A 1057756-nucleotide genomic window follows, 5' to 3' on the forward strand; every position below is an offset into this window, starting at 1 on the left:
GGTAATGGTATTCGGGGAAGTGTTATAGGACCAGGGAACCACTATGGCCATAACTGTTACACTTTTCCTAGGTCATTCCTATCCACCTCGAACAAATTTGTAAAAAAATGATCAAATTTGAGTTTCACACTCGATGCTTCCATGAGCCAATGCGATGGTCCGAATCATGGAGTTTGTAGTAAATCTATTATAGCACCGTATTGGGTAAATAACTACAAAGGCACTTCCATGAATCATTTTGGAATGTGAGGATTCTATAACCACTGACGAACAGACGGTACACTCGAATTATTTGCATCTTTCAGCAAAATTGTGCACGATTCTAATATTTTTTATGGTTGGCCGACTGGCCTGTCGTAGCGTTCGTATCGCTTTTGCGCACTACTGTCACCTGATTCTCGGTTTGCCAAAAACAGCATTTTTAGCATTGGACAGTAACATTTACGAGACAGAGTTTCAAATGGGTAATTGTTCTAACTATTACGTCTGTTTTTCTATGCCATAACATTAACGCGAATATGAGCAGCTTGAATACCACTAGCAGCAATATTAGGTGAAAAAAAACAGTATATGTTTCGCAGAAGAATCAATTTCAACTGGCTCTTTAGTGGCTCGTGGCGCCAAACATATTCAAGCTGATAAGTTCAGAAAGAATAGCCGAAGATTAAAAGAAGGAAAAATCACTGATAATGTATTAGATATTTTTTTCCAAAGAATAGACTATGTCCATCATTCGGGCTAATGTTACTTTCGAGCAAGTGTCTTTCGGGCTAGTGACGTAGAATTAAACGATATAAGAATGCGAAAATGACAACTTTGACAAAGAAAGCTCTCAGGTAATCATGGTGGAAATGCTCCATTAAACTCTAAGCTGAGAAGAAGACTGTCTCAGTGGGGGCGTAGTGCCAAGATGAAAAATATTGGCTAGATTTATCGAAAATTTAGCGAAAGGCTAAGGCTGAAACAGTCGACAATAAATAAAAGAAATAGAAACTGGCGACGGATATTTCACCTAACATCAACCTGGTGTGGGAAGATATTTCTCGGTTATAGTGGCTAATACCTACATACTTATAAAATGAAAAACAAAAAAACACCGTTTTTTTTCAAAAGTAATTCTAAGTCCGTTTAGAGATTTTGAAACCATTGATATGAATAGGAACTTAAACAGCTCAGTCTAATTATCGTTTGGAAGCTCAAGTAAGCATTTTAAAATCGTTTTTGAACGATTCCGCCTTTTTAGATTATGCCTTATGTTATTTTCCGCCTTTTGTTACACGTCTAAGTTAGTCTGCCTTTTGAGTTTCCGCCTTTCGTGTTTCCGCCTTTCGTTAGGGTCCCGTGCGTATGTGCCCCTTGAGGTAGGCAAATTTCAAGTCATAGACTTTTTCCGGAATCGGTTATAATGTGGCCACTACATGACGGAATTTTAAGAAAATTGCATCAGTGTAAAACTTTTGAGAAACGATTGAATTGGATAACTATGAGTATTGCATTTGATTTATCCTACAAATGACCATTTTTGGGTCCTGAGACGCCTCAAACTTACGATAAAGTGGCCAATTTGTATCTGAACATCTGTGACAAGCTTATGGGAATGCAATTTAGTGCACAATTATGTTTGATTTCTTATTTTCGAGAATTGAAACGAATTAGTATCCAACAAATCTATAGCCGGTTCTCCCAGGCATTACGTCCGAATGATCACATCCGGTATATTTTAAACGGTGCAAAACTCTTCATTTATAATGTTGAATGTCAATTCTGTAGTATTATAGAGTAAGTTAAAAAAAATATGTATACGAATACCAAATCATAATTTAGTTTATAAATAAAACAAAAAAAAAACCTTTTCGTGATGTAATCGCTAGAAGATTTCCATCAGTGTAATCGTAATTTCTAAACGAAGGTTCGCTTCAAGTGAAAATGACCGAATAGAACACGAGAAGGCAAGCAGACAATGCACACGAATACGAAGGCAGAATGGTTATGCTGAATGGACGCTCTTCAGCGTCGTTTGAATCGTGGCGACAGGTAGCGACTAATGGTGAATGAAACGAAACGAGATGAAAGAGGAAAAGAGAGAGAGCGTTTTCGGGAGTGCTTCAGTGGTCGGAGTCGGTGCGCATCATCGTCAGTCCAATAACGATTTTTGACGCGGACGGTTTGTGTTTATACATGTTGAGAAAATAGAAAAAAAAAACAGCTGGTGTTGCCATTGAAAAAAAAATAGTTTATTTATTTTGAAAGAATACGACAAATTCTTAATGATTTATGCAAATGAAAATGATTGTCATTGCAAATAAATAAAGGTAACTTTGCATGTCCCAAAAAATAGCCCTTTTTACCCGACTTGACCCAGTGACCCACTGGAATAACTCCGGTCACAGGAATATTTCCGAGTTCCTCAGGCCACTTCTAGAAACTAGATATTTGTAAACAATTGTGTTTATACATGTTGAGAAAATAGAAAAAAAAAAAAAAACAGCTGGTGTTGCCATTGAAAAAAAAAATAGTTTATTTATTTTGAAAGAATACGACATGGCACAGTCGGTAGTTCCGTAATCAATAATATTACTATGTGAAGTGTGATTAAAACAATGTATTAAACCAGTGATAGTGAGAAATAAGTGGCCTTTTGTTTCACTCGGATCGCGTCGTAAATTTGCGGTAAGAGGTATGGTGTTGAACAGCAACATGAAAGGTAGGTCGCTGTGATCTAATATTCGTGCTTCGGATGCTTTTTGGTGTTAGCCAGTTTTGATTTGATGCTTCTGATGCTTTTTTGGTTTTAGCTAGTTTTGATTGCAGTCACCATAAGAGTGGGACCTTTGAGAAATAAATTTATTATCCTCAAGCTAATCTTCCATCAAGATGTGTGTCGGATAAAAAAAAAAGGAAATTTTGATGGGTATGTTGTTTTACTGCTATGGCACATATATTATTTCAATTAATTTCTTTCGTCAGCAAACAAGTGAAAGAGAGGAGTGACAGAAAGCACCTAACAAAATTTAAATAATTAATTTTTCATGTAGAGTTGCTGGAAGTTGGGAAAATGCGTTGATGTTGCTGGTGAGTAGATCAATTATGAAATGAAACAGAACATAATTGTTGTATTTTGAATTGGCTTTATTCCGACATTTGATGAGCTAAGTGAGTTTTATTGCATGGACATTATAAACATGAAGGGAATTGATATCATACGTTTGAAAACTTATTTTAGATGCATCTATTGCGGCGCTTTTATTAAATCCACATTCAGCGTAGGCGGTTACGTGCAGACAAAATACCCGCAATTCAAACGCATAATCATGATTCAAGTAGGCTATAGTAGGATCTATTTGTTTTTTTTAGGACGCGTATATTACGAATTCTCTAAGTTTGGAGAATTTGATCATTTTGTTATGACTGCGACAGTTGTGAGGATTTTTCTTGCAGAGCACAATATTTGACGCAATTTTGTTCGATTGAAGTGTAGATCCAGCAGAAATCAAGACGAGCCCCGACAATAAAAATTGCTAGCAAAACAAACTTGTGTGTGATGCTAGAAGAAAACGAAACATGATTTAATTATGAAGTTATAAATAAATAGGGGTTCGAACAACCATATCGATAGGCGAGCAGCTTTTAAGGGATACCATGCTCCACGGGCTTATAATATATTCGTACTCGCCACATGCTTATAAAATACACATGCTGTTTGGAAGCTGTTTGTATTAATTATTCATTATTAATTGACTAACTGTGGAAATGCTCATAAAAACAATAAGCTGAGTAGCAGTTTATGTCCGAGTTTGGACGATATGCTGGGAGGAAGAAATCAAAATGAATAATTAGTAAGAAAATCGAGCAAGAGATCTACTTCTAGCAATGCAAAAAAGCAAATCTAAAAAAGGCTTATTAAAAAATGAAAGGAATTCAGTAATCAGAAATAAAGCAGAGCGTGTGGGCTACTGCTATCAATGTTTAAGAAAATGAAATGGAAAACATAGTTACCAGAAACAATAAAAAAAAGCAGAGCGAGTGGGCTACTGCTGACAACGCAGATGAGCGGATTCCTGCATTATGATAAAAGAAAGAGATAATTAAAAGACATAACGCAAAGGCAAAGCAGAGCGAGTGGGCTACTGCTAGCAATGAAGATATGTGGATTTCTGCATATGATGAGAAAAGAGAAAGTTTCAAGAGAAAAAAAAAGTAGAGCTAGTGGGCTACTGCTAGTAATAGATTCCTGGATGAAGTAAAATAAAACTGAGTAGAAATACTCATAAAGCAGAGCGAGTGGGCTACTGCTGGAAAGGTACATAAGCCGATTTTGCATATGCTAGAAGCAGAGAAGTTAGAGTTGAGGTAAATAATCGAAATACAGAGCAAGTGGGCTACTGTTGCAAATACAGATGATAAGATCAGCTACTTTTGCTTACTGACAGGTAGAAACTGAAATGTAGCTTTTGTTGACTGATACATTTTATTGGAAATTTTCTGATTTTGTTACCTGACGGATTTTTCAGGAACCTGGTGAGCTCAATCCAAGGAAAGTAATGGAAATCAGCAACTACTGCTTATTGACAGGCAGAAAATGTAGCTTCTGTTGATTGAGACATTTTATTGGAATTTTCTGGTTTTGTTACTTGAAGGATTTTTTCAGGAGCCTGGTCAGCTCCATCCAAGAAAGTAATGGATATCAAACTATTGCTTATTGACAGGTAGAAGATGTAGCAACTGTTGATTGAGACATTTGATTGGATTTTTTTCTGGTTTTGTTACTTGAAGGATTTTTTCAGGAGCCTGGTCAGCTCCATCCAAGAAAAGTAATGGAAATCAGCAACTACAGTTGTTGACTGGTAGAAAATGTAGCTTCTGTTGATTGATACATTTTATTGGAATTTTTCTGATTTTGTTACTTAAAGGATTTTTTCAGGAGCCTGGTCAGCTCCCTCCAAGAAATATAATGGAAATCAGCAACTACTGCTTACAGGTAGAAAATGTAGCTTCTGTTTATTGAGACATTTGATTGAAATTTTCTGATTTTGTTACTTGAAGGATTTTTTCAGGAGCCTGGTCAGCTCCATCCAAGAAAAGTAATGGAAATCAGCAACTATTGATTATTGACAGGTAGAAGATGTAGCTTCTGTTGATTGAGACATTTGATTGAAATTTTTCTGATTTTATTACTTAAAGGATTTTTTTCAGGAGCCTGGTCAGCTCCATCCAAGAAAAGTAATGGAAATTAGCAACTACTGCTTAATGACAGGTAGAAAATGTAGCTTCTGTTGATTGAGACATTTGATTGGAATTTTTGTGATTTTGTAACTTGAAGAATTTTTTAGGAGCCTAGTCAACTCCATCGAAGAAAGTAATGGAAATCAGCAACTACTGCTTATTGACAGGTATAAAATGTAGCTTCTGTTGATTGAGACATTTGATTGGATTTTTTCTGGTTTTGTAACTTAAAGGATTTTTCAGGAGCCTGGTCAGCTCCCTCCAAGAAAAGTAATGGATATCAGCAACTATTGCTTAATGACAGGTAGAAAATGTAGCTTCTGTTGATTGATACATTTGATTGGAATTTTCTGGTTTTGTTACTTGAAGAAATTTTTCAGGAGCCTGGTCAGCTCCATCTAAGAAAAGTAATGGAAATCAGCAACTACTGCTAATTGTCAGGTAGAAAATGTAGCTAGTGTTGATTGAGACATTTAATTGGAATTTTCTGGTTTCGTTACTTGAAGGATTTTTTTCAGGAGCCTGGTCAGCTCCATCCAAGAAAAGTAATGGAAAACAGCAACTATTGCATAATGACAGGTAGAAAATGTAGCTTCTGTTGATTTAGACATTTTATTGGAATTTTTCTGGTTTTTGTTACTTCAAGGATTTTTTTTCAGGAGCCTGGTCAGCTCCATCCAAGAAAGTAATGGAAATCAGCAACTACTGCTAATTGTCAGGTAGAAAATGTAGCTTCTGTTGTTTGAGACATTTAATTAGATTTTTTTTCTGGTTTCGTTACTTGAAGGATTTTTTCCAGGAGCCTGGTCAGCTCCATCCAAGAAAAGTAATGGAAATCAGCAACTATTGATTATTGACAGGTAGAAGATGTAGCTTCTGTTGATTGAGACATTTGATTGGAATTTTTCTGATTTTATTACTTAAAGGATTTTTTTCAGGAGCCTGGTCAGCTCCATCCAAGAAAAGTAATGGAAATCAGCAACTACTGCTTAATGACAGGTAGAAAATGTAGCTTCTGTTGATTGAGACATTTGATTGGAATTTTTGTGAATTTTGTAACTTGAAGAATTTTTTAGGAGCCTAGTCAACTCCATCGAAGAAAGTAATGGAAATCAGCAACTACTGCTTATTGACAGGTATAAAATGTAGCTTCTGTTGATTGAGACATTTGATTGGATTTTTTCTGGTTTTGTAACTTAAAGGATTTTTCAGGAGCCTGGTCAGCTCCCTCCAAGAAAAGTAATGGATATCAGCAACTATTGCTTAATGACAGGTAGAAAATGTAGCTTCTGTTGATTGATACATTTGATTGGAATTTTCTGGTTTTGTTACTTGAAGAAATTTTTCAGGAGCCTGGTCAGCTCCATCCAAGAAAAGTAATGGAAAACAGCAACTATTGCATAATGACAGGTAGAAAATGTAGCTTCTGTTGATTTAGACATTTTATTGGAATTTTTCTGGTTTTTGTTACTTGAAGGATTTTTTTTCAGGAGCCTGGTCAGCTCCATCCAAGAAAGTAATGGAAATCAGCAACTACTGCTAATTGTCAGGGGTGGTAAATGACTGGACAATGCGTACCATTGGTACTTCGCGTACCTGCTGGTATAAAATAGACCCCATTTGTGGTCCTTAGCCTCTTGTCCAGTAACTCCTATCCCTACCTCCCCGTGGTGCCGCCTGGGATACGAGTAACCGTAGGGAAGATCGGGTAACCAACCCTGGTGGAACCTTGGTCGTATGCTGACAGGGAAGGGGGGCTCCTCTCTTCTGAGGGTGTAGCTTATCAGAGCGTCTGTTCTCCATGTTAGGGGCGGCTCAAAACAGCGTCTGTTCTCCATGTTAGGAGCGGCTGATCATCGTCCTAGTGCCAGCGTGGGACTCTAAACAGTGCTGTGCACGATGATCCTCCGGCGAGACAGGGGGTTGGTGCAGGCCTTACAAGCCAGCCGTAAAAATCATCAGTACAGGAAGCATACAATGTAAATTCGGACCAGAACAATCGGCATAGACCCAGGCATCGAAAACGGACTAACGATTGGAAACTCGGATCATGGAACTGTAAGTCTCTCAATTTCTTGGGAAGTACCCGCATTCTTTCCGAATTATTGAGGGTCCGCAAGTTCGACATCGTAGCGCTGCAGGAGGTTTGCTGGAAAGGGTCGACGGTACATACGTATAGGGATGGTTATACCATCTACCAGAGCTGCGGCAATAGACATGAGCTGGGCACAGCTTTTATCGTGATGGGCGAAATGCAGAGGCGCGTGATTGGGTGGTGGCCAATCGACAACAGAATGTGCAAGTTGAGGATCAAAGGCCGTTTCTTCAATATCAGCATAATCAACGTGCACAGCCCTCACCTAGCAAGTGACGATGACGATAAGGACGCTTTCTACGCGCAGCTGGAACGTGAATACGACGGCTGCCCAAGCCATGATGTCAAAATCGTTATCGGAGATCTCAATGCTCAGGTTGGCCAGGAGGAGGAATTTAGACCGATTATAGGGAAGTTCAGCGCTCACCAGCTTACGAACGAAAACGGCCTTAGACTGATTGATTTCGCCGCCTCCAAAAACATGGCCATACGTAGTACCTACTTCCAGCACAGCCTCCCGTATCGGTACACCTGGAGATCACCCCAACTGACTGAATCGCAAATCGACCACGTTTTGATTGATGGAAGGCACTTCTCGGACATTATCGACGTCAGAACCTATCGCGGCGCAAACATCGATTCGGACCACTACCTTGTGACGGTTAAAGTGCGCCAACGACTTTCCGTTGTGAACAACATTCGGTACCGACGCCCGCCCCGGTACAATCTGGAGCGACTCAAGCAACCCGAAGTCGCAACTGAATACGCGCAAAGCCTTGAGGCAGCGTTGCCGGAAGAGGGAGAGCTCACCGAAGCCCCTCTTGAGGACTGCTGGAGTAGTCTCAAAGCAGCCATAAACAACGCAGCGGAAGGTGCCATTGGGTTCGTGGAAGCAAATCGACGGAACGGTTGGTTCGACGAGGAGTGTCAGACGGTTTTGGACGAGAAGAATGCAGCGCGGGCGATGATGCTGCAGCAAGGCACCCGTCAAAACGTGGAACGATACAAACAGAAGCGAAGACAGCAAACCCATCTATTCCGGGATAAAAAGCGCCGCCTGGAAGAGTTGGAGTGCGAAGAGATGGAGCAGTTGTATCGTTCTCAAGAAACACGTAAGTTCTACAAGAAACTAAATGCATCCCGCAAAGGCTTTGTGCCGCGAGCCGAAATGTGCCGGGATAAGGATGGTGGTATCTTGACGGACGAACGTGAGGTGATTGAAAGGTGGAAGCAGCACTACGATGAACACCTAAACGGCGCAGAGGAGGAAGATCAAGACAGCAGGAGGAATGGCTTCATCAGTACGGCGGATGAGGGAGACGTGCCAACTCCCACAATAGGTGAAGTTAAGGATGCTATCAAACAGCTCAAGAACAACAAAGCAGCTGGAAAGGATGGTATTGGAGCGGAACTTATTAAAATGGGCCCGGACAGGTTGGCCACTTGTCTGCATCGATTGATAGCCAGGATCTGGGATACAGAACAGCTACCGGAGGAGTGGAAGGAGGGAATAATATACCCAATATACAAAAAGGGTGACAAGTTAGAATGTGAGAACTATCGAGCGATCACCATTCTTAATGCAGCCTATAAAGTGCTTTCCCAGATCATCTTCCGCCGTCTATCGCCACTGGCAAGCAGATTTGTTGGAAGTTATCAAGCCGGATTTGTGGACGGGCGATCGACGACAGACCAAATCTTCATGTTGCGGCAGATCCTTCAAAAGTGTCGCGAATATCAAGTCCCTACGCATCACCTATTCATCGATTTCAAAGCGGCCTATGATACCATCGACCGCGAAGAGCTATGGAAGATTATGGACGAGAACGGTTTTCCCGGGAAACTGACTAGACTGATCAAAGCTACGATGGATAGTGTACAGTGCTGTGTGAAGATATCGGGTGCTTTATCGGACCCGTTTGAAACACGCAAAGGACTTCGACAAGGCGATGGTCTTTCCTGCCTCCTGTTCAATATTGCGCTAGAAGGTGTTATGAAACGGGCGGGCTTCAACATGCGGGGCACGATCTTCAATAAATCCAGCCAGTTCATTTGTTTCGCTGACGACGTGGACATTGTCGGAAGAACGTTCCAGGTGGTTGCTGAACAGTATACCAGGCTGAAACGTGAAGCAGATCGGGTTGGATTGAAGGTAAATACGTCGAAGACGAAATATCTGCTGGCTGGGGGAACCGAGCGCGATAGAGCTCGCATAGGCAGACGCGTGACGATCGACGGGGATGAGTTCGAGGTGGTGGACGAATTCGTCTATCTCGGATCATTGATAACGTCGGATAACAACTGCAGCAGAGAAATTCGAAGACGTATCATCGCCGGAAGTCGTGCTTACTATGGACTCCACAAGACCTTGCGGTCTGGTAAACTTCACTTCCGTACTAAGTGTACCATGTACAAGACGCTAATAAGACCGGTAGTACTCTACAGGCATGAGACGTGGACAATGCTTGAAGAGGACCTGCAAGCGCTAGGAGTTTTTGAACGACGTGTGCTTAGGACGATCTTCGGCGGAGTATGTGAGAACGGCGTATGGAGGAGAAGAATGAACCACGAGCTTGCGCAACTCTACGGTGAACCCAGTATCACGAAAGTCGCCAAAGCTGGAAGGGTACGATGGGCGGGACACGTTGTGAGAATGCCGGACAACAATCCTGCAAAAATGGTGTTCAACTCAAATCCGGCCGGTACAAGACGAAGGGGAGCGCAACGAGCTAGGTGGTTTGACCAAGTGGAGCAGGATCTTGGAAGTGTGGGGCGATCGAGGAATTGGAGGTTAGCAGCCATGGACCGAGTTAGTTGGCGTAACATTGTGGCGCAGGTCATGTCTTGAAGGACGTAGCGCCAGCAAAAGTAAGTAAGTGCTAATTGTCAGGTAGAAAATGTAGCTTCTGTTGTTTGAGACATTTAATTGGATTTTTTTTTCTGGTTTCGTTACTTGAAGGATTTTTTCCAGGAGCCTGGTCAGCTCCATCCAAGAAAAGTAATGGAAATCAGCAACTACTGCTAATTGTCAGGTAGAAAATATATCTTCTGTTGATTGAGACATTTAATTGGATTTTTTTTCTGGATTTGTTACTTAAAGGATTTTTTTTCAGGAGCCTGGTCAGCTCCATCCAAGAAAAGTAATGGAGATCAGCAACTACTGCTAATTGTCAGGTAGAAAATGTAGCTTCTGTTGATTGAGACATTTAATTGGAATTTTCTGGTTTCGTTACTTGAAGGATTTTTTTCAGGAGCCTGGTCAGCACCATCCAAGAAAAGTAATGGAAATCAGCAACTTCTGCTAATTGTCAGGTAGAAAATGTAGCTTCTGTTGTTTGAGACATTTAATTGGATTTTTTTCTGGTTTCTTTACTTGAAGGATTTTTTCCAGGAGCCTGGCCAGCTCCATCCAAGAAAAGTAATGGAAATCAACAACTATTGCTTAATGACAGGTAGAAAATGTAGCTTCTGTTGATTGAGACATTTGATTGGAATTTTCCTGGTTTTGTTACTTAAAGGATTTTTCAGGAGCCTAGTCAGGTCTATCCAAGAAAGTAATGGAAATCAGCAACTACTACTTATTGACAGGTAGAAAATGTAGTTTCTGTTGAATGATACATTTGATTGGAATTTTGTGGTTTTGTTACTTAAACGATATTAATAAAACGATTTATATCCATCCAAGAAAAGTTATGAAAATCAGATATTATCGTTTACTTACAGGTAGAAAATTTAATATCTTTTGGTTGAGAAACTCGATTTGAAAATTCCCGATATTGTTACTTGAAGAAATTTCCATGAGCCAAGTCAGCTCCATCAAAGAAAGTAATGTAAATTAGCTACAATTGCTTTTGATAGGTAGAAAATCCAACATTTGTTGATTACGAAATTTATTTGGAATTTTTGTGTTTGAGTAGCCTGGTCAGCTCCATCCAAAAGAAGCGAGGAAAAACAACGTATATTAACATGGAGAAAGGGTTGCATCTGTTAGTTATGAATATTAATTGGAAATGTTCTGGTTTTATTACCTAAAAAAAAAAATAATGGTGTAGTAATGTATTCGGTTTTTATTTACTTAGATATATATTGTATACTGACTGGTAGAAAATATAACATTTGTTAAAGAAGTGGTAAGAAATAACAAATTGACGGGAGAAAAAAGTAAAATTCGAGAATTGAGATATTTGATTTGGCTAAAAAAACCTAAAAGCTAAACATTACATATAATTTGCAATTGGATTAGATGGACAAATTGATGTGAAGATTTGCGAAAAAGTTACACGTCTTCTCAGTGAGAATCGAACTCACGACTCCCCGATCTCTAGTTGGGGCGCGTTAACCACTTCGCCATGAGAGGACTCATGAACGCAGAAGTTAACCTGAATTCGATTTCAGCTCAATAATCACGTGGTCCTCTTTCGCAAAGTGCACCTCTTTCGGAAGAATTAGATGCCCATCCAAACACAACGCTTTCTATATATATCCAATGCCTAGCCCGAGAGCGCATTGTTTTTTAGATATAGGAATAGCACACTACACTAGCCAGCAACTGCGCTGGCTGAGGTTTCTATTGTGTGGGCTTCCAATGGGTCGCGACGTTCTCAAACGACCGGTTACGGAACATGAGTCCGTTGCTCGATAAATACTTGTTTTAATTATGAATCGTGGTTTACGGCCACAACCAGCCGAGTGGAAGTTTAACAACTACCGAAAAGCTAAACATTACATATAATTTGCAATTGGATTAGATGGACAAATTGATGTGAAGATTTGCGAAAAAGTTACACGTCTTCTCAGTGAGAATCGAACTCACGACTCCCCGATCTCTAGTTGGGGCGCGTTAACCACTTCGCCATGAGAGGACTCATGAACGCAGAAGTTAACCTGAATTCGATTTCAGCTCAATAATCACGTGGTCCTCTTTCGCAAAGTGCACCTCTTTCGGAAGAATTAGATGCCCATCCGCGACCCATTGGAAGCCCACACAATAGAAACCTCAGCCAGCGCAGTTGCTGGCTAGTGTAGTGTGCTATTCCTATATCTAAAAAACAATGCGCTCTCGGGCTAGGCATTGGATATATATAGAAAGCGTTGTGTTTGGATGGGCATCTAATTCTTCCGAAAGAGGTGCACTTTGCGAAAGAGGACCACGTGATTATTGAGCTGAAATCGAATTCAGGTTAACTTCTGCGTTCATGAGTCCTCTCATGGCGAAGTGGTTAACGCGCCCCAACTAGAGATCGGGGAGTCGTGAGTTCGATTCTCACTGAGAAGACGTGTAACTTTTTCGCAAATCTTCACATCAATTTGTCCATCTAATCCAATTGCAAATTATATGTAATGTTTAGCTTTTCGGTAGTTGTTAAACTTCCACTCGGCTGGTTGTGGCCGTAAACCACGATTCATAATTAAAACAAGTAAAAAAACCTGTAGAGTTCAAAATAATATGCGAATCAGCTGTTTTCGCTTATATTGTGTTGTAATATGTAAAGTTTGTAATTATAACAAATTGGTTGAAGAATTGATATTGGTTCTCTATTTGCATTTAAAGATCTTACATCAGTAATAGTTTCTCGCAATGGATATTCTGACATGCAGTTGTAACAGATTTGTAGTCACAAATATATTAAATCACTAACCCTAGGGAAATTCAGGTATATTTGACAGAGAAAAAAAAACGCGAGTTCCATTAGAAACAAACCATGTATCATATTTTACATATATTGTAAACTTTATAAAAAAAAAACGATTAGAAAGCATATACAAGATGAATGTTCACTCAAGGCTCAAGTTGAAATCTAGTATCTCATAACATAATTATTTTCTTAATATTAACATTAAGGATTTGAAATACTTAAAAAAGTGGATAATTCACATCGATATGATCGGTCACAGAAAAAAAAAGAATTTAGAACCCCTGAAGATTTTATTTCAATAGGTTAATTATTAAGATTATAGAGGAACAAGAAATAATATATTCAATCCATTCAATCTAAAGTATTTCCATTTATAGAATTCTAATATTTTCAATATAAGTAGCATCGAATCTTATTTTGATTTTTCAGTTAGATGGAAAAAAAATGATTATGATCATGATTTTATCTCTTGATAGTACTATCGCCATTGAATATGGAATAAGTGAGTAACTGAAAAACTTTTCTTAATTGTTATAATTTTTTGGATAAGTAAATTAACGGTTTTAAACGAAGATTCATGTTCGACATAATAATTATAAATATAGAACGCTTGAAAGTTGATATCACAAAAAAAAGTTTGGAATTTTTTGACATTTTTAATAACGAAACGCGAAAAATTAGTTGTATTAGCGTATAGCAGTCAGTAGCATTCTGGCATTATTAAACATATAAGATGAATCGATACGTTTATAAGGATGTTTAATTTGTTCGGTTCTGATGAAGTTTGCTCATTGAGTCTACTTAAGAATAATTTAAGACATCATAAAAAAAAGTTTCCTAAATCCTTGACAAACTTTATGTAGTGAATATCAGCAATATAGAATGAAGTTGCAAGAACAATAATTGATTCAATTTAACAATCATTTCGATGAATTTATTTCAAATTTTACACTCAGATAAAACACAAGTTAGATATTAAGTAATTATAATTATCAATATCAAATAATTTGGTGCATGTTTTTATATTGGCGTGAATTGAGTTTCGTGTAAGCATTAAAGACAAAAGTCATCCAATTATGTTTGTAGAATAATAATAATTACATGCACTGCTGTTATGAAATAAAGTTTTGCTGGTGTCTAAAAAAAAAATGAGTAGAGAAGAGAGCGAATGTAGTATTATAGAGTAAGTTAAAATAAATATGTATACGAATACCAAATCATAATTTAGTTTATAAATAAAACAAAAAAAAACCTTTTCGTGATGTAATCGCTAGAAGATTTCCATCAGTGTAATCGTAATTTCTAAACGAAGGTTCGCTTCAAGTGAAAATGACCGAATAGAACACGAGAAGGCAAGCAGACAATGCACACGAATACGAAGGCAGAATGGTTATGCTGAATGGACGCTCTTCAGCGTCGTTTGAATCGTGGCGACAGGTAGCGACTAATGGTGAATGAAACGAAACGAGATGAAAGAGGAAAAGAGAGAGAGCGTTTTCGGGAGTGCTTCAGTGGTCGGAGTCGGTGCGCATCATCATCAGTCCAATAACGATTTTTGACGCGGACGGTTTGTGTTTATACATGTTGAGAAAATAGAAAAAAAAAACAGCTGGTGTTGCCATTGAAAAAAAAAAAAATAGTTTATTTATTTTGAAAGAATACGACAAATTCTTAATGATTTATGCAAATGAAAATGATTGTCATTGCAAATAAATAAAGGTAACTTTGCATGTCCCAAAAAATAGCCCTTTTTACCCGACTTGACCCAGTGACCCACTGGAATAACTGCGGTCACAGGAATATTTCCGAGTTCCTCAGGCCACTTCTAGAAACTAGATATTTGGGCCAGTGAACTGACAAAAAATCATTTGAATCCGTTCTCTGAGCTGGGAGAGATTCAGTATTTTTGCTTCCACTCAGGCCTATACGGGTTAAAACGTTAATTCACATATTCAGTAAAATATATCAATTGTTTTCACTTACCCCATTTACCCACTTGCCCCGCGGTACCTTACCTGATTTTTTGTTTGTGCGCGTGAACGTTTTTATTAAGTGTCTTCTACATTTTATTTCAACAAATCTATGTGCTAAAGTCACCTACACAATTGACGTTTCTATGATAGAGACTTCAAATCTATTTAATTTGTTGTTTGTCATTAACTATGTTGATTTGAAGATAAATTAAAGCTTCTGTACCCCAATTTTCAGAAAAAACAAGTCTGGAGAGTTAAACAATATTCTAAGTAATCAGTCGTTGAAATTGTCAACATTAACTGTTTTGTTCTCTATATTTTTGCTATTAATAGCAATATTGAAATCAATATTGAAAAGTCAAAGTGTAACCTTGTTTTATGTCCACCATGTACAGTATAGGACAATTGTTTTCCCATACAAAATGATCGACTTCAGATAGAATTATCTCCGTCGTTTTTCAATCGATTATTTTCATTTTTACTGAGACAAATTACTTTTTGAAATATTTGTACAATTTTTTTTGAAATGTATACAGTATTTATTAAAAGTAAAGATATTTAGGGCATTGGTAGAAAGTTTTTAAGCTGGACGCAATCCTGAGGAAGCCTAACCCTTATAAACATTACGATAGAGCTACAATACAAAATCATAAAATAATAATGTTTCCAACAGCCCGGTGGTTCTATAAGGACATAAGTCTACTACACTAGAGGAGAGGCTTAAAGCATATGAAGTGTCAGAACGAAAAGTACGTTGGGCTATAAACGATGGAGAATGCGATCAAGAATCGACGAAATATTGTTGACGAGGTTTCATCAAGATGATTATGCCAAGCCAAATATGTTATTGAGCGGAACTTGGATGTCATCAATCTGGAGAAGGAGTTTCTTTCCGATTCTAGTATAGTATCGTATCGCAACCCTTTAATTGGTAAAAAGTTTTCATCTTTTTTATTCTTCGCAATACACTGCAGTTTCTCTTTCGGTTTTCAAAATCTAGCTCCGGTGAGTAGACATTTGTAATGTTCGTTTGATTGGTTTCATTCGTGCACACGGAGCTCTACAAATCCAATATGTCTTCTTCACTTCTTCGGTTTGATCAAATGATGACTATTAAATGTTTTGCTGCTTATATGCGCGTTTCGTGTAATGGGTGTATATTGACTTAGGTGTATACCTTCAAATGTGTGTTTTTTTGTGGTTTGTAAAGTGTACGTGGTGGTGATAAATGTTCGGCTGTTGTAAGGTTTTTTAGTCGATTATTATTTCTGTTTCATGTATATGTATATAGTAATATTATACTCAATGAGGCTGGCATTTTAGTGATTGTGATTTTTCTTGGTTTCGGTCGATTTTTTCGCAATTAGTCCTATTTTAGTAGCACACAAGAAAAATTTGTTTTTATAATTATTTTTAGCGTTGGCGATTTTTTCTGAACGTTTGCGTTGATGCGTTGTGTGGGCTTCTTTTGAATATGATATAGGTAAATATGGAACACAGAGTTACTGTTTCACTACAAATAGCACGTCACGTCACGTCACGCACACGCACACTCGCACAAACAGGCATAAAACGCGTTTTACAAAATACATCTTCCCTCCGAAAAAAATGGGGAAGTGGTTTTGCCGTGCTTGCTTGGCGCCACCGTCGCCGTCGAGCAGAGTTCAGTTCTTTTAAGTACTTTCTTCTTCCTCTACGATTGTTCAACTCTTCTGGTTGTGACTTTTGTTCGCTTCATTGAAGACCGATCCACCTAAAAGCTACGTATGGTATCCTAAACACATTAACGCGGGATTCTACCCAAATAATGATAATAATAATAAGCGCCTTAAGAAACATACTATCACTGCCAAGAGAGAAGGGGGATTCTGCTTTTTGCCTTTTTCCATGTTTCTAAACATTCTAAGTTAAAATAATTTAAAGAAGATAGCACACATTTCTACATAAACCTGCAGGGCAAAAAAGCGAGACAGAGCTAATTTTTTATTACTTTAGGCTGCTACTTAGTTAAATAAAAACATATGTATATGCGCGATTCAAGCTTACTAAGGTTAATAAAATTACATTTTTACATAAATTTTGGCAAATGGCGAAATGGTATTCATACATGTATTACTTTTATGTGAGTGTAAAAACTTAGTTCGTGTTTCCTTTTGAAGTATGAAATCGTCAGCGCTGCTATTACAGTTTTATTCCTATTTAAAGTCGTTTAAAGCAATCTCGTACGCTTGAGTTGGTTCCACACACCGTTTCATCGAACTTTTAGTTTTGAATTTAAAACATAGAGGGCAGCTGAAATCTTCGATTAAAAAATTGCGGAAATCTCCACACAGTCGGAGGTCAAGTTTTCGGTTGCTGTGAAAACGTTTATTATGCACAATTTCGTTGTTTACAAATAAGAGAATAACGGTTTCCACCTTATTTTTAATTTATATTTCAGAAAACTGGAGTGGCGCCACCTATGGTTTGATACATTAATTAAAAACAACATTCAAGTAGAAAATAACTGGAGCGCCCCTCCAAAAGGTGTAAAACGTTGATTGGAAATTGAAAACAAAAAGCATAATAACAAAAACAAGAAAATAACTGTAGAATAAAATTTGAACAACTAGAGAAAACCAAAAAATACAATTATTATGTCGGCTGTCGCTTGAACTCAGACAGATAAAACATATCGACAGTCGATTTTCAAAATATAAGACACATAAAACATCCGGTAAAACAAACGAAAATTTTGCTATTTAGCCTTTCTTGCAGAACATCAAATCAAAAACATGGACAAGGGAAGGGAGGACTTGAGTGGGAGATTAGTGGTTGGTAATCAGCCGAGTAGTGTTGTGAAGAGCAGTAGATGGTCGTGTTCGTTGGCTTTCCTAGAACAAACCCCGCTCCTTTTTGAGCTTCGTTTGCTTCCAGGCTGGCAGCTGATCGAACTCGGCCTTGGTGAGACCCAGCCCCTCCGGATAGTCCTGCTCGTGGAGGTACAGCTCCAGCTTGGTCGGGTCGACTCCCTCGGGTAGCGGACGTTCCAGCAGCACCGACAGGGGATACTCCTTGCGCGACAGAAGCGACAGACTGCTGGCTATTGGCTGCGGGGCAGATTTACGGCCATCCTGGAATTTGCACGTGGGGGATAAAACAGAAAGGAAAGAATGTTGAATTAGTGATCTTGCTTTCAAGATATATATATTTTTTTAAATTAGAACTTCAATAACAGGGTTGAAAAAGGTTTAGCTCAATACAAATCGCAATTTGTTAGGTGAAACGGATATGGTATCGATGACGAAAAATTAAGTATTAAAGTAATATGTATAATAGAAAACAGATGAGAAGCTAAATCAGTCTTACTAAACAATATCAATCATGTACGCAAAGATTTAATTATCGGGTGAACATTGATTCGTTAAACATGTTTCAAGTACTGACCTGCTCTATTTTTTATGAAAGTTCTCTAAATTTAAGGTGAAGATGAATCGCTGGTGGTGCCCAAATTTTCAGCGTAAACGGATTTCTGGTTCTCCAGATTTGTGCTATTGAAATTTTTAGGTTTGGCTTCGATTCATCTTTACCTTAATAAATTGAATGTTTTCATTCGGCGCCCTCAATTGAATTTCAGGGACAATTTCTCAAATAAATTAAAATTAATGGAGGACTTTCAAACGAATTCTAATTAAATTTACTCGGATGTAGATCCTCTATCGAATCTATAGATAATAGGCTTTAGAATCTGTTAGCGTAGCCAATAGGGGACGTTCATATACCACGTGGTCATTCAAGGGTGGGGGGTTTGTCTGGCAAAAAACCACGGTTTATACAAATTTTAAATATGTCACTGACCATGCACCGCCTGGTTCCTTGAATCTCTTTGCTCAAATAATGTTAGCCCTTATGCTACTGAACAACTTTGCCGTTAGACAACTTTCGGCTCAAACAATGTTAACCCTTGTGTCGAAGACAACATTTTTATAAGTGGTCAGGCTATTGAGCAATCCGCAAAACAAAAGTTCCATGCTCACTAGTACCGCCTGGTGGCAAAATCTCAAATCTTTTGGTTCAAATAGCCCTTGTGCTACTGAACAACTATGCCGGAGACGCCATCTTTCTAAGCGGTCAGGCTACTGAGCTTTCCGCAAAAAAGGTCCATGCTCACTAGCGCCTCCTGGAGGCAAAATCTGAAATCTCTTGGCTCAAATAATGATTCTTCCATGAACTTGAAGAGATTGATCGCGCCCAAACTGTTCGCTTCGGAAACTACAAGTTAAGCAACGTAGTGTGCAACGTAGAATAAATGTAGTGAAAAGTGAAATACCCCGTTCTCTTTCTTGTTGGAAGACCAACCCCTGACCATTTCCAGGCACCCAGGAGCCCCAACAGAGATTATTCAGGAGTCTGGGAGAGATTTTCCCATAATCTGGGAAAGATTTACCCACAATATAAGAGATATTCTTCCATAATTGAAGAAAGATCTAACAACATTAAATTTTCTCACAATCTGAGAAGAAATTTTCTCTCAATCTGGAACAGATTCTTCCACAAACTTGGAGAGATTATTGCAAAACATGTGACAGATTCTCCCATAATCTAGGAGACATTCTCTCATTATCTGGGAGAGATACTGCCAAAATCTGGCAGATATTCTTCTGAATTCTAGGAGAATGCCACAATGTGGGAGATTCTTTCACAATAAGGAAGAAATTCTCCCACAGTTCTTTACTAGTATAAAACCTGGGAGAGATTCTTCTATAATATGGGAGAAATGCTCCCACTATCTAAGTGATATTGTTCTGGAGGTAATCACACAATCTGAGACTCTCCCTCAACTTGAAATAGGTTGGAGAATCTCTCCCATATTATGGGAGAATTTCTCTCATAATATATGAGAATATGAACCAAATTCTGGATGGATCTATTCCATATTATGAGAGGATATCTGCCAGGTTAAGCAAGAACCTCATCCAGGTTATGCGAAAACATCTCTCATAAATTATGAAATACTAGTCAGCATTCCTTTATGGACCAAGAGTAATTGATCTGAAACATACAGTTCCACCATCTTACCTTCTACACCCGATTCTGTTTTTGCACGGGGGATGCGTACCGTGCAAAAAAAGTTTTCAGTTCAAAATTTCAAAAACCGTGCAAAAAAAGTAACACCAATTCTCGACGTTTCATGCAAAAATAAGGTTTTGGTGAAAAATTTTGTATGGAAACTTTTTTTGCACGGCCGTGTAAAAAAAATCCGTGCAAAAACAGAATCGGGTGTATACCAGCGGATACCTTAAAATTTTGCCACTCACACAAAACTAATCAACTCACCTGTACGTTAATTTCTGCAACGTCGTCTCGCTGTTCCCAGTCGGGAAACATGGCGATGAACTCCAGCGGTTCCAATCCGGCCCAAACCACGTAGCCGTTGATTTCACTCTGTGTTCTCCACTCATCCCACTGCTGCGCTTCAGCTGTTTTCGCACCATTCCCAACAACGGCATCACGGTCACCACCAGTATCATTATCACAGACATCGGTTCCGTCGCTGGCAGTACCCGTGTTGGCAGTGGATTGTCCAGTAATGTCCACCTCATCGATGGCACCGTTACCGTTCTCGTCCGGCAGATGCGCATGCTTTTCGTTTCCGTTGCAAATCTTTTTCGACGGTTCTTCGACGACCGTGCCTTTGCCAAGCTTCGCCTGTTTTGCCTTCCAGTACGCTACGGCCGTCTCCATCGCCACTCGACGTTCGCTTTGCCATCGATTCTCACCGGAGCGGTTACTGTCGAAGCTGCTGTGGTTATCGCTACCGCTATTGCTGCCACTATCGCTTCCGGCACCGTCCTCAGTTGGCCACCAGCCTTGCCAGAGCCACAGTATGTGACCGTTGTCGATCATGAATATCGTCGGTTGACGAGCTTTGTACAGATCGTCCTGTCGGAAAGGATACGGTGACGCAAGGTCTTTGCACCGCAAATTGTATTGCAACTCCGTAGCTTCAAAATTACCATTATTGATACTGGTCAGGTTGAAAATTCGCGGTGTGTAACCAAAGTCCTGATTTGAGCCAAGCAACGAGTGGTACGAGTGACGGTTTTCGCTTCCATCGACAGCTTCAAAGAATTCATGAGTTTCCTGTCCTTCTTCAAGAGTTTTCGAACTTACAGATGAGAGACTTTCATCGAACAGCTCGGTATATCTGTTCTGGATGATGGCATTCAGTACGTTCTGACCTACCTCTCTAGCGTGAGGCACAGCTTTGCACCCGTTCCAGAGAATCACGCGACCCTTTTCGCCATTGATCAGCACCATTGTAGCACGAGAGCGTAATTGGCGTTCATGGCAAATAACTTCAGTGCACACGGTTTCTTCCGGATAGTTACCAGTGATTATGTACAAGCGCCAAGCATTACGAGGAGTCTTCTTGCTCTTGTGAATGAACATTATCTTGAACAGGCGAATGAATGCAGATGACTCCTGACCTTGGGCGACGCGAACTTGAGCACCTTTCTCCTTGTCCAGCTCTACAGTAAGAAGAGCAGCCGCGCCTTTTTCATTAGCCGGAGCGTCCTTTCCGTGCCAGCAGAAATAGGCGCAACGGTCACGTCCAACAACGGTGCTTCGATTTGAGACTTTTCCGCTAAGCTCGCGCACGGTAACGCTCACTTGGTACATCCAACGAACCGTATAACTCTCGTCTGAGTAGAAATGTCCACATGAAGGTCCTTCGATAACCTTATACTCATATTCGTCAATCTCCCACTGTGTCACTGAGATCGTGAGTACGTCAAAGTGACGCATCGTATTAGTATCGTAGTAGAAGTTTCCTCGTCCCAAACTAGAATTTTCCAGCACCAAATTCGGTTCCTCGTAAGGTTGTCCTTTGAACAACATTTCTCCGTCAACAGGCTTAATCTCCAAACTAGGAGTATCTCCCAAATTAAAGCCATCATCCTTCAATTGCACGGTAATATCTGGCCAATCGATAAACTTCTGTCGGAACAGGGTCGTTTCCATGTGCTGAGTAACCTTCGCTATCAAGCACCATTCCGGGCGAATCGAACCACTCTTCGGTACTCGCCTGGCATCTCTCTGTCTATCTCCGCTTAATTCCGTGAAATTGATCGGATTTAACTGGCACATGTCATAAGTGTACTCTTGCGAGTACAACTCCTGAGCTAGCTTGATAGCAGCCCTCTTGTCTTCGCTGGAGGCATTCTTTCCATTCCAAATGTACAACTCGCTACCGAAATCGAAGATCAAGATTTTCTTGCTGTCCAGCATGGCAATCTTAGGCGCAGCACCCCAGTACTCTTCCAATGGAATCAACCCATCATCCTCGAATTCGTAAACCTTGTTCGTTTCAATCAGACAGCTCTCAATAAGCTCATCTTCATCGGCGTGACCAGCATCGCAGACTTCCGCTTTTTGATCCTCCTGACCACGTCCAAGTAGTTTCCAAAACTCTCGCAGCTGTCGTTCGCTGCAGAATTTGCCGTCATTGATCACCGTTGCAGTAGCAGCACCGCAACCCAGATCCTTATCCCGGACGATCACGTCGCATATCTCCTTGGCCCGCGATCGCTCGATCACATTTGCAAACTGACCCATGAAAGCGAACAGTCGATCGGCGGTGACCAGCACGAAGCAGTCACCTCGGTTGATCGACCGCGCAACCGGTTCCACTAACCTGGTCTGGACGTGCCGGCGGCCCTTGACATGCAACAACATCAATGGTTTGTACGGAACGAAACTTTGGTTCAGAGGCAGACTGCTAGATTTTAGTGCGACCGATTTAAAGTCCTCCACGGAAGCCAAGCCAGCAAGCGCTTCGATGGCCAGATTGCTAGTTTTGGCGACTTTAGGGATGCGTGGCGAGTTTTGCGGTGGTTGTTGGTAGCAGGTGGGGGAAAACACGCACACACACATGAAAAAAAGAAGAGAAAACAGCGCATTCGATCGCGGGAACAAGTCCCACGGGAGATAGCGCGGGGAGAAAGGGGCGTGGTTAACAAATATGCTGTTAGACATTTTTCGATTTGGATAGCAGTAAGGTCTGGGAGGGTCACGTAAGCAGTTAGCAAATCATTCTATAATGGTACAACAGTAACGTCGATGTGTAAAATCTAGAAGCAGAGTAGTCGAAAAGTACAGGCGTTTGCGTCGAGCATAACAAGGGACAACGGCTAAATTAAAACACACACTTACTTGATTCTAGTTTGAGTCTCTTCAACTCTTTATCGGCGATACCTGTTTTGATCTCGGTGTACTCGGTCTGCAGATCGTCCCGGGCGGCCAGCTTCTTGAGTGGGTTCTTCGACATGGCACCGCGACGTCTTGGTCCCTGGACAACTTTCTTCTGCGTCAAACGTTGGCTGTCCACTTTGAGCGTGTCGAAATCTCCGATGACGACCTCCGCCGACGAACTGCTGCTACTACTGGTCTTGGTGGTGGTGAACATTGTAGCTGCTACGGTTTTCTCGACTTTGGTGAAAAAGTTGCCAAAGCTTTCGTCGTCCAGCTTTGGGATTGAAACCTTTGAACCACCGGCAGCGTGGGACTTGAGATCCCCACCGGCTTCCCCGTAGACGCCGGACGAGGGCACTCCGGGAACACTAATGCTACGCTTCATCATACTGTCCATTCCTGCTCTGTGCTGACTGAGTTGACTAGATAGTTGCTGGCCGACGGCGGCCAGGGCGGCCACTGCTGATGGTGCCCCATTCTGAAGTGGTCCGCCGGGGGTGGAGGGAGAGTACAGCGTCGACGTGGTGGTCACCGAAGACACCATCATCGAGGGACTCTTGGCAAGGCCCAGCTGAGGCGGGTTCACACTGCGGAACGCGCTCATCGGTGGCGACTGCTTCGAGTCGGATTTGATGAACGGCAACTTGGGCGACCTGGCGGCGGGCATACGGCCCGCTACGGTGAAGTTGGTGGCATCCGAGAGTTCTGTTGGAGAGTGGGAAAAAGAAAAAGATTTAGATAGGTTAGTACCGTATGTCAAATTTAGCATTTTTATTAAGTTTTATCCAGGCGTTGGACGAATGTAACTCTTATGAGAGGAATGGTTTCGATAATTAAAACTATCGGAATAGCATTGTAGAATGAAGTCGTGCGGTTTGAAATAATCAGTCCTAAATTCTAGAAGTATCCCTTCTTAGGAGTCCACAGAGCTATCAAGTCGAATAAGATTTGCCGTCTGACGATGCAATCATGTCAGCGAAACCATTGATCTCTGTACATTTCTCCTGAGATTGTTCTAAAAATTTCTCTAATGATCTCTTGTACCACTTCACTGAAGGAATTGTTTTTAAGAATATTCTATTAATTCTCGAATACTCTCTTAGGAGATACATCAATAAGTTACTTCAAGAACTTCCCCTTGAAATGTATCTTGAGTTATAATCAGAATATTTTCAGGATTTCGGGAAGGCCGAAGATTATTTAGAAATCACTACAATACATCATTAAAAAACTCCTACAAATATTAATCCAGTTGCTTCTCGAGCGACTTACAGCAATTCATAAAGATGTTTCTTTCTGAAATATATTTGGTAAATAATTTATGATTATGTCAAGAATCCTCTTCTGACAACCCGTACTAGGAAATTTTTTTCAGCGCTTTTTTGAAGAGTTTCTACAGAACATTCTGAGTAATTCCTTGAACATTTTGTCTTAGAATATCTAAAGTTTTTTTTAACAAGTTTCAGTTAAGAATTAACCTTGGGCCTACAATCACTTTAATACAGTTACTAATAACCTTTCAGCAGTACCTCTATAATAGTTTTTCGAGGAATTTATAAAGAAATTGCACCAGAGAATTCCAAGAAAATTTTCAAGAATATTGATTCTTAGAATACATAAGCAAGTTTTCCTCAAGTATTTCTTTGTGGAATTGTTTTACTTATTCGTACTCCAAACAATGTAACTAGCACAGAATAGTTTACTTTTCGGAAGTCGAAAATTCATTTGGAAATATTTAAATACTTAGTGTTAAATTGGAATATTGTTAAACATGTATATTTTAATTTCTCTAAAAATTTTCATTCTTGTGTAACATTAGAGCATTGCACATTTGTCCCAAAGCCATATCTAGGAAGACAAAAATGATTGTGCCTAAACCGTCAATTTTAGATATATGGTGTCTTCGGCAAAGTTTCTCCATATTTTTCAGACATTTTTTTCAGAGATGTGATATTAGAGTGGCCCACGTGGTTTACGAGATCAGCACGTAAACTTTTTTGCTGACGCATTTAGGACTACACAATGTTCTACAATGTTTTAGAACAACCGATTTGGAGCAACTTTGCCGAAGAACCCAAATTTCTATCTCCTATGGTTCGCGAGTTATGATTTTTTTTTATCGAAAAAGTTAGGGTGGTACTGAAAAATCAGTTTTTCTTGATAGCTTTTTATACGATAATTTCTCGCAAAAACTTTGTTTCGAGCACTTTTAGAACTTTTGATTGCGCAACTTTTTGCCGAAAAAAAACTACTACTACTACTACTACTACGATTATCGAATCAAAATATCGATACCACCGATATATTGATTCAAAATATCGATATATCGGAATATCATATGATATATTTAAATGGAGAAAAATTCAAGATTAGCAATTATTATGGCCGACATTAAAATAAATGTTTTCTGTTTATATACTTCTCAGTAAAATTTGAACGGAAAATGCTTCTTTAAATACAAAACAAATAATAATATATAGAGAAAACCCTACAATTGTTTTCCATCTATGAGATATTGTAACAATCAGGCGAGTTGTTGGGAGGTGTAAATAAGTTTTCAGTCAATTATCATTTCCTATTCCTTAGCTTTCGCAAGCATGTGGCCACGACAATTTTTGACTGTCAGAAGATGTGTCAATTTCGTCTAAGAGCCAGATTTGTCCCAAATCTTTGTCTATGGTAACGGACAGGAACCCTCATACAGCCGTCTAGAACTATACCACAATTGTTTTCCATATTGCTGTTTGCATTTGAGATGAAAATCTTGACTAAACGTCCTTCAAATGCGGTTACATGAAACAATCATAGGACACCTAGCAATGATTCTATAAATCACCGCCGCCCTAGCAAGAAAAGTCTATATATGACATCGCATTTGTTGTGAAAAATCTTACCGCGTTTTCTGTTTCCGCATTTGATATTTGCATTTCAGCAATATAAACTTAGTGACATAAGTTAGTAATCAAATACTATTTTTCCATAGCCCAAGTTTGGAGATCTGTGTCTCAGCTTTTGGTAGTCCGAATTGGATAAAATTTCAATGACGAACTACAAATAATTTTAAATTTTGTACATACTGAGATCATTTAATTTCAGACCTTTTCCAAAGAGTTTCAGAGGGTTGTCTAAACATAGAAGTAACCAAGAGATTTTTCGAGTTAATCGAAAAGCGGTAAGTTGTAATTGGTTGGTGTGGTATTCTGTAAGGTTATGTAACTTTTGAAGCTGAAAAACTTTTCCAAACAATCTAACCAACTACTAAAAAATCTCTTGGTTACTTACTTTTTTCTTTGAACAACCCTCTGAAACTCTTTGGAAAATGTCTGAAATTCAATAATACCAGTATACACAAAACTTCAGGTTATTTGTAGTTCGCCATCCAAATTTTGCATAATTTGGACTACCAGAAGCTAAGATACAGATATCACCAAACTTGGGCATTTTGTATGAAAAAACAGCCTTCAGTGACTAACCACGTCCTTACGGTTATTGTGGAAAGGTAGGATTATGAGTGTGACATCCATTGTTATAGAGACAGAGATCACATATGCATTTCCATGGTTGTCACAGGAAGGAATTTGTTAGTGGGGAGGGTTTAAAAGTTACATGGTCAGGATTCACCTTGTTAAGTGATACGATCCATGCAGTCTTAGTTCAAATAATCACCTATAAATCATTAAAAACAACGTGTTTCTATAGTAAGTCTATACTTTTAGTGTCGAATTATTTTAAAAAAATCTGTGATTACAAAAATTAGGTTTAAAATTACTTATGTATTTTGGAATGCTATTCAAACATTAACAAGAGTTTTTGTAGACACTTTTAGTGACAAACCATTCATATTTTGTTGAATAAATGCATAAAAGCAAACGAAACGTGTTTATTTTTGTACTAAAAGTCGCGTAGGTCAATACGGGCCAATAGAACCAGTCCGACCACATTCTTTTTTTCGGTTCCTAGTTGGCTAATCCCATTGATTTTTATTGGTGGCCAAAATAGGAATACCATGGCCAAATTAAGAGTATCGGAGAAACCCTGGTAATCAATAAACTGAATATTGGGCCAAAATGTTGATTTTTTTTTAAAAGACACCGGCACGTTAATGCTTCTAGTGCCCTTTGAAGGAAGCACCACACTAGACAACGTGCAACGCCCAGTGGTTCAGTCGAAATACATTTCTGACGAAAAATTTTCCAGACTAAAGCGGGGATCGAACCCACACCCCTTGACCCGATACGGCTGAACGATTGGTAGCAATAACCGCATGAATTATGGCTAATATAACGCCAATGATTTATGGCTAATATAATACCAATCCCATGATTTATGGCTAATATAATGCCAATAACACTATATGAGCCATCTACAAGAGATTGGTCTCGACTATAAGCCGTAGGTTCAGAGTAGTTGAAACTACATATAAGAAAAAAAAATTGTTTCATTCCAGTTTTTGAATCAATTCAGACGAATAAATTAATATTTCCCTATCATGTAAAGGTGTTCTACTAAACATAAAAAATTTCATCACAGACAAACAAACGTAAATAGCGCTCAATTCTAATATTTCGTAGTTGGCTAACGGCTTATTTGTGGCGCTCACATCGCATTTGTTCGACTGTTCGAGTTTGTGCACTACCGCATTCGAGTATTTGCCAAGTAGTTTTAACATTGGTTGTAAATGGTCGCATGACTATGTTTCGAATTAATAATTGTTCTAGCTGTTACGTCTATTTGTCTGTGGTTTCATGCGTATTTCCTGTTTGAAATGGTGTAACCTACAATTGCTACAACCGGTGCTTCTACCCTACTGAAGAAAATTCTCGAAATAAATATTAAAATGATTCTTAGAAAAATTTTGGCAAAATTCCTGAAATAATTTCTGAAGAATCCTCGGTGTACTTTCTGAAGAAATTGAAGACGGAATGTTTGAAGATTTTAAGAAACTCATTGATGAGTTCTAAAAAGATTTTCTCATTGTAGCTTATAGGTAAATCTTTGGCAGATTTTTTGTAACAATGCCTGACGAAATTACCGTTTTGATTCATATTACGGACAGTTTCAAATTCCGGACACTCTACTTTGTATGGGGAACATTTCACGCGAAATGTTTCAATTTTTGCTGTTCAAAAGTTCTCAATTTCAAGGCTCGTTTGAAAATTTACCGTCCGGAATATGAGGCAAAAGTGAGGAAGCGTCCGGAATAAGAATCATGAAAAGGCCACACATTTTGATTTATTTAAAATTATTGAAGTTGCGGAAGCGTATTCTTCACCCACCGTTCGAAAGTAAAGGGCTTGCGACGCTCGATAGAGCTAAGGAATCATACATAATGATTTATTTTGTATGCTCTATGCTGGGTTATATTTCCCTGAGTCCTTAAGTGTACGTAATATGAATCAAAACGGTATTGTTATTTTTGAAAAAAAAAACAAGAACAAATATCGATGAATCATTAGATGCAATTCTAGAAGAGTTACAAAAAAGTACATGTAAAAATACTTGGATGAGCTAGTGGGATGTTAGTGAAATTTCTGTAGATTTCGTTGCCCTAATTTGCAAGACTCGTCCGAAAAGCTTCTAGATGAATGTGTGTCGAAAACTTTGTAATTTGTCTCGGAAATAGAGTTGAAAATTAAAACTCTTTGACATTTTCTCAAATAATTTTTGATATCTTCATATAATGCACCACTCGCATACCGCACGGAATTTAATATTTAAAACCTAGCTCCGTTACAATATTCGGTTTAGGTTGAATTCACCGAAGAGTAATGATGCACCCATGCACCATTAGCGTTGAAGTATTCGTCTCTGGTTAAAGGGTTGAAGACAGTGGTGCTTAAACCAAAGACTAAATGAAGTCCTTCACGTTCCTTGCAATTGCTCAAAATTTTATGGTACATAAGGTAATAGAGCAAAATCGCTAGAAGAAAGATCGAGGATAATAATAGAGCAAATACGCTAATAGGAGATAGAAGATAGAAGATAGAAGATAGAAGATAGAAGATCGAAGATTTGTTCATCGATTTCAAGGCGGCATACGATAGTATCGACCGCGTAGAGCTATGGAAAATTATGGACGAGAACAGCTTTCCCGGGAAGCTCACAAGATTGATCAGAGCAACGATGGACGGTGTGCAAAACTGCGTGAAGATCTCGGGCGAACACTCTAGTTCGTTCGAGGCTCGGCGGGGACTACGACAGGGCGACGGACTTTCGTGCCTGTTGTTCAATATTGCGCTTGAAGGTGTCATACGGAGAGCCGGACTTAACAGTCGAGGCACGATTTTCACGAGATCCGGACAATTTGTTTGCTTCGCGGACGACATGGATATTATTGGGAGAAAATTTGAAACGGTGGCAGATTTGTTCACCCGCCTGAAACGCGAAGCAACAAGAGTCGGGCTAATGGTGAATGCGTCGAAAACAAAGTACATGCTGGTTGGCGGAACTGAGCGCGACAGGGCCCGCCTAGGAAGCAGTGTTACGATAGACGGGGATACCTTCGAGGTGGTGGACGAGTTCGTTTACCTCGGATCCTTGTTGACGGCTGACAACAATGTTAGTCGGGAAATACGAAGGCGCATCATCAACGGAAGTCGTGCCTACTATGGGTTTCAGAAGAAACTGCGGTCAAGAAAGATTCACCCCCGCACCAAATGCACGATGTACAAAACACTCATAAGACCGGTAGTCCTCTATGGGCATGAGGCGTGGACCATGCTCGAGGAGGACTTGCAAGCTCTTGGGGTTTTCGTACGCCGAGTGCTAAGGACGATCTTTGGCGGCGTGCAGGAGAACGGCGTGTGGCCGCGAAGGATGAACCACGAGCTCGCTCAACTCTACGGCGAACCCAGTATCGTGAAGGTAGCTAAAGCTGGAAGGATACGCTGGGCAGGGCATGTTGCAAGAATGCCGGACAACAACTCTGTAAAAATGGTGTTCGCTACGAATCTGGTCGGAACAAGAAGGCGTGGGGCGCAGCGAGCTAGGTGGATTGACCAGGTGCACCAGGACCTGGAGAGCGTGGGTCACAGTCGAGGATGGAGAGAAGCGGCCATGAACCGAGTGATTTGGCGAAATGTTGTTGGCGAGGCTTTATCAAGATAATTGATGTAAATCCAAATAAGTAAGTAAGTAAGATAGAAGATAGAAGATAGAAGATAGAAGATAGAAGATAGAAGATAGAAGATAGAAGATAGATGATAGAAGATAGAAGATAGAAGATAGAAGATAGAAGATAGAAGATAGAAGATAGAAGATAGAAGATAGAAGATAGAAGATAGAAGATAGAAGATAGAAGATAGAAGATAGAAGATAGAAGATAGAAGATAGAAGATAGAAGATAGAAGATAGAAGATAGAAGATAGAAGATAGAAGATAGAAGATAGAAGATAGAAGATAGAAGATAGAAGATAGAAGATAGAAGATAGAAGATAGAAGATAGAAGATAGGAGATAGACGATAAGGTGAGGCCCATTTAGAATTGGAACATACACAAATTTGAATAATTTGGCTATAATTCAACAAAAATGAATTCTGTTTTAACTTAGTTGTTGCATTGCTTGTAAGCTTCAAAGGAAAAATAAGAAAAAAATATTCATCCCCTTTTACAAGAAATTGTCGGACGTTTCCCAGATTACGATTAATAACCGTGCGTACACAGTTCTTCCCATTTAGTTTACAGTTCGTCGATGTTTTGGCCATACTTTCATTCGCTCTTAGCTTCCGCTTCATATAGCCCAAAATCACTTAATTGGGCTGAGTTGGTGTCAATTAGGTGGGTATCACCTATCATGAAAAAATCCTTAAATTCTGTCAACACTTGATCAAACAACTTCATGATACGGAATTTGGCCACATTTCTTTAATTTTGTTCCCGATTTGGTTGTCTGCAGACATCCCAGATAACCAGAAGTCACAAAAAAGTTCACGTAATAACTCGTTTATTCTTACAAATTACATCAAACCCGCAAAACACAGTGGATAAAATCGTCAGAATGATGAGTTTCCTCGCAAAAAACGCTTTTTTCTGAGTTCCTTTGCACATTCTGTTTCATCTCGTACACTCGTACAAATTTAGTCGACTTAATCCGTAGCAGCTGTCAAATCAACATTTGTTATCATAAGTTAAGTCGCGTAAGATCATAGGTTAGTTCGGAAGAAAATTTATACACTCGCATTGTATGTTATTATTCATCACATTATATATGCACGTATATGTACGTAGAAGGCCTTTTCGCGACATCTTATAAGTGAAATTTCGCACATACAAAGCCTCCAGCTGATTTCGTTATACGTACATTTTGGTTGTCTGGGATGGTATGATCGGAGGCTTCAATCTGCGAAGTCCAATCCATTGCACGGCAGCACCGAACTTTTAGGCCGAATCGCGGTCTAAAATGTTTGGATTTGATTCAATAGTCTAGACTTTAATCCACAGCTAATGGTGCACAGTAACTGCTCGATGCTTCCTTTGTGGCTTGCGTTCTATCAAAATAGTTACTTTGTACTTATTCAGTACGAGCCACAAAAAAATACCTAACACTTTTGCCATTTCTATTCCTGATCAAGACGGTTTTTTCAAATTTTTGTGATGAATTTCTATGATGAATTTTTCAGAAGTGCGTTCGAATTAGGCTTCGAAAAAAAAATCATGTGATGTTATTATTGTTATAGAGCACAGTTCAGCTTCTAAATTGGACCACTAGAGTCGTTGTCAATGTTATTGAAAAAAAAAAATATATACCTCAAATTCTTTGTGAATGCTAGATACTACACAGTACTCAAAGCATTATTTAGTTAGTGTCCCTTGCCGAATACTTGTAGAATACCTTTGATCCTATTTTCGCTTAAATGTCAAAGAATATTTTATAAAAAAAATCATTTTTAAGTTATGAGAAAAATCCCTATTTATATAAAATAATCTTATTTTGAATTCTTAGTATTCCTAAATAGTCCGGCAATTGTTAGGTATTTGTTATTTAAGCCTTCGAAGGGCCAAAAGATGTTGAACTAGTTTGAAGTTACCCAATGTTTTTGTGAGATAATTTAGAGGTTTTCCGACCGTCCCCTCTCTTCCCCATAAATAGATTTATTGGATGGAATCCAAAAATAAATTGTGTGCCGTGTAAGAAATTTCAAACCTTCTTAAAATCTCATACAAAATTAAAGGACGACCCCTCAAGCGTGTAGAAAGAAGAAGAAGAAATTAACCCTGTCATTGAAGTAGGCAGTTCTAATATTTCAATGCTTCAATCAGTGTTTCATACAGTTTAGTTTATATTTTTTTACCGGCTCTGCGCATTTTTTTAATGAAGCAAATGTTTACGGAAGAAAGCCTTACCTAGTTAGTACGAAACATAGCAATCATACATCTTCAAGTAGCGACTGATTGTGCACAAGCATGTACCTATGTGAAAACGATCGCATTGTGCATCGATGCATACCGAGTGAGTTGTTAAAACAGCATATCGCTCGAACTTCCAGCAGCAGTACGCAAAAGGATGCATGTTTCTGTTGTCTAGTCGACAGATAGGTAGCCAGCTAGACTTGTAAAACCGCGCCAACTTGAAAGTTTGTCGTCGTCGTTCATCTATACAAAACATCATCAGCATACACGCTTCCATGAACATCATCGAACATCCCCGTGCAACTGTTCGAGTGAGAAATTACAATCGTTCGCTTTTGTAACTTTGGATCACATGCATCGGTGAGCACTGATCAATACAGTCCTACTTATTAGCGATAGGGTAGATTTACCGGTATTCACCATAGTGTCAGTATACGTTTTCCCAGATTTAATACCGTTTCACAATGCAAATAAACATTAATTGTTCAGTGTTAATTAAATCACTTTAAAATAATGTACCAACATTTATAAAAACCTTAAAATTTGCTGAGAAAATAATAGACAAATATTTTTGCTCAAAATTTTAGCTCTTTTGCACCTTATTTCGTCATGATGATCCTTAAGGTAAAGATGCATAGAAGCCAAACCTCAAGCATGTACCTATGTGAGAACGATCGCATTGTGCATCGATGCATACCGAGTGAGTTTGCAAGAGCGCAAATCTGAAGAACTAGACGGCGGTTTAAGCTGAAAACTTAATCGATTGGTCACACGCTGGTGGTGACCAATCGATTAAGTTTTCAGCATGAGTGGATATTTCGTTCTCTAGATTTGTGCTCTTGAAAATTTTAGGTTTGGCTCCGATGCATATTCACCTTAATTCAACACCTTCCATGCGAAATCAATGTAGGTGACGAAACTACTAATATGGCGAATAAAAAACAAAGTATCTGATAAGTTATTATGTGTTTCTTGCTAAACAGGGGTTGAAAGTTTTCGCTCTACATATTAACAGTAATTCAAAGTCTTCTGATCGATTTAAATAAAATCCTCAGTGTGACGAATACTGACACACCTACCCTAAATAGATTGAATGATAGTTTACTCCACTTACCGACACGGTTCTTCCAGTTTTCCGAAGACGTTTTGATTTTTCCGAGCCGGTCGGAAATGTTTCCGCCTTCGACGTCCGCTGGCCGACTGAACGGGCGCGGTGTGCTATTCTTCACCGGACTCTCGAGCGATTTGGCAACAAGGATGGCATTCTGGAAAAAAAACGGACAAAAAACAACAATAATGAGTCATAAGTAATGGTCGATGATTGGTAATCTATGATTGCAGTGTTTGTTGTTATTCCCATGAGTCAGAGGATTGAATAACGGTCGTCGATGCTCCTCGTGGAAAGCGAAAGCCCACCGCAACGAACCCGGAGCGCAAATGGTCAATCGCCTCTTGCATAGAGTGCAACCCGCCAGCAAGCGTCGACCACACGCACACGGCAGGGGAGCTCTTTCATGGATGTAGCCAGAGGGGCCAGTGTGAGGCGTTGCCGAAATCCTGCGATTCACATTACAATCCCAGGATCCACATCGAAATCCTACGATCCACAATCTCTGGATCTACACTGGAATCCCAAGATCCGCACTGAAATCCCAAATCCATACTCAGAGCTATTGAATGTCTTGAATATCACGTGACTTTGACAGTTGAATATTGCTTTTTCAATTATTACAAGATTTGACACTGATAATTGCTTTTTAAAACTTGATTTCGGACATCAGAAGCGAAAGATCAAATCATCACCGACCCGCCGAAAACCGTTAACAGAGTACGTTGTTTAGTGAATAAACCTAAGAAAATCACGATTTCCGATAGTAATTGAATGAGTTATGTTTGAATAAATAAAAATGGAATGGTGTTTGTATGTCACGAAATGGTTTGAGAACAGAACAACCGATTTGCACAATTCTTTCACAAATGTCTTCTTTGAGGGTACCGACGTGTTCGTGTGGAAGAAAAGTTTATGAAAGTTTTCAAAAATTTCGGTAAAATGAAAAAAAAAAACTAATATGTCATTAAATACGGGAGGTTTCATGACCATTTTCAACAGCCAACTTAATGGCAAGACGAAGTTTGCCGGGACCACTAGTGTTTGAATAATGTTTGAATCTGTCGAAAATCGTCATTTTTTGTGGAAAACTTGTGAATAACGCCTTTGAGGTCGGTCGTCCCTCTGATGACAACCCTGGCAACGCCCATGAGCTCTACCGAGGTGTAATACCCAGAAAAAAGTGCCAATGATGATGGTTTCGGTTTAATGAGTAATCGTAATAGTAATAATGGCACCGGACCCCACCCGTTACTTCCGCTCCGCTGGTTATTTCCCACACGTCCGAAGACGACTGGCCAATGTGACTTATGGAATCGGATAACACCCAATCGGGCGCAAAACGGAGGCGCCGGCAGTTGTTTGCGTTTGAGATTATTGCTTGCAGCTTGCAGAACGACGCGACGACCGACGATGTGAGTTGAGGAATGATTGGAAACGAGCGGGCAATTACGTGAACCACCAATCAATGCTGATTCGTCGTCGTCGTCGGAGAGCTTAAATCTTCGCGAGGCTTGTCAACGTCGTCATATGTACAATGGAATTAAATCAGGTCCATGAGTGATTCAGTGCAGGCCGAATCGATGCATCTTTAAAGTTTTTCGCAGAACATCTACTGGTGAAGATGTACGAACAGTAGGGTGTACCAGAAAAAAAAAATACATAAAAGTAACGATAAAAATGTTTTATTATGAGTATGAAACGAGCTCACCTGTTGGCAATCCTGAGTTCTGATTGACTGATCCTGATTCCGTCTCTCGCCACATAGGAGCACGCAACAGAATCAAAAGACCTCACACTACTTGGTCTTAGCTAAACAGTTTCAAATGAGATAACACAACGTAACAAAAATGACATTTTTGCGTGTCTCAAGGATCAAATTATGTGTCTAGTAATTTTGGGGTTACTGAATCTGATGTCATTCTCAGAAATGTTCCAGCACGTCACAGTGTTTTGCTACAGGTCGTCAAAGTTGTATAAAACACTGGTTTTATTGATGTTTACATTTATTTTAAAGTGTAATTTATCAAACTTTGTTGTGATTTAATCCACTAAGCATGCAAAATAGGACCTAAACTTTTAATTTGGACATAATTTGGTTGAAATTGTACGATTTTTTTAACATGCTTGCTGTCGCTATACAAAATACAATACTTCTTTAAATCATCAAAATATAACTTTTCGGTATCGAAAATATTATAAACTTTATTTACAAGTACCGTTTTGATTCATATTACGGACACTTAAGGACTCAGTGAAGTATAACCCAACATAGAGCATACAAAATAAATCATTCTGTTTGATTCCTTAGCGCTATCGAGCGTAGAAAGCCCTCATCTTTCGAATGGTGGGTAAAGAATACGCTTCCGCAACTTCAATAATTTTAAATAAATCAAAATGTGTGGCCTTTTCATGATTCTTATTGCGGACGCTTCCTCACTTTTGCCTCATATTCCGGACACTTTGAATCGAATTCCGGACAGCTCGTGATAATCATCAATGGAACAGTCAAATCATCAATTGAAATCGTCAAACCACTAAAGAGACATCTAAGGTAGTTGGGCAACATAAATTTTCGAAGATATTTATGGAAAAAGCTTACTAAATCGAGCCTTGAAATTGAGAACTTTTGAACGGCAAAAATTGAAACATTTCGTGTGAAATGTTTCTCATACAAAGTAGAGTGTCCGGAATTTGAAGCTGTCCGTAATATGAATCAAAACGGTATTGTTATACATATAAAGTTTAAATTCTGTGGCAAATTAGGCAGATGAATTGCCTTACAAGCCGGCAAACTTGTATGCAAGTTGGCTAAAATAGTAAATTTTTGTATTTTCAACAGCCATTATCTCAAAAACTAGACGTGTTATGATATTTTTGGAAACGGCAATGGATTCAGCAACCCTGAATTAAGTAAATAGAGGTATTTTGGTGCTTGAGACAAAAACGTGTTCCGCAGTGTAATCAACGAACCTAGAAGCGTTTATGGAACAAAACCATTGCTTAAATATGTTTATTGTATGTAAGGTCCGTTACGCTAATGAATATAATGAGAATAACAGTTTCATGCATCGTATTAAAACCAAAAAACGGTCAAACGATAGGCATTTTAACCCTCTAATACCCAAATTTTTATTTTCGATTTAAGTATTATTTTTCGTTATCAAAAATCGTTCTAAACACGTTTTGGGCATTTATTTATTTTTATTCGCAAATTTTTAAATTTTGGTTTTTTATTTTTATAATTTTTATTTTTGAACATCCCTAGCTTTTTTCATTTTTTCTTGAAGCCTTTTCTAGTTGTTGATTTTTGGCAATAATAAAAATTTAAATTGTTACGAAATCTTTAAAAATATTAAATTTTTAATTTTTTTTCGGAGCGTATTTTATTTTCCGTGTAACTAACGGAAAAACAGGTTTGAAATGATTTTAATACCACCAGGCTCTTCTTTTGTGATAGGTTATTCGTAGAAAAATATAAAAGGTACGATTTTTTATATTACACGTTAAATGAAGCCCAGGCATTTGTAGGTTATATAAGAATGCAATTTTTCAAACAATTTCTAAAAATACAAAAAAGTTTCAAAAGTCATAAAAAACTTTTCTTATATGTGTGTTATGAGTCAAGGTATAAGCCAAAAATAAAATCATTTTGATTTCCGAGCTACGAAAAAATACACAAAATTCCAAAGTGTACCCCGTCTAAAGGCGGGGTTGGGTATTAGAGGATTAACATAATTCTTTTTATCTTATTAAGAGAATATGCTGTTTCAAATTTGATGCTTATAGTTCGTCTGTAACGATGAATTCACGGTTCAATTCTTGTCAAACAGAGGAATTTAAAAATAAAATGATATTTTTCTCATTTACTCAAACGGTAATATCTCAATCCCCTGACAAATTCTATCGGAAAAAAGATTCAGGTTCAGGTCTAAAATATCGTATATATATTTTGAATTGAATACTTTACAAAAAAAAGCCCAAAAAATGATACTTTATTAATTCAAAAAAGTTCTGTGGAAAAGAAAATTAAATATTTTCAAAATTTAATGCACTTATAATAAATATTGAAAACATCTAGACTTTGAAACCATTCGAACAAAACGTCAAAATTGATTTTTTGTTTAATAAAATACATTTCTCGTAAATTGATCCGGCAGTGGTTTTAAAGTTGATATGTTTTACAAAAATGCTATAAATAAGCAAGTCTGGTGGCAGACTATGGTGGAGCATCCTTATTTTCATTTTTTTTTCTGATACACCCTAACGATCAGACAAGAATGGTGAATATGATTGAAGGAGAGGCTAATTGTGGTGACCTTTTTTTTTTGAACCCAGGAACAATAGAGTCAAATCGACTGTCTGGTGGGAATTTCGGGGGAAACTTATCTCGAGTGACTTGCATGTGTTTTACTACCAATGCGAATGTGGCTGGCTGAGATGTGTGCCAGGTCAACAATCGAACGTACAGGTTGGAATCAAGTGTCTGTTTGTTTGCAAAATTCGAGAGAGGTTGGTATTTATTTTCGAAGCCCGTGATTCGGTTCGAAATTGTGAGTGTGATTTGATGACTACTTGAACGGAGTCAGTTAAAGATCGGGTTCCACATAAATTAAAAATGCTAGGATGGGAATGTGTGACGCATTGCATATCTGCGTAAGTTTTGGTTCGTTTGATATGTGTCATATGTGTCACACTGAAAACAGAAATTTTAATGCATCAGAGTTAGAATGAGGGTTGATTATTTACCCGTCTATCTTTCAAGAAATTTAGCAATACAGATTGGCGAAATTTCTGATGACGTAGAAGAACAAGCTCTGTATCTGTCAATATCATAAGAAGTCCACAATGAGTTGAATAGGTTCGTAACATTTCAGTTAACTAAACATCCAATATTGCGAATTGGCTTGCATCTTTACCTTTATGCTTCATGTGAAATTATGCAGTTAATTATTTAGACAGAGTTTTCTTGCACATACAGTTTTAATATTTTTTTTCGAAAAGAAAATGATCATCTAATATCCAAACCCCCTTTCAAAGAGATACTCTTTAGAATTTAGAGTATTCTCATGTAGCTCGAAAATCAATATGATTTCATTTTTACCTAAAACTTTATAACATATAACACGTTTTTTATGGGTTTTGAAACATTTTTGTATTATTGAAAAATTGAAATCTCGCATAACTTGGGATCTCGCCCTAGAAACCATTGGTAACCGAGTGTATAGCTCGTTGTCACCGAGCAAACGAATTGATATACTGTTATTCAACAACGCTAAGTTGAAGAGATGATCCTCCTCTATCTCCCAGTGGTAAAGTTTTCATCCTGCTCCATTCGTTAGCTTAGAAACACGGAGCTACACACTCGATTACCAATGGCTTTTAGGGCGAGATCACAAGTTATTCGAGAATTATTTATGTTTTTTCTACAATCAACCTATCATCATTATTTCACTTTTTTTTGTTAAGCCACAGGAAAAAAATATGTTCCAGAAAAATAAATACTGTTTCCATAAGAACCGTAATGATTTATTGTTATTGTCAAAATCGATAACCAGAAAAAAAAGTAAAAAATAGGATAGGGATGTTCAAAAATAAAATCTAGAATAATCTTAAATCAAATTTCATATATTCGCAAAAATAAATCATTGCTCATAACGTGCTCGGATCGATTTCAGAAACGAAAAGTGATAATCAGATTAAATATAAAAATTTGGTTATGAGAGGGTAAAAAAATACGACCCGATTTCAAATGCACCTGAAAGAGGCATGAATTTGTTATGAAAACCCCAATCACTTAGTTTTCATCAATTAGAGCTAAAAGTCTAATTAGATATGAATTGATGTGTCATGCCAATAGTGATGTGATGAGCAACTGGAATTTCTATTCGGCAATCAAGCATTTGTTTGAGAATCTCATTTGGATATAGTTTTACCAATTCTTTAGAGAAATTGACATGATTTTTTTTAATTTCTTTATTAGTATCATTCCAAACATTACATTCATTATTTCTTATATCCAGGTGTTCTGTGTTATTAGACAACACTATCATCCTAATTTGGTAAAACAAATCTAAGATTTTATTAACATTTTGTTAATAACATATTACATTTCATTTGCCGTTCAGATTTTTTACAGGTGAGTTGATTTCACCTGCTTATAAGAGAAAAAAAAACGCTTTGAATATACTTAACCTAACTTAACCTAAACATATAACCCATTAATTGTAGCAATAGAAGATTGTAACGATTTTTGCCTGAAATTATTGATTATTTTATTTGACATTTGTTCCAATGTTTCAACATTGGATATTCTATGTAACTCATTGGTACTATACCAGGGAGGAAGCCTCAGAACCATTTTTAAAATTTTATTTTGAATTCTCTTCAGAGCTTTCTTCCTGGTATTACAACAGCTAGTCCATATTGGTACAGCATACAACACAAAGCTTGTTCTTAAGACAAAGTTTTGATTTTCTATTAATAAGGGGATAGAGACATTTTACATATTTGTTACATTTGGCTTGAATGCCCTCAATGTGATTTTTGAAAGTTAAATTCTTATCTAGCATGAGTCCTAGATACTTAACTTCATCTGACCAATTTATTGGAACCCCTCTCATCGTGACAACATGTCGACTTGAAGGTTTCAAATAAAGAGCTTTTGGTTTATGTGGGAATATTATTAGTTGAGTTTTGGAAGCATTAGGAGAAATCTTCCATTTTTGCAAGTATGAAGAAAAAATATCCAAACTTTTTTGCAATCGACTACAGATGACACGCAGGCTTCGTCCTTTGGCGGAGAGGCCTGTGTATGTTGGAAAATTAAAGTTTTTCAATTTTACAATCAAACCTTCATGCCAAACACTGTCGAATGCTTTTTCTATGTCTAGAAGAGCAAGACCAGTAGAATAGCCTTCAGATTTGTTGGAACGGATCAAATTTGTTACACGTAAAAGTTGATGAGTGGTCGAATGTCCATGGCGGAATCCGAACTGTTCATTGGCAAAAATTGAATTTTCGTTGATGTGGGCCATCATTCTGTTCAAAATAACATTTTCAAAAAGTTTACTGATGGAGGGAAGCAAACTGATTGGACGATAGCTAGAAGCTTCTGCAGGATTTTTGTCTGGTTTTAAAATTGGAACAACCTTAGCATTTTTCCATTTGTCAGGAAAATATGCTAATTGAAAATGACATGAAAGTTCATATCCATGACAGTATGATGATTCAATAAACCATACCGAACAAAATTATATTTAACCAATATTTCAAACATTTTTTTTCATACTAATACTCATATTGTCGCCTTCCGCTAAAGTATACAGACTAACTGGTATTGCTCGTTGTGTTTGTCGTAACAATCATAGATGAGACCAATGTTGCAGCTGCTACAAATTTGTATTCACAGCTGATATAAATTGAAAATCAAACAGACGCGCCGAAATCACGTTTGATCGCAAGAAGAGATGAAATCTGTAGTCGACTCATCGCCTATGGCGTTTCGTCCATGACCTCGGCCAAAGCTTGAAAGGAGTACTTATAATAATACTGTATTGGGTAAATCTTCTATCTATATAAATAAAAATGGAATGGTGTTTGTATGTCACGAGATGGCTTGAGAACGAGTCAACGGATACATGGAATGCCATCTAAACCATAAGCATAATCATTGATGGCCGTAAAATTCGCACCTACTACTCCGTGAGTGACCGTGATACTATTTTCAATGTACAATTTCGAGGGCTCCTAACTTAGGAATATCAATAACGTTGCCGGCCACGTCCTAACGACTAGCGGGAAGGGGAAGGAAGGTTAGTGTGACGTCCAGAAAATTTCAGGTTTGACTTCGATGCATCATCTTCACCTTAACTTTGACTTTTCAAACTTTTAATTCTAATCTAATTCTTAAATTCTAAATCTGATAATGAATGAGAAAGCATTTTAACTGCAATTTTAAACTGTAACAATTAGGCATTGGAATGAAACTTTATTTGGTTTTTCATCTACCATCCTAAAAATCGTTGTTTGAAACGGCAAAATTGCTTTGGTTAGGAAAATTTCTAACATATTTTGTAGTTTGAATAACTGAGTGAGTTTCGGTAGTGAAATATTATGTTATGCCTATATTAATGTGTTCGAATGGATTAACCAAAAGTCCAGCACTCATACAAACATTCATAATTTTGGTAAGACTTGTGAAATATTCCAAATATTGTATCACGGTACCAAATTTCGATTATTATCGAAGATTCATGTTATTCAGATATTTTTTCGAAAAGGATAAGTATCGCGACAAAATGTTTATGCCCAGAAAGTTTAAAAATATACTGTCGGGAAAAATAAGATTTCTTCAAAATGTTTGGGAAAATTTTCCACGACAGTGCATTTTGAAACTTTCAATGACAAAATCTTATTCCAAATCTTGAACGTTTTTATGAAAATATTCGAGGTACATGAAAGTTCAATAATAATTGAGATTTTTACACCGTGTGTAGAAAGACGAAATAAAGATATAGCAGCCAGGCTCAGAATTGGTGACAAGTTCGCCAGATTGCAGTAGAATTTTCACAGCATTCTAGATTTTGATCTATTACCTCATGTGCCATATAATTTTTAGCAACTGCCAGGAATATGAAGGTTTATAATTCGTCTTTGGGGTAAATAAGACTCCTAAAAACTGGGTATGTTAACCACCATAGCGTCGAAAGCTCTACCATATGGTACAGATGAATTAAAACCACCTCCTAATTTTCAAAGCACAAATATAGAGAACAAACCAGTGATAATAAATGAAAACTCTATCGGTTGCTCGCAACCAACGAGTTACTAGTTCGCAACCAACGAGTTACTAGTCGATCAAATTTTCAGCGTGGCCGGTTGTTTTGTTCTTTAAATTTGTACTCTTGAAAAATTCTAGACTTGGTTTGGTATAATTGGAACCGTACTTTAAAGCAAAACGTTTAGATATTTCAATGCATTGATACGAATTTTCCGAACTATCGCGGAACAACACCAAGTGCTCCGTGTAGCACGATATGAAAACCACTGCAATAGGACAATTTCTTCAAGGATTACTCAAAATATTTCTCTAGTGATTTCTGCAGAACTTTCTCCGAGGATTACTCCACGGATACATACAAAGATAGCCCCAAGTAGTCCGGAAATATTTCCGGGACTTCTCCACGGATCGCTTCAGGGATTCTGCCAGGAATCCCTGGAGGGATTCTATAGGGATTGTAGAACACTCACAAATTCCTCAAGAGTTTCTTCCAGGAATTCTCGCACAGTTACCACGAGGAAAGTGGCTATATAACTTATTCTAAGGATTTCTCCAGATAATCCTCCAGGGATTCCTAAGGAATTTCACCAGGGACTCGGTCTGGGCCCCCAAAAAACCCTCTGAGGATTCCTCCCAGAATTCCTGTTGAAATTCCTTCAGAAATTCTCCCATGAATTTCTGCAGGAATTTCATTAGAAATTATCCTAAGAATTACTTCAGGGATTATTTCGGGGATTTCTGTGCGGATTCCACCAACAAAATCTCTACAGTACTACCTGGGATACCTCCACAGATACTCCCGAAATTCTTCCCGGAGATGTCTCCAGGAGTCCTTCAGAGATTCCTACAGGAGTTTCTCCAGAGACTCTTCCAGGGATTTCTCTAGTATAATCTCTATTGTGATTTCTGCAGAGTTCTCTCCAGCTTCTTCGGGAGTTTCTCAAAGGATTACTTCAAAAAAATCTCTTTATGTTTTCCTCTAGAAATTATTTCAGGGATGAGCTGGTAGAGACTGCAAAAGCGTATTTAATTTAACAGGGATTCACTCAAGAATTTCTCTAGAGATATCCTCGGGAATCCCTCCATAGACTCCTGCAAGAATCTCTCCAGGGATTATTCCAGGACTTTAACCGGGGACTCTTCTATGGATTACACTAGATTTTTTTTCTATAGAGGTTCCTCTAGGGATTTCTCAGGAATTTATTCAGGGGTTTCTCAAAAAAGTTTTTCAAGAAAGGAGTTCCTAGAGGAATCTCTAAAAAAAATCGTGGAAGAAATCCTGGAAGAATTCCTATCTGTTTGATGAAATCCCAGGAGGAATTCATGTGCGAATCACTGTAGGGATTTCTAGACGAATCGATGTAGAAATCTCCGGAGGATTTTTAGAGGCCCATACCAAATCTCTGGAGAAATTTCAAAGGGAGGGGCACCCGAAAAAATCCGTAGAATAATACATGTAGCGATTTTCCTAGATGTATTCCTGGGAGAATTCCTAAAGATTATTCTTGAGGAATCCCTATAGAAATTCATAATGTTAATATTTGTAGAATCCCTGGCTGAATTTCTGGTGGAATCTTCGGGAGAATTTCCGGACTGATCCCGGAGGAAATCTCAGTAATAATTCCTAGAAGAATCTCGAGAAGACTACCAGAGGAAATTCTGGACAAATCCCTGGATAAATGTTTGCAGTAATCCTTGAAGAAATCGTCGTACTGTAACATGGAGAAAGCCTTGAAGACATCTCTGCATAAATTCATGTACAGATTTTCCTGGATGAGTCCTTATAGGAGTCCCCGACAAGACGGAAGAAACAAGATTATAACATAAAGTGTTGCTCTGTATGATTTTATTATATTACCGATTTTTGTAAAACATATACCGTTAGTAGTTAAAATAACAAAAATTCTAACAATCTTTAATCATCATGTCATATAACGCTAAAAAACGACAATCGGATCAAAAATGGATTTTTGAGAGCGACCGATGATGCATAATATTTCACTTCTATTGTAGCACCTCAGATCGCTGAAAGCTCCTTTTAGCACGAAAATGGTCGTTTTCAGAAGTTAGGAATAGCCAGAAAGATTCAGATTTCTATCTTTTTAAGCGTTAGCCTAGTTACAAAATTTCAGATTTAGAGGGGACGGACCTGGTGTAGTGGTTAGAACACACGCCTCTCACGCCGAGGACCTGGGATCGAATCCCATCCCCGAGATAGTCACTAAAATTTTCAGTGACGACTTCCTCCGGAAGGGAAGTAAAGCCGTTGGTCCCGAGATGAACTAGCCCAGGGCTAAAAATCTCGTAAATGAAGATAGAAAAACAAATTCAGATTTCTATCTCTTCTTTCTACAAGCTTACAGGTAATTTACGGTTCCGATTGGCCAAAAATGATCCCAATGCACAAGAAAGGTTAATAAGATTTTGACCATAGCTTCAAATTTCCAAAACCATTTCAGAGTTGGAACGAAAAAACGACATGATTACCTAAGTAACATTTCAGGTTTTGACTCGGATTTGTTACTGGTTCAAAACCGAAAATTGATTTGCAAAACCCAGAGCTGGTAGCGACTAAGTGTCTTGAAAACAGGAACTTTAGAGACCTCTTGCCTGAAAAAATAGTCCAAAACAAAACCGAAAAGAGACCAAAAGGGATCAAATAATTATTAAGAGAACAGAAAACAATATCCTTCAGAGATTACTCCAGGAGTTCATTTGATGATTTTTGCGGAATTCCTAAGGAATACCTCCAAGAGTTATAAATATCTTCCGGTAATTTTTCTAAGAATAACCGCAGAATTTCCATTAAGCATTCTCACAAATATTCTTTCATTTTTTTTTTCAAAGAAAGTTATCAACCCTTGAATTTGTTTTATCCAACGATTCTACCATATTTTTTTCTATGACTTCCACCAAGATTGTCGTTTAGAACATCTTCTAGATTTCAACCAGTATTTTCTTCTAAGATTTGCAACAAAGTTCTCGTACACGATTTTATTCAGACAATTACTACAGATGAAGAAAACATAAAATAATATCTAAGGAAATTTGATTGATGATTAATTGAGGATTGTTTGATGAATTACTGAGAGGGTATTCAATATATTTCCTCGAATATTCCCTGGAGGACTTTTTGAAGCCATTCCGAGAGATAAATGTGGATGAACTCTTGTTAAAAATCATATGAAAATGCCTGGAAGGATAGCTGAAAAAATAGGCCTTTGAATTCTATTAAATCTTTCTGGAAAGAGCCCTAAACGAGTTTCTGCAAAAAACTCTAAAAATAACCTTTGCGGATTCTCTTGGAAGAGCTCCTGTAGGAATCTTTGAAAGATTTTCTAAAATAACAACTGAGGAAATCGGTGGGAAAACTAGTCAAAAAAATCTAGATATCTGCTGGAATCCAAATGAGATATTAGAAAAAAAATCTTGAGGAGTACCTTGGCAGACTAATGTTGGTTTTCTTGACATTTTGCTTTAGAAAATATTTGAAGACTTTGCCTAAATTATAAGCGGATTCTCTCTAATGCTCCAAATCATGCCTGGCAATACCCTTGTTGATTTCAGTTTTTGTTTCATGATTCTTGGATATTTGTTTGCATGATTCTCGGTAAATTCTTGATACTATCTTAGAATGATGTCTCGGATTTCTTGGACTATCTTCAGTGGATATCTATAGTTATCCTAGAAGATTCCTGGGATGGTTCTCAATGGATTTTTGACATAATATTCGGTGTATGTGTATTGTCAATATTGTCGGATTTAAGGCACGTTTAATCGATAAGTTCTTGGAAATATCTTGAAGGATTACTGGTAATATCTTTGACGACAACCCTAGCAACACACATGTTATAATTTTGTATTATCAACTGATATAGAACCAAAACTAGTCATATATAAGTTGATAATACACAATTATAACATGTGTGTTACTCGGGAACTTGGAAAACTCTTTGGCAAATTATTGTTTAATTTTTATGAAATACCTGAAATGGTTGCTCCAATGATAATCACTTTTGAAAATTTCGTCAGAAGACTCCGGGTATCAAGTTTCTATTTCTTTGGGTTTTCCCGAATTAATTTAAACACAGTCGCGTCTACAATCATCGCTATCACTACACTCGCATTGTGCATGAAAAGCTTTTCACAAGATACGTGTACTACATACACAATGCGATCGGTCTTGGGTAAATTACCCCCTGAGGAGGACACAATTCCCGTGTCGAAACGTCGGGCAAATAAATAAGCCGTTGTAAAAATTAAGACTGCGTATCCGAAAAGCATAATTGATTATTATAATGTAAATAAATCCTAAACCTTCATAAATATTGTATTGAGTATTCGATAATTTTTAAAGATATATTTTTAGGGTCCGTGAGAGGCTTGTAGAATCTCTAATGGGTTCGCGATTCCAAAAATGTTGGGAATCACTGATTTAGAAGAATGCTGAATTTGGATGGTATTATCCATTTAATATCAGACATTGTTATGCAGCCAAAGTCGTCATAAATTTGATCATTTTTCAAATTACTTTTTATCTGTTTTTTTAGAAACAAAGAGATTTAAAACTAGTTCAAGCGTGTGCTAGATTAAGAGCGTAAGTAACATGATCATGTATTTTCATTTTTTCTAAACGTAGTGTAAGCTTTGGAATGAGTGCATTTGATAAGCTGTTATCAGAGTCATTTATAAATTATGTCACGCTACTGTGTCCCCACTAAGCCGGCATCTGATCCAGTGATTTGTGCATTCAATTATCGCATGAAAAAACTGTCGCGTCCACGCACCGATCAAATTACAACTCTCGAAATAGAAACCCAATCAATTACCCATCAAACAGCCCACAATCCAATAATAACCTGCTGTTGTAGATATCAATCGTATCCGATTACCTACCCGTTGGCTTTTGTTTCCATTTCGCCACCTTTTTCCACTGAAATGACCATCGCGAGAACGGCGCAATCTTCTTCCACAGAAATTGCCCATAGCATAAGTGCTGCGGTGGTGAAGACGACGAAATGTTGACACAGAGTTGGGTGCTAAGTTGACACATCGTACACAAACGTTGGCCGAACCTCTTCCTCGTCCGTGTTTTTTGGTGTGGTTTTGCTTTCGAAAGCAATAATAAATTAAACTGGCATGATATTTTTTTTTTGCTACTGGCTTCTATCTTCGGGAATGCCTTCATAGGTAATTGTTTATAGTGTGTGCTGGTTAAGAGCACAATGGTAAATCACAGCCACGTCGTAGTAACATACTACGCGCTTTTTTTCTAGATAGGATATACAGACTTATTGATAGGGAGACCACCGATCGCAATCTTCGAGGTGGCCTGATCCAAGCGACTTAGGTTTCGACTTAACGAAAATGCGACAGAAATATTTACACGTTGTGGTATGCGCTTGCGAGCGCGTTGGTAGATAAGGAATTGTTCTTTTGTTTTAGTTTCCTTTTTTGGTACGGAACGTGAGCTTCGCTTTGCGAATTTTAAATCACATTTGTGCTGTCGAGGCTGGCTAGTAGTCCTGCAGGAAAACCACTTCGTCGTCGACAAGATCCGAGATCGAGTATTGCGAGTAACAACGCGATAGGTTTTCATCGATCAGAATTTGATCGATATTATCGACGGGCTTTCGTATAATGACCCCACTGCGTCGTAGGGTGACGGGTTCGAAAGCGGTGTCTGGTTCATCATCACCGAGGAGCTCCGATAGGGAGAACGTTGAGAGCGTTTTGATACCACGACCTACGCGGTTGAAGTCCGGGGTGGTAGGGACTTCTTGAAGGTGAGGACTATCCTCGTCTAGGAACTCCGAGATCGAGTATTGTGAGAGGCGTTTAGAGAAGCGTTCCGCCTCCAGGATGTCTTCGATGCTGGATGCTAGGTCGGAATAGTCACGGTTGCTACACTCGGAAAGGCTTTGCTGAGATCGAATCTTACGACGTAGGCGGACTACTGGTGGCTCAGATGCGGCCTTAGGGATAGAGAGCGACTTGGCTCTTAGATTTTCCATGCTGGTGGTAATCAAGGGAGGAGGTCGTTGCTTTTGATTTATGATGTCTACGACTCGGTTCAACTGCCATTTAGATTCATTGGACTCGAACAAGTTCTTCATTCTGGCGACCACATTTCTTCGGTGGACGTCCTTAAAGATGGCCGAATCCTCGGACTCCACCTTGTTTTCGACCTTATCATCGTCGGTGTAATTTCTGTTACTGTCCCCGGACTGAATTTGATAGATGATTTCATTCACAATGTTACTCTTATCTTTCCTATCTAATCTGCGCGCATACTCGAACGAGGGCTGACTGCGTCGCTCTTTGTGCTGCTCGGAGGGTTTTACTTCGGGCGTTGGCTGCAGTGCAGTCCCATTTCGGTCCAAAGTTTTTGACCCTTTATTCAACGTTTTCAGCAGATCCGCTTTGATATCTTCAATTAGCCGTTCTCGTTCGCGTTCAATTGCTTCTTGAACTCGCCGCACAACCAGTCGTGCATTGTCCTTTACGTTCCTATAGAGCCGCCACATACTGTGCACTGAAATCATCACCAACAGCGGCACCAAAAGCCACTGTTGGGCCCATTCCAGCATTTCAAGCAGATCCATCATGATTTTCAACGGGAAAACAAAAACCTACTGAATCATGCTATAATGAATCACGGTAAAACTATTCTCATTCCGCGCGATCCATTCGCCAATACTTTATTCAGCTCATATTTATCACCCGCCTAGTAGTGCTATGATAGATGAAGGCTTCTTTTCACTAAACAACAATCACGGATAGCAGTTTGTCACGCTTCACTTGCTTCTCGCATCACCGACCGACCGACCGCGTTCGACTGTTCAACCGAGAGATGATGCACTTGAGATGAGACTATGGGCATCAACAGTGCCTGCCTACCGTACCGCGAACAGGATTCAACTGCTGAACGCTCAGCTCGGCGAGCTGTCTTGGAGGGCTTCCTGCTTCGGGGACTGTGGGACTCGGCGTCGGAGGGATCTCACTTTGCGCACACCGACCGTAGACCGGGTATCCTTGTGTTGGTGGAGGTGGTCGCCGAAGACGCTGCGCCGATCAATACGAGTGAGAGACCTGGAGTGCAGTGGGTAACGAACTGCGCGCGTGGATATTCAAACTCAAACTCAAGCCTGCCGTTGGTCGAATGGAAGACACGGTGTGTCTGAAACCGTTATTAACGATAAAATGACCACCAATTCTACTCCAACCACTCGAAAGGTATGGTATCCTTGCATCCTCTCTGAGAGTTTGAAAATATTTAATCAAAGGAAATAAGACTAATTGTGGTTAGAAAATATAGAAAAAAAAAAATATCTCGTGGGCTGCATCATTCACCGTTCATGAAGCAATCAAAAAGGCCTATTGCCTGTCAGTCCAACACGTTCTATTGCTGGAACTCTTGATTTCGCTGGACATAAAGTATCATAGTACCTGTCATGCGAATGTCAAACTGGCAACAGTTAATAACTGTGGAAGATTTCGTTGATGGAATCACGAATTAAAGTGGTTAGTGTATTTGATATTCATATGGCTTACATGCCGAAATTATTTCAATGCAATCTATCTAAAAAAACAAATTTATATAAAATTTGCAATCGGCATTCAAAGATATGTTATTCGAGCACCTTTTCTGATATTTAATATTGACAATATTTAATCAAATGAGGGCCAAAACTCCTTTATTCGAAATGCTGAACCTGTTTCCATTTTTTTTTTTCATTTTTTTCTAGTTGATTACAGCACTTTGCACAATATCTGATGCATAATACGTTTACGTAAAAGCTATCACAAGTTTCTTATATTTCATGGGAAATGTTTGTATTTTTACGCTTAAATGAAGAGTATATAAACCCATTTGCGTCTGAAAAACTGAATTCCAGACCTCTTTTCACTATACAGTAAAACTTAAAGAAAGTGACAGTTGTATTGGATTATAGATTTAGAACTGAATTCGTAATTTTAACCAGGGTTGTTAGGCAATAAATAATCGCCCGATAACTTAACGTTTCTCGATAATCTTCCGTTTACGATAACCAAGCGATGAATCAACTTAACACTTCAGTCGTCGCACTGTTGTACTTTCTACAACAGTGGTGAAAAAACCTCGCTTTTCGTTCCCAACAGCAGCGTGGTGGTTTTTACGGTGGTCAACCACGCGACGACTGGAAAGTTAAACATCAACGTGCTTTCGATAAATCTGCTATCTAGTTACCCTTGTGACGACATCAACAACAGTTCAATTTTAGGATAAAATTTGTGCAAGCCATCAACCTGCTATCGCCGATAAAGTTAACGACTGAAGCCTCACATAAATTACGTTAACTTTATCGGCAATCATGATAGTTTATCGATCAACAACCCTGATTTTAACCATAAGCTTCCAAAATATCTCTTACGTTTCGTTTTCAACAATACTCGGCTCCAGGTGTAGTACATGGCAGTGAAGACGACCTTACAGTTGAGGTTGAATCACGCGTATCATAATGGCTAGTAGAATTAAATGTTATAATTCTAAATTCTAAAATGCCCTATTTTTCAGTTTCATAGAAATTGAATCTAAACGTAGCAGATAAACGAGAGAGATTAAGAAAAATCCAAACTGAACTGTTTTATACGTTACGTTTGTATTGCGGGTGCCTCCTCTGCACATTATCGCCGCCGCTGAATATAAATCTGACCGCAATATAAATCTGACATTTTGAATTCCAAAATACCAAAGATTCGTTGCCATAAATGGGTTTTCAAATGTACAAAAAATTGTCAATAAATTTAAGTCTACAGCTACAAATCACTGTTTTCTAGTGCTCTGTTCACATAATATTCTGCTGGTTGCTTCCAATGTCTGTTCAATGTATTCAAGAATTTGCGCTGTTTAAACCGAAGAAAGGAAACAATAATAATTGCGGAACGTGTAATAATTGTACTTCAGTAAATGTTTTATAGACATTTGCTTTTTGTTAATACAATCTTTCGGTTCAAAGTTATGTAGATGTAGAAACGAAATTGTTTTTATTTTTATTAAGCTTTGTCAAACATCACGAATGTTCTCATCAAATATCGATTCACCTATACATGTCATGACACTTTCTTATCTCTCTAATAAAAGATTTGATTTATCAATAATCATCGAGCGCATGAGGTGCTCATTTCAGCGAGGTTTTCACAAGTTCGGAGGCCGCGGACCCCCTGTTGAGAAACGTGGATTTAGACATTAGTCGTTATTACTCAGCAAAACCAAGCTAAGGGTCGTGGGTTCGATTCCCACCGGTCGTGGACGGTTAATAACTGTGGAAGTGCTCATAAAAACACTAAGCTGAGAAGCTGGCTTAGTTACAGTTGTGGTTTTTTACGTATTTACAGGCTTAGTTACGTAATGCCAGACACAATATGTTTGACTTACAGTACTCATCAATCCACAACTTCAAACTTTGGCAGAAACTACTTTTTTTCAGATTTTAATACCATTTTGTTATATTTTTGCTTACTTTAGCGCAGGCCTGCCCAACCATTTTAAACCGCAGGACAAATTGCAGAAATAATGTTGTGTCGTGGGCCACATTTTTAAACGCACACATATTTCCATGAAGTCTGACTAAAGTCAGTAAATGAATTTCATGTAATCTGACAAAAATCAGTGAATGGAGTAAATTTCATTTGAAAAAGTCGAAAAAGAGATAATTGTTGTTAAGTATTCTGCTGGATATTGTGAGGGCTCCTTTTAAAATAATATAACAAACTAGTTTAGAATATTTTGAGGAATCTACCCTAGAAATTTTGGTTCTCACAGGAATACAATGCCCAGGATGTTTTTTAAATAGTACTCCAAACTCTGTCAGAATCCGACTTAATATGATTAGCATAATCCGGAATGGAAATAAAAGAATTTCTTCAGAACATCACTCAATAATCATTTTGAAATGCCACCTAGAAATGTTTGAAAATGCTAAAGAGTACTTCAAAAGAATCCTGCTTATAATTTTATTATAATTTCGTTTAGTGTTCTGGCAAAATGTTAAATAGCGTTATGTTGTAGTCTTGCCCAGGATTAGAAAATTATGTATTTTATTCGTTGAAAATCCTAGCTATGGAATCCTGGTGAAAATTCTGTGAAAATCTTGCCATTGTTATCCGTTAAAGTCGCGTCCAGAATTCTTAAAAAATCTTGTTCAAGATCCTGTAAAAGGCCTGTCTTTCTTAAAATCCTCTCAAGGATTCTGCGTGAATTACATCTAGGTGATGGTAAAATTTATTTCCAGAATTCTTTGAGAATATTACCTTATGATTCAGTGAAATTATGTATGAACATTTTTTTTAGCCTTTTGTCCTTAAGTTTTGTCCTGGCTGCATTTTTTGAATGTCAAAGGAAAGCATAGTAGAAACATTGTTTGAACACCCAGAATTTGATATTTAAAATTTAAATCATCCATAAAACAAATTATCTAAGAAGTTAGAAACAAAGCAATTAAAACTAAATTCAAAATTACAGTATTGGATAAAATATTTGCAACTTTTTCAATTTTCCATACAAAATGACCAACTTTGGTAAGTGATGACTCGGTTATTTATGGACCGATCTGAATGAAATTTTGGAAGAACACCAGATATAACTTGAATTTTAATATATATTTTTGAGTGATTTTTTCAATCACAAGTTCAAAAGCAGTAACGGTTTGACTAAAGTGATTTTTTTGATGATTTTGTATACATGGCATAACTAAACATATTGAAAGAATAGCTTCATGGTATCTTCAGCAAACTTGTAGATTTTTACGAGATGAACAAGTTTGTTGAAGACAGTTTTTGTGTAGGGCTATCAGATTTTGATATAAATAATTTTGAATTTTTCGTCGAAAATTACAATTTAGTCAAACTGTTATTACTTATAAACTCGTGATTGTAAAAATTATTCAAAAATATATGCTAAAAAACAAGTTATATCTGATATTCTGTGAAAATTTCATTCAAATTGGTCAATAAATAACTGAGATCTACACAGATAAAAATAATTATATTTCAATGTAGTGTAAACTGAGGCATATGGTAAAAATAAACCGAATTCATCTATTGTTACGGCATTTTGTTTAATTTTCAACTAAAGATGCTTGAATGCTATATATGGTGCCCACATAGCCGTAGCGGTAAACGCGCAGCTATTCAGCATGACCATGCTGAGGGTCGTGGGTTCGAATCCCGCTGGTCGAGGATCTTTTCGTAAAGGAAATTTTCTCGATTCCCAGGGCATAGAGTATCTTCGTACCTGCCACACGATTATACACATGCAAAAATGGTCAATCGGCAAAGAAAGCTCTCAGTTAATAACTGTGGAAGTGCTCATAAAAGAACACTAATCTGAGAAGCAGGCTTTGTCCCAGTTGGGACGTAACACCAGATAGAAGAAGATGCTTGAATGCTACATGATCGTGTAAATTTGAAGTGTATTTGATAGAAAAATAAGCGATTTGTCGTTAACATTTCAGTTTATTTTGATGCTTCAAATATGTGCATGAAAATAAACTTAAATTCACAACATATTTTAAGCTGTGTATCTTAACCCAAGTTGGTCATTATGTATGGAAAATCGAAAAAGTTGCAAATGTTTTGTCCAATACTGTATATAGGCTTAGTTTGTTCTAACTTCGGGTTGGTAGAATATTCAAAGGACCAAACATAAGAAGAATCTTTGAACTCTCCGCGGGCCGCACAAAATGAAGTCGCGGGACGGATGGGCCGTACGTTGGATAGCCCTGCTTTAGTGGTACAATTGAAAGATTTTTATTCGAGCTCGATATTCAATGTTCAAATATGTATAAATATATTCAGCCGCATTTACATCTCATAATGTTATTGCAACGTTTGTTGCTTCATTGCACAAAAACTAGTAAACAGTATTATCTTTTGCTCGCGGAGAAAGTAAATTAAGCTTAACATATTACGAAAAGTTGTTTCGCACAAATACAGCAGTTAATTGATCTTAGAAAACAGAATAGCGCAAAAAGTGCAAGGTTTTTATTGTGGATTTATCATTTGAGAGCTTTCTGAACAGCTGTTTTTAAATTTTTCGGATAAAATTTTCTTGCCGTGCGGGAAGACTGACGCCTCATAATATGGATGAAAAAACATAATTTTGAAATATTTCACTATTCGGGACAGAATTTTATTATTTTGAGGGTGTTTCTTCGAAATACTAAGTCCCAAAATAATTCCAGTATAATCTCACTGATTGAGATCGCCTACAGGTAAGTGATTAAATTTGTGTGATTTAATCAGCGTTTAAAAATGATATGGTAGTCCTGGGCGCTTGTGACCATGAAAGGTGGGGAGTGTTTAAAATTATGGATCGATTCATGAACATCAATATCGATTTGTGTTGGTTTTCTTGCAAACTTCGTGTGTGTTACACATTAAAATAATTGAATTGTGGAATTAATATTCTATGATGAAATCAATGAGCTTCGCTGTCGGTTTTTTTGTACATAATTTCCAAATTCTTCGTGATAGCTTTTTAAAGATTGTTATGTTCGTGATCGACTCCTAGCGACCTAGGGTTACGTATACAACTTGGACATGTATATAATTTGAACAGGCTAGTTGTTCTATGCTGATTTCTATTTAAATGGTGACTAATATATGTACGGCAAATCGTGTATTGCATTATTTAGACACTATCATACTAATTTAATATGACTATTTTCCTAACAAATTGGCGCAGTCCGCAGCTATAAAGCAAAGCCGTGCTGAAGGTGTCTGGCTTCGATTCCCGGTCGGTCCAGGACCTTTTCGTAAAGGAAATTTCCTTGACTTCCCTGGGCATAGAGTATCATCGTACCTGCCACACTATATACGAATGCAAAAATGGCAACTTAGGCAAAGAAAGCTCTCAGTTAATAACTGTGGAAGTGCTAATAAGAACACTAAGCTGAGAAGCAGGCTCTGTCCCAGTGAGGATGTTATGCCAAGAAGAAGAAAAAGAAGCAGAAGAAGAACAGATTAAAAATGGTAATGTGCTGAAATATGTCTAACATTGAAGCTAAGCTCATGTAAAATCTTAACATTGGTTTACTGTCCAAAAAGGCATAACAGCCCTACACGGAAAAAGTAGACATTGAGAAAATAACGCTCAAAGTTTGAAGTTTGCCTCCTTGTACAAATGTTCATAATTTTCTAGTGCATATTCACATAGCATCATCGCACAGATTACTACTATTGATCAGCAAAAACTTAAACTTGATTATAATTCAAGTTTTGCAGTTGTTGTTGGAGTACGAAGCTCATATAGAGACGATAGAGGCTTTAATTTTCAATATGGGACTACACTAACCTCATTTTTTTTTGCAACATTTTCAAACAAATGGTGTTAATTTTTATTTGCATTGGAAAGAATATATAAAAACATGAATGTTGCAGTGAAAAAAGGTGTTTGTCCGAAAATCTATATTGGACAGTTGTATGAATCATAAATCAGGTAATGTCCAAAATAGATTATGGTTTTTGTGCAGTTGATATCATTTGTATGGATATTGAAATAACGCTCCTTTCAAAATTATATTCACATGAGGGTGTCTGAAATGTATATTTGGTGTTCGAAATGCAGAAAAGATAGCTAAAAATTGTATTCTGGAAGCTAATGCTGCACTTTATAAGCTTTTTCTTTTCAGAAACCTAAAGTACAGTAAGACATAAGGCATATGAGTACCATTACGTAATAGCATATTCAAATCTTGTGTAGAAAATCAATCGCTGTTTCCAGACCTATCCTTAGCCTGTCCAAAATACATGATATACCCTAAACTGCGTTTGGACGGTAGTCATCATGCTTCCAAAAATATAGTAAAGTCTGAAGTTGAAAATTTGTGGATTCGATTTTTTTCTTTTATTAGTACATGGTGTCTGGAACAAGTAAGAAAAGTGCATTGTACGTTTTTATGAAAACAAAGCATTACTTCCAGCATGGAATATAATATATGGCTAAGGAAAAGTAGGATTTCATTTACAGATTTTCTTAGTTTTCAGCTTCGAAAAAAATGGAAAATGCTAATTCCGGTTAGCGTTAGCGTAGTTACGGTATACTTTGCAGATGGGATACTAACAATATTCATGTTTTTCATAATCTCATCTAGAATGCCTTCAAGCCTAGGGGATAAACCTTGATCCAATCATGAAAAAGAATACCAAAACCATGAATATTGCCATTCCCGACCACTTCCATCTTTACCGTAACTTGGGATGGAGGGAGAAAATGTTTAGATAGTATTTACTTAACGAGAATGGAAAATGCTAATTCCGGTCTTCCCAAAACTACACTCAATCTTCAAATCATAAATATTTTCAGGTGCAGAATTAATGGTATTTTTTGTTATTGCCAGTTTTAGACACACCGTGAAGATACCCAAACGACTCATGACTCAGCGTCGGAGTGAGCGACCGAAAGCGCGCGTGCGAGAGAACGAGTTCCGTTCGTTGGCTTGTTTTGATTCACCACCGTTTTATTATAATCGATTCGATCGCTTCAGCTTAGAGCCAAAGCCACATGCAGTGCCACAAGTGTGCCGGTCCGGTCGGGTAATAATTCCATATACTACTTCACCAATTATCTCCTCCATCGGTAAGCCAAGCTAGCCAAGCCGGCAGCAATGCAGTTCAGGTGAGCAGCAAACCGTCACTTACACGCAAGACTGGGCTTAACGAATGTAGAAACGAGTGGCACTCAACAAATCACGCATTTGTTTCTCTTCGTTGCAAAGGCTGATAAAAAGCACTGAGTGAATGTGTGCTAAAGATAAACCAACAGCTAGTAGCGGGGTGAGGATTGAAGCCATCCATCATCGTCATCATCGTCACGTTTATTGTTGTGATGGGCGCGCCTCGCACATGCCGACGTTCGTTCGTTGATGGCCGCTTGTCCAACTCCATCAATAATTAGTATGTGAGATGGATGGTGGAAACGGACTCCCGAGGCGATCTTTGGTGGCGGTAGCTCAGCGACTTTGAATAGGCCCCAAAAGGATGGATCGTTTTGGATACGCTGTATCTTCTACTTCTTGGCTATACATCCCTTTCGGTAAGAGCCTGCTGCTCATCATGGAAGCATTTTTAGATAAAGTATATCAAATCAAGGAGAAATTCCTTATTGAATCGTAGGAAATAAACTGGACAAATATCTGGATAAATTTTAGGAAGAATATCTGATGAAGTTCCTAGAGAAATCCTTGGAAAAATACTACATTTTTCTTCCTGAGAGAATCTTAGAAGATACTTAGAAAAAAACCTTTCTTTATCTTTCGGGAAATTCATGGAATAATTTCCTGATAGAATCCTCGATATACTTTCCTCATAAATTTAGTCACAAAACCTGTCAAAACCTAATCCTGTTGTTCACATCATAAAGTATTATTATACTTCTACTGGACAAACAAGAGATAATTGTTTTAGGCTTCAATCTGTTGAAATACTCAAGGAAAAACTCATCTATGAGATATGAGGTATTTGCGATTTTCCAAACACTATTTGGAAGAATACTTCAAGTGATGCTTCCAGGAGTAGACATGAAAAGCTACAAAAAATACACAAGCCTGTGATTTTCCTGGTTTTTTCAACTTCCTTCTAGATTTGTTTACATCAAGCTTCTTAATCAAGATTCTTGCGCATTTAGAAAGAAGCTTCTGTAAGGAAGTCTCATATTTCGTTGAGTGATTATACTAGCTTAGAGAATGACATGATAAGCTCCTAGAAAGAAGCTTCTCAGTAACTTATCAAATGCATTAGTTTCTGAAAGTAAACTTTGCGAACTTCAGAAAGAGAAGTCCATAAACCTCGAGAAAGAAATTCCAAAATTTACTGGTTGCAGCAACATTTTCTTGAAAAGAAATATTATAAGCTGTTGGCAATTACCTTCACAAGCTTCTAATTAAAAACTTAATCAGCTTTTTCTGGGATGCTTGAAAAATGACTTATCTAGCTGATTAACGTACATTTCTACTTTTTTTTTGTTAGTTTGTACTTACAATCAAATCAATCGACATATTTCACGCTTTACCTATAATCGGTTCATTCGTTCACCAAATTTTTGCCACAATAATCCACCCAATTTACACCTATGAAGAATTATGGATACTAAAAATGTTATGGCTTGTTCTAGGGTAGAAATATTAATGATAGCAAACATTTCCACGAGAAGCATAAAACTCAACAGTCCAAAATACTTATCTCGCCGATTATGCTTCTCTCCCGAGTACACTGAAGCCCCTTATTATGAAGAGTTAGTGCAAGAAGAGTATATGCACTAACTCTTCTGCGATGACTTACGTTTTCCATAGTATGCATGAATTTCTCTTGCAACTAAGTTGTATTAGTTCATAATGCACGATGATCACCGACAAGCACTTGACTTTTAATTACATACTAACATCGACCGTACAGTACAGACAGTGTGCAGCGAACCAAACATGTAGAGTAGATATGTTGCTGTGTATAAGTGGATGTAGTCTGCATCTGCATGGAAGCAGAGTTGTTTCCTTAAAACATCTTCGAGAAAGGGTCTTCTCGGTTTGATGCCTTTGGCGGTGCTAGTGAAATAAAGCAAACGCTCTCTTCTTGATTTGGAATAATGATTTCGTTTGTTTGTAAATATTCTCTGTTGAGGTTCTTCTTCTTGTTTTTCTTGACATTAAGCCCTACTGAAACAGAGCCTGCTTCTCAAATTAGTGTTTAACGAGCATTTCTACATTTATTAATTAAGAGCTTTCGATGCCAAACTTGTCAATTTCGCATTCGTATATCGTGCGGCAGGTACAATGATACTCTATGCCCAGAGAAGTTAAGGAAATTTCCATTTCGAAAAGATCTTGGACCGACAGGGAATCGAACCCAGGCTCCTTCAGCATAACTTTGCTTTGTAACCACGGACTCTATCTAACCACTCGCTTAAGGAAGGAACCAAAATCTTAAGGTTCTTCTGCACGCTAGAAATATTCGAATCTATTCTATCTTAGATATTCCAAAAAGGACCTGACGGTTCAATCCTCAGTCTAAAAAAAACGATAACAGTGTATGAAACCAGTTCTGGAATTCGTACATTCGAATGTTTATTTTGATTCATCCCCTTCTCTTCATGACCCCATCCTTTATCTGCACCCCGGGCCAAACTTGTTTCTGATTCTTCCCGGTACACATAAAAAAGTTCATTTCTCGCCTTACGGAGTGTTCTCCGAGTCCATACGAAAAACCGAGATTATTCAACAGCTCCAATGTTTGTTTTGGCATTTTGCCCTCAATTCTGTAGGCAGCGCAGATTGTTTCTCTTTTTGTTTACCAAGTTGAGTTCAATGCAAACGTTCATGCCCTCAGGGAGGAAGGTGCCAGTAAAATGTTTTGGGCCAGTAAGAAGCAGTTTATGGCAGAAGTTTTTTTTTTGCTGTTGCTATATATCGCGTGTGCCAGGTTGGATGCCCTTCTCGATTGACCCGGAACAGTGGTTGAGTCATCTCCATGATTTGCCAACGTCGGCGAGAATTAAACCTGTTTTCTGATAATATTGCCTCCCGTGCCTACAGGTAGCTCTGGCAGTGGTTCTCAAGTTATACATAGATGGAAATAAACAGTTTATTTCAGAATGAAATCATAAAAGATATATTTATGTCGAACAAATCTCATTAAAAGTATGAAATCGATCATTACAACGTTTAAAATATATTATAGATAATTTCGTACATCGAATAATAATTTTTATTTATTTTTGAGGTTGTGTAGGTTTAGATTCAGCATGGTAAATCTTGAGGTTGGAAAATCAGGGACGAATTTCTTGGGTAATTCTTGCCAAGAGTAATGGTTGTAGCTTCGAAAATACTTGATATGATTCATGTAGGAATCTTTCGATAATCTTTTAACAAATATCTGATGGAAATTTTTAGTGAATTTCTAGGATTTTTATGACATTTAATTTCGAAATTTGTCATATTCAAGATCACCGTTAGGAGAACTGTTGGCACCTGGTTTAGCCTTACTGAATATTTTTTAGTAGTTTTTAGTTCAAAGATTTCTTATCATCTATTTTCGTATTGCATACTTAAATCTAAAGAAAATCGACTGAATTTTGCGTAGCAATCCATGGAGAAATGTTGTTTCACCTTCTCACACGAATAGATTAGATTAGTTCAAATGAGTTAGGTTGAAAATTTTTTAAACAGTGTTAAGTCACAGAATCTTTGAACGATATCAAGCTTGAAGCTATCCTATAGAAGAATACTTTTTACAATTTTGCGCTCAAGGAAAGACAATACAGCTAAGAATTAAAGAAAACAATACGCTTAATCAAAGTATAATATTGTAACATAGACAAATAGGCGTAATCCTAATCGATATAAACTACCATTTCAAATTCTACTGGTTTCAAATCTCAAAATCAGAATCTTACGTAACGTTTCCCTTGGTGTTTGACATTTTAGGGCCCTATAATCGTAGCGGTAAACGCTCAACCATCCATAAAAAACATTCTTTTCGGTCGAATTTAGTACTATACCATTTAACATATTCATTGAATAACTGTGTAAGTTCACATAAGAACACAAAGCTGAAACGCAGATAGATCACTTTTTCGTAATTCGTTACGAGGTAAGATGGGCTGATTTGAACCCTAGTATTATCTTGTTTGTTGAGTCTTGGGTAATATGTTCTGGTAATTCATTTTAGGAATCCCCGATCAACAAACTGAGAACTCTATATTGAATTGGTTGCGACCAAATTTTATGGATATTCTCCGTCCATTGAAAATCCAAGTGATCTGGATGATGCCGTTGATACTACAACATCCTACATTATGGAAGCTTTTGAAGAAGCATGTCCTCTGCGGTCTGTAAAGACTACAAGAGGGACCCCATGGTGGAATTCCGATCTGACTAGACTCAGGAAACAATGTAGAGGTAGTTGGAACAGACGCCGTTCAGCTGGATCAGAGTCGTTCAAGTCGGCTCGCAAGGCTTACAAGAAGGCTCTTCGTTCTGCTGAACGATCCGGCTGGAAAAACCTTTGTACAAATGTTTCCAGTTTGAGTGAAGTCAGTCGGCTGAACAAAATCCTTGCAAAATCTAAGGATTTCCAAGTGAACGAAATTCGCTTACCTAATGGTGACTTTACTTCTTCCGATGAAGAAGTTTTAGAATGTTTATTCAATACACACTTCCCCGGATGTGTGGACATAGCATCTACGGATGAACCAAATGTCTTTTCATATAGGTACGAGTCTCTGGCCTCGGCTCGCAGTATCGTAACTACTGAATCGATTCAATGGGCACTTAATAGTTTTGCTCCTTTCAAATCTCCAGGAGCGGATGGGATTTATCCTGTTCTGCTCCAAAAGGGGTTTGAGTTTATCAAACATGTTTTGAAAAAGCTACTTGTAAGCAGTTTTGCTACCGGGTATATTCCCAGATCCTGGCGTGATATTACTGTAAAGTCCGTGATTTTTATTTGGCAAACATGCCTCTTCATGTGAATCAACATGCTTACCAATCTGGAAAGTCCACTGTGACTCTTTTACACAAAGTTGTATACGATATCGAGAAAGCATTCGCTCAGAAGCAATCCTGCTTGGGTGTTTTCTTGGATATTGAGGGTGCCTTTGATAACGTGTCTTTCGATGCCATATTGGAAGCAGCACGAAACCATGGGCTACCTACAATGATTACCAATTGGATTCATCAAATGCTCAAAAACCGACATCTCTTCTCGACATTGCGTCAAGCAGCGATTCGAAAATTGAGTGTTTGCGGATGCCCCCAAGGGGGAGTCTTGTCACCACTTTTGTGGAATCTCGTAGCAGATACGCTATTGAGGCAACTCAATAATTGCGGTTTTCCAGCTTATGGATTTGCCGACGACTATCTAGCTCTGATAGTTGGTATGTGCATAAGCACCCTATTCGACCTGATGCAAAGTGCTCTTCAGGTAGTCGAGAGTTGGTGTCGCCAATATGGCCTTTCGGTTAACCCGAATAAAACATCTATTGTTCTGTTTACGGAAAGACGAAACCACGATGGAATTCTACCTTTACGTCTTTTTGGCATTAAGATTAATGTGACTGATCAAGTAAAGTATGTCGGAGTCATTCTAGATTCTAAACTTTCATGGACACCTCACATTGATTTCAAAGTCAAAAAAGCTTGCATGGCCTTCGGTCAATGCCGGCCAACCTTTGGTAAAACTTGGGGCCTCAAACCCAAATATATCAAATGGATTTACACAACAGTTGTTCGACCAATATTGGCATATGGATGTCTTGTGTGGTGGCAAAAGGGCGAAGTGAGAACAATCCAATCAAAATTAGGCCATCTCCAAAGGATGTGTTTGATGGCGATGTCTGGTGCGTTCTCTACAACTCCCACAGCAGGCCATTTTCGACGTTGCGCCACTACACATATATCTTAAACAAGAAGCACTTTCTTGCTCTTACCGTTTATGGGTACTGGATCTACTGGAGAAAAATCCAGTGAATCGTAGATCTACACACACTTCGTTGTTTCCACTTTTGGTGAATTGGGACAAAATTGTCCTTGCTCCAAGTGATCTCACAATTGCTTGTAACTTTCCTTACAGGACATTTACCACACAATTCCCTTCACGGGAAGAGTGGACGTCTGGCTATTTGGAAAGAAGTATATCAAACATAAAGCGACCATATATGTCCCGCGAAACGCGGGACGCCCTGTCGGATCTCGTTCCCAATCAAACATTTTCTGTAATGGATATGTACTCTGCAATCATTTCAAGCCTGAATCATGATCTAAATGCTTATTTCAGTCAAACAAATAGATTTGACGCTTTAATATCATGTTGAAAATTGCGATGTCCCGCGAAACGCGGGACGTCTGGTCACTTTAATCAAACAATATAGTATGTTACACTGATGGCTCCCTTCTTGAAGGTAGAGCTGGTGCAGGAGTATATTCTCGTGAGCTAAGGCTGAATCAGTTTTACTCACTTGGTAGAAACTGCACCGTTTTTCAGGCGGAAATATTTGCTCTTATGTGTGGAGTGCAATCAGCACTTCAACAGCGCGTAATGGGTAAAGTCATATACTTCTGTTCAGATAGTCAAGCTGCTATAAAAGCTCTCGCTTCGGCCAACTCAAGGTCGAAGCTTGTTATCGCATGTCGAACTCAAATTGAGAAACTGAATTCAGTCAACTCTGTAAACTTTGTATGGGTACCTGGCCATTCTTCCATCGCTGGAAATGAATTGACTGATGAGCTAGCTCGCGATGGAGCATCGCATGACTTCATTGGCCCTGAGCCGGCTATTCCAATTTCGAAGTGCTGGGTGAAGCTTCAGATAAATTCTTGAGCGGCAACTCAGCACAATCAATATTGGAATAGTTTGGAGTCATGTCGTCAAACAAAATTGTACATTACTGAGCCATCTCCAAGGGTGGCGAAGTATTTAACAAATCTGTCAAAGCAGAATTGCAGTCTCTTGGTCAGAGCGTTGACAGGCCACTGCCGACTCAACTATCACATGGCAAATATTCAGCGTGCTGACTCATTTGTGTGTGATAGTTGTGACTCCGATTATGGAACTTCGTATCACCTGATATGTAACTGTCCAGTTTTTGCGCAAATGCGATTCCAATTACTTGGTAAACACTTATTAAGTGAAACTGAATTCAGAAGCCTGAATCTTCAGGACATTTTGTTATTCTTAACCCGCTGTGGTAATGAGCTATAGGCTCTCTTTACGCTCATGCGTTTTGCAGTGCCCTTTTTAGGGCGCTGTTCGAACCCATTGTGGTATGGAGCTACATGCTCTCATTTCGCTTATGCGATCTTCCCTCTTCAAGGGACCCCACTCCTATTTCCTCCCATCTTTCCCTTCCCTTTCCTCTCCCATCGGGTAGATGATGAAATAGGCTCAAATATGGCGATGGCACAAATCTCCCAACTGGTGGGGAACGTGCCTTTGGAGCAGGCCTTCTGATACCTGATACCTGATTTGAGCCCTAGTATTATCTTGTTTGTTGGGTCTTGGGTAATATGTTCTGGTAATTCATGGATTCGCGGTACAAAGTCCTTGTTACTGGCAACAGTTTCTGAAATTCGATTTGTTTTACCAAACAATACTCGGAGTTTGCCAGTCCCGAGACTACACTTGTAGGACAAACATCATGAATACTAACTCAACAAGGTTTGTATTACGTCTGTTAGTATTTGACCATAAATTATCAATTATGTACAACACAATGTTATGGATGCAATATTTTTTTAATAGGAATTTATGCAAATTTATCACATTCTTAAAACGCTTTTTTCGATTAGATTTGTATTGAACAGAAATCAAAGACCCCTAAAGCATAAAACGCTTATTATTCATTGAAAAAATCATACGGAAAATTGCAATTAATTCAAGAAAATCTTGATAAAATGGGAACTGCTGCCGACTAAGTCGATATTTCTATATAAGGTAAGATGCTCCAGGACCAAGTTGTTCTTATCCGGCAAACAGCGCACCAGTAAGTATATGAGCTCTGTTGCGATTGACGACGCAAACTGGTTTTGCCGGTTCATGAATTTTGCAGTTTAATGCAACGATGTTAAAAAATGAAAGGCTTAAACTCGTGAGAACATCAGCTTTTATAAAAAGATTCCCAAATAACCAAAGACGAAGCATGACACCATAAAACCAATCAAAGAAACACTTCTATCAGTTCAACAAACCGCCTAAATGTATGCAAACATCATGCGCATACGAGCAATAAGAGGCAAATTCAGACCTAACACTTTATAGCGATAGCTCATCGCAACCGCTGCCACTGCGAGAAATCTTCTACCCCATTTCCATATCCATCGAATTCAAACACCCAGTCGAATGAATGCCACAAACTGAATGATCGAACTTTTCGCTGGGACATGTTGACAAATATATTATTATTGCCTGCCTGACTGTCTGTCTGCTGCAATCGAAGACTCACTGGATTGTACAACAAGACATACCTCCTCCTCGCAATGAGAAATGACTCTTGACAGGCGGTCGACAGCAACAATATGGGAAAACGTTCAATTAAACACACAGTTGGGCCAGACGGAATCACGTTTACGCCCACGAATACGAATCTCTGCTCGAGGCGCCCAGCATCATCTTGCTCTGACGAAGGAACGGTAGCCGGCCTGTGAAATAGCCGTCATCGTGTGAGGAGGGCACGTCACGTGTTCCTCCCACAAATCGTACCTACCTAGGGCCATAACTAATCTCTGGGAGAGGTGGTGGTGGTGCAGTTATTGCTCGTAGTTGCATCCTGCACAGGTGTGGTTCTCGAACAGGTTTTTACTACTACGTGCCATCAGTCGATAGTCGGGCAGGGCTAGTAGCGACTGAGTGTTTTGAAAATTGGAACATTAGAGACTTTTTGCCTGAAAAAAGAGACCAACTAGGAACCAAGAAAATAAAAAGAATGCTAACACAAACCGGGAGATACAAATTGAATTCTCCAAAAAATCTGATCCGACATTTCCTATGAATCTTGATAAAACTTTTGTGTTTGGAGTTGCTCGTTACATTACAAGACTCAGGTACTAGCCATACAACTGTCATGTATCTTTCAAATATTTTCTATAGGATCCCATCAAATTTCAGATATTTTCCTAAAGTTTTTTCAAATGTTACCCTAATTTCTCCAAAAAAATTGTTTTAGTTACCTCCAAGAACTCAACCTGGAATATTATCTCAGGTTCTTCCAAAGATTATTTCAGAAGTCCCCCAGAAATTCATCTTGTGAATCTTCCATCGATTTTTCCTAAGTCTATCTCCGAAATTCCTATTTAGAACATTTTCATGAAACCAACCAGTAACTTCCCCAAAGATACCTCCAGAAATTTATCGAAACCTTTAGAAATTATCCCAGAGATTCCCAAAAAAGTCTTTATATATTAAAGCCACAATTTAGCGTGATTTCCATTGAATATAGACTCTTGAGACACTTGCATTCAAATGATGACGAAGTCTCTAAGAAGATACTTGCTACCAGCCCTGCTCGGGTTAAGTGGTAGGAGATTCGCTAGCAGAAGCACCACAGCATCGGCTTTTCAACTGAACACAAATGGAATCGAACGAATCGGTTTAGCACTAGCAGCATCAATGGCCTCTGTTCTGCATCTTCTGGCAAGTGGTTCGATTCTGAAAGATGGATTGCTCCCACGATTCCAGCGCTCCCCCATGGCGCTGCACCGAGGGGAGAATGAGCGCAATAAAAGAGCGAGACGTATATTGGCAGCAGGTAACGTGGTTTGTGATTGTGGAATTGGGCTAGAGTTGTTAGCCGATGGTTTTCATTACAATTGTGCTGGAGATTTTATAAGATATTAAAAAAAAACGAGGACACCGTCTTCAGCCATTTAGCTGCACAGACTGTAACTTAACACTAGACAACGGACAAGCATGCTCCAGTGGCACAGCCTAGAAACATTCCTGTCGAAAAGTTTCAATGGCTGAAGCGGGAATCGAACCCACACCCCATGACACGATGTGGTTAAATGCCTGACGACACTAACCGAATGGCCACAAGGCCCACCAAAAAAAATTTTCAATAAATTTATCAGACAGTTTTATCAAAATGTCCCTTAGAAATTATGTCATCGCCTAATAACTCAATCTCGAATACGCTCAAGAAACTCTTCCCAGAAAGCCAGAGGCTTATCCCAATATATGGGAAAAAATCCACCAGTTTTTATGTAGGAATTCTTGAAAAAACATCGGACGGGATCCTTGAAGAAACCTGCGTAGGAATAATCGGAGAGATTACTTGAATAATTGTTGTAGTATTTGCTGGTGTGGAAGTATTGAAGAATGTTTGACAATTTTTTTTAGAAATTTCTCGAAAAAAATATAAAACTGCATCCTTGGATGGAATGCAGAGAAATTTAATCGAAAAATTTCTAGAGAAATTTATCATGATGATCTTGGGTTAAATTTACTGATACAAGGAAGAGTTCCAAAAAGATTCCTTTGTTGAATTTTTGAAGCAATCCATATAAACAACCTTTTTTTGCTTTTTTTTACTGCAAAAAAGTTCCAAATTGTTTTTTTTAAGATTGGGACAGACATTGTTGATGGTTTTCATAGAGAAAATCCTGCTGAATCTTTGGGAGATCTGCTAGAGCATCTACTGGATAAATCAGTAGAATGATCTCCAGAGGAAATTATGGGATACCATCTGGGAAAATCTGAGTAGTCCCTGTGAACATCAGTGGAGTTAGTCGTGTTGTGTTTTCTGGGACAAATTCTGGAAAAAAAATACTCGTAACGCATACAATGCAATACAAGTATCGCATGAAAAATCTCTGAAGGAATTTCTGATTGAATTCCTTATGTCTAAACGAATTTCTTCAGGAAGTTTAGAAGAGTCCTTGAAAGTGTTCCAGATGAAACTGCTAGAGAAATCACAAGGAGTAAAATAAAAAAGTGCCATTTTTTGTTGTATCTTTCAATAAAATACAGATCCTCTGATGAAGGTCCAAATTGGGATGGAAACGTTGGATAGCGAATAATTGTTTCGCGAACCATTTATTCATACTGCTAGCCAGGAAAATACCACAATAACTAATCCCGTCAAAATCACCAAAGCTTGTTAAGAATTTTTGGGGAAATGCCTGGTAAAATCCGGGAAGATTTTTTAAAAGATATCCTTAAGCCATCTCTGATGAAACTTTAAAAGAAATTTTTATCTGTTGAGCAAGTCTTCGTGATTTATTTATAGCTAAATTGCTAATTGAAAACATAATCCACCAATGTCCTGAAAAATATCCATCAGTTTTTATGAGGGATTTTTTGGAAAAATATCGGACGGAATGCTTGAAGAAATTTGTGTAGAAAAAATCGAAATGATTACTGGAATAACTGCAGTAGTATTTGCAGGTGTGAAATTTTTGAAGATTTTATTTGAGAAATTACTTGAGGTATATAGAAACTTCATAGTTAATCCAAGGATGAGATGTCGAGGATTTTTTTTTCAAATATTTCTGAAGCATCATAATTAGGAATCTTTGGTCAAATTGATTGATATCTGGAAGAAATCTAAACAAATTTCATGAATAGCCCCTGGAAAAATTTTTGGAGAAATTCCTGACAAAAACAGTTTGAATATGAAAATATCTGGAAGAATAACTAAACAAATTGGTGTATTAACTTCATGAAGGATTTCCTGGTAAAAATCCCGTATATATTTTTAAAGCATTAATTCTTGCTGGAATATTTGGGAGGTCTGTTAGAGCAAATACTGGATAAATCGGGGGAAGAATCTCCGGAGGAAATTCTAGGATAGCATCTGGGAAAATTTGAGTAGCCCCTGTGGACATCAGTGGAGTTAGTTGTGTTGTATTTATGTGGGCAAAATCTAGAAAAGTTTGTCTAAGCATCTCATGAAAAATGTTTGGAGGAATTTATGGTCGAATAGTTGAGAGAATTGGTGGGCTATTAAAAAAAATCTAGTCCGTAAAAGTGTTTCAAAAGAAATTTCGAGAGAAGATTTCCTGAAGCTGTTCCTCGAGGGATGCCCTGGAAAATCTGTGGAATAATCGCAAAAGTGTCCTTGAAGGTTTTTCGGGAGTCTACCAGAAATAACTACAACTAGTAAAAGGAAAATTTTCTCTAAGCATCTCATGTGGAGGAATTTTTGGTCGAATTCTTGAGATAGATGTCTGGAAGTGTTCATTCAGAAGAAATTATTTGGAGAAATCAAAAGAAAAAATCCTGAAGCTTTTCTTCGAGGAATGTGAAGAGCTTGTGGAACAATCACGGAAGAGTCGCTTTTGCAAAAAAAATCCTGACCAATATTAAGAAAACATGAAGTAGAATGATTTTTGAAAATGTTTCTCCAAATGGATCTTCCCCAAATGTCATTTCGTCGAACGCCAGTTACCCGAATGAACTTTTCCCTAAAAAGTGATGTAGTTCAGAAGTGTACCAGACTAGTCTTCAGTGACATGGTAACAAACTAGAATGAACGATAAAACATAGCAAAGTGTAGCATAGACATGTAGGGGAAGATGGCCCAATACGCACTAATGGGGCAAAATGGCCCAACTCATTGGATTATTACTAGAACGTTTCAGTTTGTATAATTTTCCAAATGATGTTCAAATATGTTTACCCAAGAATGGCTGCTACAACCCTTCGACATACACTCATAGATTTTCCTTTGATGTCCCGGTGAAATTCCACATTTTTTCACTTATTTGCCGAAACATTAAGGTTTTCCGATGATTTTATTAACGAATAAGCGTTTCCATGCCACATAGCAAACTTATGGGGAAGAAAGCTGCTGACCCTTTTATCTCCATACTAAATGGCATTCTACCCCACCCATTTGGTCACTTTGAACCACCCCCATTTTTCAACCATCATCTTTTCGACACGATGTAAATCCGCAAAAGAAACTAAAATTTGGGAAATATTTTCATTGTTGTAGCTAGTAAATATTGTAAAGTTACTGTTAAGACTTCGAATGGCCATCAAATGCGGATTTTATTACAAGAAAACGACACAAATCCTTAAAGTGGCATTTCGGACCATTTGACCCTACAGATATGTCAAAGGATGCTACTCCGTGATTGATCGGAACTGATAAGAATTTCACTTCGATCGAAAGGTATAAGAGATGGAACTTTCCGCTTGCTCTCAAAGTGCTCATTTTATCGCCTCTCATATTATTGATCAATAACGGCGACAGCCAAGTCCTCACAGTCAGTTGGGATGGGGAAGAACTGTTAGTGTGGAATGATTGTTGCTTACAGAGACCGAGAATACCTCTGCATCTCCACAACCACCAGAGGAAGGGTGTTAATTAGTGCGTGAGGAAAAAGATCTGGGAGTCAACTTTGATCGGTAATGCGATCCATACGATTCTTACTTAAAACTGGTTCTGATTTTTTAACTCGCTGTGGAAATGCTAGATATTGCTAAAAGATTGAAAAAGTACGTCGACATTCATTATGTCAAACTATTCAAAGGTTTTTTTTAAGTAATGACGAAAAATGAGAGGTGTATATTCAATTATATGAAACAGGAACAAGGGTTTATGTTGACACTTGTAGTGACGAGCCATCCATTATTTGTTTGTAACTTACATAAACGTAACAATGCCAAGATGAAAAAAGTGTTACCATAAGTATGAAACGAGCTCACCAGTTGGGCGATACATTCTCGACTGAACACGAATATAATTTCGCACAACGCGAACCGAACACGATTGGCCTTGATTTCCTCGCTCACCCCACAGAAGTATGCAACGAAATCGAAAGACCACACACTACTCAAGTGACTAAATAGAATAGCTTAGCTTAGCTTAGACTGACTACACATATCAATGGTTGCTATTCCGTGATTGACCGAAGTCAGTGAAAATGCACAAAGAATCAACTAGAAGTTCAGCTGGGATTGGCCATAATCTTCTTCAGTGTGCATAATTCAGTGCCTCTATTTATACAAGGTCAATAACGGCGCCGGCCACGTCCTTGCAGTCAGGTGGGATTGGGGGAAGGAATGTTAGTGTGTAACCTTTGCTATTTGGAGACCGTGTTTGCCTCTGCATCTCCACACTACTCAAGTGACTAAATAGAATAAACGATAAACAATTAAATGAAAGATATATTTGGTAATTCTTGACTAAATAGATATAACCAAAGATGCCGTGGACGAAAAAAATCTAAAGAACCGCAAATCAAATTAAGAAGGTTGCATACCGTGATGCATCATTACCCGGACACTTAAGCAACACCAAAAGTTCAAACGCTACTTTAAATATGTTTCTGCCAGATCTAGTATAAGTGTTATTATTATTCACATAGATACACGTCTAAACTTTGAATCATGGACAAAAAATATAATTAAAAATGCAAGTTAAACACGAAAAACGTTAAATTAATGAAGCATGTCGTGTTCTTAAATCCGGACACATGCACCGAAATGCCGGACGCTTTTGAATCGAAATCCGGACAGAAGCGTTTGGGTAGACAATACATATGAAAAACTAATAAAAGACACATAACTTAAACCTACAATCTTCAATATAATAGAATTTTATGTATTCGTATGCTTAAACATACATGGAAGGCCAAAACGTTTAATAAAATTACTATTCTTTTACCTGCACTCCATGCCAACAGCCTGCATTTTGGGTTCACTGAAATGATCCTGAATATTTATACTTTTCCTGCGTAAATCTTTTGTCTGGTAATTAGTTACACTTTTTGTTCTGCAATTATACAGGTTTGTTTCAAGTCACAATAAAATGTTTTCCAAAAGCTCGATAAATATAAGGTTTTTACGAAACGTCCGGGTTTATGATCACTGGCCTATAAATCCGGACAGCATTCGAGGCAGCCTATTTTCACATCACAAATGCTTTTTTGCACAAATGTTCCCACTCTTTCGTGCACTACACATTAAAACTATCATTCAGAACACTTTTCAGACACGGACAATATTAAAATTGTATGATTAATTAGCTTCAACGTCAGTCGAGAGTAGCTGACGTTCTTGTCGAAAACTCTTCACTATTGGATTCGATGCTCTGGAGAAACGACGTTCAACTGGTGCTGCTTATTTGTTTTTATTTTTTATATTTAATTGCAAAGGATTACTAGATGGAACAATGAATTAAAATGAAGAGCAATATTGAAAGCTATGAATGTAAATTACAAGCCTACATTTATTGTTTGATTTCATATTTAATTTGATAAATACAATCAGAGTGTCCGGATATTGGTACCGTCCGGATTTTGATTCACCACGGTATCAGATGTCCGGTTCATTCACCACCCTGAAATCGATGAATTTATGAAAGTTATGAATGCCAAGTACTTTTTGGGAAAATGTATTAAACGTAGAAACAGGGTATTCGCAGAACTGGCGATTGGGGCAACGACACTCGGAGAAAAGCAGCACAATTATTTCCCGTAATTCCTGGAGAATTTTTCAATAGATTTCAGTAGTTCCTAGAAGTATTATAAAAACAAAGCACTATTTGCATGGGAAAACATTTATATTTATGAAAAATTAATTGCAATAATGCAATGCAATGAAATCAAACATCTCGCCTAATAGCGCTCTTGTTCTGTGCACAAAAAGGTGGAGAAACCTCGCTTAACATGAACAGAATCAACGAGGTAGCCCTGGAGGTGGCCAATTATGTGTCAGACTCTCGATTCAGGTTTGGCTTTCAATACATCACATAAAATGATTAAGTCCTACCGGAAGAGTCTAAACGGTTTCTAACTCTACCTATCTCTTGCCATCCTCTCGGCAGGTTGGCAATCGTTCCCTTTCCCGCGGTTTGACTAACCGACATCGAAGCATGGTCGATTGGCGTTCAATTTATCGTTCGCGCTTTTGAGAACTAGTATTCACGTTCACTCATCTCTCGCGTGACGAAAGATTTATGGCAAAAAATTAATCCGTGACGAGACCTGCCAGCACCATCGCCATCTGGTCAACTCAAATCCGCAACCAAAATCGAACCCCAATAACGGTTTATGATGTCTGAACAAGTACAGGTACTCACATTGACTAAGTTCTCCCGCCGGACATCGTCGGTGACATCCTTCTTGGCAATTCGCTTGCGCCAGTCATCTTCGCCGCTTTTCTGCAGTGCCGCCAACCGTTCGGCGATCGAGACGCTCTTCACCATCGAGTCCTGATCCGGGCGCATCTCTTCCGTCAGGCAGCGCCGCAATCCGATGAAACCGGGAGGCACCGGGTAGTGCTGCTGTTGCTGATTCGACAGATTTGCGCCGCCTTCCCCTCCTCCGATGGCGGTGGTGGTCGTGGATTGATTCAGGAAACCGGCCCTTTGGTCCTTGGAACCACCGTAGCTCAGAGGATCATTTCCGCCGACGCCGACGCCAACCGGGCCGACTCCGCTGAATGGTTTCGCCGTGTTGTGATAGATGATGGCCGACGCCGGAATGAAGGTGGTGAGCTCCGATTGGCTCTTGCTCTTCACCAGTTGCTGCTTGTAGCTGGAAATAGAACGGAAGAGGCAAACAGAAAGGGGAAATTAGTTTAACGATGTGTTACTGACTGGTTTTGGGTGCGGGGGAAATCGATTCTTTCATTTTCGCGGAGGCACATTTTCGGGAGGAATCATATAAAAAGAGATACAGTAGGGCGGATCAAAAGTTTTAAAGTCCAATCTCCCATATCTTTCTTATAATCCATACCATAAAAATAGTGTACCGTGAAATTCTGTGAAGACAATGTAGGTTTATATGGAAATTAGTACGAGTACAAACATGTTAGTACTGTAATGTATGTACAAACTTATTATCCTATAGTGAAAACTCAACCTTCAAACCATAATGAAGGAATTTGCTGCAGAGAGCTATTCGATCCGACGGAAAGGAGAAGAGATATTCATGAGCTCGTTTGCTAGCTTCATATGGGATTATAGCCCCGCAAATATCTACAAAAATCCCAAATAAAATTAGCTCAAAAGAGATTTATTCGTCAGCAACATCCTTCATTAAGGTTTGAAGAATGAGTTTTCACTATGGGAATAAAAATTCTGTACTTACATTACAGTACTAACGCGTATGGAAGATTTTTCAAAATTTCTCCATACTGCTTTCCATATAAACCGCATTCAAAATTATATGTTTTATTCCAAAGCTTTAAAACCTTTTGAAATGATTTGAAAAATATCACAGAAAATATGATTGTAACGTTAAAAATGATTGTCTTTTATGTCTACCCTAAAGAGAAGCGCCCACATTACGATTGCACCCAATGGTGTCCATAACGACGGATGAGAACATAAAGTTTTAATTAAATGATCCTGACGAATCGACCTGCAATAACGTATTCATATGTCGTTCGATACTTATCCAGGTTTCATTAGCTCCAAAAAATAATTAAACCACGATGCCCAATGCGACACAAAGTGAAAACCATACACTGATTTCCAATTGAGAGTTCCCGGTGATGTTGATTTACACTTATTCAGAAATTAAACCACGCAAGACACCCATCCCTGGCCCGGTAATTGAAATTCAAATCACGTCAATTGTCAACACGCTCGAATTGGTCGTTTCACGTTCCGGTTGTGACCCACTCCCAAGAGTTCAACGAATTGTATCTTCTGTGTGTGGACTTGTGCAGGAAAGAAAGATGGTGGGACGAAGAACATCCAAATTTACAATGAATGTTGTTTGCAATGTCCAGTCCGGATTTGGAGTGTGGCGAAATTTAAGTGAGAAGGTAGAGTAAATTTGTCTTTATATTAGCTTGCACTTTTTTGGGAAAAGTCTGGAAAAGAAAAGATACAAATATGATGTAGCGGACGTTTGAAAAGCGTGAAATGGAAACAACGTAGTCCATTTTTCTCAAATTTGTTGTTCTGAAAATGTCCTACATAACCGCTTCTCCGAGGACTCCATCATGACACTACAAGTTATTTGTTTAGTCCTTTTTTCTAGAAATATATCAAAATCTCTTTAGAAATTCGCTCAGAAATACGCCCAATGTTCTTAAAAAGATCTAGAAAAAGAATCGTAACCGAATGTCCTATCTGGAAACCAACAAGGATTTCAGTGAGAGTTTGACAACAATGTAGTAAAGACTTCTAGAGACTGAGAGGTTAAGCAGATATCCTGGGTGAAATCTGCCAAGGATATCAAGAAAATTACTTCCCATGAATCCGTATATTAGTTGTTAATAATTTTCTCCAAGATGTTTCCATTATATTTCTAAAAAAAAAGGAATTATTATTTGATGAGCTTTCTTGAGATCTCTAATAAAAAATATGTAAGTTATTTTTAAAGAAATCATTTAATGAGTTCTTGATGGTCAATTCAGAGATAATTACTATAGTTATTACCGTGAGTAAAGTTCAAGGTAATCCTGAAGCATCTCCAGAAGAAATTCTAACGAAGTCATTGTTTGAATACCTGGGTATATTCCTGGTACTAATATTGTTTTAAACTGCAAGAGATAGCCTTTCATAAAGATTGTATTTGAAATTGATGGAAGATCTTTACAATTTCTCAATAGTTCATCAATCACAAAGTTCTACGATAGTTGTGTCGTCTCTTTCGTTCCCATCAAAGCTAGTTCTCAATGTTATGCCTAGTAATTACATCATTAACCGTCTCTCTCACGTAGTACGCAACTAACATCATCGCAACAAATTTCTATCACCGCAATCGGTAGCCATCGGATGAACTAACCCATCCCGGATTCTGCTTCACCAACCTGGTAGAGATGAAAGTGAAACCACACATTGTCGCTTGCCCAGTCGTTAGTCGTAATATTGATGCGGCCATCACAGGGCATACCAGTCAGCAGGTACAGGTCCAACCATCCACTTGGCGCATTAAATCGACCCGGTAATGAAAAAGAAACGCACTCTGTTATGGGCAACAGTGCAATTTCCCAACAGCAGCGGACACACACCTTTTGCCTGGTCATATTCATTGCCATCGTCGGTCGTTTGATTTCATTGCCATTTGCGACACGTTCTTCTGTATGTTAGAGTAAGGTGGGGCAAAAGTTCGAGATGGACTTTTTTTTTAAAGATTTCTAGCTTGATTAAAAAAAATGTTTTGATTGTCATGGTATGGTTAGAATATTAATCACTTCGAATATTAGACAAATCGATTGAGATTTGGAAAAGTTACGTTTTGAAACGTGGACATTGTAATTTTTGGTCGAACTTTCATTGCAAATCAACAGGGCACAAGCTCACTTTAAAGTTTATAAGTTTTCTAAAAATATCATTAAAACTTCACATTTCACCATAGCTTGATAAAAAACTTGCTATTTTATTAATATAACAATTTATTTGGTGTGTATTTTATGCGAAAATCACTTTTTAACTAGTTAGCCTTCCAGTCGTCGCGCGGTTTGCCACTGTCAGAACCAACACGCTGCTGTTGTGAACGAAAAGCGAGGTGTTTTGACCAGTGTTGTACAAAATACAACAGCGCGACGACTGAAGTGTTAAAGTTATTCGTGTCACAAAAGTATTGATATTTTGTTTTTTCAGTCAGTGAACTTTTGTCCCACAATAGTTTCGTACTCTTGCCTCACCTGTAGGCATTGGAGTAGCCAGGATTTTTTTTTCTGGAGTGGGTCTAGAAAAATCTTGTTTTACAGAAGGGATGTCAGTCGCAATAATCACGATTTCCACAAATTGCGTAGTGTGCATCGATTTATATTGATTTTATTTGTTTGTGATATTGTCTCATGACGCTGCACATTAATAATGCTTGTAAATTACAATTTTCACTACGCAAAATATCCAATTTAATCTAGTAAAGAAATCCTTCAAAAATTCGTCCAAAGAACTCACGAGGAATATCTGAGAATTTTCATGGGGTTTTGCTATGAATTATTTCCGTACTTTTCAGTGCTTTCTCCAAGAACTCTTTTACCAGTTTTCACTGAGTTCCTCCTGGTATGCTAACGGACAATCATTCCCAGGATTGAATGTTATTATTCAGTTTCTGTAGGCTTTCTCGGAGAAAATCTATCGAATTGCTCGAAGAATCTCTATCAAATCTTGCCAGAGAGGAATTTTGCTAGAAAATGCTTTTGATGTTCGTTTAAACATTCCTCAAGGAAGGTTCATCTATGTACTCATTAATTAGAAATCCCAGTTAAGGATTCTATGGAGTTACTACGATTTTCTGCAAGAAATTCTAAGAGTCTTATCAAATAACTTCAAGAACAAGATTCTTTCCACAAATTCTTCAGAGAATTCACCAATAGTTTGTCCAACTTTGTCTTTGAAGTTTTTCTTTAAGTTTCTTTTAATATTCATTCATGAAATCTTTCAAAGTTCTCTCAAAGTTTCTTCAAGGATTACTTGAAAATTTCGCAACAATAGTTCTCCAGGACTTCCTATAAAAAAATTGAATTATTCTTCCAGATGTTATTTTAAGATTTCCTCCTAATATTCTACAAGACTGTCATAAGCAAATTAAGAGAATTCAATTGGCAAAATGTTCTTAGAGATTTCTCAGAGAAGGTCTCCGCAGATTTATCTGCCTTTATCATAAAAATCATGTTTCTTCAAATTTATCTTAAAATCAATTTAATGTATTTCATTCCTTCAAAACTATCTCGAAATTAATATTTTGAAATTTCCTCAAAAGAAATTTAAAAAAAAAACTTAAGCTGCCCTAAAAATAATCTTCAAACATTTAATCCGATATTCTTACAGATAATAGAAATCACTTACTTCATATTTTTTCCCGAAGGTTAATCCCGGATTTTTATCATAAAAAAAATACCTAGATATCTATCCATTCTTCATTTGGGGTTCACAAACTACTCCAAAAAACATTAATAGTTATTTTATGGATTTCATAACAAATTACTCCACATACTTAAATTCGGAAATCAAAATCGGTAAACTTAACGGTTTCCTCGAGAATCCAACAGATGATATCTCGGTAAATAATTTGCTGAATCTGAATCTAGGTCGATTTTTTAGCAAGATCTCAGTAAATTGAAATCTTGGAAAATTTTTTTTGTATTACTTTGAAAATTTGGAATACCTTATGGACTTTCAGAAATAAGGAGCTATACGTAAGAAAACTCTGGAATTTTGAAAACTCTTATGATTAACTTTGAATGTACCTCTGTGAGATTGATTTTTTGGAAAGATCGGCAACAACGAAAAAAAAGTAATAGGTGAAGGATCATTAGAGCCTCTCTAAAGAATCAAAACAAAACAAAAATCCCAAGAAGTTTTATCAAATTCTCCTTAAGATATTATTCTTGAAATCTTCCAGAAAGTTTCTAGGAATTCGGCCCTGGATTTGCACAAGTATTGAATCTCAGAATATGGATTCTTACAATAACTGACAAAACTATTTGTTAAATAAATATCCTTCAGTGCTATGCTAATTTTGGAAGCAAAATATTCCTGAGATTTCCAAGTAATTTCCTTTGAAGTTTGGAAGGCAAGAGACGTTTCAAAAACTCTTTTGTAGATAATTCTTTTGAATCAGAATTTGAAAAAAATAATCATGGAAGAATTTCTGACTCAATTTCTGTTTTAAAAATGTTTCCCAAGGACTTTTGATGAAATACGTGAAAGAATTTGTAATAAAATTATTGAGAAAACTATTTAAAGTTAACCACAGAGAAATTTCTAGCAGAACCTTTAGCGAAATATCTCTGTGTAAGATTTAATAGAATCAATATTTTTAGAGGAATTTCGAGGAAAAAATTTTTGCTTTTGAAAGGTTAAGTAATGTTTATTTTTTGACAGAATCAATTTGCGGATAAAAAGTAGACGTAGAAGCTATGGCTGTCCTCCAGAAGGAATTTACGTTGAAAGTATGAACCAATTCCACAACATTATTTAACTAATTTCCAAGAGATTTGTAACAAAATCGTACCATTGATAGTCTTTGAGGAATTAGATTATACTTAAAAATTTTAAGGAATATCGAAGGACGGTTTGAAAGTTTGGTACAATTTTTTTTGGAAATTGGAGTTTTTGGAGTTTCTTAAGTATTTAAAACAAAATTTGTTTTATTGGAAAATTTTGTTTATATTTTAGGCAATAAGTTTATTCATGCGAAATTACTTGAGAAAGGTTAAATTTCTACCTTCCATCAGAAGAAAACTTAGTCAAGTTGAAATTCTTTGAAAAGGTCTGCTAAGAATTAAGGTTTATTTTTCACCAAAAATTTTCGTTACATATATATAGAAATGCCCTTAGTAATTTTGTCTTTTTTTTAAATAATTTTGTCTGACATTATATGAGTTTTAGTTAATATATGGATTATTTGATGAATCTGGATTATTCTGAAAATACGAATTTTTAGAACCAAATTTCAAGGATATTCAAGCTTTTTTGAGAATTGATCATTTTGACTCAAGAATAACTTTTGAAAATGGACTATAAATTTTTGCATGCAACGTATTTGAAAAAAAAAATGAACTCCGAAACTGTTCATTTTGGAGAAAAATGTTCTATGAAGAAATTGTTGTGAATAGTTTGAAGTATAGGAAAAAAATATACACTGAAAAAATATTTTATACTAGTGGTCCCGGCAAACTTCGTCTTGCCATCAAGTAGTCTGTTGAAAAAAACTATGGATCGTTCCATACAAAATGACAGTTCCGTGCACTCTCGTTTTTTCTACTTTGCCGATGAATATCCTGGGATTTTTATGCACACAAACACGTCGGACCCCTTGACAAACAAAATGAAGAAAGAATCATTCAAATCCGTTGACCCGTTCGTAAGCCATTTCGTGACATACAAACACCATTCCATTTTTATTTATATAGATGTTTTCATAAAAAAATAAAAAAAATAAACTTGAATTCTGAATTACACAAAAACCTTATTTTTAATATTGTAAAATTTTCTTTTTCTTAATAAAAATGTTTTTCTAAGAACAACTTTTGACCGGTTTTCAAAATTTTGATTTTTTTTCAAAACTAATACGTTTGAATTATTTTTCTCTAAGATCAACAGTTTCGGAGTTTGAATTTTTTTAAGTTACATGCAAACTTTTCTAGGCCATTTTCATAAGTTATTCTCGAGTCAAAATGATCGATTTTTCTATGGAAAACACTTATTGTATCATACCAAAAACAGGTGCAAAGTTTACTGCAAATCGAAGATGGTTGAGTTCTGTGACTGACTGATTTGACATGGAATTCGTCTATTCCAATAGGGTCGAACTTTTGCCCCACCTCACTCTATGTGCCATGGGGATAAACCACACACGGACGATGGGACACTGAATGGCAGCCAGTTGGGCGACAGGTTATTACTACGATACAACGACGACCAAACACGACAACGCATCGTATAGTAAACTTAATGGCCAAAGTGAAAGAATGAAAGTGAAAACGGAAAGTGGTTCATCAGCAGTAGGTACCTCTCTTGAGGTTGCAGTTTGATAGACAGTCCAAAAGGGACACCGATCACACCAACGCGATGCGAAGAAGGTTATAATGGTTCTTTTGAGTAGGCATCAAAACGTGATCGGTTTCAAATTACGGTAGCGAAACGTGATTACATTGTTAATGCCCCAACAACTTTTCCCACTAAACCGGGATTGGGATTGTAGCAGTTTTGCTTCCGAAACATGATCCAGAGGCTGGGGATTCCATAATATTCGGTGGGTGGATTGTCTTCTTCTATCTGAGGTCGGATCTCAACTGGGAAATTGGAATGCTTGTTCTTTGTCATTATTCAGAGGACGAGCTGTTTAGTTCTTCTAAGAGCAAGACTTGTAGCATTTACTAATGAAAACTATTTCAAACCTGGATCCAAACTTTTTTGTTTAGAAAAAAAAAAGAAATCCAAACTTATTTGTTTATCGAATGATCGACTGGATGGAGCATGTGGAGGAGTAGCTATCATCTTTTGTAGGCGTATAAAACATCAACTTTTTTCGTCATTATAAACTTTTGGTGTTCAGCTTAAAACAATTCTCAAAACAATTCAAACGGCAGGATTTTATTTTATGAGCACTTCAAAATAATTCTCAATTTCCTTGATAGACCTACTTGATCCTACTGGATCCTAGACCGGTGGGATTCGAACCCACAACCCTCAGCTTGGCATTGCTTACTAGTTGCGCGTTTACAGCTAAGGCCATCTGGGCTACAATGATACTAATGAAGAAATTAAAATAATCTCCACAGTGTAGCGGTTTCTCATTGTCCAAAGCACTATTCCGACCAAGGGAGTCCAGACAGTTTACAGCATTACGCCTACAGCCAAACTCAGCTGACTTCAATGGTCTTGCTTTGGAGCTCCTGACCACGCTTAAAGTATAACCTAAGCATACCAACGAAACGGTTTCGGACCGCCATAAATCGTCTCCCAATTCCAATTAAATCGCCTAATTCCACCGTAAACGCAACTCCCTTGCATATGGATGAAGTTCAACTTCCGTCTTCACAGTCAACATAAATCATACCATAATGCAGGGTATAATCTGCATGCAAAAGGAATTTATTCATGAGCATTCAATTGTGTTGGACGCGATCCATTACAATGATGGCGTAAGGTAATTATTAGACTACCATTCAACCGCGGTAGTAAACAACTGGTAAACTCGTGGTAGTCTTGTACCGTAGACTCTGGTGCTCCCGATTAGTGCCGTAAACCGGAGGCAAATTGATCACTATTTTACATTTTTTTTTGTAATTTCACCCTTATAGTTTCAGTTATTGTCAAACTAGTTTTTAGGAAACAAGTCCTCTGTTGATCTGAGTGAATCTACAGAATTATTTTTTTATGACCATGTTGACTACACCTTCAAATCTCTGAATAATTTCATGAAGAACTAAACTTTAAAAAAAAAATAATATCTGTAATGACAATGAAACTTTTTGCCTTCTTGATGGGAATTGTAATTCTTCGCAATCGAACAGCCCCGTTGATCAATTTAACTCCGGTTTACGGTACTGACTTTCCCGGTCAACGTTTCCCGTGTCTCGGCGGGCTTACTATTATAGTTCCACCGCCGACAATTATGGGTGTCTTCTAGATTCTTGGTGTGCAATGGTGCGACTAAAAGCATTTACCTACGACGGAGGTAGTTTATGACACTTTATGGCCGCGGTTAGTGTTTTATGTGTGGGAAACCATCCGCTATTACTAGTGTAGTGTCTGGTGCTAGGTGAACTTGAGGTTCCCGTTCCGTACGTATCCCACCTTATTATGTATGATGCAAGGCACCGCGTAAATAATTATGATAATTACATAATTTATACCGGGACGTGTGTGAGCTACGGCAGTAGCCGTATTAGCTCTTGGGTGGCATCCAAACGGGTGGGCAAGATTGTGTGTTGTTTGTTCTTTCTTTTCTTAGTGAGGCTAACTGTTTAAAACAGGTGAAAAATTTGAATTATATTAATCACGGTTTCCCAATTTGTCTCATGACGTATAGTAATCTTATATTTGAAGTGTTTCCTGCATAACATGCAAACTTTTTGATTACGAAGTTTAATTTCGTGTTTATCATTATCCACATGTTTTAACTACTTTAATCTTGAAGATTTTTTCTCGCCTATAGTTCCAACCATTGCTTCCACTGTTTACAAGTATAGCTTTATATTTCGATGGCGCTCATCAGATATCATTTCATAATTGAGATATGAAAACTTAACTCGTGCTTAAATAATTTTATAAAGTCTATTAGGTACCCTTCTAGGAAAATTTAGGGAATTCATTTAAAGTATAGGTTTCTGTCAAGCGTTACCATGTTATTAAGTATGAAATTCAAAAGGATTTAGCCAGTAAAAACAAGTCATTGTTTTACAACAAATCCTTGTTAATGTTAACTTTTTTTGTGATGTTAGACGGATTGAAGCAAGGAGATGTTGCAGGGTGTCGACTCAATTTTGAAAACAAAATTCCCTGACTTTCCCTGACCTTCCAGTCGTTTTCCAGAAAAAATCCAGATAACTGAATTTGTTAAATTGAATTTAAATAAGTAGGCTCTGTACAAGAAGATACAGTATGGCCCATAAAAAAATGCGAAAATTGTTTGAACGTGAATATAGCACCCACAAGCGATATTTTCATTGATTTTGCTAGTGAATGTAATTAGAGTTTTCAAATTTCCCGGGATTTGATTTCCCGGGAAACGGGAAATAAAATTACCATTTCCCGGGAAATCCCGTGATCCCGAGAAATTCTGAAAAACGTGAAAATAAAGCAAATTTGCTGATTGAATTTTATTTTTTAAATTATTCGTATTTCGTGCAGGGTCGGTGTTCCATTAGTAGATAGTCTCCTATTGTCGCACTAGCAGTGAATATTTGTTCTTAGTCATGCGGCTTCATCGACCCTCTATATGTATTTTATACCAGTAAATTTGTTGGATATTTCTCTTCTTTGTGAGTAATTTATTCTTGTTTCTCCAAAGAAATGTTAGCTTCATTTCAAACGCTAGGCTTCAGAACAACAAAGTTTATAGCATTAAGCAAAAGTCCTCGTGGAGTTTATTCTTGATTCAACTAGAGTCTTTATATTCAAAATTGTGACTGTTACATCCATGAAAACTTTATCAGGGTGTCGACTCAATTTTGAAAATGAAATTCCCTGACTTTCCCTGACCTTCCAGTCGTTTTCCCGAAAAATTCCAGACCACTGAATTAGTTGAGAAATAAAGATATAGTAGTTGGGCTCAGAATAATCTGGTACCACATCTAGTAGTACGATTGATTCCTTGGTACTACAAAAGGTACCCAAGTTTGACATATCGCAGAACACTTCTCACGGCATTCTAAATTTTGATCAATTACTTGAAGAACCATAAAATTCTGAGCAACTGCAAAGAACAGGTCTTTATTTCGCCATTAATTTAAACGTATTATTTGCGATGGCTCCATCCCATTACCCCGAACGCCATTACCCCGAACGCCACTACCCCGAACGCCACTACCCCGAACGCCACTACCCCGAATGGGCCACTACCCCGAAAGCCATTACCCCGAATAGGTCATTACCCCGAACGCCACTACCCCGAATGAGCCATTACCCCGAATAGTATGAGATACAGTACAGTATCTTGTTTTGCGTGCAAAAATGCGTCTCTAATGAAGGCTGGTAATTAATGGTACGTAAAATTCGTCGGTAACATGTTCATCATATATTTTCCCTTCTTTTATATGCCAGCTATTCTTTCGAAATATCTTGATGGCAACTATATTCTTCTCATTCTTTCTGAGACAGTGCCTGTTTATCAGCTCAGTGGGCACCTTCGCAATTCAAGGGTTCATTCACAAATTTCATTTCGCCAAAAATTGCCATTTTTAAAACCTACCCACCCCCTCGTACTTTTTTTGTATGGAAATTCTACATATTGTGAATGGGCTGTAACATTTTGAGGACAACCACCCACAAAATTTTTTGCTCCCTTCAGCGTTACGAAATTTGTGAATGGCCTTTAATAAAATAAGCCTTTTATTGACTGAAAGGAATTCGAATCCATAACCCTCAATATGGTGTTGCTTAACAGATGCGTAATCACCGGTATTTGGACTTGTTGGTGGTGTTCATATTTCAATTTTGTTTTTGAACAAATATTTTTCTTTCTTATAGGTTATGTCATAGCATCACGTTGTTACAGTGATCATTCACGTCATAGCTGCAAACATTTCACCAAAAATTTGCCATTCTTTTTTAAATAGGCTGTTCTTTCACGAGTTTGTTGGATAAGCTAGTTACTAATATTTCCATATAGAACAGCTTTTTATAAAGGAATATATCTTGAAGGCATTCACTAAAGTGATTCCTGCTATAATTCTAATCGGAAATTTTCCCTTTCTTTTATCTTCTTGTATTAAAACAGACAGGTCTCTTAGCTTAGCTTAGCTTAGCTTAGACTGACTACACATATCAATGGTTGCTATTCCGTGATTGACCGAAGTCAGTGAAAATGCACAAAGAATCAACTAGAAGTTCAGCTGGGATTGGCCATAATCTTCTTCAGTGTGCATAATTCAGTGCCTCTATTTATACAAGGTCAATAACGGCGCCGGCCACGTCCTTGCAGTCAGGTGGGATTGGGGGAAGGAATGTTAGTGTGTAACCTTTGCTATTTGGAGACCGTGTTTGCCTCTGCATCTCCACAAAGGTTACTGGGAGGGATGTTTGTTAGTGGGGAGGATCGTTGGGTCAAAGGATTCACTTTGATAAGCGATTAGACCATGATAAACAATGATTTGTGAGATATATACATGCTTATACGTAAATATAGTTGTTCATATAATTTCTATGTAGAGGAAAATTATGCCGACACTTGAGGTGACGAACCATTCAAAGTTTGTTGAACAAATACCTAAATGTAACATTCCTACAGCTGTCAGTACGAAAGCATGTGTTATTATATTTTACTCATTTGAAAAGAAACAAAAGACTCAATTGGTTGGGACATCATAGAATACTCTTATTCTTATGCCGACACTTACAGTGGCGAACCATCCAAAGTTTGTTGAATAAAGTGAACCTTTCGCAAGTCTACACTTGTAGTGTCGAACCATTCAAAGTTTTTTTAATTACAAAAATAAAGGTATATAAGGGGTGTTCTGAAAAAAAAAAAATGTTAAACATAAATAAATCATGAATCAGAGTTTGTGTCGACACTCACAGTGACGAACCATCCATAGTTTGTTGAAACATCATATTTACATCCCACCATTGTAACGATTAAATGTGCAGTCATACATATTTTATAGATTAGAAATAGTAGCATGAAACGAGCTCACCAATTGATCCGTTATCCTTGACTGAGCAGCCACAATCCACTTTCAGCTTCACTCGTTTGCTCGGCTAGCACTCAGAAAAAAAAAAAAATAGGCGCGCGACCCGAAAAAAAAAACACGGACGACAGCTCGGGCTTTCTTGACGCACTGCCCAGGAGCAAGCGTCAAGGTCGTCGAAAGATCAAACAGAACTAACCGATCGCGGCACTTTTTAACTTACTCCAACCGAACTCCCCGATCACGCCACTTTTTCACTTACTAGACCGACGCGCGACATGTTTGATCCTGCCCTCGTCGCTCGCTCCGGCAAAAGCAAGTGTCAAGGTCGAAAGATCAAACAGAACTCACTTAAAACAGACAGGTCTCTTATGGATTTACTCACCACTTTTCTGCCATCATCATTTCTTCATTATCTTGAATCAAAAAAAAAAAATTTTTTTGTGGTTATCTCACAGAAATTCAAATTAATTATCCCACAAATCAACAAAAGTTCTTACTGTAGCGTCAATCAGAGGCCGCCGATTTTTCTAACATGTACAAGTGTACAAGTGCGATAGCGGAACGGTCGTCTATTAGGTTGGTTTTTAGGCGGGTTCCATAGAACAACACTTGCAGCGACTATCTCAGGGTGAACTTCCATTACCATCGTTTACGAAACAAAATCTTTAAGAAGATCTTTATTTTAATGCCCGACACCTATAAAAATGAGTAAAGGAAGTGGCTACCGACGTCCAATAAGAGACTTTACTACATCCTTATTTTGTGCATATTATAGCTATCCTTCTCATAATAAATTCACCCTTCTTTTCGAAATAGGCTGTTCTTCAAAGCATTACAATGTGGCTGTGAGGATCTTCCCAAAATTAGAGGACAAAACTTAGTCTGTAAAAAATATTTGCTGAACAACTAGCTGATTTTTAATCTTCTAATATTTGAAAAATACGTTTTTGACCCAAACTCGTGGAATACTCAAAAGGAATCGTACAATTATCTCCCCACTCTCTAACTAGAATATGTCTCAAAATGTTATCCATTCGGGGTAATGGCGTTCGGGGTAGTGACCCATTCGGGGTAGTGGCGTTCGGGGTAATGACCCATTCGGGGTAATGGCTTTCGGGGTAATGGCGTTCGGGGTAGTGGCATTCGGGGTAGTGGTTTTCGGGGTAGTGTCATAGAATCATTTGCGATATGTACAAGAAGATACATGTCTGACTATTTTTTCATGATGCTCATTAAAATTTATAAGCCGTATGAATGAACTGGGCTACATCTTTACTTAAAAAACACCTGTTTCATAATTTTCTGGAGCATTTTTTGAAGCAAGTGATTAAACTGAGTAGTTGTGCGTTTTCTTTTAATGTTTTATGATTAAATATTCCTATGGACAATAGTAAATCCTAAGTCATCAACTAATCATACTCCGTTAAAATCTTCAAGCGCAAAAGTTAGATACTGAACTACTTTAAAAATGATTTTGTAAATTTCAGATATAAACGAACATTTTTACACCTTCCGCTATCTGTATATACCAAATTTTATATAAGATGCAAACCATAAAGATCCACCATCCTTTTTAGTGGTAAAATTGCAGGCATTGTCAAAGAACTTTCTCGGATAATTACTTCAAAGAATTTAACAATAATTTCCCTCTTGAAATTCTTAAACGTATTTTTCCGATATTCCTCAAAGAACTCTTCTAAGATTTCCGTCATAAGCTCCTCAAAGTTTTTCTCTATACATATTTCTTTAATGCCAGAAAATAATATTTATGAACTATTCCAGGAAATCTTACATTATTACTCCATAATCTAATGCAAATATATCTTCAATCATTTCACTAATATTATATCCAGATTTGCCTCTAAAAATTGTTGAATAATACCATTAGGAATATCTTAAAAGCTTTTTTTTCTAAATTGCTTATTTTTTTACTAAAATGCATTTTTTATTTCGATTTTTTTTCCAAATGATTCTTTGAGATGCTTCGTTACAACTTATTTGTTTTAATTAATATTTTAGACTTGCGATAACTGAATAATCTTAATAAATTCATCCAGAGACTCATTATTGATCTAACTACAAGTCAGATCCTTTCTGATGCCTTTCTTTAATTTGTCGTGACTCTTACAATTCTCTGAGAAATTAATCCAAGAATTCTATAATCCATTCTTCTATGAGTATCTTTAAGAAATCTCACAAAATTTCAATGTATCGCAGAAGAAATTCCTTAAAACCAAATTCCTTGAAATTTCCTTTAGACGAATTATTAAAAAAATAATCTTGGAGAAATATCTTTAGGAAGTGTAAATCAGGAAGAAAACTAATGATGACCCAATCCATAAGAAGGTCGCAACGTCCTATAAATGCTATGGTTAACAAGTTCTGAAGGAATTGCAGAGTATATACTTGAGGAAATGATTAGAAAAATTTCATAAGAATCTCCAGAATTTCTGGAGAATTTTCTGAGTTTATTTTAATTAACCTGGACATCGTTATAAGTAAGCTTTTGATAAAAATCCTGAAGCAACGCTTGGACCCTAATTCATCACATTTTCAAAATTTGAAATTGTAAGGGTTTTTATATATAGCCAAATATAGTTCACTCTACTACGAACAGCAGCGTTTTGACGTTGGATAACGTCTTACGGCAACATACTGGGGTACAATTTCGAAAAACGAAAAATCGCTCGCGTCACGAAAAGTGGTTAGATTTTGACTGTTAATAACTTACTAACGCCCGGATAGATTTTCAAGATTCTTGTACCAATCGATTGGAAATTTTTCTACGAAACTACTCCAACAATGAAAACTATTGATTTTCATGACTAAACTGTTGAAAAATTGGGAAATATCGAGGTATGTCTTATTTTTCATAGAAAAGCACATTTTATTGCTGTTATAAGGTTTTGACGTTTTGTAGTTTCATGTACCGTAAAACGGGGTATCTTTGATAATGCGGGTAACTTTGATAGTGCGTAACCCACCACATACTAACCGAAATATCAAAATTCTGTTAATCAGTTAAGCAAAACGAATGCAAAACTAAATAATATTAGTATGACACTTCATGTAAGAGCGGTTTTCCTTTGAATATGTTATTGATTATTGGCTTTTTATACGAATATTAAAAATTGACACAATTTTAGCATTTTCGAAACGCTTACAAACAATCTGTTCTACGCTCACTATTTGATGTAGTTTTGAATAGTTGGCAACTTATCTTTGACAGCCTAGTTATCATAGAACTTGAATGCGGCCTCAAATCGCTTAGCGAAAAGCATTTTCACAAACTGGGAACATTTTTGTAATATAAGTCAGAAATTTCCATATAACGTTAAACGCCTAGAGGTATGCAATGCCCTAAAAATGTTCATTATTCATTCAATTTTGTTTGATTTATGCTCCATTATCAAAGTTACCCCAAAACAGAAAACCAACTTTCAATTATATGGAAAATTATGTATCCATTCAAAATAAATCCTTCGGTAATCTATCGACTGCAATAGAGAGCTACTTATTTAAAAAATCAGAGGGGGTTGTGTACAAGACACGACCGCATGACGTTAACTACGCCAAGTGATTTTTTGCATTTGAATTTTAGTCGTTTTTCATAGTTGCAGCCTTCTTTTAGTTCAAACTCTAACATAATATCGTGACGGTCCCAACATTTTAGATTTTTAATTGACACCCAATATATTGCCGTAAGACGTAGTTAACGTCAAAAGAAGAATGCGCGAAGAAGCAGAAATTGGTCTGCTTTTATAGTGCACTAGCCAACCCCAACCCAAAGGAATCGAGGAAGACAATATGAATGACTTTGGTTGGGTAAGAAAGGGGTCCACATTTTCCCAATTTTCGACAGTCTATCGTCAAAAATCGAAAGTTTTCTCCATTTGAGTAAAATGTTGTATAAATTTCCGACCGATTGGTAGGAAAATATTGAAAATCTACTGATAAATGGCTAGGTTATTGCCATTCACGTTGGACCTAACGTTCAACCGGAATCTTTGTTTAGGGAGCAAGATTTACCGCTCATGCTCCTTCTTCCATCGACCGATTCTATCAGTGTTGAAGTGGTAACCGAAATCTTTTATAAGTTCGTAACGATCCTAAGCCCGGAAATAGAAGAAGCAAACTTTATCCAACGTCAACTTGGCGGTCGTATCTAGGAAACAACCTCTTACTTATTTTTTCAATGGTTAACTGCTATTTTGAAAGATTAATAAAATTCCCTGACTTCCCCTGACTTTCCAGGTCAAAAATTTAATTCCCAGACATTCCCTGACTTTCCAGGTTTTTCCAGGTATTCGACACCCTGTTATTAGAATTAAGGCTTACAAAAAGTCTTACTCAAAACATATTTTTTAGCTCAACGGTGAACTTAGGTTAAATGTCATTCTTCTCCAAGATTAAGATTGCAACGTGTGAACTGAACTCTGCCGTAAACAAAACGACTAGGTGAACATTGACGTCAACTCACTGTTTCTCCGTTGTGAAAAGAAGAAGCCAAAACTTGTGGTTGTTAGAACTATAAAATAAGTTACTTAGTACGATTCGAGGGATAGAAGCAAACCGATCTTGCAGAAGGACGAATTAGTCGTAAACCGTTTTAGCTACTGTCAAAAGCTGACTACAAACGCAATACGAACCTCTTGGCAGCTATTATCGCTAGCAGAGAAGTGAAAAATTGCTTACATTAATGATATTATTCTTTCAGCGCTGACTGTTTCTTGAACTAACACTAAAGAGCGGATCTTTTGTCAATAAATGATTATTTATCCTTCTTAAAGAATAAGCTGAATAAGTTCTTTGAGTTTTAAGATGAAGATGAATCGAAGCCAAACCACTAATTTTCAAGAGCCCATATCTGGATTACCGAACATCTGTTTTAGCTGAACACCTAATCGATCGGTCTCTAGCTGGTGGTGACCAATCGGTTAAGTTTTCAGCTCAAACGGGTGTTTGGTTCTCCAGATTTGTTCTCATGAAAATTTGAAACTTGGCTTCGTTTCATCTTCACCTTTAAATTCATTACAAATGCATGATAACTGTAGTTCACTACTGTTTTCAATTTCGGACAAACGGAGTTCGGCCAAACGGCATTCGGCCAAATGACGCAGAGCCGCAGTAGAGATGGTGCCTCTGAAGTGAGAAACAACGAGATTAGGCTCAACCGTCAATTCTACCAAGATATAGTGGTTGCAGGTAGAGATCGTTGAAAGCAAAATGATGCAACAAACTGTATGAAACGATGATTCTCCCTGTGGCTTTGTATAGGCACGAAAAAGCACGGACCTGGAAAGAGACAGGGCTGAATCCCTTTGGTGTCTTCAAAAGAAAGATTCTGCGGACAACATTCAGACAACCGCAAGTTTTTGTCAGACATTACTTCAGAATTTCATTCAATAACTTTTTCAATTTTTTTACCAGGGATTCTCTTGAGAATATCTCAAGAAAACTCATCAAGAGTTCTTATAGGGCTTTTTCTGAAGATATGTTCAGAAGTTCTTCCAGCAATCAAGGATTGAAAACGAAGTAAACTGAGCTGTCTCTCGTCCTTTGCTCTCTGTAACTTGGCAGCGTATCGAAAAATACCGTTCTCATCTACAGGGGTTAACATAGCTTGATAAATCCATTCCAAGTTTACAACAAACTTAGCAGAACCCACAGCTATCGATTGTCGATTATTTTCACGATAATGAAATAAAATCTCTATCCTATTTGAAAAGCAAAGTTTTCGCACGCTACTGTAATCTATCATACTTCTCGCTAAACATTACTAAAGGACCTATGTACATATGAGAGATTCTCTCCTCTCTCGCTCTTTTTCAATTATAACAGTGGAATACTAAAGCTTTTGGGAGGTTTTTCACTATAGATCAAAAGGCAATTTCCTTGACTAGCGTTTCATACAAAAAACGCAACAGAGGAGCTTAATGTGACTCAGTTATTGATTAAAGAGAAAGTAAACAAAGAGAGCCTCTCAATGTTAGATAGGTCCTTTAGAAAAGTTGAGCGAGACTTTATAAAATTTACGTACCCTGTTGGTTATCTTCGCTTGCTTTGATCAAATGATCAAATGAAAACGAATTTGGAAATGCCTGTAAATTATTTATTCTGTGTTTTCATAGTTAATGATTTTACATGTTACAAGAGATGCTTCAATGATGTTTAGGTATTTCTCAACAAATCTACGAAGAATTTCAAGGAAATTCAATGAAACGGATTTCTGTGGCATATACATGTAGTTATTGGAGTATGTACTTTCAGAGCGAATCGTAGATCAGATACTTGGAACAATATCTGTATAAATCCACTAAAATAATTTCTTGGGGATCTCCAGCAGATATCATTAAATGAAATGCATATGTGAAAGACAGATGCACAGAAATTATCAAAAATGTTTTCCAGTAACATGTGAACAATTTCAAAAATTTGATATTTAGGGACAACGAAAGGCGCCTTTTTCAGCCTAGTGGTAACGTTCACGGCTTAAAAGCAATGACATACAGTGTTCAATTCCCGGTCGGTACAGGAAATATTCGTAATGAAAATTTCCTCGTTTTTCGTGGATTCTTTTTTCATCCTACACGACATAGGAATGATAAATTTGTCAAAGAAAACTCTCAGTTGATAACTGTTGAAGTGCTTATAAGAATAGTAGAGTAAAGTGGGCAAAAGTGGGGCAAGAGTTTTTTTTAGATTTCTAGCTCAAAAAAATCAAATGATTTTAATGTCATGGTAGTTCAAGTGCTATTCAAGCAAAAGACTTTCACTTCAAATATCATAGAAATCGAATTATATTTGGGCAAGTTATGGCCATTGGTTGTTTTTCCAACTAGATCCAAGATTTTCTGTAGTAATTTGTGCAGATTTTTTGGCATGAATCCCAGGAAGCACTCTTTACAAATCTCTTGAAGAAGTAGCATTCTGATAATTTATTTATGTTTCCTTTCGTGTAAGAAAAAAGATAAATGTGACATTGATGCTGAATCTGCTGTTGTTGCAGATGAAAAAAAACGTTGAAATTCGTAACGTTTTGGAATTTTTCTTACGAAGTTTTATCACCCAACATGCTTTGCCATGCTTAAATCAGTACTCCAAATAATTCCTAATTAAAAACTATGGTTTTCTTTTTTTTTTGTACCCATATTGAACTTTTTACACAAAGAAGATTTCTTCATACATTTTAACATTTTTCTTCTTTTCAACAACCTCTTAATAGAAATAGATGATTGTCTGATGTCTGAAGAGTTCTGACTACCCGCTCAAGGCTACAACATTCCTTCAGTTCGATTGATTCCAATAGCATTGAATTAACCACTAAGCCATCTGCTGCTGTTGTCCAGCAGACCTTTTTTTCTCTTTATGCAAACTTCATCTGGTAGGGACTCTTGTGGGGGTGCTAGACCAGCACGCTCCATTCAGGCTTAAGTGGCTATCATTATGTGCACTAAGTGAGGCAGACAAATCTGTGCAATTTTGTAGGCACCCTCCGCGGCGGTAGCATTGACCTTTTTGAGCGGTCCAACTGGAGGTAATTTTGAACTGAGTGGACCACAATTCGGCATCAGCTGCCATCGGAGGTAGACAGCGAAATTCAACCATCGAGACGCGATATACTTGAACCATAAAAAAGTGAATCAGATCATAGGAAACAACAATCGCTTATTCGCTTTGAAGTGGATGTTCGAAAACAAAAGCTAGCCATGCACTAAATCAGAGCTTCCCGAGGAGGAAAGAATAACTCGGCAATAACTTATGCATACCATATTTTGGTATCATACCCCAATTAGATATTGTTCAGTTATCAATACCTCATTTTGGTATTATAATGGTATTTGAAAAAAATAATTAAAACAATTAAAAATACTTCGTTTTGGTATTCGTTAGGTATTGAGGACTGCTGGAGGTATTGAACTATTATTGAAAAAAATCACTTTTTATATGAAAATCCATTAAGTATTATTTAGGTATTGCAATACCTGATCTAATTATCAGCTTGGTATTTGTAGAATATGCAGAAGGTATTATTTGAGGTATTTTACCTCTTATGCAGGGCTCATTCATACCTCATTCAGGTTGTAAGTATTAGAAATTATCTGGTATGGAATACCTCAATTTGGTATTCAGTAGTTATTTTCTTCTGCTCGGGTTCCCAACGTATGGTCAACGGGCCACATCCGGGCTGCAGCTTCATTTTGTGCGACTTGCAAAGAGTTTGAAGACTTTGTTTATATCAGGTCCGCCAAATCATCATGGAATCCTGTGGAGCTTCCCAGGTAACCACCAAGCATTGAAATAAGTCGTACAGTAAGCTGCTTACAGCATTTGAACTGCTGGTTGCCTTATACAAGCAATTGGTTTGCTTAGCTGTCTTGAACAAGCAGATGCCCTGCTATTTAAGATCGGGCATCTGTTAATCAGCATTTTCACTGCTTGTCCTGTTTTCAGACCGAGGAAATCTAGATGCTATTTACTTGCTACCCAAATGCTAAGAGAGAAGAGTACAAACGATATGTTACAAAATTTGGCAACATATTCCATCTCACGTACGCTTTGGTTGTTTGGGAGAGTACCAACTAGAATCTGTTTGAACTGATGTTTTCTCACTCGCACCGCTTGCTCAAATATGCGAAGAGTTGCACCAAAATTAAATGCAGGTGGGGGATACGCTTTGATAGAATCAAAACTCAACTAGGCAGACGTTTTGATTTAAAGATCATTTGATCGTATGACATTAATGACTAAATTCCGACATATCTACAATCTCTCTTGTTCCAAGAACAAATGCGTCGTATTTCACCTGAAGGATATGGTACTCGTTTATGCTACATAGGGGAATTTTCAACCTAATACTGCAATCTATGTATGAAACATTATTTAAATAGGCCATTAAATCAACGCTCGTCATCGCACCATCTGTAGCGTATTCTGGAACGCGGCACAGCACAGTCCAACTTGAGGCCATTATCCCCGGATCAGGAGATCGAATCTAATTCATGGATGGATTACCAAAAAATTAACACAACAACAAAAACTGCAAGGGTGATGACAAGGGTGAGAAAAGAAAGAGAGCGAGTGGAAGGTGAAATTTGTTTTTGTTTCGTTTTTTCAACACCAAGGCGTTACGCTTTTTTGACAGTCATTAAACTGTTTCTGAAGGTGTAGCACTTGGAGAGCCCGTTATTTCGCCAAAACCTGCATTGAAGCAGCACTACTAGCAGATATAATGCAGACGAATATAATGCAGATCAAATGCTCTTTCAAATGCCTATTGGTTACTTGGGTTCTTACAGGATACTCAGTAGCAACAATCTTTTTAAAATTCTCCTCAAAAAAAACTTTTATTTTCTAACTGACTTTTATTACATTTTATCAAAATATTTAAATTGCTGGTGCACAAAACAAAGCTGGCCCGCCGCACAAAATTGTGCCTGATATTGGTCCGCGGCTCAAGAAGTTCGGACAGGCCTGCACTACACTGAGACGGAAAAAACGGAAAGGTTTCCAGAAACTGGCGCAATCGCGATTTGTAAGTGGTCCCCCCGTCACTTAAGTGAAGCTTCGTGTAAGAGTTCTCAAGAGGTGTGCACTCTTGTTCCGAGCTTCTTTTGATTGCAGCCACCAGCAAAGGGCGCGCAAGCCGCCACACACTGTCCCGAGACTAAAAGAAACCCATTAAGAGCCGATTCTTTCAATATCCACCAAACCGAGCGCGCTGGAAGAAGATAAGGCAATCTCCACGGAAAAAGGTTTCTCGGCTTTTCTCTTTTCACCTTGTAATGTTCTTTGAAGCCATCGAACGAACAGAGCAACGTTTTAATGATGGGTGGTGAAGTTCAGTCATCTCTTCTTCTGGATGACTCACACGTTTGTGAGCTTAACCTTTTCCTTCTTTGGACTTTTTTTTAATGTTCGAGTAGCTGCGGCACGAGCACAGAGGAAGCTCACGTGGTCGTCGATGGTGATAAACTGTCATTCATAACCGTCTGCTGGTTGGTGTTCATTTCGAAGAGGAGAGCAGAGCTGAACAGTTTTGAAGAAAGCGCCGTTGCATAGTGGTCTAAAGTTGCCCAAAAGTTAAGTAATGAAGATTTTCAAATCCATCGCTGAGTATTTTTCTTGCTATTTCAAATATTGAACAGTAAATCCAGAAAATTTTAGTTTGTTTTGTGTTTATTTTGATTTTTATACCATCTTCTTCTTCTTGGCATAACGTCCTCACTGGGACAGAGCCACAGGACTGAAACGGCTGTCATCCACGAACAACTGAAGTGAAGCCAACAATTTGGTGCTGGAGAAGGTGCTGATTTGACAGCTCGTCCAAAAATACCGTTTTAGGCACTAGACACACTCGTTCTCGAATGCGACATTCATATTTTACCTAACAATCTGGTGTTGAATGCGTATTACTTTATTCAGTTTTTCTGTAATTGCTAGATAATTAGGCACATTTTATTAGGCACAACGATAAACGATTATCAATAGTATAATGTTTTTCTCATACGACATTTGTCGCTTCCGCACGGTGTTTGATGAAAGCAAAGCCTAAATTTGTTTACTCCAGCACTAGCCACTAGCGCCACACAAATGGTGGTAGGCTTCAAGAACTAGCGCTTTCTTCAGGGGGTTGGACAGAACCTGCTTCTCAGCTTAGTGTTCTTATGAGCACTTCCACAGTTATTAACTGACAGCTTAATTGACAACTGAAAGTTACCATTTTTGCATTCGTATACCGTGTAGCAGGTACGATGATACTCTATACCCAGGGAAATCAAGGAAATTTCCATTACGAAAAGATCCTGGACCGACCGGGAATCGAACCCAGACACCATCAGCATGGCTTTGCTTTGTAGCCGCGGACTCTAACCACTCGGCTAAGGAAGGCTTTGTTTGCTGTTGCTTTGTTGTTGTTTGCTCAACTGGTCTCATTCAAAAAAATATACTTTCAATTTTATTTGAAGAAGTTTCGAATAGTAGTTCTCCATGTTTGGTAATCACTGTAGAACGATTTAAGAGAAATTTTTACTTTCGACCAAAATCTGTATGGTGTGCGGCCACTGTGCGTTGAGAGGCAGTGAAGGCTGTCGCCATTATTGATCACCATCGGTGTTGGCCCTGAACTTGCTGCAGACCATGCTGAAGCTTTTGCACTGGGTGGTATTTTTTAATTGAACATTCCGTAAATGAGTCTACGGCTGCTGGATGAGATGAGATGAGCTTGTAAGTTTACTTAGACGCTCCCTCCTTATGAGTGCCCTTTTGTAGGAGCTAACAATGGACGGTCGCTATGAAAGAAATGTGCAACAATGTATGAAACAGATAAGTGGAGGTTTCAACAAGAAACGGTATTTTCCCGCGTGTGACCTTTAGTGGCAGTATTTGATGAGTGTTGCAACGCAACATGAAAGTTAATTAATACCCGTCTACATTGTAAATATGCTACTCGGTCATAAGGTCGCAACATATGATACGCAATTCAATCTCGTCAGGGGACTTCCTTAGCCTAGTGCTCGTGGTAACGAACATGTTCATTGGAGGTGTCTGGTTCGATTCCAGGATATTCTCGTAAAAAATCCTTGAATCCCTTGGCTATAGAGCATTATCGTAACCAGCGCACGATATACGAATGCGAAAATGAATATCAACTTTGACAATGAAAGTTCTCTACAAGTAAAGCAAATGAAGAAGTTGAAACAATTCTAGTGGAGGCTAGAACGGGGTGAGTAATTTTGCATAAGGATGTTTCGCATAATTTTAAACTTGGACGTTTGGCACAATAAGAATTAGCGTGACTTGTTGTACTATCGGTAGCTTTGTTCTCTTCGCCTTGGATTGTTTTCTAAAATCTATTGGGCTCGAAAATTATGGCAATAGTTTTAGCATATAAGCGTAAAACACGAGCCGCCAAACACTACGGCGATTCCCAACACAGCAAACAATAATTAAAATGTAACTTAAATTAGAAAAGAGTCGTAACAAGAATAATGTAAAATAACTTTATAACTGATTTTTTTTAAGAATTAAACTTATTATAATTCGATATGCTTTCGGAGAACTTTAGGAGTCCTCCAAAAATTCCACTTGAACTCTCCTCTGAAATTACATTCAAGTGATTACTAAAACAATTTCACAGAAATTGATGTAAGAGACCTCAATTTATTTCAGGATTTTGACAATTAATACGTTCGACGATTGGTAATTAATGTAAATGTAATTGAAGTCCCATTCACTTCGAAGATTTTCTTTGAAAAGTTTTGATGAGCAATTTAGATGAAAAGATGAGAACATTTATTCAGAATTTTCTACAGCATAGCATAGCATAGCATAGACTGACTGTACATGTCAATGGTTGCTACTCCGTGATTGTTCGGAACTGGTAAGAATTGCACTTCGATCCAAGTGAATATGAGATGGGAGTTTTCGCATACTGTCGAAGAGCAATTTTAGCAGATCTCATATTATTGATCAATAACGGCGCCGACCAAGTCCCTACAGTCAGTTAGGATGGGGAAGGAATGTTAGGGTGAATGATCGTTGCTTCCAGAGACCGAGGATACCTCTGCATCTCCACAAACACCACGGGAAGGGTTTTCATTAGCGAGGAAGGAAAAAGACCTTTGGTCGGTGATGCGATCCATGGATAATAAGGGGAAATGTGACTTATACATAAAACAATTTTTGCATTTCTTTTCTCGCGGTGAAAAGATATTTTAAGATAGAAGATTAAGAAAATACGTCGACATACAAAATGTCGAACTATTCAAAGGTTTTTTTTTAATAATGACAAGAACATAAAGCTATGCATAATAAAATTATATTTATTAAGAATAAGGGTTTATACCGACACTTAAAATGACGAACCATGCATAGTATGTTTGAAAAATATAAAAACGTAACATTGCCTCAACATAAATGTGTAATCATAAGCATGAAACGAGCTCACCAGTTGGTAATCCATCCTCGACTTAACATGGACATCCTTTCGAACACGCACAACCTGAACCGGTAACGATTGACCTTGATTCTATAGAAGCATGGAACAGAATCAAGGAATACTTAAAACAAACACGTTTGCTTGGGCTTCTCCGAAGCACTGCCCAGCAATTCGCACGCAAACGAAAAAAAAAAAAATGATCATCGAATTTGTTGAAATGATCGAATTTGTTAAATGAAAATTTGGAGGGAGTCAAAAACTTTGAAAGTTGACTTAAAAAGGGCAAGGAATTTCTTCAAAAATTGTTATAGCAATTTTTTCGGATATTCTTATAAAAATTACAACGCGTTAATGCATAACTTGCTTCCTTAACTATTGCAGGATATTTTTGGGACTTTATAAAGCTTGTATGTTAAAGGTAACTATATGAAGTTTCTAAAATTAGAGAGTATTTGTTCAGGGATGAATTAAAATTCCTTTCATTTCATGTATTACTTTGTACTGTAATACACAGCAAAAATAATTTGTCTGTTGATGTTATTGATATCGATCCCATCCCCTTTGCAAAAAAATATTCCACTTTAAACACTAACGAATTCGATCGATGAAAGCGAATGCCACCCGAAATTTTACATAATTTATTCTATTCCATATTACGTTCCATATGCTATTACATATTTTGTTCCATATTCTGATCCATGTTCTGTTCCATATTCTGTTCAATATTCTGTTCATATTTTGTTCCATATTCCGTTCCATATTCTGTTTCATATTCTGTTCCATATTTTGTTCCACATTCTGTTTCTTATCATGTTTCATATTCTGTTCAATATTCTGTTCCATATTTTGCTCCACATTTGTTGCAGTTTTTGTTCCATATTCTGTTTCATATTCTGTTCCATATTTTGTTTTATATTTTGTTCCATATGTTGTTTCATATTCCGCTTCATATTCTGTTCCATACTCTGTTCTATATTCAGTTCCATATTCTGTTTCATTTTTTTCATATTCTGTTCCACATTCTGTTCCATATTGAGTTCCATATTCTGTTCCATATTCTTTTCCAGTTTCTGTTCAATGATCTGTTACATATTCTGTTCCATATTCTGCTTAATATTCTGTTCCATATTCTGTTCTATATTCTTTTTCATATTATGTTCCATATTCTGTTCCAAATTTTGTTCCACATTCTGTTCCATATTGAGTTCCATATTCTATTCCATATTCTTTTGCAGTTTCTGTTCCATGTTCTGTTCTATATTCTGTTCCATATTCCGTTTCATATTTCGTTCATGTTCTGTTACATATTCTGTTTCATATTCTATTCCATGCTGCTTCATATTCCGCTCTATATTCTGTTCCATATGCTGTTCTACATTCCGTTCCATATTATGTTTCACATTCTTTTTCATATTTTGTTCTACATTCTGTTCCATATTATGTTTCATAGTCTGCTCTAGTTTCTGTTCCATGTTCTGTTCCATGTTCTGTTCCATAATATGTTACATATTATATACCATATTCTGTTCCATAATTTGCTCAATATCCTATTCCATACCCCGTTTCTATCTGCGTTCAGAAAAAAAAACTACTTTCTCCAATTTCCAGTTTACATTGCAAGTTCAATCAATACGAAAAGTAGTCATTAATATATTTCAACAAGCGGCACAAGTTGAAGTCATTTAAATAACTGAAACAAATAAATCAAACGGCCAAGATTCAATATGACTGAAGCCGCTGGTAATGTGGACATAAAGCGCCACTCCAACAGTCAGTCAGCCAGTCGGCTGATTCCGAAAACGATTATGCTGATGAGAAAAGCACAGATAATGATATTTCCCTCTCCGTAACTATAAGGCCGCCGTTTCACAGTTTTCCTCTTATTGTTCGCTCTGGAAGTCTTCGCGGCGCGGCGACTCAATGCCCGTCTTATTTTGCAATGACACAAATCATCTGAGCTGAATTATGAAAGGTTATAGCAGCGTGACACACTGGAAATGGTCCTGAAGCTTACGGGAAGCAGCAATAAAGGAACTGGGGAAAAACTGCTTACCCATCGCTTTCTTCTGCAATGCCGATGCAGGGATTGAAATCCCACTAGTAAAGGAGTAGTGTTGTCAAGTGAGTGGATGTTCCATGTCGAAACTTAACCCCGGACCGTTCCATTTCGGCACGGGTTTCGATGGTATCGCTGCTGCACGATCTAGGCATACACTAGGGTGCGGCTTCTTCTACAAAGCTTCCTTAAGCCCTTGAAATCGATTCCGGATCCTGAGGTCAACTACTTTCAAAAGAAACATATTGAAATTTCTGACAATATTGATGCTACACTTTTCTTATATTTAATTTTGTAGAAAATTGTGCTAAAAGATTCAAAATTAGTTGGAAAATAACTATGTTAGGTTTCATCGAGGATCATCGAGGATCATCTTATATAACTTAAAAAATCACCTTCAAATCGCTTGCAATACCTCTAAATCTCAATATTTTTAGCTCACTTTTTATGTGATTTGAATTCATAAGAGCACACGAAATTTGATTCAAGAGACTTTTGAAAACTAAGCCACACCCTAGTATACACACTACAATGCCCTCGTTCGTGAGACAATCAAGATATATGGCGAAAGAGAGGCTCAGGAATTTGGCTTCATTTGGGAGTTCCAAAGTACAAAAGGAAAAATGGAAGGTTTAGGCTCCTTCGGTTAGATCACAACAAAAGCCGATGAAGATAAAATTGATGATGATGCGACTCACTCTTTTGAGTGTGGTTTTATCTGGTGGTCGTTGTCCATGCCGGAGTCGTTACGATTGAAAATCTACCGAACCTCTAGATTCAGCTCATCACCGGCAAAAGGGTTCGATTGCTTCTGAAGGAGGACAAATGGTAACGAGTTGGGGGCCTTTGATGTGCAGCAGCACCATCCAGATTGTCCCGAGAGTGCCCATTCGTATTCGTTGCTCGTTATTCATACATTCAGATCTGCCGGAGCATAGCTGGCTCTTTCGACGGATTGTGATATGTGAATCTATGCGAGCGATAAACATGTACCTTAGCATGACATGCGAAGCAAAGATAGATGGGTGACTCAATTTGATTGACCCAGAAAATGGAGCAATAATAACGTGTAATCATGTGGAGCTTTGATATAGCGATAAGTAGGAATCCGAAGAAATGTGTCAGGGATTTACATTGCAATACAAATTGTGTCGGAATGGAACCGAAAGCATAAATAGTCAAACGGTTGATAACGTACAAAGACCTCCTCTATCAGTTCGTAGAAAAATTCAATAGCTGCCCATAAAATCGCTTGAACTACATACAGTATGTAACGTCAGGCATGTTCAAAGAAATTATCTTAATCATCCCGTTGTCACGCGGTTGTCCATCGCCAAAACTACTGCGTTGTCGAATCCTTCAGAAGGTTTTGATCGAATCTTTTATAAGGATTCTGTCGAATCCTTTGAAAGGATTCAGTTGAACCCTTTATAAGGATTCTGTCGAATTTTGTAGAAGGATTCTGTCAATTCCTGTGAAAGGATACTGCCGAATCCTTAAGAAGGACTCTGTCGAATCCTGTAGGATGATTCTTTCGAATCTTGTAGGAGGATTCTAGCAAATCCTGCAGAAGCATTCTGTCGAATCCTGTAAGGATTCTGTCGAATCCTGTAGAAGGATTCTGTCGAATCCTGTAGAAGGATATCTGTCGAATCCTGTAGAAGGATATCTGTCGAATCCTGTAGAAGGATTCTGTCGAATCCTGTAGAAGGATTCTGACGAATCATGTAGAAGGATTATGTCGAATCCTGTAGTAGGATTCTGATTTATTTTAATTTGATTTTCTTTATTATAGAGGCTTTCAGCATTAGGCGGGTTCACCTCTTAAGTTGGATTCTGTCGAATCCTGTAGTAGGATTCTGTCGAATCTTGTAGGAGAATTCTGTCGAATCCTGTAGGAGAACTCTATCGAATCCTGTAGGAGGATTCTGTCGAATCCTGTAGGAGGATTCTGTCGAATCTTGTAGGAGAATTCTGTCGTATCCTGTAGGAGGATTCTGTCGAACCCTGTAGGAGAATTCTGTCGAATCTTGTAGGAGGATTCTGTCGAACCCTGTAGGAGGATTTTGTCGAATCTTGTAGAAGAATTCTGTCGAATCTTGTAGAAGAATTCTGTCGAATCCTGTTGGAGGATTCTGTCGAATCCTATAGAAGGATTCTGTTGAATCCTTTAGAAGGATTCTGTTGAATCCTCTAGAAGGATTCTGTCGAATCCTGTAGAGGAATTCTGTCGAATCCTGTAGAGGAGTTCTGTCGAATCCTGTAGGGGAATTCTGTCGAATCCTGTAGGAGGATTCTGTCGAATCCTGTTGGAGGATTCTGTCGAATCCTGTTGGAGGATTCTGTTGAATCCTGAAGGAGGATTCTGTCGAATCTTGTAGGAGGATTCTGTCGAATCCTGTAGGAGGATTCTGTCGAGTCCTGTAGGATTCTGTCGAATCCTGTAGGAGGATTCTATCGAATCCGTCGGAAGGATTCTGTCGAATCCGTTGGAAGGATTCTGTCGAATCCGTTGGAAGGATTCTATCGAATCCTTTGGAAGGATTCTGTCGAATCCTTTGGAAGGATTCTGTCGAATCCTTTGGAAGCATTCTGTCGAATCCTTTGGAAGGATTCTGTCGAATCCTTTGGAAGGATTCTGTCGAATCCTTTGGAAGGATTCTGTCGAATCCTTTGGAAGGATTCTGTCGAATCCTTTGGAAGGATTCTGTCGAATCCTTTGGAAGAATTCTGTCGAATCCTTTGGAAGGATTCTGTCGAATCCTTTGGAAGGATTCTGTCGAATCCTTTGGAAGGATTCTGTCGAATCCTTTGGAAGGATTCTGTCGAATCCTTTGGAAGGATTCTGTCGAATCCTTTGGAAGGATGCTGTCGAATCCTCTGGAAGGATTCTGTCGAATCCTTTGGAAGGATTCTGTCGAATCCTTTGGAAGGATTCTGTCGAATCCTTTGGAAGGATGCTGTCGAATCCTCTGGAAGGATTCTGTCGAATCCTCTGGAAGGATTCTATCGAATCCTCTGGAAGGATTCTATCGAATCCTCTGGAAGGATTCTATCGAATCCTCTGGAAGGATTCTATCGAATCCTCTGGAAGGATTCTATCGAATCCTCTGGAAGGATTCTGTCGAATCCTTTGGAAGAATTCTGTCGAATCCTTTGGAAGGATTCTGTCGAATCCTTTGGAAGGATTCTGTCGAATCCTTTGGAAGGATTCTGTCGAATCCTTTGGAAGGATTCTGTCGAATCCTTTGGAAGGATTCTGTCGAATCCTTTGGAAGGATTCTGTCGAATCCTTTGGAAGGATGCTGTCGAATCCTCTGGAAGGATTCTGTCGAATCCTTTGGAAGGATTCTGTCGAATCCTTTGGAAGGATTCTGTCGAATCCTTTGGAAGGATGCTGTCGAATCCTCTGGAAGGATTCTGTCGAATCCTCTGGAAGGATTCTATCGAATCCTCTGGAAGGATTCTATCGAATCCTCTGGAAGGATTCTATCGAATCCTCTGGAAGGATTCTATCGAATCCTCTGGAAGGATTCTATCGAATCCTCTGGAAGGATTCTATCGAATCCTCTGGAAGGATTCTGTCGAATCCTGTAGTAGGATTCTGTCGAATCTTGTAGGAGAATTCTGTCGAATCCTGTAGGAGAACTCTATCGAATCCTGTAGGAGGATTCTGTCGAATCCTGTAGGAGGATTCTGTCGAATCTTGTAGGAGAATTCTGTCGTATCCTGTAGGAGGATTCTGTCGAACCCTGTAGGAGAATTCTGTCGAATCTTGTAGGAGGATTCTGTCGAACCCTGTAGGAGGATTTTGTCGAATCTTGTAGGAGGATTTTGTCGAATCTTGTAGAAGAATTCTGTCGAATCTTGTAGAAGAATTCTGTCGAATCCTGTTGGAGGATTCTGTCGAATCCTATAGAAGGATTCTGTTGAATCCTTTAGAAGGATTCTGTTGAATCCTCTAGAAGGATTCTGTCGAATCCTGTAGAGGAATTCTGTCGAATCCTGTAGAGGAGTTCTGTCGAATCCTGTAGGGGAATTCTGTCGAATCCTGTAGGAGGATTCTGTCGAATCCTGTTGGAGGATTCTGTCGAATCCTGTTGGAGGATTCTGTTGAATCCTGAAGGAGGATTCTGTCGAATCTTGTAGGAGGATTCTGTCGAATCCTGTAGGAGGATTCTGTCGAGTCCTGTAGGATTCTGTCGAATCCTGTAGGAGGATTCTATCGAATCCGTCGGAAGGATTCTGTCGAATCCGTTGGAAGGATTCTGTCGAATCCGTTGGAAGGATTCTATCGAATCCTTTGGAAGGATTCTGTCGAATCCTTTGGAAGGATTCTGTCGAATCCTTTGGAAGCATTCTGTCGAATCCTTTGGAAGGATTCTGTCGAATCCTTTGGAAGGATTCTGTCGAATCCTTTGGAAGGATTCTGTCGAATCCTTTGGAAGGATTCTGTCGAATCCTTTGGAAGAATTCTGTCGAATCCTTTGGAAGGATTCTGTCGAATCCTTTGGAAGGATTCTGTCGAATCCTTTGGAAGGATTCTGTCGAATCCTTTGGAAGGATTCTGTCGAATCCTTTGGAAGGATTCTGTCGAATCCTTTGGAAGGATTCTGTCGAATCCTTTGGAAGGATGCTGTCGAATCCTCTGGAAGGATTCTGTCGAATCCTTTGGAAGGATTCTGTCGAATCCTTTGGAAGGATTCTGTCGAATCCTTTGGAAGGATGCTGTCGAATCCTCTGGAAGGATTCTGTCGAATCCTCTGGAAGGATTCTATCGAATCCTCTGGAAGGATTCTATCGAATCCTCTGGAAGGATTCTATCGAATCCTCTGGAAGGATTCTATCGAATCCTCTGGAAGGATTCTATCGAATCCTCTGGAAGGATTCTATCGAATCCTCTGGAAGGATTCTGTCGAATCCTTTGGTAGGATTCTGTCGAATCCTTTGGAAGGATTCTGTCAAATCCTTTGGAAGGATTCTGTCAAATCCTTTGGAAGGATACTGTCAAATCCTTTGGAAGGATTCTGTCCAATCCTGTGAAGGATTCTGTCGAATTCTTTGGAAGGATTCCGTCGAATCCTTTGGAAGGATTCTGTAGAATCCTTTAGAAGTATTCTGTAGAATCCTTTGGAAGGATTGTGTAGAATCTTTTGAAGGATTCTGTCGAATCCTTTGGAAGAATTCTGTCGAATCCTTTGGAAGGATATTGTCGAATACTTTGGAAGGATTCTGTCAAATCCTTTGGAAGAATTCAGTCGAATCGTTCAGAAGGGTTATGTCGAATTCTTCAGAAATATTCTGTCAAATCCTGAAGAAAGATTGTATCGAATCCTTTATCCTTCTAAATGATTCTGTCGATCTTTAAAAAGATTCTACCGAATTCCTGTTGAAAGTGATACACAACGATACTCGTAGTAGAATCTCTGAAAAAAAAAACTTCAGGAGGAACTCTTGAAGACCTTCTTGAAGATACTTCTAGAGGAATTACTCTATTAATCTTCGGAGATGATTCCTTGGAACAGCTCTAATATTCTCCGAAAAATTTTCAGCCATAAGTCCTGGATGAATCATTGGGAAAATATTAAAAAACAACAATATTTGAAGAGATCCCCACATGAACCTGTAAGATTTAATTTTTCCGGTAGAATTGCTGGAGAGAAACGCCTGGAAGAACTCCTAATTCTAGAAACAGTCCCTTGCAGATCCTTCAGTAATTCACTGGAGATATTCCCGAAGAAATTTATGGAGGAATACCTGAGACAATTATCAAAGGAATTCATGGAGGAATATCTGACGGCTTTCCTGGAAAATTCGTGCAGGTACGCCTGGAGCATTCCTGGAGATATTAACATTTTCAATAGAAATCTCCGGAGGAGTTCTTAGCAGTAAAATTTCCAAACCAATACCTGGTGAATTCATTGCTTACATAATGATCCATTGACGAAGACTTTAGCATTTTTTTTTAGCAAACTTGGATAATTTGTTAGAATAATCCTGGAGACACTTTTCTCTTAGATTCTCTAGAAGAATTTCTTGAAGATTACGTTAACGAGTTAAATTATGTTCTTAGAATGTTCTTCACTGGGAAAACGCACGGCATCCTTACGAAATATTCGTGCAGAAATGCATTCATGATCTGAAGATATATAGTGGAGCCTTTGGAACAAATATCTAAAGAATTCTAAAAAAATATTTCAAGAGTAATTTCTGAAGATGCTCTAGAAGTAAATCAGAATTGCAGTTAGAAATCAAAGAATTTTTAGAAAATTTGTAGCAACATTTCTAGATAATCCCTCTCAGTTTTTTTAAGATCTTTGGCAAAACTTTTCGAAACCTTTGCCAGGATTCTAACGACAACTTTCTGTTGAGCACTTTGTCAGAATACTTTAGTTTTACTAAAATCTTCACATTATTTCTCCCGAAGTATCATTGGGATATTCGCCGGTATTTATTCAGTTGATCGGTTATATGGAAACCCCTTGTTGGGTATCTCTCGAGATTTATAAGGAAATCATTAGTAAACTACAATTCACAATCTAGACCTTTTTTTAGAAGTTTGTATGTTTGTATGTATTTAATTTCGAGATTCTCGGGCATTATATTGCAAGATTATTGTCAAATCTCGAACAAAACCACTATCGGGTTTCTGATGAGGCCTTTGGTATGTGACGATTTTGACGAGATCCTAGGCAAATTTGTAGTAATAACTTCAGGGATATTTTGAGGTGTTCTCTAGGATTAAGGATGTCGGAAGATTCATTTGACAACTTCTCAAAAACTTCTTTGAAACCATGCTTAAATATTGATGGATTTATTGTAGATTACTTGTCAAAATTCTTGTTAGAAAATTTATAGTTTTCGGGCAAGGTAGCCGTAGCGGTAAACGCTCAGCTATTCAGCATGACCAAGCTGAGGGTCGTGGGTTCGAAACCCACCAGTCGAGAATCTTTTCGGGTTGGAATTTTTCTCGACTTTCCAGGGCATAGAGTATCTTCGTACCTGCCACACGATATACACATGCAAAAATGGTCATTGGTATAGTAAGCTCTCAGTTAATAACTGTGGAAGTGCTCATAAGAACACTAAGCTGAGAAGCAGGCTCTGTCCCAGTGGGGACGTAACGCCAGAAAGAAGAAGAAGACTCCAACGAATCCTGATGAGATCTGAGTTTTTCATTACACAAATTTTCTATTAAGTTAATATAGGAAAATTCATTAATGTTTAAGTTGCTGACCATGGAAAGTGCAAAAATGTAAGACGCAGTAATATTACTGCAACCAATATCCTGCTTTCCTATGCACTTGCTCTTCCTAGCTTTCCAGATAACATATTCGGTACATTATTCATTCAAAAAGTGCACACATGGTGCCACACTCTTAATAGCCAGTCAGTGGCTTACCGGACAAAAGAGTAAACTACAGCCAAACACTGTAACCTTTCCATTAATCCCACTTAAGATCCTCTATGGAGCACAATTTCCAACTTTGGTCACTCGCACCTGACTCCAATCTTTAAACGGCGTAAATTTCCCTCTGAATAATGGTGTTCGCTGTCCCGCTCCCGTTAGATAACGAAACGTGTTCCCATATTTTAAAGCAGGGCTGCCCTCGGAAGAGTTTTCCATCCCTCGACAATGCACGCGAATCTTAGGTATGTTTGCGGCAATCGAGCACCGAGTTCCGTTCAATTCCCGTGGTAACTATAAATTTTCGCATGGACAGGTGGTAGCAGTCCACCACTCGGAAGTGATACATGAAACAGTGAACAATGGGCTGAATCGACAGTTTTGGAGGAAAATTGTTATTGGATTATGATCAGAGTTAGGAATGGTAATAGTAGTAGGCTTGAGTTTTTGCGAAAATCGCGTGGCTCTTCTAATACAGTAGTTCTACAGTGATTATGAATCTCATCAAGTAGCCTATGTTGAGTACATGAATTTTCTTAATCAGTAGTGTCATTGGAGGCTGCAAATGCGGGAAATAGAACATTTTTCTACAGTAGTTTTGGGTTGCCCTTAGCAACGGGTGTTTTGCTTTTCTCAAGGCATTTTGCCTACAACAGCAATGGGCGTGAGTTTCACTGGCTCCGCTGACTGGGATTTGCTGCACTTGCCTACTGTAGTGTGAATTTCAGAACTTTTCTCAACTTTGATTATGATTCCTAATCGATTCAAATATTTTGAATCGGAATGTTCGATCTTTGAATGGTAAAGAGGACGAGCTGTTAAATTTTCTAACAGCTAATAACATACATATAGCAGTTATTACTGAAATTTATTTGAAGCCTGGATCCGAACTCAAAAGAGATCCAAACTTTTTTGTTTTGATCGGCTGGATGGAGCATGTGGTGGAGTTGCTATTATCATCTATAGGCGTATAAAACGTCAACTTTTTTTGTTATTTAAAACCAAAGTATTTGAAGTTTTGAGTGTTTCTGTTGAAACACAGTTTGGTAGATATACTTTCATAGCTGGCTATTTGCGTGTTTGATGCACTGGGCAGCAAGTTAATTTGCTTCAAACTGACTTGCGAAAATTGACTCGCAATAAGTCGAAATTTTTTGTCATTGATGACTTTAATGTCAAACATCGCTCATGGAATAATTCGCAAAGTAATTCCAACGGCAAAATTTTATGTGAATAGTGCTCTTCAGGATTTAATACCCTGATAGTCCTACATGTTTTTCCTCTTCTAGAGACCCTTCTACGTTTGGCCTTAACCGACTCTTGTCACCTATGTAGTCGACTGGTTAATCACGCTAATTTTGATTCTGATCATGTCCCTGTTGCATTTCAAATATCCCATGAAGCGAGTCTCAATCATGTCAGCTCCACTTTCAATTATTCACGAGCCGACTGGAATACATTTGAAACATACATCGATAGTAATCTTGATGTTAGCATTTCTTTGCAAACAAAACTTGATAATGACAATGCTCTCGAAACTTCAACTTCCATTGCCTCTTGATTGCAATACCAAAATGTGAAGTAAAATTCGAATCATATTATCAAATTTAGCAAATTCTCTTCGAAAATTCTAATCTAAATATGCCTGTAGCTTACAAAATAATTGAGTTATAGGCATGCAGTCTTCAGCCAATTTGTAGCTTTTACTAGATCCATATCGTATATAGATCGTATAAAACATAAACCAAAGTTTTTTTCCTGTCAAAATATTGATATGGAGCATTGTTCAGTGCGCGTTACCTATCGATTGTACATTGTGCACATGAAGTCGAATGAGGTGAAGGAGTTCCCCTTGGGATAGAAAACTAGCTACTGACGGTTGGGAATGAGTATGATGCTTGTTTGGCCTAGTAGAAACTCGAAGCATAATCTTATATCTTTGTCTGAATCTCATTCAAAAATAAATTGATTTGGAAGGTAAACCTTCAGAATCAATATTTCAATTAGAGCAGTGTCAAACAGTTAAATACATTCATCCATTACTTGACACCTAAAAACTTTCAAACCCAACTCGATCCACAAAATGGCACTAATTGGTGGGTTTCAAGTCCTGCTATTACCAATTTGAAACCATCCTCGGGCAAACGATACCTTATTGAATACCACGCAAAGCACAAACTCACACAAAACAGGAAAAAGCAAAACAAAATTGCTCCACTTTTCAACTCACGCTCGCTCAGAGCCCCCTATAATGGTCATTTATTCCAATCGTTGTTGATGGTTGTTGTGGTCATTTCCGCCGTTCAATTTTCGACCCGGGCCGGTTAATAAAATTGGATAGCGGAAGAGAAGGGGTGTGGTCAAGGATTCAATCATACCGCTTCCATCCGTGGGTGTCTCTCCTCCGTTCAAGAACCTCTTGTTTTTGAAAAGTTTGAAGTGTGGGAAACTCACCTGAAACGAGAATGAAAAAGATGAAACGATAAGTTTTTTTCGTATGATTTGAGCTGCTGAAAAATAGTGATTGTGCTTTTGCAAGAAAGAAGTGCAGATAATTCAGAACCTACGTACCGTTAAGTCACCAGTCACCGTGCGGCCTCCATTCACCGTGCATATATACAAATTGCTACAGAATATTCATACAATTTTCACAAATTATTCAAATTAAGATAAAACTGATGAAATGAAGTAGTTTTTGTCACAAAGCATTTTGAAAAACCTAGTTTATGTAGTCAAAATCATGTGAATTCTGTTTGATAATGAGATTTTTCAACACTCTTAGTAGATACGCCAATAATTCACATTTTTCATTTGAGCGTTAGAGTTTGAAATTTTTCAAAATTTCAATAAGTTTTTACTGTGGATGCTATTAGTAAGATGTATTTTATCGTATGAGCAGCGAGATTTTATGCAAATTAGAATTTTTATTGTGTCTCAGTCGAAACCCAAATGCACGGTGAATGGACCCTTTTCAATATATATATGGTTCCTATTACCGTGCATTAGGGTAAAAGGCATGAAATTATTCGGTAATATTCGATTTATTCTTATGTCGTGATTAAACTACTTCATATTTAATTTTTGAGTGAATATGGAATGGTTTGGACAATACAGTCAAACCTCCTATAACGATTTTAGTGAAAAAATAATTATGAGGCCAATTTTTATACTTTTTATGGTTCTTATTGTAAATGAAGATTTGAATACTCTTAAAAATGAGTGCGCACACTACTAGCAACATAGATTCTCCATCAACAACGTTTCTTCAAGATACGAAATAAAATCATGACGAAAACTATACGCACGGTGAATGGTGCACTAGTGTGCACGGTAAATGGTGACATAGAACGGTACGAAGCGACCTTAACATGACATTTTCCAACATAATTTTTGAGTAGTTTTTTGCTATGCATCACTAGTTTTAGATTTTTCCCTGAATTAGGATATAATTGCACGTTATGTAGTGATATTCTAGTACGCTTCAAATGATTTGGAAAAGTTATATAATTTTTTGAAGCGTGATTTTTTCTAAAATGCACGGTAAATGGTAGCTTGACGGTAATCGTTGGTGGTAATTATAAGCTATGTGTTCGTTTCGTATTGATGTTTTGTTTTTCTTCTGTTTCATGAGGCTTCACATAAATTTATGGAATGAAGCACAATTTAGGTGTCAATTGTCGAATTGCAGCCATGAATTGTGTGGCTACTAATGAAAGGTTTAGCGCAGTGTAACTGCCAATCAACAATTGCGGGTAATTGTTGGTTAGCTCGTGCCTACGGCATTGTAAGTTGAAATTTGTAGATACTACGTCAAATAGCTGTTAAACCTTCTCATTGAACATGGCGCTTTCAAGATTTGCGAACACAAACTTTTTTGGATAGGTGGCCGTTCAAATTTAGTCAATTTGGATGCCAATGTTGCTGCGGGTAAACCGATAAACAACCGCGTCTTTCACTGAGCATAATCAACGCTAGACCTCGGTCCAAGCATTAACGCATTTATTCGAATAATTACAAAACAATATTCAAACGCATTTTAATAGCAAACGGATGCAAATTATCGAAGTTAATGAATCTGTTACACTTAATAATTAATATCCAAACAAATGCATGCCCAACTCGGCCGACATTGAATGTATAGCTTTCCCGATTGCTCAATTAGGCATTTAAATGTGTAACAACAAAAATTAAAACCAAAACTGAAAACACTTGTTATTGTTTGGAGGCACAACAATCCGACGACGGGCCATAAATTTCCCCTCCTGTTTCGAACGGTGGGGCTTCAAATGGCGGCCCGCAGATGGCGCTGCTGTGCGTTGCCGGCCAGGATAATTATTATTGAATTATTCATGGTTCAGTTCAGGAAATCGAGTTCAGGCGAAAGAAGTGTCTGCGTTCGGGTGCAATAATGTGTTGACCACTGACTGTGCAGAACACCATTCGTTCATCCATCCATTCATCCATCAGACGGGTAATGATCGATTAGTGGCTGCAGTGATTGAGTTCAACAGAGAGGAAAGAGTTGTTTGTACAGTTGGGCTGTTGAAACCACGCGCGGCGTGACAAAGGTTTTAAAGTGCATTTAATTCGATAGCCATTGTGCAATTCTAAAAGCTTTTGGATGTTTTCAGGGCAAGGAAATTACAAATAATTAGATTGTTTACTGTTAAAAGCTTTTATTTAGTATATATTTGCTTCGAGCGTCAGAAAAAAAAAGGTATGTATGACAAAAGGTCGAAAGATAGAAGGTCAAAAGGATGATTTTACCCCATTACCCCGAATTCCATTTCTCCGAATGTCATCATCCCGAATACGATTTCCCAGAATTTACAATTATATTGATGACATTTCCGCATGATATCGGAATTCGGGGTAATGTCATTCGGGGTGATGGATCGTACGGGGATTTGGAATTCAGGGTAATGACGTTCGGGGTAATGGGGTAGGATCGGAAGGATTATTGATTTTAACTGTTTTCTTAAATCCTTACAAATCGATACCAGATCTTTGAAGAATTGACGCGCCATTTCATCGTAATTCTGCCATTGCGAACAAAGATGTTGAATCAATTCACGTACGTGTTCCCAGCGTGTTTTACTAAACCGTGTGATAATGTCAAGCGAACACACCAATTAGTTTGAATTCCACTGCAGATTACCCACCACATGATGGGCTATGGGTGAAGTTGATTAAAATTTCACTTGCACTTCATACTTGCATTGCAGGTTTCGTAGTCTCGATAGTAACAGAACACCATGCCTGTTTATCGGATCCAGAAAGAAGGCGACGAACTCTTGATTAGGAGTTATTCTTCTGCTACAGTTTTAGTTTCTATTTATAGGAATTCGAGTTGGGAAGATTAAAATATGAAAACATCATAGGATGAATTTTACAACACAAAGTAACACACTGTCATGTTCATATTCGCATGTTTTCGCCACTCTTTCCCATTCGAATAATCGCCCTGGTGAAGCAACTGCTCGACAAGTTTAGCAGCAATTATCACGTGACTCCAGCTCGAAGCTGCCAACTTGTCCATAAAGTAAGCGCTTATCATGCAATTTACTGATCTCACTCAAAGTATAACACCACAGCACAGCAAGCACACATCGTACCGTGCCCAAGTCTGCATGCTATGCCGAGATTTGATGCGTTCCTGAACAACATAATTACAGCTTGCACTTTCGTTTAACTTTACGGGTATCCTCCTCTTTCGGATAGGTCTGCTAGATACTATAGGCCGTACAAATACTGCCTTCAATCACGTGATAGCTCGTGCTACGGGGAGGGCTTGTCGGCGCATCCAGTAGGTATAATTGTGCAGATAATTTTCACTAAGCTCTCGCAGCTCTACCAACTCTACCGGTCGGTATTTCTGCCATAAAGCATTCATACGCAGCCTACAAAACCGCAGCCAGCATCCATTGAATCACGAAACGAACGCTGAAGAGTATAACTTTACAACCGTTTAATGGTGCGTTTAAATGTTTCAACCTCCTGAGCTCTTCGCTGTGGAATATGTGGGAAGGCGGGGCACGTGCCCTCTGATTACTGCACTGCCTTCATCTGACTGCGCTTGGACTGCGGAGTTGGTTTGGCGGAGATGCAGCGGAAACTTGTTTCTGGAGATGAACATATCCAGTGCGGTAATATGTTGCATGTCAATTCCGTCAGCTGTATCGCCGCGTATCGGTGTCGTCATCTGTGCCCGGCTCAGACGGTTCCAGCAGATTCATTAAAAACCAGACGGCCTCACACCAACCGGATTCTCGCAGACCGATCAATATTTCATCGAACGATTACTATTTCAATTAAAGTCTCATTCATGTATTCATGCGAGTCGACGACGGAGATCGAGGCAATGAGGGTAATCATTTATTTCGAGGAACAACAAGAACAGCCATACAATGTTCCGACTCGAAATGAAAACAAAGAATCTCGGGGCACCGCACTTTGTGTTGTAGTTTATCGGTAGATAGAGTTACACAATACTGAAACTCCTCCCTGTGTAACTCTTCCCTACGCTAAGTTTCCTCTGGACCCAACTATTGTAATTGTTATAGGCCCTTTTCGTTCCAAAAATGCTGACAATTTCAAACTCTATTTTTCTCCGGAACCGGCATCCACTAGTTTTAGCCCCTACTTAACGCTACGACAGGGCTTTTCAGGTATTTATTCGCGAATCACTTGAGCATTCTACTAACGGTTGAGGTTCGATTAATGATTTGAAATACTTGTCATAAGTAAGGACCGTAATCCAGGGTAACATTGATAATTTTTTTGATCATTCAAATATTTCGTTGAAAATGCAAATGTTTCCAATTTTATATTTTTAAAACAAGTACTGCCACCCATAGCTCGTAGCTATATACTGTATTTTGTTTTTTGAAAGATTTAAGTATGTTTAATAAAATGTTTTGAGCGACTTTTTGATTTAACTATGTAAACAACGTTCGGTAATATTGAAAATGTCGTTACTTACTTAAATCATGATCCCTAAAGCCGAGTATGAAGTCCAAACGCTTACAAGTAATTTACTTTTTGAGTTATTTTAAAATCAAAAACATATCGAGTCACGGAACACGCCTGAAGGTAGGCAATTGCCTAAGGGAGTTCTACATTCTTAACAGTAATTCGATAATGTTTCCTAATTGAGCATACTTATGAAAGTTTTGACAATGGAATCGTTTTTGGCGATGCCACTTTTAGTGAGAACCACATTTTCCTTATTCATATCGTTTGCAGAACTTATGTGGCACATGACTCTTCGGTAGTGTCATCCTTAACAATAGAAATCATTGTTTCGAAAAGTTGACAAATTTATGCATAAGGTAAACACAATTTTTGCAAAAATCTTCTCTTGCATTAGCTCATGAATATAAGAAAGAGAAACACCATTCATGATTTGGAAATTGTACATCAATAAATGATGATAAGACATTTTTACAAGATGAGTCATTCCGATCAATGTTACCCCGCTGATCAATTATACCCCGGATTACGGGACTCAATTGAAAACTATTAAATCGCACCCAAAAAGTTCAGCATCTCTCAACAGGTAAATTTACATTGCTATACCTCGAAATCCACGTTTTTGTCCCCAAACCACCAAAATACTTGCTAGCTCCTTAATTACGGCAACATATAGTGTTTAAGCTTCAAATTATCAAAACTTTTATATTGTCAATTAGTACACTACTAAGTACTGTAACTGATAGCAAATGCATCGAATGACAAATTTCTACCGTTTGTTTGATATGAGGAACGTTTTTCAGCATAAATGTCATGCAATCCAACATTTAACATTAGAAAAAAAAATGTTTGAAAGAAGATTATTTCATTTTATTCTCTATCCACCGATAGATCCGTAGCCCTAACATTGAACTTGAAGATAAACGGCTTTTCAGTGCGCATCGTACCTTCGTGCGTACACAAATTCTCTCTGCGCTTGGAAGTTTTTTAAAAACTACCTAAAGCAATAAAATAGTACTTTTCAGTGCTACGAAAACAGTACTTTTCAGTGCTAAAACTAAACGTTACTTTTCAGTGCTACTAAAACAGTCCTTTCAGTACTATTTTTTCTACTATTGATCCCTTTACAATCCTTGTTTGGACCCGTGCCTTTGATTGTTCGTTGGACCCGTTGGCGAAAGCTAGCGCTGGTAGTCCTTTTTGGACACCGTCTTGGGAAAAAACCACTTAGGAGGTCTCATCTTCTTTCGTTTATTCACTAAACATGGTTGCAACTACAAACAAAAGGAAGGGTGAATCCCTGAATTCACAACTTCCTTCCAAAAAAGTGGTAGCCGCCTATCGTGGTCGGTTGTTCCGAATTTGCGGGATTCAGGAAGGAGATCTTAAACTCCATTAGGGGAATCAAGGTCTCTTTCCAAATCGCAATGAAAGGAGACTGTCGCGTTTTGCCGGAAACTTTTAAAGATCGTGAACTTCTTCTCAAACATCTTGAAGAGAAGATGCACAAATTTTTTACTTATGACGACAAAACTGAACGTTTGTTCAAAGTCGTCTTGAAAGGTCTCTCGAATGACTATAAGTTACCTGAAGAGATCAAAAATGGAATAAATTATTTACTTGGATTTTCCCCAGTCCAAGTAATCATTATGAAAAAGAGAACCCAATCTGGCATTGTTCGGAAAGGGCTTTCTGAAGAATATTATTTAGTTCACTTTAACAAAAAATAGCTAAATAATATTAAAGCTTTAGAAAAAGCAAAACATATGTTCGATGTCCGTGTGACATGGGAACATTTCCAGAAACCTGGAGGAAATTACCAGAACCCCACTCAGTGCCGTCGGTGCCAAAAGTGGGGTCATGGTACAAAAAATTGTCGCATGGATGCTAAATGCATGATTTACGGAGGTTTTTCTCACACTAAGGACGTCTGTCCTGTGAAGGAAGATAGCACAAAATTCATATGCTCGAATTGCGGGAACAATCATTAGTCAAATTTTTGGGCTTGCCCTTCGCGGAAGCGAGTCGTCGAGGCTCGTGCCAGGCAGATGAAAGATAATATCCGTTACGATACCGGTCGTTTCCGGAATTTGCTTGGTACAGCTAATAACGTGCATATAGCAGTTATTACATAAACAAATGTATTCAAAACCTGGATCCAAACTAAAAAAACTTTTTTGTAATGATCTACTTGATGGGGCATGTGGGGGAGTTGCAATCATCATTCATAGGCGTATAAAACATCAACTGTTTTCGTCATTCGAAACTGAAGTTTTTGATACTTTAGGTGTTTCTGTTGAAACACAGCTTGATAAATATACTTTCATAGCTGCCTATTTGCCTTTTCAATGCTCTGCACAGCAATAAATTTGCTCCAAACTGACTTGCGAAAATTGACTCGCAATAAGTCAAAAAATTTTGTCATTCTGAACATGTCCCTGTTACATTTCAAATATCCCATGAAGTGATTCTAATTCCTATCAGCTCAACTTTTAATTATTTTCGAGCCGACTGGAATATATATGAAACATATATTGACTCTAATCTTCATGTTAACATTTCTTTACAAACAAAACATGATATTGACAATGCTCCATTGTTGAAGCCAGGAGCATTGCAATTCCAAAATTTGAATCCGTAATTATAGACGATGATCTTAAACTTTTGATCCATCTTAAAAACGTGAGGAGAAGGCAATTTCAACGCACTTGCGATCCTGCTATGAAAATTATATGACAGGACTTGCAGAAAGAAATGAAGAAAAGATTTTCTCAATTAAGAAACAAAAACTTTGAAAATAAAATTTCTCAATTGGACCCTGGCTCTAAACCCTAAGCAGAAGCCAATACCGACATTGCATAAGCATAAGCATAAGCATTGATGACCGTACAATTCGTAGTTGCTACACCGTGATTGACCAGAATAATCGAAGTTTTACAAGGAACCAATAGATGTAGCTTGGGAGTAGCTTTCCATCTTCAATGTACACATTCGAGAACTTCAAATATTAAAAAGTCAATAACGGCGCCGGCCACGTCCTTACGGTCATCGGGGAAGGGAAGGAATGTTAGTGTGACATCCATTGTTACTAGAGACCGAGATCACCTCTGCATCTCCATGGTTGTCACAGGAAGGCGTTAGTGAGAAGGGATCATAGCTGCATGATCAGGATTCACCTTGGTAAGTGATGGGATTTATGCAACCTAAGCTCAAAAAATCACCTGTCAATACTCTAAACACAACGTGAACATGCAGTTAGTCAACACTTTAAGCGTCGAACCATTCAAAGATTATTTGTTTTAATGATAAAAGTCTTGTAAAAGGATAGATATAGGGTTTTTAATGCTATGTGAAACATGTACAAGAGTTTATGTCGACACTTACAGTGACGAAATGCTCATAATTTGTTGAATCAATTTATATAAGTACACAGATCGTGAAATATAAGAATATTTCCAGTTTCTATGATAAATGAACGAACGCATTAAATGCCAGAACCTATTTGTAAAGTGCACCATCCAAACTTGAAAGTCGTTCTGAAATCCAGCACACCACGCTACACGATTCACCGCACTCTGTCTTCGATGAAAATCGACACCATACGCTCCGCTAAATCTTCGAACCCCACGCAAAAACCTCCAAACCTACAAAATTCACACGAAATTATTCGAAACTAAACATGGAACAAAAACAAATCTATAATATCAATCATGAAAACACGCGAAAAGTTCCATATCTCTAAAATCACTTATATAAAAACGAAAACTCATTCGGTAAAATACGCGGATTCGAGCGAAATCATGACAGAACCAAAACAAATTATTACTAACCAATGGCGACAAAGCTCAAAAATATGCTATGCAGTTTGAAAGTGCGCACAATTTTAATTTAGGACTTACTAGTCCAATTGAAAATCAAGTTACTCAGGACTGCGAATATATTCTCAATCAAGAGAACGTATTCAAAAATAGAAAAAGAATTCGATAGTGTTCGGCATGAAGGTTTGATTGTAAAATAAAAAAAAAAACTTTAATTTTCCAACATACATTGTTAGAATAATTCAAAGTTCTCTGTCAAATCGTACACTTCAGGTTAATTATCAGAACTCCAGGTCTGAAAGATTTCCTGTAAGAGCTGGTGTTCCTCAAGACAGCATTTTGGGAACAATATTATACAATATTTTCACATCTGACTTACCGGAGTTACCTCAGGGATGTCAAAAATCCTTGTTTGCGGATGACACAGGCCTCTCCGCCAAAGGACGAAGTCTGCGTGTCATCTGTAGTCGATTGCAAAGAAGTTTGGATATTTTTTCTTCATACTTGCAAAAATGGAAGATTTCTCCTAATGCTTCCAAAACTCAACTAATAATATTCCCACATAAACCAAAAGCTCTTTATATGAAAGAATGAGAATTATAAGAATTTAACTTACAAAAATCACATTGAGGGCATTCAAGGCTAACGTAATAAATATGTAAAATGTCTATCCGCTTATTAATAGAAAATTCAAAACTTTGTCTTAAGAACAAGCTTTTGATATTCAAACAAATGTTCAGGCCAGCCATGTTGTATGCTGTACCAATATGGACTAGCTGTTGTAATACCAGAAAGAAAGTTCTGCAGAGAATTCAAAATAAAATTTTGAAAATGATTCTGAGGCTTCCTCCCTGGTATAGTACCAATGAGTTACATAGAATATCCAATGTTGAAACATTGGAACAAATGTCAAATAATATAATTAATAATTTCAGGCAAAAAACGTTAAGTTAGGTTAAATAAATTGAAAACATGTTTTTGTTTCTCTTATAAGCAGGTGAAATCAACTCACCTGTAAAAATCTGAACTGCTACGGCAAATGAAATGTAATATGTTGTTAACAAAATGTTGTCTAACACAGAACACCTAGATATAAGAAATGAATGTAATGTTTGGAATAATACTTATAAAGAACTTTAAAAAAGTCCTGGATCAATTGAATTTGAAGTGTTTCATACTTTGATTCCTGAAAAATTAAGTACAATTAAGTGAATCGGATTTCAATCACTAATATTTGAGATGAATCAGTTAGGAATCACTTAAACACGAAGTATATCATATCTAAATCACTTGAATATGAAGTGAACCAGATCTGAATTACAGTCAACTCTCTCTAACTCGATATTAAAGGGACCATCGAATTAGAGAAGTATCAAGTATCAATATAATTCGAAAAACTAATTTTAACGAGAAAAATAGTTTTTTTCACAATTTTATACACAAAACATTTTTTGTACAGTGATTCAAAAAACTAAAATCAATCACTATGAAAAGTCTTGTCAACATTCATTCGAATGGAATTAGTGAAAACATCTTGCTGAAATTGCCTACATGATCATTAATTAACTGTGCAAAAAAAAAACTCACCTGAAAACCTCAGTGCTTTTTTGAAAACTTCAATTTTCTGTCACATCAAAATCACAAGAATGAAACTAGTTTAAAGTATTTAAGAAACAACAAGTTAAAAATGCTCAGTACCTTCTTGTAGAAGTAGAATTAAATACTGTTTTTCCTTGATCTTGCTGCTGTTGTCCCTAATCTGCTGTAGAACTTTGCCGAAGACGAACTTTAGTTGAGATTTATATAAATTCTACATGAACTTCTGTCATTTATCAAATATGTGAAATTTTCAGCTTGACATGAAAACCCCTGTCGTAAAATAATGCATAAAACAATGCCCTCTCAGTCGATGGTTGATTCAAACAAACAGGAACCGGGACAGAAACGGGGGAATCCGATAAGCAGTTTGATTCTCATTGCCATTGTAATTGTAAACTTGCAGCACCAACTGATGGCGCTTGAAACATCGCACCATCGTTTTGCTATTTATGGTCTCAAAGTAGGTAGGAAGGTAGGTGAACTAATTGTCACAGTCGGTGTTCCATGTGTCAAAGTGAAACATGGCACGGAGAGCCCATTCGACCTGTCTGCTGCTGTCGGGGTCGTTAGGGTTTTGTCGTCGCCGACGATCGCTGAATAAGTTGTACAACTAACTGGTGCTCTCGTATGCACAAATAGCTCGTGTATGCCTCCCTATGTTGTGCACTATTCATTATTGTCATTAAATTAAAATAAAGTGCTAACCAGATGCCGTCCCACTCAACAATGACAGCAACAACAGTAACAGAGGGTATTCCGATGGGAAATGAATAACACAATTATAATAATCAGAGTTATTATGTCAAAAATATTATCTATCAAAATATGTTATAAAAGACAGCCAGTTAGGTGTTGAACTAACAAAAAAAAAACACTCACAATTTTAGAAATTTAGTATCGTTTGCAACTTTTTCCCGAAAATATCGAGGTAATGAGGTTAGCTTTCAAAGGAAAATAAAACGAATAGCATCGAGTTAAAGAGCATTGAGCCAAAGAGATATCGAATTACAGTGGGATCAAAGAATGCTGGATTGAAGGGACCTCTCACTTCATCGAGTTAGGGAGAGTTGTCTGTAGTTGTATCAAAATTATAACACAATTAGATATAGTAATCGAAATTACGTGTATTTTTCATGACTATAACTAATGTTGTTAATTTTCGATATAATTGTAGCGTGTCCAAATACTAATATTTTTCATTAAAAGCGTTGATATAGATGACAATCTATATAAATAAAAATGGAGTGGTGTTTGTATGTCACGAAATAACTTGAGAATGGATCAACGGATTGACGTAAGTTTTCAGTGTTGCACTTGACAAGGGATGCGACGTGTTCGTACAATGAAAAAGTTTGGGAAAGGCTCCGACACAATCGGTAAAACGGGAGAAGACTCAGGTGTAATTTTGTATGGGGTATTACATGACGTTTTGCAACAGCTTACTTGATGGCAAGACGAAGTTTGCCGGGACCACTAGTTTTTGATATATTTAATTAAGTATTACTTTTTGTTATGCCTTCTGATCGAGATGGAGCAGCGAACATCGGGTTTGTATGTTGCCATTTGGAATGGGTGTAGAATCTGTACATATTGCTCGATGCCAAGTGGTGCGATATGTTTTGGTGGCAACCATCAGTCGGTGGTTCGTTGTACAATTACAAAGTGGTGGTTGGTGAGCTCAATATCGTCGAATAGCGTCGCAGTTTTGTAGTCGAAAATGGAAACTGACACCACCGGGCTGTGTTGTGTTCGAGTAGGTCACGCTTTTATGTTCACGGGAGAGCATAGCTATGTGGCGCCAAGAAGTGAAGGCGCAGCACAGCATGATTGCGATGCGTGGTTGGAACAATATGCATAGTGATTGAAGAGTATATATGTATGGCTACTCGGTTTCAACAGGGTTCTAATAGACGTTTCATTTATTTTTGTCAAGAGCTCCTGAAATGACTTCTGGGTTTATCAATATACCATTTAGGAAATATTCAAGAATTTTGCAAGAAAGATCTCAATAAAAATATTCAAGAAGCATTCCAAAACTTCATTTAAGCGCTGCAGAAAAGAAATTGAAGAAAAAAAAAAATAATTACAGAAATGATTCACAACGGATCAGGACTTAGATACACTAAGAATCACCAAAAATTTTCAAACATCCACTACACTAATTATAACTTTGGAAAACAATCAGGATATAATCACAATATAAGAATAATTCAAGAATTGTCAATTTTAGTTTTACGTAATAATTAGATGCAGCCCTACATCTAGTCGCTCTTAACATAAGTTTAATAAGTTTTGTCAGAGAAGCGTGTCAATTTTAAATCCACAAAGCTTTCTCATAAAATATTTCAAAATCAAAATTGGCGGATGAACTTTAAAACAACTTCTTCGAACAAAAGGTGGGAGATCTATCCATTTAAAGTTTCACTTTCATCCGTCCGAAAATGGCAAATTCCGATCCAAACATCGCCAATCAATGAAAGCAAAATTGTGATTATGTGAGAACCGATCGACCAAAATTTCACATCTGATTTGCACTCTGGCATTTTTATGCTTTGCTGGATTCAAAACTCGACCAGGCACAACCAAAAGCATTCAATTCGGAAGCTTTCGTCACTGTGTGAGACGTGCCGCCATTGGGTGGTCCATCATCCGGTTTCGAGGAGCTTTTCTCAGTGTGTGTATAGATACAAGCCAAGCTTACATTAAAATCAAATTAGTTTCATCGATGAAATGAAGCCGAAAAGTGGTATCGATACCCGGGTGCGATTATTACAGCCGGATCGAACGCCGTCGTTTCCTCTGATTGAATTTTGATCCATTGTTTGCGACTGCGGATGCATTACTGATAATCCACGGAACGTTGGGGCAAAATAAGTGGAAATTGGTCATGATCCACCTTGCCTTAATTTTCGCGAGCCATTCGCTTCATGAATTTATCCCACTGTGCCATTTACATTTCGGATTAGCAATCAGCTGTGCACCGAGTGATTTCCGAATAAAAGTTTACATTCAATTTAATAGCTGAACTTATTCAAACACCTTGACTTTTCTGGGCATACAGTGTCATCGTACTTGCCATACGATATACGAATGCGAAAATGGCAAATTTAGCAAAGCAAGCTCTCAGTTAATAGTTGTGGAAATTCTCATAAAAACACTAAGCTGAGAAGCAGGCTGTCCCAGGACGTAATGCCAAGAGAAAGAGAAAAAAACGACCCTCGTTTTTAATGTAAAAATGTAATTTAAAATAAATTTAGTAGAACAAAACAATAGAAGAGATGCAAAGTGAATAAAAAAATACATTTCTTTCTATGGTTGAACTGTTGGAAACTGTGGTATTGTTACAATAAACCCTATTGTATTTCAATAATACTTTTCATGACCGTCGTCGAATACAGAGCTGCAGCAGATTATGGTGGTGTCAGGTACTCTGAATCGAATTTGTGGTTGGCCACAATGAAGATAACAGAGAAAAAAAAGTAAATTACAGTAAAAAAGAATCAATGTTTGCAAACACATCACTGCCCTGGACAACATTATGGACAGCGGTGGTTTTCAGTGTGTGGCTCTCGAAGCGTGCTCCTCGCTCAATATTCATTCACACCGGGTGTTAAAATGGTTGCGGGGTGGCCGCTCGCCGGTTAATGATAATGATTGGCGGTATCGCAGGTTTACACCGAAACGGAATCCGCGAAAATGCAGGTTTCTGAGCCAGACATCAGGTGCCAATCAAGTAATAGCCAAAGCCACACACGGTACCTAGCTCTGCTGGCAGCAGGGCGTGAATTTAATTGAGTGCCAAAAGTGAATTAATTACCAATGATGGGCTCACGAAAGGCGTTTGGGTGTGATTTCAATGGCGGATGGGACTGAATCGTGATTGCTCAATCAAGTGGTGTAAGAAGGGTGAAATTTAAAATCTTAATTTATCGATTTCTTGACACTTTGAACACACTTTTAATGCTGAATTTTTAGCTACAGGTGGCCAAAGCTGTACAAAACACTGATATTATTAATGTTAACATGAGATTCAAAGTATGATTTATCAAACTTTTTTGTAATCTAATCTACCAAGCATGGAAAATAGGACTTAAGCTTTTAATCAAGATATAATTTAGTTGAAATTGCACGATAAAATTTAGATTTAATCGATTTTTTCAAAATGCTTGCAGTTTCCATACAAAATTCTTCTTTTCACTTATATGGCAAAGTACATTACTTTTTTGAATCACCAAAAAATAACATTTTACCATTTAAAATATTATAAACTTTGTTGATTACTATTGTTTTACACATGAAGTTCGAATAATGTGGCAAATTAAGCAAATAATTTGCCGTACAAGCTGGCAAATTTGCATGCAAGTTGGTTGAAATAGTCAAATTTTTCAACAGTAAATATCTCAAAAACTAGACGTGCTACAATATTTTTGAAAATGGCAATAGATTCAGTAACCCTTAATTGAGTAAATAGTGGTATTTTGGTGCTTGAGACAAAAACGTGTTCCGCAGTGTAATGCACTAAAAAATGTCTAATTCACAAGCCGTAGCGATGGAAAAATGAAAGAGAATTTCAAGAGAATCTCTATCATTGCACAGTGGTCCAGGAATCAGTTTTACGCGGAAAGATGCATTTTGAGCTTTAGAATGAAACATTAGACAAAAACGGTCTTCTACAAAGTTGTTTGTATTAGTTAAGCCCTTTGTTTGGTGTTATTGAAAATTAGGGTGAACCACATTTTCATAGAAATTGTGTAACTAACTTTCTTATTTGTAGAAACTATATTATACATGCTTCAGCAAAGTTATAGACCATTAAATTTCAAGCAACTTTGCCAAAAAAAGTTTTTTTGTATCTCTTAAATTGACCGATTTAGAGCTTTTTTCCTGCAGTGACATAGGGTGGTCCGAACAAAACTGGTTTTCTGACTCTAGAGTTTTCAATTCAATTTTCTTATCAAAGTAGTCTATGAAACACTTTTAGAGCTTTAAAAAATGCGTAATTTGGTGAGTGAAGAAACACGCTATCTCCTTCCGTTTAGGAGTTATTGTTGTTTTTCTGATTGTGAATATCTCTGATTGGGGCAAACATAAAAAATATCTTTTGACGGCATTCAAAAGACAAAATAAAATTGTATATTATATCAAAATATTACAGATGTGTTATTTTTGTAACTCTAATAAAATGCCTTGAAAAACAAAGGATTTTAAGCAGAAAAACTTTAATAACTTTTGAACTAAAATAGATATCATCAATATTTTTGCATGAAAATTTGCGTTTTATTAAGTTCTTAAAGTCGTTCATAGACCGCTTTGACGAGAAATCTGAAATAAGAAAGATAGGGCTCTAAAACTATTTTGAAGATTTTCATAGTACATATGTATTTCTTTATTATTTTGCATTTTGAGCATGAAAATGAAATTTTAGACAAAAATGATCTTTTACAAAATTGTTTCTAAAAATGTAAGCTTTCATACTGTGTCATTTGAAACTAGCGTGGTTCACAATATCACACATATCATATAATCAACTTTTTTATTTGCAAAAATACTGGTATATGCTCTTAGGCAAAGCGGTAGAACTTGAAATTTTGATAAACTTTGCCAAAAAAAGTTTTTCTGTAGCTCAAAATTGGACCAATCTAGAGCATTTTTTCCTAATCATCGCAGAGTGGTCCAACAAAAATAAGTTTTACAACTCTAGTTTTTTTTTAATTTTATTTTCTCGTCAAAGTCGTCTATGAACGACTTTTAGAACTTAACAAAACGCAAATTTTCATGTAAAAATATTGATGATATCTATTTTAATTCACAAATTATGGGTGAAATTATGAAAAAAAATCCACGTGGATTTTTTTTCATAATTTCACCCATAATTTGTCCATCTTTACCACGCGTAATGAGTTAATTAATTTAATAACCATGCGGATTGGATTACCGAACAGCTCAATATAAGTGTCAGTTTATTATTACTTTGTTGTTTAACAACCAATTTTGCATCTTTTAGAACCATACTCATCAAAATTGATTTTACACAAGGTTTGTAGATCATTTTATTTTTTTAGAACTTTAACTATTATTAGTTAAATGTAGGTAGTTTTATCCATATCTTATTTTTGATAAATGCTTCCGACTGTGATGATTTATTTCATTCTGAAGTTTTATCAGTTCTATCAGTCTTTAAGCAGCTAAAAGGATTTTTGCTTCTACTTTTCCGACATTTCGACGTATATCTCGCCTTCTTCAAGGGTTTAGACGGTCGAAAGTCAAAGGCATTCAAATAAGTCTATTTTGAACGAATTTCGATTAATCTAGAGCGTTGCATACCTCTAGGCGTTCAACATTATCTGATATTTCTGAGCTTGATTGAACAAATGGCTCCAGTTTGTGAAAATAAATTTCGCTAAGAGATTTGAGACCGAATTCAAGTTCTAAGTTGACAGCCTTAGAACTTGAATTCAGTCTCAAATCTCTTAGTGACGTGAATAAGTGACGAACTGTTTAAAGTTTCTTCAAATAGTAGTTGTAAAACTGATTGTTTGTACGCGTTTCCAACATGCTAAAATGTCATCAATTTATAGTATTCGAAGGTTTTCGATTTCAACGAAAAAAAGCTCTGACAAGAAAATTGTATTGACTTCGTTTTTTTTGTCAAAACTACCTAAAAATATGAGTTTTCATTGATGAATTGAAAATCACATTTGCATGTTTTTTATTGCTCGAAGTATTTCAATCAAATGTTCATACATAGATGTCTCCAGAAACTATTTCAATGATAAAATTCGAGAGTATTTCTCATTCATCTTAAAAATTAACTCATGACCCCTTCAAAAATATCTCAATTGGTATAACAGCTTAAGTTCGTTCGGGAAATACTCCTGAAATTCCTCCAGACATTTTTTTTTGAAGAAAGTATTCTAAATTTGCACTAGATATAAACGTTACTCCAAATTATACTTCTGAGGTTCATGAAGCAATCCATGAATTCCACCTGAAATTTCTCATCGTGTCTCTATACTAAGATTTTTTTCAAAAGATTCTCAATTAAATGCTTTGAAGGATTTATTTCTAAATTTAAGACGAATTAACTAAGAATTAACTTCCATTTCTAGGGAAATTAGCACAATAAGCGATCGTGCAATTTTCCACTAATCGAAAATGCACTTGATTCAGCCATTTCCACACATATTACTCCATATTTACAGTAGTTTGTTTTTTTTTTATGGAAAGAAAAGCTCAGAAACGAATTTCTAAGCTTTTATTTGAAAAATTGTAATAAATACTAGAGTGTCCATCCCGGGACATCCCGGGACAAAAAATCCCGGGATTTGACAAATTTCGAGATTTCTCGTTTCCCGGGATTTTATTTCCGACATCCCGGGAATCCCTGGATTCCCGAAATGTACGTAGAATTTGAAGAAAACCACTAAATTTCAATGAAAAACAATACCATTTTTCCTCACTATCAACCTTATTTGATAAAGTAGAAAAGCATAATGAAAAAGAAAATAAACGAGTGATTATGCTCATGTCTTTTGACAAGTTGCAAGATTTTAATGCTTTTCTTTTCAACAATAACCGTTTTTATAAGCCTTTGCTGAGTTAACAAATTTGAAAGTACATTCAAACTGCCGCAAATCTCAAGTCAGTACCATCTGTAAAAAGTAGGCATTGAGAAAATTGACTGAGAAGTTCTCAATCTCGTTTTCCATACAAATATTCAAAAAAATTCAGGAGATTGGAACATGTTTCGATCTCAATGAAAATTTCATAATTTGCTTTTCACTCCGTTACCTTTCCAAGAAAAATATAAAGATGACCAAATAATGATTCATTTTTGTGTTATACTATGCGGACTGACATGCGTCTACATTCAATGGGCCAATTCGACTTGGACAAGCTGAAAGATCAGTAGAAGATATAGTGAAAGCTGATATCAACTCAATTTTGACCAAAATGCAGATGTGATTGACTTGCGATTCGCGGCAGTAAACTTCAGTCAATAATTTTCAGTAATTAACTTTTAGCATGATCTACAATACCTTCAATGATCTTTTATCGTTTCTTTTGTTGTAAAGCTTTTAAGAAAAAAACCATCCATCTGTTATTAGTCAAGCTAAGTTTTGATTTTTGGTAGGTTACTTCATCAGAATAAGAAAGTTTTATCTGGAATGTTATTTTTTTATAATTAACATATTATTTTAAAAAGTTACATTATCTGTTTATTTCATTGAAAAAAAAAAAAAAATGTATTGTTAAATTTGTACTTCCATTTCAACCCAAATGCTAGTTTTATTGACTCTAATAAATACCATTAGCGAGTGCAATTATTATTGCTGGACGAGTTGTTTTTTTTTAAGCTGAGAACCCGCTAAAAAATCAAAATTTTCATGAAACCGTTTCACTTTGACATTTTTAGAGTTTCGTATATCATCTTCAATGTATCCATTCAAACTAACAATTAACTCATACTTCGATAATAATGAAACTTCCTTCTCTGCACACATTCTTCACACAAAAAAAAATCATGCAAGGCAAAGTAAAACGAAAGATCATTTCAACTAATAACACCAATCCATTAGTCTCATGAGCATCCCGGATCTGTCTGCCTGTGGGTCTGTCTGTCCATCGGCAAGTGAGCTGTTTTAGTTCTTCTCCATTCATTGTACTACTCGACGAGTAAACACCGTACATACGTAATCACCCTTTCCCCATCATCAACACCACCGCATTGACTTCTCAGAATGGTATCAGATGTGGATCCAGGTAGATTAAGGCAACCGGATCATTTCCGTTTCAAGACTCCAACAGTTGTAATTCTAACTCGCATACTCACTACATATCTCCCAAAACGAGAAGACGAAACGAAACGTGCGCATTTGGAGAATGTGAAGATTACAAACTTCCTGTCTGGCCTCCCATAATACGGCTACAGTGCGGTTCGGGCTCTACATATTTGCTGAATAAGTGCGTTCCGGAGTTGTGTATGAGTCGTCGGATCATTCCTTCCCCCCGGAGATTCGCCCTTCTTGTTTTCAATCTCCATCACACACTGGAGATGAATTGCACCGACGACGTATACTTGTAGGGGCCTTCCATAGCCTGGTGGTAACGTCCGCGGTTACAAAGCAAAGTCATGCTGAATGTGTCTGGGTTCGATTCTCGGTCTGTCCAGAATCTTTTCGTGTTGGAAATTTCCTTGAATTCCCTGGGCATACAATATCATCGTACATGCCACTCGATATACGAATGCGAAAATGTCAACTTTGGAAAAGAAAGCTCTTAGTTAACAACTGTGGAAGTGCTCACAAGAATACTAAGCTGAGAAGCAGGCATTGTCCCAGTAAGGATGTAATGCCAAGAAGACGAAGAAAACGTCTACGTTGCTCCTCTCAACGTTAGATGACTACGGCTCTCGTTCCCTTATGGATTCAACTAGTTAGAAACGATGCCAGCGGTTGGGTGATATATGGAATGTTTTTGTAAAGTAATACTTTGTTGCAGTTTTTTCCTATATAACGGGAGTTGTCTTCGCTGCAAGTGGAAAGTGACTGTCTGTCGTAGGAAAAACTGCATCTCGTTGTCGGCGGGTGCTGGGATGTAATGAAGGAAGCAATTTATGCTTATGGTTAGACTTCAATTTTGACAAAGTGTTCATCAATCTTCTCATGTGGGAAAACCATTATGAGAATTGCAGAGGTAGGAAGTTGCTTTGCGGATTGAAACGGAGGCTAGTAATGAATTGTTTTTCGAAACCCTCAAATGACTGTTAGACCTACTCCTTAAGCTTTAAAAATACTTCTCCAATAGCTTCAAAAATAGTTTATTCAAGCACTAGAAGAGCTTTTTTAGAAGGTTTTAAATAGCTTCTCCTGAAGCTTCAAAATATCTTTCCCAGAAAATTCTCAAGAGGCTTTCAAATAGCTTCTCCAAAAGCTTTCAAATAGCTTCTCCAGAAGATATCAAAAACTTTTCCAGAAACCCTCAAATAACTTCTCCAGAAGTTTTTAAATAGTTTATTCAAAAGCATTCCAAATAGCTTCCTCAAAAGCTTTCAAAAAGCTTCTTAAGAAGCTTGGAAGAGCTCCTCGGGAAGCTTTGGAAGAGCTTCTCCGGAAGATTTGCTAGATCTTCTGTGAAAACTTTGCAAGAGATTCTCCTGAAGGTTTGCAAGAGCTTCTCCTGAAGCTTTGCACGAGCTTCTCCGGAAGCTTTGCAAGGGCTTCTCCAAAAGCTTTACAAGAGCTTCTCCGGAAGCTTTGCAAGAGCTTCTCCGGAAGCTTTGCAAGAGCTTCTCCGGAAGCTTTGCAAGAGCTTCTCCGGAAGCTTTGCAAGAGCTTCTCCGGAAGCTTTGCAAGAGCTTCTCCGGGTGTTTCGGAGAAGCTTCTCTGGATGCTTCGGAAGAGCTTCTCCAGAAGATTTGGAAGAGCTTCTCCGGAAGCTTGGGAAGAGCTTCTCCAGAAGCTTTACAAGAGCTTCTCCAGAAGCTTTGCAAGAGCTTCTCCGGAAGCTTTGCAAGAGCTTCTCCGGAAGCTTTGCAAGAGCTTCTCCGGAAGCTTTGCAAGAGCTTCTCCGGAAGCTTTGCAAGAGCTTCTCCGGAAGCTTTGCAAGAGCTTCTCCGGAAGCTTTGCAAGAGCTTCTCCGGAAGCTTTGCAAGAGCTTCTCCGGAAGCTTTGCAAGAGCTTCTCCGGAAGCTTTGCAAGAGCTTCTCCGGAAGCTTTGCAAGAGCTTCTCCGGAAGCTTTGCAAGAGCTTCTCCGGAAGCTTTGCAAGAGCTTCTCCGGAAGCTTTGCAAGAGCTTCTCCGGAAGCTTTGCAAGAGCTTCTCCGGAAGCTTTGTAAGAGCTTCTCCGGAAGCTTTGCAAGAGCTTCTCCGGAAGCTTTGCAAGAGCTTCTCCGGAAGCTTTGCCAGAGCTTCTCCGGAAGCTTTGCAAGAGCTTCTCCGGAAGCTTTGCAAGAGCTTCTCCGGAAGCTTTGCAAGAGCTTCTCCGGAAGCTTTGCAAGAGCTTCTCCGGAAGCTTTGCAAGAGCTTCTCCGGAAGCTTTGCAAGAGCTTTTCCGGAAGCTTTGCAAGAGCTTCTCCGGAAGCTTTGCAAGAGCTTCTCCGGAAGCTTTGCAAGAGCTTCTCCGGAAGCTTTGCAAGAGCTTCTCCGGAAGCTTTGCAAGAGCTTCTCCGGAAGCTTTGCAAGAGCTTCTCCGGAAGCTTTGCAAGAGCTTCTCCGGAAGCTTTGCAAGAGCTTCTCCGGAAGCTTTGCAAGAGCTTCTCCGGAAGCTTTGCAAGAGCTTCTCCGGAAGCTTTGCAAGAGCTTCTCCGGAAGCTTTGCAAGAGCTTCTCCGGAAGCTTTGCAAGAGCTTCTCCGGAAGCTTTGTAAGAGCTTCTCCGGAAGCCTTGCCAGAGCTTCTCTGGAAGCCTTGCCAGAGCTTCTCCGGAAGCCTTGTCAGAGCTTCTTTGGAAACTTTGCAAGAGCTTCTATGGAAGCTTTGCAAGAGCTTCTTCGGAATCTTTGCAAGAGCTTCTCCGGAAGCTTTGCAAGAGCTTCTCCGGAAGCTTTGCAAGAGCTTCTCCGGAAACTTTGCAAGAGCTTCTCCGGAAGCTTTGCAAGAGCTTCTCCGGAAGCTTTGCAAGAGCTTCTCCGGAAGCTTTGCAAGAGCTTCTCCGGAAGCTTTGCAAGAGCTTCTCCGGAAGCTTTGCAAGAGCTTCTCCGGAAGCTTTGCAAGAGCTTCTCCGGAAGCTTTGCCAGAGCTTCTCCGGAAGCTTTGCCAGAGCTTCTCCGGAAGCTTTGCCAGAGCTTCTCCGGAAGCTTTGCCAGAGCTTCTCCGGAAGCTTTGCCAGAGCTTCTCCGGAAGCTTTGCCAGAGCTTCTCCGGAAGCTTTGCCAGAGCTTCTCCGGAAGCTTTGCCAGAGCTTCTCCGGAAGCTTTGCCAGAGCTTCTCCGGAAGCTTTGCCAGAGCTTCTCCGGAAGCTTTGCCAGAGCTTCTCCGGAAGCTTTGCCAGAGCTTCTCCGGAAGCTTTGCCAGAGCTTTTCCGGAAGCTTTGCCAGAGCTTCTCCGGAAGCTTTGTCAGAGCTTCTCCGGAAGCTTCGGAAGAGATTCTCCGGAAGCTTCGCCAGAGCTTCTCCGAATGCTTCGGAGAAGCTTTTCCGGGTGTTTCGGAGAAGCTTCTCTGGATGCTTCGGAAGAGCTTCTCCAGAAGATTTGGAAGAGCTTCTCCGGAAGCATCGGAAGAGCTTCTCCGGAAGCTTGGGAAGAGCTTCTCCAGAAGGTTTGTAAGACCTTCTAAGGATGAATCAGAAGAGCTTCTCCGGAAGCTTTGCAAGAGTTTCTCCGGAAGCTTCGGAAGCGCGTCTCCGGAAGCTTTGCAAGAGCCTCTCTGGTAGCTTTGCAATAGCTTCTCCGGCAGCATTGCAAGGAAGCTTTGCCAGAGCTTCTCTGGAAGCTTCGCAATAGCTTCTCCGAAAGCTTTGCAAGAGCTTCTCCGGAAGCTTCTCGAAAATTTTAAAATAGTTTATCCAAGAGCTCTCAAAGTTTTCTTTGTAGCTTTTTTAAAGCCGTTTGGAAGTTGCGACACATTCTTGGAAATGCACGTTATTTTCAAGAGAATTTATCGCATAGCTTTTCAGTCTCTTAGTCAGAGCTATTAAATACTGAAAACTATCCCGGGCGTATCTCCATCCCTTTGATGTGGTCACAATGAGCTCATTTTTCCAGACGACACATCTTTCAATGCATTATTCTATTGTTTCCGCTGGCTGGAGTGCTATTCATCCGAACTCTCACCCCCAGAATACGAAATTTTCCCCCCATTTTCCACGTACAGCAAACAGAAAACTTTCATTCTGCTACAAAGAAACGCATCGAGGAGAAGAAGCAATGTCTTCGAAACTTTGTCTTTCGCTCGGTGCTAGTGTTTTCCGTTTTCTCCGTCCAAAAGAACCAAGCAGCTGCAACAACATAACTCCTTTCCATGCGATAGAGCATAGCATGGGTAGAAAAACCCATGAGTAATGATAGGGAAAATTCCCGCAGCAAGTCAGACAGATTTTCTTTGCCACCTCCGAAATTTCCTCCTCTCGCTTACTTCCCTTCCAGGAAGCACGATAGCCCGAACGATGACTTTATTCAATGGCTGAGGTGTGAGCATTACGGAAAACGCCCAAAAGCCATTAAATTTCGTTTCGATCTGGGGGGCTTTAGTCGAGTATTAACTCATTCATAAGAGAATAGACACCGTTTGGCCAAGATGATGGCACTCTACACGCCTCGACTAGCATAAATGAACAGGGAGGAGTAGCAACCTTCCTCGGAGGCAAGATAACAGCTCTTGTGCCGAAGTTTGTTTGCTCTTGAACTTTCACGTTCCGTCGGTGTTCGTCCTTTTTTTCGGGAAGTCGTTGCACCGGCCAACAATAGCAGCATCTACACCCAACCAGTGTCTTCAACATTTTAAGACAATTATGGATGAAAACCTTACAAATATTGTATAATATCGTTACCAATACAGAAAATGCAAGGTTCTGATTCAGTATTTGCATTGAAATCTTACATTTTATGTATTTGGAACGACATTATAAAATTTTAGTATTAGATTTTGTTTTGGGTGTAGCTACAGGAACCCAAATGCACCGGCAATGACCCAGACGGTTGAACCGAAGTAAACTTGCATTCTTCGGAAGCTGGAAGAAGAACGCTTCCCTCGGAACAAAGCTCCAAGAATCGCTACTTTTATCTTTGTTCGGAATTCATTCATATGCACACCGGCGAAAAGTTGGGAATGGGAATTTCCCATGATAGTAGTCGGAACCAATCGGACGGAACCGGATTATTCGTTTGTTTGTTCGCCAAACGAGCTGAGAGATGAGTGCATATGTTCTCAGAATAGTTCTATTTGTCCCGCTGATGGGTTTGTTTGCTGCTGGGGATTACTCATTGGGAGTTTCTATTCTTCGAAAGTTTGATTAATCGATTAGGAGTGGCTTGATGGACTTGCACTAGCATAATGTCGTCTTGCGTTTTGCACAATGCAGCATTTTTACTGTGTTAAGTTCAATTTTGTTCGGCTTGCGATCGGAAGTTTATATTAAAAATGCAATTGGTGAGCTCGTTCCATACTATTTTTTAATAGTATTGATTGAAAACATGATTAAACAACGTGCTCTGTTGTCACTTGTGGCACACCTCAAAAATCACATTTATTTACGAGAAAGTGTTGATTTTTATAGAAAGCTCAAACCTCCCACAGATGTGGATCAGTAGAAGAGAAGGATCCTTATTGTGGATCAATTCGACTCATATTATGGATCAGAACACTACAATAGCAAATCAGCTGCGAAATATACGAATAGATTTTTAGTGAAAGCATACGTTTAGGCGTTTCTTTCGGAATTTTCTTATCTTCGATTCATAACTGAAGTATGGATTTCAATGCCCTACAGTTATGAATCAATACTTCTATGAATATGGTTGACATTTTAGTTCAAACAGCCAGAAAAATATGCTTAAGCATATTATAATTGATTGTGATGCTGTACAGATTTATGGTTCACATTGGTGAAATGTATTCATCGTAATTGCAACTCTATTTGATTAGATATTCTCTGTTTAATCCAACTCTGATCCATATCTGTGTGCTATCCATAACTGTAGGGTGACTGTACTTACTATTGTTTGCATGCATAAGTTAACCATTGTTAGGACATACCTGGAAATAAAAAAAATTGAATGATTAGAGTTTTGACTTTATTTAATTAGTTATTTTCATAATTTAACCATGTACAGTATTGCACAAAACATTTAAAACATTTTCGATTTTTCATTCAATTTGGTCAACTATGGAGGCTTAGATCTGAATTATTTGTAAACCGATTTGAATGAAAATTTAACAGTACCTCAGACATGACTTATATTTCAATATGAATTTATGAGATTTTTATCCATTTTCGAGTTCAAAAGCGGTTTAACTGAAGTTAATTTTTGGACAATTTTTCACAACTCTGGTAATTTGAAAAGATGAAGAAATCGATTGATAGTATCTTACCTAAGTTGTTCATTTAGCCGAGATGAACAAGTTTGTCGAAGATATTAATTAATTGGTAGGTCATTTGGCATAAAGTCGTTTGGCATAATAGCCATTTGGCATAATGCGTCTTAAACCAAGAATTTCTTAAGATGATATTCATTTTTACGTTTCTATTGAATCCCTCTGACAACATCAGGCTTATTTTGGAGTCAATTGATACAAAAATGATACTTTATTCAACAATCATATGCTCTTGAATATACTAAAGCATGGGAAAGTTATTGCCAATAGTGTTTTATTGTTTATGCAGAAATTTTCCCTTCTGTCAAATATTAATTCTTCTTTTAAATTGCGCTGTAGGAATAAATTTTTGTACTGAAGTTTTTGATATATTTGGCATAAATTTACTCTTCTTTCAAACATTGAATATTCTTTCTAAATATAATGTTGCCAGGTATAAAACTGCTGATTTGAAATTTAAATAAATTTCACATTTTTTTAATACAAAGGCTGTTTTTTGGGGCTCTATTTTTTACATATTTTTTGTTTCCAACTGATATAGGGTCGGTAATCGATAACATTGATCTGCTTAAGTTATCAGCAAGAAGAGAAATCGATTACTGCGGTTACTCCGATAATTCTGAACGCAGTTTTTTATATTCTTTCGTTTTTTTTATTATGCCACAATATTTTTTGGCGTCCAATCTACTATTGTTTTAATCATAAATTTAATCATAAATGAGATCATAAAGGTGTAGAGAAAATTAATATTCCAAAAAGATCTTTCACCAGACTCCAGTTTTATTTAGTTATGCTTTCTAATAGCACAACAATTTTTTAACATCCATAGCTCAGTAAATTACTGAACGAACACCACGCTTGTTGAGTACCTACCAAAAAATTCCTATGGGCTCGTTGGTGTCGATCTCGGTAAAAGCTTCAAGAAATGCCGATATTCATTCTACATCACTCATTATGCCAAATGGCCAACCCGGGTAGAGGTGAATAACAAAATAATGATGAACTAAGAACACATGACGGATTCCATGTCAAATCGGTCAGTCACAGAACTCGACCATCTTCGATTTGGATTAAATTTTGCACATGTTTTTGGTATGGCAGAATAAGTGTTTTCCAAAGAACAATTGATCATTTTGACTCAAGTGTAACTTTTGAAAATGGCCTATAAATTATTGCATGCAACTTATTTGAAAAATTCTAATTCCGAAACTGTTGTTGATTTTAGAGAAAAATGTTTTATGAAGAAGATGTAGTGAACCGATTGGAATTTAAGAAAAAAAATATATACTGATTTTTTTTTTTATTTATTATCATAGAAAAATAAAAAATAAAAATTGAATTTTAAATAACACAAAATTCTCATTTTTAATATTTTTTAAATTTTCACCGTAAAATTTTGATAGTAAAAAGATGTTTGGGACAAAGTTTCATGATGGAGAAATTTTTAATCAAAAAGTTTTTTTTAGAACAACTTTCAGTCGATTTTCAAAATTTTGATTTTTGTCAAAATAAATATGTTCTGATGATACGGTAAGCATCTTGAAATGATTCTAAGCCATAATGAACATATGAATAATTTCTCTAGAAGTAGACATTTTCGAATTATATCGAGTTTAATACAAAAAAATTGTATGAATATAAAAATAGGCCCTTTTCATAAGTTATTCGCGTTTCTCCTTTAATAATAATACGTTTACGAGAGTAAAGACCATATTTTTTTCCACTTACTAATTTCCCTGATAGAGAATCACGAATAACTAATAAAAATGGCCTATTTTAATATTTAAACAATATTTTTTGCACTAAACTCGATATAATTCGAAAATGGCTTCGTCATGTTGGATTCAAAAAGTGCATTAGTTATGTTGGAAATCGTATGAATTTTATGAAAAACGGAGCATATCGTGTCCAACAATCCTTCCGATCATTTAAAAAACGTAGAATTTAAATTGGTACGATTGCACATTGGTCCACGGAAAGAAATTAAGTGCAATAAATTAATAACTTGAAATGCATATGAAATAGCATTTTGGTGTCTTCCAAACATTTGTTTGTCTGGTCAAGGCGCGTTCTATGCGTCAAGTGCGTTATTCATTATTTAAAAGACAAAAGACAATTTACACCGTCTTCAGCCAAAGGCTGCACATACTGAACATAACTTATATTAGACAACGGACACACGGAACAACCAGTGGACCAGTGAAGAATTTTTCGTTTGACGAAAACTTTCCTCCGACTGGGGCGGGAATCGAACCCACACTCCGTAGCGCAATACGCCTAAACGACTTTCGCCGCTAGCCGCACGGCTACGAAGCCCACAATGAATGTATTAAGAAGTATGTATCAAGAAGTTAAAAAAAAATCGTTTTTCTAAGTTAAATTAAGCAATAATACAAAACACATTTATTTGAGAAAAAAAAAAACATCACCAAAGTTTCTTGAAGTACACATTAAGATATGCTTATTGAAGTAGCGGAAAAAAATTGATTTCACTTGCAATGTTTTGAAATGTTATGCTTGGAAAAGTGGATGAGAAACCTAAAAACGCTCATATCGTTTCAAAAGAAAATTTTAGAGATATGACGTCTTCAGAGAAAATGTGTATTTTGCTCATATCGAAAACCGTTCAGAACGTAGAAGGCCTGGAAAAGTGATATTTACGTTAGTATTGAGGAAAAACGATTTCTGACCAGAAAATTCTAAAGTGACGAACTCCCAAACTATTAGATGTAGAAAAAAAATGATGTTCTAGAGAGTTTTCGTATTTTCAATAATCTACAACATTGTAGAACATTTTATTGTATCAGGTATCAGGTATCAGAAGGCCGGCTCCAAAGGCACGTTCCCCACCAGTTGGGAGATTTGTGCCATCGCCATATTTGAGCCTATTTCATCATCTACCCGATGGGAGAGGAAAGGGAAGGGAAAGATGGGAGGAAATAGGAGTGGGGTCCCTTGAAGAGGGAAGATCGCATAAGCGAAATGAGAGCATGTAGCTCCATACCACAATGGGTTCGAACAGCGCCCTAAAAAGGGCACTGCAAAACGCATGAGCGTAAAGAGAGCCTATAGCTCATTACCACAGCGGGTTAAGAATAACAGAATGTCCTGAAGATTCAGGCTTCTGAATTCAGTTTCACTTAATAAGTGTTTACCAAGTAATTGGAATCGCATTTGCGCAAAAACTGGACAGTTACATATCAGGTGATACGAAGTTCCATAATCGGAGTCACAACTATCACACACAAATGAGTCAGCACGCTGAATATTTGCCATGTGATAGTTGAGTCGGCAGTGGCCTGTCAACGCTCTGACCAAGAGACTGCAATTCTGCTTTGACAGATTTGTTAAATACTTCGCCACCTTTGGAGATGGCTCAGTAATATACAATTTTGTTTGACGACACGACTCCAAACTATTCCAATATTGCTTGTGCTGAGTTGCTGCCCAAGAGTTTATCTGAAGCTTCACCCAGCACTTCGAAATTGGAATAGCAGGCTCAGGGCCAATGAAGTCATGCGATGCTCCATCGCGAGCTAGCTCATCAGCCAATTCATTTCCAGCGATGGAAGAATGGCCAGGTACCCATACAAGGTTTACAGAGTTGACTGAATTCAGTTCCTCAATTTGAGTTCGACATGCGATAACAAGCTTCGACCTTGAGTTGGCCGAAGCGAGAGCTTTTATAGCAGCCTGACTATCTGAACAGAAGTATATGACTTTACCCATTACGCGCTGTTGAAGTGCTGATTGCACTCCACACATAAGAGCAAATATTTCCGCCTGAAAAACGGTGCAGTTTCTACCAAGTGAGTAAAACTGATTCAGCCTTAGCTCACGAGAATATACTCCTGCACCAGCTCTACCTTCAAGAAGGGAGCCATCAGTGTAACATACTATATTGTTTGATATACTTCTTTCCAAATAGCCAGACGTCCACTCTTCCCGTGAAGGGAATTGTGTGGTAAATGTCCTGTAAGGAAAGTTACAAGCAATTGTGAGATCACTTGGAGCAAGGACAATTTTGTCCCAATTCACCAAAAGTGGAAACAACGAAGTGTGTGTAGATCTACGATTCACTGGATTTTTCTCCAGTAGATCCAGTACCCATAAACGGTAAGAGCAAGAAAGTGCTTCTTGTTTAAGATATATGTGTAGTGGCGCAACGTCGAAAAGGGCCTCGAGCGCTGCTGTGGGAGTTGTAGAGAACGCACCAGACATCGCCATCAAGCACATCCTTTGGAGATGGCCCAATTTTGATTGGATTGTTCTCACTTCGCCCTTTTGCCACCACACAAGACATCCATATGCCAATATTGGTCGAACAACTGTTGTGTAAATCCATTTGATATATTTGGGTTTGAGGCCCCAAGTTTTACCAAAGGTTCGCCGGCATTGACCGAAGGCCATACAAGCTTTTTTGACTCTGAAATCAATGTGAGCTGTCCATAAAAGTTTGGAATCTAGAATGACTCCGACATACTTTACTTGATCAGTCACATTAATCTCAGTGCCAAAAAGACGTAAAGGTCGAATTCCATCGCGGTTTCGTCTTCCGTAAAAAGAACAATAGATGTTTTATTCGGGTTAACCGAAAGGCCATATTGGCGACACCAACTCTCGACTACCTGAAGAGCACTTTGCATCAGGTCGAATAGGGTGCTTATGCACATACCAACTATCAGAGCTAGATAGTCGTCGGCAAATCCATAAGTTGGAAAACCGCAATTATTGAGTTGCCTCAATAGCGTATCTGCTACGAGATTCCACAAAAGTGGTGACAAGACTCCCCCTTGGGGGCATCCGCATACACTCAATTTTCGAATCGCTGCTTGACGCAATGTCGAGAAGAGATGTCGGTTTTTGAGCATTTGATGAATCCAATTGGTAATCATTGTAGGTAGCCCATGGTTTCGTGCGGCTTCCAATATGGCATCGAAAGACACGTTATCAAAGGCACCCTCAATATCCAAGAAAACACCCAAGCACGATTGCTTCTGAGCGAATGCTTTCTCGATATCGTATACAACTTTGTGTAAAAGAGTCACAGTGGACTTTCCAGATTGGTAAGCATGTTGATTCACATGAAGAGGCATGTTTGCCAAATAAACATCACGGATGTGATGATCGATAATGCGTTCCAGACATTTCAGAAGAAAAGAGGTCAGACTGATTGGTCTAAAACTCTTCGCTTCCTCATACGACGCACGTCCTCCTTTTGGGATAAACTTTACAGTAATATCACGCCAGGATTTGGGAATGTACCCGGTAGCAAAACTGCTTACAAGTAGCTTTTTCAAAACATGTTTGATAGACTCAAATCCCTTTTGGAGCAGAACAGGATAAATCCCATCCGCTCCTGGAGATTTGAAAGGGGCAAAACTATTAAGTGCCCATTGAATCGATTCAGTAGTTACGATACTGCGAGCCGAGGCCAGAGACTCGTAACTACATGAAAAGACATTTGGTTCATCCGTAGATGCTATGTCCACACATCCGGGGAAGTGTGTATTGAATAAACATTCTAAAACTTCTTCATCGGAAGAGGTAAAGTCACCATTAGGTAAGCGAATTTCGTTCACTTGGAAATCCTTAGATTTTGCAAGAATTTTGTTCAACCGACTGACTTCACTCAAACTGGAAACATTTGTACAAAGGTTTTTCCAGCCGGATCGTTCAGCAGAACGAAGAGCCTTCTTGTAAGCCTTGCGAGCTGACTTGAACGACTCTGATCCAGCTGAACGGCGTCTGTTCCAACTCCTTCTACATTGTTTCCTGAGTCTAGTCAGATCGGAATTCCACCATGGGGTCCCTCTTGTAGTCTTTACAGACCGCAGAGGACATGCTTCTTCAAAAGCTTCCATAATGTAGGATGTTGTAGTATCAACGGCATCATCCAGATCACTTGGATTTTCAATGGACGGAGAATATCCATGAAATTTGGTCGCAACCAATTCAATGTAGAGTTCCCAGTTTGTTGACCGGGGATTCCTAAAACGCAAAGTCTGCGCAGTTACATTTGAATGTTCAAAGAAGATGTAGCGATGATCAGATAATGATTCCTCATCTGATACATGCCAATTCGTCAACTCGTGACTGATTCTATTCGAGCAGAGCGTTATGTCTAACACTTCTTCTCTATTAGAAACCATGAAGGTTGGGCGATTGCCTATGTTAAGTAATCCAAGGTCTGTACTACTTAAGTATTCCATCAGACTGGAGCCTCTCAAATTGATATCCGAGCTGCCCCAGATGATGTGATGAGCATTGGCATCACTGCCCACAATCAGCGGAAGGCCTTTTGTTACGCAGTGTACGACAACTCGTTTGAAGTCATCCGTTGGGGATGGTTCATCATGTGGTAAATATACCGAACAATAGACGTACTTCCTGTTGAGGTCACCAACAGAAACATCGATTGTGACAGCACATACATCTCTGGTAGTTAACTCAGAAATGAGTGTAGCAACGATTGCTTTATTTACGAGCACGCATGCGCGGGGCATGGAGCGCGAGTTTGCCATTTCAAGCTTGCTAAAAGTAGCAAAAACTGGGTCCACAAGGTTACCTAGATAGAAGTTCCCTCTACGAAAGTAGGGTTCTTGAACTAGCGCCACTTGGGTTGCACCATTTTGCATGAGTCTGCAAAGATTGATCGTTGCTGTTCTTTTATGCTGAAGATTGATCTGAGCTAACCTAACCGTAGCCACTACCCAAACTAGGCAGGATTAAGCTTTTTGCAATCTCAGCACGAAAAAGACCAGCAACGAAAAAACCAGATCGGTATCTATTTAAAGTCGCCAAAGGCGAAAGAGCACAGAATACACTGTGTAAAACGCATAATGCGAATCCATATAGGTGATAATTTAAATTAAATGTCAACATATTCATAATCCCACCCTTATTAAGCCTCAGGATAGAGACTGAAGAAGGGCAGCCGATTATCTCGAAGAAACACAAAGTCACCTGCACCATTGCTCCGGGTAGCACAGGAAGGACTCAATACTGTGGAGGGCGCCCTGGTACCCCACAGGCTCCGTTAGCGGTTAGGTTTTATTTAGACCCCCCTAACCATTCATGCTTAGGCACGGTACGCATCACACCATAAATTAGGGGTCACCTGTGAGATGGACTTTTACCACCGGAACAGGCAGTCCGTAGTGTTAATTCTTAGCCAGTTGAAACAACCGCTACCGACACTACGCGGCTATCTAGGCTGCTCGGGAAAAGGAGGTTAATATTGATGATTAAATCCTGACGTGCCCAAGCAGCCTTCAAAAACCTAAAAACGCTCATATCGTTTCAAAAGAAAATTTTAGAGATATGACGTCTTCAGAGAAAATGTGTATTTTGCTCATATCGAAAACCGTTCAGAACGTAGAAGGCCTGGAAAAGTGATATTTACGTTAGTATTGAGGAAAAACGATTTCTGACCAGAAAATTCTAAAGTGACGATCTCCCAAACTATTAGATGTAGAAAAAAAATGATGTTCTAGAGAGTTTTCGTATTTTCAATAATCTACAACATTGTAGAACATTTTATTGTGCTATCTTTTAAAATAAAAAAGTTTGGGAGCGTATTTCGGCGGCCATGGAATTTGGTGCTTAGGACACTTTTACAAACGTTCAGTTAAGACACCAATACGTTATCTCTAATATTTTTCAGGTTATTAATTTATTCCACCTTATTTAGTTCTTTGGACCAATGTGCATAATCCACAAAATGTTCACGATTGGTTACATTGATCAGTTCTTTGACTATTTCTTCAAAATTTAATTTGGAAATGCAAAGGTTACAAGTTTTATATTTTTAAAACAAGTGCTGGCACTCATCGCTCATGACTGGATATTGTATTATATTCTCTGAAAGTCTAAAAAAAGTTTTAAGTGACTTTTTGATTTAGCTAATATGATAAACAGTGTTCGGTAAGGTTAAAATGTCCTTACTTACTAAAATCATGATTCCTAAAGCCAAATTTAAAGGCCAAAACCTAACAAGTCATCTACTTTTTGAAATATTTTTTTTAAATTGAAAACACAATGAACCGCGGAATATGCCTTCCCAAAGAAGTTCTGCATAAATTATAGTTATTTGTTATTTTTGATTAACTCTTCAGTCGTCGCGCGGTTTGCCACCGTCAGAACCGCCACGCTGATGCTATGTACGATAAGCGAGGATTTTTACCACTCTTGTACAAAATGCAACAGCGCGACGACTGAAGTGTTAATTAAACATACTTATGAAAATGTTGACAACAAAATGCCATTTTTAGTTAAAACACCATTTTCCTTGTTAATATCATTCGCAGGACTGATGTCAGACATGAATCTTCGGTGTTGTCATCTATAATAATGGAAATCATTATTTTTAAAAGTTTCAAAATTTACGCATGAACGATACTAAACTTTCGCAAAAACCTTTACTTTCATAAGAAAAGAGAAGCACCATTCATATACAGTCGACTTTTCACAACTCTTTATTCTATAACTCGATATATTCTATAACTCGATGGATTTTTCGATCCCTTTGAATCTCCATACATCGTGCACGATATTTCTATAACTCTATATCTTCATTAATCGATATGAATTGGAAATACATACAGAAATTTGCTCCTTCGAATTTCAGATTTTCTGTTTCGTTACATTCTATAACTCGAAAATTCCTTATGTCGATGGTTCCTTGCGTATCGAGTTATGAAGAGTCGAGTGTATTGAAAATGATTCTTCGAAAAATGTTGATTCGAGCTCTTTTTGGGCCATTCCGATCAATGTAACCCCGCTGATCAATGTTACCCCTTCATTATTTAAGTTTCTTCGTGGAATTTCGTTTCAGATAGCGAGCTATGGCGCTTAAGTCTAGGATAATCAGCCCGGAAATTCCCAGTGAGATTGGGAGCAATGGAGTAAAAATTATTTTCTTTGCTGCGTTTTTTCTCACGATTTCGCATCTCTTGTGAATTTGAAACGGTTAATACGATCGTTCAAATTTCTTTTTTTTAAGATGTTATACTGTTCGGTGTAACTAAATAAATCATTTGATTACCATTACATTTTGAATCTTTTCAAAACTGATACTATGCACATCAGGTTTGGCCATTTCAATGTTTGTATCATATTACTGGTATACTGTTCATATAGGAAAGAAAAAGGGTTCACCATTTTCAAGGTTAATTTCAAGTTTTAAGTAGGCTGACTTGATTAGACTTAAATAGACTATACTAAAACTAGACAAACTTGACTTGACTAGAAATATCTGAAGGAACAAGTTGAAAACTCGTGAAAAAGTTTACTCAAAGAATCATTCAAAGAAATTCATGTATTCAAATTTTGGAGAACTTCAATTGAGAAATACTTGGACGATTCTCAGGGGAATTTAATTTATGATGAAATCTGTTTTTGTCTGGACTACCATCAAGACTATTTATCAAAATGTTCCTCATCAAAACAAATAAAATCATTAACAAATTGAAATTGTTTTTTGAAAGTTTGCATTTCATCTCTATTGACAACATTTTCGATTAACGACACAGTACCGTTAAATGAAGTGTGATTATGAAAAAACAGATGGAAAATCGAACTAATACTGTATTCCTATCATGAGAATAATCACTAATTGAATTTTCTGCTTCAACTCACCCAAATTTAATAAAGAGTGACGCTACAATTACATTTGCTTCAGGATCCCAAACCTGCAAAAGTAGCAGTCCTCACTCAACACAGCACGTTCAATATTTATGAAATAAATAAACATCAATAATTTGCACAGAAATCACGAGTCAGACAAACAAAAAAGTTTTCCATCCAACTGCTATCACAGAAAAGAGGAAAAATCGAAACAATCCATATTCCATTAAGCATCCAGTATCGGGTGGTCGTAGTCATTTAACAAAACATCCCACCACCCCGACCGCCCATCTGTGGAGCTGCAGCTCCATATGGTCATCGATCGATGGCAACTAGCACTGCAAATTGAATTCCCATTTGGTGTATTTATTCTGCAAGGACGATGGGGTGCACCTAAACTGACAGATTTTCCAAACTCCTCCTTGTATCGAAGCTCCTCTCGTTCTCTATGATGTGAAACCAGCAATCAACCAACTTCTGGTGCCATACACTAGCAAGCTAGCAGTTGGTAAACAAGTTAGAAAACGACTGAAAAAATGATCGCCCACCCCCCACTAACAAACAAACAAACAGTGGGGGGTGGTAAATTATTGATTCGTAATAAAAAGCAAAACACTTGGACTATCTATCAATTTGCGGAACATCCTCCTCTCAGACGATGCAACAGCAAACCAAGCGTCTTGCTGCAGAAGGACAAGTGCCGCAAAAGTAATAGCCACGACTTCAGCACAGTGTGTCTGAAAAAACAAAACATAAAACATTTTGAAAGGAGAAGTTGCTAGAATACTACAACTTTCGAATGATGGGTTGCAGAATTGATGTTCATAATTTTTCGTTAATAACGGTTTGAGACACACCGTGCCACGGAACGAGCTTGCACTTGTGAGTCGACGAGTGTTAGCCGGAGACGAAAACCAATTGCTTCAGAAGCAAAGGAGTTGAGTTGATTGAGTACACGACGCCCGCCCCGGCTTAATCCGGTTCGGTTTTGAAGTCTACGATATCCACCATCGTTCCATCCACCACCGCTGCCGCCGCCAAAAAGGATCTATGCTATGGATTCATGTATGCTTGTCGAGCTTTCGAAGCGGTCGTGTCGATGGTGTAAATCTTCCCAGTTACCATGTGGCCCTGACAGTTGGAAGCTATTGGTCCGGCTGGAGCCCAATATCATTAGATAGAGAGTCTAGCTCCAGCAGAAGGATGTTCTGCAACGACGGCGCTTGGTGAGAAAAATTGATAGTCCGTATCGGTATTGGACTTCGATGCACTATTTATGGCGATTTTTATGTGTTCGATTCGGATTCTGTGGATACTTGACTGTAATGTAAGGGACAAGAACATACGACAGGGTACGCTTTGAATAAAGTTATATTATGTGGTATGATTTTGTTAGGTACATGACTTATATTGGTTACTACGGGGTATCAAAAGAATTATTGTCATCTAGTCACAGGCAGTGCCGGATTTGGGTTATGAGAGGCCCGAGGCAGATATCATGAAGCTTATTATTGAAGCCTGTACAACTCAAAATATGAGTTAGATGCGTGAATGGTTAAAGAAAAAGCGCTTCTGGATGGTCCTTGAAAACGAATTCGGGTTTTCGCGTCGCCGAAGTGATTTGAGTGTATTGAGATCAAGAAGTTGAAAGTAGCATATAGCTGCTACGTCAACGACGGATGATAAATTTGGTGAGCTCGTTTCATGCCTTTATTTTAAAAGTATAATGTATAATCACAGATAACAGATGTTTATGCTAGAACAAAAATGTTCTGTAAATCTGTGTAAATATTCAAACTTGAACACGTTGAAGTCACTAGCACCCCACGCTGCATATTGCGTTGAACACTGGTGAATATCAGTATCTTGGAATATTTCATATTCACCACTGACATCTTCATGGGAAATTAGCGAGAACAGCGCCACCACAGTCGGCACTAAATGTTGCGACTTACTAAAGTTATTGAAAGTGACTTTTGTATCGCATCACTTACCAAGGTGAATCCAGATCATGTAGCTTTTGAACTTCTTCCTGTGACAACCATGGAGATGCAGAGGCGATCTCGGTCTCTAGTAACAATGAATGTCACACTAATAAGCCTACCCTTTTCCGATGTAAGGACGAGGCCGGCGCCGTTATTGACTTTATTATGTTTGGAGTTTTCGTGAGTGTACATTGAACATGGAAAGCTACTCCCAAGCTGCATTTGTTGGTTCATTGTACAGCTTCGTTTATTGTGGTCAATCAAAAGTAGGTACTACGAATTGTACGGTAGAGTGATGCAAATTTTGAAATGTTTGCTCCCCTATGATTAAACGATTTTAACTATGGTAAATAGCATCCTCCCAAAGTTTGAAGTGATTCGGAAGAAATTTGACTGTGCACATGCCATTCGAAGTTTATATGGAGATTACTATGGAAAACGCCAATCTTTTGTGTTAAGCCCTCTATCTCTTCGTCATAATATTTTATGGAAAAGTGAACAAATTCTTCTAATGTGAAATCCTCCCAGCTACAACTTTGCCGAACACCACTTTTTGATTGGACCTCAGGATAAATTGTTATTCATCATCATAAAGTTGGTTTGCATGTAGCATGCTTCTCCAACTGTTCGGCAGGCAACAGTGGTGCTCCTGGCGGGAAGAATAGATCAAAGTAATCCAGGCTACTATTTTTTTTTTCTTTACGTCCCCACTGGGACAGAGCCTGCTTCTCAGCTTAGTGTTCTTATGAGCACTTCCACAGTTATTAACTGAGAGCTTACTATGCCAATGACCATTTTTGCATGCGTATATCGTGTGGCAGGTACGAAGATACTCTATGCCCTGAGAAATCGAGAAAATTTTCAACCCGAAAAGATCCTCGACCGGTGGGATTCGAACCCACGACCCTCAGCTTGGTCTTGCTGAATAGCTGCGCGTTTACCGCTACGGCTATTTGGGCGCCAGGCTACTATGTTCTACAGCAAAAAAGCAGTGTTGCTCTGAAAGTAATTGAATGATCATCTAAGCATGATTTAGACTTTGTTATCAAAAATAACAAATTATCCTTACGTCCCATCGAAATGTGGTCTTCGGCAAAGTTGTAGCTGGGAAGTTTTCACATGAGATGAGTGTGTTCACTTTTCCATAAATTATTTTGACGAGCAGTTAGGGGACTGAACACAAAAGGTTTGCCTTTGTCATAGTAATTTCCATATAAACTTCAAATAGCGTGTGCACAATCAAATTTCTTCCGAATCACTTCAAATTTTGGGAGGATCATTTTCATCATAATTGACATCGTTTAAGCATAGGGGAACAAAAACTTCAAAATTTGCATCAGTCTATTGTACGGTCTATCTATCATGGTCAACTTAAAATATTACTGATATTCTAAAGCATTTTGTCAAAACATGTTCTGAATTGAACGCAGCATAAAACATCTCGAAAGCTGCTTAATATGGTTCAAAAATCGAGCAATCTAATATAAACAATAATTGAACAGAATCAAATTAAATGTCAGCAATTTCTGATTGGTTCCAGCCGGCGTTGAAAATGAGCTCGCACCAATCACATCCAATTCCGCTTGGTTGTTCTTGTGGCAAACACCATTACGCGTTCGTTGCATGAAAATTTGTAATTGAATTAACCCAAAACCCATACGCACCCACAGACACATATACAGTACACGCACGTCTGCTCTGGTGACAAAACCTAATTATCGTCATTACATGCCAACATCGCGTCCACAACCAAAGGTTGGTGATAGGCGGATGGTTAGACGATGGAATGTGGCAAAATGTATTAAATTTCTAGCGAAAGCTCAACCGAGCTTGAAGAGTGACTACGGTGGACGACGACGCGACGGTGCTGCAGATTCTGGTTCAATTTTCCCAACCTCCATCCAGTCAGTGACACACCGAAGAGTGATTTGGGGCAAAATGTCTTTTTCAGCACACGGGAAAAATAACCTGGCAACACTGTTTGGGTTTGACACGTTATTAAGACAGCTGTTCACAGATGTAAACTTAAACTATTACATCAAAAGTAGTATCATTGGAGTTGCATGTGGTGATTAAACTGAATTTTAGAAATAGGATCTGTTATTCTCAATATTCTTGCCGAATGCAAGAATCATATTTTAAGGAAAAGTGTATTTTTGCGTATTGTAAAACTGTTCGTGATACTGGGGATTTTTTTTTATTTCATAAGCTTTAATCGCTGAAATTTTTGAAATGTACTTTTTTTTCGTTTTTGAGTTATGGCCAATTTTGTGGAAAATGACCATATAAGCCTTTTCTTTGAAAACCCATATTTCAATCGAAGCATCGGAAAAACAAATACTTTTTATCAAAGCAATTGCAAATTTTCTAAAACATCTGATTAAAAGATATGGGATTGGTTTTAATGAAGTATTAGTCGGATTGGATAATATTTTTCATAAAAAATTACACCGCTAAGAAAAATTGAAAAAAAAAACTGTTTCTGTCTCAATTTTTCATTACACTGAAAAGGGATTCTTTCTTTTCTATGGAACAAATAAGATTATCATTATTTTTTTTTTTGTATTCAATTATTCAGTATATAACTTACATTTTCATCTTAATACAGTATCTTACCAATTTTGGCAACAAGGCGTGATTTTTATGTTGCCAAATTGGGGATGTTGTCAAAATCGGGAATTTTGAAATAATTATGTTTTTTTATCATTTTATTCTTTAAATGTATAAAAAAAATGCATATAAACTGTTACGAATGATGTGAACAATGTCTGGGAGCCTTCTTCAATTCAGTTTTTGACTCAAAAGCATAGACATCGCACGCTTGTTGTACATATTGCAAGCGTGGTATTACTTTCAGTGGTTATTTGCGACTGTTCTAGAGTGCAAATATGCAACTTAAAAGCAATACCATAGATATAAAATACAGGATCCTTTCGAGTGAATTTATTGTTGGGATTTCCTGAATATAGAGTGCAATTTTGGTTACCATACGTTTTATGCAGTGGACAAGGTTCTAAGTTGAAAAAAGTGGAAGTTCTTATAAATTATTATGCTAAAATCAATGTTATCACAGTCGAAATGTTATGTCAAGTATGAAAATAAAAAGAGAAGATGAAAAATATCCATCAAATATTTACAGTAAGGCTCGTAAAAAAAACTACACGTCTTTTTGGATCATAGCACTTTCTCAATGCTTTTTATTAGTGATCCTTTATAGAGAGATAAGCGGAAGTAAAATGGAATGATTTGGCAACAGACCAGCAGTGCTGATTTTGCTCGGCGTCGAGAAAAATATTGTAACACGGGCATGACTTTCTCATTGCTAAAAAGTGTATTTTGTTTTGTTATGAAACTTTGAGCTACATATCCAAACTAATAAACAGCCGAAAAAATCAACAACTAAAAATCGTATTGACAAAAATTTAAAAAGAAAAATATTTCATTATTTTGCTTCATGCAAAATTAATTTTACCGAAATAATTTCAAACGGATAGAATTACTCCTAAAGAAAAGTTCAAAACAAACATAACGCATGTTCGTTTGGCTCACACTTTGACAGAAATGTCAGCTTCCGCGAATCTCTCTATGAAGGATTACTACTTTTTATCGAGACCGCCAGACCCAGAAATAGAGTAATGACGAGTTCTACTTATGTATTATGTTCGTTTGCTGAGATGCGTGAAATATTTTGCTGAGAGTAGCAAAATGAAGGATCAGAGGATTGGAAGGAATTTCTTGTAAAAAAGTTAGTTAAAGAAATAATTTGTGCTGCAATTGTTGAAGCAACATGAGGAGAAATATTTGAATTAAATATTGGTGAACATTGTTGAAAGTTTTGCTGATGAAATTTTAAATTTCATTCATTTCATTGAGTATATTTTTTCCTGAGAATACCGTTTGATTTTTACGAATTCTTGGAGAAACTGATTGCGCAATCTCGTTGGCACATATTAATTTTCACAAGGATTTCATCAATTGATGCTTTTGATGGAAATACAATCGATAATTTTCGATTTTATATTTGTGGGATTTACATCAATATCCGTAAGAATTAAAACGTATGGTAGAAAAAAATAGCTTAGATTTTGCGGAATCAGTGGAAACAATTGTAATAATCAATACTTTAACTCTCTCCTTGCAGAAAAATGTGTGCAAATTAACGTTTATTTTTAATAAAATTAAAATTTTTCTGGTGAAATTTTAAATTGTAGCGGTGTTATCATATGTCTATAGTAAGCATCCACATATTCTTCTGTACCACCTTCCAGCTGTTGCAAGGATGTGTCCAGTGCTTTAAACAATCGACAGTTTCCACGACGTTCGTTTTGATGCCATGGTCAACAGTCATTTTATTTTCCTGTTATCATTCGCTTCCGTCACTTCTCACACACAGCACGAGTAAAATCGAGTAAAATAAACATCGAGAAACACAAAAAACTGTCAATTCAATGTCTTCTGACACGATGACATTTGCATAAATCATAAGCTTTGCGTATAATTCTGACATATCGGATCATAAAAAAACATGAATAGTTTGATCTTGCTTGTTATGTCGAATGTTACACACATACAGTGAAGGCAGCGCCGTGACGTTTCCTAGCGAAGCTAACATGGTCTTGGTATTCAATTGACATTTCGGTAGTTGTTATTCAATTGACATTTTTCTTCCCAACATTCGTTTGACCGTTCGTGTTGTGAATGTTTAGGGGAAGCGCTGCCGAATATCAGCGAAAACGTGTCGACTACCGTGATAGCTTACAACGCTGATGTGGTCAGAAAAACTCTTGACTGCTGAAGAAGCGTCAATCTGGTCAAGATTGCAGAAGGAAATTTCCAAATGTCTATATTGGAAAAAGCGAAGGTAAGGAGGAAACCACATAATTTTTAACAATGTTTAAAGAATTTTTAATATGGGCTCTTTTTATAAATTCTTCGAATTCTCGAACCCATTCTCAAAATTTTACTATTACCAAAATTGTCATCTAGAGTTATGAACAAAGTTTCTCAATGTTTTCCTCAACAACTGTTATTGAAATGTCGACAGAAATACATGAAACAAAACACTCACCAATTGTTCAATATTTTACAGATTAACTCATCAATGATCACGGCATAATTCGAATATATTTTCTGGCTCATCAGACCGCCACACATAATCTTATTGATATGTTTAAAACATACAACCACAATAACAACAAAACATATGCAATCAACACAGTATTACTGAGCGTCTTAACATTTGATGCTCTTATTGTCGATTACCATCGTATTCCACCAATTTATGATGCCTTTCATACTATGTAGCAATAATTTATACAACTTGCCTGCTTCATAAGACTTCTTCTAAACGTTAAACTATAACTTTAGAATATACAAGTTCTACGTTCCACATCACGTTTCTTAGCTCGCAATGGCCACCACCATTTTTATTTTGACTTATTTCCATTTTGTTTTAACTCAAAATGGTGGGTTTCAGTAATTAATAATCAATTGAAAATATTTTTCAATGTGTTGCCAAAATCGGGAAGAAATTGTTGCCAAAAACGGGTGTTGCTAAAATTGGGGGTAGCCAAAATCGGGTGTTGCCAAAATCGGGAAGGCACTGTATTGCAATTTTAAATAAAACTTTCCGTTTTACGTTTCAATGAAAAGCTACCGCAGCTGTCACATCACTGATATGCACCGGTAAATCATCAGCAGGCTTCAATGATACCTTGGATACCGTATTGATGATTGTTGTTTTTTGGTATTTTTCATAGCGCTTTCTCTTTCAAGCATACTATGATTGAATTGTTTGCTTCAATGTCAGAATGATTTCAAACCCTGCGGTAGAACTTTGACAGCTGCGGTAGAACTCGGCGGCTACCGTAAAACGGAAAATTTTCTTAATAACCGTAATACTATCTATTTTTTCAGCCGGGAAGATTGTCTTTGGTTGCTAACACCAGAAGATTTTCGTTTATTTGTATTATTAAGAACAAAGCATGCTGTATTTTCTTGGTTTTCATGTGCATCACTAGCAAAAATGCTTCGTTCGTCTTTTGGTATAAATTAATGATATTTTTTTGTTCCAGGAATTGGAACAAGGTTAGAAAATCTTTCCTGAAGAAATTTTTCAGCCTCTGAATAGTCATTTTCAGTTGCATAGATAAATTCCCATTTTTTTTTAAATTGGTCTTTCACCTTTTGCGACACAGCCCAGTCGAACAATTGTTTGGCGTTATTAATTTCTGCTGACTTTCTAATACTAGCATCTCTAGCCATTCGCTTAATGTTGCCACCGATACCATCACAAGGACCTTTTCCATGTGAGGCTGGGAAAAAGTGCCATTCAGCTTTAATTTTAAAATCATTTTCATGGTTGCATACATTTTTGAAATTTGACATTAAGCGAATGGCTAGAGATGCTAGTATAAGAAAGTCAGCAGAAATTAATAACTGAGTTTTCCGGGAAAATAGGCGACCCTAAATTTATCTCATTATTGGACCTTCCTTCCAGGTAACCACTATCCCACTTATTCTCCTTTTTGGCATAATAGGGCTATTGAACGACAAATTTAGGGCATGTCAGCTGTATAACACGTAGGGCGAATTAAAGTGATATTTAAATCTAATTGCATTGCAGCTCGCAATTGATTAAAGTGATAAAACGCAGTCCGCATAGTTCATATTGATCCGGAAAAGTATCACTATATGATGCTGATGCTGCGTATGCTGATACTTTTTCGGATGCGTCACTGCAATACCATTTGATTTTCTTTAACTCGAAATTATGACACGATTTAGCAACAATCATCAACGACGCGTATAAATTTAAATGACGGGCTACTTCGCAATAATTACTTGGGATGTTTCATCTCTTCTTCTATTCCGAACTGGTTGGCAGTACGAGTTGCTGAGCCAGTAACTAAACTATATGCCCTGTTATATTTTATGATTTACAAATAAAACTAAAAAAAATAGTACTACGATTTGAAGCAAATATATTGAGGTTCAATTTGCCTTACAAGCCAAAGCCACAGATCTACATTAATTTTAATACCAAAAGTTGGGTAGAACCTTTGCCCCATATTACGCTACGGCGGATGATATACAACTTTTGCCCTTTGGCCACCCGCCTCACCTCTTTCCCAGTAGCTAGCTGTCATCGCCGTGCGCCCGTTCGTCCTGATAACGCCCCGCCAGCAGCTTCGGAAAGTTGAGATAACTATGTGAAAACTATGACTTTTCCAATTATATCCTTCCACACTTCGGCGCTGGAGATTCGCACCGGAAAAGCGATTTTGTCGCTTGGATTCGAACGCTCGGATGAAACGGCTCGGAGAACTTATTCCAGCTCACCCGGAGGGGATTGTTTTCATCAAGTTTGCATCTGGTTCCGGGGTAAATTGAATCAAGTGTCTTCGGTTCACCAGTTTGGATCGGCTAATCGGCTCCGATTTAGTTCGTTGATCCCAATTTGGAACGGGATTTAATTTTTCCTCCTTAGGCTACGGGATTCATCAAGGACCATGAATCAGAATTTTGACCCTAGCCAAGAAAAACTATCGAGCATTTCCAGCTCAAAACGGAAATCTCTTGGACGCTACCTTTTCCAATTGAAAGAAGCTTTTCGCATCTATCAATAGCTTTCTGGTATGCCATTTCCCAAGAAACACGTTTCAAAAAAGGTACTATTTAAAACAGGTTTTTAATTATTTGAAAACTTCGAACTCAAAAACTGTAGACAGCCTTACCTTGATCAAAATGTTGATTTCTGATAAGTTTCAGGAAATAATAAAGGCTTTTAGAAAAAAAAAAACGCACCAGGGTTATTAATCCCATTATTGCGGTAAGTCTATTACTGCGGTAGCGCGTAAAACTTATGATACGATAATGTTACTCTAACAATCATGGCAAATGAACATTTGGTTGATTACATCAGTGTTGTGAAAAACTAAAATTCTCATAACTCACTCCTGATATTTTTATTGCGTGAGTTGTCAACCACGCAACTCAGCAGTCAAAAAATCATGGATGAGTTGGCTTATCTGTTTGATTCATTACCTCGTATTTCCGCTGGTTTCTCACACAAAGCCATAATTTCTTGCTAGTATAGTAGAATTATGATAATCCTATAACGTAAACAACAACATTCAGTTTTCAAGTGTTTTTGACGGGTTTTATAATTGAATCATTTTGACGGCTTGAATGTGATTGAGTGATTTTGCACGAAAATATCAAGCGTGAGATTTACAAAACAGATCTCTAATGAGTTTGCTCTCGCGGGAGAGCTTATTGATTTAGATTTGAGTGTGAGTCTATCAACACTGGATTACATGTTTGTAATTTTTTGTGGATGCTTGGCAAAAATTCGCAATAACTTAAAAACGATCTGGATTTTAATCGAATGCCACGTGTAGGAGTTCCATTTCGATTGAAAAAAGTCGATCCTCAAATGCCATTTTCATGTGCGTTTTGAACTGGAATTGCTCCATTTGGAAATGCACTTCCGAATGAAGCTTTCCAAAGAAGGAATCCTTTTGTTGGTGCCCATAAATTGCTGCTTTCACTCTGCCTCCGTTACCACGACCTAAACCCGGACCATTCTCGCAATCAGACAGTGATCTCCAATTAAGATGCGAGCAGATTGCAATTATCCTTCGGTTCGCGTTCTCCGGTGCATTGTTTCGACGATGTATGATGGGCTAGTTGCAGCTCCTTTTGTTTCGCGGATGCACCGACAGAGAAAGCGGAAATAAATTACAACGAAGTCTGAAAACGGAATAGTGACGACAATGCCGGGAGGTTTATTCCAGGGGACTGTGTGCGGAATAATGCCAAAAAATGGAATGACATTCCCGAAGAATTATTGGGAAAGTATTCGACAGCATTCCTTTTCCTTTAACAAATTCAACTTGGGTATGACTTAAGGAAAAACTTTAACGATGATTAAGATCTTTTCCGTGTCTGTCGCCATAGGGCAGGGGCCCATCAAAAGGCGATTTCCTCGTATCTTACAACAAAAACACGTTGAAGATAGTTTCTTATTTTATTTAGTGGCTTACACAATTGTTTACTCATTTACTTTTCTAGGAATCGTGTAATGTTTGAGCAATAGCACACTAAAATCAATTCCGTCATTATGCACCTTACCCAGCTTAAACCCACATTAATGAGTACTTATAAGTTAACGTGCACAATCCAAAACTGTCAGATTTCCCAAAAGTGTCAGAATCCCAAAAATGTCAAAATCATGTTGGCCACGGTTCATATATATGTGGTTGACAAGCTTAGAGGGCCCGTGCCATAGGGCAGTATCAAAAAGACAAAACCCAGAGGAAATCTTGTAATGGTCCTCGTGTGCAACAAAGGACAACTTTTCTTTGGAAGAAAAGGCCAACTAAACGTATACTTACTTTAGGGGTCACTACCGTTACTGCCACACCAAAAAAGTAATCTTCATCCCCAGAAAGGACAGAAACTTCTTGAGAGATGAATAGAACCTTGTAGCAGCTATTCACTGGGCGGGAAAGATAATTAGAAATGAGTTGAATCGTATGCGCCCTCACAAAAGCTAGTTTTCATCCTCGTGAAAAGAGGGGCGGGGCTGCAAAAAGTTAGTTTCGAGCCATTAAGCACGACTCATCGTTGCTGCTCGGAAAAGTGACTCGTGAATGTGCCTGGGAACGGAGTCACATGTCCTTCCAGCACTTAAACTGTCCATAAAGGCATAACTGTCGAATATGGAAACAGTAGGCATTAATAAAATGTCACTCAAAGTTTCCATTTTTTTTTAATTAAATACCAGCATACCATAGTATGTTTCCAAGTAGCATTGGTTGCTGTATAACAGCTTGTATAGCTAGAATGCTGATTATACAGCTTATTTCAGCTGAATAAACTGTTATGAAACTACCAATATTACTTGGGAATCTTTTTAAGTTGGTAATAAGAGGCAAAATCCCAAAAATTAATACCACTAATTTCAATGAACAAAATCAAATATTCTAATACTAAATGCATAACCAAATGTTGCACAAAGTTATCGAATAGTTCTTTGTTAACGAATTAATTTAATCAATTACAAACCAAGCTTTACAAATTTAGAAGGAGCCGTAATTCTTGTTCAAATTTTATCGTTAGGTCTTTATAACTCTAAGTATCATAACACTTTTTAATGTATTCGAATCCTCTGAGCCGAATCTCAATAGAGAAACGGAAAAAAATGTAAATTGGAGTAACAAATCTTTTAATTCCGCTCTAATTGCTTACCTTTGACACTCACGCGTATTTCGACTACCCTTTGCAGTCTTCTTCACGAGAAACTGACACTGAAGAAGGTATTATAGTTCGTTCTGGTATGTGATCGTTATAGGCTTGCTATTTTCATTTGGCCGGGATAAGCGAAACATATAAACTCGATCATAATATATGGAAAACCCATATGGGACGGTTATGCTTTTATGGGCAGTAAAGCGCGATGGTCCGCAAACACATTCATCCCATACGAGGGTGGCGTGATGACAGTGAGCTTAAGAGGTACGAGGAGGTTTGAGTTTTTATCTGCACACACCGAAGTGCTGCATGTTGCCGTCGGTGCACTCTAATGACCTATGAAAAAGAGGATTTTCCGCAGTCGAATTCGCAACACAGCGTCGAATGGTGCCCGACATTGCCTACACTGATGGTTGAAGAAATTGGGTATGGTTTAAAATTTTCGACAAATATTTTCGAAAATGAAGCGGGCAAGACTACATCAGCATTTTAGATAGTGATACCATTCTTGCGTAACTTTTCAAAAGGAGTTATCTAGCATTGACTCTTTTTGTTCACTTTCTTTTTAACCAATAACTGAGCCACATTAAGGTGATTAGGGTAAGTGTACCAGTTATCAGTTATACCAGTTATTATGTGAATGTTATCAAAATAGGAACCACTAGGTCAAACTGGTACACTTTCCCTATAGAACGAAGCCACACCTCAAATTTTTATGAACACAAGACATAAGAATCAAACAGCGCTCTGCCTTGAAAATTTATCCCATTGGTCACCACCAGCAAGCAAGTAATTTGATTGATTTTCAACGCGAACTGTTGTCAGATTCTTCAGTCTTGTGCACTTGAAAATTCGAAATTTGGTTTCGTTTTATAACTTTAACCTCTTCGGTTGCGTTTTTGGATGAAACGCTAGTCAAGGACATTGTATTTCGAACTACAAAAAAAAACTTCCAAAAAGCTTAAGTATTGCACTATTATAAGGGATGGTACACAAATTATGGCACGCTAAATTTCAACTTTTTTGACCCCCCCCCCCTTTGTCACATTTTTTGTATGAGTCCTCCGAAATTTTTGTAAGGCTTGCCACGCTTGGCTTGACCCCCTCCCCCTGTATTTCTGGTAAATTTGGGGTTGCTGAATCTAATTTCGTTTTCAGAAATGTTCCAGTACGTCACAATTTTGAGCTACAGGTCGCCAAAGTTGTATAAAACACTGGTTTTATTGATGTTTACATTAAATTGAAAGTAAGATTGATTAAACATTTCAGTGATTAGTGATTCTAATTAACTAAGCATACAAAAAAATGTAAGATATAAGGCTGATACAAATATTAATTTTCTTTTATGTCCGGAACCACTTGGAAGGTACGAGGGGGGGGATAAAAATAAATAAGGAACAAAAAAATAAAAATGAAAAATAAAGTTATTTTTTTTTAATTTTAATTTTTAACGATACTTGTTAAACTTTTTTCAATCGTCATCTGGATCATTATTTTACCTGTTTTTTATTTAAAAAATTTAAAAAACCTAACTGATGTCAAAAAAATGATGAATCTTTTTTTTTCTCCCCTTCAATATTTTCGGATTTTTGAAGGGGGGGGTGACATAAAAGAAAATTAATATTTGTATCAGCCTAATTTGATTTGAGTTTTACGATTAAATTTAGATTTAATCAACTTTTTCAACATGCTTGCAGCCTCCATACAAAATTTGTCGCTTCTCTTGAATGGCTAGATACAATATTTTGTTTTTAAAATAACTTTTTGCAATTCCGTGGTATGTTAACCTACTTTTTATGAATAAATTGAACTGAATACTGGCCTACTTTTCGTACCAATAAGAACAATGCTAAAAAGTGCTACTTTTCAGCACTAATAACGGTATCTTAACCCGGAGTTTGGTACCAAAAAACCATTTCTTCCAAAGGATGCTGAAGGTTTCGTTCCACCACAGACATTCCATGTTTTCTAGTTTATAGATGTCTAATGATGATTTTGAACTTTTTTATTTTATTAGTGTCAGTTTTGCATAGATATTCACACTTTTTGAAGGTGTAAGCAATACAGTTGGAAATGTATATTTTTAAACGTGTTTTGTTGTATGGTGATCAATTTCACCCTAGTGTGTCATTTTAATTTTTTAATATTAAAACTTAAAAAAATGATATGCTGAATATTATTTCATGAAAATTCGATTACATAAACTGATAAAGATCAATTTAGTACTGATCTTATCAATTTTTTTTATTATATTTGAATTCCGATAGACAACACAACGAAAAGTTATAAAATAGTGATCAATTTGCCTCCGGATTACGGTATCGAAAAGTAGCACTTTTCAGCACTGTTGTCAAAATAGTATATGATTAGCTCTATATGGCATTTATTTTATATCTCTGAATCTCTAAATAACTTAGTCAACTTGGTTCTGATTCTACATCCATTAGATGATTGATTCTCGAAAAACCAGGGAGTATAATTCGGCGGTTCGTGCTGGCAATTCAGCACAAAATAAAAACTTTCATAATGTATGCGAAGTCTGTGAAACTGGAATCAGCAATGGAATTGTGAAAATTTGTAACATTCATTTCACAGCCTGCCTGATTGAGGGTAACTGAGTTGATAATATAAAACTGAGCAATTCTGAACCTATTTACTTTTCAAACTTGAAAACCGGATTCGGATCGTCAACGGATACAAAGACTGAAGCAAGTTGACTGTGAGGGATTCTGACTTGGAATAGGATCGCCTGGTGGACGTAGAGGAACCAGTAGAGTATGTGATTTGACTCTCGAAAAACCAGGGAGTATAATTCGGTGGTTCGTGCTGGCAATTCAGCACAAAATAAAAACTATCATATTGTAGGAAAATTGTATGCGACGTCTTACCCGTATGAACGAAGATGTTCTCGGCTAGTGAACTACCTCAGATCTAATTTCACAAATTTCAGGCATAAACGACTATCCAACTTTCTGATTATACCTGATTAAAACTTTATTGTACAAGATGTAACACTATTACGACCATCCATTCTTTTTAGTGGAACAATGGTAACCTCAAATTTGGCCTTTTTTCCTGATAAAATTCTAGCTACCAAAGAACTTTCTTGGAGAATTGCTTCATCCCACATAGAATTTTCAGATATTTTTCCAGATTCCCTTCCCCAAGAAGCTCCTCACCTCCAAGATTATCTAAAATTGTTAGAAAATTTCTTTCAGAATAGCATTTGCAATTCCTAGAATTATTTCAGGAATACTAATAAAAAAAAATTTCAGGATCCCATAGATTTTTTCCCACAAGGTTTTCATATTTTTTTTGTAAGAACTCCTGTAATAATTCTTCAAGATGATTCGTTACAGGTTTTTTTTAAGTTGATTTTTTAAGATTCCGATATGAATTACGCCTAACTTTTCTTCCCGAGGAATATATCTGAATATTCTTAACGGAATGCATTCAGGGCTTGAATAATGCGCTTACAATAAGTTTTCCAAGTAATCTCAAAAATTGTCAATAGAGTATCAAACAGATTATTCCATATAATATTTCTGAAATTTCGGCTTTCCAATGATGTTCTTCCCAAAAATAATCAAGGAATATAGAGAAGCATCCTCGGAATTCCTGTAGAATTCTAGGTAAATTTAAAAAAGAAACTAGACAGACCTATGAGAAAACTCCTAATAAAATTCTAAAGAAAGGTGGCATTATCTGAATAAACGGTTCTCAGAATAACCTTAAAAAGGAAATATACCCTCATATCTGAAAAAATACGTATTTTTGGCAAAAAAAAAAATGGATTTACCATTTAGGTTGTCATGCTTCTCATGCTGCAATTGTATATTAAACATAGCAAGAGTGAATCTGTTCAAAACATTCAACCGAAAATACCGCAAACCATCATTTTGCAACTTATTGTATAAATAGCTATTTGAGCCTCGAAAGTCCGTATAAACTTTGTTGATACGTATTATTCAATTTTTATTTCAGAGGCAAATTAAGCAAATAAAATGCCATAAAAGCTGGTAAACTTCCATGCAAGTTGGCTAAAATCTCAAAAACTAGATGTTCTATGTTATTTTTGAAATCAGCAATGGGTTCTGCATTCCTAAATTCAGTTAACAACCGAAAAACTTGTTCCGCAGTTTAATCGAAAAAGAGCGAGAAAGGCGAGAATCTCATTGTTACATAGGTCGTTTAGTAAAGTTCAGCGAGAATTCTTGAATCTTGTATGAAATTCAAACACAAAATGCAAGTTAAGGCTGTAAACAGCAGACTAAATTTCTTTATACTACAAGGACGAAATCTTCCAGTTTCTGAATATATAAATATAAGCGAGTGGGGCCATTTCAATTTTCAATTATTTGCATAATGAGAACCATACACACCTTCACAAAATGGTAGGGGGAGATCCCCCAGTACCGGACACTTAAGCCGCTAAATTCATGATTCGTAAAATATTGGTTTTATATGCTCGTGTTACTCATTTATGATAAATATTATCATTTTTATAGTGTACAAAAATAAATTTGAAAATATAAATATGAATTATGACATTGCATTTTGATTATGTATTTTAGTACCAAATTGATCGATTTTGAAAGGTGGCACCCAATACCGGACACGATCTGGAAATGCCTCGAATTCTGTAAATTTGAACATCATTGAATGTGTTTACTATATGAATAGTATATAATTGCAAATTCAATGCATTTGCAACATTTACAAGAACAATTTGAGTATTTCTTAGTTAGCAAGATGTACATAAAAAACCCCTTTCTTATATGTTGAAAAATAGCACATTTTACGATGTGGTTCTGAATGTTCATTTTCATTATTTTTATTGCATCTTTGATACCATGATCGACGGAATCCATGAAAAATGAATGTATTTTGAGACACTGGTGCAATAATTACAAAGATATCATATAACAAATCAGGCTGTCCGAAACTGGGGGACAGGAGGTGCTTAACCAAAATTGTAATTTGTCCATATTTAGTCCAATTGGGGTACAAAATACATTCATACTATCAAAATAGGTTTATGTTCGAATATGCTTGCGTGATCCAAAGTATTTTTTCATATTCAAAATAATTACTAAATAGGCTCAAAATTAAGGCAACACGTAAATTTTTTTGAAATTTTCAAACTTTTGTACTTTTTTAAAAAGGCATGCCTATTTCAAGGATGTGTTATTCTACGCAAACATTAGTCTCCATAATAGCTTCCTTTACTACTAATACACCATCTTGATTGGACCATGATTTCTCAATGTTTCGACTTTGTCCGGTATTGGGTGCTGTCCGGTACTGGGGGATCTCCCCCTACCTGAATTTAATTTATGCGAAATGTCCATTATGGCAGACGTAATTATGCAAAATATCCTTATGTGAAACGCCTTTCTGCGAAATGAGCTACCCGAGCAGAAGCGAAGTTCTAATAATTAATACATGATATTGACTTGATTGGCATATAAGATAAAAGATCTGAAGATAATATCATTGTTTTGTTAATAAGACTTCTGAACCATAGCAAAATTGTATGTGTGCAGGTATAGCAAAATCTAAATATGTCATGTCAATATTACTTCAGGAGTAAATTTTCGATATCTTTCCCAGATTTTTTATCTCTTATATCTATCAAGTTGATATCACTTTTGGCTGCCCAAGTAACCATCTAGCATTTTAATTCGCTCTTCGTGCTAATACAGTGCTATTATAGAGCTGACATGCACTATACTGCCCATAACTGCATAACAGCCACATTCGACATTTTTGACAAATTGGAGTTAATACCATGGAGAGTCATCAACTGATAAATACTTTCGATCAACTTAATTAAATCTGTTATATTGTTCTAGAAAATTCGAAAAAAAAAATACCAAGTTGTTTTGTCACATTGGTAATTATAACCGCATAACAGTCACATTGAGATTATAAATGTGTCTCGTAATGTAATAGCTATGAGATTTCTATCAGAATTATTTTCTGACTATTCATCTAGCATGCGATATGAGTTGTACAAAATATCAGCCTCAAATAAGCACTTTTGAGTTCCTGGTAATTTTTGAAATTTTAGTTTCCTCCCATACTGCAATAAGATGCCCACTTGGTATTCCATTTACTCAATGCCTACTTTGTCGAATGTTACAAATATGCGGTTATGGGCAGTATATTAATCGTAAAATAGCTCTATAAGCCTAAAAAGGTACATTAGCGGGCAAGTGATTACTTGGGAATCCATAACAAAATGCTAATCTTTCTTCACTTGCTCGAGACCTTCGTAAAATAAGTTCAATCACATGAGCAGGATTATAAGAAATAAATGCTTCTTTATATTTTGAAAAAAACTTCTATTTTGATGTTTAATTTTAAATTTTCTCGAATGTCATTTTCTTTCACTTCCGAAAAGAAATGTAATTAACAAATATACAGCGACACTGTTCAGTAACAATGTTGTAAACTAGATAGAACGGAATGTTCCATTGCTCAACGGATGTATAAAATAATTGCTAATTAAATGAAGAAATGTGTTTATTAGACTGACACTAAATTCGAAAATGGAAAAGTAATCAAACATACAAGAGAGCACACAATAAATTAGTTCATAAACCAATCAGCAATTCAGAGAAGTTTCATTGTTGTGAAAATTTTAACGAGCTGATTTCAATGAAGGTTTTAATCAGCTCCAATTCAATGTAGCCGCATCTTCAAAGTTTTATAAATCAATTTTTAAAAAATATGCAAGCGTTTTCTGGATTCTAGAAAATTTTTCGAAGGTTTATAGCACGGCTTATGAAAACACTTCCCAATAAAATGTTCGATATTTAAAGACTTACACAATACAGAATCTCACGAAATACGCTGAACATGGTCATTTGAAACATACCTGGAAAGAAATAAATATAAAAATGTTGTTAATTTTGGTAGAAAACTTGAAAACAATCATAAAACATATTATAAATAGCGTTGAAACATTGATTTTGACCAGTCTAAGAGAAATCATATTTTTTTATATATGAGAAGTCCTAGAACTATGGTAGCCTTTGATAGATATCAGGTATGAAAAATATCGGAATTGAGCTGAAACCTTTTTATCGCATTGAAAATTGGGATGGTCAATATAGGCCAGTAAAACCAGTTTCATCCACATTTCTAACTTCAGTTCCTATATCGCTTTGATTTCTTATGAGTTGCAAAATTTGGAATACCCTGACCATATCAGGTGTGTAGCAGTAAAATTTTGAAAGAAAATCAATTGTCTACATCAGAATTTGAATAAATTCGGATAAATAAAGGATTGTAGCTAAGTCTATTTTGTGAATGTGGTCTACTAAACTAAAGATAATTTGAGCGATATGACGGAACCGATGCTTTTACCTTAATATTTATATAATTTTGGCATTCCATTTAGTACATATGAGATCAACTGCTTATGTACACTATCAGCTTCATTAGAACGATAAATCATCAGTAACTTTTATAATTTTATTAAGGTATAGAAGCGGTTTTAACCCGGTTTTAAACAGTATTGAAACCGTTATACAGTCAAAATGCTTCTAGTGGAAACTATCGAACCGTCATGTACAAAAGCGTGACTTCTCTCCATACTTATCACCATATCACAGGTCAATATCCCCGCTCGGTGTGGTTTTGCCTCTGCTGAAACTCAACTCCCGCAACAACAAAAAATGGCATCATGCACCCAGAAATGCATCCCATAATCCTCCTCCTTGCATGCACATCACATGCGCTGAACAGCGTCTATTCTATATGGAAATGCAAAAGTCCAACCGAAAAGCACAACACACCGAGAAAGGTAATCACACCTGTTCTCGACGAACGATTCGATTCCCCTTTGGCTTGTTTGGCACACATAACACATAAAGCAAAAGCCCAACGACTACCACGGGGGCACGATTCACAGGTTATGCTGCACAGTTCCCGAAGCTCCGGCGTAGCCACAGATATAAGGACGAATTTAGAACAGTTTTCATTATCATCCCTCGCTCATCTCACACAACAACAATTCCTACAGAAAGCGCTAGTGTGAAACGTCAAACACGAAGGAAAATGATATGCGCGCCTCTGGTTGTGAGTTTTGCAACGTAGGAAATTTGGAATGACCATCTAAAGTATGGTCGACGGAATATTCGTCAGTATTACGTCTGTGTTTATCTGTGGCGTAGCGGCTAACGCAGCATCATCATAGTCCTCCTGTGTGTGGTTCAGGAACATTGGGGAAATGGAAATCATAAACATTTTGCGACTCGGGTTAGAAGCTTCCCGACTAAACATTTTCAACTGGAGTTTTAATCCTTTGACAGATACGTGTATATGTCCGCGTGTTCAAATTTTTCAAATTTCAGATCGGGTTGCCATCGAATCACACTGAGCTCACGAAACAGGCTATAAGTGCATTGGAATGCGCGCCAACGACGACGACCTAGACCAACTAGATTCAACACTCATCCAATAGAGCTTTCGTTGAGGTGGGAGTCGAGATGCATCCTCCACATTTTTGGAATGCAAAAAATCTCACCATTCATAGGTTCATTTCATCCCATCGTCACCGAGAGTCAGTTCATTATAGTTGCTGCCGGGAACGAGAAGACGAGATGCAACTCTCATAAATTTCCATATCGCCAAGGAATTTATCATCTCTGGGAAAAATTCTAAACCCTCTGATGGTGAAAGGGGTTTCTGGGATACGGCATGGAATGTGCGATCTGAGTCGGTCCGCCTGTGCAGCCTTCAGCTTCAATGGGTGCTATGGATGATGTTTCTCAACCTACGTTCTTTAACAATTCTCGCAAAGAGGAAATGACTCATATCTGAACTAACTTTTCTTTTTTAAATTATGACATATTTTGAAGTAATTATCAGTAATGACAGTAAAAATTTCTGTCATTTTAAGTATTGATAACAAATTTATTACATTTTGTAAGAAAAAAAAAGCGAGAAGATCTGATGAATCGTTTCCGCAAAAAAGTTTGAGAAGCACCCTTCTATTCAGAAAGATTATCACCGTCTCGACGCTCTTATTTATGATTCCCATTCTTTCACGGATCTGAGCCATCATCGCACCGGGAAGGCTGTTGAACCGAAGTTGTCGAATGTAGCATACCATTCTGGATGCTAATTTTTCTGGGACAGAAGAAACTGAACGCGCAGTTCCCGAAAGGCATAATAGCTCTCCTAATACGAACTAATTCATCTTTTCAACCATTTTACCACGATGAAGGGGAACTTCGGTTCCCCTAAGGGAGCATGAAAGATTATAAATCATAAAATTTTGCAAGTGACTTCGAGAAGTGAGGCTGTTCGTGCTGATAACTGTCCACCCAAGTGGAAGCAGACGATATGACTCACGTCAAAGAAAAAACTTTTGGACGCCTTTCTTCCAAAAAGAAGGCCTCTCAGACCAACAAAAGCCGTATAACACTTCTGTTCGGTTTCAGAAGGTGATTTGCATATTAAAGAACCCTCTCCAAAGACAAGCGGCCAAGGAGTTTACAACGACCGCAGTCCTTCCCGGTCAAGGGATAATGCATTTTTAATTCTCGTATCCGACCGTGTTCTTCAGGACCGGAGAAACTCCAATGCGGTAGAAAGTAAATATCCTTCGGAAGCACTCTCCTCGGAACACTTGGGCCGAACTCGAGCGGAAAAGCTGTTGATTTGTGTTTCGTCGTCGGAAAACTGGAAGGAAAATCAATACTCCTCCTCAAGACCGAGTCGAAAGCCGCATAATGTAGACGGAAACGGGCCACTCCACGTCCGACTAGGAAGCAGAAGCACGTGCAGCAAAGTATCGTGTTCTGGAAACCGCATCGAATTTCGGTAATCCTCGACCAATGTGGATGAACTCGGATTTGTAAAACGAACATGACGAAGCGAATGCAGCAGACTGACTGAGCAACAGTATCGATTAGCCGTGGGCGGCTTCAGCTGTTATCGGCTTTCTATTCACGCAGAACAAAAGCCATTCTGTTCTAAGCAGCCGTCTAGCGAACAATTACAGTTTCGTTCGGTTCCGATGGGTTTGTGCTTTTCGTTGTGGTCGGAAAAACAATGCTAAATCGGGTTCGGTCGGCATGAAGGTATAATTAACTAATTTTATTGGCGAATGTAAATCGGAACCCGAAAGCCGAAGGAGTTAGGATCGGGTTTCATAATGCTGCAGCAGTAACGTGAACCATTGCTTTCTTTTATAATTGGTTTTACGGATAGTTGTCTAGCCAACGATATTGTCAGCAATCTCTGAGCATTAAATTCCTGCGTATTAAATTTCTACAGTACCCACATAGAAGCTATGCTGCAAAGCTTTCAATTACTTTTGAATGGCTACCCGAGTAGAAACGAAGGTCTGACAATCAAAATTTTATATTGACTTGATAATATCAAAGTTTCGTTTCTGAAACTTTTGAGGCACAGCAAAATTTGATATTCACATATCTAAAGAATAATTCGCATCTATTGGACAGATCTTCTTCTTCTTCTTCGTATTACGTCCCCACTGGGACGTATCTTACGAAAGCTATATAAGATATGCAAATGTTATTCCAAGAGCTAATTTCAGATATTACTTTCACATATTTTATCTCTCATAATTAGGGAACCGATTTACTTCGTCGCAAGCGCTATTATTCGTCGTATCAAACTTGAAATGTTCCACTAGGGCTGAATATCCGCCCTACTTACCTACAATATATATTCATTTTCCAAGTGTAATTTTGTGATAGGTGTTATGGTTCGTCCACTTGTACATAAAAAAACTACTACTGGATTTCGATAAATAATTTCAGATCAATTATCCACTTTACATTTTTCACCGTTATCGCATGGACGAAGACGTACCTTCGTACATCTTCACTGAAGGTTTTCATTCCAATCACACGCCGTAAAACTTCTATAATTCACGAAATTTCAGGAAAATCCCTCAACGACCATTGAATTGAGAACATAAACAAAGTATTTCATTCGTCCGGACTAAAAAAAACTTGTTCGCATCAATGTGTGCGTGATGGTGTAGAAAACGTAAAAGTAATTGTGCTCATATGTTTGGGCTGTATTTTGATGGGGCCAATGAATTTTAAGGGAAATCCGCATATTTCATCATGCTGTGGAATGGAGAGGGACGCCCCAAACAGAGATTTAAACAATCTAGTTAAACATTTTGTTATTACGATGAAGTGGTGTATTTTGACCACTCACAATATCACATGAACCGTTAGTTGTGAGACGAATAAAAACTGATTACAATCGATATGAAAATGGATACGACGAATATAGGTAACGGTAAGTAATAATTTCATTGCGTTATTTCCAATAAATGATTAGATTTTATCGAAATGGTTAGACAACGGTTTGTATCAGCATCATTCACTGCAGTACCGGTTGTGGGCTTCGTGGCCGTGCGGTTAGCGGCGTCAGTCGTTTAGGCGTATTGTGTCACGGGGTGTGGGTTCGATTCTCACTCCAGTCGGTGGAAACTTTTCGTCAAACGAAAAATTTATCACTGGGCTACTGGGTGTTATGCGTTGTCCGTGCAGCCTTTGGCTGAAGACGGTGTAAATTGTCTTTTTAAAAACTCATCAACGCTCAATACGATGGATATTAGCACATCACTCTATCAAGTCAATATCACTTTTATCCATGTCAAAATTTGGTATTCCTAAGCTCTTTTTACCTCATCGGGTATGCTACATGCGAGTTGAGTTGAAGAAATTTGATACATTGATTTGTTAAAAACGTAAATTTATGCGAGTTTCGAACACAGGTCAACCGGAGTGAAAGCCACCCTCGATCTCTCTGAGTCATCTTGGTGAATAGAAATTCTCACATGAATTACCAGGATTTTCACCAGGTATTACCGAGGGTATTTCTCCAGGTTGTTCCCCACAATACCTCATATATTCATCGAGAGTTTCCAGAATTTGCTCCAAAGATTTTGCCAAGAAGTCCTTACAAACAACTTCACAGAAGATTTCTCCACGAATTCTTCATGAGAATCCACTAGAGATTCCTCTAAAAGTACTTATAAGTAGCTTTTAATGAATCCCTCTGAATATTCCTCCAATACATATTTTTTCGGTAGAGGCATAGCTTCATAAATTCCTCCAGAAACTCGTCAACGGAATCCTCCTCATGTTTCCTCAACGGATCCCTTCAGAAAATACTAAACAGAATCATCCAGAAATTTCTGGAAAAATTCTTTAGCATAACTTAGCATATACTGACTGTACATGTCAATGGTTGCTACTCCGTGATTGATCGGGACTGGTAAGAATTGAACTTCGATCCAAATGAATAAGGGATGGGAATTTCCGCTTACTCTTAAAGTACAATTTTAGCAGAACTCATATTAGAGATCAATAACGGCGCCGGCCAAGTACCATACCAGTCAGTTGGTATGGGAAAGGAATGTTAGGATGTAATGATTGTAAAAAAATTCATCAAATTTTTTTTTTGGCGGTTTTATGCAGAAATTTCCTAAAAGATTCCACCAGAAAGTCCTTAACGAATCTCTTCAGGAATTTTCCAACGGAATTCTCCAGAAATGTTTGAACAGATAGAGAGAGATTCCAACGATTCTCTCTACTTCCCTCTCTGAACGCCGTCTAACATTTCATTAAAAATAAATTATTCGTGCATATTTTACAGGAATCATTTTGAATTTCAAGGATCGTTTCCTAGAGATTTCAGCAGACATTTTTCCAGGGAGTCCTTGAGAAATCTCTTTAGGGAATCTTTCGGGAATTACTACAGATTTCTTCAGGAATCACTTCAAGTATTTTAAAAAGTCACTCACTTCAAGTATTTTAAAAAGTGAATTAAACATAACTTCAGGATTCCCACTAGGTATTACCGAGGGTATATATATCCTGGTTGCCCTTCTCGAAACCCCAGATATTCATCGAGAGGTTCCAGAATTTGCTTCAAAGATTTCTCCAAGGAGTCCTTAGAAATAGATATTTCTTGAACTTCTGCACTGAAATCTAATGAAGATTTCGCCACGAATTCTTCATGGGAATCTATTTTGTGTTCCTCTAAGAGAACTCATACGTTTTATTAAACGAATCTCTCTAAAACTTTCTCCAAAACATCTTTCTGGGTAGAGGCACAGCTGAGTTCATTCCTCCAGGAATTCCTCAACAGATTCCTTCAGTAAATACTTATAAGATTCATCCAGAAATTCCTTAAAGGATTCATCCACAATTTTTTGCAATTCTCAACAAAAAATACTAGAAAGATTCCTCAACAGATTCCTTCAGTAAAAACTTATAAGATTCATCCAGAAATTCTTTAACGATTTTTTCAGGAATTTCTTGAACGATTCGATTCGTTCAGGAATTCGTTAACGGGTTGCTGTAATAATGCCTTAAAGGATTTCTTTAGAATTTTATTTTCCGGATTTTTCCAGAAATGTCTGAACATATCAAAAAAAATTACACCACAAATTCTTCATACAGTTTTTACAGAAATCATTTTGAAATTTCTCAAAGAACGTTTCAGATATGTCTTTAGAGATTTCAAACATTTTTACAGAGAGCACTTCAGAGAATTTTTCTAGAACCACTGTAAGGATTTTATCTATGTATTTCTTCAAGAATTTCTCCAGTGAATGCATCGAGCATTATTTTAACAAATTCTCAAACATTTGCTTAGGGGATGTATTAAAAAATCCGAGCATTATTTACCACATTCCTTCGGTACCCAGGTGTCCTTGCATGAACCTGAGTTGAAGTACATGGATTATCACAGTTATTTCTCTGCAGATCCAGAGATTTCTTTAGGAATATCCTAAATGTGTTTTCTTCAGGATTTCTCAAGAAATTAATTCTATGATTCCTTCAGTAAATCCGCCAAAAGTTACTCCGATTTTTTTTTCCATGGATTTATCAGAATTTTATCCAGTAACTTCAATGGGAATTATCTCGAGTATATCAACAGGCTGATTAGGCCACTCTCATGAGAAATCAATGCAATTGGCCAATTTAGAAACCGAAGTTAAATCTCTGGCCGAAACAGGTTCCAATGGCCATTATTGACCAACGGGATTTTCAAAGCGAAAAAGTAGTTTTAGCTCAGTTATGATATTTACACACATAATATGGATTGAAAGCTTGCATTTGACATATTTGTAGAATAAATACGGTTTTCCATTTAATTTTCATTGACAGAAAATGTAGGCTGGCCAAAACCGGTGCTTTTACCCTATAGTTTTCTCGAGATATTCCTTGAAAAAAAAACAACTGAAGATATCTTTTCAGCAATTTCTTTTGGAATTCCAATAACAATTTCTTAAGTGATTCCTCCCAGAATATTTCACCACAGATTCTTCCAAAGAATCTCCGAACAGCAATTTCTTCAATTTTTTTTTCAATGATTGTTTACCAGGGATTTTTTGCTGTATCCTCTATAATTTGCTTTAGGCATCCTTTGCAAAAAAGGCATATTTTCTTAGGTACAAACAGGAATTTTTGCAGTAATTTCTCCAAAGGATTTCTCAAATATCGTTCGCTATTACTGCATAGATTCTTTCAATGATTTCTTCGAGAAATTTGTCCAGGGATTTATTCCAAAATTTCTTCAGTAAATATTTTCAATATAACTCGACAGACACATTCAAAACTAAATCCAAGCATTATCTACGACATTGCTTCAGAGCCAAGTATCCTTCCATGAACTTGAGGTAAAGATATTCGCTGTTTTTTCGGAATATCCATCTCAAGAAATAACCTCTCAGATTTCTTCAGTACTGCCTCAAGAAATTACTCCGAATATTACTTCAAGGATTCATCAGAAATTTCTCTTGTAACTCAACTTTTCCCAGGTATCAAGTAAGCAAAATCCAATTTATTTCTGTAGGCATTCTTAGTTTTTTTTTAACGAAAAATACTCTGGGGATTCCAACAGGAATTTCGGTAGTTAATGCTCCGAGGATTCTTGAGTTTTCTCTTGGTATTGCTGTATAGTTTCCTTGAGATATTCCCAGGAAAATGTTTCCAGAATTGCTGAAAAGAGCAATTTCTTTTGGAAATCCAATAACAATTTCTGCAGTGATTTCTCCTAGAAAACTGAGAATGGCTATAGATATTTCACCAGCAATTCTTCCAGAGAATTCCAGGCAATGCGCTCTCTCCCGGCTAAAACAATCTCAGAAATTTCTCCAATGAAAATTTAAGTTAATTTTTTAAAGATTTCTTCAGATTTGTGTATGATGATTTACCGAGGATGCTATAATTATTTCCGTATCCTTCCATTATTTGCTTTGGGCGTTCTTTAAAAATAAAAACCGTGTATCTCTCCAAAAATTTCTAATAAAATGTCTTATAAAATTTCTTTGGACCTACCAACAAGATTTTTCGAAGTTATTGTCCAAAATATCTTTAGCTATTACGGTACATATTTTGCCAGGGATTCTGTGGAAAGCGCTTCGAAATGCCTATTCATATATTTCATCGAGGATTTCTAAGAATTTGTTCACGGATTTGTTAAAAAAATATACACAGTAAATAGCAACAAATTACTCAACTAGAGATGGGCAAAACGGCTCATTTTAGTGAACGGATCCGATCCGAATCACTCATTTTAGTAAACAGGATCATTTGAAAGGTTCAATGGCTCTGCGGATCGCAAAGGAAAAGCGAAATGAACTGAGCGAACTGAAAAAAGAGCGGTTCATTCCCTGTTGCGCGACATGCGTCATAACCTTTGTATCTTTCGCTCTTTCATTCTCCGTACAATATTCCTCAGAAACTCACGATATACTCGGCCGATTACCTCTACCCGAATCAAAAGGTAGAAGCAAAATTTGCTATGCCATTCAAGTGGGCACTTTTTCTCTCTTTCATCTTCCATCCTGAGAGAGAGAAGACAGCTCACTGACAGTTGGCATGTTCTCTTGCCTTCTTTGACTTCTTCCTTTAATTCTTGAGTTGTACGCAACGATCAGATTAGCTTATTTTCGTCAAAATCATATTAACTTCTTGTTGTTCACTATGGAAATGGATATGAATATCAAAAAATCAATAGCAGTTTGCTATCACACAATTATATTCATCATTTTAAAATGTGAAGTCATCGAAAAACACCTACAAATTTTATTTGCGTGCACTTGAATTTTGCCGGTTTTTCACGCTCTGCTTTTCGAATATGCGGTTTTCCAGTGAAAGTTTATTTATTGTACTACGTCTTCAGTTAAAAAAAAAGTTGGTGACAGGTTACCTCTCAGCCTTATCTACCTCTATGCGAGTGGGCGGGGCAAAAGAGTTTTTTGGCTGTGTATGCTGAGATTGCAGAGCTGCAGCAAACTGTGTTTGCACGTGTGACGTGGCACGCATAGCAAGGCACGTGTCAAACGTTATGCAGCCCACAGACAAACACTCAGACGATTTGACAAACATTGACGCCGCTCCCAAACTGATCATGTTGATGTAACCGTTTGACCGACTGTCAAAGTTCGTTGCAGCAACACTATATGTCTTCGCATGTTTTGAATGAGTCTAGTGGAGTCCAGGAGGAATCTCATGAAGAACTCCTTAGAGAAACCCCTGGAAGAAAATTGTGGGTGAAACCCCTAATAAATACCGGAAGAAATCCTTAGTAAATAGCCTGGTGAAACTCAGAATAACCTTAGAGGAAATCCTGAAAAAAAAACTTTTAGAAAAGATACTGATAAGATCCCTGACAGAACTTCTGATGAAATCCCAGAAGGGTTTCGTAATGAAATCCTCTAGAAGTATTCCTAGTGGAATCAATGGAAAAACTTCTGATGGATTCCTGCAGAAAATCCTAATGAAATCTACAGAAGAACTCCTGATGAAATCCCTAGAGATACTTCTGATGGAATACTTGGAAGAACTTCTGATGCTATCCCTAGAGCAATTCCTTATGGAATCCATAGGGAGGTTCTTGATAGAATTTCTGTAGGAACTCCAGGTAGAATCTCTGAAGAAACTCCTCATGAAGGAAACCCTGGAGGAACTCCTGATAAAATCCCTAGAAGAACTTCAGATGGAATCTATAGAGAAACTCTTGTTGTAGTCTCTAAAGAACTTCTGATGTAATCCCTGAAGGTACTTCTAATGGAGTCTCTAAAGGTACTCCTGACGGGATCCCTATAGAAACTCCTGATGAAATCTCTGGAACTTCTTATAAAATTCCATCAAGAAATCCTGAAGGAAATTCTTGAGGAACCCCTGATTTAATCTCTAGGAAAATTTCTTTAAAAATCCCTGCAGGAATTCCAGGTTCTATGCTCTAGAGAAACTTTTTATGGAACCTTATGGAATTTCTGATGTAAACATTAGAAGAACTTTTGATACAATCCCTGAAGGAATTCTTAATGGAGTCCCTATAGGAACTCCTGACAGAATCCCTTTAAGAACTCCCGGTGAATTTTCTTGAGAAACTCCTGATCTGAAGGAATTCAAGGTGGAATCTTAAAAAAAACTTCGTTCTCTACAACGACTCCTGATGGAATCCCCATAAGAACTCCTGTTGAAATTCTTGGAGGAACTCCTGGCTAAATCCCTAAGACGCGCTGTAGGTGCTCTTGATATAATCCCTACAAAAACTCCTGATGGCACCCCTGAAGGAACTCCTGGAGGAACTCCTGATGAAATTCTTGGAGGAATTTGTTAAGATATTCTTGAAGGCAGTCCTGATTGAATCATTGGAGGAACTCTTTATGACATCCTCAGAAGAACTCCTGATTGAATCCGTGGAAGAATTCTCGATACGATTCTTGTTGGAACTCCCAATAGAATCGGTAGAGGAACTCCTGATGGAATCCCTATAGGAACTCCTGATGAATCTCTGGATTCCTGATGATATGGCTGACGGAATTCCTAATAAATTCTCAAGAAGAGATCCTGATGGAATTCCTTGAGGAATTCCTAATATAATCTCTAGTAAAACTTCTTAAAGAATCCCTGAAGGAATTCCAGGTTCCATTCTCTGAAGAAACTCCTTATGGAATTACTGGAGGAACTCCTGATGTACTCCTTAGAAGAAAATCTGATATAATCCCTGGAGGAACTCCTGGTGCATTGCATTGAGAAACTCCTGATACAATCTCTGGAGGAATTCAACGTGTAATCTTAAAAAAAAAACTTTTGATGGAATCTCTAGAACAACTCTTGATGGAATTACCATAGGAACTCGCATTGAAATTCCTGGAGGAACTCCTGGCTAAATCCCCAGAACAACTCTGATGGAAGTGTACTAGAATCCCTATAGAAACTCCTGCTGGAATCTCTGTAGGAACTCCTGATGAAATTCTTGGCGGAATTCGTTTAAATATTCATGAAGGTATTCCTGAAAGAATCATTGGAGGAATTCTTTATGAAATCCTTTGAAGAACTCCTGATTGAATCCGAAGAAGGAATTCAGGATATTCAGGAAGAATTCCTGATAACAATCCCGATGGAACTCCCGATTGTATCGGTAGAGGAACCTGATGGAAATCCTAGAGTAGTTTCAGCTGGAACCTTTGAAAGAAGTTTCTCCAAGTATTCCACTAGAAGAATACTTGGAGAAACTTCTGCGGGAATTGCTAGAGGAACTCCTGATGGAATCCCTAGTGGAGTTCCAGATGAGATCCCTGAAGGAACTTCTGATAGTATCCGTGAAGGAATTCCAAGTTGATCTTCTGGAGGAACTTCCGATGGAATCCCTAGAGGAACTTCCGAGTTAATCCCTAGGAGAACTTCCGATGGAATCCCTAGAGGGACTCCTGATGGAAACCATAAAGGAACTCCTGATGGAATCCTTCGTGTGATTCATGATAGAATCTTTAGTAGTACTCATGATGGAATTTGATGATAGAATCCCTGGAGGAAATATTGATGGAGTTTCTGGTGGAATCCTTGCAGGAATTCTTGGTGAAATCCTTACAATATCTTCTATTACTTTTTTTTAAGTTCTCCTGCTAGAATTCCTGGAAGAAAACTTCTGAAGGGATCCCATGAGGAACTCCTGATAGAATTCCATGAGGAACTCCTGATAAAATCCCGTGAGGAATTCCAAGTGAATTTCTAAAGGAATCCATCCAGGAATTGCTAGTAAAATCACTTGACAGAATGATTATTAAATTTCTGGAGGAACAGAATTTTCAGAACTCATTTTCAGTTTACTTACGAATAATTCCAGGGATTCTTCAAAAAATTGCATTTGAATATACCATAGAAATACCTCCAAAAATTTCTCCGGGGATTTTAGATGTTCCTTTAGAAGTACTCTAAAGTTTTCATAATAAATTTCATCTAGCAAAATTTCAAGACACTACAGATTTGAACTGGATTTTCTTTTCCTATATTCATTCAGATTGAGGAATCTAACTTCTAATTATGTTTCTTCACTTTCAAGAAAAGGGAGTTCTGTTGGATGAAATTGTGCGCCAAATAGACAAATAGTTGAAAAACAAATAAAAAATCAGTGAAGTGTAATCAAATACTGCAGTTTCGTCCGTGCCATACACGTGTATGCAACTGACTTATTCAACAAATTCTAACAACCTGAAAAAAGTACATACCACAAATAATGCAACCATCCAGAGCAGACGAGCCGTCTGTCACTTATTGTTTAGTTTTTACCTGACCTGTCCCAGCCGTCTCTCAAGTCACAACAACACTTATCACACCGGACGTGCCTCTCTTCGTTGAACAGACGACGAGGGTCAACAAACTACCGAAAACAATCTATTTATCAAGCTCGCCACAAATGGGTCTCTGGTTCCGAGTGATGCGCTTTGTTTGAAGTCTTCACTGGAGTAGAACAGTCCGCTATGTCGGCGATTCTCAGAAATCAGCTCGCGGCGATTCTTGGAATACTGTTCACCCTACTGGGTGATGGTAGCGCTTATCCCCCTATTAGAAATCCGTTCTCATCATACGAGCTGTATGATCGCCAAATGGTCGTTTGCTTTATCTCCGCTGCCAATGTGCAGTTCAACTACGACACCATACAGCCGGGATGGTGCACTCACTACGTCCTGATTGACCTGATCGTGCTGAACAGTGAAGGAAAGCTGATGATCATCGAGCAGTCCTACCCGGGTAAGTTAACGATATAACATCCAATCTGCAATCACTTTCCACACGTATATTTCCAGCACTGGGCCTACTCACGGAGCTCAAGACGCGTCTCCGACAGATGGGTGACACCTCCAGATTCATCCTGGCCATCGGTGGCGTCAACCAGGACTCGGCACACTTTTCCCGCGCCGTCAGCGATCCGAGTCGGGTGCGCAATGTGGCCGAATCAGTAGCGGCTTTCGCGGTGAAATTCTGCTTCGACGGAGTGGACCTGGCGTGGTTCTATCCGGGGAAATTCGGCGGTTGTGAGATGGACAAATGCAATCTGGTGTCTTTGATACGGGAGATACGCGGCCGGCTGCCGGATGGGAATAGCCTGTCGGTAACGGTAGGAGTGGATCCTCGGGATATTGACCTGGCGTACAACGTATCGGCGATCAATTTGTACGTTGACTTCGTGAATGCCATGACCGGAGACTTTCATGATCCGGAGCATGCCTCACATGTAGCGGCGCTGTATCCGGAAAACCCGAAGGATCGGTATAACATTGTGAGTTTCTAGTGAAGTGTTGTAGATGGAGCAGTTTTGTAACGATTGTGCGTTTTAGTATTCTAGTATGAAAGCCTACGTCGAAGCTGGATTTCCGCCGGACAAGCTCGTTGTGTTGACTTCTACCTATGGATATCTGTACTCGCTGAAGGTGTGTCATCAGAGAGGATCGGAATCGGTCAAGAGTGTTCAAAAGCTCAATAATGTGTGTATTCGGGAAATACTCGAACAAGAAAGCTTCTATACCATGTGGGATGACGTAAGGAAGGTTCCGTACAGTACTCTGATGCGAGGTAGCAGTATGAAATGGATTACTTTCAACGATCTTGAATCCCATCGATATAAGGCAGAGTTCGTGCGGAAATATGAACTCGGTGGGATTGGCGTGTTTACGCTAGATCAGGATGTCGGCGAATGCACCGATGGAATTCCTTTCCCATTCCTGTGGACATTGGTTAAGGTCATTCGGTCCGAAAAGGCAATGCGAGTGCTACCGGGAGCAGCTTGTGGAGATGTTCCGGAAACATGTCCAACGAGGACGAGTGGCGAAGAGACGGCAATATGTCCTTTGAAGGGAACTACAGTGAATGGTGAAGATGTGATGGTGCGTTACGTGTCAGAACACATTGGAAATGGACGTTTGAAAACTAAAATCTACGAGCCTATGGATGTGTTGTTCCAATCGGTAGGAGTTACTTGTCAGCCGTTGATCACTATGCAGCCATTGACTACGACAACAGAAATGGTGACCACGACTCTTCCAGACACTACAACTACGGATGTTGTAACTACCACTGAAACTACAACTGACACTACAACTACAGAGGAAACCACGACAGAGACTACAACTACTACGGAGTCTGTCATTTCTATGGATACGCAGACTACGTCCACTACCGAAGAAATAAGCACTGCAGATACTACTGAATCACCTGTACGATAAATTCTCAATAAAATTCTGTTATCAGAAGTTAAATACGCTATCTTATGTGTTGTCGGAATTACTCAAATTTGTCAGAATTTTCAACTGAAGCCAAGTAAAAAAAATGCATAAAATAAGTTATCTCTCAATGGTCAAGCTCCTCACCCATAGATGGCGGTAGTGTTACTTGCAAATCCATTCCAAGTAAAACGTGCTAATGTCTAGAAAAAATAATCAATCGATAGCGGAAGACATCCGTGCTAAACTTCCTTTGCGTGCCGCAATGCATACCAGATAAAACAGAAAATATGCCTTGGAATAATTTGTAGCAGTTACCGAACTGCCGATTCAGTATTCGACGAATTGCGATCGCACCGCAACCATGAACAGTTCTCTTTTAGCCCTTGGGTGGATATTTCTGTTTGCTGTATATCCAGCTGCTGCTGAGAGCTGCAATGCCACCTCCTATCAAACCAAGGTCGTTTGCTTCATCTCCGCTTCGAACGCTCACTTCAGCTACGATCGACTGGGATCTAATTTGTGCACCCACTACATACTGATCGATTTGGCGATCGTCAATTGCGAAGGTAGCTTAGCACTCGTTGAGCAATCCATTCCCGGTAAGTTCCGTTGAAGAGGTCGCACAATACGGCAACTGTATTATGGTAATACTTCCAGCACTGTCTTCGTTCCTGGCATTCAAGGATCGTCTTCGTGAAATCGACGACGTAGCAAGGTTCATACTGGCAGTTGGAGGTTCCAACCAGGAGTCGAGTGATTTTACTAAAGCAATTGACGCGGAAAGAAATCTTGTTGCACTGACAGAGGACATTGTTGACTTCGTGAAACGCCATGACCTGGATGGGGTAGATATTGCATGGTTCAACCCCGGCGAGTCAGGCGAATTCAAAGCGGATAGGATTAACTTGATAAGATTTCTCCATGAACTGCACTTGGGGCTGGGAGCTGGAGCCAGTCTTTCATTGACCGCCGCGCTGAACCCGGAGTTGTTTGATATACGGAGCGTCGATGTCTACGTCGATTTTGTCAACCTTCTGACCGTGGACTTTCATGATCCTAAGAAGCCTTCACACGTAGCTCCGCTGTACTCTCAAGATCCTGAAGACCTCTCGAGTGTTGTAAGTAATGGAACAACGCATTAAGATACCTAGTTTTAAAATGTTTTTATTTCTTGAAGTTTCGCAGTGTTCAAATCTTCGTTAAGGCCGGCCTGAACCCGCAGAAAATTGTAGTTCTGACATCTACCATCGGCTATCTGTACACGTTGAAATTTTGCTTTCTTGAAAGTAAAGTAACCGTTAAAAGCATAGAGAAATTGAGTAAACATCGTGTTCAAGAAGCATTGGACAAGGAAAATTTCTACATCTCGTGGGACGACATCAGGCAGGTTCCGTACGGGTCGCTATCGCAGGGAACACTCGAAAAGAAGTGGATAACCTTCAGTGATTTGAAGTCCCATCGGCTGAAGGCTGAATTCGTGCGGAAATATCAACTCGGTGGAATTGGCGCCTATACTTTGGATCAAGAAGCTGAAGAAGCTCGCAGCTGTCAACCAGGAATCCCATTTTCATTTTTGTGGACTCTTGTCGACACCGTAAGGCCGCAGAAAGACTTTGCGAATCCTCCGTTGTTGGGGCTTAGTGAAGATTATGGCATACAGTATGTACCCAGACAACAAGCTGTTAACACACCAAGTGAAAATGGGAATGAATGTGCCTCGGAAAGTACCGTGGATATACCGTATAAAAATATAGAATAGGTGAACGCAACTTTGAGAGATGAGTAGTTTTACTTTATTATGTGATTGATTATAAGTTATGATAAACAACATTAAACTTGAATCTGTTATTATGAAAATATGTTCAATTTGCTTGTAACTATTTCATCCAAGACTGTATTTGTTTTACCTCGTTTGTCAGAATGTTTAGTAGGTTATGGTGGTGGTTGCGTAATTCTGTTCAACAACCCTCACCATGTATTTACCCACGCAGCACGTACCCTAGGCCTAAGCGTTCATAGAGCCCCCGGAACGTGATCTAGCAAGAAAACAGCCGCTTGACACTCACCCGTTCGTGACCTTTGTCGGCAGTTCTTACGCTAATCATTATAAAGCTAACCTCACTGGTGACCGCCAGGGCCATATGGACTTCAGTGTCGTACGATTGTAAACGTTTCGTAGCCATTATGGACACCAGACGGCAATGGACTACGGTTGCCCTCTGGGTACTTGTGATATTCGGTTCAGTCAACGCTGCCACAGTTCGTCGATCTGCTCCCGTAGTGTATTCGGATACATCCGTGGAGAGTGATGTCATCTATCAGAATAAGGTTGTGTGTTTCATTTCGGCTTCTAACCAGAACTACAACTACGATAGCTTAGGTCCGGGTTTATGTACCCACTTCATACTGATTGACTTGATTGGAGTGAATAGTGATGGTAAACTGTTGCTTATGCAGCGAACCAGTCGAGGTGAGTTTCTACTTTCGGAATTTCAACTCTGTGAAAATCAAAGACGAATAATTTCCAGCGTTGACCCTGTTCTTGGAGTTCAAAGAACGCCTGCAGCAAGCGGGTGACCCAGCGAGGTTCATTCTAGCCGTCGGTGGTGTGAACCAAAGATGCACGCAGTTCTCCAGGGCAGTCAACGGAACAGATCAAGTGTACGTTTTGGTGGATAATGTTGTTACTTTTGCAAACAAGCATGGTTTGGATGGTATAGATATCGCATGGTTCTACCCGGGACAGTTCGGTGGTCGATTCGTGGACCGAGCTAACTTGGTCCTGCTTCTCCAACAACTTAGCTTGCGGATGCAAGCGTGCGGAATGACGCTTTCGATGACGGTTGGCGTAGATCCCCGGGACATTGAAATTAGTTACGATGTCCCGAAGATCGATTTGTACGTTGACTTTGTGAACCTGCTGACAGGAGACTACCACGACCCTAAGAAACCGTCTCACGTTTCGCCATTGTATCCCAGTGATTCTGATGATCGACTGAACATTGTAAGTACACGGAAGCTCATGTAACAAACCGACATTCTGACCTCATTTGTTCTAGGACTACAGCGTGAGGGCGTACATCCGAGCGGGATTGAATCCTCAGAAGATTGTGGTTCTCACATCGACGTATGCTTATCTCTACACGCTGAAGCTGTGCGTCAACGGAGGACCAGCATCGGTGAAGAGCGTCCAGAAGCTTAGCAAACTAAGCGCTCAGGAGATCATAGAACGGGAGAACTTCTACACCTCGTGGGATGACGCCCGAATGGTTCCGTACGCCACCCTGACCCACGGGCTCAACAAGAAGTGGATCACTTTCAACGATATCGAATCGCACAGACGAAAAGCCGAGTACGTCCTGAAGACCCAACTGGGAGGAATCGGTGCGTTTACCATCGATCAGGACGATTACGACGGATTTGCCAGCGGCATACCGTACCCGTTCCTGTGGGCGTTGGTGAACATCGTTCGACCGGAGCTGGTCTACGAAGACTGTCCACTGTTGATTGATGATGACGTTCCAGTTCAGTACTTACCAAATGCACCGTGCAATACGTGCGGAGGGAACCGAGATACCTTTAACCAGTACTTTCAACAGTAAGACTTTTGTTGTGATCAAGTAACGGTGAGCAGTTTTTGTAATGCGGTTCTCTTTTTCAGAAATACATGTCCCCAGCAGATCCGATTCGAACAATCGCCGGATGAAGATGTGTCGTACAGGAATGCGGGCGGTGCTTGCTCAGCATGTCTAGCTTCGGCAGTGACGGCTCCACCGATTACGACGACAACGACGACGACGGTTTCCTGATTGAATGCAACCGGATTACATATAAGATGATAGAGTTATTGATGTGATAAATATATGTAGTAAGTGCCTCCTAAAAGTTTATTCTTGTTAAAATAAGCGAACTGTTTCGAGATATAATCTCAATACAAGTTTCCAGATATTGGTCAGCTGCATAAAGTAATGTAAAATATGTATACAAAGTTATTTAGTCCGTCTATAGTATTTTCATGGAAATGTAATGCACGATATTAATGTCGAATCATAGGAGAACAACTTGGGCAAATTTATGGAAGTTCTGTTGAAGAAAAAACGAATGTTTTAGTATTTCTTGGAAGATTTTCTCAGACAATTTTCGTAGAAAATCTCGAAAGATTAATTTAGAGAATGTTTCAGAATTTTGTACTGACGTATTCGACTTACTCTACTGATCAAGAACGACAATGTTTTATACAATGTTCAGAATGAGATGAGAAAAGTTCAGGTTGACGAATTTTACACGTACAAATAAATATTGGATGGAATAAATTAAGTGACAAAAGCCTAATAGAATGACTCTTTGAAAAACCTATTAGAGATACTTTAATGCTTCTTATCCACGACTGAGTTTCTGTCCTGGATGGCGATTACTCATCTAAAGTTCTACGTCATTTTTAGAAACTTATTTGAATTGAGGCAAATGTCATAACAGGCCTAATAATAGGTCGCTAAAACTCATACACAAAAAGGACATAATACGGGACGGCAATTCTCGAACTCGAACTCGAACAAAAACTCGAACAGTATCGAGAGCAACTAAACATAATCGTAATGCTTGACTTCTTTGGGTATTTTCCACATCATTAATTAGTGGTTATACTCCAAGGTTGATTTATCACCAGAACAGGCAGTTTGAAAAAAAAAACTGCTACCGACGAAACTGCACTGCTATCTACAGGGTATGTAATAAGTTCGAATACAACTTTTCGTCGTTGTGTAAGTGCGCACCATGTGCAATCTGTGTTGGTATTGGTGTCAGCTGGTGACTTGCTGTCATATGTTGTTTGTCTACCGCGCACGATGAAAGAGAACCGCGACGTCGAAGTAAAGTTCTGTGCTGTTACTTCAATAGGGCCTAGCTGACATGAGCGATTTCTGTTCATCGATCCTCTCTTTCGCTAATAATTTCGCCAAATTAGACAAATCTATAATATTTCTTGTTAATGAAACAAAATATAGTGATTCTTCATCCTACATCACAAACGTATGTTACGAAAATAGAATCAGTTTTCTGCAATAACGCAAAGAGAGCAACGATGAAGAGAAATCGATGAATGCAGATAAGCCGTTATGAAAAAACAACACAGAATTGTTCGTCTCATTATTCAAAATCAAATAAGGAGAAACTTAAAGATTAATAATATTGCCTTTGCAACATAGAATGCATTGGTCACCGTCATCCGTATTCAAATGAGTTATATGTTCCGACAAAGGGCTGATAGAATCTTCTTAACTTTTGAGTATAATGTGATACACAGCAGCCATTTATCCCGAAACAAATTTCCGCTCTAGATGAAGCATAACGGTTATTCATCCCAAGTGATGCATCCCTTGGGTAGGTCTAACAATTGATCTCGTGACTCAAACTCACAAACAGGGAATAAGTGGAACATAATATGAGACTGTTTCTCTACAATTGCAACAACAGTAACCAGAACAATTTGAGCATGATACGTGACTTTATAGAATATCTGTAATTTTCTTCTTCTTTCTGGCGTTACGTCTCAACTGGGACAAAGCCTGCTTCTCAGCTTAGTGTTCTTATGAGCACTTCCACAGTTATTAACTGAGAGCTTTCTATGCCAATTGACCATTTTTGCATGTTTATATCGTGTGGCAGGTACGAAGATACTCTATGCCCTGGGAAGTCGAGAAAATTTCCAACCCGAAAAGATCCTCGACCGGTGGGATTCGAATCCACGACCCTCAGCTTGGTCTTGCTGAATAGCTGCGCGTTTACCGCTACGGCTATCTGGGCCCCATCTGAATATCTGTAATACGATGAATAAAAAAATGGCGAAAAATGCTGCCTAACATTTCGCATTTGATTTAGAACTCTGCATCATTAGCTTCTGGTGGAATCTTTACCGGATTGTTGGACAAATTGTATTACAAAAAACTTTTTTGAATTCCTGGGTGATTCTTTAGCAAAGCTAGGCGCCGCTCACAAATTACGTAATACTCTGGAGCAGGCCTGCCCAACTTTTTTGGCTCTTTTTCGACATAAATGGTTGGTGCGTTCGCAAGAATACACTGATATGAGCAATATTAGTCTTAGGTTGGGCAGGTCTGCTCTAGAGGGAGACATTTTGAAAGAGTAGGAGAGGGTCTGAAATAGTGTATTTTAGCGTTACGCAATAATTAAACGCTGCTTTTTTTTCATAAGCCATTTTATAAGACGTTTCCAATCATATGTTTTCCGTTTGTTTATAAACTTTGAAAGTTCCTGGCGGGCCCATTTATTTCCGATTTTTCAAGCGCTACATTTGGAAGGAGCTCATTCAGCAATGGCGCTGGTTTCTATGCAACATGCTTTTTAATCTTTCCATGTAAAATTAAAATCTGCAGAAGGAAGAATTTATTGTATCTACTGGTAGCATCAACCATGGAAAACAAGTAAAAACATGCCCAGAAAAAGACGTGAACGTCATCACTAACAAAAATATGATCAGCGCCATCAAGCTAGTTTTTTGAAAAACAATAAGCGGCCCACCAGACAACGTCATTCGAACGTCTTTTAAAATGGCTTATTATAGTGACGCTTTGACAGCCTAACGCGCCGTAATTGAGGCCTTTTCAATTGTTGGTCTTGAATTCTGAGGGATTCCAAAATGTAAACAAATCAGGTTTTTTGCTGATTTTAGTGTATAAGAGCCTATTCTCACTGAAACATACATTAGTCATTCAAAAATATGCTTCAAAGATGAAAAACTTACATTTTTCTAAAAGGTCCCATCCCTCATCTGATTTTCCGCTAAACAGAATATTTATCACAAATGCGGCCTTTTTCCATAATCAAAATTGCAATATTGATAACGAAATACATTTCAAATTTACTAACTGTAAGTTATGCTGCGGAGCGACTAGGCTTTGTATTATTTTACGTCGGTTTCCTGTAGACTTATGTGTTTTGTATCATACTACCTAATAATACCTGTCTCGACCTGTCTGTACTTCACAACTTATCAACAAAACACAATTTGGTTACATTTGCATGAAAAATAGCGTTAACGTGTAATATTATTTCAATTGAACCAATATTTCCATACAACTTCTTGAAGACAAACTCGCGTAGCACATACATTATGTCCATGGATGACGAAGGATTCAGTATATTACGTATTTAATCGACCGCACGAACACTCTCTTGCTGTAGAGATTTCCATGTACCTTACTCCACCACTTAACACTCTTCTACACTTCAATTTTCATTATCATTCATCATTAATATTGATTGATTTTCAAAAGGCCTCCACACATGTAAGAGTGAACAAAGGCACAAATCAATAGGGCTCAATAAATTTTGATGACATAAAAGCCTCATTTCCTTTAAGCCGTTTTTAGTGAGATTTTTGGCAAAAATGACAGTAATGAATATTCATTGTAGAAAATTAATTTGTTCAGTGACATTCTGAACGATAAAATAACATACTTACAATGCTTATATTTATAAAATATATTTGATTTATTGTTTGACAAAACAAGATTGCGTTTTTCTCTTTGTTTACTTTTTGGAAATGAGGCCTTTTCAATTGTTGGCCTTGAATTTTCTTCTAATACTAGGGTTGCCGCACATCTATGATGATTTTCTAGCTAGAAGAAGAATAACACACAAAAAGTCTATCGACATGAAGTTTCGGAAAATGCGACCGAGTAAAACAATTGTTGCTTCAGCCTTGGAAGTCGAAAATTCTTCAGAGTCACGTTATATTATGAAATTATTATAAAAACTATTATGAATTTTTTTTTCAAATTTTGAATTTTTCGAGATACAATCAGAAATTCTTTCGAGATTTCTGACGAAACCTTCTTCTCTACTCTCTGGCGTTACGTCCCAGCTGAGACGAAATCTGCTACGAAGAGCTTAGTGTTCACAGTTTTGAAATGAGAGCATTATTTGCCCCGCAAATGCACTTTATGCCCCGGAATGAAAAATTTCTAACCGGTAGGCTTCGAACCCAGGGGCCCAGATAACCGTAGCGGTAAACGCGCAGCTATTCAACGAGACCAAGCTGAGGGTCCTGGGTTCGAATCCCACCGGTCGAGGATCTTTTCGGGTTGGAAATTTTACGCTAAAATTTGATTTTTTCAAGCAACACCCCTCTTCCCCACTTGGAGCGTGACGTAATTTGTGCATGACCCCAAAGAGGTGTTAACATTTAGTGAGAAATAGCAAAATTTGTAAGAGGGGAAACACCATATATTGAATACGGTTTGGAAGGCCTCCAATATCCGATCTCAGATAATTGATACGTCTGTTAAGACTTTCAAATACTACGAACCATTAAATGTAGTCATTATCTATCTATCTTCTATATAAATAAAAATGGAATGGTGTTTGTATGTCACGAAATGGCTTACGAACGGGTCAATAGAATAGAATGATTCTTTCTTCGCTTTGTTCGTCAAGTGTTCCGAAGTGTTTGTGTGAATAAAAATCTCAGGGTATTCACTAGGAAAATTGGATAAACGAGAGTGAACGGAACTGTCATTTTGTATGGGACGATCCATAGCGTTTTTCAACAGACTACTTGATGGCAAGACGGAGTTTGCCGGGACCACTAGTATTCAATAAAATCCATCTAATTAAAGCAATCTGCAGCCAAGCGACCTACATTCCAAACCCCCAAAAGCTTGAAACGACTAAGAATGTATCTTTTATATGACCTAATGAATGCGACGTGTCCGCAGTTCATGAACAAATTCACACCCACCTGCTCTCGCAGAATTCCCAATCAACTGTCCAATCAGAACGAAAAAAAAAATCCGCCATAATACCGACCACTAAATAACCTGTTCAGAGCATCACGAAAAGTAGACTAATGACTTTCCGAACGCTCTAAACCCCCTGTGTCCCCAACCTCGAGCTTTGATACATATTTGGCGTGCACACGATGCTTTCGGTGGGCTTCTGTACCTACCTTGTGATAACACGGAAAAAAAAATGCAGCGCTCTGATCAAGCAAAATGAGTGATGATTTTGAGAGGAACGTGTGTTTCCATGTTATAAAAATACATCATGAGCATAAATCATAAAACCAAGAAGTATTTTACCAATAGAAATATTAGTAGTAGAACGCTAGTGGCGTTGTTGTCACAAAACTGATTTTAATTATTATTACCTTAAATTATGGTTTTTATTGTTTGTTCAATACCATATCGTTGTTTTGGTTTTTATAATTAGTTTGACACTTTGATGCCCGGTACTCACGCTGTCAATTCGTGGCAAACTAGATGTTGGTAACACGAACAGCAGCGACATTAGCATTCTTAGGTTAATGCTTCTACTATTTTACCGTAACGTCTGCTGTGCGTTACGTTCTTAATTTTTAGCGATGAAAAGTGTCAATTCAAATCATGAAGCCTTTATTCTGGAATTATGAATAAAATTCATGAAAACATGAGAAACATGGATTCAAATACCTGTCATTTATTTATTTTTTTTTTTTTTTATGTTGCTAGCCGTACAGTGAATACTGTCCAAAGCTCTAAACTAGACTTTAGATAGTAAAGAGGACGTAATCCTTCTGAAGCAGTTCACCAGACGTGCACGGAAAGATGGCTTCCAAGAAGACACTGTTGCGATCTGTTTCAGAAGGTTACGGTAGAAGGTGGGAAACGTTCTTTTCACACTATCACTTCACTTGATAACTATTAGATTACTTCATAGCACTATTCACTGGTATTGATATCACCATCTTCATTATCAACAGAATTTCTACTAACAACGTCACCATTATCTATATCAATTTTGTTATTAACATCACATCTATAATCCAGCCACAACACAATACTACTGCTTCATCAAGTTTAAAGTATAAAACTTCTCATTAAAATAATCACTGTAATAAATAAATCACATCAACACTCAATATCATTATCTTCATTAAAAGAAAAGTAGGATTCTCGTTTCTTATATCACTAATATTCAAAATATCACAAACTATCATCACTCTAATAATCACAATCTTAGTAGCTTACTACCATTAACCACACAAAATTATTCGACACAAAAACGTCATCTCACTATATTATCACTATTTATCACTATTTTCTTAGTAACATGGTCAAAACCAGCAACGGAATTATTCATATATCTTCTTAAGGTGATCCCGCCGAGGGCTGAAGGCCGTATAATAATGAGAACAATGTCCTGCAACAATGAAACGCATCGCACAACAATCGCAAGTTCAGATTATACTATAATAACTTACACTTACAAAAATTCAACCTCGACGAATAAACTGTTTCTATTTTTTACCGCGCCGATAATATGTCATTACTAGGATCTGTTATAAGAAGAAATTTGTTCTTGACGTTGTTTGAAAACTCTAACCGTCACTATAAGATTATTGAAATTGTAGTAATCTCTGATAATTTAGTGTTTTAGGGTAGTGGAATATAATATGTGCTTACCTTTTCAATGTTGGGGGTGTTAGTGATTAGTTCGTACTCACTTATATCCTAGTATTTTTCTCATGAGTTATTATTCCTATTCACGTTTACGGGTACCTATAAATAGAGATAGCGATTAGTCTGACGGCATTCTTATAATATATTCGATGCTGTAATGAAAAACCTAATCCTGAAATGACGCTTGTTGACGAGAAGAGAATGATATAATTAGTAAATTAGTAAATAGTGATATTATTAGTAAAAGAAACGGGTTTAAAAAGATTCTGTTGTATCCTTGTACGGCCATGTGTGTTCCTGTTCAGCACGATTTCTTCAATGTTAGGAGGTTTTGATTAAACTGTTACCGGATGAGTGTCTGGAAGAATAAATAAAAAACGTATAGAAAAAACAAACAAGGACCGCTTCATCATAGACCACGTAAAGTATCGGTTCGCGGTGATGCTAATCAATAGTGTTCATTAGAAAACACTTTTGATTATTATCACCATTAGCACCACTAGTGTGCATCTTTCTCTTCAGAGTAAAGATACATTTAAGCCCCGAGACCTGACAGCAGTCAAGCTGATCACAAGGTTGTGCCTTTGCCCAGGGAAATACCTGTCATTTATTATTCTTATTTTTAATAGAAAAGTGTCAATTTCGGTCATGATTTCATGAAGTACGATCTGGATTCATGACTACAGCTCATGAAACAAGTTGCAGTCATAAGTTTAGATATCATTTAATTCCTTTAGAGTTTGTATCCTTTGACAGATACGCGTATTTCGGCCTTACAGTTGAGGTCGAAATACGCGTATCTGTCAAAGGATACAAACTCTAGTGGAATTAAATGGTATAGTACTAAATTCGGTTTTTTCATCTACTTATAGGTATTCTACTAAACAGCTCGAAGATTTATTATTTAGATACCTGTCATTTTTGATTCCGATTTTGCAGATGAAAAGTGTGTTTTTTTTTTCTGATACGTTGGGTCATGATATATTAGTGAATGTGTCTACTCTCTGGAATACCACCAACAATTCCATGGAAAAGTTCCGAAGAGTGTAAGTCTTCAATCCAAATAATCTACCATTTTCAGAAATCCAACTTTTTTAAACTTTTACTGGAAATCACCATTTGTCGATTACCGTTGCAGATAGAATTGTGAAACACACAGAGTTTCTTTTGTTTCGATGATTTTCGATGTTAAAATCATGATTTCATGATCAGAGTCGTGATTTCATGATTCGAAGTCATGACATCATGAAACATAAAATGACTTTTCATCTATGGTTCTGGCAACAGTTTTTCTTTCCGTGCAGAGACCACAGCAAACTCGACAAAGCCATCAATTGTGGGACGCCCGATGAGCGAGCTAATTTATGTGGACGTGAATGGCACGCAAAAACGCGAACCAACTCCGTGATAGGAATTCCACTCCACGCAACCTGACTACACGGCGGCGCACGTTGTTTACGATGTGGTTCTCGGTTCGATGTTTGATTGTCTCGTGTCAACGTTCCGTACGCGTGGAAGTCTTGTAGGTACTTTGCTAGTGGTTATAGCAAACAACCAGAGCTTCCAGCGGTCTTGAGACACAAGTGTGTGCGATATTCAACGGCTCAGCCGGTACAGTTTGATGATATTAGAATCAGTAATTACACATATATAGTGGAGATGCTAACCAATTCAATTCGTTGGCGATGGTTGTCGATTGTGCATCTGACTGGAACTGAATGCATTATTCAAATGTGCATTCGTGGCCTCTCTCAATCCATACAGTTTCCGGAACAAAGCCCGAAATGGACTGCATTTGGAGCTGCGATGCGATGAGGTTGAGTGCCATATTGCAGCCATGGGCGGCGTAGTCAGATGACCCCTTCTCTGGTGCTTTGCTATGAAGATAGATATATATTTTTTAAAGAAGATTCTCAACAATTACTAGAAAAAATACATCCATTTTTCCCTTGAATTATCTTGAGTAAGTCTAGTAAGTCTAGATCGTTTTTCTGGAAATATGCGTTGAATATTTCCATGAACTTTCCATGCAGATGATATAATGAAATTAAACCTGTGTCTAATCAAACAATTTGAAATAACTCCGAGGAAGAAGTCATTTGAAGATTCCTCCAACAAATTCATTCTTTCAGAGTTCAATGAACAATTCCATCGAGAAATGCTTTCATAAGCCTTGATCAAAACATTGAAACAGACAACAAAGCTAAAAATATCGCAATAACTTTTCTAATAACAACTCTTTAACACGTCAAAGCGTTTTGTAAAGAAGAATTATAGAAATTCCGGATGTTTCTGTTACTATCAGGAATGCTTCCAAATATTCCTACCAAAATCGATCACTGAGGTAATTTCCTGGCATTTTTTTAGGCTACATCCCTAGAAAATTGGATTTGATTTGATCCTCCTTGATGCAATACCTAGCAACGCCCATGCAGCGTGTCCCATTTTGGCCTGGCAACTTCATCTATTGAATCATTGATGGCTAGGGATGCAACAATGAATATAAGAGAGATTTAATTAAAACTTCAAACAGCCATGGCAACCGCAGCATCTGTATGAACACCGTGAAGCTGCATCCACAGCCAGACTGAGGGACTTGTGGCAGTTGTAGTTTTATGAAGTTAACAAATAACCCCCATCAGACAGACAGCGATGCGCGAACTAGTCACCCCGACTCCGCAGAGAATCGTCGAACCGTCAAAACTCCGTCTACCGCTCGGTGAAATTGATATCGTTTAAACTACCCGTTGGGGAAGTCGTGGGATGAGTCTAGACAGAATCCAGGGGGATGTGTCGGAAACAGTGTGATGCACTGCACAAAGCCAAACCCTGACAGGCCACGCTGAGGGGAATCCAGTTGTTCCGGTTGTCCAACCCGTGGCTATTATTTACAATCAAGTTCTTCTTTTCGGGAACGGTGGGAGGGACGGCAGTCCATTTTTCCGAGTCCTGAATACTTTGGGCTTGGAGGGGGGATGAATTTCAATGCCAGGACGGGGTTGTCCGAACAAATTTAATAAATCATCGCATCCAGGACTTCCGCAGGACGCTACTTTGCATCAGTTGGGCAGTTTCGTGATGTACATTATTCTTTTTGTCGGTTTTTTGAAGAGGGTCCACAACAATTCACAAATTTAATTAAGATTCACTTCGCGGTGCACTGGTCTAGCCGCGAGGGATTGGAAATGTTGTTTCTTCTTTATAAGTGAAAATTCGTTCGTGATGGGTTTAAATTACTGGCTAGGGGATAAAATGTGGGTTGAAATAGAAGCTAACTTTATGATACTGGACATGCCATAATGGAGTTTTAGCCTCAGGGTTGCATTTCTCTCTCTCTGCAGAAGACGAAAAACGAAAAATTAGGCCAACGCAAATTGGAGACGGCAGTAAACCTGTTTATTTATTTTTTTACAAGAAATCGATAGCACAATTGTCGTTTTTAAATGACGAAGTCTGATGATTTATTTTTCCAGTTTTATAAATTTCAATTCAGTAAGCCTGAACACTTTTAAAAATTAATTCTAGATTTTTTAAGGATAACTCCAGTAATTATTCTCTAGAGTCCACTATGAATTTCTTCAGGAACTAATATTAAGATTCTTACACATTCCTCAAGAAAATCATGAGGTGTATCAAGTGATTTTTCAATTGATTTCGCTAGTAGTTTATCCAAGATTTTAGTGTTTGACATTTCCAAAAATTCTGGCTATAATTTATCCAAGAATGAAACTACTGTTTTCTTAGAATTAAACAAAATTTCAAACCAGTATTTCTCAAAGGCAAGATATATGTAAGTTACTCCAGAGGTTCCTCCAATGATTTCTATACAAAGTCTAGCAAACATTCTTTTATAAATTTCCCAAGGAAGTTTAAAAATATATGTAGGGAATTTTTAAGGACAATATTGGAGGAATCCCTGAAAACATTCAGAGAATATCGCTATAACAAATCCAACAGTAATATCTGATGAAATTTCTGTAGAAAATCGTGATGAACTCTGGAAAATCCCTAACTTCTGATGAAATTTTGGAAGTTTTTCTAGATAAATTAGTATATAAGATAATGATAAGAAAAATAAATGACTCCCTGGGTAATCCTGCAACTTTAACATTTTTTAAAGAACTACCAGAATAATTCGAAGATAAAATGTTAGTAAAATTTCTAGATACATTTCTGAAGAAGCTTAATGATCAATCATTATCACTAAAATAAAATTATCACAAAATAAAAGCTCCAAATAAATTTCCTGGAATAATCGCTGGGAGAATTTCCGAGAAATTTTCGAGATAAACCATATATCACGAAGGAATTTGAATTTCAAAGGAAGCAAGAATTCGAGAAGCGATAGTTAGTCGAAAACAAAAGTTTTGACATGAGTAGAAATCTAAGTCGAACACATCCTACTGTGTTATAAAAAACTTTTGCATTCCGTAGACAAAATTTTTTTTAGCAATTTCTTTAGGATTTTTTTTTTTTGAGAAGTCTTAAATCAACTCTTTTTTGCATTCTGTTATTAAATGTTAGGCTGAGTACTGTCTGTGGAAATCTTTTTCTGAAAAAAGTCTGAAGTAATGCATAAAAAAATAAAATAAATAAAAAAATTCATATTGAATTCCTCGGGGTAACAGAAAAGAATTACAGGTCGAACTCTATTATCCGGAGTATCGATTTATTTTTTCACTCCGGATAATCGAATCACTAAGAAAAAAATTGAAATATTCGATAAAATAACCTAAATATTATCTTTTTTCGTTGTTTTATTTATATGATGCGGTGGCCTAGCCAGAAATTATTTCTAGAAACAGTAGGGGTCTTTACAAGAAAATAAAATTTTTGATCAGCATACACAGAAAGGGTTTTCGTTCAAAACTGCAAAACCATTCATATTGTATATTTCAATACCAAATTATTTCAGTTTTATACATAAAAATTGAAAAACAAGAACATCAAAAAACAAATTCTGGATAATCAAGTCTAAAATTCCGGATAATCGAATCCCGGATAATCGAGTCCGACCTGTACTGATTTGTTAATTTTAGTAATCAATAGTTTTGCCCTCAAGCTTCTTGGCTGAAACTTGAATATTTAATTTTTTTTTCACAACTTCTTTGCAAGATGCGGATGTATAATGAAACCTTTGAATGATTGCTGGAAAAATGCTGGCAAATACCTAAGATTTTGTAAAACTCTGTGAACTCCTCAAGAATTGTGTAATGACGCATTTTTCTTTTATGGAGATAAATCACGATAAAATAAAGTGTAATGTCAATATGGTGTCACAGCATCCGATTTAGATCTCTTTCATTAGGAAGAAGCAGGGTGGCCACCAAATTTCCATTTTCAAATTCCCGCCTTTCTTCCGGTTTTCCCGGTATTATTATCAAAATTTTCCCGGTTTTTAATTGTACTCACAGGACGCATCATAAATCTTTTGATTCACTTCGGCAAAGGGGGTTTTTAATTATTATTATTCTTCTTCTTCTTGGCATTACGCTTCCACCGGGGCCTACTTCTCAGCTTTGTTTTCTTATGAGCACTTCCACAGCTATTAACTGAGAGCTTTCTCTGTCTATGTGACCATTTTGCGCAATATGTTGCAGGGAAGCTAGGGAAACTTTCATTACGAAAAGATCCTGGACCGACCGGGTATCAAACCCAGAAACCTTCATCATGGCGTTGCTTTGTAGCCACGGACTTAGCCACTAGGCTAAGGAAAGCCTGGACTCATATTAATCAAAAACATATTATAACTCTTTAAGTACATCTTACTGCCGAGTTTCAGATAATTTGGTCGTCAAAAACTTCAGATGCCAAAATAAATCATCGATATGCTCAAGTAATTCTTCTTCCTAATTGAAAGTTTTTTTTATCTTTATTAACGAGATTTTTAGCCCTGGGCTAGTTCATCTCGGGACCAACGGCTTTACTTCCCTTCCGAAGGAAGTCGTCACCATAACTTTTTACGTCATAAGTGACTATGTCGGGAATGGGATTCGATCCCAGGTCCTCGGCGTGAGAGGCGTGTGTTCTAACCACTACACCAGTTCCGTCCCCATTAATTGAAAGTGTCTCGATCTCTGATCCATCTTTTTTTTCGTCATAAAAATAAAGCGTTCTCTCAAGCAAATAAATTTAAGGTGAAAATTAAAAATGAATGAAGCATCTACCTTACCTATTAAATTTGTAATCGAATAGTTAATTAATGACAAATTAGAAGCTCTTGATACCAAGAAAATACGGATTTAATGTGTTAACAATTTTCGAATTCAATATGATTGAGTGCAAAAATTTTCGACAAAATGTTGTTGAACTTCGATTCAAAATTCTGAGTCAAAAAAGTTAGAGAATAGTACAAAAAAAGTTAGCACCAAAGACGTCTCTGTTAGCACTGTCAGTAAGAGAAAAAAAATCAAACATATATTACGTAACCATTGGGAAAAGTGAAACATTTTTTAAGAAGTAGAGTATAGCAAAGTAAAAAATTAATCATCACTTGTCAATGCATTTCTAAGAAACTTGTCTGTCCAAAATCATAAATGCTTGATGACATGACAATCAAACATAACGCTTTATTTTTGGTGAATTGTAGATTTAGAGTTTGAAAATGTTCGTTCAAAACGATTTTCCGGTGAACACCTCAAATTCCCGGTTTTCCCGTCTTTTTCCCGGTAGATTCGAATTCCCGTCTTTTTCCCGCTTTTCCCGTTTTTCCCGGTTTGGTGGCCACCCTGGGAAGAAGGGATACGGCCTACCGCCAAAACAAACTTGACAATATTAAGCTTATTACAATCACAGCACAAAAAATACTAGCAGTAGAAAACCTTGATTGGGAGCCATTGGAAGGTACCAATGGCGGAAAGCACTGAATACAATGTTTTACAAGGTCTGTCTGCGGTTAGCTCTTTATTTGATCCCCTAATCATTATACGATATTACACGATAAACATTAATCTTAATCACATAATAAGGTCATCTGTGGGGGCCTTCCTTAGCCGAGTGGTTAGCGTCCGCGGCTACAAAGCAAAGCCATGCTGAAGGTGTCTGGGTTCGATTCCCGGTCGGTCCAGGATCTTTTCGTAATGGAAATTTCCTTGACTTCCCTGGGCATAGAGTATCATCGTACCTGCCACACGATATACGAATGCGAAAATGGCAATTTTGACAAAGAAAGTTCTCAGCTAATAACTGTGGAAGTGCTCTTAGAACACTGCTGAGTAGCCGGCTATGTCCCAGTGGGGACGTTAATGCCAAAAAGAAGAAGAAGAAGAGACCACATTCCTGGAAAGACCAGAAAGCGAACATACATGAATCAAATGGAGACTCAACACTAACCGTAAAATAATCCTATAAGAATACCTAAGATAATAAGACTAGAAATTTATGTGATGTCACTTATGGAATTTTCCTTGCGGATTACTTGTGACATTACGTTATGAGTAGTTTTGTTTTGACTTTCTTCGAGAATTAAGTCAGAAATCATTTCAGGCATTTTTATAAAGTTGTTGAGATATAACTTCGAAAAATACTTAGGAGACACTTAGAAGTTTTCCTTCCGAGACTTCCTCGAGATTCTCTCTAAAACTTTTATACAACTACCGAAAAGCTAAACATTACATATAGTTTGCAATTGGATCAAATGGACAAATTGATGTGAAGTTTTGCGAAAAAGTTACACGTCTTCTCAGTGAGAATCGAACTCACGACTCCCTGATCTCTAGTTAGGGCGCGTTACCCCTACGCCATGAGAGGACTCATGAACCCAGAAGTTAACCTGGATTCGATTTCAGCTCAATAATCACGTGGTCCGTTTTCGCAAAGTGCACCTCTTTCGGAAGAATTAGATGCCCATCCTAGCCTAGCCCGAGAATGCATTATTTTTTAGGTATTGAAATAGCACACTACACTAGCCAGCAACTGCGCTGCCTGAGGTTTCTATTGTGTGGGCTTCCAATGGGTCGCGACGTTCTCAAACTATATGTAATGTCTAGCTTTTCGGTAGTTGTTAAACTACCACTCGGCTGGTAAGTAGATCGTCCCTTATTTTTCGAAAATGCGAAATTATAAATTCGTCATTGTAAAGTACGCGTTTTGGTAAGAAAAAAAACAGGTAAAAATTTGAAGTCCGTACGAGGACGCTAAATGGTCCCCCAACGACCCTAAAGCTATTAGGTGTAGATGACCCCCGTGCGTAAAGTCGAGCTCGCTGCTCTAGTGTACGCAACATGACTACGAAAAGCCACTAGTAATAAATTGATAATCAGCATAGAATTTTAATTACAATAATATTGTATACTGTGGATATCGTCATAACACTGCACGCTGACATAAAATTCAGAACTATAAAGGTATCGTTCAAATATTACGAAACGCACCAGGGGTAGGGAGGGGGTCTTCCGTAGTGTTACGGTCCATACATAAATCTTAAATTTTTCATACAGAAGCTGTTACGTGGGGGAGAAAGGGTGCCTAAAATTGGCAAATTTTGCGTTACGTAATATTTGAATCATCCCAAAGAAACCTAACTTCTATGCTTATCATCAAAGCGCGCAGGGCAATTGGTTACTGGTGGCTTTTCGTACTCATCCTGCATGTACTAGAGCAGCGAGCTTGATTTTGCGCACGGGGTCATCTACGCCTAATACCTTCAGGGCCGTTGGGGGACCACTTAGCGTCCACGTACGGACTTCAAATTTTTACCTATTTTTTTTTTTTCTTACCAAAACGAGCGCTTTACAATGACAAACTTATAACATTTCGCATTTTCGAAAAATAAGGGACGACCTTCTGGTTAGCCGTAAACCACGAATCATAATTAAAAACAAGTAACTTTTGTAATTGCTTTAGGAATGCTAACAGTTCTACCTTCCTTCAGAGACTCCTTCAGACGAGAATCGTCCTGAAACTAAAAAAAAGGACATTGAGTAATATATATTCAGGAATTATTCCAGAAATTTCTCCAGTGATTCTATTGAAAATTATTCAGAAATTATCTGATGAATTCCTGAAAGAATCAACAATCCAAAAATGTTGTTAATGTTTTAAGTAATGTCTGATGAAAATCCTGGAGAAACCCTGGAAGGCAGAACTCCGACACGAGTTCTTTAGAAAGTCTTGGAAGATTCTCTAAATAAATTGATAGAAACATTATTTAGAAATTGTCAAACAAAACTATGCATTCTACACTAAGATTTTCTGGAGAAATTCATGGAAACCTCGTGCAGCATCTCTGGAGAAATTTGCATTGGAATAATCAGAGGGAACTGGATAAATTTCAGGAGCACTTCCTGGTAGAAACCCTGAAATTCCTTAAAAGAATACATAGGAAATTTATTTGACAAATTATTTGAGAAAAATTTGGAAAATTATGCTGAGGCTGTTTGGAGGAATCATTTGAGCAATCCGAAGATAAATTTATTCCGTAATCTTTGAGAAAACTCTGGCGGAAGCTATGGACCATTTCCTGTATGAATCGCTGTGGTAAATAATTAAAAATTTAGCTGAAACATGCCATGAAGAATTTCATAGAATAATTCCTGAAAAAGTTTCTGAGAGAATCTTCGTGGTGAGTTTTGAAAGAGTGTTTGTGAAAATGGCTTGACAAATTGCTGGGAAAATCTCTAAACAAATTCTGTTAAAAATATGGAAATTTTATTGTAATTTCTGAAGCCTGGAGTTAATACCAGTAATCTGTCTAAGTTGAATAGCAGTACATCCTGATCAAATCTTTGACTGCCACACAAATGATCATCTAGAGCTAAAACAAATGACTCGATAGATTCATTTATCAACTTTGTCTGTTCGTCAGATCAAACGAGATACGAATGAGTAAATGCTTCTAATTGTAATATGCTTAATCTGCGACGCAAATGACGCTCGAGCAACTCAACCGTAGAACTTCAACCTCAAACGCGAAAGCCGAAGGCAGTTGGTTGTTTACCTACTCACGCGATCAGCGATACCATATTGGGATGTGTTTTATGATTCCTCTCGACTTCAAGTCACAGTCCTCCTCAAGCACACATATCTCCAACGAAAACAATTTGAATTGAACCCCGGAGATGGATGCCCACTAGGGTGGCCCTTAAGGATCGAATTGCAAGAATCTTAAGCTACACATCCAAATTTGTTCTTTTGGACCCACATAATAGCCGTAAATCGCAAATCAGTACCATCTGCATTTTGGTCAAAATTGAGTTGAGTTTAGATTTGAACATATCTTCCAATGCTCTTTTAGCTGCACTAATGAGATAATATGATTTTTTCAGAAAAATTAGGAAAAAACAGTAGGTCAAATTGTCTCATAATGAAATGTAATCGCATATCAGTTCCACTACAGATTTTCGCACCGTGTAACACAAAAATGAATCGTGTTTGGATCATTTTATATTTTTCTAGGTAAGATATCGTAGTGAAAAGCGAATTGTGAAAGTTTCATTAAGATATGAACATGTTTCAATACTCTGGAATTTTTTGAATATTCGTACAACGAGTTTGTAAACATCACAGGCCATTTTCTCAACACCTACTTTATACAGATGGGACTTACTTCCGATTCACGGCAGAGAAGCTACTGTTAACTTTTTAGAACTTTTAGTGAACTCTAAGGAAGGAACTTGAAGTTTTATGGACAAAATCGACCATAGGGAAGACGGATCAAATTACGTTTTACAATATAGCTAAAATTATTTTTTTAAAATAATAAATTAATAAACTTGAAAATTTTACATTCTGCATGTTGCATAATGAGAAGAAATCAGATTTTAGTTTCCCTAGGTACAACTTTTTTGTTTCTTAACGAAACGACTTCCAGCTTGTTGCAATCTATTTTACATTGATTGGAGAATCATCAAACCAATAATGACAAAAATTTATTGAGCGAAAATGTAATTGGGATCGTTTTTCCGTATATTCGGTCTATTTCATCCATACAAACTATTAAGGCCGCACGGGACGTCATTATAATCATCCTATCCATTTGAAGAAGCAGATCTCAAGTACCACTCCATATATGGATGTGAAAAATTTATCACTATATTCTATATATGTGTTGCACAATCGATTAAATTTTCAGCTTCATCGGTTCACTAAAACTCGAGATTTGCTTCGGCAAAGTTTTGATGATAATTGTTAGAGTGAGACAAAAGATAGGGAAAATAACACGGTCTCCCGTGTCCCCTTAAACCGTTTATCCTCCTTAAGAGTTAAGACGGATTCCGCTCAAATTTGAAGCTTCTGTGAGTTCAAATGAACAAATTTGGGAGTTGTACCTACAGTTTGTTTCTTTTTCGTATAAAATGGGACACCCTAATACCCACAATGTTGTGATGTCGCTTCGAGGTTAACTTCATCGCGTACCACCGCGCCGCTTGTTCACAACGAGCAGGTACAAGTATGGTGAGAATTAAAACATATTTCCATACATACATAAGTGATGTTGTCGACACACTACTACTGGAAGGTTCGGAACCAGTCGACGGATCAAGGACTCCCGTCCCGATCTGAGTGGCGCCATTAGCTGTGGCGTCTCGCCATGATGGTAATAATTCCTTTTATGGTTACATAACTTCCGGGAGCCCCAAGAATAGACGCAATCAATCTCAGTCGCACTTACCTGGAAGGAAACAACAGAAAAAAGAAATATTATCAGTAAAGAAAACTCCAATTTCGGCAACAGTTTGTTTCTGGCAGTAAAAAATGATTCGACAGCCGCCAGGAGCGGGCGAAAAACGAGAAAAAATTTGCATAAAACCATTAACAGCAATCTGAAGCACCGCCGGTCACCTTTCTTCTGTGTGTTGCCATTTTCATCCGTTGCGCGTTGGATCATATTCAGCCGAGAGCTGTTGATTGTTCCGGTCATGACGACGACGACGACGACGAACGGCAGCAAGTAAAATCATAACGCCATATCGTACCTCAACGGCTGTCGGTCGAGGCAGGCGTCGTGAATTTCCCGATTCGCGGTTTGGCGCGGAACTTTAATGAACCTCTTGGAATGGAAATTCGAGCAAGAGGTTGGTAAGCTCGCACTGAACGCAATTAAAGGCGTTGAATTTAAAGGAAGTAAGTTAGCACCAGGAACCAGTGAAGTGTTTAAGATGATTACATTATTTTATACACACTGGAAACTTCATTTACCATATATTGTCCTCTTAAAAATGTTCTGAAAGGTCAATCGATACGTTTGTAGATCTTATGACATGTATTTCTCAGATAACCTTAAACATTTATAGTACTAATATCATGAATGAATTTGATTTTGTGCCCGGAACGCAATTTACCGGAAGACCATTTATCGGAAAACCAAATATTCCTTTTTGCTGATCATTCACGTATCCGTTTAACAGACTGAGACAGCTCGAGGATTCCTTCGTCGGCGAATACCAAGCTGGTTTCGTGAGGGCCGCTCAAAAACGGACCAGCTGTTTACCTTGCGAATGGTGAGTTCCGGGAGTATAAATTACAGGCCAGAAAAGTTTTTATTGATTTCAAGAAAGCGTACGATTTTTCAGTGAAAATCTGAACATGGTTTTCCGGCGAAACTAATTAGGCGGATACGTGCAATGCTGAATGGTTCGGAAGCAAGTGTTCGGATTTGAGCCCTAGGAAGTCAAGGAAATTCCCATTACGAAAAGATCCTGGACCGACCGGGAATCCAGACACCTTCAGCATGGCTTTCTTTATAGCCGCGGACTTTAACCACTCGACTAAGAAAGGCTATAAAATGCAAATAATTGAAGATAATGTATATTGAAACAATCAAGTTTGTAAAAAAATCTTAGAATCTTGTTCATAATCCTTCGAAAAAAACCTAATGAAGCTTGTACACAGCTAAAAATATGTTGTGAATCTAAGTTTATTTCCATGCACATATTTGGAGCATCAAAATAAAAAAATAAATAAATAAATAAAAAGAAAAATCAACGATAAATCGCTTATTTTTCAATCAAATGTACTTTCAATATACACGATCATGTAGCATTCAAGCATCTTTAGTTGAAAATTAATCGAAATGACGTAATCATAGATGAATTTGGTTTATTTTTACTATATGCCTCAGTTTACACTACATTTGAACTCAAAATTTGACAGATTTGTCTTTATCAGCCTGTATGGGTATTACACTTGTTCGCAGTGTTCTAAAACGTCTTTCGTGACGCTTGTAGGTCTTCCAAGTAGTTTTGGGATAACCTTCAACACGTAGTACTAAAATCTTGGTAGAACGTAATAAAATGAGTCCGTATGGGTATCGCCCATGTACATTATCCTACGAAAGTTCACCGATTGTGCTTGAAGATCTGTAGACCTACTCTAAGGAATTGTTGAATAAACTTGAATAGACGTTGAACTCAAAACATGGTAGAGGGATTCCACGGCGGCATGCAAGTCGATTCTGATCGACCATTTCAAAAATATCTGAAACTTTGCACAGTTTTTCAGTTCCATCTAAATCGTCATTTTCCGATATCAAATCTTCAAGTTGAGTCACGACTAACTTTTCAAAAGGGTGTATGTGAAAATGGTTCAAAAATATTCAAAAAGCTGCACAGCAAAAACGGTTCGTTCGATTGTTAGACAACTAAAGAAACAAAGTTAGACAACTAAATAAAGATTCCAAAAAAAATACACACAGTAAAAAAAATTTTTTTTTTGCATTAAAAAACATCATTTTTGTCACAAAAACTCAAATATCTCAAAACCCTATCGGAATACCAACGTAATTTTTTGAGGGAAAACGGTCCATTATATTAGCTATCTACCATAAAAATTTGGTGATGGTAAGCCAATAAACAAAAAAGTTATGACATTTCAAATATTTCACAAATTTGACACTTAGTGAAAAAAAATTTTTTTTTTTTTCATTGTTAATTTTTTTTATTTGTAGTTTGTTGCTGAATTTTTTGTTAAGGGTACCACATGAGGTTAACAAGTTGTTTTCATGATATTTTATTTAATTATTCATAACTATTATAGCATCTATTAGAAAGTTAGACGCGATCCAGTGTTGTGATCTAAAGTCTTGATAGTGTCATATTTTTTATTGTACGTAACTGAAGAAAAATTCTCTCAATAGTGTTGAAACCTTTTGATAAAAGAAACCTATAAGAAATCTAATATTGAAGACAAAAGCTACAAAAAAAGTTTTCTATACAGGTATACGACTAGTTTACCTGCAAAAAGTTTACCTCGTAGAGAACAAGGCGGGTCTATACCCAGGTGATCTAGTATACGTAAAGCAGGTCGGTTTTCTCGGCGCTGGTTTTCTCCATAAAGTTAAAATCTGATAACACCTGGGTATAGACCCGCCTTAGTAGAGAATAGACTTTGTTAATCATATTTGGGAGAAAGCGAGTAACTTCAACTTTCTCAACTGTTGCAGGCCGTTTGCAGAAAAAAGTGTTCGAAAGAGCTACGAAATCTCACCGAAAGCACCATAGATAAACTGAAAGCGGCTGGTTATGCTCCAATGTCTACATTGAATACAAATTTACGCATTTGTACGTCCTGCCGTTTAAACGTTGACAAACGGGCAATCTGTACATCATCGGTGGATCAGGTTGCAGGAAGTTCGAAAACAACAACAACTGAGGAATTACTAGATGCACCGACAACAACTGAGGAGTTACCAGAAGTACCAAGTGCAGATAGTCTTGCCACGGTACCATCAGCGACATCTGTTTCAACAAATCAATCAGAAGATGAGTGCATCCAGAAGGTCAACATCGAACGCTTCAACGAAGGGATAGCTGGAATAAAAGTGACTCCGATTAAATGGACGAAGATGGGTTACGTCAATTATCCCGAGAAAAAATACCGTGAAATCAACGAAGCTGTACGAAGAAACCTCTTCAAATTAGGACCTGAGGATGTGGAAAATTCAGACTACGATGAGGTAATTAAAGCAAAACTATACTCGAACTGTACTGATAATGATGCAAAAGTGTTCGATATTGTAAAAAAATTGAATAACAATAAATAATTAAATAAGTATTAATAAAATGTTTTCATGATCTCATAACGCATACCCAAATCCAAAACTTTTAAAGTTTATATATAACATTTAAAAACTCATCGATCATACTCTAAAAAAATATCCTGGTAAAAATTTTTTTATTTTCGTGTAATCTGTTAATTCATTTTAATTTATACATATATACATATACATATAATATTTATACATATACATAATATTTATACATATAATATACATAATACTAATGAATACATGAAAACGACTTGTTTAATTCACGCAAGGCCCTTAACAATAAAATCAGCAACAAACTGCGGTTCCCGTAATAATTAAACCGAAAAAAAAATTTTTTTTCTACTAAATGTGAAAATTGTGACATGTTTGAAATGTCATAACTTTTTTGTTTATTGGTTTACCATCACCAAATTTTTATGGTAGATAGCTAATATAATGGACCGTTTTCCCTCAAAAAATTACGTTGGTATTCCGATAGGGTTTTGAGATATTTTTTGTCAAAAATGATGTTTTTTAATGCAAAAAAAAATTTTTTTTTACTGTGTGTATTTTTTTTTGGAATCTTTATTTAGTTGTCTAACTTTGTTTCTTTAGTTGTCTAACAATCGAACGAACCGTTTTTGCTGTGCAGCTTTTTGAATATTTTTGAACCATTTTCACATACACCCTTTTGAAAAGTTAGTCGTGACTCAACTTGAAGATTTGATATCGGAAAATGACGATTTAGATGGAACTGGAAAACTGTGCAAAGTTTCAGCTCAATAGAAAAAAATGAATTAAAAAATTTACCAAATTTTGGTGCTGTTGCTTGGAATCACTCGGTAGAACTCAACGATATGAGGTTGTATGGATACTATCGTTGTTCGGAGTTTTCTGAAAGTATTTTCTTTACGCTTGTAGATTTGATGACATCCATTCCATTCCATTTGGATAGCATTAGATATGTTGGTAGAATTCAATTATATGTGTCCGTATTGGTATCTACAGTATCGGACATATAAAATGCACCAAAGTCGTTTCCCCATACAAAATGATCAACTTAAGAGAGCTATATCTCCGCCGCCTCTCAATCGATTTTTTCATTTTTTCTGTGACGAACTACAAATTACCTTGTTCATAATCATTCGACAAATTCCTAGTTATACTTGTAGATCTGAAGACCCGTTTCCCACGGAGTATGTGACTGTAGTAGCTGACGTTAAATTTTATTAATATATCCTTGCTTCATTACGTAAATGGAGGTTTCAGTGTAATTATTCAGATACCTGTGCGTAGGTTTTGGTTCCTTGGTGGGTCTGTTGCAATGATGATTATGCGTAAAGGTTCTTTTTTTATGGCAACGATTATCTTCCGTCGGTAGTTACCCGATGATATATTGAGCGGGTAAAAGACTTATAAAAATGTTGAGATGATTAATGAATGTATGTATTGGGCATTGCCCAGTTGTAAATGAGCTTGCAATGTAATAACAGCCTTAAAATTTATGGCCAATAAAGTAGTTTGGTTAGATAATTGAGGGACTGTAAAAGAGTACACGTCTATTAGACAAGTCAAATAAAAAATAAAACTATTATTTGTGCATCCATACCATATTTTTAAACGATTCACGTGTACCTAAACGAATGCACAAGTACCTTCTAAACTATTTCTCCTCTTACATAAATATCAAACAAAAAATATGTCAAAACCATTCATAAGGTAAAATTATATCTAAAACATTACACTTCTAAATTTCTCATGAACAATCTGTTTAACTGGTTTAGAATGTTTTCGTGTTGGACATTTTCTCGACTTTCTGGGGCAGAGATGATCTTTTTACTTGCTAAACTACATACAAATTCAAAAATTGTAAGTTGGCAAAAAAGCTCTCCGTTATTCACTGTAGAAGTGCTCTAAGAACATTAAGCTAGACTCTGTCCAAGTCGGAAAGTATTACAGTATTCCATCAGTACATTTCAAGATATATACTTATTTAGATGATTTATGAGTTTCCCGGGGAAAGTGGTGAAAATGTCTGCTAAACCGACACAAAAACAAAATACTCGCGAGCACCAGAGTGCTGATTTACTCGCATCTGACGTGCTCACGAGTAAACGAAGCTAAAGTGATTCGTGAAGGTATTCGGAGCTTTTCAAAGACAATAGGGCGATATTCAAAACTGAAAATGCAATAGATGACTCTTTTTTAGTGGTAGTCAGAACGAATTCCTGAAGCAAAGATCCTATAAACTAAACTAAACACAAAAATAAAACTATGTATTCACATTACGCTTGATTTCCAATCACTACTTTTTCGATCCAGTTTCCTGACTGTTCTCGACTACCATTCTTCCATGCGCTTGTGTGGGAAGTTTGAGAAATTTGAGAATCCAAAGTAGCGCGACCAATATGATGAATATACAATTGATTTGTCGGTCAAAACCGTTAAGAACCACACCTTGTTCGGTTATTCGCGAGTAAATGTTCGCAAACGTTATGCTATTTCTTTAAGTGTGTTCAGCAGGCGAGTTTGAATTTACTCACACCATGTTTTATGTTTGTTTTGCGTTGGTTTACACTCGCCACTTTATTGCCGTCACTGCCTAAAAGTGAGTTTTAAATCCTTAAGTATTTTCTCATTATATCGGAATACTCATACATACACTCCCGTGCAAAAGTTTGGGTTAAAACATACAAAAGTGTTCAACCCATATCTCTGTGATGACACTTTCAATGGAGACTCTTTACTACGTATGTATTTTTTCAAAAACATGTTTTGAATTTTGTATACTAAATTTTTACTTAAAGTTGTGACATTTAAAAAAATACACTGAAAATACATAACTAATTTCCTCAGCATTGGATCGACCAAAATTTTAAAACAAGGTGTCATTAGAATCGTAAACCTATATTCTTTGAAAAGCACTCACGTTTTTTTTTTGGAAAAATCCGTAAACTATTCAAAATTAATGAAACAGTCATTCAAGTCGTCGTGCAAAAGTTTGGGTTCACTCCTTAGTATGATGTATGTATCGTGCAAAAATTTGGGTTCATCTGAACTCACCTAAAACACGAAAAATCTGTGTAATTTCAAACCAATCAGTGAATTCTTGTTTCAGTTGAACCATGATAAATGATAAAGACAGCAATGATACTTTGAGTCCATTATCTTCTCAAATCAAATAGATATTCCACAATGTCGGAACGTCCCTAGTTCGAAGTCAACGATATAACGAAAAGCAATGTTCAGGGGGACAACATTTGATATCGGTTCAGTATCAGTTGCATCAATCGCGTTATCAGTGGTGAATGACGTCGTTCTATTTATGGGTTGGGGTGTGTATTTTGTTGCAAAGCAAGCTGACAGTGGCGTGCAAAATAAATCATGGATTAATGTCATCATCGCTGTTAATAGGCTTCGCTTATCATTCACGATTGTGCACTAATTCGGTAAATATTGATTTTCTGAGTAAGCTTCCGTTCGCTGATAGATGTGTGGTTAATTTGGATTGGAATCGGACTAATTATTTTCAATTTTCTCAGAATTTCATCAACTGTTCTTCACTGAGGATTAATCAGCCGCGTGTTGACAATTGCCCCAATAAAGCTAATAATAATATACTGTTTCCAGTGATATAAATTGATGGCACTCATCAACTGATAAACAAAACCTTCTCATCCATGGCCGTAGCCAGGATTTCCTTAGGAAAAGACAAACGAATTTTAAATATATTTCATGTATTCAACGCAAAAAATACTATATTTGGCCTCCTCTTTGTATGATAACCCAATTTATTAAGCATAAGCATAAACATTGATGACCTACATCGTAGTTGCTACTCCGTGATTGAGCAAACTAATCGAAGTTGCACAACAAACCAACAGATGCTGTTTTGGAATAGCTTTACGGTCATCGGGAAAAGGAAGAATTATGAGTGGGACATGCATTATAACTAGAGACCGAGATCATCTCTGCATCTCCATGGTTGTTACAGGAAGGTTTGTGGGAAGCTACATGATCAGGATTCACCATGATGTCCTACTTGAAATAATTACCTATAAGTCTGTAGAGACAACGTGTTCCTAAAGTAAGTCTACACTTTTAGTATCGAACCATTCAAAAAAAAATCTGTAATTACAAAAAAATAGTTATAAAATAAGGTATGTGTTTTGAATGCTTTTTAAAAATTACAAAAGTTTTTAAGTGTCGTCAAAAAATTGACAAACAATTCATATTTTGTTCAATAAATGCCTAAAAGCGTCTTCTATCGTTGTCATTGATATGTGTTTCATAATATAATATATAATTAAAATAAAAGCATGGAACGAGCTCACCAAATTGATCATTCATTCTTTGCTAAGCAGCCATAAGCTACTTCATCATCGGTGACGCGAAAACCAAACTCGTTTGCTTGGGTCTTCAAAATGCACTTCCCAGCAAACGAGAGGCGTTTAACAAGAAAAAAAAATCACTTCTGCCTCTTTGTGTGACAGCCCAATTTATTTTTACGAAACGTGAACCTATAAAAGCTATACATCCAACACTCTACTAAAAAAAATAAATTAAAAATTGAATTTATTGGCCGAGTAATGGTATCAGTTAGCGATTCGGACGCTTCTCGATTAAAAAGTACTGTGTCGTATTCTTACGGATTGCGACGCTATATAAAAAAAATCATAAATTCTCTAAGAGCAAGAAAATTAGTTTCTCTATCTATTTCCATGGATTTTCCGGGAAAAAGCTTTACAGATTTTTCAAGCCATTTCTGCAAAAGACTTTTGAAATTTGTTAAGAAACCCTTCCAAGAATATCATAAAAAAGCTTCTCTTGGTATTCTTCAAGAAACTCCATCAGAGATTTCGTATTAAACTTTTCTAGGAATTACACCAGCCATACATCTAGATATTATTCCAGAACCTCTGCTTAAAATGTATGAACTGTTCTTCACACTTAGATCTTTTTCACGAGTTGCTTAGCGCACGATTTACTGATACTCTGGTATTATTTCCTAAGATCCCAGGAAATTTGTTTGCCGAATATCGGGTCAAATTGACCGAGATTCGGCATTCCAAATGAGGTATGCAAATAATACATCAAAAAAATTTAAAATTCCTCCAGAAAAATTCTAGTAAAATTACTGGGCAAATTGTTTCGGACATCTTAAAAAAAAGGTTCTACAAAAGACTGAATTTTAGAAGAACTTTGGACAATTTTTTAGAACAATTCCAGAAAAAAAAAACTATTGTAGGAACGTTCAAATAATTCTTGAAAACAAAAAAATATCAATGTATGAAATTCTTCAGTGATCCATGGAGGAATTAAAAGAATTTTAACAAGAATTCATGTTCACATTTTTTAGAAAATTCCTAGGATGTTCTTGGAGGAGTTTCTATTACAAACTCTTAGGGAATTCTGAAGCTGTCCTAAGAGAAGTGCAATTTCCTGACAGAGGAACATTCATACTGATTCAGAGTTTCATTTTCTTAAGCAATTTCTGGGCATACCTTAAAGAAACCTTGGAAAATTCATTAAAAATTTGAATGATTATTTAGATGTATTCTGGGGTAATTTTTTGTTGCAAGTATTGATTCTTCTTCATGGAACAATTTATAGAAGTAAGCTTAGAGTTCAAAGAAAAGTTTGATGAATTTTTCTGGACGAATTCCTAAATACATTCTAGTAAAAGATATTACGCAAATTACTGAAAAAATCTGGATTATTTTTAAGTGTAATTCAAGCAGATAATCAAGATTTAATGCTTGATAAAATGCTTCTATATTTTGTGTGAAACTTTCAGACTAACTCATAGTGATGGCTTTAGAGGAATTACTGTTCAAATACTCTGAAGTCTGCTCAAAAATTACTTTTCGGAGAAACCATTGTAAAAACTTATATTTCTGCGACACTAGAGAAATTACTCAAATTTTGGGATTTGCTGTTGTAAGGTTTTTTTAGGTTACATGTAACACGTCGAACACGAGTCAAATGTACAAATTGAAATTGCGAAAATAAACCACGTGCACTGGTGGGCTTCGAGCCCACAACTCCCTATTCGCTAGATGGGCACTTCAACCTAAAAGCAGCACAGCCCTTTGAGAGACCTAGTCATGAACGAGGTTGACACCTCGTCTGGGATCCGAATCATCCAGCGTAGCACGTATCAGCCTAATTAGTTTCGCCAGAAAACCATGTTGAGACATTATCTGTCACAGCCCATTGCTTTTCACTGAGTCGTACGCCGCCTTGAAATCAATAAACAGATGGTGAGTCTGCAAGTTATACTCGCGGGATTTATCTGGGATGATTTGCAAGGTAAACATCTGTTTCGCTGTCGAGCGACCCTTACGAAAACCAGCTTGGCAATCTTCTATGAAAGACTACTCCAGCGGTCTCAGTCTGTTAAACACGATGCGCGACAGAACACGTGTAGATTGGGCGTTTGAGGTCATCCAGCCAGCCGGTAGGCATTTTTTCGTCCTTCTATACCTTTAGAAGTACTCGGTGGATCGACTGATAATGCTGCTCACTTCTGTGCTTGAGAAGCTCGACCGAGATCCCGTCATTCCCAGCAGCCAGGACAGCCGAACCAGCTCGCTGATAGCCTTTTTAACCTTTTCTATGGCCGGCGGGTACACAGCTTTGTCGTCATAACTCATAATCAATGTTAATCTTGTTTCTTCCTAAGTACATTTCCATTTACACCGTTCAACAATTGATAGAAGTGCTCCTTCCATCTGACATCAATCGATCATTGCATATGGCGGTCACTGAAACGGTGTTGTGCCGCACGCCATTGACCGTTGCATAAAATCTCCGCATATGTTTCCGTTTCATGCTATCTTGTACATCTTTCGGCGGTGGATTCGCTTTTCTGTGGCTCTCGCTGCCCTGTACCGCTCTCTGTTCTGTCGGGTACCGGCCGCAAGCATACGGCTTCTGGCGACATTATTCACGTATGTCACTCTCTGGCACTCCTCATCGAACCAGTAGTTTCGTCTTCGTCGTTGGTCAGTGTCAATCACTTCCCGTGCCGTTGTTGTCACAGCTTCGTGGATAGAGTCCCACACTACCGTTCTACACATACATAAGGTTTATATAGAACATGGGACAAGTAGGCGTAGTAGGGCAGCACTGGCAGTCGACATCTCCAGAAACGTTGATTCTTCCCTACCGCTCGTTTTATTTGGGAACAGGCAACGCCACTTGGGTGTCGCCAGGTGTGTTTGCGGATATTCTTACATGCAAAATAGGCACTGCTGATTGCCATCCTTTTAGCAGCAGCGAAGGTTACAAGCCGAAGGCCGTTGTTATTGGTAACAGAATGGAGAAAATGGAGTTCCGATTCAATGACGAGTCGGAAGAAGTCTTCTCTCCCGATCTGCGCATAAGTATCGCCGATGGCTATCTTGACATCTAGTTTTGGGCACTCTCCGTAGATCTTATCTAGGCTCTCATAAAGCTCATTTTTCATGTCATCGGGCTTATCGTTCGTTGACGCATATATACTGATCAGGCTGTAGTTGAAGAACTTGCTCTTCAGATTCGATTGACGCTTACCGATTTCCACCGAATAACTCGCTTCATCTGCTTCCAAATCACTATGAAGCCAACTCCACGTTTTGCTCTGTCACCACCACTGTAGTAGATGTGGTACTTGACTGAAGTGTTGGCAATGGGATCGATTGCTCGGAATTCAAGTTCTCCGATTTTCGGTCAGCGTATTTCCTGGATGGCTGCAACGTTCACGCCCACACACGAGCCAGAAGCGCATGGGTTTATTTAAAGTTTCAAGATCCAACTTTTCAATAGTTGTCCTTCATTCGTTGCCGGGTCTGTTGCCGCAAAATCAATCCCTTAGCTCTACTTTTCCGTTTCTTGGTTGGTGAAGAGTCTTCGATAGGTCACCTTACCAAGGTTGCGCTACCTACATCGTGCTAGAGAGGCTGCCTCTCCGGTGCTGACACGATCACTCATTGTACTGCTTCTGATCACCTGCAAGAATCTTTAGAGGTATTTATTCAAAAAATCTTTGAGAACCGCTTAGAGGTTTCATTTATCACTTGAAGAATTATTTGAAGTTTTGCGTAGAGTAATTCCCGGGTGAATTCAGGAAGAAATGCATGAAAATGGGAGGACCTATCCAAATAGAGGACCAGATAGCCGTAGCGGTTAACGCTCAGCTATTCAGCAAGACCAACTTGAGGGTCGTGGGTTTGGATCTCGCCGGTTGAGGATCTTTTCGTAAAGGAAATTTTATCGACTTCCCAGGGCATAGAGTATCTTCGTGCTTGCCACACGATATACACATGCAAGAATGGTCAATCGGCAAAGAAAGCTCTCAGTAAATAACTGTGGAAATGCTGATAAGAATACTAAGCTGAGAAGCAGTTGTCCCAGTTGGGACGTAACGCAATAAAGAAAAAGTTCTATAAAGGATTGCCAATTATCTGAGGAATGCATGAAAAATAGAAGGACGTGCCCAAAGAGGATTGTCTGAGGAATTTCCGCCAACTTATACTTTTTTACTGCTTCGTTTATTGATGGGATCAAGCGCCATCAAGCATTACGGAGCCGTATCACCTTTTTCAGGCATACTAGAAATCCTCAGTTGTGTTTCAAGCGATATAAGTGAGATAATAAAAAATAATTCGTAAGAGATTTATTGGAGTTTTTTTTTCAAAGAATACTAAGAAAACCACCTGAACGAATTTCTCGAGTCACTAAACAAGTCTACTGACCAGAAATAAAAATAAAACGGATGACCACTTGCTCGGCTACCCAGTTCAGTCACCGTATGAGTGCCGAGATACAAGTCTACTCCTATACGTATGAAAAGTGAAATTCGCGTAATTTATAAAATGCCGTAATGCTCTTTCCTCCCACTTCACACCCCTTCTAGCTAATGTTCATAATCGCCATCCAGTTCTGCGGCGCACTTCTGCTAATCCACATATCGCGCACCGACCAAATGCAGTGCAGTCACTCCATTTCGCGAGCTTATGGTGATGGTGATGGTGATGGTGATGGTGATGATGATGATGATGATGGCAACCGCTTTCGTACGGATGGGGTAATAGTAATAGGCACGTTAATAGAGTTTAGCAGCAAAACCGACTGTTTTGTACCCACCTGCAATTATGCTAATATATGAAAAACTACGCGCCGCTCGCGAGCCTTCAAATCTGATCCCTCAGTCGTGTGCCAATGAGCCAACCATTAGCTAAGCGCTAATTTAGTGCAGTTTTTAATTATTCAAATGCGTTGGTGTTCATTCCCGGCTACCGGAGAGGTCGCTGCGAGTCGAAAGCATGTTAAACAAAGATCCAACGTTGGAGAGGGCCCTTGGACTATTCCGCTACCGAAGCAGGTTACTCGAATATACTCTTAAAGCTGCCTACGCGGTTTGAGAAGAGAAAAAAAAACTAACCCAGTCCGGAGCGAACTGTATGGGAGAAGAGAAAAAAAAATTGAATTAATTAGAAGACGTCGAGTGGTCGGTTTTGTAACAACACACACTTGCGCTGATTCCAATTATGGTCGGAAGTCTTGGGTGTGGGTTTACATACTTCTGTACGCGATTGGTAAACACTTGACTCGAGCGGAGCGGAGAAAGAGATATTTTGCACGATTGAGGTCAATCAATCCGATTCGGGGGACTCAGGTTATTGTGGGAAAAAGTGAGCTTTGTTATTGACAATTGAATGGTAAAAACGTTGACTGTCAAATTGTACACTTCCGGTTAATTATCAGGATTCCAAGTCCGAAAACTCCCTGCAAGAGCTGGTGTTCCTCAAGGCAACACTGTGGGATCAATATTTTACAATATTTTCACATCTGATTTACCTGAGTTACCTCAGAGATGTCAAAAATCTTTGTTTGGGGATGACAGCCCTCTCCGCTAAAAGATGAAGCCTGCGTGCCATCTGTAGTAGATTGCAAATATGTTTGTACATTTTTTCTTCATATTTGCGTAAATGGAAGATATCTCCTTATGCTTCCACAATTCAACTTATAAATAATCCACATAATTAAAATTTTTTTTAAAGAGAACTTTTGAACTTCAAAAACTTCTTTGAAATAGCAAGATCCGAAAACATGTCCTAAAGCCTATTTTAAAATTTAACCATTTTAATTATAATTGTACACCAAAGTAAGAGATTAAAACGGCGTTCTTTCAAACGACAGCTTTTTCTCCTCAAACTAATCCTCTTCCTCCTATATTCGATACCACTATCTATAATCATCATTGTCACCTTATCTATTGAAATCATCTCCGGACGAGTTCCTTTCATGCAAAACCATTGCTGTCACCATCAGCACAAAGGACCATCTCTCTTCCAGTGCTCTCTGATGCGAATGATTCTAAGACCGGATCTGACCGTAATTGTTTGCATTTTGTGAGACTAAACACACACTTACTTTGGTTTAACTAACTGCTCTCTCCATCACTGGAAGCAAGGATCCAACCGAACATCACACATAGCTAAGCGTAATCCTTTCATGAATTTTCTAATAGATAGGGTAGTGACAAGTGACGTGTAAAATCTCCCCAACTCTTCACCGCCACAAAGGACCTTCATCCATCAGAAGTCCCCTCCGTCGTCATCGTCATCGTCGTCCGAACATCGACACCAAAAGGTTACGATATACCACACACCATCAGATCCAGTCCCGCATGAATATGGCAGTGTTAATTAAGATTTTATGGTTGCGGTTTTACCGGACGATTTGACTGAGGTACCGCCCGATGGCTGGCCATTTGCGGCGGTGAGAATTGGACAGTTTAAGGATTCGTCCCTCGATGTGTGTCCTTTTCCGGTCATATATCCCCCTTCCCGGGTAGCGTGGTGAAAACCGGCCCAAACATGGTCAAACAAACAAAGTTGACGCGTCTGTTGAAAGTTAACATTTCCATGTTAGGTCGGAGGTAGACCCTCCCGACTACACGATGAGACATACTTTTATTTTACGATTCGTTCTTGCTGCGACGAACGAGACGGTCGCTTCCGCGCGCCACTTTTTATATGCCATTTTTGGGCATGGCGGAAGCGTAAATTAAACTGCCTGCTCTTGCCACTGCGATTCGGTTTCGGTTCCATCTGCTGCTGCGCTCGAGAACGTCCAACGACGGCTGTTGCCCCTCAAAAATGTTCATGACCAGCCAGCTGCTCGTTCGTTTCACCCCATCTTGGAACCAATTGGCAATGGCAATGACCATTCTCCCCGGTTTAAAATTTTATGCTGATTCTCGTGCGTTCGGAAAAATATTCGTTTGTGGATCAGCGCTGTGTCTAGGGCAAAGGTTCCCAATCTTTCTAGTTGCACGACCCGCCAACAACCATCTCCCAAATAAAGTGCCCACTCACCTAAAATTTGCTACAGGTAACAGACGACGTAAGATGATCTGGGATAATACTTTGTGGGCCGCATTTAGAATGATGATCGCTCGAAAGTTCTCACAACCTAACTTGTCGCCTTTCTTGTAGATGGGGCATTATTACCCCTTCCTTCCACTCCTCCGGTAGCTGTTCTGTTTCACAGATTGTGCCTATCAGCCGGTGCAGACAAATGGCCAACCTCTCCGGGCCCATCTTTATGAGTTTAGCTCCGATACCATCCTTAGTAGCCGCTTTATGGTTCTTGAGCTGGTGAATGGCATCCTTAACCTCCCTCAAAATGGGTGCTGGTTGGTTTCCAGCGTCCGCAGTACTGACGAAGGCATTTCCTCCATTGTCCAGTATTTGCAGCGCCATTCAGGTGTTTATCGAAGTGCTGCTTCCACTGTTCGTTCAACTCGCGCTCGTCCGTCAAGATGCTCCCTTTCTTAGCCCTGCTGTCCTGTAATGGAGTAGGAGTGGTAGGAGTAGTAGGAGTGCTTCGAGCACATTGGGACCAACGTCAGTACGGCCCCAATTATGTATACTGGCAGCGCCCGACTGAGGATAAGTAACGGTATAGAGTAAGGTGGGGCAAAAGTTCGACCTTAGTGGTATAATCAAAGTTTCCAGGAGAATAATAGCAGTTGAAACAAAACAAATACGTTACAGTGAACCTTCAACATATTGTCTATAATTTTGCTTAACAAACTTGTGTCAAAATATCAACCCATTTTTAGTTATAACAGTTTAAAAATTGATTGTCTTAAGCGAACTTTTACCCCACCGGTGGGGCAAAAGTTCGAATCAAGTGTGGGGCAAAAGTTCACTGGGTAAAACACAAAATATCGATATGTCAGCCATAAACTTATGTCTGCCGAAAAATACACACTAAATTTTGTAAAATATTATATAATTTAAGCCACGATTACAGTAGTTTGCCCCACTCTGCAACGATCATCAGCCTCCCTGATGATCGCGAGATGGTCACCCATTCTCGCAGCATCCATCCAGCAGAGATACTAGCCATATCACTCAACCTATCTCTCCGGTCACCTGGAGATAGGAGAATGTAGGTAGATTATCAGTACATTGTAGGGAGTCTCAATTCAGTACGCGAGTAAACCAGTCGGCTCAATAAATACACTCTAGTTTTTTGTACCAAGTGCCAAACGGTGTTCAATTATGTGTTATATCCTGCCGGGACCGCGAATAGAGAATAGACCACTTGAAAACAGTCGTTTCAATTGTGGTTGACCAGTGCGTTAAGGTCGAAGATGGTACAAATGTTCATAAAAAATGCCCAAAACAGGGTTAATTGTATTATACCCAAAAATAGCAGTTTATCTTAGTGGGAATGTAAAATTTTGTCCCATTATGGGTCAAAAATTGTTTCCAAGCATTTATGCAAAAACTAATACACCTCAAAGCATCTTTATGATAGGTCCAAACACGCCCTTACATAAAATATTGGAAAAAACAAATTTTCTTCATTCGGTTCCATGCAACGAAAGTTTGACCAAAAATTACAATATTCACGACGAAAAACAACAAATAGTCATAACTTTTCCAAATCTCAATAAATTTTTGTGATATTTGGAGTGAAAGTCTCTGACTTGAATAGCATTCGAACCACAATGACATTTATAAGTTTTGTTTTGAATTGAGCTAGAAATCTTAAAAAGAAACTCTTACCCCACTCGAACTTTTGCCCCACTTTACTCTGAATTCAAATATGATTTCTAAACTCTTAACAATACAATATTTAGAGAAATAATGATAAATAAATTTTAAGAAGTACGCGGAAAACGCCTACATGTATGCGATTTCCTAAGGAATTTCCTGATACATAACAGAAATTCAATCATTTCAACCTAACTAGCAAATTGATACAAGTCTTAAGCATCTTCACAAACTTTCAGGTTTATACCATGTTCAAATGCTTGTTTAAAACTAGAAGTTTATGGATGTTCGTCAATAACGCACCGTACATGATTTTGAAATTTCACATTATTTTCATAGATATAAATATTCTTTAAATCAAAAACCTTCACAATTCGACAATAGTTACAACCAGCAACGTCCATTCACTGCAGGTTACATTGACATTTGTACTTCATTAGAAAGAAATAATATAGTGTGCCACGGTGATCAATTTCACCCAAATTTACGGTACCCCATACAGGACTATGTCAACCCTGCTTGCATAGATAACCATGGGATAATAAAGGCGACTATTCCAGCGGAGATGGATAGCGGCTCTTTGGGGGACCCATAAGCAGGTCTGTGCATTTTCGAAAGCATTTTGTGAAACACGAAGGCTTGGTTGTGTCGTCCCGATAGTGACGAACAACTGCGTCGCATCGATCTTCGTTCCATACTCATTCGTTCAAAAGGTGAAATTAAAGAGTAAGAATTTCGTTTCATTTTATTTCATTGAAATCCATCAAATATTTGAAATTTAATTTTACCTATTTTTGCAATAGTAATGTATGTAACATATTGGGTAATGAATTAAGATAGAAAAACTTTGCGGGCCATCACGTCGTTCATTTGATTTAATCCTAAAGTTAAGAGACTACTGATTGAAAGTCCATCTCGCTGCGGGGAGGCTCCGATTTATGAGGCGCGCTGCACAAGCAGCACGAAAGAAATGAGAGACTACGTTTGCTGTGATGAAAGGAAAGGTTTGACGGATTGAAACGAAACAGTAGAGTTTCAATTGAAAGGCAAGCTTGAGTCAGTCAGTTTGGGACTGAAAATGCTTTCAATGAAATGAAATTGTACGGCCCTGCCTATAAGAGATGATCAACTAAAACAAAAAACTAGCGGAATGTGAAGGAAAGGCTTCTGGACCCATCAGTAATCGACTAAGGTTCCAGCCAAGAAAGGATGCGACCAACATCGACTTGAGTGAGTACAGTGTGGGCAAAAGCCTAGACACTGTGACGACCGTAGGCACTGGTCGCTTCAGTGTAACATGTGAGGTGACCGATGGCCCGGGACTAATCGAGGCCATGGATCGGAATAGGGAGTACCAAAAATGCAGGTAGCTGCTGAGCATCTCAATGTTATCATCGAGCTTTTTAAGAGCAAACGCAATATCAGCAAAGACTTGAAAACAAGTCTACTGAAATTGCGACAAGCAGTCCTAGCTACAAAGCAGGACTACGAGAAAGCCAAGGCACAACTTGGCAAGGTAGAAGGGAAAAGCATAGCATGCATAGCATAGACTGACTGTACATGTCAATGGTTGCTACTCCGTGATTGATCGGAACTGGTAAGAATTGCACTATGATCCAAATGAATAAGGGATGGGAGTTTCCGCTTACTCTCGAAGTGCAATTTTAGCAGATCTAATATTATCTAATATTACAGTCAGTTGGGATGGGGAAGGAATGTTAGGGTGTAATGATTGTTGCTTCTAGAGACTGAGAATACCTCTGCATTTCCACAATCACCACGGGAAGGGTGTTTATTAGTGAGGGAGGAAAAGATCTGGGAGTCACCTCCAGTGGTGCATTTGAACGCGTTCAGTTCGCGTTCAAGTTCAATTTTTTGAACGCAGCGATCAAGTAGGCTTGAACATTGAGCTGTTCAAAAATATGAACCCGTGCGAGCCAAAAAATGAACCCAATTGACATTGACTGATACACGACAAAAATCATTGTCAAAGTTATGTTTAGATATTTAAAACAGCAAGAGCAGCATGATTTTTATGTTCATGAAAATTTAAGACGATCAATTCATTCAACTCTCACGTAAGAGCTCCGATCGAAATTGTGAACTGAACGGGCCGTTCTTGAGCAGCGTCTGGCTCTTGCTCGGAAGTTCATTGTCTAGTCACTGGTCACCTCTGGTCGATGATGCGATCCATGGACAAGGGGGAAATATACGACTTATATTTAAAGCTAGTTTTGTATTTTTGTCTCGAGAAGTTTTTGGTAGAAGCTTTAAAAAAATACGTCAACATCTATAATGTCGAACAATTCAAAAGATGGCAAGGTAGAAAGCAAAAGGGACAATAAGTCGTGTCAGACTGAAGTGTTTTCCTTCACAGGCAACGCAAATATATCTGATGATATTATTCGATACGCGATGCGAAAGAGAGGACCTACCGAGGATGAATATGTGGAGAAAAGACGTATGGTTACTAAGGGAAATCTGACCTACGTGGCCGTCCTCCAGAGCGGAAAACCCGACACGAGCCAAGCTCCGCGATCAACAGGACATGGCAACGGTAGAGAGGACAAAACCAAGCCTAAGGCCAAGAAAGCCAAGAAAAAGAAGCCACGGGATAGCCCAAACCAGGCAGTGCATCCACAGGAACCACAGGCGCAAGATAACAGTAACCTGTGGATACGAGAAAGTGGAAAAAAGAAATAAAGGAGAATATCGAATACGGAGTCCAAGGAGAGCGCTAAACCGAAAACAGCGAAACGTAGACATTTAGGCAAAGTCCTCGTTATCAAAACGGAGGAAGCGAAATACGCCGAGGTTCTGAAGGCGATGCGAAGCGGGGAGAAATTATCGCCATTGGGCACAGATGTGCGGAGCATAAGGCGGACTAGGATTGGTGAAATGATCCTAGTCTTAAAGAAGGACGGCAAGGAAAAGGGTACAGTCTATAAACCACTGGCACAAGAAGTACTTGGCAACGAGGTTGGTGAAGCGACTCTCCAGTGTAAAAATCTGGATGAGGTCACCGATTCAGCGGAGGTCTCGGCTGCCCTCAAAGAGCAGTGTGACATCGACGTACCCAGTAAGGCCATCCACCTTAGAAAGGGCCCGCAGGGCACCCAGGTGGCGGCGATCAGGCTGTCGGTTGCAGAGGCCAACAAAGCGAAGAACTTTGGCATGCTTCAAGTGTTTCGGGAAGGGCCATAAGTCGTGGAATTGCAATGGTTCCGACAGAAGTTAGATGTGCAGAAAACGCGAGCAAGCGATTGTAAGCAAATTGCTGAGTGCCTAATATATGTCGACAGAGCAGACAACGGACACTTAACGGGCGGACCCAAATGTCCGGGCACAAGCGGAGTATCAAAGCAACCAAAACGGAAGTAACACAGTTTAATTTAAACCATTGTGATGCAGCCCAGCAGCTGCTTTGGCAGTCAGTATCGGAAACAAATACCGCATACCAGCCAACAACGGAAACTGGGTGGCGAATACGTCTCAACAGCTAGCAGCTATAGGGACGACAGGACGATAACCAATCCAAGAAGTCTCTATCTACAAAGACGGTTTTGCGATAGCAAAAATCAACGGCGTGTTTTATTGCAGTTGTTACGCGCCCCCAAAGTGGTCGATTGAGTAATTTTCCCTCAGGATGATAGCCGAACTTGCTAATCGGCAGCCAGTAGTGAACGCAGTGCTGGCAGCAGTCGTGAAATAATTCGCGTCAAACAAGGCACCGGGATCCGATGGTATCCAGAATGGTGCCTTAAAAGCGGCAGTGAAGGCGGATCTGGACATGTTCAGAACCACGATCAAGGAATCTTCCCAGATGTATGGCAGCGTCAGAAATTGGTGCTACTACCAAAGGCGGGAAAACCACTAGGTGACCCGTCGGCGTATAGACCTATCTGTCTACTAAATACGACGGGCAAGTTATTGGAGAGGTTGATTCTCAACAGGCTAGTACCGTATACGGAGAGTGCAGAAGGCCTGTCCCACAACCAGGTAGGATTCAGGAAAGGTAAATCTACTCTAGACGCTATCCAGACAGCTGAGGTGGCAATCGAGCATAAAAGGAGCGGCATCCATTACTGCGCGGTTGTCGCTCTGGATGTGAAGAATGCGTTCAACAGCGCAATCTGGGAAGCAATAGCACATGCACTTCACCGCCTCAAGGTACCGGTGCAGTTCTGTAAGCTTCTAGAAAGCTATTTTGATGGTAGCATTCTACTGTATGACGCAGAGGAGGGGCAGAAAAGCGTTCGCATTACCACGGGAGTACCTCAAGGTTCAATCCTTGGCCCGCTATTATGAAATGCAATGTACTATGACGGATGTTAAGATTGTTGGCTTCGCCGACGATATCACCCTAATGGTATATGGTGAATCGATGGAGGAAGTAGAGTTGACAGCAGCGCACTCTATTTCCATAGTTGAGGAATGGATGAAGTCTAGGAAAATAGAACTGGCCCGTCACAAGACTGAGGTGGTGGTGGTCAACAACCGCAAGTCCGAGCAACGGGCGCTTATCTCAGTAGGTGATTGGGCCATAGAGTCCAAACGATCCGTTAGACATCTTGGGATAATGATTGATGACAAGCTCAGCTTCGCTTGCCATTGATGGAAGGGCATCTACGGCTATAGCAGCGCTTTCGAGAATGCTGTCTAACAGCTCTGCTGTAATTGACAGCAAAGGCAAGCTCCTGGCAAGCGTGGCGCTATCCATACTAAGGTATGGAGGACCAATCTGGTCAAAACCGCTTAGAACGAGCAGAAACCTAAAGCGGCTGGAAAGCACGTACAGCTTAAGAGTAGCAACTGCATACCGGACGGTATCTAAAAAGGCCGTGTGCATCATAACCGGAATGACATCAAGGAAGATGTTCAATGCTTCAACCAAAGAGGTACCGTGTAAAGAGGAAACGATTCTGTCCCCGTTTCATTGTTGTCGTCGCATGCTCGCAGACGTTGCTCTCAGCAGCATTGTTGATAGCTGCTTTCACTGTTCTCCAGCAGTCCTCAAGAGGGGCTTCATCCAGCTCACCCTCTTCCGGTAATGCAGCCTCGAGGTGGTGCGCGTACACATTGGCGACATCCGGTTGCTTAAGCCGCTCTAGGTCATACCGGGGCGGCCGTCGGTACTGAACGTTGACAACGACGGAGAATTTTGGGCGCAGTTTAACCATCATCAGATAGTAGCCAGCGTCAATGTGAGCGCCACTATATTTCCTCACGACGATAATTTCGGAGAAGTGCCGTCCATCATTCAGAACGTGGTCGATTTCTGTCTGCTGTGGTGATCTCCAGGTGTATCGGTATGGAAGGCTGTGCTGGAAGTAAGTGCTATTAATGGAATCGTCGGTCTGAACTCCTCCTCCTGGCCAACCTGAGCGTTTAGATCTCCTATGATGATCTTGACGTCGTGGCTTGGGCAGCTGTCGTACTCGCGTTAGAGCTGCGCGTAAAAAGCGTCTTTGTCATCATCATTGCTTCCGGAGTGAGGGCTGTGCACATCTATTATGCTGAAGTTGAAGAACCGGCCTTTAAACTCAACATAAAGGGGGGGCAACGTGGCGTAGTTGGCCACACGTTCGCTTCATAAGCGGATCGTCATGGATTTGATTCCCAACACCATGGCCGTCTGAAAGCGGACTGACAACTGACCCTCTTCTAAGTGAACATGCTCTATTTTTTTTTTTTTTTTTTTTTTTTTTTTTTTTTTTTTTTTTTTTTTTTTTTTTTATTAGACAACACTATCATCCTAATTTGGTAAAACAAATCTAAGATTTTATTAACATTTTGTTAACAACATATTACATTTCATTTGCCGTAGCAGTTCAGATTTTTTACAGGTGAGTTGATTTCACCTGCTTATAAGAGAAAAAAAAAAGTTTTTAACATACTTAACCTAACTTAACCTAAACATATAACGCATTAATCGTGGCAATAGAAGATTGTAACGATTTTTGCCTGAAATTATTGATTATTTTATTTGACATTTGTTCCAATGTTTCAACATTGGATATCCTATGTAACTCATTGGTACTATACCAGGGAGGAAGCCTCAGAATCATTTTCAAAATTTTATTTTGAATTCTCTGCAGAGCTTTCTTCCTGGTATTACAACAGCTAGTCCATATTGGTACAGCATACAACATGGCAGGCCTGAAAATTTGTTTGAATATCAAAAGCTTGTTCTTAAGACAAAGTTTTGATTTTCTATTAATAAGGGGATAGAGACATTTTACATATTTGTTACATTTGGCTTGAATGCCCTCAATGTGATTTTTGAAAGTTAAATTCTTATCTAGCATGAGTCCTAGATACTTAACTTCATCTGACCAATTTATTGGAACCCCTCTCATCGTGACAACATGTCTACTTGAAGGTTTCAAATAAAGAGCTTTTGGTTTATGTGGGAATATTATTAGTTGAGTTTTGGAAGCATTAGGAGAAATCTTCCATTTTTGCAAGTATGAAGAAAAAATATCCAAACTTTTTTGCAATCGACTACAGATGACACGCAGGCTTCGTCCTTTGGCGGAGAGGCCTGTGTCATCCGCAAACAAAGATTTTTGACATCCCTGAGGTAACTCAGGTAAGTCAGATGTGAAAATATTGTATAATATTGGTCCCAAAATGCTGCCTTGAGGAACACCAGCTCTTACAGGAAGTCTTTCAGATCTGGAGTTCTGATAATTAACCTGAAGTGTACGATTTGACAGATAACTTTGAATTATTCTAACAATGTATGTTGGAAAATTAAAATTTTTCAATTTTACAATCAAACCTTCATGCCAAACACTGTCGAATGCTTTTTCTATGTCTAGAAGAGCAAGACCAGTAGAGTAGCCTTCAGATTTGTTGGAACGGATCAAATTTGTTACACGTAAAAGTTGATGAGTGGTCGAATGTCCATGGCGGAATCCGAACTGTTCATTGGCAAAAATTGAATTCTCGTTGATGTGGGCCATCATTCTGTTCAAAATAACCTTTTCAAAAAGTTTACTGATGGAGGAAAGCAAACTGATTGGACGATAGCTAGAAGCTTCTGCAGGATTTTTGTCTGGTTTTAAAATTGGAACAACCTTAGCATTTTTCCATTTGTCAGGAAAATATGTTAATTGAAAACATTTGTTAAATATATCAACTAAAAATGATAAGCTACTTTCTGGAAGTTTCTTGATGAGGATGTAGAAAATTCCATCATCGCCAGGAGCTTTCATATTTTTGAATTTTTTAATAATAGTTCTCACTTCTTCCAAATCAGTCTCCCAGGCATTTTCGAAAACGTTCTCTTGATTGAGAATATTTTCGAACTCCTGAGTAACTTCATTTTCAATTGGACTAGTAAGTCCTAAATTAAAATTGTGCGCACTTTCAAACTGCATAGCAAGTTTTTGAGCTTTTTCGCAATTAGTTAGTAATAATTTGTTTTCCTCTTTCAATGCCGGTATAGGCTTCTGAGGTTTTTTCAAGATTTTAGATAATTTCCAAAAGGGCTTAGAGCCGGGGTCCAATTGAGAAATTTTATTTTCAAAATTTTTGTTTCTTAAATCTGCAAAACGTTTCTTGATTTCTTTCTGCAAATCCTGCCATATAATTTTCATAGCAGGATCACGAGTGCGTTGAAATTGCCTTCTCCTCACGTTTTTAAGACGGATCAAGAGTTTAAGATCATCGTCTATAATCACGGATTCAAATTTTACTTCACATTTTGGAATTGCAATGTTTCTGGCTTCAACAATGGAATTTGTTAAAGTTTCAAGAGCATTGTCAATATCAATTTTAGTTTCTAAAGAAATGTTAACATCAAGATTAGAGTCAACATACGTTTCATATATATTCCAGTCGGCTCGTAAATAATTGAAAGTGGAGCTGATAGGATTGAGAATCGCTTCATGCGATATTTGAAATGTAACAGGGACATGATCAGAATCAAAATCAGCATGAGTAACTAATTGGCTACAAAGATGACTAGAGTCGGTTAAGACCAAGTCAATCGTAGATGGATTTCTAGAAGAGGAAAAACATGTAGGGCTATCAGGGTATTGAATTGAGAAATATCCTGAAGAGCACTCATCAAATAAAATTCTGCCGTTGGAATTACTTTGAGAATTATTCCATGACCGATGTTTGGCATTAAAGTCACCAATGACAAAAAATTTTGACTTATTGCGAGTTAATTTTCGCAAGTCAGTTTGAAGCCAATTAACTTGCTGTCCTGAGCATTGAAAAGGCAAATAGGCAGCTATGAAAGTATATTTACCAAACTGTGTTTCAACAGAAACACCTAAAGTTTCAAAAACTTTAGTTTCAAATGACGAAAACAGTTGATGTTTTATACGCCTATGAATGATGATTGCAACTCCCCCACATGCCCCATCAAGTCGATCATTACGATAAACAAAAAAGTTAGGATCTTTTTTAAATTTGGATCCAGGTTTTAAATAAGTTTCGGTAATAACTGCTATATGCACGTTATTAGCTGTAAGAAAATTAAACAGCTCGTCCTCTTTACCATTCAGAGAACGAGCATTCCAATTTAAAATATTTAAATTATTATTTGGATCCATTAGAAAAACGTAATCCAATAACAATTTGATTTGTAAATTTTACACCTACTTGGACTGCTTCAGTCATAGTGGTGGCTTTGAACATTGCATCAATCATTAGATTCAATTGTTCAGTTAGAAAATTAAAATCAGAGGCAGACATATCATCTGATGATTTCCCATTGGAATTTTCGGTAGACGAAGAAGCGGGGTAGGAGTTACCTGTGGCGGTAGGGTTTTTTCCATTTGATTTGAAACAAGTAGAATGGGTACTCATGGAACGAACAGGGGAAGAGTTCAAATTACCTGCTACGATATCGGCAAAGGATTTACCGTGGGTAGATACATTCGAAATTGAAAGATTCGAACGGCTACCCGACGGATTAAAATTTGTTTGTGAATGAGCATGATTATGATCTTCCTGGTGGGTATGATTCATGATCAAGCGATCGTTAACTGAAAAATGAGCATTGTTCGATACTCTACCAGGCAAATTCCGGAAACGACCGTTATCGTAACGGATATTATCCTTCATCTGCTTGGCACGAGCCTCAACGACTCTTTTGCGTGAAATGCATTCCCAAAAGTTAGCTTTGTGAGGGCCCTTGCAATTGGCACATTGAAATTTTCTGGTATCTTCTTTCACAGGACAGTCGTCCTTAGCGTGAGAAGAACCTCCGCAAATCATGCATTTAGCATCCATGCGACAATTTTTTGTACCATGACCCCACTTTTGGCACCGACGGCACTGAGTGGGGTTCTGGTAATTTCCTCCAGGTTTCTGGAAATGTTCCCACGTCACACGGACATCGAACATAAGTTTAGCTTTTTCTAAAGCTTTAATATTATTTAGTTCTTTTTTGTTAAAGTGAACTAAATAATATTCTTGAGAAAGCCCTTTCCGAACAATGCCAGATTGGGTTCTCTTTTTCATAATGATTACTTGGACTGGGGAAAATCCAAGTAAATCATTTATTCCATTTTTGATCTCTTCAGGTGACTTATAGTCACTTGAGAGACCTTTCAAGACGACTTTGAACAAACGTTCAGTTTTGTCGTCATAAGTAAAAAATTTGTGCTTCTTCTCTTCAAGATATCTGAGAAGAAGTTCGCGATCTTTAAGAGTTTCCGGCAAAACGCGACAGTCTCCTTTCTTTGCGATTTGGAAGGAAACCTTGATTACCCTAATGGAGTTCAAGATCTCCTGCCTAAATCCCCCAAATTCGGAACAACTGACCACGATAGGCGGCACTCTTTGCTTCCTCACTTGAATCAAAGAGCCTGGGCTAGAGGCTGCTTCGATTTGGTGTTCGGAAAATTTGTCTAGAGCATCGAACTGATTGCTCATTTCAATACAATTATTCATTTCACCCTTGGAAGAAACTTCGCATTCCGGGGAAGCGTCCTTTCTTCCATTCTTGCCACGTGTAGTGACAGTTTTAAAACCCACTTTTTTGGAAGGAAGTAGTGAATTCAGAGATTCACCCTTCCTTTTGTTAGTTTTTGATACCATGTTTAGTTAATAAACGAGAAAGACGTGACCTTCGAGAGGTTTTTTCCCTAGACGGTGTCCAAGAAGGATTACCACCGCTAGCTTTCGCCAACGGGTCCAACGAAAAATCGAAGGCACGGGTCCAAACAAGGATCGTAAAGGGATCAATAGTAGAAAAAATAGTACTGAAAAGTACTGTTAAAGTAGCACTGAAAAGTACCGTTTTTAATTTTAGCACTGAAAAGTACTGTTTGTGTAGCACTGAAAAGTACTGTTTTATTGCTTTAGGTAGTTTTTAAGAAAACTTCCAAGAGCAGAGAGAATTCGTGTACGCACAGCACGAAGGTACGATGCGCACTGTGAACATGCTCTAATTTACCTGGATAACATGACGATCGACAAACGGCAAGGAATAATGGACTTCTCTCTGGACTCTCTCTGGAAAAGCAACATCACAGGTAACTTCGGATCAGATCCACAAATAGATTTAATCGATAAAGCAGAACAACTGTCAAATTTGAATTCGCTCTGGTGATGCCCAAGCTGGCGAATAAGAGCTCAATAAGTTAAATAAAATGGAGAATAAAAACTCAACATAGGTCAAAATAGGTAGGATAAGGGGTTCGTGACTCAGTGTTTGGGAAACTATGGTATAGTTGATTCACCGTTCGTGCACCAAATGCGACCAACTAGAACCCAGCCAATAAAAAATTCAAATCATGTGCGAATACTTTGGTTTTACTTGGGAATCTTTTTTTCCCCGGTGTTTGCCTTCCGATACTTTGCAATTTCATATCAGGAAGTCCAGAAACTTTTTTTCTCCGAAGAAAGCAACCTGCTGTGCTATCGCCCCGTTCTCAATAAACAAGTTGGATTAGAATGGGTGCAGAAATTTATTGCATCTACAATACAGAAAGGACCGCTGAATGATCCTGTATGGTGCAATCGTAGAGAAAAAATCCAGAATGACGAATGAAAATTGTTATTTAAACCGACTGGATGCTTGTTGTTTGGGGAAAACAGTTTTTCTATTTTCTGCTGACTGATGGCGGTGATGCAGGCAGTAAGCTAGATGGCTTCCCGAGGAAAGTAGAATAACAACCGCATAACATAGTGATAATAAGATGTACATCATGATTTCATTTTGTTATTTTTTGTTATCAATACGAAGACTCTTGTTATCAACGAATTTTGATCTGTCAGATCAAGGATGCCACCGACGGGTGAGTTACGTCAAATGTTTGTTATCATAATTCGATCTTTACAACTAATTGATAACATAATGGGTTATCAATGAGGGAAATTGGCTGGATAACAAAACTTGTTATCAATGTATTTCAATTGATAACACAATGAGATATTTATTTGTTATCTTTTTGTTACCCAATTTTGCTCGGGTTGGTAGGATGAAACAGTTTGTTTGGTTTGATCGATACTGGTCGTTATTTTAGGGAACACGCACAGCTCCAGAAGGTTGCTGGCAGAGCGAGCAACCGATGGGATTGGCAAGGACAAAACCGGTTCAACATTGATTGGGACATGGACGAACGTTTTGGGAACTTTGCATATAACCTAGAAAAACTAAGAAGGTCTTGAACGTTCAGAATTTTTGTTTATCATTTGATCTTTTGATTCCGCAGGAAATGCCCTTCATAATTGCTCACGAAAGTCCGTTAGACTCCTAACAGAAGCGGATTCAGATCAGATCGGAATTTAATTTCTTTTGAAAGTTGTTTCAGAAACTTCCAGAAATCTTTTCAAACTTTTCCGAAGATATCCTAAGAATCATTTCTTAGAAATGGCACCAAATTGTTGCGGAATTACTTTTGGAATGTAGGAATCTTTTTTATTTAGAACATTTTTGATGATCATTCTCTTTTTTGTGGTAGTCCTTCCAAAATGCATACCTTTTTAACTTAAAATAAAAGAAAATCTTAAATTTCTTTCGTATATGAAAACATTATCTATTCCAACTTCAGATAATTATTTTGAAGTCTAGAAAATCTTCAACATGTAAAAAGCCAAGAGAATTGAAAAAAAGTAGGTCTACTAATACCTTTTCATATTCCGATTCTAGTTTATCCCGAGACCTAGACTGATTTAAATTGCAACATATTCTGCATATGTAAGTAAAGTATACTGCATTTTGATGCAGAGTTAAAAAAAGAAGAATCCCTAAAAAAGGCAAACCATATTTATTTCACTTCTGTTTTGCAGATCAAACTATATCGAATCAATAAATTTGTTGAAGCATGCAATTCCGATTAATTTTTCATTCAAAATGTTTGCGATTGTGGAATGTTCAGTTTGTGCATAGCTTTTGCTGTACCGCTACCCCATCCAAATCCAGTTAAATCATATAGCAATGATAAACAGTTCAAAAGCACGTCCCGCTTGGCAATTCCAAATATATCAAAGCTAATAGCAATGGGGTGCAATATCTAACTAAATCGAAATTCCAACGCCAAATATTCGTTACACACGGGGGGAATTCAATTTTCGAGCTCCTAACGGGTGAAATCGATTTGGGTTTCGATAGTTTGTGTTCCTACATCCTGCGAGCTGCAACGCAACTGAGCAAAAAAAAGCTCACGTTGATCACCGATGTCACGCTCCCGCGTTCGGAAGTTCATATGCGCTCGAAGCAAAACTCACCTGAAAATAGAAAGAAAAAGTTGAACGGAACGTTAGTAAAAATATTCCAATCTGGCAATGCTTTTAGTATGTATGATATCAAGATTTCCTTTTGGCAGCTGAAATAACAAGTAGTTAAAGAAGGGAAACCATAAAGAAAAGGTTAATCCAATAATTATATATAACTATACAAGAACAAACACTTCTGACAATAAATAAAGAAGGCACAATATTTATTTTTTGCCGTTGAATCGATAAATAAGCAATCATAAGTTGTGAAACTGAAATTTAAAACAATCTTTAGTCCTATGAAAATTTATTAACATGCAATCAAATAATAAAAATTAGCACTAAAAAAAATGGCTCAGAAAATTTAAAAAGTTAAAAGAAAAAATATAATTAGAACTTAATAACCAAACAAATCCAAAAAGCAATTGAAACTAAGCACTTTAAAGTTCTAAAAGCGAGAATGGCTGATTGCTATTAATTATAAGATTTAAAGTGCTATATTTAGCTTGTTATTGCCAAATTTCCAATATTGGTTTGTTTCCAGTTTTTGCGATAATGTTTAATTCTTCTGATTTTCTTTTCTTATTGATATTTATTGAAATTTTTCATGCGAAACACATGTTCTTTAATGGTATGTTGTATTTTTCCTTATTTAGGGAAAGTGTACCAGTTATGGCCATAGTGGTTACCCTATATCCAATTATCACTTGTAATGAGCTATCTTAATTACCTTTTTTTTAGTGATGGTTACCTTTTTTTCTAAGGCTTGATAATATTTCCCCCGTTTTCATTCCATTACCGAAATTGAAAGCGAAAACCCGCGTCCGTTGCACGTGTTCAAACTCCTCGTAGATTATTGCCTTCGATAGATTTCCACTGTCGACATTCTAAGCATTCTCGTTTGGAATTCACAACGTAGCCTCACAGATAAATTCTTCCGCACCTTAATTCGAATCGGACCTTCAGCTATCTTTCAGCTCGCTGGAGTTATTTCGTGGAACGCACCATGGAACGAATCCATTCCAACCAACCAACCGACGAGCGGGGCTGCCAATCTCTGAATCAAAGTCTGTCAGTCAAATCGACCAATTTAGTCGGGGCTTCGAGGCCGATACGACGACTTTATCGAACCATGCGAGCCCGCTAAATTACCGCCTATAGCCACTCCTGTTGGCAGTTTACCCACCTAGGTACACACTTTTCCTTTCGAGAGACGGATTGCATGTGCATAATACGAATTTATTGGGTGAAACTTGTTTCTTGGATATGGCAGCACACAGAAAAATGGCTTTAATTATCGGTACGGTAGCAAAAGGCGCAATCGTTACGACAATCAGCGATGGAGTAAATTGAAATAAATGGAGCTGTGAATGCGTAATTATTTCGTAAAAATGAGTATAATTTCGATGATATCGAAAAAGGATATGTTGAAGGCAATCGCTGTAAGACAGGTGTCATTGTACTGCTTTTTCCAATGTTTGGGGAATCAATCTACTAATAGGCAGATTCCGATAAACTCTAAATGTCGTTCGGGATTTTAAACGCCTCTGGAGAAATTCCGTAGAATTTCACGAAGAATTTTGGAAGAATCTTTCAAAGATCATGTAAAAACAATATGAAATAACTATCATGTGATTAAACTTAAAAAATCCAACAAGCAAATCTCATGAAATGGGAAACTATATGGTCGGTGTTCAGACAGACTGGACCAGGTGTTTTTAATGGTTTCAGGAAAACATACTCCAATCGTTCGAAGTACTTAAATATTTTCTTCATTTTCTGAAATAGTAGAACTTATCTATTTGAAGATACATCTGTTTCAAAACAGCATCTGAAAAATCAGATTTGATGTATTCCTTAACGTTTCCTTAGAACGCTAAAATATTATCTAGTCTGGTCTATCTACGCACATACCATATCACGATCGGATTTCATCCAAACCATGTGTGGATATTTTCAAAGATCATACAAATCTGCAAGGATATGGAGAGGAAACTGCCAAGAATTACGTAAAGTATCTTTAGTAAATTTGTCCTATTGGAAGTAAGATCTCGTAAAAAAATGCTGCATCTTTTCCATGCACCAGCTAGATATAATAATCTACTAGAAACCCGTATAGAAGATCCGCTGGGAGCTCTCCGCTGTGACTAGAATTGTAAAAACTCAAATTCTCATAATTCTTAATTGTAATTTTACAGATGCGAGGTGCGAACTCAGCAACAAAAATTCATGGAGGAGTTGGCTCATCTGTTTGACTAATAGTTTCATGTATCCATCTCATGTATACTATATACGCGCGCAGAGCGAATATGATTTATTTTCCTTAAAGCAAGGAAGCCGATGAGTCCTCTGCACTTCCACAAGAAAACACTGGGAGTTTGAATGTGGGAAAGGTTTGATGAAGGGATTCGTTCATAAAAAAATATTTATGACCGCCTAACCGAATTATCCGATAACCGCTTTTACACTGAAGCATTGGTTGTTATTTTTAACATTAATTATGTTACATAATCTTTCAAAAGTTAAGTTTTCCCTCGAAAATCCTCCAAAAAAATCATTGATTCTGTTAAATTTAATATTGAGATATTTTACTGAAAGTTCTATTGGAAATTCTTCTGTGAATTTGTTCAAATAATTTACCAAAAAAATGTATTACGAATACTTCTGCGAAGTTCATCGAAAGTCCATAAGAAATATTAACAATATTTTTCATAAAATGCGTCAAAAATTCTACTATAATTTTTTCTCTAGAAATTTTCCTTCAAATTTTAGATTCTTCAAAAACTGGAAAGAAAATTGTTTTTAAAATGTTTTTTTTTTTGCCAAAGGTTCGAGACCATCAAAGGAAAATTGTAGAAAATCTTCAGGAAAACACTTTGAGGAACTTCGTACAATTTTTTTTCTATACTCAAAAAAAGGTAAATTATAGGAGTTATGAAAAATTTCAGAATTCTTATACGTATGGTACTTGATTCTGAGAATCCATCTGGAACTGCTCAACAAAATTTCAACGTAATGCAAAATTTCTACAGTACTACCAAATAATAGACCCTTCACAAAAGTTTTTTTTAGAATTTCTAAAGGCAGGAAAAAAAAAAGTTCTACATCAATATGTGCATCAATATGTGCAATAGTTTCAGTAAAAATTCCTTCCGTTCTAATACCATTTTTTTATGAAAGACGAGGAAAAAAGAACAAGAATTTTTGCACTAAATCCCACAAGGACCGCTTAAGCTTTTCTGTGAGGTACATTGTCAACCAGTTTCAGAAATTCTACGATTCAATTCTTGAATTTTACGACAAGAATTGAGTAAATTTTTCCGAATTGTATTTAAGTTGCATTTTAAACAAAAAAATACCAACAAAACTTCTTTTGCATGTGTTTCTTTAAAAATCTGATATGGAGTTATTAGTATAGGAATTAGAGGTTTTTGAAAGAATAGTTGAACGTATTCCGCTAGGAACTTTATAGGAATGCTAAAATTCTTCTTTTTGAAAAAATAAAAATAATATTTTCGAGAGTGTTGTGATAGAAGGCAAGATGTTGCTCCTAGATTGTAGAGAAATTTTTAAAATAATTTTCTGTGAAGCAAATACAGAAAGATCTGCGGAGACCTTCTCTGAGAAATCATGAATAACGTTTTCCCAATTTAATTGTTTTTAATTGCTCATGAAATTCTTGTGCAACATACATACAGTAACACCTGGAAGAGTCAATCATTTTTTTTGCAGTAAGTCAGTATAACTTTTGCTGCGATTTTTTCAAATAATCTTGTAGAGAAGCTTTGGGAAGAACTTCAATGTATCCTTGCCTGGTAATCTTGAAGACATGTTTGGTGAGACTTCTAGAATCACACAAGGCTACGGTGGCGCTATCTATGCTTTCCATAGCGGCCGTTTTGTTTATTTTAATTATCCATTGTTTTCCACTTATGAGAGGATGTAGAGGTATCTGCAACTGTCGTACACTCTATCAGGTAACATTCAGGTGAGTTTTCTGCTATTTAGTTCAGTCCTCTCCTATCCCTCAGCTTTCGCAAGGACATGGCCAGGACAATTCTCGAATGCTGAAGGATGCGCCAATTTTCGGTGTCCTAATTTATCCCAAATCTTTGACTATGGTAACCCGGTCAACCAGTCAGTGATTTTCGATAGCGATCGATATAGATTCGTTTTGAACCGTTAGCGTTCGCCATCGTTGGTCAAAGATCTATAAAGAATTATGAAGACTGGTTGGTCGGGAACGGACGGGAAGGAGGCAATCCTCATACAGCGATCTAGGACTGTATCACCTACGAATTTGTGCAAATTGCAAGGTGATTATAAAATGAAGCCAAACTTAGAATTTTGTAGTACACAGATCTACATAATCTGACAACGCGTTGAAAACTTCATTAGTTGCTTGCTGGTGATGAGCAATCGATCAAAATTTCAGCTCAGAGCGCTGTTTGATTTTCTAGATAAGTGCTCTTAAAAATTAGAGATTTGGTTTTATATATACCTTTAAATGCTAATGCTTAAACTCTCCAATTATTTCCATATATATATTAGTGTACGATATATCGGAAAGAAATATCGATATCACCGATATATTGAATAGGAAATATCGATACCAAAATATCGGTTATTGAAAGCAAAATATCGATATTCCGATATATCGGAAGTATCGGAACGTCCCTAGTTCGAGCTGCGCGTAAAAAGCGTCTTTGTCATCATCATTGCTTCCGGAGTGAGGGCTGTGCACATCTATTATGTTGAAGTTGAAGAACCGGCCTTCAAACTCAACATACAGGGTGCGTGGCGTAGTTGGCCATACGTTCGCTTCATAAGCGGATCGTCATGGATTTGATTCCCAGCCCCACAACAAAAAAACTCTTCGTCAGTCCGCTTGAAAACTACACGAGCTTCACCCGTCCAACACCATGGCCGTCTGAAAGCGGACCCTCTTCTGAGTGAACATGCTCTAATGTACCTGGATAACATGATCATCGACCAACGGCAAGGAATAATGGACTTTTCTCTGGACTCTCTCTGGAAAAGCAACATCACAGGTAACGTCGGATCAGATCCTTGCCTGGTAATCTTGAAGACATGTTTGGTGAGACTTCTAGAATCTTGTGTATTATTTTTTTGAAATCCTCAGTAATTCCTGAATATTTTGATTTTGTTTTAATTATATTTTAATTTCCTCCATCAACTTAAAGTACTACTAACAAAAATGAATTAAAATTTGTTATTTCTAACAAATCTTGATATAATTGTGTACATAATTGTTATAATCCACTGGTTGGGGTGTGACATGATCATAAAATTATCAGCTTAAAACGGCTCAAAACGTCTTAGAATGGGACAAAAGCTTACAATGGCTTAACACAGTTTAAAATGGCTTTAAGCGGCTTAAATGCCTTAAAACTGCCTAAACAGTTAATAATGCTTTGAACTGCATATAACGGCTTGAAAAGGCTTTGAACTGAATATAATGGCTTAAAATTGCTTAAAACGTCTTCAAATAGGTAAACACGGCATGAAATAGATTAAAATGGCTTACCATGGCTTAAAACTACAAAGAACGGCTTTCAACGGCCTATAATGGCTAAAAATGGGTTTACATGGTTCAAAACGGCTTACAATGGATTAAAACAGCTTAAAATGCCTTCAAACGACTTAAAATGGCTGAAAGTGGCTTAAAACGACTCAAGACGGCTTAAAACAGCGTAAAAATGCTTTAAACTGCAATAAATCGCTTATAACGGCTGAAAACGTCTTATTTGTTTATTTATTGCTGTGTGCGTTTGAAACGCAAATATCATTTGCGGGAACACCAAACGCGGTAAGATTTTTTACAAGGAAGGCGAAGTCAAAATTTGAATTTCTATGCTAGGTTGACGGTGATATGGATCATGGTTGCTAAGTATCCTTTGACTGCTATGTGTTACCGCATTTGAAGCCCAGTCAGCCAAGTTTTGCACGTCCAACGCAAAGAGCAATATTTATTGGTTTTAACAACAATTTTGATAGAGGGAAAATCCCAAAACTGATAACGTCGTAAAATTGATTAAAACAGCTTAAAAGAGCTTTAAACGGCTCAAGGTGATTGTAGAACGAGGCCACACCTCAAATTTTCAAGAGCACAAGACTTGAGAACCAAACAGCGCTCCGTGTTGAAAATCTATCCCATTGGTCACCACCAGCAAGCAATCAATTTGATTGGTTTTCAACGCGAACTGTTGTCAGATTCTCTCGTCTTGTGCAATTAAAAATTCAAAATTTGGCTTCGTTTTAAAAGAGCTTAAAACTTAAAACAGTTTGAAACGGCTTGAACAGCTTAAAACGTCTCCATATTGCATAGAATGGCTTAAAACGGCTTGAAAGATCTTAAAATAGCTTAATACAGCTTAAAACGGCTTAAATCGGGGTTCAATCGGCCTACAATGGCTTAAATGGTTTTAAACAACTTAAAATGGCTTAAAACAGCTCAACACGGCTTGAAATAGCATACACGACTTAAAACGGCTCAAAACGTCTTAAAATGGTTTCAAATAATTTACAATAGAACAGTTCATTACGTCTTAAAATGGTTAAACACGCCTTAAAATAGCTTGCAACGGCTTGAAATAAATTAAACCGACTTCAAACTGCATAAAATGGCTTAAAACGGCTTTAACTGCATAAAATGCTTGTTTAATTAATTATGACCGTGGTTTACGGCTAACCAGTAGAGTGGCAGTTTAACAACTACCGCGCCCTATCTGGAGAACAGGGTGTCGTTAGTTCGATTCTCACCGAGAAGACGTGTAACTTTTTATCTTAATACGGTTTAAACACGGTTTTAAACGGCATATAATGGCTAATCACGGCTTAAAAAAGGCTTTAAACGGTTCAAAAGGCTTAAAACAGCTTAAAATAGCTTTCAACGGCTTGATACTGCTTAAAACTTTAAAAAATGACTTAAACCGGATTTAACCCCTCTACCGGCGTTAGCGTTATCGTAGATTCTACCGGGAGCTTCATTTTTGTACCACAAAAACAATATTTAAACATTTTTTTTTGCGTTTGTTGATATTTTTGCTCCATTTTTCCATAAGCCTTCAAAAAACTTCTATTTTTAGAATTTGTGTTAATATTGAAAAAATCATTTAAATCGGTTGAGTATTCTCCAAGAAATCTGTAAATTACAATATGACGCATTTTGAAATTTTTGAGATCTTCATACGGCCAGATTGGTACCAGGATTGTTCATTACTCCAAAACGGTGGCACCACTCACTGATCTCGCTACGCTGGATTCTCAAATTTCTCAAGCTTCCAACACAAGCGCATGGAAGAATAGTAGTCGAGAGCTGTCAAAACGTATGGAAAATAATAAAAATCGTAAATTATTCGCAATTTGGAAACTGGATCAATATAGTGGTGATTACAAATCAAGCATAATGTGGATGCATAAGCAGTGTTGACCAGACTCATTTCCCCGAAATTCGAATTGTGAAGCCATGAACTGTTATAACTGTGCGTTGTATTCCTGAGATGGAGGAGGAGGTGGTTGGGCTTGAGTGTTGCACATGGGATCCGACAGTTTCGATCTCGGTGGGCCGCAATTCAAGTTTCGGTGAAATGATTCGCACTCACTCACTCACTCATCTCATTTCACCGAAACTTGAATTGTGGCTCTCTGGGATCAAAATTGATCGATTTTGTGTGCAGTACTCAAGCTTAACCACCTGCTTTTCTATCTTAGGAGGATAGAGCATGGTTGTAGTAGTTCGTGGCTTCGTAGTTCGGAAAATGTTATTTTCGGGGAAATGAGTCTGAACAACACTGTGCATAACTTTTTGTGTTTAGTACATTTTCCGTGGGGCTTTCTTTGCTTCATAATTTCGTTTTGACTTCCACTGGAAAAGAGCTATCTATTGCCTTTTCCGTTTTGAATTTCGCCCTATTTGCCCAACGTATTACAGCAAGGGTTGATTTCCAAATGTATATAATCACAAAACGACTGGAGACGTAGGATTTACGTTGGTAAGTAGCTATTATTATATTCCTGTAATTGTAAAGATAATGGTTACCCAGAAATTTGAATTGTTCTGGTTGACCTATTATAATGTTGCGAGGTTTTGTGCTAACACCATTACAACATTGTTGAAACAAATCGATCATGTAATGACATTACCTCAAGAAGAAAAAATCATCTAAATAGTTAAAATGAAAATGGGATAACATTTGTATAATGTTCTGCAAAAAAATACCTACAAAGACGCATTTCTGCCCGCAGAAAATCTTGTATAATCCCAAAACGCGTAAATTAGGGGTATAAAGTCTTCTGCATAGTTCTTCCTTACCTATCGACGACCTCTAAACGTTATTTCTCAGAGTTTGGAGGGTGAGCTTTAAGTCTTCAGACGAAGTGTAATTTTGGGACGCCATACTAATCATACAACATGCAAAGATTTCAGAACACACCATATATAAGAAGAATGATCATGGAACGGATCCGGATACGAACGAATGTATTTCATGATTATGTAGCTCTGCGATAACATGATCAATTATAAAACAAGATCTAGATAACCTCTTTAATCGATCTATCTAGGGGAACTTACGTATTCTCGGCAGCTTAAGCTGATGCTTCTTTTGTAATTTTCTCGGACATCAGCAGACACATTCCGTGTTTGTCTATTTACATTTATGCGTTACTCAATCCTCTATCGATTCACACCGACAGACTTGTCAAAATGCTTTTGGAAACGTTTTTACAACGCTGCGAGCATCCCTTGTCAGTGTTGTGACTATTGTCGGCAGCCTCAATCTCTTCGGCAACTTTCCCATAACAACTGCTGGTGAATCTCTTCGACAGTTCCAAATCAGTCCCATTTTGTGGCTCATTTGATTTGATGACATCTCCGGCAATATCGTTTGTTTAGTCTCGGAAATCTCGCCAGCGAAAAGTGGGCAGAGCAAAGAATCATCTGAATGTTTCCACTGATGTGTTTTGATAGAAAAATACTGTACATTTGGCGTTTGAAATTTGGTTGCCGATAATAGTCGAATGGTGCCGAAGCCGTAAGTCTCCCTTTATAAATAAAAATGGAATGGATTTTATAATGTCACGGATTGGCTTGTGAACGGGTTATCAGATTTTAAAGATTCCTTCACTATTGTGTTCCGACATATTCGTGGAAAGAAAAAGACTAGAAATGTAGTAGTCAAAAAATGGGAGAAAACTGATCTGTCATTTTGTATGGGAGATTTCATGGCATTTTTCAACAGCCTATTTGATGGCAAGACAAAGTTTAACGGGACCACTAGTAATACAGTCAATTCACCATGACTCGATATTGAAGGGACCATCTAGTTAGGGAGATATAAAGTTATAGAACAAAAAATAAGTGCAAAAGCAATGCCCTGAAAACTAACTTTTACTATGGTTCACTAACTCGATATCGAGATACATAATATCGAGTAAGGGAGAATTTACTGTAATAATAATTTCTGTGAACTTACTTGAAGTATCTATTGATCCTCTTGAAGAATCTACTATATAACACACAAAGTTTTGATTTCAATGCTCTCTGGATTGCTTAAAATTTAATGGCAAAAGCAAAAGGTTGTTTTTTAAGAGTTCTATTTTGTACAACGAGTTTTCATTATTTCACTAATATGCTCGTAGAAATGTCACTTCCGTGATTAGACGTCCCAAAATGTGACTACAAAAATAATTTTGTAAACCAGATTCATCAACAGATTCGTTCACTAAATATTAATAAAATAAGTATTACATCACACTGTTGTGATTCCGCGCAGGTTCACCTTGAAATAAATCACGATGATCATGGTCACAAAAAAGTCTACAAGCTGCGAAGAAAATAATGGCCCCGCGTCCATGGTTCGCTTGTTCAGGCTGCTCCGCGCACCTTACCCCTTACTCATTATCGCCCACCGTCGTCGTCGCGTCTTCGTTGAACGATGCAAGCTGATGATAATTATCACAACACCCTGCTGAACTTCTTCTCAGCCCGAAGCCCATTGCATTGTTGGCCAACAACAAAAAGACACGACTCGGACTCATCCGACCAACCAAGAAAGCCAAGATCCACATCTCGACAGTTCGTGGTGATTAAAATTTGAAAAGTTTATTTGCTAGTAGGAATTCACATGTGTTGGGCCGGTTGGGCAAACAAAACGTTCGTTCAGTCAGTGCACAGGTAGCGAGCGAGCGAGCGGCACCTGCGTGATTGATGAAAAAAGGTGTGAAATTCAAGGCAAAATCTCCCACAGAGGCAAACGACGGCGGTGCGAACTCGTCTCAGTGGAAGCACCAGGGTCAGGGATTGAATCCTGGGGAAATTGAGAGAATCGCTCACGTATCGCTCTCTGTAACTATCATAACATGCTGCACATTATGAGAGACTGTTTATCGTATACTGCTACAACTTTGATCAGATTGGGGGGATAGTAGTGTATGATAAAACCCCTCTAAACATGCTCCAAGCCTGGAGGACACTATTGCTATTGGAAGTTCGTGGATTGTTTATCGTGCCAGTAAAGAAAAATACCTATCCCCAACGGTAAACAAGCGAGTAAAATGGGTTTTATCATCGCTCGCTCTTTGGGGCTCTCGCTCGCTGCTTCCATTTATCAGACTTGTTACACCTTGCGATACATTGACGATCGTGGACCGCAACAGATGGGATGTTTTTCTTTGCTTGCTTTGATCGTGCTTCATACTCAAATGAGAGCGAATTCTGCAAAGCCTGACCAGGGTTCATTTCGATAATAGTTGTGTGTGAAAATGGGCTGAATGATTCATTCCGGGTGGCGCGGTAAATCTCTAGACAAATGACGGTCAGCAATCAAGATTGCAATCGGTTTGAATTACGCAAATATTAGTGCGATGAGCAGTGCGCATCATACGCTTGTGCTGTGCGCACAGAAATTCTCTCTGCTCTCGGAAGTTTTTGAAACTACCTAAAGCAATAAAACAGTAGAACTCAATGCTTCAAACATAGTACTTTTCAGTACAACAAAAACAGTACTTTCAGTACCGTGTCTGCAATGTAACTTTTTTTTTTCCAAAAAAGTGGCTTTTAAAACTGTCACTAAACGTGGTAAGAATGGAAGAAATGACATTCCTCCGGAATGCGTGTTTTCTTTCAAGGGTGAAATGGTTGATGTTGATAATTGCATCGTAATGAGCAATCAGTTCGATGCCCTAGACAAATTTTTCCGAACACTAAATCTAAGCAGCCTCTAGACCAGGCTCTTTGATTCAAGTGAGGAAGCAAAGAGTGCCGCCTATCGTGGTAAGTTGTTCCGAATTTGGGGGATTTGAGCAGGAGATCTTGAACTCCATTAGGGAAATCTCCTTCCAAATCGCAATGAAAGGAGACTGTAGCGTTTTGCCGGAAACTCTTAAAGATCGCGAACTTCTTCTCGAACATCTTGAACAGAAAAGCACATTTTTTATTTATGACAACACAACTGAACGTTTGCTTAAAGTCGTCTTAAAAGGTTTCTCAGTCAACCTGAAGAGATTAAAAATGGAATAAATGATTCACTCGGATTTTCCCCAGTCCAAGTAATCATTATGAAAAAGAGAACCCAATCTGGCATTGTTCGGAAAGGGCTTTCTCAAGAATATTATTTAGTTCACTTTAGGTGGTTAGAAAGAGCTAAACTTATGTTCGATGTCCGTGTGACATGGGAACAGGAACCTGGAGGAAATTACCAGAACTCCACTCAGTGCCGTCGGTGCCAAAAGTGGGGTCATGGTACAAAAAATTGCCGCATGGATGCTAAATGCATGATTTGAGGAGGTTCTTCTCACGCTAAGGACGTCTGTCCGGTGAAGGAAGATACCGATAAGTTCATATGCCCGAATTACGGGGGCAATCATAAGTCAAATTTTTGGGCTTGCCCTTCGCGTAGGCGAGTCGTCGAGGCTCGTGCCAGGCAGATGAACGGTAATATCCGTTACGATAACGGTCGCTTCCAGAATTTCCCTGGTAAAGTTTCGAACAATGCTCATTTTTCAGTTAACGATCGCTTGATCAAGAATCATACCCATCAGGAAGATTATAATCACGCTCGTTCACAAACTAATTTTAATCCGTCGGGTAGCCGTTCGAATCTTTTAATTTCGAATGTATCTACCCAAGGAAAATCGTTTGCCGATATCGTAGCAGGTAATTTGAACTCCTCCTCTATTCGTACTATGAGTACCCGTTCTAATTGTTTCAAATCTAATGGAAAAAACTTTGCCGCCACAGGAAATTTCTACTTGTCTACCAAAAATTCTAACGGAAAATCATCAGATAATGTACCCACTTCAAGTGATATGTCTGCCTTTGTTTTATTTTTCTAACTGAACAATTGAATCAAATGATTGATATAATGTTCAAAGCCACCACTATAACTGAAGCAGTCCAAGTTGGTGTAAAATTTACTAATCAAATAGTTATTTGATTAAGTTTCTATAATGGATCCAATAAATAATAATTTGAATATTTTAAATTGGACGTGCATATAGTAGTTGTTACTGAAACATATATAAAACCTGGATCCAAACTTAAAAAGATCCTAACTTTTTTGTTTATCGTAATGATCGACTTGATGGAGCATGTGGGGGAGTTGTAATCATCATTCATAGGCGTATAAAACAACTTTTTTCGTCATTTGAAACTGAAGTTTTCAAAAGTTTAGGTGTGTCTGTTGAAACACAACTTGCTAGACAAACTTTCATAGGTGCCTTTTTGCCTTCTTAATGCTCTGGGCAGCAAGTTGCTTTGCTCAAACTGACTTGTGAAAACTGACTCGCAATAAGAAATTTTTTTGTCATTGGTGACTTTAACGCCAAACATCGGTCATGGAATAATTCGTACGGCAATTCCAAATGGCAGAATTTTATTTGACAAGTGCTCTTCAGGATATTTCTCAATTCAATACCCTGATAGCCCTACATGTTTTTCCTCTTCTAGAAATCCATCTACGATTGACTTGGTCTTAACCGACTCTAGTCATCTTTGTAGCCAATTAGTTACTCATGATGATTTTGATTCTGATCATGTCCCTGTTACGTTTCAAATATCCCATGAACCGATTCTCAATCCTATCGACTCTACTTTCAATTATTTTCGAGCCGACTGGAATATATATATATGTATGAAACATATATTGACTCTAATCTTGATGTTAACATTTCTTTAGAAACAAAACTTGATATTACAATTATCTTGAAACTTCAACAAATTCCATTGTTGAAATCCAAAATGTGAAGTTAAATTTGAATCCGTGATTATAGACGATGATCTTAAACTCTTGATCCGCCTTAAAAACGTGAGGAGAAGGCAATTTCAACGCACTCGCGATCCTGCTTCTTCTTCTTCTTCTTCCTGGCGTTACGTCCCCATTTGAACAGAGCCTGCTTCTGAGCTTAGTGTTCTTATGAGCACTTCCACAGTTATTAACTGAGAGCTTACTATGCCAATGACCATTGTTGCATGCGTATATCGTGTGGCAGGTACGAAGATACTCTATGGCCTGGGAAGTCGAGAAAATTTCCAACCCGAAAAGATCCTTGACTGGTAAGATTAGAACACACGACCCTCAGCTTGGCCTTGCTGAATAGCTGCGCGTTTACCGCTACGGCTATCTGGGCCCCTTCTTTGAAAATTATATGGCAGCATTTGCTGAAAGAAATCAAGAAACGTTTTGCACAATTAAAAAACAAACATTATGAAAATAATATTTCGCAATTGGACCCTGGCTCTAATCCCTTTTGGAAAATTTCTAAAATTTTGAAAAAAACATCGGAAGCCAATACCGGCATTGAAAAAGGAAAACAAATTATAACTAACCAATAGCGAAAAAGCTCAAAAGCTTGCTATGCAGTTTGAAAGCGCGCAATATTTTAATTTAGGACTTCCAAGTCCAATTGAAAATCGAGTTACTCAACTTCGAAAATATTCTCAATCAAGAGAACGTTTTCGAAAATGCCTGGGAGACTGATTTGGAAGAAGTGAGAACTATTATTAAACAATTCAAAAATATGAAAGCTCCTGGCAATGATGGAATTTTCTACATCCTCATCAAGAAACTTCCAGAAACTAGCTTATCATTCTTGGTTGATATATTTACCAATTTTTTTCCGTTGGCATATTTTCCGGACAAACGAAAAAATGCTAAGGTTGTACCAATTTCAAAACCAGACAAAAATCCTGCAGAAGCTGCTAGCTATCGTCCAATAAATTTGCTTTCCTCCATCAGTAAACTTTTTGAAAAGGTCATTTTGAACAGAATGATGGCCCACATCAACGAAAATTCAATTTTATCCAATAAACGGTTCGGATTCCGCCATGGACATTCGACCACTCATCAACTTTTACGTGTAACAAATTTGATCCGTTCCAACAAATCTGAAGGCCATACTACTGGTCTTGCTCTTCTAGACATAGAAAAAGCATTCGACAGTGTTTGGCATGAAGGTTTGATCGTAAAATTAAAAAAAACTTTAATTTTACAACATACATTGTTAGAATAATTCAAAGTTCTCTCTCAAATCGTACACTTCAGGTTAATTATCAAAACTTCATATCTGAAAGACTTCCTGTAAGAGCTGGTGTTCCCCAAGGCTGCATTTTGGGACCAATTATATACAATATTTTCACATCTGACTTTCCTGAGTTACCTCAGGGATATCAAAAATCCTTGTTTGCGGATGACACAGACCTCTCCGCCAAAGGACGAAGTCTGCGTGTCATCTGTAGTCGATTGCAAGAAAGTTTGGATATTTTTTCTTCATGCTTGCAAAAATGGAAGATTTGTCCTAATGCTTCCAAAACTCAACTAATAATATTCCCACATAAACCAAAAGCTCTTTATTGGAAACCATTAAGTAGGCATGTTGTCACAATGAAAGGGATTCCAATAAATTGGTCAGATGAAGTTAAGTATCTAGGCATGAGCCCTAGCATGATTCTAGATAAGAATTTAACTTTCAAAAATTACATTGAGGGCATTCAAGCCAAATGTAATAAATATGTAAATTGTATGTATCCCCTTATTAATAGAAAATCAAAACTTTGTCTTAAGAACAAGCTTTTGACATTCAAACAAATTTTCAGGCCAGCCATGTTGTACCAATATGGACTAGCTGTTGTAATACAAGAAAGAAAGCTCTGCAGAGGATTCCAAAATAAAATTTTGAAGATGATTCTGAAGCTTCCTCCCTGGTATAGTACCTATGAGTTACATAGAATATCCAATGTAGAAACATTGTTGTTAGGTTAAGTAAATTAAAAACGTTTTTTCTCTTATAAGCAAGTGAAATCAACTCACCTGCAAAAAATCTACGGCAAATGATGTTTTAAATTTGTTTTACCAAATTAGGATGATAGTGTTGTCTAATAACACAGAACACCTAGATATAAGAAATGAATTTAATGTTTAGAATGATACTAATAAAGAAATTCAAAAAAAAATGTAATGTTTGGAATAATACTATTGAAGGAATAAAACAAAATCAAAGTTTCAGTCAAACAGTACACTTCAAGTTAATCATACCTCCAAATATAATAGACTTGTTATAAGAGTCGGTAATCTTCAAAACCTTAAGATTCGTTGAACGAATTCTGTTTTCTAAGCCAGTCACGGATGAACCCATAGAAAAAGAAAGAATCTCCCGTCGTCGCGCCGAAGTAGAAAGTCAAATAGCTCGAGGTATTTGCGTTCTCCGTTTCAAGGGTGCGAGCAAACAAACGTTCAGGAACACCAACAGTGCGAACAGTTTAGGGGACGGTTGTTTTCAGATGCAGACGAGTGTTTTGAATGGATTTTTCGAGTTTGGATCGAATGTTGCGAAGGAATGAGGCAAATCCGGCCAGACGACGACGACGTACGCACAAGTGTGTAGGCTGACTGTTGGAAGGTCGTCTAGTATTGGGGGAGCATATTTTTATCGAGAGCCATAAATTGTCTAGGATTTTTATGGATTTTATGATGCAGAGATGCGGTGTAGCTTTGGGATTAGGGATTGCAAGGGACTTAACAGTCATTAGCGCTAGAGCATCAACACAATTTGCAGATACTCTCCAGAGTCGATATATCAAATCTGAATCGTCTGTTCACGGAGGGATATTCAACTCATCCCACCTTTTTCCCATCTACAGTTAATTACCAAGCTGGTTGCATAATCAACCTCCTGTTAAAGCCGACCTGAGCACAGGTTCTGATGTTAACGAGTCACGATTCCAATACTTCAACTTCCAACAGGCAAGGTGCACACTTCGGATTCCAAAGAAAAGGGGCGCATCAGACGGGCAGCAATGCGGAAAACCCTCAACTCGCCTCCTCACGACACACGCTATATCCAAAGAGGGTTATTATGCAACATTCGTGTACCTCAGCCTGTCTCTCAGCTTAGTGTTCTTATGAGCACTTCCACAGTTATTAACTGAGAGCTTTCTTTGCCAAAGTTGCCATTTTTGCATTCGTATATCGTGTAGCAGGTACGATGATACTCTATGCCCAGGGAAGTCAAAGAAATTTCCATTACGAAAAGATCCTAGACCGACCGGGAATCGAACCCAGACACCTTCAGCATGGCTGTGCTTTGTAGCCGCGGACTCTAACCACTCGGCTAAGGAAGCCCCCCTTCTCACAAAACTACATTTTTCAAATCGGTTGACCCGTTCTCAAGCCAACTCGTGTCATACAAACACCATCCCAATTTTATTCATATTGATTGATGAAAAACAAAAAGAAGAAAAGAAAATCTGATGTACCAGAACCAGAAGTTGCATAATAACCCCTTTTGGACATAGCGTGCGACAGACAAAGCGTGTGTTGAAACCAAGTGAATGCGTCATGAACAAATTCAAGACGCGACACCTCCGTGGGGGTGTGAGCGAGGGTAACAACGAATGAATGCTTCGAATGCATACGAAACTACCCGGCAAGAATGTGCACACAAAATTGTAGAGGGAGTGTGTTGTGCATTCTTATTGAGGACTCCCCTTCACCCGCATCATCGGGATGAAAGGAAGGCATAACACGTTCGCAATGCACTTTTTTCTTTTCCAATTCAAAGACACCCAATTGGAACCCGGGTAGTCTGGTCTGGATACGGTTTCACTGTTGTTCTCCAACTAAGAAGAATGTCGGTTTGAAGCTTTTCAGAGGACTCGAACCGGACTAATTTCAACAGGGTTGATGTTGCTCTGTTGAAATAAAACAACAAGCTCGACGCGACAAGAATCGCACCCACACATATACGTAGTTGTGATTGCGAAAGTCGTCATCTTTCTTGCTCAACCCAACCCCTCTTAGGTTTTCAGTGATTTTAAGAGTTAGGGGTTTTCGTTTGAGCAAGTCGAATAAAGTTGAGGGTGACGGCAATGGAAATCAATGAGATTTGCTACCAATTTTGAATCTGGTGATGACATTTCATATATTTGTTACAAGCCTTGTCAATTACCATAAATATTTGCCGTGAACAGTTTTAAAATAAATGTGTTTTCTTCTGAACAATTATGTTCAATTTATAGCAATATCCAGCAAGTAGGTATTAGACTGGGACACGGTTATATGAAAAATTTAGATTCTCGTTCCAGCACACTTTTTGGATTACATTTAGGTCCCAAAAAAACTGTGCAAAATTTCAGCTCGATCGGAGAAACTATGTTTTAGCGCCAGCCGTTCAAAGTTTGTATGGGATTTACTATGGGAAAACTTACTTTTGCAAAAAAATCGCCAGAGGTCGCCCATTGACCTCTATAAAAATTCTGAATACAGATCTCGATAGGTATTTCTACGATGAACAACATTGCCGAAGACCGCAAAGCAATCCGATGCTTGTGAAAAAAGTTATTGAGCATAGACCATTCGGAAATTTTGCCCGATTTTGTTATTATTGTTATTCTTTTAAGTGTTAATCAATAGGTTTTCATTGAACAACTTTTTTCACAAGTGTCGGGTTGTTTCGCGGTCTTCGGCAATGTTCTTCATGGTAAAAATAGCTATAGAAGTCTATGTTCAGATTTTTTATAGAGGTCAATGGGCAACCTCTGGCGATCTTTGCAATAGTAAGTTTTCCCATAGTAAATCCCATACAAACTTTGAACGGTTGGCGCTAAAATATAGTTTCTCCGATCGAGCTGAAATTTTGCACAGTTGATATGGGACCTAAATGCAATCCAAAAAGCGGACTGGAGCGAGAATCTAAATTTTGTCCCACACTAGTAGGTATCCTATCTTACACTGGAGCTTACGGGAGGAAGCCGTCAAAAGTTTTCCTTCGTAAAAGTAACAAGCTGCGAGGATGGAAATCTTTGATTTGGATTCATGCTGTGCCATCATTTGGTTGTTTCCCCTCACTCAACGTACCGTTTTATCATCTTTCCGCTACCAGTTCGAATACCCAACTAAACCCTACGAGAAGGGTTCTATCTTCCACCATCTGTTGTTTAAAAACCAAAACAACGTGCAACCTGATGCCAGTACACGAATTGACGATTCCCAACCCCCACCACCACCACCCAGAGCAATTTTAATAAGACGACACGTGCGCGATTCAATTCGAGTAATCTCCGAAAGTCGTAACAAGGAAATTACTTCCGCTTGTTGACGATTGATTTGGCTACGAATTGATTCGCTACCTTGTAGGGCGCGCGCAGATCGCATTGAGGGCAAATTATAACAACCTCTCTATGGATGATGCACGTGACTGGAAGAAACCGAACGCTGAACAATTACTTTACGGTGGTTGAGCTTTTGCGGTTTTCCAACCGCGCATCAGCAACCCAGAGTTGCTCTGACATCACTTTGCAGGGGATTCATTTGAATGGTGGCCTAATGGATGCAGTAAACTTGACGCATGCTCTTCGAGAACTGTTAGTCCGTATGTACACGTGAGTGCACCGCACACGCACATACAGATCTAGGAAAACCACAATCTGAGCTAACGACATAGGAAAGAAGGCTTCTAGCTTGTGAAACAAGAGTACAAAAACCAGAATCCCACGTAAGTGGGTATCGTATAGATGAAATTTCATCCCGTGTGAACTTCGATCGAATCAATCGCCGAGTCACGGTTCCCTCGCGGAAGAAGGTCAAGAAGGGGTGTAATGATGGTTCTTGACTTGAGATAATTACTTTAAAGGGTTGGTTGTTCTTTGCTTGCAATCTTCGGCGGGGATATTGCTTCAATATAACGTGAACCAACGCAACACGATGAGACGTTTGATGATTACTTGGAGCTATTTTTTTTGTTGTTCGCCGACAATGACGATATCATATCGCTGTTCATAGGAAATTCAAACAAAGGAGGTAGGATTGGGGATACGAAATAAGAAAGTCGCAAACATATTAGTTTCGAACGAGAATATCGAAAGCGAAATTATATTGATTCCTGATGAACGCTATCTAAAGAGAAAAGGCATCTCTACAAGCTCTTCAGATATCTAGGAAAAAAAAACTCATATCTTAGGCACACATTTGTTAAACCTAGATAATTCTACCGCATGTCCCGGAAGAAGCCTACATATTATTTTTCCTATCAAATAAGTTCTAGCTCCTAGGGAAAATTCAAATCTTCTAAAACCTGGTATTCTGACTGGTAGCGAAGATACGGTAAAGCAGTATGTTGAGGGGAAATAGCAACGTCACAGCATGAATCGAAATCAAAGATTTCCATCCTCGGCCTCGGTGCTTGTTACTTTTATGTACGAAGGAAAACTTTCGACTGCTTCCTGTAGTTAGAACGGATATATGCTTTGTCGTTAGTTGCCGCATGTTGCTCTAAATTGAACGGAATGGTTCGAATGAAGAAAATAGTTTGATTTTAAAAGTTTCTGGAATTTTGATGAAAATTGACATGGCAAACAGTTTTAGTAAAGATTGAACTCGGAAAAAAATGCGACACTTTGTTTTGGGTGTAACTTTTTATCGCGAGGGTAAAAATTAATGAAATTTTGGGTAATATTAGTTTAGAGTGTTATGTTTATGTCTGCAATCTGTCGCGATCTGTCAAGTAGTTGCCTTTGAAACAAGAAGTGCTACGCGGCGTGGTGATCGATCAGTACTTTAGGAATAACCCAAACCTTTCCACCAGAGACGTTGCCAAAAACGTCAATTTTTCGAAGTGGTTCGTCCAGCAGTCCATGAAGCGGGCTGGGCTACGTGTTTTTAAGGACAGGAAGGCGCCAAACCGGACTGACAAGCGAAACACGGTGGACAAATTGCGTGCGCGGAAGCTGTGCCGTGAATGGCTGGTTAAGCCATGCTGTCTCGTCATGGACGACGAGACATACATCAATACTCCAAACAAATTCCCGACATCGAGTTTTTTATCGGTACGTCCCGCATGGGAAAAGTTCCGGAAGATAAAGATGGACAAAAAGAAGTACCTGTTGTGGCAGGCGATCTGTGAGTGAGAACGGTACAGCAAGCCATTCGTTACAACCGGCACCATAAATGGGCAGATTTATCGAGAGGAATGCTTGCAGAAGCGCTTGCTGCCCTTCCTCCGTTCTCATCATGGTGCCATAACGCCAAGCCTGTTATAGATTGGCACGAATCTAAGGCGTCCCGAAAGAGGCGAACTCGCCAAATACACCATAACTTCGTCGGATCGAAAAGTTTTGGGCGATAATGAAGAAGAAGTTGAAAAAAAACGGAAAAACATTCAAAACCGATGAAGGTTTGAAGATAAACTGGGAGAAATTATGTAAAAAAGATGGACAAAGCCTCGCCTAAGATCTCATGAGCAGTGTTCCGCTTGGGAGAGGAGTTTCAATAAATAAATTATGCCAAATAGACATAAAACATATTAATACATAGTTATTTAATCCCTGAAAATTTAAGAAGTATCCGATTTAAAATGAATTTTAAGTGATCATCTTTGTGTGTCTCATTTTTTCCGAGTCCAGTCTTTAGTTATCATTTAGCATCACCAGATTCACTGAGGAAATATTGAATTTCGTGTTTTGTAGGTACCGTACCGCTCTAATAAAAGTTATGCTCCTTTCATAAGGAAGTGCTCACCGTTCGGCTTCGTATTGCGTTATGAAGTCTAACGAAAATCAACTGCAGTTCGCTTAAAAATAAAATAGAAAGAACTCATAGAGAAATTTGATATTACGAATAAAATAAGAAATGTTCAATAAATTTGAGTCAGTTCATGTTTGTAAGTTCAAATTCTCAAAATATTTTACTTTTTTATACTACAGTGAAACCTCCATGGATGCTTGGAATAAATCCATGGCGGAATTACTTGCAAGTTTTCTGATGGCATTCCTGGAGATGACGTAATAACTGGGCAACATTTCTTCACCGTGGTCCGATAACTAGTGGTATTTTATGTAAAAATTTTCAAAATGGATGATGTTCGGACAGATTCTGTTGACGATTATCTATGACTAATTCGCGGATGAAATTGACGCTCGAAATTATGAAGTGATCTATAGCAACATTTTTGTTGGAGCTTCCGGTAGAGATTCTGAATTCATTTTGTGAAAAAGCTTCCATATATTCATCCCTTTATTCTTCTAACCTTTTCATAACAATATATACGATATATCTTCTGTAGCTAAAAGATATATCGTATAGGGGACGGACCTGGTGTAGTGGTTAGAACACACGCCTCTCACGCCGAGGACCTGGGATCGAATCCCATCCCCGAGATAGTCACTAAAAATTTCAGTGACGACTTCCTTCGGAAGGGAAGTAAATCCGTTAGTCCCGAGATGAACTAACCCAGGGCTAAAAATCTCGTTAATAAAGATAGAAAAAAAAGAAAGAAATATATCGTATATATTCTTTTGAAAAGATTCAGAAGAATAACGGGATTGGCAGCTACTGAAATTCACAAAACACTTTATTTGAAGGCCTTGAAAAAGTTCTTTATAATCTTAATACGAAATGATCACAAATATCATTTGTGATCACTGCATTTTTTTTATTCACGTGAAATCTTGTGTTGAAGCTCTTACAAGAGTTTATTCATTAAAGTTTTCAGAAACGTCCCAAATATCTTGCTTCGAATCTCACGCAACCTTCACATATTTTCTACGTAAATTTTCAGTTTTTTTTTAATGCTGCTTTCCAGCAGCTTTAGGAATTCTTCTACTCATACACCCAAACCAAAACACTTTAAGAAATTTTATGAATTATTTATGAAGCACTTTCTCTGAGTGCATATCGTAAAGGTTATTGATTATGGACATACCTGAAGTTATTGGTCAAGAAGCACTGGTAGAAATATTTAGACTATTTTTTCGTTGAATACCTTAACCCTCAAAGCCCCGGGACAGACCTTTCATTTTCAATTGACTGGTGCTCAGGAGCAAATAAGTTTAACGAAATGCGGTTTTCACTACGATCGATGGGATGAGTTAGACTTCCTGCCAGTGGTGTTTTCAAACTGGAAGTTCAAGTCTGGACATGTTTTTCAACCGGAAATAAGTGTTCCCTAGTCACATATTTTATAACTTTGACAACGAAACCAATGATTAACGATAAGTTTTAGCTCGTTTTTGACATTATGTAACGGACCAAGGCAAGAATACACTATTTGGTTTATTTTCTTGCATGGGACGAAAACCGGAACCTGGTTCCGGAAGTACTTTATGAGTAGGAGCCGAGGCAAAGGATCACATGTAAATTTGACCTGAAGCAACATGTGCGGCTACTTGAATGTCATGAAATCATCTCAGTAAGCCAATGCAAGACATCAACTCTCAATATTGTCAATTGTACCATATGACCAAGGCTGGAATGTAGGGTCATTTCCGGTGAACAAATATGGATGAAGCTCAAAACTAGGCATGCGACTGCTCAAACTTCATGAAATAGTCTCAGCGTTGCTGTAATAACATGCTTCTTTCCTATATGGACACTTCGACCAGATTGTCAAACGTTGTCCGGATGCTGAGGTCACTTCCGGTGAATCTGTAGACAAACATAAATAACAGGTAAAACTAGACATGTGACCGTTCAGACTTCATGAAATAACCCCAGCGTAGCTGTAAGAACATGCTTCTTGCCTGTATGGACACATCTGGCCGAAGATTAGACAATGTCCGGATTTTGAGGTCACTTCCGGTGAATCAGAAACAAACATAATTGGCAAAACTAGGCATGTAAGACTGTAACTGTAACGGAACTGTAAGACCAGACGTGCGACTCCAATCTTCATGAAGTAAACTCAGACTAGCTGCTGGAACATGCTTTATATCTTTATTGACTTTTCGTCAAGTTGAACAGGAAAAGACCGAATTCTGAGGCCACTTCCGGTGAATCAGGAAACAAACATGGATGAAGCTCTTAACTAGGCTTGCGACTGCTCAAACTTTATGAAATAACCTCAGCATTGCTGTTAAAACATGATCCTTGCCTGTAGAGACACTTCGGCCAGACGAACAGACAATGACTGGATTTTGAGGCCACTTTCGGTGAACCAGAAGACACACATGAATAAAGTATAAAAAGAGGAGCGCGGCTATCCAAACTTCATCAAATCGCCCAAGCTCTGCTTTGCTGTTTGCAATTGTCAAATACAGTCAAATACACAAGCTACAATACTTTTTTACACATTTTTTGATAAAAGAGACCTGATTTCTTTTTTCATAATTGTTTCCTGATTCAGCAGAACGGATCTTAAAATCCGGACATTTGGCTGAAGTTTTGATACATACAATAAACATGTTCTCTTGATTCACCAGAAGTGAACTCAAAATCTGAATATTGTCTGGTTATATGGCCGAAGTATCAGCACATGTAAAAAGCATGTTCATACAGCAACGCTGAGGTTGTTTTATGAAGTTTGAATAGTCGCATTTCTAGTTTTACTTTTTATTCCTGTTTGTTCCCTGAATCACCGGAAGTGACTTCAGAAACCGGCCATTGTCTAGTCATCTGGCCAAAGTGTCCATACAGGCAAAAAGCATGATCTTACAGCAATGCTGAGGTTCTTTCATGAATGTTTGGCACTCTGGCCGAAGTGTCCATATAGGCAAGAATCATGAAATAGTCTAAGCGTTGATGTAAGAATATATATTCTTACAGCAACGCTTAGACTATTTCATGACGTTCGAGCAGTCGCATGCTTAGTTTTGACTTCATTCATGTTTGTCCCCTGGTTCACCGTAGTAGTGTAGTGACCCTACAACCCAGCCTTGGCCACATGGTAAAATTGACAATATTGAGAGTTGATGTACATTGGTTTTCTGAGATGATTTCATGACGTTCAAGTAGCCGCATTGTCGCTGTGGGATGTTTCTTGACCGCGGCACCAACCCGTAACTTCCGGAACCCGGTTCCGGTTTTCGTCCCATGCAAGAAAATTAACCAAATGATGCATTCTTGCCTTGGTCCGATACATAATGTCTAAAAATAGCTAAAACCTAACGTTTGACATTTGTTTCGTTGTTAAATTTGTAAAATATGTGACTAGGGAACACTTATTTCCGGTTGAAAAACTTGTCTAGACCTGAACTTCCGGTTTGAAAACCCCACTCGCAGGAAGTCTAACTCATCCCATCGATCGTAGTGAAAACCACATTTCGTTAAACTTATTTATTTTTGAGCACCAGTCGATTGAAAATAAAAGGTCTGTCCCGGGGCTTTGAGGGTTAACCTTTTCATTAGATGTTTTTCAGAAGATCCTCAATTAAATTCATGAACTAATATCGAAGCATCGTGAGCGATTATTCCTGAGTTATTGAACTCAAATGGTTGTATATGGGATGATATTGAGAATAAATACAGAATAAATTTATGGTTGAGATTCTTGTACAACTTCTACATACAGTCATGGAAGAGTTCTTAGAAAAATCTCCTAAAGAGGTTATTTTACAACGGTTTTGAGAAATTCCTAATGTATTTTCTGGAGGGAGACATCACAGGTTCAAGTATTGATGGAATTTCTGAAGAAACACCGAAATACGAGCATTAATTTAACAGGAATGATTGGATAAAGTTTTGGAAAGCAACTGAAGTAAGTTTTGTATTTATGGATTTTCTGTAAATAATCAATCTCTATTTTAAACCCATTAATGGATAGTAGCCTGAATGTGGTGAAAAAGAATCGTTTTCGACACTCAACCAGCGTCGGGTTGCTGCAGTGATCCGTCACATAGTATTTGCGTCATGACGAATAAATAAGCTTCCTTCGACGTTCGGGAGCTCTGAGCTGACTAAAATAAATATGAATCGTGTCGTCGTCAGACGATAAGCCTTTAAAAAAAAAAAACAAAACGCGCTCGGAATCGAATAAACTATCTCTCAATCGTCAACTCCACGCGCTTACCAACAGATCTATAATAGAAACATGACGAGTGCGGATTCGATCATCAATACAATCCATTCTTTGATGGCAATGTGGTTTGGTGCGTAGCAAGCGAATATACAACAAACGCCTACTTTTTTCAGAAAGGGAAGCAAAAGGAATAAAGAAAAATTTATTCGTTGACTATTTTTGATTGAAATTAGTCGTGGATTCTTTCTTCGATGATGAGACGACGACATGATAAAAAACTTCATTATACTGGATGGCGATGATTTTATTCATTTTGTAACTAGTAAGTGACGAAAATAGAATAACCACACAACTAGTCTTATTGTAATATTTTTGAACATATTATTATCTTATTAAAAAGTAATTGTTTTCAATAGTATTAAGACTACGGCCCACGATAATTGGGCTCATCTAAATATGTGGTATCATTCAAATTCTTATAATATTACGATTCATATAAAAATGGTATCACATACAACAAAAACATTCCAAGGTTGCCGAAATAAACGTTTCATAAACAAAAATGTATGGTGATTGGTCTTTTTAAAAAAGTTACAGTTCTATTAGTTTTTTTCCAGGATGGTATGCAGTAGAGTAATCATGCCTATTTAATCTTCTTGTTCAATACATACTGAATCCGTTCAGTGCAATGCGTCCAACGTGCGATGTTTGTTTAAAGATGCTTACCTGAAAAAAAACGGAAAAACTATTAAATTTGAGAAAATTTGTCATATATTAAAAAATTGAAATGAATTATCGAATCAAAAGTTATAAATTTTTCTAATCTTATCTCTAATTATGTTAAAATTTCCCTCGAAATTTTCTCGTCTTCCCATGGTATAAAATATATTCGTGCATGTCACATGAACGCACAAAATTGATCAATTAGAAACGAAGCTCTCGGTAAAAACTTTTGGAAGTTCTCATAGAATATTGAGCTGAGAAGCAAGGCTCAGAATAATCCAGTTGAGACGTAACGCCAGAAATAACAAGAAAAAGAAAAATTGGTACAAAAAATCGAGTTTATCTCGTTAATTTCAAATTTCATGACTCAAAACTTCAAATGAATTCTGAGAAATGTGAACCGATCACATTTAATCGACTCTGTTCGCAATTCACACTTAACTCTCGAGTGTCCTCCTATTACCGGACAGCGAATCGAATTCAACAACAATGCAAAGCGAACTGAGTCATAGTCATAAAATCCCAACCTGGACGCACGATAACATTTTCGTCTGTTTTGACGCTGACTGCTTCTGCAGCTGATCAACGACGAAAACTGATATGATTCAATATTTATCTTTTCTTCTTTCTGTTTGTATGTGAGTGTATTATTACACTCTATGGTTGCTCCGGTTTTGGCGAACCCCTCAGGGAATCAACACTCACGGCCTAGAGTAAAGCCGATCAAAAAGGGAAATCGGAGACGGCCGTTTTGTTGAGATGCGTACGTAAACGATATAGCTATCACTCCAAATACAGTAGTGGACAAAACATGGATTTTGCCATACACAATGGTCAACTTTAGGGAGAAGTTTTTTATGAACCGATTTGAATGAAATTTTCACGGTTCTTCAGACATAACTTGAATTTCAACATATATTTTTCAGTACAATTTCAATTTCTTCTTCATGGTATCTTTAGTAAAGTTGTAGATTTCGACGAGATGAACGTGTTTGCTAACGACAGTTTTTGTGTAGGGCTTTCATATTTTCAGATGAATCGTTTATACTTTTCGTAAAAAAAATCATAAATCGTTATTTCTTTTGAGCTCGTAAATGTGACAAATTACTCAGAAATACAAGTTGAAATTCAAGTTATGTCAGATGTACTGCGAAAAATTCATTAAAATCGGTATGTAAAATCAACAATGTTGCAAATGTACCGTCCAACACTGTGCCTGCATTTCATGGATCATCTCAGCGCAAAGCTACGGCTTCTCGATCTCATAACAAGCCAAACAAAAGGCATTTTTCATACGGCGAGCCAATGGGGAAAACATTTTGTTTGGAAGATGCTTGTAAATTTGCTAGAGGATGGTCTATATAGTTCATCACGACGTTTACGTACCACGTGTTTCACAGTGGTCGTGATAGTTAAATGTTCAAATTTCACGCATGTCGTTCAAAATTCGAAACATTCACCTATCTGGTTGAAATTTGGGGAATTATTTTTCAAAACAAATAAAAAGAAGGAAAAATGTCAGTAAAGGAATTTGCAGCTTTGAGCCACTGTACGTGTGCTTTGGACCCAACTAAGGCTAGATGGATTCAATGAATGTGATCAAACGATGGGGTAAATGGAGCAAGAGAATGGCGGGGAGGGGAGTGGGTGCACCAGATGATTGATGATAATTAGACAAGACACAATAACAATCGCTTAGACTCGGTTTTGCGCGCGGTGTTTTGCTAAATATGTAGTACTATGCTCGGCCAGGTACTTACTACGGTATAGAATGTGATGGATGCCGCAGTTTGGAATCCGGGTATAGTTAGTGTGTTTTGCAAAATGCCGTCATCTGCAGGCGGAGGAAACTGGATGACGAATGGATATGGAAAAGTTTCAGAGGAGAACAGGGTACTACGATCACCTTGTATGCATTATTATGGAAATATTTCAAAACTAAGTGTGACTATTTGATTTGAAAGGCAACACTAAAACAAATTGCTGGCGATATTTTTGACGATTTCGTATCGAGAACGTAATTCCAAGTTCTTGACGGATTTAGCTCGAAATTCTTGATGAAGAAAATCTGGCTATATTTTTCGAAACGCGTGCTGTGCGATATTTTCTGTAGATTCCAAAAAAAAAACCCTTAGCAGATTATTTACGAAAGGCATACTTTGCGGATTCTGTGCATAATCCTCAATGTATGCTGGAGAATTTATTGACCAATTTCTTGTTAGATCGTAGGCAGATCCCTATTGAGATCCTTGGTGGACTACTTCCTTGATGCAATATTATATCATTGCAAATTTTATGGAGAGATTTCGGATGTTAGCATGACCCCACAGTTATGGATCAAATAGTGTAGAGTCCAACCTATTAAATTCAAGAGATTTTCAACTCAATGCATCTGTATTGCATGATTTGACGAAAGTTAACAATGTTTCACATATTACTGCAAAAAATAGCAGTGATGGAGCTGAAAACAAGGGTAAAATGCCCTTTTTTTTTTGGATACCGCTTTGTAGTAACTGAGACATGAACTGCTTTCGCTCCACACCAAGTTATCCATCCATTTTTGTCAGCTCAAAAACAAAATTGACAAACCTTGGTGTTTTATTAGTATTATCCTTAGTGCTATTGTCTGAAAATGTCGAATCCAATGCATAAAACGGCAGAAATCTACATTCTATGGAAGTGATCCATAACCGTGGTAAACAATCATTTCTTGGTTCATATTATGGATCACTAGTTAGAAGTGCTAATATTCGGTATTTAGAAATAAAAAATCAAGAAAAATGTTTTCCAAAGGTGAATTCATACTAAATCGAAGCGAACGAGCATGTTTTATGCTACAACATTAGTATTTTACCACCTGTGGAAGCTTATGAATGCTGGCGGCACTTCTTACAGAAATCGACCATATAATAATAGCTGTGTGGTACCAACTAAACATTTGTCAAATACACCGTTATTGTATGTTGTATGTTGTGCTTAACATTACAAATGGTAGAAGACAAATAGTATAACATAGAAAAAATATCTTTTACGTCAACGTTTATGTCTTGAGCGAGTTATCCGATGTTGAACGCCAAAGTGATCCGTCACTGTGGGTGATCCGTAACTGTGTGGGTATGGTATATTGTACCACGATTAGACAAATTGTCATTGGAGCGTTTTTGGTGTCATTTGTGATATGGCGTTTTTTCGACGACATGTTACGGTGAGATCATAAAGAGATCCTTATGATTTATTGAATTACTTTTGATAAGTCATAGATGCATTCGTATTCCTGATAAAATCCTCGTGTTAATTTCTGACAATATTTTCATTTGATCTGATCGAGATTTCTGATAAAATTCCCTATCTTTTTTTTATTCGTGCCTAGATAGTTGATAGAAGTTGGATAGGATTCCTGAAAAAAATTTTGTCGGATTGTTAGTGATGTTGGATTGTTGTCCTTGAATTTCCAGATGGATTTCTCTCGAAAACTTTCAAAATTCATGACGGACTTCTGAAGCAAGTCCAAAGATACGTTTTGTGATATATTTTTTTCTTAAGTTTCCTAGTTTAAAAAATTGTAACTTAAAATAACCACCATTTTTTGCCAGATTTACTCAGTAGGTTATTCACAGTGTCCCAGGTACAAGCTTTTAAGTTACATCTCGATCTTAGAGAAAAATGATAACAATTTCATTTTAAAATATTTTCTTAACAAACAATATACGAAAATGATTTACAACACGATTTGTCTCATCAAATTGAGCAATTATGTTGAAGTTTTATTTCAAATTGAGATTTTTGCTATAGAAGTTTGCTAAAATTTACTGAAAAGTTTATTGTTTCTGAGTAAATTCCAAGCTGTGGTCAGAATTTTTGGTCAGTTCATGCACAAAAGTCCCAAATTCAAGCTTGCCCATTCATATTGAAACACGGCGTTCAAGGAAAAATCTTCTACGGACTAATGACAAGCTCCTTTTTGAAGCATTCATGAAACGTTTGCTTTTATGTTTGATTATTTAATGGTAGATTCATCAAAAACAATGTTTTAACAATTCTATCAGGAATCCAACAATTTTCTTAGGTTACCAGAATTTTCATTTATTTAGTTAACATCTAAACAGATAACACTGAATCAACAATTCTTGGTTCGTGGCCGCATCTCTCCATCCTCGGTTCTGCCCCACAATCGCCAAATCAATACGCACGCAGGTTACCAGAATAAGGGATTCAAAAATTTTGGAAGAGATGCTTTTCCAACTCGAAATTATTCGCCAAAAACCTCTACAGGATTGAACAAAAAATTCAGACTACTGATCGCGCTACAAAAAATGATTTATCCTTGAACAAAGTAACTTTCGTTATTCTTAGATGATAGTACGAGGACTGTGAGAAGTATAATATTAAAGAGAGTATCTTCTACAATCTATGAAAAATCCGTTAATTTTCTTTCAAGAATTTTACAGAATACAAAACTTTACCAAATGTGTCAATTCTACTTCTACTTCAAATTCTTCAAAAGTTTCACTAGATTGATCCTAAAATTTCGACGGAAAAATCACAACTTTATTGTTTTTGTCAATATTGGAGAAATTCTGTTGGAAAACGTAGAATCTCATCTGAATTTCCTACATAAATAAAAAACAGAATTCTATCAATAGTTTCACTAGAAATTTCTTTATGTAGTGTAAGTGTACCAGTTATGGACATAGTGGTTCCCTATTTCGCCATACGTGATTCCTTCAATGTCTTCAAATTTTTAAAATGTTTGTATGTTGTAGTAGTAAGATTAAAGATATTTCTTGATGTTAAAGCATTCAAAAAAACTTAAAATGTGAAAGTTATCAAAATGTTACATATGGCCAAATAGGGAGCCATTATGACCATAACTGGTACACTTTCCCTATTCAGCATTTTTTTCGGTTAACTTTGATAATCAAAATAACCGAATAGCAATGATAGACGCTAAATTCTAACACAAATAATTTCCTATTTAATTTCTTGTTCAATTTTTTTTCTGAATAAATATTTTAGAATCAAGAAAAAATCACTAGCTTTACAGTAATTCGAACATACATCACGAAATTTGGCTAAAATCCAAAATAATTTGTCTCAATTAGACACACTAGTTACTACTTGATAACTCCACCAAATATGTCTACAAAAAAGCTAGTTTTAAATAAAAAACAAAATGTAACAAACTTTTTTGTTTTTTTTTTCATAAGGTTACCGAAAAGTTTGCCATATCAAATATTTAAGGTATAACTAGGGGTTTTTATGAGATGATTTCGATCAAGACATTATCGTTGCATAAATGGAAGTCGGATCCTGTTCTTGGATACTTGAATTCAGTTAAACAGTAATTTTTTTTAAGATATTGAGCCAATATATATATATGCGGCGTATAGAAGTGCTTCTAATGGCAAAATTTCAGGCGATTCGGCAGAGAAAACCCCCCATGCCAAAATGCATCATGTAAGTGCCCAAATAGCTCTGGATTAGGGCGCGGTTTATTTTTCAAAAGATGTCAAAACCAAAAAATCGTGTGCTCTTCTGAATTCAAATCACATTAAAAGCGAAACCTCAAAGTTTGAGCTAAAAATATTAAGATTTAGAGGTGGCGCAAGCGTCTTGAAGGTGAATTTTCAAGTTATAAAATATGGTCTTCAGTGAATTCTCCATAACTTCGTTCTTCTTAACCAATTTTGTAACTTTTAGCACCATTATCTTCAAAATTAAATCTATGAAAACTTTATAGAACACCAAATTTGTCTAAACTCGAAACTACTCTAGGTAACAAGAAGTGATTTTTGCAAAAAATTTCCTAATTTCATTTTTGCTTGACTATAACTTTATAAATACTCAATCGATTTAAAGTGATTTTACATGTTTTTGAAGCCATTTTAGTTATTTTTAAACTGTTCTTATAACACATTTTTCTAAAAAATGGTCTTGACTTAGTTATTCATCAAAAACTACCCAAAAACATGACTTTTTAATGAAAAAATCAAATTTCTCTGGATTATTTAATTTTATTCATCGGCAATTGCATTTTTTCTATAAAACTTAAGTTAATAAAGCATTTTGTTTCAATTACGAGTTGAAAAGTGCATATATTTTTTAACATGTGCAAAAATATTTTTGTTTTAAATTTTTTGTTTTTAAATTGTTGCTAAGTCCTTTTCAATGGTTTGACAAATGAGAAAAACCTAATTCAGCTTTAGAAATAATGTCTAACTGGCAAAAATTTGAAAAAAAAAACTGGCATATTTTGTTAAAAACACGTTTTTTGCAGTTTTTATTGAATAACTTGATCAAAATAATTTTTAAAAGGTTTGAAAACAACTAAATTTTCTTCAAAAACATGTTAAAAGATTTGAAATCAATTGAGTATTTAAAAAATTATGGTCAATCAGAGATATTTTTTTAGTAAAATGAAGAAAAAAATGGAGTAAACTTCTTTTAACTAAAACTAGTTTTGATTTTAGACAAATTTGATGTTCTACAAAGTTTTTATAAATTTAAATTTGAAGGAAATGATGCTTAAAGTTTCAAAATTGGTTGAAAAATAACAAAGTTATGCTTACTTCACTGAAGGTCATTTTTTATAACATGAACATTCAACTTTAAGTCGCTTGTGCCACCTCTAAATGGTAATATTTTGAGCACAAATTTTGAAGTTTTTCTATATATCTTTTATTATAAAACACATTTTTTTTACAAACGGTTTACCGAACTGAAAAATAAATTGCTCTTCAAAAGAGATAAACATTTTTATTAACTCACAAATCTTCTAACAAATTGCATAATCTTCTCCTCGATTGAGATTGGTCACAGAAGGTAGCGCAACATCTACATCAGATGAATATCTAAACACAACTCCCATCTTGTTCACGTCGAAAACCATGCAAAGGATCCACTCAGGTAGCCGTCCGGACCAATCTGCATCAAGTTTCCCCACAAAGAAAACCCCCAACCATCGAAAGAAAGCTTATCTCTCCACCATTGTTTATGTTACTGCCTGTCGGATCCGTTTAGAGACCAAAGAAAGGCCTTCAGAAAAATTCAACTTCAATTTAGGTTCAAACCCCTCGGCGCTACTTTTTCGTGTTGTCCACCATCAGAAAAATTCTGCGAGCGCATCATTCTTATCAACCGCACGAATCGGTCCCATTTCTGGGTGGAAAACGAAGCCCAAAAAGAGGCATTAACCGTAATTATCTGCCATTTTTTTGTGTGGAGTTATTGTGATGGTTATTGCGATGAACACTTTTTTGAAACTCGCCTTTTGAATCAATGGAATACGACACGGCAGTGCAAAACCCGAACAAACGAGCCCTAATCGAAACCTGAGGGGTAGGGTGTGACCTATTTTTTAAAAGTTCTCAAAACTCTGAGCATTACTCACATAAAAAAGGAAATTTCAAAATTTGAGCCAAAAAAATTTAGATTTAGACGTGGCGCAACGGTGAATTTTCAAGTTCAACCAATTTTTAATGAATTATCGATAGTGATCAATGATCTTTTATTAATTTCAAAACAGAAATATATGTTTAAAAACCTTACAAAGAAAATTGATTTCATATAAAAAGGTTAGTAATCAATTGAATATTTATAAAGTAATGGTAAATTTATTTTTTAATCAAAGAAAAATTTTGAGAAAATTCATTTATAACTTTCGACAACTTTGATATTCTACACACATTTTATAAATTTAATTTCAAAGAAAAAATATTTTAAATTGAATATTAAACTGGTTGAAAATTGGTTGGAACAAAGTTGTATAAACTTCACTGGAGGTCATTTTAGAAAACTTTTGAACTTCAAGTCACCTCGAACTTTATGAAATTATTTTTTTTAAGAGCAGATAATCTTTTGGTGTAGGGAACTTTCGAAAAATAAGCCTCACTACTGGGACGAAGGTTAATCGCAGCACTGGTTGTTGGCTGGCTTTTCCGGGTGCGTGTTCCATCCACCGGTCACGAGTTTACCCTTTTCCAGCAGTCAAATGTGTCTCTGTTCGGTTTGCGGTGCATTTGTTTTGGTCGATTTTTCTTTGTGATTGAGGAAGACTTTCGCCTCTGAGACTTCTCACGAAGAAGCGTGATTCGCTGCGCCCAATGAGCAACGAGGCCAGTTCTTGTCCGAGTTTTCGCGTGCTCGATGGATTATCGAGAAGTGGCACTGCTGTGTTGCTACCGATTGCTGCCGGCTGTAAGTGACTTTTAAGTTTCGAACTCAGATTCCCTTTCACTGGTTTGTTTGGCTAAACAGTAGCCGAGCACTAGTGTTTAACTTTACTTAACCTAAATACCGTCAAGCTACCATTCACCGTGCATTTAAGAAAAATTTGCACTTCAAAAAATTATATATCTTTTCCAAATAATTTGAAGCGTGCTAGAATACCACTTAAGTAGCGTGCAATTATATTGTTATTCAGGGAAAAATTTGAAACTAGTGATGCATATCAAAAAATGACTCACAAATTATGTTTGAAAATGTCATGCAAAGGTCGCCTCGTACCGTTCTATGTCACCATTTACCGTGCACACTAGTGCACCATTCACCGTGCGTATAGTTTTCGTTATGTTTTAATTTTGAATCTTGGAAAAACGCTGTTGATGGAGCAACTATGTTGCTAATAGTGTGCGCACCTAATTTTAAGAGTATTCAAATCTTAATTTACAATAAAAACCATAAAAAGTTTAAAAATTGGATACATAATTATTTTTTTCATTAAAACCGTTTTAGGAGGCTTGACTGTATTGTCCAAACCACTCCATATTGACTCATAAATGTAATATGAAGTTGATTAATCACGACATAATAATAAATATAATATCACCGAATAATTTCATGCCTTTTACACTAATGCACGGTAATAGGAACCATATATATTGAAAAGGGTCCATTCACCGTGCATTTGAGTTTCGACTGAAACACAATAAAAAATTCTAATTTGCCTAAAATCTCATTGCTCATACGATGAAATACATCTTACTAGAAGTTTCCACAATGAAACCTTGTTTAATTTTTTTTAAAAATTTCATACTCTAACGTTAAGGTGAAGATGAATCGAAGCCAAACCTCAAATTTTCAAGAGCACGGATCTGGAGAACCAAACATCCGTTTGAGCTGAAAACCTAATCGATTGGTTACCACCAGCTGGTGACCGATCGATTAAGTTTTCAGCTTAAACGGATGTTTGGTTCTCCAGATCCGTGCTCTTGAAAATTTGAGGTTTGGTTTCGATTCATCTTCACCTTAAAATGAAAAATGTGATATTTTGGCGTTTCTACTAAGAGTGTTGAAACATCTCATTATCAAAAAGAATTCACATAATTTTGACTACATAAACTAGGTTTTTAAAATACTTTGTGACAAAAACTACTTCATTTCATCGGTTTTATCTTATTTTGCTAACTAAAGAATAGTTTGTGAAAATTGTATGAATATTCTGTAGGAATTTGTATATGCGCACGGTGAATGGAGGCCGCACGGTGACTGGTGACTTAACGGTATATAGAGCATTTATCATATCGTAGCGCATTCAATTATTTTCTCAAAAATTTTTGAAAGATTTTATTTGACATTTATTTTTTCAAGTATCATTTCAAGTGAGTGATTCTTGGGAAACTTTTGTTAAAATGAACTAAGTAATATTCTTGGGAAAGCCCTTTCCGACGAATGTCAGATTGGTTGTTCTCTTTTTCATAATGATTACTTGGACCGGGAAATATCCGAGTAAATCATTCCTATCATCTGTGACTTCTTCAGGTGACTTATAGGGAAAGTATACCAGTTATGGCCATAGTGGTTCCCTATTGGGCCATAGGTAATATTTTGATAACATTCACATTTTTGGTCTTTTTGAATGCTTTAACATCAAGATATATCATAAATCTAACTACTACAACAAACACAAATTTTCAAAATTTGAAGACATTAAAGTAATTACGTATGGCGAAATAGGGAACCACTATGTCCATAACCAGTACACTTAGTCATTTAAGATACCTTCAAAACGACCTTGACAAACGTTCATTTTCGTTAAATGAAAAATTTGTGCCTCTTCTTTTCAAGATGCTTGAGCAATAGTTCTACGATTTTTAACAGTTTTTTTTTTAAAGGGACAGTCTACAATATGGAAGGACATTTTGATTCCCCTAATGGAGTTCAAGATCTCCTGCCTAAATCCTCCAAATTCATAAACTCTGATCACGATTGGCGGCACCCTTTGCTTCCTCATTTGAATCAAAGAGCCTGGGCTAGAGATTGCATCGATTTGCTGCTTAGAAACTAGCACTATTGTATTGATTTCGAGTGCGATTAAGTTACCACATTTCGACCAACTTCAGGATTCTAATTATACCAATGAAACCAGTCAATTGTTGGCATCTGTCCAAAGTTCCACTGCAAGCACGCAGAAATTCCATCAAGAAAGAGGGGCGACGACTCGGTTTCGTATCCCTGAACCTTGCCTCCGCAACTAAGCTGCTGCATCGACTTGGGAGGATGAGGTGACTAAAGCGTCTAAAAATGTGCGTGAGTTGACATAGAAAAAACAACAAACTGAACCGCCACCAAATGGCACCGAAAAGAATTGTATAATCTGAGGCCCACTGAGTCCCGCGGAGTCGGTACTGCCTACACTTGGCACCGCGCCAAGAACAGAACCGGTTTGTACCGTACGCGCCTAGACGGTGCAGGGCCTGGGCTGGTTGACCGATAGGACAAGATTAAGGACTGTGGGCGATCAAGTGACCAAAAATCGAAAAAAAAAATGTGTTCTAGTGGTTCTGTCTTCATCATTCTATAGTAAATACTTCTCTTAGGATATTCCTGGAAAATGAGAGTCATTTTCTTTGTAGTGTTGTTGATATAGTATGCCAAAGTTAGAATTTATAAGAAAAATAAATAATTCAATGTAAACACAAGGTAGGAGCCGGATCCTGTTGTTGGTACTCTTGATTCGCTTCTTTTTTAATCTCATTGTAAAGTTTCAGACAATTCGCCCGAGAAAACCTCACATACCAAAGTGAATCATGGAAGTGACAAGTAGCTCTGTATCCTATTTGTCAAAAAAATAGAGTGGGCCTTCCTTTGCCAAGATGTTAGAGTCCGTGGCTACAAAGCAAAGCCATGCTGAAGGTGTCTGGGTTCGATTCCCGGTCGGTCCAAGATCTTTTTGTAATGGAAATGTCCTTGACTCCCCTGGGCATAGAGTATAATCGTACCTGCCACACGATATATGAATGCGAAAATGGCAATTTTGGAAAATAAATCTCTCAGTTAATAACAGTGGAAGTGCTCATTGAACACTAATCTGCGAAGCCGACTTTGTCCCAGTGAGGACGAAATGCCAAGAAGAAGGAGAAAATGGTTCATATTATTAAACTGTAAGTTAATCGCACAAGTGGTCCATATAACTATAGGATATTTCAAATTTCTAAAATCGTGTCACGAAGCTCATAAATATAAGACGGCAGAAATGCTTTTGGCCATCTGATTACGTAGAAATTGCCCATAGTGTTACGATTGCCCGGTGTGGTCATATGGGTACAGAACACGAATGCCGGGGATACATTGTGGAACACAAGTGGTAGGAAGGAGGTAGATACCGACTGGGGATTGGGGCAAGGAGACTCAGTCAAGTCACCGAAAATGAACAACCCGTTCGTTTGTGAGCTAACTCGGAGGACAACCTCGAACTGCGCCGACCGAGCAGGAACCTGTTTCAGCGGCTGTCTAATTCTGGTTTTCAGCGACTTTTTTTTATTGCAATTCTTTTGGGAACAACACCATGTCGTGAAAAATAACATATTGTGTGTTGCACGAAACTACGTAGGTATACCTACTCTACACAAGTGGCATGTTAGGCAATGGTCCGTGTGACAGTCAGTAAAATTATGCGAACAACTAGTTGTTGAAGCCAAAATACAAGATCATATGAAACGGTCAGAGATCGTGGACGAAGGTGTTGGAAGGATCACGAGAACAGTGATTGTCAGCTTAACCTACACTGTGCTGTGTCATATTTCTTCGATATCACAGAAAAAGCTTAGCCTTTTTCTATCAGTTCACTATTGCAAAGCAAAGACACATAATTGTTCTAGAAAATGGCTTCCAGTTCCAAATGAGTATTCCTTTATCTTCAAGGAATCACATCCTAACAGTTATACGACCAGATTGTTACAAAGTTACTGATTTAAACATGGCTGCCTGAATTCTGGTACAAAAATTTTCTCACAAAAATATAGCATATTTCTCACAAAATCTTGGATTGATTTCGTGATCATCTTCTTCTCTCTGGCGTTACGTCACAACTGGGACAGAGCCGGCTTCTCAGCTTAGTGTTCTTATGAGCTCTTCCACAGTTATTAACTGAGAGCTTTCTTTCCAAATGACCATTTTTGCGATATACTGTGGCAGGCACGAAGATACTCTATGCCCTGGGAATCGAGAAAATTTCCTTTACGAAAAGATCCTCGATCGGCGGGATTCGAACCCACGACCCTCAGCATGGTCATGCTGAATAGCTGCGCGTTTACCGCTGCGGCTATCTGGGCCCCATTTCGTGATCATGATTATCACAAAAAAAACGAGACTCGTACAAAATAAGCAGGGTTTAAGAGACTCTTATCCAAGGTTGCTACCATATTTTTGAGCACCTTGCAACACATAATTATAGGGAGATTTTCAACATTCGAGGACAGGAAACAAAATTCTTAAATAATTGTAGAAATTCTTGAAACAAAAATTTGAGAGACGTTTCGAAAGAATATAAAATAAGTAACGATGAAACTCCTTCAGGAATACTTGATGGAATTCCTGTTCCTGTGAGTATTCTCTAGGACTTCTTCAAGGGTACAGAAGAAAGTCTTTAACCGTCTAATCCTCAACACCACCCTTAGAAATTGGTGTATTTTTTCGTAGCTTGGAAATCAAAATGATTTTATTGTTGGCTCAAACCAAAATTCATAAATTCGCGAATTAAAATTAATCGTTGCGTTTAGATTATGAAAAATAATATTAAGATAGAAAATAAAAATTTAGGTACTAGAGGGTTAGGAATTCTTGAGATAAATTGCCAATGAAACACAGGATTTTGAAGAGAAATCCCAGAAACATCCGGCGGAATCTCTAGAAAATTTAGCATGAGAATAATTGGAGGAGGTAATGAAATACATTTTATAGAAATTCTGGGACAAACCAACATGAAACTTTCCGAATAAGCCATGGAAAGTTTAGCTTAGAAATAAGTCGACACATCTTTGGGAAACAATCATTGGAGTAATCCAGGGGTTTTCAGCCTTTTCGGATCGCGGAGCACTTTTTGAAATAAAATTGTTACGCGGAGCATCTGCTGTTTACCACCATTCCGTTTAAAATCCGAATTTTTACACACTTAAATCGACCCTTTAATTCCTACGAATATCGCAAAGTAAGATTTTTGTTGATCAATCTTTAATTTATTTTTACTTCTAGCTAGTGTAACTAGTTAAAAAACTTTTATTTCTAGCTAGTTGTCTAACGTTGTATTGCAACAAAGTAAGCAATCTTATTTTCAAGCAAACAAGTCGCAATATTGCACAGTAGTCCAGGAATCAGTTTTACGCGGAAAGATGCATTTTGAGCTTTAGAATAAAACATTAGACAAAAACGGTCTTCTACAAAGTTGTTTGTATTAGTTAAGCCCTTTGTTTGGTGTTATTGAAAATTAGGGTGGACCACGTTTTCATAGAAATTGTGTAACTAACTTTCTTATTTGTAGAAATTATATCATACATGCTTCAGCAAAGTTGTAGACCATTCAATTTCAAGCAACTTTGCCAAAAAAAGTTTTTTTGTATCTCTTAAATTGACCGATTTAGAGCTTTTTTCCTACGGTGACATAGGGTGGTCCGAACAAAACTGGTTTTCTGGCTCTAGAGTTTTCAATTCAAATTTCTCATCAAAGTAGTCTATGAAACACTTTTAGAGCTTTGAAAAATGCGTAATTTGGTGAGTGAAGAAACTCGCTATCTCCTTCCGTTTAGGAGTTATTGTTGTTTTTCTCTCAAAAACATGCCTACTTTGATTGTGAATATCTCTGATTGGGGCAAACATAAAAAATATCTTTTGACGGCATTCAAAAGACAAAATAAAATTGTATATTGTATCAAAAAATTACAGATGTGTTATTTTTGTAACTCTAATAAAACGTCTTAAAAGTCAAATTTTTAGCTCTACAAGTGTTTCATAGACTACTTTGGTGAGAAATTTGAATTGAAAACTCTAGAGCCAGAAAACCAGTTTTGTTCGGACCACCCTATGTCACCGTAGGAAAAAAGCTCTAAATCGGTCAATTTAAGAGATACAAAAAAAACTTTTTTTGGCAAAGTTGCTTGAAATTGAATGGTCTACAACTTTGTTGAAGCATGTATAATATAATTTCTACAAATAAGAAAGTTAGTTACACAATTTCTATGAAAATGTGGTCCACCCTAATTTTCAAGAAAACCAAACAAAGGACTCAACTAATACAAACAACTTTGTAGAAGACCGTTTTTGTCTAATGTTTCATTCTAAAGCTCAAAATGCATCTTTCCGCGTAAAACTGATTCCTGGACCATAGTGCATTGTACGAATACAACAATGAAAGAATTTTCAAAATCTGATAACCAATTATTGAACTAATTGGTGACATATAAACACCATTTCATTTTTATTTATCTGGATCTGAAAATATATATTTCATTTAATAAAGCACTATTTATTTTAATCTGTGACAAATAGGCATCTAAAACTAAATATATTTGAGTTTTCGTTAAATATTTCAAAATTTGTGGCTTATAAACGGCTACATTGCCTAGCTGAAGATATTTTACGAATTATGCTTTTAATTATGTTTGTTTGAATGGGTAATGTTCAACCACGTTGTCAATATCTCGATTATTATAAAATTTGCTTGTATCTCAGATTTTTTTAGACGAGGATAATTATCCTGACAAAACTTTCACACCCTGAAAATTTCAATACATTCAGTCGGAGATATACAAATTAAAGAGTGAAATTTTCGCCGACAGAATATTTTGAACCTTCCAATTACAAAATCTAAACCCAAATGCTGAACGTCTTCGTAAAATTTTCCGAGTTATCTAAAAATTCGATTTTGATCGATATTTTGACACCATGTTGATTCGTTGAAACCGTGTTCTATCATCCAACCTCAAAAACATCATAAGATAAGATGAATTAAAAACAACTGTAAATTTCAAAAAGCACAAATATAGAGAACAAAACAAACAATATTTTAAAGCAAAAAGTTTAAATATTTCAAAGTATAGGTACAAATTTTCAAAACTGTCGCGGAGCACCTGCAAAGGCTTGGCGGAGCACCAAGCGGAGCACGATATGAAAACCATTGGAGTAATCCATAAAATGGTAAAAAACATATAAAAGTTTGTGCGATGGTAAATTCTTAAGAACAATTACTTGAAAAATTAGTTATAGTTCCATGAAATTTTTCTGAAACAGTTCCTAGAAGAACCAGTTGATTTTTTATAGGACCATTTTGTGAATGGCTTAAACGACTACTGGGGAAACCATAATAGCAAATTAAGGTGATATTTTTGCAGAATTTCCTGGGAAGATTTCTAAATAAATTTTTAAATACTCTGGATTTGTGATTTTTCAAGGTTTGTGCCGAAAAACTTTAACTTCAACATACGGAGAAATCGGAAAATATTTTTATAAAAGAATGTTCTTCTTCTTCTTCTTTCTGGCGTTACGTCCCAACTGGGACAAAGCCTGCTTCTCAGATTAGTGTTCTTATGAGCACTTCCACAGTTATTAACTGAGAGCTTTCTATGCCAATTGACCATTTTTGCATGTGTATATCGTGTGGCAGGTACGAAGATACTCTATGCCCTGGGAATCGAGAAAATTTCCATTACGAAAAGATCCTCGACCAGCGGGATTCGAACCCACGACCCTCAGCATGGTCATGCTGAATAGCTGCGCGTTTACCGCTACGGCTATCTGGGCCCCCCCAAGAAAAGAATGTCTGAAATAAATTTTTGGACGAATTTTAAGAGGAAATGTAGGAATTTTTGGACCAACCCTTATGGAAATTTCTAGAGAAATTAGTTAATGATTGTTGGTTTTTTTCAGCCTAAATGCAGCCCAATAAACAATGTTCAGCTATATATTATTGAATAAGCCTCTACTCAGTCACCAATGTTACTTGAGGCAGAAATTGATGGATCCCAGTGAGAATAACTGGAGGAATCTTCAGAGGAATTTCTGGAAGGATTTAAGGGGAATTCCCTGAATATATTGGGGAGCATTCTCTGAATAAATCACTGAAAATCTGTGAAAGATTTCCTAAAGGACCTCTGAATTAGAAATTATCCGCATTGATACTCCAAGGATTTCTTTCTGGCATTGGCTTTTTCAGGCACTTACATCTACTTCTTCATCTTCATGATATGTTAGTTCGAATTCTTGAAGATTGAGTCGTCGGACGATATGTTTTTCTTATAACTCCCAGAGAAGCCCTAGCAGAACCTGTGTCAGGTGCTCTGGAGTGACCTCATCAATTGCCAGCGTGTTTACTCTTCATTTATAGACTTGATCTTTCGAATTCATGAAGATTAAAATGAATCGGAGCCGTTTAAAAGAACCAAATCATTCAATTAAACCAATGATCCGCGGTTCTATTTTGGCGAGAATCGGTTCATTCGATCAGCAGACACACAATGGATCAGATAAAAAGAGACCCGTAAGAGGAACGAACGGATTCTATTGTCCTATTCTCTTTCGATCGTGTCTCGGCTTTGTTATAACGCTTGACACGTGCCTTGCTTTACGCGCCCCGCCACACATTCAAGCATAGTAAGCTAGTGTTCTCAGCGCTCTCAGCACAGACGGACAATTTTTCCCCGCCCACTGAAAAGTGACTAGCACCACCATCAACACATTTTCTAAGGTTCATTTGATGGAATCGGCCTTTAAATCCTTTCCTTCAAATCTTGTCAGAAATCCGTTAAGGATTTTTCCATTGGCGAAAATACGGGGGGGGGGCTAGGGGGGGCTTCGACCCCCCTAGAAAAGTTCAAGCCCCCCCTAGAAAATTTAAACTCTCATGCTAAGTGTGCATCTTACTTAGAGCATCTGTTTGATCGAAATGGTCAAGCCCCCTCTAGATTTAAGTTCAAGTAACGCTAATGGATTTTTCAAAAACTAACAGCGAGTGGTCTCTTAATGATGCATGTAGAATCAGAAAATCAAACTAAATTCTAATGTTATCTAATTTGATATGAATTTTGCCAGGAACCATTCAACAATTTTATTGAGGGTCCGTCAAAAATCGGAACTAAAAATCATCCAAAATTTCAATAGGAATATATCAAAAATTTCAAAAAATACACAAGGCATCCGCAACAGATTTTACCCGTCAAAGATCCACCTAACGAATGTTTATTATGAATTGAATATGATAAGCATGACAAAAAGAATATCTTCCCAGAATTCAATGAAGAATTTAACAAATTATAAAATAAAAAAATGTTAGACATGCATGATTGTGTGCGAAGACCTGAAGCAAATTGGGAAGAACATATAAAGTACTAGACAGAACAAAGTACTCATTTGCCCCTTTCATACAAAATCGTCAAGTTTGGAGCCTTAGATCTCAGAATCCAGAGATATGATTGAAGTTTTGATCGTATCTCGGTAAGTACCTGCAGTTTACTCATGAATGAAAGTAATCTGACAATTCAGCTTATTCAAACACAAACTTTAAAGTTATCGCAAATCTTCCATTTTACGAAAAAGGCAATAATTTAATTCTGAAGTGATTTGAAGACAATCAGTTTTACTGAAAAATGTTATTCTACAAACTTGTTTGTCTTACCAAATTGATCAATTTTACAAAAGGGTATGTTGCTCTAAATATGCATGTCAATTTCAAAATTTTGCCAATTTCATCAAAATTAGATTTTTGCGATAACATAAAAGCTTATTCATGAAAAGCTGTTAATTTCCTGTTGAACAAATTTAAAGTCATTTTCAAGTTGCGGTGAAAATTTAAGGTCATTCTGAGCACGAAGATGGAATGGACTTATATTTTATGCTAAAACACGATGTGACAATTAAATTGAAAAAAATTTCTTCTAGTCAGATCATAAGTTAATAAACTTAAAAAAGCCCTATTCAGTCAATCGCACTCAACTTGATGGAGTTTGTTTTGGCGTGCAGTCATTTTTTACCTGAGATAGTAATAACTAGGGAAAGTGTACCAGTTATTGCTATTGTTGTTCCCTATTTGGCCATACATATATGTTTTCTCGAAAACTTCCACATTTTGAATATTTTTGAAAATTTTAACATCAAGATTCATTTGATATCAAACTACTAAAACCTAGAACTATTCAGGTAAACTCACAATAATATTTTTATTATTATTATTTTTATAGAGGTTTTAACTAGTGTAATTCGCCTCTGGGTTAAACTCACATGATTTTTACGATAGATGAAAAATAATATAAAAAGAGCTCACTAGCTTGGCAAATGTTCAGCATTACCTAAATATTTCCTGTTCATCACTCGTTTCAGAGTGATTGAAAGTTTGCTTCTACATCCTCAAATGTCAAAATAGTAACATAACAATGATTGCAATTGAAAGCTACCGTTGATTGCCATTTACTGCACTTCGGAAACGGAAAATCAAGTACCGAAATTCGACGGATACTATAGAACCGAACCGATAGCGATATTATTCAACAGTTTGTATGTGAAAGGGAAATCCCACCTCTACATTTGAACGAAAATGCATCTCTCACGTCACGCACCTACCTCTCTTCTTTCCTGCTCAGCGGCCGACCGTAACAACGATCCCAAACACCTTTTTCCGCAACAGGCACAGTTTCGTCAGTATCAGACGCTCCTTAATATTCTACTTCTTCTTGCCTTACCGCTCAAGGTGAATACTACGATCGCAAAAAGCACAGTAACAATAACACGACACAATCCACCAAGACCCTACGGAAGAGAGGCCAGCATGCTCTTATGCAGAGGGAAGTTGTGTTGTGACTGCGGGGCTCTGCTGCAGATGTTTGCGCGCTTCTCGCTAGACTGCGCTTTCAGTTACTTTTGGGAAGTTTTCTGCCTTTCTGCTGTAAGCCGCTTCTTCGTTGCTGATGCAGCTTCAACTCTACACTATGGGATGTTTGCGCGTATGGAATACCCTTCTCTCGTAGACTGAGGCACATTTAAAACAAACAAACAATTCTTTCTTGAATCACGTTTTTCCACGCCCCAAGACACGATTCACTTGTTCATATTGCAAGCGGAGAACAGGTAGATTCCTATCTCAAGTATGACACTAACCAGAATGGTGCACCAACAGGCTCTTAGAACGGCAACGACTTCCTACGCAGCTGCTCGTTCGAATGTCTTCAAGCTCAACGACGTACCACGCACTTCACCGAGCACTTCTCTCCGCTCAATGGAGAAGGTCTTCCTCACAACACCTCGTAATTCAGCAGAACAACCGGTTGTGGACTTCGCCGCCGAATTATTCGATTCGCTCTTCTAGTCGTGACGACCAAATTCTTCAATGCCACTCGAGGCGATCTTCCCCCTTTTTCTTCTGTTCCAAAGACGGGGGATCGACTAGCAGCCACCTATATTCGAAAACCATTCACTTTTTTGACACACACAAGTCTTCCAGCTATGACCCACAGCTAGGCCAGCTTGTCCGGAGGAAACCGGTAATTTGCACGCCGTATTCGGACAGCACCATGCACCTTTCAATCAGCTTCGACAATAATAATCACTTTCCTTCTACGAGAGCCCCCTTTAGCCCTGAAACGGACTCCAAAAGTGTGATCAACGACGATGACTCGCAATGATCGAAATGTGGGTCGTCGCAATCTTCTACAGAATAGATCGTGATCTACGCTTCTAAACCACTTCAACTGACGTTCTCGCAGTGCAATGCAGCACACAACACTACACACTTCACAGTTCTTTTTTAAAATTTATCGCAGCAATAAAAAGATGCACACGAGAGAACGAACGATTCGAGAAGCCTTGTATACAAAGGGTACAGAGATAAGAGTCGAAGTCGCGCAAAATATACACGTCCACCATCGACAACAGACGGAACTTGAGTGAATGAGAATGCGACGTTGACGAACGATACGACGGACGATGGGATCGCTGGATTGAATATACAAACAACACGACGCCCGCCGCCGTTCTGTTGCGCTGTGGATGAACACGATAAACCACCCATTCAACCACCAGCCAGCAGGCAGAAACGACGGGACGGCTAGCCACAGACAACCAGACCATGCGCAAACAACGCGCAACAAGCGTCCGCCGGTCGGTGAACGAACGGGGGATATGGCGTACCATTACAAGCACTGCAAATCATGAACCAAAGCGAAGTGGTTCGAAGCCGAAGCGTAGTGCAAGACATCAGTGAAGGGGAGAACAATATTCATTCAGGCAGTGGTCCAGTGTTTCTCGAAGTAGGAGTTGCGTACCACAAATCAATGGTTGACTAGGCAAAGTTCATAAATGCATAAATCATTCTAATGATACAATTTGAGGGGGTGTATAAGCAAAAGGGTGTAAGTGACAAAAATCTGCTTTTGAGAATAAAGAGTTCGATTTTTTTTTTCAGTTATTTTTCATCCCATACAAATTTTGGAATCCAATAAATACTACCTTGTTTGTGTTATTTTTTTTGTTGGACGAAAAATCACCTACAAATTACAAATAGGGGAAGTGGTGGTAAAATGAACAGGGTGGTTAAATGAACACCGTGCCTTTTACCGAGAAAAAACAAATTTCGATTAATTTTTATCACGCACGGACGATTTAGAGCATAAATCTGGGTGTTCGAGTTGATATGGAGGTCAGTTGAAGTGAAAACATCAACAAAAACTAAGATTTTAGAAAACCACGTTTGAAAATTAGAACTGACGTAACTTTTAGCTCGGAAGACTTTTTTTTTCAGTGAGGTGAATATCGTTATGATATGATGTCAAATCTGATACCTTTAGAATTCTTTTTGAATGGGTCACAATCATTATTGGATTTATTTTTGGTGGCGCAGAAATATTTGTTTTTCACACTTTTTTTGCATGGTGTTCATTTTACCACCAACCGCTGTTTATTTTACCCACATAGTACAGGTAAAATGAACATTTGCATCGCTTTTTGATAGCGATGAAAATAAGTGAAAATTTAGCTATTTTAGTCTGAATCCATATAGCTGCTATAGATTACATCCCTATTTTTGATGTTGTGCGGTTGAACTATACAAATTCCTCGTTTTTCTATCAGAAACAAGATGGTTTTCTTAAGGTGTTCATTGTACCACCCCTTCCCCTATCACTAGGAAACACGATGAAATGTGCACATCAAAATCAATGAATTGACTGAATTTAAAATGCCAAGCACTATGATTCGAAAACTTTTAACTTAGGATTAGCTTTACTATCTACATATCAACATATTCTAGACTAGAGTCTTCGAAGCTTTAATCTTGGGTTTATTTATGAATTTCTTTAAGATATGTAAAAGATTTTTCCGGAAATTCCCATAGAAACAATTTTGGGTGAGTTGCTTGGAACATCTTACGGTTTTCAAACAATTCTTCCTGATACTTACATATCACCCAAACCGGTTGAGTGTCCACCAAGGAATGATATAATTGTATGAGGTATTTTTATGAAGTTTCTTAATCTTTTATCATACTTGCCATAAAAGCATAACTGTCCCATATTTAAAAAGTAGGCATATAGAAAACGACACTCAAAGTTTAAAATTTGTTTTGTCATACAAATGTTTATTATTTTATTTACATAAAAAATAGATAGTAAATTACTTGTAACAGTTTCTCCAACACATTTGGCTTCAGAAGCCATGAATTTATTTAATGGAGGCACTTTAAAAGCCACTTATTTTTCTTCGCTTGCTCTGATTGTCAAAACCAAATGGTATCGTATTCTGCAATGTCTGTCCATGATGCTTAATTTTCGTTTTGTTTTTGGTTTTATATCCTCTATTAGTATCATTTTAAACACCATATTCATTTCTCATAGCTATTTAGGTGTTCTGTGTTAGGCAACACTATCATCCTTATTTGGTAATACTAAAGGAGCTTGGGCAAAATTGTATGGAGTTTAGTCCCAGAATGTACACAGACGACCCATACATCATTTGAAAGATCTAAATTAAACAAGAAAAAAATGATATGGGATCAAAATATTAATCGTAGGAGAAAAAAAGTTATGTTTGCTGGAACGATGTAAGGAAGGGTTTAAGGCAGTAAAATTGCATAGAGTAAGGTGGGGCAAAAGTTCGACCTTAGTGGTATAATCAAAGTTTCCAGGAAAATAATAGCAAATAAAGCAAAATAAATACCATACAGCGAACCTTCAACATATTGGCTATAATTTTGCTGAACAAACTTGTGTCAAAATATTTACCCATTTTTAGTTATAACAGTTTTAAAATTGATTGTCTTAAACGAACTTTTGCCCCACCGGTGGGGCAAAAGTTCGAATCTAGTGTGGGGCAAAAGTTCGTCGGCTAAAACACAAAATATCAATACTTTTATGCCAGGCATACTTTATACCAGCCGTAAACTTATGTTTGCCGAAAAACACACACTAAATTTTCATCAAAAAATGCCCAAAACAGGGTTAATTGTAATACACCCAAAAAATAGCAGTTTTTCGCAAAACTAAGTGGAAATGTAAATTTTTTGTAACATTTTTCGCACGATCAGACAAATTTCGCTAAATTTGAAGATAATATGTACATTTCAGGATATTTGAAATTTTTTCCGTGGATTTATATATGGGTCGAACTTTTGCCCCGCAGATTCGAACTTTTGCCCCACTATGAACCAATAATTGATTCCAACTATTTATGCAAAAATTAATACACGTCAAAGCATCCTTATGATAGGCCTAGAAACGCCCTTACATAAAATATTGAAAAATATTTTATCTTCATTTGGTTCCATGCATCGAAAGTTTGACCAAATATTACAATATTTACGTCGAAAAACAACAAATAGCCATAACTTTTCCAAATCTCAATAGATTTTTATGATATTTGGAGTGAGAGTCTCTTACTTGAATAGCATTCGAACCACCATGACATTTCTAAGTTTTGATTTGATTTGAGCTAGAAATCTTAAAAAGAAACTCTTGCCCCACTCGAACTTTTGCCCCACTTTACTCTATATATATGTCCATATATTTATCGCAAACTATTCAGAAATATCGTTTTGAATTGCTGCAATGTTAATACTCAATCGGCTGGACAGCATGGTCAGATCGTATTTTCCTGTCCCAGTTTGCTAGCAATATGATGACAAACCGGTGGTTTACTCAGGAAGAAATTCCCATATTATACCCGTTTTAACACTACAGTGGTTACGTTGTATTCTGCACAGCATTGGTAGAAAAACCTCGCTTTTGGCAGATACTTTTGGCCCCATACCAACTTTTTCTTGTCTCATTTAGATCTTTCAAATGTTATATAAGTTTTTATAAACTCTATAGTTTGCATAGATTTTGAGTTGAGGTACTGCGAATCAAGAGGGTAACGAAAATCGTATAGTTAAGGTCCTTGACACCATAAATAGGGTGTATTTCCAGCAGCTTTGCTCTGTTTTTCATGAGTGATTACTGCTTAATTTCAGAATTTTGGTCGACAACAAGTCTTCAACACGAACCGTCCGAAAATACGTAAGTTCCCCTACCTCCAGTAAAATTATAAAGGTCGTGTATGTTTTTTGAGATTGAAAAAATATAGATTTATTGCGTATTCATTGTCCCACTAATGAGAAAGTGAAAACAATATCGTTTAAACGAAAAAAGTTAAAAAAAGCAGGTAGACTCACGATTTTTATTAATTTAAACATACACAGAAAAAAACATTCCATATAAAATTCAGCGTAAATTATGCACATAAACGGAATGCCAGAACTTACGCAAATCATCATTACGCATCGTGTAAAACCACACAAACATCATAAAATTTTATTTGAACACCTGGTTTGCTGCTGAAAACGTAATTTCTTGACCTATCTTGATGCATGGAAAATTTAGGGAAAGAATCGCTTTTCTCTGATCGCAGTACGCAGTTCAAAAGAAAATTTCTGCGAGGAATTTCTCGGGCGATTCCTTTTTAGCAGCTTATAGTAAAATTCTAAAGAATTCCTCTTTTTATTTAATAATACGAAAGAGCATGTATTGTATTTTTCCAACTCAAATAACTGCTATAATATATTTAAACTTCAATTTCAAAAATGGTTCCAAATATGAGCCTTGACATTTTTGATCATGTTTGATGTTTACTTTGTCGACTAGTTCTGTTTGATCCTTCGACCTTGACGATTGCTTCTACGGGAACGGGTGATGAGGGAGGGTCAAACATGTCGCGCGTCGGTCGGAAAAAGTAAAAAAGTGAATCGGTCCGCTAGATCTGTTTGATCCTTCGACCTTGACGCTTGCTCCTACGAGGGCGGGTGATGAGGGCAGGATCAATCCTGTTGCGCGCCGCTCGCGTGGCAAGGTGGAATAGTGTCGCGGGTCGCAGAACGCGTTAGTAGTGTTTGATCCTTTGATCTTGTCGCTTGCTCCTATGGGGTGAGTGACGAACACTTGATCGGCGTTCAGTTGCGTTTATCGAGTAATATCGCGAATCCGGTTAGGCGCATTCATTTTAAATTATATATTTATCGTAAAGTAAAACAAATCCCTCCCCCATATCCATACTCCAAGTGTTTACTTGTGGAAGTGCAGAGGACTCCTCGGCTTCCATAAAGCAAGTAACACGTCAACATTTCTTTCCCATCCCCAAATTGACCTGCATTCGAACGCAGCCGGCGCCGTTATTGTTCATTATAATGAAAGCACCAGTACTTACACATTGAGGATGCTACTGATCCCGAGTAGCGTCTGTTGGTTCCCTGTGTAAGTACAGCTGTTCTTGCAATAACGGAGTAGCATCTGCGGGCGGTCAATCATGCTCATGCTGTTTGATGTTTACTTTGTCGACAAAAATGCCACAGAAGTTTTAGTTTTAACACTGGGGTAGTTCCTATCAAAAATTTCGGAAGATACACGGAAAACAAAATATACCCAAAATTTGAGTTTAAACCAAGGGGTGGGACAAAATCTCAAAAACCGTAAAAAATGTTTTTTTGGACTTAAACCAACGAAGAATATTTATCAGCAACAATCAAGAACCGCTGATGAATGAAGACGATCTCCTCACCACATCGTGCCTGTTCAATTTGGTAGACACGAAGCACCAGTAGAATTTCTTTTCGGAGGTGTACGAGCAACGTACGAAATGCAGTCAGTCGGACATTGTCCCGTAGGTGGGCTACATCGTGCCCGAAACCGGTCGACAGAAAGGTAATTTTGAAACTTTTTGACGATAGTAAGAACTATAAGTGTTATGTCTTGTCTCGCGTGGCGTACGTCTTGAATTTCGTGTTTTTTCGGTTAGCACAAATCACACTAATTGATAGTGATAGTGTCGGTGCTTGGTATTAAATCATGGAACATTATTATTCACGCTAAGTAATATTAAAGCAAATGGCTAAAGAAACAAAATTTTTCGAGTTTATTTTGTTTGTAGTTTTTTAGGAAGTTTATTTGATTATAATTCCACATGGAGCAAATAAATTCATGAATATGGTTTGTCTCATCCGTGGGATTGAATTGCTCTCCTTCTCAACACTCTAAATCAAGGTTTCATGGTATCAAGAATGAGATTCTACTGTACTGTATTTCACTGATTTAAGACAAGTTAGGTGTTCTAATGATAAAAAAAAAATTTTTGAATCTATTCACACTATTTTCATGAAAACAATAAAGATACGTGCAATCAGTTCTCATTTTTTACTTATTTCCTTAGGCCGTTGTAACTTAGAAAACGTTATTTCAATAGCTTATAAACAGTTTTTCTTCATCTAGTATGAGAAACTCTTTAAAAAGCCTGATAAATTGGGAAATTAGGGTAAAATTACTATGATACCGATGCGTGCGATAAGTTTTAATTCACATCCTCACTTCCATAAACTGTTATCACTTGAAAAATGTTATGTCAATAGTTCATAAACGGTAATATGATAAATCATATGACAACCTTGAGGAATTGGAAAAAAATGAGAGAGATACCGATCTGTGCGATCAGTTTGAATTCTTACATTCATTGTCATTTTTCGTCGAGCTTATGTCAATAAATACATAAACATACACTATTCTCGTTTTGAAAATGAGCTAAGACTGGAAAACGATCATTGGAATAAGTTTTGTCCCCAAATTCAGATGAACTTTATAGAAGGCTGGAGAAATCCAGCTAGTGATGCATTGTTTTAGGTACGGTGACCGTCCTTTTCAACTGTGTCAAGTGTCCAAGATTCTATATATGTTAGCATAACCTATGCATATGCCAATAAATTCCTGACCCAATTCAACGAAACCAATATGATTTGGTTCCAAGTGTATACTCTAAGTGAATACCCCTAATATCTTCTCTTTCGAAATAGCATTTAGTCGGATGAGGAATATTTCATTTGATATATTTCATCGACAATATCTAATTTTACGCAAATATAAGGGGGCAGGATCCGCCATTATTTCAGAATTTTCAAAAGCGCTATTTAAATTTACATGAAAATGTGTGTATTCTATTCTCTGACCGAAACACAGTGAACACTTTTTCTTGGAATAAATTTCAATTTTGAACAGAAAAACTGCTCCTGAAGTTTAGATGATGACGATGATTATGATAATGGAGCGTTGAACGATAAGTGAATACCCCTATTTGCAGGCGTTGCAGATTTCGCTCTCATTTGAGAATGAAGCACGATCAAAGCAAGCAAAGAAAAACATCCCATCTGTTGCGGTCCACGATCGTCATTGTATCGCAAGGAGTAACAAGTCTGATAAATGGAAGCAGCGAGCGAGAGCCCCAACGAGAGAGCGATGATAACATCCATTTTTCTCGCTTGTTTACCGTTGGGGATAGGTGTTTTTCTTTACTGGCACGATAAACAATCCACGAACTTCCAATAACAACAGTGTCCCCCAGGCTGGGAGCATGTTTAGAGGGGTTTTATTATGCACTACTATCCCCCCAATCTGATCAAACTTGTAGCAGTATACGATAAACAGTCTCTCATAATGTGCAGCATGTTATGATAGTTACAGAGAGCGATACGTGAGAGATTCTCTCAATTTTCTCAGAATTCAATCCCTGCCTATTTGAAAAGATCATAAACAGTAGGGTGCGGCTTATTTTTCAAAAGTTCTCAAAACCAAAAATTCGTGTGCTCAACTGAATTTAAATCACATTAAAAGAGAAACCTCAAAATATGAGCCAAAAATATTAACATTTAGAGGTGGCGCAAGCGTCTTATAGGTGAATTCTCAGGTTATGAAAAATGACAAACATATCTTTGTTATTTTCCAACCGATTTTGAAACTTTTAGCATAAATACCTTCAAATTTAAATTTGTAAAAACTTTGTAGAACATCAAATTTGTCTAAAATCAAAACTAGTCTTAGTTAAAAATACTTTTATCCAAATTTTTCCTCATTTTACTGAAAAAAATCATTTTTGTTTGACCATAACTTCATAATTACTCAATCAATTCCGAATATTTTCCCATGTTTTTGAAGCAAATTTAGTTGTTTTTGAACTGTTCATACAACACATTTTTCTAAAAAATGGTTTTGACTTAGTTATTCAACAAAAACTACCCAAAAACATGATTTTTCAATGAAAAAATCAAATTTCTATTGATTATTTAAGTTTTTTTCGCCGGAAATTACATTTTTTCAATAAAACTTAAATTTATAAAGCATCTTGCCTTAATTACGAGTTGAATAGTGCATATATTTCTTAACATATGCAAACATATTTTTGTTTCAAAATTATTCAAAAATTGTTGCAAAGTCATTCACAAAGGTTAAACAAATTAAAAAAACAGTGTCAGCTTTAGAGATAATATTTAACTGGCAAAAGCTGGCATTTTTCATTAAAAAATCATGTTTTTTCAGTTTTTGCTAAAAAAAACTTGGTCAAGAGATTTTTTTAGTAAAATGTGATGTATGAAAGGTTTGAAAACAATTGAATCAGCTTCAAAAGCATGTAAAAAGATTTAAAATCGGTTGAGTAATCATGAAGTTATGGTCAAACAAAGTTGAAATTTTTAGAAAAATTGGGAAATTTTGGAATAAATTACTTTTAAATAAAACTATTTTTGATTTTAGATACATTTGATGTTCTACAAAGCTTTCATTAATTCAATTTCGAAAGCATTGATGCTAAAAGTTTCAAAATCGGTTGAAATTGAACAAAGTTATGTTTACTTCACTGAAGGTCATTTTTCATAACCTGAAAATTCACCTCCAAGACGCTTGCGCCACCTCTAAATGTTAATATTCATAAAGCTCATATTTTGAGGTTTCTCTTTTAATGTGATTAAAATTCAGTAGAGCACACGAATGTTTGGTTTTGAGAACTTTTGAAAAATAAGCCGCACCCTAATAAACAGTTTCCCTGCTTATAATATGGGAAATCCTATCAAAAACTTGATATTTTTGGAGTTCGGGTAAAATCAGCATAATAACGATACGTGCAGTCAGTTTTAATTTATACACTCTCTTCCTAGGACTGGCATTGCTTAAAACACGTTATTTCAACAGCTTAAACAACTGTTTCCCCTTATATAATAAGGTAAATCCTATCAAAATCCTAACAAAAATGGGGAAAATTGGTAAAATGGGCTTAATAATAATCCACATCCGGCCACTAGAACAAAGGAACTCTTGCACGATCGGTGGGGCAAATGTTCGTTTGAGACACTTAATTTTAAATCTGTTAGAACTAAGAATGGCTAAATATTTTGATACAAGCATGTTCAGCAAAATTGTAGCTAATATGATAGAGGTTTACCGTGCGGTATTCATTTTTTTTTTGCAACTGTTATAGTTTTTCTGGGTATTCTGATTTTTTCACTTAGGTCAAACTTTTGCTCAAACCTTCTCTAAGACCTCCTTATGGAATTACTGAAAATGTGTCTACAAATACTGATAAAATTTCGGACGAAACTCCTTCGAATAATTCGCTAGAGATATCTTGAAACATTCAATCAATTTTTTTTCCGAATTTATGAATAATATGAATCACATAACAAATTCCGTAATAAATCACTTGTGTCACCAATTGAAATTTATACATAAACAATTTTCAATAATTCTATTGCATATATATCGTAAATAATTATTTAACAAATTCCAAATTCCTTCATATTTTGCACTATATTCTGAAAAACTGTCAGAATTAGAAAAAAAATCAGGAAATATTGCAAGGAATGCATTTTTTTAACTGTTTTTTTTGCATTGCACACAACTTACTAAATATTTCAGGTATACAAAAGCGTCTCCCATGAATTTCTATTAAGGACCACCCAATTTTTTTTTCGATTTTTTGTTTTTAAATAAATGTTGTTGATACTCAGGAAAAAAATGTTGATTGTCAAAATAAAATGCCGAATGATTGAAAATATGCTACATTTGAGCAAGTTTCCCAACCATTTTTTAGTTAAACTGATGAAAAAATATATTGTGTTGTACAATTTTGTGGAAAAAATATAATCTGCTTCAATTTTGAAAAATATAATGAAATTTGAAGTAATTTTTTTAAAGAATCACAGTTTACTTTCGAAATAGCTTGAAGAAGAATATAAAATACTTGATTATTAACAAAAGTATAGTAATTTCGTTATGAAAGTCGTGCCTATGCTTCATAAGCATCCTACATAAATGAAAATAAAACCACCGATGGTTCGTGCAAACTTCCACTTGGAAAACACTGTCCTCCACAGACAGCTGATTCAGGCACCCCTTCAGTAGTAGTGAATGAACAATGCTTCTCTGACACCCCCGCGCGTATACTCCTCCATGGTGTAAATACTGCGAAACCAGAATGAATTCATCGCCCAATACCAGTACAAGTTGCAGCGGGCAGACGTGAAATTCACCTACACGATCTGAGCGAGACAACCGGTATTTCGATTTGTTTATGTCTGATTCGAAATGGATGAATGAACGAGCATAGAAAAACAAATTATGCTTGTAGGGGAGAATGTTGCAAAACGCATCTTTTTTTAATTCAACCTGAATTGTTAGTGTCATATTGGACAGGGTCTCATGCCAAAAAATGTTTCCTATTATAGTTATGTAGTTAGGTACTCTACTTAGTTCATTGTAGAATTCAAGCAAGACTTACAGCCAGTATTGAGACCAGCAAAGTAATAAATATTGAAAACAGACATGACAAAAGAGAAATAAAATTAAAAAAATTTAAGAGACGTTAGTAGCCAAAAAAGACCTCTTTAGGGAGTTCCCGTAGAAGTCTTTGGTGTAATTACTGATACAGCTTAATGACAGATGCGGGAAGAATTCTTGAAGAAATATAAGGAGGAATCACAGTCCAGAAGCATGTGGGGTAATCAATTCTTGAAATGCATTCAATAGTACTATAGGAGTTTCTTAAAAAATCTGAGAATAATGTTTCGGAGGGTTTTTCGATGGAAAACCTGTTGAATTCCTAAATAGATCTTCGTGATTAATCGTTCGTGAGATACCTACTCACAAAGATATACTAAAGGCATTACTTAAAGATTTGTAGCATGAGTTCAAGTAAAAATCTGTAAGAGAACGTTCCAAAAGAAATTTAGCAGAAAATCCATGAAAAATCTCTAATAACATTCTGTTGTTAAAAAAAAAGACAATTTACACCGTCTTGAGCCATAGGCTGCACAGACTGAACATAATCAACATTAGACAACGGACACACAGAACGACCAGTGAACTGCCCATAACTGCCAAACAGTCACATTCGACATTTTTGACAAAATGGGGTTAATACCATGGAGAGTCATCAAATGATAAATACTTTCGATCAACTTAATGAAATCTGTGAGATTGTTCTAGAAAATTCGAAAAAAATACCAAGTTGTTTTGTCACATTGGTAATTATAACCGCATAACAGTCACATTGAGATTATAAATGGGCCTAGTAATGTGATAGCAATGAAATTTCAATCAGAATTATTTTCTGACAATTCACCTAGTATGCGATATGAGCTGTACAAAATATCAGCCTCAAATAAGCACTTTTGAGTTCCTGGTGATTTTGAGAAATTTTAGTTTCCTCCCATACTGCCATAAAACGCATTCTTGGTATTCCATTTACTCAATGACTACTTTTGTCGAATGTTACAAATATGCAGTTATGGGCAGTGAACCAGTGAAGAATTTTTCGTTTGACGAAAAGTTTTCTCCGACTAGCGCGGGAATCGAACCCACACTCCGTAGCACAATACGCCTAAACGACTGTTGTTTATCTGATTGGACTAAATAGAATATGAAGAGCTCCTGAGAAAATTTCCAAAAATTGATGTATTTAGTATTTGTTTATTTGCATAGAAAAGTGCTTATTGTCAACCATTGCCTCTTAAAATAGCCTCTAGGTATTCCTTAGGTATAAACCAAAGCATTTTCTTAAGATATACATAATCTGCATTCATATGAACTGTGACTAATATGCATGTCAATAAAAAAACAGGTATTGCATGCACTCGTACAACTGAACCCACATGTGTATGATGGAGCAAAACGATATCTTTCCTCAACTCATCAAATCATCTGACCGAAAATTTCTGTGACCAACTGTGCAAGGTCATTCAAGGCTCGTTACCCATCAACTACCTGTAGCTGGCGCACGGTGGTGAATGACCGTTCCATCTCCCCAAGTTGAACCCCGCACTTCGTCTGAATTTCTTTGCATTTCCGCAATAGCTCTAAATTTGGTCATTTTCTCAACGCTCCAGAGCCCCAAGTCAAAAAAAAAAAAAAAAAAACTTGGTACCGAAAGATAGTCGACTGCAGACTTTACTACCGTACCTCACAACTTGTGATTGCCAATGCCGACAGCAACCCTACCGTGAAATTGCACCATCATTGAAAAGACCCACCTGTGAACAGCTTTTACCATGGGTAGGCAAGTCATAAATTTGGACAACTGAAGCCGTTGTGCGTCGGTAGACAACCAACGATGACAAGAAGTCAGCGGAAAGCTCGAAAGAAAGGCAATTCCTCAACTTTTCCCATGAGCGTCGAAACGTGTAAGCAAAGACAATGATTCACGCTTCGGTGATCTTGAATCAAATAGAATTGAATCAGAACATTTTTGTCACAGTAATAATTTCGTAATTTGGGTTGATCATTCCTGGATCCATGATAATAGATATAATTTTTACTTGTCAACCTTCAAGAGCTCATCAGAAGTCTTTCACTTACAAGAGTTCATTAATAATCTGTAAGCATAGTCATAACGAAAACTTGATCCTTAATTGTATAAACACATATTGGTATAAAACTTATTTATTTTTCTTCGAGAGATCACTGATTATACATGTTGATACAAAGTCCTGTACTCACGGAGTTCTTGGATAACCCTAGTCAGTCGTTGGGCTCACAACTTGATAGATTATGGAAGGATTTTTATATAAACGAAAAAACGACAAAGAGAATGGTTACTCACCCTTCATTCTGCCGTCGTCTTCTGGCCACAGCCGGGTTCTTCAGGATCGAGTCCACGTTGCCGCGGCCACCGCTCGAGGAGACCGAGTGCTGCTCCCCATCGCTGGTGGCACCACTTCCGGACGCGACGAGATCACTTTTCTTCAACGGAACGAACGAACTGGGCGGAACCGGCGGAAACAACGCGACCCCACCGGGCGGAACATAACCTCCGGTGGACGCGGCCGTATTCGACACGTTACGTAACATTTTCGCGAGATTCTTACCGGGCGCGACACCGTCGTCTTCGTCGGACTCGGACGAGGAACCGACACCGGCAGCCGATGGCAACGCGGCCGCATCACATTCGATGTTCGAAACGGTAGTGGATTTCTTCAGATTGCTCACCGAAGAGTGGGTAGATTTGCGCAGTCGAGATTTCAGTTCGGAGTTGAGATCGGCCGGAAACAGCCCAATGCCGCCGGACTTTGACTTGAGGATGCCCTTTTTCAGATCAGCTACAAACGGTAACGGCTGCTGACCCGAGGGCGGTAGATAGGCAAATGGAGATTTACGAGGACTAGTTATTTGATCTGCAATGAGAGAAGGGTTATGTGAGAGAGAAATGAGAGAAAGATTAGTAAAGTGATAACCGCAAGTGATAAGAAAACACAATTAAACGTGAACGTAAGCAAACCACGAAAACAAAGTGAAACAATTACGATTTTACTGAAAACAAACAATTCAAGCGAAATCAGTAAAACGAACAAATTAAAAGCGTTGATGGTTAAACTCGGTTTTGTGATTGAAAGCGTTTAGTCGTGTTCTGGTGAATATGACACGCACACCAATGAGTTTGTCGTCGAAATCTGTAAATCAAACGAATTAGCTTCTGGATACCTCTCATCCTATTCTAGAATCACTGCAGTTGAATCAATAGAACTGTAAGCCGTCACCATTAGTCGCCAATTACCGTGGATTAAACCTAACCTCCCTCGCGCTTCAAACTGTTTGTCGTTATGAAGTCACCTGCAACCGCCTATGAACGTTACACAGACGCTTACAAAACCTCACAGCGACAAACCGGCGTATTTAAGAACCTCGCACCGGGTGAAGTTTGCCCAATTAGGTATCAAAGTGAATCGAAAAACAGAAAAAAACTGAAAGAAACGTACCGTCAAGAAAGGTAAAAAAAAAACTATAACGAAATTTGTCCGCAACTGTGCGACCAATGTTCGGTTGGTGTTGTAGTTCGTCAGTCGGTAAAACAATAGAGAAAAGATGAGGATGATAGGAAAGATCCAATGGTCGTCCAGCATTCATTCGAGTCGGTGTGGGTTTGCGTGATAGTCTTAACTAGTTGTCAGCGAATCCAATGGCGGTTTGCACGGTCCTTAGCGAAATGACCTAATGCTACTCTCTGCTAGCTATGTGTGTACGACGCCGCCAGATTTGCACTACTTTGAGGAATCGAGGAATGGAGTTCTGAAAAAATGCTTGTTCTAGGATGGTGGTTTAATCTACAATGTGGTAAGAGATGCGAGAAAAAGAAAGAGAGAGGGGGAGAAAGAGAAATTTGTGATTATTTGGATCATAGAAGGGCTGAAACGGGTCCTGAGATTGGTTGATGTGAAAAGCGCTCTGATGGGGTGTACCATTAGTTATATCAGAAAAATTTTAGCGTATTACATATTAATTATGTAATCACACCCTTATTTAACAGCATGACGACATGTTCTGAGGAAAAATCCAAGTAACAATAAGAAAGCTGGAAAAAAGCTTTGTTAAATTCAAGCGTGTGCTAGAATAAGGGCGTAAGTCGCATGATCGATTTCTCTTCACCGATCCTCTCTTCTGTGAATAAAAGTGACAAGATGCAAGTTTGTCAGCATTTTTTCACCTCAGGACGCAAGATTGCAACGCTGCCTAGCGGTTTGAAGTGAAAAAATGCTGACAAACTTGCATATTGTCACTTTTATTCACAGCAGAGAGGATCGGTGAAGCGAAATCGATCATGCGACTTACGCCCTTATTCTAGCACTCGCTTGAATTGTGATATGAAGCTTACGAAGGTTCAGAAATGAAACTTACGATGATTTTGATAGGAAGAATGCTAGCAAGCTTCTGGGAAGAAGATATACAAGTTTTAGAAAAAAAAACCCTTTCAAGCTGCTAGATGAAAGTTTTTTATAATTTAGGAAGGAAGATTTCCAAGCTTCTGAAGGTCAGCTTTCCGAGCTTTTGAAATATAGTTTTCCAATCTGCTAGAAGGATGCTTTGAAACCTCATGGAAATATTTTCCTAGCTTTTGAAAGGAAGCTTTCGAAGCTTTTAAAGGAACCCATCTCAAACTTAAGAAGCTTTCTAAAAAGCTAGAAACAAGTTTCACAAACTCTTAGAATTTTTTTTGCAAATTTCAGGAAGGAAGCTTTTTGAACTTCGAAAAAAAGCTTCGTAAACCTCTGACAGTAAGCTTTTCAAGGTTCTGCAGCTTTTGATAGTAAGCTTCGAAAACTTTTGAAAATAAGATTTGCAAGCTTCAGAAAATAGCTTTTGAATCTTTCGGATTTCGTAGCTCCTGAAGGAAGGGAGCTTTTCAAGTAGCAGGAGAAAGCTTCCAAGATTTCCAGCAAGCTTATAATGGATTAGCTCAAAGCCATGAGTAAATCTTCGTTAGGAGTATTGGTGAGTGAAAGAACAAAATTTTTTGTTTTCATTCAAGTGAAATTAACAAACACGATGCATATTTGAATCTAAACGAGAGGAAGGAAGCTTCGCAATAATTTGGAAGAAAGTTTTACGATAATTTGGAATAAAGCTCCACATACTTCTGGAGGGAAGCTTTCCAAGATTCTGGAAACCATCACCTCAAGTTTCTAGAAAAGTTTTGCAAGCTTCTGGGTGTAGATTTTTCAATCTTCTCGAAATAAATTTCGCAAGCTTCTGAAACAAGCTTTTAGAAGCAAGCATTCCAAGCTTCTTGAAGGACGATTTCCAAGCTTCTAAAAAAAGTTTTCCGAAAGAAAATATTGACAGTTTTTTTTTTAAATTCACAATTATCTGATAGGAAACTAAGGAAAAACCAGGAAGGAAGGTTTGAAAACTTTGCTTTCAGAAAGCCTCTAGAAGGGAGCATCACAAGCTGCTAAAAAGGCTGGATCCTGAAAGAAAACACTTCCTGCTTGTGGAAGGAAACTTTGCAAGCTTCTAGAAGATAGTTTTTCAGTCTTCTTGAGAGAGGCTTAACAAGTTTTTGGAAGGAACATTTCCAAGATCCTGAAAGGAACTTCTGCAAGCTTGTGAAAGAAAAGCAAGCTTCTGGAAAAAAAAAGCTTTCCATGCTGCTGGAAGGCAAATTTCCAAGTTGCTGGATGTCAGCTTTCTGAGCTTTTGGAAATTTCAAGCTTTTGAAAAGATGCTGTCTAAATTTCCGGAGAAAAGTTTTGCAAGGTAGTTACGCGAAGCTCTCGAAAAAGGCTTCGTGAGCTTCTGAAAGGAAGGTCGGGAACAGACCTGGTGTAATGGTTAAAACACATGCCACATTACACCGAGGAAAATGGAAAATAAATGAAAAGAAAGTTCGCAAACTTCTGGAAAACAGCCTCGCAAGTTTCTGGCAGGAAGCTTTCCGAGCTCCTGGGAGTAAGCTTTCCAAGCTCCTGGAAGGAAGCTTTCCAAGCTCCTGGAAGGAAACTTTTCAAGCTCCTGGAAGGAAACTTTCCAAGCTCCTGGAAGGAAGCTTTCCAAGCTCCTGGAAGAAAGTTTCCCAAGCTCATGGAAGAAAGCTTTTCAAGCTCCTGGAAGGAAGCTGTCCAAGCTCATGGAAAGAAGTTTACCAAACTACTGGAAGGAAGCTTTCCATGCTCCTGGAAGGAAGCTGTCCAAGCTCCTGGAAGGAAGCTTTCCAAGCTCCTTGAAGTGAGCTTTCGAGCCTCCTGGAAGGGCTGACTAAGCTCCTGGAAGAAAGTTTCCCAAGCTCATGGAAGAAAGCTTTTCAAGCTCCTGGAAGGAAGCTTTCCAAGCTCCTGGAAGGAAGCTTTTCAAGCTCCTGGAAGAAAGCTTTTCAAGTCTCGCAAGCTCCGACAGGAAGTTTCTGGAACAAAGTTTCAATGAAGGGATGTTTTTAGCTTTTCGAAGCAAATTTTTCTAACATCTGTGAGAAAGATTTCCGCTTATTGAAGCTTAAAAAACATGTTGAGGGTAACTTGTAGAAGAAAGCTTCGCAAGATTTAGTAAAGAAGCGCCGCAAGCTTCTGCATGGAACTTTTCATAGTTTCAGGAAAGAAACTTTCTTAGATCCTGGAAATAAGCTTCGCAAGCTTTTTCAAGGAAGTTTTATAACCTTCTGTAAGAACACTTAGCAAGGTACTGGAAGAAAAGTTTCAATTTAGTACGGAAGCTCAATAGCTTGCGAAATATCAAAAGAAAAGGAAGCTTAGCAAGCATCACAAGCTTCTACAAGAGAACTTTCATAACTTCTAGAAGTCAGCCTAACAGGATCCAGAAATGAGTTTTGAATGATTTCAAGTTGAAGCTTTTCAAGTTTCTTGAAGGAAGCATCAAATCATCTGTAAGGAAGCATCGCAAGCTTCTAGAAGGAAATTTCACAAGCTTCTGAAAGGAAGCTATATAAACTGCTGAAAAGAAGCTTTTCATGTTTCTAGAAAAAAGTTAGCCAAGCTTCAGGAAGAAGATTGTAAACTTCTAGAAGCTCTCGTCACAGGCTTCTGGAAGGAAGCGTCAGGGATATCTGGTCGGAAGTTTCGCATTTATGGAATAGCCTTATAAGATTCTGGAAGAACGCTTCGCAAGCTTATATATGGAAGCTTTCCAAGCTTTTATAAGGAAGTTTTGCAAGCTTCTATAACGAAGCTTTGCACTCTTCAGGAAGGAAACTTCGTAAGCTTCAAAAGCTTCTGAAAGTAAGCTTTGGAAGCTTCTGGAAGGAAGCTTTATAACCTTCTCTAAGCACATTCAGCAAGGTAGAAAGCTTCAACAACTTTAGAAGAAAGCTTCGCAAGCTACTAAAAGATAGATATGCTAGCTTTCGAAAAGAAGTTTCTCATTTTTTGGTAGAAAGAAGGCATCAACAGCTTTTGCATGAGAGCTTTGAAATATGCTGGAGAAAAGCTTTGAAAGCTTCTGGAAATAATCAAAAAGTTTGGCTAAAACCGACTTATAAGATACACACAAAATGGTACACCACATCAGAGCACTTACCACCGTCTAAGATCTGTCTAGCTTCTGGGAAGTATGCAATACACTTTACACACAACCCCTTCTACGAAACTGCTTTCTAGCCAGACTTCAAAAAATCAACAAGACAAACCCCATTTCGTTCCGAGCCCGAGCCCTGACTCACACACCTAGGAAAATTTTGTCGAACTCGCTGTCCGCCATCGAGAGATCTTCCGCCGTAATGTTTAGCTCTTCAAAGTGCTTCAGCTGAACAATCTTGCTCGGTCCGCCACTCACTCCACTGGCGACGCAGAAGCTCACACTTGCCGCATGGTCCTTTTCCAAATCCGGATGTAGCAGTTTATCCAACTCATCCGAACTACCACCGGCCTCCCGGGGCATCGAGCGGGACCTCCGGCGCCGATTGCCGACCGACTGCGCAGGATCCAACAGCCGCTGCTGGGGTTTGACGATGGCCCGGGGTTTGTTGGACGCGGTGATGCGAGGTGATCCACATCCGGAGAAGGTTTTGTTGATGCCGAAGTACTGCGCGATGCGTTCATCTACCGGACGTTGAGGCGGTGGTGCCGGTGGATTTCCCCGTGACATGGAACGAGATCGGTGACGGGTTTTGGTGTTGATGGTAGGGGCGGAGTCATGCTGGGAGTTGTTCGGTAGAACGGCGGCTACAGGGTTTTGATTCGATTGAGATTGTAAGCCAAAGTAGTGGGCGAAACGGGTGTCGATTACTTTGGAACTGTTGCCTTTGAACGACGAACTTCGGCAAAGGACGGATGAGTTGTTCGTACTGTATTGTTTTGAGTCGCCTTCGTACGGGAGGCTACTGCAAGTGAGGTTTACCGAGTCCGGAACCTGGGAGTGCGATAACTTCTTGATAACGGACACGTCCAAAGTCATGGCGCGCATTCGGTTCCACTGTTTTGCCATGTTGGAAACCTTCCCTTTGACGACCACTTCTTCGACTTCGGCCGATGAGTTGAGCAGGATGCTCTTGTTATGAGATCTGTTTCCATTCAGTAAGTTCTTCTTCAAAGCAGATATTCCCCGCGAGTTGGGATTAGCTTCCGTTCCACTGTCGTAGTTTTCCTTCCCCGATTCAACGTTGGAGTCGCATTCTTCTTCATCGACGATGGGCGTAGACGAGTCACCCATGAACTTCCGCCGGATTCGCTCCACCTTCGAGCAGTTCAACAAATTACCACCGTCCGCTTTCCTGGCATCAGTTTCGCCATTCATCCCGATCGGTGGAGTTGTGGTGGCGTCGGCCATGGATTCTGCTGCCGGAGGAGTGTTGGTCGCAGAGTTGGAAATATTGTTGTTGTTGTCGTTCAGAAACTTTGGCATAATCAGCTTCCCGATCGTACGGAACTTGAACTTTTTCTTTGGTAACACTGCACCTAGTCCGCCGGCTCCGGTGGGCGTGGTTATCGTTGCGGTGGCCACGCCTACGCCTCCTCCTCCTGGGATCTGGTCTCCGCCACCGGAGAAGAGCTTGATTTTCTTCGATACCTGCAGTGTCGAGGGATCTGTGCGATTTGGTGCATTTTGTAAGGGAAGATGGTGCGTTTTTGGTGTGAATTTTTTTGTTGTTGAGTATAAAGTGAAAAGTGTCAGTGGTTAAGTGTAGTGAAGAAAACGTGCGGTAATTACAAGATGAATATACTTTAATGGTAAAGAAGGGTTTCTACAATACATCTGATGACTAAGTTTAAGAAGATGACACGTTTGCCCTACAATCAAAGTACATATTATTATTTCGGCAGACTATCGTGGATTTCACCTTATTGTTTCACCATTTTATGTTTCATCTATGTTTGTTAAAATATGCGTGATCTTTTCCGGATGTCTGTCAAGGGGTAATCACTGATATATCCAAATCTTCAAATTGTAACATTAAATCAGTTTACTTGGATGTGTCTACCTTTAAGGTTTGGTGTCCAAACCATCGAAGATGGCACAGAAAGCTACTGTACTCAATGCGAGACAGCTTATCAACTGTATGTGAGTAATGACTGTATGTGTTATTGATGATAGTATGTGTTACTCATTTGATCAAAATTATGTTTGAAATTTGATAACATGAAACAAAACATAAAGGAACACATTGCGTCAAATTAAAAAAATAAAACTCCACGATTCAAAAATTGCAAAAAATAGACGTTTCACAAACACATTCTCGCAAAGCTAACGTAGAAACAAATCGTATGGAATTGAAATCATCACATTTAAAAGCAAAATTATTAATTAGTTAAAACGTTATCAAAATGAAGAAAAAAATCTCATCAATCGTTAAGCGAGTATAGAATCCGAAAATCAACAGCCAAATCACTTACCAAACTCGGTGCCGGAATCATCGGAAATGTTGTTACTGTTGCTGTGGAGGTTGCTGGTGATGAGATTGCTAGTTGTGTTTGCGTTGCTGTTGTGGATGTTTCTTTCGATGTCCGTTGGGGAGATTGTTTGCGTTGCGAACTGGGTGGGAGCTGCTCCGGTTGGCATCACTGCGTGGAGGAAAGTTTAAGGACGGGGATGGAAGAAAAAGAAAAAGTTAGAAAGGTACTTTTAAAAATTTCAATACCAGATAGCAGAAGATATATGTTTTGGAATTCAAATAATTCATTTGTTACAACAACAACAAACTTCTCAGGGTTTCTGAGTCCACGGAGTTCGTCACTGAAAAAAAAACTGAGGACTGCTAAATAACAGCTTCGGGAGATTTCAAAAATAAATAACGAACGGTTTCGAAAAATAACCTTAAGAACACAACATGATTAAATTAATTTTCTGATGCAGAACTATTAACTGTCCACACTTCTATAAAAAAGCTGTGATAGCCTATGGAAAAAGGCTTTCAGACAAGTTCTGAAAGGTTTTGAAGATAAGTACTAATAGTATCTATGCTCTGAAAGTTTATAAAATGAGCTCATAGTGTTAGTAAAAAAGAACTTTGGAAAAAGCCACATCCTTTTTTTTTTCAAAGACGCCGAAATGTTGATGCTTGCCCATTGACGAATTGCCCTTTGAAGCACCATTTTAGATAACTGACTAGTATGCAACGCCATATGGCACAGCTGAAATACGTTCCTTACGAAAAGTTTTCCGGACTGAAGCAGGAAGCGAGCCCAAACTTTTTGACTCGAAGCTGCTAAATGCTTGTTAACACTAACCGTACGGCTTCGAAGCCCACAAAGCTAGCAAGCATACATGCTCATAAGCGGAATGCTCAGAGAAGTTGAAAAAAGCTCTACCATCTTAAAAAAAAAAACCTCTAATGCTTCTATGCCTCAATAAAGCTTCTGCTAATCTGCTAATATTATAATATGCTTTATACAAAAAATTCTTGGGAGTTAAATGAAGATCTGAAACTTCTTCAAAATAAGCCTACTTGAAAGCTTTCCAAATTTTTATCGAAAAGCCGACCAAACCTGTAGGGTAAGGTTTCCAAGCCTTCCACAGTTTTCCAAACTTCTGAAGCTTTACAGGCTTCTAGAGCGAAGTTTGGCAAACATTTAGAAATAAGCTTTGGAAACTTCAAGAGGAAAGCTTGTCACCTCCCCAGGGGAAAGGTCGCATGAGACGGAGACAAAGATGGTAGAAAGGAGAAGCGGAGACATTGGTTCCTAAACCCATGAACCAATCAACCTTACTACCGGGTTCGAATACAGGGAAACCCGCTGAAATCATTACGAGTCATTCCATGGCAAAATCAAAGCATAAATTTAACATAGTAAAATTAGTGATGGTTTTATTACTTACGGTTAGGGTGTGTACTTAAACCTAGGTGAAATGGGCGTCAGTGTTCTGTGTATCCCTCGGCGACCGCAGAATCAGGAGCTTGTCCGGACAAACCGTATTGCCGGTAGGACAGCAACCACTCCGCGACAAAGCCCACTATGGCCGTCTGGGATGCCCAAGCACTGAGCCATGCTGATGGTCTCCACCGCCATCGATTTAGGGGTTGAAAAGAAAGGCCTGAATAGAGGTAGTTGAAGAAGGGAGCACATAAGTTTCGGCTTAGAAGCACAATTTGGGATATGCCGTAGAACTAATTTCTTCCACGCTTACCGATCTCAAAACAACGTATACGAACTACTCCATCATGGCATGCATCGACATGCAGTTAACTTGGGTGTTCTGGGCATTTAGGCGGCTGTAGAAAACAAGCACTTCTTGTATATCACCTGCAGAACTTCATCGACGAATTTTACCTTTCCAGCCCGCACTTCTAAATTTTCTCACCACACCACAGATGCACTTAATACTCACTACAAATCACAAAAATGCCAGTCAGGCGCAATAGTAATTATGCCTAGGACTTGCCTGCTTTGGGATTAACTGGCTACTGATCGAGACACTGCGGTTCAAGACCATATATGAGCGTAGCTAGACAACAGTTCGGTTATCTGTTGGCTGTGTGGTGATAGCCAAACAAGAATCGGGCTCGGATGCTGTGCTCTCCCTTACCTCTACACAGATCAGTCAGTGGTGTTGAAGTCCAGAGGAGACGGAGATCATGATCAACTATGGTCGATTATCGCTGATCGGAAGATGTGTTGTGTTGTTCTGTTGTGAGTGTGATGAGGTTTTGAACATGATAAGATAATTTTTGCTCTCATTCATTGTGGTAGACCTTGAGTTCCATAGGTACTCACGCGACACAACAGTGACGGTCATGTGTAAGGTTACAATACCCCCACACCAGACTGCAATACAAGGATTGAATCATTGTATAGCAGTGGTCTTTTCTTACCATGAGCAAATCCACTCATACGATCGACAAATATCGACATAGTAAAGTAGTGTAAGGTGTCGTCAAGTTTTATCTGTTTTCCAACACGAAGATCATTCTTGTCTGGGCAAAATTTTCAACTCTCATATGTGAAAGGATGCTTGTTTACTAGATATATATGCTGTATATAGATATGCTTATTTTTACTGGCTCGATTTCAGCTCAACTTGTCCTTTAAGAACAGGGACTTACTTGGTCCAAGAACAGATCAACGATCATTCGCGATGAACTGCTGTGTGTACATAGAGTTTGATTACATTCCAATTAATTTTGTTTTGCACAGATAACTGAAGGTGGTTCTGGCTTAGCTGAGGAGCTTCAAACATTGGGCAAAGAAAATTATTAAGAATACAAATCGTGCAAGCAACTCTAACATTCATTGATTATAACTATCCACACATTTTCCCTATCAATACATTATAACACAACAAATTCAAACACGGTCATACAATCTAATTGAGTTTCACTCAAACATATACTCTCAGTAACATTTACGCAAATAACAGATCAACTCAAATTAACATTCCTCAAACACTATCTTAAATCTACGCGAAATCTCGTTTACGCTTACGCAAATATCTTATTGACTCAAACTCTCAAATACGAACTTTCTATGCTTAGGCTACGCGAACTCTCGGTTTATTCTACGCAAATATTCTTTCAATTCAAACTTCTACACATACACGAACTTTTTATGCTTAAACTACGCAAACTCTCGGTGATCACCAATTCCTCGAGCATCCTCTACCAATGTATCTCAATTATTCAAACGCACGCGATTTCATTTATACAAACTATTCAACAATTTCTCGGACATTACACGAACTAACATACTAATTTCAGTAAGACATACTTCTCGAACTTATTCTCATACAATCTATTCAGGAATCAAATCTTGTGCCGCAAACACACCTAAATTCCTTCCTTCCTCATCTTCTAGCTCATATGATGTTGCTCCTCTTCTAGCTATAATTTTACAAGGGACATAAACGGGGCCAAGTTTGGCTGAATAGTGATCAACAGCACTTGAAATTTTGAAATTCTTCTTGTAAACTTTTTGACCAATGGTAAAAGTGGGTGGCAGACCTTTGTGCTTGCTGTCATAGTTCTTTTTATACTTTTCAAACTGTTTTTTATTGTTTTTAACTACTTCTTCATACACGGTGCCCATAACTTCAGTCCTGCGTTGGATGAATTGATCTGATGATGGATCAGAAGTGTACCTATCCTGGAGATGGTCCCTTCCATCAACTATCGACTCATAGCCATGCACCAGGAAAAAAGGTGTGAATCCCGTCGATGAATGTTTGGTATTATTGATCGCGAATTCTATTTCAGGGATCCGAGAGTCCCAAATACGGTGATCATTTTGGCAATATGTTCGAATACACGCCAGAATGACTCTGTTTACTCGCTCAACAGGATTGTTTTGACAATGTCTCCTGCTATTTTTAAAATGATGAACATGAAACTTAGACAACAAATCTTGAAACTTATTAGCTAAAAACGTTACAGCGTTATCTGAAATTAACACTTGTGGAGCCCCAAATTTCAAAAACCAATCACACTTAATCAACCGAGTCAAACTTTCAACACTAATCTTTTTAACAGGGAACAGACGAACATATTTAGTGAACACATCCAGACAAACTAACAAATCACTATTTCCAGACTTACTACGCACAAAACCACTAATATAATCCATAGCAATCATTTGAAATGGACGCGTAGCATCCTTTTGCTCCCCCATTGGAGGAACAGTAGCAATCGTCGAATGCTTAGATTGCTTACAAATGCCACACTTAGATAAAATCCTTTTGACATCAGATTTCATCTTAGGCCAATAATATTTTAATTTTATTCGCTCAAGGGTTTTATCTGCTCCAAGATGCATTAGTTTGGCATGTTCCTCATCCACTAGTTGTGTCATTTTGTCAGGTGGCACAACCACTTTCCATTCCAGTCTGCCCATGTCAAGAGAAGATCTGGAAGTGACAAACTTGTACAAGTCGCCATTTTCAATTTTAAAATTCTGGTATTTTTCTGGTGTGTTGCTCACTTTACTTTTCAACTCATTGTACCATTTTGAAGTCGAGTCATCAAAGATGGCACAAACAGCACGACTAAGGGCATCGCAAACTACATTGTCCCGCCCCTTTCTATGCTTGATGGTCATGTCGAATTCTTGTAATTTAACTGACCATCGTGACAATCGTGAACTAGGACGCCACTTCGAATTGCAGATGAACGTCACTGCAGAGCAGTCCGTTACCAGCGTAAAGTGTGCACCCTCCACATAACTTCTGAAATGCTCGATTGCTTCGAGTGCAGCTAAACCTTCCTTGTCGGTGGGCCCATACTTCTTTTCACAAGAGCTCAGCTTCCGTGAAAAATAGGCAATAATGTGCTCTTTACCATCCAACTCCTGCGTCAGTATGCCAGCTATTGCCACATCACTGGCATCGGTTTGAATAGTAAATTCTTTTGCCCAGTCTGGGTTGACTAAGACCGGTTCCGATATCAAACATTCTTTTAGTTTGATAAATGCCTGTTCTGCTTTATCATTCCACCTAATCTTCTTGGGCTTGCCTTTTAACAAGTCAGAGATAGGGGCTGATATACCGCTAAAATTCGGGATGAAGTTGCGGTAGTATCCCGCCATCCCTAAGAATCTGCGAATCTCCTTTGGAGTTTGCGGTCGAGCAAACTTGGAGATCGCAGTAACTCTTTCAGGGTTCGGCTGGTAGCCATTCTCTGAAAGAATAAAACCTAAATATTTTATTCTTTTCAGGCAGAATTTACACTTAGCCAAATTCACAGAGAGGTTAGCTTCTCGTAAGCAATCAGCGACAATTTTTAGATATTTTATGTGATCCTTGAATGTTCTGGTTGCAATTATAATATCATCAAGATAGGAAAATATGAAAGGTTCGTAGAGCCCTTCTTTCAAAACTCTGTCAAGGATACGAGACATGGTAGCACTGCTGTTGATTAAACCAAAGGGAAGTCTTTTGTATTGAAAAAGACCCCTGCCAATTATTTTAAAGCTTGTATATTTCTTGGAGTCTTCGGCAAGCTTTACCTGAAGAAACGATTCTTTCAAGTCCAGCACCGAAAAGTAGCGATTTTTGCCTAAGTTGTTCAAGATTCTCATGGAACTTGCCAAAGGATATGCGTCTCTAACAGTTTTAGCATTTAACTTGCGAGCATCTAAACAAAGCCTCATATCACCATTTTCTTTGGTAACTGGTACAACTTGCAAGGCCCAATTTGAGTTTGAGGGTTCAATTATGTCTAAGTCCAATAATCGATTTATTTCTTCATTGACTTTCTTTTGAATCGTGGGCGACCATGGATGAGGATTCAAATGAATGGCATTATTATCTGTAAGTTCAATGCTATGCTTCATAACATTGCAAGCTTCTAGAGTGCCAGGCTCTGATATTTTGAAAGTACTTTTAACGGATTCTAGTAATTCAGTCTCTTCTGCATCAAGGAGATGAGAGGCTGGCTGAATTTCATTGTTTAATTCCACATTATAGTTAGCCAACGTACCAAACACTTCAACATCTTCGAAAGTAAGCTTAATATTAAATAATTTGAAAAAGTCCATCCCTAGAATGCATCGAGCACCAAGTTCAGGCACAACTAAACAAGGTAAAATTCTAGTGGTTTGCTTGATTGTAAATGGAACGTGAACAAATCCTTTGATCTGCATTGGTTCACCACTGGCAGTTGAGATTTTAACGTTTTTGTTCAGATCTTGAATTTGTAAAAAGTTGGTTAAATTTCCAAAGTGTTCTCCAACTAATGACACATTACTCCCACTATCCAATAATCCATGCAGCTGCAATCCTAAAACACTAAATTTCAAAAAATATCTTGCATCGTTATTTAAATTAACAAAAACTGTTTCAATTTGATGAAAATAACCAACATAATTTGTTATATCATCAGTTTCGTGTTTCTCAATGGTACAATCTGTATCCTGGAATTCTGAAACGATTTGTTGAAATGCACTTATGATTTGAGGGTTACGACTCAAATCTGGAGGAATTTCTGAGGTTGGGGAAACCACCTCCTTTAATCTCCCCTTCTCTGGTTTTTTGCCTCACAGAATGGACATTCCTCGTAATGAAATTCCGGGAGTCCACATATGCAGCAAAATACATTGCGCCTTGAGAAACATTTAGTGAAATGATGACCAAATTTTCTACAATTAAAACAAATTCTGCGATCTGGAACTTTATAGTGCCTCAGAATATTATCCAACGACAACTCCCTCCATCCACAATCTGGTTGGTATTCTTGCTGAATAATTTGATTATTGTTATAATTAGAATTGTTCCTTGGTCTATTGCCTTGCGGGTTGAAATTTTGATTTGAGTTGCTTTGGTTATTTCTACTATTATTTTGATTATGTTGTTGAACTCGTTGTTGATTGGTTTGATTACTATTGTTCGATTGTGGTCCGACAATGGAATGAAGATTAGTTCTAGGATTGCTATTAAAATTGATTTCATTAATTTTTTGATTTTCGAATGAGAGAACAAACTTATTCATGATTGATTCATTATTGTTATCAATTCTAGTGCAAAGTTGTTCAAGAGTGTGTATATCTTTCACGTCCACTAAGGCCAATCGGTCTCGGTAGATGGGCCTCATCGTGTGCCACATTATGTCGAATTTGTCTTCTTCAGACATTGGAGTGGTTCTGCACAAAAAGAACTGTTCCATGCGAACCAAAAAGTTCGAAAATAATTCTGCTTTCGCCTGAAACATTGAAAATGAACGCACTTTGATGTAGTGGTCAATGTTGCTTGGCAAAAACTGGTGTCTCAAGGCTTGGATAAAATAATCCCAGTTCTTGTTGCGTAAAATCGGCCATTTCGCAACAAACCAGTCTTGAGCAGGCCCTACTAAAAGAAAATGGGCTGATTCAAACAATTCTTCTTTTGACATCTTTTCAGATTGTGCAAAGAATTCAACTCTTCGAAGGAAAAGATTCAAACCGATTCCATTGTCATTACCTGCGTACTTGATCGGCCATTGAGAAACCGGAAGCGATTTTCTGTTTTGTGAGCTTCTATTTGGAAGGTTGAAAAATAGGGGATTGTTCGAAAAAGCTGGATTTGAAAACTGAGAAGTAATGTTGAAACCCGGTGGAAGAAATTCAACCGAATCCTTCTGGTCTTCAACTAAAATCACTTCAGGATTGAAATTCAAATCTAAATCAGGAGCACCATTTTGTTCTTGAACTACCGACGAAGTCTTCTTCTTAGTACCCGTGTACTTGTCACCTGCTATTATTGGTTCGCGAATGCTATTTAAATTTTCACCGCGCGTAACTTTTTCACGCTGCATTTCCGGTGGCGGCGGGGGAGGAACAATTTGCCTCTCATTATCCGGATTTTTCTCGCGCTCGCGTTTATCCCGTTGATTTTCCACAACCGAATCCGCAGTTTGCTTCGCTTTTTTCTCATAAACCTCGTTTAATCTGTCCTGAAATGTGGGAGAGATTGTGAGTCTACGAACTTGCCGCTGACTCATTTTATTTATATTCATCACCGGACTAGTTTCACTATCAAAATCGACTAAATTATCCGCGATATCTTCATTTCCTATGCTATGCGCCATTAGTGTCCTTTCACTTTAATTTCACTTTAATTCAATTAACGACAAAACGATTACTTTTGAGATCGGCCAATCTCTTCATTATCCTAAAAACTGAAACTGTGTTAAAATATGGAAAAATGTATGGAAATTCAATGAAACGTAAATAAAAATGGGAAAAAGTACTTATAAATTCTCCACTAAATTCAATTCAATATACTAATTCTATTCATTAATACTAATTATCTATTTACATATTTACAACTCCTTGCCAAAACTCCAAAAATGCAAGGCAAAATTCAAATTTATTTATTAATTCCTTTTAAGAAACTCAACACAAGTTCAAAAGGTTTAATTCAAAGAAAATTATTCTAAAGGTATTTACAAAAGCCATCCACCATTGCACATGAAAATTCAAAACCTGCTTTGTTATAAGCGAATGACTCCATAATTGAAAAACTTCGTCAAGAGGGTAATCCACTGTACAGTTACATTTACGTTGGGCGCCATTTGTCGCCTCCCCAGGGGAAAGGTCGCATGAGACGGAGACAAAGATGGTAGAAAGGAGAAGCGGAGACATTGGTTCCTAAACCCATGAACCAATCAACCTTACTACCGGGTTCGAATACAGGGAAACCCGCTGAAATCATTACGAGTCATTCCATGGCAAAATCAAAGCATAAATTTAACATAGTAAAATTAGTGATGGTTTTATTACTTACGGTTAGGGTGTGTACTTAAACCTAGGTGAAATGGGCGTCAGTGTTCTGTGTATCCCTCGGCGACCGCAGAATCAGGAGCTTGTCCGGACAAACCGTATTGCCGGTAGGACAGCAACCACTCCGCGACAAAGCCCACTATGGCCGTCTGGGATGCCCAAGCACTGAGCCATGCTGATGGTCTCCACCGCCATCGATTTAGGGGTTGAAAAGAAAGGCCTGAATAGAGGTAGTTGAAGAAGGGAGCACATAAGTTTCGGCTTAGAAGCACAATTTGGGATATGCCGTAGAACTAATTTCTTCCACGCTTACCGATCTCAAAACAACGTATACGAACTACTCCATCATGGCATGCATCGACATGCAGTTAACTTGGGTGTTCTGGGCATTTAGGCGGCTGTAGAAAACAAGCACTTCTTGTATATCACCTGCAGAACTTCATCGACGAATTTTACCTTTCCAGCCCGCACTTCTAAATTTTCTCACCACACCACAGATGCACTTAATACTCACTACAAATCACAAAAATGCCAGTCAGGCGCAATAGTAATTATGCCTAGGACTTGCCTGCTTTGGGATTAACTGGCTACTGATCGAGACACTGCGGTTCAAGACCATATATGAGCGTAGCTAGACAACAGTTCGGTTATCTGTTGGCTGTGTGGTGATAGCCAAACAAGAATCGGGCTCGGATGCTGTGCTCTCCCTTACCTCTACACAGATCAGTCAGTGGTGTTGAAGTCCAGAGGAGACGGAGATCATGATCAACTATGGTCGATTATCGCTGATCGGAAGATGTGTTGTGTTGTTCTGTTGTGAGTGTGATGAGGTTTTGAACATGGTAAGATAATTTTTGCTCTCATTCATTGTGGTAGACCTTGAGTTCCATAGGTACTCACGCGACACAACAGTGACGGTCATGTGTAAGGTTACAAGCTTTCAGAGAAAAGATTTTCAAACTCCTAGCGAGAAGCGTTTCCAGCTTCTGAAGAGAGGCATTGGGAGTACACAAACAAAGCTCTCAAACCTCTGAAATTTAATTTTCTATAATTTAATTTCTTGAGAGAAATTTTGTCTGGGAGAAGCTTTACAATCTGCCAAAGACAAGCATTACAAGATAGGGATGGTACACTAATTATGTCACATTTTTTGTATGAGTCATAGATTTTGTAAGATTTTGTAAGGCTTGTCACCAGGGTTGGGAAAAATCCTGAAATTCACTCTACAGTAGCCAAGCAAAGCAAATCACAGTCAGCGAAGCCAGTGAAACTCACGCTCATCGCTGCTGTAGGCAAAAGCCTTGAAAATTGCAAAACATCCGTTGCTAAGGGCAACCCAAAATTACTGTAGAAAAATGTTCTATTTCCCGCTGCATTTCCCGCATTTACAGCCTATGACACAACAGATTTAGAAAATTCACGCGCCAAAAATAGGCTACTTGATGAGATTCACAAATTTTTAGCTACTGTAGTGAGAGAGCCATGTGATTTTCTCGAAATTCAAGCCTACTACTATTACCATTCCCAGCACTGCTTGTCACGCTTGGCTTGACCCCCCCCCCCCCTTGGAGCGTGACATAATTTGTGCATGACCCCAACACACAACGACAGAAGTTTTGAAAAGTTCCAGACAAAAGCTTTGAAAGCTTCTAGAAAGAAGAAAGCTTATAAAGAGAGGATTTTCAGACTTCTAGAATGAAGATTTGCCAGCTTACAAGTAAAAAGCTATCCGAGTGTCAAGACAGTAAGCTTCTCGAGAGAATTTTTGCACGTTGTTAGATAGCAGCTTTGCAAGTGAATAGAGATAAGCTTTGCAAGTTTCTAGAGGAGAATCTCGCATGCTTGTAAAGAGAAGTTGTACAGGCTTCTGAAGAAAAACAAGCTTCTAGAGAGACACTTTCAAGTTGCTAGAGAAAAAAAGCAAACTTTAAATAAACCTCTGCAAACTTCTGAATACAAACTATTAAGCTGCTGTCCATGCATCCAGATAACAGTTTTGGAAACTATCAAAGTAAACCTTTGTAGGGTTCTTTAGGAAAAGCTCTGCGAATTACTTCTTTAGTTGCGAGCTGCTAGAGAGAAGTTGCGAGCTGCTAGAGAGAAGTTGCGAGCTGCTAGAGACAAGCTTTTAAGGATCTGGAGAATCAAACATCCGTTCAAGCTGAAAACTTAATCGATTGGTCACTGGTGGTGACCAATCGATTAGGTTTTCAACTCAAACGGGTGTTTGGTTCTTCAGATCCGTGCTCTTGAAAATTTGAACTTTGGCTTCGATTCATCTTCACCTTAACCCTCTCTTTCCCATGGTAGCTCCAGAGCTCCACTAGTTTTCGACGAACCGGAGACAAACCGAATTGGATGATTACTTAGTAATAGTTACTAGAATATTTTTATATACTCATCAGATTAATCCAAAAGTAAACTGACTGTTTCAATAATAAAACTATTGGTAAACAATCAATTTACTATTGAAAAACAACCAAATACTTTTTTACCGAATTCGAAAAATTAAGATCATTTGCAACATTGTTTGTTCAAGTACTTTTGATAAAAACGCTTTTTTCGTAAAGAAATAGTCGATCAAATTCGTGGGAAAGAGAGGGTTAATGACTCTAAATAGAAGCAGCTGTTTGAGAGCAAATTTTCATGGTTTTATAGATATGCTCTTCATCAAACTACAAAAAAAGCTTTCCATGCCTCTAAATAGAAGTCTGGGAAGAAGGAAGCTTTTTAATCTTCTACAAAACATCTGTAAGGCTTCTGAACTGTTAGAGAGCAGCTTTTCATGGTTTTATAGATATGCTCTCCATACTAGTACAAAGAAGTATTACACGCTTCTAGACATAAGTATTCTAAGCTCATATAAAAACTTCCGAAATTGTTGATTGTAATAATTGTTATAAGTTTCTAGATAAAAGGTTTTTTTTTTTTAATTTAAAAAAAGCTGGAAAATCTCAGAGAAAAAGTTTTACATGCAGCTTTTAAGCATCTGACAATTGCTATCTACTATCTGAAAACTTTAAAATCTTCTTATTAAAAGAAACAAAATTAATTCAAAAAGACTCCACAAGCATGGCAAAAAAGAAAATTCATAACCTCTGGAAACGAACGAAGCTTCACAAGCTTCTGAAAGGAAGTTTCGCAAGTCTCTGGAAGAAATGGTGGGCTTCATATCCGTGCGGTTAGTGTCACCAGGCATTTAGCCGCATCGTGCTAAGGAGTGTGGGTTCGATTCCCGCTGCAGGCCGGAAAACTTTTCGTGAGAAATGTTCTCCGACTGTACCATTGGGCGTTGCATGCTAGTCCGTTGTCTAGTGTGGTGCTTCCTTCATAGGGCAAAATGCCCACTGGAAGCATTAACGTGTGGGTGTCTTTATATAAAAAAAAAAAAAAAAAAAATAATAATAATAATAATAATAATTAAAACGCAGATTTGAATTCTTTATAAAATAAGTCTACAGGAAAGCTTTTCAAGTTTCTAAACGTAAGCTTTCCAAGATTTCAACGAAAAGTCTACCAAACCTGTAGAGTAAGGTTTCCAAGAGTTCCAAAGTTTTCCAAACTTCTTAAGAGAACCCTTGTAACTTTATAAGGAGAAGCTTTTCAGGCTTCTAAAGCGAAGCTATGCATAAGGCTTTTAGATAAAAACCTTATGAGTTTCAAGAGAGCTTTTCAAACTTCTAGAAAGTAAATTGGTAAGCTTCTAAAGAGATGCATTACCTTGTTCTGCAGAAAAGCCTTGGTTGTTTCAATAGATAAATCTTGCAAGCTGCTAGAGAGAAATTTTGAAAGCATCTGTCTAAAAGCACTGTGAGCTTTCAGAGAAAAGATTTCCTGAAGGAAAGCATATTGTATGTAGGAAAAAAATCTCAATCTCCTGGAAGGAAATTTCATTCAACTTCGGAAGAAAACTTGCTAGAGAGAAATTTTGTCTGGGAGAAGTTTTACAATCTTACAAAGAGAAGCTTTGCAAGCAACAAGAAAAAAGAAAACAGAAAGCCTATAAAAAGAGAAGAGTTTTAAACTTCTAGAGATAATTTTTGCCAGTCACAAATAAAAAGCTTTACAAGTGTCTAAAGAGTAGCTGAGAAAGCTTCTTGAGAGAAGTTTTACAAGTTTTTAGAGGGAAACTTTGAAAGTGGCTAGAGATAGGCTTTTCAAGCTTCCAGAGGAAAATCTCGTATGCTTTTAAAGAGTAGTTTTACAAACATCGGAAGAAAAGCTTGACAAGCTTTTAGAAAGTTGAAAGAGAGAAGATAGAAAACCTCTGTAAACATAGTTTAGAACTTTTCGAAATTCTTCAAAAAAATGTTATATGCTTCTAGAAGGTTTCAAATTTTTTGAAAGATAGCTGACAAATCTCTGAGAAAAAAATTTTCCAAGTTCTCATAAGTAGCTTTATATATCTAAAAATTAGCTTTTACTTGCTGAAAGCTTACGAAAAAGACCAAAATTAGTTCAAAAGATCTTCACAAGCTTTTGGACAGACACTTTGTCAAAAAGAAAGTTTATAACCACTGGAACGATGCTTCACGAGCTTCTGGACGGAAGTTTCGAAAGTATCTGCAAGAAAGTTTTACATGCCTCTGGAAAAAAAAAACTTCGCAATTTCTGAAAGAAAGCTTTCTATGGATTTAAAAGAACATGTCACAAGTTTCACCACGAAAACCTCACAGACATCTGGAAGGATACCTCGCAAGCGTTTGGAACAAAGCTTCGAAAGTTTCAAAAAGGAGTCTTCTCAAAGCGTCTGAAATAAATCTTCGCAAAAATAAGCTTTTTGAACGAAGCTTACCAAGCTGTTTGAAAAATGTTTCATATTATTTAAGGAGCAAGCTGCACGTTATTTTAGAAGATTACTTCGTATTCTTTTGGAAGAAAGCTTTCTATCTTGTTTGAACAAATTTTTCAAGCTTCTGGAAAGAAGCTTCGGATGCTCCTCGAAGGAAATTTCGCAAGCTTCTGAAAGATAGCTAAGTTTCAAAAACAAACTTTGCAAGTTTCTGGAAGCAAGGTTCACAAACGCTTGGAAGAAAGCTTCTCAAATTTATGAAAGGCAGATTTGCAAGTTTCTAGAAATAAGTGTTGAAAACTTCTAAAAGAACGCTTCGCATCTTTCGATAAAGAAGTTTAGCAAGCTTCTAGATGAAAGCTTCACAAGCGTTTGGAATAAAACTTCGAAGGCAGATGGAATAGTGGACAGAATCTTTAAAAGCTTTTGAAAGATGACTCCAGGATGTGAGAAGCGTATGCCACGGTAGTAAACTTTTGAAGCTTCTAGGAAAAAAGCTCGTAGGGAAGGAAACCATGCAAGCTAAGGGAATGAAGCTGTACAAGCCTTTGAAAGGACACTTATCAATAAGCTTCCGAGAGAAAGCATTTGGAAGAAATGTGCCTGCAATAAAAATTCCATGTCTTCTGGAAGAATGTTTCACAAGCTCTTAGAAATAAGCATCGTAAGCTACGCATCTTTTCGCAAGTTTTTGAAAGGAAGATCCTCAATTTTCTGGAAGGAAAGTTGACATGCTTCTTTCACAAGCTTCAGAAATGAAAATTACAAGCTTCTGAAATGAAGATTTGCAAGCTTTGGGAATAAGCTTCTTAAGCTTCTGTAAGGATTGTTTATAATTTTCTGGAAGAAACATTCCAAATTTCTGAAAAAAAAAAAAAAAACATCGCAAACTTCTGAGAGGAATCCTTGCTTTTCAAGCTACTTGGAAATAGATTTGCAAACTTTTAGAGCTTCGCATGTTTCTCGAAATAAATATGATTCACAAGCTACTGTGAGGAAGAAGCTTGGATAGCTTCTGTAAGTAGGCTTAGCAAGCTTCAGCAAGAATGTATCGCAAGTTTCATGAAGGTAATTTTTCGAGCTCCTGGAAGGTCGGCTCTCAACCATTTTTATAGGAGCTTACCGAACAGTTAAACTGAATTTTCGAATGGATTTAGAATGTTGTGTTTGAAAAAATAAACATAAAAGACTGCTCAATTAAAGTTTTTGAAGCCAGGCGTATGGAAGGAAGCTGAGAACAGTTTTCAATTTGTTACGAAGAAGTTTCGCACGTTTCTGGAAGGAAGTTTTGCATGTCTTTAAGAGAAATTTTTTAAAAAAATACATATATCCAATTGTATTTGGTAATTGTCTTTCGAACATCTGAGATTTTTTTTTTTTCAATTTGAGCAGTATTTGTATTTTTTTACAAAATTTTCATCATTACAGAATCATACTGTGCAAAACTACTTCCTGAATTGATCGAAGAAGTTATATTTTTCAAGTGATTCAATTTTTTCAATCTGCGTCCAGTTATTTCAGTCTTCAGGGCATTTCCCGTGATTGCTTTCCCACCTACACCCAATATTTACCTACTCAAAAAGTGTGTCAAACGATGACACCGTGATTGATTACCTACATGTGACTTGCCTTCGAAAATCATGACACTCGCGAAAACTTCCTGCTGGGACAGTTTCCCCATGAGAGATATAGTACTTCTTCTTGGTTGACTGATTGCCCTCTCGTAGGCAGCGTCGTTCAAAAAGCAAACTAGGAAAATGTCCCCCCACTTTTGTATATACAATAAAGTATTTACAGCACAGCATCGGGTGGAGTATCACGACACACTTTTCAATGTCCACGCCAGGTCCTGACTCTCGGGGGGATGACGCCTCCCCACCATTCAAAAGCAAGCAAAACCGCCTCAGCAAACACAAACGCACTCGGCACAACGCTTACCAGACTCTTTACCAGTTGTAATCACTCGTCCCGCCCGCCATAGAAGTGAAGCTTCTAGGCGGCAAAAAAAGAGTTTTCCTTTTGGGAGATTACTGTTTTAAAAATAAACCGCACTTTTCCTCTTTTGCATCGAGAGCGCAATTGAAAAACAAAAAACATCAACGACCATGCGTCTCCTCTTTACGTGAGATAGGTTTCGAGAGGGGGACGTTTTACAGTCACCACCAAAATAAAGCGCTCACTTGTTAAAATATATTTACGCTAAATAACAGCACATACTGAACATCTTTAGACCGATAATTCCTCTACACTATCACAAATCACATCCAAACGTTTCCCAAAAGTGTTAAATAGCTTTAAGAGCATGTTTTCGACGAAAACTTTGGACAAGTAAGAGTTAAATAATGTTAAATGATGGAAATGCCAGGTGGGCACTTATTTGATATAACTTTTTTGGACACATTTGATTCTATGTAAAAATCAAAATTTTATTCAAAAATAAGAACTTTTTGGTGTGTACCTACCACAGATATCATATATTAACAAAAGAATTTCCCGTTTGAACTCACGGTTTACGCAAATTTGCGTGATTACAAGCATGTGGGCACTTTATGTTGGTGGTTACTGTATCTCTCAAAAACTAAATGGAAGCATTCAATACGGAAAATAAATGGTTATCGCACTTACCTCGTCTGCCTCGCGGAAGTGCCGCCGGATTCTCGTTCTCCTTCATCCGGCTTTCCATCTGTTGGAACATATTGGCCCGCGCCCGTACGCTATTGGACCGACGTAGCCCGGACGATTGATCGTCATCCGGCTGGGAACCACTCACCGTTGTTGCCGCGTACATTCGTTCCACTTCTCGATCACTCAAATCACTAGAACTAGAACAACTGGACGAACCGGAACGTCTTCGATTTTGGGCAACTGCCGCAGCAGCAGCACTGGATGGACTCAGCAAAAGGCGCTTCTGTCCTTCAGTCTCTTCGATTATCTGCAGATGTTCTTCACCGCCGACGACGTCGTCTTCCTCCTCGTCGAGTTCGTTCAGGTCGTCGTCGATGGTTTTCTTCGATGGGGACTTGTCACTGTCACTGGTTTTCACTGAGGACACATAGTCAGCTCCGGACGTTTCTTCCGTCCCGCGGCCAAACTGTATTCCACTGTCCGAGCTGAGCGAAGCAAGGTTGAACTCACCGCTGAACGAATGCGAGTTGGATTCTGTGTGAGGGAAGGTCGGCGACAGGAGTTCCAAACTCTTGTCCTCCGAGTGGAGTTTCTCCTTACAGATCAAGGACTCCAAAGAACCACGCCGACAGAGGGGTTCTACACTATCACAAATCACGGCTTCTTCTTCGGCTTGCACCAAACTGCTAGATTCTTCTCCCGAGATCGATTCTTCCGGATTTTCAACCGATCGGTGATCAACTTGTTGCTGCTGTTGTACACTGTGGAAGGTTGTTTGATATTTTTTGTTTGTTCGAGACAAGAAAATCATAAATTAAAACCCTCTTCTAGCCAACAGACAGCTGTTGAGATGGCTATTCGCGCCGCACGGATGCTATTTTTAGCCTGCGCGTATTATATCAGTACGAACGAAAACGAGAGTCTCATCCCCTCGAGAAAATTTTTGCCATTGATCTTTTCACATTTATCTCATACTCAAACAATCATTTCACCTTTTTTTCGAATGTAACAATAGAGGGCACCTTTAGGACATGATCATTAAACTTAAATTTCACACTCGAAATAAGAATTCTTCAAATTTCACGTAGCATCAGTATCAGTCAAATGATACGAGGAATACTCCAAAATACAAGACGCGCGATAGAATCTTTATCCTCCCGAGCAAAGTTCACCTGAGTGACACGTGAAGCAAACGAGTGGAAATCACGACGGAAACTGCGCGCGCCTCTGACACTGACTTTTCCCCGTTTGCGGAAAATTCAGCGAGAATCCAATGCTCTGCACGCTTAGAGCTTCTACTGAGATTTGGTTCGCGCTTGCGCATTTGAAGCACCGCACGTTCTTCTCGAAAAGACAAATTCGAGCCAATCGATAATCGTTTGGGACCGTGATAGATGAGTGTATATCACGGTGATGCTTACGGGGGAAGAGAATTCGGAGTTGATACTATTTGAAAGAGAGAAAATTAATGAGCCAAATGGTGAGGAAACTGGAGATGGATGATCGCGGTCGCTAGATGCAAGTATTCTTGGCACGAACTTTGCATTGAGTTGATCACAAGATTAGTAGATCAACTTTCAGTTTTTCAGAGATTATTCAGGGCTGGTAGCGTCTGGAAGTTTTTAAAATAGGAACATTCGAGAACTATGGTCTGAAAAAAGAGACCAAAAAGAAAGTCCACATGCAACTACAACAAGTATTATTCCTCATAAAGTCATCTCTCCCTTGCTCGATATTTCGTATCTCGATATCGAGTTAGAAACCCATAGTAAAAGTTGATTTTCATGGCTACCTTGATGGTCCCTTGAATCGCATTTGCACTAGTTTTGTGTTTTATAACTCGATACCTCCCTAACTCGATGGTCCCTTCAATATCGAGTTATGGAGAGTTAACTATATGATTTTCTCCATAAATTTGGTTAGAAATTTATTTAGGTGTTTGCTCCCGCAATTTTTACTAGACACTAAGAATTTCTTCAGGAGCTCATTGTTTCCGGACTATCTAAGGAATTCCCAAAACAATTATGTTTGAATGCTTCTATGTAGATACCTTCAAGAATTCATACTGGAATATTCCTAAGAATAAGCACTGAAATTACCTAAAAGACTCCATCAAGTATTCCTTAAAATAATCTTTCAGTAATTTTCCAAAAAAAAGTCCTCAGTCCTCCAGGAATTTATTTAGTAATTCCTACATTAACTTCCCTTCTTCTTCTTCTTTTTCTCCTTCTTCTTTTTGGCATTACGTCCTCACTGGGACAGAGCCTTTTTCTCAGCTTAGTGTTCTTATGAGCACTTCCACAGTTATTAACTGAGAGCTTACTTTGCCAAACTTGCCATTTTCGCATTCGTATATCGTGTGGCAGGTACGATGATGCCCACGGAAGTCAAGGAAATTTCCATTACGAAATGATCCTGGACCAACCGGGAATCGAACCCAGACACCTTCAACATGGCTGTGCTTTGTAGCCGCAAACTCTAACCACTCGGCTAAGGAAAGTCCCTACACTGGGGATACTACAACTTCTAAAATCACACAAATGAACTACAGCCAGCTCTCCATAACTCGTTATTGGAGGGACCATCGAGTTAGAGATGCATCAAGTTATAGAACAGAAAACCAGTGCAAATGTGATCCAAGAAACCTAAAAACCAGCTTATATTATGGTTCTTTGACTCAATATCGAAATAACGAATATCGTGTAAGGGAGAGACTGTATGATTTTTTTTTGTCACAAAGAAAATAATGATTATCATACGATGTTACAATGAAATAATTTTCATAACACGTCTAATGAAAAATGTTTGCTCAAATAAAAAAAAAATGCTACAGTTAGCTTTCCCTTACTCGATATTCCGTATCTCGATATCGAGTTAGAGAACCATAGTAAAAGTTGGTTTTCATGGCTAACTCGATGGTTCCTTGGATCGCAGTTGCATTGGTTTTGTGTTCTGTAACTCGATACTTCCCTTACTCGATGGTCCTTCAATATCGAGTAAGGGAGAGTTGACTGTACATCGAATCGAGTGATGAACGTCGAGATCAGAGAGCACGTGTTTTACTCACACGTTTGTCGACTAACCGAAAGTCTTCCTTGTTAGAAGCCAAGGAAGATGTCCATTCTTGGCGATGATGATTAATAATAGAATCGAATTACTTTTAAAAGAGTTTTATTTAGAAGTGTCTCATAAGAACGGTCTTAGGCGACGTATCCTCAGTGTAGAATCTCCCGTTTAGAATAAGTTGCAAAATTCATCCAGTGAAATCCCCAGAGATGCATCCAGGGATTGTTTAGGGTTATCCTCAAAGTTCTCGTTCAGGATTTCTTAACGATTTCATCCAGGAATTTCTCGAACTGTACTGTAAAGGAGTATACCTCGCATAATGACATTTGTCATAATAGCCAGAAAAATCAAGAATCAATAAATCCTTTTTCGACACAGCATGTCGTTTTTTGAGGCTTTAGGCATGATAAAAAAATGTCACAGGTGTTGGGTTTGTAAAAAAATATTTATTTCTTTGAGCTTGAAAAAGCGATTTTCTATAACGATTATTTTTACCGACGCACAGTGCGTTGCTCCATAGACAAAAATCAAATTTCAAGTAATATTATCCGGCGATTATAAGTATCCACAAGTGTTTATAGATATCATTCGTTATTGAAACAAGTATTTATAAGCTTTGTATAGCACTAAAACTACTACAACAAGCGTCGAAAGTGACAGTTGTTGGTGTAGCAGAAAAACTAAATTTTGTCGCATGTTTTCAGCATTCCTTTCAACTAGCACGGAGAGTGTTGAAACCAACGTATTCAATCAAAATCTAAAAGATGGGATAAGGACATCAATTTTAGCTTTGAATATGAGTAATAGGCACGATGAGTTGGCTACGAAATCAAACTTATGAAATACTAACATTTAACTTTGATTATCGATTCAAAAAAAGTTCCACCGAGTTCCACCCTAAATCACTCACAGACATATTTCTTCGAGTGTCCTTTGAGAGATCTGAAAGATACAGCTGCAACTCCCTGCAACTCTTCGAGATTTTTGACTATTTATTGGTATACTCCTTAGTCAGCACAAGTATGAAAATGAGTTGTTTGTGGTTAAAAATCCGAAAATCTCGCAACGCTATGTGGTCTGGGCTCAAACAGACATTACACCAGAGCAAGTTAATGCTTAAAATATTATATTATAAATGTAGTTTCCAAGATTTTATTCAAACGTTATATTCAAAACCGTAAAATTAAAAAAAAAATCGATTTTTTTGCATAAAGGCGTATAGGTCACTTTTACAGCTACGAGTGAGAAGAGACGTATTTGCAAATTACTTCTTGCATCATGATGAGCAATAAAAGTACAAATTGCAAGGTTTTTCTTGAAAAATAATGAAATTGGCGCTTGGGACAGTTCTGCGATTATGCGTATATTATATGTCATTTATGCAAATTGCAGCTCTTTTGACCAGAAACAACTTTCCCTTCCATACCAAGTTGCTCAAATGGCTTGATCTTCCAGTTTTGATTTTTGTCCCGCATCTCCATACATTCAACGCACTGTGCGACGGGGTAAAACCAACCACCACGATTTTCGCAGACAATTTTGCGAAAATTTATATTAATTCCCTGTGATTCTTAAAAATAAAATATTTTATGAATTTTACATTGATTAACGTGGATGTTGAATCATTATTATGAATTGATAATTCAAAAAACTTAGGCATATACTTATCATAATCTTAAGATACCCATATTAAAAAAAAATGCGAATTTGGCTTGTAATTTTAACAAAATCGATTTCATTTTACTTGAACAGCTTGGAAAGCGTCAATACAAATAGAGAGTGTCATGCGACTTTTACATAGATGCTTCCCTCAGTGTCATCGGACGGCGAGACAATGACAGAGATTTATTTTCAAATTCTCTTTCATTCTTCCGTCGCTACGGCTTGTGACAAAATTGCAAACTTGATAATTATTAGTTCATTATCTGGTATAATTGCTATTTATATCACTGGAATTACTTAACTTATCAAACACATTTGCTTCCCGTAATTCTAAAAAATGAGATAGAAATTTCAATAACAAAACAACATTAAAATTGCTCTCGTGAAAGCCCGTCATTGCGACGTGAAATATAGCTTCGTCTAGTGACAGTGAGGAAACTCGGTTCGTCAGTGTCGCAAGTCGGCCATAATACTTAACAGCCCTGTACTTGAATAGTAATGTACAACGTGGTTACAACTTTTAAAATGGTTTAGACATTTTATTCGGTATAAATAAGGGGTGGCGGTCTTACCCCATCAACAGTGGTCGGTTTTACTCCGCTTCCGCAATTTTCACAACTAGGGCTTTCTATCAAAGCTAAATATTTACAATTCATATTTCACTTCACTGAAGCATATTTCACATTTCTGTTAGAGCATAGACGGATAATTTGTTATATTTTTACAAAAAAAATCCCTTCCGAAATCCTTAAGTTAGCATCTGTTAAATTTAGATCAAATTTAATATCGACGAGCAGAAACTTTGTTTTTGATATTTCTTATGAAAAAAATAATGTAAATTTCACCCTAAATGCTTCGAAATTTCAAAGATCTTGTGTTTATGCAAAGTGCTTGGTGAACTTTCAAGAAAACCGCAAGCTGAGGAAAATTGCGTAAGATAGGATACAGAAACTAAGTAAGCAATGGTATTTACCCTATGAAATGAACGATTTTCTAAAACATGTTCTACGATTATGACGAATATGACGAATGCAATCAATGCAAACATCATTATTTTTTGTACAACAAAGAAACAAGTTTGCATTCGTTGGTGTATTATTCGAGTCAGATGAAGAATAGAAGTATTATTTTGAGTCAAAAATCTGACGGCCATCTTGGATTTTGACGCCATTTTGGTCTTAAATAATAGAATGAGTTTTCACCTTGTTAGCACTCAACATGTTCAATTGAATGCTATCGTTACACTTACTCTTCTTCTTGTTCTTCTTTTTCCTGACGTAACGTTCCTACTGGAACAGAGCCAGCCCCTTAGCTTAAATAGCTTCAAAATCAAATTATCAAGTAGGATTTTTTAACGCTTATTTTCTACCCGAATGATTGTTCTGCATATCTTCGAGTTGAAAAATAGCATTAATTCTTACATTTATTTGGTCTATAACCATTGATAGAAGTGAACAATCAATTCTCGCGGAACATTACTAAAGGACCTATGTACAAATGAGAGATTCTCTCCTCTCTCGTTCTCTTTCGATTATAACAGTGGAATACTAAAGATTTTGGGAAGTTTTTCACTATAGATCGAAAGTCAATTTCCTTGACTAGCGTTTCATACAAAAAACGCAACAGAAGAAGTTAATGTGACTCAGTTATTAATGAAAGAGAAAGTAAACAAAGAGAGCCTCTCAATGTTAGATAGGTCCTTTAGTAATGTTCCGCGAGAATTGATCAACTGAGATAAGATAATAAAAAGTATCTGATTGTTTTTTTTTACGGAGGCCTTATAAGTCAACATGATGAGTGCTGAGATGGTAAAAATCATTCAACTACTAAAACTAACAAACTAAAGCCGCCAGATTTTATCACTCAAAATATTACTCTTATTCTTCACTCGACTCGAATAAAACACCAATGATTGAATGATTGGTTTCTTTGTTGTACGAAAAATGATGTGTGCACTCGCCATATATGTCAATCGTAGAACATGGTTTATAAAATCGTTCATTTCATAGGGTTTCATTGCCATTGCTCACCTAGTTTCTGTAGCCTATCTTACGCACTTTTTTCCACAGCTTTCTGATGGTGATCTCAGAATTCAAAACAAGCGGTGCGCTAATGGTGAAAAAACGATTTTTCTAACAAAATTCAGGATGGCGGCCAAATTCAAGATGGCCGCCAAAATTTGTGCAACTTCAAATGAAAGCTATATTCTTTCTCTATACGATGCCACTAAGTTTGCTATGTGTTGCAAGGAAATATGAGACATGTCACTTGAAGTTTAGCTAGCTGGCGTACGAGGGGTCCACCAATTTGAGGAAACCGAAAGGACCACCCTTAAGTTTTATCGAAAACTAGCGATCAGTGACATGAATGGAATTGGAATGATGAGTGCCGATGGCGGCTTGGTTTCAGCGAGAATTGCTCAGAGTTTCCCAAATATGTTTAATAGATATTTTCTCTTGGGCTGGCCAAAACCGGTGCTTCTCCCCTAAAGCAAAAAGTTGTGTCTTCTAAGGAATTTCATAAAATAAAATACTTTATGAAACTACCTGAAGTTATTATTATTATTATTATTTATTTTTACTAAAATTTTGAAAGAGGGAAAAACCCCTTTGAGTGATTTTTATTGGAAATCTTTCTCAAAGAGGCACAAAACCTCTTTATCTTTTCAATAAACGTTACAAATCAAACTTAAAACTAAAGGCTCATACGGTTACAAACCATAACAGAGCCAAAACTACCTGAAGTTCGTGGACACAAAAGTCAATTTGGACAAATCGTGATGTAAAATTGTGAAAAATAATAGAATCGTTCTGGTACACAGTTCGAACGAAACGTGTAAATTTCTGAGACATATAATGCACATGATTGGAGCGTGGAGTATCATGGATATTTTCATGATATGTCATGTAAACTTCAATTATATGTCATGTAATCCAGCAGAATCCTCTGTGATTACATGACATATAACACAGTTTTACATGATTGAAGATTTAAATTTACATGACGTCATGTTTACATCGCATAAATGATGTTTACATGACGTGTAATCTTCATTATTTTTTACTGTATAGGCTTCGATCCTATGACTCTCAATACGCTAGACTGGGCGCGTTAACCAACTACGCCACAGAACGGGTAACGATTTGGCAGCGCATTCGGCCAACCTGAAACCAAAGTCCGTCTCGACCCCATATTTTCCTTCACAACCCAACACCTCCTTCGGCTCTCTGAGATGCCGAAATGGAGTTTCTAAACGACCTTCATAAGGAAACCCTTGACGAATTTATTAAGATATTCCTGAAAGAGCTCTCAATAGTTTTCCTCGAATAACCCCTGGATGGACGTTTGGACGAATTCCTATAGGAATATCCGTGAATTAATTGAAAACAATGGAGATAACGACTCAGGAATTCATGTAGGGTTTCTTGGAAAAATCCCTAAATGAATATCTTATTATCAATTTAGATCGTGCTGGTGATGAAATTCAAGTGTTTCATGCTTCTACTTTCAATGAGTAAAATATTACATAGCTTTATCGTGAAAACGGTATGAATATTGCATTTATGTATTATTTCAAAATTCAATGCTTGGTTGGACACTCCGAGTGTTGGCGTAATATTTTTTTTTTTCATATTTAACATAATACATGTAGAATAGCCTTCAAATTTGTTGGAACGGATCAAATTTGTTACACGTAAAAGTTGATGAGTGGTCGAAAGTCCATGGCGGAATCCGAACTGTTCATTGGCAAAAAATGAATTTTCGTTGATGTGGGCCATCATTCTGTTCAAAATGACCTTTTCAAAAAGTTTACTGGTGGAGGAAAGCAAACTGATTGGACGATAGCTAGAAGCTTCTGCAAGATTTTTGTCTGATTTTAAATTGGAACAACCTTAGCGTTTTTCCATTTGTCAGGACAGGAAAATTTGCTAATCGAAAACATTTGTTAAATATATCAACTAAGAATGATAAGCTACTTTCTGGAAGTTTCTTCATGAGGATGTAGAAAATTTCATCATCGCCATGAGCTTTCATATTTTTGAACTTTTTAATAATAGTTCTCACTTCTTCCAAATCAGTTACCCAGGAATTTTCTTGATTGAGAAGGCTTCCGAAATCCTGAGTAACTTGATTTTTAATTGGACTAGTAAGTCCTAAATTAAAATTGTGCGCTTTCAAACTGCATAGCAAGTTTTTGAGCTTTTTCACAATTAGTTAGTAATAATTTGTTTCCCCTTTTAATGCCGGTATTGGTTTCTGAGGTTTTTTCAAAATTTTAGATACTTTCCAACAGGGCTTAGAGCCAGGGTCCAATTGAGAAATCAAACACTTTCTTAGTCTTGTGGTATGGACTAGCATGGAGCAGATGGGTGGTTTCATTGACACAAACATGGTTTTGAAAAAATCTACTTATAGGATTTTGTTTAGCTATTTTTTTCATTCGATACGAATATGTTATTCTGCCGAGCAGAAAAATCACCTAAAAATATCGTTAGAATGCTTGGAAAGGGTAAAAATTTAATATATTCAACTCAAAACCGACCAAAAGGTCACTCACGATATTCAAAACTGAAAGGCAATAGATGCTTCTTTTTCAGTAGTAGTATTAACAATGAAATTATGCAGCAAAGAAAGCACCAGGGCTGATGATGTAAACTCAAAAAGTTTCCAGTTTCCTAATAGCATGAAAAAGAAAAAAGTTTCCACTTTCTTTTATGATAAACGTAGCCGCATTTTTTTCAATTATACTGAAACGCAAAAAACTGACATCACTGCTTTATAACGTAATTTGAAAGCATAATAATAATTAATGTGCTTACCTAGTTTAGAACAATGAAGAGACAATTTTGAAAACAACAAAAAAAAAACAACAAATAAAACTTGAACAAAGCCAAACAGAATTTTTAATCAAACAAAACAAACTAAAACATTTTTTTTTGTAAAATCGAACGCCTTATTTATAAATGAATTGAATGATAAATGAGGGCACATTAATATGAAATATTGGATATCGTATGCTTTAATGCTTGAAAATGATGCCTGATGGTGCTTGTATGAACCACTGCACATTGGGGAAATCCGAACCCAAAGGTGGAAAAAATTGATAACTTTCACAATAGAAAGATAAAAAAATAAGTTTTATAGCTCATTCGAAAGGAAATTTTCTCAGGAATCGATTGGTGATGGTTTCATGAATGTGGAGTCACTCTGGGATAAGCTATGTTGCCCGTTTTGCCCCGATTCCGTGAAAATTTTCGATTTTCATGTTGTTTTGAGTAAAACTGTTTTATTATGGAGATTATTTCCCATGAAATCCATCATTTCTAGTCCATTCAACAATGTTTCACAGAGAACTTTATAAAAATATGGAAATTTAGGGGATTATGGGGCCGAATGTACAATGAAATATTTTTAAAGAGGGATTTTTGTTTTAATTTTTTTCAAAGTGTTTTTATATTGAAATAAATTTTAAAATAGTCAAATAATCATGAATATAGCTTGCAAAAATAAGTTGTATTAAAATTTTTAGAATATGTATGATCATTATTTATGCTCTATGCAAAATATTGTGAATAATTTACCTTCTTATATCACAAATTCCAAACATTTCCAAACGATGTGCGATAGTTGGAGTAAACGATATTGATCTAAATGATCGATTGCCGTTAGCCTCATTGATAGGAGATGGTGGGAGCATATTGTTTTTTGGCTATGTTTGCCTCAATTCCCCTAAAAACGATTTCTTTCATAATTAATTGAACAGATATCTCTGAATTAAATTTATTATGTACTAAATTGTTTATTCAGTAGTTGATACAATATTTAAATCCTAAAACATAGGAGATTATGGGGATCTTTTACACATAAATAAAAAAAAAAAACAAATAAAAACACTCAAAAATGGATCCATTAAGTAACCATCTGCAGTTTTTTTCTGATTGAAACAAATCACTCAGAATTAAATTAGTTACACAATCATACTTGAAGAAATTTCATGAGAATAAAATTGCATTTTGAGAATAAAATTGCGTGGAAGTGCTCGGCTGGGATTTGAATATGCTAGACGAGCGCTTTACCAACTAAGCTACCGAGCCCGTAAAGCGCTCGTCTAGCATACAAGAATCCTGGGTTCAAATCCCAGCCGAGCTCGTGTATTTTTTTCATATTTTCACCCATAATTTGTCCATCTTTACCACGCGTAATGAGTTAATTAATTTAAATTTCTTGCTTGAAATTCAGTCAAACAGATGTAACCATAATTACTGTTTACAATATTAACAAAGTATGGTTCATCATGAGGAACATTGATGTCAACCAACAAGTAATCTGTTAATGTAGAGGCAACATAACAAACATAGTAACTATAAATTATATAATGAAATGAATGATCGATTTATCACTGCATTATCACTTTTATGATAACTTTTTCTGTAGTGTATGATGGCAATTAGAATATTGAATACCAAATAGCCATAAAGAGACAAAATTATTTCCCGAATAATTTCTTGTAAAATGCAATTTGACTCTCACGAAATTGCTACAGTAATGATTGAGTAAATAACCTGATCCTGAGTAATTTGTTGCAATCAGAAAAAAACGGCTGATGATTTCTTGATAGATTCATTTTTGATTTTTTTTTTATTTGGTTATTTTTTTGTTTATGTGTGGATCTTTGTTTGATGATTTAAATATTGTATCAGATACAGAATAAACAATTAAGTACACAATAAATTTGATTTGGGAGAAAAAATTGAATTAATTACGAAAGAAATCGTGTTTAGGGGAATTGGGGCAAAAATAGCCGAAAAACTATATGCTCCCACTATCTCCTATCAATGAGGCTAACGGCAATCGATCATTTAGATCAATATCGTTTACCCAAACTATCGCACATCGTTTGGAAATGTTTGGAATTTGTGATATAAGAAGGTAAATTATTCACAATATGTTGCATAGAGCATACATTATTATCATACATATTCTACAAATTTTACTACAACATATTTCTGCAAGCTATATTCATGATTATTTGACTATTTTAGAATTTATTTCAATAAAAAACACGTTGAAAAAATTTAAAACAAAAATTCCTCTTCAAAAATATTTCATTGAACATTTGGCCCCATAATCCCCTAAATTTCCATATTTTTATAACGTTCTCTGTGAAACATTGTTGAATGGACTAGAAATGATGGATTTCATGAGAAATAATCTCCACAATAAAATAGTTTTACTCAAAACAACATGAAAATCGAAAATTTTCAAGGAATTGGGGCAAAACGGGCACCATAGCATATCCCAGAGTGGCCCCACATTCATGAAACCATCACCAATCGATTCCTGAGAAAATTTCCTTTCGATTGAGCTATAAAACTTATTTTTTATCTTTCTATTGTGAAATTTATCAATTTTTTCCACCTTTGTGTTCGGAATTCCCCAATGTGCACTGGCGGTACTAGAGTGCACATTGCTGTGATATTCAGTGTATGAAATTCGAATCCAACCATGTGACTATGGATTCAACTTCAGAATATATATTTATTACCAAAGCTATCAACACCAATCTTTAGTGCACGAAATGCTCTCATTGGTTGAACACAATCTTAAATCCATAGTCGTAAAATCAGAACGTCATAATCGGTTAAATGACTGAAAACATTGATGGACTTCATCTTATTTATAACGTCTATTTGTGAGAAAAGATTATTCGACTGCAGCGAGATTGTGGACACCATATTCTTCTCTCTGGAGTTACATCCCTACTGGGACAGAGCCTGCTTCTCAGCTTAGCGTTCTTATGAGCACTTCCACTAACTGAGAGCTTTCTTTGCCAAATGACCATTTTTACATTTGAACATCATGAAATTGACTGTACTGAGCGAAGTTCACATTACTCATTTCCGCAGTTTCTAAATTCAACAGCAACCAATACAAGCTTCTATCAGAAAATTCAAACCGCCTCCTAATGACACTTTCGGTCGTAGACAGGACGAGATACCTACACCACATTCACACCATCTTCCATCTTTCTGCTTCAGGAAGTCCACTGTCCTAGTTCTAGTGACCAACAGCAGTCACCACTGCTTGACAATTTTCTGACCGGCCGCCACGAGACACGCACTACGCTTATTAATAGGCCCAAAACAACCGAAATATGAACGCAATCGAGCCACAGCTAGACTTTGAGAGACGATCTACTGCTGAAAGTACGCACGCGACGCCCCAAGAAAGTTCTACTCCGGCAACGATCGAATGAAAACTGTCCGCCCATCGGTTGCAGTTGCAGCTGCTGCTGCATCCCGGTCGATGTGTTCAAAATTCAAAACCACCCACATCAAAATCGGTGTACCTACATATAAAATTTTCCGGACATTGGGGGCGACGCATCAGCCAAACCAAGACCGGGTGCCAAAACCCGAACGCAACGGCTTTGTTTTGATTTCGATCACGATCTGGCGAACACCGGCGAATATCAAAGAGGTACAGTGTTTTGATTCATCGATTTCACGATCAAAATAGAATAACTTCAAAACAATTTCTTCTAGATAGTTTATGTCTTCGAAGAAGTTTCCTAATATAAAAGAAACTTGATAACCAATCCATGTATACGTAACGTAAATGTGTTGAAAATAAGTATCAGAGAAGGAGTAATTCAAAAAATGTTTCTGTACAAGAAAAGTTTCACCAGATTTGTAAATTTTTGTTATGACATATTATTTGAGACTTCATAATTTGCCAACACTGCTTTGCTCTTGTTATAAAAACAATATAAATAAATTTTAACATGAAACTGTCAAGGCTTTGTTAAACACTACAATAAGAATTGGAAGTCATGAAAAGAATGAAGTTGTATTATTTTACTTACAATTCTACATAAGTGGCCATATCATTTTGAACAGCCTTTTTTGACACATGTCAATTACACATGATCTGTCAAGACACATTATCTGTAACTTTCTTCTTCTTCTTCTTCTTTCTGGCATGACGTCCCCACTGGGACAGAGCCTGCTTCTCAGCTTAGTGTTCTAATGAGCACTTCCACAGTTATTAACTGAGAGCTTACTATGCCAATGACCATTTTTGCATGTGTATATCGTGTGGCAGGTACGAAGATACTCTATGCCCTGGGAAGTCGAGAAAATTTCCAACCCGAAAAGATCCTCGACCGGTGGGATTCGAACCCACGACCCTCAGCTTGGTCTTGCTGAATAGCTGCGCGTTTACCGCTACGGCTATCTGGGCCCCTCGTAACTTTACTTTCTGCTATTTTTATCTCACTTTCAAGTGGATAGAACTTATCAAAATCATTATACCAAAAAACTTCTTGGAAGAAACGAAGCATATATCTAAAATCAATTCACGATCAAAAATAATAATTAAAAAAAAACTAGGTGTTTTTTTTAATTATTCTTTTTGATCGTGAAAACGATGAATTGAAACACTGTGAGAGTGAGGATCGTGCGCTTGCGTTCCACAGTTCAAACGACCTCATCATCGAAGAGCGGTTTGTTTTTCCAGCGTCTGCCTGCCTTTTTCGGCTTTTCTTTTCCGTACAGCAGACGAAACGGGATTTCGTTTTCCCTTCGGTGGTAAGAAATGGCGCTTCTGAATCGCGATCGCTTGCCGCTGACTCTCTTCTGTTCAAAGAAGGAAATGAGTGCAGCAGCAATAGAGCAAACCACTGCCACTGCCATAAGAGTCTTACGTAGGTAAGGTATACTGAACAACACGTTACAAGAAATGGGTGGATAAATTTAGCAACCGAGTAATCCGAAAATAGATTCCGTCGGATTATTGGGGTTTACTTCAGTCAGTCGTCGAATGGACGGCGGCGCACTTGTGGAGGGGTGTCTCCGCACATGTCCACGCGCGCTCACTCCGGAATGAATGTGTGATGAGTGACGACCGGCGAAGCGGTACTAGATTTTGTTGATGGGTTCGATTTCTATGTTGGCAAGAATAGCAAATATGTAGTAGGAACCTTCATAATATTTTTCTTTTTGTCAGTAAATATAGGTCTCGGAAAAAATGGGTGGTCCTAGACGCTACTTTTCAATTCTGCAAGCTAAAGTACTTTAAGAGTTTCTGGGAAAAGCTCTAGAGGCTTCTAGGAGAAGCTTATAGAAGATTTTGATCAAAGATCTCGAAAGGTTTTTAACAGAAGCTCTTTAGAAAATCTCTTTGAAGTTTCAAGCATGTGAAAGAAGCTTTCTGTAGCATCTAAAAAAAAAGTTATTTAAAGCTCATTATTATATATTATATTATATTACATATATTACATATATTACAAACTCATTTTGATTGGAAGAATGAGGCTCTTTTTAGATCCTGAGAAAGGATCTTCAAAGCCATTTAAATAAAGCTACGAGAAAATTCTAAGAAAAGCTTCCAAAAGCCTTTGAGAGAAGCACTTTGAGGCTGTTTAGAAAGGCTTTTCCATATATTTTTAAAGCTTCTGAAAAAAGCTTTTGTAAAGTTTTGAGTTGAGTTCTACGAAGCTCCTGCGAAAAACCTTTAAATAAAAGCGTTTGAGAAAGCTTCATGAAACTACTAAGATTTTATGTTATTTCTGATAGAGGCAATTTGAGTCCCTTTAGAGAAACTCTTAGATGCTCATAGGAAAGCTCTTTGAAACTTTTAAGACGAGCTTCTGAAAGCTTGTTGGATTTTCTTAAACAAGCTCTTCGAAGCTACTGATGGATGCTCCCTGAAGATTTATTGAGCAGCTTCCCTGAATTTTCTGAGAGAAGCTCATTGATGTTTCTAAAAAAGCTCCTTGGTACTTCCGTGAGAAGCTCTTTGAAGCTTCTTGTAGTTTTTGAGAAAAGCTTCTGATACAAGCTCTTTGAAGCTTCTGAGAGGCTCTTTAGAGCTCCTGAAAGAATTTCTTCAGAGCTTCTGAGAAAGCTGTATGAGCCTACTGAGACAGGCATTTTCTAGACCCTTAGATAAACTCATTATAGCTTCTCAGTGAAACTCTTTGACATTTCTAAGAAAAGCTTTCAAAATTACTATTTTACAAAATTACATTTCTAACTAAAGCTTTTAGATGCTTCTGAGATGAGCTCTTCGTAGCTTCTGAGACAAGCTCTTCGTAGCCTCTGAGAGAAGCCCTTTAAAAATTCAAAGAAAATCTCTTTGAAACTGCTTCTCAGTAAAAGCTGTTTTGAAGCTTCTGAGATAAGCTTTTGAAAACTTCTCAGAAAAGCATTCACAGGCTTCTGTGAGTAATTGTTAGATGATTCTGAAGAAAGTACTTTGTTGTGTCTGAGAAACACATCTTGAAGCCTTTGAAAGAAACTCTTTGTAGCTTATTGTTGGAAATCTTTTGTAAAAAAAATTGAAACCTCTAAGAAGCTTCTGAGAAAGCTTAGTGCAACTACATTTTATTAGGCTTATGAGGGCACTCTTTGAAGCACTCGGTATAAGTTTTGTAAAACCCCTGAGAAGAGCTCTAAAATCATAGCAGCTTCTGAGAGAAGCTCGCCGAACCTTCTAAAAAAGCTATTTAAACCCTTTGAAAGAAGTTCCTTGAACATTTATATAGATGTTTCTTGTAGCTTCTGAGAGAAGCTCTATGAAGACAACTAAACTTTTGAGATTACTTGATCAAGCCACTAAGTGACTCTCCATGAAGCTTCAAAAAGCATGGACTTCAAAAAGCCTTTCTCATATCTTGAAACAAGCTCATGGAGATCCCTGAAAAAAGTTTTTCGATACAGCTAAGGCAAACTATTGGAATCCTATTTAAGCTTCCGAAAGAAACATTAAAAGCTTCAAAGAGAAGAAAGCTTTTTGAAACTAAGAAGTTCTTTAAATATTCTGAGGAAAGCTCTTTGTAGCTTGAAGCTTTGAGAGAAGCTTTTTGATATCCTTGAAAGAAGCTTTTTAAAGCTCCTGAGAGGAAGTCTACAAAATGTATTAGAAAAGCTTTTGAAATCCCTTTCAAGCTACCGAGCAAGGCTATTATAAAGCTTCTTAGAAAAGCTTTATTAAGCTTCTTAGACAAGCTTTTTAAAGCATCTGAAAGCAGATGGTGGAAACTACTTAGAGATGCTTTTTGATGCTTCTCACAGATGCGCATAGAAGCATATGAGAAAAGCTATTTGAAGACCCTGAAAGAAGCTCATTACTTTGAAACCTCTAAGAGAAGCTCTCAAAACCACTTTAGAATGTCTATAGATTGCTTTTTGGTGCTTCTGATACAAGTTTTTTGTAACTTCTGAGAGAAGTCCTCAAAAAGCTCATTGAAACTAATGAGAGAAGTTCTTTTAGGCCTCTGAAAGGAGATATTTGAAGATTCAGAGTAAAGCTTTCAGAAGCTCTTCAGAGAAGCTCTTAGAAGCTTCTGTGAGAAGTTATTAGAAGTTTCATTGAAGTTTCTGAGAGAAAATTTTTGAAGCTTTTGAAAGAAGCTCTTCGTTACATATGCTCTTTTATCTGTGAAAAGATTAAATAGCTCTTAGAAGCTTCTGAGAAAGCTTTGTGCAACTACAATTTTACTAAGATTATGAAGGGCATTCTTTGAAACCCTTGTTGTAAGCTTCTCGAAGCCCCTGAGAAAAGCTCAAGTGAAGCTTACAAGAAATACTTGATGAAGCTTCTGAGAAAAGCTCTTTGCAGCTCAAAGCTTTAAGAGAAGCTTTTTGATACTCTTGAGAGGAGCTTTCGAAAGCCCCTGAGCGAAGCTCTTCAAAACTTGTAATAGAAGCTTTTGAAATCCCTTTCAAGCTTCCGAGCGAAACTTTTGAAAGCTTTTTAGAATGCTCTTCAAAGCTTCTGAGAGCAGATCGTGGAAACTTGAAGAAGCTTTTTGATACTTCCCAGAAAAGCTTTTAGATGCTTCTCATAGAAGCTTTTTGATGCTTCTCAGAGAAGCTTTTTGATGTTTCTCAGAGAAGCTTATATAAGCTTATGAGAAAAGCTCTCTGGATTTTTTTTAGAAAAGCTCTTTGTTTTCGATGACACATTTCCAAGCTGCTGTGCTAATATTTTCAAAGCTGATTTGGTAATATTTTCAAAGCTTCTTAGATAAACCTTCTAAGCTTCAGTGAACAGCTGTTTAAGATTTTTCCAGCTTCTGGAAGAAGCATCTGAGAAAAGCTCTTTGAAGCTTCTGAAAGAAGTTCTTTGAAGCTTCTGAGAAATCTTTATGAGCGTACTCAAAGATACTTCTGAGAGAGGCTCTTTTTCTCCTGAGGGAAAAACATAATAGCCTCTGAGAGAAGTTCTTGGGAACGTCGAAGAAATGCTTTCAAAACCATATTGAAAATTCTAAGGAAAGCTTTTTGATGCTTCAAAATTATGTGAAGCTTTTAAGAAATGTTCTTCGAAACTTCTGAGAGCAGATTGTGGAAACATCTTAAAAAAGTTTTTAGATGCTTCTCAGAGAAGCTTATGAGAAAAGTTCTCTGATTATTTTTAGATAAGCTCTTTGATACTTTTGAACTTTTAGAAAGCTTATGGGAAAAGTTTTGCTGATATGAGCTTCTGATAGAAGTTTCAAAGATGTTTTCAGAAGATTTCATGGGAAACTTTAAAAGCTTTCGAGGAAAACTTTTCGAGCTGCTGTGAAAATATTTTCAAAGCTGCTGTGAACAGCTGTTTAAAATGTTTACAGCTTCTGGGAGAAGCTCTTTGAAGTTTCTGGTACAAGCTCTTCAAAGCTTCTGAGAAAGCTTTACGAGCGTACTCAAAGAGATTTCTAAGAGAGGCTCTTCAAAGACGCTGAGATAAGAACATGATAGCCTCTGAAAAAAGTTCTTTGGAACGTCGAAGAAAAGCTTTCAAAACTCAAAACAACGCTTCTAAGAAAAGCTTTTTGATGCTTCTAACAAAGCTCTTAGAGCCTTTTGTGTAACTACAATACATTAAGCTAATAAGGTGTATGCTTTGAAGCCTTTGGTATAAGCTCTTTAAAGCCTCTGAGAAGAGCTTTGAAAATCATATGAAGCTTCCGAGAGAAAACTTTTTAAAAGTTTCTGAGGGAAGCTTTTTGAAGCTTCTGGGAGACGCTCGGCAAATCTTTTGAACCTCTTTGAACCTATTGAAAGAAGTTCCTTGCAGAATCAAATAGATGCTTCTTGAAGCTTTTTAGAAGCTACTTGTAGCTCCTGAGAGAAGCTATTTGAAGCTTCTGAGAAAAGCCGAAACTTTTGAGATTGCTTAACGAAGCAACTAAGAGACTCTCCATGAAGCTTATGAGAAACACTTTTTGATGCCCCTGAGACAAGCTCATTGAGATTTCTGAAAATGTTTTTCGGAACTTTTTAGCCAAGCTATAGGAAGCCCCTTTATGCTTCCAAAAGAAACTTTTAAAAGCTTATGAGAAATGCTTTTTGAAGCATCTGGGAAAAACTCTTTGTATCTTGAAGCTTTTAGAGAAGCACATTGATACCCTCGAAATAAACTTTTAAACAGCCCCTGAAAGCAGAACTTCAAGCTACCGAGCCATAGAAAAGCTCTTCGAAACTTCTGAAAGAAAATCGTGGAAACTTCTTAGAGAAGCCTTTGAAGCTCGTTGAAGTTTATGAAAGAAGCTCTTTGAAGCTTCTCAGTAAAGCTTTTTGATACCCTTGAGAGAAGCTTTTGAAAGCCCCTGAAAAAAGCAATTTAAAACTTATAATAAAAGCATTTAAAATCCCTTCCAAGCTACCAAGCAAACTTTGCATAGGAGGAGCTCGACGAAACTTATGAGAAAAGCTTTCTGTAGATTTTCAGAGAAGGTCATTGATGCGTTTGAGAAAAGCTTTTTGAAAGCTTCTGAAAAAAAAAATGCTTACAAGAGCTTCTATGTGAAGTTTTCAAAGGTTCTTAGGGATGGAGAAAGCTTTTCAAAGCTGCTGTGATAATATTTTCAAAGCTTCTTATATAAGTCCTATGAGCTTCTGTAAGCAGCTATTAAAAGTTTTTGTTGATAAGATTTTTGCATCTTCTGGGAGAAGCTTATAAGAGAAGCTCTTTGAAGCTTCTAAGAGAAGCTCTTTGAAGTTTCTGAGAGAAGCTCTTCGATGCTTCTGTGGGAAGCTCTTCGATGCTTCTGTGGGAAGCTCTTCGATGCTTCTGAGAGAAGCTCTACGATGCTTCTGAGAGTAGATCTTTAAAGCTTCTAAGAGAAGCCCTTTGAAGATTCTGAGAGAAGCTTTGTGAAGATTCCGAGAGAAGCTTTTTCAGATTTATGAAAACAAAGCTCTTTGATGCTTCTGATGATACTATTTAATACTTATGAGACTTTCTGAGAGAAGAGTTCTAAAACTACTGAGGGAATATGCTTGAAGATTCTGAGCGAAACTCTAAGCTCCAGAAAGCAGCTTTTGAAGAAAGTTCTTTGTAACTTGAAGCTTTGAAAGAAGCTTTTTAAAACTTCTTAACTTATAATAAAAGATTCTGATATCCCTTTCAAGCTACCAAGGAAAACTATTTAAAGCTTTTTTAGAATACCTTTTTGAAGCTTCTGGGACCAGATCATGAAAACTTATTGAAAAAGTTTTTTTATGCTTCTAAGAGAAGCTCAAAGAAGCTTATAACGAAAGTTATTTAAAGTTTCACAGAGACGTTCTTTGATACTTTTAACAAAAGCTTTTTAAAAGCATCTGGAAAAACTTCTGTTTACAGGAGCTTTTGATTTTTTTCTATTTCAAAAGGTTTGTAGAGATATTTTGCGAAGATTCTTTAGACGTTTCTGAGAAAAGCTATTCAAAGCTGCTGTGATATTTGCAAAGCTTCTTAGGTAAGCCTTCCAACCATTTGTGAGAAACTGTTAAATGTTTTTGTAGAAAGATTTTTGCAGCTTCTGAGAGAAGCTAATAAGATAAGCTATTTGAAGCTTCTAAGAGAAGCTTTTTCAGACTTCTAAAAGAAGGTTTTAGAGTACCTTCAGAGGAATAACTTCCCAGCCTGTGAAAGAAACTCTTTGAATTTCTGAAAAAAAGTTCTTCAAAGTTCTAATAAAAAAAAAACTCATTGGAGTTTATGAAAGAAGCCCTTATAAGCTTCTGGGAAACGCTCGTATGAGCTTCAGAGAAGGCCTCTAAGACGCTTCGGAAGAAAGCTCTTTGATACGTCACTGATGATACTATTTAATACTTCTGTGAGAAGCTTTTAAGAGTTCCTGAGAGAATAGTTTTGAAACTTTAGGGCTTCTGATGATACCATTCAATACTTCTGAGACAAGCTTTTTAGTATTCCTGAGAGAATGGTTTTAAAACTTGTGAGGAAAGATTCTGAGCAAAACTCTAAGCTTCAAAAGCAGCTTCTGAAGGAAGCTTTGAGATATTTTGATGTAAGCTTTAAAAAGAAGTTTGTTGAAAGCTTTCTGAAACTTCGAAGATTATTTCAGGAAAAAGTAAAAATAATTTTAAGGAAACAGAATACTAGGAGCCTAAAAACCATAAACAGACAAACAGACGTAACACGTCTGTTTGTCTGTTTATGGTTGAACGTTAAGTTTATGGGATTTATGAATGGATCATTTTGAAGCTGGATTATGCTTTTGTACAATTAAGGAATAATGTTTTGAAAGTTTCAGTATAGCTCTTTGTAGAAGATTTTGGAGCATTTGAAACAGCTTATGAGAGAAACTTATTGAAACTGCTGATAGCAGCTTGTTTATGAAGCTGAGTGATGCTTTTTGAGGTTTTTAAGAGTAGCTTGTGAAAGCCTTTAGAAGTTTCCGATAATTGTTTTAGAAGGTTTTGAAAGAGCTTAACGATGCTTCTAACAATAAGAGAAACTTCTTGAAGCTCATGGGAATAGCTATTTGGAGCTGCTGACACGCTTTTTAAAGCTAGAGAGGGGAGCTCTTTGAAGCTTCTGAGAGAAGCTGTAGTCTGAGAAACGTATTGATACTGCAGAATCAAATACTTTGAAGCTTTGAAGCTTCTGATAGAGGCTTTTTGAAGCTATTTAAAAAGCTTTTACAATTTTTAAGAGAAGCTTTCTGAAACTTCTAACAGAAGGTTTTTGAAACATTCCGAAGCTAGAGTAATTGTTTTTGAGCTTAACGAATCTTTCGTCAGCTTGTAAGGGATCTTGGAATAGTATTAGGTAATTAAGTGTTGTTAGCTTTCGCTTCTTCCGGTTGATTTAATTTCGATGCTTCTAAGGTCATCTTTTCTGTGAGATGAGTGTAATAACAAAACACTTCTTAGAAATTCGGCTGACCAACAGTGCTGTAAAACGGTGAACAGAGTCTGTTCATGTACAACAGAAAAATGCTACCGCATCGGTGGTTCATTTTGTGCGATTGAGTTCTTGCTTTCTTTTCTCACGATCGCCCGAACACATATACTGTAGAGGGCATCGCATCATTTTATTTTGACATGCAATCACGCGTCCGATTCCCTGTGATATTTCTACAATAACACCACATATCAGTCAATTTTCTCAATACTGTCGTACATGAGTTTGTAATCTATCTATTATAATCGTAATCCATCCAATTATTCACAAAAATAGCTATGAACGGAAAAAAGAACGGCTGTGAGCAGACTCTGCTCATCCAGCAATCACGCTCTTTTTTATATTTGTTTTGTTCTGGTTCTCCGATGCAAGAATCTGTGACCAAATCGGTCGATGTTGGTTCGTGATCGTGTGAGCCTGGATCCTGCTTCATATTGGTTCATTTTGCGTAAACGACATGATTGTTTCCACCACTGCTGACCAACCTATCCCACCCAATAAATGTTTCAACGGAATAATTGTGCAAACATAAACGATTGCAATTTACATTTACATCGAACACCCACTCGTAAAACGCAAAACACGAAAGAAAACACGAAAAACCTTGAAATCTTCGGCAAACGGCAAACACACTTTGTACCGGCCGAGAGCAACTCTGGAGGGCACGATCCAAGGCCACCAGCTGCTTTGAACCGAAAGCGCAATAAAACCTACTTATATTCCCCATATTGCACTCAGCCGGTAATAGTAAGGCGCAGCAAATACTCGGAGAAATGATTGTTTGTACAAGGAAACTTGTTTAGAGTAAATGATCGTGATGGCAAATGCGGATGAGACTCTCGCGTTAAAATATCAGAAAAATGCTAGGTACTCACCCGCTAATTTCAGACGACGTGACCGGTTGCGTTTTGAAGCGGAACGTCTCCCGCCTTGAGCTGGCCGTACTTCGCTTGGGTACCGCACCGGAACCGGAACCTGCTGAAGGGCTTGCTCCGCTACTGGTGCTGCTGGCACCGGCACTTCCATTTCCCGTCGGTGACGAAAGGAACTTTTCCATGTGCTTGATTCGCTCCGCAACGGAGATAATCGGTTTTTCGATGTTCTGGATTTGGGGAACGATTGGACCAGTCTGCACCGGATCTGGATGTTCCAACGAGCGGCTTCGAATCATGGCTCCGTTGGGGTCCGGATCACGATCACCGAACGAGCGCCGCTTAGCGGGGGAGTCCGTTTTCAGGATGGACCGTTTCAGTTCCTCCGAATCGGAGTGCTCTTCGCGGCTGCTCTTGCGGGAGGACTTCAGGATGGGCCGGATTTCCTCCGATTCCGATGAGTATTTCTTCTTGAGAATGGGTTTCGGCGTGGGCAGTGGTTGACTGTCGGACTTGAGGATGGGACGGATTTCGTGATCGTGTTCATGATCGAGGAGCATGTCCTGGCAGATTTCGGCGGCGGCGAGGATCACGGCTTGCGAGATCGACACGTGCTTCGGCTGTTCGTTGGGAGTGGAGGTAGAGGAGCTGTCGGTTTTCTTCTTGAGGATTCCGTGAGAGACGACGCTGTTGACGGCGGTTGAGCTTCCGCTGCCGCCACCGCCAGCGGTGGATACGTCCTCTTTGGATTCGTAGGATTTCTGCTTCAGTATACCGTGCTGGGTGCCGTCCTCGAAACTGTTTCGACGGGTATGCTTGACCAAAATGCTCCGATCATCCGGTGAGTGACTGCGACTATATCTGCTTTCGTCCAGCGAGCAGCGTTTCTTGAGGATACCTTGTCGGCGGTTCGATCGGATGGGCGTGTCTACGACACTTGGTGAAAATGTTACCGGCGAGGTATTGCTCGAAGCAGAACTGTTGGATTCAACAGTTTTGCGTTTTAGAATCGATACGATATGGTTCGATGCGGGAGATATGGACGAAGACAGATGACTTTCTTCCATGCTCTTGGCGCGAATGATGGGTGATAGGCTCTTCTTGCGCTGCGGGGAACAACTCTTGCGCTGATGAAGGTGTTCAAAGTGCTCCACGGAGCTCATCTTGACTAGCTTCTTCTCGTAAGATGGTCCCATCACAGCGCTGTTACTGCTGGCAGGTCTCGGTGGGTAGTCTTCGTCGTTGTCCCCAATCACAATGATGTCCGTTTCGTCCAGTGATTGTATAAAATGACTCTTGGGACTATTTTCGATCACGACAAACTCATCGTTGAACTTATCGTCGAATAGAATACGATTAGTTGGTCGAGGCGAGGAAGAGCGACTTCTCCTAACTTCTCTCATCAAGAACAACCTATCAGTGGCCAATTCTTCCTCTTCATCATCATCAGTATTCTGAACTCCATTGCTAGCAAGCACAATTGGACACAGTCCAGAAGGTCCTGCTTCCATGAAATCTACATCAATCTCCTCCACGTGAGCACGCACCTCATCTTCCAATTCCACATCCAAAGGCACCATCAATTCCTGACTCTGGTCCAATATCACTTCCACCACTTCTTCCTCTCGTTCCACCGTTTCTTGCTCCTCGCTCATCAATGGCACTTCTTCGAGGACTTCTTCCGACACCTCCCGTTCCAGTTCCTCTTCGACTTCATCTTGGGGCGCCTTCATGGCCAGCGGTGAAGGAACTATTGCCGGTACTCTTACCTAGGGATGAAACGATTCAAGTTAATACGAGTAAATAATGAAAATAGGTTCAATACCGATAGTGAAATTGAATCTACTTGAATCACATGAGTACAATTTCATATACAATTTTTTAATGGTCTGGTGCAATTGTATAACTTAGAGGAACACTAAAGACCTCGAGCGTGGAAAAAGAGACCGAACGGGAACCAAAGTTCTCTTTGGTTTGACTCCAAACAGGAATCAAGAAAACAAAACCAAACAGGAACCAGGAAGAAACAGTTAGATTTCTCATAGAATCATAGGCATTTCTTTTAGAATATTTTTTAGATGTTTTTTATTGAAATCCTCGTGACTGTTACCGTGTACTATTCGTATAGCTGTATGCATTTTTATAATTATCTCTGGGAATTTTACCAGAAGTTAATTCAGGCATTAGCCAACAGATTCAGATATTACTTTGAATATTTCATCAGCTTGATCTTGAGCTTGATTAGCTGACCGTGCTTGCTACTCCAGTATTGCCAGATCAACTTTACACTGAATGATGAAGTTTGAATGCTCAAATTACCTATTAATGACGTCGATCTTGCGAACATGGGCAGTGTAGGAGTCTTTGGAAGATTTCCTATACTAACAACTGGGGGAACCCGTGGAAGAATTAGTCAAAAAATATCAAAAGAAAACCCTGAAAAAGAGTCTTGGCAAACTTTCCTACTTTAAATTACAGGAAGTAGAAGCGTTGGAGTGCTCAAGGCTTTCCTGGAGCAAATTCTAAAGAAATTCCTCTAAGGTTTTTCGAACCTTCTGCCATTGGAAGAATTTCTGAGAAACTTGATGTCGGAATCACCAGAAGAATTTCTGCACGGATATCTGGAGGAGTCTTTGAAAGTGCCATCAGTGCACCCGTACCCGCTCACAAAAGATAAGTTTACACCTAAGACAAGATGTGAAAACTGGCTTCTTGTTAGCTTTCTTCTACTCTTTTATGATCTTTGTGTTGCCATGAATCTGGTGGCCATCGATGCAAATTGAAAAGGAGACTAGAGCCAAGAAGGTGCCTATGTTACCGTACAATAATCATTCTTGGTAACGCTGTTTTGCGGACCAACTAGGGGTTGGCTCGCTTTGGCCCCAAAATGAGAAACGTATTGTCAAGTCTCTGTCTCAGGTTTACACAAAGTAAATTTGAAAACTTTTATAGCCGCTATACGGTTCAAATTGACAAATTGAATCATACTGTCAACATTTTTTGTGTTATTACTCAAATTACCTTACCTTTTTAAACTCGTGAGCGGGTACTGGTACGTTGACGGTATTCAACACTCAAAATAATCCACACGTCATTGTTACGTGAAAACATACATCAAAAATCAAGCGGGCGCCATCTTAGGATTTGAGCTCAACACCGAATGTACGTACACAATGCAGATGTCAAAATGAAATTAGGCACCTACGTGAATTCCACGTAAGTGCGATAGGTAACCTCAGTAAACATTACCGAGTCACTATTTGGTGGTTATGAATGGTGTAAAGATCTTTATCTTAGTCAGTTGAAGTGGAGGTAAAATGAATTTGGAAAGATCTACGTGATTTTTAACGTAGCAATGATGTTTGGATTTTTTTGAGTGTAGAACAAATCATGGTAGAAATGACTAGAATAATTCCGGAAGCTTTTCTTCTAGGGATCTGAGAAGAAATTCCTGAAGAAAATGTAAAGTAGTCTCTGACGGTTTCTTTCGAACAAATAAAAATTGTAGCAGGATTAATTCGCACTAACGAAAGTACGGTGCTGCCATCTGCAAAAAATTTACTCTATGCGTGAAGCATCGAAAATTTTACTCGGCAAGGTATAGGAAGTGAAATTTCAAATGCTTATATAAAATTAATTACAATAGCTATTTAAAATCTTTTCAGTACATGTGATATACTTTTGATCGGCTACACTATCGGCCGTTCTACTACTACCAACCTGCTATGCCTTACGTCGTACATCACTGAGAGTATGAATGTTCGGGCCCAGACGGACGTGATTTACTTGGCTTGGAGTTACTGGTAGCCTTTTGAGATGGTTCCGCTCTTACCTCACCGATCGTCAATTAGTGGTAGCTTTAGGAGAATATCGATCACCCTGCTTTTACGCGTCATCAGGCATACCACAAGGCAGTCATCTGGGTCCGACATTCTCCCATCATATCGCTTATATTGTCGATAAAGCATCAAGAACGCTTGGCTTCGTCTTTAGAACTGCAAAGAACTTTACCGACATCTATTGCCTGAAAGCGTAGGCCCGAACACAATGTGAACGGCAAAACGGAAAGAACGGCAACGTCAAATTTCCAGCCTATGGTGCATCATATGATTGCCCACAATGAGGGCTTTACGGCAACAACGGCAGTGTACTAAAACGCACTTTTTTTCCAAAAATTTGGAAAAACGAAGAACGGCAGAACGGCAAAGCGGGAGCAAAAACATTGTAGCGCTGTCATTGAAGTCGGATGCATCATTTGAATCGAAGAAAAAAGGATACTCTTAATGAAAATTTTGAGAATTTACCGGAGGATGATTTTTTTACGTACCACTTCATTGCGATTGTGAAAAAACATCCAGCTTTATATGCCAAGAGCAGCAAGGCATACAGGAATATTGAATTGAAGGATCAAATTTGGTTGGCAGTAGCCAACGAAGTCAAGCTAACAAGTAAGTAAACAATTTTATTTGTTATTTAAAACAATAATACTTTCTTGTTTTATCATAGTAAATGAAGCAAGGAGCAAGTGGAAGAATTTGCGGGAGCGTTTCGTTAAAGAGCTGCGTAAAATTGAGAAGTCATCTGCTTCCGGTGCTGGCGTTGCAGAAGTTCATTCGCCGACATGGAAATATTATGATGAACTCTCTTTCTTGGCAAAACATTGTCAGCGTAGAAGGTATTGTAAAACCCAAAAATACAAAATACAGAAATAAAAACACATAATGTTTTGAATTACAGCACAACCAGCAACTACAAGCCAGCAAGCAATGACCCATCGAACTCGGAATCAACAGAAGAAGCATTCGCTTCCCAAGTCACTGAAGGTGAAGACGTACTAAGCAGCCAACACCATTCATTGGCTCTCCAAGATTCCGAATACGAAGAATTCGAAATCCTGGAAGATGTTGAGAACATGCCGGAATATTCAAATACCCCATCATCTTCTACGCCAGTTTCTAAACCAGGTACCAAAAGAAAACGTAAACTTAATACTTCCGATTATGCTGATGCATTGAAGAACAAAATGCATGAAGTCATGGACATAGTTGGTGATGTAGCTTCATCAATGCAGAGTCAGCAATCGAATCGACACAAGGATTATTGCAGCTACCTTGGACAACGAATGTCGATGCTTCCAATGAAGATAGCCAGGAATCTTGAAGTGGAGTTTGCAACGCGGGTAAACGAATTGATTGACATTCACAGCGATCAATAACTCATATTTGTCAGGTACAGTGAAAAGTTTCTGAATTCGACACATTTATGGATTTTTTTTTTCTAAAATTGAATGAGTATTGATAATAAACCCTCGAATATTATAAAATAATTTTTTCATAAAAAAAGAGATTTCTTCGGAGATTTATCGGAAAATCTTGTAGGGACATTTGTGGAATATGTAAGAATTCATTGGATACCTGAACATATCATTGAGATTTAAATAAAATTAAATAAATATTAACCTGAAAATCCTTTGAAGAATCTGGGAATCAAAGATTCCTTGGGGAATCTGGAGACTCCTTGGGGAGTCTGGAGATTCCATGAGAAATCTTAAAATGACTTGGTGAATCTGGAGATTCTTACGGGAATCTAGAGATTCCTTGGGGAATCTGGAGATTAGTTTCGGAAGCTGGAAATTCCTTTGGGAATCTGGAGATTGCTTGAGAAACCAGGAGATTGATTGGGGAATATGAAGATTAACAGCGGAGTCTGGAGAATATTTGGGGAATCTGGAAATTCCTTTAGAAATCTGGAGATTCCTTGGGGAATCTGAATATTCTTTGAGGAATCTGGAGATTGCTTGAAAAACCTGAAGATTAACTGGGGAGTCTGGAGATTCCTTGGGGAATCTGGAAATACCTTGGGGAACATGAATATTCCTTTGGGAATCTGTAAATTCCTTGGGGAATCTTAATGTTCCTTGGAGAATCTGGAGAATGCTTGGCAAACCTGAATAATAACTGGGGAGTCTGGAGATTCCTTGGGGAATCTGGAAATTCCTTGGGGAATCTGAATATACCTTTTGGGAATCTGGAAATTCCTTGGGGAATCTGAATATTCCTTAGGGAATCTGAATATTCCTTAGGGAATCTGAATATTCCTTAGGGAATCTGAATATTCCTTAGGGATTCTGGAAATTTCTTGGGGAATCTTAATGTTCCTTGGGGAATCTGGAGATTGCTTGGCAAACCTGAATAATAACTGGGGAATCTGGAAATTCCTTGGGGAATTTGGAAATTCCTTGGGGAATCTGAATATTCCTTGGGGAATCTGGAGATTGCTTGGAAAACCTGAAGATTAACTGGGGAGTCTGAAGATTCTTTGGGGAATCTGGAGATTCCTTGGGGAATCTGGAGATTCCTTGGGGAATCTGGAGATTCCTTGGGGAATCTGGAGATTCCTTGGGGAATCTGGAGATTCCTTGGGGAATCTGGAGATTCCTTGGGGAATCTGGAGATTCCTTGGGGAATCTGGAGATTCCTTGGGGAATCTGGAGATTCCTTGGGGAATCTGGAGATTCCTTGGGGAATCTGGAGATTCCTTGGGGAATCTGGAGATTCCTTGGGGAATCTGGAGATTCCTTGGGGAATCTGGAGATTCCTTGGGGAATCTGGAGATTCCTTGGGGAATCTGGAGATTCCTTGGGGAATCTGGAGATTCCTTGGGGAATCTGGAGATTCCTTGGGGAATCTGGAGATTCCTTGGGGAATCTGGAGATTCCTTGGGGAATCTGGAGATTCCTTGGGGAATCTGGAGATTCCTTGGGGAATCTGGAGATTCCTTGGGGAATCTGGAGATTCCTTGGGGAATCTGGAGATTCCTTGGGGAATCTGGAGATTCCTTGGGGAATCTGGAGATTCCTTGGGGAATCTGGAGATTCCTTGGGGAATCTGGAGATTCCTTGGGGAATCTGGAGATTCCTTGGGGAATCTGGAGATTCCTTGGGGAATCTGGAGATTCCTTGGGGAATCTGGAGATTCCTTGGGGAATCTGGAGATTCCTTGGGGAATCTGGAGATTCCTTGGGGAATCTGGAGATTCCTTGGGGAATCTGGAGATTCCTTGGGGAATCTGAAGATTCCTTGGGGAATCTGAAGATTACTTGGGGAATCTGAAGATTCCTTGGGGAATCTGGAGATTCATTGGGAGATTCCTTACTGCCCCCAGGAATCCCTGGATTCCCCCATGAATCCCAGAATTTTTTGTGAATTACAAGTATATACTGCTGGTGTTACTGTGCATTTGTTTATTTTTTTTCAGAAATTTAATTGGAAATTAGTTTGATATGCTTTGAAGAACAAATTTTTATTTAGAGATATCTATAGAAATTACCCCAGAGACTCTACCATGAATTTCTTCAGCATTTTTTTCCATATGTTCTTCTACAAAGTTTAAAAAAGACGATTTAATTCAGTGATACTTTAATAGATTTTGCTAAGATTTCCGTTTATGGCATTATCAGGAGCTCAAGCAATAATTTCTCTAGAGATGCCTGTATTGATTTCTTATTAATTTCGTCCAAAATTATCGCACAGGATTTTCTTAAGATTTCTATAAGGAATGTTCATCAATAAATTACTTTTGAGTTTTCTCCGAAGTTTTTTTTTCAAAATGTTGTCTAGAAATTCTTTGACAGATTTCCCAAGAAAATTCTCAATTCTTCTTCTTCTTGACATTAACGTCCCCACTGGGACAGAGCCTGCTTCTCAGCTTAGTGTTCTTATGAGCACTTCCACAGTTATTAACTGAGAGCTTTCTATGCCAAAGTTGCCATTTTCGCATTCGTAAATCGTGTGGCAGGTACGATTATACTCCATGCCCAGGGAAGTCAAGGAAATTTCCTTTACGAAAAGATCCTGGACCGACCGGGAATTGAACCCAGACACCTTCAGCATGGCTTTGCTTTGTAGCCGCGGACTCTAACCACTCGGCTAAGGAAGGCCCCGAAAAAATTCTCAATGCATTTTTGTATGATTAAAAAAAATCTGTTAGAAATTATTGAAGAATTTCCTGAAAATCCTATAGTTATCTCTGTACAAACTTCCGTACAAATTCCTGATGAACTCTTACCAGGAATAATCCCTATAGGAATTTTGAAGCATTCCCAGAGACCAACCATGAATCAATTTACAAAGGAATCCATATAATAACGGCTATACGAATAATTGAAAAATATGGCGCAGGAACATCTTAAGTAATTCTTGTAAAAATCTTTGGAAGATCTGGAAGAATTGATGAACAAATCTTTGAAGGAAACCCTGGACTAGCATTTGGAAAAATATTAGAGTAAACCCTGTTAAAATTACTGGAAGTAGTTATGTTGGAATTCCTGCAGCAAGTTCTGGAGAACTTTGTCTGAAAAATCAAAAGATTTGCAAGATAGATTTTTTCTGAAAATGGTTGTGAGAAAGAATGAATACATTTTCGTCAAAATTTTAGAGGCATTACCATAGAAACCATAGAAACTCCATGAGATATTCTTGTAGGGGTTTCTGAAAAAAAGACCTAATGAATATCTTCAAAAACTCTGAAATAAGTCCTTGAAGATTTTCTTTGAAAAACTTCTGTTGGAAACTGGAATTGGAATTTTTAGAGTATTCCCTGAGAAAATAGTGACTTTAGAGACCATTCTGGTTAAAAACAAATATACTTTATAGACCTTCCGTTGAAAATAGACCGAGTCTCTAAAAAACCAGCCCTACCCAAGGGATCTATAGAATCGTATAAAATACCCGGTTTTTTTTTCAAATGTATTTCGTTGAGAAGGATTTAATAAACATGTTCAATCTTTTTGAGGATCTTTATTGTTTAATAATCAACATTTCCACATTACTCTTTGAATTCAATGGCTCGTAAAAATCAATTGTTGCGATTCTTTCTATTTGGGTTGTCTTGCAGATATTGAGCTAGAATATTACGCGCATTGTAAGCGTCCCTTGGTGCATTATGCCCACGGGTTATCAAATCTGCAGTAATACTAGGCAACGGATCAGCCTGTGTACGCCATTCACCAGGAACCATGTTCCCTGCTTCGTCGTACCTGTCTGTGAAATCAGGTGAAGAATACTGGTGATCATTGTGTTTCTTCACGAAATTATGCAACACTACTATTGCTTTTACTACCTTTTCTGCTGACTCGGGAATCATACACAATGGGGATTTCAAAATCCTCCACCTTGAAACTGCTATACCGAAAGTATTCTCGATCGGACAACGTGCTTTGGATTGCCTCTTATTAAAATTTGCTTGCTGCTGTGGCAGGTTTTTTCCAGGGAATGGCCTCATCAAATTCGTTTTGAGAGGAAAAGCAGCGTCCCCGACAATAAAGTGGGGACACTCAACGGTGCTGTTCGGCAAAACAGTTGGCGGAGGTAATCCCAATTTACCAGCAAGCAATAGTTTTCCGAATTCGCTAGAGGCAAATACACTACCATCTGAGTTACCACCATATGCTCCTATGTCTACCGCCAAAAAATTATAATCAGCATCGCATATTGCCATCAGCACAATGGAATGTTGCTTTTTATAATTATAAAACAGCGATCCAGCGTTTGGTGGGCACTGTATTACAATATGTTTCCCATCAACCGCACCACAGCAATTTGGGAAATCCCATCGATCGTAGAATCCTCTACTGCACTGAGCCCAGGTCGCTTCTGATAACATGGGCAAATAGGTCTCAGACATAACGTCCCATATCACTTTGGTGACTTCCTGGGTGATTGTCGCACGGTCGAGACACCCATCCTAAACAATCTGGATAGGGTGAAGTGATTTGATCCATGTGCCAAATACCTGTAATTTTTGCAAATACGAATATTGATTTATTATCAAATATTTATTTACAGAAATTGAAAATACTTACATCAATGTCAGAAACAACCGACATTCCGGATTAATCGGTTTCCTTATGGAAAACTTTTCCAGATGTGGCTTCACAATTTCCAAAAGCATGGCAAAAATATCTGGAGTCATTCTCACAGATTTGACAAAAAACTCAGGGTCTCGTTGCTTCATCAAATCAAAAGCAGTTTCATAATATCCTTGAAAAGAAACATTGCTTAGGAAAAAATTGATTATATGAAACAGTGTGTAAAGAAATATTTACCTTCGGTCTCCCGGTTCTGATTGGAAGGTCTTACCCACCACCGACGCCGTGATGGTTCCGTTGAAGAAATAGCATTCTTCAACTCATTCAACTCCGCCACAACTTATACTATTTTAATAATATTCGTAATATGCTCCATTTTCGAAAATTGATGTAAAAATTAATAAAAACAATTCCACACGAAACTTAAAAAAAAACGCCTCGAAGTAAACACCAAAATCGCCAGCAGCTATGAATAACAACAAAACAGACATAATCATTGTGGGTTAGCGAACGGCAAAGCGGGAACGGCATAGTTTTAGTACATGCCGTGTTTGCCGTCGTTGCCGTTCTTTCCGTTTTGCCGTTCACATTGTGTTCAGGCCTTTATACTGTTCCCTCGTTCGAGCAATATGGGTCTGCGGTCTGGAGTCCGAACTACAACAACAGATGCGAGCGAATCGAATCAGTTCAACGGAGATTTCTTCGTTTTGCACTTCGGAGGCTACCTTGGAGAGACCCTTTACGCCTTCCTAGTTACGAGAGCCGCTGCCAACTGATCGACTTGCAACCTTTGCGAATTCGAAGAGACGTTTGTAGAGCTTTAACCGTCGTCGATACTCTAAACGGAAGAATCGATTGCGAAGCTATCCTGCAACAAATGCATCTGAACGTGCAACCTCGTCCACTGCGGAATAGTTCGATGATGAGGCTTCCATTTCGTCGCACCAATTATGGATTGAGCAATGCTGTTCATGGTCTGCAACGTGTTTTTAATCGTGTGGCGTCGATCTTCGATTTCCATCTGACACGAAATATGCTTCGTCGTAAATTTTCTAGTTTTTTCGCTGGCCGGAGGGACTGAAGACATATTTTAAGTTTGAAATGTTTTACGATCTTGACTTTTTTATATTCAATGTTTTGCCATGTTTGTTTTGTTATATAATATGTATTTTTGTTTTTATTTTTAATATCATTGGGACTATACATAGTCTGTTGATGTAAACCTAAATAAATAAATTAACTATTGACACATTATTTTGAATTTTATATTTTTTCCTCAATATTCTGCGGATTCTATAGCGTGTCATAAATCTAACCCTGTACATTTAACAGAATTTAATTAAATTATGTTATGAATTTTTTAGAAGCATTTGAAAATTGACTTCCTATGCTTTGCCATGTAAAGAAATCGGAGCTTCACGCATAGGGTCAACTGTGATAATTGCCTTCGTCATCGCGAATTGCAAGCATGAGAATGAGCATGAGCATGAATGACCGCCCGCAGTTGCCACTCCGTTTTTTTTTTGCAAGAACAGCTGTACTTACACATGGAACCAACAGATGCTACTCAGGATCAGTAGCATCATCAATGTGTAGGTACTGGTGCTCTTATTATTATAACAAACAATAACGGTGCCGGCTGCGTTCGAATTCAGGTCAATTAGTGGATATGACGAAATGGTTGACGTGATACTTGCTTTATGGAGGCTTAGGAATCCTCTGCACTTCAACAAGCAAAAACTGTGAGCTTGGATATGGAAAAGGATTCGTTTTGGTAAACGATAGAGATATAATTTGAAATTAATACGTGAGCATGTACACGGATGAATGATACCGATAGTGTGGCTACTATGCGAACCTGACACGATCCTGATTTCGTTGCTCGCTGCACAGGAGCATGCTATAGATTCAACGGATCAAGCACTACTCTGTAGCAGGAAAAAAGCGACTTTAGAGACCGTTTTGGTCATAATAGACACTTTAGAGACCATCCGTTATATAGAGACATTTAAGAGACTTGCATTAAGAGACCAAGTCTTTTAAAAAAGGCCAGGTACCAGCCCTGACCAAAAAGTACTCATATGATTCAAGTAGGTATCGATATCTTAATGGTATATTTCTTACCTCGTGCTTCTCCAAAGTGGGTGATTTCAACATTTGGCTAAATTTAGAATATTGTGACACCACGGGCAGTGGCGAATCCGGCAGTGCTTCCTCCTGCGGTTCTGCTGCGGAAATTCTGCTATCTACTCTACTATTATCTACCGTGTTGCTACTGCTGCTATCACGTGGCAAGTCCTCTCTGGCTGACAAGGTACCACTGGAGCTGGACGATTCCACCACGAAGGTTGCCAGGGATGCCGAGGGCACCGGTGACGGCGAAATTCTGGACACCGACGTTTCGAACGATAAGGCCGGTGATGGGGTTGTTGAGGAGGACGAGGCCACTGGACTTGGAGCCGTGGCTTCCGTTGTGGCTACGGACGTGATTGAGGATTGTGTCGGGATTGGCGCCAGCTCGGTCATCGCCGTTGTGGAGGAGGATGAGGAGGACGACGACGAAGAAAGCGGTGCCGTTGAGGCTTCGGGTGTGATGGATTTCTCCGCCTTCCGGACCAGTTTGCTGGGAGACGTCACGGTCCTTGCAGCCGGAACAGCCGGAAGAGTACGGGTGATGTTGGCATTGCCGTTGGCAACGATGGCCGGCGGGGAAGTTGCGATGGGCTGTTTGGAAGCAACGATTTCCGGGCTGGAGAGTGGGGTACTTCCGGATTTGCTGCGGTTGCGGTGCCGTTCCGATGACGAGTGTCCTAAAATGAGACGGAGAGGAGTTAGAAACTGGGCAATTTTACCTCAGATGGGTGGGGTAATGGTTTGCTGACGACATCTATACAAATGGGAGCAACAAAAAAGGTTAATGTGGTGGGAATGGAGTTATCGTTTGGAGGATGAGGATGAGGTTGATCGATGATTTGATTCAAGTGTAAGAACACTAGGTTTTCCTTCATGTTCTTTTATGAATATCAAAAAAATGTTTAGGTACAAATATTTTAAACCTTCAAAACTTGAAAACCTTCCTTAGCCGAGTGGACAGAGTCCGCGGCTACAAAGCAAAGCCATTCCGAAGGTGTCTGGGTTCGATTCCTGGTCCGTCCAGGATCTTTTCGTAAAGGAAATTTCCTTGACTTCCCTGGGCATAGAGTATCATCGTACCTGCCACACGATATACGAATGCGAAAACGGAACTTTGGCATAGAAAGCTCTCAGTTAATAACTGTGGAAGTGCTCATAAGAACACTAAGCTGAGAAGCAGGGTTTGTCCCAGTGAGGACGTTAATGCCAGCAAGAAGAAAACTTGGAAACTCCTTTTGAAGCATCTGAAGCAAAAGATACTGAGAGAAGCTACATTGAACTTTGCTATTTTTTTTTTTGTTTCGTGAGGAAGCATTTTGAAGATGTTTGGAAAGCTTGCCGATTGCTATCTTGAAGTTCCGATTTCGAATTTTACCTAGAAATAATATTAAAAAAAAAAAAAACTCTTCCAGTAAAGTTTTTAACCTTCGGGCTGTCGCGCTGTTGTACTTTGTATAATAGCTGTGATTTATATGATATCATTTTATAACAAAGATATATATCGACACCAAACCAAAATATATTCCTCAAGAACCTTTTTAAGAACAATACTCAACAGTTTTTGTTTACAGTATGGCCCTTTATAATACGGTAAAATCAACAAATGTACTTAGAAGTCGCATAATAATGAACGCTCCATATCGACGGGGATGAATCAGCCTCGGGCTGAATTTCCCAATAATAAAGAGTCAATCAATCAATACAGTTCGAGTAGACTAAAATTTAAAATCGATATATATCTCAAAATTGGGTCTTCAGTGAAGTTGTTCTGGACTGCTAGGTTGCTCTAGGGTGCATATAACTTTTATTTTTGTTTTGCAGATATCTCAGGAGCCTGTCCATTTAGAAAGATGGCGTTTTCGACAAAGTTGTTAAGTAGCTCAAAGTCTAACATTAATTGAGCCAAGAAACTCTGCCAGGCGGCGCCGAAGTCGGCATCCTTCTAAATTTTCAGGATCCTAAGATATCTCCAAAACAAAATTTCCATGCTCACTAGCGCCGCCTGGTGATGAAATCTCAAATTTCTTGGCTCAAATAGCCCTTTTAAGCTTTATTTTTTTAAAGCTACCGAAAAACTTTGCCGAAGAAGCCATTTTTCCAAGTGGTCAGGCTACTGGGATTTTTGCAAAATAAAACTTTCAGGCACACTAGCTCCGCCTACTGGAGAATTCCGAAACTGAATAACCACCGCATGTCAGCCCTTGATCTCCTAAACAACTTCGTCGAAGATGGCTTTTCTATATTTAATCTAGACCCGAGGTAGGTATTTCATATTGAACATGAAAAACCAAACATGTTGTACATAGTACAAAGCGCGAATACTCGCGTAACAAAAATTCGCGCGACAACTAAAATGTTAAGCTGTGAGGCAAGTGAGAATCTGGAGTAAGTGGGACGTTCCGTCATAGCTCACTTTGGAAAAGTTTTTCATGGGGGTATTTTTCTGGAATGTTGAAGATACAATGACAAGGTATGTATTAAGTACAAAAAATATTGTTATTTTTATTACCATGTGGTTCATGTAACGCGATGTTACAGTTATCAATTCAGCGCCATTTTCAACTTGCATGAAAATTGTGATACGTTTCACGTCTTGCATTGACACGCAAAAAAATAAATGTGTTCTAAATCGAATATCCATCAGTAAGCAACAATTTTAAGTATCATTACAAGCTTCTAAAGATGAACCGGTATTTTGTTATCATTTCATATGAAATTTTTGATGGTCTAACTTACCTCAGAATATCTTTATACCCGGGGTAAGTGGGACTTATCAAAACAAGCACCAGAATCAAAACTTTTCCTACACGTATCAAACATTTTCTTACAGAGTAGCATTACACATTCAAACAAATGATTATTATCAAAAAAGATCAATCTTAAATTACGTAATTGCATAAAAGGTAGAACAAATGTGTAATTCTTCTTTATTTTTAATTTAATTTTTATTTTTGAAATACGAATTCTAAATTGAACAAAGACAGAGATGAAATTTGAAATGCATCATGACAACGATTACTTTTCTATTTTAATTGAACTTCATTTGTTATTTATTCCAAATTTAGTAGTAACGGAAAACAATTCCACCACATTAAGTGGTTTTCAGCCATGCATATAAGTAATAACAGAACATATTTATAATTTCAATTATTGAATTATTGAAAGTTTATGTGCTACTTTTAATTAATAACTTATAAATCTTATATTTTGAACAAGTTTTACTCCTTCTTACGCTTATATTCAGGAATTTTCAGTTAATATTAAGTGCGATGTGATACTCTATTAAACAAACGTTTTCTTCCTAAAGCGTTACGTAATTTATGGTTGATCCCTTATGTCCATCAAAAATGTACTCAAAATTAAAAATCTACGATTTATCAATCCTATTATTGTAATGGTTGACCTACTGATATGGACTGACGCATGAAACTGGATGTGTCCCTCTTGCCCCGTTTAGCGAGGTAACGGCGTCTAATGGCTCATTCTAAAACTTTCACTATTTCGAAATTATTCGATCAAATTCATGCAAACACTAGCAAATATGTTGCCAAAATGTGATTGTGCTGTTGGATTTGAGAAATATTGATATTTGAAAATTTTATTGAACAATTTGTTTGAGCTATCGTTTTTTTATGTCCCACTTGCCCCCGAGTACCTTACTTTTTGAATTATCTGAAGCTGTTAAGCTCTTTGAAGATTCTGAGAGTATTATTTGGAAACTGCTGAGAAGCTTTTTGAAGCTTATGTGAGAAGCTCTTCGAAGCTTCTGTGAGAAGCTATTTGAGCGTCTGAGTAAAGATCTTGGAGTCTTCTGATTGAAATTCTTTGAAGCTTCTTAGGGATCTTCATCTTCATGAAGTTTTCGAAAGAATGATATTCCTGTGAGAAGATTTCAGAACTTTCTGAGAGAAGCTTATGAAATCGTGGAAGTTTTGTAGAGTGTTTTGTAGCTTTGTTGAAGTTTTTGAGAAAAGCTCTTTGAAGATTAAAAAAAAAACTCTCCAAAGCTTTTAAGACAAGTGCGTAAAGTATATTTGGTAAGCTTATTGAAGCTTTTAAGAGAACTTTTCTTGAGCTTTTGAGTTAAGCTTTCTGAAGTTTCATAGAGCACCTACATAAAGTTTTTGAGAGACTCTTGATGATGTTTTTGAGAGAAGCGCTTCAAAGCTTTTTAATGCTTACAGAAAACATTTTTACAGTTCCTGGGAAAATTTTTTTAAAAATTTTTATATAAAAAACTATTTCGAAATGGTGGGAAATCCTAGAAGTTGGTATCTCAGAAAAACTTTTGGAAGAATCTTTTTGGAAAAGCTTTCAGACACTTCTTAGTAAAGGTTCTGAGACAAGCTCTACAAAGTTTTATAAAGATTAGGTTTTTTTTATTGATGCTTCCGCGAGAAGCTCTGTTATGCCTCTGCGAAAAACTTTAATGTTTTCTGAGAAGTTATTCAGAAACTTCAGATAAAAGTTTTGCAGCTTCTGAAGCACCAGGGAAAAGCTTTCTAAAACATCTGCATAAGCTCTTTGAAACTTCTGAGAGAGGTTCCTTGAAGCTTCTAAGAAAAGCTTTTTAAGGTAAGTTTTTTTAGCTTCAAAGTGAAACATCTTGTTGTTTTTGAGATATTCTTAAAGCTTCTGAGAAATTCTTCGAAATTACCAAGGAAAAGTTCTTTGAAACTACTGAATGCTCTTTGGAGTTTTTGAGAGAAGCTTTTTGAAGCTTTCGAGAGAAGTTTTCCAAAGCTTCTGAAATTTTTTTGAAGTTTCTAGGAGAACCACTTTGAAACTTCCTAGAGAAGTGCTTTCACGTTTCTGAAAGAAGTTCGTTTCAGCTATTTAGTTCAGCTATTTGGAGCTTCTGAGAACAGTTATGTGAAACTTTGTAAAGCTTCTGAGCGAAGCTTTCTAGTAAAGCTCTTTGAAGCATCTGAGAGAAGATTTGTGAAGCTTGTGAGAGAAGCCTTTGGAAGCTACTGAGAGAAGTCTTTTGAATCGTCTAGATGAAACTTATTGAAGCTTCTGAGAGAAACTGTTTGAAAAATTGAAGGAAAATTCCTTGAAGCTTCTGAGATAGGCTCTTGGGAGTTACTAAAATATGCTCTTCGGAATTTCTAAGAGAAGCTGTTTGAGATTACTGTAGAAAGTCTTCTTTGAGAAACTCTTTGACGCTTTTAAGAGAATCCCTTTGAAGCTTCTGAGGAAAGTTTTTTGAAGCTTCTGATAGAAGCTTGTTGAAGCTTCTAAGAGAAACTCATTGAAACTTCTAAGCTAAGCTCTTTTCATGAAGATTCTGGGAGAAGTTTTCAGACACTCTTCGAAACGTCTCAGAAAAGCTGATTCTATTTCAAACTTCTAGAGAATTTATTTGGAACTTCTGAAACAAGCTTTAGGAAACTTCTGAGAGAAGCTTGCTTATGATTCTGGCAGAAGTTCTTTCAAGATTATTAGAGAAGCTTTTAAAAGCTGTACTTCAGAGGTATTTGCAGCTTACTAGAAGAGTTTGTGAGAAAATTTTTGTTGTAAATTCTAAGAGCAGCTTCCTGGAACAACAGATGCAAAACATTGTTTGAAGCTTTAGAAAAGTTTCGGTAAATGCCTTCAAATACATTCAGTTTTTAACTTTCCTGGTAGTTTTTTGAAGCACTTGGAAGAATGTTTTGAATCATAGTGGAAAATTTTTGAGCGTTTTAGGATTTCTTCTGGGATTCTAGAATTCTAGAATCATCTGGGAGAATCATAAGGACGTTTTATGACGGAACAGTTTAAGATCCGACAAACAGACGTAACACTCAAATTATTTTCATTGTACGGCACAATAGCGCGCAATTGTAATGAACGGTAGTTGGCTAACGGCTCACCCGTGGCGCTTGCATCGCATTTATTCGAGTTTGACGTTTGCGCACTACCTGGTTCTCGGTTGGCCAAATGCAGTGTTTTTAGTATTGGGTGAAAATATTCGCGGGACTATGTTTTGAATCGCTTCACTAATTTTTCTAGCTGTTACGTCTGTTTGTCTGTGGTTTAAGGCTTCTAGGACAAACTTCTTGAAACATTTAGAAGAAGATACTGCTTTGTTTATCAGTTCTAGTTAGTTTTATTCTTGGAATTTAATTGGAAAGCTGTTTTGCAAGCCCTTCAAGCTTCCTAAAAATCAAAGTGAAAGTTTACGAAGCGAAAAAATCTTCGTGCAGCAATTTGAAGTCCTCATGACAAACATGTTTAAACTTGTAGAGAAGTTTGGTGGTTCGGGGGAAAGTTTGGAGTTTCCAATGTCGAATTCGTTTTTGAACCTAGGTTGGAACTGGAACAACCCGTTCTGAATCACAGTTTCAACCCAACCCGGTTCAGGTTCGACCGAACTACAATTTGCTTGACGTTGGTTTGTTTATGTGTTGATCACCGACCCAGTTCCTAAAAACGACATAAGAGAAAGTTTTTGAAGCTTCAGAAAAAAGTTTTCTCGGAATATTAAGATGAAACAGTTTGGAATCTAACTTCTAAGATTGCACCAAAACTTCATAGGCACTAACCTCGCGAAGTATGCATTTTGCCGAAATTGCCGATCAGCTAGCAAGGAATGGATCAACCAATATGTTCATTGGTCCAGAGCCATTCCTTGGCATTTCAAACTCTGCACTAAACACGGAATTGAACAACTGGTTGTTCGGTCAAATTCAATCAAATTGGAATACAGTTTCCAATGCGAATCAGTCCAAAAGGTTCGTAACAATAAACACGACACAAACACAAAACCTTATAGGTCTCAACAAAAGGGATCTCAGAACATACATCGGTCTAATAACTGGTCACTGCCCAAGCAGATACCACTTATACAAGATCGGTGTCGTCCAAAACACAAATTGCCGTTTCTGTGACGAGACGGACGAAACCTCACAACACCTTCTCTGCTCTTGCAGTGCACACATCCATCGTAGGTTCAAAATATTTGGCAAGCACTACTTACAGCCAGCTGATATTTGGAACGCATCCCCCAGGGAGGTGGTTAGCTTTATTAGGCTGATCACGCCAGATTGGGGGAACTACAACACTGCAACCTAGGACTTCTGCCCATCAATGGCAGATGGTTCAAAGTTCAGTCAAATGCGCAAAGTATTCCGGAGGCACATTTGCTACTGGAAAACATTGTGTACATAGAGTAATAGGGTATATCACAATAGTCCTAAAAAATGGACGCAGTGATCCCACACCCGACAGAAGAAGAAAGGAATGCATTTTGTAACTATAGCTTTTGATGATTTTGAAGCGGTAGTGCTTCGTGAAGCCCAAGCAGGACAGTTCGGTTTTGCGTCGTCCGATAAATTTGGCTCACGGTTTCGCGCATGTTTTCGTCGCCGGAGATTTTTTTTTTCCTGTTTTCAAGCGTCTTGCTGGGTAGTGCTTCGTGAAGCCCAAGCAGGACAGTTCGGTTTTGCGTCGTCCGATAGATTTGGCTCACGGTTTCGCGCGTGTTTTCGGCTCCTAAGATTTTTTTTTCTGTTTTGGAGCGTCTTGCTGGGTAGGTATTTGGAAGGCACAAGCAAGACGGTTTGTTTTCGGGACGCCAAGAAGTTTTGCTGTCAGTATCAGTTTTGTGTTCAGTCGAGGATGGATTACCAACTGGTGAGTTCGTTTCATTCTTGTGATAACACATATTTTCTTGAAAGCGTAACTTTTAAGTAATTTTAAAACAAACTTTGTATGGTTCGTCACTATAAGTGTCGGCATTATGTTGTTTTCTCATACAATTTCAATATACATATATTTGTCTCTTTTATACGTTATTAAAAATTATCTTTTGAATTGTTCGACATTGTGAATGTTGACGTATTTTTTAAAACTTGTACCATATCGAGACAAAATGCACAGTAATACTCATATGTAATTTTCAAACAAACTATGTATAGTTCGTCACTACAAGTGCCGGCATTATTCCTGTTTCATATAATTTAAAATATATACATGTAATTTTCAGTTTTCGTCATTAATAAAAACATCTTTTGAATAGAGTAGTGTTTGATCCTTCGACCTTGACACTTGCTCCTGCTGGGGCGGGTGATGAGGGCAGGATCAAACATATCGCGCGTCGGTAGTGAAGCGGTGAAAAAGTGATCGGTTCGTAAGTAGTGTTTGATCCTTCGACCTTGACGCTTGCTCCTGCGGGGGCGGGCGATGGGGGCAGGATCAAACTTGTCGCGCGTCGTTCGCTCAGAGAAATGAAAAAGCGCCGCGGATCGCTAGTAGTGTTTGATCTATTGATCGCGTCGCTTGCTCTTGCGTGGGCGAGTGACGAACACTTGTTCGGCGTTTAATGCGATTATCGAATTATTTCGCGAATCCGGTTAGGCGTGATTATATCATGGCTCGCATCACCAAACATTGGTGACTCCCAGATCTTTACCTTATCCCACTAACCCAATATCCTCTCCATGACAACCGTGGAGATGCAGAGGTGATCTCGGTCTCTAGTAACAACGGTAGTCACACTAACATTCCTTCCCTTCCCCGATGACCGTAAGGACGTGGCCGGCGCCGTTATTGACTTTTAAATTTGAGCTCTCGATTTGTGCACATTGAAGAATGGTAAGCTAATCCCAAGCCCCATTCATTAATTCCCTGTGCAACTTCGATTGTTCTGGTCAATCACGGAGTAGCAACTACGAATTGTACAGTCATCTATGCTTATGCTTATGCTTATGCTTATATAGCTTTTGATGATTTTGAAGCATTTTTAAGAAATTACAATATCTTGCGTAGCATTCCTAAGCTGTTCGAAGTTCATTATTGAATCTTTGTTAATCCCTGTAACTTTCGGAATAAGCTATATGGGAGTTTTGAAAGATCCGTTCTAAAACTTTAGTAAAAAGCTTTTCGAAGCTTCTGGGAGATCCCAAAATTAGATAACGAGCAAAATTTTGGAAGCAACTCGAAGCGTTTTGAAGCCTTCGAAAGGCGTTTTCAATGCTTCAGTGAGAAACTTCTTAGAGCTTCCAAGGGGATGTCTTATACAGAAGGAGAAGTCTTATACAGAAGTAATTTGAAGCTTCAGGGGAAGCTTTTTAAAACTACCTCATATGTCCAGTGAAATTTTGAAATATTCAAGGACTAAGTTCACTGAGCAAGAGCCTTCCCTAGATTTGCTCCAGGATTATAGTAAGAAGTGATTATTGTAAAATACTCGAACACAATCTGAATCATTGTGCTCAGGAATTTTGCTATCTGCGAATAAAACTGTATTGCAATTTAATGTGTATGCGTGAAATGCAATTTATGTCGTTTTCGTTTTTAAACCTGGGTTAGTGTTAACCTGACTCCAGAATAAAAAAACGTTTTCAGGTTAATTTGTCAAACCGTGTGTTGGTGTGTGTGCCATCACGCGGAGCTGTCTTGTCAAACGTTGCTTCGCTATAATATTCTTGTTCAACCTGTGTTTGCCGTTTTTACCAAGCTAACACAAAAATACAATAAATATTATAAGTATTATATTATTATGCAGTGCGGGAATAGTTATTACGCAACTGAAACCAGTGCTGTAAAGATTCATTACGCAACGCTTTCTCATTACGCAACTGTTTTAAGTTGCGTAAAGAATCATTACAAAAGAAATTCAGAAATTGTAAAATTATGGTTTATGCATTCCGATACAATTTTTGATACCGTCAAGTGATCTTCTACGAAATTGCAAAAAATGTTGTACGTAACTCGTTGCAGAACTCGATTTTTACAGCACTCGGCAAGCCTCGTATGATAAATTTACGACGCGTGCTGTAAAAATCATCATTCTGCAACTTGTTCCGTAAACTACTATTTCGTATCCGTTTCCAAAACTGCGCAAATCTCATGACAATAATTTCAGCTGTTGCTTTTTACAGGCGGAAATTTCGTCGAAACTAGAATAAAATAATTCTGTACTCAAATTGTATACAAATGCATATACCGTAATCCGGGGGCATATTGATCACATCGCAAGGCACGTTTCACAACTTTTGTTATGCCATCCTTTGGAATCTCCATAACTCGATATCCAAGAGACCATCGGCTTAAAGAATTATTGAGTTGTAGACTATAGGGACACAATCCCAAAATTAAAGGAACAAACACAGACAAACAGACGTAACACTTAGAACAAATCCTGATCAAAATCATAGTCACGATGACATGTACGCCCAATGCTAAAATCGGTGTGTTTGGCCGATGGACCAACAGATGGCGGTAGTGTGTAAACGTCAAACGCGAACAAAAACGATGCGAGCGCTGCGAGTGGTGGATTGGCCACCTACCATACAGTATTGGACAAAACATTTGCAACTTTTTCGATTTTCCATACAAAATAATCAACTTTGGTAAGCTAGATCTCAGTTATTAATGGACCGATTCGAATGAAATTTTCAAAAGGCATCAGACATAACTTGAATTTCAACATATATTTTTGAATAATTTTTCCAATCACGAGTTTAAAAGTAATAACAATTTAACTAAAGTGAAATTTTCGTCAAAAAATTCAAAACTATTTATCTCAAAATCTATTAGCCCTACACAACAACTGTATCTAGCAAACTTGTTCATCTCGTCAACATCTACAACTTTGCTGAAGATACCATCAAGCTATCACTTCAATGTATTTAGTTAAATAAATTATAAAAAATTGTCAAAAAATTCACTTTAGTTAAACCGTTACTGCTTTTGAACTCGTGATTGGAAAAATCACTCAAAAATATATGTGGAAATTCAAGTTATGTCTGATGTTCTGTGAAAATTTCATACGAATCGGTCCATAAATAACTGAGATCTAGCTTACCAAAGTTGGTCATTTTGTATGGAAAACCGAAAAAGTTGCATATGTTTTGTCCAATACTGTATATTTGAATCGGTCGTTAAAAAGGTGGTCGATGGACATCGGTGAGAGTGTGACGTCTGTTTGTCTGTGGAACAAATTTCTGTATTTCCAATACATTAATGATCACATCCTTAAGAAGGCAATATTATTTGGTAAAAGTATTTTAAAAACTATTATTTGAAAACTTTTTTTTTGTAAAATCACGTTACTTTACTGACAATCAATAATTTTATTTGTTAATGTTTTGAACTTTTATTACAACTTACAAGGATTTATTCCTCCAAACCTTCAACCACAGACAAACAGACGTCACACTCTCACCGATGTCCATCGACCACCTTTTTAACGACCGATTCAAATATATGGTAGGTGGCCAATCCACCACTCGCAGCGCTCGCATCGTTTTTGTTCGCGTTTGACGTTTACACACTACCGCCATCTGTTGGTCCATCGGCCAAACACAGCGATTTTAGCATTGGGCGTACATGTCATCGTGACTATGATTTTGATCAGGATTTGTTCTAAGTGTTACGTCTGTTTGTCTGTGCTTCAACCTCCAAACAAGAACTAGTATTTTAAAATAAATATCGAGTTATGGAGACATTTACCTCTAACGTGACAGCGACTAGTGGAGATATCGAGTTACGGGAATATCGACCTAAGTAGAGCACTATGTAAAGAAATTCGAAGTTACCGATAAATCCATCTATTTATAGCATATATCGAGTTGTGGAGAGTCGACTGTAGTTCAAAATCATCATTAGATGTTTATAAAGTAGAAAATATGACATGTCTGTGATGTTAACGAAACATTAAACAACTAATTTGTAGACGAATTCCGGCGCGTATTTTCTTCGAAAAAAAAAATTTCTTGCTGGCGAGTAATGGAAGAAAATTACTGCTCTTCGAAGAAATTGTTCGCCGGAATTTACCTACTGATCATTCCAGTGATCAATTTGACCCCGGATTACGGTACATACTACCTTTTTATCCATACCATGTAGTTCTCCACCACGTCGTTCATAAAATTGCCCACACGCTTTCGCTTAATTATATTTTTTTTTCGAAATAACTGATAAAACCAAATCTGCACCTCACTGGCAGGAGTTTCGAGTTAAATTGATTCAGATTCTGATTCAAATAATTTTACCTCGGAAGCAGCAAGCGTAACCGCAAGCACACAATTTTGCATTTTGGATGTTTTTTTGTTGGTTTGTACTGAAGAACAGTTCTTGTTGTTACAATCTTGACAATTCGTATGAAGTTGTATTGGTGAACCCAGTCATGAAACCGTGATTTATCACAGTGCGAACCTATCAGTTTTGGGGTTGGAACTAGTGCGAAACTAGGTCCAACCTGAGCGAATAAAAAAACGTTTTGACAGCAGTTAGGTTGGAACTAGTGCGAACCTAGGTTGGAACTGAACAAAAACGAATTCGACATTAGTCTTCCATGATGGATGTAGAATGTAGTACATAAAATAACAAAATATGCTAATGTTGAAAACAATTAATAAATTTACATCTCGCCATGCAACTAAATTTAATACAAAGAAATCTACTTCAAAAACGACATCTACAACATCAACAGTACATTAAATGACACACATTTAATTAGAACTAGTTAAAAAAAAACATTGATGAAATTTAAAATGAATCGATACAAAACATCGCATTTGCAACTGAAAAGAAATCTCATCTCACAAGGGTTAGGAAATCATCATAACGCGCACAACAATGACCAGCACCTGACTCCGCATATGTTCCCATTCTCGGATGGATACTCACGTGTCTCGGTGGATTCCTCGTGCAGGGCCCGGTTCAGGTTCGACTTCCTCCTGGCCGACTTGTCCCGCTCGCCTTCCGTTCCGTTGCTCCTCCTGACCGGACTCAGCCCACCCATGTCCTTCTCGAGGCCCACCAGGGGCTTTCTCATTCCGGACTTCATGGTGGAGGTTCGCATCCTTGGGGACGGCGGAGATTCCAGACTGCTGCCGTAGGACTCGATGATGGAATTAAGTTGGGGAGGTCGTCGCTGCAGGATCGGAATCCCTTCCCCTTGGTTGGCCCCCGGTTCAGTGGTCGAAGAAGGGATTCGTTGCAAAAAAGCCTCCCCACCACTGGCCGTTTTTGATGTTATCGTCGTCGTGTGGATGGGTTCGGGATTGTTATTGGTGTTAGTGGGAGTATTCCCATTCAGCAGATCATTTCCGTTATCGGAGGCAGGGTTAGTTAGGGTGATGGGCTTTGGCGCCTTTTTGCTGTTGCGATTAATGTCGGCGTTCCCCAGTTTGAGAATGGTTTCGGTAGTCTCCTTCAGTTTCTGCTTCATACTGACGGCAGTTATTGTGGGAACGAGTCTCGGTTTCGGCACGGGATCACGTATTTTGGCCGACGTCAATGCTGCTCGGTTTCCGGTATTCATCGTTGGCGAGATGCGATTCGAAAGGCCGATGATATTGTTATTGTTCGGCGAAAGCAGTTTCCGAATCCGAACACTGGATGGCGCTGCGAACGCCGAAGCTTTCAAGCGTTGCTGCTGGTGGGCGTCTTCGCCGTTGGGTGAAACGACGCCTGTTCCGACGCCAGCTGATAAAAAGCACACGAGTATTGGTGCGCGCGCGGTATCACAGTGTGCGATGTACACAAATCGTCAGCACGCAACACGCACACAAACGTAGTCGGACACGTGGTGATGGTGTTGGTTCAATAGGCGGTACAGTGAGTGTGTGTAAGTGAGAAGGTTTTGGTGGTGGTGTTGGTAAGCGTGTTTCCCGTTGTTTATATTTTGATATCGGCACACGTTTCGACGGAGAGCGGAGAGCGAGAATAAACAGAGAGAGATCGGATGGAAAAACGAATCATGGTTAGTGCTTACTGATTGAGCGGGAGAAATTTGCAAGGGGGGGCTGTGGGTGGTGGGCACACACTCTTTCACTACTGGGGGGGATAAGAACACCATCAATATCGGTAGAAGCAACACACGCGGTACAGGATAGAATAGAGAGAGCTAGAGATAAGGGACTACCACAACCGTTAAATTACAGTCCATACAGTCAGCAAGCTATCAACAGAGAATACGGAAAATGTGGGCTATCCAGCACCAAGAACATGTAGAAGTTAAGGTTGAAACATATTTACAACAGAGGGTAAACAGCGGAAAGGAAAATTAATTATTTTGCGAGCTTCGTTCCACCGATCATAATAATTACCTATAATACTAAATATTTACATGGAAGCCATAAACACCTGTAAAGCTAATAGCATAGCAATTTAAGCCTAATTTGCCATAGGTTGAGCCAGCATCTCTTATCTTCCAGTAGAACTGCTATTTCAAGTAATCCACTTTTTGTTAGTATCAGATAAACCATATTTCCGTTCAAACTACAAAGAAACCAGCCATGGGGCGAAATGTCGAACATCAAGTTACAATTACGTACAGTGAGAGGCAAAATAAAGTGCCCACCTTACCAGTTTTCGAATTTCTCTCATTGATTTGGTTCAAATTAAAGTTAACACACCTAAATCTTTTGTGATATTTTATTTTTGATGTTCTTTTAAAGTTGCACTTACGAAATTTTGATTAAAAAAAGAATTTTACTTAAAGAAAAAGAAAATCAATTTGTATTGAAAAAAAAGTAGTGACAAAAATAAGTGCCCACTTCCTTCTTGGCCCCAGAAAAGATGATTTAAGAAAAATAAAAAGCAATTTAATAGTTAATGTGTCCTCCTTTGGCCTTAAGGACTTGCTGGAGGCTCTTCGGCATGCTTTTCACCAGGTTTTGTAGGTGTTGTGGATCTAGTTCTTCCCAGGCGCGCTCCAAGGCTTCAAAATAATTATTTTTGTTGGTAACACCAGTTTTTTCAACCCTAGCATCGAGAATCGCCCACAAATTCTCGATGGGGTTGAGGTCTGGGCTTTGTGGAGGCCATTCCAGCGGTTTAATCCGACAAGACCGGAAGAAAGACTTGGTCTTCTTTCCAGTATGCTTCGGGTCGTTGTTCTAGAGAAATATGAATTTCTCTTCAAGGCCCGTCTGGATCAGCGAAACCTCCAGATTTTCCAGCAAGATGTTAATGTAGGAATCTGCCGTCATTATTCCGTCGATTTTCACGACGCTTCCTACTCCACTCCATGAAAAACACCCCCAGACCATCACATTTCATCACATCACACTTCCATGCGTCACCGTTCCTTGGATGTGGCGCTCCTGAAGCTCGAGCTGTCTAACCGAGAGCGGCGGGCTCGTGTGTGATGCAGAGCACCACATCCAAGGAACGGTGAAGCATGGAGGAGGAAATGTGATGGTCTGGGGGTGTTTTTCATGGAGTGGAGTAGGAAACCTCGTGAAAATCGACGGAATAATGATGGCAGATTCCTACATTAACATCTTGCTGGAAAATCTGGAGGTTTCGCTGATCCAGACGGGCCTTGAAGAGAAATTCATATTTCTCTAGAACAACGACCCGAAGCATACTGGAAAGAAGACCAAGTCTTTTTTCCGGTCTTGTCGGATTAAACCGCTGGAATGGCCTCCACAAAGCCCAGACCTCAACCCCATCGAGAATTTGTGGGCGATTCTCGATGCCAGGGTTGAAAAAACTGGTGTTACCAACAAAAATAATTATTTTGAAGCCTTGGAGCGCGCCTGGGAAGAACTAGATCCCCAACACCTACAAAACCTGGTGAAAAGCATGCCGAAGAGCCTCCAGCAAGTCCTTAAGGCCAAAGGAGGACACATTAACTATTAAATTGCATTTTATTTTTCTTAAATCATCTTTTCTGGGGCCAAGAAGGAAGTGGGCACTTATTTTTGTCACTACTTTTTTTTCAATACAAATTGATTTTCTTTTTCTTTAAGTAAAATTCTTTTTTTTATCAAAATTTCGTAAGTGCAACTTTAAAAGAACATCAAAAATAAAATATCACAAAAGATTTAGGTGTGTTAACTTTAATTTGAACCAAATCAATGAGAGAAATTCGAAAACTGGTAAGGTGGGCACTTTATTTTGCCTCTCACTGTATAAAGGCTTGGGTGCTTTACTGCTCATAATCGCATATTTGTCATATTCGACATTTTTAAAAATTTCGAGTTAATACCGGGGAGAGATACTTTCGATCAACTTGCTGAAACCTTGAAATTATTATACAATAGCAGCTATGATATTTTTATCATATTTTTTTCTGATTTAAAAATATCAATCTCCATCTCAATCAATATCAATCTTGAATAAGTATTGTTGAGTTCTTGATAAATTTCAGAAACTTTGGTTTCTTCCCATACTGACAAAAATACACACTAGGTAGTCTATTTGCTCAATGACTTCTTTTGTAGAATGTAGTTAAGGCAGTTTACTTCCTAAACTAATGTTCTTTTTTAAAATCTGATGTTTTCAATGGACCCTACCTTATTTTATCGGCGGCGCCGTCAGAGCGTTTTTGAACCGTGTCCGCCACCGCCGTCAGAAAAATCTATGACGGAATTTCCATAGTAAACTATGAAAGAATTCTTGAAGAAATTGCTGTTAATATCCAAGTAGGCGTTTCTCTAGGAGTATTCACGAAAATATATTCGAAAAATCTAAGAAATGCGCTGGGAAAAATTCCTAGGTGAATTCCTGAACATACCTTTAGGAATGTCCAAAGAATTTATATAAGGAATTCTTGCAGGAACCCTGGGAGAAATACATGAATAAATGCCTTGGCTCTTGCACGATTTCTTCAATATTTACTTGTAAGAAACTTGGAAGAATAATAAAAGAACCTGAAGCGATTCCTGCAAGAATATTGGGAGGGAGTTTCATCGGAATCTTTAGAGAATTTACTGGAGATATTTTTTAAGGATCCGTAAAAAAAATCGTTCAAGAAAATTCTGCAAGAATTCCTAGTGGAATTCCTGAAAGAACCTCTCTGAAATATTAAATGGAACTCCAAAAAAAAAAAGCCTTAAAGAACTTTTAGAAAATTGTAACAGGAATATACGGATATATTCGCTTAAGACTACCTGGGAAAACTTCTAGAGAAATACCTAAAGAAAATTCAAAACAAATTTCAAACAAATTGTTACTGGTAGTATTACTGAAGGAATCTTAGGATGAACTCTAAAAGATACCTCTGAGAAGGTCTTGATAGAATTACAAGATAATGTTTCGGAAGAATCCCAAAAGGAACGCATAGAGCAATCTATTACTGGACTACTCTCTCAAGAAATGTAATGAATCATTCCAAGAAAAATCTTTCGAGAAATTATTTAAGGAATCCCTACCGCGATTCTTTGAAGAATCTGTGGAAAAATGCAGACGAAATCACGAAACTTTATCCAAAAAAATCTCTTAGAGGAATCCTTGAAGGAGCTCTTGGACCGACTTTGAAAGAAATATCTCAAGCAGTACTTTCAATCATCTTTAGAAACAAAGGCCCGTCCGCATTCAAAACCATGGGTAGGACAAACGTTGACAAAATCTTTATGTCCAAGGAAGCTCAGATTTTTTTTGGCTGTTTTCATGCCGATCATTAATACAATACTGAGAAAGCTTCAGCTCATTCATGAGATCAACAAATTATTCATAAAGATTTCATATTTTATGAAAATTTAAATTCTTTTTCAAACAGAAGCTAGAACAAACTGCGTACCGTTTTATCTCAAATTCCGAACATGACTCATATTCCGAACAATGTCGATTTTAAATAATAAACTAATATTCTCAATACTTTTCAATATGGAGGACCTGTAATGTAAAATAATCCTGTGACGAAATTTTGAAGTTTTTTTTTTCAAAAATCACTGTTTAAAGTCTAGTGATATGGTTCTATAATTTCCTTATTTAAACATCAAAATGCTATGAATCTGTCTTTTTTTCATTGTATTCTTCACAAAATTGTGAAATAAAGATTTTCGAGCAATCTTAACTGAGCTTACCGGAAAAAAAACACAGTCAACCCTCCATAACTATGGCCCATTAACGCCCATTAACGTTCGGAGAAGTTTCTTGATTTGTAAAAGCGCTATTTTTGGCACTAGCGGCCAGGTGATTAAATCACCTAAAAGTGAGATAATTATTTTTTTTTGTTTGAGATAGACGGTCGGTGTCTTCAGTAAAGTTGTAGCACATGTGAATTCAAGACACTTTGTCGAAAACACCAAATTTCTATTTTATCGCTAGATTTTGAAAGGAACAAATATATCACATAGTAGCATCATAAATAAAAGTTGCGTTATTTAGTAATAACTATTTTATCATAAGAGATAGTTAAACAATTTTGTAGAAAAAACACAAAATATGTTAGAAAAATGTTATATTGAAATTTTGATTTTTGGGGGTAATATCAAGATAAAACTACATATCTTGTAATGTATAAGAGATAGAAAGTTGGTGACTTTGACAAAGTGTCTTTAATTAACATGTGCTGTATTTTTGCTAAAGACACCAATCGCCTTTCTCAATTAGGTAAAAAATATTGTGTCATCTCACTTTTAAGTGATTTAAAGCCAAAAGAAGCGCTTTTACAAATCAAGAAACTTTTTCACTAAAATCAACGGTTTAGACGGTATTCCATTTCGATCACGAAAAGGCAAAAAAATCACTGTGCATTGGTGCAAACTGTATATCACCGATGAACTTCCGAGATAATTGTTAAATTACTTAAGAAGCTGAACATTGTTGGTAAATGAATCACTATACAGAAACTCCCTATTAGCTGGGATTTATTCAACACTTCTGCAAGCATTTTCAGTATTTCCTACAACCATTCTTTCAGAAGTTCTCTAAAATAGATTCTTCTTTTACGAATCATGGGAGTCTGATCTAGTCATTTTCTAGGAATTAATAAAGGAATATCTTACAGAAATGCTTACTACAATTCAGCAAAAAAGTTCAACAGAGTGTAAATCGGGAGTTCTGTAGGAATTGCACCACAGATTATTCCAAAAATGTCTTGGGAAAATCAGCGGTGATCGCCAGTAGTACCTCGCTTCTGCTGTGTATAACAAGCGAGCTTTGTTAAAGATGCCACCGGTTAATCCATGAAATATGCCAAATATTCTTTAGAAATTTCTTAATTGTTTCTCCATGCAGTTCCCATTAATTTGTCAAGAAATACTTTCAGGAATGCTCATGGTAATTTATCGAAGAACATCTATCTACATATGGTCGTAGAAATTCTGTAGGAATGGTTTCACTTCGTGTATGATCATGGGTAGGACACTTATTTGACTGTCCTATCCAGGTATTTTTGTGAGTAGGACATGTACTATCTGTCCTACCAACTTCCCGCACCACTTTTTGGAAGAGTTAATGCGCGGTAATTCATAAACCTTTGGCGTGCATTTGGATCAGTGTTACAATTTTACATAGCAAAGGCAATAATTTTCTAAATCATAAGGAAATAGAAGAAATCTCTGTAGAAATTGCTGCTTCAATTCCGAAAACGATTCATTCAAGAATTCAAAGTAAAATACTTAACAACCTTCTCAAAAGAGTATTTGAAGAAAATCCCGCTGAAATTCCCAACAATGGATTTGAATTGAAAAATTGCCTTGCGCTATCTCAAATTCGAAGCAGGATTCGAGGAAAAAACGCTATATGAATACTCGAAGAACTTATTGGAGAAATGCCTGAAAAAAAAATTAAGTAGGAAAAAGCGTAGTCGAAGCAGGCTTAATTTTTTTTTTTTGAAGAATCCCTCTTGTAAAAATCCCTGGAGTGCTTTCTTGAAGAGTCCATTTTCAAAATTTTGGAGAAATTGCTGTATGATCCTAGGACCTCTTTATTCACTAAAAATCCCTGAACACCGTTGGTGCACCAGGTAAAATTTGGTTGAAATAAGTAAATGAAATCCGAATTTAGTTCTAAACCACTTATAGGAATTCCACTAAACAGCTCGACAATTTATTATCATCAAAGCAGAAATATTATGAGGGATTTCTGTAGATGTTAGTTGAGGAAACTTTCAAGATACTGTACAATAAATTCATGGAAAATTTTTGGTACAATCATTGGAGGGATTCCCGAAGGAATAACTCGATGGAATGCGCGGTCCCTTTAATCTAGCATACTTTGTTCCCTCTGTAAGTCAATACCTCTCTAACTTGATGCAATCTGTTTCGGTTTCCTACGCAAATTTACCTCTCTAACTCGATATTTCCATAAACAAATTTCAAATATCCTCCAAATGTTAATACATTTTATAAATTTGATTATTATGATTATACTGATAGTAGAATAAAGGTTGACAAGCCATTTTAGGGTGATACAAAATAAATTTAAGAAGACCATTCAAAAAGCGTCGCGTAGATAAATGTGCTAAAAATTTACTATTTATAAAATTTAATTTACTATTTTAAATATACTTTGTCGGAATAATGAAAATATCAAAAATTGAAAAATATGTGTTCTGTTCTGCATTTGAAATTTAAAAAAAATCGTAGAAAGGATCCTTGATGGAATTCCTGAACAAACGCTCAGCGAAATTCTGTTATGTCTTTTATTCATGGAGATATTACTGAATAAATTCCTACAAAACCCATAAGAATCCTTAAAAAAAATCTTTGGAAAAAGTTTCAAGACGTAACTTAATGAATCACTCAAAGATTTTTTGAATAAATGCCTGGAAGAACCCTCATATTCTGAGAAGAAACCCTGCAACAATTTTTGAAGAAATGATACTAATTAAGGATTTTTAAGTGGCGATCTCGCAAAGGGCGAAAAACCACTCAAATAAAGATAAATAATAATAATTAGGGAATCAAAAAGGTAGATTTAGTTAGTCTTTGAATACTTGGTAAAATACTCATAGATATTTATTGAAAAATTCCTAAAGCAAATCAAGGAGAAATTCTTATAGATTCCTGGAACTGTTTTTGTAGGAAAATCATAGAGGAACCTTTGTAGGTATTCTAGTATGAACCTCTGGAGAAATGAATTATTAAATTAATACTGGGATAAATTGCAACAGCCTGCCTCAAAAGAATTTACGATTGAACGCATAAAGCAAATCCTGGAAAAATCTATTGACATATTCTTATGAAAATCTCTGTAGGAATTACTATGCATTCCTGGATGATTTCTGAAGCAATTCCTGTAGCTAATGCTGTAGACAGAGGCACGTCCTTATCCAACGAACCAGAAAACAAAAGCGTTGTTAAGTATGTTGTACTCAAACAAGCCAAATAATACTTCTTCGAATATTCCGCTAGCATTTCTGGGTCTGGTGAGAAATCTTCCACAGATTCTTGACGTAGTCCAATCAAGGAATTTTAAATACTTTGGCATAGAACGTCTATTGTCTTCCAAAAATGCTTCCAGAAATCTGCTGGGAGTTTTAGGTCATTACTAGTAACTTTTCAAAAGAACCCATCTAACTTCAAGAGATTCTCTCATCAGTGTAATACTAAAGCTTTTGGGAAGTTTTACACTATACACTACCCACCATAAGTATGGAATCGCATATTGCAACACACATACTGAATATTGCAGCACCTTGAAAAGTTATGCATCACCTAAAATGAATATTATCTCGTGATTCTGAAGTGCTAGATCAATGTATTTTTGAAGTCATCTTAAAAAAATACGTCTTTGAGCCCCTGCGATTTTTTAATTTTGTTGAAAAAAACTGTCATCACTGGATTTTGGGTGATGCTAAACTTAATAGTGCTGCAATACTCAGTATTGCAACGATTCCATACTTATGGTGGGTAGTGTATATCGAAAGACAATGTCCTTGGCTAGCGTTTCATACAAAAATAAAGCAACAGAGTTTAATATGGCTTATAGTTTTTGGAAAGAGAAGCAAAAAAGCAAAGAGAGCCTCTCAATTTTTGATAAGTCCTTATGAAAAGTTTGAAATAATTTGTTTCGATTACAATTTAAATTCCTTTGCGGCTATAGTAGCATTAATGTACTTAAAGTTGCACTATTGTAGCTATAGTACCACTACTAAAACAGTATTAAACTAAATAAAGATAGCATTAAGAACTTTTCTACATCAATCCAGAGCTTGTGATCTATTCTTCATAGGAATAATATAGAAGCTTTGCAAAAAATAAGATTCGAAGTTTAACTTGCGCCGTAAAGCTAATGATACTATAGGAACAGGAATTAGAAATAATGCTACTAAAGGCACATGTGTTCCTATAGTTGCTCAAGAGCTTTAGAATAGAACAATATAATTTTCCATAGTTTTACGTTTCGTTTTTCTTATAAAACCAAGAAAAATGCTTTCAGATGACTCAAAAATAACAATGCTGACTAGATTATACGATTTTACCCAAATATTCGTTCTTAGCAAATCGGCTATTGATACACCGTCTGTAGGGTCTGTACTAATACAAGCAAACACACTCACACATGCACATTGCACAACTATGGTCGAGGCACTTTGGCTGAGGATGACAGATGAGGAGGGAAAAGAATCGCGCGAATATGATTTTTCGAACGATGGCAAAGATTGGCGATCAGAAGTGAGGTTAGGTTGCCAAAGTTTTTCAAATTGAAATTAATATTTACGGCTTTCTGTGCCTCAAATTGCAAAAATCTTGTCAGATAAATGATTGTGGTGATTTTTCTTCCAAAGTTATCACTAGAAATTTTGATAAAGAAGCACTAATCTCTAGTATAGAAAAGCGCCATCTGCACATTTTAGCTTTGCGTTAGATCACCAATAATGAATTTTCGAACTTTGATGTCGGCGCCCAGTACTGTAAAGGTAAATTCTGATAATACTACACGGAGCCACAAATCAACCCAACTTTGACTTCTTTTGACGCAATTCGGCTCTTCCGTGGGATAATCCAAATTTGGGTTAACTGATATATACCTATCAGAAGGTAGTTTCCGTTTTACAACAGCAAAACAAACAACTCAGTGCAAAAAATATCTACCCAGCGTTAGGTTTCGAAGTCTCCGTAGTGGGTAAAAACGACTGAACGTTAGGTAAACTCTAAAGAACCCAAATTTGGCTTATTCCATTGAACTTCGACGATGGGTCGGTGCATCTCTCTCTGTTTTTGACAACATTGCTGTTGCGAGAGATGCAAAACAACCCAACCGTGGGTAAAAACTAAATGCAGTTTACCCAATTTTGAGTATAAAGAACTTATTATTTGGGACATTTGGTTTCTCCGTGTACATCAGTAGTGTTTCGCAACCTTACTTTTCACGTGTTCCACGATATTAAAATTAGTGATTTGGGCACTTTACAAACCTCTGGACCGAGGAAGGTAAAACCGTTTTTCAGTGAGCAAGAATCCGTAATAATGTTTTTGCTATGTATTATAAATTATAAAATATCTCAATTTTGTTCTCCGTTCGCCGGTAAAAAGTTTAGTTTGTCGTAGTTGGTATACCAGTAGAAAATATTTTTTGCAATTATATGAACAACTACGGCAGAAAGTCAAAAGTGATTCCTGGTAGAAATTTTGGCGTTATAATAGAGGAAACTAGATAGAAATTCTTGAAAGAATTGAAGAACAATATGTACGAATTATTATAGTAATATCAAAAAGATTGTTCATGATCCTCTTGAAGGTTTTCCAGAGCAGGGATCCAGAGCAGGGATTGAACCCTGAAAAAATTGAGAGAGTTTCTCACTTATCGCTCTCCGCAACAATCTTGATTTGCAGCACATCATGAGAATTTGTTTATCGTATAATGACAGCTCTGATTAGATTGGGGGGATAGCAGAGCATGATAAAACCACAATAAACAAGCTCTGAACATGGGGGACACTATTTCAATTGGATTTTCGGGGGTTGTTTATCGTGCCAGTAAAATGAAACATCTACCCCCCAATGGTAAACAAGCGAGAAAATTGATTTAATCATCGCTCTCTCTTTTGCGCTCTCGTTTGTTACTCTCATTTATCAAACTTGTTACAACTTGCGATACATTCCCGATTATGGACCGCTACAGAAGAAGTTCTATGAATTTTGGTTTGGAAAAAATGCGTAAATGATTGATTTGTTTAAGAAGAATTTCCTCGTGTAGAGACACAAGATTTTTGACATAAATACGATGCTTGAATTGGGACTTAGATTCAAACTTCAATGCGAAACGTTTTGAACACTTTTGAGAGCAGCTTCCACAATAAAATCTGCCACAAAAAATGTTTAAGATTTGATAGAAGAAAAAACTATGCGCTCTGAAGTAGAGAGTATATAACTATCCTAATTCGGACCAATTGGAATAAAGTGTTGCAATATTGAAGTTGCAAATGATTTGTTCGCTTCGAAAAATAAGATTTATACTCGTTAACTTTATCATAAAAATGGGATAATAATGCGTAAGAAACATTCAACGTTTGTGTGTAGTGATAGATTTGATTGAAAAAAAAAACTTTAAAAATAATCTCCTTTCAATAGCTTTCAGTTTTAAAATTACGTTAACTATGTAGAATATTTGAGTTCACAAGTTGCTGTGATTAACAAGTGCTGTGATTTATCTTTGTTTGATTGTGTAGCACATTTAATACGACTGGAAAGACATGTGTAAAACTGGTTTTTGTACATATTTTGTATGTCTACGTTTCAAAGCCTAATTAACCTTACATCTAACGAACAAGTTAGAATACACTAGAAGCTACAGTAACAAAGCCGCAACATATGAGTTACATTAGAACATGAGCAAGCACAAACATAAAACATAAAACAAAGCATAAAAGAAGAAATGAGAGAAATAAAGAAAATTCAATTAAAAAGATAACGGATACGGAGGAGGTGCGATGATGGTTAGAGAAAATAAGCTACCAAACCAAACTACTATAAAGTGACAAACTGCACACATCTCAACTAGGCGCATAATGCAAAATCAATAAATTCCTAAATGAATGTGACGGGGGCGATAGAAGAAGCCAAGAGATGTGGAAATAAACAGGAGAAATAAAACAGCTGGGCGCATATTAAATTCCGAAGCGCGAATGTTAGGGTGTTGCAGTAAAAAACGATGCTCTAAAAGTCATGGTGCTCATCCTTAGAAAGGAAGATGTGCTTATTTATGGCATTTTTGTAGAACATGTGGACTCAGAATCATTTTTCTATCTTCCATGATACGATCATTGATGTTAATTACCTCAAACAAGAGGAAATTATTTTTTACAAAAAATATATGATATAAAATCATATGAAGTCCACTCTAGTAAAATTTTTATAAATATGAAGTTTAAGGTTTTGGAATAAAAAATCGTACATGTAACATAGATTGAATATTTAACAAAAAATCTATTTTTATGGGTTTCGAGGATTGTTGTAGACAAAAAAATATTCAAAAACTTATACCGCACAAAATCCTACGCAAAAGCATATCTTACATTCTTGAACACCATGACTTTTCGAACATTGATTTTTTTTTCTGGGACACCCTAGCAAACATATGCATTTTTATGCTGCCGTGGAGAAAGTGGTATGTAGAAGGTGGTGGAAGGAGTGAAAGGTCGCACATCGCAAAGCACAATTGCGAATCGAAGCGGCGATCAGAGGGGGGAAATATGAATCTTACCCAGAGCAGCGGCACGAAGTCTGGAAGATCTGGTTGTTCGGATCGGTTGGGCCTGCTGTTGGGGCTGCTGAGGCAGCTTGACCTGTTGTTGCTGCGGAGGGGCAGCAACCTGTTTCTCCTCGGATTTCGCCGCACGGACGTTGCTGCGGTCCCGAGGTTTCCTAGGCTGGAGTGCTGCCTGCTGACGCTGTGGATGGTGCAATGGAGACAGTGGCAGCGAGCTGGATCCTCCAGTGGCCGTTTGGGGACGGGAATTCGCTACGGGAATGCTGCCGGCCCCGGTTGCAGCAGAAGCAGAGGTAGTAGATGTAGAGGAGGAACCGGCTGCCGTAGATCGCCATGGCCTGCTCGAGGTGGCGGAGGTCGTGGCGGGTGCTTTCGAATGGTGTAGCGTGGATGATTGAGATTTACTATGAATTGCACTTGACGAAGGAGTATTGGTTGCTGATCTAGACGTTGATCTGAGATAAAGGAGAAATATGAGAAAGGAACAACGTTTAAATTTCCGTTAGAAATTGAGATTCCGGGTCCCCGGGATCAAGTATTAGTTGTAAGTACTTAGGATTTTCAATTGGGTATATCTCAGCGATGGTACAGTCGATATTCAAAATTCTTGTTATGTGAAATGATCTAATAGTATTCAAAAGTCTTCTTGGGGCAAAGATATGAAACAGAAGAGGTTAATGTAGTTCAGTTAATGATTAACCCGATGATCATTTCAACTTGCATAAATCATTGAGTTCCGATAAACAGCATTATGAATTAATAGTTTTGAACCATTTAGAATGTACCGGATGTAGCCACTCGGACTTGATGCCCTGAAGAACCGGCTCTACATTTGTTGGATACTAATCCTTTCAATTCTTCAAAAGTAGATATCCAACATAGTAGTTCACTAAAATGCGTTCCCAAAACCTTGACACAGATGTTAAGATACACATTGAGAATCATCGGAGAAATTCCTTGTGCAAATCTCAGGACAAATTACTGGAGGAAATAACCGGATAAATTCTCTTAAAAAAACCCTAGGGAATTCCTGGAGAAAATGCCTGGAAGAAATTCATAATGAAATCCTCTGAGAAGAACTTACTGGAGGAACACTTGAGGAATTACACGAGGAGCTCTGGAGGAATTACCGGAGAACGTCCAGAGTAATTCACGGAGAAACTCTTGAGAATTTGTTTGGGGAACTCTGGAGGATTTCCCGGAGGAAATGCAGAGAATTTTTCGTAGTAACTCCAAGCGAATTCATAGTGGAACTCCGGAGGGTTTCCAAAGAACTACTAGAGGGACTCTGAAAAATTCCTGTAGAATTTCCGGAAAAAAAAAATCTAGAAGGTAATATCCAGCCTTTTACGAGAGCTAATGGCTGTCGCAAACAGGCTCGGTTTCTGGTAGGGATCGGTCGATTTGACGTTTGGCTTGGGTCCGCTTAATATAAACGACCCAAGCCAAAAGTCGAATCGACGTATCTCTACCAGAAAGCGAGCCTGTTTGCGGCAGCCATTAGCGCTTTTAAAAAGTTGGATAGAGGAAATTCGAAGAAATTCCCGATGGAGCTCCAAAAGAATTCCCGGATGAAATCTGAAGGAACTTTGGGAGGAACTTCAAATAAATTCAATGAAAAACTCCAAAGAAATTCCATGAGGAATTCTGAGGAAATATTTGGAGGCCCTCTAAAGAAATTTCTGCAGGAGCTCCGAAGCAATTGCTGGAGGAACCGCGGAATATTTTTTAGAGAAATTCCGAAGAAATTCCTAAAGGAACTATGGAGGAAATCTCGGAGACAGTCTGGAGAGTATCCTGAAGGAGAGGAATTTATGACGGAAATCAGAGGAATTTTTGAAGGAACACTGAAAGAATTCCTTGAGTATCCATGGAAAAACCTCATAGGAATTCCCGGCAAGTATTCGGAATCCGGAGGAATTTATAGGGAACTCTGAAGGAATTCCTGGAGGAACTGCGAAGAAATTCTGAAGACATCTCTGAAGTATTTCATGGTGCAAATCCCCAGAGGAATTTCTGAAGGAAATCTCCAGATAAATTCTCTGAAAAAAAATCTAGTGGGAATTTCTGGAGGAATTTCATAATGAAATCCCCGGAAAATTCCTGGATGAAATTCCTAGAGAAAGTCCTGGACAAAATCTCCGAAGGAATCGCTATTGGAGTTCCCCTGGCGGAAATCTCCGAAGGATTTCTTGGGGAGATCCCCAGATGAATCCTTGAAATCTCCGGAGGAATCACTGGAGGAAATCCTGGAGATAATTATCGGTGGAATTCCTGGACGAAATCTCAGCAGAAAAGGTTGAGGAAATCTCCGGGGGAATCCCTGGAGGAAATTTCCGGAAGAATTCCAGGACGAAATCCCCGAAAGAATTACTATTGAAAATCCCCTGAAGAATTTCTAGACGAAATCCCCGGAGAAGTTCTTGGGGAAAATCTCCGGAGGAATTTCTAGAAAAAAAACCCCGAGGGAATTCCTTGGAGAAATCCCCAGAGTAAGCAGAAAAGCAAACCGTTGGAGGAAAATAACCTTTAGAGGAGTTGTTGAGAGTGGAACTCTGGAGGATTTCCAAAGAATTACTAGAGGGACTCTGAAGAATTCCTGTAGAATTTCCGAAAAATCAAATCCAGGAGGTAATATGAGGAAATGCAAAGAAATTCCCGATTGAGCTCCAAAAGAATTCCCAGATTAAATCTGAAAGTACTCCACGAGGAACTTCAAAGAAAATCAATGAAAAACTCCGAAGAAATCCCATGAGGAGCTCTGAATAAATATTTAGAGGGCCTGCAAAAGAATTTCTGCAGGAGCTCCGAAGCAATTGCTGGAGGAACTGCGGAATATTTTTTAGAGAAATTCCGAAGAAATTCCTAAAGGAACTATGGAGGACATCCCGGAGGAACTCTGGAGAATATCCTGGAAGATCTTCAAAGGAATTCCTGGAGGAGCTCCGAGAAATTTATGACGGTAATCCGAGGAATTTTTGAAGGAGCACTGAAAGAATTCCTTGAGAACGGAGTGGATACGAGTAACTGGCACTGAAGAAGACTGCAAGTGGTAGTCGAAATACGCGTATCTGTCAAAGTTAAGCATTTAGGAGCGGAATTAAAAGGTACACGGTACCCCATCTACTTTAAAGTTTCTCTACTATAGAATACTAAGACGAACTTTGAAGGTATTTCCGATGGAGCTCCGAAGGAATTCCCGACAAGTATTCGGAATCTGGAGGAATTTATAGGGGAATTCTGAAGGAACTTCTGGAAAAACTGCGAAGCTAATCCTGGAGGAACTACGAAGAATGTCTGAAGACATCTCCGGAGTAATTCATGGTGCAAATCCCCAGAGGAATTCCTGAAGGAAATCTCCAGATAAATTCGTTGAAAAAAAAAACTTCGAGGGAATTTTTGGAGAAAATACCCAAAGGAATTTCTTAATAAAATCCCCGGAGAAATTCCTGGATGAAATTCCTGAACGAAATCCCCGGAGGAATTGCTACTGGAGTTCCCCTGAGGAATTCCTGGCGGAAATCTCCGAAGGTTTTCTTGGCGAGATCCGCGGATGAATGCTTGAAATCTCCAGAGGAATCACTGGAGGACATCTTGAAGATAATTTTCGGAGGAATTCCTGGACGAAATTTCAACAGGAAAATCTGGAGGAAATCCCCAGGGGAATCCCTGGAGGAAATCCCCGGAAGCATTCCTGGACAAAATTCCCGAAAGAATTACTTGAAAATCCTCTGAGGTGGAGTTCTCATTCTCCAGAGATATTTTTCAAAAAAATCTCCGCAGGACTTTCTGGAGAAAACCCCGGGGGAATTCCTTGGAGAAATCTCCAGAGTAAGCAGAAAAGCAAACCGCCGGAGGAAAATAACCTTGTTGGGAGAAATCCCCCGAAGCATTCCTGAAGGAAATCCCCGGATTTATTCCTGGGGACAATTCCCTTAGGAATTCCTGGTGCCAATCCTTAGAGTATCCTTAGAGAAATTTCTGGAGAAAATGCCTGAAGGAATTTTTCAATGAAATCTCCAGAGGAAACCTTTGCGAAATCCTCGGAAGAATTTCTAGACGAAATTCTTAGACAAAATCCGCGGATGAATTGGTATTGGAATTTTCCTGAGGGGTTCCTGGAGAAAATCCACAGATTAGTTCTTGGGGAATATCCTCGGAGGAATCCCTAGGGGAAATCCCCGCAGGAATTTCCTAATTGAATTCCCGGAGGAATTCCTGGTGTACATCCACGAAGGAATTAATGGTGAACATTCTCGGAAGAAATCCCTGGATTGTTTCCTAGATTAATTCTCCTGAAAATTCCGCGGAGGAAATCTTGGAAAAAAATTCCTGAAGCATCCTAGTGCAAAACCCCGGAATCCTGATGGACATCCAAGGAGGAATTCCGTGGAAATGCTTGGAAGAATTCCTGATGGAAATCCTGTTAGACACATTGGAGAAACTTTGATAGAATTCCTGGAAAAACTCCTGGAGATTTCTGTAGGAGAACTGTGTGCAAGAATTGGTTGAGTCATCGCTGAGATATAGCCAATAATCCATTTAAATGTTTTTGATCCCTGGGATACTAGTGTAACTGCTTTTCCCGATACTCACTTCTTTCTATTATCCAGTCTTTCATTTTCGTTTTCTTGGACAGTGTTCCTTAAATAAATGGGTTTGCGCCGGTCGGCTTTATATTTCGCTATCCTATCTATGTCCTTGGCGGCAACAAACATTTCAGTCGAGGCGGCGTTGATCGCCGGAGACGTGCTTTGGGCGGTCGTCGTCGTCATCGCCGGGATTACGTTCTCCTTGCGGGACTTGAGCACCCGGGTGTTACTCGCCGTCGAAGAGGAACTGGCCGAGGACGACGACGACGTCGACAGGGCGGTCGAATTCGTCGCCGGCGCCACCGAAATCTTCGACAGGACTCCATCGCCTTTGTGGCCGGCGGGTGGTCTGGGTTTACTACTGCTACTGCCGCTGCTACTGCTCATGTTCGCTCTCGCTCTTTCCGCTTCCTTCTCTTGGCATATTATATTCAACAGACGGCTAATGGGCGTGGATTCGGGACCGAAAAAGTCCGAGATGGTCTTGGAGCGGGTTTTCAGGAATGCGTCATGCCTTCTGAGGGCCGACTTCTGCTGGGATGGAGGTCTCCGCTGTAGGCCTCCACTACTGGCAACGGCAAACGCTGACGGCGTTGGTTGCTGCTGTTGCTGAACTTGGTGATGGATATAGTTGTAATGATGGGAATTGGTAATGCCAGACGAGGGCGAATAGCAGTGTCCGACGACGTTCGGAGAGGGAGGAGATCCTCCTAGCGAACGTTGAGTGACTAGAGGTTTCTTCGGATAGGATACCGGTGGATGTCGTTGAACTTTGCGGAAATTGACCGCGGCGAACTTGGGAGGTCCCGGCAGGGAGGAAGGGGATTTGTTCCGATCGAGACTGGACGATCGTGGGTGATGACCGCCGTCCCAGCGGGGAGATCGCTTTTCAAAGGCGGAAGCGTCGGATTCCTGCTCCGCGCGAAGCACCTGTAGGATACTGGCGAGGTTGGAGCTAGATGATGGCTCCTGGGGTATTGCTGGGAAAGCTAAGGAAACCTGATGATGTGGCTGATAGTGCTGGAGCGATTGATGGTGATGATCGTTCGGTTGATAGATCGCTTGTTGCACTTGATGAGGTTCCTGTACACTAGAATTATGTTGCGTTTGGCAGCTTACGTTGGCAGTGGCGGATGAAAGCTTCTTTTCCAGCTCTAGAATGGCGCTATTGACGAATGGTTTGTTATCTGGAAGAGAAATTAAAAAAGAAAAATAATTTAATTGTGTTGTTAAGATTTATAAGCAACAACTCTGAATGTTATTGGAAAATGGTTCCATATTATGGAGAATGCAACCAACTTTGACGCATCAATATCTCAGAGTATATGTTTTACCCTTCAGTACATGATGATTAGATTTTGAACAACATAATAAGGGCCTTAGTTAGCCGAGTGGTTAGAGTCCGCGGCTATTAAGCAAAGCCAAACTAAAGGTGTCAGGGTAGGGCGGTTCTAAATTTAAAAATGTTTGAAAATCCGATCTCTCATATGTTCCTCACCATCCTTACCATTAAAATAGCGTTATGTGAAATTTCCAGCTTTCTAGGTGATTAAAATCGGTGACCCAAGGACAATGTAGGTTTATATGGAAATTACTATGAAGAAATTTTGAGAAATGTTCCAAACACGCTACTACTGTAATGCAAGCACAAACTTATTATCCCATAGTAAAAAATCATTATTCGAACCATAATAGAGAAATTTGCTGAAGAGAGAAATTCAATCCGACGAATAGCAGAAGAGATATTTATTAGTTTGCTTGCTATTATTTAGCTTATATGGGATTATAGCCCTGCAAACATGTGCAAAAATCCCAAACAAAATTAGCTCAAAAAGGATTTGTTTCTACAACAACATCCTTCATTAAAATGAAGATGAATCGAAGCCAAATTTCAAATTTTCAATAGCACGGATCTGGAGAACCAAACATCCGTTTGAGCTGAAAACCTAATCGATTGGTCACCACCAGCTAGTGACCAATCGATTAAGTTTTCAGCTTAAACGGATGTATGGTTCTCCAGATCCGTGCTATTGAAAATTTGAACATTGGCTTCGATTCATCTTCACCTTAAGGTTTGAAGAATGAGTTTTTAATAAGTATATGGGAGATTGGGTTTTCAGAGTGCTTTGCGAAGTCCGAAGCAGTACGGGTTAAAAAAAATACAATGCATGCAAAAAAAATCAGCAGATTCAGTTTTTTTTATTAAAAACATAATATCTTCAAAAATACGTCAATGAATATTGGAGAAGGAGCCCTGATCAGCCGTTCGACGCAACGTAGTCGCGATGCTCTCATGAGAGCGCTGAACGGCACTGACGTTCTCCGGGTACAATTCCGGATCCTCGTGGTCAACTGCTTCGTATCCTTGGCCCGCCAATAGGGTCCTAAAACTTTTGTCAAAATCTTGTTTTTAATTAATAACACGATAGAGCTCGGTGTTTCTGCTATATCACATTCAAACATTAATTTGAAAAAGGGTTCAAATGTGAACCTTGACAATTTTGATCATGTTTGACGTTCGCTTAGTCGACAAAAATGCCTCAAGGGTTGTTCCTATCTGACATTTTGGAACGGACACGGAAAATAGAATACACCCATAATTTGAGTAATGGGATGTGACAAATTCATAAAAAGTTTTTTTTTAACTTAAACAAACGAAAAATATTTAAAAATTAAGTAAATATGTGTTTCTGACCTAAACTTAAGCATTTAGTACTAAAATTGGGACAGGGCTTTAGGGCCCTATTATATTTGTACAGTTGTACAGCACAGACGGAGCCGAAAAACATCTTCAATGGGACCGCACTGGGGCTAGTTGGTCGGATTCCTTTCTTTCGGCACGTACGGTAAAACTGTAAAACACGCTCGCGGAGTGATTGCTGTTTCGGCGCCATTTTCGATTGATCTGACAGCCACAGCACCCGAGCGAAAAGAAACATGTCTCCCATTTTTAGGGAGTCCAGAGAGCAATATGGTCCTAAAATGTTTAATGAAATCTTGTTTTTATTTAATAAGACGAAAGAACTTGTTACTGCAACTACTTTAGCAATTTTTCCCGTTCAAATAATTTGAATTTGAAAATTGGTTCCATAAATGAACCTTGACACATTTTATCATGTTTAACGTTCGCTTAGTCGCAAAAATACCACAGGGGTTTTAGATTCAATAATGCACGGAAAACCCATTTTACCTACTTTTTGAGTTGACTATACCCAAAATTAAGTGTATCGATTATTCTCTCAAACCGAAATCTCTCGGTATTCTCTCTCTTCCCCACTAATGTTGCCAAAAATAGAGAGTGCTGCACCCCATTGGGTAGGGGGTAGTTTGGCCCAAGCCAAATCTGGGTAAATGCATTATTCTCAAGCTTGGGTTGAATGAACTCAATTTTGCGTTGAATCAAACGAAATATAAGTAAATTTTTCTAATGGCTTTAAAGGCGAAGTACCTAATGGAGGCCTTGGAAATTTAGCCAAATTTAGGTTATTGGGCTCAACTACGGTTTTGCGTTGAAACAACCCAGGTTTGAGTAGATCCGCGTGTGGGGTTGTTCATATCTGACATTTTGGAAGGGACACGAAAAACAGAATATACCCAAAATTTGAGTTTAAGCCAAAAGGTGTAACAACATCTAAAAACAACATAAAAAATGTTTTTTGGACTTAAACAAACGAAAAACATTTAAAAACTGAGTAAACATGTGTTTTTAGCTCTAAAATTGGGACACGGATTTAGGAGCTTATTCACCTGGAGCGAAAAAAAAATACGCTTGTTGCGACGTACAGCAAACCCCTCGGCCGAACGGATAAAAGTGGTTACAACAGCGCCTCTGCATAGGACAGGGAATAGGTCATAACGAAACTATTGCGAACGGAGATGAAGAGAATTTGATCTGTCAAATGTAACGATTGGCAGGAATAAGACGTTGAATTATTGAGCTGCTTTCTCTATTAGATTTGGATTGTTGAAATATTTTTTTTAAAGGAGAATTATATTTTTATATTACACTGTTCGACAAAAAAAGTCGATCTGAATGCACAGAGACCGGACACCCCGGGCTTGAAAGTATAAAAATAAACAAAAATAATGGCGTTTTCAGAATTTTCGTGTCTGCCCCAGGTCATTTTTAAAATATACTTGAACTTTTTGCATTTTTTATTTAAAAATCTAATCTAATCAATAAATCGACACAGTGTTTTATATTCAGGACAGCGGAATTCATGTGCCATATAATGTTTTCAACTTTAAATACAATATGAAAAGTTATAATAAGATTTGCAGGGAGCTCTCCGCCCTTTTTTGTACTCTCCCCATTTTTAAAGTATCGCAAATGATGGAATATTTGATATACAGGGGGTTGTCAAAATAACAAACACACAGGCAAACACACAGGGACAGGCAAAAATTGGGCCAACTTTGAAATGCTGTAACTTTGACAAAGATTGACCGATTTCAATTCTTTAAGAAGTAATGGACGGGTCAACTAATCTAGTTTTGAGGTGCATTCATGGAGATGAACTATGACCACCGGATACCGGTGATAATCCGGATTTCCGGAAGCATGTCTTATGCAGTAAAATTATGAGGTGTTTTTAGCAAAGGTTACGGCTAAAAAATCAAAATTTTACTACTCATGAAGATAGAAGATCAAATTCTGAAGCGATTGGTGCACCAAGTATTAAGATCGGTCCAGAAACAACCAAGATATGGCCATTTACCCGGAATCGGTGCCGGTAGTGGATCCGAATTGGGATCAAACAATTTATTCACTCAAAATATGTCGCGCAATATTGTTTTCTCCCTAGCTTATCATAAAATACCCTACTATAAGTTAAAAATGAGTCTTGTACAGATTTGACAACTCATAGCGCCGCCAAGTGCCCCAGGGGAACCTTGCATAGGGGACATTTCGATTTTGACACCAAAGCATATCATGCGACGGCTCATTCTTCATATCTTGTCGTAAACTCAAAAAGACTCAAAATGGATAGTTGACTACAGTGACTACTTCCGAGGCCACCGGATGTCCTCGAGGGAACTTGTAATTAGGGACAATTGAAATTGAACTCCATTACATATCGTGCGACGATTCATTTTTCATGTCTCGTGCTAAATAGGGCTATTGTAGACCTAAAATGGATAATTGACTACAGTGGCCACTTTTGGAACCACCGGAATTTCCTGGAGGAACCTGTCATTGGGGACATTTCTGTTTTTACACCAAAACATATCATGCAACGGCTCTTTCTTCATGTCTTGTCGTAAATAAAGTATCTGTAGACTCATGATATGCTTTGGTGTCAAAATCGAAATGTCCCCTATGCAAGGTTCCTCCGGGGCACTTGGCGGCGCCATGAGTGGCCAAATCTGTACAAGACTCATTTTCAATTTATAATAGGGTATTTTATGATAAACTAGGGAGAAAACAATATTGCGCGACATATTTTGAGTGAATAAATTGTTTGATCCCAATTCGGATCCACTACCGGCACCGATTTCGGGTAAATTTCCATATCTTGGTTGTTTCTGGACCGATCTTAATACTTGGTGCACCAATCGCTTCAGAATTTGATCTTCTATCTTCATGTGTAGTAAAATTTTGATTTTTTAGCCGAGACCTTTGCTAAAAACACCTCATAATTTTACTGCATAAGACATGCTTCCGGAAATCCGAATTATCACCGGTATCCGGTGGTCATAGGTCATCTTCATGAATGCACCTCAAAACTAGATTAGTTGACCCGTCCTGTCCGTTGAATTGAAATCGGTCAATCTTTGTCAAAGTTACAGCATTTCAAAGTTGGCTCAATTTTTGCCTGTCCCTGTGTGTTTGCCTGTGTGTTTGTTATTTTGACAACCCCCTGTATATCAAATATTCCATCATTTGCGATACTTTAAAAATGGGGAGAGTACAAAAAAAAGGGCGGAGAGCTCCCTGCAAATCTTATTATAACTCTTCATATTGTATTTAAAGTTGAAGACATTATATGGTACATGAATTCCGCTGTCCTGAATATAAAACACTGTGTCGATTTATTGATTAGAATAGATTTTTAAATAAAAAATGCAAAAAGTTCAAGTATATTTTAAAAATGACCTGGGGCAGACACGAAAATTCTGAAAACGCCATTATTTTTGTTTATTTTTATACTTTCAAGCCCGGGGTGTCCGGTCTCTGTGCATTCAGATCGACTTTTTTTGTCGAACAGTGATTATATAAAACCACGGTAAGAAATAACATGTTTGCATCTACATATAGACTTTGCTTTGCATTATATCAGTATCAGTCGCACTGAACGATTATATTGGCGCTGTCATTTCGATCAGATTTACTGTTGATTATCTTTTCATAAAAGTACGTTGGTCCGATTGTTATTTCTCTGATATAATGCTATTATACAACTAAAAACCTACACTGGCAACAATCCACTATCGTGTTGCGCTATCCGTGTTTTGCTCTAAAGATTTCGTAATTCTCCGAACTCTCTTTACTTTAATTACAGAAAGGTCTTGAAATTATTCTAATTTTAGAAGTTGAAAACCTTAAAATTTTGATAAATATTTATTGGACTGCCCCCTCAAAATGCAAAGTATGGATTCGAAAATTTTGGAGGGGAATAGACAAAAAGTCAATGTTCAATTTGAATCGGCCAAGAAGACATTTTGAAAATTTCGAGATATGTGTTTTCAGCTCCTGAAAAATATTTATTCAGCTTTTATTCGTCTTTTCACTTCTTCGGAGAGGAGTTTCTTGAAACGTTTAAGGAAAACTTCAAGGACAGGCTGGGTGATTCTGTTGAAGCTCGCAAAAGTGGCAACTTTTACCTCATAGAAAACTTTTCTTAGAAGCTGGCTACGTCTTATTGGGATTATGATGCCAAAAAGATGAAAAAAAAACAGGTTGAAACTTTAAGATGCGTCTCGATGATTTAGGCTTTTGGAGAAAAGAATTGAAGATTTTAGAATGTTTTCATGCTTTGAAGGAAGCGATTTGCTCAACTGTGTAAACTTTTTGAAGCTTTCGAGTATGTTATTTCTAAAGTTTCAAGATGAATTGAAGTAACCACCCGAAGTAAGCCCGCTAATTCGCCTTTTTGGTCTTATATGGCTATTATACGGCTAATGGTGGGAAGGTCAGCTGTATAACGGCACTATATTAGCACGCAGGGCGAATTAAAGTGCTATTTAATTACCTGGGAAATGTTCCAAGCTTTAAGGAAATGCAAGGAAGCTTCATTAAAATTGAGCATGAGCATGAGCATGATTGGTCGCCCGCAGATGCTACTCCGTTATTGCAAGAACAGCTGTACTTACACAGGGAACCAACAGACACTACTCGAGATCAGTAGCATCCTCAATGTGTAAGTACTGGTGCTCTCATTATTATAACAAACAATAACGGCGCCGGCTGCGTCCGAATGCAGGTCAATTTAGGGATGGGAGGGAAATGTTGACGTGTTACTTGCTTTATGGAAGCCGAGGAGTCCTCTGCACTTCCACAAGTAGACACTGGGAGTTTGGATATGGGAAAGGTTTGGGTAAAGGATTCGTTTTGGTAAACGATAAATATATAATTTGAAATGAATGCGCCTAACCGGATTCGCGATATTACTCAATAAATGCATTGAACGCCGAACAAAAAAATGCAAGGAAGCTTCATTAAAATTCTAGAAAAAGCTTTTTCTAGCCTATACATAAAGGTATTTGAAGAACTTGAAGCGTCAGAAAGATTCATGGGAGAAAATTGTTCGAAGCTAAGTCGTATGGATTTCAGGAGCTTGGTTTTTTAAAAAAAGTTTTTTCAAACTACTTTTAAATTTGATGCGATTTTAAATTTGCTTGACAAAAACCTTCGATTTAAGTTGAACGAAAAAAAACCTTTGTTACAAGGTTTTACTGTCCATTTGAATCTGCTATTCAACTGATAGTTCAAATTTATATTCTTAAATATAACTACCGCCGTGCGGGGTGACATTGGTCCTAGGGGGTGACTTTGACCGCCCTTTTCGATGCATCTCTTGTTTAACATGGGAGGCAAAAAACTAATCCATGACCATCCAGTGGCTATTTATAACATATTCTTGAAGCTTGCCACATTGTTTTCATTATTCTGGTTTAGGTTTGCTGTAAAAATCTTGGCCCAAAGTCACCCTTATGGACCAATGTCACCCCGCACGACGGTATCAGAGATGGTCGCGGCTGGCAACTTGAGCTGAAAGTCTATTAAAAAAAGATAATAATAAATAATTCTCCAATAACGACCAAATTCTGCTATCTTACATCATGATTCATTCTCCGATGAGTTCTGTTCATTGACCTGCGGAGCCATAAACCAATATCATCATTTTTTTATTTACAGTTGAGGATGACATCATGTGTACCTCTCGGCTCTACGATTCTTTATTAATGTGCGCATTTGACCACCGAAATTTACGTCACCTTTTCGCATCTTTTGATATACCTGTCTGTTTCATCATTTTGCAAATTTTGTTTTGCCAATCAGTATACGTCCTCAAATGAATCTAATGGGCAAAATTTCGATCTGAATTGATTACGGGGTTTCTAGTCTGATGATTTTTGTATTTTTATTTAAGAAACTACAAAAGGAATTAATAGAACATCTGTTCGTGTTCACCTACTATTGAACTTCTTTTTTTACATTGATACAATTTATACTTATCACCATACAGTTATACACAATACAAAATTAAAAAGTTGTTGCGTAAGTATTATGCTGTATACCAATAAAGATAGCAAAAGAAAGTTAGTTATCAGAGAATATTCTTCGGTGAATTTTAGATGTAGGTTGATAGTAATTTGTTTTCTCTCTCAACGTCGGAATCGGCTTTACAGTTTTTTTTTATTTTAGATAATTTTCGAAAGTTAAAATTCATAATATTTTTCCACATGTTGTCGATATAAACTCCCAATCTATGGACATATTTTTTAAACGCTTTCATAATCGAACGATACACGCTATGTCTAAACCAGCAGATTATGCAAATCGAATGTACCTCGGATTTTTTACCGCTTGAGTTCATTTATTGGGATATATTTTCATAATCAGAAGGTTTTAAAATATTCCATCGATTAAATTTTGATTTTTTCCACTTTTTAGCTATTTTTTCATATACAGACTATGAAAATCACGTTTTTCTACACATTTCAGCCCATACAAAATGTATGGGAAAAATTACACCGATAGAATATTTTGTAACCGATTATGAAATTATAGACCAAATACCGTGATGCATCAATATCCGGACGCTTAAGAGGCATCAAATGTTCAAGCTCTTTTTTCACCACTTTATTGTCTCATCTTATTGTAGTGTGGTTTTCATACAATTACATACAATCAAATCTTCATGTAAACGACGAAAAGTTTAGCAAAAATTGCAAAAATAGCATGTAAATTGCGAAAATACTGTAGCATGTCCTGTCTTTAATCCGGACACATGAATCAATATGCCGGACACTTATGAATCAAAATCCGGAAAGCTTTAATGAAATTGGTCAAAACTATGCGAAACACATTAAATTTAACTAGAAAAAGGTGTTTCTGAAAACGACGTACATGCGTTAGCTATATAGTATATTACAAAACACAACTTTATATGTTATTTGACTTCTTACCTCAATTCCTTGCTTGCGGTTTGATTCGAAAACTATAATTGTAAAGCTACTGAAATGCATATGGCTTATATCGGTTTTTCTGCGCAGAACTATTGCCTTATCACTGATTAATTATATTTTCAGCTTAAACTTTCAATTTTCACAAATATGCTTGACAAATATTCATTTGCACTGCGGATATACCGTTTTGTCTCAAATTCCGAACAGACTCATATTCCGAACACTCGCTTTTTGTATGGCAATTTGGTTGAAATGTTTCGCTGAAATATGTCACCAAATAACAAGGAAATGGCAGTCAATTGCAATCCAATTTTAACGTCTCTAATATAATTTATACCGCGGGAGTAGTGATGATTATCTAGTTTGAGACCAGTAGAATCAGCTCAGTTAAATTTATTTGCGAAATTATTCATTTGAGCACGATTTATTCGTGCTGTTCGGAATATGAGACAGAATCAACACAGTGTTCGGCATTTGAATCAAAATGTTGTTCCATACTTTAACGTAAAAACAATATTAAAACTAATTAAATCAACATTATTATCGGTACACCCACCAACTAACAGTTGGGCTTTGCGAAGAAAATAAAATTTACACAAATATCAACTAATTTATGCCAATCAGATGCATTTGAAATCACCGCTGGCCTTAAGTGTTCGGAATATGAGTCAAAACGGTATGACAATATCATTCTATGTCCGGCTATAGAACCACTGGCTCACAAAGCCGGACAGCATCTTTTTGATCTTGAAATAATTAATTTACAAATAAATCACTTTTTTCACCTACTTAACTGTACAATTTATCACCACATTCACGATTATAACAAGTAGAAAAACTGACATTTATTCACACTTTTGCGAATGATTCATTACCGGGTAAGTCAGTCTAGAACTACACAACTAAAACTTGCACGCCGCAGGAAAATTGCCGATCTGATGTACCGAATTTGTTTTCATTTTTATTATTTTTTGCGCAGCTTACTAGATTGCATATTTCTGTTAAATGATGAAATAAGATTAAATCTAAAAATATATTAAAATATAATCAGATTATTATGGATTTTCCTCGTTAAATTCATGAATATTGATTCAGTGTCCGGATATTGGTGCCGTCCGGATTTTGATTCATCACGGTACTGATGTCTAGCAGGAAAAAATCAGAGGTACATTCGATTTGCATAATATGCTGGTTTAGACATAGCGTGCGATAGAATGAAACTTATATTTGTCGCTCTCAACGTTGATCGTCTACTGAAAGCTGAAACGACCACTTTTACAACCAATTTCCAGAAACGAAATCGATAGAAAACGACTAACTTTATCTGCGCCAATTTCCCCCCAAAACACCATTTGCAGCGATTACGCTTTCGTCTGCATTATTGTCACCCATCGTTTTGTCCATCGCTCGTCTTCTATTCCATCACCTATATTTAACACACCAGAATAGGTACCTAGCCAGCAACAATGCCGCGTCAATTAGCCAGCGATGCGATGGCACTTTCGATTTCTGTTTGTTGGACCACAAAAGCCACCCGCCGTTTGCCACATCCACTTCCGACAACACCGGGCGGCGCAGATTGCCAAGGTTGATGCAATGCTACGAATTGATTGAAATTTTCCCACGGAAATGAAGAAAACGCGCGCGACATCCATTTGGTGGCGGTCGTCGTTGGCATTGATTGTTGTTGGGTGGTTTCCCGCGAACTTCGTCGTCTAGACGTGTTTTGGAGTTGGTTTTGTTTGTTCTGTCCTAGGAGTTAGTCAACAATAATTGACTTGTTTGCCAAATATTGTTGACAAACTTCTACGGAACAAACAACACCGACTAACTTCTCGGCATTCATTATAGCTTTGAAACTTTGATAAAAATTATGAGTAGAACAAGAGAGAAACTAGATTTGTTAGCTTCAAAATAAATAATTTATTTTAGGATATTTTTTTTTTTTTTCAAATATTGCTCTACAAATTAACTCAAGCACTTTTACAAACATTTTCAAAGGATCTTTGCTTGTTTTCATCTAAGAATTCCATCTCCATAAATTTCTATACCCATTGTTCACGAAATCGCATCTGGTACTTCGTATTGGATTCTTTCGGGAAAAACACCAGGAACGAAGGAATTATATACCTCCTGGAACTTCTCCACAAATCCATGGACAAATTTATAGATATTCTTTTTCAAAAATACCAGAAAACTTCATTAGCCAAGTGGTTAGAATCCGCGGCTACAGAGCAAAGCCATGCTGAAGGTGTCTGGATTCAATTCCCGGTCGGTCTAGGATCTTTTCGTAATGAAAATTTCCTTGACTTCCCTGGGCATAAAGTATGATCGTACCTGCCACACGATATACGAATGCTAAAATAGCAGCTTTGGCGAAGAAATCTCTCAGTTAATAACTGTGGAAGAGCTCATCGGAGTATCTGGACTCCGGAGATATCTTACGGAGTATCTTGAAGGAATTGTTGAAACATCAGTGATTAGTGAAATTAAAGTTTTGTCATAGGATTCATTTCCGTTACTTGTGGTACGGTAAAACCGAGACGACCTTCTGCGGATATTTTCTTCAGTTTGATGACTCTATTTGATCATGACACACGAAACCACATATCGAGTCAATAGCTAAAACAAACCGTTCCACGTGCACTTTCCCTCCGGGGTTTGGAATTAAAAAAAAAAAGTCACATGAAATTCATATTTGTGTTCCTACTTCCCCACAGTTGACGACGTCTTACAATCGACAAACGCCATCGGCCATCGGCATTCAGCGCTAATTGATAAATAACTTATGCTTTTTTACCACTTTCGTCACTCTCACTCGACGTCGTCCAAAGCACGCATAATTACCTCATACATATCGATTATTACCCTTACCCCTGGGTGGACAGACTTGATGCAACCTGCTACTGCCAGATTAGGCCGAACAAGTTTTCGCATCAGTTCCTGGTCGCTCCGGACGTCCATAATTTTTCCTCAATTTTTTTTTTTTTGCTCTTCAAGGCCTGACGACACTCACTTGCCCATGGGCTGCTTTTCTCGCGCCATGGGTTTCACCGCAGATTCGCTTCCGATTCGCCGCGATCGAGGTGACGATCTGTCGCTGCGCCGTTGTTGCAATTATGGCATTAGTTACTGCACACTATGGAGCAGAATGTAGCATCGGTTGGCCAAAACTCTTGAGATGCGTCCTATTTAGACGTTTGCTGTTTTCGGAAACTTTTCTAGGGTTGATTGGAGCTTTACTTTGTAGTTTTTATCAGTTATGATGATATCATCGATAAAACTACAAAATTATACTGAAATTTCAAAACAAACAGTTTGAGAATGAAAAAAAACTGATGTGTGGGGTTTTAAATATTTTTTCTCGAATATTTTCACGTTAAAAACAGGTAAAAAACGGTGAAACTTCAAAACATGTAAAATAACGACATTCACAGAGATTTCCGAGCGTAAGTGTCTTCGGATATTTGTTAGAAACATTACGAAAGTTATATGTTATCTCAAATATCATCGAAGTAAAGCCCTATTTAACCTAAAATAAGTTATCGAATACACCAAGCCCCCAGCACGTTTCCCCAGAGCACTAAAGATTTTGACCAACCGGACTAGATTTCTGTCCCATAGTGCTGTATCGCCGTCCGGTGATTGCTAGTGGCTGGTGACGGCCCCAACTCGATTCCGATTGAATTAAATAATTCCTTCCGATCGCATTAGGAACCGACGCGTGATGTCTCCGGTTCGAACTAAAAGTGCCTCTTCGGGGCGATAATTAGCCGGATCGATCGAAGTGTTGCCGAGTTACGGCGACACTCTTGGAGATCCGCTTTCGTAATCGGTAGCCTAGACTAAGAAGATGGAAGGCGAGTGTCATTTTGCAACATGTAGGTAAGTTTGTTGGTGGGTAGGTGTCATCCTGTTTACTTGAGGAGAAAGCCTGTTACACTCAATCGGTGCGAAGCCGGTTCCTGGAAATGTTGGGCCCGTAGAAGGCCTTGTGCCGAGAGGTGTGGTGTCTGACCACGACAGGTGTGGTCGATATACGTAGGGGTAGAGGTAAGGTCGTTGACTCATGCGTGGGGAAATATGATGGTAGTTTGTACAATATAGAGTGCAGGTAGTTTCAATGTATTTTCAATAACATTAAGGTTAGTCAAGAAAATTCCAGAGTATGCCGATTCCCTACTCAAGAAACATAGAGGATGACAAGATGATGGTATCTTTCGACATAGCGGTTCTTTTCCCCAGCGTTCCACTGTTTTTGGATCTACTTGTCACATCGAATCATTCGTTTCAACATAAGATGGCAGCGTTTCATCACTAGGCGTGATAGAAACTCCTCTGTGATGCAAAAATGAGGCGATTATGTCGTTTTTTTTTGAGGAGTAAAAACTGAACTGAAAATTTTCAACACGGGTTCTCAAGCGATTCGAGTGAGTTTAAAAAATGCGAGGATTTTTTCTGGTACTCTCTCTTCCTTTTGTTGTAATGCTCACCTTTAGTCACGCTTCAGATGAACTCTTGAGTATCCCACCCGAACAAGACGGTCCTCAGAGAGTTGTGATGGCACTCTTTTTTGTTGTGTTTTGTGCTGCATCTTTTTCGTTCATTTTTCTTTGCCTCTCTGCATTTTTTCGCTTTCTCGCAAAGAGGCAAAGGCAGCACGCTGCTCTACAGTATGTCACCGAACTCTGATGGTGTTGAGGAGTATTATCAAGTCTGTTCATCACATGCAGACTCTACCCCTGAATGAAGGCAAAAAGACTAAGGAACTGGAATATATTTTCGAGACGGCAGGGATCAACGGATACAAGGAAACGATGATAAGAGAAAAGACAGCATATTCGCTTAGATGACAGCATGCTTAGATGACACTCATCCCTATCATAGAACCCATGAAAAGAGTCTTTATGCCATACGGCAGACATCTCAGCAATCAGCTCCGCTCAAAGCTAATGAATTTTGGAAGCGATTTAGTGTTTTCCAGCAAAGACAACCAACTTAATACTTCGTTAGGCTCTACCAAGGATCCGGTTATCACACTGAACAAGGCTGGCGTTTATAAAATCAGTTGTACGGCAAATGCTCCAATTCCTTCTACATTGTTTCACTTGGATTTCCAATTGACGGAGTGTATCCATTAAGTTTGGTCGCAACCAATTCAATATAGAGTTCTCAATTTGTTGACCGGGGAATCCTAAGACGCAAAGTCTGCGAAATTAAATTTGAATATTCAAAGATGAAGTAGCGATGATCACATACAACTCTTGCAGTTAACTTAGAAATGAGAATAGTATTATTGCCTTATTAACTAGTAAGTATGCAAGAGGTATGGCATGCGAGTTTATCACTTCATGTTTGCTGAAAATAGCAAAAACTGGGTCCACAAGGTTACTAAGATAATAGTTTCCGAAAAGAATAGATTCGAACTAGCGCCACTAGGGCTGTACCATTTTGCATGAGTCTGAAAAGATTGATCGTTGCTGTTCTTTGATGCTGAAGATTGATCTGAGATATTCTAGCCGTAACCACTGTTCAAACTACGCAGGATTAGGATTTTTGCAATCTCAGAACGAAGAAGACGAGCATAAAGGGCGTACACGAAATTTTGCACACTTTCTCATTGATGTGTATTGTTTACATGCTGTCAAACTCGAAGTCGTGTTTTTCGATTCAACGAAAATGAAGGTGAACCAACGCGAGTCGACAGAACAAATTCTTTCCAAACACCTGGAATTTCCTGACCTGTCGCACCGACAGTTGGGAAAATTTTTGAACTTTCACCATTCAACCGTCTCCAGAGTGTTGAAGCGATTCTTGGAGCGGTTGACGTTGGACCACGGCAAAGGAGCTGGAAGAAAACTGGAATCGGAGAACAAAAAGACGGAGGGAAAGGTGAAGCGGATGATTAAAGCAAATTCCAACGTCTCATGCCGTGATTTGGCTAAAAAGATCGGCATGTCGCAGAGCTACGTCCGGAATGCAAAGAAGAGAGCTGGACAACATACATCTTCTTCTTCTTTCTGGCGTTACGTCCCTACTGGGACAGAGCCTGCTTCTCAGCTTAGTGTTCTTATGAGCACTTCCACAGTTATTAACTGAAAGCTTACTATGCCAATGACCATTTTTGCATGCGTATATCGTGTGGCAGGTACGAAGATACTCTATGTCCTGGGAAGTCGAGAAAATTTCCAACCCGAAAAGACCCTCGACCGGTGGGATTCGAACCCACGACCCTCAGCTTGGTCTTGCTGAATAGCTGCGCGTTTACCGCTACGGCTATCTGGGCCCCTACAACATACATACAAAGTACAGAACTTCCCAAACCGCAATGAGCGGCAACAATTGAAGGCTAAGACTAGGGCACGGAAGCTCTACGAGAAGATGAAGTCAAAATATGGCTGCTGTGTGATGGACGACGAAACGTATATAAAAGCCGATTTTAAGCAAATTCCGGGGTTGGAGTTTTTCACCGGCAAGAGCAAGTTCGATGAGGACGAGAAATTTAAGAAGAAAATGTCGAAGTTCACCTCCAAATATCTCATTTGGCAGGCCATCTGCTCTTGCGGAAATCTGAGTGCCTTGAGAAGCGCCTTTTGCCGTTCTTGCAGCAGCACGACGAAGCACCGCTATTTTGGCCAGATCTGGCATCATGCCACTATTCCAAAAGTGTCCTGGAGTGGTATGAGGCCAATTTGTTCCAAAGGACAAACTGTCCGGAGCTGCGTCCGGTGGAGCAGTACTGGGCAATAATGAAGCGGGAACTTCGTAAGAGCAAGAAACAGTCAAAGGCGAGAAGGACATGTTAAGAAAATGAAAAATAAAAATCTGAGAAACTGGTACCGGATGACACTGTAAAGATTTTGATAGATGGCATCAAGCGAAAAGGCCTTCAATGTTACACTCTAGGCTCCATCGATTAACTTTTCTTTTGATTTTTGAAGTAAATATATGTATAAAACTATCCTAATTTTTTTGTTTGATTCTAAACATTATTAGAAAATTGGCATGACATTTTAGGTGTCGCAATAATTTCGTGATCGCCCTTTACGCGAGAAAACCAGATCGGTCTATTCAAAGTCGCCAAAGCAAAATAGCACAGAATACACTGTGTAAGACGCGTAATGCAAAACCATATAGGTGATAATTTCAATTAGATAACCACATATTCATAGTCCCACCCTTAATTAGCGATACTGAAGAATACTGAATACTGATACTGAAGAAGGGCACAAGGTCAGAAAGGGCACAATACTGTGGAGAGCACCCTGGTTCTAGACCTGAACGCCAAATTATTTTTAATTGGCGGCGGCGTCAGGGAATTTTTGCATCGGCGGCGGAGGTGTCTTCGGCGCCACGCCCAAACCAAGTTTCGGCGGAGGCGTCGGCGGCGAACAACGGCGTGGAAAAAAATAAGTATCTAGATGAAGTAGTACATTTTTTTGTAAAAGTATTCTTTAAATTATATGAAAATTAAATTTGATGTGCTACATTTATTCATATGGATATGAATGGATTTTTGTTCATAAAATGTTTGAGAATCCGTAAAATATCGTTTTAAGAATTCCTAACCCATGCTTTATGAGACCCCTGACAAAAAATTTCAGGGGAGTTAGTAGGAGCTCTTAAATTGAATTACTCGAAAAAAAAATCCGGGAAAGGCACAGAGAAAAAATCCTAGAGGAATTCCTAAAGACATTCTCTGCAAGAATATTTGTTGATGTTTTCAAAAGAATTCTTGCAGGAATTTTGTCCTGGGAGAAATTCAAAAAAGAAATAAGAAGAAATATCAACAGAAACTTGCGGAAATTTTTAGAAGAATTTTTTTGAAAATATACGATGGAACTGCTGAAGAAATACAAGTAGAAACTGTAAAAGTTCAAACCAGAATAAATGGAGAGATTAATTCCTTCGAAATTCTCTTGAAGAACCTATGAACAGGTTTTTGAAGGAATCTCTTCTAGGAAACTGTGAGCAATTCTGGAACAAAACCTGTGATGAACTCTAGATACATACCTAAAATAAACTTTTGTTTGCATTGCAAGAGAATGTTTTGAAAATATACCTGAAGAAAATCATAAAACAATTTCTTGAAGTATTTCTGATGTAATCCCTGAAAAAAATACTATGAAATACCTCAGGATAAATTTTTGGAGGAATCCCTGGAGTGGTTCTTGAATGGAAGCATGGAGAAACTATACAGAAAGAATCACTGGCAAGATTTTCAAAGAAGTCTTTTGAAAAAAGCTTTGAAGGAATTTTTGGAGAAACTTTTAAAGAATTATCTTTAAATTTTAAGTCTCTGGTAGAATAATTATGCAGTAGTTTATAATTAGTATAAGCTGTTTATAATGCATTTAAATGTAAGCCAATTTTGCAGAGAGTAGAAAAGGCGATAAGTTTGTAATGCATTTTAAATCGCAAAAAAACGCGAGAAATTACTGCATTTATCACTAGAGCAATCCTGAAAGAGTCTTGGGCGGATTTTCTTACAATAATAAAAAGTTAAATTCCTTGAAGAATCCTCGACAATTTTGTTGAAAGAATTAGTGTAAAAAATCTGTAATTCTCAGACACGAATAAATCGCTGGAAAAAAATCCGGAATGATCCCTGGAGAATTTCCTTGGAAAGTTTACTCAATGAATAGGTACTCAGGTAAGGTAAGGTTACAATCTGTGGAGAAATTTCTCGACAATCCTTTTAGAACATCCTGAAGAAACGATATAAGATTTTCCAAACAATCATTGGAAAGCTTTTGGATAAATCATTGGAGGCAACTTAACTTAGATTTCCAGAATGAATCCTTGAGAGATTATTTAGAGAAACTTTTGAAAACAACTCCTAGGTGAGATAAAGAGTGATCTCTGGAGGAATTAATAGGGTGGTTCTACATGATTTAATTTAAGCTTTTGGAAAATCAAAAGATCACTTCTAAAGGGACCGTTAAAAAATCCATGGAGTAATTTATCAAAAAATATCTGGATACAATTAAGCTGTAATCAAGGAAAAAGTATTAAAGAGATCTTGGATGGAATTCCTCGAAGAATTCATGGCGAAATTTGAAAATGCTGAAGAAATTCATAGATATATCTGTGATGCATTTCATAAAGACACCAATTGCTGGTGGAATTTCTGGAGGAACATTTGAAGACAATCTTGGAGGAACCGTTGTAGTAATTTCTCAAAGAATCTCTCAGGGAACCTGTTAAATTCCTGTAGGAATTCTTGGAGAAATCTTAAAAAAAAAAATCGTAGATAGAGTAATCTGCAGAAAAAAATCTTGTGGCAATCCCTATAACTTCTGACGGAAGTCTAAGAAGTACTTATAATAGAATTACTGAAGTAATTCCTAGAGGAATTTCAGGTGAAACCACTTGTGGTGTTCTGTTTAGAATATCTGGCTGAAGACTTAGAGATAGTAATGGAATGATCCCAGAGTAAGCAATGGAAGGAATCTGATAGAATTTCTGAAAGTATTCTTGCGACAAACAATGGAGGTGTTCATGAAGTAACCCTTGTTGGCATTTCAGGATGAACCCTGGAGAAATTATTGGAGGAATCCTTGGAGAAATTCCAGGAAACAACTTCTGAAGAATACATTTAAATGGATTAAAATAGGATGCATAGAAGATTTACATACAAGTGTTGAACAGATTGTTGAGCCTAAGGTATGTCTCCTTGTGATTATGTTATTTTCAAATAAATTTATAGCCCTCTCATATCGTTACCTAATTCTTCGAGAACAACCCACACACTTCAACCAAAACCGCAATCAACAAACGATGTATCCAATATCTACGTTTGCCATATTGCGGCAACAACTCACAAAATGATCATTCGAATTAAACTCATCAAGGCTCATTTTTACCTCACATAAAATTAAAGCAAATAGCGATTGCCAACATACTTGCATTTGCGTCTAACTAGGCACGATGTGAGAGAAATTCCGATGGGCCCCCACACGTTCGATCGCCGCAAGGTTTGCTAGCTACTTCGCGCCGTAAAAACTAAGCCCAAGCAGTGCCACCTAATCTACCAGCCTTTCCTCAGACATATATGTAGGATTGGCGGCAGGTTATAGCCTCTGGTAAGCCATCGAAATTGGAGCGATTAGTCGCGCAATTGGAATCGTTTGAAATGTCTCGTGACTGACGCGTGAGACAAATATGCAAATTACACACGGATGCTGTCGTAGATCGATGCCTGCCGGCTGTTGCCAATCTCTTAGTTTGCCAGTCGTAGTCGATGGATCCGATTTCAGCCTACATTGTTTCTTCCCTGTTGGGTACTAGATACTAGGAAATTGAAGATTAATGATTTATATTGATTGCCTATAGGCGAACCATCGCCGAGTGGGAATGGTACGGGCTGAGTTATAGTAATGGCTGAGCCGTAAAATGTACAGCTTAATTAAAATGGAATGCAAATGCGCAACCAACTGGCCTAGGATAGCGTATTGAAAAAACAGTAAAAAATGATTGGACTGCGATAGATAGCTATTGACAATTCCAACAGGTATTCTCATAGCGTACAAAGCGCACGGTAGCAGACATTAGTGGAAATTTATGTCATGAAGTCTAGCGCCAACCGGGTTTCCATCAATTGAGATTTCTTCCGATCGGTAGAACGAAGGACTTGTGGAAATGTCATGCAAGATCGTAATTGGCAATAGTTTAGATGTGACTTGATATCAACTTATTGATATCGAATAGAACAAACCAAACATATTGTAAATATTGTGAATTTTCTGGTACTTAAGTGGCCTTTGTCATTCGTTCGTGACATATGGCAAAGTCAAGTTAAAGAAAAATGGGTTCCAATCACGGTACGATTTACAACCTCTTTGAAATAGAAACTGATCTCGACAAAAGTATCACCGTATCTACACAGAAAAAAATCCGTTCTCGTATCCGTGAACAGCAAACGTGAACTCGTCAACAATCAAAAATACACCGTGAACTAGATCATGCTTATGTGAACAATGATGGTAGTTCATGGTGTATTTTTGACAGTTCACGTTTTTCAGAACTCTTTTCTGAGCGCGTACAAGGCGATAACTACTGTAATAGTTTTCAGTTACTGTAGGTACATTTAAGAGGTATTTCAAAATGCACAACTTTGTTTCCTACGCAAGATCATCGTTAACCTCTGTCGTCCCATTCTAATTCCCAGACATATCACATTAACCACCATCGCATTCATTCATCTTTTTTTTCCCTCCAGACTAATTCCATTCACACTATTGTTACAACTCTCCACCACAAACCTCCCAATAGACGCTTGGTCTGCATTGTGAATTTTTATATCCCTAACGACCGGAGTCACGGCCATCTCAACCCAAGCCCCAAAGCTCCTCAGTCAAGCTCCAGTAGTGACTCTACTACACCATCCTGTGACTGACAAAGGAAAATCAATTCCGAACCTACCCCAAGTGCATATCGGTTGAGCAAACACCAGACGCTTCTAGCTCTTTTTACCTTTCGCCACTGGTTCACTATAGGGGAGCTTTCGGTCAGACAGCGGTGGTGACGACGACATCAGACCACGTGAAAACACGAAGAAGAAGCAGGACTTCCTCCAGCATCCTGGCTGATTGCGCGACTACAGTATGACCCATAATAAATGCGAAAATCATCATACCGTGTTTTATGGTTATTTTTACATTGAAAATTGAAACAAATTAAAAATTTTATTCAGTAGGGTTTCGATCTAATTCGTCGCAAGCGCTATTATTCGTCGTATCAAACTTGATAGGTCAACAACTGCGGATATTCAAATTTAGTTACAATACAAATTTATTGTCCATGTTCAATGTTGCGAAAGCTGTTATGGTTCGTCAACTTGTACACCAAAATGCAATAAAACAACTGTATTTCGATAAATAACAGTTCAATTATCCACTTTCCACTTTTTCACCGAAATCTCATGGACGATGATCTGCCGAGAGAAATCTGATTTCGAAATTTCTTCCCGCAACTTCACTATTTACACTTATCTACACCATGGAAAACCTTCTTACATTATCACTGAAGCAAGTTCATTCCAATCACACACAGTAAAACTTCTATAATTCACGAAATTTTAATAAATTCCCTAAACGACCGCATAAAATTGAGAACGTAAACAAAGTTTTTCATTCGTCCGGACTGAGAAGAGATACTGGTACGTATCAGTGTGTGCGTGACGTTCGGCGTAGAAAACGATTCCTTTGATAGCGATTGTTTTCGCTGCACAGTGAGCCGTCATGCATTATTTCGGCTGCAATTTGATGAGGCCAATGAACTTTAAGGGAAATTCACATATTTCATCATGCTGTGGGAATGAAGAGGGATCTAATAACACATTTTATTATAACGTTGAAGTGATGTATTTTGACCACTCACTATAACACAGTAAGCCGTTTTTTATAAGACGAATCGAAACTGATTACGACCGAAATGGAAATTGATACGACGAATGTAGGCAACGGTGGTAAGTAATAATTTCATTGCATTATTGCCAATAAACAATCAAGATTTATCGTTTACTGGGATAATTGCAGGATCTCACCGGTCAAAGCTTTGCACAACACCCTAGATGATTTGTTTCATCTGTTTAAGCTCTGTTCTTCGTTTCGAACATAGTTTTTATTTGTCACTTTCCTCTTATAAAGAGAATTTGGAAGCATAACTTCTAATTTCATTATGCAGTCATGGAGTGTAATATCCTTGTGATGATTGCTGTTTTAAAACGTCAACGATGGAGTTAGATTCCCAACAGGCTTTGTCTAGATCATTCACCCATGCCAAATAATAGAAGCATGGCTGGTAGCGACTAAGTGTCTTGAAAATAGGAACTTTAGAGACTTGTTGTCTGAAAAAAAAGATCAAACCAGTGGTGGAAATGTTCGCCTCACGAAGCACCTAACGAGTGTAAAGCAATGCAAAACAAACATGATAGACTCGCAAACAGGCTTGGTGTGAGTAAGTTCGCACCCGACTGCTCAGGAGAACATACCTAAAGAGATAGCAAAAAGTTCGTGAACATATTTTCGCTAATAACCGAACAAGGTGTGATTTTTTATGGTTCAGAAAGACAAATCAATTGTACATCCATTAAACCGACAGTAAGCTACAAGTTTGTAGTCAGAAACCCTTTAAAACCAGAAATCTCGAAGGGGAATAGCTGTTTCCCAAAAGCGCAATTGGCATTGAACAGCTAAGAACACGTTCACTGGATCGAACAGGAACTAAAAATAGACCAATAGGATAAAAAAAAACAAAAAGAAACCTAACAGGAACCAAGAGGTTTGAACTATACTCCACAAAGAATCATGTGGTGAGATTCTCTAGAAATATTTTTAAGATATTTTATTGAATTCCTCATGAATTTCATTTCAGATGCCTTCAAGAATTAAACCTCTAATCTTTCTTAGAATAATCACAGCAGTTACCTTAGAGATTTCACCAGGAACTCCTTCGAAGATTCTTCCAGATTTTTTTTGTTAAAGTTAATCCCCTATGTCCTGAGGTAATTTATATACTACCATTGTTTTCTCAAGACTTTCCCCCAGATTTCCGATTGAAACATTGTAAGTAATTCAAATAGTATTTTCTCCAGGGATTTTCTAGAACTTCATACATAGCTCAGGATTTGTTTAGTACTTTAACCAGAAATATATCTAAGAATACCTTTAAAAATTATAAAAGGGATTCCTCCTAAAATTCTTCTAAGTAGGGAGACTTACGGCTTCGGCACCATTCGACTATTATCGGCAACCAAACTTCAAACGCCAAATTCACAGTATTATTCTATCCAAACACGTCAATGAAAACATTTAGATGATTCCTTGTTCTGCCCGCTTCCCACTGACGAGATTTCAGAGACTGAACAAACAATACCTCCAGAGATGTCATCAATTCAAATGAACACGCCTCAAAATGCGACTGATTTGGAGCTGCCGAAGTGATTCACCAGCAGTTCTTATGGGAAAGTTGCCGAACAGAATGAGACTGCCGACAATAGTCACACTGACAAGAGGTGTTCGCAGCGTTGTAAAAACGTTTCCAAGAGCATTTTGACAAGTCTGTCGGTGTGAATCGATAGAGGATTGAGCAACGCAATAATGTAAACAAACAAACACGGAATTTTTCTGCTGATGTCCGAGAATATTACAAAGGAAGCGCGGCATCAGCTTAGACTGCCGAGAATACGTAAGTTCCCCTATTATTCTAGAAATTTTTTGAGAAATTTCCAAGAATGTCTTCAAAGTTTTTATTTCCAGCCATTGTTCTCCAGAGATGTTTTCTGAAAAATATCAATTTGTGTTATGAAATTATTGGTGATTTTTTTTTAAACTACTGGTAGTGTTTTAGAAGGAAATTCTTACGTAACCCTTCCCTTGATGATCTCCCACAAGATTTTCTGATGGAACGTCTGGCCTTTTGAGGATGTCTTTTAGGATTTCGAAGAAGGCCTAGATAATTGAAACAAATAAAATCAATCTCTACATTATATCCTGCAGGAATTCATAGAAAACTATCGGACGGAAACTCCGAAGAAATTTGCGTAGTAATGACTGGTGGAATTACTGGAATATTTATTGTAGTGTTAGCTGGTGTGAAAAAGTCATACATATTCCACTTGAGTAAACACTCGAGAAATTGTTTTTGAAGAACTTTAGGAGTAATCCTTGGAGAAATCCCAGGTCGAATTTATGGGGGAATTCCTTAAGGACTATTGAGTATATTTCCTCGGATAATCCGTGGATGAATTTTTGGAGCAATTCGTGAGGTAAACGTGGATGAATTCTCGATGGAATTCACATGAAAATGGCAGGATAACTGGAGAAATTGGCGTAAGAATACTTGTCGGTCGTCGAGGAAAAAACCCGAAAAGTTTTTTTTTCAATCACTGTGGAATGATTCTTTGTGGACTTTCTTGGAAGAACTCTTGTAGGTGTCTTTGGAAGATCTCCATAGCAATAATTGGTAAAATAAGTAAAATAATATGTCGGAAAAAATCTGGAAGAAAAATTGAAACAGTGTCTAGAAAATTTTTCACAGCGAGGCGTTGAAGTCCTCAAAGATTTCCTGGAGCAAACTGTAAAATAAATCCTCTAAGAATTGAAATGATTGTACCCCGTTTGGAATAATAGTCGTTTGGTATAATGACCGGGCATAATGAGTGAATTAAAATGAATATCGGCCTTTTTTAAGCTTATACCGAGATCAGCACCAACAAACCCATACAAAATTTTTTGGTAGATAGTCAACAAGCGTGGTGTTCGTTCAGAGATTTGCCAAGTTATGGATAGCAAAAATTGTTGTGACTTCAGAGAGCATAGCTAAATAAAACTAGTGACAGGTCTGTTGTAAGATCTTTTCAGAATAATCATTTTCTCTACATCCCAGAACATAGAGAATCTTTGAGCTTGTTGTAAATTGGCAAAGAAAGATACTAGATAATAATAAAGGAACCGATCTAAGAACATTTTGTTGCGGAAAAGAACCAAATATATTTCGTGTGATAATCCCGTAAGGATTTTTTGGCGCAAGTCGTTGGGTAAATGAGGGTGAGTTTTTAAAGGAATTCTCATGCAAATGGAAGCATAAGCGTAGGATTTTTTGTTGATCTTTCTGAAAAAATCTCTTTTTTTTTAAGGGTATTCTCGGAAGAACTCCTATAGAAATCTTAGGAAGATCTCCTTAGTAATAACACTGCGTAACAAAAATATCATTTTTGCGTGTCTCAAGTATAAAATCATGTGTCTCTAGCTGATTTGGGGTCGCTGAATCTGAGACCGTTTTCAGAAATATTCCAGCACGTCACAATATTGGGCTACAGGTCGCCAAAGTTGTCTTAAAACGGCTTTAGGACATTTGGTCGAATGACGTTTGGTTGAAAGTACATTTGGTCGAAGGAACATTTGGTCGAATAGACATTTGATCGAATAGCTTTAGAGAATTTCGTCAAATTATATTTGTTCCTATGACGTTTGGTCGAACGGACAGGAAGATTATATATTATTATCTTTGGAAAAATGCCTTCCAATTATTTTTGTTATTATTATTTCGTTATAATTCAGTTATTAGAATATCAAGTTTAATTGAATGTTATATGTTTTCAAAATTTCATCGTTCTTAATATACAATTGTTGATCTTTATCCAATGATACTCAGTGTGACAACTGGGGAACTTTTCTGATTTTTTTGATCTTAAAGCGTATGAATAGGGACAATGGAAATTCGCGATTTCGCGGAAGCCGCGAAATCCGCGAAATTTGGCCTTTGCCGCGAAATTCAGGAAATTCCGCGAAATAAGTTAAATTTTGTGAATTTATATGGAAACAACAGTGAATTCCAGTTTTTTTGCTTGTGGAAATGGTTTATTCATCTTGAAGTGCATAAATTTTATAACCGTTTAGTTTAACTTGGACGTCATTCTGGCATATTACTATCGTTCTAAATTTTTCATTTCCACACTGATACCAAATTTATCATCTTAGTCTGTAAAATAGAAACTATATTTAATGATGAATTACGCGGAATTCACACATGTGAAGGCTATTTTCACTGAAAATGTGAATTTTTGTGTAAAATATGGCCAAAATTATGCGACCGCGACAAAGCCGCGAAAGTTTGAATTTTACCGCTTTGGTCACACGCGAACTTGGTTAAGAATTTAGGATGCAGAGACAAGACTTGGAACGGTTAGGCTGAGAACAATTAACTATTGACGACAAAATGTCACTATGTAAAATAATCTGGAAAATCCCTATTTAAATGTCCTTTCGACCAAATGTCGTATGCTTCTCAAAGCAACTAAATTCTTTTCGACCAAATGTCCATTCGATGAAACGTCCGTTCGATCAAATGTACTTTCGAATAAACGTCATTCGACCAAAGGTCTTAGATTCGTTGAAAACACTGGTTTTATTGATGCTTGCTTGAAATTCAACAATGATTTATTTATCTAATTTACCAAGCATGCCAAACAGGTCTTAAAATTTATTTTGTGATATAATTTTGTTTAAATTGCACGATTAAGTTTAGATTAAATCGAATTTTCGAACATGCTTGCAGTCTCCATACAAACCATCAAAATATAACATTAGTTTTATGAACTCTGTTGATGAATATTGTTTAACACATGAAGTTTAAGGCCGCACGGGACGTCATCATAATCACCCTATCCATTTCAAGAAGCAAATCCCAAGAACCACTCCATATACCGATGCGAAAAATGTATCACTATGATTCTATATATGTAGTGCACAACCCAATAAATTTTTAGCTTCATCGGTTCACTAAAACTCGAGATTTGCTTCTGCAAAGTTTTGATGATAATTGTTAGAGTGAGACAAAAGATAGGGAAAAAACACGGTCTCCCGTGTCACCTTAAACTCAGTGAAAAAAACAAACTAATAAAACGCCTTAAAAGTTGGTAAACTTGCATGCAAGTTGGCTATAGACTCAGCAACCCTTAATTAGGTGAATTTGTATTTAGTGGTGTTTTGTGCTTCAGACAAAAAAAAATGAAATAGTGTCTTTCAAAATTTTCACAATTATCCTTGTGGAAATTATAGGAGGTAATAGCATTGGAGTGCTTAAGGGCTTCTAGGAGTAAAATCCTACGAAATTTCTCAAAGCATGCCTTCAAACACTTAAGGAAGCAATTTTTGGAAAGGTCTCTGGAGGAGTCTCTGAACCCGAGTAGATGCGAGATTCTGATAATCAAAACGTGATATGGACTTGATTGAAAGGATCTGAACATTATGTATTAATTTTGTGTCTGAAACTTCTGAATCAGGGCAAAATTTGATATTTGCATTTCTAATGAATAGCTCGCAGCTATTAGTCAGATCTTACAAAATTTAAATGATAAGCCAATGTTATTCCAGGAGTGAAGTTTAGATATATTTTTTGAATATTTTTTCTCTTATAACTATCATATTAATATCACTTTTAGCTATCCATCCAAAATTTACTATTGCTAAGCTTTTTTCGCCTATTTGAGAAAGTATGGCAGAAGAAATCGTACAGAATCACAAGTAGAAATCCTGAAGTTTTTCCTCGAGGAATCTGATAAGAAATTCCTGAAGAAGCCTCTCTATAGATTTCTCTGGAGCCTCTAAAATTTTTCAGAAGAATTCACTGCAAGCAGAATAAGGATAAACTCATTTTGACCGAAAAAGATTTTTGTTTAGAGACTTGCATTGAAAAGGAGACCAAGTCTCTAAAAAGATACGCGCTACCAGCACTGTAAGGGATCTTATCTGGATCGCTTGAGACTTAAACATATTTTAGATTCATTTGTTTATTCTGAAGATCCGAGTTATTTAAATTTGATATGCGGTTCATTTTTGAGTATGAACATGAGCATAGACGACTGTAAAATTTGTAGTTGCTATTTCGTGATTGAAATGGGTGGCATTTGGCGTAGAGGATAACTATAGGCCACAATTTAATCTGAAATAGCTCAGCAAATATTGTAAACATTTGAACTATAAACAGCAATCACACACCGTCGTGCCCTTCCCTTCCGTTGTGAGATCGAAGAAAATTATATTTTCAACAATTAAATGCGATTTTTGAAGGTGGAGTTAATCACCAGAGTATGCAACATTCGAAAGTTTTTTATTTATCACAAGTGGTCCCGGCAAACTTCGTCTTGCCATCAAGGCTATTGAAAAACGCTTTTGATCGTCCCATATAAAATGACAGTTTCGTTCGCGCTTGTTTTTTCAACTTTCCCGGTGAATATCCTGGGATTTTTATACACACAAACACGTCGGAACCCTTGACGAACAAAACTGAGAAAGAATCATTTAGATCCGTTGACCCGTTTGTAAGCCATTTCGTGACATACAAACACCATTCCATTTTTATTTATATAGATTGTACTATCATTATCTAAATTAGTGAAAAAAAATATGACAAAAAATTTCCCAGATGGCAAAGTTATGTCATAATATACTAAAGTAAGCAGGAATAACCCTACGAAAAACCACAAAAAAAGCTTGTGTATGCCAAATTCAACTTTTTACAATTTTCGTAGTTTTTATGGATCATACTGTACATAAACTGTCGCAGAATGACGGGACACCGTTTGCGCCCTGATGATGATGCTGGCCCCAAAGAAGCTGGGGCAACGGAGCCCAAACTCGTGCTTCTGCACTCCTCCACAAACTGGGGACCCAGTTCCAACAACGGTTGACTTTATGTATCCACTGATTCTGTTTCTCTACCCCTGGTTGGTACCAAGACGACTAAGTAGACGGGATCGTTTTTCTGCTCTGCAGATAAATTATCCCAAAGTCTGGCTGCGTTTTTCCTCGTACAACTGCAGCCCCCTTCTGCAGTTTCATCTCCGTTATGGAAGGAAAAGTTTTCTCGGAGGAAAAACTGCAGCTTGAAAGGATTCAATGGAATGCACATAACTGTAACGGTGTTGTTTCTCCAATGAAGGAATTTCGATCTGAACTTTGTCTTATGTACAGGGTCTGGCTAGACGTTCCATGTGGTACATGTTCTGCTTACCAGTTGCAAACATGCTGTAACTTCTAATACGTACATATGTACACGATTGTCTTGGGTATTGCTGTTCAGTTCACCTTGGAATGCTGCAATGATATCTTCTACTGACCTTTCCCAATGGCGGATATTGTCGCGTTCTATTTAGAGGTCATGCTGCTTCAAATAGCTTAGCTTAGCTTAGCTTAGACTGACTACACATATCAATGGATGCTGTTCCGTGATTGACCGAAGTCAGTGAATATGCACAAAGAATCAACTAGAAGTTCGGCTGGGATTGGCCATAATCTTCTTCAGTGTGCATAATTCAGTGTCTCTATTTATATATGGTCAATAACGGCACCGGCCACGTCCTTGCAGTCAGGTGGGATTGAGGGTAGGAATATTAGTGTGTAACCTTTGCTATTTGGAGACCGTGTTTTCCTCTGCATTTCCACAAAGGTTACTGGGAGGGATGATTGTTAATGGGGAGGATCGTTGGGTCACAGGATTCACTTCGATAAGCGATTAGACCATGATAAACGATTTGTGAGATATAAACATACTTAGGAACATAATATTTTCAGTTGACATGAACAATTTTCAAATATGAGAAAATAATGTCGTTACTTGAAGTGACGAACCATTCAAAGTTTATTGAATAAATAACTAAAAGCAACATTCCTACAGCTGTTAGGATATTTTACTCAAATTGAAAAAAAAAATCGATTGGCTGGACCATCACATAATATTCTTATGCCGACACTTACAGTGGCGAACCATTCAAAGTCTTTGGAATAAAATGAACGTTTTGCAAGTCTACACTTCTAGCACAGACAAACAGACCGAACCATTCAAAGCTTTTTTTTATTTATAAATATAAAGGTAAGGGATTTTATACAAAAAAAAATAAAACAAAAAAGTTATAAATAAGAGTTTATGCCGACACTCTCAGTAACGAACCATTGCAAAGTTTGTTGAAAAATCATATTTATGTAACGGTTAAATGTGCGGTCATACATATTTTACAGATTAAAAAAAAAGCATGAAACGAGCTCACCAATTGATCCTTTATCCTTGATTGAGCAGCCACAATCCACTTTCAGCTTCACTCGTTTGCTCGGCCTTATAAAAGCACTCAGAAAAAAAAGGGCGCGCGACCCGAGGAAAAACAAACTAAAACTACTCGGGCTTTCTCCATGCACTCCAAAGAAAGCGCAGCACGAGAAAAAACAACTGACGACTTCTCGGGCTTTCTCGACGCACTACTGCCCGGACTTTCTCGACGCACTGCCCGGCAGAAAAGAATGCGTCACCCGAGAGGGAAAAATAATGACGACTTCTCGGGCTTTCTCGATGCACGCATTTAGAGGTCATGCTGCTTCAAATAGATGAAGAACCATGATCATGTTTTGATTGTAGGAACTTTTAGGATATTCTCGACGTTAGGACCAATTGCTGCGCAAACATGAATTCGAGCCACTATTTTGTGATAATGAAAGTGCATCTTCCGTTGTGAACAACTTTAGGTACCGACGCCCGCTTCGGTACAATCTGGAACGACTCAAGCTAGTCGAAGTCGCAATGCATTGAAAGGTGAAAGCTGCACTACGATGAACATCTGAATGGCGCAAAGGTGGAACACAAAGACAGCAAGAGGAATGATTTTATTCTCAACGCAGCCTACATATAGAATGCTTTAGTGATTTTTGTTGACGGTTTGGAGATTTCTTAGAAGTATTGCTGTGCTGTGAGGTTTTCTAAAGTCTAGATCTCTAAAATGTTATTATTTTATTGAACAACTTTGATCTATTAATTCAAAATTGGAATAAATTATAAATAAACGCTAAGTAAACCCATTTTGTGCAATCCAGCTTCGAAACAACGTTCATCGAAGTGTGTCCAAGCCACCAAAGAGCGAAAACTCCCACGATCCACACTGTCACTGCATATCAATCCCAAATGGAGCAGATACGACACGGTAGCAAGTTACATCACACAATCAACACAAAACCAACATACAAATGGATTGACTGCAGTCAGTAAATGACAACTTGCATGATACCCATAGATACCCGGCAGGGTTCTGGAGGTGTGTCGAAAGCGTAAACATAAGAGCGCACTTTTCTCTCATTCACTAGCATCGCACGAAGTTGGTCTGATATAGTGGTTTTCAACCGGGGGGATGCTCCCCTAGGAGAAATTCAGTCTTCTTTGGTGGGGAATTGTGTTCGTTCTCTATCATACTTTGTAGTCAGAATATCAAAAAATGTTACACATTTCGGAAATGTCATACTAAAAATTATAATTATGTATTGAATATTTTTTTGGGGCCTTCCTTAGCCGAGTGGTTAGAGTCCGCGGCTACAAAGCAAAGCCATGCTGAAGGAGTCTGGGTTCGATTCTCGGTCGGTCCAGGATCTTTTCGTAATGGAAATTTCCTTGACTTCCCTGGGCATATCGTATCATCGTACCTGCCACACGTTAAACGAATGCGAAAATGGCAACTAAGGCAAAGAAAGCTCTCAGTTAATAACTGTGGAAGTGCTCATAAGAACACTACGCTGAGTAGCCGGCTCTGTCCCAGTGGTGATGTTAGTGCCAAGAAGAAGAAGAAGAAGTGAATAATTTTAGTGCCTGAAGTATTTAAAATATATCATGGACCGCAAATCGAATAGAATTATAGAAATTTAAACATTTGTTCGCCAATTAAAATTAGAAAATTTGACATTTGTTAGAATCAACACGAGTTCTTAGCTATTATTAGTGAAACTAAAACAAAACAGCAAAAAAAAAAACAATGATCGAAAGTTGTATAGTGTTTTATTAGTACATAATTGTGAGTGACATTTGTTTTTTTGTTTAGGATAAAAAATGAGTTATTGAACTTATTAAAATACTCACTGTTTAAAGTCAAGAACCAGCAAGAAATCCAGAGAAATTGGAGGACAAGGGTGTAAGATTTTCATAATGAGCTAATGAACTAAAAAGATTGAAAACCACCAGGCAATATGTTAAAACAAAAGTATTGTGCGGCTGGCCAAATTATTTTTAATGTATATTATTCATCGCTTTCAAAACTGGTGGATTAACTTTTTGTCAGGTCAAGAAGTGTTATGAGTGACTACCTTTTTTGAGGAATTGGAAAATAGATATTTGCTTCTGTGATAATCTTGTCGAAGATAGTGTGAGATTTGTGCTCATTCCTGGCAGAATGTTGCCCAGGACTTCATATGAATCATTCTCAGAACACTAGCAGAAAACTATTATTTGAAAATCCTGTCCTGTGTTTTCTAAGCACGGAGATTTTGCGATAATTCAGCGCAGGATTATGTGAAAATTATCTTCAGGATTTCGTCAAAACCCCAGCCAAGACTCTTTTTAAGTCCTGTTCTATAATCTGAAGAAAATTGTCCTGCTCAGAATTCTCTAAAAAGTGTGTGATTGACCGAAGTCAGTGAATATGCACAAAGAATCAACTAGAAGTTCGGCTGGGATTGGCCATAATCTTCTTCAGTGTGCATAATTCAGTGTCTCTATTTATATATGGTCAATAACGGCACCGGCCACGTCCTTGCAGTCAGGTGGGATTGAGGGTAGGAATATTAGTGTGTAACCTTTGCTATTTGGAGACCGTGTTTTCCTCTGCATTTCCACAAAGGTTACTGGGAGGGATGATTGTTAATGGGGAGGATCGTTGGGTCACAGGATTCACTTCGATAAGCGATTAGACCATGATAAACGATTTGTGAGATATAAACATACTTAGGAACATAATATTTTCAGTTGACATGAACAATTTTCAAATATGAGAAAATAATGTCGTTACTTGAAGTGACGAACCATTCAAAGTTTATTGAATAAATAACTAAAAGCAACATTCCTACAGCTGTTAGGATATTTTACTCAAATTGAAAAAAAAAATCGATTGGCTGGACCATCACATAATATTCTTATGCCGACACTTACAGTGGCGAACCATTCAAAGTCTTTGGAATAAAATGAACGTTTTGCAAGTCTACACTTCTAGCACAGACAAACAGACCGAACCATTCAAAGCTTTTTTTTATTTATAAATATAAAGGTAAGGGATTTTATATAAAAAAAAATAAAACAAAAAAGTTATAAATAAGAGTTTATGCCGACACTCTCAGTAACGAACCATTGCAAAGTTTGTTGAAAAATCATATTTATGTAACGGTTAAATGTGCGGTCATACATATTTTACAGATTAAAAAAAAAGCATGAAACGAGCTCACCAATTGATCCTTTATCCTTGATTGAGCAGCCACAATCCACTTTCAGCTTCACTCGTTTGCTCGGCCTTATAAAAGCACTCAGAAAAAAAGGGCGCGCGACCCGAGGAAAAACAAACTAAAACTACTCGGGCTTTCTCCATGCACTCCAAAGAAAGCGCAGCACGAGAAAAAACAACTGACGACTTCTCGGGCTTTCTCGACGCACTACTGCCCGGACTTTCTCGACGCACTGCCCGGCAGAAAAGAATGCGTCACCCGAGAGGGAAAAATAATGACGACTTCTCGGGCTTTCTCGATGCACGCATTTAGAGGTCATGCTGCTTCAAATAGATGAAGAACCATGATCATGTTTTGATTGTAGGAACTTTTAGGATATTCTCGACGTTAGGACCAATTGCTGCGCAAACATGAATTCGAGCCACTATTTTGTGATAATGAAAGTGCATCTTCCGTTGTGAACAACTTTAGGTACCGACGCCCGCTTCGGTACAATCTGGAACGACTCAAGCTAGTCGAAGTCGCAATGCATTGAAAGGTGAAAGCTGCACTACGATGAACATCTGAATGGCGCAAAGGTGGAACACAAAGACAGCAAGAGGAATGATTTTATTCTCAACGCAGCCTACATATAGAATGCTTTAGTGATTTTTGTTGACGGTTTGGAGATTTCTTAGAAGTATTGCTGTGCTGTGAGGTTTTCTAAAGTCTAGATCTCTAAAATGTTATTATTTTATTGAACAACTTTGATCTATTAATTCAAAATTGGAATAAATTATAAATAAACGCTAAGTAAACCCATTTTGTGCAATCCAGCTTCGAAACAACGTTCATCGAAGTGTGTCCAAGCCACCAAAGAGCGAAAACTCCCACGATCCACACTGTCACTGCATATCAATCCCAAATGGAGCAGATACGACACGGTAGCAAGTTACATCACACAATCAACACAAAACCAACATACAAATGGATTGACTGCAGTCAGTAAATGACAACTTGCATGATACCCATAGATACCCGGCAGGGTTCTGGAGGTGTGTCGAAAGCGTAAACATAAGAGCGCACTTTTCTCTCATTCACTAGCATCGCACGAAGTTGGTCTGATATAGTGGTTTTCAACCGGGGGGATGCTCCCCTAGGAGAAATTCAGTCTTCTTTGGTGGGGAATTGTGTTCGTTCTCTATCATACTTTGTAGTCAGAATATCAAAAAATGTTACACATTTCGGAAATGTCATACTAAAAATTATAATTATGTATTGAATATTTTTTTGGGGCCTTCCTTAGCCGAGTGGTTAGAGTCCGCGGCTACAAAGCAAAGCCATGCTGAAGGAGTCTGGGTTCGATTCTCGGTCGGTCCAGGATCTTTTCGTAATGGAAATTTCCTTGACTTCCCTGGGCATATCGTATCATCGTACCTGCCACACGTTAAACGAATGCGAAAATGGCAACTAAGGCAAAGAAAGCTCTCAGTTAATAACTGTGGAAGTGCTCATAAGAACACTACGCTGAGTAGCCGGCTCTGTCCCAGTGGTGATGTTAGTGCCAAGAAGAAGAAGAAGAAGTGAATAATTTTAGTGCCTGAAGTATTTAAAATATATCATGGACCGCAAATCGAATAGAATTATAGAAATTTAAACATTTGTTCGCCAATTAAAATTAGAAAATTTGACATTTGTTAGAATCAACACGAGTTCTTAGCTATTATTAGTGAAACTAAAACAAAACAGCAAAAAAAAAACAATGATCGAAAGTTGTATAGTGTTTTATTAGTACATAATTGTGAGTGACATTTGTTTTTTTGTTTAGGATAAAAAATGAGTTATTGAACTTATTAAAATACTCACTGTTTAAAGTCAAGAACCAGCAAGAAATCCAGAGAAATTGGAGGACAAGGGTGTAAGATTTTCATAATGAGCTAATGAACTAAAAAGATTGAAAACCACTGGCCCAGTATTTGTATCTGTCCGCGGAGGATTGATCCATTTCAACAGCTTCTGCTGACTGACTGACTGCTTGACTAATGCCACCGTTGGCCATCACCATCATCAACATCATTTCATAACAATCACAATAGTGGTTCGAAGAAAAAAAGCTGCCGAGAAACAAAAACAAGTGACGTTGATTCGTTGTTGTCAGAGTGAAGCGACTGACAGGTGGGAGTTAGTCGAGTCGAGTCGAGTGCGCCTAAGCTCAACAACTATGTAATGCAATGCAGTACCCGGTGCACAGTGGTCGCACTTAGTACAAATGTTGGCCAAAAGTACAAATTTCACTCAAATGGTTAAACTATCATGATTCATTGACAAAACATTACTTTTGAAGGTAATTTTATGGAATTGATCGCAAAAAAACATAAACGATATTATCGGTATATTTGGCACATAAAACAGCGTAACAAAAATTACATTTTTGCATGTCTTGAGGATTATGTCTCTAGTAGAATTTCACGGCGCTGAATCTGATGCCGTTCTCAGGAATATTCCAGCACGTCACAATTTTCAGCTAAAGGTCGTCAAAGTTGTATGAAACACTGGTTTAATCGATGCCCACATTAAATTTGAAGTATGATTTATCAAACTTTTTTTGTAATCTACCCACCAAAAGTGCAATATAGGACTTAAACCTTCGAAATTGCACGATAAAAATTAGATTTCATCGATTTTTTTTAACATGCTTGCGGTCTTCATACAAAATTATTTGTTGTTCTTATATGGAAAAATACAATACTTTTCTAATCCATCGACAAATAACTTTTGAGTATCGATAATATTGCGAACTTTGTTGAAAAGTATTGATATACACATGAAGTTAAATTCTGTGCCAAATTAAGCAAATACAAGCTGACTAATTCGCATGTCAAATTTTGTATTTTCAACATATCAGAAACTAGACGTGCAATAATATTTTTGAAAACGGCAATAGCTTCAGAAACCCTGAATTAAGTAAATAGCGGTATTTTGATGCTTGAGACAAAAATGTGTTCCGCAGTTTAATTGGCTTAAAATTGCAAAAAAAAAAGATATTATCGGTATATTTGGCACAGAATTAGCTTAAAATTACAATTTCGGTAAATTTAACCGTTAAAAACCGCATCAACATCAAAATTGAGGGACCCAAGTATGATGAGTGTATAGTATAGATTGGTAGTGAATGAGTGTGTTGAAAAGATTTTAAAGTTCTCTTGCCTGAAAAAAGAGATCGAAAAGAGAAAAAACAGGAACCAAAATGAAACCGAGAAAAAACAAACATGAATCAAGATAACTAAATGAAATTTGACAGGAACAAGAAGATTAGAGATACCTTATAGAATTGAACCAGACATTTCCCGGAAAAAAAACTGTACTTATTTATTTTTTTGTGACATTACGACAAATAATACTGTTGGTGTTATTGTAAGCGTCATCCCATGATTATCGCTAGGAGTTCATCAGAAATCATTTAAGGAAAATTCCCAAAGATTCAGATAACATTCGGAAGATTTGTTCAGGAGTTCATTTATTGATAATTTCCCATGGAAGGAGAGTTAGCACAAAACGTACCTCGGAGATGCTTTTAAATATTTTTCAAGAAAGTCTTAAGTTTTCCAGGATTTTATCCGATGATTCTTCTATCGATTTCCGTAGGACATTCTCGAATAATCCCGTTTAGAGCATCTTCGAAAAAATCAACCAGAGACTACTCCAGAGATGCCACCAGTGATTTCTTAGAAATTCCTACAAAATCCGTCAGAATTAAACAAAAATTCAATTCTAGAATTTCTAAGATTTGTTTAGGAATTCTTCCAATAATTCTTTGAGATATTTCTCAAGAAAGGATTTTTCCAGAAGTTTTTCCAAATGTTTCTTCAGGGAAATGTCAAGGATTCTGGTTTTTTTAGAATTTAGAAAAATTAAAAAAAAAGATCGTTTGTGTTATTTTTAGAGAAAATTTTAAAGTAACTTCTGATGAAACTAGTATGATTTCCAAAGTTACCCTTGACAAGTATTTCTAAAAGAACTAATGGCCTTTTTAGGAAAGTTGAGAACAGGCCTGCCGAACCATTTGAATGGCAGGCAATATGTTAAAACAAAAGTATTGTGCGGCTGGCCAAATTATTTTTAATGTATATTATTCATCGCTTTCAAAACTGGTGGATTAACTTTTTGTCAGGTCAAGAAGTGTTATGAGTGACTACCTTTTTTGAGGAATTGGAAAATAGATATTTGCTTCTGTGATAATCTTGTCGAAGATAGTGTGAGATTTGTGCTCATTCCTGGCAGAATGTTGCCCAGGACTTCATATGAATCATTCTCAGAACACTAGCAGAAAACTATTATTTGAAAATCCTGTCCTGTGTTTTCTAAGCACGGAGATTTTGCGATAATTCAGCGCAGGATTATGTGAAAATTATCTTCAGGATTTCGTCAAAACCCCAGCCAAGACTCTTTTTAAGTCCTGTTCTATAATCTGAAGAAAATTGTCCTGCTCAGAATTCTCTAAAAAGTGTGTGCGAATCTTTCCCTGGATATTGTCTTGGATTCAGTGGCTAGAATTCTGTGAAATCATACTAAAGATTCTGTGGGAATGTTGCTCAACGTTTTGTATGAGGATCCTTAGCTAATTTTACAAGCTTTCAATATGCCTCTAGATCTGACAAATATTTATTATTATGTATAAAATTTATGCCCACTAGGAGTTTATGAGAATCCGTCTTATGATTCAGTGAAATTGCGTTTTGGCCTTTTTGTCGACAACATTTTTTTTGGAATTTGATATAAATTCAGTTATGTCTATTTGATAGTGTAGAAAGTTATTTGAGAAATTTCTTGTATACGATCCTCATATAATGATTAATGTAAATGAAAAGTTTTCAATCACCCATGGCATCAAGCAATGTAATCATAAATGAAATCAAATAATGTAGAATCTTTAAAAAATAACTTAAAATTGAAGATTTTTAAGTCTTAAGTCGTACCTCATAATGAGCCTTAGATTGTTCAAACATTAAGTTGGTAGAGCAGTAAATGGGCCACATATAAGAAGGGTTGTCAAGCTCTTCGTTGGGCAGGCTTGTTTTAGAAGATTTTCTAGATAAATTACTTTTTTTTTAAACCGTTGAATAACATCCGATAGAATCTCTTTAAAATGTGTAGGAATGATCAGAGGATTTGTTGAAAATAAAAAGCTGTAGTGTTAACTAATGTGAAACCTTAATTAAACTTTCGAAGATTCCATGAGGATTTTTGGAAGACATTCAATGAGAAATGTTTGGAGCAACTGTAGGAGTAATGCTTGAATGAAACGCAAGAGAATTCTTAGAAAAAATTCTAGAGGAATTTATTGATGAATCACTGGTCGAATTTATTGAGAAATTCTTGGAAAAGCTCTTGTTCTTGGAATTACTCTTCAAGGATATGTTCTAGCAACTCTTGGGAGTAACTGTGAATAAAATAGCGTGGATTTTTTTTAAAGATTTCTTGAACAAAAAAAATCCGTGAAAGAATTTCTTCAAAAGCTTTAGTATAAACCTTTGTGTATTTTCTTGGAAGAGTTTCTGTAAGAATTTTTTGAAGATTTCATAGAGTAATTACTGGAAAATTCAGTTGAAGGACTAGTGCAGGTCTGCCAAACCTTTTTGGAGTCACGGGCCATATCCTAGAAAGAAAATTGTTTTGCGGGCAAAACATTGTTAGAGCACAAACAATCGCTTTTTTTTGTTTTATCGGATGAAATCCATCCACCGAACTTTTAATAATAGTTGCTGCTAAGCATCCTGCACAGGGTTCCAAAAGAATCCCTATCAAGATTATGTGATAAGCATATCCTGAAGAATGTGAAAACTTTGTTGCTTCGTTATCCATCAGAAGGTAGCCCAGGACCCAGGGGCGAGCAACGGGTCAGATACGAGAAGGAGAAAATTCTAGGATAGTCTTTGGAAAAAAAATCCAAAGTAATCTCCAAAGTAGTTCTTGCTGGAATTAGTAGTGTAGAATTTCTGGAGCAAATTCTGGAGAAATTTCATTAGGCTACCTTCAAAAAACTGCAGGAAGAATTTTTGGAAGAATTGATAAAAAATGTCTAGAAGAATTGCTGCAGAGATTTTTGAAGGAATCTGTAGAGAGTTCCTGAAAGTTTTAACGGGTAATTCGAAAAGAAATTCTTGCAGAATTAGCAATAATCACGTAATAGTCAATGAAAGATTTTTAGAACTCAAAAGAAACCATTTCTATAGAGCGTGTAAAATTTTGCATAAGAATTCATTGCAATCATATTAAGCAAAAAAGAGACTACATAGACCATTTTGGAATAGAACCCTTAGGGACCTTTCATCAAAAATTCAGAGACTTGCAATAACCCTTCTACTATCATTTTCATTTTATACCACAAAAAACACCCAAATCATGATATTTTTTCTCCTTGATATTTTTGTACCATTTTTCCCAAGTTCTCAAAAATTCTTCTAGTTTTGGAATTTGTGTCCATATTGATCATAAGCCATCTGATTTTGAAGATATTCCGATGAGTGTTGGGACCGGCACTCTCAATATGAGGTTTCTGTAGCAGCCATTTTGTCTTAGGTCAATTTATCAACAACAAAAATATAATAATTTGGGTTACACAATGTCAGCCAATTTGCGTCATTTTTTTACAACAGACTCTCATTAGTTCGAAAATCGTATATGCGAACATAGTCTATAGCCTGAGATCAGTTTTGTTAGCAATAAGGTTATCCATGAGCAATTTCTGCGATAGGACTGACAGCTAATTCTGTGCATGCAAGCGAAACGGAAAGGTCAACAAAACATGCGAGTGTTATCAGAGCTTAACATTTTCCATTCTAATCGAACGATCATCCGATTGCGAAACGTCAAAATCTCATGGTAAACCAAACAAAAACAGCCGATCGTAGCTGTGCCATGGATTGTCTTAGTACGTTAGTCGATACGTTTTCATTGACATTCGACAGCCTTTGCCTTCAGCATTCACAACTCGAGCGGGCGAATGAACGTACGAAAGGAAAATGTCAATTGAATGCAGCTAGCAACGATAGCGTCGGTTTGATTTTGATTATTTCTATATTTTTTCATAAAAAACGCTGTGTTACATTTGACATAACAAGCAACATCAAACTATTCATGTTGTTTATGATCGGAAAGTCCTGAAATCTATGCAAAATTCATGATTTATGAAAATGTCATCTTGTCAGACGACATTCATCCCACAGTTTTTGTGTATCTCGATGTTCATTCTACCGTTCGTGCTGAGACAGGATGACAGCGGATGAGTACAAAAAAAATCGATTGACTGTATTGTTTGTTTGTGTATTTACGACACTTTACACCAGAAGGGTGCATTCGTGTCGATGCTGCAATGATGCTGCTGGTAGAGGGCTTAAAATAGAGAATAATTCTTTAAAAAGAGGTCTGCTACCAATCTAATATAAACAATGTAATCCAAACGATCCAAATCTGATGGTCTAATTGTTGACGCAACAACGGTCAAATTATTGCTTCATGCTATAAAACATTTGTAACTCACACATCTAGATTTACCTCGAAATTTCACGCAAGCTACATATAAAAACTGTAATTTTTTTGAAGGTTTTGTTTGCTATACACTTATTGGCAATCAGTAGAAACAATTGAGCACTTCATTTTTTGTACTATTAATCAGCTTTGAACCACTGTGCTGTGATGACGAGGTGGAAAGGGGGTGCAGCATACTGCCCGCCCGCCGAAGAAAGATCAACATAAACGAAGATATTACGGCGATATGTGGAGCGTGCAATTGTGAGCACGAGAGCACAAATCGCGATGCAGCAGCAGCAGCAACAGTCAGTCTTCGGCTGCGCGTCTGCTACTACTTATCTGTCAACGGGGATGAATGAGATGATTAAGATATCGCGGCATCGGTGTGAACTATGTGTGGTGAATGGTCGATGCAGGCATTCATGCGGTAAGTGAGGAAGGCGGAGGCGGCGGCGTTGATTACAACCAGGTGTCTGTTTTATGTTTGTCTGAACATAAAAGCAATTGGATTAATGGACCGATTTGCATCCCATTTGTTTGCGGAGCTTCGGGAGAAATTTTTCCCATAATTTCTATTGGGTGCTTTTGCGTGTAATGGCAAATAACCGTTTTGGTTTTAATATGGGTTTCAGAATGTTTTCTTTTAAAACATTTCATATAAAACCATGACAAAACGTGGAACGTAACTTGCAATCTTCATTTTTGGGTTTTAACCAATAGAATGCAAATGCAAAATGCGTTACGTAATAAATGGATGATGCCTTAAGAAACTAAGTTATCTTCAAAAGAGAACTTCGTTTACCTTGAGTAATAAGTAGATGAAAAACCGACTTTAGTACTACACCATTTAATTCCACTAGAGTTTGTATCTTTTGACAGATACGTGTATTTCGACCTCAACTGTAAGGCCGCCTTCAGTGTCGTGTACTAGACTCGACTTGAAGAAAACTATCGTAAGAACACATTATTTATTTAAACTAGGGAATTATTCCTAAACATTTATGGAGAATCTTAAAATTTAAGAGCTATTAGGTACATCCCATCCCTCTTTTGTTTAAACTTTAAATTTAACAGTTGAAATGTACATCACGGGAACGATTAGTAGGTATCAAGTTGAAAAACCATGTATTGCCGTTGCCTTGGTCTCTGTTGAGTAGCGTCGAAGGTGCCTGTTTGCAAATTTCCAGACTCTCGCCCACATCCGATTTCCAAGTAAAGTAATCCTTAGAAGAAAAACTGAAAAGGCTCTATAGGTAGCTATTGTAACCCAGGTTTTAATTATTCGACAGTTTAAATTAGCATCCTTCGCCTTAAAATCACCTAAACAAAGTAACAGTCGAAAACCATTCGTTTCAACTTCCTTCAAACAAACTCAGACAATTCGCCTCTCAAAGAGGCACCTATCAGTTCAAGAGTCATTTCTTGAAGTTCTTTGCGCCGAAAAACCATCGTTCACTTTCACCCCCACAAAAAATGAAGCGTGAAAACGTCTCACCGAGTAGACGAGAAAATCCAATCAATTAACTACCAACTCGTCGATCATGTTACGTAGCGATCGTCCAATTTGGATGAGTACAGTCAGTAAGTAAATACGTTTGCTGCAGTATCCTCTCTTCAGTCAGCCAAGTGGAGCTGACCTGCTCAACGACGAGTAGTCTCTTAAGCAGGGTTTCCCAAATGGTGATTTGCGGAGCTCTTTAGGGGCACGTCTAGAGGACCCAAGGTATCCACGAAGAACTTAAGTAAATACTGACATTATCATGGTTTCCACCGGTGTTCATAGGGAATTTAAATAATATTTTAAGCTAAATATTTGAAATATTTCTCCAGATTTCCAGAAAATTTCCATGAAAGTTCCTTGGTGGAATTTAAGGAATTTTAAATTCTTCACTGTTTCCGTACTGTTTGTTTGGTCAAATTCTTTCGAATCTTTCATAAAGATTTTTTATGAAATTTTCAACCGATATCTGTAGAATTGGTGTGAACTCTGTGGATTCCTTTCAAATCTATGAGAATAAACTTTTTTTATTCTTGTGAAAAACTATTTTATCGATTTTCAATAACAATTACATCAAACTTTTCTAAATATTTTTTAAAATTTGTAAGAGTCTAATAAGGGCCTTCCAAAAAATGATCTTACCAAAATCCACCTAAAAATCTTGTACGCCAGGTAGTTTCGAAAATTCCAGCCACATTCAGGGCTGGAATTTTCGAAACTACGTGGCGTACAAGATTTTTAGGTGGATTTTGGTAAGATCATTTTTTGGAAGGCCCTTATTAGACTCTTACATAGATGTTTGTTAGACTTTTTGGTAGTTTTTTAATTGAATCCAGAGGACCATAGCTGAATTCTCGCATTATCTTAGAATTTCGGGGCTGCTATATGATTCTGAAAACATTTATTTTTAGGTATCCTTGGGATGTTGTAGGTGGCGCCCCAGCTTGGGAACCACTGCTCTAAACAAATCGCGCGAAACAAGACGCGTGCCGCCGGCTCCGAATAAGCCGCGGCCAAGTGTGTACAAAACGTTCGCAACACTTGCTTTAGCGCCATGGATGTTGTGCAATGTTTGTTATTATTTTTGGGCATTTTCGGTTGGTGCTCTCAAAATTGAATTTATTTGTGCGCGCTAGCGCTCAGACATAGAGACTTAAAGGTATCTTTTTGTTGTTGCGATTACCGGCGTGTTTGCGCCGAAGAAAGCGCAATCGATATTGATCGAGAGCTGGTGCGAGAAACCGATTAATCCGCGTTTGGAATCGAATAGCCGCCGTCAGGGCTGGTAGCGACTGAATGTCTGAAGTATTGGAACTGCAGTCTGGCCTCTTGTGTGAAAAAAGAGACCAACAAGAGACTAAATAAGAACCAAAACGAGACCTAATAGGAATCAAGAAATAGGATAGGATTTTTTTAGAACATCATCTGAAATCCCGTTTTAGTACAACTACAAAAACAACCAGATCTCTCCAGGGATTTCTTCCTTAGGATTTTTTTTTTGATTTCTTACAAAATTGTTTCTAAGGATTTCTAAAACTGTGGAACATTAAATAAACTGTTGAAGATTCCATGTTTTTTTTTTTGTTGAGAAATTTCTTGAGAAATGCTTGTTTACTTCCAGGAATAATCGTTAGATGAAATGATGGAGAAATTGTAGATGAAGTGTAGTATGAATCTCAGGTCTAATATATTGATAATTACTAGAAGAGTTCTTGATAGTTTTCCTCAAATAATCAATCGTGGAATTTTTGGAGCAATCTCTGAGAGTAACCGTGGATGAATTCTTGGAGAATCTCTCATGGAAAGACGTAGAACTTCTTGTGTGGTTTCTTGGAAAATTCCTAAATGAATTTCTTCGAAACCACTGGAATAAACCTTCGAAGGATTTCTGTAGTAATCTTTGGAAGAACCTCCAACAATCTTGCAACAACTTTGCAACAACTGCAAACATCGGTTGAATGATTTGTGGAAAAGATATTTCTGGGAGATTGATAGAGATATCACCAGAAGAATTTCCCCATAGGAGTACCTTAAGTATTGAGAAAACACTGGGATAATACTTGAAACTTTTCCTCGAGGAGTCTGAGAAGAGTTTCTCGAAGAACCTGCGAAACAGTCACATTATAGTCTTTGAAGGTTTCTCTGAAGCCTTTTGCATCAGGATTCATTGCATACAGGATACCAGACCAAGTCCTTAAAAGGAGATCTGCTATCAGCCCTGCTCTAGGCTTGGGCTGGATTAAGATGCTTTCGGAGATGATTCAAAGGTGTGTTTTTCGGAAGGCTAAACAGCGCTCGGGAGCAACACTCGGAAAAAAAGAGCAAACACTTACCGAGCAAGGCGATGGATTGCGTATTGGGGCTTCCATTACGTGCCGATTAATGGTGGGTTTGTTTGCTATTATCTTAATCAATCGCGATGATGGGAGATGAGGCAAGTTGGATATCCGAGGTTTTCATATCGATCGATCGACCACAAATGGGATGTATTACGTTGAATAATGGTATAGTAACATGCACATAGTACTTATCCGAATGCTTCAGTAGAAAATCAACGAGGCAATGGGTGTATTTAAGCAACATTGCATGATTTAAAAAACTTTAAGCAAGAAAGTGTGCTCCATTTTGCACTACTCTGAATCTCAGGTCATAAAGCGCAGCATTCAATCCTAACAGCAATACATAATATGGGTAATCCGTCCGGAATTTCAGTTTTTTTTTTGTTTGATTGTATTCTCCTACTTGGAATAACCACCTAGTGAAAACTAGCTATGGATAGTTCGTCGACATAGTGATTAGGTTTTTTAACACTTCTCATTTATCATCGTCATCTTCTTTTTCCTATGCTCCTACTAGGACAGGGCCTGCTTCTCAATTCAGCGGTCTCATGAGCATTTCTTATTAATTGAGAGATTTTTATGCGAATTGGTCGGTGATTAGACAGACCAAGTGTTTTAATAATTTCAGAAAAACGTACGCTAGGCAATCGAAATATCAAAATATTAGCATCATTTTCTGTTATACTGGAATTTATCTATTCGATAATACATTTGTATCAAAATCGCATAGGAAAATCAGAACTTAAAGAGATCTTAGTGTTTTCAGAACATTAATATATCATATAGTCCGGTCTGCCTGAACACTGGCCTATCAACCATTATTGCTTTTAGATCCTGGTGCAAACAAGATACTTTTTTCCCAGGGAGATCTAGAAAACGACCATTACGAAAAGATTCTTGATCGGCAGCATTCGAGCCTGTCATCCTTACCCTGGTCTTGCTGCAAAGCTGCGTGTTTATCGCTACGGCTATATAGACTCTCTGTGCTCTGTTGAACGATTAATCGACTAATGACATATGTTACATAGAACAGAAATCCTATGAAAACTTGTCGAAGCTTTACAATATTCTGGTCCCATGAGTTGATTGGAGTTTCTACGTTATTGTATTTGACCACTTCTTGATATTTTAATGTTCTGAAGACACTAAGATCTCCTTAAATTCTGATTTTCCTATGCGATTTCGATACAGATGTATCATCGAATAGATAAGTTCCAGTATAACAGAAAATAATGCAAATATTTTGATATTTCGATTGGCTTGCGTACCTATTTCTGGAATTATTAAAACATTTGGTCAAGTCTGTCTGATCACCGACCAATTTGCATAGAAATCTCTCAATGAATAAGAAATGCTCATAAGACCGCTGAATTGAAATGCAGGCCCTGTCCTAGTTGGATCATAAGAAAAAGAGAACTTCTTAAGGCTAAGTAGCCCGTCATTCTTTTTGGCAGCCATGTAGTCATTCCAGTTTACAATTTCAAATAGGTAATAAAACTTAGTCTTCATAATTACAAATGATCTAGAAAAGTATCATTAGCGCTGACATGCTGAAAGAATGCTAATACTTTTCCAGATGTGTCAACTGATTTTTATTAAGTCGAAGTTGTGGCATGATTTAGCATCAATCTTCAACGACGCGTACAACTTTCAATGACGGCCTATTTCGCCTTAAGGAGGTGCTCCTGCAATCGATTCCAAATTGTCACACAGCCATTCCAAGAAAAACCGATCTAGTGGGTCATTGAATTCCGTGAAAATTTGCTATTTTGTTTCTTATCCGAAATAAGAATATACGTGTATTTGGATTTTTTGACCATTTCCGAAATAGAATGACCAAATAAATCGTAGTTGTGTTTGATCCTTCAACCTTGACGCTTGCTCCTGCGGAGGCCGGCGATGAGGGCAGGATCAAACATGTCGCGCATCGGTCGAGTAAATTGAAAAAGTGACGCGTTCGATTAGTTCTTATTGATCTTTCGACGTTGACGCTTGCTCCTGGGCAGTGCGTCAAGAAAGCCCGAGCAGTCGTCAGTTGTTTTCCCTCTCGGGTCGCGCGCCTATTTTCTCTGAGTGCTTTAAAATAGCCGAGCAAACGAGTGAAGCTGAAAGTGGATTGTTGTTGCTCAAGGATGACGGATCAATTGGTGAGCTCGTTTCATGCTACTATTTATAATCTATAAAATATGTATGACTGCACCTTTAATCGTTACAACGGTGAGACGTAAATATGATTTTTCAACAAACTATGGAAGGTTCGTCACTGTGAGTGTCGACATAAACTCTGATTCATAAATTATTTATGCCTAATTTTTTTTCAAAACGCATTTTTCCTTTAACCTTTATTTTTGCAATTAAAAAAACTTTGAATGGTTCAACACTACGAGTGTAGACTTACGAAAGGTTCACTTTATTCAACAAACTTTGAAAGGTTCGTCACGTCAAGTGTCGGCATAATTTTTCTCTACATAGATATTGTTCATATCAAATGAAAATGTTATATTTACATATAAGCATGTTTATATCTCACCAATCATTATTTATCATGGTCTAATCGCTTATCAAAGTGAATCCTGTGACCCAACGATCCTCCCAATTAACAAACTTCCCTCCCAGTAACCTTTGTGGAGATGCAGAGGCAAACACGGTCTCCAAATAGCAGAGGTTACACACTAACATTCCTTCCCCCAATCCCACCTGACTGCAAGGACGTGGCTGACGCCGTTATTGACCATGTATAAATAGAGGCACTGGATTATGCACACTGAAGAAGATTATGGCCAATCCCAGCCGATCTTCCAGTTGATTCTTTGTGCATTTTCACTGACTTCGGTCAATCACGGAATAACAACCATTGATATGTGTAGTCGAGCGTCTGTCCACCAAGGAGGTGCGGCTCAAACAGCGTCTGTTCTGGCATCCAGCGGCTGAGTATGAAATGCTGTATCACGTCAGCTACACCTAAGGTGGCAGCCCCACCATCGTGATGTAGGTATCGCGACCCTGGTAAGGTAGCATATCGAATTTCTTACCTACCACGAAAAATGGAGAAAGGAGAAATAACGAACGATATTTTCGGCAACCGACCAGGCAACGAAATAAGGACTATGATTGGAAACTCGGTACCTGGAATGTCAGGACGTTAAATGAACCCGGACGAGTGAGCCTTTTGGCTCGTGAATTGCAGAAGGTTGGAGTGAGCGTGGCTGCTATTCAGGAAGTAAGATGGCCTAGAACTGGAGAACGTGAATTCAGGGCGGTGGATCCCGTCGCCAACACAGCTTTCAAATACAACATCTACCATAGTGGCAGCGATAAGGCAGAGCATGGCGTCGGATTCATAGTGATCGGGAAGCAGATGAAGCGTGTTATGCGGTGGAAACCGATTAATGAACGAATCTGCGTATTGAGGATACGGGGCAAATTCTTCAACTACAGTCTGATCAACATCTATGCGCCGACAAACGATAAACCCGACGACACGAAGGATGCGTTTTATGATTGTCTCGACAAGACCTACGGAGAGTGCCCAAAACATGACGTAAAAGTTGTTATCGGGGATGCCAACGCTCAGGTCGGAAGAGAGGATTTTTTCCGCCCTATAATTGGTACGGAGAGCCTTCACTCCGCCACCAATGACAACGGCCTAAGGCTAATAACTTTTGCTGCAGCTAGAGGGATGGCCATCGGCAGCACCTACTTTGCACGCAAAGACATCCGAAAGCACACCTGGATGCACCCAAATGGCGAGCTCTGCAACCAAATAGACCACGTTTTGGTGGACGGTCGGCATTTCTCGGATGTCATCGATGTGAGGACCTTTAGAGGCCCAAACATCGACTCTGATCACTATCTCGTTGTTAGTAAAATTCGTGCACGGTTGTCTACCGTGGCGAACACAAGAACACAGCGACCGTTGCGTTTCAATATCCAGCGCTTATCAACAGAAGGTGTAGCAGACGAGTACCGCCGGAAGCTTGATGAGCGGATAAGGGGATACAACGTAGGCGAAAACCTCAACAATCTGTGGGAGTCTATCCAGGGTGCGATGAGCACAGCAGAGCGAGAGGTGATAGGTACTGCTCAGAGACGACCCAGAAAAGGTTGGTTTGATGAGGAGTGCCAGAATGTGACGGATGAGAAGAATGTTGCCAGAAGTCGGATGTTAGTGTCTGGTACCCGGCAGAATAGAGAGCGGTACAAGGAAGCTAGAGCAGCCGAGAAACGAATTCACCGCAGAAAGAAAAGGCAGTATGAAGAAGACATCATTACTGAGGCGCAAAACAGCATCGAACAAAACGATATGCGGAGATTTTACGAAACTGTCAATGGCGTACGGAGAAAAACTGCGCCGTCTCCCGTCATGTGCAATGACCGCGAAGGTAACTTGCTGACAGACAAAATCTTGGTGGCTGCCAGGTGGAAAGAACACTTCGAGCAATTGTTGAATGGAGAGGACACGAGCGCGTCTGAGAACAGATTAGTCATCAGCAACGATGGACAAGCTGTGGAGCCCCCGACGCTAGATGAGGTTAGAAGAGCGATTAAGGAGTTGAAGAACTGTAAGGCTGCTGGAAAAGACGAGCTCCCGGCCGAACTTTTCAAGCACGGTAGTGAGCAGCTGTACGAAATGCTGCACCGTACTCTGTTAAGGATATGGAAGGAAGAAGAATTGCCTGCTAGCTGGCTGGAGGGCCTCATCTGCCCTCTGTATAAGAAGGGCCACAGATTGGAGTGCGCCAATTACCGAGGAATAACGCTCCTCAATTCGGCGTACAAAATAATGTCACGTGTTCTGTTCAACAGATTGAGACCGCTGGAGGAGCCCTTCGTCGGCGAATACCAAGCTGGTTTTCGTGAGGGCCGATCAACGACGGATCAAATGTTTACCTTGCGACAAATCCTTGATAAGTTCCGGGAATACAACTTGCAGACACATCATCTGTTCATTGATTTCAAGGCGGCGTACGATTCAGTAAAGAGAAATGAGTTATGGCAGATAATGGTAGAACACGGTTTTCCGGCGAAACTGATTAGACTGATTCGTGCAACGTTGGATGGATCGAAATCAAGTGTGCGGGTTGCGGATGAGACTTCAACCTCCTTCGTAACCTTAGATGGATTGAAGCAAGGAGATGCGCTTTCGAATCTTTTGTTCAACATTGCTCTCGAAGGAGCTATAAGGAGAGCGGGCGTGCAAAGAAGCGGTACCATCGTCACCCGGTCGCATATGCTCCTGGGTTTTGCGGACGATATCGATATAATCGGAATTGATCGTCGAGCCGTAGAAGAGGCATTCGTGCCTTTTCAAAGGGAGACAGCGAGGATTGGACTTACCGTCAACACCAGCAAAACTAAGTACATGATCGCTGGTAGACAGCGTGGTTCCAATCGTGACGTTGGTAGTGAAGTGGTGCTAGGTGGTGAAAAATTTGAAGTAGTGGAAGAATTTGTGTATCTTGGTACTTTAGTGACTTGCGATAATGATGTTACCCGCGAGGTGAAAAGGCGTCTTGCAGCTGCGAATAGGGCTTTTTACGGGCTCCGTAACCAGCTTAAGTCCCGTAGCCTGCAGACGAAAACAAAATTCGCGCTATATAAGACTCTTATCCTTCCGGTTGCCCTATACGGCCATGAATCCTGGACGTTAAAAGAGGTCGACCGGAAAGCGTTTAGAGTTTTTGAGCGTAAAGTGCTGCGAACAATACTCGACGGTAAACAAGAAAATGGCATCTGGCGGCGTCGCATGAATCATGAGTTGTACCAAGTATATAAAGAAGTGGATATTATCAAGCTCATAAAACACGGCAGGCTGCGTTGGGCTGGTCACGTGGTACGAATGCCGGAAGAACGACAAGCAAAAATAATATTCAGTAGAGAACTCGGACGAGGCCGTCGGCTTCGTGGTAGGCCGCGCACACGTTGGCTTTTTGCAGTTGAAGAGGACTTAAGGGCACTTAACGTTCAGGGCGACTGGAAGCGATTGGCTCAGGACCGAGCCCAGTGGAGAAGAATTATCCATTCGGCGTAGATTCAACGTAGCGGATTGTAGCCCATCAAGTATCAAGTATCAAGTAAGATATGTGTAGTCAGTCTAAGCTAAGCTAATTTCCGAAATAGAATGACCAAATAAATCGCGACATTGCAAAATTCTTATTTTTTTTTTTAAATCATAACTTTTGAACCGCTTGACTGATTTTCAATTTTCTTGGACGAAATGAAAGCTAAAGACTTTTCAAGAATAATATAAAATTTCACAAAAATTGGTTTTTTACATGACATTTTTTTTCGTGTTTAAAGGTTTCGGGACAAAAGGGGCTATTTCTGTTCTCATTTTTTCTTGAAAGTTCAGAAAATTTTACGTTTACTGTTTTTTTAATTTTTGAGATTTATTTTTTTGAAAATGAAACATCAGAAATTTTTTATCTGCACACACTGTAGGTCTCAGCGCATTAGATGTATTATTTTCAAAAAATCATAATTTTTGAAAAGCTCAACCGATTTTCAATCTTTTTATGGAAAGAAAGCTTAAGATTTTAACTTTTCAGAAAAAATATAAAATTCAGAAAAAAACCATTTTTTACATGAAAAAAATATAGAAATTTCTAGTTTTTTAGTTTTTTTGGGGTTTTTTTGGTTCTGGGACCAAAGAGAGAATTACTATTTTCTTTTTTTTCTAGAAACTTCAGGAAATTCTACGTAGGGTGCCGGTACCAATGGTTGTAATGTATGATTGGACTATGGAATAAAACGAATATTTTTCTATAAAAACGACATGTGCAATTTTTGGTGGATAGATCGTCTCGTCTCTAATTTAGTCGATTTGCCAAATTTCAGCTATATATTTTATCAAGAAGCAGTTTTTAAAATAGATGTATAAAAATGAAGAAAAGCCCTAGAGATGATCTTTATGCTTTATGATTGCTGTTCCGAGGGAAAAATGTTAAACCTATGTAAAAATTTACCATTTTGTTTAAAATTCCTTCAGTCAAATTTTAAGCGACAATTGTACTGCCCATAACTTCATACTTGTAACATTCGACAAAAGTAGGCATTGAGTAAAATGAGATACCAAGTTTGCATTTTATGGCAGTATGGAAGGAATTAAAATTTGTAAAAATTACCCACAACTCAAAACTGCTTATTTGAGGCTTAATTTTTGTTCAGCTGATATCGCATATTGGGTGAATATTCAGAAAATAATTCTGATAGAAATTCCATTGCTACTACAGTACGATGCTCATGTATAATCTCAATGTGACTGTTATGCAATTACAATTTCTAATGTGACAAAACAACTTGCTATTTCTCTCGAATTTTCTAGAACAATCTCACGGATTTCAGTAAGTTGATCGAAAGTGTTTATCATTTGATGACTCTCCACGGTATTAACTCGAAATTGCAGTGTAGCAAAAATAATCTTTAAAACTGATGAACAATTTAAATATAATACAGATTTAACACAATGTACAATATACATTTAATACCATTCGTTGAACTATGCATATTCTCAGAGAATAATGGGGCTCTGCTCTGTTTTGATTTTGAATAGGATTTTGAAACTTCTGTAAATGAGCTAGCGAGTTCAGCAAATTGACTGTCAACAGTTACTGATGAACGATAAATATCGATTACCGAACGTAGCGAGTTAAAGTCGATATTGATAATTCAGTGAAAAATGGGTCAAAAATTCATCTAGCAATCTTAGTGTGCAGAGTTTCCAGAGTTTCTAGCATGTCTAGCAATGCTATCTGAAAACTGTACTGAATGAACCTTTGAAAAAATCCTTCCCTTTCATCGTCTTGGCATTACCAAAGACGAAATGAAGATCTCCATGTTCCTTGCAGTTGCATCAAATTTACTGGCACATTAGGTAATTGACCAAAATCTATAATGCCGTGAAAAGTGTACTGCGATCTGTCAAACTTGAGTATCTTTTGCAGTACCAAGGGACCAAATGCAGTAGTACAAGTGGTACCAAATCTGAGCCCTAGTGGGACGCACCTGTTAATAACCAAATGCCGCTGCAACTATTTTCTCCCCATTATGCAAGTGTCTAGCAGAGACGTAGTTTCTCAATCAAAATGTTGCGATGAACGCAAAGCAAAGGTTTATTGATAAAAAAAAAACTTACAGGTAATTACTGTAGAAGTAATATTAGCACTGATGATAATAAATCTTCGAGCTGTTTAGTGGAATGCCTACCTAGTACACGACACTGAAGACGGCCTTACAGTTGAGATCGAAATACGTCAATTTGTCAAAGGATACAAACTCTAGTGGAATTAAATGGAATAGTACTACATTCCGTTTTTCATTTACTGATATTAGCCCATTAAATTGAGTTTCAGGCTCCGTCTAACGTCTTTTAAGAACTCAAAATACCGTTTCAAAAGAGCCAACCTATTCTTCTTGTTTCATGCCAAATGCAGTCAACGGATCACCATTCAGAACTGCGTCCGCTCCAAGTCGCTGCATTGAACCCAAATTGGACCGAGGACATCTATACAATCGAAGTCTTCATTCGGAAGGAGTCCGCACCTAGTTATTCAAAATCGATGCTGTTCTCCACAGGCAAGCAAGACACCGTTGCTGGTCGATCGTCGTCAGTGATGAATAGGATGTACCCACCAAACCTGACAGGGTCGGTCCGTCTACTAATGTACAATCTCTTCATTCGCAACGGTCGGTGTGGGAGGAGTTTTTGGCATTTTCGCACGAGCAACCCGCCACTTGAGAGTTACCTACCCACCCACCCACAGTTAGTCAAGATTACGACGCTCTGCTGGACGGGCAGTCTTCTCTCTTCACCACGAAACACTGATGTTAGGGTGATTCAAATTGCAAAAACAAGTTTGGAAATTCCACCTCCCATATATTCCTTACAATAGATTTCATTAAAATTTTCAGTCATTTTTGCGATGATTTCAAAGTGGCCCAAGACGTTGAAGATTTAAATATATAAAAAAAAACAAAAATAATACTTGTAACATCGATTGTGCTACTTCTACCCGAACGTCATTCCTTAAATGCCAGTTCCTCGATTGACCCATTTCCCTAAAAAGTGATTATCAGATGACCGGTTCGTTGACACAGTTATTAACTGAGAGCTTTTTTGCCAAAGTTGCCATTTTCGCATTCGTACATCGTGTGGCAGATACGATTATACTCTATGCCCAGGAAAGTCAAGGAAATTTCCATTACGAAAAGATCCTGGACCGACCGGGAATCGAATCCAGACACCTTCAGCATGGCTTTGCTTGGTAGCCACGGACTCTAACCACTCGGCTGAGGAAGGCCCTAAAACTGAATAAATGTCTACCGGTTATATAGTTATGACAATTTGGAGTGTCAAAAACTTTTCGTGGAAATGGGACATTCGAAAAAAAAAATCAATTTTCTGGGGACTGGTGTTCAAAGAAAAGAGATTCGGGTAATTGACATTCGGGGAAACAACCTTGGGCCACTTTTTAAACATTTCAGAAAATTGTGAAGATTTCACAGAGCATTGTTTTGATCGTTGGTAATGATCGTATGTAATGAAAGATATGGGAGATTGGATTTTCAAACTATATTGCTATTTGAACCGCCCTAACCGACACCGGTCTTTTGCTTCCGAAGGTAATTTATTAAACCCTCCCCGCATTCGGAAGGTGTATTGTTTGAGTTGCAAAATTTTACTGCAAAAAACTACCAACAGTGGTGCACACAAATTTCGCCCAGTTTGCGTGATTGATTGCAGTTTACTCTCTTCTGGGGGCCGTGTTTTTGCGAAGACGACGACTCGACCGAGGCACAGTGAACTAGTTTCAACGGGCTTCTTTAGAGTCTACAGAAACAAGAGAGCCCAGCCCCCTCACATACGATTCATATGGAAATGCAATGCACACGATTCGTGGTAAGGGTTTGGAGCACGTATTAAGTGCATGGAGAGAATTTGCTACGTGTTGCATGTTTTGGGGGTTGGCTGACGGCGGAACTACGATGAGTCATTGCTTCCGATTGGATTGGATAGAATTGGATATAACGATTTCTGTTCAAAGGAAACTCAAGTGACGTGATTGATGTAGGGTAATTCCAGTGATTCGAATACTGAAAATGGCAAAATGTTTGACCGTTATCATCGGGACTTCTGGATTTTATTCCTAAGTCTTCAAAGAACCATAGCCTGAACATGACTCAAACAGTATCCCAAAATGAAATTATAAAGGTTCCCTAACGAGACTTCAACACAGTCCTGAGGAAAAAAAATTAAGTTCAAATTCTGACAATGATTTCGACCAAATCCTGAAAAAGATAGGATTCCTGCAGAACACTGAATAGGATTTTATACTGTGCAGTATTTTTCTGGCATCCTGGTCAGGATTCTTTCGGAATCCTGCTAGAATCCTTTTCAGGATTCATGTGGTATCCTTTTTAGCATTCATCTTTTTCAAGATTCATCTGCAATCATGTTCAGGATTCTTCAGGAATATTGTACAGGATTCTTCTCGAATCTTGTTCAAGATTCTTCAGGAATCCTGTTAAGGTTGTGTCAAGAATCCTGTTCAGGAATGTTTAGGAATCCTTATCAGGATTCTTCACGAATCTTGTTTAGGACTCTTCAGGAATTCTGGTCAGGATTCTTCAAGAATCCTGTTCAGGAATTTTCAGGAATCCTGTTCAGGAATATTGAGGAAGTCTGTTCAGCATTTATCAGGAATTTTGTTCATCAAAAATCCAGTTCAGGTATCTTCAGGTATGCTGTTCAGGAATTTTCTGGAATCCTGTTCAGGATTCTACTGGAATTCTGTTCAGGAATCTACTAAAATCCTGTTCAGGATTCTACTGGAATCCTGTTCAGGATTCTACTGGAAGCCTGTTCAGGATTCTACTGGAAGCCTGTTCAGGATTCTACTGGAATCCTGTTCATGATTCTACTGGAATCCTGTTAAGGATTCTACTGGAATCCTGTTCAGGATTCTACTGGAATCCTATTCAGGATTCTACTGGAATCCTATTCAGGATTCTACTGTAATCCTGTTCAAGATTCTACTGGAATCCTGTTCAGAATTCTTCAGGAATCCTGTTCAGGATCCTGATGGAATCCTGATCAGGTTTCTTCTGGAATCCTGATCAGGATTCTTCTGGAATCCTGTTAAGAAATCTAATGATAATATTTTCTGTATTCTGCCAAAATTCAGTGCAGTATTTCGTTGAAATCTAGGCAAGTAGTCTATTGGAACCGTTTCAGGTTTCTGTCGTAATACTTTTTAAAATTCAATCGAAATCAATAATGGTACTGGAATCCTGTTTGTGGTTCTGAAGTTCTGCAAAACTGACTGTCGCTTAATCGTAGTCGTAGTTTTAACTTTCGCAGGTATCTTTTAATCTGTTTCTTTGTACCTAATCGTGGGAGTAACTATCTGCAAATTCCCTTGCAGCAGTGCCACATTCATCCCTGCTCAATAATCCTCGCAAATTTACTGACAAATCGATAACCACGGCCCAGACACCAGTTCCGAGACTGGGAGCGTCAATTGACAACTTGTCCTGCTCCACCACCGACGTACCGGCGAGCAAAACTTTAATCTGATTTCGTTGACATCATCCCACGCGCGAGCAGTTTCCAGTGCCTCCGCGTAACCTTCTCGCTGTTCGCGTTACCAGTCCAGTCCAGTAAGTGAGGGAGCGTGCAAAAGTAGGTCGCTCTTCTTGCTTGGTATGGGGAACTTCGACCCCTGGGTAGCGCACAGAGGTCCTGTTTTCTTAAAATCAGGCAGAATTATAATTTTCAAGCATATTTTTAGTTGAAAAACTCGGAAAATTAATCTACAATATTAGATAGACAAGATAACATACGAAAATTTAGAAAGAAATTGGTTTTTCTTCGTCGTTTGACCGTAATTAGGGGCAACCGTCCAAAAAATCCCAAACTTGCTTTAAAACACAACTATTTCATCTTTATCTAAACCAAATTTTTCAGCATAAGTTCTACTGGTTAGTAACTCATTTCCGGATGCAAATTCTTTTTCATTATATGAATAAACAACAATTTTTGTATGTAACGTCAAATAGTAAAAAGACTGCTTATTTATATCGTACAAATTGAAATCTTGCTCAGATGTACTTTTTAACCTATGAAATTGTTTGGAGAAGAATCGTTTTGCTTAAACTATGTTGAGTATCTCTAAAAAATAATGAAAAAAAGCAATTTTAAAAATTTTTGTTCTACTAAAATAATGATGTCCAAAATTGGTTCTGCAACCCTGAACATGTTTCACAACACTTTCATGGTCTAACCTTGTAGAATATAAAGTATGCGTTATTTTTGCCATGATTGTCCAAATCTGGACCACTGTGTACCGTTTGGGTTTCGCGTCCAAAGGAACCATAGGTCGGGGATGGGAATTTAGAGCAAAAGTTTATTAAATTTAGCGGAGATGCTGCGTCTTCGTCTCGTCTCACTGACTGTGGTCCCCAAAGTGGAGCTCGGAGCACATTTTGTTCGCCTTTCTTGTGCTTTCACGGAGTTTTTCTCCTCAAAGCTGTGGGTTAGTAGATTGTTAGACTGTGCGAATGGGTCGTGTCCTTGGGGCGTCAAGGCTGCTGCCTGAAAGCAGCGTCTAGCGGAGTCGTCCTTGCTCCGTTGGTATTCGCGTCACGTGGAACAGTATTTACGGTACACGCAAAATATGTGTTTGTGTGTCCCGAGAGAGGGGTTTGAAAAAGGATCCCCCAGTTCGTCCTTGAGGAATGCCGAGAGCGGGTTTTTGATGCGGGTTCTTGCTTGTAGTTTAGGTCGTCAGCGAAAAAACGGACTGCATAAGCATCTATATATCATAGATTTTTATCAGTTCCTTAATGTCAATATAAATGAAACTTAATTTTTTTTATCCACGGAGCCAGGTTTTCTAACGAACGACGTCAATAGATCAAAAAAACATTTTACGCGAAAACGAACGAGATTATCTTATGTTTATTTGTTTTGCATGAAACGTTCAACTAAAAAGTTAAAAGCTATTTTTCCCAAATTATTCTGGATTCCTTATTAAATAGGATTACTTAAGGATTTCATCTTCCCTCTAAAATAATCAGTTTTTCATCCAGGAATGGCTACCGATTTTTTTCAGGAATACCTCAAAGAGTTTTTCCAAGTATTCTCCCATACATCTCTTAGGAATTCGTCTCAAGATTCCTATAAGGATTGATCCAAGGATTTTTTTCAGCTATTTATCTGTGAATTTTGCAATTTTCAAGGAACTCTTCCATAAATTCAATGTGTTTTATCAAATCCATCAAAAACATATTGAATGATTGATTTGAATATTTTTCGAATATATAATCGCAAAGTATTTTCCAAGGATCCTACTGATTTTTTTTTTCAGATAAGCGTTCCATGACACAACTAGGGATGTCTCAAAAGATTTCTTCAAACATTTTCTCATGAATTCTTTCGGCAATAACGCTCCCAATTCCTTTTAAGACTTTTTCGAGAATACTTCGATAGTTATTTAGAGTAAAGTGGGGCAAAAGTTCGAGTGGGGTAAGAGTTTCTTTTAAAGATTTCCAGCTCAATTCAAAACAAATCTTAAAAATGTCATGGTGGTTCGAATACTATTCAAGTAAGTGACTTTCTATCCAAATATCATAAAAATCGATTGAAATTTGGAAAAGTTATGGCTATTTGTTGTTTTTCGACGTGAATATTGTAATTTTTGGTCAAACTTTCGTTGTATGGAACCAATTGAAGATAAAATCTTTTTCAATATTTTATGTAAGGGCGTTTCTAGGCCTATCATAAGGTTGCTGTATTAGTTTTTGCATAGATGCTTGAAAACAATTTTTGGCCCATAGTGGGGCAAAAGTTCGAATCAGCGGGGCAAAAGTTCGACCCATGTATAAAATCACGGAAAAATTTGCAAATTGCCTAAAATCCACATATTATCTTAAAATTCAGTTAAATTTGTCTGATCGTGTGAAAATTGTCACCAAAATTTTACATTTCCACATAGTTTTGTGAAAAACTGCTATTTTTGAGTATATTGATGATGATGATGATGATGATTATTTAGCCACCATCAGCGCAAGGATTACCTATGGCTGCAGAATCATACCGGGATGGTATGATCTACCTGATGGTTTGTTGTAGCAGGGCTAGTTAATATCTTAGAAGACCTTTGGAAGACAACACTAAGGCTGTTTTCTCATGATAAAAGGCTGGCGACCCCACGCACTTTCATCCAGTCAACAGTTCAATTAACTCCCTTAGGCTACCCCTCCCCAATACCCAATATATAGTAATATATCATATATAGTGTTATTAAAGTATCTTACCGTAAAATTATAGAAATAAAGAAATTAAAAATTATACTCATCCATATTCATCTATTTTTGAGTATATTACAATTAAACCGGTTTTAAGCAATTTTTTGATGAAAATTTAGTGTGTATTTTTCGTCAAACTTAAGTTTACGGCTGGTGTAAAGTATGCCTATCATAAACGGATCGATATTTTGTGTTTTAGCCAGCGAAGTTCAAATCTAGCGAAAGATTTGAACTCCTGCCCCACCGGTGCACAGTGATTTATTTCATCGATTTCACGATCAAAATAGAATAACTTCAAAACTATTGGTTCTAGATGTTTGGTGTCTTCGATGAAGTTTCTTGATATTAAAAGGCGCTTCTTTTGGTATTAGGGGTAAAATGATCAATTCACCCACAAGTGAGATAAAAAATATATTTTTTCTAAAAATTAAGTTAGAGATTTCAAGTCTTCGGCAAAGTTGTAGAGTATGTAATTACAAACAACTTTGCCGAAGACGAAAAATTTCTATATATTCGCGATAATGAGATATGGAGCATTTTGTCTTCGACACCCCTTAAAACTTGTTTTTTGTACATAACTTTTCAATAAAATTTTTCACATTTTTCGAATCTTCTACAAAGTTGTTTGGATCGATAAAATACACATTTTTGCTGAACACGAAAACCTTGTATCTCTTATCGTTAAAAAGTTATAAACAAATTTATGTTAAATTTTAGTCCACTTTCACCTTAAAAATCTCCATTCTACGCAAAATGACGCAGCTAGTTTCATGGCAACTTCAAGTTCTAACTTTCTACTTTTGCATGCAGGTAATAACTTTTGGAAACAAAAGGTTTTTTGCAGTGTTTTTCACAGATGATATATCGTTAATTTTAAATTTTAAGTTTTAAACCCTCCCTGTTAACTTCAATTTTTTTGTTAAGGTACATCGGAGCAAGTAAGAATGCTGGATAATGAAGATCTTGAGACACAACTTCAGTGAAATCAAATTGTCAGATATATTTTACAAGCTTTATAAAGCTATGATCATATATTTAATACAAACATTTTTTGGTTTCAATACAATGTATAACATGTACCAGCTCTCACTGTTGTACCATTTTCATAACGCAAGGAAAATTGAAGCATTATGCGTTTGTTTGCAATACCACTTTAATTATTTTTTTAGTGAGACTTTTAGCCTTAGTAAACTAGTTGTGTAAGTTTCCGGGTCAGAAATTTGGCTGTGTGTAGTTATTAATTTAGTTTTAGATTCTCGAAAGTGAATTCTACTACCAAGATTCAAGAAATGGAATTAGGAAATTTTGAATGAAATGTTTGCAGGGCCCTCTTAGTCTATGTTAAATCCACAGCTGCAAAGCGAAGTCATACTTACGTGTCTGGGTTCGATTTCCCGCCGATCCATGATTTTTTTGTTTTAGAAATAGAGTATCACCGTTCCTGTCACATGTAGGGATGAATCGATTCTAGTAAATGCGAATAAATACTTGATACTTTTAATTCAAATAGGTATTGAATGAAATTACTTGAATCGAATGTATACTTCCTCATGTACGTTTTTGCAAAGGGTGGTGCAGCCTTTGAAAAATCTTGTTTTATTCACGAAAGTTTATCAAGAATTTTGACTCAAAAGTATGTTTATTTTATAAATAAGTCATCAATGCGATTCTTTAAAAATATCTATCGCAGTCGTTTTAGTTCTATGTTTTCTTCATAATAAAAACTACTCAAATGATTCGAGTAGGTATCGATACATTCCTTAGGTAAACTTATGACATTGTTGAAGGTGCTGATTACTTCAGGTAAATAGCAGAATTTGCGGTGGAAGCTAACCATTCAATACTATGAAAGCACAAAAAATAGTTTGACCTATCGAAAAGCCGGCTCCAAAGGCACGTTTCCCACTAATTGGTTTATTTGTGCCGTTGAGGAAATTGTGCTTATTCTGTAAATCGGGTGAGATCAGATGAATTGAATGAGGTGTCAAAGTTCAGCTTGCACCCATTTGAGATCAGTTCCTCTACTTATTAGATATTTTGTAGGTATCGATACTTTTCTATGACACTTTTTTTCATATAAAAGTATCGATGCCTTGAAGATATTATATTATCCCTAATACAAAAGCAAAAAAATAATAACTTTACCATAGAAAGCTCTTAGTTAAGAAATGTGGCAAGTGCTCTAAGAACAAGCTGAGAAATAGGCTTTGTAACAGTTTGTAAGGAAGTGACTCCAAAAAGAAGAACAATAAACATTCCCTAAATTTCAAGAAAGTGAAAGGCTCTCGGGCTAGGCATTGGATATATATAGAAAGCGTTGTGTTTGGTTGGACATCTCCCAGTAAACACACTATCGTATATAATAGGATATAAGAGTACAAATGTGGAGGCGATATACGTACATATTGCATGCAGCCTAATGGCGCATGTACGTATATCGCCTCCACATTTGAACTCTTATGCGCTATCGTATACGATTTTGTGTTTACTGGGCTAATTCTTCCGAAAGAGGTGCACTTTGCGAAAAAGGACCACGTGATTATTGAGCTGAAATCGAATTCAGGTTAACTCCTGCTTCCATGAGTCCTCTAGTGGCGTAGGGGTAACGCGCCCTAACTAGAGATCAGGGAGTCGTGAGTTCGATTCACTGAGAAGACGTGTAACTTTTTCGCAAAACTTCACATTAATTTGTCCATTTAATCCAATTGCAAAGTATATGTAATGTTTAGCTTTTCGGTAGTTGTTAAACTTCCACTCGGCTGGTATGCCGTAAACCACGATTCATAATTAAAAACAAGTAAAAACATTTTCTTAATTTTGTATACTAAATTCATACTTAAAGTTATGACCTTTTTTAAAAAAAACTTACTGAAAAAACATGGCTGATTTCCTCAGAATTGGATTGATCAAAATTTCAAATTAATGTGTCATTAGATTCGTAATCTTATATTCTTTGAAAGGCGCTTACGAAAATTTGGTGGAAAATTCTGAAAACTATTCAAATTCAATGAAAGCATCATTCAAGTCATCGTGCTAAAGTTTGGGTTCACCTGAACTTACTAAAAACACGATAGTTCTGTGAAATCTCAAGCCAACCATGAACGCGCCATTAATTTCGTTTGGAAATGTTATGAACTATTGAAATTGGTTGAAAAATGGTAGAGATATTGACAAAAATGATTTGCGTGCGGCTCAGGTGATCCCAAACTTTTGCACGATAAGCATCATACTGAGGGGTAAACCCAAACTTTCGCACGATAACTTGAATGACTGTTTCATTGATATTGAGTAGTTTTCACATTTTCCCTCCTAAATTTTTTAAGCGCTCTTCAAAGAATATAAGATTACGATTCTTAAGATACATTGATTTTTTTATTTTTATCGATCCAATTCTGAGGAAAATGGCCATGTTTTTCCAGTGTGTTTTTTTTAATGTCACAACTTTAAGTAAAAATTTAGTATACAAAATTCAGAAACTGTTTCCGGGAAAATACTTACGAAGTGAAAATAACTCATTGGCTTTCAAATGCGCTATAGAGAGTTTCAATTGGACGTGTAATCACAGAGATGTGGACAAAACAATTGTTCATGTTTTTAGAGGGTGTTCCCAAACATTTGCACGGGAGTGTATCATCTGTGAAAAACACTGCAAAAAACCTTTTGTTTCCAAAAGTTATTACCTGCATGCAAAAGTAGAAAGTTAGAACTTGAAGTTGCCATGAAACTAGCTGCGTCATTTTGCGTAGAATGGAGATTTTTAAGGTGAAAGTGGACTAAAATTTAACATAAATTTGTTTATAACTTTTTAACGATAAGAGATACAAGGTTTTCGTGTTCAGCAAAAATGTGTATTTTATCGATCCAAACAACTTTGTAGAAGATTTGAAAAATGTGAAAAATTCTATTAAAAAGTTATGTACAAAAAACAAGTTTTAAGGGGTGTCGAAGACAAAATGCTCCATATCTCATTACCGCGAATATATAGAAATTTTGCGTCTTCGGCAAAGTTGTTTGTAATTACATACTCTACAACTTTGCCGAAGACTTGAAATCTCTAACTTAATTTTTAGAAAAAATATATTTTTTATCTCACTTGTGGGTGAATTGATCATTTTACCCCTAATACCAGAAGAAGCGCCTTTTAATATCAAGAAACTTCATCGAAGACACCAAACATCTAGAACCAATAGTTTTGAAGTTATTCTATTTTGATCGTGAAATCGATGAAATAAATCACTGTGCGGTGGGGCAAAAGTTCGAATAAGACAATTAATTTTGAAACTGTTATAACTAAAAATGGGTAAATATTTTGACACAAGTTTGTTCAGCAAAATTATAGCCAATATGTTGACGGTTCACTGTATGGTATTTGTTTTGTTTTAACTGCTATTGTTTTCCTGGAAACTTTGATTATACTACTAAGGTCGAACTTTTGCCCCACCTTACTCTATGCAACAAATTGCAAAATGAAGTATTTTTTAACACGCGTCTTACATCTATCCAACGAGGCTTACGAGTTGCAAACAACATGTTTTGCAATAACAAAAAATGTTGTTATAGTTTGATCATTTCTTAGGAGCATCGATCCTATTTTCACTCAGAATTCCTCAGCTGAGTTGAATTTGGATCGCCCAACGGATGTAGAATCAGAAGCTAGTTGACTAACTCCTTGAACAATTAAGAGCAGCTCCATCAACGATTCACTCTTCGATATCTTTCCTGTGGAATTTCTAAAGAGAATCAAAGATTCAAAGATTTTTCTGAGAAAACCCAAACAACAGTTCTTTTCAAATTTTCTTCGAAAATTCTTCCGGACATATCTTCTGACAAGGGAAGGTCACGATGGTGTTACACGGGGTTTTCAACCGGACTATTTTTGTTAGATTCTACATGTCAAAATATGAAAAACCCCAAAGCCTTTCGGGTGATGGACCAGTGGTGTAGGCAGGAGGGGCTCTGAAAGGGGCAATTTTGTACGTATATTATATTATTAAGCTAATTGGCAATTTGACAAAAATATTTTTTTAGTATCTATTGTGATGCCAGAGGAAAATACATGGAAAATACATTTCAAACATACATTAATGTCAATTCTGTTCTCTGCCATCACAATAGATACTAAAAAAATATTTTTGTCAAATTTCCAATTAGCTTATTAATATAATATACGTACAAAATTGCCCCTTTCAGAGCCCCTCCTGGCTACACCACTGGTCCATCACCCGAAAGGCTTTGGGGTTTTTCTTATTTCGGCATGTAGAATCTAACAAAAATGGTCCGGTTGAAAACCCCGTGTAGCACCATCGTGACCTTCCCTTGTGAGTTTATTTCAGAATGTTGACTTAATTCGAGAATCAAATAATTGCTCTTGCAACATTATCTTACCGTAATTTTAGAAGAAATTTCAATTTGCGTACCTGGAAATAGAGAAAAGGGAAATGAGAGTTATCCAAAGAAGAACATTACCTTAAAGAAGAAGAATATCACAAAGAGAAATAAAACACTCAAATACAAATTGAAAGATTTTTACAAAAAAGAACAAGTTTCTGCTACATCACCTAATTCACACTTTTTCCTTCAGAGAAAGCAAAAACCTTAAAGCAACAGGCCTTCTCAGACATTCAAGGCCATTCGTTTTCATCGGACCGAACCGAGCGTGTCGCAAAAAGTTCTCCCAAATTAAATCAACACCAACTCTAGGCCATGGCAACAGAGCTTTCCACATCGTCCACAGACAGAACTTTTTCCCAACCGACTCACACGCCCAAAAAAGGTAGCACCCTCCCCCCAATATATAATTAACCACCCCTCAGCGGCACATTCCATCCCCTTAATTTCCGGTTTCCCCAAGAGACAGAGAGAGAGAGAGAGAGGTTGCCCTGATAAATGGGACGAAAAGTGTGTCACTCGGTCGAAACAGCTCGGCACAAATGTCCTGAACCTATGGTGCAAAAATGAAAAAAAAAAAAAAACATTTGCGACACAACAAAGGAACAGACTCTCGCCCACGTCGTGTGTCATCTCCGTCATCGTCACGATACAGTGGTCCAGATTTGAACTATCTTGGCAGAAATTCCGCATTCTCAATTATTTACTTTTTCTAGCTAAGAAAAATCCATTCATTCAAAAGAAATTGAACGAACAAATTGGCAATAATCTTGTTAAGAACTTAATAAAAGTTTTCCCAAGAATTTGAATGCTCGTTTGTTAATGGTAAAAAGGACGAGCTGTTTAAATTTCTGACAGCTTAGATACAAACAGCAATTACTACTAAAACATATTTGAAATCTGGATCTAAACTCAAAAGAGATCGAAACTTTTTTTGTTTACCATAATGATTGACTTGATGGAGCATGCGGGGGAGTTGCAATCATCGTTCATAGGCATCTACAACACAATTTTTTTCGTCATTCGAAACAGAATTTTTTGAAACTTTGGGTGTGATATGGCAGGATCTGCAGAAATAAAAAAAAACGGTTTTCTCAATTAAGAAACAAAAATTTTAGAAATAAAATATTTCAATTGGATCCCGGCTCTAAGGCCTTTTTGAAAATAATCTAAAATTTTGATAAAACCTCAGAAGAAGAGGAAAACAAATTATTACTAATTGCGAAAAAGCTCAAAAACTTGCTATGCAGTTTGAAAGAGCGCACAGTTTTAACTTAGGACTTACTAGTCCAATTGAAAATCAAGTTACACAGGACTTCGAAAATATTCTCAATCAAGAGAACGTTTTCGAAAATGCCTGTGAGACTGATTTGGAAGAAATTAAAATAAATCAAAAATATGAAAGCTCCTGGCGATAATGGAATTTTCTACATCCTCATCAAGAAACTTCCAGAAAGTAGCTTATCATTCTTAGTTGATATATTTAACACATATTTTCACTTGGGAAAATGCCAAGATTGTACCCATTTGAAAAATGGACAAAAATCCTGCCGAAACATGCTTTCCAGACATCTTAAAAACTGGACCTCTGTGCGGCTTCATCATTCCCGCTCGTCGTCTGGCCGTGATCGATCCGATATTACACTCTCCCTAGGCTGCTGGCTGCTGGAGGAGGCAAAGAACGAGGCGCGGATGATGGGATCCAATTTACGCTGCCACCCATTCGGAAGAAATTCTGCTCTGAAAAGAGGATCCAACAAACGAAAAGGACCTCCCACTCCCCGCAATCTAATGGTGAATGTGAAAGAGTTTGTGTGTGTGTGTGTGTGTGTGTGTGTGAAAAGCGATTTTCTTCCAACCCATTTGATGCCGGTGGGTTGGGAAATATGAGCCGATGGGAAAAGCTCCAGGACAAAGATACGCATCAACACCATTAGTGGGAGGTGTCGAGTTACTTTTGCGTTTTCGTTTCGATTGGATACAACGTCGAAATGGATTGTGAGCAGCTGGAAGAGGATAAAGTGACGATTCGATTAGGAAAGTTTGCTAACCGTCAGATTTGAGTGACAATACTATTAGAGTTGATCGTATTGTACGACTAGGATTAAACCAAAATCCTGAGCAGAACTCCTGAAAAATATTTCGTTCAGAATCCTGAACAGGATTGGGATGAACGAAATCCAGTTCAGGATTCTGAACGGAATCCTGTTAAGGATCCTATTTAGAATTATGAACGGAATCCTATTCAGGATTTTGAACGGAATCCTGTTCAAGGTTCTGAACGAAATCCTGTTCAAGATACTGAACGAAATCCTTATCAGTATTCTGGACGGAATCCAGTTCAGGATTCTGAACGAAATCCTGTTGATGATTCTAAACGAAATCCTGTACAGGAATCTGAACGGGATCCTGTTCAGAATTATGAACGGAATCATGTTAAGGATTCTGAACGGACTCCTTCTAAGGATTCTAAACGAAATCCAGTTCTGGATTCTGAACGGAATCCTGTTCAAGGTTCTGAACGAAATTCTGTTCAAGATACTGAACGAAATCCTTATCAGTATTCTGAACGGAATCCAGTTCAGGATTCTGAACGAAATCCTGTTGGTGATTCTAAACGGAATCCTGTACAGGAATCTGAACGGGATCCTGTTCAGAATTATGAACGGAATCCAATTCATGATTCCGAACGAAATCCAGTTCAGGATTCTGAACGGAATCCAGTTCAAAATTCTGAACGGAATCCAGTTCAGGATTCTGAATGGAATCCTGTTCACGATTCTGAACAAAATCCTGTTCAGGATTCTGAACGGAATCCTGTTCACGATTCTGAACGGAATCCTGTTCACGATTCTGAACGGAATCCTGTTCACGATTCTGACCGGAATTCTATTTAGAAATTTGAACTGAATCCTGTTCAGGATTTTAAAAGGAATCCTGTTCAGAATTCTGGAAAGACTTCTGTTCAGGATTCTGAACGGAATGTTTTTCAGGACTCCGAACGGAATCCTGTTTAGGATTTTGAACAGAATCCTATTCACGATTCTGAACGGAGTCCTGTCAAGGATTCTGCACAGAATTCTGTTCAGGATTCTGTTCATGATTCTGAAAGGAATCCTGTTTGAAATTCTGAAAGAAATCCTGTTCAGGATTCTCACCACTATCCTGTTCAGGAATCTGACCAGAATCCTGCTGAAGGTTCTAAACGGAATCCTGTTCAAGACTTTGAACGGAACTTGGTTCAGGATTCTGAACGGAATCCTGTTCAAGACACTGAACGGAATCCAGTTCACGATGCTGAACGGAATACAGTTCTAGATTCTGAACGCAATGCTGTTTTGGATTTTGAACTGAATCCTTTTCAGAATTCTGAACGGAATCCTATTAAAGATTCTGAACGGAATCTTGTTCAGAATTTTGAATAGAATCCTGTTCAGGATTCTGAACGGAATGCTGTTCAGGATTCTGAACGGAATTCTGTTCATAATTTTGAAAGGAATCTTGTTCACGATTCTGAACGCACTCCTATTGAGGATTCTGAACTCACTCCTGTTAAGGAGTCCTGTTTTTGTCCTGTTGTTCAGAATCCTGTAAAAGATCCGAATGAACGGAATCCTGTTCAAGATTCTGAACGGAATCCTGTTCTGGATTCTGAACAGAATCCTGTAAAAGATTCTGAACAGAATTCTGTTCACGATTCTGAACGGAATCCTGTTCAGGATACTGAACGGAATCCTTTTCAAAATTCTGAATGGAATCCCGTTCAGTATTCTAAACGGAATAATATTCAGGATACTATCGAAATCCTGTTCAGGATTTTGAAAACTTTTCAGGATTATGAACGGAATCTTGTTCAGGATTCTGAACGAAATCCTGTTCAGAAATTTGAACGGCATCTTTTTCAGGATATTGAATGGCATTCTATTCAGGATTCTGAACGGAATCCTGTTTCGAATTTTGAACGGAACCTTATTCATGATTCTGAACGGAATCCTGTTCATGATTCTGAAAGAAACCTGTTTAGGATTCTGAACGGAATGCTATTTAGAAATTTGAACTGAATCCTGTTCAGGATTTTGAAAGAAATCCTGTTCAGAATTGTGAAAAGAATCCTGTTCAGGACTCTGAACGGAATCCTGTTTAGGATTTTGAACAGAATCCTATTCACGATTCTGAACGGAGTCCTGTCAACGATTCTGCACAGAATCCTGTTCAGGATTCTGAAAGGAATTCTGTTCATGATTCTGAAAAAAATCCTGTTCAGGATTCTGACCAGAATCTGACGAAATCCTGTTCAGGATTCTGAACGGAATCCTGTTCAGGATTCTGAAGGGAGTCTTGTTCGGGATTGTGAATAGAATTTTGTTCATCATACTAAACGAAATCATTTTCAGGATTCTGTTCACACATTCCATAATGCTCTCCATAGTTCCAATTGCAAAGTACATTAATTGAAACAAAGTTATCGCCATTACCGCTTGGGATGCCTCTTAATTGAAAGTCACAAAGAAAAAGAAAGAAAACGCACAGCGTGAAGGACGCGAGAATGCTTAACATTTCTGTCGAGTCACACGAAACAAACATCAAAGCCACATTGGCACAAGCCAAAAAGACAGGTTTACGGTCAAGTGATGGGTGGCTTTCCTTTCCCCTTAAGTTGCCGTCGTCGCCGAAGTTGTCTGCTTTGGCATATTTTCGTTTGATTTTTCTCCCATCGAGAGCTAAGCATTCTGTTGGAACCCGTTAGATTAGGCTATCCAATGCTTACAAATGTGAGTCATTTGAAAACATTTTTATGATAGTTTGAGAAGCTTGAGAGGAGATGGAATGATGATTGTTGACACTTTGCCTGTTGATGACTGACTGGTTGGACGACTCAATTGATCTTTCTCGAGCTTCACTAATTTGTGATCATATTTTCCGTGACACCATTCGTACACCAGAAATATTCAAAAAATTCACTGTGCTGAAGCCCTTTCAGTCTCGCAAACGAGAATTCTTCCGAAGAAAGTCCTCGACTTGGTCGAAAATCCAAAAGAAACGCGCACCAAAGCTCGTGCCATCAATCATCCCATATCAAGTTTGATTAATGTGTCAAATCATTTAATTACCCCATGAAGCCAAAAAACTGCGCTTCAACCCAGGCCCAAACTCGAAGCAGCCCCGGGATGCAGATGAAGAGAGATTCCTCCCCTACGCGTTCAGAAACATTGTTGACCTGTGAAGAAAGTGAGTGAGCTTCCACGAATCAACTTGTGCTGAGAAAGTGGACAGGTGCGGTCTCTCCCATCACGACAGGCAGTCTTCACTTTCATCTGGAATTTGGAGCAGAAGCTGGTTCCATGGGTGAAGGTCAGCAGAACACTCCCCCTGAATTGAACTGCTCATCGACGCACTATCACCCTGGGGGACTAAAAAGCAAAATTCAGTAGATGGTCATCATTAGACCGGGGGGATCATTCATTAGCATGAAATTTGACATTGGTTGATTAGTCTAATGATAGCGAGCGAATCGATGGATGGATGCCTCCGGGCAAGTGACGACAATCGATCAGCAGGCTTTCGTGAGAAAATTTTGGTAAGCGAAAGCTTTGATCGAATCGCAACTCATTATCTTGACTGGTCACGGTCGCTTCGCTGCATGCATGGCCAACCCATCACTACTTCACTTTGTTGCGTGCATCCTGTACTACACCAGTGGTTCTCAAATTGCCACTGAGGTGGAACTCAATCAACTTCAAGAATATCAATCATTTTGTCGTTGTTCGATCTCAAATTCAACGAATAAGAAAATGGTAATCGTGAATACCTCTGCATTTTGGCAACTGTGATGCGTACACGTAAACTATCTTACGATATTTTCTACGGCTACTGTTTCACCACCGACATTAGATTACAGCGGTTTTGATAAATACATGATTTATTATTCTCTGCATAAGAAATAAGACATCAAAATAGATGATAATGATTTTTCACAAGATTTGAGAAAACCATACAGTTCTATCTCAAATTCCTAGCAGGGGTGATTTCATAGGTAAAAATTGATATTTTCACAACTTGCAAATGAAGAGGACTTGAATCATTGAATAATTGATCATCCTCCTGGGATTCCTACGAAATATCAATCCAATAATTTTTTCCTGTAATTTCTTAGATATTTGATCTTAACGGTTTTTTTTTCGAAGAATCTCTATCGAATATCTTAAAACAACTTCTTGAAGAATTTTGCAGGATAATGCTTTAGAAATTCTTTTAAACAGTTCTCCAGGAATTTTCTCTGAGTAATTATTAGATATAAATTCCAATTGCTAGTTTGAAATATCATCCACTTGTTTCTTAATCAGTATTTTCCGGAATTACTGAGGATTTCTCCAAGAAATAGTACAAGAAATTCTAGGAGTCTCACCAAAATTCTCTTCAAAATCATCAAGCAATGATTATTTTCACCAATTCTTCAGAGAATTCACCAACAGTTATTCCAACTTAGCCGTTGAGGTTTTTCTTAAGAGTGCTTTGCGAAGGCCCAAGCTCTTCGATTCATTTTTCGCGCGCACGAAGCGATTTTTTTTTGTTTAGTTAGCACTTTATTCACGCGCCATCGGAGTTCTTTTATATTCCTGCTTACACGTGTTGATGCTGCGGTTGTGACTGTTCAGTCGAGGATGGATTACCAGCTGGTGTGCTCGTTTCATGCTTGTAATAACAGATTTGTATCATGACATGTATTTTTTATGAATTTGTTGAACAAACCATCCATATGATTCGTCACTTTAGGTGTTGACATGAACGCTTATTTATGTTTCATAAAATTTCGAGATTCAAACCTTTGAATAGCTCGATGTTTAAGATGTCGACGCATTGATAGATAACTTTTTAAACAGAGGTTACATAAATCGCATCACTTACCAAAGTGAATCCTGATCATGTAGCTTTTGAGCCCTCCCACTAACAAAACTCCTTCCCTTGACAACCGTGAAGATGCAGAGGTATACTCAGTCTTTAGTAACAATGGATGTCACACTAACATTCGTTCCCTTCCCCAATGACCGTAAGGACGTAGCCGGCACCGTTATTGACATCACTAATTTCAGAGTCCTCGAAAATGTACATTGAATTTGGTATGCTACTCCCAAGCTACATCTGTTGGTTTCCTGTACAATTTCGATTATACTTGTCAATCACGGAGTAGCAACTACGAGTTGTACGGTCATCAATACTCATGCTCATGCTCTTAGCCGGTGAGATTTTTCTTGAATTTTCTTTTTAGATTCCTTTAACGAATCTTAAAAAAAATCTTTAAGGAACTTATTCAAGGACTGCTTGAAAAATTCTCAGCGAAAATTATCCAGGACTTCCAGCAAAAAACATCAAATGTGTCTTGTAGGTGTTATTATAGATATTTCTCCTAATATTCACCAAGATTTTCATAAGCAGTTAAACAAGATTCCATTAAGATAATGTTCTTAGCGAATTCTCAGAGAATTTCTCTGCAGATCTATGTGCTTTTCTGAAGAAATATCTTCAGTGTTTCTTCAGATTTCTTTAAAATCAATTATGTTGCCATTCCTATGACCATATGATATTTCTTCAGAACTCTCCCGAAATTATATTTTAAAATTTCTTCAAAGATGCCTGACAAGATTTGTTTTTAAATTATGCATTCTTATAAAGTTTCTGGAGGAATACGTTCAACTGTTATCTCAAAAACTCTTCCACGAAAGTATTAAAAAAATTCAAGCGATTTGTTTAGGGATTTTTTCATAGAATTATGTTTTTTGTTACCCCTGGGATATCGTTCTAGGATTCTTCCGAAAAATTCACTAGAGATTCATCCAAGTATTTTCCAGAGATTTTTTTTTTCGATAAACAGCACAATTTTTAATCAAAATTTTTGCATCAGGTATTCTTATAGGTTCTAGAAGTTTTTCTCCATGAATACCATAATAATTCTTTAAGTGATTTCCTTACAAACTACATTTCAGCTTAAACTGAATTGAAAACAAAAAAAAACTAAGTTTCGTAAAATTCAAAAAAATCAACGTAGAATTTCTGAACCTTTTTGACGAAATTACTTACGATATACCTGACAAAAAAACTTAAGTGATTTTTGTAAGTTTTACTACAAAATTCCAATCTTTTTTCCTTTGTTTTTTTTTTTGTAATGGGCAATGATTGGCGTTAAAAGAAAGGTGATTTTACTAAAGGTATTTGTATTCAAAATCTTAGATTGATGTAGAAACATTTTTTTCCATTTGCTGAAATTCCAAGCAATTTGGAGGAACTATTTTTGATTATTGTGGTAGAAACTGTAGAAAATTAACGCGAATATATTGTCGATATTTTTTGAGAACATTGCAAAGATGTCTTACGGTAAAATTCGTGATGTAAGATTTTACTAAATTTAAGTCTTATAGGATATTTTGCATTATTTTGGAATTTTGTTGAGGAATTCCTGATGGTATTTGAAGAATCAGTGAATTTATTTTTGAAATCTAGCTGATTTCTCAGAACTCTACCAGAAAGCCTCTAGGTATTCCACTCTGAAATTGAAAAAGAATTCAATCCCAAAATATAGATCCTGACAATAATTGATAATGCTTTTTCTAAAGGAATGTTTTAAGAAAGGTCCTTACAAATTTCTTTATAAATACCGTCGTTGGGGGTGACAATGGGTCAAAAAGGGATGTGTACGAATTATTTATTGAATAACTATCGCAATTTAACTCCAATAAACTTCAAATTTGGTGTGTATGTACTTTGATGGTACATTAACAACTGTTCAAAACATTAAAGAAAAATATTTATTCACAGCGGCACCACAAGTGAATGAAAAATGACCCAATCTCACCCCATAGAGGGGGTGACATTGGGTCACTGTAATTGAAATAACTTGTTTTTAATAATATGGTTGCAAAACCATTCACAGCTGAAGAATATTGATGAAATACGATGCAAACAAGATGAAAAGATATCTAAGATGTTTCACAAGTATGATAAACCCACTTAAAAGAACGATTATACCAAAAAATTGAAGAGCTATGAGAAAAAATAAGTAAACACAACATTCATCGTCAAGTTTACATAAATTTTCTATTTTTTTCCCTCGAATTGTCTTCAAAGTCTCATCCCCATTGCCATGAAGCCTATTCAGTTTCCCCAAAGGTGTACTGAAACAGTGGTTATTTTAATTCTTCCCAAATAGTTAAATTTTGGAGCGACATTCCACGATCAATACATTTCAGGCAGATGTTGACGTCATAATCACGATATTTCAGTGTTTCAACTCATTTGTACTTCCAGGAGATGTTTCTATAATATGAAAACATTGATAAATAATTAAATTAAAAAAAAACAATCCATCTGATAAAATTTAACGATGTTGCTGCGCACGAAACACAGTTGCTGGATTGAGAAGTTGTTAAAATGCGTTGCATTGTTATTCAATGTACGGAATCCTCAAGTAGACTAGTTTGATGTTTCAGAGATGCTGCATTTAGAAAGAATAAACACATCTTGATGAAAAAGAGAACTACCGGCACCGTAAAATGTCAAAAAAGTGGACTTGCAATTTCATTTACTGTCGTTCTTGCTTGACCCAATCTCACCCCCATTTTTGATGTTTTAGACACCGTGCCGAAAAAAAAATTTTTTTTGTTGAAAAATCAAATACATTGCGGAAAATACGTGTGAAGTGTAATGAAAAGACTTTAAACCTTCTACTAATATAACGGTAGAGGTTAAAGTACATGCGTGATACTTTGCACAGGAGAAATTTAATGTTGTAAATTTTATCTAATTTCAACATACAAGTTTATTGATATAGTAAACAAAAACTACTATTTCTAAAAATGTATATTGTGATGAATTATGTGTAATAATATGTTCCCTAACATATGAATTCTTAATTTTAGTAATATCACCGTTATTAGCTGAAATATTTCATAAATCATATTTTTCCGTTTTGACCCAATCTCACCCCCCAGACCCATTGTCACCCCCATCGACGGTATCTTAATTCACCCTTCCCAGTTACTTGATAAAATTTTGATAAATTTACTTTACTTAATGCCATTCAGCTGTCTGTTCAAGAACCCAAAACTGAGACCATAAACATGGGTTCCGTTTAGTTTAAAGCTTCCTAGTCTTTTCGGATCAATTGGTGAATCTTCCATACAATTTGAGCATTCGCAAGACCTTTTGATTTTAAAAAACCTGGCACAAAGCACTTTACTAACTAAAACATTTTTAAATCGGATTATTTTCACTATAGCAATACTAACAATCTTTAGGAAAGCTCTACCCTAATTTCAAACTTTCAAAAAGGTTGGTTTAAAAGGGAAATAAAAGGAAAGTTTTATTTTTTTATTCTTTTTAAAGCAATTAAACCTCATTTGTTGATAATAATATAATTTATTGATTGTGCCAGTTATGAATAGTTCAGATTAAGATAACGTTAAGTGATATATGTACATTGAAACCGGTCACAGCTATTGTGTATGTGGAGAACAAAGAACGATTTGAACAATAAATCAGTGTACAGTAGTTTCCCCCAGTAGAAAAGGAAGTCCAAACAACCACGGGACAAATATGCTTCAAATAGCAGTTACACGGTGCTCCCCTGACCGTTATTATCAGAAAAAAATCTCCATCAAATCTGTGCTCACCAGTCGTTTTCTATAGCTAAGCTGCATGTCTGGGCAAAATTTTAAAAAAATCGTAGGGCCCGTTTTTAAGTTATGCCCTTTGGATTGTTTAATTCCACAAATTCAAAGGAAATCTGAAATATTTGAACGGGTTTTCATTAGCCGTGACTACCAGAAGCAATATACCATCAAAATGTGGTAATTAGTTGCTTTATTTATTTATTTGTAACTTATGGGTGGAGTTTTGAATGAGAAAATCAACAAAACTTTGAGTTACGCCGTTATGGAGGTGTAATAATTAAAAACACTAATTTTAAATAGAATAATTAGGCATTCTAATACCATTAAGCATGTTCAAATGTTTTCAATGGCACATTGCATTTACATGCAGCAAAAGTGTTTCACCATCAACTGATTTTTCATAGGCTCAAGTGGTATAAGGCATTACGGAGCCAATTATGTACCACATACAAACAGACGTAACAACTAGAACAATTTTCAATTTAAATCATAGTCACGTGAACATTTACGTTTATGCTAACAATACTTCATTTGGCCAACCGCGAACTAGGTGGCGGTAGTGAGCAAACGTCAAACTCGACCAAAAGTGATGCGAGCGCCACGATTGGCATGTCAGCCAACTACAAAATATTTGAATTGGGCGCTATTCTGCTGTGTAATGAAAAAAATAGAGTGTTACGTATGTTTGTATGTATGAACTGCTATAGCTCAACTAGCTATCCCATCGGCTTTTCCGGCTAACTTTGTACTACCCCAGAACATAAACTTCAATTGCCGAGTAATGTAGCATTGACCAAACTATGTCACTCAAGACCACTGTCAATACTTATGTTATCATTTATAGCATTTTTTACAAATTCATTTAGATTTTTCACAAATCTACAACTTTACATATATGTGCCCCGGTCTTTTCGATTACACAAACACGTAAAAGTCCTAAATAAATACAATAGTAAAAGCCTTATTTTACTTGTCTACCTTAACAATCAAAACTCTCTTGAGATGATTCTATAACTTAATCTCAAATTTCATTTCCCCGAATATCATTAATCCAAGTGACATCACACTGAACGCACTTTTACGCTGAATGCTATTGACCGGAATATATAAATACTTTGAAATGCCCCGTGATAATGGAATTCGAAGTAATACCATTCAACGAACTGGAACCCAATATGATGGTCTTCAGGTTTATAGTGTTTGGGGTAATGGAATTCAAAGTTAAGGGGTATATTTTAAAAAATAATTAATAACATATGGTAAAAACAGAGTTCTTCATGAATTCTGCGTAAATCCCAGTTTAGGTTATCGAAAATTGTAAATTGTTCTGTGGCCCTGTTGGTTACTTGCTGGTCTACAAATCATAACATGGTTTGAATCCTACACAAACTGAAGATTTCTATGTAAAGACTCACTAGCTGCTATAACCCTGCACAAACAAAAATCATACTTTGGGCGCGACCCAAACTTTCCCAAGCTGACGAAGACAAAATAATTATAATTATGCTCTGGAAGTGCTGCGATTTTAAATTCCATTAAACAAAATGATAATGGATGCTCAAAAATTTGCATTATTTTCTTTCATTTTGTATCGCTGCTTTCTACGTTGTAAATTTTGTTCTACTACTGCTACCCATAACGCCTACTATTTGTATGAAGTATTCGGAGCCTGTTCGGATTTCGTTCCCCCACTGTACGTATACATGCGTTTCGTTACACAACATGTACCAATGATTTCCATGAAAACTAATTTAAATCGTAAGTACATGGATTCACCAAACTAGCCAGAATATTGTGCTACAAAAACTAATTTGGTTACATTGTGAAATTGGCTCCGTAATGCCTTATAGCACTTGAGCCTAAGTAAAATCAGCTAATTGTGAAACACTTTGGCGGCATATAAGCACAATGTGTCATTGAATACATTTGAACATGATTAACGATATTAGAATGCCTGATAATTCTATTTCACATTAGTGTTTTTAATGATTACACCTCCAAAAGGGCGTAACTCCAAATTTTGTGGGTTTTCTTATCCAAACTTCGCCCATAAGTTCCAAATAACTATATAAACCAACTTTGATTCAAATTATAGCAATATATTTATTCTGATAATCACGGTGAATGAAACCCCATTTAAATATTTCAGATTTCCTTTGAAATTGTGGACTTAAACAATCAAAAGGGCGTAACTTCAAAACGGGCCCTACGATTTTTTTAAAATTTTGCCCAGACATGCGGCTTAGCTATAGGAAACAACTGGTGAGCACAGATTTGATGGAGATTTTTTTCTGATAATAACGGTCAGGGGAGCACCGTGAGTTAGATTATTAGACTTAAGGCTTGAGACAACCATCATGCAAAATCTTTGAATAGTTCGTCATCAAAGGTGTCGACATATTATGTGTTCATCAGTCATTTCCAGGGATTGGATTTTGAGAGAATTGAGAGTACCTTTCACTTATCGCTCTCAGCAACAATCTTTATCTGCGACAGATCATGAGGACCTGTTTATCATCTTCTGCTACAGCTCGGATTAGATCGGGGGAAAACAGTGTATGATAAAACCCAGCAAAATAAAACACCTACCCCCAATGGTAAACAAGTGAGAAAAATGGGTTTTATCATCGCTCTCTCTTTGGGGCTCTTGTTCGCTGCTGTTGTTCATCAAGCTTGTTACAACTTGCGAAACATCGCCGAAAATGAACCGAAACAGATAGGATGTTTTCTTCTCGTGCTTTGATCGCTCTTCGAAATCAAATTCGAACGAATTCTGCAATGCCTGGTCATATCCTTTCCAGACTCCTTCAATTGAGGTATTGTTACTGGTTTTATCATGTTTGGAGTACACGGACTCCAGTAAAGTCAGATGTGTTATTTCTGGAGTAAAATAGATGCGATATTTCTGAATAACCCATAGAACCTTTGCAAATAAGCATGTCGTTTACCAAGACAAATCCTGTACTTCAACCTTTTCCCATTTTCCAAACTCCCAGTGTTTTCTTGTGAAAGTGCAGAGGACTCAACGGCTTCCGTAAAGCGAGTAACACGGCCTGCATTTGGACGCAGTTGGTGCCGGTATTATTTAGCTAGGGGGTGCGGACTCGAACATTTGCTGTTTTGTTCTTTATCCGAAATAAGGATACACGTGTTTTTGGATTTTTTTTAAATAGGGTGACCATTTCCGAAATAAAGTAACCAGAAAAATCGCGACTTTGGAAAACTTTTATTTAAAAAAAAAATCATAACTTTTGAACCACTAGACCGATTTTTTATTTTCTTGGACGAAATGAAAGCTAAAGATATTGACTTTTCAAGAAAAATATAAAACAAGAAAAATATAAACTAACAAAAAAAATGTTTTTGCATGGAAAAATCAGAAATTTCCGTTTTTTCGTGTGTTGAAAGCCCTGTGACAAAGGGGGCTATTGCTGTTCTCATTTTTCCTTGAAAGTTCAGACAATTTTACGTTTACTGTCAAATTTTCTGGGATGTATGTTTTTTAGTTTTTGAGATATAGTTTTTTGAAAATAAAAAAACAGTCATTTTTCATCGGCACACACTGTAGGTCTTAGCGCATTAGATTTTTTATTTAAAAAAAACATAACTTTTGAACAGCTCAACCGATTTTAAAAACAAATGTTCACATGAGAAAAATTAAACATTTCCTGAAAAACTAGAAATTTTCTATATATTTTCATGTAAAATTTTTTTTTCAGGTTTCTATATATATATTTTTTTTTTTGAAAAGTTAGAACCTTAAGCTTTTATTCCATAAAAAATATTGGAAATCGGTTGAGCTGTTCAAAAGTTATGATTTTTTTAAATAAAAAAAATCCACTGCACTGAGACCTACAGTGTGTGCAGATGAAAAATGACAATAACGAGATCAATACAAACGCTTACGAAATAGAGTAACAATGCTAATTAATCAAGCTTAATCTGACTATATTTCACTATTTCACACTATAATCACCTTGTTCAAATAATGACATGTGGAGAAGACTGAAAGAGATAAATTTATAATTCGGTGCTGGTATGCTTTTCAACAACACATGTGATGAGATCAACAACTATTTTGCATCTAACTTTACCGTCGAAAATTATTTTCTTCGATTATCACAACCGAACGAAAATGGCTTCAGGTTTGCTACTACTAATGAATATTAAATCGATAAAATGATCAATAATATTACCTCGGATGCTGTTGGGGGCCCAAATAGCCGTAGCGGTAAACGCGCAGCTATTCAGCAAGACCAAGCTGAGGGTCGTGGGTTCGAATCCCACCGGTCGAGGATCTTTTCGGGTTGGAAATTTTCTCGACTTCCCAGGGCATAGAGTATCTTCGTACCTGCCACACGATATACGCATGCAAAAATGGTCATTGGCATAGTAAGCTCTCAGTTAATAACTGTGGAAGTGCTCATAAGAACGCTAAACTGAGAAGCAGGCTCAGTCCCAGTGGAGACGTAACGCCAGAAAAGAAGAAGAAGATGCTGTTGGATTAGATGATGTGAATCTCAAATTCATAAAATTGATCTTACCGTTTGTGATTACACTTATTACTTATGTTTTCAATACAATGATATTGACTTGCAAGTACCCACAAGCTTGAAAAAAAACTGTAAGTATTGGTGCTCTCGATATTATAACAAACAATAAAGGCGCCGGCTGTGTCCGAATGCAGGTCAATTTGGGGATGGGAGGCAAACGATGACGTGTTATGCTTTATGTAAGCCGATGAGTCCTCTGCACTTCCACAGGAAAACACTGGAAGTTTGAATATGGGAAAGGGTTGATTAAGGCATTCGTTTTGGTAGACGATAAAGATATAGTTTGAATTGAATACGTGAACATAAACAAATATGACCAATATCGATAGTGCGGTTACTACGCGAATCAGACATGATCCTGATGTCGTTTCTCGCTCCACAGAAACAGTTTCAAATGAGCATGAGCATGAGCATGATTGACCGCTCGCAGTTGCTACTCCGTTATTGCAAGAACAGCTGTACTTACACAGGGAAACAACAGATGCCATTCAGAATCAGTAGCATCTTCAATGTGTAAGTGCTGGTGCTCTCATTATTATAACAAACAATACCGGCGTCGGCTGCGTCCGAATGCAGGTCAATTTGGGAATGGGAGGGAAATGTTGACGTGTTACTTGCTTTAGGGAAGCCGAGGAGTCCTCTGCACTTCCACAAGAAATCACTGTGAGTTTGGATATTGGAAGTATTCGTTTTGGTAAACGATAAAGATATAATTTTATATGAATACGTGAATCGATACCGATTGTGCGGTCATTATGCGAACCAGTAGCGCAATCAGGATTTGGTTCTGGAGGGGGTTTTGCAAATTATATAAGCTTTTTGAAAACACATTTTTGATAAAAAAAAAATCGAGATGAAGAATTTATGTAAGGTGGGTGTGCCAATTGTGGCCATAGTAGTTCCCTATTTCTCCATACATGGTTATCCGAATGTTTTCACATTTCGATAGGTTTTGTGTGTTTCGCAATAATATAGTGGTTATATATTGATGTTAAAACATTCGAGAAGGTTTAACATGTGAAAGTTATTATTATTTTACATATGGCCAAATAGGGAACCGATATGGCTATAACTGCTACACTTTTCCAATTTTTTATCTTTTACAAAGTTAAATAAATTGAAAAACATTACAACATTACTCTGAAGCCATTCAACCGCTGTTCTTCTGTGTTGATTCTCAAATATGTTTTAGTGTTTTGTAACAATGAAAATTAATTCTAGAATAATCTTTAAGCGCAGCAATTTGCAATAGAAATCATTGTCACTATTGTTGCAATAGGTCGAAAGTATCATAATTGCCGAAGGAAGACTAATTGTACAACAGAATTATTAATCTATAAAATCGAGTCCAAAAGTCAAAAATAAGTTCGGTATTTTTCTGCTTAAGTGTTTATTTTTATTTTGTACTATTTCTTTCTTTATCGGAATAGATAAAATCAAATGAAAGTAATATGTACAGTCAGTCTATGCTATGCTATGCTGCTATAGATAAAATCAAATGGAAGTGGTGTTTCTTTCGAAACCTTCTTCCAAAGGCATAAGCACTCATCTTTTAAACAAAATATTCAATACGAAACTTCCAGTGAGAATCAGTTCTCTTCTAAAAAATTCTGCCTTCATTGTGATTTGAATTCAATTTTATGACTTTGATCATAAGTGATGACTCATTAAATTGTTCAATACGACCATTTAACTTTGTTCTTGGATGGCTTTGTAATCCAATTGATTTACTTTTGTAGTGGGACGCTAATGCGTCCATTTTTCTTATGGACAAATCCGAGTCACATTTTTCCAATATTTTTTGAACAAAGTCCCTATTTCATGATTTACCTAAAAATAAAATGTTTTTCATGATCCACACCTACAAAATCTCAAATTTGTTGAAATTCATTATCATCGGCAGCTAAATATTTCAATAGCATTAGAAAATTTTTAGTCCATAATCTTTAAGAATCAATGAACTACTTCTTCGGAAATATGTATGCTCTGGAAGTAATTTTGATTTTATTAAACCCTTCAGGGATCTAAAAAAAAACACAACTTTGAATAAAATGAAAACTACTGAAATCAAAAGTGTTAATACGAATCACACTGTGTTACTGCTTAGAAGTTGCATGATTTGTATCGTTCAATTTCAAAAATATTCTTGGTAAGCCATATATTTTTCCGGGTCTGGGGGGGGGGGGGGGGTTTTGACCCCCAAAACCCCCCCTTGGTTGCGCCACTGATGCGAACCGAACACGATCCGAATTCCGTCGCTCGCCCTCAAAGGAGCATGAAACAGATTCAACGGATCAAAAACTACTCACTTTTAGAGAAACAGTTTCAAATATTGACAAAGTGCTTTATAGAGGTTTTATACCGCAAAGGCTATTTAGCTTTTTATTAAATATAGGCATAATAAAACCTCAATCAATAACACCTAATACCAAAAAGCATTGAAATTAACTTGGACACCTACAGTGTTCATTCAGCGATAGAGATTAGATTGCTGGAACAGTCGAATTCAATTGAGAAACACAATTTCGATTGATTTCATTACCAGTTCTATCCAAACCTTTGTCCATTCGTTTGCCACATGCCGTGTGACTCATGACAGCAGCAGTAGCCATAAGAAAGATAGACCAGCACACAGGTTAGGAACGCCTCTCTTCTGTTCAACACTCGCAGCCCCAAGGCTCTCAAGGTGAAACCGTAGGCCGGCCATCCGTATCCACCATTCTTCCTTCGCTTTCGGCGGACTCCACAGCAGCAGAAGTGTGTTTACCACCTCAATTGTCGGATTGTTTGCTAGACGTTCAACTCGGCCCGACTCGGTTCGAGTTTAAGAACCGATAATGAAATTAGCAAATCGGTCGTAATTCAATTTTGAGTTATGACTTCTCATAGGCGACCGGCGGGCTGCTGTTTGCTCACCTCACGTTTCAGAATTTTAGCAGCTCCGACAACACTTCGGTCGATATGCGACGCGGCCAACACAAACTTTCCCCTGTCGAAAATTTTTATTTCGACAGTTAGCACCGTTAAAGGTGATAAACTGCGAATTAGCATCATCCAAATTCCGCCAGGGCAATCGGGCGGTCGGTGCATTGACCAACAACTATTTGGTGACAATAAACTTTCGAACAAAAGTCCCAAAAAAAACCTCGCCCCAGTTCAAATTACCGGTGCAATCGTTCAGCAGCAGCGAAACAAAACATTGGCAGCCGCAAAACGTGATCCACATTATTAGCATAGCTAATGACATTCGGCCCCCGTCGTCGCCACCACCGCGCAGTCGTAGTCCATTCGTGGCGGGATAACATTAAAAGGTGTCGTTGGCGCTGCCGATTTTTCTATTTTTGGGCAGGAATCGACCGGTCCAGTTCGGCACCGGATGACGTCGCCCATTGGCCGAAAATTGCATCTGAAAAGGCTCTCATTCGAATGAGCTGTCACCGTTATTATGAAAAGAAGAGGGACAACTTTGCGCACTGACTGGTCCTTCTTGGACACTTGCAATATCTAGGCCTGATGGAGCGTGCGCTGTCAAAAATTTATGGCCAATCTCGATTAAATGGGTTAGTGGTTGATTTGCATTAAGAAAACTGTCGAAGCATTAATGTACCTTTTATTTAAATGTTGTTTTTTTTTCTGTTGGGTTTGGATTACTCATTTTAGCGTTTGTGTGATTGTGCGAGAAGCTTTAATCGTACCGATAAGCGATAATAATAAAATGGATATATACTGGCGTAATCTGACAAAGTGACGTAAGGGGATTTTTTTTATTATCGTACAAATTGGGCCGAAGGGTCTCAGATTTTCATGAAACTTTTTCCACAGGCAGGGCTCATGGATATATGAATAAAAAAAAATTGAGAAAAATTCAGGGTCGCCTATTTTTCCGGAAAACTCAGGTGGAAATTTTTTGTTTTCCCTTGACACTACTTACTTTGAAAAATCATAACTCAAGAACGAAGCATCGTAGAAACAAAGTTTTTATATGAAAATTTAAGCAAATTTTCTCTAAAATCCAAAAAAAAATATGAACTGGAGAAAGTTTTCCACAAAATTTTCCACCGTTGGGAAAATTCGTAAAGAAAAGCCGGAAAAACTATGCCCGAACTCGTGGAAAATTCTCAAAAAAATATTTTCGAGAAGGTAATTTTATAAGCTTTAATCACTGAAATTTTTGGAATGCACTTTTTTTCGTTTTTGAGTTATGGCCAATTTTGTGAAAAATGTCCAGATGTGCCATATAAGACTTTTCTTTGAAAAATCATAACTCAAGAACGAAGCATCGTAGAAACATAGTTTTTATATGAAAATTTAAGCAAACTTTCTCAGAAATCCAAAAAAAATATGAACTGGAAAAAGTTTTCCACAAAATTTTCCACCGTTAGGGAAATTCATAAAGAAAAGCTGGAAAATCTATGCCCGAACTCGCGGAGAATTTTTATTAAAATATTTTTGAGAAGGTAACTTTATAAACTTCAATTCTAGTAACTTTTAGGATGTACTTTTTTTTGTTCCTGAGTTATGGTCAATTTTGTGAAAAATAACCATATTAGCCTTTTCTTTGAAAACCCATATTTCAATCGAAGCATCAGAAAAACAAGGTTTTTTTTTCAAGGCAATTGCAAATTTTCTAAAAGATCTGAAAGAAACCATATGGGAATGGTTTTAATGAAGTATAAGTCGGATTGGATTATATTTTTCATGAAACATTACACCGTTAAGCAAAGCTGAAAAAACTGTTTCTTTTCCATTCTAAGGGATTCTTTCTTTTCTATGGAACAAATAAGATTCTTTTTATATTTTTCTTTAATTTTATTTATTCAATTATTCAGTACATAACTTACATTTTATCTTAAAACTATCTATTTTTTCAACCGGGAAGATTGCCTTTGGTTGCTACCACCAGTAGATTTTCGTTTCTTTGTAGTATTAAGAACAAAGCATGCTGTATTTTCTTGGTTTTCATGTGCATCTGAGAATTCACTCGCAAAAATGCTTCGTTCGTCTTTTGGAATAAATGAATGATATTTTTTGTTCCAGGAATTGGAACAAGGTTAGAAAATCTCTCCTGAAATAATTTTCCAGCCTCTGAATAGTCTTTTTCAGTTGCATAGATGAATTCTCAATCTTTTTTAAATTGGTCTTTCACCTTTTGCGACACAGCCCAGTCAAAAAAATTGTTTGGCGTTATTAATTTCCGCTGACTATCTAATACTAGCATATCTAGCCATTCGCTTAATATTGCCACCGATACCATCACATGGACCATTTTTTTTGGGAAAAAGTGCCATTCTGCTCTAATTTTAAAATCATTTTCATGGTTGCATACATTTTTGAAATTTGATTTATTTTTATACTGCTCTCCGCAACCATCAGAAAGATAAATGATTATTTCAAGCTCAGGAAATTTATTTTTCAATCTTGAAATTAGTTTTGTTTGAAAAGCATAAACTGATGTCGTGTTATGCTTTTTTATGTCAGCAATTACAACAAAATTTAAGACTTTGATCGAAGATTTATCTTTGTAATAAATTACAAATGGATGTATTGTGACTTGAGGTCGTACGTAATGGCTTTGAATGGAATCTTGTATCACGCACGAATAATTTTCCGCGAAATCCATCTGGCACATTATTTCTTTGTTTTCAACTAGTGATTCCTTTTTAGCTCTTATAAATTTATTTTGTTTATCTACTTTGAATTGATGCACAAGAAACTTCTCTGTGAGATTTTTCAAGTTTTCTATAAAATCATTTACATTTTCCTCTTTGTTGATAATTTCACAACGAGGAGAAATAATCCAAAAACAATACTTAACTTCTTCAACGTTGTTTTCATCTAAGCGATTGGCAACAAAATCTAGTTTCTTTAATTTACAATCCTCACAGGACCTCAAGTAACAATCATCTGTACTATCTGGACATATCAGTTGACTAGTCAAAAAGGTGTTAAGTTTTTTTTTCTGTAATATGAACTTCAAAGCAATTTGTTTTTTTCAATGCATCAACCATGAATTTCATATTCTCATGTATCATGCAAACACAAACATTCATGACCGATGAATCCTTTGTATAAACACATTGTTTTGGTTTAAGTTTCCAGAACGATGTGAATGAGACAGATTCCTGTTCACTCTTACAGGTTTCCAAATATTGTTTATATAAAGTATCCAAAGGGTCAAGCAAAAGGCGTTTTTGAACATTTTGGCGCACTCCATTGGATAACTTAATAGATATGGTATCTTTCAAGCCAGGAAATGGCCGACTGATATCATCCCTTAGGTAAAAATTTGAAACTATGTCTTGGACATCTGATCCATGCGAGGGTCGTCCTACTTTTGAAAGTGGTTGAATCCCTAAATTGTATTTTTTTGATTCAGTTATAACGTGTTGAGACACGTCAAAATGAGCTTTAACTTTGGCATATGACCAATTCCTAGGAAGTAATTTTAGAAGTTCAATTTGCTTGTCAGGTTCGGCTTTTGTAACAGCTGAGTTCAAATTTAATAAAACGGAATTAAAATCCTCTGTAACATCGACAATATTAGGCGGAAACCAAGTCTTTATTTTACTCAAAATTTGATTGAACATTTCGTCCATAGAAGCATTGCGATAGTTACTACTAGAAGCATCCAAACGTGAAGATTTTACTTGAAAAGAAATTTCCAAGAATTTAGCAAGCTCTTGTATTTTTTGTACATTATTTATAGAACCAACTGACTCACTCGAGGAAGGAGTTTCCTTTGGTGACGCCAACGAAGATAGTGGTGAAACTTGTTCCTCAAACGCCATTGCTTCTGGAAGATCCGTTACGAGAGCCTTCTGGTCACCGGTAATGGAGCACTTCACGCAAATTTTCATCTTTTCCGTAATCCACCGAACTCTATTCGAATGAAGCTTACTGATGAGGCCTTGGCTGATCGATCGTAGATTTGTCCTTACTGATTTGTGGCCGTCCAGTCCGAAGGGGTTACAGCATAAAGAATTGTATTCGTAATATTAAACTTTGTCCATTTCAACAGCTTCGGGAAAACTTTTTTCACTTTACAAAAAATAATAACGAGGAATATACAGCTGATAGACAACATTTGCACTTTCTCACTGCTCTTTGTTAGTTTTTGGTAAACTTATGATTCTCAAGCCATTTCAACGCTTTAAACTTGAATTGGTAAATACCTATTTGTCATATTGTCTACCCATTTATTTAACTGTCAATTTTGTAGTTACCTAACAGGAAAAAAATTGCCTACATTCTGATTGAAGAAAACTTTGTTTCTATGTAGTTTCGTTCTTAAGAAATTTTGTTTATGAACTTATAAATTTGTAAATATATGGTTCAAACAGCTCATCCTAGCAATATTTGATCATGTTTTAGTAACGAAAAATGAGCGTATTGAAAAATATTGTAGGGTTGGATCTTATTGATCGCTCTTTTCAAATATACTTTGTTTGAAAGCTGGAATAGCTAATCGGGTTTTCATTATTTGTTTTCATAAACAGTGAAAAATGTCCTGGGAAACTGATTCCATTTCAAAAATTTCATATTTTTTAGATAATTTGAATCCGGTTCGACAAGTCATGATGAGTCTTGAGTCATGATTTTTAAACGAAAAGGCTTGTATGGCAAATCTCTGCATTTTTTACAAAATTGACCATAGATCAGGAACTAAAAAAAAAGTACATCCTAAAAGTTACCAGAATTGAAGTTTATAAAGTTTCTTTCTTAAAAATATTTTATTAAAAAATTTCCGCGAGTCCGGGCATAGATTTTCCAGCTTTTCTTTATGAATTTCCCCAACGGTGGAAAATTTTGTGGAAAACTTTTTCCAGTTCATATTATTTTGGATTTCTGAGAAAATTTGCTTAAATTTTCATACAAAAGCTTTGTTTCTACAATGTTTCGTTCTTGAGCTATGATTTTTCGAAGAAAACTCTTATATGGCACATCTGAACATTTTTCACAAAATTGGCCATAACTCAAAAACGAAAAAAAAGTGCATTCCAAAAATTTCAGTGATTAAAGCTTATAAAACTACCTTCTCGAAAATATTTTTTTGAAAATTTTCCACGAGTTCGGGCATAGTTTTTCCGGCTTTTCTTTACGAATTTTCCCAACGGTGGAAAATGTTGTGGAAAACTTTTTCCAGTTCATACTTTTTTTGGATTTTAGAGAAAATTTGCTTAAATTTCCATATAAAAACTATGTTTCTACGATGCTTCGTTCTTGAGTTATGATTTTTCAAAGTAAGTAGTATCAAGGGAAAACAAAAAATTTCCACCTGAGTTTTCCGGAAAAATAGGCGACCCTGATTTTTTCTCAATTTTTTTTATTCATATATCCATGAGCCCTGCCTGTGGAAAAAGTTTCATGAAAATCTGAGACCCTTCGGCCCAAACCCGTACGGTAATAAAAAAAAATCCCCGTAAGCCACAATAATCTCGAATAGGATTTCAGAAGAATGCTGAATATGGTTTCAGAAAGATCCTGAACAGGTTTTCGGCAGAATCCTAAACATTATTCCATAATTCATGTTAATTACAGAAATATTCAAAAGAATTTCATAAAAATCATGCAGACATCCTAAAGGCATCACACGATAAAAAACCGACCAGATTCCTGCAGGAGTGAAAACACTAAAAGTAATACCAGTGAAATTAGAATTTCTGTTATGAAATTTTAAATAAATTCTGGTTAAACAACTAGGTATTTTTTTCTGAGTCCTCCATTAATTGTTTAAGGAACTAAAAATCGGCAAGAAGTGTAAAAGAAGAAACCAACCTGTGAACACACTTGTGGAAATCTACCTGAATAGGGGGAGATCCCCCAGTACCGGACAGCACCCAATACCGGACAAAGTCGAAACATTGAGAAATCATGGCCCAATCAAGATAGTGTATTAGTAGAAAAGGAAGCTATTATGGAGACTACTGTTTACGTAGAATAACACATCCTTGAAATATGAATGCCATTTTAAATAAGTACAAAAATTTGAAAATCTTAAAAAAATTGACGTATCTTCTTAGTTTTGAGCCTATTTAGTAATTATTTTGAATATGAAAAAATACTTTGGATCACGTAAGCATGTTCGAACATAATCCTAATTTGATAGTATGATTGTATTTAATAACATAATTGAACTTAATATGGACAAATTACAATTTTGGTTAAGCACCTCCTGTCCCCCAGTTTCGGACAGCTTGATTTGTTATATGATATCTTTGTAATTATTGCACCAGTGTCTCAAAATACATTTATTTTCAAACATCATTATCAAACATGCAATAAAATTAAGAAAAATGAACATTCAGAACAACACCGTAAAATGTGCTATTTTTCATCATATATGAAAGAGGTTTTTGATGGACATCTTGCAATCTAAGAAAAACTCAAATTATTCTTGTAAATATTGCAAATGCATCGAATTGGCAATTATTTACTATTCCTATGGTAAATACATTCAATGATGTCCAAATTTACAGAATTCGAGGCATTTCCAGATCACGTCCGGTATTGGGTGCCAGCTTTCAAGATCGATCAATTTAGTACTAAAATACAGCATCAAAATGCAATGTCAAAATTTATGTTTATATTTTCAAATATATTTTTGTACACTACAAAAATGATATTATTTATCATAAATGGGTAACACGAGCACATAAAACAAATATTTTAAGAATTATGAATTTAGAGGCTTAAGTATCCGGTACTGGGGGATCTCCCCCTACTATGTAGTATGATAGCCACTGGGCGTTGAGCCGAGAGCACTAGATTCATCACACCAACATCGTCCAACAAAAGCCATACCCAATTAACCACGTAAACATAATCAATCAGCTTCCATAACTAGATCCGTCCCGCTAGTGAGCATGTAGGCACGAAGTGTATCACAAAAGCTAGCTCGAAATTTCCCTATCATCCATCCTCTACTTCAGATATGCTTTCCACGCAGCAGCTCAAGTTTCTCTCGATTGGGCATCTCTAAAGCTCTGACTGCAACCTGATAGAAACAACGAGACTCCGATTTGTCCAACCATTATCTAATGATGGCTTGACTGCGTTCCCCTGTTCCGTCCCACGTTGTAGGTACATACACGAGCTTTGGATAGTTTTTCCGCAATCCGATCAGATTTGATTATCATGATACCTACCTCATGGCTTGTCTCAACTCAACTAGGTTTCCTCAGCTGGGTGTAGCATTTCACAAACGATTTATCAACGATGTCAATGGGCGCAATTATTCATCAACATCGACTGCTACTACACCACACTCATGATGCTACAAGATACAGGTTGTTGGCCGTTGTCTTCTTGTTATAGTGTAGTACTGAAGTAGGCCCCCCCGAGTAGCTATATCATCGGACTGTATCACATGCGGAATTGGACTTCTGACAGATTTGCATGGGTCGTCATCGTCGTCGTCGAGAGTGGTTGTTGTAAACAGTGGAACATCCCACTTGAAAGTCTCTGTATGACGATTGTGGGTATTATTCATGTAAGTGAGATAGCGGAAGACGACCTACAACAACAAGAGCGCAGAGGAGTGGGTCCATTAATCTTCATTTCGAAATAGCAGCAAAAAAAAGTGTTTCACCCTCTCCAGTGCTTGTCATTTTATACGGAATATGATTTTCTAGGGCCGGGCGTACCGCAGATATTGTCACTGATGGCTGGGCTGAGGTGTTGTTTTGTTCGACGTAATCCAATTATGAAGAGTTGGGTGATGTTTTCATATTTCTACCACTTAATGCGTGAAGTGTGAAGCGATCATTACGTTTCGGGATCAGTTTACACACCGTTGTCATGTTTTCTCACAATTTAGGTAACTATTCGATCGTAATGGAGTGCTAATTCAGAAGCAAGTTGAAACTTGATAGGCATTTAGGTAACTTAGTCATGGGTTGACACTACCTAAAACAATAAAACAGTACTTCTCAGTGTTTTTATTTTTCATTGGACTCATTGGACTCATTGGCGAGAAAAAATGGTGGTAATCCTTATTGGGCACCGTATAGGGGAAAAAATCTTAAACAGTCACTTCGAATATTCATTGGTATTGGTTATGGAGAAAAGGAAGGGAGCATCCCTGAATTCTCAACTTTGATTTTTAAGAAATGAGGGGGACGGGAGGAAATCGATCACATCGATCAATCGATTGTTACAGTTCCTGTTCCAAAAAGAGATCAATAAACTTAAAAAATGAGTTTAAATAATTTTCCAATATTTCATTGCGTCTATCTAAATCATAAACATTCACATCAAAATGATTTATATGATCATGAAAAGAAAGGAACACCAAACAACTTTTCGAAAGGACATTGCATCGCCTCGTGTTGCCACAATCCTCCCTTGAAAAACGTGATAAGAATAAAACATCGACACACATACAATGTGTTTCGAATTTCCCTTCGATGTCACTCAGCTTGATGTGTTTTGTACTGTTTGCTATTATATGTTGTCTGTTATTTTTCGGGAAAAGCATGACGAAGATGATTTTCCCTCAACAAACACACAACACAAAAGTGACATTCCCGAGTTGGAAACTTTTGCCCAGGAATCGCGACGTAGTATACCTTGCTGCCGCCACGCTCTTGCCATAAACGCATGAATAATGGATTTCCACATCCATTTGGTAAAGCGAAGCGCGCACTTAGTTGATGGGCTCTACCGGAAATTTGGATTGCTTCTTGCTGCTCATGGAATAGGAGCGAATTGTTACACACGTGAAGCTCGTTACTGCTACCGTTCTAGAACAACAATCGAACGCAATATTGAAACTATTGCGAAGCCATAAAAGTGAGCGGCAATAGTTGGGGCGGTGACACACTACATACAAACTGTAACGACAAAGTTTGAAACAACAACAACCTGAACCACAGTGGTTCTGTTTATTCTGCGAAGCGGCTATAACTTATAAGTCAACTTAAACAATATTTGATGGAAAATACAATCATAAATTGCAAAATCATGCCTTCTTCTTTCTGGCGTTACATCCCCACTGGGACAGAGCCTGCTTCTCAGCTTAGTGTTCTTATGAGCACTTCTACAGTTATTAACTGAGAGCTTACTATGCCAATGACCATTTTTGCATGCGTATATCGTGTGGCAGGTACGAAGATACTCTATGCCCTGGGAAGTCGAGAAAATTTCCAACCCGAAAAGATCCTCGACTGGTGGGATTCGAACCCACGACCCTCAGCTTGGTCTTGCTGAATAGCTGCGCGTTTATCGCTACGGCTATCTGGGCCCCAAATCCTGCCTGTTTTTACTATTAGAAACATTATCGACGTTACATCAAAAATTCTTCATAGGAATTCTTCATACAATGAAAAGATCATATGCGATTTTTCATATGTGGCTTTTCAAATATTCCTCTTTCCGTGTTCATAATGTACTGAATTATTGCATATATTGTTCTAAAAGACTATGAAAGAAATCGTAAATGAAATATGTTGCATTATATGTACGTTCCTACTGTATTTTTATTTATTTATTTTTTTGATAGGATCTGTAAATACTGAAACTGGGAAGTCATCAGTACTAGCTTCTACATGTTACACCAATAATTTGAAAATCGACTCGATATTTTTTTTTAAATTATTTATCGATTTTTAGCCAATTGCCGGTTCCACTATGTTGGGAGGAAAAACAGTTAAAAGCTCGCTTAAAAGCCAGTGATTAGAACCGTCAACAGTAATAGTTGCTGGTCGTTTAAACCGACCGCAAATTTGCCGTCACTTCGCCACCAGCACCATCGAAGATTGAAACAATGAAATTCGGTAGCAACTGGTGGTGCTTCAGGTTCAATCGTGGCAATAAAAGCGAATGGCAAAGTTTTGTAATTAGATTAGACAGGGCTTCAGAGAGTATGATCAGTCGGTTTCTAGGATGGTACAGTATCAGTATCTGTTTATGGATTAGAGATCTCTCATGGAATTTTAATCTGCTGAAATAGTGCTAAATAGATTCAACGAATTTTTTCCTAATTTCAGACTCTATTGAGTAACTTTATTTATGTAGAGCTTTTTCTTTTAAGAAGGTTTATTTTAGAAATCAAATCGTGTCAAAATATAGGCTGTTGTTATTTGTTGTAATTGTTGCATGGCAAATTTGGAATTTAAGAATCACAAGCTCTGCATTTCATTAATGTTCTTAAACTATATATACTTACTAGCTATGTATACAATCTCATTTATCTTGTGGGTTACAACGTACCTGAAATAAAAGACAAAAATAAAAATAATCAATATTCGTTCAAAGTAGGATCATAAGTATACACACATAAATTAATGAATCCCATTCTGTTTTGCGTGCATAGCTGAAAAAAATTTCAATTCAAAATTCAAAAAATAACATGCAAATAAAGCGTCACTATTTCTCGAAAAATCAGGCAGCTCTAGACGAAAACAACTTTTTTGAACAGCATTGTGAAAAAAAACATTCAATTTCAATTATGCGTACTGAGATCAGGATGATTCCAAATTTATGACAAATCTATGTGATTCGAAGTAGATGCGTAGAAGAGAGGTAAATTTGATGATGAGAGACAGATTAGGGTAATTCGCCAATTGTTGAACGGTTGAAATTTAAGCTAATTATTGAACACGTCATAAAGAGTGCACTGACCGTAGAAGAGGTGTTTAGCTGTTCAACATTAGGCAAATTGCCCTATATGGATCCACGCTCATTTCCAATAGCATTCTGAAATACGCATTCGTCCTAATGAGACCAAAAGAATGAAAATCTATTAAATAATTTGAAGATAAGTAAAAAGCTTCTTTAATAAAACTGCTCAAGAAAATATTAGTTTTTCTGAAAGGATACTAAATAGTAGAATACAAATGAATTCCTGGCAATAATTTCGCGGAATATTTCGCCTCTTGAGAACATGTAATCTTGTAACGTTGTTCAGAGTAGAGTGTTAACACATTCCTGAAAAAGTTTTCAACGAATTCATGACATACTTGGTGAATTATCCTCGAAAATACCTTTAGAGTACGAGATAGGCAAAAATCCGTTTTGAGTTGCTATTAATATCTTAGGATACGTAAATGGACAAATTCCTCCTTGGATTCCAGGCAACATTTTCAAACGAATATAGAAAATATTTGAAGGAATCCTAGCTCCTTAGCTAGAATCCTTAGATTCCCTACAGATTGTCCTTAAATTGACGGATTTCACGCCAACTCGACAAAGGGATTGGCAGTACCCCTTCAGAATTCAATGAAACTTTCTGGGTGTGAAGACTATGTGAAACTAAGATACTTTACAAACTTTGTTTTTTCAAAATCGATCTAGACTAACATTTGGAAAGGGTCAAAGTTTTGTTTTACTTTTTTTATAAACCCGTATAACTCGAAAACTATAAGACCTACAAAAAAGTGTTGTATGAGGGACTGTCGTGAAATTTCCTGACGTTTTAGAGAAAAAAAATGAAAAAAATAAAAACACATTTTCTACACTGAAAAAAAAAATATTCAAAACTTTAAAGTCGATTTAAAAAAAAAACGGCCATTTCAGATTTTGATCATCTTTAAGCAAAAAGTTTCGTAATTAAATTTACTAAAAGTCGTCCATACATTGTAAATTGGGCATATTTTAGGGAAAAAAGTTTTTCTAACATCGAATTTTTTAAGTCCCAAAGTTTTTTTTTTACTTTTTTTTATAAACCCGTATAACTCGAAAACGGTAAGACCTACAAAAAAGTGTTGTATGGGGGACTGTCGTGAAAGTTCCTGACGTTTTAAAGAAAAATATTGAAAAAATAAAAACACATTTTCTACACTGAAACAAAAATATTCAAAACTTTCAAGTTGATTTAAAAAAAAACGGCCATTTCAAATTTTGATCATCCTTAAGCAAAAAGTTTCGTAATTAAATTTACTAAAAGTCGTCCAAAAGTTTTTCTAACTTCAAATTTTTAAAGTCCCAAACTGAAATTTATTTTTTCAAAGATTTTGTTTTAAACAGTCAAATATGATTGTGTTTTCAAGTGATAAATCAGTTTGAATCAGAAAATAGATTGTATTTTTCACTAAGAATAGTTAAAAAACGGAATTATACTGTGGTTATGTATTTTAAATGCAGGCAATCAATGGACTTCGCCTCTGCCAATGAGAAAATAAACTCCGTCTAACAATCCGACGGATTTTTATGGTTTGAAAGGTATCACAACAGTATTGCAAACATTGAAAAGTAACAACCTTATCCATACCCCATTAAATTCTCTTCTAGAAAAAGTTTTGTGAAAAAAACTTACTAAACGTACCTGCCGTAAATGCCAGATGAATAAGAAATAATGAATATGTGTGTATTGTTATCTACCTAAAAAAAAGTTGATAAGCTCATAACTCATGATTTTATTTGCAAAGAACAGTCTGCTTTTCTACGAAACAAAAAAGACTCCTTAAAACAAGGTTGAATACTGGTAATTAGCGACTTTTTTGAAAATTATAACGCTGCTCAAGGATATCACTGGAATAATTCCCAAGCAACGATACACCAATTCTAGATTTACCATAAAAAAGATAATAAATTGGAAAATGTTAGTTTTATTATAATATCAGACCACAGTTGATAAATTTTTTTAAACAAATCAAAAGTTATTTTTAAGTCAGATGGAGCTGCAGCTCATTATAAAAAAAAATGTCAGCTTATGTAATTTTAAGAAAATACATGGATTGGAAGCAGAGTGGCACTTTTTTGCCACATCCCACGGCAAAGGCCCCTGTGACGCTATTGGTGGCACTCTCAAGCGAATGGCAAAAAGAGCAAGTCTTGCAAAATACTATGGAAACACAATCGCAACTCCGCGAGAACTATTCGACTGGGCAGTGAAACAAACTGATACATGTATCACCAAATTAAATTTCTGTTATATATCTAATGAACAATATGTTAAAATGTCAGAGGAATTGGTGGAATTGTTTGATAAGGTTAAAACTGTCCCTGGTACCCAAAAATATCATTGTTTTATGCCTATTAGTGATACACAAATTGCAGCCAAACGGTATACCAATTCAGAAGATGAACCAAAAATATTCAATTTATTCAGTAAAGCCCAAAAATAATGTAAATATTCATGTGCAGATACTACGTTTTAGGATACATAGCAATAATAAAAATAAAAACAAACCACGACTTTTTTCATAAGCATAATATTGACCCTTTCCAGACAACTGTTAAGATTGGCTTTGACCAAATAATAAATTAAATATTATTGTGATATCTTTCCAACCATAAAAAAACCCATCGGATTGTTAGACGGAGTTGATTTTCTCTTAAGCGGTTTGGTGCGAGATCAATTGAATTTAATTAAAAAAAACTCTGTTTAATTCCGTTTTATTTCTTTTAACTACTCCCAATAAAACAAATATGATCTATTTTGTGATTTAAACTCATTTATCACTTGAAAATATGATCATACTAGACTATTTAAAGCGAAATAAAAATAAAATAAAAAATTCATTTTGGACTTAAAAAAATCGATGTTAGAAAAACTTTTTTCTCTAAAATATGCCCAATTTGCAATATGGACGACTTTTAGTAAATTTAATTACGAAACTTTTAGCTTAAGGATGATCAAAATCTGAAGTGGCCGTTTTTTTTAAATCGACTTTAAAGTTTTGAATATTTTGTTTTTCAATGTTTAAAATGTTTTTTATTTTTTCAACTTTTTTTTTCTTAAACGTCAGGAAATTTCACGACAGTCCCCCATACAACATTTTTTTGTAGGTCTTACCGTTTTTGAGTTATACGGGTTTATAAAAAAAGTAAAACAAAACTGACCCTTTCCAAATGTTAGTCTAGATCGATTTAAAAAAAACAAAATATGCAAAGTATCTTAGTTACACATACTTTTGACATCCAGAAAGTTTCATTGAATTCTGAAGGGGTGCTGCCAATCCCTTTGTCGAGTTGGCGAGAAATCCGTCAATTCTGCAAGTCTCTTGGTGGAATGTTTCCTGCTCTCTATTTGTTTCGGTTAATATCAAATAAATATTCAATACACTATTGTTTTTGTTGAAAACAATAACAAAACAGAAGAATCAGTCGATACCAAAAATATAATAATATCCACATGCTTAAATACTTATAATGTCGTATTATTTAAAACAAGCATCTTTGAGGATTGTTTTTTTTATATATTTTATAGGGTGTCCCAGAAAGTATGGGCACGAATTTAGCATACTGCCATTCCGAGTCCAGTGCAGATAAAAATCTGATTTTCACACATTTTATTCTTGCACTTATCAAGAACAGATTTTGAATTTTGAACGATTTATTTGGCTACCTGTTTGTTGATGGTGTTACATTTCTGGAAGCTCTTCTTATCAATTTTGCACAAATTGCGTTATATCTTAGCGACTTTGTTGTACGAAATGTGTGCTAGGTCATAAAGTACGTACAATAAAATTCTGAAAAAATATATATTTATCACTGGCGATACGATAAATGGTTAGACTTTCACTTATTTCATGTCAATGGTTGCTACTCCGTGATTGATCCGAACTGGTAAGAATTGCACTTCGATCCAAATGAATAAGGGATGGGATTTTCCACATATTCTCAAAGTGCAATTTTAGCAGCTCTCATGTTATTGATCAATAACGGCGCCGGCCAAGTCCTTACAGTCAGTTATGAAGGGGAAGGAACGTTATTGTGTAATGATTGCGGCTTCTAGAGACCGAGAATACCTCTGCATCTCCACAATCATCACGGGAAGGCGTGGAAGGAAAAAAAGATCTGGGAGTCACCTTTGGTCGGTGATGCGATCCATGGATAAGGAGGAAAATACGACTTTTACTTAAAACTATTATTGCATTTTGTCGAGTGGTGAAAAGAGATTTTAAGATTGAAGATTAAGAAAATACGTCGACATTCAAAATTTCGAACCATTCAAATGTTAATTTTAGTAATGACGAAAACAAAAAGGTTTCTGTATTTTAAAATTGTATGAAACAGAAATATATTGTCGATACATGTAATGACGAACCATTCAAGGTATGTTTGAAATAAAAAAAAAAACGTTTTGCTGCAACGAAAAAATGGCTTACGTCGACTTTCATAATGTCGAACTATTTAAATGTTTTTTTTAACAATGACGAAAACAGAAAGGTATATTAAAATTAAATAAAACACGAACAAGTCGACACTTGTAATGACGAACCATTGAAAGCTTGTTTGAAAATAACATTAAAGTAGCTTTGCAAAGGTAAATGAATTATCATAAGCATGAAACGATCTCACCAGTAATTTATCCTCGGCTGAACACGAAGCTTTTCGCACTCGAACAACACGAACCGAACGTGCAACCGAATCAAAAGACCACACACTACTCCACTACGCATACACTCACTTTTAAGTTACCGAAATTATAAGCTCAACTATATAATATTTGAATTAAACCTAAAAATTCGATTTCAGCTGTGGTCGTTTTATAAAAGGATCAAACCAGGTCCTTGTATGTCCGTTAAAACATGTAAACATAAAAAAAAAATTTTTTTTGTTACCCATCTCAAAGTATATATGTTTGACATAAGTAAACTTGAAATGAATGATATTAATTTACATTTAAAATGCCTGAAAACTATTTCGTGAAATTATCTTATGCGGAAAGAAAAACTAGCGATTTTTTAGAATTTTACAATTTTATCAAAAGTTTCCTAGCAAAGCAAAATAAAATTTCAAACAAAGTATCTTGTGGGACATCTTGGATACAATGTTCTTGAACTCACCTCATCGAAGGATTTATATAAAAACATTCATAACAAGTTAAGTTCCAACAAATCACAAAAGCAAGGCCTGTGCTGGCTAGACAAAAATTGATTTTCTAAAATCAAAAAGTTTATTGAAAAAAATTATCCCAGGCAGCATTTAAATTGCCCCAAAGAAAAATACAAAAAATATAAAAATATTTTTTTGTTTGAAAAAATAATTGTTATTCTTGTTATCAAAGTCGTGCCCATACTTTCTGGGACACCCTAATATATTTGAACTAATTATGCTATCAATTAATCTAACCAATCTTTCTTAATAACATCGTGCAAATTAGTTGAACTGCAATGATTTCAAACAGTAATTTCGTTGAGCATTTTCATGTGTTTACATACCCATTATCAAAGTTACCCAGAATCCGAAAATCAATCAAATCGATAACAAGGATAAAAATTCATGTTTAAAAATATAAATTTAAATCCTTCAGACATAATGCAGAAATAATCAAATGTCTTATTAAAAAAATCATATCACATTTCATGGCACTACGTAGATCTACACAAAATTCGACCTCTTCCGGACCAACGCATATACTGAAAGATCTCTCCTATGCAGTCTATGAATCAAAATGTTATCGAAACAGACACAATACAAACAACAAAACAAGCGCGCTAACAATCGTTTGTCCCAACTTTTGCGGATTGGGATACAATCTTAAGAATAGTTTTAAAGTCACACAAGGGGCAACATTTTCAACTCGTATTTAATCAGTTATTTTAAACCCATATTCAATTTTGTTTGATGGTTGTTACTTAATAATGTGCCAATGTTTACAAACACGAAGCAATATCTTGAAAATTGCAATGCAAAGCCAAAACAAAATTGTAACGCATGCGGTGTGTGATCTTTGTCATATTCTACTCAAGTTGTGGTAAACTGTTGTTGTGAAATAAGATTGTTACAGCAAGAATAGGAGAGGACAATGTTTTTGTTGCTGTGTGTTGGTTGACAATTGATTCACTGCTCTTGTGTCGTCTTCTTCTTTCATTCATTCGCATCACACATTCTGTGTTTCTATGTTTTAGTGTGTTACTCTACTACTTCATCAACAACCATCACAAATATCGGCAGATAGAGATATGTTAGTCAACATTGAGTGTAATAAGGCATTGAATGTGATGGTGATAACGTCATGTAAAACAGGGGTTAAATTCTAAGAAAATTTAGTGTATCTGTCAGGGGACGGACCTGGTGTAGGGGTTAGAACACACGCCTCTCACGCCGAGGACCTGGGATCGAATCCCAACCCCGAGATAGTCACTAGAAATTTCAGTGACGACTTCCTTCGGAAGGGAAGTAAAGCCGTTGGTCCCGAGATGAACTAACCCAGGGCTAAAAATCTCGTTAATATAGCTAGAAAAAGTGTATCTCTCACTTATTGCTCTCTACACTGGTCTACAACACATCATAAGAGTATGTTTATCGTCTACTGCAACAGTTAGAATTTTATTAGGAGGGATAACCGTGCATGATAAAACCCATCTGAACAAGCCTTAAACCTGGGGGCACTATTGCTATAGGATGTTCGGGGATTGTTTATCATGTCAGTTTAGTAATATACCAACATCCAAAGCTACAAACGAGAATTGTCAGTTACTCGTATCCACTAGAAAAAGGCTGCATGTGGTAGTCGAAATACGCGTATCTGTCTACTTAATCAACTGTTTTGTTTCTCGAGAAAAATATGGTTTACCATCGCTCTCTTTAGGGCTCTCCTTCGCTACTGCTATTTATCAAGCTTGTTACAACTTGCGAAACAATGCCGATCGTGGACCGATACAGATGCGATATATTTCTTCGCTTGCTTTGATCGAGCTTCGAAATCAATCGAGAACGAATTCTGCAATGCCTGATGTTAAAAAAACCACAAATTCCATACAGTACACGGACACATTACCAATTTTACTACAGCTACGCTACGGTAGACTGCAGTACTTGGATAAAGACCATTGCACTATGGTCCAGGAATCAGTTTTACGCGGAAAGATGCATTCTGAGCTTTAGAATGAAACATTAGACAAAAACGGTCTTCTACAAAGTTGTTTGTATTAGTTGAGCCCTTTGTTTGGTTTTATTGAAAATTTGGTTGGACCACATTTTCATAGAAATGATTAAACTAACTTTCTTATTTGTAGAAATTATATTATACATGCTTCAGCAAAGTTGTAGACCATTCAATTTCAAGCAACTTGGCCAAAAAAAGTTTTTTTGTATTTCTTAAATTGACCGATTTAGAGCTTTTTTCCTACGGTGACATAGGGTGGTCCGAACAAAACTGGTTTTCTGGCTCTAGAGTTTTCAATACAAGTTTCTCATCAAAGTAGTCTATGAAACACATTTAGAGCTTTGAAAAATGCGTAATTCGGTGAGTGAAGAAACTCGCTATCTCCTGTTGTTTTTCTTCCAAAAACATGCCTACTTTGATTGTGAACTTCTCTGATTGGGGCAAACATAAAAAATATCTTTTGACGGCGTTCAAAAGACAAAATAAAATTGTATATTATATCAAAAAATTACAGATGTGTTAATTTTGTAACTCTAATAAAACGTCTTGGAAGTCAAACATTTTTTATCACAAAAACTTTAATAACTTTTGAACTAAAATAGATATTAACAATCTTTTTGCATGAAAATATGCGTTTTGTTAAGTTCTAAAAGTCGTTCATAGACAACTTTGACGAGAAAATAATATTAAAAAAACTAGAGTTAAAAAACTTATTTTTGTTGGACCACCCTGCGATGATTAGGAAAAACTGCTCTAGATTGGTCAAATTTTGAGCTACAGAAAAACTTTTTTTGGCAAAGTTGATCAAAATTTCAAGTTCTATTGCTTTGCCTAAGAGCATATACCAGTATTTTTGCAAATAAAAAAGTTGATTATATGATATGTGTGATATTGTGGACCACCCTAGTTTCAAATGACACAGTATGAAAGCTTACATTTTTAGAAACAATTTTGTAGAAGATCATTTTTATCTAAAATTCCATTTTCATGCTCAAAATGCAAAATAATAAAGAAATACATACCATGAAAATCTTCAAAATAGTTTTAGAGCCCTATCTTTCTTATTTCAGATTTCTCGTGAAAGCGGTCTATGAACGACTTTAAGAACTTAACAAAACGCAAATTTTCATGCAAAAATATTGATGATATCTATTTTAGTTCAAATGTTATTAAAGTTTTTCTGCTTAAAAACCTTTGTTTTTCAAGGCATTTTATTAGAGTTACAAAAATAACACATCTGTAATTTTTTGATATAATATACAATTTCATTTTGTCTTTTGAATACCGTCAAAAGATATTTTTTATGTTTGCCCCAATCAGAGATATTCACAATCAAAGTAGGCATGTTTTTGATAGAAAAACAACAATAACTCCTAAACGAAAGGAGATAGCGAGTTTCTTCACTCACCAAATTACGCATTTTTTAAAGCTCTAAAAGTGTTTCATAGACTACTTTGATGAGAAATTTGAATTGAAAACTCTAGAGCCAGAAAACCTGTTTTGTTCGGACCACCCTATGTCACTGAAGGAAAAAAGCTCTAAATCGGTCAATTTAAGAGATACAAAAAAACTTTTTTTGGCCAAGTTGCTTGAAATTGAATAGTCTATAACTTTGCTGAAGCATGTATAATATAATTTCTACACATAAGAAAGTTAGTTACACAATTTATATGAAAATGTGGTCCACCCTAATTTTCAATAACACCAAACAAAGGGCTTAACTAATACAAACAACTTTGTAGAAGACCGTTTTTGTCTAATGTTTCATTCTAAAGCTCAAAATGCATCCTTCCGCGTAAAACTTATTCCTGGACCACTGTGCATTGTAGCATCACAATACCACCTTTATCCCTCAACACATGCCTGCAAAAGTCATACAAAGAAGAGATCAAGTTTAAACCAAATCCCGATGCAGACTTTGCATGGTGCGTGTCAGGTTGGCTTTGGAATGGTGTCCATCTACTAGAGGACAAAGGCCGCATTGAAAACGCAAGTTTCGTCACTAAATCGCATCGGGTCGCCGCAGTCAATCGAGTCCAGTAGGTTCCATTTTAGGGCATTCGGGTGTCGGGAACTTTTCCACTGGACGTCAACGGAGACACGTTGACCTTCGTTTGAGGTGCAGGAAGCTCTGCCCGGTGCGAAATTGGGTCTGGTATGGTGGTGCCATACATGAAAGATGCATTTTCCCCGTTTCGTTGTTTCTGGTTTTGGTTCAAGTTTTTTTTTCGATATGTTTGTCTGACACGATCAACAATGTGCGTGTGATTTTAATGACTTTTGGCCGGAGGCGAACCGACAATGATGGCGGTTGCGCGATGCTGGGACTAATAATAATAATTATGATCACAATAAAAGCAATCCGAGCTATGTGCAGTCGTTAAGCGAGCATACGTGCGAGGAATTCGTTAAGGTTGTGGAAGAGATTTTTTCTTAATTTTAATGATGTGGAGAGGTAATTAAAGAGATACTGATTGAGATTTTATGTTTTTTTGCGTGTAGACTTGACACGGCGAACTTGACATTTTAAGCTGACGTTAAACTGCTCCAACAATGTTTCCACTTGCTAATGGATTGGGCTAAAGTGTTTTCAACCATCGATCGTAACACTTCATCAAACCGCAATGTGCTACGATTAGTTCGCATCCGATGCAGAGGGAAATGCATTCGTTTTACTTGTTTTTCGCCTCAGCACAATTTCGCACCTTGCACTCGTGTAGCTCCAGTAACCCAAATTGGATCGTGTAGTTACTGTGTACTTCAGAGCAAAATCAACCAGATGGATCAAAATTATTAACAACCGCTTGAAACAGGGTGCTGCCACTATTTCAGCCCCATCTCTCAGCTGCACGCGTGCTTCTGTAGCTGTTTTTGCAGATATGAATCATTAGCGGTCCAAGGGATCGATCGATCCCATACGCCGCAAATTGAGTTAACATGATTCCGGTACAGGTAAAAGGAAACCGCAAAATCTCGCGTTGCATTCGGGTTCCGATCTATATCGATTTCGTACGTTTGGGATCCAACGGAATGGTTTACGGCAAATAGAAATAGGAATAAATGTCACTCCGGAGCGAACTCTGGGAAGGGATGGAGAGGTGAATTGTGGGGTGACAACCGAAGAAGTCATGAACGTAGCCAGAGGGAATGGCGTTGCCCTCGCTTGGTTTCGACCAAATTTTGAGGATACTCTCCGTCCATTGCAAATCCAAGTGATTTGGATAATGCCGTTGATAGTACAACCTCCTACATTATGGAAGCTTTTGAACAAGCATGTCCTCTGCGATCTGTGAAGACTACAAGAGGTCCACCATGGTTTCGATCTGAATAGACTCAGAAAACAATGTAGCAGGAGTGGGAACAGACGTCGTTCAACTGATTGAGTCTGCTTGCAAAGCTTCGATCTGCTAAACGGTCTGGATGGAAAAACCTTCGTACAAATGTTTTCAGATTGAGAAAAGTCAACTGGCTGAACGAAATCCTCACAAAATTCAAGGATTTCCAAGAGCACGAAATTCGCTTACCTAATGGTGACTTTACTTCTTCAGATGAAGAAGTTTAAGAATAATTATCAAATACAAACTATCTCAGAAGTATGGATATAGCATCTACAGATGAAACAAATGTATATTCATATAGTAAAGTCTCTGGCTCTGGCACACAGTATTGTAATTTAAAAATGAAACAATTTGATGGGTACCTAATAGTTTTGCTTGTTTCAAGTCTCCAGGGCCAATCCTGTTCTGCTATAGAAGGAATTTGAGTTCATAAAACATGTTTAGAAAACGCTACCAGGTATATTCCCACATCAAGGCATAATATCATTGTGAAGTTTATCCCAAAACGAAGAGTTTTAAACCAAATAATTGGACCTCTTTTCTTGCGTTACATTTTTAAAGGGCCAATGATCAGAATGTGAACAAATTGGGTTTTGATACAATTCTATAACATCTCCCAATACCCACACAAACATAATCATAAAATATACCGTTATAAACCCGATTTTCCGACACGTGCAATAATCGCTTTTTCCAGATCACTTCAGATCAGCCCCCTGATGAAAATTTGTAACGCGAATTTTATTCTGAAATATCTGGAATGCATTACCGATCATCGCATCCATGATGCTCTTCATGTGAATCTGGAAAGTCATCTGTGACTCCTCTACACAAAGTTGTATTGACGCATTTACCCAAGAGGACATGCGGCGTTCCCCAAAGGAAAGGAACAACCACGATTTTGCTCCTTTTTCACTTATTTTTATGGAAGCTAAAATTGCGGTGTTTCATTAAATATGGCTATTCCTTTCCTGGAGCGTTTGCCGCGTAAAATTTGGGACAAATACGCATTTTTGGAATCTTTAAAACAGTTGCGTGTTGTATCTTACTCAGCAGACCAGTCAATATTATACGATATCGAAAAAACATTCGCTCAGAAACAATCATTATAGGGTTATTGGATATTGAAAATACTAATTCCAATTTCCAAGCGCTGAGGATGAGCTTTGATTCAATTGTAGGGTGACACCTTAGGTAAAGTAGTGCTGCAATAGTTTGGAGTTTTGGCCCAAAACAAAATTGTACGATCCGGCCTTTTGATAAGGTCTCTCTTTAGATATTTAATATGCAATCCACCTAGGATATCACAAGGAATCTACTGAAAAATCAGACTCTCCAAATTTGGCATAATGACTATTTGGCATAATCTGAAGAACATGTTCCCACATATCATTTTTCTTTTCTGTGGATTCGTTAATGACCAACTCGAATAAAAGGTATGTCATCTTCGACTCTAGACAGTACAATTGAATCATTTCCGAGTACCAAACGGCGCTCTTCAAGTCACGCTTGTAGCTGTTAGTATTCATTCGTATTGCTTCATCGAAGAGAGTAATATTAGGAGCATTAAATTTGTCGCTAGACGAGCTCGCTGTTTTGAAATGTCAAATGAAATGAAACTATTTTCTTTTTTAAATTAAATTATGCCTAATCGTCGTTATGCCAAATGGAGAAGAGCCGAAAAATCTCCATGAATCATCCTAGGTTTCCATCAAGGAAAGCAAGCCAAACTACTATTTATCTCAAAATAATCCTTTTGGAGATAACTCCTGATTTCTGATGATTTTTGGATGGATTTCATCAAATTACACGCAGTGATTCCTCCTTGAATTTTCCCAAAAAAAAAACATTACAAGGACATACCTTATTGTATTCTTTTGAGTACTTCAAATAACTACACGCGTAATGCTCCCTCGTTTATTTCAGGAATATTATAAAGTGTTGTTCAAAAATCACATATATTAATTGCCTAATGTATACCACCAAAATACATCTCAATTGATTTATTGGCGGGGCCCAGATAGCCGTTGCGGTAAACGCGCAGCTATTCAACAAGACCAAGCTGAGGGTCGTGGGTTCGAATTCCACCAGTCGAGGATCTTTTCGGGTTGAAAATTTTCTCGACTTCCCAGGGCATAGAGTATCTTCGTACCTGCCATGCGATATACGCATGCAAAAATGGTCATTGTGCATAGTACGCTCTCAGTTAATAAATGTGGAAGTGCTCATAAGAACACTAAGCTGAGAAGCAGGCTTTGTCCCAGTGGGGACGTAACGCCAGAAAGAAGAAGAAGAAGATGATGATGATTCATGGGTGGCCTCCAGAAACTCATCAAAATTTTCAACTTCTAGCAAATTATTAGAGATTAGCATAATCGCATCATAAATCGCATTGAACAGATTCTTCGAGGATTTTTTTTAATTCTTGCAGGTGTTCCAACTGCAATTCTTTCACAACCTAAACGAGCAACAACTCTAGGGAACATCTTCTGTCTTGACAAATCTCTACAGAATCTCTTGATCAATATCACCAAGATTTTTTGTACATCCAACCATTGGCTACAAGATTTTAATATAATTCTGCATGAAAATCTTACAAACATTGTATAATATCGTTGCAAATACAGCAATTGTAAGGTTCTAATTCAGTATTTGTAATGAAATCTTTCAGTTTCTGTACGAAAACTTAACATTTTCTGTATTTGCAACAGTATTATAGAATGATTTTTTCCAAGAATTTTTAGTGGTACCCCAATTTGTACAGCGGTTTTTCCAAGCATTCCAGGAGTTCTTTGAGGAATTATTTTAGTTTATTGAAGTATACACCCTGAGATTTATCAGACGACTTTCTGGTATTTTTGATAACACTTTTCGAATTTTCTAGGCATTCCTTCTCGGATTCCCCCAGAAATTACTTTATTTATTAACTTCGTCTTCAGCATTGCTGTACAGACTGTATTGGTCTTAATCTAATGCAATAATCTTATTCTAGCTTTGAACTTATTTCTACTCACATCAAAGTCAAAAACATCAACATTTAACAAGTTAAAACATCTTTCCATCGGGTGATTTTGTCCAAATACCGTACGATGTCTTGCGGTCCAGAACAACGAACGTGGGCGGGATCTCCGAGCCGCAACAAAAAAGTTCGCTTGTTGCAGAAGATCAGGGCAATCAATCCGATTCGTCAAGACATCGAAAGCAAACATTCTTTGGAGAAATACACGACGTGTTCGCAAAGGCTTGAGCTTGATAAGTTCACAGCGGTTCTCGTAAGGAAGCAGTCTGAGCGGATCGTTCCATGGTAGTCTCCGTAACGCAAAACGCATGAAACAACGTTGCATCACTGTCCAGAATTCTTATAGTGATACATATAGCAATCGCTCTACAAAGTCCTTAGCGATTTTATTAGAAATGATCTCAAAAATTCCTCTAAATATGCTTGCAAGAATTCTTTTAACAGTCAACAGTTCCCATTATATATTTTTACTTCTTTTCAAGGATTATTCCTAAAAGAAAGGTCTTTAGTAATTCTAACCAGCAATTTCTATTATGACAGCTCTATAAGTTTCAATGGGGTATTCTCATAAAACTATAATACAACAAGTATTTCATAAAGCATCAATGATGATAAAGATTGCTTCAGAATAACACCAGAACTAGAACAAGTTTTTTTTACAACAAAATATTTTTTAAGGAGTTCGTACAGCGATTTCATCAGAAATTTTCCTAAGGTTTGTTCAAAGATTTTTCCATTATTCTTCCTAGAGTTGTAATATCAATAATAATAATACTTAGACCATACTTTTTTTAATTATACCAGTTCTTTTAAATTTACTACGAAAATTTATTCAGCAGTACCTCTGAACTTCTATAAAAATATTTATGTGAAAATTTCGCAACAAACTGCTTTTTTTTTATTCCGCAAAACGTTAGGGTGTCGGTGCCATTAGTGGACTACTCAAGCAATAAAAAACCATAAAATAATGAAGAAAAGTCTTAACAGAGATCTTTTGGCGTCAACAGAAAGATTTAAACCTCTACTATATGGAAAAAATATGGAAAACATGATAAAATTATTTTTTGACCATAAAATCGCTTGAGCCACCATTGGTGTACATGTTCCAATAGTTGCGCTGGTGCTCCAGTAGTAGACGGGAATGATACAAGGAATTTTTCAACAAAATAGTTGATTTTTACATAGTTTCAATGTTTTTCCCTCGGAGCAGCAACAAAAATCTTCCGAATGAAGCGTAAAGATCATCTCTGAGACAGTTAATCCACTACTGGAACACGACGGCAACTTAAGTGCAAGGGAGCATTTTTTTGCGTAAGCTCAATTATGATTATGTATGACTTTTTGATGAAATTAAAAGCTGAAATTTGTAAAATCGACTAAACTAGCGGCGATCTATCCACAAAAAATAGCACAGATCGTTTTTATCGAAAACTGTACGTTTTATCCATAGTCCAATCTACTGGTACATTACAACCATTGGTACCGGCACTCTGCTTCATGAAATACTGCATCGATATCTATTTTGAAAAATCCTAAAAAATCTATCCAGTTTTTTTCAGTTTGTACCAGATTTCAATCAGCAATTTCTTTTAAGACATGTCCATAGATATCAGATTTCAGATACTTATCTACCAGAAAGAAAAAATACCGCTAAGAATACCATCAAAATGCCCTGAAAGACGTTTTGTAACAATTTCTGCAGATTTTTTTTTTATTTCAATATTAATTTATGTGTATATATTTGTCGCGTCTCGGTTGGCACATTGCTCAGTAAAAACGAATTATAACTCCAATAATTTCACTTTTTTTTGTATAACCCCAAGTAGTATCCGTTGATTCCTAGTGCAAGTATAGTTGTTCTTGTAATAAAGGAGTAGCAACTGCGACCAGTCAATCATGCTCATGCTCAATTTCTTCTATTATTATTCTCAAGATTCCTCCAAAAATGTGCCTTCAGGAATTTCTCTATGGCAGAGTTTTAAAATAGTCTCAAGATGACTGACGGTATCAATAGTGGAATTTTTTGATGATTAATTCGAATTTAATAGCCATTTTTCCAGAGGAGTTAAAGACGAAATTTTTAGAAGAGTTCTTAGTGATTTCCGTATTTCCTTGTAATTTTCTTGTAGTTAATGCCTAGAGTTTTCCCCAAAAAGCCGTTAAATAGAGAAATGCCTTGAGAGAATTTATGACACTCCAATACCACAAAGGTTGATCGATTCAGCAGTTCTGATAATCGAGGTTTAGGAAACAACCTTCAACTTCATTAACGTTTTTCAAGAAAAAGAAGGCTGTTTGACCTTTATTGTGTCACATTTCATGCAAAAAATATTAATCATACATAGAGAGCGATAAAGGTGCCTAAATGGTAATTGTGGCGTGACATAACTTTGATGGTTTTGTCACCCTTGACGGACATCCTGGCTACGTACATGGAAGAACTTGTAGGAGGATTGGCTCCAAGGCACTGCCATGCCACTTGTTAGCCTCGTTCTGTCTGAGAAATCAGCAAGAAAGAGCAATACGAATAAAAAGAAAGACAATAACCTAAGGGGATCATGAAAAGCACACGCGCGGACACGTCACAGGTCTTGGAGTGTGAAAAATAAATACCCAACTCGTGCCCAGCGCAAGAATTGTCGACCATCATCGAGTCGTTCACCGCCAGCGGCGGAAAGAGTTCACTGGAATTTCGCTGCCCATCATCATCCACCGCCTTGGGCTTTCTCCTTACTCTGTCGCATCCTACCCTATCCATGAAGATGTCGTGAAGTTTGTTTAGCCAGAAAAAGAGTGGCGTCTTCGGCGTGGTTGTCGTCTTGAAATTGGGAAGTGGACTTTAAGTACACAACCAACCATCGTTACGATTGACGACCGTTACGATTATCTTCCTAATCGGCTTGCTGTTGGATAGCGCAGCTCTTACATAAGACTGCTTGCTGGTGATGGATGGTGGTACGGTATAGAATGAAGGAGATCTTAGTGCACTAACTGGATACCGATGCCGACAGGTCACGTAATCGATTAAGACATTTTCCGGTGAAGTTCATTATTTTAAGGGGGAAAACATATGCTCCATTGGGAGAAAATTCAATTTATTGATAGGTTTGGTTGTTGTTTCTTGAACACACGTAATTAGAGAAATTTTATAACTTACACTTTGTTATACGCGGTTTTTTGAAGCGGTTTTCACACGGTTTCTTTTTAGTACTGCTTGAAACTGATTTATGTCAACAGAACGACCTAAAACCGTCGTACGTCGTGAATCCAATAAACAAATTCAAATGCATATTTTAGTTTTAAAATATGAACGGAATGTGGAAACACCCACAAAAAAAACTGACGCGTAGCGATTCTAATATCAACTAAAATTACAATTGCTTCACAATAATTACACTATTGTTAGAAAATTACCTAAGCCAACCTTTGTATTACACAGAGAATAACTAAAAGAAAGCCTCGCTTTAGAAATTTTCCCAATATTTTAATCGCATTCTTATTAATTGAAACCGTTCAAAACAATTACATGGTAGTGCACGTGCCTAAGTCCAACTGGGAGGGATTTGGGGAGCTAACTGCCGTTATTATTTGTTTATCCCTGCGCCATTATCTTGAACGTCATTCCTTCTCTTCCATAATAAATGTACAAAAAAAATTGAAGTTATCAGAACTCGGATCCAGGGATGAGTCTTACTAGTAATTGATTTGACGGCAATTTGTCTAGCACTAGTGCAATCTCTTTTCGTTTCAGCTTCCTCAACAACAATCAAAGTCCACATATCTATAACTGAAATTCCCCCACGAGGCCAATCCGTATCGCATCGGTGCTAATGAACGCCCGAAATAATCGCCAAACAAAATTTAATACACTCAATTCATAGCCTATTACATATCAGTCAGCAAATTATACTCAACTGTGTTAATTTAATTTGCGCTCACTCGTCCAAAAATAGCCTTCTACCACCGGTTCAGAAGAGGCAGAGCGGTAGAATCACCATCGAACAATAATGCACCGCCCGTATTCGCATAACTGTCCCATATTTTATTGGATATCCTATATACATGGGACAGTTCTGTGAATAGGGGCAGTACGAGAAGGTACGCCACAGAAGAATCACGTCAAAACATGGAAATACACCGCTCCGATGATCATCATCACCATCACCATATTATTTCAATTTTTATGCCCCACAAATTGGAACGCATGGGGCGGTATTTGGTTTCGTGACCCCTCACGCGTCACTGAATTCTGCCTTCGCAGTGATGCCCTCCGAAGCAGGCAGCCAGCAGTCAAAGAGTGCGAATTCAGTGATTTTTATGACAGCCGCTGCGGCAACCGCGAACCGAGATGACCCTGATATGACACGAACCTCAGCTCCAATCACCACACACCGACCGTTGGTACCGATTCCGGTTGTTGTGCGCGGTCATTGCAAAGTGAAAGATACGCCCAATTACATCATGTTCACCGCCGCACAGTGAGACCATTTTAGAAAAAGACGATCAAAACCTCCAAGAGTTTTTGAATGACATTTTAGCGCTGATGTCTTCTGGGAATATTCAGGTTCTCCTACATCTTTGTACCAAATTATTGAAGGGTTTAGCCACAAGGTAAACCTAAGCAAAACAAAAGTATATTTAAACACGTTTTAGGGATCTAGTAATTCTAGCACATTAGTAGAATATTCAATTTCAAATAACTTTGTTGAAGAAACCAATATGCCTTGACTTCGTTTTCAAGAAGAAATAGCAAAAGTTTGGTAACATAATCTCAAAATCAGATTTTTTTTACTTTTTTTTTAGTTTGTTCTACCAACTTGTTAATATTCACAAAATAGTTATTTCAACTCAATACCAGGGTGTCCATTCAAAATCATTTTTTTAATTCCCGGATTTTTCCCGGATGCTTAAAATCAGATGACAAAAGGTTTCTGCGTTTTAATATTTTCTTATTTTGATAGAAAATGGATAAATTTAGTGAAGTTTAATTAAATTATTTGGTAAATTATGTTTGATTATATTTATAAAATACTGGTAGCTCCAAACAGTTTGAGTATCGAAAGTGTTTTGGTAAAAGGTATGTATCTATATCTATACTAGCTGTCCCGGATTCAAGTAGGCTGTTGAAAGACGCTATGTACAAAGTGCCAGATAAGTTTTAAGTTGATTTTCCAGCTGTTCATGAGAGGTTTCCAAACACAAACACGTCGCAGCACTTGAAGAATACAACAGTGAAAGAGTCATGTAAGTCCATTGGCTCTTTCTTATGTCTTTCGTGTTATACAAACACCATTCCATTTTTATTTATATAGAAGATAGATAGATAGATACATTTCTATTTGTTGATCGTCCAACATATCCGAATCTAATAAGAATTTCAAGAAAATATCAACCAAGAATCTTTTCTAGAATTTACTAGAATGGTGAACTCACCTTGGGCGAAAATAAGTGAAAAGCGAAAATAACGAAGATAAATAATAATAATATAGTCCACTAGAAACTTTATTGGCAATCCTCTCATAACATGTTCAGTTATCTTTCGAAGAAATTGGTCAATTATCGCCTTTATTCCCGTTAAGATTCCGGCAAAGATCTCATAACAAAATTGTCATGAATCTAAATGGAAATCTGTCAAGCATCTTACCAAGAATCTTGACAGGAATCCCTATGTAACCCTTCTAGAGACGTTTCAAGGATCTTATTGATGTTCCATACAATCTTCTTTGATTTTTTGTTTTTCAATAATTGACCGCCAAAAATCTACACAACATTTCACAAGAAACAGGTAAAATTTTTTAGAAAAATGTACACAACAACAACCCAGGAAATCAACGATTATTTTAAAGGATTTTGGTACAGAAAACACTAGAAATCGTTGCATAATGACTAGTTGGACTGATTTGGTAGAGAAATAGACCACATCAGTCCAACTTGTCATTATGCAAAGTACCAGTTGACGGGCAGCCTTTTGAAAGCCCCCTGTCAAAATATTCTTGCATTATTTGGAATTGAAGCAAACCGGTATTTTTCCCGGTTTTCCCGGATTTCCCGGATGGATGGACACCCTGCAATACAGAAGCACTGTTTTACTAGCAAACAACAATAAAGTTTCCTAGCTGTAGACCGACTTTTAAAAAATATACTGTATTATCAGTGAAATTTTTCACTATTGGACAATTTTTTAATGAGGCTCTTAAATTTTCAATAAAATATGTTCATTATAAGACTGATATTTGTATAGATATGTCAAATTTGTTCTGATATACATCAAACAAAATATCTCATACTTCTCATACAAATCATTTCGTGTTAAAAAATGCTTAAGTAAGCTTCTCTTATTGTAAGGATATTTAACAAATCTTGCAGTGAAAGTGCCAACTTATTTTAAGATGTTGAATTCTTTTATAATTCAGTTTGGAGCTATTTCAACACGAATTTGAGCCAAAGCCAGAAATGCCTGCTGGCATACCTCTGTACAACGACCTAAAATAGAAAAATGATTAGAATTATAGAGGCAATTTCAAAAGGATTGATTTCCATTTCCAAAAGCACAACATTGAAATCTTGACTTTTCTATGTCAACATAACCATGTTTTCACTGTTCAACTTGCTTTGACCAAGCCATAAAAATATAGTGTATGCAAGATATGTCAAATAGGGGTGATACAAATATTTATGACATGCTAGCGTAAAAAGCTGGATGGGATGATAAGTTTGTACTTACATTATTGTACTAACGTATTTTTCAAAATTTCTTCATAGTAATTTATACTTTGTCTTTGGGCCACCTAATCACCTTATTAAATAAACACCAAAGGGGCTGTCCATTAATTACGTAAGGGTTTATGGGGGGTGGGGGGGGGTTTGAGATTTCTTACGCTTCATACAATTTATTTTCAATTTTCATACAAAAAATCTTACCATGGGGGGAGGGGGGGTCGAAAAACCTCGAAAATTGTCTTACGTAATTAATGGACCGCCCCAAAAAGATGAAAATTTCCCAGAACTCGATTTTTATGGTAAGGATGGCAAAAAGAATATGAGAGGTTAAATTTTCATACATTTTTAAATTTTGAATCGCCCTAGTGCCCAGTGAGTTAAATTTTCAGGACAAACGATTGTCTGGTTCTCTAGATTTATGCTTTTGAAAAATCGAGGTTTGGCTTCGAAGCATCTTCACCTTAAGGTCAGAAAATAGTTTTGGCCATGATTTACCCAAAATACTTGTGTGTGTGCCGCCTCATTCTCTCCCCCTAGCTAACAAGAGCGATATGACGCTTCGAATCAAAACATTGTCTTGACGAGTGGTCGATTGGTTTCACTTTTAACCTCCACCGTCGCGACGTCACCTTCTTCAGCGGTGGGCGTCGGAGATTGTCGTCTTCGATCTTCGACATACGCAACGCAATTGTAGGTGACCTTCTTGCTACTGCTGCCGGTGGGATCAGCCACCGTGTCAACGAGACGATTCGCGGCACTTGTTGACTCGTGTGATAAATATTTATTACGACATTTTTGTATGAACGAACCGGGCCTGTTCACATCGACCTAGAAAACTCGATAGCCACTTGGAGGAAAAACTCCTCCTCCGCTCGTCGGATCCGAGACTTTGACGTGTGCCCTTCAAAGACTACAAATACCCCAGGATCCACATGAAACCTGAACCATCATCGCGCTCCGCTGGTAATTGATTTTATCGATTCGATCCAAAAAACCGCATCGGCTGCCATCCTTGAGGGTATCAATTCGCGCAAGATGAATATTTATTCCCGATTGTTTAACGACCTGCTCCAGTTAACGATGTCCATCTAAGGAGCGCGTCTGTAACGCACCTGCAAATGTACCGGAGCAAACTCCGTCAAGGTTGCTGCTGAATGGCTTTTTAGAGATCGAAGCGCGTGTGTGACATTATCGATTCTGGATGCGGTGATGTACCTTTCACTTGTGCGCCGGAGATCCTTGGAGTTGGTCGTTGATGTCGTCCAACCGGAGATGGCTCGATCAAGGAAATTGACGGGATTCGATGTTGCGGTTTTATGTTAAGAGGTCTCCAATTTCTTATCGTTATTTATAGTTAAATCTTAAAGTTAAGTAATCCCTCAGATTCTACAAAAAAAACTTTATTATTTGGATCGTATATTCAGAGTTCAAATAAATCCTGCAATGAACACAGAACTCGTTCTTGAAGCACGACCAAAGCAAGCGAAGAAATACATCTCATCTTATTCGGTCCAGGGATGGGAAAAGTACTGTAGCAAATATTTACCGCCTCTACAATTACATGGTTGTACACGACCATCAAAATCCAAAGCAAACCATGACCGTTCAAAACAAAAAAATGTCACGGCTCTTCAAAACTGTAATCTTCTTCTTCCCAACGTTTTTTCAAACCCGAATGCGAAATGAATCGAGCACAGTGGTGACACGATTTTTCCGGTTTTCGAGGTTTTGCATTTTTGCTCGATAAAGGCAGCATGAAGTTAGAGCTAATAGATTTCAATTATTTGAAAACACAAGCGAAATATTAGCGATTGAATGATTTAACACTTTTTTTAATCATTCACCTCGGAATGGCTCCCCGAAAACGATCATAATGGAGAGACAAAAACAGTCAAGCAGTGTGCGAACCGTTGGCAGCGCAATGTCTGATGGTATTGATGCTGCTGTTGCTTTGTGTTTTGGTTGAATGGCAGAATCGATGAACTGTGGTAAATTGTGGTCACAGTTCCCAAGCCTGATTCGGTCTATGATCGACAATGTTTTGCTTTTATTTATTTCATGTCGTCAATCAGAAGTAGACCATTTTGTTACAATTTTACACTTAATATTAATAGTTGTAACAAGCTTGATAAATACCAGCAGCGAACGAGAGCACCGAAGCATGAGCAATGATAAAACTCGTTTTTCTCGCTTATTTACGATTAAGGGTAAGTGTTTTATTTGACTGACATGATAAACAATTTTCGAACAATCTACAGTCAATTGTTTATGAGTCGATATTCCATTACTCTATATCGACTCATGGAACCATATTAAAACAGAAAATAATGACTACTATGCTGCCCTCATACGCCTACTTGTCCCATGTTCTATGTAAACCTTATAGACGGCGGGACAAATATGCGTAAAACGGCGAATGATGGTCCCTTCAAATAGCTTTCTAAAGAAAAGCTGTTTTATGACTCGATATTTCCATGAGTCGATGGTCTCTTCAACAATATCGACTCATGGAGGTTTGACTTTATAATAATAATGCCCCCTAGGTTTGGATACTGTTTAGAAGGGGTTTTATCATGCACTGTGATCCCCCGGATCTAATCAGAGCTGTAGCAGAAGATAATAAACTGACTCTCATGATATGTTGCGGATCATGATCATATCATGATTACAGAGTGCGAAAAGAAACAGATATTCTCAAATTTCTCAGGACTCATGCCTTATCCTACAAGCACAATGGAAGATTATGTTTCTCAACAGCTTCTGCTGTTCTTCTAAGAAGTTTCTGTTTCTAAGAGCAGAAGAAGAATTTCTGATTTCTGACACAAGCGAAGTAATTTCGTGTGTTGAACAAATTTTCTGCTCATCAATTGAATTTTAACTGGGCCTCATAGAGAAGTGGTGGTAAAATGAATATTTTTCTGAATACATATAAAAAAAAGGTATGGTTTACACATCATGTTCCATTCGAATAAGTTTAATATAGTTCAAAGATGCACATAAAAGATAATTCACACATTTAAACTATAAATTTGAAGATGATTCATGTCCGATATCCAGTGATGGTGAAATGAACGCCTTACAACAATTCTTATGAAACAGTCAAATAATAAGTAAACATGATGACTTATTACTAATATTTCAATTTCATAACAAATTGGAGGTAAACTCATTATTAAAACAATTCAATTTTAGTCGATTTTATTTAAAAGATGCTGTTTATGCTACAACATATGAAAATTGTTTTGTAAGCCCATTTAAAAAAATTTATCTAGTTTTTTTTAGATGGATTACAATTATCAATATAGTTATTTTTCCAACAATTTGCGGCTCGCCGAGTGCTTTAAAAAACATCTCTAACTGTGATACTGAGCGATGCAACTTACGCATTTTTCGTTGTTCCATTAGAAACGCGATCAAATCCTTAGGGTGTTCATTTTATCATAACTTCCCCTTACAAGCATTCAGCTAGGATACCGCTGAAAAAAACCGTTTAAAATTTTCGGATGGGTGTTCTAAGCCCAAAGAACCCGCTAAAATTCTCACAATTCCTTTGTAATACTGAATATTTCGATGGAAATTCTCAATTACCTTGATTTACCTAACAATACCCAAATATCCTTAGGATAACACACTACCCAATGATTCAGCAAGATCCTATGAGGAATACCTGCATATCACTATGATCCAGCTGAAAGTGCTGAAGAAATTAGAAATCTACTGTTATCAATCCTTTCCTTAGAGGAATCCTAAAGGAAGTTACCCTGGGAAGAAATATTCGAAAAAACTCATGGGCAACCAATGAGTTGCTATAAGAGTATTGATAACATGAATATAACATATAACAATTTTCTGCCCAATATTGGGCATTATCAACACGATCGTAGTAGAATAGAAAGAAATACTGGCGGAATATAGAAAACTTTTAGTGAACTCCAGGGCACTTTAATCCAGCTTTTTACGATAGCTATAAAATAACAGGGGGTGATTCGATTTTGACATTTGTTGCCTATAGGTTTTATGGTCTTAGTAGGCGCTGATTTGAATTTGTTGATTGAACTGTCAACAATTTTCAACAGATTTGTTGTTCATTACTATTCATATCATTTTACATTTACCAAATTTATTTCATAAACTTCAATTCTTTTCTACGATTCTAGGTGTTCAACTTGATGAAATTATTCAATCATGAATTAAATTAGCATTTATTTTGGAAATTCACGGAATAAAAATTAACTGTTGTATGTTACCGATGAGCATCGATTTATATTCAAATCCTTCACTGTGTAGCCGTTGTTTCATGCCAGACCAATGGAGAAGATTCACTTGAGAATTGCTGTCAAAGCACCGTTAGAAGAATATTTGCTTTCTGGTTTTACTTTTACTCAATTTGCATTCAATTATGGATGTATTGACTAAGATAATGGCAGATTAGATACTATCCACCGATTGGAAAACATCCAGGGGACTGTCTATTTGACACTCATTATTCGCCTTGTGTAGGGTAAGCTACGGGGTAAGCAGCATTTAATAAGATAAATTCCACAGCCAATCAAGAGTTTGGCCAACCTGTTACCAATCCATGTGGAGTTATTACTTAGGTTTCAAACCAATTGGAATTGAACCGACATAAAAATATTACAGAAATAATGCCTGGAGAACCTGGGGTGTTTGACCTGTGATTACTTCAAATACAACATTAAGGCCGCACGGGACTTCATCATAATCACCCTATCCATTTCAAGAAGCAAATCCCAAGAACCACTCCATTTATCGATGCGAAAATGTATCACTATAATTCTATATATGTAGTGCACAACCCAATAAATTTTCAGCTTCATCGGTTATCTAAAACTCGAGATTTGCTTCCACAAAGTTTCGATGATGATTGTTAGAGTGAGACGAAAGATAGGGAAAATAACACGGTCTCCCGTGTCCCCTTAAACCAAAACCAAATATGAAATCGGATTTTGGGAACCTTTTTTACAGAGGACACTTAATAAAAGATTTATAGACACCACATTTATAGGGAACCATTCACATTTTGAGTAGGATCATGAATTTGAAAATCACAATTTGGCATAATTATTTTCTGCAACAAGCATGAGTGTTGAGCGGTGTTTGACGTGCTACTTCCAAGTGGTAGTTATTTGTTCAATATTATTCCAATCAGAAAATATCTCGGATTGATGCTACTATAATTATCTATGAGCTATTATGCAACGCAGCTTGTTCGCCTAAAAAAATAAAATATGTATTAAAAAGATGAGGAATCGTATTGTAAATTTGATTCCCTGTGATCCAAGAGTGAAAAGTTGTGACACAACTAATAATTTCAAGCGTAATTTTGAAGATCCTGAGCAGGAATCCAGTAGTATCTGAAGATTGCTAAATTCTTCTGAGTTTTTTTTTAACAGGAATTCAGATTTTTATTTATGAGATCCTCTACTTCAAATACTTATTGAACTAATTTTTGAATCAATTTCCAGAGAATTCTAAAATATATACTTGTAACAAACTATGAGAAAATCTATTTTCAATATATCTTTTAAATAATTCTTGGAAAATTGGAAAAGTTTATGTACCGTCAAACGGGGCTTCTTTTGACATTATTTCTACATTCTTCAACTTTGAGGAATTGTAATTCAAAGAATTTTGTATATATTTCGATAATTCTCACATATATTTAAGTTGTGTACACCCGATTCTGTTTTTGCACGGATTTTTTTTACACGGCCGTGCAAAAAAAGTTTCCATACATTTTTTTCCGACAAAACCTTATTTTTGCATGAAACGTCGAGAAATGTTGTTACTTTTTTTGCACGGTTTTTGAAATTTTGAACTGAAAACTTTTTTTGCACGGTACGCATCCCCCGTGCAAAAACAGAATCGGGTGTATGTGCGTAATAAATGTGCTAAATATGAGACAAATCCATCAAGAAATAAAATTATTGCTTGAATAGTGAAAAAAATGTGTCCTTTAAAACAAAAATGGGGCTTTAACACTTTCAGACATCAATACCATTTGATAATAAAATACTTCATTCTCACCATTTTTTAACAGATTCAAAAAATTATCGTCCTTATGATGTTTTAGAACATTTTTTCATCAACAAATATAATTTAAAAAAAAAGTGTAAAGCTCGAAAATATTACACTTATTTAACATTTTTCTGCAAAACATGCTCTTCACAATTTTTAGTTTGTAACTTAAAGTTTGCCTTCTTTCAATTGGAACTGTTAGTTATGTATGCTTGAAGATTCACACGAATTATGTAACTACAAAGTACTGCGATGATTGTTGAGTTTTGTACAAAAACATTCGTTCTGATTTTTAATGTTATGTGAATTATATGTAGAAGGATCTCATGAATTCCTGCAACTAAAAGTAATTTTATTTAAAGTGCTTGAAGTATAAGAATAAAGTTTCGCAAGATCATAAGCAATTCAAATTTTGCTTATGTTAGAAGCATTTTGGTTCTCAATAGTTTATAGATAGCGAAAGAATAGTATATTTGTAGCAGATGAAGTATGCAATTACTTTGTACTGCGGATTCATGTAAATTATTACCAAATATTTTTTAAACATTATTTCGTGAGTTTACTGTTTATACGTATTGAAATATATATATGTTTTATTGTTATTCACTTTTCTGAATCCTTAGTTTAATGTTGTTTGTGTTGTAAAATATACAAACCAACACTCTGAACTAAAAAAGGTCGTAAAATTAAGACCTTCGATCAATTATTTGTGTAAAACAACAATTTTCAACATTAAATTATCGAAAATTTCTGTGCAACATGTCTATTCGATAGTTTTGTGATGCTCCCAACAACTTTGCACGATACGTGAAAAATACCAAAAAAGTTTGCATAGCGAATGTTTTGTACCTTGCGATTATTGTTGATGTTGTTCCAAAAAATGTTCATGTATGGTTGTAGAGCATATATTGGTTAATAAAAGTACTGAAGACACAAAATTGCTCAGATTAATATTTATGCTGCAAATAAATCCAGAACGCGAATGTCCAAAGTAGCCCCCGGAATCAAAAGTAGCCCCGTCTGACGGTAGCCATTTTTTGAAAAATGTTTGCAAAAAAATCTGTAATAGAGGTTTAACAAACATTTCAAGAAATTCCAAGTCAAAGCTTTAGACGAATTTTGAAAGAAACCCTTGCGGTCTGCTCAATTGTATTCTAAGGTAAATCATAAACCTCAAGAGTAAATTGGCGATAATTCTGGAGCTCTGGATGATATCACTAATATAATTGCATAGATCTTCCTGGTAGAAATAGTATTTTGTTTAAACTCTGCAGATGGGAGCAATAGCTAGAGCAGTAGTCACCAAACTAGATTCTACGGGTCGCTTGCTGTATGCAATAATAGTCCGCAGTTTTTCCACGTCAAGCAATCAAATGATTATCAGGGCTCAATCAGTTCAGAAGTAGCTCAAAAGGCAGTCAATTAACTGTAGTTTTTCTTATGTTGAAATATTTTTCTTGAACCCGTAATGATGTACTAGACTGATAGTTTTTTTTTTTTTTTTTTTTTTTTTTTATTTTCTATCTTTATTAACGAGAGTTTTAGCCATGGGCTAGTTCATCTCGGGACCAACGGCTTTACTTCCCTTCCGACGGAAGTCGTCACTAAATTTTTTTAGTGACTATCTCGGGAATGGGATTCGATCCCAGGTCCTCGGCGTGAGAGGCGTGTGTTCTAACCACTACACCAGGTCCGTCCCCACTGATAGTAAATTCTCCATCAAACTCATACCTTTGTAGGGGTAAGTAATTTCAACCAGTGGATTACAACAAAATTGTATCACAATTATATCAAAATTTGCTACAAACTTTTTAGCTAGAAGCACACTGGATAGGTCCTAGAAACTATAACAAAATGAAAACACACTCAGCTATAATAACAAAGTACATGCAAAATTTATAGAGCAAACTTATAACACAGTTTGTTATAAGTAATATAAAATCGAATGAAATAACAAAATTTATATTAATTAGGATATGAGAAATAACTCAATAAGTTATATTTTTATCGACATAGTTATAATTTTGTGTGAATTATAACATATTTTTCTTTTACCTTGCATAATGTTAAATGAATTTAGTTACAATTTTTATTTTGACTACCAACCGCGCTCATGTAGCGAATTTGTGGGCCTCGTGGCCGTGCGGTTAGTGTCGTCAGGCATTTAAGCGCATCGTGTGGGGTGTGGGTTAGATTCCCACTTCAGCCATTGAAACTTTTCGTCAGAAATGTTACTCGACTCTACCATTGGAGCATGCTTGTCCGTTGAGTAGTGTTAAGTTACAGTCTGTGCATCTAAATGGGGTCCGTGTCTTTCATATAAGGAGGTACGGTTCTCACCGGAGCACGTGGTTTCTTTTGGCACGTGTTTCGTCGTGTACATGTTAACTTCAAAACGTCAAAACCTTATAACAGCAAGATTCCTTACGCGGGAGTTGCTTATAACTTGACGATTTGTTACCTTAGTAGCTCTGTGAGAAAGCAGCTATCTTGATAAAAAAAATGTAAGTATCATTTAAAGGACAATGATCGGTGATGGTAGTGTTCCCTTATATGAGAGATAAACGGAAGTAAAATGGAATTATTTGGCAACAGACCAGCAGTGCTAAGTTTGCTCGGCATCATGTATTTTGTTTCGTTATAGATCTTTGAGCTACATATCCAAACTAATAAACAACAGAAAAAAAATCAACAACTCAATATGGCATTGACGATAATTCAAAAATCAAAATATTTCATAATTCTTGCTCTATGCAAAACAACTTTTACCGAAATAATTTCAAGAGGATTACATTACTCCTCAAGAAAAGTTCAAAACAAACATAACACATGTTTGTTTGGCTCACGCTTTGACAGTTCTCGCTGCTCGATTGGCTCACACTTTGACAGAAATGTCAGCTAGTGATGGTAAATATAAATTAAAAACAATCTATCAAGATGAAGGATATGTTGCTAGAAAAGTTCTACAATTAACCTTCTTTTAGAAGAAAAACAAGTGATTCTGTAATAAAACAACAAATTTTGTTATAAACAAGTTATAGAAAAGTTAATCGTTTGTTGAATTTAGTTTTGTTTGAATTATAACTTATAATGTCTCACGTTTTTTTAATATAGTAAACACGGTTAAAATTTTCTTCAATTTACAACCAATACTTTAATAAACTACTAATTAATCAGAATTCAAATATTTTCTGTTAGAAAAAAAATAGATTTAGATCGTAATATTGATACTCAATTAAACCTAGTCTACGGATGGCCCAAGCTAGCAGAACATCGGTCCCAAGGATCGATGCTGACATTGGCGGCACGTTTCCCGGTTCCCAGGAGCTAGGAGTTAACTAGCGCAGCGATCTAGTGGGTAGATTAAGTGCACAACCATTTGTTGAACGAGATTACTTTTTTCAAATTGACGAAAATGTCGTCTGCAGCTATACGAGAACTGAGAATCAACATTAATGGAGATGTTAACAGCTTGTGAGACCCTATCCTAGAAGCTGTGACCACAACGGTGCGAGACGTGATTGGCACTGGTTAACGACAAAGACGAAAGGATTGGTTCGATAAAGAGTGCCAGAGGGTGACTGACGTGAAGGGTTCTACCAGGAACCGTATGCTATGGTACAAGGTAGCGAGAGCTGAAGAAAAGCGAAACCACCATGAATATAAAGTACTTAAGGACTACAAGCGAGCTGAAAAACTGTTGAGTTGCTGGGAATGGCTAGAACTAAGTCGAGATTCCCATGAACGGAGGTGAGTAGCTTTACCGATTGAAGAAATGGTTTGAAAACAAATGTAAACACTAACCACTAAGGTGTGGCCCACTTAGAATTGGAACAAACATCTTTGGTTCTCACAACGACTCTAGTGGTCCAATTTAGAAGCTGAACCGTCCATGTGTGGTCAAAAAAAATAATAATATCACATGGTTTTTTTCGCAGCTTGATTCGAACGCACTTCTGAGGAATTCAACATGGAAAAAGAGAGAAGGGAAAAAGAGAGAAGGGAAATTGATCAGGAATAGAAATTGCAAAAGTGTTAAGTTTTTCAATAAACACTGAATATGTACGAAGTAACTATTTTGACAGATCACAAGCCACAAATGAAGCGTCGGGCAGTTACTGTGCACCGTCAGCTGTGGATTAAAATCAGGAGCATTGATTCAAATCCAAACATTTTAGACCGCGATTTTGCTAAAACCGAAATTTTAGCCGTGCAGTACCGTACAATGGATTCGACTTCGTATATTGGAGCCTCCGATCATACCCTGTCGACAGACAACCAAATAGGGAACAAAATTAGACAAATGTGGCCAAATTCCATACCATGAAGTTGTTTGATCAAGTGTGGACGGAATTTAAGGATTTTTCCATGTTTGGTGATACCCACCTAATTGACCCCAACTCAGCCCAATTAAGAGATTTTGGGCTAGTATGAAGCGGAAGCTAAGAGCGAATCGAAGTATCGCCAAAACATCGACGAACTGTAAGCTAAATGAGATGAACTTGTCAAAAATATGGATGAAAATAGTGTGCGCAAATTAATTAACCGTATTCCTGGAAAAGTCCGACAGATTCATGTAAAAGGGGATGCTTTTTTCATCATTATTTTTCCTTTAAAGCTTACAAGCAATACAACATTTGAGTTAAATCAGAATTAATTTTTGTTGAATTATATCCAAACTATACCAATTCGTGTATGTTCCAATTCTAAATGGGCCACACCTTAGCCCTCTAATTCGCATTTTTGGCCTTATGAGGTCGTCCATTAAGGGGGGATTCAGAGGGGACGGACCTGGTGTAGTGGTTAGAACACACGCCTCTCACGCTGAGGATTTGGGATCGAATCCCATCCCCGAGATAGTCACCAAAAATTTCAGTGACGACTTCCTTCGGAAGGGAAGTAAAGCCGTTGGTCCCGAGATGAACTAGCCCAGGGCTAAAAATCTCGTTAATAAAGATAGAAAAAAAGGGGGGATTTGAGATTTCTTACCAGCCATACAAATTATTTTCAATTTTCATTCAACAAATCTGTAATGTACAGCCCCTGTAGGGCTATTATACGCTTAATAAAGGATATGTCAGCTATATGATAGCACTATGGACCGATGCACGGGTTCATTATTTGACGTTTGAGCGGTGCCGTGTTATTTACGTGACCATGGCAACGAGTGAATTCGGCACCGCTCAAAAGTCAAAATCGTGAACTCGTGCATCGGTCCATATAAGTGCAATTTAATTGCTTGGGAAGGACACGGAACTAACATAATCAGGGACGCATACGGTGTTCAGATTTGCAGACGATATCGACCTCATTGCATTGTAATGTTTTCCATCTTATTTAATTCATTACTCTGATACAAGCCTTGATAACTCTTCCAAGGTTCGATCGCTTCCGCGTTGACGTGAACAGCCGATGACGTTTATGGTCCAATAATAAGCCATACACATTATCAATTCCCCTTAAGGCCGTTCCCCGGTATAGCTAATAAACTCCTTCTCTTCCAGAAATCCATCATAATTATATCAACCCAACAGGTATTATAGAGGTTAGATTGGTGTTATAAACAAACCATCCTTCCACTGCGCTCCCTTTATCTACAGCGCTGAGGGTTCCGATATAATTTTCTCTGCACTATGCATCCCAAGGCGGGGCGGTGCAAGTTGCACTCACTCACTTCGGTTATAATTTCACTCGCACACCAAACGCGCGATGAAAAGATCGAACGACTGCTCTGCCCATAGCTGCATAACAGTCACATTCGACATTTTTGACAAATTGGAGTTAATACCATGGAGAGTCATCCAATGATAAATACTTACGATCAACTTACTGAAATCTGTGAGATTGTTCTAGAAAATTCGAAAAAAATACCAAGTTGTTTTGTCACATAGGTAATTATAACCGCATAACATTCACATTGAGATTATAAATAAGCCTCGTAATGTGATAGCAATGAAATTTATATCAAAATTATATTCACCTAGTATGCGATATGAGTTGTACAAAATATCAGCCTCAAATAAGCACTTTTGAGTGCCTGGTAATTTTTAGAAATTCTAGTATCCTTCCATACTGCCATAAAATGCACACTTGGTGTTCCATTTACTCAATGCCTACTTTTGTTGAATGTTACAAATATGCAGTTATGGGCAGTGCTGCTCTGCTCATAAAGGCATAATTCTCCCATACTGTGTGAGTTTCGCATAAGTGTCTCTGCTTACTGGTCCTCCGTTAGTTCTAGGCGCTTCAGACAGGAATATGTTCAATACAAATAACCATACAATCTTGAACAATTTGTTTTGTTAGAACAAACCACACACAATAATCGAATTTAGTACTATACCATTTACAGGGTGATTACTATTTCCTGTCAGTAAATTAAGTAATCATAGAAAAAAGATGGTTGTATGAATTTTAATTACCAGTGCATATCCAGTTTTGGACATCTATAAGATTTGTCTTCACTGTATACAGATAACATATTTATTTTTTTAACCTTAATTTTCAACCACATGCGTTGTTTCAGAAGCATTACAGTTAACACGCACGTTATTCAGAAGCATATATTTTAACCAAAATAGACATATTTTTTTCGCTAAAATTTTCCATAATCAGTCTTATGCTATTCCCTAGTAAGTCTGAAAGATTGTGGTAACGTATTGTTTCAATCAGGCAAATTTTTCAGTGGAGTTTAGTCAAAAATACATATCTGTGGAAAACGTGCGTGCCAGGTGTAATGCCTTTCAAACAACACATATGACTAAAAACTAAGGTAAATGAAAAAAAGATTTAATCTTTACTTTGTCAAAACAAACTTTATAGATGTACAAAACAGGATGTACACTGGAAATTAAAATTCATACATACATCTTATATCTACGATCAATTACTTTACTGACAGGAATTAGTAATCACCCTGTAATTCCACTAGAGTTTGTATCCTTTAACAGATACGCATATTTCGACCTCAACTGTAAGGGCGTCTTCAGTGTCGTGTACTAGACTCGACTTAAAATTGTTCCATAACGTTCTCGAACAAGTGTGGTAATTTTCATATTCCTAGTAGAGTACATACATACATACATACATACATACATCATGCATGTTGCCATGAAAAAAGATGCCAGTTCGAAAATCTATATGGGACACCCATGCTTTTATGGGCAGTGCTGCTGCACCTCTGTAGCCTTTTTGCGGTTGGGGGGTCATTACTGAACAAACAGTGAAATTGGATTTCTGAGTGTAATTTGAACTGGCGCACGGCTAAATTACGTTTTGTAATATTATTAGCGTGTGGGATCCCTCCACCTCTAGTAGAGCTTGTCTTCGTCGGTTCGTTCTGCTGATTGGTAACGATTTAGGGGGAGTGGTGGTGCTTGTGGTCTGTCAATAGAACGACGAGTGAAAAACTAGCAATAACGACATGACCCGGTTTTGCGATGAAAATGCCATCGTCCTGCTATTATTGCACTCAATTTGATTAACATTGCGTGGCAACGACCATTCCCGGAGATCCTTTATGGCGCGTCTGCTTCAGGATGGACCTATGGGTGTAGGGAGTTGACCTTTGACATCCGTCAATGAATGTTGGCATAAAAGCTCGGCCGTGTGTGGGTGGAATCCTTTGTGCTCCTGCTGGAGTTGTTGGAAACATTATTAACTTCTAAAAATAACAGTTCATCACAATCATAAAAGGCTTGCAACTATAGGAATGTCAACAGAGCCAACACGATCACGATAGAGTCCACTTTGAAACGTTTATATTTTACTTTGCCGCACCTAATCTTTGAATTTTTTTAAATATCGTTTTTTTGGTGCCCATTGTCAATGAGAATCCGAACTGTTCATCGGCAAAAATTGAATTTTTATTGATGGTGGACCATCATTCTGTTCAAAATTACCTTTTCAAAAAGTTTACTGATAGAGGAAAGCAAACTGATTGGACGATAGCTAGAAGCTACTGCAGGATTTTTGTCTAGTTTTAAAATTGGTACAATCTTAGCATTTTTCCATTTGTCAGAAAAATATGCTAATTGAAAACATTTGTTAAATATATCAACTTAGAATGATACGTTACTTTCTGGAAGTTTCTTGATGAGGATGTACAAAATTCCATCATCGCCAGGAGCTTTCATATTTTTGATTTTTTAATAGTAGTTATCACTTCTTCCATATCAGTATCCCACGAATTTTCGAAAACGTGCTCTTGATTGAGAATATTTTCGAAGTCCTGAGTAACTTGATTTTCAATTGGACTAGTAAGTCTTAAATTAAAATTGTGCGCGCTTTCAAACTGCATAGCAGTTTTTGAGCTTTTTCGCAATTAGTTAGTAATAATTTGGTTTCCTCTTTCAATGCCGGTATTAGCTTCTGAGGTTTTTTCAAAAGTTTAGATAATTTCCAAAAGGGCTTAAAGCCAGGGTCCAATTGAGAAATTTTATTTTCAAATTTTTTGTTTCTTATTTTCTTTTTGCAAATCCTGCCATATAATTTTCATAGCAGGATCGCGAGTGCGTTGAAATTGCCTTCTCCTCACGTTTTTAAGACGGATCAAGAGTTTAAGATCATCGTCTATAATCACGGATTCAAATTTTACTTCACATTTTGGAATTGCAATGCTCCTGACTTCAACAATGGAATTTATTAAAGTTTCAAGAGCATTGTCAATATTAAGTTTTGTTTGTAAAGGAATATTAACATTTAGATTAGAGTCAATAAATGTTTCATATATATTCCAGTCGGCTCGAAAATAATTGAAAGTGGAGCTAATGGGATTGAGAATCGCTTCATGGGATATTTGAAATGTAACAGGGACATGATCAGAATCAAAATCAGCATAAGTAACTAAATGGCTACAAAGATGACTAGCGTCGGTTAAGACCAAATCAATCGTAGGTGGATTTCTAGAAGAGGAAAAACATGTGGGGCTATCAGGGTATTTAATTGAGAAATATCCTGAAGAGCACTCATCAAACAAAATTCTGCCGTTGGAATTACTTTGAGAATTATTTGGCAATAAAGTCACCAATGACAAAACAATTTGACTTACTGCGAGTCAATTTTCGCAAGTTAGTTTGGAGCAAATTAACTTTCTGTACAGAGCATTGAAAAGGCAAATAGGCAGCTATGAAAGTATATTTAACAAGCTGTATTTCAATAGAAACACCTAAAGTTTCAAAAAGTGTGAAATGACGAAAACAGTTGATGTTTTATACGCCTATGAATGATGATTACAACTCCCCCACATGCCCCATCAAGACGATCATTGCGATAAACAAAAAAGTTAGGATTTTTTTTATTTTTTAACCTGGTTTCAGATATGTTTCAGTAATAACTGCTCTATGCACGTTATTGGCTGTAAGAAAATTAAACAGCACGTCCTGTTTACCATTCAAAGAATGAGCATTCCAATTTAAATTATTATTTATTGGATTGTACTTGTTTTATTCTTGGCATTACGTCCCAACACAAATTCTTAGCTTAGTGTTTTAGGAGAACTTCAACAGTTGCTAATCAAAAGTTTGCTTTGCCATAGTATCCATTTTGCATTTATATTTGTGCACGAGACACGAGCACGATTATACTTCATGGTCAAGGAAATGAAGAAAACGAAACATTTCTGGATCGACTAGGAAAAGAACTAAGATATCTTTAGCATGGCTTTGCTCTATGGTCACAGAAGTTGCGACAAAGCTAATGAAGTTCGTCTACAGCATTTGCATGCTGGTCATTTCATCAAGTTTTGTTCTAGAAATTGACCTCAAAGGATTCACAAGGGACACATTTTTGATCTTTGAAGCCCTTTATAGTTATGAAAAGAATTAGCTCATTATGTATGTATGTATGCATGTAGGTAGCCACCAATCCTTGTTTGAGTCTTGCTCTGCATGCGGCTCCACTCAACAGTAAGGTCAAATTTTAGTCAAATCTGCATTCAACATATCGCTGTGTGAAGGGCCAAAAGGGGGGTGGCGGACCCGTAAGTAGAAACACTTACGCGAAACCCGCGGGAAATAGAGAATCTCCTTCCAGCAATATGATCCAACAGATTGAGTATTAGAATTTGCAATACTTGTCGAGCTTTCCACGGAAAGGTTTGTTAGAAGAAGGGCGCGTCAAATCCTTCACAACTGTTGGAGAGAGAAGTACTAGTCGCGAACGACTAACACTTTTCCTCCTGACTCCGATTGGCACTCCACTTCATTGTCCAGTTGTAAATTCAATGATGCCCTGATGCTCCCTCCCTCCCCAAAACATGAGAAATTCAATTATAGTGATATGTTATATAGTAGATAAGATTATAATATATATAATAATATGATAATAAAATATGAAAATAAAATGAAAGTAACAATAAAATATGACGCAGTGAAACAGCATGCAGCATTATATCGGCCGACATATATTTTTCTTTTGAATGAAAAGAATTAGCTCATTATTCACATAAAAGATTTCAATTTTCATTTCATAAATTATGCCTATTGTCCATTGTTCCAACCGTCCTTAAGCCTAAAGTATTAATGCCACTCGTCCTTATACCTAACGAATTAAAGTGAAAAATGAAGTAAATTCCAATGTAAAATGGTGAAATTGTTCCAGTTGGAAAGCCTAATCGTCAATTATGTTTTTTATTGTATTCCAATGACCAACAAGAATCTATATGGAAAACAAATTTTTTTCAGATGTTAACATTCTTAGGTTTGTCAGGTACACTGAGGAAGATTTGAAGTTTAAGGTGAAACATCACGGAATCCAAAGATGGCCGCCACAATGGCCGACTTGTGCCTCTACTCACGTTTTCAAAGGCACTAAATTGGAGAAATAGTTGGCAAACTTATCTGATCTCCTTATTTTAAGCTTTCTAGAAGTGCACAAAGCCAAAATCAAAAGTGCACGGCTGGTGGATGTTTTTTTTTTCGGGAGATTTGTGCCTTTAAAGTTCTAGTACAATCTAAGAAGTTGATTCCAAACTGTTTCACCTTAAAAGTTTTGTTTAGATTTTCAAACTCCTCCGTTCTCTTTGTCTGAACCATTTTTTTTTTCTTTCGCTAAAATGTACAACACATCCTTTGTCTAACTTAATTCGAAATGGCGTTATCATCTCTGGCTTATCAGCCGGAGTACTTTTTATAAGGTTCTTTCAGAAGGCAGATTTGAAATTCCTTCTGTAGCCACAGATTACCTCATAAAATTTACTAGTGAATTGTTCAGCAGGTCTATCAGATATTGGTGCTGCCAACATTTATTCGAATATTTCGACAAGAGCCCAGCTTCCTAAGTTTTGCAGAATCTTCTCCAGAACTTTTCCCATAAAAATTTTGCATTTTCCGTTGGAATGTCTATGAAATATTTGAATTCTTCCAGAAATTTCTATCGCCAGAAATTTCTATCGTTCTTGACGTCTCAATTTCCAAATCATTCTACATTTGAATTTATACAGTGCGATTCCGTTTTTGGCAAAAAAAATCGAAATTTTCAGTTGCCAAAAACGGAACCATGCCAAAATCGGAACCCATTTTTTTAATTTCAAGAATGTCATTTGGACGTTATTACATCATCATTATGGATCCAAATGATGGCCAGCCTTTCAAATGGTCAATTTCAAAGCGGATTTCCGTAGGAGAGGGCTATGATATACATTTATAGACCTGTCATATTAATTGTGACAGACGATCCACACACTTTTAATAGTTGAAGCATCTCCAATAATGTTTTATATGCTCTATGTATACTATTTGTATACATAGGCCGTGTAAAACCAATAATTTCATAGGTGACCTTTATTCTAGAATAGGACAATTCTCGCGGAACATTACTAAAAGACCTATCTAACATTGAGAGGCTCTCTTTGTTTACTTTCTCTTTCATTAATAACTGTGTCACATTAACCTCTTCTGTTGCGTTTTTTGTATGAAACGCTAGTCAAGGAAATTGACTTTCGATCTATAGTGAAAAACTTCCCAAAATCTTTAGTATTCCACTGTTATAATCGAAAGAGAACGAGAGAGGAGAGAATCTCTCATTTGTACATAGCACTATGGGCGGTTTCCATACAGACTGGCGGCCAAAAATATTTTTTCCATCTCATGTCGTATTTATGAGTTTTATGATACAAATTTGATGTTTTATTTTCAAAAACAATTTTTCGAGACTAACTTTTGAATATGGCCTATAGCGGCCTTATACTTTGTTACTTATATGCATATAAGCCATTTATGCGATTAACGTTGTGCAAACCATTATAAATATTAAAACTTACATAGAAATGATGATATGAATGATTTAGTGAAATTCAGTTATTTTCTGAATTAGTTTTTAGCTGTTTTCAATAGAAAATGGTTAAAAATATTGGAAAAATTCAAAAAGCCTTAAATTAAAAAAGTGCAAATTTGTGCAGCTAAATTCTTCATGATCCTTTAGTTTACATCTCAAAGTACCCTTGGAACTGAATTTAAGCCTGGGACAACTTGGGACAAAAAAGTACTCAATGTGTTAACTATAAACTTATTCGATTTTTTTAACCGCTTTTTAAAAAAAACATCATAAAAGCCATTATTTTTAACCTTTTTTTCTTTTTTTATTGTTTCTAGGAAGTTTTTTTTTGTAAGCTTTCAAATGGTGTAAAAACATTTTACGTAAGTATTATAGAAAAAAAGTTATATTCATTTGAGTAAACCATAGTTTTTGTTAATAAAAACAAGTTTTTCTCCATAGGCTCAACTTCGGCACCTCATATCTGAGTGTGCAATGCAAATCATGCCCTAATATTTTGGGGATTTCTTAGCACACATGTTTACAATGAAATGGCGAACAATAATTGAAATTTGGGGCACATCACTTTTTTGATTATTGGCCACCTGATAAGCCATAGTGCATAGGTCCTTTAGTAATGTCCCGCGAGAATTCCATAAAACAGTGAAAGAATACAGAAATACAATACTTCTCATTAGAAACGTATTTACAAAAAAGTTCTAGATGTATAATAATTTTTCTAATTCAGTTTGTCTTTTAAGCCCAAGCGTCAAATTTTACAATGACGGGGTTAGAGGTCTAATGGCTATCGTTTCTGCCGCCAAATTTGACAATATTCGATCAATTGAAAATGGCTCTTCAAAGTTATGTTCTTTTCATAGTCTGGTATCTTTTTTTTTCTTTCTTTCTTTATTAACGAGATTTTTAGCCCTGGGCTAGTTCATCTCGGGACCAACGGCTTTACTTCCCTTCCGAAGGAAGTCGTCACTACTGAAATTTTTAGTGACTATCTCGGGGATGGGATTCGATCCCAGGTCCTCGGCGTGAGAGACTGGTATCTTATATAAAATGGTTTATTACAATCAATAGGGATGGAAAAAGCATAATGCTCAACATGCGGCCCACAAGTCACTTGAGCACTCCAAGATCCTTAACTGAGGCCCACAATTTCGTAGAATACACAAATAAGCTTCTCATCACTTCAATTTGAAATGAGTTTTAGAAGTTGAGCTTGCATATTATAAGTCAACCATGTGAAGGTGTCCGTTAAAAATCCACAGGAATCCGTTAACACTCTCAAGTAGCTCGTTAGAAATCGACAGGATCTTGCCTAGAAGTCCTATATGACGTCTAATTGACTACCAACAGCAATCTCCATATTCCGTTGGAAACTTATTCAGAATCCTCAAGATTTTGCTAGAAATGTTCAGAATATAACTAAAAAATCATAGTATTCCGCTAGAAACTTACAGGGTGTCTGAGGCCTTAGGAATTTACAAGGAATCGAGAGATTTTGCACAACGTCTCAAGCAACTAATTATATCTCTTAGGGATCCCGCAAGAAACTTTTAATGCCCAATAGCAATACCCAGATTTCGCTCAGTATTTTAAAGATTTCGATGAAAATTCCCAGAAGAACATAGGATCCAGTAAGAATTCTTCAGAATACAGTTAGAAAACTCCTAGACCTAGCATTAGGAACATTTTGATCCATGCTTAATTGAAATCTTGATATGGCGATCTCTAGCGTATTCATCGCACGCTTTAATTACCTTATTGAAAATAAACTGTGTTTGCATGTGTGAACAATGAAAAAAGTAATGCTAATTGCTTATCTTTTAACAGAGACGCGGATTTCGACTATCACTTGTAGAATTTTTTAGTGTCAGTTACTGAAGGTTGCCGAAATACGTGTATATGTCAAAAGATAAGCAATTAGCAATTATGAATTTCGAGAAAAAAAGGAATTGCATAAATTTAGTGAAAAACAAGAAAGAAGTTACTATGTCATTGTCACTTCAAGTTTGTTGAAGTCTGTACAATCTAGTACCTAATCAAACTTTCGCTAAACAAACAGCAATATACACGAAAAACGAGTCCTAAGCAAGTAGATAGATATCCATCGCTAAGCCCTGACCACATCCAACAAAAGAAGAGTCAAGTCTCATCTTCCCACAATCGTGCCTAGCTGCTGCAGCAGCTGTACATTCCACCAACCCAATCCATCTACCACCTCGCTTATCCAATCCACCGAGAACAGCTGCCATGAGAAGTACCTACGGAGGATAATCAATTTTTATATATACATACCATTTGAAACAGCTCCGGAATTTCAGTCGACAAACTTCTGACGTCCCCGAAGGTTATCGTTTCTCACTATTCTACGAGTTCCGAAAGTGATGATGACAAACGCAGAATCTCCTTTTATATCACTATTTAAATTGATTTTTTTACCCGAAGCTAATTTGACGTTTCGATTATTTCTAACACAGCTTCCAAATTTCGGTTTTACAAAAGAACACAAACTTTCACAACGGGCTTCTCTTCTGGTCGCTGAATCGCTGAATGGTGCACTCTCACACTGGCCGAATCATCCCAAAATTGTCACTTCTTCTTATCACCGACCACGCAATTAGGGTGATAATGCACTTTCCTTCTTTCCTTACTCTCTGCGACTCAGCTGACTTCTGATTTGATTTCGTAACAACACTTCCAACAAACTGAACCGCTGGAATTTTGCGATCCAGAGCCTACTATTGTTTCGTCACTTCCAGGCTCTTGGTTTTGGAATTGATTCTACACTACAATCCGACAACTTTTGTTGTGCTTCACCAAAGACGAATAAATTCTGCGGAAGAAAAATGTCGAAAACCAATTAGGTTACTCAGAGGCCTCTCAATTTGAGTTCTGTGATTCCAAAATTGATCGAAATTCCTTCCGAAAGTCACGAACACAACATTCACTATCTTCTACGATTCCTTTCAAACGCGCGACTATCACTTGAATTCCACTGCTCGATTTCGTTGTCGATACCGCTGAGAGATACATCAGTCACACGACTGAGAAACTAACTATCCGGAGGACTGTGAGCTGCGGCCAACAAAGGAGGAAGCAGACATAGCACCATAGCAGTAGCCAGAGGGGGTCGATGAATAAAATTAAAATAATTTGTTGTGCTATGAAGACTGATCATTTTCAATTAAGTACCACAGATTTTCCTACAGGTTTTATCGGGAAACTACCGCAGATCATGCAGTGTACCCTTTAAAAATACGTGATAAATTGTTTTAGGTTTCTGCCAAATAAATATAAATATAAATAAATCCTGTAGAAATATAAATATAAATAAATCCTGTAGAAATAACCCCTGGTGTTCTTCATGAATTCCTTCAGATTTTCATCAAGAAGTACCGATTTTGCCCAACGACAGTAATTCAACGATCGTGTACAATAATCAACAATGGTTCTGGGTATCTAACTGGTACAAATTTATCGATTGGTCAGTGGGACCAGAATCATTCGAATCTAAGAATAAAAATAAAAAAATAAATTTGAAGTTTTCCAAGCCGTTTTATGAACCCGTTGATCAACAACTCCTTCGGAACCTCCTACGCCCTTGGACGGCACCATTATACCCAGCAGAATAAACACTCTCCTACACGACGACGGACGACGACTGCTAGACGGTTTTTAGTTCAAGTTCAGTCGTCGAGATTCGTGTTGATGACGACGACGGTAAAAGAGAAAGAAGCTCCCACTATACTGAACAGAACACGTAGCTATATCTGTAGCTTTATACACTATGACCACGGGGATCCAATTTGGCGACGCGGGCGGTTGGTACATACCTCCTCTGTTCTGTCCTAAGGCCCACGATACACGCGAACCGAGAGCACGTGAATGTGGACGACGAACGGTTGTGGGTGTATTAGTCGGAATTCGAGAGAGAATTCAGGGAGAGCTCCCCGCGGGATATGTGTGCAACTTGTGTAGCTCCAAACTGACAACAACCGATACTTTGCACAGCAGGGAAGATTGTTGACGCGTGTGCAACAATGAGTTCAAGAATGGTTCAACAATGGGAAAAACGTTCTAAAAAGAGGGCAAAAGTAAGATTGTTGTGAAATTGACAGATTGATTGAACTGCTTGGAAGACCAGACCAAATCCACGGCGCTCAAATAGTCGTAGCGGTAAACGTGCAACAAGACCATGTTGAGACTTGTGAGTTCGAATCTTGTCGTTTGAGGATCATTTCGTGATGGAAATAGTCTTGAATTACTACCAGGTCCGTCACACTCGGGCTCAGATTGGGTACCACTTCTAGTACTGCATTTGGTCCCTCGGTAGAGCAAAAGGTACCCAAGTTTGACAGATCGCAGTACACTTTGAACGGCATTCTAGATTACCTTATGAGCCATAAAATTTTCGGCAATTGCAAGGGACATGGGGGTCTTTAATTTGTCTTTGTTACTACAGCATCTTCATGCTTGCCACACAATGTACAAATGTAAATTCCATTGTACCATTTTTCCATTGTGGTCCATTGTCAAAAGAAAGTTTCAGTTTATAACTGTACATAAGTGTACATAGGAATTAAAATCTGAGAAGCAGGCTTTTTCCCAGTTGGGACGTAGCGCCAATGCTAAGAAGAAGAAGATGTTGGAGAAAATTAGTGGTCTAACTTCATTTCTAAATAAATTCATGTAGCAATTGTCTATCAGCTTTTAAAAGTGGGATCGGTACATAAAATGATCAGTTTTTTTTTTTCAGATTCTGTAAAATAGTTATAAGGTTCAATAAATACTCAAAGCTTCTTGAGTTTGCATCTGAGAGTCAAGTTTAGATATAGCTATACTTTTCTTATGCGAACTATGTACAGCATCAGAAATGCGTTAATGTGGCCGAAAAATCTCAAGAAAACTATATTCAGACGAGTGAGACAGAAAAAGATCAACCAATGTTGCTAATAAAGGCTTACACGTAAGTGTTATTCGTGTATCATCGAATGCAAAAATAGCAACTTTGGCAATGAAATAGAAATGCCGTAGAAATAGAAAGAAAGAAATGACAGAGCTTGAAATAAAAACCAGTCCAAAGAACTTCTTCAATTACGTTAAGGTGAAGATAAATCGAAGCCAAACCTTAAATTTGCAATAGCACAAATCTGGAGATCCGAACACCCGTTTGAGCTGAAAACTTAATCGATTGGTCACCATAAAACGTTTCTGCTACAACTTTCATGACCCATACACAATTAAAACTTAATATGCAGGTCGGACTCGATTGTCCAGAGTATCGATTTTTTTTTCACTCCGGATAATCGAATCCTCCGGATAATCGAATCACTAAGAAAAAATATATATCTTCGATAGAAGAACCTAAATATTATCTCTTTTTGTTCTTTTATTTATGTGATGCGGTGGCGTAGCCAGAAATTATTTCTAGGAACATTAGGGGTCTTTACAAGAAACATTTTTTTTTTACCAGCATACACAAAAAACACTTTTTCAAACCCCCCTTTCCTTAAATACATTCAAAACTACAAAACCATTCATTTGTACTCAATTTCTTGGGGTTTGTGCTAACGTAAGAACCTCGACACCACTTATAAGACGCGACGTGAGACAGGACACAACACTTATTGTTCTTACAACGATTAAAAGGAGTTAAAATTACCTTTTTAGTCGACCGGTTTCGGGCTCGATGTTGCCCATCTACGGGACGATGTCCGACTTCATTTGTATATTGCAATACAAAATTATTTCAGATTTATGCATAAAATTTGAAAAACAAGAACTTCGAAAAACAAATTCCGGATAATCGAGTCTAAAATTCGGGATAATCGAATCCCGGATAATCGGGTCTCCGGATAATCGAGTCTCCGGATAATCGAGTCCAACCTGTATTGCGTATGTAAGATCAATCATGGAATACTGCAGCATTGTATGGTCTCCTTTCTCAATCACACAAGAAGATAGATTAGAATCTGTACAAAAACAATTTCTTCTATATGCTCTTCGTAAATTAGGTTGGACATCATTTCCACTTCAACCCTACAAAGCACGCTGCATGCTTATTGACATACAAACTTTGAAAGAGCGGCGTGAAATCGCAAGGGTTTCATTTGTAAATGATATCGATTCGCAACGTATTGATTCTACAGAAATATTATCAAAACTAAATTTCTACATTCCTTTTAGGCAACCACGAAATCGTAGCTTATTCTTGACAAATCATCATGTTCATATCGAACAAATTATGCCAAAAAGGGGCCTCTAAATCAAATGATGGCCATTTACAATCAACATTGCGAAACTATTGACTTTACCATGTCTCGGCAAAATCTAAAAACATACTTAAAATCCATTCGAAATCGCAACACATAAAAACAAAACAAAATGAAATATACAATACTTACACTACATATTTTTTTAAATATTTTTTTACTAATTTCGTAATTCATTCTAGCCTTAAGAAATAAATTAAAAATATGTAAATGTAAATATCTACGTCGGTTGACAAAAATAAATAAATAGATATGTGGATACGTTTCGGAAAAATTTGATTTGGTGGATTTCTTTGTTTTTTTCTTACTGAACAAATATCGTGGTATTGTTAGTGCAGCTGAATAATAAGTTGAATAAGTTGGCAATAAGTTAACAAATTGAGATCAGCTCAATATTGACGAAATTCGAAAATTCAACTCAAAATAGCGATTTATACATATATTCATACAGAGAGCGATTCTGAAATGTGTTGGCCTCAAGGGGATGAAAGTCAAAAAAGTTTGGGAAACACTTTAAAATGAACTACTTGAAGCCTTCTTATCGATAGTTTTTTTTTTGTATTTTTGATGTCTATCGTGTTTCTTGGAATTTTCTTGGTTTGAACAATAATTGTTTCAAATAACAAGAAGAATCTTCAGAAAACCCACCAACAGTTTGTTCAGAGGAATTTCATACGATTTGCTCAGGATACTTTCAAAGATTCGTCTAGATTCTTGCAACATATTTGCTAAACACTTTTTTAATTTTCGCCAAATATTAGCCAAGAAAATCAGTGAAGACTGTATTCCAAAAATGTCAAGATTTGGACCTTAGGAACAAAGATCTTAGAATCCGCAAAAAATCTCGACGGACATGCGTGAATTATCTCGCTGGGAATTAGTAACTGGTCATTCCATCAATCCTGTAGATAACATACCACTGAAATTTACTGAGGACCTCGAATGAAATTAATCATCTCACGAAGTCTCACATTGATATTGAGTAAAATTAAGCGAAGTTTATATGTTGGATCTGTGAGGCATGCCGGAAAAAGTTATTTTACATCTGTATAGATATTGCCATATCTTCACACGAATATACCAGGGATTTTATTAGGAGTTTAAAGAGAAATGTCTCAAGAAAGATATTGTCAAAATATTGATAAGAGATATGCCAGAGATTTTTTGAGGAATATTCCCGAAATATACGAAAGATATACCCAACTTGTCAAAAGTATGTAATCGCATTACTGCCCATATTTGCATAACAGTCACATGTTCTATGAGACTTCCTATATACATGGGACTGTTATGCGAATATGGGCAGTTTACCGAGTATGGCAACACCCGTTTTTAACCCGTATATGACCCAATAACCCACCGGAATAACTCCAGCCACATGAATATTCCAGAGTTCCTCTGGTCACTTCTAGAAACTAGATATGTGTGCCAGTATACTGACAAAAAATCATTTGAATCCGTTAAGAATTCGTTGAGCGGTGAGGGTTTTAGTATTTTTGCCTTTACTCAGGCCAATACGGGTTAATATTTCAACACCCTAAAGGTTTAGAATCACCGGTAAGCATAAGTGGCCTTTATAGTCATTCTAAACGTTTTGGGGGTATTGCAATATTCAAAATGAGTGTTGCAATACTCAGTGAAGCGAAAGCGCGGGCCGCACTTTGGACGCCACGGCACTAAATAATTGTTTGAGCTCTTGAAACGCTTTGCAGTCATTTGTTCGATTGGATTCAGCATTCAAAAACTTCAAACTTGATTTTTGCTACTTCGGTTCTTATTTCCGCCTGTCCTGGTTCTCCAGATTTGTGTTCTTGAAAATTTAAGGTTTGGCTCTGATTCATCTTCATCTAAAAATTGAAGTATTTTGAAGAAAACTTTAAAGTTAGTTCATCCATAGAAACGTTCAATATATAACCTGTTGATTGCATAAATGGATTTATACGTTTTAAATGAGTTAATACACGGGTAGAAATCAGAACCCAAAAACAAGATTATGACTCATGATATCATGATTCCAGCGTGTTTTCGTCTTATGAAAATACACCATGATTTGGACTCATGATATCATGAGTCAGATTGCCGTAACGCAACACACGCGTTAGGTTTTTGTAGCTGATTGCTCGGAATCATGATTCAAATTCCAAAAATGCTGAATCGCGCATCCGTTTATAATCGAGAAAAATAAAAACAAGTTAAAAATAGAATACATTGGGATTCGATCCAAGAACCTTCCGATTGTGAGTCACGTTCTCTACCACTCAACCGCTTCGTCATCTTGAAATAGGAGTGATCGATACGAATGTGATGAAGCAAAGTGCGCCGCTTAGTGTTTTCACACTGGATGTTACGCTTATGAGGAATCATGATTATGACTCCAGGAACCATGATTTGTGATCCTGATATCATGACCTAACCAATTTATGAATTTCATGATTTGTAAATCATGGTGTGGGGATCAGATTTTTATCCGTGTAGTAATGATAATAAAAACTTTTTCTAAGTTCACATTTTAATTTCAGTGATTGTACAGATTATTTGATTGTTAATATAAACTTATATCTAATTTGTTTACCGATATATCGTTCTGTTTTTTGCTCAAAGTAATACGGAGCAAGGAGAAGAAAGCAATGGAAACTAGATGGATAGGTACCGTAGGGGAACAGATAGATAAATTGGATTAGATGTTGAAGCGGGCATACCATACAGCCTGTCTTGGTAGTGTTATTCGAAAACCACGTCAAGCCGTTCCCACAGGGAACGTTAGCCAGAAAAAAGGACGTTTCAAGTAATACTGTTTCATATGGTATGCCCTCTCCAACATCTAATTCAATTTATCTCGCTGTTACTTTACGGTACCTATCCATCTATAGTTTTCATTGATTTCTTCTCCTTGCTTCCTACTAGTTTGAGGAGCATAAAACAGATCGATATGCCGGTAAACAAACTAAATATGATTATCACGGTCGATATTTTTGTATATTAATGTTAACAAACGCAACAATGCAGCATAAAAGCATCTGTAAAAAATACATAAAAATATGTTTTCCAGCGAAGATAGTGCACTATAGTAACATGTAAACCACAACAAAATACGCTTGACCTATTCAATCAAAAAATTCCACGAACAAAGTGCACATTTGATTCAAGTAGGTAACCTAAGAGGTGAACCCGCCAAAGGCTGAAAGCCTCTATAATAAAGAAAATCAAATCAAATCAAATCAAGTAGGTAACCTTAAGTTTTCTAAATGGGGGTACAATTAATCCTAGGCGAGAATCAGATGTCATAGTCCTCCCTTAATTACACCGATGATGAATGTCTAATTAAAATTATATTTTTTTATGGATTCTAAGACGGTTCAATCGACTGTGAGATCAAAAGCAACATTTTATTTTCTTACTCCAACGTTGAGGTTCGTATTCCATTTTTTTTCGTAAATGCAGTGATCGATTCCTCTAATAGATTTTCACTTTATTACTTGGCCCAATGACTCTTTACGACTACTTTCTTTATTTACTAGATAACACTCATGATGCATCTTAAAATTTTATCAAAATAAATCAATTCTTCTTTACTAGTCCGAAAAGAAAGTCAACTAAGAGATCGAGTACGGTAAGACTATCATTACATATACACCTGTTTCATACTAAACGCAGAAATATGTGTATTTTTTTCACTACTGAACTGCGAAGTGCGGCCTCATAAGTGTGAATAAAAGTTCGGGATTGCATTGAATCTTGTTGGTGTCTTCAGAGCACTTATTATTCGATTTACGAAAAATAAGTCCCCCGAAGACACCTACCCGATTTGATGCAATTGCGCACTTTTGTTAGCGTTTCCGCACTTGTAAAAACTTCTGCAATAGTCCAGTGGTGAAAGAAATGCGTAATATCACATAAAAAAACGATCAAAACCATACCTTTTCCTGCTAAATTCTGAAAAAAAAAATATCAAAGATTTTTTTGAAATATTCACTTTAAATCAGGGTTTCTCAACCGGTGGTCCGCGGACCCCTAGGGGGCCGTGAAGAGTTCTCAAGGGGTCCGCAAAGGGGTCAAAAGTGCCCACCCTCAGATCGTTGATTCAGATAAAATTCGATGTGAATATTGTTCATCACATTTTCAATTCCTATTTCTCAGTATTCGCAAATTGATCTATATGATTTCTTGCTCGTTGATTGACGATTTACTATTACTACATGTTGATAATTGATTTTATTCTGAGAACTGCCAAAAAAGTGGAAAAAATATGAGTTTAAATGCTCGGCCCATTTTTGATTTGCAAGCAGGCATTGGCCTATTTATGAATTTTGTTAACGTGCCGTGCTCCAAGGCTAGGCCCTTTTGGTTTTTAAAGAATGGGCAAGAGAGTCATTGGCCTCTCACCATGCTAAGGCCAATAATAGTTTGAGAAATTTTCCGATTGCAGGCACTCTTGGTGGAGAGAGATCCGACCATTTGCCGTTTTGAACAGAGGACCAATGAAAGGTTTGAAAAAAAGGTATTAGCTGTCTTGAAAATCGGGTTTATAACGAAAAGTTTTATGATTTTGTTGATAATGTTAGTTTAGTTTGTGGGTGTAGGGAGATACTTTCAAATTGTATCAAAGCCCGATTTGTTTATAATTTGATCATTGACAATTAAGAATTGTAACGCGAGAAATGTGAAGTACTTTTAAGCTGAAACTTATTTTGTTCCATTCAACTGTGTAAATACTAAGAAATACCATCAATGTGATCCTGTCAAGTAAGGATTGCCAGTCAACTATAATTACTCAACGCACATCCATGAAAATATAGTGTGATCTTGAAAATTAAAAACTAAAATAATTTCTGGAGGTTTCCATAGGAAATATTTGGAATATTTCCGGCTTAATCCTTATTAGATTTTGCCAGCTTACTGGCGACATCCAAGGTTTTCGGAGGTTTACAGACGATATTATCCCTACGGATTTCGAGGAACACATGAAATATGCAAATAACTCCTGAAAATTTTTTTGACGTTTTTTTTTAACGGAATTCGGAGTGTTTCGTTGTGAAGTATTGTATTGTTTGCAGTCCTGATTCACTTCGACATGTATTATTTTAGAACTCTGGGCTTATATTTGATCACAATATTCACTGTTTCCAAGCCAAGTTTCAGTCAATTCGGCCGAGAGAATTCACCCTGTCAAAGTGAATCCTGGAAGTGCCAAAGCTTTTTACTTCATTTTGAACCGTTAATAAATGCGACTTACTGTTGTGTTTTAGATAATTGGATGGTAAATAACCCCAAGGGTTTATCCTACTTGCCCTGCATGATTTGTTGAAGTTTATCAAGATCCCTTATGGAAGTTCCTTGTCATATTATTGGAAAACTACTAGGTAGATTCCTGACTCAACTCATAGTGGACTCATCCAATAAATGACAGCAGAATTCTTGCGTTGACGGTTTCTCCATTAAGATCTGTTGTGAATCATAGACATGATTTGTAGGAATGTCTTCCCAGTATTGCTGTTTTCGCTTGAGGTGCAAATCTTGCCTAACTGGGCTTCAAATGCGGTAACACAAAGTAATCAAAAGGATCCTTAGCAATCATAGTACATATCATCGCCAACCTAGCAAAGAAAATCAATCTTTGACTTCGCTTTCCTTGTGAAAAATCTTACCGCATTTGGTGCACTCGCATTTGATATTTGAATTTCAAACGTACACAGCAATACATGAGATAACACTTCAATAGTCGCATTGTGTAAATTATGCAACACAGTTGATTACACCTCACTTTTCGTTCACAGCGTTTGTGGTGCTTCTGGCAATGGTCAACCGCGTGACGACCGGCAGGGTAAATCATTGGAGAGATTCGGTATTTCCACAAACATTGATTCTAAGGACATCCATCTTTAGGGGTCCGTGAGACGTTTGTAAAACTTCAAAGGGGGTCGCGGCTTCGAAAAGGTTGAGAACCAATGCTTTAAATGTAACATTGAGGTGATAGAAAGAACTTTCTATAAAATAATCTCATGACTCTCAATTTCGAGCAACCTAAGAAGAATTCCGATAAAATTGATAGATTATTTTGGAGTTTCTATGAATGAGAATAAATGATATTTTTTAAGGGAGTTCTGCAGAAATTTTGAAGGTGCTCCATGAAACATGCTTGTAGGCTCCTCCAGGAATTCAGAAAATGTTCTTATGGACACATTTGTTTGCAAGATTTGTGCATTAAATTTTAAAATATCTCGCGTTTAGTATCATGACGGCGTAATGCGATAAAACAAATTGTTAGGCCCCTTTTGGCTAACACTCAGGGTTGGGAAAAATCTTGGAATTCACTCTACAGTAGCCAAGTAGAGCAAATCACAGTCAGAGGAGCCAGTGAAATTCACGCCCATCGCTGCAGTAGGCAAAAAGCCTTGAAAGTAGCAAGAAACCCTTTGCAAAGGGCAACCCAATATTACTGTAGAACCATTTCTCAGCACTGCTAACACTATACAATAGTTTTTAAATAGTTTTAATATTAGTAGTAAATTTATTGTATAACAGTCAATCTTAAGAAACCTTGTTCTACCCATAACTGCATAACAGTCACATTCGACATTTTTGACAAATTGGAGTTAATACCATGGAGTGTCATCAAATGATAAATACTTTCGATCAACTTACTGAAATCTGTGAGATTGTTCTAGAAAATTCAAAAAAAAACCAAGTTGTTTTGTCACACTGTTAATAATAACCGCATAACAGTCACATTGAGATTATGAATGAGCCTCGTACTGTAATAGCAATGCACTATGGTCCAGGAATCAGTTTTACGCGGAAAGATGCATTTTGAGCTTTAGAATGAAACATTAGACAAAAACGGTCTTCTACAAAGTTGTTTGTATTAGTTGAGCCCTTTTTTTGGTGTTATTGAAAATTAGGGTGGACCACATTTTCCTAGAAATTGTGTAATTAACTTTCTTATTTGTAGAAATTATATTATACATGCTTCAGCAAAGTTGTAGACCATTCAATTTCAAGCAACTTTGCCAAAAAAAAGTTTTTTTTGTATCTCTTAAATTGACCGATTTAGAGCGTTTTTCCTACGGTGACCTAGGGTGGTCCGAACAAAACTGGTTTTCTGGCTCTAGAGTTTTCAATTCAAGTTTCTCATCAAAGTAGTCTATGAAACACTTTTAGAGCTTTAAAAAATGCGTAATTTGGTGAGTGAAAAAACTCGCTATCTCCTTCCGTTTAGGAGTTATTGTTGTTTTTCTCTCAAAAACATGCCTATTTTGATTGTGAATTTCTCTGATTGGGGCAAACACAAAAAATATCTTTTGACGGCATTCAAAAGACAAAATAAAATTGTATATTATATCAAAAAATTACAGATGTGTTATTTTTGTAACTCTAATAAAACGTCTTGAAAATCAAATATTTTTTATCACAAAAACTTTAATAACTTTTGAACTAAAATAGATATCAACAATCTTTTTGCATGAAAATTTGCGTTTCGTTAAGTTCTAAAAGTCGTTCATAGACGACTTTGAAGAGAAAATAATATTAAAAAAACTAGAGTTAAAAAACTTATTTTCAGTGGCGTCTCGTCCTAAGGTGCACTTGGTGCACTGCACAGTCAAAGATTTCTAACTAACAAATTAAATATATATTATAATTCTCAATACTTCTAACATTCATAATGTGTAGTTGTTTGATTTCTTCACCTTCAATTGGTGCATCGCCCTCAGTGAACAAACCGTTTGATTCTCCCCCATGGTCTTGCTCAACCAGCAAGCGAAACTGCCATGCGCCTCCATCGTATTGCAGAGAATGTTCATTTCTGCCGTGCACTCTTTCTTGTGCACGAAAATAGCGTGTATGGACACAGCAGGAATGTGCATTTGTATTGGCATTTCTAGAGCAACAGTGGCGTTGTATAGGTAAAATCTGGTTCACTCCAATTTGTGCACCCGAGAGAGAAATTGCCCACGACGCTCGCATTGGTTTGCAAGGCCGAGGGCATAGTTACGCCGCGCGTCAAGCGATGCGCAACGCGACGCGTTTGCGTCTGAACAGTTCTGGCAGGCGTCAATGCAAAACGCATGGAGCAGCGCGTATACATGACAAAGTGAACGCGATGCGATGCGCGTACAGTCGCGTCGAACCATTCCGTGAAGTGGTTTGACGCGCGTCCGATGCTGTTTCATTTTGTTTATGATGGCGTTCGTTGCAAAAACTAAGTTTATAGTTTTTGTTAGCTAAAAAGCTTATCGTGAAGTATGTGTATATAAGCAGGACCATCGTGTATAATTTCTGGAGATAGGTTTCAGCGGAATTTGATACTATTGCAGGTCGCATGATGTAAGAATCATTGGACGCCAAGTGGCGCATCAGCTACAAGTTTTATGAGACAGACTCCCCTGTTGTTAGTTGATAGGTCATACTCGGCACTTTTTTTTTTATTTCCGTACTAAAATCTTACCATGGGATAATAGTCAAAATAGTCGTAAGTACGTGAATTATGACCGGCCTGAATTCTATTTTTATTTAGTCAAAATGTTGTTAATGATAAAAAAATGTTGAGCTAGCTTGCCAAGAAATTTATTTCTTTGATTTTTCTGGCGGATATTCGATTATGTAGCTGTGCCCCAAGCGATTCAAAACGCGTCACTATGTCATACCTCGCGTCACACAACGCCTATCTGAAAATCTTACAAAAACGCGTCACGCACTGCTTGACGCATCGCGTAACTATGCCCTCGGCCCAAGAATTGAGAAAGCGCGCGCAACTGGCGTCACGACGTCTGCTGTTGGAAGAGAAAGCGTCAACGCCATACATGCTTTGTGTGTATGTATGTTGCATGGAGCTTCCAGGTGTCGCGCGATAGTAGGCGCAATATTGATTGGAACCAAAACTAGATGTTATAAACATATTGGCCAAATTGATTATGTTTTATCTTATTAAGTACACAAAATTTATGTGGCTTTGAATTGATTCATAAACTATGTGTGAATATAGTTTTTCTTGGTCAACAGACTGACAACTGATAAATTGCGGTGGGCGTAAAGTGGGTTTCAGCGTTCAACAGTCAGTCATCATTTCACTTAAAAGCTTTGATGTATCAACAAAAGTATACAAAGAGATGTACCAGCGCTGGACAGCGCCAAAAAGCTAAGATATCGTGATACAATTGACAAGCTGTAAATAATAAGAATTATTATATAGAATAACAACGTTAGGAATAATGGAGATTCGGAATTTCGCGAAAGCCACGAAATCCAAAGAATTTATGCTTCATCGCGAAACTTGGAAAATAACGCGTAAATAGTTGAATTCTGAAGGTTTATATGATAATATCAGAAAAGTTCAGATTTTTGCTCATAAGGGGCCGTCCATTAATTACGTAAGGGTTTATTGGGGGAGGGGGGGTTTAAGATTTCTTACGCGCCATACAATTCATTTTTTATTTTCATACAAAAAGTCTTACTATGGGGGGAGGGGGGGTTGAAAAATCCCAAAAATTGTCTTACGTAATAAATGGACCGCCCCTAAGAATGGTTTATTTATTTGTAAGCCGAGTTTCATATAAAAAAATGTGCTAATCGTTTAGTTTCAAGTTAAACGTCTTTCTCCTTGCTTTAAATTTTGTATTGATAATATGATATATCATTATATGATATCAGTACGCAAAATACGAAAAATGCTTGAAATTTTCGCGTATAAAGGTCAATTTTACTGTAAATATATATTTTTATGTCAAATATTATCAAACTATGGGACCGCGATTATTACGCAAAATTTTTCTTTCATCGCCTTGGTATCAGCGAAATTTTGAGAATTTTCCTTGTCCCTAAACATTGTATATTGGAGTCATCCAAAATTCTTAAAACTTACAACTAGTGATTGAAACTAAGAAATCAAACAAAAAATACGTCCAATGAGCAACAAATATAAAAGCTTCCAGACACTTCAAGATTGCATACAGTATTGGAAATTACATTTTAAGGTGTTAATAATAAGACGGTTTGTGCGAGTCAGTGCACAGGTAATCAAATTCCTCACGGGACGCCTCTGCTTATTTTTGCTCTAGATTGGTCAAATTTTAAGCTACATAAAAACTTTTTTTGGCAAAGTTGATCAAAATTTGAAGTTTTACCGCTTTGCCTAAGAGCATATACCAGTATTTTTGCAAATAAAATAGTTGATTATATGATATGTGTGATATTTTGGACCACCCTAGTTTCAAATGACACAGTATGAAAGCTTATATTTTTAGAAACAATTTTGTAGAAGATCATTTTTGTATAAAATTTCATTTTCATGCTCAAAATGCAAAATAATAAAGAAATACATACTATGAAAATCTTCAAAATAGTTTTAGAGCCCTATCTTTCTTATTTCAGATTTCTCGTCAAAGCGGTCTATGAACGACTTTAAGAACTTAACAAAAGGCAAATTTTCATGCAAAAATATTGATGATATCTATTTTAGTTCAAAAGTTATTAAAGTTTTTCTGCTTAAAATCTTTTGTTTTTCAAGGCATTTTATTAGAGTTACAAAAATAACACATCTGTAATTTTTTGATATAATATACAATTTTATTTTGTCTTTTGAATGCCGTCAAAAGATATTTTTTATATTTGCCCCAATCAGAGATATTCACAATCAAAGTAGGCATGTTTTTGAGAGAAAAACAACAATAACTCCTAAACGGAAGGAGATAGCGAGTTTCTTCACTCACCAAATTACGCATTTTTTAAAGCTCTAAAAGTGTTTCATAGACTACTTTGATGAGAAATTTGAATTGAAAACTCTAGAGCCAGAAAACCAGTTTTGTTCGGACCACCCTATGTCACTGCGCTCTAAATCGGTCAATTTAAGAGATACAAAAAAAACTTTTTTTGGCAAAGTTGCTTGAAATTTAATGATCTATAACTTTGCTGAAGCATGTATAATATAATGTATACAAATAAGAAAGTTAGTTAGACAATTTCTATGAAAATGTGGTCCACCCTAATTTTCAATAACACCAAACAAAGGGCTTAACTAATACAAACAACTTTGTAGAAGACCGTTTTTGTCTAATGTTTCATTCTAAAGCTCAAAATGCATCTTTCCGCGTAAAACTGATTTCTGGACCACTGTGCAATGAAATATCTATCAGAATTATTTTCTGACTATTCATGTAGTATGCGATATGATTTATGCAAAATATCAGCCTCAAATAAGCATTTTTGAGTTTGTGGTAATTTTTAAAAATTTCAGTTTTCTCCCATAATGCCATAAAATGCAAACTTGGTATTCCATTTACTAAATTCCTACTTTTGTTAAATATTACAAATATGCAGTTATGGGCAAATTATACTCTGTACTAAATGTCTGTATCTGGTTGTACCTTTAAGGTACTTCCAGAATTTTCTTCTATTTTACACTTAGGTATTGGCTATTGTTAACAAGATCTTCTATTCGACCAACAGTAACTGGTCATCACATCCCACTATCCATCGAAATGTTTGCCCAGTGACAAACGAGAGGCACGCGACAGTCGCCGCCAGGTTCTTGGTAGTGGTACCGTCCTCAACGCGATATGAAAGGCAGTTTTGGCGAGCGAAATGCGCCACCAAAGAATAACAGACACGAACCCACACCAAGAAGCCAATCCCGTTTCCGTAAAGTAAAACGCACATCGTTGGAAAAATGGCTAGAACGCAACAACACATAATATAAAGTAGTGACACACCAGCGCAAAGCAATCTTCATGATGGTGTACGATGGCAAGGCTAAAGAAAACAACCAAAAACTGTGAAGAAAAATGTAGTTCTTGACTCACATTTCACAGGGGGAGGGCTTCTTTCGACTTTGGTGGAAAAGTAGTTTTCTTACTTATGTGGAACACTAGAAGAAATTAGGTTGAACTTTATCCTGGTCATGGAGAAAAACTTCCTTTCGAATTATGGAATGTTATGAAAATGTTGTCCGCTTGTTGCACAAATACCAATACTTGCTGACTCCAATGGAGTGGAGAAATCCTTTTTTCCAATTAGAATTTCGATCAATTTTGGAACGTCACTTATTCTCATTTAGGCCTATCATTTAACACAAAATCATAGCGCTGTCACTTGTATTGATAACTATCCACAACGATTTTTCGATAATACATTATAATGGCGTTCACTTTTTGAAAAACTCTTCTATTCTGGTCTTCAATTGATAATCCCAAGAGACACACACAACCGGAAGTAATCGACAAACATCCAAAGAATAGGCAATTTCTGCTTTTACATCATCACACACAGATTGCCGCTGATTATCCATCCGGTTGATGATCAAAGTTGCACTTTTCGCGAATCTTCTTGGCCCCAAAAACGGCTACCGAATGATGGGCTCTCGTTTCGCACCGATTATTTTCAATGCCACCCCAAAAGCACTTAACTAATAGAAAAGAACCCATGAATCTCAATTCCGCACAAGACCCGAGCCACTTACTCAAAAGTGTAACTTCACGATTAAAGGTAATAGACACACGTTCGACAATCGAGACAGATACCAAAAGACTGACTGCTTCGAAGTAGGATCGTCTCTTTAGCCCCCTTTCTTGCGATGCAATGAATCCACAAAGTGGAATCTCTCTATCCACGAACATCATGAAAGCGATGGTGAGCACGGAGAGAGCAAAAACCGAAAAGCTGTGTGAGTTTCTGGCGGCGTTTTGTTGTGATGCGCCCAGCATAGAAAGAAACGTCAAAATTTCCATTATCATGGGCTTGAGAAGGTTGTTGGGTGGTGTTTGGCGCGGTGATTTGCATTTGTGGTGGTTTTGGTTCGACATGGGAGCATAAAAACGAACGCTTCGATCGGGCTTTCAATGTACCTATGTTGGATTTAAAAGCTCTGAATATGCATCATAGTGAGCTTTTGCATATACGATGATGATCTCTGTTGGTGGGTTGTGAAACATAAAAAGGGAATATGTTTCCGCAACTTTTCAATTTTGTGTATAATTTCACTATTTTCCAGTAGGATGCCTGTAAGGAACATGAGCCACCCACCACGGATTTGACCAAGATGAATAGACCATTTCCGTCAGATCTAACCCCCAGTTTTAGTATTTTTCTTCGAAAGAAAATCATTTTTAATGAATATTAACGCTTTCAGATTTTGTTTGTATGCACTCCTGATTTTCTTACAAATTTTTGAAAACATTTTGAAAAATAATTCGAGATACGACACAGTTTGTTCGACCCTATGGGTATCAGCGTGGTGATTTTGCAACAGTTTTTCGATTCCACCCCTGCATTGGGATGCTTGTTTACATTTGGAAACGTCAAATCAGGTGCGCGCTCAAACTGACCGTGATCCCGATTCGTGATCAAACGTCAACATCCCACCACAAAATCGCTAGTGTTTGGAGGTGATTTTAACCTCCAACTTGCCAAATAACCTCCAAATCATCACCTCCAAGTTAGTTCTAATAGCCTCCGTTGTATGAAATATGGGGGCGCGTCGATCGTCGCAAGTTTATCGTTTAACAGTCAATCAGGGCGCCCCAAACAGGAGCACTAACGAAACTAACCTGAAATTACTCAAAAAACTTTTTGAACCAGGTTGGAACTTGCGCAACCCGTTTGAATCAACTGAATCTGAATTCAACCCCAACCCGATTTAGGTCTTTCTTTAGGAAAATATATTTTCCTCCACAGATTCAAAATTCAAAACCATCCCTTTACAACAAATTTTCTCATCCACCCAACAGTAACGGTACCGCTAGTTCTATTAGAGGCTATTCAAGCCGACAAATACCTAAATCTATCTGTTGGCTGTTGATCCGCAAGATTTCCGCTTTTAGACAGCAACAGCCGCGCAAGGAAATTTTGAGCGGCTGTTGCTGCCTCTAGGCGGGAATCTTCCGGCTTATTCAATCTTCGTCGGCACAAAACAGAGAGATCAGGCATCTGTTGACTACAATCCTTGCGTTACAGAACAGTGTAGTGTTCGCCGGGTGCGGTCATAACCGGCCGAAGCGGTGAAGGTGGTTTCCGCGGTGATTACGGAGACTTTAGGAACCGTGAAGGAGGGAGGGAGCGAAACCAGCGGAGCCCATTATGACGAATGAAAACATAAACAAAAATCATCTGGTCATGCCAGCTGATCTTAAATTCCAATCTATGACATTTGGTCGAAAGACATTTGGTCGAATGACATTTAGTCGAATGACGTTTGGTCGAAAGTACATTTGGTCGAACGGACATTTGGTCGAACGGACATTTGGTCGAAAAGGTTATGTTGCACCAGAAAGCATAGAATATTTCTCGCGGAACATTACTAAAGGACCTATGTACAAATGAGAGATTCTCTCCTCTCTCGTTCTCTTTCGATTATAACAGGGGAATACTAAAGATTTTGGGAAGTTTTTCACTATAGATCGAAAGTCACTTTCCTTGACTAGCGTTTCATACAAAAAACGTAACAGAAGAGGTTAATGTGACTCAGTTATTAATGAAAGAGAAAGTAAACAAAGAGAGCCTCTCAATGTTAGATAGGTCCTTTAGTAATGTTCCGCGAGATTTCTAGAGTAGCATTTTGGTGTTAAGGGATGGTACACAAATTATGTCACGCTAAATATCAACTTTTTCAACCCCCTCCCCCCTCCCTTTGTCACACTTTTTGTATGGATCCTTCGAAAATTTTGTAAGGCTTGTCACGCTTGGCTCGACCCCCCCCCCCCTTGGAGCGTGACGTAATTTGTGCATGACCCCTAATTCAAGAGTGATTGAATAACCGTATCGACTATTTTATCAAAAATCTCTATGCGATTAGTAACATTTTTTATTCAATTTGATGGACGCTCTCCCAACATATTGATCAAGCTCTTGGGTTTTTAATGATTCCTGTGCTATTTGTTCAGGCATGTTCTGCGATTCGAGATTAGCTGATCCTAAATGGAAGCAAGCCGACTTTTGTCTCCTCAGTCAACTCTTATTCATTTACCCGATACATAGAATTAGCCCTTTTTCTCATTTTTAATAAAACATATCTTCTACAGCAAACTCTGGTTTTTACCCGAGGTCAACAATACTGCCAGCACAGCCATATATTTACTTGAGGAAAGTTATTAAGCTGGAAGTCACAATAAGCCAATTGGCCATAAGTAGAGTTACCGACACCTAGCATTTACTTCGCCATAAAGGTTTTCCTTAAAGCATTTTTTTCCTGGCGTTTTAATCTTGATTTCCGCATTCAAAAATCTTACCTACGTCTGTAAGCTGCAAAACCCGGAACTCAAAGAAAGATCCCGAGCTCTCTCTCTTAATTATTCCATCAAATGAAGATCAATAGTTCATTATTAAGAACGTTGGCATTTCAAAAGAATAATAATGAAAACATTATGTTCACATCGTTGAGTAATAATATAAAAGCTTTTTGAGCAGTCGAAGAATGATGATATTTTCAAAGAATAATAAATTCACTAAAGCTAAATATTTCAGTCAATGTATCTAAAAACTACTTCTTAAAAGTTCAAGTTCAGTTGAATAATAAACGAAATCCTAGATTTTGGCATAATGATCAAAAGATCTTTCAATAAACCATTTAAAAATAAGCTATCAACCAAAACCGCTCAACTAAACGTCATTCGACCAAAATAAATGTTCCAAAGCAATTCGACCAAATGTCCATTCGACCAAATGTCCTTTCGACCAAATGTCATTCGACCAAACGTCATTCGACCAAATGTCATTCGACTAAATGTCTTAAAGCCCTTAAATTCACCACAACGTGGTGGTAAAACCATAGGGGAAAAAGGGGTCTGCATTTTTTTGAGGTGAAACAAATTGTTGGGGACCGAGGGGTGAACTAACATGCCACAAGTTTTTCATTGTTTTCGGATAGTTAAAGGCTCTAAAACACATCGGTTCCTTAGGAGAGTTTGTTCAGTAAATTGACAGAAAGCATATAAGCCAAAACAAAAAATTCACAGAAATGGTCTATTGATACGCGCCCCCTAGAGAAAAACTCAATTTAAACTCTGAATTCCGTCGACAACGTTACTCTAATTGTGTTTACAGGGAAGTTGCATAAATAACCTCGTAATTACTAAAAGCAGTCATTAGATTCAGGCAATCATATTTAAAAAATAAATTTAAACGAAATGAAACCATAGTCAATGATTTTCAAAACAGCCACAGGATTTGTAACAAAAACCAGCTGTTTTCCAAATTCTTATGTATGTCGCAGATACTATAGTATGCATAATGCAGTTCTAGTTCTACCCCACCCTTTGGGTTATCTAGATCTGCTGATATACTTTCAAAACTGAATTTTTATACTCCAACTCGTCACTTGCGCAATCGTTACTTGTTCACAGTAGGTCATCATCGCACGAACTACGCTAAATTTAGTCCGTTGAATCAGATGATGACTATATATAACACAGCGTAACAAAAATGACATGTTTGCGTGTCTCAAAAACCAAATTATGTGTCTCTAGTAGATTTGGGGCTGCTGAATCTGATGCCGTTCTCAGAAATGTTCCAGCACGTCACAATTTTTAGCTACAGGTCGCCAAAGTTGTACAAAACACTGCTTTTATTAATGTTTACATAAAATTTAAAGTACAATTTATCATACTTTTTTGTAATCTAATCCACCAAACATGCAAAATAGAACTTGAACTTTCATTTCAGACATAATTTGATTGAAATTGCGCGATTAAATTTCGATTAAACCGGTTTTTTCAACATACTTGCAGTCTCCATACAAAATTCTTCGTTTCTTCTATATGGCAAAATACAACAATTCTCTAAACCATCAAAAAATAACTTTTCCGTATCGAAAATAATACAAACTTTGATGATAAGTATTGTTATACACATAAAGTTTGAATTCAGTGGCAAATTGAGCCAATGTATTACCTTACAAGCTGGGAAACTTGCATGCAAGTTGGCTGAAATAGTCATTTTTTGCATTTTCAACAGTCAATATCTCAAAAACTGGACGTGCTATGATATTTCTGAAAACGGCAATGGATTCAGCAACCCTTAATTAAGTGAATAGCGGTATTTTGGTGCTGGAGACAAAAACGTGTTCCGCAGTGTAATCAGCATTGTGAAATGATTGATGTTAACATGTCTCGAACAAAACTGAAAAAATACTTTTTTGATATACAAAACAATAGTAACTGAGGAATGTATTATGAATCGAGTATACTCAACAAATTTATAGTATATAATCAAATAGATATTAAGAACACAATGTAATTTAGAATGGTCTACAAAATGCTTGACGTCAAATAAATAAAAAAAAAATAAATAAGAACTAGGCCCATTTTTCCCCAATTTTTCGACGCGATTTATAAAATAGTTCAAATTTAGAAAATTTGGAACCCGATGGCGCATTTTGAACCTAGTTCTTTTACTGTGTTTTAATGTCCACCCAAGAAACATTTGCCTATTTTATAATCATTTATTAAGCAATTTTTCACAACTACATACTGAATAGTTGCTTTATTATATTACTTTGCAGCTGCTACGCACACATTGTTCAAGCAAATCTGGCGAAATTATTAAGCTTCTTATCATTTAGTGACTGTAATCATATATTGTAATGATGTTTATTCAGGTTTCACTTAGCTTAATAAGGATTGATGATTTAACAACGCTAGTTTAACAAACTACATTATTGCAGTTCAATTCAGCATCATGTTTAACAACATTTTAATTATTTCCAAGTGAAGCCTTTGTTCAGGCGTTGTTCACACAAATTTGGAGAAGTTATAAAGCGTGTCGTTGTATATTGACTTTATTCTACAACTTCAAAATCGCTTTATAAGCATTCATCTCAGCTTTTATTCAACTGCCACAAAATTGATTGAAAACAAATAAATGACTAAAAATAGCTAACACTGTATACATCAAATGAAGTGTATACCTTTACCATGAATTAATAACCACACTTTCAATAATTACCTGAATATTGGATTCAAACTCGAGACCTTCCCATCGTCAGCGGTATACCTTGCCACCTGCGCCATCCTTGAATTCATATATTAGCCTTCCAGTGCCCAATATAAACCTCTTGTAGCTGATTATTGATCATGCTTGAGCTTCTATTCAACAATAACTAATCAACACGTGCTATGCTGATCAACAACTGAATAAGCGCATTACTTCTGCTGCTGTTTAGTACTGATGCGAGCTGAACTCAGTCGGCTATTTATAGCGCACAGTGAGAAAATTTATTTCAATGCTGGTCAAAAATAAAGTTTATTCACAAAGTAAAAACAGTATGAAATGATTACTCGAATTTCATAATAAGTTTTAACTTGTTAAAATTTTAATTGAATTGTTCATCTAACTATACTAAAATTCATTTATTAAATGTTTAATATTTCTACTAGGTTAATATTTTAATTATTTGCCGTACTTTTTCCATCTATTAAACATTATACAAATATAAAATATATTTCAATCAATAATCCTGTGTCAGAAGACTGATTCAAAATATTTTCTAAACATAATTGAATATTGTATTGAGAAAGCATCAGTTATTATTGTATCCAACATGTTTTTATATATTAGTAAATTAGTGACGATCGCCAAGGGCGAAAAGCCGCTCAAATAAAGATATATAATAATAATATTAGTAAGTTGAACATTGCAATACATTAGGAATACAACGAAACTTTTAGATATTTTGTCCATTTTTCAAAAATTTGGCTATAGTGTGGCCTCTTTTGTAAGGCTTCTTTGTTGCTGAACAATGTGTTTAGTAATCGTTATTTTGGACTTCTTTGGATGACCTGCTCGGATGATATATCTATGTTGTATTAGGATTTTATAAAATACCTATTCAGCTTTTAATCATGTTCATGTTAAACATGGAAACAGCTGAAGTGCGAAGCAACCGAAACGTTAGTTCGTCTCCTGTACATCTGTTTACACAATTATATTTGTTTGGTGGAATATTGGCTCTTGAATAGAAGGAAAAATGACTTGTTCAACTTATTAGTAAAACAATCTTGACAAGTCGGCAGAGATTCTTTGGAGAAGTTTAATATGTGTTGATTCTACTATTATTCATTCCAATGAAAAATGTTGAACATTGACTTAAATTTGGATCTAAATACCATCTTCTCAGCTCTTTGTAGGGCATTTTTTCAGCTGTCACCATTATTCAACAATAATTAACTATGTATATGTTTATTTGTGACACTGGACTGTAAGTTGGGTGACCACTTTCATGTAACTATTGTTAAATTATTATTTATACTTCGATTATCATTAAAAATGTTATGATTAGTAACTTTTTCCGATATCAATAACGTCAGATGATGATCACTACATTTGGAAAATTTAAATTTTGATATTTTTAATCCAATGTGATTCGAACTTTACCCTCGTTGATCCATTACGTCGCCATTACGTCCATTACGTTAATCCATCCATCGCATACACGTCTTGGATTTGATTTGAAAAACATTTGAAACATTTGAAAATAACATAAAAAGACATAATATGTTTTGCTTGAATAAGAGCATACTCATATACTGTTATTCACATTGTTTATAAGTTTAACTAATCATGCTGGTCAACATTTTAAGTATTAGACACTGAAACTTTTGTACGATTTGTTGTTAATCAAATGTTCAATATTCTACTAAAATGATGGATACAACCTATAGAAGCTTTTAATAAGTCAATTGTTAAACTTCTTATGTGTTGTAGAACAAAAGCTACTATATTTGCATTTTCGGAGGTTTATTCAGCTCTTATTCAAAACACAAACTGCAAGTGGAATAACAGCTTTTTTATAAGCGGAAATTAATTTTATTGAATTAATGATTCAACTAAAAATTTGTTCAGCAATGGTTGCTGCTATGCAGCTTGTATTAAGCACGTAAGTATCTTAAAAGCTACCAATTGTTCCTTGGGGCAGTCAGGCTATCAGTACACACTTTGCCAAATGTGCATATATCTTCTATATAAATAAAAATGGAATGGTGTTTGTATGTCACGAAATGGCTTGAGAACGGTAATAACGATTTGCACAATTCTTTCATTGTTGAATTCGACAAGGGATGCGATGTGTTTGTGTTAAAACAATGGTGAAAATTAACCGAGAAAAGGGGGAAAACGGGAGCAACTAAATTGACATTTTCTAAGCACTTTGGCATGGCCTACTTCACAGCCTACTACTTGGCAATACGACGTTTGCCGGGCCAACTAGTTTTGCATAAATATGCAAATACCGGGCTCAACACTGATAAAATCTTTGCGTTGTCAAACATTTGTTCGGGTCTGTATCATTCTAAGCCAAATATTTGCCATGTTTTCATTATGATCATCTAGAGCAGTGTTTCCCAAACTTTTTTTGACTTTCGCTCCCTTGAGACCATTTTTTTATACTCGTTCTGACGTACGTTTAACGTTTTTATTGAACGCTACACTGAAGTTTTGATCAATATCTCATCACAGGCTTACAGAAAATTAGTCAATTCAAAAAAAGTTATTGCACTTTAATTGTGATAAAATACTCCATCATGTGTCAAACTCGAAAATAACCCATTGTTTAATCATCGTTATATTTTTTCTCGGACAGGTATCGGAGAGAAAAGCTTACGGCCAAAGTTCTGTTAATCCCTCTACCGGTAGCTTCATTTTTCAGCGTAAAAAATATTCAGTTGACCAGAATTCGATTTCAGCTCAATAATCACGTGGTCCTCTTTCAGGTTCACTTCTGCGTTCATGAGTCCTCTCATGGCGTAGTGGTAACGCGCCCTAACTAGAGATCATGGAGTCGTGAGTTCGATTCTCACTGAAAAGACGTGTAACTTTTTCGCAAATCTTCACATCAATTTGTCCATCTAATCCAATTGCAAATTATATGTAATGTTTAACTTTTCGGAAGTTGTTAAACTTTCACTCGGCTGGTTAGCCGTAAACCACGATTCATAATTAAAAACAAGTATCATATCGTAATTTTCAGATATCTCATAGGATAACACTTAATTTTTTTGATACATTGACGTAAAACAAAATGGCCGACAGAGACATTTTATTTGGAAAATGTCAGTCTCACAAGGAACATCGAAATATCTTTAAAATCAGATCACCAATGACAGCTATCGACATGGATTATTAAACTAGAAGAGTTTTTTGAGAACATGTGAAAAAATGGTGCAAAAATATAGAGAAACCAAAAAATATCAAGTTTTGAATATTTTTATTGCGCTAAAAAATTAAGCTGCCGGTAGAGGGGTTAAGATTTAAACATGTTTAAATTTTCGGGATTTTTTTTTAATATTTGCATGGAAACTTCTCAGTCCATTTTCTCAATGCCTACTTGTTACAAATGGGTACTGACTTGTGATTAACGGCTGTATATATGCAAAACTCGTAAACTCATTAATCCATAAAAATTACTTGCATTGATTGTCTGGTATCAGCAAATCTAATCGAGATATTTCTATAAATTTAGATAACCGACTAAGCGCATGTTGAATCATTCAACGCACTACCCATTGTTCGATTCCCAACAGCGATGAATAGAATCGTCAACTGTCAGCCCGATTGTCCGACATTTCCCCGAATGATTTCTTCCCGAATGGTTTTCTCCCGAAAACCATTTTCCCGAATTAACTGTTTCCCCGATTGTACCGTTTCCCCGAAAGCTTTTTCCATAGACAGTTTTTATTTATTTAAAAAGAATATCGATGAAGGTGCCATCCACAAATTAAGTAACGCTCTGGTAAGGGAGGAGTAGGCTCAAAAGGCTCACACAAAAATTTGAAATTTTTCATACAAAAAGTGTTACGGAAGGGGGGGGGGAAGGGGGTCACAAATTTCCAATTTGGGCGTTATTTAATAAATGGACGCTGCCTAAGACTATATTCAGCAAGCTTGATAATCGCTTCAACGAATGATTCTCTTATGAATGATTAGAATCGAAAAATGAAAGATGAGATATTTGGAGTGAAAATCGATGACAATTTTTACTGGCAGCAGACCTGCCAGAAAATATGTTTAAAAAGTTAAGTTCGGTTTTCAAATTTTATTATGCTAAGAATCGTAATAAAAATACATTAAATGTTTCGAAAGAATATTCAAGAGATGAACAAATCTTACGTTTAATGTTGTTTGTTCGAACATAATTAATCTTAATGACATCTGGCTGAACGGGCAAAGACAGAATAATGAAATAAAGTTTGACTAATTGAAAACAGTTTTCAGGATTTAAAGACGTGACCCTAATGAGATTTTCACTGCATGAAACTTAGTAAGAATAAATATGTCACTAATGTCGTTTTCGTTTCAAGGAACTGGGTCAGTGATCAACCAACGTCAAGCAAATTGTAGTTCGGTCGAACCTGAATCGGGTTGGAGTTGAAACTGTGATTCAGAACTACAACTGAGAACGTAAAAGGCTTGTTTTCAATTTTATAAAAATCCCTTCTTTAGAACATAGGTACTGGTCAAATAATTATTGGCATCAAAATAGTAATCACTGTAAGGCCGTCTATAGTGTCGTGTAGGTGTCGACTCGCATCTATTTGATTAACATTAGTCGCCTCACGTCACCCGAGGTGAGAACGACTCGTCTTGACTCACACGCCGCGCAGAACAAGCATGAAGAAACTGGGACACTGGGTTATTCGGTTGACGCCTAAAAAAATATTACTGAAAAGTGTTACTTTTCAGCAACGAAAAGAGTGCTGAAAAGTCAGCACTGTTTCTTTCGGTAGGAAAAGTAGGCCGTTATGTTGATCAACTTCTCAATGAAAAGTTGATTGATTTGCAACGGAATTGCAAAAACTTTATTTTAGACGTTGATATTGTTTTATAAAAATTACCTTATGTTTTCACTTATTTCATACTTCGAAGATACTTTCAATGCTATTTGCATAGAAATATTCAGATCTACGTTATTGAAATAAACTTAAAAATCGTTTCTATTTTTTAGAAACTCATATGAGTTGCGGAATACATAACACAAACATTTTGTTTTTGACAATCATCATGTTTTGTGTATCATAACTTGAAAACGAGCTTGTACGTACTTAACCCTCTAATACCCAAATTTTTGTTTTAGATCGAAATATCAATATCAGTTATTTAAAATCGTTCTAAACACGTTTTGGGGAATGATTTATTTTTATTCACAAATCTATGAATTTCGGTTTTTGATTTTTATAATTTTTATTTTTGAACATCCCCATATCCCGGAAAATAGAATAAAATAACTTCCAAAATAAAACAGCTTTTTGACATTTGCGCCATTTTCACTTGTGTCTTAAGGTTCTTTCTCAAACACATAAATGAACGGTGCTTTGAGCATAAATAGCCATATACCGGATTATTTTTTTACTTCATAGTCATCTCGGTGCACCGCTCGCTTGCTAGACAATAGGTTGAATTGAGTATCGAATTTTGCTACTCGAATCATGTAGTCTTTTTACTATATATTAATATAGCCTACTAAAACAGATAATTTCAAGCACTGCTTATGAAACATCTTTTTTTAACATAGTAACGATAATCATTACACAGCAAAGAACAATATTAATAATGTTCGACGTAATTTGTGGCTATGTATCAAGAATCGGACGTAATTGAATTCGATTACATCCATTTCACAACAGTATTCCGCTCAAAACGTAGTTGGATTCGATCAACGGAAATGCCAAGAAACCCATTTCGAGTAGCAACTTGTATGTAGCAAAACTTGTATGTATGTTATCCATGGGACATCTGTAGAACTTTAAAGAGGGTCGCAGCTATACTAAGTTTGGGAATTCGGGGTAATTCAGCCATTGTGAAACTCAAGGTGAAATATAAAGGGTCATGCACCTCCTTTGGTTTTGAACAAATCTATGGAGATGCATGATAGCCCACTTTTGTACTCTAAATACTATTTTTTTTAGTAAATAGGCGTTCGAAAATTATGTTCATATGTTGGAACGCCTCTATAGAACATTTTCTTGATTGTTAATAACGACACAAATTGCCCAGGCGCTCGCAGCTATTCAGCAAGATCAAAGATCTCCACATCAATGAACAGATTAGTAGGCATTCCTAAAACTCTGTAATTTATTACAGCCTTGATACTCAAAAAATAAAAAATGAAAAGCTTTGTATGATGCTTTTGTGCTTTTGAAAATTTAAGCTATGGTTCCAATTCATCTTCATCTCAAGACTTTGAATTCAGCAATGTGCACTTCCTGTACATGTCTAAGAGTGTGTTTAATCATTTCGGAAAATGGACTGCCAAAATAGGGTACAACTGTCCTAGGCTCCAGGTCATTGTAGGATTGAAGGAATTGAACAAGATTTGAGCCATTTCATCAAATAAAATTGGACCTCAACCATTTTGTAGTGTATTCGACAATTTGTATTTTTTTTTAGAACTAATCAACTTATCTAACCTAATCACCTGTCCTTCTAACTTCTCTGAGCCGATACCCAGTCAACATTTTGGTTGATATAACTTTTGTTATACATCATTCTATATGAACCAATTCAATCGTATAGAATGCACGAAAAGGCTATATATTTCCCAAAGTGGGTGCTATATGCGTACTTGGCACGACCTTTTTAGACTTTCTGCGATCAGATATACGATGCCACAAAATTTGGATGAAAATTTAAAAAAGTTCCCAGCAAGCCTAGAACGCGGATTAGTAATCGGACACCTTACCACTGTACCACCAAGGCTTGCATGGCAGATTAGCGATTATTTGCTAATATTAATTCATGTTTCATGTTCAGCGACATTTGCTATGTTGTTCTTTGGGTTGTGCTACTTTTCCCCGAATGTCGGTTCCCCGAATGTCGTTTCCCCGAACGCCAGTTCTCCGAATGCCAGTTCCCAGAATATCCCGTTTCCCCGAATATCCCACTTCCCCGAAAAGTTTTTGGCACTCATATTTGTCATAACTTTATACATTTTAAGGGGGTGAACGTACTGGTTGTCTGATATGCACCCTTCTTTATTTGATTGGCGGTTCTTACTAGATTTACCGTCCTCAGCATTTTTGGCAACATGTTTCTAGCCGAAAACGACTAGGAGGTATTTTGATTGCTTATCGTTGTTTTTAATTCACTATCCTGCCACTCAAAACTATTATAGCACCTAATTGAACTGCTACACTTTTCGGGGAAACTGCTCATTCGGGGACATGGCATTCGGGGAAACGGGTCATTCGGGGAAGTGGCGTTCGGGGAACCGACATTCGGGGAAACGACATTCGGGGAAAAGTAGCACAATCTGTTCTTTGATCCCCATCGTCAGCAGATACCAAGTTGATTCTACCCCATTACCCCGAATTCCATTATACCGAATGCCATTAACCCGAACGCCATTACCCCGAATTCCAAAACCCCGAACGACTCATCACCCCGAATGACATTACCCCGAATTCCAATATGATGGGGAAATGTCATCATATCATTATGTCAAGATAATTGTATATTCGTGGAAATAGCATTCGGGGTGATGGAATTCGGGGTAATGGTACATTCGGGGTAATGGAATTCGGGGTGATGGCATTCGGGGTAATGGGGTAGAATCGTTTATACAACTTAACGCGATTCTATGCTGCAATATTTACGACATGTTTTTTTTCGTCAACACAGATTGTCGTATATGAATCGTATTGGGGATTTATATACAACTCGTGTTGACATTGATAACGCTTAATCTGGCATGTTGTGCGATTCTGATTTCGGACATACGAATATGTGATTTTGGATGCACATTCTTATACGATACGTGGTTCACTGGGTACTATTTGAAGCTAATGGGAAAATCTAAGGTCTTGAAAACAAACCCTTATATGGTGTATATGAACATTGCTTTGAAACAATGATAGCCTTTGACGCAATGCCACTTTAACTCAAGATCGGTCGGTTGCGTGTACTGTGTACATGCATCTTGAAAAAAGCTCGCTTTTCATACACACCTCGAGCGAGGTGGTGCTGGTGTAGCTGAATGCACGACCGTTCTTCATCCATTTTTTCATTCAGATAGACATATGGTGTTCAAAATAGTTTTTATATCTCACTGCTAGGTGGATTGGCGCGGTAAATGGCTGGGCATGGCGTACCATTGGTACCTCGCGTACCTGCAGGAATAAAACAGACCTCTTTGTGCGGTCCTTAGCCTCTTGCCCAGCAACTCCTATCCCTACCTCCTCGTGGTACTGGCCGGGGTACGAGTAACCTTGGTCAAGATCGGGTAACCAACCCCCGGTGGGAACTTTGGTCGTATGCTGACAGGGAAGGGGGGGTTTGCTTTTGCAAACCTGGAGCGTCTGTACTCCACGTTAGGAGCGGCTCACAACAGCGTCTGTTCCCCATGTCAGGGGCGGCTGATCATCGTCCGAGTGCCAGAGAAGGACTCTAAGCTAAACTGCGCACTATGGCCCTCCGAACATTTAGGGGGAATGGTCCTCCGGAAATCTAGGGGGTTGGTGTCAGGCCCTGCAAGCCAACCGTAAAAACACATCAGCACAGGAACGTCAAGGGGGTGGCCCATTTCGCATAAAGACGTTTCGCATAAGGACGTTCCGCATAAGGACGTTTGGCATAATGGACATTTGGCATAACGAGAATTATATGCCTTCTTTAAAATGCTATCTGTTCTTGTATGAAACTACTTTATGCGAAATGTCCATTAGGCGAAATGTCCTTATGCGAATCGTCCTTATGCGAAACGTCTTTATGCGAAATGGGTCACCCCCGAACGTCAACGAGAGAATACGGACCGGAACAATCGGCAAAGACCACAGCGACGAAAATGGACCAGCGATTGGAAACTCGGTACGTGGAACTGCAAATCTCTCAACTTCATTGGAAGTACTCGCATACTCTCCGATGTACTCAAGACCCGCGGTTTCGATATCGTAGCGCTGCAGGAGGTGTGCTGGACAGGAGCATTGGTGCGAACGTTTAGAGGTAATCATACCATCTACCAGAGCTGCGGCAACACACGCGAGCTGGGAACAGCTTTCATGGTGATGGGTGATATGCAAAGGCGCGTGATCGGGTGGTGGCCGATCAATGAACGAATGTGCAAGTTAAGAATCAAAGGCCGATTCTTTAACTTCAGCATAATCAACGTGCATAGCCCACACTCCGGAAGCACTGATGATGACAAGGACGCATTTTACGCGCAGCTCGAACGCGAGTACGACCGCTGCCCAAGCCACGACGTCAAGATCATCATAGGAGATTTGAACGCTCAGGTTGGCCAGGAGGAGGAGTTCAGACCGACGATTGGAAAGTTCAGCGCCCACCGGCTGACGAACGAGAACGGCCTACGACTAATAGATTTTGCCGCCTCCAAGAACATGGCCATTCGTAGCACCTATTTCCAGCACAGCCTCCCGTATCGGTACACCTGGAGATCACCTCAGCAGACAGAATCGCAAATCGACCACGTTTTGATCGATGGACGGCACTTCTCCGACATAACCGACGTCAGAACCTATCGTGGCGCCAACATTGACTCCGACCACTACCTGGTGATGGTGAAACTGCGCCCAAAACTATCCGTCATCAACAATGTACGGTACCGACGCCCGCCCCGGTACAATCTCGAGCGGCTGAAACAACCGGATGTCGCCAATGCGTACGCGCAGCATCTTGAGGCAGCGTTGCCGGATGAGGGCGAGCTCGATAGGGCTCCTCTTGAGGACTGCTGGAGGACAGTCAAAGCAGCCATTAACGACGCTGCCGAAAACGTTGTCGGATATGTGGAACGGAGCTCAAGAAACGATTGGTTCGACGAGGAGTGCCAGGAGATTTTAGAGGAGAAGAATGCAGCGCGGGCTGCAATGCTGCAGCATGGTACGCGGCAAAACGTGGAACGATACAGACTGAAACGGAAACAGCAAACCCGTCTATTCCGGGACAAAAAGCGCCGCCTGGAAGAGGTGGAATGCCAAGAGATGGAGTTGCTGTACCGTTCTCAAGAAACGCGGAAGTTCTATCAGAAGCTCAACACATCCCGCAAAGGCTTCGTGCCGCGAGCTGAGATGTGCCGGGACAAGGATGGGAGCATCTTGACGGACGGACGCGAGGTAATCGAAAGGTGGAAGCAGCACTACGATGAACACCTGAATGGCGCAGAGAACTCAGGCACAGAAGGTCAGGACAGCGAAGGCGATGGCTACGTCAGCACAGCGGACATCGGAAATCAACCAGCTCCCACGATGAGGGAAGTTAAGGATGCCATTCAACAGCTCAAGAACAACAAAGCCGCTGGCAAGGATGGTATCGGAGCCGAACTCATCAAGATGGGCCCGGACAGGTTGGCCGCTTGTCTGCATCGGCTGATAGTCAGCATCTGGGAAACGGAACAGCTACCGGAGGAGTGGAAGCAAGGCGTTATATGCCCTATCTACAAAAAGGGCGACAAACTGGAGTGTGAAAATTATCGTGCAATCACCATCCTAAACGCCGCCTATAAAGTGCTATCCCAGATTCTCTTCCGTCGTCTATCACCTATAGCAAACGAGTTCGTGGGAAGTTATCAAGCAGGTTTCATCGACGGCCGCTCGACAACGGACCAGATCTTTTCCGTGCGGCAAATCCTCCAGAAATGCCGTGAGTACCAGGTCCCTACGCACCATTTGTTCATCGATTTCAAGGCGGCATACGATAGTATCGACCGCATAGAGCTATGGAAAATCATGGACGAGAACAGCTTTCCCGGGAAGCTCACAAGATTGATCAGAGCAACGATGGACGGTGTGCAAAACTGCGTGAAGATCTCGGGCGAACACTCCAGTTCGTTCGAGTCTCGGCGGGGACTACGACAGGGCGACGGACTTTCGTGCCTGTTGTTCAATATTGCGCTTGAAGGTGTCATGCGGAGAGCCGGACTTAACAGTCGAGGCACGATTTTCACGAGATCCGGACAATTTGTTTGCTTCGCGGACGACATGGATATTACTGGGAGAAAATTTGAAACGATGACAGATTTGTTCACCCGCCTGAAACGCGAAGCAACAAGAGTCGGGCTAATGGTGAATGCGTCGAAAACAAAGTACATGCTGGTTGGCGGAACTGAGCGCGACAGGGCCCGCCTAGGAAGCAGTGTTACGATGGACGGGGATACCTTCGAGGTGGTGGACGAGTTCGTCTACCTCGGATCCTTGTTGACGGCTGACAACAATGTTAGTCGGGAAATACGAAGGCGCATCATCAGCGGAAGTCGTGCCTACTATGGGCTCCAGAAGAAACTGTAGTCAAGAAAGATTCACCCCCGCACCAAATGCACGATGTACAAAACGCTCATAAGACCGGTAGTCCTCTATGGGCATGAGGCGTGGACTATGCTCGAGGAGGACATGCAAGCTCTTGGGGTTTTCGAACGCCGAGTGCTAAGGACGATCTTCGGCGGCGTGCAGGAGAACAGCGTGTGGAGGCGAAGGATGAACCACGAGCTCGCTCAACTCTACTGCGAACTCAGTATCGTGAAGGTAACTAAAGCTGGAAGGATACGCTGGGCAGGGCATGTTGCAAGAATGCCGGACAACAACCCTGTAAAGATGGTGTTCGCCACGAATCCGGTCGGAACAAGAAGGCGTGGGGCGCAGCGAGCTAGGTGGATTGACCAGGTACACCAGGACCTGGAGAGCGTGGGTCACAGTCGAGGATGGAGAGAAGCGGCCATGAACCGAGGGAATTGGCGAAATATTGTTGGCGAGGCTTTATCAAGATAATTGATGTAAAGCCAAATAAGTAAGTAAGTGCTAGGTGGATTGAGCTCAAAACTTAAAAAGATGCGCCCTAATATACCAAGATACTTCTCCGAACAAACTACATCGCTTAAATCAACGGGTTGGGCGCTATTCAAAAAGCCCATGAAATCAACAAAATTTAACACAGTGCATTTTAAAAATTAATATTTTTAATTAATATAAATAATAATTCTAATATTTTGTATTAAACGTGTAATCAATTGATTAAGGTACAACAATTGTACAGTAATTGTACAAAATATGTCCAATTAATCTTTCTCATGTATTTTTGATGACAAGTGACAAGAAACATCTAGCAGTTAAGATTGAAATTGCTGTTGCAAGTTATCCTACAAGGGTAGTAAAAATGTTTTTGTTTTAATGGTTAAACGTGAAATTAACAAAATTTTTATCTAGTCCATTTATACAATATTAAAACTATAACTGATAGCAAATACCTAGAATGACATATTTCTACCGTTTGTGTGATACGAGGTACGATTTTCAGTTTTGTTTTTATATACGAATCACCTCCAGCAAACCAACCAAAATAAAAATAATACTCGAATCCTTACCGAAAGCTTCCGTTTAAGCCCTATGGTCTATTGAACGATGTAATAATATAAAGAAATTCCACTCAGTGCTACAAGAAACATCAATCCGGATACATGTAGATGTGTTGTAAGTTCTCCGTTTGACCAAAGACAAATTTTCAAAGAACATATATGCGCAACATCATTTTTTCGCGAATATTCAAGATATGTAATCATATTTATGTGTGAAAGGAGCCTCAATCCCGTGAAAATGAAGAGGGGCGTATTGTCCCGTTGGGGCGTATTACACCCAGTTACCCTAGATGTGTTGTAAGTTTCACCTCCGTTTGACGGTTTTCAAAGAAATAATCACACAGAAGTGATCAATCCAATTTTCAATAGCTACGGACATCTACAATTATTTTCAAGTTATATAACGCGAGAATTTTTACTACAACGTGTATAACAGCAGAATAAAAGTTTGTGGAAAAAAAGAATGAATTTTATTATTTTGCGAGAAAAATGCCTTGAAAACCATCCGATAAAAGTACAATGAATTATATTGTTCTATTCAAGGTTCTGTCCTGAATTCAGTAAGGAACAAATTATACTCTATCTTACATAACAATCCCTTTTTATCGTGAAAATACCATGTTCAATAAATTCCATGGAACTGAACAAAATACCTTTCAATCTGAATTGTAAAAACAACGTTTCGTTTTATCGTTAACCTGTTGGAAAATGTGGTACAAATAGCGAGACATCATATTAAATCTTCTTTCATTTTTCAATCTACACATATCTGGTTGGACAAACTAAATTTTCTGATATTTTAAAACATATCAAAGTTTGGTAACTATTTTCTGGCAGTAGAAATCTTGTCTTAAATATTGAAGTCTTTCTAACTTTAATTGAACGATCAGAGCTATACTAGCTTCGATTACCTACCGCCAGAAGTCTACGCAAGAAGTTATGTTCTGAATAACGTTAAGCAGCTTTCAGTGGTGAATTTTCATGTCATCAAAGTCTTCCGGAGCTTTCAGATCGCCATATGCGATGTGCAACGATTGGCCTCACCACATCATCGCAATTTTCTTTCCAATGGAAATATTTCAAACCAAAGCTTCGATACTCACCACACATCAAGCAACGGCAAATCATAATGAGTAAAACACCATGCGTTTCCATTTCGTTATTAGTTAATCGCTTTTTATTACGTTTAAGCAGACTTTCTATCTACGTTTTATGTGTACAACACTTTTCGTTTGAGCTGCAAACAAGGCATTAGTTTCTATTTCGATCGAAATTAGTGATTGGGGGACAAACAGGGACTCGTTTTCGGATAAAATGCAATCGAACGGCTATGGTTATGACACTACATCAAATCGTTTCGATGATTACTTTTCTATGGTTAGAACAAATCTCCTGGCGCAAACGAAGGATGACAACTTTGGATTGTTAGAAGAGCGAAGGGCGAAATCTTATCGCACATTTGGCGGTTTGGAAGCTCCTGCGAATGAAACGTGTACAATTGAGGAGAAGGTTTTGTTTGGTTAGTATTGATATTTACATCGGGTAGATTAATCGATATGGAAATAAGAGCATTTCGACAAGTGAAGATGATCGCACTAATGAAAATGTCGGGAAAAAATAACACGAAAGCAAAAATTGCACAAGGCACATTCAAATAAAGCAACAAACACAAAAAGCGACATTCCTCAAACAGCAGAAAATTTTCTTTTTTGTTCTACTTACCTAAAATAAAATGGTGGAAAATAAAAGAAAGGACCCTCAAATATTTCTCGATAGTTTATTACCAATTAACAACGAACAAAAATATAACTTTTTTCCATTTTCATCCTTAGTAAGGAAAGATTAGTTCAGATAAGGATTGTCCAACTCTTCTTGGCTGTGTTGGAGTTTATAAAAGTTAAAATTTAACAGATAAAAGTACCCAGTTTACAGCATCGGACGTGCGACAGACGCAACGCTGTTCCACTTTTTGTCGTATAAACTTCCTATCGCTACTCATGTACACTGAAACAAATATATACTTTACAACGATTACAGTAACTATGGGCTTTTTGCTTATACAACATATTTTTATGGGATTTATAAACAATTCAGATTCAAAGCGGTATTTTTTTACTTTGCTAGGCTATTTGTCATGAAGTGGCACTGTGACCGTATATTTCTATTTGTCTGTGTGTGATGAAGAGAGGGCAACAATGATCGGTAACACTTAGTAAAAATCTAGAAGTACAAAAAAAGAAAAGGGTTCCCAAAGTGGCTTTTAATGACGATTACTTAAAGTAGCGTTGTAAGTATTAGTTTTTAGTGGTAACAGTAGGTCTAAGCTCTAAAACATTAGTTATCAAAAAAGGTAAGATTATCTTCTCATTGGCACATGATGCAGTCGTCTAAGGGCTAAATTTTAATTGGTAGATTTCGCAAAAAAAAACTCGATGCGTAGGAAATACCAGAGCACTTAAGTCTATATAACGAATTTTTATCATACAAAAATTTACAATTTACAATATTACACGATTGAAAATGTCGCGGAGGCAGAATTAAGCTCTTAGATCTAATTTTGATGAAGATTTCCTGATTTGACAATGGATCCTAACCTCTCTTTTATGATCGGCCGTCAGTGAAAAAGTGAGGTTAGCACCAATTTTCACTCAAAAAACACTCGCACACTCACGCACGCACGCAGATTTGCACGGCCCTAGAGAAGACAGAAGCAAAGATTTTGGATTCCTCCGGAATCCCGATAGTCCCCGCGGGAATACTCCAGTGCCGGAGGCGAAGGCTGATTGCTGGAGCTGGATTCTGCAGTTGCTGTTGGTCGATTCACAGCAAAAGTTCGGAAGAGAATAGATATTGATACAAGTAAGGTTTGATAGGTTGAGAACAGAGAAAAGACAACGAGAACTACAAAGAACGGAAATGATCGGAAAGAACGTGCAAAACTGCGCGACGCCTACTTGTCAGAAAGGGCGCAGCCGTTTCATCTACTGATCAGAGCGAAGACAACGCATCTAGAAGGCTGTGCCGCAATGCGTTATCATCGGCTCTAGACACACATTTCTACGATATAGCACACGAACAAATTTTACTCTCTAATTGATACTAAATAAGCGAAGCTGGTCGATTGGACTCTCCTGCACGGTCCTCACCGGTTAATTAGAGATGAAATTTGTTTACTACAACACAACGACACATAAGCATAGTTTTGGGGCGTTCGCGACTACTCGTGACTTTTCATCAAGCATAACAATCAAGCGCGGGTGCAGCTGCGGATGCTAGTTGGGTTACATGAAAAAAACGTCATTTATCGTAACTTACATTCAAGCAAGTTACGTAAGCGTTTCTGGGGGTTATGTGTGCAAGAAATTTCAATCCATAAAAAGGGCTCGCCCGTTTTGGTGAACGAAGAGATCCCCTTTGCTCTAATGGCTGCGTACTTTATAAACGCCTTACAAAATCATCAGTGCGAATAATGTAATGATGGCTATGATCAAAGCAATAACGGTAATGTAGTCAAAATTACTATTGGCTAAGCCATAGGTACATGCTAGCACGACATGCTGCGGTTGAACGATGCTGCTGCCACTACGCTTTCCCTGGCTTGCGCTCGGTTTGCTCGATCCACTGGGCTGACTTCGACCGTCTTCGCTGCGATCGTCGTTGTTCGTTCGTCTTCGTAGATTCGATACGTCTTCCTTAGGAACGATCTTCTCAAACTCCTCCAATGACTCGACCTTCGGGTCTTCAACCGACTTCTCCTCCAATGCTGTCTTCGTCGACAGTTCTTCTACTACCGCTTGTTGAACTTCAACTTCTTCAACCTCGACTCCATCGCACTCATCGACGTCTTCGACGAAAATCTCCGGAATCTGTATCTCGCTTCGGAACGCGTACCCGGCATCGATCTGGATCTCGTTCACGAACGTGACGCGCCGTTCCGAAGAAAACTCGTTGCCGAAATCAGTCAGACTCACGTTCCCGGAATCAGTAGTGGTTGATTCTATCTCCGGATTCGTGAGCTGCCGATCGCCTTCGGTACCGGTGGCACCGTCCAGTTCGCAACAATCCAGCTCGAACTCGTGCAAGTCCTCTTCGATCGTGTCGAGATGGGAGCCGTGGGTAAAGCTAGCGGATCGATAGAAACTATCCAGCTCGTGATATCTAGTGTTAGCGCAAGTAGTGACAGTATTGGTGTTTGTGGTGGTGTTATTAGTGTTTTCAGTGTTGCTGTTGTTGGTAGCGGACACACCATGCTGATCGGATGCACACAACAATGATTGCTCACTACACGCATTCTCGTGATGGGTGATGTTACCTGTCGGTGTTGGACTCTTGATGCCGAAGATCATCGCCAGCTCTTCGGAAGAGTTGTACTGCGATTCGACATCCGACGGCGTACGGCGCAACGGAGGCGACGCACCAGACGCTGCCCCTACCGGAACCGGAATAACCTCCACCAATGTCGAATCAACTGCTGACACGATCGGTACCGATACGATCGAGCTGGCAGCGGACGAAGTACTGCCGTTGGACTTGAAGCAATCACTCGACGAGAGCAGATTGCAAGACGTCGCAATATCCGACGACTTTGGGAACTGTTCCGTCTCACTCGAAGATTTCGGATCCGTAGAAGTCAACGAAGACCCGCGAACATCGCTCAGCTCCAAGCTGGATTCTTTACTATACTTTCTACTCTCAACAACCTCCTCTTGATTCTCCAGAGGTACTGAATTTATCGTTATCTGCACATCGCTTTCAATTCCACACTCCTTCATAATCAAATCGATCTCCTCCTCTGTACTCTTCTTATCCGAGTCAGATTCCAACGGATTGATACTCTCCACCAGGCTCTCGTAATCCCTCTCAATAGTCGACTTCTCTCCATCTCCAACCCCTTCAAGCTCTTCCAGTTGCTCCTGGCATCGTCTGGACAATTTATCGAACGTCTCCTCACCATCCACTCTCGGCGTCAATTCCTGAATCAACCCCGACAGCACCGATTTCTCCGGTGCTTGCACAACTGGCTGCGTCACCATCATCACCCGATTGATCATTCCGTGACACAACATCGCCGCATTGGACGTGTCCTCAATCTCTTTGACTAGCTTCTCCTCATCCAACTGCTTCGGCGCTTCAACCACATTCTTCAACATCTCCCTGCAATACTTCGCCGCCTCGGCCACCTCATCGATTTCGTTCTCATCCACCTTGATCGACGACTTCCTGCTGCTTTGCGGAGCAATTGGTTTACTCTTCGGTTTCGTCTCGGGACTCGTCCCACTGGACACCGATTTCGTCTCCTTGCGCAGCTCCGCCAAATCCATTCCCAACTTCTCGCTGGTGTCCTTCGCTTCCTGAGCGATGGCATTCAAGATATCCTCAAACTCGGCTTTGTGTTTCGCTCCCACAATAACCGGGCCGTCCCCGTTGCTCTTAGGGGTTTTCTGTGTCGGAGTGCTTGGCGAACTGCTACTGTCCGACACGGTTGATGTTCCCTTTTTCGACTTCAGCGTCGACGGAAGATTGAACACCGCTCCTCCGGTGATCTTCGGAGAGCCACTTTTGGAGGTTCGGGATGTCACCGGATGATCGGCTTTTTTCACTGACTTCTTGGGCTTGGGGACAACCAGAACATCCGACGGGACGTCTTCGACTTCCGGTTTGGTCTTGGACACCTGTTCGACTCGGTAGTAGTCTTCCAGGTTTCCACCGGATGGTTTGGCGGCATCCCGCTGGATCAGATTGTAGATGTTGGAGGCCAGTGAGTTGGTCGTGGCCTTGTGACTGTTGCGTTTCTTCTTGACGTCCTCAACGATGTTGCTGTTGACGGGCTTGTCTTCGATTGTTTCTGAAGCCACGTAGCTAGGGCGATCGATGTTCTGTGGGTGGTCTTTGTCACGGCGTAGTTGTCGGAAGGCCAGATCATCCGAGACCAGATCGGGCGAGTGTTTCGGGATGAATCGCGGTTTGTGGGGTTTGGCCGGATGGGCGCTTAGGTAATCCGTATTGGGTGATGGCGGGATAGGGCCAACTGGGATTCCGAATGGTGGTTGAACTTCCAGTTTCTTGAAGGTCTCGTTGGCTCGCTTTCGGCTGCGGAAGTTGAGGTCGTCCAGTTCGATGTTGGGTTCGGAATTACGGCGATCGCCACTATCGTCCTCGTCGTCATAATCGGAAGTCGGTTTGATTGGTTGGCGGTTAAACAGGGTGGGCGTGGGAACGTCACGCAGTTCAGCGCGATCGAGGAGGTCTTCGTCGCTGAGCCGAAGGCTCTTGTAGATGGCTTCCAGTTCGTTGATGGCATCTTCCAGGTTGGCGTTCTTTTGCTTCTTGGATAGTTCTTCTTCCGAGCAGGAATTGCGCTTGGATATTCCTCGTGTAGGAGGAGGCGGAGGGTTTCTGACATGGTGCATATTGGTGGGAGTGTGAGAATCACGTTCCGCACTGAATCTCCGATAGGTTGACGTAGGAACAGGCGCTTGGGTCGAGTGAGCAATCGTCTTGGCAACGTATTCCTCGTATTTGTTCTTCGGTGGCGAACGTGATTTTTCCTTCGGGGGTTCCTGTGCCTGTCGAAGGTATAGCCGCCCGTTGATCACGTTGTGCTGATCGTCGTCAGGCTTGTCGTCGCAGATAAGATTGCTCAGTTCCTTGGACAGATCGTGATTACGACGGTTCATTACTTCCAGGGCACGGGAACTGGACACGGAGCGGGAATTGACGCCCGGGACTTGTTGCCTTCGATCGGCAGCTCGTCCCCGCCTGTGAATGGAGCTTTGATCTTCTTCGAGCTTTCGCCAAAATGTGGATGCAGACTGTTGGGGAGTTTTGGGGCTTTCCTCTTCAGGGGCTTGCTTGAGGGGCCGCGTCCGAATGTAAGCCGTCGAGCCGTAGATTGGTTGCGTGCTGGTTGGGGTAGTTTGCTGCATCTGTTGGGATGGCTCGTAGGGTTCAAAGGTGCGATCCTGTATTTGAATGGGCTTTCGCGATCGAGGCGTTACGTCCGTGACGTAACGGTACTCGGTTGGCCGTTTAGCTATCTGTTGGTGAGCTTGTGGTTGTGGCTGTTGTTGAACCTGGGGCTGCGGCTGATGGTGATGATGTTGGTGTTGGTGGTTGTGATGCAGGATTACGTAGCCCTGGTTAGGAGAGGGATTGGATTGTATCGGGTGCCGAGAGATATATCGTTTTTGGGTGGGTTCCGGCTGTACGGATGCTGGTCTTGGTGGTGTGACGGCGTGCATATTTACAAAACCTTGAGGGGTTGTCGGTTGGTGCTGAAGGGTTACGTTTGAACCCCAGAGTCGATCGTCACTGGTGCACTTGCCGTTCGGTTGCCAAATGTTTCCGTTCTGTTGAACGTTCATCTGATAGCGATCGAAGGCGTAGGAAATAGGACGAGCATCACTGGGATGCCCAATGGTTAGTCTACGCTGTGGATCCCGTGGAGGGACAGGCGGAGGACTTCGGATAGAGTCTCGTATGGAGTTGGCTTTGCTCTGAATGTAAAAGCTGTTTTCGTAAGTAGCAGAGGGATTGATCTGGAAGACTTGCTGCTGCTGAGCGTATGGATTAGGTGGGTGGAAGTGATGAGGCACATGAGTAAGACTAGAGGAGTTTCTGAGACTTGAATGCGTCCCAACTGGGTAACCTCGTTTGTGAACATTGTCAACGGACTGGATGCTTCCGTGTAGCATACTTGGCGATATTGGCTGCGTGTGCCATCGATTAACAGGACTGCCTTCTTCGTCCTTCGACATTCGCTTCAAGTATCGCTCGGTTCTTGCCGAACGTGATTTTCTGTGCGATCCACCGCTTTGGTTTCCCAAGCTATCGTCACTTCTGAATCTCGTCATAGATGACGATCTCTGCGACCCATGATCACTCTCTTCACCCTCTTTGACCTTCCCTCGGTCTGTGCGTGATGTTCTATCAATGGTTCCCATTGAAACGACGTACTTATCTATCGAATTCACGCTATCACTCTCCTTGAATCCGTAGCTATTATTGGCCTGATTCTGACTAACTACAATGTGATCGAACGTTCCTAGTTTGCTGGATCGCTTCTTGCGATTCTTCCCATTCAGTGTGCCGGACTGTGTCACGGCTTGTGTTCTGTTGCTCTTCAGCGGTATGAATCCCGCTTTGCGATCTTCCTCAGAACTTGAGTCGTACTCTAGTTCCTTCTTCTGCTGCTGCTTCCGACGGAACAGATTCCCAATGGACCACTTTTTGTCCTTGGAGTCCTTGCTGCTCTTATTCGGTACCTTGTCCATGTCGCGTTTCTGTTGCTGTTGCTGCACGTGTAAGGTTATGTCCTTTGGTAGGGGCAACTGGGGCCTCCAGGGCGATGCCGTCTGAACAGTCTGGCGGAGAAAAGAGAACGGGAAAGGGAGGAAATTAGTAAATTGATTATATGTAGATATCATGTCGCGAATGGCGACGCGAAAGGAAGACGCGCAAAACTGCAAACTGGGCCTTTAAGAGCCCTGAGGGTAGGAGGGAAATTAATTCGATTTTAATGGAATTAGTCTGCGGTCGACGACGACGACGGTGATCATGATGATGATGAAGATCGTGGTGCTTGAAAACCGCCAACGGCATCTTGTGTGTTGGACTGGTGGATTGTTGTATAATAGAGGGTGTGGAGAATAAACCGTAATTCTATTACGCAGGGTACAGCTTGGAGCTTCCCGCCAAGGGGCGGAAATTTGGAGACACTTTGAATGCGGTTCTATAAGTCTGGGTTTCTACCATATCTGCGAAATTAGCAATGATTTGATTCGTTGAGTAAAAGCTTACTGTGAATCGAGCTCATTTCGAACGATGAAAGCTACCGTTTCTTATTTCTCTGAAGGTGGAATTCCTTTGGATCCAACTTTGATACTGTATAAAAACTTTGAAATCATGAATTAAAAAAAAAACAACTTGAAAGTTGTTGTAATCCTATAGGATATATGTAAGGCAATCGATGTGCTTACTATTTTTTAGAATCGGAGATGTTTCACTTAATCATTGCTGTTTTAGAATTTTATAAGCAATTTGGCAAAATCCTCCAGAATAGTGTTCTGCACTGCTGAAAAGTGTTTACATTTGAGCAAATTAAGAAAAAAACTTGTGCTATATTGTCTGGCCAACCTCATCTGATGGAAATATACGTTTTAGTCATGTTTTCCATGGCGTGACTGGTTGTGAGATACTTGGAGAGATTTCTTATGAAATCTTGGATAAATGTTAAACTATTAGATATTGAGATATTGAGCAGATTTCAGAAAAAAATCACCAAAATATTCATGATAATCTCCAAAGTCGATACAAAGGGAGAACTTGCTCACAAAAAGAGAGAAATGTTTGGTTCATCAATTGTGTAGCATGCTTCTACGGGGGAGAGCGATGCAATCATTAAAGCCTTAAAGGGGATCTCTTTAGGGCTGGAAAGTAATCCAAAAATCAATGAAAAGATCTACCAAAAATCTTTCCAAGATGCTCCAAGGATTTTCGTGAAAAAAAAGCCGTCTAAGAAAGAGCTGATGTTGTTGTCAGGAATGTATCGAGAATCAAAAATCAAGCATTTCGACAAAAAAAGTCTGCCCACGAGCATGTCAGGGTTTATTCAAAACCATGTCTGGAATTCATCATTGTTATTGTAAGTAATCTGCTAAGAACATCGAAAGAAAAAGATCAAGGAATCTATCAAAGACCTCAACAGGAATCCGTTATCGATGAAGTATACAGTAGGACCTTCTTTGTTGTTTGAAATTCTGAAAAAGCATACATAATGTCGTTTCATTGAAAAACTATACGATTTGGATGCAATAAAATATCTGTCCAGAATTCGTCACATAAACCAAATAATGCATTTCACAATTCCTCCAGAACTTTTCGAGAAGAGCGCTCGATGTCAAAACATAAGAGAAGCTCGTTTTTTATATCTGAATACGTCATTCAAAAGCTTTTCCATTAGCGTAACTTGAACTCAAATCTAGAGGGGGCTTGACCCTTCTGATCGGAAAAATCCCTTAAGTAAAGCGTATGCTTAGCATGAGAGTAAAAATATTCTAGGGGGGGCTTGAACTTTTCTAGGGGGGTCTAAGCCCCCCCTAGCCCCCCCGTATTTACGCCAATGAGCTTTTCCTTTCTATTTTACGTAAAGAATAATCCAAGAATGACAAATTGAATATTTTCAAAAATCACTGCCTCTGTAATTGGAACATGTTCCATTAATAATGGTATTAGATAACTTCTGGTCCTATAATAGTGGTTCATATTGATTTCCCAAGAAGACTCACTATTATACCGTGCATCCCCGCTAATTTGAACACTACCTCATGTAAACCATCGGGATTCATTTTTAATTTGAACTTCTGGTAATGAATCGTACTTCTGGTTACCTCTGGCTGAAACCACACTAACACTATTATTGGACACACACTACCACTGGATCAGCCATCCTACCAGGATTTTTTTTAACCAGAGAATTTTGCAAGAATATTTTTTTAAGCTTTCTCTATGATATACAGTCGCCTCTCAATATCTCGATATCGAAGGGACCATCGAGTAAGGGAGAGATCGAGACAGAAAACAAGTTTTTAATGAATACTAGATTGAAAATCACTCCGTTACCAGAAAAGTTGAAAACAAACAGAAGTCATTTCGTCTTTGCAAATTGTTTTGAATCCCTAGAATCAAGTCTAGTAACCTATGAAAATGGGCATATCGACATACGGAGAGAAAATCGGGAATGAAAATCACATCGACATAGGGAGATATTGAGATAAGGAGGATATCGAGATATGGAGAGTGAAAATGTATGCAGAATGAAAGGACCTGAAAAATCATCGACATAGGGAGAGATATCGATATGTAGAACATCGAGATGTGGAGAGTCGACTGTAGCTTCCCAAACACGGATTTCACGACCCCTCAACGTCTCATCAGCTCGCTTTTTATTTACAACAAGCAAGCCAAAGATTTGTCTGAGGGTGGCGAAATCCAAGTTTGGGAAACGATTTTGAAATTTATAAATGCGAAATAAATTTGTATAAGAAATCTTTGACATACTTTTTGCCGAAAAATCCAAAACAATTCTAGTAATATTAAACGTTTTATATGGTCGGTGTTCAGACAGATTGAACCAAGTGTTTTAATGGTTTCAGGAAAACGTACCCCAGGCATTCGAAATAACAAAATATTTGCATTTTTTTGCTGTAATAATGGAACTTATATACCTGATGGTACATCTGTATCAAAAGAGCATAGGAAAATTTAGAAATCGATGCATTCTTATCATCTAGTCCTTTTTGTCTGAACACTGACCTGTAAAAATTCCTGCGGAAATTTCCTAAACAATTCCTGAGTTTTTCTCACAGTCATTGCTTGCCAAATATTTGCAACAAATCTTAAGAAATCTGCATGAGTATATCACTATTCGGTTAACCCAAACCAGAAGTCCATCAATGATTATGTCCGGTATCAGCCCAGGATATAAGTTTCTAAGTGCTTTTTGAAATGTGCCAAGAATCTGAGTAGAATCCGCTTGAAAAGGGCTCGTAGAGATCTCAAAATAATTCACCAAGATTTCCTAAGAAAACCGCCAAGGACCTCGCCAGCAACCTCTTGATTAATTTCAATCTACTTAGTGTCTATTATCTGCCTACGAATCTGGTTAAAATTTTAAGAAGAATCAGCCAAGAAACTTACAGAATAAAAAAAACCATATGAGGGATAACCTTATTAGGCAATTTGTAATAGATGTGTTCGTAATACCAATAAATTTACTAGGATTTTTTAAATACCGCATAAAGGACCTTCAAAGAGGAATCCACTAAGTATTTGTCTCAAAATATCATAGGAATCTATCCTAAGTTATCGTAAAACTCAATTAGAACTAGCCAAAAATCTCTAGCAGGTAGCTTTTGGTAATTCGCACATGTTTGTAGAAGGTATAGTGTTTGATCATCGTAAAGTTGCCTCCTTTCCCTTTGTTATCAAGGCCACGTTAGCTCCCTAGAAATGGATGGGGAAAATTTAGTTGGAAGAATGTTGAAAATCTGACTCCGAAATCATGCTTGACAAGCCATGAAATTCATAAATTGGTTAGGTCAGTGGTTTTTAACTTTATTGTAGCTGCAACCCCCTGTAAAGTTCTTCAAACATCCCACAGGCCTCTGAAAATGGTTGATATTGAAGTCGATAGACATTACAGACAGCCACACTCAAAACACGTAAATAATGTACTAATGTCCTTTGAAGAAATCCTCCAAGGTTCTAGTCAAGAGTCTTACTATTATATTTCGAAGTATCCGATAAGGAACATTGAGAAAGTTTCTTGCCAAAATCCTTGACAAAATCGTAAGGCAAGATCCCTTCCAAAAATCCTACCAGTAATATTTCCATCCCAAGCAACATTAGTTAACTTTACAACAGTTTATTCAGTCACAATATGTTTAGGACCTTTTTTAAATTTAATTCAGCACAAAAGTTTGTTAAGCAAAAGTTCGTAAAAGATTTCCATGGCAGTACCCATACAAAGTAACACATTAGTCATTAGTCGTTTTCCCGATTATTCCGGAGACTTACTCAAACTTTTTTTCTCGCACGATCACTCGCATCCCTTACTGAGTGCAACAGTGAAAAACTTACGTCAATCTGTTCTGTTGTTACGTTCTCAAGCCATTTCGTGACTAAATATCTTACTAAGATTCTGCCAATAAATATTACTATAGATATCCTAAGAATTATCGTTAAAAATCCAGCGATAGATTCGAGTGGATTCCGCGACTAGTTAGAGTGCAAAAAAAATGTATTGCCTATATCCTGCCAGTCATGTAGTGTGATCAAAGTAATTTGGACAGACCGTTACGTGTATATAATTTGGCCATTTACGGTAAAATCAAATGGAAGTGGCCAAATGATATACGCGTAACGCTCTGTCCAAAATACATAGAACACCCTACCTGGGTCACAAATAATTTTGAAGTAAGCCAAAAGTTTACCTATAAGCCAAGAGCGACTACACACCGAGTAATTTAACCAGGTAAGCTCTAATAAAGAAACTGATATTGAATGTATTTTATTGGTATTTGCCTTGTTGAAAGTTAAACAAAATAAGTTACACTTTTTGAATACTTGTAATAATAAAACAGCATTCTTGACAAAGTCTTTGGTGTTTAGATCTTTTCTAAAGACCTTCAATAGCTCTGCTAGAATTTTAGAGGAGTCTTTTTTTTGGATAGACCTGCCCATAATTTTACTTGGAATGGTCAAAAATTTCACAACTAAAGTGAAATTCGCTTTTTTTTACAGAAATCACCTAAAAACAAAAATACTGAGGAATACTTTGAGGCTTGCCCCAAAGATTTCAACAAAAAATCACTGAAAATCTTATTTTAGAAATCCGTTGAGGATGGCGGGAAAAAGATGTTTGAATTTCCAAAGGAATCTGCAGGAAAAAATAGAGATCTCAAGAGGACTTTGTTATAGGTCGAGAACAAATTTTGCTGAACTTTACTAAAAGAAATATGTAACAATGATAAATTCTCTCACTCTCAAGTATAGTCAAGTATATTACTGAAAAATCCTGCTGAAGACATTATCAACATCTTATAATGGATCTGTCAAATCAGCCAAATACCTTGACAGAAAAGTGTAAAATGGATTTCATAGCGTATTTTCGTAGGATCAATTATAAGAATCGTTAGATAACTACCGTAAATTCGGGTAAAATTGATCACCAATATAATTCTTACCAATAGAGCGTACATATCAATGTAACCAAAAGTGAATGACCTCTTTTTGTTTCTTGTTGAATTATGTTTTGAGAAGTTTTCCTTGTTAAAGAAATGTATAAAAAATATTGAAAAATTACAGAATCACTTTCGTTGTTTCGTTCGACATCCCTAAACTTCTAGGTCTAAGCAAGGTTTTGGACATGGTGTCAGCCCGAAAGTTTGTAAGGGTGCTTAAAATACATACTTAAAACCTGTTTTATCATCAAAAGTCTTACGAAATTACTCAGTTTTTAGAAATGATTCTCGAAAACTTATTCAAACAGCTTCAAGTCAGAAAAGTAAATAACTCACTTTATCGATCCTACCGTGTATCGCAGACGAAATTCTACACATTCCGCTTCAAACCAACCCAATCTCACTTTTTGAACGTTTAATTTCCGGATTTACAAAACGGCGTAAGTAAGATTTTCAACTTTCGCCTCCTAACCGCTACTTTCACTGCTCCGCTGTATGGAGAGACAAAATGACTTAACCACGAATAAAAACAAAACACAACTTGAGTCGATTTTACACTGGTACAAAAACGTCGTAAGGATCTAAATGAAACGGCTTATCGTTTTGCCATATTTTTTGTGGGAAATCATAGAAACTACCTAGTTATTAAACGCGAGCTGATTGTATGCAAAATTTAAGCAATGTACACGGTGAAAAAATGTTAAAAAGTAGATTAATTTTAATACAGTTTTAGAAAACAGGTAGCTAATTAATTTTCTCCAAACCGTATGGAAGTTACTTACGTCGATTTGAAAAAGTATTGAATTTCTTTTCGATGTTATGAAATTCCTTAGGAAATCGCCTACATTCAGGCGTTTTACGCGGTATTCTTGGAATTTTAATTTTCAATATTTTCATAACTATTGTATTGTTAAGATTTTAGCAAGCATATTCGGATTCAGAGAGCCCAATTAAGCATGTGAAGTTGTTTTCGAAACTAACCAATATTGCATTGACAAGTGATCAATTTCACCCTGGGATCCCTCGATTTTTTATTTTGGTGATGATTTTTACCACTGAAAACACATTTGTTAAAAAATATCTGTATATGAGCCAATAAGGTTCACCGTCGTACTTGTTTTACTGCATTCAAATGTTTGATATTGTCAACATAATAGTAAACGCACCAGAAAAACCGTGAAAAATGATCAATTTCACCCGATATTACGGTACAAATGATCCAGCATTAGCATAAAGCAACTTCCACAATTTCATAGGTAGGATAGGGTAACCAATATAATTTGGACCTCTATTTATTTTTGACCCTAAGGGCAATTTTTTAACAATTTCTCACTTTAAACCAAAAGACTAATAGGGTCCTAAAGCCCTGTTCCAATTTTAGTATCAAACGCTTAAGTTTAGGGCAAAAACACATGTTTACTCAATTTTTAAATGTTTTTCATTTGTTTAAGTCCAAAAAACATTTTTTTATGATTTTTGAGATTTTGTCTCACCCCTTGGTTTAAACTCAAATATTGGGTATATTTTGTTTTCCGTGTCCCTTTCGAAATGTCAGATAGGAACAAACCCAGTGTTAAAACTATAAGCCCTGTGGCATTTTTGTCGAAACAGTGAATGTCAAACATGATCACAAGTGTCAGGTTCATATTTGGAACCATTTTTAAAATTGAAGTTTAAAAATGTTATGACCGTTATTTGAGCTAGAAAAATGGCTAAAGTAGTTGCAAGAACATGCTCTTTCGTATTATTAAATAAAAACAAGAATTCATTAAACATTTTAGGACCCAATTCAGTTCGCATATCATTTCCCAAGTAACCAGCAAGTATTTGAAACAGCATTCATCCAGCACTATATGCGTCCGCATGGCAAAGCAATAAATACTCATTGAACGTATAGCTGCCAGTAGTGCTTCGAAAAAAAAAAACAGGTTTTGGCGAAATAACGGGCTGCTTTAGTGCAACCCCTTCGGAAATGTTGCATTTGGCTGTCAAAAAGAGTAACGCCTCCATGAAGAGGAATAGAATCCAACAATATTTTTTCTCATTCTCTCAACCTCGCCGTTGCTGTCATGAGCCTATGCATGCTATAAAACGTTTGACTTTTACTGTGCGCCCTGTTTTCAAAATGCCCGTGAGAGAGAGCGAGACAGCACCAACACACGGCGCACAGTAAAAGTCATGTGAACAAAAGAATTTATGGCACGTACAGAGGCTCATTCAATCGTTGTTGTTTATATCATGAAGTTTTTTGCTTAATTTTTCTCTGATTGCGGCTCGCAACGATGACATCCGTATTTTGGTTGGATCAGTTGATGAGACACCACGATATAGATGATTCAGTGATGATTGATCATTATATGCCCTACTTAAACTACACGGAAAAAAAACAATTTACCTAATTTTTTAGTTGACTTTACCCAAAAATAAGTATATCGATTATTCTCTCAACCCAAAATCTCTCGGTATTCTCTCTCTTCCCCACCAATGTTGTCAAAAACAGAGAGAGCTGCACCTACCCAAGGGGGGTAGTTTGGCCCAATAAGCCAAATTTGGGTAAATGCATTATTCTCAAGCTTGGGTTGAATGAACTCAATTTTGCGTTGTATCAAACCAAATTTAAGTAAATTTTTCTTATGGCTTCAAAGGCAAAGTACCTAATGGAGGCCTTGGAAAATTAGCCAAATTTGGGTTATTGGGCTCAACTACGGTTTTGCGTTGAAACAACTCAGATTTGAGTAGATCGGCGTTGCCGCGTACATTCTGTTCATCAATTATTTCCCATATATACGGAGAAATGATCAATGTTTGTGAAATAAAATATTTTCTTATGTGATTATTAGATGCTAATGCTGGTATAAGACATAACGATTCTCTCCTGGGGGACATTGTATGGGTAAGATCCGCTTGTAGTTTATCGTTTATCGAAACAAGTGATGTTGAATTGATTGATATCATGACCGGGCGAGCATTTTCATCTCATAGAGGACGCTTTGCTCTATGTTATGGCATATTCGTTGATTTGATTACGCTGTGCAATAAATTGGGACAAAAACCCAAAAATCACTTCCATAAAGGGTCCAAAATACAACCGTTACCCAATGGCACACATGTGAAGAGATAATAATTCAAAAACAAGATTATGACTCATGATATCATATTTATTATTATTATGCTTTATTAAAAACACTTTACCACATATCTGAAAGGCATTCTTATCTGTCATGATATCATGGTTCCAGTGTCTTATAAAAATGTACCATAATTTATGTCTCACCATTATATGAGTCCGCAATTAATTTATGGGTTGCCTTCTTTATGCTTGTTACCAAAACTAGAGATTCGGGACTAATCACTTAAGCGTATTTTGACAATTGATTTCCTTTAGCAAAATGTCACTTTTATTTGCGGAATACTTGAACGAAACATTTTTCTGTACAAAAAAGCGTATAGTCCGCAGCTGAAAAATAGTGTGCAAAAATATAGGACAAGAAACTGTCAAGGAATGATTTTGCTATCGAAATTCCTTGAGCAGCACGCAGCTAATAAGTAAAGCCGATTTTGTAACGTGAGTAACGCCTGCCGTGCAAATCAAATGGCGGCCTTCCGCAAGTAAAAGTGACATTTCGCTCCTTGGAGATCAGCTGTCAAAATTACTTTGGTAAAAAGCACATTTTTTTTTCCTTGAGTGTTTTTCCTATCAGCTGCGGACTACGCTAAAGTGACAGTTCCATTTGATTTGCACGGCAGGCGTTACTGACGTTACGAAATCGGCTCTACTTATCAGCTGCGGACTGCTTAAGGAATTTCGATAGCGGAATCATTTCTTGACCGTTTCTTGTCTTATCTATTTGCACACTACTTTGGTTGACACACCCTTCAACAGCTGACAACAGTTGCGGAAGCCGAAGAATGAGAAGGGATGGTTATGTCTGCTTAAGAAAACTACATCCTCTCAAAGACATCATGGAAACTGGATGTTTTTAGTGGAAATCTGAGTGCCACAGGATATGTTTGATACAAGTTAAGATTTATGTTTTCTGTAAAATGATGTAACTAGGGTTAAACTCATGACATTTTGCTCAGTACGCCCGACGTCAACCATAAATCTACAAATGGTTCTCTAGGAGATCGACAGAAACTTTCCATAGGACCATGCTGTAAGTAGAATCCTTCAACGTTTTCTACATTTCTTACTAAAGATCAGACATGATGTGTATTGAAAAATGTCAAATGCTTGCCCCAAATGAAATGGTTGATTTTGAAATGTAGTCATGTTTATTCGGCTGCGACTTCATTTTTTGTTGTTCATTTGAGAATCGAAATCAGCTTTGAGCCTATAGCTTGAAATGGAAAATGCCGTAAAAGTTAACGCCGTTTCATTCGTCTCGATTTTGTACACAGAGAAAACATTCTGAAAACAAAACGGTACAACAAATACAATAGTGTGTCGTACCGGTTTACAGTCTCGCATAAAATCTGTGAATGAAAATGCTAATTACTCATCTTTGTGTTTTGTAAAGCAAACATCGCTGGCGCATCAGCAGACTGAACCGAAGCTCACATACGTAAAAAACGCACGAGAGCGTGAAAATTCCCTTCGGACGTTTTTGTCCGACTCGGCGACAATGACAACGAGAGTCTCTGCTCAACGTTCACATCTCAATTTCAGAGATTCGAAATTCTTTCCGATCTTCTTCGTCATTTGAATGCGAGATTTATTTTCTGTCGCCGACGACAAAACATCATCTCGGTGTACGGTTTGTGTTCTTTGTTTGTCATTTGCTAACTTCCTCTTCTTTCTGACGTTACGTTCCAAGGAAAATAGAGCCTGATTCTCAGCTTAGTGTTCTTATGAGTAGCTGCCTTTAATGAAAGATCCTCGGGTGTAAATTCAAACCCTCCATCCTCAGCATAGCATTGCTGAACAGCATCGTATGTATCGGTATGGCTGCTGGAGTCTCACTTATCAACAGAGCAAGGAAGTTTGGCTTACTTGACGGAGACGAGAATAAGGGTGAATTAAAACTGTACTGAAGGTGCAACCTTGAAAACCGAAGGTAGGCATCCGTACAAAATTATGTGGGTCGCGAACTTGACTTAGGGCGGTCGTACAAAATTTTTCGCTGTGCGGCAGCACTTGTTCAAATGTCGGAGTCGATGGCACCTAGCTGCTTGTATACCTGACGCATGATTAAGTTCTTCCGCGCGGAGAAAATTCATTTCACCACTGCTGGGAAATCCATGGAGGCCAACCAGAAGACAGATGGCCAGCAATTAGCTATTTGGTAATTGATTTTGTGCGAGAGCTATAAATACCATCCGCAGTCCGAGCCGGACTGCAGGTTGTTTACTCTTCGGAAAACTTAACTTCACGCGAACAAATACCAACTGCACGGTTAGAAATAGCCGAAATAGCATTCGGACGACGGAAAAAATCAACAGATGACTCTTACACTCAAAAATATCACAGCTTGGTTGGACATTTTCGCTTATTCAGCTTCGCAGTCGCTGCCTTTCCCTACGATCTACAGTTGACCCTTCGCCTTTGCTCTTCCAGTCTGCAAACCAGCAATCAGAAAGAAAATCGCCATCAAAATCTGAAATTTTATAACCACTCAATCAGCCGAACCGAATTTAAAGCGATACGCGCACACTCTGGTGTCGGTCCCTATAACTTCACTTCAAATCGCGCTCGCGTCGTCGTTTAGTCCGTCGACCGCGCCGTGAAAAAAGAATAACCCAAACAAAAAGGCGCCTTCGGATGGGCGGATGCGAGCGCGCCTTCCGATCGGAATCCGCGTGTGAATCGTGCGATTCTTGACCGAGTACTGAGCCGAGTGGGGCTACTAAGCTTCTGAATGCCACACTCTCTCTCTGACTCGTTTTCTAGTGGATGCACGATTTAGCATCAGGAGACTGGGTGAGAATTTTCCGAACAAGTGAAAATTTCTCTAAATTGCTCGGACGTGAATTCTCTTCGGCTTAACCGGACGTCTCAGAAAGCTACTTTAGTAACACAGGTAAAAGACGTTCATCTGATCGCATAGTTTTTTATTCGGGTTTTAAGTTTGAAAAAAAACGGGATCGATCGAATTTTCAAAAATGAAATACTTGTCCGTTTGTCTATGATTGTAGTATATAGATCAGCACAGATGTCGGTCGTTGCGATGACCAAAAGCCGGCTGTGCTATAGACAGACCGTTGATCCGTTCGAGTGGATGGAGTTGCATGGTTGGCGATGGCGATTGGGATGCAGGCAGAGCTGATGTGACGTGACGCTTGGAAAATTATTTTCGGTGGTGAAACACACAGAAGCAGGAAGTGACTTTGGGAAAATGGAACCCCGTTGACGGATGTGATGGCTCAGCTGCGAGTGTGGGAAATTTATATTTTTCATTGATGGTCTTTGTGATTTGGCATCCATCTTGGGAGAAGTATCATAGTATCATGTCTATATAGAAATTGGAGTGATTTTGATCTCTAATTTATTGAATTTCTTATGATGAAATAGTTTAAACAGAATTTCAGTAACTGAATTAAGATATTTAATTTATAATAAAACAAAAATTAGGTCAACCTAGACACATTATATTCCGCGAAAAAATGAAAGAGTACCTCAAAACTATTTTTTTACTATTTTTTGTAGAACTCATTCTACATGCTTTTATTGTTTGCAATGTAGATCAATCGATTTTACTAAAAAAGTGGATTTTGGATTCCCTCCTTGACGTTTCTTGCTAATCTGGTGCTTACGTCTGCTATAAATACAAGTGAAAACATACGCCCCATTACACGCACTGACAGTGGAACATTATAATCCGAGGAGACGAAAATAGAACACCAACAACAACCCGATCGAATGACGACCGGTCGACCGATGGAAATGCCTCTGCTGGCCAAACAGTTTTTTATTTACATTAGAAGTTCATTAAAAATAGCATCCCATCCCTTTGGCATCGGGCGGTGCGAGGGTGGAAGATCGCGTCCGTTTGAGAAATTCGAAATGCGGGGGTTGGGAAAACGTTTGAGTGATCTCACACTTGAAATTTTTCTTTTTCTCGATGCAATTTTTTTGGTTTCGAGAGAGTTTTGCGTGGGAATTTTTAAACAGATGGCGCATTAGAGAATGTTGACAGAGAGGAGCGATGTTTTGAGCGGAGTTTAATCTCATTTGATGGTTGAATGGTCTGGTCTGAATGAAGATGAATGAAGCCAATGTTAATTGAGAGTTTATTTCTCACCATATGAAAAACAGAAAAGTTTAAAAATAATTTGATGGAAATTATTATGTTCTCGGCATCATGTCCCCGTTGAGACAAAGTTGGCTTCACAACAGCTTATTGTTTGATTAACACTAGCACAGTTTTTAGGGTGGAGATAAACCCAAGCCATACCTCAAATCTTAAAGGCTTCGAATCATATTCGTCTTAAGTGTTTATAATCAACTATTTCTTTACCAAAGTTTCCAATTTTATCCCTAAATCGTTTGGCAGGCACAATTATTATCGTTGAACTTTGTTACCAATCTTCCGATAACTAAACAGAATTCAGATTTACACGGAAAGATTCATATAGAGCTTTAGAATAAAACTTCAGGCGATAACTATCTATAAGATCTTTGTTTAGCTTTATTAAAAATTACTGCGATCCACAATTTTGACGAAATGATAGAGCCAACTGTCTTGTTTGTAGAAAGCATGTAGCTTCAGTAAAGCTGTAGGCTATCAAATTTCAAGCAACTTTGCCGAATAAGTTTTTTGTATCTCTTTGTATCTCCGATTTAGAGCTTTTTTTTCCTATATTGATATATGGTGGACCAATGAAAACTGATTTTATGGTGGACCAATGAAAACTGATTTTATGGCTGCAGTGTTTTTAGTTTTATTATTCCATCAAAGTAGACCACTTGTAGATCTTTAAAAACGCGTTATTTAGTGATTGAAGGAACTCTCTATCTACTTCCGTTTATGAGTTTGCTGTTTTTCTACCGAAAACCAGCTTACTTGTTAAAACCTCTGATGCATTGTGAGCATATCTGATGCTGCAAACATGAAAATATCTCTTGACGGCACTGAAAAGATAAAATGGGCTACAACTTTGCTGAAGCATTAACCGTGTTGGTTTGAATTGCCGGGCTCTTCGAAAGCCGGACGGCGTTTTCTTTAACGGTATTTTTAGACTAAATTCCGATTGGGATCGAGATTTGATATGTCTTCTACATGCTTTATTCATAAAAGTAGATGTAATAATATTTGTTATATGAATTAAAGCCAGTGTAAGGGATTCAAAGCGTTCGGGCAATTCAAATAAATACGGTATACCATAGTTTCTACAATAAGAGAGTTGACTATCTCATTTCAATGAAAATATAGACCACCCTTATTTTGAAGAACACCAAATAAAGGGCCTAACAAGTACACCCCAACCTCTTTTTACGACCGTTATCGGGGGTCGTAAAAAATTCGGTCGTAAAAAAACAGGGTTATAATTATGTTTTTGGAAAATGCAACGTCTAGATGTGAAAATACTGATTCGAGATATTCGGCAAAGTTGAAGTATGGGTTGAGAACTTTCCAAAATGGCTGTTCAAGTTTTCATATTTTGGTAATAGATGGCAACACTGCTCGATTGTTATTAAAAGAGCTAATTTTATGGGGGTGTGATATGCAAATAACGAAAAATTTCAAGAATAACGATTTCGAATGTTCACCAAAGTTGAAGGAAGTGTTGCGTGCCATACAGTCGGCCGAATCACATATGGTCTGGCAACACTGTTTAAGAAGAATAAAGAAAAGATCAAAACCATAAAACTTGAGCGGAACAGAAAAATAGAATGCTTAGCGATATGGCAATGCTCTTCAACTGTAATCCTGTTTTTTATTAAGGGTTTAAAATTTTGTCGTAGCTGGCAACACTGCTTAAGTGAAATTGCGCCACCAGACAGTACAAGTGTGCATGCAACTTTTGTTTTGCGGATATCTCAGGATCCTGACCGCTTAGAAAGATGGCGTCTTCGGCAAAGTTGTTCAGAAGCTCAAGGAGTATCATTATTTTAGCCAAGAGATTCGAGATTTTGCCAACAGGCGGCGCTAGTGAGCATAGAACTTTTGTTTTGCAGATAGCGCAGGATCCTGACCGCTTAGAAAGATGGCGTCTTCGGCAAAGTTGTTCAGTAGCTCAAGCGTTATCATTATTTTAGCCAAGAGATTCGAGATTTTGCCACTAGGCGGCGCAAGTGAGCATAGAATTTTTGTTTTGCGAATAGCTCAGGATCCTGGCCATTTAGAAAGATGGGGCCTTCGGCAAAGTTGTTCAGTAACTCAAGCGCTATCATTATAAAAGCGATGCGATTCAAAATGTTGCCACCAGGCGGCGCTATTGAGCATGAAACTTTTGTTTTGCGGATATCTCAGGATCTTGACTACATAGATATGGCGTCTTGAACAAAGTTGAGCTACTCAACAAATTTACCGAAGACGCCATCTTTCTTAGTGGTCAAGATCCTGAAACAATCACAAAACAAAAGTTTCATGCACACTAGCACCACCTAGTGGTAAAATTTTGAATCTCATGGCTTTTATAATGATAGCGCTTGAACTACTGGACAACTTTGCCCAAGACGCCATCTTTCTCAGGTCAGGATCCGGAGATATCCGCAAAACAAATGTTCTATGCTCACTAACGCCGCCTGATGGCAAAATTTGAATCCCTTGGCTAGAATAATGATAGTCCTTGAGCTTTTATAATAATAATCCTTGAGCTAATGAGCAACTTTGCAGAAGAAGCCATTATTCTATGTGGCCAGGATCCTGAGATAACCGCAAAACAAAATTTTGATGCTCACTAGCGCCGCCTGGTGGCAAAATTTTGAATCTCGTGGCTAGAATAATGATAGTCTTTGAGCTACTGAACAACTTTGCCGAAGATGCCATCTTTCTAAGCGGTCAGGATCCTGAGATATACGCAAAACAAACTATTCCTGTAATTTTTTTGTTTTAACTTTTCTTGAGCGAAACAGCATATTTAGCTGAAGAAATAAATTTTACCATTTCAAGAAATTTTGCTTTTTCAGTATCTCAAGCATATTATTGATTTATTTTGTTATTGATAAAATGTGTGTAAAGTAAGGTCTTCCATGAACTCCTCTGAATTTGGGCATATGATTCTACGTGAGTAAATGGAGATCAATTCATCATTTTTAAGTAGATGAATTGGACTCTAGAAGATTGTTTTAATTTGAAGAACCGTTAGTATTGTTAAGATCACCATTTTGGTAACTAAGTGAGTAGAACAGGTTTTCTAGTTCATCCAAAAACTTCCTGGAATAAACACCTTCAATCTACTGGTGTGATAAGCAATCTTTTGATGGTTTTTAATATGGCATCTAACTATTCATATAAGTGAGCATGGCATTGTATAGATAAGTACCGATTTCTGGGTCATCCATTGTCAATGGCATAGACTTTTAACCCTTAATATAATTAAACGGAGTATTATTTAAATTTGTATGTATGTTCTTTGTCCTCCAAGGACACCATCGAATGAAGGTCCTAGAATTTAAAGCCTTTGCACTATGGGCCAGTGACGCAATGCAATCTGACGGGATTGATAAAACAAACAACTCTCTCGAAAACGTCACGTCCACAGCCTACTGTTTTCGAATTATTGGCAAAATAAGACCAAATTAGTGAAAAAAGGGTTTTTTTTCGCCGAGCTCGACATTTGTCTTATGAACCATGTGATATGACATTTGTTGATGATAAAAATATAATAACCACAAAAAAACTTGATACGACGCATAAGAATTCAATAATGCTGCAAAAACTTGAAAAATTAGACAAGCTAAAAAATTTAGGCAACATTAAACAATACTAGATGAAACGGATACCAAAAATACACATCTCTGAAATTTTGATATCTGTTTCACCTAGAATCACATAACATAAGTGGAACTCGAGCTCAAAAAGTGGCACCCACTTCAATATTTGTATGCTGGTATAAGGACATCGGAATGTCAAAAGTGTTATACCACCAATACATCAATCGACATTGCACATTGGGCCAGTCCGCAAAATTAGGAGAAAAAAAATTTGATTATGAAGATGATTTTTTAGAACAAAACTGTCTTCGGCAAAAATGTTACATATGATGAGGACTACATTTTGACATTCAGTGACATTAGGGTGGTCCAACAAAGGGGTCATGCACAAATTACGTCACGCTCCAAGGGGGGAGGGGGTCAAGCCAAGTGTGACAATCCTTACAAAAATTTCGGTGGGCTCATACAAAAAAACGTGACAGAGGGGGGGAGGGGGTCAAAAAAGTTGAACTTTAGCGTGACATAATTTGTGTACCATCCCAAAACACGGAAATATTTTTTCCAACTTTTATGCTTTTCAAGCTAGTGCTTTGAACTGTTCTATAAAGTTGTTCTCTGTTAAATTTTGAACAACTTTGCCCAAGACGCCAACCTTGTAAGTCTACTATGGCCCTTGCTATGGCGCTTTCAATGTTGCAGGGTAGGGTTGTCCATGAAAAATTGATATTTTTCCCATAACTTTTTTACTTCAAATTCTATCAAAATTACGTCTTCTATAAAGTTTTAGAACTAGTTGAAACGCGCAAACGGTGAACGGTGAAAGAGTTAAGTGATTCTATTCATTTGTTTATGAAATATGATCAGTTTTATTAAAAGAAAATCATATTTTTCAAACGTCAATATCGACAACAACGGGGATCCAACTTGCACAGGATCTGAAAGGTATAACTTAGAGGTTTAAATGGTATATTGTATTACTGGAGAATTTTGGTGGATTTACCGTATAATTTTGATGAGAAAATGGACATATAATTTGATAAACGCATTGTATGCCGACCAAGTGTTCATCACTCGCCCACGCAAGAGCAAGCGACACGATCAATAGATCAAACACTTTTAACAATCCGCGACGGTTTTTTCATTTCACTTCTCGACCGACGCGCGATATGTTTGATCCTGCCTTCATCGCCCGCTCCCGCAGGGACAAGCGTCAAGATCGAAGGATCAAATAGATCACGACACTTTTGACCTTTTTTTAAGCGCGACATGTTTGATCCTGTCCCCATCGCCGCCCCCGCAGGGACAAGCGCCAAGGACGAAGGATCAAACAGAATTCAATTTTGATGAGAAAACGAACATATTTCACAGAAAGTTCATGATTTTAGCTGAAATATTGTTGAGTGCTGATAAAAACAAAGTCAAAACCATCGGAAATCTTCCCAATCGAATATATATGTTTATATTTTTTTTTATAAATACAAACCTTATGTAATAAAGATTGAATGCACCTTTGTATTTACGACAATTGTTTTAATGAATCAGTAATAATATGTATGAAATGTATTAAATGAAATAAGCGAAATCATCAGAGTACATATCTATGACATAACGACATACTATGAAATGGCATTTACAAGCATTTACACATGTTTTTCAATGAAGCTGAACGTTTGTTATCTGTAATGTAAACTGATCCAAGCTCAAGCACATGCTTATCAATTGCAAAGTAATTTTTTTATACAAAACCAAAAAGCATTGCAATTTTACAGTCTAATTTTTTTATTAAATTTGATCACTTTCAACCATACACAGCCTCTTCATTGGAAATGTATAACGTATCAAAACGTTTTCATTGATGATTAAAAAAGATGGATTATATTCCGAACACGCTGATTTTGTATGGCGTGGTGGTTGAAATATTTCACTGATATATGACATCCAATTCCCAGGAAGTGGAAGTCAATTGCAACTCAAATTTATTGTGTTTGAACCTATTTTATACCTTGGGAGTAGTAATGGCTTTCTAGCTCGATGTCAGATAAACCAGCTAAGATTCATATGTATGCTAAATTATTTATATGAAAAGGATTTATTCGTGATGTTCGGAATATGCGGCAGAATAATCATAGTGATTGACAATGGAAACAAAATATTATTCAATACTTTTAAGAAAAACTTACAATAAAAGGAGATATATTAATATTCTATCGCCAATTCAGGCTGATTTTTGCCTATTAGTTGCATTTCAAGTCAGCGTAAGCCGCAAGTGTTTGGAACATGAATTTAAACATTATATATATATAAGTATAATATGCTAAAAAATATTCAGTTTAAAAGTTTTCAACCAAATTATGTTTAGAACTTTACAGTAATGTTCAACACGCAGAGAATTGACAGCTATTCAAAATAATAAATATTTTTGTTGTTTTCAATAAGTTTTTTCGATTTGTTGTAGCAAAAAAAATTGTTGAAACAACAATGAGTTTTATCAGAACAATCCAGCTTTTTACGCTAGCTATAAAACAACGGGGGGTGATTTGACTTTGACATTTCTTGGCTATCAATTTTATAGTTGAGTCTTAGTAGGCGATAATTGAAGATTGTTGATTGAAATGTCGATAGTTTTCACTGGATTTGTTTTGCTGTGCATATTGCGTTTCGCGTTTCAACTAGTTCTTAATCTTTGTAGAGGACGTAATTTTGATAGAATTTAAAATAAAAAAGATATGGGCAAAATATCAATTTTTCATGGACTACCCTACCCTGCATCATTGAAAACTCCATAGGAAGCTTTCAGTAGGGATGCTACAGTAGACTTACAAAATTAGCGTCTTGGGCAAAGTTGTTCAAAATTAAACAAAGATCAACTTTATAGAAGCGTTAAATTGCAAAGCATAAAAGTTTCAAAAATATTTCCGTATTTTGTTGGACCACCCTAATGTCACTTAATGTCAAAATGTAGTCCTCATCATATGTAACATTTTTGCCTAAGTGTTCAAAAAAATCATCTTCATAATCAAATTTTTTTTTTTTTCATCTAATTTTGCGGTCTGGCCCAATGTGCCATTGTATTGAAATGAACCAAAGATAACATATATCCCGAGTGGCAACGAAGGGAATGAAAATTACTATTTATGGTACAGTTGTAGAATGAGATTTACACCACTCGTATTCGAGATAATTTAGTCAGTGTATAAGATATCTATGTTGTTGTGCTAGAATTATATTCTTTAGGTGAATGAATGGAAGGATTTTCGAAAGCAAAAGCTTTTTCACGTTATGAAACAGGAAGTTTTTTGCTAGCATATAATATTTTCGAAACGATCACATTCTGTGGTTATGAAACATGAATATTAAATAATATGGCAGAAAAAAATTACATTTTATGAAAAAATAAATATGTTTTATCTTCAGACATTGCTTTCCAACGTTGTCGACCGTCCCCCGATCTTAATGTCTGTAATCTTCGCAGAAACTGGTCTACTGTTCGAATCATATGTTTTTTGTTTACTCTTGGTAATGACAGTTCGATGTCTTCTATACTAGATATACCACTTAACAGCAGCTGGAAGTGGGTACAACTTTTCAACTCGCTTTCCCTTCGGAGTTCCACATATGTTATGTGCTAGAATTGTTCTTTGTTGCCTGAAAACTTGAGCTTGCGATTTTTTGCGCTTTCGGAGATATTGAGGTTTAAGAATTGTTCTTTTTTCAAGTTTTTTCATTATTTCTTAATTCATGATACAACGTTTAAGTATAATTAAAAATTTTACACTAAAGTTTGTGTTTTATCGGCAAAAACTTCAAGGTTCTTAAGACACATGTCAAACTCGGTGAAAAACCCGTTTTATTTCACTAATTTAGTCTTATTTTGCCAATTACTCAAAAACAGTAGGTTGTGGAATTTTGACGTCTTTGAGAGAGTTGTTTATTAGATCAAAATGAACAACTTTGCCGAACACGCCAAAAGTCTAGAACGTCACTCTAAAAAGTTAAATCGTGGCGCCACCTATGTGGACGATTTACGAGCTGTCCGTTTATGTCAGTAGATGGTCCTCGTTGTCACAAAAAACTTTGCCGAAAACACCAAATAGCGAAAATGGTTCGTTACCGAGTTATTATATGTCCCGCCAGATTGCGTGTCCCTGGCCCATAGTGCAGTGGTCTTCTGTTAGGTTGATAGAGACACTTCGCCATTTACGTAAGTAAACGAAGTATAATTTCACTTCGTACTGATGTTCTTAATCCTACAAGAACTCCATGTATTCATTGAGATCAACATATAAAACCAGTTATTAGTGAAGGATCGACTGGAACTTGATAATTGAAGGAATTTCGGCTTGCAGTCTTTAATCCTTAATTAAAACAGTGTTTTTCTACTGTCCGACGTTTCGGCAACTGTATTTTGCCTTCTTCAATGGGAAAACTGAAAATTTGTTGTTACATAATAGATAGTTTACATAGTTCTTGTCTTATGCTGTACTTACTAGTGATCTGCTTATCGTCAATAATGTCTGTCTTAACATATGTCCGTCAATCTGTCGTATTCGTATCACTGTTTTGTTAAGGAATGGTTTAAAATATGAATATAATATAACAAAATAATTATTGTACTAACGTGTCATTGAATAAATTTTACTAATTTTGGTCTATCACTGTTAGTTCTAGGTGCACTCTGTTCTGTTTACTGTGGGGTTCTGTTAGTTTTCCTATGTCAATTTTTGTGTTAAAACCAGTTATTTATTGATATTTTTTTGAATGATGGCATAGCTTAGCTTAGACTGACTACACAATGGTTACTATTCCGTGATCGACCGAAGTCAGTGAAAATACACAAAGAATCAACTAGAAGTTCGGCTGGGAATGGCCATAATCTTCTTTAGTGTGCATAATTTAGTGCCTCTATTTATACAGGGTCAATAACGGCGCCGGCCACTTCCTTGTAGTCAGGTGGGATTGGGGGAAGGAATGTTAGTGTGTAACCTTTGCTATTTGGAGACCGTTTTTGCCTCTGCATCTCCACAAAAGTTACTGGGAGGGATGTTTGTTAATGGGGAGGATCGTTGGGTCACAGGATTCACTTTGATAAGCGATTGGACCATGATAAATAATTATTTGTGAGATATTAACATGCTTATATGTAAATATAATATTTTCATTTGATATGACAAATTCTGTGTAGATGGAAATTATGCCGACACTTGAGGTGACGAACCATCCAAAGTTTGTTGAATAAAGTGAACCTTTTGCAAATCTACACTTGTAGTGTCGAACCATTCATATTTTTTTTATTACAAAAATAAAGGTAAAAAGAAAGGGGTGTTTAAAAAAAATGTTAAACATAAATAATTCATGAATCAGAGTTAATGTCGACACTCACAGTGATGAACCATTCATAGTTTGTCGAAAAATCATGTTTACGATTAAATGTGCAGTCATACATATCTTATAGATTAGAAATAGTGGTATGAAACGAGCTCACCAATTGATCCGTCATCCTTGATTGAGCAGCAACAATCTACTTTCAGCTTCATTAGTTTGCTCGGCAATATAAAAGCACTCAGAGAAAATAGGCGCGCGACTTCTAACTTTTTACTTCTAACAACCGACGCGCGACATGTTTGATCCTGCCCTCATCGCCCGCCCCCGTAGGAGCAAGCGTCAAGGTCGAAAGATCAAACACTTCTCATCTGAACTAAGCTATAAAACATAAGTTGAAAACAAATCAGATTATATCTGCGTAGCTAATTATTACAATACATTTCCAATATAATTTTTTAAACTCAATTTACGAACTTCGTAAAATAAGTAACGTAAATTGAATTTACGTTCCAAACAAAACTGTGTAAATTGAAGCTAAACGAATTTTAGAAAAAAAAAAAATACATTAAAAAAACGTTAGCTTGATGTCTCATCAAAAATTGGCAGTATCTCTAGAACAATACTCAAAGGAAGTCAGCGTGAAATTCCTTGCAAAATTTGAGTGGAAATACCCGAAGCAGGTCTTTGATAAATTTTTAAATGCTGTATTTGGATTCAATAGACAAAAATTTAGTGAAATGCTCAACCAAATTCTTTTAATTTTTTTGAAGTAGTTTGAGAACGAATCTTTGTGAAAAATCTTGGTAAATCTTACGAGTCATTCTATGTATTTTCAAAGCAACATTTTAAAGATCCAGTCCAGAATATTTTGAAGAATCTATCCCAGAAATTTCAAATCCTGTGAGAATAATACCAAGTTTTTTTTTAATCTTACTTAGAATTCTGCCAGAATCCGACCTAATATTATTAGCATGTACCGCGATTTGCTACAATCATGATCAAGCTTTTACGAAGATCTTGGTCAGAATGTCCAAGATTTTACAAGAATCGTGCCTACGATTCCTTCAGAATCTAATCCAATAATTATTTTGAAATGCCGTCTAAAAATCTTTGAAAATGCTTCTAAAAATCTTGAAAATCTTTGAACCTGCTCATAATTTTATTATTAATTTGTTTAGTGTTCTGGCAAAATGTAATTTAGCGTTATGTTGTAATCTTGCCAAGGATTCTAAAAAAATATGAATTGAATGCGTTGAAAGTCCTGGCTATGGAATCCTGGTAAAAAGTCTGTGAGAGTCTTGCAAATGTTAAGGCTGATTTGCTGCTGACAAGAAAAGTAATCGCCAATCAAAATACGTGGGAAATTACTTGCATGAAATGGTCAATAAAGTCACATTTTTTTGATCGCAGTATGAAGTCCAGAAGAAATGTAATTTCAAATTGGGCTCTGCTTCATTCAGTCAAGGAATTTCGTGTCCAGAGTTCTGTTCTGAAAGTCGTATCCAGAATTCGTTAAAAATACTGATCAAGATTTTGTAAAAGCCTGCCTTTTTTATAATCCTGTCAAGGATGAATGTCGAAGGAAGTCATGGTAAAAACATTGTTGAAACACCCAGAATTTGAGATTTAGAATTTAAATCATTCATAAAATAAAATATCTAAGAGGGTTAAAAACAAAACTATTGAAAGATTTACTAAGCCCGCGGGCCGTACCTTGGGCAGCCCTGATTTATAAGGAAAGAAGCTGATTGGTGCTACCGTTTTTTGGCAGTACGAATTTATGTGTCCAAAACTACTCTGGCGGTATAAAGATTTTAAAAACATCAAAATCCAATATTTTGCAATTTTCAGATTTATCGGAAACAAGGTTTAGGTTTTGATAACTTTGACTAAAAACAACATTTTACATGAGAAATTTCGGTCCCCTCAGAATTTCTATAAAATTCTCAAATTCAGGTGACCAGCAACCAAAACCTTTCAATAATAGTGTTTTTTCTAAGAAGTAGTGAATATGTAATCGTGATTGAAATATATATTTTTTGGTACAAAAATGATGATAACAAATTTGAAAATTTGAATATAATTCATGCTGAAAGCTTTTCCATTTAGCTTATTTTTTTCTAAAGTAATGAGTTGATCCAATCTTTTTCAAGTGCAACGAATGTAACGTTGCATACTTTAAGGCGTTTGAGCCATCTCCATCATTATCAAATTTATGAGTGATGATTATTAACGCTCTTGAAGTTTCCTAAATTTTAATACATAAACATCATGTAAAAACCTTAAGATCATAATTTTATACAGTTTTTTTACATGCTTTTAATGCCTGGATATATGTTGAGACCGAAGGGAATTGTTCACAGTAGTGTCTCCCAGTTCAGTGTTGACCCATTCTGTTATCGTGCCAAGTCAACTTCACTCGCAACGAACCACAACTAATCGCTTTCTTTCGCTTTTAGTTCCACATCAAAATTACCCCAATTATTCTGCGATGGTGGTGGTTGCTCCACCACATAAACCCCAGTTTTCAGGTAATAAACCTTGCCAACATCGAATTCGAGCGCGTAGCATTTAGCGGATCAAACTTCGACACATGTTAAACACCACTCGGCTTTGGTTTAATGAAAATTTAATCAACCACAGTGCAATGTTTCGATCGACAGGCAGTTTTGTTCGAATTTCATCCAATCAACGTGTCGGTGGTCGGATCTGTTGGACTCAATTTTTCACCGGCAGCATTGAGCCAGGGCGCGGTTTGCTACTTATTGCAAGGAAAGGAAAATGCATTCAGCTGGAACTAGACAACAGACATGAGCTTTTTCGAGGAGGGTGTAGGAGGTTGTAAAATCTATCTACTGGCATCGTGATCATCGCATCATATTGCAGCTGTGGGTGATTTCTAACGTGGAAACAAGTGTTTCTCGGTAATCAGGAACGAGCTGGGTTGAGGTAATGTTTTGGGGGTTTCTGTGAAATACACATTGAACATCGGTGTGGGCTGTTGAAGCATATTTCAAGCAAGCACATCATGGAGAAATCTTAGAAAAAGCTGTTGCATGAAGAAAAACGTTGCATGCAAAAGATCGATGACTGATAGTGGATCAGTTTTTTCCTAAATTTTCGATCAATTTATTGGTCGGTGAACTTTAATACTGACTTACTGTACGAAATCTTTTCATGGTTATTGGTCACAATCGACAATATTTTCTGATTTCGATTACTTTGCCTTGAACAATGTTTTGGTTGGATGGACCGTAAGTAACTTCTAGCCATGTTTTTTAGCTGATGCTTAGTTTCATGCTTGAATTTTGTTAATTTCGTAATGCAAATGCCACAATAGTAATTTACCTCATTTTTTCATTTTCATTTATTTAGTTAACATCTTAACAGATAACACTGAATCAACAATTTCACGCCACAAGTAATTTTCCTACATAGATCAATTTGTCCCAATTTACTATTGCAAATATGAGAACCTCCGGTATGATGTCATTATTTGAAGCTAATAAGTTGATACCTGTTAGTTTTCCATGCATAATGCTTAAGAAGCGCTAGCTTTTTGATGAAAAAGTGAAGAACATACCTGAAAAAGAAATAAAAAAGAAAACAATTAATTATTTTTCATTTTCTAATAATTGTTAACTGTAGTTTAAAAAGGTAAGCGTGAAAAATAGTCTTCTATTTTATTAAACGTATTCTGTCTGGTAGTTTTACTTTTAGACGTGGATTGCTGTACGATTGATGAAAGGGGATATATACCGCACGTACATGTATCCAATCCAATCCATACGAAATTTCGGATGAGAATAGAAGTTCCTTACAGAAGGCGTTCAACTTTCACCTAAGGCAAGCACATCCATACAAAATTGGGTTATGAGTTCAATTTCCAAAAAAGGCCTTAGCTCATCTTTTATCTCTCCCGATCCATATGTGTTGCTCGCCACCCAATCAACACCTATTCCAGGAACCATCCACGCATATCCCAAAGGTAAGACCCAATTTGATCGTGACCCGCTAATTGATCGAATCAAGATCATTCCTCAACCAACCCACCTAATAATGGTGGCTCGGTAATGATGTGCGGTATGACCATCAGTCAGTGGCAGCTGTTAACCCAGTTAACTTACCTAACTGGGAGGAGGAAGATCGGAAGCACCGTCTAATGAAATGTTTCATTACACACCCATTCACATTCTCCCTTCATTTTCGGCAAACAACCAGCGAGCGGTGGAACGATTAAAGCTTTGGAGTACCCCATCGCAGATAACCGAATAGCACGTGTCTGGCTCAGCTTTGCGCCAATAAGGCCAATCGCACGTTCATTTCTCGGCGAGCCCCACACACCCGAAATGTTCATTTTCCTTAAATCAGAGCGCAATCTAGCGAGTGTCTACGCAAGGCAAACCGTTTGCGCTCGACTATTGCCATGGGCGTGGTCAGGATTTCTATTAGGAGGTAAACGACCTCCATGCGTTGTTTTTTTTGTGAAGATAAATCGAAGCCAAACCTCAAATTTTTAAGAGCACGAATCTGGAGAACCGAACACCCGCTTGAGCTAAAAACCTAATCGATTGATCACCACCAGCTAGTGACCAATCGATTGAGTTTTCAGCTTAAACGGATGTTTGGTTTCCAGATTTGTGCTCTTGAAAATTTGAGGTTTGGCTTCGATTCATCTTCACCTTAAGAAACTGCACAAAATGTGAATTCTAGACATCTCCCACATCCTTTCAGTGTGATTAGTCTAAACTTTGTCATGACAGCTAACACTTCTTCTTCTTATATTTTTCATTACGTCCTCAACCGGACAGAACCTGCTTCTCAGCTTAGTATTCTTGTTCTACAATTCCACAATAATTAACTGAGAGCTTTCTTTGTAAAAGTTGCCATTTTTCACATTTGTATCTCGTGTGACAGGTACGATGATACTCTATGCTGAGCTCAAGGAAATTTCCATTACGAAAAGATCCTGGACCGACCAGGAAGCAAACGCAGACATATTCAGCAAGGCTTTGCTTTGTAGCCGCGGACTCTAACCACTCGGCTAAGAAAAGCTAACACTACTAAGTCTGAAAAATTGCCTCAATCTTTACCGTGTACAAAAGGTGTAATTACAGTAAGGACACGATTTTGTCAGCCCCTCGATGAATTTTAGGCTGACAAAAAGGGGGTGGTGGTTTAAATTTCCTAGAATACGTTTTTAAAAGGGCTTATCAAATAAAACAATTTTAATTTTTTGGAAATTTTAAACTCAAAAACGGTACATTTGAATGAATTTAAGGCATAAATTGAATGAAAAGCATGAACATATTGAATTCACACAAGATTATTTTTAAAGCCGAGTTGCTCTAAATTGTCTATTTTTAGGACAAAATACACTTTTTCCCATGTATAGCCCCATTTTGAACTATATTTGAGGTGTTCTAGTTTATATTGAGGTGGTAGGTCATTTGGCATAAAGTCGTTTGGCATAAAGCCATTTGGCATAACGTTGTTTGGCATAATGGTCATTTGGCATAAAGTTGTTTGGCATAACGGTCGTTTGGTATAATGGTCGTTTGGCATAATAGCCGTTTGGCATAATGAGTCTGAAACCAAGAATTTCTTAAGATGACATTCGTTTTTACGTTTCTTTTGAAACTTTCTGATTACATCAGGCTTGTTTTGGAGTCAATTGACATAAAATGACACTTTGTTCAACAATCATATGCACTTGAATAAACTAAAGTATATTAGGAAAGTTATTGCCAATAGTATTTTATTATTTATCCTGAAATTACCCTTCTTTCAAATATTAATTCTTCTTTTGACTTTCGCTATTGGAATAAATTTTTACACTGAAGATTTTGATATATTTAGCACAAATTTGCCCTTCTTTTAAACGTTCTATTTTTTTTTTCTAAATATGATGTTATCATAATTATAGCTATAGAAACTGTTGATTTAAAATTTAAATAAATTTCACCTTCTTTTATACATAGGCTGTTCTTTGGAGTTATATTTTTGAAATATTTTATTGTTCTCAACTGACAAAAGAGCGGCATTCGATAACATTGATCTGCTCAAGTTATCAGCGAAAAGAGACTTCGATTACTGCAGTTACTTCGATGGGTTGTTCTACTTTTCACCGAATGTCGGTTTCCCGAATGTCGTTTCCCCGAACGCCAATTCCCTGAATGTCCCATTTCCCCGATTAGCCAATTTCCCCGAATAGTTTTTAGCACTCATAACTGTCGAAACTTTATACATTTCAGGGTTGTAAACGAACTGGTCATCTAATATGCACCCTTCTTTATTTAATTGGCTGTTCTTTCAAATTTTACCGTCCTCCGCTTTTTTGCCACCATGTGTATAGCCGAGAATGACAGAATAACTCCTTCTTTTGATTACTTATCGTTCTTTCTCGTTCACTATCCAGCCAATGAAGATTATTATAGCACCTATTTAAACTGCACCACTTTTCGGGGGAACCGGTCATTCGAGGACTGGCATTCGGGGAACCGACGTTCGGAGAAACGACACTCGGGGAAAAGTATCACAATCACTTCGATGATTCTGAACGCAATTGTTAATGTCTTTTAATTTTATTATGTCGAAATAGTTTTCAACGTCCAATCTTCTTTTGGTTTAACCATTAATTTTGCCTTCCTTTAGAAATAGGTTGTTCTTTATATTTATACTGTTTATTTATTAAGTGAAGCTAAATTTTAACCATTTTTATATCATGCTGTTTTATCAATTCTTACAAGACGTGCTGTTATAATGATAATTACTTTAGAACCTGCCTATATTCAACTTTTTTTTGCAGGTGGATGATCTCCTTTCGAGATATGCTGGAAAAATATTATCTCAATCACACTTCCGAAATTAAAATTTATGTTGAATAGTCGAAAAGTTTTGCCACAAATATTTTCTTTTAAAAATGTGTTGTTCCTTTGAGTTATGATGTGAGAAGATTTTTTGCGTTAGAGCCTTAAACATTTTGAACCAAAAATAATCTGCTATCGTAGAGCTTTTAATATTTTGCAAATAAATTTTCCTTCTTTCATCAAGTAAATTTCATCAAGTGTTACGTCCAAACTGGGACAGAGCTTGATCTGCAGCGAAATATTAAATGAGCGTTTCCTTTAATGATAACTGCGCACTTTCTTTGCCAATTTACTATTTTCAAATATGTATATCGCAACAAGCTCAAATATACTCTATGTTCTGGGATATAGAGAAAATTATTATTCCGAAAACATCTTCCACCAGACCCGCACGAGTTTTATTTAGAAATGCTCTCCAACCATTTTTGAAAAATCTCTGGACGAATACCACGCTCGTTGAGAACCTACCAAAAGTTTTTGCTATGGGCTCGGTGGTGTTGATCTCGGTAAAAGCTTCAAAAATGTATATTCATTCTAAGTCAATCATTATACCAAACGGCCATTATGCCAAATGACCATTATGCCAAACGGTCATTATGACAAACGACCATTATGCCAAACGACTTTATGCCAAACGGCTTTATGCCAAACGGCTTTATGCCAAACGACCTTATGCCAAACGACTTTATACCAAACGGGGTACAATCTTATATTAATACATAATATTAATCTAAATCAGAGCTAAAAGTAATACCCAATATGAGGATTCTCCCATAGAGCGTGATGCATTTTAAGGAGAGAGAAACTTCAGCAAACATACGATTGAGTGGACTGTATTTAGGTGGCTTGGAGTAGCCGTTCCTTGGTATGGCTGAAGTGGACTGTTCGGCGGTTGAATCTTGGCCGTCGGCGGACCTTCTAGTGCACTTAAGAGGGTTTTCTTCGGGTTTGTCCACAAACTCAACTCATTACATTAACACTTCACAGTTTATTACAACAGCTCATTACACATTTAAACACTTTATTCAACAACAACAACATTTATTTGACTATACTACATATATTTGAGGTTTAGTGGAAATTGGTTCCTCGGCTCCGTCCGAGCCCTTTGCCGACGTATTCTTGACTGAACTTCGGAAGTTGGGTGCGCGATACGAACCGTTTCGTCATCGGCCTTCCGTTGCCTTTCATTCACCACCAGTGACGATCTATGCTGCACCGAGGGGTTTGTCGATGTGACACGACACTCGAACATCCCCGCCCGCCCTGAAATATCTGGGATTTCTGAAAAGAAAAGAAAAGAAACCTCTCGTCTCGGGGATGGGTGACTGTTGGCTCTGATTCTTTGGTTTCCTAGGTAGATTCCTTATTCTCGGCATATAATTGCTTGGATTGGCCATCAATGGAAAGTTGAGGTTGACCATCATCCTTCTCTGGTTTGAGAATCGGTGAGAATTGCAAGCTCCGTTTCATCATTTTCTGGGCTACAATCGTTTTTGGTGTACACTTTCCTTTTCGTCGCTACTTCCCAATTTTCGCTTGAATTCGTCCATTGTGATGTCCGGTTGCAGTCACCGCTGCATTCGAGTAACTTACACGTCGCTCGTTTCCTGTTCCCTTCGTTGGATACTGTGAGCCCCAGAATACTCTGCAGCGGCATATTCCTTTCGCAGATTCCGTTATGGTAGGGTTATTATGATATTCCCTTGTGGTTCGATTCCGCTGAGGATCGTCTTTCCTTCGAGAAAACTTATTTGTATAGCTCGTTCTCCTTACCTGGGTGAACCGGGTTGGTAATTCTCTAGAACTTATCGCCAGGTTACTGGTTATGTACCTACTACTAGGTTCTTCTATACGTCCGGACACTGCCAAGGTAGGCGTTCCATGGGGAATCTTCGGCCTACCTGGCGATTGGCTACTACTGCCCGCTGCAGAAGTTCGTACGGATGGCGAATCGTTGTCGCCGTCAATAGAGGATGATTGGAGGCACAAAAGAGTGTGGTGCTTGCCCTTGCAATAACGACACACGTCACGGGAGAGACATTCCATCGCTATATGTCCACGATTGAAGCAATTACGACAGAGTCGACTAATTCGTAACATTTTGTCACGTTCGGATATAGACATCCCATAGAATATCGGACACTGATGAAGTAGGTGGTCAGCGGAACACGCAATACAGCTTCGGTTTGTTGTTTGAACTGGGCTCGATCGGAAGTAAGACGGACATAATTCTGGTTGAGTTGACTCTGAATCGATATCGGATAATGTAACGGGTAGGGATTCCAGAACCTTCACTCTACGCCGTATGAATTCAATCAGTTCATTGATTTTGTCCTGCTCCTTGTTCGACGATAATTCCTCCCAACTTCTTCTCGTTACTGGGTCCAAACGAGCGCATACGATTTCCACAAGTAGCAGATCCTTGTAATCTCCATGTTGAGCTAGTTGATCTAACGTTTGGACTGTCCGTTCCAATCCCTCCAGTAGGGACTGCAACTTGGTAGCCGACTCCATAGACAACTTCGGAAGACTGAACAACGCCTGAACCTGTCGCCGCTTCAGCTGTTTGCTGTCATTGTATCGCTTCGTTAAGATGTCCCAAGCAACTTGGTAGTTGGTCCTCGTAATCGCCAACGGATCCACTAGCGCCTTGGCCTCGCCTGCCAAGCATCCCTTTAAATAGTGGAACTTTTCCACGTCCGGCAAGTCTGCTTTCACGTGAATAAGCGACGTATACAGATCGCGAAAACTCAACCACTCATTGATGTTGCCGTCAAAGGTCTGCAACTTGATCTGAGGCAAGCGCACGTGCTCGATGGTTGGTTGCTGCGACACATTCAAGTTTTGGACGGATTGGTTCATCCCAAACGGCTGTTCCAACTGTTTGATTTTGTCCAGTAGCAGGGATTTAATGTCGTAGTACTTGCTGGTGAACTCCGAACGCTTTTTAAAGTATATTTCGTCTTCTTCAACAAAGTCATCATGAGTTTCGATGTCCAGGATTGCATCGTTAACTTTATCCCACAAATCGTCTAGCTTTTCCAGCCGAACTGTCATCTGATTGACACTTTTCAACTCATCCAACCTATCCGCAAAGCCACAAATATCCTGGAACATGTTTAGGTACGATCGCAACATTGTTTTTAGAGTCCTCATGGCTGGAATCTTCTTGCCGGCGGATGCCATCGATGGCATCTTCACAATGGTATTTGCACCGATCAAATGTAAGAGGATTTGGATGTAATACTCCGTTGATTCCTAGCTTCGGCTAGACATACACTGTAGAGCAATTTTTATATTTACCTGAGAAAACAGGAAATTCCACCCTCTCTACAGGTATGCTCTTCCAGCGGGTTCGAACGGATGAAATTAATTGGCAAAACAGTATCGATAAATCCCACAAACGATCCAATTGTACCAGGAAAAGGAAAAACTTTCATGTAATATCTGTGGTGTCCAACTTCGGCAAGGCATATACCGTTCGAACTAACCTGGAAAGGCAGTTGTTGTGCGTCTAATTGTCCAAGAACAGTGTGCCGGAATATCACGGTTCACAAACTGTTTTTCCTCAATAGTGGAATCATCAATCGATTTATTGCATTTGCGGACCCCTCGATTATGCTTCCACGAAAATAATGATGAATCAACCACATCCACGGTGACGAGAGAAACAATACATGCATGTAATAATCTATCTATCCTCGCTCCGGCAAGACATATACAATTGGTGTAATAACAATAAGCACTGACCTGTGATAACAAGTAGCTCGCTGGCACCAATCGTCTCAGTCGATCCCAATCGCACACAGTGTACGATTTCGTCTCCTCCGGTGGTGGTGTTGTTTTGATCGTTCTTCGGCCGATCGTCGCGCATTGGACGTTAAATTCGAGTCAATCAGTACGGTAGAGATTCCCTTGCGGTGATCCTCGGATCGGTGACCAAAAAAATAATTCGCTGTGTGAAAAGCCGTCGGTGATGTGTTTTGCGATCCGTTCAATCGAAGCGGTTGGCAGAAACGGCAGTATCAGTTTTACTCTCGTCGGTTCGGTGGTGATTTGTTTTTCTTCTTGTTGGGTGACGTGTTTACAGACAAGAAAATCAGTGCGAATTATTTCCTTGTTCGTTCGGTGCGTTGGTGAAAAGGGGGAGCCGGTTGAAATCTCGATTAAAGTGATGAAAGTGCAACAATTCCGGTAGTGATTCTCATTCAATTAAGGTCCATTCGATGACGATCGCGGTGAATGAAAAGTGCTCCACCGTTTCACTCCGTGTTTGTTTTGGTTGCGGTGTAAGGATGTTGGTTGTTGCGCTCGATGGTAGTTGTGTTTCGAAAAGAAGAAAACTGGTGTAGGAACCGAAAATTGTCCAGCCTCGGCAAGACATATATCGTGTTTGTGTTTATTTACCTGGACGAACCAAGGCAATAAGCCTAATCGGATGTTCCTTTCGATGAACGGTTTCAGTGTTGCTGCTGTTTGCCGGGCAGCAGTTTCCAATTGGAATCGGCTGTTCTGTAGTTGGAAACTTGGAGGATGACGATTGATCTCTCGTTCGATCAATTCCAGTTGGGTAAACGGTGAGTTCACTTTGTGGTTTACGATGGCGATTTTTTGGTTGTTTCTCTCGGTGTATTGGACAAACGATCTTCATAGAGAATGTGTAATGGCGCCTTGCCTTCGCGGGATCCTTCCGATAATCCGGCTCGAAGGACCAATGTTTGGGAGCTGGTCCTTTCCTTCCGATTGAGTGGACTGTATTTAGGTGGCTTGGAGTAGCCGTTCCTTGGTATGGCTGAAGTGGACTGTTCGGCGGTTGAATCTTGGCCGTCGGCGGACCTTCTAGTGCACTTAAGAGGGTTTTCTTCGGGTTTGTCCACAAACTCAACTCATTACATTAACACTTCACAGTTTATTACAACAGCTCATTACACATTTAAACACTTTATTCAACAACAACAACATTTATTTGACTATACTACATATATTTGAGGTTTAGTGGAAATTGGTTCCTCGGCTCCGTCCGAGCCCTTTGCCGACGTATTCTTGACTGAACTTCGGAAGTTGGGTGCGCGATACGAACCGTTTCGTCATCGGCCTTCCGTTGCCTTTCATTCCCCACCAGTGACGATCTATGCTGCACCGAGGGGTTTGTCGATGTGACACGACACTCGAACATATAAGAAGTGGATAAGGGTTTTGAAAAGCCATATTTAGCGTGACGTGATTAATGGTCACTTCCTGACGTCAAACATCATCATATGGGATCAGTTTGTATATAAAACATGACGAAAAATACTCTGCACTAAATGGGCTGGAAAAATCGGGGCCAGACAAAATCGAGTCACCACTGTACTTGATTTTTGACGCATTTAAATCAGTCAAGATATTTGATTAATGGCGTTTTCATTAACTGGCTATTGGTGAGTTTGAGCCTCGAAATTGACTTGAAAAACCTCTAGGACAATTTCCAGACATCCTGTACGGAATCCTTCAAGAATCTGTCAAGAAATTGTTAGATTTTTTCGAATATTTCTGCAAAAACTTAATTTTTTTACAGAAATTTATCCTCCATTATAAATATTCCCTTTACACTAATGAATTCTCCAGTAGTTTAGGACCGATATCTTCAGGAATTTCCTCTTGAATTACTTATCTCTTTCTTATTTCTTATCTATATAGGACTTTTTCAGTGGCACTGAATTATTTTGATTCGTGGAGGCAAATAAGGAGTTATCTTTGGAAACTTTAAACTGCAGTCTAGACACTTTTTTTTCAGAAAACTTCAATTCTTCTAATAAAAAAATAATTTCATAATTTCTTCAAAGACGACTTCGGGAACTCATTCAAAATTCTAATAATGATTTCTTCACAAGGTCTTTTAGGATTTTTTTTAGCAATCATTAACATAGTTTCTTCCTGAATTACTCCAGGATTTCTTGCAGTAATTTCTGAAGTAACTTGTGATCAAGATTTTCTCTACAAATTTCCTCGTCTGTTGCTGCTCTTTCAAATTTCATAAATTTCAGGAAATGTCTTGATTGCTTTTCAAAGAAATCCTTGCTCCGAATACGAAAAGAATTCTCAATATGAGAATCTGAACAAATTTCTGGATTGCTTTTTGAAGGAACCTATGAATAAAAACCTTGGAAGGTTAACAAAATAAATTCTAAAAATTGAGAGTAATACAAAAATATCTGTTAGAATCGTTGAAAACACTATGATTTCCCTGAAAATACCTACAGTAACCAGTTAAGTAGTTCTATAATGTAAGATCTCAAGTTATTCCCAACTTAATCAAAAACGTATGACTGGACAAATTTTCAAGAAATATTCCTTTCAGTAAGTAGAAGACAATGCGGGAATAAATTCTGGAGAAATATCTAAATAATGAATTCTTTGCCAAATCGGTCAATCCCAAAAAACTCAAAAATATGAAATGTGTTCTCATGAAAATTTTAAAAATAAAACTTAAAATTTAATTTACACAAGAACCCCAATTTTTTTTTTGATTTGTTTGCTTTCGTCATAGAATCTTGAAAGGAAACAAATGTTTGGGACCAAATTTCATGATGGAGAAATTTTTAATGTAACAGCTTTTCTAATAACAACGTTTGGTCGATTTTCAAAATCTTGATCATACAATGAGAATCTTGAAATAATTTTAATTCAAAATATTTGTCATGATCTTTTAGAAAAACGTGGCCATTTTCGAATCATATCAAGTTTAATGCAAAAATTATTAGTTAAATAGGTCATTTTCATTAGTACTTCGCGATTCTCCATCAAGACAAATAAGTAAATCGAAATAAATTTGGCCTGTACTCTCAATAACGTATTGTTCTTGATAGATAATTGCGCATTACTAATGAAAATAGCCTGTTTTATTATTAAAATATTATTTTTAGAGAAGTGATCATGATAATCATTATGGTTTAGAATGATTTCAAGACTTTTAACGAGGTATTGTATCATTAGAACGCATTTATTTTGACAAAAAAAGCACAAATTAAAAAATTTGGTCGGTAGCTGTTCTTAGAAAAAAAAAATTTATTAAAAATTTCTCCAGCATTAAACATTGTTCCAAACATCTGTTTCCTATCAAGATTTATTGAAAATTTGAAAAATATTATCAAAATGGAGTTTATGGGTAATTTTAAATAAATTTAAGTTTATTTTTTTAATTTTTCATGGATAAACATAAAATATTTTTTCAGTGTAATTTTTTTCCCTTGTAGTCCAAATGGTTCACTACAACTTCTCCACAGAACATTGTTCTTTAATATCAACAGTTTTGGAGTTAGAATTTTTCAAATCAATTGCGTGCAAAAACGCATAGGCCATTTTCAAAAGTTATTCTTGAGTCAGAATGATCAAATTTCTGTCGAAAACACTAATTCTACTCTACCATATCACAAATATGTGAAACATTTACTGCAAATCGAAGATGGCTGAGTTCTGTGACTGACCGATTTGACATGGAATTTGTCTATTAATGTTTTGGAGAATTTTTCAAAGCTATCGTGTAAGTTTTTGAATGAATCTTCCAAGGTGTCGTCCACATGTCAAGAAGAATTATCTAGATTAGTGGATTAAAGGTATTCGTAGAGGGTGCTTCTCAGGAAAGGGATTCGATGAGGAATTCTTAGAGTAATTCATGACAGAATCTTAAAACAATAATCAGGAGTAATGTCTAATGATATTTGAAAGATATATCAATACAAATGCTGGAATAATTTTGTAGGATTTGAAGAAAAATTTTAGGATAGAAGTATCGGTTCTGGCCGAATCTATGACAAAAGGTCTAAGAACAAAAAAAAAGGACAAAAAGTCGAAAATCGTTTTGTTTTTAAGAAAAAAAAAACCCACCATGCAAATAATTTTCATCCATTTGTGATTTCGACGTTTTGTCGATAAGCCGCCAGTCGCAGCCATAGTATGGAATACACCGTTGTATATAGCAAAGCATTATGAATCGTTTCGAGCTTAGTAGACCACAATTAGACCAGAGCTATATTCATTTAGTATCATAACAATTTAAACTGCCATACATCTAATATGGCCAGGGTATTCCTAATACTACTTTCATTTAAAAATCAATACAATTGCCCATTTAAAAAACCAAAGTTGAATATATGACCGAAACTGATTCTGGTGGCCAATATTGAATGAATCTATGGCAAAAGGTCGAAAGGATAGAAGGTCAAAAACAAACGGTCGTAAAAACAAAAGATCAACAAACAAAAGGTCGAAAGACAAAATGTCGAAAAACAAAAGGTTGAAAGACAAAGGGTTAGAAGAAAAAGATGTCGCAGAACACAGAAGAAGGGACAGAAGGTTTAAAATCTTGATTTAAACGAAAGAAAAAAAATCCCGCCAAGTCAATAATTTTCGAACTTTTGTGCCTTCGAAGTCCTGAGATTTCATTTGACGTATTTGCAGTAGCAGTGTTTACAAGTGTGTTTTTTTCCTTGTTTGATGAAATGTTTATGATAACGTTTTCTGTAAACTAAAATTCTAAACAACAATGATCTGTCATTGATTTTGGCGATTCTTGTCAGATATCTGATTCGATTTTCGCAGAGTTCCTGTCGAAATGATTCACGAAATCTTCCAACGGTTATTAGTTGGCTCCTGAGAAGCACGCTACCAAGTTTATTAAAATATACAAAGCAGTGAGCAAAGATTTATACAGACCTAACCTATCTAAATTTTGGTAAAACCCTTAGCGACACCCAAAGAAATTTTTCAAATTACATGATTTATTGTTGGATTCTTAGAACATGCTTTTTTGAAAATACTTATCAGACTCTTATAAATATGTTTGATTAACTACAGGCTATATTTCTGAGGAAATTTAAGAGAATACCTTACAGTATCTGTTGAGAAAATCATGGAGGATTCACTAGTTGAGACAAATCACAGACAAATGCTTTGTGAACTTCCTGGAAAACTCTTGCAGAAGTTATTGAAGTAATTTATGATGTAATCTTAAGGGGCCCAGATAGCCGTAGCGGTAAACGCGCAGCTATTCAGCAAGACCAAGCTGAGGGTCGTGGGTTCGAATCCCACCGGTCGAGGATCTTTTCGGGTTGGAAATTTTCTCGACTTCCCAGGGCATAAAGTATATTCGTACCTGCCACACGATATACGCATGCAAAAATGGTCATTGGCATAGTAAGCTCTCAGTTAATAACTGTGGAAGTGCTCATAAGAACACTAAGCTGAGAAGCAGGCTCTGTCCCAGTGGGGACGTAAGGCCAGAAAGAAGAAGATGGTGTAATCTTTGCCAAAAATCCTGTGTAAACTTTGTACATTGGAACGCAAAATTTAAAAAAATGTTCCTGATAGAATGTCTTGAGGAATCCTTGGAATAATCTAGAAATAAAAACATACATTTCATAGAGGAATCTTATCCAGAGCTCTGTAGGATTCCTATAGAATTTAGCCATATAATAAGATGAAATGCTGGACGATTTTTACCTGGAGTTTTCCATAGGTTGATTTCAGAACTCTTTAGCTATCAGTTGAATCGTCACAATTTTCACCATGCGTCCAAAATGCGTCAGTTGATCGAGTTGTCTTGTTGAAAAATTATATCTAATCGCATTTTGTACTCTTCTTTGTCCACTGTTATAGAATGACTAGGGTTTAAGTTTCTGATAGTTTTATGCTTCATGCAAAACTGCACTGCGGAACACGTTTAAAATCTCATGCATCAAAATACCGCTATTTACATAATTAAGGGTTGCTCAATCCATTTCCAGTTTCAAAAATATCATAGCTCGCCTAATTTTTGAGACATTGGCTATTGAAAATGCAAAATTTGACTATTTGAGCCAACTTGCATGCAAGTTTGCCAGCTTGTATGGCAATTCATTTGCTTAATTTGCCACAGAGTTCAAACTTCAAGTGTATAACAATACTTATCAACAAAGACCAGAATATTTTCGTTACTCAAGAGTAATTTTTTATGGTTTAGAAAAGTATTGTGTTTTCCCATATAAGAGAAACGAATAATTTTGAATGAAGGCTGCAAGCATGTTGAAAAAATCGATTTAATCTAAATTTTATCGTGCAAATTTGATTGAATTTCTGCATTAAAAATTAAAGTTCTATTTTGCATGCTTGCTGGATTCGATCACAAAAAAGTTCAATAAATCATACTTTAAATTTCATGTGAAAATCAATGAAACCAATGTTTTATAAAACTTTGGCGTCCTGCAGATAAAAATTGTGACGTGCTGGGACATTTCTGAAAACGGCATCGGATTCAGCAATCCCAAATCTACTTGAGACACATAATTTGATCCTTCACACACGTAAAAATGTCATTTGTGTTAATCCAAAAAAATGTGAGTAATTCCTTTTAGGTCATTTTGCTTCCCCTAGTAGGAATCCTGCCTACGTCCATGCAAACCGTGTACGTTTGACTGTTGCTCCGTATTAGCCAATAATGCTCACACGCCGTCTAACGGACAAACAAAGTCGCGATCGTGATGCTGCTGGGTGGGTCGAGTGATCCATCTCGAAGTCTCGGGTAAAATTGCTCCCGATCTTATCAGCGCCTCAGCCTCCGCTCGAATTGTTGCAGTTCAGCAACGGGGTTCAACAAACTGCTTGTTCACATGGTTGCTCTTGGTGGCGGCGGCTTCGGCAGTGGGGAACAGCTGTTACTTCTTTTTTCGCGCAATCACCATTTCACACCTTGCCCGAGCCGCAACGGAGTGCCGGTTACGAAATACTGCTGCTGACTGCTATAGGTTTTAAATTTCCATTCCAGTCGAAGGATTGCGGTTCATTTTCGGAGTGCGTAGATGCGCCCACGGTAAAGTTTTTAAAAGCCAATAATTGGAGATCGAAACTGGAGAAGAAGATGGCAACGCAGCGCAACAATTCCTTGGTTTTAGTGAATCATCTTCCAGAAAAGTGGTTTCTAACCTTTTTGAAGATGCGACACACTTTGAAGTTCAACGAACATACCGAGGACCATAAAAATTGATGTTCTTAACTTAACTGAAAATCCAAAAGAGGTTCAAACCTTTTTGCTTATCGATTTGATCGACTGGATGGAGCATGTGGTGCAGTTGCTTCATTCATAGGCGTATAAAACATCAACTTTTTTCGCCATTTGAAACTAAAGTTTTTGCAAATTGGGTGTTTCTATTGAAACACGGCTTGGTATGTATACTTTCATAGTTGCCTATTTGCCTTTTCACTGCACTTGGCAGCAAGTTAATTTCCTTTAAACTGACTTGCGGAAATTGAAAAAAGTTACACCCAAATACAAGAAATCAATTCAATGTTGAAAATAATACTTATAAAGATATACAAAACAAAGAGCGGACCACGAATTGAGAAACACTCGTTCCAGACCATCAGTCATATTTCAATGAAATGCAAGATCCCGCCATCTGCTCTCCCAAGCAACAAATGCACATTTTGATCGATCTAATTGTGAACATGCCGGTTCGAATGTGTGTTGTTTGGGTTTCGTCGTTTCATCTTGGGCTGTGGTAGGTTCCGAGCGATGAAAATACTTTTTTCCTTCGGAGTATGGAGGGACCTGCAGCAGCAGCGACCGTGTTGAGATGCTGTTGGAATGAAATGATCGGAAAAGAAACCTATCCGAATATCTTCGCTTGGCGTCAGATGGTATGGCAATGAAAGGAAAAAATAACCGCGCAGGTGCATGAAGGGGGTGTGGGAAAATGTGAGAGATATGCATCACTGAAATGCAGCAACAACAGAAGGTGCAACGGCCGCCGCATTGAAAATGCAGCGGATGTGGTATTTTTCGTAGATTTATTGTTTACGACATGTGAGACTTTTGTGTTTTTTTAACGATCACAAAAAATATGAATTCACTTGGCAATAGTGGTCAAATTAATCTTCTCATTTCTGACAATAGATCCCAACTGGAAAAGAGCTTGCTTCTCGGCTTAGCGTTCTACCTTATGAATCAAAATCTAATTCCAATAGGATGATTTGCAAGCCATGAAATTCATATCATAGCCTAACCTATGATATCAGGACAACAAATCTTAATTTCTTGAATCATAATCATGATTCTTGACTCCCAGGGCATAGAGTATCATCATACCTGCTACACGATATACAAATGAGCGGTTCCACAGAAAATGACGACTTTTTTTCCCAAATTTCATTTTTATATTTTTTGATTTGGATGAAATTTTGCATATGCTTTCTTTATGACCAAAAATGCCTTTTTGCATCATCGGCTCGCCATTTTGACTCTAGCCTTACTTTTGAGAAGGGCCTAAAAAAATCCCTAATAATTTTCAAAAAATTATAACTTAGAAACGGTTTGTCCGATCAGTTTGGTGCCCTTCGCAAAGTTTTAGGTTATTGTTGAGACTATCTGGAAAAAATATACACTGTAAAAAAAATGTTGTAATTTTTTATATATCGAAAATAAAGCTTAAAAATCAATTTTCTCAAAAATCGTATTTTTTATTTTTTTTTTATATGTTAAAGAAGACAAAAAATGAAGTCTTTTGAACAGTGGGTCAAGATGGAGAAATCATGGACAAAAAAGTTATGATTTTTTGAAAATAGGTGAATTTTTGAAAATGGTCATAATAAACTTTTTAAATATTTTTAAACTCGATTTTATGAAAGTACGCAAAATTTACAACAAAAAAAGTACAAGGAAAAATCAGGCTAACTTTTAACGTTTTAAAGATACAGCGATTTTAATACAAAATCTATATAAATAAAAATGGAATGGTGTTTGTATGTCACGAAATGACTTACAAACGGGTCAGTGGATCTGAATGATTCTTTCTCCGTTTTGTTTGTCACGGGTTCCGACGTGTTTGTGTGTATAAAAATCCAAGGATATTCACCGGGAAAGCTGAAAAAACGAGAGTGAACGGAACTGTCATTCTGTATGGGACAAACCATATCGTTTTTCAACAGCCTACTTGATGGCAAGACGAAGTTTGCCGGGACCACTAGTTATGATATAATTTTCAATTTTCGGTCATTATAATATAACTTAGAAACGGTTTGTCCGATCAGTTTGGAGTCTTCCGCAAAGTTTTAGGTTATTGTTGGGACTATCTGGAAAAAAATACACTGTAAAAAAAATGTTGTAATTTTTTATATATAAAAAAAAAGCTTAAAAACAATTTTCTCAAAAATCGTATTTTTGATTTTTTTAATTTTTTTATATGTTAAAGTAAACAAAAAATGAAGTCTTTTGCACAGTGGGTCAAGATGGAGAAATCATGGACAAAAAAGTTATGATTTTTCAGAAAAAGGTTGATTTTTCAATATGGTCTGAATAAACTTTTTAAATGCTTTTCGACCCGATTTTATGAAAGTACGCAAAATTTTCAACAAAAAAGGTATACAGTAATACCTCGATATAACGTAACTCGATTTTTATTTTCGTTACGTTATATCGAGGTTACGTTATATCGAAGCAAAATATTTTTTTTTTTATGAATTTCGTTCATCGTGTATTGTTTGATGAGAAAATGGGTCTTACATTGATATTATAGAACTAGCAGGCATTTTCAGTTTATCTCACATATATTTCTTACATATTTTTCCGTATGTATTTTTTTTTATATTTTTCTTTTTGTTTTAGTTTTTACTTTTACCTTTTTATTGCAGTAATCCTTAATATAATGTATTCAGAAAAAAAAACTTTGGAAGAATCCTTGAAAAAGAAATTCATAAATGGGATCTTTTAGAAATCTTTAAAAATGTTAATGTTGAGCAATCCATGAACATTCCTAGCAAGCATTTATGGAACTTAAAAAAAATATGAGGAACTCGCGGTAAAACTCCTTAATTAAATCTTTTTGTAAGTTCTGGACAGAATTTTATAATGAATGTCCCAAGAATTCTTTGAAAAGGATTTTTTTTTCAGAATTCTTGAAGAAATCACTAATAAACTATCAAAAACAAGAACTATCTTGGAGTAATTTTTCATGCAAAAGTATCTGAACGAATACGTTGTGGAATTATCGGTAGTATTTTAGGAGAATTTTCTGGGGGATCTCAGGAGGAGGATGCTCAGTTTTTGAAATCCCTGAATATATTTTTGTAATAAAAAAACATCCATAGAAAAATTTCTAGACTTATCGTCTTTAAGAATTACTTGAAGAACCCAATGAAAAAGAATCATTGGAATCTTTCTTTAGAAATTCGTGATGGAATCAATGAAAGATTTCGTTTCACATAGAATCCTTGAAGAACCTGAAGTACTACTTAGAATGGTTTCTGGATAAATATTTGTAGAAAGTTCTGCAGAAAATCATAATTAAATTGGTGGAGAAGTTTCAAGAACATTGTTTTTCAGGTTTTTGAACGAATACCTGTACACTGAGAACAGCGTTGCAATTGAAAATACTATGTTAGAGGGTTAAATTAAATACACAACGCCACTTGATTTGTGCAGACTAAATTTGCATTTATTTCAAATATTTTGTGTATTCAATTTTACCATGGTACCATTTCGGCAGTAAAAATTACTATAGCATGGTTAAAAACTTGCAACAAGCCAGAATCGATCCGAGGATCTTGCGATTGTCAAGCGCGAACGCTTACCGCTCGGCTATCGATGCGGTTGGATCGAGAGGGATTGAAACGCAAATAAAAAGCGCTCTTGATAGCTCAATCGTGATTGGAATAGTAAATTTAAAAACTTGTTCATGGTTCTCATTACTTCAACGGTTGTTTCAGTGTACGGTTTTTTTTTCAAATAATTTGTAGAGTAATCCAAGAATCATAACTGAATTGTTCTCTAAAAGGGCCGCTGCAAGAATTCATGAAAAAATACTGAAATAATTTATAAATTTCTGGACTCCGGAAAAATATAAGTTATCGTATGTGGACTTTTTTGAAGAATTCATAGTTGAATCCACTTTGTAACCTGGAGAAATTACACATGAATATCAGGAGGGTTAACTTGTGGAATTTCTGGAATATCCCTGTCAGAATTATTTTAAGAATAGATTTTCAGTTTTATACATGAATACCAGAACGGTTTAAGATAAGCCCATGGAGCAGTTATTGGTGGAATCTCTTGAGGCATCTTCAGAATCCGTCGAGAAATTTCGATATCGATTTATGAGTGTATTCAGTGAAAGTAAACGCTTGAATTGTTTTGATTTAGTATTTTGAATCTTGAAAAATGTTTATAGCACTTCATAAACCATGTTTTTGATAAAAATTGAAAAAAAATGGGAGCCAAAAAAAAAGTTACGTTATATCGAGGTAAAAATTACGTTATATCGAGTTACGTTATAAAGAGGTTACGTTATATCGAGGTATGACTGTATGAGAAAATTTTGCTAATTGCTACCGAAACATTTGAAAAGTTTATTATGACCATTTTCAACAAATTCACCTTTTTTTAAAAATCATAACTTTTTTGTCCATGATTTCTCCATCTTGACCCATTGTGCAAAAGACTTAATTTTTTGTCTACTTTAACATATAAAAAAAAATCAAAAATACGATTTTTGAGGAAGCTGATTTTTAAGCTTTATTTTCGATATATAAAAAATTACAACATTTTTTTTACAGTGTATATTTTTTTCCAGATAGTCCCAACAAAAACCTTAAACTCTGTGAAAGACTCCAAACTGATCGAACAAACCGTTTCTAAGTTATATTATAATGACCGAAAATTGAAAATTATATCATAATTTTGTATTAAAATCGCTGTATCTTTAAAACGGTAAAAGTTAGCCTGATCTTTCCTTTCCTATACCTTTTTTGTTGTAAATTTTGCGTACTTTCATAAAATCGAGTTGAAAAATATTTAAAAAGTTTATTATGACCATTTTCAAAAATTCACCTATTTTCAAAAAATCATAACTTTTTTGTCCATGATTTCTCGATCTTGACCCACTGTGCAAAAGACTTTATTTTTTGTCTACTTTAACATATAAAAAAAAAATAAATCAAAAATACGACTTTTGAGAAAATTGATTTTTAAGCTTTATTTTCGATATATAAAATATTACAACATTTTATTTTTACAGTGTATATTTTTTCCAGATAGTCCCAACAATAACCTAAAACTTTGCGGAAGGCACCAAACTGATCGCACAAACCGTTTCTAAGTTATAATTTTTCGAAAATTATTAAGGATTTTTTTCCTAGGCCCTTCTCAAATGTAAGGCTAGAGTCAAAATGGCGAGCCGATGATGTAAAAAGGCATTTTTGGGCATAAAGAAAGCATGTGCAAAATTTCATCCAAATCAAAAAATACAAAAGTAAACCGACATTCGAATTCAAATGGAACCGTTCAAATGCAAAAATGGTCAAATTGGCAAAGAAAGCTCTCAGTTAATAACTGTGGAAGTGCTCATAAGAACACTTTGCGGAGAAGCAGGCTTTGTCCCAGTTGGGATGTAACGCCAGAAAGAAGAAGAAGAAGAATCATGATTCTTCATAAGCGTAACATCCAGAGTTGCATCTTAAAGCGGTGTGCATTGCTTCAACTCATTCATATCGATCTCTTACAATTCAACACGACAAATTGGTAGTGTGGTAAAGTATGCGGCTCTCAATGAGCAAGCTCTTGGCTCGAATCTCGGCCGTACCTAATTTTTTTGATTTATCCATTTGACTGACAGAACTATAAATGGATGCGCGAATCATGATTTTTGAGCATTAATGCATGATTCCGAGCAATCAGCTACAAAAACATAACGCTTGTGTTGCGTTACGACAATCTAACTCGTGTTATATGAGTCCAAATCATGGTATATATTATTAGATAAAAACACACTGGAATCACGATGTAAGACTGCATAACCATGATTTTGGGATTCTGATTCCTACCCGTGCAGAAATAAGATTAAGCTTGACTGAAAAAGATGGTAGAGAAGTACAGAAGGTTTTCGATCCACAGGAGAGGGAGACATCAAGGACAGCAACATGGGACATGGAGGAGAGCATGGTAACCCTACACTACCGAATAACTTCGCTCAAAATTGACGAAGATTTAACTCATAGCTCGTACAGGACGATACATTCAAATTTGATGCAAAAACTACATTGTATCATTTAACTAAGTATTCATTTAAACAAATCAAACAAAGCATTTATCAACCCTACAGTTTATCTAGCAAACACGAAGCCGATGACACGTTCACACTTTTTACTTTGTTTCCCAAAACGGTGCGTTATCTTTCCCGCAACACAGTCAACCCGGATTCCCGGAATGCACTCAACTCCGACACTTGGCTGGTCGCTTATCTACAAACCACCGTTTTGTGTGCCAAGCTGACCTCAAACGCGATGTCGATAGCATTTGTAAGTGCGCGTCGCAAGATAAGATAACCGCCGCCGCGTGCATTTCATCAGAAGTACTGAAACTAAACTAATCGCGATATAGACAAAAGCAGACCAAGTAATGTTTACGAAATTCCTCAAACGAATCGGACCAGGCAACTCAAGTTTACGAAACAGCGGAGAATGTTTATCTTGGAGCGAAAATGATCGTTCGGATTTCTAAGTCCGATGCGCGGGTGGCGTCGCTAATGTCTGTGATCGCCGCCAATTGGCGCGTCGGAATTGGCGAAAAGAATGCGCTTCGTGCTGTGCGTACGTGCCACTTGAAGATGATGACTTGCTTCTGGTCGACGTGCATTTGCGATAATTTCCTGGTCATCAGTATGGTTTGTTTTATTTTGTACCATAAAAGATATCCAACGAACGCAGTTGCAACTAACCAGGGATGCCACACTCACAGATTTACATGTAATGTACAGATCCTTTCACTATGCTTGCTTACGGATATCTGTGAGCACAGATCACAGAATATTGAAATAAAACGGTTTTTAAGATTTTTTTATTTAACACGATTTGACACGGTTTTTGAACATATGAAAACAGAAATGCCATTATTGGGTAGCAGTCTTTCTTTGAGTCCTTTATTGAAGTGATTTTGAAAAGAAATAAAAATGCTCAAACAAAAATGGATAAATTTCAAAATATAGCCTACTTTCCCTTTCTTGATAATTCGTATCTCGATATCGAGTAAGAGAACCATAGCAAAAGTTGGATTTCATGGCTTGATCGTCCCTTGAATCACATTTGCTTTGGTCTCTTGAATATCAAGCTACTGAGAGTTGGCTGTACGGCTAAAATAATTCAACGGGCTTTTCAGTCTTAACAAAATTAAAAAGTGCTAGTTTATTTCGTCCAACGTTTCGTTCCGTTTGAGACCTCCTTCAGGGACTCAATTGTTACAGTTCTTTAGTCCAGTATTGTTCGGTACTAGGGATGAGTAACTCTCGTTGCTTATTTGGGAGTGCACATAGCAACTCTTTGCGGTAGCTTGTTATTGTGTTGATATCTAAGGCATCAATGACAATGACAGTCAGTTTTTTTTTCTTTGATTGTAGATTGATGGAATGGACAATTGCTGTCAGAAGGACGAATCTCAGAGCTGCAAGTCCACATTCAACACTCATGCAATTGGAGCAAAAACGTTCGAGCTTTTTTTTTTTTTATTTTACAGCATTTATGTTTCCAGTTTAGAATGGATGCTATCCTTTTAGAGTACCTAATAAAGAATTTTACACGTGAGCGTGAAATTAAAAGCTTTTTTACTACCTATTTATTAATTTATTCGTTTGACTTTATTATGATTCTCTTCAGATACAAACAACTTCTTATTATTATTAGCTTTATTAGGGAGATTTTCAGCCCGTGGCTGGTTCATCTCCATATGGAAAAACAAACAACTTCTTTTTTCGGTGATAATATCGATATTTTTTCTGGAGTTCGCGAAGGCAATGTAAGGTTATTGTCAGACATTTCTCATTATGGTGGGAAATAGGATTGATGGATTTGATGATTGACGTTACTGGATTTAAGATTCAGTAACTTCATAAAGAACACCCAAATTATGATAATCACTTAAAATAATTATTGTGGTCGAGAAATTTTTAATTCGTTGGGTTAAATGCTGCTAAACAATCGATTTGTCATATTGAATATTGCGAAAACGTGATGTTGGATCCTAGCAACCGGAAATAGTTTTGAGCAAAATCTGAGCCACGCAAGCTTACTCTGTGTTTTGAACTTGTTGCTCTGAGACTGGCTGTCCCACCCCTAGGTTCGGTAGCGACTGTAACTGTCTGGAAGCTTTTTCTGTAGGAACATCGAACTTAAAGTTGCGCACCAGAATTCAATACCTGGTCCAATATCGATCACCATTGCATTTTCCGGTGGCAAAGCGAAAGTGTAAACTCTTAGCTACGGAAATACTTGATTACTAATTCATGAAATGGATATACAGTTAAACCTCCATGAGTCGATATTGAAGGGACCATCGACTCATGGAAATATCGAGTCATGGAACAGCTATTCTTTGGAAAGCTGTTTGAAGGGACCATCATAGTAACCATGAATTTATGTTTTTAGTATGGTTCCATGAGTCGATATCGAGTAATGAAACATCGACTCATGGAGGGATGACTGTAATTTATATAATATACTACTAATATTTCATAAAATAGATACAATTGCAATACTTATGCTAATCCCTACGGAAAACCGTGCAGTTTCGCCATAAGGCGAGTAGTAGTATATAAAGCACTGTTGTCGCAATTACGCCAAAAGACAAAATGTCGAATGTTAAAACATTGAAAGGATAAAACATGGAAAAGGACAAAACGTCGAAAGCAGTCATTTCAACATATTTGCGATCACGTTATAGAAGTAATATGACAGCCTGCCACAGAATTTGCAGAAAGAAATTAAAAAAAAAAATCCTCTGAATTTACATATAAAGTTTTGAGAATAAAATACTTCAATTGGACACTTACTCTAGGCTTTTTTGAAAATTGAAATTAAAAATAAATTTATTCAAGATTTTGAATGCATTCTCAATTAAGAGAACGTTTTCAACAATTCTAGGCAATGCTTTCGTAGAAGTGACAAATTTAAAACATATAAGTAACATAACCAATTAAATGCTTGGCTTCTCCCTTTTTTTCTTCTTCTTCTTATTCGTCTTCTCAGCATTATGCCACTGTTGGGACAGAGCCTGCATCTGAGTATTCTTATGCTCACCTTCATAGCTATTAACTGAGAGATTTCTTTGCCATTTTCCCATTCATGGCAACCCAGGGAAGTCAAATATTCATTACGATATGATCCTGGACCGACCGGGAATCGAACCCAGATATCTTCAGAATGATTTTGGCTTTGTTGCTGCGGACGTTACCACTAGGCTAATGAAGCTCTTCCTAACGTGTTTCTCATGAATTCCTTTTACTTGGAATAATGTTGTCTTTAAATTCTTCAGACATTCTAAAATCAATACCACCTTTAAAGGAATCTCAAGAAAAATAAATCTTCAATATATCCCTCCTAGAATTCATTCAATGTTTGCTGCAAAAATTACATTTCAAATATTTTAATAAAGCCTTCAACATGCCCTCCACAATCCCCAGTATATAATTTAAAACCAGTGTTGCTCAGACTCATTTCCCCGAAAATAACATTTTCCGAACTACGAAGCCACGAACTACTACAACCATGCTCTATCCTCCTAAGATAGAAAAGCAGATGGTTAAGCTTGAGTACTGCACACAAAATCGATCAATTTTAATCCCAGAGAGCCACAATTCAAGTTTCGGTGAAATGAAATGAGTGAGTGAGTGAGTGCGAATCATTTCACCGAAACTTGAATTGCGGCTCACCGAGATCGAAACTGTCGAATCCCATATGCCCAACCATCTCCCCCTCCATCTCAGGAATACAACGCACAGTTATAACAGTTCATGGCTTCACAATTCGAATTTCGGGGAAATGAGTCTGGTCAACACTGTTTAAAACATTTTCCAGGCGTCTCATCAGAGATGATTTTATTAATATCAAGGATTCCTTTGATAAGTTGTACACAGTTTTTCAGAAATTGTTTGGATTATCATAAGGACCTATTGATTCTTTGAAGAAATCCTTAAATACTTTAGAAACTCACGAACGGTACAGACTTTTATAGGAATTCTTCAATTTTATCCAGCCAGAAATCGTTTATAGATTTCAAGCGTGATTATATCAACAGTTTTATACATTCCTTTACAAATTACTTAATTGGTTTTTTAAGGCATATTACAAAAATATCTACAAAAGCGTATAAACTAGATGTTCGTCTGAACATTCTTTTGGGTATTTATGTTAAATTAATTTATTTCCCTGATTTTTCACAAGTGTTGCGTCCTATAATTTTGAAAATTTTTATCGGACATTCATACAATAACTTTTTGAAGGACAGTTCTCGGGCGGATTGCTACATTTTTTTTGAACGCCTTCGGAGATTCACTTAAGATTCCCAAAATTAATTATTGAACTTTACAGGCTTTGAAGCAGCTAAAAATTGCTAATTTGAAGCAACTGTGGAAGGAATTATAAAATAAAAACTTTTTAAATGAGGGGTGTTCAGTAGACTGATGCTTAAACGGTGTCGATTATGATGAAACTCTTTCTCCCAAAATTTGAAGTGATTTGGAAGAGATTTGGTTGTGCACACGCCATTTGAAGTTTATATGGAATTTACTATGGAAAAGGCATTTTTTTGTGTTAAGCCCTCTAACTACTTGTCATAATAATCTATGGAAAAGTGAAAATACTCTTCTCATGTGAAATTTTCTCAACTACAACTTTGCCGAAGACAACATTTCGATGGGACGTAAGGATAATTTGTTATTATTGATAACAAAGTCTAAATCATGCTGAGATGATCATTCCATTACTTTCAGAGCAACACTGCCTTTTTGCTGTAGAACATAGTAACCTGGATTACTTTGATTTCTTCTTCCCGCCAGAAGCTCCACTGTTGCCTGCTGAACAGTTGGTGAAGCATGTAAAATGCAAACCCACTTTATGATGTGAATAACAATTTATCCAGACGTCCAATCAAAATGTGGTCTTCGGCAAAGTTGTAGCTAAAAGGATTTCATATAAGAAGAGTTTTTTTTCACTTTTCCATAAAATATTATGATAAAGAGATAGAGGGCTGAACACAAAGTGTTGGCGTTTTCCATATTAATCTTCATGTAAACTTCAAATGGATTGTGCACAGCAAAAACTCTTACAAATCATTTCAAACTTTGGGAGAATGCTATTTATCATAAGAGAAATCGTTTTAGCATAGGGGAGCAAAAATTTAAAAATCTGCATCAGTTTTCAGGTTTTTTAAATGCAAAATTGAAAGAAATACGTCAAGATGAAATTGACCAAATTTTGACCGTATCACCCTTTACTACTCATTTCAGATGCCGAGAGTTTACCGGAAAAAAGTACAAAGACGGACATAGACAGCCATCCAAATGATCGTGGATAAACGGTCTGTCGATTCCCGAATGTGCATTGATCATGTACACCCGATTCTGTTTTTGCACGGCCGTGCAAAAAAAGTTTCCATACATTTTTTTCCGCCAAAACCTTATTTTTGCATGAAACGTCGAGAAATGGTGATACTTTTTTTGCACGGGTTTTGAAATTTTGAACTGAAATCTTTTTTTGCACGGTACGCATCCCCCGTGCAAAAACAGAATTGGGTGTACTAAAGTCCGAGAATTATACCGTAACCCGTTCAATTTGAATGGTGTGCATTTTACCCTCGCTGCATGTTATTTTTACCCCCAAGTACACTACCCGTCATAAATACGGACTCACTGAAATAAGTATTGCAACACTCAGCTGAATAATGAATCACCCCCGAAAAGTTTAGCATCACCTCAAAACAGGTTAATTCACATTGCTATATCTCGAGATCCTTACGACTTGCAAAGAAGCGATCTTCAGCAAAGTTGTTCAGGGGATCAAGGACATCCGGAAAGCGAACAGTTTAGTTCGCGATTTTGCCGCTAGATGGCGCTAGTGAGCATTTAAAATTGAGCATAAATTGAGCATTTTGAACTAGTTTTAGCTTGTGATCCATAAGAGATAGAAAGTTCGGGTTTTCGGCAAAGTTGCTCAGAAAGTCAAGGACATCCGGAAAGCGATCAGTTTAGTTCGCGATTTTGCCGTTAGATGGCGCTAGTGAGCATGTAAAATTGAGCATTTCAAACTAGTTCTAGCTTGTGATCCATAAGAGATAGAATGTTCGGGTCTTCGGCAAAGTTGCTCAGGGGTTCAAGGACATCCGGAAGACAGATAGTTTGGTTCGAGATTTTGCCGCTAGGTGGCGCTAGTGAGCATGTAAAATTGAGCATTTCAAACTAGTTCTAGCTTGTGATATATAAGAGATAGAAAGTTCGGGTCTTCGGAAAAGTTGCTCAGGGGTTCAAGGACATCCGGAAAGCGAACAGTTTAGTTCACGATTTTGCCGCTAGGTGGCGCAAGTAAGCATGTAAAATTAAGCATTTCAAACTAGTTCTAGCTTGTGATCCATAAGAGATAAAATTTTCGGGTCTTCGGCAAAGTTGCTCAGGGGATCAAGGACATCTGGAAAGCGAACAGTTTAGTTCGCGATTTTGCCGCTAGGTGGCGCTAGTGAGCATATAAAATTGAGCATTTTGAACCATTTCTAGACTGTGATCCATAAGAGATAGAAAGTTCGAGACTTCGGCGAAGTTGTTAAGAAGGCCAAGTACATCCGGGAGACAAACAGTTAGGTTGTAGATTTTGCCGCTAAGTGGCGCTAGTGGGCATGTAAAATTGAGCATTTCAAACTAGTTCTAGCTTGTGATCCACATGAGATAGAAAGTTCGAGTCTTCGGCAAAGTTGTTCAGAAAGTCAAGGACATCCGGAAGACAGATAGTTTGGTTCGAGATTTTGCCGCTAGGTGGCGCTAGTGAGCATGTAAAACTGAGCATTTTGATCTAGTTCTAGCTTGTGATCCACAAGAGATAGAAAGTTCGAGTCTTCGGTAAGTAAAGAACAGAAATAAAGTAAAGGACATCCAAATATCAAATTTTTTGGTTCCTAATTTTGGCACTAGGTTGCACTAGTACGCATATTTAATTAAATATATGAAAATATATGAAAATTCTATTTTTCGAGCCAGATGAGATAGGAAGTTTCAATCTTCGGCAAAGTTGTTCGGAAAGTCAAGGGCATCCAGGAAACAGTTTACTCTGGAGGGATGACTGTACCTTAACATTATGAATTTGAAAAGATAGAATTTCCAGAATGCTGTTCAGATATTCTTTGACATTTGGAAGTTGAAGTGATTAGGGATGGAATCATATTAAATTAAAGTGATTCAGGTCTGATCAAATGTATATTCAAGTGTATCATATCTGATTCATATGGTAGTGATTCTGGTATGACTTACTCCATGTGCGTGTGACTCAGTCAGGACTCATATTCATCACATTCAAATTATTTAAGTCAGAATCTCTTCATGGTTCAAGTTTGATTGACTTCATATCCAAGTGATTGATGTCTTATTCTCTTTATATTCATGTCTTTCGGGTTTGATTCACTCTATAGTCGACTCTCCATAACTCGATATTCAAGGGACCATCGACTTAAAGAATTATCGAGTTATAGAATATACCAACGCAAAAAATCCCAAAATCGAAGAAACAAATTTCAGTATTTCCAATACATATATGATTACTTCTGTAAGAAAGCAATAATATTTTGTTGATATTATTTTACAAACAAATGTCCCATGTTTTTCCTTACGTATTTTTTTTTATTTTAATGTTTTAAACATTTATTACAACTTGCAAGTATTTATTCACTTCCAGAATAAATCAAAGTTTCCCAGTATAAGAAGGATTTTAAAATGGATATCGAGTTATGGAGGGAAATTTTCCTCTCACGTGACATTGACTAATTGAGATATCGAGTAATAGAAATATCAACTTATGGAGAGCACGATATATGGGAATTTGAGAGGACCGAAAAATCGATCGAGTTATAGAGTATATCGAGTTATAGAATATCAAGTTGTGGAGAGTTGACTGTATATTCAAGAAATTCAGGTTTGACTTGAATATGGAGTAAACAAAAATCATGTCAAATATACTCCATGTTCAAGAGACTCAGGATTGATTCATTTTATATTCAATAGATTCACTTTATTATTAAGTTATTCAGAATTGATTCATTTCATTTTCAAGTGATTCATTTTGTTCCATATCCTAGTGATTCTTATCTGATTCACTCATATTCGACTGATTTAGGTTTGATTCATTGATGTTCAAATGATTTCAAGTGATTCACTTCATTTTCAAATGTTTCAAGTTTGATTCACTTTATGTACAAGTGATTCAGGTCTGATTGATTTCATATTCAAGAGATTTAGGATTTACAGTCGACTCTCCATAACTCGATATTAAAGGGACCATCGACTTATATAATTATCGAGTTATAGAATATACCAACACAAAAAATCACAAAATCGAAGGAACAAATTTCTGCATTTCCAATACATATATGATCACTACTGTAAGAAAACAATATTATTTTGTTGATAGTATTTTACAAACTGTTATTTGACGACTTTTTTCGAAATGCTCGAAAAATCACCTTATTTTTACTAACACTACAATTATTACAATCTGCAAGTATTTATTCACCTCCATACATGAATTAGACCTAGTTTCATCAAATAAGAATGATTTTAAAATACATATCGAGTTATGGAGAGAAAATTACCTCCCACGTGACATCGATTAGTGGAGATATCGAGTTATAGAAATATCGACTTATGGAGAGCACGATGTATGGAAATTTGAAGGGACCGAAAAATCCATCGAGTTATAGAGTATATCGAGTTATAGAATATCGAGTTGTGGAGAGTCGACTGTATTTCCAGTGATTTATGTTTGATTCGCTTCATATCCAACTGATTCATGTCGGATTCGCACCATATTCAAGTGATTCAGGTTTGATTCGCATTATATTCAAGTGCTGCAGGTCTGAAAGTGCCTAGTTTGAAATGCTCAATTTTACATGCTCACTTGCACCACCTAGCGGCAAAATCGAGAACTAAACTGTTTGCTTTCCGGATGTCCTTGAAACCCTGAGCAACTTTGCCGAAGACCCGAACTTTCTATCTCTTATGGATCACAAGCTAGAACTAGTTTGAAATACTCACTAGCGCCACCTAGCGGCAAAATCGCGAACCAAACTGATCGCTTTCCGGATGTCCTTGAATCCCTGAACAACTTTGCCGAAGACCCGAACTTTCTATCTCTTATATATCACAAGCTAGAACTAGTTTGAAATGCTTACTAGCGCCACATAGCGGCAAAATCGCGAACTAAACTGTTCGCTTTCCGGATGTCCTTGAACCCCTGAGCAACTTTGCCGAAGACCCGAACTTTCTATCTCTTATATATCACAAGCTAGAACTAGTTTGAAATGCTCAATTTTAAATGCTCACTTGCGCCACCTAGCGGCAAAATCGCGAACTAAACTGTTCGCTTTCCGGATGTCCTTGAATCCCTGAACAACTTTGCCGAAGACCCGAACTTTCTATCTCTTATGGATCACAAGCTAGAACTAGTTTGAAATGCTTACTAGCGCCACATAGCGGCAAAATCGCGAACTAAACTGTTCGCTTTCCGGATGTCCTTGAACCCCTGAGCAACTTTGCCGAAGACCCGAACTTTCTATCTCTTATGGATCACAAGCTAGAACTAGTTTGAAATACTCACTAGCGCCACCTAGCGGAAAAATCGCGAACCAAACTGATCGCTTTCCGGATGTCCTTGATCCCCTGAGCAACTTTGCCGAAGACCCGAACTTTCTATCTCTTATGGATCACAAGCTAGAACTAGTTCAAAATGCTCAATTTTACATGCTCACTAGCGCCACCTAGCGGCAAAATCGCGAACTAAACTGATCCCTTTCCGGATGTCCTTGATCCCCTGAGCAACTTTGCCGAAGATCCGAACTTTCTATCTCTTATGGATCACAAGCTAGAACTAGTTCAAAATGCTCAATTTTAATTGCTCACTAGCGCCACCTAGCGGCAAAATCGCGAACTAAACTGATCCCTTTCCGGATGTCCTTGATCCCCTGAGCAACTTTGCCGAAGATCCGAACTTTCTATCTCTTATGGATCACAAGCTAGAACTAGTTCAAAATGCTCAATTTTAATTGCTCACTAGCGCCACCTAGCGACAAAATTGCGAACTTAACTGTTCGCTTTCCGGATGTCCTTGATCCCCTGAACAACTTTGCTAAAGATCGCTTCTTTGTAAGTCGTAAGGATCTCGAGATATAGCAATGTGAATTAACCTGTTTTGAGGTGATGCTAAACTTTTCAGGGTTATTCATTATTCAGCTGTGTGTTGCAATACTTTTTTGAGTGAGTCCGTATTTATGACGGATAGTGTATATGTTCATATTACCCATATGTTTGGAACATTGACTCTTTAGAAAGAAATTTCAACAACTATGAAAATGTTGATAAAATTATATTTCCTTCTCAATTTTTCAACTTGTTACATTGCATTAACATCCTTCTTCAATTTTGAGCAATTTAGAAAGAACCTTACAGCTTCATAACCAAGAAGACATGAAAATTGCTTAGAGCTTTGAATTCGATAAAAAAAATGGCGATTTATAAGTATAACATTTTCGACAGTTCTACAGATGGATTGAAACTATGTCTTTGGCACTGAAAAACATCAATAGCTTGAATAAATACTACGCGATCACTCATTCTGCAATGATTATGATCTAGAATGTGATTTGGTGAATGTGAATGTGGTTGTGTAATCAAAGTGATACTGATAGCTTGCAAATTATATTGATAGTTTCAATGCATTAGCCATCAGCTGATATGACTGATATTGAGCAACTCTGTGCTAGAGCCGTATCTGACAAAAGCGGGCAGAAACAAAAAATTGAAAAAAAAAATCTCAAACAAATTACGATGGATTTTGGAAAGCGTTGGGGAGCTTTTGATGAAATTCGTGAAACATTTTCTGTACATATCTTGATAAAGCAATGCCAAGATTATCCGTATTGTTTCAGGGTATAAATTTCCGACTCAATTTCGGAACAAATTTGTGAAAAATAAGTAGAAGGAATTGTAGAATTGGTTGGGTGACAAAACGTCCAATTCCGAAACGTCGAAAGGTGCATCATTGGGGTTTGGCACAAATTTGGAAAAAATCTATTTGGGGAGGTGAGTGTGAATTTACATAAATTAAAATGTAATGGTTTTTGTATGTCACGATTTGGCCAGAAAGCTGGTCATCGGATTTGTACAATACTCGCGTTAAGTATCATAAGATCGTCATTGCTAAAACGATTTCTTTTCTTAAGTGTTGTGAAAATAGATCGAATTTTGTGTACTAATCCACATAGAAGATCAACTAAGAGTAATCGATCACTGCAGATACGCCTGTATAATACTGACCACGAGAATTTTTTCACCTTTGCTTTCATAAACAATTCTGAATTGTTTGTGAAGAATAATATAACTGGGAATTCCCTGAAGTCAATACAAATTTGTGTCACTGTGCCGTTGCGATGTACAAAGTAGCGTAATGAAGATCTCATTTTTCAGTATACCCAACGACTTCCGAATCATTCAATAAACGTGTTTGCTCCGTCAGACCAGGTCAAGATCATGGTGCAGTGTGCAGTGCTGTCATCAACGGTGGATCGACGAAGGGAATTGATGGCAACTCAACTCTAGCTATGTAGCAAGTAAGCGCAGCTCGTTTTGTTGATCGGCGTTGATTGCTAAAATTAGGGAGGCCTCGGTCCGAAAATTACGCAAATCATCCCATCCCATTTCGTTCAATTTCCACTGCATTGGACAAATCCAGTCTGCAATGCATGATCGGATCTCCAAAAGATACTTATGTTGTCCGGCGGATTGCGTCAAGTGTTTGTTGTTTCGTGTGAAGAACACCCACTTGGAAGGACGGGAGCAGCGTTGCCAGATGTGAAGATGTGACTTGTATTCAGAAGCTTTTGGAATTCATAATGATGTGATCTCGCTGTAGCCGAATCCGGAGCAAATCTCCAAGAATCCAGCACTAACGTGATCAAGAGTTCTTTGTAATCTCCTATTGAAGGAATTACACTTCGCTTGATCAACAACGCTAAACATTGCCATACCGCGAGTCACACGATGATGCGAAACAGAGATCGCTAGCTGCGACAACAACGTCGTTCAGCCGACCACCCAATAGCTACAACATGTCCACTAGGGCGGTGCAAGATACAAAAAAGTTTGAAAAACTCCCATGTCTTACAAACTCTTACGATAAACATAGTCTTCTGTAGAATTATGAGAAAATTATCACGTACAATTTTTGAAAAATGCTGCAAAAACCTAAGAAAAATTTTATCATATCAAAAGTAAGAATTAACGTAAGACTATTTTTTACCATTTTCCTCCCCACCATGGTAATCTTTTTGTAAGAAAATATTTTGTATGGCGCGTAATAAATCTCCAATTTCCTCCCCCCATAACCATTTCGGAAATTAATGGACGGCCCTGAGGACAGCAACTAAATCCAGCTAATGGAAGAAAAGATGTTCATACAAATAATTTGCTACTCCATGTAAACTATAAAAACCTTCAATCTGGAGAATAAAAATCATGGAATTTGAATCACCCTGATGTCCACCACACCAGCGCACGCACAGTCCAGATTCCGCCGCTTCGATCCGATTGCGCAATCCGGCGAGGGCTGGAAGACGTTTCTTTTTGCCGCAAGGTGCGCACCGAAGCTTGTTTTTGTCAGTTGGTCAGTAGAGTGGCTCCGAGACGAGGACGGAATGGTCGTGCAAATGTCGTGTAATGCGAGAAAGCATAATCAGCAGCGACACGATCGACAGCCTCCTCACTCACTTTCGTTTTCCTTTTCCGATCGTTATGTAGGGTAGGTGTACCGGTATTCGCAATAAGTAGTTTCAGTATGCGCCACCCCGGATTATATTATATTACGACCAGCGAATCAAATTGTCATCAAAATAGACGAAAAACAAACAACATAGCAAGTTCGCTCACAACCGATTGTGCCTACTTTCAAGGATAGGGATACAATCAAAAGCAAAATTGTCATGATAATCGCAGGGTGCAGCATTGTTGCAACCTTTTCATCTCGAGATTAATCACAAAACCTTATTTGTTTTATGGATACTACTCGATAATATGTCAATGTTCACCGACACGGAGAAAGTTCTCAAAAATTGCAATGCGATGCCCAAAAAATCGCTGTGCACGTGGTGCTCGATAATTGTCATATTCTGTTTAAGTGGTGACAAACTGATGTTGCGGAATAAAATTGTTGCAACAAAAATAGGAGATGACAATGTCTTTGTTGCTGCGTGTTGGGTGACAATTGACTCTTTGATTCGACACATAGGCAAACATTGTTTAGTTTTCGTCGAATTTCTTTCAAATGATACGGAAGCATTTTAAGAAAACTCAAAATTTGCTCAGAAAATTATAAACTTTTTTTTTCTTTAACATGTTTTCTTTTTTGCACCTGTTTTCGCCATGGTGTTTCTGAATTCGCCACCCTCCATGAGAAATTGACGTAGGGGGTGAATTCGGGAAACGAAAACAAAAAAGGCGTATACTGGTGCCAATTGTGCAGTTTCGCCACCCAGATTTTCAATGCAAACGCAAAGTTTCCGATCACTTCTTATATTCTTTCCTGCTAAATTTGGATTAAAAGCTTTCTATTAGGGTTATTAGGGTGGCGAATACTGGTACACGTCCCCTATTTTGATTCTCCCCTTGAAGTTTGTGTGCGGTTGCCGCCGCGGTTTTTCGCCTTTTTTGTGAGTCGGAGAACAGGTTGCGCGCAGGTGAACGCATTGGAGGGATCTGGGTTTGGGTTGTGCAGGTAGCGAACAGGTTGCTTTTGAGAGAATGAGGATTTTACGAGTGACAAGGAAAGAGAGGATACCTGTCGAGCAGGTAAGAGACACGTATCTGATGCAATATTATCTACCCTTCATGTAATATTTGTAAGGGATGGTTCGGAAATGCTGCGGTAGTTGCTGTAACTGATACGAGAAAAATATTCAACGTTCAGGGATGTTGACCCTGAAATAATTCGATCTGTTTTTTTTTTCCTTTTCGAGTAAAAATTGTATTGTTACAACATTCAGGGGACAATTGATTGCTTTTGCAAAAAAATAATCATGCGTAAATCTCAGGCCTGTCTCTTTAGAAGTACGATCAAAGCAAGCGAAGTACAACATCTTATCCATAGCGGTCTATGATCGGCAATGTTGCGCTAATTGCAACAAGCTTGATAAGTAACAGCCTGATTTTTTCTTCTTTAGCGAAGTAAGGCGACTTTCAACTGTTTTCAACTACCATTAATTTTCAATAAAAAAAAACTGGTTTAGTTGATGTTTACATGAAATTTAAAGTATGATTTATCAAAAATTTTGGTGATCTTATCCAACAAGCATGCAAAAAATGACTTCATGTTTCATGTGGAACTATTTCGAATATTTGTTTTTTCCACAAGTTCTTCTTGGAGTTCTACCATGAGTATTTCCATGGAACCAGAGATTCAGAATTTGTTCTATTTTTTGAGCTCGAAATTCTCGAGATAGATGTTCACTCGCGTAGTTGTATTTTGTACAACAGGAGAAAAAAAAATCTCTAGAATTTTTTAATGAACTTGTTCGAAAGCTGTTGAAGACACTTTACAAGTCATTTCTCTAAAATTAGTGAGTTACGACATACACCGAGAAACTGGTGTTCTTATAGCCAGTTGAGATCTAATCTCAACAACAATGAAATTTGCATGTTTTTACATTTCAAAATTGTTAAAGTACTAAGAGTTCTCTCAACACAATCTCTAAAATCATTGAAAAAAAAAACAAAAAGAATGTTTTTTTTTTCAGGCGAAAAACGGTATGGAACGAGCTTACCGGCTCAGACTTCTCCTGACGTGAATATAAAATGAATCCATATCTTGCACTACATTGTTTTTTTAAGTGTTATAGTTTCAAAAAACTAATCTGGATTGCAATTATTTCACTAGGTAGAAATATTGTTAAAGTATTTAAATTTCCCCTTCCATAAAGTAAAACAAGAAAACTGATTCAATTAGAATCCACTCACCTTAAAAAATAGACATTAAATGCTGATAATAAAGTTGTATAATAATTAACACGATCCTTCAGTCGCTTGTCAAAACACCGCCAGCTCGTAAATCATCACCATCAGCTCAATCATCCGCGTGGCCAAGGTGTGCAGTGAATCACACCACCGATACCTCTGGAAATTTTTCCTAGGGCATATAATTACACTTTGGTGATCCGCTCAAAAAAAAAAAAAAAAAAACAGACCGCCACTAACGAAGATAATTCGCTACAATTTCCCACTGTGGGCCACGATCTTCACCAATCACCAAGTGGCCGCCTTCAATTGAGGTACCTTTTATTAATTTATTCTTACACTCGGTTGAGCTTCGTGATCACTAGATGAAAAACACTAAGGAACCCGTCTTCGTCACCCACAGCTGGGCCAACCACAACTTCTCGATCTCAATCTCGTGATTTAACAACGCTCTCTGAAAGTGAAATTCGGCTTGTTACGATCACTCGATGAGCTTCCTAATAATTATCCACTGTACTGTTGCACTCCACACTGGTTCAGAACTCGAGAAGCGTGCGTTTTTTTAGTTTTCGATGTTTAAACATGATCTGAACCTGATCGGAGCCACTGTGCCCTCCAACGATTACTGTTTAGGTCTAACAACGCGCGCAGAGAAACTAACGACTCGAGCTCGATCACCGCGTAAACAACGGCAGCGGGGTCATCATCTGCTTCGCGCGACCGGGTGACCTTTGATCGGGACCGGCTCGCTGATTGCGAAACTGCAGTTGCACTTCAATTGATATCGTTTGGCGAAACTGCGCACTTAGGTTCAGCTCTGATTTCATGGAGCCGTCGTTGATGGGAACACCACTACGCGACGTCCAATCGTCGTCGAATGATTCAGTCCTACTAGGTATATGGGGAAGCGATGTGGACGCTTTTGGCGATGACTTCACGCGGCGGGCACTATCAGTTCAGAGGTGGATCGAATGCGGAGGGTTGTTCCTATTTGATTGAATTTGTTTTTCAGTGGCAAATAACAGTGATCGTAGCTAATCAAATTTAGAACATAGACATCAAAAAATGAAAATTGTATAAACATTTGCAAATCAGTTCGATGCTTTAGACAAATTTTCCGAACACCAAATCGAAGCAGCCTCTAGTCCAGGCTCTTTGATTCAAGTGAGAAAAAAAAAGAGTGCCACCTATCATGGTCAGTTGTTCTGAATTTGGAGGATTTAGGCAGGAGATCTTGAACTCCATTAGGGGAATCAAGGTTTGCTTCCAAAACGCAAAGAAAGAAAATTTTGAAAATCCTAAAGATTGCGAACTTCTTCCCGAACATCATGAAGAGAAGAAGCACATGTTATTTACTTATGATGACAAAATTGGAAGTTTATTCCAAGAAAGGTCTCTCAGGTAACTAATCTGAAGAAATCAAAAATAGAATAAATTATTTACTTGGATTCTCCCCGGTTCAAATAATCATTATGATAGAGAGAACTCAATCTGGCATTCTTTCGAAAGGGCTTTCTTAAAAATATTATTGAATTCACTAGAAAAAAAAGTGATGTTCGATGTCTGTTGGACATGGAAACATTTACAGAAACCTGGAGAAAAGTTCCAGGACCCCACTCAGCGCTGTCGATGCCAAGAGTGGATTTATGGTACAAAACATTGCCACAAGGATACTAACTGCATGATTTGCGGAGAATCTTCTCATGCAAAAACAGTGGCGTAGCTACAGTTTACGGGGCCGGGTGCGAAATTGTATTCGGGGGCCCTTTGAAGTACAGGTATGCTCCGCTAAACTAAAATATAATTGGCAAGTTCAAAACTAAAATCATAATATCATTTCTATCAACAGTAAGATTTGTGATTGAAAATAATGGAACTTTTGTTGATCTATTGATGAAGTCGTTTTTAACTTTCATATTTATTTAGAAATCAAGACGGATAGTCAACAAATGTCAATAAATGAATATTAATATGCAAATACGACCACATGAGGGCTGGTAGCGGCTAAGTGTCTTGTATATGAACTTTACAGACCTCATGCCTGAAAAACCTGACCAAAACGAGTCAGAACAAGAACCAGCACTGAGGAAACTGTACTAGCGAAATTCATTAAAATGCCTTATGAATTTCATCCGCAAGAAATCAGTTTGAATTTCATACAGATGGTTTATGAAAATGAAAAATAGAATCTTAAAATAATTTCTTGCGTAATTCATAGTGCAGCAGCCGTTTTTTTTTATTTTGAAATAATGAAAACTGAAAAATGCCCTTATAAACTGCTTAGTGATCGGTTAAGGAATTCAATATTTTCAACCATAATCTAGTCTCGGGCTATATGGGTGACAGTGATTCAGATTTTAAACTGAAAAATACCAAATATCCGTCTCATACGGTGGTATGATCAATAGATAGATTACTTAGAGGGATCTTGTATAGATTATATAAACTTTGTCGAAGAATTTTTGGGATTCTCCAGCTTGAAAACATAGCCGGCGTCCTGCAAGGCCTAAACTATTTAATAGTGAAATAACGGTTGACTGTTAGTTCCTCGTGACGTTACGTGACGTGAACTGTATTCGTCGGATTCTTGCTTAATTAGATTCCACCCTTACACACGAACCCTTAGTTTTGCAGTATACCGAGATACTGGAGATTGAAGAAAATATGCTACTAGCATTACCTAGCAGTTGGATTCTCAATCAGATTTTTCATGACCCTCGATCAGCTGATAAGGATCTTGAGATACAATAGATAATTTGTTTCTAGCGACACCAAGTGGATGTTTTTCTTATCAAATTTTCCATCGAAAGATAGCCTTTAATCTGTTGAATGGTTTGGCCGAACACACCACTTTTTTATCTGATGAGCATCTTGAGATACAGACAATCAATGGAAATTACTAGCGTGCCTAGCAAATAAATTCTCAAAAAGATTTTTCACCTCCAGATAGTCCTCAATCTGCTGAATATCTTTGCCCGAGTCGCCAACTTTTTTGCTAGTAAGGATCTTAAGGTAGAGAAGATGGAAGATTTCGTTTTACTGGCGTCACCTAGCGGATGAATTCCCAATCGGACTCTTCAATACTAGATATCACTTGAACTGCTGAACAGCTTTACCGAAGACACCAACCTTCTAACTAGTAAGGATAAGATACATACTGTTGAATTAAATTTATCACTGGCACCATCTAGCGGATTACTTTTAATTAGATTTTTCACCTTCAGATAGCTCTCAATCTGCTGAAAAACTTTGCTGAAGACACCAACCTTATAGCTGGTAAGAATCTTGATGTAGAGAAGATTGAAGATTTCTTTTAATTAGTGTCACCTAGTGGACAAATTACCAATCAAACTCTTTACCGCCAGATAGCCCTTGATCTGCTGCACAATTTTGCCGAAGATACCAACTTTCTAGCTGCTAAGGATCTTGAGATATAGACAATTGAAGAAAATTTGTCACTAGCGCCACCTAGCGGAAAAATTCTCAATCAGAATCTTTACCGTCAGATAGCTCTTCATATGATAAACAACTTTGAAAAACAACAACCTTCTAGCTGGTAGGGATCTTGAGATACAGATGGTTGAACAGAATTTGTCAGTACCGCCGCCTAGCGGGTGGATTCTAAATCAGATTTTTCTTCGCCAGGTAGCCCTTGATCTGCTGAACAACTTTGTCGAAGACACCAACCTTCTATCTCATTTACATGTTGAGATACCGGTTGAAACCAATTTTGGAACCTTCGTGTCCACACTTTCAAATTAATTTATCTACTAGTTTCCGAATAGTGGCCATTTAAAAATTCATGATTCCTCTCAGGCTTTTAAGGGTTAAAATTACCTTCAGTTATTAATTCGAAATCTTCAGCAGGAATCGAGCGATTCCTTCACAAACTTCCCAAGGAACTTCTCCCAGATTTTCGTGCAGGATACCGTGAGGAATTCTACCAGAATTTTATTTTAAAGACACCCTCAAAAATTATTCCAGGGATTTCTTTAAAGATTCATTTCACAAGGAAGGGATCTTTTTTGCAATGCATCCGGCGATAATTCAGTTATAACTCCAAGTATTCTTTCGGGGATTGTTTTGGATTTTCTTTCGTCCAGAATTGCTTCAATATAGCAAAAAGAAATTCATCCTAAAATATCTTGAGGTTTCCAAAAGAAATATGAACGTCTCCACCCAGATAACCGTAGCGGTAAACGCGCAGCTATTCAGCAAGACCAAGCTGAGGGTCGTGGGTTCGAATCCCACCGGTCGAGGATTTTTTCGGGTTGGAAATTTTCTCGACTTCCCAGGGCATAGAGTATCTTCGTACCTGCCACACGATATACACATGCAAAAATGGTCATCGGCATAGTAAGCTCTCAGTTAATAACTGTGGAAGTGCTCATAAGAACACTAAGCTGAGAAGCAGGCTCTGTCCCAGTGGGGACGTAAACGCCAGTAAGAAGAAGAATGAACGTCTCCATGGACATGGTAAGGATTTTTCAGAAATAATTGCTGGAATTTCCTGAAACAAAAAAATAAATAGTACATTCATAAAAGAGATAAGTGTTCCAAAAATCTCCGGATTTCTTCTGGATTCTTGAGAAAGTTCAGGATGGATCTCCAGAAAAAATGATAAAATAATTATTGGATAATTTTTCAAACGAAATCCTGCATAATTCATTGCGGGATTTATTTTATGAAATCTCTAGAAAATCTCAAAGAACTTGCGATAATAATTGCTGTAGCAGTTTATGGAAGACTTCCTAAAACTTTTTTAAAATAATTCCTGTAAGATTTTGTGGAGCAAATTCTGGGATAATCTTTGGAGCACAAACCTTTGTAAGTATTTCTGAAAGCATTCCTGTAGGTATAATTCTATAGTTATTACTATGAGATAGTAATAAAGGAATTCTTCGGTAGAAAAATTTCTTACTTTCAAGGAAAGGAAGAAGGAATTCCTTTTAGCACAACTTTTTCAAGCCGCATTGCCAGGAGAATTTTTATAATAATTTCTGCAGGGATTGCTGAAGGAGTCTTTGCACATATTCCTGAAGAAAGCTCAAGACGAATCACTAGAAAAAATACTGAAGCTTTTCCATGAGGAATGTGTAAACCTATAGAATAGTCAGGTAGGAATCTCTGAAATACACACATTAAAAGGCATGGGAACCATGATTTTGGGGCCCCTAAGATTCCAGGGCCCGGTGCGGACGTCTGTTATGAAGGAATATACCAAAAAGTTTGTATGTGCAAATTGCGGGGGCAACCATAAGTTTAACTTTTGGGATTGCTCTTCCCGCAAACGCACCAGGCAGATGAACGGTAACGTTTTTCGTAGATGGAATTCCCCAGGCAGAATCCCCCACACTTCTCATTTTTCAGTTAACGATCGCTCGCTTGATAATCGTATCCATCAGGTAAATTATAACAATGCTCATTCACAAGTTTATTTTCTTCCGACAAGTAACCGTTCAAATGGAAATACCCAAGTAAATTTCTATGCCAATATTGTAGATAATTTCAGTTCCACCCCTTCAAATTTGCTTCTATTTCGTTCAACGGAAAATGTACCTACTTATAGTAACATGTCTTCCTCTGATTTTGATTTTTTAACTGAACAATTGAATCATAAGATTGGTGAAATGTTCAAAACCACCACTATGGGTGAAGCAGTGCATTTGCGTATGAAATTTACTAAAAAACAAAACTTTTTTGTTTATCATAATGATCGATGCCTTTTCACTGCTCTGGGCAGCAAGTTAATTTGCTCCAAACTGACTTTCGGAAATTGATTCGTAATAAGTCAAAAAAATGTCATTGGTGTCTTTAATGCCAAACATCGGTCATGCAATAATTCGCAAAGTAATTCCAACGGCAGAATTTTATTTGACAAGTGCCATTCAGGATATTTCTCAATTCAATACCCTGATAGTCCTACTTGTTTTTCCTCTTCTAGAAACCCTTCTACGATTTATTTGGTCTTAATCGACTCTTGCCAACTTTGTAGTCAACTGGTTACTCATGCTGATTTTGATTCTGATTATGTCCCTGTTACATTTCAAATATCTCATGAAGCGATTCTCAATTCTATCAGCTCCATTTTCAATTATTTACGAGTCAATACGTATGACACGTATATCGAGAATATTATTGGTGTTAACATTTCTTTGCAAACAAAACTTGATATTGACAATGCTCTTGAAGCTTTCATCAATTCCATTGTTGAAGAAAGGGGTATTGCAATACTAAAATGTGAAGAGAAATTCGAATTCATGATTATAGACGATGATCTTAAACTCTTGATCCGTCTTAAAAATGTGAGGAGAAGGAAATTTGAACGAACTCGCGATCCAGCTATGAAAATGATATGACAGGATCTGCAAATGAAAATTTAAAAAAGTTGTACTCAATTAAGAAACAAAAATTTTGAAAATAAAATTTCTCAATTGGACCCTGGCTCTAAGCCCATTTGGAAATAAACTAAAATTTTGAAAAAAAAAACCTCAGAAGCCAATACCGGCATTGAAGGAGAAAAATAAATTATTAGAGTAAAGTGGGGCAAAAGTTCGAGTGGGGTAAAAGTTTCTTTTAAAGATTTCTAGCTCAATTCAAAACAAATCTTATAAATGTCATGGTGGTTCGAATGCTATTCAAGTAAGAGACTTTCACTCCAAATATCATAAAAATCTATTGAGATTTGGAAAAGTTATGGCTATTTGTTGTTTTTCGACGTGAATATTGTAATTTTTGGTCTAACTTTCGTTGCATGGAACCAATTGAAGATAAAATCTTTTTCAATATTTTATGTAAGGGCGTTTCTAGGCCTATCATAGGGTTGCTTTGAGGTGTATTAGTTTTTGCATAAATGCTTGAAAAAAAATTTTGGCCCATAGTGGGGCAAAAGTTCGAATCAGCGGGGCAAAAGTTCGACCCATGTATAAAATCACGGAAAAAATTGCAAATTGCTTAAAATCCACATATTATCTTCAAATTTAGTTGAATTTGTCTGATCGTGTGAAAATTGTCACCAAAATTTTACATTTCCACTTAGTTTTGCAAAAAACTGCTATTTTTGAGTATATTACAACTAACTCGGTTTTGGGCAATTTTTTGATGAAAATTTAGTGTGTATTTTTCGTTAAACTTAAGTTTACGGCTGGTGTAAGGTATGCCTGTCATAAAAGGGTCGATATTTTGTGTTTTAGCCTGCAAACTTTTGCCCCACACTAGATTCGAACTCTTGCCCCACCGGTGGGGCAAAAGTTCGAATAAGACAATCAATTTTGAAACTGTTATAACTAAAAATGAGTAAATATTTTGACACAAGTTTGTTCAGCAAAATTATAGCCAACATGTTGAAGGTTCACTGTATGGTATTTGTTTTGTTTTAACTGCTATTGTTTTCCTGGAAACTTTGATTATACCACTAAGGTCGAACTTTTGCCCCACCTTACTCTACTTATTATGTAATTGGAAAGCGCAAACAAATTAAATTTAGGACTCACTAGTGTAATAGAAAATCATTCTTAATCAAGAGAAAGTTTCAGAAAATTCCTGGGAGACTGATTTGGAAGAAGTGAGAACTATTATTAAAAAATTCAAAAATTTGAAAGTCCCTGGCGATGATAAAATTTACTATATGCTCGCAAAGAAACTTCCAGAAAGTAGCTTATCATTCTTAGTTGATATATTTAACAAATGATTTCAATTAGCACATTTTAATGACAAATGGAAAAACGCTAAGGTTGTATTAATTTTAAAACCAGACAAAAATCCTGCAGAAGTTTTCTGCTATCGACCAATCAGCTTGCTTTCTTCCATCAGTAAACTTTTTGAGTAGGTCGTTGAACAGAATGGTGGTCCACATCAACGAAAATTTATTTTTTGCCAATGAACAGTTCGGATTCTGCCATGGACATTCGACCACTCATCAACTTTTACGTGTAACAAATTTGATCCGTCCCAACAAATCTGAAGGCTATTCTACCGGTCTTGCTCTTCTAGACATAGAAAAAGCATTCCACAGTGTTTGGCATGAAGCCTTGATTGTAAAATTTAAAAAAAAACTTTAATTTTCCAACATACATTATGAGAAGAATTCAAAATTATCTGTCAAATCGTACACTTTAGGTTAATTATGAGAACTCCAGTTCTGAAAGACTTCCTGTAAGATCTGGTGTTCCTCAAGGCAGCCTTTTGGGACCAATCTTATACAATATGTTCACATCTGACTTAACTGAGTTACCTCAGGGATGTCAAAAATCTTTGTTTGCGGATGACACAGGCCTCTCCGCGAAAGGACGAAGTCTGCGTGTCATCTGTAGTCGATTGCAAAAAAGTTTGTATATTTTTCTTCATACTTGCAAAAATGGAAGATTTCTCCTAATGCTTCAAAAACTCAACTAATAATATTCCCACATAAAACAAAAGCTCATAATTTGAGACCTTCAAGTGGACATGTTGTCACCAATAAATTGGTCAGAAGATGTTTAGTATCTAGGGCTCATGCTAGTTAAAAAATAAGTTTCAAAAATCATATTGGCATTATTGGCATATTCAAGCCAAATGTAACAAATATATTAATTGTCGTTATCCCCTTATTAATAGAAAATCGAAACTTTGTCTTAAGAACAAGCTTTTGATATTCAAACAAATTTTCAGGCCAGCCATGTTGTATGCTGTACCAATATGGACTAGCTGTTGTAATACCAGGAAGGAAGCTCTGCAAAGAATTTAAAATAAAATTTTGAAAATGATTTTGAAGCTTCCTCCCTGGTATAGTACCAATGAGTTACATAGAATATGGGCATTTTTTTAAATTATCGGACAGGTTTGGGCCGGAGGTTCTCCGATTTGCATGAAATTTACACCAGAGGTAGAGCTAGTGGATACATGATCAAAAGTGAAATTCAAAAAAATTATAGTGGCCTATTTTCCCGGAAAACTCTAGATGAATTTTCACGATTTCTCTATATACCTCAAACTTTGAAAATTCATATCTCCTGAACTATGCTTGGTAGAACAAAAGTTTTTTAGTGAAATCGAAAGGAAATTTTCTCAGCAATCTATTAAAAATATAAAAAGAAAAACATTTCTTGGAAAATTTTTCACCATGGAGAAAATTGTCGGAAAAATAGCGAAAAAACTATCGTCTGTATCATGAAAAATTTTCAAAAAAATATTTTTTGTTTCATTAATCTATACTCTAACTTTCGTCCGTAGACGCCAAAGTGGTATCTTTTACCGTTTGGGCGACAGAACTGAAAAACCGATGACCACCCGCACGCTTCCCATAGGAAAATGTGTTCTATTGTGGGCCTCATAACCGTGCGCTAACAGCGGCAGTAATTTACACGCATTGTAAGTGTGACACGAGGGGACGGACCTGGTGTAGTGGTTAGAACACACGCCTCTCATGCCGAGGACCTGGGATCGAATCCCATCCCCGAGATAGTCCCTAAAAAAATTAGTGACGACTTCCTTCGGAAGGGAAGTAAAGCCGTTGGTCCCGAGATGAACTAGCCCAGGGCTAAAAATCTCGTTAATAAAGATAAAAAAAAAAAAAAGTGTGACACAGTAAACCATCCTTTCCTTTCCAGTCAGAAGAAGCTTTTCGTCAATCGGACCACTCTCCATTGGTCAGTTGGGTGTTTTGTGTGCCCTTCATCAGCAACGTTATTTAGTATTAAAGCTAACAGCCTCTATGAAAGCCGCACGGGAAGTTCTTGTTACAATCAATCATTATGGTAGCGTTTGAAGGATCAACAATATGCTTCGCAACTATATGATACTGAGGGTCAAGCATGGGAAACATCTACTCAGTTATTGTGTTTCCCTCACTCGCTTCCACGCACAGTCGGGAGCGAAAAAGCCGTTTTTTTACCAAGCCGAACGTTTCAATTTCCAGTGCCCATTCTTTTTCTTCGGCGAGCACTAAGCGAAACAAAAATCGGCATCTAATCAGTCGAATGCAATACCAAAATTCGGACAAAGGACAAACATTTGAAAAAGGCCCAAGAGGTCTTGAGCTTTTTTCAGAAACGTTGCTGTTGAGCCCTTTTTAGCCCGCCCACGCAAACTTACCCCACTATCAGAACATTTGTGTTAGCTCTTCCTAATAGTGGTATTGGTGTGCGTGATCGAGTTGAATTGGGTTCAACAGCGGCTTGCAAAGCCAATGTTTACCAATGTCGATGTGTTTTTGAAATGTTTGTCCAGGAATGATTGTTTACATTCTGATTCCGTTCGAATGGCATTCGGGTTTGAGTGCTAATGAGCGTTCACTGACTGGCAGTCCACACCACGGAATGATTCAGTGAGTTGGAATCCTCTCAGTCAGTTCAATGCATTCGGCGAATGGATGCTAAGTGCATTAACTCGTGCCTCGCAGATACAAGTGTATTGGTATTCGCTTCTCTTCGCGTTCCTTCCGATTGTCGCTTTTACACAATCAATCGGTTTCGACGCTTTCATGCTACCGTAAGGACGCCATGCACCGCTCATGCTCCATTCACCGCTCATTGAATTATTTTGAAAAATCTGAACAAGTTTTCGCAATAAAAGTCATCAGCATGTATTAGTATACCAGAATGGGTTGTATCAGAATGAAATTCATATGATTTAATATTATTTACTATTTATAAACAATAATTTTAGGCTGTTTAAGGCGGTAAACATGAGTTGAGAAATGATTTTATTACGGCAGGTCGAAAAATGCTTCTAAGCTACCACGCTTTAATATGTTCTTGTACTATATAGTACAAAGATAACAACCAGCTAATGAAAGTAAATTAATTCCAACTAGTTGTGTATATACTTAGGATGATCGGTGAATGGCGCCCTACACATGTATCACTGGCATACATTTTATTCGGTACCATTATACGTTGTTCACATTTCAACTTCTTTCCTACAAAAACAAATGTTTTAACTTGCGTCTAGCGCAAAAAGTTGCGAAAAATATCGAAAAACCGATTTTTGACAGAATTTAATGTGTTGAAATGCTGTTAAATGAGCGGTGAATGGCGTCCTTACGGTACACTCCGCCTAGGACGGTTCAGCTATCACTGAATGTTCGATAGCAGCAGATTGTTTGCTATTTTTCATCGGTGGCGTTCGGGTGAGTGAGTAAATTTTCCCATGCTTGCTGAGGGTCAGTTCCTATTACCTATATTATTAAATGTTAGGATTGTTTTCAATTAAAGACCGTTGGTCTCAATAGTAAAGGTTACGAATAAAGGACATACAAAACACCCAACAGACCAAAGGAGAGTGGTCCGATTAACGAAAAGCTTCTTCTAACTGGAAAGGAAAGGATGGTTTACTGCGTTACACTTACAATACGTGTAAATTACTGCCGCCGGTAGCGCACGGTTACGAGGCCCACAATAGAACACATTTTTCTATGGGAAGCGTGCGGGTGGTCATCGGTTTTTCAGTTCTGTCGCCTAAACGGTAAAAGATACCACTTTGGCGTCTATGGACGAAAGTTAGAGTATGGATTGACAAAACAAAAAATATTTTTTTGAAAATTTTTCATGATACAGACGATAGTTTTTTCGCTATTTTTCCGACAATTTTCTCCATGGTGAAAAATTTTCCAAGAAATGTTTTTCTTTTTATATTTTTAATAGATTGTTGAAAAAATTTCCTTTCGATTTCACTAAAAAACTTTTGTTCTACGATGCATAGTTCAGGAGATATGAATTTTCAAAGTTTGAGGTATATAGAAAAATCGTGAAAATTCATCAAGAGTTTTCCGGGAAAATAGGCCACTATAATTTTTTTGAATTTCACATTTGGTCATGTATCCACGAGCTCTACCTCTGGTGAAAATTTCATGCAAATCGGAGAACCTTCGGCCCAAATTGTCCGATAATAAAAAAAAATCCCCATATCCAATGTTGAAACATTGGAACAAATGTCAAATAAAATAATTAATAATTTCAGGCAAAACTTTATGAGATCTTAAATTTCTACGATAAACAATTTATATATTTAGGTTAAGTTAGGATAAATGTATTAAAATTGTCTCTATGTCTTATAAGCAGGTAAAACAAACTCAAAACTTTCATTGTTTGATTATCGAGTCGCAAAAGGAACAACCCTAAATCCGCCTTGAACCGTCCTCATTTCCACCCCACACTGATAACACTGTTATCTTAAGTGCACGACACTGAAGGCAGCGAACTGCCATCGACACGAAGCTAATCCGCTCCTCAATGGCAAACATAAATCACATTCTCCCCGCCAATCAAATCAATTAAAATCTTTGTGAACTGCTTGCGCTTTGTTGTTATTATGACTTCCATCCTGCTCTTCGGAGTTGCGTTGTACTCGATTGGAAGCAAAACAGAACGCACGATCACGCGTGCACCTCGTCTATCTGTTCCGTTCTAGGGAGCGCCCCAAAAACAAGGCACTCCTTCACATCACATCAGTTCCAGTTTCATTTCACCTTGAGTTCAATCCACAAAAATTAGCACTTACAGTCACCCAGAACCAAGAACGGAATTGGGACTGGCAGCGAGCTGTCCCATTCCAAAAAGTCTCAAATTGTACGTTCGACGAGTGTGATCTACACGTGTTCAGGGCGGAGGTTCTACGCGGAACTGTTCAGCGAAACGAACACGGAGTGAAAGAGAACTCCACGCGACGACCGTGACGCGACTGACTGACTGGCTGACAAATTGTGTGAGTTCCTTTCGACTGGCTGTCTGTATGAACCTAGTCTCTATCAGTTTACACAGGCCGTATACGGGAAGATTGTGAGTCGTCGTAGCAGAAACACTATAAGCGATGATGGCCCTAGCTAGTAGGAGGAATACTATGTATAAACAAATCGTGCTGTATCTCTACTAGCACAAATTGTAAGGTAAACTAATCGACATGTGAGTTCTCGGCAGCGTCGTCATCGTCGTCGTTGCGACTGTGTGTGGTCGGCTATTGCAATTACGGTCACACACAGTACTGTTGATATTGATAACGAGAACAGTGCGGTGTGGACGTGTTGAGACTGGTTAGAGGGTTAAATCACTAGGGTTTTCGCTTCTGTGTTTATCCCAGCAGTTCCAATGATAATAATTTTCTCAGAATTTCTCTAAGATTTGTATCAACACTCTTTCCATAAAAGGGGGAGATCCAGCAGTACCCAGTACAAAATTGAGAAATCATGGTCCAATCAATATGGTGTATTGGAAGAAAAGAAAGCAAATATGGAGAGCAATGTTTGCGTAGAATAACACCTTTAAATATGCATGCCTTTTTTTAAAGTGGAGATTTTAGAAAATCTTTATATATTTGAGCCTAATTAGTAATTGTTTTGAATATGGTAAAATAGTTTGAATTACGCAAACATGATCGAATATAATCATAATTTAAAAGCATGATTGTGTTTTGGTACAAAACTTTAAACTAAATGTGGACATACTAAAATTTTGTGCCAGCACCTCCTGTCAACCAGTTTTGGACAGCTTGATTTGTTATTTGATATTTTTGTAGCTCTTGCCCCAGCGTCTCAAAATACATTCATTTTTATGGATTCCGTTGATCTGATACCATGATCATGCAATAAAAATAAGAGGAATGAACATTCATAACAACATCGTATAATGTTTTATTTTTCATCATATATGAAAGAGGTTTGTTATTTTTGTCCGCTAAAAAAATAAAATATTTATCTCAAATTGGTACAGTATCACATAAAACCAATATTTTTGAATTTTGAATTAGTAGATTAAGTAGATTAAGTGTCCGGAATTGGGAGATCTCCACCTACAAACATAAAATTTGCCCAGACAACCAACCTGGAGGCTTTGTATGTGCAACATTTCACTTGTAAGATGTCGCGAAAAGGCCTTCTACGTACAAAAGTGGAGGCGATATGCGTGCATAGGGGCTGTCCATTTATTACGTAAGACATTTTTCGGGGTTTTTCAACCCCCCCTCCCCCATGGTAAGATTTTTTGTATGAAAATTAAAAATAAATTGTATAGCACGTAAGAAATCTCAGACCCCCCCTCCCCCCATAAACCCTTACGTAATTAATGGACCGCCCCATATATTATGTGATGAATAATAACATACAGTGCGAGTGTATAAATATTCTACCGAACTAACCTGTGATCTTATGCGACTTAACTTATGATAATAAATGTTGATTTGACAGCTGCTACGGATTGATTCGATTTACTTTGTACTAGTGTACGGGACGAAACAAAATGTACAAATGAACTCAGAAAAGAAGTGTTTTATGTGAGGAAGCTCATCAATCTGACGAGTTTATCCACGGTGTTTTGCGGGGTTGATGTAATTAGTATGAATAAACGAGTTGTAACGTGAACTGTCATGCGATTTCTGGTTGTCTGGGTGTATAACAAAACTTTGAAAAATAGGGTAAATTATGTATTTTAGACAGAAGCGTTATCTCAATATCCATGCAATGGTTTCTTAAAAAGACGATCGTATCATTCAACTTTAAGAGTATATATGTGACCAATGCATTTTTTTTCGCTTATTTAATGTGTAAATTAATAATAATCAATAATTTCATTTAATGCAAGCAAATATTATCAGATCCACGAAAAACGCCTGCAAGTATGCATTCATGCGACATTCCAGCGTGTTTCATCAGATGGCCAAATTATATCGACTGAACAAAAACCATAATCTATTTTGGACATCACCTGATTTATGCCTTATATACTCATGTTAAGATTTTAGGTGAACTTTAAGGCATATTTTATCATGTTGCCACTTTTGAACTTTTTATGAATGCCAATTCTGAGCGCTATTATTGCATTCAATGTATGTTCTTGAAATGCACATCCTCTTGCATTCGTAGGTTTCACAGATGTTCTGTTGATACAATTTACAATTTTGATATTTTTGAAGCCAATTTGTAATTGTTATGAAAATGGTTATCATTAATAAGTAGCATAGTGTATTACTAATGCTATACATGATTTCCCGTTGGTGTATAACTCTCTATCTCATTGGAAATGAGCATAGAACGACTCGCCTGTCCAAATTATATGCATGTCCAAATTATATACGTTACCCTAGTATCATATAGGAATGAAATTGGAGAAATATATTTGTATCCGTGTAGCCATCCCCATGTAGCGGATAAAGCTCACGCCGAGAACCTGAGATAGTCACATATGAAGGTTAAATTTTAAGATGGGACTGATGGTCAGTTGAAATGGCATGACATAACGATTCTCGCGCAACGTTTCTAAAGAACCTATCTAACATTGAGAGGCTCTCTTTGTTTACTTTCTCTTTCATTGATAGCTGAGTCACATTAATCCCTTCTGTTGGATTTTTTTATATGAAACGTAAGTCGAGGAAATTGCCTTTCGATCTATAGTGAAAAACTTCCCAAAATCTGCTGTAATCGAATGAGAACGAGAGAGGAGAGAATCTCTCATTTGTACATAGGTCCTTTAGTAATGTTCAGCGAGAACTTTTTGTTTAGTTGTGCGCGGAAAGCAATAATCATGCCCCTAACTAAATGTACTAAATGTAATGAGATTTTAGTCATTTGCATTCTTGAAACATTGTGCGGTTATTTTCCATTAAAATACCGCTCATGAATTATGGAACAATCTACGGGACGGACGATTAATGGATCAAGCGTTAAAATTCAAACAAAAACATAAAAAATTATATTGTGTAATATTGTTGTAACAGTGAGAAAATTGCACCATTTGAAGCCAAGGCATATTGACGATTTGCCTGTTGTGTCGTACACAATGACTACAAATTAAAACTCAATATATTACAATGGGATAAGGACATTCAATCAGTTGCCAATGGATGTGAAAAAGAACTGTTAATGAATTTCAGTATATTAATCCATAAGAACTGTTAATGTTCTGTATATTAATCCATAAGCATAGATTAATATATCTAATGAATTTTTGTATTTATTTTTGTAACAATTTGTGAATTCTTGTAAACTAAACTTAACTATCTGAGGATAAATAAATGAAATACTAAATTTACAAAATACATATGCAATGGATACGAAGTACGTTACAACCTACGGAGAGGAAGATGGTTGGCTCGAGCGCTCAGCCGCTTTCTTTCCGTAATCGCGTTTTCAAAGGTACATAGCTAGAGCAATAGAGATCCAACAAAGCTAAACTTTTGAAGCTTTTTGCTAGAATCTAAACTAAATAAAAATTGAACTATTGTCAAGTCCTCTCTTCAAGAGATTTGTGCCTTTAAAGTTCCGGTGCAATTGCTCATCCGATTTGTTAGGAAATTTATTGGAAACCGTCAGATTTTCGCACTGCTCCTTCAAAATTCAAAATATGAGCTAACAATTTTGTAAAGGGGGGAGACAAGAAAAAAAGTAAAATTTACATCGTTTTTTTTTTTTTCATTTATCGTCGCGTCCATTAAGTATCGCGTTAACCAAAAAAAACAATGAAATTTTAATTTTAACATAATTTCAACATAACATGATTTTTTGTTTATTTCAAACAGGATTTGATGTAAAGTTCAACTCGTATCTTCAAAAAATTGTACACTTTCGTTCGTAATAAATTCTTCACGAGGATTAATTCATCATATTGTTTTTCGATGAAGTATAGATCATAAGCTTTCGATTAATATAAAAAAGTTCTTGATTCTCCATCCTTCATATATTAGAAACAATATTAGAACTGCTATATAAAAGTGCAAAAGCGCACTTATTCGTGCAAGGGTGCTAAAATTCCAAAAAGAACATGGACAATGATCTTCTATTGAAAAAAAAAAAATGAAATGGTAAATCAAAATAGCATCTGATTTTAATGTCAATAAATATATATTGTAACAGTTTATACAAAAACAGGCGTTAGAGGTGACTAGTGCGACGATAGACGACGATTGTTTTTTTTTGTCTTTCTTAAAAAAAAAACTTGATGGGATTTAATTCGTACATTATGATTTTTCTTTCGAATGGGTGAATTTCAATTTGATATTTTTTATAGTTGCATTCAGTTAATATTCTTATTTTTACAAAAAAAAAAATCCCATTAGATAACGCCCATTCATTTCATCATGCAAAATTACACATTTTTTCAATCCCGCCACTATGTTACACTTTATGTTTGTGGACTCCAAAAATTTTGTATTTATCGTTCCACTTTTCTCGTTATGGAATAGGGGGGGTTTTGATCGTTACAATATTTATCATTAATTTGCAGAAAGCGAACAATGGCGCTAAGGAGGAAATACCTTTTTCCGACTTATCGTTTTTCATCATAAAACGTGACATAATATATTGATGACCCCTTTAAGTACTGTTACTTTTCGATATGCGCTACTAAATTACTGCGTCATCCAAAATTCGCATTGTTGTGAAATCTACTTGTTTTTTAGGCGAAATTCAATCCCCCAATATTTTTCGAGTTTTTCAGCTAGTAGACACTTTGTTGAAATCAAAACCATTATGCTGAAAGCAGCTACCGGAATAATAGGTCTAGATAAAGACCTGTAGAAGTTGGTAATTTTCTCAATATAGATTTTCATAGCATTCCACCACACATTCTCATTTGAATTGGAAACAAAAATTAAGTTGATAACTGTCACACTTTTGTAGACAAGCTCCTTCAAATGATGTAAGGAGAGTAGAGCGTGGTCTTTTGATTCGGTTATATGTTCCGGAGGGACGAGGTACGGAATCAAGACCAATCGTGTTCGGTGCATGTTGATCGAGTGCGAAAAGCTTCGTATTTAGCCGAGGATGAAGTACTGGTACATGCTTATGATAATTCATTTTTATCGTTGCAAAGCTACTTTTATTTTATTTTTTCAAACAAGCTATGAATGGTTCGTCACTACAAGTGTCGACTTTTTCGTGTTTCATTTAAATTTAATATACCATTATATTTTCGTCATTGCTAAAAATAACCTTCGAATAGTTCGACATTATGAATGTCGACGTAAGACATTTCTTTTTTGTTGCAACGTGTCTTTTTTTTTAATTTTTAAACATACTTTGAATGGTTCGTCATTACATGAGTCGACAATACCCTTATTTCTATTACATACACTTTTAAAATACACAAACTAAGTAATGATGAAGACATTACTAAAAATAACCTTTGAAGAGTTCGATATTATGAATGTCGACTTTATATAATTTCTTTCAATAAATTTTTACTGCGATACAAAAATTCAAAATTAGTTTTAAGTGAAGGTCGTATTTTCCTTCCTAATCCATGGATCGCATCACCGACCAAAGGTGACTCTCAGATCTTTTTCCTTCCTCACTAACCACACCTGTCCTGTGATGATTGTGGAGATGCAGAGGTATGTTCGGTCTTTATAAACAACGATCATTACACAATAACGTTCCTTCCCCTTCCTAACAGAGTGTAAGGACTTGACCGGCGCCGTTATTGATCAATAAAATGAGAGCTGCTAAAATTGCACTTTGAGAATTTGCGGAAGATCCCATCCCTTATTCATTTGGATTGAAGTGCAATTCTTACCGGTTTGGATCAATCACGGAGAAGCAACCATTGACATGTACAGTCAGTCTATGTTATGCTATGCTATGCTACGCTAACCTCCTTCAAATGATAGAGGGAATCTGAACTCCGAAATCAGCAGTATGAGGTTTCAGGATAAATGTTTTTTGATTAATTGATAATACATTATGATTGAAACTCATGAAATCAAGACCCATTTTGCATAAACTATCTGATACATATTGACCGTGAATCATAAAGTCGGTTTCCAAAATCATGATCTTTAAGTTAGAAAACAGGAATCACATATTTCTAAATTGGCCTGAAGCATTAATCACGTATCTATATACCTGACAAACAGAAGAAAAAAAAAACATTAAAACTGGATTTCAACTGCTTTAAAATGAAGGGAATCAGACATGAATCACTGGAAAATGCAGTGAAACAAATCTGAAATTTTTAAACTCGAAATGAATCAATACTTATATGAAATAATTCAGACCTTATTACATGAATATAAAGTGTATCAGACTTTAATTACTTCATTTCATCGAATGGGACCAGAATATATTAAATATGAGGTATAGCAGGCCTGAAACACTTGAATTTAAAGCGAATCTTTCACGACTATGAAGAGATTACAACCTAAATCATTTGAAAATTAAAAGTCTCAAAGCTGAGCCACTTGAAAAAAAAAATTAAAACATTACTTAGTTACTTGAAAATGAAATTTTTTCGACACGAATGCCACACGTATGGTAAAGTGTCCTAAATAAATATTAAATATTGAAAATGAATTGAATCAGACTTAAATCTCATAAAAATGAAGTAAATCAGTTATATTTAAGGAATAAAGCGAGTTAGATCCGAATCACTGTAAGGGACCGTTCATAAATGACGTAGCATTTTAGGGGGGAGGGGGGAGTCTACGATTTTTCTACGCACCATGTATTAGCCATGGGAAAATAGGCTACGATGGAGGAGGGGGGTGTAAAAAATTGGCTTAAAATGCTACGTCATTTATGGACGCAGCCTAATTGAATCGAACCGAACTTGAAAGTATTGAATATGAAGTACCTCAGACACGAATCGTATGAAAATAAAGTGGATAAAAAATGAAGTCGAGCACTCGACACTGAAGAAGTCTATAAGTCGCAGACGAAATTGGCCTATCTGTCAAGATAGGCTTAGCTTAGCTTAGCTTAGACTGACTACACATATCAATGGTTGCTATTCCGTGATTGACCGAAGTCAGTGAAAATGCACAAAGAATCAACTAGAAGTTCGGCTGGGATTGGCCAAAATCTTCTTCAGTGTGCATAATTCAGTGCCTCTATTTATACAGGGTCAATAACGGCGCCGGCCACGTCCTTGCAGTCAGGTGGGATTGGAGGAAGGAATGTTAGTGTGTAACCTTTGCTATATGGAGACCGTGTTTACCTCTGCATCTCCACAAAGGTTACTGGAAGGGATGTTTGTTAATGGGGAGGATCGTTGGGTCACAGGATTCACTTTGATAAGCGATTAGACCATGATAAATTATTTGACGCGAGCTAAGGATCGAACACTACCAACCTGCTTCGCGAACCGCGCCACTAATAAATCATGCCACGCGAGCGACGCGCGACACGATTGATCCTGCTCACATCACCCGCCCCCGCAGGAGCAAGCGACGCGAGCAAAGGATCAAACACAACTAACCTGCTTCGCGAACCGCGCCACTAATAGATCATGTCACGCGAGCGACGCGCGACACGATTGATCCTGCTCACATCACCCGCCCCGCAGGAGCAAGTGACGCGAGCAAAGGATCAAACACTACTAACCTGCTTCGCGAACCGCGCCACTAATAAATCATGCCACGCGAGCGACGCGCGACACGATTGATCCTGCTCACATCACCCGCCCCCGCAGGAGCAAGTGACGCGAGCAAAGGATCAAACACAACTAACCTGCTTCGCGAACCGCGCCACTAATAGATCATGCCACGCGAGCGACGCGCGACACGATTGATCCTGCTCACATCACCCGCCCCCGCAGGAGCAAGCGACGCGAGCAAAGGATCAAACACAACTAACCTGCTTCGCGAACCGCGCCACTAATAGATCATGCCACGCGAGCGACGCGCGACACGATTGATCCTGCTCACATCACCCGCCCCCGCAGGAGCAAGTGACGCGAGCAAAGGATCAAACACTACTAACCTGCTTCGCGAACCGCGCCACTAATAAATCATGCCACGCGAGCGACGCGCGACACGATTGATCCTGCTCACATCACCCGCCCCCGCAGGAGCAAGTGACGCGAGCAAAGGATCAAACACAACTCGAAATTGGCCTATCTGTCAAGATAGGCAACACAAATTAGAGCTTAAAGGTATTTGCTCGCCTTACTAGTGATTATAATATTTTATTTTTTGCAAAAGTGAAGTGTTAAAGTTCAATTAGTAGTTTTAAACATACTCTAATAATCCCTCCCCAAAATTTAATATAAAAAAGTGTAGTGGAAGTGAATATGTCCTAAGCTGCTTAAACATGCAGTGAATCATACCTGAATAACTAGAACATGCAGTGAATTAAAACCGGAATGACCTAAATTTGAAGTGAATCAAACCTGAGCCCAAGGATGCTTTTAAAAATTTGTCTTGAAAAGCCTGGATTATCTATGTCGTACATGGAGAACCTTACATATTCATCATAAAACCTTGCAAATTATTTACAAAACTTTATCTGGATCTTCCAGATTTTTGTAAAAGGGGGCCTCAAAAATCTGGTATATTCCGGACAAATATTGAAGGTTGGCAACGCTGGAGCTACTGGAATATGAAGTAATTCATATCTGAATCAGGTGAATATGCAGTAAATCCGACATGAATCACGTGGATTTGGAGTGAATCATCTGAATTACTTGAATGTGAAGCGAATCAGTCTGAATTTGAATATGAAGGGAATTAGACCTGAGTCACTTAAACATAAAGCGAATCAAACTTGAAACACTTGAATATGAAGTTAATCAAACATGAATCACTTGAAGTCACATGAAAGTTAATTAAGTGAATCAAACCTGAAGCTTTTGAAATGAAGTGAATCTGACGTGAATCACATGAATATGGAGCGAACCAAACCTGAAACACGTGAATATTAAGTAGATCAGACATGAATCACTTAAATATAAAGTCAATCAATCCTGAATCACTTGGATATGAAGTTGTTCTGATTTGAAGAGTTTGAATATGATGTTAGTCAGACCCGAATCACTCTTAAAAAAGTCAATCATATCTGAATAACTACAATATTATAAATCACTTGAATGTATAATGGACCAAGCTAAAAAAAAATAATTGAAAACGAGCAACAAACAATTGAATATGATTCTGGTCCTAATTACTACCACTTCCAAATGCCAAAGGCTTTCTGAACAACATTCTGGACATTTTATTTCATCAAAATCATGAGTTATAAGTACAGTCAACCCTCCATAAATAGATGCTAAATATTACGATATTGAGTGGAAGAACCAGAGTAAAAGTTAATTTTCATGGCTACCCTTGAACAACACTAACATTGATTATGTGTTTTATAACAAGATGATTCATTTTATGTCAAGTCCAATATGTCAAATTTCACATGCATACTTGCGCCACCCAGCAGAGAGAGTAACAAGAGTAATCAAACTGTTTTCCTTCGACCGTTTGAACAACTTTGCCGAATGCTCGAACTTGTTGTTTCATCTGGAGTATTGTGTTCTAGCACCTAGCGGCAAAATACGAACTCATCTGTTTGCCTATCGGATTCCTTGACCTTCTGAACAACTTATCAAAAGTATGAGATAGAATTAGTATAAAGTACTCATTTAAACTTAAAGAATAGCGCACCCTGACGGCAAAACTATGCATCAAACGGTCTGCCTTTTGGATGCCCTTGACCTCCTGAACAACTTCGCCGAAGACTCGAACCCTCTATCTCATCTGTTTAACTAGATAGAATTTGTGTCATATGTTCGATTCAATATGCTTATTAGTGCCACCTAGCGGCCAAATTAAGAACTCAGCGGTTTGCCTTTCGGATTTTCTTGATATTCTGAACAACTTTTCCGAAGGCTCGCTCTTTATATCTCATTTGGATCACAAGATAAAACTAGTTTAAAATGCTCAATTTCCTATGCTTCTTAGCGCCACCTAGCGGCAACATTTCGAACCAAACTTTTTGTCTTCCGGATGTCTTTGTCTTTCTGAACAAGTTTGCCAAAGACTCGAACATTCTATCTCATGTGGATCACAAAACAGAACATGCTTAACATTCTCAATTTCACATGTTCACTAGCGCCACTTAGCGGAAAAATAGCGAACAAAATTATTTGCTTCCAGAATGTCCTTGATCTGCTGAACAACTTTGCTGAAGACCGCACAATTTTAAATCATCAGCATCTCGAGATATATCGCGATATATTTTCCTGGTTAGAGGTGATGCTAAACTTTCCAGAGTGATTCAATATTCAGATGAGTGTTGCAATACTTGTTCAAGTGAGTCCGTATTTAAGACGAGTAGTGTAAATTAATTGACAATATAAAAGTAAAAAATCAACGAATAGGTATGCAATATGCATGCAAGTTGTGTCCTTATACCAAACCCGGTAAAAAACTCCCCAACTTCTTTACCCTTATAATTTTGACATGCTACTTACAGTTATTACAACGTAGGATACGTGTACAGATCATAAATGTAATTGGTTCGATATAGGGTATTTCCTTGAGATTAAATACGTACCTGAAAGAAAAGAGAGAGAAATAAAATGTGAGTTATGTAAAGAAGATAATTTTTAACTGCATCCCTATCATAGTACAAATGAATTATACTGTGATAATTAGTTCATTGCAATGCTCTCTGATTGCCACTGATTGCAACATCTTTTCCTTTCTTGTGTTACGTCCCAACTCTAACAGAGTCTGCTTTTTTAGCTTAGTAACTGAGAGCTTTTTTCGCTAATTGGTTATTTTTGATTGTGTATATTGTGTGTTACTCTATGCCATGGGACTTCTTTTACTTAAAAGATCCTTGGCTAGTGGGATTAGAACCCACGACACTAAGCTTAGTCTTACCCGCTACGGCCATCTAGGCCGTAATTGCAACATGTTGCAATAAAAAAAAGCCACGATAAGTGTTTTATACCTTTTGGTAAAGAAGTTGAGCTTATATGAAACCTTTTTTCTCTTAGAAGCAGATGGATTCAATTAACTTGTGAAAATTCTGATCTGCTACGGCAAATTAAATGTAAAATGTTAGTAATACCGGGTACCCCCGTTGGCTTGACCATATTTAATCTGAACTCTTTTTAATTTGCACATCGTTCAGATTAAAAATGGTTCAAACGTCATTTACCTCGTGGAACGAAGTAGTGAATAAGGAACGCTGTGGAACGGAACGCAGAATCAAAACAAAACAGCGAAAAAGGTAACCAGAAACACGTTTCTAGGGTGACTAGATGTTCAAATTAAAAATGAACGCCGATGGTTTGGATGAGGTACCGTTCAAATTAACGGTGGTGTACGGTACCTAGTTAATTTAATTTTACAAAATATGGGATAAAAGTATTGCTTGACAAAGAACAGTAAGCAATGAATGTAATCATTTAAACTATTAAAGCAATTCAAAACAAACAGTGAAGTATGGAATATGAGAGCCTGAATAAAATGTTGTATAAATCAACATTCATATGGTTAGAAATAATTCTGAATATTTAGGGTGCCTAAACGTATGACAATACTAGTGAGTCTCAAGCATCAGAGACACCCGGCCTCACTAGCTCCACGAGGCCCGAATCGTTTCCGAACGAGTTATGCAAATAATAAATCATAAGCTCATTGCTCGTGTCAAATACAACTACGACGACAACGACCACTGTCAACATCTAAGTCGCAACGGAAGTCATACTCCACACAATCATCGAGCGCAAATAAATTGATAGAACTCGTGCCAGGGTAACCTTCGCCGTTTCACTTCTCACAGGGTACGGACCAATAAGAATGTTACATTCCCTCGAAGACGCAAGGTTCTGGAAGGGGGAATATATGCCAAGCGCACCTTACCCACAAGGAAATCAATAATCTCGTGGCCAAGGCCCCTGTGAGAATGTGGAACTCAAGCGACCAAAGGGTGTCCATTATTGTAACCCGCGCACAGCTTCAGCAGTTCCTGCAATTGGTACGCAGTTCAACCTTCGATGCGGTCCGGACCAACCACAACCATCACGTTAATCGAAAGCATTCATTTCTAGAGGTGTTAAATTTGAGGTTGCGACCAGTAACCATGAAATTGGTCACCCGCGTTGAGATTGGTGGTCATGAGTGGAAGTTGAGATGTCACCACGCAGCCTTCCAGTGCCAACGCGCGGTCGGTATGCAATGCATGTCAGTGCCATCAACGATCCGCACCGCGAAGGATACCGGAGGATTTAAAGGTCTTGACACTTCTCAGCGGTGTGCGATCGAATGAAGTGATCATTTGTGGTTTATTGCTGTGCCAGAGGCGATAACGGTCTCGGAAAGTTTATGGTATTCGCGGTCAAGCATGAAAACATGATCATTATTTGAATGGACTTTTTGCTTGCCGCTCTGTCCGGAGATGGATGAGAAATCGTTATAGTTGGGCGATTTGCACTCTAAAGGAAGCTCCTTAAGCGGAATGACGCTTGCGAAGAATATATTAATAATCAACTTAGATTATTTTTCTCACAGCGGTCTCAACTAAGGCTAAGTCTGCTTCTCAGCTGATATTTCTCAACAGTTTTCTCTAAAGAATCTAACAGAATTTTATCCAAGAAGGCTTTAAAACGATTCCTTCTGACAAGTCTTTTCATTTGTTTATTTCTCTGTTCCTTTCCTTCTTTTCCTTCTTTTCCTTCCCTTCCTTCCTTCCCTTTTTTTCATTCCTTTCCTTCCCTTTCTTCCTTCTTCCTTTCCTTCCTTTCCTTCCTTTCCTTCCTTTCCCTTCCTTTCCTTCCTTTCCTTCCTTTCCTTCCTTTCCTTCCTTTCCTTCCTTCCTTCCTTTCCTTCCTTTCCTTTCCCTTTCCTTCCTTTTCTTTCTTCTTTCTTCCTTTCCTTCCTTTCCTTCTTTCCTTCCTTTCCTTCCTTTCCTTCCTTTCCTTCCTTTCCTTCCTTTCCTTCCTTTCCTTCCTTTCCTTCCTTTCCCTTCCTTTCCCTTCCTTTCCTTCCTTTCCTTCCTTTCCTTCCTTTCCTTCCTTTCCTTCCTTTCCTTCCTTTCCTTCCTTTCCTTCCTTTCCTTCCTTTCCTTCCTTTCCTTCCTTCCTTCCTTTCCTTCCTTTTCTTCCTTTCTTCCTTTCCTTCCTTTCCTTCCTTTCCTTCCTTTCCTTCCTTTCCTTCCTTTCCTTCCTTTCCTTCCTTTCCTTCCTTTCCTTCCTTCCTTCCTTTCCTTCCTTTCCTTCCTTTCCTTCCTTTCCTTCCTTTCCTTCCTTTCCTTCCTTTCCTCCTTTCCTTCCTTTCCTTCCTTTCCTTCCTTTTCCTTCCTTTCCTTCCTTTCCTTCCTTTCCTTCCTTTCCTTCTTTCTTCCTTTCCTTTCCTTCCTTTCCTTCCTTTCCTTCCTTTCCTTCCTTCTCCTTCCTTTCCTTCCTTTCCTTCCTTTCCTTCCTTTCCTTCCTTTCCTTCCTTCCTTCCTTTCCTTCCTTCCTTCCTTTCCTTCCTTTCCTTCCTTTCCTTCTTTCCTTCCTTTCCTTCCTTTCCTTCCTTTCCTTCCTTTCCTTCCTTTCTTCCTTCCTTCCTTTCCTTCCTTTCCTTCCTTCCTTCCTTTCCTTCCTTTCCTTCCTTTCCTTTCCTTTCCTTCCTCTTCCTTTCCTTCCTTCCTTCCTTTCCTTCCTTTCCTTCTTCCTTCCTTTCCTTTCCTTTCCTCTTTCCTTCCTTTTTCCTTCCTTTCCTTCCTTTCCTTCCTTTCCTTCCTTTCCTTCTTTCCTTCCTTTCCTTCCTTTCCTTCCTTTCTTCCTTTCCTTCCTTTCCTCTTTCCTTCCTTTCCTTCCTTTCCTTCCTTCCTTCCTTTCCTTCCTTTTCCTTCCTTTCCTTTCCTTTCTTCCTTTCCTTCCTTTCCTTCCTTTCCTTCCTTTCTTCCTTTCCTTCCTTTCCTTCCTTTCCTTCCTTTCCTTCTTTCCTTCCTTTCCTTCCTTTCCTTCCTTTCCTTCCTTCTCCTTTCCTTCCTTTCCTTCCTTTCCTTCCTTTCCTTCCTTTTCCTTCCTTTCCTTCCTTTCCTTCCTTTCCTTCCTTTCCTTCCTTTCCTTCCTTTCCTTCCTTTCCTTCCTTTCCTTCCTTTCCTTCCTTTCCTTCCTTCCTTCTTCCTTCCTTTCCTTCCTTTCCTTCCTTTCCTTCCTTTCTTCCTTTCCTTCCTTTCCTTCCTTTCCTTCCTTTCCTTCCTTTCCTTCCTTTCCTTCCTTTCCTTTCCTTTCCTTCCTTTCTCCTTCCTTTCTTTTTCCTTTCTTCTTTCCCCTTTCCTTCTTCCTTCCTTTCCTTCCTTTCCTTTCCTTTCCTTCCTTTCCTTTCCTTTCCTTTTCCTTTCCTTTCCTTCCTTTCCTTCCTTTCCTTTTCCTTTCCTTCCTTTCCTTCCTTTCCTTCCTTTTCCCTTCCTTTTCCTTCCTTTCCTTCCTTTCCTTCCTTTCCTTCCTTTCCTTTCCTTTCCTTCCCTTTCCTTCCTTTCCTTCCTTCCTTCCTTTCCTTCCTTTCCTTCCTTTCCTTCCTTCCTTCCTTTCCTTCCTTTCCTTCCTTTTTCCTTCCTCCTTCCTTCCTTTCCTTCCTTTCCTTTCCTTTCCTTCCTTTCCTTCCTTTCCTTCCTTTCTTCCTTTCCTTCCTTTCCTTTTTTCCTTTCCTTCCTTTCCTTCCTTTCTTCCTTTCTTCCTTTTCCTTCCTTTCCTTCCTTTCCTTCCTTCCTTCCTTCCTTCCTTCCATCCTTTCCTTTCCTTCCTTCCTTTCCTTTCCTTTTCCTTTCCTTTCCCTTGTCCTTCCTTTCCTTCCTTTCCTTCCTTTCCTTTCCTTTCCTTCCTTTCCTTCCTTTCCTTCCTTCCTCCTTTCCTTCCTTTCCTTCCTTCCTTCCTTTCCTTCCCTTTCCTTCCTTTGCCTTTCCTTTCCTTCCTTTCCTTTCCTTTCCTTCCTTTCCTTCCTTTCCTTCCTTTCCTTCCTTTCCTTCCTTTCCTTCCTTTCCTTCCTTTCCTTCCTTCCTCCTTCCTTCCTTTCCTTCCTTTCCTTTCCTTCCTTTCCTTCCTCTCCTTCCTTTCCTTCCTTTCCTTCTTTTCCTTCCTTTCCTTAGAGACACTTAAAAGTAGATGGAGCACCGTGTAAACTCCGATCCTAAATGCTTATCTTTGACAGACACGCGTATTTCGACTACCTCTTGAAGTCTTCTTCAGTGTCAATTACTCGCATCCACTTCCTTTCCTTTCTTTCCTTTCTTTTTTTGGTTTGAAATTTTAAAATAACTGTTAGTACAGGTGCAAGTTTAGACTGTGACCGTAAACTAAAATTGATAGAAGAAACGAAGATTTCAACCAGGACAAAACGATAGACAATTTTACCCTTGAAAAATCCCAAAATTTGTGGCCGCAACGTCAGAAAGAACTAAAAAAATTGTAATAACATTTGTTTTTTTTTTTGACTTTTTTTATGACAATGATCGATCACCACGTGCGCAGCGATTTTCTGGGCTTCGCATTGTAATTTTCGAGAACTTTCTCCGTATTGGTAAACATTGACACATTATCGAACAGCATCCATAAAACAAATTTGGTTCTGTGTTTAAAAAAACTGATTGATCGCGATTTGAAAAGGTTGCAACATTGTTGCGCTCTGTGATTGTCATGACAATTTTGCATTCGATTGTATCCTTATCCGCAACAATTAGAACAAACGGTTGTGAGCGAGCTTGCTTTGTTGTTTGTTTTTCGTCTATTTTGATGATAATTTGATTCACTGATAAGAAGCGAAGGATCTGTTGCTACGCTAATGAGTACTGCACTGCGCAAAATTACGTCACTGAAATCAAATGAAGTTCCATCGATGGTCAACGACGGCAAAAACCTTCCAAAGTCACTACCCCATCACTGACACACGAACGGTCGCAATTTGTTTTTTTTTTTTTGTTTCAGTCTGTGACGACGAACCAAGTGACATAATAATTCCCATTCATGGACGAGATATGGTTAAACGGTGTATATTAGCATACGTGTTGTACACACCATACCTAGTACATTATAAATGAAAAACAGTTCGTCTCATCGCTACAGTCTACAACCGTAGCTGTCAGTACCAATTTGCGTGACGCCAGGCAAAAAACACTGACGATGAGTTAAAATGTAGAGCAGCAGCAATGTAACTGCATAGCGAACTAATCCCATAACAACCTGCATTTAAAAGTTCGAACGACAAAGTGGATCGAAGTCGACGTATGTACTTCCTTAGTAGGACAACCTCACATCCAGTAAACCGTGTGTCTCTCATTTTAAGGTAACACGTACACTGTCTCCATCTTTGTGTTTTGACAATTTTAAATGTGTGTCATATTCATTACGATGCCAATGCCGTTCACTCGTCCAGACACAGTTAGACTGATTGTATCGCACTTAAAAACACGGTGACGCTTGGAAGAGTTTGGAACATCATTCTTACGTGAATTAACTTATGACACAGCCTTTAATTAAGACGCGTTTTCATGCATCTGACCGTGACAGGGTCGCCGTATCGGTCATCTTAAGGTGCATCCGTAATGGCAGCCACGATGGACATCCTACTGAAGGTTATGTCACTTCTCCGGCCACTTTGGCTTTTTGATACGCCTCAATGAAGTGATTATTGGCTTTTTATTATGACCAAAGTGGCTGGGTGCCGTCCGGACTCAGAAGTTCAAGTACGCGTATGCTGTCAAGTACGGCACTGTCGTCCATATGGGTAAAAAAGCCCATATCGGGTTCGCAGTTCGGTCACTTGCATACGGACGGATAAGAGCATGAATATTTCACGGAAGGTTTTATGGAGAGGTCTGATGATTGACGATTATTAAGGTTTACGACAATGGCGTTAATCAGTCGACACGGGGGAGTCGGTTTGGAAATGTCACGGCAACTATACAGCACTTCCGCGGCAGGAGACACGATATTGCACGGTTGCAAGATTACAATACAATTCTTACAAAAAAAAATATCGCACATATTTCATAATAACTTCTTCGAAAGAAGTGCTTTGAAATTTATCAGTTTCCGCATTGTTGATGAATTCTGATTGTTTCAAAAGTTTGATGCCATTTCGTGGAAACCACGAAATATCTTTAAGCATGAAAGGTTCTCTCGCTGATCTCATCTTAAATTTGGTCGACCCAATCAGAATTCTACCTTGATTTTCGAGTGTAATTCAAGAAAATGTTTCAATATTCCACGAAAAACATTTCAAAAATAATTTGTGTAACGATTTTCGTATTGAAAATTTTTAGTGAAACGCATAAAACTTTTAACTAGAAATCCTTGCAGTTCCACGTCCCCTCGCAGATAGATTTTTTTAACATGGTTGATTTCGGTTGATATTGTTGCATAACTGTCGTTATTTCTTGTCACACTCTTCAATCAAGTTGCGCATTTTATAGTCGATTAAGAAGTTCACACTCTAAATTTCTCCAGGAATTATTTCAGGAACATTGCTAAGGATTTTGAAGAAATCAGTTTGGAAAAAAAATGTTAAAGGCTTTAGTAATATTTTTACAAAATACATCCTTTTTTGGGTTATTTTCTGTACTTCACTATATATCGGTGTAATTTCTTTTTAGATAACGCCTTAAATTTTGGCAACAAGTCAGGATGGAAATTTCCAGGGATTCCTTCAAAAGTTTATCCTAAGATCTTTGAAAATATTTCCAAGATTTTTTTCAGAACATGCACAAGCGACTAATCTATAAATTTTACCAGAGCATGCAGAAAACCCTACGGTGTTCCCTGGAGTAAATTCTGTAGGAGTAGTGAACCTGTCTATTGCAAAAACGTAGCTAGTAATCAGAGGCGCGTGCACGTTCCAAATCATGGCTAGGAAAAAACATCAATAAAAAGTTTGTGCACAATGAAGCAATGAAAAACCTTAACCCTATGGAATTCTAAGCAGGAAATTGAAAGTTACTATATTTGACAGGTTCAAACGCAAAAAAGTGCCAGTCGTTACCACAAGATTGAGAAAGATTTTCGTCTTTACCGACTGCAGACCTTAAAAATAGGAAATTAGAGATCTCTTGTATGAAAAAATATACGTCAAGTGAATAAGAATTTGGTTCTGCATACCATCATTCCAGACTTTTTCCTAAGATCTAAGACTTTTATTTGGGAATTCCTAGTGACATCACGACAAGTATTACTGCTCCTGTTGTGTATTTGTTTTTTTCATGATTCTTCCTGACAATTTCATCAGCAATTATTTCAAGTATCCTAATCCACGAATATTCCTAGGAAATTTCTCCAAGAGTTTCGGTTAGGATGCCTCAAGAATTCAACCTGGTTTTTTTCACAGTACCACAGAAATGGAATCACTCCTAAGATAAGATTATTTCAGAAATCATTGAAATTCCTCCAAAAATAATTTAAGATTTTTTTTTAAGAAAGCTCTAATCCCTCTTAGATTTATCCAGTGATTAATCCATCGATTTTCCTGGGACATCCTCCAAGATTCTCTATTACTCCAGAAATATCTTGAAATTTTCCTATAATTTCAACTAAAATTTTCTTTGAAGATATTTTCAGCAATTGCCTCGGAAATAATTTCTTCTAAGATTACTACAGAAATTAGTGTAGAAGATTTTATATAAGATTTTCATAAGTATGTTTTGATTTTTTTTTCCCCAGGAGAGTCTCTAGGAAAATTTCTAGCTTGTTTTTTCAGAGAGATGAATTCGTAGGGAATTTATAAAGAAAATCATAAAGTGACCTTCGATAAAACCTGTATAAGTTTTAAAGTCATCGTTAATGAACACGGATCTCTAAAAGAGATGTCATTGATAAAATCCGTAATTCTTTCATAGATGAAATCAATTGCATCTCGGGATGCAGCTTCTCGAAAAATATTGGACAAGTGTTGTAAGCAATCACGGTAATCAACATGTTTCCGCTGATGATCGGCAGCGCTTCTCTCCAACATTCCCAACACGAGCGATCAAACGAATGTCGAAAACGAAAAATGTCAATTGAATGCCTCTGACCACGATCGCTTCGCTAGAAAACGTTACGGTTTTGTTGGTTTCTGTCATTTTTCGTAAAAGGCGCTGCTTTCACTGTATGGGTTGTAATCCGCTAGCCCGTCTCGCTTCATGTTCGTCAGTGCATGGCTTAAGCGCCACTCATATAGGCGACCACCCAGCAGTTTGTAGGTTTGCCCTGTGACCCTTGAAGAGAGGGGTCACGTCACTCCATTTCAAACTGTCTCCAATTTGAGAATTATCAAAGGTCTATTTCGGGCCGACTTACCCAGAAAACGAAACAAAAACGAACTACATGAAAATCCCTCCCATTAGCATTAGTACAGTCGACTCTCCACATCTCGATGTTCTACATCTCGATATCTCTCCCTATGTCGATGATTTTTTCGGTCCCTTCACCCTGCATACATTTTCACTCTCTATATCTCGATATCCTCCTTATCTCGATATCTCCCTATCTCGATGTGATTTTCGTTCCCAATTTTCTCTCCGTATGTCGATATGCCCATTATCAAAGGTTACTAGACTAGAATTTAGAGATTCAAAACAATTTGCGAAGACGAAATGACATCTGTTTGTTGTTGATTTTCCTGGCAACGGAGTGATTTTCAATCTAGTATTCGTTAAAAATTTGTTCTATGTCTCGATCTCTCCCTATCTCGATGGTCCCTTCGATATCGAGATGTGGAGAGGCGACTGTATTAGCATTAAGCAATTCGCACAAATTCGTAGGTGGTACTGTCCTAGACCATTGTATGAGGGTTGCCTCCTTCCCGTTCGTTACCAAAGTCAGAGATTTGGGACTAGAACAATCACACGACGCGACGCGAGACAGGATACAGGTTAGACATCGTCCTGATGATGGGCAGCATCAAGCCCGAACCGGTCATTAAAAAAAGGTAATTTATATGTCCTTTTAACGTTTGTAAGAACCATAAGTGTTGTGTCCTATCTCGCGTCGCGTCGTGTGATTGTGATATAGTTCTTACGTTGCACAAAACCCAAAATAATGTGGTTGGTACTAGAACCTTTTTTTTATTTTGTGTAAAGTTATCATGGATAAATGATTTTGTACCGATGCACAATGCGTTGAATGGAGATACTCGAGTAAAGAGAAATCATTTGATTGCTGATCATGGAAGCACTGCATTGGACAGAAAAACTTTGTGCAGGAATGATCGGAGGATATATTGGAAAAATTTCTGTTGTATTAACTGGTGTAAAAGCTTATAAAATCTTTTAAAGAATGCATGGAATTTATTTGAGGAACTGTAAAAGAAATGTTTAGCACTTAATAGAAACAAAAAAAGGGTTTGTTCGAATACTTGTTTGGGATGAAACGTAGATAAATTTTTAAAGGAATCCACATGAACAGGGGGAGGAATTCTTGCAGGGTTTAAAAAAAAACCTTAAGCTATTTTTAAAAAAAACTCTGGAAAAAATCCTTTGTACATTTCGTTGGAAGAAATTCCGACGAAATAAAGTTTTAAGATCTACAGTAATAACTGGTAAATTCGGTTGAAAGATAAGTGAAAAAAAATCTAGAGGAAGTTCTAGGACAGTTTTAGGAAAAAAAAAATGAAAACCTGAGGAAATTACTAGAGAAAGTAGCTTTGGAGTTCTGATGGATTTCCTGGAGAAAATTCTGGAGAAATTCTTCTAAGTATCCTTGAAAAATCACTGGAAGTATTTCTGGTAGAATCGGTAGAGAAATCTCTAGAAGAATTTCTGGAGAGATCTGAAATTGTTTGCCTTTATTATCAGTCGTGCTGTTCTAATTTTCTCATCTATTTCTAGATAAAAAAAATGGATGAACATCACAAATTTTGTTATTGAAAAATGTTTCAAACAAAAATGTTTCTTACAGGAATTCTTCATATTTTGCTCTAAATATTTTTTTTAAATAATGACACAAGATAACAGTAGGAATTCGATCCAATCATTTTTAAAGAATTAATAGTTACTTAGAGAAATTTCACCGGCAATTCTTCTTCACACTCTGGGAGTTCTATAGGAATTGCTCTGAAAATCGTCAAGAGATTCAGCAATATTTTGATATACCTATTTGATTTGCACTTTGATAGCACGTTCAGAAAACGCTAGAACCATCACACTCGTACTATGCATAAAACAAGCGGCTTTCAGTGTTTATTTTTAATCGAAAATGGATGAGTTTCAAGGTGTTGTGATAAAAATGGGGGACGCTATTTAAAACAAAAAATGAAAAGTCGAGGGACGAAGCAACATTTTGTCAACCGTACTACCACACGGTACCGTGATATTTTCCCGTTAGATGACCGGAAGCAATTCGGCCGGTCAAGTTCAGTTAGAACTGAACGAGGGATAAAGGTTGAAATAGAACGGATCTGAAGAAAATCTTAGCGTTTTGCGCAAGCAAGTTTTTCAAAAACGCAAATAACGTGGAGGTTCAAAACCGTTAAAGAAAAAAAAAACCATTGGAAACAGCCAAACTCTTCCTTTCCCGGCACGCTGGAAAAGAGTTTATTATTTCCGATGAAAAGTTTTTTCATCATTGTTTTTTTTCACGAGGGCTTCTTCGATTTCTCTTCATCGTTGCTCTCTTTGCGGTATTGCAGAAAACTGATTCTCTTTTCGTAACATATTTCTGTGCTTTAGGATGAAGAATCACTATATCAAGCTGCATGACCAAGAAATATTACTGATTGATCTTATTTAGCGAAGTTATTAGCGAAAGAGAAGATCGATGAAGAGAAACCGCTCATGTCTGTTAGGACTTATTGAATAATGTCCAAAAACGACAGATTCTGGGCCGTCTCGGCGAGAAAAGTGTCAACATAGACAGGAATATTCAACGGTTCCAAAGCGCTGCTTCAGTGATGGTATGGGGAGGTATTGGCAGGGGGTGCCTCATTTCGCGTAAAGATGTTTCGCCAAAGAACGATTCGCATGAGGACGTTTGGCATGATGGACGTTTCGTATAAAGAAGTTTCATATAAGACCAGGTAGCATTTTAAAGAAGTCATATTACAGGGTGTCGACTCAATTTTGAAAATAAAATTCCCTGACTTTCCCTGACCTTCCAGTCGTTTTCCAGGAAAATTCCAGGCCAGATTGGTTAATTTGAACCGAAATTAGTACAATTTGTACAAGAAGATACATATCCGATAATTTGCATGATGTAAAGTTTATATTACAGGTCGTATGAATATAAACTGAACAAAAGCTATTACTTTACTGAAATACATTTGTCAGATAACATTTTTAGCGTTTATTCAAGTTGATATGTTAAAACTGAGTAATTGAACTAAGGTGTGCTATTACGATCATCCACGATGCTTTCTAAGTGTAAGAAATTTATACTGAAATTTGGCTATTACTTCTTCTAGATAAAATTCTAGCCATTGCCGAAGAACTTTTTTGGAGAATGGCTTCAAGAAATTCCACATAGATTTCTCAGAAATTCCTCTTGAAATTCCTAAACATATTTTTACAGATATTTCTTCACCATGTCGATTTTCCCTAAGCAGCTCCTCATCTCCAGGGTTTTCTTAGAATTGTATTTCTTTCAATCTTGAATCTCTCCAAGAATAGAATTTGGATTTTTAAGGATTATTTCAAGAGCACGTCTAAAGATATTTTTCAGGAATCACATAGAGTTTTTTCCAAAATGCTTTCATTTTTTTTTCTTAGAATATTTTCAATAATGCTTCACGATGATTAGTTACAGGTATTTTATTAGGTAATATTTTAGGATTCCGATCTGATCCGACTTGGATCACTAGATTTATGCTCTTGAAAATTTGAGGTGTGGATTCGTTGTATCTTCAATTTACGGTGATTATAGATATAGCCAAATTTCGAATTTTCAAGCTCACAGATCTAGAAAACCTGACCTACACAGCTAAAAATATGTTGTAAATTTAAGTTTATTTTCATGCACATATTTGGAGCATCAAAATATACCTAAATTTCAACGACCAATCAATTATTTTTCAATCGAATTCACTTTAAATTTACACGATCATGTAATATTCAACCATTTCTAGTTGAAAATTCAGTATATATTCATTTAAATTTACATGATGCTGTAACAACACACGAATTCCATTTATTTTTACAGTAGACTACAGTTTACATCACATTGAAAATTAAATATTTTTTTCTGTGTAGGTTGGTTGCATTCTGGAATGCTTAAACGATCACATTTTCAGTTCAGAGCTCTGTTTGGTTCTTTAGACTAGTGCTCTTGAAAATTCAAGGTAGGGCCTCGTAATATAATCATCTTGACGGAATGCATTCAGGGATTGAATTATCCGCTAATAATAAGTGTTCAGAGGCTCCTCTTGAATTTGTCGTGCCTTCAGCAACGGTCCGAAGAACTTCTCTAAGAATTCTTTAATGAGTATCTTTAAGTAATCTCACAAAATGTCAAGAGCTTATTGAATAGGTAGATGAAAGAACTGAATTTAGTACTATACCATTTAATTCTACTAGAGTTTGTATCCTTTGACAGATACGCGTATTTCGACCTCAACTGTAAGGCCGTCTTCAGTGTCGTGTACTAGACTCGACTTCAGATTATTTCAAACAATATTCCTGGAATTTCTGCTTTTCAATAATGTTCTGGAGAATTTCTTGTGTATATTCTAAGAAAAAAAAAACTGGTCATATCTATGAGAAAGCTCCTGATAAAAATCCTGAAGAAAGGCGGTATTATCTGAACAAACCTTTTTATCAGAAACAACTTGAAAAAATAGACAAGAAATATCCTGTCCATATACTGATATCTTCAACATCCGTATTTTCAACAAAATTTCACCACCAGCCAGTAACCAATTTTTTTCAAATAAATTATTGTTTGATTCATCAGATTTATGCTCTTGGAATTTCGAGATTATAGGCTTTTATTCGTCATCACTTAAATACGTGAATCCTTATTGGTTGTTGTTTATACTTAGTTTCACCAGTTCTACTTGGATATTTTGAGCAAACTTGTAAGGATTGACATAATTTGATGGATTGGACTCCATTTTTTTCAAGATTTTGAGCGAATGCGCCAAACTAGGCATTGAGTTGATCTAGGAAACTTAACAAAAAAACATGTTTAAAGCAATCCACGTCAATTTCAAAGAAGTTGTTCGGAGAGTACTGTTGATGCTTTTTTATTCAGAAAATTTGAATTCAAAAGTACAGTTTACTCTATCATGAATAAGAGTATTTCCTCAATTGTTAACTGCTATTTTAAAAGATTGATTACCCTTTTTATTCCATATATCATATTGCTGACTTAGCCTGAACAATAATATTCCAGACAATCAACTCGTTTGATGTTGTAGTATTGATGTTTTTTCCCTGACATCAAGTGAAATTCCCTGACTTTCCCTGATCTTCCAGGTCAAAAATTTAATTCCCTGACATTCCCTGACTTTCCAGGTTTTTCCAGGTAGTCGACACTCTGTATTATTATCTTTATGCCAAACGTCCATTATGCGAAACGTCCTTATGCGAAACGTCTTTATGAGAAATGTGCCATTCCCAGTTTTGGAGGAAGTTGCGAAATCAAAGGAGGTAGGACATTTCGCATAAGGACGTTTCGCATACGGACGTTTGGCATAATGGCCATTTGGCACAATGAAATCAAATGTTTAAAAAATGTTTCAAAGAGATCATTATGTCCTCCAACAGGATGGAGCACCCTCCCGCACAGCAAATTTCGTTTACAGCTGGTGCAGGGAGAATTTAACAGACTTTTTGGCGAAAGATGAATGGCCTCCCAGTTCTCCTTTGGATTACTTCGTGTGGTCATATAATATATGATGTCGCAGGTTAACGAGCACAAAATGTCTAATTTGACCGAAAGCGTAATCCAGCGTACTTGGAAAGAAATGCCCATAAAAGTTGTGCGCGCCACCTACGACAGTTGAGATAATCGGCTAAAACAGATTGAAAGGGTTGAATGTGAAGTTATTCCAAACATTTTACTCTAACTGATCTATAATATAATGCCTTTCGATGAATACATTTGATAATAAAAATCGATTAACTGAAGCGCAATAATTGTATTTTTTTTTATTTGTGTAAGAATATATTAAACGAGGCGTAAATGAATCTTTTAATAAATTGAATTGTGATTCCACCAGCCATTATTCTAAAGTTACCTTCGGAGTTCTCCAAGAAAATCTTTCTGGATTTTATAGTAATTCGTAAGAAATACACAAAGGTGAAAAATTCTATTACACCAAATTTGTACTCTTAAAAATTCAAGATACATCTTCGGTGCATCTTCATCTTAACCAGAAATTCCTCTAAGACACCTCTTTGAAATATTCCGGGGATTTTTATTAAACTGCATTTAATATTTAAACTATATTTAAACCAGAAATTTTTCAAAAATTTTTCCTAAAAGTTACCCTAGCAAATCTTTTAAAATATTGTTTATGACTCCACCATGAAGGCAAATTTAAAATACTATAAGCAGCATAGCAGCATAGCATAGCATAGACTGACTGTACATGTCAATGGTTGCTACTCCGTGATTGATCGGAACTGGTAAGAATTGCACTACGATCCAAATGAATAAGGGATGGGAGTTTCCGCTTACTCTCGAAGTGCAATTTTAGCAGATCTAATATTATTGATCAATAACGGCACCGGCCAAGTCCTTATAGTCAGTTGGGATGGGGAAGGAATGTTAGGGTGTAATGATTGTTGCTTCTAGAGACCGAGAATACCTCTGCATCTCCACAATCACCACGGGAAGGGTGTTTATTAGTGAGGGAGGAAAAGATCTGGGAGTAACCTCTGGTCGATGATGCGATCCATGGACAAGGGGAAATATACGACTTATATTTAGAGCTAGTTTTGTATTTTTGTCTCGAGAAGTTTTTGGTAGAAGCTTTAAAAAATACGTCAACATCTACATCTATAATGTCGAACAATTCAAAAGATGTTTTTATTAATGACGAAAACTGAAAATTACATGCACATATTTTAAATTATATGAAACAGGAATAATGCCGACATTTGTAGTGACGAACTATACATAGTTTGTTTGAAAATTACATATGAGTATTACTGTGCATTTTGTCTCGATATGGTAGAAGTTTTAATAAATACGTCAACATTCACAATGTCAAACAATTCAAAAGATAATTTTTGATAACGTCAAAAAGAGAAAAATATATGTATATTGAAATTATATATGAAAAAAGCATAATGCCGACACTTATAGTGACGAACCATACAAAGTTTGTTTTTATATTACTTAAAAGTTACGCTTTCAAGAAAAAATGTGTTATCACAAGGATGAAACGAATTCATCAGTTGGTAATCCATCCTCGACTGAACACAAAACTGACACAGACAGCAAAACTTCTTGGCGTCCCGAAAACAAACCGTCTTGCTTATGCCTTCCCAAATACCTACCCAGCAAGACGCTCCAAAACAGGAAAAAAAAATTCTCCGGCGACGAAAACACGCACGAAACCGTGAGCAAAATCTATCGGATGACGCAAAACCGAACTGTCCTGCTTGGGCTTCACGAAGAACTACCCAGCAAGACGCTCCAAAACAGGAAAAAAATTCCCGGCGACGAAAACACGCGCGAAACCGTGAGCAAAATCTATCGGACGACGCAAAACCGAACTGTCCTGCTTGGGCTTCACGAAGTACTACCCAGCAAGACGCTCCAAAACAGGGAAAAAAATTCTCCGGCGACGAAAACACGCGCGAAACCGTGAGCAAAATCTATCGGACGACGCAAAACCGAACTGTCCTGCTTGGGCTTCACGAAGTACTACCCAGCAAGACGCTCCAAAACAGGAAAAAAAATTCTCCGGCGACGAAAACACGCGCGAAACCGTGAGCAAAATCTATCGGACGACGCAAAACCGAACTGTTCTGCTTGGGCTTCACGAAGAACTACCCAGCAAGACGCTCCGAAACAGGAAAAAAAATTCTCCAGCGACGAAAACACGCGCGAAACCGTGAGCAAAATCTATCGGACGACGCAAAACCGAACTGTCCTGCTTGGCTTCACGAAGTACTACCCAGCAAGACGCTCCAAAACAGGGAAAAAAAATTCTCCGGCGACGAAAACACGCGCGAAACCGTGAGCAAAATCTTTCGGATGACGCAAAACCGAACTGTCCTGCTTGGGCTTCACGAAGAACTACCCAGCAAGACGCTCCGAAACAGGAAAAAAATTCTCCGGCGACGAAAACACGCGCGAAACCGTGAGCAAAATCTATCGGACGACGCAAAACCGAACTGTCCTGCTTGGGCTTCACGAAGCACTCAGGCAACTTTAAAATACTATAAGCGTACTTTTATAAATTAGTACAAATATTAATAGAAGATGTAATTCAGTTCCAGTTATGCAGAATTTTGAATTTTGAAAAATACTTCCAACGATCCTAGAATGCATTAAATATAAATTCCTGCAGATACCAGAATATTTTCTCCTTAACCTAAATGAGCCTTGGAAAATATTCGCAGAAAATTTTTAGCAGTTCCTTAAAGTATTATTGAAAGTATTCTGCATGGTATCAATGCATGGATTTGATATGAACAACTGAATTTAAATAATCAAAAATCCCCTTAGAAATTAAGTACTTTGTAGATTTATTGTATTAATTAATTGTAGATTCCTAGAATATTCTCGATTACTTTCTCAAATCGATGTACCGTTTTGTCTCAAATTCCAAACAGATTCATATTCCGATCACTCTGTTTTTGTATTGCGGTTTGGTTGAAATGTTTCGCTGAAATATGTCATATTAATGTGAAATATGCTCGCTTATAAAATTGTTGTGAAAATTCTATTATATCGTTATAAAATCCGACAGTGGTTTCGCTTTGGTCTACTCCGGATTTCGGACTTCTCACTAGGACTCATCACCTAGTTGAGGAATTGAATTGTGTTGCGATGTTTTTGCCCGGTTCTCGTTTTGTAGAATTGTCATAAACACCGAAAGGTTTGGAACTTCCTCTGATAGCGCTGAGTGACGATAGTTTATAAGATGTTGTTATGATTATATTGATTTTCCACTGGAGAATCTGCAGAGGTTGTTGAACTAAAAGCGCATCACAAAAAAACTATGAAATTCTTCGATACGCCCTACTTTAGCACCAACCAACCGTTCTGGTAGGTAAAACGTTTCACTCAGCGACCTAGCCTATCGTCAAAATTGTTCGCCCTATTATAATTAAGACTCATAAAATGTAACGACATAAACATATGTGTAGGAAGAAAACCTGAAGTAGATATACATCGCTGTCATCACCATGGTCGTCGTCGTGAACCCAACTAAAAACCGCCGCCATCATCGCCAACTCGTGAAACAATGCATCGTATTCCGCCTGCGCACTTAATTTTTTTATTGGCGCGCGCGAAATTGACGCCGTTAGTGCAGTGCGCATACCTTTACGGAGGAGGTCTGACTCCGACATAAACGTAAAAATAAAAACAAAATTCGTGATCGGTGACACATTACTTGCGAACAATGGCGACTGCGGCGGTGGTTTACGCGCCTTTTTGCAGTCCGTCCATCGAGGAGCGTTTCAAGGAAATTGGTATCGATGAATAATGCAAACGCGTCTAATTCCACTGACTTTGCTTAGCGACGATCATGCGAGTTTTGTGTCACCACCACCGCAACGAAACTGGATGCAAAGCATGAGACTTGCCTAAATGGGTGCAAATTGGTTTGCTGTAGAAAATTAGTGGATTTGACTCAAGAGTGCTATGCTGCATATTTATGTCTTCGAACAGAAGACATGGGTGTAGCCAAGTATTTAAAACAGGGAGGGGGAACTACCATAGAGATAATGTTGCATACGTTACTTCCTGTAGGTTGAAATAAGTTTAAACATAAGATTCGCCTTGTTAGTATCGGAGTTGATTTAATTTAGCAATAACGCGCCCTGTACCCCCTGGGTACGCTCATGATAGAGGATCCAATTTGTTTGCAAATAGTCTAACAGTACGGGCGTACTTGAAAGACAAACATCGCCATCACCACAAGTGATCGTGTGATCGTCTCCGAAAGCGAACGGATGGTTGATGATCGAAACGTGATCCCGGTCACGCACCCTTGCCAAAGCGATTCTTTTTAATTTTCATGATGTAGAACGAATGTTTGTGTGTCAAGAGACGCGTCGAGGATCCATTTCAGAACTGTCAACTTGCATTAATGTCATTGTTCTGCTATGGCTACAGCAACAAGCAATAAAGGCGTGCTTCAAATATTATTCTTTATTGCTGCTCCGGCGAGGAGAATTGCACGAAATGGGAAACAATCTTCGAATGATTAATGTGCTGCGCGGATTACGATGACAACCACTTAGAGGAAATTAAGATGTTGACAGGAAGCGTCTTCTTGAGATCAGATAGCCCAGGATTATCCCACGTTGCGAAAGAATATTACTGTTGTTAATTTCGGGTGCCTAGAATGCATTTTGACGCATCACTTTTTTCGCATCAAGTTACATTAGAAGTGCATCATCAATTATCTTCCTGGAGTCTAATTTCGTCACAAAAAAAAAAATGGATGGTTACCGTTTATCTCTAAACCATTACTTCAGAACGTGTGCCCAAAGCAAAACCGAAAAAAGGGCGGATGTCTAACGGAGTATCTTACTGTTTCATCCTGTCCCTTCGATCGTCTGCTTCTGTTTTATTTTCGCATTTCAGAATTAGAGAGTATCTTCCTTCCGGAAGGAACACTCAACACTGTCGAGTCAACAGGTAGCTTCTTGGTTTCTTTCTCATCAAACTATCACCACTCACAGCAGGCTTTACCTTTGGAAGTTCGAAGATTTTAGGAAGAGGTTATTTAAAACTTAACGATCATGGGATCAGTTTTCTAATTGCATCCGATGTGATCGTCAATGGATCGATACCTCTCTATACGGGTACGTAAGTGGTGACGAGAGTCGTTTATTGGATCGTTGACCTTTCGGTGAAGGTGAGTCCGATTTAGGAACTGGGATTAGTGTTGGATGGCATTCAATCATTCTCTGTGTATCGTCACGTTTCAATTGAATTATTGTTTGTCGAAATAATTCAATTCGTTTTTAATTATTTGTGGCGCCATGACGCGTCAGTGGCTTCAGAGCTGGAGAGCATTCTATGGTGAATTATGTCATAAGTTAGGAGTTATTCGACGTTATGCTGTGAGTGTGGATGAATAAAGGTTGCACCACAACAAACGAAACAATTATCTATAAAATTGACTTAGTCATGTTGCAAGATTTAAGGTTTTGAAGGTTGCTCAATATCTGAGAATTTTGCCAGGAATTCCAGAAATTTCACTCCAAGTTCCAAAGATTCCTCTACAAGTTTTTTCAGGGATTTCCACATAGTGTCTTCCAGGAATCGTACAAAGATTGCTTCAGTAATTTCTGTACGGATTCAAAGAATTTTCTAGACGAGTTTCATTAAAATTATCTACAAGATTCATGGGTAATTTCCCGATTTGCTTCAAGGATTCCCCCAGAAGTCCAACAAGTTTGTGCACAAGAACTTTTTTAAAAAATTTCGTCTGATTTCTCTGTTCTATGGATTTCTTCCTAGATTTCATAGAGGCGTCTCTATGAGCATTTCTCGCTGAAACCAGGCCACCGTTTGAATTCCAATTTTATATCACTGATCGCTAGTTTTCGATAAAACTTAAGGGTGGTCCTTTCGGTTTTTTCAAACTGGTGGACCCCTCGTATGCCAGCTAGCTAAACAGTTTGCGAAAAAGCCCATTTTTTGATAAATTTTGGGTGAAGAAATACGCGACAGTTCTCATATTTCCCTTGCAACACATATCAAACTTAGTGGCATCGTATAGAGAAAGGATATAGCTTTCATTTGAAGTGATAAAAATTCTGGCGACCATTTCGGATTTGTCCGCCATCTTGAATTTCGTTAGAAACATCGTTTTTTCACCATTAGCGCACCGCCCGTTTTGAATTCTGAGATCACCATCAGAAAGCTGAGAAAAAATTGCGTAAGATAGGTTACAAAAACTAGGTGAGCAATTGTATTTACCCTATGAAATGAACGATTTTCTCAATCATGTTCTACGATTTTGACGTATATGGCGAGTGCAATCAATGCAAACATTATTTTTTTGTACAACAAAGAAACAAGTATTCAATCTTTGGTGTTTTATTTGAGTCGAGTGAAGAATAAGAGTATTATTTTGAGTGATAAAGTTTGGCAGCCATCTTGGATTTTGACGTCATCTTGATTTAGTAGTAGAATGAAATTTTAACCTTGATAGCACTCAACATATCGCTTTACGTTTTAGGCGGGTGTACAGGTTTGCCACCGTTCCGAATGTTCTGCCGACAATATCCACCTCAAAAGTATTTCCGTCTATCGTAACACTGCATCCTAGGCGGGCTTTTCACGCTCAGTTCCGCCTATCAGCATGTAAAAATAGTGTGTTTTCTCGAAAACTTTCACATTTTGAATATTTTTGAATGTTTTAATATCAAGATATAATTGATATCAAAACTCAAACACATAAAATCATTTAAAATGTGAAAATAATCAAATTATCACGTGTGGCGAAATAGGGAACCTGTTAGGTCCATAAGTGGTACACCTACCCTACTTTGTTTTTGACGCGTTTACCACCAGTTTCACGTTTCAGGTTTGCCACCGTTCCAAATGTTCTGCCGACAATATCCATATCATCCGCAAAGCAAACAAATTGGCTGGATCTTGCGAAACTCGTACCTCGGTCATTGAACCTGGTTCTCCGCATGATACCTTCTAGCGCGATGGTGAACAGCAGGCACGAAAATCCATCACTGGAATATTCGCCCGAAATCTTCATGCTATTCTGCACACCGTCCATCATTACTCTTGTTAGTACTGTGAGCTTCCCGGGAAAGCTGTACTCGCTCATGGTTTTCCATTGCTCTTTGCGGTCGATGCTATCATAATCCGCTTTAAAATCGATGAACATGCGATGCGTTTGGACTTGATATTCACGACATTTCTTGAGGATTTGCCGTACAGTGAAGATTTGGTCCGTCGTCGAGCGACCGTTGATGAAACCAGCTTGAAAACTTCCCACTAACTCATTTGCAATTGGATATAGACGACGAAAGATAATCTGGGATAGTACTTTGTAGGCGGCATTCTAGTTTGTCGCTCTTCTTGTAGATGAGGCATATAATCCTTTGCTTCAACTCCTCTGGCAGCTGTTCCCCAGATTCTGACAATCAGCCGGTGCAGACAGGCGGCCAACCTCTCCGGGCCCAATTTGATGGGGTTCAACTCCAATGTGGGAACAGGTTGGTTTCCTTCATCCGCCGTGCTGACGTAGTCACTTCCTCCGCTATGTGTTCTCCGTGCCATTTAGGTGTTCATCGTAGTGCTTCTTCTACCTTTCGTTCACCTCACGTCCATTCGTCAAGATGCATCCATCCTCATCCCTACACATTTCGGCTCGCGGCACAAAGCCTTTTCGGGATGTTTTAAGCTTCTTGTAGAACTTTCACGTTTCTTGTGAACGATACAGCTGCTCCATCCTGCTTCACAGGAACTGATGTGAATTTCGCTTGGCGTAAGGGCCTCTGTAATAGAGCAAGTCTTAACCTTATCTAAATTTCATGGGAATTTCTTGGGAATTCCCTCAAAGATTTTTATTTGACAATTTACATGATTCCATAATTTTGAAAACTATTTCAGGAATTCTTCCTAGAGCTGAATTACTCCAGGGATTCTTCCATGAATTCATTTTATGACCCTATTAGAGCACAATTCAGTAATTATACCTGCATTTTCTCCCGGTGTTCTTCCACATGCTGGAATTTGCTTAAAAGCATTAAAAAATCTCCAGAGATGTTTTAAGATATTAAGGGGGCAGGATCCGTCATTAATTTCGAAATGTTCGAAAGCAGTTTTTTTTTCAAAATTAGGACAATTTACAGGAAAATGTGTTTCAGTGATATTATTCTACAAACGAAGCACAGTGAACATATTTTTATCGAATAATTTTTAGTTCTGAACAGAAAAACTGCTTTTGAAGTTTCGATGATGACGATGATTACGATGACGGAGCGTTGAACGTTAAAGGATTTCATCAGGAAAGTCTCCAAACATTTATCCAAGAACTACTCCGAGAATTCTTGCAATCATTACGCCATATGTTCCAATTTAGATTCACTCTAAAACTCTAAGAAATTCTGTAAGGATTCATATTAGTATTCCTCCATGTCGGTAATTTCTCGAGTAATCCTGCTAATCGTTTTCGTGAAACTTATTTAAGAACTTTTGAATAAATTCCACTTTATGGCTCTGTACTACTCTGGAGATCAATATTTCTTCAAATGTTCTCAAACGCAGTTGTTTCCCGGACTCTTCCAGTTCAACTGTATTTTTACATACTCCAAGGGCTCTATAGAATCAATCATATACCATCCTTGGCCTGGGTTCCTTCTCATTACTCTATTCTGGGCAATGAGAAAGCGGGCTCGCTCGCCAAAGGGGGTGCTATGTAAGGCGACATTTATGACTTTCAAATCGACTTCAATATTGTTTTTACAATTGCTCATCAGCACGCTTTGATCAGCCGGCAACAAAAATGGGATGCAAGAGACATGGGCAGATCATTCATTACTTTCTATCGCAGGTATCGAAGAAACCGTAGTATCAGAGTTTGGACATAAGTCGTGAATTCATCGAAGCAATGTGTCGTCCAATCACTATTTTCTAGGCTCACATTTCTATCGAATAGGGCTCACATAGAGAGCAGCTGTGGTGCAGGCTTTCAAGACGCTAAACACGGTTTTGCCCTTTGCGATTTATGTGCATATCTCAAGGCTCAACAGATATTTTGGGTATACTTGATATTGCTTCTTCAAGGGTTTAGTGCCTCTAAGCCCTTGAAGAAGGCGAAATATACGCCGAAACGTTGGAGAAGTATAAGCAAAAGTCGTTTTAGCCTCAAGACTGATAGAGCCGATAAAAGTTTAGAAAGAGATGGAAATAACTAATATTCCTGTTCTCTGTAACGATACAAAAACACGAGGTGAACAAATGACAAACAACCCGAGCAGAAGAAAATAACTACTGAATACCAAATTGAGGTATTCCATACCAGATAATTTCCAATACTTACAACCTGAATGAGGTATGAATGAGCCCTGCATAAGAGGTAAAATACCTCAAATAATACCTTCTGCATATTCTACAAATACCAAGCTGATACTTAGATCAGGTATTGTAATACCTAAATAATACTTGATGGATTTTCATATAAAAGTGAAATTTTTCAATACTAGTTCAATACCTCCAGCAGTCCTCAATAGCTGTCGAATACCAAAATGAAGAATTTTTAATTGTTTTAAACATTTTTTCAAATACCATTATAATACCAAAATGAGGTATTGATAACTGAACAATACCTAATTCTGGTATGATACCAAAATATGGTATGCATTAGTTATTGGCGAGTTATTCTTTCCTCCTCGGGAAACCAAGAAAACGATGGTGTAAACAAATATTCCAGCATGCTTCGAAAAATTGAAATATTGCTTAATATAGCCAAAACTGATAGAGCCGATAAAACTTTAGAAAGAAATTAGTCATCACAGTCGAAAGCATTCATCAAGTTATTTCCATCGTCCATTAGTCTGATCGTCCTCTCTACTTGTCGATTGTCCATCTTGTCTCCCTCCGAACACTCGTTTCGTTGTATCGTTACAGTTAAACATCATGTCCACCATTCGTTGCTAAGCAGCTACAACTACATCAACAAAATGCTGCTGAATGGCTAAACACTAACGAACGATACCTCAAATCTAATCCCCTCCATTTTTATTATGTAACCCTTGGCCTCAACCAAACCGTAAGTAGTTCGGCTCCCCAAGTCTACAAACATAATATTTTTAAACAATTATAAAAATAATTCAGCTATGTCATGCCTAATGGCGCATGAGCTCTAAATAAAGAAATAAGCAAAAATAAGGTGTTCGCATGACAAAGAATGGATCGGTGCAACATCTAGGGTTCAACTGATAGCATGGAAAACCCGTGGTCGTCAAACATGGCTCCTTTCAGCAATCTGAGTACTTATCTTCCGGTAAACTACAAAGATGGAGACACCACTATAAAAGGACCACTTGTCATTGGGAAACATTTTTTTTTCCTCGACCAAGTTGGGCAGCATCATCGACTATCAGCGAAAGACCGGAGAATAACAGATTAGAAGTGTTTTGAAAAGTAGTGAAATTTTGAATTAGTAGTTTAGTTACAGTAGTAAATAAAAGTAGTGAAATATAGAGAAGTTAATAATAACACAGAACCTCTGTTTGCAACGAGTTATCAACAAAAGGAATTTCTCTGTACTCGAATATCTTTAAATAATTCATTAAAAAATTCCAGAGATTCCTAGGATAATAAATTTATTAAATTTTCAATAGCTTCTTCCAGGACTTTCTCCAGGGAATCCTACAAAGAGCTGTTTTAGTATTCATCGAGAGATTCCGCTAGAAATTCCACCAATGATTCCTTCTTCAATGCCACTGGGTATTTATCGAAGGACTTTTACAAAGAAAATCGTTCAGGGATCGCTCCTGGACTTTCCATAATTTCCTCCAGTGATTTTTCCGTGATATTCAATAGATATAGGATTTTCACAACGCCTCAATGTAGGAGTTTACTTCTTCAGAATTGATTCCAGGATCCCTGCAGCAGTTTTTTCAGAACGTTGTAGAAATATATATCCTATCTGACCGGCCAACAATTACTACATATCACCACACATGTATTCTTTCAAAAGTATGTAACTAAATTTATCTGAAGTCAGCTAATTTTCCTCAATTTTTTTTATGAATTCTAGTAATGATTCCTTCAACAATTTCCTCAGAGATTCCTTAAAAAGTTTCTCCAGGACAGTTCCTAGTAATTCCACCAAGCTTTTTCCAAGGATATTTCAATATCAGGGTTTGCTTTATGGGTTCTCACAGAGATTGCTCTATGCGTTCCTCTAGAAACACAATTCTGTTGGGCATCCTGTTAAACAGACTGAAACCGTCCGAGAAATCCTTCGTCGGCGAATACTGGTCTGGTTTTCGTGACCAGATCTTGACCTGGTATATGATCTTAGATAAATTCCAGAAGCAGATTGCAGAGCTACTTGGGCACTTCCATGATTGACTTTGGCATGGGGGGTTTTTCTCGGCCGAGTTGTCTGAAACTTGGCATCAAGAAGCACATTAATACTATGCATATTATAGCCAAATATGAGCTCAGTGGCTTTCAAAAAACCCCAATGCCGAAGTGAATCAAAAGTGCCAAGAATAGGATTCAGCTCCCTATGACTTTCAGATTATTTATCTGTTTATTGATTTCAAGACGGTGTACGATTCGGTGACCAGTAATGAACTGTGGCTAATAATGGCTGAACATGGTTTTCCGACGAAACTAATTATTGACTGATACGTGTAACGTTGGTTGGTTCGAAATCAAGTGCTCGGATTGCACTTTAAAGTTTACTGTTCAACGTTGCACTCGAAGCAGATGTGACTAGGATATCTGACCTACAGTGGTCTCGATCTTATGTCAGAGGGGAGGCCTTCATGACTTTGAAGAGTGAGGCAGCGAGCATCGGTCTGAACATAACTTTTATCAAAACGAAGTACATGGTTGCAGATAGAGGTATAGATAGGCCTTATAGTGTTGATACCAAAATAGTGTTTGATAGAGATTTGAAGCTTTAAATTGTTGAAAATCTTGCAACAATAGGACCCTTGTTTAATTTGGAACAATATGACCCTTTAACTTGAAGCAATAGGCCATGAATATGGTGGCTGTATGCAGTGGAAGAGAATTTGGGAACCCTAAAAGTTCGAGGCAACTGGAGAAGTATCGACGAAGATAGAACTCTATAATATGCCGAAAGCGAGACTCCACGATGTAGCCATCGAGATATGAAGGTAAGATTATTATAATACAGCCATTCCATGAAAAACCGATCTAGTGGGTCTCCGAATTCCGTGAAAATTTGCTATTTTGTTCCTTATTCGAAATAAGGATACACGTATTTTTGGATTTTTTGATTAGGGTGACCATTTCCGAAATAGGGTGACCAGAAAAATCGCGATTTTGCAAAATTTTAATTTAAAAAAAAAATATAACTTTGGAATCGTTTGACCGATTTTCAATCTTTTTGGACGAAATGAAGGCTAAAGATTTTCAATTTTTGGAAAAAATATAAAAATTTCACAAAAATTGTGTTTTTTACATGAAAAAACTCAATAGTTTCCGTTTTTTCGTGTTTTGAAGGCCTCGGGACCAAAGGGGCTATTGCTGCTCTCATTTTTTTCTTAAAAGTTCAGAAAATTTTACGTAAACTGTCAAATTTTCAGCGATGTATGTTTTTTAGTTTTTGAGATATATTTTTTGGAAAATAAAAAATCAGTCATTTTTCATCGGCACACACTGTAGATCTCAGCGCATTTGATTTGTAATCTTTAAAAAAAATTATAACTTTTGAACAGCTCAACCGATTTCCAATATTTTTTATGGAATGGAAGCTCAGGTTCAGAAAAAATAGAAAAAAATGGAAAACTTTGAAAAAAAAAATTTCACATTAAAATATATGAAAATTTCTAAGAATACTATAAATTTTTATATTTTTTCACGTTTAAACATATTTTTATCAGATTTTTCAATTTTGTCTGAATTGTTGAAATTTTAAGCTTTCATTCCATAAAAAAGATTGGAAATCGGTTAAGCTGTTCAAAAGTTATAATTTTTTTTTAAACATTACAAATCTAATGCGCTGAGGCCTACAGTGTGTGCCGATAAAAAATGACTGATTTTTTATTTTCAAAAAAATATATCTCAAAAACTAAAAAACATACATCACTAAAAATTTGACAGTATACGTAAAATTTTCTAAACTTTCAAGAAAAAATGAGAACAGCGATAGCCCCTTTGGTCCCGAGGCCTTAAAAACACAAAAAAACGGAAACTATTGAGTTTTTTCATGTAAAAAACACAATTTTTGTGGAATTTTATATTTTTCCTGAAAAGTCAAAATCTTTAGCCTTCATTTCGTCCAAAAAGATTGAAAATCGGTCGAACGGTTCAAAAGTTATAATATTTTTAAAAATAATAATTTTGCAAAATCGCGATTTTTCTGGTCACCCTGTTTCGGAAATGGTCACCCTAATAAAAAAATCCAAAAATACGTATATCCTTATTTCGGATAAGGAACAAAATAGCAAATTTGCACGGAATTCGAAGACCCACTAGATCGGTTTTTCATGGAAAGGCTGAATAAATAAATTAAAAGTGTGAATGTTATGCTGAAGCCCTTTCTGTGTAGATATTTCATTAGGTATTCGAAAATTCTACACAAGCAATTCCTGGAAGATTGGAGAACTTCCAACTTGTATACGTCTATTTATTCTTATTTTGAAAACTTTAATTAGAACGTAACTGCTTCATGTTCACATGGATTTGATATAAAACGATATTTTCACGAAATTCACTGAATACTGTGTGTTGAGATAAATTAATCTTGAAGACCAAAAATTCAATTACAAAAATAGGCAACGCCAACCACATAAAAAAGAATTTCGCAAAATTCATATCACCTATTCCAAAAAGGCATAACTTGTAAGGCACCTCAACTTCATATATGATTAAAATAAATCGTGTTCAGAACTCTCTAATAAATAAGGGTGCAATGCCTTTGCGTAGTTCATTCGTCGTTCATCGAAACATATTCCTATTATTAACAACTCATGCACAGCTCTTTATGCTGCTGACATCATCCAGTACGATGCCCCACGATCACCAACTATCGTCGAAATGACATCGCCAATGACAACGCACAACGCAAAAGTGCATATCCTAATTAACATTCGTCACTCGTTGTCATCACTGGCACTGCACCGACTATCTGCTGACAGTAAAGTCCGTCTTCTCCAACGTGTCTCCGACCGGGAAACACGTAAAGCCCATTCGTCTTCGGGTGCGTATATCTCATATCGTAGCATACTCCCTTCTCCTTTCGACAGGGCCTTCCCATTAGAGTTCAATTTAAGCTGTTTACATAATTTATGACTGCGTGTCGCGTCGAAAAAGAAGAATATGGAAATATTCAAATTTCCACCGAACGAAAAAAAAAAACTTTACGCTGATAAGGTGTTGTTTGTAAACAAGCATCTGGTTTTTCGGCTGAATTTATGCTGTGCGCCTTACGGCTTCCCTTATACGGTGGGAGTGTAGACGCTGCATTCGAGGTACACTCTTAGGGAAAAGTGGTGCAAAATGAAGATGTTCTGATCTTGCCGATATTTCGTAATGATCGATATACATGGAATCGAACTTAAAGTGACCAGCTCTGCTTTTGGTTCCGCTCAACAGTAAGGTCTAATTTCATTACCAATCTGAATTCAACACACCGCTGTATGAAGGGCCAGAAGGGGGAGGGCGTACTCGTCAGTAGAAACACTTACGCGAAATCCGCGGGAAGTAGAGAGTCTCCTACCAACTGTATGATCCTATTAAACTTCTCTTTACATACCTTTAACACCCATTATAACCCCCTTTTTGCACATGCCCTTATGAGGTACTGTTTTGTACTGATCAAGATATTTGAGGGAACAAAAATTATATTACAGTTCCGTTTGAGGAGTTCTTCAGCGGGATATACCAGTTTCCAGTATGGATGTAAGGCGAGAATTGATTGATTTTTCTTTTTTATAGCACTTTTCAGTACCCTTAATGGTTTACATTTCAAAATGTATTTCAAATCCCTTTATTTCCCAAACAAACTCATTATGCCCCCCCCTCCTATACTCCATTAGGATCTCCCCCTTCTATTATTACCCCTCTTAAGGGGACCAATAAATGAATTCCAGGGACGTTTGAAAGAATTTTCAGAGTAGAGTCGACTCAATTCCAATAGTGGTGTAAGCGTCCATATAAGTTTTCAGGAGGACAAAAATAGATTTCCAGGACCGTCTGAGGGACTTTTCATGTATTCTAGTCGGGGCAGTTTAATCCCATTCATTTTGCATTTTATACTAGTACTATTTGTGAATGCTCCATAAAACAATATGTTATGTTAAATAAACTGTCTTTTTCTGTAAAAATGTTTGTTTCGGCAATATGAAACTATTGTGATATGTTATAATTTTCTTGTATAACTTTTCTATTTCTCTGTAGAATGCAATTGAGCTTACGTTGGCATGTTGAACCATCTTACCCTACCCAGACGTCGCAAGGTGATCAAGATTTTGGGCTTACCTGGAAAAACAAGCAAAGAAAACGAAAAAGAAAAACATTAGTACAAATTGCTGTCAAAAAGGCGTAGCAATAATAAACCCGAAGGTGACTGATTGCAGGTTCTAAAATGCTGTTTGGGATCATGAATAAAAAATCTGGCATATGATGCTTAAGCATTAGACGGTGGTGGTGGCGGCTCAGATTTTACGACCCTTAACGGTGGGTTTTTCGGTGCCGTTGTCTGACTGCTTTATGGCCTATCTGTATACCATGCCAGCAGGTTCTGTTCAAACTGGGTGCCCAAGAAATCTAATCCAACACTAATTGTTTGCTTGCAGCATGCAGTCGCATGATTTATGATGGTTAATAACGCAGGGATTGGAATTTATCCCTAATCATTCACACATATTGTCTCACTAAGCGAACTAACTGGCTGTAAAATTTCGAAAGAATAAAATGGTTTTCAAATAAATAAACACGATCATTCTCCACAGTGGTCGACAGTTGTTTTGTCGACCAGCCAATTTGGATAAATCACGCAAATCACAGTCAACAGTAACAACGTAAATCAGCACAAATAGAACGGAAATGTTTCATCACTTGTCATATTCTTGGCAACAAATTTGCGACACGCTTGCATGATTCAGTCAAGTGGTTGCAGCGAGATCAACCATAGGCGCAGCATGTCTCAACGATATCATTTAGAACTGGTTGATGGACTTAGGAAAGGTGAAACCGAAAGAGCGAAGGGGCTCACCCGGACATAATTATTCTGCAAAACCACACACGCCAGCAGCCCGAGCAGGATAGGATAGCAAATTATTGTGGTAGTAGGAGATAGCAAAAATTTTTAAATAAAATTATTATTAATTTATTTGACATTTGTTCCAATGTTTCAACATTAGACATTCTATGTAATTCATTAGTACTATATCAGAGAGGGAGCCTCAGGATAATTTTCAAAATTTTATTTTCAATCCTCTGCAGAGCTTTCTTCCTGGTATTACAACAGCTAGTCCATATTGGTACAGCTTACAACATGGCTGACCAGAAAATTTATTTGAAGATCAAAAGCTTGGTCCTACGACAAAGTTTCGATTTTCTGTTAATAAGTGGATACAGACATTTTATATATTTGTTACATTTTCTTGAATGCCCTCAATGTGGTTTTTGAAAGTTAAATTTTAATAAAGCTTGAGTCCTTAATTTCATCTGACCAAGTTATTGGAAGCCCTTTCATCGTAACAACATGTCTATTTGAAACAAATTGAAAATTAATTTTGATGCAGTGATATCATCGTATACGATAACTGAATATGGTAATATTCTGATCGAGTTGACGATACTCATATTGAAAATTGTTTATATTGTAAATGAATGAATTTTGTATCTACTTGTTATTTCACATCTAGAGAATGGTTATCAATATGTTACGGAAAATAAAATTTGATAACATTTTGAATTCAGATTATGCTCGGGTAGTCAGCCAAATGCTGCGAAACGACATCGATCTACCTCGGAGATGGATTGCGTGCGATCAGTGCAACTTTGTTGCGAAACTTTATCTGCTGCTAACCCAAGCCGGACATATGTTCGGACAAATGTGGCAGTTAATTTAGCCGTATCCCAGTGTAGACCGATCGAGAGCCGTCTGGGTTTAGCAATTATGCTCACTTAGCTTAGCCTACTTGAGCTCGTTTGAAGTGGCGTTGCGTGTTCGAACTAATCTGGAATGAGCTTCTGGACAAACCGGAGAGATGAATATTTAAAGAAGCTATTTTTTTGGATGTATTTTGAAGGGGAGTAAATGATTTAACTATTACTAACTACTTACTACTTGCTTGTGGATTATCAATCAATAGTAATTTTCTCAAAATTTGTGCAAAATTAAAATTATTGATTATAACAAGACTCCGTTTCGAATCCTAAATAGGATTGCTTTTAGAATCCTGAAGAGGATTCTGTTTAGAATCCTGAACAGAATTCCGTTCAGAATCCTGAACAAAATTCTGTTCAGCATCCTGAACAGGGTTCCGTTCAGAATCCTGAATAGGATTCCGTTCAGAATTCTGACCAGGATTCCATTCAGAGTCCTGAACAGCATTCCGTTCAGAATCCTGAACCAGATTCCGTTTAGAATCCTGAATAGAATCTCGTTCAGAACCCTGAACAGGATTCCGTTCAGAATCCAGAACAGGATTCTGTTGAGAATCCTGAACAAGACTCCGTTTAGAACCCTTACAGGATTCCGTTAAGAATCCTGAATAGGATTCCGTTCAGAATACTGAACATGATTCCGTTTAGAATCTTAAACCGGATTCCGTTTAGAATCCTAAATAGAATCTCGTTCAGAACTCTGAAAAGTCTTCCGTTTAGAATTCTGAACAGGATTCCGTTCAGAATCCTGAACCGAATTCTGTTCAGAATTCTGAACCTTAGTCCACTCGGAATCATGAACTGGATTTTGCTCAAAATTCTGAACAGGATTCCGTTTCGAATACGGAATAGAATTCCGTTCAGAATCCTGAAAAGAATTCCGTTCAGAATCCTGAACAGGATTCCTTTCAGAATCTTGAACATGATTTTATTCAGAATTCTAAACAGGATCGTTAGTTCAGAATCTTAAATTGGATCCCATTGAAATCGCTGAATATGAAATCGTTGAATATCTTAATCGGGATTTCGTTCAGAATCTCGAATAGGATTTCGTTCAGAATCCCGAACAGGATTCTGTTCAGAATTCCGAACAGGATTCCGTTCGGAATCCTGAACAGAGTTCCGTTCAAAATCCTGAACAGGATTCCGTTCAGAATTCCGAACAGGATTCCGTTGAGAATCCTGAACTGGATTCCGTTCAGAATCCTGAACTGGATTCCGTTCAGGATTCTGAACCTGAGTCCGCTCGGAATCATGAACCTGATTTTGCTCAAAATTCTGAATAGGATTCCTTTCAGAATCTTGAACATGATTTTGTTCAGAATTCTAAACAGGATTGCGTTCAGAATCCTGAATCGGATCCCATTGAAATTGCTGAACATGAATTTGTTCAGAATCTTGAATTAGATTTCGTTCAGAATCCTGAACTGGATTTTGTTCAGAATTCTGAACAGGATTCCGTTCAGAATCCTGAACAGGATTCCGTTCAGGATCCTGAACAGGATTTCGTTCAGAATCTCGAACAGGATTTCGTTCAGAATCCTGAACAGGATACCGGATTTTTTTTAGAATTCTAAACAGGATTTAGATAATCTAGAACAGGATTCCGTTCAGAATCCTGAACAGGATTCCGTTCAGAATCCTAAACAGGATTCCGTTCAGAATGTCGAACAGGATTTCGTTCAGAATCCCGAACAGGATTCCGTTCAGAATCCTGAACGGGATTCCAATCAGAATCCGGAATCGAATCTCGTTCAGATATTTGAACCCGATTCCATTCAGAATTCTGAACCGATTTCTGTTCAGAATTCTGAACCGGATTCCGTTCAGAATCCAAAAAAGGATTCCGTTCAGCTCCGTTTAGTATCCTGAACAGAATAAAAATCCTGAGAATATTGAAAAGACTTTCGAACAAGATTTAGAACGTGATTTTGATAGTGTCCTGAACATGTTTCCCTTCAGAATTCTGAACAGAATTATGTTTGGCGTTCTGAACAGAATTCCGTTAGAAGAATTCGACAATTCTGGCAGAAACTCAATGAACTCTTGGAATAAAGGTTTACTTAAATGTTTGATTCAGAATAAGTTTCTTCAATGACATTTCCATCATCTCTTCCAATAAATAGTCTTGAACTATTTAAAATATTAGTTTTGATTTCCGAAAGAATTACGTTTGAATTTGCGGTTATGATACTATTCGTTTAGAAGTTTAACCTGAGACTTGTTCAGGATTTTGCCCTAATATATGCCTATGTAAATTTTAATGGCTGCATTTACTGAAAGGATTTTTTTAATTCTGTTTTCTTTAGAACAGGGGTATTCTGCCTTTTTGGCTCGCGGAGCACCTTTTAAAATAAAAATGTTGCGTTAAGAACCTGTACTTCCTAACCACTGCGTTTGAAATCCTGATTTGTTTAAAAGCTTAAATTTAACCTATGACTTCTATTGAAAAAAAATTGAAACGAGATCTATGGTGATCGATTTATCACTAATTTTAATTTAATTTTGAACTTTCAACTCTTATCTAAAAAAATGTTTCATTTGATTTAGCAAGCCTTTTTATTACGGACTTAAACTGTGATAATTAGACATCTAGTTGAAACTATGTTTGAGTTTTCGTCAAAAGTTTCGAAGTTCGTGACCTGGAAACGACAGAATTGATTTGTCACAGTGTCCAAATTTCGCATAAAAGCCTACAGATAGGCAATTTTCATGGAAAAATCGACATTATTCTTATATAAAAATTTGATCATTTGGTCGCAACCAACAAGCAACTCATCGAAAAAAAAAATACAGTAGAATCGATTGTTTTATTCTCGAAATATGTACTCTTGAAAATTCTATGTATGGCTTGGTTTGGTATAATTAAAAATGTATTAAAAGTTATTTTAAAGCATCGGTACAATTTTTTAAAACGGTCGCGGAGCACCTGCCAAGGCTGCTTGATATGCAAACCGCTGGTTCAGAATATCTCGGAATTATTTTTATAGATATAAAAAGCCATCAACTTTGAAAAATTTAAGGTGATCTTGGAGTTTTTTGCCTGTTAAGAGTGAATTTTCCCACAAACGGGATGGTTATTGAGATATACAACAGACTTTATCCACTCAACTTGATAACGGTAACCTTCACCGATGAAATAGAATCATTTTGGACTAGAGTTTACCAATTCTGCTAGAAAGAGAAATTACACTCTTCATAATGCTGTGTATAGTGTTGAAAATCTTCATTTTGTGTGTGATTTGAGGTCGTTGAACTTTGAAATTGCGGACTACATTCAAAATCACCGTCCGTACTGTAGGAATCGTTACTGCACGAAAATAATGGTCGATGCTATTTATGCTTTATACCAGTGTTTTACAAACTTTTTAAACTTGATTGGATATTTTAAAAAATACATTTTTTCACTGCAATGTAACATAAGAAAAAAAAATAATTCAAATAAATCCTGATTTCTTTTTTGAATTTCTGGAGATTTAAAACTGTCTTCGGTTATTGGTAATTTTTGCTGTTCAATTTTCTTATGAAACTTCTTCATCAAACAGTCTGTACTATAGGCGATGATTAAAATGATTGTAACAAAATTTCAAAACATGTTGAGTCGAAAGCTTTGTCTGTGAGAACCCAAATACTAATAATCGTAACATTAGTTGTCCAATTCTTAGGGGTCTATTTTATAAATCGAGCAATTTCGTGTGACTCTTCTGCAATCACTGTCGATCACAGCAATGTCACCTGTCGACTTCCATAGTAATCCAGTCACACAGAGTGACTACCGTCGAAAAACTCGAGTGACAGAGTCGTGTCGAGTGAATTTTTTGGTCGACAGTGACTCCAGTCGAGTCATTGTGATCGACTCGACTTATAAAATAGGCCCCAATAAGTTCGCCAACAAATTTCAACTTCGATTTTTTTTGATTTGCGATTCATTTTTTACAAGTTTCTTATAATTTTCACATATTGTGTTCTTTAAAAATACTTTCAATGCTATCTATGACTATAAAAAGATAACGTAAATCTAAATAAGTTGTCTTTTGGGATAAAAAATCAGTTGCTAATTTGTAGGTCCGATACATTTTGCTCACGGTTTCGCGCGTATTTTCGTCGCCGGAGATTTTTTTTTTCCTGTTTCGGAGCGTCTTGCTGGGTAGTGCTTCGTGAAGCCCAAGCAGGACAGTTCGGTTTTGCGTCGTCCGATAGATTTTGCTCACGGTTTCGCGCGTGTTTTCGTCGCCAAAGATTTTTTTTCACCCGTATTGTTATTTTATACAATCCGATGACTCTGGAGGGATCGGTTTTGCTTTTTACTGGTTATTGAGCAAAAATATTACTGCACAATCGACAAGCATTTCGCGAAATACTATTTATACTATAAATAAACTATTGTTTTCTCTTTTGATTGCCGGCATTCAAAAGATTGAATTGAATACACTTAAACAACAAATGTTTATGGTCTATCGCCAGCTTTCTAGGTGAATCCTGACAATATACTTTCCCCAACCTCCAACTCCGTAGCACTTATGAGGGTGTCGCTGAGTCGGTGGCCTCTCATTAAGTAAGTGCTACATCAACATTTCCTTCCCCTATCCCAAGTTACGGTAAAGATGGGCGTGGCCGGGAATAGTGATATTCATGCTTTAAATATTCTTGTTTATGATTTGAACAAGGTATACTCCCCTGCCTTGTTCCTGAAAGTAGTCAGGATGAGATTATTAAAAAGAAACATGAATGTTGCAGGTATCCAATCTACGAAGTATACCATAACTACGCTAACGCTAAAAAATCAGTTGCTAATTTGTAATTCATAGCGAATTTCAAAATTTAAATTTAAAAACCTGAAGGTTTTTTTGATATGCATGATTATAACATGAGCACGTAAAGACTCTTTACTAGAGATGCACAAATAAATAGAGAGAAACAGTTACATATGGAATCAGTTATTCTTCAGATTTTCAGAGTACAATCCTTTATTGTAATGGTGGCTTCTCCAAATGTTATGAATATTTGTTTCCAGTTTCTCCCATTTTCGCCCCTTTCTAGTCTTTTCGCCCCACAAAATCCATTTTACAAATTATCGCCCCCCTGGACCTTAAAATCGCCCTCAAGGAGGCGAAATCGCTCACTTTGGGAGTCACTGCTCTATACCATTCCTAACTAATATACCAGATGCTAAATAATTAAGTATTCCTCAAACTACCTGAATTTTTGTTAGAACAACAGTATTTTGAACCCTAATAAATATTTGAAAACATACACCTTTATAACTTATATTTTATTCTTTTATGATCTCGATCATTTCTTCATTATTGTAAAACTCACTGTTATGCCCATCTTCGCAGATTTGAAAGCTAAACGTTTGTTCTTCCTTTCAAGAAATTTCCAAGCAACCTTTTCCGTGCGAACCGGAATCGTCCAAATTGCTTCTAAATCACATTAGCTCGTTACCGTAGAGGAAGCTTTTTGTAATCTGACTGGAGAGTCTATAAATCTCCAAACAAACAACACAATCACAATCATAAAAGCGAGAAAACAAAACGAAACCCCTCGATTATATACCGCACAATTTAGAATTTATAATTATCACTTGGAATCGTTTCGCTCACGAAACACCTGACCTAACCGATCCACGAAAGAGACGACAATCGCCGCGCAGTCCATCATCATTAGGGTGCCAATGGAATGTATGGGAAAAATTTTGCCATCGAATTTCAAAAAAAGGTAGGGCTCTAAAGTTTTGTCTCCTCGAAAAAAGTCCCCATGCAAAATTTGAGCTCAATCGGACTTCATTAAGTGGACCCCCAAAGCGGTCAAAGTTTGGCTTTTTTGACCCATGAAAAATATTCAAAGGGGGGGGTACATGAAATTTCCGAAATCGAAATTTTTTTTTTGATGCCAGATGTCTTAGAAATGCATGAAACGTCGAGATCTGGTGTTATTTGGAAAAATTTTTTTTTTGAAAAAATCGACCTTTGGGACTTAGTAAATTTTTGAGTTGGGGGAGAGAATTGAATTTGAAATGAACGATTTGAATTCAATTGCTGAGAAATTCAAGGCAATAGTATTGAAACATATCCTATATGATTGTTGGCCACTGAAAGCATATGATATGTGATATTTCATTAGGGTGGTTCATTTACTTTCCATTAGGGTGGTCCTTTTTGTTAAAAAATAAAAAAAAATAAAAATAGAATTTTAATTGAATATTGAAGACAATAGTATTGGAACATCTCTCACATTATCGTAAGCCATTTTCTACATTTAATATGTGGTATTTTATTAGGGTGGTTCACTTATTTTCCATTACGGTGGGCCTTTCTGTCGAAAAATCATAATTTGAATGGGATATTAAAAACAATAGTATTTTCTCACCTCTTTCATCATCGTAGGGCATTTCCTTCATTAGATTCGTGATATTTCATTGGGAAGGCTCACTTATATTCAATTACGGTGATTCTTTAAACAAAATTGAGTATTTGAATGGAATAGTAAATACAAGAGTAATTAAACATCTCCTATGTCATCGTAGGCCACTGTTAATGTATAATATGTGATATTTCATTGGGGCTATTGTCCTCAGTTTTGCATAAGGGTGATCATTTAATTTGTAAAATATTCTCAACAGATCTAACAAATCAACTTTGTTTGTATAGTTTTGAATCATGATTCTTCATTGTCATGCAACTCTTCGTTAAGCTATTTTCATTAAGGGTTTCTTTTGAATAGTTAAAATAAAACGTTCCAATCATCAGTGAATTCAGTGAAGCACAACTCTAACTGCCATAATCAAAATACAGATAAAAAAGGAATGAAATAATTTTTGACGTATACAAATTATGACAATGGCTTGATGGGCGACGATGAAGGGCAACAAAAGTGTTTAGTTTATATTTTCAAAAGAGATTTTCAGCCTTGGGCTCCTTCATTCCCGAAACAAAAGTACGTTGCCTTCTGCTTGCTATAGTACACGTGATTCGGTTGTGACAACGTAGGTAATTCAAGTTTTGACAATCAGTTCTCGTTTATTCTTCAAAGATGTAACAAAGTTCCTTCTAGAAATTTCGTCGGAATTTCATATGGATTTTTTCGATGGAGTTTTCGACGGAATTTTCTTTGGAGTTTGCTTTGGAATTTTAATCGGAATTTCCTTCGAAATTTCTTTTAAAATTTTTTATTGGACTTTTCTACGAAATTTCCTTTTTTTTCTACGGAATTTTTATCAAAATCGGAAATTTATCCTGAATTTGCTTCGGAATATCTTGTGGAATTTTCTTCGGTATCTTTAGAAGTGCCCTTTTGAATTTTCTGTGGTATTTCGTTCGAAATTTCCTATGAAGTGTCCTCCGGAATTTCATTCTGAACTTTTCATTGGAATTTTCTTCGAAATTTACTTCGGAGTTTCTTTTTGAGTTTCCTTCGAAATTTGCTTTGGAGTTTCCTTCCGAATTTCTTCTAGAGTTTGTTTCGGAATTTCCTGTGTTATTATCTTTGGAGCTTCCTTCAGAATTGTATTCGAAATATTATTTGGAATTTCTTTCGAAGCATTGGAATTTACTTTGGAAATTCCTTCGAAATTTTCTTTGGAGCTTTCTTCGGAATTTCATTTGGGATTTCTTTTGGACCTTTGAAATTTACTGCGGAATATTCTTAGAAATTTCCTTTACAATTTTCTTTGGAATTTCCACAGAGTTTTCTTGAGAATTTCCTTACAAATTTGCTTTGGATATTCCATAGAAAATTCCTTAGAAATTTTCTACGAAATTTCCTTTTAACTTCCTTTTTTCATTGCAATTTGCTTCGGGATTTGCTTTGGAATTTTCTTTGGAATTTCCTTAGAAATTCCCTTTTGAATATGCTCTGGATATTTTTCAGAATTGTCGTCGGAATGTCCTTTGGAATGTGCTTCAGAATTTCTTTTGCAATTTTATTCATTTTTTTTTAATTTTTTTTTCGGGATTTCCCTTGTATTTTCGAAAGTTTCCATCGAAGTTTCCTTTGGAATTTCTTTTGGAGCTGTGATCTTTTCTTCGAAATTTCCTTAGAAATTCCTTTTTGAATTTCATTCGCAATTTGCTTTGATTTTTTTTATGGAATTTCCTATGGAGTTTTCGGAAATTCCTTTGGAATTTTCCACGGATTTTTCTTCGGAATTCCCTTGGGTTTTTTTCGGAATTTCCTTTGGAATTTTCTACGCAATTTTTGTCAGAATTTCTTCTGAAATTTGCTTCGGAAATTCCGTTGGATTTTTTTTAGTTTCCTTCGGAATTAACTTTGGAATTTCCGTCGAAATTCCCTTAGGAGTATCCTTTAAAATTCCTTTGCAGTTTTCTTTAGGGCTACTTATCAAATTTTCTTCAGAATTTTCTTAGGAATTCCTTTATTACTTCCTTCAAAATTCTCTTTGAAATTTCTTTCGGAATTTCGTTTGAAGTTTACTTCCAAATTTGTTATAGAGTTTCCTCGGAATTTCCTTTGGATTAACCTTTGGAATTTCCTATGGAGATTTCGAAATTTTATTTAGAAGTATTGATTGGAATTTTTTCCTTTGGACTGTTTTACGTAATTTTCATCGGAATTTCCGTTGAATTTTCGCGGAATTTACTTTGGAATTTCCTTCGTATTGTTTTTTCGGAATTTTCTTAGGAGTATCCTTTGAAATTTCTTTGTATTCTTCGGAACTTCATATCTCATTTACTTCAGAATTTCCTTTGGAATTTCTTCATGAATTTCTTTCAGTAAGTTGCTTCAGGAAGTTATTTTGGATTTCTTTGGAATTACTTTCGGAATTTCCTTCTTCAGTTCTTCAAAATTTTCTTCGGCGTTTCCTTTGGAATTTCTTCTGGAATTGCCTTCGGAATTTCCTTTGGAATTCGCTTCGGAAGTTCCTTTGAAATTTCTTATGGAATTTCCTTTGCAATTTCTTTTAGAGCTGGCTTCGAAATTTCATTTCTGCGCAATTTTCGTCCGAGTTTTCTTTGGAATTTGCTTCGGAACATCCTTCAAAAATCCATTCGAATTTATTTTTCTGGAATTTCCTTTTGAATTTGCTTTGGAATTTCTTTCGGGATTTGCTTTGGAATTTCATTTGGAGCTACCTTCGGGATTTGATTTGGAATTTTCTACGTTATTTTCGTCGAAATTTACTTTGCAATTTGCTTCGGAATTTCTTCTGGAGTTTTCTTCGGAATTCCTTTTGGAGCTTCATGCTAAATTTGATTCGGAATTTGATTTGGAATTTCTTTTGAAGCTTTGAAATTATTTCGGAATTTTCTTCGGAAGTACCTCTATAATTTTCGTTTCCTCTGGAATTTTCTTCGGCATTTCCTTCGGAATTTTCTCTGGAATTTCCTTCGGTATTTCCTTCGGAATTTTCTCTGCAATTTCCTTCGAAATATCCTCTGGAATTACCTTCGGAATTTCCTTTGGAATTTCCTTCGCAATTTCCTCTGGAATTTCATTCGGAAATTACTTTGGAATTTCCTTCCGTATTTCCCCTAGAATATTCTTCGAAATTATCTCTGGAATTTCTTTCGGGATTTTCTCTGGAATTTCTTTCAGAATTTTCTCTAGAATTTCTTTCAGAATTTCCTTTGGAATTTCCTTCGGAATTTCCTCTAGAATTTCCTGCGAAATTTCCTCTGGAATTTCCTGAGAAATTTCGTCTGGAATTTCCTTCGGAACTTTCTCTGGAATTTCTTTCGGAATTTCCACTGGAATTTTCTTCGGAATTTCCACTGGAATTTCCTTCGTAATTCCCTCTGGAATTTCCGTTGGAATTTCCTTTGGAATTTCCTTCAGTATTTCCTCTAGAGTTTCCTTCAGAATTTTCTGTAGAATTTCCTTTGGAATTCGCAAAACTAAATTGGAAAGGTCACGAGGCTCAATGCTTGATCTCTGATCCGATCTGATCTGAAATCACGAAGTAGCAAGCGGATTTTGTATGAGACGAGGACTCCGAACTGGTTCAGCTTAGTGAAGTGTTGCATTCCGAATGAAAATCACGCAAAACTTTTCAAAAAGACCTTTCTAAAAATGAGAGGCTTTCTAGAAAACTCTTTTGTTGTTAACTAAGTTACCTTTACATTTTTCGTCGAACATTACGCAAATATTATGTAGTAGTCCACACCATAATCTTACGGTCTGTAGATATTAAGGTTGAAATTTTTACAATGATACCATAATCAAGGAAAGTGGACGAGACTTTTTCGAGAAATCATGGTTTCAAACTATACGAAAAATGATGCACCCTAATGTAAAATAAGAGAAACTCCCTAATGAAATATGTTAACAGTATCCTACGATGATGTCGCATATCAAATGGAACTAGAGGCGCATGAATTCAGAGGAATTTAAAGCCTCTCTAAACAAAAATATCACGAATCTAATGAAGGAAATGCCCTACGATGATGAAAGAGGTGATAAAATACTATTGTTTTTAATATCCCATTCAAATTATGATTTTTCGACAGAAAAGCCCACCCGAATGGAAAATAAGTGAACCACCCTAATAAAATACCACATATTAAATGTAGAAAATGGCTTACGATAATGTGAGAGATGTTCCAATACTATTGTCTTCAATATTCAATTAAAATTCTATTTTTATTTTTTTTTTAACAAAAAGGACCACCCTAATGGAAAGTAAATGAACCACCCTAATGAAATATCACATATCATATGCTTTCAGTGGCCAACAATCATATAGGATATGTTTCAATACTATTGCCTTGAATTTCTCAGCAATTGAATTCAAGTCGTTCATTTCAAATTCAATTCTCTCCCCCAACTCAAAAATTTACTAAGTCCCAAAAGGTCGTTTTTTTCAAAAAAAAAAATTTCCAAATAACACCAGATCTCGACGTTTCATGCATTTCTAAGACATCTGGCATCAAAAAAAAAATTTCGATTTCGGAAATTTCATGTACCCCCCCCTTTGGAGATTTTTCATGAATCAAAAAAGCCAAACTTTGACCGCTTTGGGGGTCCACTTAATGAAGTCCGATTGAGCTCAAATTTTGCATGGGAACTTTTTTCGAGGAGACAAAACTTTTGAGCCCTACCTTTTTTTGAAATTCGAAAAATCGATTTTCATTGGCACCCTAATCATCATTCGTCAGTCAGGTTTCAAAGTCAAGGTAACCTTCCCTCACGCTTGTAGATTGTACCGCTCCTGTAGCCGTAGTTCCGCCAGAAGTTCGTGTGCAATAAACTACTACAAATTGATGAGAGCCGGATTTGCGCTTCGATTGTTGTCAGAGTCATCATCAAGTCACGACGATTCGATCCGATATTCCGCAAAAGCCTCGGTCAGTGGACCCACGAGAGGAATCTATGACAAAAGGTCGAAAGACAAAACGTCGAAAGGTCAAAAGGTCGAAAAGGAAAGAAAGATTCGAAAATCTTGTTTGAAGAAGGCGAAACTTCCCTTCAAGCAAATATTTTCCGAACACTCTTGTCCTCCTGACCATTCAATGACAAAAGGTCGAAAGGAAAAAGATCGAAGAGTAAAAATTAAATTCGAAAATCTTGTTTTAAAGAAGGAATTGCCTATGGCAATTGGGTCCTAAAATTTTTAATGAAATCTTGTTTTTATTCAATAACACGAAAGAGCATCTCACTGCAACTACTTTAGCAATTTTTCCTGCTCAAATAACGGCTATATCATGTTTTAACTTTAATTTAAAAATTGGGTCCATAAATGAACCTTGACACTTAAGATCATGTTTGACGTTCGCTTAGTCGACAAAAACACCACAGGGGTTTTAGTTTTAACACTGGGGTTGTTCCTATCTGACATTTCGGAAGGGACACGGAAAACAAAATGCACCTAAAATTTGAGTTTAAGCCAAGGGGTGTGACAAAATCTAAAAAAAATGTTGTTTGGACTCAAACCAACGGAAAACATTAGAAAATTGAGTAAACATGTGTTATTGGCCTAAACTTAAGCGTTTGGCACTAAAATTGGGACAGGGCTTTAGGACCCTATTTTCGACCTTTTGTCTTTAAATATTTCATAATTCCGACCTTTTATACCCTTAACCCTACGGAAACCTATAATCGATCGAGAAGGTTAGAGCCCTACGCGGAAACACGTCTTTGTTAGCATTCTACCATTAGAATCAGTGCGCTAGTTGATTGTCGCCAATTAGCTAATCATGGCAGCCCAATAAGGCCGCTAATCGACGCTTCCTGAAGTGCTGTTTGCTGGTCCAGCTCAAGTGTTGCGTTGTCACGCACAGTAGCGATGGATCACGGATCGTTACCCGGTTGCTCGCGAAATCGAATCAATTCGCAGCCCCCCCTAATTGGTCAGGCAAATCACGCAGAGCACTTGCTGTTGCACATGTCACGGTGCTGTAGGATAGATTGCAGAAATCGCGTAGATGATTGGATTTCCAAGGTGCTTACCTGCTGTGGACTGTCGTCCACGCAAAAACAGAAGGGTACAAATGTAAAACGCGGTGTTCCACAGATCTTCGTTATTAGAAAAAAAAGCCTAATCAAATCTGTGATTACTATCTATCTATCTCTATGGCTAAATTGTATGTCTCTGCCAAATAAAAAAAAATACGTGGGGCCTACGTACCTTGAGGATATGCTTTTTTCAATTAACTTTAGAGACCGTTCATAAATGACGTAGCATTTTAAGGTGAGGGACGTTCCCTTATAGAAAACAGTTACATATACGGGTTGTATTAATCGCTATAACAATGGAAAACACATGATCAAAGCTTGGTTGGTTTACACAGGTATTCTCAACCTCTGAGCGTCATTTTGCTATAATATTTAGATCAGCAAGATTTTGATTTTGTGCACTTCGTGACGCATAATCGCCAAAAACATTGAATTTAAGCAAGTTAATGTATCATTCGAATATCCCTTATCGTAATCAAATACGTACGTTCAGTGGCAAATCTTTCAAAATCCCAAAAGGCTTAAGTAATATTAGGCATTACTGAATCAATTGCACAAATCAATATTTGGACTCAAACTGGTTTCAAATTTATACTTTCTGAGTAAACTTCTTTTGGATCATCCATTTCCTGTGTTTGTGATACACGTAGGGAAAAGCACTAATTTTCGACCTACAAGAAATCTGTGCCAATTTTCGGATTTCCATACAAAGTAGGCCAAAATTGTATGAATGGGTCGAAAATTAGCACTAGGTCGAAAATTGGTGCTTTTCCCCTACCTGATTTTTCATCTTTTTATCGCAATTACTAAAAAAATACCTTTGAATAGTTCGACATTAAAAATGCCAACGCACTGTTAGGTAGTTTTTTTTTTTGAAGCTACATGAATCGCATTTCTTACCAAGGTGAACCCTGATCATGTAACTTTTAAACCCTAACACTAACAAAACCCCTTCCTGTGAAAAAAAAAAAACATGGAGATGCAGAGGTGATCTGAGTCTTCAGTAGCAATGGATGTCAGCGCCGTTATTGACTTCACTAAGTTTGGAGTCTCCGAAATTGTACATTAAAAATGGAATGGTATGCTTCAAATCTACTCTGGGAGTTCTCTGTACAATTTTGATTATTCCGGCCAATCACAGAGTAGCAACTACAACTTATAGGGTCATTAATGTTCATGTTAATGCTCTTGCTCATAACGAGAAGAGCAAAATTTGACTTAGGTTATATTGTTAACAATATCTTTACCCCATAGTTGCGACAGTTTTGATTGAATTCGCAAAATTCTATTATATTTAAGTTAACTCCAAAATATTATTATTGAGAGTACGATATTTTGTAAAATTTGTTTATCATTTTGTTCTGCTTTATCGACACATCTCGCTGCTTTATCGACCTTAACCAAAAATGTAAAACAAATCTCTTCAAAATTAAATTGAGTTGGTTGAGTACTTTATTTGTTTAAAAATAAAATAGCTCAACATGTTTGTCTGATCACAATTTTTTCAATTCGATTGGATGTTTTAGTTGTTTTTTTGACCGATTTTATGTTTTAACTATCAACTTGATGTTTGTAAGCATCTTGTTATAACTTAAAGTTGATTATAGCATTTATTATTTTTATGAAATGCATAATATTACCAACACGTTGAAAAACATTGCTAATACCTTTTTAAGGGTTTAACAAATGAAAATAAACATTTACAGTTTTTGTATTAACGTTTAACTGACGAAAATTTGAAAAATGAATAATTTTGCTTGAAAATTGATGTTTTTCGGTAGTTTCTGTTAACTTACAAATTCAAAACGATTTTTAACTAAATGTTTTATCTCCAATTTTTAAAACAATCAAATTATTTTCTTAAATGTTAATTATGTATTGTGTTAAATGTATTATGTTAAAAAACTGAAATCGGGAAGTATTCAGATAGTTATGGTTAAGTTGATTTTTTTAGTAATATATTGAAGAATTTGGAGAAAGCTACTTTGAATTTATACTAGTTTTTACTTCAGACAAATATTATATCAAACCATCGCAAAAATAGACCTGTGTGCCGAAATATTTTCAACGAACGGCAGCGTCAGTGCACTTTTGGGTAGAAATTTTTCATCAACGTCACGCCGTTGACAATTTTCGAAAATATAAATCATGAATCCTGAAATTCTGAAGTTATTTCGTGATTGTATTTAGAAATATGGCGTATTTGTATTTCAGCAGACTGGTTCGAGATTGTTGGCAAAAAATCATACTCACTAGTGCCATCTGGGGGCAAACTATTGAATTGCATGGCTCCAAAAATTAAAAACACCCAAACTATTTAATTGCATGGCCCCAACAATTAAAAACTCTTGTCAAACTGGACAAGTTTGCCGAAGGCGTCATTTTTCTATGTATAATTGGCTCATATAATTGGCTCTTTTGATAACAATCGAGCAGTGTTGCCAGAATATGAAAAGTCAAATGGCCTTTTTGGAAAGTTCTAAACCCATGCTTAAATTTTGCCGTATATCTCGGATCAGTATTTCCACATCTAGATTTTGGATTTTCTAAAAACATAATTATAAACCTGATTTTTTACGACCCCCTGATAACAATCGTAAAAAACGTTTGTGGCGTATAGCATAAATCATATCTACCTTGATGCTACTAAAATACATTACCCAACCTGATTTTTCGAACTTTTATGCTCAAATTTGCTGAAAAATAATTTTATTTTGTGCAAAATTTTGTCTGTGTTTTTGTAGAAGCCTTTTCTTATTTAAAGCAAATAATCCGACGTTCTTTTTTGAATCGCTTTATCTTTAATTCATATTTTTAGAAAGGTTTTTAGTACCCTACAATTAATCATCACAGCTTCAGAATATTGTCGATATTTTATTTTCTCGGAACAAAAAACAAAACATGTAGAGATTTCTATCAAGAACAATGTTTAATATAATTAACAAAAAAATTAAAAGATCACCAGAAAAACACATTTTCCAATGTCTTTTTTTACTGGGATGGAAGATATTAGCAATAGGGCAATATTCAAAACTGAAAAGGCAATAGATGGCTCTTTTTCAGTGGTAGTAAAAACGAAATCCTGAAGCAAAGAAAGCACCACGGAACATGAACTAAACACAAAAAGTTATGTATTCACGTTACACTTGATTTGTAATCACTACTTTTTTGATCCAGTTCCCTAATTGCAAGTAATTTATGTTTCTTATTGTTTTCCATACGTTTTGACAGTTCCCCGACTACCATTCTTCCATGCGCTTGTGTTGAAAGTTTGAGAAATTTGAGAATCCAGCGTAGGGGTTTATTCACAAATTTCATAACGCCAAAAATGTTCATTTTTGACACCCACTCACCCCCTCGTAACGCATTTTGCATGAATATTTTTAAAACTTTGTATGAGCTGTAACATCTTAAGGATACCCACCCACCCCCTCCAGCGTTATGAAATTTGTGAATGGGCCCTAGCGCGATCAGTGGGTGGAATATAAACAACAGTGTCGTCGCTCGGCGGCCAGTGAAAGAAACTGAATGTTCTAAAGATTGTTGTCTGTACTTTTTGCCGCTGGCGCCAACTGTTAGCGTTTAAGAACGAAATAAACGGTCGTTACCCTATTGTCAAAGCCACGTGATTTATGACATTTAACGGCACTGTTTAGGTTAAGTATATTGAAAACATGTTTTTTTTTATCTTATAAGCAGGTGAAATCAACTCACTTGTAAAAAATCTGAACTGCTACGGAAAATGAAATGTAATATGTTGTTAACAAAATGTTAATAACATCTTAAATTTGTTTTACCAAATTAGGATGATAGTGTTGTCTAATAACACAGAACACCTAGATATAAGTAATGAATGTAATGTTTGGAAGGATACTAATAAGGAAATAAAAAAAGGCACTGTTACTGGCAGCAAAAATAGTTTCCAATTCGATTTCTCGGGAGCGTTTTTCTGCTTTTTATCAATATATACAAGTTCACAGCATCAAAATTAGTTTTCAATACAATGTAAAGCTTTATTCGTGAATAATTCGACGTTGTTACAATTTTGTTTACATTATTCCAAAACTTATGATGAATAATTCTGCATTTCATCAAACATTGATCCATAGCGGCGGGATGCTTGTACTTAAGCGATTGGATTGTTGTCCTGTATTTTTTCCTGTCATAATAACGGAAGATACCTGTCTGTTTCCAAAGAGAGAAGGAGTAGGGGAAAAGCACTAATTTTCGACCTACAAGAAATTTGTGCCAATTTTCGGATTTCCATACAAAGTAGGCCAAAATTGTATGAATGGGTCGAAAATTAGCACTAGTTCGAAAATTGGTGCTTTTCCCCTACTGCAGCCAGTGTCGTAGAAAATCAGCCAAATGATTCCCGATCAGTGCGAAAACTAATAAAAACAAACTCCGTTAGCACGAAGCCAATCTGACTATGAGAGCGAATGCGAAGAGTAAGAGAATGGGTGCAACACTCACACGCATTCAGTTTCACCCGCTGTTGGTCTGATTTCAAAATTCAACTGCATCTAGAGGCACTGGAATGGAGAATTGAATATAAAAAATTACAAATGAATTTTATATTACTGATGTAAGAAAGCAGAAATGTGAGCCCTTCAGCTATTAATCATGATTGTCTCTTAAGAAAAAAAAATAAAACTTTTGCAATTTTCTTATATTTTTGTAGGGTGTTCTGGTACAAATGATCGTTTTCACACGCGAAATTGAATTTGTTGCCAGCGTATGTCAGTAGGTAGATGAGGATCAGTGTAGAAAAAGAAATTGAAAAACGTTCCACCAGATTCGTGCTTGTTTTGTCAAAAAAACATTCACATAAAGAAGAAATCAACGATGACAGATCATACTGAGCATCGGCGTTGTTGACTGTATATTGAAATATGCAGACACTGACTGCAGCAACACTTAAAAAATATTTGAATAATTTCTGGGAAAATATTGATATAAAAGAGTTTTCACGAATATTGAAGTATGACAACTTTTTGAAGAGAAGAGAGCAACTGACTGACTTAAAAAAAACATATTTGACAAAATCAAAGGACTGATTTTTTTTAGGAAATTCTAATCGTTCGCCCGGGTGGAATGTCAGCATTTCTTTTTTGGTTTGAGGAATTCTTGCATGCATCTTTGCATAAATTAATGTAGAAATGTCTTGGAACTTTTGTTCGGAAAATCTCTAGATTGACTCAAGTAATAGTTCCAAGAAAGATACTATTAAAGTCATGGAAACACCCAGAGAAATCCTCCAAGGTTCATATGAAAAAATCTTCTCAGCATTCGTGGACGTCTTACGGAAAAAAATCTTTAACGAAATGCTAGCGGAAAATTTGGATTTTTTTTTGCATTTAACTTTGTAGAAGTTCTTGTACAAATATTCAAAGAAAAATCCTGATTGAACCACCGAAGTAATTTTAAAAATCTTGAAAAATTCTAGCAAGAAACTTATTATGAAAATATCCAAAGATTGCCTGGTAAGAACTTGTGGAGAAATTTTCGGAGAAATACCTAAAGGAACTCCAGGAACTGCAAAAAAAAATATCTATATAAATAAAAATGGAATGATGTTTGTATGTCACGAAATGGCTTGAGAACGGGCTAACGGATTTTGAAAATTCTTCCATAGTTATGTTCCTGAAGTGTTCCGACGTGTTTGTGTATATAAAAAGCAAAGGATATTTAACGGGAAAGTTGAAAAAACAGGAGTGAACGGAACTTCCATTTTGCACGGGGCGTTCCATGGCGTTTTTCAACAGCCTACTTGATGGCAAGACGAAGTTTGCCGGGACCACTAGTATTTAATAATTCCTGAGAAACAGCAAAAATAAATTTCAGTAAGAATTCTTGGAGTGACTATTTAACTCCAGAAATAATTTATGGCAGGTTTCCCTAAATAATAGCTTCAAGGAATACTGCGATAACGGTTAGAAAAATATCTGGCGCAGCGTCCATTTATTACGTAAGGCTAAAATTGAAAAAAATGAAACTTCTGTATGAGCCGTAACGCCTGATCCAACCCCCATTCTCCTAGAGCGTTACGTAATTTGTGAACGGCGCCTAGAGGAAGTCAGGACTCAACGCCAGAATCGATTTGTAGTAAGTTATAAATCCTCCTAGTTCATTGTGGTCATTTATAGAAAATTTTACATTTGGTAATGCAGGCGATATTTACCTCATACATTAGGAAGGTGCACGAGATACCTATTTGAAGAAATTTATGTCGCAACAAAAAAAAAAATGATTGAAGAAATGCTAGAAAGAACTCCTTCAAGATTCTAATTTCAGAAAAGCTCCTCAAGAAATTTCTCGAAAGAATTCCTAAAGAAATTACCATAAGAATTCTAAGAAGTAGGAGTCTCTAAGATACTTTTTGAATAAATTAACAGAGAAATCCAATCCGAAATTTTGGAACAATCCATGAACGATTTAACATGAATAAGGGTGAATTCATGATAAGAATCGCGGAGGAATCCTTAGTAGAATTCCTGATAAAATCTATGGATGCATACCTGAATAATTTCTTGGTGGTATCCTGGAAGAATCTGATGGTAATTTTGTGAAGATTCCTATATAAGTGTCTCTGGAGAATTTCCTCTCACATATTTAAAATCCTCGAAAAACATTCAAGTATCCTGAACATAATCCTAGAAAAATTCTCTTAAGAAATTACAAAAAAAAAAAACGATCGTAGCAGAATCACTGTAGAAGTCTCTGAAGGAATCCCATGTTGTTTTTTTAAAGATTCTTTTGCGAAAATTCAGGATGATTCTTCATGGATTAACTGCAGTTGGAGTTCTATAATAATTGCATCCAAAAAAGCTTAGAGAAATTTCAGTAAACATCCAAGCAAATTTTTGTTTTATATTTTAAGAGAATTTCTGAAAAAAATGCATTTAGAAATGCATGGGTAAATTCTAGCAATAATTATTGGATTATGTTCGAAACAAATAACTCCAAATGAATAATTTATAGAGGGAAATCGAAAAAAAAAACAGGAAACCCGGAAAAATATTGAACAATCACACGATGAATACAGTCACCCCACAGTTATGGATAGCACACAGATATGGATCAGATTTGGATTAAAACGGGAATATCTCATCAAATAGAGTTGCAATAACGCATAACACATTTTACCTACGGGAACCATAAATCTGTACAGTATCACAATCAATTGTAATATGCTCATTCATATTTTTTCCGTCGTAGGAAATAAAATGTCAAGCGTATTCCCAGATGCGTTGATTCATAACTGTGGGGCATTGAAACTCATACCACAGTTGTGAATCAAAGATAAGACGATTCCGAAACAAACGCCAAAACGTATGCTTTCACTAGCACACCATTCGTTTATCTCGCAGATAAATTGCTGTTATAGTGTTTTGATCCATAATATGAGTCGATTTGATCCATAATACGGACCCTCCTCTCCCACTGATCCACATCTGTGGGGTGGACATCGTTTGCAATTTCTATTGAAACCGATACTTTTTCAACTATATTCCGCAGTGCCAGGGAGGTAATTTTGTTCTGTACAGCTTCATCATGTTTTTTAATCGTAGTTTATTCTGAAAAATGGCCCTTAGTTGATCCATAACTGTGGGGTGACTGTACCTCAAAAAATTCATTGTGAAATCCTCCGAAATCCTGAAGAAACTCTTGGATTCTAAAAAAAAACGCTCTATTAAATTCTTGAAAATATTTTTGAAGAAATTTATGAAGACATCACTGGAGGAATCTATAACATAAAATGTCGGAGAAATCCTTAAGAAGAATTTCAGGCAGGGTAGGCAATCGTCACCGTCAAATGGAAAAAGTTGGCGACGAAACTAAAAGAAGCATCGTCATCGTCACTCAACCATCGTCGGATGACGATTTGCCGCAGCGTTCCGATCACATAGGCTCGGCGTCATGACGAACAAATACGATTCCCTCGTTACGGGCGAATCTTCATTCGGGAGCACTGAGCCGACCTAAAAAAATGAATCGTGTCTTCGACAGATTTAGAGCATTTTTAGAAAGAATAAAACAAAAACAAAACGACAAAGCACGTCTGGAATCCAACAAACGATCTCTCAATGGTCAACCCCACGCGCTTACCAACAGAGCTATTGCGGAAACGTGAGGAGAGCGGTTTCATTTGCCAATACAAGCAATTATGTGATGGTATTCGTTGGTTGGTGCGAAGCAAGCGATTATACAGTAAACGGTTTCTTCTTGGGAGTAAGGGTAACAAGCACAATGGAGAAAAAATTGCTCGTTGACGATTTTGGATTGAAGTTAGTCGTGCATTCTTTCGTCGATGACGAGACGACGACCTGCCAGGGATGACGATGTCTTTTTTTTTTATTTTGTCACCGCACAGTGACGAATCTGACGATTGTCTGCCCGACTGATTTCAGGGCAAAAATCCTGAATATGAACTCTGAGGAATTCTCAAAGAAACAATTTTTTTAAGGGAAATGCCGAAAAAAATCTTAGATGAATCACCAGAATAACTTAAATGAAATTCCACGAGGAATGCTAGATAGACTAAATCTTTGAAAACAATGTCCTGGAAGAATCCCAAGAATTATTGCTCAATGAATTCACACTCTAAATGAATCCTCAAAATAATCTCTGAATGATTCTCGATGGGATTCGTAGAAGAATTTCTGGAGGATCCAAGGGATAATATCTGGGACAATTTTTTGGAGAAATCCCTTGATACAGTGATGTCAGAGTTGCTCAATATCAGTCACTTCAACTGATAGCTGATGTTCTAAAACTATCAATATAACTTGTGAGCTACCAAAATGTTCCTTGGGGTATCAAGCTGAACTATTTATCGGCGAGAAAATGCAAAATCGGCGGCGTGATGTTAATCGATATCGGCGGCGGCGCACTACGCACAAACCTCTGCCATGAAGTTCACAATATAATTTGCAACAAAATTCAAAAAAATTCTCCCAACCTATCGTTAGATTTTCGATTTTCAATTAGCCAAAAATTGAGTAGTGATACTCATCTTATGAGCACAAATTGTATGTTTAAACTTTCCATAAAAGTTCAAAGCGTTTGCAACGAAAAATCTAGCCGCAATATTAGTAAAAAAGTAGCAAACTTCCGGTGTACCAACTTTTGAATAAAAGATAGTTCTGGCTATTTTTTGACAATGTGTGTGTTTTGGATTTTTATATTGGTCATTTTTGTGGTTCTGTATATTTGTTGGCAAAATGTTTCATAAAGAGCTCTAAATGTCTAAAAATTATCAAAGGAAAGTTTTTATCCACATTTGCAGCTGTTAAAAAATATAAAAGGATTAAATCAACAACAATGTCGATGTTTGAGTTTTTTTTAGCAAATTTGATATTTTTATACTCTTTTAGGTCTATTGGCACAGATAAATAAAGCTTAAAAGACGTATATTGATGTATTTTTGGAAAAAAATGTTTATTGAACGAAATAAACCTGATATGAGTAGAGACACAAATTTTAAAAATCTTTCTGTTTTGAAGAACTGTTTTGACGGTTACGCATTGAAAATAACATAATTCAAAATATTGTTGTTCTATTTTTTTAAACTCACATTAAATCATGTTTTGAAGGTACATTTCTTTTGATAATACATTAAATAAAAAACCGTACAATTTTTCTTATACGTTATAAACTTATGTCATCTGAAAGGCCTAACTTCAAAACAGACACTACGAATTTTTATTGAATTCAGGCCAGTTTAGCCAAAGAAATCGACTGATCAGCACAAATTTGATGAAGATTTTGTGTCCCTATAATAACGATCTGGGAAGCACCGCGCAAAACTAAGTACACTCGTTTGCCAATGGGCGCAATCGGAATGATCGATCGATGGCTGGTGGTCAGTCACGGCACCGGCTAGCAATAGCAATATCGCGGATCGGTGGTTTTTCTCTCCGCTAGGTATTGGCCACTGCTAAACTAAAACTGCCGCGATGTGGAGAAAATTCAATTTCGACACCAACCGGTTAAGTGCTGAGCTACCGCAGAAATGGTCTCTACAACGTCTGGTAATTGATGATTATGAGACCGAATAACTATCACGCCGTGGTCTATTGTTTTTGGCTGAGGGGTGAGAAATAGCTATCGAAATTAAATTGCGATTTATTGGAGAACACGGCTCGGTAGTTTTTGGGGGTTGCTAATGATATTGCTGTGCCTAACTGGATGGTTCGAAGGCTGTGTAACGTATTGATTATTTTGGGCATTGAGTCGTTTATGGCTTTTGATTAAGTGTGGTTTACTATTAGCTGAGGTTACGCAACCAATTAGTTTGAGGTATTTCACTGTGAATCATCATTGCATGTATCTCGAGAGACAATTTCTTTTGCGGTTTCCAATCAAAGATTTTTTAAACGAACTTTTGAATAAAACGAAGTGTTGTCAGATTTTAAATTTACTTGGGATTGTGGAGCAAAACAATTTGAAGATTCAAGAATTACTCCTATCAAAGTTTCGGCAAGTCTTGCACAAATCTCAATAAGAATCACTCCAAATATAATGCTTTCTTCAACTTCTCAGGGAATTCTTTGGAAACTCCAACAATAACTCTCCAATAAATCTTCTAGGTTTTCAATTTCAAACTTTTGCTAAGTTTCTTTCACACATTTAAGCAAGAAATTCTTCAAATAGATTCAGAATGTATCCCAAGGAGTAGTCCCTTAACAATCCTTTAACGCTTTCATCCTAGAACTTCCACGTGAATTTTTCGAAGGCTACTTTTAGTATTTTATATACTTTATTCCACTTAGATCTGCTAGAAAATTCCTTAAAAAATCAAAAGGAATTCATGGAGAAATAATCGTTCAAAATCAAAAGAAATCTCAAATGATTTTCCGTTAAATTTATCGGAGGAAACTATGAAGAAATTACTTAGAGAAATTCCGAAGGAATCTATATAATAATCCCAGAAGGATTTAAAGGTAAAACACACCATACAATCAACACCCATACCTAACTTTGTCGTAATCCCTTATTCTGGTTTGTATTAGCAAATCCTAGGAACGCCTCGCATTGAAACTCCCTCGTTATTCAAAACATTTATTAAACTTAACCAATTGAATCTCGTAATGATACTCTTCATACAGCAACCTCGACGGCGACACCTGTGTTAGCCAACACTACAGCAAGCAGCTTGTCGTTAATAATCATCATGATCTTCATGGTTCGATCTCGCTTCTAAGAAACCCTTTGCGAGGCATAGTGTCTCCACGTCACGACGAATGGTTGGTAAAATCTTCCAATCATCGTTTGCGAATCTTTTGTACGATTCCAACTTTGCAATTTGCCCGAAAAGATTCCCCTTGCAGTTAGCGATTGCTAAGCACTAAGCAGCATCTACTTGTTAGGCAATTGGACTTGCGCTCTGTAGCAATATGTAATCTCTGATGAAGGCAGCCACTTGATTATGGTCGTCTCTCGGTGGCGATGATGATTGGACATACCTTACCTAGCGATTCGAAGGGATTTAATCTACTTCAACATATTTGCGCGAAGTCGTCGTTCGAGTCGGTTAGCACACTGCTGGGCTAGTCGACCTTGAGCGTGTCATCGCGCACGTAGATACCGGTTTAGCTTGTCTGGGCGCAAAATTAATTGTCTTTCGGAACACGAGACATCATCTGGGTCCGGGGATCTCATCGTCGTCAAGGTAGTTGGCTATAATCGGATGCTTGTTTTTCGCCTCCGCGTCGAAGGCGAAGCGCGTTAATCAAGTCAGGAAATTGAATTAATGAATTGCTCGAACGAATCCATTAGATTTAGGAAAAAAAAACACAATCGAGGTTGCTGAAGTTTTTCTTTTGTTGTATGATCTAGATATAGATGCTTCTTCTAGCAATCAGGTGAATTGTCTCAGGTGGCTATCATAACGATAACAAAAGGTTCAACATTATTCTATAAGAAACGGTCTCTTGTTACCAGATCACAAGAAGTCGTATAAAATTCCAATTTGCTATCCACTTCGCATAAATTTGCCATCAACTATCATAATGCGAGAGGAAAAAGAACCAAAGCGACCAGAAAGCACTTGTTATTGCCACCGTTCCGTTCTCATTCCCTGCCACCTCACAAAGTGTCCTAGATATTGGCTAGGAGCCAGCAAAAACAACCGAACCCGCATCTTCAGCGATCACCTTAACCCCATTTCTGTTTTAGCCGAGCCATTCTCGCCGAGTCTTGATCGCCGGCCATCGGATTGGTCGCCCTCCGCCATCCACAATGGCCCACTTGTGGTTTCTATAATGGGAGGAGGACTTCTTTTGTTGTGAGTAGGTAAAGCAACAAACCATCAACGAACGCCTCTTTTTATTAATTCTCATAAATGTGATCAACACCTTCCCCGCTTGCCGAATGGACACCTCTGTTGATTCTGGCGTTGTCTAAGGCCGATGGTATGAACCTATCAATATCGCCGCCTCAAACTCAAAGTCAACGAGAAAAAGACCGCAGCGAAGACAACCGGTTCGGTTGATAGACGACCAGCATACATCAAAACACCAATAATAGTCCGAAATGGCAGCACAATGCAGGCGGTTTTGGGGGCCTCTAGGCGATATGGGCATAGAGCTACGTGAACGTAAGTTGAGGCGAACAAGGACGCTCTGTGGTTTGGTAACAGGTGGAATTCGAGGGATTCAATTCGAATTGTGATTACAAATTGAGCTATAGGTCGTGGTTAGGTGATCAGTGGTACCAACAACCGTGGGAATTCCTATCGGTTTCTGTGTGAGAGTTTTGACGGGCGGTATGCAAGGTTGATTTGTTGTCCCAAATGATGACGATCAAATAAACGCTTAACCGACTCGTGATTGGATTTTAAAAAAATGTTCATGAAGGACCATTTTTTTCCTTGTCAGATGCAAGGACGTGGGCTAGATAACGGATTATAATTACGAATGCTGTTAACATATCCGTGCGAAAGTTTGGGATTACCCCCTAAGACAGGTTACCTAAAAAGAAACAGAAGCTTTTGTCCATATCTCTGTGATTATATGTATGTCTAAATGATAATCTCTATGGCCCTTTAGTTAAAAAACATAGCATAAACTGTGTGTACAGCCAAACATTTTTCTTCGCTCACTTTTTTACGCTTCTTGAATGGGACCGATGGGCAGATGACGGAAATCGATATCTGACGTCATTTTGGAATCAAAGATGACGCCTTCCGATTTGTGAAAATCAATTGAACTCTGACGCCATCTTGGATTCCAAGCGTTTATTTCAGATCTGTAATGATTTGGTTGCTCTGGTAAGCTCACGTCAATATCAGAATGAACTTACGCGGATGTGTTCCACGGAGCGCTGACCTCCAACTGATTCATGCAACTTTTTATTCCAGCATTCGCACTAAATGACCAGCTCATTGAAGTTTGCCATATTTTTTTCCGCTAAAAAGTCTTCGCCCCTGTTCTTAAATAAATGTGGTCAGAGAGCCAAGAATCAACGTTTTATACAGGGAATATTTTGTCATCATTGCTCGCAACGTAAACATCAAAAGTGTCACCAGATGTACAAAGAAGCAAATTTTATTATGCTAAATAAATACGGCAGACTTTAGTGGACTGGCCACTTAGTGTAAAAGTTGAGAACTACGCTGTAAATAAATAATATTCAGCATTGAGTAATTCACGTTTATCGAGCATAACAACAGTATCATAATGAAATTTACGAATCAAAACTAAGATTCTGTTAAACTAAACTTACTGGTTTAAACCATGTAGAAACATTCTTAAGCCACTCCGGTAAGTTAAGTCGTTTTCTAATTATAACAATGGTAACAATTCTATACTTGTTGAGAACAGTTAGGCCATCTTTTTGAGCGTTTTTGTAGATTTTTTCAGTGCTTCTACATAATTTCATTATGGTTTATATTGAAATTTTTAGTCCAAAACTCAAATCAAAATTTCTCTCCCTAGGGATTTTTGATTCTATAACATTCCCCAGAAAACCATTCCCCCGAAACCCATTCCCCAGAATTCCATTTCCCAGAATCTCATTCCCCAGAATGTACCATTCCCCAGAATTTCACTCCCCAGAATGAACCATTCCCCAGAAAACCAATCCCCAGAATGGACCATTCCCCAGAAAATTATATACCTACTCTAAAGTTTTGAAATAATCTATTTAAAAAACTTGAAAATTAAACTCCATACAAAGTTGTTTACAAGTACATGAGAAGATTAGCATTGGTGCTGCTAATTATGAACACTTTACGCATAATTCAAATTTCATTTGCAAATGAACTATCACAGTAGTTTCACTTTTATTGGCACTTATAAAAACTGATAGATCAGTCTATGGGGAAAAACAATATCCAATATTTATTTAAAAGAATATACAACTCATCACTACTCTGCACAAAATAGAGCTCACCCTTCTTTCGGTATAGTAGATTCCAAATGTATAATTTCACATGTATGTCCAATTTTTATCAAATGTAGTGATGTATGCAGCTTTTCATCAATGTTTTAAGAAGGTGCACCATCTCTTACTTTTTAGGGCTAGACTGGCCCAGCTCAGTATGGGAGAAAAATAAAGTTGTATGATTCCACGGGGCACCCCCCAGGATTATTTCTTGGGGTTAGAGGAAGCCTTTCTGAAAAATTCAGCTCATTTGGTCGTTCCATGAGCTGGCGCATTTGAATTGAAGTTAATATGGGATTTTCAGCTCAAACATATGAGCAACAGCACATCATCTACTGTTTGGTTCAGGAAAATTGATGATCGCGTTCAATTGGACCCAGAATGTCAAAAACACTACTTGATGTAATAGCGAAAAATATTGTAGAAGATTGTACCATGATCAAAATTAATAAAGTTGGTGTTTTAACCATCTGAAGTATATCATGCAATACTGCTTGTATTTCTTCAACATAGCTTGGAGGTAGCCACTAAGCGCATCATAGCCACCTATGACGCTGGGCGAGCTGAGGCACATGTCGCATGCATATAAATGACTGTACGGGAGTGCTGATCTAAGCCTAACTTTCAACAACTGAAAGAGTCATGAAAATTAGATTAAATCCAGATACAACCTTCTGCAATTATGTTCATTAGGGTGTCAACTAATGAATTTGTCATTCTGGGCTTATTTGAACGCGAACAATTAGTATACGGAACGAAACAGTGACTAGGATCAATTTCCAATATATTTGAGACGAATATTTTATACAAACTTCAAATCGAATGCGCCAGCTGGTGGAGCAACCAATTGAGTTGAAATTTTGAAAGAGCGTTTTTCTTACCCCAAGGCTCATATCTAGGGGGTGCCCCGTTGAGTTTTACAACTTTTTTGTTTAAGGGCCAGTCTATACGTTTCCGATATAAGGATTACGTAAACTCGGCAGAATAAAAACTTACTATTCTGCACATTAAAATGATACGCCCTTCTTTGCATCAAGTCTAAATTACAAATGACTTGTTTAATTTTGCACAAAATAGTGATACACCCTTCTTTCAGTCTTATCCTGTTGACGATATAGACAAAATTTTCCGCAAGGATACCAAATGGAATTTCAGAGGACAAATGAAGCAAAGCGTAAACTTTTATACCGTCAAAACGTTCATATACAATACAGATTTCGTACAGTTTATAAAGTTTTGCTGAAATATGCATATTCCCACAGAATAAGGGGGTGTCCATTTCGCCCCGTGTGTTCATTATGTCCCTAACCCTCCTACCTACATATTTGTTTTGTCACATTAGACCTTAGCCTGTCACATAAGTGACTCTTCTTCCTCTTTTCTGGCGTTACGTCCCTACTGGGACAGAGCCTGCTTCTCAGCTTAGTGTTCTTATGAGCACTTCCACAGTTATTAACTGAGAGCTTACTATGCCAATGACCATTTTTGCATGCGTATATCGTGTGGCAGGTACGAAGATACTATATGCCCTGGGAAGTCGAGAAAATTTCCAACCCGAAATGATCCTCGAGATCCTAGCTACGGCAATCTGCGCCCCCACATAAGGTGACTCACGCAAAGCAATAATTAAAAAAGAAAAAAAAATGGATATTCATATAGCTTTCTGGGGAATGGTGCATTCTGGGGAATGTTACATTCTGGGGAATGTTACATTCTGGGGAATGAGATTCTAGGGAATGGTTCGTTCTGGGGAACGGAATTCTGGGGAATGGTTTTCGGGGGAATGGTTTTCTGGGGAATGTTATAGAATCGGGATTTTTTTTAACAATTGGCCCAGATGTGCAGCAAAACCTCAGAAATCGAGCTCTGTACTCTGTTGAGTTTTACTTGCAAGAAACACTGGAGGTGTTTTTTTTTCTGGAGTTTTCTTCAGATGATTGGAAATTGAGGAAATTAATGAAATAGTTTTATAATCCAACAGTCATGTATAGTAAGGAAGGTTACATCAGAGCTTCTAACTGGCCAGAGCGAACTTATTTATTGATGATTTTTCAATTTTCCCTGATAAGGAGTATTCCAAACTGTTAACTGGATACAGCTGAGGAATGAATTCAGTTTCGTTTTGAACTTCACTTCATAGAGTTGTGTTTCACTCACGTCATTCAGCGCGGTGTGATGACTGAGAAGTTCACTCGCTATACCAAGGTTCGAATCCAAATCAGACTTTTACATATTTGTGCAACTAAAATTACGTGATATCATTTTCTTCTGTGTATTGAGTTCGTTCAACCCTGATGGAAAAACATGCATAGCCTCGAGCTGGATCACATCAACTTCACAACAATATCTCGCTAAGTGAATCAAATATCCAGCTCAAAACGTGAATCAACGAAAATGTCGAGAAACCCATTTCGTGTAACAAAACATAAACTCTCTTCTCTCGGTGTTATGAGATGACCGAGAGATGTCGGACGCGGCTCTCACTCGTTACACCAGGGTTGAAATCCAGGTCAAACTTTTACCGGAAAGAGACCCAGGGCTTATCCCAAGTAGCACGCGAAACATCTTTCAAAGAAATGCTTCCCAAAAATGGTTTCAAAGATGTATCAATAGAAGCATCTGTAACTAACCTAGTTCTAGTTCCGTTGCATATTAATCAATAGCTCATAAGGTTTCATTATCGTTCCAATGAACTTGTATTTCACCCCGTGTTTGACGTCTAACATAATTGAAACGGCGAGATTTGTTTCAAATGTCCTCTGCAAGCATCAATGAAGTCAAGATTATCAAAATGTGTTACGTAACATTTAAAACAAACTCTTGCAACTACTCCAAAACTGCCAATTTTAATGCTATGTTTCAATATACTTCCATTTAGAGCATCCGCAACATAACTTTATGGCATGCAAGCTACGTTTCAATACCCACAACTCAAGAAGATTCATCCCAGTTGTCTGGAAGTTGCACCAAACTACGTGTTTGATAGATAAAAGTGTGCTTGCTTCAATCAAGTTGCAGTATAGCTGAGTTGCACCTCACGTATCATGTAAGAATGAAAACATGTTCTAGCAACAGTTTGTTTGTTTACATGGTGTTTCTCATATGTTGCGCGCAAGTTTTAGCAAAAACTTTAGCCCTGTAGGGCAAGTCCATATTTTGCCAGTAATGAACTTGTATTTCAAAGGGTGCAGTAAAGTAATAAGCAACAAAGCAATGAGGTGCATTGGTGAGGCAGTTTTTCGAAGAGCTGGTGGAGTAGTGAGAAGAGGAGAAGATTTATGATTTAGAAGTCGGGAGTTCGGTTGTCGTTTATATTTTTCTTTTAATTATATTCCTCTTAAGTATTTTGCAACAAATGTGCACTTCTTCTATAACATAAATATGTTGCAAACAGGCTCCGCCTCGTGCGCTTTTGCGTTGCTATTCAGTGCAATTGTAAGTCATATTTTTAACAATTTGCAACTCTGATTAGTTTCAAGATCATATGTTCATTCTTGAGTTGAAACAAACTGTGTGGCTTGGGATGAGATTTCATTAATTTGGGGGTGTTGTTGAATATCTCGTATGCATTGAGAAATAGCACAGTACTGTCTTGGGCAAAGTTTCAGCGTTCAGTACGATCTACCATTAGCAGTTGAAGATCATCCTTTAATTTAAGAACTTGGCCGGTATGGGCGCTTTTTCTGACTTGCACTATATGAATCTTGAGGGATAAGAATGCAAACTTTGATATCTCTAGATTCTGATGTTTTGGAAGGTTGTTCAGTAGCTTAAGGGCTAACATGCGGTGGTTTTTCTGCCACTATTAGGACCACTAGATCATTTTTTTTTTTTCAAAAAATTGTTCAAGATGGATAGGAATGACGTCGTCAAGTAGCTGTCAGTTTTCGTAATATATCTCCTTCTCAATATAGTACACCGTGGTATCTTGATTTCAAACGTCATACTTCTTATTTCCAGTGAAAACTAAATGTTAGGTTTCTGATATCAAGAGAGCCTATATTACGTAATATCAGCTCTAGTCTGAATATAGCATAAGGGTCTGGGTTATAATAAAAACCTATCAATAGATCACTGGTTACGCTCATAGATCCTGAGGCCTATATTCGATGGAGTCCTTGGAGGAAGGGTTAAGCGTCTATGCTATTATTAAAAACCATCAATATACAACAGCTAATGCTTGTAGATTCTCAGGCCTGTATTGAGTGATCTAACAGACCTGTTGTACTCATTTAATTACCAAAACGGGGATCTTGACGATCTACAGTTCTTAAAAAAATTAAAAATCTTCTTGGGTTCAATATTGGGATATATTCCCCTACATATAAATGATAATGCGATTTCCATTTACTCATTTACAATTATATGTCCAAACTGCAGGGAAGTCTTGGAGGACTTAAATATACACATATTCTAACATGATTAGGAACCAAATGAATCAAAAATGTGCTTAAAATTCTGAAAAAGTATTCCAAAATAATAAAAATGAATTTTGCACAAGTAGACTCCAAAAGGCAAAACCTCGTTTTACGAACAAAGATCTCTCGTTTTACGAACTGATTCAATTTACGAACCCCCGTTCTTGTTCGTAAATTGAGGTTACAGTGTACTAGAGCAGTTACCCTTGTAGATCCAGAGGCCTATATAACATGGAGTTCCTGGATAACCAAGAACATCAGTACAAATCAAAACAATACTACGTTAACTTATATGAAGGATTAACATAACTTGAAGCTATTGTTACCGCACTGGTTACACTTGTATATCCTAAGGCATTGTATTTCATGGAGTCCTTGAAGAAGCGTGAAGAACATCAGTACAGATCAGTATATTGATACATTTATTTATATAAAGAGTTAAGATTTTAAACTACAGTGGAACCTCCATGATTCGATATTGAAGGGACCATCGACTCATGGAAATATCGAGCAAAGGAACAGCATTCCTTTGGAAAGCTGCTTTCAGGGACCATCATAGTAACCATGAAATTTTGGTTTTTATTAAGGTTCCATGAGTCGATATCGAGTCATGGAACATCGACTCATGGAGGTATCACTGTATAAATATAACCATCAATATGCAACTGCTTACGCTTGTAGATACTAAGGCCTATATTCCGTGGAGTTCTTGGAAGTTCAAGATCATTGACACAACTCAATACAATACTTCGTTTTCTAATAAGGCTTTCACAATATTGAAGAACTACCTAGGATCAGGAACATTTGCACAAATTGATACAAGACAACGTTTACTCACAAGACTGGTTAGGGGCCTTTGAAGTATTTGAAAACTAGCATTAAATCACTTATTACGGTCGTAGATCCCAAGGCCTATATTCAATGGAGTCCTTGGAGGACCGAAAACATCCGTAAAAACCAATGAAATATTCCGATGACTTAAATGCATGGTTAAGGGACTATCGATAGACCATCGATCACGCTTGTAGATCCTAAGGCCTACATATATTCGATGAAATCCTTGGACAAATTAAAAAATACTCATTTTACTGCTATTAATAGATAAGGACCTGTCAAAGGAACGCTAAATACGCCAGTACATTGCAGCTTTATATTCCAGGCAGTTTTAGGTTGAACTAGGTCATCTGTTGTACTCACTTAGTTACCTAAACTCGGATCTGACAATACACACGATTCTTCAAAATATAGCAGTCTTCTAGGGTCCAGTATTGTGAGATATTCTTCTACAATCTACATAGAAATGATAAATTGTTCTCCATTAACTCATGTAGAACCATATGCCTAAGCTTCAAAGAGTGGAGACCTTAACTTGCAAACATTCTAGCCTAGTTAAAAACCAAGTAAAAAAAATATGTGGGGGATACTATAATACTATAATACTAATAATACTAATTTCTCAAAATAATAAAAACAATTTTCTTATACAGCCATTCCATGAAAAACCGATCTAGTGGGTCTCCGAATTCCGTGAAAATTTGCTATTTTGTTCCTTATCCGAAATAAGGATACACGTATTTTTGGATGTTTTGATTAGGGTGACCATTTCCGAAATAGAGTGACCAGAAAAATCGCGATTATGCAAAATTTTTATTTTTCAAAAAATTATAACTTTTGAACGGTTGACCGATTCTCAATCTTTTTGGACGAAATGAAGGCTAAAGATTTTGACATTTCAGAAAAAATATAAAATTTCACAAAAATTGTGTTTTTTACATGAAAAAACTCAATAGTTTCAGTTTTTTCGTGTTTTGAAGGCCTCGGGACCAAAGGGGCTATCGCTGTTCTCATTTTTTCTTGAAAGTTCAGAAAATTTTACATATATTGTCAAATTTTCAGCGATGTATGTTTTTAGTTTTTGAGATATATTTTTTTGAAAATAAAAAATCAGTTAGTTTTTATCGGCACACACTGTAGGTCTCAGCGCATTAGATTTGTAATGTTTAAAAAAAATTATAACTTTTGAACAGCTTAACCGATTTCCAATCTTTTTGTATGGAATGAAAGCTTAAAATTTCAACTATTCAGACAAAATTGAAAAATCTGAAAAAAAAAAATGTTTAAACGTGAAAAAATATAAAAATTTCTAGTTTTTTTTTTAGAAATTTTCATATTTTTAATGTGAAAAAATTTTGTTTTCAAAGTTTTCTATTTTTTTCTATTTTTTCTGAAAAATTGAGACCTTAAGCTTTCATTCCATAAAAAAAGATTGGAAATCGGTTGAGCTGTTCAAAAGTTATGAATTTTTAAACATTATAAATCTAATGCGCTGAGATCTACAGTGTGTGCCGATGAAGAATGACTGATTTTTTATTTTCAAAAAAATATATCTCAAAAACTAAAAAACATACATCGCTGAAAATTTGACAATTTACGTAAAATTTCTGAACTTTTAAGAAAAAATGAGAGCAGCAATAGCCCCTTTGGTCCCGAGGCCTTCAAAACACGAAAAAACGGAAACTATTGAGTTTTTTCATGTAAAAAATACAATTTTTGTAAAATTTTATATTTTTCCTGAAAAGTCAAAATCTTTAGCCTTCATTTCGTCCAAAAAGATTGAAAATCGGTCGAACGGTTCAAAAGTTAAATTTTTTTTTTAAATAAAAATTTTGCAAAATCGCGATTTTTCTGGTCACCCTATTTCGGAAATGGTCACCCTAATCAAAAAATCCAAAAATACGTGTATCCTTATTTCGGATAAGGAACAAAATAGCAAATTTTAACTAGATCGTTTTTTCATGGAATGGCTGTATAAGTAGATTCCAAAACGCAAAACCTTGTTTTACGCACTGATTAAATTTACGAACCAATTTACTTTACGCACTCCCGTTCTATTTCGTAATTTGAGGATACAGTGTGTTGTGTATTGAGGCGATGCAAAATCGTACTGTTGTTGGATTTGTCCTTACCTGAAATGAAAAAAAAAGGTTTGATTAGTCATATGTTTGAAGTGAGCAAATTATTGAAGTAAAATGAAAATTGAATGCTTCGTATCAGCTTAACAATATTTTATTACTAAAAAAAAAATATCTACTGAATTCTGTTAAGCTTGAGTATTTTTGAAGAAATCCAAGTAAAAGTTCTTAGACAATTTCCTGGACGAATCCCAAACGTTATTCTAGGTAGATTTTTAAAGGAATCCCAGAGAAATTCCTGAGAGATTACACAGAATGAGACCCATAAAGATTCATGGAACGAATCTCTGAAGGGTCACCAGCAGGATTCCTCGAAAGCAATGCAGAAAAAACAATGAGTGAAATTCCTGAAGAATTCTGCAGATGAATACAATAAAGAGTTTTCATGAAAGGAATCCCAAGATAATTGCTGAGATAAATCCAAGAAAAATTTCTGAGAGGTATAGCAGAAGAATTCTTGAGATAAATTTCAGAAAGTTTCTTTGGAATCCTTGAAGGGTCTTTGAGAGGATCCCAGAAGGGTTTTTGGGATGTGTTCCTGGAGGATTCCAAAGAAGAATCGCAGAACGATTACAAGGGTGAATCCAAGAGGAATTCATTAGAGAAAATTTACAAGAATTACTTAGAGGAGTCCTAGAAAGGTTACTAGGAAAAATCTCAGAAGGTTTACTGAGAGGAATTCCAAAAGAATAACTGATAGAAATATCAGAAGGTTTCTTTGAGGAATCCCAGAAGAATTCATGAAAGAAATCTCTTAGAAATCGCAGAAGGATTGCTTAGCGGAATCTTGGAAGCGATTTTAAGAGATTTCACGGAACGATTACTAAGAGCAAGCATAAAATCCACAGATTCCTAGAAGATGCCTGAAAAGAGAAGAATTTCTGAGAAAAGTTTGAGAAGGATTCCTCTGTGGAATCCCAGATAGATCCCTGAGAGGTATTCACAGAAAAACACCAATAAATTGGGAAATATTAATTAAACGATAATCAAACCCACAGCAAAAATTGCAGAAAGATTCCAAAAAGGAATCCCAGAAGAGTTCCTGAATAGAATTCTTAAGGATCCCAGAGAGGAATCCCGGAAGAATTGCTGAGTAGAATCGCAGAAGGATTACTGAGATGAATCCCCGTATGATTTCTGAGAGGAATTCCAGAAAGCTTCCTGAGCGGAATGCTCAATGTCATATTCATTTTTATTGCATGCTTTTTTTCGTTTTTATGATTCGATATCGAATCGCAGATCTTCACCTAACAGAGGTTCGTCTTTAAAAATAACAAAAAAAAAAAATCTTCTTAGATATAGCCTCCACACCTATTAGAAACGAAATCTATCGATCGTAAAAAAAACACACATCAATCCATTCCATTCATTCATTCAACTCCAAAGGCACCGGATCGCTCCTTGACATTTGTCGCGGCATTCTGCACCCTCCACAGCCTCCGAGGATGATCCGGCACCAATTCGCGCGACACGACACACCGCGCCGCTCTCTCAAACTATAATACCGTGAAGATGTTCCCCGCATTGTGCGCTAGGCACTAGGTCATCACGATCAGCGCGCGCGCGCCCGCGTAGTCACTCTCTCGATAGGATCGCGCAGATGATCAGGTTGATCATTAAACCGTTTTCCCAGTCAGTGTGGGACCTTCTTCTGCCACAGCTGGAAGGTACAATTTGCTACGGTGTGCAGTCGGTCTCTTCTAGCCGCGGTGGCGACACGGCGCAGGCAGGAGCAATCCAATCCGATATTTCGTCACTCTCCATATTTGAGTTTGCTACGCGCATCGTCGAGATGGAGAAGCGTCTAACATTTTTGCGCGATCCCATGCACTGTGGGTCTGGAATCAAAATTTCGCGACTAAAATCAAGAAAACTTTTTCATAAACTTCCCTGTAATCTTAATAATACAAATAGTGTTCGATGAAATGGTTCAGAAAATGGTTTTGAAACGTTGGTACTGTAATGTAAGTACAAATTTATCAACTCAAATTAAAAGCTTATTCTTCCATCTATTATTAACTAAGATACCGAATGAATGGCTTCATTCGGATGAAGAATGAAAAAGATGGAAGTGCTCAAAATTTCGTCGCAAAATTCGGATTTCTAGCCCATGGTGCGATGCGAGCGCACCCTCTCGAAGTGCGATTGCATAATTACCCTTCCGCGCTCCCTCGAAGAAAGCGTCCTCCACTGAAGACGATCGAAGCGATTCGATAAAATTTGATCAATCGGAATCCGAAAGCGCGTTTGATCGAAGCGGTTAAATCATTCGATCGATCGATAGATGGACGGAACGATGACCGCGTGGTTTTGCGATTTAGGAGCAGCATTTAAAAACGGTTAGGCAATCGGAATGGATGGTTTTAATTTTGGCCTATTCGCCACGCTGCTGTCGAGGCACTTGACCTGGTCCGACGTTTCCAATTTGGGACGACAACGACCAGAATCGGCGCAGCGCCGTGCAGTTTGATTAAGGTTCACTCCGGTGGCGGCGTGCATGCATGGCCGTCTCCTCGAACTCAAAATTGTCGCTGAATTGCGCACTGTCAATAGGGATGTCTAAAATAAATCGATTATCTCGATCAACTCTCATAGGTGTTACTGGTGAGCTAATTTCATCCTCATAATAACACATTTATATCGTGACAACGTTACGTGTATGTAATTTTCTAACAAACTATGGATGGTTCGTCCCTAAAAGTGTCGACATAAACCGTTTTTCATGTTTCATATAATTTGTATACTTACTTTACTTTTGATGGCACCAAGTCCTTCAAGACATGACTTGTGTCACAATGTTAAGCCAACAAACTCGGTCCATGGCTGCCAGCCTCCACATGGTCAAACCACCTAGTTCGTAGGACTCCTCTTCGTTTTGTACCGGCCGGATACGGGATGAACACCATTTTTGCGGGATTGTTGTCCGGCATTCTCACAACGTGCCCCGCCCATCGTATCCTTCCAGCTTTGGCGACTTTCTGGAAACTGGGATCACCATAGAGTTGCGCAAGTTCGTGGTTCATTCTTTTCCTCCATACGCCGTTCTCACATACTCCGCCAAAGATCGTCCTAAACACACGTCGCTCACAAACTCCTAGCTTTTGCAGGTCTTCTTCGAGAATGGATCATTAAAATAACCAAAACGGCCGCTATGGAAAGCATAGATAGCGCCACCGTAGCCTTGTGTGTTTGACAGAACAGTAATGCTGTCACAATGTTAAATCCCGTATACAGTGGCGCCTTTGTTTTGCTGCGGTGAGCACTGGCAAAAACTACCATCAATGATCCATTGTCCACGTCTCATGCCCGTAGAGGACTATCGGTCTTATCAGCGTCTTGTACATGGTACACTTAGTACGGAGGTGGAATCCGTAGTAAGCACGACTGCCAGCAATGATACGTCTTCGAATTTCACTGATGCAGTTGTTATCCGACGTTACCAACATTGTACACTATCCATTGTTGCCTTGATCAGTCTAGTCAGTTTCCTGGGAAAACCATTATTGTCCATAATTTTCTATAGCTCTTTGCGGACGATGGAATCATAAGCCACTTTGAAGTCGATGAATAGGTGGTGTGTAGGGACTTTATATTTGCGACACTTTTGGAGGATCTTGCAGCAGTTTGCTTGCATAAAAGTTTGCTCTGTTGTCGATTGCCCGTTCACAAAACCGGCTTGATAACTTCCCTCTAATTTCCTTGCTAGCGTTGATAGACGGTGTAAAATGGGATCTGGGAAAGCATTTTATGCGTTAAGAATGGTGATCGTGCGATAGTTCTCACAATCTAACTTGTCAACCTTTTTGTATATTGGATATATAACTCCCTCCTTCCACTCCTCCGGTAGCTGTTCTGTATCCCAGATCCTGGCTATCAATCGGTGCAGACAAGTGACCAATCTGTCCGGGCCCATTTTAATAAGTTCCGCTCCAATACCATCTCTTCCAGCTGCTTTGTTGTTCTTGAGCTGTTGGATAGCATCCTTAACTTCACCTATTGTGGGAGTTGGCACGACTCCCTCATCCGCCGTACTGATGAAACCACTCCTCCTGCTGCCTTGGTCTTCCTCCTCTGCGTCATTTGGGTGTTCATCGTAGTGCTGCTTCCACCTTTCAATCACCTCACGTTCGCCCGTCAAGATACCTCCATCCTTATCCCGGCAGATTTCGACTCGCAGTACAAAGCCTTTGCGGGATGCATTGAGTTTCATGTAGCACTTACGCGTTTCTTGAGAACGGTACAGCTGCTCCATCTTTTCACACTCCAAAGCATCCAGTAGGCGCTTTCATCCCGGAATAGATGGGTATGATGTCTTCGCTTCTGTTTGTAGCGTTCCCCGGGTGCCTTGCTGCAGCATAATCGCCCGCACTGCATTCTTCTCGTCCAAAAGCGTCTGACACTCCTCGACGAACCAACCGTTCCGTCGATTTCCTTCCACGAATCCAATGGCACCTTCCGCTGCGTTGTATGGCTGCTTTGACACTACCCCAGTCCTCAAAAGGGGCTTCGGTGAGCTCTTCCTTGCCTGGCAGCGCTGCTTCTAGGCTTTGCGTGTAATCAGTTGCGACTTCGGGTAGCTTGAGTCGTTCCAGATTGTAGCGTAGCGGGCGTCGGTACCGAATGTTGTTCATAACGGAAAGTCTTTGGCGCACATTAACCATCACAAGATAGTGGTCCGAATCAATGTTTGCGCCGCGATAGAAAGCGTCTTTATCGTCATCGTCATTTGCTAGGTGAGGGCTTTGCACGTTGATTATACTGATATTAAGGAAACGGCCTTTGATCCTCAACTTGTACATTCTGTTGTCGATTATCCACCTCCCAATCATGGTCTCTGCATTTCGCTCATCACGATAAAAGTTGTGCCCACCTCGTGTCTGTTGCCGCAGCTCTGATAGATGGTATAACCATCCCTATACGTATGTACCGTCGACCCTTTCCAGCAAACCTCCTGCAGCGCAACGATGTCGAACTTGCAGAGCCTCAATAATTCGGAAAGAATTCGGGTACTTCCCAAGAAATTGAGAAACTTACAGTTCCATGATCTGAGTTTTTAATCGTTACCAATTGTGCGAATTTACATTGCATGCTGATCATCCTGTCCTGATGATTTTTACGGCTGGCTTGTAAGGCCTGCACCAACCCCCTGTGTCGTCGGAGGATCATCGTGCACAGCACTGTTTAGAGTCTCACGCTGACACTAGGACGATGATCAGCCGCTCCTAACATGTAGAAAAGACGCTGTTTTGAGCCACCGCTAACATGGAGAACAGACGTTCTGATGACCTACACCCCCAGAAGATAGGAGCCCCTCTTCCCTGTTAACATATTCCAGCCAGTTACTCGTACCCAGGTGGCACTGCGGGGAAGTAGGGATAGGAGTTACTGAACAAGAGGCTAAGGGCCACACAAAGGGTCTATTTTATACCTGCAGAAGTACGCGAAGTTCCAATGGTACGCATGTCCAGTCACTTACCACCCATTACAGCCATTCCATGAAAAACCGATCTAGTGGGTCGCCAAATTCCGTGAAAATTTGCTATTTTGTTCTTTATCCGAAATAAGGATACACTTGTTTTAGGATTTTTTAATTAGGGTGACCATTTCCGAAATAGGGTGACCACAAAAATCACGATTTTGCTAATTTTTTATTTTTTCAAAAAGCATAACTTTGGCATAACACTAAACTAAGCTGAGAAGCAGGCTTTGTCCTAGTTGGGACGTAACGCCAGAAAGAAAAAGAACTTTGGCACTGCTTGACCGATTTTCAATATTCTTGGACGAAATGAAAGCTTTTCATGAAAAATATAAAATTTCACAAAAAAAAAATTCTTACATGAAGAAAACTAAAAAAAATCCGTCTTTTCGTGTTTTGAAGGCCTTTGGACCAGAGGAGCTATTGCTGTTCTCATTTTTTCTTGAAAGTTCAGAAAATTTTTCGTTTACTGTCAAATTTTCAGCGATGTATGTTTTTTAGTTTTTGAGATATATTTTTTTGAAAATAAAATCATTTTTCATTCGCAACCACTGCAGGTCTCAGCGCATTAGATCTTTTAATAAAAAAAAAATCATAGCTTTTGAACAGCTCAACCGATTTCAATCTTTTTTATGGAATTAAAGCTGAAGATATCAACTTTTCAGAAAAAATATAAAACTTTGAAAAAAAAAAATTAACATGAAAATATATAAAAATATATGTATAAAATATAATATAAAATCTAGATTTTTTCGGTGTTATATTTTTTTTTTGAAAATTTGAAATCCTAAGCTTTTGTTCCGTAATAAGAATGCTTCTAAAAAATCAATCGAATCAGTAGCTATTCTAGTTTTTTTTTTATTTGTTTTTAAAAGACTCACTAAAACATTTCACATTTTGCAACCCTCTAATACACTTTAAAAATTTCGTGTATTTTTTCGTAATTCGGATATCAGAATGATTTTATTTTTGGCTTAAACCTTGGCTCATAACACGCATATAAATATATACAGAAAAATCAAACTTTTTAATATTTTTTTTTTACAATCAACCCAAATGAAGAGCTTGGTGGTATTGCAAAAAAAAAAATGAAACCTGTGTTTCTGTTAGTTACACGGAAAACAAAATATGTTACAGAAAATTAATAAAAATTTCATATTTTAAAAAGCATTGTGAAATCTATCGAAAATAAATGTTCGGGTATTAGAGGGCTAATTGCTTAAAAACTGTCATATTGAATCAGGTTCTTAAAATTGTTTCAAGGGTAACAAAAAAGTAAAAAAAATAAATATCTATAAAAATTAGAGATGGGCAAAACGGCTCACCGATCCGATCCGAATCACTAATTTTAGTGAACCGGATAATTTAAATGGTTCAGGTGCTTGCAAAGTAAGAGCGAACTGAAAAGAGCGGTTCACTCCGTGTTGCGCGACATGCGTCGTACATTTCATATCTTTCGCTCTCTCATTCTTCCCCAGAAAATCACGATACACTCGGCCGATTTCCCCTACCCGAACCAAAGAAAGAAGCTAAAAGTGCTTTTCCATTCGAATAAGTATTTTTTCTCTTTATCCTTCATCTATCCTCGGCCTGTCTGCAAGTGAGTGGGGCAAATTTGTCTGTCTATGCTGAAAGTGCAGAGAGTATGGAGCAGCAGAAAACTCTGCTTGGCTCTGTAGCGTGGCGCACAAAGCAAGGAACGTGACAAGCGTTATATGGCCGAGAAACGCACGAAGAGAGGGAAAATAATCGATTCGTACTTTTTCCCGGTCAAGTTTTGTCTGATCCGTGCTGATCAAATGAACAGGCTCTAGTTAAAAAAGAGCCACGGATCACTCGTTCTTTTGAGTGATCCGGATCTTTTGATTGGCTCCAATTCTTTTTGCCCATCTCTAATAAAAATCATCTGACTATTTGTATTTTTCAAAACCAGTACCAAAAATAGACCATGAAAAAATTTCTGTCGATGTGTTTAACTGGTAAAATGACGAATTTTTCGGGTAGCCGGAGCTACCTTTTCCAATTTATGCTACAGAAAACTTTCGTGGAAATATTTCATGATTTATATACAGAACTTTACATAAAGTATACATAATTCAAAACTGTTTAACATAAATGCTGTTTCTTGAGAAATTCACCTAACCGAAGATATTAGTATCCAAACTCTTAAAGAATGCAACTGCTGAAAAAGTTCAAGGAAATTTGTAGGGAAAATGTTGTTTTCGTCTTCCGCTAGGTGTTGTTTTAATTTTGTCCTCATGATAAAATTCGTAGGCTGATCATTCTACCAGTTCTTGATGAATTGTTTTCTGCGTTACTTAAAAAACTATTTACACATTTAAATTAAATTGGCTGTTTTTTATTTATACTGAGCTCTCAACAGCAGATTAAACACGGCACGCTGGGTTGACTCTTTAAATACAACCTATGTTACAAAGTTACCAAGTTCAAAAAAGTTCAAAGAACAGCCATAATTACGACGCGAGTGATGTGCGTCGAGAACGACGTGATATTACAATTTATTTTTTGGTGTGTAGTGAAAATTTAAGCACGAGCTATTAAATTTAATCTATGTGTAAAAGTCCGTTCATATATGATGAATTGCAATCATACAGGACAACTTCCCTAAAAATTTCTTCTTTTTTTCTAGAAGATTTTTGAAGTAATTCTTTTTGGACTATGGCTTAATTATAATAAAAATATTTTATTTTTATGCTGTTTTACCTGAATAACCTTCAAAATATGTGCCAAACATTTTGGCAATAATGTTGACTAGATTATTTGGTAGTATTAGTTATAAATTATCAATTAATAATTAGTCATAACTCAATAAACCCAAAAAAAACAATAAATCCAAAGATTTCGACTGCGTTTTTTCCTTGAGCCACTTAGAAAATGTATTATTATGAATTAATTTAAGGAATTGCACTGGAGTTGTATCCATGAAATATCAAAGAACTAATTTTAATCGAACTACTACTGATTATAACTCAAACATACAAATTTCTAAATTCAACCTGGGGTGCTACCAAAAACTGCAAACTAAATTCCATCAAAAAATTATGTCGGGAGATCCTCACATTTTTCTATGAATATCTTCAAAGTTCCATCTAATAATTGCAGAAATTTTGCCTTTCTGAAAACATTCCCAACCCAACATTCCTTCCTTTATATTTGGATTTTCAGTTATTATTCCTGAAAGGTTTCCCGCAAGTGTTTCAAAAACGTTTTTCTGAATTCTTCCCAGAGCCTGTAAAACATACTACACGAATCTCTTCAAAACCACTTCAGTAATTACTCCTTTCCACTGGGATTTTTTGCCCCAAAATTTCTCTTATGAATCTTTTTCGGTGTTTTATCCAAATGCCTTCCGAATTAGTGTGTGAGTTTTCTCCAAAGATATTTCCAGAAATTCCTCCAAGGACATCTTCGGATTTTATCTTAGTGATTCTCTTAGGCTTTTGCACTAGAACTTCTTTAGGGGTTTTGGTGGAAAGAAACCCTCTAAAAATGGTCTGGAAATTTCATCTGAAAGTTCCGAATGGATTTTTCAAGGAATTACTCCATAGATTCACAGAAGATGTTGTTCAGGTTTTCCTCCATGAATTTGTTTAAGTATGCAACCAGCAGGGTTTTTTCTATCATAATTTCTTTAAAAACTTCTCCAATAAATTTTTCATGTGTTCATCAGGGTAATCCTCCCAAATTCCACTAAGTATACTTTTAGAAAATTTTCTAAATTAAATACTTGGGATAACGGCAGTTTTCCTCATTTTAAGTGCTTTCTCCAGAAATTCCTTTCAAGATAATTTTGAGCATTCAATCGGGAAAAATTATTTCATGAAATTTGGAGCTTTTTGAAAATATTTTATTATTATTATAATAACCCGCGTAAAATTGACCAATACTGATCAAAATACACTAGAAATGCCTTTATCGTGAACATGCATCGAAAACACGCATATCTACAGAAAAATGACAACTTGAGCTTGAGCTTGAGCTTGAGCTTGAGCTTGTTTGGCCGCCCGTGGATGCACTCCAGTATCGCCAGATCAGCTGCACTTACACAAGGAACCAACCGAATGACTGCTTGGGACTAACAGGCATCCTCAGTGTATAAGTGCTGGTGATCTTCTATTTTTAGACAACAATGGCACCTGCCACGTCAGAATGCAGACCAATGAGGGGAAGGGGGAGGAATTGATGATGCATTGAACTGACTCCCACGTAGACCGTATATACCACTGCATCCACGTCAGTTCATGCGGGAGTGTATGGATTGGGGGAAAGGCATGGCAGAGAGGTTTGCTTTTGTGGTTAGCAGACTGCCTATGTATCAGGCGTAAGAAAGGCGTGCGCGTGGAAGTAGGAAGCGTTAGGGAAACGGTTTCTTGTCCGTCTCTGGTTCTAGCGTTTGCTATGAAAGAATAGTGTGGTATATTTAGAATGGAAGATAGAAGCAAGTGAGAGATATACAATTACAAAGTACGAGGAAAGGGACGGGCCTGGGATTGAACCCATGACCTTCTGCATATGAAGCAGAAGCGGTAGCCATCAGACCACCAGCCCCGTCTATCTACAGAAAAATGACAACTACCGAAAAACTAAATAGCACGTCGTTGGCAAGTGTGGTGGGGTATTTCAATACCTAAAAAATAATGCGCTCTCGGGCTAGGCATTGGATATACATAGAAAGCGTTGTGTTTGGATGGGCATCTAATTCTTCCGAAAGAGGTGCGCTTTGCGAAAAAGGACCACGTGATTATTGAGCAGAAATTAACTTCTGCGTCCATGAGTCCTCTCGTGGCGTAGGGGTAACGCGCCCTATCTAGAGAACAGGGAGTCGTGAGTTCGATTCGCACCGAGAAGACGTGTAACTTTTTCGCAAACTTCACATCAATTTGTCCATTTAATCCAATTGCAAAGTATATGTAATGTTTAGTTTTTCGGTAGTTGTCAAACTTCCACTCGGCTGGTTAGCCGTAAACCACGAATCATAATTAATTAAAACAAGTACAGAAAAATGTCGATTATTGCGATTAATTTATATATACTGGTCGATTAATCGATATCAATAATCGAACTCCTTGAAATATTATCGATTATCAACTTATAGATTAATTGAGATTTTGCGACATCCCTACGCACTTGGCTGATGGCTAAAACGTGTACATTGACCCCCCTTCTCACGGGTGCCCCGAACGCATTACAAAATATTTAAAATATGCACATTTACATGTTGTAATAGATATGGCCCCCTTTACCCTTTTATGCTACTCGAGCACAGGCTCTTAAAAGCCCGCTGCATACCTACTTCTGTTATTATTAGCTAAGTGCTCGAAGCCTTCTCGGCCCAAAAGAGCCGTGCGCATTCATGGAATCAAGCGACCAACTCGACGACGACGACGACAGGTGTTCAAGTATCAGCTCAGCAGAAACCGTCAACCGACTCGCGCGAGTCTCCGTATCAAATGTGAGTCCTCAAGCTCGGTGGTTTCAGATTGCACCATCGCCACCATCGTTCAAGCTCCTTCACATAAGAGAGCTCACCGCAGCCGTGCATTAGTCTTAAGATCTGATCACTCAAAGAACCACAACCACAATCCGTCATGATTGGGCCATATTGGGGGAGCAATTAATCCTCGTTTGAAATCGAAAGCAGAACGCCGTAACCAACTAGGTATTGCATCTTTATTACAGTCAGTGAGATAGGGCACACGGTAAGCTCCCATTTGATGATGATGGATAGTTCCGTTTGGATTCAATTAGATGCAGATACAGCAGTACCGTAAATTCGGGTGAAATTGATCATCGTTGAAAATGATTCTAGATAATGTGTGTGTGTGTGTGTGATACAATCCACCTCCCACTGGCCGGCAGTGCTTTTATGGAAGAAAATTGTATGCATGTATTTAATGATACCCTTCGATATCTTTATATCTGCAGACAATTTTAGCCCAGGAGATGAAAGGTGATAGCTCTACTGAAATTCCAACGACCCATTTCAAGAATGGCAGTAAATACACACACATTCTGAGGTCATTTTTATTTACAGTAAGCCCCGCATAAAAACATCCAGATATCAAATGGATATATGCAATGTTTTTACACTTCCCGAATCGAAAATTATATTTTCGACCCTGGCACGTATTTAGTTTGAATTGGTAATAAGTGAGTAAAGTAAACAATAATAAAGAACGATTTTACCAGGATGTGAAGCAGTTTTTCTCCGTCGCTGCACTGGGGTTTCCGTAAAACACTATACACATTTTCACTGCACTCCACGCGTAACACGTTCGATCCTGACCGCATCACCCGCCCCGCAGGAGCAAGCGTCGCAGTCAAAGGAACACACACTACTGCAAAACAGGGGAAAAAATTCTCCGGCAACGAAAATACGCGCGAATCCGTCAGAAAAATCAATCGGACGACGCAAAACCGAACTGTCCTGCTTGGGCTTCACGAAGCACTACCCAGCAAGGCGCTCCAAAACAGGGAAAAAAAAATCCAGCAACGAAAATACGCGCGAATCCGTCAGAAAAATCAATCGGACGACGCAAAACCGAACTGTCCTGCTTGGGCTTCACGAAGCACTACCCAGCAAGGCGCTCCAAAACAGGGGAAAAAATTCTCCGGCAACGAAAATACGCGCGAATCCGTCAGAAAAATCAATCGGACGACGCAAAACCGAACTGTCCTGCTTGGGCTTCACGAAGCACTACCCAGCAAGGCGCTCCAAAACAGGGGAAAAATTCTCCGGCAACGAAAATACGCGCGAATCCGTCAGAAAAATCAATCGGACGACGCAAAACCGAACTGTCCTGCTTGGGCTTCACGAAGCACTACCCAGCAAGACGCTCCAAAACAGGGGAAAAAAATTCTCCGGCAACGAAAATACGCGCGAATCCGTCAGAAAAATCAATCGGACGACGCAAAACCGAACTGTCCTGCTTGGGCTTCACGAAGCACTCCGTTGAAAATGATTCTAGATAATTCTTACAAATATAGAACTAATATCAATGAAAACGTGCAGTAAAGTTACGTTTTTTGTCTTAACTATTGTCAAATTGTGTGTTGTACAGATTGATCGGCGGGGTAACAATGATCAGAATGACCTATCTAGTACAAAGCGAATAAAGATTTTTGGTTGGTTTTGCCGAAAAGCAGCGTGTTTACCACTACGGCAATATGGGCTTTTCAACCATTAAATTTTGAAATCCAAATACGTTTTCCGTTACGGTAAAATAAAAAAAAATAGATATGATAATATAGTGAATTGGCATCATTCGGCAAGTTATAATTCATGTTTTTTTTTGTGTATAATTAAAAATAAATTTGATCCCTGACGAATTATAGCTTTTAACATAAATCAAAATTTTGGGACCAGTTCAAACAGGTCTTCCGTAAATTCTCAAGGAAATCTTCCAGAGATTCCTTCAAGAATTATTCTCGAAAAATCTCCAGAGACTCTTCTATAGATTTCTCTCGATTTTTTTTTCGAAGATTCCTTTAAGGATTTTTCCAGAAACTCCTCTAAGATAATCTATCAGGTAATCCCTACAGCGACTTCTCCAGGGAATCCACTAACGGTATTGCCAGAAATTCATTCATTTTGTTCGCTACCAGATTTCATTACCGGTTCCGATTGGGCTCCAAAATGATCTTCAGCAATTCGTTCAGGAATTTTACCAGGAGTTCCTCAACAGTTTCCTCCAGGAAATTTTTGCAGAGATATTTCTATAGGAATTCTTTTTGCGATTTTGTCAGGTGTTTCCGCTGGAGTGCCTCCAGTGATTCCACCATAGATTCCTCCAGTGAAATCTTTATTTGTATTTCTCCTGTAGAATCTATGACATTTGGTCGAATAACATTTAGTCGAATGACGTTTGGTCGAAAGTACATTTGGTCGAAAAGGTTTAGTTGCAACAGAAAGCATATGATGTTTGGTCGAACTGACATTTCATGGAAAAAATTGCGCTCGACTCTAAATACTATGGAAGCATAGTTTTACGTGAATCTATGACATTTGGTCGAAAGACATTTGGTCGAATGACATTTAGTCGAATGACGTTTGGTCGAAAGGACATTTGGTCGAACGGACATTTAGTCGAATGGACATTTGGTCGAAAAGGTTTAGTTTCAACACAAAACATATTATATTTTGTCGAACCGACATTTCGCGGAAGGGGTTGAATCTGAATAGTATGGAAACAAAGTTTTACGTTCAGTCTGACTATTTTCGAGAGTAGCATTTTGTCGCTAATACAAGAGTGATAGAATAATTGAAAAAGTATAAGTCTTTTTACCAACAACCTATTATGCGATTAGCAAAATTTTGTTATCCAATTTGATGGACGCTCTCCCAACATATTGATCAACCTCTCGCGTTTGTGACGTTCCATGTTACTTTTTCGTTCAGGCAAGTTCTGCGATTCGAGATAAGCTGATCATAAATGGTAGCAAGCCTACTTTTGTTGCCTCAGTCAACTCGTCTTCCCTTACATACATAGAAGTCACAATAAGCCGATTGGCCATAAATAAAGTTACCGAAACCTTCCTGAAAGCAAATATTTTCTGCCGTTTTAATTCTGATTTCCGCATTCAAAAATCTTACCCACCACGTCCGTAAGCTATAAAACACGGAAATATCTCGAGTACTCTCTCCGCATGCTCCCGTCAGATGAAGATAAGCAGTTCATTACGAAGAACGATGACATTTCAAAAGAATAATAAATAATCAAAATATTATGTTCACATCGTTGAGTAGCGAAATGACTTGTTGAGCAGTTTTTCAAAGAATGATGATATTTTGAAAGAATAATAAATTCACTAGAGCTAAATATTTCAGTTAATGTACAAAAAAAAATACTCCTAAAAAGTTCATTTGAATAATTATTGAAATCCTAGATTTTGGCATAACTAAAAATTGCAAATTAAAGGATGTATGAAATTAAAAAATTAGATTACATAAAATGTCTCGTTTTATATTCAACAACAATTGATGATTCAGATTATTTCAAAGAATACGTAATCTTACCAATTTTGCAAAAGTTAGAAATCATAATCAATTTTACCAAATGATCTTTTAATAAACCATTTGAAAATAAGCTTTCAACCAAATTTCCGTTCAACTCAACGTCATTCGAGCAAAATAAATGTATCAAAGCAATTCGACCAAATGTCCATTCGACCAAATGTCCCTTCGACCAAATGTACTTTCGACCAAATGTCATTCGACCAAACGTCATTCGACCAAATGTCATTCGACGAAATGTCCTAAAGCCGTTTTACGTTTAGTCTGACTACCGTCGAGAGTAGCATTTTTTCGCTTGAAAAAGAAATTGAAAAAGTATCAGCCATTTTACCGAATCTATAACATTTGGTCGAAAGACATTTGGTCGAATGACATTTAGTCGAATGACGTTTGGTCGAAAGTACATTTGGTCGAACGGACATTTCGTCGAATGGACATTTGGTCGAAAAGGTTTAGTTGCAACAGAAAGCATATGATATTTTTTCGAACCGACATTTCGTGGAGAGGATAGTGGTCGAATCTTAATAGTATGGAAATGAAGCTTTACGTCGAGAGTAGCATTTTTTCGCTAATACAAGAGTGATTGAAAAATTGATAAATTATCAGCCATTTTACCAACAATCTGTATGCGATTAACAATTTTTTATTATTCAATTTAATGAACGCTCTCCCAAAATATTGATCAACTTCTTGCGTTTTTTAATATTTCCTGCTGCTTATTCGTTCAGACATGTTCTGCGATTCAAGATAAGCTGAACTTAAATGAAAGCAAGCCAACTTTTGTCATCTCAGTCAACTTGTTTTCCCTTACCCGACACATAGAATTAGCACAATTTTCATTTTTAATAATTCAAAGCTTCTACTACACACTCTGTTATTCATTCGAGGTCATCAACACTGTCAGAAGAGCCATATATTTGCCTGAGGAATGTTCTTAAGCTGGAATTCACAATACGCTAAATTACCATAAGCAGAATTACAGACACCTAACATATACTTCGCCATAAAGGTTTTCTACAAAGAAAATTTTTCCGCCCGCTTCAATTCTGATTCCCGCATTCAAAAATCTTACCCACGTCCGTAAGCTGCAAGACCCGGAATTCAAAGAAAGATCCCGAGCACTCTCTTCGAATGCTTCCATCAGATGAAGATCAGCAGTTCATTGCGAAGAACGATGACATTTCAAAAGAATAATAAATAATGAAAACATTATGCTCACATCGTTGAGTAATAAAATAAAAAACTTGTTGAGCAGTTTTTCAAAGAATGATGATATTTTCAAAGAATAATAAATTCACTAGAGCTTAATATTTCAGTCAATGTACAAAACAAAACTACTTCTGAAAAGTTCATTTGAATAATTTAAAAATAAAACTACATAAAATGTCCCATGTTTTACTCAACAACAGCTAATGATTCAGACCATTCAAAAGAATACGTTATCTTACCAACTTTGTGTTATCCATCTTATGAATATTCAGAAAACAATATCCAATTTTACCAAATGATCTTTCAATAAACTATTTCAAAATAAGATTTCATCAAAATTTCCGTTCAACTAAACTTCATTCGACCAAAATATATGTTCCAAAACAATTCGACCAAATGTCCATTCGACCAAATGTACTTTCGACCAAATGTCATTCGACCAAATGTCATTCGACGAAATGTCCTAAAGCCCATTTTACCAACGATCATTATGCGATTAGCAAAATTTTGATATTCAGTTTGATGGACGCTCTACCTCTTGCGTGTTTGATGTTTCATGCTGCTTTCTTGTCCAGGTATGTTCTGAGATTCAAGATAAGCTTATCTTAAATGAAAACAAGCCAACTTTTGTCACCTCAGTCAACTGATCTTTCCTTACCCGATACAAAGAATCAGCAGTTTTTTTTTTTTTCATTTTCAATAATCCAAATCTTCTACTGCAAACTCTGTCATCAACTTCGTCAGCAAAACCATATATTTGCTTGAGGAATGTTATTAAGCTGGAAGTCACAATAAGCTAATTGACCATAGGTAGAGTTACCGATACCTGACAATCACTTTGCCATAAAGGTTTTCTTCAAAGCAAGTTTTTCCTGCCGTTTTAATTCTGATTTCCGCATTCAAAAATCTTACCCACGTCCATTGAGCTGCAAGACCCGGAATGCAAAGAAAGATCCCGAGCTCTCTCTCCAAATGCTTCCATCAGATGAGCTGATCTTCATTACGAAGAACGATGATATTTCAAAAGAATAATAAATGAAGAAAATATTATGTTCACATCATTGAGTAATGAAATAACTTTTTGAGCAGTTTTTAATAGAATGATGATATTTTAGAAGAATAATAAATTCACTAGAGCTCAGTATTTCAGTTAATGACAAAAAACTGTTTATTAGTTCATTTGGATAATCATTGAAATTTTTAAATTTGGCATAACTTCAAATTACAAATAAAAAGGTGTATCAAATTTGAAAATAAGACTACGCCAAATGTCCCATTTCTTATTCAACAAAAATTAATGATTCAGATTATTCAAAAAATTACGTTATCTTATCAACTTTGCAAAACAAATATCAATTTTGCCAAATGATTTTCCAATAAACCATTTCAAAATAGGCTAACATCCAAACTTCCGTTCAACTAAACATCATTCGACGAAAATAAATGTTCGAACTTATCACGAGAAGGGTCATACAGACCAATGTTACCCCGCTGATCAAGGTTACCCCGGATTACGGTACATAGTTTCCTCCAGAAATGGATTCAGGGATGAACTGGTAGAGAATTGACTGTATATTTCAAAGAAATATGTTTTTGTCTACACAGTCTTTAGTATAAAAGCCGTTGAAAAAATAAAGGCTGCACGGTGTGCCAGAAACCTTTATTAACGCAAAAAATGTCCAAGAATTTGGCACCTACCATTTGAAAGCATTTTCTCCGTGAATTTAAAAATATTCTAACGAGGGAATCGAAAGTTATCGTGATTTGAAGGTTTAGAGCTATTTTAGAAGGGATTTTTACATACTTCACAATCTCACCATTCACAGGTCCAAAACTTCAAAGTACTCCAGTTATGTTGTCTTTCGATAAACTTTTATCAAACTAACTGTGAAGATTCTTGACTACTATTTCTTGTGAATACCGAGTGTCAGATCAATAAACATTTTTATTTGTCAATTATATACATTAATATTACAAAGCCATATAAATCAGCTTATATTAAAACTTATGGTAAAAATACAAATCACTGTAACTTCTGATTTTCTCGGAGAAATTATCTCAAAATTTCAGAGAAGATGCTTGGATTTCATGTGCTTTGAACGCTCAATACAAACCTGATGGTTACTTGGCTAATTTTCAAATTGATAATGATGCATTGGTGGGGAAAATAGTGAAGTATGTAAAAATCCCTTCCAAAATAGCTCAAAGCCTTCAAATCACGATAACTTTCGATTCCCTCGTTAAAATATTTTCAAATCCACAGAGAAGATGCTTGAATACTATATCCTTCGAATAGTAGGTGCTTGATGTTCAAATTAAAAATGAACCCCGATGGTTTACATGAGGTACCGTTCAAATTAACGGGGGTGTACAATACCGAAGATTCATGTCTCATATGAGTTCTGCGAATGATATGAGCAAGGAAAATGCGGTTGTTACTAAAATTGGCATCGCCGAAAACGATTCCGTTGTCAAATCTTTTATAAGCTTGTTTAATTGAGCGACATTAACGAACTACTATTAAAAACACAGGATTTCCTTAGGCGTATTCCGCGATTCAAAGTGTTTTTTATATTTGAAATAACTCAAAAAGAAAATGACTGATCGTGAGAAAATTGTCACGAAAATTTTACATTTCTACTAGTTTTGCGAAAAACTGCTATTTTTGAGTATATTACAATTAACTCGGTTTTGGGCAATTTTTTGATGAAAATTTAGTGTGTATTTTTCATTAAAATTAAGTTTACGGCTGGTGTGAAGCATGCCTGTCATAAAAGGATCGATATTTTGTGTTTTAGCCAGCGAACTTTTGCCCCACACTAGATTCGAACTCTTGCCCCACCGGTGGGGCAAAAGTTCGAATAAGACAATACATTTTGAAACTGTTATAACTAAAAATGAGTAAATATTTTGACACAAGTTTGTTCAGAAAAATTATAGCAAATATGTTGAAGGTTCACTGTATGGTATTTGTTTTGTTTTAATCGCTATTGTTTTCCTGGAAACTTTGATTATACCACTAAGGTCGAACTTTTGCCCCACCTTACTCTAAGAGTTTGGTTTCATATTCGGCATCAAGAGCCATGATTTAAGTAGGTAAGTAATGACCTTTTCAATACTACCGAACGTTGTTTACATGGGTAATCAATGTTACCCCATATTAGCAAAATAAAAAAATCAGTTAGAACATTTATTTAAACATACTCAAATCTTCTTAAATCCAAAATACACGAGCGGTGAGCGCCAGTACTTGTTTGAACAATATAAAACTTGTGACATTTTCAAATGAAAAATTTAAGAAATATCGTAAAACTGATTATTGTTACCCCGGATTACGGTAGTTTTTTTTCTGGAACAATTCTAGGAGAATTCCTGAAGAACAACTAAATAAATCTCTGCTGGAATCCCTGTTGAGATTTTCTTAGAGAAATCCCTGAAGGAATCTCTGGAGAAACTCCTATAGGAATCTTCGAAGAATTATCTAAGATAATTACTGAAGGACTCCTGGATGCATCTTTGGATTCCCTGGAGAATCCTTGGAGAATCCTTGGAGGTATCCTAGAAAGAATCACTGTAGATATATAGCTGGTAGAATCCGTAGAGAAATCGCTGGAAAAAGTCATGTACAGATTTTTCTGGAGAAATCCCTGTAATAACCATTGAAGGAATCCATGGAGAAATTTTTGGAGGAATCCGTGGAGAGATATTCCAAAAGGAATTTATTTAGAAATTTTCCTAATGTAATCCCTGAAGAAATTGTTAAGATAATTTCTGATGGAATTACTACAGGAATTTATGGGAGAATCTCTGGAAGATTTTCAACTCTTGGACAAATCCCCAAATCGGAGTCCAAGAACGAATCCCTGCAGAAATCTCTGGAGAATTATCTGGAGAAGCCCTTGGAGTAAGTAATGTAGCGATTTTTTCGATGGTAGCTCAGGGATAATTCCAAGAGGAAATTTTTGAAAAATTAGGAGGACTACTTGGGGATATCTTGATATGCATCCGTGGAGGAATCCTCGGAGAAAATTCTGGAGAAATCACAATATCTAGAGTAATCCTTGAAGAGATTGTCCTAGTGTAACTCCTGGAGAAGGTTTTGAAGCTCTGCATGAACCCTTGCAGAGATTTTGCTGGCGGAATCCTTGGAGTAGTATTTGGAAAATGTTGTATCAGAATCTCTGATTGAACATCATAAGAAATTGCTTGGAAACCTCTGAAGAAATCTCCGGAGAAATTCCGAAGAAAAACTCAACTTAAATTTCCAATGTACATACTACGACTTGATAACAAATTATTTGGGCAGCACTTGTTTTAAAATCTAAAACTTGCATCTTTTGCATTTTCAAATGAAATTTTTAAGGAACATATCAAAAAATCTGATCAATGTAACCTCAGATTACGGTACCACAAATTGGCTAGCTAGACGTTGGGCAAATTTTTCAAACCTCGCAGCCAAAAGTGTCAGTAAACCGTCAAATTGCAGCTAACCGCCTGCGGCCTTAGCGCTCAGTTTTTCTTCGCGGTCTTTGGTGGATTGAGCAAAACCGTTGAAACCGTTTTCACGCCACGATGAATCCGTTGTCCAGTGCCACAGTCAATAGTGGAAAACCTTCTACGATAAATGGAACCCTTGTCATATACGTTTCAACCGGTGCAAAACAAACAATGCCGGTTTTGTTTTGGACCAGCAAAAATGCGAAGAGAAGGACGGCCAAAAATTGTGTGAAAAATTTCTCAGAAAGTTGTTGTCCAATTTGATTTGCATAACAGATGTGGATAAATGGTGACATTTATTGGAGCCACTTGTACTTCGAGCTCATTTGTATCACATTGTTCAAATTCCTCAATTTATACCAGTAGAGATTTGTTCTTGTTTTCCTAGAAGATTCCTCATGAAATTCTAACAGAGATTTCAAAAACATCTTTAATTAATTTGTAGCTTATATTTTGCATTTCTCCTTAGTAATTAATCCAGGTATTCGACCAGAAATTCCTCTTCGATTTTTTTTTCAATTACCTACATTTTAATTTTGACCCGGAGAACAATAATTTATCCCAATATTAATGAGTTGCAGGGATTTCTGCAGGAACTAACCAAACGATGTCCTTAGGAACTTATATTGGTTGTTTAGACATATTTCTAAAATTATTAATATGCAACGAAACTGGAACCATGTAAGTTACAGATGCTTTTATTGATACATATTTGAACCCATATTTGAGATGATTTGAGTGCTACTTGGGAAGGCGCATTGGATTGATAATTGTTCATAATTGTTCAAACGCTCCATGCTCCATAATTGTTACGTTCTATCTAAAAGCTTTCGGACTCGAAACATTTCCCTCAACACTGAAAATGCATCATTCCCCATTTCTCACCCATAATTATCTTGACATCGCACATCTACAAAATCAATCGCTCAAATGATCGCCATGAACCCCAAATTACAACCATGTAATCCTGCCATGTAAGCTTTTCGAACCTAATCCGATGAAGGTTTATATGGCTAGAGTCTTCCCAATCTCCCGTGTCATAAGTCTTACCTCTCCCCAACCAACCAACCCCAAGAACACGTCAAATCCCTTTCCAGACCCATAAAATCCATCACCGAAATGGACGGACACATTAAAATTAATTTCGTTCCCGGGCCGTGCCAGTAGAAACAGTTATGCAACATGCCGTGCATCCAGAAAATTGAGCCATTTCTCAGCATGACGACCTGGAGATAAAACAAAGCAGCATCATCATTGCCGAGATAAGATAATGGGTCTAGGGTTCAATTGCGGCGTGAAGCGCCCTTAGGGAACGAACCATCACTACTTACTAACATGGAGGTGCGTGGGGTGGGACCCATTTTCGAACCCGGCACGAGTGCTCTAATCAACAATTCTGATTGCGATTGCAGAGTGTTCAGACGAAAAGAGCGAACGACAGATGGTCCAGGTTCTTTGGGCGTAACGGTGCTTTGCTCCAACTGAGTGTTTGATAGCAGTAATGCAATTCTTGTGGAGTTGGAACAGTGATCGCCAGAAGGGACTTCTCTGCAGGAGGGTACGGGTTGACGACAGTGATAAGTGTTGAAACAATGACGTAGCAAGACATGTATCTCTGAATATTGATCTAAATAGGAGAATCTCCACGAAGGATTCATCGAATCTCTACGAGAGATTCCTCGAATCGCGACAAGAGATTCCTCGAATCTCGGCGAAAAATTCCTTGAATCTCGGCGAAAAATTCCTTGAATCTCTGCGAGAGATTCCTCAAATCTCGGCGAAAAATTCCTTGAATCTTTGCGAGAGATTCCTCGAATCTCTGCGAGAGATTCCTCGAAGGTTGCTCGAATCTCTACAAGAGGTTGCTCGAATCTCTACAAGAGGTTGCTCGAATCTCTACAAGAGGTTGCTCGAATCTCTACAAGAGATTGCTCGAATCTCTACGAGAGATTGCTCGAATCTCTACAAGAGATTCTTCGAATCTCTAAAAGAAATTCCTCGAATCTCTAAAAGAGATTCCTCGAATCTCTAAAAGAGATTCCTAGAATCTCTACAAAAGATTGCTCGAATCTCTACAAGAGATTGCTCGAATCTTTACAAGAGATTGCTCGAATCTCTACAAGAGATTGCTCGAATCTCTACAAGAGATTGCTCGAATCTCTACAAGAGATTGCTCGAATCTCTACAAGAGATTGCTCGAATCTCTACAAGAGATTGCTCGAATCTCTACAAGAGATTGCTCGAATCTCTACAAGAGATTGCTCGAATCTCTACAAGAGATTGCTCGAATCTCTACAAGAGATTGCTCGAATCTCTACAAAAGATTGCTCGAATCTCTACAAGAGATTGCTCGAATCTCTACAAGAGATTCCTCGAATCTCTACGAGAGATTCCTCGAATCTCTACAAGAGATTGCTCGAATCTCTAAAAGAGATCATTCGAATTTGTACAAGAAATTAATCGAATTTCAGCAAGAGATTCATGGAATCTTCACAAGAAATTCATGGAATCTATGTAAAGATATAAACTCCTCACTACGCCCCTGCCGCTTGTACTTCCCGTAGCCCATCTCCTAATCTTTATGTGTTTTTCCGCCTGCTGCGCCTGTGACCGAAAGAGCATCCCCCGAAAACAATTTTCGACACCATTCTCGTGACGAAAGCCCATTTCGAAACACTTTTCGTCCGCCCTTTTTCCATGGCGGTGGTCCCGATTATTGTGGCACGATTCCGCCGATGCTTGTTGCCGCATTGTGGGAGCGATCACCGTTCTTTATTCAACTCAGTTCAACTTGATAAGTCGTAGTTCGAAAAACACCCACATTCAATTTCGTGCCCAAGATTGAATAACTGAATGCGTTTCGTCGCGAGCGCGTGCGTGGGGTGAATCCCATCAACGGCGGCGTCTTCGTTCGTCTTTGCGTCTTGGTCCGTCTTCGGTGTCATCAGTTCCAGAACGCAGACCGAAGAATTGAAATCGGAGCTGTCCCGGACACCCAATCTTGTTTCAAAACCTTCCCTCTGTGAGAAAAGCGTGAAATTGATCGCTTTGGAATCGAAATCTCCGTTACCCAAATAAGCAAAGTCAAACGAAAGAAGATTGCAAAAGGTCGTGGAGATCGACAGGGGGAGTGAAGAAGTTCATTATCTGCGACTGTGGTTTGTCCACGGCTTTGACGTTAATGCGAAGACGAGCGTCTGACGGGTCTTTAATTGCAACGAAATGTCATCAACGGGATGAGTACGAAAATCCGGATCGAGAATTGTAATATCACAATTAGGCAATACGTCTCGAAATCATGATTTCGTTTGGATGTATTTAGGAAAGATGAACCTCCAAACTGATGCATTGTAATTAGAAACCGGTTCTCCCGAGTCGTCTACAAACCATAAAGACGGCCATAAAAAAGATAAGTCTTAATGCTCATCGTGAGTTAACAGTGGTATAAATTATATTAGGCAGATAGGGAGTGCCATCACAGGGTACACGACTTGTGCTAATAGGATCAGCAGCGTAATATCAGGAGGCTGGAAAGATTAGAGGGACTTCTGGGAATCGGTACAGGGGCACAATACGTTCATGGTTCTAAATGGAGATCCGCGATATCAGAGCTCTAAGAATATCGTAGTTAACAATATTTCAACTAATTAAATTGGGATGATGTTGTGTTTTTTAGATACGCTAGGTAGGGCTAGAAGTAATGGGCAAGGTTTCAAACCATAGCTCACATACTCATCTTCTTCTTGCTGGCCATACGTCCACACTGTGATTATCCGATATTTTTCGCAGTACTCACAAACTACGAAAAAACTAGTAATTTCATGTTAAGCAAAATACACGTTGTAAATGTATGTGATTTTGATGTAAATGTGATAGTATTTGCGTGCTGTAAATTTGATGAATAATGTAAATTTGATGGTTTTTGCAATTAATAATGCATAAATGCGTAATTCTTGTTAAATTTCGTCGAATTTGACTGAAAATATTTGTGTGTGATTGACGGAAAATTAAATCATGCGCAACTTTAATTAACGTCATTTTACTTGTTCTAATAAGTCGGACACATATGACGCAACTTTGTAATGCACACATAAAAAAAATTACATGATTTTTGGATAAATTGAATACATTCGGAATGGAAGATGCAAAAATGTTTCATTCAAAAATTATTTATACAAAATATACAAAGCATCATACACATTGAAGTAATCGGTCGAAAAATTCCATTTTTGAGTTCGAGGTTGAGCCGAAAATTCTCAATATTTCTATTTCGTACATGTTTGTCGTACAAAGTAAGGTTCAAACTTCGAAATCGATGGTTACAAAAGTACATAACACTAAGGTACAATAATAATTGAAATAACTTACTTGAATTTTCATTATCGCACTCTCTGGTAAAATTTCAAGCTGCAGTTTTTCCTCCGAGAAAACTTTTCCTTCCATAACGGAGATGAAACTGCAGAAGGGGGCTGCAGTTGTACGAGGAAAAACGCAGCCAGACTTTGGGATATTTTATCTGCAGAGCAGAAAAACGATACCGTCTACTTAGTCGTCTTGGTACCAACCAAGGGTAGAAAACAGAATCAGTGGATACATAAAGTCAACCGTTGTTGTAACTGGGTCCCGGTCTGTCTGTGGAGGAGTGCAGAGGCCCGAGTTTGCGCTCCGTTGCCCCAGCTTCTTTGGGACCAGCATCATCATCAGGGCGCAATCGGTGTCCCGTCATTCTGCAACAGTCTATGTACAGTATGGTCCATAAAAATTGCAAAACGAATTGAACGAATTTAAGTTATGCTAAACAAACGTACTTTTTTATTGTTTTTGTATGTGAATATAATTTTGAATTATGTACTGTTGTTTCTGACATGATATTTATCTAGGAAAATTTGGTAATATGTTTTTTCACTTGCCTTTAATATCTACTAAAGCATAAATTTGTATAACAATTTTTTCAATATTTGCTGAGCTATTTTGGCCAATAGTCATACCCTAGGTCCTATGTCACCACCAACGGACGGTATATAGCGAATCTGGTTAGTGAATATATCATGGATCGCATCACCAACTTCTTTATCTAATCCCACTCACTCTTTATTGTATCCATGACAACTGTGGAGATGCAGAGGTATACTCGGTCTCCAGTAATAATGTTTATCTAACTAACAATTCTTCCCTTCCACAATGACGTAAGGACGTGGCCGACGCCTTTATTGTTTTTATTTTAAATTGCGAGCTCTCGATTTGTGCACATTGAGAGCTAAATCCAAGCACCAATCATTGTATTTCTGTGCAGCTTCAATTGTTCTCGTTAATTGTGGAGTAGCAACTACGATTCTTTTCATAAGCGCCTCAAATCTCTTACAGGGCAGGTAGCAGGTATGTTTTTGGAGTCTTGCTCTTTATTATGATTATTTCTAGCATACTTTCCCGAGCAGGCAAAATAGCTTAACAATAGTAAACTTTGATATCAAAAACTAAAAGTGGTATAAACTTGATATATAAGAGATGAAAGATCTAGAAAAGAGTAATAAAATTTTCTCCTGGAATAAAATCTGCATATCATATTAAGCTTTTGTAAGATCTGACCAATATATAATTCCATTATATCTGCAAATATCAAGTTTAGCTATGGCTCAGAAGTTCCTGGAACAAAATTCAGATATCAGTTCAGTTCTTTTTTTTCCGTCAAGTCAATAGGCAGTAAGCTTCGCAAGCCCAAGTAAGCGGTTTCGGTATTTCACCGTCGAAGTGATTGTTTAATTTTTTTATTGTGCTGGTGATCAAAATTGAAAGTGAGTGGCAATTGCTCTATCAACGATGGATCATTATTTGGTGAGCTCGTTTTATGCTTCTGTTTCAAATGAGTTTTATATGTAAACACAGATCTCTTTAGTGACAACGGTTTCAATGTTACTTTTATTTATTTATTAAAAAAAAACATTGACTAGTTTGTCACAACAAGTATCGGCATATTCTTATTTATGTTTAACAAAACACATTTGAATAAACATACCTATACTTTTGGTTTTGTAATTGTGAAAAATCTTCAAAAAGTTCGATACTAGGAGTGTCGAAGTTTTCTTTAGATACTAATAAATATATGATTTAACTATTAAATCCTTCTAACTAACACAACAAAAGCCCCTTCCTGGCCTGTTCTAATCATGGAGATGCAGAGGTATACTCGGTTTCTGATAATAATGGATGTAATGAACATTCATTTCTTCACCTAACGACCGTAACATTAAACCACAACATGTCTATTTTTGTATTTTCAAAATCTCTGACGACGAAACACCATATGTGTTGACATATTTTATATTTAATCTTCATCTACCTTTGTCAATAGATGACTTTTCAAAATGAGTTTACATGAATCGTATCACATACCACGGTAAGTCCAGATTTTGTGGCTTCTGAATCCTTCCCATTAACAAAAACTCCTTCCCTTCTATTGGTTGCTTTCGCAATTTCAATCACAGAGTAGCAACGACGAATAGTACGGTCATCTATGTTCATGCTTATGCTCATGCTCTTATTCCAGCCCTTTCAATATCACGTTTTGATTATCAGAATTATTTTTGAAAATGTCAATGGATGCTACTCCGCGATTGATCGGAAATGGTAAGAATTGCAATTCTAATCCAAATTTATAAGGGATGGGACTTTCCGCTTACTATCTAAGTGCACATTTCATCAGATCTCATATTAAAAATCAATAACGACGCCGGCCAAGTCCTTAGAGTCAGTTGGGATAACAAATGAATGTTAGAGTGTAATATTTGTTGCTTCTTGGAACCGAGCATGCATCTGCATCCCCACAATCACCATGATTTGATCCATGGATAAGGAGGAAAAGTTACGACTCTTACTTTAAACAGGTTTTTGATTTTTGTCTCGAGATGAAAAGTTTTTTTTTTAATACGTCAACATCCATAATGTCGGACCATTCAGAAAGATGTTTGTAGTAACGGCGTAAAGAGAAAAATATATGTATATTGAAGTTATATAAAATAGGAATATTGCCGACACTTTTTGTTTTAAATTTGTTATCTTAACCATGAAACGAGCTCACCAGTTGGTAATCCATCCTCGACTGAATACGACCATGCTTTCGCACTCGCACAACGCCAACCGTGAAACTTCTCGGCGTTCCGAAAACAAACCGTCTTGCTTGGGCTTTGCATCTGCAAGTTTCATTTTTGTTTTTGTTTTGATCAAAACGAGTTTTCCTTTCAAATCCTATAGGTTTCAGAGAAACCTTCAGAGACAATGACGCGACTTTTTCACAGGTTCTTCAGGATTTTTTCTCAGACTTCTCGAGGAAAAGCTTCAGGAATTCTACTAGTGATTCTATGCGATTTCTTCTGGCATACTTTCCAAAAGGCTTCAAAATTTACTATTGAAAGGGTTAGCTAAAAGTGATATGAACTTGATAGATATAGTTTAAGTCTTATAGATCTGGGAAAGAGATCTATTTATTTTTCCTGGAATAACATTAGCATATCGCATCATATTTAACTTTAAGAAGTTTTGCTATGTTTCAGAAGTTCCAGGAACGAAATTTAGATAAAATGTTCAGATGTTTTATCTCCTACTTCAATCAAGACAATATCACGTTTTGATTGCAAGAATTTCGCTTCTACTCTTCGGGGACTCCTCCAGAGATCCCTCCAAAATTCCTCCACCATGTATCCCGAATTATCTACGAAACCCTCGAAGACTTCATCAAGAACAACTCTTGATTTGATCAGATTTTCTTTTTAAAATACCAGAATTTTAGAATTTCATTTTAAAATACCACCTGAAGTTACAGAAAAAAACTATTTAAAGATATTGTTAGGACATTTCTCAAATAATTTCTGAAATAATTCTTAAAAGAATTCAAGGAGGAATCTTTTGAGAAATTTCTGAAGGAGTTCATAGATAAATTTCTAGTTGAAGTTCTAAAAAAAATCCTGAGCGACGTATTCTAGAAAATCCCTGATGTTCTAAACGGTAATTTCGGTGGAAATATTGAGAAAACGAAGGTAGAAATGTTGTTGAAATTCCTGGAAACTTTCTTGAAAAAAATCTTAAAGGATCATTGATGAAATTCCTGATGGAATTTCTAAGGTAACCTTTGATTATCTTAAGGAAGTTTTGAGGTTTAGGGGTCTATTTTGTAAATCGAGCAGATCCAAGTGACTGATCTGTGGTCACTGTCGATCAAAGTAAGCATGCATATTTCAGATGTCACCCGTCGACTCCCATAGTAATCCAGAAACTTTTCAAAAATATTCCTAGATATTCTCACCATACGATTCTCTATGATGTATAATTCATTTCTCTTGATTATTGTTAGTTTCTTTTTGTTTTCTTGGTTCCAATTGATTTCTTTTTGGCCTCTTTTTAGTACCTGTTTGACCCAACGATGGAAAGTGGCTTACATGTCTGCTGAATCGGAACAAAAACAAAACAAAATGCTCGCGAGCAGCAGAGTGCTGATGTACTCGCATGTATCGTGCTCGCGAGTAAACGAAGCTAAAGTGATTCGTGAACGTGTTCGGAGCTGTTCAAAGTCAACTGCGCTTTTGAGAAAAAAGCTATTTCTGGTTTTCATAGGGTTTTGACTACAAACTGTTGCTGTACTGTCGATTTGATGGATATACAATTAATTTGTCTGTCTAAACTATAATAAATCCCATCTTGTTTGGTTACTAGCGAGTTCGCGAACTTTTTGCTATTTCCGAGCGCAATAGTGTTAAAATTCACTGTACTGCTTGTAACTAGCCTTAATCAGTATTCTTTGAACTAGTGAACAACATGGCTAGCATACATCAAAATCCCATACAAAATTAAAACAGTGCAGAGCCCTATTCGAATACCTGCTTTCTAGTGAAGTTGTCACAAAATGTCGAAAATCAAAACAACGAAAGGACAGAAATTCGATAAGTCAAGTTGACGGGTTGACTGGTGATTCAAGAAGAAATTTGAATGCAATCACCACATCGATTTATCTGATGTATGATATCGAACAAAAACATGTTGGAAAAGCTATATACGAACCGACAATTATGTTTCTTCGTTTCACTAGAAAACCAATCATCAACTGTTCTACGCCATTCACTTTTGCTATCGCTTGAACTATGAACAGCTGTCAGCCGTCTGTAATTATGCCACACTTCAATCCACGGCTAGAACAACATGTCCCCTACAAACGCTGATCATAGTTTGACTGCTAGTAAAGCATAACGCTGCTAGGGCTTTCCCCATATGTCTGCAAGCACAAAAAGCGGAACCCTCTCGTTCGTTAGAATCTACCATCTGTAGCTATGCTATGCCTCACGGTGCAACTACATAGTCTGGAATTTGCAATCACAATGCACAATCTGCTCAGAGCAGTACAAACAAGTCTGACGACAACCAGTCAACGCTAAAGCAGCAGCAGCAACAGCTAGCGACTCGAGATCAAATCAAAATACTTGTGCAAGTGCGCCACATCATGTTTGTTCCCGCCAGCAGCCGCGTGCAAATGCATATCATAACTTCCATGGGTATGCGATATTTCGAATGATGCCGTGTAATATCTCGGAATTCCGATATTAGACGGCATCATTCGGAATATCGCATACCCTTAGAAGTTATGTCGAGTCAGAATTGATTTGGTTTTGATTACTTCTTTCCAATTTAAAAAAAAAAATCGATGAAAACTTTCAGTAACTCACGAATTATAACGGATTACCGTTTTGTCGTCTTTTTATAGCGCTTTAAAAAAAAACACTATATTTTTTTCACAAGATGATCGATTCTTCTACAATTTAGGTCCTTTACATTTAAAAGTTGTAAAAATATCAATTCTTACCTTCATAATCGTCACTGTTGGGAATATGAGTCATGTTTGGAATTTGAAACAGAGCGGTAGTTGCATTGCAGGCAAAAAAAATATATTACCATTATTGGTTTAACTTGAATCACCCTCTTAGTTTTACAAAGCTATACTCCCCATTAATGGGGAAATGTTCCATGATATGGTATAGGGAGCCGGATCCTATTCTTGATTAACTTCGGCAGTGGAGTTTTTTTGAAAGCTACAGATCTCATGTATGGCCACAATACGCGTCGTACTGAAGCGCTTCTTGTTGCAAAGTTTCAGACAGTTCGGCCGAGAAAAAAACCCCATGCCAAAGTGATTCACGGAAGTGCCCAAGTGGTTCTGCACCCTATATAATTCATATTTCGTGTTTTCTAGACCAAATTAAAACATTTTTATATTGGGTTTACTTTATCCCATAACTTATACTTTGCATGAAAAATGAGATAACCAACAAACGACGATTGAATTTTCTTTCCTCTTCCGCATCGCAACTTGATGATAACATTTCACCTCAAACAAATTAATCACATTCTGAAGAAATCGCATTTCATTCTTGACATGCGATGCTTTCATACGTGTTGTGAAAAACCTAAATTCGTGAACCACGAGTTGTACCTTCTAAAATGTCTAAGCAATTATCATTCCCAATTGTTCTAATGAGAGTCTTTTGAAAATCATAAAGATCTCTATTTGATTTCCTACGCTGTTCACGGTTTTCCTAGAGGATTCCTCAAAACATGAGGGATTTTTTGAGTACTTTGGGGTCTTCCAGAGCGTTTACAGTGGACCCCAAGTGGTTCCTTAGCGGCTCTCAGATGTTACCAGTGTCCTACTAGGGATTCCCGAAGTGTCTTAGAAGATTTTAGAACCTATCAATTGTTATACTTTGGTGTGCTGCATGCATTTTAATTGATCGTTTGATTGTGTGAAGTCCGCCAAACATAGAGGCTTCTGCTGCACATATGGGTTTTTCAAAGTGTTCACAGAAATTCCCAGGAGTTTCCGAGAAATTTTCAAGAGCGTTATCAGTGGGTGTTTAAAAAGGTTCCTATTGATTTCCATGGAATTTCGAAGAATTTCCCAGGGGTTTCCTAGAGGCTCTTACAATTTTCATCGCTACAACACAGGGGTTTCAAGTTTTCCGAAAGTCTCGATATCACAATGGTTCCAAAAGTGTTTTTCGGGACTCCTCAGAAGCTCTTAAGATCTTTTCTGCTGTTATTACAATGGGGATTCTTGAGGTTTGCAGCGTTAAAAAGTTGTTTTGAACATTGAAAAGAGGTACCCGAGTTTCATCTTTCAAATTTTATGTAAAGAACATATAAGAATCTTTTGGGTACCCTTGGGAACCTCTGAAAACCCTTTGGGAGTTCTTGGGCACACTTTCGGAACCCTTAATAATTAAGCCTCTGACAACCTTTTAGCCTGAAACCTCAATGGGACCCCTTTGGAACACCCTTCACAAACCTCTGAAAACCTGGAATACCTGAAACCCAATCAGTACATTTTCCAAAACCTTGTTCAATTATTTGGTGCCTGGGGGGTGATACATTTAGCATAAAGACGTTTCGCATAAGGTCGTTTGGCCTAATGGACGTTTTGCAGAAAGCAGTTTCATACATGCCCAAGTTAGCACACGAAACATCTTTCAAAGAGATGGTTTCCAAAAATAGTTTCAAAAGTGTATCTGCAATTTACCTAGTACTAGTACCGTTGCGTATTAATCTTAAAAGTTCATAAGATTTCATTGACCTTCCATTGAACTTGTACTTTACACCGAGTTTGACGTTTAACATTATTGAAACGATGAGATTTGCTGCAAATGTTCTCTACAAACAGCAATGAAGTCAAGTTTATCAAGATGTGTTCAGTAACTTTGCAAACCAACTCTTGCAACTTCTCCCAAAATGCCGATTTCAATGTTATGTTTCAAATTACTTTCATTTTAAGTATGGTAATCCAGGGTATCATTGATCGGAATGACTAATATCGTAAAAAGTTCGTTTCTCTTTTTTTTGATGGAATATTAAAAAAAAATGAATAGCGTTTCTCTTGCTTATCTTCATAAGCTAATGCAAATTAGGATTTTTGAGAAAATTGCGTTTACTTCATGCGAAAAGTTGTGTATTTTTGAAACAACGATTTGAATGGTTATTCAATAGATGACACTACTGAAGATTCATGTCTCACATAAGTTCTGCAAGTGATATGAGCAAGGGAAATGCGATTCTAACTAAAAATGGCATCGTATAAAACGATTCCGTTGTCGAAACTTTCATAAGTATGTGGCAACACTAACAAACTACTGTTAGGAATGTATAATTTCCCTAGAAAATTGCCTATCTTTAGGCGTATTCCGCGATTCAAGGAGCTTGTTATTTATAATAACTCTAGAAGTAAATGACTTGTAAGCGTTTAGCCTTCATATTCGGGATCAGAAGTCATTATTTAAGTTAGTAACAATATTTTAATTATTACTAAGCTTTGTTTACATCCCAAGTAACAATTTAGATTCTAACTGGGTTTATTTTTTTTATGATAGTTTTATCGTAAATTTGCATATTCTTCTAGGTTTTACTGTGATTTTCACCCAGTACAAATGATCTTGAGCCGTTAATACTTCTTCAAGAACACTTCGGAGACATCACATAAAACTTCATTTTCAATAAGAACAAGTGACATTGGCAACAGTTTTATAAAACTCTCGTAGAGAGCCGGATCCTATTCTTGGCACTTTTGATTCACTTAGGCAGTGGGGTTTTTTTTGAAAGCTACTGAGCTTATATTTGGCCACAATATGCGTCGTACTGAAGTGCTTTTTATTGCAAAGTTTCAGACTATTCGGCCGAGAAAAACCCCCCATGCCAAAGTGAATCATGGAAGTGCCCAAGTAGCTCTGCACCCTACTTATCTGTAAGAACGCGCCCGTGTTCTTGGTCAAGATCATCATAAATTTCTCCCCTATCAATCAATGTACTGATATGTACATTATTGATTGTAGCATTATCAATCCTATCGTAAACGGAGGCGCCGTTGTTCAACTCACGGTGCATAACTTACTATTAACGCAAACGGTTGACGTAGGTTTGTTGAATTAATGGTTTTATTTCTGGTTTTATAGAATTAGTGTTAGAGAACACTTCAAAAATAGCATAAAATTGATTTTGCTACTTGTGATAGGTGATCATTTTTACCCCATATCAGCTAAACCCAGCAAACCAGTGATCATACAAGGATGTTAATTTAAAATTGTATAAATATTCAATTAACGTTGTAATCGGATACGATGCAAAACTGAGTTGATTGAAATTGTTTATGGAGCCAGTAATTTAATCTGATTTGAATATGCATCTTATCAAATTCAAATTTCAATTGACAAAATATATAACTTCAAGTTGTCATTCCCTTACGATTTCTACTTTGCTTGACTTGATCATATTATAATCTTCAATAAGAGATTAGATATAAGTTCATCTGATGTATGTGTAAAATCATACAGGGGAAGATTACATGTCGCCGGATGATTCGCTAAACCAGGCAAAAATCGAAACAAGAGTCATTCATGAACAAATTAAAAAACTGGATAACTGCACTTCAAAGATTCGCCGAAACACAATGAAATCACTTTGCATACGAATTTCAATTCAATTTCTTTACTAACTTTACTAAATGATAATCACTTCACATTGAACTGGACGTACTGGGGGAGCGACTCAGGTCACAAATCGGACCGTATTTGTTCCTCACTCTTACAATGTTCTGTTACAGCTGCACAAATTTATTCGATTAATATGTTAAACTACACAGAAAGTTCCATCAGCGTTTCACTTGCTTCTTATAGCCAGCTATTCTAGTTGTAATAACTCAATAACTGATGATCAGAAATTTGCGGCTTGTCTAACTTTATTTTCTTCATTTGTCTTTGGTTTGTTTGTAAAAATTAAATCATACAAACTGCAATGCAATGTCATACACGTTGGTTGCAGTAAACGCCAAATAAACTTGTCTGGAGTTGTATTGACCATGATGAATTATTTATAATGTATGTATGTGTTCCAAACAATTTGATTCTACCGAATGAGCATTCACTTTATTAAGTTTTAATATCAATTTGTAAACATAATTTTAGGCTGGGTAATAATTAATCATTTGACAATGACAGACAAATAGATAATGATGCGTTAATGAAATGAGCCAACGACAATTTCTCTTGAAGGTGGGTGGCACTGCCACCGTTGCAGTATGGATGGGTAGAAGTACATGCAGATGTTGGATTTATATTTGCCAAATTTCCGTGTCATTAAAGAGCGACCAAACAGCACAGTGGTAGCCTATATGATTAGCGATCTGAAGATCATTGCATGGAGGCTAATTCCTTCTTGTTTTAAATTTTTTTATTTTACGTTTGTTTGTTTAAACGAAGTCATATAAAATGCAAAACATCATTATACACGAAATCATAGAAAGCACCAAACGAACTCTTCTGAAGTTGTATTTACCACACTGATTTTTCTGGAATATACGTATATGGCCTCCACTTTTGTGCACATAGAGGAAATCTATGCATTTTAAGCAATCTTCTATTTCCGAATATGCGTTCACTTTACTGAATTGCATCTTAACGTAAAATTTGTAGGCAGGGAATCCAAAAATCGTGTAAAAAACTTTTTTAAACATGTTGAAATTTGAAAAAAAAAAAAAAAAACAAAATAGGGTGCAGAGCTACTTGGGCACTTCCATGATTCACTTTGGCATAGTGGGTTTTTATCGACCAAATTGTTTGAAACTTTGCAATTAGGAGCACTTTAGTAGGACGCATATTGTGGCCAAATATGAGCTTTGTAGCTTTCAAAAAACCCCACTGTCGAAGTGAATCAAAAGTGCCAAGAATAGGATCCGGCTCCCTACAGTATATAGTCACGAGCTATGGGTTTCAGTACTTGTGTTAAAATATAAAACTTGCAACATTTGCATTTTCAAAAGAAATATTTAAGAGATATAAATAAACTGATCAATGTTACCACGGATTACGGTAATAAACATGTATTCCTAAGGGTGCAGTAATGAGCAACAAGTTTGAATTTTCAGACAGTTTTTCGCATTTATAGTGCATTGGCGAAGCAATTGTTCCAGGAGCTGGAGTAGTGTTTAGAGGAGGAGATTTATGGCCATGAGGTCGGAAGTTCGATTCTCGATTATATTTTTGTATTAATGTTTTGTCTCCTAAGTATTTTGTAACAAACGAGCAATTTCGCTATAACAGAAATATGTTGCAAACAGACTCTGTCTCTTGTGCTTTGAGGCAATGTAAATAATTCATATGAGAATGCATATAATAACCATTATGCCAAATGTCCTTATGCCAATCGTCTTTATGCCAAACGTCTTTAGGCAAAATGTCCCCTATTTAGCAGTATATTCGCTTTTACTGCAGACCATAAATTGCTAGTAAACCGTGTATGCATCCTCAAGGCTACCATAATGCATAGCCCGTTGTACAGGTTCTAAAATAAATACTAGGCCTTCAGGAATTTCGAATCCGGCTGTCAAAAATGATTACATCTAGTAAAACAAAATTTTCCTCTTTTTCTCATTCTTTTAAACAATTTTCACATTCATATATTTCATATTTGTCTTCGTCTCACGTCTCCGTTGTCTCTATTCAAAAATGTTTTGTTGATAGTTGATACTCGTCTTTTTGTCAATCCACTGGGAATGTGGAATGTTCATTGGTGATGCTTCGTCCAATTTATTAATATTATTTATAAAACGATGATCTATAGATTAAACTTGGTTTATTATATGTTATTTTTAAACTTCGTTTCTACTGGATTTTATTCCTGCTACGCAAACATTTATGGATTGGGCAATCGAAGGAAACAGGTGTTGCAACAGGCATTGAAGAAGAATCTTTCTCTTGTTGGTTTGGTCCATTATAAGTGGATAATAGAAGACCATCAGTAAATCATTTCCTGTGATTCAAGAGAATCGTAATAATTTGACGTAGAAAAAGTTACGCATTTTTCTTGCTATTGTTATACATAGTTAAAATAAGCTGTAGAACTAAAAATACCATATGATTTTTTTTTTAATAAACTACAATGATTTTAACTTTCACATAAATCCATTACATACCGGAGTTTGCTCTTTTTTCATTTAAGAGCAATTAAAACAGTTTTGATGATTTTCTCTGCGTGATTTTGAGTTGACGCAAACACATGTATCAGATAAGGATTCAGTATTTATAGTATCCTTTTTCACTATCTCAATGTTGATATATGTATATAAACAAAAATTGAATGTTGTTTGTGTGTCACGAATTTGCTTAAAAACGACTCAACAGATTTAGCTAATTCTTCCACTTCCATTTCCTTCAATGAGGGTTGCAACGTGTTCTTGAGTGCGAAAAGTTGAGAAAAATCACTGGTAAAGTATCTGGGGGCCCAGATAGCCGTAGCGGTAAACGTGCAGCTATTCAGCATGACCAAGCTGAGGGTCGTGGGTTCGAATCCCACCGGTCGAGTATCTTTTCGGGTTGGAAATTTTCTCGACTTCCCAGGGCATAAAGTATCTTCGTACCTGCCACACGATATACACATGCAAAAAATGGTCATTGGCATAGTAAGCTCTCAGTGAATAACTGTGGAAGTGCTCATAAGAACACCAAGCTGAGAAGCAGGCTCTGTCCCAGTGGGGACGTAACGCCAGAAAGAAAAAAAAGTATCTGAAGAAAACTTAACTATCAATTTGCATAGAAGTTCTGAAAAACTTATTAACTTGTCTACTACATATGTGGCAATACAAAGTTTGCCGGAACAACTAGTTACCTATAATAACATTATGTTCTCGTGAATTCTCTTAAAAGGCACGAAAGGATGTCCTTTTGGCCAGTCAGAAAGATAATTGTTCGCCGCTCTCAGCACTCATGGCAGTATAAAAGCAATTAAGATGCTCGAAAATCGGAACATGTTGCACATTCGAAAAGCTGATTAACAGTGTTGAAAACTTGTGAATGGCAGTGCTTTTGCTATTTTATAGCAGCTAAGCAATAGGTTAGCTATATTAGGTCAGTGAGCAATAGAATGCAATAAGAAGACTGATTTACAGCTTATTGGTTACCTGAGGACCATGTAAGAAACGTCAGTAGATCGCCAAATAGCATCGCAAGGTAAATAATATGGAATTAATATATTCAAATTCAAAATGGAAAAAAAATCAGAATACTTCTTTGAATCATATTCAATACGTTTGATGTTTACGCGTTGGCTACGACGATTATGACATGTTGATCCTTGTTATATCAAGTTGAAAATTTGCTCATTTGCTATAACCATGTGGCAGATCTGTCAACACACTGCACGGTGCATGGCATGAAGGTGTGATCGTGAAATTAAAAAACTTCAGTCACCTTCGTGCTGTGCGTACACGAATTCTCTCTGCTCTTGGAAGTTTTCTTAAAAACTACCTAAAGCAATAAAACAGTGCTTTTCAGTGCTACAAAAACAGTACTTTTCAGTGCTAAAATTAAAAACGGTACTTTTCAGTGCTACTAAAACAGTACTTTTCAGTACTATTTTTTCTACTATTGATCCCTTTACGATCCTTGTTTGGACCCGTGCCTTCGATTTTTCGTTGGACCCGTTGGCGAAAGCTAGCGGTGGTAATCCTTCTTGGACACCGTCTTGGGAAAAAACCTTTCGAAGGTCACGTCTTCTTTCGTTTATTAATTAAACATGGTATCAACAACAAACATAAGGAAGGGTGAATCTCTGAATTCACTACTTCCTTCCAAAAAAGTGGGTTTTAAAACTGTCACTACACGTGGCAAGAATGGAAGAAAGGACGTTTCCCCGGAATGCGAACTTTCTTCCAAGGGTGAAATGAATAATTGTATCGAAATGAGCAATCAGTTCGATGCTCTAGACAAATTTTCCGAACACCAAATCGAAGCAGCCTCTATCCCAGGCTCTTTGATTCAAGTGAGGAAGCAAAGAGTGCCGCCTATCGTGGTCAGTTGTTCCGAATTTGGGGGATTTAGGCAGGAGATCTTGAACTCCATTAGGGGAATCAAGGTTTCCTTCCAAATCGCAAAGAAAGGAGACTGTCGCGTTTTGCCGGAAACTCTTAAAGATCGTGAACTTCTTCTCAAACATCTTGAAGAGAAGAAGCACAAATTTTTTACTTATGAATTTTTTACTTATTTGTTCAAAGTTGTCTTGAAAGGTCTCTCAAGTGACTATAAATCACCTGAAGAGATCAAAAATGGAATAAATGATTTACTTGGATTTTCCCCAGTCCAAGTAATCATTATGAAAAAGAGAACCCAATCTGGCATTGTTCGGAAAGGGCTTTCTCAAGAATTTTATTTAGTTCACTTTAACAAAAAAGAACTAAATAATATTAAAGCTTTAGAAAAAGCAAAACTTTTGTTTGATGTCCGTGTGACATGGGAACATTTCCAGAAACCTGGAGGAAATTACCAGAACCCCACTCAGTGCCGTCGGTGCCAAAAGTGGGGTCATGGTACAAAAAATTGTCGCATGGATGCTAAATGCATGATTTGCGGAGGTTCTTCTCACGCCAAAGACGTCTGTCCAGTGAAGGAAGATACCACCAAATTCATATGTTGTAATTGCGGGGCTAACCATAAGTCCAATTTTTGGAATTGTCCTTCACGCAAAAAGGTCATTGAGGCTCGTGCCAGGCAGATGAAAGATAATATCCGTTACGATAACGGTCGTTTCCGGAATTTTCCTGGTAGAGTATCGAACAATGCTCATTTTTCAGTTAACGATCGCTTGATCATGAATCATACCCATCAGGAAGATCATAATCATGCTCATTCTCAAACTAATTTTAATCCGTCGGGTAGCCGTTCGAATCTTTCTATTTCGAATGTATCTACCCACGGTAAATCCTTTGCCGATATCGTAGCAGGAAATTCGAACTCCTCCCCTGTTAGATCCATGGGTACCCATTCTACTTGTTTCAAATCAAATGGAAAAAACCCTACCGCCACAGGTAACTCCGCTTCTTCGTCTACCGGAAATTCCAATGGGAAATCACATGACATGTCTGCCTCTGATTTTAATTTTCTAACTGAACAATTGAATCTAATGATTGATGCAATGTTCAAAGCCACCACTATGACTGAAGCAGTGCAAGTAGGTGTAAAATTTATAAATCAAATTGTTATTGGATTACGTTTTTCTAATGGATCCAAATAATAATTTAAATTGGAATGCTCGTTCTCTGAATGGTAAAGAGGACGAGTTGTTTAATTTTCTTACGGTTAATAACGTGCATATAGCAGTTATTACCGAAACGTATTTAAAACCTGGATCTAAACTCAAAAGAGATCCTAACTTTTTTGTTTATCGTAATGATCGACTTGATGGGGCATGTGGGGGAGTTGCAATCATCATTCATAGGCGTATAAAACATCAACTGTTTTCATCATTTGAAACTAAAGTTTTTGAAACTTTAGGTGTTTCTGTTGAAACACAGTTTGGTAAATATACTTTCATAGCTGCCTATTTGCCTTTTCAATGCTCTGGGCAGCAAGTTAATTTGCTTCAAACTGACTTGCGTAAATTGACTCGCAATAAGTCAAAAAATTTTGTCATTGGTGACTTTAATGCCAAACATCGGTCATGGAATAATTCTCAAAGTAATTCCAACGGCAGAATTTTATTTGATGAGTGCTCTTCAGGATATTTCTCAATTCAATACCCTGATAGCCCCACTTGTTTTTCCTCTTCTAGAAATCCATCTACGATTGATTTGGTCTTAACCGACTCTAGTCATCTTTGTAGCCAACTGATTACTCATGCTGATTTTGATTCTGATCATGTCCCTGTTACATTTCAAATATCCCAAGAAGCGATTCTCAATCCTATCAGCTCCACTTTCAATTATTTACGAGCCGACTGGAATATATATAAAACGTATGTTGACTCTAATCTTGATGTTAACATTTCTTTAGAAACTAAACTTGATATTGACAATGCTCTTGAAACTTTAACAAATTCCATTGTTGAAGCCCGGAGCATTGCAATTCCAAAATGTGAAGTAAAATTTGAATCCGTGATTATAGACGATGATCTTAAACTCTTGATCCGTCTAAAAAACGTGAGGAGAAGGCAATTTCAACGCACTCGCGATCCTGCTATGAAAATTATATGGCAGGATTTGCAGAAAGAAATCAAAAAGCGTTTGCTCAATTAAGAAACACAAATTTTGAAAATAAAATTTCTCAATTGGATCCTGGCTCTAAGCCCTTTTGGAAATTATCTAAAATTTTGAAAAAACCTCAGAAGCCTATACCGGCATTGAAAGAGGAAAACAAATTATTACTCACTAATTGCGAAAAAGCTCAAAAACTTGCTATGCAGTTTGAAAGTGCGCACAATTTTAATTTAGGACTTACTAGTCCAATTGAAAATGAAGTTACTCAGGAGTTCGAAAATATTCTCAATCAAGAGAACGTTTTCGAAAATGCCTGGGAGACTGATTTGGAAGAAGTGAGAACTATTATTAAAAAAATCAAAAATATGAAAGCTCCTGGCGATGATGGAATTTTCTACATCCTCATCAAGAAACTTCCAGAAAGTAGCTTATCATTTTTAGTTGATATATTTAACAAATGTTTTCAATTAGCATATTTTCCTGACAAATGGAAAAATGCTAAGGTTGTTCCAATTTTAAAACCAGACAAAAATCCTGCAGAAGCTTCTAGCTATCGTCCAATCAGTTTGCTTTCCTCCATCAGTAAACTTTTTGAAAAGGTTATTTTGAACAGAATGATGGCCCACATCAACGAAAATTCAATTTTTGCCAATGAACAGTTCGGATTCCGCCATGGACATTCGACCACTCATCAACTTTTACGTGTAACAAATTTGATCCGTTCCAACAAATCTGAAGGCTATTCTACTGGTCTTGCTCTTCTAGACATAGAAAAAGCATTCGACAGTGTTTGGCATGAAGGTTTGATTGTAAAATTAAAAAGCTTTAATTTTCCAACATACATTGTTAGAATAATTCAAAGTTATCTGTCAAATCGTACACTTCAGGTTAATTATCAGAACTCCAGATCTGAAAGACTTCCTGTAAGAGCTGGTGTTCCTCAAGGCATCATTTTGGGACCAATATTATACAATATTTTCACATCTGACTTACCTGAGTTACCTCAGGGATGTCAAAAATCTTTGTTTGCGGATGACACAGGCCTCTCCGCCAAAGGTCGAAGCCTGCGTGTCATCTGTAGTCGATTGCAAAAAAGTTTGGATATTTTTTCTTCATACTTGCAAAAATGGAAGATTTCTCCTAATGCTTCCAAAACTCAACTAATAATATTCCCACATAAACCAAAAGCTCTTTATTTGAAACCTTCAAGTAGACATGTTGTCACGATAAGAGGGGTTCCAATAAATTGGTCAGATAAAGTTAAGTATCTAGGGCTCATGCTAGATAAAAATTTAACTTTCAAAAATCACATTGAGGGCATTCAAGCCAAATGTAACAAATATGTAAAATGTCTCTATCTCCTTATTAATAGAAAATCAAAACTTTGTCTTAAGAACAAGCTGTTGATATTCAAACAAATTTTCAGGCCAGCCATGTTGTATGCTGTACCAATATGGACTAGCTGTTGTAATACCAGGAAGAAAGCTCTGCAGAGAATTCAAAATAAAATTTTGAAAATGATTCTGAGGCTTCCTCCCTGGTATAGTACCAATGAGTTACATAGAATATCCAATGTTGAAACATTGGAACAAATGTCAAATACAATCATTAATAATTTCAGGCAAAAATCGTAACAATCTTCTATTGCCACGATTAATGCGTTATATGTTTAGGTTAAGTTAGGTTAAGTATATTAAAAACGTTTTTTTTTCTCTTATAAGCAGGTGAAATCAACTCACCTGTAAAAAAACTGAACTGCTACGGCAAATGAAATGTAATATGTTGTTAACAAAATGTTAATCAAATCTTAAATTTGTTTTACCAAATTAGGATGATAGTGTTGTCAAATAACACAGAACACCTAGATATAAGAAATGAATGTAATGTTTAGAATGATACTAAAAAAAAAAAAAAAAAACTTCAGTTTTCCATCATACATGGTTAGAATAATCCAAAGTTATCTGTCAAATCGTACACTTCAGGTTAATTATCAGAACTCCAGATCTGAAAGACTTCCTGTAAGAGCTGGTGTTCCTCAAGGCAGCATTTTGGGACCAATATTATACAATATTTTCACATCTGACTTACCTGAGTTACCTCAGGGATGTCAAAAATCTTTGTTTGCGGATGACATAGGCTTATCCGCCAAAGAGCGAAAACTGCGTGTTATCTGTAGTAGATTACAAATAAGTTTGGATATTTGTTCTTCATACTTGCAGAAATGGAAGATTTCTCCTAATGCTTCCAAAACTCAACTAATAAGCTTTTTATTTCAAATCTTCAAGTAGACATGTTGTCACGATGAGAGGGGTTCCAATAAATTGGTCAGATGAAGTTACTTACAGTGACCGGCGAAAAAAAAATATTTTGCCGTTTCTCATACAAAATGGCCAAGTTTGGAATCTTCACTCCTAGAGCTCCGATTGATCTGAAATTGATACCGCCATTAGGAAATAGCTTGAATTTGTGCAGTGAAAAATTCACACCATTTTGATCACACACTTTAAAGTTATCGCAAATGTCCCATATTGAAATAAATGTCAAAATTTTTGTTGTGATATATTTTGAAAAGTATAAAGTTTACGGAAAAAAAATGTTCTACATACTTGTATCTATTGTTAAATCAAACATTTTTGCCAATATATAAGATATAAGAAATGAATGTAATGTTTGGAACGATAATAATAAAAAAAAGGTTTTATCAATCATTTCGCAAAAAAAAAACATAAATAAAGACGATAAATATATTCGCGGTACAAAATAACAATTAAGAGTTCCTTCAGATATTGTCATATCCGGTTTTGTTACGGCATTGACAATGCTATAAATTCCGTGTATCATTTTGCTTCGTATTGACAAGGAAAAATTCATATCGCATACCCCTACTGACTTCTTATTCGGGCATTCAGTCACACGGACGGTATGCAGTAATGGCACTGCAACTATACTTCAAAGTGTTAAAGTTATGCACGGAATGCTGTGCTACCGGGTGCTACGCGCATAGAAATCACCAAACAAAAAAAACGTTAATATTTCAGAGATTAATTTCAGACAATTCCCGTGCCCAACTCGAGCGCGAAGGTAATCGATTCCCAGAAGAATCGATTCCAGAAAATCCCCTCCATAAAAAGCTAAAGTTTATATCGCCGGAAGAGAGGCAGGTACCCAAGTAAACAGAAGCCAAACCGGGAAACGGGGAGCTTGTTTGAGACAATAACCCTTCATTTCGACTCGATTTCGAAACGATCGGATCAATCAGTAGCAGCTCTTTTTGTTTATTCAGGGCTGCGAGATTTGATGGGTGAAATTCGATAGGTTTGTCTTCGTAGGTTTTTGTGGTTGTTATCTTTCGGGTTGTTGAACTGAAAGTGGTTGATTTCCTCCGGAAAGCGATTATCAAAATCTATGTCAAATCTTATAAATCTAATATTCTTCTTCTTTTTTCTTTTCCTTCTTCTTATAAGCTTTACGTTTATACTGAGACAGTTTACTTCTTTTCAAGTTGGTGTTCCATTACGAAAAGATCCTGGAACGATCAGGAATCCAAACCAGACACCTTCAGCATGACTATGCTTTGCAGCCGCAAACTTTACCACTAGGCTAAAACAACCAATCTAAAATTGAGAAAGATCTCATAACCTCCAAGTGAGTTAATCGGATTTCTCCTTCCTCATTTCTCAGTACCTGTTCAAAACGATCCACCGGTGATCATCACAACAACAAGATTCGATAATCTGCTTGACGTAATCGAAGGGATCAAATTCTAGGATGCAGCCGCCTTCGGGTAGCGTGCTTTCCTGGAATGCAACTCATCCCAAAATTAGTCACTATGCTAGTTTATAAATTATGTTTTTCCCATTCTGCTCATTTCGTTTTTTTTTTGTTGTAGTTGGATGGCTGGAATCGATCAAGCGTGCCCAGCTTAAGGAACAGGTAGACCCGGGAACAGTATGAAGTGAGTTTAATTGCGACTCTCTAAGCCGATTAGAAAGAGGCTTTTGAGGGTCGTATGGGGATGTGTGTTTTATGCGTGAAAGAGGTTTCACTTCTTTTCCGAGGCGTTTGGTTTCCAGTTTAGGCGATTGAGGGTAATTTCTTGTAACGAATCTAATGGTGCCATTTTTGGGGGGCTTATGTGGATGGAAGTAAGGTGGGAAATTAGGCGCATCATTGTTTAGATGCGATTGAATATGCATCTTCTTAACAGGTTTTACGAGTTAAATTTTGAAAAGTCGATTCCTATAAGAAGTGTGGGAAAACAGATCTTAGAACAGAGTGCAGAGCTACTAGGGCACTTTCATGATTCACTTTGGTATGGGGGATTTTATCGACAGAATTGTCAGAAAGTTTTCATTAAGAAGCACTTTAATACGACGCATATTGTGGCCAAATATGAGCTCGATAGCTTTCAAAAAAACACTGCCGAAGTAAATCAAAAGTGACAAGAATAGGACCCGGCTCTCTAGTTGGTAGATCCTTCACTTCATTTGATATGTACATTAAAGAACACAGGCGTAATATTGGATTAATTACCATACTGGTTTTGACAATCCTGTTTCTCACAAGGTGGTAGAACCAGCCGTCTATCAGGATTCTTAGTAACTTCGAAACATTTTAGATGTCGTGTTTGCAATTCATATTCATGAATGAAACCGACCAATTGATTTTTTTATGCAATAGGTCTAATGGAAACGACTCTCTTCTTCTTCTTCTTCTTTGCATTAACGTCCCCACTGGGACAGAGCCGGCTACTCAGCTTAGTGCTCTTATGAGCACTTCCACAGTTATTAACTGAGAGCTTTCTTTGCCATATTTGCCATTTTTGCATTCGTATGTCGTGTGCCCAGGGATGTCAAGGAATTTTTCATAACGTAAAGATCCTGGATCGACCGGGAATCGAACCCAAACACCTTCAGCATGGCATTGTTTTGTAGCCGCGGACTCTAACCACTCGGCTAAGGAAGTCCCAATCGAGAAACGGCTCTCACTAACACGAAAAAAAATAAAAATTACCTTAAACATTAGGTCTAAACGGTATAAATTAATTTTACGTTATAATGAAGTGCAACTAGTTGTACTCAGAAACATATTTTAATTACCTTAAGGTCAATGGTTTTGTCCGGTTAATTGGTGTCAATCATAGGCACCGAAAGAAAAAAACATCCAGCATTGTTTTTCAACTTTTATAATCACAAAACACCATTTATAATAATTGCTGATAGGATATCCATCTGATGCATTCCCCTTGAACCATTCACCTCTCGCTAAGCAGCCATAACTAAGCGTATCACGACGTAATTTACCGCCATTTTTCCTCGAATCAGATCGCATCATAATTACTGAGCTATTTCGAACGTATCCTTCATCGCACAGTCGGGGAGCCAACCTGTTCGGGGTTTCCACTAATCAAGTGCAACCTCAACGACCAGCAACGCAGCAAAAGATTTATCCCTTTTTCTTTTGTGCGCCGTCGAGCTGAAGTAGACTATGCCCTTGCGCACTCTGCGCTCTATCCTTTGGCGTGCAGCAAACAGCGACCAAGGAACTTAAGCTCATTAGAGCCCATAAACAGCACGATCATCCTGTTCTACGATCTCGCTGGCCAACCGCTGCACACAGGAGTGATTTGGGTCAATCATGGTCCGGTCAATCTACCCTTAGTGAACTTCTTATGCTCTAATTTGAACTAGAAAAATGGAGTAGTGTTTTATCCTTTGCGGGTTCATATACGTACAAACTTTTTGTTTCTCGTATGAATCGCGAAGGCATGAATATAACACCGCATCACCAACCAAAGTTGACTCCCAGATGCTTACATTGCTCCACTGACACAATATTTTTTCCATGACAATTGGGAAGATGCAGAGGTATACTCGGTCTCTAGTAACAATGGTTAACTAAATAATTTTCTTTCATTTTCCCGATGATCGTAAGGACGTGGCCGGCGCCGTTAGTGATTTTAAAATTGTATAATAATATTGAGAATGGTAAGCTAAATCCGAATTTCTATTGTTCTTGTCAATCACGGAGTAGCTACTACAGTCAGCTCTTCTATTAGACACATAGTTGGGGGACCTCATAGAAATCCGCGTTGTAGCAGATCCAGGGCTTATGGGATTTCATCAATTTGAGTGTGTCAATAAATATCTCGTATGCGTTTGGAGATAGCATAGTACAGTCTTCGGCGGATTTTGAGCACTCAGTACGATCTACCTTTAGTTGAGGATCATCCTTTTAGTTGAAAGCTTGGCCGGTAGGAACGCTTTTTCTGTCTTTCAATAAATGAAACTTGAGGGAAACTTGAGAATGCAAACTTTGTAACATATGATATCTCTAGATTCTGATATTTTAGAAGGTTGGTGTCCTCGTTCAGTAGCTCAAGGGCTTACATGCGGTAATCATTATGATACGAAACTACGCCACCAGGCGGCGCTAGTGAGCATGGAATTTTTGTTTTGCGGATAACTCAGTAGCCTGACCACTTGGAAAAATGGCGTCTTCGTCAAAGTTGTTCAGTGGCGCAAGGGCTAACATTATTTGAGTCAAAAACTGAGATTTTGTCACCAGATGGAATCTTGCATTAATTTGTTCAGTAGCTTAAGGATTATCACTATCTGAGCCATTTGATTCAAAGGTTCATATAGTGCAAGTCAGAAAAAGCGCCCCTACCGGCCAGTTCTCTACTAAAAGGGTGATTCTCAACTCCTCCTCCTGTCTTATAAGAGTGCGCGTTATAGTAATGCATTTAATAGGAGACCCGACTGTATGAATTGTACAGTCATCTATGGAGTGTATCGAAAAGTAGTCGCAAACATTCAATACAATATATCTCAGAGCATAGTTGATCTTTTACAAACATTTTTTTTCAAGAAAATCTTCGTTTTTTCATCAAGTATTGAAATAAAAAGCTATTTAAAAATGTACTGTTCTAATACTAATTCAAAAAGATTTATCATCATTAAAAAAAAATGGCTCAATATGGGATTTTTAAAGTGTCTTTTGAAGATTCGAAGATTTATAGTTAACAAAATGTATACCCGACAAAAAATGATTAAAATGGTTATGCTAATGGCAAATATTTTTATTTCATGCACCACATACGACGGATTGAAAAAATAATAATAACTCAAAAAAAGCTCATATATTGTAATAAGATCTGTTTCCAAAAGACACTTTTTATAATCTTTTCTTAAGCCCTGTCAAATACATCTCCAATGATAAAGAGTATAAATGTCTGCTAATGCTACTTCATAATTAGGTGAAGAAACATTAATTGAAAACAAAAAAAAAAGTTCAAAACAAAAAAAAATGTTGCGTTTAATCGGTCGATATTGCCATTAACTTGTATGAACCGAACATAAAAAAACGAGTTCCTTAATATCTGGTCTTCTCGTTTTTTTCAAATTGCTTTTATGTATCGAATAACGATTTTTCAAAATATATTTCATCCACTACTTAATGAGAATTGTAGCATAAACACTTAAAAAAATTCTCGAATTTCACCCACTTTTTAACATTTCAATTTTTAGGAGGTGGGCTAGATTTTAATATAAAAAGAAATTTAAAATTTATCATACAATATGTAATTTTATTGACATAATTTCCCGACTACTTCACTTTCAAATACATTGCAGAGTATTTCTAATCAACTTGTGGGCTTAACTCAATATTTTAAGATTGTTTCCAATGTTTGCGATAACACAGTGTACACTTGGGTGCGGCCTATTTTTCGAAATTTCTCAAAGTCTTAAATTCGTGTGCTGTTCTGAATTCATATCACATAAAATGGGAAATCTCAAATTTTGAGCCAAAAATATTCATATTTAGAGGTGTCGCAAGCGGCTTGAAGGTGAATTTTCAAGTTACGAAATATGACCTTCAGTGACGTCTGCATAACTTTGTTATTTTGCAACCAATTTCGAAGCTCTTAGCACTATTTTCTTCAAATTAAATTTCTGAAAAGTTTGGAGAATATTAAATTTGTCTAAAATCGATTTTTTCTTTTTCTGTCAAAAATACATCATGGTTGAACGACCATAAATGCATGAATACTCATCCAAATCTATTTACATGCTTTTGAAGCTGATTTGGTTGTTTTTGAACTGTGTTCGAAACCAATTTTAATTAAAAATGGTTTCGACTTAATTATTTAACAGAAAACACCCAAAAACATGATTTTTTAAGGAAGAAATCCATTTTTTTCGAATTGTTGATATATTTTTTTGCCAGGAATAACATTTTTACTGTTTAACTAAGGTTAAAAAAGCATCAGGTTTTAACTACAAGATGCATAGAGCAAATATAATTTTAAAAATTTCAAAAATATTTTTGTTGTAAAATTTATGAAAATATGCTTTAACCCTTTGGGGCCTGATTTTTTCCAAGACCTATTATACAGTTTTTTGAACGCCTTTCAACAGTTTTGGTGCTCAAAATGCTAAACATAACAAGAAATGATGACAAATATTTTTTTGGGAGGTGCTAGGTCTTCCAAACTGCTCTTGAGTTCATAACTTGAAGTCTATGCTTGTAATAACAACCTTGTTCATCATACAAGGTGATGAACTGTAATCTACCGTATATTCTGAACCTTCTGAGTGTTCAGCAAATATTATCAGATCATTTCGAATGTTCTAGATTATCTAACTTATCGGAATGTTCAGTACATAAGATCTACAACGCGATGAGAGTCAGGATTTAGTGGTAATAAATTAATAACCACGAAACGAAGCACTTCCGAAACATGGTGTATTCGACAAAGTTTCCAGTCATAATTAGCGACATCTATTGAGAAGCATCCATAAATTATGTCACGTAAAAATATACTATTTTCAACCCCCCTGCTTTTCACCTTTGTTTGAGATCAATTTGTGAAAACGTCAGTAGAGTCTAAATGCGTAAACGAGTAGAAACACGTTTTGAATATATGTGTTTGTCGACGAATCTTCTTCTTTTTTCTTGGCATATCGTTCCCAGTGGGAGGAAGCTGGCTTCTCAGCTTAGTGTTAGTTTAGCACTTCCACATTTATTACCTGAGATCTTTCTCAGCTAATGACCTTTTTGCATGGATATATCGTGTGGCAGGCATGCGCCCATACTCTGTGCCCAATGAAGTCAAGACTCTTTCCTTTACGAAAAGATCCGGTAATCGTCATACAAATCTCGAGCTCTACTTCTTTTTTGCAATCGTGCAACACGACTATCCGTGTAGAGGCGTCACTACTGTACTGTCACAGACAAACATACGTAACACTCTTGAGAAGCTCATGGTACATGCGTTTAACGATGAATTTGAATTTCATTTGACCGACACGATCGTTCCACCAAAGGCGCTAGTGTTCGACCGCTTTGACTTTTGATAGTGTACACGTTGCTGAATGATGCGAACAAAACTTACAGGCAATTCGTGTAGTAGTGTGCGTGTTAGGCAAACGTCAACTAAAAATCCATCATGGCAGACAGTGCTTCGCGCGGTTCTTGCAACAGATGGCAGTCCATACTGAAATGCCCGCACCTTGGCCTTAACCCCGGCCATGAGATTCTGCACAACCTGTGTATCAACCGTTTTTTGCATGTGAACCCATACTTTCTTCAGTTCCTCGACTGTCTTCACTACCTTAGGTCCTTTACACACTTAATTTCCGAAATCGACTTCGGTAAAACGGATTGCCGAGAATCCAACAGCCAAATCTCGGTAAAATATTTGCTGAATCTCAGCAAAACTTTTACCGAGATTTCGGTAAACCATTACCGACTCTCGGTTTGCCGAGATTCGGTAAAATTTTAACGATATTTCGGTAAAAAGTTTACCGAGATTCGGCAATTTTTTTACTGAAATCTCAGCTGTTGGATTCTCGGCAATCCGTTTGCTGAGGTCGGCAAAATAATTTAAGTGTGTAAGAAGGTGCTGCTTCATAATCGCCCAGTACTTCTCAATGGAGCGGAGCTCCGAAGTGTTGGAAGGGTTGAACATTTTCGGCACGAAATTGACCTTATTATCCGCATACCACTTCAGCACGTCCTTGGAGTAGTGGCATGAAGCCAAATCCGGCCAGAAGATTGTTGGGACGTTGTGGGCCTTCAGGAGAGGGAGCAGCCGCTTCTGGAGGCACTCTTTCATGTACACTTGTCCGTTCATCGTGTCCTAGGTCACGAAAGATGCACTCCGCTTCCCGCACGTGCAGATGGCTTGCCAAACCAGGAATTTCTTCGCAAATTTGGACCTCTTCTGAGTGCGGACATGCTCCGGAACGCTGAACTTATCCTTGGCCCTGAAAAACAGGTTGCCGGGGATCTGTTTGAAGTCGGCCTTCACATATGTTTCGTTGTCCATGAAAGTATGGGTTTACATGCAAAAAACGGTTGATTCACAGGTTGTGCAGAATTTCATGGCCGGGGTTAAGGCCAAGGTGCGGGCATTTACGTATGGACTGTAAATAAAATACGAGTAAAATGGTAAAATGAAGTTTAATAGTTATTTCTCAATCCCTGAAGTTTTGATGGCAATTGGATGAAAACTCGAATTTTGCGAATCAATTTTGTATGTGGCAATTTCATCGTGGACACCCTTTACTCTATGCCCAAGGCAGTCAAGAATATTTTCATTACGAAAAGATCCTGGACCGACCGGGAATCGAACCCGGAACCCTCAGCATGGTCATGATGAATACCCGCGTCTTTACAGCTTCGGCTATGGGGGCCCTATATAACCTGGTAGATTATATAACTGAACTCTATTAAGCGAAAAAAAAAACACTGCCACAAGGGCAGATTTGAAGTTTTGAGCTCCAGGATAGTTTGGAAAAGCTTTTCAGATTCTCAGAGGTCAATCGATTCCGTTTGAGTTGAAAATATTATTATTTGCAGCGTTGCCAGATCTACGGAAATTTCCGTAGATCTACGGAATTGAGCACTTTCTACGGATCCGTAAGATAATTCTACGAAAAATGTATATTTTCTACAGAAAGCTACGGAAATTCTCATTATTCTACGGTAATTTATGGATTTTTCCAACGGAAATCTACGGAATTGCAATGCCGGGGATCTCTCCCCCCGCTTATCACTTTTCGTCTACGGAATGATTTCCAAAGAAATCTGGCATCGCTGATTACTTCTAGCGCAAGCAACTACTGCTGTAAATTTCGAGAATTGAGCTTCGGGATAGTCTGAAAGTCGTAGAATATCCCAGGACATGAAAATGAATGTGAAGCAGCGTTTTTCTTAACATAATAGGTATGTATTACCAAGTACGAACATCAATTGTATTTACAAAAGGCATTTTAAGCTACTTTTATACTAATTATTCTATTTGTCAGACTTCTGCATGTTCAGGATGTTCTAGGTTGCCAAGTAGGACATTAAGGCATACACCTAAAATTTTTCCCTGACAGGGAAGTATATTTGCAAGGACTTTTCCGAAGACAGTCAATTTTATTCATTGGTTCTTTTTATGCAGCCATTTTCCGACTGCGGTCATAAATGACCGTGCCGGCCCCAAAGGGAAAACTTTGATCATTTTAGCGAGAAAAGTGACTGGAACAAGGGTAGACATGAAGTTCTGAACTCCAGGGCAAATTGGAGGGCCTGGAATATCACCAACGTTCCTTGAAATAGCCAATTGGTCTGTGAGAAGGTTCAGTAGATTATATAACTTCACTCAGTTTAGAAGGAAATATTACTGGTAAAATAGTAGACCTGAAGTTCTGAGGTCCTGGGGAAATTTTGAAGGATTACCTCAATCGTTCCTTGAAACAGCATATTGATCCATGAGAAGGTTCAGCCAACATAGTAGATTATATAATTTCACTCAGTTTAGAAAGAAAAAATACTGGAACAAGGGAAGACCTGTAGTTCTGAACTCCAGGGTAATTTGGAGGGCCTGGAATACTCAAAACGTTCCTTGAAATATCTTTTTGATTCGTGAGAAAGCTCAGTGAACATTAAATAACTTCATCGTTTAGTAAGAAAAATTACTAGAACAATTGTAGATCTGAATTTCTGAACTCCGGGGTAATCTGGGTGGCTCGGAATACCCCAAAAAAGTTGAAATTTGGCGTGACATAATTTGTGTACCATCCCCAACTTGTTTGTTGTACGCATAGTATAAAAACTACTCAAATTGATTCGAAAGCATGTAAATATATTTGTAATCAGTTAAGTATTCATGAAGTTATGGTCGAGCAAAAGTATTTTTTTAGTACAAAGAGGAAAAAATTGGAAACAAATTTGATATTCTCCAAACTTTTCATAAATTTTATTTTGAAGAGAAAGATGCTAAAAGCTTCAAAATTTGTTACAAAATAACAAAATTATGAAGACATCACTGAAGGGCTTATTTCATAACTAGAAAATTCACTTTCAAGCCGCTTGCGCTAGAGGTTAGCTCAAAATTTGAGGTTTCCCATTACATGTGATTAGAGTTCAAAAGAGCACACGAATTTTAGTTTTGAGAACTTTCGAAAAATAAGCTGCACCCTAGTGTACACTAGTGTGGGACAAAAATTAGATTCTCACTACAGTCCATTTTTTGGCTTTCATTTAGATTCCATGCTGTGGTAATGAGCTAGAGCTCTCTTTACGCTCATGCGTTTTGCAGTGCCCTTTTTAGGGCGCTGTTCGAACCCACTGTGGTATGGAGCTACATGCTCTTAATTCGCTTATGTGATTTTCCCTCTTCAAGGGACCCCACTCCTATTTCCTCCCATCTTTCCCTTCCCTTTCCTCTCCCATCGGGTAGATGATGAAATAGGCTCAAATATGGCGATGGCACAAATCTCCCAAATGGCGGGGAACGTGCCTCTGGAGCCGGCCTTCTGATACCTGATACAGTTGTTATGGGACCCAAATGCAATCCAAAAAGTGGACTAGAGCAAGAATCTATATTTTTCATATAACCGTGTCCCAGGCTAGTGTTTACTCGTTATACTCATGCTCATGTTCTAATTTGAACCAAGGAAAGGTCGATGTTAAAAGTTTCTGTAATGTCTTTGGTATAATAAATATCTCAGATTGGAGTACCTTAGAATCGGATCAATACATTTCAAAATATTTAGATCGAAAATTTTTAACTGCCGAATTTTATTTTTACCTGTGAATCAGACCGATTCGAACCCAGCCTAAGCCTATCATTTTTAATATTTAAATGCAATAATGGCTGAATGTCTAGTAAAGATTCTTTTAGTATGATTGGAAACATCGACTTCCCATTACACCAATTTTCATAATATAAAAAAAAAACAAAGAAATCAGTTTTTTTTAATATCGAGGAGCTTAACATTTAGTTAGGTTATATTTATTTAAATACATCTGACAAAAAGATATTGGTTTAGATTCTTCCATACTTAATTAGAAGGCATGAATGTTTGAACAATTGCATACAAGACACACACGTTTATTTTAGAAATTGGCGAAACCATATTTTTCGATGGAACGTCTTATTACTGTGATATACGAAATTTAATCAATCGTTGCTGCTAGAGGTAGCTTTTTTTCAATGATGAATTTCTTCACAAATGACTTAAATTTTCAATTTGAAATTGCCTAGTAAATAAACTGATAAACCATATTTATTGGAAAATATGATGTAGAAGTTGTCTGTGTATTCAAAAACTCAAAATATAGTGAAAATTTTATATTTTACTTAATAAATTCATTAAACAAAACAAAAGCTTGAGAACAATAATGGAAACAGATGAAAAATTTTTTACATACATAGTTTTTGCATTCCAATAACTCTTTTTTCAAAGTTTTTTTATGTATTCTCCAAGTAATCACAATAGCGGCACACTATTAGCTATGTTCAACAAAAAAACTGGGATCAAAAATTTTAATTTTTCAAATTTGAAATAATTATTATTGCCATGAATCTGCTGTAGTTACTCTTCTGCGCGCTGCACCACATGACCGACGGGCGGACGGATGGATCAAGGTTAGCTTGACTGCACCCTCGCCTGACCCGTATTTCCTCAATCGAAACAAAAAGGGCTGCCGGAGGCGAAAGTCTCCCCCCCCCCCTTTAATTCTCGACCTCATCATCATCATCATCATCATTTCCCTATTTCATTGCATCGGCCCATATCACAAAAGTCAGTCACCAGGGCAATTCGGATCAGTAGGGTGAATCCTATTGATCAAATTACAGAAATCGTATAACTCAAATTAGTTCAATTGAATCCCCAGAAGCTACCCTGAAAGTTTGAGGGAAGTTTGTCAACTCTGAGGGGTCCTTTCCCACCCAAGTAGGTACAATTATAACCATAAGATGCACGGGCCTTCCTTAGCCGTGTGGTTAGAGTCCGCAGCTACAAAGCAAAGCCATGCTGAAGGTGGCTGGATTCGATTCCCAGTCGGTCCTGGATCTTTTCGTTATGAAAATTTCCTTGACTTCTCTGGGCAGAGTATCATCGTACCTGCCACACGGTATACGAATGCGAAAATGGCAACTTTGGCAAAGAAAACAAAGGCTCTCTGTCCCAGTGAGGACGTTAATCCCAAGATAAAGAATAAGAATTTCAGATTTCAACAGTTTTTTTTATTATTAAAATGGGCCACCTTAGGGGTGACCGCCACTACTCGATGACCATTTCCATTCCAGCTCCAGCAATTAGGCCTTCATCCCGGACCACTGACAACAGACGTCAGAAGAAACGACACTGCCCTGCGGTAAAGAATTTCCTTCGAATTTTATGGTGCATCATAGGCACAGGTGGTACGAGGAGGAGCAAGGGGATGGTAATTGAGCGGAGGGGTAACCAATTGCCCACGCCCAACCCTGGTGGTGGTGAGAGTGATGGACACGGCCATCTCGGACGGATGCAATATCCAGAAGAGTGAAAGAATAATGAATTACCAACAATCCGTCAACAAAACGACGAAACAGCTTGAATGAAAGAAGCTTCACCGTCGCCGTGTCCTACATATACAAATATGCCTATAGAAGAATTACATGCTTTGCATCTACACCGGGCAAATGATAGATGACGGTTTGGTAGAGCATACAAAAGGGTTGCTCTGGGAGGTTGCCGGCTACGGTGAAGATTCCCGCAGGGTTCAAGGTTTTTCCAATTACCGGACTAGGTAAACAGAACAATTGATGCTGGGTTGACAGGGTGGGTTTCGCTGCAGTGAATAAAGTAGGGAAACTTTATAGGAGAAGTCATCTGTTGTTGTGATAAATATGGTAGATATAGATGAATTTTTATCTTACTTGTGAGCTAACACAGTTGTAATGAATCTTACCTGTAAAAGAAAAGAAAAGAAAAGTACCGCATTAGATCATTTTGTGAAATAAACATGAAAATACTGATAATGATTCTTCGAGCTGTTTAGTGGAATACCTATAAATAAATGAAAAACTGAATTTAGTATTATACCATTAGTATTAAATTCGTTTTTTTCTATTATTCATAAAAAATACTATTTTTACAATGACTTTTTGCAGACTTACTTTAACATCTTTATTGTAGAAATTCATGCATTTTTCCTGTTTTTTAAGCTCCTGTGTCAGAGCCTTTAAACGTAAAAAAATTAAATTGATAAATCTTGTTTAAGGGTAAACGAACTAATTATCGGTGCCAATTTTCAAAAAGTCATAGGAACCCGAGCACTTACAACCTGAATGAGGTATGAATGAGCCCTGCATAAGGGGTAAAATACCTCAAATAATACTTTATGTATATTCTACATATACCAAGCCGATAATTAGATGAGGTATTGTAATACCTAAATAATACTTGATGGATTTTCATATAAAAGGGAAAATTTTCAATAATAGCTCAATACCCGAGCAAAGTTGAATAGCAAAATGATAACAAATCTTGTTACCTGGTTCTCATCATTTGATAACTGATTTTGTTATCACCTTGCCTGAATTAACAGCCAACATAACAAAAATGAGAACTCAAATATGTTTGTCGAATAACAAAGTAATTGTAAATTATGTTATCATTGAGTTCAAGTTGATAACTAAATTTACATCATCATATAATTTTGAATTTTATGGTCATAATTCAGGGAAAAATTTTAAGAGATGAGTGTTTTGGAATAAACTTACGCTCCTGATAATTTTACAGAATTTTGTATGACGAACAGTCAACTTTGTTTAATAACACACGTTTTATAAAAATGTTATAGAAAGGATGTATGATAACATATTCTGTTATCAACCTGTTATCAAAAATGTCTGTCACGAATACAATGATAACAAATTTTGTTATCATTCGGTTATCAATGATAACATAATATCAAAATGATAACAGTGATAATAAAAGTTGTTGTCAATTTGATATTATCCAGTTATCCGCCTTTGCTCGGGTATCTCCAGCAGTCCTCAATAGCTAACGAATACCAAAATGTAATATTTTTAACATTTTTTCAAATACCATTATAATACTAAAATAAGGTATTGATAACTGAACAATACCTAATTGTGGTATGATACCAAAATATGGTATGCATAAGTTATTGCGAGTTATTCTTTCCTCTTCGGGAAGTAGGCCAAAATTTATTAATGAGTCGAAAATTGATGCTAATTCACAAATTATTTTTAATATCCAAATTCAAACATGAAAATTTCAAACACCCACGCATTGAGTAAAGGTCTTTGAAAAGTTTACAATTTACGTTTTTCTACTCAATGATAGATAAATCAAAACTCCCTGTTATTTAAACCTACTATGTTCGTGTTTTCTGTGTGTTCGAAGTGTTTGTCGTTATGCTACTTTCACCTTTCACCCGATTAAATGTTTAATAGACCTAAAAAGTAATGAACGTATTTTGGCTCCAGTTGAAAGCACATGAAATGTCATCATAACCATAACCACACCTATTACAAATATTGCTCAGCGCGAGGTTAATCCTGTGTAAATGTGCATCTAGCGAGTAATGGTTGGACATAAGTCTTGACATCACGCGAATGAAATCTCGACTTACATCAAAACCTTTCCACCACGCTCGCAAGGAAACTCAAGGAATTATGGAATGTAACCACCGTCCCAGTTGGCCATTTCGCCAATCGCTTTGCCAACCGTGAAGAGAACTTTGACGTACTAAATGAAAAAAAAATCATCGTGTGAAATTCTTCTATCATAAATCTCACCTTCCTCAGCGCCCACCTTTGCGAGAGAGTCCGCCTTATCATTGACATAAATTAAGCAATGTGAGGGGACCCATACAAAGGTAATCTTTCTTTTAATATGATCTTTCGACTAGTACACACATCTGCTCTCTTATTTTTGTAAAAAAGTAAGATGCATGCTTAACGTGTTTCATCGATCGAAGTGCCTCAATAGAACTGAAACTATCCGAAAAGATGAAAAAGTGGTCTGCGGGCATGTTTGAGATCATCCCCAATGCGAAATTAACTGCTGCCAGCTCAGCAACGTAAACCATGCAAGGTTCCTGAAGTTTTCGGAAGGCGGAAGAGTTTTCATTGAAGACACCGAAGCCAGTGGATCCATTTATGCGGGACCCGTCAGTGAAATATCTTCTGTAGGAATCGACATTCTGATACTTTGCGTTGAAAATACGTGGAATCATCTATATACACTTATCCAGACATTAACTGACCTTTCTTTGAGTTTTTTTTTGCGGATACACGATGTTACATGCCTCAGCGAATTCAAGTGAACCCGTTTTAAGATCAACGTTTGCTAACTGATGGCATATTAGCTAACCATTGCTAGATATCTGGAGCAGCTCTCAATGAATTCTTGAAGATAACGAGTTGTTATTATTTATGTTTATTGATATTAGAAGCCCCGCGATCAAAATAGTATCGCGAAAGCCCCGGGATCAAAAAAATCTATTTGGATTATCGGTAATATCTCAGCGGTAGTCAGTGTTTGGATTTTGTTCCGAATAAGCCGATTGAACCATATTCGGAGAGTGTAACAGTTCACGAATCATAACAGATCGTGGCACATCGCATTCGGAGAGCACTATGAATGTAAACATGCACTCTCTCGTTTGGTACGTGGCACGAGAGCGTTCAAGAACAGCAACTCTCACAGACTGCAACAGTTTCAAGCCATTTGGGTGATTTATGTTTTGCATAAAATTGGTAATAACTTTCATATTTTCTGCTAATACAACCTTCAACAACCTAATTATAACTTATTGGGCCATTGAACACTCCTTTGGTTGCAAACATAGCACAGAGAATAAAAAATATTCGCCTCTGTTTCTTGATCAGAATGAGAGTAGATCAGCGAATGTCACAAGTGTACACACTGTGATTGGCGCCAAACAGTTGGTGGTGTGTGTCTGTCTTGTTACCGTTTATGGCTCGTTATCTTCCACGAACGATAAATGTCATGCGTGTTGTATGAATGCAGGCGGATAAATGGGATAAAATTATGGCTCATGTGTCAATGATCTTTAAATTTTCCAAAGCCTGGCCATAGTTTAACCAATTTTCGAAATTCTTTCACGTATCTCATGTTTATATCCTCACAATTTGTACGAAAGGAAAAAATATTCCTAGGAGTGTTCAAATTTCTCCCTAGAGGTCGAATCCTATCAAGGATTTCGTTAGAATCCTGTTCAGGATTCTGGTCAAACCCTGTTCAGGTTTTAGGTCGAATTCTGTTCAGGATTCTAGGATTCTGTTCCAATCCTCTTCATGGTTCTGCTTGAATCCTATTGAGGATTCTATCTAAATCATGTTTAGGAATCTATCCAAATTCTACTCAGAATTCTATTCACATCTAATGCAGGAGTCCATCCGAATTCCGTTCAAGCTTTCATTCAAGTCGTGTTCATGATTCCTTCTGAATACTCTTCAGGATCCATCCAAGGATTCCGATCCAAATCCTATTTGGTATTTTTTTTTCTTTACACTGTACCCTAATTTTCATTTTGGACCACCTCTGGAGGGTGAGTCATTTAAAAATTTCCCCCATAAAGCGCTATTATTCGTTAGAAATGCCTAGTGGAAAAATGAGGCGTATGAATTTGGCCATTTATCATGCTCTATTAATATCCTTACGAAAGTGGAAAATTATTACGAGCATAATGGTTTCCGCTAGATTCAAACTAATCCATTAGTACAGTGTGTAAGAGGGGAATCATCCCTCCTGTGGTGTCTGACCCGAGTACAAAACAGAGGCTTTACTTTTTCTAATCCAATTCAACCAGAAATTTTCAATTGAAGTGTGGATTTCTGCATTATATTTACCTTCGTGGTATATTCCTATAAGTTTATGAACTATTCCACTAAATTAAAACTGAATTGAATAAATTGGGGGCATCTATCGAATTTCGAGTCAAACTTTGACAGAACTCCAGGAAGGAAGAACCTTTCGGTCAGCCACATGCATGCTCGCCGAAACAAGGATATTTTATCCCAAAAGGAAGGATTTAAATACCACATCATTCAGCCAAACAACGAACCCCCTCCGATTCGAGAGTCCAAACTGACAAGCTCAAAACGACGACCCACGACACAACGACGACGACGGTTCCTGCCATGATTTATAACCTATTCAAACTTCCTAATTCATTCCTCATTGTGCTTCGAGTTCAGTATTGCACATCCTCGCTTCGGTTCAATCAGCTCCCGACTAGTAGATCATGTCAAAATTATATCATATTGAGATATAGTTATCTACCGTTGATAAAATTTAAACATTACAATCTTGTTATAACAGGAATATAATGTTCGCTTTGTTCATCGTTATAGCAAAATAATAGCAAATATTGTTATAATAACAAGACAACAAACCTTTTTTTAAAAATAAAAAAAAGTAACTGAAAAATGAGTCTTTAGTCTGAGTTTTTACACTAATTGATTTTTACTCAATGCAGTATTTGTAACAAAATATGTCAATTAATATATGCTGGCGCGTTTTTTTTTGTAATTTTAACAATATCCTGGGCCTAATTTATAATAAAATTATAACAAAAATTGAGCATAGCTGTTATTTAGTTCATCAAGTTACAATTTTGAAAGATCCACTTAGTCGGGCTGACTCTCCTTTTTCAGCTCAAAGCCTAAAACCCAGCGGTGGGTAGGACACATATGCGACGCAGCACCATCGGTTGCAGTGAGAACAATTCTCGGGCTTGATTAAAATCCTGTTCTCTTGTCAGTTCTGCATTATTTGTCGACCGTGAAGAAGGCTGCATCTCATCCTGCGTCTCGTTTCCACAAACCGAACAATTAACATCTGGCAGCCGCCGCACTGCTAAACGGAATGATTCAGGGATTTATTTCAACAGCAACAAAAAAACTTTGCGTCCCCTCTGCTGGATTTCACTTGAAACGACACGACGAGACGACGATGGACAGCGTAAGTGATGCAAATAATGCTTTTCGTTTTTGCCCCTTTTGATGGTTTTTGCGGATCGGTCATCGTAATTTCCCGTCTGCCAAATCGTAATCGCCACAGGTGAGCGTAAAGGTTAATCACCTGAATCACCTGAACGAGCATCCGAAATGTATAGTTGGTAAAACATACATTTAACCCATAACTTTGACAGTCGACTTGACGTCAATTAAATTTTGCGTAATGTAATGGCCCAGGCCGAGGGCTTTAAAATTGTCTAATTAATGTGCGAAAAATTAAGATTACACTTCACGAACGGGAGGGAGTCCTGATTGCTGCAATGTATGCAGTGAGTAGAGTTATCCAACGCTGTGAAATGACACTTTCTCCACGCGCGTTTATCGATTCAACAGTCAGTGCACATTGGGTCAGATTGTTAAATTAGGAGGATAAATAAATATTCTTATTGCAATTTCTCATCGTAATACGCGGTTTTTTTTTTCATCACGCTAATCTGTCATGAAAAGGCCTACTTTCCTGCACTGAAGTATTACGCAACTGAAACAAGTGCTGTAATGATTCATTACGCAACGTTTTCTCATTACGCAACTGTTTTAAGTTGTGTAATGAATCATAACATAACAATTTTTCAGAAATTGTAAAAAACGGTGAATGCATTCCGATATAATTTCTGATACCCTAAAGTGGTTGTCTACGAAATTTCAATAAATGTTGTACGTAACTCGTTGCAAAACTCGATTTTTGCAAATCTCGGCAAGCCTCGTAGGATAGTTACGACAAGTTTTGTAAAAATCGAGCTATGCAATGACTCGTGCTGTAAAAATCATTATACTGCTACTTGTTCCGTAAACTATTATTTCCATTGATATCAGACTTATTTTCATCAAAAACATGAGCAATATAACGGTCTACTTTTTCCACCAACAAAAATAATATTGAAAAGTGATACTTTTCAACACTGTTTCATGACGGTGCTGAAAAGTAATACTTTTCAATTCTGTTTTGGGAGTTGGCAATAGTAGTTTACGGAACAAGTTGCAGAATGATGATTTTTATAGCACAAGTCGTAAATTTATCCTACGAGGCTTGCCGAGTAGGATAATTACGACGAGTGCTGTGAAAATCGAGTTCTGTAACGAGTTACGTTCAACATTTTTTGCAATTTCGTAGAAGACCACTTGAGGGTATCAGAAATTATATCAGAATGCATTCATAGTTATTTTAAAATTTCTGAAAAATTGTTGTGTTATGATTCATTACGCAACTCAAAACAGTTGCGTAATGAGAAATCGTTGCGTAATGAATCATTACAGCATTGTTTTCAGTTATGTAATGACTATTCCTGCACTGCATACTTAAGTGCAGGAAAGAAGGCCGTTTCATGACAGATTGGGGTGATGAAAAACAGCCTATTACGATGAGAAATTGCAAAAATTATTATCTGAGTGCATCCATCGAACTGCCTGGATCTATGAATGATTATAATCCTTTCGAAAAAAAAAGTTCTAAACGTTTCTGATATGACATTATAGCATTACGATATTCACCTCACTGAAGAACCCTCAACACCTATGACCTTAAAATTACATCAGTTCTAATTTTTCTAAAATCTCGGTTTTTAGTGATGCTGTCACTTCAATTGACCTCCGTATCAACTCAATCATCGTAATTAGCTCTTAAGTTCGGTGTTCATTTTACCACCCCTGTTCGCTTTTCCACCTCTTCCCTTACTTTGATCATTTTGTTAGTCGATATCTCTCTAACTCGATGTTTCAAAGTCCCATGCAAGTTGACCGTATATTAGTAAAAACTCATTTAGTTTTCAATATGGGATTATAAGTTTCTACTCACATTACAGTACTAGGGTGTTTGGAACATTTCTCAAAATCTCTCCATGGTAATTTCCATATAAACCTACATTGTCTTTGGGCCATCTTTAAATCACCACCTAGAAAGCTGAAAATTTCCCAGAACACTATTTTATGGTAAGGATGGCAATGAGCATATGGGAGATTGGATTTTCAAATATTTTTAAAATTTGAATCGCCCTACTCATGAGCCATTCAGCATTATAGAGCCCATTGTTTTTTAACTTTTTTTATTATTTGTTAGTTAATTCTCATGGGCATGGCCGACGTTAAGGAAATCACAAACAAACTAAATAAGGTTGTAATTTAAATATTTTTCCTTTGGTATTAAGCCATTAAGTAGCATTCTGTTAATGTAGTTGCAACCACTTACAGACAAAATGCGATCATAAAGGGTGACTGTAACGATACAACAAATGAAATTTCTGAGGCGAAAAAATTCTGGACAAACTTTAAGTAGAGTTCTTACACCAAGATATGGCCAAGTTTATCCAACGCTTTTTTCAGGATTCTTTTTTCTACATGCCAATCAAATTATTTTTCTTCTATCTGGCGTTACGTCTGTACTGAGACAGAGCATAAAGTTTGGCATAAAGTCGATTGGCATAATGGTCATTTGACATAACGGTCGTTTGGCATAACGATCTTTTGGCATAATGCTTGTTTGGCATAATAGTCATTTGGCATAATTGGTCTGAAACCAAGGATTACTTAAGGTGACATTCGTATTTATGTTTCTTTTGTATACCACTGACGACATCAGGCCTATTTTGGAATTAATTGGTATACAATAAGTGCTTTGTTTAACAATCTCATTGTCTTGAATAAATTAATTTATTATTATAGATTTTGAAGTTTTGAAATTTACATGTATACAACGAAACACGTGTCAAATTGAAATTAAAACTGCGAAAAGAAATAACGTGCTCTGGTGGGGATCGAACCCACGATCGAACCCCTATTCACTAGATAAGCGCTTCAACCTACAAGCTGCGGAGCCCCTCGAGAAACCCCGACGCTCGAAGGCGAACTGAACTCGATTACCCCAAAGCACATAATATCATCATTTGGCAGTCTAAATTTCCTCTAAATATTGGTTGTTCTTTCGAAATATGATGTAACAACAATTGTAGCTATATTGCTCCAAAGATTATTGGTTTTGAGGCTGATATTGAACTTCCTACTGAAATAAGGCGCCGTCCACAAATTACGTAACGTTTGAAAGGGGAGGGGGATGCTCGACTGTTATGACGCATACAACATTTTGTAAAGTTCGATACAAAAAGCGTTACGGAGGGGGGAATGAGTCAAAATATTTTGATTTTAGCGTTACGTAATAGATGGGGGCTGCCTAAGTGTGACAAACGAGTACATTAATCTGTCCAAGTTATCAGCAATTCTTCTTCTTTCTGGCGTTACGTCCCCACGGGGACAAAGCCTGCTTCTCAGCTTAGTGTTCTTATGAGCACTTCCACAGTTATTAACTGAGAGCTTACTATGCCAATGATCATTTTTGCATGCGTATATCGTGTGGCAGGGTACGAAGATACTCTATGCCCTGGGAAGTCGAGAAAATTTCCAACCCGAAAAAATCCTCGACTGGTGGGATTCGAACCCACGACTCTCAGCTTGATCTTGCTGAATAGCTGCGCGTTTACCGCTACGGCTATCTGAGCCCCTTTCAGCATCAGCAATATGAAAAATAAATAAAGAGAAATCGATTGCTGCAGTTACTTATGTGATACAAAACACAATCATTGCTGTTCTTTCGTTTTCTTATGTTGCTATTGTTTGTGGCGTATAATCTTCTATTGTTTTATTCATTAATTTTGCCCTCTTTCAACATATATATTTGAAATTAACTGTTTTTTAGACTTTTTCAATCAAAGTTGTGTTCGGCATTTGTCTGCTGACAACTAGTTAGAAATTTTTTCCAATCACAATCTCAATAAAATAGCTTCAAAGGTGCATAAGAAACAAATAATCCTATATGATATATTGTATTTGATTGTGCTCATTATGCCAAACGGCCATTATGTCAAACGACTTAAACAAATAACGGCATAAAACGGGGTACACATATGAGCACTTCCGCAGTAATTAATTGAGAACTTTCTTTGAGAATTGACCATTTTTGCACATGTAGAGTAAAGAGGGGGAAAATTTCGAGTGGGGTAAGAGTTTCTTTTTAAGATTTCTAGCTCAATTCAAAACAAATCTTATAAATGTCTTGGTGGTTCAAATGCTATTCAAATAAAAGACTTTCACTCCAAATATCATACAAATCGATTGAGATTTGGAAAAGTTATGGCTATTTGTTGTTTTTCGACGTGAATATTGTAATTGTTGGTCAAACTTTCGTTGCATGGAACCAATTGAAGATAATTTTTTTTTCAATATTTTATGTAAGGGCGTTTCTAGGCCTATCATAAGGTTGCTTTGAGGTGTAGAGTAAAGTGGGGCAAAAGTTCGAGTGGGGTAAGAGTTTCTTTTTAAGATTTCTGGCTCAATTCAAAACAAATCTTATAAATGTCATGGTGGTTCGAATGCTATTCAAGTAAGAGACTTTCAATCCAAATATCATAAAAATTGATTGAGATTTGGAAAAGTTATGGCTATTTGTTGTTTTTCGACGTGAATATTGTAACTTTTGGTCAAACTTTCGTTGCATGGAACCAATTGAAGATAAAATCTTTTTCAATATTTTATGTGAGGGCGTTACTAGGCCTATCATAAGGTTGCTTTGAAGTGTATTAGTTTTTGCATAAATGCTTGAAAACAATTTTTGATCCATAGCGGGGCAAAAGTTCGAATCAGCGGGGCAAAAGTTCGACCCATGTATAAAATCACGGAAAAATTTGCAAGTTGCCTAAAATCCACATATTATCTTCAAAATTAGTTAAATTTGTCTGATCGTGTGAAAACTGTCACCAAAATTTTACATTTCCACTTAGTTTTACGAAAAGCTGCTATTTTTGAGTATATTACAATCAACTCGGTTTTGGGCAATTTTTTGATGAAAATTCAGTGTGTATTTTTCGTCAAACTTAAGTTTACGGCTGGTGTAAAGTATGCCTGTCATAAATGTATCGATATTTTGTGATTTAGTCAGCGGACTTTTGCCCCACACTAGATTCGAACTCTTGCCCCACCGGTGGGGCAAAAGTTCGAATAAGACAATCAATTTTGAAACTGTTATAACTAAAAATGGGTAAATATTTTGACACAAGTTTGTTCAGCAAAATTATAGCCAATATGGTTGGTTGGTTTGACTTTATTAACGAGATTTTTAGCCCTGGGCTAGTTCATCTCGGGACCAACGGCTTTACTTCCCTTCCGAAGGAAATCGTCAATATAACTTTTTACGTCATAAGTGACTAATGTCGGGGATGGGATTCGATCCCCGGTCCTCGGCGTGAGAGGCGAGTGTTCTAACCACTACACCAGGTCCGTCCCCATATAGCCAATATGTTGAAGGTTCACTGTATGGTATTTGTTTTGTTTTAACTGCTATTGTTTTCCTGGAAACTTTGATTATACCACTAAGGTCGAACTTTTGCGCCACCTTACTCTATTAGTTTTTGCATGAATGCTTGAAAACAATTTTTGGCCCATAGAGGGGCAAAAGTTCGACCCATGTATGAAATCACGTAAAAATTTGCAAATTGCCTAAAATCCACATATTATCTTCAAATTTAGTTAAATTTGTCTGATCGTGTGAAAATTGTCACTAAAATTTTACATTTCCACTTAGTTTTGCGAAACAACTGCTATTTTTGAGTATATTACAATTAACTCGGTTTTGGTCAATTTTTTGATGAAAATTTAGTGTGTATTTTTCGTTAAACTTAAGTTTACGGCTGGTGTAAGGCATGCCTGTCATAAAAGGATCGATATTTTGTGTTTTAGCCAGCAAACTTTTGCCCCACACTAGATTCGAACTCTTGCCCCACCGGTGGGGCAAAAGTTCGAATAAGACAATCAGTTTTGAAACTGTTATAACTAAAAATGAGTAAATATTTTGACACAAGTTTGTTCAGCAAAATTATAGCCAATATGTTGAAGGTTCACTGTATGATGTTTGTTTTGTTTTATCTGCTATTGTTTTCATGGAAACTTTGATTATACCACTAAGGTCGAACTTTTGCCCCACCTTACTATATCTATATTGGTTGGAAGATACGAAGATACTCTATACCCAGCGAAGCCGACAAAATTTATTTTACAAAAATTGGTCTTGCTGAAAAGCTATACGTTTATCGCTACGGCTATGTGGACCGCTCCTTATAATTTTAAAATATATCCTAAAGTAATCTTTGATACAACTTGTAAATTTAAAATTAATCCTAAAGTAATCTCTGTACAAATCCATGATAAACTATTGCAAGGATCTCTGGGAGAACTACTGCACCCTTGTAGAAGTGTTGAACGGTTTTCTAGATAAATTTAGCTGTCTATCTATATAAATAAAAATGGAATAGTGTTCGTATATCACAATTTGGCTCGAGAACGGGTCAATGGATTTTCACAATTCTTTTGCTGTTGCATACGTCCAGGTATTCGACGTGTTGGTGCGTAGAAATAATTTAGCAAAGACTCCGGATTGGTAAAAAGAAAGCAGAAAAGTGATCTACCATTTACAATGGGAGATTACATGTCATTGTTCAACAGCCTACTGGATGGCAAGACAAACATTGTCGGTACCAATGGTTTCTAATATAATAATATTAATTATAAATCAAATCCCTGGATAACATCCTGCGGGATTTTCTGAAAGAATTCCTGGGAAAACATCGTTTGAAATTTAAAAAAATATATTGGAAAGGATCAGAGGAAATATTGGAATGATTGCTTTAGTATTTGCTGATGTGAAACCTTAAATCAAATTTTGAAGCATTCATGGTAATTTTACCTAAGAACAAAAATAGAGAAACGCATTACAAGAGTAATCCTAGTATGAGTGGTTGAGAAATTCTCGGTTGACTTTTTTCGAGGAAATCCTGGAGGAGTTCTCAATAGATTTCTTGAATAATCCGGAAAAGATTCTTGAAAAAAAATCCTAGTATGAACTATTGAAGGAATCTAAATGGAAACGAATGGAAGGGTTATTGGAAAAATCTGCAAAGGAATATCTGAAGGAATTCTTGTAGAGCCTCCTGGAAAAATCCCTTAATAAATTGCTCCAGATGCGTCAGAAGAACTCTTGACGTTTTTTAAGAGCTCTTATAGGAAACTCTGCAAGATATGATGAAGCTATAGAAATACAATTGGAGAAGTAGTGAGAAACATTGGTGCAGAATCTCTGGAATCTGTAGAATTTGTCTGAGTAATTCCCGGTGGAAATTGATTGCGGTAGTCGAGTTGGATTTCCTAGAGCCAATTATTTAAAAAAATCTTGAAGTATCCTTTGAAAAATAGCTGGTGGCATTTTTGGACGCAATCTTGCCAAATATGATAAAAAAAATCTAAGGGAGTTTCTAGAGGCCTTGAAGCCATTCCAAAAGCAATAACTAGAAAAATTCCTGAAGCTTTTCCTAAAAGAGTCTAAGATGAAATTTCCGAAAAACCTGTAAAATAATCACGTTAGAGTCTTTGAAGAATTCTCTGAAGCTTCTAAAAGTTTACATCTGGAAAAACTGCAAGAAGAAGAAGGGAAAAAGTGACTTTACAGACCATTTAGGTTAAAAACAGAGACTCTGTTGAAAATTGCATTAAAATAATAACCAAGTCTCTAAACACAGTCCCGTATTTTAAAAACTAACACAATTTTTCATTCAAAAATATTTGAAAGCGCCGGGCAACTATAGAATAAATACTCAAATATTCTCCAGAAATACAATTTATTGCATAATCGTTAACTTCAAAAGCAAAAAATAAATAGGTTGGTTGGTTTGACTTTATTAACGAGATTTTTAGCCCTGGGCTAGTTCATCTCGGGACCAACGGCTTTACTTCCCTTCCGAAGGAAGTCGTCACTATAACTTTTACGTCATAAGTGACTATGTCGGGGATGGGATTCGATCCCAGGTCCTCGGCGTGAGAGGCGAGTGTTCTAACCACTACACCAGGTCCGTCCCCCAAAAAATAAATAAAACATGTAAGATGTATTACCATACCGTGTAGGTCTACCCTAATGTTACTCAATGTCAAAATGTGGTCCTCATTATATATACCGTAATTCGAGGTGCAACTGATCAGTGGGGAAAAGTTGATTATTCCCGTAACCACATGTATAGACTGTCAAGGAAGCTATAATTCAATTTCAATTAGAGGGAATTCTCCCAGTACAAGACAGCAACCAATACCGGACAAAGTCGAATAATTGAGAAATTATAGTCTAATCAAAATCGTGTATTAGAAGAAAAGAAAGCTATTATGAACAGTAATGTTAGCGTAGAACTACAATATGCTTGCTTGTTGGAAAAAAGTAGAGATGTTTAAAAATCGGTTTCGCATTTAAATCACCCCTCCTCTCATCAGAATCTTCTCATCTTCCCAGGATTCTCACCAGAATCCTCCCTGTATTCTTATAAAATACCTTTCAAAATTCTCATCAGAATCCTCTTAGGATTCTCATCAGAATCTTTCCACTCCACTATTCTCATCCGAATCCTTTCAAATTTCTCTTCAGAATTTTTCCAGGATACTCATCAGATTTGTCTCAGGGTTCTCATCAGAATCCTTTCGGGATACTTATCAAAATTCTTTCCGGATTGTCATCAAAATCATTCCTGGATTCTCTTCAAAACCTTTCTGGGATTATCATCAGAATCTTCCCAGGATTCCTTCCTGACAATCCTTCCTTTCCCAGATTCTCATTAAAATCCTTCCATGGTACTAATCAAAATCCTTACAGTATTTTTATTAGAGACTTTCCAGGTTTTTCACCAGCATCCCTCCAGGATACCGATTCAAAATTCTTCGAGAACTTCCTGGATTTTCATCATTATCGTTCCAGAATTCTCATCAAAAACCTTGCAGGAATCTCACTAGAAGTTAGGATTTTCATCACAATCGTTCCAAGAAATTCCATTCAAAACCCACTTGAGAATCATTCCAAGATCTTTCTCGGATTCACATAGGAAACTTTCCAGTAATGTTATCAGACAGCTCCCAAAATTTTCATCAGAAAATTAGAATCCTTCCAAGGATCTCATCAGAAACCATCTAGGTTTCCATCAAAATCTTTCTAGGAAATTTAGATGCTTTGCACCACTAGTTGCCGTCGTGTTCCAGTAGTGGATCAACAGTTATAAGCTGCTCCAACAGAGCAGAAAAATCCTAGAAATGGTGTTTATGCTTCAGGCGAAAGATTAGTTGTTGCTCCAAGGAAAAAATGGCAAACTGTAAGAATAAACTATTTTGTTAGAAACTCCTTGTATCACTACCGAACGACTACTACTGGAGGAACTGGAGGAGGCTCAAGCGATTTCATGCACAAATATAATTTAATCACCCTTTTTATTTTTCTCTTGAAGTAGAGTTTGAACTTTTGAAATTTTTGTATGACCAAAAGACCATGAGGGGGAGAGGAGTTTGAATTCCGATAAAAAAAAACCTCGTGGTTTATGGACAACTCCTTTCTATAACACTTCAAATCACTGACTTAAAAAGCAAAAAAAATGGAAAAAGTATCCTAATATCACAAAAAGTCAAAATGTAGTCCTTATTATATGTAACAATTTTGCCAAAATATTATTTTCCTAAAAACAATTAGAAAAGTAGATTTGAGTATTGCACCTTTTAATTTCATCCTACACACTAAGCTCTTACGGGTGAATTTCACCGTAATCTCAACAACTGAACAGTTCGGTGAAATAAAACACCGTAATTCCGTCGAAATTTTACGGATTACGGTGATTTTTCACCGAATACTGTAAAAATTTACCGTGCTCCGTTAATTTATTTCACCGAACTGTTTAGCTGTTGAGATTTTACAGGAATCCGTAAAATAATTTAAGTGTGTAGGTGCTTATGTTTTTACAGATACACGTATTTCGTCTACCACTTGTCGACTTCTTCAGTGTCAGTTACTCGTATCCACTCCATAGTGAAGAAGATACTGAAGAAGCCTGAAGTAGTCAAAATACCCGTATGTGTCAAAAGATAAGCAATTAGGGCGGAATTAATAGGTACAATATTCATATTTATTTTTTGGTTTTTCTTTACTAAGATTTAGCTCAGACTTATCGATTTCGTAAAAGAGAATCTGTTTTCTCCAATTTTTGCCATCTGGCCCAATGTGCAGTAGTGACAGCGCTTCGCATCAACTTTGATGCGGAAGCGATGTCATGTCATGTGCATACCAATTAAGATATTTAGGGCGAGAGAGATACACATTATCTAATGATCGCCAACCGGGAGCTAAATAAGCTGAGGGAAAGAAAAACCGTGATTGGATTCTGCTCTACACGGACCAAAATAATTGTGCAGCACTAATGGCTTGTTGGCGAACGGAGTTGGTGAGATGGACATAAAATCAATCTTCGCTAAATACTAATCAGAGCTCTATGGCCCCCGAGATGGCACGCAAGGCAACTACTGCGAAGGAATGAACGACAGGTGGTGGGCAATTATCGACGGAATGATTGGCTTCCGTTGTGCGTGTTGTGTGGTGAGACGCATGCATGAGTGACCGACCGACTGCAGTCAAGTTGTAATAGGATTTTAGTTGATACATTTGCGCAAGCAAACACGAGATGTGTAGAGGTAAAATGGCATAACTTGGCGAGATCATTGCATTGGACAGAAAGCTCAACGAGACAAGTCGAAGTAGAGTAAACAAAATGGATAGGTTTGCGTGCTGGGCGGTAATTAGATGGGAGCTACAGCAAAAGGAAATGAGTTCTTCCGAAGGTAACTGATTTGATGAGATAGATGGATAAAAATGCAACAATAAAAACTTTGTGTAAAAGGCAAGAAGGAACATACTATTAACAGATTCCTAAAAAAAACATCCTTTACAAGACAGGAACAGAATTTCTTTCAAATCCTGGATAGAATTTTGGTGAAACCGTAGACAAGATTATTTGTAAAACAGGGTTCGAACGGAATCCTTAACATAAATTAAACGGAATTTCAAACAGGATTCGAACTGAATCTTGAACAGAATACGAATGGAATTCCGAATTGAAGTCGAACAGAATCTTGAACATAGTTCGAACGGAACCCTGAACAGCATTAGAATTCGAGGAGCATCCGGAACAGGATTCGAATAGAATCGGGATCGAATTCGAACGGAATCGTTTACGGGATTCTATTAGAATCCTGATCAGGATAAGGACGGAATCCTGATTAGGATTCGAACAAAATCCTGAACATGATTTGAACAGAATCCTGAACAGAGTCCTGACTAGGATTCAAACAGAATCCTGAACAGGATTCCAACAGAATTATGTATAACTCTGTCGAAAACCAATCGAGATATGTTTCCAAAGATGTCTTTAAAAATTTGAATCAACATTTATGCAAAAACTTCTGTGAGAAATGCCTCTAATTTCATTGTTTTAGTTCTATGGTTTCTAAACCATGTGTGAGTTGTCATAAAATTTTCAGTATTTTTTTTCCAATTCAATGATGACTAATTGAAAAATCTAATTTCATCGTGATTTATGTTTAAAATCCACTGGAAATTCCGGCAAAAGGCTTCCTATGATTACTTAACCCATTAATCCGTTATTTATTTTCATACTGATCCACATACACATTCCACTGCATCGCAAATCCCCCCATTAATCGACCGCCATTATTCATCCATTACCGCACTAAATAACGAAAATAATACGCCATAACGATCGGATCGATTTACATTCCCAGCTGGAGTCATAAACTCACACAGTTCGGTCTGGGAGTCTTTCCCGTAGAGCCACGATCATCTGAGCAAATCCACCAGCAAATACAATTGACTTCCAATTACTCAATCCCCGACTTCAAGTTACGAGTCGCGGCAGCAGTTTTCGTTCGCGCGCTTGGACGTTTCTTTTTACGACTTTGAGGAAACGATAAACGATCAATTGTCCACAACTAACCGCAAGTTGTCGCCGCGGCTCGTCTCTCCTCGGGCCCACCTACCTAAAGGGAAAACCGGTCCCAACGAGCGAGCAGTGGTGTGTATGTGAAAAATTTTCCCACATTTCTTTTGGCACCATGAACGAACAAGTGCGCATCGCGCTAGTGACGACGGCGGCAGAGGCGACGGTGGCAATTCCATAATTTATTCATGATTCATGAATCACACACTGGCTGGCGTGAGCGTAGCCAGGATTAATTCACTGAATTTTAACAAAATTACAATTAAGGACACTTTTTGAGTGATTTTTAAACTAATAAACGGCGTAAACCCTTGTCATTTTATTACAGTGGGCAAAGATTATGAAATTTAATACATATCTCGACGGGATCATAAGCCCTGAAATCAACTTAACTATATCTCCAGAAAAAAAAACTCTTTCAATGATTCATAAAGTTTCAACTCAACATAATTTCTAGATATACCGCAAAACGTTCTTTGAAGCATCAAATCCACCAGAAACAGATTAAATTTAGAAATGTCTTCAATAATTTATCCAAATATTCCTCAAGGAACTTGAGACTCTTCTACAATCAGAGTAGGCTAGAGTAAAAAAATCCTCCATGAAATAATTCAAGGATTTCTCCAGGTTTCCAAGGGCATGCATATTAGGTATGTCCACATTTTAAGGGGACAGAATCCGTCATTGATATCAAGATTTGCAAAAGCTGTTTTTTTTCGTTTAAAATCAAGAAAATTGGCAGGAAAATGTGTTAACTATATTCTATTCTCCAACCGCAACACAGTGATCATATTTTCATCGAATAATTTTAAGTTTTGAACAGAAAAACTGTTTTTGAAGTTTCAATGATGACGATGATTACGATGACGGAGCGTTGAACGTTAAACAAGTTCTCTGATTTTCAAGTCCACATCGATTTCTTGTCCAAAATGAGTATATGATAATTCATCAAGATTAACCCGTTAACGCCCAAGGTATCTCACAATTGGAATTCAGTTCCGTTTTTGTTATTGATAGTCGTATTCCTATAAATTAAACCTTATTTCACCAAAAAAATTCAAGTCTATGGTGGGGCTCCAAAAAAATTCTTGAAAGTGTGTCGTCCATATCTAGTTGTTCTATAAGTTTATTTTCGAGATTTATCAAATATATTTTCATGCTATTCGACCCATTACAATGTAAACAAGTTGAAAAAAAAAACTGTAGGTGAGGGATAATTCATAAATTACGTCACGTACAGAAGAGGAAGGAAGGGGTTGCCAGAAAACGTGGCCACCCATATAAAAAAATGAAATCCATACAAAAAGTGTGAAATAGAGGAAAATTGAGGAGGATGAATATGGCAAAACTTTGCATGACGTAATTTATGAACGTACCCTAATAAAGAAATTGCAATATAAAGACTAAAAATTTCAGAGGTGAAAGATGCATGCCAGAACTAAATCAATTAGTGACTTCAATTCAATTTTCTGTTCTACCACGTAAGTAAGATACAGATATACATACATTCATACATGTATGGGTACAATTATGCACACTGACACCCTTTATACCATAAACAAAATAAAATCTTACGTCAAATATTTTGATTGTAAAAAAACATACAGATGTTTCGGAACAGTCTTCAAAAAGATTTTATTAAACTTGCCAGCTGATAATGAAAACATAACTATCAAAATATTTTGTCTGGGTTAAGTTATTAGTATACAATGTGGCTCGGATCTGACAGCGTTCGAAATAAATATATTTGGCAATACCAGAATTTCGTTAGTGCTAATCAAAAGTTAGTCCTCCAGTTCAATGACAGTCAAATATTGGAGTCAAATATTTGAGTGAATATTTGAAGCCAACATTATTCGTCTATAACGTTGAAGTTACTGCATCACTGATGCATATGGTCTTATCCAGCGATAGAACCGAATCCACGCGATCCAAGAGGGGAGCATATGGAAGCGTGCCCGCTCAAATGTCACAACTCTTGGACCGAGTGAGTTCAGCATAGGAGGCTCTTTACTGCTATCTCAACGTGTCACTGGTTCTGAAAAGTAAACAACCATACAAAATTACGCCCAAACAATGGTGAAGGCCTGGGAGGGAGAAACCGATACAAAATTTATGTACGTCATAGTGAGCCGAGATTCTGCTGTCACGAACTGTCACTGTGAGCCCAGATCTTAAAGGATGGACAAACATGAGAAAAGCGCGTAATTGATCAAAACATTTTTTTGCATTTCAACAAAGTTGACAACAATCGGTTGAAAATCAATTCCTGTACACCCAAAAGCAATGCCACGATAGCACCTTTTCATTTGATAGAATATAAAGTATTGAATCACGCATCTTTTTACGCTTTTACAATCAAAATTTAAATTGGATACACATAAAACAATGGCCCTTTTCCCAAGTTTGTCCAGAAAGATCGAAGATACACAACAAAAGAAAACTAGTGATTCTTTGGAAGCCTGCCTTGATTGTCGTTGGTGAGCGGAAATTATCTTGCAATTTGGAAAAGTGTTGTGTCATATTTCGTGAAGGCGTGAAGGCGTTATCAATTTTCTCGAAAACATTCATTTTGGGAATTTAGCAGAATTGTTTGGCAATAACGCATTGTAGTAGCGCGTAGTAAATAACTGCTTGCAAACAATATCTTTCAAGCAAATTTATTACCTGTAATTATGCGAATAAAAATTTTTACTCTTCCACGTTAAACCTTAAAACTGGTTCTGGACTTAGGTTGGAGGCTATTCAATTTTACTCTCATTTGACAGCCGCCCTTCACCCTTGGAGTTCAGTTCACGGATGGATAAGTCAATATGTCGGTTTTCCGTTCTTCACTCCCTTCAAAAAATCATTTTTTTCATTCGATGGCTAGAAAACATGTGTTTTCTTTGTTTGGCCTTCAATAAATGGTGTCAAGGTTCATATAAAAATGAAAGGAGCATTGCACCCGAAATATGCGATTATTGCTCGACTCGATAGTTAGTATGCATTGTTCTGATATAGGAAGACCAATTTCTTACTGGTTGTTTCATTGATGTTTCGCACATAAAAGTAATTCTCAACTAATAAGTTTTTTTTTGCGAACATTTCTCCTTTAGTTGATCATCGTTTTCGAGTATACCAAATTTTTCATCACTGGACTTCAATATAGGCGAATAAAATATTTGCCGACTAGCGCCATCATGAGAATGATTTCCCGAACTAAAAAGGTTTTAGGCGAATAGCTTTCTTTGGATTTAATCAGTGGACCGATATATATGCGAATAAAATGTGTCCCCAGTAGTGCCATTTAGGTGATTTCCGAAGTTATAAGTTAGGTTAGTTATAGGTTAGTTTAGGTTCCAAAGTTATAAGTTAGGTTAGTTATAATAGGTCTCATTTAGTTCTTCAACTTTGTCAAAGACACTAACTTTGTATCCAATCACTGGATTAAGATATAAGCAAATAATATGTTTGTCTTCTAGCGCCACCTTGGGAGAGTTTTCCAAACTATTATGTTTCTGGGCGAATAGATCCTAATAGCTTGAACATTTTTGTGAGTGTTTTCCGAACTAATAAGGTTTTAGGTGAATAGGATTTATTTAGTTGCTCAGCATTGTCCAAAACACAAACTTTGTACTGAGATATTAGCAAATAAAATCTTTGCCCACTAGCGCCATCTTGTGAGTGTTATAAGGTTTTATGTGACTAAGAATAATTTAGTTGTTCAATATTGTCATTCAGTTGAACACATTTGTCGAAGACACCAATGTTGTATCTCATCACTGAACTGAAATATTAACAATCAAAATGTTCGACCACCAGCGCCATCTTTTGAGTATTTTCCGAACTAATAAAGTTTTAGGCGAATAGGTCTCATTTAGTTGATCAACTTTGTATCTCAAAACTGGACTAAGATGTAAGCAAATAAAATTTTGGCTCACTAGCACCATTTTGGGAGTGTTTTCCGAATTTTTAAGGTTCTATGCGAATAGGTATTATTTAGTTGTCCAACTTTGTCGAAGACACCAATTTTGTATCTCAAAACTGGACTAAGATATGAGCAAATAAAATTTTGGCTCACTAGCGCCATCTTGGGAGTGTTTTCCGAATTTATAAGGCTCTATGCGAATAGGTATAATTTAGTTGTCCAACTTTGTCGAAGACACCAATTTTGTATCTCATAACTGGACTAAGATATAAGCAAATAAAGTTTTGGCTCACTAGCGCCATCTCGGAAGTGTTTTCCGAATTTATAAGGTTCTATGCGAATAGATATTATTTAGTTGTCCAACTTTGTCGAAGACACCAATTTTGTATCTCATCGCTGGACTGAGATATAAACGAAGCAAATATTTGTACGCCGGTAAGTTGTTTCATATGTTGCTTATATATGCGGCATTTGTTGGCGTCTGTGCCGCACCTGGTGAGTTAATTCTGAATTAAAATAGTTACCAAGTGGAAGTCAGCCGTCCTGAGATCAAAGTTGCAGAAGCCAGTTTTCTCCTAAACCTCTTTATTCTCAAGATATTTGCACTACAAGTACTGTCCTATTTATAGGACGCTGGGCGTTCGGGGCTTCTGTCCTATTTTTAGGACGCTGGGCGGATATGGGTTAAGAAATGCATCAATCCAGATATGTAATATTTACAAGATAAAAAAATAAACTAATCAAAAGATAGCAATATATGTTTGCTAAAAGTTTGCTGGAGAATTCTTGAAGGTGCAACTGTTATTTTGACGTTTGAAGTTATGGCTTTCAGTCTTAAATAAAACTCAAAAACGGATTTTCTCTTACATCCGACGTTTCGGACACATGTATTGTGTCTTTTTTTTAGTATATCGTTACAACAGAGTTCTGCCTATGTGTCAATAGATTTGATGCTCGAAAGTATGCAACCAAATCACGAAAATGCAAAGCTTACTTGTTTTGCTTATTTGCGCATCAAAGCATGTCCTTCAACTATTTAACAATTATTGATGCCGCTTCCATAATTTTCAACAATTTTGCTTCAATTTCTACAGTGTTTGTATAAAATACTCTTGGGAGTCCTGAAATAATATAATACTATTAACAACATAAAAGTCGTAACTGTAAAAAGTGGTCTTATAGAGGAAAATGCTCACAAAAATCACATTTTAAGGTACTTTAAGTCATACTCAGGAATTTATCGAGGGGTGATCCAGAAACTACGTTGCTATTTTCATCAGGAAGTAGATCCCTCCTTGTGGTCTTCTGCCCATATAACCATTTTGATTTTTTATGGACCGTGGTATTTGACAATTTGACTACATCTTACTAAATGACCTCTATGCACTAAACTTGCAACGGATACATTCAACAACAGAGCATATTTTTTAAGCTTTGAGCACTAGCAGAAAGCCTAAAATAAAAATATCAATAACGTTTGCCTAGAATTACTCCAGTTTACTTCCATTGAAACCGTGAGTATATGCCCAAGTGACCATTGTGACGGCCATCTTTGGATTCCGAGTTGTATTTTTTCAGAAATACCATCATTCTTAAGATTGCAGTTCGGAATCCAGTAGCTCAAATAAAAATCGTGTTTGAGAGACCCTTGAAGAGTGTAATTAGAATCCTGGTCGAGTTCTACAAATACTTCTTTAGGAATCCCATCAACTCTCCCCAACTCACAACTGGTAGCGGCTATATAGCAAAATAAAAGTGACTTTACGGACTTAAAATTATCAGAGAAGAGACCAAATAGTGACCGAACAAGTGACTTCAAACATGAAAACATTAGTCTTAAAATATGCCTCTAAACGAAAATATATTCGTTATAATCAGCAATTATATTGTATGAAGCTTTAAAATTGGTATTCTGTGTAATGTAATCTGGAATATGTCTTAAAAATCATTCATCCAGGATACGACTTGATGGCTCAATTTAAGAATTTTATCCATCATAAAACAGAGCGTCATTACATGTTGATATTATGTCTTTGATGCCTCCACATGTTTCTCGATAATTTAACTTCATTTTTTCACAAGAGTTCGTTCGATTATTGCGTGCGGTAAGGCCTGCTCCTTTGTCGCTCTCAGAGGCTCTAGAAGAAAGAAGCGAGCAAGTTAGTTTTCGTCACGTCGTTCACTCTGCAGTTTGGTTTGATTATCCACGTGGTAATTGAACTTTACCTTTTGTATCACGCTTTTGAAAGTTTGAGTTCTTTCGGTTAGAGCGCGTTTTTTATATTTCTTTCGTATAGTTGGTAATTTTGCTCGTGTGCATCAGATGTGTTGGTGGTGAAACAAAAATTGATCTGTAGCAGACCTATCGACAATGGATTATCAATTGGTGAGCTCGTTTCATGTTTCTATTACAAATGATACGTGAAAAGGTATGAATGCCACGATACAAAAAAAATGATTGTTTGGTCACTCCAAGTGTCGGCATACTCTAATTCATCATTTACATAATACATATTAAAAAACAAGTACCTTTTCCTCTATTTTTGTAATTTCGAAAAATACTTTGAAAGGTTTGGCACAATAAGTGTTGACGTTTTTTCCGTAGACATATAAAGATCTATTTGGACCATGAATCCCAATTTCCCAATTATATTCATATGTTGTACCTCTTAAATCCTCCACGCTAACAAAGGCTTTCCCTGCGATAATCATGGAGATGCAGAGGTATATTCGATCTCCAATAGTAACGGATGTTATTCTTGGATCGTAACACATGCCGTAACATGAAAACATTACATTTTTTTTTTTCATGTACAAATTCTTTGAACCATTCGTCACCAGTGGTGTCGACATATAACAAATTCATTCTTCATATTTGTCAATAGGTGACATTTAATTGAGGTTACATGAATCGCATCACTTACCAAGGTGAATCCAGATTATGTAGCTTTTGAATCCTCCTCACTAACAAAAAGTCCTTGACAACCATGATGATGCAGAGGTGTACTTGGTCTTTAGTAACAATGGGTGTCACACTAACATTCCTCTCCCTCCCCGATGACCGTAAGGACGTATCCGGCGCCATCATTGACTTTATAATGCTTTACGAATTCTCGATATTCTACAATGAAGACGGTAAGCTACTCCCAAGCTTTGTCTGTTAATTCCTTTTGCAATTTTGATTATTCTGGTCAATCACGGAGTAGCAACTACGAATTGTAGGTCTTCTATGGTCATGCTCATACTCAATTTAACTTCATTTTTTCACAACTTCTCGAAAAACTATTCTATTCTATTCTATTTTCAGAATCAGAATCGATGTTAATAAATGGTCATATGGTTGTAAAGATATTCCGAAGTTTCTTGGGGACCGACGTTCCCCATATAATTTTTTTTGTCGCCGTTTTGTACTTAAATTTACAAAAAAATGGGCCATGCAATGATGAGGAGATTATCTAGAAAAATCATTCAAATTGGTTGAATGGTATCCAAGAAATCTTAAAACGAAAAGATGTTTTTTTTTAAGTTTTCAAGATGTTAATAGGACCAGAGGACCACAAACATAAATGCTCAAACGATTGAACCAAATAGGTTCAAAATCTGTAGCCTGAGTTATAGACGTGGATTATGGCTACGAGCCACCCTCAAGGAATTTTGAAATACATATCTCCGGATCCAGATGATCATCGCCCAAAATGGACAAAACTTATTCAATAAAAAGAGTTTTTTGAGAATTTTTGAAAAAATAGCGAGGGAATATCGAAAACAAAAAAGTTTGTGGTTCAAATATTGTTGTTGTTAAAAAGAGGCTGCTAGTAGAGGGTTGATTTAAAATTTCGATAATTCGAGAAGCAATTGCCTGGAAAACCTAGAACGAATTATTATCGAAATTATAGAACGAAGTTTCCACTGATTTTCGAATTCCGGATTTCCTATGCTTGAAACTCCATTGACCTTCTCACTTATTTTCTGAAAAAGAAGGTAGGTCAGCGATCTCGCCTAGTTATCCACCGTAAATTACGCTAGAAATTTATATAGCGATTCGTTAAACATGTCCACTGGAGATACGTAACTCACATTTTACCTCAGCTGTAACCACAAATTCCCCCTTATCCTCGACAAACAAATTTCACACATTCTGCCAGAAATTTTCATCTGGTGTTTATGCAGAAAAATCTCTAGGAATCCCTAGGAATTTCCCTTCCTTGAATTTCAAATGTCAAAATTAAAAATGATGTTTGTCTTTCGAATTATGAAAATTCTTACGTTTTAGTTAAAGAACACTATAGTTTCTGTTTTAGTTAAAGAACATTATAGTTGCATCACAGACAAACAGACGTAACACTTAGAACAAATTTCTTCAAAATCCATCGCCCAGTTTACACCATCATCATCTGGTGAGCATATTGTACGAAAAGGTGTTTCGTGCAACAAGACCGGCAGATGGCGGTAGTGTGAAACTTCAAACGCAAAGAAAAACGATGCGCGCGCCTCTGGTTGTGAGATTTGTAACATAGCGAATTTAAAATGATCGTTAAATGAGTGGTCGATGGAAACTTCGTCAGTGTTACGTCTGTTTGTCTGTGGTTGCATCATCTTCACATCACGCAAATAGTGACTTTAGCAATCTTGACAAAAAAAAAAGTAAAAATATAGGCTCTTTAGTGACTAGGTCGAAAATAGTGAACAAGTCACATTAAAGGGACTCGCTTCTAGCATTGAAGGAACCATCTAGTTGGGGAGGTATCGAGACACAGTTCATATTTTCAAATTTAAACTTTTCATTACATTACTTTGATAAAATACATTCAAAATAGTAGTTTCAACGTGGAAAATCGACGGGGTTGGTGATTAAATGACTACCCGACCAGAACCACCTAACAAGATTATAACACATTCCTATCAGCAGCAGTTAAAAATATCAGAATTTGATATAATTTTGTTATCAAAATGGCTTTGTTCTCAACTTGTTATATTTTTAGTAACACGTTTGTAACAACATTTGTTTTATTTTTGACATCGCATTTGTAAGTTTGTTGCAAATAACATCCTATGTCATTAACAGTAACATAGTTTGCAATAATTTCGTTATTTTGTAACATCCTTGCAACACATTCTGTAATAATTTTGTTATATTTGTAACAGGGTTTGTTATATTTTAGTTTAAAGTGGTGCAAATTTTGTTAGAATTTTTGTTATTTTAACTGCTAACGGTACATGTTTTAAAACAATTGGTGATATAAAATAATCGTATCAGGAGAACACATTCTGTTATAATCTTGTTTCTTCCGTCTGGTCGGGTACCGCTTCTGCTTCCATAATCAAAAGGTCATATATATATCATATATATATATATATATATATATATATATATATATATATATATATATATATATATATATATATATATATATATATATATATATATATATATATATATATATATATATATATATATATACATATATATATATATATATATATATATATATATATATATATATATATATATATATATATATATATATATATATATATATATATATATATATATATATATACAGTGGGATTCCGTTTTTGGCATGCTCCGTTTTTGGCATGCTCCGATTTTGGCACCCCCCGTTTTTGGCAACAAAATGGATCCGTTTTTGGCAACATTTTTTAATACCATCAAAATTTGTCAATTTTTGTAAATATTATCGTGTCTGTTGCTTTAGTCACTTGAATAGCATGTCAACTCCACACCGATTACATTCCAGATCTCCATTTCCATCGATGTTTCCTCAAATCTCACCAACTACTAAGGACTCGCGTACGCGCTTATTTAGTTCAGAATGGGCATTGGTCATACATAGGCAACTTTTCATGAGACCAATAATCTCCACCAGTATCTCAACTTAAGACCATTCTTTTTTCATAGGCATTCATATTGAGTGACCAGCCCACTTGAGTCTGCCAGTAGGTGATACAATAAAAAAAAACACTGCTCTTCGGATTTGGAACAGCGTGTTCGAACAAAGCACCAGTACCGACATAAGAGCAACGAAAAATCTATGACTCACACAGTTACAATCATAAATTTTGTCTCGCTGTGTTTATCATTATGGATTTATATACATTGCGTATGTAAAAACACACCGCAATATAGATACAAATATGTACAGCAAAATGTCGTGTATTATAACTTTTTATAAATTTCATTAAATAACGTGACAAATGCGAATACTGTCCAAACTACAATTTATTTTCAATAATACCATTGAAGCGTGCGATAAATACGACTGAGAGTGTTTTTACTTTTTGTCTGTGGTATTGGCGTGTATATTGATCTTTCTGCGTCAACTATTTAAAGCTACGTTCTCTCTTTTCTATAGACTCTATAAGGCGTTAGATTTGTTAAGAGACGATCCAGAATTCTGTACAAGATTGTTAATAAAGGATACGGGTCTCAACATCATCAAAATGTTCCTTACAAGCTGAGTCTATGAGTTTCCTAACTGTACCCTGGAGAATCCTTAAGGGATTCTTCGTTCTTGTGGGACTTTTCAGAAATTTTCACGAATTCATGAGGATATCTGCAGATTCCAAGTGGACACTGAGAGCTTCTTGAGGGATTGTTAGAATGTATAACTGGTTATGGAGGATTATGTCCAAAATCTGGTGGTTCCTAATAAACTCTAGGGCGTCTTAAATTCTGTAAATTTAAATCTTTTGGTCTGTAAATATTAAGCGGGATAATGTGAATTTCTAGTAGTATTTTTAATATTTTTGGCGAAAGCTTGAGGATTTTGAAAAGGTTCCCAGAGGAATTTGAGGTGTGCTAGTGGTAGCCTAATAATAATAAATTTTTAATTTTTTTCATCGGAGACTTGAGAATTTACGGCAACATCGCAGCGGAATTCCAAGATGTTAACTCATAGCAAAATCCTTAGCAAGATCCTGAGAACTCTATGCGAGATCCTAAGGATGCTTGGCAAGATTCTTCAGAGCTCAAGCGTTTTTTTCTGTAGATTTCTTATGAGAACCTGAAGATTCCTATAAGGTTCTTGAGGTTTCATAACAGGATCCTGTAAATTTCAGTTGATTACATAAGGCAGATGTAAAACATATATCAAGCTGAATTAAAAATTATTTCTAGTAAAAATTAAATTCTACACAATTATAAGCCATTTATGCATCTTCTCATGTTTATGCTTGCCCTTTTGATACAGTCAACCATTCATTATAAAATGCTTTACTTTATCAGAAACATAAATTGAAGGAGCAATTCTAAACTTGCGAATTTTTCAGATTTTATGCTAAAGTTCAATAGTTAAACTGATTTTAAATGTTCATTTAATTAGAAAAAAGGTCAGTCGTTTTGCAATACTCAGCGCATTTGATTCGCAAATACGTCTTTAAAAGAAAACATTTTTGTTTTCGTTTTCTCTCATAGTTTTAAGAAAATGTCCAGTTCTTCAATAAAAGTCACTTATGCGATTATTGGTTTTACAAGGCCCTCTTATACAAACATTATACATAAAGCTTCTAAAAAATAATTGAAGACGTTGAGGCGTGAAAACGCGACCAGAAAATCGTTTGCCAGATTTAATATTAAGGAGCTATAGATTCATAGCATAGTATAACCCTTCGGGAAAATGATTCGAAGTGAACCTTTTCGAAGTCTCAACGCCTTATGATTCCATAAAACTGATGTATTTACATTGTAATGATGCTTTCAAAACCAATAGTTGAAAAATAAAATATGGGTTCCGATTTTGGCACGGTTCCGTTTTTGGCAACTGAAAATTTCAACTTTGTTGCCAAAAACGGAATCCCACTGTATATATATATATATATATATATATATATATATATATATATATATATATATATATATATATATATATATATATATATATATATATATATATATATATATATATATATATATATATATATATATATATATATATATATATATATATATATATATATATATATATATATATATATATATATATATATATATATATATATATATATATATATATATATATATATATATATATATATATATATATATATATATATATATATATATATATATATATATATATATATATATATATATATATATATATATATATATATATATATATATATATATATATATATATATATATATATATATATATATATATATATATATATATATATATATATATATATATATATATATATATATATATATATATATATATATATATATATATAAGGTCTAAATGGGATTTGAACTCGTGACCTCTGGAGCGATAGCTACACGTCCGAGCTCTCTCGGCTGTCTCACCATCTTGACAAGTGGCTGACGAAAGTTGAACTCGTTCTGCGTCAAATGAGTGTATCGCAGAATCGCTTCGACGGTTGGAGGTTTCATCGAGAAGTGATTGAAAGAGCAGTCAACAATGCGGAGCGTTCTCTCGGTTGCGTGATTGTTAAGCGTGGCTGGGTTTGTTTTGTGGCAGATTCATGTTAATTTCTAGCGGATTTAACTGAAATATAATTGAAAGGGCCCTGATTAGTTGACAGATGGTCATATTTGCTTCAGCTGTTGGCTAACGCTTGTAATTTTCAAATGCCTGCCACAATTTTCCATCGATGTCCAAATTGCGTCCTGCTTAATTTTTAAAAACATTAATTAATTTTTGCTGTGTAGAATAAGAGACTGCCAAAAAAAAAACAGTTTCCCTACGCCTCCATTAGGGCGATTCAAAATTCAAAAATGTTTGAGAATCCAATTTCCCATATGTTCCTTACCATCCTTACCATAAAAATAGTGGATACGAGTAACTGACACTGAAGAAGACTGCAAGTGGTAGTCGAAATACGCGTATCTGTCAAAGATAAGCATTTAGGAGCGGAATTAAAAGGTACACGGTACTCCATCTACTTTAAAGTTTCTCTATTTGAGATTCTGCTCAGAGGATTCGAACATTCATTAAAGGGATAAAAATAGTGTTCTGGGAAATTTTCAGCTTTCTAGGTGGTGATTTAAAGGGGCCCAAAGACAATGTAGGTTTATATGGAAATTACTATGGAGAAATTTTGAGATATTTTCCAAACACGCTAATACTGAAATGTAAGTACAAACTTATTATCCCATAGAAAAAACTCATTCTTCAAACCATAGTAAAGAAATTTGCTGAAGAGAGAAATTCAATCTAAAGGATAGCAGAAGAGATATTCATGAGTTTGTTTGCTATTATTTAGCTTAATATGGGATTATAGCCCTGCAAACATGTACAAAAATCCCAAACAAAATTATCTCAAAAGGGATTTGTTTCTTCAGCAACATCCTTCATTAGGGTTTGAAGAATGAGTTTTCAATATTGTATGATAAGTTTTTACTTACATTACAGTACTAGCGTGTTTGGAACATTTCTCAAAAATTCTCCATAGTAATTTCCATATAAACCTATATTGCCTTTGGGCCACCTTTAAATCACCACCTAGAAAGCTGAAAATTTCACAGAACACTATTTTTATGGTAAGGATGATAAGGAGCATATGGGAGATTGGACTTTCAAACATTTTTAAAATATGAATCGCCCTAGCCTCCATTTTTCCATCAATATAGTATGTTTTTCCTCACGCCTGATACATAGGCAATCTGGCGTAGATGCAGGGGTATATCCGGTCTACTGTGGGCCAGTTTTAATGCAACATCAATTCCTTCCCTTCCCTCAATGGTCTGCTTACTAGAACACCACCAGCACCCAGCGACTGCACATTCCAATATACGTTAACAACGCCGTTAACAAGGGATTATGAACAACAGGTCGAAAGGACAAAAGGTCGAAAACAATTCGCTCGATGGGAAAGTTTTCCTTCTTTCCTTTCCTTTTTCCTTTTTTCTTCGACCTTTTGTCCTTTAGACTTTTTGTCTTTCGACCTTTTGTTCTTTCGACTTCGTTAACAAGTATGACCCGTCATCGTTGATTTCTTCTTGGTACACATACATACACGAATCTGCATGCACGCTTCATTCAGTTTCTCAATTACTTTTTCTACACTGATTCTCATCCACCTACTGACATTCGGTTGACTGCATATTCAGTTTCAACCAAGGTATCTATAAGGGAGGTAATTCAAAGTGACATTTAGGGCAAACCGACATAAACAGCTGCTTTTGAAATCCTACATGATTTCAGTCTGGAAAGCGTGTGTTTCATTGAGGAAAACAAAAACAAACTGTGTACGATGAGCATATGCAAGTGTTCGTGTGTTCCAATGTCACTAAGCTCTATTGGTGGGAAAAATGTATAAAAAAAATTTCCAACTCGCCGACTCACCAGCTGTCACATTGCTTCCCCTGCAAATTGCAAAATTTGTACTTTTTTCTTAAAATATTGTCATGATTCATCAACTGGAAGCATCACATTGCCGTTATCTAACACCAATATTATAAAATCCATTTTTTTTATAATATTCAAATCTCAAAGTCATTGCCTCTAAGTGAAATTGAATATTGAAAAGACATAAACAGTTGGTCTTTCTCGTCGCATTCGCTCTCAAAGTCAGATTGGCTTCGTGCTAGTGGAGTTTGTTTTTGTTCGCTTTCGCGCTGGTCGTGAATTATTGGGCTGATTTTTGACGACACTGCCAGCACTTATTCACTGAGGTCTTTTTGTTAGCCTCAGCTCGAAATAGTAGTTTTAATGTGGAAGTTAGGGAATATCGAATTAGAGAGGCATCGACTTACAGAGAGATCAACGTTTGCTATATTGAAGGGACTACGCATTTCTAAGAGAAAATATCGAGTTACAGAATATCGTGTAAACAAGATGACTGTACTGCAAAAATAAATAATGGTATTTTTTTTACATTTTTCCCGAGTTTCTATGAGATTTTCTTACAATTGCAAGACAAACTCAAGAGTTATCCTAACATGAGAGTGTTATTTGCTTTATTAGTTTTATGTAAAGTATATTGCTTAAGGCTTATGGAAGCAATTATTTTAAGAATTCCTATCAAAAGTCTGGGTAACATTAATAGGAAACTCAGACAGAATTTAAGAAGCAAATCAAGTGAAATTACTGAAAGAACCTCTGAAGACTTCTTTGAGGATATTTATTTGAATAATATTTGGACGAATTTTTTGATGAGGCATAGGTTGCATTTTATCACATTTTTTGATTATAAATATGTCAGGAAAGGAAGCTTTCAAGGGGTACTGGAGAGCATTCACAAAACTATTGAAGGCAGTACAAGGAAATATTTAAAAAAAGAAAAACTCGTAAACTATTTTTTAGAGAAATTCTCAGAAAAAATCTCGAGACTTGGTGAAATATCTTTTAAATTACTTGACAATTCGATTGTTTCAATTTATTTAGCTAAACTTAAAGTTCTGTTTGCAAGTTCTTAGACAGAATTTTGATGAATTTGAAAGTAATAATTTTCGGTAGAACCGTTTCTGATTCTTGCCCAAATATGTAAATGATTTTAGGCATTATTAAACACCAAGAAATTTATCATGGCACAATTTTTTTTCAGGAGGAATTTGATGTTGGAGATGGGGGCTGGTATTGGAAGCACAAAGCCTCTTCTGCCTCACTGGTTACGCCCATGCTGACTGGTGTTGTTGGTTGCAGTGCTTTCCCTGAATGCGTCGCTTCGTCGTAATTTGCCTTTCATCGTGCATTTTGTCGCAATCGCTCTTGCTATTCGCACTAAGCTGAGAAAAGCGTGTGCTGCGTCTGTCAATCCGCATGTCGCTCGTTTGTCAACAAGCACGGTTGGATGACAATTGCAAAAAAATAAATAAAACGCAAGCCAGTTAAAGTAGGAATCCGCAAGTGCGTGTCCACTTTGTGCATCCGCATGTTTGCGAGATTTGGATCAGCTGATGGTGAAACGAATGGGAACACTGCTGGCTCGTGTAAATCACTTTGACGTAATCCTGTTTCGAATTGATGGATGGATGAATGGACGGATAACCGGATGATGTCGTGCCTCTGAGTGACCAACATCCGCCAGAGTAGGTTATGCGAATCGCTGAGCAATTGCTGTTATGAGGAAACTCATAAAATTTTACGAATTGTGTAGTGGAGAAATTTATCAAAGAAATTCCTTTAGAATTTAATTCAGGAGTCAAACCAAATCTTGTTCAAAATTCCAATCGACTCTTCTTCAGAGTTCTTTGAAAATCCTGGTCAGGATTCTGCTAGATCCTTTTAAGAGTTGTGTTCGAATCCTGGTCAGGATTCTATTAGAATAATGTTTAGTTTCTGTTAGAATCCTATTAAGGATACTGTTAGAATCCTGATGGTTCGAATCCTGTTTAGCATTCAGTTCTAATCCTGTTAAAACGCTGTTAGAATTCTGTTTAGGATTGTTAGAGTCAAGATTCTGTTCGAATCTGGGTCAGAGTTATGTTCGAATTCAATTCTGTTCAGGATCCTATTCGAATTATGTTCAAGATTCTGTTCAAATCTACTTCAGGATTCTGTTCGAATCCCGTTCACGATTTTGTTCGAATCCTGTTCCGTTCGAATCCTGTTTAGGATTCTTTTCGAATCCTATTCAGGATTCCGTTCGAACCCTGTTCAAGATTCCGTTCGTCTTCTTTTCAGGATTCCATTCCAATCCTGTTCAGGATTTTGTAGGAATCCTTATATGAATTTTGTTAGAATCCTGTTCAGAATTCTTTTCGAATGCTATTCAGGATTCCACTCGAATCCTTTTCATGATTTCATTCAACTCATTTCCAGGATTCCGTTCGAATCTTGTTCCTGTCAAGAATTCTGTTTAAATCCTGTTCATGATTTTATTTTCACATTCTGTTCAGGATTTTGTTCGAATTATCCACCATTTCTCAGTCACCAGCAACATCACATCGCTGGTGCTGTACACATCAAGCGAGGTTTTCCCCCAAAGACAACTGAAGGTTATAGGCATTTAGTTTTGCACAACTTGAGTTGATCTTTTGCATAAATCACACCATACTATTATCTCAGCTATTATATAAAAAACAGCAACCAAAATAATAAACAACTCACGACTCAAATATAACTTTATTGTGTTAACTGTGAATCCCGAATCATGCTTCCTCGTTTATTTTTTATACATCAAAGCACCGATGTTTGTTGTTTTAACCTTTTTTCCTGGACCATAATTATCTCGGAAATGTACTGCGAAAATTAGCTCCCGAAAAAAGCAGAATGTTTCCCACAGTCCAGTGGTAAAAGGCCCCGATCAATAAAGTTGTTTGCCTGTAATCGAATCAATTCGTCTTCACACGTTGCAACTCCGCGTAAAAGCACCCAAATCGAGATGAAAAAAAAATGATGAAGGTGAGAAAAAATTACGAACGGTAAACAACATTATTCGATTCACCGTGCGTAATTCGATTCATATGGATTTGAGTACATCTAATCTTTAAAGTGCTCACAATGCGATTATGAATTGGTTCATCGTTTTAGATATGGAAGGTTGTGACTATCTCAAGCCACTTCAAATCAGAATAGAACACGGAACATCAGATGAAAGCAATCAAAGACTAACTCGAACAGAATTCGGTAGAGTGAAAGTGATTGATTGTTCTTTCGATTTTCGAAAGCAAAATTGAAAAACCGCACGCAAATACGGGCACTTTGACTGCCCAAAATGGAAGATCCACTACGACGAAGAAGATCCCATCTTGGATTCTTGGTTGCAATTTCCGAGAACTCCGACCAATGCTTTCGTAATATGTTTCTGCCTCGAAGTGATGCAACGAACCCAAGTCCGAACGATTTCCTTGATCCTTTCTCACACCCGAAGGATGTTTCCCAAAACTTCCATGACGAGGAGAGCGAGAGCGACCCCCTGGGGGATATCAATTTTCCTCTTAAGCAGACTGTATTTTGCGCTGAACCGAAGGCACCCAAAAATAAACGGATCGGAAGAATTTATCAACTCCTCCTCCTCCGAGAACGGGACGGTTTGAGCCGTCAACTCTAGATCCCGAGCAGTGGAATGCAACAAAATTCTGTCTCAGATATGACTAAAATTATTGTAAACTAGTGGTCTCGGCAAACTTCATCTTGTCATCAAGTAGGCTGTTGGAAAACGCCATGAAACGTCTCATACAAAATGGCAGTTCCATTCACTCTCGTTTTCCGACTTTCCCGATGAATATCCGGAGGTTTTTTACATACAAACACGTCGAAGCACTTCAAAAACAAAACTATAGTAGAATTTCCAAAATCAGATAGCCCGGTCTCAAGCCACCTCGTGAAAAACAAATACCATTTATTTTTTTATATAAATAACAAAATTTGGATGTATTTTTGTTAGAAGCACTTTAACTTGGTAGAAGTGTAATTATAGCACAATTTGAACGAAATCAGTTTTAATAAAAAAAATCTGTTTTAAATTTGTTTAATATCGAAACAAAACCTCTTCTTCTTCTTCTTTTTAGCATTACGTCCTCAACTGGGACAGAGCCTGCTTCTCAGCTTGGTGTTCTTATGAGCACTTCCACAGTTATTAACTTAGAGATTTCTATGGCAGGTACGATGATACTCTATGCCCCAGGAAGCCAAGGAAATTTCCATTACGAAAAGATCCTGGACCGACCGGGAATCGAACCCGGACACCTCCAGCATGGCTTTGCTTCGTTGCCGTGGACTCTAACCACTCGGCTAAGGATGGCCCCTCCGTTGCTAACAAACTTTATTTAAAAAAAAACGTTCTAAATTGAGTAGCAAAATCTGTTACAATTTTGTTATAATCCACTGTGCGGGATAGCACAACGTTTGTTTTGCTCGATCGAATCTTTGGGATCGCTTCGAGAAGCATCCCAACCCGAAACGCTGTGGCTCTGCTTCTACCGGGGCGAAAATAACCCAGCAGGTGATGATTAATACCGTTCTCCGGAGAGATATCGTATCGTATCGTACTGGAGTGCGGTTACGGGAGAACCCCGAAAGAAAAAAAAGATGAAAGATTGCATCTCGCACGTCATGGCAATAATTTGCTCTTTTCGATCTCGATCATCATGATCACCTACAACACCATGGTCAGTGCTCGGGATGATCGGGGTTTCATGGGGTGATTAAGAGGAAAATTACGAGTTTTTGGACCTTTTTTGTCTCGAAAATTTGATGTGTTTAAGGGAACGTGCTGGGATTATGAGGTGCAACACGGGGTCGTTGTGGTCGATTTCCACGCTCTGTTGAATGTTCTGATTGTGATAAAGGTTGATACGGTCATAATCCGATGCATGAGTTTTGGCACTTGTTGATCTGATTGGGCAGTTTGTTACACCGGTAAAATTTTGCCTTACCTGAAACGAGAGAAGAAAAAATGTAAAATTAGTAAATTATATATAAACGAATAAGTAATTAGTTGATGAAAAAGAAAGAATGAATAAATGATGAAAGTTTCTATTAACTGATGAAAGTTTCTAGTATTTGACTTAAATGGATTTTTTTATGAGCTTTTTCATACACAGCAAAATAATTAAATCAAAAATAAGTCTTACGGAGAAATTGGTAACAGTGGTAGCAGTGAGATCGATTCTCACAATTTTTGCAAATTTCGCTTCAATTTTCCCTATATCAATTTGTCAACTTATCTACAGTCAACTCTCCATAAATCGATATTGAAGAGATCATCGAGTTAAAGAACACAAACCTTGTGCAAATGCGACTCGAGGGGCCATCAAGGTAGCCATGTAGAACAACTTTTACTCTGGTTCTCTTACTCGATATCGAGATAATAAATAAACTCCAGGTTCCTGCTATGATCTTGTAAGCAAAACAACTACATATTTATAAAAAAATCAGAGGGAGTTGTATACAAGACACGACCGCATGACGTTAGCTACGTCATGTGATTTGCTTCATTTGAATTTTAGTCAATTGTCATAATTGCAGCTTTCCTTTAGTTATAATTTAGAATGTAATGGTTTGTGCATTTCAGAACAGCGAGGAGCTCTCCGTTGGGAGAAGTGCCACAGTCATCGATATCGTCATCGCCACCGTAAATTTCAATTTGGCGTATTGTCAATTATTATCAATAGCTTTCTTTATTTGATTCAAATGTTGTATAAATTTCTGACCGATTAGAGGAAAAATATTGAAAATCTATGGATAAATATCTAAATTTTTAGCGTTCAAAATCTAACATAATTTCGGGACGATCACAACATTTTAGATTTTCAATTGACACCCAGTATATTGCCGTAAGACGTAGTTAACGTCAAAAATTCGCAAGAATATCATCGTGAGTAGATACAATGTTCAAAGATTCACTGAAGGGATCGTCAAAAAGTTATTTCAAAAAAATCATAACGATTCATAGAAAGATCTCTGTTTTGGGGCAGGCCTGGGCTCACCTTCACAATCGGAGAACCAAACGATGAACGTGCAATCTTCGTTGGGATGATGGTGTAAACCACTGCTAGCAGCTTCAGCACTGCTGGAGTTTTACTGTATCGGCCCGAAATAGGGTAACCAATATATTTTGGACCCCTATTAATTTTGGACCACCTGGGCCTTTTTCCTGCAAATTTCACAGTTTAAATCGAAAGACCAACTCATTTCACATGCCATTTGGAAATATAGGACTATTCCGCACTTGCATCAACCGTTTGTACATAGAAAATGTGTTTATTTTATCTGAAATTAATTTAATTTAATCGGTTCATCCATGCAACCGTTACAACACGTTACACACAGAAATTGAAGCCGCCAGAAATTTTTCAGATGTAAACAAAACGTTTTTCAAATTTCCGCACTAAAAGCGTAGAATTTCTTCGGTTTACCATTGTCAATCGATTGATTAGACTATGGACAAGCATATCATACAACGAGTGTCGTGGACTTTTTCGCCAATCGATAAAAAATGCCGGGAGTTCAAAATATATACTTTGAGGGCCCAAAATGTATTGCTGTGTCCAAAATAATAAAAAACAGTGCTTCACAATTCAAATATTTTCGACATTTTTTGGATCCCACACGATCGTAGGGGCATTTTTATCTCGTAGGGGAAGTTTTTCTCTACATTTAGGCATGTTCTTTGACTTGGTTACGCTGTGTTGATTGGTTGATTGGGACAAAAAACTAAAATCACTTCCTTAGGGGGTCCAAAATACGACCGTTACCCTATCTTGTCACTCGCGGAATCCTTATTTCGTTAGAGGCTTCAGTACTCGGATCTTGTGACTCAAAATAACTCCTTCAATTTGGGCACTAAAAACACTGGATGATTTATTTAAACTCAACTTGCATGCACCGAACAATTTCTTTTTCAGTTTTTAACTAACGATCGATTTATATTTCTGTCGTGTGATACCGTATTCGATCTGAGAGTGAGAAATCTTTCTCAGAGAGCAGGGTGGTATCAGTAGCCTAATCTATAGATATCAAAACATCGCACCGCAACAATCTCTAAATAAATTCATGAAGGAATTTTAGAAGACATTACCTCAAAAAATTGAGAAATTAGCGAAATCAATAATATAATTCTTAGCAAGACTTAACAATAAAGCTCGAAAGCAAAGAACTCCAGGCAAAATTCCTGGTATAATTTCTGGAGGATTCATGTGCTTCGATTTTTGGTTCGGATGTATCTTCACCTTAATGCAGAAATCTTCCCGATGGCATTGCTTGACAGAAGGAGAAAACCGCTAATGTGAGGATGGGTTGGGTGGCAAAACGTCGAATCCCAAAACGTCAAATGCCAAAACGTAGAAAGGACAAAAATTCGAAAAGACAAAACGTTGAAAAGTGAAACATTGAAGGAAACGAAATTTCTTGGAAGAATGGTTCTCTTCCGAAAGAATAAATAATTCGTTATGTGCCAAAGTTTATTCATAACATATTTAATCGACCCCAACGTGAAAAAATTAAGTGTGGCAAACAATGTTGAAAATTTGCTGCTTTCGACGTTTTGTCTTTCGACATTTTGTCCCTAAACCGTGAGGAAGTGAGGAGGAAACCACTAGAGGATTCCTCAAGAAAAGTTTCGGTAAATTTCATTGTTGAATTGGCCGAATCTTCTGGCAGATTTTTAACAAGAATTCACAGAAGGATCCACAGGAAATTCAAAAGATAACTTTTGATTAATCCTTGAATAAAAAAAAGTAAACGTAATATCTGAAGGATCCATTGAAAACGTCTTCAGAAAAAAATCCTGAAAATTCCCTGGAGTAGTTCTAAAAGGAATTTCATTGGTAATCTCTGAGAATTCCTGGTGTAAATCTTGGAAGTAGAGTAAATGTTGAAGAAAGCCAAAACTACAAAAATTCGTCTAGGAAATTGTGGAAAATGAATTGAATGAATCTATGCATGAAACCGTGGAGCGACCCTCGAAGGAATCCGAAGAAGTAATCAACAAGCAAAATTATAATTAACCTTTCGGCCGTCGCGTGAATTTTGGTAACGTGAGCAAACTTGTACTTTGTAGAACACCCTGGGTTTTTCAAGTTCAACACGAAATACCTCGCGATATCTTAGAATCCAGAAAATTAGATGGATAGCACTTTCGGCAAAGTAAGTCAGTACATCAAAGGCTACACATCTAAAAACATATTGTAAATTTCAGTTTATTTTCATGCACATATTTGGAGCATCGAAATAAACTGATATATCAACGACAGATCGCTTATTTTTCAATCGATTGTAGTTTTAAATTTACACGATCATGTAACATTCAAGTATCTTTAGTTGAAAATTAAACGTGATGTTGTAACAATAGATGGATTTGATTTACTTTTACTATACTCCTCTGTTTACGCTACATTGAAATTTAAATATTTTTATCGGTGTATCATTGATTTGAATTTTTGCCTCCATGCAGCGCCAGTGTGCGTGAAACTTTTGTTTTTCTGATACCTCAGGAGTCTGACCACTTGAAAGATGGTGTACTTGACAAAGTTGTTTAATTAGCCAAGGGCTATCATTGTTCAAGCCAAAAGATTTGAGATTATTCCACCAAGCGGCGGTAGTGTGCATGAAACTTTTATTTTACAGATAACAACTTAAACACTTAAAAAAAGTTGTTCAATAAGCCAAGGGCAATCATTGATTGAGGAAGTTGATTGTAAATTTTACCATCAGGTGACGCCAATAACCATGAAACATTCGTTCTGCAAGTATCTCAGCAGCCCAATCACTCAGAACAATGGCGTTTTCGGCTAAGTTGTTCAGTAGCTCGGAGACTATTTTTATTTAGGCCTTAAAATTTGAGATTGACTGATTTGATGATGGCCCTTGCGCTACTGATCAACTTTGCCAAAGATGCCATCTTCGCAAAACAAAAATGTCATGCTCACTAGCGTCGCCTGGTGTCAAAATCTGGAATCTCTTGCCTAGAATAATGATAACCCTTGAGTTACTGAACAACTTTGCCGAAGACGCCATCTTTCTAAGCGAACGGGCTTCAAAGATATACATATGAAAGAAAAACAAAATGTTCATGCTCACTAGCGTCACCTGGTGGCAAAATTTTGAAATAATATGCTCGAACAATGATATCCCTCGAATTACTGAACAACTTTGTCGAAAACGCCATCTTTCTAAATAGACCGACTCCTGAATTATTTGCAAAACATAAGTAAAAGTTCCATGCATATTAGTGCCACCTAGCGGTCAAATTCCGAATTAAATGAGTAACCATCAGATAGCGCTCTTTCTCCGGATTAACTTTACATGTTTCTAAATTATTTATATTTTGAATTACAGGTCGGACCCGATTATCCGGAGTACCGATTTTTTTCACTCCGGATAATCGAATCACTAAGAAAAAAATTGAAATTTTCGATAAAAGAACTTAAAATTATCTTTTTTCGTTGTTTTATTTATATGAAGCAGTGGTGTAGCTAGAAATTGTTTTTAGGAACAGTAGGGGTTTTTTCAAGAAAAAAAATTGACCACCATACATACATACATACATGGAGAACCAAACATCCGTTTAAGCTGAAAACTTAATCGATTGATCACTCGCTGGTGGTTAGCGGCGTTAGTCGTTTAGGCGTATTGTGAGTGCCACGAAGCGTGGGTTCGAATCCCGCTCCAGTCGGTGGAAACTTTTCGTCAAACGAAAAATTCATCAATGGGCTACTGGGTGTTTCGTGTTGTCCGTTGCCTAATGTTCGTGATTGTTCTGACTGTGCAGCCTTTGGCTGAAGACGGTGTGAATTGTCTTTTCAAAAAACTACGAATCCATTTATATTGTATACTGCAATACCAAATTATCTCAGATTTATGCATAAAAATAGAAAAACAAGAACATCAAAAAACTGATTCCGGATAATCGAGTCTAAAATTCAGGATAATCGAATCCCGGATAATCGAGTCACCGGATAATCGTGTCTCCGGATAATCGAGTCCGACCTGTATATCGGTTTCAAATCATAATCTGCTCTATCCGTGTATAGTGCGTTCATTATTACGCGACTTATATGTACATTTGTTGATTTCACCGCAGGTCATACTTTAAACAAAAACTGTTATTGAGTATTGCTCTTAAGAATATTCTCGAGGAATACATTTTGGTTTGGTGTCGATAGACATCTTTGTTGTAAAATTATAGCAAATCAATCACAGCTGTTGTACAAAGTCTGTCTAGAAAATTTCTTAAAACAGAAACACTCCAAAAACTTCAATAGAAATTTTAAGAGAAACTCCAGAAGAATTGCCAAGGGATACATCGGTGGTAGGTCATTTGGCATAAAGTCGTTTGGCATAAAGCCGTTTGGCAAAAAGTCGCTTGGCATAATGGTCGTTTGGCATAATGGTCGTTTGGCATAATAGTCGTTTGGCAAAATGAGTCTGAAACCAAGAATTTCTCAATTTTTCGTTTTTACGTTTCTATTGAATCTTTCTGATGACATCAGGCTTGTTTTGGAGTCAAATGATACAAAATGACACTTTATTCAACAATCATTCGCTCTTGAATAAATTTAAGCATATTAGGAAAGTTATTGCCAATAGTATTTTATTATTTATCCAGAAATTACCCTTCTTTCAAATATTAATTTTTGCTTTTCAGTTTCACTATTGGAACAAATTTTTGCACTTAAGATTTTTATATATTTAGCACAAATTTACTCTTCTTTTAATTGTTATATTTTGTTCTCCAAATATGATGTAACCATAATTATAGGTATGAAAACTGTTGATTTTAAATTTCATTAAATTTCTCCTTCTCTCATGCATAGACTGTTCTTCGGAGCTATATTTTTTAAGTATTTTTTTGTTTCCAACTGACAAAGGGGGCGACAATCATTAACATTGATCTGCTCTAATTATCAGCGAAAAGAAAAATCGATAACTGCAGTTACTTCGATGGGTTGTGCTACTTTTCCCCGAATGTCGTTTCCCTGAACGCCAGTTCCCCGAATGCTAGTTCCCCGAATGTTAGTTCCCCGAATATCTCGTTTTCACGTCTAGCCCACTTCCCCGAAAAGTTTTTAGCACTCATAATTGTCGTAACTTTATACATTTCAGGGTGGTGAACGAACTGACCATCTAATATGCAGCCTTCTTTATTTAATTGGCGGTTCTTTCGAGTTTTACCGTCCTCAGCATTTTTGCCAACATGTGTATAGCCGAGAATTACAGAATATTTCCTTCTTTTGACTGTTTATCGTTCTTTCTCGTCACCATTTTTCGGGGAAACCAGTCATTCAGGGAAAAGTAGCACAATTACTTCGATGATTCTGAACGCACTTATTTACGTCTTTTCGTTTTATTATGCCGCAATAATTTTTGGCGTCCACTCTTCTATTGGTTTAATTATTAGTTTAGCCTTCTTTTAAAAATAGGCTGTTCTTGACATATATACTGTTTTAAATTTTATTATTTAGTAAAGCTAAAGGTTAACATTTAACCAATTTTAAATTTTGCTGTTTTATCTACTCTTGTCAGATGTGTTGTTAGAACGATAATTACTTTAGAACCTGCCAATATTCAACATATACTTTTTTTGAAAGAAACGCGTGATCTCCTTCCGAGATATGCTGAAAAGAATATTATTTCAATCACAAATTTTCCCTTCTCTCGATAGTAGACGATGTTTTTGATATACACTTCCAAAATTTATATTGAACCGTTGAAAAGTTTTGCCACAAATATTTTCTTTTAAAGATGTGCTGTTCATTTGAGCTAGGCTGTGAAATTTTGTTTGTTGTGTTAGAGCCTTAAACATTTTAAACGAAAAATAATGTGCTCTCGAATATAGGCTATTTTTGCATTAAGTTGCATTAATAGATCTTTGGATTAGAGCTTTAGATATTTTGCAAAAAAAAATCTTTTATCAAGTAATTTTCATCCAGTGTTACGTGAAAACTGGAACAGAGCTTGATCTGCAGCGAAATATTCTATGAGGGTTCCCTTGATAAATAACTGCGAACTTTCTTTGCCAATTTACTGTTTTCAAATATGTATATCGCAACAAGCTCAAAGATACTCTATGTTGTGAGATGTAGAGACCCGTCACGAATTTAATTTAGTAATGCTCTCTAATCTCACAACAATTTTTGGAATTCTTAGCTTGGAAAATCTCTGAACGAATACCACGCTTGTTTAGAACCTACCAAATTTTTTTGCTATGGGCTCGGTGGTTTTGATCTCGATAAAAGCTTAAAAAATGCCGATATTTATTTTAAGTCAATCATTATGCCAAACGGCCATTATGCCAAATGACCATTATGCCAAACGGCCATTATTCCAAACGACCATTATGCCAAACGACTTTATGCCAAATGGCTTTCTGCCAAACGACCATATGCCAAACGACTTTATGCCAAACGGGGTACAATCGATACATCAATGAATGTATGAATTGTTGACTTTAGAAGACCCATTGTAGGAAACAGTTGTTATATTCATAAAATTTCCAGATATCATCGGAATTTTGTCCTATAAATTACTGTTATTCTGTTACGAATGTCTGGAAATGAATCAAGTGCTAAAATTGTTCTTTGCAACTATTACTAAGCAGGTTTTTAGCTAATAACGGTTTTGGGGCTCGAAAAGCTTAAACATAAGCTAACAGTGTGCCATGCTGAAGGTGTCTGGGTTCGATTCCCGGTCGGTCCAGGATCTTTTCGTAATGTAAATTTCTTTGACTTCTCTGCTCGCTATAATTTTCTATGGAAAAGTGAGCAAACTCTTCTCATGTAAAATCTTACCAGCTACAACGTTGCCGAGGACCACATTTTGATTTGACGTCGTCAGGGAAAATTGTTATTCACCATCATAAAGTGGGTTTGCATGAAGCTTCACCAACTGTTTGGCAGGCAACAGTGGTGCTCCTGGCGGACAAAATAGATCAAAGTACTCCAGGCTACTGTATTCTACAGCATAAAAGCAGTGTTGCTCTGAATGTGATTGAATGATCATATCAGCATGACTTAGACTTTGTTATCAATAATAAAAAAAAATATCCATACGTCCCATTCAAATGTGGTCTTCGGCAAAGTTGTAGCTGTGAAAATTTCACATGAGAAGAGTTTGTTCACTTTTCCATCGATAATTATGACGAGCAGTTAGAGGACTGAACACAAAATGTTTGCCTTTTCCATAATAATTTACATATAAACTTCAAATGACGTGTGCACAACCAAATTTCTTCCAAATTACTTCAAATTGTGGGAGAATGATTTTCATAATTGACACCGTTCGAGCATAGGGGAGAAAAAACATCAATATTTACATCAGTCTAGTGTACAGATACGACAAAATTTAGATGATCTGATTCGGCGCCCATATTCCGGTTTCAAAATAATGCAACAGCAACACACAGACTAAACCGAAAACGAGGTGAAAATTTCAAACCTAAAACCGTCTGCTCCAAATTAACTCATCCCCACCGTGAATCGCTAATGAGTAGATGTAAAAAGGTCCGAATAATTGAAGCTTCATGCCGTAGCGAGCCGCCTCACTACGGAAAGGAACGTGTTGGGCAAAAGATACAAGCTCGAGCATTTTTTCACACACTCTTGTGCCGCCCATATTGATCAGCGAGCAGTCAGCTAGAGCTTCATCAGCTCGACACAATCGCCGGTGCTGTTCGGAAGATGCAAATTGGAGCGAACGCATTCGAAATGTAATGAACCGACCGACCAACCGCCAAGAGAGACATGACCGGTACCGAAACTTCACCGCGTTGAATACATCTATGGTACCGTACTGATTGATGGTGGCGTCGAGGAAAAGACACATACGCAACACGCACTCGCCGTCGTGTTTACGCTGTGGAAAGTGTGGCAAAACGTGTGAAATGTTTATGCTGCTATCGGCCTCTGTTGTTGTGTTTTCTTAGTGCCCACAAACGGCCTTTATGGAAAATGTGTGAAGTAGGGTGTAGTTCGGACCAGTTCGGCCGGCCATCGACACTTGGACACACCTTTCCGCGGCCCCAGCCATCAACGATGTTGCGGGTCGTGACGTGTCTAGTCCACATCTCTGTGACCGAGCAACGAAACGGTAGAAAGTTCGACTTAATGCTCTACATCCAACTGACGGCCGGTGGACAGCAACCACGTGGTGATTATGATTATGCACCCTCTACAAATCACCATAACACAAAACGCACTCCGGCTTGACCCTTGTCCAAACTTCATCATCGTCGTTGTCGTCGTTTAGCCCTTTGTCTGTGTTCTGGGGAGTTGATATGACCTCAGAATTGAAGCACTGTAGCTTTTTTTTTAGTGAACCGATTTGATAAAATTCGCAAAATTTAAACTGCCTGTTTTTTTAATTTTTTGCGGTTTTGAAAAAAAAACTCATGCATCTTGAATAGAGTGTCCATCCCGGGACATCCCGGGACAAAAAATCCCGGGATTTGACAAATTTCGGGATTTCCCATTTCCCGGGATTTTATTTCTGAGATCCCGGGAATCCCGGGATTCCCGAAATGTACGTAGAATTAGATGAAAACCACTAAATTTCAATGAAAAACAATGACATTTTTCCTCACCATCAACCTCATTTGATAAAGTAGAAAAGCATAATGAAAAATAGTACAAACGAGTATTTATTTTCATGAAGAGATCAATTTACCCAGTATATATTTTTATTTGTCTAGTTGCAATGTTTTAATGCTTTTCTTTTCACCATTAGCCGTTTTCATGAGACTATGCTGAGATAAAAAAAAAACGAAAGTACACCTAAACTGCCGTAAATCGCTAGTCAGTACCATCTGTAAAAAGTAGGCATTGAGAGAATTGACTGAGAAATTTTCTATCTCGTTTTCCATAAAAATATTCAAAAAAATCCAGGAGATGGGAACATGTTTCGGCCTCAATGAAAGATTCATAAATTGCTATTCGCTTCGTTACCTTTCCAAGAAAAATATAAAGATGACCAAATAGTGATTCAATTTTGTGTTAAAGTTAGCAAAAATCTGCAGTGGGATGCGTTTACTTTTCATTATGGGTCAATTCGACTTGGTGTTTTTCCTTCATTTTACTAAACGAGAAATCACGTAAGAGCAGCTGAAAGATCATTAGAAGATATAATAAAAACTTATATCAACTCAATTTTGACCAAAATGCAGATGGTACTGAATTGCGATCCACGGCAGTAAATTTCAGTCAATAATTTTCAATAATTAACAGTTAACATGATCTACAATACCTTCAATGATCTTTGATCGTTTCTTTTGTTCTGAAGTTGTCATGACTTTTCAAAAGTTTGAAGCAAATTGCTTTAAAATTATGACTTAAGTTTTTATCATACTTCCATTCATAAGTGTTATAGAGAATTTGAAAAAATCCATGGCAAACCCGGAATTAGTCATGGTTATTTGATGTGATTACTTCATTAGAATAAGAAAGTCTTATCTGAAATGTAATTTGCTATAATAAACATATTATTTTGAAAAGTTACATTATCTGATTATTTTATCAAAATAAAAATTTGATTGTTAAATTTGTACTTCCATTTCAACCGAAATGCTAGTTTTATTGAAAATTTTATAAATCCCGGGATCCCGGGATTTCCCGGGATAAACATAGATTTTTGTCCCGAAACCCGGGACGACCAAAATGGCCGGGAAATGGACACTCTAATCTTGAACTTAATTAACGCTAGAAGACTGTTCTTCTTCTTCAAGTTTAATTTGCTTAACAAGCCATTCATAGAATCTCTGTGCAACTTCGATTGCTCTGGTCAATCACGGAGTAGCAACTACGAATTGTAGGTCGTCTATGCTCATGCTCAGGCTCATATACTAAAATAATATTTGTCATCACGATCAATATAACCCTAAGGCACATACAAAGTAACTTTATGTTTGACACAGACATACGGTTAAACGAAGCCCTCTCTTGCAGTGCGTGTTGTCTGTCGTTGGATTGTCGTCGCTGCCCGGTCACGGATCAACCCTCGGCTGGCTGTCGAACGCAAATAATAACTTTCACTCATTCCGTCCGGCTGGCTTCCCTGTCTCGTCGTCCGTCACCAGTTACCTACTGCAGCAGGCCATCAGTCAGTTTAAATCGCCGCCGTCGGACTTGACCAAACTGGACAGGGGCCTAGATCCGAAATTATTACGTAATCATTGCGTGGAATATGCTTTTAACCTTTTGGTTTCGTTTTGGCCGAAATCGTCGTCGTTGCGCAGTTGTCCAAAGGTGACCGAATGTCAAAATTATGACTCGATCACAAGTCGAGTCTAGTACACGACACTGAAGACGGCCTTACAGTTGAGGTCGAAATACGCGTATCTGTCAAAGGATACACATTCTAGCGGAATTCAATGGTATAGTACTAAATTCGGTTTTTCGTTTATTAGAAAAAACATGAAGTTTGTGAATTCTTTGCAATGTTTAGCATGGCATAGTAACTCCTCAAAGTTTTAGATCGTTTGATATATATTTCGATTATTCACGTCATGTGAACTGCGCAGATAGCAGCTAAAATTAACCTTTCTGAATGTTTCAAATTTCTTGGTGGTTGTTCCTTCAAAACCGTTGCTTTTTTGCTTCGAAATATAGACCATATACTTTGCCTCAAAGATGCTTTTAAAAAAATTGCATTTTATAAAATTGTTGGAAGTTATCTATGAAACTCTCTAAAATGATGATATTCGATGTGCTTTGCTGTGCATCTTTGTGGCAAAATTTTGAAAATCAAAAGCGAATCAGGATTTTTTTCAAACAATTTGGGCAAGAGTTTTAATTTTGATCAACTTTTGTACGGCTTTCGACCACTGTGTGCCACTCCGCGCAGTTTGGCGTAGGCCAATTTTGGGATTCCAGCGAAACGAAAGGAAAAGGACACAATGCGCTTTTCTGACGGAGTAGGTACTCAATAATGGCGCAGGCACGCAATATTATGACTGCTGCAATGATGACGACGATGATGAGGACGATGATTGCTTCCTTCTTTAATGGGTTATTGTGTCGTAATCACGGGAAAGGAGCTTAAATGCATTCTTTTGCTGCGCGTACCTGACCTACCTATAGCAATCCACTTTGGGCTCATCCTGTTCGATGAGGGTTACAATGTGGGACTGAGATGGACTTGTTTTGAAATGGTTTTGATGTTAAAGGATCGTTTTTTTTTTCTGTCGATCATAAATCCATAATGGATTGAATTGCACTGAGAGAGATTTTTTTTATGATCGATTGAGAGGTTGTGTGCACGGTCGAAGTGTTTTGACGAAATTAATCTGTGCTTGAGGTTATAATGGAAACCTCGAAGAGAGTATACAAATTTTTTTTTTCAATGATTACTCGTCTAAACCATTCATTTTCGCTAAGATGCAGACAACCGTATCAAAATAAGGTGAGGTAAAATTCCACCTTACATTTCTTTGGGTCAGGTAATTTTTTTGTTAATTTAAAACTTTTCAATGAAGTTGTATGATATGAATAATTATGGAAAAATTTTAATTGATTGAAGGATAGAATTTTAGTTTGAATTTATTAATATATTTGAATAGTTATCCTTGTTGTAAAATATGTGCTGTCCAATACTTTTAATGATTTTAGTATGAATCTGCGGTAAAATTTAAACTTGAAATAATAACCAATTTATCAATTTTCTGCAATGAATCAATCATTTTTTTCAATAACTCATCGAAGATTTTTTTCAAAACATCTGTCAGGGGATCCTATTTACTCAAGAATATCTCCAGAAATATAAGAACAACTTTTTCAGGAAATCAACAAAAAATTCAATAGATACCTATTTTAGGAATCACATTAACCATGTTTTGGGCAATTTTTTGATGAAAATTTAGTGTGTATTTTCCGGCAAACATAAGTTTACGGCTGGTATTAAGTATGCCTGTCATAAAAGTATCAATATTTAGTGTTTTAGTCAGCGAACTTTTGCCCCACACTAGGTTCGAACTAAAGAGTCTGAATTATAAAGAGACGAAATCTGATCATATTCAAAATAAATCAGCTAGCAACTATGCCAAATCTATAACGTAGCACTGCCAATATTGAATCCCACGCTAGAAGTGAGTCACAGGTTTTATGTGTTGAGTTTTCACAGATTTGGGTAATGAATGAAAAATTGACTGAATGTGTGGAAAACCAATGTAATGAGAAGAGCATTCTTTATGCAAAGCATGAAAATTGCAACCGACACTCAAGTATTCAGAAAATATGCTACTTCAGAAGAAGCAAAATTTTTGTGGGCGGTAACATTCTTGTGTGAGCCGTTTTCAGCTTATGTGAAAAAGTGTTTGACAAGTCTCCTGCTCGATTGGAATGACATTGACAGTAAATTTGGAATTCCAATTGGAACATTTCGCTTCTTTGCTTATAGTTTCTTTAGTTCGAACTTTTGCCCCACCTTACTCTATAGCAAAATCAAAGTGTCCACTTTATAAAATGAACAGTCCTTATTAGAAATTAGCTGGAAAATTCGCCAATCTATATTTTTTATTTTCAAAAAAGGGATGTTCTTCAAAATCATCATTAATCAGAAGCCTGCAGAAAAATATGAAGTTATTTTTGGAGCAACAATTTTACAGATACCATAAAATCATTTTTCACTTATTTTTTTAGACACAAATATTTTAAGTTTCAATGTAACGTATATGAGTCAAATTTTGAGGTTTAAAGTACGTCTTGATGGAAGTACTAATGTAGTATTATTATGGAAAATAACCTACGCCTTCATAGAGTTGCTAATCTGGTCCCCACGACACATTGAAACCACAATAGAAAAACAAATGCTTTATTTCCAGAAGACCTTCCTAAGCACAGTGAAAATCATCAAAGTTGGGAACACTGCTGTAATGAAATCGAATTTATTGTCCATGTATTGTTTTCATTATGTGTTATGCTGAGATTATCCATCAAAATATTTAAAGAAAAACGCTAATAATTTGCAGTAGATCGATAACCAAAGGGGCCCAGATAGCCGTAGCGGTAAACGCGCAGCTATTCAGCAAGACCAAGCTGAGGGTCGTGGGTTCGAATCCCACCGGTCGAGAATCTTTTCGGGTTGGAAATTTTCTCGACCTCCCAGGGCATAGAGTATAATCGTACCTGCCACACACGATATACGCATGCAAAAATGGTCATTGGCATAGTAAGCTTTCAGTTAATAACTGGGGAAGTGCTCATAAGAACACTCAGCTGAGAAGCAGCCTCTGTCCCAGTGAGGACGTAACGCCAGAAAGAAGATCGATAACCAAAACATTTTGCATGATTTTCTTGTTTCATAACATTCTAGAATAATAGTTGAACGATGCACAGAAAACCGATTACGATTTTAACAATAAACAAAAAAGATATAGCAAAAACAAAGTGTCTACTTTATAAAATGAACAGTCCTTAGGAACTAATTCTGATAACTCTCTCTGATTTTTGCTTTCCAAAAGTCCTAAAAAGATCTCTTCAGAAACCCATTTCCATAAAATCTTATCCGAAAATTCTTGATGACATGCAACCTGTGATTAATTGAAAAGTTTGTTCAGAGAAACTTCTGAGAACTGCTCTGAGACTTGTTTCAAAAAACACTTCCAGAATTTCAATGTCCCTCATGGAATTAATACAGAATTCCCACCAAACCCTGAATATTACTGAGAACATATACAAGCATTGCCTCAGTATTGCCTAACGAGCATTGCCTTATCTTCCTTCTTGGAATATTATAGGAATTACTCCAGGTACCACTTACAAAAATATTATAACGATTCCTGCAAGAATTTCTCCAGGCATTTCTTTCGGATTCCATCAGAATTTTCTTAGAAGTTCTCTCTGGTTATTTAATGGATTTTCTGAAAAGTTCCTTCAATAATCATTAAGGGTGTCCATTTATTACCTAAGGCTATTTTCGAATTTTTAAACCATCCCACCCCTCATGATAAGACATGATAAGCCTGCTTCTCAGCTTAGTAATTTTCTGATGTACTTTTATAATAAAATCCATAAAAAAAGATTTTTTTTATAAATTCTCAACTGAAAAATAAAACTATGTTCTTTGTATAAAATTCTGGAGGCATTGTTATAAATTATCTTTAAAAGAATGCATTGAAAAACACCAAAAAATTCTTATAATCACATGTCACGTAATGTTAGGTTCAATCATGTAAAGCCATATGTAATGTATTATTGAATGATAAATCCTAGAAACACAGCTATCATATCCAACATTGCTAACAAAATCCTAAAAATTGTGCGCTAAACGTCTTCTCTCAAAAAATGTTGCAAGCGTAACTACTCGGTTTACATGAATTTACGCTGAATATTCAATCATAAATAAAGCACAGGGAATGACCGAGCCATCAAATCCGCAAAGAAGTTCTTATATGAGCCTTTGTAGCAATTTCGATGCTCTACGAGTAATCTTGATTCTTGGATGGTGTTCAATCTGAAAGAATAATTAAACATATATCAGAAAAAAATCAAAACAAAAACAATTTAAGAGAATTTTTACAATTTTTCTCAAAGATATCTTTGAAAGAAATTCATAGAATGTACAATATCGGACATATAAAATGCATTAAATGATTTTTCCCGTACAAAATTCAGAGAGATGTATCAAAAAAACTACGCATCAAATTATCTAGGTGTCTTCAGCCCATTTGTCAAAATTCAACCTATCTATAACTTATGAATCAATAGTATCCACACAATTTCTCGATAGTTCTAAAAAATTGAGGTAATTTGTAGATCGAAAAAATAAAAAGAATCGGCCGACAAACGGCGGATACATAGCTCTCTGAAGTTGACCAGAAATCTGTTGAGAAAATGATTGTATCATTAGTAGAAAATCGCTTGAAAAATATTTAGAATACCGCCGTGCGGGGTGACATTGGGCCTAGGGGGTGACTTTAACCGCCCTTCACGATGCATTTCATGGCTAGTATGAACATCAAAAAACTTGTTTATGACCATCTAATAGCTATTCATAATATATTCTTGAAGCTTATTGTTTTTTTTTATTATTCTTGTTTTAGTTTGCTGTAAAAAATAGTAGCCCAAAGTCACCCTAATGGCACGACGGTAGTTTATGTAGGAATCTTCGAAACACATCTTATTATAAAATTAATCCTTCTGAGTTTTACATTTGATAGAATACTTAATCAGAGAGAAATCTGTAAATAAACCTTTAAGAAATCTTTAATGGAATTCAGACAGCTTCTGGAGAAATTCCTGACGGATTCATTGAAAGAATATTTCAAAAAACTTTTTTATGGGTGCCTGCAGAATTTATTTGTGGAAGAAATATTTGAATCTATCTAAGAATTTTTTTTTCCACTACATTTTTTATTTCGTATCAATATCTGGCCAGGGTAAAATGTCTGGACATTTAAATCTCAAACAAATGATTTTTTGTATTTTTTTCTGATCTGAAATTTATGGATTTATTATTATTTATTATTATTGAACCAAGACCAAGATCTCTGAACCATTTATTTTCAGGTAAAGTTTTAAAACTTATACCCCTGAGGAACTGGAAAGAATTTAAGAGCTCATACCTGGCATACAATTCAAAAGCCATAGCAAATGCTTACAAACTAAAGGATGTTTTACAAAGACTTACCTAGTAATTGAAATTTTAGAGGAAAAATTGTTTTTTTTTAGTTAGGATAGGATGGTTTAGGTTCTTTGGAAATGAAAATATATATCGTTTTTTTCTGGAAATTCATAGAAAAATCAAAGAAAATAATTAAGGATTTGAAATGATATTTCTTTAGAAATCTCGCATAGATTTCATCAAGATATTCTCTAGAAGTTTATATGCAAAATAGCAATGTAGAAATCAAAAACATTGTCACTAATCCATAAAGTACTATTGACGTATATGAAAAAAAGTTTTCAAAAAATTTCAAACGATTTGCCATTACCATTCAAATTAAAGGCTTTCTCTACAGCAATATATAAATTAAATAAAAATATTTGCAAAAAACCCAAGTTTTTTTTAAATATTGTAGTTGAGTTAAACTTCACGATTGCAGAGAAGATTTATCAAGGATCTATCAAAAGTAAGTTTACCATATACATGTATATTTCCGATGGGATATACTCAAATGCCTCAAATTGAATATGGAAAATCTCAACCAGGTAAACTTATTGAAATGTTGTCAAATCTTAAAAAAGTTATCTAAACAGTGATAGTCAACCATTCTACTCCTTTTTTCTCAAAACCATATGAGTTTCAGCTATTGTCAAACATTCTTTGGGTTATTAAAAATGTATAACAGATTCTAAAATTATGTCTTCTGTGATTTTCGACTAGGTTTGGAGCAAATTAAAACATGTTCAGAGTTATAAAAAAATACCTAACATTCTGTCAGAATTACACATAGAATCGTGTGAAACTCAATCAAGATAAAACGAGAGCTCTGCTCAGAACATTGTCCTTGATTTTGTGAGAATTTTGCCCAATTTTCTGTTGAAATTCTGTCCAAAGTTTCGTGGATTCCGCTCAGGATAATGTTAGATTCGTTTTTAGTATTCTATGGAATTTATGAGGGGTCCAGCCTGGGATTCAGTGAAATTGTGTTCTGTGAATTTATTCATTATGCTTCAATTTTTATCAAGGCTTAGTAAAATTTAATTTTCCCAGCCAACTTGTCCGAGAGTCGTAGGTGGGAAAGTATTTCTTGTTATTTAATATATAAATCGAATATGAAACACATAGTATAGCTTCCACCATACATACATATTTGAATAGTGAAAAATCCTCGTTTCTTCTCATTAACAAACTTTATTTATGTGCAACTATTTGAACTTAAAACTTAAGTTTTGAGTTAAGTTAAGTTTTAAGTTTTTTTTTACTGGGTTTTAACCACGATGGTCATTCGCCCAATGTAAAATGATCGTTTTTGCAATCTAAAGGTAGAAAACAAAACAAAATCTTGTCAAAAATATGATAAAAACCTTCTTTGAAATTTCTTAGGAAGGCTTCAATTAAGTCACAAATCATCCATCAAATATATTACGATGTATATTTGATATAAGAAAAAAGGAAAGAAACGTAATAAATATATGATCCCCAGAAGTAAAGAACCACTGATTTTTTAATCCCCTGACGATCGTTACACATCGTGAATGAGTTCTAACCATCTTTGCCTGTATACCCAGACAACCAGAAATCGCATGAAAGTTCACGTTATAACTCGTTTATTTATACTAATTACATCAAACCCGCAAAACACCGTGGATAAACTTGCAAATTGATGAGTTTCCTCGCATAAAACACTTTTTTCTGAGTTCATTTGTACATTTTGTTTCGTCCCGTACACTCGTACAAAGAAAGTCGAATCAATTCGTAGCAGCTGTCAAATCAACATTTGGTATCATAAGTTAAGTCGCAAAAGATAACAGGTTAGTTCGGGAGAATATTTATACACTCGCATTGTATGTTATTATTCATCACATAATATATGCACGCATATCGCCTCCACTTTTGTACATAGAAGGCCTTTTCGCGACATCTTATAAGTGAAATTTTGCACATACAAAGCCTCCAGGTGATTCCGTTATGCGTACATTTTGGTTGTCTGGGTAACAGTGTTCTAATCAAAATAAAAGAAAACTATACCTTATTTTCTACACTAATGTGTTCATAATTACAGGGTGTCGACTAAATGTATATATTGATTACCTGAATCATATGCCAAAATAGTTGGGAGGATCCTCAAAGGATTCTGCAAAGAGTTGCAAAATATTCAGTCTCATATCTATGACACTCGAAATTTCTTGTAGTAACCTGCCAATATTTTTTTCAAAATTCCTCTAAAATTGTCGATTGAAATCAGTAGTGAACCTACCCACAATATAGGCAAATAACATCTTAGACATTTCTAAAAATCTTACAAGAAAAAAGGAAAATGTGTGAGTATCGCAAGAAATCCGCTACTATGTTACAAAGAAAATTTCTCGCGTCATTATCAAACCGGCACACCGTGGCGCTTAAAAAATGACAAAGAACTAGTCATTTTCAGATGATAACTTCATAAGAAAAATCTAAAAAAAAATGCAATGATCCTTGTTTGATCACTTGATATTCAATTCCAAAGTGAGTATACATACGTCAGCTAATTGCACTTCAATTACGTTTTCCAGACAAGCAAATACTCTGTCCAACTACCCTATTCCTATTACTCTCTATCTCAAAGGGTTTCCAAATACAGCAATCCATCAATATGTGTATATGTTTTCGACTGTGCATAGTAATTTCCAATTGGCTGTGGTTATGTCCTGCAGCTGTTTGTCTGTTCTAGAACCTTTAGCCTATAATGCATGCACTATATACTTAATCATCACATTCATACGTTCGACGACGGTGTCTGTCGATACTCGGTTCCATCTAACTATCCAACTAAACGACCCTTACTTCCATTATTGAGCCTTACACAACAATTCCGTTGAAGGGTAGATGTGCCGGTATTCGTCATAGTACGCCATTCGACCTTCTTGGATTATATACCGTTGTATGACACAAATAGGCATAAATCATTTGTGCCCACTTTGAAGTGATATGGAATTATTCCCAAAACCTCAAAATATACTGAGCAAATAATACAACAAATTACGAATACTGGTGCAGGAAAACCGATTTTCACCACCCCATTTCTCAATTTAAAAATAAACAATATATCTGACCAGTTCTCATGTTTTTCCTACTAAACTTGGATTGAATGATTTCGTTTAGCGTCCCAACAGTATTCGAAAGGTTTTCGATTGATCTATAAAAAAAACCTTAGGATGGCGAGTACTGGTGCACCCACCCTACTCAGTCAGTGCTATAGCGGCGCGGACAACCCTTTTGTTCCTTCTTCGAACGAAAATCCCTTCAAGGCTTGCGTGCGGAACGCTCGTTCTCGAAGGTATATGGGTATTATTCTGATGTCTATCACGCAACGGAACATGCGACGATGACGACTACTACAGTCAGCTCTCCCTAACTCGATGTTCTGCATTTCAACGTTATCCATAACTCGATGGAATATGCGGTCCCTTCCATCTACCATACCCTCTGTAAGCCAATACCTCCTGTATTCGATGTTCTCTTCTATTCATTTATCTTTTTTTTTTTAAATCTTTATTTGAGTGTATTTTAACGAATATTCATTTATCTCTTTGGTTCGATATTTTCATGAAAGGATTTGAATCTTCTCCAAATGTTAATGAATTCTATAAATTTGAATATTTCAATTGTACAGATTGTAAAATGGAGGTTGAAAACTATTTTTTGTGGTTATCTCAAAAAGAATTATGTAGGTTAATATGATTAAATGTTCATATTCTTCACGTCAAAACTTGTTTTAAATTTAATTTGACAAATTAAAGAAAAACTCAAAAAATGTTTGTTTTCTGTATCTCGATACTTCCCTTATTTGATGGTCCCTTCAATATCCAGAAAGGGAGAGTTGAATGTAGATACGTTGCACTAGATTCACAATACTAACCAGTCGCAGAAAATCAGACTGGTTGACTGACTGACTGGCCAGGCCTGACTGTGCACAATCGTGGATTATTATTATAAATGGAACAGGTTCGCGTTCAGGTGCGATTGCCAGGCCAGAGATGTCCTTGAGCATGTGTGTTAGCTTTGCGGGTCGGTCTCTAGTTGCAAGCGAGCAGGTTGTATTATGTACGAGGACTCGCAATAATACCACGCGCCGAGTGGGTAATACCTGCTTCCGAAGGTTACAGCAAAAACAGCCGTGGAAAAACGGGGAACATGACTTGCTGGAACTGCTGCCAAGTGCCGGTGCGTTGATTGAGCACGTGGAGGCTAGCGAATGCCTTGGAGCGCTGGAGGAAGGTGGCGCGGTTTGCGCCAGGACTGCTATTGTTGCGAGTCGTTACAACCGTTTCGTGATTTGTGTCACCTTGCTCGCGGTTTGACACGGATTCGGAACTTATACTGCTAGGGGGTAGTGTAGGTCAACTATGTTTACGATTCTGACTAATTTGAATATATGTGGGGTGGGTTAATGGCCCAGTAAGGACAGTGGCTGGGTAATAAGATTGGATACGGTGTCTCTATTAGTGAATACGATTTTATGGATTAATCTGTATGTGCTATGTGTTAACGAAGGCAAACTATTGAATTAGAGTACAAAGTTTCGAATCATACATTTGCTATTTTGGGACCAAAAAGCCGTAACAAAAAATGCACAGCCATTCAACAAGATCACAATAAGGGAGATGAGTTCGAATTCGAAGCCGGTCGAAGATATTTCCGGATGAGATGTTTTTGAACTTTTTGAATTTGGTACACAACTTTGTAAGAAAGAAATAGTTTTTGTTCTGATCTTGAAACTCATCTGAAAAAGATATCTCTCGAAGTATTACAAACAGCTCTGATTTCGAAAAGATCTGCTAATCTAACCGAAAGTCTCGTAGTTCTTGACGGTATCATAGCGATAAGCGAATTGTTGAAGCATTAACGACCCAATAACTTTCATATTGGTAATAAATCTTCGAGCTGTTTAGCGGTATACCTATAAATAAAAGAAAAAAAAAAGAAATTACCTAGTACTGAACCATTTAATTCCACTAGAGTTTGTATCCATTCATATTGCTTATTCAAAGCAAAGTATCGTCCGCTGAAATCATTCAGCGAATAATTTCTGTACGATACGTCCAAGTATAGTCTTAAAAGAAATCAGTGTTAGCTGGATTATCATAATCTCATGTTCTAATTGTGAATTATTCATAAAACACCATCCTAATTCAGCCTAGAAGAAAAAACAAGAATTTCGCTTATTTTTGCAAGCATTCTTGGAACTGAATCAAAGACATTCTTCTTGGACTTCAGAATACCAAAACCATGTTTGCCCAACTATTTTGAGCCGCGAGCCAAATCCCAGAACTGAAATTATGTTGCGGGCCAAACTTTTTCAGAGCACGAACGATTCCTAAGTTTTGGTTATATAGAAAAAAAAAAACCAGCCAGCATTTTTTTAATGATGATTGCTACTGAGCACCCTTAAAAAGTTCGTGTACTCTGGGTTTAACCAGAAATCCTATCAGGATTATGTGATAAACTTGTCCAAGAGTGCAGTAGTCCAGGATTTTTCAAACACCGCGCAAATGCTGTGTACAACAAGCGAGGCTTCACCACCAATGTTATGAAATACAACAATGCATTGAAATGTTAAAAATCCTGAACTCTTGAGAATAATGTCCAGCTTTTTATTAAAGTCTTGTTCAGGATTCTGTCAGAAATACACCTAATATTATACGAAAACTCTGCTCACGAGTTGTTTAAAATATGAATCCTACAAAAGATTCTTTGGTAACTTTTTCCAGCATCTTGACGATTTATATTGAAAAATCATGTCTTGTGTAAGAATCATGCCCAAGATTATGTAAGAAATAAATCTACCTAATATTTGTCATAATCCTGTCCAGGACTCCTGTAATTTCTGTGAGAATCCAGTCAATGATTCAGGAAGAGTCTGTTTAAACTGGTCAGCTAAAACTTGATGAAAGTTCTGCTTATTAAATTATTTTGAGTGATTAATGTATTATTATTGAATACAAGTAAAATTGAATAGCATAAAAAAAATATACGAATCACCTAGGGTAGAAGCACCGCTAAACTTAAGCTTGAAATTGATTTTAGTTCAAACTAACCCTTTGGTATGATCTCACATTACGTTGGTATATCAGTTAAATAGTTAATCAGTCAATCAGTTAAGTCAGTTAATTAGCCCATTAATGGGCCAGATATAAGAAGGATCTTTAAGCTCTTCGCGGGCCATAGAAAATGATGCTGCGGGCCAGATGCGGCCCTCGGACCGTACGTTGGGCATCAGGTCTGACCTAAACAAATGCATTGCTAAATTAATCATTGCACGAGTGCACAACTCACAGAACACATAATAACATTTGTAATATTCCCTCTACAAATTATGTCAGGATTTTCAGCCCTATCGGATGACGAGGTTTCATATTTTGGTTCTCAAGTCAATCCCGTAAATTACTTATGTTCAATTGAGCTAATTGATTTTATTCGACAATGGCACAAGTTATGTTTTCATACATAACTGTAGCTGAATTTATGTTTAGAACTCCAACTCCCTTGAATTCAACAATTTGATGTTTGGGTTCGAAATGCATAAACATCTATTGGCACAAATTAATTAAGTCGTAAATTGATTGTCTACTTTCCGGCCAATTGACCACTTGCTGAGCTCTTTTATTTCATTGCTAATTCATTAGAGTGCTTTTGTAAGGTTTCATACTATACCCTAGGGCATAGTTTCCCAAACTGGGGGGTCGTGAACTAAGTTTTGGTGGGCAGCGACAAAAAAATCTAAGTTTATTAAATTCTAAGTATCCACATATATTTTCGAAATTTGGTAACTAGTTTGAAATTTTCCTAATTCATTTATGTCAACAATTTCGTTCAGAGACCGGGTATTAAGTCGGTTGACAATAATGATCAAAACTATTGAACTGATCGTTTCAAATTTATAAACATGATTTAAAACTGAAACATCTGAACGATTAATAGAAAATTAGGTCAGTAACAATAGGACTGTCAATCTGTAAAACAACCTGCTGCCAAAAAAATGTATTCTAAACCTATCTGACTTAAGCTAGTAGTACTCGATGACAAGTATTTGGCTAGGGATGATACAGAGACATATAAATGTTTTTTTACGTTGCAGAGATACCGACTGAGCTGAAACTGATGGTTGCCTGCTGATGCTATCTTAGATTAGATTTGGATTTGGAAATCTTAGATTAGATTTGGAATTTATTGTAACAAAACTAATAGGAACAAGTAAATAACAGTAAATTCCATTGCTCTAAATTCTTGAAATCACTTTAAACAATTCTTGGCGTTAGCTGTTTTAAATATTTTTGATTTGTCTTGGAAGAGTTTGAAACATTATAAATGTAGGACATAGAACCTTTTCTGGTGCCTTAACTATTGAACTTTGTATGGTTTCAGAAATTTAACCCATTTGACAATTTATCGCGTAATGAAATATAAACGCGTGCTCAGGTGTAATTTAGGTCTATCTAGTGCAATTAACGATGAAGTCGCACATGATTACTTAAGCATACTCTACCCGACCGGTGGATTACAACAGAGTTTGTTACTCAGTTAGCGCGTCTTTTCTAACAAATTATGTTATAATTTTGGCTGGTTAGTAGTTTAAATAACAAAAATTATAACACAATTTGAAACAAAATATGTTATAATTTAAATAAAAATTTAACTAACTGTTTCAAATCAAACACACACATAACTCATTTTGTCATTTTCCATAACTAAGTTATAACAAAATTTACATGAATAAATGCACACATGTGTAAGCAATTGCTTTCAGATTTTTTAAAAATAATTGTGTTATAATTATGTACCAAATTACAATAGATTTGAAACAGCCTTTGTTATTATAACTGATTTTGTTTTAATTATGTTATAATTTCTTCCATCAACTTAAAGTGCTTCTAACAAAAATGAAACAAAATTTGTTATTTGTAACAAATCTTGATATAAATGTGATGGTAATCATAAGGACGCCCCCAAGAATCTGTTCACGTATTTGCCTTGAAATTATTTCAGGAATTAGTTTTGGCGTCTTCTCCAGAGGAAGAGGATTAAAATTTTTAAGAGCTCCTTCATAGCATACTTTTTGCATTTGTCATGTATATCAAAGAATTTACAGCCTTTACCACCGGAGTTTCTCCAGCCGATTCATAACGATTCCATCAGATGTTTTTTCAGGAGTTTATTCAGAGAGAGCCGAAGGATATGTAGGGTTGTGAAGGCGAATATGGGGTCGTAACGGACTTTGGTTTCAGGTTGGTCGATTGCGTTGCAGAATTGTTACCCGTTCTGTGGCGCAGTTTGTTAACGCGCCCTGTCAAGCGTATTGGGAGTCGTAGGATCGAAACCCACCAGACGAAATTTATTTTTCACAATTTTACATCTCACATAGCCGTAGCGGTAAACGCGCAGCTATTCAGCATGACCATGCTGAGGGTCGTGGGTTCGAATCCCGCTGGTCGAGGATCTTTTCGTAAAGGAAATTTTCTCTATTCCCAGGGCATAGAGTATCTTCGTACCTGCCACACGATTATACACATGCAAAAATGGTCAATCGGCAAAGAAAGCTCTCAGTTAATAACTGTGGAAGTGCACATAAAAGAACGCTAATCTGAGAAGCAGGCCTTGTCCCAGTTGAGACGTAACACCAGATAGAAGAAGAAGAACATCTCAATTTGTCCAAATTGACTTTTGTGTCTACGACCTTCAGGTATTTTCAGTTTATTCATGTTTTTGTTAGAGCTTTTCTTGGAAATTTTTCGACATAATCATTGGATGAATCTATGTGATCTGGGAGAAGCTGAGAAGAAAACCTTAAACCCTAAACTCGTTTTCTCAGATCGCTGAAGTTCTCTTGAATAAGTTTCGCGTAAATTTTAAAAACGATCTTTCTAACATTGAAACGCTATCTTTGTTTACTTTCTCTGCAGATGACAAGTCATCAAAAATAGAAAAACATGAACCTCTTCTGTTGCGTTTTTTTTTTTGTAGAAAGCGCCAACCAAGGAAATTGTCTTTCGAAAATCTTCCCAAAAGTTTTAGTATTGCACTGTTATTATCGAAAAACGAATTCCTCATTGTTGGATGGGTCCTTTTGAGAAGTTACGTGAGATACCCTTAAAGACATTTTATTAAAATATACTAACAAATTCCTCGGGGGAGGAATACGAGGAGGGATTCACAATATAATTCATGAGCTATGCAAGGCAGGATATCCGAAGTATTATCAGGAAACTTGTCTATTAAACGGCTTTGGGAAGGTATTCTAAAAAAGCCCCAAAAACACATGAAAAATAAGGAGCAATCATATCAAAAGATCTAAAATAATCACATCGATAGTTTCAGGGAAACTTTATAAAATACTTAGGTATTTATTTTCACTAAAAGGGTATAATGTGCCTAGAGGAATGTTTAAAAGAATTCTATGTGAAATTTATGCAGAAATTTTTTGATGGTATCATTCAAATTCTAGAATTTTTGCTGAAAAATACTCTTAAGGTATTTTCCTAAAAGTTTACTTTGGTTGTTTACAGGACTTTAACTGATCAAGCCAACATCATCAAACAATGGGACCGACACCAATCAAATATACAAACTCTTTTGCAATCCATCCAAGAGATGGAGAGAAATTACTTACCTTTGCTCACTGCACTGTATTAGAATGCACTATCATGTTTTCATAGTGCTACGTTTCATGCAAAAGCTTAGAATAATCAAATAAAATGTTTGCGAAAGGTGTCAAATATTGTCATTTTGTGAGAGATTATGTGAATCTTTCAAGTCATGCCGAATTCCGGATGACAGACAGTAAACATTCTGATTTAAACATAACGAACAAAAGGTAATTTGGAAAAACTTATCGAAATCGTTATACTGTAAATTGCCAAACTATGTATGACAAAAACAAGTTCCAGGTTTGGTAGTAAATATAGAATAATGAACAATGTAGAACGAACTCACCAAATTTTAATTTGATAATAAATTCTAGCGTTCATCAACGCTAGTCAAAGTACACATCAATATTTGTTTGATGTACAAAAGATAGCTGTGTTGAACCAACGAAAATTGAACACAAAAATTTTGAAATCCGTTCACAACGAAACCCATCTGATAAGTGATTTTTTTTCAAAATCAGAAATTGGAATCTATCTCCAATATCATGAGTAACTAATGTAATTGTAGACTAGGCTTGCACGACATCTTTATACCAAGAGCTTAAACTTGGACATTCTTCAAAGAATTATTTGAATTATTTCAAAATTTAAAAAGAATCACCAAAAAAATATATTAGGATGAAAACAAATTAGAAGATGAAATAATAAGCTTTGCTATTTTTTACCTTTGAATTTCTGGAACAGCCAACGGATTAGATATAAGATGAATCACAGAGCTTTGAGCAATGTGCTCAATCAAGTCGTGAATTTCCAAATTCTTTGCGGACTTCTTTAGTTTTAATTTTTTTTCTGACGCTTAAATCTTGTATCATTCTCAATTTAAATGTTGATATGCAAATCCCATCTCATTGAATATCGTTTTGCTATTACTTCTAGAACTACATACTCACAATTCAAAACAAAAATCATTAGAATCAAAACTATGAACATATTACATAAATAAAAAAAAACATGAAATGGGCTCACCAAGTTATGATTTAATAAAAATTAATTCTCACAATTATAACATAATCTTATAAATAAATGGAAACCAAATTAAATGCCAGCTAGAGTTTGTATTATCCCTTGACGGATACGCGTGTTTCGAACTCTAGTTGGAATTAAATAGAATAGTAGTGAATTTCTTTTCCATTTACTTACAGGTATTCCACTACACAGCTCAACAGGCAAAGCAACAGACATATTTTCAAATCATTACTTGAATCAGTTCAATTAATGAAAATCGAAAAAAAGTGAAGGATCACCATATTGAATTATTAGAATGATAATGAATTAAAAATTTGGTGGAACAGCCAATTTAAATCTCAATATCCTAATCCCATCTCATCTTTCTGTTCTAGAATTGCTAGAATTGAACTCACAATTTAAAGCAAACATAAGAATCGAAACTATGAACGAATAAATAAATGAATATATGAATAAGTGAAATAAAAAAAAAATAAACGGTCTCACCAAGTTATGATTTAATAAAAATCAATTCTCACCATTAATGCTTATAACATAATCTTATAAATAAAACAAAACCGAATTTAATTCCAACTAGTGTTTATATCGATTGACAGATACGCGTATTTCGTTCGAATCAAATGGTATACAGTTCTTGCAGGAATTTGTCTAGACACACCTTCATCTATTATTCCAGAAATTTATTATGAATTTAAAGTGGCCCTCATAGAGAATTAGTTATAAAATGGCCCTAAGTGAACATTAATATATTTTTTTGTGGAATTCTCTAGGAGGTAATCAAAAAATCATGCAATTTTTTTTCAAAACCCTGAAAAACAAACCTCTCGGAAAATCTCAAGCAAATTCATTGTGAATTTCCTCAAGAGTTTCTTCAAGAATTCATCCGAAAAGCACCTATTTCAAATAGATTTAAGTTTATTTTACTATGTACTCCAGTACAATTCTTGAATTGCCATAATTGTTTTCTACGTGACTGTTACCTGGACTCTTGCAGCAATTTTTCCAGAGAAACATCCATCAATACATTTGGTCGAAATTGGCCACATGTTCATTGTCATGTTCATGGGCTGCTAACACCTGCTAATTGAATAACGTCAATTTAAGATTATTTTTTCCTCGAAAAATATCCGTTGAACAAAATTAAGAACATAAATTTATTTGCACAGATGTGTTTAGAATAATAAAAAATTAGAATGTTCCTTCTTTTCTTTGGCATTTTGTCCTCACTGAGACAGAGCCTACTCCTCCGCTTACTGTTCAATGAGCACTTTCACAGTTATCAACTGAGAGCTTTCTTTGTCAACCTTGCCATTTTAGAAATTCGTATATCGTGTGGCAAGTACTATGATATTGTATGCCCATTCAAGGAAGTTTCTATTACAAAAAGATCCTGGACCGACTGGGAATAGAACCTTCACGTAACACGTAAGTTTTACGTTCTACTACAAACATGCTATTCTGCGATATCATTGAATTTGAAATTTTTTGAAACACCTGCATAAAGCATGAGGTACAATTGATCAACTGTATGCTCCAATTTCAAGGATGTATCAGGGATACTTTATATTTTGTAGTTTATAAAATAGTCAGCTTGACTTCTACACCATTTATTATTTAGAATACAATTAAAAGCATTTCCATATAAGCCCCCGAGCACTCAACAAGCTCAATATCCTTAATCATTCCATTTAATTGAGCATACACAAATAGTAGCGAAAACTTCCTAGACGGCCCACGAATCCACCCGCAGAATTCGTTGCCTCCGCTCACTTTCGCTCTTACCTGTACTAAGTACATGTTGATACCAGGCTATTATTATCTAGCTATAGCTCGCAGCAAAACCACATTCGTTATGTGTAGAATTCTCCAGCCCTCTCCAACCCCTATGTTAGTTCCGCTTTCGGTAGTTCAGCTGTTGTGTGCAGGTACAAGCCTCCTTCGTCTTCTTCGCTGTCAGAACCTGCCGCGGCGCCTTCTTGCACAAAATCGATAATCCCAGTCCTCTGTGTGTCTGTGTACACGACTTCTGCCAGGTCACGCGGCTTCAGGCCGTTTCCAATCCTGACGGTAACAACTGCATTGGTCAAACGATGCTTCTTCGGGGCAAGTCATGTGTAATTACGAAATCACCTGGGAGCGGGGAGCTCTTCGCTTCCCTTAATTAATTTATTTGCTGCCCCCCGTTGGATTGTGGACTGATCGAGAGCTCGAGTGTGAGGCCTTACATCGTGGTCTCTTCACTATTTCGTGTGGACCACAAAACACTTTCCACTAATTTTATAACTCGGAGAGTTCGTAGCTCTCCGCACTCCGCACCGCACACCACACGCTGAGGTCTTCGATTTCTTCGGGCTATTTAATTATTTATTCATACACAAACGACCAGACCGGGCCCAGACTCAAATGCACGCGCCACTTGTCGTAGCGGTGGTTGTTGAAAAACGACAAAATTTTTAGTGAAAGTTAAGTCCACTGCGGCGTGGAACTAACGCCGAGCGACAGTTCACATCACACAGCACACTCGTTCAAATCTCTACAAATCGATGCTCTTTTGTTTCAGCGTCCACACACGCACCGTACGCGTTCCTCCATCATCACCAGTATCGATCTTCACTTTCTACGGCTCAAAACTGGCCCACTACTCTCGATAAGAGGATACTTGTTTGGCTTCACCGATCATGATCATGTTTCCCGCCTTTTGCAGAACTATTCAACTGAGGGCACGCAACGCCTCAAAAGCACACAACGTGTGACGTCACAGACAAACAGCACAACACTCTTCCACGCAGCTGTCAGTTTCCATACAAAAACCAATCAATTTTGCACTTTTCGTTTGTTTCGCATCACACTTATCCACTTGACCTGTTGTCTCGTCTTTGGCGGGTGTTTGGCGTTTCAACGGCTTTTTTCGACTCTTCGGTTCTTTCTTCTCCACGGGCGCTTAGATACACTCCATATTCGGCATAATGGACCACGGGGCATACGTGCGTTCACACTTCATATACATCTCTCGGGCCCTAACGACTCCATGAGTCAGGTGTTTTTTGACAACGAAATGCTTCCACCCAGGATAATCACTCGCTGTACAAGGAAATGCCCTTAGTCACTGCCACTAATAAGCCACCACACCACACACGGGATTGTTTCAGGATTCCTAATCACTACTGGGCATAGCGTGTTTTGTTTCGACGAAAGCGATTAACATCTCTTCTTTTCCTTCAACGAATATCCACCGACCGGTAGTCGTCCTTCGCACGTTGTTTACATGATCTTCCTTCAAACCGCAATGATTTGCGCTTCAATAACACAACAGAGGGGAAATTATAAACTTCCAAACGTAACAACCCTTCGACCACGACCGTTCCCGATGAGCGTCAACGGTATAATGAATTTCTACCAGACAGCCTCGGAAGCAGTTGCCCCTTAAAATCGAACCCCTTGGTTCATTCACAAGCGGCGAGACGGTCTCTCACCATCGAACGAACGCGCGCCATTCGCACCGCTGTAAGCAAACCACCGATACCGATCGTTCCTCTCTCACGTGTCACGCGCACGCTCTCGGGACCGGCTTCCTCATTCAGCGGCACATTCGCAAGCCCTACAAGCTAGTCCCCGTTTGAAATGTTTTGACTGGCGAGTGCGGCTCTTTTGCGACGCTCTCAACAACGAAAACAACAGGTCCGAGCGCTTCGCAAGCATGTGGATTATTGGCTTCCTCTTGAATGAAGCAAACGGCGAAAGAGAAGCGAAAGAGAGAAGTTCGGAATGAATAAATACTCGAAGGAGAGAGTGAGTGTTTTGTTTGCGAAGAAGGGTGAATGGAAAAAGCGGCAAAAGCCGCTAATAGTTTTGTATGATAACATTCGGACGGAGCTCTGTTTGGATAATAAATTGAAAAATTGCGCCGAAAGTTAAGTACTGGCAAAATAATAATGGTAATTGGTAAGGTGAGTTGAACTAATTTAAACTATTTCGTTGATATTAGATTTCGTAATTGATTCTTTTCCCGAACATATAATATTTATCCAAGTCAACAGATCACTTCACGGATTCCTAAAAAAATAGTCATGAACTAGTTTAGGGATTCTTTCTAAAATTCAGCCATGGATTCTTCCAGAATCGTAATGAATCTCGTTTATATCCGTAATAAGATTTCAATTCCTCTAGAAAAGTCAATAGTTTTAAGATTTCTTGGAGAAACTTTGGAGTTATTTCCGGAGTAGATCGACTGTGTGAAACGAGTAAACGGAATAAATGTCAATCTACAATATATGTGACCGAAAAGTCAGGTGTAGAACGGAAACCCGTTTATGATGCTGAAGACTGAAAGCCGAAAATTCATAGCAACAAAAGTTTCCGCTTACTCTCGAAGTGCAATTTTAGCAGATCTAATATTATTGATCAATAACGGCGCCGGCCAAGTCCTTACAGTCAGTTGGGATGGGAAGGAATGTTAGGGTGTAATGATTGTTGCTTCTAGAGACCGAGAATACCTCTGCATCTCCACAATCACCACGGGAAGGGTGTTTATTAGTGAGGGAGGAAAAGATCTGGGAGTCACCTCTGGTCGGTGATGCGATCCATGGACAAGGAGGAAATATACGACTTGTATTTAAAGCTAGTTTTGTATTTTTGTCTCGAGAAGTTTTTGGAAAAAATACGTCAACATCTATAATGTCGAACAATTCAAAAGATGTTTTTATTAATGACGAAAACTGAAAATTACATGTATATATTTTAACTTATATGAAACAGGAATAATGCCGACACTTGTAGTGACGAACCATACATAATTTGTTTGAAAATTACATATGAGTATTACTGTGCATTTTGTCTCGATATGGTAGAAGTTTTAGAAAATACGTCAACATTCACAATATCGAACAATTCAAAAGATAATTTTTAATAATGTCAAAAAGAGAAAAATATATGTATATTCAAATTGTATAAGAAAAAAGCATAATGCCGACACCTATAGTGACAAACCATACAAAGTTTGTTTTAATATTACATAAAAGTTACGCTTTCAAGAAAATATGTGTTATCATAAGCATGAAACGAAGTCACCAGTTGGTAATCCATTCTCGACTGAACACAAAACTGACACTGACAGCAAAACTTCTTGGCGTCCCGAAAATAAACCGTCTTGCTTGGGCCTTCCCAACATGATGTTCTATAATCTAGCAGACAAACCAGATATTGTTGGTTTTTGTGTGATAAGAGCATGAAAATATTTTGAAATATGTTAAACGAACGAGCTTACAAATGTATGATTCATCTGTGAAAAATTTCAAACATGAGAAAGTAAAACAAGAGACTTTTCCTAGCTTGTAAAGAGATATTGCTTGATGACTTCCTGTACCGTGCACCCTAGACTGATGCAAATTTTGAAATTTTTGCTCCCCTATGCTTGAACGATGTCAATTATGATGAAAATCATTCTCCCAAAATTTGAAGTGATTTGGAAGAAATTTGGTTGTGCACAGGTCATTTGAAGTTTCTATGGAAATTACTATGGAAAAGATCAACCGTTTGTGTTCAGTCCTAGGACGTCCTCTAACTGCTCGTAATAATAATTTATGGGAAAGTGAAAAAACTTTACTCATGTGAAATCTTCACAGCTACAACTTTGCCGAAGACCACATTTTGGTGGGACGTAAGGATAATTTGTTATTGGTGATAACAAAGTCTAAATCATGCTGAAATGATCATTCGATTACTTTCAGAGCAACATTGCTGTTTTGCTGTAGAACATAGTAGCCTGGATTACTTTGATCTATTCTACCCGCCAGGAACACCACTGTTGCCTGCCGAGCAGTTAGTTGAGCATGCAAAATACACACCCAGTTTATAATTAAGAATAGCAATTTATCCTTAAGTCCTATTAAAACGTGGTCTTCAGCAAAGTTGGAGCTGAAAAGATTTCACATAAGCAGAGGTTGTTTAATTTTTTTTAAAATATTATGTCGAAATGATAGAGGCCTGAACACAAAAAGTTGGCGTTTTCCATAGTAATCGCCATGGCTTGTGCTCAGTTAAATTTCTTCCGAATCATTTCAAACTTTGGGAGGATGCTATTTACCATAATTTAAATCGTTTATGCATAGGGGAGCCAACATTTCAAAATTTGCGTCACTCTAGTGCACCCCCGCTAATTTGAACGGTACCTCATGCAAACCATCGGGGTTCATTTTTAATTTGAACATCTAGTCACCCTAGAAACGTGTTTTTGGTTACCTCTTTCACTGTTTTGCTTTGATTCTGCATTCCGTTCCACAGCGTTCCATCTCACTTTACTCCGTTCTAAGAGTTAAATGACGTTTGAACCATTTTTAATCTGAACGATGTGCAAATTAGCGGGATACAGATTAAAAAGTGTTCAGATTAAATATGGTCAAACCATCGGGGGTACTCGGTAGTAATTTTAAAAAAAATCATTGAGAATTTTTTTCGACTAATAAAGATGAAATTCTTCAGTAATGCGAGATTGAATCACAAAGGGAATTTTCCAATGCTGAACTGAAGATATGATTCCTGAAGTAATGCCACATTAAATTAATGGATAAATCCATTGGCGTAGGAACTTCTGAATCTTTTTACATGACTTTTATTATTGACAAAAAAATGGAATTCATTAAAGAAATCCCTACGTTAACCTTCAGCATAATTTTGCATGCTTAAAAACACATTAAAACCTGCATAACTTGATAGATTTTGCTGAAATTTTCAAAAGTTCCCGAAAAACTTGTATGGTCTGACAAAATAGTTTATGGTCTGAAAGTTTTGGAAATATGGTCCAGGTGGTTCCGGAGGTCTTGAAGTACCAAATTTGGCCACATCATCCTTTCAACGGATATCTTAGGATCCTGATGAGCTAGACGGTTGTTTTTTTTTTTTTTTTTTTTGGGAAAAGTCGTTTAGTAGATACCTGGTACTGAAAAATCTGTTCGGGAATTCGTCTGCTAGTTGGCGCTAGTAACATTTTTTCTTAAATTTTCTATGACTCAAGATCCTGACGAGCTGAATGGTTAGTGTTCAGTTGATCAAGATCTTGATGAGCTAGAAGGTTGGTGTTTAAGGCAAAGTTGTTCAGTGGAATAAGGGCTATCTGGCAATGAAATCAAATATGATTGAGAATTCGTCCGATAGGTTTTGTTTTAGTCATATTTTTCTTTAACCATCTAGCTCATCAGGATCCTGAGATATCCTTTGAAGGGATGATGTGATCAATTTTGGTACCCAAAGACAATCCGGAATAACTCCGGAATCACCTGGACCATAACATAAAATCCAAAACTTTCAGATCTTAAACTAATAGAATTTTTCGGGAACTTATGAAAATTTCAGCAAAATCCTTCAAAAAACACAAAAGTTATGCATGTTTTAGTGTGTTTTTCAGCATGCAAAAGTATGTTGGCTGCATGAAGGTTAACGGCAAGTCGCATAATTTTCGACAAAATTATTGGAAAAAATAGGCAAAATAACTACAGGAATTTAGAAAGCAGGATTTTTTTTGGCAAAAATAAGGCTCAATTCACAACATATCATTTCAGGAAATTAAAAGTTTTCTTCAGGTGGATTTTAGAAATTTAACTTGGTGTACAAAAGCCCAAAAAAAAACAACCATAGTTTTTCATTCCAACAAAACATTATTTCTACGATTTTATTTAAAGTTTTTTAGGTAATTTCGCATGAATAAATTTATCGCTTAAAATCTAAACCCAATCTATATAAATAAAAATGGAGTGATGTTTGTATGTCACGAAATAACTTGAGAACGGATCAACGGATTGATGTAAGTTTTTCATTGTTGCACTCGACAAGGGATGCGACGTGTTCGTGCAAGGAAAAAGTTTGGGAAAATCTCCGGAATAATCGGAAAAACGGGAGAAGACTCAGGTGTCATTTTGTATGAGGGATTACATGACGTTTTGCAACAGCCTACTTGATGGCAAGACGAAGTTTGCCGGGACCACTAGTTTAAAATAAAACTTATTTTGTCTTGAATTGTTAAGAAATTCTTAAACATTTTTGAAGCAAGCCAGAGTGTACAATCTGAAGAATTTTTGTCCTCAAGGAATATCGAAGCGTGGCTTCAGAACTTTTGCTACAAATCTATTGGAAATAATAGTCAAATAATATTGTGAAATTTGGTCTTACTTTTAACGTGAAGTACTCTTGGATGGCACCCACGTTATGAAGAATTAATCCACAAATTGATGCCGAAATATGTTACCGAATTCAACTAAAAAATAACCTAATCTTTCAAAAGGTTGAAGTTTTTCCTTGCAATTCCTTTAAAAGTTTATTGATTTTGTCAAATCTTACTGAAATATTTCGCTGCAAGTTCGACTGCAAATTCCGCTGTGAATTCCTTCAAATAGGATTCCCAGAAAAAAAGTATTACAAATTCTTTCGCGAAGTTCATCAAAAGTCCTTCAGAAGTTATTCCAAAATACAACACTAATTGCGTCAGAAGTTCTATTATGGATTTTTTCCGAACATTCTGCTTCAAATCCCCAGATCATACAAAATTTATCTACGAAACGGGTTTTTTAAGATTCTTTACTTCTAGGAAATTTATGGAAAGCCTTCAGAAATATTTTTGCTTTCGAAATTAGCATAGCGGGGAAGGAATCTGTGGAAAAACATTAAGTTAAGTTTCTTAAGATATTCAAAAAGAAATTGGCGCGGATTTTACTTAGAAATTGTTGGCAGAATCCATATTCTGTAAATAAATTCTTGTGCAATCAGAGAGCGGTAGAATTCTGAGGAATCTAGACGTCAACGAAGGAATCCTGCTAGATTTATAGGAAAATGATAAAGCACAGTGTGATAGTTTTGCGGAATACGAGTGATAGGCCCTTTAGATCTGCTCCACATTAAGGCGCCGCAGCGTAGTACTGTCACGCCTTGTTGAACGTCAAACATGACTTGTCGGTGACAGACCTATAACAATGACATCAGCAAAATATGAACTGAAGAAAGCAATTGTAAACTTGAAAGTTATTGAAAAACACACTTCTATTCGCATTTCTTAAAACTATTTGATTATAAACTGAATTTAATAATCTTAATCGTCTAGTTGAATTTTGTACTTTTCTTAGTAGACTATTCTAACGAAGTCATGCATTTGATAACTACCCAGACAACCAGAGTGTACGTATAACGGAATCACCTTTTGTGTTATGCGATGCTTATATGTCAAAAGTTTCACATATAAGATGGTGCGAAAAGGCCTTATACGTACAAAAGTGGAGGCGATATACGTGCATTTTTATTTGATGAAAAATAGCATGCAATGCGAGTGTTTCGATTTTATTGCGAATCAATTCGTACTCTTATGCGACTTAATTTATGATAACAAAGTTCATTTGACAGCTGCTACGGATTGATACGACGAACTTTGTACGAGTATACGGAACGAAAAAAAAGGAACATATGAACTCAGAAAATAACGCTTTATGCGAGGAAACCCATCAATCAAACGATTTCATTCACCTTGTAGTGCGGGTGTGATGCAATTTGTATAAATAAACGACTTTTTTCGTAGACTGTTATGCGACTTCTGGTTGTCTGGGTATTTCTAAACATGCAATGTAAACATATAATCTTATGAATTGTTCCTAAAATTACAGTGTGTGCAATACATATTATCTAGCCTAAAGTGATCTTACATCCTAAATTCTAATCTCATTAGTACGGATATGTAAGTAAACACTGTTAAATGATAATGATTCCAACAATAATTGAAATTTTATGTGAACAGCAAACTTAATCTAAACAGCTCTAACTGGAGAATAATTGGATTGCTCGGACAGTTAGGAAACTAATTAGATGAATTATGAATTTATTACATTAACAAGATACCTAATAAAAACTATCATTTCCAGTCGAGTTAGCGGAAAAACCGAACTGCGAAACCGTTTTTTATCAGATAGAATTTCTTACGAAGTTTTTATTTTTTTTTTTCAATTCTATAAAGAGATTTCAATTATCCTTGTATTACTTCTAGAGACAAGATAATACATAATCACTATCCTTCCATTGTTCCGTTGTGCATATATTATTTCAACCTGGTTCAACATTTTTTGTTACTTCTTCCTTTGCATAACGCTTTCTTGACGAACCTCGTTCAAAAATCTTTTCATTTAATCTAAAGAAAAACAGTTCAATTCTAGAAGTTTCAAAAAATTTCAGAATACTTGTACAATTGTTCCTGATTTCTTAAGATCCATCAGAAAATCCTCAACAAATTTTCAAAGTTATGCAAAAATTTTCCTTCAAGGTTTAAATTCAGTAAAATTATAGATTACCAATTTTATTATAAGACATCTTTGACATTGTCCTTATGCCTCCAATGTTTTCGCGTTGAACTTCTACAGCTCTACCACATTAGTTAAAAATAGTCCTAACAAAAAAGTTTGTTTGAAATTTCTGCAAGTAGGAAAATATTGGTTTCTACATCAAACTGTTCGCCATAATATCATGGAACTTCTAAGACGTTATATACAAATACCATTAGTAAAAGTATCATCCGTTTTAATCCTACCAGTTGTACATTATGAAAGACGAAGATTCAAAAACCGCGTTAATATTCTAAATAATTTCATGAAAAGTTTCCGAAATTCAACGATGAATTCTTGAACTTTCTGCCAGGAATTTACTATTTTTTCTGAATTGAATTTGATTTAAAAATATCCAATAAATTTCTTTAGAAGTTCTTTTGATGTGTTGCTTTAGAAAACTGATTTAAAGTAGGTTTAGATTTGAAGTCATTATTTGGGAAAATATTAGTAAAAACTTCCTACAATTTTTCGCCGATAAAAGAACAATTAGAAATTAATTTTAAAAGTATACAATAGGAATGTTCAGAACATTATTTAAATAAACATACATCGAAGTCCATATCGGCATTTCACACAGTTTCTCCAATTCAATCAAGTATATACCAAAAATCTACATATTTGCCTATTATGAAAACACATCCCGAGAAACTAGCCCTCCATATCGACCCATTAATTTTACACCTGATTCGATGCGTTCTCTCCAAAGCCAAATCTCGAACCCTCCCTTATTCAACATCCAATATATCTCGTAAAATTGATTTCGAACGGTTCTAAAATTTATCTCCAAGCCGTGCTAAGGGCCCTACTGACTGATTGGAAAATACACAAAACAGTATCCAGAATGACGCCTTCGGTTTGACCTAAGCTCCACACCGGCACATCAACCACAGTCAGTTAGTTTTGTCTAATGACTCCTCGTTAGAGGGGAAAAAGGATCGTAAAAAAATCTTAGACCCCATAACAAACACATCCGAAAACTTTTCGATTCACCTTTGCTTGCCCATAGGCCTCTCGGGTCTCTGCTTATCTGTTGCATCCCGCGGAGAAAACTAGACAACTTTGGGCCGACAACGAACGGCGCAGTGAGATCCGAGGGATTTATCGATCTATGAAAAGCATCAATTTATTGGGTTCCTATGCAAATGCATCGAGAACCTGCAGTGACACCGGACAAGGGAGACGAACATAGGCGTAGCCATCCCTCCCCCCGACTGGTGAAATAAAATCAATGCTGCTGATTTTGCGAAAATGTTGTTTAGCCATAAACGAGAATTGGAGGCCTTCCTTAGTCGAGCATTAAAAGTCCGCGGCTACATGCTGAAGGTGGGTTTGATTCCCGGTCGGTCCAGAATCTTTTCGTAACAGAAATTTCTTTGACTTCCCTGGGCATAGAGTATTATCGTACTTGCCACACGATATACGAATGCGAAAATGGCAACTTAGGCAAAGAAGCTCTCAGTTAATAACTGTGGAAGTGCTCATTGAACACTAAGCTGAGAAGCGGGATTTGTCCCAGTGAGGAAGTAATGCCAAAAAGAAGAACCTGAGGATTTCTGATAATCCTAGGGGAGTAAATACAAGAATTCATACTTTTTTAAATCCTTTGAAAATTCTCTTTAATTTAGAATGACCATGCGAAAAGAATGCAGATGTCAAAAAATTGTATCACTCCCACCCCTCTCTTGGACATTGTGGCTACACCCATGGAAATGAACCGTGTTGTGCTCAGAGCCTCAGGAATATGGTGACAAAATGCGTCTCGTTGCGAAGCGTGAACGCGATTAATAATTTGGACAGTCCGGACCGTCGTAAATTGGTAGATTATTTAAATTTCAACGCATCCTCGACTACGACCCATGAGGCGATGGTTGATGATCGACGACGACTGGAGGCTGCTTTTCAGAACGATCGAACGGTACTTTGAACCATCAAAACAAGTCTCATCTCTTTGCCGGCACCTCTCGGGGTCATTAATGTCTCCCTTTGGAGCGCGCGCGCTCGGTCCCAGAATGGGGCGGTCCGTGATTCGTTTGGGTGATGCTTCTCCCATTTTGGCGTTTAATGATGAAAATGTGGGTCCGATTTGCAAAAATTTCACACGCCGTTGGTCATTTGTAGACCTCACTTTTTCTCCTGCTCTGGAATCGGTGGCGGTTGGCGAAACTTCTGTGTGGTCCATTTTCGATGGGGGGGATGAGGCTGTAGCTAGTGCTTGAAAAGCTGAGCTGAGTACCACTCGTTCGGAAGTGGACTAATCATAAATTATGATCGCGACGCAAGCAGGTGAAGATACTGTTAGGTTTTGCACGCCTCTTTTCTGCTCACGCCTGTTATGCTCTTCAGACAAACAAAGTGAGTTAACGCCGGCATAAATTATAGTGAATGTGTGGAAAATCTGACACATTTAACATTAATAGGATAGAACTATAAACTTTTTTTTTACAAACAAACAAAGCTTACAGATACGATACAGAGGGTGAAATCATCTGAAGAATCCTCGCACAGCTGTCACAAAAACATTGCTAGAAGAAAAGAATTTTAGAAAACAAATCGTAGCGGAATAACAAAAAAAATCTCAATGAACATTCTTGGATAAATTACTAGGTATTTTTTTAGAGACATTCATAAAAGCATACTAAAAGAAATCCGTGTAATAAATTGTTCGGTTTACTTCCTTACTTAGCTATCTTGAGAATCATTTGATTAACGCTCAACGCTCCGTTAGCGTAATCATCGTCATCATCGAAACTTCAAAGGCAGATTTTCTTTTCAAAACTAAAAATTATTCGATGAGGATGTGTTAACTGTGTTTCGGTTAGAGAATAGAATGCAGTGAACACATTTTCCTGTAAACTTCGTTGATTTTGAACGAAAAAACTGCTTTTGCAAATTCCGAAATCAATGACGGATCCTGCCCCATTATTCTCAGAGTTGCTTAATATCAATCATATCAGCTGATGGCAGATGGTCTAAAACTATCAATATCACTTGCGAGCTATCAATATCACTTTGATTTGACAACCAACAGCAGTGATGCGACATCGCAGTCTAGATCAAAATCACTGCAGAATGAGTGATCACGTGGTCATTATCCATGCTATTAATGTTTTCCAGTGACCAACACATAGTTTCAATCTATCTGCAACACTGTCGAAAATATCGTACTGATAAATAGCCATTTTATCTGCTTAATTTAAAGCTAAACTTAACCCATCAGTAATATCCATAGTCTATCGCCATCAATTCACTGGTGATGGAGTAGACAGCATGATGTTGATGTGATATGGAATGATCCGATTTGTATCGCAGTCGGCCTGTACAAATCAGCAAATTTTAAGCATTGATGGTGACATCGAGCAACTCTGATTATTCTTTGCTCGTATACGACGAGAACTAAAACATCAACAAGTTCCCCTTAACATCGAAATAAGGCAAAGCATGAAGAAAGTATATTTTTGTAGATTCTATACCATTACCCGGAATGCAATTTACCGGAAGACCATCTACCGGAATGTACCATTACCCGGAAAAACCATTTACTGGAATGCACCATTTACCGGAATACACCATTACCCGGAAAGCCAAAGCTTCAATTTTCGACAACCTTTTTCAGTACATTTATATACAATATTTATTATCTTTCATTGATGCTCAGCACAAATTATGTCACGCTAACCATGGACTTTCTTGACTCCCTCGGTTTCCATTAACACTTTTTCAAAAGACATCTTTAAACACCTATCGACCAAATATGTTTTTCTTCTTGCCGGCGTTACGACTCAACTAGGACAAAACTATTCTAGTAGCATTTCAACAGTTAATAGCTGAGAGCCTATGTCAATCGACCACGTTTGCATTCGTTGTTTGACAAGTATGTAAGTACTTAAGCCCTGAAACGTCGTCAAATTTGCCAACCATTATTATTAATTATTTTGAACCGGCGGTGTTCAATTCTACCAACCTCAGCTTGATCTTTCTGAATAACTTCACTTTGCCACAACGAATATTACGATACCAAAATTTAATTGCACATGTCATTTATTTGCTATTTAATAAGAAAAAAATCGCCTAATAGGGTGCAGAGCTACTTGGGCACTATGATTCACTTTGGCATGGGAGGTTTTACTCGGCCGAATTATCTGAAATTTTGCAAAAAGAAACACTACAGTATGACGCACATTGTGGCCAAATATGGACTAATTAGCAGCCCCACTGCCGAAGTGAATCAAAAGTGACAAGAATAGGATCCAGCTCCCTATAGATCGAAAAACTAAGTATGTCTTCAAATTTATAATATAAAACTAAACATTACAGGCCCTTGCCTGTAATGAACATAATTATTTTTGTTATATACATTTGATATAATAACTAGGTCAATAAAAATCGAAAAAAAATCGCCTATCAATTAAGGTAGGGTGCATTGGAGTAAAAGGAACATCCCAGCATTTGAAAATGTTTGGATTTATGATGGTTTTCTTATTTCCTTCAGTTAAAACAGTTTAGAATCCAATTGAAATATTGTATAAAAAAACACTAATCTTGCGAGGGAAGTGACATACAACAGTTCAATTCTCATTTTAGCTTTAAGGCTTCCCCAAATCAACACGATTTTTTAAGCGACTTCAACAAAAAATCGACATGATTTCGTTGGTGAGTTGTTGCAAGCACTTTTATATGGAATCATCTAGATCGACACGACGAAAATCGCTGCGAAATTGCGTCACTATGGGTTAGACACGCTCATCAAACTGTGCATGCAGCGCATGTGCATGTCACTGTCGCCGTAAAAAATCGCCTTGATTTAGGGGAGCCTGTATGGTTTGAGGAAATCTAAAAAATCAAGAAGAAACTAAGAGTGCCTTGGTGATCGAGTGATCGACACTATACGCCATTGTGACGTCCATCTCTGGATTCCGAAATATTAAACCTCAATAGATCTACTTTTCTTTTGAATTTCCTTTATTGTGCTATTTTTCTACGAATGTCATAACTCTGAATGTCTGTACCCCGAATCCAGGATAATATACTAGAAAGAATAGTAAGCAATCATAAGAAGGAGATATTTGGTCATTTTCAACTAAACACATTTTGCCTAAAATGCCGAGATCGGTGGAACTCGAAAGAACCGCCAACCAAATAAAGAAGGGTGAATATCAGATGATCCGATATGGGTCATTCTAGCAAAAAGGGATATACGAAGGATTTGCATTCGGTTGACTGACGTTTACAGAAACGACATTCGGTGAATTGACACTCGGCTAAAAGAAGCACAACCAATCGTGTTGAAAATTCCAACCATTGCTTATCAATTAACATTTAGACACTTGGAGAACCGACGATCGAATGTCAAAAGTAAAGTAACATAGTAGCCAAATTTAGCTAGTTCAACCTAGACAAGCTGCAAAGATAATTTGAAAGAACAGCTTATTTTTAAAGGAAGGGTGAATCATCTATGAAATGCAAATATTTTAAGATGGTGTATATTGACATGATCAAGTACGAAGATATCATAGATTCCTCTTCGATGCTTACGTATTTTGAAAGAAGAACATCCTCTGTCCATTATCGAAGGTGATCATTTTAAATATTTCAAATCAAAATACTGACCTGAGAGACCGGTTAAAAGGACGTTAATGAAAAAGGCGAGAAATAATTTTCCGGTGAATAGTTCTTCCGGGTTATGGTTTTCCGGTAAATGGTTCATTCCGGTAAATGGTTTTCCGGTTAATGGTCTTCCGGTAAATTACATTCCGGGTAATGGTTTTCCGGGTAATGTCGGAGAACCATTTTTGTAACATGACACCACATTATCGTTTATCGTAAAACCATAAAGCTGGGAGAAAAAAAAAGTCTCATTCACATCCTCGACTGCTGCCGGTTGCCGCTCTTCGTCGACATCGGCGGTGGACCACAACCTCAAACAAGATTTTCCCAAACCGCATCAATTTTCAAACATTATTACTTGAGCAGTCGTCTACCGCTTCTTGGCTCCCAACGTGGTCAGCTATCATCAAGTCGATTCGTCCACTATGAATCGGTTGTGATTGCTGCACGTCAACCAACGATATCCGAAACTGTTCAACGCTATGGCCACTATATGGTGGAACGGTGTTTGATCCATGCCTCTATTGCTGATGATAGCGAAAGGCTTGCCGCAACCATCGAGATCACAGCCGCGCCTTTTGTTGCAGTACACAGTGGTTTTAGATACATAGAGGGCCGGTCCTAAATGCAAAATTTGATAAATTAGTTGATAATTCATGCTATTTGACATGTATTTATAATCTGAGAAGCACGTCTTCTGGTAAATAGGAGAGAGGTTTGATGCCCCCATCCCTTTCTCCTTAATTTTGGATAAATTAATTTCACCCGGTTTCAAAAATATAAATTCGTTCAAAGTCTTTCGTCCATGACTGCCCATAACTGCATATTTGTAACATTCGACAAAAGTAGGCATTGAGTAAATGGAACATTAAGTGTGCATTTTACGGCAGCATGGGAGGAAACTAATGTTTCTAAAAATTACCAGGAACTCAAAAGTGCTTATTTGAGGTTGATATTTTGTACAACTGATATCGAATACTAGGTGGATAGCCAGAAAATAATTCTGATAGAAATTTTATTGCTATTACATTACGAGGCTCATTTATAATCTCAGTGTGACTGTTATGCGATTATAATTACCAATGTGACAAAACAACTTGGTATTTTTCTCGAATTTTCTAGAACATTCTCACAGATTTTAGTAAGTTGATCGAAAGTATTTATCATTTGATGACTCTTCATGGTATTAACTCCAATTTGTCAAAAATGTCGAACTGTTATGCAGTTATGGGCAATGTACTGAATGGTTGAATGTAAATTAACAACAGAAACTTAGTAAAACAGACGAATTGCTTACTTCCTTAAGTGCCTAGCGAATGTAGAAATTTAAAAGTATTAGCTTACTCTACATATAGACAGATAGACATATATTTACAAATGTGGGGCCCCGGAGTCTCTGCGTAGTGAGAGAATTTCCCCCAAAAACAATTTTAATACAAAATTTTTAAGAATTTTCCAGTTCGCTCAAAACCAAAACAATATTCATGAAAATCTGTCATTGTACTGTCTTTGCTATCGGAAATGAAATAAAATGATTCTCATAATATTTTTTTCAAATTTGAACAAAAAAACTGAGTTGAATGATGGATTTTTGAGCCTTAAAACCCTATTCGTAATTATTTTTTCACTCAAATCAACAAAATTTATAAATTGTTTTGGAAATAACTATAGATATAGTTAATTTGACTTTATGTTGTTGAATATAATCATACCTTATACTGCTCAAAACTGCATATTTGTGACATTCGACAAGAGTAGGCATTGAGTAAATGAGTAGATGAAAAAACCGAATTTAGTACTATACCACTGTAGTACACGACACTGAAGACGGCCTTACAGTTGAGGTCGAAATACGCGTACCGTCGTGCGGGGTGACATTGGTCCATAAGGGTGACTTTGGGCCAAGATTTTTACAGCAAACTAAAACCAGAATAATGAAAACAATGTGGCAAGCTTCAAGAATACGTTATAAATAGCCACTGGATGGTCATGGATTAGTTTTTTTGCCTGCCGTGCTAGTCAAGGGATGCATCGAAAAGGGCGGTCAAAGTCACCCCCTAGGACCAATGTCACCCCGCACGGCGGTATCTGTCAAAGGATACAAACTCTAGTTAAATTAAATGGTATAGTACTAAATTCGGTTTTTTTTTTTTTTAATTTAATAAACAAATCATTGCTACTACATTACAAGGCTCATGTATAATCACAATGTTACTGTTATGCGGTTACAATTACCAATGTGACAAAACAACTTGATTTTTTTTTTCGAACTTTCTAGAACAATCTCACAGATTTCAGTAAGTTGATCGAAAGTGTTTATCATTTGATGGCTAATCCGAAATTGACAAAAATGTCAAATGTGACAAATATGCAGTTATGGGCAGTATAATTCAACAACTATATTTTATATTGAATTTACCAATTTCGGACATGCTTTTATATATATCAACTAAATTTTAGTTAATTCAAATTTGAAAATACAACATTTTGCTCGACATTTTTTTCTAATTTATCTGCAAATAGCTACTTTATCAAAGATGAAATAAAGAGCTACATGTTCCTTTGCGGTTGGCCAAAATTGTATGGCACCAGGAAAATTTATAACAAACAGACGTCATTTCGTCTACGGAAATTGTTTTGAATCATCAAAATTTAGTCTAGAAACCTTTGATAATGGGCTTATCGACATATGGAAGGATAATCGGGAATGAAATCACATCGAGATACAGTGATACCACGAGATATGGAAAATGAAAATGTATGCAAAATGATAAGAAAATCATCGACATAGGGAGAAATATCAAGATGTAGAGAATCGACTGTAGAACAAAATCTAGAATGCCGTGAAAAGTGTACTGCCATATGTCAAACTTTGTTACAAAATTCGAGATTATGCCGACCGAAATTCGACAACGATTTCTTGCAGTGCACCTAATGAGAGAAATATAATGTAATTTGCTCTTGCTACATCGTACCTCTACCTCTTTTGAACAAACCACAGATATTTGTTGGGATTGATCTAAACTACCACATATATCCGATCAACCAAGGTGATACACAACAAGAAAGAACAATGCGATGATCATTGTGCCTCAGTGAAAGCAAGAGTGTGGTTCGATTCGTCAAGTGCTCATGGCCGAAAAATAAGTGCATGTTCCATAAAAGCGATATTGCGAAGCGTCCCTAACGATCGATAACTTCCATCGAATTCGCAATCGACACGCTTCCTGAAAAGGTAAAATGAGTGCTCATATCTCCGCTATTCCCTTGACTAACATGAAAAGTTAGTTTTCAGTGCATGCACGTGGGACGCCCAGCTAGACCTTGAAAGATCCAGTACAATTCACATCTTCTATGTAGAACCAGTAGGTAGCTGATTATATCATTCATGATTGTGCCATGATTTATGCAACATAATTTGATTACAGCACCTTCTCGCTAAATTGTGAACCGTATTGCATAAAAGGGACCATCGGCGACATATACAAGAAGGCCTTCTACACCAGGTAAAACCTGAACAATTAAGCCTGACGGTGTTTCAGTCCAAGCTAACCCACGGCATCCTCACAAGAGGGCCTTTTGTTTGCAGTGCAAAATCTCACATACGGTTCTAGGGTCCATACTGGCCATAGCGATACCACATCTCCACTACATTGGCTTCACGAGCAGCACCGACGAGGGGCGGTAAGAGGTATGCATGGTAGCATAGAGTCGTGCAACATCTTCCCCGCATGCGTGTGACATCCTGCATGCAACATTCCTGCATCAAGTTTCACTACCAGTGCGACTAGTCCATGATACATGATACACGTCCAAGGAGTCGTGCGACAAAACAGAGAGACGGAGCTGGTGCATCTATGCGACAAGGCCGTTGCAGCTTATTCGTTGTGAAGGTTCGTCGCAGTAATGACAGCGGCCATGCAGTTTCGGCAGTGATACGGGGCCCCCACCGATGCAGATGATCATTGTATGAACATATTAGTTAGCCAGGTACAATAGATGTAAGAAAATGCATTATTGAGTTTGAGTTTATGCGGTAACCTACCCTACCTTCATAAGTCACAACATAAAGCTTCATTGAGTTTAGTTTAGAATAATGGCAGTGGCCAGCCTGCCAAGCCCAACATAAATATTGTGTCTCAGAAGGTCATCTAGCACACCTATCCTCAGGGCACTTCACACGACACGTCTCTGAAATAGTAGCGTTTCTTTTGCAATTACTTAGAACGACAGTCTCACCAACTAGAGAATTTGTCACAACTTGGGTACCTCTTGCAGTACCAAGAGACCAAATGCAGTACTAGAAGCGGTACCCATTCTGAAGTCTCTGGTTTTATCGTCCTTCAACTTTGCGTCCATGACCTATTTTTACAACAAAACTTTTGTGATCTGCAGGTGAATTCCAGCGCACATATTCTACGAAGGGAAGAAATTTTCTTCCATAATCCACCAGCAAGAAAATTCTCCCTGGGCTTGGAATTATATTTTCCAGGGAGCGATGAATTTTGATAATTGATCGCTGTTGTTAGTAGTTTTGATTAGATGTTGGGTGAATTTCAAAGCAATGGCAACCTCTTTATTACAAAATATTTTTTTTATCTTCTGACCTAAAGATTCTGGTTAATCTACTGTACTATGCAGTTGGGCTGCACTACGCTATCACTCATCAAAATTACTTTCACTTCGGGAAAATATAATTTCAAACTGGCGAGAAGATTACAGACTGAGGGTGGGTTAGGAGCACAATCAGACCCTTGAATGTGAAATGTGGGGTAGTAATTGGGAATGCCATTGACGGTTTGTAATCTTCTACGAGGTTTTCGAAAACCAACAGGGCGCGTGCACCGGGTTGCGGATAGGAGCAAAGGGAGATCAATAGCATCTACCCAAAATAATAGAGCAAAAAGCCGTTCCATGATTAGGTAATGTTTAGCGATCTTCTATGGTGTTCTAGTACTATAAAATTCTTCACTCACTGGGAATTCTGGCCTTGATAATATCAATAGTGCTAAACATAAAATAATACCTAATACTCCATAAGTACAATGTAGTTTCAATGTAGTAATAAATGAAATAAAATCAATTTTCTATACTTGACAAGGTTTTGAAGACAATCAATGAGTGAAAGAACTACCTATTAGAAAAGCCACATCAGCTAAGGCTATACATATACAAATGTTGGTCATAAGGGTCATGGCGAGCATTCGGTATGTATGTCTATGACTGATTCTGATCTAATAGGGGCACTAGAAGACCACGCGGACAATTTCGAAACAAATTATTTTTATACATCGGTCTTATGATCCGAAAGGCTCAGTTATGCTGTAATGTCATTTTTTAAGCTATTCATTAGTGCTGTTTAATTGTTTATTATTCTAACAAAACTACATAATTATTCATTACTAATCACAGTTCCTAATTCTCTCTTTCTCACCTTCTTATCTGTTGCATGATTATGATCATTACTAATATAATGCATGAGCATGCACAATAAGAATAATTTCAGAATTGTAAGCAGTCAATGGATACTGGATAGAATAGCTTCGAAAAGGATGCTCAAAACAGAATAATTCTGTTCAGGGAAGTATGACCATCATGAGTAAGTAACACATTTCATTTTAATAATAACAAATATTTTTATATAAATCAGCACCGCCAATCAGTGAACTGAATTATAATTTGATATCTGTACATGATAAAAACAGATAAAGTTTGTAAAGTTGTCACCATCGATTGAATTGCGTTCTTTATAGTAATGTTCAATCAATATCAAAAGCTCCTAAAGCGTCGCATCGTGCCATCAGCAGTTCTTAGCATCACTCTCATATTGTTATTACTTTGTTGTTTATTAAATTTATATAAAGCGATCAGCTCATTCTTTCTTACTTGTACAATTGTTTGAAATTTTAATAAATCAAACCAAACTTCAAAACTTAAATTAAATTGCTCTCAGCACATTTACATTTTGCAGCATTAATCGCATTACTGTGTCAAGTCTTCTCCAATTTCCCTACCCTACCCCAACCCTTCCTATCATTTCCGATGGTGTTCAAGTGGTCCGCATAGACTATTACGGCCATTACCTATCCCTGCCCCCGGCTTTGGACTGACTTGCGCTCTCATTGCCCCACCAAACGCTGCAAAATGAAAATGAAAATGAAAATGAAATAATCCACCAGCAAGAAAATTCTTTTATATTCGCGCCGGCATTCATCTAGGGTTTCGTTCTACTTCGTCGTAAGCGCTATTATTCGTCGTATCAAACTTAAAATGTTCAACTACCTGCAACATAGATTAATTTTCCAAGTGTAATTTTCTGAAACCTGTTATGGTTTTACACTTGTACACCAAAAGTGCAATAAAACTACACCCGATTCTGATTTTACACGGATTTTTTTACACGGCCGTGCAAAAAAAAAGTTTCCATACATTTTTTTTCCGCCGAAACCTTATTTTTGTATGAAACGTCGAGAAATGATGTTACTTTTTTTGCACGGTTTTTTAAATTTTGAACTGAAAACTTTTTTGCACGGTACCCATCCCCCGTGCAAAAACAGAATCGGGTGTACTGTATTTCGATAAATAACTTCAGTTCAATTATCCACTTTGAATTTTTTTACCGAAATCGCATGGACGAACACGATTTGAAAGAAATGGTTAGCAATCGACACCAGTCACACCACTTTATGATGCAAGTTTCTTCCCGTGACTTAGTTCACCGGGCACTTAATTTCACTATGGAAAACCTTCGTACTTCTTCGCAAAAGGGTTTCATTCCAATCACACGCCGTAAAACTTCTATAATGCACGAAATTTTATGAAATTTCCTCGACGACCGCGTAAAATGGAAGATGTAAAAAATTTAATCCGTCGTACTGAGAAAAAAAAAAGTTTGTACGCATTAATGTGTTCGCGATGCTTGGCGTAAAAAAACGATTCCTTTAATTGTGTTGTTTTTGCTGCACTGTGAACATATGTTATAATTGTTCGATCAAAAGGAATTGTGTTAATATGTTCGAGCTGAATTTTGAGATGCCTGTAGATCTATAAATTCTAGTAAAAGTGTTATAATAGCGTTGATGTTGTATTTTGACCACTCACTATATCACAGCGAGCCGTAAGTTGTGAGACGAATCTGGAAATTGATTGCGACAGAAATGAAAACGATACGACGGATTGAGAATACGGCAAGATGCAGTTTCATTGCATTATTTTCAATAAAACGATCAAGATTTAACAAAATCTTATTATTTTGGGAAATAATTGTTTGGCATCGGTTTGTATCAGCATCAGTCGCTGCAATACTGGGAAAATTGCAGGTTCTCACTGATTAAAGCTTAATACGATGGATACTAGCACATCACCCTACTGGTGGCTCAATTTTCAGCCGATTTCAATACAATTTTGACACAACACCACAACACTATTCAAATTTCGTGACCTGTACTGGGAACCCCAGTGGGACGATTGGTTTCGGATTTATGCGAATGTTCCGTGGGGTCTGTTCGAAGGTCATTTGAGATATCTTCATTATTATTTTGTACGGATCAATCAAAACTACAGTAATGGTAACTGAATCATAAACGATTATTATATACCGTTTCATTTGGAACCATTCTATCCGGTTTCGGATTCCGTGAAACCGGTTCTTGGGGCATTGGTTGGGGACCTAAATTTGATCTGCCCAAACCATAGCACGCGACACATAAATCTTCAAGATTTTTCGCCTGGAGTATAATATGATGCATATTGAAAAATTTCTTGCAGCTTTGGGGCATTTAACGAGTGTTCAGTTAATAATGATTAAGGTAGTATTTTCTGTCCAAGAGAATTGCTCTCTGGACTCTCTAAAAATGGATGGCATGTTTCTCTTTGCTCGGGTGCTGGCTGTCAGTTCAATCGAAGATGGCATTCAAACGGCGAGCACTTCGCGAGCTGAACGACTGAAAAATTCTCATTTTTAACAAGTCACAAGTACTTCCGCAATATTCTGGAGCCGATTCCAAGACCATGGAGAAGGACATCAATCCGATTATTGCAAACTCTTTGCTATCAAATGATTGCAATCATATCATGAGACATATCAATCTTCAGTGTTTTTTTTTTTCAACGGTGTGCAAACACTGTTCGACAAAAAAAGTCGATATGAATGCACAGAGACCGGACACCCCGGGCTTGAAAGTATAAAAATAAACAAAAACAATGGCGTTTTCAGAATGTTTGTGTCTGCCCCAGGTCATTTTTAAAATATACTTGAACTTTTTGCATTTTTTATTTAAAAATCTAATCTAATCAATAAACCGACACAGTGTTTTATATTCAGGGGAATTCATGTGCCATATAATGTTTTCAACTTTAAATACAATATGAAGAGTTGTAATAAGATTTGCAGGGAGCCCTCCCCCCTTTTTTGTACCCTCCCCATTTTTAAAGTAAGGTACCGTGGGGTAAGTGGATACAGAAAAATCAATAGTCATCTTCATTGTTATGTACAGCTAACGTGAATAATGTAATTCAAACTTTTTTCTGTGGATAATAAATGAGGGACTAATATACTTCAAATTATCGATTATTTCGATTTTTCTGATTGTTATGTATTGAGTATGAGGGACTTAAAAATTTGCGCCAAATGATCCACTTGTCCCACCATGGTGGGGTAAGTGGATCACCAATAGAAAAAAATCTGTTCTCAAAACAAATGTGATGTAATTATGTATAGTAAGTATGATATTACTCTCGTTCTTATTATTAGTGCCAGCATCGGTATATTTTAATACTTTAAAATTATAAAGTATCTTCATTTAATATATAAATATATTTAAAAATATGTATACATTAGATTACACTAATTCGCACAATAAAAAACATTGTAACTAGAATAATTTGGAGAAAATTCATTCATTTATACACATAAGTTATGCAGAAGCATTGTAGGATTATTTCTAACGATGCTTTCGATAAACACTCGTAGTTTGAAAAAATTAGTTACATTTATTTTTGAATAACAAACTGAAATCTTTTTATTCTATTTATGAATATGTTTTTATCATCTGTCTAGAATAATTTATATGGTCAAATAAGGTTTGACAATATGTTTTCAATTGGAAAATTAGTATATTTTGCTCTTTTGCAACTCAGCTTAGATAAGCCACGAAAAATTTCGTGTTAGTTTTGAAATTATTATTATTTTATATTTTTTTATACCAGGAAGTTTAAAAAAAAATTTAGGTGGATTAATTCAAATTCTCTATGGTCGATTTGACAAATTCAAGCTGGGAATGAAAAAAAATAAAAGAAAACAACATTTGCGAATATTAAAACTTATTCAAATTTTCGTAAGCAGTCTGCCAATAAATGATAATAATACTTGATCCACTTACCCCACCCCATTCAAAAGTAGGGGTAAGTGTACCATGTACAATATATCTGTATTTATTTATAAAAATCACATATTTTCCACTGTGATTCATTCAATTAGAACTGAAATGTTCACCATGTGTCGAAAAAACTAATAGAATTCAATTTTAGATCGAGAAACAATGGATTTTTGATTGATGGAAAACAATTTTGAAATTAATTCATTTTTGCAGCTAACAAGTTTGCTTGTGTTAGTGTACGTGTAGTACCAGTTTTGCAATAGTATTAGTGTGGACGTAAGAATATAACCTAAAACGAAGCAATGGTGCGAAAACATTCAACATATTCAAGTATTTATGCTTAATATTGACGAATGATCCACTTACCCCACTGATACACTTCCCCCACTGTACCTTATCGCAAATGATGGAATATTTGATATACAGGGGGTTGTCAAAATAACTGGGACAGGCAAAAATTGGGCCAACTTTGGAATGCTGTAACTTTGACAAAAATTGACCGATTTCAATTCTTTAAGAAGTAATGGACGGGTCAACTAATCTAGTTTTGAGGTGCATCCACGGAGATGAACTATGACCACCGGATACCGGTGATAATCCGGATTTCCGGAAGCATGTCTTATGCAGTAAAATTATGACGTGTTTTTAGCAAAGGTCTCGGCTAAAAAATCAAAATTTTACTACACATGAAGATAGAAGATCTAATTCTGAAGCGATTGGTGCGCCAAGTATTAATATTGGTCCAGAAACAACCAATATATGGCCATTTCCCCGGAATCGGTGCCGGTAGTGGATCCGAATTGGGATCAAACAATTTATTCACTCAAAATATGTCGCGCAATATTGTTTTCTCCCTAGCTTATCATAAAATACCCTATTATAAGTTGAAAATGAGTCTTGTACAGATTTGGCCACTCATGGCGCCGCCCAGTGCCCCGGGGGAACCTTGCATAGGGGACATTTCGATTTTGACACCAAAGCATATCATGTGACGGCTCATTCTTCATGTCTTGTCGTAAATAGGGCAACTGTAGACTCAAAATGGATAGTTGACTACAGTGACTACTTCCGGGACCACCGGAGCTCAATTCCAATTGTCCCTAATCATAGGTTCCCTAGGGGACACCCGGTAGTCCCAAAAGTGGCCAATTCAATTAAATTCCCATTTTGAGTCTACAGTTATTTTATTTACGACAAGGCATGAAGAAAGAGCCGTCGCATGATATGTTTTGGTGTAAAAACAGAAATGTCCCCAATGACAAGTTCCTCCGGGAAATTCCGGTAGTCCCAAAATTGGCCACTGTAGTCAATTATCCATTTTAGGTCTACAATAGCCCTATTTAGCATGAGACATGAAAAATGAACTGTCGCACGATATGTATTGGAGTTTAATTTCAATTGTCCCTAATTATAGGTTCCCTCGGGGACATCCGGTGGTCCCGGAAGTAGTCACTGTTGACTACTACAGATTAGTTGACCCGTCCATTACTTCTTAAAGAATTGAAATCGGTCAATTTTTGTCAAAGTTACAGCATTCCAAAGTTGGCCCAATTTTTGCCTGTCCCAGTTATTTTGACAACCCCCTGTATATCAAATATTCCATCATTTGCGATACTTTAAAAATGGGGAGGGTACAAAAAAGGGGGGAGGGCTCCCTGCAAATCTTATTACAACTCTTCATATTGTATTTAAAGTTGAAAACATTATATGGCACATGAATTCCCTTGTCCTGAATATAAAACACTGTGTCGGTTTATTGATTAGATTAGATTTTTAAATAAAAAAATACAAAAAGTTCAAGTATATTTTAAAAATGACCTGGAGCAGACACGAACATTCTGAAAACGCCATTATTTTTGTTTATTTTTATACTTTAAAGCCCGGGGTGTCCGGTCTCTGTGCATTCATATCGACTTTTTTTGTCGAACAGTGTTATACTGCCTATAACTGCATATTTGTAACATTCGACAAAAGTAGGCCTTGAGTAAATGGAACACCAAGTGTGCATTTTATGGCAGTATGGGAAGAAACTAAAATTTCTCAAAATTACCAGAAACTCAAAAGTACTTATTTGAGGCTGAAAATTTGTACAGCTCACATCGTATATTGGATGAATAGTCAGAAAATAATTCTGATTGAAATTTCTTTGCTACTACATTATGAGGCTCATGCATAATCTCAATGTGACTGTTATGCGGTTACAATTACCCATGTGACAAAACAACTTGGTATTTTTTCGAATTTTCTGGAACAAAACCACAGATTTTAATAAGTGGATCGAAAGAATACATCATTTGATGACTCTCCACGGTATTAAATCGAAATTGTCAAAAATGACGAATATGACTGATATGCAGTTACGGGGCCACACTGGAGCAGATCGCTGTTTTCGACGGCCAAAACCTCTAGTACTCTGGATGTGCACCCTAGAGGTTTGGTGTCTTCGACAAAGTGTTTTGGAACAACTTGTACTATATTTTGACACATTCAGATTTGATCTAGATAAGTGAAAACTGATCTAGATCAGTTTTATCTTTTGAAGGAGCGTCCTAGCAAAACACTTTCTTCTGCAAAGTTTTTCATTGAGGCATTTTTGACATTTCTTCGGAAGACACTTACACTCTATCACTGACGTGGATTACGATATATGACAATTTAGTAAAACAGTCAAAAATCGATTTTGACCATTTTTACATAAAAAAAATTATTAAAACATATTTTGTCATCAAGTATTGGAAGCTTAACTATAGCAAAGTAAATTTACATCATTCACTAGCAAAATTTTCAGATTTAATTATATTTTTGGTAAGAACAGTCTAAAAATAGTGTTTTACGAAATCCAGGATAACTCATGAAGTGGCAGATGGCGGCAGCTAATTTTTTGTATACGACTAGCCAAGAAAATAAGTTTCATTGTCGCGAAGAAAGAAAAGTGGGGCCACGTGGGGCTTTTTTATTGTTGTGGATTGAAAATTTAAAGAAAATATGTTAAAAAATGCTTATATTTGTGAAATTTTTCATGAATTTATATTTTTCAAATGGATTTCTGAAACATATTGCATGTTGACGAAGTGTTTTGAAGAAGTTATCTCTAAACTGGTATTTCAATTAACTTTTAAACGGAATTCAAGATAATTTGTCCCATATGTGTATCTACCTGTCTATCTATCCTTTGATTTTTATTAGAGTAATAGTATTGTGTTTAATAAAAGCCATATTATACGATACCAGTTCATCACCAAATCACTTCGTCAACATGCATTATGTTTTAGAAATACATTTGAAAAATATAAATAAGCATAAGCATAAGCATTGACGACCGTACAATTCGTAGTTGCTACTCCGTGATTGACTAGAATAATCGAAGTTGCACAAGGAACCAACAGATGTAGCTTGGGAGTAGCTTTCCATCTTCAATGTACACTTTCGAGAACTCCAAACATTATGAAGTCAATAACGGCGCCGGCCACGTCCTTACGGTCATTGGGGAAAGGAAGGATAATGGGTGTGACATCCATTGTTACTAGAGACCGAGATCACCTCTGCATCTCCATGGTTGTCACGGGAAGGAGTATGTTGGTGGGGAGGGTTATAAGCTACATGATCAGGATTCACCTTGGTAAGTGATGCGATTCATGCAACTTCAGTAAAAAAAAATCATCCATCAGTCTTCGAAGGCAACGTGAACCTATAGTAAGTCGACACTTTTAGTGTCGAACTATTCAAAGGTTTGTTTTGTAATAACAAAAAATATGTTAAAAAATGCTTATATTTGTGAAATTTTTCATGAATTTATATTTTTCAAATGGATTTCTGAAACATATTGCATGTTGACGAAGTGTTTTGAAGAAGTTATCTCTAAACTGGTATTTCAATTAACTTTTAAACGGAATTCAAGATAATTTGTCCCATATGTGTATCTACCTGTCTATCTATCCTTTGATTTTTATTAGAGTAATAGTATTGTGTTTAATAAAAGCCATATTATACGATACCAGTTCATCACCAAATCACTTCGTCAACATGCATTATGTTTTAGAAATACATTTGAAAAATATAAATAAGCATAAGCATAAGCATTGACGACCGTACAATTCGTAGTTGCTACTCCGTGATTGACTAGAATAATCGAAGTTGCACAAGGAACCAACAGATGTAGCTTGGGAGTAGCTTTCCATCTTCAATGTACACTTTCGAGAACTCCAAACATTATGAAGTCAATAACGGCGCCGGCCACGTCCTTACGGTCATTGGGGAAAGGAAGGATAATGGGTGTGACATCCATTGTTACTAGAGACCGAGATCACCTCTGCATCTCCATGGTTGTCACGGGAAGGAGTATGTTGGTGGGGAGGGTTATAAGCTACATGATCAGGATTCACCTTGGTAAGTGATGCGATTCATGCAACTTCAGTAAAAAAAAATCATCCATCAGTCTTCGAAGGCAACGTGAACCTATAGTAAGTCGACACTTTTAGTGTCGAACTATTCAAAGGTTGTGTTTTGGTGGAAGAAAAAGGATCAGTAGATTATGTCGACACTTTCAGTGACGAACCATTCATATTTTGTAGAACAAATATATAATAGTAAAGTAACCTTCCTACCGTTGTCGTGATAAAAAATCATTCAATGCGCGTGAAACAAAAAGAGAATAAAACATGTGGCTCCTATGTATTTCGACAGTCCATTTGAATGAGTGTGTGATTCCTTCAAATTCAAACCAAATGTTAACGTGTTCGTGAAAAATAAGAAAAAAAAATTGCTGTATCTCTTCCTCCTTCAAGTCATCTCTATCGTTCCTTTTGTGTTTCCATTCCATTCTACATTCAAGTTACGCACACTCAGGCCAATGGACTATCGAAATACCCTGGAACGCCCTATGAAAACTCGCCACAAGAAACCGGGTTGAAATTCACAGCTCTGCCCTATGAACCTAAAATTTGAATACAAAAAAAAATCGCAGTGACCCGGAATCGAACCAAGAACCTTGCGATCGACAACCCGGTGCGCACACCACGCGCTAATCGAATCCTTGATATGGGGAGATGCTAAAACGATAGCTTTGTGTATCGTACTGCAATAATCCTTCCTCCCTCCACAAGGCAAAACGTATGAATATCGATAGGGGAGGTGGTGGCAAAATGAACACCGTGCCTTTTACCGCGAAAAAATAAATTTCAATGAATATTTATCACTCACGGACGATTTGGAGCATAAATCGGAGTGTTCGGGTTAATGCGGAGGTCAAATGGAGTGAAAATATCAACGAAAACTAAAATTTTAGAAAACCACGCTTGAAAACTAGATCTTACGCAACTTTTAGCTCGGAGATCTTGAGGATTTCCAGTGTGGTGAATATGATATGATGTCAATTTTGATACCACAAGTTTTTTTTTTTGAATGGGTTACAGTCATCAATGGATACATTGTTAGACATGCAGTGAAAATAAAATTGTTTTGGTCACGTTTTTTGCATGATGTTCTTTTTACCACCCATAGTTGTTCATTTTACCCACATAGTGCAGGTAAAATGAACATTTGCATCCTTTTTTTGCTAGCGATAATAATATGTGACAATTTAGCTATTTTAGTCTGAATTCGTGTCTCTGCTGTAGATAACATCCTTATTTTCGATGTTGTGCGAAAGAACTATACCAATTCCTCGTTTCATATCAGAAACAAGATGATATCCTAAAGGTATTCATTTTACCACCCCCTCCCCTAGCTAGTCCAGCTCGCAGCGTGTAGATCATCGAAGCGTGCCACCAATCCCCTCCTCCACACCACCGCTGCTCATATGCAGAGCGTTACTATTTGCTCTGCACAAGAACAGCGGGAGAGCAAAAGAGACAACCAGTGACACGCCTCGATGATCCAGCCGTCACACCATACCCAACTGTACGTTTTCACTGTCTTCTCAACGCGCTGAGCCAAAATACAGCGACCAACCATCCCACTCAATTTGAACACACTTTGCAAAACAGAAAACCCTACAATTATTTAACAACATCTTGATAAATCCGAGACAAAGTACACTCTTTGATCTAATCCATTCCAGCAAAACGTGTAAAAACATCCATTATTGTACTCTGCCGCGACTCGAAGGGTCATCAGAATGGACCAATGCATGGCCACGCTAATTTGACGCTTGAGCCGTGCAAAATTTACTCGTTCTCATGATCACGTTAATAACACGGCACCGCTCAAATGTCAAAGAACGAGCTAATGAATTGGTCCAGAAACACATCGCGATTCCTCACACACCAACACTGGTAAACAGCAACGATTTTTTTTTCTTACGAAAAAGAGAAAGGTAGAACACCTATAAGGCTATCGCACCCCTCTCTTTCCAGCAACAAGATCAAATGGGATTTTTTGTTTGTTGTTTTCATACGGAAACGGTTTCCGTATGAGAACAATCCACAAGCGTGCGTGTGCATGAAAGAAAAAGGTGATTAAGCGTCAGATAGCCGTATAGCTAGAAATGAAATGAAATAATACTCCCTTTGTCGATGGATGCATCAGCCATTCTTGTAGTAATGACCAAGCTGAGCATTTTCTTGATTTCACAGCTTTCAAGCACTAAACTTTCACAATAATTTCACAAATCAAACGCGGTACATATTAATTATTAGTCAGAACACATTTACGGAAATATTCTGCACAAATATAATGCATAAAAACGAAATCGGACACAACATTTTTACTATCTTTACTTGAGCAGTGCTGCCAAGAACCCCCAAATACATTTGAAAAATATAAATTCATGAAAAGTTTCTCAGATATAAGCATTTTTTAACATATTTTCATCAAGTTTTCAAACCACCACAACAAAAAAGCCCCACGTGGCCCCACTTTTCTTTCTTCGGGACAATGAAACTTATGTTCTTGACTAGTCGTATACAAAAAATTAGCTGCCGCCATCTGCCGCTTCATGAGTTATCCTGGATTTTGTAAAACACTATTTTTAGACTGTTTTTATCAAAAACATAATTAAATCTGAAAATTTTTCTAGTAAATGATGTAAATTTACTTTGTTATAGTTAAGCATCTGATACTTGATGACAAAATATTTTTTAACATTTTTTTGTATGAAAAAATGGTCAAAATCAATTTTTTGACTGTTTTTACTAAATTGTTATATATCGTAATCCACGTCAGTGATAGAGTGTAAGTATCTTCCGAAGAAATGCCAAAAATGCCTCAATGAACAACTTTGCAGAAGAAAGTTTTTTGCTATGACGCTCCTATCAAAAGATAAAACCGATCTAGATCAGTTTTCACTTATCTAGATCAAATCTGAATGTGTCAGAATATAGTACAAGTTATTCCAAAACACTTTGTCGAAGACACCAAACTTCTAGGGTGCATAACTAGAGTACCCAGACAACCAAAATGTACGTACAGTATGGCCCATAAAAAAATGCGAAAATTGTTTGAACGTCAAAATAGCATCCACAAGCGTTATTTTCATTGTTTTTGCTAGGGAATGTATTTTCTGATTATTGTAGTATATTCTGACTTAACTTCGCCATCCAGGACAATTTTTGTCATATTTTTCTTACTGTCCTAAATAATGTAATAAAGCAAAGAAGTTCAAAGGTTTTGTCCGCCCAAAGCTAGAAACAGCGTCTGATTGTCGTATGCTCTGGTGATAAACTTTCCACCTTAAAAAATCACACTTTATTGTTGTAAATTTTAGTTTGTTTGGAGTCAGAGGATGGAGGAGTTCTTAGAGAACGTGGTTTTCATGGTCACAATAAAATATTTTGCCAGGGTCATAGTTTTGAGGGCATTTGCGCGTTATAGGTTTGATATGCTTTTATTTTTTGTTAAAAATTAGTAAAAAATAAATACTGATGCCTATAACAGATATTTAGGGATGAAATTTGTTCCTTCGGTTAGAGACAACATATATCAATACTAGCTCATGGGTTTTGAGCAAAACGGAGCCGCTTATCACACTTATATTAAGGTTCAATCAAAGCTTTCCAAAATGAGCAGTTTTTTCGAAAATATGTTTAAGTCTCCAATGACCTAGGTATGAACCAATTCTACCAATTCTATCAATTGATATCACGCCATCGTTGATGTTTTAGAAGTTTTCATCACACAGATATTGAACTCGACGTCCGCTTGATAAAATTTGAAGGTATGCTTCCAATTCCTCTCTGGTAAGGTGAAAGTAACAGATAAAAATCATGTCCAAAGCAAAAAACTGAGACTAAATAGATTAAACAATACAAATAATGAATAATATTTATGTTTCATTCACATTTTCTATGTAAAAACTTCCATTAAACATGATATGACGATTTTCGCATTTTTTTATGGGCCATACTGTATAACGAAATCACCTGGAGGCTTTGTATGTGCAAAATTTCACTTATAAGATGTCGCGAAAAGGCCTTCTACGTACAAAAGTGGAGGCGATATGCGTGCATATATTATGTGACGAATAATAACATACATTGCGAGTGTATAAATATTCTACCTAACTAACCTGTGATCTAATGCGACTTAACTTATGATAATAAATGTTGATTTGACAGCTGCTACGGATTGATTCGACTTACTTTGTACGAGTGTACGGGACGAAGCAAAATGTACAAATGAACTCAGAAAAAAAGTGTTTTATGCGAGGTAACTCATCAATCCGACGAGTTTATCCACGGTGTTTTACGAGTATGATGTAATTAGTATGAATAAACGAGTTATAACGTGAACATTAATGCGATTTCTGGTTGTCTGGATACTAGAGGTTTCGAAAACAGCGATCTGCCCCATTGTGCGGGCAGTATATAACTATATACATTTTTCATTTTATTTTGTATAAAAATCGATCAACATCTTTTAGAAAATAAAAGTACATAATAGCATTGCATGTATCACTATAGTGAAGTTATAACTTCTCCGCTCACCTCATTTTTTTCGCAAGAATAAGATATTGTATCTTTTTACAATTGACGCCAAATAATATCGAGACCAATAAAAATTGAAAAAATATCCAATCAAATAAGGAAGGAATGTGAACAAATCAGCATTTAAAAATGTTTGAAGTTTTTTTTTAAATTAAAACAGTTTAGAATCCAATTTTAAGAGTGTACCTTGCGCTAAGGTCAAAAGAAGATTAAGAATTAGTTTAGTGTCTTGGTAATCGAAAGAAGAGACACAATCCGCCATTAAAGACTGGAACGCGCAGAAATTGGTCAACTTCAAATTAATGTGTTACTTGTGAAAATGCATTACAACAAAAACTGAAATGCTGCATTTGAAAGTTGAGTGTATGTACAATGGTTGCTATGATAAGATTTCACCTTTTGCTCTCTAGTTTCCAAAAGTCCAAGGAAGAGGAACAGCGTGTCAAAATTTTGCTCGCGCGCAAGGAGAATCCGGCGTTCTCGCACGAAACTTACGTGAAGGCGAATTTCAAGCAGCTTCCAAAACATGAGTTTTATACCGCATCAGGAAAAAGGAAGGTGGCCGAAATTTAAAAAAAAAAAACTATCGAGATTCCCGAGACAATACCTCGTCCGGCATGGCATATGCTCCTGTAGTCAAAAAAGTGATATTTTCATCACTACGGAACCATCAATCATGAGATCTATGTCTAGGAGCGCCTCGAAAAGCGGCTACTACCATTTCTGAAGCAACATAATAGACCTGTGGTGTTCTGGACATTGTTGGCGAACAGCCACTATAGGAAAAAAAACCAATCGAGTGGTACGATGCGAAAAACGTGGTTTTGGAACCCAAAGACCACAATCCTCCCATCAACCCAGAACTCCGTCCTAGAGAACAATATTGGGCCTTGATCAGGTGAAATTTCATAGCAACTTATAAATCCATGGAAAACGAGCAGTAGAATAAACCAAATTGGCATTCGGCGGCGAATAAGATCGATGAGACCACTGTGCAAAATTTTATGGAAGGGGTTAACCTGAAGGCACGGCAGTTCGGATTTGGCAAGTCAAAATAATGAACGTACATTTTTTTCCTTTAATTATATGAATTAAGTTACCAAAAGAAAATAAGAAGGTTTTTGCATTATGAATTTTGACTGAGAGATACGATTTTATTGTCGACCAATTTTTGCGCGTTCCAGTCTTTAGGACGTCCAGTTTTTGATACCGATATGTTGCACCTGCTTCCCAAATTTAGTGTCAAGGCGATGAACTAGCAAAAATGATAAGCAATCATAAGAAAACGTATATTTGGTCATTTGGTTCTCCTTTGGTTCTTTGAGCAGCTCAACCATTTTCCAATCTTTTTTATGGAATGAAAGCTTACGATTTTAACTTTTCAGAAAAAATACAAAACTCTGAAAATGTATAATATATTTGGCAATCCGACTTCCCATAGATTTTTGTGTTTTTAATTGATATGATAAACTTTTTTCCTATGAATATGGAACCCTCGCCAGAACACAATTGTTTCACACATTTTGAAAACATCCGCATCCGCATTGTACACTTTGAGCCCAATTATTGCACACATGTTAGAGTGAAGTTGACTCGCTATTATAATTCGAAGAAATAATGATTTTAACAAAGAAAAACCCAGTAGGAGTGTAAAACTGCATTTTGTTCTATCAGTTTTGTTTATATTCTATATCAATCGGCATTGCATAGGGGTTCCTGGGGTAATATGCACCATTTAAGGAAAATGTACCGAAAGGACCTGTAAACAACATGTATGTAGTGTTTTAATACACGAATCAAGTTGGTTTGGGTTTACTCTACATGGAGTTGAGCGAATTTTCATCATAATTGCGTCAGATTGTTGGAAAATTTAACTTTTTCCAAACACTACATTTGCGTGAATTAAGATTGGTGGGGCACGATGCACCGCTTTTTGGGGTAGAACGCACCACAACATTTAGGCAAGACGCACCTAAACAAAGAGACATGATACATCACAACAATGAGGCAAGATGCACCATCGTGTTATAAATATAATTTTATTTATCGTAAAAACGCGAGTTTTGGATGATTTTCGTGTACAAGATGTGCATAAATACGTTAGTAAAGACTTCAAATGCCCTTATTTTTATGATTGTAGTATATTTTAGAATGGATCGTTCTGCCCCGATCAATGGAGTGCATGTTGCCCCAACCGAGCGCTTAACAGAGAATGTTATCGTAGATAGAAATCGTTGTGTTATTTCGCCAAATTATATCATCTCTAAGGGGCCTTCCTCACCCGAGTGGTCAGAGTCCACGGCTACAAAGCAAAGCCATGCTGAAGGTGTCTGGGTTCGATTCCCGGTCGGTCCAGGATCTTTTCGTAATGGAAATTACCTTGACTTCCCTGGGCATAAAGTATCATCGTACCTGCCACACGATATACGAATGCGAAAATGGCAGCTTTGGCAAAGAAAGCTCTCAGTTAATAACTGTGGAAGTGCTCATAAGAACACTAAGCTGAGAAGCAGGCTCTGTCCCAGTGAGGACGTTAATGCCAAGAAGAAAGAAAGAAGATGTCATCTACAACTTATCCAGTCTCTAATCATCTGTTTTATGATGGAAGGTTGGAAAAATTATCATCTCATCGCTTTCAAAACAACAAGTGAAATAATAAGAAAAGTGACATCAGAATCGTGCTTTTCGAATTATTTGTTCTATCTCCCTGTTAAGTTTTTCAAAATGTATCAAATTCTCAGGGCGTCAACAATTTACAACGTTCCATCAATCCGCATAGTGTTTTTTCTCACAAAACTCGTTTATTTCAGAGAAATTGGCAAGGTGCGTTCTGCCCGGCAGTGCATATTACCCCAGCAGCCGCGGCGCCGCGAGGTAGAGCGTTTACTCCATAGTCAATAAATTAGGCCACAGCTGCTGGCGGTGCGCCAATTAATGTATGCTTTAATATTTACAAAGAAAACCCTTATTTTTCTAATAAGTTCTCCTGGCATTATGAAACCATAACATAAATCTCCTTTTTTGTTGAGAATGATTGAAATCCATTCAAATTTGACTTTGGTAGAAGTTATTTCATTGCGGGAAATATTTAAGTCATGACGTAACAATTTGGGTGCTAATTGAATAGCGCTGCTCACGATAGTTTATTTTCGCTCTAAGTGCATGACTTTGAAATTTTTAATCAGAAACAAACTGCTGGTAGCTGAAATGAAGATTTATTAGTGTTTAGCATAAATATTAGGGTTTCAATTCATTGCCATCATTGTAATATTCCCCGAATATTAGCAAGTGTGAAATAATTGGGTGGTGTGCAACAATAGGCAATCTACCCTATGAGTGTCAACAACATGTGAAATGGGTGATTCGGGAAAACGGAGTATGTATTCGGAAAATTGATGTTCGAATGTAAAAAAGGATGTTTTTTTAGATTGTTTTCATTAGGATCCATTATATATGGTATGCATAACATACATATTTATTTTTCTAAAAAAAATCATATCTCCAAAAATATTTTCTTTTTTCTTTTCAATTCTCTCCTTTTGAAGTTTGGTCTTTGCAATGTTTTGTCTTTTTAATGTTTTGGCTTTTCATTGTTTTGGCATTCGATGTTTTGCCATTCGACATTTTGTCTTCCAACGATTTTTCACCCAACCCCAATTTTAAGACTTATGATTTATGACGGAACCACTGTGCAGCAGCGGTGCTGCCGGTAGACGTTGTTAGCAACCGCAAAGACATCTCGAACACAGGACGGAACTACCGTCGCAGAAGATTTATCATATACGCCACTAGCCGGCAACACATCGGGCCGCAGTCACTGACGAAGGTGTGATTATTACTACTGCCAGGCTATCGGACATGTTTTCACCAAACAGCAAACGGGGAAAACGGGTGAGTCAGTCAGCCAGTCGTCGATGTCGTTGTTCATTAGCCGTCGATCGGAAAGCTGATCCCTGATGGATTACATTGCAGCAGCGGACATGTGGCATATTAAGCAGTCATAATTATAGGTAGACGATGTTTCTTGTGCCGACACATTTGAGAGTGTTGAATCAACAGGGAGTTAGAGTGTTGATCGTCGTCACGTTGGTATTAACCTTCTGTTTGTGTCTTGAGGTCATATTGTCCCCAAATCGAGGACCCAAACACAAAAAGGTGACATTTTGGTCGGTTTTGCGTTAAGTATACCAAGAAAATTTCCAAGGTTTTCAACAATGTTTTAAGTGATTTTTCCGTTGAACAGAAAAAACTACATAATTCTTGAAAGATTGGCTTATTTTTTGGTCCCCATACAATTGCATGGAGGGGCCTTCCTTAGCCGAGTAATTACCCAAGTAACCACTAGCCTGCTAATTCGCCTGCTAATTTTGGCCTTATAGGGCTAATATACGGCTAATATAGGGCATGTCAGCTGTATTATAGAACAATATTGGCACGCAAGGTGCGAATTGAAGTGCTATTTGGTTACTTGGGTAGAGTCCGTGACTACAAAGCAAAGACATGGAAAAGAATAACTTTGTCGAAGATACTAGAATTAACTCAAATTTGAGATATATAGAACTAGATATATATAAATCTCAACAGCGTCTTCTAGCGGCAGTTTGTTGAACTAAACAGATATTTATGCAGTGTATAGCCCTTGACTCAATGACCAACTTAGCTGAATATATCATTCATTCTTATCTTCAGAATCTTCGTCGGTCTCCATAAAGTAACAGCTAGCGCTATCCTGCGGTGTAATTCTTGACTAATTATAGTGTATTACATCAGCACCCTTCCTGTTGAAAATCTTCACTGAAAAATGTAGATATGATTTCATATAATACGTAATACTTTCAAAAATCAAATAACTCTAGTAAACTGTTTTTAAGATAATAAATCGGTTCACTTACAGAAAAATAACCGCCCTTCAAAGTGCGCTGGGGTCATATTGACCCCAGAATACAAGCAAAGGGTTAAAAAGGAATTTCGAATCGCGTAGGTTAACACTATTGGATTTATTTCTCCTCTACTCTGGCTGGGGTGAATGAATGATGATCGATTGTATACCACGGTGTTCAACAGCTCGGGATCTATCCTCGATCGTCGCGTATGTTAAAAACACCCTCCTCACAAGTATCGTAGGCCCCAAACATCATACCGTACGGTGAAAAGGGAAAGGTTATTCGAATTGCGATGGCGACTATTAGGAACTCCGACGCTGATGATAGGTGAATGTCTCATTTAATTTTGCGGGTGCGATGAGACGAAAGACTTCTATCTCGCCTCTCGTTTATCGTGGATCTGTCTGTCGGTTGAGTAATTGTCTGTGAGGTAATGTGACAGGGATACGCGTCTGTGGTTGATCTTGAAGCGCAGCCGGTTTGATGTCGGTGCGGATGCTGTAATCGGAATGTGTCCGGTCAGACGACTTTCAGTCGTTTCCGAATGAGACAGACACCAGACTCGCATCTGTAGTGTGATCGGAAAAATCTGCACCTAAATTGGCGTTTTTTATGTTCCCTTTAAATCTAATAAACATAAAGAATTAGGTCTACCATGCCCGCACAGTTATGGATCAATTTGTCGTTCAGCACCGAGTAAATCGTTAGAAACATAAACATCGATGTAAAACATATTTTTGCCAGGTCATACTAGTTGTCTGCTAACATTTGTTGTGTTAAGTAAAATATTCAACCGTAAAATAATGGTGTTTGTGACAAATGTTGAGCTAGCATTACAGAGCAATCAAAATATAGTCCTGTAATGTGTAAAAAATGTCATCAACATTCATAAGTTTCCAAAGATGATAAAATACAAATTTATGGCATAGAGATTGCTCGTTCGCTTATATTCATTATTCTTGATTCAAAATACTCAAAATAAGCAGTTACATCTAATGATCCATAATATGGACCAGGAACTGATTGTTTGACAGTGGGTTCATGAGGGTTCCTCACAAATTCATGCCGAACTCTTCGTAAATTTTCAAGAACGCAAAAGTTAATGCTATTCAATGTAATACTGCCTTTTTTGTTTAAGCTTTTAGAGGATATCTTGACAATGCTTGCTAAGAAATTGTCTTTTGGTCTCTCTGAATATTTCATAAATGATAATACGCCAGATTGACACCCCCTATCAAATTGTTCCGATCCGGAAGTAGAAACCCACATTGTATAACGATTTATATCAATATCATCATTAATGCAATTAAAGAATTTCACATAAAAGAAACGAGTAGATCACATGCATTCCAAACCAGCTTGATTGCATCATAATGAAAGATATCGGCGTCCATCAAACTGTCACCACATTTACCGTATTCCGCAATTTCCTCAAAGTCCATATCGAGAAACACAAGTGCCACTACCGGCGCCCTTCCTCAATCGATAGATCCATCGATACCGTCACTTTTACCGCTAAGAAGAGAAAAAGCCTTGCAATTTCCTCCGAGACATCTGAGACGGTGCAACGATCGATTTCAAGTTTATTCACCACCGCCGGGACCTACCAACAGACTGGGGCGATTTCCCTTTCATGCGAAGAATCGACCGCAAGCAGAAAGCGAAGTTCGTCGCTTGCCGCCGGGTGCAGTTCTTTACCATAGCTACCCTTCGCTTGGACCACGAGAGAGCCAACAACGGGCGCAGGAAAAATCCCATTATATCGCATCCAATGGCAATCAATAATTTTCCCGCTGGACTTGAACTGGCTTGGCCTGACTTGGGCTGCTGTGGCAGCCGAAGAATCGATCCACGCGAGAGGGTCAATTTCGCTTTCCTTGGAATTTGCCGCGGTATTTTCCGCCGTTTATCTCGCTTCCTGCGAACGGGGCGAGCTTGCACGTGACACGGCCACATGGTCGAAGTGTGCATTGGCCGGTCAGCGTCCAATCCGGTGGAGAACTCAGCCGGATTTGATTTACTCCCTTTTGCTTTCGATGCCGATGCCGATAGGAGGGCCCGCACTATGGGACAGAAATCTGCTTTGCTTGGCCAAAACCTCTACAGCTCTGGGGATGCGTTCTAGAAGTTTTATGTCTTCGTCAAAATATGTTGGGCAAATCAGATCTCAATTATTACGGTATTGAATTTGATCTCTAGATAGCTTGAATCATGTCTAAATAAGTTCTATGTTTTGATAGAAGCGTTCCACCAATGACCTTCTTCTGCGAAGTGGTTCACTGTAAAGTAGTGTTTCGATTTAATGACACCCCAAACACAAATTTCAACACGTATTTGGCGTACCGTTCTGTATCTGGTTTATGAAAACCATGATATTCAAAGTAAAATACATGATAATATGACCTCATACTATCATTTTAGGTTTGTTTGATTTAAAAAAAAATCAGTTTATGATATTGTCTTCCCTAGGCATTGTACAATGATCACATAGAATAAATTTTGGATTTCCTAACTTATCTCCAGCACAATTACATTTATTGTATAAGAACATAAAATAAGTTTTAAATGTGTAACAAATCTCAATCTCAATTCTTTTTTTTTTGTCAGAAACTATTGTACATGAATGTGGAAAACTGTCACTTATCTTATTCTTGGCATTAACGTCCCCACTGGGACAGAGCCGGCTCTCAGCGTTCCAAGAGCACTTCTACAGTTATTAGCTGAGAGCTTTCTTTGCCAAAGTTGCCATTTTCGCATTCGTATATCGTGTGGCAGGTACGATGATACTCTATGCCCAGGGAAGTCAAGGAAATTTCCATTACGAAAAGATCCTGGACCGACCGGGAATCGAACCCAGACACCTTCAACATGGCTTTGCTTTGTAGCCGCGGACTCTAACCACTCGGCTAAGGAAGGCTAAGGAAGGACAACTGTCACTCTAACTATAAAATCTGGTAGTTAAAGAATTCCAAAAATGTGTTACATTCGATTCACACATTGAGTTTTGTTTCCCGAGCACGGTTTTGCAAATCACAATGTTAGAATTGAGGTACGCAAAGACAAGTTACAACGGGTGGGACAGGATGAAATGCAATGTTTTAGATGCTGATTACAGCGTTTCACGAAAAAAAACATTTTACCTAATTTTTTAGTTGACTTTACCCACACAGTTAAAAAAAAGAAGATTACACGTCATGTAAACTTCATTTATGGCATGTAAACACAAAATCATGTGAATTTAAGTCTGAAATCATGTAAAAATCTGTTATATGTCATGTAATCACTCAGGATTCTGCTGGATTACATGACATATAATTGAAGTTTACATGACATATCATGTAAATATCCATGATTTTCCACGCTCCAATTATGTGCATTATATGTATCAGAAATTTACACGTTTCGTTCGAACTGTGCAAAATTAAGTATATTGATTATTCTCTCAACCCAAAATCTCTCGGTATTCTCACTCTTCCCCACCAATGTTGTCAAATATAGAGAGAGCTGCACCTACCCAATGTTAGTTAGACCCAATAAGCAAAATTTGGGTAAATGCATTATTCTCAAGCTTGGGTTGAATGAACTCAATTTTGCGTTGAATCAAACCAAATTTAAGTAAATTATTCTTATGGCTTTAGGGGCAAAGTACCTAATGAAGACCTTGGAAATTAAGCCAAATTTGAGCTATTGGGCTAAACTACGGTTTTGCGTTCCAACAACTCAGGTTTGGGTAGATTCGCGTTGCTGTAGATGACGCTATAGCGTCACATAATTGCCGAGCGTATTGTAGAGCTCCATCTTCGTCAATCTTGAGCGATAGTTCTTTAGTTGCCCCGAACATTAAGGGTGACCAGGTTCTCTTCCACTGCGTATTCAAACCCGAATGTGAAAAGATTCAAACACAGTGATGACACGATTTTTCCGGTTTTCGGGGTTTTTGCTTGCTGTTAGCGCTAGGAGATTTCAATTAATTGAAAACACAAGCGAAATATTAGTGACTGAATTATTTAAAAAAAATCAATCATCCACCTCGGGATAGCTGTCCGAAAACGATCATCGAGAAGGAAAAAATATTCGAGCACAGTATGAACCTCCGGCAGCGTAGCGCCTCACAGTGGTCCAGTTTTAAAAAAAATCATGGCAGAAATTGCACATTCTCAATATTTAAATATTTTTAGCCATTACAAGTGATGAGGAACATGATTTAGGGTTGATGGCTCTATTTTGGGCATAGTCACATTTTTTGTTCTCATAGAGCAAAATTCTAACAAAAATGCTGTTTTTCATACATATTTTAGCTCTCTACTTTTTCAAACAACTACCGTTTAGGCAAACTTAGGCAAGAAGAATTTTCTTTAATCAATTCCTTAGTCCTAAACGCGCGTTTGAGCAAGATATCTCCCCGGGGAGTAGCGGCGAGCGACTTTTACGGTATGAAAAAGCTCTTTTTCAACTATTTGAAGTACCTACAACAATAAGGATTAATTAATTAAGATTAATGACACTTTAAAATAAATTCACATGTGAGGGAACTAAAACTATATGAGGATGAGTTATCAACTTGAAAAAAATATGCTGAACCCAAATTTGCACGGGTTTTGGTGACAATGGATTAGTTAAATTTTGAAGCAAAAATTTGGGTTTTTGGACAGGTTCAGCTATTAAACGTCTGAACATGTTGAACAATGTTTTCATTTTTAAATTCTCGTGTGTACTCTTAACTATCTGATACAGTAAATGAATGTTTGACATTGTTTTTCAACTAAAAACTTAGTTTGGAAAATACCAGCTATTTTAAAATCTGGACCAATGTGCGCCTGATGGTTTTGGTACTGCCGCTGCTTTGTGTTTTGGTTGAGTGTCAGAATTGATGAACGGCGCATGCCTGCACACACCATTTCCTGATTTCCCAGCGAGTATTGTCTGCAGCACTTTCCGCTCGAAAACACCGGAAGCTTTCCGATCTGCCTCTTGTAACGTCCACTCTTCATGGCCGTAGAGAACCACCGGATGAATCAATGTTCCATACAGGGCGAATTTTGTTTCCGTTTGCATGTTGCAGGATCTAAGCTGATTACGTAGTACGTAAAAGGTCTTATTCACAGCCGCAACACGTCTTTTCACTTCGTGCGAAACGTCACATGTCACAAGTGTTCCAAGGTAAACACATTCTTCAACAACTTAAAACATATCCATATCAAACATTACCTCACCACCAAACCTACCTCTATCTCTACCTGCAATCATGTACATTGCTTTGTTTTGGTAGAATTAATGGTGAGACCTATCATCGCTGTCTCCGTCTTCAGAGGCTCGGAACCTTCGTCCATTGACCGGCGTTCGATACCAATAAGGTCGATATCGTCCGCGAAGCCAAGGAGCATGTGCGACCGTGTGATGATAGTGCCGTTTCTCTTTACGCCAGATCTCCTAATAGCACCCTCGAGTGCAATGTTCAACAGTAAATTTAATCCGTCTAATGTCATAAACGAGGTTTACACCTCGTCTGAAGTCATAATTCCCAGTAGCCTTACAGTTCTTCAGCTCGCTGATAGCCTTTCTAACTTCTCCTATGGTCGGTAGGTCCACAGTTTGATCGTACCATCAATGTTCATACTGTTTTTTTGCTACGTTTCCATTTTCACCATTCAACAACTGCTGGAAGAGCTTCTTCCACCTAGCAACCACCGTCGTTTTATCGGTCAGCAAATTCCCTTCTTGATCATTGCAGATGGCGGGCATTGGTACGGTATTGTTCCGCGTGCCATTGAACGTTGCATAAAATATCCACTTATCGTTCCGGTTCATGCTTTCTTGAGCTTCAGCTCAATGTATTTAGAGGTGCGGTCGAAGATCAAATTAGTATTTGTGGTAACATCAGTTTTGAAGTGGTAGTTGTGCAATGTCAACTTCGGCGAGCCAAAAGTTCACGAAGTTGCACGAAGATGACGTCATGTTGGCAAGCGGCGAACAAATTTTTTCGAATACTTGTCGTCACCATCGCTGATCGTTTTGTTTACATCTTTTTCGTGACTAATACAAGCAAACACATACTAAGAGCCGGACCTGTTATATAGGACATTGGCTTCAGCTACCACACTTTCTTCATGCTGCCTTTTCTTTCTGCGGTGGATTCGCACTCTGGCACAGCTTCGTGGATAGGGTCTCACAGTGTGTTGACATCACCAGAAACCAGTGTTGCATTTGAACGCGTTCAGTTTGCGTTCCAGTTCAAATTTTTGAACGAGGGATCAAGTAGGCTTGAACATTGAGCAGTTCAAAAAGTTGAACCCATGGGAGCTGAAAAGTGAACGCGGATTGAAAATTGTTTCTAAGGCACAAGCCTAACACATTTCTATGCAAAAGTCGTACAAAAGATGCTAAGCAACATTGATGGTCCCATCTAATTTGGAATGATATGAATTCAACATAGTTTAATGTATTTATTTCGTGTTTGTAGCAGCAGTGAGCATTTTGAAGAGAACGGGGCGTTCATGTGCATTGTCAGAACTTTGCACGAAAGTTCAATGTTTGCTGCGTTCTCGTTCAAAAAGAGAACGCGTTCAGTTCACTTTCGGCTCGCGTTCAGTTCAAAATGCATCACTGCCAGAAACATTGTTTCATCCCAACTGCTCGTCTAGCTGCTGGCGGTACTGTACAGCTATCTCATTAGTCGATAAGCGCTGGATATTGAACCTCAGCGTTCTGTTAGTTCTGGAACTCGTGACGCTGGATAACCGCGCCCGAGTTTCAGCTACAACGAGATAATGATCCTAGTCGATATTAGGGCCTCGAAAAGTCTTGACATTTATGACATCTGATAAATATCGCCCATCAACCAGCACGCCAATGTTCACCAGCCAGGTCCCAAACACGGGTTGGGATTCGTTGCTAGGTCTGTTGCCGTAAAATCAATCCGTTCGCCCTACTTCTTCTCATATGGGTCGCATTTGAAGAAACATTATTTGCAAGACGCTTTTGAAAGGTATTTACGTGCAAATATTTGGAATAAAATTAGCCTCGTTCTTAAAAATCTTTATTGTCAAACTGCTTGCTATGAAATGTCAGCATAATTTTATTATTACATCAATAATATGTTCGGTGTTATGTCAACCAAGGCCAAATGTTTTAAGTGGTTTCAGGAAAACAAACTGAAAATTTCAAGACCAACTGGAACTGCATCAAAACAGCGTTCAAATGGCTGGATCAGGCAACATAAGCAGTTTTTCGTTTCTACGATTAATAAAGACGAATTTTCCTAAATGCCACAATACGAAGATACTAAATTAAATTGAATTAATCACATTTGTTGTACCACTTTTGTACAGAGGTAATTACATCGGAAAATCATTATGTGCTCTTTATTTATTTCTATTGTGAGAATAAATTATGTTCTAAATGAATTGAAACTGATACAGTCAACTTTCGTTCGTTGCACTAAACCTGAAGCCCACCTAGTGAAAGACTTTCACTAATCGGGCTGAGTATATTAGCTGTCAAATATTGAATACAATAGAAATTCAGGGCTACCAACATTGATAAATCGAGCTTCGGTTTAAGTGGGCAATAGCCAACCTAACCTCCTAAAGATAGTGTAACGAACGAAATTCGACTGTATATTGTTTTTCCTTTGTTAGAATTGTTCATAAAGAATGTACTGTTCGTTCCCCACCATTTCATCCCCACAAAAGTACAAAATTATCTTACTACAAAATATGTGAATAGGGTAATTCGCTTAATGTTGAACGGCTAAGAATCTCGCCTATTGTTGAACACGCCGTGCATTTGTTATGAAATGTTAAACAAGGAACGGATCAATTACCTAGTTGCGATAAGCTCGATTTGAAATTGATTTTGGAACATTTTTTATTATATCATCTATCAGATGACAAAGTTATGCTGAAATTCTAAGCAAACAATGTTTTTAAATGTCAAATAGTGACCTTCACAAAGATTTGCAACATAGATGTCTTTGAAATATTTAGCAAAAATATTACAAGGAACAACTTCACAGAAAAAAAGTGCTACACGCAAAAAAAAATGTGCGGTAAGAACTACTATTTTAGGGGGTTAACTTAAGCGCTCGCACCGGCAATTTTCAGCAGACTGATTTTACCATGTCTGTAGTCGAAATCAGATTGTTGTAAATTATTTCTGTCAAATGTACCAGTTATATGGTGGGATGTACCGTAAACATAGTAAATTGGTCTAAAATTCCATGGTAGTTTCAATAATGGGCGTAGTCAGCTACAATAGTAATTATTAGCACAGATTTTTTTCCCGTGTTTGACGCTTCTGTCTTCTTCTTCTTGGCGTTGACGTCCCCACTGGGACAGAACCGACTACTCAGCATAGTGTTGTTATGAGCACTTCCACAGTTATTAACTTTTCCTAAGTTGCCATTTTTGCATTCGTATATTGTGTGGCAGGTACGATGATACTCTATTCCCAGTGAAGTCAAGGAAATTTCCATTACGAAAAGATCCTGGAACGATCGGGAATCGAACCCAGACACCTTCAGCATGACTTTACTTTGTAGTCGCGGACTCTAACCAACCACTCGCCTAAGGAATGAAATAGTAAGATATCAAGATCAAATTCAATACCCTCAAATACATCGAACATCTAGGACGCATCCCCAGAGCGCTAGAGGTTTTGGCCAACCCAAGTAGGTTTCTGCCCCATAGTGGCCCGGGTGGCTGCGATGGACTTCAAAGTCTAATGAGCTAAAAACCCTTCAAACCCTCAAGCTTCACCATGTGTGTGTACCGAGCGTATGTAAGACGAGAATTAAGGGTCTGATTTGTAACCCGGAGAGGGGGGCTGTGGCTGCTGGGTTCCCCTTGAGAGAGTTATGATAAATATGAAGAAAATGATACCCTTTCGGGGCTTGCGTGGAACGTTGATGCCGAGAGCTCCTCGGATGTCGTGCTATGCTTGTGGAATGACTGTCGGATATGGATGTGTTTGGCTATGCTCTGGCCTATCGGACTGGCGGCGAAACAACGATAATGAAGTGCGTACAACGAATGCGCTTCGAGTATTTCTTCGGATGCGAGTATGGGAAGTCTTGGAATGTGACTTCCACATTCATGATGGGTAATTATCTACAATGAATGATGATGTTTTTATTTAAATTGAATATCTACACTCAACTTGTTATGTTTCAAACTACCAAATCGCTCGTATAAACTAAGAAATTTATTTATGAATCGTGGTTTACGGCTAACCAGCGGAGTGGAAGTTTAACAACTACCGAACATTACATATAATTTGCAATTGGATTAGATGGACAAATTTATGTGAAGATTTGCGAAAAAGTTACACGTCTTCTCAGTGAGAATCGAACTCACGACTCCCTGATCTCGTGTTTATTATTTTTGATCGGGGATGTTATGTTCAGGCTTAAGATTAGGTATATTAAGTAATATATGTTAACTTGATACAGTATATTTTGACTTACTGAGCCAAAACAAATAACTTATTTTTTCTGCAACATATTCAAAGACTGTGAGATCATGATTCAAGGTAAGCTAGTTATAGTTTGTGTTTTAAACTTATTCTCTGCGATAAATTTATATTATTTCAGATCTAGTTATAGCTTTAAGGAAACGATATGAATTTTCACATTTGTTATACCGTTTTGTCTCAAATTCCGAACAGACAATCGCAATTCGATTTTAACGTCTTCCAATCTATTTTACATCTCTGGAGTAATGATGATTCTCTAGTTTGAGACCAGTAAAACTAGCTCAGATAAATTTATTTGCAAAATTTTTAATTTGAATACGATTTATTCGTGCTGTTCGGAATTTGAATCAAGGTGTTCGGAATATGGGACAGAATGGACACAGTGTTCGGCATTTGAATCAAAATGATGTTTCATACTTTAACGTAAAAACAATACTAAATAAACTAAAATAAACAATTTTATCGGCACACCCAACAGCTAACAGTTAGGCTTAGCGCATAAATTGAAATTTTCACAAATATCAGCTAATTTATGTCTATCAGATGCATTTGAAGTCACTGTTGGCCTTAAGTGTTCGAAATATGAGTCAAAACGGTATTCAATAAAAACTGGATACACATGATTCTGGTTTTGTCCGGATTTTTTTTATGCGGCCTTTTCTATATATTGAGTTTTTTTTACACCAAAACCTTATTTTTACAAGGAACGTCGAGAGTTAGTGTTATTTTTTTGACAGGGTTTTTGAAATTTTGAACTGAAAACTATTTTGCACGGTACGCATCCCCCGTGCAAAAACAGAATCGGGTGTATTTTGTGTCTGATATCAAGATAGCTTATATTACGTAATAAGTGGCCTCTTCTCCGCGTAGTATAATACCAATGTCTCTAATCCCATTGCATTTTCTGCAATGTTTAGCTATTATAAGCATGCAATAGGCTTTTGTTGATTCATTTAGATATCAAGCATAATATAGCTAGATACCTGCAATGGAATTCTGTGAGACTTTTACATGGTGTTCCAACCTGCCACTTCACGGCCTTCTCGAATAAGTTTCGATTCGAGCCGACCTCTGCTAGGAATCAATTCAACCAACCAACTCGCATCTCGTTCACAGTTAACATGCATCTCAAAAAGCCCCATCTTCTTCGCATTCGAAATCAGATAGCCATATCTGCCGGTTGACGCCAACTCCCCATTTGGGTCCAACTTCCTGCTTCGATTTCGTTACTACACAATGTTGCGTCACAACATCCATCGCCCCAAACAGTCCGGAGATCCCAGATGTCATAACAAGAAAGCCGTAAACCGTTCCCAAATGGTTGAATCGAACTATCTCATTCGATGGCTGTCTATCACACGTCTTCGGTGGGACATTATGCGTATTTTTGCCGATACGCTTTTCAGACAGTTCATCACCATTACGTCTAGGCGTTTCGTTAACCTATGAACCATACGCAAATCGATGTTGGTATGCTACATAAATTTTCTCATTCCGCGACATCATCAAACTAATAGAGAAAATAACAATTATTTTCTGCCATCCGCAACGCCTTCAACCGAGACAGCATTGGCTTCGACAAAGATATGGAGTGAAGATTTAGTGACGCGAGCAGATATGGCAAAGTCATTAACTTTTGTTCGATTTCAATTAACTTCGGCCTCTGCTTCTGTCGGCCGCCAGTATGCGAGATGTCTCCCGTTCGTCTAACATTTCCTTAGCTATTCAAACAGTGTCAAGGTTTACAGCACCCGGTGGACCCTCCCCAAAATGGGCAAAATTTCTCCTTGAAACTGTCCGCGCAGCAAACCCACGTGGGACGGAAGTTTCCTAAAGTTTGGCCGTTTCTCGGCAGAAAACGATCGTTTATGGAGTGCAGAAAAGAAAGTCTTCAATAAATGTTAATTTGGAAATCGCGCATGAGCTGTCATCCAGTAGTAATTTAGAAAATTACTCACAGCTTTAGGAATCCCCTACGCATCCATAATCCTACTGAAGAGCATTTCCAGCTCAGAATGCAAATCGCGTAGACACTGGCTTTTCCGAATTGAATGAAATCTTTCACATGTTTCAGAGGCTATCAGTATGACCTTTTCCTTTACACTTTTGCTAAACTTCTACGTTTGAAAAAAAAAACTAATTTTTGTAAGTTGCAAACTCATAATTCAAAAACGGTTCAGCGGTGTTGGAAGAATTTTCAGTAAATAACAAAAACCATTAGAAAAAAATAATCAGGGTTCTGAATTTTCGTATCAATGATGCGAAATCTACGATTTTTCGCACGTCTTTTTTCGCTTCCTCGCGTGAACATCTTTTATCGCTAACACTAATTTTCCCTGGAGCTACGATGGAGAATAACCGAAAATCACTCCACTCTGTGGATAATTTGTTTTTCACTCCATCATATTTTCGCTCACCAACTGCTCCGGAGAATTATCACTATGTGGATAAACAAAAACTAGTGCCGGCGACGGGATTCGAACCTAGAACATTGCTAAAAACAACCGCGATGCGTGCACGCTAACCATGCTACCACATCAACTTGACGAAAGGAGTGGGTAATTTGGTGCATAAAATCAACTGCTGCTCGTAGCGATGGATACAGGAAAAATTCTCCATGGATCGGAGAAAGAGAAAACAAACTTCTCACAGCTGCGGAAATGTGCAATTATCTATTTTCGCTTTGTTTTGTGGACGGATAAAATCGCAAGGCAGCTGATCGCTGAAAATTGCTGTGAGGGATAAATCCATTATCGTGAGAGTGAGTGAGAATTCGGAAGCTTGAAAATAATAGTGAGTTTGTGTTAGGTTATATATAAAGCCGATTTTCTTAAAATAATACCATTAGATATTTATATTTCTTTCTCTTTAGAAAGCTAAAGTCTTACTCTCGTACTTACTTAAGCTATATGGTCAGCCTAAAAACAAGTAACAAGAATAACATATTTGCAAAAATTTTCATTTTCGCATTTCACAAGGCTTAATTTTGTGTATCTGGTAAATTTGGGATCGCTCAATGTGATGCCGATCTCAGAAATATTCCAGCACCTCTCAATTTTGAGCTACAGATCACCAAAATTTGTACAAAATACTGGTTTTATTGATGTTAACCTTAGATTTCAAATAAGATTTATCGAGATTTATCTAATCTACCAAGCATAGTAAATAAGACTTCAATTTTCATTTAAGATAAAATTTGATACATATTTGCACGATTAAATCAAGATGAAATCGACCTTTTTAACATGCTTGCAGTCTCCATGAACATGTTAAAACACATCGTTTCTATTATATGACAAAATCCAATACTTTTCTAAATCATCAAAGCTATTGCTTTTGAGTATCGTATGTATTATGAACTTTGTTGGCGACCAAGACATCCAAAAGTCGCATAAGGATTTACGTAAAAAGTATTTCACTTGTGCGAATTACAGCACAACACGGTGAATGGAATCGTTTGATTGACAAGTTTCCTCGCATAAAACGTTGGTTTCTGAGTTCATTAGTGCATTTTGTTTTGTTCCGTAAATTCGTACAAAATAAGTCAATTCAATCCGTAGTAGCTGTCAAATAAACTTTGTTCTCATTAATCAACTCGCATAAGATAAAAGATTAATTCGCAATAAAGTATATGCATTCGCATTGTATGCTAATATTCATCATATGCACATATATTACCTCCATTGTTGTACTCATTGTAAAAAACAAAGTGGCTTTATTTGTTTCATTTCTATATTTTTATACAAATTAGGACCACCGAAAGGACCACTCTTTAGTTTAATCAGTGACATTAAATTGGAATTCTAACGGTGGGCTTCGATGGCGGCCTGCTCATGCTTAAAGTGATACAGTTAATGAACTACTTGAAATATTCTTTCAGGAAAAAATCTCTGTGTGAGCATCTGCGACAAACACTTAAATAATTCGGGGAAAAATTAATAGTGAAATCCCTGAAAGAACTTATGCAGCAGTTTTCATGGAAGGAACTTACATATGGAGTTCTTACTGGAAAATTTCAGGAAAATTCAGGAACCTAATAACCTAAAACCCAAGGGAACCTAACCTCGATGCAACCCTGAAAAAAATCAAGAAGAACCTAGAAATAAATCGAGCCCGAATTAGAGAAATGTAATTTCTTGTGAATAATTGGAAATATTATCAAAAAGTCCAATTCTGAAAATAATTTTTCTGAAAATACGAAAAAAAAACACGAGGGTGTTTATGGACAGTCCCTTTTGAGTAATTACTTGAGAAATCGCTGGAGTAATTCTCAAACTTATCTCTGGAGATATTCCAGAAAGAAACACTAGTCAATTTTTTTAAGAAATCACTTGAATAAATACTTGGATTTTTTAGAAAATATCAAAAATAGTTCTTTTAGTCATCATTGGAAGAATTGATGCGGAGTAATCCATGAACTCTGCATAACTTCAACGCAATTTTGATTTTAATGCGGTTTCATGGACTTATTTCTGGCTTCAAATACGTTGTAAAGCCATAACAAAATCAATAATGCTACTTCATTTTTAATAAAATTAAAAGGAGTAAATAATAGGGGGCAAAACGTGTCACCTTCGAATTAGAGGAACGATGTATTTTAGAGTGATTTTTTCCAGTCTAGATTATAGAAAATATAAAAAAAGTGCTTCTCTTAACATATGTTTGTCTGTTTTTCTCAATAAAATCGTAAAAACGTATAAAAGCGTTTGTTTCTGTTTGTCATTTTATAGGTCGCTAAATAACCATATTTCTGAAAATATCGTTGAGAGCCAACTTTTTCACTGTCATATTTTGTATTACATGCAAAAAATATGTTAAATTTGTCCTTAAAATGCTTATTGAAGGACCTACATTTTAATCAACTCGTAGGCGAAAACGCTCACCCTTATTCCATAACACCAAAACAGTCGTTTGAATTCAAATTCAACCAAACGTAATGCCACGTTGAAGTTGCGCGCAAATTGGAGCCTAACAAAAGTACATTTTTTGCATCAGAGTGTATACTATTATTTAACAATAGCATCTGAACAAACGCCCACATATAAGCAAGCATAATTGTGTGCGTACAGCACTAGTAACGCCGAACTTAAGCGAGGCGTTTTACCCTGCAAAACAATACATATGCAGAGAATCTAAAATGGATAGCTGTTTATACTTTTAAATAGAAACCATGTTTCATTATCCGACCATATTTAAAAAAGAGCATTAAACTATGTTTCTCACAGCTAAAATCGTTGTTTTCCTTAACATGGGCAAATTACCCTATTGTTCAAATACATTTGGAAGGAGAAGGAACGAAATAAAGATATTGCTACAAGAATCCTGGAATCAGTTCTGAAGAGGTCTAAGGAGGAATTCTTACAAGAATTATTTTTTTTTAAATCCATAAAAAATGTCATGGAGAAAATCTTTAAAGGAAACCCACGGGAAATTCTCAGAAACCATAATTCACGAAAAAATCATATCTTCATCCTGAAATAATACATGTAGGATTATGTTTGGGAAAGTTTTTGGACGAATACATGTTGAAACTTGAAATGGAATTTATGGCAGGAGTTCTGAAGAAATCTTTGAAATACTTGTAGAATTTCACGAAAGAGTTCCCGCAGTACTTTTATTAAAAATCCATGTAGAATTCGTAAATAATTTTCTGAAAAAATCTGGGGTAGCTTCTGGACCATTCATTTGAGTTTGAAATATTTGAAGAATGTTATCGAAGAAACTGAAATAATCTATCATAAATATACGGAAAATCATCACAAAAGTTTTTGGAGAAATTTTTGGAGAACCATAGAGGTCCTTTATAATTTTTTGTAGAATCACTTGAAGAATTGCTGAAGGAATCCCATGATAATGAATGAATTCTTCAGAGAAATTTTTAGAAAAAATCCAAGAAGATAGTTTGGTGTAACTCTGCAGGAATTCTTCAAGTTGTTCATGTAAAGTTCTTGTAGAGCTTTTTCGTCGAGAAGTTACAACTGGAATACCTATACAAATTATTGGAGAGATTTATGAAGCAATTCTTGGAAGAAGTAGATTTATATTTCAAGTATTTCATCTTTCAACTCTTCTAAAATCTTTACAAAAATTCGACTCTTAGGGAATTTCTTCGATATATATGTGGAGTAATTCATTAAAAAACAGGCTTTGGAAAATTCAACGATCGTTGACACACGAGCCATAATTTCATCCCATTTATCCGCCTGCATTCACATAACACGCATGACATTTATCGTTTGTAGAATATAACGAGTTATGAACGAAAACAAGACAGACACACACCACCCACTGTTTGGTGCCGATTATTGTGTGTCACCACTTGTAACATTCGCTGGCACACTCTCAATCTGATCGAGAAACAAAGGCGAATATTTTCCATTTTTTGTGCTATGTTTGATGATCCAACAGATCATAATTAGGTTGTTAAAGTTTGCATTACCAGAAAATATGAAAGTTATTACCAATTTTACGCAAAACATAAATCACCTGAATGGCTCGATACTGTAGTAGGTTGTGAGAGGGGCTGTTCTTGAACGGTCTCGTGCCACGTGCCAAACGAGAGAGTGAAAGTTTAAATTCATAGGGCTCTCCGATTGCGATGTGCCACGAACTGTTACACTCTCTGAATATGGTTCGATTGGCTTATTCGGATCAGAATCCAAACACTGTTAAGAAATCACGAAAAAAATTAAGAGAATTGCTCGAAGGAATAATAGACAAGAGGCCTTTCCGTAGATGAATTCGCGCTGCACATTACTGAAAGAACCTATGTACAAATGAGAGATTCTCTCCTCTCTTGCTCTCTTTCGATTACAACAGTGAAATACTAAAGCTTTTGGGAAGTTTTTCACTATAGATCGAAAGGCAATTTCCTTGACTAACGTTTCATACAAAAAAACCCAATAGAAGAGGTTTTTGTGACTCAGTTATTGATTAAAGAGAAAGTAAATAAAGAAAGCCTCTCAATGCCTTTTCAAAAGATCCTCTCACAGCCTTCTGAAAAATTGCACGAGAATTGCTAGTAGAATACCTTTACGAAATATTGGAGAAATTCTGAAGAAGTTGTTGGAAGAGGTAAAGAAAAATAAATGAAAAAAATCCTAGTTGAAATCCCAAGAACCATAGAAGAATAGGATTCATAGTTTTTTTTTTTTGTAGGAAGATTCCCTCTTAGAATTCTCAAATATTTTGAACTTTTTAAGTTGGCCAACAATGTTGAAAACATGTGTACTTATATTATACTAAAACACGCAATAAAAATGGTTTGAGGTAGGAAAACAAACATTATAACCAAATAGAACGGAGATTTAGCTAAATGCCTGTGTTGGATATTAGATATATCAACAATTTCCACGTTTGACCATCCTAGATTTTAGGGCCAAACTAATGACTAAATTTCAGCTTTCTAAAAATATGTAGATAAAATCTAAGGGAATGGTTATGAGTGAATTGGCTTACACATAATCTAACAGGGATTTACTATGATTTTCTCAATATTGTTTTTGTTGAATCGTCTTTATTATTTACTTGTTATTTCGAAAGCACTAATTAAATGCACCGTTTTAGAGTTATAAGTTATCAAATAATGAAAATCCTTTTCTCTAATGAGCCCTTTTCATTATAAGTAAACGAAGAAATTTAGCAAAATATTGATAAGAAATTTCATATTAGATAGCTACCAACACATTCGCACAGGGTCATTTACATTAAAAATAGTCAGTCTGAAACTATATTTTGTATTTGCGATTTGGCCTGGTAAAGCGCTAAGTTAAAATTTAACTTTGTCCTTTTCGGTGTGTGGCCAAAACAATTAAATTCTGCGCTAAAAGCCTTCCGAAAACGAACAGTGCTAACTGCGACGTTCCAGACGCGAAATCATCCAGCAAATGAAACATTTATCGCCAATTGAAGATCACACGGAAAAGTTCCGCACACCATCGTGAAGCGAGCACGAAACAGAAGATTCCGCCGAAATCATCATCATTTTCGAATCAAACTCAATTTGCATAAGTGACGCCAACAACAACGGCTGGCTGCAAGACGACGAAGGACGCTGGCAGTGGAAGCCGGTAGCGCGGTGTTGTTGCGTGGATGGATGGATGATTGGATGATCGGTATGGGGAGATATAATTGAAAAATGCTTGGCTACTTCTTGATGTGCGCGCGGTGCGGTTACTCTTCGTGATGATCGTGGACTGAAGATTCGATTTATTACGAATTGACGGCTCGTCATGCGTCTTCTGCACTAAGGAAAAGGAACGTATGAGGAACAGACGATTTTCTATGGAATAACGACATAAGAAGTATTTTGTTTTTCAATTCGAGAATCTTACAAATATCCACAACAGGCTTATGATATGAAGCTCAATACCCAAACATGTATACGAATCGATTATTGACTTTCATAAGCCAATCTAATAGAACATAAAAAAATAATGCATTACGAGGGTTGATGTCAATAACATAATACTCATGAAAGAAGATCATAAGCGTGAGAATGACAATGATTAGTAACACTTGTCGATATGAGTCACCTTCCTATGAGAAACACGCATTTCTTTTGGAAAAAAAGTATAAGAAGAACTTCTGTAGAAAATCATAGATATGAATTATGAAACTATTTAAGATCATTATGTATTAACATAATAACTCTTTGAATTTTAGGAAAAGGAAGATATTTTTGAGATCTCCAATGAAAGACGAGAGAATCTTATGAACACAAAACGTCACAAGAGTTTCTTTTGACGTTTTGTGTTTCATGAGAATCTTATGAAAGTATGAAACCCAGTTAAGAAATCAAGTCATAAGCGTTCTCTTATGAAATTCGTTCGTAATTTTTGGCTTAGTGTAGTGGTTTCGACGGTGCGTCGCGAGGGGCGGCAGTGTATGAGGGGATAGAGATGCGCGAATGGAATATAATTTGATCAAATGGACAGTGCAATCATAGAAACAATATTGACGTGGGAAAACGTGACAGTATGTGATTTGCTTCTTTTGATTTGATGAAGGGTTCTTGAATGATGAGTAGATTTTCTACGAATATCATCGAGAATATTTTGGGATGATATCTTTTTATAATAAACACGATGAACATTGAGGTGGCCCATTTTTATACAAATAATCAACTTGTAAAAACGCTTAGGTTTATTGCAGTCTATTGATTGGAGAATCTTAAAATCAATAATGAGAAAAATGTCTCGACTACAGCTACCCCTATGGTTGAAAATGTAATTGGAACCGATTTGAATATACACTTGATCGTGTTTCTTCGTACAAACTTCAAGCTCATTTATCCCCTTTCGAGTTGACGGATTTCTCTTGACGGGGTTGGTGGTCTAATGGCTACCGCTAATTCTTCATAACCAGAATGTCATGGGTTCAACCCCAAGCCCGTCCCTTTTCTCGTATATTGTAATTGTAGTTGACCACCGCTTAGGCCTTAAGCCTGGTTTAATCGTATGGGTAAACGTGGTTTACGGCTTAAGCGAAGGTGAAGAAATCGATGTTTAGCTTCGTCCAGACGCCAACAAAGTACGGATACAACATAATGATCAAAACACAACAACATGCATTACACCTTTCGTCGTAGCATACAATATACAACTTGCACTAGGTATATTACTTGCGTACAAGTTTGAATCACACAACTTGTATGCAGCGAATCTACAGTGCCGTTCGTTACAAGCAGAACACTTTCCGATCCACGCAGTATACGTTGTTCATTGGACTTTTTTTTTTCTTTCTACGTAACAAATCACTTCACTGTTATAAACTCAGTTCCTTGCAAATTTACCATTTCTGCATCTCTGTGTGCCCTAGAAAGTCGAGAAATTTAGGTAATACATATTTGTTTGAAATACTTCAAATCACTCTCATCCATCGGCCATGCGGGATTTTGTTCTCAGAACTACTACAAGAAAACCATCTGAAATACTACTATCCTTTCCTTAAAGTTGTTCATGAGATACAAAAAAAATGTACGGAATTTTGTATATAACTTCTTCTAGGCAATTTGTGGGTAAACTCTCTGACTTCTTAACAAAATCATGGAAAAAAAATGGATAGAATTAAAAGAGTTTCTGTTGTTTAATAACATCAAATATTCCCGCCATTATTCAAGAAATTCATCAAACAGTTTCTATCATTTTTATTGAGGAAAACATTAAAACGTTACATTTGTATATTCATCGGAATTTTCTTGACAAACCCTCTGGAGCAATCGCACAATAGAAAGATACTTATTATTTGATATTTTTTTCTAAACAAAAGTTCTAAAGTGATCTTCTTTAAAAGTACCGGAGACTGGGGAGATTTGATCTCCTTTTCTTAATGCTCTGTAGGATGAAAAAAAACTTTGATTAGATACTTGCATAGATACTAAGAAGATGCGTACATGTGAGGCCATCCCTAACCGAGTGGATAGAGTCCGCGGCTACAAAGCAAAACTATCCTGAAGATGTTTGGGTTCGATTCCCGGTCGGTTCAGAATCTATTCGTAATGGAAATTTCCTTGACTTCCCTGGGCCCGCTACTACACGATATACAAATACGAAAATGGCAACTTTGACAAAGAAAATTTTCAGTTAATAACTGTGGAAGTGCTCATAAGAACACTATGCTGAGAAGCAGGCTCTGTCCCAGTGAGGACGCAATGCCAAGTAGAAGAAGAAAAAGAAGAAGAAGCGTACATGAAAACATTCACAAGATCATACGTTACAGAGAGTTTTGAATTGCGTACCTACTCACAATTCCGCTTTTCCTTTGACATGTCGTATAGAACCTTTCCAAAAGTTCTCAACAACTCACATACTTAACCAATTCTACACCCCTTAGTCTTTTACTTTTTGACAATACATTCCCACTTAAAAGATAAAAACAACCACACTAGTTATAATGTTCTCCTACCACTTACGATAATCAGCGCGCTCGCGAGTACCAAATTAATGATTTTTTTGGCACTTCCCCGAAACAAGCCAATTTCGATACGTGAACCATGCCAATTTGTTTGCACCTAGGCTAATGCGTTCGGTGGCCAATTATCGCAGTTTCAATTCGACGAAAGCAAAAAAAAAAACAAAGGTAACAACTTTGTTTAACGCTTCGCAACGAACATTAATTGCAATTACGCAATATCCAACACAACCGACGGATGGTGGCGACGGCCATTTGGTCGGTCGTGTGGAGTTCAAGGTATTCTCAGTTTCCCGGACCAAGGAGATTGGACCTTCAACTAGCACTACCGCACTGTGGAACTAATTGTTTACTATAGCTACCCGGTTCGATCCATTTAACAAAGCTTTTCGGCGAATTTGGGCACGTGTGAGACGCCAGGGCGTTTGAGTAGGTGTATGTATCCATATCATGGATTTAATAAGCGTGTAAATGCGTGTGCCCTTGGGCACCTTTTTCGGTGGAATGCGAGTGAATGCGTGGCTAAGGGCTAACATTGTTTTGTGATCCATGAAATTTCAACCTTGGACGGTTTATTCAGGCTTTTCAAAGTGGCAATTTAATCTCTTGCTCTTGATTTGGCTTCGTAAATCACTCAATTTGTTAACGGCTACTCGCTAAATAAATGTCCATTAAAGTGAAGTGCGGACCGTTTTGACGGACCTTTTACGGGGAATTGTAAATTGTCCGTTCGTGCCTCGGAGATTACTGTACGTACAGTAAAGAAATCTATACCACAGTAATCTTAATTTAGGAAGGAGTATGAAATGATATTGACATATTCTATACGAAGAGACTGAGAAGAACTGAAAGCATTTTGAGAAATCTTTTATTTTTGCAAGGAAGAAGAAAAAATATTAAAACTTTTTTACAATCTATTACAGATGACACGCAGGCTTCGTCCTTTTGCGGAAAGGACTGTCCCAGACAACCAGAAATCGCATGAAAGTTCACGTTACAACTCGTTTATTCATACTAATTACATCAAACCCGCAAAACATTGTGGATAAACTCGTCAGATTGATGAGTTTCCTCGCATAAAACACTTCTCTTCATTTGTACATTTTGTTTCGTCTCGTACACTCGTACAAGGTAAGTCGAATTAATCCGTAGCAGCTGTCATATCAACGTTTGTTACCATAAGTTAAGTCGCATAAGATCACTAGTTAGTTCGGTAGCAAATTTTTACACTCGCATTGTATGTTATTACTCATCACATAATATATGCACGCATATCGCCTCCACTTTTGTACGTAGAAGGCCTTTTCGCGACATCTTATAAGTGAAATTTTGCACATACAAAGCCTCCAGGTGATTTCGTTATACATACATTTTGGTTGTCTGGGGTGTCACTCGCAAACAAAGATTATTGACATCCCTGAGGTAACTCAAATAAGTCAGATGTGAAAATATTGTATAATATTGATCCCATAATGCTGCCTTCAGGAAGTCTTTCAGGCTTAGAGTTCTGATAATTAACCTAGGGGTACGATTTGACAGATAACTTTGAATTATTCAATGTACATATGTTGGAAAATTAAAGTTTTTAATTTAACAATCAAGCCTTCATGCCAAACACTGTCAAATGCTTTTTCTATGTCACGTAAAAGCTGGTGAGTGGTCGAATGTCCATAGTGTAATCCGGACTATTAATGGGCGGAAATTAAATTTTCATTGATGTGGACCATCATTCTGTTCAAAATGTCCTTTTCAAACAATTTACTGATGGAGGAAAGCAAGCTGATTGCAAGATAGCTAGAAGCTTCTGCAGGATTTTTGTCTGTTTTAAAATTGGTACAACCATGGCATATTTTCCATTTTTCAGGAAAATATGCCAACTGCAAACATTTGTTAAATACATTAACAATTCGAAACAATGATAAGCTTCTTGATGAGGATGTAGAAAATTCCATCATCGCCAGAGGCTTTCATGTTTTTGATTTTTATAATAATAGTTCTCACTTCATCCAAATCAGTCTCCCATGAATTTTCGAAAACTTTGTCTTGATTGGAAATGCTTTCGAAGTCCTGATTAACATAATTTTCCATTGGACTAGTGAGTCCTCAATTAAAAATATGCGCGCTTTTAAACTGCATAGCAGGTTTTTGAGCTTTTCCGCAATTAGTTCGTAATAATTTGTTTTCCTCTTTCAATGCCGGTATTGGCTTCTGAGGATTTTTCAAAATTTTAGATAATTTCCAAAAGAGCTCTTGATCCAGAGTACAATTGAGAAATTTTATTTTCAAAACTTTTTTTCACGATTGTGAAAAACGTTTCTTGATTTCTTTCTGCAAATCTTGCCATATAATTTTAATAGCAGGATCACGAGTGCGTTCAAATTGCCTTCTTCTCACGTTTTTAAGACGGATGAAGAGTTTAAGATCATCGTCTATAATCATGGATTCAAATTTTACTTCACATTTTAGAATTGCAATGTTCCTTCAACAATTAAATTTGTTAAAGTTTCAAGATTTTTTGTAAAGGAATGTTAACATCAAGATTAAAGTCAATATGTGTTTCACATATATTCCAGTCGGTACGAAAATAATTGAAAGTGGAGCTAAAAGGATTGAGAATCGTTTCATGGGATATTTGAAGTCTAACAGGGACATGATCAGAATCAAAATCAGCATGAGTAATCAGTTGGCTACAAAGATGACTAGAGTCGGTTAAGAACAATCAATCGTAGAATCGTAGAAGAGGAAAAACATACAGGGCTATCAGGGTACTAAATTGAGAAATATCCTGAAGAGCACTCACCACATAAAATTCTGCCGTTGTAATTACTTTGAGAATTATTCCATGACCGATGTTTGGCATTAAAGTCACCAATGACTTTGGTATCTTCCTTCACAGGACAGACGTCATTAGCGTGAGAAGAACCTCCGCAAATCATGCGTTTAGCATCCATGCGGCAATGTTTTGTTCCATGACTTTTGGCATCGACGACACTGGATGGAGTTCTGAAAGTTTCCTCCAGGTTTCTGGAATTGTTCCCATGTCACACGGACATCGAACATGAGACTTGCTTTTTCTAAAGCATCAATATTATTAAAAGCACTAAAAACTAAAGTGAACTAAATTATATTCTGGAACAAAGCCTTTTCCGAAGAATACAGTATGGCCCATAAAAAAATGCGAAAATTGTTTGAACGTTAATTTAGCATCCACAAGTGTAATTTTTGTTGTTTTTGTGAGTGAATGTAATTTCTGATTACTGTTGTATATGCTGAAATATCTTCGCCATCTAGGACAATTTTTGTCATATTTTTTTTTACTGTCCTTAATAATGTAATGAAGCAAAAATGTTTAAAGGTTTTGTCTACTCAAAGTTAAAAACAGCGTCTGATTGTCGTATACTCTGGTGATAAACTTTCCATCTTCAAAAATAACGCTTTATTGTTGAAAATATTAGTTAGTTTGGTATCAAAGGATGGAGGAGTTCTTATAGAACGTGTTTTTCATGATCACAATAAAATATGTTGACAGGGTTATAGTTTTGAGTCTTATGGGTTTGATATGCCTTTAATTTTTGTTAATGTTTAATTAAAAATAAATACGGAAGTCTATGGCAATTTTTCGAGGAAACAATTTATTACTTCGGTTAGAGACAACTTATATCAATACTAGCTCATAGGTTTTGAGCAAAACAGAGCCGCTTTTCACACTTATATGAAGGTTCAACCACGGCTTTCTAAAATGAGCCGTGTTTTCGAAAATATGTTTAAGTCTCCAATGATCCAGGTATGAATCCAATCTATCATTTCATATGGGCGAATGCTGGAGACAAGGTCTGTGAAGAATCTTACACCATCGTTGATATTTTAGAAGCTTTCATCACAAAGATATTGAATTCGATGGCCGCATGCTTCCAATTCCTCTCTAGTAAGGTGAAAGTAATAGATAAAACTCATTTCCAAAGCGAAAAACTGAGTCTAAACAGATTAAACAATACAAATAATGAATAACATTTATGATTCGTTCATATTTTCCTCATGAAAACTATCATAAAACATGATATGACGATTTTCGCATTTTTTTTTATGGGCCATACTGTACTAGATTGGGTTCTCTTTTTGATGATGATTACTTAGACTGGAGAAAATCCAAGTAAACCAATTATTTCATTTTTTATAAAAATAGACAATTTAGATTCTCAATGGTTTCCGGCTAAATGCGACTGTCTCCTTTCATTGCGATTCGGAGTAGTGGCTAGCTAGGGTTTGTAGGGCCCGATTGTTGAATTAAACATCAGTGATGAAGCTTTTGTTGATGTGTTGTTGTAGCAGTTTGAAGGCAAACATGTCAATTAATGAGCCTACAGTTCTTCTGTTTTTAATTCTTGTTCAGAAACACAATACAGTCAACTCTCCCTTACTCGATATTGTAGGGACCATCGAGTTAGGGAGGTTTCGAGTTACAGAATACAAAACCAATGCAACTGCGATCCATGGGACCATCGAGTTAGCCATGAAAACCAACTTTTGCTATGGTTCTCTAACTCGATATCGAAATACGGAAAATCGAGTAAGAGAGAGTTAACTGTAGTTTACTGATAATTATCGAGAGGACATCAAATGAATTGACATGATAATATTAGCTAGAGAAGTAGCGCTGGATAGCAATGATTCATTATAGCTTTAATTAGGCATTCTAAGAAAGTTTGGACATTTCCTATTTTTTTTTTTTGTTTTTGAGTCGGGATTGATTTTGAAATTCTTGATGAAAGAAATGCCTTTAAGATAGACAAATTGTCCCAAGGTTTGCTCAAAATAAATAACCACATAAACTTCAATGATTTCTTCATGAGTTCATTTAGTGATTTTCATGGACTTTCTAAGGATTTCGTTTTAGACCTTCAAAAATTCAACGTAGAATGTTTCTAAGGGTAACCATAGAAGTTAACTCAGAGATTCCATCATGAATTCTTTCGAAGATTCATACAGATTTTTTTCAAGAAAATCAAGTGCTCAAGTAGTGTTTCCAATGATATTACCCAATTAACTAAATAGCACATTAATTCGCCCTGTATGCTAATATAGTGCTATTATGCAGCTGACATGCCCTATATCAAGCGTGTGCTAGAATAAGGGCGTAAGTCGCATGATCGATTTCTCTTCATCGATCCTCTCTTCTGTAAATAAAGGTGGCAAGATGCGGGCTTGTCAGCATTTTTTCATCTCAGGATGCAAGATTGCATCACTTCCAAGCGGTCTGAACTGAAAAATTTCTAACAAACCCGCATCTTGTCACCTTTATTCACAAAAAAGAGGATCGATGAATAGAAATCGATCATGCGACTTACGCCCTTATTCTAGCACACGCTTGATATTAGCCTATATTAGAATGAGCGAGCTAGTAGTTACTAAGATAGCATTTTTTTTTTTAGTATTCTTGTTTACAACATCTTCAAGATTTCAATTATTGTTTTCTCCAGGGTTTTTCATCCAAAGAATTCCTTCAGGAATTACTCCAGTGATTGTTGCTGAAATTGTTGCTGGAATTATTCTAGAAATTATAGAGAAATTTCCCAAAGATGTTTTCAAACAATTTCCCCAGTCATTTTCTCATGAATATCTCTAGAAAGAGATCAAGAACTTTTTTGTCAGAAATTATTGATGAAATTTTTCAAAAATCCGGTAGTTATTTTAGTAGAAAACCCCAAAGCAACATCTGATGACACTCGATTTAATTTAAAAGTAGCCCTAGATGAACTCCCACAAAGTTCACTGAGAGAGCTCTTGGGCTCTTGAGGAAGTTTCGAAGAATTTCGTAAGTGAATTGCTAAGATGATTGGTATGACTAGAATATTTACAGTAGTATTAGATGTAGTATGGTGCTTCAGATGAACTTTTGAAGGAGTCATGAAGATTTTACTTGCAAAAACACTTGAGAAATTGTTTGGAAGAACTACAAGCGTAATTTCGCATGAAATGTGGGAGAAATCTTTTAAGAAATTTCTGAAGTAACAATCCCAAGTCAAATCTGAAGAGGAATTCCTGAAAGAGTAAAGTAAGGATATAATTACATATAATTCCTGAAAGTATAACTGGTGTAACTGGCATAGGAATTCTCGTAGATTTGCCTGATTTGAAGAACTATAGAATGTTTTTTTTTCCTCAAGATAACTCCTGTAGGAACAATTGGAAGATCTTCTAAAGTTACAACTGGGGAAATAAAATAGTCAATAAAAGCGTTGTAGTGCTCATAGATTTCCTGGAGTTAATTACGAAAAATATCGTCTTACCTTGAAACAACGCTGGAAGATTTTTTGGGAGACTTGATAGTGAAATCAAAAGAGACCAAATTTGCCAAAAATGACTTTCAAGACATACCGAATGAAAATAGTGACTTGCGTTAAAATAAAGAACACTAAGCTGAGAAGCAGACTATGTCCTACTGAGAACGTCATGCCATGAAGAAGAAGAAGAAAACATACCTCCAAATCAGTTCTTGATACAATCATGGGCCCCACACATTTAGATCCGTCAGAATTACAAAATTAAACCGAGTTATCGAGAATGAATTTTGAATAAATATTTAGGATAGTCTAATCACTAATAACATTGATCATGGGGTCCCTACACATTGCCGATCAAGGTAACTGAATTTATATTTGCTTGTTAACGTGTTAGTTTTCTAGAAATCAATATCATAATATTAAATGAATTTCTTACCACAATTTGGATGCCCCTATGAACATGGGGCCCGGTGCTGACCGCACCCCCTAGCTACGGTACTGATTTGGAGTTGGTCCTCCAGATTCAGAACAATTAACCACAATTGGCGGCACACTTTGTTTCTTCAATTGACTCAAAGAGCATAGGCTAGAGGCTGCTTAGATTTGGTGTTCGAAAAATGTGTCTAAAGCATTAAACTGATTGCACATTTCGATGCAATTATCAACATTAACCATTTCACCCTTGGAAGAAAATGCGCATTCCGGAAAAAGTCTCTCTCTATTTTTGCCACGCTTAGTGTCATTTTTAAAACCCAGTTTTTTGGAAGGAAGTTGTGAATTCAGAGATTCACCCATCCTTCTGTTCGTAGTTTCAACCATGCTCAGTGAATAAATGAAAGAAGACGTGACCTTCTAAGAGGTTTTTTCCAAAGAAAGATTACCACCGCTAGCATTCGCTATCGAGACCAACAAAAATTGAAGGCACGGGTCCAAACAATGATCCAAAAGGGACCAAGGATAAGTAGAAAAAAGTAGCACTGAAAATGCTATTTAAATAACTATTTTTGCCTTATTGTGTTATTCCAGGTGCAAATTGTAATGATTTTATCTATTATTTCAAACAAGATAATGACAAGTTTGATTATCGAGAATATAACTTTGTAATGTACTTCTATAATAAATGAAATATTATACAACTGCAAAAATATATTTAAAAGAAAAATCTGTATTTTTTTCTCAAACACTTAAATTATCCAAACAATTTGAAAAACATTCCTGCTCACAATATATCATGCTGCGTAAATTAAAACCCTTGCCATGCCTTCCAAAGATTTATGAATTCTCGGAAAATATCCCGCTCTTAACACAATGCTACCTCAGTTTCTGCCAAGCAAGCAAAAAAACATAATTGCCATTCTAATCGCACCAAATTTACTGCTATCGTTCTTATTTATCTCGCTCGACTCGAGTTTTAATCTCGCCGCTAACTTTTGGTATCCCCGAGAAGAGATCCCCGACTTCGGAAAGTAACCTGATCGCCTGGTCTTCTGTATCACTGTCGCTTTCGTCTGTGGGGCAGCTGATTCTTGAAATTCTGCTTGCCAGAGCTAGCCTATCGCGTGCATGTTCACAACTCATTAATCTTGTTTGCTGCTATCGACCTTACTTCTGTGTTCTCAGTTGTACACAGTTAAAAAAAGGATTATCACGTCGTTTTAGTTGCACGGTTTATGGGCAAAATTTCAAAAGAAAAAACAAAAGGAAAGTCGAAAGGACAAAAAATCGAAAGACACAAATTCAAAATGACAAAAGATCAGAAATAATTTTCCTTGTGGAGAATTTTTCTTACTTTGAAAAAAGTAAGGCTTTGCTTTCTTGTTCTGCGACCTCTTGTCATGGATTCCGTTATCAGTAAGTTTAGGTAAATTCACACAATAATCACAACGCTTGTAATGTGCAGGGATGTAATATTACATACATTTTTTTGCCGTGGTATAAAAAACCTTCACAACATTCATTCCATTTTGATACCACTGGAGCATATTTTTTTTCGTGTAGACTAGCACTTATTACGTATTATGTTGATGACGATGCAGAAAAAAATCCCTTTCGGACTCTCACTCTCGTGCCCTTCACCTGGAGCGATGAGCGATTCGCCGCAAGAAACATGCATGTTTGCGATAATTAAAAAAAAATCTCACTTTCAACCGATCGATCTCGGCTAAGACGATGAAGACGACGAGGACGATGACTACTGTTCGAAAGATTTTCGTTTGCTTCCGAAGGTTTTACCTTCGTTTGGTTTGCCGGCATCGCAGTGGTGAAGTCGCCGACGGCAGGTTTTCGGTTATCATCTTATGGATGCATGGCTAATAAACTTGGTCCAAACCTGTTGCGCTGTTTGGGTATGGACCAGTGGAGCAACCACCACAAGAGCTGCTGTTGCTGTTACATCATTTCGTGCTTGGCAGACACCTGAGAGGATACTTTTAGGGTGGTCACTCAATCGAAGTTTTTTGAGAGCAAATTATAATAATTTTGCACTTCACCTTTATATTTTCCATTATATGTTTGTGAAACAAGTACTTATAATAAAAATAATTCAACCCGCTTCTTCTTCGGCACATTGTTTGAGTTGAACTCAATCCATTCTTTAGTTCAACTGATCCTTATGTAACGAGAATCAAACCGTTCATAGTCTTTTTGTCAAGTACATTAATAGTGTTTTCTTAAAACTATGAACAAATTTCTAAAAGACGAATAAAATAATTCATTTGAATAAAAATTTGATAAGTCACATGATGCAAAATATGCTCTTTTATAGCAGAGTTTTCCCAGTTCAAACCACCCTATTATTCGAAGTTATCGAATTTCATATTTGTTGTAGTCTCTTTTTGCCATGCTGAGTGACTCTCATATGCTCTTGTATGTTTAGCATGGTCTTCCTTTTCTCCGACCGACGGATTGCGCGCGCTCGGACAATCCGAATTTGTATGTTTATCAAGATATCCAATTTTTCTCCGTCGTCGTCTTCATCGTGTTTCACTTTCTTCCTTAATTGCGGAGGGCAAGTCGCGAGAGAGGCACCAAAGGGCGGCTCAAATTTCATTCATTTGTCTTGCGCGACTTCACTGAGACTCCACCAAATGAACTGTTTTAATTTGAGTGCGCATTAAATCGCGGCCCAGCCTCTTATTGCCAGTGGTGGAAAGAATCATGCCGTTTACGCAAAATGAACCAATATTAAGCAAGATCCACGCTCACGAACCAACTGCGACCGATTTGGTCACAGATTCTTGCATCGACGAACCAGAACAAAACAAATGTAAAAAGAGCGTGATTGCTGGGTGAGCAGAGTCTGCTCACAGCCGTTCTTTTTTCCGTTCATAGCTATTTTTGTGAATAATTGGATGGATTATGATTATAATACATAGATTACAAACTAATGTACGACAGTATTGAGAAAATTTACCGATATGTGGTGTTATTGTAGAAATATCACAGGGAATCGGACATGTGATTGTATGTCAAAATAAAATGATGCGATGCCCTTTACAGTATATGTGTTCGGGCGATCGTGAGCAAAGAAAGCAAGAACGCAATCGCACAAAATGAACCACCGATGCAGTAGCATTTTTCTGGTGTGCATGAACAGACTCTGTTCACCGTTTTACAGCACTGCTTATTGCTGCGGCGTCGTCGCCTTCCATGTCCCGTGACAGGAGGCTTTTTGCATGCGCACACACAACACACGTTTCGTCCACTCGTTCTACCCGACGTTGCACTGTGGAACCGACCAAAATGCATTGTGGATGTTCGTTGCGAGTAGATTATGTGGCAACGAGCATTAAAAAAACCGTTCGCAGTAAAAACCGCGCGAATCGCTTTCGCGAGCTGCAAATTTCGATTTCGACGACGAGTTTAACGTCGTTGGTTGGACGTGATTCTTAGTTTAACTCTTATTTTCACTGTCCGCATCACAGGAAAAAAAAAACGAGAAATGAGATTATTACATGACTTGATTTGGCTTCTGGCTATATGGTTGATCTCTTTTCTCGTTTTTTTTTTATACCTATGCTGCTCAATGCCGACATACCCTGTGCGGTTATTGTTTTGCGAAATTAAATATCCCTTCCCTCATGGATGTGTGGATATCTCTACACGAATCGCTTTCCTATATCTCGGGCGGTGGAGAGTACCGTTTCGATTGGCCTAGCCCTGCGTCTTTCCTTATATGGATCAGCTGTAGGCTCAAACTTACTGACCAGCCCAACCTTAGAGCCACTGGGATCCAGCGTAATAATCATTCTGTATTTCTAACGCAGTTGTATAAAAAAATACTGCCTCGTCCATTGGCGATTATGGAAAAGGATTCGATTTTGGCACAGATGGATGATAATGCAATGAGTGCGTTTAAGGTTCTTTCCAATTCAAAATTACTGAAGGCCGAGAGGTAACGGTAGTAACGCTCACTTATCACATCAGGATTCGAATCCCGAGAGAATATATTTTTTTGAATTAATTTCCGATCTAGTTGCTCGGTTGCTAGACTAATTTTATAAGGAGTCAACTGTCCTTTTTACCTTTAAAATATGATAATAAATCTTTGAGCTGCCTAGTGGAATCCATATAAGTATAAGAAAAACCGAAATTAATATTAAACCATTTAATTCCACTAGAGTTTGTATCCTTTGGCAGATACACGTATTTCGACCTCAACTGTAAGGCCGTCTTCAGTGGCGTGTCGTGTGGAAGCCGAATCCGGTACACGACACTGTAGACGGTCTTACAACTGAAGTCGAAATACACATATTTACAATACAATTTACACATAGAATACAAACTCTAGTTAAATTAAATGCTATAGTTGTAAGAAAGTTACTTTACACTGAATTTGCCTCGGGACTAATGTGCCATTAAAATGATGATAATATAATTATTGTTTTTCTGTTTATTATCAATTCAGAATCATTTATACATTGACTGAAAATTCATTATTCACTTATTACCTTATTAAGATTTGAGCCTGAAATGCAACTCATAATTTTATGAGAAACATCTTAAACTCTTAAAATGGGAGACTATTTCAAAGAAACGATCTTATTGTAATACTTCTGTAAGTGTACAAATATATGAAATAAAACTCTCATTATTGCTGATTGCTTCTTTCTTGTTATTTGGGCATTACAAGTTTTGATACAACAATGAAGGTACCTGTACCTGTAGGATTCACCTTAATACATTGACCTTAGTATTGATAGAATCTTTGAAGTATTCGTAATGTGGAACGTACCTGAAAAAGACAAGAAAAATACTTTATCAATGAATGTTGTTACAATATACATGAGAATAGTAAAGTTTACAAGGATTTTATAAAATCTCATCTTCACATCTTTTTCACTATGAGTATTTGTGATGAAAGTGTAGTGCTCACAAATTTAAGCCATTTTGGGTGCGTAAAGGTGTCCAAAGATAGTGGACAAAACATTTGCAACTTTTATGGTTTTCTATTCAAAATTATCAACTTCGGTAGGCTAGTTCTCAGTTATTTATTGAGCGATTTTAATTAAATTTTCACATCACGTCATACATAAATTGTGTTTCAAAATACAATGTTGAACGATTTTCCAATCATGTGTTCAAAAGTAATAAGTAAGCCTCCAAAATTAAACATTTTGTATGGAAAATCGATAAACTGTATTGTCCAATACTGTAGGTTTACATGAAAATCAGCATGTACTGAGAAATTTAGAAAAACACTCGATCCGGCTGTCAAGTAGCGTTGGACTTTTTTGAATCAATTTTCTTAAAAATCGATGTTCACTTTCCGATTAATTGATTTCAGTGCACTTAAAATTAAGTGAAGTGAAGTCTTCATTCGATTCATTCTAAGGGAATTCATAAGTATTTTTTTAATAAGTTGATGAAAAATAAACCTAATTTTAAACCAGCCTCCAAATCAAACAGATTTCCACATCATTTTTGTTCCATGACTCGATATTTCCATGAGTCGATGGTCCCTTCAAATATCGACCCAGACAACCAAAATGTACGTATAACGAAATCACCTGGAGGCTTTGTATGTGCAAAATTTCACTTATAAGATGTCGCGAAAAGGCCTTCTACGTGCAAAAGTGGAGGCGATATGCGTGCATATATTATGTGATGAATAATAACATACAATGCGAGTGTATAAATTTTCTACCGAACTAACCTGTGATGTTATGCGACTTAACTTATGATAACAAATGTTGATTTGACAGCTGCTACGGATTGATCCGACTTACTTTGTACGAGTGTACGAGAAAAAACAAAATGTACAAATGAACTCAGAAAAGAAGTGTTTTATGCGAGGAAACTCATCAATTTGACGAGTTTATCCACGGTGTTTTTCGGGTTTGATGTAATTAGTATGATTAAACGAGTTGTAACGTGCACTTTCATGCGATTTCTGGTTGTCTGGGGACTCATGGAGCTTTGACTTTATTGCGGTAAATCATTTTACTCGGTGAATTCGGTGATTGTTCCGTATTTAGGTGCGGAAGGAGTACCTAATGTATTTCGAAATAGAAAATATGGGAAAAATGCCAGAAAACTCATTCAAAATTCAAAAATTCAATGGAACGTTGAACTATTGAGTTGTAATAGATTTTGTTACCAAGCTAGCATATTTGTTCTACAAAATATGTTATATTTTGACAAAAAATATAACACAATTTCCTCCACACTAAACAAAATTGAAACAAAATATGTTGCTCATTATGTTTGAAATCAAACAGAAAAGTAACTCATTTTGTTATTTTTCTTTACATGAATTATAACAAAATTTCTTATTTTCCTTACATGAATAAAAACGCACATGTATAAGCAATTGCTCTCAGATTTTTATAACAAATTAAGTTATTGTTATGTTTTGAATAGAAACAAATTTGAAACAGCCTATGTTATTGTAACATGTGATAATTTACTCCATCAGCTCAAAAGGATTCTAACAAAAATTAAACTAGATTTGTTCTTATAACAAATATTGATAAAATTGTGATATAATTTTGTTGTAATCCATTGGTCAGACTGTTTAAGTTTGGACTCTAATGTGGCCATTCTGGAAACATGGTTAGCGAGTATCGGTTCCGGTATGGACCCTAAAGGGACACTGCCAGAATATCATGTAGTGATACATTTCGACAGCGCCAAATACATGATTTTTCGATGCAAAGTGAAAAAATATCATGTCATGAATTACAACGTGGTGCTGACCAATTTTGGACACTCGGTGACAGGTTCCGATAGGGCACCGAATTACCTATTTTAGAACTTCTTCTGCTGTTGTTGCATAAAGGCTTGAAGTTCATGATTTTTGATACATAGTTGAATTAAAATCCTCTCATACACTGCCCATCATAAGTATGGAATAGCATCACCTAGTAATGCAACACCCTAGTTGAATATTGCTGCACCCCCCAAAAAGTTTAGTATCACCTAAAACTATAATATTTATGATGCAATATCTCGGCATCTTTTCTTTCTACAAAGTTGCGGTCTCTAGCAAATTTGTTCAGCAGCCTTATGCCGTTCATTAAGTGAAATTTTGAATGCAAAATTTTGCCGCTACGTGGCGCTAGGGTGCATGTAATTTAGTGACGTTCAAGCAGGCTCTAGCATATGATCCCGACCGCGTAGAAAGTTACTGGTCTTCAGCAAACTTGTTCAGAAGCTTGAAGTCTTATTTAGTTAGAATTTTTGCTGCTACGTGGCGCTAGTGTGCACGAAATTTTGTCATGCTCTAGAAGGCTCTAGCTCACGATCCTGGCCAACTAGGAAATTCATGTCTCCAGCAATGTTGTTAAGAAGCTTGGGAGCAATTTGAGAAACCACTGTTTGATTAGTAATTCTGCCGCTACATGGCGCTAGTGTGCATGAAATTTCGTCATGTTCTAGCAGGCTCTAGCTCACCTAGAAAGTTTGGATCTTCAGAAAAGTTGTTCTGAAGCTTGAAAGCAATTTAAGGCAACACTGTTTGGTTAGCTATTTTGCCGCTACGTGGCGCTAGCATGCACGTAAGTTTGACTCTAGTAAGGACTATAGCCCATACTCCCGACCACCTAGAAAGATCCTTTCTGCTGCAAGAATGCTCAGAAGCTTGAAAGCAATTTGTGGCAGCACTGTTTGGTTAACAATATTGCCACTACGTCGTGCTCGTGTGCATGTATATTTCATCATATTCTAGCAGACCCTAGCTCATTATCCTGGCCACCTAGAAAGTTCGTGTATACAGCAAAATTGTTCAGAAGCAATTAGAGGCAGCAGTATTTGATCAGCAATTCTGATATTTTGATGTTTTGAAAACAAACAACTATATAATATTATTTAATATTGTATTATACTAAATTCCACCAAGTTTTGAGTGTTGTCTGAGTGTACAAGTTTTTATTACCACACATCTTTCAAAATATTTGTACTTCTAAAATATTTCTTTTCGAATATTTTGTTTTTTTTTCTCTCAACATTATGTTTTTCAACAACCTTAAAAATTGATGAATAGGATTTCATCAGTCACACATAGAATAAACTTTGAGTTGCTTCTGACATGCAGCTCAAATTTATGGTAAATGAAGCAGGAAGCTTTGATGATGCTAGCTAGAGTCTACTAGAATATGACTAAATTTACATACCCATTAGTGCCACGTAGCTGCAAAACAACTAATAAAACAATGCTGCTTCAAATTGCTTTCCAGCTTCTGAACAACTTTGCTGAAAACACGAACTTTCTAAGTGGTCGGGATCATGAGCTATAACCTGCTAGAATACTACCAAATTCAATGCACATTAGCACCTCCTAGCGGCAAAATTGCCAACCAAACAGTGCTGCATCAAATTGCTTTCAAGTTTTTGGACAAAGTTGTTCTAGGTGATCAAGGTCATGAGCTAGAGCCTGCTAGAATATCACCAAATTACACGCTAGCGTCACGTAGCGGTAAAATTGCGCATTCAATATTTCACCAAATGGACGCCATAAGGCTGCTGAACAACTTTGCTGAAGACCACAACTTTGTAGAAAGGAAGGATGCCGAGATATTACATCATAAATATTATAGTTTTTATGTGATGCTAAACTTTTCGGGGTGCTGCAGTATTCAACTGAGGTATTGCAATACTAGGTGATGCGATTCTATATTAATGGTGGGTAGTGTATCCTTCTTCTACTTCTTTCTGGCGTTAAGTCGCAACCAGATCAAAACCTGCTTCTCAGTTTAATATTTCACGAGCACTTATTCATTTGAGAAATTTCTTTTTAAATATATTTTCAGTGAATACGGTGATATAATTTGGCTTTCCCGGTCTTGACTGAATAAAAGTGGAATTATTATATTACTTCCAACGTTTCGACTCGTGGTTTCCGTTGAACCTTCCTCAGGGAGGTTAGATGTGTACTGCTAGTGGTTCGTCGCCTTTTGCTGGGCGTGGGTTTGTCGGGAAAGGTATATAGTTTAACCTTACGTTGGTAGAGGTTGAAGATAAATTTTATAATTTTAGATTTTGCCTCTTCATCAACCACCAACTTTGTGTCTAGGCACTGAGAAAAGCTCCAACAACAACCCGAAACGTTGGAAGTAATATAATAATTCCACTTTCATTCAGTAAATATCGGAAAAGCCTAAAAGTGGGATCCAAACACTAATCGATGACATCGAAATAATGATATAAATTCTTATACTGAGATAGTATGGAAAACCACAGAAATGGAAATATTATTCTATCATTTTGATGTTAGATGTCCGAATTTTTCAATACAAAGCATAATATAATTTTGACTAAAAATGTATGGCTCAGACAAAAGTTGAGGCAATCTTGAGGCTGTTTTTTTTTCTTGTTTCTCAATATTTTTGCACCTTTTTTTCACAAGTTCTCAAAACACTCTTCTGATCTGTTTTGTATGTGCTATAAATAGTGTTCGGTGTCTAGAACGCGAAAATATTGACAGGGTGTGACGTATTATTCCGGGCTTGGTGATGAATGCGATATTCAGATAAATGAAGTGATTTTCCTTACACCGCGAGTGTCCAAATAATAACCTGGTGGTTCATATACATAACGTAATCAGGCTGAGTTTGTGTCGGAAGTGATAGAGAAAATAAGTGAGAAAGAGAGATGTTGCGTTGCATGCATGTCGCACAGGGCATAAAGTTTTGCTTGCAACATATACACGTATTTCGGGTTTCGAAAAGGTGTTAGAAAGCGATTAAAAGAAAGTGCAGCTAAAACAGTGGGAATCGAATAAAGTTCCGAAATAAGAAGGCTTGGTGATGTTCTAAACAAATAAGTTCGACACATTTTCAGTGCGCATTTAACGGTTGCGCAGTTGCGAGCGTTGATGGGCAGTGCTACATGAATGTGTAAACAAGCACGTTTTTTTCGCGTCTTCGGGTGTAGTTTTTCATCTTAATTTGCGAAGAAATCAGCAGCAAATTGCAATAGAGCCTTGGATTATAAATTAGGTGAGTTTGTTCCGATCTGCAGCTAATGTGTAAATATCAACTAATCACTGGCCAAACGTCTACCGAACGTATCCTATGGTATTACCCTTCCCACAACATTCCGTAACACCTATGAGAGGTCGTAGAGTTCTCTGCATTTATCTTAAGTAGGTGTTCAATTATTCATTCTTTCTCATTTTCCCAAGCATTCGCAAGGACGTGGCCAGGACTGCTCTCGACTGTTGGAGGATGCGTCAATCGTGTCTAAGAGTCAGAGGTTACTCCCAAATCTTTAACTTTGGTAACGGACAGGAAGGAAGCAATCCTCATACAATGGTCTAGGACTGTACCACCTACGAATTTGTACGATTTGCTCAATGTTAATGCTAATGAATGCTAATTCAAGACTAACAATTCAAAAGGCCTCATCTCCAAAAAGTAAACAATGAGAAAAATGCAATCTTGTTTTGTCAAACAATAAATCAAATTCAAATTATGAATTTAAGCATTGTATGTTATTTTATCGTCCAGAAAGTCGATGGATAAACTGCTATAAATCAGTTTATCCATCGACTTTCTGGACGATAAAATAACATACAATGCTTAAATTCATAATTTGAATATTCATTACTATCGTTTTAGCAAAAAATCCTGCTAAAAACGAGTCAAAGGAAATGAGGCTTTTATTTCACCAAAAGCTGTGCAGCTCTTTTCATTTGTGCCCATAGACGCCGGCCGACGCTGATGAGGCCTGTGAGTTGGCGCCTTTTTTACTCTAAAATGTGTTGAGGCCTTCTAGTTGTGGCTTGTTTTTTCATCATCTTCTGATGTGGCCTTTTGAAAATCATTTAAAATTGATGATGAAATAAGAAATTTGAAATGTAGAAGAGTGTTAAGTGGTGAAGTAAAGTACATGGAGATCCCTACAGCAAGAGAAGACTCGTGCGGTCGATTAAATATGTGATTGATTGAACCCTTCGTCATCCATGAACATTATGTATGTGCTACGCGAGTTTGTCGTCGAGAAATTGTATGGAAATATTGTTTAAATTGAAATAATATTGCAATTGAACGTTATTTTTCATACAATTGAAACCAAATCGTGTTTTTGTTGATAATTTGTGAAGTACAGACAGGCTGACACAGGTATTATTAGGAAGTATGATACAAAATACATCAGTCTACAGGAACCCGATAATGTTCGCCGTTTAGACCAACCACTGTATAAAATAATACAAGGAGCAGTCGCTCCGTAGTATAACCTGCATCTACTTAGTGAATTTGGAACGTTTTCGCAATCTACATTGCAATTTTGATGTTTGTTTAACAGGCCTCAACTCGGTTTCCGTCAGATATAGAAATGAGGCCTTTTTGAGATAAGGCCGCATTTGCGATGAATATCCTGGTTAGCGGAAAATGAGATGGGGCCTTTTAGAAAAATGTTATTTTTTCAACTTTTATGCATATTTTTAAATGACTATTGTATGTTTTAGTAAGAATAGGCTCTTATACACTGAAATCAGCAGAAAACCGATTTGTTTACATTTTGGACTTGAGGCCTTTTCAATTGTTGGTCTTGAATTCTCAAAACACTCTTTTGGTTTTAGAATACTTGTCGGTTTAAACATTGGTGCCCTGGTTTGAAAGAGATTCCGATGTTCCTTGGGGACCGATATTCTCCATATAAATTATCTTTGGCGGCCATTTTGTTTTTGATCAATTTATCAAAAAAACAATATCCGGAATATATAATGGCAAGTAATAAGAAGCTACTCTAACAAAACATGCAAATCGGTTAAGTATTCTTGAAGGTATCAGAATTATTACGATATGATGTTTATAGAAGTTTTAAGATCTTTATTTGAACAGCGTGGTACCAGATACCTAAATGCTCATTACTCAAAGACGCCTACACCAAATTGCTTCATTTTTCACTACAGACTCTCATTAATGCAGAGGACTGACACGGCTGTCATCCTACATACATTTCGGCTCTTCATCACATCGTTTTTGGTACTTCGCATTTTGGTACTCACTTTCTGGTCGGTTTGCCCTAACTTGCTTCTGATTTTCGAGTATACGGCTCATGTGCTGCTAGTGCTAGTTTCTGACAATTGAATACAGTCATCTCTCCCTTACTCAATATTGAAGGGACCATTGAGTTAGGGAGGTATCGAGTTACAGAACACAAAACTGCGATCCAAGGGACCATCGAGTTAGCCATGAAAACCAACTTTAACTATGGTTCTCTAACTCGATATACGGAATATCGAGTAAGGGAGAGTTAACTGTATATTGCGTTTAATCGTCGTATTTGATTACGTTTTTCATCTTTATAACATTTTGTTGAATGTTTTACGTATCAGTGAGGTATCATTGATGTCTCCTATCCAAAAAATCGTATGTTTTGTCAGTCCCAAAAGAATGAAACCAAAGATACTGAACGCCATATTGAATCATATTATTGGCTCATTTCACCCCCTGCATTAATGTATAGTTCGGAGGAGTGAACATCCAAATACGATAAAAAATTTGTGGCCTGAGAAATTTACGTGGCTTATGGCTACGCGTCGGTCCTTCAAGGAGTTGTGGAATATCTCCGGATTTAAATGACCAATGATCAATATCGCTTCTTCTTCTTATGAGCACTTCCACAGTTATTAACTGAGAGCTTTCTTTGCCAAAGTTGCCATTTTCGCATTCGTATATCGTGTGGCAGGTACGATGATACTTTATGCCCAGGGAAGTCAAGGAAATTCCCATTACGAAAAGATCCTGCATCGACCGGGAATCGAACCCAGACACCTTCAGCATGGCTTTGCTTTGTAGCCGCGGACTCTAACCACTCGGCTAAGGAAGGCCCCTATCAATATCGCTGCAGATTCTAAAACTAAAAGAGTTTTTTGAGTATTTGTGAAAAAACCCTTCTACTAGCAGCTTCATTTTTTACCGCAAAAAAATCAAATCGTGATAACTCTATAACTCGAGCTATTTAAACAACAGTCAATAAAAATATAGTACTTTTTCAGTGTCAGTTACGACGGGCGGAATTAAAAGGTACAAGCATCAGTTTAGTACGTAACGCAAAAATTGAACATTTTTGACTCCCTCCTACCCTTCTTAACACTTATTGTATGATAATTTTCTAATTTTGATATGAGTTGTAACACTTGAGCCTCCTTCTAGCGTTACGTAATTTGTGGATGGCACCTTTCTCAGGATTGGCTGAACACCTCGAAAAGTGAAGTGTTTTCGGAAATGTGTGATAATCACAATGGAATATGAAAAAAAAAACAAATTTTTGTTTAAAAAATTAAAAATAATATGTTTGACATCACTACATCAAAAATATGATTTTGGATTGCCCAAATGATTTTCTTTAAGGCGCTGTCCACAAGTTACGTAACGCTCTAGGGGGAGGGGGTAGGATCAAGCGTTACGACCCATATAAAAAATTGATTTTTTTCTTGCAAAAAGCATTACGGACGGGGGAGGGATTCAAAAAATTAACAAATTTAGCGTTACGTAATAAATGGATGTTGCCTAAAGAGCGTCATCCGTGAAGGTCCATTACAAGTAGTGTGGCACCTGATGTGGAATGACCCTTAACTCGGGAATAATATTAAAAATATGTGTATCTTCTTGAGATAAAGTTTCGTTTTTCTGTTAATAAGTGGACACATACATTGTACATATTTGTTACATTTAGCTTGAATACCCTCAATGTAATATTGTTGAAAGTTCATTTTTATCTAGCAAGAGCCCTAGATACTTAACTTCATCTGACCAATTTATTTCCTAATTTTATTATTTCATTATTAAACAGTTTCACTTTCGTTTCAACTCTCCACACCTGTCCCTTTAAATTCACCGACCTGTTGAGCGGCAAACCTAATGCAGCAACAATCGATAGCTCATCCAGGAGAAAATGCTCCCCATCGTCGAATGCTCAAACAAACCTGCCGCAGCGGAGGTTAAACCAATTTCCCACTTTTTTATCGTGGGTTGCCCTGCAAGCTCGCATCTCAGCTCCTGACCTCTCTTATACATTTTTAATGACCAACCAAGTCTGGCGATCGACTGCAAGCGAACAACCCGTACCTATCTAACGTCGTTGCAAAATATATCCAACTTTGGAACGATCTCACAGTGCGTTGAATGTCAGGACAAAAATCAAAACTGGAAGACCAAGTCATTATGGCATTTCGGTATATAAGAGAAAGTTGTTCTTAAATGAAAAAGTTGTCATTTGTATAAAAAATATAAGTTTTACTAGGCCGGTTCAAAACTCAAAAAAGTTCGAAAATGCAATCACTTATATGATGCATATGATAAAAATAGTGCTATGTGAAATTTTCAACTTTTTCGCTGATGATTTAAAGGTGGCCCAAAGGTGTTGTAGGTTGATATGGAAATTATTATGGAGAAATTTGCAAATATTTTCCCCACAACGTGCATACAAATTTATCATCTCTTAGTGAAAATTCATTCTTCAAACCATGATAGAGGAAGTTGCTTGAGAAAAATTTGTTTTGGGTGCTTCGGTAGGGAATAAAAACCACGACCCCTATTCGCTAGATGGGCGCTACAACCTACAAACTAAAGACATAAATTACTAAAATAATGATTTTGGCCTATGGAACAATGTACTGTGCGACGTCGCGCCTAACCCTTGGGGAAGTTTATCTAACTTTTTTCGCTGTCTCTATGGGTAATAACAATAATAATGGTTTGTTTGCGGTGCCAGGTAATGGCAAAAGGGCTTCCCTATCGCACATTGCAATGTCTCGTCGTTGTTTTCGCCTGCCAATACGTGATATCATCTACTTCCGGGGTTCGGGTCACCTACTGCTGTGGGTGCATCAGGTAGATACGTAGCAAGTTTTTTTTTTCGTAGGTATCTTTTAGCTGACTTTTTACACATCTTCCTTCGGAAAGGTTGTTTTAGCAAATTGAGGTTCGTTTGACTAACGATAATTGAATGATCGTTCGAGACGTTAGAGACATCCAGCTAGTGAAGTGACATTAAGGCACTTTGGGGCGCCGGAAATGAGGTGGAACTTTTATGGTCGACTACAGCGGAGGGTCCTGCCAGTGAAACTTAATTCTGGGAAAGGAAATAGCTCGTAAAGTTGATTGTCGATTTGAGGAATTTGGTTCACATTTTATCTATGAGAAATTATTAGGGAAAAATATGCGGTGCTATCATACTATTGGCGATAAGTTAATGCACCAAATTGGATGTTCGGTTCACCTCAATTAGGAAACAAAGCGTTCAAATTTTTGGAATCATTATCGGATCGATCATCGGTCGATTCATAAGTGCGATAATTTTCGAACGCATCATTTACCGTAACAACCCTTCTCGGAGAAAGGTACACAGCACACACGTAATTCGTGTACTTGATGGCTGCAGCTAGACCGGTGCGCCAAGAAAATCCATCATTAACAGCTTAAGGATTATTAGAATAAGATAATAGGAAAAATAATAAAACTATAAGAATACCTTCATTCCTTGTTCCAGAGCTTCTACCAAATATATTTCTAAGTATTCAGCCGAGCATATGTTAAAATATAAAACCGTCAGGAATTTCTCCTGAAATTGCACTAGAGATTCGTCCAAAATTTTCTCAATCGATTCCTACAGTAATTGTTCTGCCTCTACAATATTTTTTACAAAAATCCCTTCTATTTGCTATTTCTAGACTTAATCGTAGACGTACCCGCCGGTCACAAAAGTGCCCTGACGCCGATTACCAATAGTTCGGCGCACAGGTCTAGTTGCTACTGAGCAAAATTTGTTTGATGTCGGTCGATTCAATATTGCACTTAATTTGGCTGCCGATTTTCTCACTACCTTGCTAGCCGAACTCGAAGGGAATATTTTGTAATGTGCTGATACTCCTCTTACTTCTTTCAATACCGATTTTTTTGCTCGATTTGTACCTCCCAACCTCAACCAACCATATAGCCATAGCTAATCAATTCTTCACGAAAGTTACGCATTCACAAAAAAAAACTCTGCTTTGACTCAGGCACAGATACCTTCGTCGTAGTTCTCCGTAGTCGATAGGATTAACGAACCGAGCCGTGTTTATCTGATTAAGGTAGGTATTTGCCCTAACCAACCACTGACTGCTGTGGTTAAAGCATACACGGATCGGATGCACAGCCGGGGGTTTAGTATGAGCCTACCTAGCGAAAGTGAAAAGAGACTGCTGTGCTGAAGGGGGAAAAAGGCCTCAAAATCTCCGCAAAGTATCGCGTTACTACTAAGTTTACTGCATTACAGTGGATAAGTCAGTTAGTTCACCGAACGCCACGGTTCACTAGTTGCAATCGTCCAAAGCGTTTCTTTTAGAGGGACTCGGGTTACGAGTTGCCGCCGGAGCTCAAAGCGACAATGGCAATGACTTTCGCCTTCATTTCGTTTCATGTGTATGTGCGATTGTTAACGGCCAGTGCGCATTTTGAATGGAGTTTTGAAAACAAGCGTTAGCGCAATTGCCAATTGATTACGCTAGAGTTAGATGTTGTGGTAGCGAGAAGACTCTTGTGTACTTTTGTTTCCCTGGAAAGATGGAAAACCACTGATCAGAGTTGGATTCAAATCCTGCTATGGTTTCTTTGAGCTTATGTTACAACCATTCATAACCTCTGCTTTATTACGTTATTAGCTGATCATTACTGAGCATAGCTGAAGCATAACAGTCCCAAATGAATTTTCGAACCAACACCTTTTTTCATGGGTTCTTCTTTTTCATATTACATACAGAACATTCCAGTTATTGAGAATTTTGTTTACCTAAGATGCTCATTACTCAATGTTTCAAGTGTTCGACTAGAGCCATGATTACGCTATCATTATATCAAAACTAAGGAGTGTCTTGGTATAGTGTTACATTTCATTCGACGTATAAGTGCTCATATTTCAACACGGTGTACTACATTGAGAAGGTGATATATTCCGAAATCTGACAGCTACTTGACGACGTCATTCCTATTCACCTCGAACAAATTTGCGAAAAAAATGACTAGAGTTGCGAAAAAAATGACTAGAGGTCCGGAAGATATATGGTACGATAGGAGTGACGTCACATGTTTACAATCAAACTTGATATTTACATCAGTAAAGAGCCTGCCTTGTTATTTTTATGCCGTGATATTTCAATAAATCATTTGACCTGTTTCAGGTGTTATTGGCTTGTAAACTTCCAGAATACTTATCATGGTAAGTTCAATAATCGTGGATCCACAAATGAACCAATGACCTTTTTGGGTGAATTGAGTTCTTGCAAATGGTATTCGGGGACGGAGAATCGTTTATGAAATGCCTGTAATAGGAAGCAGAGCTACTTGGGCACTTCCATGATTCACTTTGGCATGGGGGGTTTTCTCGGCCGATTAACTTTACAATAAGAAGCACTTCAATACGACGCATATAGTGGCCAAATATGAGCTCAGTAGCTTTAAAAACCCCACTGCCGAAGTGAATCAAAAGAGCCAAGAATAGGATCCGGCACCCAATATTGTCTCTTTCCGATGTCTTCAGCAGAAGGCAACTCCAAATTTGTGGTGCGTGTACAGCTTCAATCTAAAAGTTTTATTTCACACTAGATAAGGTTTTTTAAGATGTAAACTTATTTTGATTTCGATGAACCTTTTCTCAGGAAACTTTACTTTTCTTCCTGCCATAAATTTCGTCTATGTATATCTATGATATTATTTTAAAGTTAGTTTAAGTTCTGATTGTTCTGATTACAGGGTTGATAACAACTCTGTGATTCAATTTTTGGGGATGAATTTAGCTTAACAAAATAAGGAATAAGTTCAACTGTAAATACATTTATAAAAGGATAATTCAAGCATTAAACTAAGTTAATTGCACACAACGCACTTGCATGTCCTTCTAGCACGTTTCACATAAAAAATCAGAGGGGGTTGTGTACAAGACACGACCGCATGACGTTAACTACGCCAAGTGACTTTCTGCATTTGAATTTTAGTCGATTATCATAGTTGCTGCCTTCTTTTAGTTCTAACTCTAACATAATATCGTAACGGTCGCAACATTATAGATTTTCAATTGGCACCTAGTATATTGCCGTAAGACGTAGTTAACGTCAAAAGAAGAATGAGCGAAGAAGCAGAAATTGGTCTGCTCTTATAGTGTGCTTCCCAACCCACGTGTTTGGTTGCGTAAGAAAGAGGTCGACATATTCACAATTTTCGACAGTCTATCGTCAAAAATCAAAAGTTTTCTTAATTTGAGTAAAATGTTGTATAAATTCCCGACCGATTGGTGGGAAAATATTGAAAATCTACCGATAAATGGCTGAGTAAAAAGTATTCAAAATCTTACATAATTTCGTGACGGACGCAATATTTTAGATTTTCAATTGACACCCAGTATATTGCCGTAAGACGTAGTTAACGTCAAAAAAGATTAGAGGTTGGGGAGATGGCAAAATCATTGTATGAGTCCTGATAACAATTGAACTGCTGGACAATATATCTTTCAAATATCAGACACGGCTTTAACTTTGTACTATTACTGTGCTAAATGGTTGGAAGAAAGATGTGGGATGGAATGAGCATTTATATGTTCATTTCGTCCCCTTAATGCCTCAATCCGGGGGCAAATTGATCACTGGGACGAATTTGATCAGGTCGGCACCAAAAAACATTTCCTCCCAAGGATGCTGAAGGTTTCATTGGCACCACAGACATGCCATGTTTTCTAGTTTATAGATGTCTAATGATGATATTTGAACTATGTATTTCATTTGTTGTATGGTCAGTTTTGTTTTTGTAAGGGCACTGCTACTTGCTTTCCTTTCGGTTTTGCGTCGTCCGATTGATTTTGCTGACGGATTCGCGCGTTTTCGTTGCCGGAGAATTTTTTTCCCCCTGTTTTGGAGCGTCTTGCTGGGTAGTGCTTCGTGAAGCCCAAGCAGGACAGTTCGGTTTTGCGTCGTCCGATAGATTTTGCTGACGGTTTCGCGCTTGTTTTCGTCGCCGGAGATTTTTTTCCCCTGTTTTGGAGCGTCTTGCTGGGTACGTATTTGGGAAGGCCCAAGCAAGACGGTTTATTTTCGGGACGCCAAGAAGTTTTGCTGTCAGTGTCAGTTTTGTGTTCAGTCGAGAATGGATTACCAACTGGTAAGTTCGTTTCATGCTTATGATACCACATTTTTTCTTGAAAGCGTAACTTTTATGTAATATTAAAACAAACTTTGTATGGTTTGTCACTATAGGTGTCGGCATTATGCTTTTTTCTTATACAATTTGAATATACATATATTTTTCTCTTTTTGACATTATTAATAATTATCTTTTGAATTGTTCGACATTGTGAATGTTGACGTATTTTCTAAAACTTCTACCATATCGAGACAAAATGTACAGTAATACTCATATGTAATTTTCAAACAAACTATGTATGGTTCGTCACTACAAGTGTCGGCATTATTCCTGTTTCATATAAGTTAAAATATATACATGTAATTTTCAGTTTTCGTCATTAATAAAAACGTCTTTTGAATTGTTCGACATTATAGATGTTGACGTTTTTTTTCCAAAAACTTCTCGAGACAAAAATACAAAACTAGCTTTAAATACAAGTCGTATATTTCCCCCTTGTCCATGGATCGCATCACCGACCAGAGGTGACTCCCAGATCTTTTCCTCCCTCACTAATAAACACCCTTCCCGTGGTGATTGTGGAGATGCAGAGGTATTCTCGGTCTCTAGAAGCAACAATCATTACACCCTAACATTCCTTCCCCATCCCAACTGACTGTAAGGACTTGGCCGGCGCCGTTATTGATCAATAATATTAGATCTGCTAAAATTGCACTTCGAGAGTAAGCGGAAACTCCCATCCCTTATTCATTTGGATCGTAGTGCAATTCTTACCAGTTCCGATCAATCACGGAGTAGCAACCATTGACATGTACAGTCAGTCTATGCTATGCTATGCTATGTAATGGAGATGAAAGTTCGTCGTGATTTTATCCTAGTGTGGATACATGCAAAAGCTTTCCAGCGTTTCTACACCATAGCCCAGCGATTCTGATCCATTTGGTTTTCTAGGTCAGTGGTTCCCAACCTTTTTAAAGCTGCGATCACTTTCGAATTTCTACAAACAACCCGTGGACCCCTAAATGGTTGTTATTGAAAACAATGGTTTGGCCGATCTGTATAATTCAATAAAAATACTTGGCACTTGACAGAAAATCTTTTGAATAGCTCAATAACTTTTATGAAGAATTTTGATAAAATCCTACAAAAATAATGCATGGCAAGTATGGTAAAGAACTGACATTGGAGTTTTGTTACGGTCGAATTGTCTGAATCTCAGCAATACGATCCACTCACATACACGACATATTATTGCAAAATATAAGCTCAGTAGCTTTCAGAAAACTCTCTGCCGAAATGAATCAAAAGTGACGGAAATGAGGGTGTCCGGCCATTTGGCCGAATGCCGTTTGGCCGAACGGGTCGTTGGGCCGAATTACGAAAAAATCAAATTGTCCCAATAACTAATTTAATTGTTGATTTGTATGACGTGGCGGGACGATAATGATAATGATAATGAACCGTCTATTCAGGACAGAGTTGTGAACCCCACACATCGTGCAAGACTCTAAGCTGATGGTTTACTCGTCTCTGGGTTATCAACGGTGTGCTAAGGTTTCGAGTGTCTTTAATGATTTCATCATAATTTTATCTTTCTTTTAAACACAGATGTTTTTTTTTTGAGTTGTACTGGTATCATTCGTATCAGCAATAATTCAGCTTATATTTTCATTGAGAATTTCACCTTCTTTAAATCATCGGCAGTTCTTTGTAGTTATACTGATAAAACGAATATTTGCATTACACGTGCTTAAATTTTCATTAAATATTTTTTCTTCTTTGATCATAGGCTATTCTTTTAAGAGTGAAGTATTTTTCATAGTTATTGGAATTTAGGCTTGTTTATAAAAAGTCTATTTCAAAATATATTTTTTCAGCACGACGGTTTACTTAGGTGAGATGTCTTTCTCCTCCAAGGTTACGATTGCAACGTGTGAACTGAACTCTGTACCGTTGCTTGCGTATAGCAGTAAACCGAAAGACATAGTGAACACTTACGTCGAAGAAGCTCACTGGTTCTCCATTGTGAAAAAAAGGCTTGTAGTTGCTAGAACTATGAAATATTTTACTTAGTACGATTTGACAGATCGAAGCAACCCGATCCAGCAGAAGGACGATTAAGTTGCGAACCGTTACTGTCAGATACTGTCAGAGGCCTACAAGACTACAAATGCGATGTGAAAATCTCTGCTGGCAGCTCTTACTTCTAGCAGAGAAGTGAATGATTGCATACATTTAGAGCGTTCTTTTCTTCAGCATTGACTGTTTCTTGAACTAACACTAAAGAACTAATTATTTGTGAATCAACGATGATTTATCATTCTGTAAGAATAAGCAGCATAAGTTCTTTGAAACTTATTTCTAATAAATACTAACTGTAGCTCCTATTCTTTTTCAATTTCGGTCAAACGGCATTCGGCCAAATGACCCGGAACCGGAATTGGATACGTCCCCTTTCTTGAGAACACTTAGACAAAAAATAACGGCAATTAGGCAAAGATATTCCCTGAAGTTTATTCAGGATTGTTATGGGAATCATACCTATTTTCGCATGATTTGAAAAATTTCTATTCTAGAAATCCATGAAGATCTTGCCAAACAAAATCTAAAATTTTCCCAGGTATCCAGCAAACATCATCTCTGCTAGTTATCTTTAGTAGAAAGAATTCGTTCTAAATTTTATCAAGAATTCTCCGAAACACCTAATCAAATATCAATAAACTTCGCAGAAATCTACCGAACATTATTATTATAGATATCAGTTGAACAACGAAAATCTTTAAAATAAATTCGAAAGAATTTCAAATTTCTTTAGATATTTCAGCCGATGACTGACAATGAATCTTGCAAAACATAGATGGCAAGGATTAAGCCGCTAATATCCCAGGAATTTCCTATGAATTCCTCTAGGAATGATCTCAAAGTGTCAATACCATGCTCACTGCAAAAACTTCAACCAGCGTCGGAAAGGTAATGTACTTCAGCTGTGCGCCAATTAATCATATCAATAAGTTCTCAAATGCCGAACCCACCTGCTCTAGTACTGCAATTGAATGCGATGGTTATAAAATGTTATGAAATGTGTTATAAAATGAGTTACATAGAGTTTAATTTATCAGTTATGGTAGCTAACTACACCCAAAAGTTGAAACCGTCATTATAGGCGTTTTCTGCGTCTATTGATGGCGGAAAAGTGTTCTTCTGAGCGACATGACGTTTTTGAGCGTCTATTGATAGGCAGATAATCCGGTCATTGAGTCGAGCAGTTTTTACGGTACAAATGGGGAAGTACAACTTGATATGCTTTTTGCACCACGCATACCAACAAGCGGGTTTAGTGCTGTGGTATAGTATTTGGTTCTCACGCTCATGACCATGGATCGATCCTGGTTGATGTCGCATGTGTATTTTTTTCATGTGCGTGCATCACCAACACATGTATTAAAAAATAAAACTTCCACACATATGCCTCTTTTAAGTGCATGTATTGGAAGTATGGAAATTTCGCAAAAAACCGAAAGGGTGCAAACCAGATTCGAACCATAATCATCGGATCGACTAGCACACTATGTATCTTCTGCTCCAAACTTACTACTGAAGTGAAGAGTAACCAAAGTCGATGTGGTTTTACGTTTCATATGCATGATTGCTCATGCTGTTGATAAACATGTGAACATGTGTTATCCCCAGCAAAATAAAGATATACAGTCAAGTCTCCTTTAAAGCGTTAATCATCGTATGTTGAACAAGTATAATGTATATTCATAATAATTTATCACCTACCAGAGTAGCCACATTCTCTATTGTAGAACTTACTTAAGGACTGTTCATTTTATAAAGTGGACACCTTGTGCATGCTATATCTTTATAATATATCAATAGAATCGTAATCGGTTTTCTGTATACAGTATCGCTAGACTATTATATTATTGCACGATGGTGTTATAACAAAAAAGCCATCAAAATAATTATAATTCACACGAATAAGGAACAATGTTTAGAATGGTCAAAGATTGGTAGGTCTGGAGCCAAGTATAATAGTTGAGCATACCAAAACACAATTCATTCATAAAAATTCGGATTTTTGGTATGTGAAAAATATTGTTTAAGTTTAAAGAACATCTTTTCTAGGAAGTTTTTGTCGAAACTTCTTTGTTCTTCTTTGTAAGATCTTATATTTCCATATAAGAGGAAAATAATAGTATTACGATGCACAGAAAACCGATTATGATTTCATTGATAAACTAGCTAACCCAGCGTGGCTAGTCACGTTCCATAAGAATTTTCAAGCAAAAACCTCTTTCAAAGATCAATAATGTTTATGTTCAATTGCAAAATGATAACATGGACAGAGAAATTTCTCTGTTGATTAATATGCCATTGGTGTATGAATAATAAGCTGAGACACGCATGATATTTATGAACGCAAAATCGCCCAAATTTATGCTCTAACCATACTCCATTGTTATAGTGCCGTTATTCTGATCTGAAATAATTACAGCCTTAAATGCTGTTGTGAAATATTTCAAAAGTTCCAGAAGCTTCTATAAATTAGAGAGAAGAATCTGACTGAAAATTCTAGAATATTCTATTGAATCCCGATTAACCAGTGCTACAATTTCTGTATAGATCTTTGTGCTGCGATGGCGATCGTCAACGATATACAACGAATCGAATTGTAATTAGGGGACTATCGACTAATGAATATATCGAGTCATCGAACAGGAATGCTTTGGAAAGCTCTTTTAGGGGACCATTATAGTTACCATAAAAAAATATTTTTATTTTGCCTTCATAAGTCGATATCGAACCATGGAACATCGACTCAAGAAGGTTGTGTAAATAAAAAAAAACTAGAATATTCGGCCCACAATCATGTTTATCTTTCATTTGCATATATCTTATTTGTTTTTGAACCTTATATTGAAATGACGAAACCCGTAATGAATCACATTTTCAACTTGCATCGGAATTTAAGTGCGGTCGAACAGCATAAAGTTGGTTTGTTTACATTTTGATTACCGTCCAAGTTCATAAAACCGGAAAACTACAATGATAAAAAGATCGTGACTTTTATACGAATTAGGAAGGACAAAGCTCCGGAAAACTCTAGAACACCCTGTGCAATAGCTGTTATAGTGCTCCACAATTTGCAATAGGGTCCTAAAATGGTTAATTAAATCTTGTTTTCATTTAATAACACGAAAGGTCATATTACTGCAACTACTTTAGCAATTTTTCTCGCTCAAATAACGGATATATCATATTTAAACTTTAATTTCAAAATTGGATCCATAAATGAACCTTGACACTTGAGATCATGTTTGACGTTCGCTTAGTCGAGAAAAATATCACAGGGGTTTTAGTTTTAACACTGGGGTTGTTGCTATCTGACATTTCGGAAGGGACACGGAAAACAAAATACACCCGAAATTTGAGTTCAAATCAAGGAGTGTGACAAAATCTATAAAAACATAAAAAAATGTTTTTTGTACTTAAACAAATGAAAAACATTAAAAAATTGAGTAAACATGTGTTTTTGGCCTGAACGTAAGCGTTTGGCACTAAAATTGGGACAGGGCTTTAGGACCCTATTGTAATGTTGTAACATTCAAATGGACTTTTGCAGTGCTCTTAATTTGACTGTTGTTGTGCTCTTAAATTGCTGTTGTATGCTGCTCAATGAAACCTTTCAAAGCGTTACTGACAGACAGAAAACTCTGGGATTTTATATACATGATAAAAAAGATATAGCATAAACAAGGTGTCCTCTTTATAAAATGAATAGTCTTTAAAACATGAAAACTCTGTGGAATCTTTTGCTGGTGCTATTCAAAGAAAACAAGATCACGGTTCTACTTTCACATTGATAAAAAAATATCGATCCAATGCTGATGAATGCTACCCAGAATGAGCCGATTATAAGAAACCGTGCCCCATATATGGGATTAAATTTTAACCATGGTTTTAGTATAATAGTAAAAGAGTTTTCTATAGATGAATCGATCATTTTGACTCAAGAACAACTTCTGCAAATTGGCTATTAGTTTTTGCAAGCAATTTATTTTAAGAATTATGGCACCGATATGTTGATTTTAGAATAGAACGTTCAGTGGGGAGATTGTAGTAAACCGTTTGGAGAAGTCAAGAGAACATATATACTGATTTTTTTTATCATGAAAAATATGAAAACAAAATTTCATTTTTATATAACGCAATAATCTTTTTTTTATCATTTTTAATTTTGACTATCTATGAATTGTAATAAGAATTAGTCGTTCAGGACAAAATTTCAGAGACATTTTCGATAAGAAAGTTTTTCTAAGAACAACTTATGCTGTCCATAAAGGCCCATATTGAAAAAAGTAGGCACTGAGAAAATAGCGCTCAAACTTTGAAGATTTTCTTTCATACAAATGTTTATAATTTTCTATTAGGGGTCGTCCATAAATAACGTAGCATTTTTCACTGATTTTTTACACCCCCCTTCCCTCTCGTACCGTTTCGTCACAAATGCTGATACTTCCCCTTGGAAAATACGTAGCATATCAAGCACCCCCCCCCCCTTCTTCTTCTTCTTCTTCTTCTTCTTCTTGGCATTGACGTCCTCACTGGGACAGAGCCTGCTTCTCAGCTTAGTGTTTTTATGAGCACTTCCACAGTTATTAACTGAGAGCTTTCTATGCCAAAGTTGCCATTTTCGCATTCGTATATCGTGTGGCAGGTACGATGATACTCTATGCCCAGGGAAGTCGAGAAAATTTCCAACCCGAAAAGATCCTGGACCGACTGGGAATCGAACCCAGACACCTTCAGCATGGCTTTGCTTTGTAGCCGCGGACTCTAACCACTCGGCTAAGGAAGGCCCCCCCTTTGCATTTTTTATTAATTTTCCTCAGTGATTGGGTTGAAACAAAAAATTAGAATTCAGAAGTTCAATACAAAATTTGATATTAATTACTGACTAAAATGTAAGGAAATCTAATCTAACAGTATGATATACAGTAGCGCTCGAAAGTAATTTGGAAAACAGTTTCAAATAAACACAGTTCCTGTTACATAATTTTGGTATCTAGTTTCATATAGGCTAAATTGTATTACTTTTGCTGTTGTCACCAAGCCAAACAAGTTTACTATAGAAAATGTGAAAAAAAATGATTGGATTGATGAAGCTCGTTATTGTTGAGTTAGGGTACAATATATTTTTAGTTTATTTTTAGTTAGAACAAAAATTTCGTTATTAAAGGATTGTTTTTTTTTTAAATTATTCTTTGTTAGGAAATAGATTTCAATGAAAATGAACAATACAATATATTAATTCGAAATGAATTATTATCCAAATTCAAATCCATTTGGCAATCAGTGGCCAGATATAGAAAAGATTACACTTGATATATTTGGAATGTTTAGAAAATTTTAGCGATTATTATACAAATTATTTATCTCTATTAATATTTCAGCTGAACTTCATTATCTTTCTTCATAATAAAATAAACCTACACAACCTATAATGAAACAGTTAAATAATAAAAAAAATATCAAATTACCAAGTTATCAATAAAATTGAATGATAGGGCAATTTCGATATCACTCGAATCTGTTGTCTTCATTAATATTCAGGCTATTCCATCAAGAGCATTGATACATCAAAACAAATCGATGAGTTGATTGAGTGAGATCTCCTGCAACATTGAATGCATAGTACACGGTATAAATATCTTGTTTCATGTAATATTTGCCGAAAAGAGCATAATTTATTGTCTTGAAAACGGCTGACTTTATGACTTGTTAACAAATGAGAAAACAATGTACTCCAAGTAGTTAAAGCATTGATTTTTAATTTATTTATTAAACTTTGATTTCGTTTATTTATAAATTTATCAATTAAGACACGAATATAATATAATATTTATATAACCATTTAAAGCTTTGAAAAATCTGTTTGATTGCATTTATCAAGAAAATCTAAAATTTCTCAGATTTCTTTTCAATCTTGATGAATGTTTTGAAGCTGAATCATCATTTTATAAACCAAGTTTATAAGTCAAACAAAACAGAGGACAGAGCCTGCATCTCAGTGTTCTTATGAGCACTTCCACAGTTATTAACTGAAAGCTTACTGTGCCAATGACCATTTTTGCTTGCGTATATCGTGTGGCAGGAACGAAGATACTCTATACTCTGGGAAGTCGAGAAAATTTCCAACCCGAAAAGATCCTTGACCGGTGGGATTCGAACTCACGACCCTCAGCTTGATCATGCTGAATAGCTCCGCGTTTACCACTACGGCTATATTGGCCCCGTAAAGATCCCCCTCCCCCCTAAATAGCTACGTCATTTATGGATGACCCCTTAAATTTCTTCCTGACATATTTAACACAACCGCATAGCTTACTAATTTTGCTTCTAATGATTCAAATAATAAACTTGAACACAATTCACGTTTGCAGCTGAAATTTAAATTAAAAGCTCATATGGAGACTGGTATGCCTTTATTTTTCAATATGGGATTGCACCAACTTCATATTTTCCAATACATTTTCAAACAATGTGTGTTTATTTTTATATGCATAATAAAATGCAGATTAAAATAAGTTTTTTTGCACTCATTCGATAACTGTCAAGCAATGATACATAGTTTTGACATCATGAATGCTCTAAAGCATGACTTTAAATCGACAATATGTTGAGCATTATTATTATAAGTAAATTTTCTGGGATGTAGAAAAAATATTGTTCGGAAAAGATCTTCACGAGTTTTATATGGTTATGCGGCTTGGCAAACCTCTGAACGAACACCAACACCAAAAAATCCACTTAAGGGTTGAAGAAATCATTTCGTGACGCGTTCACCATTATTTTGCGATTATGTTGTGCACATAAGTTTTTTGAGAATTATTATTTATGTATATCAATTCCAAAAATATGGAAAATCTGGCTTTGGTGTAAAATGTTGAGTGCGATAATTAAACCTTATTGTAATTTCTGTAAATTCCAATTAGGTACTATTGCATCTTCTTTACAAAAAAAAATATAACGGTAAATGTAAATGACTGCTAATAACAGCGGTTTTAAATTTAAAAAAAGTTTGAAATTCCAATCCCCATATCTTTCTTAGGGGTCGTCCATAAACCACGTGAACATTTTTCCTGACTTTTCAGTCACCTCCTCCCCCCTCGTGCTTTTGTGTGGTTTTGACGAATAACCCCCCTCTCGCCCAATGATCATGTGTTTCATTTGTTCATGAATGAAACAGAAATTTGAAAAATGGGAGAAGAGATATTTATGAATTGGTTTGCTATTATTAAGCGAAATGTGAGATTATAGTGTGACAAACTTCTGAAAAAATCCCTAACAAAATTAGCTCAAAAAAGATTTGTTTCTACTGCAGTGTTCCTTATTATTGTTTGAGGAATTAGTTTTCACTTAGAGATAATTTTGTATTAACATTACAGTACTAACATGTGGGGAACATTTTTTTTTTTTCAAATTTTGTCATAGTAATTTCCATAGAAATCTTAATCGTCTTCTAATCGTTGTTGGTAAAGAAGATATAAAATATTGAATTTTAAAACTTTTTTTTTTAATTTGATCCATCCGACTGCTAATGAAACCTTTCAGGTTTAGTTGATGGTGGAATTTTCTTTGAAACACAAATGGGTGGACCGTGGTCTTTGGCTAGATACCCCCTCCCCGCTAAATGATAACATAGTTTATCAACGGCCTCTATTTTGATAAGTAATTGTTAAAAGAATTACGGTAATCCAGTTTTCTGTATGCACACTTAGATGTTTGATTACAATATTACATCGTCAAATGAATCGAATCCCACAAACCCTGGGTCTCCTACTTCGAGGAGTCTCATACCGTCCTCAACCATGCGACTAATAGGAGACCAAAATGTTAATAAATTAAAAGTAAATCAATCAGCAAACGTCAACGATAAAATTCTGCTTATAAAGCGCCCGACTGTTATAGTCAAGTGTGTTTATTTGTTTCTCCCTAATATATTACCCAATCCAACACGCACGGCATGAAATTCTATTTCCACTGCAAATGTATAAGTCATTGCCGATAATAAAGATATACAAACATATAGATTTTGACTCTGGTATAAGTAAGAAATTCCCGCAGCACCGCGTTGGTACTTTAAATATATTTATAGAACATATCATCTCACCCCTTCTCGCACTTGGCTGTCCAACGGGTGTTGTATTTTGCTCCTCTTGCAGGTTGTCCTCCGTGACAAGATGGTTCCATGTTGTGTGATGTAGAGTACTTCATACATGAGAAATTGTGATAGGCGAGTGGTGTGGGTTTATGTTTCAGGATCCGAAGGTTGCGGTTTTCGAGTCCAGTTATTGTTATTATTTTTCTGTTTTTCATATATTGGTGTCTAAGGCAAATTTCTTGTGGCGGAGCCTTAGAGCAATCGGGTATATGGGGTAGCTAACAAGGAAAGGTCACGATGTGTTACACGGGGTTTTCAACCGGACTATTTTTGTTGGATTCAACATGTCGAAATATGTGAAACCCCAAAGCCTTTCGGGTGAAGAGCCAGGGAGATGTAGTATGTTGTTAACAAAATGTTAATAAAATCTTAAATTTGTTTTACCAAATTAGGATGATAGTGTTGTCTAACACAGATCACCTAGATATAAGAAATGAATGTAATGTTTGGAATGATATTAATAAAGAAATTAAAAAAAAAAACATGTACATCGTAATGTTCTGAATGGCTTCAACGGATGACGCATGAATTTGGATACTAGGTTCAAATAATGACTTATTCAGTAGGTACAAGAATGTTAACACTTTTGACCGGGTTAAATCCGCTCGATAAAGGCAATAAATACATTACTTAGAAAAGAGATAACTTAACTTTATATAAAATGAGTAGTAGAAAATCGGTAAAATAGAATGGTGTTTGATTTTCGATGATGTTATTACTTTCAATAAAAGTAACATTGTTGCTAAATAAATAACTGTACTCAAGAAAATTGTTTTAAAAAGAACAAAATGTTTATTATTTATGTGTGATTTTTTGTGTATTCATACACTAACAAATGAGGCCATTTGAAATCACAGATCTGACTGTTATTTTTTTAGTTTCAGTTCAGTCATTTAAAACGACAATATTTTCACTTGTCCCACTAGTTTCCAAAATTTTCAATATTTACCTTGAACTTTGGCACAAACATTTAGTAGGAAACAATCTGAAAAATATAGTAGATCTTAACAACTACCGAAAAGCTAAACATTACATATAATTTGCAATTGGATTAGATGGACAAATTAATGTGAAGATTTGCGAAAAAGTTACACGTCTTCTCAGTGAGAATCGAACTCACGACTCCCCGATCTCTAGTTGGGGCGCGTTAACCACTACGCCATGAGAGGACTCATGAACGCAGAAGTTAACCTGAATTCGATTTCAGCTCAATAATCACGTGGTCCTCTTTCGCAAAGTGCACCTCTTTCGGAAGAATTAGATGCCCATCCAAACACAACGCTTTCTATATATATCCAATGCCTAGCCCGAGAGCGCATTGTTTTTTAGATATAGGAATAGCACACTACACTAGCCAGCAACTGCGCTGGCTGAGGTTTCTATTGTGTGGGCTTCCAATGGGTCGCGACGTTCTCAAACGACCGGTTACGGAACATGAGTCCGTTGCTCGATAAATACTTGTTTTAATTATGAATCGTGGTTTACGGCCAACCAGCCGAGTGGAAGTTTAACAACTACCGAAAAGCTAAACATTACATATAATTTGCAATTGGATTAGATGGACAAATTAATGTGAAGATTTGCGAAAAAGTTACACGTCTTCTCAGTGAGAATCGAACTCACGACTCCCCGATCTCTAGTTGGGGCGCGTTAACCACTACGCCATGAGAGGACTCATGAACGCAGAAGTTAACCTGAATTCGATTTCAGCTCAATAATCACGTGGTCCTCTTTCGCAAAGTGCACCTCTTTCGGAAGAATTAGATGCCCATCCAAACACAACGCTTTCTATATATATCCAATGCCTAGCCCGAGAGCGCATTGTTTTTTAGATATAGGAATAGCACACTACACTAGCCAGCAACTGCGCTGGCTGAGGTTTCTATTGTGTGGGCTTCCAATGGGTCGCGACGTTCTCAAACGACCGGTTACGGAACATGAGTCCGTTGCTCGATAAATACTTGTTTTAATTATGAATCGTGGTTTACGGCCAACCAGCCGAGTGGAAGTTTAACAACTACCGAAAAGCTAAACATTACATATAATTTGCAATTGGATTAGATGGACAAATTAATGTGAAGATTTGCGAAAAAGTTACACGTCTTCTCAGTGAGAATCGAACTCACGACTCCCCGATCTCTAGTTGGGGCGCGTTAACCACTACGCCATGAGAGGACTCATGAACGCAGAAGTTAACCTGAATTCGATTTCAGCTCAATAATCACGTGGTCCTCTTTCGCAAAGTGCACCTCTTTCGGAAGAATTAGATGCCCATCCAAACACAACGCTTTCTATATATATCCAATGCCTAGCCCGAGAGCGCATTGTTTTTTAGATATAGGAATAGCACACTACACTAGCCAGCAACTGCGCTGGCTGAGGTTTCTATTGTGTGGGCTTCCAATGGGTCGCGACGTTCTCAAACGACCGGTTACGGAACATGAGTCCGTTGCTCGATAAATACTTGTTTTAATTATGAATCGTGGTTTACGGCCAACCAGCCGAGTGGAAGTTTAACAACTACCGAAAAGCTAAACATTACATATAATTTGCAATTGGATTAGATGGACAAATTAATGTGAAGATTTGCGAAAAAGTTACACGTCTTCTCAGTGAGAATCGAACTCACGACTCCCCGATCTCTAGTTGGGGCGCGTTAACCACTACGCCATGAGAGGACTCATGAACGCAGAAGTTAACCTGAATTCGATTTCAGCTCAATAATCACGTGGTCCTCTTTCGCAAAGTGCACCTCTTTCGGAAGAATTAGATGCCCATCCAAACACAACGCTTTCTATATATATCCAATGCCTAGCCCGAGAGCGCATTGTTTTTTTAGATATAGGAATAGCACACTACACTAGCCAGCAACTGCGCTGGCTGAGGTTTCTATTGTGTGGGCTTCCAATGGGTCGCGACGTTCTCAAACGACCGGTTACGGAACATGAGTCCGTTGCTCGATAAATACTTGTTTTAATTATGAATCGTGGTTTACGGCCAACCAGCCGAGTGGAAGTTTAACAACTACCGAAAAGCTAAACATTACATATAATTTGCAATTGGATTAGATGGACAAATTAATGTGAAGATTTGCGAAAAAGTTACACGTCTTCTCAGTGAGAATCGAACTCACGACTCCCCGATCTCTAGTTGGGGCGCGTTAACCACTACGCCATGAGAGGACTCATGAACGCAGAAGTTAACCTGAATTCGATTTCAGCTCAATAATCACGTGGTCCTCTTTCGCAAAGTGCACCTCTTTCGGAAGAATTAGATGCCCATCCAAACACAACGCTTTCTATATATATCCAATAGAGATGGTCGGGTCTCGGGTTTTCAAACCCGAAACCCGACCCGAACCCGAACCCGACGGGTTCGGGTCGGGTTCGGGTTCGAAAATTCGAAATTTTTCGGGTTCGGGTTCGGGTCGGGTTTGAAGGTTATAAAATTATCGGGTACGGGTCGGGTTCGGGTTTGAAAAAAGTCGGGATGAGTCGGGTTAGGGTCGGGTTTAGTGAGAATTGTGAACAGAGTAACAACCTAAAAGCTTTCCTATGCATCAGAAACGATGAATTTACCATCTATTCAAACTCGGGTTTTAGTCGGGTTTTTCTTACAAAAAATTCTCGGGTTTCGGGTCGGGTTCGGGTTTAAGTTGCGAAATATTTTCGGGTTCGGGTCGGGTCCGGGTTCGCTTTTCAATTATTGTCTCGGGTTCGGGTCGGGTACGGGTTTGAAGAAATAAAATAAGTCGGGTACGGGTCGGGTTCGGGTTTGAAAAATGTGAAACCCGACCATCTCTAATATCCAATGCCTAGCCCGAGAGCGCATTGTTTTTTAGATATAGGAATAGCACACTACACTAGCCAGCAACTGCGCTGGCTGAGGTTTCTATTGTGTGGGCTTCCAATGGGTCGCGACGTTCTCAAACGACCGGTTACGGAACATGAGTCCGTTGCTCGATAAATACTTGTTTTAATTATGAATCGTGGTTTACGGCCAACCAGCCGAGTGGAAGTTTAACAACTACCGAAAAGCTAAACATTACATATAATTTGCAATTGGATTAGATGGACAAATTAATGTGAAGATTTGCGAAAAAGTTACACGTCTTCTCAGTGAGAATCGAACTCACGACTCCCCGATCTCTAGTTGGGGCGCGTTAACCACTACGCCATGAGAGGACTCATGAACGCAGAAGTTAACCTGAATTCGATTTCAGCTCAATAATCACGTGGTCCTCTTTCGCAAAGTGCACCTCTTTCGGAAGAATTAGATGCCCATCCAAACACAACGCTTTCTATATATATCCAATGCCTAGCCCGAGAGCGCATTGTTTTTTAGATATAGGAATAGCACACTACACTAGCCAGCAACTGCGCTGGCTGAGGTTTCTATTGTGTGGGCTTCCAATGGGTCGCGACGTTCTCAAACGACCGGTTACGGAACATGAGTCCGTTGCTCGATAAATACTTGTTTTAATTATGAATCGTGGTTTACGGCCAACCAGCCGAGTGGAAGTTTAACAACTACCGAAAAGCTAAACATTACATATAATTTGCAATTGGATTAGATGGACAAATTAATGTGAAGATTTGCGAAAAAGTTACACGTCTTCTCAGTGAGAATCGAACTCACGACTCCCCGATCTCTAGTTGGGGCGCGTTAACCACTACGCCATGAGAGGACTCATGAACGCAGAAGTTAACCTGAATTCGATTTCAGCTCAATAATCACGTGGTCCTCTTTCGCAAAGTGCACCTCTTTCGGAAGAATTAGATGCCCATCCAAACACAACGCTTTCTATATATATCCAATGCCTAGCCCGAGAGCGCATTGAAAGAGGTGCACTTTGCGAAAGAGGACCACGTGATTATTGAGCTGAAATCGAATTCAGGTTAACTTCTGCGTTCATGAGTCCTCTCATGGCGTAGTGGTTAACGCGCCCCAACTAGAGATCGGGGAGTCGTGAGTTCGATTCTCACTGAGAAGACGTGTAACTTTTTCGCAAATCTTCACATTAATTTGTCCATCTAATCCAATTGCAAATTATATGTAATGTTTAGCTTTTCGGTAGTTGTTAAACTTCCACTCGGCTGGTTGGCCGTAAACCACGATTCATAATTAAAACAAGTATAGTAGATCTTATTCATTTTATTTTTTTAAGAACCCTCTCTATACGATTTCCTTTACCCATTTGTCACACGGTACCTTATTTCGATAGTCACTCAAGCAAAATGATTATCTAAATACAGGGACCGGAATCTATTAGGGTAAGTGTACCAGTTTTGGCCACCCTAAGGAAAAATATTGTTTATTTATAAATCAAAAGACCTTTGGTTACTGTCTGGACATTAAACGAAAGCTTTCAATCCATACTCAGCAGGGAAAATATAAAAACTAATCAGAAACTTTGTTTTTGTATTAAAAATGGTGGTGGCGAATACTGGACCATTTGCACCAGTATTCGCCACGATTTTAATTTCGGTTCCTGAATTCGCCACTTACGTTGATTTCTTATGGAGGGTGGCGAATTCAGGAACAGGTGGCGAAAAATAGGTGCAAAGGAGCAAAAAGTTTAAGGAAAATGATTTTTTTCTATTATTTTCTGAGAAAATTTTGCGGTTTCCAAGAATGTTTCCGTATCATCTCAAAGCAATTTAGCAAACACTAAACAATTGGCAACCATATATGAAGTAAAACGGTATAAAATCTGGGGTGGCGAATAACTGGTACATGACGAATACCGGTACACCTTCCCTATGATAATTTGCCACAAGAAATCGGGTTGAATTTCATAAATTTGCCTGAAGAACCAAAAAATAAAAACAAAATATATACTCGCGCTTATTCAGAATCGAACCAAGGACCTCCCGATTCATAAACCAGTACTTACTCCACGAACCTATCGACAGCTTGTAGGGAGCAGTGACAAAAGCAATATATAAAGCGTTTTATATTGCAATATTCATTCCATTCCTCTGACATGTCCACCATCCATTTGCCGCGTGACCATTTGCCTAAGTTTGCGTTTCCGATGCCATCATTCGGCTTCGGATTGGTTGTGCAATTGTGTGGGTCGGGCGTAAACATTTAGATTGCTCGAATTTTCAAGTCCAATGTGCTCGATTTCAATTGACGGGTTTGCCCGTCTACGCTTAGGAGGCGAATCTTACCATCAATAGGTGGATTTAGCAACTAATACGCTAGGAGGGAAATCCGCCATCCGAATTATTTTGGGTGTATGTTTCGTAAGTATAAGTTTCAAGAAAAAAAAAATCAATCCAAATCGAGCTTCAAAAGATGCAATAAGGCTATAGCCGGTAGTGCAGCTCTCGACAGTCCATTTTATCCACTGTTGCAAATCCTACGGGAAACGCAAATCTGCCCCAACACTGGTTTTCAATCAAAGTAGACAGGTACTGGCACCATGGACCGATGCACGTGTTCACTATTTGACGTTTGAGCGGTGCCGTGTTATTTACGTGACCATGGCAACCAGTGAATTTGGCGCTCAAACGTCAAATTAGTGATCACGTGCATCGGTCCATTGTTTTCAAGTTTGGTTGGGGAGCAAGAGAGAGAGAATTTCGCTGTGGAATGCCTAATGAGAACTCGTACGAGAATAATATTCATTCAGCTGATTCATTTTACCTACCGCATCATACGATTCTGATCCGAAAAAGACTCGTATGCGATCGTATTCCACGAGCATTAATGTTTGAGTATCATCATATAGGCATTTTCACGGAAGGTTCACAGTCCATTTGTTTTGAGGCATTTTGACAGTGTTTCTCGATGGTAACGACCACGCAGTACACGCAGTTGTAAACAAAAGTACTGAGAAATGTCGAATGAAAATGGAACGATGCACGAGTTCACTATCTGACGTTTGAGCGGTGCCGTGTTATTTACGTGACCATGGAAACTAGTGAATTCGGCACCGCTGAAACGTCAAATTAGTGTACTCGTGCATTGATCCATAGCTGTAAGAACAAAACTGGAAAAGAGAGAAAGAGAGATATGAGTGAGCACGGTGCTCGAGGCAATCTTCGGGTTTGAGATTGCTTGAGCTTGGGCTTGATTGGCCGCCCGTGGATGTTACTCCAGTATCGCCAGATCAGCTGCACTTACACAAGGAACCAACCGAATGACTGCTTGGGACTAACAGACACCCTCAGTGTATAAGTGCTGGTGATCTTCTATTTTTAGGCTATAATGGCGCCTGCCACGTCAGAATGCAGACCAATGTGGGGAAGGGGGAGGAAATGATGTTGCACTTATACTAGCCCACTGTAGACCGTGGAGTCCGACTGCATTTACGCCAGTTCATGCGGAGTGCATGGATTGGGGGAAAGGCATGGCAGAGAAGTTTGCTGTTGTGGTTAGCAGACTGACTATGTATCAGGCGTAAGGAAAGGCATGCGCGTGGAAGAATGGAAGCGTTAGGGAAACGGTATCTTGTCCGTCTCTGGTTCTAGTGTTTGCTATGAACAAATAGTTTGTGTGTGATAAGATTTAGAATGGAAGGCAGATCGAAACCGGTCGACAGAAAGGTAATTTTTAAGCTTTTTTGACGATAGTAAGAACTATAAGTGTTATATGTCTTGTCTCACGTCGCGTTTTCGCGAAGACAGAAGCAAGTGAGAGATATATAACTACAAAGTACGAGGAAAGGGACGGGCCTGGGATTGAACCCATGACCTTCTGCTTATGAAGCAGAAGCGGTAGCCATCAGACCACCAACCCCGTCTTCAATCTTCGGGTTTGAGATTGCGACTTAAAACTCGAACGACATTCTGTTAACGATTGTTCTGGCACGAGGACGCGTTTTATATCTTGCACGATAAAAATGGCAGACTTCCGTTCCGACAATGGGCACCTCCACAGTCACGAATTGATTTTGTGCAAGCACCTGAAACATCCTCAACTCTCTCATCGCGACATCGGAAAACAACTCGCATGCGTGCAGTCAATGGTGAGTCATGTTATTAAACGTTAACCCGATTCTGTTTTTGCACGGTTTTTTTTTACACGGCCGTGCAAAAAAAGTTTCCATAGATTTTTTTTCGTCAGAACCTTATTTCTGCATGAAACGTCGAGAAACGGGGTTACTTTTTTTGCACGGTTTTTGAAATTTTGAACTGAAAACTTCTTTTGCACGGTACGCATCCCTTGTGCAAAAACAGAATCAGGTGTACTTCGAAACTCTGAGCATCGCACGGAAGGGGTAATGCGATCATAACAGATGTTCTATTAGTGATCAGCATCAAAGGGTTTCGTGATAACCTCTAAGCGGAATCCCAGTGCTTCAGTCAAGGATGTGGCCAAAATATTGAATCTGTCCAAGTCCAAGGCTATACAGATTTGACAAGCGATCTGCTCATGTGGCAAACGGAGTGCGCCATTCATGACTACCGGGACTGTGAACGGGGTGATCTGTCTAAAGGAGTTATCGAGGATACGACAGGAGTGTCTGTAGAAGCGTCTGCCTCCGCTGTTGAAGCAACACGAGGGCCCTACGATTTTCTGGTCGGATCTAGCATTCGTTCCAAGGATATAATCGACCCCTTCCTCTACGCACTTCTGGCCCAAAATACTAAGCTGACACCAAAATACTGACACTACATAAGCATCTCATGGAGGTCAAATCTGAAGAAGACATGAAGAAAAAGTTGTTTCCCGTACAGAAGAAGCTGCAGTCAGATATTGTACAGAACCTAATGAGTGGTGTTAAGCTACAGAAAAAGTGATAGTGTTGCGTCTGAGAGGATAATTGTAATTTTATGACTTTCTCAGTCTTATAAATTAAAACGGCTTGTTTGTCTAAGCCCGACGTTTCCATATTTTTAAATCTACAGTTGACAATAGTCATTTTGCAAATTGTGTTATCGTGAGTGGTGCGTAGTGTAGTCAGTCCCCCCCCCCCCCTATATTTTTAAAACCCAATGTTAAATGGCACTACAAGAAGCTCCATATCTCTTAAAGATTTATACGTTAGATGACGAGAGACGGTTGACTGCTTATCCCTTTAAAAAGGTCCAATACACGGGACCGAAACGTCGGGCCTAGCCAAACAAGCCGTTTTAATTTATCCAGCTTTTAACAATGACAATGGGGCTCTGCACAAAAATCATTCTCTCTCTTTCACTCTTCCATGAAATTAGTAAACAACAAAACCAGTAAACGTCAAAATTCCATACAGAATCAAAACAGTGCAGAGGCCTATAAAGCAATGTCAAAAATTTGCAGTCCTGATTTTAGCAAATGGATTTTCATAAACTTTAAATTTCCTATTTTATACTAATGCTTTGATTATTTCATGTTGAAAAACATAAGTGGCAGAGTTAATGGTTCGAATTTTTGTAGGAGAGAAAAACTGGCATTACCAACAGTGTTGTGAAGTTAAAATAAATATGGAAATGATTTCTTCATAGATTCATACCATTTTATCCATTCTCTATGCTATTTTATTCATTAAATGAATTTCATTTAAGCTTATACTGGAAGAACTAAGTCAATCAGTAAACTAACTAAAAATTTGAAGGATCCTCAAAAACAGCCTAAGGAACGACCATGGCGGTTACACTAAACCGGTCATAGTTTTATGAATTTTGCTCTGTTATTTTGGTACTCTCACCAAATCGTACCGACAGAGCGAGAAAATTAACTATGACCCATCCCAAAATATGTCACCCAACTAATGTTGGACAAAGCCACTTATGTTTGAATGTTATGAATGGTTAAGCATAATGCGTGATGTATTTATGACGCTGGACATGGACGAGGAAAAATTTATGAACATCTCGTACCACCCCCCTCATTACAGACAATTTGCATGGATTACAAAATTGTGGCGGCCCGCCTTTTCGGTCGTAATCAAAATTCAGATCAGCCGATCGTATTTCTTTCAATTTTGTAACAATTTCTATTGGTTTGATGTAGCAAATTTTCCCTCTTTATAGATGTTTGGTCCTACGGGGCCTAAAACGATAAAATAAGAATAATTTACTGATAAGTTTTTAATAAGCTGCTAGCTGTGCTAGCAGTGAAAATTTTTGACATTTCAATAAACAATACTAAGATCAAACCATAAAATCTGTAGACAATATGTGCCAAACTCGAATCACCCCCTGCAGTTTTATAGCTAGCGTAAAAAGCTGGATAAGACTGAGAAATCCATAAAGCTACAGAAAAAACAAACTTAACAGCAAGAAATATTATCAATTTAAAGTATAGTACCGCAAACATTAACGCCCAATGTTAAAAATGCTGATTTTCGCTATCTGGGAACTAGATGGCGGTTGTTCGCAAACGTCAAACTCAAACAGTAGCGATACGAGCGCCACGAATGAAATGGAGGCACAATACTACTATTATACTATTATACTATTATTATAGAACTATTATAGTACTAAATACGTTTTGAAATTGAGTACTATTTTGCTGTACGATAAAATGTTATGCATATTTGTCTGTGATTAAGGGCAAGGTGCGAGCGTACGGTTATGTTAATTGAATTAAATATGCCAAAAACTTACTGATGTGGGACGCCCTTCATTCGTGATATTCTGTTCCGAATTTATCATCTACAAACACACCAGAAAATCCAAACAAAACCCAACATTTGGTTTCCGGGCATTGTGCGGTCATCTGACAAAAAAATGAAACCTTTCACCGCATTTCTAATACCCTATGAAATAATGTTCAAAGGCCGCATACCTACCGCAGTGATTGCCTTTCGAGGTTTACCGGTCGCGTTCTCCATTGAAATGTGTGGTTAAATCTAACCTTACACCGAACTGCTCACGCGATCCTATGCGCGGGAGGATGCAGACCGATCGCTGATTCATGACTAGGAACGAGCTGGAACGACGTTCGATTTGGGGGCATGTTTAGCAGCGGTTATGAAATCACCCACCGGCAAAAACGGATAGGGACCAAGCAAAGGGGAGATGCTTATGCTTTTCTTCGGCGGAATTGCGCGCGAAGGTGGCTCATTCTTCCTTCAGTGACAGCATGCGGTATCACGCGGAGGAACTCGCAATCGATGATTTATCTCAATGGTCATTGACGTTGATGGGTTTGGGGATTGATTGATTCGGGTTGGTTATGATTATGAGATCAGGTTGTATAATATCGCTACCTTGAGCCTAGATGTAGGTTGCGGTTACTATGTAAATTTGAATGGCAAACGAACGGTCTACTGATATTGATGTCAGAGTCACTTTTGTTAAACGCGAAGGAGATAAATTTTTCTTTGATGTCTTTATTGGTGTATGGTATGTTCAAAGGGGGTATTTATGCAACTTTCATATACCATGAACCTCCGTAAATTTGAACGCTACCTCATGTAACTGCATCAATAATCGTCCACTTCAAAATTTGCATCAATCTAATCCGCAGTTATTCATATATAAACATCTTCTAAAGACGATAAAAAAAACAAGATAGAATATTTTGCGGTTTTTACTAGCTTGTTTCTTATGATCGAGAGCAACTTCAAGTGAAAGAAAATCTGAAGACTTTACTACAACGCTAAGGAAGGCCCCAGCATAATTCACCATGTAATCTGTAATTGCCCAACAAAACGGCTTATTATCCCAAAAACAACTCATCAACCTCCATTTACCGTGACATCTGACATTTTCCGCCCCATCAGTGGATCGGTTAATAATTTCGAAAATTGACCTATCAACCGCTTCTCAGATCGAGGTCCGCTCGAACACCTCCCAAAAGAAAATTGCGTAAGCACGGTCCACTTCGAGTAATTCGGTCAGAGCCTGGGGAAAATTTTGCGAAGATAAAACTCCTTGCCACGGCGACCGGCTTCTCCATCCACAGAGAGCCAAAGCGCCTAGAGAGAGCAACAAGGCCAACCAGCTCACGACATAATTTCGACGGGTTGCGCAGAAAAGCGCCTGATTACATGTTTCCGTCAGGGCATGACCAAACCAAAAGGCACGCACGATTCCCAGGAAATAAAAACATGAAATATTGGAGGTTGGTAAGCTTTTATTTTTTTTCGGGACCTGAAAATTTGCAACTCCACTGTTATGTTGTTGAGTCGGATGCAATCCGCGAAATGTATTGTCTTGTCTGTCCTCGCCTCTGAACGACAGAAACTAGGCGGATTCATGCTGCGAGGGGCAACATACTCCCGATTCGTATCAGAATCCTCCAATCTGTCGCTCTGCCTTGCTCCATGGAATTACCCCATTAGGGTGGTTCAAATTTCAAAAGTGTTTTAAAATTCAAACTCCCGTATCAATCCTACAAACTAGATAAAAAATAGAGTTTTGTCAAATTTAAAACTATTTCGGTGATGATCAAAAGGTGACCTAAAGACGAGGTTGGTTCATTTAGAAATAACTTTGAAGTAATGTATACAATAATTTAAATATGTTAGTACTTTTATATAAGTAAAAAACCTTCATCTGTGAGTCAAAGCTTGTTTATCATATCATTATATAAAAAGTTGCTGAAGAGATAAGTATAATCTGACCATCGAATGACTGTATCGAAAAGTAATTAGCAACATTTTCAACTGTCTCAGAAAAGTTGAGTCGATCTTATAACTTCTTTATTGTTATAGCCTCTAGAGTGGGGGTTCGCTGGTTGGAACACGACTGCCTTCCATCTAGCGAATCCGATCCGTTAGTTAGAACGACTGACAGCTGGTGAAAATGCTCCACACTAACGCATCTGGAGAGCAAATCGTCATGAAACGCACATATACATACGCATTTGTTCTATATATGGAGACTTCAATGCGACGGTTCTCAGACGTCAAAGTCAGTTTGACATTTTCTGGTGAAATTTGAGTGCTTTTTAGTTGGATTATTTTCCAACCAGCGAACATCCAACAATACGCCTATTCACATGACGTTCCAAAACAGCTGATCAGGGAGCTCTTTGACAGTTCTTCTATGAAAATGACAGCTTCGTGTATGCACCGGTCCTCTACCGATGTAAACAAATGCATAGACGGACCTGTCACATGAAAAGGCCTATCGAGTCATTCCATGTAGCGGACCCCCAACGAGCGAATCCCCACTGTAATGATAATTCCATGGTGCTATTTTTCCATTATTTGTCATAATATTATCAGGCCATTCAAAAAAATTAACATGTGTCTTAGGCGGCATCCACAAATTACGTAACGCTCTAGGGGGAGGGGGGAGTAGGCTCAAGCGTTACGACTCATACAAAAATTTAAAAATTTTCCTACAAAAAGCGTTACGGAGGGGGGGGGGTAAAAAATCCAATTTTAGCGTTACGTAATAAATGGACGCCGTCGGGTTCTATATTCTATCTTCTATTCTTCTATCTTCTATCTTCTACCTTCTATCTCCTATCTTCTATCTTCTATCTTCTATCTTCTATCTTCTATCTTCTATCTTCTATCTTCTATCTTCTATCTTCTATCTTCTATCTTCTATCTTCTATCTTCTATCTTCTATCTTCTATCTTCTATCTTCTATCTTCTATCTTCTATCTTCTATCTTCTATCTTCTATCTTCTATCTTCTATCTTCTATCTTCTATCTTCTATCTTCTATCTTCTATCTTCTATCTTCTATCTTCTATCTTCTATCTTCTATCTTCTATCTTCTATCTTCTATCTTCTATCTTCTATCTTCTATCTTCTATCTTCTATCTTCTATCTTCTATCTTCTATCTTCTATCTTCTATCTTCTATCTTCTATCTTCTATCTTCTATCTTCTATCTTCTATCTTCTATCTTCTATCTTCTATCTTCTATCTTCTATATTCTATCTTCTATCTTCTATCTTCTATCTTCTATCTTCTATCTTCTATCTTCTATCTTCTATCTTCTATCGTCTATCTTCTATCTTCTATCTTCTATCATCTATCTTTTATCTTCTATCTTCTATTTTCTATCTATCTATCACCTATATAAATAAGAATGGAATAGCGTTTGTATGTCACGAAATGGTTTGAGATGCGTTAACGAATTTACCCGATTCTTTCACTGTTGGATTCAGCAGAAGGTACCATCAATGTACCAGTATCCGCTCATGCCCCAATTTCCGCTCACTAGTGTAAAAATTGATTATTTGTACCAAAAACCAAAAGTTTTCGCACGGATATATTCTAGCAATATTAACAACTTTCAAAAGAAGTCGTCTGACATTATTTTCACTTGATAAAATAATTTTTTATATTGAAAACACAAGACCTCGTGAGCGGTTATTGGGTATTTTTGTGTGTTCCAATAACCGCTGATGCAAAAAATTAAACAAAATTTTGAAGAAATGTCGATTTTAGTATACAACCTTCTTTATTGTAGCAGTATCTAAGGTTTGACCATAAAACATATCAGGATAAATAACAAAATTCGAAATAATGCGTTTTTTAGTAAGTTCGTCTCGAAATCTGTTTACCGTGAGCGGAAATAGGAACACTTAGATGCAGCAATAAATGCAATTAAATATTTTTTTACTGAAGTTTTTAAATTATTTTTATTTTGCTGCTGATTATCTATACTTGGAGCTACATTGTGACATAAAAATAGTATTGATTGACACAATAGTTATTTTATAACAAAAATTTGAATTCATAACTTTCCTTAGATGAGCGGAATCTAGTGCACTAATGGTACTATGTGTTTGTAAATTATGTCATTTGCGAAAATCAACCATAAAAATTTGGGACAAAAAAGGAGAAACACTACACTGACATGTACTAAGGGATTTTTGCATGGCTTACTTCACAGCCTTCTACTTTCCAATACACCGTTTTCCGGGACATATTGGGATCAGAACAACCATTTTTACACCATAACTTCAACGTAAACGCGCAGCCATTCAGCAAGACCAAGCTGAGGGTTGTGGGTTCGAATCCCAAAAGTCGACGATCGGGTTGGAAATATTCTCGACTTCCCAGGGCATAGCGTATCTTCGTACCTGCCACACGATGTATACATGCAAAAATGGTCATTGGCAAAGTAAGCTATCAGTTAATAACTGTGGAAGTGCTCATAAGAACACTTCACTGAGAATCAGGCTCTGTCCCAGTGGGGACGTAACGCCAGAAAGAAGAAGAACTGGACATGAAATTCACTAACACCAGGATTATATAAAAAGACAAGCTTTTCACAAAATTTTGAGTTGAATTAATGGATAATTCTAATCCCAAATTTCACGGAAAACTTGGGCGGGATTTTCACAGAATCTTTAACAGGACTCCATAGACTTCTAGACAGAATTTTCAACAAATTCAGTTAGTATGTTTATAAAATCTTGGGAAATAACATATAACCCTAGGTGATATTTTGATAGATTTCTTTTGAAATACTGATTAACATTTTCAAAGATGTCAAGGTAGAATTACGAACGAAATGATTGTAGGGTGAGATTCTGAAGGATTCATAGGCACGATTCTTGTAAAATTTTGGACATTTTGATCCCGATTTTAACATAAGCTCCATCAGGATTTTCACATATTCCGGATCATGATTTCCCCGCGGTTTAAAAAGCTTATGCAAGCCTGATATAAACCTTCAACGTCTTTGGGTCATCTTTGAAACCTCGCCGAAATAGCTGAACAATTGACAGATCTCTATTTGCATCACAAATTTTGTATAGAAGATGTGCAAGATGAGATTTACTATTTTTTCTTGTATTCTTGGCCACCCTACTACCTCATACAGTGTTGCTACAAAGTAAGCCTCTCCGATCACAATTGCCGCGGAGTGGATGATTGGACACACCTTTCGGGATCATGGCTCGCGTCGATTGTTTTCCATTTAAACGCGTCTCAGACTCCGACTCCGACTGTGAAAAACGAGACCAAAATTCCATGTACATAGCCGGGGAAGTCAGGGCAGGGTGTCGGGTAGCGGAGAAAGGCTGATCTCGAACTCTGGTGTGAATAAGCTAGCTCGCTGCGACGAGGTGGATGTATTTTGTAACATTATAATACGAGATGCATTTCACCGCCGTCGGCGGTCTCGGTCGCATACATAATAATGGATGCTGTTGTGTTGATCGTACCCCAACCAGCGAATGGTTGATGTTTGATGTAAACGCTGAATTTTACTTTCCGTTGAAGAAACGTATTGGAATGATAATTTTGGATTTGTAGGGAACTGCTTCCCTTGTGAGTTAATAAAGAAGATAATTTCAATATTCGAGTAGCTCAAATTATTAAGATACAGATCAAAAAATGCATTTCTGGAACGAGCTCACCATTCCACTATGCCTTTTGTGTTAAAAGTAGCCCTCCACGACTTAGTGTCAGCATCATCTTCACGCAACGCAAATTAGCACGTGCGCCTCGATGACAGAAGTAGAGACCATTTCTGTCCTACATGCACGCATTTCATAACGCATTCGGTAAAACTAATTTGTTCATTTATTTCCAACTGCTGGCTGAAACCTCTACCTATCTGCTTCTCTGTTCAACACTTTCCTAAACTGGATTGCCGGCCAGCTCTTTAATTAACAATCGCAACTAGTTGGCCACAGGCAGAGCAGGGTACGAATTGTGGACAAACTGTGCTGTGTGCGTGTGGCGACTTGAAGTAACTCGTCAATATCTCGTCATAATTGAAAGCGAAATGTTGAGGACTTCCAAATATACCCCTTTAACGATGGGATGGGGATGAGACGAAACGGCGACACGATCGCGCGGACAATAGAGGTCCTGGATTCTGAAAAGTTTTACAAACAACTCTAAGTTTTACTTTTACTACTCTTGCTTATTTAATTTTCAGCACAAGTTGGTCTATTATGAAATAAATTTATCCACGGTTTCACGGTATATTTTACGTTTGATTTTTCAAGTTATTTCTTCCACAAATATTTCAATATTTTACTCCAAAAATCGTTCATACTAGCAAGTAGCAAGAATTGAGCCATCGAGTTCTCCGCAATATGTCAAGATATTAAGTAGTCTCTAAAAATACCCTATAAATGAACCTTTCATTTCATCGAAATTTCTACGAAATCACAAATAAATCACAAAAAAATTCTCTCAAGATACCTCCAAAACTTCATGTATGGAATCCTGACAAATATTTTGGGTTTCAAAATACCAGGAATTTGATCATCAATTCTTTCACTCATTCTATAAATTTCGTAAGGATTCCTGAAAGTATTAGATGACGCCGTCGGGAATTCTTCAACATATTTATTAGGTAGTTTGTTTGTGAATCCCCTCTTGAACTTGATCGGAAAAAAAAGAATCACTTCGAAAAGCTTTTCCATTTTGTTTTTTTGTAAAATTATTCATTTTTTTTGTTCAGGTATCCTTAGTAATCCCCCAAGATATTTTATAAGAAATTGATCTTGATAATTCTGTCGGGATTTTTCCTTTAATGATTCCATGAAGTCCTTTAGAAGCCTTTTCAGCAATCAATCTTCATAAAATTTTCTCTTGAAATACTTGATGAAACGAAACCTACGATTAATCAAAAAATTTGTTCAGAAAAAAAAACTCTGAGAAGTCCTTTAAGAAGTTTTTAAGATTTTTTGCAGGAATTCCTTTTTCATACATAATTTACATCAGGAATTTCACAGAGAACATCTCCAAGCAATGCCTTGGCCAGAGACTCTCCAAAAAATTACTTCAAGGATCATTCCAGTAATTTGCTTTGAGTGGTTTCAATAAATCCTGTCAATTTCTCCTGGAAAACTGATTTGGCTTCTTCAAGAAAATGTTCAGAATTTTTCAAATAATAGGTATTTTTGTCATGGTTCCTCAAATCTGGGCCACTGTGTGGCCCAGCAGTAGGATAGTGCTAACGACGTAACATCGCCGTCATTAATTTCATCATTGACAGCGATATTTGTATGTTGTCTCCAACAAAACACACCAGGGGGATACACCGTGGAAATAGAAGCTGCTGCGGGTTGTCCTACCACTTTTTTTCGTTTGAATTTATGCGTCTGGTCAGGCTCTTTTTTCGCACCTGGCTGCGATGCCAGCTTATGGTGGCGAATTATGTGTATAAATACAAATTAGATCATTGTGGCCAAGTTGGGTTCGTAATTAATGTTGCTCAAGTAGGTGTGTACCGGTAACCTGCTGAAAAGGCGGAAGATGCTGCTTTACCGATAATAAATGGCGATTACGACTATGGTGGACCAGTTTCAATGTTACCTATGTATTTGTGTTATAACTTTGGTTCATTTCCGGAATTCAAAAAAAATCTTTCGCGTATATTTCGTCCTTTGCGCTTAGTCTCTAATAAATATAATCAATAGTAAATTTGAATATTTTGCGTCTTATAATTCCAACCTTTTTCCTTTTACAGCAGTCACGTTTACGACCAATTCAAAACAGCTGTGAATTTTTTATTCTTTCCGGTTTGTTGATTATTTCGGAGAAAACTGCTTTTTCAATTTTGATATTTGTACCAATTTTACTAAGGCCTAAATAACGATAATTCGGAATAACTAGGGCTTTGATCTACTTCGTCGCTAGCGCTAAAATTCGTCTCATCAAATTTCGAATGCTCCACTACGGCGGATATTCGCACCTACCTATAGTATAGCTGTTATGGTTTGTCTACTTGTACACCAAAAATGCAATAAAACTATTGTATTTCGATAAATAACTTTAGTGCAATTATCCATTTTGAACTTTTCCACCTAAATCGCATGGTGATTTGAAGGTGGCCCAAAGACAATGCAGGTTTATAGGGAAATTACTATGGAGAAATTTTGAGAAATATTCCAAACACGCTAGTACTGTAATGTAAGTAGAAACTTATCATCACATATTGAAAATTCATTCTTCAATCCTTAATGAAGGATGTTGCTGAAGAAACAAAAACCCCTTTTTAGCTAATTTTGTTTGGGTTTTTTGTACATGTTTGCAGGGTTATAATCCCATATTGAGCTAAATAATAGCAAACAAAATCATGAATATCTCTTCTGCTATCCGTCGGATAGAATTTCTCTCTTCAGCAAATTGCTTTATTATGGTTTGAGTTTTCACTATGGGATAATAATTTTTTACTTACATTACAGAACTAGCGTGTTTGGAACTTATTTCAAAATTTCTCCATAGTATTTTCCATATAAACCTACATTGTCTATGGGCCACCTTTAAATCACCACCTAGAAAGCTGAAAATTTCACAGAACACTATTTTTATGGTTAGGATAGTAAGGAACATATGAGAGATTGGATTCTCAAACATTTTTAAATTTTGAACCGCCCTAATGAACAAACTAGGGGAGGGTGGTGTTTGAAAATCGTATTTCTAAATAAATCTTTTGAAGGCTAAATCCCCCTAATGACTCGCGTATCCGTTTATGATCGTCATAATAAAAAAAATTAAAAATGCTAGAGCGAGATTCACACCAAAAACCATCTGATGAGAGACACGTATCCTACCAAACAATCATTTTGTCGTGTTAAATTATGAGTGATCGATACGAGTGAGATAAAACAAAGCACACTGCTTAGTATTGTCACTCTGGATGTTACACTAATGAAGAATCATGATTCTGACAGGAATCATGGATTTTTGTAGTCCTGATATCATGCCCTAAGCAATTTATGTCTCGTAATTTTTATATCATGATTTGAGAATCAGATTTTTTTCGTGTACGAAGAGAGGATAACGAGCGAATGCGAATGAATAAGAATAAGTTAAATATACGGATTTTCAGTTTGCACAACCAAGATAGTGATTTACGGCTAATGCACCATTCAACTATTATCGGCAATTGAAATTGAACCGTTGAATTCACAGTATTTTTCAGTCAAAACGCTCCTATAAATGAATCTATGACATTTGGTCGAATGACGTTTGGTCGAATGATGTTTAATCTAAAATACGTTTGGTCGAATGGACATTTGGTCGAAAAGAATTTAATTGCTTTAAGCAGAACACGGAGAAAAAAGAATTGTCCAGTCAATCATATTTGCTGGTAGATCAATCATATTTAACATTGAATTTCAGTCAACCATACATTTAAATTGATTCAACAATATCTATGGTTGGTTTAACTATAAGTTATGATTGGTTCAACTATACAAAATAGTTGAACCAACCATAGATATGATCGACCCAATATTAGTATACAATCATAACAATGGTATTATTGTTGATGTTGTGTTGTCGAAACCGATACGAATCTTCTTTATCGACATTGTGAAAATGCGACAAAATGTAAATAAATACTGGAGCAGGAATACAAATCACTATCTTGTGAGTGAGAGCCCATCAACTTACATCTACTCCAACATCGCTTGTTGGTGAACTGCGTTTTTTTTTGCAGTACAGCTCATAACGTTTCAAGGTAATAATGTGCAGAAAGCTGATTCGACAATAATATAATTGAATAATTATTATTCCTGTGATGGAAGACAGAAACAAAAGCAAAAGTGATTGGGCTAATTATACAGTCCGTTTAGAAGTACCGATAATATGTTTGTAACAATCGTATCCAGGCATGTTGAAACAACTATCGGAAAAGTTACGACAATCATTCAAGACTTTTCTCCGTGAATATGACAATTGGGGCAGTCCTTTGGAAAGCCCAAGCAGTCCCGTTTGTTTTCAGCAAAGAGAGAAGAGACAGCTGGCTTAGATTGCGAGCTCTCAAAAGTCAAGGGAACCTGTCATCAACTGTCACTGGGAATCCGCACATTCAAAAGGCAGAGCGTGGAAAACCGTCAAAATTCAAGTAAACGTGATTCAAATTTCTAGGTGTATTTCGATGATTTCACATTTAAATATAGTTAAATATCTAAATACATTAGTGTGTTGGCAAACTGCTATTGATTTTTTTATATTCATATCCTTTCTCATAGTGAACAACAGGAAGTGAAAATGATTTTGACCAAAATAAGTTCATCTGACCATTTTTACAAGGCAGTGCTTCGGAAAGCCCAAACAAGACAATTCCTTTTCGGGAGGCCGAGAAGTTGCACGGTTCGCGTTGTGTGCGTGCGAAAAGAAATTCGTGTTCAACTGGTGAGCTCGTTCCACGCTTATGATAACACATTTTTACATGACAGCGATACTTTTATGTAATATTCAAACAAACTTTGTATGGTTCGTCACTACAAGTCTCGGCATTATGCCGGGATAAACAAAAAAACTGGATAAACGTCAAACTGATTCAACATGAGTAAGAAACGTATCATACGAGCGAAACTTTTGAAGTACTACGTCGAATGCGGTTTCTAAAAACAATATCCATCAAAATTGGCCCCTATATTCTACGAATAAAAATGCATTATATGCAGACAATTTGAGATGCGCAAGTTGTCAGGCCAACCTAATCAGGTGTGTTCCACACATTCCAAATTCTTATCAACGGTTGTACAATGTAAAACTTAATTAAAATGAGAATCACTCTGAAAGGTATGACTGGATAAAAATCAGCAGTTATATGTAAAGAACGATGGCATTTTGAAAAAATAATAAATTAAACAATGCTTAATACTTCAAAAACTGAGCAACTTAAATATTAAGGAGGCATTTTTTAAAAGGATGGTGATATTTTATATTGATTAGATAATTATGTTTGAGCAATAAATAGCCAAATATTACCATCATATTGATAGTTCGTTCATCGTTGACTTTTGAGGAACATTATGTTTGCCCAAAATAAACCAAACGATTTTCCAATCAACCGTCACCAAATAACAACGCACAACGGGTCAACAGATGTGAATGATTCTCTCTCCGTTTTGTTCGTCCGGTGTTTCGACGTGTTCGTGCGCAGAATTAGTGTAAGAAATTGTTCGGGAAAGTATGAAAACCCGAATGAAAATATAACTGTCACTTTGTATAGAAGTCATAATAGCATCATCAAACGGCCTACTTGGTGACAATACAGTTCAAAATAAATACGGGTCGAAATGGGGTTGATTTCCAGTTGACAATAATAGAAAAACAGATTAACCAGCATTTCTTATGGAATGCTTGCCGAAGAAAATGAGGCTGCCGACAATAGTCACACGAACATAAAAAAACAGATTTCGCCAATTCTCTCGATGTGAAACGATAGATTATTAGCCAGCGCACATATGTAAACAGGCAAACAAGTAATTTTTCTTCATTGTTCGAAATAATTGCAAGAAAAGCGCGACATTGGCTTAGGCTGCCGAGAATATCTAAATTACCCTACATATACAGAAACCATGACATTCTACTTATCAAGCAGAAGCGGTAGCCATTAAACCACCATACCCGCTGATGCGTATAACAAAGTATTAACTGGAAACAATTGATTGTTCATTTCTATAGTAACGGAGTATTTCGTAGACATATCGTAGCACAGTGGCCCAAAGCTGGCCAAAAGTAAAAATAAATGAAATTCGCAAATATTCCAAAGTATTCGATGTACTATGGCTTCACTTGCGCTTTTTTGAACGTTTTGAGTGAGAATTGCGTAGGATTGTCTTACAATGAACTCATTTCACGGATTTCGGTGAATTGAACTGTGTAATATCTCAACAGATTAACAGCTTGGTATTCAAAATCACAGCAATTCCGTAAAATTCTGGTTAATTTATATCACCAAACAGTTCATAAGTTGAGATTTCACCGGAATTCGTAACAAGAATTAAGTGTGCAGAAACTGACATGTTTATTACTGTAATCGCAGGTATTTTTTTTGTATTTATTTAATATTAAATTTTACTTTGTCACGCCCCCTTCAAATTTTTCAAAAAGTCAGAGGGGGGGGAATAAATAAAATATTTTAATGCCAAAAAGTTTTGGATTCTTCTTGAACGTTTTTCTTTTTGAATAATATTTACGCCATTTTTACTGTAACAACGTAGCCTTAGAGAATAGAATAATAGAATTGGTGATTTCCTTGAATTATCATTTCTATAAACATTCAAAAAACCTCTTGTAACAGCAATAGGTTCTTGAAATTTATTTGAATACATGTTTTGCTAGGGGGTTCTTCTTCATCTGGATGTAGAAATATTGAAAGCGTTATCATCATCCACAAGCTGTGTATTAAATATGTTATGTAAAAGTTATGAATCTATTTTTTGTTAATGAATAAAATGGCGAAAATTGCTCCATAAATTTAAAAACTTAAAAACTTCTTTTCAGGACTCATTATCTACATTCGCTAAGGTTTACAAACAACTTGGCACAAGTGGGCTTAGAAGGGCAATATATCTCACAGTGTAAATTTTCTTCAATTTTTTATCAAAACTAGCTTTAAACTATGTTTACAAGGAGAATGATATAACATACATGAAATATAACACTAAACAATCTAAGTTTAATTTCAAGTTCTAAGTACAACATTTTTGCAGTGCTCTTAATATTGTAAGTAGTTTAAACACAATTTGAAAGTTGTTCTTATTGATTTTATCAATTTAGTATTTTCTCTCACCAAAAAAACGAACGTGATAATAGTTTAACGCATTCAGAGTGGCGGGTATATGTTGCAAAAACATGGGTTTGCAGAGAATAAAAAAACAAGATTAATTTACCTGAATTTTCATTTTATTATTTATTGAAAGAACTGAACTGAACTTAATCGATTGGTCACCACCAGCGATCAAGCCCCCAGCCCGATCCGCTCTCCGGCTCTCCAGATTCGCGCTCCCGAAAATCTAATGTTCGTCGTCGATGCATCTTCACCTTCTGCTTGAGCTTTAACAAACCACTGCCCAGCAGAACGCGTGCAATTTTAGCAATAAAAATATTTAGAAAAAAAAACTTTAAAATTAATGCTACCGAGAAATTGATGAAAAAGCAATGATAAATTGAAAACAAGCAATAAAATATCAATTAACATTACTTAAAAATATGAATAAGTAACAGTAAATTGAAAAAAAAAAACAGATTGAAAACATTTGATGCACTTTTATAAGAAGAATGTTGATGCCTTTAGGCTTAAACTCCTCAAGTCTTGAAATCTCTATTTTCTGTCACAAAATTTCACATCATAACCATTATGATGTAAACCAAAGTGCCAGAAACAGTATATATGTACGCATCTCCATGTTTCACCATTTTTTAAGGTATTTGAATGTTTCGCTTGCTTTAAACACGGTCAAGTAAGTATCGATAGCCAATTTGAAATCAATTACATTCATAGCATCAAACCTCCACGGCACGCGCCTAAGCTCATTGGCATCCGGTATAATTATCGTTCATTGTTTTCTCCTAAGAATCCTCATTTCACAATTTGAAAACAATGACCATATTCCAACGCGCCGAGAAATGCGTAGATCGTTAAAACCCTCTATAAGCCATGAGGTTTATTTTCGAAAACTTATCGAACCTATGGCGTGCCCGCCACGTGCCGAAATTTGCATTTTTATGAAATTCACCTACTCTTGCCTCGGATCGAGCCTTTTTGCTTCGAGATTAGATTGAAGATTGGACGGGGGCCTCGCCACATAAGGGTCAACGGCAACGATGTTGTGTACGTACCTGTGTCCGACTGTCGTTACCCATAGGGCAGAAGCACCAGTTTCGGCCAGTCTAATAGTGAATTTTATCAAAATATAGAGGAATTTACGTATTCTCGTCAATCTCAGCCAATGCTATACTTATCTTGCAATCATTTTTAACATACAGGGTACCCGCAAATCATCCGTACAAACTTGAAAGGCATGGCTCTATGCAATCAATCATTTTGAAAAAAAATACAGTATTCTTGCACGGTTCAATATATTGACCTATTATATTCTTAAGCAGTAAATTTGATTCATTTCCAATTTCAAATATTTGTAAAACTAAGCCAAATTTGTTGAGTGGTCTTAGAGAGAGCCGTCTTTAGAGCTTTGCGAGGGAAGAGCAGAGTTGCTCAATATTAGTCGTATCAGCTGATGGCTGATATACTAACACTATCAATATCACTAGCGAGTTGTCAATATCACTTTGATTTGACATCCAACAGCAGTGACGCGACATCGCACTCTAGATCATAATCATTGCAGAATGAGTGATCACGTGGTAATTATCAATAGCTTGGATAATTTTGTTTTTCAGTGACCAACACATAGCTTCAATCCATCTACAGCACTGTCAAAAATATCGTACTGAGAAAATGCCATTTTATTTGCTTAATTCAAGGCCAAACATAACCCATCACTGATATCCATAGTCTATAGCCAGTATAGCCGTCAATGCTCAGGTGATATCGTAGACAGCATGATGTTGATGTGATATAGAATGATCCGATTTGTATCGTAGTCAGCCTGTCCAAATCAGCAAATTTTAAGCGTTGATAGTGACAGCGAGCAACTCTGGGAAGAGAAACGTTCTAAGAATTGTGAACCGTTTTTTTTTATTTCCAGCCCTTCTTGTAACAAATGACCGGCGAAATTCGAACCCACCATCATCTTGCTAAATAGCTGCGCGTTTTCTGCTGCAGCCATCTCTGAGCTCCACAACGGCTACAATTGGCAGCAGTGTTGGGAAACTCGTGCTCGCGAGTAAAAAAATACTCACTCTCGTACTCGTTTGCGAGTAATACTCACGCTGTGAGTCACTCATTCCTTACTCTAACTCACGCGAGAGTATGACGTCATTACTCTCGGTGAGTGAGCAAGTTACTCTTTGTGAGTATGGTGAGTAACCAATTTCCATAGCAAAATAAAATTGTACATTAGTATGTTCTAATCTAGGTAGAAGACTGAAATGTAAATAATTCAAAGGGTTTACAGCTGCTGTCGATTTCAGTGTGTATTGTTATATGCAGTTTTATAGTATGGTTGTTTAAACTTTACCGAATTCAGAGCCAGTTTATCAGAATGGATAAACAAGTTATAGTGGTGAAAATCCGGTTGTGTTCAAATACTTTCCAGACCAATTTATTTCATTTAGTGGCATAATATGAATACTGTAACTTTTTCTGAACGTTTCTGTTATTGATATTCAAAGTTGAATTGAAGTATTAGTAAAAATGGAATAAGGTACCGTGGGGCAAGTGGGTAATGGAAATCGTATAGTTGAGATTCTTTAAATTCTAAAGACTTTAAATTGAAATAAATGAGGTCGTCTTTATTTTTTAACTTGACTCCCACCAAATATAAACAGTATGCTAAAATTGATTTTTATGTAAATATGAAAAAAATACAGAAGTTTTTGCAAAATGTCACTTTTCACTTGCTTCACAAGTTTTTGAACAATAAATTGAAATTTAGTTATATTCACGATTTCTATTAACTTCAACATTAGTTAACGATCGACGCTCCGTCATCGTAATCATCGTCATCATCGAAATTTGAAAAGCAGTTTTTCTGTTCAAAACTAAAAATTATTCGATGAAAATGTGTTCACTGTGTTTCGGTAGGGGAACAAAATACAATGAACACATTTTCCTGTAAATTTTCTGGATTTTGAATGAAAAAACTGCTTTTGAAAATTTCGAAATCAATGACGGATCCTACCCCCTTAAGGCGTCCTGTTCCTTAGGTAAGTAACATGTAAACGAAGAAAATTTTACTCTTGTCAATTCAATTTTCTTCTGTTCAGTTTCGGCTCTGTAGAATTTTCACCGGTCGTTATTTGTTTCTCTTCGGGAGAAATTATTTTTGGGAACGGAATCCTTCAATAGTATTCGGATTCTTTTTTGTGTGGATAGACCCATAGCCCATTTTTATGTTTTGGGCTAGCTTTACATTTACATTCCATGAGATTCCCGTGCGTTCTTTTATATTGCAACTTTTCAATCAACGTTTTCCTTTCAATCGGCTGTCCGAAGTAGACACATCAATATCGTCTGGCAATCTCTTTTAGAGAAGTTCCATGATTAGTAATAGCTTTTATCGCTTTGAGTATTGTGTTTCGATTTTCTATGGTAATTGCGAACCTTGTTTACTAATAGCTACCTAAAAAGAAATCACAAATTCAATCTCTAATGAGACTTGCCCCACGTGATTAGAAAAGTGATGGTGTTTTAATTTAGTAATTTTTATGTCTAGGTCCAATTCATCTCAAAACTTTTATTTTCAGTTTAAAACTGTCAGAGAGTACAACTTAGATATGGTACAGAGAATTATTGTCTGCAAGTTTTTTCTACTGAACATATCAATACAAGATTGCACGCCGCCAACTTGTAACGGAGTAATAGTTGACAGGTAGACAATCTTTCCCTCTATTATGCAATAATAGTTGCAAAATCGCAGGAATCTCTTATCTATCGTAATGCTCTGAATGACCTCAAAGGTTTACGCAGTTTGAAACGTGAATACATATATTTAGTAAAATATACTAATTATTTCCACTTACCCCATTTACCCACTTGCCCCGCAGTACCTCACATAAATTTGGTTTGCGATTGGCATCTTGACCATTTCATATGGACGGAGATGAACCAACCAAGGGCTGAAAATCTCCCTTATAAAGATAAATAATAATAATTTCATATGTAATTTCGCTTTTGAATATTTTCAGCAAACCTTATGTAATTTGCAAGTTTGTTCTAGAAAACTTGTATGCAACGTTGCCGAATAAAGATTTCTGATCAGAAAAATGTTCGGAATTTATTATATTTTGCTTGGTTTCTATATAGATACGGAATGATAAGTTTATCCTCATTAAACCATTATACAGGCCTCTGATTATTGTTTGGTCATTACTGTTATGTGGTAATAGCAATTTGCATAATTTTTCAATATAGAAATTTTAATAGCGCTGTTTAAGGAACAGACATTTAAAAATGTATCATTTTCAACGTTTAATCTAGTCCCATAATGAATAAAAAATAAAAAAAAAATAATTTTCTGAAATATTTTTTTAACTTCTTTTGTTCGATTCTATCTAAGACATGTGGCACCTGACTTATTGTTAGATTTCTGCTCCTCTTTTATGATCTATGTGTTGTCAGAAAACCGGAAAAAATGAAAATTGAAAAGCTGGTACTGAAGTTGTTGCACAAAATATTGCTGGCAACGCTGTTTGGCAGACCAATCAGCGGCTTATTAGTTTTGGCACGAAACTCAGATACGTTTTGTCGAGTCTCTGTCTCAGGTTTTTATTATTGCAGTAGTGCTGCATATCGTAAAATAGAGAATAAAAAAAAAGTCATTTGGCAAATAAATAAAGCTCATAGTTGAGAATTGTGGAAAGTTCATTAAGCTAAAAAGTAGAATCTGGCCCAATAGAGGTGTAACGTCAGAAGAAAAGAGCATTTACAATGCAACACGCGCAGCGAAACACCAAACATAAATTACAGCTTGTATTAAGAATAACGTTTTGCGTGCATCAAATAGTTTTCAGAATAAAATTTTCATGTTATCATTTGAATAAGGTCACCCCAAGAATAGCCTTACTTATTATTTATTTGAGCCATTCGCAAGCTTTTAGAATATTTACAATATTTCAAGTGAGTAAAATTACTCACGAGTGAGTAAATGTTGGTCGAAAACTCACTCACGAGTATGAGCTGTACAACTGAAACTCACGACTGAGTATACTCACGCGAGAGTTCAAGTTGTACAACTCATACTCGCGAGTGAGTTTGCAGTTTTCAGTGAGTACTCACGAGTTTCCCAACACTGATTGGCAGTATGGCCAAAACCGGTACTTCTACCCTATCTCGTATTAATCTATTAATTCATAACACGTGAACCTCCTGTCCGACAACTATCCGACCATCACCGGAATGCGTAATAACCCACCAGCTAGCCGTTAACCGATGGTTGTCACCCGTACAAAAAGCCCGCATTATGAAGTTGTCCAGTTTGACCCATAAATTACCACAATTGTACCGTACCGCTCCCGACTCGGTGGTGTCAGAGAAAGAGTTATACATTTTCTGCGAGATCTCTCCACCTCCTCATACCAACAGATCGACCTGAAAAGACTCGACAAATTGTCCGGGGCATTCTCTCTCGGGCCAGATTGAAGAATGCCGATCCCGATCTTCCTAGGCAGCTTCCGTGTCAAAAAGATAGACAACTCGATCCACGTTCTATGCGCGTTCTAAGCCGAGAATTTATGGCTTTGATTATCTTCGGCCTCGCCTTCGGCGTTTTAGTAGCAGCCGAGCGCGGCTTGCGAACAATAGGAAATTTTCATCAGTTTGTTCGATCTGGCCGAAAAATGTTTTTAAATACCTACAAATTTTTCATTCACTATTTGGACTTGGAAGATGGAACGTCTATTCAATAGTTTTCTCATTTTTCTTTTCACATAACTTCAGGTCTAGTCAGAGGTGATCAATGAACTTTCAAATCAATACAACTTATATTACATATCACCTTTCTTAGTTACAGAATGCGTGACAGTCACATTGGAAGTTTCTAAAGCTGCATTTAGAGAGCGTTTCATTGGTGTACAAATGAATTAAATGGACGAATTCAAGTGAAATTTGAGAAACAATTTCACCTCTTCTCTATGAGAATCGGACTCACAACTCTCAATTTGTTAAACAGGCACGTTACAAACTACGCCACGCATCCTAAATACAGAAGGTAACCTGAATTCGATTTCAACTCAATCATGTGGTCTCCAGAATGCCAGAGTTTCTCGAAGAATTCCTCTAAGAATCCGTCGGGAATTCCACAAGATTCCATCTCAAGATTCCCGTACAGATTTTTCCAAGAATTCTTCCAGAAATTCCTTTATAAAATTAAGAGGAAAATAACCATCATCATTTTACATAGCAGGTATCGGTCATACAGCAAAATAATAGTGACTTAAGTGATCAAAATGACCAAAATAGTAACCAAATAGTGACCTAAAAGTGACTTCGAAACTTCGTACCTATTAAAATTAGCTGAAAACGTAAATAACTTGTTTAATGTTAATTTTCTTTTCGTCGCAATTAAATTTCAAAGTCCTAGAAACGTGTACAAGTAAAATACATCCGATGACTTATCCCAGGTAATGGAAAAGTATCAAAACCAAGTAATAAAATTCATTTATGCCTCACTATAGGTGAGACGTTCTTTTCGCCACGGGCTGCTCCTTCTTTCGCTCCACGCCCGCTTCCTATGTAATTATTATCGCATTTAGGTGGGTACTTTTACCGCGTGGGCTACAACATATCGCTCGCCGATGATCTGCAACACTGCCGCCTTATGGTTGAATATGCTAAATCTTAATAGTGAAAAGAAATCATCGGGTGGAGGAGTTTTCAGCAGTCTAGCTCCATCAGTTACTCCCCGCGCGAATGTGCCACGGAGTGATGGTTTCAGTTATTTGATTGAGTAATATGTGTCATGATTTTTATGTTTGTGTGGATCTAGGGTGGCCAGTTTTCCCCACTGTGACAAAACCTGTTCCTAACTGGGGTATCTTGTACCAACCACTTTTGCCGATATTACAGCAGCGTTACATTTTAACTTGATTTCTATCAACATTTTACATTCAGAAACACAATTATCACAAACTGGACTGGAAACCCTACACCGTCGGTGAAACGTTAATTCCTTTCCGGCAACACATTAGAAAAAGGTGTGCCCTCTCGACCGCGCAGCAGCATAACGCCTCAATGAAGCATTATTAAAATCAACTGCACAAGTACAGCTCCTCCGTAGCATAATCTAGTCCAGAAGCCTTATTGCCAAACGTGTGAATTAACCATATTTTTCCATACCTACGGACCTACGCTTTCGGTAAGCTCGACTAACAATTATCCGAAAGCTCTAGCGATAATACGCTTGGCGATCGCGCGTGTGCAACGGCGAGCTAATATAATTTTAGTTTTTCCTCTTTAGATGCCCGTGCTAGGGAAGTTTCCTTCGGGGCTTAGCTTGATCACCTGGATCACGCAAACGAGCAGCACCAACCGCAGCACCGTGTGCTGTAACGTTTAAGAAACATGCATTGGTTATTATCGGTTTAATAGGATTGCGTTTTGTTAACGTCAGGCCGCTGTTTGTTTTCAGTCAATTACAGTACCGATCGACCGCAGGTTCGACAAATTGATGGTGGGTGTATGGTGCACCTACAAAGCCTAATGCAGCGAAACGGAAGTGAATGTATGCGCACTGTAAACACTGGAATGGGATTCCCGAGAGATAAGAGTCTGTCGCTTTCCTCAAAAGCTCAGCTGTTTGACCTACGCAGAAAATTAAACCGGATAATGTTACATCACCCCGGAAAACTGAGTTCCACCCACCCAAAAAGCATAAACTACATGCCTCGTTTGTCCGATGGTCACCAGACTTCCAATCGGACGCCATGTGCAGGCGTTGGATTCAGGGAGAAAAATCATAAATTCCGCCTAAGCTCTGATGCAACCTAACGACGCCTAAGACATAAACTTCGACGTAGTCATCGCCCGGGGTGGTGTCCGAAAAAGGCGAGATTTAAGGGCTGTCCGGGCTAATTGTTTGTTTATGATGTGGCGACCGTGTGACAGTTTTACAGCGCTGTTAGTTAATCGTACTGCGCTCTATTCATTACTGGCTAGCGATTCGAAGGATGACGACAAGCATAATCGTTCGTTGGTGGAATGCAAACGGTCATTGTCGACGGCATCGCCATCCATGGGCGTATCCTGGCTTTCCATAATGGGGGGAGTTCAATGAAGTCTGGAGATTCTATTAGTGGCGAAAAAGGCCCACAATCGGATTGAGGACATCTCCAGGAGAAATTTCACCCAGTAACAACTCCAAAATTTACAAACATCCTGCAAAAAAGTTCATAGAAGGATTGATTGAGACAGAGCCTACTTCTCAGCATCTGAGAGCAACAGTGCTTTCTTTGCCAATTGATCATTTTTGCATGTGTACCGTTTTGATTCATATTACGGACACTTAAGGCCTCAGTGAAGTATAACCTAGCATGGACCATACACAATAAATCATTCTGTATGATTTTTTAGCGTTATCGAGCATCGGAAGCCCTTAGCTTTCGGATGGTGGGTAAAGAATACGCGTCCGCAACTTAAATAATTTGAAATAAATCAAAACGTGTGGCCTTTTTATGATTCTTATTCCGGACGCTCCCTCACTTTTGCCTCATATTCCGGACGCTTTGATTCGAATTACAGACAGCTCATGATAATCATTAATGGAACAGTCAAATCATCAATTAAAATCGTTCAACCACTTAAGAGACGTCTATGTTAGTTGGGCATTATAAATTTGCAATGATATTTATGGAAAAAACCTAATAAAACGAGCCTCGAAAATGAGAACTTTTGGACGGCGAAAATTGAAACATTTCGTGTGAAATGTTTCCCATACAAACGAGAGTGTCCGGAATTTAAAGCTGTCTGTAATATGAATCAAAACGGTATATCGTGTGACAGGTACGGTGATAAATCAAAATCCTTGGCCAATGGAATTCGAACCCACGACCCTCAGCTTGATTTTGCTGAATAGCTGCGCGCTTAGTGCAGTTAAATGATATAGTAGGGGGACATGGGGCAAGAAGGACACCCGGGGCAAGAGTGCCACCTCTAATTTCACGTAGTTCAAATCAATTTGTTGATGTTTAACGCAGGATAAGTATAAATTGAGTACTAATTGAGGGTTGTGTAAATATTACAGTTAAAAATGTTTAGTACAAAAAATTAGAAAAATGTCTTTAACTCACCCACGCAAAATATGCGAAATATTATAAGAATGTAAGACTGGAAAACAAGGTTTGACTCCCAATAAATACAAAACATATTGATTTTTCCGCACAGTATTGAGGATTTTCAATTGTTTAATATAGCTGTGAGGATTTTTTTTTCGAAAAAGTCCTTTTGACATTGAATTTTACATATATAATAACAGTATGTCTTATGGGGCAAGAGGGACACCGCAATTTTCTCATATAAAATCAAATGAACTTTTATTTTTCTTGTTTAATATTGCATTCAATCAATGTTTCCTACTAAATAAAATCAAAATAAACCATCTTGGACATTCAAAATGGTTTCTGAAAATTTTTACTATTATTGTTACAGTCAAATAAGATGATAACTAAATTAATTTCGTAAAATTACTTTTTAACTATAAGTCAACTTTTATCCCTCAATATTAATCTTTACTTACTCTACAATTTATCCTTTAGGCGGGGAAATAATAATATACAAAATTTGTGGCATTTTGCTCTGGTGGTCTTCTTGCCCCATACGAGTGGCACTCTTGCCCCGTGCCTCGTTTAAAAACCTCATAAGAAGGGACATTTTCAAAAATCTCAAATCATCATGTGTTTCGTATATTTTTGAAATCTATCGATAACATCATTTAGAACAAGAGCTGAGCTTGCCCCTACACTGGAATAATGTTCAAAAATTGTGTTAATCAACCATGATTTGAACCTATATATCTTAAGGTGTCCTTCTTGCCCCCAGCCCCCCTACTTTATCTTTTGCTGCCTCTTATTCAATATTGCACTAGAAGGTGTTATGAAACATGAGGGGCACGATCTTCAGTAATTGCAGCCAGTTCATCTATTTCGCTGACGACATGGACATTGTTGGAAGAACATTCCAGGTGGTTTCTTAATAGTATACCAGGCTGAAGCGCATTGGCGTAGGAACAGGGGGGGGGCAGGGGGGCCTGGCCCCTCCAGAATCATCCAGGCCCCACCCAGAATTTTTGATGATAATGAAAAAAAAAATAAAAACAATCAAACAATTTAACATGAAGCAAAATCTTCTGAATCAATGTACATACATGACTCTTGTTATTGACTAAATTTTTTTCAGTAGTTTCTTTATTTTATGTTGAACAACACTATAACGAGAAAACCTTGCTTGTCTTATACAGCATCAACATGACGGTTCTGACTTCGGTGAATCACTCGACAATCGAAAATTTATCCGTCCGACTGTCGATCGATTAATTACTGTTAGAACTAGCTTCTTGTTGTATTCGATAAGTGAAATGTTTCGACATCTCCCTTGCCAAAAATACCGTGGTACAAAAAAAGCGGAATTTTGATTCCAAAAAATGTTTTTTTTTTCTGGATAATCCAAATAATGGTGTTTCAGCATAAAACAGTATATTCACTGCATTTTGATTTCTCATGTTTTTGGAGGATACTCTGCTCGAGGTGTGTAGTGATGATAATAATTTCTCTTATGAAAATTCACTAGAGAAATCTATACTTTGACTTCAACTCGTATATTGTGACAAAAAAAATGACAAAGTATATATGGAATTTCTCAGACAATACATAATTGGAATTCTTGTCGAAAAATAAGGCTTAACTTTCAAGGAATTTCGACATGGCCAAGTTTTCTTCAGATAAATGGTAGAAATTTAAAATTGGTCTGTAAAAATGTAACAAAATGGACCATAGTGTTTTATTTCAGCTCTCTTCGATTTTGATTCATTTTTTTAAGTACCGTTTTGATTCATATCACGGACAGCTTCAAATTCCGGACACTCTACTTTGTATGGGAAACATTTCACACGAAATGGTTCAATTTTTGCCGTTCAAAAGTTCTCAATTTCGATGCTCGTTTTAGTAAGTTTTTTCCATAAAAATCTTTGAAAATTTATAATGCCCAACTACCTTAGATGACTCTTTAGTGGTTTGACGATTTCAATTGATGATTTGACTGTTCCATTAATGATTATCATGAGCTGTCCGGAAATCGAATCAAGGTGTCCGGAATATGAGGCAAAAGTGAGGAAGTGTCCGAAATAAGAATCATGAAAAGGCCACACATTATGATTTATTTAAAATTATTCAAATTGCGGAAGCGTATTCATTACCCACCATTCGAAAGTTAAGGGCTTCCGACGCTCGATAACGCTAAGGAATCATACAGAATGATTAATTGTGTATGGTCCATGCTAGGTTATACTTTACTGAGGCCTTAAGTGTCCGTAATATGAATCAAAACGGTAGTTTCGCATGAATAAATTTATTGCTTGAACAACATTTTTCCAAAAAAGGCTTATTATTTCCTAAATTATTAGATTAATTTTCACCATATTTGTAGCCCAATTTTTATAAAAACTTTTCGATATTCTCTATAGAATTTAAGTTGAATCTATTTTCTCAAGTAATATTTAAGGGTGGCTACAGAACTTTTGTAAATCTTTTCGAAATTAATTGTGGGACTTATTCATACGTTCAAACCGAATTCCTTCTGGTGGACATCCATTCCTTCTATGTCTACTTTTTATTAGCAAATTGATTCCGGGAAATGTTCCCTGATTTACTTGAAAAATATTGCTTTATCATTCAAAAGTTCAATCCCTCGCAATTCCTCCAAAAAATCATTAATTCTGTCAAATCTAATACAGAGATATTTCAATAAAAGTTCTATTATAAATTCTTCTGTGACTTTTTAAAATAGTTTCCCAAAAATTTTATTACAAAATCTTCTGCAAAATTTATCAAATGTCCTTTAGAAATATTTCCAAAATACTTCACAGATTGCATCAAAAATTCTTTTATGTTTTCTTTTTTATTAAGTTTGGTTCATATCCTCGGGTAATTCATGAATTGGAAAGAAAATTGTTTTTGGAATGTCTCTTGCCTTCAAAATTAGTTGAAAACCCCTAGGACAACTTTTGCTTCCAAATAAAGCATAGCGGTGAAGGAGTCTGTAGAGAAATATGTAGTAAAATAAATTTGTATTGATTGTCCTTAAAACACTTCTTTAGAAATAATTTTACCAATTTTTGGCAGAATTCATATTCTTGGTTCGAAATTTGTGCGATACGAGGGTGGAATTTCTAGAGGATTTCTGGCAGTTTTATATACCACCAGAACTTAAGGAAGAAGTCAAGGAAGGATAGATTTCAAGAATAATTTTTAAAGAAGATTCTGATTGACCTTCTTGAGAAATTTGTATTATTTGTTAATTCATTAGAGAGGTTTTAACTACCTTGCAATTTATCTCTAGAGAAAAGATTATAATTTATTTTTCATTGTATCATTGCCCATGTTGAATATTGACCATGTTAAATATTTTTTTAAGATTTCTTAGTTTGGCATTTTTGGAAAAAAAAAATCGAGGGAGTTTTGAAGGAATGATGCTCATTGGTCTACAAAAAAATCTAAAAAATAATTATCTGTGAAAAAATACAGATTGATTTGCGAAGAACTTCTCTGAGAAATCATGAATAACATTTTCCCAATTGAATTCTTTCAAATTGCTCATGAATTTTTTGTGGAATATTACAAGAAAATTTCCAAGTTACACCTGGAAGAGTCAATTTTTTTTTGCAGTTAGTCTGGATAATTTTTGCTGCGATTTTTTTAAAAAATCCTGTAGAGAAACTTTAGAAAGAACTTCAAAAGCAAAGTTGAAAAAACTGTTGGCGAACTCTCCGAATGAATCCTTGCTTGGTGATTTTGCAGACATTTTTGGTGAGACTCCTAGATTTTTGCGTATTAGCGTTTGGAGAACTCCTCAGAAATTCCTAAAAATCCTTAACAAATTAAATGTGAACACAGGAGGATATTTAAAACTACACACTTAGCTCAAATCACCGAAGTCGGTAATTCGTTTACCGAAATCTCAACAGCTGAACGTTCGGTAATCGTTTCGGTAAACGAACCGATTACCGAACGGTCGGTAATTTCCAGATTGGAGCACAGCTGTCAAAACTACCGAACGTTCGGTAATCTTTGATCTGAAAACCGCAGCTCCTTCCCTCGACTTTTCCCCCTGTTTTTTCATCAACAAAATACACCAGAAATTAGCTAATCCCATATTTTATTTTACATTTGAATAGGTAAATTATAACATTAAATCGGAAGCTCTCTGCAGACGTAATGCCGCTTCAGGGTGCCGATCGTTGTTGTCGAATCAAACGCAATCCCTCCAGCGGAACGTAAATGTGGTGACCCGCTAGAAAATAGCGGCCACTGCCTGCAAAAACTGTATAGTTACTTCTTGAGACAATTATCAATTTCACAATAATGTACTAAACTCACCTCCGTCGTTATTCTCTTTGCTTGATGGATGAAAAACTGAACCAATTATTCGATCGATAAATCGAGATTCGTTTCTACTCTACTGCAGCAATATAAAAAAACATGGCAGCATTACGTCGCTCAATTCCAGAATTACCGATTTCGGTAAACCAAGAGGTTGGTTACCGACCATTCAGTTGAATCTTTTACCAATTTCGGTAATGCTGAAGAATCACCAAAGTTTCGGTAAAAATGTTAACAGATCAACCGCGGTTTACCGAAATTCGGTAGTTTTATTGATGACGCGCTGTCAAAACTCGCTCAATCACCGAAACATCAGTAATTTAATACATTACAGATCACTTTCGGTAATTTTATTTACCGATCTCTCACACTCTGTTTGAGTGTGTAACAATTGAAATTTATATAAAATGTGTCCTTAGAGGACGTTCCAGGAGAAATTAATAAAACAATTTATAATGCATTCTCAGGCTGAGTTCTTCAATATATGTTTTAAGCAATTCGATAGAGATTAAAAAAACTGGTAAATAAGTTCTTGGAGAAAGCACTGAAAAGTACGAACATAATTCATGAAGAAACTCCCGTACCAATTCTCAGAGGAATCTCTTCAAAGCATATAATTGAATACCTGTAAAGATCAAAGAAGAAACACAAGACATTCCTTGTAAGTTCTTTTGCTAGAATTCTTGAAAGATTTTAAAAAGAATAAATCTTTTTCGTATCGATAAATGAAATTTACAAATATCACTGATGTGCTTTGAAATGAGATAAAATAAGAAATAAATGAAATCAATACAAATCTATAAAAACTTTGTGAAAATTGTGATTATTGCGGCCGGCATTACTTCTGTAAAACAAGTATTTGGTAGCCCCTCCTAGGCCCCCTCCAGAAAAAAATCCTAACTACGCCAATGCTGAAGCGTTATGCAGACCGGGTTGGATTGAAGGTAGACGCGTGATGATTGACGGGGATGAGTTGGAGGTGGTGGACGAATTTGTCTACTTCGGATTGGTAACGTCAAATAACAACTGCAGCAGAGAAATTCTAAGGCGTATCATTGCCGGAAGTCGTGCTTACTAAGGGCTCTACAAGACCTTGCGGTCTGGTAAATTTCACCTCCGTACTAAGTGTATCATGTACAAGACGCTGATACGACCGGTAGTCCTCTACGGTCATGGAACGTGGAGAACGCTCGAAGAGGACCTGCAAGCGCTAGGAATTTTTGAACAACGTGTGCTTAGGACTATCTTTGGCGGAGTATGTGAGAACGGCGTATGGAGGAGAAGAATGAACCACGAGCTTGCGCAGCTCTACGATGAACCCAGTACAGGTCGGACTCGATTATCCGGAGACTCGATTATCCGGGGACTCGATTATCTTCTTCTTCTGCTTGGCATTAACGTCTCCACTGGGACTGAGCCGGCTACTCAGCGTAGTGTTCTAATGAGCACTTCCACAGTTATCAGTGGCGCGGAAAGTGGGTAGGACAGGTAAGACATGTACTACGCACGAAAACATCTGGGTAGGACAGTCAAAGGTTTGTCCTACCCACGATTCAACAAAACAAAAAAAAACACGATCGACGTTTTTTTTTTCAGCTGAAATTGTTTAACAAATTCGGTGAGTTTTGAGCATTTTTCCCAAAAAACATGAAATGTCCTGATTTTCTCAACTGGTCAGATGGTACCGTAATAGAAACAGATAAAGCAATCTTCTATGCCATTTCTGAATTAATCAATAAATGGTTTCACAAGTATATCTACGGCCTACCCTGTATATGTTCTCAGACAAATTGCCCTAAAAAATCCTGGAAGTAATTTTTGAGAAGTTTCTGGAACATCAATAGATAATTATTAGAAGCTTATTGAAGCATATTTGAATAAAGTAATGGGTTAATCCAATACCAGTCGCATCGTGTTATAAACAGCACGCACAAGTGTCATGGTGCTTGCGATTTCTGAAAGTATGATCTCTCTTAATATAATCTATCTAAGCTTTGCTAAATCTATTGGCGATTTTCAGAGCAATTCCTATAGAACTCCTACAGCACACTGTCTAGAAGATCTTGGTTGATTCAGAATTTCTGCAAAATTCATAAAAAATTCTTAGTTAATTCCTTATAAATTATTTGATCAAATTCCTACTGGTATTTTGTAGCATCATGCATAAAAGTATTTAGAGCAGATTATGACGATTTTTCGAAAGATTTTTTTTGCAGAATTGTTTGAGAAATTCCAGCGAAATATTTGTTGGAGTTTCTGCGTGATGAAGCATTTTTCAAACATCTTTCAAGTTCCTCCTGAAAACTTTTGCGAATAGCCGGGTCTCTAAGGTGCAAAGAAAAAAACAAGTACTAAAATTCACAGAATTTTTGCTGTTTATCAATTTGTTGTCTATAAATAAATGAGAAAATTAGAACAACCACACTAGTAGTAGAGGCAAGAAGTCTTTACTTTTAACTGAAGATCTTCAGAGTATCTATTTCAAACAAAATGGTATCTAAAGTCTTTCTTTGTCCTTATTATGCTTGCATTGAATCCTGATGCAGAATTGTACACTATACAAAGAAACTTTCAGAGACTATAACGGGTTCAACAAGCTCTTCAAATTTAGTCTCGGATTTCCCGAGGAAAAGCTTCAGGAATAATCATAGAGATTTTATTACAAAATCTTTCAAGGTCTTCCGCAGGGTTCTCTTCAGAAGTTTTTCTAGAGATTTGTCTCCCATTTCTCCCAGAAATTCTATCAGTGATTTTTCTAAGGATGCTTCGAAAAATTTCCTTTGCTCTAGAATGTTCAAAAAAATCCGAAGCTACTACCTTCAGTGATTTCCTCAGGTATAACTGTGATTTTTTTCCCAAAACTATCCTAGAATTTCCTCCAGATATTTTTCACTAATGCTTCAACCGAATTATCCATTTGTTAGTCTTCAAGAAATCCTGCAAGATTTTCTCCACCTGTTCATGTGGATTTTTTCAAGAAATCATACATGTTTCCTTCCTGAAATCCAAAATTCCTTGAGAAGTTCTTCGAACAAATCTATTTTTTTCTAAGATTTTTTCTCAGTATTTCATCCAAGTATTACTCCAACAGTTTTACCAAACATGTCTTAAAAAAGTTTCTCGAAAAATTCACATAAAATCTAAAAAAGTTCATTTAAGTGTTCACACGTTCATGCTACGTCAATTTTTACAATAATTCCTCCGATAATTCTACAAATTTATATACCGTTTCTGTCCAATGTTTTTTTCCAGAAATTTCTTTAGAAAATCCTGCAGAATACGATCCCAAGACTCGATTGATTTTTTTTATTATCTTAGCAAATTATCTAGGAAACCTTCTAAAATTTATTTAAGAGTCCAGGAGTTATTCCAGAGATCCTTGTCCATCAAGGGTGTTTTCAAAACTTACCCAAGTTTCATCAGAGGTTACTATACAAGATATTTTTATAAATGTATGAATCGTTGGATAAAATCTTTGAGAAGTTATGACTTTCTTGAAAAATTTTCCGAAGAGTTGGATGAATTCAGATGATCTCTGCAATATTTTTTAGGGAAATTACATTTCTGTTCCAAAATCCAGGTTATTAGAGAAATGTCTGCTCAGATGCTATGAAGAGCCAAACTTTTATCTACTTTTTCCTATTAGATTTAATTTTGTTTTCTTGATTTCTGATTGATCTCTTTTCACTCTCTATTTGATTTCTCTTATATCTCCTTTTGGCAAGAGGTCTTCTATTTCCTATTTTTAAGGCACTCAGTCGCTATCAGCTGACTGACATGAAATTAAGGAGTTAGAAGCAAAGGAATGTCTGTGACAAAAACCCAGTTTTATGATAATCTACTTTTAATTTTTTTCAGAAATTTTTCATTCAATAAAAATTGTGTGGGAACCAAAAAAAACAGTCTTTCATGAACTATGCTATATCTTTTTTTTTTTTTTTTTGAGCGGAAAAGTCATCGGAAAATATTGTTAGAACGCTTGGAAACAGAAGAATTTCCTCAACTTAACTCAACTGATATCAAAACGAGCGAAATGTCACTTATACCGCTTTGTGCTTGAGCCGCTAAAATATAGTAACTTTCAATTTCCAGCTCAGGGTTAAAGTTTTTCTTAGCTTCACTACACAAAAAAATGCTAACGTATGTCCTACCCATGGTTCCGAACGTGGACGCGCCTCTGACAGTTATTAACTGAGAGCTTTCTTTGCCAAAACTGCCATTTTCGCATTCGTATATCGTGTGGCAGGTACGATTATACTCTATGCCCAGGGAAGTCAAGGAAATTTCCATTACGAAAAGATCCTGGACCGACCGGGAATCGAACCCAGACACCTTCAGCATGGCTTTGCTTTGTAGCCGCGGACTCTAACCACTCGGCTAAGGAAGGCCCCCGACTCGATTATCCGGAATTTTAGACTCGATTATCCGGAATTTGTTTTTTGATGTTCTTGTTTTCAGTTTTTATGCATAAATCTGAGATGATTTTGTATTGCAATACACAATATGAATGATTTTGCAGTTTTGAACGTATTTAAGAAAAGGGGGGTTTAAAAAAGTGTTTTTTGTGTATGCTGGTCAAAAAAAAAACTTGTGAAGACCTTCTTATACTGTTCTTAGAAATAATTTCTGGCTACGCCACTGCATCATATAAATAAAACAACAAAAATATAATATTTAAGTTCTTTTATCGAAGATTTCAATTTTTTTCTTAGTGATTCGATTATCCAGAAGATTCGATTATCCGGAATGAAAAAAAATCGATACTCCGGATAATCGAGTCCGACCTGTATCCCGAAAGTCGCGCTAGAGCTGGAAAGTTGCAGCTGGAAAGTTGCAGCTGGAAGAAAACGACGGATGGGACTCGTTGTGAGTATGCCAGACAACAATCCTGCAAAACTGGTGTTCATTTCCGGCCGGTACAAGACGAAGAGGAGCCCAACGAGCTAGGTGGTTTAACTAAGTGAAGCAGGATCTTGGAAGTGTTTGCCGATCGAGATGGAGGTTAGCAGCCATGGATCGAGTTATTTGGCGTAACATTGTGGCGTAGTTCATGTATTGAAGGACGTAGCGCCATCAAAAAGTAAAGTAAGTAATAATTACTGGAAAGTTTCATGAAGTAATTTTTTGACTTTTGGTAGAAAATTTATCCTGAAATTCCTAGATGATTGTGATGAGAAAACTTCCTCCTAAAATTTAAAACGAATCACAAACATTTTCGGACAAGTTCATGGAAGATTTTTAGGAAGAAATTCCTATGAAAACCTGAAGGAAAGGCTGAGGACACTCTGAAAAAGTTCAAAGCATCTCCTTGAGAAAAACAGGAAGAAAAATTGAGTTTTTTTTAACAATTCAAAATGTTCTGCTTTCAAAATTCTTGACAGAGTGATTTTATAACAATAATTTTCGGCAGATTCCTTCCAAGGCTCATTGGTCTTTAATGCAAAACCTTTAAACAATCTTTGAATATTTTTTTTTATTTTTAGTTAGTTGAATTCATCACTACGCAATTTTAATTAATATTAATGCTGTATGCAATCTTTCAATAACTCAGACAATATATTATGTTTCGTAACAAACTTGTTTGTTATCAATAATTTTTATCCGATGACCAGAGGAGGGTGGTCCAATGGCCCCTATCTGACCCCCAACCCTTCAAGATACGTCCATGTTTCAACCCCATCTCCCCCAAGATAGAGTAGTTATAATGCGATTAACAGAGATCAGACACTCCGCGCTTACTAGACACGGTGGGTTAATCGTCTTCGGATTGATCTTTGCCATGCACTCGCCGGCAGCAAACTACTACCTCGGCCAATGAGCCTTGTTTCAAACACTTTGTTCACTGTTATACTATCAAGGTGTACCTATATTTTTCGGGTGGGTCATAATTTATAGTTAACCTCTTTGGTGGTTGTATTGCCTCATTCGTTGCTCGCGGGTTCGGTTTTTGAATTGCAGTCTGTACAAGCGCACAAAGCATTAACCGGTGTGAGAAACCCCCGAAAAAAAACACAACAAATAAACAGGTGTCTAAATCGTACAGGTGTTTGGAATCCGAAACAATTGCCTTGATCTCCTCACGGTGTTACGACTTGATCTCACAGGTCAATCATAATTTGTTGGTACGGGTAATCTTCTACATCATGCTGTGACTAAACAGAGCCTCAATGCAACACCTTGATTTGTGTGATTTAGAAGTCATAAAAAGTTCGTTTCATTTCAAGACGGTATTTGTTGCCTACAGTATATTACATGGCAATTGACCTACACTATACTGGGGTTGTGAAATCTTTCGATAACAAATTTGAAATCCTTCAGAATAATATATCAGTCAATAATAAATGTAGACTGGTGAGCTCGTTCTATACTTGTTATTGCTCAGATTTTTATGCACAAGTTTAGACTGCTGCAATTTAGACAGTTATTCAAAGATTGCCTTCGTTTTAGCTTGAAAGGAATCGTATTTCAGTGGGTCTCTCCGACTACATGTGGCGTTGTTGAGAGGCAGATCTTATTCTTGGCACTTATGATTCATTACGGCGAAGGGGTTTTTCAAAAGCTACTGAGGTCTTCTTTGACTGTAAGATGCTTCGCATTGAAGTGCTTCTAGTTGAAAACATTCATTCAATGTGGCCGAGAAAACCCCAAAGTAAATCATGGAAGTGTCTAAGTAGTTCTGAAGTGAATTTTTCCTCATGATGCAACAAATATATTGCACCAATGTTTCCCGAAATGCTTGTTTTGAACAAAGAACAGTCGTATCAGATGCAAATGACTTGGTACATGTTTGCTTGTGCAGGACGGCTAATTAACAAAGGAAATATCTGCTTTTCGTACATTGCCAGAGTGGCAGTAAATTCAAAATGTAGACAGGTTGTCGACCGAGTTTCCTCCTAGAGATGAAGACATTCCTTCGCGCCAGTTTCTGCAGTGCCAGAAACCGTGTCTGGTTGTATCTTTGGCAAACGATGCGATTTTCTTCAATCATTCACTTCGTATTTAGGTATGTAAGATCGGTCTGAGTGTGTGAAATAGTTGTCACGAAACGCCTTTCAAGAAAATTATAATACTCTGACCAGACCCCGCCTTTCGAGGAAATAGTCACATTCAGTGTCATCGTCGTCATCATAAGAGGGTGGACAGTTATTAGACCAGAAGCGAGAAATAAACAGTAAATTAGTTGCACGCCGAAAAGTTGCATCTGTTTTAAATATCTCGTGTCGTCTTGTATCTTTGGTACCAGGGACCCGATGAAGTGGACAGGCTGGGAAAATTTTTATAGCCATGCGCTACCCGGCAATAAAGATCATTCACCCGTCCCACCGAATCACGTCAGTGGCAGCGCGTGCGACATTTTTCCTTATGCGAGACATGCTTCTACGGGTTATACGTGCTTCTACCGTTGCATGGGGATGATTTAAGTGGATTCAAATTTAGGAAGACTACACGGTAAAAAAATAGCTCTTTGGTATCAATACACGGTAAAAATCAGTACCTTGAATTGAATGGATGGAATTCTTGACTCAATTAAAAACACCAATCATCACCATTTGAAGAGTTCTAACTTTTATTTTGCTCTACAGATTTTAGCACTAGACCTTGAAGTGAAAAAATTGTTGATTTTGAACATCAGGTCTCTTTTCAGCAATTGAAAGCTCTTGTGTGAAAGCATTGACAGCTTGTTGGAGAAACATATTGGAATAAACTGGCTTGTTTAGGGGAATCCAGTTTTTTTTTACATATTCTGATTCTACGTTATAAACTGAGCCAGAATCCAAAGTTTCTGAATTTTAGTATGTAATTTAGTATGGAAATCACTTTTGAATCACCCCTCGGTGAATTTTACTACGGGACGAACTGTCATTATGTGGATTCAAAAATTTTCGTACAAAAAGCGTTACGGAGGGGGTCGACAATTTCCAATTTAAGCGTTACGTAATAAATGGATGTCGCCTAAGCACTGTATAATTTAAAAAAATAAATTCTCAAACTATTAGTATTTAAGATAAGCAATACGTGAAAAGGAAATTTCTATTTATATTACTTACTAAGCAAAGTCTTGGTGGCAAATTAAGACATATTTTAAAGCTTACCGTTAAAAGGAACTGCTTTATAACAAGGTTTATCACATGCTGAACTACCTATGAGTGAATTTGGTAGTGTCTACAAAACTAAATGTTAAAATAAATTGTTATTTTTATCTCCATTTCAAGCAAAGTAGACAATTAGATGACAGTGTATGTAATTTTCCACTAAAGAAATTTTATATTTCCCATTTGTAATATTTTCTCTTGCTTCCATATTGATAACGAACTTTTGCTAGGGGTAATTATTTGAATTTGCAGATCAGAATAGCGTAAAATAGTTGTATGCAGGAAATGAGACGCACAGGCGATTCAGATGCATAATAATTTCTTTAGAAAAAGGACTTGACACACTAGAAAACCTGTTAATTTAAAATATTTAGAAAAAGACTATGTAATTATAAAAATCAAATAATCCCCTTTTCCACGGCAAAAACCAAAACCAATGTCTCATTCTGGCTCATTCATTTATTCTATTGCTGAAATCAACATTTTTACTTTTCACTTTAGCTCCAACGTTTTTTTTATCATCAAGTGCAATATGTTTGCATTTCACTTATCTATTTTAAATCGTCAACTGCCACGGCTGACAAATAGTTGCATAAAAGATTCCTCACAAAATTTAATGCGGACTGTTGAATACATATTCGAATAATTTCTAGTAAGATCTTTTTCAGAAAGCTGGAAGTTTAGTGGATATTTTTCCGGGAAATCTATACGTTATGATAGATTTCATTTTGTAAATATGAAGGTTGAGGACAATCTTTGAAAAAATCATACACAAGAATAATTCCGTAGTAAAATTAGTTCCCATCGGTCCAAGGGCATCACCCAAACCCCCGCTCCAAGGCCTGCTGGGAACTGGACTATCAAAATGTTTACGATAACGTTTACTATATATAGTATACCTATAGGTCAACAAGCAAACTGCCACGAATACCAACCCACAATCAGTCTTACATAAGTTAATTTCCTCAGAATAAAAACATATCGATGTTTGTTTGACGTCAGATGAATTTTCTGTCAACGACAGTCCAATCAAGTGAATGCAATTCTGTTTATGTTTGGTTTCTCACAACAAACAAAAGCAATGTTATGACAGTTCTGACAGCAAACAATTTTTTTTTTTTTCAAAATCTTCTTCTTCTTCTTTCTGGCGTTACGTCCCCACTGGGGCAAAGCCTGCTTCTCAGCTTAGTGTTCTTATGAGCACTTCCACAGTTATTCACTGAGAGCTTACTATGCCAATGACCATTTTTGCATGTGTATATCGTGTGGCAGGTACGAAGATACTCTATGCCCTGGGAAGTCGAGAAATTTTCCAACCCGAAAAGATCCTCGACTGGTGGGATTCGAACCCACGACCCTCAGCTGCAGGCAATCGGATTGGTCTATTCTGAAGTTCCATATTAGTTCAACAGTATTTAAAAGGTTCAACGAATAAGGTTGATCTTGTATAAAATTTGGAAATTAATTCAAAAGCTGAGATAGTTTAGAGCTCAAAACCAACCTAGAACCTCCCAGAAGAATACGACTATTTCTAGCATTTATGGTAGCATATGAACAATACTTCAGGGCCATATTAAAGTACCAATAATATGTTCAAACAGCACTTCACAGCAGTGTCTGCATATTTCAATATACAATCAACAACGCCGACCCTCAGTAGGATTCGTCACCGTTGTTTTTTTCTTTGTGTGAATGCGGCTTTGACAATACACACACGAATCCCATAGAGCGTGCATTCAGTTTTCAATTACTTTTTCTACACTGATTCTCATCCACCTACTGATATTCGGTGGCAGCAAATTCAATTGCGCCAGTGGAAAAAATCATTTTCATCAAAATATCCCACAAAAACGTCCGCAAATTGCAAAATTTGGGGAAGGTAGAACCTCGATGAGCTTCGTGATCCGTTAGGACCCGGACGACCTTTGTGGTGAACAAGGATGTGGAACCTACAAGAGCTTTGCGGACCTGGACGTGGCGACTGAAGAAGCAATCCGGATGACGACACTTAGGAGGAGGAGTGTTGGGATTGTAGTGTCGCAGCCGTAGGTACGGGCATCGTCGGTGGTAGTGTTTAGAGGTAAGTATGCTATGCTGCGCTTAGTGGAAATGTATGAACTGTAGATACATTGTAGGATTGCATGAAAGGAACAGCAGTTGCTAGTTGAGTTATCGATCAGTAGCTGTCTGCAAAGAATGGACTAGCTTGTTTTATTTGTGCTTATAATAAGCTTTCCTGGAGTTGGGCTCTATGTTTCTTCGGTTCTCGTGTAGGCTTGTTTGGCCATCAGATGATACGGAGCAAACTATGCTTTGTAAACGAAAGTTTTTCTTTTTTGCTTATTCAGAGTGCGATGATTTACCCGTTGTAGTCCGTCGCATGTCGTGGAATTTGCCACACGTTATTCGTGCCTAAATTATGTTTTCGGTATGCGGCTTTTTCAGTTCGCACGTTTCGGTCGGTCGATTGTTCTTTTTTTGTTTTTTTTTTTTTTTTTAATTCGATCACCCTTGAGGTATCGATTCTGTTTTTACTGGTAAAAAAGCAGAAAACTATTACCGTTGAACATTTATCTAATCATTTTTTTTACGCGAAACAACATTCTTCATACTGTAAATAACATATTGTTTCTCTTGATTGTCGGCATTCAAGAGATTAAATTAAAAGCAATCAAACATCCAATGATCTGTGTCTATCGCTAGCTTCTGAGGCGAATCATAACCTGAAACCCCTCCCAACCTCCAACTCCGTAGCACTTATGAGGGTGTCACTGAGTCGGTGGCCTCTCATTAAGTAAGCGTTACATCAACATTTCCTTTCCCTAACCCAAATTACTGTAAAGATGGGCGTGGCCGGGAATAGCAGTATTCATGGATTTGGTACTCTTGTTTAAGATTGGATAAAGATTAACTCCCAAGCCTTATTCCTGAAAGCAATCTAGATGAGCTATCAAAGAAAAAACCTGAATATAGCTAGTATCCAACCGTAACTACGCTCACGCTAACGCTAACGCTATAGTAAGCTTTCCTGGAGTTGGAATTGTCTTCGTGTACTTCCAATAAATAGTTCACTAAAATGTGTTCCCATGAGCTTGACACAGATGTTTAGATACAAATTGGCCACTTAATCAAAAACTTGAGGCGTTTCGGGGACCCGAAATGGTGATTGTTAGGGTTAATCAAATGCAGTACACATGGTGTTTGATTGGAGATGGAGCCCTACGTTGTGTTGGAAGAAGGATGACGGGGACAACGACGAAGAACAACGGCTACGATTTGAACTTCTAACTTTACTAATTGGAACTTTATTGCCACCGAGAGGCAGCGTGCCTACTCGGTGGGGAGAGAAAGAAACTATATACAGAGCATACAAAAATACTGTCGCCTTTTATAGGTGACACAGTACGGAGACGAACAATTTAAATCGTGCGTACAGCAGTGCACTGGATGCTGCCTATCGTTGCGTTGGGCTGACGATGCGATGAAGCAAAAGAACCAAACAATGGGCAAAAATTGAATGGTTCAATTTGCGCTTGGCTTGGGTGCTGCTATGATGATGCCGTTGTCGGTGTGAGATCGAACATCCCGGCGCCTCAAAACGAAATTGAAAATTCGTTTTTTTTATTTTGCCTTGCTCGATCGATGCCTGCCGTTGAAACGATGATCGTTGGATGACTGCTGTAGGTAGCATGGATGATATTCGTTTACGTTGCGGTCCGTTCGAATTGGATTGATTGGATTTGATTGATAGTCCGGGTAGTTTGGTGGATTGGGATGATATCACTGGGGCTGGTCGATGGAAGATTCTTGTTGTCTCGAGCAACAACTTGGCCTGACTTCGCCGAGTTGAAGGCCAGAATTTCCGAGTGCCAGCGGATGCGGCCGTTGGTCGAATCGGATGAGAAGGAACACCTTCGGAATTTCCACAACGCCGGTGGAAGGAGCAGCCAATTGATTCGACCATTTGGGAGATGGATTTGTCGTCGGACTAGATGCCATCATAGCCCGAAAGTGGACGCGCCGGTCCGGAGGATGGATGTAGCGGTTTGGAGATGAACATGCCGGTTTGGAATTTGGACACTGATGAAGAACGCGCCGGTTCGAAGGATTGGATGGTTACCGGTGTGATATTTGGACGTACCACTTTGGATGGAGAGCACGCCAGCTCGAAAGGATATCAGTTCTTGCTATAGGATGGACACGCCGGTCCGGAGGAGGCTTCTCCAGTCCATGGCTTGAAACGCTGGTCCAGAGATCTTTTCGTTTAATCCGTAGGTGGACACGCTGGTCCGGAAGGAGGAAGTTGTGGGTCCGTTTGTCTCTGCCGTCGTCTTGGATCCCGTGGTACTGTTGGTTCATGATCGCTGGCAGTGCGATCAGTCCTTGGTTCGGGCTATCCGTGGTCGCTCCGTGGCGGCCAATCCTGGTCACGGCACCAATGTTTGATTGGAGATGGAGCCCTACGTTGTGTTGGAAGAAGGATGACGGGGACAACGACGAAGAACAACGGCTACGATTTGAACTTCTAACTTTACTAATTGGAACTTTATTGCCACCGAGAGGCAGCGTGCCTACTCGGTGGGGAGAGAAAGAAACTATATACAGAGCATACAAAAATACTGTCGCCTTTTATAGGTGACACAGTACGGAGACGAACAATTTAAACCGTGCGCACAGCAGTGCACTGGATGCTGCCTATCGTTGCGTTGGGCTGACGATGCGATGAAGCAAAAGAACCAAACAATGGGCAAAAATTGAATGGTTCAATTTGCGCTTGGCTTGGGTGCTGCTATGATGATGCCGTTGTCGGTGTGAGATCGAACACATGGTTATGCAATTCAATCGTTTCTCAAAATGTATACGCTGATGCGTTTTTCTTACAATTCCGTGATAAAGTGGACACAGTATAGCCGTTTCTGCAAAATATGTGACTTTAAATTTGCCTATCTCCAGGGGCACAAAAGCACACCACCCTTTTCACCCGACCTGACCCAGCGACCCACCGGTATAACTCCGGCCACAGGAACATCCCTGAGATCCTTTGGTCACTTTTAGAAACTAGATATGTGTGCCAGTATACTGACAAACAATAATTGAAATTCGTTAATTATTCGCTGAACGGTGAGAGTTTTAGTATTTTTTCTTCAACTCAGGCCTATGCGGGTTAATAACAACTTTGCCCAAGATAGTATTTATTCTAATCAAAGTGTGGTTTTATACAGCCGTGTTCTGTAGGGTCATATGATGTGAACCCTTAGGCCTGAAATACACCTGTCGCCAAGCTATATGCGACAATGATAATACAAAAGTATATGTCCATAAATTTATGTTTAACATGCGACTAACAAGACTTCACTGAAATTGGTGAGCACATTCCATTCTTTTTATGCTATGTTTTTTCTTCAAGATCATTGGAGATAGTAATTATATTTTGTGCACTTATTGGACTTGCAGTTTAATATCTTCCACATTTACAATTTTCACCGTTTTACAATAAAAAGTTTTCTTGTTTGACCGCAATAACTTACAAACTAAAGTCTTCAAACTGCCACTTGGGATCAGCAGCGATATTAAAATAGCTCAACAAAGCTGAAAACAAGACTAATTATACATGGTTTCAAGAATGATCATCCCTTCATACTTACATGTCTGGCTAATACTCCTTGACATGAAACCTCCGCTCTGCTCCGAGAATAAAAAAAAAAACACGAATGAATGGACTCGTTTTCTCGAGCCCCACAATTCACAAATACACGATCGCTAACACTTCACAGCACCCGCGATGATTGATGCACAGTTTTTCCGACTTCTTCTTGATTTCACTTTCCGGAGCGACTTCTTTCGAGAATAAATAACAACAACAAACAGCAATAATTACAAACCGGCAGCGCAAGAACTCACATTTCCCACGTGCGCATAAATCACTCGACGCGCGTGCACGATCGTTAACCCGAATATCTTCCTTTTTTCTTTTCTTTTTCTTCGCTATAATGCACTCACTTCACTTTCATTTGACGTTTACGGGCCCACGGGGAACACTGATGCACCTTCCATTTCGCATCGAGAATGCAGGAAAAGCATCAACGCAATTGCCAAGGGATGAGTGTAGGATTTTCTTCAGTGTAAAAATAAACCCGCGTAGAATCCACTTGATGGAACTTCACTTCAAATTAGAACACAGTAAACATCGACAACCACTCGACGTGATCTTGATGATCTTCAAGGACTAACGGAATTACAATATTTCGGCTAGTTTCAATTAATGCGACGATAAAATTTCAATTACACACTGAAGCAAACCGGCAGCCTGAAACCATATGGTCAACGTCATGCACCAAAGCCAGGAAATCACTCGATGACGTTAGAATTTTCACGATCAATCACAAAACCGGCTGGCCAGACGACCGAAAGAGGAAAAACCGGCCGCCCGTATGTTTCTCTCGAAAAATGTTTTCCTTCTATCTCCGGGTAAAATTAGAATTTCGAAGCACTTCACAATCACAACAGAGACCGAGGTCTCCGTGGTTTCCAAGCTGAAACAGAAACAAAAACCTTCTCTAGCATTATTTGCGTCGGTGATTATACATTCCGAACTGCTGATCGAACGATCACGGATCAAATTCGATAATTGACACGTGAGACGCAATTAATTGTGTGGATTACTCTTATTTGCAAGGGGCGGAGCCTTCATCTCCATTAGCTCGTCGGCTCATCGCCTCACCGAAAAAAAAACCCGCTCACCGATGAATAATGATCTGCGATCAATCACTGCTCATTAGCATATTAACACGATCACCCAAAAAAAAAACGAAACCAAGCAATTTACTACACAAAAATCAAAGTCACATAGCGCTACTACACTAGCGCCACCACTCATGAAACGTCAAATCGCAGGTCGTCATGGAAATGCACCATCGATAGGGTGAATCCTCGTAATCGAATCGCTTACTTGTTCGCGCGTCATATCCCTATGGAACGTTCGCGGTGGTCGCCAGAAGAACAGATTTTCCGCGCGGAAGACGACGTAATGCGGAACTTGGCAGAGCGCAGTTGATGGAACGTCTGAAATGCGACTGAACCGACCGGGAGGAAAACTGTGTCTCACACATTCTATAGCACCAGCATCATACGCCATAGCCACAGTGGGAAAATTTGGACCCAAAATGGCACATGATTCATGCGGCTGATAGCGGATCCCACAATCCTTCTTATCTGGGCAATAAGCAGGAATACACTTCATTTATATTCATTGACTAAAAGAGCAATGTTTCCCAATTTGCCATTAAAAATTGATATTCGTGATATTCATGAATATTTAAAACTGATAGCGGAAGTTCAATTTTTTTCCTGCCATTAAATCATCTTTGGGAAAACAATGGACTACATCTTACCCGGTTCCGATAACTGAATGAGCTCATTTGGCCCCATTTTTCCGTAAACATGCTATTTTCCTGGCATAAAGAACAGTTGTAACTTGTAACTGATTGCAACTACCTAAATAAATTTTTCCAAGTATAGGTGAATCTGGATAATAGGATCTCGAATAGGATAAAGCACACTTCATTTAGTGTTAATGAGTGAAAGAGTCTGCTTGGCCCCATTTCACCCTATAAGCTTGAGCACTACTGTTTTGAACATAAGAAAAGTCAAATGCTGATTAACTGCGTCTTTACGAGAACCAAACCGATGCGAGCGCTGCGGGTGGCGGATTGACAACTTACCATATATTTGAATCGACTGTTAAAAACGTATATTTGTCTGTGGTTATAACTGTTCTTGTCTCAGGTAAAAATTATTGCAAAATGGACATTTCTACACTCTCTATAAAAAGAAATAGTCATCATTCGATTTGTTGCCTTTTTTTCATAGAATATGGAATGGTCCATTTTCCCATTTTCCCACTATGCACCGGTTGGAAAATCTCTGTGGTCGAAACACATGCCGAAAGACGAATAGGAGGGAAGGGTCGGCCTCGGAGGCAACCCAGAATTTTGTGATCATCGTCGACAACGACAACGGCAACGGCGGCCACAAGTGAGAGTGAAGCCGAAATGTGTATTTATAAATTTTCAATTACGACAAACGAAGAACCGATGGAAATGAGGAAAACCTATGTGGGCAAACTGAAGTGACACATGTGTGCCAACAGTACAAACACTACGAAGATGTCTCAGAATAGAACGCCCTCAAACGTGAAGATATGGACAAGTGAGACGCACGCACTCGTGGGAGGGTGTCTGTAAACAATACAAAACGTGCAAAGTGTACAAGACACACGCAACATGTTTCTGAGGGTGTACGACCTTTTAGAACCCCATTGAGAGCAAATACCATCATAGTTGGCGCATGCATGTGATCGCAGATTGGGTGAAATATTCGTAATATTTCGCCGCGATCAGCTGTCGTAAATTGTACAGCTTTTGCGCATGTTTGCATGAAATACTTTCGCTGCTTGGATGCATCTGTTGAGCCATTCACATTTTTCTTGTCTTTCGCGAGCCGGGCGGCGGCGGAAAATAACAAATGGGGTTTGTTTTTCACAGTGTGATTCTGGCATGACATCATACAGCGTGACTCGGGCTTATGGGATGACATCCGTCGGGTTTGGTCATCCTAGAAGCGAAAGACTGGTGCAGAGCGCTCCACTTCACTTTTCGTGTTGACCCCTGACAACCCAAAGTTTTGAAATTTTGTATTGTGTGTTGAATTTGGTTAAACCATCCCTAACCTCGAAAAAAAAAATAACCATGAATAGTTGTTCATCTTCTAATGGTGGAAGCTCCATCGAAGTTAATACACCGATCGCGTATTATCCTCGATTTTACTATCGGTCGGTGCGGTTCCATGCCAATCGCGTATTATCCTCGATTTTACTATAGTAAAATCGAGGATAATACGCGATTGGCGTATTAACTTCGATGGAGCTTACCACCATAAAACATTTTCCCATTCGTACTGCAGTCAAACCTCCATGAGTCGATATTTGAAGGGACCGCCGACTCATGGAAATATCGAGTTATTGAAAAGCAATGCTATGGAAAGCTGTTTGATGGGACCATCATAGTAACCATGAAATATTATGTTTAGCATGTTTACATGAACCGGTATCGAGTCATGAAAGTTTCACTGTATTATAATTTTTTCTTCATGTTCTTGTTTTCGTTTTCTTCCTCTTCTTTTTCATTTTCTGTTTCGAGGAATACCTATAAGTGAATTAGAAACCGAATTTAGTATTATACCATTTAATTCCACTAGAGTTTATATCCTTTGACAGGTACGCGTATTTCGACCTCAACTGTAAGGCCGTCTTGAGTGTCGAGTACTAGACTCGACTCGAAATTCGAGTTGTTTCAGAAGATATATTGATGACATGTTCAGCAAAAACACGGGTTTTTATGCGACAAACAACTTTTGTAGAAAACTCAAAAAATGTTAAAAAACTTGGAAAAAAAAATTATGATTAAAGATATTATTTTTGGGGGTCATTTCTATACAACGGCATATATCTCGAAAGGTATAAAAAAAAATATAAAATATGCTTTCGACGAAAGTGTTTCAAATAGTCATTTCTACAACTTTGCCGAAGACACCATGTCTATCTAAATGTTATGAAAAAAATGATTTTCTATCTCATTGCTCAGTGGATTTATTACAAAACTTTTGTATTAAAAGATGCTTTTTAATATACCAAGAAATTTCTTCGAACTAACAATATCACTAAAATTAATGGTTTGGGTGCTATAGTGCATTTTACGAGACGTTTTTGAACAGCTGTTTGCTTATTTTAAGGAATGAAATTTTCACAGGAGGCGGTGTCGTAATGTGTGAAAATAACAACAATATCATCAGTGTTGTCGTTCCGTAAAATGGACTATTCAAAAAGTGCACTAAAGTGACTGTGTTTTACAGTGCAGTGAGTGCATCGAAGAAGCCCAAACAGTCGTGTTGGTTATTTTTTTTGTCATCCGTGCGGTCCCCGCCTCTCCGTTTGTGTGCGATTCTGGGGAAGTCCAAGCAATCGTGTTTTTTTTTTTCGATCGGTGTGCTTCCATGTTCCTGTGGAACGAGCATTGCACATTCGTCCCAAAGCCATATCTAGGAAGACAAAAATGATTGCGCCTAAACCGTCAATTTCAGATATATGGTGTCTTCGGCAAAGTTTCTCCATATTTTTCAGACATTTTTTTCAGAGATGTGAAATTAGGGTGGCCCACATGGTTTACGAGATCAGCACATAAACTTTTTTGCTGACGCATTTAGGACTACACAATGTTCTACAATGTTTTAGAATAACCGATTTGGAGCAACTTTGCCGAAGAACCCAAATTTCTATCTCTTATGGTTCGCGAGTTATGATTTTCTTTAAACAAAAAAGTTAGGGTGGTACTAAAAAATCAGTTTTTTCTTGATAACTTTTTATACCATAATTTCTCGCAAAAACTTTTTTCCAAGCACTTTTAGAACTTTTGATTGTGCAACTTTTTGCCGTAAAAACTATTGTTCTATCTCTTATGGTTACAGAGTTATCAGAAATTTTCTTCGAAAAATGGTTGTTTTCAAATGCCGATATCTCTGAAAGGCGCAAACGGATTTTCAATCTTTTGTCGGCGTTAGAAAGATTATTTCTTTCTCTGTCTATGGTGAAAAAAACTGTGAGGACGTTTTTTGTTTGAAAAGATTGACAAAATTTTGAAAATAATATGTTTTTAACCGAAAATTGTCTATAACTTGAAAAATATTCGAGATAGCTCTTTAGTGCCTTCAGCAAAAATGTGCAAAATTGAAAGTTCGAATAGTGCTTTATGAAAAGTATTCATAAAAAATCAACGCTTACACATATATTCACCATAAACCGAATTTTATATGGTAAAGAAAGCGAAAAAATAGATATTTGCTAGAACAATAGAAATAACTGTATGTATGTCATTTAAAATTGAATACACATGTATTGATATCGATCATTGTAAGCGGAATCTTAGGAGTTGAAAAAAGGAAAATTATTTAATGAAGCAGTTTTCAAGTGATCAATGCCCACCTTCTGGTTCGTTACCATAGACAGATATTTGGGATTTATATCTGGCTCTTGTTCAAGATTCATGCATTCTTCAACAGGCGAATGCTGCCCTGATTAATTCGTTGTAGCAGATTTATTGGATTTGATCGAGTTGTATGGGATAAGTTGGATGCCCAGATAGAATAATTGTAGATACTCCTATATTTCTATGGGAGGATATCACGGGAAGTAAGGTTTTGGTAATTCGAAGGAATTCTTCAAAGTATACGTTTTGTTATCGTTTGGGGTTGATAATATAATAAACGGAACCGGTATTGAACGCACGACCTTCTGCTTAGTAAGCCGAAGCAGTAGCAATTTATAACCAACCACAGCATAGGTTAGCTGGACAAACATTATGTCGCGTGAAATAACAAGACATCGTTTATGGATTAATGTTCCATGGATCACTGTTAAAACTGCTTCAGCAACTAACTTTCCCTAACTCCAAACATTTCGCTTACTGTGATCGATCTTATTTCATTACATATATTGTCAATTTTAAATGACTTTACATACAGTTATTCCAGCAAATATCTCTTTTTTTCGCTTTCTTTACCATACAAAATTCGGTTTATGGTGAATATATCTTAAAGCAATGATTTTTTATGAATACTTTGTATGAAGCACTTTCAGAACTTTCAATTTTGCACATTTTTGCTGAAGGCACCAAAGAGCTATTTCGAATATTTTTCAAGTTAAGGACAATTTTCGGTTGAAAAACCTATTATTTTCAAAATTTTGTCAATCTTTTCAAACAAAAAACGTCCTCACAGTTTTTTCCACCATAAACAGAGAAAGAAATAATCTTTCTAATGCCGACAAAAGATTGAAAATCCGTTTGCGCCTTTCGGAGATATCGGCATTTGAAAACAACCATTTTTCGAAGAAAATTTCTGATAACTCTGTAACCATAAGAGATAGAACAGTAGTTTCTTCGGCAAAAAGTTGCGCAATCAAAAGTTCTAAAAGGGCTTCGAACAAAGTTTTTGCGAGAAATTATGGTATAAAAAGTTATCAAGAAAAAAATGATTTTTCAGTACCACCCTAACTTTTTTGTTAAAAAAAATCATAACTCGCGAACCATAAGAGATAGAAATTTGGGTTCTTCGGCAATGTTGCTCCAAATCGGTTGTTCTAAAACATTGTAGAACATTGTGTAGTCGTAAATGCGTCAGCAAAAAAGTTTATGTGCTGATCTCGTAAACCATGTGGGCCACCCTAATTTCACATCTCTGAAAAAAATGTCTGAAAAATATGGAGAAACTTTGCCGAAGACACCATATATCTAAAATTGACGGTTTAGGCGCAATCATTTTTGTCTTCCTAGATATGGCTTTGGGACCAATGTGCATTGGAATCAAGGTCAATCGTGTCCGGTTCACGTTGTGCGAGTGCAAAAAGATATTCCTGTTCAGTCGAGGATGGATTACATACTGATGAGCTCGTTTCATGTTTATGATTACACATTTATATTGAGGCAACGTTATGTTTTATATTTTTCAAACAAACTATGGATGGTTCGTCACTTCAAGTGTTGGCATTGACTCATATTCTTTTAAAACATTATTTTATACATAGCTTTCTTTCCTTGTCATTACTAAAAATAACTTTTGAATAGTTCGATATTTTTTATGTCGACGAATTTTCTTAACCTTCTATCATAAAAGATCTTTTCACCGCGAGAAAAATTGCCGAAATGTTTTAGGTTAAAATATTTTTCTTCCTGGTCCATGGATTGCATCACCGACCAAAGGTGACTCCCAGATCTTTTTCCTTCCTCACTAATAAATACCCTTCTAGTGGTGATTGTGGAGATTCAGAGGTATTCTCGGTCTCTAGAAAAAAAAATCATTACACCCTAACATTCCTTCCCCATCCCAATCGACTGTAAGGACTTGGCCGCGCCGTTATTGATCAGTAATATGAGATCTGCAAAAATTGCACTTCGAGAATGGGCGGAAACTTATATATTTTGATCGAAGTGCAATCCTTGTCACTTCCGATCAATCACGGAGTAGCAACCATTGATATGTATAGTCAGTCTATGCTATGTTGCTAAAATAAAACACAGTGCAGTGGGAGATGTATCCAGATCTTTTCAATCCATTCTAAAACTTATTCAAAAATTTCTTCAATAATAGCTTGAAGTAGTCTTCCAACATACTGAATGTAACTTGCTCAGAAGCTCCTCTTAAGATTTTTTCAAGCATACTTCCAGAAATTCCATCAGCAGTTCAATCAAAGATTTCTACATGAACTTTTCCAAGATCTCTAAGAACAGTTTACATAGAGTTTCCAAACGAATTCCTGAAGCACAGACAAACAGACGTAACACTTAGAACAATGCGTGATTAAAATCATAGTTACCAAAACATGTACGCCCAATGCTAAAACAGATGGTGATAGTGAGTAAACGTCAAACGCGAATAAATACGATGCGGGTGCTGCGATTGGTGAGCTGACCACCTACCATATATTTGAATCGGCCGATTAAAAAGGTGGTCGATGGAAAGCGATGAGAGTGTGACGTCGGTTTGTCTGTTTATGGAATCGAAGAATCCTTTTCTCAGGGTCTGATCCAAATGTATTTCTAGATAAATATCTTGTTGTACTCTTTATGAGCTCGTCGAAAATATATAACATGAACTCCTAGAAAAATCGCTGCATTAATTCTTGAATAAGTTTCTGCTTGTATTTTAAAAAAATAGGTATAAATTAGGATGAAAATGAAGAAATATTCTTCGAATAATACCAAAATATAAACATCTGAAAAAAATTCTGGTTCGGTTTTCAAAAAAAAAACTCTCAATGAAAACATGAATTAAAACACGAAATAAATTCCTAAAATACCATTAATAATTTCTTGAAGCTTTTCTCAAGAATTCCTCAGTATAACTTATGTAAAAGTTGCTAGAGAGCCTCTTTGAAAACTTTTGGTGTAATCGTTGAAAAGCCCTTTGATAAATTCCTACAATAACAGCTGTAGAGCTTTTTAGAGGTTTCTCTTGAATTCTCCTGAAAACATACAACTATAAAAACCTCTTAAAAATTCAACATCGTGAAAAGAAATAGATCCTGGAGTTTATAAAATGATATCTTATAATTTGCCGGAGAAATTCGTGGAAGAAAAGCTTTTATAATTTTAAAAGTAATACAAAACAAAAATTTTAAAAATCCTGATGATATTTCTTGGGAAATGTGGACTTCGTGGCCGTGCGGTTAGTGTTACCTAGCATTTAGCCGTATCGAGTCGACGAGTGTGGATTCCATTCCCGCTTCAGTTCAGAAAACTTTTCGACAGTACCACTGGGCGTTGCATGCCAGTCCGTTGTCTAGTGTGGTGCTTCCTTCAAAGGGCCACTGGAAGCCGGTTGACCAAGAGGACGATGGTGCAGCTGGCCAGGAGAAGCTCGACTAGGAGGAGTTCGGTAGCTGGAGCTCGGTGCCAGGAGGAGCTTAGTAGACAAGAGAGCTCGGGTGGCAGATGTCGGTTTGAAGGTTGTGTGATGAGGAAGAGTGTTGGAGAGCAGGTACATCACACACCTTGTAGTGGAGATGTCTTGGGTAAGAATTGTAGAGGTAGTATTTAAGTTAATGAATTGTAGATATCTTTACCCAGACATGAAATAAATAATAATTTGTTTTAACAACAAATTAAAAATGTGAACCCAAAACATTAAAATAAATATCTATGTTCTCGACCTGGGAGGGAGAAACCGATACGAAATTTATGTACGTCAAGGTGAGCCGAGATTCTGCTGTCACGAACTGTCAAAACAATGGACAAACATGATAAAAGCGCGTAATTGATTAAAACATATTTTAGCATTTTATCAAAGACAAATTAAAGACCTCCATGTCCCTTGCTGTTGCTTAAAATTTTATGGGTCATAAGGTAATCTAGAATGCCGTGAAAAGTGTACTGCGATCTGTCAAACTTGGGTACCTTTTGCACTACCGAGGGACCAAATGCAGTACTAGAAGTGGTACCCAATCTGAGCCCGAGTGGGACGGACCTGATTTTATCAAATGTGACGAAAAATCGATTGAAAATCTATTCATGCTTATTCAAAAGTAATGTCACAATAACACCTTTTATTCTGATTGAATATAAAGTATTCAAATACGCATTATTTTACTTTTTCCAATAAGGCTGATACAAATATTATTTTTCTTTTATGTCACCCCCCCCCCCCCGTACCTTCGAAAATCCGAAAATTTTGAAGGGGAGAAAAAAAAAGATTCATCATTTTTTTGACATCATTTAGGTTTTTTCAATTTTTAAAGTAAAAAACAAGTAAAATAATGATCCAGAGGACGATTAAAAAAAGTTTAACAACTATCATTATAAATAAAAATTTTGAATAAATAACTTTTTTTTCAGTTTTATTTTTTTGTTCCTTATCCAGCTTTTTACGCTAGCATGCCATAAATTTTGAATCACCCCTCTCTTGACATTTCTTGCCTCTGACATAATATTTTATAGTTCGATCATAGCAATCTTTGGAGTTGAGCAAATTTTCATGTTGACGAAAAACAAACATTTTCATTCGTGTATCCAGGAGACCAAAAACTAAAAAATACTTCAGATGTTTTATTCTTTTCATATTTTACTGTTTGCAATAATGTTATTTATTTTAGGTGGATGAAACTGGATTGTAGCTAAATTCACAAACTGAAAAGGAATTTCAAATTACAAAGTCCTATCTGAACCTAGATGTATGCCAGTGATTTGAAAAAAAAAATGGCTACGATATTGCGATGGCTTTCTTGAGCGAGCCTATCAAATGTGTGCAGAATATAGCGATGTGGGATTAAGTCATTTCACAATGGAGATTAAGGTCCTGAGGACGTAATATACGGCCGCTTCCCATGGACCTTAAAAATGTGTAATGCAACGAAGAAGTATATTTCCTTACAAGGATAGTTCACTAGCGAAGGCAGTTAGCTTCTCTTCAAAGCTCTGAGTTAGTTGTGTTCTCTAGTAAATACCTATATTATTTATCTAAATGTATTATTTCGGCAACCGATAATTTGAAAACGCAAAAACCGTTCGGTTCACAGTTCCATTGCTAGCTCGAAGCGCATTGCTTTTGTTCAAAAAGTGTAATTATCTGTCCTAAAATGGTTGGCCTTTCAACAACACCGATAATCGGAAACGAATGGCTGAAAAATAGTGGTAGGGCCCTATTTGACGGGATCGTGACGATGTAATCTTGCGTGTCCATTTTATTCCCGTTATCCAATAATTTACTGAAATTCATTCACATCGGATGTCTTCTGATGAATCCTAATAAATGATTACCTAAAATATTAAAAAAAAATTCAAGATTGTAGAATAATGGTTGATGTAAGTATAACTTGTTAAATACGAAGATGTTGTAACTGCATAACAAATCAGGTGAAAATTATTGACAGTTCAATCAACAAAATAAAATCATTGCCTACTAAGACTTCGCTATAAAATCTGTACGCAAAAAGTGTCAAAACCAAATCACCCCTTGTCGTTTTATGGCCAGCGTAAAAAGCTGGATTTATTTTTATAGCCCCCCCCTTGTACCTTCCAAGTGGTCTCGGACATAAAAGAAATTTAATAATTGTATCAGCCTAAAAACGAAAATGAAATGCATAGCAAACTTTGGCCCTTTTTCTATGTTTGTCCAGAACGATCGAAGGAACACAACAAAAGAAAACTAGCCATTTTCATCAAGTCTGCCTTGATATCGTTGGCAAACTGGAGTTTTCTTGCAGTTCGAAATAACTTTGTGTCATATTTTGTGTGTAGTACAGGGTGTCCGCAAATTATCCGTACAAACTTTGAAGACATGGCTCTATACAATCAAGCATAATAAATTCAATATTCTTTCATGGTTTCAAACATTGGCTTATTATATTCTTGAACAGTGAGTTTGACATAATTCCGATTTCAAATAATTGCTAAACCAACCCAGATGTGTTGAGGGGTCTTGAAGGGAGCTGTTTTCCGAGCTTTATGACGGAAGAGAAATGTCCATAGAACTCACTGGATTTGAACCGTACAGTTTTCTATTTCCAGTCTTACTTGAAGTCACTAACCTGTAGATTACTTCAAATAATAATAGAACATTTAGATTCATCTCTTTTAGGTTTTAGGGATAACACAGCTCTAGGATGACTAGCGGCCCTCAGGAAAAACGTCTCCTAAAAATTTAAATTTGCCTATCTCAGTAACAAGCAATCATTTAGAATTTTGTTTAAAGTTGTATTTTGTGATAACATATAGATGTATTATAAAAGTTACATGAACATTTATTTTTCATTGTTTTCAATGCGAGATCATCTTTCCAATATTTTGCTGTTCGGATAATTCGCGGACACCCTGTATAGACCTATCCACAAGACGTTCCAAATCAGCTGATCGGAAAGCTCGTTGACAGTTCTTCTATGAAAATGACAGCCTCGTGTTAGCACCGGTCCTCCACCGATGTAAACAAATGCATAGACGGACCTGTCACATGAAAAGGCCTATCGGTGCCTCCCTCCCAGTTCTCGACGTATGTTGGTCTATGTTTACGTCACTATCGAAAATCGGTCGTTTATTTTTTCTTGGCTGCGTTCACGAAAACTGACTCGCTAGTCACAGCTCTATGTTTTGTTCAAACGCAGCCCGTTCCAAGGGTTCGTAAGGGTTGCCAATGTTTTGAAAATTGCAAAAGAGTTACTTAACTTTTACTCTTGTACGTAATTTTGTATACAAAATTAAATTTAACTATTTCAAACAGAAATTATTTATGAATGTAATCTGTTTTTATCAAATGCAGTAGATTGACTCGTGATATTTCGCAATTCACTGTTTTTGATGTTTGGTAATCTATAAATTGATAACCTGATAGGAAACAATGAAGTTCGGCATCATTTCCAGCAATTTCCCCGTTGACGTTTCCACACCTGTTCTTTCATCCGTTCTCTTTGCTTGTTTACTTCGTCACACTCCACGCAGCCTTCTTCGCCCCTCTCTTGGCCCGTCTCCTGTTGAACAACCCCTTTGCGGTGTGACCTCGCCGCGTTTTCATCCCCTCGTCAATTTGCGTGCCTGCGTGATCCGTCAAACGTTCACTGATTTCATAACACAATCACGAAGCGAATCAGGTTCAGGAGTTCGTCGTCATCGTGACTATTTTATCAGCATCCGCCGCGCTGTGCAAAATTTTCGACGTCGATCCCGGCCCTAATCAGTGTGCGATAATCCGATAATCAGAGAACGCCAAACGAGAGAGATGAACTCCGTCACGAAACTGATCTCGTTCCGTGGGGCAACCGTGGGAAGAAGGTTGCTAGCCGGAGGATTCCAGCAGCAGCAGAGCCACCTCAGCACCGGTCAGCCGCGGTTCTGCGTGTTCAAGATCCAAAGTCCGCAGGAGTTCCAGGAGAAGGTCAAGGCCAGCAAGGATCCCATCATTGTGGACTTTTTTGCGACGTAAGTTGGCGTTCTGTTTTTGAATGGCCGCTGGCTGGGCCAAGTTTGATATACAGTGACTCAAACTCATATTCGTACAGGGTACATTCCAGGGCATTTAGCATAGAAAGATTTGTTAAAATCCTTTTTTCATCCTTTCACTTCATTTTGCTTGCAGTTGGTGTGGTCCCTGCCGGATGTTGACTCCCCGAATTGAATCGATTGTGGGCGAACAGAAGGGAAAGGTCAAGCTGGCCAAGGTGGACATCGACGAGCACACCGATCTGGCACTGGACTACGAGGTGGCCTCCGTCCCGGTCCTGCTTGCGATCCGCAATGGAAAGGTTGAACAGCGCCTGGTCGGGCTGCAGGACACGGACAAGCTGCGAAATTGGGTCGAGAAGGTCGTGAAGAACGAAAAGTAAGTGACCTGAGCCTGGCCCCCGAGGGAGACCACCACCACTGGAAGAAGGCATTTTGTTTGGATTCGGATGCAGAGACGAGGAAGGGGGAGGGAAGGTCCTTTCCAAATGTAGAAACACTCCTGTTGAGCTTAGTTTTGATTGATTGTCCCATAGGGATCAGGAAATACGCTCCTGTCTTGTCAGTTCGTACTATTTTTTGACCACCCGGGAGAGCGGGAAATAAAAAGCAATTGTTCAAAGAAGGCGTTGTTGAGAAATGAGTTCGAAAGCCTTATATTGAAGCAGGGTCGGGTTCTGGTCTCTTTAGAGATCTGGTGATTATTTTAATGCAAGTCTCTAAAGTATCTATTTTAACAAAACTGGTGTAACTGATCAAAGATGCTTACAAGAGTTCTTCCAAGAAAATACTCATAAAATTATTTTAGCTTATTGAAAAAGAATTCGTAGAATTCTTCAAGCATTTACACACGGTCTATTCCAGAAATTTCATCAGAGTTTATTCCAGAAATTATGATCAGATCTTCTTCTTTCTGGCGCTACGTCCCCACTGGGACAGAGCCTGCTACTCAGCTTAGTGTTCTTATGAGCACTTCCACAGTTATTAACTGAGAGCTTACTATGCCAATGACCATTTTTGCATGCGTATATCGTGTGGCAGGTACGAAGATACTCTATGCCCTGGGAAGTCGAGAAAATGTCCAACCCGAAAAGATCCTCGACCGGTGGGATTCGAACCCACGACCCTCAGCTTGGTCTTGCTGAATAGCTGCGCGTTTACCGCTACGGCTATCTGGGCCCGCAATTATGATCAGATGTTTTTCTTGAATTAATCAATAAATTCAACCAGTATTCTTCATTAAGTTGCTCTGAAATGGTATTTATCCAACATTTTACCCAGAGATTAGGTACTCCTAGATCAATTATTTCAAATATATCTCATGTAACATCTCCATATCCCTGGCCACGATCACAGGGTTTGACGGTGCCAAAGTAGAAGGTGCACCATAATAATACCCGTCTGTGAAACATATCACCTTCCCAATACTTTGGCACACCTCCAACGGTTCATGATTTATCATGAAACGGCTGCATCCAGGCGGAGGATCTGTTAATATGTTTCGGCATATTATCAGGTCCTCTTCGAACGGAGGGACCGCCAGGGCTCATTAGTTACTTATGAACCAGTGCTGGTTGTTTGATGTTTCAATTCGTTTACACGAGCTGTAGCATCCTTTGTACTAATCAGCAATGGTGGTTAAGTTTCGAAGCCAACGTGTGATCAATCGTTTTATAATGCAACATAAGAATGGGTGTTTGGTGGAACTGTGCGTTACACTCGTCGTTATTAAATTTAGTGATTGTGAAGGTGCTAATAGTGATTTTATAATTAAATCTATAGTGATGAAAATTTGAAAATTAAGGTGAAAGTGATTCTGATAGTTTTGTTAAAAAAATAATAATAATGATGTGAACTCTACTAATTTGATAATGGCCATAATACATTGTGCAATCATTTTTTTGAATATAAACTTAATTGCCTAGTTCTTCAAACATGCATGATAAAAGTGTTAATACATAATGACAGCGAGTGCAGAAAAATGGATCGAAGTGATTTTTTTTTGATGTAACTTTCTTGATCATAGTGCTAAATCGTAGTTTGAATAGTAATGACTCTACAGCAACAAAAATAATGATACATTTAAATTAAATATCTTTTAATTACTTAGTAATGCTAACAGATTTATATGAAAATGGTGTGATGTGAAAAGTGATATAATAGATAGTATATCTGAAGTGTATTACGAAAGTTGATGAGTGATAATCGGTGATATACGTGATAGTGTCGAAAATAAAAGTGACGATAGTGAGTGATGAAATGAAATGGGGAATGAGGACCTTTTAATAAAACTATTTCGTTCTTCACTTTAACCACTCTAGTAGCATTTCAGGCCTTATCATAGTTTGATAGTAGTCTGAACTACTAGACTGCAAAACTACGGCAAGGGCTGATTGCTGCTAGCGTACACAGTGACCATTTGAGCAACATTGCTTAGGAACGTCTGTGTGATGAACGCAATAGAGGCTTATAAAAGCAAATGCTGGGAAGGAGCTTAGGGCAGATTAAGAGTGCCAGTACTACCCCTATCGCTACCGACAAAAAAAAAAAAAAAATATATATATATATATATATATATATATATATATATATATATATATATATATATATATATATATATATATATATATATATATATATATATATATATATATATATATATATATCTCATGTAACATCTCCATATATTCTTGAATATTTAATCTTATTATTGTTTCATTAATCCCTACATAGGCTGACCATACGTATATAACGGAAACATACCGTTTTCACAAACTTGTCGGACTGTCCAGTCGTTTGTCCTGTATTTTTGGACATAAAGAATGAACCATAGTTCTAAACTATTTTCAAAAGTTTAATATCTTACTCATCGATTTGACTAGTAGACGACATACTTTATATCATAATTTTGTATTCTTCTTTTTCTTGGCATACGTATTTACTTGGACAGAGCCTGCTTCTTAGCTTAGTGTTCAATAAACACTGCCATTTTCGCATTCGCATATCATGTGGCAGGTACGATGATACTCTATACCCAGGTAAATCAATGAAATTTCCATTACCGTAGCCCGGGGTAACATTGATCATTTTTTTTAGTTTTTCTTAAATTTTTCATTTCACAATACAAATGTTACAAGTTTCATATTTTTAAAACAAGTACTGGCACCCACCGCTCCTAACTATGTACTTTATTTTATTTTTCGAAAGATTTAAACATGTTTAAATAAATGTTTTAAGTGATTTTTTGATTCAGCTGATATGGGGTAACATTGATCACCCAAGTAAACAACGTTCGCTAATATTGGAAATGTCGTTACTTACTAAAATCAGGGCCCCTGAAGCCGAATATGAAGACCAAACCCTTACAAGTCATTTACTTTTTGAGTTATTTCAAAATTAAAAACACCGTGAACCGCGGAATACGCCTAAAAGTAGGCAATTTCCTCAGGAAATTCTACATTCGTAATAGTAATTAGTTAATGTTGCCTAATTGAATAAACTTATGAAAGATTTGACAACGGAATCGTTTTCGGCGATGCCATTTTTAGTAAGAACCGCATTTTCCTTGATCACATCGTCTGCAGAACTCATGTGAGACATGAATTTTCGGTAGTGTCAGTGAAAATGATAGAAATCATTGTTTCAAAAAGATGACAAATTTGCGCATGAACTAAACGCAATTTTGGCAAAAACCTTAATTATCATTAGCTTATGAATATACGAAAGAGAGGCACCATTCATGGTTCGAAAATGTTTCATCAATAAATCTTTGTTTGAACGTTTAACAAGATGAGTCATCCCGATCAATGTTACCCCGGATTACGGTACCAAAAGATCCTGGACCGACTGAGAGCCAAATCCAGATACTTTCAGCATAGTTTTGCCTAACGGGAGTTTCTGTTGGAGTCAAACTACCTTTTTATGGATTTTGGCAACATCCTTTTAAAAAGTTGCTATCGAGCTCTTGGAAAGATGTTTTGATTCTTAGTTGACTCTTCTACATAATCTTAGCTAAATTCTTGCATAATCTGCATACAGACACACGTATGGGAGATCTTAAAGTTCTCCGCGTCTCGTTTAAGTAGGGATTGAATTAATGATTCCTTTCCATTCTTAGGACGTGGCCAGTTGTTGTTTATCCAGCTTCTTTAAGCCGAATAGTCTGTGTTCAGCTACCAATGTTACTTGGTCTTGCTTTACACGCAACAAATTGACATCGATTCAAAACAATGAATATTTTTGTTATTTTCAACAATCACTTTCAATTAGTTTTAATGAAATAATTTGCATTAAAACAACAATGATTTTTATTGAAACAAATCAGAAATATTGTTGATTTTACGGACATCATATTTAATCAGATATATTTTTAAAACAATCAAAACAAATTTAATTTCAAATGGAAAATGTGTTTGTTTCAATTATTTCCATTGTTGTTGTATAAAGTGACCCTCCATTTTTGTATTATTTTTTCTTTACTCTAAACTTAAAAGTGAAAAGTGTAAATATTTATTGAAGCACTCGACATTAGGAAATTTCACCAAGAAAAGTTGGATCGAATAAACATATGAAACACAAACAAAACCATTATTGGTAAAGTGTGGCCCATTTAGAATTGGAACATACACAACTTCACGCAGAGAATTAACAACGGTTCAAAATAATAATTATTCTTGTTGCTATCAATTAGCCGTTTCAATTTGTTTTAAATCAACAAATTTTGCTGAAACAGCAATGACTTTTATCAAAACAAAACAAAAATATTGTTGGATTAACTGACAGCATTTCCAATTTAATTTTTGTTGAAACACTTTTATTGTTAATCAAAATGAGTGCGTAAGACAACCATTTTATTTCGCGTTGTAAGCGGACGAAGAATTAATTGAAAAACTCGAAGTGTAAAAAATAACTGTTGGAGGAAATCATTGAATTGCTCAACAGAACTCAAGTGATCAGAATAATCGAAACCAAAATTGAAGCTTTATTGGTAAGTTTTGGCTATTCTTTAGTAGAATTTAGATTCTTATCAGCCTATTTTCGTGATTGTAGGAACACGATTGAAACGCTACGGATTCATGCACGGCCACCTATAAATAACTCATGGAAGCGACAAGCCATCATAAGAAACTACACCCAAGCCAAGGACGTAAAATATTTAATGTGTGATAAATACAAAAATATAAGGTATTTAAAGTTGTAACCGTTTTCTTTATTTCAAAATTAAGAGCGAAATAAAATAGGGCGGGAGAGAATTGGAGGGTAGGTGGAATGGGTCTGGGATCAATAAATCCCTTTTTCATTTCAAATGAAAACAGTTTAAAATCAAAAAACAATCAAATTTATTTTAAAAATGTTAAGTTTTATTTCAAAGCAAACATATTGTTGTTTCAAAAAGAAAAAAAAAATATTGAACCAAAAAATATGTTTGTTGAACGACATTGGGCCCTGCTGTCAAATTCAACAATTATTATATTGAAACTGAACCACTAGTAATTATTAAAACAATGCAAAGCTATTATAAGCCGGCAAACAATACAGAAAAATGGTCATAATGATACAGAATATTTTTGATATTAAAAATATTTTCTCTGCGTGATTTGGATATAATTCAACAGAAATGAATTCTGTTTAAACTCAAATGTTGCATTGCTTGTAAGCTTCGAAGGAAAAATAATAAAAAAAAATCATCCACTTTTTTAAGGAATTGTCGGACTTTTCCCGGAACACGGTTAATTAATTGGTGCACACTACTTAACCCATATGTTTGACAAGTTCATCCCATTTAGTTTTCAGTTCGTCGATATTTTGGCGATACTTTGATTCACTCTTAGCTTCCGCTTCATGATAGCCCATGGTGTGAGTTGGGGTCAGTTACGAGGGTATCACCTATCATGAAAAAATCCTTAAATTTCGTCAACAATTTTATGGTACGGAATTTGGCCACATTTCTTCAATTTTATTTCCTATTTGGTTGTCTGCAGACATAGTATGATCGGAGGCTTCAATATCTGAAGTCGAATCCATTGCATGGCACTGCACGGCAGCACCGAACTTTTTGGCCGAATCGCGGTCTGAAATGTTTGGATTTGAATCAATGGTCCTGACTTTAATCCACAGCTGACGGTACACAGTAACTGCCCAAAGCTTCCTCTGTGGCTTGCGATCTGTCAAAATAGTTACTTCATACTTATTCAGTACGAGCCACACAGTATTTATTGAAAAACCTAACGCTTTTGCAATTTCTGTTCCTGATCAAGGCGGTTTTTTCACCTACTACTATTAGGTACCATTACCAGCCCTTGCAAGTATAAAAAAAAGATACAGAGACCATTATTTTACTTAAAACAGGGACATTAGAGACTTACATTAAAATAGAGACCAAGTATTTAAACATCGACCTGCTACCAGCCCTGATAACATACCTATCTTATATTGAATGGATTGCTTAAAAAAAGCCTTAGGGGCTGTCCATTAATTATGTAAGACAATTTTGGAGGTTTTTAGACCCCCCCTCCCCCCATAGTAAGATTTTTTGTATGAAAACTAAAAATAATTTGTATGGCGCGTAAGAAATCTTAAACCCCCCCTCTCCCCATAAACCCTTACGTAATTAATGGACCACCCCTTATGTTGTAAACCCAATGATCCATAGGATCTTATATTTTACCTCTACTGAACGCAATCAACCCAAATGCTGGAGCAACTCTCGAGCCCGCTGATATTTACTTCCCTCCAGCAGCGAATCATCCCCACTATCCTTAGCCTGTCGGTCCAGCTCTCGGATAACTTCCTCGGCCCGTTTGGTCAAATTTTCCCGTCCAGGTCCCTTCGTACCCGAAAGATACTCCAGCACCACCGGCCAAATGTCCCCGTCCAGGTGGTCCTCGTCGAACACGTGCTTCTGGATGTAGACCTGTTTGATCTTCTGGAACTTCCACTTTTCCCGACTGTCGTTCCAGGTCTGCAAATACTGGCGGCATTCCTCTTTCTCGCGGTTCTTCGCCTTTTGCTTCTGCTCGTCCACATTTTTGGCGTGTTTTTCGCGCTTTTTGGCCCGTTTGGTCTTTTTGTTCAGCTTAAGGGCCGGATTTACCAGCAGGGCTTTATCGATGGTCGTTCCGGCTGTGATATTGGAAGCTTCGTCGAGTTTAGATTGTTTTGGAGCTGATCCATCGTTTAGAACTTCATCGCTAGTAGGGTCCGAGGGAGTTTTCCGTTTTTCTAAAATAGAAAGAAATCAATCGGTTGAGGTTGATTCGGTTTTAGATCCCGCAAGGCAACACTCACCTTTTTTCGATTTTGGTTTTGGCTTCTCATCGTTCGTTTCTATCGCATCTTGATCTTGTTTTTCAGAGGGATCTTCAGAGGATTTCAGTTTCTTTTTGCCCATGATTATTACAGTAATATAACACTGTTTAAATGCTTAGTTATTACTATTTCAATCACACAAATCGTTTTAGAAAATCAGAATAATTTCGGCAATTTTTGACGGCATGTGCGCTTTTCAAAACAATTAGCTGGCTGCGTACTTTATGTGTTTATAAATATTTTCGAATAAAATCTGACAGCTAGGGTTACCAGTTTGATTGCGATGATTTTGGAGCAACATTCGGAAAAAAACCCTAAAATAACTCATTACACGCAGACAAATTTTATTGAATAAACTACCGATTCCATGGTAGAATTAAGAACTGCACCAACGATTTTCAACCGACTACAAAAATCTGTTAAGTTTACTATAATCTGGTACAAATCACTGAGCAGTGCAGTACACGGTTAAAATCGAAAATACTAGTTAGCGTGTTTATTATCATATTTATAATATATTCCTCTTTTAATCATTCTGATGATTTTTGAATAAGCTTTCAACTATTTTATTTTATACTTTGCCATGCATATCCGTGATTTATATATTGCTAATGATATGCACTGCCTAGCGTTACTCTTGAGACTTGTAAAATTAAAGTTGTTCTTTGATCACGTTCTTCACGCCATCGCGCCCGACAGCATCATCTTGCCTCGTTTTTGCTGAAATCTTTTTTTTTATCAAAATTACTTAATAAGCAACCACATCATCGCAAAAATAGAAGAGGTTCCAGAACAACAGGCTTCACCATATCTTTGGCTCTCCAACTTTCATCCAAACCAGCTTTTTCAGATGTTGCTTCCCAGGCAAGTTCCCACTGGAAGCCATTATTAATATGCAGGTAAGTTCATTCATTGTGAAATTGATTGAGTTTAGTATTCATGATATCACCATTTTACAGTGGATTTCGTGGATTCCAAGGAGACTGTTAAATCCAGTGGTCGGAAGAAGCCGGAGAGATTTACAAGAATGGAGATCAACATGCGAGAGGAGATGGAAGCTACACGTGCGACAAGCTGCGGTGGACAAGACTGGAATACGTACCAACAACCGTAGCAATAATTAAATGGATCTTAAAAGGCAACATGTAAAATTGTTTATAAAGAATTTAAATAAAGCCAAACATGAATTATTTTTTGTTGTTTTTTTTTTTTCAAAACAAACAAAAATGGTTAACTTAATTCAGTTTAGGGGATTTTACGGCTTTATGCATTATACTAATAATTGTCGAAAATGCATTCACCAATATACAATCAGTTTATACTAGCAATGCTTATCACGCTAAAATGCATCGCAATGAGTGAATAGACCGAATAGGGTTTTAGAATGGTATTTAAGCCATCTAGTATAATATTTTCTTAGCGTGTAAATGTGACCGTGTCCATTATAGCATCCACTACAAAGCATTGTATTTCAATCCGTGCACGCAGAGAAAACATTTTTAATATCAAAAATATTCTGTATCATTACAACCATTTTTCTGTATTGTTTGCCGGCTTATAATAGCTTTTCATTGTTTTAATAATTACTAGTGGTTCAGTTTAAATATAATAATTGTTGAATTTGACAGCAGGCCCCAATGTCGTTCAACAAACATATTTTTTGGTTAAATTTTTTTTTTCTTTTTGAAACAACAATATGTTTGCTTTGAAATAAAACTTAACATTTTCAAAATAAATTTGATTGTTTTTTAAATTTAAACTGTTTTCATTTGAAATGAAAAAGAGATTTATTGATCCCAGACCCATTCCATCTCCCCTCCAATTCTCTCCAGCCATATTTTATTTCGCTCTTAATTTTGAAATAAATAAAACGGTTACAACTTTAAATACCTTATATTTTAGTATTTATCACACATTAAATATTTTACGACCTTGGCTTGGCTGTAGTTTCTTATGATGGCTTGTCGCTTTCATGAGTTATTTATAGGTGGCCGTGCTTGAATCCGTAGCGTTTCAATCGTGTTCCTACAATCACGAAAATAGGCTGATAAGAATCTAAATTCTACTAAAGAATAGCCAAAACTTACCAATAAAGCTTCAATTTTGGTTTCGATTATTCTGATCACTTGAGTTCTGTTGAGCAATTCAATGATTTCCTCCAACAGTTATTTTTTACACTTCGAGTTTTTCAATTAATAGGGTTCTAAAGCCCTGTCCCAATTTTAGTGCCAAACGCATAAGTTTAGGTCAAAAACATATGTTTACTCAATTTTCTAATGTTTTCCGACGGTTTAAGCCCAAAAAACATTTTTTAAGTTTTTTTTTAAATTTTGTCACATCCCTTGGTTTAAACTCAAATTTTGGGTGTATTTTGTTTTCCGTGTCCCTTCCGAAATGTCAGAAAAGAACAACCCCGGTGTTAAAAAGTTGAACCTCTGTGGTATTTTTGTCGACTAAGCGAACGTCAAACATGATCTCAAGTGTCAAGGTTCATTTATGGATCCAATTTTAAAATTAAAGTTTTAATATGATTTATCCGATATTTGAGCGGGAAAAAATGCTAAAGTAGTTGCAGTAACATGCTCTTTCGTAATATTAAATGAAAACAAGATTTCATTAAACATTTTAGGACCCTATTCTTCGTCCGCTTACAACGCGAAATTAAATGGTGGGTCACACGTTGCCTTACGCACTCATTTTGATTAACAATAAAAGTGACTGAAACAAATAAATCTATAATTTGAAATAAAGCTTTTATTTTGTTGTTTCAACAAAAATCAAATTGGAAATGCTGTCAGTTAATCTAACAATATTTTTGTTTTGTTTTGATAAAAGTCATTGCTGTTTCAGCAAAATTTGTTGATTTACAACAAATTGAAACGGCTAATTGATAGCAACAAAAATAATTATTATTTTGAACCGTTGTTAATTCTCTGCGTGTGACACTCACCGTACAACACAGTGTGGTCAAAAGTAGTGATCCTTTATAGATAAAGGATTTCTAGTCAAAAGTACAATGCGAAACTTGTCAAATCAAGCATGCTTCTAGTCATAAATACTGCGACTGTGGTTAAATAAACCGAATATATTTTCTTGTGTAGTTATGTTGACTATGTTTTGGTAGAGTTGACAGAATAATGTATACACTGTAAGACCAAAGTACTCTTTAAAGGGTAAAAAAGTACCCTTTATGAGAGAAACTAGTTTAACTCATAAAGGGAAGTATGCACTTCAACAGAAAAGTAATCGCCTATTTCGATGCGTGGGGAATTTCTTGCAAGAAATGCTCAAGAAAAGCATTTTTCTTTGATCGCAGTACGCAGTTGAAAAGAAATATCATTTCAAATGGAGCTCACTGTAGGAAATTTCTTGACCATTTCTTGAGCAGAATTTTTTACTTTTCTTGAGCGAAACAGCATACCTAGCTTAAAAAGAGTAAAGGGCCTTTACTCTTTAAAGAGTAAACGGCTTGTACGTCAAACCAACGAGTGAATTTTACCCATTATCGGAAAAATAGCTTTTGAGAAACAGAGTAAAATTTACTCTTTTTTCAAAAATTATTTTATTTTTTTTTCAGTCATTTTAATTTATTTTGAATGGAAATAAACAACACGAAACAAGCTTTTTATTTAAGGAAATTTTATTTAACTTTGCAAACCCATGATTAAAATCTAATCTTCATTAGGCTGCAGATAAGCGATATTTTCTATCCATGGCCATCATCGTTGCAATCCGGAACATCACGGGAAATGTGGTTATGTAGTGTGGGTGTGGTTATGTTGAGTCCCTTCAACTCTCCATCAACAAAATCGGCAAATCAGCACATTCAAAGTTTCTGAAACAACTACAAACACATTACAAAACATATTCTGATTGCACACAAGAACTTTTTGCACTTACCGGCATTTTTGACTTCAGCCCTCGTTTACCCGCATACCTCCGAACCTTACCGAAACATCACCCATAATTGTGTATGTTCCATTAACAACCATATTGGATGTGGTACTACTAACCATAACTGAACCATTCCTGGGTAATGTTTAAACCTCAATGAATAATGTTTTCAGAGATTCGACCACATCAACAACGGGTTGTTAAGAATGTTTACCGTTCGAGAATCAAGTTCTTCTCATACAAAATTTGAAAGACGACCGTAACAATAGCTTACCACATATGGTTGGTAATTGCATAACCGAAAATGGAAAAAATGGTTGGGGTACAGTTTTACCATTTCATAGAACAGTTCAACGTATGGTTCTCACGGATGTTTTTTTTTTTCTTCCACTATGTATTGGAAATTTGTTTATCCCACTCATTTTTCAATTATTATACTATTTATTTACACAACATATACTACATTTCATTTGTTCAACACAATCCAGAATTTGTAACAGCACTAGATCCAATCGAATTTTAACTTCCGGACAACCTCCTGCTCCAACATAATCTGCAACTATAACAAGAGACGTTATTTCTCGTAGATCGGTATAATGGATAAAACTTACCTACGCTTTTAGTTTCTCGTAATCCCTTCATTCTGCGGGATTTCCATGGTCGTCCAGCGCTCCTGATGAGCATGATGGACACGCAACACGTTGGCAGGTTTTGGAACTGTTCTCCTGGAAGCAATTTACGCTGAGATTGAGTATTTATCAAGATAACTATTAGAAAATCACTTTAATTACTTACCGTGAACGGGTTTGATTACCACAAATCATTGTGTGGAACTTTTCCATCCTTTTAGGATCGAGATCAGAACAAATTATTAACAAATTTTGCGGACAAAAATGAACACTTCGCAAATTTGCCGTTTTAATTATTTCAGACAGATACATTAGCCGTTATGGTTCACTTATCTTCGTGAACAGTTACACAAAGCGTGAACGGTTTTACTGTTTGTATACCATAGTCATTGCGGTAAAATCAACAACTAATGCCATTTCTATAATTTTACCATTTAAAGTGGATTGTACCGTAAGCATAGCTCTAACAGGTAACATTAGTATCTGTGTTCATATTATTTTCGTTACTGTATCGAGTACAGTAAATATTTATGCGGGTATATTTCTAGCAGTAATTGTTCTGAGACAATTTTGGTAAAAATCACCATCCAATCTGCACAAACTTAAGAACATTTTCACCCATTAATGAGTAAGCGATCTGAATTTGAAAATGGGCATAGATTACCCTCTAATGCTAATATTTGAAATACCCCTTATTTTGACAGCTCCATATATGAGAAAAAAGTGGGTACTTTTTACACATTAAAGGATACTGCCGAGTTTACAGTGTAGTCGGTTGAAAATCGTAGGTGCAGTTCTTATTTTTACCATGGATTCAGTAATTACAACAAGAAAATTCGTTTCAGTGTATGAGTAAAGGACCTTTATACACTGAAACAAGCGTTGAAGTGTCACTTTACTTATCACTTGTGATCTCGCCCTAAAAACCATTGGTAACCTGGTTTTCAAGCAAACGAATGGCTCAAAAAAAAACTATCATCACTGGGACATAGAGGAGGCTCTTCTCTTCATCGTAGCATTGTTGAATAACTTGTAAATCTATTTGTTTATACGGTAACACCAAGATACACACTTGATTACCAATGGCTTTTATGGTGAGATCATAAGTTAAGAGGAAAATAACCATCATCGTTTTATAAATTCTCAAAACCAGTTTTTTTGCTCAAAATTTAAGCAATGTTCAAGAAAATCTATCATTGCATTACACTTGCTATCTGGATTGCGATGATAGTTTTTCATGGGAATTCCTTTAAATTTGAACGAAAAAACTGGTTTTTCGTTTTTGATGATTGCTGATGATTGAATGATGGATTCTTGAGCTTTAAGCTGGAAATGCAACGAGAGTTCTTTTCCTCGCACCTATCAAAATCCACATCGTCATGCCCCTCGTTCGTTACACCTCTCCGTGCGATGTTTTCCGCTGTCACGTCGTGTCCGCAAACAAAAAAAAAACGAACGCGCAACAACGCAAGCGAAGAAGCAGCAGCAAAAATTTCGACAGCCAGCAGCACTTTGATCGCTCGTCTCATACGAAGAAAATCGCGCAGGTGAAAATATTTATTTCCCGGAAAATAATCCGCCTGATTCGGAGTTACGGGCGCCCAAAACGGTCCGATTTCGGTATCCGGTGTTTGCGAAGGGATCGGTGATTGTGAACGAGGTGAAAATTCGCTGTTTCGAGTGGTGATTTGTGACGAATTTGTGGTTCCCAATTTAGTTCATCTTCCAAACGTCAAGGACGGCTAATGCAGATTGGAAGTGCTTGAAAATATAGTGTCTGGGAAGGGGAAAGAAGTGACGGAATAAAAAAATTGTGAATTCGGTTTAGGAGCTGCGATCGAGTTTGCCGTCGAGGACGAGTCACGTATTGGAATTTTTAATATTGTGTTTTGAAAGCAGCGAAGAATATTTTTATTAGGTAGTGACCAGGGCTGGTAGCGGATCTCTTTTTTTACAGACGGTTTCTATTTTGAAGCAAATCTTTAAAAAGTCTATTTCAAATGAAAGGTCTCTAAAGTATCTTTTTTAAACAAAATTGTCTATAAAGTCGCTATTTTCGTAGATTAGGAATATCTTCTTCTTGGCATTACGTCTTCACTGGGACAGAGCCTGCTTCTCGCCTTAGTCTGCTTATGAGCACTTCCACAGTTATTAACTGAGAGGTTTCTTTGCCAAAGTTGCCATTTTCGCATTCGTATATCGGTTGGCAGGTACGATGATACTCTATGCCCAGGGAAGTCAAGGAAATTTCCATTACGAAAAAAATCCTGAACCGACCGTTAACGGATTTTTCAGGAACTCCTCCAGGAGTTCCTACGTCGATTTGTTCGATTATTTCTCCAGCCATTCCTTGGAATTGGAGGAATTGCTCTAAAATTCTTCCAGTAAAGATAGAGACGAGCCAGCCAAGGGCTGAAAGTCTCTTTAATAAAGACAATAATAATAATAATAATCTTCCAATAAATCTATCGACAACTCTTTCAGGAATTCCTCAGTAAATTCGACCAGGGATTCAACTTTGAGTTCATCCAGAAATGTACACTCCCGTGCATAAGTTTGGGTTCACCCCCTAAAAAACATGCAAGTGTTCAGTCCATATCTCTGTAATTACACGTCCAATTTAAACTCTCTAAGCCGCATTTGAAAGGCAAAGAGTTAACCCAAAACGCAAACTTTTGCACGATTTGCATCATACTGAGAGGTGAACCCAAACTTTTGCACGATGACTTGACTGACTGTTTCATTGATTTTGAATACTTCGTTCTAAAATGCTAGCAGTTGAGGTCAGCGGCAAAAAGTACAGACAACAACCTTTCGAACATGCAGTTTCTAGTTGGAAAATAACGAAAAACGTAAATTACTTGCAATTCAGAAACTGGAATGATAAAGCAATGATTAGAAATCAAGCGTAATATGAATAGATAAATTCTCGCGTAACTTTTCAAAACGGCCTATCTAACAATTCACACATTTCGAGTAAATCGAGCTTGAAGGTTGTGAAAATATATTTTGAAACTGTATCAAAATGAAACAATTTTTCCCCACTGTGTTGCTTGTAGAGGGAAGCAGTGTAATAGAGTTCAACGTATGAAATGAAATTTTGTCAATTTATTTGGAAATTACACTGAAATCTATAAAAACATCAGATAGGACGTTTTGACCAAAAATATGTACATAGGATAAATCACATAGGTCGTTCTGTTTCAACAATTGTTACATTGGACATTCATTTCTGTCATTTTGTTTCAGTTATAGTAACATCGGATATTTTGATTTGAGCACACAACAATCATATTTTATTTCATTTTGTATCCACGTGCGTTGAACTGCTTCAACATTCAAGTTGAACTGCTCATTTTGTTGCGGTGTGATAATCGCAGGCACCAGCTGTGCTTTGTTTTTATTCATTTGAAGAAGAGACGAATGACCTTCGGGTTAAAGTCTCTCACTAACAACAACAATTTGATTCATTCAATGCCACGCCGTCACTTTTTCCCCCCGTCTATGTGTCCTATGTAACAACAGAAGGAGGGGAAACGTTGAGCTGTATTTGGGACTTTTTGCTTTCTCACTGTTTCTCTCTCAATATTCCCCCCGTTTCAATGCTGGTTTCGCCCACACTTGTTCGTGTGTGAGTTACGCACTGCACGACGGGTGGTGACAACTGTGTTGCATTCGGCACCAGCCGTCGGCGCAAACAAGAAATAGCGGTGGGAAATGATGACGATGACGGCGCCGTCGATTGTGTTGTAGGAAACCAATGCCAAACAAATACATACAGCTTCTCCGCTCTTCGGTGAATGATTGCTCTGCAAATATATGTGCGCAAGTCGCGCATGCACGTTGCTCGTGTTGCTGCCGTGAAGCATATGTATATGATTCATCGACCATGGATCTGAATCGGATTGATACAATAAGATCATGATGCTGAATATCATTTCCCTAAATGCACTCGATTCGCTGATAATCGACATTTTGTTGCGGTGTGCTAATCGGAGACACCAGCTGTGCTTTGTTTTGATTCATTCAATCCCACGACGTCACTTCTTTCCATCCGTCTATGTGTCCTATGTAACAACAGAAGGAGGGGAAACGTTAAGCTGTATGTAGGACATTTTGCTCTCTCACTGATTCTCCCTCATTTTTCCCGCCGTTTTTATGACGGTTTCGCCCACATGATCATGTGAGAGTTTCCCACTGCATGACGTGGTGGCGGTGACGGCTGTGTTGCAATCAGCACCAGCCGTCGGTTCAAACAAAAAATTGCGGTGGGGAATGATAACGATGACGACGCCGTCCATCTTGTTGTAGGAACTCGAGAAAGGAGCCCACGTCTAACAAATACATACAGCTTCTCCTCTCTTCGGTGATTGATCGCTCTGTAAATATATGTGAGCAAGTCGCGCATGTACGTTGCTCGTGTTGCTGCCGGGAAGCATATTTATATGCTTGATCGACCATGCATCTGAATCAGATTGATGCAATGACATCATGATGCGCAATCTTGTGCTCAATATCATTCCCCTATATGCACGCAATGCGCTAATAATATGAAAAGAGATGTTGCAGCTGATCCAATCCAGCGAAACGGTAAAACATGGTTTGGCAAAAAGACCAAAATACAGTTTTGTGTAACTCATTCTCTTTTTGTCACTTGAGCGTTTTTCATTTTGCGAGGCAGTGCGACTCTGAAAATATCGACTGAAATGATTCAGTTATTATGGCATTCTATGCATCTAAGTAGTGTCTCAGACACGCTTCTTCAAATCATTCTACCTTTTAAACTCCATTCCAAAGCTTTATTCAGGAATGTCCAATGTAACATTAGAATCGTGTTTATTCATAAATGTTACATAGGACATGTGGTTGGTTCTTTGATCAAAGGTCCAATGTAACAATTGATTAAAAGCGATGCAGTTTTGAACATTGGTCATTTTGTTAAGCTTTGAATAGATTAATTTGTTGTTAATATATCAGAACGAGTGTTCTAGTGTGCTGCTAAGTGGTGCAACGCAAATGATTTGCAATGATAATCTCGATTTGTTTACATTTGTTACTTAGGACGTTTTGAAAAGTTACGCGAGAATTCTTTGATAATAGATAACTTCATCGAGAAAGTTTTTCAAACAATTTTTGCAGATCTTCTTGAAGAAATCTTAGGAGGAATGTTTGGAGTAAAAGGTCTATGAACCTTAATTACATTTTTGGAGGAAATTCTAAGACAGTGGAGGCATCTCTGGAGAAACTATTGCTTAACACTCCGGCAGCTATGACTACTTTCACTTACACGAAGTGCTGTGACCCAAAATTAGTAGGAACGGTATTTTCAACTCGCTATATCTCAGTGAGTTTTCATTCGATTTCTAATCTTTTTTCACGTATCAATTTTCCCAGGTATCAAGATTACTGCAAAATGTTGAGAACTCAAATTTGTACAGTATTATAATCTTGAGAACTGAAAAACCCGAGGCAAGTCTTAAAAAAATGCTGTTTTTTGCAAATAACTTTCTTTTTATCGCGAAGATCTACACATATTTTTTGCTTAAAATGAGCACAATCTTATAAGATATTAGAATTTGAAAACTTTTTGGTAATTTATCTTGAAAAGAACCACACAATCTTCACAAATTTACGTATAATACAGATAAAATGCTTATTTTGTTTGTAACTTGAAATTTCTCGCGATGACCAATACATATTATCACCTTCAAGTGTACATATGTATTTAGTGAGCAACTTTCCAGAACATTTTTGTAAGTTTAACTTTCAAGACACTACAAAATTTTCACTAAAATACGTATAAAACAGAGAAAATGCTCATTTTTGTTTGTAACTTGAAATTTCTCGTGATAACCAATACATATTATCACTTTCAAATGTACATATGTATATAATGAACAACTTTTCAGAACAATGTTGTAAGTTTAACTTTCAAGACACTACAAAATTTTCACTAAAATACGTATAATACAGAGAAAATGCTCATATTTGTTTGTAACTTGAAATTTCTCGCGATGATCAATACATATTCTCACCTTCAAATGTACATATGTATTTAGTGAGCAACTTTGCAGAAAAATTTTGTTATTTAAACTTTCAAAAGACTACAAAATTTTCCCAAAACTACCGTGTACGCACCAAACTTTGCGCAGTTAAGAAATTATCATCCTATTTTTGCTTCAAATAAGGATAAAATATGTATATTCTTATTCAAATTTCTGCCAAAGATAGGCATTTAACCCTTCAGTAGAACACATGATTTAAAAAGAATAAAAATAATTCATAAAAAATTAAAAAAATGCAAAAGGTGATACAACATTTTGTGCCTAACATTGCGCACAAAATCTGAATTGTTCCTAACTTTGCGCATGATGTGCCTAACTTTGCGCATGCCTTAAAAATGCTCGTTAGCTCCAAATAATATTACTTTTTTATTGCTTTTGTATTAAACAAAAAGGGTACAACTAATATGAGCTTTTTTTAAAGCAAATCTTCTCTGTTGTACATGTTGGCAGCTGGAAATGGAGGATTTCCAGATGAACTTGACGAGTCTTAATAAGCAGTTATGTGCTTCAACTGAAGCTCAGCCGAACTATGCTCGAGAGTTTTCTCGTTTGCAATGCTGTCCATTAGTATATTCAAGCTTTCCACTGAAATCGAATTAATGGAAAGCATCAATTAGTACGGGAGATGTATCGTTGATCACTAGGGATTCATTATTTTTTGTTGCCGTACGTACCGGATATTCCATAATTGAGCGGGTTTTTTTGCTAGACAACTGGAAAGTGAATCATTGTCTATCCACTGAGAAGCCAACCGCTATCAATTATCCAAGTTTACAGTAAAAGTCTCCTCCTGCGTCAATACAGTATTCAGTAGGGTATTTCGAGATTTTTCGATGCACACTATGCCTTCAGCTTCATACAAAAGGTACTTTCAGGAATATTATATGTAGCCGCTGCCTTATGGATTGAGTGACCATTCCTGGTTAGACCGACAGCTTTTATCATTTGCAATGACGTACATGTATTTACGTGCCATTTTGAATTGCTAGAAGTGCGCAAAAATTAAGACCCTTATGTAAAAAGTGGGTCCTAACATTGCGCATCGCTTTTTTCAAAATAAAAAATCGACATATTGTCTGGAAAATTAATGGAATTAATAGAATATTACCTTTTTGCAAATATACCGCAAATATACTTCTCACAACACAGTTTTGTTCAGAAAAATGTTGATTTTTGGCAGAGCCACTTCTTAGCGCTTGTGTTAAGACGGTGTAAAAGTTGAGATTTATACGAGTAACGTCAAGGTTTTTTGATTATTTACAAACATTAACGAGGGTTTCTTAGTAAACAAATGTATGTCAAATACTTATTTCACATAAACGAACATGTTACTGAAACAGAATTGTTGAAAAAATCATTGATAAATTAACATTTTTTCATGCTTGTTAAAAATGCGCAAAGTTTGGAGCTGCGCAAAGTTAGGTGCGTACACGGTACGTATAATTCAAAGAAAATACACATTTTTGTTTGTAACTTGAAATTTCTCGTGATAACCAATACATATTATTACTTTCAAATGTACATATGTATATAAGAGCAACTTTGCAGAACAATGTTGTAAGTTTAACTTTCAAGACACTACAAAATTTTCCCAAAACTACGTATAATACAAAGAAAATACTCATTTTTGTTTGTAACTTGAAATTTCTCGCGATGACCAATACATATTATCACCTTCAAATGTACATATGTATTTAGTGAGCAACTTTCCAGAACAATGTTGTAAGTTTAACTTTCAAGACACTACAAAATTTTCCCAAAAATACGTATAATACAAAGAAAATACACATTTTTGTGTGTAACTTGAAATTTCTCGAAATGACCAGTACATGTTATCACCTTTAAATATACATATGCAAATAGTGAACAACTTTGCTGAACAATGTTGTAAGTTTATCCTTCAAGAAACTACAAAATTTTCACTAAAATACATATAATACAGAACAAATACTGATATTGTTTGTAACTTGAAATTTCCCGCTATTACCAAGACATGTTATCACCTTTAAATGTACATTTTTACTTATTGATCAACTTTCCAGAACAATGTTGGAAGTTGAACATTTAAGACACTACAAAAATTTCACTAAAATACGTATAATATAGAAAAAATACTGATATTGTTTGTAACTTGAAATTTCTCGGGATTATCAATACATGTTATCACCTTCAAATGTACAAATGTGTTTAGTGAACAACTTTCCAGAACAATGTTGTAAACTTAACATTCAAGAAACTACAAAATTTTCCCAAAAATACGTATAATTCAGAAAAAAATCTGATATTGTTTGTAACTTGAAATTTCTCGCGATGATTCATACATATTACCATTTTCAAATGTAAACATGTTTTTAGTAAACAACTTTCTAGAACAATGTTGTAAGTTTAACTTTCAAGGAACTACAAAACTCTCCCAAAACTACGTATAATACAGAGAAAATACTCATTCTGGTTTGTAACTTGAAATTTTTCGCGATGATCAATACATACCCGCATAAATATGAACTATACTCTCTCTGTTTCCCAGACCATCCACAACAATTTGCGACAATAGCTAAACAATTCCGCAAAATAGACAAATTAACAATAAGGCTACAGTACATCAAACTATTTTCACAGTCTGGAAATGGTAAATTGGAAAATAACAGTATGGGAAATAGGCGGTTAAGTTATGTAACCATTTGAAAATGGCGATTTTCCCGAACAAAATTTTACGTGTACATTTGCGTAATGGTCTATATATTATCCTTTTTTTCTCACATGCACTGTAAAGCAAACTGTTTGAGAATAGTTGAACAATAAAGTTAGAATAAACCAAACAATATATGTGTTACTGTTGGTTTACAGTAAGTTATTGTAATTTCACCCTTTACTGTTCCATTCTGATATGTTTAGAACTTAATGAAAAAACGCATATATACATTATAATGTATTTTAATTACTTTGTCGCAATAATCTAAATCATATGTATACATCAGCACGTTTTTGGATCAGATAACTGCAGCGGAAAAAGAGGCTTGTCCGAACTTCGACGTTAAACAGGGATAGGTGATTCCTCATTATCCGGATCAAAAAATGCCAGCACCGCCATCGATAGCATCTTGGAATGTTGGCTCCTTGGAAGTAGGTTTGCCTAAAGTTGCTCGAAAAAAATGTCTGCTCTCGTTTGATGCTGCGGGAAAATCTGCAGACTATTGGCCGATGATACGAAGTCAGCTTATGGGCACCGCTTTCAACCTGAGTAAAACAAACATTTCGAGGATTTTCTCGGTATAAAATAATGTAGAAAATACCTGCCAACAGATTACGATCGAATTCATCCGGCGGATACTGGGAACGGAACCTACTGGAGAGATTTCAACGCTGTTGGATCGATGAAGACAAAACTGCAGTGCTGGACGAGGGCTACCACTTGCCCGGCTATACTAAGTAGCTGAATGTCGGCTGCCTATCAGAAACAGCGGCAGCTTCCTTCGGTGTTGTACCGGCTGCTGCACTTTGTTTTGAAGGATTTTTTTTAATTTTTTTTCCACTCGCGTTTTCACAAAATAAACAAACGGAACAAATCACACGCAAATGCGGTTAAAGCATGGAAATTTTGAAGAATATCGTTCACAAAACCAACGCATAAAACTGTTTGTCAAACTGTAAAGAATTAGTTTTGAATAGTAGAATGCACATGTGTCAGTGTGTTGTGAAAATCGAAACGCATACCATTCGAAAAATGGTTAAGTTAAACTTTTACCATTTCTAAAAATTTCTAACTTCTGTAATGTTTGACTTTTTCTGCACACTGTAATAAACTGTCACTGTTTGGTATGAATTACATAAACCATCTTTAACAGTTTACTGCTCTATGCTTCAAATTGTTCAATAGAAAAGGCACTGTTTGAGATATTTTAACCGTATCAGTTAGGATTAAAATACTGTTTTCAACATAAGGCGAATTGTATTTTTCTATGCGGGATGTTATCACCTTCAAATGTACATATGTATTTAGTGAACAACTTAACAACTTTCCAGAACAATGTTGTAAACTTAACATTCAAGAAACTAAAAAAATTCCTAAAAATATGTATAATACAGAAAAAAATACTTATTTTGTTTGTAACTTGAAATTTTCCGCTAAGACTAATACAAATTATCACCTTTAAATGTACATTTTTATCTAGTGATAAACTTTCCAGAACAATGTTGTAAATTCAACATTCAAGAAACTACAAGATTTTCCCAAAACTACGTATAATACAGAAAAAATACTTACTTTGTTTGTAACTTGAAATTTCTCAAGTTGACCAATACATATTATCACTTTCCAATGTAAACATGTATTTAGTGAACAACTTTCCAGAACAATGTTGTAAATTTAACATTCAAGAAACTAAAAATTTTCCCAGAATACGTATAATACAGAAAAAATACTGATATTGTTTGTTACTTGAAATTTCCCTCGATGTCACCTTTAAATGCACATTTTTATTTAGTGAGCAGCTCTCCAGAACAATGTTTTAAATTTAACATTCAAGAAACCACAACATTTTCACTAAAATACGTACAATACAGAAAAAATACTAATATTGATTGTAACTTTAAATTTCTCGCGATGATTTATATACTATATCACTTTCAAATGTAAACATGTATTGAGTGAACAACTTTCAAGAACAGTGTTGACAGTTTAACTTTCAAGAAACTACAAAATTTTCCCAAAACTACGTATAATAATACTAATAGAGAAAACACTCATTCTGGTTTATAACTTGAAACTTCTCGCGATAACCAATACATATTATCAATTTTAAATGTTCATATGTGTTTAGTGAGCAACTTTCCAGAACAATGTTGTAAATTTAACATTCAAAAAATGACCAAATTTTCCTAAAAACGCGTATAATACAGAAAAAATACTTATTTTGTTTGTAACTTGAAATGTCTCGCGATGATCAATACATATTATCACTTTCGAATGTTCATATGTGTTTAGTGAACAACTTACCAGAACAATATTGTAAACTTAACATTCAAACTACAAAATATTTTCCCAAAAACATGTACAATACAGAAAAATATATATATTTTGTTTGTAACTTGAAATTGTCCGAGATGACCAATACATATTATCACTTTCAAATGTACATGTGTAGGTTTAACCTTCAAGAAATTACAATATTTCTCCAAAAATACGTTTAATACTACAAAAAATATCCGTCTTGTTTGTAACTTGAAATTTCTCGATTTGAACAACTTCAAATTTGCATCTGTGTGTAGTGAACAACTATCCAAAACAATGTTTGAGTGTCATTTTCAAAAAAGTACCATGTGCTTTTCAAAAATACAGAAATACAGAAAAAAGTACCGTAAAACGGGGTAACTTTGATAGTTTTTTCGAAGAAAACTTGGATATTTATACATGTTGTTTCAAAGAATAATAGTTTATATTTTTATATCAAGTACTGGCATCCTACCTACCGATTGCCGTTGATAGATTGCCAAAAGATTAATTTTGAATGAATATATAATTTTCCATACAATCGAAAGTCGGCTTTCTGTTTTGGGGTAACCTTGATAATCGAACAAAATTGAATGAATTACGTAACATTTATAGGGCATTACAAACTTCTAGGCGTTTAACGATATATAGAAATTTCTGACTAAGATTACAAAAATGGTCCCAGTTTGTGAAAATGATATTCGCTAAGAGATTTGAGACCATATTCAAGTTCTATGATAACTAGGCTGTCAAAGATAAGTGACCAACTATTCAAAACTACATCAAATTGTGATTGTTTGTGAGCGTTTCGAAAACGCTATAATCGTTTCAATTTCTAAAATTCTCAATTCGAATAAAAACAGCTCTTACATGAAGTGTCATACTAATTTTCTTTAGTTTTGCATTCGTTTTACTTAACCGATTAAAATTAATTATGATATTAGGTTTAGTATGTAGTGGGTAACGCACTATCAAAGTTACCCGCATTATCAAAGATACCCCGTTTTACGGTACTCATATTGTTTATTACTTCAATTTTTTTCACAATAAAAATCACATATAAATGTGTATATGTATTTAGTGAACATCTCTTCAGAACAATGTTTTTAGTTTTTTTCCTAAAAAAAAACTATAATATCAAAACAATACCCTCTTTATTTGCAACTTCAAATGTCTAGCCCAATTTCTTGACCAATGCATGTTATAACCTTAAAATCTCGTAGACTTGTGATCTCGCCCCAAAAACCAATGGTAATCGAGTGTGTAGCTCCTTGTTTCTAAGCAAATGAACGAGCAACTATTACCACTGAGAGATAGAGGATGATCTTCTCTTCATCGTAACATTATTGAATAGCGTGTAAATCCATTTGTTTGCTTAGTGATTACAAGCTACTCATTTGGTTACGAATGGCTTGTAAAGCGAGATCATAATTTATAGAGAAATTTATAGAGAAATGTACTTACGCATTTAGTTAACTTTTATGAATGCTGCAAGTTAAACCCTGAAGATTTTTTTTTTCAAAAATACGTATAATACAGAAAAAATACTCTCCCTGGCTTGTAACTTGAAGTTTCTCACAATAATTAATACATATCATAAACTTTATATGTTCATATGTTGTGAGTGAAAAACTTTCTAGAGCAATGTTGTTAGTTTGATTCTTAAGAAACTACTATATTTTTCCATAAATACGTACGAAACAGAAAAAAATACTCTTCTTTACAGTAACTTGAATCGCGATAACCAATACATATAATTAACTCCATATGTATTTAGTGAACTATTGTTCAAACAATGTTGTCAATTTACCTATCATTAAACTAAAATATTATCTTTAATATCTACGTATAATATAAATATACATTTCTTCAATGTGACTTTAAATTTTAAATTTTAATTTTAATTTGAAATATCTTGCGATAATCAACACATAATATCACCTTCAAAAATATATTGGTGTGTGATAAAAACTTTCCAAAAATACATTGGTATGTCGTAAAAGACTTTCAATAACATTGATGTTATTTTAACTTCCAAGAAACTGCAATATTTTTCCAAAACTACGTGAAATACTGAAAAAATATTCTGGAATGAAACATTTTTTTTTTGGAGGCCGATACATATGTTGTGTGAATAACTTTCAAAAAAAAATCAATATTGTTTTAAGACTACGTATAATACAGAGAAAAAATGTGTTGTGTTTATAACTTATAATTTCTCGCGATGACCATACAAGTTCAAGTCATTACTCCCTTGCTCAATATTTCGTATCTTGATATCGCTGAATACATACACTTCAAACATATGTACATTAAAATTTGATAATATGTGGAGGTTGCGAGAAATTTCATGTTACAAACAAAAATGAGTATGCTTTTTTGTATTATACGAATTTTTTGGGAAAAAATTGTAGTATCTTGAATGTTAAAATTACAAGATTGTTCTGGAAAATTGCTCACCAAACCATATGTACACTTGAAGGTAATAATATGGATTGGTCATCTCGAGAAATTTCAAGTTACAACCAATATTAGTATTTTTTCTGTATCTTACACACTTAAGTGAAAACTTTGTAGTCTTTTGAATGTTAAACTTACAACATTGTTCCGGAAAGTTGCTCACTAAATACATATGTATATTTGAAAGTGATAATATGATTTGGTCATCGCGTGAAATTTCAAGTTTCAAACATATATGAGTATTTTTCCTGTATATACGTATTTTTGGGAAAAATCTGCTGTTTCTTGAATGTTAAATTTACAACATTGTTCTTGAAAGTTGTTCATTAAATACTGTATATACATTTGAAAGTGATAATATGGATTGGTCATCGCGGAAAATTTCAAGTTACAAACAAAAATATGTATTTTTTCTGTATAATACGTATTTTTGTAGTTTCTTGAGTTCCAAACTTACAACATTGTTCTTGAATGTTGTTCATCAAATACATATGTACCTTTGAAGGTGATAATATGTATTGGTTATCGCGAGAAATTTCAAGTTACAAACAAGATTTTTTTTATGTGTTTAACGCATTTAGTTTCTTGAATGTTAAATTTACAATATTTTTCAGCAAAGTTGTTCACTAAATACACATGTACATTAGAAATGTATAATATGTATTGGTCATCGCGAAAAACTTTAAGTTACGAACAAAAAAATATTTTTTCTTTAGTACTCGTATTTTCAGGAAAAATTGGTAGTTTGTTGGAAATTAAACTTACAACATTGTTCTGGAAAGTTGTTCACTAAATACATATGTTTATTTGAAAATGATAATATGGATTGGTCATATTATGGAGAAATTTCAAGATACAAACAAGAATTTTTTTTCTGTATTATACGCATTTTTGGAAAAAAAATGTAGTTTCTTGAATGTTAAATTTACAATATTTTTCAGCAAAGTTGTTCACTAAATACACATGTACATTAGAAATGTATAATATGTATTGGTCATCGCGAAAACCTTCAAGTGACGAACAAAAATAATATTTTTTCTTTAGTACACGTATTTTTAGGAAAATTTGGTAGTTTCATGAAATTTGTTCTGAAAAGTTGTTAACTAAATACATATGTACATTTGAAGGTGATAATATATATTGGTCATCGCGACAAATTTCAAGTTACAAACAAAAATGAGTATTTTTTTGTATTATACGTATTTTCAGGAAAATTTTGTAGTTTCTTGAAAGTTAAACTTACAACATTGTTCTGAAAAGTTGCTAAATAAATACATGTGTACATTTGAAGGTGATAATATGTATTGGTCATCTCGAGAAATTTCAAGTTACAAACAAATATGAGCATTTTCTCTGTATTATACGTATTTTTGGGAATATTTTGTAGTTTCTTGAGAGATAAACTTACAACATTGTTCAGCAAAGTTGTTCACTATATACATATGTACATTTAAAGGTGATAACATGTATTCGTCATCTCGAGAAATTTCAAGTTACAAACAAAAATGTGTATTTTCTTTGTATTATACGTATTTTTAGGAAAATTTTGTAGTGTCTTAAAAGTTAAACTTACAACATTGTTCTGCAAAGTTGTTCACTATATACATGTGTACATTTGAAAGTGATAATATGTATTGGTTATCACGAGGAATTTCAAGTTACAAACAAATATGAGCATTTTCTCTGTTTTATACGTATTTTAGTGAAAATTTTGTAGTTTCTTGAAAGTTAAACTTACAACATTGTTCTGGAAAGTTGCTCACCAAATACATATGTACACTTGAAGGTGATAATATGTATTGGTCATCTCGAGAAATTTCAAGTTACAAACAAATATGAGTATTTTCTTTGTATTATACGTATTTTAGTGAAAATTTTGTAGTTTCTTGAAAGTTAAACTTACAACATCGTTTAGCAAAGTTGTTCACTATATACATATGTACATTTAAAGGTGATAATATGTATTGGTCATCGCGATAAATTTCAAGTTACAAACAAAATAAGCATTTTATCTGTATTATACGTAAATTTGTGAAGATTGTGTGGTTCTTTTCAAGATAAATTACCAAAAAGTTTTCAAATTCTAATATCTTATAAGATTGTGCTCATTTTAAGCAAAAAATATGTGTAGATCTTCGCGATAAAAAGAAAGTTATTTGCAAAAAACAGCATTTTTTTAAGACTTGCCTCGGGTTTTTCAGTTCTCAAGATTATAATACTGTACAAATTTGAGTTCTCAACATTTTGCAGTAATCTTGATACCTGGGAAAATTGATACGTGAAAAAAGATTAGAAATCGAATGAAAACTCACTGAGATATAGCGAGTTGAAAATACCGTTCCTACTGATTTTGGGTCACAGCCGCCGGAGTGTTAAGTCGTTGAAAATGTCCTAAACGAAAATTCTGGCGAAAACAATGGAGGATATTTTCTAGAGAAATTTGAGAAAGGTATTTGCAAGAATTCCTGATAATAGTTATGTTAAAGTCTCTCGATTTCTGGAGTTTCCTGAAAAAAAAAACAGGTAAAAATCTTGATGGTGTGTTGAACTAAATTTATTAAGGAATTCCTTGAACGTAAAAAAAAAACAAATACAGTTAACTCTCCCTTACTCGATATTCCGTATCTCGATATCGAGTTAGAGAACCATAGTAAAAGTTGGTTTTCATGGCTAACTCGATGGTCCCTTGGATCGCAGTTGCATTGGTTTTGTGTTCTGTAACTCGATACCTCCCTAACTCGATGGTCCCTTCAATATCGAGTAAGGGAGAGATGACTGTAAAACATTTCTGCTGAAAGCTTCGGTGTAATATCTCAAGCAAACTTTGAACAAATACTTGAATCATCCAAAAACTCCTGATTCTTGTTTGGATTATTTGTGTTTTTCATCTTTTCATTATTTTGCTTCTTGTTTGGATTATTTGTTTTTTGGTTCTTTTATTATTTTGCTTCTTATTCGTTCTCTTTTTTCAAGCATCAGGTCCAGGAACTTGTTTATTGTAAAAGTATTCGATTGCAATTAGCTCTGTTTAAAAATACTTAGAGCATTTTTTCAGAGTTTGCTCCAGGAAATCCTACAACTGTTTTACTTCCTGTAATTTCCACAAGGATTATCGTGGAAATTTTTCCAGAGGCTATTATCAGGGTTTTTTCTAGATATTTTTTGACTTGTTCTTCCACTAATTTCCTCATATGATATCTTCCAAAGATTCCTACAGGAGTTCTTACAAGAAAATCCACAAATAATCATTCCTAATTTTTGAATGATTTCGTTTATTTATTTTTTTTTTTTTGAGGAAAATCAAAAAGATTTCCTACGCCAATTTCTACGGTTATCTTTCCAGGCATTTCCTTATGGATGTCTTCAAGAATTCATTCAATTTTATTCCTCGAAAATGCTCAGTAAATTCCTCTAAAGATTATACGAGGAAATATATTTAATACTAAATCTTCGAGCTGTTTAGTAGAATACCTATAAGTAGATGAAAAAACCGAATTTAGTACTATACCTTTTAATTCCACTAGAGTTTGTATTCCACATCCACAATAACTGCTAGTTTTTTTTTTTTTCTAAACAATACTCGAGTAATTTTTCAAGCAAAATATTCATGGATTCCTCATGATTTTATTGGAGGTATCACACCAGTAAATACTACAGCAATTGTTTCGACCATTTCTACAAATGTTTCATAAAAAAAAAATTCTATGCTTTTAAGGAATACCCTGGAAAATCTTGTAGGGTTTATTATTTCAGAGACAACTAATTATTTGATTTAGCTTCCCTTGGTTTAGCAATAATTTTCAATTTTTTTTCAGGGGATTTCTCCAAACAAATATTTTTAATATGTCCTTGACGATTCCCTACCAACATCCCTGGGAAATTTCTCAAATAAGTTCTGCTGGACTAGGAGGAATCTCTGGAGTCTGAACTAATGTCATGGGGAATTCCTTAAAAAGGCCGTTAAAATCAATAAATGTAGGTTGAGTCCCCCAGTACTGGACAGCATTCGTTAGGGATGGTACACAAATTATGTCACGCTAAATTTCAACTTTTTTGAATGGGGTTCTGCACAAAAATCATTCCTTGTCTATCACTCCTCCATGAAATTAGTAAACAACAAGGCCAGTAAACGCCAAAATCCCATACAAAATCAAAGCAGTGCAGAGCCCCATACCACTGACACTGAAGACGGCCTTACAATTGAGGTCGAAATACGCGTATCTGTCAAAAGATACAAACTCTAGTGGAATCGAATGGTACAGTACTAAATTCGGTTTTTCATCTACTCAATAAGATTCAGAATATTAGTTGAATTTATAATAGCATTGAGAGAAGGTTTCTTTCTTGACAGCAATTCTGTTTTCTTGGTCCCTTTCTGGTCGTTTTTTTATTGTAGTAAAGTCTAAAGTTCCTTTATTTTCAATATACTTATTCGCTACCAGCCCTGTAGTAGAGAATCCGGTTTCGAAGCGCTTCTAACACTTATCAAAGTCGCCGCGGGAAGGAGAATGTCACTTCCTGCTTTGCTCAGCCAGAGCAAGGAAAATCGTCGTCGTCAGCTGAAAGAAGGCCAGCAAGTGAATAAGTGAGTGACCAAACGAAAAAAATAGTTGAAGATTCCTTAACAGCACCACCACCAAGCAAGATCATGGAGGGCGACATCTGTCGGGTTTGCCGCTGCGAGGCGCAATCCGATCGGCCACTGTTCCATCCCTGCATCTGCACCGGAAGCATCAAGTGGATCCACCAGGACTGTCTGATGCAATGGATGCGCTACTCCCGGAAGGAATACTGCGAACTGTGCGGCCATCGGTTCTCGTTTACGCCCATCTATTCGCCGGATATGCCGCGGGTGCTGCCCCTAAAGTACGTGGCCGGAGGATTGCTCAGTTCGATCGGGACGGCCGTTAACTACTGGGTCCACTACAGCATGGTGGCCATTGCTTGGCTTGGCGTGGTTCCCCTGACGGCATACCGGACGTATCGGTTTCTTTTTTCCGGCTCGATCGATATGCTACTCACCCTGCCGATCGATATGTTCTCGACGGAGAATATTGCCATCGACGTGTTCCGGGGATGTTTCGTGGCCACGTGTACCTTGTTCACCTTCGTCGGGTTGGTTTGGCTGAGGGAACAGATTATACACGGCGGAGGACCGGATTGGTTGGAGCGGGATGATCCTCCGCCGGTTGTGCAACCGGATCCAAACGAGGAACGACCCATACCGGAGAATAACGGGCCGGAAGCGAACGATGGTAACAACAATAATAATAATGATGATAACAATAACGAAGAAGAGCACAACAACAACAATAACAACAATTTCGTGGATAACAATCTGGTCAATCTACAGAATCAGGTAAAAATGGAATTTTTACACAGTTATTTTGAACGATATTTATAGATTAGAATCCTTCTATAGCTTCAGAAGCTGTTTTTCGGCTCCACGTTTTGCTGTGCAGTGCTTTGCTCAAGCCTAATAATTCGTTTCGAGCGTCATCGGAGTGATTTTATACCCAAGCTTTTGCGTGTTGTTGCCAAGATTGTAACTTCAGTCTAGAATTACCAACTGGTGAGCTCGTTTCATGCTTGTGATAGCACAATTTTGTATCGGGGCAATGTTACATTTATTTAATTGTTAAACAAACTATGGATGATTCGTCACTATAAGTGTCGACATAAACCCTTATTCCTGTTTGATAAAAAAATAGATACATGTATATATTCTTTTATCTATTTTTCGCAATTACTAAAAATGACCTTTGAACAGTTCGACATTAAAAATGTCAACGCACTGATAGATAACATTTTAAATTGAGGCTACATAGATCGTATCACTTACCAAGGTGAATCCTGATCATGTAGAACCCTTCCACGGACAAAACACCTTCCTGTGGAAACCGTGGAGATGCAGAGGTTATCTCGGTCTCTAGTAGCAATGGACGTCACACTAACATTCCTTTCCTTACTCGATGACCGTAAGGACGTGACCGGCGCAGTTATTGACATTAATTGTACATTGAATATGCTATGCTACTCCAAGCAGCTTGAGTCAAGCTACATCTGTCGATTCCCTGTATTATTTCGATTGTTCCGATTAATCACGGTTTAACAACTACAAATTGTACGGCCATTAATGCTTGTGCTTAAGTATTATGACCCAGCACCCTATTTTACAACTTACAATTTCTTAACGTTCAACGCTCCATCATCGTTCAAAAGCAGTTTTTATGTTCAAAACTAAAAATTATTCGATGAAAATGTGTTCACTGTGTTACAGTTGTAGAATAGAATACAGTGAACACATTTTCCTGTAAATTTTCTGGATTTTGAACGAAAAAACTGCTTTTGAAAATTCGGAAATCAATGACGGATCCTGCCCCCTTAATGGCTACTCAAATGATTATCCTGATTTTTTTAAGTAAGTTAGGAAACTTACTACCTGACATTGGGGCTAGACAACTCTACGCTTTAATTGTTAGGGGAAATAGGCTACAGCGTGGCATTTTTTGACATTGAGGGTGCATTCGATAACGCTTCCTATTCGTCTATAGTGTCAGCAACGCATAGGAGAAAATTTGACCCATGCATTGCTACCTGTGTACATGCTATGCTAACAAATCGCTGAATCTTATCCGAGTTGAGCGGATCGTGCGCCACTGTCATGCAGGGTGTCTACTACCTGGAAAACCTAGAATTATCAGGGAATTTTATTTAACCTGGAAAAAGCTTAGAATTCTCAGGGAATTTCGATCACAATCAGGGAAATTATTTTGAGGCAGTGATAGAATATGTTCACGACAAAGGATTTTTGCGTTATAACCCAGAGCTATCATTAATTGCCATAAAACTATCTCCATTCGATAAAAAATTCGGCTGCGCCGCTCGCCAAACACTATATGAGCTGTTCAGTGAGGATCCATTCGAGTATGAAATTTCATCAGCTTATCAAAAAATGATTGATGTTTTTAATGTATATAAATTAATTCGGTAAAGGATTAACATATCTAGGGCTTTTTCTGTTCGGAACATAAACCACTGCGACCGATCTATTGTAGTATATCCAGTGGCGATTCCCTAACCTCAAATCTACCTGTTCCACGAATAGAAATTCTTGAATTTCAGCAACAAATTTAGATGCAATGAGTATAGATTTGTTAGAAAGGACTATTTAAATAATAAACTTTTTGATTTATAATCTAAATTTGCCGAAATAGTCATTTTTAGAGTCGTAGAACAGGTAGAAAGTGAGGTTACGAGTCGCCACTGAGTATATCCCGTGTCCTTTGTTTAGTGCATGTCGTGTTACATTATCACTATTGTGAAGTGATAAAGTATTCGGTTTTCTTACAGTTGTAATTCCTAACTTTATCGCAGGAAAAGATTCTAATTGGAAGGTTCCGCTATTTATACCCTTTGAAGAATGTGGTGGGTACACTCTCCACAGGCGCGCCCCTCTATCAGTCAAAATCGGATCCCTTGATAAAGCCAAGAAATTGCAACGATATTGTCCATGCATCAGAATCCTAGTCCTTACTTCTTCAAACTAGAGAACTAAATAAATAAAAGATTAAAAAACAAATTGTTGTATTCGACTCATTTTTTTCCTTGTCTCAAGATCCTTCTCGGCAACCGGGAAAACCGAGACTTGTCACTTTCAACAAGGTTTAAAAATGTAACAAGGACAAAAGAATGTTCCTTTGATTACTATAATATCCTGTTCTCTTCGTTTGAAGCAGTCAGGACCAGGGTTCAGTGATAGATCTTTACCCCATAACGCACCACGAAAAGGTGATCTATCCGCGTTATGGGTCTAGGGCTGGTAGCAGATTTCTTTTTAGATACAATTTTTATTCAAGTCTCTAAAAAGTCTCTATTTTTGATTAAAGGTGTCTGAAGTCTCTATTTTTTTTTTTTAGTACCGTAATCCGGGGTAACATTGATCATTTTTTTGAATGTTTCTTTAATATTTCGTTTGAAAATGCAAATGTTGCAATTTTTTTTATTTTCAAAACAAGTACGGCCACCCATAGCTCGAGACTATATACTGTATTTTGTTTATTGAAAGATTTAAGCATGTTAAAAAAAAATGTTTAAGGCGATTTTTTGATTTAGCTGATATGGGGTAACATTGATCACCTATGTAAGCAACGTTCGGTAATACTTAAAATGTCGTTACTTACTTAAATCATGGCCCTTGAAGCCAAATATGAAGGCCAATCGCTTACAAGTCATTTACTTTTTGAGTTATTTTAAAATTAAAAACACCTTGAATCACGGAATACGCCTAAAGGTATGCAATTTCCTAAGGGAATTCTACATTCTTAACAGTAATTCGGTAATGTTGCCTAATTGAGCAAACTTATAAAAAATTTGACAACGGAATCGTTTTCGGCGATGTCATTTTTAGTAGGAACCACATTTTCCTTGCTAATATCGTTTGCAGAACTTATGTGAGACATGAATCTTTGGTAGTGTCATCCTTAACAATTAAAATCCTTATTTCGAAAAGTCGACAAAGTTACGCATAAGGTAAACGCAATTTTCGCAAAAATATTAACTTTCATTAGCTCATGAATATAAGAAAGAGAAGCACCATTCATGATTTGGAAATGTTTCATCAATAAATGATAATACGTACCTTTGATGAGATGAGTCATTCCGATCAATGTTACCCCGCTGATCAATGATACCCCGGATTACGGTATCTAAAGTCTCTTGCAAATATAGTATCTTGCTTGCTGATAACTGAGATGCAAAATTTCTTCTCGTATTTCTCGAGAACAGCCTCAGGAAATATCCTTGTGGTTTCTTCAGAGATTATAAATTCTTGGAATCTTGAAAATCTTCTAAAAGTTTTTCAAGAGTAAGTCTTCCTGAAAATCCTCTTTGATAAAGGGTGGCCTAAGAAATTACATAAGTAACTGTAACAGAAGATATCCGTAAATTTGCTTTAGGAATTCGTCACGAATTTTCTCAACAATTTATCAGCTTTCTGGGAAATTACATTCAAGTTTCCTTGGTGAAAACTCCTGGAAGAATGCTTAAGAATAAAGTTTTGAAAACTTCCTTGAGAAATATCTTAGAATTATAAGAGGAATTTCCGAAGAAATCCTAGGAGCAATCTCTGGAGTAATTCCTGAAGGTATCCTCGGAGAAATTTGTAGTCAAAATCTTATAAAAATTCTAAAAAAAAAAGAAAGTTCTGAGAAATGGAGAAGTTTCTGGTTGAATATAACAACATGTTTTAAACGGGAGTCTTGGAGGATGTTCCAGAAAAGCTGATTGGAAAATCACTGGATAAAATCCTCGAGGACCCTTAACAAAAATCTGAAAAATATGTGAAGGAATTTCTGATGAAAGCCTTGAGGTTTTTTTGTGATAATGTTTGGGAAAATCTTGGTTCTATTTTGTTATAAAAAATTTTTTTGAGGAATTCCTTAGGAAAATTTTTGGAGATATCAATCCATTCAAGGCTGGTAGCGAGTCACTTTTTAGTGACTCTGTCACTTTTTTGAGGTCAGTCACTTTAAAGTCTCTTTTTTGAAGCCATTTCAACTAAAGTCACTTTTTTCGTCAAAAAGTCACTTTTTTCAACTATTTTGAGCTAAATTTTCTGGAGAAAATTATGAATCGGCCTTTTTTAATTAAGGCTAAGTTTTAAATTAGGTCAGAACAACTTCATGTCATTATCAAAATACTGGTTCATGGTTTTCATGTGAAAAAAAGGTTAATCTCTCTCACGCCGAGGACCTGGGATCGAATCCTACCCCCGAGATAGTCACTAAAAATTTCATGGTCCTGAGATGAACTAGCCCAGGGCTAAAAATCTCGTTAATAAAGATAGAAAAAAAGGGGTTAATCTTTCATAGAGTTCCACATAATGTGTAACAGTATCTAAGCTATTATTAGTATGGTGTAACTTCAATGTTATTAAACTAATGGTTCAAATGTTTAGTATTCCCTATTTTGAATAGGGTTCAGAGCTACTTGGGCACTTTCATGATTCACTTTGCCATGGGGGGGTTTTCTCGGTCGAATTGTCTGAGACTTTGCAATAAGATGTTTATCCTGCCCATAAACGCATAATTGTCCCATGTGAATAGGAAATCAAGTAAACATGGCACTGACATGCATTTATGGGCAGTATCTTCCATTGTCGAACATTACGTTTGAGAATATGCATCCTAATTATTCTCTTTGTCTTCGAAATTCGTTTTATTAACCAAACTATCATGATATAAAGCACATTAGCTACTCAAAATATTACAAAATCTATAATATGTATAGGTATTTAATTGTTTAATGTTCTATTTGAGAATAAAAACTTATCATACTTCTTAGGACAGACTTTACTTGCAAGTCAAACCTTCAAAAATTGCCGGATACCCTAAGGTTTTTTTTTCACGTCGGTCGTCCGCGTAAAAAATCCGCGTTATTCCAAAAAACGACGTTAAAAAGACCTCGTGTTTTTCGACGATTCATTTACCGCGAATTTATCGTTTTCATTGAATCATTCATGAAATCATGCATGCTTTTTTCAAAGATAGGTTAGTTGTTAGATCTTCTTTATGGCTTTTTTGATTCACTTCGGCAGGAGGTTTTTGAAACCCACAGAGTTATATTCGACCAACTATAATCCCCAATGTCAAGTGAAATATGAAAGTGTTCAAGTAATTTTGATTGCAAAATTAGAAGCTTAGTGCTATTAACTACTTTGACAGCATAACTCAAAAGAATAGCCTATTAAGCCTATCGTCTTCATGCTAAATGCCCATTCGGCCAAAAGTACCTCCCATTAAACTTACTGATGGAAAACTTCAATGTCACTCAGGCTTATATCAACCATTTGTTTTTCCTTTGGCGGTGTTTGAAGGACGCGGTTTAAGAAGTATTTCAATCATGTTAGATCTTCTATCATCATTTTTCATTTGAAATATTGATTAATGTCCAAGTATAACATTTTCGGTGATTTTGATCTAGTTACATAAAATATTGACCTTATTAGGTAGAAGTGTTAGAGCCATCCAAACTCTAAGTAAATGTGAAATGACAAAAAAAAAAACAAATGTTTCAAATATTATTCAAATTTACAAAATAAAATACTTTGGTGATATAAAAGACACAACATTTTTGAAAAATTGAAAAATATTTAATAAATGTTAACTTTTCTGCTTAAGAAAATTGTAGGCAATAGAGAGCCGGATCCTATTATTGGCAATTTTGATTCACTTCGGCAGTAGGTTTTTGAATTTTTGAATTTTCTTTATTAGAGAGACTTTCACAGTAGGTTTTTGAAAGTTACAGATCTCATATTTGGCCACAATATGCGTCGTACTAAAACGCTTTTTATTGCAAATTTCCAGACAATTCGGCTGAGATAAACCCCCATGCCAAAACGAATCATGAAAGTGCCCAAGTAGCTCTGCACCCTATCTTGAAATTTTGGAGGTACAATAAAATTTTACAAATATGGTACTCAACTAGACATACTACCTGCAGAAGATCATATTGAATAATCCCTATAATATTGGATATTGATCGAAAAACAGTATATTAGAATTGAAATAAAACTGATTACGGTTTGATTGTCAAATCACTTCTAGTTACTTTTTCGAGAACCGAAAGTCACTTTTTAGTCACTTTTTTGAGAACTGAAAGTCACTTTTTAGTCACTTATTTCTCAAATGTGGTCACTAAAATAACTTTTTACGGTACCACTTTTTGCTACCAGCCTTCCATCCCTCTCGTAATGTCGTCGTAATGCATCAATGAATGTTTGTCCTTTAATGGCATATACCAGATGTGCTGGTATGTCGTCGTAATGCCGCGAAAAAATTATTAAAAAAGTTTTAAAAATATTTCCAGAGAAATGTCTGGTCTAATTAAATTATTTTGTCCTGGTTCCTGTTAGGTTTCGTTTTTTGGTTACTTTTCAATCACTTTTTTCCTGGAAAGAGGTTACTAAATTTCATATTTTCAAAAAACTCATGATGGTGAAAAACTTCATGCACAATTTTTAAAACTATTGGAAAATATTTAATTCCAGAAAAAAAAATTCGAAAGGTAAACTGGAATTTGAACAACTTTAAATTCGAAATTTTGTAACAATCATGATTAATTTAGAACTTTTTCGAATGAAATGCAAACATTTATAATTTAATTATACAGTGGGATTCCGTTTTTGGCAACAAAATTGAAATTTTCAGTTGCCGAAAACGGAACCGTGCCAAAATCGGAACCCATTTTTTAAATTTTATTTTTCAATTATTGGTTCTAAAACATCATTAGACTATCGATATCTATCATCCTTATGGAGCCATATTATATCGAGACTACGGAATGGTCCACTTCGAAGCCGATATCCGTAGGGTTGGACTATGCTATAAATCTATAGTCCCGTTATGTTAACTGTGACATACGTTCTACGTTTTTATTGCTTAAATATCTTCAATGATTTTTGTAAGCTTTATGTACACTATTTGTATGTGTGGGTCATGTAGAATCAATAATCGCATAAGTGTACTGTATTAAAGAATTGGATATTTCCTTTAAACTATATAGAAATTCGATAGAAACAATCAATTCTGCAGTCTGTATTATAAAAAAAAGACGTATTTACATAAACTTGATCTGGTTTCACAAGATTGCATGAGTTTTTAATTGATTGAGTATTAAAAATCTGTATAATTTGAGGGCCCTTGCGTAAAATTTGCGAACATTTGGTAAAGCAGCTGTTTTTGCTTTAATTTATTTTTCTGACAAAGTGAAGCATCTGAATTATTGACTGCAGTCAATAGAGCAAACATAAACAACTACATTTCATCAATAATAAATGCAGCAAAACAAAAATTCGCAAAACACACAAATAAACTACTTCTTAAGTATCCTTGATCTTGATCATTCTTGAAAATCTTGTATGGAATGTTGGATTGTCTCTTAAAAAATTTCTTACTAAGCGAGAACGTAGGTCTAATTAATTGTTAAATTATGAAAATAATAATTACAACACTCAATTGTATGTATCGCACGCTTCAATGATATTATTGATAATAAAGTGTAGTTTGAACTGTTTTTCGCATTTGTCATATTGGCGGTATTAAATGGCGCATTATAATACTAAAAATTGATATTAAATATAGCGAAATATGCACTCTTTTAGGGATTTTATGTTTACACTTCTGCAATTCACGTAGAATAACGCAATTTATTTTGTAAAACTCCAAAAAAGTTGAGACACATGACTTTCGTTTTATTTTTTTTAATTTACTGCGGTGTGTTTTTACATAAACAATGTGTGTAATTCCAAAATTATGATTGAAACTCTGTGTGAGTAATAGACTTTTTAATGCTCTAAGGCTAGTGGCCAATTTACGAAATATAACGTAACTACGCGATCGCTCCTTGTGCTTTGTTCGAACGATCTGTTCCAGATCTGAAGAACAATGTTTTTTTATGTGTATCACCCACTGGTAGACTGATCAGCTTTTTCATTTCCTTCTATTCCGCAATGGCCAGGAACCCAATATAGATTAACCTTTTTACGATAGGGCAACCTTCAAAGCATTCAAGGCTGATTTGCTATCCAAACAAATACATATATTAGCATTCCTGTAGCGCCTTTTAGGACAAATGCCAGCGCATTCAAGAATTGCATAAATTTCGGCCTGAAAAACTGTTGGCCAACTTCCCAGTGCATAAGATACTCCACAAAGGTTACTGGGAGGGATGTTTGTTAATGGGGAGGATCGTTGGGTCACAGGATTCACTTTGATAAGCGATTATACCATTCGTATAAGCGATTATACGGTTATTCGTGAGATATAAATAAGCTTTTCAATATAAAAGTAGGAAACAATCATGTCGACACTTGAAGTGATGAAGCTTCAAAGCTTGTTGAACAAATAGCTACAGCTGTCAGGACAAAAGCATGGGTTACCATATTTTATTCATATGAAAAGAAAAAAATCATGCGAAGAAATTATGGATGTTATCAGAAATTCAAGCAATGGAAAAGCAGCAGGGCCAGATCTTATTTTTACGGAATATATTAAAAATGCAGACAAGGAAACCCAGGATTACCTTGTGAAAGTTATACAAAAGTCATACATAGAAAACATTTATCCGAGTGATTGGTTAAAATCAACTCAAACACCAATTCCAAAAAAAATAAATGCGACAGAGGCAGAACATTTTAGAAGAATCTCTTTATGTAGCGTAGTTTATAAAGTATATGCAAAGTGGATAGCTAATCAAATAACTAAATATGCAGGGCAACCAGATTTATATCAAGCAGCATTCACAAACAATCGATCTACAGATGACCACATATTTGTAACTAGAAGGGTAATGGAGGAGAATTGGAATGCCGGAAAAGATTTATATATATTAGCACTAGATATTAGAAAAGCTTTTGACACAATTAAGGTACACAATATTAAAGATATACTGCTAGGTTTGAATGTGCCAACGACGTTAGTAGATAGAGTAATAGCTTGTATGAAAGACGAAATGACAAGAGTGTTATGGAATGGTCAATTTTCTGAGGAGATAAAAAAAGGCAAGGGCATAAAGCAAGGATATCCATTGTCTCCAATTTTATTCAATTATATTATGCAGGATGTTATAAGAAAAGTAGCCTCAAAAATTCCAGAATTGAAATTGATGGATGTGAATAGCCTCATAATACCCTTGCTTTTAGCCTTTGCCGATGACTTGCTAATTATTGCAGATAGTAAGAAACAATTGGAAAAAATAGTTAAAGAATTAGTGAAACAGCTAGAAGAGGTAGGACTGGAATTAAACTATGACAAGTGCCAACTATTATTAAGGTTTCCGAATTACAAAGGACAAATGCCTAACGAAATTATGTTAAATGGTAGGCCTTATAAAGTGTGTGATAGCATAAAATATTTAGGAGTGTGTCTAACGGCAACTTTAGATCGAAAAGCAACAAATAGGCAGAGATGCGTAAACGCATACAGAACAGGTACCGTCAAGCTACCATTCACCGTGCATTTAAGAAAAATTTGCACTTCAAAAAATCATATAACTTTTCCAAATAATTTGAAGCGTTCTAGAATACCACTACGTAGCGTGCAATTATATAATAATTCAGGGAAAAATCTAAAACTAGTGATGAATAACAAAAAGTTACTCAAAAATCATGTTTGAAAATGTCATGTTAAGGTCGCCTTGTTCCGTTCTATGTCACCATTTACCGTGCACACTGGTGCACCATTCACCGTGCGTATAGTTTTCGTCATGATTCAATTTTGTATCTTGAAGAAGCGTTGTTGATGGAGCAACTATGTTGTTAATAGTGTGCGCACTCATTTTTAAGAGTATTCAAATCTTCATTTACAATAAAAACCATAAAAAGTTTAATAATTGGTTAAATAATTATTTTTTCATTAAAATCGTTATAAGAGGTTTGACTGTATTGTCTAAACCATTCCATGTTCACTCAAAAAATAAAAATTAAGGAGTTTAATGACCATATAACAATAAAGCTAATATTATTGAATGATTTCATGCCTTTTACACTAATGCACGGTAATAGGAACCACATATATTGAAACGGATCCATTCACCGTGCATTTGGGTTTCGACTTAAAAACAATAAAAAAAATCGAATTTGCATAAAATCTCATTGCTCATACGATGAAATACATCTTACTAATAGTATCCACGATGAAAACTTGTTGAAATTTTGAAAAATTTCATCCACAATCGTTAAAATGAAAAATGTGAATTTTTGGCTTTTCTACTAAGAATGATGAAAAATTTCATTATCAAAAAGAATTCACATGATTTTGACTACATAACCTGGGTTTTTCAAAATGCTTTGTGACAAGAACTACTTCGTTTCATCAGTTTTATCTTATTTTGCTAACAAAAGAATAATATGTGAAAATTGTATGAATATTCTGCAGGAATTTGTATATGTGCACGGTGAATGGAGGCCGCACGGTGACTGGTGACTTAACGGTAGATCAGTTATAGAGTTTTGTAAGAGTTTTAAACCCTCATGGGAATTAGGGAAGTTAATTTATAAAACAGTTTTAGCCCCTGCAATAACTTATGGAACAAAAGTCGCGGTGTTGACGAAAAAAAGCAGAATAGGAATGGCAAACTATGAAAAACTTATACTTAGGAGTATATATAATCATTGTAGGAGACCACAAAACATAAGATTTAATGCGCGGAAACTGTTAGCTTGAGCTTGAGCTTGATTGATGCTACTCCAGTATCGCCAGATCAGCTGCACTTACACAAGGAACCAACCGAATGACTGCTTGGGACTAACAGGCATCCTCAGTGTATAAGTGCTGGTGATCTTCTATTTTTAGGCAACAATGGCACCTGCCACGTCAGAATGCAGACCAATGAGGGGAAGGGGGAGGAATTGATGATGCATTGAACTGGCTCCCACGTAGACCGTATATTCCACTGCATCTACGCCAGTTCATGCGGGAGTGTATGGATTGGGGGAAAGGCATGGCAGAGAGGTTTGCTTTTGTGGTTAGCAGACTGCCTATGTATCAGACGTAAGAAAGGCGTGCGCGTGGAAGTAGGAAGCGTTAGGGAAACGGTTTCTTGTCCGTCTCTGGTTCTAGCGTTTGCTATGAACGAATAGTTTGAGTGTGATATATTTAGAATGGAAGATAGAAGCAAGTGAGAGATATACAACTACAAAGTACGAGGAAAGGGACGGGCCTGGGATTGAACCCATGACCTTCTGCATATGAAGCAGAAGCGGTAGCCATCAGACCACCAACCCCGTCATTTAATGCGCGGAAACTGTTAGATGGAAAAACTATAAATAGAAGAGTCAGAGTAGGAAGAATTAGTTACTACGGACATATACTTAGAAGAGAGAAAAATCACCCCATCAGATTAGCATATAGACTAAACTTCAAAAAGAAAAAAGAAGGAAGACCAAGTTTCACGTGGAAAGACTCCTTAGAAAAAGATCTGAACAGATATAGCGAGGTAGATAGAGAAGAATGGAAACAATTGGCTGAAGATAGAGATAAACTGAAGAAAAAAGCAGAAGAAATATATAAAGAAACTTTCAGTGAAATTTCAGAAGGCGAATCATCAGAAGAAGAAGGTAGAAGTAAACAGTACAAGCATTGGAAGAGAAAAATGAAGAGATGAAGAAATTAGTGATGAGATTAGATAGATAATTGAAAGGTAAAAATAAGTAGGAAAGAAACATACAATTCGATAGTACTGATTAAAACTAACGACCTGTGTACCACCTTTAACAATAAATAGCTGTAACGGGACACGTAATCGAATAAAATGTTTAGGTTAAGGTGAAGATGAATCGAGGCCAGGGTTCAGATGTTCGAGAGCACGGATCTGGAGAGCCGGACATCCGTTTGAGCTGAAGGCTTGATCGATGGGTTACCACCAGCTGGTGAGCAATCGATTAGGTTTTCAGCTTGAACGGATGCTTGGATCACCGGATCCGTGCTATTGAGGATTTGAGGTTTGGCTTCGATTCATCTCCACCTTAATTAAAGCAAATTTATTAGTAGCAGTAATTGCAATGGTAAATTTCAACATAATCAATGTAGCCATGGAGGGTCATGTTCAGCTTAGTTAATGTCAGATAAATGTTACCCACAAACAAAAGCAATATGACTTACAAGTAAAACGATTAAAAAAAAACAATAATAATACGGCCAAAATAACGTCGGTTTTACGCAAACATATACTATTAATTGATAAACACGGCAACACGTCAATGAACTACAAAGGACAAATAGGGATTAAATGTATAGAGATACATTAATATGAATAGCTACTGAAGAACACAATAAAGGGTGAATACTGATTAAAAAATCGTACTTAAATACACACAAATAAAGGTAAGATGAATTGTAACCGATTGTATATTACATAAACATACTACTATAAATAACGGGGTACGGGAGGGACCAACAGGACACCCGATTGAAGCGATCTGGACAGGGAGCCTGGGACTGCCTCCTCCCTGTTGTTAACATTTCGTGGATTGAGGGCGGGCTCTTCGACCCCATCTATTGGGAGTATTCTGTCAATCGAGGGCTTGATTTTACAGTTGTTCGTGAAAACTTTCACATCCATTTTTGGCCCTTCATACAGAAGACTGACTGCTCACAAACAAAAGTACAATCGCAGACAGACGTTCAAGTTAGACTCAGCCACTTGTGTAAAAACATGGCCGCCACAAATCGCCAAGTGGCAATAAGCTAACAGATGGCGTTAGTGGCGTATGCGTCCCGCCACCACCCCGATCACATTTCGTTGACAGCATGACACACAACCGCTCCCACAGTCGACGTACTCAACGCTAAAAACGATGCACCGTTTTTTTACGCTGGGTGGATGATGTTCCCTTTTAGATCTAATTTCTCATGTAAAAGTTCATTAAATCCATTGAAATTTTTACCACAAGTTGGAATTTAATTTACTCACAGATTCATGCTAGTATAACACCCTTGAATGATCGTTACTTATGTAAAATAAATTGGCGTGAAAATATCACAATTGTGTGAATCATTTTTAAAGTGATTGTTTTGATATTTTTGTTCAGTGGGTGGTGGACTGGGTGGTAAGCGAGAAGATGAAGACACGTGCTTTTACGAACTGTCACTGTACTGCAGCAATTTGCTCCCTAGGTGACACCACGGTAGAATTTACACAGGAATTTTGAATAAATTTGTTCCTGCTTAAACGTCTGTCTGCGGTACAATCTTGATCAAATCGCTTTTCAGATTATTCCAGTGCTATAGGCAGATGCCTTGATACAATAGATGGTAGAACCATATCATCATATCATCATCATAAAAAGAAAAAAATCTAGACTGTCTAGTTGACCATCACAAAACACTCTTATAGCGACACTTACTGTGGCGAACCATTCAAAGTTTTTTTTTAATTACAAAGACATTAATCATAAAAGAAAACAATCTGTAAAATATAAATAATTTCTGAATAAGAGTTTATGCCGACACTAACAGTGACGAACCATTCATAGTTTGTTAAAAAAACATGTTCACGTCCGGTATTTGATATAAAAGCATGAAACGAGCTTACCAATTGATACCGACTAACTAAGAAACGCGAATCTTTTTCGCACTCGTACCACGCGGATCAAACACGATTGGTCTTGATTCTGTTGCTCACTTCACAGGCGCATGCAATGGAATCGAAAGACCCCACACTACTCGACTTTGATTCGAAGCATATTGCGGCTAAATATGATCTTTGTTGCTTTCGAAAACCCCTCTGCCGAAGTGAATCAAATGTGCTAAGAATTGGATCAAGCTTTCTGTGTAGTGGAATTTTTTGAGAAAATCATGAACAAATATTTCAATTAATGTTAGAATAAATTACTCAAAATTCTTTGAAGAACTCTTTAAAGAAATCTATCTAGGTGTTCATGAATGATTATATTGAACAATTATTTGTGGAATCCCTAGACAAAGACAAAACTTAAAGAAATTGCTTAGAATCTCTGACGCTAAGTTTAAATAGTTTTGAAACCGTAGAGTACGCTGCGATGAAGAACCTGCTACTAGGCAATGCTTCAAACTTTATAGCAGCTGTAGTTGAATATATAAATTTACAGATTTATTTGCGTCTCCTTGGTATTGGCATTTTTTTAGTTTAATTGAAAACAAGATAAACCATTTTCAATGTTAATTCCAATAATTTCTCTTTTTTTTAGGATCGCCCTCAAGAACCTCCGGTTGCACCGCCCGTAGTACCCCTTCTCGGTGCCCGAGTCCCAGCAGCGGCTGCACCAGGTGCAGCACCGGCCCCAGCAGCACCCCGGCAGCTACCGGAAGCGCCAGCCCCTGACCATGTCCCGATCGATCCGGCTGAACCGCCACCTCCGGTTGCCCCCCTCGACGCCGAAGCCGAACCGGAAGCGGTCAACGAACCGGCCGAAGGTGCCGCCGATGAAGCCAACTGGAATCCGATGGAATGGGAACGCGCTGCCGAAGAACTGACCTGGGAGCGACTACTCGGCCTGGATGGATCGATGGTATTCCTGGAGCACGTCTTTTGGGTTGTTTCGCTCAATACCTTGTTCATCTTCATCTTCGCCTTCTGTCCGTACTCGATTGGAAACTTTCTGATTTCCTTCCTGGGGATTATCACGCCTGGAAAACCGTTGCTACACTTTCACGGGCTACTGACGACGCTACTGGGCTATTGCGTGATTGGGATTACCCTGATCAAGTTGCATGCCATCGCCCGGTTTCTGAGGTGGCGCCGTCAGCGGCGTATTCTGGGCATGTGCTATATTGTGGTAAAGGTGTCGCTCCTATCGGTGGTGGAAATCGGAGTGCTTCCTCTGGTGTGCGGATGGTGGTTAGACATTTGCTCCCTGCCGATGTTCGATGCCACGCTGAAGGATCGTAAGGCGAGTTTCAAGGCAGCCCCGGGGACATCGCTCTTCATCCACTGGATGTTCGGAATGGTTTACGTATATTACTTTGCTTCGTTCATCGTGTTACTAAGGGAGGTGCTGCGGCCTGGAGTGCTCTGGTTCCTGCGTAATCTGAACGATCCGGACTTTAGCCCCATTCAGGTAAGGTTGTTATAGAGGGTCATTGAGGATTTACTTAGTAATGTTCTAATTTCAGGAAATGATCCACTTGTCGATTTTGCGCCACGCCCGTCGTCTTATCGCCTCAGCGATCATCTTCGGTTCGGCCGTTCTCCTAATGCTGTGGGCTCCGATACAAATTCTTAAATCCGGATGGCCAACGTTCCTACCCTATACGCTGTCCGGTGATTCCGAAGTTAACGAACTAAGTTTACAGCTGCTGTTGTTACAGGTTGGTAATCAGTAATACCATTCCCCAGAAAGCTATATGGTGTAATTTACGGTTTCGGCTCCATTCGACTATTCTGGAGAGTGAAATTCTAGGGAACGTTTTTCTTGAGAATGCTATAAAATTTTACCATTCTTTTCCATAATCCGCAGATCATTCTACCCGGGTTCTTTGAGCAATCGCATACGCGTATCTGGCTGAAGGGTCTGGTGCGCATCTGGTGCAACGTGGTGGCTCGCATTCTGGGCATCAAAAGTTACCTCCTCGGAACGGAACCGCGACCGAACGACGATGAAGTCCCGCCCCGTCAACAGCCGGATCTGGGAGCTGGGCTTGCCGCTGCCCATCAGGCCATCATGCAGCGGGATGTACCCGTTGGATTCCAGCCTTACGATCGACCACCGTTCTTCGCCGTGCGCTTGGTGGGACTGCTCGTGTTGATGTGTATCAGTTTAGTGATTGGTTCGCTAACGACCCTGACGGTTCCGGTGTGGATCGGTCGTCACGGAATGGCTCTGTGGTCAATGGGATCGCAAATAACTCCTCCGCCTAATGCGGTTGCCACCGGTACAGAAACTCCCCCAAGGCCGCACGAACTCTACACGGCCGCAATGGGAACCTACCTCTGTTGGATCTTTTCTCGAGGTATTGCTGTGGCAGTGAATCTGTTCCCACAAGGACGAGCTGTCGTGATGGAGCGCGTTAAACACTGGATTTCCGTGGGAACCTCTTACGCTCTGGCAGCCATCATTTTCGTACTTATGCTCGGTGTGATTCCACTGATGTTCGGATTGCTGCTGGAGCTAGTCGTAGTCGTTCCGTTACGTGTTCCGATTGTACAAACGCCAGTGCTATTTCTGTGGCAAGATTGGGCTCTCGGGGTTCTGTACACCAAAATTGCCTGCGCTCTCACATTGATGGGACCGGATTGGGCACTGAAACGTGCAATCGAGCAAGCCTATCGAGACGGTCTCCGAGATATGAATCTACGATTCATCATACGGGAGCTTGGAGCGCCTGTCATTACGTGCTTCGGTCTAGCCCTAGCCGTTCCCTACGTGATCGCCCATTCGATAATGCCGATATTCTTCACCAACCAAGTGACACGGATACTGATCGCCCGGCAGATTTATCCATTTTTCCTACTAATAGCGTGCATCGTCGCGATCGTGATCCTTCAAATACGCCAGTTCAAGAAACTGTACGTAGCAATCAAGAATGACAAGTACTTGGTCGGACAACGGTTGGTAAACTATGACCACCAGCGGAAGAAGGCGGCACAGCAAGCAGCGGCGGCCATAGCCCAGCAACAAGCAGCGCGGGCCCAGCAAGCTACACAGCAGCAACTGCAGCAGGGACAACAGCAACCCGCGCAAAATGATCAACCAGATGAAGGCGATGTACGGGACAGACCAGATCCGGGAGCAGCTGCCGTGGCCGCAGCTCAGGCGGTTCAGTAGAATCGAAACAACAATCAACCAACCATTATGGGACTCTCCGAAATCGTCCGTAAGCTGTTCGAAACGAGTAAAGCGTGGATTTGTAGATTATGAAGGTAAGTGGTTCATGAATGTTGTGGATCGTTCTCATTATTTATTGTTCAGTTGTATTTCAAGGATACATTTGTCGAAGATTCATGAGATCTTAAGTTGCTTCTAAAATAATTCTTTCAAATCAGATTAGTTTTTTTTGTTAACCTTTGCGCCCCTGACCTATTTTTACAACTCTAATATCCATAATTATCAGTCGATTGTAATAAAATTTTGACACAACGTCGACGTTTGATGATTGGTTTCGGATTTATACGGATGTTCCGTGGGATTTGTCTGAAGGTCATTTGAGACATTTCCATCATTATTTTGCACGGATTAAACAAAACTACTGTGTTTGTAACTAAATCATAAACTATTAGTGTATAGTATATAATAGGAAAAAAAATGAAAAAGCACTGATTTCTTAGAATTTCCTCTAAAATTGACTTCCGGGAATTTGTTGAAGGATACATTCAGAAATTACTCCAGAGGTAGATGTCCTACAAACATTTTTCAAGGATTTGCCCAGGGACGTTCTCCAATAGTTTTTCGACACATGTCTCGAAGGAATTGCCATAAATATTATTCAGAAATTCCTGAAAAAATCCGGGAAGTATTTTCAAAACATATCCTATAGTAATCCCTGTAGAAATTCCCAACAAAACACTGACAAAATTGTAAAGATAGTGCCATTTCTGGACGATTTTTTTGAAGGAATTGATGGTGAATATCAAAAGGAATTTCTTAAGAGATGCCGGAAAAGTCCTCGGTAGTATTGCAGAAGATATTTTCGCATGATCAAGATTTTTGGGTGCGCTTTCCATCAATAAAGACAATTACGAATGATGGTGGTAAGTTTTGAATTTACAAGTAATGGAAGTAAATTCAAATCTTACCAGCATCATTCGTAATTGTTGAGCAATCTTCTCCATGTTTCGAATTTATGACATTACAGTAGTGAGCCATCATATTCTTCATCATTCGTCATATGTTCATCATTTTCTATCAACGTTTGGATAAGGCAACACAGAATATTATTCTTCTCTTCAACAGATATTGCAATTTTACTTTAGTACGTCTCAGAAAAACGCAGTTGGACGAAAACGTGAAGGTGTACACGCATCCACACAAACACATCAAGTATAGGTTCTTTTTTGTTGTATTTTTTTTTAATATTATATTTGGGAATTATGTATCATAGCAGGAACTAAATTGAAGGAGCAAAAAGATAGAAATCAAAAATTCACAAAAAAATGAAACAGAAACTAAAGATACTGTTGTTATAGTAGTCATAAATAGTGAGTTTAATCATTAATTTAATATATGATCCAATGAAGTGAATCATGCAGCGGAAGGAATGTTAGCACTAAGTTTAAGCGAGTATGAGTATTTATAATACTGCAGAACACACACTAATACCTACACCTATGAAGAAAGGGGACAAACAACAGGAACTTCTATAGAATCGGTAGCGTTAATAGGCAAATTGTACACACCCTCCAAGCATGAACTTTATCAAAATTGTTGTTCCAATCGGTTGAACGCCTGCCTCCAAAGAAGCACCCACATTTCAGGGTCAAATCGCACACGATCGAGGCAAGAAGTTTGAGAAGAAACCGTTACAGAATCGATCATTTTACCCCCTTAATGAACATTGAATTTCATCGCATTAGGTAAATGAAAACTGATGAAGAACTGATAAATGCAAGTAAATGAGTAAAATGGCGTGGGCTGTCGGTTATTGTGAAAGAAATTCCTTGAGTTTAGAATATGAATTTATTTGTTTATAACAAAGGATCATTTAACAACAGCGCAATACCAATCCGGAAGGAACGACTCCTCATATCCATTATGGACACTATAGAAAACATTTCTAAATCTGTTTGGATCGTACTCAAATCTGTAGACCGTGTCTTTAGAGTCTACTCCCCGCATAACGTCGGCGACTTGACTTAAAAACTGCGACCCGAAATTCACGCAAACCGACGCCGACCAATGCTGCCGGGATTCCCGATCCAGTTCCTTCAGGCTCATCTCCTGAATTTCGTCCACAATACCTCGATCGTCTCGTAACCCAACGAAAATCTTCCCCACATTCACCAGGAAGCTCTGACACCACCAGTTGCGCGTTTTAAACCTGTAGAAATTATCGACCTGCCGTTGATTGGTTTCGCGTCGCTTCACCTTCACCTCGACGAATTCCAACCGGTTCAGAACGTCTGGCGATGGGTTGTCCTTGTCGATTGGCTTGTTCGGGGAAAGAATGCCATCCATTTCCGCTCCGTACAGGAGTCGTTTACCTTCGAGGGTGGTGCTGAACATGGCGCAGAATTCTTCCGATTCCTGCACAGGGGCCGTTGTGTCAGGTGCGGGGCTGTCGAGGTCGTCTGGAAATGTAATCAAGAATATCACATGTTTAGGTGCAAGTGTGCACAAACTGTACTAATGAAGCTGAAAGTAAGTTCTACGGTACTATTGCAAACAAACTAAGATCACGTGATCCCTTTTTGCCATTGGAAACTGTAACTGTTGAGGCCCAGATGCCCAGATAGTCGTAGCGGTAAACGCGCAGCTATTCAGCAAGATCAAGCTGAGGGTCGTGGGTTCGAATACCACCGGTTGAGGATCTTTTCGTAAAGGTAATTTTCTCGATTTACCAGGGCATAGAGTATCTGCCGTATTCGTATCTGTGGAAGTGCTCATAAGAACTCTAAGCTATAGGCTAAGAAGAAGAACTTTGAACCCTGGGAAAGGTTGTAGTGCTCTGAAGTATTTTATCGAATTCCTCAACATGGTTCTGTCGGAATTGTGATCAGGAATCTGTTGAAATCCAAAACAGGATTCTGTAGAAATCCTGAGTAAAATTCTGTTGAATCTTGGGCAAAATTAGTGTAAAATGGTAACATATATTTTCTGAGATTTTATCGTATGCTAACAACAGTTTCAAGCTATATTTCTACAAAGTTCATGAAATTTATCATTTATCAACCATTGTTGCTCTTTCTCCTCATGGTGCCCCTTGCCCCACTTGATGACCGTTTAGTAGGATTCTGTTAGAATCATGTGCAGTATTCTGTTGGAGTTTCAGTCGGTGCTTGAGCAGGGTTCTGTTGAAGTCTTGAGCAGAATGATGTCGAAATCCCGAGCAAGATTCTGTAAGCATCCTGAGCAGGATTCTGTCGAAATACTGGGCAGGATTCAGTCGGAATCCTGAGCAAAATTTTGTCAGAATCCACAACAGGATTCTGTCGGAATCATGGGTAGACATCTGTATGAATCATGACCAAAATTATATATGAATCCTGAGCACTATTTTGTCTGAATCATTATCCATGTCTCAATATTGAGCAAGATTCTAGAGAAATTCTTAACAGAATTCTGTCGTAATCATGAACATGATTATTTTGGAACTTTAAGCAGGATTCTGTCTAAAACTTGAGCAACATTCTGCCAAAATCTTGTGCAGGGTTCTGTCGAAATGCTGATCAGGATTCTGTCACAATCCTGAGTAAATTGTGTTGGAATCATGTGCAGGATTTGGCTGGAACCCTTCAACATGGTTCTATCAGAACACTGAACAGAATTCTGTCGGAATCATGGACAGGATTCTATTGGAACTCTGAACAGGATTCAAACGGTATTCTAGGCAGAATTTTGTCTGAATCCTAAGCAGGATTCTGTCAGTCGGAAGAATCCTGTTGTATACCTGCGTAGGTTTCTGCCAGAATCCGGAAAATGTCGGAATTCTGACAAAAATTCTGCTCAAGTCCTGAGCAGAATTATTGCTGTTTAAAATCTGGACAAGACGCTGTTTGAAGCAGGATTCTGTCGCAATCATGAACAGTGAGCAAGACTCTATTGCAATCCTGGGCAGGATTCTGTTAAAATCCAGAGTAAGATTTTGAACTGGGTTCTGTCGGAATTCTGAATAAGGTTCTGTCGCACTACTGAAAAAGATTCTTCCGGAACCCTGAAGAGAGTTCTGTTGGAATCCTGCAAAAGATTTTGTCGGAATCCTGCACAGGATTCTGTCGGGAACCTCAATCCTAAACGAGATTTTCTTGGAATTCCAAATAGAATTTTGTCGAACTTCTTAACCCTTTTACGTTCATGGTTTCTGTAGAGCACCAAAACATTTCGATGAATTCAATATTGTAAAGTAGTTATTGGAATAACCTTCAGGGCTTATTAGAGTACTAAAAAAAGTCTACCTATTGATTCAATAGTGTAGCTTTTGATTAACAATCAAATTCCTATTGATTAACAATCAAAAACTTTTTTTATTATTTTCATACATTTACACTCAAAAAAATCCACACGTCAAGGCTACGTGGAAAATCACGTAGATTCCAAAAAAATGATTTTTTCTATAGTTTACCTGACGACGGTAACAATCACTGAGACGTAGATATATATGAAATGAACCCTCCATAACATTTACTGTTGGAGAACATCACTCTTACGTGAAAAGAACGTACGGGTGAATGAACCGAAATTTTGACAGTTCAACTTCTAGTTCATTCTGTGTTATGGTGAGTTGAAAAATGGCCGGTCGTTGAAAGAAAAAATGCAAGTTTGACTCCAAGAGCTTCAAAACCGCATACAATATTTAAAAGATGGTAAGTAAACTTTGTTAAAAATTACCTTCAATTATTTTTTGATTTATTTTTTATTTCTTCTAACAAGGCTGAGCGGAGAGTGCGGCTCCTTTAACGGCAGTCGCGTTTTGATCAATCACCTATAATGTACCCCGTTTCGGACGAAAGGCAGTATCGTCGACACGCAAGTATCTATTTTTTGCAAATCCAACGTTGGAAGCGGATCTGGTGGTCTACAAACGGGTTGCAAGCGGATTGATACTACGATGACAGGCGGAATTCGTCAGTTTTTTCAATGTGTAGCAAGTGTTTTGTAGCAAGTGGTTGAATAAATGTTCAAATGTAATTGCCTGTTGGTTTCATTTCAATTTCTCTACTATAATTGAAAAAAAGCATGTTAGAACAGTGAAAAAGAACCTAAAATAAATGTCTTTCCTATCTAAAGTTCCCGTAAAATATACTGGAAAAAATGTTTAGAATCCAATGAAACGCTTCGTAAAAGGTACGCACAACCCTGATAACTGCTACGTGAAACTCCGGTGGATCGAAAAAAGTTCATTAGCTCGTGAGTTCATTCAGTGCCACCTATGATTCACGTAGCTGCTACGTGGAAAGTGCGATGGAAAAAAACTACGTATGTTTTCACGTAGCCTTGACGTGTGGATTATTTTGAGTGTAGGTACCATCAGTGCAAAAGTACCGTAAGGACGCCATTCACCGCTCATTCAACAGAATTTCAACACGGTCATTTCTGTCAAAAGTCGGTTTGACGATATTTTTCCCAATTTTTTGCGCTAGACGCAAGATACAACATTAGTTTTTGTAGGAAAAAAATTGAAATGTGAATGACGTATAATGGTATCGAATAATGCCAATGATATATGTGTAGAGAGTCACCGCTCATCCTAAGTATGAGGCCCTATATACACCACTAGTTGCAATTAATTTACCTTCATTAGCTGGTTGTTATCTTTGTACTACAGTACGACAACATATTAAACCGTGGCAGCTAAGAAGCATTTTTCAATCTGCCCTAATAAAATCATTGTTCCATTCATGTTTACCGCCTTTAACAGCCTAAAACTATTTTTCATAAGTATAGTACATGTTGATGACTTTTATTGCAAAAATTTGTTTAGATTTTTCCAAATAATTCAATGAGCGGTGAATGGCGTCCTTACGGTAACCGCTCATGCTCCTGTTTCCACTCATTAGTGTAAGAACGGATTTTTTGTGTTAAAATGCGATCTTTTCCCACGGATATCTTCTAGCAACATCAACAAGCCGTCTAACATTACTTTCATTTGTTCAAATAATTCTTTATATTAAAGCCACAAGATATTGTGAGCGGCTATTGGATCAGTAAGTATTTTGGTGTGTTCCAATTACCGCTCAGGCCAAAAATTCAACAAGACAGTTATGTTCCATTTTTGTCACGTTCCGATTTCTTCAGCAAATTATTCCGTTTTTATCAACACAAAACATTTTTTTTTAATGTTTAGAATATAAACTAAAGAGCTTGCTTCAAAGCCAAATTTTTTCAGAGATTCAGGGGTGAATTTTCGACATGATTTTAGTGTTGAGCACATGTATCGTAAGCGCCAAGCCCTATACCATTCAATGAGTGTTGACTTCTTCTCGACTGCTGTCCAATCAAACTCAAAGCTTAATCAGGGTCGAGAGTTGTCTTGGCCACGTTCTAGCAACAGCTGGATATTGTAATTAGTTGAATCAACCACGTATAAGGTAGATGAAGATATCCTTTTTTTCTTATAAAATATAGCATCATAGAATGTTCGATAAAAGTGTGATAGACATATTCGTTCAGACAATGTTCAATTCTTTGTTATAAGTGATGGCCATGGAATGAACTCAAGATATTCTGTCGTAGAAGTAGAAGCGGTGGCTTTTAGACTAAAGACGAAATAAAAACGTTGTAGTGAAGCTTGAACTGGGTACCTGTTCTAGTACTAAATTCGTTACCCAGCTGCCATTCAAGGGGAAGGAATCAACAAAACTTAACAATCTAGTAAATCCGGAATCTTCATACTGTTTTGTCTCAAGTATCGTACATGACTCATATTCCGAACGCAATACTTTTTATAGAGATTTTTTAAGAAAAACACTCAAATTTCTTCACATGATGAAATTTTCATCTATGACTCAAGTCCTCTATCAATGTTTGCCTCTGACAAAACTGTGCAATAAGTTTTCTTCAAGGGAACTAATATACTCAATTTTATTATCACAAAATTTGAAAATTTTCACACTATCGGCTAAAAAGTTAAACACCAGGTGAAATCGCTGAAAATAATAGTAGTTTTTATTTTGTAAATTTTTGTTCAGCAACATTTTTTTTTTAAATTGGCTTGTTTATACATTTATAGCTTGGGTGGAAATGGTTGAAACGATGAGTAAAGAAAAATTCAAAAATTCAAAATACAGCAGATGTTTGAATTATGAAAACTACTATTATTATCAAAATTTCACGCTGATTGCTCATATGGAAACAAAGATACAGCATGCCAAAGTTGAGTATTTTGTATGAAAATTGGCTTTCACTACTACCCTGTCCATAGGTGATGGGATTGACGGTGATTAATCAAGTGATTACATATTGTTGATATTGTGAAAAAATACTCTTATGCTAATATATTGATCGCGAAAATTTATCGTAATTATAACTTATAAAATGTAAGCTAGTCTAATAATGGCATGTGTTTCAATGCTTAAATATATTTTACACTTGATTTATCACAACTTCAGCATGAGTTTAGTTACTGTCGCATGATCTAACACCAGATAACTACGCGTAATGCTGGAGGGACCGGCAGGGTCTACTACCAGTCTCTACTAACATTCAAATCACTAACAAGACTGGGAAACCAACGATCACCTTCTTCAGTAGCACTATTTTTAATAGTAGTATTAGTTCAATATACATAAATTTTTTTCAGTAGATAACGAAGCGCAAGAGTGGGTGCGGGTGGTCTCTGCGTCTCACAGGTCATTGAAAATAGGCATTTATGTTAGGTTTACTAACAATGTAGTAATTATTACCTTAGTAATACCGTAAGGTGCCTAATTCAGCGCATCGCCTAAATCCGTAAGCGTATTTGGTCCAAAATTTGTCGAAATTTAAGAAAAATTTTGAAATTTGCCCATACCGCTATTTGTATATGCGGGTAATGCATCATAATTCCAATTAAAATTATCATTAACAATAATTTACGATTTTTGAGAAATATTGCAAAATGTTCTGAATTACGGCATTTTACGGTCTTGCGTAAGGTAGGTTGTAGCGGTATTAGAGATAGTTTAGTAGTGTTACTGATATATGTATAATAATTAGAAAACTTATGGCAATGTTGTTACTGAAATGTTTCATTTTTAAATATCTTTAATATAATATTGTTGAACAAAATGCTGTAATTTATAACTTATTTAATTCTCTAAGCATTTTTGCACTACTTTGCATTTATCACACCAACACTGGCGACATTAGCGTTCTTTGAGTAGTATTTCTGTTATGTAGTAGTAACCTCTATCGTTTTTATTCTAACGAGCATAACATAATTACCGTGAGCGTAGTAGTGGAAATAACATAGAAGTAGCTTTTGTATTTGTATCATGGTATTAGTTCCCTGTCCTTTAGTTCAGAAAGGGGTATAGGCGCGTTCTGTCAACTCGGTCGAGGCAGATTTCTTGTGTGAACAAGTTACAACATGGACGTTCTAAAGTTCCAGAATGAAGTGTTGTGCATTTGAAGATGGGATGGATTCGCGTTCGTGCTTTACTTCTGCTTATCTATAAAGTTATATACAATAACTGACCCTTAGCTTAACTATTTAAATTAACAGTTGCAAATACAATAATCGTTTTGAGCTTACTAACATGTCGTCGCGTTTATCTTATCATAATGATCTTTTATCTACATCCGTCGAACCATTCTGAATGGCCGTTGTGAGAATATCACGAAGAACTTCTCACATGCAATAAAGCTGGATTGTCATACATTGAAACATCAAGGTTCTCGCTCTTTCGGATTCATTTTTTGTTGTTTATCATTAGTTTCAGGGATTGTTATCGTGGGAATCCAAAGAGCGAATTTTGTATGGCTTCAATGTACGCCAATACTGCCATAAAGCATGTAACAATCACTAACATTCCTTCTCTCTTTATCCTTGTTTTCATATCTAACCCGCTTCGAGGAATAATTCATCGAAGAGGAAAGGCATCTCTTATCATGGCAGCGTAGGGTAACGTATATAACTTGGACATGCATATAATTTGGACAGGCTAGTCGTTCTATGCCCATTTCCAATGAGATGGTGAGGAATATATGTACGGGAAATCATGTATTGAATTATTAATACACTATGCTGCTTATTAATGATGACCTTTTTTTATAACAATTACAAATTGGCTTCAAAAATATCAAAATTGTAAATTGTATCAACCGAACATCTGTGAAACCTACGAATGCAAGAGGATGTGCATTTCAACAACATACATTAAATGCAATAATAGCACTCAGAATTGGCATTCATAAAAAGTTTAAAAGTGGCAACATGATAAAATATGTCTAAAATTTATGCTAAGCTCATCTAAAATCTTAACATGAGTATATAAGGCATAAATCAGGTGATGTCCAAAATAGATTATGGTTTTTGTTCAGTTGATATAATTTAGCCATCTGATGAAACACACTGGAATGTCGCATACATGCATACTTGCAGGCGTTTTTCGTGGACCTGATGATACAAGCAAAGCATTAAATGAAATTATAGATTATCACTAATATACACATCCGATAAGCTAAAAAATGCATAAGTCACATGTAAACTCTTAACATTTTATGATATTATCGTCTTTTTAAGAAATCATTGCATGGATATTGAGATTACGTCCCTGTCCAAATTGTATTCACGTGAGGGTGACCAAAATGTATAACAGACAGGCCGCTAAAAAATGCTTTTTTGGTAGCTAATACTACAGTTTGTAAGCTTTTGCTCCCTAGAAACTCAAAGTACAATGGGACATCAAGCGTATAAGTAACATTAGGTAATACAATATTTTTATCTAATGCAGTTAATCAATCGCCGTTCGCAGACATATCCTTAGCCTGTCCAAAATACATAATTTACCCTAATGGCCGAGAAAACGTCGGTTTGCGGTCGCATCTCTCCATCCTCGGTTCTGTCACACGCTCGCCAAATCGATACGCACTTGATCCGCCCACCAAGCTTGCTGCACTCCACGCCTTTGTTAAGTATAAAGTTTCTGTAATCATTGAATACTAATTGAAAGGTAAATCAAATGAACTTATTATTTAACTAATAACAAATTTGTTCCACAGAGCGATTTACAAAACACCACACAAAATCCCTCCTTTGGTTGGTTGGTTTGACTTTATTAACGAGATTTTTAGCCCTGGGCTAGTTCATCTCGGGACCAACGGCTTTACTTCCCTTCCGAAGGAAGTCGTCACTATAACTTTTTACGTCATAAGTGACTATATCGGGGTCGGGATTCAATCCCAGGTCCTCGGCGTGAGAATCCCTCCTTTCACATTTCCTTAGGCAAAACACTTCACTACCGTGTGCTACCGTTATATGTATGACTGATTCATGTTCTTTCGACCTTGCATCATTCATACGTGTAGGGGAAGTCTAGAGTAAAAGCAAAACTTAAAAAACCTTCTGGTCAAAGATGTTGCGTTGCCTACTTCCAAAACTCCAAATCCCCCGGTGTATTATGGACGGTATGAGTTTTCAAACTTATGCTGGAGACTTGGCCCCTGACCCCCTTGTACATCAATAAAATAAAAATAAAATAAAATTGGCTTTCACTACTATTATTCTGAACACAACTGTATTACATCCCAACTGGGAAAGATTCAGCTTCTCAACATAGTTTTCTTATAAACACTTCAATAGATCAGCTTCAGGGGCCCTTCTTTTTTTTGGCTTAGTTTTCGACTTTGCATGCTGACAACTTTTGTTCCAACACTTTTCGTAACGCTTTTTGTATGAAAATTTCAATAATTTATTAAAATTATTAAAAATTGCCCCTTTTTACTTCAGAACGAGATGTCATTATGTGAATTGAAATGTCATTATAATATCAATCAATATCGCAGTTGCACTGGTTTTGTGTTCTGTAAGTCGATACCTCCCGAACTCGATGGTCCCTTCAATATCGAGTTATGGAGAGTTGACTGTATTTCATGAACAGCGGGGATTCGTCCCCGTGTTCATAGATTTATTGAAGATGCAAGGGGGAGGGGGTCAAAAATTTCCAAATTAAGCGTTACGTAAAAAATGGATGCTGCCTAATAACACTTTTGACAAAAAGTATCAATAGCTGAAGCGGAAATCGAACCCACACCCCATGGCATGATGCGCTTAACTGCCTGACGACACTAACCGTACGGCTACAAGGGCCATATTTTCATTAGAATCTCGTGAAAATTCACAATAAGGATCTCGCCCGAAAACCATGAACCTACTAATTCGAAGTTATTAGGAGAAAATTGACAGAGATTCTGTCAGCATGGAGAATAATTCTTGAATGAATGAAGAATGGAGATATGATTCTTGCACTATGTTTTCCTAAAATGATCGTATAAAAAGGCATGCACTTTTTCCATAATAAATTTTAAAATTAGTAAATTTCAACTCTAATTTGGCCTTGTGTGATTTGGCTTTTTGTGATTCTTCTTTTGTGATAATCCCCATTCTGTGAGCATCCTGAGCAAAATTCGGTCGGAATCATGGGCAGTATTATGTATGTCTAATTCTTCAGTAGGATTCCATCGGCATCTCGGGCAGTACTTGGAATTTTGGACTTTTTCTTCTCTCATTTCCATTGAAACTGTAACTGCTTTTCAATTCCCACAGTCCTTAACTGAAAGCTCTCTTTGTAAATTTTGTATTCGTTTATCGTGTGACAGGTACAATGATACTCTGATCTAAGGGGGAAATTTCCGTTACGAAGAGATCAAGAATTCGCATTTATTTATTGAAACGTTTGTCTTCACCTTCCTGGAGCGAAACCTTGTGAACCTATAATGCACAGGTATTACAACAACTTATTTCCCCCACATACTCACCCGTAAGAACGTGCTGCTCGAACTTGAACCCGTAGTAGCAGAACCGCTTCTGCTGTTCGGTTTGCTGTGCCTCCTCGTGCAACTTCTCTGGCGTATCCTTCGCACACAGGTAAATCGTTCCCTTGTACCAGGTAGCCAATATGATCCAACTGGTCCTCCTCTCGTACGGAGTGCACATCACCATCCTCAGCAAACCCCGGAAGCACACAAAGTCGCAGATCAACGGTTTGGATCCTCGCCCAGGCTCATCTTCAGCACGTAACCGATCCAAATTCCCCACAATAAACCGCAACAGATGATCAATGCGCTCCTGCTTGGCACTGTCCGGTTTGGGCACCCGGATTTCGAATCCTTCGTTGAGATCGATTCGTAGCCGATCGTCGTCGCGCGGTAAACTTAGATACTTCAGATTATCGCCCGTAGGAATGAATTCCCTTCCGGGACCTACGCTGAAACATCCCACGATTTTTGGTTGCGATATCGACGGGAACACTTTGGTACCGTTCAGAACTGCGATCGGATTGAGATTCGTTTGGTACATGGTGGAAAACACTTAGGTACTTTATCACTTTATCGTGCGTGCGTGAGACGTAAAGTGGGCGGCGTTTGTTTACAATCGTCGACGACGCTAACGCACAGTGGTCGAAAGATGCCTGAAAGTAACAAAAAATGAGTCGAATACTTCAGGTAAATTCAGAACTCCAAGTCTGAAAGACTTCCTGTAAGGTCTGGTGTTCCTGAAGGCATCATTTTGATACAATATTTCCACGCCTGACTTACCTGAGTTACCTCGGGGATGTCAAAAACCTTTGTTTTCGGGTGAAACAGGCCTTTCTGCCTGCGTGTCATTCCGTAGTAGATTGCAAAAAAGTTTGGATATATTTCCTTCATACTTGCAAAAACGGAAGATTTCTCATGATTCTTCTGAAACTCAACTTACAATATTCCCACATGAACTAGAAGCTATTTATTTGGAACCATGTTGTCACCATTGAGAGGGGTTCCAATGAATTGGTTAGATGAAGTTAAGTATCTAGGGCTCATGTCAGATAAAAATCAAAACTTTGACTCCTATATAATCGCGTTTACTGAAGATTTTTTGCTGTGTGAGAGCATTATATGCTCAGAAACAACAAGTTATTCACACATGGTTACTAATGACTTTTTAGGATTTATCATAAACTATGCGAGATTTAGAATATTTTTTTTAATTTTAAATTTTGAACGGTTTGAATAAATTTTATACTTTTTGCTTGCACTTGTATGCCCACTGTGCAGCGTTCGTAAACAATGGGCACTCATTTTCTGACCAATCCTTGCGTGCGATGAGTCCGCGATGTTTCACTTGGCAAAATGTCACTCCGTCTTCACGTGCTGAAGGTTATGTCAAAACAGTGTTATGTGATTAGAGTTTGCGGTCGATTCGTTTGAACTTCTTGAAAAGCATTGTAAAGTTTAAGGCATTTATCTCTAAATTTAATTGTAAAATGTTCAGAAAAAGTTTGGTAACAGTGCTGCGTCAGGGTAGTTCCGGTAAGTTACCCGATTGTATTAAAATTCCCCCTCAAAACTGAGAATCACCGTTTCAGCCGTAAACACCGGTGGCGCCCTTAAAGGTTCAAATCGCACTTTGTACTCGGCTTCGGTGCTTGGCCTGGATGGGTACGAGAGCTTCCGGGAGAAGACGCGCACCCAGCACCTGCACAATGTGGACAACTTCAAGCGCAAGATGCGAGACTTTGTCGCCGGGTCGGCCTCGAACATGATTTTCACCGAGGACCTGAAGAACATCATCCACCTGGCGGACAACACCGACGAGGATAAGAAGCTGCTGGTGGACATGATTGAAAAGTGAGTGGACTATTTATCTCAACTTTACTAAGTACCCTATAAGATTTCCTAGAGGAATCCCTGGAAGAGTTGCGGTAGAAGATTTGATAGACATACAGTCATATTGAAGGGACCATCGAGTTAGGGAGGTATCGAGTTACAGAACACAAAATCAATGCAACTACGATCCAAGGGACCATCGAGTTAGCCAAGAAAAACAACTTTTACTATGGTTCTCTAACTCGATATCGAGATACGAAAGGGAGAGTTAACTGTAATTACTGGACGAATGAGAGAATCGCTTAAATTTATTTTTGGAGTGCGATTTTTAAAAAATTTATAGGTTTTGTCATGTCATAGTGGTGGGGAATTTCCTTGACTTTCAAGGCAAAGAGTATTTTTGTACTTGCCACACGATCTACAAATTCAAAAATTGACAATTGACAAAGCTTTCAGTTAATAACTGCCGATGAACACTAAGCTAACAAGTCGACTCTGTCCATGCAGGGACTTGACGCCAGAAAAAAAAACTAAAATTAAAATAATAGGCCTACTTATAACAAATAAATCAGAGTTGCTATCCGTCTCTCATCCAGACAACACGTATTCGCTCGCGCGTTCGGTTCTCTTGTGGTTTATTTTTTGTCTGCAATAATGCCGGTAACGAGAAAAAATTGCATTGTGCTAGACACATCGGTTCTACCTAAGCGGCCTAGCATCGCCGATATAAAAGCAATTTCTTGATTGCGAGTTGAAGCTAGATATGTCGCTTGTGAAAAGCATCCAAATGCACAACGTAAAACATGTCATTTATTTGGCCATGCATAGTGAGGAGGCGGCTGCCAATATTGCTTTGAATCACCATTTAAAGCATTTTATGAATTGTGAGGGGAAACGGCTCACAATTCCGTTGCCGATATACGTTGATAGCTGCGCTGTTGATGTCCGGCTGCACGATTTCCCGGAGGAGATTGAAAACCAAACTATCATCAACCATATGCAGCAGTATGGGGCCCAGATAGCCGTAGCGGTAAACGCGCAGCTATTCAGCAAAACCAAGCTGAGGGTCGTGGGTTCGAATCCCACCGGTCGAGGATCTTTTCGGGTTGGAAATTTTCTCGACTTCCCAGGGCATAAAGTATCATCGTACCTGCCACACGATATACGCATGCAAAAAATGGTCATTGGCATAGTAAGCTCTCAGTTAATAACTGTGGAAGTGCTCATAAGAACACTAAGCTGAGAAGCAGGCTCTGTCCCAGTGGGGACGTAACGCCAGAAAGAAGAAGAAGAAGATGCAGCAGTATGGGGAAGTGATCTCGCTACGTAACGACGTCTGGCGAAGCTACTTCCCAGGGCTCAGTAACGGTGTACGTATAGTACGTATGAAATTGACCCTTCCCATTCCGTCATACATTACTGTTTTCGAAGAAACGACCTATGTGTCATATTTTTTGCAAACACGCACCTGTCGAAACTGTGGAGCGAAAGAACATCCGAAGCTACGGTGCTCCGATGCGACGGCACCGAATGCGAACAAACAGCAGCCTAAGAAACCGAACAATAAGCAAAATCACCGCTTCCCGAGAAACAATGGCCATCTCTCTCCCAGCCGGAGCCGGTTGGTAAAATCAAAACCAAACCAGTCAACAGTAAGCTAGAACCAAAACGACAACGATCAATTGATTCGGATACCACAAGCCCCAATGCATCCAAACGCACCGCGAAAGCGATAGCAACGAAGCAACTTCTGATGTTCCCCCCCCCTGCAAGACGAGCTGGGATGCGACGTTGCTCCTTTTCGCACATCGATGATCCGGTTCTTCGTCAGCAGTATATCGACGAGGAAACTCAAAGAATTGAAGAATTATATAGACAAGGTTATACAATTTAATTATATTTTTATTAAATTGATGTGGGTATTCGGCTCCGTTATGCCTAGCGCGTTTGAGCCTTCTAAATAAAGAATAAAAAAAATAAAAAATAAATAAATCACAATTTAAAGAAGATCTGCATATTTCTATAGGATGTCTGGCAGAAGTTTTAGTTTCTTGGAACTATTGATATGGTTTTATTGAAGTTTCTCCTATCTGCCTTAATTTCCTCGTAATCTCTCAATAAAATAAATCCTGAGATCTACGCCAGATATTCTTTTACCTGTAATTTATCAATACATATTTTGAAAATATTAAAAATAAACTTTGCTCAAATTTCTCAATGAATCTTGGATGATGAAAAAAAACGCTGTGAATAATCGCAAAATTAACCCTCATTCGATATTTCGTATTTCGATATCGAGTTAGAGAACCATAGTGAAAGTTAGTTTTTATGTCTACTGGTCACTGGATTCGCAGTTTCATTGGTTTTATGTCTATAACTCGATACCACTCTTACTCGGTGGTCACTTCAATATCGAGTCATAGAGAGTTGACTGTATTGTAATTCGACATTTGGGATTCCGCGCAAGTAATTCTTATTGGAATGTTTAAAAGTGTTTAATGATTCAATTTATATTTTGTTACACTATGCTTCTTAAAAATGTTTCACTTCTCACACAAAATTCTTAGAACATCGCTAATCAAATTTCGAAATATTATTTATTCCGTCCACTAATATCAGAGGTATTGTTTTTTCAACTTTTTTCTTACTAATTTTACTCAACATTTTGAACAATCCTTAATTTATTACAGTCTCGAATTTTCTCTAAAATCGAAAAAATCGGGAGGATATTTAATAAATAAGGTAGAAATATTTACATATGTTGCTTTGTTTCATTTTGATTTTAAACTTAATTGCTTTAGATAATACTTCATTTTCATGAAGCAAAAAAAGAAAGCTTAAAAATTGAGCTGACTTACCTTCAAAAATCAAAATTAAAAATCGTAAAAATTCTGAAAACTATCCCGGGAAAAAAATTAAAATTTAACGCTTTTTTTTTTCCACAGCTTTGTACGACAATTTAACTGTCAAAATGGCGTTTCTTAAAAAAGTGCTTGAAATAAAGTTGTTGCAAATAAGCTAAATTATTCAAAATCACTATAAAAATGTTTGATTGTTTTTCAATAGTTGGACCTTTAGGTCAATTATTTCAATGTTTGATGAGACAAATGAGCGCATAAATTTATTCCTATCATTATTGAGCTAATCGTACCACTTCGGTTTAGCTAGCGTTCGTCTAAAATCAGTGGATCACCTGTGCTACCATGGGAAAGAGAGGATTAAATTTGGTGGCTACCCTGAGAATTTTTGCTTTCAATTCCTTAAGGTGCTTTCTCGAATCTATCTTAAATTCTACCAATAAGCCATTCGTAATTCGCAAAATGTTCAACAAATCTATCGCCAGTAATTTATTTAGAAGTTCTATCAAAAAAATCTCTTGGAAATTTGATAGTCATCAATTAGTTTTGTCGACAAAACTTTGAAGGCCAAATACAATCTCACTGAATAATAAGGTGGACAATTCTAACATATATTAGGCAGATTAATAATTGAACTGTATAGATAGGATTCTAACATAAATTTGACGGAAAACATGGTCAGGATTCTCACAAAATTTTGGGCAGAATTGGGTCCTAAAATTTTTAATAAAATCTTGTTTTTGTTTGATAACACGGAAGAACGTGTTACTTCAACTACTTAAGTAATTTTTCCCGCTCAAATAACGGCTACATCATGTTTAAACTTTAATTTAAAAATTGGGTCCATAAATGAACCTTGACACTTGTGATCATGTTTGACGTTCGCTTAGTCGACAAAAACACCACAGGGGTTTTAGTTTTAACACTGGGGTTGTTCCTATCTGCACGGTGAAAGTCGAAAATACTAATTAGTATTTGATATATTATTTTCCCATCATTATCCTCTTTTAATCATTGATAAACCTAAACATTAATCACTGATATATTATGTTTTATACTTTTCTATGCTTAACCATGAGATATTTTTTAACGAGCATATATAGTGAGTCACGCTACTCTAGGGACTTAACAAAAATTATTTTTTGCCATTTTGCTCTACTCTATCCTATAGCAGTCATGTCGCGACAATAATTTCCGATTGTTTCGTGAAAATACGCGTTTCAAGATGTTTGATTTGCAATATTCAGCTTAAAGCCAAAGTTTCTTCCGCGCGAAAATCATTAACAGTAAAATCAAAATGTGGAAAGAGTTCTCTAAACGTTTTTGTTTCACAGTAAAGGCCCAAACGCAATGATAGCGGAACGGCAACGGAATGCGGAATCGGTTCGCCAGCATGTATCACAACATCTCGACTGAGCTGACAACGAATGAAATTGGATCAACACTGAGTCGACAAGCTGATTGTAGTTCATGCTGGCGAACCGGTTCCGCATTCCGTTGCCGTTCCGCTATCATTGCGTTTGGGCCTTAAATCATCCGCCACCGCCACAACCAGCGTGGGAGTGAAAAAACGAAGCGATACAAATTAATATGAAGGTAAGTTCGTTTGCACCATGTATCTCGGTATTTAGTCATATCGTCTTAATTTTTCAGTTTAATTCAGGGAAGAGCTCCATGCGATTGTCGGGAGCTAGGTGGAAAAATTGTGGGAAGAACAACTGCAATCTTCTGGATACTTGTTTGAAACAGCACAAAAGAAGCAGTGAATGGAATTAAAATCAGCGATGAGCACCAAATGCAATATACTGGAACCTAAATGATACACTTCTGCAGATATAAGTGAAAATAAATTTGTTTCTTGTGAATATTGACCGTTGTTTCATTTTTTTTTTTCAAAGTTTTGTTTACAACAAGAAAAAAATGGCATATTTTATTCACAGTACAGAATTTCAGATCTTTATGCATGAATCAAATAATTTCCGAAAAATCATTTCCGGAAATAAAATATGTTTATACTAGCGAAGATTAATGCGTCAATATGCATCATAATGAGTGAACAGATCGAATATGGTTTTAGAATGGTATTTAAGCCATCCAGTATAACATTTTCTTAGCGTGTGACATTTCTGAAGGGACACGGAAAACAAAAAACACCCAAAATTTGAGTTTAAGCCAAGGGGTGTGACAAAATCTAAAAAAAACATAAGATTATGTGTTTTGGACTTAAACCAACGGAAAACATTAGAAAATTGAGTAAACATGTGTTTTTGGCCTAAACTTAAGCGTTTGGCACTAAAATCGAGACAGGGCTCTAGGACCCTATTGTCACAAAATCTGTAGTAGAATTTCATAGAATCTTAGCCAACACTAAATCCGGAAGATTCTCTCATAATCTTACAATTTATTACTGAATTCTGGGCAGGACAGATATCATCAGATTCTGGAACAGGATTTTGAAATGGGTCTTGGTGGGGTTCTGACAGAATCCTATGGACAATTTTGACAGAATCATGCTTAGAATTTGCCCAAAATCTGCGAATTAATTCTACGAAACTCCTGGGACGGATTCTCAAATCATACTATATGAGATCCTGACAAAATGCTAAGAACATTTCTGTCAAAATTCTGAGAATGATTTCTATGAAAACCTGTACAGTATACCCACAGGATTACGGGCAGAATTTTTAGAACAAACCTACGATGAATCTTGCCAAAATCCTGAGCCTAGCTCCAACAGAATCATCGGCAACATTATCGGAGAAGCAATTTTTTTATTTTTGGATTTTTTTTAATAACTTTGATTTTACCAAAATATATGAAATTTCGGCACTAAATTTCGTATTTATCCCGCGATTCATAAAAGTTAGCCTGTCTAGAGTTTGCATCCATTGACAGATACCCGTATTTCGACCTCAACCGCAAGGCCATCTTAAATGTCGTGTGCCATAGATTATTGGTTCTACCCCAAAAAAAAAAGGAATCGATGGTAATATTTTCCGAATAATCTCTGAAAGAGACAATTCTTGAAGGAATTTGCGGATGGTGCAGTTTACGGAAAAGTCCCTTATCAAACTGTTTGATTTTTGGTGAAGTGATTTGTGAAATTAATTGCACAATCTTTTAAAGATATATTGCATATGTAAAGCACGTGATATCAGAAAAAATAAAATGCGAGTGGAATCTCTGGAGAAACTTCTGTAAAAATTAGCATGAGCATGAACGTAGATGACCGTATAATTCTTAGTTGCTTCTGCGTGATTGACCAGAACAATCGGAGAGCACAGAAATTCAGTGAATGAAACTTGGAATTTGCTTACCATTCTTAATGTGTACAAATCGAAGGCTCAAAATTGAAAAGTCAATAACGGCGCCGGCCACATCGTTACGGTTATCGGGGAAGGGAAGGAATGTTAGTTAGGCAACCATTGTTACTAGAGACCGAAGAATCTTCTGCATCTCCACTGTGGACAGTTGTCATGGAAAGTATATTAAGTTAGTGGGATAAGGAAGTCATCAATTGTGATGTGATCCATGATATAATCACGCCTAACCAGATTCGCGATATTATTTGATAAACGAATTGTACGACGGACAAGTGTTTATCGCTCGGCCCCGCATGAGAAACTTCTGTAAAAATAAAAAAATAAATCTTCAGCATTATAAAGAATTGTTCTATTTCCCACCCATCAGATACAACGCCCAGTCCCAGGAACTGCGCTTCGGCAACTACATCTTCGGACCGGTGGTGATGCGTGCCTTGTACTCGTTGAAGGATCCCATCCTAGCGTTCAAGCTGTTCAAGGATGAAAAGCACAGTGGCTTTTTCGATCAACTGTCCACCTACCAAATCCTGGGCGATATGCTCTACGAGAACGGCATGTACGCCGAAGTCCGGGAACTGTTTGATCTGATCAAAACGCGCCAAGTGCAAGGGGGCCGCTATCCTAAGCACCCAATTACGCTCACATTTGCTGCCTGCTACCGGGAGAACACCCCTGAATCCTTCCAATATGCGATGGATCTATGGAAGGAACTGAACGCTGTCGGTCACATCCCTATGCGGAAGGCAACGGCTTTCGCGGCGGCTCTAGCACTGAAGCATAACCAACCGGGCATTGCACTGGAAATTGTGGGAACCGTGACCAAGGGCAACTACGTCACAATCCGGCAGTTGAGGGTAATTGATGTAATAGAATCCTAAAATTTTCAAATTTCTCACACATTTTCATCCAACAGATCTTAGCCCTCACCGAAATGGAACGTTTGGATGATCTGATTCCAGTGTTCCGGTCAGTGTTGGAAGTTGGAGGACCACTAGAAAAACGGCACACTTTCTGCCAGGAAGTGGTAGAAAAAGTTAAAAACGTTCTGGCGACGACCAAATCCGAAGTGCCCCAGGACCTCCAACGAATGCTGGAATACCTGGAGGCGAACGGTCACATTTCAGACTCTAGCTTGGATTCGTTACTGTGCCAGGAAATCGTTTCGACCGCCCAGAGAAAGGATCCAGCGAGCAATCTAGCGGAAAGCTACCGCACCCGAGGAGGTTCCCAGCAGTTCAAAAAATTTAACCCGACCAGGCAGCAAAAATCACGGTTCGCGCGGCCGGGACTGGCCGAGATGCACTGAGCGGGTAGGTTGATGAAGTTCGTAGGCGTTAGGCGTGATGTTAATAAAATGAAAACAAATTGCATGTGATTTGGCTACTTTATTGTAGAAAAATGTGAAAGAAATTCGATTTCGTGAGTCCAAGTTTGAATCCTTTTTTTATTTATTCTTACCACAGATAGGTAGATAAGTGTAGAACTAGCCCTCGTGCGTTAAAATACACTCAAATAAAGATTTAAAAAAAAAAAAAAAAAAAAGATAGGTAGACGTAAAACTGGCGAATTTTTTTATCGATTGCACTTTAAACGGTCGTTTAAATTAAACTCATAGTCAGAGGCGCGCATATTGTGTTTCTTCGCGTTCTTCACATTAGCGCCTTCTGTAGGCCTTGCTGCACATGCTTGTGTTTCGTGCAACATGCTCAACGGATGATGATTGTGTGAAATAGGCGATTGATTTGGAAGGAAATTGTTCTAAGTGTTAAGGTGATTATAAAGCGATTATTAAAATTGTAAATTTATCAAATACTAATGATATTGCTACTTGGCGTAACTTTTTCCAATGAGACGTACCGGCGTAACTACAATTTCATTATCAAGCATATTTTATGCCACCGGATAAAGGGTATACGGAATCAAATTGCGACACGCACACTAATATTTGGCAAAATTTGCACGTTCAACCAATAATCTTCAAACTTTCAGGGAGTAAAATAAAACATGTTATAAATATGTTTCCATGTTTGTTTTATTCAATTTCAATTCCATATCCAAATGCACGAACTTTTCTCATAAGGTCCTGTAAACGGCAGTCCAATTTTCTTCATATCTTCTTCTGATTTCACTTCCTGATTAGACAGTTTCACAAAAATCAAAATTTCTGGGATTCAATCAGTCACCCTCAAGTCCTAGTTGTAATACTAAAACAAACTACCAGACAAATTTTCATCCAATTTGGAGAAGATTAGGAGGTGCCTCAAGTCAATTTGTGTTTTTTGGCTATTTTTCACATTCAAAAATTTTTAACAAGAATTTGGAAAAATGAAAATCAGAATGAATACCACTAGTTGAACGTATTATTAGTACTTTACAACTTTTGAGAACACTGTATGCCGATTAGAGATGGTTTTGACCTCAAAAAATTGATTTCTGTTCATTTAAGTACCTGTAAATCATACATTTCTCTACAGTTTTTGTTCTACGAGATTCTAAAACTCATGCCTAATCATAAAAGTTCAATCGTAGCATCATTCCTTTGTCATTTCTGAACATTATTGTAGAACATCATTTTTGTATCCGAATTACAGATAAATTGTAAAAAATCGTCGGAAATACGACATTCCTCATTCCCCTGCATTTAGAGCTGCTGCCAAATGGCGCAATTGCTGACATGTTTAAAAATTGAACATAGTAGCTTTGCTTTTTCAATGATGGATGATGATTGGAGAAAACATCTAGCAAATGTCATCAACGCAGTTGTGTTTCAAACAACATTCGCATTTGATGTCAAGCATTTACATATGTGATATAGCCCCGAGGTCAAGCTTCTCGACTGCTGATCTTGAGGATCAGAGTTTGATTACGGGAGTTCATTTAGTGTTTTTTTTCCAATGGACCAAATGACTTGAGGCCAACAAATTTCATCACGATTCATCGTTGAAAAGTGTATCTTGTGGCTGAGTCTTAATCAATAGAACTCACAAAAATCTCCCACTCCTAAGTAAATAAAGAGAAATGCCCAAGTAGTGATTTGCGCCTTTAGTCCTTTTTCTATGTTGCATATAATAAACATTGGTTTCACTCGAAAAAAAGAATCAAACTCTGATCCTCAAGATCGGTAGTCGAGAAGCTTGACTTCGGGGCTATATCACATATGTAATTGCTTGGCATCAAATGCGAATGTTGTTTGAAACACGACTGCGTTGATGACATTTGCTAGATGTTTTCTTCAATCATCATCCATCATTGAAAAAGCAAAGCTACTATGTTCAATTTTTAAACATGTCAGCAATTGCGCCATTTGGCAGCAGCTCTAAATGCAGGGGAATGAGGAATGTCGTATTTCCAACAATTTTTTACAATTAATCTGTAATTCGGAGACAAAAATGATGTACTACAATAATGTTCAGAAATGACAAAGGAATGATGCTACGATTGAACTTTTATGATTAGGCATGAGGTTAAAAATCTCGTAGAACAAAAACTGTAGAGAAATGTATGTTTTACAGGTACTTTAATGAACAGAAATCAATTTTTTGAGGTCAAAACCATCTCTTATCGGCATACAGTGTTCTCAAAATTTGTAAAGTACTAATAATACGTTCAACCAGTGGTATTTATTATGATTTTCATTTTTTCAAATTCTCGGTGAAATTTTTTGAATGTAAAAAATAGCCAAAAAACACAATTTCGACTTGAGGCACCTCCTAATCTTCTCCAAATTGGATGAACATTTGTCTGGTAGTTTGTTTTCGTATTGCAACTAGGACTTGGGGGTGACTGGTTGAATCCCAGAAAATTTTATTTTTGTGAAACTGTCTATTCATGATGGCCCAGTACAATTGGCAGCAGTTCGGGGGGTTGAGATGCTTCGGCTCGAAATTGACTAAGGATGTCTTGAACCAGTCCAATAGCTCTTTCGAGTAATGGCATCCTTTTTGTTTGTTCAAAACTTTAAGGTCGATTTTTTCGGTTTCTTTGAATCTGTAGTTACGCTCTTATGATACTAAACGCGAGATTTGTTTCATAATATGTATTTAATGAAAAATTAATAGAACGAAATTGCCTTCGCAATCTTCCAAGCACTATGTTTATAGATAACTATTTCGGTTCGAAATATTAAAATTAAGGGCTTTATGATGTACGATTAAAATAATTTCAGTGTTACGTCTGTTTGTATGTGGTATTACTGCTCTTACTATATAAGGTACAGTGGGGTAAGTGGATCATTTGTCCATATTGAGCATAAATACTTGAATATGTTGAATGTTTTCGCACCATTGCATCGTTTTAGGCTATATTCTTACGTCCACACTGATACTATTGTAAAACTGGTACTATACGTACACTAACACAAGCAAACTTGTTGGCTGCTAAAATAAATTAATTTCAAAATTGTTTTCCGTCAATCAAAAATCTATTGTATCTTTGCCTTAAATCGAATTCTACTAGTTTTTTCAACGCATGGTGAACATTTCAGTTCTAATTGAATGAATCACAATGAAAAATATGTGATTTTTTATATATAAATACAGATATTTTGGACATGGTACACTTACCCCCACTTTTTAATGGGGTGGGGTAAGTGGATCAAGTATTATTGCCATTTATTGGCAAACTGCTTACGATAATTTGAATAAGTTTAAATACTCGCAAATATTGTTTTGTTTTTACTTTTGCTCATTACTAGCTTAAATTTATCTAATTGACTATAGAAAATTTGAATTAATACACCTACAATTTATTTTAATACTTCTGGTACAAGAAAATATAAAAGAACGAATATTGCAAAACTCAAACAAAAAACGTGGTTTATTATAGCAGAGTTGCAAAAGAGCAAAATATACAACTTTTCCAATTGAAAACATATTATCTTACCTTATTTGACCATCTAAATTGTTCTAGACAGATGATAGAAATACATTCATAAACAGAATAAGAAGATTTCAGTTTGTTACACAAAAATAGATGTAACTAATATTTTTAAACTACCAGTGTTTTTCAAAAACTTCTTTAGGAATAATTCTACAATTATTCAGTTTAACTTTTGTAAATATATAGAAGAATTTTATCCAAATAATTCTAGCTACAGTGTTTTTTTTTTGTTCGAATAAGTATGAACTTGTGTGAACTAATGTATTAATATTTTCAATAATAAAATGAAGACACTTTTTAATTTTTAAAGTATCAAAACATGACATAACTAGCACTAATAACAAAAATAAGAGCAATATCATTCTTAGTATACATAATTACACCATATATGTTTTGAGAATAGATTTTTTTTAGTGATTGTCCACTTACCCACCATGGTGGAGTAAGTGAATTATTTGGCGCAAATTTTCAAGACCCTCATACTCAATTAATAAAAATCAGAAAAATCTAAATAAATGACGATTTGAAGTATATAATCCCTCATTTGTTATCTACAAAAAAAAGTTTGAATTACATTATTTACGTAAGCTGTACATAATAATGAAGTTGACTATTGATTTTTCTGTATCCACTTACCCCACGGTACCTTACATGATTTTTTATGATTTTCTTTAGGAATGTCTGTGAATTTAGGTATTTTGCAAAAGATTTAGAGATGATTCCAAAGATTTCTACAGGGGTTTATTAATTATTGATTAATTAGTTGAATTCCTGAGGAATTCATAGAAAGAACTTTCCTAAAGGATTTAACCAAACATTTTGTCTCGGATATTTCATAAATATAACCTAGATTTTCCCAAGGATAATCATATAAATTACCAAAGAGATTCCATAAGGAATTTCTCCAAATATTCTTTTTGATATTTTTTAAGGTAGTCCTAATTTCTCCAGGATTTTATCCGGGGATTCTTCCGTAGATTTCCTTAGTACATCCTCCAAGATTTACGTTAAGAACATCTTAAAAAATCTGTGTCAGTTCTCCTAGAGTAACACAACTGTAGAATTCGGATGAAGGATTAGTAAAAAATAACTGGAGGAACTTCTATTATGGCCTTGGAAAAAAAAATCGGGTTAATCCCTGAGGAAATTACTGGAGGTAGAACAGTTGGACTGCTCAAGGACTTCCTGAAGAAAATTCTCTAAGCATTCTTTGAAAAATCGCTGGAAGATTTTCTGGGACCATTGCTAGAGGAATCGATCCCTGTATGAGTCCCTGAAAGTATTCCAGATGAAAACTCTGGGCAAATCACTAGAAGATTCCTTGAAGTTTTTGCTTCAGACATGGGAGACGAAATTCTTAAAGAACCTGCTGAAGGGTTGCGTTAAAGTCTTTGTTTATTCTCTTGAGCATGTAGAATTTTGCATCAGGATTTATTGCAATCAGAATAAGGACAAAAGAGACCTTACATTACAAACAGAGACTAGGGAAAGTGTACCAGTTATGGCTATAGTGGTTCCCTATTTGGCCGTATGTGTTTTCTCGAAAGCTTTCACATTTTGAATATTTTTTAATGTTTTAACATCAAGATTCATTTGATATCAAACTACTGAAACACACAGAATGATTAAAAATTTGAAAATAATCAAATTATCACGTATGGCGAAATAGGGAACCATTATGTCCATAACTGGTACACCTACCCTAATTCAAATTTAAAATTGGCTTACGTTCATTGGGGATTTGAAGCATTTTTTAACGCTATAAAATAGTTTGACTTCTGATAGTGAAAATCGTACAAAGAACATTTAAAATATCTAGTCTTTAAGCCCTCAGTACACTGTTTGTCAAGTGTGCAAATTTTTCCGCACGCATAAACCAACATGCAAACATCGGTCTCAACAATGACAATACATCTGAAGTGTCAAGTGTGGATATTGAAGTGTTAGTTTATGCGTGTGGAAAAATTTGCACACTTGGCAAAGAGTGTACTGAGGGCTTAAGGGATGGTACACACATTATGTCACGATAAATTTGAACTACGAGTACCTATTTATTTATAAAAATCAATTTTTATTTTTCATTGTGATTCATTAAATTAGAACTGAAATTTTCATTATGTGATGGGAGCTTCAACGATTCTTTAGTCGATGCACACGGCGATCGGCTTTGATTCGATTTTTCAAGCAGAGCTTTAATAAAACATTATTTTTTGGTTATTGTTTATATTGTGTATTTAAAGTCACTGTAATACTTATACCAGGCTATCGACATGGATGAAGACACCATCTTCTATGGTGACAGAGGGCTCGATTGGCTTGTCAGATGGATCGGGCCCGGGACATCCTGTCTACTGCGAATCGCTGCAGTTCATATAGGGCATGTCAATGGCCTGACTTATACACACTTGTGGCCTTGTGGTATTCGTACCATGGTACAATTTTCTTGAAATGAGTTTTATACTGATAGTCTTCGATCAAGATAGTATTGGAATAATTTTCTCGATAACTTGTCCAAGGTATACGCCTCGAAGTGTTCAGGATCCGAGTCAAAACAGATGGCGGTGGAAAGAAAGTGGGTGGCATCGTCATTCGGCACCTGCCACTATGGCTTATCAGGTGGCCAATAATCAAAAAAGTGATGTGCCCCAAATTTCAATTCTTGTTCGCCATTTCATTGTAAACATGTCTCCTAAGAAATCCCCAAAATATTAGGGCATGATTTGCATTGCACAATCAAAAATGAGGTGCCAAAGTTGAGCCTATGGAGAAAAACTTGTTTTTATTAACAAAAACCATGGTTTACTCAAATGAATATAAGTTTTTTTCGATAATACCTACGTAAAATGTTTTTACACCATTTGGAAGCTTACAAAAAAAGCTTCCTAGACACAATAAAAAAATTAAAAAAACTTCAAAATAGTGGCTTTTATGGTGTTTTTTTATAAAGCGGTTAAAAAAATCGAATAAGCTCATAGTTAACACATCGAGTACTTTTTTGTCCCAAGTTGTCCCAGGCTTAAATTCAGTTCCAAGGGTACTTTGAGATGTAAACTAAAGGATCGTGAAAAATTTAGCTGCACAAATTTGCACTTTTTTATTTAAGGCTTTTTGAATTTATCCAATATTTTTAACCATTTTCTATTGAAAACAGCTAAAAAATAATTCAGAAAATAATTGAATTTCGCTAAATCATCATTTCTATGTAAGTTTTAATATTTATAATGGTTTGCACAACGTTAATCGCATAAATGGCTTACATGCATTATAAGTAACAAAGTTTAATTTTTCGCTATAGGCCCTATTCAAAAGTAAGTCTCGAAAACTTGTTTTTGAAAATAAAACATCAAATTTGTATCATAAAACTCATAAATACGACATGAGATGGAAAAAATATTTTTGGCCGCCAGTCTATATGGAAACCGCCCATAGTGCCTGCCTGTGTTTTCCACTCCGCACATCCACCCACCCAAAAATTCTGCACCCGCCCGTTGACACGATTCCGATATCAAGACTAACAATTCAAAAGGCCTCATCTCCAAAAAGTAAACAATGAGAAAAATGCAATCTCGTTTTGTCAAACAATAAATCAAATTTATATTATGAATTTAAGCTTTTTATGTTATTTTATCGTCCAGAAAGTCGATGGATAAACTGATTTATAGCTATGAATATTCATTACTATCATTTTAGCAAAAAATCCTGCTAAAAAAACGAGTCAAAGGAAATGAGGCTTTTATTTCACCAAAAGCTGTGCAGCCCTTTTCATTTGTGCCCATAGACGCCGGCCGACGCTGATGAGGCCTGTGAGTTGACGCCTTTGTTTACTCTAAAATGTGTTGAGGCCTTCTAGTTGTGGCTTGTTTTTTCATCATCTGCTGATGTGGCCTTTTGAAAATCATTCAAAATTGATGATGAAATAAGAAATTTGAAGTGTAGAAGAGTGTTAAGTGGTGAAGTAAAGTACATGGAGATCCCTACAGCAAGAGAAGATTCGTGCGGTCGATTAAATATGTGATTGATTGAACCCTTCGTCATCCATGAACATTATGTATGTGCTACGCGAGTTTTTCGTCGAGAAAATGTATGGAAAATTGGTTCAATTGATATAATATTGCAATTAAACGTTATTTTTCATGCAATTGAAACCAAATCGTGTTTTTGTTGATAATTTGTGAAGTACAGACAGGCTGACACAGGTATTATTAGGTAGTATGATACAAAATACATCACTTCACAGGAACCCGACAGAAAATTTGATTATGTTCGCTGTTGAAACTATCGCTGTGTAAAATAATACAGGGAGCGGAGCGGCTGAAGTATAACTTGTATCTGCTAAGTAAATTTGAAACATTTTTTCGTAATTTTAGTTGCAATTTTGATGTTTGTTTAATAGGCCTCAACTCGGTTTCAAGTAAATATAGAAATGGGGCCTTTTTGGAAAAAGGCCGCATTTACGATTAATATCCTAATTATCGGGAAATGAGATGGGGCCTTTTAGAAAAATGATATTTTTTCAACTTTCATGCATATTTTTGCATGACTATTGTATGTTACAGTAAGAATAGGCTCTTATACA

At 37.2% G+C, this 1057756-nt stretch overlaps 6 protein-coding genes and 1 long non-coding RNA gene across 36 annotated transcripts; 3 read left to right on the forward strand and 4 right to left on the reverse strand.

Moving 5' to 3' along the window:
• Window positions 1–15850: 15850 nt before the first annotated feature.
• LOC5577073 (supervillin) lies at window positions 15851–969428 on the reverse strand. Of its 21 annotated transcripts, none has more exons than XM_021840691.1 (16): window positions 969275–969428; window positions 967971–968858; window positions 549699–553749; window positions 377054–378236; window positions 372452–372912; window positions 359750–360550; window positions 347120–347805; window positions 335132–336897; window positions 312348–313108; window positions 296144–296311; window positions 288634–289204; window positions 72958–73414; window positions 33626–33776; window positions 23124–23867; window positions 20244–22774; window positions 15851–18040 (listed from the first exon to the last, which is right to left on the reverse strand). In XM_021840691.1, exons 3-16 carry the CDS (start codon window positions 553657–553659, stop codon window positions 17801–17803), a joined length of 14481 nt encoding a protein of 4826 aa, XP_021696383.1. In that variant the 5' UTR covers window positions 553660–553749; window positions 967971–968858; window positions 969275–969428; the 3' UTR covers window positions 15851–17800. The 21 variants fall into 21 exon arrangements, with proteins under 21 accessions (XP_021696383.1, XP_021696382.1, XP_021696381.1 ...); XM_021840690.1 differs by having other exon boundaries at window positions 969047–969427; XM_021840689.1 differs by having other exon boundaries at window positions 969067–969390.
• Window positions 344254–345409, reverse strand: LOC110675499. The gene is made up of 3 exons (XR_002499545.1): window positions 345233–345409; window positions 344990–345167; window positions 344254–344919 (listed from the first exon to the last, which is right to left on the reverse strand). It is a non-coding gene; the product is annotated as an uncharacterized LOC110675499 (long non-coding RNA).
• Window positions 969429–980377: 10949 nt separating the features above from the next.
• Window positions 980378–981483, forward strand: LOC5571869 (thioredoxin, mitochondrial). The gene is made up of 2 exons (XM_001659926.2): window positions 980378–980837; window positions 980995–981483. Exons 1-2 carry the CDS (start codon window positions 980638–980640, stop codon window positions 981239–981241), a joined length of 447 nt encoding a protein of 148 aa, XP_001659976.1. The 5' UTR covers window positions 980378–980637; the 3' UTR covers window positions 981242–981483.
• Window positions 981484–987488: 6005 nt separating this feature from the next.
• On the reverse strand, window positions 987489–988387 carry LOC5571868 (uncharacterized protein C7orf50 homolog). Its single transcript, XM_001659927.2, has 2 exons — window positions 988146–988387; window positions 987489–988079 (listed from the first exon to the last, which is right to left on the reverse strand). The coding sequence occupies exons 1-2, from the start codon at window positions 988246–988248 to the stop codon at window positions 987541–987543; spliced, it is 642 nt and encodes a 213-aa protein (XP_001659977.2). The 5' UTR covers window positions 988249–988387; the 3' UTR covers window positions 987489–987540.
• A 5757-nt stretch (window positions 988388–994144) lies between these two features.
• On the forward strand, window positions 994145–1030304 carry LOC5571867 (E3 ubiquitin-protein ligase MARCH6). Of its 10 annotated transcripts, XM_021840705.1 has the most exons (7): window positions 994164–994349; window positions 994518–994607; window positions 1010647–1011563; window positions 1025931–1026800; window positions 1026856–1027050; window positions 1027200–1028602; window positions 1029633–1030304. In XM_021840705.1, exons 3-6 carry the CDS (start codon window positions 1010853–1010855, stop codon window positions 1028505–1028507), a joined length of 3084 nt encoding a protein of 1027 aa, XP_021696397.1. In that variant the 5' UTR covers window positions 994164–994349; window positions 994518–994607; window positions 1010647–1010852; the 3' UTR covers window positions 1028508–1028602; window positions 1029633–1030304. The 10 variants fall into 10 exon arrangements, with proteins under 10 accessions (XP_021696403.1, XP_021696397.1, XP_021696398.1 ...); XM_021840711.1 differs by lacking the exon at window positions 994518–994607 and having other exon boundaries at window positions 994145–994236; XM_021840706.1 differs by having other exon boundaries at window positions 994164–994607; window positions 1010655–1011563.
• A 32-nt stretch (window positions 1030305–1030336) lies between these two features.
• On the reverse strand, window positions 1030337–1041007 carry LOC5564709 (decapping nuclease DXO homolog). The gene is made up of 2 exons (XM_001649002.2): window positions 1040292–1041007; window positions 1030337–1030966 (listed from the first exon to the last, which is right to left on the reverse strand). The coding sequence occupies exons 1-2, from the start codon at window positions 1040830–1040832 to the stop codon at window positions 1030377–1030379; spliced, it is 1131 nt and encodes a 376-aa protein (XP_001649052.1). The 5' UTR covers window positions 1040833–1041007; the 3' UTR covers window positions 1030337–1030376.
• Window positions 1041008–1041666: 659 nt separating this feature from the next.
• Window positions 1041667–1049672, forward strand: LOC5564707 (pentatricopeptide repeat-containing protein 2, mitochondrial). Its single transcript, XM_001649001.2, has 4 exons — window positions 1041667–1041824; window positions 1041881–1042142; window positions 1048670–1049156; window positions 1049216–1049672. The coding sequence occupies exons 1-4, from the start codon at window positions 1041779–1041781 to the stop codon at window positions 1049606–1049608; spliced, it is 1188 nt and encodes a 395-aa protein (XP_001649051.1). The 5' UTR covers window positions 1041667–1041778; the 3' UTR covers window positions 1049609–1049672.
• The last annotated feature ends 8084 nt before the right edge of the window (window positions 1049673–1057756 follow it).

Source organism: Aedes aegypti, chromosome 2, assembly GCF_002204515.2.
Source record: "Aedes aegypti strain LVP_AGWG chromosome 2, AaegL5.0 Primary Assembly, whole genome shotgun sequence".
In the NCBI taxonomy this organism is placed as follows: domain Eukaryota; kingdom Metazoa; phylum Arthropoda; class Insecta; order Diptera; family Culicidae; genus Aedes; species Aedes aegypti.

What these genes read in the sequence shown, in the direction of transcription:
- LOC5571867 (XM_021840711.1), top strand. Translation starts at nt 1,010,853, where the DNA reads ATGGAGGGCGACATCTGTCGGGTTTGCCGCTGCGAGGCGCAATCCGAT. An exon ending in TGGTCAATCTACAGAATCAG is followed by an intron (nt 1,011,564 to 1,025,930) that starts GTAAAAATGGAA and finishes TCTTTTTTTTAG; the next exon opens with GATCGCCCTCAAGAACCTCC. An exon ending in TACAGCTGCTGTTGTTACAG is followed by an intron (nt 1,027,051 to 1,027,199) that starts GTTGGTAATCAG and finishes CATAATCCGCAG; the next exon opens with ATCATTCTACCCGGGTTCTT.
- LOC5577073 (XM_021840680.1), bottom strand. Translation starts at nt 564,611, where the DNA reads ATGTCCAACCAAGCTGTGATATTTTTGAGT. An exon ending in AAGCTGTGATATTTTTGAGT is followed by an intron (nt 553,750 to 564,581) that starts GTAAGAGTCATC and finishes TTTCTCCGCCAG; the next exon opens with ACTGTTCAGACGGCATCGCC. An exon ending in GAGACTCAAACTAGAATCAA is followed by an intron (nt 22,775 to 23,123) that starts GTAAGTGTGTGT and finishes GCATCCCTAAAG; the next exon opens with TCGCCAAAACTAGCAATCTG.
- LOC5571868 (XM_001659927.2), bottom strand. Translation starts at nt 988,248, where the DNA reads ATGGGCAAAAAGAAACTGAAATCCTCTGAAGATCCCTCTGAAAAACAA. An exon ending in AAAACCAAAATCGAAAAAAG is followed by an intron (nt 988,080 to 988,145) that starts GTGAGTGTTGCC and finishes TTTCTATTTTAG; the next exon opens with AAAAACGGAAAACTCCCTCG.
- LOC5564707 (XM_001649001.2), top strand. Translation starts at nt 1,041,779, where the DNA reads ATGTTCAGAAAAAGTTTGGTAACAGTGCTGCGTCAGGGTAGTTCCG. An exon ending in CTGGTGGACATGATTGAAAA is followed by an intron (nt 1,042,143 to 1,048,669) that starts GTGAGTGGACTA and finishes CCCACCCATCAG; the next exon opens with ATACAACGCCCAGTCCCAGG. An exon ending in TCACAATCCGGCAGTTGAGG is followed by an intron (nt 1,049,157 to 1,049,215) that starts GTAATTGATGTA and finishes TTCATCCAACAG; the next exon opens with ATCTTAGCCCTCACCGAAAT.
- LOC5571869 (XM_001659926.2), top strand. Translation starts at nt 980,638, where the DNA reads ATGAACTCCGTCACGAAACTGATCTCGTTCCGTGGGGCAACCGTGGGA. An exon ending in ATTGTGGACTTTTTTGCGAC is followed by an intron (nt 980,838 to 980,994) that starts GTAAGTTGGCGT and finishes TTTTGCTTGCAG; the next exon opens with TTGGTGTGGTCCCTGCCGGA.
- LOC5564709 (XM_001649002.2), bottom strand. Translation starts at nt 1,040,832, where the DNA reads ATGTACCAAACGAATCTCAATCCGATCGCAGTTCTGAACGGTACCAAA. An exon ending in CGAGCAGCACGTTCTTACGG is followed by an intron (nt 1,030,967 to 1,040,291) that starts GTGAGTATGTGG and finishes TTACATTTCCAG; the next exon opens with ACGACCTCGACAGCCCCGCA.